Raw genomic sequence first — 1,153,433 nt, forward strand, 5'->3', positions numbered from 1 at the left:
GATGGAGGAGTCCAAAGACCTGCATATCCTTGGTGGAGTGGGAGGGGGAGTTGAAGTGTTGAGCCACGGGGTGGTTGGGTTGGTTGGTCCGGGTGTCCCAGAGGTGTTCTCTGAAAACCTCCGCAAGTAGGCGGCCTGTCTCCCCAATATAGAGGAGGCCACATCGGGTGCAGAGGATGCAATAGATGATGTGTGTGGAGGTGCAGGTGAATTTGTGGCGGATATGGAAGTTTCCTTTGGGGCCTTGGAGGGAGGTGAGGGGGGAGATGTGGGCGCAAGTCTTGCACCTCCTGCGGTTGCAGGGGAAGGTGCCGGGAGTGGAGGTTGGGTTGGTGGGGGGTGTGGATCTGACGAGGGAGTCACGGAGGGAGTGGTCTTTACGGAATGCTGATAGGGGAGGGGAGGGAAATATATCCTTGGTGGTGGGGTCCATTTGGAGGTGGCGGAAATGTATCCTCTGCACCCGATGTGGCCTCCTCTATATTGGGGAGACAGGCCGCCTACTTGCGGAGTGTTTCAGAGAACACCTCTGGGACATTGAACAGGCTTGGATTAATTTGTGCATCATGATCATCATGGCCTCTTCTCAGGGGCTGTCCAACTCAGATCCCCCACAAATTAGAATATTATGATATTTTCGGTTGTTGTACTGTACAAATAAGAGGCTGTGTTTTCTACATTCCAATAGTGGTTCTATTTCACTGACTGTTAAGGACATAGGATGGCACGAGATTGTAAAAGACGACACATAAATGCAGGTTCTTTCTTTGTGAAACCATAATTTGCAAAAGCATTTGTGTGGATGTTTGTGCGGATATATGTTTATTAAATATTTCTGCTATCCTTGGTTTAATTGCTTCTTGTAATTGCTGCTTGCCTCCTGCAGTGTGACGCCAAAAATATAATTGCTATTCTGTTTCACAGCAGATCCACAAACACTAATGTCAGCTTTCATCCAAACTGCCATAGATTCTGTTAGTCCTTATTCTTTATCCTAATACTTTTAAGGGATGTAAAGATAGGGACTGAAACATTGAATTAAGAGGTTGAGGAGAAGGAGACAGGAAAAGAAAAAAACCTATGAAAATGCTATTTTATGTTTTAAGTCTCCAATAACAAGTAAAGCTTGCAGGAATGTGCGGGAGAAGTTTTCTGGCTGTAATCTAAACTGAGAATGTTAATAGGGTTAGGGAATTTATTTATGATTGAAATGAATTAACATATAGTTTGTATCCACAATGCAAGTACAGAGATGGCAAAGTGATGTATCGTAGACAGCGATGGTTTGATTTCAATGTTTAATGAGGGAAGGATAGTCCAAAACGTTTTGGGCAATTGAGCTGAGATGCATTTCTCTTGCAACATCTGGCATTCATATGCCATAGCATCTTTATCACAGAAAAAGGAAAAACATTCCTTGGTGTTTCACCTGAGAGTAATTAAATGAAAGTTGGTATAGAGTCTTATAAACTTTAGGATAAGTGAACAAAATTTGAACCAAAGTGATAAGTTTTAAGGACCTTATTAAAGGAGGACAGAGAGACAGAGTGATTTATGGAGGGAATTCCAGAGGTTAGAGTTTTTGTTAAAATTTGTTTCCAGGATATTGGCATCACTGGCTAGGCCAGCAGTGAGCTGTGTTTTGAGTTGCTGCAGTTCATATTGTTCAGAATGTTCCAGGATATTGGCCCAATCACAATGAAGGAATAACCTGAATGGTATGTGGCTTGGAGGGGAACTGTGCTCTTTTATTTTTCAATTTGAAAGGATGCAGGGTTGGAAGGTGCTGTCAAAGGAGCTTTGCTGTGATGCTGCTGTGTATCTTGTAGATGGTACTGTGTCAGTCAGTGGTGAAGGGGGTCTATGTTGAAGGTAGTGGATGGGGTGTCAATCAAAATCCTGGATGGTGTCAAACATGTTGAGTGTTATTGGAGCAACACTCATCTGGACAGTTGGAGAGTATTCCATCACACACCTGATTTGTACCTTGTTGATGGGGGGCAGAATTTATGGTGTCAGGAAGTAAGTTGATCCCTTTGAATTCCTATCCTCTGACTTACACATGTAGACACATTATTTATATGGTTGGTTCAGTGCAGTTTCAGGTCAATGGTAACCCCAGAGAGTGAAATTCAGTGATGATAATGCCACTGAATGGCAAGGGGAGAGATTAGATTCTCTCTGATTAAACATGGTCATTACTTGACACTTATGTCACACACACATTACTTGCCATTTATCAACCCAAGTCTGGATGTTGTCCAAGTCTTGCTCCATATGGAAATGGATTGCATCAGTATCTAAAGAGTTTAAAAAATGCGCTGGACATTGTGCAATCTTCAGTGAACATCCACAGTTTTGATCTTATGTTAGGAGGAAGATCACTAATGAAGTAATTCAAGGTGGTTAGGCCTTGGACATTATGCTGAGGAACTCTTGCAGTGATGTCCTGGGGCTGAGGTGATTGACCTCCAGTAACCACAACCATCTTTCTTGGTGATGGGTATGATTGCAAACAGTGAAGCATTTCCTCTCTGATTCCCATTAATTCTAATTTTGTTCAGGCACGCTTTAAGGTTGTAATTGGTTCTTTAAGGTTGTAATTGGTTAAATGCTGCCTTGATGTCATGGGCTGTCACCAGTGCAGTTACCTGTGATGTTCAGTCAGTGGAAGTGACGTTGTGAGTCAGTGGTTGGTTTATTGGTGAGCAAGAGCCACCTTTGATAGCAATGTTGATGACCCCTTTGATCACATTTCTGGTCATTGAGAATGCACAGCTGGGACAGCAATTGGCTGAGTTGAATTTAACCTTTTTGGCAAAGTTGTGGGACAGGGACATGCAAACCGCTGATGCAGAATTCTTGGATGGTTACTGAATTCAAAGGGTTTACAGAAGTAGGGAGGGATAAGGCTGTGGTGGGGTTTGAACACAACACCAACAAGTTTAAAATTGAAATGTTGGTGCAGAGCATAGCATTCATTTTGTGGAGGTTTCAGCTTGTACCTGCTGCATTGTGAAATAAATTTATTGTACTCCAAAGGTTGTCTCCTTATGCTGAACATGTATCCAAAGAACAATTTTTAAAAAGATTAGGTAAGTAAAATCATCATTCAGCCAGTAATTGTACTTTAACATCTTTCAAATTGATAGTTAGCAATGAGTTTGACTGGAATTCAATATTTGGTTTCAAATGACATATTTGCCGTTGATGGATATACCCTGCATGTGAATATTGGATATTCATCATAAACGTACTGGCAGCTGCTCGTTGTAAGAATAAACTTATATTGAAGAATTTTTCTTGTCCCTGTGTCAAACTTATCTGGCAAGCTCACTTTCTGGAGGCAGCAAGTTGAAAGCGACAGACAGATTTAGGATCGAAGTCAGGAGAAGTGTCTTTGCATGAGAGGTAGCCAATGCTTGGAGTGGATTCTGAATGAGGGACGAGCATTGGGAGCAAGAGGAAAGAGATACGGAATTTTCTGTCTTGGAGGATGAACTAAGATGAAGCTGAAACTATCTCTGGAATCGCATTGAAACTTCCATAATAATCTTTGTGAAGTTTAAAATTGCTTCCATTCATTTGGTAATTTTTCTTATGAATTTGTCTTAAGTGCTTAATAACTCCCAGAGCAGCTGTCACAAAAGGCTTCACAGACTTTTGATTTCAAACATCCGGATTTAATACTGCATCGAAGTTTGCCTGTCTCAGTATAAGGGGAGAATCGTTATTCGAGATGTCAGTACTAGACCAGAATCTGTTTGTTTTGTAAATAAGAGGAGAAGCGCCAACTATTTGAGCCAGAGTACCAGTTCCCTGTTCCTGTCAGGTTAGAGACTAAAGTCTGTAAATGCACCATGCTCTCCTCAGTAGCGTCCAAATGTCTGCAGCATTTTGACATAAACCAAGTTCTGATGAATCAATCAGCTCCTTGTGAATGAATGGGTTAAACTAGAAAGCCCACTGCTTTTTAAAAAAAAATGTGTCGCAGATGATTTGCAGTTTTTTTGTAGTGGATGAGAACTGAAATGGTGCCAAACTTTCACTACTTTGTCTAAATACAATCCGAGGCATGTCACACTTGTATTAAGCTCCATAAAATCACTATGTGCAAACATAAACTGTGAAGTCCAAGTACGTTCCAATGGACTTCCCAAAATAGCTGCATGAAACAGAACATTCTTCCCCAGCTCCTGGTGCTCTTGAAGCTAAACTTAGCAAGTACTTGGAGTCAGATGCTTCAAAGGTTTTTTTTTAGAGAAAGTCTCTCCATAAATTACAAGGTTGAATACAAAAAGTTTGACAAACAAAGCATTCATTTGCCACGAGTTGGACTGAGATCTGGGAGAACCTTGTTACATAACGTATACAGAAAATCAGCTACGAATGTGGCTTCATTATAGTGGCAATTATACTTGGGGGTAGTGGAGGTTAAGACAAAAACTTCAATAAAAATTCCAAACTGTCATTTTGTTTGAGTTAAAATTTGGTAAAACCATTAACCAAGAAAAAGGCAGAAGCTGATAGCTTCTCAAAGAATTTTTGATTGTCATCAAACAGTTTCCTATCATACCTGTCCTTGTGCTGAAAACCACTTTCTTTAACTGGGATTCGTGAGTGAATAAAAGATTTAAGAAAAACCAGGAAATATTGGGGATCTCAGAGGTCACTTGTTACTCACAAGCAGACTATTCAATCTGGAATGAATTATAAAGTCCTTCCTGTTCTATTTAACAGGGTGGAATAACAGGCCCTTGCACAGGTAACACAGCAGGAAATCTCATTTCTTTCATTTTCTAAAGTTGACGGAAGCTATTTAATATGTTGGTATGAGTTCTGACTGTGCCAATCCAAAGAAGGTCTTTCACAAACCTTTGTCTGTGGGCCAACTCTGTCCCTTTTTTTTAATGGGTTGGGGGTCATTTGCCAAAATTGACTCAAGTTAAGTTCTGACTTTTCCATAAAGACCCTGGCGCACGATACTTTGATTCTGTGCTAACTTTGTCCTATTTCTTGGGCTGGGGTCACTTCATGTGTACAACAGGTTAAAAGGTGGGATTTCCATTTGCCAATGTGGTACAAACACTAAAGTGTCTACCAAGGCAACAAGGTTCATTAAAGTGTGAGAGGAGGCTTAAAGACAAAAGGAAAATAACTGACTTCAAAAACCTGATTTCTTCTGAAGGAAAGATCCAGAACTCTATAAATTGCTGCTGCTCTATAACAACAAGGTATACCGAAACAATGAACATTATTTTGATCTCAGGAAATACCTGGTTAATGAGACTTTGTGGAAGGAGTGAACAAGTTAAACATTATTCCACCATAGCAGAAGTATAATAAACCTGTGAATTATGTAACATATGACTCTTGAAGGCAGTGGAACAGCAAATCAGGCAAGATGTACAACAGGCGACCAACTTACTATGCATTATTTTGCAATATCGTCTTTTGCGTAACTATTTTGCTGCACTTTGAGAGATCATTTGTGAAGGAAAGTATACAGCTAATGACAGGATGCTGAACAGCATTGATGTGCAGAGGGACCTTGAGTCATAGCTCCCTGAAAGTGGCCATGAAAGTAGACCGGGTGTTAGAGAAGGAGTATGGTATGCTTGCCTTTATTGATCAGAGGACTGAGTACAAGAGTCAGGATGTCATGTAGCAGCTTTATAAGACTTTGGTTAGGTCATGCTTAGAGTATTGCATTCAGTTCTGGTCACCACTTTACAGGAAGGATGTGGAGGCTTTGGAGAGGGTGCAGAATAGGTTTACCAGGATACTGCCTGGATTAGAGGGCATGAGCTATAAGGAGAGGCTAGAAAAACTCAAGTTGTTTTCTCTGGAGTGGTGGAGGCTGAGGGGAGATTTGATAGAAGTCTATAAAATTATGAAATACATGGATAGGATTGCTGGTCAGAATCTTTTTCCCAGCGTTGAAATATCTAAAACCAAGGGACATTTATGGTGGGTGGGGGGTAAGTTCAAAAGAGAAATGACAGGAAGGATTTTTACACAGAGAGTGGTAGGAGTGCCTGGCGATTGTGGTGCTGGAGGCAGATACACTAGGGCCATTTAAGGGACCTTCAGATAAGCACATGAGTATACAAGGAATGGAGGGATATGAAGAAAGGCAGGTAGAAAGGACTGGTTTTACTTGGTGTCATATTCAGCATAACATTGTGGATCAAAGAGCCTATCCCTGTGCTGTACAGTTCTGAGTTCTATTTTCATCCAAGGTACACCCGTAGACTTGCTGTGAGGGTTGCCACTGGAAGAATAGTAGAAAAGAAGCAGTTCACTTTATGACCCCAGAATGGTCTGGAACTCCATTTTTTCCTTTTGTCTATTACTATCCCTTGGTTTACATTGGGACGCGATGGTCTAGTGGTATTACCACTAGACTATTAATCCAGGGACTCAGGTTCAAATCCTGCCACAGAAGATGGTGAAATTTGTTTTCAATAAAAAATATCTGTAATTAAGAATCTGATTACCATAATTGTTAGGAAAAACCCATCAGGTTCACTAATGCCCTGCACAGAAGGAAATCTGCCAATTTCCTCACCTGGTCTGTCAATTATCAGTGTGGTGGATAATTAAACAATACACTGGAGGCAGAGGAGGCTCTATAAATATCTTCAATGATGGAAGAGTCAAACATAAGTGCAAAAAATAAGACTGAAGCAATTGTCAGCCAGAAGTGCCAAGTAAATGATCAATCTTGGCCTGTTCCAGTAGTCCGTAGGATTAGTCTTCAGCCAGTTTGATCCTTGTGATACCAAGAAATAGTTGGAGGAACTGATCACTGCAAACTCCTGATGGGTCCTGATAACATTCAGGCAATAATATTGAAAATGTATGCTCCAGATCTTGTTGCTCCGCTAGCCAAGCTGCTGTGGTATAGTTGTGACACTGGCATCTACCCAACAATGTGGAACAATAGGTATGTCCAGTACACAAAAAGCAGGAGGAATCAACCCAGCCCCATCAGTCTATTCTCGATCATCAGTAAAGTGTTGGAAGGTGTTATCAAGCGGCACCCGCTCAGTGATGCCCAGTTCGTGTTCCACCCAAACTCCGTCCAGCTCCTGACCTCATTACAGGCCTGGTTCAAATATGGATAAAAGAGCTGAATTCCAGAGGTGAGGTAAGAGTGACAGTCCTTAACATCAAAGCCAAGTGAGGCATTAGGGATCCCTAGCAAAACTGGAATCAATGAGTATCAGGGGGAAAAACTCTCCAATGCTCAGAGTTATACCTGGCACATAGGAAGATGGTTGTGGAGGTCAGTCATCTCAGCTCCAGGACATCTCTGCAAGAGTTTCTCAGGGCAATGTCCTAGGCCCTACCATCTTCAGTTGCTTCATCATTGACCTTCCCTCTATCATAAGGTCAGAACAAGAGAGACTGTGCAATCATTAGCAAATATGTTCAACACCATTTGTGACTCCTCAGATACTGAAGCAGTCCATCATGTTCAAATGCAACAAGATCTGGGCAATGTCCAGACGTGGGCTGACAAGTGGCAAGTAGTATTCACACCACACAAATGCCAGGCAATGATAGGAGACAATTTAACTGCCGGCCATTGACATTAAGTGATGTTACCATCCCTGAATCCCACCAGTAACACCATCATGGGGATTATCATTCACCAGAAACTCAACTGGATTTGCCATATAAATACAATGGCTAAAAGAGCAGGTCACTAGGAACACTGCGGTGAGTAATTCACCTCCTGATTCCCAAAAGCCTGCCCATTATCTACCAGATAGGAGTGTGGAATACTCCCCACTGGCCTGGATGACTGCAGCTCCAAAGGCACTCAAGACGTTTGACACCATCCAGGGCAAAGCAGCCTGCTTGATTGACATCACATCCACAGTCTTCCAGTCCCTCCACCACTGGCATTCAGTAACAGTTGTGTGTACTATCTACAAGATACTCTGCAGAAATTCACCAAAGATCCTTAGACAGCAGCTTCCAAATGCAAGACCACTTCCATCTGGAAAGACAAGTGAAGCAGATACATGGGAACACCACCACCTTCAAGTTCGTCTCCAAGCCACTCACTGTCCTGACTTGGAAAAATATTGCTGTTCCTTCACTGTTACTGGCTCAAAATCCTGGAATTCCCTCCCTGAGGGCAGTGTGGGTCTACCTACAGCATAGTGACTGCAACTGTTTAAGAAGGCAGCTCAAGGGCAACTAGGGACCGACAATAAATGCTGGTCAGTCAGTAATGCTCACATCCCACAAATGATTTTTTTAAAAATCCATTACACAATGAGATTTGTTTTAAAATACTGTAACATTCTTCCAGCCTTTAACTTTGTTTACCATCAAAATACTTTCAAAAGTAATAGTTTCATATTTCTGTTTCTGAAACATGCATTGTCATTGAAATATCTGAGGTAACTTTGATATTTTCATGGGTGTAGTTTAAGTGACCTTGATATTAAAATCCTTTCGAAGATCTCAATTGTTACTTGCCATTCCTTTCAAAAGCGCATGTATCAAGTATCTATTTAGCCCATTAGCTATCTTTCACCTTCATATCTAACCTGCCCAAAAAATCCCTCAAAGGACCAATGAAGTCATCAACACTTTGCTTTTATATCATGTTTTAACAAAACAAAAAGTCCAGGTAATTCATTGAAGCACTACCAAACAAAATTTGACACTCCATACGATGACATATTAGGACCAGTTGGTCCAAACTGTTAGTTTTGAGGAGCATATGTAAGAGAAAGAGAACAAGAGAGACAGAACAGTCTCAGGGGAGAATTATAGGGTTTAGGACCTTTGCATTGAAGACAAAGTTATTAATAGTGGAGTGATGAAAATCCGAAGACATGCAAGAGGAAGAATTGACTTTAAATTGGATGCTAACTGTTCCTATGTTCCTATAATAAATTGCTAACATCCAATTTATTATAGGAACATAGGGACAGGAGTAGGCCATTCAGCCCCTTACGCCTCCTCCTCCATTCAATCAGATCGTGGCTGATCTGTGACCTAATTCCAAAAGCCTGCATTGGGCCCTTGATACTCTTGCTTAATGAAAGTTTGTCTAACTCAGATATAAATTGAACAATTTAATTGGTGTCGACCATTGTTTCAGGAAGAAATTTCCAAATCTCTACCACTCTTTGTGTTAAGTAGAATCTCTCCTGAATGGCCTGGCCATAATTGTTGGATCACATCCCCTGGTTCTAGAACCGTCAACCAGTGGAAATAGCTTTCCTATCCTGTTTCCTAGTAAAATGCTGAAGACTTCGATGAAATCGCACTTAACAATGAAATCACCCTTAACCATCTAACATTTTGAGAATAACAGCCTGATTTGTCAAATCTCTCTAGGTATTGTCCTTATAAACCTGCATTGAGCTCCCTCCATGGCTAAAATGTCCTTCGTAAGATGTGGTGCCCAGATCTGCTCACAGTACTCGAAGTGGGGTGTAACAAAGGTTTTGTATAACTCCAGTATAATGTCGGCATCCTTATATTCCAGCCCTTTAGATATGAAGGCCAATATTCTAGTGCACCTGAACCCCCAATCCTGTTAGAACATCCACAATATTTACAGATTCATAGAGATGTATAGCACGGAAACAGAGCTTTCGGTTCAACCCATCCATGCCGTCCAGATATCCCAACCCAATCTAGTCCCACCTGCCAGCACCCAGCCCATATCCCTCCAAACCCTTCCTATTCATTTACCCATCCAAATGCCTCTTAAATGTTGCAATTGGACCAGCCTCTACCATATCCTCTGGCAGCTCATTCCATACACGTACTACCCTCTGCGTGAAAAGGTTGCCCCTTAGGTCTCTTTTATATCTTTCCCCTCTCACCCTAAACCTATGCCCTCTAGTTCTGCACTCCCTGACCCCAGGGAAAAGACTTTGTCTATTTATCCTATCCATGCCCCTCATAATTTTGTAAACCTCTATAAGGTCACCCCTCAGCCTCTGACGCTTCAGGGAAAACAGCCCCAGCCTGTTCAGCCTCTCCCTGTAGCTCAGATCCTCCAACCCTGGCAACATCCTTGTAAATCCTTTCTGAACCCTTTCAAGTTTCACAACCTTCCGATAGGAAGGAGACCAGAATTGCACACAATATTCCATCAGTGGCCTAACCAATGTCCTGTACAGCCGCAATATGACCTCCCAACTCCTATACCCAATACTCTGACCAATAAAGAAAAGCATACCAAATGCCTTCTTCACTATCCTATCTACCTGCACTCCAAGGTCTCTTTGTTCAGCAACACTCCCTATGACCTTACCATTAAGTGTATAAGTCTTGCTAAGATTTGCTTTCCCAAAATGCGGCTCCTCGCATTTATCTAAATTAAACTCCATCTGCTACTTCTCAGCCCACTGGCCCATCTGGTCAAGATTCTGTTGTAATCCAAGGTAACCTTCTTCGCTGTCCACTACACCTCCAATTTTGGTGTCATCTGCAAACTTACTAACTGTACCTCTTATGCTTACATCCAAATCATTTATATAAATGACGAAAAGAAATGGACCCAACACCAATCCTTGTGGCTCTCCACTGGTCACAGGCCTCCAGTCTGAAAAACAACCCTCCACCACCACCTTTGTCTTCTACCTTTGAGCCCGTTCTGTATCCAAATGGCTAGTTCTCCCTGTATTCCGTGAGATCTAACCTTGCTAATCAGTCTCCCATGGGGAACCTTGTCGAACGCCTTACTGAAGTCCATATAGATCACATCTACTGCTCTGCCCTCATCAATCCTCTTTGTTACTTCTTCAAAAGACTCCTGTCCCTCAGAATTCCCTCCAACATCTTGCCCACCACCAACGTCACAGTTCCCTGGCTTGTCCTTACCACCCTTCTTAAACAGTGGCACCACGTTAACCAACCTCCAATCATCCGGCACCTCACCTCAACAATACAAATTTATTTTATGCCTTAGACCATTAGACACAGGAGCAGAAATTAGGCCATTCAGCCCATCGAGTCTGCTCCGCCATTGAATCATGGCTGATAAGTTTCTCAACCCCATTCTCCCGCTTTCTCCCCATAACCCTTGATCCCCTTTACAATCAAGAACCTAGCTATCTCCATCTTAAATATACTCAATGTTCTGGCCTCTGCAGCTTTCTGTGGCAGTGAATCCCATAGATTCACCACTCTTGGGCTGCAAAAGTTTCTCCTTATCTCTGTTCTAAAAGGTCTTCTCTTTACTCTGAGGCTGTGCCCTTGGGTTCTAGTCGCTCCTACCAATGGAAACATCTTCCCAACATCTACTCTGTCCAGACCATTCAGTATTCTGTAAGGTTCAAATAGATCCCCCTTCATCCTTCTAAATGCCATCGAGTATAGACCCAGACTCCTCAAACATTCTTCATATGTTAAGCTTTTCATTCCTGGGACCATTCTCATGAACCTCCTCTGAACACACTCCAGGGCAAGTACATCCTTCCTGAGATATGGGGCCCAAAACTGCACACAATACTTCAAATGTAATCTGACAAAAACCTTATAGACCCTCAGAAGTACATGCCTACTTTTATATTCAAATCCTCTCAAAATAAATGCCATCATTGCATTTGCCTTCCTAACTACTGACTCAACCTGTAAGTTTACCTTGAGAGAATCCTGGACTGGAACTACAAGTCTTTTTGAACTTCAGACTTCTGAATTTTCTCCCCATTTAGAAAACAGTCCATGCCTCTATTCTTCCTACTAAACTGCATGACCTCACAATTTCCCATGTTGTACTCCATCTGCCAATTCTTTGCCTACTCTCCAAACCTGTCCAAATCATTCCACAGCCTCCCCACCTCCTCAATGCTGCCTGCCCCTCCACCTATTTTTTGTATCATCTGTAAACTTAGCAAGGATGCCCTTAGTTCCTTCATCCAGATTGTTAATGTCTAAAGTGAAACATTACGGTCCCACCACTGAGCCTTGCAGAACACCACCTGTCACCGGCTGTCATCCTGAGAAAGACCCTTTTATCCCCACTCTCTGCTTTCTGCCAGACAGCCAAGCTTCTATCCATGCTAGCATCTTGTCTCTGACACCTTGTGCCCTTATCTCACTCAGTAGCCTCCTGTGTGGCACCTTCTCAAAGGCCTTCTTGAAGTCCAGGTAAATCACATCCATTGGCTCTCCTTGGTCTAATCTGCTCATTACTTCCTCAAAGATTTCTAGCAGATTTGTCAGGCATGACTTCCCCTTGATGAAACCATGCTGACTTTACCCTGTTTTACCATATATTTCCATGTATTCAGAAACCTCCTCTTTCACAATGAATTCCAGGATCTTACCCACGACAGAAGTTAGACTAATTGGTCTGTAATGTTTCATCTTCTGCCTTGCTCCCTTTTTAAACAGGGGTGTCATGTTAGTGATTTTTCAGTCCTCTAGGACTCTCTGATTCTAGTGATTTCTGAAAGATCACAACTAACACCTCCACTACCTCATCAGCTATCTCCCTTAGAACTCTGGGGTATCTTCTAAGAAATACCCAGATTTGTCCTTTTTCAGATTGAAATAGATAAGCTCACACTTCCTTCTATTAAAGTCCATCTGCCACAGCTTTGCCATTTCACCTAATCTATAATATCCTGTTGCAATATTATGTTGTTGTCAACACTGTCTACAATGCTATCCGATTTAGTATCATCAGCAAATTTGGATATTTGGACATTTTATGCCATTATCCAAGTTGTTAATGAATATTGTGAATAATTGAGACTCCAGCATAGATCCCTGCAAGACACTATTAGCCATGCCCTGCTAATTTGAATACTTGCCCATTACTCCGATACTCTGCTTTCTGCCACTCAACCAATTCCTTATTCACATCAGTATTTTGTCCTCAATTCCATGAGCTTTCACCTTAGTTAATAGTCTTTATCAAAAGCCTTTTGGAAATCCGTACAAACAACATCCATCGACATACCTCTGTCTGGCACCTTTGTCACCTCTTCAAAAAACTCTATGAGATTTATCATGAATCCATGCTGACTCTTCCTGATTAACTGAAGTTTTTTTTAGGTGAATAGTTACCACATCCTTGATCATAGACTCCCACAATTTTCCCACCACAGATGTTAGACTAACTGGTCTATAATTCCCTGGTTTCCCTCTTTCAGCTTTCTTAATGAGCAAAGTGACATGAGCAAATTTCCAATCCAAAGGACAACCCCTGATTTCAGGCCATGTGAAAGACTATGATTAAGAGATTGGCAATGTGCTCTTCTATCTTCTTTGACACTCATGGATGGAAACCATCTGGTCCTGGGGATTTGTCACTCTTCAGATCCATTAATTTCTTCATTATTGATCATTTAGTAGAACGTAGATCATTATAGCACATTATAGGCCCTTCGGCCCCCAATGTTGCACCAACCTGTGGAACCAATCTGAAGCCTAACTGCCTACACTATTCCATTCTCAGCCATATATTTATCCAATGACCATTTAAATGCCGTTAAAGTTGGCGAGGCTACTACTGTTGCAGGCACTTGCTCCACACCCCTACTAATTTCTGAGTAAAGAAACTACCTCTGACATCTATCCTATATGTACCACCCCTCAATTCAAAGCTATGTCCCCTCACACTAGCCATCATCATCCAAGGAAAAAGGCTCTCACTGTCCACCCCACCTAATCCTCTGATTATCTTATATGTCTCAATTAAGTCACCTCTCAACCTTCTTCTCTCCAACAAAAACAGCCTCAAGTCCCTCAGCCTTTCCACATAAGACCTTCCCTCCATACCAGGCAACATCCTAGTAAATCTCCTCTGCACCCTTTCCAAAACTTCCATACCCTTCCTATAATGCGGTGACCAGATCTGCATGCCACACCAGAGTTTTGTGCAGCTGCAGCATTACCTCATGGCTCTGAAACTCAATCCCTCCACTAATAAAAGCTAACACACTGTATGCCTTTTTCACAACCCTATCAATGTGGGTGGAAACGTTCAGGGGTCTATGTACATGGACACTGAGATCTCTCTGCTCATCTACACTACCAAGAATCTTACCATTAGCCCAGTACTCTTTATTCCTGTTGCTCCTTCCAAAGTGAATCACCTCACACTTTTCCACATTAAACTCCATTTGCCACTTCTCAGCCCAACTCTGCAGCTTATCTATGTCTTAACCTAATTTTTTTTAGATCCTATCCCTGATCCTCTGTTAAGTTCTTTGGGACTTCTGGCAATCTATCCTCCTATCTTCTGTGAATACCAAAGCAAAATAACCATTCATGATCCTTTTTAGCTACTCTTATAAACTGCATTGTGGCCCTTTGATGGCCTTTGAATTCATCCCATTCTGCGAGATCTATACTGTTCTTTGAGTTTTTGCAAACCCTTTGTTTTAATGCAATGCTCTCCCATACCTCCTGAAGATGTCCATGCTGTTTTAATTTGTGAGACGCTTTCCCTTCTTGTGGGTACAAACAACTTCTGAATAGCATTACATTTTCTTTGAACACCCTCCATTGTTCCTCAGTTGTTTTACTTATTCACAGAGCTTCCCAGTTTACCGTGGACAGTCTCTGCCTCATCCTGTTAAAGTCTGCCTTATTTAAATGGAAAATTCTAGTATCCAATCTTTGCCTATCTCTTACAAATACCACATGAACTTTGATCACGTTATGATCACTATTTGACAAATATTCACAGACACCAAGGTGATTAATTAAATCAGGCTCATTGCTCACTATTAGATCTAATATTGCTTGTCTCCTTGTTGCATCCAAGACATATTGCCGTCGGAATTTATCCCAGATGCACTCTAGAAATTCACAACCTTTCTGGCAGGTGCTTGCCTTTCTCTCCCAGTGAATGTTAAAATTAAAATTTCCCATTAATACTACTCTTCCTTTGCTACACAGTTGCCTAATTTCAGCACTTATACAATCTAGTACATCTGAGCTGCTATTAAGTGGTCTATGTATGATACCTATTTTACTTCCTTTACCATTCCTCAGTTCTACCCATAGGGTCCCCACTGGGTGCTTTCTCTTCATTACCTCCTCCCTCACCATAGAAGTGATTCTGTTTCTAATCAGTTATGCTACTCACCCCCATCTTCTATTTTCTTGATCCCTCCTGAAAACCTTATAACCTGGTATGTATAGCTCCCAGCCCTGACCGTACTGCAGCCATGTCTCCATTGTGGCTATCATATCAGAGTTTCTAATTTGAATCTGTACCTGCCTTTCATTTAATTTGATCCTTACACTCCATGCATATGTATAAAGACTTTGAATTTTGCCTCTGTCCTCTCATTCAGTATCTTTTTGTTATTTCTCCTTCCTGTCTTACTCAATAAACTTTTTATAGTCCTGCCTTGTTCAGCAACAGGTGCTGCTTGTTCATCCTATTAACCTCTACTTTCTCCTCACATGCTACCCTGTGGCTCCAGTTCCCACACCTCTGCTATACTTGTTTAAATCCTCCCAAGTGGGACCGACTAACCTTTCCACCAGGATATTGATGCCCCTCCAGTTCAGTGCAGTCCATCCTTTTTGTACAAGTCCCTTCTGCTCTGGAAAAGATCTCAATGATCCAGGTATCAGAAAATCTCTATCTTATTCCAGCTGTTTAGACGCGTTTTCAATTGTATCATCTTCCTATTTCTGGCCTGACTAGCACATGGCATGGGGTGTAATCTTGAGGTTACAAACCTACAGGTCCTCCTATGTAACTTTCTGCTTAACTTCCTCAATTCCTTTTTTGCGGGATGTCATCGCCCTTCCTGCCTACATTGTCAGTTCCAATATGGGACACGATTTCTGGCTGTTCAACTTTTCCTCTCAGAATATCCAGTGCCCACTCAGAGACATCCTTGACCCTGCACCAGGGTGGCAATACATCATCCTGGAGTCTCGCGGCCACTGAAATGCCTATCCGTTCCCCTGACTATAGAGTTCCCAACTACCACTGCTTGCCTGCGCTTTAACTCTCTCAAATAAGTGTACCATTTTGGATGGCCTTGCAAGAGATGGCAACGGTAGTAACCTGAATGGTGTCACCACAGTTGGCTTCTTGTAAAGCAAGTCAACTTCTCCCAGAATCCTCCTCAATCACTCCTCTCTGCCACCCTCTGTTGGACACACTTCCTCCTGTTAACTACTGGGTCCTAAGCTATCCCCTTCTCAGTTTTGGTGAGCAAGTCAACTTCTCCCAGCATCCTCCTCCTTCGCCCCTTGCTGCCATTACTGCAATTATTCATTACCCTTTTTCCAAAGACAAATATAATAACATTAATATTTCCTTTCACTATTTTTGAAATATTTTTTGATTTCTACTTATCTCTGCTTTCTTGACACTGCAATTTTTAGCACCGACAATTGATGCTCATGAAATGCCATTTTTAAACTTAATGTTTAAAGGAAGATCTATATTTATCCAATTAGTCCTCATTTTTATGCTAGACACATATTCATTGTTCATTAACTTAGATTTTAAAATCATTCACTGCTGAGACTGAATCTAATAACTGTCTTCACTGCTGTCTGCTTGAAAATACTGATTTAAATTCATTACAATTTAATGCTTCTTCAAAAAACATTATGTTTATTAGTCAAAAATTCAAATCAGCACCATCTTAAAAAGGTTTGACAGATTTGAGATTACATTCTATCTTAAATTTTCCCACTATCCAAGTCTATCAATACTTCTTAGTGTTGCTTTACTTGTAAAATCCACGCTACCTCATACCACAAATAGGCCCCTAATGTTCTCTGAGAAAAGTATTACTCTGTGTTGAATTACTGAGTAGTTCATACCAGGATTCCAAGCTACAAGTTGGCTAAGTTGTCAGTGCTGGCGACACAGAAAGATTAGTGGTTAAACCAAAATATTACTTGTGAAACCTCACCCCTCTCTCCTCAGAGTCAACCTTAAAGCCACTGTGATTTCCCTTCCAATCCTCTAGTGCCAGCTGGAGACAGCATTTCACAGGCAAACTGAAAAGGGAATATATCAAACCCAATAAAGTGAATAGCTAATGGACTATGCTTTAAAAGCAGCTGAAGGTTAATGATAAATAACTGCAAAACAGGTTTACATTCAACTTAACTCAGCCCCTGTATTCTGTGTTCTTTAGCTAGACTTTAAAAATGATCTCTAACAGGAGGCAGGAGAAGCATGAGATCAATAGGGCTCAAAACAGGCTTCTTCCAAAGTTATGTTGTGGAAAGAAGATTCACATTTGAGAGTTCTAATACAGTTGATCTGTTGTGTATGTAAAGGATAAATGAAAGACTATACTTTGTTGCAGACATATTGTATCTGTACCAGATAGGATCAATGCCAATACATACTATAAATGTTTTCTGAGTAAGAGAGCATTTCCTTATTGCAGTTTTCAACAGCAATTGTTCCCATAATTATATTATTCAGATGTGGTGAGGTTAATGTGGACACTACCCTTAGTACTGTCAGAGACAAGGAGCGTAAGGAGGAACATAATAGATAAGTGTAAAATCAATTTAGGTTTCAGGTCATTTTTTTATCAATAGTTGTAACAGTTCATCTTCTAATAGTATAGATCTTGAGTATTGGTTAAAAAAGACACATTTCATCAAGTTTCTCATCTTACACACATCAAGACAACTTGCAAGAAATATCAAAGTGAAGCGCAAGCAACCAGAGAACAGCTGAAGCCTGTTTTGTTGCATTGAAACATTCACAGTGTGTGTGTTTATTCTTTCTGTCTGCAAAGTGTCAGTCCCTGTGTACTTATATGTGTATCTTATAATACAGGCAAGCATGCAATACTGTGAGCCTGAGCAAAAACCTTTAATTGGTTGTCAGTTATTCTTTGCCAGTACCTTGACAGCCATTCTCTCATTAATTTCCTTGTACAGTGCCTTGACCAATTGATCAGTCTACCTCGTTTAAAAGATAAACAAATGTTGGCAGTTAATTGTCATTCATCATGGTAATGTATCTTGCACAAGAATCCATTTTCTAGTTAACCAGCACTTTCCGCTCATGCAGCCTAACTATTAATTTTTCCTTCACTTTGACATTTCTTGGTAATTGTCTGGATGAGTGCAAGACAAAAAGCTTCATCAAAGTTTCTCAGCAACATCTAATATTTTACACAAGGTAATGGTTTCAACTAATGTACAGTACCTAAGTATAACAGTGACTACACATTCAAAAGTATTTAATTTCCTACAAAGCATCTTAAGATTTCCTGAAATTGTGAAAGTTGTGATATAAATACCATGCTTTTATTCCCAGAGGTTATTCCAACTCAGAAATTCCAATTATTGGGATTATAGTTTTGATTATGGATCTGACGCTTAATCAAAAACAGACTGGGCAGCAAATTGGAAACCTTTGACAGAGTTTTAAAATAAAGAAATCAGTAAGAAATGCTAGAAAAGTTTGATCGGTGTATTTGTATATCCTGGACCCAATGTTACCCTTCAGTTCATAAAAAGAATTGATGATAACTCTCAGAAGTAAAGGAAACTAAAGCAATAAATCAATCTTTGGAAGCAGTGGATAAAGAATGTAATGACTGTTTTCCAACAGAAATGACATTTTTTAAATATAAAAGCTCACTCTGAAAAGTTGGAACAGTGCAGTAGCTCCAATGCTTGAAAGGACAGGTGTGCAAACACCTCCTCAATAGTGGGAAGCCAAAGAATGAGATCAGGTCTATCGCCCTCGCATCAATGATTCATAATCTCGAAACTAAGGCTAGATCGCTTAAGATTGAAGTCAAGAAACATACAAATTTCACCTGGAAATTTGGAACACTGTCAACTGAAAAAGCTGTTGTTGCTGGAGAGCAATTGAAGATGTTAAAACTGAGATAAGTAAGAGTCCCCATGGGAGGATTCATTTTTGCGCGTGCAGAAATTATTTTATTAGTGGTTTCCACTCAAGGTTGGGGGTTGCCAAATTTGACTCAATGAATTGTTGAAGATTTAGAAGAGACCCTCTGACTCACTGCACCCCACCACACACCCTCACCGAAGCTCCTGCCATTGGTTTCCTGTCACTTCCACCCTCACCGGGCCCCCAGCTTCCCAAGTTAATGGAAAAACAAGAATTCTCTTCATTTCCCAACTGTTCTCCCATCTGCAACATTTTTTCTGATAAATAGAAAGGTATTGGAGCAAATGAAAGAGAACATTTTTGAAAAATCCACAGTTTGTTTATCTCTTGGGTTCAATGACAGAAGCGCCCTGCATATTAAAGTTCACTGTGAAGATTCCAAGTCAATCTTAAAGGGTTAGTGAGCCCAACCTGAACCTGATCAAACCTAGCCATGCACACAAAAGATAAATATGAGCAGGCCTGAGATTTAAAATCATGTCAACCTTCTCCTGTACTGCTACTTCCCTTTCTTTTCATGCATTCACAATATGTGGACATCACTAGTTCGGCCAACATTCATTGCACTAGTCCCCAGACATTAGTGAGGAGGACTTTGCAGGGTTGACAGGGCTGTTTCTGCCGTTGTCTTTTCTGGTGCTTAGGTCAATGCCAGGTGGTTGGTCTGGTTCCATTTCTTTGAGACCTTGTAGCAATTGGTACAACTGTGTGGCTTGCTAGCTCATTTCAGAGTCAAAAGGTGTGGTGTGATGCTATCTGACCGGCTGTGCTTTTCCAGCACCACACTCTTGACTCTGATCTGCAGTCCTCACTTTCTCTGTAGGCCATTTCAGAGGCCAGTTGAGAGTTAACCACATTCCTGAGACTGGCGCTGACCAGACCAGCATTTATTGCTCATCCCTAATTGCCCAGAGGGCAGTTCAGATTGCTGTGGGTTTGGAGTGACACGTAGGCCAGACCAGCTGAAGATGGCAGATTTCCTTCACTGAAGGACACTCGTGCGGCAGATGGGTTTTCTGTCAATTGACAATGGTCATCAGTAGATTCTTAATTTTAGATTTTCTTTGTATTGAATTCCTATTCCACCATCTGCCATTGCTGGATTCTAACCTGGGTCCCCAGAACATTAGCTGAGTTTCTGGAAGAATAGTCCAGTGAAAATAATGCTCGGCCATTGTCTCCCCTAACCTTTTGTGAATTTTCTATCATGGTATTAACTCAGTGCAATGGACTGAATTGTGAAGTGTGGATTGTTTGATCTTTTTAGTAAGTATTAAACAATGCCTGGAATCTCCCAAGCTGCTCTCGAGCCTGATTTGTTTTACCTTGCGTCTGTAGTCCTCTATTTCTGACCTCACCTTCAAAAGCTAGAGGCATCAAAGGTGCATCACATACTGTTAGTGTGGCTAAATCCTCACAGTGTAGGACGGTCAGAGGGAACTAAGTCACCTTTTTACAGCCATAATGGCTATATTCTAGTAAATTGCTTCAATTACGAGCATTTCACTGTTTATTGTGTATGTGAACCAGGACAGTGAGGAAACTAATGAAGAGGATGGGGTGAAGTAACAGGGTAAGGGGACAGCATGGGAATGTGGGTAGATAGGTTAGGAACTCATCAGGTGAGCTCAAAACAGAATGAATGTTGCAAGGGAAGTGACCCTTCACAAGAACTGTTAGTGTCTCAGAAAAGATGGTATTTATGCTGCCGTGGGAGGGGAGAGGTGAGCAGATAGGTGGAGCTGGAACCCAGAGAGAGAGACAAGATATGAAAGGGGTAGATAACCAAGGAAATTACGGATATGCTGGATAGGACAGAAGAAATGCTGGAGAAGTGATAATTCAAGCTAAGAATGAGAGAGAATAGGTGACACTGCTAAAAACAACCTATGTCATAACAGATAAAATCTGAGAGAACTGCAGATGCTGTAAATCAGAAACAAAACCAGAGGTTGCAGGAAAAGCTCAGCAGGTCTGGCAGCATCTGTGAAGAAGAATCAGTGGGTCACCGGACCTGAAATGTTAACTCTCATTTCACTCCACAGATGTTGCCAGACCAGCTGAGCTTTTCCACCAACTTGGGTTTTTGTTGTCCATATCATAACAGCCCTGGGTGTGAGGTGGGTAAAACAAAACATGGAAGGATGGAATCAGCTTGTAAAGTTACTGAACTCAATATTGAGTCCTAAAGTCTCTCGGGTCCCCAAGTGGAAGATGAGATGTTGTTCTTCAAGCTTGCGCTGAGGTTCACTGGAACACTGCAGCAGGCCTGTGACAGAAATGTTAGTGAGGGAATCACAGTGGTGTGCTGAAGTAATAGACAATGTTGGAAGCTGGATTGTAAATGTGGTTGTAACTGGAATGTAGATTTTATAAGTACGGAGAAATCCTAATTTTTGAAGAAAGATACAGAAAGTGGATATGGTGACAAATCAGATTGAAATGGACCAAATAACTTTTGTTACCATAAAAAATCTTTTCAATGTATGGAACTATTACATTGTTGTGAAGTTGCATTTCATCATTGTACCACTGAATGGTAGGATTTCACCTGCTCATAATTTCAACTGAGCCAATCTCATCTGAGCTTTAACAGGGATGATATAAGTACAGGATCACAGAGAGAAAAGGAAATTGGCCAAGGAGTGAGTGGTGACCTAAGGGAAAATTTACCTAGTCGAGGATTAATAATGAGCTTTGTTTCTTTTCTTCAAAAAGCATTTAAAATGTTCCTTTTACATATACTGATGCAGCAATTCAGCTAATTCTTAAAAACAAAAATAATCTGTTTTACAGATCACATTTTATTCGGTGAAATGAACATTCACTGAATGAGTTCCAAATGGAAAATGACAGAGGTATGACACAAGCTGTCGATTCCGCAGGAGAGAGCAGGTATCCTACAGCCTGGAGTCAATGTGTGCACGTTTGTGTGCGCGCGCGCACACACACACACACACACACGGCAAGTGGTTTGAGGGATTACATTTTTGTGGACTGAAAGTATTCACGTACATGTAATTAATTCCACAAAACTACCATCAGTGCAACTCAAATCTCCTTTCAGTTCTAGTCACTGGTAATGGTGATAAGCATTTGAAAACACAATTACAAACTTTATTCACTCACAATTTTGTTTTTCTCAAAGATCTGTCAATGGCCTTTTTTAACAATTAAAATTAATTGAAGGCACATTGGCTGAAATGATTGGTGCTGCTGTATGTTAGCTCGCTCTAATAGTTATATTTTGGAAGCTGCTTCATCAATGTCACAGGAACAGGCGCGGAGGTGGGGGCAACCTGTAGTGTGTGACAGAGACCCAGCAACCACCCCCTACCCAGCCCCCGCAACCCCAGATGGAGAATGGGAACTGCCAGACAATCAAGTGTCCACAATACAATACAAACAACAAATGACGTATTATGTAGCTCTTTTCATCCGGAAAAGAGGATGGAAAATACACAACAAAAGAAGCCGTGTAATGAGGCAGTGTGTCACACAAGAGATTGTCCTGCGAAAATACTGGTAGATAATTAGGATGGAAGGGAATGGGAGGGATTAAGGGAGGTTCAGTTATCATATTCAATATGTTTTTTGGGAGAACTGGCTCTCTTTAAAGGTATTTCTCCTCATGCTCTCTTTCAAAGGGTGTTTCTTGAGAGGAAGGAGACTCGCTTGTAAAGTAAGTTTCCTGATCTCCATCTCTGTAGATAAAAATCTTGGTTATTGGCTGGGATGTATAATGCGTGGCAGACCTAATGTTTTGCATCTTATACTCTCACCAGTTCGACATACTGTAATACAAGTACTCACTGAGGGGAGCCTAGTGGTGTTATTGCTGGACTGTTAACCCAGAGACTCAGGTAATGTTCAGGGAATTGGGGTTCAAGGCCCACTGCAGCAGATGGTAGAATCTGAATTTGATAAATATTTGAATAAAAGAGTCTAATGATGACTATTGCTGCTTGATGGGAAAAAAAAACCCATCTGGTACACTAATATCCTTCAGTGAAGGAAACTGTCATCCTTACCTGGTCTGACCTACATGTGAGTCCAGACCCACAGCAATGTGGTTGACACTTAACTGCCCTCTGGGCAATTAGGGATGGACAATAAATGCTGTCCTAGCCAGGAACACCCTCATCCTGTGAAGGAATAAAGAAAATTATCTAATGCAGCCTGGATATTGCTTAGGGTCTGCTTGTGTTGATGTATTATTAACAATCTGACAATACCCAGTCAGCAGGATGGAATTAACAATCAGCATTTGTGTAAGCTGTCTCCTCTGTGATCAGTCTCCTAGAAGAATTCTGTTATTCTAAAATTGATGAAAACAGAATGCATTTTGTCAACGCTTTTTTTCTTGGGCTGATCTGGATATTTTGCACAGAGGTTGGTCAGGGCATTGCCCTAATAAATCAGAGGCAACCTGCCTGGTTTAAAATTTAAACAGAGCCTGGCTGTTGTCTGTCAATTAGCATAGTAAGGTGCATCCTTCATGGCAAAGCCTCTACCTCTCAGATTCTACATGCCAACCAATCAGCACTCTCCTTTCAGGTGGTATAAATGTTGGTTTTCCCCTTGAATTTATATTCTTGTGAAATGACCTGATGAGTGCAAATCATAAAGCTTTGGTAAAATGTGTCTTTGTGTTCAGCAACATTCAAGTATTGTATTACCAAGTGACTACTTCTCTTCTAAAATTATTATCATTATTTCCAGGACCCTACACAGCCTCTTCCCTCCCTCTCTCTGCATAAGTCTTTTTTTTTCTGGCATTCTAATATCTGTAAACCCAACCTGTTTGACAAAGCTTTTGGTTACCAGTACTCATATCTCCTTGGATTGATATCACATTTTGTATGAAAGTAAGTCCTCTGAAGGGTGGTGAGATGGTTTACCACGTTAAAAGCAGTATTTAAAACCTTCCCACTTCCTGGAGCTTGAATGGTGTGGTGAATCAGCTGGATTTTCCAGGGTTTGGAAAAGCAGAATCACTGCACCTTGGCACCAAACATACAACCCCATTACCCCCAGTTCCATCTGCTCCAAATCTCTAGCATGAGGCCTCTGATCATCCACCCCTTCAATATCTCCAATCTCCTACCAGAACCCACAGCGTCTACTGCCGAGATCTCTGACTACATCCACTTTCATTCTCATTCAAACCAGGGCCTCCAATCCAATGCCTTACATTCCTCCCTTAAGCCATACCTTCAGCTGTTGAAGCACCACACTCTGGTATTCCCTCCCTAAACCTTTCCACTTCTATATTCCATCCTCTTCTTTCAAGATGTTCCTTAAAACCTTCCCTTTTGACCAAGCTTCTGGTCACATGTCCTCATATTTCCTTGTATGGTTCTACATCAGATTTTGTCTAGTTACAGTCCTGTCAAATTCTCTGTGATGTTTTACTGCAGTAAAGCTATATGTTTGCATTACATGCAGAATTATAACATTCATACTTCAGTAAGGCATTCAACAAAGTTCCTCATGGGTAGGCTGGTTAGGAAGGTTAGATCTCATGGAATACAGGGAGAACTAGCCATTTGGATACAGAACTGGCTTGAAGGTAGAAGACAGAGGGTGGTGGTAGAGGGTTGTTTTTCAGACTGGAGGCCTGTGACCAACAGTGTGCCACAAGGATCGGTGCTGGGTTCATGTAACTTTACTTTTATGTAAATGATTTGGATGTGAACATAAGAGGTATAGTTAGTAAGTTTACAGATGATACCAAAATTGGAGGTATAGTGGACAATGATGAAGGTTACCTCAGAGTACAATGGGAACTTGATCAGATGGGCCATTGGGCCGAGAAATGGAAGGTGGAGTTAAGTTTAGATAAATGTGAGCTGCTGCATTTTGAAAAGGCAAATCAGGGCAGGACTTATACATTCGAAGGTAAGGTCATGGGAAGTGTTGCTGAACAAAGAGACCTTGGAGTGCAGGTTCATAGTTCCTTGAAAGTGGAGTTGCAGTTAGATAGGATAGTGAAGAAGGCATTTGGTATGCTCTCCTTTATTGGTCAGAATATTGAGTACAGGAGTTGGGAGGTCATGCTGTACAGGGCATTGGTTAGGCCACTTTTGGAATATTGCATGCAATTCTGGTCTCCCTACTATTGGAAAGATGATTTGAAACTTGAAAGTGTTCATAAAAGACTTACAAAGATGTTGCCGGGGTTGGAGGATTTGAGGTAAACGAAGAGGCTGAATATGCTGGGGCTATTTTCCCTGGAGCATTGGAGGCTGAGGGGTGACCATATAGAGGTTTACAAAATCATGAGGGGCATGGATAGGATAAATAGACAAGGTCTTTTCCCTGAGATGGGGGAATCCAAATCGAGAGGGCATAGGTTTAAGGAAAGAGGGGAAAGATATAAAAGGGACCTAAGGGGCACTTTTTCACACAGAGGGTGATGCGTGTATGGAATGAGCTGCCACAGGAAGTGGTGGAGGCTAGTACAATTGTAACATTCAAACAATATCTGGATGGGTATATGAATAGGAAGGATTTAGAGGGATATGGGTCAAATGCTGTTAAATGGAAATAGATTAGGTTAGGATGTTGGACTGATAGGTCTGTTTCCATGCTGTACATCTCTATGACTCCATGACTTTTTATGTCTCCAGACAAGGAGTCAGCTAAATCAGCACAGATTAAGCATCAAACATTGTATGTGCAGTTCCGTACTGTCCCACATAATTCTTTGACCCATTATTTGATCAGGGTTGCAAGATGTTCAATACCAGTGAGTTCCTTTGATGTTATAAGCACCAGCATAAAAGCATATACATTAATTGCAGTATCTACATAGTGTTCCAAATATCACTGCTTATGTACCACACAAACCTCCATTTCATCTAACCCCACCTCCATACCTTTCCATTCCTTTCTCCCTTGTGTATCGATAGTCTCCCCTTAAACAAACTATTCACATCACCTACTCCATGTAGCAGCAAGTTGCACATTATGACGACCCTGAGTAAAGACATTACTCCTGAATTTCTGGTTGGACTTATTAGTGAGTATCTAATCATTTCGCCAACAGGCCTTCAGAGCAGTAACAACCTAGTAACGAGAAGGGAAGACCATGGTCAGTGTTCCTCTAAAACATAATTACAGTTGTTACAAAGAGTTACGATTGTCCATTTCCTGTTGTCTGCCCATTTCTTTAACTCCCAAATTCCTCTGTGTTCTCTTCTAAAGGTCTTCTGAAGGAGAAAAGACAATTTTAAAAAAAAGATAATACTTGGAAATGAAATGTGCTGATCTTACTGGAACTCCATTATGAGGTATAGATGAGTGGGAACAGGATGTTTTATTGATTTTGTTTCCTCTGGATGGCCTTTTCCTGGGACGCTGATTTGTACGAATAGGTTGTGCTCAGAAAGGGGTGTCAGTTTAACCATGGAAAGTGTCATAATTTCGATCCTATCCGCCGTGTCCTCCATCAATATTTCGCACAGATGCAGATGCCAGCTGGAGTTCATTATCCCCACAATCTGAATTGTGGCTTTTGTTCTAAAACCCAAGAACATCTTTAAAGCACTCTCAGAGGGTCCTCCCATTCATCATCTGCTAACTCAGCTGATGTTAGGGCAGATTCGACCCATATTTTGTCCACTTTTAAAATTTCATAATTCTTATTTAATCAACAATTTCAAGCTTTGAAAGCAGCTCTGTGTTAACAAAAGTGAAGATAAAATAAACATCTAAAAGACACAGTTTATCACCAAGCCAAAGGGGGGATTTAGTGTCAGTGCTTGTCTTTTCTCCAATTTTAAATACAGCTCTTCCCCAGTTAGCTCCAATGACAGACAAAAATTTTGTGTGGTTTCCCCACATAATTCTGGTAATTTATAACATCATTTTGTACCAGAAAAAAACATTCATGTGTGGGATAGTTAGTGCAATGGGAAAGGCAACCTGATGTAAGTTATCCTGAAACCTACAGTGAAACTCCCTGGAGTAAAGGAGAGAAAAAACACAATGGGTGCAATCTTGTGCCCTTCTACATGACATGCTTTTTAGCGAGGAAGGCATTCAGTTCAGGGAAATGGGGAGCCTGCCATTTGTTCCTGCCTGCACCTCAAATAATTCCATAGTGGAAGCCCTATGGATGGCTTTCTCACCTGTTACCAATTGAGGCCCTGAAGTAGCCAGGTAACAACCTTGTCGTATAGCCACTGGTTTTACCCTGATGGTGGACAGCAGTCTTGCCACACTAGGAACACCAAAACCAAATGCTTGTTGGCTGATTGACTGGGGAAGGAACATTATTCGAAGGCACTTAATGCATGAACTGGGATTGAAAGCCAATTCTGTGCCTTGCTGCCAACATCTCCCCACCCTTCCCCTGCAACCCAACCTTTTGATTTCATCCCCCTCCCTCCCCCAACACCCCTACGCAGTGTCCCCCTCCCACCATTACTCAGTTCTGGCCTGATTCCATCTGTAATCCTAGGTTCTAATGGCACTGTCATTGGATAGAACTGATGGCCTGTGATAGGCCAACAGCTCCCAGTGGATGGGAGTTACGTGATAGGGTCCTTGATCCGGGAAACAATCTGTTCCCATCCTATCAAGTGCCTGATGGGCACAAGTTAATGTACGTCTTCGTCAAAAAAAAAGGCAACATCTCCATGAAACCAAATTCAACTGAATCTGACAAGCCTCAACTCATGTTCCTCATGCTCCTGATTAATCAACATGACTTTGTTTTATTTTATATGCAGAAGTATTACCTTTTCTCAAACAATGGAGAGCTTAATTGTCCCAGGGGTCTCAGATTCACCAATGAAGATTATGAGATGCTTCTTCTCATATGCCTGTCTTTGGAGTGAAAAATATAACCGCTGTTCTGCAGAAAACTCAAAACCCTGACTCTGTTCAAAGGGCTAATAGCGTGATGCAGGATGTCGATCAGAAATACGTTGTAAAGTAAATGTGGCATTCACTGAGGTGTAAAGAAAATTATATGTGTTTTTCAGCACTTTTTTCTCATAATTCAGAATTTGTGGCTATTAACGTGCATTTCTTTTCCAGGTGCTCCTGTAGGTCACAGGGGTTTCATTAGAAGGCAGCAGGAGACTGAGGCTTTACTGTGTTGCAACTACAGTATGTGCATGCTGGCTCAGAGGTTCAGACCAGAGCAGGAGTCAGTGCTTTCGTTAGAAAGTGGCTGGAGGCTGGAGGTTCATTTATATTGGACCAAAATGAAGAGAGAGGGAAAAAAAAACTACCTTGCCCAGTTGTCAGCTGCACAAGGTAACTCATTCAAAAATATACTTAATGAAACCCTCAGTCTATAAACAGGAAGAATATTGACAGGAATACAGGCTGCCAACTGACATTTTATAATCAAATTCAGCTGCTTGCAGGTCAAATTAAAAGTCGAGTTGCCAGCATGAATGACCAAATAGCTGATGTTATGTGATTATTTCAATGTATCTGTTAGTACTTTGCTGAGGGTCGTAGGAGATTTATCAAAATCTTACATAGCAGAGCCCCTATTGATTACTTTTTTACAAGAGCAATATTTCACTACTTTCAGAGTTATGATTGCCACAGTAACAAAGTTCAATTTGTTACGACGAAATTGCTGTCTCACATTTGGGCCCATGTCCTGATTTTATTTTGCCTTAATTCAATGGGAAACACTCCCTTCTCTGAGTCAGAATGTCAAGACGTCAATTCCCACTTTGGAAATATGAGAGTATAAACCAGATTGACACTCCCAGTGCAGAACTGAGGGGGTGCTGCAATGTCAGAGATGCCAACTCTTGGCTGAAATGTTAAAGCACGGCTTTATCTGCCCTGCTGAAGTGAATGTAACAGATCCTGTGGCTCTATTTGCTGAAGAACAGTGGAATTCTCCCAGTGTCCTCAAAGAAAATCACAAAAGCAAAGACTTGATTAACTAGTCAATAGCTTATTGCTACTTGTGGAATCTTATTGTGTGCAATTTGGCTGCTGTGTTTCCTACATTACAACAGGAATCCTTTTGAAGAGTACTTAATTGAAGTAGACAAAAGATGGGGAGTTATGGACCGGTTAGCCTAACTTCTGTAGTGGGGAAGATGCTTGAGTGTCTTATCAAGGAAGAAATAGCAAGGTATCTGGATAAATATTGTCCTGTTGGGCCAATGCAGCATGGCCACATGAAGGGCAGGTCATGCTTAACAAATTAATATTTTGGAATTCTATGAAGACATTATGAGCAAGGTGACCCAGTGGATGTGGTGCACCTAGATTTCTAAAAGGCCTTCAACAAGGTGCCACACAACAGGCTGCTGCATAAGGTAAGGATGCATGGCATTATGGGTAAGGTATCAGCATGGATAGAGGATTGGTTGACTAACAGGAAGTAAAGAGTGGGGATAAAATCTGGCTGACGATGATGGGCTCAGGGTTCAAACTATGGGCAGCAAGAGGAGTTTTTAATTTGGGAGACTTGTTTGAGGGGGCAATTATGATGTCTTTTGAGCAACTGAGCTGCAAATATGGGTTACCCAGCAGAGATCATTTCCGTTTTTTTCAGGTTAGGGATTTCATCCAGAAGAAGACTACGCTTCTCACTAAGCCCTATAAGCCCGATACAGAGAGGTTATTGCTGCGTTCCACAAGCACCCTTTCAGTTAATTCCCTCTATCGCCTGCTGGGTGGCAAGGCCTGGCAGGATATTAACCGGTTATGTGAGGTCTGGGAGCAGGAGCTGGGAGTGGAGATCTCTTCTGAAACATGGGAGAACATATGGGAGAATACTCGAAAGATCTCAAACTGTAATAGGACAGGCGCTACGCAGTTAAAGGTTCTGCACAGGGCACCAGACCGTCTGGCGAAGTTTAAAAAAGGGGCATCTTCAGTGGGGCCCAAATGTAAAATAAGTGTAGGTACTCTTACCCATTGCTTCTGACATGCCACAGGCTCCGTGTTTATTGGAGCGCTGTGGCGGGAAAGATAGGGAGGGTATTGAGGACTGAAGTCAAAGTAGACCCGATATCTCTCCTCTTAGGTCTACCAAATTTACCATCTTTAGACAGGCATGGGAAGAAACTATTTAATATTCTTGCATACTGTGCACAAAAGAATATTCTGATGAATTGGGTGTCTGAGAACCCGCCGGGCCTGCTGGGATGGCAGAAATTAATTATGAAGCACATTTACCTTGGACTTTTTTACAAACATGCTGCAATCCACTTTTATAAGACATGGCAGCCCTACTTGAGTTATTTGGAAACAGATTTGTCAGTTGTCTTAACTAGGGCGTTTGTTTAACCAGGATGGTTAGGTTTGTCAAGCCCTGGGCCCTGGAGGGGGTCTCCTGAGTTAATACGGGTATATATACAATGCTCCCGTTCCTCTGTTTGGGAGCTTTGCGCCGAGCATAGCTGTTCTGTATTCTGTGGTTTTTTTTTTTGCTTTTCTTTTTTTTGGTGTTGCTTTGCATAGTGTTAGGATTTGTTTTGTATTAGAGGGTTGGTTAATAGTTAGGAGACAGTAGTTGTATTGTTTTTGTGTTTGTTTTTTTATATTGTACTGATATTTGTTATTGATTGTATTTTTCAATAATTTTATATGTTTGTAAAGTTAAAAAAAATTTGCTAATAAATATATTTACAAAGAAAAATCTGGTTGGCAGTCAGTGACCACTGATGTGCCTCAGGAATCAGTGTAGGGACCACAATTATTCACAATTTATATAAATGCGTTGGAGTTGGGGACCACATGTAGTGTGGCAAAGTTTGCAGATGATACTAAGATGAGTAGCAGAGCAAAGTATGCAGAGGACTATGAAACTTTGCAGAGGAGCATAGATACTTTGAGTGAGTGGGTGAAGGTCTGGCAGATGGAATACAATGCTCGTAAATGTGAAGTTATCCATTTCAGTAGGAGTAACAGTAAAAAGAATTATTACTTGAATGGTAAAAAGTTGCAGCATGCTGCCATGCAGAGGGACCTGGGTGTCCTTGCGCATGAATCACTTGAAGGTTTGTCTGTAGGTACAACAAGTAATTAGGAAAGCAAATTGAATTTTGTCCTTCATTGCTAAAGGGATTGAGTTTAAAAGCAGGGAGGTTATGTTGCAGCTGTACAGGGTGCTGGTGAGGCCACACCTGGAGTACTGCGTGCAGATTTGCTCTCCTTACTTGAGAAAGGATGTACTTGCATGAGAGGGGGTGCAGAGGAGGTTCATTAGATTGATTCCAGAGTTCAGGGGGTTGGTTTGTGAGGAGAAACTGAGTAGACTGGGGTTGCATTCATTGGAATTCAGAAGAATGAGGGGAGATCTTATAGAAACATATAAAATTATGGAGGGAATAGATAAGATAGAAGTAGCGAGGATGTTTACACTGGCAGGTGAAGCTAGGATAAGAGGGCATAGCCTCAAGATTAGAGGGAGCAGACTTAAAGCAAAATAGATTTTTTTGAGCAATAAAGGAATTAAGGGATACAGTGATAGCGCAGGTAAGTGGATCTGAGTCCACGAAAAGATTAGTCATGATCTTATTGAATGGCAGAGCAGGAGTGAAGGGCCAGATGGCCTACTCCTGCTCCTTGTTCTTATGTTCTTAATTGAATATAAAGCTGTTTGAGATGTCCTGAGGTTGTGGAAGGTTATATAGAGGTGCAAGACTTTTTTTCCTTTTTCTGTGAAACGTGTATGACACATTGGAGACATTGCTTCAAAATATTCAAGATTTTGCTGTATCCCTCAAGGAGTTCCAATAATTCATAGTTGAATACAATACGTTATAAAGCATTATATTTGACAAAGGAAAAGGAATGCTGAAAACCTCATTTAAAGCACACAGGGACTAACACTTTTTTTTTATCAGCCATTCAAGCTTATTGAGGCTTTTGCTGTTTTTGCTGAATATACCAGAAGGAACTACAGTGAAAGCATTGGGACAATGGGAGGTCTGTTATGACAATCTTAGCTGTAATGAAATTTGACTGTATAGGCATAATACTTAACCCCTTCAAAGGTCTAGTGAATAAAAAAAGCTATTCATTAAATTCAACCAAGTTTCCATACTCTCTTGGAATATGGATAGTGAAGATTACTTTACATGGTGTCCATCAATCCCCAACAATGAGGTTCTTAAAGAGAGTTGTATTTAACTTTAGCACTGAACACGCAAAACTGACAGGATCATTATTCTTTTTATAGTAGGGTGGGAGGCCAAGGAAGGGCATTTAGACTTTCTGGGAGCTAAGAGCAAAGTATGAGAAGGTGAGCAGTAGAAGATCCATCAAGTAATGATCTAAGAGGCTTTCTGCATGTGTGTGAGGGGACCTGGAACCAGGAGATCTTCCAACACTGTGACAGCTTCTCTCATATTTCAGCACCTTGGGCTCACTGACAAAGTGGCTGAAGTTCCACGCCAGAATACCACCTTGAGATCTAGGCTAACACGCCAGTGTAGTATTGAAGAAGACAATGGATTGAGTGAAGTCCCATCAACTTGATCCAATGGATCAATCAAAGACAAATAATGGTGCAGCACTCCAATATCTGGGCTGCTAGTTCTTTTTCTAACATGGTCATGCAATGCAAGCATCATTTGCAAGGCCAGCAGTTATTGCCCATTCCTCATTTCCTTTGACAAGGTGATGGCGAGCCATGTCCTTAAACTGCCAGAGGAAGTGGTGGAGGCTAGTACAATTAAAACACTTAAAAGGCATCTGGATGGGTATAAGAATAGGAAGGGTTTGGAGAGATATGGGCGAAATCTGGCAATGGGACGAGAATAATTTAGGATATCTGATTGGCATGGACAAGTTGGACTGAAGGGTCTATTTCTGTGCTGTAAATCTCGAAGACTCGAGTGGAGCTTGCTTAGATGTTACGCAGAACAGTGAACCAGATAGGCCTTTACATCAGTCCAGTACTTTCAAAATCACCATTAGAAACTTACTTTTTATTGCTGATTCATTTATTTAACAGAACGTAAATTCCCAGCTGCCATTTGGTTTAAATTCAATTCTCTGAATCACTAATCCAAGTATGGGGATTGCTAGCAAGCTATGCCACCACTATGCTACCATTACTAATCTTCAATCAACACCATCAAAATCAGACTCACTGGTTACTCACCTCACTTTTTGTGAGGGAAAAATGAGCTGCTGTGCTTGTCTCTGAAGCAGCAACTGAGTGGATGTGATCTATTTTGGAAAGTTCCTGACAAAGATGGTAAGGTATTGTATCAATCCAGGCTTTTTCTTTCTAACACAGTGAGAAGTTACTCAGTCTAAGAAAGACAATGAAAATGATATGTTGCATCAGTGTTTATTCCCATAAAGGAAATGATGACAATATATGAAATAATGTTGTGAGATAAGAGCGTAAGAAGTTATGACAAAGGAGTGAATTAGGCCATTCAGCTCAAACGAGTTTGCTCCGCCATTAAATGTGATTGTGATTGATCTGATAATCCTCAACTCCAGTTTCCTGTCTTCTCCCCAAAACATTTGATTCCCTTACTGATGAAAAATGTGTCAGTCCTCCTCGTGTCTGTCTTAAATGTGCCACCCCTCATTTGGAGATGATGTCCTCTGGTCCTCGACTCTACCACAAGGGGAGACAACCTTTCTGCATCGACCATTTCCCATAACAATCTTTTATGTTTCAATATAGTCTCCTCTCTACATTCCAATGAGATACTGGCCCAACCTACTCAATGTCTTGTCATAGGGCAGTCCTTCCATATATGGTATCAGCCTACTGAACTATCTGTGGACTACCTCCAACGCCAATATATTTTTCCCATGATAGGGTATCCAAAACTGATCATAATATTCCAGTTGTGATCTGACTAGTTGCATAGTTGGAGCAAAACCTCTCAACTTTTATATTCCATTTCTTTGAAACAAAGGCCAACATTCCACTTGCTTTCCCTATTAGCAACTGAGATTGGATGTTATCATTTTGTAATTCATGGACAGGACTCCTAAATCCCTCTGTTGTCTTTTTTCTCTAATTAAGTAATATTCAGATCCTCTATTGCCAAAGTGTATAACCTCACATTTCCAAAGATTATATTGCATCTGCCAAGTTTTGCCCACTTACTTAATCTGTCTGTGTCCCTATGTGGACTCTTTGTGTCAACCTAACTACTTGTCTTCTCATCTATTTTTGTGTCACACACAAATTTGGCTATAATACATGCACTTTCCTCATCCAAGTTATTAATATGTTGCAGGAATCATCATCACTGTTGACCATGTTGTATGGGTCAACATAAGATAGATTGATCAACATAAAATAGATTTGCTGCCAATTTCCTTCTTTTAGATGGAGTTTTACAGGGCCCGCTTTGTCCGCTGGGGTAGAGGAAAACCATTAGGTAGCCTAACAAGAATAGGCTGTTGTTTTAAACAAGATGTAATTTATTGCATGATAGCAAATAGGTACAAATTACATGGGTATGATAAACACTGTTACAAAGATGATGGTGGGAGATCTTGATAGTAACTCTATCTACCTTGAGATCCAGATCAGGCCTCCCACCAAAGCCCATGTGACCTCATCATATTGTCCAGTGCCTAAGGCACTCCTCAGCGTTAACATTTTCAGAGCCTAACACCTCATTCAACATTTCCCAACAGTTGGACATTCAAAAAAGAATCGTTGGAAATTAAATGGGAGACCTACTTCAGTACTAAGAATAAAGTGGAGATGCCTGTGTTGAACTGGGGTGGACAAAACTGGAAGTCACACAACATCGGGTTATAGTCCAACAGAAACAAAAACAGAAGCTGCTGGAAAAGCTCAGCAGGTCTGGCAGATCTGTGAAGAGAAATCAGAGTTAACGCTTTGGACCAGGGGACCCTTTCTCACAACTGCAGAAACTGACTGAAACAATCAGTGGAAGTTGAAGAAACTGAGATCTAAAGACAAATATTCTGGAATGAGTTCTGATAATTTCTAAGGCCTGTAGAAGTGGCCAAGAAAAGGAAGAGTCCAGGCAAAAGGGAGATGACGTAAATAATATTTCGCTACTTTTGAGAAGTTAAGTAAAAGGAGGAAGGAAAAGAAAATGAGGCTGGCATCTTTATTCAGCTTCTTTAAGAGAAACACAACAGATGGATCCTGAATCAAAAGACCTTCAACAAACAGCCTGCTCAAAAGTTGAATCAGAACCAATATTGGAGTACTTATTTACAAGACAATGCCTTAGTTAGGTAATGGAGATCACCTCAAATAGGAACTAGTGAGAAATGGGCAATTGTCTGTCAAGTAGTTGTTCCATATGCATGTTGTGATGAGATTTTACAAATTTGCTCATGAAACTTGATTGCAGGTCACTTATGTATTAGGAAATGCAATCTAAAATATTAAACCATTTTTATTAAACGGGATTAAAGAAATATGTGATTAAATTTTGCTAGACATGACTAGTGGGGAAACCCTGGCCATCAATTAAATGTAATAAAGTACCTTTGACATCATTCTCATTAAATGTAGGCATTAATTCTCGATTCTTGATTAAATCAAATCCCTCATTTGTGTTATAATCATACTCCTAACTACTACCTCTTACTTCCTTCTTTATTCGAAAGTTTTGTTTGGCTAACTCATATTCTCCAAGTTCCTTATTTTTTGGAATTCAAGTTTTCTTAACTCCATATTCTTTTGTACTTCTCTTTGTTTTTTGCACACTATTATTTACTGTTTCTCTATCTCCACAATTCCAAATCTTTTAATTCCTCTCTCTCTCTCTCTCTCTCTCTCTCTCTCGCTCCAAATCCAGTTCATATTTCAAATGACCCCTCGTGGCCATCAGTCCTGCCCTGGGGAAAAGTCTCTGGCTATTGACCCTATCTATACCTCTCATTGCCTTGTATACCTCAATCAGGTCACCGCTCTTCCTCCTTCTCTCCAGAAAGAAAAGTCCAAGCTTAGTCAACCTCTCTTCGTAAGACAAGCCTTCCAGTCCAGGCAGCATCCTGGTAAAACTTCTTTGCACCGTCTCCAAAACCTCCATATCTTTCCTACAATAGGACAACCAGAACTGGACGCAATATTCCAACTGTGTTCTCACAAGGATTTTGTACAGCTGCAGCATAAACCTTGTGGCTCTTAAACTCGATCCTCCTGTTAATGAAAGCCAAAGCATATGCTTTCTTAACAGCCCTATCTACTTGGGTGGCAACTTAGAGGGATCTATGTACTTGAACACCAAAATCCCGCTCTTCCTTCACACTGCCAAGAATCCTGTCTTTACTCCGATATTCAGCATTCAAGTTCGACTTTCCAAAATGCATCACTTCGCATTTGTCCAGGTTGAACTTCATCTGCCATTTCTCAGCCCAGCTCTGCATCCTGTCTATGTCGCGCTGCAGCCTGCAATAGCCCTCAGTACTATCAACGGTACCTTCAACCTTTGTGTCATTGGCAAATTTACTAACCCACCCCTCAACCTCCTCATCCAAGTCATTTATAAAAACTACAAACAGCAGAGGCCCAAGAACAGAGCGCTGCAGGACACCACTCACCACTGACCCCCAGGCAGAATACTTTCCATCTACAACCACTCTCTGCCTTCTGTCAGCCAACCAATTCTGAATCCAGGTAGCCAAATCTCCCTGTATCCCATACATCCTGACTTTATGAATGTGCCTCCCATGGGGAACCTTATCAAATGCCATACACCACATCCACTGCTTGACCTTTGTCGACCTGTCTCGTCACCTCCTCAAAGAACTCAATAAGATTTGTGAGGCATGGCCTGCCCCTCACAAAGCCATGCTGACTGCCTTTAATCACGCTGTGCTTTTCCAAATAGTCATAAATCCTCTCCCTCAGAATTCTTTCCAAAGCCTTGCTGACCACAGATGTTGCAAAATCACTTGAAATATCTCACCATTATGAGATCATGCTTTTCCTTCTATCTTCAATATACCTGATAAATTCCTCAATTTAGATTTAATCAGAGGTTAACAATGTCCAAAGCTATATTCAACTTTTGCGCAATAAACCTCATCACAACACAACAACTTCATATTTCAAAACCTTCTCACAGCTGATATTTTAACAAGACAGACATGGGTCCTTCTCAAATCCAGTGAATTCAAAGCTCCTAATGATTTGTCAATTGTTATGATCCCGGGTAATGCTATTGCTGGATAAGTCAGATTCCAGACAGGAACCTTACTTGATAGATCATATTTTATTTGTTTTGGTTTTAACAAAGGTGTCTTTCACTATGATATATGTACAGAATGCTGAAGATTTGTATTTAAACACACAGTAAAAATATAATCCCATTAATCCAAAAACATTCCTTCATAAATTGATAAAGAAAAGATCTCTTTGTATGATTGCCAAAACACACCACTGTACAGTACCCAAAATACTACTCATACAACATTCACATGAGAGTCTGTCTTTCCAGTACCTTGATAAGTTTGTCACTTGTTGCTTCAATGTTTAGACTGGAACTGCAGTTGGTTTCTTTCTGTAGTTATCATGTACTCACCATTAGGTAATCTCTTCAAGGCTTTATCCCAGCATTTCTGATCTAGGACTAACATTAACTCTTCACTCTAATCTAATTAAACATATATCCCTCTCTTCAAGGGAGCTCAGGTCTATACAGCATCCTATTCTAAGGATTTCACATGACTGCTCCGCTCAAAGTCAAAACTGAAACTAAAAGTCTTCCTCTCTCAGGATGGATGTTTCCATTCATCTTAAAAAAATTCCAGAACTCTGTAATAAACTTTGAGACCTGATTATTTATCATGCTGGATAACAAAACAATCTAATTTAAATTGTGATGTGCTGTTACTGTGAGAAGTAATTTTGTTCTGATTTTATTAAAGAAAGAGACACAGAGCTGTCTCTAAGAAAGCAAACACTCTGTGAGGGGTTGGCTTCTTTTTAAATTGGAACAATAGATGCAGCCTGTGTGTGGCCAGCTCTCACAAACCAAGCTCTCTAGTTTTTTTTAGTTTTTGAGTTTTAAGTTTGAGCAGAAGACCTTGGGATCTCAAAAGAGTTAGAAGCTTCAGTGAATGTCTTCTGGCTACTACTTTCTCTGAATTTTCTCTTGACTTTTTTTCTCCTGGATTGGTGAACTGCATGTGAGAATCTGTGCCTAAATTTGCCTTTTTGCCAAGGGGTGTGTTTATGGGATGTTACTATATTGGAACAGTTAAATAGTAATAGATACAGTGTCTATTATTTGATTAAGTTTTCCATTAATTACATTATTCCAAATTTCTCTTTCTTTTGTTTTAACTATAGTGTTTAAACAAATTGTGTTTTGCTTAACATCGAGTAGTTTGATCAGTGGCATTGCATCTGGAACACGACACTTCACATCTACCTTTAAAATACGTGAAAGAGTAAATATATTGAGGGGTCTGGTCTGGTCCATTACAAAATAATCAAAAGTCCAAAAATGTTCGTACTAAAGTCGGATCACAAAAATATTTTTCAAAAGAAATTGCCACGCCTATAGAAAAAACTTACATTAATTATGAACTTCAAAAACACAGAAAACACACTGGTTACCAACTCAAAAACCAGAAACCCCAACTCACAAGTAACATTAAAAATAATACATATAATTATCAGTATTTACATGACAGTACGTGAAGAATGTCAAGAAACACTGAAAACTAACTTTTCAACTGCTTTGCTTGCCAAGTATCTATCTATCTCTGGCCTAAAAATATAATTTGGGATCATAACTCCAGTCCCAAGTTCTATTTGTCCCATCCCTGAAATTAACTCTCCCTGACCATACTATTTCTGCTGTCTTCTCTTCCTAATACAATTATTTATTCCCATTCCTTTGAAGGCTTTCAGTTGTGCAGTATTACAAAGCTGGTTTATTCTTTTTGCTTTAAAAGCAGTTAATTCTGTCGTATAACTGTATAACTTTGTACTGTAACATTGGAGTTTTTCTCCACATATAAACATTCAAAATGGAAGAATCTGTCCTTCTGTGATTAAGACGGATAGTTCCTGCCTTATGCTGGTTGATCTTGGCCTTAAGTGACCTTTACGTGATTCTTTTCTGTTTGATGGATTTACTGAAAGATTCCTACTGTCTGTGACTTTAAAGACAATGACAATCCCCATAATAGATTTGTGCTATTCTCTGTGCTGTTACTAATAACGATGCTCATAGAATGGCCTTATGGTTTTTCCTTAGATCAGTCCCACCATTTGCAGTCTTGATAGTATTAGTCACTTTATCACGTTTAAATAATGGATCTTGTACTCTTACTGCAGCTTCAATAGTCACTTTATTTCCTTTCTACATTAGACGTTGCCTGTTTCTAAATCATCCCAGTACCTGGCTTTGTAATGTTTCCAATGTTGCCAACTCATTTCCTTCACTGCACCTGTGCCTTGTAGAATCCACCTACTAATCTGATAACACTCCAGGACTTGAATCTGCAAACCCAAGGCAAAAGTGGCTACCCCTTAGTCACAGCTGACACCTGGCTAGGGCACCAACTATGGTTTAACTCAGAAGGATGCGAGTGAAATTCACCTCATTGTAGGCTATTTCTCAAAATACTTTAACTTCTTGTCAGTTCACGCATTGGTGTCATTTGTAGGCTGTTAATGCATCATTTGCTATTAAAACTATTGAAATCTAAAAACTAGTCAGCCAGATTTATCAACGGAATAAGTTGGTGCCTGACCTTCTGTCATGTGGACAGGCATCAGTTCAAGATGAAGCAATGGAGCGAGGGATGCTACAGTTACAATTGGCTATTCTTTCCTGCTTTGTTTCACAAATTCTCATGAGCATAATGAGCTGCAGGGACAAAAGAAAGATTAAGAACAATAGAACTGTGGCAAAGAATGACGTGCCTCAACCAACCAGTTTGAAATTCATGGACACAGCCCTAAAAATGAGAGACAGTTTGTCAAATTTGTGTTTGTAGCTTCATGCATATTCCAGTAGTAGTATGTTTGGTCTAATGAGTTAGTACATTGTTCCGCTTTCTGCTAATCAACTAGGCCTTGTCTGCCCTTTCAGGTGAAAGTCAAAGATCCCACAAAACTATTGCCAAAGATTATCAAACAGATTTGCCACCGTTTCTTAACACTATATATCATTTAACCACAGAACAATTCATTATCAAGATCTCTGTGAATCATGATGCGTATAAATTGGCTGTTGCATTTCTACATTAAAATAATGGCTTCAAAAATGCTTCCTTATTTCTAAAATGTTTTGTGGCATTGTGAATTGGTAAAATAATTCATATCAGTGCTGACTATATGCACTTGCTCCTTTTTAACCATCAGTTACTGAACGTGGAGGTTCCAACCAAAAATATCGGTTCAGTAAAAGATACATCTTGATTCTCATGAAACTAGAAAGCACTTTGAAACTCAGCATTGTTTGAGCACAACTTCATGAAAGCTATAAAGCTATGTTTCCTTCTTTCTCTGCAGTGTAATCTTGCCTAATCAAACTGTCAAATTGGACAGTCACCCGAAGACATCTAATTAATTGGGTTGCATAACTTCCTGCCTCTCGCCCTCACTTTCCACCTTCAAGACAATTGACAAGGCCAAGCTTTCGGTCATTGGCCTGAATATTTCATATTGTAGCTCACTGGCATATATTTCATTTGAAGACTTCTTGGATTAATTTGCTGGATGTGCTATGAAATGAAAGCTGTTTTTGTAATGGGAAATGAAGTGGGATGTAAAATTATACCGGGCAAAGTATCTAGCACAGACAGGATGGACCAAATAGCCTCCTGCTGAACTGTAAGATGCTATGAATACACTGTGCTTCTGGAGTCCAAATAAACATGGCTGAAGTTTGCATGATTTATTTCTCGCCTGAATAATTTAGTTATTGTTCTCTGTATTTCTCATCTCTTTCAGTTGAAGTTAAGGTGAGATTCCTCTGAAACCAAAATCTTGTTCAATCTTTTGCTAAGCATCAGTTGTTTGTGGGTGAGACTCAGTGTCACGCATCCCGGTCATAATTTGAAGTTCTAATTCAGTGAAAGATCACATCATTCAAGCTAAAATCCCAGTACAATACTGAGGGGAGTGCTACTTTGTCAGATGAGACATTAAGCCAAGGTCCTGGATTTGCAGTGTGTGAAAATGGTGACCCATTCAAAGAAAAGCTTATGAGTTCTAATGACCCAGCCAGTGTGTAACCAATACCCAAAGGGGCAAAGAAAATCAAACTGGTCTTGGGCCTAGTCCTCCACCATTGCTCCTCTTACCCCACAGTCTCATTTTTCATTTATTCTTTTATGGGATGTGAAAGTTGCTGACAAAGCCAGGATTTATTGCCCATGACAAGTTGCACTTGAACCAAGTGCCTTATTCAGACAGTTGAAAGGACAATAAAGAATTAATTATGTTTCTCTGGATCTGGAGTCACATGTAGGCCAGACCAGGTAAATAATGGGTTTCCTTCCATAAAGGATATTAATGAATAAGGGACTTTGTTGTATTTTATTCATTCAAGGGGCTGTGGGTGTGGCACACATTTATTGTCCACCCCTATTTACTCTTGAGGAGCTCTCTTTTTGAACTGCTACAGTGTATGAGAGGAAGGTAGACCCACAATGCCCACAGGAAGGGAGTTCGAGGATTTTGCCCCAGTGACAGTGAAGGAACAATGATTGTCTTTCCAAATCAGGACAGTGAGTGGCTTGGAGAGGAGCGTGTAGGTGGTGGAGCTCTCATGTACCTGCTGCCCTTGTCCTTCCAGGTCAGGCTTTCCCAAAATGACATTTGGCTCCCTAAGCAGGGTCACGAGCTAACCATTTTGAGTTGGAAGTTCTGAGGCCATAATAGTTGCTGTGGAGCTTTGTCCAAACTGGGAGATCTGTACTCCCGCTCTAATATGTCCTTGCTCTCACAATTCTGCTGAAGGATCATGACAATATTCAAAAATCAAGGTGGATTCACAGTGGGAAAAAATTTGGGAAGTACGCTCCAGATGAAAGAGGTCACAGATTTGGAAGGTGCTGTCAGAACTTGTCTGAATTGCCGCTGTGCATTTTGCAGCTGGTACACACTGCTGCTACTGTGCATTGGTTGTAAATGGACTGAATGTTAAAGGTTGTGCTTAGGTCACTAATTATTTGAGTGCTTTGTCCTGAAGTGCCAAGCTTACTGGAATTGAAATCATCCAAACAAGCCGAGAATAATCCACCACACTCCTGACTTACACAATGTAGATGGAGAACAGACTTTGAAGAATCAGGAGGTGAGTTACTTGTTCCTGAATTTCCAGTGTTTGATCTGCTTTTGTATCCACATTTTATATATATTTATATGGCAAGTCCAGTTCAGTTTCTGATCAATCGTGCCCCCAGGACGTTGACAATGAAGGGTCAGCAATAGTAACACATTGAATAGCAATGGTATTGGTTACAGGGATAGTGTGGGTCTGAGTGGGATACTTTTTGGAGGGTTGGTGTGGACCCAATGGGCTGAATGGCCTGTTTCCGCACCGTAGGGATTCTATGATTTTAAGCGGCAATGATTGAATTGCTTTTTGTTGGAGATGGTTGTTGTCTGGCACATGTTTGACATAATGTTACTTGTCAGTACAAGCCTGCATGTTGTTCAGATCTTACTTCGTTTCAACATGGACTGCTTCAGTATCCGAGGAATCATGAATGGTACTGACCATTGTGCAATCATAAACAAGTGTACCCCACTTCTGACCTTATGACGAAGGAAAAATCATTGATGAAGCAGCTGAAGACACTACTCTGAGGAACCCTTTTGCTGATATGTTTATTTCACCCTCAGAAATGACAAGATTATTGGAAGGGAAATAGAGAATAAAGGATTGGTGGGGTGGGGAATCATGTCATAGAGTCATAGAGATGTACAGCATGGAAACAGACCCTTCGGTCAACCCGTCCATGCCAACTAGATATCCCAACCCAATCTAGTCCCACCTGCCAACACCTAGCCCATATCCCTCCACACCCTTCCTATTCATTTATCCAAATGCCTCTTAAATGTTGCAATTGTACCAGCCTCGACCACTTCCTCTGGCAGCTCATTCCATACACGTACCACCTTCTGTGTGAAAAAGTTGCCTCTTAGGTCTCTTTTGTATCTTTCCCCTCTCACCCTAAACCTATGCCCTCTAGTTCTGGACTCCCTGACCCCAGGAAAAAGACTTTGCCTATTTACCCTATCCATGCCCCTCATAATTTTGTAAACTTCTATAAGGTCACCCCTCACCCTCCGACGTTCCAGAGAAAATAGCCCCAGCCTGTTCAGCCTCTCCCTATAGCTCAGATCCTCCAACCCTGGCAACATCCTTGTAGGTCTTTTCTGAACCCTTTCAAGTTTCACAACATCTTTCCGATAGGAAGGAGACCAGAATTGCACACAATATTCCAACAGTGGCCTAACCAATGTCCTGTACAGCCGCAACATGACCTCCCAACTCCTGTACCCAATACTCTGACCAATAAAAGAAAGCATACCAAGCACCTTCTTCACTATCCTGTCTACCTGTGACTCCACTTTCAAGGAGCTATGAACCTGCACTCCAAGGTCTCTTTGTTCAGCAACATTCCCCAGAACCTTACCATTAAGTGTATACATCTTGCTAAGATTTGCTTTCCCAAAATACAGCACTTCGCATTTATCTGAATTAAACTCCATCTGCCACTTCTCTGCCCATTGGCCCATCTGGTCAAGATCCTGTTGTAATCTGAGGTAACCCTCTTCACTATCCACTACACCCCCAATTTTGGTGTCACCTGCAAACTTACTAACTGTACTTCTTAAGCTCGCATCCATTTATATAAATGACAAAAGTAGAGGACCCAGCACCGATCCTTGTGGCACTCCACTGGTCACAGGCCTCCAGTATGTGAAGCAAACCTCCACCACAACCCTCTGTCTTCTACCTTTGAGCCAGTTCTATATCCAAATGGCTAGTTCTCCCTGTATTCTGTGAGATCTAACCTTGCTAATCAGTCTCCCATGAGGAACCTTGTCGAACCCCTTACTGAAGTCCATATAGATCACATCTACTGCTCTGCCCTCATCAATCCTCTTTGTTACTTCTTCAAAAAACTGAATCAAGTTTGTGAGACATGATCTCCCATGCATAAAACCATGTTGACTATCCCTAATCAGTCTTTGCCTTTCCAAACACATGTACATCCTGTCCCTCAGGATTCCCTCCAACAACTTGCCCACCACCAACGTCAGGCTCACTGGTCTATAGTTCCCTGGCTTGTCCTTACCACCCTTCTTAAACAGCGGCACCACGTTTGCCAACCTCCAGTCTTCCAGCACCTCACCTGTGACTATCGATGATACAAATATCTCAGCAAGAGGCTCAGCAATCACTTGTCTAGCTTCCCACAGAGTTCTAGGGTACACCTGATCAGGCGCTGAGAATTTATCCACCTTTACCCATTTCAAGACATCCAGCACTTCCTCCTCCGTAATTTGGACATCTATTTTCCTACAGTCTATATCCTCCACATCCTTTTCCACAATAAATACTGATGCAAAAAACTTGTTTAGTATCTCCCCCATTTTCTGCGGCTCCACACAAAGGCTGCCTTGCTGTTCTTTGAGGGGCCCTATTTTCTCCCTAGTTACCCTTTGTCCTTAACGTATTTGTAAAAACCCTTTGGATTCTCCTTAACTCTATTTGCCAAAGCTATCTCATGTCCCCTTTTTGCCCTCCTGATTTCCCTCTTAAGTATACTCCTACTGCCTTTATACTCTTCGAAGGATTCACTTGATCTATCTTGTCTATACCTGACATATGCCTCCTTCTTTTTCTTAACCAAACCCTCAATTGCTTTAGTCATCCAGCATTCCCTATACCTACCAGCCCTTCCTTTCATCCTAACAAGAATATACTTTCTCTGGATTCTCGTTATCTCATTTCTGAAGGCTTCCCATTTTCCAGTCGTACCTTTACCTGCGAACATCTGCCTCCAATCAGCTTTTGAAAGTTCTTGCCTAATACCGTCAATACTGGCCTTTCTCCAATTTAGAACTTCAACTTTTAGATCTGGTCTATCCTTTTCCATCACTATTTTAAATCTAATAGAATTATGGTCGCTGGCCCCAAAGTGCTCCCACACTGACACCTCAGTCACCTGCCCTGCCTTATTTCCCAAGAGTCGGTCAAGTTTTGCACCTTCTCTCATAAGTACATCCACATACTGAATCAGAAAATTGTCTTGTGCACACTTAACAAATTCCTCTCCATCTAAACCCTTAACACTATGGCAGTCCCAGCCTATGTTTGGAAAGTTAAAATCTCCTACTGTATTTGGGTCTGAAGCAGTTAATACTTGATTGAGTTCAGGAAGCACCACCCACCAGGGTGATTTTATGGGGATTTAGTCAAAGTAAAGAAGGAGTCAGTAGGAGACAGACTTGAGGTTAGTCTGCTCCTAATAGTCTCTTCAGTAATGTAGATCACATTCAAGCAATCTCTAAACTTGCAGTCATGTAGTAATTACTATATAGTAATATAATTGTTTACTCAACAACACCCCTCTAGTTGGACCAAAAAAATTAGCTATTCTCATTGAAATGAGAACAACTCTGTACACGAATGAAGGCACACACTCAACAGTTTCTTTAGATAATTTCATGATTACTATTACTCCAATTAGGAGTATTCAACTCCAGGTTTCTTAAATAATTTAACTTTTAAATTGGAACATCTGCCATGCTGGGATACGAATGCATCATGTCCCCAAGAAATTGACATGGGTCTCTAGATTAATAATCCAATAGCACTACCATTATGCCACAATCTCCCACTATATTTATTAAGTGTGAGAAATACCCTGGGTCTATTACCCCTCCAATTTCTAATTTCTAATTTTTCCAATTTCCAATTTTTAAAAACCTGGAATTGTCTAAAAAGATAGTTTAATAATGACCATTAAATCATTGTTTTTTGACATAAAAAAACCCCATTTGATCCTTTCAAGGTGGTGCCTTCATCATGTGGTCTGGCCTGCATGTGACTCCAGACTCACAACAATGTGGATGACTTTCAACTGGCCTGAGAAGTGGCTGAGTAAGCCACTCAGATGTACTAATAAAAGAAATGAAATGGGACAGACCGCCTGGCTTCACCCAAGGTACAGGAAATGACAATGGCACACACTGCCCTGTATACTGTGCTAGTCTCGGACTGCAGTAGATGACAAGCAAACCAAAACAGGGGTAAAAAAAAAACATACTTGACCTCATCTGCACCAATCTACCTGTTACCGATGGGCCTGTTCCTGACACTATTGGTCGGAATGACCACTTCATATTCATGCTGGAGACCAATTCCCACCATGCATTTGCAGAATGCCAACCTGTGCAACCTACCCATTGGATGCCAAGCTTCCTGTATCACACTGAAGAGTGTGGTCAAAGCTGCGTTAGAGGCCATTCTGTCTGTTTCTTGAGACTATCAAAGTAGACAGTCGATGCTAAAAGTTGAATAACCATTGCTCTGCCATTAACATTGGTCGGTCCAAAGTGCAAGAACAATGTGCCTCATGATGTCTACAGGCCATTTCCAAACTGGATCATTAACTTCCTTCCAGGCTGTAAGAGTGAGAATGAAGGGTTCATGTCTATAAATCTAAGCTCCATCATGTTGTTATTTGTCATACTTTCTTGTAGAATCCAGTCTCATCACTGGAACACCAAACTAAAGTGATGAGGACATGTGATAGTCATAGAATCCAACAGATGCCACTTATACCTCATTGGGTTATATTGCTGCATTTGTCAATCACTTGAGCCAGCCCGATGTTGGAGGGAAGGCAACAGTCAATGTAGAGAGCCAAGCACGTTCTTTGTGAAGATCTTTTTTTCTCAGATGATTCAGATCAATTGTTTCTTGAATTGATTTCTAGTCCACTGTAAGATCCCATGCTGAATGAGAAGCTTGCAATGCCTAAAATGACATTTCTGGGACACTTTATCAAAGTGACTGGAATCACAGTAGTCCTCAAAACAAAAGCTATGGGGATTCTGACTGAGTAGGAATATTGTTGAACTTCAAAGATTCATTGCGATGGTGAATTAAGTTTCTACTTGATGGCTCAGTGGTTAGCACTGCTGCCTCACAGCGCCAGGGTCTCAGGTTCGATTCCAGCTTTGGGCAACTGTCTGTGTGGAGTTTGCACATTCTCCCCGTGTCTGCGTGGATTTCCTCTGGGTGCTCTGGTTTCCTCCCACAGTCCAAAAGATGTGCAGGTGTGGTGAATTTGCCATGCTAAATTGTCCATAGTGTTAGGTGCATTAGTCGGAGGGAAATGGCTCTGGGTGGGTTACTCTTCAGAGGGTCGGTGTGGACTGGTTGGGCCAAAGGGCCTGTTCGTGGGCGGCACAGTGGCACAGTGGTTAGTACTGCTGCCTCACAGCGCCGGAGACCCGGGTTCAATTCCCGCCTCAGGCGACTGACTGTGTGGAGTTTGCACGTTCTTCCCGTGTCTGCGTGGGTTTCCTCCGGGTGCTCCGGTGTCCTCCCACAGTCCAAAGATGTGCAGGTCAAGGTGAATTGACCATGCTAAATTGCCCGTAGTGTTTGGTAAGGGGTAAATGTAGGGGTATGGGTGAGTTGCACTTCGGCGGGTCGGTGTGGACTTGTTGGGCCGAAGGGCCTGTTTCCACACTGTAATGTAATCTAATCTAATCTGAATTTGGCAGATCTTAATGAACCTTTAAGACAGCTTACACCAGGCCAGCCTTAATGCTGGAACAACAATCAGGAAAAGGCACCTTCTGGTCTTCTTTGAAATGTTGACACACCTTTACTAGCTATTGGAAGAGCTAATACATCTTTTTGCTGTTCACATAGTAGGTGAATTGAGAGGAGTGAAGATGCAAAGAGGCTTTGAGATGATTTCAATAAGTTCAGTGAGTGGGCAAATAGGTGACAACTGCAATATAATGTGTTGTCCACTTTGGGAGGAAAAACAGAATGGTACAGTTTTATTTAATGGCAATAGATTGGGAAATGTTGATGCATAAAGGGACCTGGGTGCCTTTTGTACACCAGTCGCTGAAAATAAGAATGCAGGTGCAGGAAAAGGCAAGTTGACTTTCATAGCAAAAGGATTCAAGTACAGGAGCAAGCATGTTTTACTGAAACTGCACAGAGTCTTAGTTAGACCACAATTGGAGTATTATATGCAGTTTTAGTGCCCTTACTAAGAAGGGAAAAATATGCCACAGAGGGAGTTCAGTGAAGGTTCACCATACTGATTTCTGGAATGACAGGATTACCATATGAGCAGAGATTGGGTCAAGTGCATCTGTATTCTCTGGGCTTGAGAACAATGAGATAGGATCTCATTAAAATGTATAAAACTATGACAGGGCTGAGTGGACTGAATGCATGGATAATGTTTCCTGTATCCTGGGTTGTCGAGAGCAAGAAGTTACAGTCTCTGCATATGGGATGGGCCATTTTGGACTGAGATAAGGAGACATTTCTTCACATCGGCATAAAAGACAAGGCTGAAGCATTTGCTAACATCTTCATCCAGACGTATTGAGCAGAGGATACATCTCAACTTTCTCCTGAGGACCCCAGCATCATAGATGCCCGTCTTCAGTTGATTCAAATCACTCCACATGGTGTCAAGACATGATTGGATGCATTGGAGACTGCAAAAGCTTATAGGCCCTGACCTCTTTGCACAAAAAGAAGGACAACTGTAGTCAAATACATCTCAATCATCAGCAAAGTAATGAAAGTGCCACCAACAGTGCTACCAAGTGGCACTTAGTCATCGATGACCCATTTACTGACAAAACCTTACCAAATTTTCTACCTCACAAAGAGTTACATTCTAAAATGAGAGTCCAGGATGCTGGAGGTAGTACATTGCATGGATAGAGAATTGGCTCAAGGACAGGAAATAGCAAGTGGGGTTAAGGGATTCTTTTTCAGGTTGGCAATCCATAACCAGTGAGGTCCTACAGGGATCATGCTGAAACCACAATTGTTTACAATATATCCTGACGACTTTGAAGAAGGAGGTGCATGCAGTGTAGCCACATTTGCAGTCAACACAAAAATAGCTTGAAAAGCAAATGGGAGACACACAGCTTACACAGAGTTATCAATAGGTTCAATAAGTGGGCAAATGGGGTCAAATGTGGGGAAATGTGAAGTTATTCAATTTAGAAAGGGGGACAAAAGAACATCATATTATTTAAATGGGAAAAATTTGCAGGAAGTTGCATCAGAAAGGGATTTGAGGTTATTTATATATGAAACATAGAAAGCTAACACACAGGTGCAGCAAGTCATCAGGAAGGCTAATACAATGTCGGCCCTTATTTCAAGAGGGTTTGAGTATAAGAGAAGGAAAGTCTTACTGCAACTGCACAAGGTGGTGGTGAGACTACATCTGGAGTACTGTGAGTAGTTTTGGTCCCCTTATTTAAGAAAATTGGATCTAGTTCAGAGAAGGTTCACCAGGGTGATTCCTGGTGTGGATGGATTGTCTTATGAGCAAATACTAAACAGGCTGACTCTTTACTCACTGGAGTTCAGCAGAATGTAAGGTGATCTCTTTGCAACATATAGGATTCTTAAGGGGCTTGATGCTGGGATGATGTAAATACCGCAAGGATGTTTCCCATCATGGGAAAGTCTAGGACCAGGGGGCAGAGTCTCAGAAGTAAAGGATGCAAATTTAAGACTGAGATGAGGTGGAAGTTCTTCTCTTAAAAGACTGAGAGTCTTTGAAACTCCTTGCCACGAACAGCTATGCGGGCAGGCCCTTGTGTATATGCAAGACTGAGATAGCTTCTTGATCAGGAGGAGAATCAAAGGTTATGGGAAAAGCACAGGAAAATGGATCTGAGGAATGTTGGATCAGCCATGATCCTTTTGAATGGGGAAACTCAAGGAGCCAAACAGCCTACTACTGTTCCTATTTCCGATGGTCTTAGTGTCTGACACTCGGTTGAGTTCCACCAGGTCCACTTAGCTCTTAATCTTATTGCAGCCTTGGCCCAAACATGAAAGAGCTGAACTGAAGAGGAAAAGCAAAGGTGACTGGCCTTTACCTTAACAAAATTATAGTCAATAGGAATTGTAGAAAACTCTTTGCTGGTTGGAGTCATAACTGGAAAGAAAGAAGATGGTTGCAGTTGATGGACCTCAGTCAAATCAACTCCCAGGCATTGGATGATGATTCACTGATAATTACATAATTTTCAGCAACATTCATGACTCCTCAGATATTGAAAACTCCCCAAGTCCAAATGAAGCAAGGCCTGGAGAACATTCAGCCTTGGCATAATGTGCCAGGCAATGATCTGTCCATCAAAAAAATCCAACCATTGCCTCTTGACATTCAATGCCATTACCATCATAGACCCACTCATCACCAACATCCTGGCATTACTATTGACTAGAAACTAAACTGGACCTGCCATGTAAATATTGTGGATATAAGAGCAGATCAAGTTCTGGGAATTCAGTGGCAGCTATCTCACTTCCTAACTCCCCAAAGCCTGTCTGCCATGAACAAGGCACAAGTCATGAATGTTATGGAATACCTTACACTTGCCTGGATGGGTGCAGCTCCAACAACACTCAAGAAGTTTGAAGTCATGCAGAATAACACATGCACAAACATTCACTCCCTCCAGCCCTGATGCTCAGTAGCAGCAGTGTGCACCATCAACAAGATGGACTGTAGTAATTCACCAAGGCTCCTTCAATGGCATATTTTGAAATGCACTATCTCCAAATTCCAGAAGGATGACGGCAGCAAAAACATGGGAACACTAAGTTCCCTTCAAAGCCACTCACCATCCTGACTTGGAAATATATCACCACTCCTTTAGTATGGGTGAATCAAAGTACTGGACTCCCTTACTAATATCACAGTGGGTGTACCTAAACAACTTACTACAGTGATACAAGAAGGCAGCTCACCACCACCTTCTCACAAATAATTAGGGATGGGCAACAAATGCTGGTCCAACAGCGACACAGTCAACCCATCAACTGATTAGAAAAATACTAGTCAAAGTTTCTTAGATCGAATGTTACTGAAAAATCCTTCCTCCATTCTTTCACACCACTAACTCTGCATCCTTATTTCCTGCCTTCTCACTCACTCAAAAAACCTTGCCCCCAGATGTACCAGCCCTAACAGCCATGCCTTGACATTGTTGCAAGAGAAGACCTCATGTAACCTGGCAGAGTGATGCACAATGGCGAGGAGGTGGACAAATGGTGCCAGCCACCTATGTCCTCATCTTCATGGACTTCCTGTATAAAGCTCCACCAACTGGGACCCATGACCCTGCACTGGTATGGGAGGCTGCCCTTGACAAACTGTACCACCCCTGTTTGACTGATCAGTCAGACCCATCCACCAACATCCCCAGCCCAAGGGAAATCATTCGGGATAGAACAAGCTTGGAGGGAGGGACTAAAGTCCTACCCTAACATTAGCACATAAAAATCCAGGCCCTTTCAATGGAACTGGCAACCATGAGGTTAAAATACCACACATACCCCCATTGGTACTGTGGCTTTCCCCAGACCCCACACATGACAGTTCCCAAAACCTTAACAGTACAGACCTACCAACATGATTCCCTTGAAGCCCTAAGCCATAAGATTTCTAACCTCATTATTACAAATCCGTGGTGACCAGCGAAGTAGTTAGGAGATCATCTGACTGAAATTTAAGTTCCTCTATGGGCTATAATGGAGCTTCAGCTGGGGGCAGGGAAATTATAATAATAAGCTTATAATGACAGAGTCTGAAAAGACATGGTTCCAATACCACCAAAAATGCTGGAACATGCAAAGCAAATAAGGCTGCAGTGACATCTTGAATCAAACAACTTTTCTATTCCACCTCCACAACAAATCTATACTCATTTAGACAGTGGAATGCCAACTGTACTCTGGACATGATAAGGGTTTCATGCCTCTTGCATCCAGGTATGATACAATAGAAAATGAGCTAAAAGTTCATGATTCAGAAGGGCAAACATTGGAAGGTGGAACTCCCACATGGATCAGTGCTGGGGCCACGGCTGTTCATAATTAATATGAACAATCTGAACTATGAAATCAAAAACACAATTGCTAAATTTATGGGAGGAATAGTGAGTACTGAAGAGGGCTGCAACAAATTACAAGAAGAAGTCTTAAGCCTCTATAGAATGGACATTTAATTGCTAAAATAATGTGTGAAGCATCACGTTTTTGATAAGAAAAATGAGCAGCTCACAATTTACTTGGACAATAAGGGTACAAATGGAGCAGAGAAACAAAGACAACTAACGCAAAATGAGGACATTGATATAAGATAGTCACATAGAAACAAGAAAACCAGAGGCAATAGCAATCACAATATGGGACTCGTCACAATAAGTAGCAATAATTTAGATATATTTTAGAAGAAGCTAGATAAATATGGGAGAGAGAGAGAAAGTAGAGGCTCATGTTGATAGTATTAGATGGGAATGGATGGGATGAGGTTTGAATGAAGCATAAATGTCAGCCCGGTTTTATACCTGATACTCTGCATACATCTACATAGCCAGACCTGCCTGAGGCTAGGCTGGCTTTGATAATTCTTCAGGAATGAAAGATTAATCTCTAGAATACTGCCACAATCAAAAGGAGAATTGGAATGCCATTTGCAATATTTTCATTTTTCCCCTTTGCTTATTAGCTAAACAAATTGGATGAGCTCAACAATTGTATGACTCTAAAGAGGTTGCAAGTGAGATATCGTGCGACAAAATCTAAATGGATATGTTCCACCAGAGTTGGGAATGCTGGGCTGGCTAATGATGATTCCACCTTTACCTGAAGCCTGATCACTTAAAGAGATTTTCTAATCAACTAGTTCAAAGATGTTATGACACAAGTCTGGATCACCTGGGTTCAGAGATAGGGTCACTACTGCTGTACCACAAGACCCCTTGCCTGATTTCTTATAACAATTAGTTGTCAATAGAATTCGCCACAATCTTGTCAAAGAACTATTTATTTGCATTTGGAATTGCCCCTTTGTTCACAGGTGATTCCAAAATGTTTTGCAGCCAAAGAATTAATTTCAAAGTTATTCTTCCTATGTGGCAAAATTGCACAGTAATTATTCTATTTAAGGAGTGATTTTCCAAAGATAAATATTGGGAGAATTCGCTTGATGTGAGTATGCCTCCGTCAGGCTGTTTAACTGATGTGACCATGGTTTTGTTATCTCACATAACGTGAGAAACTGGATGTGGATTTCATGGTATTGAAGAATCTGACAGACATTTATTACATCTATTATAACTAACTATTATGTACAAACATTATAATCCTACATAATAACTAATATTAGACTATTAAGTTACAACAAAGGAGCCTATGTCCAGTAGAGTGTCATACTTCAAGTGATCCAAGATAAGATCTTTATAATTTCAGGTTTTATGCTATGATACAGCAATGGTATCATGAGAATATTGAAGCTTATGGTCTTACTCATTGTATTACCTCACCACTTCAGTTTCACAAAGTTCTGTTTTCCTTAGATTCACGTGAACACATTAGGGTCTGACATTGTTTCATGCCTTCATTATTACACTGAAGTGTCGTCCTGGATCGTGTGTGTAATGTGGAATGAATCTACAACCTTCCGACTCAGAGACACTGGTGCTACTCCTGAACCAAAGCTAACATATTAGACCATTTATGACTGCTCAAGATGGGAGGTACAACCACAATTTAAACTCCCATCAGGAAGAAATGTGCTATTGGCTGTTTTGTTGTATATTAACTGACTGTCTTCAAATTGGACCACTCCCCACACCCCCGCATCTCTCTGCTCCCCACCACCAAACCCTTCACCCAACCACAGGCATGTAATCTTCTGGGAGAGACAAAAACGCAAAAATCAAACTCCAGCACAAATAAAGAAAATAGCATCCTTGCGAATTCCTCTCTGACTTTCAAGGCTGATCAAAGCCACTCCAGGAGATCACGTGATCCAAGTATTATTTATAAAGACACGTACTTTCTCTCTGATGTGACCTGTGTCCTGGTCAGAAACCGGTTCAGCTTCCTCCTGAAGTCAGTCCACACCACAGCAGCCAGCAGCACATTCCAGAGGCTTCGTTATTCCCTGGGAGACAGAGAAGAGTCCAATCTAGTCTGTTCCTGCTTTTTTCCTGGTTTAACCTTTTTTTGGAAGTACATGTAAATTTTGAAAAGATAAATTCTTTAAAATTTAATTATTGCAATTTAAAGATCTTCCAGCTTCAGAATTTTACTTACTACTAAAATTACAGCCTAAAAATTAGTGTATTTTTTGTTTCCTGCTTAGAAAGATTTTCAGAGCTGTGGAGAAGGGAAGGGGAATGAAATTAATTGGATAACTTTTCTCATCTCTGGTTTGATGGGCCAAGTGTCCACCTTCTGTGTTATAAGATTCTATACTTCTAAACTTGACAAATGGTTAACAAATGATTGAAAATGTGTCATATCCCAAATGTCGCCTGGGATTCTTTTATATGAAAGCAGTTTATCATAATGCTATAATTAGAGATGTCCAGATTCTCTCATTGCTTGACAGAATGATCATTTTGGTCATGAGGAATGTACCATAATTATCAGTGTTTCATAATCATGGAACTGAAGGCTGCCACCAGGACCCTCCTCATTGCTCATGACTGATGGCAGATGCTTGGTTTCCCCTCCCACATGAAGGCCACCTAGTGCACCATTCTGACTAGTTCTAAAATCCAAAGCATGACTAAAATGCAGCAGGCATACATCTCTGTGCCTCAGGAGCAAAAAAAAAGCCTCAACATTCATCTTTTTTATTATGTTACCAGATGCATTAAATACCATTAAGATCTCAACTGAAAATTCACATGTCGAGTATATTGCATTGACATACAGTCATGGAGTCATAGAGATGTGTAGCACAGAAACAGACCCTTCAATCCAACTCATCCATGCTGACCAGATATCCTAAAGTAATCTAGCCCCATTTGCCAGCATTTGACCCATATCGCTCCAAACCCTTTCTATTCATATACCCATCCAGATGCCTTTTAAATGTTGTAATTGTACCAGCCTCCACCACTTCCTCTGGCAGTTCATTCCATACACGCACCACCCTCTGCGTAGAAAAGTTGCCCCTTAGGTCCTTTTAAAATTTTTCCCCTCTCACCTTACCTCTATGCTTTCTACTTTTGGACTCCTTACCCGGGAAAAAGACCTTGACCGTTCACTCTATCCACATGCCTCATGTTTTTATAAACCTTTATAAAGTCAGCCCTCGACCTCTGACACTTCAGAGAAAATAGCCCCAGACTGTTCAACCTCTCCCGATAGCTCAACCTTAAAATCATTCCCAGAATCCAATGTCACAAGAAAATAGATACCTACATAGAATGACAGCAAATTCACAACACCAAAACAAGCAGTCTGTCCAAGTGGTCTATGCTGGTCTTTGTGTTTCATGTGAGTCTCCTCTCATATCTTTAATTCCATCTATTCTCCCTCATGTACTTACTGAGCTGCCCGTAACTGCTTTTCACCTCAAGTACTCATGGTGCCAACAGGTTTCACATACTACACCGTCTCTGGGTACAGAGTTTTCTTCTAGCGTCTCTCATAGTGCCAATGTTATATTTATGACCTGTTTAATGATTAATGATTGGAGTCTATGCTGAAACTACGGAGGGAAGAATTTTGTGGAAATGCATTCAGAGCTAGTGATGTGTCCTTCTGTGAAACCAGACCTCTTACCTGAGTTGCATGGTATCTTAGAATTGTTGTTTCCCAATTATTGGCTCCTTCATTTGACATTTATCAAAAAAAACTCTAAAGTATAAAGGTTCTGAGTCATTCAAAATAAAAAGGGGAAAATGGAAAGCCTGAATTTCACAAAAGAACTAAAAATCATGAAAGGTTCTCAACACTGCTTTCAGCACTGTAACTCTGAGAGTTTTGGTTTTTTTGTAAAATCTGCAATAATACAGAACTAAAACGAATAGAACAGTGATTACACATGAACAAAACAGCTCTTAAGACAAAGTTACCTCATCATTCAGATGATAAAAACATGTGATTAATAAAACAAAACAGTATTTAATGTTGTGGTGTACTTCATTATGAGGATTTGATGTCTTACTGACTTATAAATAGATTTATAAAAGGAAATGTGTTATTACTGAAGTGTCATATTTATTGAGACAATGATTCTTTTGGGCAGTAATACTGACCAGAACCCTGATTTTGCAGAAATAATGCAATATTGGGCTAAAAAGGGAAGATGAAGTTATGTAGGTGTAATCTGGCTGCATTCTAAAAGGGTCTAACCTGACTATGGTGCACCCAAATGGAGGGAAGTAAGGCGGAGAGGTGTAGGAAAGGAATTCAGAGTTTGGGTCCTAGACAACTGAATACATGGCCATGAGTGATGGAGCAATTAAAACTGGAGATAAGCAAGACGCCAGCAAGAAGGCCAGATATTTCATAGGGTTGTGGGGTTGGAGGAGCCTGCAGAGGTAAGCACAGGCATTACTATGGAGGGATGTAAAAATAAAGATTAGATTAGATTCCCTACAGTATGGAAACAGGCCATTTGGCCTGACAAGTCCATACCGACTCTCCGAAGAACAACCCACCCAGACCCATTCCCCTACCCTTTGTTTACCCCGATTAATGCATCTAATACTATGGGCAATTTAGCATGGCCAATTCACCTGACCTGTACATCTTTGGATTGTGGGAGGAAACCGGAGCACCCGGAGGAAACCTACACAGACACGGGAGAAAGAGCAAACAGAAAGAATTATGAGAATTTTACAATCAAGTCATTGCTCAAACGGCAGCCATTGTGGTTCAGTGGTTGATGCAAAAACAGGGCTTACACAGGTTAAACCATATGAATCAATTAATTTATTTTTGGATATCTTGACTGCGTGAAGGGTGTATTGCAAATGCAAGTTTCTTCTTCAACTGCAGCCTCTGAGTCAGAAGATTGTAAGCTAAATTTTCCTACTGTTAGTGTGTCTGTTTGGACATAAAGTGGTTGGTATCACTCAAAGCATTGGATAGGGAGCACTTCCACACATTTTAATTGAACATAGAATGGTACAGCACAGGAACAGGCCATTCGGTCCATTGAGTTTAAGAAAATGGTTCTGCCTCACCTGATCCAGGTCCATTTCGGGTGGAACCAGGACTGGATGAAAGGCGGTCGCGTTGGTATATAAGTGGATATGTGCTCACTAGGCCAAAACAACATCATAACATCCAACATATTAGCTCCATTGCTGTTGTCATTTTAATGCTGGTTTCTTTCTGCTTCTTATGAACTGAATGCCAAGGGTTACAGCTGGAGTTAGTTTAAAGAACCCACTGTGAAGACTGCCAAATTATTGGGCCATTTCTTCACCATTTCTTCTTTGTTTTATCTAGTCTCGCCATCACTTGAGTCTAATGTGTCTTGGCTCCAGTAGTAATGCAATGTGGGAATCTGTCTTTTTGGAGGGAAAAATTTGAATCCAATAAATAGAGGTCATTGGTTCATCCTGTAACAACCTTCCAAAACACCAAATTCTACAGGCAGAGGCACACATCGCTGCATTTGCCAGCAGAGACTTGTTTAGAAAGAGAGAAAGAGAGTTAAAGCTTGCACTTCAACCAGACTTGCAGCCAAACTCCTCCACAAGGAAGGAGCTGTGGCTGCCTGTCAAGGTCATGACCACCCTTAACTTTTATGTTGCATGATTTACTCAGGCTGACACTGGGGATCTCAGTAACATCAGTCAGTCAGCAGACCACAGATATGTAAAGCAAATAACTGCCGCCAGCAACACGAGGGAATACACAATTCCTCACAGTGGCAGGATTTAGGGCTCCACGGTGTGGGGTTTCCAAGTTTGAGGATGACAGCAAGCTAGGTTGAATTGTGAATTGTGAGGATGATGCAAAGAGGCTGCGAAGGGATTTGTGCATGCTAAGTGAGTAGAAAAAACATGCAGATGGAATATCATGGATAGGTGTGAGGTTATCCAATCTGATAGGAGGAATGGAGGTGCAGAGGATTTCTTAATGGAGAGAGATTGGAAATCTTTGATGTCCAAAAGGATCAGGGTGTCCCAGTATGCAAGTCACTGAAAAGTAACATGCCAATTCAGGAAGCTATTAGGCAGGCAACTATGATATGTTGGCTTGAAAACAGGAGTAAAGGTTTTCTTACTTCATTTGTATAGCAATTTGATGAGATTGTACCCAAAGTATTGTGTGCAGGTCTGGTCGTCTTCCCTAAAGAAGGATATACTTATCAGAGAGGGAGTGTAGCAGAGACAATTTTTGACATGATGGGACTGTCCTTTGAGGAGAGATGGGGGAGACAGGACCTGTGTTGTCCAGAGTTTAGAAGAATTAAACTTAGAAAACTCTTAAAGTAGTAGTGAGGTGGGTGCAGAATGAATACTTCATCAGCTGGTGACTCTATAATCAAGGGACATGGTCTCAGAATAAGGGTGAGACCAGTTAGAACTGAGATAAAGAGGAATTTCTTTCCTCAGAGAGTAATGAGACCTTGTAACTTTCTACTCCAGAGGACTATGGTAATTCGGTCATTATGTATGTTCAAGACAGAGCTTGACAGATTTCTAGTTACTAATGACTTTGAGGGATTTGAGAATAGGGCAGGAAAAAGGCACTGAGGTAGACATTCAGCCATCATCTAGAATGAGGAGAAAGTGAGGTCTGCAGATGCTGGAGATCAGAGCTGAAAATGTGTTGCTGGAAAAGCGCAGCAGGTCAGGAAGAAGAGCTTATGCCCGAAACGTCGATTCTCCTGTTCCCTGGATGCTGCCTGACCTGCTGCGCTTTTCCAGCAACACATTTTCAGCCCATCATCTAGAATGGCAAAGCTGGCTCATGGGGCTGAATGGCCTACTCAGGGTCAGGAAGATCTGCAGATCTTCAAAAGCAAACAAATTCACTGAGGAGTTGGAGCAACCCAGATGGCCTTCTCCATCATTGAATATGATTGGCCGAAAACCTAGACCAATTAAAGTATTAGTTCAGCAGAGCATTTATTTTCACAGGTGAGGTGAATTGCTAGTTTTGCTGAGTTGACTTCTTTTTTGTAATTATGTTAAGTTTTTCTTTCTGTCATCTCTGTTCTCGATGTTTATTTGGAGATGAAGAGGTTTGAAATGTTTAGAGCCTGTGTTGTTGATACTTAAATGGTCTGTGTAATTGAAACCATTATAGGATTGTACGAACAGTTTTGCTTTCAAAGGCCATTTCCTTTATCCTGCTTTGGTGTAAATTGCCAGCACCAAGAATGGGAGTGGGAATCCCAGAACTGAGCTCTTCCGTTTTTAAATGGCTCTGAAGTTGTCCCAATTCTTCAACAATCCAGCCTATGAATTGATGGAATAGATGTAGACACTCTCGAAGGACAGATAAGATCGACTTAAGTGTCATTATCTGAAATATTTTAATTTGCCTCTCTTAAAGTATGAAAGAAAGCAGTCAGTTTTATGGATTTGTGTGGTTCAGTTTCAATAATATACAGTATACGTGAAGCAGGATTATGTTGATTTTGTTAACTATGTCGAAATGGGGCAAAAAGGCTACTACTTTTTGAAATAGCTGTTGCAGAAATATAGTTCTCAAAGGTGCAGTAAATAAAAATAAATGATGATTGTAATGCTGCCCTGTCACTTGTGCTTTATAACTTCCCCACGTTAAGGTACAGTTCCCTTGAAGCAAGAACATATTAGCCTGAGTGCTAGGGAATTGGAAGCTGCCAGTGGTTGACAATTTACTGTGTGATAGCTGAATCAATTGCATTTTAACAAGAAAATTTCGAAGTAGCAGTGGTTGATGGCTGTTGTGATTCACCACACATCAATAAGAGGGAACCTATAAATTGTTTGACCCATTGACACCATCTTGACCAAACAGTTTCCAGCTCCAGTCTGTCTAGTTGAGCTTACATATGCTGTACATGGACACTTGTTGATTTTTTAACATAGAATGCAATGTGGAATAAAACTGCCCAGTTTTCTTTCTAATAACACATTCACTTCCCCTATTAGTAACTAACAGGCAACCAATGAATATCTTTTCCATTTGACATTACCACATGGCCTTATATTTAAGGCATTAGGTAGAATTTGAAGCCTGGAAACCAGTGAAGTTGCTTGTTTCAGTCTTCTGTTCCCACCCTACTTCATCTCACCCTGACTACATTTTCTCCAAGTTACAGTTTAGATGTGTGTTGGTGTGACGTTTGACTGGCCAACGTGTCACAGACAAGCCAGATCCTCTCCTCTAACGGCCAATTGTCCAATTCCAGGGACAGATGGGAATTAAAAACCAACATTGTATAAATAACTTTTTAAAAAAATTTCCTTCAATACTCTAAGACCATTTCTTGTTGCCCCAATTGCAGATTTGTGTCTCAATGAGCAGCATCCTCAGCTCTCGTATCAGGAAATTGTGGATTTGTCAGATTTGAGCACCCAAAATCTAGGCTACCACTTAAGTACTGAGGGAGCATTGAACAGTCTTTCAGTTAGGATACTGAACTGAGGCCCCATTGCCCCTCCCAGATCAGCATATAAGGTCTCACTTATTCAAAGGCATTATTTCAACGAAGCACTGGGGAGCACCCAGCCAATATGTAACCATCAACTATTGACATATTGTCTCGTCATTTAACTTGTCATCAGGAAAAGGTGGGAACAAGTGAAAACAGCATAAGGAGCGCACTGCCAAGCCAACACCTCACCCACCCCTCTCCACAACCACCTTCTGTCCCAAGTGTGGCAGAGTGTGCAGAAGCTGCATTAGACTATACAGCCACCAACAGACTCACCCTGGGGGTGGGAGAAAGACATTCTCATCTACGAGGCACCACCATGAGTCATTTATCTCTTTGCTTTTTGTAGAAACTTGCTGGGCAAAAACCGGCTGCTGAATTTCATGCGTTACAATAACTGCACATTAAAGTACTTCACCAGGAAATCTTGAGGTCATGGAAAATGCTATGTAGATGTCAGTTTTGCCTCTTTTTTTCATCACAGAACGTTACTACTCTGGGAGCACTTTATAACTTATTGCTTTTGATCAGTAATTTCTTTTTAAGCCTGCCTGTGAATTGTTACTTTCTCCAAACCATGAAACTGAAGTCAAGGCCAAGAGATCAGACTATAAACTGTAAAGATATAAATTAATGTACTCATTCATACTAAAGTAGTGAGTCTGTGAATTGTAACGATTGCATTATTCACACAAGACAACTCATGCAGGAATTACTTTCAAAGACATAAAGTGGATTCCTCGTCCATTTCTGTTGGTAAGGAGAGTTCTATATTTTGAATGTGAATACATTCATTAAGCTCCCACCTTTATGCAGTTGCACTGCTGGCAATCATTGTGTAAAGAAAAGTATTTCCTATAGGTGTGTATACCTGGTACAGCAAGCAAAATACCACCACATTGTTTGGAACTGATTCACATTGAGCAGATTCAATCCCTGATCATGAGCTGAACTTGTAACTTCTAGTTAATGATTTATGCTGTAACATTTGTGGGTTAAAGAGTGGGAGAAATTAGATTGGATTCACTATAGTTGATCATTATCTGATGGCCAAGCATATGAATGGTGAACAAAAATCCAATTCACCCATTTCCTATGTTTTTATCAATCTCCATTAGTTCATAGACTCACCTGAGAAGCATTTCCAAGCCCATATCCCTGGTGGGGTTTTTTGACTTTAGACTCTTGTGTGTCCTCCCTTTAGTGCAATACATAATGACAGAGGCTTCAAGTATCCTGATCGTAATTTCTCAACATATCTCTTCTTAGATTCACTGAACTTACTAACTCTACCCCACTGCACCTTTGAAAATTCTTGCAAAACTATTTTAGAGTGTTGGTTGATATGGTCAAGTTGTGCTATGGAGATGAAACTTACAAACCCTCTGGATAATTTATATTAACTGACAATGATAATATTAAACCCCTTTAAGGGTGACAATATACCAGCTTAGTAGCAATGCAGATCTCTTTCTGGGAGCAATGCCTAAGTCAGAAAGGAGACTTGCTCCACTGCATTCTACAGTCCTGTGCAGCAATGACTCTAGATTTGCACTCAGTATTGATACTATAACACCAGAACTCAAGAAATCAGAGCAGGTTACACCATACAGCCCATAAAACCAGTTCCATTGTTTAATATAATCACAGTTAATCTTGGGCTTCAATTCCACTTTCTCACCAGCTCCACAGTGTCCTTGACTCTCTAAGAGACCAAAACTCTGTCTAACCCAACCTTCAACAATGGGGCAGCCACAACACTCTGAAGCAGCAAATTCCAGAGAGTAACAGCCCTTCAAGTAAAGTAATTCCTCACCTGAATTCTAAGTAATCAGCGTTTTGTCCTGAAACTGTGGTATTGTGTGTTAGATTCCCTGACTAGCAGAAGTAATGGCCGAGATTTTGCAGAGTCATGGGGATCTTACAGTGTATCCAAAAGCCTGGAGCTAGAAATCCTGTACATGTTTCTGATAGGTTCCATGTTTGCATGGATGCAGGTGGGCTGTGACTCACAATGGAAACATAAACACAGTAGGGCTGTTTCCAAATAGATCCCATTTGCTGGAGTGGGTGCCTTATCCAGCTCTGTAGAACGAGCAGGTTTTTTTAGCTGTAAATACTCATAAAAGGCAGTTAAAGCCTATGGAATTACCAAGATCTTGAGTTGTTTAAATCACCTGCCCTTTAAATTTCCAAAAAGAAAGCAGCCTTCCAATGCCTCTGAGTTAAAAATAATCTGTGCTTGCAGTTTAAATTTCTGTTTGCTGACTTAACTGAAGAGATCATAGGATAAATAGAGGATCATGCGTGGCACAAAGCTGGCACAGCAGCTTCATGGAGCCACAGGCATGGAAGGGGCATGTGTTTGCATGGAGAGTGTGAACGGCTTTTGGAAAGGATAGGATTTGCCTGAGTCAGCATGGGTGAGGAACGAGAAGTCCAAGAGAACAGAGCTGGCCATTTTAACTAACACATCTGGAGACTTGTCAGCCCCTGTGACTATACACAAATCTGGTCTCCTTCCTATCGGAAAGCTGTTGTGAAACTTGAAAGGGTTCAGAAAAGATTTACAAGGATGTTGCCAGGGTTGAAGGATTTGAGCTATAGGGAGAGGCTGAACAGGCTAGGCCTTATAGAGGTTTACAAAATTATGATGGATGGGGTAAATAGACAAAGTTTTTTCCCTGGGGTCGGGGAGTCCAGAACTAGAGGGCATAGGTTTAGGGTGAGAGGGGAAAGATGTAAAAGAGACCTAAGGGGCAATATTTTCACATAGAGGGTGGTACGTGTATGGAATGAGCTGCCAGAGGAAGTGGTGGAGGCTGGTACAATTGCAACATTTAAGATGCATTTGGATGGGTATATGAATAGAAAGGGTTTGGAGGGATATGGGCCAGGTGCTGGCAGATGGGACTAGATTGGGTTGAGATATCTAGTCGGCGTGGGCGGGTTGGACTGAAGAGTTTGTTTCCATGCTGTACATCTCTATGACTCTATGACTGTAAGTGGTGTGCCAACTTCAGAATGCAGCAGCACACCCACCCATCCAATAAAATGATCTCCATGTTGAAAACCAGATACCAAAATCTCAGCGAATGCTCATTGGACTGCAACCCATGTTCACAGATGTTGGAAGCAACATGTGCCCTTATGGCATAATTCCAGCCCATTGCAGTATGCTTCCTGACTTCAATGCTGTACCTTGGGCTGCACCTATAACTCTCATTGTAAAGCTGCAGCAATGCACTCAGAGTGGGGGTGGGGTGGGGGGGAAATCTCAGTTCTGTATCTCTGGGCTCTTCACTCACAGTCATAATGCTCAGCCGCTCTGAGCATACCTGATACTCACTGCATCCTGCTCAGCATTGCCTTGCCTTTTGTGTACATGACCCCCTCAGCCAGAGGTACCAAGCTCACATCACTGCGACCTTAGCACAGACACCAAGCCAGGAAGCTTGTCTTAATCATCAACCGGCCTCTGTCAAGTCAAGGAGGATAGTCTTCACTCAGGCTTCCTGGCACAGTACGTCTCCAATACCAGTTCAGGGCCTGCTCCGAGTGGTCAGAGTCAGGATCCTTTCCTCCTCAGAGGTGAGAAGTTGAATGATTGCCAGCACACCAGCCATCTTGACTTTTTCTGCTCTGTTGTGGGCTGTTTTCCTCATGAAATGAGGGAGAGACAGGAATGATGGAAGGTTGAAAGTGGGTGGCACAGTTATTATTGTTGGTACAGGTGGGGAGGTGTTCAAAGCCAGTGAGTGAGTAGGCAGCACAGACAGCATGATGTCTTAATGGCATTGGAGATTGAGATGGGGTGGAGGCTGAGTGAGGGAAGATGTCATACACCATAGAGAGTGTGGTAGAGCAGGAACCTTGTGGGAGGAGAGGCAGGAGCAAAGACAGAATGAGTGTGATGATGGTTTCATGCTGGCAAAATACAACTCTGAGCAGCCGAGACTACTTTAACCCGGCCATCAACTTCAGAGAAGTCTGGTCATAGATTCATAGAGATGTACAGCACGGAAACAGACTCTTTAGTCCAATTCATCCATGCCGACCAGATATCCTAACCTAATCTAGTCCCATTTACCAGCACTTGGCCCATATCCTTCTAAATCCTTCCTATTCATATACCCAACCAGATGCCTTTTAAATGCTGTAATTGTACCAGCCTTCTCTACTTCCTCTGGCCACTCATTCCATACATGAACCACCCTCTACATGAAAAAGTTACCCCTTAGGTCCCTTTTAAATCTTTCCCCTCTCAAACCTGAACCTATGTCCTTTAGTTCTGGACTCACCCACCCCAGGGAAAAGACCTTGTCTATTTATCCTATCCATGCATGACCACCTCCCCGCCCCCACCCACTGCCTCCCCCCCCCCCCCCCAACCCCCCTCCACCCCCGGCAATTATGCAGGAAGAGAAATTCCTGTTCAGTAGGACATCTAACACCCTGCCTGCAAAGTGAGGACCCACGTCCCCCAGTCTGCCACAGAAAATATCAGAAAGCATACAGGGCAGGTCCAAGCAATACTGCTTGTCCTGGTGCACAATGGGCTTTTGAAGATGGCAAAGGCATAAGGGATGTTGGTGTACTCCAGGGTTTCTGCTGAGTGCTGGGTTGTTCCAAAATACATGTGGTAGCATGGGGTGGAAATTGGACTTGAGAGACACCATCGGGGCATGGTAGGTAATTAATGAGGTGAGTTTGGTGATATTCAGCGAGAAAATACACTAGACCTCACAATGAGACATCCTCCATGACACAACTTGGACTTTGCCAAAAAACTCATCCCCGTGTATCAACCACCCTTGTGCTTCTTATTGGTAATGGTTGGAGGCTATAACATTGCTATCTAAAAGGTCAAACAAAAATCTGGAATACCTCAATGTCATCATCTCTCATTCTTCTAAAACCCATAGAATATTAGACCCATTTTTCTCAGTCTCTTATGATAGACAACCCGCTCATTCCAAGGACCAATGTATTGAAACTTCTCTGTAACAATTCTAATGTCAGATTTTCAGTTTTTAATTATGGAGAACAAAACTGCACACTGTTTTCCAGGTCCCCTCTCACCAAAGCCCTACATAATTGTAGGAAGACTGTTTTATTCCTGGGCTCCAATCCCCTTGCCATAAAGCTCAACAAGGCATTTGCCTTCTTAACTGCTTGTTGTAGCTGAATGCTAACTTGCCACCTTCCTTATGTGAGCACAACATTTATTTTAAAAATATTCAGCTTTTCCATTTTTATGATCAAAGTGAATTACTTCAGATTTGCTGATATTGTAATCCATTTGCCATCTTGTTGCCCACTCTTTTAACCTGTTTATATCTCTTTGCAGTGTCTTTGTATCCTTCCACAATTTACCTTTCCCCCTAGCTTTGTATCACCAGCAAAGTTCGTCACATTCTTCTTCATCAGAAAGATTATAACTAGAGGAGGTCCCAGAACTGGTTCCTTGCAGCACTCCCCTCGCCAGATCCTGCCAATTTTAAAATGGTAGCCCAGTCTCTGCTTCCTACACATTAATGAATCCTCTATCCATGCCCAATATGTAACACTCAGCCCCATGAGGCACTTCTCACTGGCACCAAGGCTCCATTCTAAATGCGTCTTGAAGGGTTAATATGCTGGAGTGGCATTATACAATTGTTTAAAATGAAATTTATGCAGATGTTTGTTGCATGAGCAGTAAACATTGCAAAATACGGTTGTAGAGCTTGCATGCCTGGTCTTTCTTTACATGTCTGTGCAGCTGCTTCTCAATAGTCATTATAAATGTCAGAAAAAACCACACAGAATTTAAGGAGGACACCGCAGCATACTGGAAAGAATATTGTGTGCCCATTTTCACATACATTGCCCAGATGGGTACAGCTTGAAAGAAGGATTAAAATTCAGTAGTTGGCTTGGAAGAGCCATCATTACATAGAGTACACAGTATCAAATCAGTCCATTTAGCCCATTTACTTCATACAAGTAGCTTTTCCCATCCCACTACATTTAATTCCATCAGCATATCCTTCCATTTCACTCTCTGTTCCCTTTATTCAACGCAACCATTTATTTGGTAGCATATTCTAATGACTGTCTGGGTAAAGAAGATCTTCCTAACATCTTTGCTAAATTTTTCTGTGACTGATTTGGCCAGTTTGTCATGTTTGTGAATACAGTGCTCAAGGAGATTCTTGACAGTGAGAATTCTGTGCTTTGCAAGTTCTTCTCTCATAGAAAGTGAGGACTGCAGATGCCGGAGATCAGAGGTGAGAGTGTAGTGCTGGAAAAGCACAGCGGGTCAGACAGCATCCAAGGAGCAGAAGAATCACATTTTGGGCATAAACCCTTCATCAGGAATGTAGGGGAGGCGGTGTGCTCAAGGGGGCTGAGAGATAAATAGAAGGGTGGGGCTGGGGGCTAGGAAGGCAATAGATGGATGGTGGTGGGGGATGATGATGATGATAGGTCAGAGCGGAGGATGGAGCGGATAGGTGAGGAGGAAGACAGACAGGTGGGAGAAGTTCAAGAGGATGGTGCTGAGTTGGAATGTTGATCTGGGAGGGGAGATGAGCAAACTGGTGAAATCAACTTTGATCCCCTCTGGTTGGAGGGTCCCAAGATGGGATATGAGGCATTCTTCCTCCAGGCATTGGGTGGCTAGTATTTGGCAGTGGATTGGGAGGGGGAGTTGAAGTGGTCGGCCACAGGGCAATGGGGTTGTTTGGTATGTGAGTCCTGGAGACGTTCTCTGAAACATTCCGCAAGTTGGTGTCATCTACTATGTCCATTGCTCTCAATCTGGTCTCCTCTACAGTGGGGAGACAGGACGCCAACTGGTCCAAAGGAAGATTCATTAGAGGCGTTCAAAACTATAAAGGTTTTTGATGGAAGAGGTAAGAAGAAACAGTTTCCTGCCGCAGGAATATCCGGAATTAGAGAGCACAGACTTTAGTGTATTGACAAAGAAGCAGAGGGGAAATGAGAATCATTTCTTTTACACGAACAGAAATTGCTGGTGAAATTCAGCAGGTCTGGCAGCATCTGTGAGGAGAAAGCAGAGTTAATGTTTCAAATCCAGTGACTCTTCATCAGAACTGATAGCAGCTCAGAAAAAGTGGCATTTCTGCTGCAGGCAAGGTCAAGGCTGGTGTCTGGGGAGAGGTAGACCACAGCCCAGACAGAGAGATAAACAAAAGAAGTAGACAGACAGGGGGATTATCGATAGTAAGCCAGGTCAGCCAAGAAGCTGAGAGAAGGAGAGAATGGGTAGGTTGTGTTGAAAGCAATCCATGTCATGCAATAATCATAGAATCCCTAAAATGTGGAAATAGGCTATTTGGCCCAAAAAGTCCACACTGACCCTCAGAACAGTAATCCACCCAGATCCATCCCCCTGCCCTATAATTACCCTGACTAATTACCTTAACCTACATATCCCTGAACACTATGGGCAATTTAGCATGGCCAATTCACCTAACCTGCACACCTTTGGATTGTGGGAGGAAACCAGAGCACCCAGAGGAAACCTGTATAGACACAGGGAGAATGTGTAAACTCCACAGGAGGTTGGAAGTGAACCCAGATCCCTGGCACTGTGAGGCAGCAGTGCTAACCACTTAGCGACCATGCCCTTGTAATAGGACTAAGAGTGGGTTGGCTGTGCTGAAAGCAGCCCATATTATGACAGGATCAGGTGTGTGGATGGGAAAAAAACATGGAAAAATATAATCAGGCTATAAAGTTATTGAACGTCTGTTAATTCCATGAGTTGTCATGATCTAGAATATGCTGGCTGAAATAACAGCCAAGTCAGATTCAATGTAACTTTTAAAAAGGAATTGTTTAAGTACTTCATTTGTTACAAGCAGTCCCAGGCAATTTGTTACGTTTCCAGATGGGACATTTCAAATTTCCAAACGCCAAATGTTCCACAATTGGGCAGGCTCCCTCCAGCCGACAGACCTTCACCAAGAGATAGTGGAAGGGAAAGGGAAAAGAAAGCATTATGAAGGCACTTATGTGGCACAGGCAAAACCTCATTGCAAACAGAATATCGCATTTGTAAGCATATGCTCATTTTACATCATCACCTGAGTGATCAACGTCCATTTTAAATGCTGCCCAAGGATCATTGTCAATCAGTCCAGGGATCGAATTACCTTTCAAACATAGAACATAGAACATCGAGCAGTGCAGCACAGAACAAGCCCTTCGGCCCTCAATGTTGTGCTGACTCTAAGATCAGATGAACCTACAGACCCTTCGTTTTACTATCATCCATGTGCCTGTTCCAGAGTCGCTTAAAAGTCCCTAATGTATCTGACTATACCACCACTGTTGGCAGTGCATTCTACACACCCACTACTCTCTGAGTAAAGAACCAACCTCTGACATCTCCCCTAATCTTCCTCCAATCACCTTAAAATTATGTCCCCTTGTGATAGCCATTTCTGCCTGGGAAAAAGTTTCTAACTATCCATTCTATCTATGCCTGTCATCATCTCGTATACCTCTATCAAATCACCTCACCCTTCTTCACTCCAATGAGAAAAGCCCTAGCTCCCTCAACCTTTCTTCATAAGACATGCCCTCCAGTCCAGGCAGCATCCTGGTAAATCTCCTCTGCCTTCCTATAGTGAGGCAACTAGAACTGAACACAATATTCCAAATGTGGTCTAACCAGGGCTTTATAGAGCTGCAACACAACCTCGCGGCTTTTAAATTCAATCCCGCTGATAATGAAAGCCAACACACCATATGCCTTCTTAACTATCCTCTCAAATTGGGTGGCAACTTTGAGGGATCTATGGACATGGACCCTCTGTTCCCCCACAATGTCAAGAATCCTGCCTTTAACCCTGTAATCTGCATTCAAATTCAATCTTCTAAAATGAATCACTTCACACTTTTCCAGGTTGAACTTCATCTCCCACTTCTCAGCTCAGCACTGCGTCCTGTCAACGTCCTGTTGCAAGCTACGACTGCCCTCTACACCATCCACAACTCCACCAACTTTGTGTCATCGGCAAACTTACTAACCCAGCCTTCCATTTCCTCATTCATGTCTTTTACAAAAATCACTAAGAGAAGAAGTCCCAGAACACATCCCTTCAGAATACCACTGGTCATCAAGCACCAAGCTTGCTAAAATCCACATACACTACATCCACTGCTCTACCTTCATCAATGTGTTTTGTCATATCCTCAAAGAATTCAATAAGGCTTGTGAGGCGTGACCTGCCCCTCTAAAAGCCATGCTGACTATCTCTAATCAAGCTATGCTTTTCTAAATAATCATAAATCCTGGGTCTCAGAATCCTCTCCAATAATTTGCCCACTATTGACATAAGACTGACTGGTCTGTAATTCTCAGGATTATCCCTATTCCCTTTCTTGAACAAGGGAATAACATTTTTCACTCTCCAATCATCTGATACTACTCCAGTGGAGAGTGAGGATGCAAAGATCATCGCCAAAGGTGCAGCAATCTCATCCCTCACTTCCTGTAGAAACCTTGGGTATATCTCGCCTGGCCCAGGGGACTTATCTATTTTCATGTTTTTCAAAATTTCCAACACATCCTCCTTAACATCAATCTGTTTGAGCATATCAGCCTATTTCACACTGTCCTCACAAACAACAAGGTCCCTCTCACTTGTGAATACTGAAGCAAAGTAATCATTAAGAAACTCCCCTACCCCCCCCCCAACTCCAGACACAAGTTCTCTCCACTATTCCTGATCAGCTCTACCCTCATTCTGGCCATCCTCTTGTTCCTCACATAAGTGTCAAGTGGTGGAGCTTTCCATAATCCTACCCGCCAAGGCTCTTACATGCCCCCTTCTAACTTTTCTAAGTCCATTCTTCAGTTTCTTCCCGGCTACCTTGCAAACCTCTAGTGCCCTGTCTGATCCTTGCCTCCTCAACCAAAATGAATCACTTCACACTTTTCCAGGTTGAACTTCATCTCCCACTTCTCAGCTCAGCACTGCATCCTGTCAACGTCCTGTTGTAAGCTTCCTTCTTCCTCTTGACTAGATGTTCCACAACACTTGTCATCCAAGGTTCCTTCACCCTACCATCTCTTCCTTGCCTCAGTAGGACAAACCTAACTAGCACTCACGGCAAGTGCTCCATAAACCACCTCCAATTTCTGTCATCCCTGAGAATATTTGTTCCCAATTTATTCTTCACAGTTCCTGCCTAATCGTATTGTAATTCCCCCTCCCTCAATTAAATACTTCCCATACCGTCTGCTCCTATTCCTCTCTATGACTACAGCAAAGGTCAGGGAGCTGTGATCATTATCACCGAAATGCTATCCCACCAAGAGATCTGACACCTGACCTGGTTCATTGCCAAGCACCAAATCCAATATGGTCTCCCCTCTAGTCAGCCTATCTACGCATTGAGTCAGGAATCCTTCATGGACACACCTGACAAAATTAGCTCCATCCAAACCATTTGCACTAAGGAGGTTCCATCAATATTAGGGAGGTTAAAGTCACCATGACAACAACCCTGTTACTCTGCACCTTTCCAAATTCTGCCTCCCAATCTGTTCCTCTGTGCCTCTGTTGCTTCTGGGGGGTCTATAGAAAACTCTCAATAAAGTGACAGCTCCTTTCCTATTTCTGACTTCCACCCATACTGACTCTGTAGACAAACCCTCCTTGACGACCTCTCATTCTGCAGCTGTGAAACCATCTCTGATTAGCAATGCCAGTCCTCCACCTCTTTTACCTCCCTCCTTTAACCTCCCTCTAATGCAGAAGTGTTTAATGGCTGTTCTCAAACTGTGAGCATTGCAGCACACTGACACACACACACAAACTAACACAAACCCCACACCCCGACACATACACACAAATACATACAAACCCACACACACAGACTACACACATAGACACACACACGAACACAGGTCCACACACATAGACCCACACAGACACACACATAGACCCACACAGACATGCAGACCCACACACACTAATACAAGTACACACACACATGCAGACCCACACATACACATAGACCCACACAGACCCACATAAACACAGACTCACACACACTTTTCAGTCAGTTTTAAAACCTGTTTATTATGTATTTCCAGAAGGGTTAAACACAAACGTGTCACAGATTACTTTCTGCTAAGAGAGAATAGGTAGTCAGCCTCTCGTTATCTCCTCCTTGTCAGTCTTTCGGTTTTTCTGTCTCTGTCCAGATGTAACATACAATGGGCTCTCACAGGAATCTACCAGGCAGTCACTAAATTCACGTACACAATCCTCTTTTGGCTGTAACTACTCTCTTTAAAAAACACCTTTTCGAATGGTAAGTTTGAAGTGTCCATTAATATTTCAGAGTTCCAATCCATTGTTATGACACAAAGAACTATAGAATAGTCCAAAAACAGAAAGAGGCCATTTGGCCAGTCATGTCTTTGCTGGACCTCTACAAAAGCAACTCAGCCTGTTGCTGTTCACTATTTCTTCTTCATAACTCTGCAAACTCTTTTCTCCTTCTTCAGATAACGATCAGATCTTTTGAAACATCCAGGTGAATCAGACACAATATCAAATACGAGCTGCAAAACGTGTTGCTGGAAAAGCGTAGCAGGTCAGGCAGCATCCAAGGAGCAGGAGGATCGACATTTCGGGTATCTGATTCCTGAAGAAGGGCTTATGCCCGAAACATTGATTCTCCTGCTCCTTGGATACTGCCTGACCTGCTACGCTTTTCCAGCAACACGTTTTTCAGCTCTGATCTCCAGCGTCTGCAGTCCTCACTTTCTCCCACAATATCAAATAGGAAGGAACAGAAGCAGGAGTAGGCATAAGCCATTCCACCGTTCATGTCAGCTCTGCATTTAAAAAGATCAGAGCTGGCCTGATATATATTTTAATGCCTCACTCCTGCTTGTCTCCCAACAGTGCGCTTGCTTATTAATTGAACATCTGTCTGACTCAGCCTTGAATATATTCAACGATCCAGTATTTTCACAATTCTCACATGGCTTTGGTTCTTGCTGAAGTATAGCTCCACAGGTTCCAGCATTCCCTGGGCCCGTTCCATCGGTAAACTACTCTTAATTCATGCGTTCAGAAGCAACGTTCCATCCTCACCCTGTAAGGGGGCCCACTTTTTGGGGCACAACCTCTGCCAGACACAAATTTCAATAACTCAGTACAGATCCAGCACCTTCTGGCTTGTGTGGATTGAGTGCTCGACCGGAAATGGTCTATCCCACTGGACTGTGGATGAAGCTGAGAACATAGTGTTTATGGACAGTACAGGTTTCACAAGGCTTAGATGAAGTGGCGCCAATACGATTTCAATGCAGTGAACTTTGCTGCTGATTTACTGATGTTGGTACTTCTGTAATGAGACACTGTCGCCCACTGGCAGGCAAACATTTCCTCATGCATTAAATCGAAAGCTGGTGCAAACCATTGATCTCATTTAGAAAGAAATACTACGAATCAAATTAATAAAATATATAGTCTGTTAATGAGATCCTGTTCCTGTTGCAGGCATTCAGAAGCTAAATTCAAATAATAATCATATGACTTGTGGCCACAATTCCCTTCTTATACTGCAGCCTGAAAATTAGGTTGAAGGTAGTGAAGTAAGACAAGCACAGCTTATGTAGGAATGGCCAGCTGGAGACCTCTTTAAATTATCTGAACCATGTTTGCAATAAGTTGCATGGAGCATGTTTAGATATTAAAATCACTTTCTTCAAAAGCATTTGACTTTTCAGAACTTTTGCTTTTGAGGATTTTTCACTACTCCAGACAGATTTTTCTCTTTCTAAGACAGAGTCGTGTAACCAAAAGCACGCTTCCGGACGATCTTAAAAAGGCAATGGGGAAGAGGTGCAGGAGAAATTTCCAGAACTTTGGGCCCAGTTGACGGAAGACACAGGCGATAGTGGTGAAGCAAAGGTAGCAGGGGATATACTTGAGGCTGAAGGTAGAACTTTAGAAGGTGACAGAAATACTCAGGGCCAAGACTGCAGTAAAGTTAGAATTCAATGTTCAGAGATCAAACAGCAAAAATTTGCATCCGGCTTTTAATGTGTTAAAGTATCACAACGATGTAAATAAATGTCAATAGGTAGTGTGAGGTGAAGCAGTGAGGCAGATGGGTCTGGGAGCAATATCTAGAGTAAGTAACCAAGGTGACTGAAGATTTCATCAAAGGTGGGGTTTTTTTCTTTACCATAAACTTGACTGATTTTTCCTGGACTGGTGTTCATAACCACAGATTATTAGGTGATTATCAGCAGATTTCCATGCCCATCATTGACCGGAGGTTTCATGAGGTCCACAGTCAATGTTGAAGGTTCCCAGGGACAGCTCCTTCCTTACTGCATACCATTTTGCTGGCACCTCTAGTGGATCTGTCCGGTCAGTGGAGCAGGACATCCACAGGGAAGGTGATGGTTGGAACTGGGACATTGTCTATGAGATGGGATTCCGTGAGAATGATTATGCCAGGCTGTCACTTGCCTAATCTGGAGGACTACTTTCCAAATTTTAGTATGAATCCCAGCTGCTAATAAAGTCGACTGACGTGGTTCGAAAGGTATGTATGCGCTGTTCTCATTCCTGGTGCCTTGGTTGATGTCAGGATGCCCATTCACTTCATTCTTTTTAATCAGACGTTTAGTGTTTAGCTATGACTGAATGGCTTGCTAGGTCTATTTTAGAGGGTAGTTGCTGAGGGTCAGGGGTCACATGTTGTCCAGACCAAATAAGGATGACAGGTTGCTTCCCCTGAAGAGCATTAGTGAACCAGTTGTATTTTACAATGATTGCTGATAGCTGGCATGGTCACCGTAATCATCATTACTAGCTTCATATTCTGGATTTAATAATTGATTTAAATTCCAGTCTTAGTGGCATTTGAAACTATATGCCACAGTGCTGGTCGAGTATCTGATGAATTGGTCCAGTGACATTGCCAACAGTTTATTTCTTTCCTTAGAACAAAGGGGCATTTTATTTCCTTGTTTGACATTTTTGATCAGATCTGTTATGACACACCTCTGAATCCGATTGGCACTGGACCTGGACCTTCTAGCTTAGAGTTAGGGACATTGCCATTGCACCAGAAGAGTCCGTAGAAAAAACTCCAAACTCTTGAAAACAGCTCAGCTGCTAAACAACTTGAGTTAGTTATTGTACAGGGTTCCCTGATTGACAAATGCTCGCACTTAACAAACACAATATCATACTGCAGTGCAATTTTAAAGACTTGACATACAAACATTTTCTGTACTTATGAACAGCTCCATTATATTACTCTGCACGGTGTTCTGACTTGTGGAGAAATTGACTTATGAACAGACTCCAGAATGGAACCCATCCACAATCTGGGGGCCTGTAGTTATTTTAATCAACCTTTTCAGACATGCTGTGACCCACCTCTGGGTTAGATGGGACTTGAACTTAGATCCTCTGGCCTAAACGTAGGGATACTACCACTGTGCCACAAGGATCTTTTTAATAAATAAGTACCTACAACTGTCATGTCCTCAAAATATTTGTGGATATTTTTAAAATTCAACTTGTTTGAACCTGTTATTACACACGTCTGTGGCAAGTGGAACCTGACCCCAGACTTTCTAAACCAGAGGTAGAGATACTACCACACTGCTACAAGAGTCTTATATTGTTTAGCTTTTAAGCTTAAAATAATAATCCTATAGTAGCTCTGAAACGATTAACAGTTTGAGCCCTCTGGAAGTCATGATGTCAATTGAATTTAGAATAAATCAGTTAATCTCATTTAGCTTTTGCCATGTGCATCTTGTTAATACACAAACTCCGTTGATTAATTTGAGTGCTTTCAGAAAATCACTCTTCCCCATTATATAACCCATTCTGCTGTTGTTACTACTGCCCAGAAACTGAGTTCAAGTTCCCATCTTGGATACTACTTCACAGAAAACAAGACTCAAATCTTGTTTTTAAGTTATTGCAATGATCAGCAAGAGCTGCCACTTAACTCCAAAGTTGTGCAGCCACAATAGCCACCATGCTGTGACCACATTTTTATTTTCATTTTCCTTGAGTTGATTTCAGTTGCTAGCTGTTGGCTCAAAGTAGCTTTTCAAAGGAACAGCCCCAGTTGTGGTGGGAAGAGGAAGCAGTGGAGGTTTGGGTGTAAGACAAGAAAGATAGCTGAAAGGCCTTCATGCTGCATATGTGTTAGGTATATCTTTAGAAGTCTCCCAGGAGAGATAGGGTTTCTACCATATTACAACTCAAGGACTGGAGAAGGAGATCTTGTTATTTATGTGAGAATTAGAGAGGCTGAGTTGTAATATAAGCACACATACAATGTAACACACACAAAAAGTAATATGTACATACACCAACATACCAACTGATATGCCCAAACACAGAGATGTCAACATGTTCATTAACACGAAGATAGACACGTACACCAACGGGTATATATGCAAGCGCGTAAGCAAATATATGCAACATTCAAACACGCAGTGCACTGTCTCATGTTGTGCTTCTTAAATTAGGCATCTCAGAATATAAGTGCATCTCAGTGGCAGACAGGAGGAGATCTTGTGGCTCAGTAAGTAGTACCTCCAACCCAGGATCAAGTCCTACTCCAATTCTCATTAGCCACTAAGGCCATTCATAACAATATTTAAATAGATTGATAATCAGCCTGGGGTTAACCCTTCCAACAATTCTCCACCATTCTCCAAAGGGAATAGTTATGAAGATATAGCAAATGTTTGTTTTTGAGTGTCCTGCTTTGGACTCGGGTTTAAATGATCTGGATACACTGAAGGAATTTTGAGTGGAAAATTGAATCACAGTGTTCTATTCAAGATCAATGACCTTTACCATTATAATGAGTACAAACATTTAATAGTGAACACACTTTCAAAAGAAAAGGGTTGATGTCGAATACTGAAATTGATCAAGAACATAACAGGATGGGGATTGAAAAGGCTAACCAGAAGCCTTCATTCCTACAAAACCAAGCTCATCGTCAAGGCCTTTCATAGAGATGTGGCTACATTCATGGATTTTTGACCCCAAAATATGCATAGAATTCTGTTAAAGGACTGGAATTTCACTCATTGAGCCATTGTAGGTCAGTTGCCTTGTTCATCCTGCAGTCCACAACCACACTCAACCTCCTGAGTAAAGAGTCTGGGAAGTTCTTCCCTACCAAACGTGAACTACTCAGAGATGGTTGGATGTCAGCTTGATTAAATGGACTGAACCTCCTTTGAGTTAGAAGATTATGGGTCTACATCCCGTGTCAGGATTTGACCTAATACCTCCCTGAAGGAGTGCTGCACTGCTAGAAGTCCTATCCCCGCAATAATCTTGAAAATGACCCCTCTGTCTATTCTGCTGGATACAAAATGTTCTTCATGTCCAACACTCTTACCTTCATTGCTGCCACCTAAACAGATTGATAGCTCATTAAAATCATTGTTATTTGTAGAATCTTTCTAAACAGCATTTCCTTAAGTAATAACCTTTAATCACGTCAAAATACTGAGTAATTCATCCGAGTTGAATTGTTTCTGAGAAACATGGTGTGATAATTATAAATTGTAAATGCAATTCCAGAGATCTGTCAAGCCCTATAATCTACATTCTTCACTGTTTCTTTCCATAGCTGACACATACCGATCACACATCACCATAATTTCTATTCTGCTGCAATATACTAAGTGTCTCCATTTGGACCTATCCTTCAATCTTTTGACTAATCAGGTTTTTATGAGATAATCTCCAAAGAAATTAATCAGCACAATATTGAGTTCAAAATTCTTAATGTAGGTTCTGAGAAGTTGTTTCCCTGGTTATATAGAGTCTCGGACTCTGGTTCATACTGTCAAGATGAGGGATCAAACAGTTTACACTAAGATAAGGCAAAATTTCTTTACTCATTGATTTGTGAATGTTTGGAATTCTGTACTCCAGACAGTAGTGAATGCTCAGTGTTTTATTCAAGATTGATATCATTAGATTTTTGTACACAATGGGAATTTAGGGATAAATTGGGCAAATAGAATTCAAGTAGAGGACCATTCATAGTTTTATGATTGTCGGAGCTGATTTGACATTTGTTCCATCATGCCTTCAGCTGCCTGGACCCAAACTCTGGAACTTCCTTACTATGTCATGCTGCCTCTTAGGGATCTTGCGGTGCACTGGTAGTGTCCCTACTCTGGGCCATACCATGTCTGAAAAGGTTGATTGAAAATATCTACATTGCTGTCTCATTACCCTGCTTTCATAACTTAAGGAATTTCTTAAAATATAATGCAATCAGCCTAATATCTGTTTATGTAACTTGGTGTTATATTTTATGGTTTAATGTTCCTGTGAAACACTATGAGACATTTCATTATGTTAAAGGTAAATTCACGCTGTTGTTGTATCAGCATTGTGTCAATGAGTTGAGTTCCTGTTCACTGAGTGAAGAACATATCTGGGAGCAATTTTATAGTATGCTACACTGCCTGTTGAGATATGAAATGGACATCTCCAGTCTGCTTTCAAAAATGAGCAGGAAAGCTCCTGCCAATATTTATCCCTTAACCAACATCACCAAAAACAGACTACTTAATTGTTCATCTTAAGGATACCTTATTTGCTTTTGTTACATCAAGATCTATATTTAAAAACTGATTAATTGCTAATTGAGTTCCTTGGGAAGTGAAAGTGCTAGATATTTATAATTCCCTCTTCCATGAGAAAAAAAATAAATCTATTAGCAATGCATCATTCAATTTTCAAGAAATTATCAGCTGACTTATTCCATGAATGTTTAAGGATAATTCTAATGGGTGAAAAGTGGGTTTTATGTCAAAAGTATTTTGAATGATAAGTTCTTTATGCAAGCCTTGTTATGAAATGGCAGCAAGTGGAATTTTGGTATCTCTACAGGTAGACTAATAGGACAATAAGTCATACTGAGACCTTTCTCACTGACTCATCTCCTGCTAAGCTTTCAGTTACTGATGTAAATGGTTTGAAGTGACCAAACAGATATAGGTACATATTAATAGGAGAAGGTTATTTAACCTCCTAGCCTCATTCAAAGAGACTATGCTTGTTCTGTAGTGCATCTCCAAATACCCACCTTGGTTTCATAACCCTTAATAACCTTGCTTAGTAATCTTAGTCTTAACATTTTCAATTGATTCAGTTTTAACAGATGAATGGGAGATGCAGTAAATTCTTCAGTACACAAGTCCAATTTTTTCACAAATTTATTTATTCATGACATACCAACCATCACAAACTGCAAAGGCATCCAATTAAATTAAGACTGTTTTTAGAATGTTCTCAAACAGCAGGCATGAAACGCCAGGTTTGCTAACAGACTGCTAGTGTCAGGCCTGTTTTCACTGGATCAAGATCATTTTTTCCTGGACATAATCCAATGATCTAACATTGGTTCAATTCCCTGATGATATTGGTGAGAGCAGAGTGTTGTATTACATCAATGGTGATACTTGCAATCCCTAAGCTCACAAAAAACAGGCGCCGAATCATAGAATGACACAGCAATGCAGGAGGTCATTTATCTCATTGTGCTTGCGCCCATACTATTAGTAGAACTATTTAATTAATACCACTCCTCTGTTCTTTCCCTGTAGCCCTGTAAATTACTTCTATTCAAATATTTATTCAATTCTCTTTTGACTGTTACTATTGGATATGCTGCCATTGCCCTTTCAGGCAGTGCATTTCAGATCACAACAGCTCACTGTGTAGTGTTCTCATGTTGTCTGTGGTTTCACTTGAACCAATCACTTAAATTTGCGCTCTCTGATTCACTAACACATGGGGACATGGTCTCCTGGCAGATGTTTCTCATGATTTTGAATGCCTCTATCAAATCTCCTCTTAACTCTCTTTGCTAGAAGGAGGATCATTCAGCTTTGTTCATCTTGACATGGACTTGAGTATCACAGGGTTAGCACAAGGCCGCTCCTGGACAAACGATTATAGATTGTGCTGCATAATTCTCGTAAGTTGACAGACAAATGCTAGAAATGTTTTGTTTTGTTATATTTGTTCGTGGGATGTGTGTGTCTCCAACCAGGTTAACATTTATTACAATAGAATATAATAGATTAGCCTTTATTGTCACGTGTCCTTGAATGAGTGCAGTGAAAAGTTTGTAATGTTGCCTCTCAGCGCCATCTTAGGTACAGGGTATCTAGGTACAGATACTTTAAGAGTTGTCTCAGAATTAAAATAATAGAAAAAAAAGACTAGCATGGGAATGCAGTGTTTAAAAGTCCTGAATGAGAAAAGAAAGTGTTTTTAAAGTATTCAAGTTATAGTCCTTTTCTACTGAGTCTGCTGGGCTTCAGAACAGAAGGCGTCCCCTCTGTCCCAGACTCGGACTTGTCCCATCCTGACTTACCATGGAGAAGGTGGTGCACCATAGTAAACCACAATCTTTCCAAACAGCAAAGCAATTTCTTCCACTGTACCTGCCAAAAGAGAAACTGAAAATGCTGAAAATGCACAGCAGCTTCAACAATATCCATAAAGGCACAAAAAGTTTTGATTTGATTTGATTTATTGTTGTCACATGTACCTAAGCACAGTGAAATGTTTTGTTTTGCGTGCAGAACAGGCAGATCATGACATACGAAATGCAAAGATCATAGGGTGATTGAACAGAGCAAGGCACATAAAGTTACAGCTGTGCACAAAAGCAAGATCAACATTAGATTTGAAATTTGAGAGCTCCATTCAGAAGTGTAATAATAACGGGTAAGAGGCTGTTCTTGAACTTGTTGGGACATGTGGTTTAAGCTTTTGAATCTTCCATCTGATGGAAGAGGTTGGAAGAGATTATAATCGGGGTGGGAGGGGTCTTTGATGATGTTGGCTGCCTTTCCATGGCAGAGAGAAGTGTAGATGGAGTCAATGGATGGGAGGTTGGCTTGTGTGATGCTCTGGGCAGTGTTCACAACTTTCTATAGTTTCTGGGCAGAGTAGTTGCTGTACCAGGCCATGATGCATCCAGATAGAATGCTTTCTATGGTGCATCTGTAAAGGTTGCTGAGGGGCATAGAATAACTTTTCAGTTTGAAGCCCAATCTGCTATATATTGCTATCATTCCCTGTTTGTCCATCCCTCAGATTCCATACATTCCCATAGCAATTCCATCCAAGACTGTAACCTATTGGCTGTAAAGTGCTTTCAGATTTCCTGAGATCATAAAAGACATCATCGAAATGCAGATCTTTCTTTCTATTGTATTTACAAACCACCTGGAGGTAAATTATTGAACAAGTTAATTGAACAGCACCTGACCTAACCAGAGGCAAAGATTAAGAATGCAATGGATGTGTAGTGTTAGTACTGCTCTTGTGATTATTGAGCAATACATTTTCAAGTGATGACTGAGAGCCAATGGAAGAGAAGAAACTTCACTGCCAATGCACATTTAATAAAACTACAGTGGGAATATGGAACATACTGTCCAGAATGTTTATATAAAACCACAAGAATTAAGAGCAGGAGTAGGCCATTGACCTACTCCAGATACAGAAGTGGCCAAACTTAGAGGAGCACAGATATCTCAAAGTGCTGCAGGGTTAAAGAAGAATACAGAGACAGAGAGAAGTAATACATTGGAGATATTTGAAAGCAAGGATGAGAATTTTAAAGTCAAAACATTGCTTGATGCTTGGGAGCCAACCTGGGTCAGCAAGAACTTGAGTACCGCGGTAATGGTATAAAAATGAAATTGGAACTTATTGCAGGTTACCATGCAAGCAGTAGAGTTTTGAATGATTTCAATGTTACATACTAAGCTGTCATCTAATAGATAAACAGAAACACTCTGACACATTTCTCACATTTTATTATTTGTCTCACAAGCTGGCAATCGACTCATTTCTACTATTTCAAAAATGCAGTTTTTGCTGAACGGTAATCAGGAGAGCATTGATCGTTCTCCAACCCAGAGGCAAATTGTAGCCTCTCTACTGTTCCCAATGCTAAGATTATTGAACTCACCATTTACCCAGAATTCGGACTTTCATCAGTCACGAGGGGAAGTTATGTTATTTAAGTTTTCACAGAAACAAAACTATTGAATTTTTAACAATTTACATTTTAAAATGAAAAATCCTTTCAGTAAATATTTTCTTTCCCATTAAGTCATAAAACAAGTAAAATTAAAAGAAGGTATATGCTTGTGATAATCCAATGTTAGAGAACCTGTAAAAAAGTAAATGATTAAATCCTTTAATGGGAATAGGATTTAATCATTTAATAGTTACATCTCAAAAGGTGTCTCATAGTCCATTGGCAAATAGCCATTATAAATCCTTAGGATATTTTCTGCAGCTGATTAAAGCATTTGGCTACAGCTTCAGTGCCTCACCATACCAACATTAAACATCCTTAAGCTTTAATTTAATTTCATCTTTTCAATCAGATATTAAACTCGGCCTTTTCTGCCCTCTCAGGTAAATATACGGGATTCCTCACCATTATTTTTGAGGAAGCAGGAAGTTTAATCCCACTGATTTAATCCAATGTTTACGCCTCAATGAACATCACAGGAAAATAACTGAGGATCCCGACATTATCTCGTTACGGTTACTGTAGGAGCTTGTCATGCACACATGCGCTACAACATTTCCTACACTATAATAGCTGCCGTAATGGCTCATTTAAAATAAATTTTCAGGTGAACTCCCCTGGCATCATGTTATATGTGATAGTGTTGCTCACTACTGCAACATGCGATATATAGCAATACCCTCACTGCTGTTAGCTTTCAGAGACCAGCTCAGCCAGCATAGGTCATTGAGTTAGTATTTGCTGGAACCATCTGAGATGCCAGGGGTAGATATGCTGCCCCCAATGATTTTTTCTTATCTAAGTTACTGAAAACAAATGTGAAAGGATGACCATGCAAAATCTTTCTCAAAAGCTCAGCTCAGTCTTGACAAGTAGAACAGATTTTTTGCATAGTACTATGAGATACATAAGACCTTAAGCTTTACATAAGGGTAAATATATTTAACTGCTACTGAATCATATTATATACAACTTTGAGACAACTGAACAACTTGAATGCATAACAAGATTGGATAATTCCTCCTGGGAACAGTCCTTTATAATGGAGTGATGATATTATCTTGTGATGTCAGTTAACTGTATATTACCAGTACTGTATGATTCTGTGATCCTAACCCTTTCAGGTACTAATTGCCTTCTTCAACAGTAATGAGTGCATTTGAAAAATGCTTAATTGTCTGTACAGAACAGTCTGAGGTTGGCAAAGATGCTGTAATTTCTATTTTTGTCTTAATGATTTGTTTCTGACACACAACATTTTCTGTATATAATCTGTACATACATTGTTGAGTGATCAATTTGTTCTTACAGGCAAAATTATATTTTATTCATTTAATAGTTCTGTACATGAATCATACCACATATATTGTCCTGAACCCCTACCGTATTCGGGAACATGGTACTGAGCACTTATTGCCAAGTTTAAGAGGTGACTTAAGGACAAACATTTAAAGGTGAACAGGAGTAGGTCATTTAAGTTATCAGTTCAGCAATTCCCTTGATTTATGGCTGAATTCCACCTAATATCTAACTCCATCTACACTTCCTGGTGCCTCAGGAAAACATCCAATATAATAAAAGACTCCTCCACCCCAGTTATGCTCTCTTCCACCCTCTTCCATCTGGCAGAAGATATGAAAGTTTGAAAACACATACTAACAGATTCAAGAACAGCTTCTTCCCCACTGTTATCAGACTTCTGAATGAACCTCTCATATATTAGAGTTGACCCTTCTCTGCACTTTCTCTGTAGCTGTAACACAACATTCTGCATTACCCTGATGTACTAATGTAAGGTATAATTTATCTTGATAACATGCAATGCAATACTTTTCACTGTAACTCATACATGTGGAAATAATAAATAAAATTGTTTACTTGCCGTTGCTCTATATCCCTTAACACCTTTGCTTAACAAAAAAGTATCAATCTTGGATTTTAAAATTTTGCAGTTGATCAAGTGTCATTATTGTTTGCAAATATCTACCATGCTTCACATGTCAAATATTTCCTAATATCATGCCTGAAAAATCTGGTTCCTGATTTTAGATTATGTCCCCGGAGTTCAGATTCCCCACTCAAAGCTTTCCTCAGTCTATTTTATCTGCCCCCTTTAAAATCTTAAAACTGTGATGAGGCCACTGCTTAATCTTCTAAATTGGAGGAAATATCTCTTAGTTTGTGCAATCTCTCCTTGCAATTTACGTCCTGGAATATCATTCCATTAAACCAGATTTACACTCTTTCCAGAGGCTACCATCTTACCAAAGAAATGCTGTCCAGAATTGAAAATTGGATATTAAATTGTCATCAGTGGCAAAGAACTTTATTCTAGCATAGTATTCACAAGAGTATACTCCACTAAGTGAACTCATTCCTTCTAACTATGGACCCAAAGATACAGAAAAATGAGCTCAAGTTTTGCGTTTGAGTAGGATTGAGAAGATCCTAAGACCATAAGATCCTTGGAGCACAGGAATTTATTTTTTATTAACTCACAGGATGAGGGCATCATTGGCCAGGCAGCATTTATTGTGCATCTCTAATTGCCCAGAGGGCAGTTAAGAGTCAACCACATTGCTGTGGGTCTACAGTTGCATATAGACCAGACCAGGTAAGGATGGCAGTTTCCTTCCCTAGAGGACATTAATGTAGCAGATGGGTTTTTCTCCAACAACCAACTCTTGATTCCAGATGTTTTTAATGAATTCAAATTCCACCATCCACAAACCCAGGTCCCCAAAACATTACCTGGGTCTCAGCAGCTGTTGCCTCCCACTATTAGAAATGGAAATCTTCAGATAGCTTCTACATGGCTGCTTAGGGCCCAATTATCTCCTTTTCTAGGGGAGGAGGTAGAGGGGAGCCATGATATAAATATTGGCCCATCCCACACATTTTCATCCTCCAATTATTGGGTTATATAAAGGAGGAGGGGTGGACGTTCATATTTAAAATTACACAGAAATAATTGGACCACACTTTGTGATGTCTAGTAATTAGTCAATGTTTATACTGTTAATATTTTGTGAATTGTCACCCAATCTGTAATTTTAAAAATATAGCAATTCTACGCTTAAATTTGAAAGCATATGGTAGAAATAATTCTGGCATTTCCACATCTTAGACAGTGTTAGACAGCGACAACATGAGACCAGACCAATTAGTAGCTAGCTGTAACTATATATCATTCTACCTCCAGAGCAACTAGCTCCCTCTCCAACAGGTTTGGCAACACATCTTGTGCAAATATATACATTTTATACCATTCATTAATCATTCCACTTTCAACTACACAGAAGTTAAGTTCATTTTTAAATGTTATGCATAAGAACTGCTATAACTAGAGTTACATTCTAGCTGGGACCAGCATGCTTTCAACCATAAGCAAGCCTTACACACTCTTATTTTCAAAATACTGAGACATAGTAGCAATGTATTGGCATTAATTGTTACACTGGTAAGTGCCAGAATGAAAACTAAGCTCAGAGGCCAATATGAGACTAAATGGTATTATGGATTCAATAATGTAGCCTTCAGTGTTGTCTGATGCTATGATTCTAAGTGGATCGATAATTCACCTACTTTTCCCTCTTTGAAGCACTTTGGAATGATTTCTTGGGGTGAAAGATGATGTGTAAGTTAAGCTGTTATTGGTTTTCGTCTCCACAAACTGAAGGTAACCTGATAGAATTAAGATCTTTACGCTGCCTCTTGGGAATTGATTAAAATAAGTTTGTGGAGTTTGACCTGGTTGCTACTGAGTGATAGCACATAGAACAATGTTAACTCAAGTTTGAAACAGAGAGAAAGAATTAAAGCTTTTTTGATAGGCTATTTACAAAGAGGGGAAGGAAGCGTCCTTTTTATCCTTGCAGTTATGCTCATGCTGAAAGTCTGCTTAGAAATCTGAAGTCGGAGCTTAGAGTACTCCACATTTAGTCCGACACAGACATGTGGAATAGGGACAGTTCTGTACAAATCAAATTACCGATTACAGAAATGTATGAATCACTTTGATACATTATAATGTAAAAACGAGGTAGACTTCAGCATTATTATTCTAGACTGGCAATCTGAATCGGAGAAAAATAGTAGATGGATGCTTGAGTAAATGAATGAATGATTTATTTATTGCCACTTGCATGTTACAGTGAATAATATGTTAAAATACAGTGGAAAGCTTCAACGGTCACCACAGCCCGGTGCCATTTTGAATAAAAAGGATGAAGGTTTGAACAGGCAGTGAGCCCTGAGCTGGCTCACCAATGAGTTTGCACAGCCATCCCTCGTCCATCATTTCGCTACCATCTACACCTCTGACTCACAAACATAAGAGTCACCACCCTTCAGGCACCAACTATTTGCCGCTGTGCCCACCTTGCCACTGCCGATGTTGATGCTGGTCCCACGCTGAACCACTCTGGCCTGGCAAACAGGAGCCACTGGCTCCACTGCTGCGTCAACGGTGGCAGGAGTCCTGGCTCTCGACACACCACTGCAGCCGCCGCCTGGATTCCCCTCACCGGGCCTGCTGCAACCCGGAGTCCCTGTCCCCACTGCCAGACCAGGCCAGCACTGCTGTCTCACCAAGCGTCCAGCTCAGCCCGCTCTCCTCCAGGTTGCCACCTTGGTGGTGCCACCATCTTGAAAAGTCCACTGCCACCACCACCACCACGGCGCTGCCTCCAATTACCAGAAGAGTTTTGTTGCTGCCGCCACCAGCCCCGGATGCTGGGAGGACATCCCTGCTGCCACTGCTGCCACAGCCTGCAGTTGTCCTAAGGAGCCGCATCTGCCACCACATCCCACCACCAGGAGGAGCTGCCAAACTGCCCGCAGCCCACTCAAGCTGCCAGGCCAATTTCATTGACTAACCCACCATAAAAGGCTCCAAAGGAGAATGAAAGAAAAATATGGAAGGAAAAGAGCAGAAGTAAAAAGAAAGAGAACGAAAGAAAGAAAGCATGCGGGAGAGATGTGGCCCAGGCAGAGCCTGCATGCAGTCCTGCAACTCCGTTGCCATCTTGAATCAATGCAGAAGAGAAATGGTGTTCTGAGTTTCCAGAAAAGATGCTGCGTGAATGTAAATGATCAAAGGCCTGACACAAAATGGACAGAAAATAAATTGACAGCTTTTAAGGCAATGTGCCTCTTTTACATCTGTTTGATATTGTGCCTGGTTTTACATCCTGCCAATACACAACCCATTCATTTCAGGTTTCATTTCTTTTTTTCCCACTGAATATGATAGGAACTGAACTACCAATTTTCTATGAGCCCAACTGAGCATTTTTCATGAGTAACCCTCTCCCACTCGCACAAAACTGCCCCAAACACAAAATTTTGGGATTGCTTAATCCCAGTATAACTGCAAAGCACAAAGATGACACCATTGTCCAGTTTGATAGAATTGCACTTTTATTTGAACATCTTCTCTGAACATTGGACATAACAAACACAAGACCATCTGGACAATAGATCTGGATCTCTTTCAGTTAAAAGGCAACACAGATTTGCCAAACTCAAATGCCACTGATTAGTTACTTGGCTTGGAATGCTCAGCAAGCAACAGCAGAAGATTACATATATTGCAAAAATAGCATAAACCGTCCCCACAAGAAAACACAATCACAATCACATTTGGATGAAAAACACTTTGTAAAGGACTGATCTATTAGCAATGGAATAGCTGCTAAAGAATCTGAGAGAGAATAATAAGGCGGATAAAGAAAGCAAGTCTAATGGGTTGAATGAAATCAAATGATGGGTTGCTCTTACAACTTTGTAACATCCAAAACCCTTGGCCTTGTTCCCATGCTCATTAAGCCTGCAAAGGGTTTAAAAGTCAAGCAAAAACCAAGATCAGCAAAATTCAAAAGAAACCAGACAGAGTTTTCCACTTATAAATGAGAAGGACAGGAAAAATCCAGCCAGTACCGAAACCTAAGACTTACCTAGTGGTCCCTTGTGAACTCCAACATCCAGTGGATTGCACAATAGCTGAACATGCCATAAACCACAAATGTGAAACCAGGAAGACTCACCCTTTCTCTTAGGAATGAAACACTGATTTCTATTTATAATCACCTGTGTAACAAGAGTAATTGGGCTTCAAAGAAATTCAACAATGAAGTGGTTTGAGAGGCCTGAATAGACATTTTCTGCTGCAAAGCTCTCTTATTTAATGGCCTCTCTACATCAGAGATGCCTCCTCAAAATGTTTCACCTACATTGCAATAATAGCAACTGACCCCAGAATAGCAACATGAATTTGTAAGTTCATGTCGGTTAAGAGAAGAGTGTTGGACCAATGCACAAACACTCCTGATAGTGCCATGAGATTTTGGATTTGCATCCAAATGATTTGAATAGACTTACTGTCTCATTTGAAGGATAGTGTCTCTGACGGTGCAGATCTCCTTCAATGTTGCCTTGGTTGTGAGTGCAAACCCATGACTTTCTGACTCAGAGAAAAGAATGCTACAGCCTGAACCAACGTGCTGAAAGGTCTGCTCTCATTCAACACGAAGGTAGTGAGAATAAATAGCGCCTGAGGGCATCTTGTAAGAAATATCGAAAACGTAAGCAGCTGAACAGGTAAGTAGGTCTCCAAGCAACCTATCCAATAAAAGCCCATTGCCAGTGTAAATTAGCCATCAAGTCACATGACAGGATATAATATCATTCAAAAGAGTGTGCCGCTGCAATTTGTTATAAATAAGATCCTCATCTAGGGATCACATAAAGTCCCCAGTTTTGTTTCTGCTCATCTTCCCCGATTGCTTCCAGCCCGAGACCAAACCAATTGGGTACTCCAAGATGGGAGCTGTCCAATTTCTAAAAGAAAGCTATAAAAATATCACTGACCGAGATATCTTTATGAGTATTGCAAAGATGTTGATGAACAGTTAAAAATGTTACATTCATTATACTTTGGGCGTAACTCACCCATGAACATCTAAATCATGTAATCTGCTTAACCTTTCATGATCCTCCACTTGCAAGCCAAAGATGATTTGGCCCTTTAGCTGGTCATGAATAGTGACAACTTATCCAGAAAGTCATGCAACAGCCAAGTATTCTTGTTTTCCCTTTCTTCCTTAGAAATTGATATATTGTTGAAGCTTCTATTTCAAAAGTAGCAATGCACACATGTGGACCTCACCTAAGTAGCATAACCATATTGTAATTTGGTGGTCTGTAATCTGGTTCACTTTAGCAACCATCAGATAATCCACCCATGCTTATAATTCTGGGACTGCCTCAAAAGTATTGACAGCTTTGCTCAGTCACTCTGTCTTGCCTCTGAAGGATTGTGGCTTTGAGTCTTACTTCAGGGCTTGAAAGTTGACACCCCAGTGCTGTGACAAGGGTATGCTGCACTATCAAGACTTACTGCCTTCCACTTGAAATCTTGAATCAAGATTTCCTCTCTGTCTATTTAATTGGTCTATTTTCTTAAAGTTCCCACTGAATAAAAGCAGAGTGCCATTGGTGCCCTAGCTAAGGAATTTTTGGAGCCAACATGATCGTGAAAGAATTTAACTAGAAGGTGTCTCATTATTCTTTATTGAGTGCTGCTTTGAGCAAGACAAATGCACAAGACATTTTTTGCTCCTAGTAAAGGTAGTCATGTGCATGTGAAGGGTTTTGAGCTGTGAAATGATGCTGTGTAATTATAAAACTGACATTTCTCGATTTTACATCCCTAAATAATCAAAAAATAGTTATGGCATCCATTATTAATTAACCATTTTACTTTCTTCAGGATATTAAGACCCTAAGATACAGGAATAGATTAGGCCATTTGGCCCTTAAAGTCTAGTCCGCCATTCCATCACAGCTGATGTGTTTCTCAATGCCATTTTCCTGCCCTCTCCCCATAATCCTTGATTCCCTTCCTGACAAGAACCTATCTTTCTCTGTCTTAAAGATACTCAATGACTTGGCCTCCACAGCCTTGTATAGCAATGAGCTCCGCAGATTCACCCACCTCTGGTGAAAGAAATTCCTCCTCATTTCAGTCCTAAAGGGTTGCCCCTTCATTCTGAGGCTGTGCCAGTGGAAGAATCTTCACCACGTCCAGTCTATCCAGGCCTCTCAGTATTCTGTAAGTTCAATCAGATTCCCCCTTCACCCTTCAAAACTCCATTGAGTACAGACCCAGAGTCCTCAACTGTTCCTAATATGACAAGCCCTTCATCCCTGGGATCATTCTTGCAAGCCTCCTCTTGACCTCCTCTAACACTAGCACATTCTTCCTTAGATATGCGGCCCAAAACTGCTCACAATATTCTAATGTGGTCTGACCAGAGCCTTATACAACCTCAGCAGTACATACCTATTCTTGTATTCTAACCCTCTCAAAATGAATGCTAACATTGTATTTGCCTTCCTAATGGCTAACTGAACCGGCATGTTAACCTTAAGAGAATCCTGAATTAGTCCCTTTTCTATTTCTATTCTTCCTACCAAACTGCATAACCTCACATTTTCCCGCATTGTATTCTATCTGCCACTTCTTTGCCCACTCACATGGCCTGTTCAAGCCCTCCACACTTCCTCAACATTACCTGTTCTTCCGCCTATCATTTTGTCAAGTGCAAACTTAGCAACAATGCCCTCATCCAGATCATTAATGTATAACACGAATAGTTGCAGTCCCAACATTGGCCCTTGCAGAATTCCACTGGTCATCAGCTGCCACCTTGAAAAAAATCCCTTTATCCCCCCACTCTCTACCTTCTGCCAGTCAGCCAATCCTAACAATCCTCTATCCTCTACCTTGTCCAACACCATGAGCTCTGAGAGCAGCACCACCAAAGTAAAACACAAATAAAGGGAAATCAAGTTTATTTTTGTCACATTTTGTGGTTTTGAATATCCCAATCTTTGCTGAATGATTTTATTTCAACAAGCCTGCTCAGCTAACTGGTATGTCAATATTTGCGCATAGTTACTCCCATTCAGAATGGAGCTGATTGAGTAATTCCCCCATCAATCAGGCCTGGAAATGGCACTGCTGTAAGTTTGGCCAGGAATTGACTTTACACATATAGGGGCCGATTTTCACAGATTCAGGAAGACTTAGTGTTTCTTTAAATTGGTAGGTAAGGCCTGGATGCAAACCTAACCCCCCCCCAGCCCCCATTTCCAACCAATCTCAATTTCTCAGTAGGAGAAAGGAGATAGGACATGATTCACACAGACAGAATCTTCAAAGTCTACAGCAACATGAAGAGGAAGTTGGGGTGAGATGTTGAGTGAGGATCTTTTCGAGGTCAAGATTAAACAGCCTCATAGTCCAACCATGTACATCAAGCAAACAGTAGGTGGGGGAAAGGTGGTAAGGTGTCCTGACTGAATGAGCATGTGGCGTGGTGAGTGGTATGGGGTGAGTGGTGTTGGGGGGGAGCTGGGTGGGTAATATTCAGTGAGGGAAGACGTTACAAGTGACAATGAGCCTTGGTGGGAGGTGGGTGCAGTAGCAGAGTCAGAGGGAGTGTGAGGTCACAGAGAGCACTCACCCTGGCAGAATGGAGAAGATCATTGACCTTCTTCCTGCATATATGGTCTCTCTCTGTTTCGTTAAGACCAGACTGACTTGGGTAGTGACCTCAGAGCAGGATGGCAGTGTCAAGTGCCGAGGCCTCCTCTGCTGGTCCTGGGGGTAAAGGCCTTCCCTCCTGTGTACCTCCCCATCCACCAGGACCTCCAAATCACTGACTACAAAGCAAGGGCACAAAATGCCCCTTACCTGCAAGGCCTGGGGGAATTTCATGAACTGAACAGGACAGCTCCACACTAGTAACACTTGACTGGGTGCACAATACCGTTTTAAAGATGGCACCAGCACCCAAGAATCCTGGAATTATAGAACCTTTACAGGCAAAAAGAGGACATTCGGCCCATTGAAACTGCACAAACCCTCTAAGGGCATTGTGCCTGGACTCAGTCCCTTACCCTATCTCTGCAACCCCACAGTTACCATGGCTAACCCATCTTGCCTGCACATAGCAGGGCAACGTAGCATGGATAATCCAGCTAACCTGTACATGTTTGGACTGTGGAAGGAAACTCACAGAGACACGGGGAGAACTTATGAAGTCCACACAGGGATTCACCAAAGACTGGAATTGAACCTGGGTCCCTGGTGTTGTGAGGCTGCAAAGCTAACCTTTGAGCCACCGTGCCCCTCCAATATCCTGACAGGGCTGAGTAACCCCGCCTATGGTAAGTGGGAGAATCATAGGTACCTTTGGAAAAGAAGGGCATGCAGGAGCCACATGGGTAGTTAATGAGGTGAGTTTAAGATGATAGCAGCAGCCAGCACAGAAGAGAACCTCTCCATGAACTCGATGAAATGACATTTTGCCAATTTATGGCAAAATTCAGCCATAAATCTTTAGTCTGTTAGTCATAAACACAACAACCATAATTTTATCAAAAGTTGGCATAAATTAGCTCAGTTTGTGCCCTCAAGCATTGCATTGCTGCTTCAATGATAATTATGGCATTGTGAAAAGCTACACATAAATTTAATTATATATTAAAATGGCCTTCAACCACATCCTCTGTCATATTGACAGTGTATAAGGGAGAAATGGTTACTGCCAGTCCCTGAACTATTTTTGTTTGCTAATGTGAAGTAAACACTCGCTGGACTCTTTTAAGAAGGGATCGATAGTACAGGGCCAGAAACAGCCATCACCATGAGTAGGTTCATTTCAAAGTTTCATATCTATTCTCGACTATTTTGTCAGTCATACACATTAAGGTGTTGCTCGAACAACCAATTACCCAGTTTCCTCTTGAATTTGCTGACCTGATGAGAACAACTTCAATCTAAACTGTTCATGGAGTTCCCAACCCTCCAGGACTGGGCGAGACTAGAGGTGGGGAACCTTCTCGTGTTGGAAGGCCACATTGTGTTAGTTGTAATCTAATAAGGCCACATCCAAGAAACTTCAATTATATATTCTTCAAAATTCACATTATTTTGTAAAAATCTAACTACTATGTACTAACTAAAAAAAAATAATTCTAAAGTTAACTAACTTTTTAATGACTTTGTTGTGACTGCTTTTTGTAGGAAAGCATTTGAATATTTGGTTGCAGCATGGAGGTCTGCAGTTTTAGCTGATCCTCTAGATGGATATCCATCATTTGTGATCTTAAGGGTGTCTTGATTTTAAGTAGGAGAATATAGATTTGCAGCAATAAGTGGTTGAAAAGCAAGAAAGCATTTTTCGTGCATGTTGCCGAAGGCATGGGGATTCTATTACATTTTTCCATATTTCGATCGGATCTCTCTTAGAGTCAAATAAGGACTTTAAAATGTCATCTTCTGAGAGCTCAATCAATTCCATCTGTAGTTCTTTAGGAGCCTTGGAGACATCAACTAAGTGAGGTTGAAATGCTAACTTGAGTGTGATGTCATGATTCTCAAAGTCAGAGAACCTTTCATTGTATTCTCCAATTAATAAGTCTATAACAGCTGCATATTCTTCAAATGGTTCGCAAGAATCCTCCTGTTCATCAATGACCTTTGCTAACTGGGGAAAATGTTCATCCGAAATTTCCTTTTGAAGAAAAAGGCCGCAAACAATGGCCTAGAAGGCCGCAGGTTCCCCACCCCTGGGCTAGACTCTGCAAAAGTTCAAGGTCAATCTTCTGAACACCAGTCTGAACAACACTGAGGCTAAGTCCTTATTTAAGGAAAGATATAATAGCACTGGAGGCAATCAAGAGAAGATTCACTAGGCTGACACCAGGTATGAAGAGATTTTCTTATGAGGTGAGGTTGAGTACATCAGCTTGTACTCATTGCAATGTAGAAGAATGAGGGGTGATCTTATTGAAACATATAAGATTCTTGGGGGACTTGACAGAGTAAATGTGGAGCAATTGTTTCCCCCTTGTAGGAGGGTCAGACAGCACAATATCAGAATAAGGGAATAAGGAGTCATCCATTTAAGACAGAGATGAGGAGGAATTTCTTCTCTCAGACAGTAGTGAATCAGTGGAATTCATTACTAGAGCTGGCTGTTGGTTTGAGTTGTTCAATTTATTTAAGACTGAGGTGGACAGATTTTTACTCGTTTTGTGCTAGCCAATCAGATACAAAATTGGCTTGACAGTAGGGGACAGAAGGTGGTGGTAGAGAGTTGTTGTTCAGACTGAAGGTGTGTGATCAGCAATATGCTGCAAGGAATGGTGCTGGGTCCACTATTGATTATCATTGACACACACAATTTGGAAGAGAATGCAGGAGGCTTGGTTAGTAAGTTTGTGGATGACACCAAAAATCAGTGTTTTTGTGGACAGTGAAGAAGGTTATCTATAAGTTCAATAGGATCTGATCAGTTGGGCCAGTGGCTCGAGGAATGGCAGATGGAGTTTAATTCAGATAAATGTGAGGGATTGCCTTTTGGTAGAACAAATAAGAGCAATTCTTACATAGTTAATGATAGGGCCCAGGAGAGTGTTCTCAAACAGAGAGACCCTAGGGTGCAGATGCATTGATCCTTGAAAGTGATATCACAGGTAGACAGGGTGGTGAAGAAGGCATTTGGCATGCTTGCTTTCATCAGTCAAAGCATTGAGTACAGGAGTTGGGACATCATGTTACAGCTATATAAGAGATTGGTAAGGCCACATTTGGAGTACTGTGTGCGATTCTGGTTGCCCTGCTATAGGAAGGATGTTATGAAACTGGAAAGAGTGAAAAAAAGATTGACAAGGATGTTACCAAGACAGGAAGCTTTGAGTTATAAGGAGAGGATCAATAGATTGGGACTTTTCCCCTGGAGCATAGGAGGCTGAGGGGTGACCTTATAGAGGTTTTAAGTCATGAAGGGTATGGATAAAATGAATAGCCAAGGTCTTTTCCCCAGAGTAGGAGAATCCAAAGCTAGAGAGCATAGGTTTAAGGTGATAATGGAAGATTTAAAAGGGATCTGAGGGGTAACTTTTTCACATGGAGGGTAGTGGGTACAGTTACAACATTTATAAGACATTTGAACTGATACATGGATATGAAAGGTTGAGAGGGATATGAACTAAATGCAGGCAAATGGGACAAGTTCAGTTTAGGAAATCCTGTCGGCGTAGACAAGTTGTGCCAAACATTCTGTTTCCTTGTTGTATACCTGTATGATTCTATAACTCAGTGAGGAAATCAAATGTTATGGGGAAAAAGCAGGAAAGTGGAGTTGAGGATTCTCAGAACAACCATAATCTCATTCAATGCCAGAGCAAACTCAATGGACTGAAAAACCTACTTCTGCTGCTACATCTTATGGTTTTAAGTCATAAAGAAGTTGAAAACACTTGTTTCTCTTTCATCTTCTTTGTACCCGCCCACTTAATACAAAAATAGGTGTGATGTCACGCAATGGATACCCTAGGAATATAATGGATTGTGCTGGCCAGCTGTGAAACAAATAAGATTCACTGCAATATTGGTCTTACACCTGTCTGAACTCAGTCCCTTTTTCCTTCATCTTTAGTCAATGGAGTGTAACATAGAGCAGGTTTAGAAAAAAGGCATTCCATCAATCCTTTGGTTTGATTAAAATCATTCTCTTCTTGTTTTCTGTTCAACAGAACAATGACGAAAATAACTTTGTGTTGAACATTTAATCTGGGTATTGCAAAAATTGGTGTGCATCCCAAAACAATTGTGAGAAAGGCAATGTGAGGGCAACTCGTCTCAGACTGGTCAGAGGTTTTTAACTGATTTAGCAAACTGGAGCATGATTAGTATAAACGGAGCAACTGTTGGAGGGAAGAGCAAATAATACCCACCCATAAATAAGACCAGTCCTGAGGTGGCATCAATTGGGATTTTAATCCTTTACCTCCATATACAGGAATTCCTTTGTAATGAACTTAGCAAATGAGCATGGGAATTTAATTCAATCAAGCTACACCCAACTTTATGGTTGAATTAGGGGACAGTTTAGTATTGCAGGCAGGGTGCCAGGAGGAGAATTAAGAGTCCTCAAGCTTATTACACGTTGGACCATTGATTGATTTGACAACCATTAGTAAAACATGATATTTGCTTAGTACTCTGTTCTTTCCCAGGCAGTTATTTATTCAACTATGCTAGTAAGTCCTGAAGCAATGTGACCTTTGATAATTAATTATTTTAATCAGTTGCACATTTAATGGCACAGTGGAAGTTTCTGTTCAACCACCTGATTCATGCCAGGGTTGGAGGGTTTGAGCTATAAGGAGAGGCTGAATAGGCTGAGGGGTGACCTTGTAGAGGTTTGTAGAATCATGAGGGGCATGGATAGGGTGAATAGATAAAGTCTTTTCCCTGCAGTGGGGGAGTCCAGACTAGAAGGCATAGGTTTAGGGTCAGAGGGGAGAAATTTAATAGGGACCTAAGAGGCAGCTTTTTCCATGCAGAGGGTGGTGCGTGTATGGAATGAGCTGCCAGCGGAAGTGATGGAGGCTGGTACAATTACAACATTGAAAAGGCATCTGGATGGTTATATGAATATGAAGGATTTGGAGGGATATGGGCCAAGTGCTGGCAAATGGGATTAGATTAGGTTAGGATATCTGATCGGCATGGACAAGTTGGACTGAAGAGTCTGTTTCCATGCTGCACATCTTTATTACTCTGTGACTCTATGTCAAAGACTTGGCCCAACTTGTTAATCTGAGCTTAGTGCTACTGTCAATCACGAAAGCAACATTCCACTGGTTGTGAAGTCTGAATAGTGTACCTGACTACAGTCTCTTAGGTGGGCATAGGAAATTCCAGTGCACTATTTCAACAAAGAGAGGGAAGGTTCTCTCCCATATCCTGGACAATATTTACTCCTCAACCAACATCATTGAAGCAGATTGTCTGGTCATTTTACATTGCTGTTTTCAGGAGTTTACAATGCCCAAATTGGTTGTTGTGTTTACTGCATCCCAAGTGATTACATTTCAAGAGTATTTCAATGGCAGTAAAGTATTTGGGATGTCCTGAGTTCAAAAGGTAGAAGTAAATATAGGTCATTTTTCATTAACATGGAGATCATCTGTTTCCAATTCACAAAACTATCTGTAAGAAATCTGTACATATTTTGTTGGATGCTATTCACCACCATATATATACTATAATACAGTCACATGTCAAAAGGTAGTGTACAAATATAAGATATTTCCTGATGTAAACTTTGGTTGGCACTGTCTTTGGACACTTCTATAAACAGAATGGGCATCTCTGCTTATTAACATTAAAAGTTTGTGTAAGTTTTGTGCATTACACTTATCACTCTCAGGCATATTAGTTCTGAGTAAAAGACTCCTTCCCTTTTTCAGGCAGCCATTATCAGCATCAAACATTCCAAAATCAGGTATAGAAAGAATAATATAATAGCAGTTTTAGTGTGGTAATAAGGCCCGTGGTGAAAAAAATAGATAAGATCCATAATGCATCACAAGATTATTATTGGACAAAATTTAACACCAAGCCACAGAAAGAGATATTAGGATGGACCTAATGCTTGGCTAAGGTGAGGGGTTTAAAGCAGTGCTTGAAGAAGGAGGGGGACAGATAGAGAGTCAGGGGGTTTTATGGGGGGATGGCCAGAGCTTCGACCCATGACAACTGCAGTGATTGAACGAGGTCAGCCAGTGGACCTCATAGAATATGTGCTCCCTGACTGGGCCTGTTGATCTGGTCCGATCAGGGAGCCCTGGCTGGTAGTTGTAAACAGGAGTGTCAGGTGTTTTTGTTTACTCTGAGAGCTGGCTCTGAGGGAGCCACTCTAGTTTCCAGTACTATACACGTGTTAAAGAAAAGGGTGACTTGGAGTTATTTCAGCAACCAAGACACCGTCATCAAAACAAGTGTCGGAGCTGAGCAAGAGGCCAGAATTGGAAGGGGGCTAGGACCTGAGAGAGTTGGAGTTTTGGAGAAGAAATAGGAAGGCATTGAGTAAGACTCCTTATGTGCTTCCCCATCAGCAACATTAGAGTCGTCTACTGCATTGATCTATGTTTTTCAAAAACGTTGCCCAAAGGCCTTTTCATAGAGAGGGGACCACTTTAATATCGATTACTGCTGAATCGGGCAATTTCTTGAATGGGCCCCAAGCCACTGTATACCGAACTGACTTCATCCAGACTCATTCCTGATGAAGGACTTTTGCCTGAAACGTCGATTTTACTGCTCCTCGGATGCTGCCTGAACTGCTGTGCTCTTCCAGTACCACTAATCCAGAATCTGGTTTCCAGCATCTGCAGTCATTGTTTTTACCTCATTTCACACAAGCCTCTTGCAGCCACCAGACAAAGGAAATGTTCATCTTGTCAATCTGAGCTGGATTTGAATTTTGATTCTGATGGCAGAGGTTCCTTTCTAACACGAGCAAACACTACAAAGTCACAAAATGAACTCCAATGGCATTCCAGATTGTTAGGGCTTTCAGAAACAAAAAGACACCTTTGTGTAGAATTGGGGTTTGTTTTCTTTCCAAATGACTTCAAATGCAATGCAAAGGAAGGGAATAGAAGGAAGTCCAGAAGATATTTCACAATGTGTTTTGTTAGTCAAATAATGGAAACATTCGCTTAGAAATGCGCCAACATTTCTGGGTCACGATCAAAAGGTAATTAACTAAGAATGAGGAGGCTGCCTTTGAGTCAGATCATTGAGTTTGATATAAGTCTGCAGGCTGGAGGCACCTGGAGAATGGGTCATCATATTTCACTCACTGTTGAAAACATTGTTGACAGATTGAATATGCCCATCCCATAAATTGGTGAGACTCGAATTTGAAGAGAAAGAAAAAAATAAAAGGAAGGCTTACTTACATTCATATAGTGCCTTTCATGATCTTAAGATCTCCTAAAGTGCATCACAGCCAAGAAAGTACTTTCACCTAAAGTTTGATTAATTGTGTTGTAGGAAATATTGGAGTCAACTTAACGCAGAACAACATTCCAAAAACAGTAAATGACCACGTTTTAGTTGTTGGTTAAGGGATATGTATTCACCAGGGCATTATTAAGCTGGACAGTGATCAGAAAAGATTTACCAGGATGTTGCCTGGAACAGAGGGCTTGAGTTATAAGGAGAGGCTGGATTACTGTGACACTTTTCACTGGAGCGTAGGAGGTTGGGGGGTGACCTTATAGAGGTTTATAAAATCATGAGGGATGTAGATAAGGTCAATAGCAGGTTTCTTTTCTCTGGGGTGAGGGATTTCAAGACTAGGGGCATATGTTTCGGGTGAGAGGAGAAAGATTTTAAAAAGACATGAAGAACAATTTTTTTTACACGGTGGTTCTTGAGCGGAACGAACGCCCAGAGGAAGTGGTGGATATGAGTACAGTTACAATATTTAAAAGGCACATGGATAAATACATGAATAAGAAATGTTTAGAGGGATATGGGCCAAGCAGAGGCATGTGGGACTGGTTTAGTTTAGGATTATGGTTGACATGGGCTGGTTAGACTGAAGAGTCTGTTTACGTATTGTATAACTCTATGACTCTAACATTTCCGCTCTTGCTCAAACTAATGTAATGGAATCTTTTATCACTATTTTAGAGGGTGACTGGACACCAGCTAATGCCTAATCTGAAACTTTGCACTTCCAACAGTGCAGCACATCCTCAGGAGTGACAACCTAGATTTTATTGTCAATTTTTTTTGGAATGAGATTTGGACCCAGAAATTGCTGATTCAGAAGCAAAAATGCTGCCATTGAGCCATGAGTGATATGGAAAAGAAAAGAAAAATCCACTATAGGATAAGACTTGGAACCATCTACCAATGAAAACAATGGCATTTATTGTGCTCAAAATGTAATTGGATAGTAGTTGTGCATGTTGGACAGTGAAGAGATGAGTTTTAATGGGGTGAACGGCCTTTTCACATCTGACTCATTCTTATGTTCAAATTCTCATATTGAACTGAATAGTGCTAATCCATGGCAAAGATTCCGAGGGTGGAAAGATAATTCTCAAGTCAAAACATCTCTGTGTAGTTTTGAAAATGGACAGTGCATGTGATAGGCTGATAGCTTTGAAAATGTTGTTTATCTCATATCTTTGAAAACTGAAGCCTTAGTGGAAGGCCATAAGGAGATTTGATGACCTGTCCAGATCACATCAGGACATGTATTTGTTTTCATTCCAATCATTTATTGTTATTGGCTTGAAGTCTCTACTGGCTACAGGACATCTTTGACAAGCATGGTGTGTTTTATGCAGAGGTTCACACAGGAAATCGATGAACTGCATATTAGTGTCTACTGTGCCATGGAGGAAGGTGTTCGTACTTGTTCTTGGTCATTGGTTAGCCAACAGTGCATATACCTAAAAGAAAATACCGCTGATGGTAAGACATTTGTGTAAAAATTGTAATTTCTGGTTATTGTATAGATAACAGATCAGGGAGCAGTAGTGAAGAAAGAAATTGATGGCCTTTCCTTCTAACAAAGCAAATTTTGTTTCTCTCTTTTGCTGCCTAGCTTGTTGAATATTTCCGGTATTTTCTGTTTTTATAATTATATCAATCTATATTCATTACGTAGTTGACGTAGCCATCTGTCTGTTGAAATTTCTGTTCACAACATTTCCCTTCTGATACCAATCATAAATGGATTTTCAACAAAATATTCCTTTTATCATTCATTCATTCATGGAATGTGGGGATTACTGGCAAGACAGGTACCTATTGCCCATTGTGATATGCCTGCCTGAACCCTTCATTCTGTGTGGTGTAGATACACCCATATGGCTGTCAGTGATAGAATTACAGAATGTTGACCCAGGATATTGAAGGGACAGCATGGGAAGTCGAAGTTGTGTGGGACTGGAAGGAGAAATCGCAAGTTACCTTCTTCTGTTTGATAGAGGACATGGGTTTGGAAGATGTAATTGAACATGCCTTGATAATTGCTACTATGTATCTTGTACTTGGTACACACAGCAGCCACAGTGATCCAGGTGAAATGATTAATGAGAACACCAAGGATACCTGAGAAGGGTTAAGTGTAAGAGTTGAGGCAATGTCATAAATACAGCTGAGGTTGATGGGCAGGAAAAGGCCAGTGAATCGATCAAGTCTCTGCAACACTCATGATGACTAGAGCAATTTCTACCCTCATTCAGCTGCAAAAGTCTCTGTGGCAGACAATCTTTGCTGCAGTCTTGAACAACAAGGTAAGCAATGAAGAAATGATTGGATATCAGGGATTATAGTGTGTTCTGGTTCAATCAGGATTAAGTAGGTCTATGTTTAATTGTAAAAGTAACAGAACGTATTATAACTTGCAGCAAAACTGATAACAGCAGAACATCTCATTCCTTGTTTTGTATCAAGGATGCCAAGCAGGTCCCTTGTTATGTATCTTCCAGAAATTCTGTTAGAGCCTGTTGCCAAGTTTGTTTTATGATGAGGGACAGCGTTAAATTTATCACTCATAGCACACCCCCACCACAAAAGGATTGAAGAATTTAGTGATTAATAGAGTTTGTGCGATGGCATTTTCTTTTTCTTAGCATCTGGTCAAAGTTGTCACATTTTCCTTCCAGCTTTCCATATCCTGCTTAGAATCCTGTCCTGAAATGCCGTGATTGCTGAATGTAAGTCTAGCTCCCCTTTCATCTCACTTCTCACAGATCATCATAGCATTCGAGAAACATTATTCATGAAGATTGCAACTTTTCTGCTCATCTTCAATGATGACTGTTGATGCCAGCAACAACTGGAGATTAATAATATTTGCAGTTAAGGCAATGGTAATAGTTTCAAGTGCAGAGCTACATTCTGTTTACACTTTCATTCACCATCAATCAGATAAGCCTGCACATTGGCTCCCATCCATCTTTTCAAATAAATTCTGATTATTTGCACAATATTTTTTGCCAAAATTCTTTCCACTCTCTGGGGAGTATTTTTAACAACATCTCAATGTGTTTGTAAAGATATTAAATAGATTTAAAATTAATGCCTGATCTAAGTCATTGCAGAGAGCTACACACTAAAAGCTAAGGAGTAATTTTTTTAACAGCAGTTGTTTGGTGGCCATGAATGCGTGTATTGCTGAAAAATAAAGACACATCTTGTTTAAGCTTTTTGTCTTGCACTTGTCAGGACAATTCCAAAGTAAGACAAAAGTAAAGGGAAAAATTGCTCATTTTAGATGAGAAGAGAGTGCTAACTGGTAGGCAAGTAGATTCTGGCAAGTTAGATTGCCATGAGGAGTGGCACCAGTTAATGATGACTGATAGTTAACTGCAAAGCTTTGTTTAAATTTTTAATCAGGTAGGTTGACTCTGATTGGTAGAATATAGCCCTGAAAACCATAGAATAGTTCACATCTGTTGTGTTGAATGAGTGTGTGGGTACGTGTGTGTGTGTGTGTGTGTATGTGCGTATGTGTCCGTGTGTCCGTGTGTCCTTTCTGTCCTTTCTGTCTGTCTGTCTGTCTACAAAGAGCAGGGTTCTTTGTAAAGAGCTTCCAATACACGTCAGTGTGCCACACTGTGACCTTGAATGGCAATCCTAAATTGGTTGTTAGCATAATTCTTCTCAAACTCAAGATTATTTGACAAATGTCATCCAATCAAAGAATCACATCTAATGTTGGACACTGTGTTGTGGTTTTTGAAATTACAGGCTGGTGGGACATGGTCAGCACCTTGTTTATTGTGAACAATATTGTCATTTAATTGTTATTGCTATTTTAATGTTATTTAATATAATCTGCCAGTCTTTTGTATGTTTGCCCTACTTACTTGGCATTGTACCAAGTAATTTATATGCCCTATTACTCAATTATGTGATACATAGAACAACTTTTTGGCTTAATGGCAGCAAACTGTTTGTCGCAAATACTATTCATGTAGATTCCATATAGTAGTTGTGTATAATAGCTAGTTTCATCTGTTGCTCAAAGCTTTCAGATACCTTATCATCAATCTGAGGTACACTGAACACAATGTAGCTTCAAAACTAATGGCTTTATATGCACTCATGAGTTTGAGCAATATAGAGCAAGGAATTATCTGATCAGGATGACTTTGATGTGCTATATTTCACCATCGTGTTTGCACAGTATGTAAGAGAAGAGGAATCCTAGTTACAAGGTTGTACGTGGGACTGCTGGATTCCTATTCTGCATGTTGACTAATAAAGGTAGGTTTGCAATATATGATAGTAAGGAACTCTCTCCATGGCTGATTTTCTCCACTAGGATATCAGGAAGAGGGAGCTCAGTTGACTGCATTAACTGGTGCAATGTCCATGGAAATGCCTCTACCAATAAGAGTCCCTTTGCCAAACCGTCACCACGATCCTGTAATACAGTATAAATGCTGCTTTCCCTTTGCTTTGGTACTTCTTGAAACTTGGCCTGATGAGTGCAAGATGAAAAGCTTTGACAAGATGTGACTTTTTTCTCCAGAACTAAAAAGCTTTAAATACTGCAAATGTCGAGTAAATCAGTCAGCCTCTGAAAGAGAGAAGATAGATCCTTGTTTGAGGGATAGCAATTGACATAGGAGATTGTAGGGGACAAGTATAAAAATCTTGCCTCTGAGGCAGGACTAGATACTCAAGGAAGGTATATTCATTACTCAGCTAAGCAGGTTGAGTATTAGTTTGCAAATGCTTTGAATACATACCAATAGTAAGCGGTCAGGGCAGGAGAGATTCCTGGTCAACCATGTGGTGGAAAGAAAGCTGGAACCTCTCCATGAACTGTTAATAGCTGCGGATGACAGTACCTATGTAAAAGTGTATGTTACCGCAGCAATTCAAACTCCCTGAATTTCCTCTAACATAACCTTCACTTCAGCTAAAAAGTTCAATTCAATCCATAATATATTTTTCCCTTCAGATACTGGCGGATCTGTTAAGTGGTTCTGGTATTCTCTTGATCTTCAGTCTATAACCCTTCGTTTTATTCAATTGCACACACATCTGGACTTATAGAATTAAGGATGAATTACAAGATTTTTGCAAGTATGGTTGTTTTCTTAATTTTTTCAGTTTGTTGCCTTAAAATATGAACATCAAATGTTCTACCTAAATGGCTTTATAAATTTGAATGCTCTAATTTGCATGGTTATGCTAGTAGTTACATGATTGGCTTCTCTTTTCAGTGAATTTCCAGAATGAAATTTGATAAACAAAATTTTTCCAAAACAGAATGCAAGTAAAAGTAAGATCCAGTTGATCTAAATCAAAACTGTTTGCATTTAATTTTTCCTGCAAAAGGACAAAATAATAGTACTCAATACAGTTTAACACATTTGGATAGAATAGAAAGAAAGAAAAGTGGAGACTTATATTAAGAGCAAACAAGAGTAGGGCTTATACAATTAATGGTAGGGCCTTGGATAGTGTTGTAGAACAGAGGGACCTCGAGGTGCAGGTACATAATTCTTTGAAGTTTGCGTCACGTATAGACGGGGTGTTTAAAAAGTTGTTTGACATTCTTACCTTCATTGCTCAGTTCTTTTGCGTATAGGAGTTGAGAAGTCATTGAGGTTGTACAGGACATTGTTGAGGTCTTTTCTGGAATATTGTGTCCAGTTCTGGTCGCACAGTTATCGGAAGGATATTATCAAGCTGGAGAGGCTTCAGAAGGCATTTAGCAGGCTGCTACTGGGTATGGAAGGTTTGAGTTATAAAGAAAGGCTGGATAGGCTGGGACTTGTTTCACTGGAGCAGAAGAGGTTGAGCAGTGATCTGACAGAAGTTTATAAAACAATGAAAGGTACAGATAGGGTTAATGGTAGTTGTCTTTTCCCTAAGTTGGGGGGGTTTTAAAGACTAAGGGGCACATTATAAGGTGAGAGGAGAGAGATTTAAAAAACCATAAGAGGAAATTTCTTTACACAGAGGGTGGTTTGTGTGGAATAAATGTCCTGAGAAATTGGTAGGTGTGGGTACAATTACAATGTTTAAACGACATTTGGATAGATACATGAATAAGAAAGTGACATGGGCCAGGAGCAGGCAGGTGGGACTAGTGTAGTTTGAGATTATGTTCGGCATGGACTGGTTGGACTGAAGGGTCTGTTTCTGTGCTGTATGACTCTATGATGCTAAGAAGTAATTTTTGGCATGTCTCAAAATGCTTTACAGTTAATTAAATATTTTTGAGATGTAATCACTGTAGTGGAAAGTCTTCCTTTGGGATGTCTTACTATCATAGTGACTGACCAGGACAACCAGGTGGACCTCGGAGAATATGAATAATCTGGTCCAATCAGGCAGACCTGGGTGACAGGTAAGAACAGGGGTGTCAGACATCCTATTCACTCTGAGAGCTGGCTCTGAGGGAGCAGGACCACTGACAAGGACTTTCCACGTGTAAATAAAGGGTGACTTGGTGACAGGATACTGGCCTGGGTGGAGTTATTTCACACAGTTTGCAATGAAAGGTACCCGAATAGCAATCACAGCAGGAACTGCTCCATAGCTCAATGATTTGCCTTTTTCTATTGATGGTGCGTGTAGTCAGATTGTAACTTCTTGACAATAAATGGCTATTGGGTTCACAGACTACTTAGTTAACAAAGAAATTGATGAACAGTAGATCAGTATTTAATTCTGCCCAAGCTTGAGCTAAAGTTCCTCTCACCATTGAATCAAGTACAGTTTCCACCCAGTTTTTAAGAATGTGCTCACTTACTATGACAAACATCAGTGTGCTTGTCGCTCCACCCAATCCATTGTTATTTTCTCCTGACTTTCTGCATACAACCGATATTTACTGGCCACATGTAGCTTCTCCCTAATTCACCAGCTCGTTATCACTATCAAAGGATTGTTTGTTTCTCTTTGAGAACGTCAAATCATTTGGAACAAGTAAGAGCATTCCACCAATAATTTCGGAGTGACCTTGGATAGTCTGTGTTTTCACTGACACTTACTTTCTTATTTCATTAATTTCCTGAGGGAATATGAATAGTCAAGGTAACACTATGAAAAAGCAAAATCACTTTCTGACCATCCCTCCCTCACGACAGAAAAATCGAGCAAAACAATAGCTCACAATTGCTATCAATTGTATATTATTCAGAGCTAACTAGACATATGCCATGAGTGTTCAAACTATGTGGTCGATAACAGCAATTGTCATTATGGCACAAAAAAACTCATTTGGCCCATCTGGTCCAAACACTTTCCATAGAGCAATTCAATCATTCTCATTCCCTCACTCTGTCTCTGAGATTTGCAAGTTTATTCCACTCAAATGCTCATTCAATTTCTTTTTAATGTAGCCTTGCCTCTAATTCCATCACTATTGTAAGCAATGAGTTCCAGGCTATTGCCTCTCGCTGTGTCATAGGCTTCTTATTGCATTCCCTACCGCCCCATATCTCTTGCTAGAATTTTAAGTGTGTTCCCCTCATTCCTTGTACTAACAGCTAATGGGAACTGTTATTCCTTGTATACCTATAGTTCCTTTATAACGAGTTTTTATTCAGCTTCTGCCATAAAGAAGCAAGTCTTGTATGCGCATGGTGCATTTTTGACAACAGCATTCTGATCCCCAAAGGCAGAAGTCACCCAATGTCAGGTTATAGTCCAACAGAATTGTTTGAAATCACAAGCTTTCAAAGCGATTTCACCTGAAGAAGGAGCAGCGCTCTGAAAGCTTGTGATTTCAAATAAACTTGTTGGACTATAACCTGATGTCGTGTGACTTCTGAACTTGTCCAGTTCAACACCAACACCTCGCCATCATAATCCCCAAACAGGCCAATAACCATTAAAAAGAGATGAGTTTCCCACTGGAACATATTTGCAAAAGCTTCAAAAGTGATTATCTTACAATGAATAAATGTACATTGCAGTAACAATGCAAAAAAATGGTCATAAAAAGCCTGATTGTCTGTTGGAAACGTTGAAACTTTATTGCTGGAACAGCACAGCAGGTCAGGCAGCATCCGAAACGTTGATCCACTACCCAGTTTGTCTGCTGGAGTGTAAATTCACACCTTTGCTCTTCCGTTGTTTCACAACCTACTACATATCCCACTAGCAAACCTCACATGCATTAATAATCAGGCTAGCTGAATGCTTGTCAGGTCAAACTAATAATGAGAGAAGCAACCAGGTTGTTGTAGATTTAAAAATCATGATAGCTTGATGCAAATTGACCAGATGTTGCTGCTAACTCAGGTTATGCCCTTAGGCATGGAGCTTTAAAGGAACACATATGGAGGAACTAATATAATAGTGTCTGTGCTTTATTACTATAGGAACATATGAAAACATCATTATAGAACTCCTTTCGGAACTCAGAAAGTTAAATAAAGCCTTTCCTTTAGAAAAATATTTGCATACTTAATGCTAGGACTTTGTCAACTTCAAAAAACACTGAAAATTTAAACTAAATCTTAAAGGTAAGCTAACTATTATTAAAACAGAGAAGCAAAGATTCATAATCCTCTTCAGGGTTGTAAGCTGACCAGGAACTTATCAGTTCAGGGTAATGGTCTTGTTTCAGCCGAGTTAGCGCTTGAATCAAGACTCTGGATGGCATTCAAAGTATGGACCAATTTTGAAACTTCCTAAACAGGATGGCAATAAACTCTGTAGAAATGAAAAACAAGAGCATGTAACAAGATTTTAACAGCAAAATGTCTAAATGCATAAAATTACAGATCTGGTTAAAAGGAAATTGGACATAAGAAAATCAGCCCTATGGTTAGGACCTAGACTGGAAATGATCTAAAAATGAACCACAACACCAAATACTCCAGAACTGTATTTACACCCCTTCAAAAATCCTAAAACAAAACTCCAATCAATAGATAGGTTTTTTTTTAAATCTTCAAGCTTTACTGTACAATCCCACGGGAATTAAAATCTTTCACATCTAGCAATTCAAAACATTACCTATATTATTGCATATCACATGGCAATTTTAACAGCTGTAAGCATTATGAGGAAGTGGGCAGCAGTCATGATACCTCAAATAAATATGTGCTTAACATATTTTCCTCTAGAAGGAGTTTAAATTCTCTGAACCAGTCAATCCTTAATTCCTTTTTCATTATTATCATTTCTGTGCAATAGATATGACTCTTGGAAGCAAAATTGAATGACTGAAACTTATAATAAAGTAAAGGATTTTCTGTTTATAATTTATTTGCCTGTGGCTAACTTTACTTGATTTGTATATAAATGTCTGCTTGGTATCCCTTGCCAAAGCAAAGCATGATGATGAGGGAGGTGGCTGATTATTGTCCACACATCTTCACTATTGCAGCCACATACAGAAGTGCCAATAAATTGTTTGGATTCCGTAATTGGCGTTAAAAGCCAATGCCACTACACACCAACTTGATACACAACCAACTTGATACTGCCCATTCCTCTGTTGCACTCCCCTCACATGCGATACTGAATATATCACATGTTATCCTTTCTTCAAACCCTTCCAAATAATATAAGTACACATTATATGGGGTTATCCACGCTATTTGCACAGTATCTCAAAATTATAGATAAAAGCTGAGATTTAATTTACATGAGACCTTAACTAACTATTAGCTCCTTGTACAGTCAGCTCAGGGATTCTACCCTTGTCACTATCAAATACTTTGTGCTGGAAAATTCACACCAAAGTTGACTGCTGTTGTAATGTTTTCCCCAAGGTCATAGAATCTCACTGTGTGGGATGAGGTGCAAAGAATGGTGATTTGGAAGAGCTGGCAGTTCAGCACTGGTTCTCAACATCAGAAGAAGAAATAAGGTAAGGAAAGTACAAAGGAAAATAAAACTTGTGCACCTTTGCAGTCAGTCTTCCTCCATCCCTGGAACTATGGTGCTTTGTGTAACTTATAATTAGTATAATTGTTTGTGAAACTTGAACAGACACAAACAAATCTTTATAAATCTATTGAAAAATCTTTTGAAAATGATACTTCCAATTCTGCAGATATTCTTAAAGAACACAATGTCAAGAAAATGAAATTGGTTAATGGTACAACATGAAAAGGGAGTGTTGACTTGGCAAGTTATTTTATACTGGGCCTGGTTCTCTTTTTCATTGAAGGCTCCCATTTCACAATCAGTCTCTATTGCTCAATTTGATGTTAACCACTACCACCACTCCTACCTACCATCATCCCCAACACCCTTTATATAACCTCTAAACAACAACGAATGTTTAAAGTAGAAAGATTTGAGATGCAGATCATCCATGATCTAATTAGATAGCGGAAATGCTTGATAGCTCGACTGGCCTATTCCTGTCACTATATCAATAGCAAAGTGTTTGTCGTAGATGTTGATTTTAACTGATCAGAAATGTTAGGAGTTTACTTGGGCTCTATTCACACAGTGATTTAGTTACCTAGTTATTGTAAAAAGGCAAGGAAACTAAACAATATGATGTCAAGTAATACAGCTTAAATTACAGTCTGCAATTTTTCATAGTAATTGCATTTTTTTCTGACTCACTCTTAACAATGATACTGCGCAATGCTGTGAACTAGAAATCCTTGCTTTTTCACGATTTGGAATTGCAACTACCTTCAGAATTGCAACTTCCATCCACAAACTGAATATAAAATAAAATGGAACTGAAGTTGGAAGCAAAAATGCGAGGGAATCAGTTGCAAAACGTTACATAGCCTTTCAGGAATAACTCAGCCAAAGCCATATGTTTCAAGGAGTGTCTCAGTGAGGAGACAGGTAGCAAGGAAAAGTGGTTTGTGAGGGAATTCCAGTGATTAGCTGAGGTAAGGCTATTAAACTACGAACCATCATTGAAGGAACACTGAAAAGCAGCATTCTTTGTTCCACAAGACATTCTATGAAAGGAGTTGTGACTTAAAGAAGGCGTACCATCAACTGTATTCCTATTAAATCGAAGTTGCAATAGAGATACTTTATAAATGGAGGCCAAAGCTGCAAAATCCAATTTTAATTCTGAGACCATTTATCTAGTTAAAATATTTTTGTTCACTGAAGTTGTTAACTATTTTGTCTTGCTGCTGGAATTTGTGTTGAGCTGGTTTAACGATAGGACGTGGAAAATGAACTGCACATTCTCTTTCATTAAATGTTATCATTGCCAGTATCTCATTCTGAGCAATGTTACTCACGGTACTTCATGTGAATTCTGTTGTAGGTCAAATATTTCTAACTGGTTATATTGAAAATTCAGAGGAATGGCTATGTATACGCGTTAATAGTTTCCAAATTATTCTATCCATTGGATAGCAAGGTCTACCTATTGTAGCTTCATTACAATCTTCACCATCTCTAATGATGATTTAAGACATTTCATATGTCATCAAATCACTCAGTCTACAATTTTATTCAATCATTCATCTCAACTTCTGAATAAAATCAATTCAAATTAAGCTTCCTCCTAGTTTTGTTATTTTGTATTTTGGAGAAAGAGGTATTGTGTTCTGTTTGTGCAGGGTCAATCCCATATTGATTGTGATGCAGTGTAAATATTTGCATAAATCTGGGAGCTGGGCTCAATCTGAGAGATTATGTTCAAACATTCTTTAAACTACATCTTCAAATTTCATTTATCCAGGAGGACTTGAGATGATTGTTATAATTGCTATCTTGAGGGATCTTATTCAGTTCCTTTGTAATTGGCTGAAGGAAGGAGGAGTGATATTTTAATGTCTGTGGTGATTATGAACCTGCTTCATTTGCAACAATTTCTTTCATATATTCTTTTCCTCCAACTTTAACTTTGCTTTTTATCATCTTGGTATTGGTTGAGAGGGTTGGAACTCCAGATCTCGCAAAAGCAAATATTTTTCATTCACAGCACCATGAAGCAACACGGTGAAGAATACATTTAATAAACTACTTACAATGAAAAACTGTGGACTGTAATTTAAATAACATCACGAAAGCACTTCTTGTAATAGTTGTTTAAGAGGATGACTGTCCAATATTGTTCGATAACACTCCTGTGAAGTATCTTGGGCTGATTTACTATGTTAAAGGCATTATGCTAAAATACCTTTGCAGTTTCCAGCAAAATCTAAAGTTAAAATTATCTCATTTACATTTGCTCCTGTTTCTGAAAAATGTAGTTTTCGTATTATATGCAGCTGGTGCATCACTAATGGATTTTTATTGTTTATTCATGTAAGTTAATATTCAGATTTATAAACAGCAACATTTCACTTACAGTGCTTTCATTACCAATCTTTTACTGAAGTAGCAAAAAGCTAAAAGGAGCAATACTTAAGTAAGAATGGTACCTTAATCACTGAAATGTTTAATTCATTGGGTTTTGTTGCAATTTTCAATTGAGGATTACCCTCCATGGTGGCTGATAAAGCTCATGACCATGTCCTAATCCTGTAATATTTCCCAAATTTTTGTTTTCATCCCTTCCCCTTCCTCCTAGAACTGTAATAATGTTCTCCTTGTTCTCATTTTCCACCCATCAGACTGCATATTCGAAAGATCGTCCTCCACTATTTTCACCACCTCCTGTGGAGTTACTTGCTGATCGTGGTATGGTCCTACCTACATGGAGTAGACCATTGTAGAATGGGGAAGCACTTTGTGGAGCACCTTCATTTAGTTTGTGAGCATGACCCAAAGCTTTCAGATGCCTGTTGTTTTAATTCCCTGGCCCACTCTCACACTTGACCTTTTATGTTTCGGCTTCCTACACTGTTCCATTAAAGTTCCACATAAGCTCCTGGTAAAGTATCCAATCTCCTCACCAAGTATTCCACTTCCTCTGGCCTCAACAATGTGTTCTACATTTCTAAAACACCATTTTCCATGGCAATTGTGATAATTCTGCTTTGTTATTTGCACCTCTACTAGACCCCATCCTCTGTTTCTTGGCATATACATTTATCATCCTCCTTTGCCTTACACTATAATCCGTTCTGCCATTTGATCTTTACTGCCTTCTCGAATAGATGTTACATTTTGTTTCGTCCTGCTGCTTTCTCTGTTGTAGACATGTTACATTTGGAGCTATTTAAATTTATGATTAAAAGTTGTTGACATGAAACATTGGGTTTATTTTTCCCAAACATCAAACTCCAAAGGAATGGGTTTGGAGATGATGTAGAAGCAAAATCGTCAGGCTCACAGTGTTTGGCATCAGCTCAACCCCTAGGAGAAAGTGAGGAGTGTTGATGCTGGAGATCAGAGTTGAAAAATGTGCCGCTGGAAAAGCAATGCAGGTCAGGCAGCATCTGAGGAGCAGGAGAGTTCATATTGCAGGCATTAGCCCTTCATCAGGAACATGGGGGGAAGTGAAACAGGGCTGAGAGATAAATAGGACGGTGGGGGTGGGGATGGGAAGGTAGCTGGGAAGGCGATAGGCAGATGCAGGTGGGGGCTGACGGTAATTGGTTGAAGGGGAGGGTGGACAGGATAGGTGGGAAGGAAGATGGACAGGTAGAAAGTTCATGAGGTGAGGTACTGTGTTGGAGGGTTGGATCTGGGATGAGGTGGAGGGAGGGGAGATGAGGAAACTGGTGAAGTCGACACTGATGCGGTGTGGTGGGAGGGTGCCAAGGCTGAAGATGATGTATTCTTCTTCCATTCATCAGGTGCCTTGGATTTGGCAGTGGAGGAGGCCCATGTTGGAAGGTGAGGTGTTCTCCCTCCACAGCCCCCATCAATCCATCCTCCAATCCTGGCATCTTCCCTTGCCACTGCAAAAGGAGGAAACACCTGTGCCCTCACCTCCACCCTCACCTCTATCCAAGGCCCCAAAGGTTCCTTGCACATCCAGCAGAGATTTTCCTGCAACTCCAAACGCCTCATCTACTGTGTCCATTGCTCTCGATATGGAGAGCAACTTGTGGAATGTTTCAGAGATCATCTCTGGGTCACACACACCAAACAACCTCGCCACACTGTGGCCGATCACTTCAAATCCCCCTCCCACTCTGCTAAGGACATGTACATCCTAGGCATCCTCCACTGCCAAATCCACACCACCCAAAGACTGGAGGAAGAATATTTCACCTTCCACCTTGGGAACCTCCAACCACACAGCATCAATGTTGATTTCACCAGTTTCCTTATCACCCCTCTCCCCCAACTTCATCCCAGATCCAACTCTCCAACTTGGCACCGCCCTCTTGAACTGTCCCACCTATCCATCTTCCTCCCCATCTACCCACTCCGACCTATCACTATCACCCCCACCTGCATCTACCTATCGCCATCCCAGCTACCTTCCCCCAACCCCAACCACCCCCACCCTCCTATTTACCTCTTAGCCCCCTTTCTCTGCCCTACCCCATCCCCCCACATTCTTAATGACAGACTTCTGCCTGAAATGTCGATTCTCCCATCCTCAGATGCTGCCTGACCTGTGCTTTTCCAGCACCACGCTCCTCAAATCAGCCCAACCCTCTCATTTTTGGGTGACATGGTGGCTCAGTAGTTAGTATAGCTGCCTCACAGCACCAGGGACCTGGGTGCAATTCCAGCCTTGATCAACTGTGTGGAGTTTGCACGTTCTCCCCATGTATGTGTGGGTTTCCTATGGGTGCTCCAGTTTCCTCCCCCTTACCAAAGGATGTGCAGGCTCGGTGGATTGGCCATGGTAAATTGCACATAGTGTTCAGGGATGTGCAGTCAAGGAGGGTTAGCCATGGGAAATGCAGGATTACAGGTATAGCGTTGCGGGGGTCGGTCTGGGTGAGATGTTCTTAGGAGGGACGGTGTGGGCTTGATGAGCCAAATTGACTCTGTAGAGATTGTATGATTCTATGAAATTCTATGAAGCCTTCTGAATGCAATCTTGCCAAAAGCATTTTCCCTACTTAGGGGAAAATTGAAGATATGGACAGGCAGCCCACTGAAGCAGAAACCCAGCCATTGCATGGAGGTAGCCTCCCAGTTCTAGGCTAGAGGACCATTGAGGCCTCTTTTAGATCTTCTCCTCTTAAGCCACGGATTCTAAAAGGCCACAAGGCACTGGCCACCAAGCTTTGGACACATTTGTAGGAAAATAGGAAATAGGAGCAGAAGCTGGCCATTCAGCCCATCAATCCTGATCGTCCATTAAAATAGATCATGGGTTACCTTCTACCTCAAATGAGACCAAGCGATTTTGCCAAAAAAAAAACAAAATGTTTGGATTTGTTGACAAACAAATTACCTCAGGATATCCCAGAGTATTTTACAATCGGTGAAGTATTTTTGGAATGTAGCCAGATTTATAATGGAAGAAAAGTGGTAAGCAGTTTGCATACATCAAGCTCCCAAACAGCAGTCTGATAATGATTAGGTAACCTACTTCAGATGGGTTCGTCATTGGATAAATATGGTTGGGATGTTGGGACAAACTCTCTTATCCCTGTTCAAATTATTGCCATGGGGTCTTTTATCTTTGGGACCTGAATTTAATATCTCATTGGTTTGAATGGTCCTCCAATAGTAATGGACCAGAGTTTTGTCCTCAGGGCCATGCAATCGGATTTTAATGTGCAAGCATCGAAACCAAAGTCAAGACTGCTGCCAGTCTGCTCAATACTAACAAATTTACTAGAGGCTTTGGAAAATTGATTGGAAATCTATTAGACATAGTCAGTGATGCTGGGTGTAAACCCATCTTACAGCACTGCTGCAATGTGAGTAAGGCAATAATGAACAGTTCACATTCACTGGGACATACCTGCCCCATTCCATCCCCATATGTTCTCTGGAGTTGTGGTCCCTCTGAGAAAGCCAGGGTAGGGGTGGGTGCTGTCTATTCCACCCAACCATGACACTGCAAAGCATCTTAGCATTTCGTATCTACCCATCCTGGCAAGTTCTACTGAGGTTGACACAGCATAAATCCACAGTGAAATATCCTGACCTGACATAGTATGTTGTCACTGAATTAAAATGAACTGGCACATCCAGCTGTTAGATCACTTAGGTTGTAAACAGATTTGTGCTTATACAGCTAAATCAGAACAAATTAGATTCACAGAGTCTTTGGACCTCAGTTATGCCTTTTCTTCTTCATATTTCTCCCATTTTGTTTTATTTTTATTTTCAGCTTTTATTGCTTATAATTTAGTTACCTACACCTAATTCTTTACAAACCACTTTTTATCATTTCTTCTGCTTTGAAATATTTTATTCCCCCACCTCTTTTCCTTGCACAGAACCCTTTGAAGTTGTTTATTTGTAGCATTTTCGAGTCCTAATATAGGATCATATACATCTGAGAAATTAGTTTTCCTTCACTGTCCACAACTGTTGATTGACTTGCTGAGTGCTTCCAACATTTAATTACTCTATTGCAAGAAATTAATTTTTATTGAGCCCTGTATTTACTTTATGTGCAGAACCTTAATTTCCTAATGACTGGATGCATGTATGTTGTGGACTTAAATTTATTCTGAAAGTTTGCTGCAAGCAAGATTTGCAATTAAATAGAACCATTCACAACTTCAAAATGTTTTATGACTAATCAAGTACTTTCAAAGTATAGTCGCTTCTGCTACAAAGTGACAATTCTGTTCTTGTGCAATCCCGTGTTATAAGAAAATCGTGTAATAGTAGAACCATTTAAACTAAAGGGACCAGAATCACGTTATACCAGTACATGCGTTAAAGGTTCACGGTATAGATTAGATTAGATTACATTACAGTGTGGAAACAGGCCCTTCAGGCCAACAAGTCCAGACCGACCCGCCGAAGCGCAACCCACACATTCCCCTACATTTACCCCTTTACCTAATTGGCAATTTAGCATGGCCAATTCACCTGACCTGCACATCTTTGGACTGTGGGAGGAAACCGGAGCACCCGGAGGAAACCCACGCAGACACGGGGAGAATGTGCAAACTCCACACAGTCAGTCGCCTGAGGCGGGAATTGAACCCAGGTCTCCGGTGCTGTGAGGCAGCAGTGCTAACCACTGTGCCACCGTGCCGCCCATAAACAGTGTTCCTAATTCATCAATTGCATTATAGCAAATTTGCAGTAGTGAAACATGCGTTATAGCAGAACGGCCAGTATTGTCACTTTTGTATTATACACGAAGGAAGTAGCAGCCAGTTAGTGTACAGCACTCTCCCACAGCAGCAATGTGGAAATGGTCATACTGTTTCTTGACAAATATTGATTAAGACAGTCTAGAGAGTGAAGTAACTCCACAGAATCTGGTATCCCATCACCAAGTCACCCTTTATTTACATGGAGAGAGTTCTTGACACTGATCCTATTCCCTCAGAGCCAGCGTCAGGGTGTCTGACATGCTTGTTCTCTGTTTTTTTTGTTGTGTGTGTGCAGGTATGAACATGCTTGTTCATAACTGTCAGTCAGGGCTCCCTGATTGGACCAGATTAACAGTCCCAATCAGGAAACTCATATTCTATGACACTCATCTGACTGATCTTGTTACAATCACTATCCTTCCTCAAAATAACATCAATGGGATATTTTGCATTTGCCTGAGGAATCAGATGTTAGTTTAACATCTCAATTGAAGGACAGAGGCTCCAACAGTGCAGAACTCCTTTATTCTGATTCTCAGAGGCAACAGGACTACCAACTGAATCATGGGAATAAAGGCAAGAGTCTGAAGGATTTGCTAACACTGATTCTGAGACACAGGCAATAGGCTGAATTTTACTAGGAATTGGTTGTGAATTAAGTAGGTTTCATGGAAGCTTTCTCTCTGTGAACCCTATTGAGATTTCAGACACCACTCTCGAAAACTTATTAGTTATGCATCACTGTTGTCTGATATCCCTCTTATCCTGTCCTCCCTCTTACCGGAGACAGAAGTACCACTTCTGAGACCTCCTGTGATTCCCGGTGTCAGCACCATCTTTAAAGTCCAGCCTCCACCAGGTCAAGCACTGTCAGTCAGGAGTTACCTGTCACTGTGCATGCAGTGGGACAGGATCAAAATGAAACATTTCTCAGGGCATATAGGTGGTGTTGTGGGGAAAATCACCAGCCTCTGAGTCAGAGTCGGGGTTCAATGACAGTGTTGATTTTACAAGGAAATACTGGAGCTCTGAGGAGAGAAAGACACCAACAGAAAGACAGAGGTCAGCTGCGAGTCTTCTCTCAACTTGGAGCACAGGTCAAGATACTTTCATACACTTTGTAATATAATAGGTCAGTGATGAGGTTATTGTCTCTGTAACATAGTTTGTTTATTGTAAACATTTCAGAATTGTTGATAGTTTCAGTGCAGTCATTGTCAGTTCCAGCGCCGCCTTTGTTAATTTCAGCACGGTCGGTGTCATTAACATTGTCAGTTTCAATGTCTGTACGGAAGTCCATTGCTGTGGTAATGGGCACTAATCGCTCTTCCTGAGAAGGACGATTACTGCAGCCTGGCTATTAGCACTTTGTATTGAGTCGTTATCAAACAGTTAGCATCCCTATCAAAAGTGTTGGCTGGACCCAGACAATTCGGTGGGTAGTATATGCTGCTCATGTGTTTTCTCTCCCCACCTGCCTTAAACTAATCAACGAGGTTGTGAGTGCATTGTGCTGGTGTCCTGGTGGCTCCATGCAGTATCTGTGTTTGCTCTGCTGTCCCTCTCCATATTGTGGTCTGGCGGCCATCTTGTGTGTCAAGTTGCCAATTTATGGCTCAGCGGCCATCTTGTGTGTCCATGTGCCTAGTGTCACCCTGCCCCATGCCATCTCCCACTTCAGGTGGCATGCCTCAAACTCCATTGCAAATACAATACACATTTGTAAATGCATTGCTATTTAAAAACCAAGCTACACAGGTTTAATGTCCTTAGCCTCGTCCCATTTTAGAATTCTGTCTAAGGGAGTCTTATCCTTTCCCTAATGCCCAGTTTAACTTATAGCTTAGTCATGACAACCTTCGAGCTGCACTGTTCCCCAGTGAGGCAAGGTAATTGTCACCATCACTGGTAGCTGCCTCCCACAGTAACCCACTGTGTCCCCTCATGTCTACCATGAGATGCCCGCCTTCACAATGATTGTCCCCTCTGTGTTCCAGCATGCTGTCTCTAATCTGCACAATTGACATCCCCAACTTCCCTATCACAGCATTGGCCCCTGATAACTCCCCTTGACTTTCATTAAGCTGACCTCCAGGACTGACCGTGACCCACTAACTGAGTGACTTGGATGGACAACCCCAACCAATGACTGCCTAGACCCCAGAGTGATCCATCTGCAGATCCTTCACTGACTATGGTGACTCCTGGAATGGTTATGGTGGACCTGTTGAGCGTTACCCTCTCCCCGGACTGTAAAGGTACAGACTCCTGACCTTGACTACCCCAAGCAGCTGACTGATCGTATCCAAAACACTGCACTGATAGCAGGCAAAGCTGTTGACGTACTGTACCCCGATCCCCTGTCAGAAGGCTGTCTCCCTTAGTCTGACAGAGGACAATTTCTCTTACATATTGAGATGTGACTGTTTGGTTTAAGCACTTTCAGTGGGTTGGCCGTGTATCTTGCTGGCACATGTTGCAGATATGTGACTGATGTAGCATAGTGTCGAATAGCAATCTGTTCATATGTTCATAATCTTGACTGATCACTGCTGACAATCATTGCAAGCTGCCCAGCTTTGTGTCTGCTCGAGACAGCATGACAGGACAGCAGTACTGTGAGCCTTTAAGCCACGATTGAAAGGCCAAAGCACAAAAAAGTAAAGCAAGGCAGGATTGCTGCAGGCATCCAGGAAGGCGTGAAGTGAGTGAGCACCAAGAGAGCAGTTGAAGAGCTCTAAGATATAGGCTTGTCAATCCATGAGTTTGTGGCTGCTCATGAGCAAAGTGTCCTAGCAGCAGCATTGCAATGAAAAGTGTGCTCCAAATGCAATATGAATTTGAAGAACCATACTTTAAATGGATCAGAGATGTGCCATAAGGGTGCAGTGTGCTCGATAAGTGTGCAATGGTGGCCAGGTTGCCCAGTGGTTAGCACTGCTGCCTCACAGCACCAGGGACCCAGGTTCAATTCCGCCCTCGGGCAACAGTGTGGAGTTTGCACATTCATCTTGTTTCTGTGTGGGTTTCCTCTGGGTGGCCTGGTTTCCTCCCACAGTGGATTGGCCATGTTGAATTGCCCATGTGTCCGGAGATTTGTAGGTTAGGTCAATTGGCCATGGGAAATGCAGGGTTATAGGATAGGGTAGGGTCTGGGTGGGATGCTCTTCAGAGGGTCAGTGTGGACTCAATGGGACAAATGGCCTGCTTCCATACTGTAGGGATTTTATCCTACGATTCTAAGTGTCCAATTCCAACACCCATAGACAGTGGGTATGGGCAGTTAGTCATTGCCAATGGGGAATGCCCTGAGATGTTTGCAATATTGACTGATTTTCCATATGTAACTCAAGTTCTGACATTCAAACAGTCTTTACTTAAACTTGTAACAAGTTATTTAATTCTGATTCAACAAGACTAATGAACCATTAGTTGGCAGTTAGAATGCTCAAAGGTTTGCCACTTGAGGTTTAAGGCACTTAATATTATTTAAAATAGCCTTAACAATTCATATCCAATTTAGTCAAGTGAGATGTGAGACTGACATTCTCCGGTTTCTATTCAGAGGCATCACTGCCACTAAACTGTTTAATATTTGATGACAGTGGGCAAGAGTGCAATTTTTTCTGATTCAGAAATGGAGTAACTTTTCGAATGACCCTTTGTTTACAGGATACATTGATTAACAAAAAGGAGCTGGTGAGGTACAACAATCAAATTTTGTTCATTGCAAATAAAATACAAGAAGGAAAAGGATAGATTTCCAATCAGAATAATTTGCAGGATGATGTCTGATTGCATTAACTATGATGGGAGAAGGCAAGTGGGATACATGGTCAAACTTGGAAAACTATTTTGCTATCATTTAAAGCATTCCCAATTGGTTTTGAATTTCCACAGTAATAATAAACATGCCTGAATTTTGGCAAATGGGTAAGATTAATGAATGTGACATTTAAAAGGCTAGTATGGTATATAAACTCTAATGAACATTGGCCTAAATATTACAATCAGTCTTGCCTATAGTGTGAAAAGGACCAATACCAGTTGGATCTAGAGTTAAAAAGTAAATGGAAAATAAGGGTAAAATCTGTGTGCGATAGAACAAAAACTGGAACAGCAACAAAGAAAAGAATTTCTAGACTCCTCCACCAGAGGAAACAATCTCTCTCTATCTACCTTATAATTATTGTGATCACTCAAAGCACCTTTAATATTTTATACTCAGAGAAATACTAGTCTGACCAATGAAATCTGCACTCACTTTCAACTGTTTTATACCGTTATCATTCTTGTGAATCTGTGCTGCCATTGCCTTTAGGCAGTTTATTCCTCCTGGGATAAAGTACTCAGAACTGAACTCTGTACATCTTTGTACTCTGAACCAGAAAGCCAGGGCAAGATGTTCAAAAAAACTATGTATTCCTGCCAGTGGAAAGGGATAAAGAGTTTTAGCTTTAGTTAAAGTGAGATTTGAAGGTAAACTAATGGGCCAACAGTGTCCTCACTAAACTTGGGACATAACAATTTGTTCTTGAGTTGCAAAAGGTTTATGCATTCACCCACTTCCATGAAAATCTTTGTATTGTAAAGAACTACATTGGCATATTACAACACTTAATCATTTTGCAGTGAAACCCAGCCTACTGACTGGCCAATGCATCTTGCAAATATATTTGTGTGGCTCAATATAGTGAACTTCTACTCCCTCTCCATTGATTGGCATAGTTTCCAAACATGCACTTTCTTACTCATACAAAACATATTGTTTCGCATTTTGGCTTAGCAGCTCGAATTTAAGAATCTTTCCCTGGACAGATGCTAAATGCATGGCTCTGTTTGTACTTCCTGTCATAAATACATAAAAGTATGGTTCCAGAACCATTTTAAACAAAATGAATCCAACTATTAAGGGCAGAACACTTTTATCTTCAGTTTTTCACAGCCTCCAAATCAAGCATTCAAAATTGCTTTAATGCAGTCAGTGCAGTCATTTCTTCCTAATATCATAAAACAAGCTGATTCCATATAAAGTAATGGGTAAGAGTCTATTATTTGTAATAGACTGTTACCCATTTCTTCAGCTACCTAAACTTCAGCATGTGAAATTTCTTCTCTAAATCACTTCATCTTTCTATCTCCCATCCTTCAAGATGCAAATTGAAGGTTATATCTTTTAGTAAATTTATCATGTTTTGCAAAGTGTCACTTTTATTGATTTCCGTGAAGGCTTTCTCTCCACAAGGCCTGGCGATTTTTCTTATGCTATTGCCTGAGTAACTACCTACCATGCCCCCTTCATTTGATGCCAGCCCAATCATCCCAGTTATTACTGCCAGGATATCCAAGAATGATCCTGTATCTATTTTAGCCACCATCTTGACAGCCTAACACTACACCTAATCAAGCCTTGGCCATCTGAGATGCCCTTCACCAACAATGTAGTGGCACAGTGAAGGCAAACCAAACCTTCTCATGGCACTGAGGTGGCATGGTTGCCATTTCCTTGCACAATACAAGTGCACATTCCTACATCTATCGCTATCCTTAGCCATCCAGGATTGGCTCTATTTGCTTTGCTGTATGATGAAGCCCCTTTCCAAGGATGATGTGCTCCAAGTGTTCATTTGAGTTCTGAAAGAAGCCATACCTTTTTTATTCACTCATAACTTGTGTGCTCATTGCCGTTTAATGGTCTCCTCCTAATTCCTCAAGTACTCTTCTTCTGTGGTGTCTGTAATCAAGATATTATTTAGGTAGAACTGTACCACTTTCAGTTCATTTAGGATTTAATTCCTAAATCTTTGAAATATGAATATGGGTGACATCATCTTGGGGGTAGGGTCTTACATACTGGAACAAGCCTTGATGAGTCACTATAATCAATAGGTGTTGGGATTCACCAGCCACGCCCATCCGCACGTACATCTATATGCAGCTTTGTGGGTTTTTGCTTTGTGCCAAGCCACTAATCCAGAGCAATTGGTATTCATCTGCACATAACACTTGATTAACACTAATTTTGAAGTTACCACAGACTCAGATTGATCCATTGTGTTTTAAAATAGGTACGATCCATATTGCCCTGTCACTGATTCGAGTACACCAGTGCTCACCACAGAGATGTACAGCATGGAAACAAACTCTTTGGTCCAACTTGTCAATGCCAACCAGCTATCCTAACCTAGTTCCATTTGCTAGAATTTGGTCCATATGCCTCTAACCCCTTTCTACTCACATCCCCATCAAAATGCCTTTTAAATGTTGTAATTGTACCAGCTTCCACAACTTCCTCTGGCAGCTCATTCCATACACACACCACCCTCTGCATGAAAACGTTACCCCTCAGGTCCCCTTTAAATCTTCGCCTCTTACCTTAAACCTATACCCTCTAGTTTTAGACTCCCCTACCCTGGGAAAAAGACCTTGGCTATTCACCCTATCCGTGTCCTTAATGATTTTATAAACCTCTACAAGGTCACCTCTTGACCTCTGATACTCCAGGGAAAATAGCCCCAGCCATTTCCAATAATTCAAACCCTCCAACCCTCCTTGTCAGTCTTTTCTGAACCCTTTCAAGTTTAGCAACAGCTTTCACTATAGCAGGGAGACCAGAATTGAATGCAGTGAGCCCCAGTAATTCTGCCGCTACTTTCAGATGGATGAAGGGCATGACAGGACGCGCCCTCAGACGTCTGGGTTGATAATCTGATTTCAGTATGAGTTTAATCTGGATTCCCTTAATTTTGCTAAAGGTGGCTTCAAAACCACTGCAGTACTTACTAAAGAGGTCTTGTACACTTTCTTTAGAGTCACCTAATTTGGTCGCAGCCCCCATTTGTTCAGTTTTAGTTTCAATACAGCCAAGTAATTTCCTTTCACAGTGCAAAAAGGTGGCTCAGCAGCCGAGTCCCCTAGTTGCACCATCACCATTGCAAATCCTTTTAAGGGCACCACCTAGTCTGTGGATGTCTTGAGGGTGATGCTGGAAAACTTGAGGTGCAGGTTTCTCAGCTTTTGGTTGTAAACTATTTCATGGATAAGTAAAACTGCCACTCCAGTGTCTACCTTTGTTGTGATGGGTTGCCTGTCCAGTTCAGCCACAACCCAAGAGCTCTGTATTTTACCCTGGACATTCAATTTAAATTCCTCATCAGATTGTTTGATTCACTTGCAGTGTGCACATCTCCCTCGTGGCCTACAGGACGGACCTTCTTCCTTGAATTTAACAGGCTTCTCTTTTGCAAGAATTTTTCCAGACTGCTCTGTCTCCTCCAGCAGGCCCTTGCAATGTGCCCCAGTCACTTCCAGTTGCTCACAGTTAGATTGAGCCTTGACAGGCTGTCTCTGTATTGCCACCAGGCTAAATCCAAAGTTTTACGTACATTTTCCTCAGTTCTTACTTCATACCGGGTATAAACAGCAGAGGAACTCTTCTTAAAATGTGTCACTTTTGATCTTTGACAAATGGATAGGTTGGAGAAACTGTGAAAAAGACCAACAGCTAATTGTTAGAGATCGCAGCTAACAAGTGAATGCAATGGACAAGCAATGAAGACTAGTTGTTTAAAGGCAATTGAGTCATAATTATTCTTAAACACTATTCTTCACCTATGAGATTAAATATATAGAATTGGTAGCTAATAATCATCCTCACGCTGCTAATCACGAAGAGTCTCAAGTGGAATTAAAATGTTTCTACTCATTCTTCTCAGCTTTTTATTTAATGTCATGGAGATTTTTGTGAATTCAGTAACCTCATAATCCAAACAACATGGCGGATACTCAGTGCATTTGCAACTTTTGTTTTTTTTTTACTGTGGTCCATTGTTCAAACAATTTGTTCACAAAATCATGCATCTAGTTGTGCATGAGGAAGTTGTCCCTCAGGTCCATTTTAAATCTTTCCCCTCTCACCTTAAACCTATGCTGTCTAGTTTTAGACTCCTCTACCCTGGGAAAAAGGCCTCAGCTATGTACCCTATCCATGCCACTCATGATTTTATAAACCCCGCAGCCTCCATGCTCCAGGGAAAATAAGTCCCAGCCTATTCAGCCTCTCCCTAGAACCAACCTTGCTTTGTCCAATTTTGGTCCACAATCCAAACTAAAGATAACATCACACTTGAAAAAAGTCTCCAAATTTCTTTCCAAACAATGTACTGCACTTACTTGGACCTAGATTGCCCTTCCTTTACGTCACTAGGTCAAGTCTTAGAACTCCCTGCCAACTGAGAGAGCATCTTTGTTGCTCAAGCATAAAGCTCAACACTTGCTTCTCAGGACAGCAAGAAATGAGAAACTGACACTTTCCAGTAAGACCTACATCCTGAGTATTAGATTAAATAAACTTGAACAGGATTTTTTTGCATGTAACTGTTTCCCATGGATAAACCACACTTGCCAATACTGGGTTCCCCCTCAGTCATTCAATGTTCCAAGGAACGATATTTAGAGGGAAATGATACTTCCCTCCCCTCACTTGGGAGGATGTCCAACCTCGGATCGTGGTTCTCACTGTGGCGTTGTGGCAAAGCCCCAAGACTGTATGTAGAGGTGTTCTTACAGTGGGAAGGGAAGTGAGAAATGATGTTATGAAGGGAGAAAGGGGGTGTTATTTGATGGAGAGAACATGAGAGCAGGGAACATTCACTGAGAGCAGATTAGATTAGATTAGATTAGATTCCCTACAGTGTGGAAACAGGCCCTTCAGCCCAACTAGTCCACACCGACCCTCCGAAGAGTAACCTAGCCAGACCCATTCCCCCTAATGCACCTAACTCTACGGGCAATTTAGCATGACCAATTCACCTGACCTGCACATCTTTGGACTGTGGGAGGAAACCAGAGCACCCGGAGGAAACCCACGCAGACATAGGGAAAATGTGCAAACTCCATACAGGCAGTTGCCTGAGATTGGAATCTAACCTGGGTCCCTGGCACTGTGAGACAGCAGTGCTAACCACTGAGCCACCATGCCACCCCAGATGTTGGATAGGAGGGGAAAGGAAGAGTTTTGCCTTCACACCCAAGACTGAAGCAGGGAGACTTTCCAGACAACCCCCACCCCTACTCCTGAACTCCTTCCTGCAGCCTGAAAATTGAGGCTGGATGGGAAATGGCCCATAAGCAGTCATTAATTGGCCACTTAAGGGCCACAATTTGGGCAAGGCTGGTGGAGCAGGTTGCCCCAAGCCTCACTCATCCCAGAGTCTAATTGCAGAGACAGTGGAGTGGGTGAAAGGGCAGTGGAAAGAGCAATCCTTGGAATTTTACAACTCCCTCAACCCCACTTGTCAGCCCACTAGTGGGGAAGCATAAAATTCAACCCTTTGATTTACCATTTTCAAGATTTAAGCGATCAATAATGGTCAGTCACATTATCCTCATCGTTTGTGGAAATTGGACACTTTCCATCCAATAGGAAAAGCTGAAGAAAGAGCTAAATGGTGTGTTGTGTGCATGCCATGATTGTGCATCAGTCAACAAGTTAGTGTTGGGATGGTTTATAGCTTCCCATCATGAAATACCACAAGATTGAATTGATATTTACTTCTTCCTGAAGCACAACCTGTTTTATCATGTGTGATTGATAAACTGATATGAAAGTTGCAATATTTACAGAACCGGGACATGATGTACAAAACCCTCGGGTGATGTTAGCAAAGTTGAAGTATCACAGCTGAGTTTTTCTTAATTTGAGTGATCCAGCTAAACACAGAATAAACTCACACAGCTAATAAAGAATCTTCTTTACTGATTTTTGATTTTATTTTGGGACATTGAATTTTGCTAATTCAATATTACAAGGTAATTAGAAAGATTGAAGTAAATCCTAATGTACATTAGCATGATCAGGTTGGCTTTTATTTCAAAAAAATTAGGGATATGAATCTTTAATCAAAAATATTTGTACTGGTCAATATTTATTCTCAATTGACTTCAGAAAAACAGATTATCTGGACAATATCTTAAAGCTGGTTACCAGAATTTGCTGTGTGTGAATTGGCCTGTGTTTCCTCATTGTAATAAGGACAATGTTTTGAAAGTTCTCTATTGGCTGTAAATCACCCTGGGACTTCATGTACCCATGAAAGATGTTGTAGAAATGCAAGTGATTCTTTTGCTTTCCTTTAGCCAAGTACGTATATTTTGAAACAATGTCTTTGCTTACATTGCACCGAGGAGAATGTGTTGTGTCTGGAAAAGGTGTGAGAAAGTTCACAGACTTTAGAACATGTTTCTGAAGTAATTACACAATTCTGATATCTGCAACTTTAAGAGTTAGGTAGCATGGATAGCTAAAACAGTGCCCTCTTACTCCAGATTCCATTCCAATTCTGAGTCACAGAATTAACATCTCCCCTCTCTTTCAGCTGTAAGAACCTAAAGTGTCATCATAACCCAACCCAGTCCTTGTGAACTTCAGTCTGTAATATTCCATCACCCTGAAAGTAAGGGCCCACAAATAGGCCTAGCTGGTGTGGATTGGTCACTTCACACTAGCAGACTGTATACTTTTGATATTCCATTTAGGCATTTAATTAGAGTGGCTACCTGCATTTAAGCCATACTTTGACAGAGCCGGAGTGTTTAATGGTAACCTTGACACAAAAGTGGAATATCTTACACTCCGCAACACTTATCATTTCTCACATTATATAAATTGGTATAGCCATACATGAAAAAAGACAGCTTCACTCTACTTTATTAACTCTGTGCAGATTTCTGAACAGCAAGGGAATCACTTTCTAAATCCTGGCTCACTTTCTATGTGTCAGTAAACAATCCATGCAGAAGACTATTGAAATTCTATGTGGAACGTTGGAACACAAGAGTGCGAGTCAATTAGAGAGAATTATTTTAAAAAAGCAGCAGGGAACAAACGCCAGACTGGGCACCAAATCTCATGCCATTAATCCTGGGAAACAAGTTACAGCAGAGCACAGGTTAATGTAACTAGGGTTATAACCCCCAAAATGCAGGCTCAAATTCAAAATAACCTGAAGCAGTAATGATCTAAGCTCTTCCACCGCCTTCATAGCTGAATGAAAGAAAGAAAATGCAAAGTGAAACATGTTGCAGCCTGGGAGTTCTTCATAAAAGTTGTAAAGTCTGTTGCAGGCGGCTCGAATAATAAAATTCTTTCAAATCGTAAATCATCTCTTTCTCTGTTTAATTAATGTTAACTGCCCACGAATTAAAAAGAAGATATAATGGAAATAAGCTGGTGGCAGTATTTACATGCTCGGGAACGACATTCCTTCACAATTTGCTGTTCTTTCGGCAAAAAAAATGCAGTTGAAATTCCACCCACATGTGCATCTAATCAGCCATACAGAAGGCCTTAATGACTTGTCAGTTATATGCCCTGCCATTTTCTGTCCAATTAATTCTCTCATTGTGCATGGGATTAAAAAAAAACAAAGGCCTTTTTGCACACAATAACTGACCATTAAAATTCAGCAGGTTCCCCTTAGTGTGTGCCTGGCTTTTAGCCAAGACAGCACTGCCTGCTTTCCTTCTGTATAAGTACTAACAATGTTTAAAATGCAGCTTACCCCAGCAAAGACATCAGTAACCATTTCCTGGCATATATCTCCATTCTTTCTTTATGTGAGCATTTTGGACATCTGGTGAACAAGAAAAACAATTTATGAGTTTGCAACAATAAGTGTAAAAAAAACTGTAGATGCTCTGAACATTAAAAATATGGATGCACATAGTAAATTGATCTTTTCATTTTATCGGGTAACTGAAGTAGCAGATTAATACGTCAGCATATAATCTTTATCTTCATTACTATTTTATCTCCTTGATACATATTCCACATGTAACTTCTGCAGACTGCTAATGTTGAAAACAAAATGTAAGGCAATGCATAAAGAATCACTTGCCAAACCAAAATAAGGAGCCAGCATCAGTCAACTTTTAATGCAAAATGATATAGGCAGCAGAGCCCTTGTTGTGTCAGTTTTACAGAGGGTGCAAAACTATGATCTCAGTCTATGCTGAGCTTAGTTTGAACTTGGGAAACTTCCTAACTGTCACTTTCAATGATAGCAGAGGATCGAAGGGACTGTCTTAACATTAAAATTAAAGTGGTGACTGGGGTACTGAGCACTTAGTTTCATCAATAGCTGAATGATTTAGCTAAGGATTTCCAGCCTTTGTGTCTTGCTCAACGGGTACTTATCCAAGAAAAACAACCATATCATAAGTGATGACTTAATATTACTGATGTAATGACAGTAGGGTGTGCTGCACCCATATCTGGTTGCTCTCAAAGAGAGAGCAGCTCTACAGTCTTGAAGGAGTAAGGCGTGCATTATATAGTTTTCATAATGATCCAAGGTTCCACTGAGAGGAATTGAAAGATGGGTTGAAAGGTAATTTGTCAACAGGAAGAAAGGGATATGTGTTCACATATGATAAAACATCTTGCAGTGTTATGGAGATAATCTGAAATACTTCAAAAAAAGAGGGAAAACTGGAATATTTTAAAGATCCACAATATCCTGAAATAAACCAAAAAATCATTATCTTCAGAAGTAGCAGAGCTTAACAGTAACAGAATTTGAGTTAGACATTCACTCGTGCCATGGAGTGAGTCCAGCTCTAAGACTTCTTGACTATTGAGCAAGATGAACAAGCTAGGACTCTTTTTGTTCGAAAAGTGAGACTTCTCTAAGACTATTGAAGAATTTCATAGGTTTAACATAGAGAAGGACATAAAAATTAGAGTGAGAATAAGCTGCTTGGCCCATTAAGCTTGCTCTGATATTCAGTAAGATCTTGGCTGATTTGACTGTGTCATCAATTCCACTTCCTTAGCCCCATAACCTTTGACTCCCTTGGAGAAGACATCTCCACCAGTAGTGGGGAGCAAAATTAGGGAGCCACAGGTAGATAGTCACAATTGAATCCAAAAGGGAATTCAGGAGAAAAGCCTTGATCCAGTCAGTAGTTATATTGTGGACTGTCCTATCACATAGAATAATCAACCACATTTAAGAGAAAGCTAGAAAAATACATAAGAATGGAAGATTATGTTGATCGGGTATTATGAAGACTAGTTGGAGAAGGCTCATGTGAGGCACATACACTGGGAGAGACCAGTTGGGCTAAATGACTTGATTCTGAGCTGTGATAATTACAGCTTATTATAGGTGTGTAGGGCACAAGATTAGTCACCCACATTCAATTCCTACGGGTACTTATAAAGAGCATTGGGTGAGATCTGCAGAAATGGTTTATGTGTGTGAGGTTACAAACAGGGCAGAGAGAAGAGGGACTAAAAATAATTTAAGACTTGACCAAGTCACTGCCTGCAAAAAAAAGTAGCAAATGGTGTGCTGCACATACACTACTCTCCTCATTCCAGAAAGACAAATAATGCCCAGCTCCCTATGTGCTCTGCCATGTTATGTTTATGAAGCCTTGGTTTATCTGGTTGCATTTTTACACGTCCCCGTATACAAGAACACTTTGTACAGAACAGTAAATGAATAAGGAAGGTATTCAGACTCCCAATAGTAGCTGTTAGGCTATGAGGTGGCCTGAACAGAACACCGAGTGTTGTACTTATAGCGCAGCCAGCTTCAAAGCGATGGTTAATATAACTGAGGCACCACACATCCCTGAGATACAGAGCATCATTTTGTGAGATTGTTTAACTTTGTGGCTTCACACTTTTGGTGTCAAACATAAATAGCCACCTTCTTCTCAGTTGACTTTATTACTGACCAAATCCCAAAGGTTATTTGTCCATTCATTCTTGGGATGTGGTTATCATTGGCTAGAGCACCATTTATTGCCCAAACCCAGTCAACTTGTTAACCGACTGGTTTTCTAGGCCACTTCAGAGAAATGTTAGAAGTCAAATATGCCCATGTAGAATGGACTCACATCTATCCCAGACCAGATATCCTTGCTCTCACTACAGACTGAAATGGACCACCCACCATAAATGTAAGACGCTGGAAATACCTCAGTGGAACTCCACGTGTGTAATTATCACAGTTGCTGCTGGTACTTCATGTCAACGTCAAAGAAAAAAACAACAGCAAATTGCTTTTATACAGCACTCCTATCATAATTTCATGCAGATTCACGGGACAGGTTATCATACAGTATTTGAACAAGCCACTTAAAGAGATCTTCCTAGAGGTGACCAAAAGTTTGCTCAAAGAATAGGCTTTAAGAATCAATTTAAAGAAGTAAGAGATAGCAAGGTGTGTAGAGATTTTGGCAAAGATTCCAGAGCTTGAGGTTTAAGCAGCTGAAGACATTTAGTTAAGTAATTTAATATGGGGGATTCATAATATTTTAAAATTTCGGAAATGCAGAGATCTCAAGTGTTTATAGGCCTGGAGGCAATTACTCCAATATGGATGCCTGAGGTTCCTGAAGGATTTGAAACAAGGATAAAGTTTTAAAATAGAATCTTTCTCACACCAGGAGATACTTCAGGTCAGAAAGTACAGTGGCAATACCTGGTGCAAATGTCCACAGCAATGTTTTAGTTATGTTCCAGTTCAAGGAAATTGAGGGTGCCCAAGAGAGGATGAAATGGTTAACCAAGAACCTATTTGAAACTAAAATTCCCTGGGAGTATTTTGCAATATGCAAAGAATATAAGATAGAGAGTCACCTGAGTCCACCACTTTCTTGTTGGAATAATTACAGTTTGAAGTGCATCCACTAGATGGAGTGCCTCACTTTGGTCAGACATTTCCAGCTGGGAAATCATGGTATGGTAACAATCGTCATTGTCTGAGTACATTGCTAGCTGGAAGATTGTAGTGTCATTGATGTCCTTCATGGTTTTCTCTGTAGCTTACCCTAATGGACTAAATGTTCTTAATAACTGGTGGTGGTCTTGTTGGAGGAGAGGGTCTTATAATGATGCACTTCTGAAAGTACTTAATTTGAGGCATTTTGAGATTGTGAATGGTTCTATATAATTGCACATTATTTCTTCTGATTTTGTGTTGCAAAAAGGGAGGGGTTCTTTTCAAGTAAAGGTCAGTAAATAAATAGATAACATGGAAATCATTCGGTAACTCAGACATTGCAATCTAGTTTTGACAAATAATAAAAGACAAAAATTTGCATTTATTTTGCATCTTTTCTATACTCTAGATGTGCAAAACTGCTGACAGACATTGGAATGTAGTTGCTGTTGTTATCATAGTCATGGAATCCCTACAGTGGGGTAACAGCCCATTTGGCCCAACAAGTGTTATGTAGGCAAACACAGCAGCTAAATTTGCACACAGCAAGATTCCACAAACAGCTCTAGTTCCATTGACGTACTTAGCAATGCAAGTTCCTCAAACTGATGACTTGCTCATAATGGTGTCCAAGGTATGAGATAAAGCTTTATACATGAAACAGGATGCATATTTCACAGGACTGAGATGTCCCATTCATTAGACTGTTAACTAAACACAATAAACTGAAAACTAAATGACCATGTAATTGATTTTTTTTAGAATTGGTAAAATGATGAATGCTGTTCAGTTCACTAGATTATATCTCTTCACCTTCAAATGAATGCCAGCTTGAATCCATCAAAGTAAAAAGAGCAAAACCTTAATACATCATCCAAAAATAAGGACCTTGATCCAATGAGCCGAGAAATGATAGGTGGAGTTTAATATAGATGAATAAGAGCTGTTGCATTTTGGTAAGACAAATCAGAGAAGGACCTATACACTTAATGGTGGACTCATGGGGAGTGTTACTAAACAATGAGACCTTAAGGTGCAGATTGATAATTCCTTGAATGTGGTGTAGCACGGAGACAGGGTAGTGAAGAAGGCTTTTGGTGCGCTTGTCTTTAGTGGTCAGTGCATTGAGTATAGGAGTTGGGATATCATGTTGCGGCTGTACAGGACATTGGTTAGACCACTTTTGGAAAACTGCATTCAATTCTGGTTTCCCTGCTGTAGGAAAGATGTTGTTAAACTTGAAAGGGTTCAGAAAAGACTTATAAGGATGTTGCCATGTTTGAAAGGTTTGAGCTACATGGAGAAGCTGAGTAGGCTGGGGCTATTTCCCTGGTGCATTGATGGTGAGAGGTGACATTAAAGAGGTTATATTGAATCATGAGGAGTGTAGTTAGGATAAATAGCCAAGGTCTTTTTCTCAGAGTAAAGGAGTCCAAAACTAGAGGGTATAGGTTTAAGGTGAGAAGAGAATTATTTAAAAGGGACCTAAGGGACAACTTTTTCATGCAGAGGGTGGTGCATGTATGGAATGAACTACCAGAGAAAGTGGTGGATGCTGGTACAATTACAATATTTAAAAAGCTTCTGGATGGGGTTATGAATAGGAAGAGTTTCGAGGGATATAGGCCAAATGCTAGCAAATGAGACAATTAATTTATAACATCTGGTTGGCATGGAAATGTTGGACAGAAGAGTCTGTTTCCATGCTGTACAACTCTATGACTCTGTTATTCAAACTGGTTGGCCGGCTGAGAATACACAACTCTTCCACTGGTGTGAAAAACAGCCAGTGGAAGAGTTGTAACTGAAAGAAGCTTTGGCATATTATTAGTTCGGAATAAGACATGCTCTACTTGTGGAACAAGGGAAGCCCTTACTCATGAAATGATGACTTGCATCAGGAAAGAAATGTATGAATATGAAATGGACACACTGCAGGAGGAAATAGAAAGCACGCCAATGACCAGGATCCCTTTCTATGTAAACAAACTGAATTTTCAAACTGAATATCTATTTTAACCACCATTCCATGATGTAAATATTATTAATAAAACATTTAAACTCTTTCCATGTGATCTTTAAGCATTTCCAATAAATGATAATATAACATTAAATTGAATTTCGGTCCTGATGAAATGTCATCACCTGTTTCTCCCTTCATAGATGTTACCAGACTTGCTGACTGTTCCAGCACTTTCTGTCTTTATTTTATATAGAATTGGAATACCTTTTTGATATTAAAAAAATGCACTCTTTTAAACTGACCAGCTTGGGTCCAGTCATTGTATGAAATACATTGTCCCATGCATTTAAAATTTGTTTTTCTTTATTCATTCATGGGATGAGGGCATCACTGGCTCGGCCCATAGGGCAGTTAAAAGTCAACCACATTGCTGTGGGTCTGTAGTCACATGCAGTCCACAGTAGGTAAGGATGGTAGCTTCCTTCCCCTATAGGACAACTGAGAACAGTTAACTAAGTTGAGTATTAGAATCCATTGCTCACATTCACATTAGGCAATATTTCACTCAAAAGTCTATCATGATCAGTCCAAATATACTAAAACTGGAAACGATCTTTTGAAAAATAATCAAAACTGAATCTTTACATGTTAAACCTCAGATCAATTTTTGATGGACATGATAAATCCAAAAGCTGAGCTTTTAGATAAGTATTCAGGGTCAGATTCCCTCATTCTAGATCTAAACTTTTTACAGTTTGATATATTCATTTTAGAAATTAAATATAAACTTTTTTTAAGTAGGTACACCAACAAAGTACAGTAAAAAGCTTTGTTTTTAATCTTGACAAATTTTACCTGTACAAAAGTTAACGTTGCTTAGTCAGACATTATTCTGCATATCTCTAACAGAAGTTTCTAATACAAACACAGAATGGTTAAGTTACAGTTGATTTTTATCAAACTTTATACAGAAAATGGTTTGCAAAAAAGGAATTTACCAAAAGAACACTTTTTTTCCAAAAATAGAAGTAAAAATTAGCATTAAAAAATATTTTTTTTTTAGTTTTGCAAACATTTAAAGGCACAAGTTAGCACTTAAATGGAAAACGAGTTTATATGCTTAGCATACAATTGAAACTGGAGAACAAAAGACAGTATTAGACTACTCTACTTATTGGACAGCATTTGTTAATATAGGTGCAGTTTTATTGTCAAGGAGAATTAAAAGATTCACAGCTTATTGGCTAAAATATCTGGTTCCCCAATCGCCTATTTGAAAAGGAACAAACTTTCTTAGAACTCCTCTGTTAGAAAAGCATTACCATTTTCTCCAGAAATTCAGCTCAGGTGATAAACACATGATTCCAAAGCGTGTAACATGTCTTGTAAGGTATAGTTTCTGTTTCGATATACAGAATAGTTGGTTCGCTAATCAAAATCAAGAACTATCTCTCCTCCTGTGGGAAATAATTTAACAGACTTATACTCCCTCAAGCTACACGCTCCAAGATTACATACATTCCCACCTGAAAGTCCATTATTTTTGTTGCTGGAATTATTCCAAATAAAAAGGGGAAAAAAATACATAAGATAAATACACATTTCAACAACTTTCCAAGTTTCAGAAATGCAATGTTTCAAAATTCAAGAACTCTTCAATACGTGTAGTACCTCCTTTCACAAACACATTTATTTTTCAGAATTTGACCAATTTCATTTAAGCGTCCTTTGTCCTCACAGAGGATTTTCGAGGTTCCTATTCTTGTCTGTAATCAACCTGGAAATCTGTCTCAACCAAAAGCTTTGTGTTTCTTCTTTGTTTAAACTAAAAGCAAGTGGTGGTTTTCATTGACCAGGATTGGCAACCTTTTGAATCAGCAGGCACTTAAACTGGAATGGCACAGTGCTCCACTTGTTCAGTCCTTCATTAGTGCATAATGCCATGGAAGACTGCTTAAGTCTCAGGGCTTCTTGAGTTCACTGTTTCCCAGATATCCCAATTCCCTATGCACCACCCCCCACCCCGCCACCCCCACCCAGCATATCTGCTGGGCAGCAAGGACTTCCTATGGCCTGGTGAGGGTCGTGTAGACTGGTTGGTCCCAGTTAGTTGGACTGTGGGATGGAGGTATGGACAGAGTATTCAGGAGGGGTGAAGCATAAGAGCGACGAGATGAATGGAAATATGGATACTGGTAGATGCTGGAAGGGTATCCAGAGTAAGGATTGTAGTAATTGGGACCCTGGACATCTGTATAGTCACACTGTGAGCCAGAAAAGGTGACTGCTGTGGCACTGGCAGGTGTGCATCCCTGGTTGCTGTAGGAGTTATAATCGGTTTGTGGTGAAGAGCCATGCTGTTGGTCATTGTAGTGGCTTGGGCTGAGCTGTTCGGTCTTAATGTGCGGCCTTTGCTGACTCGGTTCACTGGAGACCGATGACGAAGGTGAAGAGGATGAGACACTCTTATGGTTCCAGACGACTTGGGCAGGGCTGCTGCTGGTTATGTAGGTTGCACTGTAGGAGCCTGCCGCGTTCGGTCCATGGCTGTGATCAGAAGACAGAGGCACACCGTGGCCATTCAGTGGCAGGTACTGGTCAAACTCATGGACATCAAATGTCTCCATGTTGTTGATGACCTCACTGCTCAGCTCGCTGATGTCCACATTGCTGAAGTCAATGTTCTGGCGGCCATTCTCTGCCATGGGGCGCCCCTCCCTTTTCAGCTCATGCTTCCCTGTATGCAGGTCAGTTTTGGGGGTTGTGGGGGGTGTCGGGGGCCCTTGAGCATGCCCTGACAAAAACAAAGCAAAAGAGACAGACATTTACTAAAGAGGCCAAAAAAAAACAAACTTATTTAACTGAAGCTAACACTGGGTACAGACAGAGGTTAAAAGGCCCATCATACCTCTTTGTTCAACCTCTTGTGACACTGTGGTCATGCCCCGACCTCTGAGCTAGGAGTCCTCAGGTTAAGTCCCACCTGCTCCAGAGGTCTGTAATAATATCTCCCAACAGGCTGATTGGAAAATATCTCTCCAATAGAGCTATCCAATTGGCCGCGCTCTCCTGATTTTGCAATCGCACGTCTTTCCTTCTCGTGCATCTGCATCCACAACATAACAATTTTCTTCACTAACATAAATTCTTCTCTCTCCTCAGGCTCCTTTTCTGAATAATTTAAAATCTATCTCTCCTCTTCCCCCTTCTCTTCCATTCCTGGCACACTGGCCTATGGAAACTCTATCTACTTCGGAAAAAAAAACCCATTTCTTATTTCAAACACTTCTATTAAATCTCATTGTAAACTTCTCCGAAGTAACTCAATTTCTCTGATCTCTCCCCCGAAGCCTTCGACCCCTTGTATGCTCAACAGCTCCCAGCAATTCTGTGAGATGTTTACTACAGACTCAAATCAGTTCAAACCTCAGCAGTTGGGATGATGAAACCTTTGTTAATTCGATCCGTCTATTGACACACATTGAAACCCTAAAATCTTTTTAGCCCGTGTAGTGGGCAGTTCCGCCCTGGGGGACAGTACCGTTGCGAGTTGGAAAGGTTTACGTGTCACCGTTTTGAATAAAAGGACGAAAGATTGGGTGTTTTGGCTCTTGGCAAATGTGAAGGGATACTCCGGTCTCAAATGAAACTGAAATCAGAACAAACGGACAACCGAAAGTCTCACTTCTGGACGCCAGAGCTTGAACATCTCAGTAAAATGCTAGTGGATTCACTCTTCTGGAGGGGGCTACCGTGCAGAAATAAAATTGCGAATTATACCCTTGCCCTGTCTGCCAAAACTCACTGGGAGAAGATTGAAGGAGTAAACGTTGATCTAATTTGAAGTTACCCCGCTGCCTTTTGGTCCTCCCCAATTTCGCCACCAAACAAAAGCAGAAATTGCTGGAGAAACTCGACCGAACTGGGTCACTGGACTCTGCCTTTCCCTCTCCACAAATGCTGAGTTTCTCCAGCACTTTAACGTTTTAGTCTCAGAGATCTCCAATATCCGCAGTTCGTTGTCTGATTTAATCCCAGTTTCGCTCTTTGGGTTGGGCACGCCTTGTTAGAATGGATCCTGACTCTGTGTGTCTGCGGCACCCTCCCCTTCCTGACTGGCACTGCCCCCCCACCACCCCCCAATCAGGTGCTGCCCAGGTGCCTCACCTGTGTGCTCTGACGGGTGGTGCCCATCGGAAATGGTTCTCCCCCCGGGGAGACTGTCCCCGGGGTGCCCGCCTTTGTACAGCTGGCTGACGGGCAAGTGGCTTTGCTCGGCGCCCTGGTCGGACTCCGCCTGCCCGTTCTTGACGCTCTTTCTCCGGCGGGGCTGGTACTTGTAGTCGGGGTGGTCCTTCTTGTGCTGGACTCTCAGGCGCTCGGCTTCTTCCACGAAGGGCCGCTTCTCATTCTCGCTCAGTAACCTTTAAAAGGAAGACACCGAAACCGGTTAGATGCGATTCTTCTCCATGGGACACCCCACACACCCTCCCAAAAACAAAACCTCAAACAGAAAGTCGGATAGAGACAGATACCACCCCCCCCCCCCCACCCCCACCACCCGGAGGGGGCCTTTGAAAGAATTATTCAACAAGTTCCATAATTTTCCATTCAAGTTTCACCCAATTCCTTTCTGAAAGTTATCACAAAAAACGCAAACTGAACTAAATGAAACTGAACAAAATGAAACTCAACTAAATGGGATTAAACTACATGGGACTGAACTAAATGGGACTGAATTAAATGGGACTGAATTAAATGGGACTGAACTAAATGGGATTAAACTAAATAGAAGCGAACTAAATGGATTCCACAACTCCTCTCCGGCGGTGCGGAGACTCTCAGCTGGTTTGGTCAGAAATTGTACATTTTTTAGAAAAGAATTAACGATTTCGAATTCTCTATGCAAACCTATAAAAGCTCTTGTGTGGTCCCGGGAATATACCTGTGCCGCACACTGTGTAATGTAACCTGGTCTTAATAAACGGGATCGAGTAACTGAGTAACCTTCCTGTCAGATGAAGGGATCCAATTGTCCACTGCATCTTTGACAGGGTAAAAAAGAATGAGAGAAGTTTCCTCGCTCACTTTCTCACCCACCCCCCCCCCCCCCTTCCCCCACCCGCGGCCCCGTTTCCACTCTCGGCCGTGCAATCAGTTACACGTTAACCTTCCAGTCTCACCGGGAGCTCTCGGTATGAAAGTGAAAGCGGCTATTTGGCCAGGGCAGCCAGTCCGTTAGACAGGAGCGGGAGGTGCCCTCCGCTGGGGGCTCCTTCGACCCAGCCCTTTTCACCTCGGCCGGGGGAAAGGGAGGGAAAACAGGCGCCAATTGCACCAAACCGTGACCGCGCGGAACACTCCAGATATCGGTCAGTCATTTGGAACGGTGTTGGCATCGGGAATGGACAGCGAACGGCCAGAGGCAGCTTACAGTTTCAGGTCGTTAACACTCAGTCTCTGGAGGTGGGAATGACAGTAAAACAAACCAGCGCTTTCAGCCTTTCAAAGGGTCTGTATTCCTGGAGAAATCGTGTATTGAGGAGTAGGAGCCAACCATTGCCAACTGAGTTCTATTGATTTAGAATGAAGAGAGAGCCGAATGAGATTCCCAGCCAGTATTCGATTTGGTTAAATACGGGCTGGAAATCTCTTTCAGCTCGGTCCTCATTCTAGATCCCACGATGCGGTTTAAATTACAGACTGCTTGTTTCACACAGGGTTTATTCCTGGGGCAGATAGAGCTGCCAGTTGGACTGTATCCGCTCTCCAAGATCTACCGAGCCGAATGCAATGTTTATTCGGTGTGGCCCCGCCGAAGTTGTGCTTGACTTACCGCCAGAGTTTGCCCAGGGTTTTGCTGAGCTCGGCGTTGTGAAGGTGCGGGTACTGGTCCGCGAGTTTCCGACGGGCTGCTTGCGCCCAAACCATGAACGCGTTCATGGGTCTCTTGACGTGCGGCTTGTTCTTGGAGGTGCCGTTGATGCGCACCGGCATGGGCACCAGGGTCCAGTCGTATCCCTTCAGCACTTGGCTCACCGCCTCTCGGATACAGGCTGGGAAGCGCTCGTCCTCTTCCCCGCCGCCGCTCATCTTCTTGCTGTTAGCGGCGGAGAGCGGGCGGCCGCAGCTCCCCGAGTCCTCCGACTCGGACATCCCGGCGTGGGGAGCCTCGCCGTCCGACAGCGAGCCCGGGGATCCCACCGACTCGCTCTCGGAGCCGCTGCAACCCGGGCTGCACGCCACCTCGGCCGCCAGCTTCTCGTGCTCCTCTGTCATGTTCAGCATCGATTTAGCAAATCCGAGCGAAGCCACGCACACACAACACACATTAATAAAAAAAAATATTCAGGAAATTGCAAAGAGGCGCTGGGCAATCAAAAAGAAAATTGCAATTTCAAAAGAAAACAAAAGCTCTGAATGTTTATGAAATTAAAAATTGCAACACGGATAATACAAGTTCAACTTTGCAAATGCTACTTTGAAGGCATGTTTCGGTGTGTGGATTTAAAACCAACTCCTTTGAGCAGGGCTATATCCATGTGAATCACTGAGAGAGACACATCTCTGCGCGGGAGACACTGTCAAACCACTTTCGATGGCCACCGCGCTGCTGCTCACGGAAATCGTGCAAATGAAACCCCAACTTCTTGCCAGAAGTTTGTTTACGGCGACAGTATATCAGTGTATCCTGGCCGCCTCCCATTGGTCCGTGCTGCCTTCCCTCCGATTGGTCTCCGCTGTGAAATGGGTGGGATTCTCTTAAAGGAGCGATCCGTCAGGGAGCTGTGTTTGCTTTTTGCCCTTTCAGAATAAAATTCCAATTCCACAGAAGCCCCCTTTTTTTTTCGTTAGCCATTTAAGTATTAAACGGTAGGCCGCTACAAATGCCCTGCCTCAAAGCTGATGCCAAGACGAGGGGGGGAAAATATTAGGCATACAAAAATGCTTTTCGGTCTGTAGACCATAATGAGCTTTCCTCTTGCTTCCTATCCAGAAAAGGTCTGGCATTTCGAAGCCTATTGCTTTCAGAGGCTTTAACCGATTTATAACTATTTACACGGAAAGGTATGAATCCTTTAAAAATATATAAGTTGTAATGTACATTTTCCACGCTAAGCGGCTCGCTACGTTTATCCTTATAGTCAGAAACCTGTGTGTAAGTCATTCACTTTGAAAGGCATGTGGACATTGAGACGAGCTCCCATTGTAAATCAGGTCCATCAGAAACGAAGCGTTGGTCCATTGGCGCCAGTTTGCTAAAAAGAAAGGAAACATTATCTTTTAACTGAAATAAAATTCGGTCACGACTCTCCGTCCACTTCGATTGTTTTCTTGTTTTTCAAAAAAAAACACACACAAGATCGTAAGTAACTTAATGCATAACAGTTCTGTGTGCGTGTGTGTGTGTGTGTTATGGTTCATTGCAATGTTTAAACCCAACTTTTCATTTGAGGTATACAGGAGGTCCTTTGTCATTGTTAGTGGTAAGAGTTGCAAACGTTGACTCGATAAATTTCCGTTGACTTGCCATACCGCGCTCCGGCTGGATTACTAAATAGCACGCATTCTGATCAAACACTTGCAGCCACAATATTATACAGGACAGGAGTTGTTGTGTAATCCGCCCCTAATTAAAACGTGTTTACTGACCCAGACAGTGAAGTTTCGCGCTTTCGGAATCTGTTACGAAACTGTTAACGCTTTCCAGTATCACGTTATCAATATGGGCAGCTTTTCAGCTTACAGCTTTGTAATAATTCACGTGTCTTTCTTTTTTAAATGGTGACCTGAAGTATTCGCGCTCCTAAATTGTCATTTTGAGCTATTGATTTCTTGATGTGATTTCCAGTTAGTTTCCCGTGATTTTTTCTGAGGTTTGGATTTTGGAGATGGGTGCTGATCTGCCTTTCTCGTTCGTAGTTCATTTGTCCTTTCTCTCGCTATCGGTTCCGTCTTGCTCACAGCATCGCCACCTAGAACTCCGTAGCAACCGGAAACCCTTGTGAATAACTGCGATAAAAGAGGGACTTTGTACCCAAACGATAATGTTCTTGCTCGGAGTTTAATCCTGGATCTAACAGGCCCTCGCTCAATGCTCTTGGCTCACATTCGGGTACCACCTGTCACAGGGTTCGGGTAAAACGCGAAAGAGTTTGCACAACACGGGGAGAGGTGTTTGAATGCTACTGCATTTCCTCACGAAAAGTCACACTTATCGGTCTTTACCGTGCTACTTATTGTCTGGAGCAAGACTTATTTCAATTTTAAAGGATATTGGGGGCAACTCAAATCTCATTGCTTATTGATTTAACTGAGTGAGTGAGTGGTGTGGTTCATGCAAACAGATAATTTTAATGTAACCGTTTCAATGTAAATTTATGTTAATATATAATATACCCACAATGCATTGGTGTATCAATAAATGTTACTAAAATAACATTGATTATATTAATGGGGCATTTTAACAGAAGGGGGTTATTCATTTCCACCTCTACTTAAATCGGACTGGATTTAGAAATATGCAGTCGAGTGAGTCACATTGTTCAGTGTCCTGTCAAACTCAAATCAAAAGAGAGAGCACCAAGTGGAGATTATTTGATTCTGTCAAATTCGTCTGTTGTGATTATTACACAAGCGGAACTCTAATATGGAATATTAAAATCCAACTTTGTTTCTGCAATGTCTTTAATTTAAATTTAATTTAAGAATAAAGTTTTTTTGTAAAAAGTACATAAAATGCTGGCATTCACAATCAAACGACGCTCACTTCGTATTCTGTTCCTTTTTACGACTCTTTAAGGAATTCTCACGACACGACTAATTCTAGTATGACTGAGTGTGTCTGTGAAGTCACCAGAACTGTACTGAAAGTATGTGTTGGAAAATAATTAATCAAAACTGTGTAAAGATGCTAGGTTCATTCAGAACCTGTTTGCTTGCTAAAACTAGCCGTTTTTACTCCCTGTGCAATTGTGGGCCAAATTAATGACAAAAAGACTCGATCGAAGAGAAGTACTCATGAATATTGCAGTTGAGTATGACTTCTGAGGTACATGACACATCGAGGTCAGGAATGCGCCGCTTTGAATACAGATAGTGTTGGATCTCCTCACTGTTGCTGACCCGTCTTCAGTCAGGTTTTCTTTCAGAAACAGTCAATGGATCACGCACGAAAGAAGTGCGTGTTTTGCTGAAAATATTATTACCTTATTTTGAGCATTGATTTGCGCATTGATTTGATTCTTTAAATCTCTACAAGGCAAGAATCGACCACATGCCCCACGAGTGAGTGACTATTCTGTCCGAGTGGGAAGAGGGTGAGAGGAAATTGAAACGGTCTTCAGAACTGCCGTTGCTGGGTTTCATAGTGAGTCTTTTGTATTGATTTCCCTAACTGGGACTGTCTTGTGTGGAATAAACAACGAAGCCACATAGGCAAGCAAGCAATACATTCCCCATAATAGTGACCGTTTAGAACCTTAATTTGGAAGGCAGATGGGGAGAGAGCTCTACTTTCTCGGGAACCCGCTCGTAAGCGAGCCACAAAATTCCTGATACCAAGCCTCACGGAGGAATTGCATTTACACATGTTCGAGTTTCAGCTGTGTTTACATTCTATTTTAACATCAAGCCAGCAAACTGTTTCTCTCCCACATATCACCACCTAGTCATTATTTATTTTGATTTAACAAACTTGTCGTCGCTTCTCAGCCAGTCGCGTTACTTGTTTGTGCTTCTTTGCGAACAGAAATTGGAAACACGAAGTACTTGTTCCTTCCGTGGCCACACGTGTTTGCTTTCAGTGAGGCGGGCGTTCTGATGTTAATGTTGTGTCTAATGATCCCCCTTTGTGCCTGAAAGCATGGCGCAACTGTCACGGCCCTTCGCACCTTGTTTTGAGAGTCTCTTGTCTAACCTGTAATACGATGCTCACATTCAAGTGATAAAGAAGTTGGGGCCAGACAGCGAGTGAGTTTTAGCCCTGTGTTCTCTTTGCAAATTGTTGGGCAGCACTATAGTGCGTGGTGCAGTTATATATCCGCAGGGAAGCCGGACTCCTACTTCTGCACCGACTTGGCAACCAATCACTTACCACAAATTGGAAGGATGCCTTGTTATTTTAAGAAAACAACTTACTACGGATTAATGGAAAAAGTACGATTTTATTCTTCACTGACATGTCATATCTTTAGTTGAGCAGCGACACATTCCACAGATCATCACAGGCTATGAGCGAACAGAGCAGCTTTAGCTCAGTGTTAAACCCCTTCAAAGATAATCCATGTTTCCCCAGCTTTCAGAAACCGTTTTGTTTTAATTTTGTCATGTGATTATTAAATACTCGGTGCATTAATGTTAAAACCACGCAGTCAGGATGTGACTTTTGTTATTTCTGAATTACATAAGAAGTCACTGATGGGGGCACAGCGTTATTTCATTGTATAAACCCTCCAGAAATGAATCCTGAGCCTTTTCAAAGATCCGTTCACTTCCCACAGTCAACTGTGCGTAACCCTGTTTTTTTTGGGTGGGGAGTACATACCAGTTTCGGCGAAATTAATTCCCACCCTATCCTCCGAATATTACATTCTGTTTTTGTTTTGGACACACGAGTAAGCAGTTTTCCTCTTGCTTAATGAAGGAATAAATTTCAGGTCAGTTCGAAATTGATTGCTCGGCGTAAAATCGCTGTGCTAAGTGTTCAATGTTGCTTCCTGAAATCGCACGAGGTGTCTGCCGTGCAACCCAAGTCTGGGCCAATTCAAGTCGGTAGGCGAGGATTCCTGTCATTCACATCCACCGTCTGTTACCTTAATCTTTTAAATCCCAAATCTGCTCATAATTAAATGCTTACATTTCAGATGCGATCCGATTACGTGTAATCTTTATTTCGCACAACTTCCACGAATGGGTATAGAAGACATATAACAAAGAGCTCCCCGTCTAAAACACTAGCGCGTTTCATTAGTTCCCAACCGACGGCTGTTGATTTTGGCGAGATCAAGCATCAATATTTGTCCACTACACGGAATTAATCAAACCGCGAACTATATTTGGTGACACAGCTTCAGAAGGGAATGTTTGTCAAATAATAGAACAAAAATAAAACATTCTTTGTCAGAAGTATACTTGTGTTTATTAATAAACATCTGTGTTGTGAGTTGTCTGATTGAACTGCAAACCAGCAATTCCAATTTCCCCTCACACTTCATGGCGGTCCTGTTTGAAAGGCTATTTGTTCATATTATAAACAGATTCCAAGAATGCCAAATATACGGAGTTCTCAACTTGAATGTTTATGAACAGACGAACGGATGTCTATTCCTGCCTTTTATAAGACTGAAATCCTGGCGAAGATCGGTTTGTGCAGGCCGACAGTAGAAAGGCATGTCGAGCTCGCAAATACATGGACTTGAAAGAAAAGATGAATTGGTGTCTGTTGTATTGCACAGGCATTTAATTGGATGATGTCCACTTGAAACTAACTGTACATTATCCTTCTGCTACCAGTTTCGAATGGCTATCTTGATTTAAAAAAATATATTAGATAAGATTAGATTCCCTACAGGCCCTTCGGCCCAACAAGTCCACACCAACCCTCCGAAGAGCAACCTACACCCCTCTGACTAATGCACCTAACACTAAGGGCAATTTAACATGGCCAATTCAATAATTTACGTTACTAATGAGACACTATATTTGATTTAATTATTCCATCTGTAATAAAACAGTCACCAACGGAATGACAGCGCGTTTGGAGGGCCAGGCAACAATATTCAACAAATCATCAAGAGATAACTGGAAATCTTCTTTGACCGAGCCGCTCACTGCATTCCAACCCCCACAACTACTTCTGTTAGATACCCAAGCGTTAATGTTGGTCACGATAATAACGCATGCCATTTACACGGGTTAACAACCAGGTCATCGAACATACAGGAGACTGGGACAGATTTCAATTAGCTTGACCTGTCGATGGTTTGCATGTGAGAGTGATCAAATGAAACAAACCGGGAGATAATTGGAGGCCCTGGATTTGGAGGGGAGCTCTTGGGGAATTTTCTTTCCCTTGAACTCATGAAATTGAATTATTGGACAGGTGCCCAATAATTTCGTTCTCGACTTCGGAAGTGGAATGAGAGTCAAACCCGGTTTAAATCAATCTCTGAAGTTCATAATCTTCCCAAACGATGGTGGCTTATTCCGAAAATAGCTTCACCGAAACAATAGTGTAACTAAACGGGCAAAACCATTCATAAAGCGTCCAAGTAGATGTTGGCAATGGTTCACTTTAATACCCTTGAACTGACACTGCACTAAAGTTTAAATGATGTAATTTAGCCCGCACTCCGCTGCACAGAGTGGAATGTATTCAATCTAAGAATAAAGATCTTCTTACATACCTGAGCGGATACAGCTTCTGCCCTTGTCAGGTCAAATATTCGTGAGGGGTTGTCAGTCCCACATGGAATTAAATGCTCCCGGTGACATTTCCTCCCTTTGACTGGCCATGCAACCTGCTGACTGTATCCTCCGTAAGACATAGCGTTAAAGAAATAAACTGGCTCAGAATCCCAGCAGAAATACCCAGCGTTCAGCAAACTGTCTGAATTTACCTGTTTGAAAGGAGTCGTCAGCGACTGCCAGAAACCTCTTCAATTCTCGCAATATGATAGCGGTGACAGGAAGACAGCATGGGGGTTGGGGACAGCAACAAAGAAAGCATTGAGGTATTGAGTTGGTGGGCACTGAATTTAAATAGCTTAAGTTGTTTAGTCGTTTGGGTTTCTAGATATTTCCTAATCAAAGATGTTATTCACACAATGCTGGCGCAGGTGGGACTTTGAACGTGGGTCTTGTGGCTCAGAGGTAGAGGCACTACCACCACGCCACAAAAGCCCACATCCAGCCTTAATATAAGTGTTCTGATGGCTCTGGTAGGTTGCATGGGCCGTAGTTGTATTAAATGGAGTAATGCGATGCTTAATTTGGGCAATCTTTGACGTTTTGTCACGGAAGGAACCAAGATGAATTGAGCACGGGCGATTAAAAAGATAGGTGGAGAAACTCAGCCGGTCTGGCAACATCTGTGAAGAGAGATAGAGTTAATGTTTCGGATACTGCTGAGTTTCTCCAGCAATCTCTGTCTTTCTTTCAGATGTCCAGCATCCGCAGTACTGTGTTTTTATTTGAGTGCACCATGCTATCAGTAAGGGATGGGACAGCGGTTTCTTTTTGAAGTGGCGTTTACTGCATCATGTTCCATTTTGATTTGAGTTCCTGTCAATATGACCGAACGCTGGTGCGTTTTAATATTTCCCTGTTTACAAACAAAGCATCCTGATATTCACTGGGATTTCCTCACGTTTGTGTGCCCCCTGACTGCACGGCAGGACAAACGCTCACCAGTCAATTCCGTTCTCTAAATAAAAGCAGAAATGGTGCGGATGCTGGAAATATGAAATTAAAACAAGAGCCCAGCAGGCCAGGCAACACCCGCATGGAGAGAAATGGGGCTTGTCGTAGCGATCTTTCATCAGAACTGGAAGAAGTTACAGAAGAAAATATACAGCTTTTCTATAAAAGTCACGTTTCTGTCATATTCAATAGAGAAAAGACACAAAATATACCACTTCGCTGGTTTATTGATGGACAATGTCCTAATCTACTTTTGCTACATGGACCGCGTGATCATATACCGTCCCATGCTGAAGGAGGTGCTAGTTTCACAACGGTAACTTCTTCTCAAAGATCATCTCGAGGGCCGTCTGCCGTACCTCCCCCCCTACCCACTCCCTCCCAAGGGTACACATTACCCCACGTTAGGAACCACTGTGCCTCGGGGTTTTGCTGTTTGTCTCAGGATGGGTCTGTACCTTCAGCGCCGACCCTGACTGCGACTAGCCACATTGCGTCAGTTGTGCTGTTGGCTGTACTTTAACCTGCAGGCAAAGCAGGACACTGGAAACGCAGCCAATCTCGACAAGATCCGAGAGTTGGCAAGAATTGCGTTCTGTCTTTTTTAAAGATGAAGTGTCAAAAGTAAGTCAACGATTTTCCCAAGGAGCTCACATGTCAACCTGGATATTTTATAAGTGTGGCTTTGTAGTTGTTTTGGGCAGCAGAAACGTTGACGCAAGAAGTAACGAAATAATCACTTAGTTTTAAAGTATAACAATGACTTAGAGCAATTGTGCTTCCAGCACGTTTGGGAAGACCCCTACCTTCCAGCAATTTCCTCAGCCAGTTAAGAAGGGAAAGGGTTTCAATGATAGGACAGCATTCTTAATCCATAATTGTTAACGTCAATTGAATCTTAACCCTTTTAATTATAACAATGTCACTCAGCCAAAAAGAAGCTGGGTGACATAATTCACCTTTGACTGGACTATGGGAGTAATGTGATATCGGAGCTCCGCTGGCCTAAAGCAGCGAGGACAGAGTGTTCTGACTAGCTGAGTGAGCAAGCAATTGAAAAAAACCAATAAAAAGGAAAGAAACACAAGGAATACATGGAAAGGATTGGTTGCAAATTGGATTCTATTGCTTAGAAGTAGGCCAATTCGTTTCTGCGGTTATGTTCGAAACAAGCCACCCCTAACCTTTTTTGTCTAACCCTATCGGTATTTATTTTTGTTTGTTTCTCCCTCAAGTTATTATGCAGCTTTCTCTTAAAACTGCCTGTATTGCTACCCGAACTGCTCTTTGTGGCCGTACCTTTTGCTTTAGGAATTCCTATTCCCGCCAATTAGACTTCCACCCTTGCAGCGTCACAAGTAATATTGTACCTGACTTCCCCTCTTTGTCTTCTCAATCTGCCTGCAACCTTTGACACTGTTGACAAAGCCATCCTCCTCGAGAGCCTCTCCACAGTCTTCTAGCTGACTGGGACTGCTTTTGCCTGGTTCAATTCTTGACCGACTAACAGCAGCCGGAGTATGATTTGCAATGACATCTTTCTGCTGCTGCACCATTATGTCTCGTGTCCCTCAAGGGATATCAATGACCGCCCTCCCATATTGGAGTTTTGGTTCCTGTTTAAAACTCCAGTCCCTAGCTATTGATTCCACGACCCTTCCTGTTAACAGCTTGAGATTAACCTCGGATGCTTGCAACATTCATACCATGATTATCTGTAGATCTGTCTTTTCCAACACCCTCCTGGCTGCTCTCTCTCATTCAATCCTATGTAAACACGAAGTCATCCAAAACGCAGATGCCTTGTTGTACTAAATCAGACTACCCTCCCCATCATCCGGACAGTTGTACCATTACAATCACTTGGCTGGACAACTGGTTTACGATGCAGTATGATCCCAATAGAGTGGGTTCAATTCCTGCACGTGGCTAAGTTTACCATGACGGACTCTCCTTTTCAATCTTCCTCCTTCGCCTGAAGCCTGGTGACCCTTTGAGTTCACCACTACCAGTTGCCTCCCTCGACTGAGCGAGTCAATGCTCTGGTAGGACAATGGCCACTTTACCCTGTTCAGTAATTGCATTTTGACTTTCAAATTCTCATCAGTGTTTCAAATCCCTGCATGACCTTAACCTTCCATACGAACCCTGCAACTCTTTCAGATATTTGGGTTCAGATAATTGTGTAGCCAATTATAATTAATTCACTCTGAGTGTCTGTGCTTTCACTTGCCTCTGCTCCAACCTCTCGATTCCCTCTCTACCTCATGTTTCTTCTTTAAAATCTTTTAACCTAATATCTCCTAATATTGTACTTTATTGTATAACTCCCCTGTGAAATGCCTTGAAGAATTTTATGAATAACATCAGACATTTCAAATAACATCAAAAAGGATAGGTCATTCTTTTGATTTCTAATTTGAAGGCCAAGAACCGCACACTCCATTCATTTATAACATTGTTACAGATTAAACGTTGATAGATATGTGGAACACAGTGACACTGTGATGTCGCTGGTCTCTAAATTCAGAGACCCAGTTTCATTCTCTAGGTCGGGAGTTCAAAACCCAAATACAATTACATTGAGAAATTTGGAATCGCAACCTAGTCTGGTGATCATTAGACTACAATTGTCATAAAGGTCGAGCACTAACGTTCATTCAGGAATGAAATCTGACCTACAGGTGACTCTAGATCCACAATAATGTGTGTGACTCTGAAATTGCGCAGTTCAGAGACATCAGGGTAGCCCACATTCCATACATGTAAAAATAAAAAAAAGTGACGTTGTTATAAAACCATTTTTATTTATCCTTACATGTAAGGAGCTTGCAATAAGATCACGTGACCAGAGTTCCGAACTAAACTTATTCCCATATGAAGTGAAACGTTATAAGAAGGGGAGCATCTCTTCTGCTTGAGTCACCACTATAACGGTACAATTAAGCGAATGTTTGCGCGTTCTCTTACTGGGCGTCAAATAGCAATGAATCATGTATACCGTAATAATCTATTAGCGCCATTTACATGTTTCTTTATTCTTCGACAATATCGCACTTCTAACTAAAAATTACCCTTCGTGACATTAGAAGGATGCCTCTCCAATCACACTTTAAATCTTATTATTTTAATTCTATCCATTTGTCCCATCCCATAATATCCCGAGAAAGCACCACTAGGTTTCTGTTGTGATGGCTCTGTTCACAGAGTGGTGACAGGGCAAAGAATTTAAGAATGTTAACCTAATCGGAAAAAAAGCGATTAATGTGAAAACCCGAATAAAATGGGATTTTGAAGAGAAAATGAGAGATTCTTCCCCTTAATTCCTTCTTTTCTGTTTATTCTGCACACTCGTTCCCCTTGAAGATCTCTCAGGAATGTTATTTTACACAGAAGGTATATCAATGTGAATTGTGTACAATTTGATGATTGAGACAAGTGCCGGAAATGTATAATACTATGCAAGTATAGTTTGAAGTATTAGGCTTTATTCATTTTCAAAGTTTCAGAATTATTTCCGTGATTTACAGAAAACTTGGTCAACACAATAACTGGTTTCTTATATACAGCTCATATCAAAGTATAGAAATGGACCCAAAGAACCATAAACCACGGGGTCACAATCTGTTATGAAAAAAAATCGGTTGATAAACTTTGCTTCCTCCTTTTGTAAACACAATTTTACGATACGAATCAAATCAAAATGAAAAACAAAAACCTATAGTGTGAGACGTAACTAAAGGTTAAATGAAATTAAATACGAAAGCAGGTTAATAGCAATTAGATGAACAATGATTAAGGTTAAAAGTCTGGAGATTACAAGAAAGACAGCTATGGAGTTTGGGAGTGCTGCAGATTTATAGTGGCAAGCGATGAATTGGACTGGGATGCTGTGTTAGGATTCTTGAATTCAACACGGAGACGAAAGCGACAGAAGCGTGTAGAACGACATTTTTACATATTGTGAGAAAGAGAATATTTTAGATCACTGAGACTAATACTGTACACACGAGAAAGGTTAGAGAATACAGGTGTGAGACACCTAGAATCATATTACAGGTTTCGGGAGGTACATTTCGTGGAGCGTATTAATTCAACCTTTTACTGTTTAAATACGATTTAAAAGCATTTTTAAAATTTCTATTTACATTAATCAATAACAGCCATCGCGAAAAACGAAATCAAAACGATCAGCAACATAAACGAAGAACTCGAATATTTTGAAAACGATCAACCAGAGAGATACATGTACGAAATATTTTAAGACGAAAAACAAACAAAATAGTACGCTGCTGTAGTGAACGTCAAATGAATGTTTACTTTCAGTAAAGTTTTCAATTTTTTTCCGTTTGTTTACAGCAGCTATCGCAGAGCTGTGTAAACCAAATATCAGCAGTGGATGTTGACGAGAACAAGTTGGATTGCAATCGATATTTTTGACGGATCGAAATTTACCATGTTTTCAATTAAAGTGAACGATCCTGACTTCCGGCCAATGTGATTTGAAAGAACCAGCAATTTCATTACAATGCATGATAACAACCAGGTTGGTATGAATTTTATGCGAATTTATCGTGTTAAAAATCCTGCCCCCTATAAAATTCCTCTGATCATTTTCTGTGCCAATTAAAACGTTGCTGCGAAAATAACGCTGTGAGAACAACTGGATTAATCTTTAACATGTTCCAGAGAGAGGGGAGGGGAAGCAAGGAAAACACCAAAGACCAGGCTCGGGGTTTGGATCAAACTTTCAGGAAGTTTGGTTTGTGACAAAGTTTGTGTGGTGAGGGCCGGCAGCGCGCAGGCGCGGTGTCAGTGAAGATGGCGGCGGAGGTGCGGAGCCGGCGTGTGGGCCCAGCGCAGGCAAGCGGCGGCCCGCGGGACCATCATCCCCTCAGCCAGGCCACGGAGAGCGGCCGGCAGAAGCAGGAAAGCGCCGTGCAGGTGCAACCGGGCACCTTCTGGCTGACCAGGATAGTTTTGCTGCGCTTCATAGCATTTATTTACTGTGAGTGGAACTGGGGGGAAGAGAGAGATTTGAGGAAAAATAATTGCACCCATCAGTCACTTCAGCCGGTTTTGGGGCAGACCTCCCTCCACTCCCCTGCGCCATTGCGCAAACCTCTGAGTCCCCCTCCCCCCACGACCGCCCGTAAGCCTACACTGGTCTTGCCCAGCTCAACCCATCCCCCAACTCTTCCCCCTCAGCCCCTCCCCCACACCTTCCCTTCCCAAACACACAGCGCCCCGCCCCCGTCACCTCCTCCTCCTCCTCCTCCTCCCACTCTCCCAATCCCCATTCACACCCGCCCCCCCCACTCTCCCAATCCCCATTCACACCCGCCCCCCCACTCTCCCAATCCCCATTCACACCCGCCCCCCCACTCTCCCAATCCCCATTCACACCCGCCCCCCCACTCTCCCAATCCCCATTCACACCCGCCCCCCCACTCTCCCAATCCCCATTCACACCCGCCCCCCCACTCTCCCAATCCCCATTCACACCCGCCCCCCCACTCTCCCAATCCCCATTCACACCCGCCCCCCCACTCTCCCAATCCCCATTCACACCCGCTCCCCCACTCTCCCAATCCCCATTCACACCCGCCCCCCCACTCTCCCAATCCCCATTCACACCCGCCCCCCCCACTCTCCCAATCCCCATTCACACCCGCCCCCCCCACTCTCCCAATCCCCATTCACACCCGCCCCCCCACTCTCCCAATCCCCATTCACACCCGCCCCCCCACTCTCCCAATCCCCATTCACACCCGCCCCCCCACTCTCCCAATCCCCATTCACACCCGCCCCCCCACTCTCCCAATCCCCATTCACACCCGCCCCCCCACTCTCCCAATCCCCATTCACACCCGCCCCCCCACTCTCCCAATCCCCATTCACACCCGCACCCCCACTCTCCCAATCCCCATTCACACCCACCCCCCCCACTCTCCCAATCCCCATTCACACCTGCCCCCCCCTACTCTCCCAATCCCCATTCACACCCGCCCCCCCACTCTCCCAATCCCCATTCACACCCGCCCCCCCGGCCTCCCAATCCCCATTCACACACCCGCCCCCCGTCTCCCAATCCCCATTCACACCCGCCCCCCGTCTCCCAATCCCCATTCAAACCCCCTCCCCCTCTCCCAATCCCCATTCACACCCGCCCCCCCAATCTCCCAATCCCCATTCACACCCACCCCCCCTCTCCCAATCCCCATTCACACCCGCCCCCCACTCTCCCAATCCCCATTCACACCCGCCCCCCCACTCTCCCAATCCCCATTCACACCCGCCCCCCCACTCTCCCAATCCCCATTCACACCCGCACCCCCACTCTCCCAATCCCCATTCACACCCACCCCCCCCACTCTCCCAATCCCCATTCACACCCGCCCCCCCTACTCTCCCAATCCCCATTCACACCCGCCCCCCCACTCTCCCAATCCCCATTCACACCCGCCCCCCCGGCCTCCCAATCCCCATTCACACACCCGCCCCCCGTCTCCCAATCCCTATTCACACCCGCCCCCCGTCTCCCAATCCCCATTCAAACCCCCTCCCCCTCTCCCAATCCCCATTCACACCCGCCCCCCCAATCTCCCAATCCCCATTCACACCCACCCCCCCTCTCCCAATCCCCATTCACACCCGCCCCCGTCTCCCAATCACCATTCACACCCGCCCCCCCGTCTCCCAATCCCCATTCACACCCGCCCCCCCGTCTCCCAATCCCCATTCACACCCGCACCCCCGCCTCCCAATCCCCATTCATACATGCCCCCCGTCTCCCAATCCCCATTCTCACCCGCCCCTCGTCTCCCAATCCCCATTCACACCCATCCCCCCGTCTCTCAATCCCCATTCAAACCCCCTCCCCCTCTCCCAATCCCCATTCACACCTGCCCCCCACTCTCCCAATCCCAATTCACACCCGCCCTCCACTCTCCCAATCCCTATTCACACCCGCCCCCACTCTCCCAATCCCTATACACACCCGCCCCCCCAACTCTCCCAATCCCCATTCACACCCGCCCCCGTCTCCCAATCCCCATTCACACCCGCCCCCCCACTCTCCCAATCCCCATTCACACCCGCCCCGTCTCCCAATCCCCATTCACACCCGCCCCCGTCTCCCAATCATCATTCACACCCGCCCCCCCACTCTCCTAATCCCCATTCACATCCGCCCCTCCACTCTCCTAATCCCCATTCACACCCGCCCCCACTCTCCCAATCCCCATTCACACCCGCCCTCCGTCCCAATCCCCATTCACACCCGTCCCAATCCCCATTCACACCCGACCCCCGTCCCAATCCCCATTCACACCCGTCCCCCGTCCCAATCCCCATTCACTCGCCCCCCGTCCCAATCCCCATTCACACCTGCCCCCCCTCCCAATCCCCATTCACACCTGCTCCCCCATCCCCATTCACACCTGCCCTCCCCAGTCCCCATTCACACCTGCCCCCCTCCCAATCCCCTTTCACACCCGCTCTCCCAACCCACACATCATGCCCAAGCCTCCCTCACCCACTCCCTTGCCACCCTCCCCCTCATATCCCATCACTCACACACAAACCCCATACTCACCCACACCTGACCCCCTCACATCTCTTCACAACCCCCTCACCCTTCGTCCCACCCTCCTACCCCCACCCAACCCCTTCCCTCAACCCTCCATTCCCCCTCTTCCCACCACCCTACTGTCCATTCCAACCCAACCCCCACCCTTCCACCCCTCCCCATTCCCCTCACCCCCTTCCTCACTCTCCCCTCCCCCCTCCTCCCTCCTCCCCCCCACCCTCTCCTCCCCCTCACCCTCTCCTCCCCCTCACCCTCCCCACCCCCTCCTCCTCCCCCTCACACACCCCCACACTCCTTCCCTCACCCTTCCACCCCCTTCCCCCACCCCTTCTCCCACTGCCTCCCCCTTCCCCCACTCCCTCCCCCTTCCCCCACCCCCTCCCCCCTTCCCCCACCCCTACCACCTTCCCCCACCCCTACCCCCTTCCTTTCTTCCACCCCCTCCCCTTTCTCCCACACCCTCCCCTTTCTCCACCTGCCACCCCCACCACTCATCCACCACCCACCACCTCAACGTCTCTCCACCCCTCCTCCTCACTCCCTACCACCCCTCACATACACCCCTTGCACACCCCCTCACTTCTCTCCAACCCCTCCCCCTACCTCACACCCCCCCTCCTCCCCCACCCTTCCCAAACCTTTTGGTATTGGCCCTGAATGAAAATTCACAGTAGTCAGTTTTTATTGAATTCACTTTTTGAAAAAGATTTAAAATATCATCTTGAAATGCGATTATCAGTGAACTTGATTCTTTTGCATGGAGATTGGACAATGCGCCAAGCTATAAGTACGCATGGCGAATGGGAAATTCAAAATATTGTAAAATTAAAGTGGTCACTAGGCAGAGAGTTTTCTTGTTTTTATTCGCTCATCAGATGTGGCTGTTGGTAGTTGTCCAGTAATTATTGCCTGTCCCTAGCTGCCCTTGTACTGTTGGTGGTGAGCTTGAACCAATGCAATCCACATTCTGTTGGTTGACCCACAATGCCCTTAAGGATGGTATTCCAGGACTTTGACCCAACAACAATGAAGGAAGTCAGTATGGTGAATGACTTGGAGGGCATCCTGCAGTTGGTGGTGTTCCCAGATATCTGCTTCCCTTGTCCTTCTAGATGAAAGTAGTCATGGGTTTGGAAGGTGCTGTCTCAGGTTCTATGGTGAATCTCTGCAGGAAATCAAAAATAGGAGTTATAAATATATGATCATCACCAAGAGATCCATAGGAATTCATGAGAAACATATTTGCTTAGTAGAATTTGCTATTGTATGAAGGAAATGCATGAGAGAGAAGAAAGAGAAGGCTGTTCTGATTGGGTTAAAGGAAAAGAGATGGACGAGTGCTCACGTCGAACATAAATGACCATAAAATACCTTGATCCTTTCTGGAAAACTGTCAATGGAGCTAGAAATTGAACGTAAAATAAAGAGAAATGCAAAGCAATAAATGAAAACAAAGTAGATAGCTGCAACTGGAATTTACATTGGTAAAAACAATATCCCCCAGTCTTAACCTATTGCAAAAATAATTAATGGGATAAGTGTAAACATATATGACATTTAACACAGTTATATGTTCCTGTTGCTGGTACTTTCTTCATTACAGTGCTGTTTAGGCACTTTGCAGTTAGAATTATATTCACCTGCTCAGTCCTCCTGGACACAGTTTTTCTTAAAGACCTGCTCTTCCTTTGCCTTGCCCACTGGTGGCCATGTGAACAGCCTGGCATTGTCTGGAGTTCCCTCTTCACTTCTGTCTTCATTCATAAATTACACTTGTGTTTTACATCCTCATAAGTATTGCTCTTTTGATGTTAAATAGCATATAACCAATGATTTTCCTGTGGCTTCTTTTTTACAAACATATGAATTAGAAACAGAAGTAGGACATTCAGTCCCTCAAAACTGCTCTGCCATTTAGTAAAATCATAGCTGATCTGATATTAATCCTGTTTACCATCTGAGTCCAATGTGTTTATTTCTCTATGTTCAGAAACTTGACGTTGTGCATTGCATCTTGGTAGTTGCACATATGCTGCATACATATAGAGGAAAAAAATACACTTTCATCCAAATGTCCTGCTTTGAATCACGACAATAATTTGTACAAGCCCCAAACTTTGTCCTGAACGTGACCTTTGGACTCAAACCCACCCAATTGTAATCAGCAAAATCTAATATCAAGCAAAACTAAGTTGAAACCACAAAATCCTAATTGTTGGTCCATGCAAAACAAAATGTAAACGTTCCACTTCACTCAGATAGCCATCTGAAGCTCCAGGAATAGAGTGTATTGAAAAAAAAGCAGTCAAGCCTGAGTCACATACGGATGGTCATGCACTGCCTGCATTCTACCTCGATCCATAAGACGAGTTGATAGCTGATTATAGATTTACAATGACAGAAATATCTTATCTGGATATTGTACTATGGTGATATTGCTGAAAACTAGATGGAAGGTTTCAGCAGGTTCTTTTTCCAAAATATCTTAATCCCATTATATTGATAGGTTAAACATTATGATGATTAACATTTAAAAAAATGAACACAAAAGTGAAAGTACAAAACTTTCCATGCTGTAGTTAGTCCAGAAGCAATGTGCTGGCAAAAAGTATATATTTGTTGTGGATCTTTGCCAAGACTCGTTGCTAAAGTGAATTCCCAGTGTAACTGTGGCTCAGTAGGAGGCACTCTTGCCTCTCAGTCAGAAACATAGGATCTAGTCTCATTCAATGACATTGAGGCAACATTTTCTGATGCTCCAGTGCAGTACAGAGGGAGTGCTGCACTCTCATAGGTTCTATCTTTGAGATGATTTTTGAAACCAGGGCTCTGCCAGTTCTTAGGTGGACCTGAAAGATTCCATGACATTCTTCAGTGTCTGGATTGATGGCTTTCTGACAGCAAATATGCAAAAACAGATGGAGTTATAGAGATGTACAGCATGGAAACAGAACCGTCGGCCCAACTTGTCGATGCTGATCAGATATCCCAACCCAATCTAATCCCACTTGCCAGCACCCAGCCCATATCCCTCCAAACCCTTCCTATACCCATCCAGATGCCTTGTAAATGTTGCAATTGTACCAGCCTCTACCACTTCCTCTGGCAGCTCATTCCATACACTTACCACCCTCTGCATGAAAAAGTTGTTCCTTAGGTCTGTTTTATATCTTTCCCCTCTCACCCTAAACCTATGCTCTCTAGTTCTGGACTCCTCCACCCCAGGGAAAAGCCTTTGTCTATTTATCCTATTCATGCCCCTCATGGTTTTGTAAACCTCTATAAGGTCACCCCTCAGCCTCTGACACTCCAGGGAAAACAGCCCCAGCCTATTCAACCTTTCCCTATAGCTCAACTCCTCCAATCCTGACAACATCCTTGTAGATCTTTTCTGAACGCTTTCCAGTTTCACAACACCTTTCTTTTTTTTTAATAGATATTTTTATTGAAAATTTAACAATTTTACAAGTTTAGAAAAATAAAAAAAATCCCAAGTATAAACATTGATATACAATTAAATCTTAAATAAATAATAACCAAAATTTAACAAAAGAAAAATACCGAGAAAAAAAAACAAAGCTCAACCAACTACTAATCTAATCTACAACTAACCAGTGTATAATTAAGTCTCTTACATTATTGAAATAAGAGAAAAAAAAATCCAACGGATAACACAGAAATTGGGTAGTGGGATACATGCTCAGGATGTATTAACATCAAATGTAACAAAACCCGTATTCATGCAGGATTCCTTTCCCAAGGGGCCCCGGACCAGCCAGGTTCGCAATCTCAATTAAATAAAAGCCCTTGCTAGGATAGCCGAAATATCTGTATTTATATAATTCAAGAAGGGCTGCCATATTTTATGGAATAATTCGGTCTTCTGGTGCACTATATTTGTAAGGAAGTCAAGGGGAATACATTCCATAATTAATCTGTGCCAATTTGAAAGTCCAGGGGGGCCCTCAGCCACCCAGTTTACCAAAATATTTTTCCTTGCACAGAAAGAGAGAATAGAAAATAATCTCTTCCTGTGCATATCCAGGGAGAGTAAGTTCGAAAAGCCCAAAAGGAGAGATACAGGGTCCACGCTAATTTCCGTTCCTAAGAGTTCTGTCAGAGCACTTGCTACTTTAGTCCAATATCTACGGATCTTATGACAGGTCCATAGGCAATGTACAAGAGTGCCCACCTCTATTTTACATTTGGGACACATTGGAGATGCTCCTGCCTTAAATTTTGCCAATCGATCCGGTGCTATATGGGCCCTATGAAGTATCTTCAGCTGGATAGCCTGAGTTCTGTTGCAGATGGTGATTCTTCTGGCGTTTTCCCAAATGTCATTCCACATTTCTATAGAGGTTTCTAGTCCCAAATCCTGATCCCATGTTTTAAGCAGATTGTCCATATCTCCCGATACTTCATCATGTAGTAAATGATAAATAGTACTGACGGAAGATTCCCCCACTGGCTGTAGCACTCCACATTCTCTATCTGATTTATAAAGACTATCTAGTAACGTAGTCTTCTTCTGTATTTAGTCTTGAATTTGGAAGTATCGAAAGAGGTCTCCATTAAGTAATCTGAATTTCTGACGCAGCTGTTCAAAAGACATCAGGACCCCTTTTTTAAATAGATCCCCGAAACAAGAGATACCCCTGGATCTCCAGAGTTTGAAGGTGGCATCTGTAAACCCCGGTTGAAATCCCCATGCTCCCACTGTTGGAGCATAGGGGGATGTTTTATGTGAGTTGCCCTCATTTTGTCGCATTATATTCCAAGCTTTAATTGTGTTTAGTATTATAGGGTTTTTACAGTGATCCGTAATGATTTTCCTCTTGTCTGAAAATAAAAGGTTAATAAGTGGGCATTTTACTTGAGAAGCCTCGATGTCCAACCAGATTGATTGCGGGTCAGACAAGACCCAATCGGCTATGTAACTTAATAGGGAACTTAACTGATATTTCCTAAAATCTGGGAAATCCAATCCTCCCCTTGCCTGTGGAAACTGTAGCTTCTTCAGCTTAATGAGGGTCTTTGATTCCAGATAAAGGAACCCAACCAGCCATATAATTTACGTAGTGCCAGCCTCGGCAGCATCACCAGAAGCATTCTCATAGGGTATAGAAGACGGGGCAGGACATTCATTTTAATTAGTGCTATTCTACCTAGCCAGGAAATTGGAAGGTCTCCCCATCACTGGAGGTCCTGCCTTATCCTTTCCAGTAAATGCACAAAGTTAGCCTTGTATAACTGACCAAATACTGGGGTAATAAAAATGCCTAAATATAAGAAATCCACCAGGGACCACCGAAAGGGAAAGTGTGATCCGTCCACTAAGTGGGGTATCATAGCAAGGCCACCCATTGGCATAGCCTCCGATTTTGAGAAATTAATTTTATAGCCTGAGAATGCACTAAATGTATTAATAACTTGGATTAAGCGAGGCATGGACATCAGAGGATTACTGAGGAGTAGGAGAACATCATCTGCATAAAGGGTAATTTTATGTTTACCTGTACCAATCCTCGGGGCCGTTATATTAGGGTCAGCCCATATAGCTTCTGCTAGTGGCTCAATTATTAGCGTAAATAACAATGGCCTAATCCATTGGTAATCACAACTGCTTTGGGATCACTATACAGTGTTGAGACCCATTTGGTAAACACCTTTCCAACGCCAAACCTTTCCAATGTGTAAAACAAATATGACCATTCAACCCTATCGAATGCCTTTTCCACGTCTAATGAGACTACTACTCCTGGTATCTTTCCCTGATGGCAGGCTTGAATCATATTCAAAACCCTTCAAATATTATTGGATGATCTACGGCCCTTAATAAACCCCGTCTGATCCTTCTTTATGATATGTGGCAATACCCTTTCTAGCCTCAATGCTAACGTTTTAGAGAGGATTTTAAAATCTACATTTAGCAAGGATATTGGTCTGTATGACACGCAATCTTCTGGGTCCTTTCCTTTTTTAAGGATAAGAGAGATATTTGCCTCTTTCAGCGAAGGCGGGAGACAGCCCTGACTGTATGAGTAGTTATACATGTCCATAAGTGGACCAGCCAATATTCCTGTAAATTCTTTATAGAATTCAGCTTGAAAGCCATCTGGGCCAGGTACCGTACCGCTCTGAAGTTGCCTGATTGCGTCAAATATTTCTTGGATTGTTAGGGGAACATTCAAGACCGATACCTGTTCCGGAATTAGGTCTGGAATGGTCAAATTTTTAAAAAATGATTGCATCCTCCTATTCCTGTCTTCACAATCCTGCGATTTATATAAATCAGAATAAAATTTTCTAAAGATTGCGTTAATCCTTTTATGATCATGAGTCAAAATACCCGTACTTTCCTTGATAGACGTGATAGTTTGAGGGGCCTTCTTTTTCTTTGCAAGAAATGCTAAGTATCTACCAGGTTTATCGCAAAATTCATATAACCTTTGTTTTGTAAATAATATTTCCCTCTTAGCCGTTTGGATAAACGTGGTGTTTAGAGCTGTCCTAAGGGCCGTAATCCTTTGCAATTTGATAATAGAAGGTCTGTCAGCGTATGCTGTTTCAGCCGCTTTTAAACGAGCTTCAAGCAGACGCTGTTGTTCTCCCTTTAATTTTTTCTGGGTCGCTGAGTATGAGATGATCAAACCTCACGCGTAAGCCTTGATGGTCTCCCACATCATTGATGGGTTGCTAGCCGTACCTAAATTAATTTCTAAAAAAGTTTTAAATTCTTGAGAGAAGTACCTTACAAATTTACTGCCTTTCATCAGGAAGGGGTCCATACGTCAATGCTGGGGGGATGTCTCATTGTTCCTCACAACACCTTTCTGATAGGAAGGAGACCAGAATTGCACACAATATCCTAACTGTGACCTAACCAATGTCCTGTACAGCCACAACATGACCTCCCAACTCCTGTACTCAGTACTCTGATCAATAAAGGAAAGTACATCAAACGCCTTCTTCACTATCCTATCTACCTGCGATTCTACTTTCAAGGAGCTATGAACCTTGAAAGGTCTCTTTGTTCAGCAACACTCCCCAGGACCTTACAATTAAATATATAAGTCCTGCTAAGATTTGCTTTCCCAAAATGCAGCACCTCATATTTATCTGAATTATACTCCATCTGCCACTTTTCAGCCCATTGGCCCATCTGATTAAGATCCTATTGTAATCTGAGGGAACCTTCTTCGCTGTCCACTACATCTCCAATTTTGGTGTCATCTGAAAACTTACTAACTGTACCTCTTATGCTCACATCCAAACCATTTATATAAATGATGAAAAGTAGTGGGCCCAGCACCTGTTATGTCAGAGAGCAATACCACACATGCATGCTTAGTTGAAGTATGGATTGAATTGAAGTATTCATTAAAGTGGAAGCAGGCTTGTTATTTGATTGCAGTTCTACTATAGCCAGTGTGAAGCCAAAGTAAGGTTAGTTATCACCATTGTGCAAAGATCGCTTTCAGTCAGCAGTTACTTTCGATATAATACTCAGATGGATCCTCAAGATTGGCACTGATTATTCAGTCATTTTACAGCAAAAATACGAATGTCTGAGGTTCGTATTTTTCCTCAGAGAATAAGCAGTGCTTTTGATTCAGAAGGTTAATTCTATTTTTAATTTGCATCCCTTGTCTATGTATCTAATGTGGCTAAGAAGTTGGTTAACATTCTGCAACCCGCCATTGTCTTTCAGTGCTGGTGATTGAGACGTGTACAAAAAGCCTTTCCTCTCAACCTGGCCCAGATCTCATATCATTTGCAGCTTCCTTAAAGTTGCATGGCTGAGATAAACAAAATTTGGATGTTTGTGAAAGCTCCTCCCATACGTTTTCAAAGAAAACCAGAGTTTTCTCCAAGGATCTTGACCAACAGACATTTAGCCAACAGCATATTTCATTGATGCTGTTTATCATTCTCTCAGTGTGCAAATCATCTGCTGTATTTGGCCACCAAAGAATGACTTTCAAAAAACTATGCAAAGGATATTATGTAAATACAATACCGTCTTTTCCATGTACTGTTACTAGCTGTTGTTGTTCTACAATGCCATTTTCTTTATTATGAATATAATGTTCAGCTTTCATAAATTACAAATTAGTTTGTTGATGCTAAGCATAATCTGACTTCCAATTGACATCTTCAGCTTTTTACATTATGTTTTGCTAGATTGATAGCCAAACAATTCACCTCACTGAAATATAAACAGATTACTTGTGCTGGCTTCATAAGATGACAATTACTTATGTTGTTACTTTATTAAATACACAAATAAAATTGTAATTGGCCTATTCAAGTGCTGAACACAAAAATTAAGGATGTTGTTGAGGAAATGCTATATTGTTGGAGTGCTATCCTTCTGACGTGGTGTTAGACAGAAGCTCTGTTTATCAGCTCAGGTAGATATAAATGATCCCATGACACTATTTTGGGGGGAAAAAAAACAAGATGTTTGATCTTGGTGTCTGGTGAGTATTTATCTCTCAGTTAACGTTACAGAAACAAAATTATCACATTGATGTTTATGGAAGTTTCCTGTCTGTGAATGGCTGTTGCGATCTCTACATAACAGTGATCACACTTCAAAACTACTTTTTTGGCTGTAAACCACTGAGACATCAGGTAGTCATGAAGGGTGCTACATAAATGCAAGTCTTTGTTTTTCATTGAATGGTATATTCTGTTTGCATTGGGGGTAGAGTAACAAATTAATGCTATTACGTTTCCTATTAATAGGAGGAAATCCAATATATTGGCTTTTCATATCAGGAAGATGACCAATTGAGGGTGTTTTAGATGTGGTTATTGACTATGAATACAGTATTAGTGTTTTTACCATGCATTATTTGAGAGGAACTTCTTAAGTAAGAAAGAATCTACCTCACAGCATTGTTTACTAGCGAGCTAAGTGAGAAAAGTCGTGGTTCTATTTATTTTGGAATTGAAATATGAGGGCCATAAAAAGGAAAAAGTAATTATCCGAAAGTTAATGAATTATTTGTGCAATTAAAATTCTTGGTGGTATCTAAATTTAGGGAAGTTTGAGATTGTACCATGATTGGTAATGATATCACTGATCCTCATCAGACCAATGTCTAGGAAGTGAAAGTACAATATTTAATGCAACAGATGCAGGAAGAATAACTATAGATTGAAACATTAATTACTCAGTCTTACAGTCATAAGTTAGATGTTCTGCTTCCAAAGTGATTTTCATGCAATGTTTGAGCTTTTCCAGAAGTGATATTTTTATGTCAGAACCAATTAATAAACAAAATTATAATTTCACTTGCAACTGGAAGTTGAGTTCAAGAGGATGATGCGTTCACCTAACTTTGACTAATGGCATAAATAATTTGACAGATGTTGTTTTGTTACACCTACATACAGAACAATGCTTGATATGAAAACACAAGACCTAATTTCTGATTATATAGATTTGTCAGTTTACCTGATGCATGCAAATACTGTTGCTGTGGAGACAATTTGTCTTTCAAATGATGTAGTGTTACCGACAGATTTTAACATTAATGTATACAAAATACTGTATGTGCTGGTAATCTGAAGCAAAATTTTAACTGTAAGAAACACTCAGTAAGTCAGGTAGCATATCTGGTGAGAACAGGCTAATGTTTCAGGTGTGAACCCTTCATCAGAAATGGAAGGCGTTATGTTTGCAAAGCTTGAAAAAGAACAGTAGAAAGGGAAGGGAAAGGGAAACTAAACGATGCACACACAGGATGGTGTGATAGTGAAGGTGATATTGGTTTTGGTGAGGTTCTGAAAAAAAACTGCTGAAGGTTCAAAGCAGAAAATAATGCTCTTTTCTGCCATTTTTACCATTCAGTTAAGCATTTAACAATTTAAACAGTTATTTTTGTGTGCATTTATATTTCCTATTTCCCTTCAGTTTGTCCAAGTGTCTTTTCAGTGTTGTTTCTTGTAATATTTCCCAGCTCTGATGAAGGATCCACACGTGGATTGCTAATATTTATTTTACACAGGTTCTCCTTGAGTTGCTGTGTGTTCAATAATTTTTGCATTTGTTTTAGTCAATATGTATTTGCCTTTCTCAATGGCTCACATTGCTGAATGAATGCTGTACCTAAGAAAACCATTATCTGAAGGGTATATTGGGGAATTGTCAAAAAAAATCTTAAACAATGAAACAAATGGAAGAATTGTATTGACAAGCATATTTGATCAGTTGGTTCTAGTGTGAAGAAACAAAACAGAGACTTACATGTTCATATTTCGTAGTCTGAGTTTTAATTTTGACAGGTTACTGAGTAGAAGCAGCATGCAGAGAGCTGACATTGCTTCACCAGGAGGAATGTAGAATTGAAGGCAAACAAGCTTCATTTGTTGCCATGTTATACCTATTGGTTAGTTCCATAGCAAAAATGTCAGTACATTAACAGTACATTTGGCTAGGGAACGCAGGATGATATAAAAGATAAAAATAAGTAAAACTATTTGAAATAATCCAGGCTTTCTATATAGAGTCATAGTCATAGAGTCATGCAGCTTGGAAACAGACCCTTCGGTCCAACCACTCCATGCTGAATATAATTCCAAACTAAATTAGTTCCACCTGCCTGTTCCTGGCCTATATCCCTCCAAACCTTTCCTATTCATGTACTTACCCAAATGTCTTTTAAATGTTGCAATTGATCGCACATCCACCACTTCCTCAGGAAGTTCATTCCACATGTGAACCACCCTCTGTGTAGAAAAATTCCCTCATGTCTTTTTTAAATCTCTGTCCTCCCACCTTAAAAATGTGCCCCTAGTCTTGAACCCCCCCCCCAGCTTGGGGAAAAGACAACTACCATTAACTCTATCTATACCTTTCATTATTCGACAAATTTCTGTCAGGTCACCTCTCAACCTCCTATGCTCCAGTGAAAAAAGTCCAAGCTTATCCACCCTTTCCTTATAACTCAAACCTTCAATACCTGGCAACATTCTGGTGAATCTCTCCTGAATTATCTTGAGCTTGATAATATTCTTTCTGTAATTGGGTGAGCAGATTTTCACACAGTATTCCAGAAGAGGCCTAACCAGTGTTGTGTACAACCTCAACATGACTCCTAACCCCTATACTGAAAGGACTGAGCAATGAAGGCAAATGAGGCAAGTGTCTTTTCAGCCACCCTGTCTATATGTGACACAAACTCCAAAGAATTATGTACCTGCACCCCTAAATCCCCCTGTTCTACAACACTAACTAGGACCCTACATTAATTGTGTAAGCCCTCCCTTTGTTTGTTGTACATTTATCCGCCTGCCATTTTTCAGCCCATTGACCCATTTGATCAAGATCCCTCTGTAATCTTAGAAAATTCTTGTCACTGATCATTATGTCACCAGTTTTGGTGTTGCCTGCAAACTTATTAACCATACGTTCTATATCTTAATGATTAGTCTCATGTGAGGTGTTTCCCTTCGAACTCAGGCAGAAGCAGTGGTAGTATCACTACACCCGTAATTCTGAACCAGGGATAATATACAATTCTGGTTACCCTTCCATAAAAAAGATGTTGTTAAATTTGAGAGGGCGCAGAAAATATTTACAAGGATGTTGCCAGGACTGGAGGGTTTCCTCATTTCCACCTTAGCCCAGTCCCAAGCTCCAACTCGGCACCGCCCTCTTGACCTGACCATCGTCTTTCCCATCTATCCGCTCCACCATCCTTTCCGACCTATCACCTTTTCCCACCTATTGCATTCTCACCTACCTTCCACCACACCCTCCTGCCCCCTCGCCCTACTCCCCCTCCCATTTACCTCTTGGCCCCCAGCCCACAAGCCTCATTCCTGATGAAGGGCTTATATCCAAAATGTCAATTCTCCTGCTCCTCGGATGCTGCTTGACCAAATGTGCTTTTCCAGCATCAAACTCTCGACTCTAAATACATTGGTGTCAACTTTGATATAGTGAAATGTTAGGACATTTTATCACAATAAATGCACAATGTAAGTGTCAGTTGTTAAACTGTTGCTTTGAAAAACAAAAAAACCTATTTGTTTACAATTAAAATTGTAATTTAAATATACTTTTTCAAAATTTGTCCACCGTTTCAAAATCTAATTTTAAGTTGTGTGGTTTTTGTAATAAGAAACTTGAAGGTAGATTCTTTTGAGAGCTAAGTACTTCCATACTTCCTCCAGTAAGGAAGTCTTTAATCAACACTACAAGTTTATTATCCTCTGAATTATTAGCTGCTGTAACTGAGGTTGAAGTGAATGTCCAAAGCAAAAGTGTAAACCTTTTTTCATTTTTCTGCACATTGCACCCTGAACATTTTGTGCTACTTGATTTTAAACTGTAGCCTTTTGTGCTCATGCACCTGTTACAGCTTTTATATATGTTTAATTTTGAGTGGGCAAACAAACAGCCCTCTCTTCGTACTTAGGTTTTATCAAATGTTAGAACAATGGCAGTACACATACTTTATATGGTTTGAATGACATAGTTTTACTATTGTACTTTTCAGTGAAAGGTTTTTGTCAGGTAGCAGAGACCTTTCATTCATTGCAGCGCAGGAACTGTTTGCTGGGCACTTTCATACAAGTTAAGAGACTTTATTAATAACAGTAATGCCTTAGTGTGAGGTAGGTACTGCAGATAAAAATCTGGTTTGTGACACCCTTCTTATTAATTCTGACTTAACAAAGAGATGTGCATAGAAAGATTCTGTTTAAAAGATAGTAGCTACTGGCTACTGAACAAAACGAGAAAGAGTAGTTGAATTGACAGCTTGTATTGGGAAGACCTTGTTTTGGACAATACCTGGAAACCAGGACAGGGCAATTGTGAATAAGAGGATGGTTTATATTTTTGATTTCAGAAGAAAATTGATGAGAACTTATTAGAAGACCAAACTGGTTTCTTATAGGTAAGAAACGATTTAAGGACATACCTTTTACCAAAATTGTGTGGATTATATTTTATAGCAAGTCAGATTTGGATTATGTTATGTAGCAATATATTTAATTTTTACTATAAACTTAGTATTTTTTGTAATCATCTAAGGTCTTCAATCTCTTTTTGTTCATTCATGACATGCAGACATCGCTGGCTGAGCCAGCATTTATTATCTAACTCTAGTTCACCTTGACTAGGTGGCGGTCAGCTGCCACCTTGAACACATTTGCTGTAGATAGACCAATTATGTTATTAGAGAGAGAGTTCCAGAAGTTTGATCCATTTTCTAAGCAAGGAAATTGAGAGACTTGGAGTGGAATTTGGAAGTGGTGGTCTCCGTATGTATCTGTTGTCCTTATTTCTATGGTAGCTGTCATGGCTTTGGCAAGTGCTGTCTAAAGAGCCTTGGTGAATTTCCACAGTGCAGTTAGTAGCTGGTGTCCACTGCTGCTATTGTGTGTCAGGGGAGTTAATGTTTATCAATGTGATGCCTCTCAAGTGGCTGTTTTGTTCTGGGTGATGTCAGGCTTCTTGATTGTTGTTGGGGCTGCATATGTCCAGCCAAGTGGGGAGTTTTCCGTTTCCTGATTTGTGTCTTTTAGATGTTGGACAGCCTTTAAGGAGTTAGGAGGTGAGTTATTTGCTGCAGCATTCTTAGATCCTGAACTACTCTTAGATCCACTGTATTTATATGGTTTGTCCAGTTCAGTTACTGGACTGTTGTAATCCCCAGGATGTTAATCTTGGGGGACTCAGTGATGGTTTTGCCATTTTGAATGTCAAAGGATGATGATTAGATTCTGTCTTGTTGGAGATGGTCATTGCCCGGCACTTGTGTGATGTGAATGTTAATTACCACTTGACATCCCATGTCTGGATATTGTCATATCTTTGGTCATAGGCTGGTTCAGTATTTTGAGGAATCACAAATAAAGCTGATTATTTGTGCCAGATATGACACCAACCACTGGTGGGTGCCCCCTTTGATTTCCGTTGACTCTCGTTTTGCTTGGGCACCATGATGCCATTATCAGATGCAACAAAACAAAAGATGTTAATGGAAACTTATCAAATTACAATAATGTTGATTAGCCACAGCCCATAGACATCCCATTTCCATTACAGAAAGACAATTAGTTATATGTAGCATGAGAGTGCCATTCCACAATTAGGGGGAAAGGAGACAGGCATCTATGAAGTAGCATGACCAGTTTGAGAACTGAATTCCTGACGTTGGTGTTGTTCTGCATTGCTGTAGCCAACTGAGCCAACCAACTTTCAAGTCATTCATTACATTTTTTAGCTCCTCTTTTTAAATCAGTCTCAGTGGAAACTGGAAATCTGAAATAAAAACAGAAATGCTGGAAAGAACTCCACAGATCTGGCAGTGTCTATAGAGAAACAGTTAACGGTTCGAGTCTAATGTGACTTCTTCTGAATGATTAATTTTTCCAATTCCAGATAAGAACAGGAAGCAACACTGAAGGTATCATTCATCTACCTGAGAAAGAATTGTGTGTGGGGTGCCTGAGTAGTCCCAGAACCATTCCTGAAGAAAGGCTTATGCCCGAAACGTCTATTCTCCTGCTCCTTGTATGCTGCCTGACCTGCTGTGCTTTTCCAGTAGCACATTTTCAGCTCTGATCTCCAGCACCTGCAGTCCTCACTTTCTCCTAGTCCCTGAACAAGAAATGTTCTCATAATCCCACAAAGAGACAGGCATAGCTGGGACCCATGTAGCTGCTCGTTGCCACACCTTTGACTTGGAGAAATTGAGGTGAATTAAACAAAAGATTGTTCAAAGTGAGAATGCGTTCAGCCAGCTTTGATGTCAGTGCCAGGGCTGTGGCGCAGGGGGAGAAAGGACAAACTATCTGAGCGCTGGTGCTCAGCCTCTGCAAGGTGGAGGTCAGCAGGTCAGACAATAGCACCATCCTTCCTCAGAACAGCACCAGACATGAAATGTTAAATCTGATTCCTCTTGACAGATGCTACCAGACCTGCTGAGCTTTTCCAGCAACTTTTGATCTTGTTTCTGATTTACAGCATCTGCACTGCTTTTGTTTGTTGTTTACCCTTATTGGCAAGTTTGATAACGATGCCAGGGTTGGAGTAAGTAGAATGCAATGCAGAAAGTTTAAAAGGAAGCAGGTTAGAGCGAGTAAGAAAAGCAGAGAAATTAAGGCTGATGGTAACACCTAGACAGTTCAGTATAGATTAGATTACTTACAGTGTGGAAACAGGCCCTTTGGCCCAACAAGTCCACACCGACCCACTGAAGCGCAACCCACCCAGACCCATTCCCCTACATTTACCCCTTCACCTAACACTATGGCCAATTTAGCATGGCCAGTTCACCTAACCCGCACACATTTTTGGACTGTGGGAGGAAACCGGAGCACCCGGAGGAAACCCACGCAGACATGGGGAGAATGTGCAAACTCCACACAGTCAGTCGCCTGAGGCGGGAATTGAACTTGGGTATCTGGCGCAGCGAGGCAGCAGTGCTAACCACTGTGACGCCGAGTGCTAGTAAAAGATAAGAGGAAGGGGAAGTGGTGTGTTGAAGACTCATGAAAAAGGGACTATAAAGTGGGGAAAGGACTCCTGTCCAAAAAGTTGGTGAAGGTGATGAAGGAAAAGTTGAATCTCATGTTATAACTGAATGCTGGGATGAATCAGGGAAGTGGAAAGTTTTCTGGACACTGTATACCAAACCCCTGAATATAGATGCTTTAGATTTCTCATATGGCCTGGGACAGCAGTGTGTGAGGCAGAGTTGCAGAAGAATTTCTTCTTTTAAGCAGTCATTAGTCTTTGTAATTCTCCACCCCCAGAGAACTGTGGAGGTGGAATCATTAAATATTCAGAGCCGGGTTAGAAAGATTCTGACTGAGAAAAGTGTTGAAGGTTAAGGGAATAAGAGGAAAGGGGAGTTAAGTCAGATCAGCCATGATCATGTTGAATAGCCTAATGGGCTGAATGCTCCTATTTGTTAATAATCTCGTGTGTGTCTGTGCAGTATATATGTATGTGCGTATATGTACATCTCATAAAACTGATGATGTCAGTCACTTGAATTTAATACCAATGTCATTATCCTGTAATTTTAGCATTTAAACTTATTAACATATGTGAAAAAAGGATATTGGACACAACAGTAATTTCCTTCAACACTGAATTTGTTGCATTTAGTGCATTGTTATATGTCATCACAGACATTATGCAGAACTGATGGATAACCTTTCTGCAGACTCAGGAGTGCAATTCCCTGGGTTGTGAGTTCCAGACCTCAGGCAAGTAACTTGGGGTGGAGGGAAGATTTAAAAGGGACCTAAAGGGCTACATTTTCATGCAGAGGGTGGTGTGTGTATGGAATGATCAACCAGAGGAAGTAGTGGAGGCTGGTACAATTATAATGTTTAAAAGGCATCTGGATGGGTACATGAATGGGAAGGATTTAGAGGGATATGGGCCAAGTGCTGGCAGATGGGACTAGATTAATGTAGGATATGCGGTCGGCATGGATGAGTTGAACCGAAGGGTCTGTTTCCATGCTGTACGTCTCTATGACTCCATGACTTTAAATGATTAAAAAGTCGAAACAGAACATGGTGGAAAAAAACTCAATATAATTATAGTGGTAAAGTTCTTGGCCATGAGGAATTCTCCATTCTTCGTGTAGGCTGAAAGAGCGAGTGTCAGCAGTCACTTTGATGTTTGGATCATTTGTTTTCCTTGGAGCAGAGGAGGCTAAAGGAGGATTTGATTAAGCTGTACAAAATTATGAAAGGCATAGACAGACTGAATCGTGAGACTGTTTTCAACATGGCAGGCTAGAGGGTGTAAGTTTAAGGTGAGGCATCAGTGGTTTAACTGAGGAATTATTTTCTCACCCAGCAGGTGATAAAAAACATGGTGTGTGCTGCTGAGATGGTGGTGAAGGCAGGTACTCTCACAATATTTAGGAAGCATCTGGAAAAGCGCTTAAAATGACAGCATAATAAGCTGTGGACAGGTGCAGATAAATGGGATTAGTTTATTGTTGGTTGGCGTCAACATGGTGGGCAAGAGGGCCTGTTTCTATGCTGTATGACTCAGTGGTAGACAGGGAGAGGATACTTCCTCTCAGGAGCAAATGTAGATCCAGGAGTTGATGTTTAAAAATTGGGGGAGCCCATTTTTAAAAAAAGGATTAGGCAAATGTTTGTCCCTCAGTGGGTTGAGAATCTTTGGAATTGTCTTGCTGAGAAGATGGTGGAAGTAGAGTCTTTTATTATTTTTAAGGAAAAGACTAAACAAGTGGTGAAAGGTTATCAGGGTTGATGGGATTATGGATTTGACGTTACAGTCAGATCAGCCATGATTTTATAGATTGGCAGAACAGGCTCAGGAGCTGAATGGCGTGCTCTTGTTCCTAGTTCATATGTTCATGTGCTAATCCTAATTCTCACTTCAAGCTGTGCTGTGGGTACTCCTGTGAAAAATCTGAAGATGAGAATAGTTTGCTTCATCCAAAGAGCATTTAAGCTAATGTAGCCTAGTATTCAACTGCTATTCAAAGCACTCTAATGCTTTTGAGTTCGTTGTCTTAATGATTCAATTGTTCCAAATTGTTATCGCTTTGTTGCTAATGATTTATTTGAAAAGCCAGTTCGGAATTTACATAAACTTAAATTGACGTAAATACCTTGATGTACCACAAAGTAATTCTCTAAATTCATTGTATCTTTGTATCTTTTATGAATGATTTCATTGCCTTCAAATTCTTTTTAGAATGTGATTGCATTGTGGCTAAATGGCTATTTGATTATTTTCTGTTTGTTTACAATTGTTTTTTAAAGTGTTTTTGGATTTTGAGTACAGTGCAATGGTTATAGGGAACATGGCAATTGCATTTTTAGCGTGATTGGGAATTGTAAGGGTTACTGATCCACACATGGCTTGAGTAGGCTGTGACATCAGCCTCACAATTGGACAATTTATATTCAAAATATGAAAATATTTGTTGAATTACAATGTACATTAAATTTCAATACATAGGAAGGATACAATGGTAAAATTGTCCATCAATTATGTTTACATTCTCTTTTGTTTTGTGATGAAATACATCTTGGAATTTGCATGAGGTACACTAATTATAGAAAAAAGCAGTCATCTTAATTTCTGATTAAATTTAAAATTCATTTCAAAGATATTAGAGTCTGATCTAACGAGGACGCTCTTATTCTTTTCAATTATAATGTCAATGTCAAGCACTTCTGGAAACAATGTGGAAGACATTTCATAACTTAAATTGTTCTTACAATTTTGGCAGCATAATTTATTCTTAGCTTCAAGTTGTGTGACTGTTAGTCTTACATGACAATTCATGTGTAGTTTGTCACCATTCATTCTTAAATTATGAATGATGGTAAATGATATTGTTTTATGCATCAGTTTTGTTACACTCAGAATGTTACTTACTCTTGTCTCTCTTCATTGCAGTTGTGGCCTTCTCTGTAGCCTACCAGCAAAACAAACAGTTGCTTGGAGAGAAGGGACTGCTACCAGGAAAACTGTATTTACAGAAGATTCAACAATATACTGGAGGCAGAATTGGTATAAAGGCTATCAGCTATGCACCAACAATTCTCTGGTTCCTGGATTGGTCTGACATGGATGTACACCTTGATACCATTGCCCTGTTGGGAATGGGACTGTCGGTATTTATACTAATCGCAGGATGTGCCAACATGATAATCATGTTTGTTTTGTGGATTCTCTATCATTCGCTGGTGAACATTGGCCAGATCTGGTGAGTGGAGTGACTATAAGATCATACAGCACAATAAGACAGTGTTTTGTTATGACAAGTTGGCTAAGTAATAGTGTGCCTGCATGAAACTGCTCCGATGTAGGAAAATGGTGTATGCTATTATCCAGCAAGTGCAGCATCATGATAGAACACGTTTTGAAAAATGTTTTTCTAATTTATAGAAACAAAGAAAATAGCAACAGGAGTGGGCCATTCGGCCCTTGACCGTGCTCTACCATTCAGTATTATCATGGCTGATCATCTAATTCAGTATTTGCTGCTTTCTCCCTAAATCCTTTGATTCCATTAGCCCTAAGAACTATATATAAATCCTTCTTGAAAACATTCAATGTTTTGGGCCCAATTGCTTTCTCTGGCAGAGAATTCCACAGGCTTACCATTCTCGAGCTCAAGAAATTTCTCGTCATCTCAGTTGAATATCCTTAAACTGTGACCCCCAGCTGTTGACATCCCAGTCATTGGGATCACCCTTCAATACAATTGCAACAGGACATCCTGCTCCTGTACTCGAATTCTTTCACTATGAAAACTAACATACTATTTGCTTTATTACCACTTGCAGCACCTGCATGCTTACTTTCAGTGACTGATATACAAAAATACTCAGGTCTTATTGCATCTTTGCCTGTCCTATTCTCTTCACATCCAGATAATAATCTGCCTTCCTATTTTTGCTATACTATTTTTTCTAATGAACCTGTTATTCCAAACCTCGGGAGCAGGTGGGTCTTAAACCCAGGCCTCTTGAAAGTGGAAAATCTCACATTTTAATTCTATGTTTTACATTTTCCTTCAACTGCTATCATGTGCCTACTCAATTTTTCAAACTGCAATGAAGCATCTCTGCATTCACCTCTCAGCTCACCCTCCCAACCAGGTTTGTGTTGTCTGCAAACTTGGAGATAGTACATTTAGCTCTCTCATCTAAATCATTATTATATATTGTGAATAGCTGGGGTCCAAGTGCTAATCCTTGTGGTACCCTCTAGTCACTGAATACCACATGGAAATGACTTGTTTATTCCAGCTCCTTGCTCCCTGTCTGCCAAACAGTTCTCTATCCATGTCAGTACGTTAACCCCTATTCCAAGAACTTCAACTTTACATGCTAATCTCTTTGTAGGACCTTATCAAAAGCCACTTGAAAGTCCAAGAAAACCAAGTTCACTGCCCCCGCACCCCCACTCTATCAACTCTACTGGTTGCATCCAAATTCCAATAGATTTGTCAAGTATGATTTCCCTTTGGTAAATCGATGATGACTCTGTCCAATCCTGTTACTGTGCTTAGCTATTAAATCTTTTATAATGGACAGTAGCATTTTCCCCACTACCAATCTCAGACTAACTGGTCTATAATTCTATCTTATCTCTCGACCTCCTTTTTTCAATAGTGGGGTGACATTAGCTAGCCTCCAATTCAAGGATCTATTGCAAAGTCTATAGAAACTTGAAAGATGACTACCAGTGCATCTGCCACTTCTAGGGCCACATGAGTGCTCTGTGATGTAGATTAGTGGGCCCTGGCACTCCCATCTATTTCCCCAACATTGTTTCCTGAGCAATACTGATTTCCTTCATTTCCTTCTTCTCACTGGACTATTTGTTTCTCAACATTTATGGGATGTTACTTGTATCATCTTTTATGAACACAGAACCAAATTATGTATTTCATTGGCCGGCCATTTCTTTGTTCTCTATTATAACTCCCTTTTTGTCTTCATTAATCATTTTTCTTCACATGCCTGCGGAAATTTTTACAATCAGTTTGTATATTCTCCGCAAGCTTGCTGCTGTGCTCTGTTTTCCTCTTGTAGATTACAACGGATGTATAACTTAATTTTCCCCTTTTTCTTGGATTGGTCGAGCTGCAGTCGCCTGCAGATTTGTAAAAGCAGTGTAGCCAAAAATATCCAGAGCTGGTAAACAGGAAATATGTTTCTCTTTCCTCTCTGAGTAAAAAGTCAAAGCAAACTTACAAGAAACATTCTAATACAGGTACACAATCCTTTATCCGAAATGTTTGGGACAAGCTGGTTTTCGGAATTCGGAAGTTTTAAAATTTTGGAATAAGTGACAGTTTGATGGTAAAATTAAAAAAAAATCTACTACAGGCCCTGAAACAGAATTGAGGCCTACCAGTGCTGGGCCACCACCCCCCACGCTGCATCTGAGTGACATTCATCGAGTTGCTGTGGAGTTGGGTTAAACGCCAAATAACCTTGTTAATGAGAAAAAAAACCTTCACGAAAATCCTTTGAACTTCGGAACTTTTTGAATTTCAGGATTTCATCTGAAAGGTTTTCTACCTGTACAAGAATAGACCTAGGTCCAGCGAATCAACTATCAAATTGAAAAATGATTATTTTGCTCCAGACAATGTCATGTCATCATTTCTAAAGTCAACTGAATTTCGAGAATTAAATCTGCACCTTATGATTTGAACTTTGAATCTTCAGAATTTTGTTTATTCCATCTATATTTTTCTACCCATGATGTGTCAAACTGCCTTTCTCTAGTTTGCCTTCTCTGTGAATGAGTCTATGTGTATTTAGAGTTTTAAAGTACTACAGTTTATCTCAAAGCAATAAATTAGTAATCCTTTTCTTTTTCTTTGTAATTTGTTGAAAAAACAAATGTATTTACAATGAATTGTTATTGTCCTGTTAACGGCAAAATGTGGTGAGAATTGTTTTTGTCGTGATCTGCAGTAAGTAAAATAAAGTGACCGTTTCCATGGCTTAAATTGGGTACACTATTTACACATTTGTGATAGTTTGTTGAATACTGGGGCTCGATTATTGGTGCATTCTCCATAATTAAATTGGAACAATATGATCTTATTGTGGATGGTGCTTATGACACTCCTTGGTTTTGATTATTTCAAACCCATATTCAAAATCCCAACCTGAACTTTTTTTCTTCCATGATTAGTATTATACATTAGTGCAAGCAAATGCATTTTCTGCTATCCCTTTCCCAAGAAATGGTCTTTGACTTTACGTATTCAAGCAATCTGGATGTTTCATTATTCAACCAGAATACATTCTCTTTGGATTGGAAGATTGGCAGTTTGGCAAATAGAAGACCATGGTCTTTGATTCTCATCCTGACAGCCTGATGTCTGTAGGTCTCCTTAAAATGGAGGACTTTTAATTGATTAAATTTCCAATAGAGGCAGCACCTTTCCTGTGAAACAGGCAGTTGCTTCTTTGCAGTATTTTGAATATTTGGATATTCATTCTCCCTTCTCTGTGGTGACTTCTTTGATATTTATGAAATATATCTTCAATATGTTTCAGCAGAATGTTATTCTCAATTCACTTAGCTGAAGCATGTAAACCTTCAACATGTTGATTGGTTTGGACTTGCATTTGTCTCACTGAATTCTGGGAAGATAAGAATTGCATATTGTGTTTGAACCGGCCTCTTCCAAGTCACTTCAGCTCCTAACATTGGACTTGAATGTAGTAGATTCTCTTTTACCCCCAAGTTCACAGAATCTCAAAATCGTATGGCACAGAGGAAGGCTTGTCTGCACTGACTCTTCTGTGGGCATTATGACTTGGGACCATTTGCCTTTCTTTTCCCAGTACCCTTACTCATTGTTTCTATTCAAACAATCATCCATTGGCCTCTTAGATACTTCAGTCAACTCTGCCTTTTGTTTCTATTCAAACAATCATCCATTCTCCTCTTGGATACTTCAGTCAACTCTGCCTCCAATTCACTTCCAGGCAGTGCATTCTAGACTGGAACCGCTCTAGTCAAAAAGATTTTTCTAACATCCAGCATGGAGGGCTGAAGGACCTGTACTGAGCTGTATGGTTCTATGTTCTATGTTCTAACATCACATTTGTTACATTTGCAAATCACTTGAAAGTTGCGCCCACTCATTCTCACCCTTTGACATAATAGAGTCATAGAGATGTACAGCACGGAAACAGAACTGTCGGCTCAACTTATCGATGCTGACCAGATATCCCAACCCAATCTAGTCCCACCTGCCAGCACCCGGCCCATATCCCTCCAAACCCTTCCTATTCATATACCCATCCAGATGCCTTTTAAAGTTGCAATTGTACCAGCCTCCACCACTTCATCTGGCAGCTCATTCCATGCTCATACCACCCTCTGCGTGAAAAAGTTGCCCCTTCGGTCTTCTTTATATCTTTCCCCTCTCACCCTAAACCTATGCCCTCTAGTTCTGGATTCCCACATCCCCAGGAAAAATACTTGGTCTATTCATCCTATCTATGCCCCTCATGATTTTATAAACCTCTCTAAGGTCACCCTCAGCCTCTGACGCTCCAGGGAAAACAGCTCTAGCCTATTCAACCTCTCTCTATAGCTCAAATCCTCCACCCCTGGCAACATGCTTGTAAATCTTTTCTGAATCCTTTCAAGTTTCACAACATCTTCCTGATAGGAAGGAGACCAGATTGGCAATATTCCAACAGTGGCCTAACCAATGTCCTGTATAGCCGCAAAATGACCTTTCAACTCCTGTACTCAATATTCTGACCAATAAAGGAAAGCATGCCAAATGTCTGCTTCACTATCCTATCTCCCTGCAACTTCATTTTCAAGGAGCTACGAGCCTGCACTCCAAGGTCTCTTTGTTCAGCAACACTCCCTAGAATCTTACCATTAAGTGTATAAGTCCTGCTTTCCCAAAGTGCAGCACCTCACATTTATCTAAATTAAACTCCATCTGCCACTTCTCAGCCCACTGGCTCATCTGATCAAGATCCCATTGTAATCTGAGGTAACCATCTTCCACTACACTTCCAATTTTGGTGTCATCTGCAAACTTACTAACTAGACCTCTTATGTTCACATCCAAATCATTTATATAAAAGATGAAAAGTAGTGGACCCAGCATCGATCCTTGTGGCACTCCACTGGTAACGGGCCTCCAGTCTAAAAAACAACCGTCCACTACCACCCTCTGTCTTCTACAGCCAGTTTTGTATCCAAATAGCTAGTTCTCCCTATATTCCATGAGTGGGAACATTTTGTCCCTACCTACTCAATCCAAACCTCAGGATTTTGGAAACTTCTGTCAGGTCTCCTCTTATCCATCTTATTATCCAAGGAGTACAGTTGCAAACCTCTCCAACCTATTCTCAACTGAACCTTCTTAATTCTGGAACTATTTATGTAAATTTTCCCTTCGGCATTTTCTCCAGTGCATTCATATAATTTTGATAGTGCAGTACCTGGAGCTGTATGCGATAGTCCAGCTGAACTTTAACAAGTGTCTTCCTAAGGTTCAGCATTGTCTCCTTTGCTTTTGTACTGTATGTTCCATTAATTAAGCACAGGTCACTGTGTATTATTAATTACCCTCTCTATCTGTCTGTTATGAAATCTGTCTTGATATCACTATTGATGCAATTCTCTGCTACTTTGGAGAGACCATTGAAGAAATCAATGGATTTCACTTGGTGCTGAAATAAGCCCTTCCTGAAGAAGGACTTATGCCCGAAACGTCGATTCTCCTGTTCCTTGGATGCTGCCTGACCTGCTGCGCTTTTCCAGCAACACATTTTCAGCTGAAAACACCAGGTCATTCTGCTCCTGCACATCCCTTCAAGTACTGCAAAACCTATTTTATATTGTCTGTACATGTTCCTCGTACCAAAATACATGGCCTCATATTTCTTTGCATTATATTGCATCTGTCACCTATCAGCTTTCTCAATTAGCTTGCTTGTATCCTTTTGAGTTCTACATTGTCCTCATGGTTTATAATGCTCCCAAATTTCATATCATCCACAACCTTCGAAATTATCCCAGACATGTCACAAACCTGATTGTTTATCGATATCAGAAAATACAAGGGTCTCAATACTGACTCCTAGGGGCCTTTGCTTTTTTTAGATTAGATTAGTTACAGTGTGGAAACAGGCCCTTCGGCCCAACAAGTCCACACCGACCCGCCGAAGCGCAACCCACCCATACCCCTACATTTACCCCTTACCTAACACTACAGGCAATTTAGCATGGCCAATTCACCTGACCTGCACATCTTTGGACTGTGGGAGGAAACCGGAGCACCCGGAGGAACCCCATGCAGACACGGGGAGAACGTGCAAACTCCATACAGTCAATCGCCTGAGGTGGGAATTGAACCCGAGTCTCTGGCGCTGTGAGGTAGCAGTGCTAACCACTGTGCCACCATGCTCCAGAGTGAAAAATATTCATAGCCCACTACTGTTTCCGATTACTCAGCTAACTTTGTAATCATGTTGCTGTAGTTTCTCTTATTCCATGAGCTGTCATTTTTCTCATTCGTCTGCTGAATGGCACTGTCTCAAATGAATCTTGAAAGTCTTTGCCCATCATAGCAACAGAATTACTCTAGTTGACCCTTTTGGTTAATTCTTCAAAAATATCCAGGGAGCATGGTGGATCAGTGGTTAGCACTAGTGCCTCACAGCGCCAGGGACCCGCATTCGATTCTATCCTCCGGCAACTATCTGTGTGGAGTTTGCACGTTCTCCCCGTGTCTGCGTGGGTTTCCTCCGGGTGCTCCAGTTTCCTCCCTCAATCCAAAGATGTGCAGGTTAGGTGCATTGGTCATACTGAATTGCCATGGTGTTCAGTGCTTTAGTTAGAGGGAAATGGGTCTGGGTGGGTTACACTTTGGAGGGTCAGTGTGGACTGGTTGGGCCAAATAGCCTGTTTCCACACTGTAGGGATTCTATTCTTCTATGACAGTTGGTGGAGGCTGGTATAATTACAGCATTTAAAAGGCATCTGGATGGATACATGATTAGGAAGGGTATAAAAGTATATGGGTCAAATGCTGGCAAATGTGACTAGATTTATTTAGGATGTCTGGTCAGCATGGACGAGTTGAACCAAAGGGTCTGTTTCCGTGCTGTACATCTCTATTACTCTAAGTTAGTCAAAAGCAATTTCACCTTTCAACTTCATCCTGGTTCTTCATAAACAATGTATCTTTTCCCCTGGGTAATCCAAGATGGAGGAAGGGAAAAAGTTCTGGCTGTAACAGCTGCTCCTTTTTTGAGGTATTTTAGGTGTTGGAGGTGATTTCCTCGAATTCCAGGACCAGCAATTACTGTTTCATATGCTATTGCATTGTCTTGTAACTTTGGAAAAAAAAATCAAAACAACAGGGAGAAGAACAGACAAAGGAAGCGCATGATGAGGTCATTGCAGGGGAGAGAGAGAAAAAGAAACTGACACCAGAGTGAACCTGCGCAGTTACTGCCTTTGCTGTTTGAATTCATGTATTGAATTGGAATGCATCTGGGAAAATTAACAAACTGTAAAATTCACAACTGATCTTGGAGGAACTGTTTGGGCGAAGTCACAGCACAGAAACAGATAAGTGAATTGTTTTAAGTGTGGCCTACAGAAAATCTGCAGTAGTGAGTAGAGTGGGTTCATTCTTGATTATGGGTTTTTGAGATATGTCTCTTGATTAAACTTAAAATATAAGCCATAAGTATTAATTTAATTTGGGACAGTGTTTTGTAGATGAATAAGACGCTGTTATTTTCTGGGTCTGTCGATTGTGAAGGAGCAAAAATGGCCTTGAGTAGAGTGATATGCGCTTCTTGTCTGATGTGGGAGTTTAAAGGTTACTGAGGATTATATCTGCAATAAATGCTGTTGGTTGCGAATCCTATCAGATTGAATGGAACGGTTGGAGAGCCAGTTAGAGGCAATGAGGAATTTGCAACAGCAACGGTATGTGATGGATGGCAGTTATAGGAAGGGGGAAAGGTCTCAGGTACAGTCACATAGATGGGTTAACTCCAGGAAAAGTAAGAGAGGTAGGCAGGTGGTGCAGGAGTCTTCTGTGGCTATCTCCATTTCAAGCAAGTATACTGTTTTGGAAAATGTAGGGGGTGATCAAATCACAGGGGAACGTAACATGAACAGCCAAGTTTCTGGTATTGAGACTGGCTCTAATGCAATGAGGGGCACGTCAGGTTCCAAGAGATCAATTGTGTTAGGGGGCTTTCTATTCCGAGGTACAGACAGACGTTTCTGTGGTCAGCAGTGAAAAATCAGAATGGTGTGTTGCTTCCCTGATGGCAGGATCAAGGATGTCTCAGAGAGGGTGCAGAGTGTTCTCAAGGGGGAGAGGGGCCAACAAGAGGTCATTATCCACATTGGAACCAATGACATATGAAGGGAAAAGGATGAGATTCTAAAGGGAGATTACAGAGAATTAAGCCGGAATTTAAAAAGGAGGTCCTTGAGAGTATTAATATCTGGATTACTCCCAGTGCTATGAGCTAGTGAGGGCAGGAATAGGAGGATAGAGCAGATGAATGCATGGCTGAAGAGCTGGTGTATGGAAGAAGGATTCACATTTTTGGATAATTGGAATCTCTTTTCGGGTAGAAGTGACCTGTACAAGAAGGACGGATTGAACCTAAATTGGAAGGGGACTAATATACTGGCAGGAAGATTTGCTGGAGCTGCTTGGGAGGATTTAAATTAGTTAAATGTCGGGGGTGGGACGGGACCCAGGGAGATAGTGAGGAAAGAGATCAATCTGAGACTGGTTCAGTTGAGAACAGAAGCAAGTCAAACAGCTAGGGCAGGCAGGGACAAGTTAGGACTAATAAATTAAATTGCATTTATTTCAATGCAAGGGGACGAACAGGGAAGGCAGATGAACTCAGGGCATGGTTGGGAACATGAGACTGGATATCAGTAATTACAGAAACATGGTTCAGCGATGGGCAGGATTGGCAGCTTAATGTTCCAGCGTACAAATGCTAATGGAAGGATAGAAAGGGAGGCAAGAGAAGAGGGGGAGTGGCATTTTTGATAAGGGATAGCATTACATGTGTACTGAGAGACGATATTCCTGGAAATACATCCAGGGAAGTTATTTAGGTGGAACTGAGAAATAAGAAAGTGATGATCACCTTATTGGGATTGTATTATAGACCCCCTAATAGTCAGAGGGAAATTGAGAAACAAACTTGTAAAGAGATCTCAGCTATGTGTAAGAATAGTAGGGTGGTTATGGTAGGGGATTTTAACTTTCCAAACATAGACTGGGACTGCCATAGTGTTAAAGGTTTAGATGGAGAGGAATTTGTTAAGTGTGTACAAGAAAATTTTCTGATTCAGTATGTGGATGTATCTCCTAGAGAAGGTATAAAACTTGATCTACTCTTAGGAAATAAGGCAGGGCAGGTGACTGAGGTGTCAATGGGGGAGCACTTTGGGGCCAGCGACCATAATTCTATTAGATTTAAAATCGTGATGGAAAAGGATAGACCAGATCTAAAAGTTGAAGTTCTAAATTGGAGAAAGGTCAATTTTGACGGTATTAGGCAAGAACCTTTCGAAAACTGATTGGAGGCAGATGTTCGCAGTTAAAGGTACGGCTGGAAAAGGGGAGGCCTTCAGAAATGAAATAACGAGAACCCAGAGAAAGTATATTCCTGTTAGGGTGAAAGGAAAGGCTGATAGGTGTAGGGAATGCTGGATGACTAAAGAAATTGAATTTGGTTAAGAAAAAGAAGGAAGCATATGTTGGGTATAGACAGGATAGATCGAGTGTATCCTTAGAAGAGTATAAAGGCAGGGAAATCAGGAGGGCAAAAAGGGGACATGAGATAGCTTTGGCAAATAGAGTTAAGGAGAATCCAAAGGGTTTTTACAAATACATAAAGGGCAAAAGGGTAACTGGGCAGAGAATAGAGCCCCTCAAAGTTTAGCAAGGCAGCCTTTGTGTGGAGCCACAGAAAATGGGAGCGATACTAAAAGAGTATTTTGCATCAGTATTTACTGTGGAAAAGGACATGGAAGATATAGACTGTAGGGAAATAGATAGTGACATCTTGAAAATGTCCATATTGCAGAGGAGGAAGTGTTGGATGTCTTGAAATACATAAAGGTGGATAAATCCCCAGGACGTGATCAGGTGTCCCCTAGAATTCTGTGGGAGCTGGGGAAGTGATTGGTGGGCCTCTTGCTGAGATATTTGTATCATCGATAGTCACAGGTGAGGTGCTGGAACACTGGATGTTGGCTAATGTGGTGCCACTGTTTAAGAAGGGTGGTAAGGACAAGCCAGGGAACTATAAACCAGTGAGCCTGACGTTGGTGGTGGGCAAGTTGTTGGAGGGAATCCTGAGGGACAGGATGTACATGTATTTGGAAAGGCAAGGACTAATTAGGGATAGGCAACATGGCTTTGTGCTTGGGAAATCATGTCACGCAAACTTGATTGAGTTTTTGAAGAAGTATTCAAAGAAGATTGATGAGGGCAGAGTGGTAGATGCGATCTATATGGACTTCAGTAAGGCGTTCGACAAGGTTCCCCATGGGAGACTGGTTAGCAAGGTTAGACCTCATGGAATACTGGGAGAACTAGCCATTTGGATACAGAACTGGCTCAAAGGTAGAAGACAGGGTGATGGTGGAGGGTTGTTTTTTAGACTGGAAGATTGTGACCAGTGGAGTGCCACAAGGATCGGTGCTGGGTCCACTATTTTTCATCGTTTATATAAATGATTTGGATGTGAGCATAAGAGGTATAGTTAGTAAGTTTGCAGATGACACCAAAATTGGAGGTGTAGTGGACAGTGAAGAAGGTTATCTCAGATTACAATGGGATCTTGATGGGCCAATGGGCTGAGAATTGGCAGATGGAGTTTAATTTAGATAAATGCGAGGTCTGCATTTTGGGAAAGCAAATCTTAGCAAACCTACAAACAGACTCCACCACCAGAGATATATATCCCTCCCCAACCCTGTCTGCTTCCGTAACTACCATTCCCTCTGCGACTCCCTTGTCAGTTCCACGCCCCCTACCAACTCGCCCTCCCCTCCCGTCACCTTCTGCCACCCCACGCCCACACCTCCTCCCTCACCTCCATCCAAGGCCCCTAAGGAGCCTTCCACATCCTCCAGAGTTTTACTTGCACTTCCACATGTCATTTACTGTATCTGCTGCTCCTGATGCGGTCTTCTCTACTTTGGGGAGACAGGATGCCAACTTGCAGAGTGCTTCAGAGAACATCTCCAGGACACATGTACCAACCAACCCCTCCCAACCGGTGGCTGAACACTTCAACTCTCCTTTTCCACTCTGCCAAGGACATGCAGGTCCTAGAACAATTCCTTTGCCCTCTCTTACCAACTGATGTCTGGAGGAAGAACGCCTCATCTTCTGCCTCAGGAACCTCCAACCCCATGGCATCAATGCAGATTTCATCAGTTTCCTCATTTCCCTTCCCCTCCCCTCACCTTATCCCAGTTTCAACCTTCCAGCTCGGCACGACCCTCATGACCTGTCCATCTTGCGTTCCACCTACCCGCACCACCCTCCTCTGTGACTTATCACCTTTACCCCCACCTCCAACTACCTATCACACTCTCAGCTTCCCCCTTCCTCCAGCCCCACCCCCCCTCCCATTTATGTCACCACTCCCTCAGCTCTCAGCCGCATTCCTGATGAAGGGCTTTTGCCCAAAGCAGTGATTCTCCTGCTCCTCGGATGCTGCCTGACTTGCTGTGCTTTTCCAATACCCCACACTCGACTCTAATCTCCAGTATTTGCAGCCCTCACTTTTGCCTAATGTTTCACTTATACAGGACATTCTTCAGATCAGATTTTGGAGGCTGTGCATAGTGTGGCTTCATGAAGTCATGTCTGTGAAATTTATTAGGGTTATTTGAGGAGATCACCAGCAGGATAGGTAAATGAAACCAGTCCTCACAATATATTTGGATATCCAAAAAGTATCTGATATGCTATTGGATCTGAGACTACTTAATAAGAGTTCATGGTGTTGAGATTAATTTATTAACATACATAGAGGATTGGTCAATGAACAGAAGACAGAGATTTGGGATAAAGTGGCCATTTTCAGATTGGCAATCTGTAGTTTGTGTTGGAGCCACAACTGTTTAAAACATATGTTAATGATTTGGATGACAGTAGTCAGTGTAACATTGGCAAGTTTGCCGCTGACGTAAGATAAGTCGAAGATGAAAGGTGAAGATGACGTAGTCTGTAGAGGGGTATAGATATGTTTAGTGAGTGGGCAAAAGCTTGGCAGGTGGAATATAATGTGAGGAAATATGAAGTTGTGTACTTTGTTACAAAGACTTGAGGAGCTGAATTTTACTTAAATGAGGAAAGACGGGCACGGTGGCTCAGTGGTTAGCACTGCTGCCTCGCAGCACCAGGGTCCCAGGTTCGATTCCAGCCTCGGGCGACTGTCTGTGTGGAGTTTGCACATTCTCCCCGTGTCTGTGGGTGTCCTCCGGGTGCCCCGGTTTCCTCCCAAACTGTGCTGGTCAGGTGAATTGGCCATACTAAATTGCCCTAGCATTGGGTGCATTAGTCAGAGGGAAATGGGTCTGGGTGGGTTACTCTCCGGAGGGTTGGTGTAGACTTGTTGGGCTAAAGGGCCTGTTTCCACACTGTAGGGAATCTAACCTAATCTAAAAAAAACTGCAACATAGATGTATTTGGATTCCCTTGGACATGAATCTCAAAAAACTGTCATACAAATTTGTTTGATAAGAGGGTAGAGAAATGGTCTGGTGGCCTGCATTTCAAAGGAATGGCGTGTAAAAATAGAGAGATCTTGCTAAGTTTATACAAGATACTAGTTTGATCACACCTAGAATAGTATGAGCAATTTTGCTCATATTATCTAAGGAAAGATAGACTGACATTGGAGGCAGTGAAGAGAATGTTTACTTGGTTGATTCTGGATATGGAGGGGTTGTCTTATGGCTAGAGGTTGAATAGGTTAATCTTGAACTCATTGGAGTTGAGAAGAATGAGAGGCAATCTTATTGAATCATACAAGATTTTTAGGGGTTTTGACAGGTTAGATAGGAGAGATTGTTAAGGATTACCAGAAAAGCTATGATCTCATTGGACGTCAGAGCACATCTGATGGGCCAAATGGCCTACTTCTGCACCTACTGTCAAAGGAGAGAAACTGATGCCTTTTTAGAGTTTGGTGGCTTTCTGGCCACTGTATTGTTAACACACGAGCTGACTACCTGTCTATAAGCTAATCAGAGCTTTCATGCTGAATACTCCTGATTCACCCGACTGGTCCTGATGGAAAAACTAATAAACAGGCTGTCTCTAGACAAATCTACCCTGAACACAAATTCACAGTGCTGATGAATCCAGCAATTCTCCAGCGCTTGAACAAAGTAACAGTGTTCATGCGTTTCACAATGAATTGTAGTGACTTATTTCAAATTACAACACCTTCCACAGTTACCTTGGTTTTCCATTTTGTTCAATAGTTCAAAAGAAAAAAACAAATAACAAGATATGTTCTTTACAATACCAATCAAATTTGGATTTCCCTTGCATGTAGTACTTAGGTCAATGTAGCTGTGAAAACTGAATATCTGTTCAATTCTTGCTGGTAATGCTCCCATCAAGAGTTATTTATTCAAAATTTCTCTAGATAAATTGCTGCTTTTTTTGAGAAAACCAAAGAACATTTTTCCTAGTTGAAATATGAATCCCACATCATGTTGCACTTTATTCCATGACGAAACAAATTCTTATCAGATTGCACCACAGATTACATTGTGTTGAATTGCATGCACAATGTTCTGACTGGTATCGATGTAAAAAACTTTGTGTGTGATTTCTCAGTGTTGAAAGATTATCTGTTTCATCTTCCTCAGTTTTGTTCATTGTTACTCATCCTTAAAACAAACCCTTTACAGATCCTGTTTTCTATTTTTAGTGATTAAAAAAAAAATGAAGATTACCGCTTCTTGTTAAAGAGAGAATAATTTTAATGTTCTGTATATCCTTTCTGGATGCAATCAGTATATGCCATTGCTAGAAATTAATGTTGTCAGTTATGCACACATTTGTTGGCATTTATTACATTTATATAATGGTAATCTGTTAAGGAAGCAACTTTGCACAATGTATACGTGCTGCAATTCACTCAAGGAAAATTATTTTACTCATCAGTCATTCTGATAGAGGTCACTGCATGGTCAAATAACATATTCTAATGCTGTGTGTCCAGGGATTTCACTGTTAACCCATCTGAGTACATTTTAATTATTTTTATCACCATAATAGAGTACAAGCACTACTTCATTTCAGTTGTATAAAAAAATACAATTTTCTAGGTTTATTTGCTCTCTCATTATGTACTGTTTTTTTGGGAGGTTACTTATAGTATTATGTGAAAATGATATATGACTTTATTGCCTGTGACTAACGCAGTTCTTGGTAAGTACAAAATATACATTGCAGTGAACACCATTGAATTTGTCGTTGATTCCACTAAGTGTACCTTTACTATTAAATAGGACTGACATGGAGAAGGTATGTCCTGTGATGGCAAACCCACGAATAAGGGGAAAGATTGAATAGGCTGGGGCTCTTTCTGGAGAAAAGAGAACTCAGGTGGTTGATCTGATATTGATTCTGAAAGCTCTTGATTTTGTAGTTCTAGTGATCTTTCCAGTTGCATGCAGAACCAGAACTAGGAGTCATAAAAATAAGGTAGTTATAAACCCAATAGGTAATTCAGGATAAATATTTTAATGTGAGCCGGTGCTTCTGAAATGTTTTACTCCTGGGGTCCCATTTTGAGGCTTGAAAATTGCCTGACACCAAAGTATGAGCCAGGTCAGTTGGCTGGTGTAAGGTGAGTAGCTGTGAGAGTGGTGGGGAAGAACTGTGCTTATGCTGAGATGGTGGGCAACTGTGCAAAAAGGTGGATTCATAAAGGAGAAAGAAATACAGGGTATATTGATGGAGTAGGATGACGATTGGAGGGAGGGAACTTGTGTTGGGCATAAACACCAGAATGCATCTGATACTCTGAACGGCTACTGGTGCTGTAAATAATTTTGACACCTTTAATATAAAAATTAGAACTGATTCCTTTAAGAATCAAATCAGGAAGCAACTTTTCTCACAAAATGTGGTAGAACTTAAGAATGATGTTTGCTCCCTAAGACTGGATGTTTTTGGATTAGCATACATAGACTTTTGTTAGTTAAGATCATGAAGGAATATAAAGCAAAAGCAGGAAAATGGGTTTGAGTATAGACACCAACCATGATTTTATTGAATGGTGGAGCAGCTCAGCGGGCTAAATGGCTGAGTCTGTAATATTTCAAGGCTCTTCTAAATGTATGGTTTTATGTGCTTTTGCTTGCATACATTAATAAAAACTTTCATACTTTATTTTTCACCATTTTGTTGATTTTTTTTTCTGCTTTTTCATTATTATTTATATTATTCCAAGGTAGTTATGAAAGTTAATCAAAGCTGCACTTGAAATTTCATAATCCGTCAAATCTGTCTCAAAAGATGAACTAATTTGTGTGTTTCAGTGGTTGATTTGATGTTTTGTTTTTCTAATTATTGGCATTTTCAGTTTCTACTTTGTTAGCCAAATTAATGCCTTAGGAAGCAGAAAATTCAATGCATTGAAAGAACATGTACTATTTTCATATTATTGTAGTGATTTTGGCTACGCATCAAATAAATGAAGGACATGAAATTTTGGTAATTACCCGCTTAACGCACCAGAAAAGGTTAGGTCTTGCCCATTCAAGTGTAAGTGGAGAAAGACTGTGGGAAATTGCAGCACAGAAGGACTTGTGAGTCCTTGTGCATGAATCATTAAAAAAAAAACTAACTTCTATCCTCAATGGGTTAGGGAAGATAAACGGAGTATTCCTGATGAAGGGCTTTTGCCTGAAATGTTCCTTGGATGCTGCCTGACCTGTTGTGCTTTTCGAGCAGCACTCTAATCTTGACTTTAACCTCCAGTATCTGCAGTACTCACATTCGCCACGGCAAATGGAATGCTGACCTTTATTTGAAAAGGAATTGAGTATAAAAATAGAGAATTGTTGCTAAGACTACTCAAGGTACCAATTAGACAATGCCTGAAATAATTCTTGATCCCCCTTTGTAATGCAAGATTTACAGCCATTGAAGGCAGTCAATATCCTAAGTAAAGAGTGATTTTCTGGAAAGTTGAGCAAGTTGGATCTGTGCTCCTGTGACATACTATGCCTTTAAGATATGTGTTCTGTCCTATTTCCCTTCCAAATCACATTGGTGCCAAAATGTCTTCTTTAGAAAGGCAGTTGGTAAACAGCATTGAGTTCTCACTGGGTGCTTTTTATTAAAGTAAGACAAAAGAATCGTGAGTGGGCGAGGTCAGGCTCATACAGACCCAAGAAGGATTTTGGTTTTCTTTCAGTTAGTTAGTGGTTGTTGCTGGCTGCTGAAGCTGAAAGCTTGAGTTCTCTATTGCTAGAGTGAAGTCTTAGACAGAAAGGTCTCCTCTTGAAAAATCAAAACGCTGTTTCTGTCTGTTAGATTGGAGCGAGACATCATGTGAGAATATTAACTTCTGCTAAATTGCATTTTTTGCCAAATATGTTCATGGAATGCTGTCTAGATTGGAACAGTTGTTGCTTAGTGGATAAATAATACATTATCTTATTAAATATTTAAGTAGAGTAAAGCTATGTCAATTATTCTTTTTGTTGTATTTCAATTGTATTGAAAGAATAAAGTGTATTTGATTAAAGATTAATTCTGGATGTAAATTTGCTCACTGAGCTGGAAGGTTCATTTTCAGATTTTCGTGACCATACTAAGTAACATCTTCAGTGAGCCTCTGGATGAAACACTGCTGATGTTTCCTGCTTTCTATTTATATGTTTGAGCTTCTTTGAGTTGTTGATGTTATTTCCAGTGGTGATGTCATGTCCTGTTCCTGAACAGGACATGACATCACTGCAGGAAATGACATCACCAACTCTTAGAAACCCAAACATATAAATAGAAAGCAGGAAACATCAACAGTGCTTTGTCCGGAGGCTCACTGAAAATGTTACCTAGTATGGTGATGGAACATCTGAAAATGAACCTTCCTGCTCAGCGTGTAAACCTACATCCAGAACCTCAGCCTGAGCTACAAATCTTCTCAAAACTTATTAAAGATTAGTGGTGGACCAATCAAATCATATTTGGAACACAGTGTCTTACACTTGCCTTTAAAAAATACCTAAAAGTTAGGAGCTAGGCTATCTCCATAATATAGTTTGGGAAGTCTGGTCTGGTCCATAACATTGATTGGAATTTAGAATAATAAGAGAAATCTTATTGAAATCTATAAGATTCTTAGGGGACTTGACAGGTAAAGATGGAGAGTTTGTTTCCCTTTGTGGGAGAAACATTGGACCGGGGTGTAATCTCAGAGGAACAGGTTGCCCAGTTAAGACAGTTGAGGAGGAGTTTCATCCCTCAGATAATAGTGAATTAGTGGAGTTCTTAACTTCTCAGGGCTATTGAAGCTGAGTTTTTAAGAATATTCAAGGCTTCAATGGACATATCTTTAATCAGGAGGAGAGTCAAGGGTTGTTGGGAAAAGGCAGGAAAGTGGAATTCTGAAATATCAGATCAGCCATGATCTCATTGAAAGGCAAGACAGAACCAATGGGCTGAATGGTGTACCTCTCCTCCTTTGTGTTACGGCTTTATGTCTAAAAGGTAAAATCTTTGACAGGAAAGATCAGCAATCATCTGAATCATTTATTTTTTGTACATCTGAACATACAATTTCTAGTATGCAATAATAAAGTAAGGATTATCTGAAAGTCCTTTTATTTAATCTATTCATTGAAATATATGCTGCAAAAAAGTGATGCTTTCAAATGTACCAGATTAAAAGTACCTTGTCTCAGGTCTTAAAATCAGTGAATCAGAAATAAATGTTAATATAAGACATATTTATCCCTGTTTTACAAAGATTTGCTTTTTTGTTATAGTTAATGATGATAAGGTAAGACTAGTTACCATTCCTAGTTGACCTGAGGACATTAACTGGCAACCAAGAAGTGTGAGAATAGAGCAACATAAGCCTAAACCTCAGAGTGGAGAATATAGGTTTCCTTCTCCAAAGAACATATTGAATCAGTTAGCTTTTTATTAATATGCCACTCCCACAGATTGCCAGATTTATTGAGTTAAGTTTCATAGTTTTCCATTAGAGACATGAACTCTTGATTCCTGGGTTGCTGTTGCAAATCATATAATTACTAGTTATTGCTTTAGAAATTAATTACTCCAAATGCTGAAACAGATATTGCATTAGATTCTGGCAATGATTGAACAAATCTGTTTTAAAGAATGCTCAAATTTTCTGTTATAAGTACACCCAACTATGTTCTTCAGAAAACTATAGAAGCAACTGGGGGTGGACTACATGTAGATTTTCACATTTCTTCACACTTTGCATGTTGCAAAGTTTGCTTTATACTTATTTAAGTTACTTGTGAAGAACAGCTATCACTAAGTGTTTCTCTATTTTATAAAGAAATATTTAAAGCAAAATTCCACTTTGATATGGCCAATGTGGATCTTAACAGATTAGTGAACATTCTATGATGACAGTGAGCCAAGTGGAAAAAATTAACATGATCTGGGACTTGACTTTTGAAAAAAAAAATAGGATTGAGTTTTTCACGTGGGAAAAGAGACTTTGAAAAGTGGTAGATAAAAGAGAATGAAGGAAGTACTGAGGAACTGAGTAAAGAGACCTTGGGGTCCAAGTCCATAGATCCCGGAAGGTGTCAGCACAGGTAGACAGAGTAGTGAAGAAGGCATACAGGATTCTTGCCTTTATTTACCAGGGCACATAATATAGGAGCAAGGAAGTCTTGCAACTTTACAAAATATTGATTACGCCACAAGTGTGCAGTTATGATTGACACACTATTGGAAGGACATGATTGCATTGGTGTAGGTGCAGAGGAGGTTCACCAGAATGTTCCAGAAATGAAAATTCACATGTTATGCCAAGACTAGATAGGCTTGTTTTGTTTTCCTTGGATCTGATTGTGGTATACAGAATTATGACAGGCATGGACAGAGTAGATTGTGAGAATCTAAGATCAGAGGGCATATGTTTAAGACGAGGAGTCGATGGTTTATGGGAGATCTGAGCAAATATCTTTTACCCAGTGGGTGGTAGAAATATGTAAAGTGCTGCCTGAAAGGCTGATGGAGGCAGGTACTCTCACAATGTTTAAGAAACATCTGGATCAACACATGAAATACCAGGGTACATAGCAAGCTATGGACCAAATCCAAGAAAATGGGATTAGTGTAATTTGCTGTTTGATCTGCACAGACATGGTGGGCTGAAGGCTTGTTTCTCTGCTACATGATTCTGTGACTTTATAAAAGTAGAGTGTTCAAGGGTAGCAGCTTGAAGCTGAAATATTACTTAAAATCAACTTCAAGAATCAGGTTCACACTCTGTATTTTCAGAAAATGCTTCATTCAGATAATTGAACAAGTCCCTGAACTTGCATTTTCATGACCCATGTTTTTAGCAACCACATCTTTTTGGAATGTAAATATTTTTGGCTTTTTTTTTCTAATAAAGAAGCATGTCTGCTCAAACCTGAACAGCACAAAAAGCCCAAACATAAATTCTAAGATGGCATTATGCAGGGTAAGTAATAATTGCTTTTGAAACCTCAGGATAATGGCAGACTGCACACATTGCTATAAATTATCTTTTTTGAATATCCCATGTAGATATTTTAATTGTTCAGCTTAATATTGTGATTCGGCACTTTAAATATTTAAGGCCAAACAATGGCAATTGATCAACCACAAGGTGACTTATGTAACTTAGTAACTTAATTAATTTAGCATTTCTGGTTGTCACTTCAAGTTCATGGTAGCATGGAGAGTATTCTTTTTGTAAATTGAAAAAAAGTATTTAATTGCATTGAATGACAAAATGATCGATTGTTAAGGCTATTAACTGGAAATGGTGGGTTGGAAAAACAGTGACATTTGTTTTATTGGGAAAGTTTATTGATGTTTGATTGGGAAAGATCAGGAGAGTGGGACTGTTAGAATAGGTGATGAAAAATGTCCATAATACAGAGGAGAAAGTGCTGGTTATATTGAAATGCATAAAAGTGGATAAATCCCCAGGACCTGATCAGGTATACCCTAGACCTCTGTGGGAAGCTAGGGAAGCGATTGGTGGGCCTCTTACTGAGATATTTGTATCATTGATAGTCACAGGTGAGGTGCTGGAAGACTGGAGGTTGGCTAACGTGGTGCCACTATTTAAGAAAGGTGGTAAGGCCAAGCTTGGGAACTATAAACCAGTGAGCCTGACGTCGGTGGTGGGCAAGTTGTTGGAGGGAATCCTGAGGGACAGGATGTATATGTATTTGGAAAGGCAAGGACTGATTAGGGATAGTCAACATGACTTAATGCGTGGGAACCCATGTCTCACAAACTTGATTGAGTTTTTTGAAGAAGTAACAAAGAGGATTGATGAGGGCAGAATGGTAGACATAATCTATATGGATTTCAGTAAGGTGTTCGACAAGGTTCCCCATGGGAGACTGGTTAGCAAGGTTAGATCTCACGGAATACAGGGAGAACTCACCATTTGGATACAGAACTGGCTGAAAGGTAGAAGACAGGGTGATGGTGGAGGGTTGTTTTTTAGACTGGAAGATTGTGACCAGTGGAGTGCCACAAGGATCGGTGCTGGGTCCACTATTTTTCATCGTTTATATAAATGATTTGGATGTGAGCATAAGAGGTACAGTTAGTAAGTTTGCAGATGATACCAAAATTGGAGGTGTAATGGACAGCGAAGAAGGCTATCTCTGATTACAACGGGATCTTGATCAGATGGGCCAATGGGCTGAGAATTGGCAGATGGAGTTTAATTTAGATAAATGCGAGGTGCTGCATTTTGGGAAAGCAAATCTTAGCAGGATTTCTACACTTAATGGTAAGGTCCTGAGGAGTGTTGCTGAACAAAGAGACCTTGGAGTGCAGGTTCATAGTCCCTTAAAAGTGGAGTCGCAGGTAGATAGGATAGTGAAGAAGGCGTTTGGTATGCTTTCCTTTATTGGTCGGAGTATTGAGTACAGGAATTGGAAGGTCATGTTGTGGCTGTACAGGACATTGGTTAGGCCACTGTTGGAATATTGCATGCAGTTCTGATCTCCTTCCTATCGGAAAGATGTTGTGAAACTTGAAAGGGTTCAGAAAAGAATTACAAGTATTTCGCCAGGGTTCTAGGAGTTGAGCTATAGGGAGAGGTTGAAGAGGCTGGGGCTGGTTTCCCTGGAGTGTTGGAGGCTGAGGGGCGACCTTATAGAGGTTTATAAAATCATGAGGGGCATGGATAGGATAAATAGACAAAGTCTTTTCCCTGGAATGGGGGAGTCTAGAACTCGAGGGCATAGGTTTAGAGTGAGAGGGGAAAGATATGAGAGAGACCCAAGGAGCAACGTTTTCACTCAGAGGGTGGTACGTGTATGGAATGAGCTGCAAGAGGAAGTGGTGGAGGCTAGTACAATTGTAACATTTAAAAGGCATTTGGATGGGTATATAAATAGGAAGGGTTTGGAGGGATATGGGTCAGGTGCTGGCAGGTGGGACTAGATTGGGTTGGGATATCTGATCGGCATGGACAGGTTGGACCATTGGGTCTGTTTTCTGCTGTACATCTCTGACTAATGTGGATACACTGGACCAAATGGCTTCCCACTGTTCTATAAGTTTCTGTAGGTTTGGTGTTGTAGAATTCACTTTTTTTTAATTGTCATTCATGTTGTGTCTGTGCCCTTCACATTCTAATTTATTTGCAAAAAAAAGTCATAATTTTATTCGTGATGGTCTGAATTTTAAGACCTCTGTCCTGAAACTCCACTTGTTTCATGGAACTCCATTTCAAAGGAGGATAATACTGTTGGTAAACATGTTTTAAAATCCAAAAGAAGGTTTGACTTGTCAAGCGTTTGATATCTGTGAATAGTTGTGGTTCTGTTCGCCGAGCTGGAAGTTTTTGTTGCAAACGTTTCGTCCCCTGGCTAGGCGACATCATCAGTGCTTGGGAGCCTCCTGCGAAGCGGTTCTTTGATGTTTCCTCCGCTGTTTATAGTGGTCTGTCCCTGCCACTTCCGGTTGTCAGTTTCAGCTGTCCGCTGTAGTGGTTGGTATATTGGGTCCAGGTCGATGTGTTTGTTGATGGAGTTTGTGGATGAATGCCATGCCTCTAGGAATTCCCTGGCTGTTCTCTGTCTGGCTTGCCCTATGATAGTAGTGTTGTCCCAGTCGAATTCATGTTGCTTGTTGTCTGCGTGTGTGGCTACTAAGGATAGCTGGTCGTGTCGTTTCGTGGCTAGTTGATGTTCATGTATGCGGATTGTTAGCTGTCTTCCTGTTTGTCCTATATAGTGTTTTGTGCATTCCTTGCATGGTATTTTGTACACTACATTAGTTTTGCTCATGTTGGGTATCGGGTCCTTCGTTCTGGTGAGTTGTTGTCTGAGCGTGGCTGTTGGTTTGTGTGCCGTTATGAGTCCTAGGGGTCGCAGTAGTCTGGCTGTCAGTTCTGAGATGCTCCTGATGTATGGTAGTGTGGAAATAGAAAAAACACACCGGATCATCAACGCCACACTCACAGGAATCCGATTCACGAGAGAAGAAGAAAAGGACAACCAACTCCCATTCCTAGACGTGATGGGACAGAGAACACCGAACGGAGAATTCACTACAAGGGTATACAGGAAAGCCACACACACAGACCAAGTCCTAAACTATGAAAGTAACCACCCCAACACACACAAACGAAGTTGCATCAAGACACTATTCAAAAGGGCCACAACACACTGCAGTACACCAGAACTGCAAAAAGTAGAAGAGGAACACCTATACAAGGTATTCGCCAAAAACGGATACCCGCGCAACTTCATCAACAGATGCCTAAGAGAAAGACCACGGAACGAGGACATACCACAACCAAAAGGACTAGCCACACTACCATACATCAGGAGCAACTCAGAACAATACTACATTTCTTTCATGAGAGGACGTCAGTGAACCAGATTTTTTTATGGTCATCATTACTAAGTCTGTGTTTTTATAATCCAGATTTATTTTAATTGAACTTAAATTCCCTTAGTTTCTATGGTGGAATTTGAACTCGGGAACATTATTTTATGAATTCAAATGAGTACACAGATGCCTGTGCTCTGTTTTTACTTGAACTACCAATAAGAGTTAAAAATCACACAACACCAGGTTATAGTCCAACAGGTTTAATTGGAAGCACACTAGCTAGTGTGCTTCCAATTAAACCTGTTGGACTATAACCTGGTGTTGTGTGATTTTTAACTTTGTACTCCCCAGTCCAACACCGGCATCTCCAAATCATACCAATAAGAGGGCTGCCTACATTAGGTGTTTCAACATGGGATCACCTGACTTTGCCTAGCCAGTAAGCACATTAATATATTATTGTGTTTCTATCCAAACACCCCCTTTTTCATATATTCGCATTGTGTTTTCAAGAAGGAGGTAGATATAGCTCTTTGTGGTTAAAACGATCAAGGAACATTGGGGAAGTGCGAGATTAGAATATTGAGCTCTTTGATCAGTCATGATCATATTGAATGATGGAGCAGGCTTGAGGAGTCAAATGGCCTACTCCTGCTTCAATATTCTATGTTTCTACATTTCTGTGATTGATGGTCAGTGAAGAAACACATTCTCCAGCTGTGTGTGTTGTGGTGATATATCTGGTTCACGTCCACCATATGTGATTGAGGTCACAACTGCACTCTGCTGGTCTGAAGTTGCTATCTGGGCTGACTCTTTTCAAAGCATTAAAGGTTTGTACACTAACTGGCCTGCCAGTACTCAACTCTGGCAATGATTTGGAAGTTTTGTCAAATAAAATATGGCTTTCTGCCATTTTAACTTAATTTTGAAATTTGATCTGATTACTGCTAATGACATCAGTAGCTTTTTTGCTAGTAGGAAAGTAGTTTGGGCACAGTGTGGTGTTAGCACTAGACTATTTTCCATGCCTTCTATCTATGTGTTTTCCATTCGAGATTACTTTGAATAACTCTATGCTTGATTTGCTTGGTTTCTTTGTGATTCATTAAGTGCTTTTCACTGTCAGCTTCATCTTATCATTTGCTTGAAGATACTGTCATGATTGTTGTTTTTCTCAATCCTAAAGAAGCCAAATCCTTCACTCGTGAGCTGAGGACAATTGTCACTCGTCACAATGCTGGGGATAGCATGACAACTGAATTGTACTTCTAGGCATTCCACAATTTCACTGGAGTAATTGGAGTGAGCTGGCATAGCTCCTAGTAAACAGAATAATAGTCTACAGTCACCAGTTAATCTGTTCTTGTGGGAGTGAAGAGAGCCGGATACAATTACAACATTTAAGAGACATTTGGATAGACACATGGGTAGAAAAGGTTTAGAGAGAAGTGGACCAAATGCAGGCAAATGGGACTAGTTCAGTTTAGAAAATCTGGTCGGCATGGACGCGTTGGGCCAAAGGGCCTGTTTCTGTGCTATATGACTTTTATCTACTCCCAACTTCATCCATGGTCTATCTATGATGTCATGTGTCATCATCAACTCTAGCCTGTTTATGTGACTACTTGCTACATGTTTTGCGTTGGATGATGTGAACATTAACCTCATCATGTATGTTTTGCTGGTAGAGCACATCTCTTACCTTCCTCAGACTCGATTAAATTCCTTGATGGATGACATGGATGTATTTTAGCATTGCTCCTGTCAGCATCTTCAAGCTGATTCTATTTCCTTTTAGATAATGTGTCATCTTTGGCTGCCTGTTCCATTTTTGAATTGCCATGCTGAACTATTTTGTGCAGCTTTGTGAAGGTCATGATGGGGCATGATAAGCTGATATCTATCTGACACTTTATGTTCACTTGATGCTCTTTTCCTGCAGTCATCATTTCAGCAGTATTATATTTCCATCCAAGCCTACTAATTCAGGTTTCTTTTTTATTCATCCCGAATCATCACCTTTATACTGCCTAATCCTTGTTACATAACTGCCTTTTACACTGGCCTAAGAAGACACATAGTTTTTTGACATTCAGCTGCAACCAACACAGAATTCCTCATCCTTGTGATTACCATTGACCAAAGACTGGACCAATCATATAAATACTGTCCTTTCAAGATTAGGTCAGAGGATGAGAATTGTATGGTGAGTAAATCACTTCTTGACTTCGCAAAGCTGTCTATCATCTCCAGTGAATGAATTAGGAGTGTGATGGAATATGCAACACTTGTGCACATGAATGCATTTCTAACATATCTGAAGAAGCTTTTCACCATCCAAGGCAAAGCAGCCTATTTGAATTTCACCCCAGTCACCGACATAAATGACACGCAGAAGCAAATGTAGACCATGTACAGCATTTGCTGCAGCAACTCACCTAAATGCAGAGCACGCTTTGCCCAGCATCTCAGCCAGGCTGGATTGGGCCGACTTGATCTCCCAGTCACCGCCCATTTTAATTCCCCTTCTCACTCCCTTTCCAACATGACCATCCTTAGCCTACTGCATTGCTACGAATCACACTGCAAATTGGAGGACCAACATCTCATCTTCTACCTGGGCAGCGTACAGCTCAGAGGACTCAACATTTGACCCCCTCCCTGCTATTCCTCTGATCGACCTTTCCATTTACCAACTGGATTCGTTCCTCCCATCGACCAACCAGGTCGCACCCTCTACCTGTGTTCACCTATCACTACCTCATCACCTCACCACCCCCCCCCCCCCTCTTTTCTGCAGCTCCCTTTACACCCAAACCCAGTCCTGAAGAAGTGTTACACCCGAAACGTTGACTTCTCTACCTCCTGGTGCTGCCTGGCTTGTTGTGTTTTTCCAGCCTCCTGCTTGTCTACCTAGGCTCATTTGAAAGCATGTTCCAAACCTGTGATTTCACTTGAAAATCAAAAACAGCAGGAGCATGGGTAGATCATCACATGTACGTTTGTTTCAAAGTCATATATCATCCTGATTAGGTCACAATGATGGAACTCTCTCATGCAGTGCGTGTACCAACACCACATGTTTCAATGGTTCAAGAAGGTGGTTTACCACCACTTTTTAAGAGTATTTACAAATGGATATCAATGCTGGCTTTGCCATCAATACCCACATCCCTGAATGAATTTGAAAAAATGCTTTCAGTGGACACTGAGTATCTTTGACACAAAGAAGTCACATTCATTTAATGCCAGAGATCTGAAAGTGCTTGATAGTGGATTACTGTGTGAGACCAGTGCTGTTATGTTGTCAGATGTGTGTTCATGTGCAAGACACCATGAACAGCAAAATAAATAATGTTAATGCTTACTGATATGCTGAAATGTTAGCTTTGATACAGTTTGAAATCTCTAATTGCAAATTGATCTTTGAATAGTGCTGTAGGATCATTAATGCCTCCTGAGCCACATATTCATAACACTTATGACATTGCAATACTCTCTCAATAATGCACAGTACTCAGACTTTGTGCTCAGGTCCTTGGAATGGAGTACAACCCACAATGCTTTGATTCAGAGATATAAGGGATGTCAGCTGAGCATGGTATTAAACTTGTTACTCCTTAAAACGTTAAAGCATTACAATTGTGTAATTTTTTTGATAGTTTCTGTGTATGGCGTTAAAATTTATTTTTGCAAGTAAATGGATTTACATGCATCTTGGAGGTTAAAGTGTCGGACTTGAAGTCATAAGCAATTTATTGCACATATGTATTTCATGTTTAACCAAGAATGTGAAACTTTTCTCCATAGTTTTCAAGCTAGCCACAAAAAATTGGAAACAATGTGCTAAAGTTGCTACATATGGTTCCAATGACATAACCCATAAAAGTGAGGCTTTTCGGGTTTGTTGTTTAAATCTGTGATTATTTTCATTATGACTAATTTCACCATTCGGTGTTAAATAATTTGAAAGAAATGTATAAATGTTATTTCAAAATATGAAAATTATGTGACTAGAGATGTATTTTTGCTGTGGTTATCACCAGCTAACCTACCCTTTTGACTATAATGTCACCCTTGCCTACAATACGAGAAGGGCATTTAGTCTATTCTAGATTTCTTGCTGAAAGAACTGCTCTAAATTAATATATTCATTGCTTCAGGTTCCTTACAACATTTCCTGCTATCAAGAGTTGATGATTCTGTGTATTGGCTGTCATTAGAGTGATTGATGCTGAGCAAGACTGGATGTGAGAGCATTACATGAGACAGATGAATGTGATGTACCATGCCAGCCAATTTCCTGTCAGTAGTACCTTCAAGCAGCAGCATCAATATGACCATTGCAATTTGTGCATTTCACAGCTTTTGTCATGAAGAGAATAACAAATCTAAAATAATCCCTTGTCCCCCTTGTTTAGAGGAAACAAACTTATATAATCTATTATTACCTCTACAACTTAAGGTAGCTGTCCAAACTTCAGTGACTGTTGAGTTCAGCTTCTTCATTCAATGTTCTCATCATGTGTGGTGGAAATTCTTGTCATAAATGTGAACTATGGAGCTTGCATTTCAAAGGAGAGGTCGAGACAAATAACACAGATGCAGGAAAGAAGTGGCCAGATAAATTCATAAGAAAGCAAACAGCAGCAGGAGATATTATTTCAGTAGATGAAGTAGGGTTGAAGAGACTTGTGTGGATAAATACCAGCATAAGCCACTTGGGTTGAGTAGCCCATTTCTATGTAGTTAATTCTGTGACACTATAGCTATCTTTTATGCTGTCTTATTTATACATTTGAACCAAGCGTTTCATTATCTTTTGCTTCAAGTAGGAACCTCATTGCAGTATGATCCTTCCAGCCTCAGTGTTGTCAATAGTAACACATTGCAATAGCTGTACTGCTTGAAAAATCTATCCTGAAAAACATAATCACACTTCTTTAGTTCAGATTCTGTAGTTGATTCTGGCAGCTTATAATGGTGTGTGGTTGTGATGTATGTTGAAATGTGGTACGGCACATGAGTCACTGGATCTTCCTGTCAGGGTGGCAGCGGAAAAGGACGCTCCAACCTGAGCTCCTTCACTCCTTGTGTTTATTTCTCATTTCCTTCTCTTTCTCCTCCTTTTTGTTACTTTTCTTATCTCCTTTTTTTGATGCTTTCCCCCTCTGACGGTGTTCTGACGGGTACTCATGGTAGCTCTCAGCCTGGTCTCTTGGCAGAATGTTGCCTGGTCTCTCGGCTTATGGTGGTGTCTTGGCTTGGTATGCAAGTGGATGCTGCCCAGGTATGTTCCTGAGCCACCAGGGAAGATTGGAGAGGCGGCAGTTTCAGCAGCAGTGATGGTGGCATCGAGCAAAAACAGTTGATATCTTTTGGAGAGTGAGCTAAGTGGAGGACTCATCAAAGACTGTTGAGCTATTAACTTATTCTTTTATTTTCCTAGTTTAAACTACGAAATACTTTAATATTAATTAAGCCTTATTTCTTTATTTTTCTACTATTCTTTGGTAATGCTTAACCTTTTAACTCTCGTTTCTCTTACTACTTTGTACCCAAGCTTTTGTACCTGGGTACCTTGATACCTAAGATAGTAACATTATACATTTTTCACTGTACTCCTGTAGTTTTGTACTTGAGTAAATGTGACAATAAAATCTGAAAAAAATCCGACCTATCTTGTCATGTCTTGTTCATGAGCATTAGGAAACCACGACAAGTTGCCAACACGAATGTACAATTCAAAGTACTATAATAGTAGAGGTTAGTTAGCTCAGTTGACTGGAGAGCTGGTTTGCAATGCAGAATAATGGAACAGTATCCCACAATGATGCCATAATATCCCATATTGGCTAAGATTATCGTGAAAGTTCTGCCTTCTCAATCTTGCTCCTCACCTGAAGCATGGTGATCCTCAAGTTAAGCTACCTTTGTCCTCTGGGACTATGGCTGTTTTACCTTTTCAACCACAAAATAGCTAACTAGTTTGTTAATATTGAGTTAATTTTGAATGCAGTTCCTAACATTTTCTTCATGTCAGAAGGCACAAGCATCCTGTTCAGTATTGCGCATTATTTGCGATTAATTGTGGACTGTAAGTTTATCTAGAGAATCCGATGACTCCATTATCTGAGTGCCAGAATTCATTCATGAATTCACTCATATAATCTGACCCCCAACTTCAGCTGTGGAATATATATCCGTATTAGTATGCAATTTCACCTCAGAAATGTATGTTTTACTTAACAATGCTCTAGGTTGGCACATAGGTTTAAGCAAGCAGAACTGGCAGTGAAGAAGATGCATAGTGTTGAAGAGACACACACAGAATAGATTGCTAATGGCATGGTGAGTGTTGGACAGAAATGGGTCCTCTAGCAAAAAGAATAAAATATGAAGCCATTTCAAACTAAAAGTCCTAACAATTCCAAAGTTATAAAATAAGTATGTTGTTATAAGAAAATATGGGAATAGTGAAAAACTTGTGACAATGGAAGGAGAAGTAATCCACCCTAAGGAAAATACCAAATACCAAGTATGCCATGAGAATAGAAATCAGCCTCTAGTCTGATCTTGTGAAGCATGAACTAGAATGTTGTCAGGATCATTACGTTGTCACCAGATATGCAGGCCCAATGGATAAAGATTGAGCAAAGTTATGGATTGCTTTTATGTGGAAAAGGTACCCATTTGGCCAAGATAAAGAAATCAGCTTATTGCTGTTAATCATGTCAGATCCCATGTAACCAATAAAATATGCACTGTTAAGATAGAGAATATGATTTAATTGCTCTTACAGGAACGTGGCTGTAGGGTGAATGAGGTTAGGAATTGAATATCCAGTAATATTCTGCATTTAGGAAAGATAAACAAAAAGAGAAGCATGTGAGGAAGTGCTCCCAATAAGGGATGAATCAATACATTAGCAAGAGATGATCTTTTATCCAAGGATCAAAATGCAGAATTAGATTGTGTAGAGTTAAGAAACAGCAAGATAAAGCAAACATCAATGGGAATTGTTCTTAGAGCAACTTGATGTAGTACTAACGTTAGGTCTACTATTAATCAGGAAATTAGAAATACATGCAATGAGGGTAATACAGAAATAATAAGAATAAATCACAAATATACTGGGCTAATCAAGTCTGCACTAATGCTGTAAAGGATGTGTGCAAGACAGGCTTCTGGGACATTGCACTGAGCCAATCAGGGATTTGGCTATTTTGCATTTGGTGTTGTATAATGACGAAGAATTGACAATCTTGCTGTAAAAGAGCCTTTGGGAAATAGTGACCATAATTTAGAAGTTTGTATGAAGTTTCATTGCAGCATAGTTCATTCTGATATGAGAGATTTTATTCTGAACCAAGGGAAAACTGAGGGGCAAATTGGCTACAGTAGGTTCAGAATAAACACGAAAAACATTATAAGTACACAGGCAATGACTACTTTGTAAAGAAATGCACCAAGATCTGAACTCTGTCAACCAACCCCTGAGAAAAAGAACAGGAAATGACATCACCACAGGAAATGATATCACCAACCACACACAAATAGAAAGCAGGAATCATCAGCAGTGCTTTGCACGGAGACCCATTGAAGATGTTACCTAGTAGGGTGACGAAACGTCTGGAAATGAATCTTCCAGGTCTGTGGGCAAACCTACATCCACAGATATGTATTCTTCCCAGGCTCAAACACCCAAATGGAAAGGTAAATCAACTATGATTTATTAAAGAATTTAAAGATTGCAAGAGATTAAACAGTCTTACAAAAATATCAGAGTAGTGGTAACTCTGAAGATTGGGAGACATTTAGGACCCAGCAAAGAAAGGTCACAAAACTGATAAAGGAAGGGAAAAGAAACTACGAATATAAGCTAACAAGGAACATAAAGGTGGACTATTAAGGTTTATATCAATGATGAAACAAAAGTAATTAGCAATGCTCAAAATGTTGATTCTCCTGCTCCTCGGATGCTGCCTGACCAGCTGTGCTTTTCCAGCACCACACTCTCAACAAAGATAAATGTGAGCCCAATACAGATAGGGAATGGAGAATTTATGGTGGTGAACAGGAAATGGTGTAGAAACTAAATTACTTTGCATCTGTCTTCAAAGCAGGGAAGCAGGAAATTATAGGCCAATAAGATCTGTCAATAAAAAAATTTCCAGAATTCATTATTAAGACCATAAGACATAGGAGTGGAAGTAAGGCCATTCGGCCCATCGAGTCCACTCCGCCATTCAATCATGGCTGATGGGCATTTCAACTCCACTTACCCGCATTCTCCCCGTAGCCCTTAATTCCTTGTGCCATCAAGAATTTATCAATTTCTGCCTTGAAGACATTTAGCGTCCCAGCCTCCACTGCACTCTGTGGCAATGAATTCCACAGGCCCACCACTCTCTGGCTGAAGAAATGTCTCCGCATTTCTGTTCTGAATTTACCCCCTTTAATTCTAAGGCTGTGTCCACGGGTCCTAGTCTCCTCGCCTAATGGAAACAATTTCCTAGCGTCCACCCTTTCCAAGCCATGTATTATCTTGTAAGTTTCTATTAGATCTCCCCTTAATTTTCTAAACTCCAATGAATACAATCCCAGGATCCTCAGCTGTTCCTCGTATGTTAGACCTACCATTCCAGGGATCATCCGTGTGAATCTCCGCTGGACAGGCTCCAGTGCCAGTATGTCCTTCCTGAGGTGTGGGAACCAAAACTGGACACAGTACTCCAAATGGGGCCTAACCAGAGCTTTATAAAGTCACAGTAGCACAATGGACCTTTTATATTCCAACCCTCTTGAGATAATTGACAACATTGCATTCGCTTTCTTAATCACGGACTCAACCTGCATGTATACTTTTAGAGAATCCTCAACTAGCACTCCCAGATCCCTCTGTACTTTGGCTTTACAAATTTTCTCACCATTTAGAAAGTAATCCATGCTTGTATTCTTTTTTCCAAAGTGCAAGACCTCGCATTTGCTCACATTGAATTCCATCAACCATTTCCTGGACCACTCCTCCAAACTGTCTCGATCCTTCTGCAGCCTCCCCACTTCCTCAGTACTACCTGCCTGTCCACCTAACTTTGTATCGTCGGCAAACTTCGCTAGAATGCCCCCAGTTCCTTCATCCAGATCATTAATATATAATGTGAACAGCTGCGGCCCCAACACTGAACCCTGCGGGACACTGCTTGTCACCGGCTGCCATTCCGAAAAAGAACCTTTTATCCCAACTCTCTGCCTCCTCTCAGACAGCCAATCCTCAATCCATACCAGTAGCTCACCTCGAACACCTTGGGCCCTCAACTTGCTCAGCAGCCTTCCATGTGGCATCTTATCAAAGGCCTTTTGGAAGTCTAGGTAGACCACATCCACTGGGTTTCCCCGGTCTAACCTACTTGTCACCTCTTCAAAGAACTCCAACAGGTTTGTCAGGCATGACCTCCCCTTACTAAATCCATGTTGACTTGTTCTAATCCGACCCTGCTCTTCCAAGAATTTAGAAACCTCATCCTTAATGATGGATTCTAGAATTTTACCAACAACCGAGGTTAGGCTAATTGGCCTATAATTTTCCATCTTTTGCCTTGAACCTTTCTTGAACAAGGGGGTTACAACAGCGATCTTCCAATCATCTGGGACTTTCCCTGACTCCAGTGACTTTTGAAAGATCTCAACCAACGCCTCCGCTATTTCCTCAGCCACCTCCCTCAGAACTCTAGGATGTAACCCATCAGGGCCAGGAGATTTATTAATTATAAGACCTTTTAGCTTTTCTAGCACTTTCTCTTTTGTAATGGCAACCATACTCAACTCAGCCCCCTGACTCCGTTTAATTGTTGGGATATTACTCATGTCTTCCACTATGAAGACTGACACAAAGTACTTATTAAGTTCTCCTGCTATTTCCTTATCTCCCATCACTAGGCTTCCAGCATCAGTTTGAAGTGGCCCAATGTTTACTCTTGCCTGTCGTTTGTTTCTTATGTATTGAAAGAAACTTTTACTATCATTTCTAATATTACTGGCTAGCCTACCTTCATATTTGATCCTCTCCTTCCTTAGTTCTCTCTTTGTTATCCTCTGTTTGTTTTTGTAGCCTTCCCAATCTTCTGATTTCCCAGTGCTCTTGGCCACTTTATAGGCTCTCTCTTTTTCTTTGATAGATTTCCTGACTTCCTTTGTCAGCCATGGCTGTCTAATCCCTCCCCGGATAATCTTTCTCTTCTTGGGGATGAACCTCTGTACAGTGTCCTCAATTTTATCCACAAACTCCCGCCATTTTTGCTCTATTGTCTTCCCTGCTAGGCTCTGCTTCCAGTTTATTTTCGTCAGTTCCTCTCTCATGCCCTCATAGTTACCTTTATTTAACTGTAACACCATTACATCCGATTTTGCCTTCTCTCTTTCAAACTGCAGACTGAACTCTACCATATTATGATCGCTGCTTCCTAAGTGTTCCCTTACTTTAAGATTTTTTCTAAAGTCTGGTTCATTACATAGCACTAGGTCCAGAATAGCCTGCTCCCTTGTGGGCTCCATGACAAGCTGTTCCAAAAAGCCATCCTATAAGCATTCCATGAATTCCCTTTCTTTGGATCCACTGGCAACAGTATTTACCCAGTCCACCTGCATATTGAAGTCTCCCATGATCACTGTGAACTTGCCTTTCTGACATGCCTTCTCTATTTCCCGGTACATGTTGCGCCCCTGGTCCTGACCACTGTTAGGAGGTCTGTACGTAACTCCCACGATGGTTTTTTTGCCTTTGTGAATGGATTGATCAGCATGAATTGAGGCTGAGCTAACTAAAGAGAAACTGAGAGCTGGAATAAATGTGGCATTATCAGTTTGTTAAGCTGTAATGTGAATATTGTTGAAAACGGATGTATTTTCCTACTCAGTATATCCCTATTTCAATATATCCCTCTTGGCAAAACCAAGGAACTCATTATTGACTTCTGGTGGGATGTTACTCATGCCCCCCTATACATTAAGAGCACAGAGGTGGAATGAGTGAAGAGTGTTAAGTTCTTGGGAGTGGTTATCTACAACAAGCTTTCTTGTACTCTTTGTGTGGGCGCACTGGTTACAAAGGCCCAACAACATCTCTTCTTCCTCAGCCAGTTGAGGAAATTTGACATGACAGCATATACCCTGGCCAACTTTTATAGGTGGGCCATCGAGAGCGTTCTTTCTGGATGTACCACTACCTGCTATGACAATGGTTCCATTCAAGATCAGAGACGGTTACAGAGAGTGGTGAACTCGGCCTGGACAATCACAAAGGCCAACCTCCCATCTATAGAATCCATCTACCAGGCCCGCTGTCAAGGAAAGGCCGCCAGCATTCTCAAAGATCCATCCCACCCTGGCAATGTTGTTCTACAACTGCTCCCATCGGGGAGAACGTACAGAAGCCTGAACACACGCACCAGCCGGTTTCGAAACAGTTTCTACCCTAGTGTTGTTAGAATACTGAATGGACTCACAAACTCTTAACATTCGCTGGTACCTGTGTTTTTGTTTTTGCTGCTGTTTACCTATTATTTACTTATCTATGCTACTTAACTGTGATCTGCCTGTATTGCTCTCAAGACAACGCTTTACTTTGTGTGTCGGTACACGTGACAATAAATTCAATTCAGTTGAATTTAAGCAATGCCTTGATGAATCAGACTAAACTTGCCTGATTTAAATTTTGTTCAGAACTTGGTAGTTAACACTTGGTCGCCTAACCAATGCATTCTCTGTACCAATGTTTTTCCCAATGAATCAGCTCTCTCTTCTTATTCTGTACAAAATATTGTTTCTATTTACATTGGTACTCTTGTGAAAGTCCTACTGAGTGTAAAATGAAAACCTTCAACAAAGTGTCTTTCTCTCAGCAATCTGTAACCGGTAGAATGCCAAAAAGATTAGTGCAGGATCCTCAACTATGTACAATCTGTATCAATCACTTGGATAAAAAACCAGTATATTCTACCTAAATTTGCTGATGATATAAAAATGCTAGGAAGCAAATTGTGAGGAGGCTACGAGTCTGCAAAGAGAAATTGATAGATTTAGTAAGTGCACACAAATTTGGCATCAGAATATGGCATGGGAAATTGTGAGGTTAGAACATAGAACATAGAACATAGAACAATACAGCACAGAACAGGCCCTTTGGCCCACGATGTTGTGCCGAACATTTGTCCTAGCTTAAGCACCCATCCATGTACCTATCCAATTGCCGCTTAAAGGTCACCAAAGATTCTGACTCTACCACTCCCACAGGCAGCGCATTCCATGCCCCCACCACTCTCTGGGTAAAGAACCCACCCCTGACATCTCCCCTATACCTTCCACCCTTCACCTTAAATTTATGTCCCCTTGTAACACTCTGTTGTACCCGGGGAAAAAGTTTCTGACTGTCTACTCTATCTATTCCTCTGATAATCTTATAAACCTCTATCAAGTCACCTCTCATCCTTCGCCGTTCCAATGAGAAAAGGCCTAGCATTCTCAACCTATCCTCGTACGACCTATTCCCCATTCCAGGCAACATCCTGGTAAATCTTCTCTGCACCCTCTCCAAAGCTTCCACATCTTTCCTAAAGTGAGGCGACCAGAACTGCACACAGTACTCCAAATGTGGCCTAACCAAAGTCCTGCACAGTTGCAACATCACTTCACGACTCTTGAATTCAGTCCCTCTGCTAATGAACGCTAATACACCATAGGCCTTCTTACAAACTCTATCCATCTGAGTGGCAACTTTCAAAGACCTATGAACATAGACCCCAAGATCCCTCTGTTCCTCCACGTCACTAAGAATCCTACCGTTAACCCTGTATTCCGCATTCTTATTTGTCTTTCCAAAATGGACAACCTCACACTTGGCAGGGTTGAACTCCATCTGCCACTCCTCAGCCCAGCTCTGCATCATATTCAAGTCCCTTTGCAGCCGACAAGAGCCCTCCTCACTATCCACATCTCCACCAATCTTCGTATCATCTGCAAATTTACTGACCCACCCTTCGACTCCCTCATCCAAGTCATTAATAAAAATTACGAACAGCAGAGGACCCAGAACTGATCCCTGTGGAACTCCACTTGTAACTGGACTCCAGGCTGAATATTTACCATCTACCACCACTCTCTGACTTCGACCGGTTAGCCAGTTTTCTATCCAATTGGCCAAATTTCCCCCTATCCCATGCCTCCTGACTTTCCGCATAAGCCTACCAAAGGTTGCTTACTTTGGTAGCAAGAATAGAAAAGCAGAATATTGTTGTATTATTGGTGCAAGCATAGCATGTAATTAGCAACGCAAATGGAATGTTGGCCTTTAATATAAAGGAGATGAAGTGTAAACATGGGGAAGTCTTGGCAAAACTGCAACATTGGTGAAACTGTACTAAGCGTACAATGTGATTGATATGGAAGCAGTACAAAGAAGGTTCATTAGGTTGATTCCTAGAAGAGGTTGCCTTATGAGGTACGCTTGAGCATAAACTCGTTGAAGTTTAGAAAAATAAGATGGATTTATTGGGAGCATTGTCAGAGTGGATGTTGAGACGATGTTTTCTCTTTGGCAAGGGGAGGGTGAGATGGGAAGGGGAGAATCTAGATCTAGGGGGCACAGTTTAAAAATAAGGGCTGTCCCATTTGGATTAGATTTCCTATAGTGTGGAAACAAGTCATTTGGCCCAACAAGTGCATACCAGCCTTCTGAAGAGTAACCCATTCAGACCCATTTCTCTCTGACGAATGCACCTAACACTACAGATAATTTAGCATGGCAAATCCACCTGACCTGCACATCTGTAGATTGTGGAAGGAAACCCACACACACCTGGGGAGAATGTGAAAACTCCACGCAGACTGTCACCCAAGGCTGGAATCGAACCTGTGTCCCTGGTGTTGTGAAGCTGCGGTGCTGTGAAGCTGCACTGCTGACCACTGAGCCACCGTGCCACCCTGAAAAAAAAGCAACAAGTTGGAGATGGGAAGTTTGTTCTCTCAGGGAGTTGTTAATCTGGAAATTCTTTTTCACAGCAAGTTATGGCGCCTGGGTATTGAAGGTATTTAAAGTTGAGTTAGGTGGATTTTTAATTGACAAGGAAGTTGAGGGTCATAGGACAGAGGCAGGAAAGTGGAATTAAAGTCATTACTTTATTGAATGGTGGATTGGGCTTGATGGGCTGAATGGCCTACTGATGTTCATGTTGCTGATGATATTTTGATTCAGAAATTTGTTTCATATATTAAGGTTTTGAATGTTGATAACTAGCTCAGGCTTATAAAGACATTTGAATTCTTCAATGTTATTTACTTAAAACATAGTTCAGTTTCAGAACTTTGCAACTCTTTACCTCCCTTATTTTTCCTTACACTAAAATTAAATATGTATAAAACGTTCAGTCACGACACTCTTCATGCTTATTTCTAACTTGCGTGTTGGCCTCCATTCTGACCTTTGCCCCCACACTGAAATCTTCCCATTTGAAATAAAATGCTACATGTGAGATAGTCTGAAGATTCAGCAAACTAAAGTTTGTAAATGTTTGGTGGATTTTTTCTGGTATTTTTGAATGTGTTCCTCTGTTTGGAATGTAAAATTCAGTTAATTTTTTAAACTCATTTTCGTATGACTACCCCAGTTTTTTTTCCTTCAGAGCATTCCTTAGTTCCTGCTGTGCTGGCGATTTAAGGAAATTATTACTGTTGGTTTATTGGAAAATAATTAGCAGTAAATTACAGGAAAATTCCATATACAGTATACATCAGATTGCAAACAGACTAGATGAAAATGTGATTATAAGATACGCAGACATATAAAAGTCTGAATTTTTGCCATGGGATGAGCTAAGGACACATGTTCTCAATGTGTTCTTAATGAAAGACAGCACAAACTGAATTGGTATAACTGTGTGGTATTTTAGAATGCCTTTAAGAGGTAATGCCCATATTCTGTTTGATTTTATTGATTACAGTGTGTCAGAACTGTTTTGAAAAGAAAATCACAAAGTAGGAAAAATAATTGTTTTTTGAAGTTCATTTGTAGTGATCGACGTTGTAAGTGATGGTAATTTGTGGGTTTCATCAGATCTAATTATGATTTGCGAAAATGTTAAGTAATCCATCTGCCTCATATATTTTACATATGCCATACATAGTCTTGTTCTTTTGCAGTCATAAATATTTAATAGCTAAAACATTATCCTATTAAACACATAAAGGGATGGAAAGTGACTAAATCTTTTATCTCTGTGGAGGTCTTTGTAAGAGATCGGAGACTGACTTGATCCGTGAGTGGTTGACGGAAACCATTCTTTGTGATCAGAATCACAAACTTTTCAGCAAATGAAGAGATCACTTGGTTTACCATCTCAGTGCGGCTCCCGGACGTATCTGCTTAGTTCTGTTGCCTGTCCTTTTACACGTGAAGCATTTTTAAACAATGCCGTAAATTCTGTTTCCATCATTGATTCTGTAGGTTAGGCTGTGTTCTAATAACATTGTAAATAAAGTAATTGCTCATCAAGTTCCTTTTTGTTAATTGATGACCATCCTGAATTTCAGTTTAGAAATCCTAACTCCCTGATCTGAGGTAATGGCTTCGCCCCTCATCATTTTGAACATAGTGTTTGGATTTCACTTAATTTTCTTCAATGGCATGGAATGAGTTTTAACTTTCCCCATTTTCACTTTTGTGAAGAAGTAGCAGTGTTGCTTGTCAATTAGAGGGTAATGTGTTCCAGCCCTATTCAAGTGCTTACAAATTTAGCTGACATCATTGTCTCAGTGTCTTTTTTTGAATGGTATGTTGTTCTAAGACCTTTCCTGACTTAGAGGTGGACTTAAAAATCCATAACACTTTTTATTTGTTCTGAGTAATTCGTTCACACTTTAAAGGGCTGTAATTATCAATCTATTCTGACAAGGTGATCAGTCGATACTTGAAGAAGACTGGAGTATTTTCCAGTTTTTTTTTAACCAAAACAGAACGTTCGATTAATGCCACTGAAACATATCAACTGGTTAATCATCTTGTTGTCCTTGGGAGCATGCTGTGTGCAACCTGCCATATTTGCCTACATTGTGTCAGTTATTACACTTGAAAAATACTTGGTTGTGAAGCAGTTAGGGATATTCTGAGGCTTTTATGCAAAATAGTGTTGCATAAATTCTAGTTCTTTATTTCCTCTCATCTGTCTTCATAAGGAATATTTTCTTCTTTCTTTAATTTTCCATTTGATCTTAACATCCTTGCCAAAATTGGCACTCAACAATATTTTAAATCAGTGTAGACATTCCTGATTAAGATATGGCAACAGTGACACTATTTTTGTTTTTTGTGACAAACGTAATTAAAACTCAAATGCCTATGTACATTAAACAATGCAGACAAAAAAAACCCTTCAGTATTTATTTAAACATCTGCTACCATTCAGTATCCAAGGAAGTAAAGCACACAAAATAAAAAAAAATTACTACTTTTCATCTTACCATTACCAATAAATATACAAATAAGCACTCCATATACTGAGCAAATACATATATTTGAAATCATATACTCAACATTTGTGTCTATTGCTCATTTTATATTACTGATTATCATTGCAACTAGCCACATCTGGAGTGCTAATTTGCCACATGTGGGTAGTGGGTAATGTATTGAGCAGCAGTGTTCTAACTGCAGCCAAGCTAATTTGTAAATATAAAAGAAACTCATTTAGTTGACACAGTGTGTTACACAGCATAAACTTAATTTAATCTTATAACTCCAGCGATGAGGTGTTAATCAGGTAACAACTGCTGTCCACTGTTCTGGAAAATATTCATGTGAAGTTGAAATTAATTGCCCTCCCTGGCTATAGCAATGCTTCCCCTAACGTCATCACTGTTTTGTATAACGCCTGCAATAGACGTACTTTGTACATTCAGCAGACATAAAGATAAAAGAAATATGGGGAAAATTTTATGCCATAACATTGTCTTGTCTTACCGTACAGAAAGTGCACATGAATGGTTTTGAAAATTGAGCAGCTGGCTTCAGCTTTAAAGCTAGTAATAAAAAAACAGTTTTGTGGGTTCAGTCTGTCCCCACGGAGGATGTGGGTTTGTCTGTCTCCTGTTTAAAATGCAGGAAAAGGGTATCTACTTTAGAATGGACCTCAAGTTTGTCCAAAGTTCATTTGCATTTTTGGTCTGCACAGTGCCTTTTATTAATCTTATGAGTTTATTCACCTTAATAATGGACAAATATACTTACAGTAAAAGTTAATTTTATTCCATGAATATTGAACGATTTTGGCGTTCAATTAAATTTCATTTCTATCCATATTGATATTATTAATTTAAGTACTTCAGAATATGATTAGTGACAAAAAATGCCAGACGTGTTGAGCGTCTTATCATGCCATGAAGCCATGCTGCATCAATGTGCATTGTTAGATATTTTGTAAGTAGTGGATAGTGGTGCATCTACTGGAGACAGATTACTTTTTTTTATCATCGCTTCAATTCAGTTCAAGGATATTGTCTACTCAGGATTGCAAGTTTTTGCCTGGGTCTTGATATGATTGAACAGGTCAATTCTCGACCTGCATTTCTTTCAGCTCATGGGACAGAAGCTCTCTGAGGCAGTGGGATTGAGTGCAGAATTTGGGTCCTTTCCTTCTCTGCTGGTGCTCTGCCTCATCATTATAATGTTGTGATTCAAAACGTGATGCAGTTGTTGCCATTGTGAACATTTGGAAGCAAACATTTCCCTAGTCATTAATGTCAATACCAGTCCACTTCCTGGAGAGCTTCAGAATGTCTTTGAAGCATTTCCACTGATTTTCCAGAACATTGGCCATTTAAGGATTGAGAAAACAAGATCTGGCAGGTAAGAAAGTTTTCAGCCATCTTAATACAGTGCATCAAAATTAATTCTACAGAAGTTTGTTTGAATGATTGTTGAACAGGCTTCAAGAAGAAGATTAGCATTTGTTCAGTAGTCCTTACATTGAATCTGGCAAAGGCATTGCTGATGGACTTTTGCTAGTGTTTTGTATTTTTGATACTTTGTGTAGGTTTCTAAGCAGTATAACAATATGCTGATGACTATTGTTCCATACATCAGACTTATTTATTTAGTTGTCAAGCACTTGTTGCTGTGGTTTGTGGAATGTTGAGCTGGCACAGCCAACCTATTGCATCTCTTCTTCAGAGAGATGGCAGCCAAGGTATGGGAAATGCAAAATTTATTACACAGTGTTTCCGTCAACATTTATTGAGGGTAAAAGATTTGACTGATAAAGTGTAGTGAGTTCTGTTTTAGCCAAAGTTGTGGACAGATCTGTATGCAGAATTGAACAGATTGAGTAGCTTGCAAATCTGGTGCAGCATAGGGAAAGGCACTGTAGATTGTAGGTTTTGTATATCTATGGTAGGCTATTTAGTTTTGGCATGGAATCAACTGGGGTTAAAGAGTTTTCTATCTAACTGGGGTTTGATGCTGACACCAGAGGGCAGTTCATCTTGAGGTGAATTGCCACTATCAAACAGATCGTTGATTATTAACTGTTGTTGCATTAACTGAAAAATGATTAGACTCTAAATTATATTAAATGGAATGTATCTACTGGAGACAGATGACTTTTTTTGTTGGAAGGTTCTAATCATATTAACAAATAATTTGAACTAAAAGCTAAATGCAGATTTATCAGCAACTGTAGAGAGAAACTGAGTTGACAAAGGCAAGCTTTCAGCAAATTGCCTTGTAGAGGAGGAACATTGGTATCAGGTTGTTTGGTCAAGTTCATACTGTTCATATGCAGTGCCATTCTAACTTCGCATAAATTCTAACAATGCTCTTAATTTGATATATGGGCACCAATATTGTTAAACAATTTTCAGAGATTATGAATGTATTCTAAGCATTTCTACAAGTACTCAATCTGACAAATGAAGAGTAATCCTATAAATTTAAGACACAGCACCAGGTTTCTTTACTTTGACCCGCCCCTGTTTTTGTTGCAAACAGCTTAAATGTTAATAATTCTGTTTTTCACTTTAATTTGTAGGAAATTTCCTCTCTAAGTATCTTTTGTTGTCAGAGATTGCACAAAAAATCTCTACAGCTGGATCAAATGCACATTACAGTGTGATAGGCATGTGACAGATTAAAAAAAACATACATTGACGTGCCAAGGATGTTTAGCTGCAGTAATCCATTTTAATTGAACAGAATCTTTATTAACAGTTTGATTGTGACAGGGGTATGCCTATTTACTTATATAAGTGAGTCAAAAAAGACCATCCAGTCTATCCAACCTCTTGATCTCTAATTTTACAGAGTGATGTGACCGTTGAATGACACAGAGGTATACAGTAGCAACATGTTTTAAGTCAATGGATTGATCCCCCTGCTACAAGAGAGGTTGTTGAACAAACAGATTAAACTTCTCTATGATGGCATCCTATGGTATTAGGCTAGGTAAGGCTTTGCCTATCTAACTTTGTAGTAAATCAAACAGCATCATTAATATCTCTGAGTGCTGAATTTCCTCAATAGTACGATGTCAAAATAAAACTGACCAAGAATAAAATATGCAACCAGTTTAAAGTCCATGATGAAGATTTAAATGGGGTAATTAATTTGATATTGTGTGCCCAACTATTGTTTGTCACTTGGATTGTCACTTTAAACATCGCTTCAAACGTCTGTATATTATTGATGTGAAAATGGCTGAAAGAAGGAGGTCATTAAAATTATGCTGAGACCTAGTTAAGTATAGATTCTCTTTCTGCCATGATCATTTATATTATGCTTGTTATTTGATCTAATTTCTTCTGAGTTGTTAGCTAGGAAATGTGGGCTAGTAGTGGAACAGAAGCATTGTGATGTGTAAATTTTAAGAATTTTTCTGTGGGCTTGTAAGTTAGTACAGTACATTGATCTTGTGTAAGCTGGTTGCTAAATGTTTTAGGTCTGTTTTATACTTGTAAAACCTAGTGAGTATGTAAAGCCAAATATTAATATATGTATTAATCTTCTTTTCTGTTGGAATGCAGAAATATAACAGATTTATTTTTAAAGTCTGAAAGCTACACCATAAAATGTTTTCTTTTTGCTGTCTTTTATTTACTATGTAGGTAATGTGTTGAATTTCAAACAGGTTTTTTGGACCACCACTGAAGTAACAAGACTTTACTTCAGTGCCAGACAGTGCAGTGATGTTACATTAACTACCTCAAATTGGCATGCATCTTTGATGTAGTTTTTGAGGGTTTTGCCAAAATTCTATCATCATTCCAGTACTATACACACAAGGAAGCTGTGGAACAGACAAAATGCATGACCAAGACATAGTTATTTCACTAAGAAACAGGCCTCATACACCTGGGCCAGTCAATTATTAGGCACCTTGACACTAATCTGTGTGTATTTTCGGTGGTCTATTCTTGGTAGCTATACAGCACCTTGGGATTTTTCCCTTTTCACAGTAGCTTCTTTCAGTTTCACCTATGAATTTTCTGTTCAAAACGAAAGGACAAAGAATTCATTGTGTGGAACTTAACCCTCCCTTTACTTAACTGAAGCTAAGATTTGCCACTGTGAAATTTTCTTCACTAACTACATCTGAGGTAAGTTTTTAATTGTTCAACTTGCAATTGTGCAGTGACATTACTTGAACTTAAAAAAAAGATTATTTGTGTGCCATTTTATTTGAGATTATATTGATTAGATTCTGAATCCAATTATAAAATTCTGATTTAGCTGCCTGGACTGCAAGATACTGTGCACAATTTAGTCTCAGTGTTATGGTACAATGTCTTTTAATTTTTCTGTGTACCCCAACCCCAAACTTGAATGCTCAACCTTTGTTTTAATTGAGGCTTGTCAAAGTAAATAATTGACCTGGTCCTCTGCATGCTCCTGCTTAAGTTGACACCATAACTGAAAAAGTTAGAGTTTGGGGGTGGGGGCACGGTTTCAAATTGTTTTTGAAAGTTTAACTATTTGCCCTCTTCAGGGTTCTCTCTGTCAAAAACAGATTGACATTTCAAGCAGTTATTAGGGGGCAAGGGCAAAAGGTTAAAGCTATTTAGGATGCCTTGTAATTATTACAGGCCTCGATGCCCTTGTTAAAAACAAAAAGTTGTTAAAATAATCACCCTGTGTGTTGAAATGAGTCACAGAAGGTCATTAAATAAATGTGCAAGTGGATGAAAAAGTCATTTTAAGGAAAATTTAAATAAAAAGAACTTTTGCTTTATGTAAAGCATATAAAAACCATCATTAGACAAAGAAAAAATAATTTACATCTTCAACAGCTGTTTTTAGTTGGTGCCAAACCTAAATATTCTGCAACAGTTGTAGGGGAGGAAATAAGCTGGAATGGTGGTAAATGAAACCACTTGTCTGGTTTCAGCATTCTCTTTGTTGTGGTTGAAGCTCTCCAAACTGGGTTCCTAAACTTTGTAATTACACTGTCCATATTGCTAGGAAGGAAAAAGAAATGCAGAGGAAGCTTTCTCCTCCAGGGTATTTGATTATAGAGACGGAAGGAAGGACCTTGCTGAAGAACTCCAGGGCACTGGTAATTGGAGAAATATTACCTTGCAGTGTACATGCTGTTTTTATAAACAAGAACCATAGTCAATTCATATAAACCTGCCAAAGTGAAGTAATTACAGGGTATTTTCACAAGTTCAGCAGTGCGGAGGTCTGAGGAGATGGTTTGTAGCTTGGTAAGACTAAGAACTCAATAATTTCAAGAATTAATACAAATTGCAATGCAGACATTATTGATAAGTTACACACCAGAATGATCAGAAATTAAACCATGAGTTGAATGATGTACTTAACAGCTGGTTTTTAAATTTTTGGTTCTGATATACTCAGGAGGAATTGGTTTAGTTAATTCAAACCTTTTATAAAACTATCTTTGTCAACAGTGATAATTTAGTTAGTATGGATTTGGCTTTTTGAATAAAATGTAATTTAGTTTATTGTTGCAACTGTATTTGCTGTCATTTATGTAATGAGTTGTTAAATTTACTTTAAAATAATTCCACCTAGTAAATCCAAACTCACTTGTTCTTTTTCTTCAGATCTGCCATAACATGTCTATCATTGCAGTATGTGTTGCTGAGGGAATAGAGATGTGACGTGGAGCTGAATTATGCATAGACTGATGAAATTCAAAGTGCTGGTCTCGACAGCAAAATTGTCCCTGATTGTGATATTGGTGACTTCTTTTTGTTACTAAAATTTAACTGATAATAGAGCAAAACTGAGTTGTTGACTCCAGATCACAAAGAAGCAATTTTAAGTAAATGCCCCATGAAGTAATATGTGCAACAAAGAAAATTGCAGTCATGACTCAAAGAGGAATGAGCAGATTGGCCATAATTAATGACAACTGAAGATGTAGAGCAATTCACAAATGCCTGAAAACCACCACGTACATTTTCTAAATGTAGCTTATTGATTCCATTGTGATTTAGTGACTTTATTCATTGAGCTGCTGAGCCATACAGATCAGGAAGATGTGAGAACAATGTGCACATAAGCATATTATTGTAAAGTGTATGACACAAAATAACTACATCTTAAAAGGAGCTGACTCATTTAGGAAAGAAGCATTCAAGAAAATAAAGAAATGATAGCAGTCACTTCTGGTGGTAAGATTCCATTGTTGGGTTAGTTGCCAATTTAAGAATATTATGGAATTTCCATTAACTATTCTGCTGTTGCCTGTATCCTTAGCTTAATCAATTTCAGTAGCGGTTTGGGCACCAACATACTTTTAGAAATTGTCAAAGTGAGAAACACATTATTACCAACTGCAAATGATTTCTAAGTGCTCTTAAACTGATTATGAATAGATGTAGAGGCAATAGGGTAGTGGTGATGGGAGATTTTAATTTTCCCAACATTGACTGGGATACACTTAGCGTCAGAGGTCTAGATGGAGTAGAGTTTGTACGAAGCATCCAGGAGAGTTTTCTAGAGCAGTATGTTAATAGTCCGACGAGGGGAGGGGCCATATTGGACCTGGTACTGGGGAACGAACCAGGACAAGTGGTAGAAGTTTGGTGGGGGATTTCTTTGGGAACAGTGGCCACAATGCTCTAAGTTTTAGAATACTCATAGATAAAGAAGAGAGTGGTCCTCAGGGAAGAGTACTAAATGGGTCAAAGCCAATTATATCAAAATTAGGCAGGAGCTGGGAAATGTGGATTGAACACAGCTATTTGAAGGGAAGTCCACATTTGAGATGTGGGAGGCTTTCAAAGATAGGTTAACGGTAGTGCAGGATAGGCATGTCCCGTTGAAGGCAAAGGATAGGAAGGGCAGGATTTATGAACCGTGGATGACAGGAGAAATTGTATGACTAGCCAAGATGAAAAGGGAAGCGTACATAAGGTCGAGGCAGCTAAGAACAGAACGGGCCCTGGAGGAAATCGGAAGAGTAGGACAAGTCTTAAACAAGGAATCAAGCGGGCTAAAAGGGGTCATGAAATAGCTTTATCTAGCAGAATTAAGGAAAATCCCAAAGCATTTAATTCTTATATAAGAAGCAAGCGGGTAACTAGAGAAAGGATTGGTCCACTAAAAGATAATGAAGGAAGGCTGTATGCCGAACCTGAGAGAATGGGTGAGATTCTGAATGATTACTTTGCATCAGTGTTCACTGAGGAGAGGAACATGATGAATCTTGAGATTAGAGATAGAACTTTGATTAGTCTGGATCACGACAGAAGTAGGGAAGATGTGTTAGGTATGCTAGAGGTTATTAAGGTGGACAAATCCCCAGGACCGGATGGGATATATCCCAGGTTGCTGAGGGAAGCGAGAGAGGAAATAGCTGGGGCCCTGACAGATATCTTTGTGGCATCCTTAAATACAGGTGAGGTGCCAGAGGACTGGAGGGTAGCTTATGTTGTCCCCTTGTACAAGAAGGGTAGTAGGGATATGCCGGGTAACTACAGACCAGTGAGCCTGACGTCGGTGGTGGGGAAGTTGCTGGAGAGGGTACTAAGAGATAGGATTTATTTATATTTCGAAAAGAATGAGCTTATCGGTGATAGGCAACATGGTTTTGTGCAGGGGAGATCGTGCCTTACCAACTTAGTAGAGTTCTTCGAGAAAGTGACCAAGTTGTTAGATGAAGGAAGGGCTGTTGATGTCATATACGTGGACTTTAGTAAGGTGTTTGATAAGGTTCGCCATTGTAGACTAATGGAGAAAGTGAAGTCACATGGTGTGCAGGGTGTTCTAACTAGGTGGATAAAGAACTGGTTGAGCAACAGGGGACAGAGAGTAGTAGTTGAAGGGAGTTTCTCGAAATGGAGAAAGGTGACCAGTGGTGTTCCACAGGGGTCAGTATTTGGGCCACTGTTGTTTGTAATATACATAAATGATCTAGAAGAGGGCACTGTTGGTATGACCAGCAAGTTTGCAGATGACACAAAGATTGGTGGAGTTGCAGAAAGCATAAGGGACTGTCAGAGAATACAGGAGGATATAGATAGATTGGAGAGTTGGGCGGAAACGTGGCAGATGGCTTTCAATCCAGACAAATTTGAGGTGGTACATTTAGGCAAGTCTAATTCTAGAGCGAATTATACAATTAATGGAAGAGCCTTGGGAAAAGTTGGTGGGCAGAGAGATCTGGGAGTGCAGGTCCATTGTACCCTGAAGGTTGCTGCACAGGTGGATAGAGTGGTCAAGAAGGCATATAGTATGCTTGCCTTCATTGGATAGGGTATTGAGTATAAGAACTGGCAGGTTATGTTAAAATTGTACAAGACATTGGTTCAGCCGCATTTAGAATATTGTGTACAGCTCTGTTCGCCACATTACCAAAAGGATGTGGACGCTTTGGAGAGGGTGCAGAGAAGATTTATGAGGATGTTGCCTGGTATGGAAGGTGCTAGCTATGAAGAGAGGTTGAGTAGGTTAAGTTTATTTTCACTAGAAAAAAGGAGATTGAAGGGGGACCTGATTAAGGTATACAAAATCACGAAGGGTTTAGACAGGATGGATAGAGACAATTGACCGATAGGTTTAGACAGTACATTTGGATGGGCTCAGGCTTGAAGGGCTGAAGGGCCTGTTCCTGGGCTGTAAGTTTTCTTTGTTAATGTAGTGATGATTAATATTTCTACTCTTGCAGTATGAACTTTGCTGATTAGAGGGATTGTTTGTGCCAGTATAAAACGAGTAGGGATCTATTTAGTGGATCCCCATTTGAATTGCACATGGCTTAACTTTCTTGCACAGTCTATAATGCTCTTGCCCATTCTATAGAAGCAACATTTTGAAATGGTTTTGTAACAGATTGTGCTAGTTGAATTCCTTAAGTGTTGTAAATACTGAGCCAGTCAGTTTGAAAAAGAATGGGCAATTAAAAATGCCATAATGCTGAAATTTTATTGCTGCAATCTAAGTTCTAATTCTGTATGGAATTGCATGTCCCTCTATTCAAATTTGTTTTGGAGATGTGATGGAAGAGGATGTGAAATTGGAGATGGGGCATGTTGTCTTTTGTTAGTGGTTATTTTCTCTTAATCAACCATTACTTGCACAGTACTCAACATGCCTACCTAGAAGTGCATAAAGAAACATTCTTTCAAAATTTTAATTTAATCAAGGAGCTTGTGAATGACATCAGTTTGGAATTTAACTTAGAGTGAGTGTCACCAAAAGTGGGGATGCCTTGATTTTGGCTCTGATGATGACCATAATACCATTCCCCTGCCTCCTCCAACCTACCTGAGCTTTTCCGGCAATTTTTTTTTTGTTTTCCCTAGCTATCATCAGTTCTAAAGAATGGTCACTGGACCCAAAATGTTAGCTCTGATTTCTTTCCACAGATGCTGCCAGACCTGCTGAGCTTTTCTAGAAAGCTGAATCAATTGTATCTTCTTCCTAACATTTAATTTGACTAATCTGTTTTTGTTTTGGGTATGGTAACAATTTGTCTTAAACTTATATTCCATTTGTAAATTGACGTTCCGCTTTGGATTTTTTCCTAATGTTTTGTCTACAATATACCATGTTAGTAACTGAATGACAGCATTATCAATATTCTGAACACACATTCCTGCATTTCTTTACTCCAGAGTCATTGCAAGTTTGTTGCACAACCTGCTTAGCTCAGAAGGAGATCAGCATTCTCTGACCTCTGTTGGTGATGCATTATAGTTACCCAAACATATGAAATAGTTTCTGGCACTTTATGGACTTTGTTCACTGCCCACTCCACAGTGCCAGACTTGAAATTATAAGCTTATCAGGATGCGAATGTGAGGCGTCATCCTATTACATCGTGCCACCAAACACTGTTGTTGTTTTCAAGTCATGAACATCATTGACAATGAGATTATGTAATTGACTTTTATTGATTACTTTCATCCTACCGGTCGAAATCCTTATGTGGAATCTAAAACAAAGAATTATTGATGCTGGAGATTTGAAACAAACAAAAACAAATTGCTGGAGAAACTCAGCAAGTCTGGTAGCATCTGTGAAAGAAAACAGAATTAATGTTTCGAGTCCAGTGACCCATCATCTACTCTGTTTTCTCTTCACAGAAATTGCCAGAACTGCTGAGTTTCTGCAGCAATTTCTGTTTTCCCTTATGGTCAACAATAATTTTAAAAATCAATTCTCAATGCCTAAAAAATGATGTTTAACGACTCTACTTTTTTTTTGTTTTCTAGGTACTCCTTTGGTAAGTGGATGGAGTTTCAGACATTTTGAAGATCCAGTGGTACTGTGTAGAACGAATATGGTTTTATTTTACATTTTTTACTATTTTTTCTTAAAGAGCATTAAACTATATTAGTTGCTGTAACTGTAAATAATAAAATAATCAATTGTGCATGTTTATACCTGCCTATGAATTGGTATGACTTATCTACACTATCCAGTATGGATGTTGACAATTATCTGTAATTACTTATGGCTCTTTTTTCAGAAATTGTAAATAGAGAAGGGAGACTCGCCAAATAAAAGCTTAGTGTGAATTGATGCAGGGCTGTACGATTGGCTGAATGTGTGACCCATAGAGAAACCCATCAGCATGTAACAGCTTCTTTAAACAAAATAACTGGGAGATTCACCTAAACAGGATTTCTGTTTGTGTGATCGGGTGTATACATTTCTTTCTGATTTGGATATTCTGTATTTGCCTGAGTTTAAAGAGCTAAGACATGTTGACCGAACTGAAGTTTTGAGTTTCCCAAGTGTGCTGAATAAAATGACTGCCAAAAGATTTCTGATTACTGGTTCTGTGACCTTATTGGTTGAACGGATGACCGTAGGTACAAGTGAGAAGAATTTCCACGAGGTTGTCCTGATCCCCGGCTAAATATCCAACATGGTCAGCAGAGATATTGCTTTTTGTTATTTTGACCATTCTTCTGGCAATTTCACAAATCCCCTGCCACAGAACCACTGCAGTGCAGAAGTCCCAGTGCAGATTTCTTTTAAAGAAAAGTTTTCTTGAAAGATCTAACAAGCAATAAAGACGTAGGGATAAAACATTTATCCATGAGCTTGAAGCACCAATGTAAGAAGTAACTGTTCACATAAATCTTGTGGAGAATCTGAATTTAGCGATGGTTGAAATTGGGTTGCAAAGGTATTGCAGTGATTATTTATTCTGTGCTTTAAGTTCTTGTCAGTAGTACTTAATGTGAGAAACCCTGGGAGCTCGGCTTAACTATTGCAAAAATACCTGAAGTTGCATTTGGATTGTGAAAAATTAAAGACAAAGGTTTTTAGCAGTAAGTGTAAACATATACCAGAAGGTTCCTTTGACAACACCTCGACGAATAAGATGAGCCTGCTCATGGAAACATCATTATTTTCAGTTTCCTGTTGAATTATATATTATCTCGACTTGAAAACATGTCATCATTCCTTCAATGTTGCTGGGTCAAAATCCTGCAACTCCTTTTGTAACAATGCTCTGTATATTTGCACCATCTGAAGTGCAGTGATTCAAGGTGCCTCACTACTGCCTTTTCATAAACAAATAAGGATGGGCAATAAAAGTTAGCCTTCTGAAAGATACTCACATAGCATGAACAAATGAAATTAAGGTGCTAAATTTGAAAACGTTATTAAACCTTGCTGTATGTGTACAGTACAAACAGGAGCAAGAGACAGATAAACTCTTTTATTCTCCTTGCTTTCTGCCTCTAAGTATAAGAAGGGCTTATGCCCGAAACGTCAATTCTCCTGTTCCCTGGATGCTGCCTGACCTGCTGCGCTTTTCCAGCAACACATTTTCAGCTCTGATCTCCAGCATCTGCAGTCCTCACTTTCTCCTTCTGCCTCTAAGTAGAATGGTTTAATTTCAAATAGAATGTGGTGTGTTTTCAAACCCACGTTTTGGGTGGTGACCTCAGTTTAATAGTGAGAGAAAGTATAATTTCTTTAACTTAGACCTGGGGTATTATTTATTTACACATTCACATTGGTCATGCCATACCTAGAGTTTTGTGTGCAGTTTTGGGAGCGATTTAATTGAACGGAGAGAGTGCAACGGAGATTTACAAGGAATTCTGTTCTGAACAAGGGTCATTGGACCCAAAATATTAATTCTGCTTTCTCTCCACAGATGCTGCAGTCCTGCTGAGTTTTTCCAGCAATTTCTCTTTGTGTTTTTGATTTCCAGCATCTGCAGTTCTTTGATTTTTCTTTTGGATAGACTGAGGTTGCTATGTAAATAGTATGTACATAGTCCAACTCGGGAAGGGGCCATACTGGACCTGGTGTTGGGTGGTTGAAGTTTCAGTAGGGGATTACTTTGGAATAGTGAAATCAATTTCATAAGTTTGAAAATACTCACGGATAAAGGAAGAGAGCTAAATTGGGGGAAGGCCAACTATACCAAAATTCAACAGGATCTGGGGAATGTAGATTGGGAGCAGCTGTCAGAAGGTAAATCCACATTTGATATGTGGGAAGTTTTTAAAGAGTGGTTGATTAGAGTTCAGAAGAGATACGTTCCTGTCAAAATGAGGACTAGAAATGGCAAGATTAGGGAACCATGGATGACAGGTGAAATTGTGAGACTAGCTAAGAGGTACATAAGGTCTAGGCTACTGAAGACAGATGAAGCTTTGGAAGAATATCAGGAATGTAGGACCAATCTGAAACGAGGAATTAAGAAGGCTAAAAGGGGTCATGAGATATCCTTAGCAAACAGGATTAAGGAAAATCCCAAAGCTTTTTATTCATATATAAGGAGCAAGAGGGTAACTAGAGAAAGGGTCGGCCCATTCAAGGACAAAGGAGGAAAGATATGCATGGAGTCCGAAAAAATGGGTGAGATTCTTAATGAGTACTTTCCATCTGTATTCACCGAGGAGAGGGACATGGCAGATGTTGAGTTTAGGGATAGATCTTTGAATACTCTAGGTCAAGTCGGCATAAGGAGGGAGGAAGTGTTAGGTATTCCAAAAGGCATTAAAGTGGACAAGTCCCCAGGTCCGAATGGGATCTATCCCAGGTTACTGAGGGAAGCGAAAGAGGAAATAGCTGGGGCTTTAACAGATATCTTTGCAGCATCCTTGAACACGGGTGATGCCCTGGATGACTGGAGAATTGCTAATGTCCTCTTGTTTAAGAAGGGTAGGAGGGATAATCCAAGTAATTACAGAACTTTGAGCCTGACATCAGTGGTAGGGAAGCTGCTGGTGAAAATTGGATTAAATTAGATTGGATTCCCTACAGTGTGGAAACAGGCCCTTCGGCCCAAAAAGTCCACATGGACCCTCCAAAGAGTAACCCACCCACACCTTGTATTTACCCTTGACTAATGCACCGAACACTATGGGCAATTTAGCGTGGCCAATTCACCTAACCTGCACATCTTTGGACTGTGGGAGGAAACTGAAGCACCCAGAAGAAACCCATGCAAACATGGGGAGAATGTGCAAACTCCACACAGACAGTTGCCCGATGCGAGATACTGAGTGATAGGATATATTCATGTTTGGAAGAAAATGGGCTTATCTGTGACAGGTAAAATGGTTTTGTGCAGGGAAGGTCATATTTTACAAACCTAGTAGAATTCTTTGAGGAGGTGACAAAGTTGATTGATGAGGGAGGGGATGCAAGTGTCATATACATGAACTTTAGTGAGGTGTTTGATAAGGTTTACCATAGTAGGCTGATGGAAAAGGTGAAGTCGCATGGCATCGAGGGTGTTCTAGCTAGATGGATAGAGAACTGGCTGGGCAACAGGAGTGGTAGTGGAAGGGAGTTTTTCAAAGTGGAGACCTGTGGCCAGTGGTGTTCCACAGAGATCTGTGCTGGGACTACTGTTGTTTGTGATATACATAAAAGATTTGGAGGAAGGTGTAGGTTGCCTGATTAGCAAGTTTTCAGGTGACACCAAGATTGGTGGAGTAGCAGATAGTGAAGGGGACTGTCAAAGAATACAGCAGATTATAGATAGATTGGAGAGTTGAGCAGAGAAATAGCAGATGGAGTTCAATCTGGGCAAATCTGAGGTGATGTATTTTGGAAGATACAATTCAAGAGCGAACTATACAGTAAATGGAGAAGTCCTGGGGAAAATTGATGTACAGGGAGATCTGGGTGTTCAGGTCCATTGTTTCCTGAAGGTGGCAACGTAGGTCAGTAGAGTGGTCAAGAAGGCATATGGCATGCTTTCCTTCATCAGACCGGGTATTGAGTACAAAAGTTGGCAGGTCATATTACAGTTGTATAAGACTTTGTTTTGGCTACATTTGGAATACAACGTACCGCTCTGGTTGCCACATTACGAAAAGGATGTGGATCCTTTGGAGAGGGTGCAGAGTTCACCAGGATGTTGCCTGGTATGGAGGGTGCTAGCTATGAAGAGAAGTTGAGTAGATTAGGATTATGCTGTGGTTATGTTCGCCGAGCTGGAAGTTTTTGTTGCAAACGTTTCGTCCCCTGTCTAGGCGACATCCTCAGTGCTTGGGAGCCTCCTGTGAAGCGCTTCTGTTGTGTTTCCTCCGGCATTTATAGTGGCCTGTCCCTGCCGCTTCCGGTTGTCAGTTTCAGCTGTCCGCTGTAGTGGCCGGTATATTGGGTCCAGGTCTATGTGTTTGTTGATGGAGTTTGTGGATGAGTGCCATGCTTCTAGGAATTCCCTGGCTGTTCTTTGTTTCGCTTGCCCTATAATGGTAGTGTTGTCCCAGTCAAATTCATGTTGCTTGTCGTCTGTGTGTGTGGCTACTAGGGATAGCTGGTCGTGTCGTTTCGTGGCTAGTTGATGTTCGTGGATGCGGATCGTTAGCTGTCTTCCTGTTTGTCCTATATAGTGTTTTGTGCAGTCCTTGCATGGGATTTTGTACACTACATTAGTTTTGCTCATGCTGGGTATCGGGTCCTTCGTTAGGATTAGGATTATTTTCATTAGAAAGACAGAGGTTGAGGGGGACCTGATTGAGGTTTACAAAGTCTTGAGAGGTGTAGACAAGGTGGATAGCAAGAAGCATTTTCCCAGAGTGGAGGACTCAATTATTAGGGGTCACGAGTTCAAAGTGAGAGGGGAAAAGTTTAGGGGAGATATGTGTGGAAAGTTCTTCACACAGAGGGTGGTGGGTGTCTGGAATGCGTTGCTAGCGGAGGTAGTAGGGGCGGGAATGATAGAGTCATTTAAGATGTTTCTAGACAGATACCTGAATGAGCAGGGAGCAAAGGGATACAGACCATTATAAAATAGGTGGTAGGTTTAGATAGAGTCATAGAAATGTACAGCATGGAGACAGACCCTTCGGTCCAACCCGTCCATGCTGACCAGATATCCCAACCCAATCTAGTTCCACCTGCCAGCGCCTGGCCCATATCCCTCCAAACCCTTCCTATTTATATACCCATCCAAATGCCTCTTAAATGTTGCAATTGTACCAGCCTTCACCAGATCCTCTGGCAGCTCATTCCATACACGTACCACCCTCTGCATGAGAAAGTTGACCCTTTGGTCTCTTTTATATCTTTCCCCTCTCACCCTAAACCTATGCCCTCTAGTTCTAGACTCCCCCATTCCAGGGAAAATACTTTGTCTATTTATCCTTTCCATGCCCCTCATAATTTTGTAAACCTCTATAAGGTCACCCCTCACCCTCCGACACTCCAGGGAAAACAGCCCCAGCCTGTTCAGCCTCTCCCTGTAGCTCAGATCCTCCAACACTGGCAACATCCTTGTAAATCTTTTCTGAACCCTTTCAAGTTTCACAACATCTTTCTGATAGGAAGTAGACCAGAATTGCACGCAATATTCCAACAGTGGCCTAACCAATGTCCTGTACAACCGCAACATGACCTCCCAACTCCTGTACTCAATACTCTGACCAATAAAGGAAAGCATATCAAACGCCTTCTTCACTATCCTATCTACCGGTGACTCCACTTTCAAGGAGCTATGAACCTGCACTCCAAGGTCTCTTTGTTCAGCAACACTCCCTAGGACCTTACCATTAAGTGTATAAATCCTGCTAAGATTTGCTTTCCCAAAATGCAGCACCTCTCAATTATCTGAATTAAATTCCATCTGCCACCTCTCAGTCCATTGGCCCATCTGATCCAGATCCTGTTATAATCTGAGGTAAACCTCTTCGCTGTTCACTACACTTCCAATTTTGGTGTCATCTGCAAATTTACTACTGTACCTCTTATGCTCGCATCCAAATCATTTATGTAAATGATAAAAAGTAGAGGGCCCAGCACCGATCCTTGTGGCACTCCACTGGTCACAGGCCTCCAGCCTGAAAAATAACCCGCCACCACCACCCTCTGTCTTCTACCTCTGAGCCAGTTCTGTATCCAAATGGCTAGTTCTCCCTGTATTCCATGAGATCTAACCTTGCTAATCAGTCTCCCATGGGGAACCTTGTCGAATGCCTTATTGCAGTCCATATAGGTTACATCTACTGCTCTGAGGATCTGGATCGGCGCAGGCTTGGTGGCCAAAGGGTCTGTTCCTGTGCTGTAATTTTCTTTGTTCTTTGTTTGCTTTTCCTGGAGCATAGGACACTGAGGGTGTGTATTAAAGAGAGGTGTAAAATTGAGGGGCATCAATTGCACAGACAGGAAAGAACCTTTCTCCTTTGAGGAGGGAGCAGTGACCAAGGGAACCAAAGTAAGGTAAGGGGCGGGAGGTTTGCATTGACTTCTCTACACTGGGGAGACGAAATGTAGACTGGGCGACTGCATTGAAGACCACTTATGTTCTGTCTGCAAAAAATGACGCTGAGTTTCCAGTTGACTGCCATTTCAATACATCATTGTGTTCCCTGGCCAGCATCTCTGTCCCGGGCTTGATGCAGTGCTTTAGCAAAGCTCAGTGTAAACTGGAAGAACAACATTTCATTTTGCACTTGAATACCCTGTAACCTTTATGACTCAAAATCGAGTTCAGTAATTTTAGGGCCTGAACACCTTCACCCATGTCCTCACCCTAATTCCCCACACACCAGGCCTTGTCATCACATTTCCATTAGCAGCTATTGATTCTCCGAGGTTGACCTTTATACATTTCTTTCTTCAGTTGCTATTCAGTCTCTCTGGCCTCCTCTCCATTTATTGTTTGCTCCTACTCCCTCCCCTGACCCAACTGTAGCATATACATCAACCTTTTCCTAGCTACAGTCATGTTTCCACAGATGCTGCCATACCTGCTGAGTTTTTTGAGCATTTTCTGCCTTTGCTTTTGTTTCTGATTTCCAGCATCCACAGTTTTTTTTTGTCTAGGACTTCTGGGAATAGGTTTAGAGGAGAGTTGGACTTGAGGCAGTGCTGCGTGGGATTCTCTGATTTGAGGTTAAAGGCAGATTGCTGGGGATACAGACAAAGAAAAATGTTAAAACTTCGCAAAAGCCAGAGGTTTATGAGGTTAACCCATTAAAAAGTTAATTTCGATTTATTTTCTTTCTCTGGTAAAGAATCCATTGTTCACCATCAACGTCAGGGCTTTTACTAGCTCCTCTGTTATTATAATGGTTTCAATGACTTTTGTCACTTGTTGCTGGGAGTTTACCATCTACTGTTCTTTTGCGATTGTTGACTGCAAAGTCCACACAATAAAAGATTTGAGATTCTAGGAGGATGGAGTTTAAGCTCTGTCCTTGTAATCACTCTTGCAACTTTACAGAACTGTGGTCAGTTTGCATCATGTCATCTGCAATGGCAATGTTTTGTGGCTGGCAGTGTTTATTTTTAAATAGATAAGTGAAGTTTAATTTAAACATTTTGATTTTTGATATGGTTAATACATTAATAACATGACTGTACATACATTTTATAGTTATTTTATCACCAGTTGTGGTAATAAAAAAAGACTGTCATTGCCCTATTTGATGTAAGGTCATCAAGCTATAGATTTACCTCTGTTAGTCTCTCCACAATATCACCTGACCTACTGAGTACTTTTAGTATCTTCAGATTTGCAGTGTTCACAGTAATTTTTAAATGAAAATATCATTGTACCTAGTTTTGGTCGAATTCAAGGATTGTGATGGTTATTAGTTGTCAATGTTGATCTGTTCAAATTCTTAATATTGAAAGATTCAATGTCAGGTAAAGAATTGAAAATCACAAAGTTACATACTGGACCTTTCCTTTCCTTAAAAGGATACAGTTCAATAAAATTCTGCTAGATCGTGATTGAAGCAGGTAGCTTCGGTGAATTTTACAATCAATTATAAGACCATAAGACATAGGAGCGGAAGTAAGGCCATTCTGCCCATCGGGTCCACTCCGCCATTCAATCATGGCTGATGGGCATTTCAACTCCACTTACCCACATTCTCCCCGTAGCCCTTAATTCCTTGTGACATCAAGAATTTATCAATTTCTGCCTTGAAGACATTTAGCGTCCCAGCCTCCACTGCACTCTGTGGCAATGAATTCCACAGGCCCACCACTCTCTGGCTGAAGAAATGTCTCTGCATTTCTGTTCTGAATTTACCCCCTCTAATTCTAAGGCTGTGTCCATGGATCTTAGTCTCCTCGCCTAATGGAAACAATTTCCTAGCGTCCACCCTTTCCAAGCCATGTATTATATGTACTTCTTGAATGAGAAGGAGTTGAAGATTATAATAAGAAAGTGACTGTATGAGGTTTGAGATCTATGCAGATAGTATTCCAGGACTTTCTCTTCCTGAATGATCTTGTACTCAGTTAGCCTCTGGTGTTATTGGGTGTGTCTGTGAATTTTGAACATTTTGGAGCAAACTCCAAGTATTGTAATTTCCAGAATTCCTTTGTAAGTTGAATCTTCTGCTTTATGAAACTGTTGAAGATAACGTAATTACCCATCAGGATATAATTATATAATCAAATCATTTGAAACAAAAAAGGTAGACTGATTATCTGCAAGTGAAGAGCAGCTGTACTAACACACAACTTGAACTAAATACTCCATTATCAAGGGTCAAGAATTTCCACTGATCTGAGGTCTGGACCTGCTATTTTTAGGTTGTAACTTCCAGAATGCATTCCTTTTAAGTATTTTGCCTAGTTGATGCATTCAAAGAAAACATTCATTTGTGACCAACGTTAATAAGTATTCATGTAAAGAGCAATTGGCAAAATAAAGCAAGTAAAACCAGAAAATGGAAAAGTGAATAATTATTATATCTGGGTAGTTCTGGATAAAAGATTATGTTCACACAGGTATGGTATTTGAGTTGGTAGGTCTGCTTTAAGATTGGCTTTAGACCATAATACATTTTTGATCACTGGTTATTCAGTGTTTTTCATAGTGTAGCAACCATTTCTACCAGAAAATTCAAAGCAAAACATATCTTTGAAACTCCTTTATGTTCTTTCTTGTGTTGTGTTCCATCTCCAGACTGTTTCCTTTTAGTTTCATGATTCTTTCGCCCTGTCTTATCTGCATCCTCTGTTTGCCACATGGTGAGGTAATTGACCTATACTTTGTATCTCTATTATTTCACATATCTGATATAATTCCAAGTTAACTGTCTCCTCAAATATGGTTGATATTTAACATTTGATGCTGATCTTTTGGCAATGCTTGTCAAAGATCACAAAATTGATCTGTAATTGTTTTGCTCAAGAAGATATTGCTTATTTCATTATTTTCTGCAGGATATGACTACAATAGATAATGCACTTATATGTATACAGTAATGTGAGGTGAACTGAATTCTAAATGAATGGAATGCAATTTGCTTCATTTTATATACACTTTTTAAAGTGCTTGGCCTTTTGGCCAGTTTTCAAAAACCAAAGGGAAACTTAAAACATCTTAAAAGGTCAAATTTCTATATAATGCTTTGCAATATGAATAATTCATATTTTACAGTCAGCAAATTCAGCAAATAAATACATAGAAAATGCACTTTATAGATCAGTGGGATAATGCTGGAAATATAAATAATATTGTCTTCATTTATTGGGAGGTGGAATCCTTTAAAGTAGTTGAGCATCTTTTAATGAGAAATATCGTATATTTTGAAACAAAGGAAATAATAGCTGTAGGAGAACTGCTGCATAGCAAAGTGAGCTTAGTCTAGCAAAGTTAAAAATCACACAAAATGCCAGGTTATAGTCAACAGGTTTTATTGGAAGCACTAGCTTTCAGAGCGCCGCTCCTTCATCAGGTGGTTGTGTGTTGGCATACACAGTTGACCTCTTTGATGCCCTAAACTTCGAGGGCATTCTGGCCGACTGCAGGAAAAAGTAGTCAAAAATTAATGCCATGTTGCTCTCACTTAAATTTAGGACCAACTAAAATCTCAAATTATTTCTAAGCCAGAAAATACTCCTTTTGAAAAACAATGGGTATAAAGCTGTTATAAATTGGTCGACTATTGGAGAGCAATATACTTAAATGGTAGAGCTTATCTGATATTCAAAATATGGTAACACGAAAGTTAATTGCTAAGAGTGTGACAACATGTTCAAGAATATTAGTTACTAAGTGACTTCAGTAATATCCATGGCTGAAACAGTCAACACTATGTGGTAGAAGAATGCACTAGTCATACTTTTCTTTGAATCAAATTAGCCTTGCCTATATTCTGTACTCATAACCTGCATGTGCAGTGGGTTTATGCCTCATTGAGGAGTCTGATAAATGGTCTGTCAGTGGGAGGTTTTTGTCCTTAGCCTGTTATCTGGTTCTGCTTACTGTCTGCTCACCACTCCTACCATCACCTCTGAAATCAATAACTGTCTAATTATTAGTTCTGTTGGCCCCAACAAATTTTGCCATCAGCGCCATAATCAATCAGGCTTGTTCCCAGGTGGATCCTACAGCTTGAAACATTGCTGGGTTAATTGTCAAGTAATTTGGAACCACAGACGATTTATGTTCATCATTAATTTTCGTAGGGCTCGTACTGGGAGGAATAAAACTCAAACCCAAGGCTAAGGTGTGTAGGCCACAGGAAATAATATATTAATGTTGCTTTTCCTTGTAAAGGATAAAGAACATATATATTCTTTTCCATTCAATTCTGATTATCGCAGAGAAATCAGGAAACTTCAGTGTTATTCTAATTAGGAAAAACACTAATTTGTGAAAGGATTAATTGTTTTCATAACTATGAATATGTGTTTTGTAGAATTCACATCATTAACCAAGCTGCAGCTTTTGTACTGAGAGCTGACCCAGAGCTTGAGGAGTGAAGGCTGCAGTGTTCTCTCTGATGTTGGTTTAGCAGCTAATTCAATAAATTGTATTTAAGGTTATTTTTGCCTTGTTTCCACTATTATAAGCTGCCTTCATCCTTCAATGATATTAGTATATCGACTGAAGTGAAAATGCATTAGTACTAATGTGGCAAGTAAAAATGGACCATCTTCAATAATTTTCTGTTACCTTAATCTGAAATCTATTCTACTTTCTAACTAATGCTCTTAATTTCACCAGACCATATGGCAGACAGGAAGGTAGCCGGTCCATCTACCAGTGCTTCTTGGAGCCAGGTCCAAGGAACTAGGTTAGAGCACAAGGACACACAAACAGAAATTGCTGGAAAAACTCAACAGGTCTGGTAGCATCTGTGGAGAGAAAGCAGAATTAATGTTTCAGGTCAAATAACCCTTCTTCATAATGTTAATGATGTAAATTCTACAAAACACAAATTCATAGTTGTGAAAACAATTGATCCTTTCACAAATTAATGTTTTTCCTAATTAGAGTAACCCTGATGTCTCCTGCTCCAGAACTCTCCAGAAGAATTTTGAAGAAGGGTCATTGGACCTCAAATGCTTTCTCTCCACAGATGCTGGTGGACCAGTTGAGCTTTTCCAGCCATTTGAGTTTCAGCACTTGAAGGTTTTTTTTTGTTTAGAGCACAATGAATCAATCTCTCTCTTTTCATTAAATGGGAAGCTGATCTGAGATTTACAATTCTGATGCCAGTTGAGCTCACCAGCTTGAGCCAACATCCAACTACTGCAGATTGTTAGTGCACTAATGTGGCAGGTCCACTATGTGGCTTCCAGAAAAGTTTAAGTAAAATACAGTATGATACAAACAATTGGTTACTGTTATCTACGATATACTTGAAGGACTATGAAAATTTATAAAAGTTTTAATTCCTGAGGACTGCATAAATCATCTTAATTTGAATATGCTGGGGTAATATCGTTGGAAAGAGAGAAATATTGACATTTTTGTCTTATATTGATCAGAACAAATGCGAAATTGGCAAATTTCACATTATCACAACAAATTATTGTGCAGGAGAAAAAGATACTGACTGGTTGGCAAGTTGACTCTGAGCAGAGGCACTGACTTGGAGAGAGCAACTTGGAATCATTGCTTCCTCAAGCTGCCAGGTTTTTTGAAAAATGTGCAATGTTTGAATGTATCCCTTACATTTGTAGAGAATGGATCTCTGTGTATGAATGTATGTTGCTTCTGCCAAGCCTAAATGAGCCACATTGTGAGCTGAATTATTTAGAATTTATTGTTAGATTAGCTATTGGCTCACTAATGATTGTTTTGTATTGCTTTCTCCATGGCAATGACTTGACCAATCAGCAATCTTTTCTCCTATCGTATAAATTGCTGAGATCATTTGAAATTTTGTGTTCTTGTTCTTATCCTTATCTTGATGAATGCGAGATGAGAAACTTTGACACCATACTGAAGTGAAAAAATTATTAATGTATACCGATTTGCAAAAACATCAATGTTTATGTTGTGGCCAGAGAAACAAAGTTAATGCTATGAATCTCCTATGACTCTTCTTCAGCAGTTCTGTGTCAACTTTGTTTCTGTCACCAAAGATGCAGCCAGACTTGCTGAATTTCTCCAGCATTTTCCCTTTATTTTAGATTTTCAGCATCAACAATATTTTGCTTTCACCTGTATGCTTGAATAATACTGTGTTTAATTTATGTATGGCAATGTTTTATTTTTGTTTTAATAGGAACCACCTCCAGGATAATTGTTTGGTTAGTTGTGTGGCATTCTGTGCTGCTGCATTAGCCATAGAAGTCTAATTCTGATTTTTGTTTCCCATTGTATGTGTTTTACATCCTGGTCCCGATGCATGTAAGACAAAAAGCAGTGGCTCTATGTTTCCTTCGAACAATGTTAAAGTTTACCAGTGCATTTTTTGTGACCCATATAATGTTTGTTAATCCTATGATTTTGAATTTGTGTTCTATACTTATTTAAGTGACAGTTTGGATTTGGATTTTCTTGTTCATGTCATGTTAAGTTGTTAAAATCTGGATGACTGCAGTTGACTCTTCATAGGTATGTCAATCTAAGGAGAAAGTGAGGACTGCAGATGCTGGAGATCAGAGCTGAAAATGTGTTGCTGGAAAAGCGCAGCAGGTCAGGCAGCATCCAAGGAACAGGAGAATCGACGTTTCGGGCATAAGTCCTTCAAGAAGGGCTTATGCCCGAAACGTCGATTCTCCTGTTCCTTGGATGCTGCCTGACCTGCTGCACTTTTCCAGCAACACATTTTCATGTCAATCTAAGGGCATGTATATGGCCTAGTAGGACAGTAAGTCAATCCTTGATTGTGAATTATAGATCAAGATCACTAACCAATTGCAATAATGCTTCCAATTCTCAAATTAGATTTTATCACTGATTTTTAAAGCATGAATTCAGCAGAAGTGATTCACAAGTAGATACAGGGAAATGGTTTCCTTCAGTGAGGAGTAGAAAAGAAGGGGACATAATCCTAAAATGAAGTACAGGCCAGTAGATATATTTTCCAAGAATCTTGTTCTTCTGAAGACCATGGCTGCTGGATGAATTAAAATTTTCAAGCTTGGGAATTACGGTATTTAAGGGTCAAAAGACATATGAAACAAAAATGCGTAAATGGAATTGTAGTATACATCAAAGGTAATATAATTAATTGTTGGAAAAAGCTTGAATTAGTATATATTCAGCTTGTATGATTCTTTGCTCAAAGCAATTTATCGCAAAGCTGTGAGACAGTTGAAGGAGACTGATGGGTAATTACCTTTTCTGTGCCAATTCAAATTTGCTTCTGACATTTATTATTTGTCTTAGGAAACTAAAGATTGGCTACTTGACATACGCTGTATTTTTGTCTCACACATTTTGAGAGAAACAGTGTTGGCCGAAGTCACCTCACAAACAGGGTTTTACATGAATCTGTTAAGGCTGCAGAGAATGCTTGCAACTATGTCACTGGTATGGTTGAGTAAAATAGCTCCATGCTGCTGAAGCTAGTACACACACATCTTTGCTGAAATGAATGCTAGCAAGCATACTTTGAATATGGATTTGCTTTAAGTATTTCTTGGAACAGTATTTTCTTAGCCACTAAAGTGTATTTTTTAAAACATTGGTTCCAGCCTTTCACATTCTATTGTGTGTAAACCAATTTTGGAGTGCCCAGAGATTTTCTATTTCCTGTCTGCCTTCCACTGGTACTACCCAAAGGTGGCACAGCCAAGATTAATACCTTGCCCTGTTGAGGAATTATGTGCTTGAACCTGTGTCCTAACTCTGTATGGCTCATTTTGGAGTTACAGCATTTTCTGGACCTGTGCCAGCCCTCTGTTTCTTGCACTTAACCTGTGACCAAAATTGGTTTGCATGTTGACCAGCATATTAGAATTGAGGAATATTGCTCTCAAATTCCAAAGAGTGCCTTCTATTAAAGTCAACATATTGGATATATTTACTTCAATTATTTTCAGTTTATTGCCAGATCATAGAAGGTTTATTTACAGCAGCATCTCTGGAGGAAGCATAGGTTAATATTTCATGCTATCACTTTTCTTGCTTTCATAGTGGTGGATTCGGATGTTTATGTGGCCTGGTCAGTTGAACTCTTGTGTTTCTAATCATAACATCACCTTTGGAGAATAGTTCTGTGTCAAATTTTAGTTTTGACCTTTCACCTCCTCTTCTCCTTTAATTTCATGCTGTAAAAACAGCATAATGAGGGGTTTACTGACCCAATTGGAAGTTTTAATAAAACCTATTAGTGCTAAAAGTTGTGCCTTAAGGAAACAATTACTAAAAGAAACCCAGCTTGGTGCTGGCCTAGGTAATGGACATTCCCATTAAATGTTTCCAGATTGGTTGTTTAACTCTTGCACTACCTTCCTTCTGCTCTAAGTGCTTTCAATGCAAATTCTGTTTGCAAAGGTACACTCTTGAACACCAAACTGACAAGATTGACCCTGCTTTTTGCATGGAGACTGAACTATGGCTTTAATATAGAACTCATAGTTATGCATATGTAACAATGACTATTGCTTTCCAATCTGTAGGTGTAACCACTACCTTTTCTAATTTCAGACCTTTATTCTTGGGAAGCAAGAACAAAATTAGTTCAATACTAGTTAATATTAGTTTATCCTTCCTTGAAACAGTTGGCTTAAAAATTGTGAACACTGATTAGTTGCCTTTGTAAGTAATAGATCTAACATTAAACAATGTTGTTTAATTATTGGATGTTTTCTATCAAATCTTCAGCAATGTAAATATTTCATGTTCGTTTTTTGCCAATTTATGGAGCAATGGGAATTCAAAATCTGATGTTGATAAATGTTTAAAGGATAGAAAACAAAAAGGTACTGATTGAAGGGGTAATATAATGAGAGGGCACCATGAAATTATGGGAGAAATTAATGTTTGTACACATGGCAATATTTATCCAAGTGATATGGATTCATAGCTCAATATAACCCATCATATTCAGAGTTAACAAATCACAGAGGGCAGTCAGATTTGAAGGGATAATGAAGGACCTATGAAATATGTCATAGAGTCATAGAGATGTACAGCATGGGTAAAACACTGCACATTGGGAGAAAGAATGCAGCCAGATCACTTCTGACTAGAATGTAATTCAGGGAATGCCATGCTACAGCAATTTTGGATGGATAGTGATTTGCAGAGGTTTTTATTTGACTTATTAGTATGGAAGTTATAAATCAATACCAAAATCTGTTAGTATCTGAGTTTGAAATATTGCACATGCAAATTACTAAGAATATTGATTCAAACTTTAAATGACATGGTTAGGAACAGCTTCTGAAGATATGACTTTTGTACAGTCTGGTTATAGAATGGCATTTGGTAAACTCAAGGTATTGGCAGGCAAGATGATGTGAATGTTGTGCAGCAAAAGTAATGTTCAAGAAAAGGTTCTTCTGGGGAAACAAAACCAAAACTTTACTCAACCATAAGATGAGGGTGAATGAAAAGGCTGCCCATTGGAAGTATTCATTCTAGACGTAATGTACTGTGCGTAAACCAGCCATCGTCACTACACATTATTTAAATTATAACTGATGGTGAGGAGGGAAGTTAAACAAAATGTATTATGTGTACATTTTTATATCACGTCAGTGTGTCAATTCCATGGACCTTGAATGGTTATGTTCCTAACTTGATTCTGACAGATTTAGATTTTCATGTTGTAATTGAGTGTGTACGTTACAATATGTTTAAACTTGTTCTATAATCCGTCTGGGGAAATCTTAAACCAAATTAATCAAATTTACAGAATGAGCACCAAACGAAGTAATCGCCAACAAGATTTCACTTTTTGTAGCATTTATTTTAACATGACTCAATCAACAAAAATTAAAGTTTAATTAACAGGCAAATTATGATTGACATGATCTATAAATTACACATAGAATAGCAAAACCACTGTCATATTTTAAGGGAAACTACCAACATTTTTTACAATTTTAATTCCCAGTTATTAACTGAATATTACACCACAGAATCTCATGTTTTGAATTAAAATCTTCTACAGTACATGAGTTAAAGCAAATACTACAAACTTAGAAAAGAAAAATAGGAATTGACTTTTGACCCCTCAGGTCTGCTTACCCTTCAGTAGGACCATGGTTGATCAGTTTTTATTTCACACACTGTATTTTGTAACTATTTCTTCTTAAGCAAGAAAACCTGAACAAGATTCTCCCTGGTCCACTTTTACTTCCACCCAAGAGTCCCCCAGTGCTTTACAGGATACTGATGGCTCCTTCACTTCTCTCGTGGCCATTTCAAAGTATGCCATAGCTCTTAGTAATTCATTGCTGTTCTCCTTTTTTTAAAAGTTAATTCATGGGTGTCATTGGCTGGGCCAGCATTTGTTACATCCTTGAGAAGGTGGTGGTGAGCAGCCTTCTTGAACCGTCACAGTCCATTTGATATAACCATTTTGATCCAGCAACAGTGAAGGAAAGGAGGTCTATTTCCAAGTCAGAGTCCGAGTAGCTTGGAAGGGAGCTTGTGGTGGTAGTGGTAGTGTTCCCATGCATTTGCTGCCCTTGCCATTCCATATAGTAGTGGAAAATGCTGTATAAGGAGCTTTGGTGAATTTCTAAAATGCTCCTCTGGTCCCACTATTCTCTGAGATTTGAGATTTCTTAGGAGGCCCTCTACTAGCATTTAGTTGGGTGACCCACCAACTCTCTTTAAGAATCTCTTAGACAGAATTTTATCTGTGGTGCATCTTTACTGACTGGGGAACAGGAAACGGGCACTGATTCTATTTTCTTTCTGTTTGCTGGTTTCCATGAAATTAAAATTTAAAGTGTCCACTGTATGCAGGGTAGGAAAACTATTCAGCGGTGAAAACTCCGACCATCAGCGAGTGCAGAAGGTATGGCAATTTATAAAACAAATTGCTGGACAAATAGAGAAGCTTTTCATAATGGGTACAATTTTACTGCTTTAACTTAAGAGTTATTGGGAGCACAAAAGTAGCACAGCTACTTTCATGTTTAAATTGCACTTGTAACTATTTCGCATTACATTAGCTTCACTTCACTGTGAATCGTCATAATCATTATGGTGGGTAGCATTGATGGTTATGGGAATTAGATAAACTTCTTTTCTGTGGACAAAATAATACTGTGTTTTTGCATTCATTATTTTTATTGAGGGTTCAGATTAGAATCCTGTATTGTATTTGCCACTCTGGTGGATGTGACCGAACCTACAGACTCAGCTGCCTTCCCTTCTTTGTATTGTCTGAAATCACTCTCAGTTGGGATGATTGCAATGTTCTGATGAAGTCAAAGCTCTGTAAGAATTCTGCCAGTCAAAAACCTGAGATGGACCCAATATGAATAATACTGTCACCATCCTTTAGGCCCTATATTTTCATACCAATGGCACGGTGGCTCAGTGGTTAGCACTGCTGCCTCGCAGTACTAGGGTCCCAGGTTCGATTCCAGCCTCAGGCAACTGTCTGTGTGGAGTTTGCACATTCTCCCCGTGTCTGTGTGGGTTTCCACTGGGTGCTCTGGTTTCCTCCCACAGTCCAAAGATGTGCAGGCCAGGTGAATTGGCCATGTCAAATTGCCTAGAGTGTTAGGTGTATTAGTCAGAGGGAAATGGGTCTGGGTGGGTTACTCGTCGGAGGCTCAGTGTGGACTTGTTGGGCCGAAGGGCCTGTTTCCACACTGTAGGGAATCTCTTCCACTCTTCCATAGCCAGAACCCACTTTACATCCCTCAACTCTTAGCATTGACTCATCTTTGCTGGTCCCAAACCTCCTTGCAAACAACAATTCACCTGCTCCCCTCTCTGGTGCTGTAGAATTCAACAAGGAAAGCCAACTACCTCAGACACAACTGCACCAAAGTTGACTGTAGAACACACCTTTAAACAGATGTACACAGTTACCACAAGATTACTATATACTATTGACTTTACCTTGAAGGTAAGATGGAATTTTGAAAAGATTTCAAGTCAATGAGTACTCATTGTCATTTAAAAAGAAATGGGTAGTTGTCACAGGGTGGCATGAAACCTGACACAGCACAGACAATTTGTTTATTTAATCTCCGCACTTCAACCTGTTGGGAGTTTAAAATTTTGGCTTGTGCTTATTTCAATCACTCCACATCATATTTCCCACTCCTGCGAGCACCATAAAGTGTTCCTGTCCTACTTCAACCGTGGACTGAGGCTCATGCCTGTTTTATTGCCGAATGACTTCAGCACAAGGAAAATGTACTTGGGTTTTTGATGGCTGTCTAACACTGGTTTACAGCTTTGACAGATCAGTATTCACTCAGGAACAGGACATTGTTGCCGATGTGAATACTGAGTCACAATTAAGTAGAATGAATGGCTTTGAGATATGTAGGGAAGAGGTGTTGGAAATTCTGGAAAGGGTGAAAATAGATAAGTCCCCTGGGCCTGATGGCATTTATCCTAGGATTCTCTGGGAAGCAAGGGAGGAGATTGCAGAGCCATTGGCCTTGATTTTTATGTCCTCGTTGTCTACAGGAATAGTGCCAGAAGACTGGAGGCTAGCAAATGTGGTTCCCTTGTTCAAGAAGAGGGGTAGGGATAACCCTAGTAACTATGGGCCGGTGAGTCTCACTTCTGTTGTGGGCAAAGTCTTAGAGAGAATTGTAAGGGATAGGATTTATGAACATCTGGATAGGAATAATGTGATCAAGGATAGTCAGCATGGTTTTGTGAAGGGCAGGTTGTGCCTCACAAACCTTATTGAATTTTGTGAGAAGGTGACTAAGGAGGTGGACGAGGGGAAAGCGGTAGATATGGTGTATATGGATTTTAGTAAGGTGTTTGATAAGGTTCCCCATGGTAGGCTACTTCACAAAATACGGAGGTATGGCATTGAGGGTGAATTGGAGGTTTGGATTAGGAATTGGCTGGCTGGAAGAAGACAGAGGGTAGTAGTTGATGGTAAAGGTTCATCTTGGAGTGCCGTGACTAGCGGTGTTCCACAAGGATCTGTTTTGGGACCATTGCTGTTTGTCATTTTTATAAATGACCTGGAGGAGGGGCTAGAAGGTTAGGTGAGCAAGTTTGCGGATGATACGAAAGTCGGAGGAGTTGTTGACAGTGAGGAAGGATGTGGCAGGTTACAGCGGGATATAGATAAGCTGCAGAAAGGTGGCAAATGGAGTTCAATGTAGCTAAGTGTGAGGTGATTCACTTTGGTAAGAGTAACAAAAAGATGGGGTACTGGGCTAATGGTCGGATACTTGGTAGTGTGGATGAGCAGAGGGATCTTGGTGTCCATGTACACAGATCTTTGAAAGTTGCCATCCAGGTAAATAGTGTGGTGAAGAAGGCATATGGCATACTGGCTTTTATTGGTAGAGGAATTGAGTTCCGAAGTCCTGAGATCATGTTGCAGTTGTATAAGACTCTGGTGCGGCCGCATCTGGAGTATTGTATGCAGTTTTGGTCGCCATACTATAGGAAGGATGTGGAGGCACTGGAACGGGTGCAGAGGAGGTTTACCAGGATGTTGCCTGGTATGGTAGGAAGTTCATATGAGGAAAGGCTGAGGCACTTGGGGTTGTTTTCATTGGAGAAAAGAAGGTTTAGGGGTGACTTGATAGAGGTGTACAAGATGATTAGGGGTTTAGATAGGGTTGACCGTGAGAACCTTTTTCCACATATGGAGTCAGCTATTACGAGGGGGCATAGCTTTAAATTAAGGGGTGATAAGTATAGGACAGATGTTAGCGGTAGGTTTTTTACTCAGCGAGTCGTGAGTTCATGGAATGCCCTGCCAGTAGCAGTGGTGGACACTCCCTCTTTATGGGCATTTAAGCGGGCATTTGATAGGCATATGGAGGATAGTGGACTAGTGTAGGCTAGGTGGGCTTGGATCGGCGCAACATCGAGGGCCAAAGGGCCTGTATTGCGCTGTATTCTTCTAGTTCTATGTTCTATTTCTGGCTCTGGTTCTCCAATAGCAGGTCCAAGGCTTCAACTGTCCATTTCTGTGAAAAATCACAGATAAATTTAAAAACAACATACAAAATCTCCCTGCAAATTTACCTGGCTGCAATGTTGCACACCTAGGATGGACCAGCTAGAGCTTCAAACAAATAATCTTAAATTCTTCAAACCTTTTCTTTATTCTGAGAACCACATGAATAAGTTAAATCTCTTATGAATATAACTATAGACCTTTTTGTGTAACTAAGACATTGAGAAGGAGGTTATTCTTTATTTAGTGATTTCCCACTTCCAGGTCTAACCTTTTGAAACTAGCATAGGCCATCCTCTTAATTTTAATACCTTCAATCTAGTCTACCAACTTATTACCAGGTGCTTCCATTTTCTTATATTAAAAAAAAATTCAATGCCAAACTAAAACTTATATTCCTAAAACATATGAATCATAAAGTTAGACATTTTTGCTAAACAAAATGGGCTATCTGACAAAATTATAAGTATTCATATCTATCTCCAGAAAAATATCAGGCACCACATTGTCAACCCTTGGAATGCAGGATCTCTCAAATTCTTTGCACAGTGACTTTGATCCTGAGTCACCTGCAATATAACCGTAACTCCATTGGCAACCCCTGGAATCCAATGGATTGGGGAGCATGCTTTTTCCTAGTCAGATGCGCTAAATCCTTCCCTGGCCTATGCCCATACTCGAACAGCCTTTGTCGAGCGAAAGCAAGTTCTTTCTTTGCGGTTTGTGTAAGTATTGAATTCAATCAAGCTGGGAGGGCCATGATCCATTGTAGCTTATTCACTGAAGGCAGCGCAAAATGTGCCGCCTCGGCAGCTTTCAACTGCGTGTCACGTAGACGCTGCTGTTCTCCCTTCTGTCGTTTCCAGCTAGCTGAATAGGAAATAGCTAATCCCCTAGCAAAGGCCTTAGCAGTCTCCCATAGCATAGATGGACTACTAGTCGTGCCTCAGTTGATAGTCAAGAACTCCTGAAACTCCTTCATAAAGTATTCCACAAATTTGGAATCCTTAAGGAGAAAAGGATCCAGATGCCAGTGCTGCACACCTAGCCCGTAATGTTTGGCTTTAACCGCCAAATGTACTGCCATGTGATCAGCGATAGCTATGTTCCCAATTTTACAACCCATAATCGAATCCAGGAGGGTTGAGGGAGCCAGAAAAGGATCAGTCCTCATGTGACATTTATGTGGGTTTGAAAAAAAGGTGACGACCCTACCGGTAGGTGAAGATATATCCAAGGGCTTTTGCCTGAAACGTCGATTTTACTGAAGCTCCTCGGATGCTGCCTGAACTGCTGTGCTCTTCCAGCACCATTGATCCAGAATCCCCTCCATATATCCTGTCCACTGTTGGATTCAAAGGACAATTAAAATCCCCCCTCTGTAATAATGTGCTGTGTTCCAAAGGCACTCAACTTAGAAAAGGCACTAACCAAAAATTTGAGGGGTTGCGTTGGATGACAGTAGACGTTTAAAATATCACATTGCTCTCCATGTATCAGAGCCTTAAGTATCACAAACTCCCCTTGCTTATCTTTCATCTGTTCTAATAATGTGAACGGAAGATTTTTCTGTATGAGTACCGCCACTCCCCTACTTTTAGTAGTAAAGGATGAAAAGAATACCTGGTCATAAACCCCTGTTGTAGCTTTAGGTGTTCCCCATCATCAAGATGGGTTTCCCACTATAGAGCAATATCAGCCCTTTCCCTCTTAAGATTAGAAAGCACGTTTTTCTTTTAACACGTGAATGAGTTCCTTTGATGTTTCAGGTGCATTTAACAAGACACTCAACCACATCTCCTGTCAGAGACGCTTGAACTCCCAGGAGGGAGAAATCTGCTTGCAATGCGCTGAGCACAAGTAAAGACTCATAGAGTCGCAGAATTGTGTACACAAAAACCACTCTACCATAACTACAAATGGCTATTGCTACCAAAAAACTACAAAGAAATCCAACTATAAAACTTTGAACGGGAGACTCTGCCCCCTGCCCATAGGGGGCACTCACCCTACCCTTTCCATCCTTCATAGCTCCTTCAAGCCTGGACTATGCCCCAGCCTTAGGTTAAAAATACTAAACAAGGAAATGATCCTTAAGTCAACAAAAAAGACAAAGTCAGGATAAGCACTCTGTCCAGTTATAAAAATACAATAGGAACAACATATTCCAAAGATTTAAAAAAAAATTATTAGGGAAAGAGAAAAAAAAGGGGAGAGGAGAAAAGGAAAGAAGGAAAAAAGGATGAACATTAACCATATTCTTCAGACCAGTTGGTCTATTTTAAAGTGACTACAAAGGACTTAGCTTTATCAGCTGAGTCAAATGTATAAACTGAGTCCTCATGGCTGAAACGGAGCACTGTGGGGTACCTCATGGAGTACTGGATGCCCAGGTTCCTCAGCTTCTTTTCAACTTCATCGAAGGACTTCCTCTTCAAATTAAAGCTGCCGAGAAATCCTGGAAAAATGTGAGTTTTGACCCCTTGTGCAGCAGTGCCTGTGGGTCTTTTCCCAGTGATCTTCAGGCTTCTATCACTTTTTGCTTGTCCTTGTATGTGTGGAAGTGCACTAGAACCATGTGGGGGTGCTGTACCAGCCCAGACCTGTGCACTATGATCTGATAGGCCCTTTCAATCTGCAGCCGTCCGGATTTGATTTGAAGGCCCAGGAATTGCGGCAGCCACTTTTCAAAGAAGCTGACTGGCTGCCCACCGTCTTTACCCTCCAGGAGCCCGACAATCCAAAGATTTGTCCACTGACCTCTATTTTTGAGGTCATCGGCTTGGTCTCATAAAGTCTACAGATTCAGTACCTGGATCCAACCAGATGAGGACTAGATGGCCGCTTCTGAGGCCTTGGCTCGACCCTCCACCTCCTCCATCCATTCTCCGAGGCCCTGGAGCTCCCAATCATGCTACTGCAGCATGGACAGGATGGGTTGGACCTGGGTACGGATCTCCTCAATCGCAGCTCCAACCTTCAAGGTCAGTCTCACCATTGCCACTGCCAATTCCTGTGAGTCTGTCAGGTTCCCCCGGGTTCAGGAGAGGCTGCTGCTGTGGCCTCTGGTGTGCTCAGTGCTGCAGGGGCGTGTCCTCCCTGCTGCTGTTTGCTCACTCAATTTTCTTTTGGCATGCTTGCCACTCCCAAATATTAACAAATATGTGTTATGTAAGGTTTTAAACTAATAATTCCTCCACATAAGTTGGCCAGGGATGGCAAAAAAAACACCAATATGCCTTGGCTATTAGGCAGAGCCATCCACGGTAGTTCTGCAAAATCGCTCCATCTTGCCATGTCATCCAAATGTCTTTTAATGTTTGTACCCACATCCACCACTTTCTCAGGAAGTTCATTCCACACATGAACCACCTTCTGTGTAAAAACTTTGCCTCATGTCTTTTTTAAATCCCTCTCATCTCACCTTAAGAATGTGCTCCCGGTCTTGAAGTCCCCCATCCAGGGAAAAGACAACTACCATTAACTCTATCTATATCTCTCATTATTTTATCAGGTCACCTCCCAAGCTCCTACACTCCATTGAAAAAAGTCCCAGCCTATCCAGTCTTTCTTTATAACTCAAACATTCCATACCCAGCAACATTCTGGTAAATTTCATCTGAACCCTGTCCAGCTTGATAATATCCTTCGTATAACTGGGTGACCAGAAATGGACACAGTATTCAAGAAGAGGCCTCACCAATGTCCTGTGCAACCTCAACATGACTTCCCAACTCCTGTACTCAAGGGATTGAGCAATGAAGGCAAGCATGCCAAATGCCATTTTAATCACCCTGTCTATATGTGAAGCAAACTTCAAATAATTATGTACCTACAACCCTAGTCCCTCTGTTCTACAACACTATCACCAAATCTCATTGTCTCCTGCTATTAAGCCAATTATGTATCCAATTGGCAAACTCACCCTGAATCCATGTGACTTAACTTTATTAATTAGTCTACCATGCGGATCCTTGTCAAAGTCTTTACTAAAATCCAGATAATCAACGTCTACTGCTCTGCCACCATCAATCTTTTTGCTAACTTCCTCAAAAAACTCTATCAAGTTTGTGAGACATGATTTTCCTTGCACAACACGTTGCTGACTATCCTTAATCAATTTTTGCATCTCTTTTATCATCACTTTATAATCAGTAATCAAAACAAATATATGAGAATATAAAAATTGATCTACCCAAATAAAGCCTTTTTAAACCTAAAATTTACAGGTTTGCACAGCAAGAGTACTTCGGGAATACTGGCCTTCTGCTCGTCAGCTTGCCTTTAAAGAAATAGTTTCTTGGGCTTTGGATGACACTAGTCAGGTAGCATTTACAGTATCTAGTTGCCCTGAGGGAGTTATGGAACTGGAGTTCAGGTGCCAGACTGACCAGGTAAAGCATACTAATCACTTTGTAGCACCTTTATGATACAAACTCACAAATTACCTGATTTTATTGATTTTGCTTTCACTATTGCAGTAGTCAGATTTGAACTCTTGACCTCTGGATTCCTAGTCCAGTTCTTAATCCACAATTACAAGGCTATCTGACACCCTTTCTGGAAATGAACAGTGGTTTAAAAACTCACATGCTAATTATGGCTAAACAGTGCTGGAACAATAATTCATTGCAGTTGCTCAAGAAATTGTTGATAAATTCTTGTGTTATGTATTTATAATGTCTGTGTTGCTGATGAATGTTATCACTTCTCTTGAACCTCCCAAAGCAGATGGTAAGTTTTGAATAAAGTTTCTTTTTTTTAGAGGCTCTGATTTTTCCCAGTCCTAGTTAGTACATGTTGATTTATATATGAGAAAGTCAACCCCATCAGGTTTAATGTATAAAATGTGCATCCCATTTGTCATCATGTCAAGTTTGGTATGTTTTTGATTTATTCAAATGGTTTGGTTATTGTTTCCATGCATTTTATTATCCAACATTTGTGAATGAGATTCATTGACAATAATAATTTTAAAAAGTGAACTAAGTATAACTAATTTTGTTTTCTTAGATCATGTTATTGCACTTTTAGTTTTTTATGAGTGTCAATGATAATTGAACTTCTTTTGGTAGAAGATTATATATTTTATGTCAGCATTTTATGTTCTTCCTTCAGGTTATTTAGTTAAGTAGGTATGTGTGGAGGAGGTGATGATTGATAGACAATGAAGATGAATTGTTTTCAAGAGAACCTTGTTAAAATTCCAGGCTGTGCAGGGGCATAAAAATGCTCAAATAGAAAGAGAGATACAGATATGTGATGCACATATCAAGATATTATTGATTATGAATAGTGTTTTTAGATAGGCTAAAGACCATTAAGCTCAAATGATGCGTTTTTTTATAAATACGCTATCAAAATGATAAATGATAAAGTAAGAACATTACGGATTAGACATATAAATTTGTGGTCTGTAAAACCCAAAACATTTTCAATAAGATAATTAGTGATCTTCCTTTTGGTAAAATATGGCTTCTCACCAAATTGTCTTGGGGCGCCCTAACGAGAAACGTTCTGTTCCTTGTTGCTTTAGGTACTGGTGCTGTAAATTAATTAAGACATTTGGATTTTCAGTTTGCATGTTTAGAACTACCCTGGTCAAATCTCAAATTCTTCCTTTAGAAAAGCATTCCAACTTTCAAGTAAAGAGATTTCTCAGCACCCGAGACATGAAAGTGTGTTCCCCGCAAACCTCCATCTCATCACACAATTAAATCAAAGTCTTTCTTTTGTATCATTTTAAAAATACAACCCCATCCCCCAAAGAAAACTGCTGCTCGTGCTGAAGGCTTGTTGATGGTAGTAGGCATTCTGCCTGATAGCAGCAAAGACTTGAGAGACAAACTTGCCAGATGCCAATTTGATTCTTTTAAGTTTTTTTAACTTATTAATTTTGCAAGTTTTACAGATTTTTTGGAGTTAAAATGTTTATTTTGTCTCCTCTTTGACCTTAACAGGGAAAAAAGTAATTTGTAGTTTCATGGATAGGTTAACCATTGTATAATAATTGATGTACATGAATAGCAATATTTACAGCAACCAAATATGTTTGATTGTGATTGCATAGGATATATAGGAAGGGACTACATAGTTTTCCTTTTTGAACTATGAAATACTAGGAGAGTTTTACAGTTTTAAAAATCAAGTGGGATTGAGTGATACGTTTAAAACTGGAGAAGATTGTGTTGCTTTTGGAACAGAGAGTTGGTTACATTATTAAACAGAGCAGCACCAGGAGATTTTGAGTTAAGGAGAAACTGCCAACACCAGCCCTTGGATTGGTTGAGCAGCAGTAACCTGTGAAAGCAGCACAACCAGAAACATCTAGACTTGGCAAACAGAAGATGGCTTTTCCCTTCTCTCTGCGTGAGTGCAATGACAAAAACACCCAGAGACTTAAAAAACATAATTCTATTATAAGAAAAGATTAAGGTCCACCTGAACAGTTATCAAATTAAGAAAGAAAATGTAACAGCTTGTTATCATTGCAAAAACCAGAAGAATCGTGAGAAATAACTGCTCACTCTGGGGACTGGACTTCTGACTTTCATAGTTTTGTTTTTCCTGACCATTTTCACAGCCATAATGTGATAAATTGTCTGGCATTTGTCAGTCTTATAAATGAATGTATGTTTTTAGGCTTTTAAAAGGGTGTAGCTTAAGTCACATAATAGGAGATGAGCAATCTTATATTCTCCACCAGTTGTTAAAGGATAAGTGTAGTTACAATAAATCTAGCTATTTTCATGTTTATGATGACATCTAATGTGCATTGCTTTTGTCCTGAATATCAGGCAAATTGATCATGTATCAGTCTGGAGTATAAGGATGCAGAAATTATGCTGCAGTTATTCAAAACCCTGGTTAGACCCCACTTGGAGTATTGTCAGCAGATCTGGGCACCTCACCTTAGGACTGATATATTGGCTTTGGGTGTACAATATAGGTTTGCAAAAATAATACCTTGCTTTCAAAGGTTTAGTTATGATATTCCATCACTTTGACCTGTTTTCTCTAGAATTTACAAGTTAAGGAATGATCAGATTGAAGTCTTCAAGACTTTAAAAGGGGATAAAACAGGGGAGATTAGGATAATCTATTTCCATTGTTTGGGGATTCTAGAAACTCAGGGGCATAGTCTGAGAATGGGTGGCATGGTAGCTCAGTGGTTAGCACTGCTGCCTCACTGTGTCAGGGACCTGGGTTTGATTCCAGCCTCGGGCGAATGTCTGTGTAAAGTTTGTATATTCTCCCTGTGTCCGCGTGAGTTTCCTCCGGGTGCTCTGGTTTCCTCCCACAGTCCAAAGATGTGGATTCACCATGGGAAATGCAGGGTTACAGAGATAGAGTAAAAGGTGAGTCTGGGTGGGATGCAGTTTGGAGGGTCGGTGTGGACTTGATGGGCTAAATGGCCTGCTTCCACGCTGTAAGGATTCTATGAATTAGAGCCAGACCTTTCAGGAGAGATGTTGGGAAGCAATTTTATATACAAAGGGTGGTAGTTGTTCAGAACTCTCTTCCACAAATGACAGTGGATGCAGGATCAGTTGTTAATTTTAAATCTGAGATAGATACTTATTTGTTAAGCAAAGCCATTAAGGGATATCGGTTAGGTCATAGATCAGCCATGACCTCATTGAAAGGTGGAAAATGCTTGAGGTCTGAATGGCCTGCTCCTATTTCTAAGTATATTGCTATCTTGCTGGTTTAAATTGGATATTTACATATTTATAATAACTTGTAGAATAGTGGAGTTTGATTATTAGTGCAATCTTTACAACTTGGTAATAACAAAATATTAAAAAAACTTATTTTCCTCCATGTTCTCTCTCCCTGTTAAGCACTGCTGGTGAATGCTGATTGTAGTAGGAATCCTGGCAAATATCAGTCTCCGAATCCAGAGATGCTAAGAGTAATTTTACAACCAACTACAATGCGGTCAACGCACTAAAACAAGTCATGCATCATACCTTGTTATTATGACTCAACTATTCACTGGGGAAATTCACTGAGGTACTGGGGAACCAAAAGCTAATTTTCCATTATTTCTCTTTAAATACAAATCTGTTGTCTGTAGTTATAGAAGTTGCTTCATATTTCATGTGCACCTTTCGTGAGTTTTCTAAATTTCTACATAGATAACACAGCTCTATGACATCACAAGTTGCTAATCTTGGTACTCCATTTTGTTAACTGTCTGAACCATCTTTTCCAATGCTGTATCCAGACGGCATATAGCTTTCTAAACTAATTCTAAACATTCTAGAAATAAATATATATTTTAAAAACTATCTTTTGGGCAGAGTTTATTTGCTTCTCTTTAGAGCAATCCTGATTATATTCTTCTGAATGCTTTTCTTTTTTTATTGCCAAATGGAAAACAATGATTATTGCATATAGATACAAATGAGATTTATCTTTGATTACTCTCCTTTGTTGAGGAGCCAAACATTGCATCCTATGAATATCTGAAATAGACAATGGCCTAGGTCAGCTATAAAGTATGATGATGGCTCTTTATTGTCCCTGATCTCGGGGGGGGCTAAATGATCTCTATAGTGAAAGTGAAGAGTGGTCTTTATGATAGTTGGCCAAGGTCCTGAATATACTTCTATACATGTAGATTTTGGAGAAGCTGATGCAAGGCAACTTCCTGCCTTCACTTTGGCCCACTGTCTCAGTACACCGTTTTTATCACATTTAGGAATTAGCTTCAACTTGTACAATTTTAGTGTGTACCTACACCATCAACATTAAAGCATAAAATAGTTAATTTGTGACCTAGTTATGTTGAGATGAATTGAGCCATGTTCTCAAATTATGAAATATGTTTGTTGAACAGATCAGTTTTATCTTCGAGTTAAAAACTAAGAATGTACACATGTAAGAAAGAGGGATCTTCTAATACAGTTTTCTTCAGTAAAGTTTCACCTTAGAAGAAATAAAATTTCACTTGTTAGAAAGAAGATACATACACAGGAAATGCCTCTTTTATAGTTAGATTAACTGTTAACCAGCTCAGATAGTCAATTTTAAAATACATGAGAACAAATTCATATGATAGAAGTCAACAACCATCAGTAATTGCAGGGTTAATTGGGGCAGGCATCAGCCAGCTGACTACCATTTGTGAGTCGTTCTGTTTAACTAGCCCGTTTCTTCCCTTGATTGGTTTATCAATAAACTCCATGAAGTTTATTGCTCTGAGGTGTGTTATGGATTGCATTCAGGCAGCTGGCCTCTGATCTCAGGCGTCATTTATCCTCTTGAGGCAGCTATAATCACATTCTTTTGTGTTGTACACACTTTATAAAATACTTTCTGTTTTGACTTGAGGGTTGATTTTGGAAGCTGCTGGTTCAGTGTAGGAGGGAACTTTTCCTTCACTCCTATTTATGTTGGAATATTCCACATTTATAACGATTGTACATTGAAAATATTGCAGGCTGCAAGTTTTCTATAAAATGAAAGCTAATTTTTAATTTGTTCTAGCAACATAGAGTAATTGTACTGCTTGTGCATTGTTAGTTTTGAGATTTTATGATACTTAATAAACTTATTTAGTTTCAATGATACTGCAATGTTTGGATGACTGATGTAGAAATTGTACTGCAATTAAGATGCATTGAATTAACTTCTAACTCCTTCTTCCTCAATCTGTTTTGATATGATTTATTTACTGTCACATGTATTTTGTTACAAAATACAGTGAAAAGTGTTGTACACTGTTTCCACTCTTTCGTGCCATTTGAAAACACAAAAAAATTATAAAGGCAGAAGTATAATGAAAAAGTATTCAACTTCACAGTCCTTGGTTTACTTCATTTTTACACTTGTTCCAATTTGGGTTTCCTGAATTTTTAAGACTACGACAATTTATAAAAAATGTTGACTTTTAACAAAAAATGAAGGTGCAAATAACCCCCTTGGGATAAGCGAGGGAGGGATTGAGTTTGTGATGGAACTACTGACGTTTTACATCTGTTATGGTGTAATGCTGCAAGACATGCTGAGCTTTTAAAAAAGTGGGCAGCATGGTGGCACAGTGGTTAGCACTGCTGCCTCACAGCGCCAGAGACCCGGGTTCAATTCCCGTCTCAGGCGACTGACTGTGTGGAGTTTGCACTTTCTCCCCTTGTCTGCAAGGATTTCCTCCGGGTGCTCCGGTTTCGTCCCACAATCCAAAATATGCAGGTTGGGTGAATTGGCCATGCTAAATTGCCCGTAGTGTTAGGTAAAGGGGTAAATGTAGGGAATGGGTCTGGGTGGATTACGCTTCGGCAGGTCGGTGTGGACTTGTTGGGCCGAAGGGCCTGTTTCCACACTGTAAGAACATAGAACATAGAACATAGAACAATACAGCACAGAACAGGCCCTTCGGCCCACGATGTTGTGCCGAACTTCTAACCTAGATTAAGTACCCATCCATGTACCTATACAAATGCCGCTTAAAGGTCGCCAATGATTCCGACTCTACCACTCCCACGGGCAGCGCATTCCATGCCCCCACCACTCTCTGGGTAAAGAACCCACCCCTGACATCTCCCCTATACCTTCCACCCTTCACCTTAAATTTATGTCCCCTTGTAACACTCTGTTGTACCCGGGGAAAAAGTTTCTGACTGTCTACTCTATCTATTCCTCTGATCATCTTATAAACCTCTATCAAGTCACCCCTCATCCTTCGCCGTTCCAACGAGAAAAGGCCGAGAACTCTCAACCTATCCTCGTACGACTTCCTCTCCATTCCAGGCAACATCCTGGTAAATCTTCTCTGCACCCTCTCCAAAGCTTCCACATCTTTCCTAAAGTGAGGCGACCAGAACTGCACACAGTACTCCAACTGTGGCCTAACCAAAGTCCTGTACAGCTGCAACATCACTTCACGACTCTTGAATTCAATCCCTCTGCTAATGAACGATAATACTCCATAGGCCTTCTTACAAACTCTATCCACCTGAGTGGTAACCTTCAAAGATCTATGTACATAGACCCCAAGATCCCTCTGTTCCTCCACCTGACTAAGAACCCTACCATTAACCCTGTATTCCGCATTCTTATTTGTTCTTCCAAAATGGACAACCTCACACTTGGCAGGGTTGAACTCCATCTGCCACTCCTCAGCCCAGCTCTGCATCATATCTAAGTCCCTCTGCAGCCGACAACAGCCCTCCTCACTGTCCACAACTCCACCTATCTTCGTATCATCTGCAAATTTACTGACCCACCCTTCGACTCCCTCATCTAAGTCATTAATAAAAATTACAAACAGCAGAGGACCCAGAACTGATCCCTGCGGAACTCCACTTGTAACTGGGCTCCAGGCTGAATATTTACCATCTACCACCACTCTCTGCCTTCGACCGGTTAGCCAGTTTTCTATCCAATTGGCCAAATTTCCCTCTATCCCATGCCTCCTGACTTTCCGCATAAGCCTACCATGGGGAACCTTATCAAATGCCTTACTAAAATCCATGTACACTACATCCACTGCTCTACCCTCATCCACATGCTTGGTCACCTCCTCGAAGAATTCAATAAGACTTGTAAGGCAAGACCTACCCTTCACAAATCCGTGCTGGCTGTCCCTAATCAAGCAGTGTCTTTCCAGATACTCATAAATCCTATCCCTCAGTACCCTTTCCATTACTTTGCCTACCACAGAAGTAAGACTAACAGGCCTGTAATTCCCGGGGTTATCCCTATTCCCTTTTTTGAACAGGGGCACAACATTCGCTACTCTCCAGTCCCCTGGTACCACCCCCGTTGCCAGTGAAGACGAGAAGATCATTGCCAACGGTACTGCAATTTCCTCTCTTGCTTCCCACATAATCCTAGGATATATCCCGTCAGGCCCGGGGGACTTGTCTATCCTCAAGTTGTTCAAAATGTCCAACACATCTTCCTTCCTAACAGGTATCTCTTCTAGCTTACCAGTCCATTTCACACTCTCCTCTTCTACAATACGGTCCCTCTCGTTCGTAAATACTGAAGAGAAGTACTTGTTCAAGACCTCTCCTATCTCTTCCGACTCAATACACAGTCTCCCACTACTGTCCTTGATCGGACCTACCCTCGTTCTCGTCATTCTCAGGTTTCTCACATACGCATAAAATGCATTGGGGTTATCCTTGATCCTATCCGCCAACGATTTTTCATGCCCTCTCTTAGCTCTCCTAATCCCTTTCTTCAGGTCCCTTCTGGCTATCCTGTATCCCTCCACTGCTCTGTCTGAATCCTGTTTCCTCAACCTTATGTAAGCCTCCTTCTTCCTCTTTACCAAACATTCAACCTCTCTCGTCAACCAAGGCTCCCTCACACGACCATTTCTTTCCTGCCTGATAGGTACATACATATCATGGACACGTCGTATCTGCTCTTTGAAAAAGTTCCACCTTTCCACCACATCCTTCCCTGACAGCCTATGCTCCCAACGTATGCTCCTCAAATCCTGCCTTACAGCATCGTAATTTCCCTTCCCCCAATTATAAAATCTACCTTGTTGTGCGCACCTATCTCTCTCCATAACCAAGGTGAAAGTCACAGAATTGTGGTCACCATCACCAAAATGCTCACCCACTAACAAGCCCACCACTTGTCCCGGTTCATTACCAAGTACCAAATCCAATATGGCCTCCCCTCTGGTTGGACAATCTACATACTGCGTTAGAAAAGCTTCCTGGACACACTGCACAAACACCGCCCCATCCAATCTACTTGATCTAAAGAGCTTCCAATCAATATTTGGGAAGTTGAAGTCGCCCATGACTACGACCCTGTGGCTTCTGCACCTTTCCAAAATCTGTTTCCCAATCTGTTTCCCCACATCTCTGCTGCTATTGGGGGGCCTATAGTAAACACCCAACAAGGTGACTGCACCTTTCCTATTTCTGACTTCAGCCCATACTACCTCCAGAGGCAGATCCCCCTCGAACTTCCTTTCTGCAGCCGTTATACCATTTCTAATTAGCAATGCCACCCCCCCTCCTTTTTTCCCACCCTCCCTAATCTTACTGAAACACCTGTAACCAGGAACCTCCAACAGCCATTCCTGTCCCTCATCTATCCACGTTTCCGTGATGGCCACAACATCGTAGTCCCAGGTACCGATCCACGCCTTAAGTTCACCCACCTTATTTCTGATACTCCTTGCGTTGAAGTATACGCACTTGAGCCCATCTCTGTGTCCGCAAGTAGTCCCTGTCAGTGCTACCTTCTCCACAGCCTCCCTACAGTCTTGGGCATCCTGACACACAGCTAGCTTACTTGCTGGACTACAAGTCCGGATCCCATCCCCCTGCCAAATTAGTTTAAACCCCCCCGAAGAGTGCTAGCAAACCTACCCCCCAGGATATTGGTGCCCTTCTGGTTCAGGTGCAACCCGTCCTGTTTGTACAGGTCCCACCTTCCCCAGAATGCAGTCCAATTGTCCAAATATCTGAAGCCCTCCCTCCTACACCAGCCTTGCAGCCACGTGTTCAACTGCACTCTCTCCCTATTCTTTGCCTCACTGTCACGTGGCACCGGCAACAACCCAGAGATGATTAAGTAATCTAATCTAATCTAATCTAATTCAGGGTGTTGGAACTGACATTTGTTCTATGATTAGGTTGTAAAGTCACTTTGATTAATTTCAGTTCAATTTGTGGTAGGTATAAGTCCTGAAATCTACAACACAGCTCACAGTAAAGCACAAAACTGTTGATCTTGCATTGGTCATTGTGTTATGATGACATAATCAGTGAAGTGCAATATGAAGATCATTTGCATCATTAGATTAATACAATCATTTTGTAATAAAGCTGATTTGTTGGTTGTTCTTTCTTCTTACTCTCAGGCTGTGTTGTGTATTTATTTGTGGTATTTTTCTCTTTTTTTAAAAAAAACATGTTGATATTGTAAATGTGCGTACCTGTAAAATATAGTTTCAATTATGCACTGTGATGATCTCATATTTATTTGCCTTTGCTAACAAAATTGAACTCATAAAAATCACACTTTGTTAAATCATGCGTTTCCACAATTTCATGAGCAGTTCATAGCACGGTGGCACAGTGGTTAGCGCTGCTGTCCCACAGCACCAGGGGGCCCGGGTTCAATTCCCAACTCGGTCAACTGTATGTGTGGAGTTTGCACATTCTCCCCGTGCCTGCGTGGGTTTCCTCCGGGTGCTCCGGTTTCCTCCCACAGTCCAAAGATGTGCAGATCAGGTGAACTGGCCATACTAAATTGCCCGTAGTGTTAGGTGAAGGGATAAATGTAGGGAATGGGTCTGGGTGGGTTGTTCTTCGGAGGGTCAGTGTGGACTTGTTGGGCCGAAGGGTTTGTTTCCTCACTGTAAGTAATCTAACCTAATCTAATCTAATCTATTCATAAGGTAAATCAGTTTTGTATTCATGGTAAGAGTACTGCCTTTGAAATTGAAAATCATTGGTTGTAAATGCTGTATTTGAAAAAATAATGGGAAAAAGTCAATTTTAAGTGGAGAACTATGAACTGCTCATGAAATTGTGGAAATGCATGATTTAACAAAGTGTGATTTCTATGAGTTCAATTTTGTTAGCAAAGGCAAATAAATATGCGATCATCACAGTGCATAATTTAATTTATGTGCAATTACTTAATTGGAATAGGGACAAGTTTAGTTTGTAGATAAGACTCTGAGTTGTTAATGAATTGCAATAAAGGGATGTGAGCAAATTGTCAGTGGTGGGAGGGGTGGAAGACATCTTCTCCTTCTCTCCCTCCCGCCTAAATAATGCAAAGACTCAACAAGCAGTCATGCAGGAAAACTGAAGTTGCCTGTAAATCATTGGACATATTGGAAACAAGATGTTGTAGGATTTAAAAAAGTTCACACAGGTAATTCGGTATCTCTGAAAGGTAAAGTTATTATCATGCAACCAAAGTAGATGAGAATCATTTTCAGTTTGATTTCCATTCTTTAAGTTAGCTGATACCATTGGTACAAGTGGCCCTAGCTCCCTGTGTTGGTCGAAATCAGGGACAAATGATAGTTTTGGAGTTCTCAAGTTGCTACTTTTCATTCAAGTCTGTTTAAAAGTGGAAAGATAATGCTGGCGCCCATTTCTCAGATCCCTGTCTCAGGTCCAAAGGAACTGGTGCAATCTGGGAGAGGCAAGGCTCATTTGAAATGGGCACTGTTACATGTAATGTGTGCGCCCATGTGCTCAGTGACCTGGCAGAAGCTTGCAAGACATAAGTGTCCGTGATCTCTGAAATAGAGTCCAAAAGGGCCGGTGTGTGATAATGTCCAAAAGCAACCATGATGATGTGACTTGGCTGATGGTTTTGTAATACCCAGTTGCATGGAGGAAGGGTGGAAGAGGACAGCCTCCTGAAGCACATGGAGGATTGGTGGTGATGGTGGAGCTGGATGGGGAATTAAATGCTGAGCTGTGTTCCAAGGGTGCCACTTTTGTGTCTCTGTTGAAAACTGTTGTTTTGTTTCTGGGGAAAGAAGTGGGATGGGGAAATTTGTTTCCCTCTCCCCAAATTTTTATTATTTAATGAATTCATGGACCATGGGGCATTGTTGGCATTTATTCCATCCCTAATTCCTCTTGAGGTTGTGGTAATGAGCCGTCAGTTGAACTGCTGCTGTCCATGAAGGTGGGGACACCATATTGTTGTCAGGAAGGGAGGTTTATGATTCAACAACATTGAATGGATGGGGATATGGTTCCAAATCAGGATGGTATGTATCTTGGAGAGGAACTTGCAAGTGGCGGTGCTCCTGTGCACCTGCTGCCTTGTCCTAGGTGGTTGAACTTGTGGGTTTACCCCTTCACCTAACACTACGGGCAATTTAGTATGGCCAGTTCACCTGACCTGCACATCTTTGCCTGGCCTGAATATTTCCACTATTTTCTGTTTTTATTTCAGAATTTTAGCCACATCATTTTTCTTTTCTATAAATGGCTTTAATCCATGATGTCAGCAAGACCATGTTGTCCATCTTTGGGCTTGGGGAAGAGGTCAGAGCTGAGGTGGTTACAGGGGGAGCACTGGTGCACAGAATGCAAAGAGTTGATTAAATTCTTGAAAACAGCAGAAGGTGACAAAGGACAGATCCAATTTTTCAGTCACATACCACCCACACAGTCTTGATGGTTGGTATTGTGAAACCCTTGAACCACTCCTCCCCAAATGAAATGGGTGCTCCAGGTATGTATGAAATACCATGGATGCATATCTTAAAATTTAAATGGCATTAGTCCTGAGACTAAGGATACTAGAAGTGAGCAGAAGCGATGCTTCACCCAAGAACCATAACCCCCAATGGTTTTTCGTGATAATGCAGCTCCCAATTTTTCCATCTGAATTTGATACCTATATCACATTTTAACAAATAATGGTCAAGTTTTTTAAAAGCATTGATTCTTTTAAAATGACAGCTTGTCTTGCTTTGTAAGAAGACAAATCTAACCATTAAATTATGAACAATTTGCCATTGTGATTTGTGCAGTAATTTATCTGTTTTAATAATCCTTTAGAATTCTGTGTTGTTGCATTTGTGTTTCTCAATATAATACTTTATACATTAGCAAATGATTAACATGTATTTCCACATCAATCTTGCTGAAAGGTGGTTATGATTTTGATTTATTTATCTAATGTTTTGCTGATAACTGCTGAAGATTCTCTAGATACTTAAAGTAATACAGAATTTTATTACTGAAAAGAAGACTTTTTTCAGCATTCTTGGAAGGCAGTGACGACAATATTGTTTGAAAATACAGAAATAATACTGCTTAGTCTCTGAATGACAGAAAGTAAATGCTCCTTTAAATGGTGATGTCTAAACTTTAATATACCCTCATAGGATACTAAGCCTCTGGCTGAAGTCAATAACATTTTCCATTAATTTGCACACATCTGAGCTGTCAATACTTACCAGATCAGATTTTGGATTTGCTCAACAGTGAGGAGTAACTGGTGAAATCTCTGGCCTACAAAATAAACAAGATTAATCAGCAGAGTAAGGAAGACCAGATCTAAAAGTTGAAGTTCTAATCGGAGGAAGGTCAATTTTGACAGTGTTAGGCAAGAACTTTCAAAAGTTGACTGGGGGCAGATGTTCGCAGGTAAAGGGATGGCTGAAAAATGGGAAGCCTTGAGAAATGAGATAACGAGAATCCAGAGACATCCTGTTAGGATATTCCTGTTAGGATGAAAGGAAAAGCTGGAAGTTATAGGGAATGCTGGATGACTGGAGAAATTGAGGGTTTGATTAAGAAAAAGGAGGAAGCATATGTCAGGTATAGACAGGATAGATCAAGTGAATCCTTAGAGTATAAAAGCAGTAGGAGTATACTTGAGAGAAATCAGGAGGGTAAAATAGGAACATGATTCTCTTCTTACAAAGTAAGACAAGCTGTCATTTTAAAAGAATCAATGCTTTTAAAAAAACTTGACCATTATTTGTTAAAATGTGATATAGGTATCAAATTCAGATGGGAGAAAGTGAGGACTGCAGATGCTGGAGATCAGAGCTGAAAAATGTGTTGCTGGAAAAGCGCAGCAGGTCAGGCAGCATCCAAGGAGCAGGAGAATCGACGTTTCAGGCATAAGCCCTTCTTCAGGAATGACGAAGGTGTGCCAAGCAGGCTAAGATAAAAGGTAGGGAGGAGAGACTTGGGGGAGGGGAGTTGGGAGTGCGATAGGTAGAAGCAGGTTAAGGTGAGGGTGATAGGCCTCACCTTAACCTGCTTCCACCTATCGCATTCCCAATGCCCCTCCCCCAAGTCCATCCTCCCTACCTTTTATCTTAGCTTGCTTGGCACACCTTCCTCATTCCTGAAGAAGGGCTTTTGCCCGAAGCGTCGATTCTCTTGCTTCTTGGATGCTGCCTGACTTGCTGCGCTTTTCCATCAAATTCAGATGGAAAAATTGGGAGCTGCATTATCACGAAGAAAAATTGGGGGTTATGGTTCTTGGGTGAAGCATCGCTTCTGCTCACTTCTAGTATCCCTAGTCTCAGGACTAATGCCATTTAAATTTTAAGATATGAACCCATGGTATTTCATACATACCTAGAGCACCCATTTCATAGCTTGGGCAAATAGGGTTGAGGAGAATCCAAAGAGTTTTTACAAATACATTAAGGACAAAAGGATAACTAGGGAGAAAATAGGGCCCCTCAGAGATCAGCAAAATGGCCTTTATGTGGAGCCACAGGAAATACGGGAGATACTAAATGAGTATTTTGCATCAGTCTTTACTATGGAGAAGGACATTGAAGATATAGAATTTGGGGAAATAGATAGTGATATCTTGAAAAATGTCCATATTACAAATGGGGAAGTGCTGGATGCCTTGAAACGTGCAAAGTGGATAAATCCCCAGGATCTGATCAGTTGTACCCTAGAACTCTGTGGGAAGCTAGGGAAGTGATTGCTGTGCCCTTTGCTGAGATATTTGTATCATTGATAGGCACAGGTGAGATGCTGGAAGACTGGAGGTTGGCTAATGTGGTGCCATTGTTTTAAGAACGGTGGTAAGGACAAGCCAGGGAACTATAGACCAGTGAGCTGACATCAGTGGTGGGCAAGTTGTTGGAGGGAATCCTGAGGGATGGGATTTACATGTATTTGGAAAGGCAAGGACTGATTATGGATAATCAACATGGCTTTGTGCATGGGAAATCATGTCTCACAAACTTGATTGAGTTTTTTGAAGAAGTAACAAAGAGGATTGATGAGGGCAGAGCGGTAGATGTGATCTATGTGGACTTCAGTAAGGCATTCGACAAGGTTCCTCATGGGAGACTGGTTAGCAAGGTTAGATTTCATGGAATAAAGGGAGAACTAGCCATTTGGGTAGAGAACTGGCTCAAAGGTAGAAGACAGGGTGGTGATGGAGGGTTGTTTTTCAACCTGGAGGCCTGTGACCAGTGGAGTGCCACAAGGATCAGTGCTGGGTCCACTATTTTTCATAATTTATATAAATGATTTGGATGCGAGCATAAGACGTATAGTTAGTTAGTTTGCAAATTACACCAAAATTGGAGGTGAAGTAGACAGTGAAGAAGGTTATCACCGAATACAATGGAATCTTGACCAGATGGGCCAATGCAGTGAGAAGTGGCAGATGGAGTTTAATTTAGATAAATGCGAGGTCATGCATTTTTGGAAAGCAAATCTTAACTTATACACTTATACACTTAATGGTAATGTTTTCAGGAGTGTTGCTGAACAAAGAGCCCTTGGAGTGCAGGTTCATAGCCCTTGGAGTCGCAGGTAGATAGGATAGTGAAGAAGGTGTTTGGTATGCTTTCTTTTATTGGTCAGAGTGTTGTGTACAGGAGTTGAGAGGTCATGTTGCGGCTGAACAGGACATTGGTTAGGCCACTTTTGGAATATTGCATGCAATTTTGATTTCCTTCCTATTGGAAGGATGTTGTAAAACTTGAAAGGGTTCAGATAAAAGATTTACAAGGATGTTTCCAGCGTTGGAGGATTTGAGCTATAGGGGGAGGTTGAAGAGGCTGGGGCTGTTTTCCCAGGAGTCTGAGGCTGAGGGGTGACCTTATAGAGGTTTATAAAATCATGAGGGACACGGATATGATAAATAGACAAAGTCTCTTACCTCGAGTGGGGGAGTCCAGAACTCGAGGTTTAGGTGAGAGGGGAAAGATATAAAAGAGACCTAAGGGGTAACTTTTTCATGCAGAAAGTGGTGCGTATATGGAATGAGCTGTTAGAGGAAGTGGTGGATGCTAGCGCAATTGCAACATTTAAAATGCACCTGGATGGGCATATGAATAGGAAGGGTTTGGAGGGATATGGGCCAGGTGCTGGCAAGTGGGACTAGATTAGGTTGGGATATCTGGTCAGCATGGAAGAGTTGGACCAAAGGGTCTGTTTCCGTGCTGTAAATCTCTATGACTCTAATACAAGCACAAAATAGAAATTGAGTTGCTGGTGTTACAGATTAATTTATTTGAAACATTCTTCTTTGTTTGTAGAAAAGGTAGTAGTAGACTAACCGCTAGAAGCAGTAAATGTTGTTGTGGCATTGGTGCTGGATCTGAGGATTTGTATTCAAGGATAGTGACCTGGTGACAATGAAACATTGATGATGTATGTCCAAGTGAGGATTGTGATTGTTTTCCCACAATTGCTACTCCTCAGTGGTAGAGATCACAGGGTAAGGAGGTCATACTTGGAGCACATTGGCTTCAAATCAAATTCATATTGCAAAATCTCCTTTTCCATTGTTCTTAGAAATTGAAGTATTTTGCATTAAGGATAAATATTTTAAAATGAATAGCCAACAATCACCAAAACTTAAAATGCTTGTATTAAGAGGGTTATGCTTGTATTAAGAGGGTTAATAACTAAGAGTGGATTAAATCTTTCTGGCAAACTTCCTGTGTTTAACTTCATGGAGTACTTTACCATCTGTTTGCTATTATTACGTATACTTATGGTGTTTAGTTTATCCTCCAACTTGTATTCAATTCCAAAAGTAATATCATAAGACTATTCATGGTTTATACAGACAAACATACCGAATTCTGAGACTTAAAAGCTGTAATATTTTGGGACTGTTTCTTTAAATTTAAAGTAAAAATGAAGATGGTTATGTACCCTATTCTGATACATGCCTGTTTGCTTGTTAGAAATCAAAGGAAGGCACAGATTGTTTTACTTGGGAGAAGGTGCAGACTATTTATACTTCAAGACTGTAACAGTCAGCAGTATATTAACAGTAGATACAGTCAGACCCCAAAATCCAATGAGCATGTTGAGAATATTAGGCTGTAAAATTTTACTCTTCAAACTGTAAATTTAGTTCCAAGGTGAAGGAAACTTAGACTCTCAAGATTGCTAATTCACATTTCTACCTAGATACAAAGCCCATTTGATTTACATTTGCATAGTGAATGATGCAGAGGAACACATTGTAATGATCAGGCTACAGACCTTTTAGAATATCAGGATATCACAGTGTTTTGGGGCTGCCTTGATTTGGGAGAAGGAAGCTGCTAGGCCAAAAAGTGGATTAGAGGCTCCTGTTTGGACTCGAAAGACTAAACTTGTGTTTTCCAAAATGGACCTGGAAGAACTAGTGGGCGGCACGGTGGCACAGTGGTTAGCACTGTTGCCTCACAGCGCCAGAGATCCGGGTTCAATTCCCACCTCAGGCGACTGATTGTGTGGAGTTTGCACGTTCTCCCCGTGTCTGCGTGGGTTTCCTCCGGGTGCTCCGGTTTCCTCCCACAGTTCAAAGATGTGCAGGGTCAGGTGAATTGGCCATACTAAATTACCCGTAGTGTTAGGTAAGGGGTAAATGTAGGGGTATGGGTGGGTTCGCGTCGGTGTGGACTTGTTGGGCCGAAGGGCCTGTTTCCACACTGTAATGTAATCTAATCTAATCTAAAACTGTTTAGCTTGGCTGAAGGGAGACTATCCAGAAAAATCTAAACTTCGCTGTGCAAAGCAGTCCTCAGACTTCAAATTACCGGATAGGGAAAAGAAGAGCACAGGAATAAATCCTCTGGGACTAAGAATCACTTTGGATTGATTCTGGGAATGTGTTTTTTTTTCAGTTTGGCTAAGAATAAGGAGGGGAGTGTTCATTTGTGTGACTTAAAGTACACATTGCCTGCAAAGGTTTGATCAGTTTTAGTCATTTGATACAGTGTATTCTAATGTAAAATCTTGTTTTGTTATTCTTTCAGAAGTTTAAATTCCTTCTTAAAAGTTATCAGTCTCTATTTGAATCACATTGGTATTCAATTCCAAATGTAATGGGTTTATAGCATTAGCATTCACAAAATAGTGAAATTTTGCTCATGATGGTAATTTAAATAGCTGTTTTTTTTTCAAGACTATAAGATATAGGAGCAGAAATAAGGCCGTTCAGCGCAAAGAGTCTGGTCCACCATTTAGTCATGGCTGATGAGTTTCTCAAACCCATTCTCACGCTTTCTGTAACACTTAGCTTCTTGATTGTCAAGCGAATTATCTATCTGAGTCTTAAATATATTCATAAACCTGGTATCCACAGCCTTCTGTGGCAGTGAATTCCATAGATTCACCACTGTCTGGCTGAAGAGGTTTCTCATTATCTCCATTCTTAAAGGTCTTCCCTTTACTCTGAGGCTGTGCGCTTGGGTCCTAGCCTCTCCTACCAATGGAAATATCTTCCCAACATCTTCTCTGTCCATGCCATTCAATATTCTGTAAGTTTCAATTAGATCCCCCCGCATCACTCTAAACTCCATTGAGTGTAGACCCAGAGTCCTCAAATGTTTCTCATATATCATTCCTGGGACCATTCTCATTTTGCCATAGAACCTAAATTTTTTTTCACAATTTCTGTTCAATATATTACTGTGAAGATACATTGTAGGAATACTTTTGTTCAAAATGTTATAATTTTAAAATTTAATGTTACCATGGTTGGTGAAAGCTCCATTTATTTGGTTTGTAAATATTTCCTTTGAGAGTGAGAATTACAGTTAATGAATAAATACCTACCATGATTTGGAATTCTATTTCATATAATGGATTGTGGTGAGCAGACAAAGCTTGTAGAGAGCAGTGTTAATTATACATGGAGTGAATCCAGTGAATCACAATAACAATTGTGAAATTTTAACTTGTGTCCAAAATAATATATTATCAAGTCAACATGCGCAATAACTTCTGTGTTAGAATCTTGTCCCGATTTCCCGTGGTTGCATTGGGAAGCCCTGTCGGAAGACATATTGATTTTTTTTATGTCACTTTAAACTTTAATGTTAGAACATCATAGATGACATCTATTTGAATTCCTGATATCCTTTCTTAGCATAAGAAAGTTCTTGTAAGATGTTTTTAAAAAATTAGATCAGTCTAACTTGTACACATGATTTACTTCATAATTTATTTGAATCCAATGGTAAAATTTTAAACTATATGATTTATCATTCTCCATTAGCATGTATTAAATAATATTCCTGCCATTCCATTGAATGGCAATGGCAATCTCTAATAAGAGACAATCTAACTGTCACCCCTTCACATTCAATCATTACCATTGCTGAATCCCCCACTGTCAACACGCTGGGGTTACCATTGACCAGAAACTGTGAATTGGACTAGCCATATTAATGCTATAAATTCCAATAAATATAGGTCCTGAAGAAGACTTACACCCGAACCGTCGACTTCTCCACCTCCTGATGCTGCCTGGGTTGCTGTGTTCTTCCAGCCTCCTGCCTGTCTAATATAAATATGATGGCTACAATAAGTAGGTCAGAGGCTAGGAATAGTGCAGTGAGTAACACAGTTCCTTACTTGCCAAAGTCTGCAAGTCGGGAGTGTGATGGAATACTCTCCCTTTGCCTGGATGAGTGCAGTTGCAATAGCATTCAAACACCTGAATCTGTCTGGGACAAATTGCCTGCTTGATTGGCACCACATTCCACAAACATTCACTCCCTCCATTACCAACACACAGTAGCAATAGTGTGTAATATCTATAAGATGCACTGCAGAAATTCACCAAAAATCCTCAGACAGCAGCTTCTAAACTTCCATGCGGAAGGACAAGGGCAGCAGATGCATGAGAATTTGCAGTTTCCTCTCTAAGGTCACTTACCATTCTGATTTGGAAATATATTGCTATTCCTTCACTGTTGCTGAGTTGAAATCCTGGAGCTTCCTCCCCAGTGATGTGACATTATGGGTCTACCCACACCAAATGGATTGCAGCAGTTCATGAAGATAGCTCATCACCAGCAAATGCGCAAAAAACTGGTCCAGCTAGTTAATCTGAATCCCATGCATGAATTAAGAAAAAAAATCTCTTAACAACATCCACGGTGATGTGTTCAGTGTTGATAGTTAGCCCTGAAACTGGATTAGGTACAGACTAGAGATCTAACCACCACAAGATGGAGATTGAGATCCAGTTTGCTAAGCAGTCATTCCATGGTGGATGGATCTTGCCTGAATATTGGAAAAGTTCCTACAAGAGCATTGAGTATTGCTGCATAAAACAAGCAAGGTGCTGTCAGTAGTCTGAAGCATTTGACAGGCAAACTGAAAAATCTTGAGAGGATGGATGAAGACTGCTTCGTGGAAGATATGGTTAGTTTTTCTTTCTTAACTCGTTGTAGAGCAGGAAGGAGAAGGAATGCTCCTTCTTGCTGCTTATTTATATTTGCTGCTGGCCACCATTCGCCTCTCCCTTATTGGTTGATTTTGCCCAGCTAGTGGCTTTGTGTTAATTTGTATACATTAGTGTAAGTGAAGCCTGATTTTTTTGAGTCAGAAACCAATCCAATACTACAACAATAGGCAGGAAGATTTGATTTGTTTTTGCTTTGGAATCAATTATGCCTTCAAAGCCAATTTATCTTTCCAAGTTTCATGCAAATGTGAAACTTAATCTAAGCGTCACCAAGTTTAATTTGTAACTGAAGATGTGAAATCTGTGTTTGAAATGTGGAGTGTGTGTGTGTGTGAAAGATTGAATAACTTTACATTTTTTATGAGGTGCATTTTCATCCATTATTTAAAAATGTTTTTCTTTATAATGGAGTGTATACTTGTGATCTTGTTGGAAGTTTTCATTATGTATATTCAATTTCCAGTGTGGATTAGAATTGATCACGATAAGCCATGTGTCTGCCATTACTTATTTTTCAATTTTATTTGAACTGATGCAGTGTGAGTGATTTATTTGTTATTTGTGGTGGCTTTCATTATTTTCTGAGACTTTAAAATAGAAAAAATGAAGCATTCAAGTAATGTTGTTAACCCAATTCAGAGACAGAATATTAAGGACAAATGGGCTAAGTTTGATGCACTTGCACTTAAGGTATTCTCTGTCATTTTGCTTTCTTGATATGTATTACAGCTTTTTTCCTTTTTTGCCTTGGCAAGCGTGGAAAACAAGTAACCTGTTCCCATGCCTCTTCCAATGTTGCTTTCAGCAGACTGCATGCAGAAGTGTGATCATATCACAGAAAAACACTCAGTTCTATGGAAACTGCTTTGTGAAAGTTTAGACTTCCCTTTGATGATGTACAAAGAGTAGGACCATTAAATTTCCTTCTGTTTTGACATTGTTGCTTATTGGCAAATGCAAAATTCTAAGCAATGGCTTTTTGTGAATAGCTCTGCTGATAGCCATTTTAAATTGCCTTGGTGGTGTTCATAGCATGATTAATTTTGTTAAGTGATGCTTAGAGGTAGGTGTCAAACATCTTCTCTATCTGTTTAGACTTTTCAGTTATTTATTCTTGTCTTTACTTGGCACCAACTCTCTTTTTCCGATGCATTGTTTGTGGATTTAGGATATACATGTGACCAGGATAACTTGGGACAAAAACTGTGTGTATGAAGGAACTACACTCTGATAAACTCTGCTCCAAATAGATGCTTAACTCTTTGTGCCATGTATACGGAAGAAAGTTCAAATCTTATTTGACTAATACTGCGGGTAGGATATAAATAGCCACAAGTAAAATACTGCAGATGCTGCAGAACAAAATAAAACAGAACATTTTGGGAATGCTGAGCAAGTCAGGTAAAATCTGTGAAGAAATAAAACAGATGATGAAAGGTCATTAATCTGAAAAGTTAACCATGTTTAACTCCATAAATTCTTCCTGACCTTTTCAACATTTTCTGTTTTGATTACACATTCTCAGTTAAGAAAACATGACGTTGTAATGGCCAGTGCAGTAACACAAATGCAAGGCAAACCATTGTGAAAGTGAATTGCAGCAGTAAGGCATTGGATTTCGAAGTGATTCACCATGTGGTGAGTCGTTGATTTAACTGCACAATTGCAGAATTGCACTGACTGTTGAGATCTGAAACTTAAAATGGGGGTTGGGAGAGGGAAAATTCTGACAGTTAGTTTGAACTGTTCACTATTGATATCAGATGTGTTCTATGCCCTTTTCATAATATTTTATCTCCTTTCTCTGTCAGAATGTGGGGAATCTTTTGCAAGTGTACAAATAATATGGATGGTATACCTGAATATAAATTAATCTTTTTCTTTGAAAGAAGCCCTTCCAACAAAAAAAAACCATATGTTTAAGGATTGCTTTATCTGTTATTCGAAGGCTGTGGGCTATATACATCGTGAACAGCAAAACTTAATTGTATGAAACTATTAAACTGGAAACTATATGCATATTCTTAATTGTGAGAAAATTAATCTAATTTTATTATATGAAGAAATAAAGTTCTGGTCAGAATATATTAATGATTGCATTTTGTTGGAGCATACATCTGTAACAGATCAACATGCTTGCATGCTACCCCAGAGAACTATTTGTATAGAGCTGGGAAATATCAGAATGTTAAGTGGTTTTAAAGTTGTTAAGTAATTTTAAAGTAGGCAAATTTCTGCAGATGACACCAAGAATTCCATGTTATAGCCTCAATTGCTTCAGGATCTTAAAGAATAGTTAACTCTTGTAAATAGTATACATATGGTGGGATGCAAGAAATGATAGACTATAGATTAGGTTAGATTCCCTACAGTGTGGAAACAGGCTATTTGGCCCAACTAGTCCACACTGATCCTCCGAAGAGTAACCCACCCAAACCCATTCCCCTCTGATTAATGCATCTGACACTATGGGTAATTTAGCATGGCCAATTCACCTGACCTGCACATCTTTGGACTGTGGGAGGAAACCGGGGCACCCGGAGGAAACCCATGCAGACGCTGGGAGAATGTGCAAACTCCACACACAGTCACCCGAGGTTGGAATCAAATCCTGGTCCCTGGTGCTGTGAGGCAGCAGTGCTAACCACTGAGTCACCGTGCCACCCCATCATCTGTTCATCTGCTCTCATCATCTGCTCTTGTGGAGGTATCCTTTGGAAGTTCATGAGAAGTGGGGAATAGCTGTGAATTTCCAAATTTCGGTGATTACTTGGGCCAAATAAAAAAAGCTGATATTATGCAAATATTGAGAGTCATTGTATTTTGTGTCTTGTTTTTGGTGAATAAAACAGATGATACAAAAAGTTATGTAATAATATGCAGGTAATAGTTTTGCTATTACCCCCCACCCCCCAAAACAATTATGAAAGTCAGCAATCATAAAGGATGACTCCAGATTTGGTTTCTGAATATTAAATTCTATTCATATTCTTACTTTTTCAGTTCTTTACCACTTTGAATAGTAAAAACATTTACATTTTGAAAATTATTTTCAGCTTGTGCTATTTAAACCAGCGATATTGGGATTACTGAAATTGCATTCTTGTGACGATTATGCTTCCAGAAATTGACTGTTAGAAAATTGCTTCTTCAAGCAGGAGCTGTCACCACAAGAGACTGTTAGTCTAAAAAACCATCTCTCTGAAACCTCAACTAGAGGTTGAGTCTACAGTATACTGTGAAGAGAATGCCATTGCCAGACATCGTTGCCAGATGTTTCTGTTTAAGAATGACCCCAAACAATAGGTTAGGGAGAACATTCCCTATTTGTGGTCCATGTCCTAACCAAAAAATATCTTTTAAAAAAATGTAACTAGATTGTTTCTGTTTTTAATACTATTTGAGAGTTTGGTCACAAATATAAACTAATGTATTTTAGCACCCAATAGAGTCATAGAGATGTACAGCATGGAAACAGACCCTTTGATCCAACCCGTCCATGCCGATCAGGTATCCCAATTCAATCTAGTCCCACCTGCCAGCACCCGGCCCATATCCCTCCAAACCCTTCCTATTCATATACCCATCCAAATGCCTCTTAAATGTTGCAATTGTACCAGCCTCCAAATCTCATGTAAGCATATTGTCTCAACATCCTTAAGTTCAAGATCCTAAATTTTCTAAAAGTGCATGTAAAAGAAGGCCTATCAGCTTTTTTTTTGTGTTATATAATATGATCTGCACCAGCCACTTGATTGCATGATTTCAATTTCTTGAAATTGGCACATAATTGCTTTCCTTATATGTAAACAAATTGTTTTTAATACATGTTTCAAGTTGAATAGCATAAGGTAAAGAGAGGATTATTTAAGAATGGTTCCAGTGGCTAAACCAGATAATATATTGGTTGTTTGTAAACCATTTAGTTATGGAAAAATCCAAATTCATTCCTGTGGTTTGGTAGTGATGGAGAAGATGCTACCTTTAGTATGGTTTGTTATGAAGTTGGTCAGCTATCATGGTGCTCTATACTACACAATGATGGTAGATCATCTCTTCATGATGAATTTCTACTGTCGGCTCATCTGAGGGGGATGCCCTCAGTCAAGGAGTGTAATTCTGGGCTTGTTTCGTACACGTCCAAGTGACCAGTTATGCTTTATCTAGGTAGAGTAGCCTGATTGTTAGCTTGGTTTGGAAATGCATCACCTTTCAGAATAGTCATGTTCCATGGCTCTTTTGCAAAAGTGAGATTTCCTTTAAATTAGTCAACAAACCATCAGGATAGATATGATTCACTTTGTAATTCTACTGTTTAGTGGTCTCATTTCTGGCACTTCTGAAGAACACATTTCACAGCCTTTATAATTTTTGTCTTTACAATAGTTAATAGTTTCCAGAGCAAGCTAGTGATGTGAACAGATTCTGGCTGAAAACTGTAGAATATTATAAGAATTATTTAAAGTTGCTAATATTTTGTCTGAATTAGCAATTTTCTTTCACATAGCCAGTTTAATATGTTTATTATTTACTTATCTGTTAGTTTGCACGGAATGTGGTAGAGACCATAGTTGGTATGAAAGTGGAATGAGTGTTCTGATAGAGGAAATATAATCTGGTCTATAGTTGTGGAAGCAAGGGGAGAAATTCAGGACAATGAAGCCAAGTCAAAAAAGTTTGTATTCATGTTAGGAGTGCTATCGGAAAGAAGTTGTGAAACTTGAAAGGGTTCAGAAAAGAATTACAAGGATGTTGGAGGATCTGAGCTACAGGGAGCGGCTGAACAGGCTGGGGCTGTTTTCCCTGGAGTGTTGGAGGCTGAGGGGGTGACCTTATAGAGGTTTACAAAATTATGAGGGGCATGGATAGGATAAATAAACAAAGTCTTTTCCCTGGGGTGGGGGAGTCCAGAACTAGAGGGCATAGGTTTAGGGCGAGAAGGGAAAGATATAAAAGAGACCTAAGGGGCAACTTTTTCACGCAGAGGGTGGTATGTTTATGGAATGAGCTGCCAGAGGATGTGGTGGAGGCTGGTACAATTGCAACATTTAAGAGGCATTTGGATGGGTATATGAATAGGAAGGGTTTGGAGGGATATGGGCTGGGTGAAGGCAGGTGGGACTAGATTGGGTTGGGATATCTGGTCGGCATGGACGGGTTGGACCGAAGGGTCTGTTTCCATGCTGTACATCTCTATGACTCTATAAGTGCAAACTGCTTTGTCAGATCTACTTCATTCTTTTGTTTCATAAATGACTGTTCTATCAGAAAAAAGTCCCATGTTTCTTAACTTACTAAATTGGTTTGCTGAAGTTTAGCCAGGATCTATGAAATAGTTATAAAGAAATACCACAGTACTTCGTTTCATTTCATGAAGCTCATTGATGTCTAATACAATTAACTGATGTTGAAACTTGTAATTTGTCTTTTTGCATCTCAGAAATGTTCTGAAGTATATTCCGGCTTATAACTTCCTTAAATTATTGTTAAAATGTGATAGATTTTATATCCACAACATTGTTTCTTTCCTCTGAACAGATCTTCTGCATCATTGTATAGTAGAACTTATTGGGGGGTATAATATTTGCTCTTGGCTTTAAAAGTATCCTGTTATGCTCATTAAAAGCTGCTCTTGGTGGGCTTGGAACACAAAATTCCCAAACAACTGCTCAACATTAGATGCAAATTTTGGAGACAGAATTTTTGGGTGGCAGTTCTTTTACTGTCCTGCTGGATACTCTGTAGTAAGTGACTGCCTCTTGATATCTATAGGGCTTTAATAGTGTGGTGTCAATTGTGCAAACAGCAAGGTAAATAAATTGGTCATTGCAATCCATTTCCAATTTTGTATATTGACCCACATTGTTGAGTTGACGTAGTAGTAGTAGTGTTTTTACATTAGGCGGAGTATTTGACTCTTTAAAGATTTTAATATAAAAACAAAGGCTTTTCCCAACAGACATGGGATGGAGATGAGATTTTCTCATTAAAAATTATGCTGACTGTGAAATTGCTGCCTGTCTCAAATTATACTGCATTTTTGCCATATTCTTATATATTTTTATTTTTCTAGTGTTGATGCATTGTCCTTACATAGATTTTGTAGCTGCTGGTATTGGGGTCAGGCGGGGTGGGGGTGGTGACCTGGGGATTGGGAGTAGAGGTGGCAGGAGTGGGGGCGGGGAGTAGGAAAGTGTTCTGCATTCTAACAGCACTATCATTTAAGAAAAATCATGTTCCCTGTTGATTCTAAATTAATACTCTTTATTACTTTGTGACCAACTAATTTGACTTTTCCTGCTTTATCAAAATCCTTTGTTGTTTTGCACGCCTCTATAAAACTTCCTCTTAACCATTTTTTAAAAGAGATCCATTTACTTCAGTTACTAAACCTTTCTTCAGTGGTTTCCTCTTAATTATCCTCTTCAGGTCTCCTCTTTCTGTGACCTTAGTGTCCTTCCCAACATAAGATATTCAAAATTGTGTGCAGAAATATTTAACTAAAGCAGCTAATCTCTCCTGCAGCATTGCATTTAAGGAGTTGAGACTTAATGGCAGCCTTCAGTATTGCACAATAGAGGGAGAGAGAGATATATTTGGAGGGTGGGTGGTTTATTAGGGCTGCTAATTGAGATCATATAAAAGAGATGGTGCTCCATTGTTAGAAAATGTTTCCCATATTATACTCAGTCTGCCAGTTGTTTTCCCCACTCACTGAAAGGAAGAACTAGGAGCAGAAGTAGGCAATTCAGCCCTTTGCCTGCTCACCATTTAAAAGATCATGGCTGGTTTAATCTCAGAATCAACTTCACTTTCCTCATTGTCCCTTAATTCATTACTGATTAAAAATCTATCTGTCTCCTCCTTAAGTTCATTCAGTGTCTGGCCTCCACCACAACTCCACAATATTGAATTCTACAGATTCACAATCCTTTAAGCGAAGTAATTTCACCTCTTCTCTGTTTTAAATCTGCCGCTCTTCAACCTCTTAATTTTGCCCTTCCCATTAACCTTTCTATCATTCTCTCCTTTTTATTCACCTGACCTGCTACTCGTCTTTGTGCAAATATAATATTTTTCCTTAAGTTCCCTAACTATTTTTCCCTAACTACTTTAGTTGACTACAGGTGGTGTGTTCTCTCTTTAGAATTTTTCTTTACAGTAGGTATATATTTCATCTGAGTGTTCTGAAATATCTCCTTGATATCTGCCATTGCACCTCGATTGATCTTTCGTCTAGCCTATAATGCCAGTTCACTTCAATTAGTTCAGCTTTCATGCCTACATTTAAACCTTATTTAGGTTTAAAATTCCAGTCTTAGACTCCATCTTATCCTTTTCAAACTGCAGTATCGGTGGCATGGACCAGCACACCTGGCAGCAGTGGTGGTGCTGCGAACCTGGGCTCCTGGCGGTGGTAGGCCTGGAGACTGGACATCCAGCGGTGGTGCCCGGCGTGAGGACTCTTGGCATCAGTAGGGCCTGAGCCTGGACTCTTGGCGGTGTCGGTGAGGTGGCAGCAGAACCAGGGTCTCTTGCGACATCAACGTTGTCATTGCTGTTCCCAGAGTGGGACTCCTTGAGGACTGAAATACTTTGCAGAGACTTGCAGAAGCCCTGAAGCTTGAGACCCCAATTTGAACAGAAGATGAACTCTTATTTAATCTTATTTAACTCTTATTTTATCCTTATTGTGCCTTAAAATCGTGCTGGATTGTGGCAACATAATACTTTTCACTGTATGCTCAAGATATGTGACGATAAATAAATGATTATTACTATCATCACTATTAACCTATCCATGCCCCTCATCATTTTAGTCATCTTAATCCTGTATCCCCCTCAGCCTGCTCTGCTCCACAGAAACCAACACTTGTCCATCCAAATCTCTCTTCATAACTGAAACGATCCAGCTGAGGCAACATCCTGTAAAACTCCTCAGCACCCCCTCCAGCTTATTTTATACAGCTTGGCTTCACTGCTTTTAAAATCTGTGCCTCGACTAATAAAGGCAAGTATCCCATATGCCTTCTAACCTGCTGCCTTAAGAAATGGGTGCAAAAGTCCCTTTGATCTGCAGTGCTTCTCAGGATCCTGCTGTTCATCATGTATTCCCTTGCCTTTTTGTTTTCCCAAGTGCATCACCTCACAGTTGGGTGGACTGAATTTCACTTGTCACCTTCTTCAGTCCTTCTGACCAGCCCATTTATGTCCTCCTTAATCCTTACCACTAATTTCTGTATCATTCGCGAAGTTACTGACTAACGTTCCCACATTGAAGTTAAGTCATTTACATATAGCACAAACAGCAAGGGCCCAATACTGAACTCTGCAAAACCCTACTGGTCACAAAAAAAAATATTCTTTGACCATCACCCTATACTTCTTGCCATTTGGTCAACTCTGAATCCAATTAGCCAAATTTCCTTGGATCCCATAGGCTCTTACCTTTACTTGCATGCAGGACCAAATCAAAGGTCTTGCTCAAATCCAAGTAGGCTATGACAAATGCATTGCCCTCTGTACATACTTGGTCACCTGTTCAAAAAATTCAGTCAAGTTGTTTCGACGTGACCTCCTTTTAACAAAACAATCCTGACTGTTCATGATTAAATCCCTCCCTCTCCTAGTGCAGATTAATTTTGATCCTCAGAATTTTTTCCAATAGTGACCCCACCACTGAGGTTAGACTAATTGGTCTGTATTTTCCTGTTTATCCCTTGCCCCCTTCTTGAATAATGATATCACGTTGATTAGGCTCCAATCGTATGACACCTATCCTGTGGTCAGAGAAAAATTGAAAATTATTGCCAGCATCCCTACTATTTCCTCCCTTCCTCAGTCAACAGCCTGGGATACACTCATAGAGTCATACAGCATGGAAACTGGTCCTTCAGACCGACTTGTCCATGTCGACCAGATTTTCCAAACTAAACAAGTCCCATCTGCCTACACTTGGCCCATATCCTTGTGAACCTTTCCTAATTGTGTACCTGCCCAAATACCGCAATACAACTTTTAAATGTTCTAACTGTACCTGCATCTACCAATTCCTCAGGTAGTTCATTCTACATATGAACCACCCTTTGTGTGGAAAAAGTTGCCTCTCAGGTCACTTTTAAATCTTTTCTCCTCTCACCTTAAAAGTATGCTGTCTGGTTTTTAACTCCCCTATCCCAGGGAAAAGATCTTTGGTGTTCATCTTTTCTGTGCCCCACATGATTTTAGAAACTTCTATAAAGTCATCTGTCAACCTCCCATGCTCCAGTGAAAAAAGTCCCAGCCTATCCAGCCTCTATTTATAATTCAAACCCTCCAGTCCTCGTAACATCCTTGTAAATCTTTTCTGCACCCTTTCCAGTTTAATAATATGCTTCCTGTAGAAGGGCAAATAGAACTGTACACAGTACTGTGAAAGTGGCCTGTACAACCACAACAGGACATCCCAATTCCTATATTCAATGCTCTGAGCAATGACGGCAAGTATGCCAAACACCACCTTAACTATTCTGCCTACATGTATGCAACTTTCAAAGAACCATGTACCCGAACTCCTAGGTATCTCTGTTCAACAACAACCTCCAGAATCCTATCATTAACTGTGTAAGTCTTGTACTTGTTCATCTTACCATAATACAATGTATTGCATTTATCTCAATTAAATTCCATCTACCACTACTTGGCCCATTGACCAAGTTGATCAGATCCTGTTGTACTCTTGGATAAACCTTCACTGTCCACTGTACTACCACATTTTGTCCGGCCTTGGAGATTTATCTACTTTGAACTTGTCAGACCATCAAAACCTCCTCTCTGTCTATGCTAATTTCTTTGTACATCTGTCCTTCTCCCTGATCTCTATCCCTACATTGCCCCTTTGCTAGTAAAAAGCGACACAAAATATTAATTTAGAACCCTTCCTATACCCTATGCATACGTATAATCAGTGCGTCAAGATGTTTATCGATTCTTCCTTCTCCCCTCAGCAACTTGGCTGAAAATTGATGAAGCTGCAACTCCTCCCATATGCCAGTAAAGCTTTCTGACCAGTTCTTATGACAGGGTACATATAACCCACTTTACAATGAGCGCTGTTGAAACCAAACCATCTGCTGCCTTAAAGCGTAATCAAACACAGCTTCAGAATATGTATTTACCTTAACCTTCTCGATTCCTCCACAGATTTGGTCCTCTTGACAGATTTTCGTGCTTCCTTGGCCTGTGCTGCAGCTTCCAAAATGAATATAGGTAGCACTACAAATGTTTAATTTCTATTCGTAGAAGTTGACCAATGCTTCAGTTTCTCATAGGGAAGTCAGCCACGTGGAAATTAAGGAAGGTATACTGCATTTATTTGCCATAGAGTTGGAGAAATAAGACTTGCTTTGTTTGAGATAGTAGTTGCCTTGCCCTGTGAAGTATTTCTCCTGTGTAAGGGCCTTATTTTGGGTGCAATGAAAGAAAATGCCAAATTTAGATAATTGTCATAATTGACATCTAATGCCTAGTTGCACTATGGTCAGCCTTTTTTCCTGCTGATCACTGCTTGAGCCATCCAATGTTAAGTATTTCAAAAGCAAATCCATTTCATGTAGCTGAGAAATGTTCCTAAGGGATTTACAGTAATAGGTACCAAAAGTCAGTTACCTAGTCAGACCTTCAGGAGACTAAAACAATAAAGCTGGAGTATTTGAATCACTTAAGTATAGCTTATGTTGCAATCTTGAAATCATTCACTGATATCTTATTATTTACAATGTATATTTTTTCAGTTATTCTTGGGGAAATTATTGTCTTTGAGTTTTTTTTAGTTTGAGCTGTTACTGCCATCTTGCATGATGATGTTTTCATCCTGATGCTCGAAACATCGACTCTCCTGCTCCTCAGATGTTGCCTGAAAAGCTGTATTTTTCCAACACCACACTCTAGATTCTGATCTCCAGCATCTGCAGTCCTCACTTTCTCCTTCATGTATGATGATGTGGGTCATAGAAGTTGCAACATTGTAGAAGGTGGTATGGCTCACTACACCTATGTCGGTGTTCAGCTGAGAGAATTAACTAGAGTGATATTATTACAGCCTGCTATTTTGAGAAATATCCGCAACTGATTACAGGTACGAGCTAATAACTGGCCTGTCAGGAATTCTATGTACATGTGAGGGAACGTTATGCCATTAATTTAGTTAAAGGATTCGGTTGATATCTTAGATTATGAAGGAGTGACTGACCCTTTCAACATTGACAGCCCTATGTAAAGTCCAGACCTGAATTTCTCTGCAACTGCTAACAACCTGTACTCAATGTCTGCGTTGAACAAGCAAAATCTTATTTTGAGTTTTACTTTTCACCATGAAGATAATTTTTCTGTTCCTGTATTTTTCTCTTCCAAGGATCTTTCTTTACTCTTTATTTGCAATTATGTGCATGTATTAAAGTGGCAATTTAAGGTTAGGACAGGTGAAGAAATCAAATGTTTTTTTTGATAATGAGTGTCATTATTGAAATGTTGATGTTTTTAGTGGAATTCTTCAGATACAGTGACTAGGAAGGGTTCATTTGTAGTAGTTGTCAGAATCTAACATTAAGCCAGTCTTCCAGATGGTGCCAGAATTTTAAGAATTGCATAATTTTTTTATTCAAAGAACAACCTCAAGACTGATGATAATATACAACAGTTGGGCTTTTGGCTTGGTCACCAAATTATTAACAAAACATTTGAGTGTGTTTTCATTTGTTCAAGACTTTTACTGACCAACTAGTCAAGTTGGCAGCTGGTTATGTGATGAGGCTCCAGCACAAAGAATTGACTATAGGTGATGATTTGAGCAATCATGTCCCTGTATTACAGAATAAAAAATGTCTAGAGCAAATGGTTAAAAGAATCAATTTGAAATCAGCTTGAAACTTCAGTTTAATTCTTGCTGATCATTGATGATTTTTGAGCTTGTTGTCAAGTTACTCACATCCAAGGATGCTATTAATCATTTCACTATCGTATCCTTTACTGACAGGCATAACATCAGGTTGGTTTGGAGTTGGGGGAAGGTGGAGTGGAGACTAGCAAGTTTCAACAATATATCTTCATAATTATTTTACTCTGGGGCCTATTTGGATGATATTTTGTGGACTTAAATCATTTTGGTTAGCTTTTTTTCTTCAGGTACATGTTTCTGTTGTACAAGTATTGTTCCTCCATTGATGATCAAACAATTGCTCACAGTATTTAAGATGAGACCTCAAACAAAGTGCATAATTTCCTGATGGTCTTAGTTCACAGACCATGTTATAGCCTTCCAATTTTTTTGACTTGAATGAAGATTAAAATAAGCATGGGTTATATTTCGATGGATGAAGCCATGTGCATGTCTTCATTCTCATTCATGTTTTCTGTTTCGAATGATTGGAGACAAATTGCTTCAAAGAAAAGCATGGATTATGAATCAAATATTTAGAATATAAAGAGGGACATGTATATAAGGCATTCATGAGGGCATTGGGTGACTCTTTGGATAAAAATAGCATGGAATGGCATGAGGAGAAAACAGGAGACTGGCTTGGCATCGATGCTTATTTAATGAACTGATGCAGGCATGATGGCCACCTTCTGCATCATAACATTTTCTTGTACATTTATTTCATATTGGTGTCTGTTCAGCTGGAATGGTTGCGCAGGGATGCTAGTATTACTTTCTTACAATTACAATTTCTTTTTGATGTCCACGTGAATGTTTTAGAGGTGACCAAATAAGTTGAAGCCATGGTGTGCGTGTGTGTGTGTGTTGGGATGCAATGACACAAAAGAACAAAAGACTGCCTGTAAGGGGAGGTCATCTCATTTCTTATGGCATTGTTAGTATTTGGTGTGTTACTTTAATATTGTATTTAAGAAAGCTGAGGGGAAACCACAAATTTATAGACCGGTTAGCCAGACATCAGTTGCTGGGAAATCGAGGATACAGTGAATGACCACCCTAGAAATAGTCAGATTGCCAGTAGGCATTTGTAAAGAGTAGGTCATACCTAACAAACCTGATTGAATTTTATGAGTAGGTGAATAAAATGGTGAATATGGAATGTTTAGGGATTTTAGTTTCATGGACCTCAAGAAGGAATTTGAAAAAGTCTGTTTTATGAGACTGTTTATTAAGGTTGAATCTTATGAAATCAAAGGCAAATTATTGATTTGGTTAGGAAATTAACATGCAACATGAGACAGAGAATTGGGATAGGTGGCAAGAACTTTATTTGGCAGGATGTGGCTAATGGTGTTCTGCAAGGATCTGTTGGGACCTCAATCATTCATCAGAGTACTTTCTAAACAGTGGAAGCTAAAAACAGTGGGGATCCAAATAGACTTGGGTAGTTCATTTACATAAATTGTTAAAATGTCATGAATGGATTGAGAACAACTAAAAGAGCTAATGGAATGCTGGCCTTGATATCTCGATAACCAGGATATAAGGGGATGGGGTTTAAGCTACAGCCTGATTAGAGCATAGCTGGAGATACGGTGAATATTCTAGAAAGAATATATTGATTTTGGAGGTTCTGCAGTAAAGATTTCTTAAATTGATTTCCAGTATATAAGTATTTTTTTTAGAATCTTTCACTGGCTGTGGGCATTGCAAGGTAGGCAAGCACTTGACGTCCAGCCTTAATTCACAGAATTGTCATAGTGCAGAAGGAGGTCATTCAGCTCATCATATCTGCATTGGCCTTCTGAATCGGCATTATGACTTAATGCCATTCTCCTGCCTTTTCTACATAACTTTTTATGCTGTTTCTATTTAAACTAATCATATAATGCTCTCCTGAGTGCCTCATTTTAACCTGCCTCCACCACACTTTCAGACAATGCATTCCATTGTAACTACTCTCTGTGAAAATGTTTTTTTTTCACATTCATCAGCTGCATTTGCAAATTATTTTACATCTGTGCCCTCTTGCTCTTAATCCTTTCCTGAGAGGAAACAGTTTTGTCTTATTTACTCTGTCCAGATCCTTCATGATTTTGAAAACTTGGATCAGATCTCCTCTTGCATCTCCTCCTCTGCAAGGAAACCAGTCCCAATTTCTTCAATCTATCTTCACAGAGTTTTCTGTGGAACCATTCTTGTACACCTTTTGGTACTCTCTTCAGCGTGTACGTATCCTTTCTGAAATGTGGCATCCAAAAGTGTACGCCGTACTCCAGCTGAGGTCTAACGTGTCATATACAAGTTCAGCATTAACTCCTTGCTCTTGTACTCTGCACATCTATTAATAAAGCCAAGGATCTGTTGCTCTTCCCACCTCTTACTCATGTCCACAAACGGGTTCCTCTGCTCCTGCATACATTTTAAAGTAGTACCATATGTAATATACTGTCTCACCAAATTGTTTCTATCAAAATGGTTTCCCTCAAACCTCTCCATGTTGGTCTTCATCTGTTCACACCACCAACTTGGCAATGTCATTTTGAAGTCGTTTTTCTATGCTCTATGTTTTTCTTATCGTACGCAAACTTGGCAATTCTCTTCTGTACACCAAAGTCTACATCATTAATATATATCAAGTAAAACAAAGGACCAGTGCCAATCTCTTTACCATCCTTTGTCTCAAGGATATTTGTTAGCCATTACTGTTTCTTTCCTATCACTGAGCTAATTTTGTATCCATCTTGCTACTGTTTCTTTTATTCTGCAAGCTCTAACTTTGCTCCCAAGATTATTTTGTGGCACTGTATCAAATGTATTTTTAAATTCCATGTACACTACATCAATAATATTACCTTCACCAATCCATCCTGTTGCCTCTTAAAAATACTCCAACAAGTCAGCTGAGCACTTAAGAAATCCATGCTGACTCTCCTAATTAACCAAAATTTATCCATGTGACTATTAATTGTATTCTAACTTACCATTTCAGGATATTTCCCCACCATTGAAGTTAAATTGATTGTTTTATAATTGTTGAACTCATGCTTACAGCTTATTTTTTAAAACAAGGGCAATTAGTTTGCAATTCTCCAGTCCTCTGGTACTACCTCTGAGTCTAAGCAAGACTTAAAAATTATGAATAGTGCCTTTTTATTTTCCATTCTAACTTCCTTCAGTATCCTTGAATGCATTTCATCAAGCCCTCATGTATAGTCAACTTTAAGTACCAAAAGGAGAAAGTGAGGACTGCAGATGCTGGAGATCAGAGCTGAAAATGTGTTGCTGGAAAAGCGCAGCAGGTCAGGCAGCATCCAAGGAGCAGGAGAATCGACGTTTTGGGCATGAGCCCTTCTTCAGGAATGAGGAAAGTGTGCCAAGCAGGCTAAGATAAAAGGTAGGGAGGAGGGACTTGGGGGAGGGGCATTAGAAATGCGATAAGTGGAAGGAGGTTAAGGTGAGGGTGATAAGGTGAGGGTGATAGGCCAGAGTGCGGGTGGGGGTGGAGAGGTCAGGAAGAAGATTGCAGGTTAGGAAGGTGGTGCTGAGTTCGAGGGTTGGGACTGAGACAAGGTGGGGGAAAGGGAAATGAGGAAACTGGAGAAATCTGAGTTCATCCCTTGTGGTTGGAGGGTTCCTAGGCAGAAGATGAGGCGCTCTTCCTCCAGCCGTCGTGTTGCTATGGTCTGGTGATGGAGGAGTCCCAGGACCTGCATGTCCTTGGTGGAGTGGGAGGGGGAGTTGAAGTGTTGAGCCACGGGGTGGTTGGGTTGGTTGGTCCGGGTGTCCCAGAGGTGTTCTGTGAAATGTTCCGCAAGTAGGCAGCCTGTCTCCCCAATATGGAGGAGGCCACATCGGGTGCAGCGGATGCAGTAAATGATGTGTGTGGAGGTGCAGATGAATTTGTGGCAGATATGGAAGGATCCCTTGGGGCTTTGGAGGGAAGTAAGGGGGGAGGTGTGGGCGCAAGTTTTGCATTTCTTGCGGTTGCAGGGGAAGATGCCGGGAGTGGAGGTTGGGTTGGTGGGGGGTGTGGACCTGATGAGGGAGTCATGGAGGGAGTGGTCTTTTCGGTACGCTGATAGGGGAGGGGAGGGAAATATATCCCTGCTGGTGGGGTCCGTTTGGAGGTGGCGGAAATGACGACGGATGATACGATGTATATAGAGGTTGGTGGGTTGGTAGGTGAGGACCAGTGGGGTTCTGTCCTGGTGGCAATTGGAGGGGCGGGGCTCAAGGGCGGAGGAGCGGGAAGTGGAGGAGATGCGGTGGAGAGCATTGTCGATCACGTCTGGGGGGAAATTGTGGTCTTTGAAGAAGGAGGCCATCTGGATTGTTCGGTATTGGAACTGGTCCTCCTGGGAGCAGATGCGGCGGAGATGAAGGAATTGGGAATATGGGATGGCGTTTTTACAGGGGACAGGGTGGGAGGAGGTGTCGTCTAGGTCGCTGTGGGAGTCGGTCGGTTTATAGTAAATGTCCATATTGATTCGGTTGCCCGAGATAGAAATGGAGAGGTCTAGATCCTTCCATATCCGCCACACATTCACCTGCACCTCCACACACATCATTTACTGCATTCGCTGCACACGATGTGGCCTCCTTTATATTGGGGAGACAGATCGCTTACTTGCGGAACGTTTCAGAGAATACCCCTGGGACACCCGGACCAACAAACCCAACCACCCTGTGGCTCAACACTTCAACTCCCCCTCCCACTACACCAAGATCATGCAGGTCCTGGGACTCCTCCATCGCCAGACTATACTAACACAACAGCTGGAGGAAGGGTCCCTCATCTTCCGCCTAGGAACCCTCCAACCACAAGCTGATGAACTCAGATTTCTCCAGTTTCCTCATTTCCCCTCCCCCCACCTTGTCTCAGTCCCAACCCTCGAACTCAGCACCACCTTCCTTACCTGCAATCTTCTTCCTGACCTCTCCACCCCCACCCGCACTCCGGCCTATCACCCTCACCTTATCACCCTCACCCTAATCTCCTTCCACCTATCGCATTTCCAACGCCCCTCCCCAAGTCCCTCCTCCCTACCTTTTATCTTAGCCTGCTTGGCACACTTTCCTCATTCCTGAAGAAGGGCTCATGCTCGAAACGTCGATTCTCCTGCTCTTTGGATGCTGCCTGACCTGCTGCGCTTTTCCAGCAACACATTTTCAGCTTTTAAGTACCAAAAGTTTATCTAAGGCCACCTTTATCCATAATTTTGAACGGTCTTAATGACTGCATTTCTCTTATCAGTCTCCATGTCCTGGATAGCATCTGCTTCCTTGGTAAGACATATGCAGACTTTGCAATGCTGTTCAAATGTCCTTTTTGATCCCTTATCGACCCTACCTCTCCTTTTTCTGTCTTTTACTGTTTGAGTTTGTAGAAGACTTTGGGATTTTCTTTTATGTAAGGCTACAAGACTAGTGTCATAATTTTCTTTGCTCCTCTTATTTACTTTTACACCTCTCTTTGCATCTTCTGTATTTAGCTTGGTTCCCAATTGTAATTGCCTTCGAGATGGTGGTGATGTTCCGTGTTCTTGAACTGCTGTAATTTTAAAAGTTAGGAATTGGTCCATTCTGATTCTGTTACAGAATGAGCACACACTCACATAAATCTCAGTTTAAATAAAGCAGGATGAAGTGCACCCTATGAGAGTGTGAACCTAGAGGTTTGGTGACAATTGGAAGAAAGTTTTTTTTTTCATCTTCTAACTTTGTCAGCCTGCTGGAGAGTGGGAGTTGAAAAGCTGCATCAGAGAAGACAGAGCTAGTGGGAGTTTGGCTGTATGAACCCTGCCCCCAAGCCATTCAGAGTAAGGTAGAGGTTGACATCACAGGGAACTGGTTATTTATTATTCTGCTTACTTTTTCTTTTAAAGCCAAGGGAATGTATTTGTAACAATAAGGTTTCAATAGCATTTACATTTACTGGCGCTAATGCAGCTTATTGGGATCATAAGGCTTATTTGGTTGAGAAGGTTGAATATATAGTTGCCAGATTTGCTGCTGATACCAAGATAGGCAAGAAGGTAAATTGTCAAGAGGAGGTGGAGAGTCTGCAAAGGTATAAAGACAGATTCATTGAGTGAGCAAAGATTTGGCAAATCATGGAGTCAAAAGTGGGTGAATGTAAACTTGTCCATTTTATCAGGAAGAACAAAAAAAACTATATACTCAAGTAAAAGTTGACCCTCTCTTTTTGCCCAAATAATCCGGAATTTTCTATATATCTCATGTAAAAGTCCACCCTAGTTTTTCACAGATAACAGATCAACATTTGTGAGGCAAGATATTACCCTGTACATAAATGTTATGATGAAGAAATGAGTATTTTTCATGCTATTGTGTGTTTTGATGTACAATTCACACCAATTTGGCAGAAAAGTTTAAGATGCATTAGATCAGAGTCAGGTGAAAACCTTTGTGTGTAGCTAAGCTGAGCTCAGTTCCCCTGTAGCAATCGTGGAATGCAGTCATATTACCATAATGTTTCTTTATTCATTTAGAGATCAATTGGGCTTCTGCTAATGATAATGTATTTTGGACTGTAGAATGAATTTCAGCCCCTGAAAAATAGTATCCATGTAAAAGTTGACCCCTAAGTTTAACCTTAAAAAATAACCTGAAACATTTGTCTTTTACGTGAGTATATACACTATATTATTTCAAAGGAGAGAGGTCGCTGGAATCAGTGGTACAGAGGAATCTGGGAGTCCTGCTACATAAAATACAGCAAATTAGAATGCAGGTGCAGCAAGTGATAAAGAAGGCAAATGGAATGTTAGTGTTTATTGTGAGGGAAATGGAATGTAAATATAGGGAAGTTTTATTGCACTGTACAGAGCATGGTGAGACCACATCTTGGGTATTGTGTATAGGTTTGATTCCTTATTTGACAAAATATATAGTTGTTTTGGAAGCAGTTCAGAGAAGGTTCACTTAACTCATTCCTCTGATGAAGGACATCTTATGAAGAAAGGTTGAACCAGGTTAGTTCCATATCGACTTGACATTGTGAAAAATGAGATGTAATCCTATTCTAACGTAAAAGTTCTTGAGTGACTAGATAGGCTGGCTTCTAGGGGTATGTTTCCTCTTGTAAGGGGGAGACTAGAACTAGGGGACATGTTTAAGAGCAAGGGGTGTCCCTTCTAAGACAGTCCAAAGTCACACGACAACAGATTATAGTCCAACAGGTTTATTTGAAATTGTACAAACCTTTGGAGCTCAGCCCCTTCATCAGGTGCAGTGAGAGAGCAGAACACACAGACACAGTTCATAGGCAGAGAGATCAAAAGATCATACAACTGGTGTGAGCAGAGTGTCAGACAATAAGTCTCTGCAGGTGACCAAGAGTGTTAGATGGTGAGTAAAGTGTTGATTCCAGGTTAAAACACTGAGATGGATTCTGAACATAGCTTCACACCCACAATTTGGTGTCTGACTTGAGATATCACCTTTTGTATGTTCCTGTTGAGATACCTGATTGTCATGATGGCATGGCAGTGACATTCACTTTATAAATACTTCACACTCACCATCTAACACTTGTGGTCACCTGCATAGGCTTATTATCTGACACTCCAGTTGTATGATAATTTAATGTCTTTGCCCTTGATCTCTCAGCCTATAAACTCTGTGTCTATGTGCCCTACTCTCTTACTGCACCTGACGAAGGGGCTGCACTCTGAAAGCTTGTGTGATTTCAGGTAAACCTGTTGAACTATAATCTGGTGTCATGTAACTTCTGACTGTCTGCCCCAGTCCAACACAAACACCTGCACATCATGGTTATGTTTTAAGAAAGGGATGCGAAGATTTGTTTTCCAAAAGGTAATGGGAATCCAGATCAGGTATGATCATATTGACTGACAGTGCATGCATTAAGTGCCAATGGCCTAATCCTAAATCCATTTTTCTCGAAGGGGATATTAAGCAAATTAGGTATTCTCTGGAATTTAGATAGTTCAGAGGTGATGATTAAAGTTTGCAGATAATAAGGGGTACAGATAGTTTCTGTCTGCCTGGTGAATCTAAGACCAGGCCTTATAAGTCTAAAAGTTCAAGCCGGATCTTTTCAGGATTGAGGTTAGGAAACAGTTAAATACACAAATGGTGGTAGAGTTCTGGAACTCTCTTCTACAAACAGCAACTGAGGCGAGATGAATTGTTAGTTTTAAAACTGAAATTGATAGATTTTTCTTAATCAAAGTTGATAAGGGAAATGAGGCAAAAGCGGGTTTAGGAGGATAGGTCGTGGGTCAGCCTTCATTTAAATGAATGGCACAACAGGCTATAAGGATCAAATGGCATACTCCTGTTCCTATGTCAGCTCCAGTTTATAAATTACTTCTTCAACAATTTTTGAAATTGACCATTCCTTTTCTAATGTTTTAAAAGTATAGACATGCCTGCATATTTTCAAAACATTTAAAATTTACTCTCTGGGAGCTCATTTCTGGACATTGTAACTCTGTTCTGATTTTGGGAGTCTGAACAAGATATCACCTACTTGGAAACAATTCTGTTCAATTACGGATAGCAGACTATAGGAGGCTGTCCAGCTGGATGGAACTACAGCCTGCCATTTCATGTAAGGAAAAGAGGTGTGTCTATCTTGAGGTACCCTCTTAGCAGGTTTTACATTAAAGTTGCCACAGCTACCTGACCACCATCATTAAGGGGGAGACCTCCAGGGAGCTGTCCCTGTCCACAGCTTTTGTCAGTTAGATGGGCAGAGCCTCAAAGCCTGCCTGAGTGCTGGCTGCCACACCTTCTGGCTGCGGCTGAGAGACCACCTCCAGGTAGCTAGCCTGTTCTCAACACTGGGGGAAGATCCACAGTGTGAGGAGAAGTTCTAGTCAGCCTTTGACAATTGGTCTTAATCAGCCTATCACTTACTTTAATTAGCTTCTAGCTGCTCATGGATGGTTTACTTCTGCCTCCAATCTTCATGGCTGAGGAGAAAACTCATGGGCCCTATGCTTCTCTCATGTCTGGCCCCTAAGAATCTCCCACATTTAAATCCTTTTTGCCAATCTTGTATGTAATATTTCTTCCCTTTCAAGATTTACTATTCAATTTATCAAACAATTATAGAAAAATAGCAGTGATATAGTAATGCCCTTTGTTGGCATATGCATTTAAAGGTCATCGAACATGGGCCATTAATATTGAGAGTAGCAACCATAACAAGCAGTGTTAGTTTCTGCACACACTATTGGTAATTCCATCTAATAATTAAGCAAAGCAGAAGGGACAAATTTTACTTGAACAGCACTGGCCATCACTGTTGATTTGACTGGAAAAAATATCAGATTAGTTTGTAACAGTGAAAGTGGAAATATTGATTTTGGTGACAGCCTTATTTACACGTTTTGCACATTCCACCATATATAGAGTAACAGTAAATTCATATTAGTGTGCAGTCTAAATAAATTGCACAAGCCGTAGAAGACTGACTTCTGTCTTGACACATGATATTATCTCACAGGATAGAAACTTTCAATGACTCGTCAATAATAATGTGAAGTGATTGAATGGATAACATTGGTCTTCAGTGAGAAGTCTATGAGTCCTCAAGTGTCTCTGTGATACAACTTTTAAGAGACCTGAGGGAAAAAACTGAATAGTTTATAGTTCTATCCGTGTTTTATTAATCAGCAAATCTGAATAACCAGCGAATCTGGATTGCTGCTTTTCATTACAATATATTTTTAAAATATACTATGCAACACAATTTTATAATGATATTTCAGTACTTCAACACTCATAAAATAAAAGATAGGGTGAAATAACTGGTAACTGGACAAAAGGACAATATTGAAGTCAATTGAAAAGACTCTTGAGAAAAATGTGTAGTATAAAACAATCTATTAAGCAATCTTTCTTGTCACTTTTACCCCACTGGCCTGCTCATAGTGCATTCCAGACCTTTGTCAACACATTTAATGAACTTGTTGTCCCTCATATTGTTTTTGCTTCTTTTATAGTTGGTTTAAATTTGCGCAGCTTCATTCTCAATCTTTTCATGAGAGAGAGCAGTTTATCCCTATCTATTCTACCCAGATTTTGAACATTTCTATAAAATCTCTTCTCAGCCTTTTCTCTAAGGAGAACCATCCTAACTTCTCTAGTAACCAAAGTTCCTTCTTGCTGGGACCACTTTCCTGTTGCCTCTCTAGGTTTTCATTTCTTACATTTATTTTAATGTGGCCTAAGAATTTCAAATCTCTGGTACATCGACGCAGCATGTCATCATTGTGCCTACTTCTGTGCACAATGCAAATTTACACTGCTCTTTATATGCTGCTTTAAATTCAAGAGTCAGTTTTGAGAAGGTGTCCAGTACTTTGCGATAGTAAATCTTAAAAGTTCCCACTCTTAGCATCCAATTAGTTCTAAAATGATTCCAGGGATTCCAGGGCCGTTTTTCCTGGAGTGTCAGAGGCTGAGGGGTGACCACGTGGAGGTTTGTGAATCGTGAGGGGCATGGATGGGATGAATGGGCAGGGTCTTTTCCTTTGGGTGGGGGAGTCCAGAGCTGGAGGGCATGGGTTTGGGGTGGGAGGGGAAGGATGTGGAGGGGATCTCGGGGGTGGCTTTTTCATGCAGAGGGTGGTGTATGTGTGGAGTGGGCTGCCGTAGGAGGTGGTAGAGGCTGGTATATTTGCAACATTTTGGGGCAGGTCTGGATGGGTGTATGATTGGGGGTGGGTGTGTTTGGAGGGGTGTGGGCCAGGTGATGGCAGGTGGGACTAGTTTGGGATATCTGGTCGGTATAGACAGGTTGGACCTAAGGGTCTATTTCTGTGCTGTACATCTCTATGACTCTATTTTGTGAATAGACTTTCAACCTGGAGTACTGTCCTGACAATTATTGTGAATCTACCAATAGGAACTTCTGCTGTTGGCACTCAGGCAGCTTTGTGGTTCTCTGGCATTTTTAAACTATATCGGAATGTGAACCTGCCCAAAGATTGGAAACAGCAGTGCAACAACTATTGGTGAAGCTGACCTGAAAGATCAGCTTTCCGATTTTCTTAAACAGCCAGTCTTTCAATTCTGAATCTCTCTAGCTATTGAATTGCAACAGTAACTACTTAGTTTATTGGTATTGAGTGCTTTTGGATCTCATGGAGTCACTAAAAGCACAATCTGAATGCAGATTGTCTCTCTGCTTCTCTCTCTGTCATCCTTCTTTATATATTTAAAATCTGTGGCTTCATTAGACTTCTCATTAAACTTATATCTTACTGCTAATTGAACAGGATTTATCTCCAGGCTCCTATAAGAGATTTACCATTGCTTTAAGACTGCTACAGTTTTAATTAAAAATCTGGAAACCAGCTTCCAGCATTCAAAGTTCCTAATGAAGGTAATAGACCGTGAAAGTTACACATCTACAAGTCTAACGCCTTAACAAGAATGTTTTGGTTCAGTAATAGCAATGCTCATACTAGCTCTCTCAAGCCATTTTGTCAGAATCTGAATGAAAGTTGTGTTTGTATCAAACTAGCTTGAGTGTGGTTAGCAGCTGGAGGTGGATGGAGAAAGCAAATTGCTTATACATTATGGTTACTGTTAGCATGGATGCATGCCTCTGAGGTTTCCAACTTAATTATATATTTTTCATTTGGAAGTAAATCTGCCATGCTATTTTGTGCATATATACAAAATAAATGTATTATTGTCTACTTGGTACCCTAAATTTTAATATCTAAAAATATCTATTTTATGATCCCTGTTTTACCGAGCTTCTGGTTTGTCTTTTGATTTTGTGCTGATCTCAGTCGTAGCCTGCACTCCACTAACATATTCATCTTTGTGGCTCTCAATTTGGGTTGGTGTGAAATGTGTACCTAAGGGATGATAATAGGAACCAGAGTTCTACTTTGCTCTCTGTTTCTTATGTGAATGTAACTTGGTTTGCTTGATGTGGTTAATAGCAAAAATTGTGTACATTTGCAAAACTTTGGTTTGAAGACTGATTTAAATTGGTCTATTAACATATTCTGTTTGATTTAGTCGCTCAATATAGTCAAGGTCAATTGAAGTCCCTTTCAATCAAGCATTGTTAGAAATGCATTGTTTCATCAGATACGTGCCAGTAAAAGGAAAAACAAAACCAAAACTGTAGTTTTAGTGCTTTGGTTTTCCTGACAATTTTCTGAAATATATTTTACATGTAGAAAGATTAAGTTTGCTTGAAGGAAATGATTATCCTATTCAGTTTGTTGAGGTTTCTCAGTAAGACACATCTCCAGGCTCTGAGATTAATTGAAGGGAATGCAGCTGAGACAAATCTATATAATGATTGACAACAAATTTTGGGAGATGGATGCACTTTTCTTTCTGTTAATTCCTTGCATGAATATGCATTCATTTGCAAACATTAGAAGTGAACATGGGCAGGTTATTTGACCACTGAGCAAGTCTGGTCCTATCCACAAGGCCAGTTTCTAACAGGAGTGGCTGGATAGAGGTCATCAGGAATCCTGGCTAATCTTCATGTCAGAAACATTGAGACCAGTTTTACGGCTGTTTCACCACCCTTCGTGGGATCTGCTAACTTAGCATTGGTGAAGTATTGAACACTGGAAAATCTTGGGTAAGGACCATATCAGACTGAAACTTGTACAAGGGGGTTGAAAAATGGCTGGAATTTCAAAAGAACAGAATAATTTGGATTCTTGTTTAGTTAAGGATTTGAGGAAGAATATAGTAAAACTTGAATTTTAAAGCCATTTTTAATATCTGCAGGATATATCTGAGTACTGTGCAGCCAGTTCATTAATTTTGAGATTTAGTAACTGCAAGGGCAACAGGGCTTTAGTTTAATGTCTCCTCAGAGAGATATGGCTGCTGACAGTGTGGCACACCATCGCTATTTTAATGAAGTGTCAACCTAGGTTATATACTGGAGGTCTGGTGCAGGGTTTGAACTCAGAGTGTTTGATGCAAAGGGAAAAGTACTATCGCTTAACCAAGGCTCACCCAATTTTTAAAAGTTATTTCCAGTGCGTTAGCTTGTTCTGGAGTTGTTTTTTTAAATTATTTTAAACTGTTTATCTGGATTAGATGGAAGTATATCTCTTGTAAGCACATAACTTATTTGTATACGTTGCTTACTTGTTAATCTCTGCTAAAATAAATGTATTTGATAATTTTATCTTACAAGTTTCTACTGCTGCCAAATATTAGAGTAAACTATGAATGAGGCACAGATTAAGTCCAGTAACCAAATAACACTTATTTGGCAAGGATGTATTTTCTTGAAGGAATAATCTAAGATGAAATGTCAAATAATAAAAGCAGAACAGTTAAAAAGGGCCCAATGAAAGATAACCAGAACTGAATTTATTATTAACTTGCCCTCTTTTTTTTACTTTGGAACTCTGAACTGTGCATTGATCTGTGGTGAGTGATGGATTTGCAGGGTATTTCGTGCCTCCTTTACCATTAGCTGACCAGTTATTCAATGTGAGCAAGTGTGATAACAAGCTAAATGCTGCAATTCAGAATTATGATATTAAAGCCTCCTTTGCTTACTAGCCAAGAGGTGCTATATGTTTGGATTTTAGACAACCTAATTGATTAAATGTATTGGTATTTCATTCATAGGTTGATTGTAGTGCAAAAATGGTCGAAACTGTGACAGATGATTGAACATAATAGAAGGACTTGTCCTTGTCATTGGCTGACTTGGTCATGCTTGATAGTTGCACCAGAAAATATGATGTTCTTTGCCAGTATAAGCTGAAGAAAGAAGCTGAAATTGTGCAATAGGTATTCAAATATTATATTTTACTATTCAAGGTAACTGCAGTTATTGCTTCAGTGGTTATCCTGAATAGTAAAATCTTAGTAAAATATGGCATTTGAATAATCTCTAACATGTAGCTTGTTGCTATGAGTTTTTGAAGTGAACATGTACTCATTAAGTCCTGATTAAGTGGAAGCCATCTACCCACTAATATGAATTTTTGCACTTCATAGCATTATTGTATACCCACTGCCATTTAAAATCCAACTTTAAATATTTCATATAAAGCTGCTGGAAATATGCAAGAGTTTGATCACCTGAAACAAACATAGGGTAGTAGGCAACACACTTTATTGAAACTAGTGTAGTTAAACAATGGGCGAACATTTCTGTGTCGCTTCTGAACATATCAGTTTTCAATTGCTGACATTAATCAAGACCTTGGGTAGAATTTAAAAGCATATAACAAAGAATCTTTAAATTAAGTTACTGAGATACAGGGAACTAGTGTAGTGTGGCATGAATGCTGTGCAGAATTTTGTAGAGTACACAGTTGTGCATAAGTTGTAGTTAGTAGCACAGATGGGATATACCAGCAGAAGACCATTTGAGAAGTTGAGTTTGAAAGTGATGCAGGCATGCAGTAGCCTTCAGGCAGTAATAAGTGAGAGTTTGCAAATTTCTGATGTTTTAAATGTAGCTGAAAGTGTTTTACCAGCAGACTGTGGGAACAAAATCTCACTTGAGTTGTGTGTGACTTAATGTGACTGCTGGCTGAAAGCAAGGTCTCCACATTTAACCTAGTAAGTCAGTCGGGCAGGTTGGAGTTCTAGCCAGAGGTACATGATTTTGGATGAAATTGAAGATAATAGCACTGTATTGGATTAGTTATGGATTAAGGTAGCACTCTTGTTTCCATTTGATCTCCATTTCAGTTCAATGCTCAGAGCGTGTAGGCTTTTCAGAGGTGTTATCTTTTGGTTGAATTGGTAAACCGAGATGCTAGCTGCATTTACGTGATTCTACAATACTATTTGAAGAAGAGCAAGACATTAGAATCTTGGACAAACTATATATCTCAATCATCATTCCTAAAATGGTTTAATTCATCGTTATTTCACTACTATTTTTAAATGCAAATTAGCTGCCAACCTTTCTTCTTTTATAGGTAATTCATTAGACTCTGAATGATACCCTAATCAGGAAAGCTGCTATATAAATGCTGTTTATTATTTACTTTTATCTACTCATGGTGAGTTAGAGCAGATTTTGAGTATGCAAGCTTTGAAGTTGGACATGCAAGTGACATTTTAAAAAGCTTTTCTGTACATGGATAATGTGTTTGTCACGTTTTATCGCAAGAGATTTGGTGGGGAAGTAAACATTTATAAGTGTTAAATTTGAAAAATGAAGTTAATTTATGAGGCTGTGGGTATTTTTTGAGTGTACATTAAATAAAGATCCTGATATTGTTAGCCAGGATTGTTGAAATGAATAGCAGTTATAACCTCAGACTGTCATCAAGCATTCACATAATCAGAGGAAAGAATATCCCTTCTTGTTGTGCTTTATCTAAAATTAGTTTCAAAGGCAACAGCCAACCACCAAATCTAACTTACTATTTGGCAGAAAAGAAGTTAACAAAAATACACTTCAGTTTTTTTAAAAAGTAAACGTTGTATGGGCTGTGCCATTTTCAAAAGTATGTGTGCATGTTGAATTTGATGTGGAATAAAGCATTGTGACTATTTCATCAAACCTAGCCTGATTGGAATTCTGGCCTTCTTTGGAACAGTTGAATCAATGGGTTGCTATAGTATGCTTCTCTTGTGCAGGTGGAAGAAATGGATTCGCTGTATAGCCACAAAGGTCCGTTTGGTCAATTAGGTTTTAATACTCAATCTCTAATCTGCTCATATACTTCACTGCACTAATAATTATGTTGTTTGATGGAAACTGTATTTGCAGAAATGACTTATTTTCCCTTCACTAAAAGTAATGCCAGTAATAATACTGAGAGCTCCACAAGAAAATCAATGCTATCTGTTCAATGCAAAGCTTTATTCAAAAGTCAGATAATTCCATGTTTTTGTAATACTGTTTATTCACACATTCCTTGCATTTACATTGCTTAATTCGAGTTATTAGATAAATTCATTTTTAGTATAAAATCTCTTCAATTATTAGGAGTGAAGTGCATATGTGCAAGTAGGGTTGAAATAACAAACGTATCAGCAAGGTATAATTATTCTCAATTTCATTCTAACTTTATTTGTAAAAGGGTGTGACATTCTATGTATGGTGATGATACAGTTCTAATTCTGTAATCCATTTGGGGCGGCACGGTGGCTCAGTGGTTAGCACTCCTGTGTCACAGCACCAGGGAACTAAGTTCGATTCTGGCCTTGGGCAACTGTCTGTGTGGAGTTTGCACATTCTCCCTGTGACTGTGTGGGTTTCCTCCGGGTGCTCTGGTTTCCTCCCACAGTCCAAAGATGTGGAGGTCAGGTGAATTGGCAATTCTAAATTGCCCATAGTATTAGGTACATTAGTAAGAGGGAAATGGGTTTGGGTGGGTTACTCTTCGGAGGACTGGTTGGGCCGAAGGGTCAGTTTTCCACACTGTCGGGAGTCTAGATTCTAGAGATTAATTTGGGGCTTTCATTTGGTTCTATCATCTTGGCCATTCTGTAAACCTTGTTAGCCCTCTGATAATAGTTGGGATTTGACATATGCTGCTCGTGTGACAGTGTAACCCAGTGATTGAACAGTGGTAACCCATTGTAATCTATACTGTATAATCTTAGCTTCTGTACAACCTTCATGGTCTCCACCCACATCCTAACGCAAACCTCTAACAAACTGCAATGAGGTGGAAAGGAATAGATACTCAAGATCTCCCTTAGAGCTGAATCCATACTCCACCGTGTCTAGAACTAGGGGGCACAGTCTATTAAAATTAGGGCCATACTGTTCTGGAGAGATATTAGGAAGCACTTCGGCACAGAAAAAGGTGGTGGATGTTTGTAACTCTCTTCCACAAATGACAATGGATGCTGGATAAATTGTTCATTCTAAATCTGAGGCAGATTTTTTTTTAAGCGAAGGTATTAAGGTTAGTTGATGTTCATGTATCCTGGTGGCTAGTTTTCTGCCTGTTTGTCCAATGTAGTATTTGTTACAGTTCTTGCAAGGTACTTTGTAAATGATATTAGTTTTGCTTGTTGTCTGTATTAAGGCATTTGGGCCAAAGGCAGTAGATGGAGTTAGGCCACAGATCAGCATGATCTCATTGAATGTTGGAGTAGGCTCACGGGGCCGAATGGAACATTCCTATGTTCCTAACTCCACACACAGGATTTTTAAGCCTCTTAAGATATTTCTACTTTCCTAATGTCCTCAAATCTGATGTTGATTATTCCCTGATAACTCAGATGTATGTTCTCTTGTCTGAGTTTAGACTGGGACTGTCCACAGCTTCTTAACTATAACATTATGATAGCCTAGCCTGACACCAGTTTGCGTGTGTTTGTGGACAGACAGCAGATCGTGATTTGGAAAATGCTTCTTTTAGAATAATATTCTAATTGTACAAATAAATCTGTCAGATTATAGGCTACTTTAGGTCTGTAAACTGGATGGTGCAGCCGAATTAAGAAATATTTTTGATGTTCTCCTGCATCAAAATTGCCTTTGAGCTATGTGTTGCTTCACCGGAATCTATTGACCTTGAAGAGCCCTGTGTTGCTTGGTTTAATTTCCTTCAAAAGGAAAAAAACGTCTCAGATAGCTGTTTGACAGCAATAAAATTGACCAAGGTCATTGTTGTGGTTATTTCAGAACACCAGTCTTCTACCACCTGTGTAGATTCAGGGCATACTGGACATCTGCGAGTGGGAACGTTGGTTGCTATGGAGACTGACTTTCAGTCAGCATCATGGCAGGAGATGAATTTGACTGCAAGGTTATTCGTGTGGGTGTTTGGGTCACCCTAGTCACTTCCTGTCTGTCTAGTCATTTGCAAAGTCTTTTAAAAATGTTAACAATTAACTCTGCCATTAATGGCACAGATGTACGTCGGCATTGAAAGAAGTAAGAAAATAACAAAAGGGAAATGTTCACTCAGCAGAACCTTTATTCTCTTAATAAAATGCTGTTCATTGTTCTGTTCATTCTTGGATTTCCTGTTTCTTTGTACTTTCAGCACACAAACAGTTCTTTAAAATATCAGAACTTCTCATCAACCCTTTAAAGACTGTGGTGAATACGTTTGTAAGTCATCAGCATAATTTGCTTACTCATTTCTTGGTACTTAATTTGGTTAATACTAGGGGAGACTGTTGCATAGTGGTGATGTCACTGGACCAGTGATTCAGAAGTCCAGGCCAAAGTCTGGGAATATGGATTTGAACCTCAACATGACAGATGGTGAAATGTGAATTCAATAAAAATGTGGAATATAAAGCTGGCCTAATGGCAACCATATAACCACTGTTGATTATCATAAAAACCCGTCTGGTTCATTGATATCGTATAGGGAAAGAAATCTGCTGGTCTAACTGGCCTGGCCTACATTTGACTCAAGACCCACAGCAATGTGGTTGACTCTTAACTGTCCTCTGGGTTATTTAGGATAGGCAGTAAGTTTGATTGATACCATTAACAACTGAAAAAATAATTGCTCAAATTCTGCTCGAGGTGCTGAAAACAAATGGAAAATGAGTTTTACTATTATTTGACCAGTATTTTGAAAGTATTTGAGAGTTTATGTTTGAATATTGGCTTTCACTGTTTCATTAATTCAATGTCATTCCCTTTGAACTTCAGACCCCCAAATACTCCCAAATAGATTAGGAATTGCACTGAGAACTGGTAGTCTTTATAAGAATCATGTCTCTGCCTAGTAATGTATTTTTTGCCTATGTTTAACTGAATAGATACTAAAGTGATGTCTGTAATTTTGTATGATGTATTTCTGCCTCTTCTGATGCTCTGTGTGATGATTTGATTATGCTGGGAGCAGGCTTCCTTTCCCGCAAAAGGAAGACAATTGGAATGAATTGAGTTTTGGTGCTTTTGTTTAAACATTTTGAGAGTGGATCATTTGTTGATGTTCATGGTTTTGGATTAGTTATTAGTTTGGGCATTTATTTTGACAAAGGTGGAACATTTTGCAAACATGAATTGGAGATAACTAGTGCACTTATGGTTAAAATTGTTCAAAGAGTAACTAATTATTGCACACACTTCCCATTGGAGATATGCCATAAAGGAATTCTCTGAACTGAAGGGTGTGCTGATCCACTCCTGCCTTATATGTGACCTCCAATTCAGGTGATGGAGGCCATGAAATCAATGTTAGTTCATTTATTTCAAAATAACTTGTAATTCTCCTATTGCAGTTCTGATTGGTTCCTACATGATTTGAAGAACTTTGATTACTCATTCTGTGAAGAACAGTTCTCTGATGTTGGTTCTAAGTGAACTTTCCTCTAGTTTGAGATGGCGGCCCATTTTCTTGTTCAAACAATGTACTTTGAGGTAATTGGCAGTGTTTACTATTTCCATTTAGTATGAGGTTCTGAATACCTACATGCACATTTGGCTGTATCATTTCAAAGCTGAATAGCCCAAGTGGTTTTCAATCTTTTTTTGTAAGTTAGACCTCTGACACTGGGTTCAGTCGTATGCTTTTTCTTTGCAATTTGTTCCAATACTGAGGCCCGCAAATTCCTTCGGGATTTTCCTGGTCTTCCACTAAACCTCTTTGGCAGATTGGTATAATTCCCCAATTTTTGGTTTTATGCCATGCTTCTACCATTTATGAATGGTACTGCAGGTTTCCGACTGGGATTGCAGTGGGAAGCTCAGATTCCCCCAATAGCTATTTTGTCCTAAGGTTCTCCTTCTGTTGATAACAAGAAATGGCAACAGTACTTAAGGTGCAATATGACCAGACAATGATCATGACTTAAAGTGCAGTAAACTTGGTATTTGGATTTCGTTTATCAAATGTTGAGAGAGGAAGATTGCCCTTTTTTCAAATTATTCTTCATCTTAGATTCCCTACAGTGTGGAAACAGGCCCTTCAGCCTAATAAGTCCAAGCCGACCCCCCCCCCCAACGAGCTTCCCACCCAAATCCAATCCCCATTACTGTACATTTTCCTCCTGACTAATGCGCCTAACCCACACATCCCTCTGACAATATGGGCAATTTGGCATGGCCAATTTACCTAACGTGCACATCTTTGTGACTGTGGGAGGAAACCGGAGCACCCGGAGGAAGCCCACGCAGACACTGGGAGAATGTGCAAACTCTACACAGACAGTTGCCCGAGATGGGAATCGAACCCAAGTCCCTGGCGCTGTGAGGCAGCAGTGCTAACCATTGAGCCACCATGCCGCCCGATTTTTTTTCTAAAACATGTGTTAGGTGATGCAATAAGAGACTGTTTCTGGTAAATGGGGAAGTGTAACTCTGTTGAAAAGAGAGTCTGCTTGCATTTCTTTCACCAAGGAGGACAATTACACATTGGCCATGAGACAGTGACATCAATTGACAGCCATTTCTAGTTGGGGAGTAGCTACCGGATGCTCCTCCTGAGTGTAAAAGTGATCAGTACAGCTTATCACAATTTCTGTAAGAGCATTGTCATTATCCTTCTGATTACAGGACACTCCATACCCCATTTAACAGTGGTTCCCAGCAGATGTTCCAGGTTTTATGTTTCTCATGAGATGTGAAAACACCTGGCTTCAGAACAGAAGAAGGATCTGTATCCACCAGTTTCAATGGTCCAAAGCCTTGACATTATAGATTTTTGTGATATTCATTCAGGGGCTGTTGGCTTTGCAGTGTTGGAAAGCATTTACTGCCCATTCCTAAGTGCTCATGAGAAGATGATAGTTTACTGATTTCTGGAACCATTGTAGCTGATTTGGTATGGAAACATCTGCATTACTGTGGAACATGAAGAATCTGAATTAGCCATTTTCATTTCTGGTACCCAAGCCAATGCTAGGTGGCTCATCTGGTTTCATGCCATTTTCCTTCAGCAATTTGATATAATTGAATGGTTTGTTAGGTCTTGAATGGATGTGCTTTAACATCTCTCTTCTCAACTCCTTTGAGAGAATGATTTTATTTCCTTTGTTCCATATGCCATCTTGAGCTGTCAATTCATTTCTATTTCCTAAAATGCTTTGATGCGTTCTGGTTATTCTTTTATGACTACTACTTGCAACAGTTAGTGATTTGCATTTTGCAAATTGTTGCACTGCTTTTCCATCTATTGATTGCTACTCTGCTGCTTAAGCTCTTATCTTTTTGGAATCTGGCTGGAGATCCTTTACTGTCAGTACATGACTAATGAACTTGACTCCAGGCATCTTTCAACATAATTTTGTTTTGTTTTGTTTTGGTGAGCTCTACACACTCAGTATTGATAATGGTCAGCAATGGCTTCTTCCACTGTACCTCCAAGTCTATAAATTCGCAGATCATCTACTACAGTTTTCACACCAGAAAGATTACAGTGTTATTTCATCTGTGTTGATATTTTTATGAAGCTGTGAAGATGTCAGATGCCATGTATAACCATCTGTACCTCCCAAAGGGCTTACACAATAGATAGCAAGCTGCTGTTTTTTTGTCTAGTTTCACTTATTGGTAACCATACTTTGCAAGTAGGGTGATGAATATTTTTGTCTTTGCAAGTTGTGGTAAAGTTCTTTCAAGTATGGAATTGTGAGGTCATTTCAGGGCTTTATTTAGATTCTGTCAAATACTCAGTTTTCTAGGATATTTCATTGCTACCATGTTGCGAATCCATTCTGCAGGAGTAACCACTTTCTTGACTATTCTTTTCTTTTCCAGCTCTTCTATCTTGTCTTTCAGGCTGGTGTTGGCCAGCTGGAACTTTCTGCAGCATATGCTGAATTGGTCTTGCATTCAAATTACTACAGTTTTGAGTTTTCTGCATCCATAATGAGGTATGCAGAAAAATTGTATGTAGGTAAATATAAATAAGGTATTTCCTATTTGGATGGCTACATGAACAGGAAGAGTTTAGAGGGATATGGACCAAATGCACGCAAATGGGACTAGAACAGTTTGGGATATCCGAATTGGACAGAAGGGTCTGTTTCCATGCTGTATGACTTCCTGACTCTATTACTGTATCGCTCCTTATTGAAATATAGCTGTTTTGAGAAAAAAAAACGTATATTATTAATTGTGTATTGCTGCCACACATACCATTAAGTCTTGACCTCTTGGAGAGAATTTGCTTGTAATAGCTTCATAGTAAGGGCACTGTTGTACAGATGCTATCTGATGAGAACAAATCACCGTGAACAATAAAGTGAAGACCTTAACTGTATTCTTAGGCTTAATAAATAGTCGATTTTGCTTAATGTATGGCCGCAAAAGCAATTGTTATGTTCCTCTTGTGGAGACATTTCTTGGGGCAATATTGCAAAACATGCAAACCATTTTAAAATAATGACTTGTCTTAACTTTTTTATATTAACTGTTTAATATTTTAATGATTCATAATTTTAAGGTTGTTTGCTTTGAAATTCAATAGTTGCTTGTGATGGCACAGCAATGAATAATCAACAATAGTTTACCTATTATATTTTGGTTACATCCAGAGCAGAATTGCTGTCCTGGAAAAAGAAGGTATCCTTCATAGAGACAAATCAGACAATGACAGTCATCTCATTTGGCGCTCTTTTTGGTAGGATTTATATCTGACTCTTCAGAGTGAAATAACAGTAGCTTATTGTATTGGACTGCAGCTGGTGTGTGGAGAAATCCAACAGGATAGAGAAGACTGGGAGCAGGTGGACCAACAACACAGACTGTTCTTTCCCATAAATATCAAGCTCCAGTCTGGGCCCTGGGGAGGTTGAATTAAGTATCTTTAGTGCTCCAGTTCCCCCTCCAGTCTGAGAGGCTTTGGGACCTGCTTGCTACTGAGTACAGTCTCTTATCAGATTTAAGATGGTTGCAAGTGTTTTGTTGATAGATTTCATCATTAGGGGTTTGATGTATTGGGTTTCAGTAGTTTCTCTGGACGTATGTATCACACAGTGGACTTCCTACTGATCTTTAAAAAATAAATGAGGTGTTTGAACTCATTCTACACAGACTGTTCCTGCTCTGTATTTAGAAGCAAAGAGTATGACACCAAGTTTTAGAAATATTTGTGGGTAAAATTTGTGCTGTTTTATCATCTGCCACAAGCTTTTTTTTTATCAGCAAGTAGAAGTTTTATGCCTTTCAATAAAACTTCTTTGGAAAAGCTCTGTTTTTCCTTTAGTTTAAACTTTTTTTTAAACAAAAATCCAAATTTGAATTCCTATTGAAGAAGTATTGGATTACTTCTCACAAATGTCAGTCTGAATTTAAATGTTTTCATAGATAATCTATAAAGACAATTGGCTGTTGAAATATGTTAGGTAAAAATAAGGACTGCAGATGCTGGAAACCAGAGTCCAGATTAGAGTGGTGCTGGAAAAGCCCAGCAGGTCAGGCAGCATCCGAGGAGCAGGAAAATCGACGTTTCGGGCAAAAGCCCTTCATCAGTAATAGAGGGCTTTTGCCCGAAACGTCGATTTTCCTGCTCCTCAGATGCTGCCTGATCTGCTGGGCTTTTCCAGCACCACTCTAATCTAGACCCTGTTGAAATATGTTGCAGATTTCTGAAATGTATTTTATATGTAAAAGAAATGAAAAAAGCTGAATTAGGATTTGAATGCATGGTCAGTGCGTCCAATGAAGAAGTGAGATTATGGCACTGAGAAGATACAAAGGATCTCCCTGCAATTTTTGAGCAGCATAAGATCAAATTCTCACGCATAAAACCACAGTTTGATTCGAAAGATGTACGGGCATTTGGCATAAACAGCATCTGTACTACACACTAAAGGGTCCGTCTCACACAGGGCAGCATATCATTACTCTCTGAAAAATGGAATGCTGTGTTTGCTGGATATCGGAAATAAAAGTATATGTTTGGGAAGAAAACCCAAGTTAGGCAACATCAGTGTGGAGAGAGAGGTAGTTCAAATTATCATCGGAACTGCGAAAAATTTAAGATATTATTTGTTTTGAACTGAGTGGGTCATGAAAGGCCACTGAACCAAAACCTTAATTCTGTTTCTCTCTACACAAATGCTGCCTAACCCATTGAATATTTTCCAGTACTTCTTGTTTTTATGCCATTGTTCTTAATAGTTTTGGAAAATCAATTTAGATATTATTCTGTTCATTCTATTGAAATGAAATTTGTTCCTAGAAAAAGAGAGCTGTGAAATGTTTGGCTGAAGATGAGGCAGATAGATAAGCTTCTTTCAAAAGGAGGGCAACTAGGCTGAGGTTTACAGAGCTGAAGTTTAAAAGATGCAAAAAGTAAAAGACTTGTTGTAATATGGCACATTTCATAACCACTACTGGATGGTGGACATTGGGAGCCCAATGAGCATTAGAATAGCTGTGTCTGGAATTAATTTAAAAATCACACAACACCAGGTTATAGTCCAACAGGTTTAATTGGAAGCACACTAGCTTTCGGAGCAATGCTCCTTCACCAGATGAAGGAGCGTCGCTCCGAAAGCTAGTGCTTCCAATTAAACCTGTTGGACTATAACCTGGTGTTGTGTGATTTTTAACTTTGTACTCCCCAGTCCAACACCGGCATCCTCGAATCTGGAATTAATGGAAGACATGCAAGAAAGTTTCAGTAGATAAGATGAGGCACAGTGGCTCATTGGTTAGCACTGCTGACTTGCAATATCAGGGACCTGGGTTTGATCTAGCCTTGGGCGACTGTCTGTGTGGAGGTCGCACATTCTCCCGGTGTCTGCGTGGAGTTCCTCCAGATGCTCCAGTTTCCTCCCACAGTCCAAAGCTGTGCAGGTTGAGTGAAATGGCCATCCTAAATTGCCCATAGTTTCCAGGCTAGATGGATTAACCATGGGAAATGCAGGACTACAGGGATAGGGTAGGGGGTTGAGTCTGGGTGGGATGCTTTTTGGAAGATTAGTGTGGACCTGATAGGCTGAATAGCCTGTTTCCACATTCGAGGGATTCTATGATTCCATTATTTGTTAGAAGTGGCCACTTGAAAAGGTAGTGGGAAGAAGTTGGAAAAGTGAACTCTGATATAGCGGTTTAGGAGGGGAGAATAGAGCACAAGACGGACAAACAAAATCTGTAATGAGGGAGTACACTTAAATGAGGAGGTCTGATTGTGCATACCACTTTGAACTATACCGATAGATTATTTATTTGCTTTTAATGAAACACAGTAAGCCTTGAAACAAGGGCTTACTTTTCGTGCTTTTAAAAGTTATTGATAGTGCTTGAAGTAGCTAAGAAAAAAAGTTGTTTTCAGTGGAGAAGAGAAAGCAGAAGTAGACTGATACGGCCTCTTCATCAGTATTTTGTTTTCAACAATGTTGTAGTTTCTATAATAGACCAAAAATCTGCAGTTAATCAAGGTACATTTCTACCCACACTCTGGTCACATTGCAATCCTCTCTGTGTTTGCACCCACCGCATCCACATTTGAAATTCTTTTCACAGTTCTCTCTACATTAGATAACCTGTTGTCAAGATGCTGGTCATGATTTTTTTTATATTGAAAAGGAGTACAAACTGGGAGATTTTTGAAAATTAATTGGTTATTTTCTTTCACAGCATCTTAATCACAGTTATCTTAATAACTACTCATCCGGAATAATCTCGCACAAGTCCATGCTTCAGAGTCTGGAAGAAATATAGGATTCTTGACTTAATTATACTATATAGAGAATTAGTGCCTGGAGCTGGCATTGCAGACAGAAGAATAAAAATTGGAAAGCCAGTGATTGCAGGCTTTCGTTTGCACTTACAATTATAGGGTGACGATCTGGGACTAGGTGGAAGAAGAAACAATTTTTCTAATATACTTACTTTCATATATTTTGCAAACTACATGAATTCAATGTTAAACTATACATAAATAATTAGTGGTTGACTGACAGGTAAAGAAGTGCTCTTCGGCATCACATAGTTTAGTTCACAGTGCTTCACAATAACATTGTTCACTGCTGGGTATTACAGTATATTCATCACTGTATCAAACAGTCAAGCTTTTAGAAATAAAAACAAAGTACTGGAAAAACTCAGCATCAGTGGAGAGAGAAGCAGAGTTAATGGATTGAAATTTCCTAAAGATTGGCTATGTGTCAATCTTGGGGAGTTTCATGGAGGGTTTCTTTCTGAACTCTAGCAAGTTATCTCATGCAAATGTATGCTGCTCACCTCATTATGATGGCACCACATTCACACTATTTACGGTACCCAGAAATTAGGCAGTTAGGGTCATACCCAATGTACAGAGTCTACAAAGAATCAATAATTTTAAAAAGCATATTGATTTTTATCATGTGTTGTGTTGAGGTTGTACAGGACATTGATGAGGCCTCTGTTGGATACTATGTACAGTTCTGATTGCCCTGAAATAGGAAGAATATTATTAAACCGGAGAGGGTTCAGAAGAGATATACCAGGATATTGCCGAGAGTGTAGGATTTGACTTATGGGGAGATGCTGGATAGACTGGGACTTTTTTCATTGGAGCATAGGAGGTTTATTTTTAAGGTGAGAGAAGAAAGGTTTTAAAAAAACATGAAGAGCAATCTTTTTAGATGACAGTGGTTCATTTGTGGAATGACTTTCAGAAAAAGTGGAGGATGTGGGTACAGTTACAACATTTAAAAAACATTTAGATAAATAGATGAATAAGAAATGTTTGGAGGGATATGGGCCAAGGGCAGGCAGATGGTACTAGTTTAGTTTGGAATTATGGTCAGCATGGACTGGTTGGACCGAAGGGTGTGTTTCTATGCTGTATAACTCTAAGACTGTTTCACCCTGTGATCCAAAGTATACATTTAAAGTGATGTTATAAGTGTTTAATTGATTTCTTGTTTTGTAGAAATGCATATTTATGCAATGAGGCAATTTTAAGTTTTAATAGTATTCAAAAAATGAAACAGATTGATCGCTTAAATACTCATCTGATTTTCCTTTCTTCAATAGTTTTTTGAGTTGTTGCATCCATTACAAAGATTTTCTTTCCCACCTCAACCAATAGTGAGAATAATATGGTTTGGGCCACATATTCAGTGTTTATTTATGAGAGATTTGACCAGATTCTGTTTGTTTTTACACGCCAGTTATTACTTTGTATTGTTTTAATGCATGTGAGCATTTTTTTGTTTTGTATTTTTTGATAACTTTCTTTTCCCTTTCTTGCATGGAGATGTTGGCTCCTTTATGGAGTATGGTTGCCAGGAACTGCTTACCCTTTTGATGCGTTGCCTAAGTGAATATTACCCTTCATATTGAGTGTTAATATGTTATAGAAACATCAAGGCGAAGCCTGATTGTGTCCTGCTTCACCATCTGTACTCGCCTATTTCCAGCAGAACCTTAGTTATAAATTAAGTTTGGGAACATAGCTGATTCTCTTCTTTAATTCTTTAATTGGAAACGTATACTGCTACACCACAATGGGAATTGAACCTAGCTAACTTCTCCCTGAGCCACTAGGAAGCCTGATCCAAATCTACTGAGATGATTGCCCTTCTTTTACCTAATGTTGCTGAATAGTTGATTTGTACGTGAATTATAATGTTTGCTATGTATTCCCAGTAGTGTAGTGGTAACATGTCTGAGCTTAATAAGTGGTAGTATTCAACATCTAATTACATACAGCATTAGCAGTAACATTGCAAGAAACATCAGACTTTGATTACACCAAAGTTGTACCTAGTTAATATTTTTAATGTTTTGAATTAAAAGCGTATAAGAAATTGTTACAGCTTTTGTAATTTGTCATGACAATTTACAATGAGAAGACATAAAGCTGTATTTTGTCAGCCCTTACACATAGGAAATCAGTCTCACAAGATCTAAGAGTATCTCCTTCAAATGATATTGCTATATTTTTAAAAAGTGAGGGTTTTTCGATACGTTTTAATTGAAAAGTATCACAGCTGCATCTAAACTACAGATGATGAGTGATTGTTTTTTCAGAAGTACACATTGTGGTTTAGGAGGGGCGATTGTCTGGTGGTATTATCACTGACTGTTAATCTGGAGACCCAAGTAATGTTCTGTGGACTAGGGTTTGAATCCTGCCAAGACTGATAGTGGAATTTGATGGCCTTTAAACTATTGCTGGTTTTCAGAAAACCCCATATGGTTCACTAATGTCCTTTAGAGAATGAAATTTGCCATTCTTACCTGGTCTGGCCTACATGTGACCACAGCAGTTGGTTAACTCTTAACTGTCTCTGGGCAATTAGGGACATACAATAAATACTGGCCTGGCCAGCGACACCCTCATTCCATTAATGAATTAAAAAAAAATAAATTTAAAACTGAAAGATATCGTTTTTACAGAATAATAAATATTTAGAATAATTTGTTTGTCAAATTGCTAGAAGTTAAAGTTGCATCCACCAGTTGTGATTCAGTGAGGTTAATTGCCTGTCCTTACCCTGGATATCGGTGCTGGGAAGATTTCATCCTGAATAACATGGGCAATGGTAATTCAGTTGTGAAAATAAGATTCTCAAAAGTGCGAAAAAGGTTGGAGTTTCCAGTGAAGGTTTTAATGGCAAGAGGATCATATCACTAGTGAGTGACGAGGGTCCTGTTTGCATGTGTGAGTACAGTTCAGTAAATGAAGAAGTCATCTCTAATCATCAGTCTCACATCTTAAGAAGTCGATGTCAAATACCCTAGAAGCTGCTGTGATGCTGATATGTTGATAATGCTCAGGTTCCTGCTTCATTACAAGTGTCTCCTTTCCCTGTTTTGGGATGTATCTCAACTTTGCTTGAACCATCTTCTCTCCAAGGCACTCCATTGTTCTCTTACAGTTTACCTGACAATCTTTGATTCCAATTTGTTTGAAATAAATTTTATTCTCACCCCATTGCTTCACTTGAGACATCTCATTCCCCAGAATCAGGAATGCTTCCTTCCTTTTGGGTGTAAAACATTCTGATCAAAAAAATTCTGGAAACACATTTCAAAAATTCTTTCCCTCTTATGACTATCCTGTCAGTATTAGCATCCCACATTCTCAGTATAAATAGTCTATAAGTACTATTTGGTGGTACAGAGATTCAGTAATGTTTAAAAAAGACATATTGGTGAAGCTTTTCATCTTGCACTTATCAGGACAATTCACAAGAAATAATAAAGGGGAAACAATATTTATACTTTACAAGAGGAGCATGCAATAGCTAATTCCCACCTCAGGCGACTGACTGTGTGGAGTTTGCACGTTCTCCCCGTGTCTGCGTGGGTTTCCTCCGGGTGCTCCGGTTTCCTCCCACAGTCCAAAGATGTGCAGGTCAGGTGAATTGGCCATGCTAAATTGCCCGTAGTGTTAGGTAAGGGGTACATGTAGGGGTATGGGTGGGTTGCGCTTCGGCGGGGCGGTGTGGACTTGTTGGGCCGAAGGGCTTGTTTCCACACTGAGTAATCTAATCTAATTATGATGAACAGTTAATTGCCAAGTTTCGTCTAAACTGGCACTTAACTATCTGGTGCATTCTCTATGGAATTTTCTCTACCAAACAAAATCCAATTGCCAACTAATCAGCACTTTTATACAGTTTGAATATTGTTCTCATTTTTCTTCGGTATTTCTTGCAAATTGTCCTGATGAGTGCAAGATAAAAAGCTTTGTTTATAATACTGCTATATAAATTTTGTAACTGTCTACAATTTCCCTGGAAGTTTGTTCCTTGATATATTTTTCAAGTGGTGGTATGTAGAATACATCCAGAAAGGATAAGGTTTGCCCATTGTTTCTTAGCTGAAAATGTGTTGCTGGAAAAGCGCAGCAGGTCAGGCAGCATCCAAGTAGCAGGAGAATCGATGTTTCGGGCATGAGCCCTTTCCAGCAACACATTTTCAGCTCTGATCTCCAGCATCTGCAGTCCTCACTTTTTCCCATTGTTTCTTAGCCCTAACCAAATAAGTTTTATTACTTATTCCTCCAGGGCATCCTCTCTCTCTGGCAGTCTAATGGTCTCCTTAACATCCCCAATCCTCCTTTCTTTTCTTCCCCAGCTTTCCTGAGCATCGTTTGTTCAGGAATATAGAGTACCCAGTTCTGCCCCTTTTTAAAGCCCAAATGCAGTTAGTGCCATATTATAATTCCACATGACTATTTGCATCTGTAGCTCAACAATTTTCTTTGCTTTGTGTATTTGCATACATAACCTAAGTTAAAATTTAATCCATTTTCTCTTCTGCTGACCCCACCTAATACTCGTATAACAATAAAACATGCGAATGCCTATTTATTGTATTAGTGCTGTCTATCTCTTCCTTTATATTCCTGAATTCTTCTCTCCAATTCTACATCCTTTTTTTGTCACCCTATCCAGTTATTTGAAATTGTCTTGACCTACAGGTAGGAGTTTCATGGTGAATAGTAGGGCATGAAGGAGTGTAGTGGAAGAGAGGGACCTTAGAGTTCAGATGTATGGTTCTCTGAACAGAAGTTGGGAAGTTATGTTGCAGTTGTACTGCACGTTGGTGTGGCCACACTTGGAATATTGTCTTCAGTTTTGGTCACCTTGCTACTGGGAAGCATGTTATGAAACTAGATAAGAATGCAGAAGAAATTTACAAGGATGTTGCCAGGAATCAATGATCTGAGTTATGGGGAGACGTTGGACAAATTAGGACATTTTTCTTTAGAGCGTAGAAGACTGAAGGCTGATTTTATAAAAGTGTGCAAGATCATGAGAGGCATGGATAGGGTGATAAAAAATCTTTTTCCCAGGGTTGTGGAATCAAGGACCAGAGTGCATTAGTTTAAGGTTAGAGGGAAATAATAAAAGGAAACCTGAGGGGCAACTTTTTTACACTGAAGGTGGTACGCATATGGAATGACTGCTAGCGCAAGTGGTTGAGTTGGGTATGTTAACGACATTTAAAAGGCATTTCAACAATTACATGGATAGGAAAGGTTTAGAAGGATATGAGCCAAGTGCAGGGAAATGGGGCTTGCATGGATGGACATTTTGGTCGGCATGGACCTATTCGGGCCACAGGGCCCGTCTCCATGCTATTAGGACTCTATGACTCTATAACACCAACAATTCATCCCATTCAACCATTGATTCCAGTTCTGTTGTGGTCTAGTCCCCCAGATTTTACCTGCCCCCAGATTTGGTTCAAATGACCTGACAATTGAAATTGCTTCCTCCTGCTCCATCTCTCCAGCCATTCATTCATTTGCTCTATTCAAAATATGCTACTGAAAATAATCTGATTATTATAATATTTAAGGTCTTGCTCGTCTCCTTCTGTTTTCTTTTAGCTAACCTTTCACTCAGATTTTCTATTTTAAAATATTTATCATTATTGCTACTGAAATTTTCAGTTCAACTCTTAAATTGTTTTTGGTTCTTTCAACTCAAGTGCAAGCCTAAAAATGTAATTAAGTTTACTGTCTGCCCTCTCTATTTGTTCTGATATAATTGGCTGTTGCTAAGCTCATGGTTAACAGCAAACGACCAAAAGCCTGTTCCCATTACCAGAGATTGGGAAGATTTCCCTCTCCATTTGACCTTTTAAGATCAAGCACCTCACTACAATTGACTCAATCTTGCATTGATAGATGCTTGGAAGAATTGGATTGGATTGGTAGAACTTAGACATTTTGTGGTTTGAAAGGTTATTACTTTTTAAAAATGTTATTGACTTATTTTGGGCAGAAGTTATAACCAGAATCTATTACGCAGACTTTGCAGAAAACAAGGTCTTCTCTTATGCATAACTTTACAAAGTTCCGCAATCTGATCAAGGCAAAAGTATGTTAATTTTGCATTCATAACCAATATGTTTTTCCAGGAAAGCTAAGATCAGATAAAAATGTGAGCATTTTGCAAGTTAAATATGATTGCTATGCAGACATCAAGGCTAGACAGTCTTTTAAAAAATAATATGCAAAGCAACATTTACATATTGTTTCCTGTTTCTGATGACTTTAACACCAGAGAAAGTGTCATGTCATGTTTACTTTGCTAGAGACATTTCTTAACATGCTTAATTTTTGGTGAAGAAGGTAGAAATACTTAAAACAAAAATGGATTTAAATTCTTTATGTTTGGCTCATTTCATGGGCCCTAAAGACACAGATAAGAGACAGAGATAGAAAAGAACTGTGAAACATAGATCAGGAATTAAATAAATCCACTTACTCCTGGGGAAACATTCTGTTCCTGAGAGCATTGTGCATTATGTGATTAATCTTTGCCTGGGTATTGTGTTCACCAAACCAGTTCTGTTATAATGTCGAGAAGTGATGGTGTGGCCTTTGAAGACGGAACCAGAGATCCTGCACCTTGATCCTGCATGTTCTCAGTCTGGTGAATTACAGTTCAGCAGCATACTTAATTTTCATTCTGCATCCTTTAATTGAATACGAGGTTGTAATTTTTCCTGACATTGCGATTCCCTGATGGGTTATATTTATTCAGTGGGAGCTTATGTCACTTTACACCCTCTGCAGCAGACAAGGTTGATTTTACTGCCTGGTGTAATTCCAAGCATTTACCCTTCATGATATTGAGAGCAAGTTATTAATTTACTTAGGAGATTAGTTAGGCAGTAGACAAAGTTGGGATAATTGTTACGTACTCAAAATTAGAACGTTAAGACTGGTGGTGCTTCATAAAGATCTGAGCTGGATTCTCAACTAGTAACATTATTTATGACTCCCGATAACACATTAGAAAAAAATCCAAATTTACTGGTGACAAATGGCGGAGTAAGATATGTGAGAATGTAACATTATAAAGAGACTTGATACAAAGAAAAACAAAGAACAGTACAGCACAGGAACTGGCCCTTTGGCCCACCAAGACTACACTGACACCCGATGCCTTTCTAAACTTAAAAATCTTTTGTTTCTGCCCAGTCCGTACCCCTCTATCCCCTGCCTATTTATACGTAAAATGCCTTTTAAGCATTGCTATTGTATCCACTTCCATCACCTCTTCTGGCAGTGCATTCTAGGCATTTTTTGTTTCATTTTTTTATTCTTTCTGAATAAAATAGTTACTTTTCCTATTTTCCAATCTATTCCTCAAATCTAATGAGTTTTGTAAAATTAAAATTAAACTTTCCTCTTTTCTTTAAACCTATTCCTCAAAGTAATTGACATTTCTACCTTGGGGAAAAGACTATCCCTACCTCGTATAATTTTGTAAACTTCTATCAAGTTGTCCCTCATCCTCTGACATTAATGTGAAAGCAAGCCAGTTGTCTCATACTTCAGATGTAGCATCATTAGTGCCCTCTGTGAATGAAGCAGAACCACCCTGCATTTGTGTTCAGTTCCCCTCACAATAAAACATTACACCATATTAGCTCTCCTGACTATTTGATGTACCTGCTTATTTATTCTTTTTATTCTTTTTTGCCAAAATGGACCAATTTCACACTTTCCCACATTGTGTTCCATTTGCCCCTCCTTAAACCTATCTGTGTCCCTTTGTAACTTCTTACGTCCTCCTCGCAATTCATTTTCCTACCTTTGTGTCATCATCAAATTTAGCTACCATACCTTCAGTGCCTTCAGATTATTTATAAGAGTTGAGGCTCTAGTGCCAACTGCTGTGGCATACCACTTGGGACATCCTGCCAACCTGAAAAAGACCCATTTCTTCCTTCTCTCTGCTTCCTGTTCGCCAGGTAATCTATCTCTGCCACTATGTTTCTCTCAACACTATGACCTTTAATTTCTGAAGAGTCTGATGGTCACCTCATCAAATGCCTTCTGGAAATCCACTGGTTCTACTTTATGGGTTAGCTCATTTGGCTGGACATGTAGTTTGTGATGCACAGTGTCACCAATAGCATGTGTTCAATTCCTGCTTGAGGTAACCATTGAAAGTCCTGCTCTCTGAGCCTTGCTCCTCACCTGAGGTGTGGTGACCCTCAGGTTAAACTCACCACCAATTTTCTCTGTGTAATAAAAGAGCAACCCTATGATCCTATGGTGACTTTCTCTGTTGCAGAAATGACTTCTTCAAAGAGCTCCACAAATTAGTTAAACTTGATTTCCCTTTGACAAAACCATGTTGACTCTGCCAGTGTCCTGTTATACCATCTTTAAGAATAGCTTCTGATAATTCCCAATGACAGATGTTAAGCTAACTGGCCCATAGTTTCCTGCTTTCTGTCTCCATCTCTTTCTGAATAAAATAGTTATTTTTGCTATTTTCCAATCTATTCCTCAATTCTAATGAGTTTTGTAAAATTAGAACCAATATATGAACTGTCTCATAGGTGGCTACTTTTAAGATGCTAGGATGAAATCCATCAGACCGTAGGATTTGTCAATTCACAAATTTCAACAACTTATTTAGTACTACTTTATAGACAATGGACAATAGGTGCAGAAGTAGGCCATTCTGCCCTTCGAGCCTGCACCACCATTCAATATGATCATGGCTGATCATCCTTGATCAGTATCCTGTTCCTGCCTTATCTCCATAACCCTTGATTCCACTATCCTTGAGAGCTCTATCCATCTATTTCTTAAATGAATTCAGAGACTGGGGCTCCACTGCCCTTTGGGTCAGAGCATTCCACACACAGCCACCACTCTCTGGGTGAAGAAGTTTCTCCTCATCTCTGTCCTAAATAGTCTACCCCGTATTTTTAAGCTGTGTCCTCTGGTTCGGCACTCGCCCATTAGCGGAAACATGTTTCCTGCCTCCAGAGTGTCCAATCCTTTAATAATCTTATATGTCTCAATCAGATCCCCTCTCAATCTTCTAAACTCAAGGGTATATAAGCCCAGTCGCTCCAGTTTTTCAGCGTAAGGTAGTCCCGCCATTTCAGGAATTGACCTTGTGAACCTACGCTGCACTCCCTCAATAGCCAGAATGTCTTTCCTCAAATTTGGAGACCAGAACTGCACACAATACTCCAGGTGTGGTCTCACCAGGGCCCTGTACAGCTGCAGAAGAACCTCTTTGCTTCTATACTCAATCCCTCTTGTTACGAAGGCCAGCATGCTATTAGCCTTCTTCACTACCTACTGTACCTGCATGCTTACCTTCATTGACTAGTGTACAAGAACACCCAGATCTCTTTGTACTGCCCCTTTACCTAAATTGATTCCCTTTAGGTAGTAATCTGCCTTCCTGTTCTTGCCACCAAAGTGGATAACCATACATTTATCTACATTAAACTGCATCTGCCATGCATCTGACCACTCACCTAACCTGTCCAGGTCACCTTGTAATCTCCTAACATCCTCCTCACATTTCACCCTGCCACCTTGCTTAGTATCATCAGCAAATTTGCTAATGTTATTACTAATACCATCTTCTATATCATTAATATATATTGTACAAAGCTGCGGTCCCAGCACTGATCCCTGTGGTACCACACTGGTCACTACCTGCCATTCTGAAATGGAGCCGTTTATCACTACTCTTTGTTTCCTGTCAGCCAGCCAACTTTCACTCCAAGTTAGTACTTTGCCCCCAATAACATGCGCCCTAATTTTGCTCATTAACCTCCTATATGGGACTTTATCAAAAGCTTTCTAAAAGTCCAGGTACACTACATCTACTGGATCTCCCTCGTACATCTTCGGAGTTACATCCTCAAAAAATTCCAGAAGATTAGTCAAGCATGATTTCTCTGCTGACTCTGACCTATCCTGTTACTACTATCCAGATGTGTCGTAATTTCATCCTTTATAATAGACTCCAGCATCTTTCCCACCACTGAAGTCAGACTAACTGGTCTATAATTTCCTGCTTTCTCTCTCCCACCTTTCTTAAAAAGTGCTACAACATTAGCCACCCTCCAATCCGCAGGAACTGATCCCGAATGTATCGAACTCTGGAAAATAATCACCAACGCATCCACGATTTCTCGAGCCACCTCCTTCAGTACCCTGGGATGTAGACCATCAGGCCCCAGGGACTGATCAACCTTCAGACCTAACAGTCTCTCCAACACCAATTCCTGGCAAATATAAATTCCCTTCAGTTCAGGTCCTTCAGTCACTGTTACCTCAGGGAAATTGCTTGTGTCTTCCCCAGTGAACACAGATCTGAAGTACCAGTTCAATTCTTCTGCCATTTCTTTGTTCCCCTGTTTCTGTCTTAAAGGGCCCAATTTTAGTCTTAACCATTTTTTTGCCTTTCACATACCTAAAAAGCTTTTACTATCCTCCTTTATATTTTTGGCCAGTTTACCTTCGTACCTCATTTTTTCTCTGCGTATTTCCTTCTTAGTAATCCTCTGATGTTCTTTAAAAGCTTCCCAGTCCTCTGTTTTCCCACTTATCTTTGCTATGTTATACTTTGATCTCTTTTAACTTTATATGTTTCTTAACTTCTCTCGTCAGCCACGGCCACCCATGCCTCCTCCTAGGATCTTTCTTCCTTTTTGGAATGAACTGATTCTGCATCTTCTGCATTATACACAGAAATATCCGCCATTGTTCCTCCACTGTCATCCCTGCTTAGGTATTGCACCATTGAACTTTGGCCAGCTCCTCCCTCATAGCTCCATAGTTCCCTTTATTCAACTGAAATATTGTCATTTCCGATTGTACCCTCTCCCTCTCAAATTGCAGATTGAAGCTTATTGTATTATGGTCACTACTTCCCAATGGCTGCTTCATTTCGAGGTCCCTGATCAATTCTGGTTCGTTGCACAATACCAAATCCAGAATTGCCTTCTCCCTGGTCGGCTCCAGCACCAGCTGTTCTAAGAATCCATCTTGGAGGCACTCCACAAAGTCTCTTTCTTGAGGTCCAATACCACCCTGATTCTCCCAGTCTACCTGCATGTTGAAATCCCCCATTGCAACTGTAGTAACATCTTTGCGACAGGCCAATTTCAGCTCCTGATTCAACTTCCATCTGACATCCAGACTACTGTTTGGGGGCCTGTAGATAACTCCAAGAGAGTCTTTTTACCCTTATAATTTCTCAGTTCTATCCACACTGGCTCTACATCCCTTGATTCTAGGTCCTCCCGCGCAAGGGACTGAATATCATCCTTTACCAACATGGCCACCCCACCCTTCCTGCCCATCAGTCTGTCCTTACGATAGCACATGTAGCCTTGAATATTCATTTCCCAGGCCCTGTCCACTTGAAGCCATGTCTCAGTTATCCCCACAATATCGTATCTGCCAATTTCCAAAAGAGCCTCAAGCTCATCCATCTTATTTCTAATGATTCGTGCATTCATATATAGTATTTTTAATTTGTTACTGCCCTCACCCTTCCCATCAACTCCTATTTCACTCAACCTTACAGCATGATCCCTTTTTGAGTTTTCTGCTTCATTGATACAGTTGTCTTTCTTGACTTCCCTTATTCTAACTTTCCCTTCAATTTCCTTCTTAAACATCCTGTTTGTCCCCTCCCCCCCCCCCCGCTATTTAGTTTAAACGCAGCTGTGTTGCAGTAGCAAACCTGCCTGCCAAAATGCTGGCCCCCAACCTATTAAGGTGCAAACCGTCTCTCTTGTATAATTTATGCTTACCACAAAACATACCCCAGTGATCCAAGAATTTAAATCCTTGCTTCCTGCACCAGTTCCCCAGCCACACGTTCAAGTCCATTATCTCCCTGTTTCTGGCCTCACCAGCCCGCGGAACTGGAAGCAAACCGTAGATAACCACCCTGGACGTCCTGCTTTTCAGCCTTCTTCCTAGTTCTCTGAAGTCCCGCTGTAGTATGTTCCTCCTCTTCTTCCTGACTTCATTTGTGCCGGTGTGTACCACCACCTCTGGCTCTTCACCTTGGTCCTTGCGGATTTCCTGCACTCTGTCTGTGATGTCTTCCTGGTACCAGGAAGGCAACACACCATCCTTAAGTCCTGCCTGCTGCCACAAAAACCCCGGTCAGTTCCTCTCACTATGGAGTCCCCTATTACCACGGCTCTGTGCGATGTCCGACTCTTCCGTTCTGCCTCCACGCCAACTTTTGATTTTCCTGGTAATTTAAATTTCTTGAATTTCTCCCTTGCTTTCAATTCCTGATTTACACCTATTTCAGGACATTGCTTCAGTCTTCACTAGAGAACATACAAGTAAAGTATGTGTCCAATTCATCTGCCATTTCTTTATCCTTCATTACGAATTCTACAGACTCATTTTCTACAGGACCAATACTTAGTTAACTCTTTTTTTTTAAATACCTGAAGAAAATTTTCTTGTTTATATTTTTGGTTAACTTTCTCTTGTTACCATTCTTGTTAATGTTTTCATATTTTTGCCTTTTTCATGTTTTGTACAATCTTCTGACTTTCACCTATCTTTATGCAACTGTATGTCTTTTCTTTGAGTTTGATACCGTCTTTGACTTACCTTTTAGTTAGCCACTAAGGGCAGATTTGTCCCTTGGCAGTTTTCTTATTTTTTATTCTCTGCTATTTTCTGCTGTCTGGAATATCCCTTTAAATGTTTGCTACTGCATCACTATTGACTTTTCACTTAACCTGAATTGCCAGTTCACTTTTAGTAGCTCTGCTTTCATGTACTAACAGTTGTCCTTGTTTAAAATTAAAATAGTACACTGTTGCATCTATTTTTCTGTCCCTTGAATTGTGTGTAAAATTCAGTTATACAATGGTTGTTGCGACCCAGGGCACTTTCACTAAAAAGTCAGTAATTAATCCTGTCTTGTTGGTCAAAACCAGGTCTAAAATGGCATGCTGTTTGGTTGGTCCCATGACTTGCTGGACTAAGGAATTGTCCTGAAAACGTACAATGAATTAGTCAACCGGACAACTTTTCCCCAATTGATTTTGCCAGTTTGTATATCGGTTAGAATCCTCCCTGACAATCACTGTACCCTTTTGACAAGCTCCCATTATTTCTTCATTGATACCCTGTCCTACCATATGGTTATTGTGACAGGGTCTCTACACAACTTACTCAAGTTACAACTTGCCGTTACCATTCCTTCTCTCCACCCAGGCTGCTTCTATATCCTAGGAGAAAGTGAGGACTGCAGATGCTGGAGATCAGAGCTGAAAATGTGTTGCTGGAAAAGCGCAGCAGGTCAGGCAGCATCCAAGGAGCAGGAGAATCGACGTTTTGGGCATGAGCCCTTCTTCAGGAATGAGGAAAGTGTGCCAAGCAGGCTAAGATAAAAGGTAGGGAGGAAGGACTTGGGGGAGGGGAAATTCGATAGGTGGAAGGTGGTTAAGGTGAGGGTGATAGGCCGGAGTGGGGGTGAGGGTGGAGAGGTCAGGAAGAAGATTGCAGGTTAGGAAGGTGGTGCTGAGTTAGGACTGAGACAAGGTGGGGGGAGGGGAAATGAGGAAACTGGAGAAATCTGAGTTCATCCCTTGTGTTTGGAGGGTTCCTAGGCAGAAGATGAAGCGTTGAAACTTTATTGCTGGAACAGCACAGCAGGTCAGGCAGCATCCAGGGAACAGGAGATTCGACGTTTCGGGCACAGGCCCTTCTTCAGGAATGAGCAGAGAGTGTTCAGCAGGAGAAGATAAAAGGTAGGGAGGAGGGACTTGGAGGAGGGGAGTTGGAAATGTGATAGGTGGAAAGAGGTCAAGGTGAGGGTGATAGGTCGGAGTAGGATGGAGGCGGAGAGGTCAAGAAGAAGACTGCAGGTCAGGAAGGCGGTGCCGGGCTGGAGGGATCCGGCTGAGACAAGGTGGGGGGAGGGGGGATGAAGAAACTGGTGAAGTCCAAGTTCATCCCCTGCGGTTGGAGGGTTCCCAGTCGGAAGATAAGACGCTCCTCCTCTGACCGTCGGGTTGTTGTGGTTTGGCGGTGGATGAGTCCAATGACCTGCATATCCTCGGTGGAGTGGGAGGGGGAGTTGAAATGCTGTGCCACAGGTTGGTTGGGTTGGTTCGTCCGGGTGGCCCAGAGGTGTTCTCTGAATCGCTCCGCAAGTAGGCGGCCTGTCTCCCCAATATAGAGGAGGCCACACCGGCTGCAGCGGATGCAGTAGATGATGTGGGTGGAGGTGCAGGTGAATCTGTGGCGGATATGGAAGTTTCCCTTGGGGCCTTGGAGAGAAGTGAGGGGGGAGGTGTGGGCGCAAGTGTTGCACCTCCTGCGGTTGCAAGGGAAGGTGCCGGGAGTGGAGGTTGGGTCGGTGGGGGGTGTGGATCTGACAAGGGAGTCGCGGAGGGAGTGGTCTCTACGGAAAGCTGATAGGGGAGGGGAGGGGAGGGAAATATATCCTTGGTGCTGGGGTCTGTTTGGAGGTGGCGGAAGTGACGGCGGATGATGCGCTGTACATGGAGATTGGTGGGGTGGTAGGTGAGGACCAGTGGGGTTCTGTCCTGGTGGCGGTTGGAGGGGCGGGGCTCAAGGGCGGAGGAGCGGGAAGTGGAGGAGATGCGGTGGAGGGCACCGTCGACCACGTCGGGGGGGAAATTGCGGTCCTTGAAGAAGGAGGCCATCTGTGTTGTACGTATTTTGAACTGGTCCTCCTGGGAGCAGATGCGGCGGAGACGAAGGAATTGGGAGAATGGGATGGCGTTTTTACAGGGGGCAGGATGGGAGGAGGTGTAGTCCAGGTAGCTGTGGGAGTCGGTTGGTTTGTAGTAGATGTCCGTGTTGATTCGGTCGCCTGAGATAGAAACAGAAAGGTCTAGGAAGGGGAGGGAGGAGTCCAAGACTGTCCAGGTGAATTTGAGGTCGGGGTGGAAGGTGTTAGTGTAGTGGATGAACTGTTCAACCTCCTCGTGGGAGCACGAGGTAGCGCCGATACAGTCATCAATGTAGCGAAGAAAAAGATGGGGGGTGGGGCCAGTGTAGTTGCGGAAGATGGATTGTTCCACATACCCTACGAAGAGGCAGGCATAGCTGGGGCCCATGCGGGTGCCCATGGCTACTCCTTTTGTTTGGAGAAAGTGGGAGGATTGGAAAGAAAAGTTGTTCAGGGTGAGGACCAGTTCGGTCAGTCGAAGGAGGGTGTCGGTGGAAGGGTACTGGGTGGTACGGCGGGAAAGGAAGAAGCGGAGTGCTTTGAGTCCTTCGTGATGGGGGATGGAGGTGTACAGGGACTGGATGTCCATGGTGAAGATGAGGCGTTGGGGACCGGGGAAGCGGAAATCCTGGAGGAGGTGGAGGGCGTGGGTGGTGTCACGAACGTAGGTGGGGAGTTCTTGGACTAATGGGGACAGGACCGTGTCGAGGTATGCCGAGATGAGTTCGGTTGGGCAGGAGCAGGCTGAGACGATGGGTCGCCCGGGGCAGTCAGGTTTGTGGATTTTGGGCAGGAGGTAGAAACGGGCGGTGCGGGGTTGTGGGACTATGAGGTTGGAGGCGGTGGATGGGAGGTCCCCTGAGGTGATGAGGTTATGGACGGTCTGGGAGATGATGGTTTGGTGGTGGGGGGTGGGGTCATGGTCAAGGGGACGGTAGGAGGAGGTATCTGCGAGCTGGCGTTTGGCCTCAGCGGTGTAGAGGTCGGTGCGCCAAACTACTACTGCGCCTCCCTTGTCAGCTGGTTTGATAGTGAGGTTGGAGTTGGAACGGAGGGAGTGGAGGGCTGCGCGTTCCGAGGGTGAGAGGTTGGAGTGGGTAGGAGGGGTGGGGGAGTTCAGGTAGCGGTTAATATCGCGGCGGCAGTTTGCTATGAAGAGGTCGAGGGCAGGTAGGAGGCCAGCACGGGGTGTCCAGGTGGACGGGGTGTGTTGGAGGTGGGAGAAGATGAAGCGCTCTTCCTCCAGCCATCATGTTGCTATGGTCCAGATTCTCCTGCTCTTTGGATGCTGCCTGACCTGGTGCGCTTTTCCAGCAACGCATTTTCAGCTGCTTCTATATCCTGTTTTTTTTTAAATTTAGGTTTCCCATCTCTATTGTGCTAATATCATTTTAATTAACAGGTTGACCAAAATTCTATTGTGAGTTACTGTCCTTCAGATGAAATGAATCACTACCATCATTCAGGATGTTTGAAACATCACACTATTTCAGGAGAGTTAAGGAGATCATTCATTGTCCTGACCAAAACATATTAATCCAGTTCTCATCTCACTTCTGTTTGCAGGATCATGCTGCATATAAAATGGTTTCTTTGTTATCAGCAGAGTATAGTTCCTTCCATTTACAAGTACTTCAACCCATTTGAAATGTTTTGACATTTTTCTGAAAGGTACAGAAGTGTCTGTGACAGAGGAAAAAATACTTTTGCTTAACTTTGGTTTGGTGGCTAATTTTCTAAAATCAACCATAACACACACAATTTAAAAACTGTGTAAGGAAGAAGCTTGTATGGTTAATCTTGTATATCAAATTTCATCAGTTCCCATGGAATTCACTGCCTGAAAATGTAGTGAAGGCGGTTTCGCAATAACTTAAAAAAAATACTCAAAGTAGGAAATCATGTGGGTCGAAAGGGAAAATTGGATGGGGTGGAACTAATCAAAATACTCTTTCAAGAGTCGGCGCAGAAACTATGGACCAAATAGCCTCCTGTGTTGCATCACTCTTTGAACTTATAGGCTCCACTTTTTGTGTGAAGCTCTGCCAGTTTCTCATTCTCAGTACCTGCTCAATTCCCTGTTAAAATTGTCAAATGAAACTGCTTACATCCCTTCTTCAAGTGGAACATTCCAGGTCCTTATGACCAATGGAAAAACATTGTTGTCCTCTAAGTAGAACTTTTCTGATGATTTTGAGTTCATGACCAGTTATTGACTTGGTCACTGGAGGGATTTTGTTTTCTTATGCACCCTATATATTTTCTAATCAGCATGTTTAGAGATGGTATTATATACCACTATCAAAGCTTTTCTTCATCTTGGAAATCTGTGTTCAGTACTTATCACATTACAAGGTGTATGGTCTTATCTTTTCCATTCTTTCTCAATGACTGAAGTCCCTCATCCCAGTAACACTCTGGTAAACCTGCTGCACCCTTTCTAATTCCTTTAAATCTAACTTTGAATTTTGTGCCTTGAATGGGCGCAATCTTCTAATCAAGGCCTACCGAGTAGTATTCCAGCATGATTTCATTGCTTTCATAATCTACTCATCTATTTATAAATTCAAGTAACCCATATACTACTTTAATCACTTTATCAACTTGCAGTACTGTTTTTATAGATTAGTGTACATGTGCGTTTGTCCCACTTATGTTGTTCTATCTTTCCATATTGATTCTTACAAAATACTGTGTTCCTCCACATTGACCTTTGTCTATAATGCTTCTGCCAACTTCACCGTCTTGTTTTATGTTACCAAGATGTGAAACTGGCTCCAATCATATGGAACAACAGCACTCAAAATAAACCAGGCTCTCTTTCCCATCCCCTCAGGCTTTTAAAGATTGTCCTGGAAAATTTAATCAAGGGGCTCGCCAATGAGAGAAAAGTTTCTTCTGTCGCTCGAATTAGAGAGAAGTGTCCTTGCGGAGGAAGAAGTGGCTTCAGGAAGCTCCACCTCGGGGAGTGGGGCAAGGATGGAGGCAGCAGGTAGGGAGTCAGGGCAGAGCAGACTAAAAAAGGAATAAAGAGGAAGGGAGGCTGCAAGAGGAATAAATGGGAGAAGGAAATCGCAAAAGTGTTGGGGGTGGTGGGAAGGAGGTTTGAAGAGAAGAGAGCAGAAGGTGGATCTAAGAGGGTGGCAGTGAGCAAAAGGCTCCAATGGAGGTGAAGGTGGCTGTAAGAGTGATGAGGAAGAAGGCTGAGAAGAGGTATGGAAGAAGGAAGCTGCAAGAGATGTAGGTGGTAGAATAAAGTTGCATTGGATTGTATTTTATTCACTCATGGGGTATGGGTGTCATTTATATGCTGTCCCAAGCTGCCTTTGAGAACATGGGTGAGCTGCATTCTTGAATGGCTGTAGTCCCTGTGTTTTAGGTAGACCCACAATGTCCTTCGGAGTTTCATTCAACAACAGTGAAGGACGAGCCAAAATATTTTCAAGTCAGGGTGGTGTCTGGCTTGGCAGCAAACTTGCATGTGGTGGTGTTCCCAGATATTTGCTGCCTTGTCTTTCAAGATGGAATGGCTGCAAGATTGAAAGATGCTATCTGAAGATCTTTAGTGAATTTCTGCAGTTCATCTTGTACATAGTACACACAGCTCCTACTAATCGTCGGTGGTGGAGGGAGTAGATGCTTGTGGATGTTGTGCCAATCAAATGGGCTGCTTTGTTCTGGATGGTGTCAAGCTTCTTGAGTGTTGCTGGAGCTGCACCAATCCAGGTGGTGGGGAATGGTGGGGGGGGGAACCATTCTATCACAATCCTGACTTTTTTGCCCTGTAGATGATGGACAGGCTATGGGAGTAAGGTGGTGAATTACTTGCTGCAGTATTCCTAGCCTCTGACCTGCTTTTGTAGCCACTGTATTTATATGGTGAGTCCAGTTGAGTTTCTGATGAATGGTAACCCCCAGGTTGTGGATAGTGGGGGTTTCACAAATTGTAGCAGCATTGAATGTCAATGACTGTGGTTAGATTGTCTCTTACTGGAGGTGGTCTGCCAAGCATTTATGTGGTGCGAATACTACTTTTCACTTGTCATCCCCAGCCTGGATGTTGACCAGACCTTGTTGCATTTGAGCATGGACTCCTTTAGTGTCTGAGAAGTTGAGAGTGGTACTGAACATTGTTCAATCATTGGCGAACGTCCCCAGTTATGACCTTATGATGGAGGGAAGGTCAGTGATGAAGCAGCTGAAGATGGTTGGGCCTAGGACTCTACCCTGAAGAATTCCTACAGAGATTTCCTTGAGATGACTGACATCTAACAACTACAACCATAACCATGTTCTGACATGCCAGGTATGACTCAAATCAGTGGAGAGTTTGTCCCCTGATTACAGTTATGTATCTAGTTATGCTAGAGCTTCTTGATGTCACACTCAGTCAAATGCAGCCTTGATGTTAAGGGTGGTCATTCTCGCCTCATCTCTGGAATTCAGTGTTCTTGTCCAGATTTTATCCAAGGCTGTAACAAAGTCAGGAGCAGAGTGGCCCTGGCAAAACCAAAACTGGGCATCTCTGAGCTGATTGTTACTGAGCAGGCACTGCTTAATAGCACTGTTGATGGGTACCTTCCATCATTTTACTGATGATGGAGAATAGACTGATAGGGCAATAATTGGCTGGGTTGGATTTGCCCTGTTTTTTGTGTGCAGGATATGTCTGGCCGATTTTCCACATTGTCAGGTAGATGCCAGTGTTGTAATTGTAGTGGAAGAGCTTGGCAAGAGGTGTGGCAGATTCTGGAGTATAAGTCTTGGTACTTTTGCCAGAATGTTGTCAGGGCCCATAACTGTTGCAGTATCCGGTATTTCTAACTGTTTTGTGACATCATGTGGAGTGAAATGAATTGGTTGAAAGCTGGTATCTGTGATGCTGGAGACACCTGGAGGATGCCAAGAATTGTCACCAATTTAGTTTTTCTGGCTGAAGATTACTGCAAATACTTCAGGCTTATCTTTTGCATTGATTTGTTAGGTTCTTTCATTATTGAGGATGGGGATATTTGTGGAGCTGCTTCCTCTAATGAATTGTTTAATTGTCTGCCACCAATCCCACTTGGATCTGACAGGACTGCAGGGCTTAAATGTGATCTGTTGTTTGCGGGATCTCTTAGCTCTGTCTATCACTTACTGCTTATGCTGTTTGGCATACAAGTGGTCCTGTTTTGTAGCTTCAGCAGGTTCACACTTCATTTTTAGGTATGCCTGATGTTGCTGCTAGCACACCCTCCAGCACTCTTTATTGAACCAGGTTTGATCCCCTGGTTTAATGGTAATGTTTGAATGGGGGAATATGCCAGGCCATGAAGTCACAGATTGTGCTAGGGTACAGTTCTGCTGCTATTGATGGCCCAAATTGCATCATGGATGCCCAGTCTTGAGTTACTAGATCTGTTCGAAGTCTGCCCCATTTAGTGTGGTGATAGTGCCATGCAACAGGATGGAGGCTATTCTCAATGTGAAGGCGGGACTTGGTCACTATTACTCATACTGTCATGGACAGGTGCATCTACAGCCAGCAGATTGGTAAGGATGTTTTTCCAGTCAAGATTAGAGTGGTGCTGGAAATGCACAGTAGGTCAGGCAGCATCTGAAGAACAGAAAAATTGACGTTTCGGGCAGGAACCCTTCATCAGCCCTTTATCCAGAAGCTTCCCCCAGCCTCTGGAACTGCTCGGCCGCTATTAGCCACGAGGCCGGGATAGCCACCATCACCATGGCGATCAATGATGCCACTTCTGCCCCCACTAAACAGCAGCCACGGCCGCTCATGCCACCTTTGCGACCATCAGCCAGACAACAGCCGCCCAAATCACCGGACTACCAAACGCCACCACAATCGCCACACAATCCACCATCGCTGGGACCAACACAAGGCCCAACCGAGAACACACTTCTGTCCCCCACCCCCTGCCAGTGTTGCAGCCATTTCTGCCTCCTCTGACATCACTTCTGATACCCACATCACCCCTGACGCCGTGCATTCCATGACTTCCATGATCAAGGCCATTTCTGCAGAAATTTCCTGCTCCTCGGATGCTGCCTGACCTGCTGTGCATTTCCAACACCACTCTAATCTTGACTCTAATCTCCAGCATCTGCAGTCCTCACTTTTGCCTAAAGATGTTTTATCCCCTAAAATTGGTTCCCTCACCACCTGTCTTTTAGGACTTGACCAACTCAATCAGCAGTGTTGCTGCTGAGCCAGTCTTGGTGCTGAACGTGGAAATGCCCTACCAAGAGTATATTTTGCATCTTTGTCATCCTCAATGCTTCTTCCAAGTGTTATTCAATATGGAGGAGTAATGATTCATCAGCCAAGGGAGGATGGTGCGTGGTAATCAGCAGGAGGTTTCCTTGTCCATGTTTAACCTAAAGTGATGACATTTGATGAGGTCTCTATTTGAATGTTGAGGATTCCCAGGGTAACTCTGTCCTGACTGCATACCGCTGTGCCTCCCCCTCAGCTGGGTCTGCCCTGCCAGTGGGACAGGCCGTATCCAGGGATGGTGACGGTACTGTCATGGACATAGTCTGTAAGATATGATTTGATTATGTCGGGCTGTTGGCTTGACTAGTCTGTGAGACAGCTCTCCCAATTTTGGTACTAGCCCTCAGATGTTAATAAGGAGGATTTTCAGGGTTGACAGGGCTATCGTTGCTGTTGTCATTTCTGGTACCTAGGTTGATGCCAGCAAACAAACACCAGGAAGGGAAGATGTTGTTTGTAGCTTTCAATGTCAATTTATTCACATATCCTCTGTTTGATAGCTTTTATTTTGGAAATCCTTCATTATCAGCAACTTCAAACAACATGTAACATGTGAATGATCAAAGTTTCTTTCAAATGCCTGTATGTTTTCAGGTACATCCTGCACAAAAACAAAAGAAGAACTAATCCAATCCTGCCAGTTAGTGCACCATTGATAGAAGGGTTCATTCAACTATGCCAACAAGCGACAGATACTTAGCAGTAATCAGCTCATTGATGCTCAGTTTACCTTGTGCCGGGTCCACTCAGGTCCTGACTTCATTGCAGCCTTGATTCAAACAGGGGAATCTGAGCTGAACCCAGGAGTGGAGGTGAGACTGATTGCCCTTGATCATTGTTACATTTGACCAATTGTGGCATCAAGGAACCCTAGCAAAATTAGACTCCTTGGGAATCAGTGGTAAGTTCTCTGCTGAGTGGTGTCATTTCTGGCACAGAGCAAGATGATTGTGGTTGTTGGACGTCAGTTTTCACATTTGCAGGACATCTCATGTCAATCAGCTGTGCCATTGCCCTTGAATGTGGTGTATTTCATAGTTTTGTACTTTTCTTTGAGAGTGATTGAAGACTACATTGGCAGGATCTTTGTCACTTGCTGTCTATTGACAAGGATCGGTGAAGCAGGCAATGTCTGGGACAACATTTCTAGTTCCTTCCTGGCATTTTGGAGGTAAATAGTATGCTTCTGAAAAAGGATGCTTGGTTTCTTAAGGGGCTGTTGAGTTCCACCTCTGGTTTCTTCCATTGAGAAACAACCCTTTAGCTTGAGCAATTTGTGTGCAATATTATGGCTATAGCTCCCAGTGAATCCGTCACTTCAACTCAATTGTTCGCCTCCTGCCACATGGCTCATGACAGATGGTGCATGAAAGATAATGGCTAGTCGATGAACTTGAATTGTGTGCATGGATTATGGTGAGGGAAAGTTGTGCATAGTCAACTGATTTAGAATGCTGGACTTACCAAAGAGCAAGCGAATGTGGTTGAAAGTGTTCAGAAACAAGCATTGAAATTAATCATAGATAACATGCACTGAAGCTACTTTGACATAATAATGTAACTGAATGCATTGAATTTTACTTCCTATGAACACTATCATGTGTCACATCCACAAGAAAGTAAACGTGTGATGGAATTAAGGAGAAAGTATGCCATCTTCAAATAAGCTAGTGAATGAATAGACCACAAGGCAATCCAACATTATAAATTCACAAATAGTAGGCGAATTATTAAGATGTTAATGAATTTAACCTGACAACACATAATATGGATTTCAATATGAATGCAGAGTTTGGTAGACCTTTCATTTTCTGTAAATTAAGAAGACCTATGTATTGCAACATATTGTAATTGCTTATAAACTTCAATATTCATGGTTTTATTATCTTTTTATTATTTTATGCTTTTTAATTTTGTTTTCATGATTAGCTTTACCAATGAATTATGATTAATGGTTTTATTTGTATCAACATCAGAATTTGGCTCTTATGTCATAATTCCTTTTAAAAAAAATCACCTATTTATCTGTGTCTATTCTGTTATTCTGACCTATCTTGAACCAGTTTCAAAACATCTAAATAGCTGGCAAAAGTACTGGATATAGTGGATGAACTGGATGTCTTCTGTCGTGTTGATGCCTATGTGTTCTACAACACTGTGATGACTTGTCTTCAATACCTCTGGATCTTGGGTTGTTCTCAATTGACAAGTTGCAGAATCAGTCTTCATGTGCCCGGGTAAACAAATCCCTAGGTGATTGAGGCTAGGAGATCTGATGGCTGCTGTCATTGGTTTAGTCTTCTTATTTAACCTGGGTCATTGTTGTTCTTTACTAATAGCTACTTGGAGTCACATGCGAGAGCTGAGTGAAGGTGATAACCAGTATAAAATGAACCACACCTACTAGAAATATTATCCCTTCCTCTCCAATTAGATGGTTTCCTACCAACACCCTAGAATTAGGGAGGGTGAAGAGAATCTTATGGATTTTACTGCGTGTATGAACAAAATGTTCACAGTTGACTTTTTTTTATGGTTCTTATATCTTCCTACAGGCTGGGAGTCTCAACTTCTGGAAACTGGGTTCCTTAGTATTTTCCTGTGTCCTGTGCTGACTCTCCGCACCATTCCACATCACACACCACCATCCAAAATTGTCATATGGTCTTTTCGTTGGCTCATTTTCCGCATCATGCTGGGGGCGGTAAGAGTTTTATTAATAATTTAATGCAACTACCAGATTTCAGTGCAGTTGTCTGTTTTTCAACATTAATTAGCAGCAGATGTTATTTCGTTACATATAACCAGAGTGGGTGACATTTGAAGAATGAAGGGATTTAAACAGGCTCTTCTCAAGCATTCATTGACGAAATAACAGAGGAGGAATAGAGGGATCTGAACCTGGCAGCCGAAGTTAAATCATCGGAACAGATCTGATTTGATTTATATTTACCTATTGCATTACATTTAATGTTTATCCTAAAGCATCCTTTACACTTTTCTTTTCTCCATAAGACCATTGTTTAATTTTTTTTTCATTCTTATTGCCTTGCTTCTATCTGGTAATCACATATTCTGTTAGGTACTGCCTTTAGGGAGATAGTAAGAACAAGCAAATCTTGCATATTCTACTTTGAGTTGCAAGCTACAAACTCAGTTACAGTCACTGATAAATCTAATAAAGGATCCAGGAAAAACGTCCTACCTGGAGAGTGATGACTTCTTACCATATGGAGTTGTTGAGCCAAATATTATACATGTATTTAAGAGGTAACTATATAAATACATGAAAAAGAAAGGAACAGATGGTCAACTGAAATAGATTGGGAGTGGACTCTTGTGCAGCATGAACAATTTTACAGTTGGTCCATTCCTATTTGTAACATTTGTAATTATATAAATGGAAGTACATAATATGGTTTAAGCATCTTGTTTTATTTTTTCTCTCCACATGGTGAATCACAAGAGAATTGATTTAATAATACTCAAATAATTAAGAATATTACACTAACTGACACCATCAATTAACTAGAATTCAACACCTGGAAGAAGATTAATGAGAAGATGGGATCCATTGGTCAATTAATAATAAATGATATTATTTTCCTGTATTTACATGAGAAGTGTTTACATGGGAATTAGTTGTTTGTGATCCTGTGTAGTCAATTGGATCTTTGTAGAATGAGACTTGTCAAAGGCAATCTCATGCAAAGTAATCAAATAAATGCATAATACTGTAGATGCTGAATATCTGAACTAAAAGCAGGAAGTGCTGGAGAAGCTCAGCAGGTCTGGCAGCATCTGTGGAGAGAGACTGCTTTGTGGAGCATCTCAGCTCTGTGTGTACAGATGACTGCAATCTTCCAATTACTTGCCATTTCAAAAAAATATGCACTCCCATGCAAAACTTTCCCTGTTTGGCCTGCAACAGTGTTCACGCAAATTACAACGCAAACTTACACACCTTACAGCCTCAATATTGAATTCCACAACTTCAGAAAATGACCTTTTGAGTCTTCCATTTTCCTTCCATCCTCCTGCATCCGTTTCAACGATGGGTCATTGGACCCAAACGTTAACTCTGATTTCTCTCCACAGATGCTGCCAGACTTGCTGAAATATTCCAGCAATTTCTACTTTTGTTTCAGATGTTCAGCATCTGCAGTTTCAGTTTTTAACATTGAGTGTCGTTTGCCTCATTGTCTGTTAAAGATATTACTTATAAAATAACCTTGTGTGGAACATAATTAAATTCTGTGAATTAATTCAATTTTTGTTTTTTTTTTTAGTTTTTATACTAACCATATCTTGGAGCTCTTCTAAATCCTTTCATCGTTACCTGTAAATAATTTCTGAATTAATTTTAGCTTGAATCTGACAACCTGGATTTGTGAGTTGAACAAGGTTGAGTCTGTTTATGGAAATTGTCCTTTTACTGTGGATTCTGGTTAAGAGTTGGGAGAAAATTAAAGTTGCAGCAAACTGAATCCAGGGACACCACAAGTTAGATAATTGTTTTATTTGGTTTCAATACTGTCTAATGTAACATTGCTTCAACAAAATCCTCAATAAGGAGGCTGTTTGTTTCAGAGCTCAGGCTAGAGCCTAAGAGTAGTGTATCTTTCACTTCTACTCAGATAAAATTTCAGGTGCTGCATTAGTGATATCTGTAGGCTTATGGAGGAGATATTTTATTAATGAGGAAAATAAGATAATTTAACAAAATGACCTCTGTTCCAATACCAATAACTTACAGACATTTAATCCCTAATAGGCCTTTGAGAATGGAACTTGAAGTCGATAAAGTAGCTATGGTCAGTTGAAACTGACTTTAAAAATCATATAAACCAAAATCAGGCAACAAAGCAGGGTCACATATAAAGACCACAAGCTACCAAGAAAAAATTGAGAGAAATTAATGGCAATAAACACTAGTTTCTTCTCATGATCTGCAATAATCTGTAGTTTTAATATTTGATGCCAGTTTCAGTTCAAAGCATGAACACTATGATAGCAAGTAATCGTTCGCCTCATTTATCCAACTGCTGTTAACTTGCAACCAACTGCAGCTGTTTCACTGTAAATGGTCAAGAATAAATTGTGCTCAGTTCATACTTCAACATACCTTAAAAGTAAACACTTTCACTTCTGGTTGCTGGAGTTGAACTCCTCTGCAAAGTGGGACTACTGCACTATAGTGATAGAACTTTTGTAAATTTTCTTCCATTTACTGCGGAAAGAAGAGTCTGGTGCATACTCAGGCTTTTTGTGCAGATGGTGCATAAATCTAGTTATTTTTAAGTGTAAATCTTGGGGAACTGAATTCAGTTTGAACTATCATGACCTGAATGTGTGTTATGTGCAATATGTTGTACTCACAGACTTATTCTGTTTTTGTCTCTTTATGAAATTAAGCTCGTTATGAAATGAAGTGGTATGTGTTTCTTTTGGTCAAAACTATAGAAACATATCCTTGATGTGCCTGGGATTGGGCATTCCACTTCACAATTTATATAATGAAGAAAATGTGTGAATAATCCTTTTGTGCCCAAATTCTTCCACTTTATTGATCAATTCAGTCTTTAAATCAATATTACTGACTACATAAAATGAAAGGGAAATATTGTGTATTGCATAGTTTTCAAAATAGTATCTTAAAGTCTTTGATGCTTTTTTTGTTGACCCAAGATTTCAATTTTGGCACAGTGAGCAATATTTGTGCTTTGTTTTATTCCATTCACTTAAAGCAAAACTAAGATCTAAAAATCTTGCAACTTTTAGCCTGTGGTTTCCACAATCAAAATGCAAATGCTGCATTTCTTTTCTTTAGCAGTGGATCTGATCTATTGTGTCTGAGAGTTAAAATATGATGGAGAACTGAAAATAGAGGGCCTGGAATCATTTAAGATGTTACTCTGGGTGGGGGCACTCTAGGGTTCTTCTTGATAGTTGAATTGGGCCAAATGGCTTTCCTCATCTATAATTATTTCATGATTGGCACTTTTTTGTTTATCTTACTCATGGTCGACAGCAAGCAGCAAGGAGACAACTTCAAGTACAGTCATTTTTGTTGGAATAGCTTTCTCAAGCACTGTACATTTGTCAAATGTGTTGACGAAGGAAATAAGTTATTTAGATCACAATAAACAAATTGTTTTCATCAATATTGAAACAAAATATTTGCAAAATTCCTTAAATGTACAAAATTACAATAAATTCTTTGCAAGGTGAGAAAACTGGTATAGTCTACTCTGATCCAGAACTGCATGAATTTGTTAATCTGACAGTTGCTTAGCAATGCTCTCAGTAATTTGCTAGACTTAATCCATATGGTTTATCAAAACATAGAGGATTAAGAGATGTGGGTAATGTTCAACAAGTAGTTTCAATATAAGGTTTTAGAGATAACTTGAAAAACTGCTCATTGCTGGAACAAACCTCCATATGGTCCTAGTTGCTACATTCTGATTTTTTCCAGCCTATGCAGGCCATTGTAATCCTTAGTCAAAGGGACCAAAAGTGGTTATTTTCTGTCGCCAGCAGCCAAGACTACCAGCAACGCATAAATATTGCAAATCAGTTTAAGATGTCTAAGTAATGTGCCATCCATCTGTTTAATGAGGCTAGGGATGTTAATGTCAGTGGGGGTGACCAATATAGTAAAATGGGAAATGTTGCAGATGGCTGCCATTTCAAAGTTTGATTTCTGGAACAGTCACAGGCTCCAACAGTTTAAATTTGAATAATTAAGTGAAATTCATATAATGCAACCAAATTTATACAGTTACAAAATCGAAGTTTGTAATTTGTAGTTTGGCTTAATTGTAGAATCATAGAATCCTGTAGCACAAAAGAAGACTATTTATCCTATTGTGCCTATGTCAACTCCTTTAAAAAAAATCATGAGGCCCATTCTCCACATAAACCTACAATTTTTTTTTCCCTTCCAGACATATATATGGAGGCTACTGTTTCATCAAGTTTCGCTATGCTTTCAACCAAACAACAGTGCAAAATGTTACAGATGCTGGAAATCTGAAGGCAAACATAAAAAATGCTCAGAATAGGTTTCGGATGCATAGCCTTTCATGGGAATTGACAAAACTTTGTGCAAGTGAAACAGCAAGAAGTTATATAAAATATTTTATAATATCAACATTAAATGTAACATATAATATAATGAAAAGTACTTAGTTGCTTTACAGGAGCATATGAAATAAATATGAGCCATGATATTGGGTCCAATGACCAAATGTTTAGTCAAAATGTAGAGAAAGGCAAAATGGTCTAGGGAGGCCATTCCAGACAACAGTAGGCACTGTCATTAGTGGTGGAATAAGTAAAACCTGGGATGCTCAAGTATCCAGAATGAAAGGTGCATAAATGTCTGAGGGTTGTGGACCGACAGGAAATTACAGAGTTATGGAGGGATTTGAATTACAAGGATGAGAGTTTTAATATCAAGATGCTGTTTTGACTGGGAGTCATTGTCAGTTACTAAGCACAGTGGTGACAGCAGGGATCAGAACTTGGTGTGCGTTAACTCATAGGCAAGGAGAGTTTTGGATGAACTGAAGCTTATGGAGGGTGGAATGTGGGAAACCAGCCAAGTATGCATTAAAATAGTCAAATCCAGAGATAAATCCAAGACACGAGTGAGGGTTTCCAGAGCAAATAAACCGAGAGGGGCCATGTTATGTGCAGAGAGATAACTTGCCTTGGTGGTAACACAATTATGAAGTCAAAATTTCATCTTGCGATCCAATGTGGCACCAATTTTGTGAAGAGACTTGCTTAACCTTACACTTGGCAAGGAGAAGAAGGATTTAATAACAAGGCAATCGAGTTTGGGCTCTGTTCTGTTGTTACAAAGGTGAAGGCAGGAATGTGGGAAAAAGTATTTTAGGTGATGCCTGATATGTCATTGAGGTCAGCAGACAAGAATGGTGAAAGGTTTCAAGGTGCAAGATCAAATTGAATAATATTGTGAATAAAACAAATAATGCATCTGAAGGAGCTGTAAATGATAGGATCCTGAATGTTTCTTTTACATTCCAATAAAAGCCAATCAAAAAATGAGAGAGAAATAAAAGCAGCAGAAAGAGTGGAGCTGAAAAGGGATTGGACACTCTTGGTAAAAAGGAGACAGATCAGACAAGGAAACTGTCCGATGAAGGACATTGGAACAATCATGGTTGTAAGTGAGAAGAGACTAATCAAGGGACATCGAGTGATCTAATCAATAAAGTTGCTGTCGGTGAAGCAAGTACCAGCAGAAACAAGGGGTCTAGTAGGGCAGTCCTATGCCTTGGGCTTGAGTTAGAAGTTCAGGGCAGGTGGAATAGCTGACAATCCTAGAAAGAATGACTTGATGTTTGATGATGTAATTATTGTTCACAAGAGGTTGGAAGAAGTGTCAGAAAGTTGTTGGCCCTCTGCTAGATAGAGGTTGCTCCACCAGACAACATAGCATCTCTTTATCAGAGTTTCAGAGGCGGTCCATTCCAAATTATTGTTACACTCTGCTTGAAAACTCTGCCAGGAGTTTCTCAACTATTGTCTACTACAAGCCTGCTTTCAGTAGGCAATGTACATGTCCACCTGGGGTAAGCTTGTAATTATTAGCTGCATATATGGGATAGAACCTTTGCTTGCTGTGCAAGCTTCATGTAGAAATTGAGCACATCAAATGGTTACCATGATCAGATTATTTAGACTCATAGCGTCATAGAGATGTACAGCACGGAAACAGACCCTTCGGTCCAACTCATCCATGCAAACCAGATATCCTAACCTTATCCAGTCCCATTTGCCAACACTTGACCCAGATCCCTCTAAACTCTTCCTATTCATATACCAATCCAGATGCCTTTTAAATGTTGTAATTGTACCAGCCTCCATCACTACCTCTGGCAGCCCATTCCCTGCATGAAAACGTTGCTCCTTAGGTTCCTTTTAAATTTCTCCACTCTCACTCTAAACCTATGTCCTCTAGTTTGGGACTCCTCCACCCCGGGAAAAGACCTTCTTGCTGTATAATGTGCAAACTCATGAGTGGGCATGACTTTTGGTTCTGAGAAGTGCCTTCTTGCCCTCCGATCACCTTGAGTACGGTAAGATATCTCAAAAATCTGAGCAACAGGTAAAGCTAACTGTTCACACAGGTTCACAGCAGCAACAGGAATGATGTTTGCCACGAATAGACTGCTACTGTCAAACTTAACATACTCTGCCTTTCACACAAATGAGTAATGTATATATGAATTTCAGTGGCACTATAAAGCTAGTTATATAGGCCATGCATCCCAAAGACTGACAGATGGTTTGAGATAGCATCTCCTTTCGACTGTTTGCGGCAGAGAATGCCTAAACCAGTCAGTGCTCTCGAAACTCTACTCACAGTGTCGAACATTACATGTGATCTGTGTTTGGACAACATTTGCTGAATAATCCCTGTGTGTGTAAATAATTATGCTGAAATTGCATTTAAGTTTGTCAGATGGACTAGCAGTGTGGCTTAATCGTGCGTAGCAGAAGCTGCAAGTGTTTATGCACAGGACCCTGTTCCTTTCAGACAGAAAGAACATGTACATTCACACAGCCTGTTTCAACTGAAAAAAAATAGGTGACTACCATTTTTCGGTTTATTTGTCAGGGCAAAACCTCAATGAGAGTCAATCTGATTTAAATTTGTACAAAGCTTGGCATTTAACTATTAATCAGAATCTAAATGGTAAATGCTCCTTGCCAATACCCCTATCAATCAAAGTCTGTGTCTGCAAAACAGCAGCTGTGTTTATACTACATGTTGCTGCCCTTTACATGATATTCTTGCAAATTGCCTTGATGAGTGTAACTTGATTTAATGTTTTGAAGAGGTGCCCAGATATATAGATAAAGGAAATCTTTTTGACATAGTATACTTGGACTTCAGCAAGACTTTTGATAAGGTTTCACATGGGAGACTGCTAACAAAGGTCAGAACCTGTGGGATCCAAAGAAATTTGGCAAATTGCATCCAGAATTGGCTGAGTGTAGGAAGTAAAAGGTGATGGTTGAGCGATCTTTATTCACCTGGAAGTCTGTGTCCTATCGGGTTCCACAGGGGATAATTTTGAGGCCTTGCTGTTTGTGGTGTATATAAATGGTTCAGACTTGAACGTAGGAGTGTTGGTCAATAAGTTTGCAGACGATACAAAAGTTAGTAGTGCTGTAAATAACAAGGAGGATAGCCTTAGATTACAACAGGTTGTAGTGGGCTGATCAGTGACAAATGGAATTCAATCTGGATAAGTATGAGGTGCTGTACTTGGGCAGGACATTCAAGGCAACTAAATACGTGATTAACGATTGGACTCTGGACAGTCCCAAAGGACAGAGGGATTTTGGTGTGCATATACACCAGTCTCTTAAGGTGTCAGAATAGGTGGATAAAGTGGTTAAGGAGGTAAATGGCATACTTGCCTTTATTAATTAGAGTTTAAGAGCAGAGAAATTATGCCGAAACTATATAAAACGTGGGTTAGGCCACAGCTCAAGTATTGTGTGTGATTCTGGAATCCACATGATAGGAGGAATGTGATTATACTGGAAATGATGCAAAGTAGATTCACGAGGATGCTGCCTGGGCTGGAGTGTTTCGGTTGTGGAGAGATTGGGGTTGATTTTTTTAGAACCAAGGAACTTGAAAAGGGACATGAATGAGATGTGTAAAATTATGAGGGGTGCAGATAGAGTAAGCAGGAAGAAACTTTTCCCTTTGATGGAGGAATCAATGACCAGGGGCATAGATTTAAGGTAAGGGGCAGGAGGTTTAGAGGAGATGAGGAAACTATTTTTTTTCACCCAGAGGGTGTTAGGAATCTGGAGCTTACTGCTTGTACGGCTGGGAGAGGCAGAAATCCTCATAACATGTCAGAAGATGTGCACTTGTGATGCCAAGGCAAACAAGGTAATGAACCAAATGGGATTAGAATTGTTAGTTTGTTGTTTTTGACTGGCACGAATCCCAAAGAGCCTTTTTCTGTGCTGCAGAACTCTATGAAAAACTTTGAAAAATTTGACTCTTCCAGCAGTACCAAATAACCGTTTATTCATAAATATGAAAACGCTGGAGTCCATTTTCACTGTGGGGAAAATGGTGCAAGGGAACCCTGAGCTATTGCAAAGATTGAACAAAACCTGATTTCTTGGAATATAGTGCTGGTTTACTTGGTCTATTTGAAGCATTTCTAACAAGTTAAAAAATGCTGTGGAAATTACAGAAATAGAATCCTTTAATTATGTTCTCTGAAACAGCAAAATATTATCGAATTTTGCCCTGTTTCTACTACTTCAAAAGGACAGTAATATAGAAAATGTTATATGACAGAATGAAGCAAAAAAAATTACTTAGCAAATCTAGTTCCTTTCAGAACGAGATTATTTTGATCATAATTACACTGGTATAATTTTAGATTTTGTGTTTCAGAAGTCCATTTTAAAATTCCTTGAGGGCATTAGTGTATTTTCCCTATTTGCAGCCAGGGTTTGATCTCCTAATATAATAGCCTAAAGTAAGAATCTGTTCTGTTCCTGTTCTCAATAATTAAATCATTATATGTCTGAGCAATTAATTTTCACCTGTCCACTTTAAAATATTGGAAAATTGCAGCCCGGTGAGTCCAAGAAGATGATTTCTACCCCACAGTATACAAGAGCAATCTTTGTTATACATTTGTTCTAGGTATTGTAAGTTAAGGGCTAAATTTTTACTCCATTATTTAACATAGTAAAGTCTTAGTGTGATACTGCCAGTGTCTGAGTAAATGTATTGATTGACTAGTGTGGCATTAAGGATTATGGACAAGAATAATTTCCTCTGTAGCGATTACTTTGTGCTGCATTAGCTCGTTGTTAATCGAGCAGTCACAAGTCAGTTCATGTGGCATCAGCAGACTGATCTGTGGAAAATGAACAAACTAACCCAAAATATGCTCCTTTTTTAAATTCACTTGTGGGATGTTGGCATTGCTGGCTGGCCAGCATTTATTGCCAAACTCTAGTTGCCCTTGAGAAGGTGATGGTGAACTGCTTTCTTGAACCGCTGCAGACCACTTGCTGTGGGTTGACTCTCAATGTCATTAGGGAAGGAATTCCAGGATTTTGACCTCACCACAGTGAAAGAACAACGATATATTTCCAAGTCAGGATGGTGATTGGCTTGGAGGGGAACCTGAAGGTTGTGGTATTCCCAAGTATCTAATGCCCTTATTCTTTTAGATGGAAGTGGTTGGGGGTTTAGAAGTGGCTGTCAAATAACTTTGATGAATTTCTGCAGGGCATCTTGCAGATAGTACACACTGTTCCATTGACCGTCAGTGATGGAGGGAGTAGATGCTTGTGGATGCGATGCCAATAAAACAAGCTGCTTTGTCCTGGATGGTGTCAAGCTTCTTGAGTGTTGTTTGGGCTGCACCAATCCAGGCAAGTGGGGAGTATTCCATCATACGCCTGACTTATACCTTGTAGATGGTGGACAGGCTTTGGGGAGTCTGGAGATGAGTTACTCATCACTGTATTCCTAGCCTCTAACTTGCTGTTAAAGCCACTACGTTTAGATTGTGAGTCCACTTGAATTCTTAGTCAATGGTAAGCCCAAGGATGTTGGTGGTGGGGGAGTCAGTGATGGTAACACCATAGAATGTCAAGGGTGGTGTTTGGAATGTCTCTTATTGGAGATAGTAGTTGCCTGGCATTTCTGTAGTGTGGATGTTACTTGCCACTTGTCACCATAAACCTGGATGTTATCCAGATTTTGTTATTTTTTTAACATGGACTGCTTTAGTATCTGAGAGGTCATGAATAGTGCAGTACATTGTACAATCATTGGTGAACACCCCCACTTCTGAACTTATGATAGAGGGAAGGTCGGTGATGAAGCAATTGAAGATGGTTGGGCCTAGGACACTACCCTGCAGTGATGTCTTGGAGCTGACAATACTGACTTTCCAGCAATCATAACCATCTTCCTATGTGCCAGGTCTGGCTCCAAATGGAGAGTTTGTCCTTTGATTCCAGTTTTCATAGGCCTCCTTAATGCCAGATTTGGTTGAATGTGACCTTGGTGTCAAAGACTGTTACTTCCATCTTACCTGTGGGGTTTGATTGGCATCACATCTGCAAAATTCTACTCCCTTCACCACCAACGCTGGGGTAAGATTTCACCTCTTTTGCTCATGTTTGAACCAAGACTGTAATGAGATCAGAAGCTGAATGGCCATGACGGAACCCAAACTAGCATCACTGAGGAGCTAGTGCTGCTTGATAGCACTGTTAATGACACCGTCCGTCTCTTTACTGATTCAAAGTATGCTTTGAAAACAAGTACTGAAAGTAAGCGCCATTTCTACAGCTGCTTATTCAATCAGTGATTAAAGTGTGGTTGCAGATGAACTGGAACTGAAGATTTATGTAGAGATGGAGCTTTCGTTAGTACATGGCTGATTGGACTGTGAATCTGTAATCCAGTTATCTATGACAAAGGCCCTCTGCTTGCCAACACTTCTGTCAAAGTTTTCAGATAGTTAAGCAGCTTGAGACTATGAATAAAATATGGAGAAGCTTTCAGATCGCTGCCAGCTTCAGAACTATCTCTGTTCTCTACAATAAAAGTGACTTCAAGCCTGAGAAAAGCTAGTTTATCTTCCCTTCAGCACTTTTTGTAAGCTGTGACTTGTGATTGACAAGTCAGGGACCTTTAATAAGTGAACCAATTAGCCTATGCCTCTTGCAAATTAATGGAAGCATCTGGAGAAGGATGACTAGGAGGCAGTATCTGTCCTGCACAAGAATAATAAAAATTAACTCAGCAGCCTTGAGAACAGGAACCACTGAACTGCTTTCCCAGTATTTCCCTCTGTCCAGCACACACTTTTATTCCCTTTGATTTTTGTGTGTTTGCTTGTGTGTGTATGAGCGGGAGTTTACAAGGCTTTAAAGTTTAAATTAGAAGAGTTATATGCCGACAGTTCATATTTGTTTACCTGTACCAAGAGTCTATTTACTTGTAATAAAGAATAATTCTTGTTAGCTACACCAACCTGTTCTGTTCTTTTTGTCAACCTTAGTCCCAAAGTTCAGCACATTGGGGAATTTTGTGCACTTATTTTAAAATCTTCAACTTGTGTGACGATTCTGGGAATAATAAGACTTGATTTCCACCATGCTACCCCAGTGAGGTATGACTATTTCAATTTTCAATTTTTTGTACATTTTTTGACAACTGTGCACATTTTTGAGACATTGATTGAATTGCATGTTCAAGAAATGACACCCTGATTGTGAAAATAGCAGGAAAACAAAATCAGAATTCCATCTCATTGTCCTAGTTATGGTTTGTTATTTGATTGTCTGAAAAGACTTATTTGAATTTTTTGCACATAAATTGGCTTGTTCAAACCTGGCAACACTTAAGAATTAGCACATGCCAGCTAATTTCTTTGAATGTCCCTTTTAAATGTTACTTATGTTAGTGAAAAAACTTGATTGTTTTGAGTTTAATCATTTTATACCCAGTACTAGATGTCTAGGATAGCAGTCACTATGAGTTAGTACTTGAGAAGAAATTCTAAACTTGTAAACCTCCTTACTGAAATTAGACTGAATTTCAAGTCATATGATTTCTTTCTTGCTTTGAATGATGTCTGGGTGTGAAGTATGAGGATTTTGATGCTGACAAACACTTTTTAGAAGTGCTGACAATCTCTGCTAGCATTTGGCTTCTTTTCTGGAATAGTCTTTACTGTACTACACTCTACAAAAGACAATTTACAGATGAGTGTTTATATTATCTTAATAGATATATCCAACATCAACCTGATAGAATGACTTCCGAGATGTGATATGTATTCCTGCTGTCGTATGCCTCCTGGCATCAAATGTGACAGCAAAGTAGAGCAAGTTCATACTTCTCCTTTGCATTGTTTGAAATTTTGACAGATTTGGACAGAATGCCACTTTCAATATGTATAGGATTGCACAGCTTCCAAAAGGTGCATATTGTTGGGACCATATTGTTGAAGAGGAGAGTGTGAAACGGACTGGTAAGCTAGAAGAGATACTTGTTAGAAAGGAAGATGTGTTGGGTATTTTGAAAAACTTGAGGATAGACAAGTCCCCCGGGCCTGACGGGATATATCCTAGGATTATCTGGGAAGCAAGAGAGGAAATTGCAGAGCCGTTGGCAATGATCTTTTCGTCTTCACTGTCAACGGGGGTGGTACCAGGGGACTGGAGAGTGGCGAATGTTGTGCCCCTGTTCAAAAAAGGGAATGGGGTAACCCCGGGAATTACAGGCCAGTTAGTCTTACTTCGGTGGTAGACAAAGTAATGGAAAGGGTACTGAGAGATAGGATTTATGAGTATCTGGAAAGACACTGCTTAATTAGGGATAGCCAGCACGGATTTGTGAGGGGTAGGTCTTGCCTTACAAGTCTTATTGAATTCTTTGAGGAGGTGACCAAGCATGTGGATGAGGGTAGAGCAGTGGATGTAGTGTATATGGATTTTAATAAGGCATTTGATAAGGATCCCCATGGTAGGCTCATGCGGAAAGTCAGGAGGCATGGAATAGAGGGAAATTTGGCCAATTGGATAGAAAACTGGCTAACCGGTCAAAGTCAGAGAGTGGTGGTAGATGGTAAATATTCAGCCTGGAGCCCAGTTACAAGTGGAATTCCGCAGGGATCAAATCTGGGTCCTCTGCTGTTTGTAATTTTTATTAATGATTTGGAAGAGGGAGTCGAAGGGTGGGTCAGTAAATTTGCAGACGATATGAAGATTGGTGGAGTTGTGGATAGTGAGGAGGGCTCTTGTCGGCTGCAAAGGGACTTAGATATGATGCAGAGCTGGGCTGAGGAGTGGCAGATGGAGTTCAACCCTGTCAAGTGTGAGGTTGTCCATTTTGGAAGGACAAATAAGAATGCGGAATACAGGGTTAACGGTAGGGTTCTTAGTAAGGTGGAGGAGCAGAGGGATCTTGGGGTCTATGTTCCTAGATCTTTGAAAGTTGCCACTCAGGTGGGTAGAGCTTGTAAGAAGGCCTATGGTGTATTAGCGTTCATTAGAAGAGGGATTGAATTCAAGAGTCGTGAAGTGATGTTGCAATTGTACAGGACCTTGGTTAGGTCACATTTGGAGTACTGTGTGCAGTTCTGGTCGCCTCACTTTAGGAAAGATGTGGAAGCTTTGGAGAGGGTGCAGAGAAGATTTACCAGGATGTTGCCTGGAATGGAGAATAGGTCGTACGAGGATAGGTTGAGAGTGCTAGGTCGTTTCTCATTGGAACGGCGAAGGATGAAGGGTGACTTGATAGAGGTTTATCAGATGATCAGAGGAATAGATAGAGTAGACAGTCAGAAACTTTTTCCTTGGGTAAAACAGAGTGTTACAAGGGGACATAAATTTAAGGTGAAGGGTGGAAGGTATAGGGGGGATGTCAGGGGTAGGTTCTTTACCCAGAGAGTGGTGGGGGCATGGAATGCGCTGCCTGTGGGAGTGGCAGAGTCAGAATCATTGATGACCTTTAAGCGGCAATTGGATAGGTACATGGATGGGTGCTTAAGCTAGGATAAATGTTCGACACAACATCTTGGGCCGAAGGGCCGTGCTGTATTGTTCTATGTTCTATGTTTTATACCTAGACATCAGAACAGTCCTTGAATTGCTGTACACCAGGATAGTTAATGCGGTTGCAGGTCTTTGTCTGATGAATAAGTACAGTGTGCTTGTATCTATGTCTTAGCTCAAAAAATAGAAACAAGACCACCCACCCCTTGTTCCTACTCCACCACTCAAAGATCTTTCTTAATCTAGTACATAAACTCTAATCTCGCACATCCTTTCCCAGAGTCCTGATTCCTTTGGTATACATAGATTTGAGGATCTCTGACTGAAGTATAGGCAATGATTGATCAGCCGCAACTTTCTGGCGATTCCTAAGATTCAAAATCCTCTAAATGAAATTTTTCATCATCTCTGTATTAATTACTGACTGCTTCTCCTGTGATAATGACTCTAGTTCTCGACTCTCCAGCCAGGGGAAGTAACTCGTCACAGATTTGTGTTTATACTGGATGATGGTTATGTGTACACTATTTGAAACTTGGATATTCTAATATTTGCAAAGAATGGCAGTGGCATCTAGTGCTTATCTGTCAATCTTTATTTATATATATATATTTGGTACATTTTGTCCACTTTAAATACCGTGAATCCTGTTTTGGTATCCATTTAGAAAATTATTCATCCATTTGGCACTTAATTGATACAAATCAAGGTGTGGTCTTTACTCAGTTGTGGAATAAATTGTTGGTGCACTCAATATGTTGATATTTTTGATTGCTTAAAGGGTTTCATCAGGGCGTCGGTCACTGACCATGTACTGAAGTGAGTACCTTGCATTTGATTTACGATTTTTTGAAAGGCTGGGCACATGGTGTCTTCTTTTAGAAAATGTGCTGTTTAGGATGTAGTTTGCACAACTATGAGTTGTTTTAGGAAGGAAAGGTCCTTGGAGATCAGTTAAACGGTTAATCTGTGAAAGGAGAAAGGGTTGTGATTGATGGGGGTGTTAATGTCACTAGTCATGAACATGACACACAGACACTTGTAGGATTCCTTCTGTGCAAAGATAATGTGCTTGACAGGCATGATAAAGTTAGTTTAATGCATGAAACTCCTATTTCCTTTGGAAAAGAGAATGCACCTGTTGGATTGTAGCTCTGAGTATCACACTAAGCCTAGCAGGAGACGTAACACGTGCATTTCACGAGAGGTTTCCCAGGGCTGATTTTAAACAAGCAACTGAGCTTAGTGAGTCACGCAAAACACATGTCCCAGTGAGCTACAAGCTATGACTCCACTTAACGTAAACTTGTAAAACTTTCCCTTTATTTTAGAAAGTATACATTTAATGGTTGTCTCCTGCGACAAAACTGAGCGGGTTGCTTGGACTGTAAGATTCTATCACCTGTTTATAGAAGACATATTTAAACCTTTCCAAAAGTTAAAGTGGTAGCATGAAATTGAGCGGCTCTCTTATCAATATTTACAGAAACATCCTTTATCATTAAACATTGAGCTAATTTCAGTGTTCCAGCTGTTATTTTTATTAGATTAATTTTCTTGAAAAGTAGTTTGTTTGTGTACTATGCTAGTTTATGACATGGTTCACCATTTCTGAAGGCACTGTGCAAAACTAAGGCATTCAGTTTGTGATGAGAATTGGAAAACCAATTTAACAAAGGTTCAGAACATAAACTTTGAAAGAGAAGCAAAACTTTAAATTGTGTTTGAGCTTAAGTTGTAGCAAAATATGCCCCTATGATTAGTTTTGCTGAAAGCAATTTGCACTAAGTCTGAAAGCTATGGTCAGTTTTACTTGAGATAAAAAGAGAGATCAAGCTAGCATCACTAGATCTTATACGCAAATTGTAATACATTGACATAAAAATTAGTATTAGATTACTTGAATTTGTATGCAGCTGAAGACTTACCTGCTATAGCTGGTTAAGCTATGTATTGGTGGCTTTTTACATTGCAGTGAAAAATAGTAACACATTGTTTCAATAAGTAAATTACTTGATACATTATTGGCATTGACAATGCAGATGTTTATTCTGTGCCACGATTTAAAACAAAAATTGCAAATGGTTTGTGCTAGCTGTAGGCAAGATTAATACTAAAATTGAACTCAGGAAATGTTTGTTGAATAGATAACAAGTTTTTGATTACAGTGAATATGGAAGAAATGTAACTTAGCTCATGTAATGCATAATTTCTTTTCATACCTTTGCCAAGTGATTATACATATAATAAATAACTTGATTTAATGAATGAGAAATGTTCTTAATTAAAGCAGTCATGGGATCAATAAGCAGCCTATAGGGCAGTTTTAAGTATATTCCTAGCACTTTATCATTGCCTTATACTTCACATGAAAATTGCCAAAGGAAGTAAGATTTGTCCTTAAATCTGACCTGTGCGTGCTGTTCCAAACTACCCAAATTACTTATATGCACCAGTATAAACCAGATGCAACTACAAGGTAGGTCTTAAGTTAGCCAATACAAATAGAAAACAAAAGGCGATTTCTTAAGCCTTTCTTTCCAAACATGTTGCAGTGCATGCTCACTGTGTGCCCATAAAGAAGAGTGGTGTTATCCGTGTCGATGAAATAAAGAAACATCCATATTTATTCAATATCTTTAATTGACCTACGGTTGTCTTAAAGCATTCTATAGCTAATTAATTACTGTTGAAGTCTAGTCATTGTTATAGTGTAACAATTGCAGCAGACAAATTGTTTTTCATGCGGACTTTGCTACATCCAATCATGATATTGGCCTGAATTTTTTGTTGTTGTGAAACACAGCTAATACAAGCTTGTTCATTAAACTTGGACTTTTGAAAACTTGGTTCAGATTTTGACATTGAATTTCGTACAGTAAAGATAACCAAAGTATGTAGAAAAATCTCAGAGTGAATTGACTGTTTTAGATTCCTGGTTTACTATTTATCTGAATTATTGTAATTTTTACAAGAATAATGCAATATCACTGCTCCAAGGTACTAATTTCAGAATACCATTCCCAGAGACCTAAGGAATTACCCGCTTCATCATGGCTGGTTTGTAATATGAACAAATCAAATTTGAATGACCAAAATTAATTAAAATGGGAAAGGATACAGATAAATGATTAAGAATTAAATTATTTATGAACGATATGAAATGATTATTCAGTTGGCCAAGTAGCTGTTGTCTTTTAAGCTGTTATCCTAAATTCTCACTTTGTATAAAATATGGAATATAAATGAACAGAGTAGACTCTGTTTGATGCTCCAGACCATATCTTTCTCTGTGACCTGAAATAACCATAAGTTGGAAGTACATACATCAGTCTGTCTCCTGAATACTTGGTGGAGTACTTTACTGCAAAAGCGTAACTTGGGACATCACAATTACCATGTATTTTTGATAGTGGATAATAGCAATAATAATGAGCGATTAATGTATTTGTGGTCATGTTTTGGAGACGTTGGTGTTGGACTGGGGTGTACAAAGTTAAAAATCACACAGTGTAAGGTTATAGTCCAACAGGTTTATTCTAAGCAGTAGCTTTCGGAGCGCTGCTCTTTCATCAGGTGGTTGTGCAGGATAAGATTGTAAGACACAGAATTTATAGCAAAAGTTTACAGTTTGATGTAACTGAAATTATATATTGAAAAAGATCTGGATTGTTTAAGTCTCTCAACTTTTAGAATGACCATGTTGATTTCAGTTCTTTCATATGTAAATCGCAAACTCACACCTTCAATATATTACCTGGGCCGACATGACACCGATTGTTAAAGTTCACTTGAAAATGTAAATTTTTAAAAATGTTTTGCGATTTACATATGAAAGAACTGAAACTAACATGGTCATTCCAAAAGATGAGAGATTTAGCAAACAATCCAGGTATTTTTCAATATATAATTTCAGTTACATCACACTGTAAACTTTTGGAATAAATTCTGTGTCTTACAATCTTATTCTCCACAACCACCTGATGAAGGAGCAGTGCTATGAAAGCTAGTGCTTCCAAATAAACCTATTGGACTATAACCTGATATTGTGTGATTTTTAACTTTGTATTTGTGGTGACATTGATTTGGTAGTTTCAAAATACTGTTTTTGAAACTTAAATGTGAAGTTTAAGTTAATTTTAAGATGAGTAATGAGTTCATTCCTTTCCAGGTGGAAAAATACCTAAAAGACCTTTTTTAAAAAAAACTTAAAATTCAGAAAACTTAGCAGCAAATGTATTTAGATGTTATTTCTGCAACTAATGATCAAAAATAGAATCACAGATTGTTACTGTACAGAGGAAGGCCATTCAGCCCAGTCAGCCCATTGTATCTGCACAGACTCAGAGCATTTTATCTTGATGCCAACCTCCTATAAGTTGTTTCTATTTTGAATGCCTCAGTTGAACCTGCCTCCATCATACTTCCAGGTAATGCATTTTATACCCAGACTACTTGCTGTGTGGAAACATTCTTTTTGTCTCTTCACATTTGCTTCTTTTGTAAAACATTTTAAGCTGTGCCTTTCTGTTCTTGATCCAGTGAACAGTTTCTCACTATCCACTTTGTCTTCACCTTCAGGGTTTTAAAAGCTTTTTATCAGATTTCCTCTTGGCTTTTTGCTTGCCATTGAAAGCAGTCCAAACTTCTCCAATCTTTACTCAAAACTGAAGCATTTCATCCCTAGAACCAATCTTCTGCTCTCTTTCCAAATGCATTCGCATTTCTTACTGTAGTGTGGCACGCAGGGCTGTAGAGAGTACTCCAACTGAGGTCGAACTAATGTCTTCATATGACTTTGGTAATGCACAACACAACAACTGGCATTCTATGTTACATTGCTAGGGCTGCACCTTCCTGCTGTTTGCACTGAATTCAGTGACCAAAAATCACATTTTACACATTCTCTAGGCTGGCAAACTTTTAAACCTGCAAGCATCCCCTCTCTCATCTCTGATTTAATAACATTTCAGAAGAACCCAGAAACATGGCACAAGTGATAGAATCGAGTCAATATCAGTGAGGTGATTGATAGCCCATTCATGATGATGTATAAAGTTTAACAAGGATGCAAAAGAAACATATTAACAAAAATTATGGTGTTATGCAATTTCCTTTTTAACTAAGCTGAATTATGAAGATGCATTAATCACATATAAGCATCTAAAATATTTAGGCTCCTCAAGTCTGCTTGAATAGACTGAACAATTTCCCGAGTTTTATAACATAGTCAATGATAAAAAAACAAGCTAAGCAAAAACCGAAAGAACTGCAAATGCTGTAAATCAGAGACAAGCTTAGAAATTACAGGAAGACCTCAAAGTCTGGCAGCACCTGTGGAAAGAAATCAGAGTGAACATTTCAGGTCAAATGACCCTTCCTGAGAACTGAAGGGACTAAGGAGGTCTGAAGGTCTCTAGACCCGAAACGTTAACTCTGATTTCTCTCCACAGATGCTGCCAGCCCTGCTGAGCTTTTCCAATTATTTATATTTTTGACTCTGATAGAAACAAGCTACATTTTTGACAACAATTGAACTCGCATTATTGAGGATTTAGTGAATGGCATTTTCTTTCTGTCTTTGGTCAGGTATTGAGAGTTATCGATTTGTCAAGAGACATTTAGGAACTCATAGTTCTCATTCACTTTTGGGAATTTTGATCCTGTGTTTTAAGTATTTCTATCTTATTGAAGGTTTAACTATTTAACAGATTACCTAAAATCTTTCCAATGATCTAACTTACTCTCTTGCTTGTCATTGATATAAAAGTTCATTGATATAAAAGTTCAATCATTGTCATATATTCTTGTAATTGGGAGTAACTTTAAAACTGCAAGTACGGTGCATAACTTGCACACTCACTTGTAGAACCATCTCACTTTTGAATACTGTCAAAATATTTGACAGTGTAACTAAAATGTTGTTTCTCGATTGGAGAAAAAGAAAGATTTAGAATTTTGGTATCAACTTATATTGTCATTCAACATTACATGATGAAATGACTGACTGACTTTAAAAGTAGGCAAATATGACAGCCATTTCATTGTCAACCATATTGCAAAGTTAGATTGGGATAATTGGACAGCTGATTAATATTTCATTATTGTCTTTGATGAAGGAATGTGAACTCTACTTTTCTTCAAGTGGCGGGATCTTAATATCCTCCTGACCAGTGGAACAGGCACCTAATACTTTGTTTAGTGTCTCGTCTGAAGGGTGACAGCTTCATTAATTTTGCTTTGGTACTTCAGTAAAATGCCAGTCTCGAACATGTGCTCAAGTTCTGGTAGGGGGCTTGAATTCCCAACCCAGAGTTGACACTGTTCCCAATTGAATGAGATTACAGTCTAGAAAAAACTTATGAGTATGATTTTTATTTTACTTTTGTAAGTATGAAAAGACATTGAAAACCTTTGTTTATTAATATAAACATGTATAATAGAATATACTTCAGAAGTGCTAGAGCATTGGATAATGTTTTAATGACAATGAGGTGGAATACTGAAATTTCTGTATTTGGTATACACATATGGATATCAGTGAAATCTTTTTCAGTAACCTTTGTAGAGATCTGTATTGATTTAAAGACTACACTGAATGCTTTAAGGAAAAAGAATGATTAATGTACCATTCTTTTCCCATGGTGACTGATTTTTCTGATTTTAATTTCCTAATTGTATAGTGAACGGGACATATTGTTCTTATTTTATTCCATGTTTCTCGCTACTTGATGTTCTTCCAGCTTAAAGTCTTGGCAAAAAAGATCTTGAATTAGTCTGGTATGTTTTGCCAGACTTTGACTAAAGACAAAAGACTCAATATAGGTATAATAAGTTGACAAGCACTAATTCATAATGCCTATTAAACAATTTTGATATTTACTAATTAAGCTTTTAAGTATAATGTGTCTAATGATTACACCACATTAACGCACACCATTGGTTTAGGGTAAGTATATATTCACTATCTCAAAGAATCAACTATGACTTCTTCACTGTTCATGTGCATAAAAACAAAAAAAAAGTCAAAACCATGTTTTTACCTTTACTGATATTTACCTGAAACATTCAACTTAAATTAGTACCACTGTAGTGCGAACTATCTTGCATCAAAATAGCACTTTATGATACCTTCATGACATTCCAAATTGTTTTAAAAACTTATGAATTAACTTTAAAATTTTGTTTTGTAAGCCAGCAGGCAATAATAACTTTTACTTGGTCTAAATTTTCTGAATCATGCCAGAAGTGCATTGCTTGCTGCCACACATATTGATATACCGTGTGTAATTTACACCACTGAGACTGTGCCACCTTCGGCAACCTACTTCGGCATTCTACAAAAACAGTAAGAACCAACCTTGTCCATATATTGCTGTGTCTGTATTTTTGAGAAATGCTCAATTTTTGGTTTCGTTTTTAAAATTCATAGTGAAGTAACTGCAGATGCTACTCTTCTTCTGTGTGTTTTCCAATCTGTTCTCTGAACTAATGAATTTGTTAACTTTTAATGTTAATTAATTGTGTCTAGTGTGTTGCAGGAAAGGGATGGGGCAGTGGTAATATGACTGGACTACCAATTCAGAACCTTCAGCCAATGTTCCAGGGACAGTGGTGAAACAGAGAGCTGGTCTAATGGCAACCGGATAACCACCATTAATTGTTATACAAAGCCATCTGGTTCACTAATGTTGCTTAGGGAAGGAAATCTGCCATATTGAGACCATGGCCATATAGCTAACTCTAAACTGCCCTCTGGACAATTCGAGATGCGCAATAAATCCTGGTCTAGCCACATCTCCTGAACAAATATTAAAAAAAGACAGTAAAAACCAACATAAATCAATAATTGGCCAGGTAATCTTTCTGGACTGGAGGGCTTCCCTAGTACTCTATTTTGAGTTATACCATAATGTTGTTTGTACCAACCTCAGCAGGTAAATGAAATTAGAGAACAGAACAAGTGGGAGATTTTCTGGGTGATGTCAGATGAGGAATTCTGAATTATAAGACAATTTATTTCACACATTCATTTGAGTCGAAAAGCATTTGTGATTCTGTTAAAGTAGCATACATATTTTTAATGTCAAGCACAGTAAAATAACACAATTAAAAGTCTTTAATATTTTCTTTATTTTGCTTATTTTACTTAAAATAACATCATATAAAAGCATGAACACAAAGTATGAGTTGACAAATTAGGAGCAGGAGCAGACCATTCTGTCCCTTGAGCCTGTCCCATCATTTATTAAAATCATGGCTGATTTGATGACTCCGTATTTCTGCCTGCTCCTGATAACCTGAACCTGCTTCGACCTGAACCCCGTTTAACAACAGGCTATCTACCTCTACCTTAAAAATAATTAAGGACTCTGCTTTCCTATCTTTTGAAGAAGAAAAATCCAAAGAGTCATGACTACTATGAGAAACAAAAATTCTCCTTGTCTTTGTCTTAAATGGGTGATTCCTTATTTGGAAAAATCACCTCAAGTTCTAGAATCTCCGTCGAGAGGAAATATTCTTTCTATATGAATACTGTCAAGATCCCTCAGGACCTTGTATGTTTCAATCCTGTAATCTCTCATTCTTGTAAATTTCTGTGGATAGAAACCTATGTTCAGAGGAAAACCTGCCCATTCCAGGTATGAGATTAGTCAACCTTTTTCTGAACTGCTTTCAATGTATTTGCACCCATCCTTAAATAAGGAAACAAATACTGAGCTTAGTTCTCCTGATGTCATTTCAGCAATGGTCTGCATAATTGAAGCATAACCCCCTAGTTTAGTATACAGTTCCACTCACAAATAACATTCTATTAGCTTTCCAAATTATCTTCTGTAAAAGCATGGTTTGTGCATTGGGAAATCCAAATCCCTCAGTATCTTAGTGCTCTGCAATCTCTCACCATTTAGATGTTTTTGATTTTTCCTGCCAAAATAGACAATTCATGTTTTCATACATTATGCTTTATTTGCCAGTTGATTGTCCACTCACGTAATCTATTCATCCACTGGTAGCCGCTTTATGTCCTCCTTGTAACTTACTTACCTACCTGTTTTTGAGTAATCAACAAACTTGGTAAGCATACCCTCAGTCCCTTCAGCCAAGTCACTTATATAAATTATAAAACATTGAGGCTTATTGACAACATGGAGGCTTGGTGGTCAGCACTGCTGCCTCATAGTGCCAGCGACTGGGTATGATTCTATCCATCGGTGATTGTGTGGAATTTGCACGTCTCCTTGTGTCTGTGTGAGTTTCTACCAGGTGCTCAATTTTCTGCTCACAGTCCATAGATGTTTGATGAATTGGCCATGCTAAATTGTACAGTGGTGTCCAGGGATGTGCTGAAGAGGTGGATTAGCCTTAGCAAATGTGGATAGGTTGGGCGTGGGGTGGGAATCTCGGTGGAATGCTCTTTGGAGGGTCAGTGCCAAATCGATAGGCTGAATGGCCTCTTTCTGCACTGTAGGGATTCTATGAAAATGTCCCGTTTATACCTACTCTGTTTACTGTTGGCTAGCTAATCCTCTTTCCATAATGTAGCTTCCGAAACCATGAGCTTTTATTTCCAGAATAACTTTTAATGTAGCACCTTTTCAAATGCCTTCTGGAAAATCTAAGTATGATATATTCACTGGTTCCATTTTAACGCAGTATGTGTTATTCCCTCAACAAGCACTCAGAATTAGTTAAACATGATTTTGCTTTTATAAACCACAATAACTCTGTCTGGTCACCTTGACCTTTTCTAACTGGCCCTGTCATAATATTTTTAATAATAGCATCTAGTATCTTCCCTAAGACAGGTGTAAATTAACTGTTCTGTATTTTCCTGCATTTTGTCTTTTTCTCTTTTTGATTGGAGGAACTACACATTATTTTCTATTCTAATAGAAAATTATTCTAGGTGGGCAGCACGGTGACACAGTGGTTAGCACTGCTGCCTCCCAGTGCCAGAGACCTGGGTTCAATTCCCGCCTCAGGCAACTGTCTGTGTGAAGTTTGCACATTCTCCCCGTGTCTGCGTGGGTTTCCTCCTGGCGCTCTGGTTCCCTCCCACAGTCCAAAAATGTGCAGGTTAGGTGAATTGGCCATGCTAAATTGCCCGTAGTGTTAGGTGTAGGGGAATGGGTCTGGGTGGGTTGCTCTCCGGAGGTTTGGTGTGGACTTGTTGGGCCGAAGGGCTTGTTTCCACACTGTAAGTAACCTAATCTAAAAAAAATTATGGAATATTAAAGATAATGTATCAGCTATCTCACTAGTCACATCTTTTACGGGAAAAGACAAAATTCATCAAGACTGAGGGACTTGTCGGTAGAAGCTCCAACAAATTACTGTCTACCATTTCAGTGGTGATTGTAATTTTCTCAAGATTCTTCCTCCTTGTTTCCTGCTTTTTTGTACAATATAAGTTGTATCTTCTACAAAAGACCAATGCAAAATTATTTTTCAATTCATCTGCAGTCTCCTTTTTTTCCTTTATTAATTTCCCAGACTAGCTTTCCTTTGGACCAACACTCACTTTGTTAACTTATCTCTGTTTTAAAATATCTGTAGAAACTCTTACTATATTGTTGTGTATTCCTGACTGGCTTTTTCTGTACTTTATTTTTTCTCACTGCATACATGTTTCCCTTATTGTTTGTTGTTGTTTGTAATCTGTCCATCTTTCTGTACTAACACACATCATTGCATACTTAATTAGCCTTTTCTTTAAGTTTGATGCTATCTTTAATTTTTTTAGTTTTCCATTGATAATGACTACTTCTTTTAGATCTTTTCTTTCTAGTTAGAATATATCTATTCTGTTTATTCTGAAATATCTCCCTAAGCTTCTGCCACTACAGCTCCCTTGACCTATCCTTTAATCAAATTTACCAGTTTCCATTGGCTAGTTTTGCTTCTATGCCCTTACAATTTCCCTTATTTAAGACACTAGTCTTGGATCTGCTCTTCTTTTTGCCACACCAAATGTCAAGTTCAATCATTATGGTCACCATTACTGAGGGTCACCTTCACCCTGAAGTCAATAATTAATCTATCTTGTTCCATAATACCAGAGCTATTATAGTCTGCTGCCTGGTTGGCTCCTGAATATGCTGTTGTAGAGTCATAGAGTCAAAAAGCATGGAAACAGTTCCTTCGGTCCAATTTGTCCATGCTAACCCGGTTTCCTAAACTGAGCTAGTCCAATTTGCCTGAGTTTGATCTATATATCTGCACACCTTTTCTATCCATGTACCTGTCCAAATGTATTTTTAAATGTTGTAATTGTACTCAGCTCAACCACTTCCTATGCCAACTTGTTCCATATGCACATCACCCTCTGAGTGAAAATGTTGCCCTCTAGTCCCTTTTAAATCTTTCCCCATTACCTTAAACTTGTGCCCTCAATTTTTGAACTCCCCTGGGTAAAAGACTTCATCTATTCACCTTATCTATGCCCCTCATGATTTTATAAACTCCTCAGCCTGCTGCTCTCCAGGGAAACAAGACTAGTACAGTTAATAGATGGAAATGTGTTGCTGGAAAAGCGCAGCAGGTCAGGCAGCATCTAGGGAACAGGAGAATCGACGTTTCGGGCATTAGCCCTTCTTCAGTTCTCTCCTGTTCCCTAGATGCTGCCTGACCTGCTGCGCTTTTCCAGCAACACATTTCCATCTCTGATCTCCAGCATCTGCAGACCTCACTTTCTCCTAATACAGTTAATAATAAGGTCCTGGTGTGTGTTATTGAACAAAGATGCCTTGGAGTGTAGGTTCATAATTCATCGAGAGTGGAGTCACATATAGATAGCATAGTGAAGAAGGCATTTGGTATGCTTTCCTTTGTTGGTCTGTGCATTGAGTACAGGAGTTGGGAGGTCATGTTACGGTCATGTACAGAACATTGATTAGGCCACTTTTGGAATATTGTTTGCAATTCTGGTCTCCCTCCTATAGGAAGGATGTTTTGAAACTTGAAAGGGTTCAGAAAAGATTTACAAGGATGTTGCCAGGGTTGGAGGATTTGAGCTATAGGGAGAGGCTGAACAGGCTGGACCTGTTTTCCCTGGAGTGTCGGAGACTGAGGGGTGACCTTAGAGGTTTATAAAATCATGAGGGGCATGGATAGGATAAATAGACAAAGTCTTTTCCCTGGGGTATGGCAGTCCAGAACTCACCCTAAACCTATGTTTAGGGTGAGAGGGAAAACCTTTAAAAGGGACCTAAGGAGCAAGTTTTCATGCAGAGGGTGATGTGTGTGTATGGAATGAGCTACCAGAGGAAGTGATGGAGGCTAGTACAATTACAACATTTAAAATACATCTTGATGGGAATATGAATAGGAAGGGTTTAGAGAGATATGGGCCAAGTGCTGGCAAATGGAACTAGATGAGGTTAGGAAATCTGATTGGCCTGGGCGAGTTGGACTGACGGGTCTGTTTCCACCCTGTACATCTCTATGACTCCCAGCCTATCCTTACAATTCAAACCCTTCGGTCTGAGTAACATCCTTGCACCCTTTTCAGTTTAGTAACATCCTTCCTATAGTAGAGCCACCAGAATTGTACGCAGTGGTCCAAATGTGGCCTTTCCAATGCCTTGCACAGCTGTAACATGATGCCCCAACTTCTGCATTCACTACTCTGACTGATGAAGGCAAGCATGCCAAACACCTTCATCACCACCCTGTCTACCCGTGACATCACTTTCAAGGAACTGTGCACTAGCACCCTTAGGTCGCTAGGGGTGATAACACTTCCCAGGGTCCTACCATTGACTTTGTTAGTTCTGTCCTGGCTTGTCTTGTGAAAATGCAACACCTTGCATTTCCTGAAATTAAACACCATCTGCCATTCCTTGGCCCATTGCCCCAGTTGATCAAGATCCTGGTGTACTTCTAGATAATTTCATGTTCTCTATGCCACTACGTTTGCTGTCATCTGCAAACTTACTAACTGTGCCTGCTGTATTCTCGTCCAAATACTTTATATAAATGACGAGCAACAATGGACCCAGCACTGATCCTTATAGCACATCGCTGGTCACAGGCCTCCAGTCTGAACAATAACCCTCTGCCACCACCCTCTGTCTCCTACTGTAAAGCCACTTTTGTATCTAATTAGTTAACTCTCACTGGATCCCATGTGATCCAACCTACTAACCAGTCCTCCTTCCAAACTTTGGAGTGATGCTGGAAAAGCACAGCAGGTCAGGCAGCATCCAAGGAGCAGGATTTTCCTGCTCCTTGGATGCTGCCTGACCTGCTGTGCTTTTCCAGCACCACTCTAATCCAGACTCGGGTTTCCAGCATCTGCAGTCCTCGTTTTTACCCTCCTTCCAAACCTTGTCAGAGGTCTTGCTGAAGTCCATGTAGACAATGTCTGCCACTCTGCCTTCACTCATCTTCTTGGTTATCTCTTCAAAAAGCTCGATCAAAATATCCCACAACCATTCTATGAATCCCCTTTCTGCCTACATTTGGCCATCTGATTTTTTCAGTCAATATGAGATATGCATTAAAATTCTACATGATTAATGTCATAACTTTCTGACAAGCTCCATTTATTTTTTTTTACTTATGATTCCAGCTGATGTTAATACTGGAGATGTCAGTTTTTTAAATTCATTCACTGGCAGTGGACATCACTGCCAAGCCATAATTTATTGCCGTTGCTAGTTGCCCACAGGGTGACAAAGAGTCAGCCACATTACTGTGGGCCTGGAGTTACATGTAAGTCAGACCAGGTAAGGACAGGAGATTTTCTTCCATAAAGAACATTAGTGAACCGTGTTTTTTTTAACAGCAATCAACATTAGTTACAATAGTTATATGGTTGCAATTAAGGAAGCTTTTTAACAAATTCATTTGCCATGGCGGTGGTCAAACCACTGGACAGACATTTTGGATTACAGATTCAGTAACATCGATGTTTCGGGCAAAAGCCCTTCATCTGGAAATTTCTTGATGAAGGGCTTTTGCTCGAAACGTTGATTTTCCTGCTTCTCTGATGCTGCCTGATCTGCTGTGCTTTTCCAGCACCACTCTAATATTGACTCTAATCTCCAGCATCTGCAGTATCCACTTCTGCCTACAGGTTCAGTAACACTATGCTGTTGCCAGATATCATGTCAGGGCGCAGAGTGAAACCTGACCTGATGTTCTTGTTTAAAACGTGGAGGTCAGTTACTAAACGCATTCACAAAAACCTGCAAATGAAAGAATAAAATGCTTATTAAGATAAATGTTGATTATGCTACACTGGGCGAAGTAGTTCGAACATTTTCATGATAAACACCTGCAAAACTGGTAAAGCTTCAGTGAAATTTTGTGCATTCATGAAAAGCTTTTCCTTGAGCTGGCGTTTCACCAGGGAGTGTGTGCCCACAGATGTGTTTTTGTAGAGTTTGTGGGACTGTGTGTAATGGTATTGCTTATTAGAGGGCTTCACATCTTTGGAACTTAAAGCCCCCTCCCTCATAGAGCAATGCATTAGCCTCACCAACTATGGGTGTGGTCACAGCTGTTTTTATTTTCATTGTGCACTTGCAGTTTTCAGGACACACACCAGTGGCCTTCTTCAGACAGTTACTTCCAGGCTCCACCTCTGTGTGAGTGGCTGAGACATCAAGCATCAATATCCCCTTCCTGTTAGCTCTCTATATCAACCCATAGGAGTTACTCCTCCCCCCAGACCCCTCTCTTAACAATCTATTTGATTCTGTATCTGTGAGCCTTTCTTCCCCATTCCCAAGCACGTGAGGTGAACATGTCAAGTGTGGTAACAGACTGCTCCCCCCAACACACGCACACGCAGACACACATCCATCCCCTCACATGATCCCTTGTCCATCTATGTTCTGCCCCTCTTATGTATTGAGTTGTTACCTTTATTTAATGCCTGATTCGTTTTGTCTCAGGCATTTCTTCAGACTATATTGGATGATCACAGCGCTGATATTGTATATCAGCAAGTGGAGCATATTTGTGACAGAACAGACCTGGCCTTACATTATGCTGATATTATTGCAGGTTGAAAGGACAGAATGATTAAGGAGCAAGGTTAGGATGCAAATATTGTAGAGGCCATCACATAAGGAAGGGAAGAAGTGGAGGATATGGCATAAAGGAAAAGCAAGTATATCTAGTAATCTCTCATTGCAAAAAATTGAAGCACTTTCCACAGAAGAAAACACAACAAGCAAGTATAGGTCACTGAAGAGATATCAACTGACAATTTGGACAAATCACTCTAAACCGTGCAGGTTAGTTCGGTCAGTTTGGTAAGTGATAAGTAGTTTGTAACTGTTGGAATGATGACTGCAGCAGGAGAATATCAAGCCAATAAAAGTGTCAGATAGACAGTGGTGCGTCATACAGCATTATGACCTTCATAGACCTCTGTGCTGTGGCTCAACATGGTGATCCAAAATCTAAGCCGTTGAATAAAGCTAAGATTATATCATGCCACAATACTCATTCTGGATAGATAGATTACTCTGCGATCTGTTACACTAGACTACAGATTACAAGCAAGTGCTGCTCAATTGAGCAAGTCCACAGTTTAAAATGGGAAACGTCAGTGTGCCAAAAGGATTTGTAACATGCCGTAGCACATTAAACCATTGACCATGGGATAGATCCTTGAAAACAACAATGTTTTTGCTTGTTTAGGATAACTTCCTGTACAATATTAAATTGAAGTAAATGTGAATGTAAGACAAATTCAGTATTTGCCAATGGAAGTTCTAGCTGCTCTTAAGGCCAACCTAAAAGATATTATAGCGCAGCTGGAAAAGATGAGCAGTCAAGAAATTGACAACTTCTGAAGAATGGATTGCCAGCATGGTAGCAGTGAGACAACCTGGAAAGCTGGGGCTATTCATCTGACCCAAAGGATCTCTGCACAGCTGGAAAAAGAGATTGCCCTACTCTGTGTCAACCATTAAAGGAATTTTGACACAAAGGTAAAAAGTCTTCACAATCCTAGCTGCAAAGAATGATTATCAGCAAGTAAAGCGGGATGGAAGTAACAGCTTTCTAACTGCATTCTGGATTCCCTTTGGGAGATGCAATTGGTTGCACCTGCCATTTGGCAATTCCACGGCTGTTGAGGAGTTTACATGCAGACAATATGAGTAACTTGGTAATATTCTGGGAATGGAAGCCACAGTAGGCGATCTGCTAGTTTATGGATGCAGAGACACAGTGGAAGAAGCCATTGCTGACAGTGATCACAATCTGTTGTGACTGCTAGATGGTTCGCCAGATGACTCTGAAGTTGACCAAAAGAAATTGCAATTAAAGATACAGAAAGTCAAGCATATTATGCATGCCCTGACAGTGTGAAAGGGGGGGGGGGGTAGTGAGCAATGTGTAAAAGTAGTGCAATAACTTGTTGGATTTGTCAACTATTTAATTCAATTCTTTCCCAAATTGTCATCGGAGTGTTAACCAATGCACCAATTCACTGCCAAGCACATGCTGTGTTATTGGGATACTGAACAGCAACTAATTAAGACAATGCTAGTGTTGAAGTACTATGAGAAAATTACAAACTCACCCAACAGTGCAATGCTAATTAGCCAGGCCAAGGAACAACCGTAATGCAGGAAGGAGAACTGGTTGCATTCACACCAGGGCATTACCAAGCAGGACACTCAGATCAAGGAAGACTGCCTGGCCATTATTTTTTCCTGTGAGCGTTTTCATCAATACCACTTGGAAAACATGATGTAACAGTTGATCTGACCACAAACCACTTAAAGCGTTTTCCTCAAGCTGCTACTATCTTCCTTAAAGTGTCTTCTCTGATTTGAGAAACATTATCTGGATGAATGCAAGTGTACATGTTCTGGAAATCATCAATCCTGCAGACCAGACAGACGCCTTGCTCAGATGAAAACTGACAAGATGCAACTTTCACAGTGCTGTAAAAAAAAGAAAGATGAGAAGATGGCTCCAGAGCAACAAGGACAGAACCATTGCTATAAGAATGTATGATGCATTCAGGGATGGAACTGATAGCCAGAGATGGCATATTATACAGAGGAAATATAGTCATTATTCCCAAGAGAGGGCAGATGCTAAAACTCATCCAAGCAAGGCACTGAGGAATTGAATCAACTATGAGGAGAGAAAATGATTTGCACTACTGGCCAAATGTGAGCAACGAAATCAAGAAATACGTCAGCCAGTACAGGATTTGTAGAGATTTGGAGGTGTCGGTGGACAAGGTTAAAAATCTCACTTCGTCAGGTTATAGTCCAACAGGTTTATTTGGAGGCAATAGCTTTCGAAGTGCTGCTTCTTCATCAGGTGGTTGTGGTTGGATTTGTAAAGAGTAGTGAAGTAAGCAAGCTGATGGCACATGATATTTCAGACAGACCACAGAGGAAGCTGGGAGTAGAACTCTTTACTCTAGCAGGAACTGATTACCTTGTCACAGTAGACTCCTATTCTAAATACTGCTAGGTGGACCAGTTGACTTCGACATTTGCTGGTGAGATTGTTTGAAGTGTGCTCTTAAGTATTCTACAATGAGTGACAGTGGCTTAGAGTCATAGAGATGTACAGTATGGAAACAGACCCTTCGGTCCAACCCATCCATGCCGACCACATATCCCAACCCAAACTAGTCCCACCTGCCAGCACCCGGCCCATATCCCTCCAAACCCTTCTTATTCATATACCCATCCAATTGTCTCTTAAATCTTGCAATTGTACCATCCTCCACCACATCCTCTGGCAGCTCATTCCGTACCACCCTCTGCGTGAAAAAGTTGCCCCTTAGGTCTCTTTTATATCTTTCCCCTCTCACCCTAAACCTATGCCATCTAGTTCTGGACTCCCCGACCCTAGGGAAAAGACTTTGTCTATTTATCCTATCCATGCCCCTCATAATTTTGTAAACCTCTATAAGGTCACCCCTCAGCCTCCGATGCTCCAGGGAAAACAGCCCCAGCCTGTTCAGCCTCTCTATGTAGTTCCGATCCTCCAACCCTGGCAACATCCTTGTAAATCTTTTCTGAACCCTTTCAAGTTTCACAACATCTTTCTGATAAGAAGGAGACCAGAATTGCATGCAATATTCCAACAGTGGCCTAACCAATGTCCTGTACAGCCGCAACATGACCTCCCAACTCCTGTACTCAATACTCTGACCAATAAAGGAAAGCATACCAAACACCTTCTTCACTATCCTATTAACATCATACATCATCTCCATTCTATTCCCTGTCAAATAGAAAGGCTAAGGTGGTTGCGAAAATCACCAAGGAATCAGAAAGAACTTGAGCAAATCCAGCACAGATGTATAAAAAGTGATCCCTGACTGGAGAAATACTGAAATCGTGGAAAATAGTCTAGTACAAAGACTTACAGCACGTGTCCAACAAAATACTCTTCCAGCAGCAGAAATGCTACGAAGTCAAAAGCAATAACTGAGATGGGTGATGAAATAAAGATGAAATGGCAGAAATCAAATTTCAATGGACAGGACAATCAAACCATTGCGAGAGTTGAGCACTGGAGAGCTAGTCAAAGAGCAAACATTCAACGCTATCAACAACAGTCATTCCAGCTGAGAGTAGGGGACTGCATAAAGCATTTCTAATCTTGGTCAGACACGGTGGAAGTTACAGCCAGATAGAGATATTTTCAATCAGTTTGTTGAGAAATGCTGTAACACACCTCCAGAGAGATGGGACGCTATCACTGCACCATGAGACCTTTTCAAGTGGAATTTATCCATGAAGGGACCTTTAGATTTTCAACGTAACACACTCAGACTGTTGTCTTCAGTGCAAGAGGACTTGAGTTTAGAAGGAGGGATATCTTACTGCAGTTATACACTGTGTTGGTAAGAGCACACTTGGAATATTGCATGCAGCTTTGGTCTCCTTAAATAAGAAAGGATACACTTGCCATGGTGGGAGTGCAGCAGAGATTCTCTAGGGCTGATACCAGGAATGGCAGGTCTGCCTATGAGGAGACATTGGTTCAACTGAGTCTGTAATCACTAGAGTTTAGAAAAATAAGTATGGATTAAATTGAAATGTATAACTAGGGTGGACAGGCTAGATTCAGAGAGATGTTTTCTGTGGTTGGTGAATCTGCGTTCAGGGCCATAGTCTTAGGATACGCAGTGGCCTATTCAGGACTTAGATGGGAAAATATTTCTTTATGCAAAGGATAGTATGTCTGTGGAATTGTCGACCACAGAAGGCTGTGGAGGAAATATCACTGACTAAGTTCAAGAAAGAATTTTTTTTTTTGGATTTTAAAAACATCAAAGGATATGGGGAAAAACAGGAAAATAGTATAGAACATCAGTTATGATCATGTTGAATTGAACAGATTCGAAGCACTGACTGGCCTCTTTTTGCTCCTAGTTTCTGTGATTCTGTGAGAGCCTATTACACAGATCAAGCTGAGTGTGCATGTATGTAAAATGAAACATTGGGAATGGTTTTCCCCTCGGCGTACATTTGAGGGGGGTGGGGGAGGGGATGTGATTTGATGACTTTCTGTCCAAGTATGGAGAATTCTTGGGCAGCATCACTGTTTTCACAATAAATGGGTGAGCCTCCCTGCCAACAGTTTGCAAAAGTGGCCCGTAGAGGAATGTGTCCAAACATATAATGATGGTGTTGGAATGATGTCACATGTTGAATCACAAAAGTCAAGCAATTTTATTAATGTTAAACAAACGCCAAATATAGCATTGTTTTGTATTGCACCTCATTTTAATTGTAACACTCTTCACAGTTATTATTTCCCTTTCCACCTCATACATTGGCCCAATAAGCTTAACAGATGGAAATGTGTTGCTGGAAAAGCGCAGCAGGTCAGGCAGCATCTAGGGAACAGGAGAATCGACGTTTCGGGCATTAGCCCTTCTTCCTGAAGAAGGGCTAATGCCCGAAACGTCGATTCTCCTGTTCCCTAGATGCTGCCTGACCTGCTGCGCTTTTCCAGCAACACATTTCCATCTCTGATCTCCAGCATCTGCAGACCTCACTTTCTCCCCAATAAGCTTAACAGCCTGTTGGTCTCACCCCTTCCCTAACTCACAATGTCTCTAACTACCATCCACTTGAACCTGCTGCACTGAGCACAATCTTTTGCTACCTTCCCACCTGCTCATTCTCAGTGATGTTCCACTGCAAGCTTCCCACTTTCGAGGCGGTTAAGCTGTCAGTTGCATTAGTTGTAAAGTGGAAAACCTGACGAAACAACCTTGCAGTAAATATTTGTTAGGGAAACCTGTGTTTTTGGCTTTATTGTTTCTTCCTGCCCCTACTCCAAGACCATGAATTCACAAATAATGGGATCTATACTTTTGTTGCCACTACAAAGGGTGTACAATTTGCTGAATACTAAACTGCAGCAGTTCTTTTAAATGCACTACATGTGCATTTCATTAATCAATTTTCTTTACCCAATTCCTTCCCCAGTGAGCTCCCCTACTTGTCCACTTCTTGGTATTTCTATCAACATTGTGCCAGAAGGTAAAGTTAGTCATAAGTAAATACTACAGAAGATCTGTACAGTTGTAATACATTTATCTGATGCAGTCTAATGCTATTTGCTAATCTATTTTTGGCATCTTATTTCCCTCCTTGTAACAAATCAGAGTGAAAGGTCATAAATAATAATGCACTGAATGGAAGATTAAAGAAGCTTGAGTCTTCTGTTAGCCCAATTTTAGGTACAAGTTTTACTAACTGGGCTATTGATTTTTTAAGAACCTAGGATATTTAACTCAGCGAGAAATATATTTATGTTAAGCCTGCCACATATATATGCTGAGATTTTCATCATTTATTGCAACATTGAAAAGTAGCAACAGATGTTGATAAACTGGTGTGACCGAAGAAAGTGGGAAAACACAGCTGTTCAAAGTCAAAAGAGGCTGTGGTCTCATGGTGTGTCAGTGGTGTCATTTGTGGTCAGTGGAAGGCAAGAACATTCCGTTTTCACATCTTGCTTTCAGAGTTCTAAAACAAATTGCAGAATGTACAAAATGTGCAAGGTTTCTTTTCAAAAGAATTTCCCTATGTTGAAGGTGATAAAGTTCTGTATTCTACATTTGATTGTTTTTCTCAAAAGGACATTTTACTGATGCCAATTTTGCGACTTGCTGAGTAAATAAGAATTGTATCCTAATCAAAGCTCAGCAAACCAAGTTGAACATAAATGTATATCCCTTTCCTCTCCAGATCCATTTTTATTTTGTGTTGTTCTCTCACTTTTCTGGGCAAGTAATATGCTCAATCGTACAGTTTCTGCCACTATAACGGTGTAGTTTCAAACCAGCGTACAAAATTGATAACCAGAAAAAAGACCAGGTTTGATTTATCAAACCTGTCCCACACGCTAGGATGGTGCATACATTGGTGGAATTTTATTGGAGCCTGAGTGATGTGGACTCAGTTGAGATTTGTAGAAGAATCGTGTGGTAAATCTGGTGAAGTCTATCCTCATGTTTGAAGCTTCTAACTCCATCTTTTACGCATCTTTCAAGGCACCAATGCGTTGCCACTTATGGTGGATTATTGCTCATTAAATGCCTTATACATGCCATAGCTCACTTCATTAATATGTAGAATCCTATCTTACCAAGTGTGGTCTGTTCTTGACTGGCTTTGTTGCTCAAGGGAGTGTCACGATCAGACAGTTATGTCTGTGCAGAGAAACTAAAGGGAAAAGGATTGGGCGGATTGTCCACTGCTCTGACAGAGTCAGGGACCTGTTCATTGAGATTGGAGACTTGTCACAATGTTGGTCTTTTACAAAGTTACTATGCCCTTGATTTTGTTTTCCCACAGGGGTGTAATTGGTCAGGCTCAAACTAGGCTGGGTTTGAAAGGTTTATTGGGGCCTGTTTTGTTTACCTCTAACAGATAATGCCTCTGGCCTGAGCCTGTCATATAACTTTTGTTAAAAAATGCTAAAATCAAAGGGGAGTGGCCAGCTAGTTGTGTAGATAGCCTTCATTCAGATTAGAGTTTTTGATTCAGTTCAGCAGCAGTGTGTGTGAAGAAACGCTGCTGGTTCTCTCCCTCCTTCTGACTTTGTAACCTATAAGTTTTTGTGTCATTTTTACTCTTTGTGCTAAGGGGTCTGTTTATGAGGATTGTTGCAAGTATTTTCGGAACAGCGTCATTATAACGGGATAGCCTGTCAGGTTTTCAGATAGGATAAGTTATCTGGTGTTCTATTTTCTGTTTTTTGTGTGTCATTCCATAATTTTGTAAATAAATTCTGTTTAAAACTTGGCAGTTGAATCAGCTAATTCACTTTGGGAATATCCACTGTACACTTATCTAAACAAATAGCAATGTTACGGTCTGGGCTACTTGCTTAAGAATGTTTTGAGGGTCCGGTCTGGTCCATAACGGTGGGCGGCACGGTGGCACAGTGGTTAGCACTGCTGCCTCACAGCGCCAGAGACCCGGGTTCAATTCCCACCTCAGGCGACTGACTGTGTGGAGTTTGCACGTTCTCCCCGTGTCTGCGTGGGTTTCTCTGGGTGCTCCGGTTTCCTCCCACAGTCCAAAGATGTGCAGGTCAGGTGAATTGGCCATGCTAAATTGCCCGTAGTGTTAGGTAAGGGGTAAATGTAGGGGTCTGGGTGGGTTGCGCTTCGGCAGGGCAGTGTGGACCTGTTGGGCCGAAGGGCCTGTTTCCACACTGTAAGTAATCTAATCTACTCTAATTTAATCTAATAACAGACTGCAGGCTAGGGGATAATGGGGTGTTGAAATTGTGTGGGAGCAGGGGCAACTGTTTTTGTAATGGGGCTATGGTAAAGCATGGATGGTAATTGTGTTATGCACAATGACTGGGTTTGTCCACATTCAGCAGCACTTTGGCTTCAAGGTGGGGAAAGAATGTATGTCCACACATGGCATGGTCACCTTGTATGCCAAAGGCAAGAATGGTATGATAGGCAGGTGCAGGCTCATGTAGAGTTGGCTGGAGTGTTGGCAAGTGTGAAGCAGCACGGTGGCTCAGTGGTTAGCACTGCTGCCTCATAGTGCCATGGACCGGGTTCAATTCCTCCCTCGGTCTGTGTAGAGTTTACATGTTCTTCCTGTGTCTGTGTGGGTTTCCTCCGGGTGCTCCAGTTTCCTCCCACCATCCAAAGATGTGCAGGTCAGGTGATAGGTGTGTTAGTCAAGGGTAAACATATGGTAAGGGAAGGGGTCTGGGTGGGATACTCTTCGGAGGGGCAGTGTGGACTTGCTGGGCTGAAGGGCCTATTTCCACACTAGAGAGTCTAATCTAATCTATGGGATTCATGGGAAGGAGATATGGATGCTCAGGGTCCTCACCAACATGTTAAGTTGGAGGCCAGAGAGCAGTCACTGCTGTTTCCAAGTTGATGGAAATCAAAAGTACACAGTCAGGAAGGAAATGGCTACAGCAACATCTGAAGTGGGTGGATTGTATCCCAACCTTTGAAGAAGGAGTCTGTAAGACTCACAAATGTGAGGTCCTTTAAGAGGATAAAAGCATTGTACACGGACCCATACCTTGTACAGGACACAGACCTGTGGCCCTCTAAACCCCAAAGGAACCTACTCTCCACTCGCTGCCTCCGACGTTGCTGACCACTTCATTTACACTATCATGTTTGGAAATAGAGACCAGGGAAAGAATGCGGATGTTTGACTTCAAGGGACAATGATGTCAGCAGAATCTTTCTTTCCCTCTGGGTTACACAATTGGGGTTGGAGGGAGCCTGCTTTGCAGTGGAAGTTTGGTTGGGTGATCCCAGGCACATTATTGCCTGATTAGCCCTGATATGGTAAGGGTGTCAGTCCACAATTATTGTTCCTACTGCAGGCAGTTGTTACATTTACACTCAGTGTTACTTCCAGGTTCCTTGAATGTTCGCCTTTCACACATTCTCTCCAGGACCGTCTTGTGGATGACTAGGAGTAACCTTAAAAGCATGGCTAATGATCCTGGTGTGAAAACTGAGGCTGATGCAGGACATGTACAGTGCAGAACATGCTTCCACGATGAGATAACTGAACAGACAATTAGTCTTCTGCAAATTCATTTCCATTGCTTGGATCACTCAGAAGGAGCACTCCAGTATTTCCACACAGGCTCTCTAAAGTAGTGATTGTTGCTGCGGCCTGTACAACCTAGTTCACTGTTGGACTAAGAATGAGAATGTGGGGGAGTTGGACCAGCCAAGTATCTCCTTGGCTGAGGAAGAATGGGAGTCCGATGGATACGTTGAGAGAGCTAAGGATGCTGAAGAAGCCAGGGCAGTAATGAGGCAAAGCAGACAGATCCATGAGAGTGTAATAGTGGTAGATTTGAGGCCAAAAGACTTTAACACTTAGAAGTATTAACCATTTGTCGCACCAATAATCTCCTGCTTGGTTTTCTGGTCAGACCATCTGTATGGAACTCTGCAGGGGGCCATGCTCATCTGCCTAAAACCTTCCTTTACAAGATGCATCTATTTATAATTGTCAGACTGAGGGGTTGAATTAAATTCTTGGCACTTCTATACATAATGGGCATGTGAACTTTTAGCATAATCATCATCTGTCTTGGTATTTTACAAGAAAAACTTAAATATTCAGAAGATTTAAAAACAATTGCAATAAACCATTCAAATTTATTACCAAGTGATGTGTTTGTTTCAAGCGTAGTATTGTACAGAAGGGCTACACTCCTGTACTTGCCATGTTATTTAATCTTTTTCTACCCCTACTATGCTTTGGTACTACTTAAGGTAGCTGTAGCTGAGCTTGAGGGAGCCTGCTGACTCCTTTGCCACTTTGCCTCAGATGAACGTAATGGCCATTATTTATTGGTCGGGGCCGAGAAGGTTCTGGTATGGTGGAGATAGTTGCAGATGCAACCTTCTCTGCTTGACCTGATGGATGTGTTTGGAACTCTGACTGAGGGAAAATGGTGTCGTAGATTATGGTGATGTACTCTCTTTGTCCCTGTCTCTTGAGCTCCTACAAGTATCTGTCTCACTGCTTGAGGGGATGGGACGCCTGGAAGTAGGTTAAGGTTTCTCAGCCCTCTCCCACTTGAGCTAATAAACGAAAGCATTCATGGTTCAAATGATGGAGTGCAAGTCTGAATACATACCGAACAGAGACTTACTGTTCTGCTGGACCTGGCTCTCTACAACAGCTGTAAACTGGTGATCTATGGAGGCAGTCAGGTGCTTGCATGTAGGAGCCAGATCATTAGATGAAACCATGGTAAACTCCTCTGTCCTTTGCTGCAGTCCATGTATGATCTCTGAAGTTTCTGTTGGATGTCCTTTTGTTTGCCTCTGAATACAGCTGCTCACTAATGGCCCATTTCAGAAGCTCATCATCTGTCTTTCCCCTGCAAAGGCCTATTCTTCGACAGTCCTACAAGACATTGGCCATTTTTGTCTACAGCTGTGAACCAGTGTTAATGCTGTGCTCATCACAATGTATTCCCTCGTCTTTTCTGGATAGATTAGCCATGGAGGTGAATGTCTCTGTGCTAGTGAGCAACCCGAGGAAGACTTTGAGGTTGCATCTTACAAAGTTCCTGACAGTTCATCCTCTGACTTGTGATGTGAGGGACTGTGCCTAAGGCTGTGCTCTTGTTCGTTTTCAACTTTTGGGATGATGGGTTCTGGAGGCTACATTCAAAAACATAAAGATTTATTAGTGCTGGTGTTATGAACTGGGTTAAACTGCCCTGCTAATTTAAACCAGCAACACAGAAAAACATTTATCCCATGTGGTAATCTGTGAAAATTCGAGAGGCCAAGAACTATCCCAAAAGTCACCATTTCAAGTACAAAAAATGTAAGAACTTTATTATTCAAGTCGAACAGAATATTAGCTAACAATTATTTACAACTCCTTTCTTTAATCTGTCTTTTACTTTCCCTTCTATAATACTAGTCCAATAAAACCCCCGATTAAGATTTACTGAAAAATTCAAATTTCAAAACCAGCAGCTGTTGAATCTTCTCTTTGCATGTTCCTCTGTAGATTTGCTCTCCAGGTCAGTGTCGATGATTTTTTTCTCTGTGCAAACTCCTTCTCTAGACAGGTACCTCTCAGAGAATTCTCAGTAGCAGTCTACATTTGTTGGTCTTTTGGCAGTTCTTCCCCAACTATTCAATTAATTTTCTGTTTTATACCCCAAAGCATTGGATCGTTTCATTGGTGTTAATGTTGTCAAAATACCAAATTCAAACTTGATTAGAGGTTGGTATTTTGGGACATAATTGAAACTGCTTGGCCGAATTCAAATTTGTTATTTTGTCTCCAGGCCACCAGCTAAATTAGCTGTTCGAACAAATATTATATTTTAAATTTTCCAGTACTCTGTGTACTTCTCTAAGTCTTTGCTAGCTTTCAACTCTCTTAAAGGTACTGTATCCCTTCCATCTTCATAACACTGGAAACCACCATCCTTGTTCATGGTTTTATTGAGATATTGGCACGTATGCTGAAAGCTTCCTTGCATCTTCCTCCAAGTTCTCACCTAGTTTTGTTATCAGCTATTTTTGAAATATTGCAATTAGTCCCATGTCCAAATCATTTCGAGTTTTGATCCTTATGGTGCCCCACTAATAATAGCCTGCTATTCTGTTTTCTGTCTGTCAGTTATCAGTCTATTCTGTTTTATTATCACAATCCTCTGTGTTGTAATGTTTTTTGCTAACCTGTCATGTGGGACCTTATCAAAGCCTTAAAAAAATCCAAATTCACCACTTCCATTGGTTCCCTTTATCTATCCTACAAGTAATTCCTCAAAAATCTTCAGCAAGTTTGTCAAACATGATTTCCATTTTAAAAACCCAAGTTTATCTCTACCTACTTTTACCCTAATTTCTGAATCTTCAGTTATTACATCCTTTTAAACAATGAATTAGTAATTAGAGTAGCTGTTTCCAATATGAATAAGTTGCCTGTGTGTACACAAGTTTAATATACATTTGTGTGTATACATAATCTATGATTATCTGAGAAGTGGTTTTCAGAAAACTGGGGGATCTTCCCTTGCTATTTTTTCTTTGTTTTAGCACTTGCTTTAAAAAACTACCAGTGCTAAAGAACGTAAAGGAAGTTTTAAAACTGTGTAGTACCTTTTTTTTTGCATTTTATTACCATAGGTTATATTCATTTTTTACATTTTAAAGATGAATAGGGTATGCCCAATTTAAATGAAGCCTCATATTGTAAATTTATATGGCGGCTGTTAACGAAAACTGCGACTTTCCAACAGCTGCTTTTGTTTTATTTTGGAATCGTTTTGCTGAGCTACCTTATTGCTGTCTGTCTATGTAGCTGGTCATGGTTCCCTTTATTAGGCTTGAGATTGCTTTTCTTACAAGCAGAACTGTCAAACCAAGCAAATCCTGGTAAGCTTGGCATACATGAAATTGCTGATGTTTAACCAGTTTTATCATAAATCTGTCTGTGAGATGTGATTGTGTCTGTATTCACTTTATCTTGAGATTTAAGTTTGAAAACAAAAGCAGTAAAATATCATAACCATCCTGCAGTTTATTTTTCCTTATTTTCTTACTGAGAAACTATGCAAAGGATCAAGAACTCAAGTCCAGGACATCCTGAAGTTAAAAAGAACAAGAAGAAAGATGAGGCAAATCAGTAAAGCAGTGGCTGAGCATTGCTTCTCTTCAGCTTCAATTGATTGCACATTAAGGCAACACTGAAGTAGGTAGAAGGTTATTTTGTTTAGAGCTTTGCAGCAATGAAGGTTTTTTTTAATCCATTCTGGGAAGTGGACCTCACTGGTGGGTCAGTCTTGATTTTATGAGTGTTAACTTGTGCACGATAAAGATGCAGGAATGAGTAAATGTCAGGGACTGAGAGTATAAAAGAAGTTACTGTGGGTTTAGTATATGTTGTGACAAAGGCCAGCAGAAGTGAGCCATTTGGCCCACTGAGCCTGCTGTGCCATTCAGTATGTTCATGGCTAATCATCTAATACAGTACCCTGTTTCCACTTTCTCCCCATGCCCTTTGATACCTTTAACCCAAAGAACTACATATAATTCCTTTTTGAAAGCCTCCAGGCTCAGCATCCTCTAGGTGAAGAAATTTCTGCTCATCTTAGTCCTAAATGGCTTAGACTGTGATCTCTGGTCCTGGACTCCTGATCATTTGGGAATATCCATCTTGCATTTATTCTGTTAGAACTTTACAGGTTTCCATGAGATTTCCCCCTCATTCTTCTAAACTGTCATGAATATAGCCTTAATTGATCTAAACTCTCTTCCTATGTCAGTCATGCCATTCCAGAAATCAGGCTGATATACCCCTGTTGCATTCCCTCCATGATCAGAATTTCCTTATTCAGATAAGGAGATCAAAAGTGCATGTAATATTCCAAGTGTCATCTTAGCAAAGCTTGTACAATTGTAACAAGACACCCCTGTTTCTTTACTTAAATCCTCTCACTATGAGGCTAACATACCATTTGCTTCTTCATGGCCTACTGCACCTGCAGACTTACCTTCAGTGACTGATGTACAAGGACATCAGGTCTCATTGCAGTTGCCCACTTTCAAATATATCACATTCAGATGATAAACTGCTGCCTTTGTTTTTGCTAGCAAAGTGGATAACATCACATCTGTCTGCATATTTCTTTTTCTGCTATTGCTTTGCCCACTCAGTCAACTTGTCCAAATCATACTGAAGCATCTCTGCATCCTCCACATAGTTCACCCTCCTACCCAAATTTGTGTCCTCTGCAAACTTGGAAATATTACATTTAGTTCCCTAATCTAAACCATTGATACATACTGTGAATGGCTGGGGTCCAAGCACTGATTCTTGCAATACTTTAATGGTTATTGGTTGCCGCTGGGAAAATTGTTCCTAGCCTTTGTTTCCTGTCTGCCAATTAATTCTCTATTGAGGAAAATATGCTATTCCCAATCCCATGTGCTTTAATTTTGCATGCTAATCTCTTATATGGATCCCTGTCAAAAAACCTTCTGGAAGTCCCAGTAAACCACATTCATTGGCTCCCTCTAATCAACTCGACAAGTTACATTCTCAAAAAGTTCGTTTTTGTCAAGCACGATTTCCTTTATGTAATTCCATGTTGACTCTTACTCTGACTCTTGCTGATCCTGTCATTGTCTTCCAAGTGCTCTGCTACTAAACTTTTCATCATGGACTCGAGCATTTTCCTCACTACCATTGTTAGGCTAATCGGTCTGTAATTAACTGTTTTCATTTTACCTTTTTTAAATAGTGGGATTATGTTGGCTACCTCCAAAGGTTTCATAATGCACACAAATTAATGTTTCAGTATTTTAAGTTTTGCCGTAATGGTTTGCAAAAAGTTTTTTGTTTCCTATTATTGAAGAGGATTCATTGAAGATTGCATATTAGAAATAATAATTTATTTGTAGTAGGGAACAAGCTTTTTTCTAAAAAAACTTAATCGTTTTATGAACATATGAAATTGACATCAGCTTGTCCATGAAGCTGCCCTGTTCAGCATGATCACTGGAGAATCAACAACTGAGTATTTTTCTAATTCCCACCTCTAAAGACATGTAGACACGACTCAGAGTAAGAGTCAACATGAAATTACTAAAGATTACAGAAAATTTCTCTGTCTAAAGTCAAACAAAACCAGCCCATGAGATAAAATGAACCAGGGTTCATCTGTTACAGACAGTGGGCTGAACTTAGCCAATGAGAGAGGTAAGCAAAGCAGAGGTCTGTTTCCAAATCCCTAACTTCTCCCTGCCTCAAGGTTTATTGAGATGCTTACCTTAATTGGTATGGAGTAAAAGATTCCTAGTTCAGTTGAGGGCTTACTGAGAGGGGACTTCAATGTGGAAGTGTCCTCTTTTCAACTTCTTTGGAGGCTAGCTGAGAAATGCAGTCAACCTGAACAAGATTCGTAATTAATTTACTTGGTTATCCAAATCCATGTCATGCCTTGTTGATGCTGACCGTCCCCCCCGCCCCCTGCAAAAAATGGACGACACCAAGGTGACTTTCGGGAATTAGACATTTTTGAACTCCATCCACTTCCATTCCTAAATACCGTGGCTCTGAAATTCTACCCAATCTGTCGGTGTTCTGCAACACTGGAGAATGAAACCCAAGGGTCGTCTGCCTTCCTGTCCCTGCAAAGTTGCAGATCAATGATTTAAGTACCTCTGATAATGTGGCCTGGCATTGTGCAAACAAGGAATCTGATATTGCTGCCTCAGGCACTTTTTGGGGAATTCAGGTCATCAGAAAAGATTAACAAAACAATCGTATTGCTACATGCTCCCCATCTCCAGCCTAAGTGCAATAGATCCAGTAACAGAACTTAGGTGTTTTTAATCAACCTGTGCAGTGATATTATGACATAATTTTGGAGCAGGTGGGAATTGAACCTGAGTCTTCTGGCTCAGAGATATGGACACTACTAGGCTGGCCTTTAGTTTGGAATTGCTGTGGTGCCTTTGTGTTTAAGAATTTTTTTGGCATGCTGTTACACATTGAAGCATAAAGTTCTTAGAGACTTGATAATGGAAGATGCTGAAAATGCAACCCCTGGCTGGTGAGACTTGAACCAGGGGACACAGATACAACATAATGAGTTGTCATTTGAGATTTAGATAAAAAAAGGTTGTGATCTTTGGCATTCTCTATTCCCAGAGAGCTGTGGATATTCGATTGCTGAATACAAGCTCAAGACAAAGGCTGCTAGATTTTTGGTTGATAGGGGAATGATTGAATGTGAATAGCCTTTATTGTCATGTGCACTCAATGAGTGCAGTGAAAAGTTTGTAATGTCATCTCTCGGCACCATCTTAGATACTGAGTACCTAGGCTCAGACACTTCAAGTATGGTTACAGAGTAAAAAGAAATAGAGGTAAGCGTGGGAATAGAATTTAAAAAGTCGAGAATGATAACGAAAGTGACGATAAGATATTTAAGTTTCAGAGGTTCTCGACCTTTTCCACGAGTCCATGCCTGCTGGCCCTAGAACACAAAGCATCACACCTCCATGCACTGGCCCCAGCCTTCACCCGGTCCGCTACTACTCCAGCCTTCACCCGGTCCGCTACCACTCCAGCCTTCACCCGGTCCGTTACCACTCCAGCCTGCACCCGGTCCGCTACCACTCCAGCCTTCACCCGCTCCGCTACCACTCCAGCCTGCACCTGCTCCGCTGCCACTCCAGCCTTCACCCGGTCCACTACCACTCGGCGACTCAACCAGTGCTCGTTCAGCTGCTGTCACTCTGGGACTCTGTTCCAGCCCGTGCTCATTCCACTGTCACTGCGGGAGTCTGCCCGCATACTCAGCTCCCACCCAGCTCCTGTCGTAATTTGTCTATCTTCAGTCCATTCTCCAGATAGGAGTAGTTAAAGGTTGGGGGTTGGAAGAGAAAAAAATACTGCAAAGAGGAGGGAACTAAAAGAAAGGAAAAGGAACTCGTGAGCAGAGGAGCTCTGGCTGAAACATCTTACTCTGCCATATCTTTGCCAATATTAATCAGAAAGACTGGAGAAACTGGATTTGCGGCTGAAGATGAGCCGGAATTTCAGTGAATATTGGATGAGGCTTGAAGGGCAGAATGGCCTCCCACATTCTCTGTTGATTATGCAACTATTTGTAGCATTTAACGAATCAAAAGCAGGGTGCACAAAATTCATTTAAGTGATGCATTTTTCAATTTGTTCACTGCTTATACTGTTTTTTGTTTAGATAAACTGAGAAGGATATATACTTGAGTAAAATAGATCATTCTTTCTACCCAAATTGTATCTTGAAAATTGCATCTCTATCATTCTTTGAAAATTTATTGCAAGATCTGAGCAAACTATCAGAAAAAAGTCAGATTTGCAAACTTACAGTTCTTTTGGATGCATGTAGCAAATAGATTAGTGTGAAACAGAAATTGTCACCTCATGTTCTAAACTAATTAAAAGAATACAGTGTTACGTTTGTAGAAGTAGCTCTTATTATGTTATTGGCAGTTCTTGTTGTGCAAAGCAGTTTTAGTGAGTTGAAATCCAGAAAATCTGTGCTCTTTATATGTTATTGCTTATTTGACCACGTATACTAACTGAGCACTTGAATGTTTCCTACAGTCAATCATTAAGTCAAATTACTTCCTGGCATAGCTATGTTGCCAGCTTGACTGTACCATCTGATTGACTAATGGAAATAAAACCTGAAAGAGATGGGCTTCCTCTTCCATGTCCTTAAGCTATTTTCAGAATTATCAGTAATCAGAAGTACTTGTACATGGGGTCTGGCTTAATGCAGCTCATTCCTTTATAAATTGATTCACATGATTTCTTGAAACATCCATTTGAATGTATACAGTTTTTAAATGAGCTGGCAACTGAAGATGGCAGCGTATTGTTCTTGCAATTACACTTGATGGAATTTTATTTGCACTAGTTGGAATGGGCTAGCCTGACAGTGAACATAAACAGCAGCAGGAGTACACCATTTGGCCCATTGAGTCTGGTTTTTCACTTAATACATTCTTGGGTTTATCTCCAATTTCTTGCTGACGTCCATAACTTTTGCCTCCTTCATTGATCAAAAATCTGTCTAACTAACCTTGCATGTATTCATTGGCTCAGCCTCCAGTGCTTTCTGTGCAAGAGAATTCCAAAAGCCAACAGTCTCCTGAGACAAAAAAAGGTCTTATCTCAGCAAAACCTATATTTTTAAACTGTGTCCACTAGTTCTTGATTCCCCCACCAGGAGATGTTAGCACAGTGTCTATCACATCAATTTCGCTCAGAATCTTGTATGTTTCAATAGGATCACCACTCATTCTCCTCGCCACAAATGAAGATAGACCCAATGTGCACAACTATTACCTCCCAACAGAGTCTATTTCTTCCAGGAATCCACCTACTAATCCTTCTCAAAACTCTTTCCAATACATGTATATTCCTCCTTAGGAAGGAGACCAAAATTGGACACAGTACTCCAGATGTAGTTTCAGCAATGCTCTGTACGATTGTTGTAAGATTTTCAACATTCATTGCAATATTAATGGCCAACATTCTATTTGCCTTCAAAATTACTTTGCTCTACCTGAATGTTGATTTATTGTGATACATGGACAAGGATACACAGATTCTTCTGTATTGCAGCATTCTGTAGTCTGTCTCTGTATGGAAATAATATTCTTTTCTCCTCCTCTTGTCAAAGTGGATAACCCCACATTCTCTCAAATTATTCTCAATGGATCAAATTTTTGCCGACTCACTTAGTCTACACCCTTCTCAGAACTTCCTTTGCCAAACTTTTGTGTATCATCAGCAAAATTGACAACAGTACCATCTGTCCTTTTTAATATAAGGCATTCATACTGATTGTGAATAATTGAGGACCCAATTTTGATCCTTGTGGCATAATACTAATTAAATTTTACAAAATTGGAAATTACCCATTTGTCCTGCTCTGTTTCTTGATAGTTAACCAGTCATCTAAGATATCACTCCAACACTATAAATTGTTATCCTATGTGACACTTCATTAAATGTTATTTGGAAATCAAATGTATCGCATTGACTGATTGTCCTTTATTCTCCCTGCATGTTATATTCACAAAGAGTGCTAATAAATTTCTCAACCACCGTTTCCCTTTCACAAAACCATGTCAGAATCTGCCTGATTTTATAGGAATGTTCTAAAGGCCTTGCTGTGATACAATACAGCAAAGGAACAGGCCCTTCGGCTTGTACCGATTGCAATTCCTTATTTAGACCCATTACTTATTCACCTCCCATTTATGCCTTAAACATTATAATGATAACTATTTTCTACAATTCTCACCTGAACTTTCCCCCTCTGACTTTGAACCTGTGGCCTCTCGTAGCTGACCTTTCCAACCTTGGAAAAAGCCTCTGACTATCCACCCTACTGTCTGTGTGAAGATTGCACATTCTCCCTGTGTCTGTGTGGGTTAACTCTGGGCGCTCCGGTTTCCTCCCACAATCCAAAGATTTGCAGGTCAGGTGAATTGGCCATGCTAAATTATCCCTAGTGTTAGATGCATTAGTCAGAGGGAAATTGGTCTGGGTGGGTTACTCTTCGGAGGGTCGTGTGGACTTGTTGGGCCGAAGGACCTGTTTCCACACTGTAGGGAATCTAATCTAATCTAATCTATCTGTGATGCTCATAATTTTGTCAACCTCTTTCAGATTGTCACTCAGCCTCTGTCTTTCCAGTGTAAACAATCCAAGTTTATAACCCTCCTCATAACTAAAACTCTCCAGACTAGGCAACATCCTGGTAAACCTTTGCACCCTCTACAAAGTATCTATCTCCTTATGGTAAGTGTGGCAACCAGAAAGTTATACACTTAATGGATTCTAGATGTAAGGCTAAGTTGTCCAGCTTTTCTTGCGTTCTGTTGTCTTTCTTTCTTGATCACAAGTGTTACATTTCAGAAAGGCAAAAAGCAAGGAAATGGTTGTATAATAGTTTATTAATTAAGAATGACATTGTACAGTGCTGAAAAATGCCCTCATAGAGTCATATCGCTGTACAAGATGGAAACAGACTCTTTGGTCCAATCCATGCATGTCGACCAGATATCTTAAATGAATCTAGTCCTATTTGCCAGCATTTGGCCCATATCCTTCTGAACCCTTCCTATTCATATATCCATCCAGATACTTTTTAAATGTACTAATTATACCAGCCTCTAGTGCTTCCTCTGGCAGCTCATTCCACACAAGCACCACCTTCTGTGTGAAAAAGTTGCCCGTTAGGTCCCTTTAGCTCAAGATTTATAATTAATTTGAATAGAGATAGGAAATATGACAGGTAAGAGGTCACTTGAGAGAGTTGGTTACTGGCCTCCTAATAGTAGTTGCACTGTAGGACAGACTATACTGAAAGAAAGAAATAGGTTTGTAAGAAAGTACTGCACTAGTTATGGATGATTTTAATTGGCATGCAGATGGGAAAATCAGATTCGCCAAGGTAGCATTGAAAATTAAATTGTAGAATATATTTAGGACAATTTCTCAGAGCAATATGTTCTTGTACTAACCAGGGTGCTGAAATAAAAAAAACTGAGACCTAAAGGCTGATAAATCACCAGAACTGGATGTCGTACATTTTGGTTCTTAAAATTGGTTACTGCAGAGATAATTTGAAGCATTGGTTTTAATCTTTGAAAGTTACTTCGATTCTATTCCAGTCTCAGTGGACTAGAAGATTGAAAATGTCACACACTTAAGAAAGGAAGGAGACAGAAAGCTAGAAATTGTAGGACAGCTAGCCTAGCAGCTATCATAAAGAAATTGCTAAAGTCCAGTATCAAGGAAGTGATAGAAGGGTAATTAGAAAATTATAATTGAATCAGGCAAAATGAACATTGTTTTGTGAGAGAGAATTAATTTGTTAAATGTTTTTGAGAAACTAAGTTTAAATGTGGATGAAGGAGAACCTGTAGATGCGGTGTACTTGGGTTTCCAAAAGATATTTGACAAGGTGCCACATCAGAATTACTATGTAATAACAGCTTTTGGGATGGAGATGACATATTAGCATGGATTAAAACATTGTTAGCTAATAGGTAGCAAAGATTAGAGATAATGGGTCTTTTTTTTTGGTGGCAAGCCAAAATGAATGGCATACTGCAGGAATCAATAGTCTGGCTTCACTATTTACAGTCCAAATCAACGATTAGTTACTTAGTAGTCCAGAACTTAAAAATCGCTGCAAAGAAATATGATGCTGAATGTTTTTGTCTTGCACTCTTCAGGACTAAAAGGAAAATCAACTCAAGAAAAAAAACAAAAATTTATACAGTATGGGGAGAGTGTGTTAATCGCTTAGAATTTGCTTGGCATAGAGATATAGTAGTTAACTGTCTTAATGAACAGTGATCAGTACTTTCCCACAGGGTTGCATCAAGGATTCGCTTTCTCCATGGTACCTCTACTCAGTAAAAAAGAAACAAAAACAGATGAAATAGTTTGGGAATGTTGCTCTTGTCTGCAAAGAACAGGACCCAGTCTCTGAATAATCGAGCTTCTGGTATATGCAAATTAATCACGTGATGAGCCCAAATAGTAAACTTAAGCTGGTAATTCTTTGTGCAGTCAGCATTATTTAGTTAATATTGTCTAGTTGCAGAATCCATGTAATGTTGGACACTGCATGTGTTTTGCAAGTAGGGGCTTATTGAACAGAAATTGCTGGAGAAACTAAGAACGGGCAGCATCTGTGGGAAGAAAGCAAAGTTAAAGTTTCAAGTCCTATGATTCTTCATCAGAACCCTATGAAATTCTGAAATTCACCAGAATCAAAATGTTAACTCTGCTTTCTTTCCACACATGCGACTATATCTGCTATTTTTCGTCAGGAATTTCTGTTTTTGTTTCAGAATCTTCAGCATTTTGGATGATTGAAGATGTTTGTAGTGCAGTCCTCTGCGAAAGTCAAAGAGACATGTTATTTGATACTGTCTGCCAGTCATTGAGATGTATGTGGTATATACCTAGCATCACACCAGTGAAAACTCTTATGCCACACTATTTCAGTATGCAGAGTATTTTTTGGACTTGACAGCACCATCTTGTTGGGGGAGAATACCACTCATTTGTTTACTGCAAAGTAGCAGTGTGAGACAGCTAGCTCGACTTCTTTCTCAAATCTATGAGATATTTCCCGGAAAAGTTATGATTTCATGTCCCTTTTATGCTGTATCACTGAAGTCAATGAAGGGATCGACTCTTTGGTCGCAAAATTTGCTGATGACACCAAGAAAAGTAGGAAAATAAATTGTCAAGATCAGGTGGAGAGTTTACAAAGAGATTTAGATAATTTAAGTAAGTGGGTAAAAAAATTGGCAGAAAAAGTATAATTTGAGAAAATGGGAATTTTTCCAGTTCGGCGGGGCAGGAAAACTAGCAACACAGTGTATTATTTGAAATGTGAGAAATTGCAGAATGTCTGAGGTACAGAGGGATTTGTGTGTTCTGGTGCAAAAATCAGAAGAAATTAGTATGCAAGCATAGCAATTGTAGACAGGCAAATGGAATGTTGGAGTTTATTGAGAAATGAATGAAATATAAAAGTTCTACTGCAGTTATACAGGGCTTTTGATGAGACTCACATCTGGAGTATTGTCTGCAGTTTTGATCTCCTTATCTGAAAAATAAATAGAATTGTGTTAGACATAGTTCACTAAAGATCTACTTGATTCAATTGTGGGATGAAGGACTTTTTTTTTTGAGTAAGGTTGAACAGATTGGGCTTTTACCTAATCAGGTTTAGAAGAATGCAAAATGATCTCATTGAAATATACCAGATCTTGAGATATTTGGTAAAGATGTGAATACTATGACAATGTTTTCTCTTATGGGGGAGGAGATTGGAACGATAGTTATGGACCTCTGATTCAGTTTCTTACCAGTCAGTATGCCATCGTATACTTTTCATTCAGATAGTTGTCATGAACCAGGTAATGGGCAATGCAATACCACATAGATGTATAATTAAGAGTAGGTTGCACAAAGATGGGCTACTTAGTCCATCCAGTCCACCCTGAATTTATGTTCTGCTTAAAACACCTCTCATTCTATCTCACCTAATTATCAGCGATGCCACATAAATATTTTAAGTCAACCTGCTCAAATGTCTTATAACACACCTCTGATTCAGGTGAGAGTTGAACCCAGGCCTTCTGGCTGAGAGGTAGGGAAATGACAGTTGCCCCACAAGAAATCTCAAAGCCATGTATGCCTACCCAACTTCACCTTAAATACATCTAGACTATTAGCCTCAATTACTCCAGATTACCAATAACATTGTTTGTGATTGGCTCATATAATATGCTCTTCTGTAAAATTGGGATGACCAGTAAAATATTTTCTATGTTTCTTAAGAATGAAATATTCTGAAGTCTATTTGTTATTCAATTCCAATGTTCTACTGAAAGTTAGCAAACATGGTAACTCATGCCAAGTGAGATACATGTCTTGAAAAATGCACACAGTTCTACTTTATGAAATTGCAAAATTTTGCCAAAGTCTTTATTTTCCCCCTCAGTATTTTCTAGCCTATCAGAGGCCTATACAGAGGGTCAAATCTCCTCCTGTTTATTACCATCTTGCAGAAGCTGGACAGAAGATCAATTTGGTTGTTTGGCTAGATGACATGAATTGAATAACAGTGTGGAATTCTCACAATCTATTGGCTAATATTTGCCCTGCAACCAAAGAAGCAACTAGCCTGGTATTTCATCTGAGATTCTTATGTGAGATCTCATTGTGCTCATATAGTCATAGAGTCATACAACGCATAAATAGAACCTTGGGTCTGTTTTGTCAATGCCAGCCAAGTTTCCCATTTTACAATAGTCCCACTTGCCTGCATTTGGCCCATTTGCCTCTAAACCTTTCCTCTTCATGTACCTGTCAAATGTCTTTTAAAATGTTGTAACAACGTCCTCTGACACTTCGTTCTACATACAAACCACCCTCTGTGTGGAAAGATTTACTACTCAGGGCTCTTTTAAATCTTTCTCCTCTCTCCTTAAAAATATGCCCTCCAGTTTTGAACTCTCCTAAGGAAAAGACCTTCACTATTCACCTTATCTTTGCCCCTCATGATTTTATAAACCTCTATAAGGGCACCACTCAACCTCCTAAACGCCATTGAAAAAGTCCCAGCCTGTCCAGCCCCTCTATGTCCAGCTCCTTGGGGTGGTACGGTGGCTCAGTGGTTAGCATTGCTCCCTGACAGTGCCAGGGACCCAGGTTCGACCCAACCTACAGTCTATGTAGAGTTTTCCCATTCTCCCCAGGTCTGTACAGATTTCCTCTGGGTGCTCCGGTTTTCTCCCACACTCCAAAGATGTGCAGGTTATGCTAAATTGCCCCATAGTGTTCAGCAGTGTGCAGATTAGATGGATTGGCCTAAGGAAATGTAGGCCAATGGGATAGGATAAGTGATTGAGTCTGGGTGGGATGCTCACTGTGGACTTGATGGGTCAAAAGACCTGTTCTAACACTTAGGTATTCTGTGATTCTAAACTCCATCTGCCTCTCCTCAACCCATTGGCCCAATTGAGCAAGGTCCCTTTGTAACCCAAAGTAATCATCTTCACTGTCGACCAAGCCACTAATTTTGCCGTAATCTGCAAATTTACTAACTGTGCCTCCTAAATTCTCATCCAAATCATTTATACAAATGACAAACAACAGTAGACCTAGCACCAATCACTGTGGAACATCCCTGGTCACAGGCCTCCAGTCCAAAAAACAATCCTCCACCACCATCCCCTGTCTCCTACTATCAAGCCAATTTTTTATCTAATTGGCAGACTCACCCTGAATCCCATGTGATCTAACTTTACCAATCAGTCTACCATGCAGAACCTTGTCAAAGGCTTTGTTAAAATCCATGAAGACAACCTCTACTGCTCTGCCCTCGTCAATCTTTTTGGTTACATTCTCAAAAACTCAATCTTTAAGCTTGTGAGACACAACTTCCCACACACAAAGCCATGCTGACTCTCCCTAATCCGTCCATGCCTCTCCAATGGGATATAAATCCTATCTCTCAGAATTCCCTCCAATAACATACCCATCACTGATATCAGGCTCACCAGTCTATCGTTCCCAGGCTTCTCCTTAGAGGCCTTCTTTAAAAAAAAAGGCACAAGATTAGCCACCCTCCAGTCCTCCGTCACCTCACCCATGGCTGTAGATGATACAACTATCTGTGCGATATCTCATTTTTTCCAATTCATTTGAAAGAATAAAAAAATTCTTTGATGTAATACTCATCTGGATCATCAGCCATTTCAAAGCACTTTACAACCAGTTAAGTACTTTTTGAAGAGTATTCATTGTTCTTATGTTGGAAATGTGACAGCCATTATGACTAAACCCGATCAGTTGGTGATGCAATTCATTTCCAATACAGAGTGATGCAACTTGTGCAGGTTCAATTCCCATTCTTGCTAAAGTCATCTTGAAAGCCTTGCCTTCTTAACCTTGAATATCACCTTTGATGTGCTGACCCACAGTTTGAATTCACCCTCAGTTGTCTTTCTTTTGAAGGAGCAGAATGTGGTCCTTTAGGACAATGATGACTTTCACTTTTGCTTCCAACAAATGTCCACAAACAGCAGTGCGATTAAGACCGGAAAATCATCTTTTGATACAAAAACAGAAATTGCTGAAGAAATTCAGCAGGTGTATGGCAGCATCTGTGGAAAGGAAACAGAGTCACTGTTTCAGGTCAGTGACACTTATTCAGAACTTTATTTTTGCTTTAGGTTTTCAGCATCTGCAGTTCTTTAACTATTGTTTTATTTAAATGCTTTTTGATATTGTCTGAGGGACAAGTATTGATCAGGACATTGAGAATAGCTCCCATCCCACTTGTCCAGTAGTACCATGGGATCTTTTATATTTAACAAGACTGGTGGGATCTCAGTTTATTGTCCATTTGAAAGGTGGTACTTCTAAACAGTGCAGCACTTCCTTAACAATATATGAAGTGTGTCAGTCTTGATTTTTGTATTTGAGCCCATGAGTGGGACTTAGCTAAGGGTGCTACCAACTGAGTTATGCCTGACACGTCAATTATATACATTACATTGCCTGCATTTTAAACATTTTTTTTGTGTTATGTAGCAGTGTGTGGCATCCTGTAGACATGAATGGCTTTCTTTAAACATTTCTTATTCTGATGAGCCAGTCGTATGCACTGAACTGCAGTCACTGATTGTTTCAATGTCTCCACCCTGTAAAAAAAAAACATAAGGAAGAGCAGTTAATATTACAGACAAACTTCTCCAACAGAGATGAGGGCGGAGACAGTGGGATAGTGGTAATGTCACTGCATTAATCCTCTGGGGAGATGGATTCAAATCCATGGTAGTTGACTGAATTTGAATTTCACTTGTAAAAGTTCTTGTGGTGCAGAGATAGTGTCCCTACCTCTCAGTAAGCCCAGCTTCAAGTCGCATCTGCTGCTGAGGTGTGCAATAGCATCTCTGAGCAGGTTGATCAAAAGGTACACAAGATAGCTTCAATTTTGTTGTCAAAAGACTTCAAATACTTGTTCTCAAAGAGGAAGGAAATGTGTAACCACACTGGCTTTGAATATTACACAGGTTGTGATTTAACTTGTAAGCTGGTGTTGTTTTTGCTGGTCGTTCTTTTGATAATCATAGAATCTCTAAGGTTTGGAAGCAGGCTACTCAGCTCATCAAGTCCACATCAACATTCCAAAAAGCACCCCCCTCCCCCCCCGCGCCCCCCCCAACACACCCGACACATGCCCTATCCTCTCCCTGAAGTCCTGCATTCTCCATGACCAATTCATCTCACCTGCACTTAGGACTGTGAGAGGAAACTGGAGCACCTGTAACCCACGCAGACACAAGGAGAATGTGCAAACTCCACACAGACAGTTGCCCAAGGTTGGAATTGAGCCTGGATCCCTGGCACTGTGAGGCAGCAGTGCTAACCACTGAGCTATCGTACTGCCTTGGCAGTCTTTCTGGTAGTGTTTCTTTGTACGAATGTTGTACATGTCTTGCATACGTTTTACTTCTGTCAATGGATTTTCTGTCTGTTTATTTGGATTTCTTCACAGCCCCCATGTTAAAACTTATAATGTTGTTTGGGACAACACTTTCTGAAGGTATTGCAAATTTTTGATTCAAAAATTTGTTCAGCGAACATTAGTTAATCGAATTATTGCATCTTATTCACAAAGTCCTGAACATAATTGCTGTAAGATGATAAGTCAGTGTGTGTTGGTACGTAAAAATAGCCCTTTGTTATTTTCTTTTAGAAGTTGGTATGATAATGTCAATGTTGGTGAATGACATGAAGTGGAATAATGCAAAGTTGCATAATGAATAAATGTTTTAATTCATCCTGCAAGTTGAAAAAATAAAGGTGTGAGATTTTAATTTCTTTCTTTAGTGTGAAACAAAACAGAAATTGCTGGAGAAACTGAGCAGGTCTGGCAGCATTTGTGGGGAGAAATGAGATTCAATATTTCAGATCCAGTGACACTTTGTTGATTTGTCTGTCTTTAATGTGTTTTATCTCTTCCCTCTGCCTTCTCTTAAATGGACGTTCTTTTTCAAGCCAAAAGGGCTCAGAGCCATTATAGCAGGAATAAGACTTGGAGGAAATAGTCAAACTGGGTTTGTGCAGCAGTGATGAGATGTGTGCTAGTCTACATGCTTTCTATAAAGGGACCATGATGTTGCCAGGATTGTTGCTCAGCAGCATGAATGGAACGGAATCTCTGGCTTGAAGCAACGGGCAAGAGTAGGGGGAGTTTCAAGTCTTTGTGAGTTGTAGCACCAGTAATGGAAGCAAGGAAGATAGGGTCAGGGCAACTGAGTGAGCAGGCCTGGGTCAGTGTTCCTGCAGTGGTGAAGAAGCATTGTTTATTTAAATTGCACAAAGTTCAGAATAGTCGTAATGAGACAAGGATGGCTGTAGTGAAAGGATGGCTGTAGTGAAAGGATGGCTGTAGTGAAAGAAGGACTGTATGTGATTGACATAAACTTATAATTAGGCTGAAATAATTTGTATGGTACTACTTGGGCTCCTGTATTAGCATATTTAGAATTTAATTTGCTTATTTTTAAAGAGCATCCACCATTTCTAAAAAATGCTGTTTTAATTTCCAAATTTTAAAAGAGAAAATAGAGTTTTTAGCAGAAAGTCCAACCAAGTAACTTAACTTGGTTAAGAGCTGTCATACCTTTGAATCGGAAGTTGTAAATTCACCTCCCACTCTAGAACGTTGCCCTTACGACATCGAGTCTGCCTGGCCACTCAGTTAGATCATGTCTGATTTGATAATTCCACTGACCTGCCTGTTCCCCATAACCCTTGATTCCCTTACTGTTTAGAAATCTGTATACTCACAACCTTGAATATACCTAATGACCCAACATCCAATGCCCTGTGCGGTGAAATCGAATGTGAGAGTTATTTTGTGGGAAACATAGAAACTGATTGTAAAAGAAACAAAGATATTAGTGAAGACAAAAATGTAGGATCTTTAAATAAGAAGTAGGGGAAGTTATAATTGGAAACAAAGTTATAATTGGTTCCATCTTCACAAAGGATAACACAAATAATCGTTCATAATGTTGGGGAACACTGGATCTAGTGAGAGGAAGAGAAGAGAAGGAAATCACTATTAACAGGCAAGGAGTGTTGGGGAAATTGATCGGATTTAAAGCCGATAAGTCCCCACAGTACAATACTTTACATTCCAGAGTACTTAACAAAGCGGCCCTAGAAATAATGGATGCACGAACAGTCATTTTTCAAGATTCTATCGATGCTGGAACAGTTACTAGAGTTTGGAGGGTAGGTAATGTAATCCCACTATCTAAAACAAAGGAGGTAGGGACTATACAGGGAATTCTAGACCGATTAGCCTGACTTCAGTTGAAAGGAAAATTCTAGATTCCGCTATAAAAGGTTCAATAGCGGAGCATTTTGAAATAGTGACAGGATTGGAAATAGACAGCAAGGTTTATGAAAGGCAAATAATGCTTGATAAATCTACTGGATTTTTTTGAGGATGTAACTATAACTTTTCCAAGATCGAAGGGCTTTTGAAAGAGTATTACCAATGCATCCACTATCTCTGTAATTACTTTGTTTAAATCATCGGATGCTTCCTATCAGATACAGGGGATTTAATAAGTCCCATCAGTTTCCCTACTATTTTTTCCAAATGATAGTTATTGTATTTATTTTGTCTCCTCCTTTTGTCTCTTGATTACTTCGTAATTTTAGATTACTATTAATGTCTTATTCTGTGAAGATGTTGTAAATAATTGTTCAACTTCTGTGCCATTTCCTGGTACCCCATTATTATTTCCCCTGTCCTATTTTTGAGGGAGCCTATGTTCACCTTGGCATTTCTCTTCATTTTAATATATTTGGAGACGATCTTGCTGTCCATCTTAATATTATTTTCAGGTTCCCCTTCAAAGTTTATCTATTCCTCTGTTATTTTTTGGTCATCTTTTGATCATTTTTAGAACTTCCCCAGCCTCTAGTTTATCACTTACCCTTGAGATGTTACATGCTACCACTATTTCCTGATTTATTCTTTATATTACAGTATAGCCACTTTTTGGGGACCTATAGATAACTGCTAGCATGTGTTGTCTTCCTCCTTGTTTCTTGTTTACACCCACATGGATTTTACCTCTTCTGATCCAAGGTCATTTCCTGCTGCCATATTTATTCCATCCTGTACTAACATAGCTACACACCCACTCTTTCTTTCCTGTCTGACCTTTTGAAAAGTCATATACCACTATTTAATTCCCAGCTTTGATGCCTTATAACTTTGCTAGGGCCAGTGCTTTAGTGGACTCTTGATGGGGTGCTGCACTGTCAGAGGAATCATGCTTTGAAAGAGATGTTAAACCAAGACCTAGCTCAAGAGAAAGATCTATTCAAAGAAGACAAAAAGTTCTTTCCATTGTCTGACCAATATTCCTTCTCTAACCAGCACTAGGAAGACAGATTAAAAGTGTTTTTCATCTGACTTGCTATTTTGGGATTGAGCTGTTCAAATTGGTGGTTATATTTGCCTACATGATAACAGTGACTTCACTTTAAAAATAGTTCATTGAATGTGAAGTGCTTTGGGGCATCCTAAGCATGCGATGTGCACCTATGAATGCTTCTAAATGATGCCTGCTAATTCAATTGCCTGGAGGTGTGCTTGTTAAGTGGCAACAGAGGCCACTAAGCTATCACGCGGAAAAAAAAATCTTAATAAATGCATTGTGTTGTAGTATGACTGGGAATATTTATTCTATTATATGCTGTTGACTACTGAGCAGGTCATTTATCACCACTTTTACGCAAAGGAATACAAAACATTGCTCTCATTTGATCCTTACTTAAAACACAAGGACTGTTTCTGTAATTTATACAATTAGGACTGCTTTCACATGGTAAATAAGGTCCCTACTCCTGAATTAGGTGTTGATAGAGTTAGTCAAGTGCAGCCTTCTGAAGTTTTGTGATCTTTAGTTTACAAATGATATATTGTAGGTTTGACAGGCAACATACTTATGGCAAAGACAATTCAACATTTCACTAAATTTATTTCCATAGAATCATTGATCTGCCTGAACTGATTTTAATCGTTTTTTTCTTATTTATACTTTTCAAAATGTAACTTTGGACTTCTTGACAAAATGATGATTGCAAAGCTGGAAGTATACTTACATAATTTAGTGCAGAGAGGTAATTAGATTCCTGAAGAAGGGCCTGTGCCCGAAACGTCGAATCTCCTGTTCCCTGGATGCTGCCTGACCTGCTGTGCTGTTCCAGCAATAAAGTTTCAAATTAGATGTATTCCAACATGACATGAAGTTGCCTGCAACTTTGGTGTGTGCTGAATATAATTTCTTTAACATTGATGTTGGTTATGAGCAGATCCATTTTTATCTGGCTCATTTTATTGCATGTAATGATCTTCTGTAATTACCTTTCAGAAGGAAGTCACCTTCCATTTCCTCATGACACAATTTTTTCAAGTTTCAAAGTTGTTGATGCCCTCCAATTAAATTTATTGAAACAACTTCATTGCTGTGTATTTTTGTAGATTTGCACAAATTTGAAGTATTGACAGAATTTTTAATATGAATTGTCCTCTATTATTAAATGTGAGTTTATTGCGAAGGATATGGTGCGTAATGGTTCTCCTTTGATGTTCATTTAAAAATGCAATTCTAAAAGGAATCTTACTCATTCGTTTTCTTACATTAATGTTCCGTGTCAAACATAATGGTTGTAATGAACAGTGGGAAAATATTGTCTTGGATATGCATATCAGTTGCATTTCCACAATTTTGATGGGAAGCACTCAGATTTGGGTGGGTAACAAAGCTCTATTGTTGGTGCAAAGAAAAGAGACATGGTTCCATTTTATGTTTGCAAGCACAAACATATAACTAGTTGGATTATTAATTAGAATCTGTGCATTATGTGCACTGTATATATAGCGTCAGTATTCACAATAAGCTTTCTGTTCTTCTGTAAATATGTGAAAATAACACGTTGAGGTTGACATTTGAAATGAAACTATTATTATAAATTGAAAAACTTTGTTTGAAAGCACAGGAGAGCAATATATATAACTGTATATATTTAAGACTCAATTTTAATGATCAGGTAATCATCAAGATCACATCATGTTGCCCTGAAAGCATTAAATAGTTTTAATGCCTTGGCCTTATTTAACTCTTAGCCATAAAGTTCATGTCTAAATACATTGAGAATCATTATCAAGCTTCTGGAATTTGGATTTTGAATGTCAGATTTCCACCCAAAACCCAAGGATACAGCCTTCAGTTCTGAAGGAGGGTGGTCCACGGCAAATCACATGAGGAGAGCCCCAGAGTTTCTTTGTAGGCCTTGGCTGAATAGTCCTGTGCTGAAGCATTCTTAAGTGAAGCGTATTTTGCTTTTGAATTCTGGAATTAAAATTGGGCCAAAATAACTATTTACGGAGCTGTATATTGCTGTGTTGTGAGTGTTAAAATGTGTTTAAAAATTCAGCAGTCAGAAGATCATGAGACATGTTGTGCTTGTGCTGGCTCATTGAAAGAGTAATCCAATTAATCCTATTATTCTGTTTATTTCTCTGTAGCCCTGCAGATTTCTTCAATGTTTAACTAGTTTCCTCTTGAAAGTTATTATTGAATCTGCTTCATCAGTTTCCTAGGCAGTACATTTCAGATCATAATAGGTTGCTGTTTAAAAAGATTTCTCTATGTTTCCCCTGATCCTTTTGCAACTTATTTTAAATCTCTTCAGTGCAATTGCCAACCCTCTTGGCAATGGAAATAGTTTATCTCTAGTTTTGAATTATTTTAAAATGCCCTGCAGGGGAGTTTTGGATGGGTATCCCAGATGGTTTGTGATCAAACATGTTGAAGGGGATTTTAGTTGTTATATTTTCTGGGTTTTGTTCAGTCGCATCACATTCCTGAGAATATGATATAGACTTTTAGGAATTAAGTTGTAGGTTTTTAAGTTCCTTAATTGAAGGAACACAATTTTTAAGTAGTCATTACATTGTGATTATATTTATTAATTATGTTTATAATAATTCCATTTTATAATTATTCATAATTATGAAATATGCTATACATTTGGGTCGAAACAAATCTGTTTGTATCACATTGCATAAAATATTTTTTAATCCAGCTATCAGTTTTAAATTGACATAGTGAAACATTGATTTATTAGTTTTGAGAATTTAGCTGTGCCCTGACTCCTTTGGGAACAGAATAAGGTTTCCCTGAGGCTTAAAATCTGACCCACTGCCACTACATTCTCTGCACCTTCCTTGGTTGAAACAGGGTGTGAGACTCCAGTTTTGTAAACTCCCATGCTACTCAATAGGCACTTGTTTTGCAGTTATTATGCATTACTGAATTCTAAATTCTCACTATTAGCAAAACTATTTCCAGTTAAGAGATTTGTGGGCGCAACAGACATGATTTGTTAATCATTTGAATTAAAGGTACTATGAACTTGGATTAAGTCACGATATTTTGTCATCTGATTTCTTCTAATGACTGACTAATATCCAAAAAACATAGGGCACCAATGAATGTAATACATGTTTTCAAGCGATTCTATGTAAAGACCTTTTACCCAGTGTAAAAAGCTGATTAAATCTAAGAGTTCAAATATTTCAAGACAATAACTTCAGTAGCCAAATGCTTATAGTACATGTATGCTATGAGGATAATGCGGTGTTATGTGGTTTCCACTTTGCATAGGTAGTAACTTTGTGAAATGTACGTTTGAATTCAGAGCAGAACTAATTTCAGAGTGAGACTCTGTTCTATGAGGGGTCTTGCATTCCTTCAAACCATTGTCAGGTTGCACTCTGACTCTAAAATTAACTGTAGCCCTCCGTAAATCAAAATCCCTTTGCAAGACACCTATTTATTATGTGAATGCACATATAATTATAATTACTCAATTGAAAATGGAGTTAAAATGTTTCTGAAATAGGAATCTACATATAATGAACCCCACTTGTTTGAGTGACTGCAGCTCCAAAAGCATTCAAGAAGCTTGACACCCTTTCGAGTAAAGTTACTTGATTGGCACCACATCTAGAAACATTCACTCCCTTCACCACTGATGCTCAATAGCAACAGTGTGTACCATCTACAAGATGCACTGCAGAAATTCACCAAGGCTCCTGAGACAGGATCTTCCAACACACAACCATTACCATCTAGAATGACAAGGACAGCAGATACGCGAGAACCCACTGCCTGCAAGTTGCCCTCTGAGCCACTCACTATCCTGACTTGGAAATATATTGCTATTTCTTCATTGTCACTGGGTCACAATCCTGGAACTCACCCCTTGCAGCATCGTTGGTTTACCACAGCACATGAGCTGCAGTGGTTCAGGAAGGCAGCTCCCCACTACCTTCTCAACTAGGAATAGACAATAAATGGTAGCCCAGCCAGCAACACCTACATCCCAAGAATAAATGTAAAATAATGCATAATTTATGTAAGATAAAGATAAAGTAGCAACAGTCCCAGAGGACCATAGAGCTGCTCTTTCAATATTTATCCCAAATAGTCATTCTTAGACAAATATTTTTCAGCTTGTGGATACAAAATATCATGGCATGGAAGGTGACCATATAGCTCGGTGACTCTGCTAGTTCTTTGAAAGAACTATTCATGTCAGCCCACTCATTATCTCTATAGCCCAGAAATTTATGCATTTCCCTTTTAAAATATTTCAACACTTTTATTAGGATATTGAGACTACAACTTAAGAAATGTTAACTTTGTATTGAAGTGTTGTTATTTTAATATAAGTGAAATAAATAATTGTTTTGTCCTCGCACACAAATAATTGTTAATTGGACGATACACTGACTCTATCTGGAAAATCACTTTACATTATAATTTTATCAGATGATTAAAAATCTTTTTCTGTACACTGTCCTACCTAGTCAGATTACTCTGTGATATAATAAAATAATGCTGATGAAACATGATTGAGTCCCTATAGTCCTCTGGAAAAGAGCATTCCAAAGATTCATCACCCTTTGAGCGAACATTTCCCAACCACTTACCATGTGAAAAATACTCTCTTTTGCTTAATCAAAGTGAATTACTTCACATTTATTCAAATTATATTTCAACGTTTTTCCCCAATGTCTGTGTTATCTCCTTCCTTGCATCCTGTATATTTGTAAAATGTCTGTACTTACTAAGTAGTTACCTCTTGAAATTTCACTTAAATCTTGAGAGGTGACAGCATAGGATGAGCCATATATATGGCCATTCTGTGAGAATCATTGTAATAGCCATCTCTTTGGTGCTATGCCAGTGGTGACAGGTAAAGAGTTGGATAAGGTAAGAGAGAGGAAACAGGAAAAGAATTGGACAGGTAAAGCTGGATAATAATCCAGCGATGATGGAACAATCAAAGTCCAAGTGGGGACTGTGTCTAACTTGAAGGTTGCCTTGTTCTCACAGTTTTGCTGTTTATTGGTTTGATGGCAGACATTGTGGGGAAGCTTGTTAACTGTTGAAATAACCTGAACAGACTGCTATGCAACATCCTGCAGATGTGCATATTGCAGTCACATGAATTGCTGAGAGGAGAGTTGGCAGCTAGGTTCAGATAGGGATGATAATGAAATCGATTGGTCTCACTGGTGATGTTGAAATTTCTGAATCTCATCATAGCAGCTCCAATTCCAGTTCTGTTTTGAAGAGTTAGGAAGTGAGCCACGTGCCACATGATGTGCCTATATTATTTGTAGCCATTATGTTGTTAAGGGTGCTCATGTTAAGCTTCTTGTTAATGAGAGAGCAGATAGAATATCCTTTCCTTTGTTATCTGTCTGTGGTGACCTTCAGAGTAAAATAAAATTTCTTCAGTCTGTCTTCATGATTTAAGTGTTACAAGAGTTGTAAACCTCTTCTGCACTGTCTCCAATGTGTATACATTGTTCCTTAAGTGTGGCACACAGAACTGTGCATAGTACTCCAGCTGAAGTCTAAGCAGCATACAAGTTCAACATAACTCCCTTGCTCCTGTACTTTGCCACTGGGAAGGTCCAACACCTGCCAGCGAGTTCTATGCAGCACGGTGATGAAGCTATCAGCATGGTGATGGATAGCTTCAGCTTTCAAAAACTACTGACGCTACTCACAGACATCAGAGGTCCACACAGTGGCATGAAAAATTAGACAAAATATTTACTGGATGCCACTGTTAGTAAAGCTAGAATACTATATACATTAAAACTACTCTGCCACTTTTGAATACTTATGCACATAGATACCAAGGTCTTTCTGGTCCTGCAATCCTTCAGTATAACACTTTTTATTTTATGCTTTCTCCATTTTCCTTCTACCAAACTGTGTCAGCACAAATCTCTCTGCTATTGAAATTCATGTACTACGTAACTACCCACCATCTTGTCATGTCCTTTTATAGTTTTACACTGTCCACCTCAGTTCATAATGCTTCCAAGTTTTCTTTCATCCACAAAATTTGAAGTTACCTCTCTACTCCTAGATTATTAGTATATGTGTGTGTATTTATGTGTATATATCTGGAAAAGCACCTGTGCCAAACCAACCCTTGGGTATCCCCATTGCCTTCTGCCAGCCCAAAAAGTATCAATTATAACCGCTTCCAATCCCTTAGCAAATTCTGTATTCATGTTGCTACTGTCCTGCTTATTCACTGCGTTAAAACTTTTCTCATAAGTCTATTGTGTGGCAATGTATTAAATGAATTTTAGAAGTTCAGTAGTCAGGAGGTGGGGCACAAATGCACCCAGGAGATTGAAAAGGTGTGTAGGAAAGGCAGAGTTAGTGAACGTGGGGGATTTCAGTATGTAGGTGGACTGGGAAAATCAGGTTGGTAGTGGATTGCAAGAAAAGGAATTTGTGGAATATATACAAGATGGCTTTTTGGAACAGCTTTGTGGTGGACCCCACTAGGGAACAGACAATACTTGATTTAGTGTTGCACACTGAGGTAGACTTGATAAGAGAACTTAAGGGTGAAGGAACCCTTAGGGGGCAGTGATCATAATATGATTGACTTTACTCTGCAGTTTGAAAGGTAGAAAATAGAATCAGAGGTAACAGTATTACAACCGGACAAAGGCAGCTACATAGGCATGAGGGAGGAACTGGGTGGAATTGACTGAGAGAGGAGCCTAGCAGTAAATACAGTGGAACAGCAATGGCAGGAGTTTCTGGGAGTAATTCAGGAGATGCAGCAGAGGTTCATTCCGAGGAAAAAGAAGCATGGTACAGGGAGGATGAGGCAACCATGACTGACTGGGGAAGCAAAGAGAAAGCATATAATGTGGCGAAGGGCAGGGGGAAACCAGAGGAATTGGAAGCTTAGAAAGACCAACAGAGGGCAACAAAAAAAGAAATAAGGAGGGAGAAGGTTAAATATGAGGGTAAGCTAGCCAGTAATATAGAGGAAGACTGTAAGAGTTTCTTTAGATGTGTAAAGGGCAAAAAAAAGAGGCAAAAATGGACATTGAGCTGCTGGAAAATGATGCTGGAGAGACAATTGTTGAGAACAAGCAATTGGCTGAGGAACTGAATAACGACTCCATGTTAGTCTTTACGGTAGAAGGCACAAGTGATATCCCAAAAATTCAAGAGAGTGAGGGGGCAGAGTTGAGTATGGTGGCCGTCACCAAGGAGAAGGTGCTAGAAAAACTGAATGGCCTGAAGGTGGATAAGTCACCTGCTCCAGATGGACTACACCCTAGAGTTCTAAGGGAGATAGCTGAAGAGATAGTTGAGGCATTAGTGGTGGTCTTTCAGAAATCAGAGAGGGTCCCAGAGGACTAGAAAATCGCTAATGTGACACCCCTGTTTAAAAAATGAGTAAGGCAAAAGACAGAAAAGTACAGTTTGATTAGCCTAATCTCGGCCATGGGTAAGATTCTGGAATTCATTGCGAAGGATGAGATTTCTGAATACATGGAAGTATATAGTAAAATAGGGCAAAATCAGCATGGTTTCATCAAGGGGTGTCGTGCCTGACAAATCTTCTTGAATTCTTTGAGGAAATAACGAGCAGTTTAGTTCAAGGAGAGCCAATAGATGTTGGAGACCTGGATTTCCAGAAGGCCTTTGTTAAGGTGCCACACAGGAGGTTACTGAGTAAGATAAGGGCACATGGGGTTAGATGTAAGGTGCTCACATGAATAGAAGCTTGGATGTCTGGCAGAAAGCAGGGAGTGGGGATTAAAGGGTCTTTCTCAGGATGGTAGCTGGTGACAGTGGTGTTCCTCATGGCACAGTGTTAGGACCACAACTTGTCACTTTATACACTAACAATCTAGATGAAGGAGCTGAAGGTATTCTGAATAAGTTTGCAGACAATACAAAGACAGGTAGAGGGGCAGGTAGCATAGAAAGCAGGAAAGCTGCAGAAGGATTTGGACAGGTTAGGAGAGTGGGCAAAGAAGTGGCAGATGGAGTACAACATGGGAAAGTGAGGTCATGCACTTTAGTAGGAAGAATAGAGGCATGGACTATTTTCTAAATGGGGAGAAAATTCAGAAGTCTGAAGTGCATGAAGTCAGAGTTCTAGTCCAGGATTCTCTCGAGGTAAAGTTGCAGGTTGAGTCAGTAGTTAGGAAGGCAAATGTAATGTTGGCGTTTATTTTGAGGGGACTTGAATATAAAAGCAGAGATATACTTCTGAGGCTCTGGTCAGACCAGGTTGGAGTATTGTGCGCAGTTTTGGGCCCCATATCTCAGGATGGATGTTCTGACCTTGGAGCATGTTCAGAGGATGTTCATGAGAATGGTCCCAGAAATGAAAAGCTTAACATATGAGGAATGCTTGAGATTCTGGGCCTATACTTGATGGAGTTTAGATGGATGAGAGGTGATCTAATTGAAACATAAAGAATTCTGAATGGCTTGAATAGAGGTTGGGAAGATGTTTCCATTGGTAGGAGAGTCTAGGACCCTAGGCTCAGAGTAAAGAGAAGACTTTTTACAATGGAGATAAGAAGAAACCTCTTCAGCCAGCAATTGGTGAATTTAAGGAACTCATTGCCACAGAAGGCTGTGGAGGCCAGGTCATTGAGTATATTTAGAAAGATAGATAGTATCTGGTAGATAGATGAGTATCAAGGAGATCAAGGATTATGGGGAGAAAGTGGGAGAATGGAGTTGAGAAGCTTACCAGCCATGATTGAATAGTGGAGTAGACTCAATGGGCTGAATGGCCTAATTTCTGCTCCTCTGTCTTATGGTCTTCACATCAACAGCATTAGTCTCATCAGTTTTGTTTACTTCAAAACATTCCAGGAAGTTTGTGAAAAATGATTTTCCCCTAATCAACCCATATTTTTCCATGTGACTAGTAATTCTATCCCAAATAAGTATTTCAAGCATTTTTCTCACCCCAATTAGACATCATCTTGAACACTTCTTCAACAAGCCTGTTCCTTTTCCAATCTCTTATCCTCTGGCACCATCCCTGAGCCTCAGGAATACTGAAACATCATGACCAGTGCCTCTTTAATTTCCACTTCTACTTCTTCTAATGTTCTTGGATACATGTCATCCTGTCCTGGTGTTTTATCAACGTTGAATATTGATAGCCTATCCAATAACTCCTCATTAATTTAAACCTTCTAATGTCGCCTATCCATCACCACTTCATCAATTTAAACAATTCTAGAGTCATGGGTTTTCTCCTCTGTCACCATGGCCTGGACATTATCTCCTTCCTTGATAAAAAACGAAGCAAAGTATTTAATACTCTTTTTACCATACTGTTACCATTGATGTGTTTCTCTTCTTTGCTTTTCTAGACCCTGAACTGGTATAAGATGATGCCATGAACTTAGTGTGCCAGCATACCTTGACTGAAGACTGTCTCCCTTGGCTTGACTGAGGATTATTCCTGTTAGCCATGGCCATGAGTGTATGGCATGAAATACATACAGTATACTGCTGGCTGTAGGTGTGAGATTGATGTAGTATAGCAACATTCAGCAACCGGTCTGACTCCTTGACTTATCACTGCTGAAAACATGTTAAGCTGCCTGGTTTTGTGTCTGCATTAAAAGGCAAGGCAGAAGTACTGTGAGCATTTAAAACTGCGACTGAGGGGGTAAAATGCAAAGAGGCAGAGCAGGGCAGAGACACTATAAGTATCCAAGTAGATGCAAAGTGAGTGAGTGCTAAGGAAGCAAACAAGAGGCCTTGATGTGCACCCAGGTGGATTCCTGTGGTGGTGGTAGCTGTGTGTAGTGTGTCCTGAAAGCAGCATTATACAGAGGAGCCTGTGCAATCCAAAGTCCAACACTAAAGTGCAGAAATGTGTTGTAATGTGTGTTTCAGTGACTGAGGGTCTAGTGAGACTGGTTTGTCTCCGGAGCTTACCTCCGTGGAAGGGGGGGCATGCAGGTGATCACACTTTATGCAGCATGCCCTGAGATGTTGGGGACTGTTGTCTAAGATAGAGGCCTGGAACAGCAAGTGGCAAACTAATACAAATACTTGCAAATAACTGCAAATAGACATCTCACCACTCATTCATGAGATTCTCCTCTCACCATGCAAAGCCCAGCTGGAAAATCAAACTTGCTTTCCCTTGATAACAGAAATGGGATTCTCAACAATTACACCCTATTTCCCTAAGTGCCTTGCCAATGGCCGTGTCATTCTGAGGCTGGGAAGATTTCACATGGTAGTCTGCACCTGCAACTCATTGATCTTTCTATTTTGTCCATTCACATTCATATATGTAACCTCGATTTTGACACCGTTTCTGTCTTTTTCTTCAACTTTACCAATTAACTTACTGTTCCATAATCATTTGTTGCCTATTGTGTTTTGTGCATGTTGCTATAATTCTCAAATATACTTTTCTAATTCCTATGCTTCTGCCAAGTTAGCTTAAAGCCCTGCAACTACAGTAGCAGCTCACCCTCGAGGGGCAATCATATTCACGTGCAGCCTATCTATTTTGTACAGGGTTGAAACTTTATTGCTGGAACAGCACAGCAGGTCAGGCAGCATCCAGGGAACAGGAGATTCGACGTTTCGGGCACAGGCCCTTCTTCGGCCTGTGCCCGAAACGTCGAATCTCCTGTTCCCTGGATGCTGCCTGACCTGCTGTGCTGTTCCAGCAATAAAGTTTCAACTTTGATCTCCAGCATCTGCAGACCTCACTTTCTCCTATTTTGTACAGGAGCCATCTTCCCCAGAGCCAGTACCAGTGACCCAAGAATCTAAAGTCCTCCCTTCTACGCCACTCTTCTAATTATGCTTTAATTTGTCTTATCCTGCTATTTCTGTACTCGCTTGCATGTGGCACTGACAGAAATCCAAAGATTGCTACATTTTTTGCCTAAATTCTGATCGCAGTACCAACTTGCTATCTACATTGTTAATGGGCAATGCCCTCTGGCTCTGGCTCTGTTCATCCAGTTTTACTCTCATTGCCACTGTTTCAATTTGAGGCTAAAGTATAGATCAGGGATAGTGAGTAATAATGGAATAATTGAATCACAGGATTCAGATGACATCTATAAGCCACGTGCCGTGTTTTATAACATTACCTGAACTTCTTGATTAAATTACAGTCTAGTCATTCACTCCCAACCACGTGGAATGTTACAGTTTAAGTGTATCATCATTCTTGTTTGTAATCAACAAGAAAACACACAAAATGTAAACCCTTTGTTTGAATGCTAACATGAAAATGAAAATGTTTTGAGACTGGATGCACCAGAGTACAATGATTGCCAGTGTTTCTCTATGAATGAATCATTTCCATTTAAAAATGCATCCGTTGAGACAAAAATCAAATTCACTATTGAAGTTCAGTTCACTGAAACATTGCACAGCATGTTGCTTAGTATTTGAATTTGCATGTACATGAAATTCACATGTACAGGATAGTAGAAGGGCTAACCAGAAGATTTGCCCAAGTAATGGAATGTAAGCATTTTCAAGGACAAGTTAGAGATGTAGGACCTTAACAGCATTGTTGAAGGCACAGCCATTAATAACTGGAATTTAGAAGAATGGGGGGGGAGGGGTTTGATGGGATTGGACAGGCTAGATGCAGGAAGAATGTTCTCAATGTTGGGGAAGTCCAAAACTAGGAATCATAGTCTAAGAATTAGGGGCAAGTCATACAGGACTGAGAGGAGGAAGAATTTCTTCACTCAGAGTTGTGAACCAGTGAAATTCTCTACCACAGAAAGTTGTTGGGGCCAGTTTGTTAGATATATTCAAGAGGGAGTTGGATGTGGCCCTTGTGGCTAAATGAATCAAGGGGTATGGGGAGAAAGCGGGAATGGGATACTGAAATTGCGTGAACAACCATAATCATATTGAATGGTGGTGCAGGCTCAAAGGACCGAACAGCAGTAAAGATTCCAATCTAGGAATTCAGCATAAAGATTAAGGCTGACTCCAGTGCAATATTGTTAGAGGTCTTTTGGATGAACCCAGCTTTTCTGTCAATTAGTCAGAAAATATCTTGTCACATTACAGATACAATGCCTGAAATCTGGTACCCTTGGGATCAAGGCCAGGTTATATTTTGGGCATTTTCAGAGTTTGTGGTGGGTGGATCAGGCATTGGGCAGTTTAGCTCAAGCCATGTATATTGGGGCTAAGGATTGCTTACTGCATGGGATAAAGTGATGTGTGAAGCAGTTAACTGGGCTGAAGTTACATTGGGCTAATGCAGAAAATTGATGCAATAAGTTAATTTTTGAAAGCTAGGAAATTAGAAAATTTACTCAGTTAAGAAAAGTTATAAAAATGCCCAGTTTTCAGGAAGTTGGATTCATTTCTCTACTTGTATTTCACCTTCACAAGAGAACTAATTATTTGGTCATTATCAGAGTGCTTGTCTTTGCTGTACACAAAATGGTTGCTGTATTTTCTCTCATACTGTATTGGCTGTAATCAATTTTGAGATGTCCAGTGGTCGTGAAAGTTACGATCTAGAAGCAAATCCTTCCTCATCATCCCTTTCCAAGCTAATGGAACACAAGTTTATTTGCTCCAAACTGCAGTGGAAATATTGAGCTCTCTCAAGCAAGCTGTACAACACTTCACCATTAGTGATGGCATTTCATTGCCTTTCTCCTTACTTATATCGTGAATAATATGGTGAGATAAATGATGGAATGAAATGGCCTCTAGCTGTTGATAAATACCAAAAGTTACAGATGCATTTGTCATCCTGTTTATGTGCATGTCCTCATCCTGTATATTATGGGCCTTAAATTGAAAGTAATTATTCTAATTTGTTTTATTACATTAGTGTAGGTCGTATGAATAAAGGGGGCTTTCTTTAACGCTTTATTATTATTCATAGGAGAAGAGTCAGCCAGCCCAGACTTGTGACTTTTGTGCTGTGCTTCATGGGAATTTTTAGAAAATGATGTCTAAAATGCTCTGACCTGTGACCTTTCCAGCTGCAGCCCCTGCTCTCCACAGGAATCCCATACTTGACTCCTTAGAAAGTTCTTTGTAGCTGTTATCTTCATCCATTTGTTTTGCAGTAGCCTTTGGCAGCACAATTTGATGCCACTGAATGGAATAAAAGGCGTAGAATCATTAATGCCAAGTTCTTTTCAAATGTCTTTCACCCACTACTTAAAGCTAGACTTGAAAGTGTCTGGATTGCAAACAATTCTGTTTGGGCACAAATGCACGGACTATCCAATAGATGGATACAAGTTAGCATTAAAAAAAAATCTTGGCATTGGCTTTGATTTTCTTTTTTTTGAGTATGAGAAAAATGCAGACTTGAAACAGAGCAGTGGTTAAATGCTGCTGTAGCATTGAATTGTGACAGATCTGTCTATGCAAAGTAAAAAAGCTGTGACTCAGTTGGATGAAGCAAAAGTATTTGGTTTTCAAAATAACTCAATGTAAAACTGCGCTTTATAAAGTGAGGAAGTCTTTATCTGCTGCAGAATTTTAAGAATTCAGTTAACAAAAGTAACTTTCCCAAGATGCTATATCTGGTAATTTAAAGGATATGCTAATTTCTGGATCCAAAATAAATGGAACAATTTAGACTTCCTGCTCAAATTAATTGGAATTGACTGATTGTTAGTTGAAGTAAAGCATGTTCTAGTATTTAAATTAAAATAACTCCTCATCTTGATGAGATCCTGATTGAAGTAAAGAAATTGTGTTTCAAGGTTTTTCATTTGATTTGAATTGATTCATTATTGTCATGTTCCTCAGTACAGTGAAAAGTTCTGTTTTATGTGCAGTACAGGCAGATGATTACCATGCAAAGTACATTAGGGTAATAGAACAGAATGAAGAATATAATGTTACAGCTGCAGAGAAGGTGCACAAAGAGCAAGATCAACAATAAGTTCAAATTTGAGACGTCTAATAATAGTGGGGAGAAAACTGTTCTTGAATCTGTGTATTTAAGCTTTTGTATCTTCTGCCCAACAGAAAAGGTTGGAAGTGATTATTACTGGGTCGGGATGGGTCTTTGACTGAGTTGGCTGCCTTTTTGAGGCAACAAGAAATATAGATGGTGTCAATGGATGGAAGGTTAGCTTGCATGATGGACCGAATTGTGTTTACATCTCTCTGTAATTTCTTGTGGTCCTGGGCAGAGCAGTTAGCATACCAAGCTGTGATGCATCCAGATAGACTGCATTCTATGGTGCACCTATAAAAATTAGTGAGAGTATTTGCAGACATGCTGAAATTCCTTGCTCTGTTGAGGAAGTAAAAGAGTTATTGTGCCTTCTTGACCATCACATCAATGTGAGTGAACCAGGACAGATTGTTGGTGATCATCAATCCTAGGAACTTGACACTGTTGATCATCTTCACTTCAGCTCCATTGATGCAGCCAGGGTTTGCCCTCCACTTTGTTTCTTGAAGTCAATGACCAGCTCTTTCGTTTGGCAAAATGAGAAAGTTTGCAAAATGGAGGTTTTGCTACAGGAACAATAGTAATTCTGAGATAAATTGTTGGTTTTATAAGCCTTCAAATGGCATCTTTCAGCATCCCAGTGGAAGAGGCCCAGGAAGTTGGGGATGGGATGGCTTGAAAGTAATGATAAATAAAATCCCTAGTAAATTTGAAAGCCAAAGTACACACCTATGATCAATTGAAATTGACAGTTTACTCTATCCAAACAAAAACCTGCAAAGCTTTATGCTTAGCTACAATAAAGCACGCAAAAGAATCAGTTAATTTAACATTTTTATAGGAGGAACCAGAATGTAATATATAATCTGTATGATATTATATGGCACGGACATTTAGAAAGATTGAGCCACATCTTGGCGTGGTAACACCCAGATTATAATTATGTCAATTTTTGCAGTTGAAATCACGTGCGGCAACTCAGCCTGAAGCAATAAGCACGTGAGATCCATTCCCAAAACCACTGTTTTCTTGCTTGGTTAGCAAAGTCTATTCTTTAAAAAAGATATTGTTGATTTGATTTGAAGCAGAATCATTTGAAATGTTTGTCACCTTGAAATTCCTTTAACATGATACAGCTGTACATTTCTCCAGTGGAGATGAGAAACATAAATAATGAAAAATACGTGAAAAGATGACTGTGCTTATTGTCAGAAGCTTACCAGGAGACTTATCGGGTTTCCATGACACATGAATGCACATGCCAAGCTTCAGTAATGGCCACTGCAGTTCAAATGCTGCTGTTTGTGTGTTCATCCCTCCAAATGCATGGTCCCACATATAATTGCATTTTCTGTTTTCCTTCTGAGTGTACCTCATCAAAGAGGTGCTGCCATCTTTCTCTTGCAGTCTCAGTATCAGCCACCTCTGTTGATGGTGCTGCTGAATTGCCAGCTTTTGGCTTAGGCAGACCCCTTTTTGGGTAAGTGGTCTCAGTGTCAGTTTCTCAGTTAACTGACCCCTGCAAAAGTACCTCTCGCTTTTCATATTCAAAGACTTTCAACCCGTTTTTGGTCCAGACAGCGGGCCACAAACCTTTGCTAGTAAATTCTGTTGTTTTTGTATGTTTTTTCCCTCATGATTCTGTAAGGTTTCCTATTACTTTTAATTCTGAGGATCTGATAATTCAATTTTTTCCACACTAAATCTCAATTTACATTGTGATTCAAATTCTTAGGTAGGTTTGCATTTTAGCCAAGAGTAGACTGTACTGCATCTTCTGCTTCTGTGTTACTGGGCTAGATTTGATCATTTCACTTTGTCTGTCTCCTGCTGAGGTTAGTCTATTATCCCAAAGAATTTTGCTTATCAGAATGGTAGAAAGCTGATTTAATTTTCCTATTCATGTTAAATGATGGGGACGGTGGTTGAAATAATAGGAAACATTTGCAGGATTATGGAGAAAAGCAAGGGAGTCGGACTAATTGTGTAGGAAAATTGTGTAGGAAAGTCTGTGGCACAGACTTGATGGGTTGCATGGCATTGTTGAGTGCTTATGATTCAATTAAATAAATTTAAATGTGACAAGACAGAACAGATTTGAACTTAAACAAACTGATTTTGGAAGTCCTGAAGCTCAGCCATTAGCCTTAGGTTTTAACTTACTACTCATGTTTGTGAAGCAAATTAATGCAAAGTAAATACTTAAGGAAAATGTTAGATTATAGAAGCATAGAAACAGAAAATTGGAGCAGGCGGAGGCCATTTGGCCCTTTGACCCTGCTCTGCCATTCAGTGTGATCATCGTTGATCATCCAAGTCAGTTCCTTGTTCTTATTTTCTCTTCATTCCCTTTGATCCCTTCAGCCCTAAAGACTATATCTAAGTCCTCCTTGACAACATTCAATGTTTTGGCTTCGACCTCTTTCTCTGGAACAAAATTCCACTACCTCATCACTCTCTGGATGTAGAAATAGCTCCTCATCTCAGACCTAAATAGTGTATTCCATATCCTGGACTCTGATCTCTGCTTTTGTACTGCTCAGTCATTAAGAACATCCTTCCTGCATTTATCTTCTCTAGTCCTGTTAGAATTTTATAGATTCTTATAAACTCCAGGGAATATAGTCTTAACTGATCCAGTCTCTCTTCAGTCGTCAATTCTGCCATGGAAGGAATCAGTCTGATAAACTTTTGTACAACTCCCTCCCATAGCCAGCACATCCTTCCTCCGAGATGGAGACCAAAATTGCACACAATACTCAAAATGTGATCTTACCAAGGCCCTGTACCATTGCAGCAAGACATCTGTACAGGATTCCTCTCACTTTAAAGGCCAGATCCACTGTTGGAGAAATTTGCCCAATAGGTTAGAGATCACAAAAACACAGCTCGAAGTGAAATTGATAAATAGTTTATTGCAGGCAATATCGCTGGAAGAGAAACTGACTAGGCTGACACAGAACTGACTGTCTGTACAGGTAGATCAGAATCTCTCTTCCCAGAGCTGAGGATGAGACCAGTTTTATTATAATGATGCACAATAAGGCTGATTAAGAAATGGGGAAAATATAAAGTATCTGGAAATGGAGTAATCTGGTTACAAGAATGCTAACTGGAAAACAGTTATCGGATAAATGCCCTGTTACTTCACACAATGCAACATTCTGACAGTATCGATGGTTCCATTCCTCTTCACAGGTAGGTGTTAATGTCTCCTCTACAGTGGTGAGGTGCTTCCATTGTCCTGTTCTTAGAGCATGTGCTTGCTGGTGTCTCTCTGGCTGACCTGCTCTTTGTATGGCTTTGGTATTGCTGGGTTGTGAAACTGCCCTTGGGGCTTTGAGATGTCTGTGGTGCTCTGTCATTGTTAGGGAGCTTAAAGTGTATTCCTTTGCTGTTATGGTTCTGTTCGCTGAGCGGGAATTTGTGTTGTGTTGACAAGCAACATGAGTTCGACTGGGACAGCACTACTATTATAGGACAAGCCAAACAGAGAACAGCCAGGGAATTCCTAGAGGCATGGCACTCATCCACAGGTTCAATCAATAAGCATATCAACCTGGACCCAATATACCGGCCACTGCAGCGGACAGCTGGAACTGACGACCGGAAGCGGCAAGTACAAATCACTATAAATGCCGGGGGAAACATCACAGAAGCGCTTCACAGGAGGCTCCCAAGCACTGAGGATGTCACCTAGACAGGGAACGAAGCGTCTGCAATACAAATTCCCAGCTCGGCGAACAGAACCACAACAACGAGTACCTGAGCTACAAATCTTCTCCCAAACTTTGTATTCCCTTGTCTTCGTGGGGTGTCTGATTTGGCTTGTGAGCCTGCTTGGGAATTCTGGGTGTTTTTGGTACAGTTTGGCCAATTTTGCTTTTGTGGGCCTATTGTGGGTTGGCAGATCTTTTCCCACACCCACACAGAGAGCTTCAGTGATGGGAGCACGTAGTGGAAATTGGTGCTGCCATGATGCTGACATTAGTGACTCAAAATCGTTATTTTGATGAAGAATTGGGTAAGCTTGGGTTTGTGTGCTTATATGCAGGGTAATTTACTGTTATACATTCCCTTGGTATGCAACTCTGTACTGTCAGTACTAAACCATGACATTTCTCACATTGGCAATTTTGTTTATTTAATTGCAATGCTGTGTTAGTGTTCAATCTCTCTTCCTCCTAAACTTGATCAATCACTGCTGCCATGTTCAAATAATTTAACATTTAATTGAAACTCAATTGAAGAATACATTTTCTTACTTTAACTGTGCTTGTAACTTTCCATTTACTCCATAAAATAAAAGCAGGAAATTGCTGTTATATGATGTATTATGCAACCTTAGAATGTTCCTTTTCCCAATCAGTGGCCTACTTTTGAGGTATTGTCACTGTTGTAATTTGGGAATGCCCTAACATTTTTGCATCAAAAAGGTGTACATAATTTTCAGTTTGTCAGTAAATTTGTATGTGGTCATCATCATTTATATGTAATGTTTTGGCTTCCTTTCCAAAATTTGCCCACTCAACCTCCTCATCATCTGAAAAGATACCTCATCTGTATTAATAGTAGTGATCTGAGCCTGTGTATCCAATTTGCTGCTCTTCCAAAACAGCTATGCATTCCCTTGCATGGAGATGTAGAGATGAGTACTGCACATAGAAGTCTTAGATGTGGTCTAGCCAAAGCATTGTAATGAGTTAATGTCATCATCTGGATTTAGGTTTACTGCACATGCTGTACATCCACTGAAATGTGATTTAAAGTACTCAGACCAGATCAATGAGTGGTTAGTCAAAGCCCACAAAATTTTTTCATATTTCACTTCCTTCCCTCTTCCTCCACACTGTAATGATTCTCAATGTTTCCAGGCCTTATGTACGTAACTAACTATGCTTATCCACGTTGGAAAGCATCCACTATTTATCCTTCCAAATAGTACCCAGATCATTCAGAATATGTACTCTGCAAGTAAACTTTATTCATTTAATTCCCTTGATTTATGGAACTTCACCAAAATGATTAACTTCACAACTTTTGGAGTGAAAAGGAGAAGGTCCATATGCAATTATATTTTTTAGTTAAAATGTTTGTTTCCCAGATTATAAAATTAAATCAGTAGTCTTTTTGCAAAAAAAGAGATCTACTTTTTATCTGAGTAAATGGAGATGATGTTTTAAGGGAACAAATTAAAAAGCTCATCGAAGCCAGGGCTCCATTTTTTTGAGGGATTATATGATTCACCAAATTTTTTACCCTCTTGATTGTAACTGTTTGAAGCATTTCATTAGGTTTCATTACTTAAAATTAGTTATTGTGTATTTTGTCTCACTTGTATTTATCTGTGAATCATACAGTCATGGGTATGTACAGCACGGAAACAGACCCTTCGGTCCAACTCATCCATGCCGACCAGATATCTCAGCCCAATCTAGTCCCACCTGTCAGCTCCAGGCCCATATCTCTCCAAGCCCTTCCTATTCACATACCCATCCAGATGCCTTTTAAATATTGCAATTGTACTAGCCTCCGTCACTTCCTCTGGCAGCTCATTTCATACATGCACTACCTTCTGAGTGAAAAAGTTGCCCCTTAGGTCCCTTTATAATTATGTTAAAATTCTGCTTCAAATAAACATACAAGTAACATAAAGCTAATGTAATTTGTTTAAGTACAGTAATTGCTTCTGGTGAATAAGTACCTAATGAATTCAATTTCTCAATCATAATTCAAAATGACTACTGGCAAAACATTTGAATCATAGAATCACTTGGAGAAAGTGAAGAGTGTAAACGCTGGAGATCAGAATCTAAAAGTGTGGCGCTGGAAAAGCACAGCAAGTCAGGCAGCACCGAGGAGCAGGAGAATTGACGTTTTGGGCATGAGACCTTCATCAGAAATGTGTGAAGGGCTTATGCCCGAAACGTCGATTCTCCTGCTCTTTGGATGCTGCCTGACCTGCTGTGCTTTTCCAGTGCCACACATTTTAGCTCATAGAATCACTACACTGTCGAAGCACGCCATTCGGCCCATTGAGTCCACATTGACACTCCAAAGACCATCCCATCTAGACCACACCCCCACACCTATAAACCATGCATTTCTCATGGCTAACCCACCTAGCCTGCATATCCCTGCATATTAAGGGCAATTTATCCACCTAACCTGCACATGTTTGGTCTGCGAGAGGACATTGGAGCACCCAAAGGAAATCCAAACAGACAATCCATGCAAACTCCACACACACAACCGAATCTGGGTCCTTAGCGGTCTAAGGTAGCGGTGCAAGGCACTGAGCCACCATACAGTTTGATACTGTAAAACCCAATATGTATTTTGGTCATTTGGTACCATTCTGAGAGCAATAATTTTGCTTTGAATACAGATGTGTTTGAAAGGCTTGAAACTGACAGTACCATGTAATGTTTTTGCAAGATTTGTGAAGGTTTGTAGCTCAGGTTGAGGTTTAGGGTATAGGTTTCCTCGCTGAGCTGTAGGTTTGATATCCAGACGTTTCATTACCTGGCTAGATAACATCATCAGTGGCGACCTCCAAGTGAAGCGAAGCTGTTGTGTCCTGCTTTATATTTATATGTTTGCCCTGGATGGGGTTCCTGGGGTTTGTGGTGATGTCATTTCCTGTTCGTTCTCTGAGGGGTTGATAGATGGTATCTAGATCTATGTGTTTGTTTATGGTGTTGTGGTTGGAGTGCCAGGCCATGCCAAAAAATTCCTAGAGACCTGGCACTCCAACCACAACACCATAAACAAACACATAGGTCTAGATACCATCTATCAACCCCTCAGAAAACGTACAGGAAATGACATCACCACAAACCCCAGGAACCCCATCCAAGAAATGTGTAGAATTGGAGAAGGAGAAAAAGGGAAGTTTACGTCAAGACCAAGGGCTAAGGACACCAGAGGCCCAGGAGGCAGAAAGAAAGTGCAAGGGGTTACTTAAGAAAGAAAGTAGGAAAGTGAAAGGGGAACATGAAGAAGTATTGACAGGTAAAATAAAGAAAATCCAAAACCATTTTCTCAGTATATTAGGAACAAGAAGATAACCAGGGAAAGAATAGAACCTATTTAAGGACCTAAGTGGCAATCTTTGGGTGCACGTGAAAGACACAGGTGAGATTTTAAACAAGTACTTCATATCGGCTGTCATAATAGACAAGAACGATATAGGTATAGAAGCCTGAGAAGAGGAATGTGATATACTTGAACAAATTATAGTTGAGAGGGATGAGGGTTGTAAGGGGGTTAAAATGTGGAGAAGTCCCTAGGCCTCGATGAGATGATTCCCAGGCTGCTGAGGAAAGCAAGGAAACAAATTGCATTATCCCTGACATTAATTTTCAGACCTTTTCTAGACACAAGGGGTGCAGAGGACTGGAGGACAGCTGATATGATGCTATTATTCGCGAAAGGTGGCGGGTATAAACTAGTAAACTATAGTCCAACAAGTCAAACATCAGTGTTAGGGAAACCATTGAAAAAATTCTAAGGAACAGAATTAATCTTTACTTGGAGGACCAAGGATGAATCAGCATGTCTTTGTCATGGGGAGATGTTATGTGCCAGGTTTGATTGAGTTTTGCAAGGAGGTGATTACATAGGTTAATGAGGGTATTGCAGTGGATATAGTCTACTTGGACTTTGGTAAGGCCTTTAACAAGGTCTTGCATAGGACACTGGTCAGGAGGTAAGAACCCTTAGGATCGAAGGCTATTTATCAAATTGAGTCCAAACTTGGTTTTGTGACAGGTGGTAGGGATGATGGTTGTAATTTGTTTTAGTGATTGGAAACCTGTTTCCAGTGGTGTTACATAAGGTTTGGTGTTTCTGGTTACTTGCTATTTGTAGTTTGTATGAGTCATCTAGACATGAAAATAGGGGGTTTGATCAGTAAGTTCGCAGATGATACAAAAAATGGTGGTGTGGTGAATAGCGATGAGGAAAGCCTTAGACAACAGGACAATATAGAGAGGCTGGTCAGATAGGTAGAATGATGCCACATCCATAGATCTTTGAAAGCAATGGGATCAGTGAATAAGAAGGCGTTTGGGATGCGTGTCCTTATTAGTTCAAGCATTGAATGCAAGAGCAAAGGAGGTTATGGTGGAGCTATGTAATGGCATTAATTGGGTCACAGATTGAGTACTGTCAGCAGTTCTGGTTACTACATTATATGAAGAATATGATTGCAATAGAGAGAATGCAGACGTGATTTGCCAGGATGTTGCCTGGGCTAGAGTGTTTCAGCTATGATGAAACGAGATAGGCTGGAGTCTTTTCTTTAGAGGAGAGAAGGATCAGAGGGTACCTGATTGAGGTGTATGCAATTAAGAGGGGCATAAATAGGAAAAAACTTCCGCTTTGTAGAGGGATCAATAATCAGGGGAATAGAATAATGCTAAAGGACGGGAGGTTTAGAGAAGATTTGAGGAAGAATTTTTTTTTCATTCAGAGGGTGTTGGGTGTCTGGGACCTAATGCTTGAAAGGGGAGTAGATGCTGGGATCCTGGCAATATTTAAAAAGTATTTGGATGATTACTTCAAGTGCCATGACATAGAAGGCTATGAGTCAAGTGCTCGAAAATGGGACTAGAATCGATAGGTGTGTGATGACTGCCACAATGAGTTGAAGGGCCTCTGTCCGAGCTATAAAACTGTATGATCTAAACTCTTGCATATACAATGCAAAGCCTTCAAGCTCACTCATACTTATATGCCAGTAGGAGACAAATAAAATATTACATTCATTTGAGCCTGAAGCAAAAATCAAAACAGAAAGACAGGGAATTGCACAGGGTAGCAATCCCAGCTCCAGTCCCAATGGCTGTTCATCTTGTTCACCCAAGCTGAGTGAGGGCTCCGTGTGCCCTGCCCCACACATGAGACCAACAGAATAACTCCTCCACTCTCAGATGTTTCTCTTGCAATCATGGATTTTGACTCTTGAGAAAGCAGCAATGCTAGAGAGAAGGCGCCTATTTTTGGAGGAGCATGCGAGAGATGGAATTTCTGATTGGAGCAACAGGTTCTTACAGAATCTCTCTCCAAGTTATTGGGACAACCTTTCTCTAGATTGTTCCCATGAGTGAATATTTCCAGTGGTTAGGGCAAATTTGGCAGCTGTCCTTACGTATTTTGTACCCTGCACTTCTCTCCATTATTAATTAAATTTTGGATTGTCAGAGATGTTCCCTTTTTGATGTATCATCACTGGGCTTGGAATCCAGGCCAGTACTCGAGGGCATTGATTCAAATCTCATCTTGGCAGCTGGTGAAATGTAAGTTAAATTAATAAGACTTGAATAAAAAGTTTGTCACAGTAATGATAATCATGACAGCAATTATCTGCTGTTATAAAAAGTCATCTGGTTCACAAATGTGCTTCAGAGAAGGAAATCTGTCATACGTATCTGGTCTAACTCCAGATCCATGACAGTGTTGCCTTCTGAAATGTCCCGGTGTCACTCAGTTCAAGGCAGTGACGAATGTTGACTTTGTCGGAATCACCAACATCTTATAACTGAATAAATAAGAGTTATATTTATGTGGCATCTTTAGTGTAATAAAACATCCCAAAATGCTTCATAACAATGCTTATAATATGATTCCAAAGCACATAAACTATCTCTTTAGTTCAGATAACTAAAAGTTTTGTCAAAGAGGCATGTTTTAAAGAGTATCTTAAAGCAAGGAAAGTAAGATAGAGATTTAGGAAAAGAATTCCACAGCTTAGGGGTGAGGGATCTGATATATTAAACTGAGGCACAGTTTGCTCCTTTGGTGGACCAAAATGATTCCACAGATATATTGAAACAACCATGGAGGACTTCTTCCTTCTGTCTGGGTAGTTATCGTTCAGCCAGCATCTTAAAGAAAAGGATTATCTTGTTGCCTCCAAAATCTGTGCCTGTCTTTGATGAAACTCAGTCCCACTGATCAGGTTTCTTACCAAGCCGCAATATTTATGCAGCTCTTGCCAAAGTCACAAATGACACCCTTGAACAAAGGTGTAACAAAAGTCCTGTAACAAAGATAAGCTTTGTCTTTCCCACCTGTTTGTATTGTTTCTATTCTTATCTAGTCATTACCAAATTATGACTTTCAATAGCATCTCTGCCCACTTCTGTGTCATTACTGGTAATCTGGCTGAGTAGTTTGCCATTCCTCTTGTAAAATTCATTGTAGAACCTGCCAGATTATTATCCCTTTCGAATCATATATAATGATTAAGAAAGTTCTGTAATGGACAAATAATCAGTCTGTCAGTTACAGCATGAATGCTGAAAGACCTTCGTTTATAAAATTGTTTTTATAATCTCAGAACATCCACTAAAGTACTTTTGAAGTGGAGTCACTGTCCTATAGGAGATGCTGTGACCAATTTATATGTAGCAAGCTCCCAAAGGAAGTAGAGTGATAATGAAGGAATAACTTGTTTTATTGAGGTTTGTTGTGTGACAGATTTTGTCTAGGGCTCCAAGGGATAACACTCTTCTTCAACATTACCCCTACATGAATAATCAGTGCATTGCATTGCTGCATGCATACATATGCTAGCATATGAAATAGACTGGGCTCCAGAATTTGCTTCAGGAATTAGCTCACTCCAAAATGATTTCATAATTCAAACTGACTTAATTCATTATCATATGATTTTGAAAGGGAAAGCAGTCTGGCAAGCTCAACTCCTGATAAGTATCCTTAATGGAATCCACAGAAACCAGGAAGGAAGATTGTGTTTTGGTTCCCATGTAGAAGCAACGTATTCAACTACTTCGTTTTATTATTGATGAGCATAGTCTGTCAATCATTCACACCTTTTATAAAATGAGTCAGATCCTTTTCCTATCACTCTCGACCACAAATTGGAGAGCTAAAATGTTTTTGATTTTAGTTTTATTTTTGCCTTTTGTTTTATAATGTATCTGTTTTAACTTAATGCTTATTTAATGCAATCCTGTCCAGTTAACGACATTACCCATCAGCTATCACTGCCTTGATTAGGTGCCTAAAAAAAAAAGTTCACTTTCAATGTGCCATTGGCACATTTGGCTGCTTTAAAGAAAAGGCATAGGAAGTTTGTATTTTACTTAATGCTACATTAGAAGGTTACTTGTAGTTGAAATATGATTTAGTTTTTATCAGCTGAAAAGAAATAAAGAATTAACAACATTTTGTTCAGACATTATGGTGTGCCCTGAGGTGATTTTTATTGGCTCGAGTAAAACATTGGATTATAATGAAACACTTGGAGCTGGTAATGGTCGTAATGCTTGAATAAAACAATGTTATCACTGTTGTTATAAGTTTTGTATGTGTTGCTGTTTTCCAAATCCTCCACATTGAGGCTATTTGCATGAAGTCAAAGACGATGCTTTCTTTGTTTAGTGGCTTGAATAAGCTAGACAAACCAAGGGGAAGAAAATCATTTTTCCTGTTTCTGTGCAGCTGATGTTTTGTTTACTTGTTTAGTGTTGCCGGAAGACTGGTCAACAAATCCTAGAATTTCAAATGATTCCACTATTTCCTAACATCAGGTCTGTACAAAACTAAAGTGTCAAAAATCTAACGGATAATCTACCATTTACAAGGCTGAAATTCTATTATGCATAAAGGTTGAGAGTTGCTTATTTTTCTGAAGCTATAATGAAACACAAACAAAATTATTTGACAAATTGCACTTTTCAAAACTGGGTATCTCGAAGAATTTTTTTGCAGAATGTGCATCTCTGTACATGAGTGACAATTCCCAATTTGCAAATTGCAGGTGGTTATAGATACTATTTTCATTGACTTTTCATTGTATGTAAAATATAACAGTTGCTTGTCAAAAATATTTCAATAACTGCATTCTGTCTTAGATAATCAAATTTATTAAAATGTCGACTAATTCTGCTGCATTAAGTATTAAATGTTGCCTAAAGACCTTTTGTTGTTTGTTCCTTTAATTCATTATAAATGATTTCATTGTTGGCAAATTGGTAAAAGAAATGGAATAGCCTGTTTGCCTTGATTCAAAGGGCAGCACCTTCCATAGAGTCATAGAGTCATGAGAACAACTTGTTACTTTAATGATGGATCTAGTTTCCGATTTGAGATCTAGAACATTATATTTCAGTATTTTCTGTAGTCATGATTTATATAGAATCTGCAAGGAAAAAGATGTTTTGACCTAATTGCTCCATTGTGTCTCTACCCACCACTCCTCTTCATCTCATTTTATTAGCATACCAAAGCAATTAAAACTGGGGTCTGGGAGCATTCTTTCGGTAATTGTTCTGTTCAGATATAATCCATCCTTGTTAGTATGTGACTGCTACCAGTGAGGATACAGAGTCAGAGATGTACAGTATGGAAACAGACCATTCGGTCCAACTCGTCCATACCAACCAGATATCCCAACCCCATCTAGTCCCACCTGCCAGCACCTGCCCCATATCCCTCCAAACCCTTCCTGTTCGTATATCTATCCAGATGCCTTTAAATATTGCAATTGTACCAGCCTCCACCACTTCTCCAGCAGCCCTTTCCACTCACGCACCACCCTCCGCATGAAAAGGTTGCCCCAGGTTTCTTTTATATCTTTACCCTCTCAGCCTAAACCTATGCCCTCTAGCTCGCGACTCCCCCACCCCAGGGGAAAGACCTTGTCTATTTACCCTAAACATGCCCCTCATGATTTTATAAACATCTGTAAGGTCACCCCTCAGCCTCTGACGGTCCAGGGAAACAGCCCCAGCCTAATCAACCTCTCCCTATAGCTCAAATCCTCCAGCCCTGGCAACATCCTTGTAAATCTTTTCTGAACCCTTTCAAGTTTCACAACATCCTTCCGATAGGAAGGAGACAAGAATTGCACACAATATTCCAAATGTGACGTAATCACTTTTCTGTACAGCTGCAACATGACCTCCCATCTCTTGTACTCCATACTCTGACCAATAAAGGAAACCATACCAAATGCCTTCTTCACTAACCTATCTACTTGCAACTTCACTTTCAAGGAGCTATGAACCTTCACTCCAAGGTTTCTTTGTTCAGCAACACTCCCTAGGACTTTACCATTAAGTGTATAAGTCCTGTTAAGATTTGCTTTCCCAAAATGCAACACCTTACATTTGTCTAAATTAAACTCCATCTGCCACTCCTCAGCCCATTGGCCCATCTGATCACAATCCCATTGTAATCCAAGGTAATCTTCTTCGATGTCCACTGCACCTCCAATTTTAGTGTCATCTGCAAACTTACTAACTGTACCTCTTATGCTCACATCCAAATCATTTATATAAATGACGAAAAGTAGTGGACCCAGCACCGATCCTTGTGGCACACCGCTGGTCACAGGCCTCCAGTCTGAAAAACAACCTTCCACCATCACTCTCTGTTTTCTATCTTCGAGCCAGTTCTGTATCCAAATGGCTAGATCTCCCTGTATTCCATGAGATCTAACCTTGCTAACCAGTCTCCCATGGGGAACCTTGTTGAATGTCTTACTGAAGTCCAAATGGATCACATCTACTGCTCTGCCCTCATCAATCTTACTTCTTCAAAAAAATTCAATCAAGTTTGTGAGACATGATTTCTCACGCACAAAGCCATGCTGATGATCCCTAATCAGTCCTTGCCTTTCTAAATACATGTCCATCCTGTCACTCAGGGTTCTTTCCAACAACCTGCCTATCACCAACGTCAGGCTCACCAGTCTATAGTTCCCTGTCTTGTGCTTACCTCCTTTCAGAAACAGTGGCACCATGTTAGCCAACCTCCAGTCTTCCAGCACCTCACCTGTGACTATCGATGATACAAATATCTCAGCAAGAGGCCCATCAATCACTTCCCGAGCTTCCCACAGAATTCTAGCGTACACCCAATCAAGTCCTGGGGGTTTATCCACTTCTCTGCGTCTCAAGACATCCAGCACTTCCTCCTCTGTAATATGGACATTTTTTTAAGATGGCACCATCTATTTCCCTACATTCTATCTCTTCCATGTCCTTTTCCACAGTAAACACAGATGCAAAATACTCGTTAGCTCTCTTTGCCAAAGCTGTCTCATGTCCCCTTTTTGCCTTCCTGATCTATCCTGTCTACACCTGACATAGGCTTCCTTCTTTTTTTGAACTAAACCCTAAATTTCTTTAGTCATCCAGCATTCCATATACCTACCAGCCTTTCCTTTCACCCTGACAGGAATATACTGCCTCTGCACTCTTGTTATCTCGTTTCTGAAGGCTTCCCATTTTCCAGCCGTCCCTTTACCTGCAAACACCTGCCCCCAATCAATTTTTGAAAGTTGTTGCCTAATGCCATCAAAACCAGTCTCCCTCCAATTTAGAACTTCACCTTTTAGATCTGGTCTATCCTTTTCCATCACTATTTTAAATCTAACAGAATTATGGTCGCTGGCCCCAAAGTGCTCCCCCACTGACACCTCAGTCATCAGTCCTGTCTTATTTCCCAAGAATCGGTCAGGTTTGGTACCTTCTCCAGCAGGTACATCCACATTCTGAATCAGAAAATTTTCTTGTCCACATGTAACAAATTTCCCTTCATGTAAAACCTTAACACTATGGCAGTCCCAGTCTATGTTTGGAAAGTTAAAATCTCCTACCATAACCACCCTATTTTTCTTACAGATAGCTGAGATCTCCTTAGAAATTTGTTTCTCAATTTCTTGCTGACTATTAGGGGATCTATAATACAATCCCAATAAAGTCATCATCCCTTTCTTATTTCTCTATTCCATCCAAATAACTTCCCTGGATGTATTTCTGGGAATATCCTCCCTCGGTCCACTCCCCCTCTTCTCTTGCCTCCCTTTCTGTCCTTCCTGGAACATTAAGTTACCAGTCCTGTACATCCCTGAGTCATGTTTCTGTAATTGCTGTGATATCCCAGTCCCATGTTCCGAACCATGCCCTGAGTTAATCTGCCTTCCCTGTTAGGCCTCTTGTATTGAAATAAATGCTTTTAATTGATCAGTCCAACCTTGTTTTCTGCTTTGTCCCTGCCTGCCCTGACTGCTGGACTTGCTTCTTTTCTCAACTGTACCAAACTTAGCTTGATCTCGTACCTCACTATCTCCCTGGGTCTCCCACCTTACTTGTTTAAATCCTCCTGAGCAGCTCTCGCAAATCTCCCTGCCAGTATATTAGTCCCCTTCCAATTCAGATACAATCCATCCTTCTTGTACAGGTCATTTCTGCCCCAGAAGAGATTCCAATGATCCAAAAAATGAATCCTTCTTCCATAGACCAGTTCCTCAGCCATACATTCATCTGCTCGATCCTTCTATTTCTACCCCCATTAGCTTGTAGAACTGGGAATAATCCAGATATTACTACTCTTGAGGACCTCCTTAAATTCCTGCCTAACTCTCTATATTCTCCCTTCAGAATCCCATCCTTTTCCCTTCCTATGTCATTGTTTCCAATGTGTACAATGACCTCCTGCTAGGCTCTTTCCCCCTTGAGAACATTTTGTACCCTCTCTGAGGTATCCTTGATCCTGGCATCAGGGAGGCAACACACCATTCTGATTTTTCGCTGCTGGCCACAGAAACGTCTGTCTGTGCCTCTGACTAAAGAGTCCCCTAACATAATTGATCTCTTGGAACCTGATGTACACCTCATTGCATTAGAGCTGGTCTCAATACCAGAAACTTGGCTGTTCGTGCTACGTTCCCCTGCGAATTGATCACCCCCTACATTTTCCAAAACAGCATACTTGTTTGAAATGGGGATAGCCACAGAAGACTCCTGCACCACCTGCCTACCTCTCTATCTTTCCTGGAGTTAACCTATCTATGTCACTGTATCTGTGATTTTGCCGCCTTCCTATAACTACCATCCATCACACCCACTTGCTCTTGTTAATTCCTCACTGGTTCTAACCATCTCTCCAATTGATCCATTCAATCTGATAGGATTTGCAACCAACGGCATTTATTGCAGATATAATCCCCAGTAACCCATAAACTCTCCCTAAGCTCCCACATCCGAGGAAAAGAGCATATCACTGTACTAAGGGCCAGTTTTGCATCTTCCAATCTGCAGACCCAGAAAGTAGCACTGTCTTATTCCTGTACAAAACACTGCTGCAGGCTAAGTTAAATCTTATGGCTTATATTTTAAGTTTAATCGAGATATATCTCAATAAAACATATGATCAAGAAAGCACCCATTCTACTCACTACTACAGACTTACAGCAAGGCCATTATTCACTTATCACGTATTCACTTTTGGGCGGCACGATGGCTCAGTGGTTAGCACTGCTGCCTCACAGCGCCAGGGTCTCAGGTTCGATTCCAGCCTTGGGCAACTGTGTATGTGGAGTTTGCACATTCTCCCTGTGTCTGCGTGGATTTCCTCTGGGTGCTCTGGTTTCCTCCCACAGTCCAAAAGATGTGCAGGTGTGGTGAATTGGCCATGCTAAATTGTCCATAGTGTTAGGTGCATTAGTCAGAGGGAAATGGCTCTGGGTGGGTTACTCTTCAGAGGGTCGGTGTGGACTGGTTGGGCCAAAAGGCCTGTTTTCACACTGTAGGGAATCTAATCTATCTGTTTCTGTGCTGTGACCTCTCCCAAACAGGTTCCTCCAAAATGAGTTGTGAATTTCACTGTTTGTTAATTTTCCCAGATAGACTTCGATGTCCGGTGATACGTGAATTCAACAGCAAAGGCAGTAACTGCACAGGTTCGCTGCTGTGTCAGTTAGCAGTGTAGGTTTCTTTCTTTCTCTCTCTCTCTCTCCTGCACAGACCATGTGATGCCTTTATCTGTACCTCTCCCTTTTAAAAGTGCTGTTGTTTTGACTTTTTTTCCTCCAAAGACAATGCAACAGAATATAAAACAGTAATTGCTGCTCCTTTGGAATTCAAAGAAATCACTCCAACACCTAAAATACTTCAAAAAAGGAGCAGACCATTGCAGCCAGAAATCTTTCCCATCCTCCATCTTAGATTACCTGTTTAGTTAGTGCCTGGATACCTGATATACTAGGGACTTGGAAAGTCATTTTCGAGGTAAAAAGACATTCTGAGCCTTTATTCCCATTTTACACATTTGTTGCCTACTATGAGGATATAAGTTCAGGAGTGCAACTTCGAGAAAGATTTATCATCGGTTGACATCCTCTTCACAATAGGGACCTGTATATATTAAAGTTCATGTATCCTTAGAAGGTGCAATGACAATAAGGTGCCCAAAGAAAAATGCAATTATTGGTCTTCAGTGCATTTTTATGCCACTATGGCATTTCTGTACTTGTCACATTTGCTCCAAAATATAACTTGTGGCTATCTCAGCATTTTTCCTTAATACAAGATACTTTCTTGTATTTTATACAAACATTGACTGTCAACAAATCTATTTGTGTGTGATATTCTTAATTAAAATGAATGTGTTGATATCATAGATTAACAAATCTTGCCTCCTTTATTAGATTTATTTTCCATTTTAACTTTTTTTGCCAATATGTTTGTGTTTTAGTTAAGTGGCTGCAGGGAATGGCTTTTATGGAATAGATTCTGTCAGATCTTTCATCCTCAATTAATGAAATCTGCCACTTTTAGTTTCAAAATATATAAAATTTACAAATTCCACAGTCCATGAGCCTAATCACTACATTGGTTTGATTAATCTGTCAAACACCTATGTGAAATTGGTTAAAAATCACACAATAACAGGTTATAGTCCAACAGGTTTATTTGGAAGCACTAGCTTTCGGAGTGCTGTTCCTTCATCAGGTGGTTCTGATGAAGGATCAGCGTTCTGAAAGCTCGTGATTCCAAATAAACTTGTGGACTATAACCTGGTGTTGTGTGAGTTTTAACCTTGCCCACCTGAGTCCAACACCAGCACCTCCTAAGTTAATGTGAAATTAGACTGTGTAGATGAGATATTGTTATCAGGATAGAATCATTTAGCTCTTTAAATAAATATGCTGTATTTGTACATTATTTGGTTTTCGATAATTTGAATAGCTTTGTACGTTTCAAATTGGAGTGGCAAATTCACTTTTAAGCTTTTGGATGAAGGTGATTCTATGAGCTTAACATAGAAGCTGCTTATTGAAGAAGCGTTGGACAATGATGAGAACCAGCTTCTATTACATATTAAAATATTTTTTGGAATTATAGTATTCCTAGTTCCTTAACTTCCTTTGCTCCACTGTTATTGGTTGTTCTCTCAGCTATTTGTGTACAAAGATTCTCTGAAATGCCCTCCCTCTGTAAGCCCTTCTGTCTTTAAGGTACTTTATATTTTAGTGAAGGGTATTTGAGATTCACTACTGTGTTAAAGGTGCAATATAAAATGCAAGATTTTGTTGGTTGTAGTTTAATTAAAAAAAATGTATTTTAAGGAGAAATAAAATGAATGGAAATACTGGGTAGATAATGTTTTTCCACCTCTGAAATTCTTTAGCATGATTGTTTGTTTTACCACATGTGATTAATCCTTTGTTCTCACTCATGGAATGACTTGGTGCTCAATTGATTTTTATTATGGATTCTCTTTTCAGTGTTTAGTTTATAAATTATTATTCATTCAAAACCTGCTGTAAGTCTATTGTAATGCTTACAAGACATGTAATACCTCATAGTAAATAACAAAAATTTCATCACTTTAGTGTTAGGTATATGTAATACTGATAAATATATTCATTAATCTCTTCTTGTGAAATTTCTCATAATTCTGTTTACAGCTGTTTATATTGTAAATATTACCAAGATAATAGTTGTGTATTTAGTTTATGTTTTGGGTGATAATAGTTAATTGCTTAATGCATGTTTTGGGTGCTAGGATTCAAATAAAGCACTTTGTTCTTGCAGTTCTTTGTTAGGAAAATTCAAGACTTTGGAAACTTGATCTAGAAAAGTTGGACCAGCTAATCTCTGAAAAATCATATCATATTAATGGTTATGATTTTAGAACATTAAATTGTACTTCTGGAACCAGTGGTTTGGTCACAGGAAAATTAAAAAGATGTTCGTGAGAGTAGAGGCTCCACTTTTTGGGAATAGTCTGAAATCGCAGCACTGATAACATTTTCTTCTCATGGTTTCCCAGCAGATATGAATAGCAATACAGACATAGCTGTAGGTCACTTGGCTTTTATTCGTCTCCTGTGCCCTTGCCCTGTCGATACCAGTTTTTGAATTAATTTTGAGTTGAATTGCTCAAAGACTGTTTTGTTCAGCAGACACTTGTGATCTAAAAACCCATGGAGGATCTGACATCTGCATGTAGAAAATCAATAGATTAAGAGTGAGTATAATTATATACTGTTTCCGAAATATCCCTGCATCCTTTCATACTTAATTAGTACAGAATTTTTCATTATTTGCAGCATACTTTCCGTTATAGCTTAGTAATGCTTTGTAATAACGTATTTAGTGTAAAATGCTAAGCTTTATAATATTTACAGCCATTGATTTCGCAGCACTAGCAAACTGTTTTGGACTTTTATTAGAGTTTTGAGAATAAAAAATTAGCAAGATTTCTTTTAACCTTTCAAGAAAGGTTATTCTCCACTGGAATGTTGAGTTTTTGAAAAGAGATACAGTAAACCTTTAGGTAAAGTTAAAAAAATTCAAATTAACAATTGAAACTTATTTATGATATTTTACTTACTTAACAATGTTGAATGCAAGGTACTTTGGGAAGTCCAAAGTATTTTAAGGTGTCATAAATTGTAAGTTTCCCTTTTCTTTGTTAAAGTGGAAGAAAAATCAGTGGTAGAACCTAAGAGTCAGATAAAATGGCAGCAAGGCATTTAGGAGCTTAAAGTGCTTAAATTAATAAACGTGGAGCAAAAGCATGATTGTTTTATCAAAGTTATCAGAATCTAAAGTGCAAAGTACAAATCTGAATGTTTTTGAAGAAAAGTAAAACCTACAAGGAAGTGCCCTTGATATTATTGTCAAGAAAGTCCCCTCTCCTGTAATTTCCCCAGCTTTGTTTATAACTGTTAGAATTTCTCTTCCAGTGCTAACCAGTTTTACTCATAAAGCAAGTAAGTGAGAAAGTTGGGAGATAAGATATGCAAAACAAGCAAAGGTGTAAAGGAAAGTGTCTGTCCTAGAATTGCTGCTGCTGTTAGTGCACAGTAGTCCTAGCGTTTTTTTGTCACTACAGGAATTTGTTCATCCCGCGCAACCTGGGACAGTTGCAGCAAAAGCTTGTGATAGTTCATTTTTGACTGTTCTGTTGGCGAGTCATCTGAGAATGAAACATCTGAGGGTAAAATGAGACATGCAAGCAGGAAATTATTGCACGTCAAAAGAAAACGTTGAGAGAAGTGAAAGTAAAAAAAACTCCATGGAGGAACAAAATAGAGCATGTACAGAAAATGGGGATTACACAAAGAGAAAATATATGGTAAAAGCAGAATGAGAAAAGTCAGATGAATAAGTGGTTTGCCATCATTTCTCTGCATTTATAGAACCTATAAAGCATGATATCAAGAAACTGCTGAAAGCACCTGATATAGTAAAAGACCAGGTATTCTGACAACATTTCAGCTTTAGTGCTGCAGAAAATAAAAACACAGTGCTGGAGAAACTGAGCTGGTCTGGCAGCATTTACAGAGAAAGAAACAGAGTTAATGCTTCAAATGCCCCGTATGACTCTTCTTCAGAACTCAAACAAAGGTGCAAATGTAATGAGTTTTATGCTGTGGAAAGGGGAAAGAGGCAAGTGGAGCAAAAAGGTCAGCGAATGGGAATAAAGAGATAGACTATAAACCCATAAGATATAAGAGCAGAGAAGTAGGTCATTTAGCTCATTAATTCTGCTCTGTCATTCAATGAGATTGTGGCTGATCTGTTAATCTCCAACGCCACTTTTCTGCCTTTGCCCTGTCTTGATTACCTTACTGATTAAAAATCTATCTCTCTCAGCTTTGATTATACTTAATGACCCATCCTCCAAAGCTATCTGTGGTAAAGAATTCCACAGGTTCACACCAACCAAGAGAATTTCCTCCTTCTTTTCATCTTAAATGTGCACACCCTTATTCTCAGATGATCCCTTCTGGTCCAAGACACACCCACAAGGGGACAAAAACCTTTCCGCATCTACGCTCTCTCCGAAGAATTTTGTATGTTTCAATAAGTTAATTTTTCTAAATTCCAATGGGTACAAGCTAAACTGACTCAATTTCTCCTCATAAGACAGTCTCATCATACTTGATAACATCCCAGTACACATTTCGAGGGCCACCTCCGGTGTCAGTATATCTTTCTTTAGATAGGGACCCAAATCCACCCGACTTGTATACGCTATCCGCTGTGAAATAAAGGGCAGCATTCTAATTGCCTGCCTGATTATCTGCTAAACTTGTATACTGGCTTTTTGTGATTCATGCAGAGAAATTCCCAAATCCCTCTGTTCTGTAGCTTTCTGCAGTCCTCCTCTATTCAAATAATAATCAGCTCCTCAATTCTTCTTGCCAAAGTTCATACCTTCACATTTTTCTAGATTATATTCCAACTGACAAGTTTTTGCCCATTTGCTTAACTTGCCTATATCTCTCTGTGGACTCTGTCATCCTCAACACTTGCCATTTGTGTGGCATCCACAAATTTGTCTATAATACATTAATTTTCTTCATCCACCTCATTAATACATAGTGTAAATACCTGTGACCCCAGCACAGATCTCTGTGGCACTTCATTAGTTAGATGTTACCAATATGAAAATGCTCCCTTTATCCAAATTCTTTGTCTTCCCTGTTAGCAGATCCACAATCCATTCTAATATACTACCTCCAAAGCCATGGACAGCACAAAACTCCATGGCATTTCAACTTCATTTTTATTTTAGTTCTGAAGAAGTCATAATGGACTCAAAATGCGGACTCTGGTTTCTCTCCACAAATCCCATCAGATTCTTTGATTTTCCTCTTCCGCTTTTTGTTTTTGTTTCAGATTTCCAGCAACTACAGTATTTTGATTTTACTTCAGTACTAAAGACTTGTGTTCCAGATCTAACAATGCCCATAATCATGTTGTTCTAATATAGCTACAACATTGGCGTGTACCCAACAGTGTAGAATATTATCCAGATATGCCCCATCAATAAAAAGCAGGATGAATCAAATTTGGCCATTTATTGCCCATCCATCTCCTCCTAATGATCAGTAAAGGAATGAAAGATGTTGACAGTGCTTTCCAGTGACACTTATACAGTAATAACATTCTCACTGTTGAGATGTTTGTGTTACACCAGGACCATGTGGCTCCATACCTCATTGCAATCTTGGTCCAAATATGGATCAAAGAACTGAATCCCAGAGATAATGTGAGTGACTGTCCTGGATGTCAAGGTTGAGTGGAACATTAAGACAAAGTTAAAAGTGGAAATCTGGAAGGTGTGTGGGGGTGAGGCTCTCCACTGGATGGTGTCCGATGTAGCGCAAAGGAAGATGAAAGTGGTTATTGGAGGCCAGTCACTACAGCCACAGGATATTGCTACTGGGGAGTATTACTGTTCTATCCTCGGCTGAACCAGCTTCAGAAACTTCCTCGGTAGTTCAAACCTTTATCGGAGGATTGAAAATGGAGATGTCAACTGATGATTTCACAACGTTCAATATCATTTACAACTCTTCAGATCCTGAAGCAGTCACTTTCAGAATGCAGCAAGGTCTGAACAATGTTCAGTCTTAGGCTGAGAAGTGGCAAATAATATTTGTGTCACCCAATTGCTAAGCAATGATTTCCAACAAGGCAGAATCTGACCATCCTCCCTGATCAATAGCATTGCCATTACTGAATCCTCTACATTCTGCTTAGCTAACAGCTTGAGTTATTTCAGGCACACAGCATTATCAGGGAGAAAGCTTCAGGACTTTGTCCCTATGGTGGTAAAGAAACTATGATACAATTACGAGTCAGAATGGCATGTGGCTTGGAGGAAGGCTTGCAGATGGTGGCTATCACACCATTTGGGGTAATTGTTCTTAGAGGCTGTAGAGGTTGCCAGTTTGAATGGTGCTGTCAAAGTGACCTAATCAAGTTGCTTCAGTGTAAGGAATAAACTGTACACAAAACAGTGTGTCACTGATGAAGGACTAAATAATTAAAAGTATGAATGATGAGCAAATCAAATGGTCTGCTACATCATAGGTGATGAGTGTCTTAAGTATTTCTGGAACTGCACTCATCCAGGCAAGTGGATGATATTCAATCACACCCCTGACTTGTGCCATGTAGATGATGGTTTTGGGAATTAGATGGTAAGTAGCTCACCGCAAACCTCTCAGCTTTTGACATACTTTTGCGGTAACAATAGGTATCTCCTTTGTCCAATTGTATTTCATGTCAGTTTTATTGTTGTGAAACAAAAGTGTGTCAAAAGCTGAGAGGTTTTGCGATCAGCTACTTGCCACCTGACTCCCAAAGCCATCACCTATATGGCACAAGCCAGGACTGTGATTGAATATTGTCTACTTGCCTGGATGAGTGCAGCTGCAGAAATATTTAAGATGCTCAAAATCATCTAAAATGTAGCGGACCACTTGATTTGCGCATCATTCACCCTCTTGATTATTTACTCTTTCATCAGTGACACAGTGTTTTGTGTACAGTTTATTCCTTACACTGAAGCAACTTGATGAGGTCACTTTGACAGCACCATTCAAACAAGCAACCTCTTACAGCCTCTGAAAACAATTACCCCAAATGGTGTGATAGCCACCATCTGCAGGTCCTCCTCCAAGCCACATGCCATGCTGACTTGAAATTGTATCACAGCTTCTTTACCACCATGGGGACAAAGTCATGAAGCTTTCTCCCTAATTATGCTGTGTGTCTGAAATAAAAACAGAAAGTCTTGGCACAACTCAGCAGGTCTCGCAGTATCTATGGGAAGAAACAAAGTTAACATTTCAAGTCCAGTCACTCTTCATCAGAACTGTTAGCAGTTCAGAAAAAGTGGTGAAGACAAAACTGATGGAGTGGGAGGGCGATGGGGAGATGTGAACAGATAGGTCAAGAAAGAGACAGAGATATATATGAAATGGTTAGGTAGACAAGGAAATTATGGATAGCAGATCAGGGCAAAAGAAATACTGAATAAGTGATAATATGAGCTAAGAGTAGGAGAGAATGGGTGATCTGTACTGAAAACGACCTATATAATGTGATAATCGAACTAGGTGTAGGTGAGAATGGGTGACTGTGCTAAAAGCAACCCATGTCATAACAGGACTGGGTGGGGTGTGGCAAAATAAACATGGAAGGATGGAATTAAGCTCTAAATTTACTGAACTTGATGTTGAGTCATAGAAGCTACACGGGTATCCAAGCGGGAAATAAGATGTTGTTCCTTGAGCTTATGTTGAGGCTCACTGGAACACTGTAGCAGGCCTGCAACAGCAATGTTGGTGTGTGAACACCGTGATATGTTATGATTAGATTAGATTAGATTCCCTACAGTGTGGAAACAGGCCCTTCGGCCTAACCAGTCCACACCGACCCTCTGAAGAGTAACCCACCCAGACCCATTTCTCTCTGATTAATGCACCTAACACTATGGGCAATTTAGCATGACCAATTCACCTGACCTGCACATCTTTGGACTGTGGGGGGGAAACCGGAGCACCCTGAGGAAACCTACGCAGACACGGGGAGAATGTGCAAACTCCATAGAGGCAGTCGCTCGAGGATGGAATCGAACCTAGGACTCTGGTGCTGTGAGGCAGCAGTGCTAACCACTGAGCCACAGTACCGCCTGGCAAATGGAAACTCAGGGTCAGTTTTGCAGCCAGCGTTTAGGTTTTCTGCAAAACGGTCACCCAGATGTGTCTCATCTCCCCAGTGTAGAGGAAACCACACTGTGAATAGTGAATGCAGTAGACTAGAATGAATGAAGTGCGGGTAAATTGCTGCTTCACCTAGAAGGTAGGTCAAGGGCCTTGGATAGTCAGGTGGGAGGACCTAAATAGGATCTCTTGCTCTTTCTTCAGTTGAATGGGAAGTTGCCGTGGGGGTGTGAGGAGATGTTGGGAATGGAGGAGGAATTGGCTAGACTAGGCTGCCTGGAGGGAATGGTCTCTGAAAAATGCTGTCAAGGGAAGGGAAGGGAGGGGAATTTGTATCTGGTCTTGGTATCCTGTTGGAGATCATAAAAATGTCAGCTTACAATCCTTTGGATGCAAAAGCTAGTGGGGTGGTTGGTGAGGACCTGGGGGACTCTATCATTTTTGTGGGAGGGAAAGAAAAGGGTGAGGGCAGAAGTATGGGAAAATAGGTTGAACATGGCTAAGGGCCCTCTCAACCATGGTCATGGAGAAAACTTGGATGCTGTGTAGCTATTAAACTAAACTATGTGGACTGCAATGATTCAGGAAGGTAGCTCACCATCACCAACTTCGGCAGTGAATGGGCATTTAATGGCGCCCTTGCCAATGACTCTTATATCCAATGATCAAACAAAGCAAAGAAACTTCTTCAGAAGAGTAGGGTCACAATTTAACAGTACTGTGTGGGCATATTTTTGATTTAAACAGTGTTAGTGCCTGTAACATCATCATAAATCACCAATAAATCCAAAAGGGAATTCAGGGGAAACATGGATTTTTTTTTAACCACATAGACTGGTTCAAATGAATCATGAAGGTATATTTAAGGTGAAGGTGCATTTAAGGTGCAGCTGGATTTGTCTATGAGGGCACAAGAAATAGAAGAGAATGAAGATCGGGTGAGGTGAAATAAGTTGGAGCAACACTTTGTGCATAACGACTAACATAGACTAATTGGCCTGTTTTTGTGCTGTGTATTCCACATCGTATTATATTCCTATTTAGTATTAGCACAATTGAATTATTTGATTACTCAGCATCACTTCGCTCCCTGTCGAGGATCTCACTTGAATAATGCTTGCTTCCTGATCAATTGATGGTAATCAGTACTTTGTGTGGAGCTGGTATCATAAGGAAGGCTGTGGTGGAGATAATTGCTGAGGAAAATAGAGATCAGTACTATCACTAACGATTAATTTTAAATTTACGACCTTTCTTTCTGCTTAGCTTTGTTTTGAGAAAAAACTGCACGCTCACATTAAAGGTGCATTACATTCTGCCAAAGGCTGTGGTCATGAATCACATTGTTTTGCCTTTTTAGTCAGCTGAACAATTCAGAAACGTATTTGAAATGAAGAACCGTAACAGAATTAACTGTGATGTATAATCTTCGGTGTTGGGGGAGCTTTGACTAACAAATAGAGTGTAGACTTGATCCAGAAATTTGCATCAATTCTGAATGCTGTAAGTCAGGCTATCTTGTTCGGGACTTTTAGATCATTTGATCATCTAAATAACAGAAATATTCAGTTCACTCATTTACATTATCTTGGTTGACTTGATTAATCCAGTTTTATCCATGAAGGGCCAAGAGTTCACTGACAGTTGTTTTAAACTTCAACCTCTGTGAGGTATGAAATGATGACCAAGTGTTTATGGAGACATTCTGAATGTTTGCATGTTAATTAGTCATTGGTTGATATTACGAAAGGTGGCAACTGTTTTACTTTGAATTGCATAGCGTGTACCATGAAGGTGTTTGTAGAATGTGAAGCAGATTTTAAATTATTTTAAAATGGAAGTCTATTTATTTTCCAAGCTGTGGTGTTGCTGATTTATGAAGTAGAGGTATTCACCTTTTATGGTGTTCAGCAAACGCTTGTCAACCTGCACAGAGATTGTCATATATTTTGCAGACTTACTGTTGTTAGATTTGAAAAATAGGGCAGTTCTATATGATGTGCTATCCAAATCACTGTGCTTAAATTCTGGGAATAGTCATACAGTGCAGTACAGAGAGACAGAGAGATTAGATAAAGACAGTGGTTAAGCAAAACTTGAAATTCTTAAGTATTGACATCTTAGGTTCGAAACCTTAGCTGCTAAAACCCATCTTCTTTTGAAGAGCCAATATTGGCTGATGCTGCAGTTTGGGTCTAAACATTCTGCAATTCTTATATTTTTCTTACCAACATTTTTATTCCCAGCTTCTAATGATGACCCCAAGCTGAGAAACTCCGAGGGGCCTTGGTAAGCTTTTGCCAAGAGTATGAAAATTCAAGGTCTGCTAAGCATCACAAGTGAATTCAAGTTTCAGTCTTGTATTACAGACCTGAATTATGGTCAGAATTGAATTTATCTGTGAAATGGTGATGCAGTGGATTGAAGATACAGAAAATTCGTGATTCTGGCTTGTCACTGAGGTGCATTGCTGTGGGACAGCAGCTTATCTGTGGTTGAAACCAGTGATAAGCCAATAGCACAATACAAAAGCTCATTGAGCAAGTGTGCAGTGAGAGAGGCATATTTTTTCTTGCGTTCACAATTACAATAAGTATGAAGCTATCACTGATCAAACAATTCCATGAGGTCTTACAGTGGCTAAAATAATAAAGGTATAATCATCAATCATGTGTTAGCATAAAGACCAAAGATCCTTAATTTTTATCTCTGTATTCTTAATTAAGACAATACAATTTGTTTCACTGTCTCTAGGTTTGTTGGGGAACTAAGACAGGCTGTACTAATGATAGCAGCATCAGGTTCAGAAGTGCAGTGTTCCTTAGCAAAAGAGCAAGTTTCTGGGCTGATTAGTGTTGAATAAGAAAAATGGTCAGTATGTGAATTATTGGTGAAACTTGCATGCATAGAGCTGTATTCCAGCTGGAATCTGAGCTTCCTAGAGAGGGGAAGGACAAGCAAATCAGCAAAATAATGCAGACCAGATATAAATTTACCAACCACACCTCAGTCATTAAAACTTCCTTTGGATCACTTGTTTTTTTCTTGAAGATGTACGAGCTATTGTTTCTGCATATATCCAGGATTGTATGACTGTCATTTATATTAAATGTCACATAGTTAATCCTGCATTTATAATTTTCCCTAAGTGTTTTGAAATTGTAATTTAATCATTTTGGTAGCTTGTAGAAATAGTTCTGAATGTCTACATTGAATCTTAAATTAAAAGACATCATAGAAATCCATGCAGAGAGTCACATTTGAAGTGACTGTTACGCAGGCAAAACACAATTATGCACAGATGTTTCTTAAATTAAGAGTGTTGAAATATACTTGGTGACGTAAAAACTAAAAAGAATGTGGATGCCAACAATCTGCAATCCTTCTTAGAAAATTTGCATTTGATAAGCATTTGAAAAAAAATGGCTTAAATGATAAGAACATGTCGAGAAGAGACATTTTCCCTGCAAGTACGCGTGAATTTAATGAAGAAAAATAACTCAACGAACATACTTGTCAAAATAAAACACATTGATTTTTCTCTGCTGTTGGGCTTCCCTCCCTAACAGGCCCCTTGGCGATGATATTGATGAGGAGCGTCTTGGAGCAGCTTTGTAGGAAAGAACTGCGACTTTGAACTGGGCCTGAGAGCTGCTCTGGGGCTTTGGGATCCATGGATCTGCTCTACATCCTTGGCGGGGGTTGTAGAGTACCTCACTCCAGATGTATGTCTGGAGCTTCCACATGGAAGACTGTTCCTGCAGTTCCCACGGATAATGCCTAATTTACAAATTAGATTTTCGCAGGTATTTGGAGCAACTTAACATTAATTTAGCAGGAACAAAAAGAATTTAAGTGGTTGAACTGTGCTTGGCCATGCAAAGTCACTTACTTTTGAGAATACGCATGAACATGTAGGCAGCAGTGTTTTGAAAATTGAAGCATTGGCCTCAGGACTGTGTCGATACTTAAAGTTCTTCCCCTTAGAAAGATTTGAAACACGGACTCATGGTACCTGTTAATATAAATAAGATCACTATTCTACAAATCAAAGAACTGCATTATGTTGATTTAGACTTTAAACTTCAACTACTTTTATCCAAATCGTTCCACCACCATTCCTTATCTCTGTAACCTTCAACCCTAGAACTTCCTGTGATTTCTGCGCTCCATCAAATCTGATCTCTTGTGCATCCCTCTCTTCCTTTGTTCAATTATTGGAGATTTTGACTTTAGCAACCTTGGACTCAATCTCTGGAATTCCTTCCCTAAATTATTCTATTTCTTTACCTCTCGTTCCTCCTTTAAGCCCTTTAAGTAGGGCATTGCAGTGGTTCTGTGGTTAGCACCGGTGTCTAACTGCGGGAGGGACCTGTGCTTGATTCCAGCCTTGGGTGACTGACTGTGTGGAGTTTGCATGTTACCCTCATGTCTACATTGGTTTTTGCTGGATGCTTCAGTTTCCTTCCATAGGTCAGTTGGATGAGCCATAGTAAGAGTGGGGTTACGAGGATGTGGTAAGAGATTTGGTCTGGTTGGGATGCACTTTGGAGGGCCTTGATGGGACAAATGGCCTCTTTCCACATTATAGGGATTCTCTGATTTTATGATTCTAAGTTGACCTGTAGAAGCTGTTTTTTTTCAGCCTGATTTGGTCACCTGATCTAATGTTTCCTATGTCAACTTTTGTCACATATTAGTCCTGACAACATTTAGCACATTTTATTCTTATTAGATAGTTTTATGGTGATTTATACAACACACCATATCAAGGTTCTAAATGCCCCAAGATAATTCTTCACCATGCAATGAGAAGCAAATGAATTGAATTAACTCCTTACATTGGTTTTTGACGTAGGTGATAGCTAGGTGTGTACAATTTTCATTGTGCTTCATACACCATCAACCACATTTTTATTTCAATTGAGATTCATAAGAAATATGTTCATAGAAAAATTTGAATGTGAGATAGCGATGTATGTTTGGTTTCTAAAAGCAAAATTCTGTACATCTTGGAAATCTGATTGAAAAACGGAAAATGCGGAAGACTGATGGCATCTGTGGAGAGTGAAACAGCGTATGGATGACCGTCTTTGGAGTTTGTTTTTTAAATAATTCATTCATAGGATGTGAACATTGCTGGGAACCCCAAATTCAATGACCATCCTTAATTGTGCTTGCACGTATTTCTCGAATGCAAGGTTAGAAAATGATTGCTAGCCATAATTGAATGGCGGAGAGGATGCGATGGGCTGAATAGCCTAACTTCTGCTCCTCGGTCTTATGGTCTAAGCCTGGACTCTGTTTGGTTGCTCTTAGAAAGTACACATATGTAGTGATTAAGTGGCTGCACAACAGTTTAGACTAGGATTCTTGACTAATTAACACTTTCCTTCTTTGCTGCTGAGCATAAGAACAGTAGGACTAATTGTAGCTCTGCAGCTGCAGATCTGCCTGATATTTATTTGGAAAGTCAGCTCAGACCCTAGATTGGCCTCTGGATTGTATGGCTAAGCACGATATCAGCTGGTACCTTTATTCATGAAATTTGTTTCCTGTTGCATTGTGTGGAATTATCTTGGGGCATTTAGAATCTTGATATCGTGTGTTGAAGCATCCGCTATAAAAATGTTTCATGAAACATGACTTATGATTTAGCGAACAGAGGTTCTGGATCAAATATTGATTAATATTGTTTCTTATCTCTTACTACAACATATATTACATAGCTATTAAATGAAGTGCGATCACAAAGAGTACTTTTTAATTTGTGCAAAATTAAACCATGCATACAAAATGGTTGATAAACTTAAATAGAGCGCAAGTGATCATGTGCAATAACTTCAAATGTACTTTCAGGTAAATTTCTGTTTCAAAACATCCCTGTAGTTAAAGCTAGGAGAAATGAGGAAAAAGTGCTAATATTCCTGTGCGTGTTTGCATCTCTTAGTAAAATAATATTCAAATGCAAAAATATTGAAATAGGTTGGCAGGGTTGAACACGTAACAAACCATATCTCTGTTTATTGTAGTTTCTGAGTTATCTAGTTGACTGCATTTCAAAGACCATGAATATTTGTGCCGTTTATATGGGTCAAAATAAAACTATAGGCATATTTTTTCCCCAGAATATTATCTAGAACATTGTGCTGAAAATGCCGATTACAATTGTTTAGAATTGTTTTGTGGGCTAAGCAGATGTAGTTGGATAAGTAGAAAATGTTCAAGGAATTTTCATTATTTTGTTTAGACTTACATCTTGATTTTAGTGGCATTTTAAGAGAGAGCAAAAGGTTTGCAGTGGGAAATTTATAAAAGTTTTGAAAATTTGATTAGATTACTTACAGTATGGAAACAGGCCCTTCGGCCCAACAAGTCCACACCGACCCGCCGAAGCACAACCCACCCAGACCCATTCCCCTACACCTAACACTACGGGCAATTTAACTTGGCCAATTCACCTTAACCTGCACATTTTTGGATTGTGGGAGGAAACCGGAGCACCCAGAGGAAACCCACGCAGACACGGGGAGAACGTGCAAACTCCACACAGAGAGTCGCCTGAGGTGGGAATCTGGCGCTGTGAGGCAGCAGTGCTAACCACTGTGCCATTGTGCCGCCCTTACTTGGGTCTTTACATTACATATGAACAGTGGAATTTCTGAAGTTACCATTCCTTTTCAAATATAAAGGATCTTGGTTGCCATGTGCCATACTCACAAGATAAAATGGATGCAGGCTTCTTTGAATCATCTCCCATGTTGACCTGACGAGACACAATTCTGGGTCAGTATGTTTTAGGGACACTGCCTTTAAGGCTAGTGCACCACTACTTGGAACACGGCACGTGCAAAATTAGAGCTTTGCAGGGCTTTTTAAAGCAACAGTGTGGCTACTACCTCTAATAAAGATGGAGATGTTCATGTATTCACAGGGCAGAAACTCCAGAGTGTTCTCAGCAATGTTAAATATTTTGGTCATGAAGGTTTTATTCCTCTGCAGTGGGAAGTTAGAACCCGCCAGCCGATCAGTATTGTATCATTCAAATGAAATGATACTTTGAGAAAATAAAATTTTGGAATTTTATTCTTTTCATTTGTTGGATGTAGGAGTTCCTGCTGGCTAGCATTAATCGCCTGTCTCTAGTTGCCCTTGAGCAGGTGGTGGTTATGAGCTGTCTTCATGAATTACCCTTAAGGATGGAATTCCAAGATTTTGACCCAGTGACAGTGAAGGAATGGCAATATATTTTGAAGTCAGGATGACTTGAAGGAGAGCTTACAGTGGTGGTGTTGCCATATATTGTTGTCCTTGTGGTTTTGGAAGATGCTGTCGAAGGAACTTTGGTGACTTTCTGCAGTGGATCTTGTAGATAATACATACTATTGCTACTGAGCATTGGTGGTGGAGGGAGTGAATGCTTGTGGATGTAGTGCCAATCAAGCAGGTTGTTTTGTTCTGGATGGTATCAAGTTTGCTGAGTGTTATTGGGGATATATTGAAGGAGGGAGTATTCAATCTCCTGACTTGTGCCTTGTAAATTGGAAATAGTTTTGGGAAATAAGGAGAGAGGTTACACACCTTAGTATTTCTCGCCACTGTGTGAATGCTAGGATTAATTGACAATTTCACGGTGGCATCTTGCAACTACCAGGATGGCAATGTGCCTATTGCTGTCCACATGTAACTGTGGTGGAAAATTGTTTTGGGTTTTGCAGCAGTTTCAGACAAAGTTGGTGTCAGCTGTTTTCCTTAATACAAAATAATTCTTTCTCTGTTTTTAAAAAGATGTGGCACAGGCATATCAATAAACTAAACCATTCAGTGTATGTGCCAATGTATGTGGTGCAGTGCCTTTGGCAAAAGTTAGATTTGGGCTGCAAGGTAATTCTGACAACGCCTGACAACTAAGATGTGTTTTTGTTGCGGCTAAAGGAAGAGAACTATAGTGTTCTTATTTAAGATGGGATGTAAATGCATTGGAGGCAGTTCAGATAAGGTGTTCTCGATTGATAGCTGGAATGAGTAGTCTGTCTTATGAGGATAGTTTCTTTTAAACATTGGTGCTTAGAAGGCCTGGGATCATTTGATTAAATTGTAAAAGACCCAAAAATGTTTTGACAAGTCAGACATAGAAAGGATTATTCTTCTCTTTGTGAGTCCAGAACTAGGGGTGGATCTTTTTGCACAAGATGGAGAGAATATTATTCTCTCAGAGGGTTGTCAAAGGGATCAAAGTAATAAATTTTGCTTCCAATTTCCATCCTCCTCTTCCTTCTCTGTTTCTATTTCTGGGGATAAGCTATCCTTTAATATCCAATATAAATCCACCGACACCCACAGTTACCTTATCTAGACTTACTCACATGCTGCTTCCAGCAAGGATACCATTCCATTTCCCGTATCTTTTGCATCTGTCCCGATAATGCCACTTTTCATTGAGCTGCCTCCAGCGTGAAGTTCTCCTTTTCTTGACCGAAGATTTGATCCTAATATGGCTGATAGGACCCTGAACCATGTTCGATCCATCTCCCACACTTCTGCCGTCATCCCTTCCCCTCCCTCCAGAATAATAATAGACCTCGCTTGACCTCACTTTCTATCTTCTCTGCATTCAAAGGATCATTCTCCATCACGAGCTATACCATCTCTAGCAGAATACAACTACCAACCACATCCTCCACTCCACTCTTCGTCAGCATTCTGCAGGAATGCGTGACCACATTGCAGAACACCGACAATCTTTCTACAGGAGTGACCCTGACCTTCCAGTCGCCTGCTATTTCAACAAACCACTTTCCACCCACACAAACATGTCCATCTTGGGCATGCCAGTGTTCAAATTAAACTTGATGCATGCTGAAAGAACAACACTTCATTTTCTGCTTAGGGACTTTACAGTCTCATGGATTTGATATTGATTTCCACAACTTTACAGCATTACTTTTGTCTTTTATTTTTTCTTACACCCACCCTCCACCATTAGTGTGTCTTGGTTGTAACTTGGCGGCTTAGCTGTCAGTAACCCATTTTCTTATTTGCATATCTTTATTTGCACCCATTTTGCATCTCTAGCTCTGCTTGACCCTTTGTCACTTTGAACTATCATTAAAACTAAAATGGAACAGGTCCATGATTGATAAATCCTTGTGAGGAGCTGCCAAGGAAAAATAAACTTCAGAGAAAATGATTACTTCAGTTGGAACCAGAAGGAACATATATTCCCAATCTGTCAATCCTGAGGGTCCCCTTTGTGTTGTCAGCTGTTTCATGTTGTGGTTGTGGGTCATTGGGCAGTGCACACACCTCTGAAGCCAAAGGTTGTAGGTTCAAGGTCCCTTCCAAAATTTAACTGAAATGCTGTTTCTAGCTGTACAATACTGAGAGAATGCTTATTCTTTTATCCATTAGCCAACAAACAATAGATTTGTGGGCGGCACGGTGGCACAGTGGTTAGCACTGTTGCCTCACAGCACCAGAGACCCGGGTTCAATTCCCTCCTCAGGCGACTGACTGTGTGGAGTTTGCACATTCTCCCCGTGTCTGCGTGGGTTTCCTCCAGGTGCTCTGGTTTCCTCCCACAGTCCAAAGATGTGCAGGTCAGATGAATTGGCCATGCTAAATTGTAAGGGGTAAGGGGTAAATGTAGGGGTATGTGGACTTGTTGGGCCGAAGGGCCTGTTTCCACACTGTAAAGTAATCTAATCTAAAGTAATCTAATCTAAAAAATCTAAAAGATTATCACACTGCTGGTTGTGGAAAGCTGCAAAGCACTTTGGGCCATCCTAATGTCTCGAAAGTCATTGTATAAACATAAGTTCTTCACTTATGGGTGTGATTTGGGGCACCCATCGTGTGTACCTTCTATTAAAATTAAACATGGAATCTGATGTAGTATCCTACTCATAACATTATTCCTGTCTGCTGACTGACTAACTTGCTGAGACATTCTTGTATTATCTGTTTTATTTCAACACATTTTAATACTACTTGCAGTTCTTCAGCACAGGATTTTCAGCTACATTTTACTGAAAACACATGAGGAATAGAAACTCTTGTTCTTTTGAAATGTAGTGCATTTGTGTTTACTGCATTACCCAAATTGAGAATCCCACTTTAACAGAATTACTTTCAAGTCAGTGTGGGTAGTGAAACTGAATTGCTGCCAGTTTTTATTGCCTGCCAACTAAGTACTAGCACAGAAGATGATGTTTTATGTTTGCACAAATGGCAAAATTGGCAATTAGCATAACTTGCACTGACACCTGCTGTTACATCGTTTTGATGGGAGATAGAAGTGTCCTAATTTGCACACTGTCTCTATAAGCCTTGTTATTTGAATTGAAAGGCATTATTTTTCACTGTCCTAGTGAAAGGTGCCTTTGTTTGGATCTGGTTGCATTTGTCAGCTTTGCATATGAATATGGGAAAAGCTGCTGCAGTACGAAAATGAACAGTTATTCTGAAACCTTACAGTACCCATTACAGTAAGCTTTGCTTTGATAGAAGTAAAAAAGGATGCCTTGTTAACTCGAGATGCTCTTAGATGGGCTATTATGTTAATTAGAGCTCAGCATTCCAGTTTGCATGCGTTGGAAGTGAAGAATTTTCAAAAATTTGGTTTTTAAACTGTGTTTATGTTTTAGGGATTGGGTATGACACAGAATGAAATGAAATTACTGGCAGCTGTTGACAGTTTCTAATGTTGCTGTCCTTCCCACTGAAATGAATAGACAGCAGTTGCTGTGGGAGAGAGGACACTGGATTTCCATACACACGTCCCCAACTGGGAGCTTTGCCAAAAATATTCAGTAGAATTTCCTCCACAGAGATTGCAAAACTACTGTTCTAACTTGTACATGGTGTTGTATTCTCGTTCCCAACTGCTGCAGGCTTTGTTTGAAGCAGCCACTTATTTTACTTTATTATTTTCCACCCTTTCTGCTTCTATTTACTTGAAGATGGCTTAGATCGGCAAACATTTTGGAGAAGTTAAATCTGTGAATCTCTGAAATTACTTTGTAACTCTTCGACTAATCTACCATTTGCTCTTAGCTTTAATGGTCAGTGGATTCCATGCACTATTATCTTGGTCAGTTCAGGCTGACCATTATGTTTGAGACAACATTTTGCCTGAAGTCATTAATCACTTCACTAACTCTTCTGTAGGACTCTTTATTTGGGGGAACTTGATTCAATTTTTGAAAATAATGCTTAACGTAACCTGCTCCTAGTCAGTCACTTGTTGAATTTCTTTAAGTGTTTATGTCTTAAATAGAACTAACAATTCTGTTGGCCAAGGTGTCAGATGTCCAAAATTATTTGAGTTTTAAGTGCCTGGATATGGCATTCTCGGGCTGAAGGATCACAATGCATCTTCTGTACAGATTAAGTGTGCAGCCTTTGGTTGTGCCCTGTTCTCTAATTTCTGATATCCTCGACATTTAAGTGTGCATTAAATTGTTTTCAAAGAAAGACACCTTAAAGAATGGGGGAGCACTGATTTTTTGTGGAAGTGCACTTTTGAGGGTTTGCTGGGCTTTTCCTGAATTATTTTGGGCCAGTGGCAGAGACCACCAATGCCATAGCAATTAGCTTTCCCATGTTGCTTGATAAGCAGAAAATTGGCTTGGCATCATTTAATGATAGCTGTTGTAAATCGTGTAATATTCTAGCTGATATGCAACATTCTTTTGTGGGTGTGTGCCAGTCCCATCTCTCCCATGCACATACAAGAACTTACATTAGTTTGTAACTCTTCAGTTGCTTCTACTCACCAAATTTCTTTATTGGGTATTTGCCTCTGAAGCGATCCTATAGGGACCATAGCTTCAAACCAATTGCAGCATTTATACTGCCTCGGTCCTGGGACATTGACAGATAATACTGTAAATAATAACAAGTAATAACGAATCTATCTAATGCATGGCTATCCCTCTGGTTTAGGAATTGGTTAAACTATTTAGAAAACATTGGCAAACAAACTACTAGAAGTTACTGAATGTTTTCAGTGTCATTCCACACACAATTTAAAAAGTGCCAAATCTGCAATAGAAACAGATTGTAATAGAAACAGATTGTAGTCTCATATCAGTTCAGAAGGACTAAAGGGATAGTACAAATTCTTGCAAAGCATAGGAACTCAGTCCTTTGAACTGTCCCTTTTTACCTTGCTTGTAAACAGATGATGCTACTCAAGACGAAACGGCAGGGACATGAAACTGGTGAAATTGCTCTTGCAGAGTGCCACATGAACTTAACCAGTCCAACTAACCACCTTCTGTGCTATGTTCTATGATTCTAAGTATTAGATTTGATTAGGTTTGCAGGGACTTTGATATTCCTTTGATGTAGAGCAAATTTTTCTTTTGTCTCCTGTATCAATTATAAACTTCAAAATATTTTTTACAAATAGAGATTTAAAACCCATTAAAAGGCAGGTTGTCCTGGACGAGCAGTTGTCCCTCTTGCAAACCTAGCTTATGTGATGGCTAAATTGGCAGTTGACAGCTAGGAAATTAGCATGCTTAAAATTCCTTATTTGAGGAATCTCTTCCTCCAAGAAGTTTGGTAAATAACCATACTTGCTAGTCACAGTGGGAGTCGTGTCTTTGCAACATTTTGGTTTAATAGAGAGTGGTTCATGTGTGGCATGAACTTCCAGAGGAAGTGGTGGATGTGGGTACAGTTATAACATTTAAAAAACATTTAGATAAATACATGAATAAGAAATGTTCAAAAGGATATGGGGCAAGTGCTGGCAGGTAGGACTGGTTTAGTTTGGGATTATGGTCAGCACAGACTAGTTGGACTGAAGGGTCTGTTTCCATTTTGTATATCTTTCCTGAAGAAGGGCTTATGCCCAAAACGTCGATTCTCCTGTTCCCTGGATGCTGCCTGACCTGCTGCGCTTTTCCAGCAACACATTTTCAGCTCTGATCTCCAGCATCTGCAGACCACACTTTCTCCTATCTGTATGACAGTCCCACTTCTCTTCTGGCTGATCTCACATCCTCCATTCTCATAAACTTAAACTCCTCAAAATTCTTCTCTTTGTATCCCAAATAAACCAGAGTCTTGTTCATAACCTTGTCCAATCCTGCACTCATGACCCAACATTGACCCTTGATCTGGCAATGCCTTGATTTTTAAAATGCTCATCTTTGTTTTTGAATTTCTCTGTGGCCCTGCCACTCTCTGTTTCTGTAACTTCCTCAACAGCTCCCTGAAATTTCTATGACCCTTCAGTTCTGGTCACTTGCAAATTCCCAATATTCTACCATTAGTCACCATGCGATCAGCAACTTTAGCTCTTAACTCTGGAAAATTCCCCTGAACCTTTGCACCTCTGTAACCTCCCTACTTCTTTTCCCTGAAAATGCTCCTTCAAGCCTATCTCCTTGAGCAGATTTTGGTCATTTGCTAATAAATTTTAACATGGCTTGGTGTCAAATGTTGTTTACTGATACTTCTGTTTTACTATATTAAAAGTGCTATGTAAATGAAAGTTGTTTCTGTTGCTGTTATGCATATATCAATATACAAAATTGATAGGTTAGTGAAAATAAAAGTGCTGGGTCTAATAAAAAATTAATTATGTTTGGCTTATTCTACAGCTATAATGCTTTATTTCTTCTACTTATTACTCATATCGTCTCTTCCTTAATGGTGCTGGTTCATCCTGTTTTTTTTTTTTAATTAACTTATTCTTCTAATCAACCTGAGCAGAGAATTGTGTGCTCCACAACCACCTGATGAAGCAGCAGCGCTCCGAAAGCTAGTGCTTTCATTTAAACCTGTTGGACTATAACCTGGTGTTGTGCGATTTTTAAGTTTGTACAACCCGGTCCAACACCCATCTTCAAATAATGTTCAGAGATGTTATTAAACACATCAGGAACAGGTGGGATTTGAACCCAGGCCTCTTGATCCAGGGGTATGGACATTACCACTGTGTCACAAGAGGGCCCGTTTCCTGTGGTATTGACATCAGTTTCTCATTCGCTACATCTGCCAATACATTAGTCTGCTAACCATCAATTCTCAAAGTGAGAATCAAACCGCTAAGTAGCTTAATGTCTTGCTTCTGACATCATAGGTTAACCTAAGGTGACATACTTCAACTCCTACAAGTTCCACAGGTCACTTGAAAATTAATATTTGTGGGAAGTTTTTGCCGCTTATTGATGCTAAGATCATTTGAGTAGCCTTCATGCCAGTCCCTCTGATTTCACTTTATTTTCACGCTGTATAGTATGTTCAAAGTTCCTCTATGTGAATCTTATACATCTTCCTACTTTTTTACTCATCCCAATGATTGCCTCTCTATAACTCCTGGCCTCTTATTTAACCATGTTATATGCATGCATTATGTTTAACATGATGTGGTAAACAACAGTGAAAACTTGTGCTGATAAGACCTGTTGTGCTTGAACAGTCAGCAGACAAGTTAATCTGCAGGTGAATTACATGGTTGACAATATGAAATTGTGCACAAGTGCTCAAGAGACCTCAATATCTTTGTTTGTTACAGTGTTGGTGATGTTGAAAACACAACTTACTTGTAAAGTGACATTCCCCCTGTCAGGAAACCAGTTTGATAAAGGCAGATGATTAGGGTGATGTCAGATTGACTGTCAACAAGAGATGGTCAAAGGCCTATCACCAGAATGTCCACAAACTTCCCTAGTTTAAATTAGGACAAAGCAGACCTCCGAACAGAATTGGAAATATTTAAACAGCATTCAGAGCTATTATTTCATACATTCAAGTGTGCTTGATTCAGAAACACGTGCCATTTAAGTTTGCTAAACAACTGGGGGCATGTGTCTACACAGGCTTAAAGCATCAGGATAACAGCCAAGGAGCTAAAAGATCCCCAGAAAATATGAACCACATCAGAAGACCAATTTAGGGTCAGATTTAACTTCTCCATTCATTGACTAGAATTCACGTTATTTAGATAGAAACCTATACAATCCACAGACCACATTGTAAACAAATGCATAGTAAAGGGCTCATTATATGATTTTTAAGATGAAGAACGACAAATGTTTTGTTGGGTTGGTGATGGCATTTGCCTCCATCAAAGCTTTCTAGGAAGGTTTATATAGCAAATCTAAGATATTGAAGAGTGATTGATGGAAAGACGTAAATACAAAGTGATACTCGCAGGTTGACGAAACTTACTCATTCTAGGTAAACGATATTTCCAATTGATAGAATCACGAGAACACTCAAACACAGCAGGAAATGTATAAGATTTGGCCTTCTACATGTAAATATATAAATTAGGAGCATGTGTAGGTCATTCAGTGCTTTGAGCCTGTTCTCCATTTAGTAAGATCAACTCATCTGATTATAACCTCAAATCCAGAATTCCTGCCTATCCTTGGTAACCTTTTATCTCCTGGTTTAACAAGAATCTATTTACCTGTACCGTAAGGATATTCAAAGACTCTGTTTCCACCTCTTTTCACCAAGGAAATGCCCAACTTTCAATTAATTTTGCAAGGCATGTGGCAGAGAAGGCTGCACCAACCCAAACAGTCAGTTCTCAAATATTTTCCAGCTATAATGAAGATTATCTGGTATCCTGCCAGAGGTGTATACATGATGTGATTACCAAACCAGAATCTGACAATATATGTGATAAGCCAAAAAGTAGTGATCACATGTTTCACACTGCCAATCTTGTGAAATACATCAATGTCATCACAGAACCTGAAGTGTTTGTAAAAATTTTAACTATCAGTCTTCAAATTATCGGTGACTATTTGTTATTGGCTTAGATTGATAAGGGGCAAATATCAATGTATTACTGCTGCATTTCTTAAATCATGTACATGCGGACGTGGGAAGCCATGATGAAACCTATGATTGTCAAACTTGGAGCATACGTGTTCATAACTTCCATGTTCAAGATCATTGGTGCTGGCGTATAAGTACAATCAATCTGCTAATCAATCACAGATGTTTGACACCATTGACACTGCTGGACCAAAAACTGCCAGTGTGCTGTGACCTCTTGCTAGTTACAATTTATGGAGTCAGTCAAACATCAGAGACACAACAGAAAATGAGCAGAGTATTTAGGAAACAGGTGCAAAACTGAATATGAAAGAAGAACTGAAATCCTTGCTTTTACTAGATTAGTGGAAAAATGAAAGTTCAATAAGAAAAGACTGATTTACAACCTTGGGATAGATGTAGACTTAAGGATGCCATCTCTAAGAAGATGAAGTCTTTGGGAACAAACCTCTGCTCAGCTTGCAGAGATAAATAAACAGCTGAAAAAGAAAGAAAGGATGGTGAACTATTATAATATCAATCCAATTAACATATTGCCAGTTTGCAGAAAGACTTGGAGTAATTCACAAGTAAAGCAGATCAGGCTTAGCAGGAACTGCTCCAGAAATGTTGGCTTGGTCAAATTAATGCTAGCGAAAATGGCAGACCTTCAGAAACAGCACAGGAGCTGCAAATAACTCATGAGACAATTCTTTTGGAAATAAATGTCAGCAGTGATGGTCTAGTGAAATAATTTGAGTAGGACAGAATAGACTAAACTACAGGAGCAAATGAAAATGCTCCAGGCTTCACAGAGAGGGGGTAAAAAAATATTGACAGGCTGGACAGTTATTACAACAGATTCTGAAGGAAAAAATATATTGGACTAACTGCCACCCATTCTTCTAATTCTATTAATTAAAACTTTGATAGAATCAGAAGAGTGGGTGACATGGTGGCTCAGTGATTAGCACTGTTGCCTCACAGCATCAAGGACTCAAGTTTGATTCCAGTCTTGGGTAACTGTGTGGAATTTGCACATTCTCTATTGTCTCCATAGGTTTCCATTGGGTATCCACTTTCCTCCCACAGTCCAAAGATGTGCAGGTTAGGTGGATTGGCCAAGCTAAATTATACCTTAGTACTCAGGGATGTGCCGGCAAGGTTGGTTGACTATGCTAAATGTGTGGTTATGAGGATAGGGTGTGGTAGGGAGTGATGGGACTAGTTGGGGTGCTCTTCGGAGGGTTGGCGCAGACCAAATAGCTTCTTTCCACACAAGGGATTCTGTGATGAGAAGAATCCCTGGAGTAGAATCAGAAGTTTCAAAAGAAGCTGGAAACTCTTGAGGATCAAACCAGTAAATTCCAAAAAAGATCTGAACTATTCAAAATTACACTCAGTATCTAACTTGGAAGAAAACATGACTCTAGTGTGTCAGAATAAAGAACTTCTTGAATATTAATTGGAGTCCATGAAATAAAAACTTGACAACACAAAGAGGAACAGAGAATATCACCACTGACTGTGGCAATCAACAGCTGCTCCAAAAGAAGATCAGTATTGCAAGACCTAGATTTATCAGCAAACACCGTATATGCTATAGACACTTGTTATTATAAATAGTTAAACTTTCTTTGAAAAGGAGGGGAATGTTGTATGTTTACCAAGCATTCATCTTTAAGGGCTCCAAGTGCAGTGCACATACAGTATTACGACTCTGCCTCAGATTATGCTGTGGATGTGCAAGCAGCGCACACACAACATTGTTGCTTTGCTGTTACGTGTGGGTCAGTACATCTTCCTGTTATCAATAAACTAACCCACAGGATTAACCACTCCTGGTGAGCAATTGGTAATTTGACTATTTTCATTGACGTGACTCAGCCCACTCCTGCTTTATCATGGGTCACTGTGCAGTCAGCTCTGAAATTCTTTTTTATAAACTTCAAGCTTTCTCAGAGTCTCCTCTGGATGATACAAAATTGGAAGTGTTGTGTACTGTGAAGAGGATAGAGTTAATCTTGAAAAGGATGTGAACAGGAATGAGAAGGTAGTAGATGAAATTTAATTCAGAGAAGGGAAGTGATTAATTTTGCTGGAAAGGACTCAAACAGTAATATGAAATAAAGAATTCAGTTCTAAAGGGTTGTAGCCACAGTTGAATGTGAGAGTAAATGTGCACAAATCAATTAAAGTAGCAGGGTCAGGTTGAGAGCATAGTTATTAAAGCACATCAGATCCGAGGCTTTATAGATAGGGGAATAAAGTACAAAACCAAACAAACTGGGATTAATCTGTTCAAACACTGTTTTGGCCTCAAGTGTGCACCGCACAATTGGAAGATTTTGAAGGCATTTGAGAAGGGGCAGCAAGTTCTGGGGGAATAGTTTCAGGAATGAAAAAGTTTTGTTAGGTGGATAACCTGGGTCTTTTCTCCTTGGAGAAGAAAACGTTGAGAGGAAATTTGGTAGCGGTGTTAAAGGTCGTGAGTGGTCTGGACAGAGTGGATAGGGAGAAACTATTCCCACTGGCAGAAGGATTGACCAGAGGGCAATTTATGGTGATTGACAAAAGAAGCAATGGTGGGAGAAAGTGAGGACTGCAGATGCTAGAGATCAGAATCAAAAAGTGTGATGCTGGAAAAACACAGCTGGTCAGGCAGCATCGGAGGAGCAGGAGAGTCAATGTTTTGAGCATAAGCTCTCCATCAGGAAAACAAGCAATGGTGACGTGGGGAAAAAATCTTTTTCTGATGAGTCATTAGTATCTCAAATGCATGAGCATCGGTGGAAGCAGATGCAATCATGCCTTTGAAAACAGACTTGGGATCTTTATCTGACGAGGAGGAAACCTTTAGAAGGAAAAAGAAGGAAGTGAGACAAGATGAATTTGTCTTGCAGAGAGCTAGAGCAGACAAGGTGGGTTGAATAATTAAGATTCTCCATAAACCTTCTCCCTTTAAGCAAGGATTTAGCCCAGATGTCTACTACTTCAGACCAGTGACAATCCTTGTCTCTTTAGCTGCCTATAAAGGATCTTTTGAAGTCTTTCTGTGATATATAAATTACTGTTTTGGATGGTTGAAGAGTTATAGTTCTCTGCAATCTGAACGAATTTTTTTTACCATTCCTAGATTTTGACTTGTCCTAGGCCACTTGTTCTGCTGTCAAACTTCCTTTCATTTCTCCCCCACCGAAGGTAATCTACGGTCCTAAATCCCTTCTTCCCAACCCTTCAGTATTCACTCCACCTTCCTAACCTTGTGGTCTGAATTTGAGTTCCCCTTTGATAACCTTACAGCTTTTTCTTTCTGTTCCTTTCTTTGTATCCACAGAAGGCCCATTTGAGGCACTTAACACTACTTTATTGTTAGCTGTGATCCCAATGCTGCATCGTACTAGCTTGTCCAGCATGTCTGATTAGACCAATTTTGTCAATCCTTCTTTGCAAATGCATTTGTCTGCTGCTGACTTGCATTTTTTCATGCTGATCACTAAGTTCACCTATTGCCGCCACCTTAACTCATTTTGCACCTGCCTCAACTCATCTAGTGAAGTTACATCTCTGTGCTTTTGTTATATTTAGACTTGACTATTCCAATGGCCCACTTCGTTCGTTCTATGCTCTGTAAAGTTGGGGTCATCTAAAGCGCGATTAGCGGTGTCTTTATTTGCAGTAAATCTCATTTGCTGCTAAACTGTTTGCTGACCTATGTTCTCTCTGGTCAGGCAGCATTCTCATCTTGTTTTTAAATTTCTCCATTGCCTTGCCTCTCCCTGTCTTCATAATATGTTACAATCCTATAATCCTTAGATATGTGGGCTCATCTAATTCTGGCTCAATTGTAATTCCATTACTTATTGTGACTGGGCCACAAATTCGGAAAATCCGTCCTAGCATCTTTCTGCCTTTTTTCCCTGTCTTTCCTTCATTTAAGACTCATAGAATCTATCTCTTTCCTTAAACGTTTTATCTGACCTAGTATCTTCTCGTGCCTTGGTGTCCACTTCATTTATTAAACTGCTGTAAAGTGTCTTGTGATGTCTTATTATGCTAAAGATGCATAAATGTCAGTTATTGTTGATAAGTTATATGAGATAGAGAGAAAAAAGATTGGAAGGGATGTGGGTATTTGTTAGAAATTTACCCCAAACCTGGTTGCTGTGGTGCATATTTTCTAGGTTAAAAAAAGCTATTGATTTATCTGTGGAAAGTGGCACTCTGAAATTTGGAATGGGGACTTACTTTGAAATTCCATTTGAAATATTACAGCCTGATAACAGAAGGAGCTGGAGAATGGCATAAGGTCATCAAGATAATCTAACATTCATATCAGCTGTCTTCCTTTGCATTCTTCTGCATGCTTTTCTATAATGTTCAGTCTTCCCTCCTGGTGACAGCTTTGGCAGTGTGTATCCTGAATTCCTCTGAGATCACCTCGAGAGATATCCCTGTAATCTTAGAAGGAAAAGGCTGAGATTCGATCAGATCTTTCTGACTACTGATGCCTTCTTTGGTCTGTTGCATTGTAATTCTAAACAGAATCGGCCTGCACTTCAAAGATCCACGACAAGCTGCATAGCTCCAGGCCCATGCAATCTGATTGTGTATCTTCCTGTCAGTAGTATTACCATGATCCAGGTGTCTTTGTTGTGGGCCACTGGCTCCTTTATTATTTGCGATGATGAAGAAATTTAATCCAACTTTTTATGAGCTTTGGCACAGCTCAGTGGGTTGGAAATGTTATCCTGCACTTATTTTGAAATTCAAATGCAAGAAAGGTAATAGCCTTTTTTCATTACTCCCTCCCTCAAAGTATATACTCATATCTGATCAGTTACAGATGCGTACATACATTTTATCATGTTCATATCAGGTCATAGTAGAACTAAGATGATATAATATTAGGAAAAACTGAACAGGCTGAATCTCTTTTCTCTTAAAAAGGGAAGACTGAACAGTGTCCTAATGAAGATCTTTACAATTGTTAAGATGTTTGATAAGATAGACTTGAACATGTTCCACTTAGAGATATGCAGCATGGAAACAAACCCTTTGGTCCAACTCATTCATGCTGACCAGATATCCTAAACTAATGTAGTCCCATTTGCCAGCACTCTGCCCATATCCCCCTAAACCCTTCCTATTCATATACCCATCCAGCTGCCTTTTAAATGTTGTAATTGTACCAGCGTCCACCATTTCCTCTGGTAGCTCATTCCATACACGCACCACTCTCTGCATGAAAATATTACCCCTTCAGTCCCTTTTAAATCTTTCCCCACTTACCCTAAACAAATGTCCTCTAGTTCTGGACTGCCCATCCCAGGGAAAAGATCTGGTCTATGTACCCTATCCATGCCCCTCAGGATTTTATAAACCTCTATAAGTTTACCCCTCAGCCTCCGATGCTCTAGGGAAGATAGCCCCAGCCTATTCAGTCTCTTACTGTAGTTCAAACTCTCCAACTCTGGCAACACCATTGTAAATCTTTTCTGAACCCTTTCAAGTTTCACAATGCCCTTCAAATAGGGGGGAGACCAGAATTGCACACTATATTCCAAAAGTGCCCTAAACAATGTCCTGTACAGCCGCAACATTACCTCCCAACTCCTATACTCGATGCTCTTGTGCAGAGTCTAAACTTTAGGGTAATAAATCAGCACCAATAGAAAGGAGAAAGTAGATAAATTACCTGGAGGACAAAAGAATAGGTGGATATCCTCATAGGCTTGTTTGGAGCATGGCTGCAGTTGAGCTGAAAGACCTGTTTCTGTACACGTGTTCTATCGAATAACTTAAAAATGGCAGTATCATTGTCAGTATACTGGGGAGAACTTCCCTGTTCTCCTTTAAATAGAGCCAGTGGATCCCTTGCATTCATCTGGGAGGACAGGTACAGTGTGATTTTAATTTTGATATGAAAGATGGCACCCCTGAAAGTGCAACACTCCCTCAGGATCACACTGGAATTCCAATCTGGGTTATGTACTCAGGTTGCTGGGTTTTGAACACATAGCCTTCAGTGTCAGGTGGGTGTTCTACCCATTTAAACATATCTGAGAAATATTTACTACTGCTTGTTCTCGTTGTTCAATACCCCTGTTGCACTTCAGTTTGTTCATTTTCTGGCTTGGGAAATTGCACCTTAGGTTGTGCCAGAATATTAATGACTCTGCATCCTAATTATTGTCATCTGCAGTTCATTTAAAACTATTGCATTCTATTTGTCATGACTTCTATTCGCCATCACATGATTTTGTCCTTCTTCCGGGCTGCTATCTGATGTTGACCCATATCATTCACATCCTTGGGTCCCATTTGACCCTGTGGTGAATTTTCATATACAAATCTGGACTAAACCTACCTACTTCCTTCTTAGGCAGTTCCTGAGACCAAAGATGACTTCCTTTCAATCTAGTTGTGTTGGGCTGAGGTGACTAAACAGTTTCATGTTGGATTTGCATATTCTGCCACAGGTGGAGTAGGTGATATTTGAAGAGGTGGATGGTTTGCTCAGGTTTTCAGATGCTCCTTCTGGCCCCATGTTTCTTCGTGGATGATCTTGGGCAAAAGATTCCCGTGTGTTGGTGGCATACTGCATTTTTTGGGTAGCTTTGAGGATATCTTTGATGCATTTTCTCTGCTGTCCATGATGGAACGTGGTGGAGCAGAGAGCTTGTTTTGGATGTCTTGTATCAGACATGAGGATTATATGGTCCGCCCATTGAAGTTGAATGGACTGAACAAGGGCCTTATTTCTGGGAATGTTGGCTTGAGAGAAAATACTGGTATTAAAGCACCTATCCTGCCATTGGCTTTGTGGAGACATTGCTGGTGATATTTCTCAAGGCTTTGAGACCAACGTTCACCTTTGTAATGCCATCTGACTCCAATTCTGCCACAGCTCATCTATTGATGTTACTGTTTTAGTTACTTGTAGACTTGACTTTTCTAATCTATTCCTGGCTGACCCATTTTGAATTCTTCATAAACCTGAGCTCATCCAAATCCAGAAAAGTATGAAAACATCCATCAATGCTCGGAAGAGCATTTTGAACAACTTCTCAATTGTGAATCCAAAGTGACAGCTCATATTTTCCAAGCTATCTCCCAGTACTCTTTTGTAGGATTAATGGGCATCATTGATGGGAGAGCTATAACAAGCAATCACATGGAATTAAAAAAAAAGCAAAGCCTGTGGTCCTGATGGTACCAGCTGGGATTTTCAAACTGGCCAACCTTTGCACAAATGAAGACTCTTTGCAGACGTCATACAGATTTGGAGGAAAAGACCTCATCACCCTGCTATGATTTATGTAATGTAACAATTAAATCTAAATTCCAAGAAGGATAGGAATCATTCTACGTGAACCAATGAGGTTTCTCTTCCTCGTTCATAGAAGGGAAAATCCTGACATGTATTATTCTCCAAAATTGGCCACTTTCTATAACATATTGTCACTTTATACCTTTCAGAGGAAACTCTAACATTGTATTGGTTGCAAGACAAATTCAAAACAAACGTTGAGAATAGCACCAGGGACTTTTCATTACATTTAGTGACTTGGCCGCAGAACTGAACTTGGTGAATTGTGACACTCTGTGGATTGTGTCCGATGCTTTGTATGTCCAAGAAAGTTCATCACAATTCTACATTTGCTTCTCTACAAAATGTCTGCACCTGTTTTAGAGTGAGAAGTCTGAAACAAGTGCCTTCAAAATTATTGGATAAGGTGGTCAAGAAGGCATACAGCACACTTCTTTTAGTCTGCTGGGGCATTGAATGTAAACGTTGGCAAGTTACGTTGCAACTGTATGAAACTTTAGTTAGGAGTGATGCATGCTGTTCTGGTCTTCGCACCACCAGATGCTTTGGTCTTGGATGCTTTGGAAAGGATGCAGAGAAGGTTTACCAGGATGTTGCCTGGTCTGGAGGGTTTTAAGTATGTGGAGAGGTTGGATAAACCTGGATTGTTTTCACTGAAAGACTGAGGATGATAGACGTCTACAAAATTATGAGAGGCATAAATAGGGTGGAGAGTCAGAGGCTTTTTCTCAGTGTGGAAGGCACAGGTTCAAGGTGAGAGGGGGACAGTTTAGGGGAGAAGTGCAAGGAAAATATTTCACACACAGGGTGGTGGGTGTCTGGAACACATTGTAAGTGGAGGTGGTGGAAACAGGCATGTTAGTAATGTTTAAAGCATACCTTGGTTGACACATGAAAAGGAGGTTAACAGAAGGATAGAAACAGTGAATGGATAATAAGTAGCAGATCTAAATAAAATTAGGAATTGGTGCAGGCTTGGTGGACCCAGGGACCTGTTCCTGTGATGTATAGTTCTTTGTTCTGAAGTCTGGACTCCTGTCACACATATTTGTGCAATAGCCCTAATACTATTTACAAATTCCCAGTCAGTAACCATTCATCTATAAAAGATCAACTAGCCTCTGAAGTGAGCTTGAAGTAAATCCCAAATGGAAAAATCTTTAACTTCAGTTGCCACTGTGCCCGAACTAAAATGACATATATGAACTACATTTTGCAAAACTGCAGGGTCATTGCTGTCTTTCCTTCAGACTTGCAAGCCATTTTTGATCTCTTTATTTCTACAAACATGAAATTCAATCTGTCCTTGAGTGTTGCAAAGACAAAATTTATATCAATCCATTCATGGCCTTCCAAGTATTTCACCTCCCATTCACATGGGTGGAGAGACTCTGGAACATTTTGAGCATCACCTATACCTTGGTAGCACCTCTATCGAAAGACCAACATAAACTAAGAGATCCAACACTGGGTCAGCTGAGCCAGCCCAAATTTCTATAAACTACAAGAGTGAGTGTTTGACAACAAAACCCTTCACAAGGCAATAAATATCCTATTTCACAGAGCAGTCATCATCAACATGTGCCTGTGCTGCAGGGAGACATAGACAGTGTGTCAGCAACAAAAAAGAGTGCGAGACAAATTCCATCAGCATTGCCTCCACCCACATCTCCTAGATTCAATAGAAGGACCGTCAAACAAATGTTAGTGTTCTTCTTTGAGCTGGCTTCGCAACATTCAAGTAAGAATTTTGAAAAATTAACTGCAATGGATTGGGTGTAGTGTTTGGATCACTAACATGATCGCTCTTGCTAGATTCTATTTTCTCAGCCTTCAGATGGTCAAAGAAAATGCTTCAAATACACCGGAGCGAGTCTGCATTTACAGCATTGAAGCAAATCTTGAATATGTCGTTCTGCTATAATGTGTGTCTTGTTAACACATGTTGACTGTAAAATGATTGACGAATCGGGGACACTGTTTCTAAAGCACAAACATTTAAAGCGTGTGTTGGCTGATGCGCGATTACATCGCCAACACTTTAAGCGCTGTTTCTAAAGTGCAATTTTTCTATAATGCAGGGTTGCGAAAGAACCCAACCGTCGTGTTTTAGAGGGAGTACTATACTCCACATCTCACTATCTTGTGGACTGTCATGCTGTCAAAGATCAGTCATTCGGTTAAAGGAAGACTTAGATCAGAAATTTGTAACCCTGGATGGGCACCATCTTTGAGTTGACGATGAATCATTTCCAATCCACTTCTGAGATCTTAATGCTACTCCAACTCTGGCCTTTTATACACTCCTGATCTTCTCTGTTCCACCATTAATGACTGTGTCTTCACCTGCTGAATTCTGGGATTCTTCCTTTCGGCCTCTTCACCTTTCGTCTTCTATTCTTCTTGAAGATATTCCTTAAAACTTAGCCCTTTGACCAAGTCCTGATCTAATATTTCTTTTGTGACTTAGTCTCAAATTTTACTTCATAACATTTATCTAAAAACATGGGATGTTTTGCTGTTTTAAAGATGCGACTAACATACATATTTCTGTTGTTGTAATTCAGCTGTCTTGTCTTCTTGTGTATATATTATACCTTTCTTACGATAGTAGTGTTTGTGAAGACATAATGGAAGATAAAATACAAGTTCCAAATTTCAAAGCAATTCTATAATCAAGGGGCATAGATTCCTTCTAGGTTATTTATTGTTACATGTTTTAAAGCAGTAGCAGATTTAAATTTCTTAGTTATGGAAGCAATCACTATGCTAATGTAATATATATCAATGAGATCAATGAAGGATGGCATTGCACCAAAAATGAAATCTATGCTCCTGTAAATAATCTCAAGTACACTGTCGAAAAATGTTTTGTATGCATGGCTGTTAATGTGACTGCAATATTTTGTAAGGTATGCTGTAATTTGAAATACCTTCCAAGAGCGATAAGGAATACAATTTGTAATGTTTTAATGTTGGAAAAGTAATAAAAACAAAGCATTCCCAGCAATAGGGAGAAGGTGGCAGGTGTAGCCTGATTTAGTCATTCTGACAAGGGGTCCAAATCTCTCTAGTTTCATTTGTTGTCATCAGAACCCTTTAATTGAGTGCAGTCTTACTCAAGCATACCTCAAGATTTAGACCAGTATGTACTGCTACAGTTTTATAGTGTTGAAATGCTGTGCCAATTTTGAATTAGTTTTTAAAATATGCTTCCTGCCTCAGTGTTTAATTGTAATCTGAATGCTCGTGGTCTTTATCGACAGGGACTGATTAAAATTCGTGGAGATCGGTGTTGGAAGGACCTGACCTGTATGAACTACCATTATGAGGTATGTACACTGCAGCACGAGGTATTTCATTGAAGTAAGTTGTTTTAGGATTGATCTGTGTCTAATAATTTGCTGATTCTTGTATGGTATGAGTATGAACTACAAACTCGATAGAAACACATTCTTCATTCTCCAGTGGTATTGTGTGGACCATGCTTGTGCTTATTTGGTAAAGTTCAAAAGAATTCTGAAATCAAAAGCAGCGAATGTTGGGAACACACAGCAGGACCAGCAGCACCTTAAAAGGTATACATGTTCTGTAGCTGTAATATTATCTGTCTGTCTTAACGTTCTTAACCTTTTAGTTGACCGTGATATCATTTTCCAACATTCCCATCTGCCTGCCTCCATGGTATTACACTCTGTCTCTTCACTTTGTTAGTTTATTAGTGACTAGTTAATTTGACTTTGGAGGTGGGAAGCTTTTGGAAACAATTATTCATGATAGGATTAGCAGCCACATTGAAAACATTAGGTTGATTAGGAAGAGTCAGCATGGATTCCTGAATGGGAAATCATGTTTAACTAACTTACTGGAGTTTTTGAAGAAGTAACAGGCTCAAAGTTAGTAATGTTGTTGACGTAGTATACATAAATTTCCAGAAGGCATTTGATATAGTGCCACTCAATAGACTTAAGAGGAACGTTATAGATCATGATATAAAATGGACAGTAGCAATGTAGGTTTATAAAACTGGCTGAATGATAGGACATGGAGTAATAGTCAATTAATATATTTTGGGTTGGAGGAAGTTTATAGTGGAGTTCCCCAGTGGTCAATATTGAAACCCTTGCTTGTCCTAATAAACATATTAATGATTTCAATTTTGTTGGGAAAAACAATTTCAAAGTTTGCAGATGACACAAAACTTGGAAGATTTTAAATTGTGAGGCGCATAGTGTGGAACTTTTGGAGATTAGACATTGACAAATTGGTGGAATAGACAGGTGGCAGTTAAAGTTCGATGCAGAGAGGTGTAGGGAATACAATTCTAAAGGGGGTGCAGGAACAGAAGGACCTGGGCATTTAGGTGTACACATTATTGAAGGTGGCAGGGCAAGTGGAAAGAGTAGGTAATAAAACATACAGTGTAATGGGGCATAGAGTATAAGAGAAAAGAGGGTATTGAACTTGTATAAGTCATTTATCAGACCTGAGCTGGATTATTTTGTATATAGTTTTGGGTGACTGCGAATGCACTGGAGAAGTGTAGAAGCAGTTTATAAGAATGCTTCCACGACTGAGAAACTTCAGCTATAAGAATAGATTGAACAAGTTGAGACTGTTCTCCTTGGACTGAAGGTGGCTGAGAGGAGATCTGATCGAGCACTGCCTGAAAATGTGGTGGAGGCAGGTTCAGTTGAGGCATTCAAGAGGGCATTGGATGATTAGTTGGAATGAAATAGAGTGCTAGGATATAGGGGAAAGCAGGAGATTGGCATTTGCTAATGATGATCATTTGAATGGCTTCCTGCTGTGCCATTACAATTCTGGGATGCTTTGACTCTTTTTTTACTGACATATTCACCTTCGATATAGGTCCAAATTTAATCTGTTTCCTCTTCATTTACTAGTATCCTATGGTGATATTATGAAGAGGTGTGGCATTTGGGTTCCACTTACTCATCTATATTGATGGTATCCTCCTCTGCCTCTTTCACTGATCCAAAGTCTCCAACTGCTTTACTGACAGTAGGATTTTATTGGCAAACAGTCTCTCTAGTTTAATGACACACTAAGATATTATCTTCAACTCTTACTTATGCTGACATTTGTATGTTGATGTTCACATATAGCTCCCCAGTTGCAATCACAAGTATGGAGCCTTGCCTTATTTTTGCCCCAAGCTCATCTTCCTTTCCCATTTTTGCTCCATCATCAAGTTCACTTTGCTTCACAGTTACAATATTGCTTGTCCCTGCTCCAGCCATCAAAATTAAAGGCCATGCTCTCATCACTTCAGTGTCTAACTTTCTCTTGGTGCATCAAACATGTCAAAATCTTTTATGGACCTGACATACATACAACCTTCTTTCTTTCACTTATGTTCAGTATAAACTCGCTGAGTTGGTTTTTGACAGCCCAGTAGGATTAATTGTGTTCATGATTGAAGCTTGATCAAAGTTTAACTGTAAGTGATGAGTTGCATAATATGTTCATCATTAGTTTAAAATAAAATTAGGATTTAAAAGCTCCAATTGTACAAGTTATGCTTTTGGAGGTCCAAACCAACAAAAGCATCACAAAAAAAATCCAAATGAAGTATTTTGCTTTCTATTTAAAAATGCTTCTTCTATTTATCATCCCTTTTATCATTTCCACACTGTGATACTTATATGCCAAAGGCATTTACTACAAAGCTAGCTAATTCTGTGCAAATATTTACAGAAAGACTTGCTGCAACAATCATTAAACACAACACACAAACTGTAAAATCTTTACATAAGGGTGATATCCTTTCACAGAATACATGAAAGGCCTCAACGTGTGTGTCAATCTGCTCTTTTTTCTCCTTTTGAACTTGTATTCCATTTGTAAATGGTACTAGATTGGTAACAGCTCCATGTTTGTATTCTGGCTCCATGTTTTATCACAGCAAGATTATAGGAAGACAAAGCTGCAATTAGTCTCAGGAATATTCACTATCTATTTATTGAACATTCACACACGGACTTCTTGCAGATAATTACTAATGCTTAAACACACTTTTTTGTGAGCAAAGCCTTGGACTGCTTTGACAGATAAAGTCTTCTACTCCAATTACACCACATCAAGTGTTTGACATGCTGCTCAAGTTGCTCTTGAATTAGATAAAGTATAATTTTGCATTATTGGCTCTCAGATATATGCTTGAAGCACTGATTGCAATTTTGAAAATTATCAGTTTCTTCTCAAATTAGAAAAGAGCTGATCAAAAGGGCAACTGTGAAACATGGAAGAAAACATTTATCTGATTTGAGTTAGAATAACTCTTTCAAACTGATGTCTGCCACACATTTCATGAATTTGTGATCAGCTCAAAGTGTTTGTTCCTAACTCCTACATGACTGGAGAAAAGGTAAGTGATGTTTTAGTGTTTTGCACATTAGATCAATTCCCCCAACATTCTTTTAGTCGTCAATTGTTATTTCATTTGAGATCATAAAACAATTTATTTGTCTCCAACTTGACATTTCTGATTGTAACTTTTCCTCAACACATTTCCATTGTAAGTGTTCTGAAAAGGTTGCCTGTTATTTTTTTAAGCTGTCTGCAAGATGTGATTTGTAAGATAAGTTTCTGTCTCCATCCCCCAAGGTAGAGTTCTTTTTCACAGCCACAAAAAATGTTCACAATTTAACAAGGGTTTTCAAGAATTTAAATATGGTTTAATAATTCTTTTTTTGAATGGACTTAATTTTTACATTTTTGAAAGTTTATTTTTCTAGTTCTTTCTGTACTGTATTAACTTTGTTCCCTGAATAATTATGTTTTACAAAACATTCGAGAATAGTAATAAAAAAAAGCAACAAATGAATTTGAAAATAGGGACTTAATGTGTCTACCTTTTTTCAACTTTATCAGTATATTTTATTCCATTTTTAATTTTGGCTTAACGGTTTGGTCCAACCATACACAGTCGGGTAAACTCCACCTGAAGTTTCAATTGGTCTTGACTAGCAGTATCCATTGATACAGAGGACTTCTTGGCATATTATACATTAAACAATTGATTGACCTTTTAAATCACAGACTTGTAATTTTTCATCAATATTTCTTTATTTTGTAGGTTTGGATATTGAGATCTTGTGACAAATGTAGGTTTTTTTTTCTGTGCTTTTTCTCAGTTGCCTTAAGTTTTCTGTTTTTGAAGTAATGTAATCATGCCATGAGGTGCTAGATACAGGTGTAGAATTACCTGCCATCCCCTTAGAATGAATGAGAACTGATTATGGAAATGCTTCTAGCTTTGTGGTGCGTTTGGATGTGGCACATTGGAGTTGTATGTACACATTTATTTTAGATCATTCTACACGCTACCTTCCAAATGTTTGCTAAATGTATTAATATTTATTAATATTGTTGAAGTAATTTCCAGTCAGTCTGTTGCTTTCAGACAGTTTGTAGCGCTCCTTTTTACAGAGTCAGATATTGTGAATTTGAGCTCTACTGTAAGCCTTGAGCACCTAAACTGGGCTAGTGCTTGAGCGTGGTACTGAGAAAGTACCTTTTTGGAGGTTTCATTTTTGTGAGAGTCCAAGCAAACACTCATTTGCTTGATTCCGGTGAAATTCACAATCTCACCACATTATTCATAAAAAAACACAAGATTCTCACATATTCTAAGGCATTATTCCAGTCTCAAAGTAGTATTATCTAACAATGTGTTGATTGGTCATTCATCTTATTGGTGTTAATGGGATTTTGCTGTGTACAAAACAGCTGCTGGGTTTGCCAATAGAGCAATAATTACTATCTCTTTTCCAGTGCATCATTAAATGTGATGCTTTGAGATCCTTTTTGAGACAAGTTAATAACATACTGCACAAATGCAAGTCTTTATTTTGTTTGCCAGAATTCAAAAGGTTAAATCTTTACATTAGATAGCTCTGGAACCTTTTAAAAGTTGTGTTTGCACTGACTGCAGTGTGAAACTACCTCCTTGAAGTGGTCTCACGCTGTTTGCCAGAATTTAATTCAAGCAACTTCACTCTCCAGTTTTGCAAACCATTTAGTGTTGATGTGAAGGAGCTTTGGCTTTGCATCAAACCATTACAATACAAGTAACCTGTAAGAAAAGTTAGAGACTCAATTTTTTTCATAACTTTTGTATTGTGAAGTTCTGTACTAATGTGTGGGGAAAGTTTGTATGAAATGATCCCTTTAATATGGTCAAACTTTAATTGTAGATTAACCAGCAAGTTCAGTTTTTTGTTGTATTCCCTTAAAATAGTCATGTTTGACCCTTTGTACAACCTTATAGGAGTAATAACATCCATAGGGAGGATGAACACAGCATGAAATAGAGTTGTCGCGTAATAGATAAATCATCAGTTTATTTCCACATTGATTCAGTTTAGTTTTAATCAGTCACCACTTTCCATCAACAACATTTGAGTGTTGGGTAAGACCTTGGCCTGACTTACTTTACAGTTTGTATAAAATATCAGCAATAAATCTATTTTCTTTGCAAAATGCAGAAAAGAAAGGGAGGAGTTCATTTGAAGGGAGAGGACACTTGACAGGATGTTTGTTAATCTCCTCTACCTTTTCCTGTCAGGCAGCCATTCTTCCAATCCTGCTGCATTAAAGTTTCTCACTAGTACATTCTCCGTTTGGTCTCAGGTCTTCACAGAATCCCAGAGGTCTTATGGCGCAGAAGGAGACCTATCATTCCAAACATCTCCTTTTCCATCTATCTTCATCACTTATTTCACCACTTCTCTCTTTCTGTGACAGGTGGCCATACTATTTCAATTTTTTCAGTTACATTTTGATACTTCTGCAAATTTCACTGTCCTTTCTTGTCATTTCACACCACTGTCTCTGTATCTGCATTTTATTCATATCCAATCTTCTTTTCTCTCTCCTTGTTGTTTTCCAGGTTTTTGCACTCTATAAATATGTCAATCTCTACAGCTGACTTGCAGTCTCATCCTTTCAGGTAAAAACAATGACTGCAGATGCTGGAAACCAGATTCTGGATTAGAGTGGTGCTGGAAAAGCACAGCAGTTCAGGCAGCATCCGAGGAGCAGTAAAATCGATGTTTCGGGCAAAAGCCCTTCATCAGGAATAAATAGGGACTTAATGTGTGTGTCTACCTTTTTTCAACTTTATCAGTATATTTTATTCCATTTTTAATTTTGGCTCAATGGTTTAGTCCAACCATACACAGTCGGGTAAACTCACCTGAAGTTTCAATTGGTCTTGACTCGCAGTATCCATTATTCCTGATGAAGGGCTTTTGCCCGAAACGTCGATTTTACTGCTCCTCGGATGCTGCCTGAACTGCTGTGCTCTTTCAGCACCACTAATCCGGAGTCTCATCCTTGCAGTTTCAGTGGTATTTTTCCATCACATAAGACTGCACCCCTTTTCTTCCAGTTACTCCAACCAGCTAATCTTTAGCTTAATTTTCAACTCTCTAACCCAAAGTACTTGAAGCTCCTTACTTTCTCCAGGTCTTCCCTATAATGTTCTTACATTCACATTGATCTTCTTTCCTTGGTTAGAACTGATAGTCCATATACTGGGACTTTGGAGCAAAGTTTCATTCTCTTACCTTTCAGTACTTTTCTCCAGTTCTGCAGAACTCGGTCATATTAGTTGTAGCACAAATAAGATGGTTGTTGTTGTTTGATGTTAATCATTTCAGCTGTGCAAGAATTCCCTAGCCTAACCATGTTCAGTTGCTTAATCAATGACTTATCCTTCATCTTATGGTCTTATGGTCTTATAAAATTAGAAGTGGGGCTATTCACTAATGAGAGCACAATGCTCAGCATCATTTGCAACTCCTCAGATACTAAAACAGCCTCTGTCCATATGTAGTAAGACCTGAACATCATGCAAGTTTGGGCTGATAAGTGAAAAGTAATATTCATACCATGCAAGTGCCATAAAATGATGATTTCCAATGAGAGAATCTAACCATCATCCTTTGACGTTCAATGGCATTGCCATCACTGTGTCCTCCACCAGCAAATACTCGGTGTTACCACTGATCAGAACTGAACTAGACTAGTCATAAAACGATTGTATCTTCAAGTAGGTCAAAGACTAGGAATTCTCATCTGAATAACTCCACCCCAGTGTCTTCAAAGCCTATCCGCTACCTACAATGCAAACATCAGGACTCTTCACATGCTTTAATAATTGCAGCTTCAACAACATTCAAAACATGTGAGACCTTCCAGGACAAAGCAAACTGCTTGATTGGCAGAGTCAAAAAGTGTGGTGCTGGAAAAGCACAGCAGATCAGGCAGTATCCAAGGAGCAGGAGAATAAGCCCTTCAATAGGAATGCTCGATTGGCATGCAATCCTCCACCTTCAATATTCACTCCCTTGATTACCAATGCACAGTAGCTGCAGTGTGTGTCATCTGTAATATGTAACTCACCAATGCTCCTCCAGCAGCACTTTCCAAACCCATGACCTCAACCGCCTAGAAGTACAAGGGTGGAAAATTCATGAAAGCACCAGCTGTATATTGTCCTCCAAGTGCCATATCACTGATTCTTTATTGCTCTGGGTCAAATTCTGGAACTCCCTAACAACTTTGGTGGTAGTAAATTCCCCCTCCCCAGTAGCTGGCCCATCCAGTGATACTCACATCCTGTGAGTGAATTATAACAAAATTCTCATCATCTTCAGCACATAACCCAATGCCATCAACAAACATCTGTGATAGTCAGGAACAAGATTGATGTTTGAAATGATGGTTCAACCTCCTGTTTTATCTCAATATTGAAATCTATACTCATGCAGCTTTAAACAAATGAATGTGAGGTTGCTTTAAGACTGCAGAAAAAAAAACCTAATGAGGAGCTTTATGTTCCTCAGTGTTCTGTCAAGGGTGATGCCGAGCTATATGGAGTAGGAAGTGTCATTGTGGAAATAAATAAATGGGGTGGCCGAGTGCACACAGTAAGCTCCACAAACAACAATATATCAAGCACACAAAATCTATTCAGACTATGTTGGCTGAAATTTAAACATTAATCATGTCATTGGAGAGAACTCCAATCTTCTTTCTAATCGTGACACTGCATCCACAATGTGAAAAAGCGTCAATTTAATGCTGCCTCTAAGAGGGAGGAACTCCCTCAACATTGAAGACCAGTCCAGGTCATGTGTAGAAATTCCTTAGACTGAGAAGTGCGTCCTCATAAAATTAAATCTGGAATTGAGACTCTAATGAGAACCCATTGTCAATTGTTGGAAAAACCCATCTGGTTGACTAATCTCCTTTAGGGAATGAAACCTTCATCCTTATCTGGTCTGGACTACATGTGACTCCAGAATGTGGTCAACTCTTAACTACCTTCTGGGAGGGGCAATAAATGCTGGCCTTGCTAGTGATGTCCTCATCCCATGAATGAATTATGGAAAAGAAACATCTAATGCCTTCTGTGTTTGGTGATTTCTTGAATCGCACAAAAACAATCTGGAGTTATCTTTTCTCAGGGTTCATTTTGAAGTACCATTTTTAGTCACATTGAAGCTGATTTGTGGACAACAGACATTACATGGTGAATGTTAACTTTAGAAAGCAGAACAATTGACCAATTAGTGAAATGATACAGAAGTTTCTGATAAATTAACTTACACCTGCTAGTCTTTCCATTAGTTAAATTAGCCGTAATTGATTTTTTATAATTAAGAATTAATTGAGCTTTCACTATTCACAATCCTGAGTATTTCAACTTGAGCAACCTTGACTACTGCAAGGAGCTTGGAGCCTCCAAGATCAGAGCATGTCACCATTTGTCTGAAGTGCTGTGGGCTGTCATGTTAACAAGTACAGCTGCAAATGTGTACACAAAAATCCGACAAGGTTGTAAAAGCAACATCCTGTAATGCTGGAACACTGAAATAGGAAACAAAATGCTATAAACAAATACTTAACAAGTCAGGCAGCATCTGTGGAGAGAGAAACGCGTAAATGTATCAGGTTAATGACCTTTCTTTGGAGCTATCTAAGATGCTACCCTGATTAATCTGTGATGCGGTCAGCTGTGAATCATTCTCTACTGCCTTTTAAAAATTCAGACTATCTTTCAAACAGATTATTTAGACTAGTATAACACATCTTATGATTTTCAAAAATAATTTGAATGTGATCTTTGTTGATCTTGAAATGTTGGTTTACATTTTCTATGAGAGTTCTCAGAGTTTTCTACGACTTCAGCTATTGTGCCTATACAACTCTGTCCCTGTTGCCATGATCTTGACTTTTCTCTTGATTACTGTAGGTGGTATGTTGTGATGTTGAATTAGCCAATCGCTCTCATGTGGGACATGTATGGGACCATCCTCAAAATGAGTTCAATAAAATGCAGTGGTGTGAATTTCCTTTATATTAATTTGTTCCATGTCTCTATTACCTACATAACAAGACTGGAAATTTCCAATTGCCAACTAATGGAGGATGATGTGGTGAGTTGAACAACCTAGGCTACTTGCCAGATTGCAAATGACATCCACGTGTTTATCCATCCATCTCCAGTTCGTAATTGCTTCTCTGTTTTGTAGTTCTTCCCTATCCCGCTGTGGCCAATTTCCTTTGGTCCAAATCCAAGTAACTGTTTTGCAATAAAATGTTAAATTTTAAATAAAGGGAAGTTTTACTTGACAGATTGTATTGAAATATATTAAATTTATTTTGGTGAATAAGAGACATCAGTAGGAAATTGAGGTCTCTGCTCATGAGATTATGTAGAAAGTGCTTTATATTTTTCAATCATGAAGCTTAAATGTTGAATATTACTTTGGAAGGGATGGAGTGGAACTAATTTCAATCAGTATCATTCCCATGTGTTGAACATACAGTTTATTCAGAATATTCTTTAATCATCTTTTTTTTTAAGGGAAATCACTACTTTAAATGCAGGATAGAGTCTTTGCTGTTCAGATATGAAATAACATATTTCTTAACAAATGGTTTTCTGTTGGGAACAAATGTGCTTTTAAAGAAATCTTTTTAAAGAAATGAGCATTAACTGAAAATTTCAATATTTTCTCTTCAGTGTGTTTGGTGCATAATGGTTGGTATCTTAGATCAGGAAGATTGTTGCTCTTGGCTTCCTCAATGGAGCTTGTCAGCCATGGACAGCCTGCTAAAATCAGTATAGTTCCTGTCACTTGATTGGAAACCTGATAAGCTTGAATAATCGTGGAACTGACAGACTGGTACATATTAAGGAATATTAAACAGTCTGGAACTCAAGAGAACATAGTGACAGATGAGGTGCCAGAAGACTGGAGGTTGGCTAACATGGTGACACCATTTAAGAAAGATGGCAAGGAAAAGCCAGGAAATTATAGACCAGTGAGCATGATATTGATGGTGGGCAAGTTGTTGGAGGGAATCCTGAGGGACAGAATTTACAAGTATTTGGAAATGCAGTGACTGATTAGGGATAGTCAACATGACTTTGTGCATGGGAAACCATGTCTCACAAACTTAACTGAGTTTTTTGAAGAAGTAACAAACTGGATTGATGAAGGCAGAATTGAGGACGTGATCTATATGGACTTCAGTAAAATGTTCCTCATGGTAGACTGGTTAGGAAGGTTAGATCACATGGAATATTTGTAGATATAAGACAGAGGGTTTTCTACTGCTTTTTGTCATTTATTTAAATGATTTGGATGTGAACATATGAGGTATGATTAGTAAGTTTGCAGATGGCACCAAAATTAGAAATGTAGTGGACAGCAGAGAAGGTTACCTTAGAGTACCATGGGATCTTGATCAGAGGGGCGGATGGGCCGAGGAGTGGCATAGAGTCATAGAGAAGTACAGCATGGAAACAGACTTTTTAGTCCAACCCATCCATGCCGACCAGATATCCCAACCCAATCTAGTCCCACGTGCCAGCACCCAGCCCATATCTCTCCAAACCCTTTCTATTCATATACCCATCCAAATGCTTTTTAAATGCACTAGCCTCCACCACTTCCTCTGGCAGCTCACTCCATACACATACCACCCTCTGCGTGAAAAAGTTGCCTCTTAAGTTTCTTTTATATCCATCCCCTCTCACCCTAAACTATGCCCTCTAGTTCTGAGCTCCCCGATCCCAGGGAAAAGCCTTTATTTATCCTATCCATGCCCCTCATAATTTTGTAAACCTCTCAGCTTCCCTTTCATCATTTATATAAATGATTTGGATGTGAGCAGAAGAGGTGTAGTTAGGAAGTTTGCAATGACACCAAAATTGGAGGTGCAGAGGACAGCAAAGAAGTTTGCCTCAGATTGCAACGGGACTTTGATCAGATGGGCCAATGGGCTATAGGAATGATGTTGTGAAACTTGAAAGGGTTCAGAAAAGATTTACAAGGATGTTACCAAGGTTGGACGGTTGAGCTGTAGGGAGAAGCTGAACAGGCTGGGGCTGTTTTCTCTCGAGCACCAGAGGCTGAGGGGTAACCTTATAGAGGTTTATAAAATCATGAGGGGCATGGATAGGCTAAATAGACAAGGTCTTTTCCATGGGTAGGGCAGTCCAGAACTACAGGGCATAGGTTTAAGGTGAGAGGGAAAGATTTAAAAGGGACCTAAAAGGTAATATTTCTGTGCAGAGGGTGGTGCGTGTATGGAATGAGCTGCCAGAGGAAGTGGTGGAGGCTGGTACAATTACCGCATTTAAAAGGCATCTGGATGGGTATATGAATAGGAAGGATTTCCACTTGTGGGTAAGGGGTGTCACAGTGACTCAGTGGTTAGCACTGCTGCTTCACAGTGCCAGGGACCTGGACTTGATTCCAGCCTTGGGCGACTGTGTGTGGAGTTTGCATGTTCTCCCCGTGTGTGTGTGGGTTTCCTTCAGGTGCCCTGCCCAAAGATGTGCAGCATAGGTGAATTGGCTATGATAAATTGCCCATAATGTTCAGGGATGTGTAGGTTAGGTGCATTAGTCAGGGGAAATGTTTAGTAATAGAGTAGGGGAATGGGTCTGAGTGGGTTACTCTTCACAAAGTCGGCATGGACCTGTTGGGCCAAAATGGCCTGTTTGCCTACGAGGGATTCTATGATTTAGACAGATATGGGCCAGTTGCTGGCAAATTGGATTGGATTCATTTAGGATATCTAGTGGCATGGACAATTTTGACCGAAGGGTCTGTTTCTGTGCTATGCATCTCTATGACTGGGCCTCAAATAGAAGACTCTGGAGGTGACACAGGTAGTGTTCTTAAAGATTATAAAGGAGTTAGATAGAGTAGATCTAAAAAGACTTTACTACTTGTGGATAAGTTCAGTCTCTAGACCATAAATATAAGGTAGCTTTCAATAAATCCAAAAGGAAATTAAGGAGAAACATCTTTACACAAAGAGCAGTTAAAATTTTGATGTGTGTAGATACTTTTAGAGAATGCTCGATAAACACGAGGTAGGAAGGCAATGAAGAATAATTTGGTAGGGAGAGCTGATGAAATAGGATCGGAAATGGTTCATAACGAGTTTATACTGTGACAGAGACTGGTTGGCACACTAATCTGTTCCTGTGCTGCAAATAATGTACCTTGTAATATTTTAATAAATTAAAATCTATTGCACATAATTCTGTGCTGGTACACATTCCTCAAGGTAAGTTGCCTATTTCAGTCCCATTTCCACATTGATTTCCACGTATTCCTTCAATTTCTGCCTGTTATTGTTTTTTTTTCTTACTTTATAAGGATGAACTGCTTGTTGAGCTGTGTTTCAACTCGCACAAATTTTGTAAGCTAAGGCCCAAGAATCAATTTTGGGAAAGCTATTTCACAGTGTTCAAAAGTCATTTTGAGAAGTCCATGTAATGGTGAACCATGGTTTCAAGTTTATAAAGGCAGAGGGTTTCTGCAGGCTGTTCTACCGATACAAAACTGATCATAAGAGCAGTGCTACTAGTTGCAGAATCATGTCTGGTCTATAATTAATACAGTTAGTTCTGATATAACACGATAGTTCCGTTATTGTTCGATTTCACATTATAAGAAAATCACGCGATAGCTGCACCATTTAAACGAATGGAATCGGAAGTGTATTATGGTCAATACAGGTAAGGAAAGTTTGCATTCTACATGTAACGGTCTAAATTCTTCAATTGCAATAAAGCGAATTCACATTGAAGAAACGCACATTATAGCAGAACCAACTGTACTCAAAAAGTGTTAATGAATTATTCTGCAGTACAAGTAATTAATCCAAACAGCACTGTGTATTGTAATTAGTTAAAAATCACACAACAGGTTATAGTGCAACAGGTTTATTTGGAAGCGCTCGCTTTCGGAGCGCCGCTCCTTCAGGTGGTTGTGGAGTAGACCATAAGACACGGAATTTATAGCAAAAGGTTACAGTGTCATTCAAGTAAAATGATATCTTTAACAAGTCTCGATTGTTGTTAAATATATCATTTTACTTGCATGACACTGTCATCTTTTGCTATAAGTTCCTAATATGGCCCTAATGCACAACCACCTGATGAAGGAGCGGCGCTCTGAAAGCTAGTGCTTCCAAATAAACCTGTTGGTCTACAACCTGTTGTTGTGTGATTTTTAACTTTGTCCACCCCAGTCCAACATCGGCTCCTCCACATTATACTGAAATTAGACATGTCATTACTTCAATTAAAAAATCAATCTTCCCCTGTGAGAGAATACTGCACAAAATCCTTTAACAAAATTCTTTGGGACTGCAAATTGTACTACTATTCCTGAAATAAAAATCTTGATTGACATGTTTACATTTACTTTGGTTCCCAATTTACACAAAAGAAGTCATAAACTGTGATGTCTGTAACCCCTAATTACACACTTGCTAACTGATAATTGTGCTGATAAAGATCAGAATGGAAGAGACTCTTGCCATTTGGAGCTTGTTTCATCACATCAATTAACCTTTGTGCTTTGCTTAACAGATGCAATCATCCCCTTTGTCTTTCCTCTAGAATACCACTGAAGTGGAGTCTGTCGTGACTATTTTATGACCTTGGGAGTAATTGAAAACTCATTATATGGCAATTATTTTCATGAGGATGAAAATTATCTTGCAATGTCATCATCTGCGTCTAGTAACTTGTTTGATAGGTACTGTGGGAGTCTATTGATGAGGTTAATAAAGACCTAGGCATATCTTGGGATTGGGCCAGGCTTTAGATATATATGTTAAAGTCTTATTGCTGACATTTCTGGGTTACTTATTAATCTGGGTCAAAAAGGTACCAGTAGTTTAGCGATAATGAAGCTAGATATTTGTAAGATACTTTTGGTTGGGCATAGAGAATGAGCTAAAGTCTGCGAGCATTTGTTAGGCCTTGAATAACCTTAACCAGATAAAAGATTTTGATATGATAAAAGAATTCTATGATTTAATCTTTGGGGTTTATGAAAGTGTGATAACTACTATTTATTTACATATTTCTATAATATTTATGACAACCTCTTATGGACCGAAAGTGCCACAAACAGGTCCGTCAGTATTTATGAACAGAGCAAACAAATGAGTTACTAGGATTTGAACCCTGTATTTATTAGAGTTTTGAAGTATGACAGGTGATCTGTTTGAAATCTACAAAATACTTACGGACAGGGTAGATACAAGATGCCTGCATTCATTACCCAACCCTTGGTGCCCTTGAACTGAATGGTTTGCGAGACTATTTCAGAGGACAGTCAAGAGCAATCTGTAGCTCCAGTTTTAAAAAAAATACTGAAAACTGAGTACATTTAAATTGGATATTGGAACCTGTTTGGCTAGAATGCAACCTTTTCTCCAGGTCTGTTAGATTAAAATCCTGTGTCTCTCACTAATCAGTTCTATCTTTTCTAGTTATTATTTTGTCAATCCATGTGTTGACTAAGGATGCAGTATTTTTTATATTTAGATTTTTCTTATTCTTACAATATTACAATAATACCAGACTCTGCTTTAAAGCAAGCATATTCTTGTTGCAGTGAAAATGTCATACCCTGTCATGAATCGCTTCACCACTTCTGAATAGTCTTTCTCCTATCTTCTCCCAGTTGGATTGCTATCCTATCAAGGATTGTCAACATGTCTTTAGGAGTTGAAGGTTGACCTCCAGGATACTGCTGCGACCAGTCTGGGGAAAAAAAATTCTTGTGATTTAAAAAAAAATTGATTTTCTTTCTGAAGAATATTTCTTGTGGAGAACATTATGCTATTATGTTGCTAGCAAGCCAGCAAATGGGAAATGTGTTCACTTTTGAATTATTATGAGAAGACTGGGCACAATGAGGATGGGCAGGGTCAGGTGACCAGCAACGTGTATATGAGTTGAGAGTGAGAGTACAGGGCAGTTGGAGGTAGAAGTATAGAATAAGTTGGAGATGGGACTGAAGTGTGCAACTTAATTTGAGGAGCATGTACCAGAATGATGTTCTTTAATTTCTAATTTATCAAAATATTACCAAGTGCATTACTTTGAAACCTGCAATAGATGACCAGTGTTGGCAACCCTTTTCTAACCAGTTGATTTGACCTGGATCTCTGATATAAGTCATTTCAGTAAGGTGTGAAATGTTGTAGTGATGATAGCTTTCATGGAATTGACTGTATTCAGTGCAGGAATTTTACCTTGTTCTTTGCTAGATGTTGCCAGAGAATGTTCTTATTTTCTCATAGCTAATTCCTTTCCTCTTCTCCTCTGACTTTGTGTTGATGATACTTAAAGCTAAATCCTCATCAGGTTGTGTGTGCCAGCTGCTTTCTTTCCTGACTGTTCTTGCCATTTATAATGAACGCCAAAAATACAGCATTTAATTTGACAGATGTAAACTTTCCAGTCATGTTGAGTTCCACAGTTCATGAAAATCACTTGTTGCAGATTTTGATCTTGTATTGTCAGACATTGTGCTCAATGCCACATAGCTAATGAATACAGAAATGCTGGATGAGATACCTCACTATTAACCGATTCCAATACACTCTAGGCACATTCTAGCCCTTTGGCTTACAAGTTTGTGAGACAGCTTTGAATGAAGTGTTTAATCGATTAGCAAAGCTTTGATTTTCCTTATCCGAGTTCAAAGCTTTCTGAGGTGAGGTCATTCCCTATTACCAGCCTCCATGCCACTTCCCCCACTCTGACCCAGCACTTGCTCTGCAAAGGTTGAAATGCATAGTAGACAAAAGCTTTGAAGCTATAGAGTAAAGTAACAACCAGAGCCTAGAAAAAAGAAGAAAGGGACTAACTACAGCTTTGTATGAACGTTTCTGCAATTGTAATTGTGAATAGAAGAAAATCTGCTCACAAAAAATCTACATGGTTGTTGAAAAGACCAATCCATTCAATTTTGACATTCAGAGCGAGCCTTAGCTTCACCTTTTGTGAATTAAGATTTTTGGGCACCAGCAGATATTTATCTTTCACTCTGTGCAAAGAATTACTCCTGTAAATGAGGCCTCTCTTTTGTTGCTGAGTGCACACAATATCTGGTGTAGTTTGAAATAAATTGCTTTGACACTGTGATCTGTTCCTAGGAAATATCTGGAATTTATCATCATTTTCAAATTCTGGAGTATTCATTCTGATAAATTATGGTTTAGAATTTAATCTAAAAATCAGTTTAACAAAAGGGAATATTAAGTAGTCATAAAGAATCTTACAAGATTCACAACTTAACATTAAAACACATATAGAGTCAAAGGGTCACGGAGATGTACAGCATGGAAACAGACCCTTCAGTCCACAAATATTACTTTATGGTTTGTAAATTAAATATTAGCACTTAACTTACTGTGCAATGCCTTGGAACTTGAAATATTATCTGTAGCATAGAACTTGCACATAGAGCAGACCACCCCTCTCCAGTGTTATTGTGTTGGTTTCCATATTGGCCCAGTGCTGTAACACATTTTCCCTTCCGCCAGAGGCATACTTTGGGACATGCTCAGCTATGTGAACCAGATGGCGGAAGTTTGGGTTTCTTAGCAGGTTGGTTAAAACAATGACTGCAGATGCTGGAAACCAGAGTCTAGATTAGAGTGGTGCTGGAAAAGCACAGCAGTTCAGGCAGCACCCGAGGAGCAGGAAAATCGATGTTTCAGGCAAAAACCCTTCATCAGGAATACCTGATTTTCAGATTGTTCAGGAAGGAAACACTACTTCAAAAGGTAGCAGATGCGAGTTTGTTTTGTGTGTTGAATCTGAGATTGATCGATCTTTGCTCAATGAATGTATCAAGGTTCTGGCGTCAAGAAGTGTTTGCTAATGTTAGGGTACAAATCAGCTTGTTGAATGGAAAAATTGGCTAAAGGAGTTAATAATGGCCTGGTACATCTGTAACATCCAGAATGACATCATCAAACTCATGGGCTTGAGGTGTCAGAATAAGCAGTTAAACACTGTTGATTTGCCTGCAGTTATCACTTCTAATAAAAGGTAGTCACACCTCCAGTTCCATTTCCAGGGTCAAATAAATATTGGTTCCCTTTCAACACCAAGGAAATTACTGATATTTCATTAAATTTGGCAAAAGTATTACAATGCATGTTGGTTAATTAGATTGACTGCTCAGACTGCACTCTCCAAACTTTAACACATGGAAACTCTGGAAAAAAAAATTGGGCATTTGGGAGCATCTGAGACTCGATATAACAACAGTAATGTAAGCATTAAAGCAAACAAAACAATTCAATTGATGATTTTAACTTGTGTTATTGTGAAAATATGTAATTGATTTGAATTTGAATTTTTTAAAAAAAGACAGGATCCTTACATCCAGTACCCTCTTGAATGCATCAATTGATCCTGTGTCCACCACATTTTCAGGCAGTGTCTACCATCCCCTAACCACACATTATGGCAAAAGGTTTTTACTCATATCGCATTTGCTCGTTTTGCGGATCACTTTATATCTGTGTTATCTGGATCTTGATCCTTTTATGCAAGGGTACAGTTTCTCCCTTTCCATTCTATCTAGTCTGACTTTGACAAGCTCTATCAGATCTCCTCCTCCTCTTCTGTCCAAGGAGACCGATCCCAATTTATCCAATCTATCCATTCTAATGCAGAGGCATAAGGTAAAGTTGCCATGGTCCCAGAGGACCATAGGGCTGTTCTCCCATTCGACATGACTGGTGATGGTTTGACCTGAGAGTCACCATGCCTCAGAGAAAGGGTGCATTGAGAAGATGGGACCTTCATGGTGACATCAGTCAGTGTGGGAATTGAACTCGTGCTGTTGGCTTCACTCCACATTGCAAACCAACTGTCCAATCAACTGAACTAACTGACCCCCGAAGACACAGTGGTAATGTTGTTGGGCTAGAATCCAGAACTTGAGGCTAATGCTCTGGGGACATGGGTTCTATTTGTGAAAGCATGTTGGACTGTCACTTTGAGTCTGACTACATGATATTATGATGTCATTATTGGCCATTTTAGAGGGAAAAGCTCAATCTATCTTGCTGCCTTGTATAGTGAACACTTCATATAATAAAGATCTTGGTATTGATAAACAATCTGATCTCCTAACTTCTTTGAAATGTAACAGGTTTGAATCCCATCATGGCAGATAATTAATTTTTTTAAAAATTGAAATTGAAAGTTGACCAATGGCAGCCATTGTCAATTGTCATACAAACCGCCTGATTCACTAATGTTCCTTTCAGGAAGGAAATCTCTTACCTGATTTGTGATTCTAGGCCCACAGCAATGTGGTTGACTTTTAACTGCTTCCTGAAAAGCCCCTAGCAAGCTGCTCAGATCAAGGAGTGATTAGGGATGACAGTAAATGCTGGTCGAGCCTGTGATGCCCACATCTATAAAAATATGTTTAACAATTTCTTTCTGCACTCACTACAAAGTATTCACACTTACTGCAATGTGGCGCCCATAATTTTATACAGTTGTCCAGTTGAGGTCTTATAAATGTACAACATCAACACCTTGCTCTAGAATTTTATGCCTCTATAAATAAAGTCAAGGATACATTATTAATAACTCTATATACAGAGCTCTCTGTTCCTGGACCCCCCTTTAGATTTGTGCACCTTATTTTACATTGTTTTTCAATGTTCTTCCTTTTGAAATTAATTAGATAGTGCTTCTGTTTACAAATCACATCTACTGTCTATCTGCCCACTCTTCAAACTTGTCTATATCTTTTAGGAGTTCTACACTCTCAGAGTTTACAGATCTTCCAGGCTTTGTGTCATCTGCAAACTTTGAAATAGTCCCCTGCACACCAAGATCTAGATCATTAATATACATCAGAAACAGTAAAGGTTCCAATACAGACCTATGGGGAACACTACTACAAAGCTTCCTCCAATCTGAAACATATCTATTGTCCACTATTCTCTGTTTCCTACCATTCAGCCAATTTTATTTCTATGTTACAACTGTCCCTTTTATTCCACGATTTATAATTTGGCTCTCTAATCTGTTGTGTGGCATTAGTTCAAATGCCTTCTGAAAATCCACATACAGCAACTTTATCCTCATTGAGCCTTTCTGTTACCTCTTCAATAAATTCCGACAAGTTAGTTAAACCCGATTCCCCCTTTAGAAATTCATGCTGACTCTTCCTAATCACTCAACTTTTTCCTTTTGGTAATTATATTACCCTGAATAATTGTTTGTGGAAACTTCCCCACCAACAAAGTTAAACTGACTGGTCTGTAATTGCTGGGATTATGCTTGCAAGCTTTCTCGAGTGAGCTTGTAATGTTTGGAATTTCCAAGTCTTCTGTCATCTCCCCCCAACTGTAGGGAAGACTGAAAGATTATAACCAGTGCCCCTGAATTCTTCTCTCTCTCTTCCTTTAAAATCCTCACTTGCATCTCATCCCGTCCTGAGCTTTGTCAGCTTTAAGTATCAATGGTCTATCCAACATTATTAATATTGAACCATTCTAGTGACACGGTTTCCTTTTCAGTCACCGTGGCCTGGGTAGCATCTCCTTCTCTGGTGGAAACAGATGCAGTTTAGTATTTAATGCTTCAGCACGCCCACTGCCTGTACTGTAAATCCCTCTTTGGTCTCTTATTGTATACTCATGTTAAATACCAGCTTTGGGTCAAACAGTATGGCAGGTTTTAAACATGGGTTAAAAAACCCCGCACACACACCACCACAAGGACAGCAGGTGGTACTGTTATTCATATTGAGTGTTCAGTAAAGCATGCTCCTCACATCTAAATTTAATGTTGTTTAAATTTTCAAAGCTGATGAATCCTGAAGCCTACCGATTTCTTCCAACAGCATGCCAGAGGTAACTACTGGGCCAGTGTGGCATCCAGTTCCCTTGCTTTCTACTTTAAATGGCAAATCAAAACTAAAACCTGCCCCATGATGACTGATTTCTGATCAACATATTCCCCTTTAGCTGCCATCTTGAACATTTAAAAATGACTCAGCCACTTTTGGAGTATTGTGTGCAATTCTGGTCCTATAGGAAGGATATTATGAAATTTCAGAAAGGAATTAGTAGGATGTTGTCAGTGTTGGAAGGTTTGACCTATAAGGAGAGGCTGAATAGGCTGGGGCTGTTTTCCCAGGAGCATCGGAGGCTGAGGGGTGACCTTGTAGAGATTTATAATATCATGAGGACGTAGGTCAGTTAAATAGGCAAGGTCTTTTCTCCCGGTTGGGGGAGTTCAAAACTAGAGGGCATTGATTTAAGGTGAGAGTGGAAATATATAAAAGGGACCTAAGGGGCAACTTTTTCATCCAGAGGGTGATGTATGTATTTAGATTGTGAGGAGCATGCTTTACTGAACACTCATAATGAATAACAGTACCACCTGCTGTCCTTGTGGTGGTGCGTGTGCGGGGTTTTTTATCCATGTTTAAAACCTGCCATACTGTTTGACCCAAAGCTGGTATTTAACATGAGTATACAATAAGAGACCAAAGAGGGATTTACAGTACAGGCAGTGGGCGTGCTGAAGCATTAAATACTAAACTGCATCTGTTTCCACCAGAGAAGGAGATGCTACCCAGGCCACGGTGACTGAAAAGGAAACCGTGTCACTAGAATGGTTCAATATTAATAATGTTGGATAGACCATTGATACTTAAAGCTGACAAAACTCAGGACGGGTTGAGATGCAAGTGAGGATTTTAAAGGAAGAGAGAGAGAAGAATTCAGGGGTACTGGTTATAATCTTTCAGTCTTCCCTACAGTTGGGGGGAGATGACAGAAGACTGGTAGAGGCTAGGACAATTACAACATTTAAAAGACATCTAGATGTGTATATTAATAGGAAGGGTTCCAAAGGATATGGGCCAAATGGGACTAGATATGTGCAGAATATCAGATCGGCATGGACGAGTTAGACTGAAGGGGTCTTTTTGCGTGCTGTATGTCTATATGACTCTATGATCATTCATGATGAGTTGAACTAGTTCATCAATTAAACTAGTAGGGTATTAACAATGCAAATATATATTCTATCACTGATGCTTTAGTCAATTGTGCTATATAGAAAAATCTGCTTGTAATTTGACTTGTCACTTAAAGCTTTACGTAATATATTTGCACTTAGATCAAAATTGATAAGTAATTTGATAAAAGACTGAATCAATAGAGCCATTCTGTAAATAAACTCTTACTCAGTCTCCAAGTCTATATTTATTTTCACATTGTTCTAATCCTCTTGTAAAACTGAAGACTGACTTCACTCAGTTTAATGTTAGGGTTGCCTGACTTTGGGGCCTTTTATAGTCCAGTAAGTGGGCAATAATTCAGGACCAATAATCCTTGTGTGTTCAAGAATAGAAATTACTGGTGAAACTCAGGTCTGGTAGTGCCTGTGGGAAGAAAGCTGAGTTAATGTTTTGAGTCCAGTAACTCTTCATCCCTTTATTGGATGAAAAGTCATTCGGCTCGTAATGTTAATTCTGCTTTCTTCCCACAGATGGTGCCAGTATTGTAGAGTTTTGCCAGCAGATTCTGTTTTTGTTTCAGATCTCCAGCATCCACAATTCTTTGTTTTATTATCCTTGTGCATATATCACAGAGTAATTTGCGAGGCCTAATTCTGGGACATGACCCCAGTATGGCTAGATTTCACCTGCAATTAATGTGTTTAATGAAAATCTGACCCTTTTACTTTACACATTGATAATTAATCTACTGGAGTGTTTTACAGAAGTTATCCAGGTACCGAGGTAAATACTAAATTAAATTATTTATAGTCTGTCCTGAAATATTTCAAATCACAGTTTCTTATAGAACCTCAGCTGAGTTGGAACGTTCTATGAATCTACTGCACAACTGAGTGGCTCAAATGACATCACTGAGAAGGTAAAATTTGAGCTAGCAACTGTTGCATTATTTCTGTGCAAGAAAGTTTATATTACACTGGTACTTGTGGCTATTATTAATTCCTATTATCATGTATTCATTTTTATAAACCTGATTTGCATATTGCAACTTAAACCCCACAAAATTGTGAACTTTTATGTGTTCATTTTGCTTTACTCAGTTATTTACTCAGTTATATATAAATGATGGGGCCCAAGGGTTTATTTCAAAACATCTTTGTGATAGAGAAAAGAAACGATTTCAAAAGTATTTTTTGATGATCCATTGCAATGTGGATTTGGTGTCCTTAATGAAGATGGCGTTACCATTTTGTCTTAGGTATTGCAAGTTTATCAAGAAATACTTTGCACCTGATTAGGGGCAATACTGTGTCTAGTGTGTACTGTATATGTTATGCAATAATCACAGTAAAATGTGTGCTTAATTTTAGACTTCCTGCCTCTTTCCTTGCAGCTTAAATGGTTTCTATTAAATGTAGTTTGTATTAAAACAGCATTACTTCTTATACTCTGCCAATTTCTTAACTTCTTGGAAAATATGGAATTTGGCCGTTGTACCAGTTAGTTTATTTTCTGTGAAAACCCAATGTTTTTTTCACGAGAGATGTGACACTCGTGAAGAGTGTAAGTTTTCTAGAAACTCATAGATATGCTTCTTTAAAAAAAACTGTTATCAGGTCATTTTGAACCATTTTGTTGTATATGAGAAATTGGTGCATTAAAAACATTGCAACATTATGAAAATCTCCCCTGTATACTGTGTTCTCCTTTGCCACTGTGGAACCGATGAGGCAGTTACAGAAGCTTTAACTGAAATGCTAGAAAGCAGCATAAAGAGGAACATGCCCTCGGAAGCAGTATTCATTCACTGCCACAAAGAAACATATACAACTTAAATGAAGCGTACTTCACATAACATTTCTTTATAATTATCTTCAAACAATTTCATGTTCAGTAGTGTTTTACAAATTAAACAATGAGAATATGAACAGAGTAGGACAAAAAAGAATAAACATTAATTTGCATCTATATTGTGTCTTTAATGTAGTAAAAGACCCAAGGCACTTGCAGGCAAAATTTGACACCAGTCCACTTCACCTTATGTTAGGATAAATGACAAAAACTTCCGAAATAAAGGTATGCTTGACCCAATAGTGGGTCAAAGTGACTGCAGAGCTCTGAGACATAAGACCTTGGAGAGAAGTAGAGGTGGTAGAGGTTATAGAAAAAAGTTGCTTCTTATTGATAAGTCTATTTCGTTAACGTCTCTTGGTATTTTTACAATCATTCAGGTTTAGTTGATATTTTGAGGAACTGTACTATTTGACAGAAGTATTAAGTAAGTTGGGCTAGAGGAACAACATGCTTTAAATAAGCTAATGCTGTTAATGTCCTGTTACTTGTCACTGTTACCACAAATATGTTCCTTGCTACAGTCCAAGCCTGTTTTGTTCAATTTTATATCATTTACAACTTAAAAGTTTAACATCTACATTTGTAGCAATCTGATGTGCCAGAAGTCCATGAGCGGTTGATTTGCTATTGCTTTTAGTGGTATAGAAGTAGAAAGTGCCATGAATGACCTAAAGAAGAGTAAGAAGTATAAACAGAAAACAAAGCTGCTTTTTACAGGTACTGGATTACTGCATCCCATAATCCTGCCAGTGAACATGTACTTGTGCTTTGTGACGTATTGTCCCAAATGATTGGATAATGACCAACCCCAAAAGAGCAGGCTTTAACTTTTTAATCAATCACATGCTGTACTTTGGATCATGTTGCTTGACGTCTCCAGGGTGTCCTTTCGTGCCCTGCAGTATTGATGCCAAAAGTCCTCAGTAGTAGCAGTGCGCACATGAAAAAAACTGAGATGTAGATGTTGCAGAAGGAACTAATTTACTGTTTGCTGAATTTAACCTGCACTTATCCAGAAAGCTGTTGCATTGCAGCTTCATTTTGCATTGACAACACTGCCTGACTGAATGATTAGACCTCGATATAAGTGTTATTGTTGGGTGGTGTTTTACTCTCTCTCAAACACCGCCCTAAAATATTTTGTGACCTGTGTTTTTATTGAATATTTTATAATAATTCTCGAGGTTCATTGCCTAACCAGTTTAATGCTGTAGCCTCCCTTTGCAAACAACCACAACATTTCAATTTAGTTAAAATCTAGCAATTTAGTTCTCAGGCTTTTGGTTTAAAATAAATCGAATAGGTGAGTTGAATTTCTGTATTGACATAAAGTTACCCAATGCAGCAATCGGCCTATGAAATATTTTTGATATGTAGATATTTCTGCACCTCCTCTGAAAAGCAGCATCACTGAAGTGAAGCACTCCATCAGTAGCTTTCTATAATGTCAGAACAGATTATGAAGGTAAACCAACTTACTTCAGGTCTCAAATAAACCACAGCTCACCCTGGGGAATCTCAAAATAGCGTCAATAAGCACTTAAAAACAAATTTTTAAGTTTCTTTTTTATCATCCTCTTCTGATCCACAAATGTAAATCCTTCCACAGTTATCAGAAAGTATTGTCCTTTCATTTATCACTTCTATTTTTATATGGTTCCGTGCCTCCATATGACTGAAAGGAGAATTTGGGCATCATGACTTATGAATATATAGGCAAGCTACTGTTGTAGAATGCTCCAAATTAATTGAATAATTTTATTGTGTTAGGAACAATATATAAGTTTAATTTATACTTTGTATCATTTGTGTTAAGAGGGGAGACATAAGGGCTTGATGCAGGCACAGCTGAAGGCCTGTTTGTTAACTTCCATTTTTAAAAAGGCTTTACATCCTTCAAGAGGTGTGTTTGTCTGTTTAGTGCATTTTAAAAAATCAAAGAAAACTGTGGTTTTGGCTGAGAGGTGTCCAGAAATACTCAGAAAAATGGAACAGTTCAGAGAAGAGTCCATCATTATTGTTGTGTGCCAAAGATTGGAAGCAGAGGGCTAAATTGTCCGATAAGAAATACTGTAATGTTGCTAAAAACTAGGTTTAGGGAACCAATATGTTACTCTGAAGATAAAATAATATTGACTTAGGTTACAGTTTGCTTTGTGAGGATCAGGGAGAGATACCTGAAGGGAAAAAAAAATTAGTGATTGTTGCAAAATAGAACTGGTTGCAGCTGTGCTAGCCTGCGCGAGAGATCTTGGTGTGACAATGGTGGTAAATCTTCCCTGGGGTTTTGCTTTGTAAGGATATTACTGGGGAAAGGAATAGTATGAGATGGAATCTTTTTGTCTAGCATTTTATAGTTCATGTTTTCTTGTCTAGTAAACACATTACTCTTTGCATTAAAAGTAAACCTGTAGACTTCTGCGAATGTGTTGTGGAACTGACCTCCACAGTTAAGCGAAAGATATTTGGAACTGTCAAGCCAGGTTTCAGTTTGGAATTTGATGTGTCAGGTGTTGACTTCAGTTGGGGTTATGCCAACTGGAAGAAAATGCTTTTTCTCTGTTGAAACCATTCACTGTTAAAATTCAGTAAATATGGTTAGAATTGTGACTGTTACCACCTTTGGCTGAAAACTCCAATTAATGCCTAACCAAATCATCAAAATATTTGTGAACTGGGAGAAGTGAACCAAAGCATGTGTATCTCTTATTTGGGAACAAAAGGAGAACACAGGAAGAGTGGTAAGCCATTCAGTTCGGTCATGACTGACCATCTATCTCACCTTCACTTTCCTGCATTATTTCTGTAACATGGAATCATACAATCCCAACATATTGGCCCATCCGAGGAGCACCCAGCAGAAACCCACATAGACACAGGGAGAACATGCAAACTTAACACAGACAGTCACCCAAGTCTGGAATTGAACCTGGTTCTCCGGCACTGAGAGGCAGCAGTGTTAACCACTGTGCCACCTTTGATGTAATTCATCTCCAGAAATGCATTAATTGTTATATTGAACCTGCTCTATGATTTCGTTTCCACAGCCCTCTGAAGTAGAGAATTCCAAAGGTTCACTTCCATCTAAGTGAAGGAATTCCTTCTGACCTAAGTTTTAAATGGCCTATCCTTATTCTGAGATCATGTGTACTTGTAGTAGACTCAGTTAGCTAGGTAATATATGTCCACCCTGTCACACCTTGTAAAAATTCTTTAAGATTCAACAAGATCACCTCTCATTCTTTTGAACATCAGATAGTGCAGACTAAATCTTCTTAATCTCTTGTCATAAGACACTCCTTCTATCCTAAGGATTAATCTGGTGAATGTGTGTTGCACTCCCTCTTATGGCAATTATATCCTTGTTTTGATAAGGCTAAAACTGTAGTGAATACTTCTGGTGCAGATTCACCAATGAATTTATAGCAAGATATCTTGTGTATTCAAATAGCTCTGGAGTGAATACCAACAGACTGTGTTTTTTAATTGTTGCAAACTAGTTTTTAAATGACTCGGGGACCTGGGTTCCCAGGTCCTTTTGTACACACTTTTCACAAGATAATTCTGGATAAGGCACATTTTTACTAAATTAAACTTGTGTCCTCTTATCCAACTCCCATGATTTAATTTGGTTACATTCCAGATTTACCTTGATAATCATGCATATCTCTATAAAAATAATCTCTTTTTCAGGATGAAGAGCCCTAGTTTCTTCCGCTTATCTTAATAACTTGAGCCCCTTGAGACTAGAAATCAGCCTGATGGCGTTTTCCTATTTCCTCTGCCTCAGTGCTTCTCGGTGACCAGAACAGCACAAAGCATTCAAGCTGCAAGCTGTCCAGAGAACTGTATGATTTCCTGTAAGAATAGCCGACATGACTAGACACCAAACAATAATTGGAATTTTTTATCCACCAAAAGTTGCATCCTTTAACATTTCAACTTTGCTATCTCAACCTTTAAACAGCCTTTTGTTGCCTAATTCTGAGCTGCGGTCTGCTTGGAAAGAACTTCAAAAATTTGTTTCTGATATTCTTAAATATTATAATTTATACTTCAAGTAAAAAGCAACCTCTAAATTTCAGCAACATTAAATTACATAAATCTAAAAGTAGCACCTTTTATTCTGAAACAGTTAACACAATCCTGACCCTGATATATCTATGCTATTACCTGTTATTTAATTTGCAATTGCAGAGTCGAAGTTAAGTTTTTAAAAAAAAATTGATTTCAGGAAATTTGCCTTTCTTTCTTTCCCATAAAATATAGTGTCTTGTTGTAAAAAGAAAGTCTCAATCCAAAAAATTGCTAAAGGTCTGAGAACATACTCTCCAAGTGGCATTGCATATTTGAGGTTAACCAAGGTTAATGTTTGAACTCATGACCCACATTTTGTCAGACTAGCCCTCCACCACTAGGTTATGGCAATATTCAACTTCTGAGCATTCACCTTAGTGCTGTTCAGCTTGCTTTTCTTTGTGTCATCTTCAGAAGAGCGGTGATTGATACAAAGGAAGAACATGGTGGAAACGATCTAAGTTAAGCAGTTAAAGGGATCAAGCATTTTAAAATGTTAGATGGAGAACCAACTAGGGATGGGTATTATATACTGGTTTAGTCAGCAGTGCCCAAATGGCATGAATGACAAATGAAAAACAAACCCTTTACCAAAGCTGTTTTGATCAACGATCTCCAAAATGCTATGCTACAGTCTGTCGAGGTGCACTTAACCTGCTGAGCATTTCCAGCATTATTATAGTTCTAGTTTATTTTTGTCTTCAATTTTGAACTTGGGTAATAAATTGCTTTTAACATGCACAATAGGCTGGAAATATCCAATTTTTTAATCTAAGTGTGGAGACAGGCACTTTGATGCAGGAGGCACTCTCACCAACCCACAACACCCCATGGCTCCCTCCCACAGACACCCCCCTCCCCCCGCATACACATACACATACACATACACATACACACACACACACACACACAGCCATCATGCACACTCCAAACACACACACATCCCCACCTCACACGTTCATACGTACAAATACACCACACACACTGCCACACAGCCCCACTCCCCACCACGCACACACACCCACCGCGCATGCGCATACTCCCCACACACTCCAAACGCACACCACACATGCTGCCACACAGCCCCACACCCAAACCATGCACGCACCCACTGTGCATTCACACCCCACTGTGCGCACACACTCCAAACACATACCCCACATACATACACACGAGACATGCTGCCACACAGCCCCACACCCCAACCACATACACTACCCTGCATGCACACCCATACCCCACACACACATCCCACCACCCCTCCCACCATACACAAACACCCATGCACACATATCCCATACACTGCCACACATCCTACATATTCACACACACTTCCCACACACACAAATCCCCTCAAACCACACAAACAGCATGTCAAGCACACTCTGTCACACCCGTACAAACACACACCAAAACTGTGAAAGCCATTGGACTTTGTGCCGATCAAGTACCTAAGTGATTATCTGATAAGGGTTTGGTGCATCACTTCCTGGGACAATGATGTTTCTGACCCACCAGAAGCTGATCAGAGGCTAGTAGCCACTGTGAGAAGCAACACCACTTGAGAGGCTAAGGCTTCTAATGGCACAGAAACATGAATTGCAGGAGTAACAGGCAAGTTAAGTGACTTTTCAAGGGAAGGTTGTGGAGTGGGGCCACAGGGAGAGACTGCTCAGGGGTTTGGTGGCTTTCAGTGGCCACTCACTAACCCCCATTCAAGTTGTGGTCACCTCACCTCTGGCCACACCATTTTACAAGTCAGGAAGGCTGTATATTTCTCGCTTACTGGGAATGGAGTTAATCGTGGTAGCAGAATAAAGGGTCCCTTAGGTGGTGGTCAGTTGACCACTTGAGGGTCTCAATTAGCAGCTGGGAAGGTGAAGCTTTGACCTTCTCTCCCAGAACCTAACTCTTTCTGGTGGCAGGAAGACCGTGGGTACCTCCCCAATGTCAATGTCCCTGAATGTCGTCTTCTTCCAACAGCTTCCCTGCCACCTCTTAGAGGGGAAGGTTCTGCTTCAAGTATGCAAATTATTGAAAATATTTAGCGATCTACAAAGCATTGTTAAAATGTGGTTGGATTCATTGTGGATCAGAGAACTTGGGAATTTTCTCCAGTATTGCTATTACATCATCTTTAAGCTTCCGGTTATGTGCACAATTTACTTTTAAATCTAAAAGCATTCGTCTTTAATGTTGACTGGTAATTGTCAAAGAAGCAAAATATCCCCTCTTGAGAGGAAACTGATCATAACCGAGCATTTGTAATAATTTTCATTGTGTGTAAAATTCAAACAGATAAGGAAGGCCGAAGTAAGAATTACAATTTTATAGTGGGAGAGAGGTTAGAGATGAAGAGGTTCAGGGAGGGTAGGAGGCCAGGACGGGGAGTCCAGGAGGATGGAGTTTGTTGGAGGAGGGAGAAGGGGTCTTTGGAGGATGGGTGGGAGCCATGTTCAAAGAAGTAGACATGGAAGCAGAGACTCCAAAAGCAATTTACAGCAACCATACTAATCTTAATGCATAGTCACTGTTATAATGTATGAAATGAGTAGGTAAATCAAATTAGTCACAATACCGTGGAGGAGGAATACCTAAAATCTGTATGGGCGGGATGTCTGGACCAACATGGTAAGAATCAACTTGAGAATAGGCCATTTTAGCTTGGGTATTATGCGGTGAGAAGGAATAATTGGTAATGCACTTGTGAGAGATTCTTTGGGCTGAATGACCATAATATGATAGGGTTCTGAGTCTTAGTAAGGGAAATTATGATATTATCTGATGTAAGTTTGCTGTGATGGATTGGGAATTGTCACTGAAAAGAATGGAAGTGGATATGCAATGGTAAACATTCAAAAAGTGAATGGGTAAACTGCAAAAAATTATTCCAGTCTGGTGTAAAAATGCAAACAGTGGCCATGCCAAGTTAGGAATACTGTCAAATGCAAAAAATAGGTATATAAATTGACAAGAAAGAAAACCAGTTGACATGAGAATTGGGAACAGTTTAGAATTCAGTAAAGGAGGACCAAGGGATTGATTGAGGACAGGAAAATAGAGTATGAGAGCAAGCTTACAGGAAACATGAGAAATCACTTTGAAAGTTGGTAAAAACGTTGGTAAAAATTAATGAAGATTCCATACAGTCATAAATAGGGAAATTTATAACGAACAAAGAAATGGCTGATGAAATCAATTCATATTTCACTTCTGTCTTCACAAAAGAGGACATACATAACTGACCAGGAATAATGCGGAATAAATAGTTTAGTGGAAGAGAGGAACTGAAGCAAATCTGCATTAGTAGAAAATTGCTGTTGGAGAAATTGATGAGATGGAAGCTGATAAATCCCCAGAACCTGATAATATATCCCAGAGTACTTAAGGAAGTGGCCTATAAATAGTGGATGCACTAGTGGACATTATCAAAGATTCTTCAGACTCTGGAGCAGTTTGTATAGATTGGAATACCTACTCTAACCCACTGTTTGAAAAGGGAGGTGGAGAGAAAACAATGAATGACAGACTAGTGAGTTTGATGTCGGTAGTAGGAAAGATGGCTCGAGTCCTTTATCAAGGATTTTATAGCGGAGTACTTGGAAACAGTGGTAGAATCAGACATGCTTGACAAATCTACTGGAATTCTTTGAAGATGTAACCAGTAGGTTTGATTAGGAGAGCTAGTAGATGCGGTTCATTTGGACTTCGAGAAAGGTTTTGACAAAGTTTGACATAAGAGATTAATGTGTAAAATTAAACTGCAGGGGATTTAGTTTAGTGTTTTGAAATGGATCAAAACTATGTTAACACACAGAAAACAGAGAGTAGGAATACATGGATCTTTTTCTGACTGGCAGGCAGTGATTAGTGGGTCCTGCATGGATCAGTACTAGGGCTCCAGCTATTCACAATGTATGTTAATGATTTACGTAGGGGAACTGAATGTAACATCTCAAAATTTGAAGATGACACGAAGCTGGGTGGAAGGGTGAGCTGTGAGGAGGATGCAGAGATGTCGCAGTGTGATTTGGACAGGCTGAGTGAGTGGACAAATGCATGCGAAATGCAATATAATGTGGATAAATGGGAGGTTATCCACTTTGACTGCAAAAATAAGAAGGCAGATTATTACTTTGAATAGCTGTAAATTGAGAGGGTGAAATGTTCAGTGAGACCCAGTTGTTCTTGTGCACCAGTTGCTGAAAGTAAGTAAAGAAGGCAGTAAAGAAGCAAACTGTATATGACCTTCAAAGCGAGAAGAATTGCGTTCAGGAACAAGGATGTCTTGCTGGAATTATTCAGGGCATGATGAGGCCACACCTGGAATATTGTGTACAGTTTTGATGTCTTTAATTGAGGAAAGATGTTCGTGTACAGAGGGAGTACAGTGAAGGTTGAATAAATTTATTCCAGGGATGGCAGGACTGAAATATGAGGAATTATTGAGTTGGTTTGGATTTTCTTCACTGGAGTTATAAAGAATGAAAGGGGATCTCATCGAAACCTATAAAATTCTAACAGATTAGATACAGGTAGGATGTTCTCAATGGTTGGCCTGTCCACAACTAGGGACCATAGTTTTAGGATAAGGGGTAGACCCTTCAGGACTGAGATGAGGAGAGGTTTCTTCACCCAGACAGTTGTGAGCCTGTATAATTCGGTACCACAGAGACTAGTTGAGGTGAAACAAGATGTGTGTTCAAGGAGGAGGTAGATATAGCTCTTCAGGCTAATGGGACCAAGGGATTTGCGGGAGTGGGGAAGGGTAGGATTAAGGTGTTGAAGTCTTGAGAGGTAAAATGGTCCACTCATACTTTTATATTTGATGTTTCTATGTAGCAGGTGATTGGTGCACAGTAAAGTCCCAAAGAATGAAATGAAATAAATTACCTGATTATAGGTAGTGACTATGGGACAATTGTTAGTCAGAACAATGGAAGAATCCTTCTTCCACTGGTATGATAGAATGTTTTTTATCTACTTGCAATTACATTTTTAAAATACTTCATTATCCATCAAATGCGTTAAGACATTCATTGTCTGAAAACAGTAATGTCAATGCAAACCTTTGAGGTCTCCTTTTACTGAAGAGTGAAGAGTAAAAGGTTAAACATACCTTGACTCAAAAATAGCAACTGAGTATGTGCAAAACAAATTAGGGCATAGATTCATAGAGTTATACAGCATGGAAACAAACCCTTCTGTCCAGCTCGTCCACAACAACCACATACTCTAAACTGATCTAGTCCATTTGCAAGTATTGAGCCCGTATCACTCTAAACCCTTCCTATTCACGTACCTGTCCAGATGCCTTTTAAATTGTACCCGCCACCACCACCACCACCTCTGGCAACTCCCTCTGCATGATAAAAGTACCCCTCAGGTACCTTTTAATTCTTTCCCATCTCACCTTAGACCTAAGCCTTTTAGGTTTGGACTCACCTATCCTTCAGAAAAACACATTGGCTATTCACCCAATCCATGCCTCTCATGATTTTATAAACCTCTATAAGGTCACCGCTCAGCCTTTGACACTCCAGGAGAAAATGCCTCTCCCTAGAGTTCAAATCCTACAAACCTGGTAATATGCTTGTAAATCTTTTCTGAATCTGTTCAAGTTTAACAACATCTATCCTATACAAGGGTGATCAGAATTGAATTCAGTGCAATACAACCTTGGTTATCTGAACATCAATTATCCAAATTTCGGATTATCCGAGCAATATCTCAAAGTCCCATAAAAGTGGCATTAAGCAACTCAGCATTCAGTTATCAGTTAAACTGTATTATGGTGTGCATCGCTGGATAACCGAGGTATGTCTGGAAATCCTCCACTCATAAATTACTGCTTGCTTAGATTCAGATCAGTTATCCAAATGATCAGTTATCTGAACAAAATACTCCCCGCCCATCTCATTCCAACAGTCGAGGCTGTACTGTATTCTAAAAGTGGCCTCACCAATGTTCTGAACAATTTCAACATGACGTTCCAGCTTTCATATTCAAGGCAAGCCATCATGGAACTGCAGCCTGGGTTTGTAGGGTTGCAGAAGATGGCCCCTCTTACTCTCTTGTGTATATGGTGATGTTTAATATGAGTTTAATGTTCAAACTGGAGTGTGATTCTCATCTTATATGTTAGCAATGGAGATCAGGGTCTCAGAACACGAAGCAAGTGACAAGAAATCCGTGATGTGAAGGCTGAGAGAGCACAGTCTTGCAAGTGAGACTTGAAACCAGTTCAGCAGTTACAACACAAAACCAGCAGAAATAACAGAAGAGAATCTTAGTGGTGACAGGAAACAGCAAGTGGACTTCAACAGTTACCTCAGCACTGAGTGGGAAACCCCAGGCAAAAGTTGAAAATATGTGGGAGAAGGTCCACAGGAATATGCAGCAAGGAATAAGGAAAAATAGTTGGCCACAATGAGTAAAATAATACTTCAGATCAGAAAACTTACAGGAATGGGCACTCAAAATTCACCAGCAGCAAGTATATGAAGAAACAAGATGTGCCGTTAAGAAATACCAGTTTTATGAAGAGTTGGGTGCGATAAGAAATACACCATGTCATACCTGCAATAGCAGCACAGAAAAGTAAACAGAGATGATAGCAGAAAGCAGATGTCCCAGTATTAGAGGACTGGAGGGGCAAGTTAAGTCTTTTTCTGGGGATGTGGCAGGCTCACTGCAGGGTATCAGTTTCCTGATTTCTGCAGACCTGCAAGTTGAGTTCTGGTATGCAGAGGTCATGGTTGATGATAGGAAAACCAATTTTAAATTAGATATGGAGCAGATGTGTCAATTCTTTTGGAGACTAAAGTGTGGTTGAGGCAAAACATTTTCTCAGGTTGTCCTTTGAACTTTGAGACACAAGAGGTGTTAAAATCAGAGTTAAGAGGTTTTTTGATGGATTCTTTTACTGGCTATGTTATTTATATTTTAAAATATGCAACTCATTTTGACAATTCATGGAAAAGCCATGATTCAATTTTTTTTTCAAAGTTTAAATGATTTATGTCATTCTGAATGGTTTGCAAGTTGGTAAAGCAATATCCTTTAGAAATGTAATGATGGTTACTTTGGAACTAAATTACTTACCATTGTGTTTGTCATCTTGTCACACATTTCAACTTCATGACCATACTTTTCCACAAGGTAAATTCACAATCTTGGCAGCTCATCAAAAATGAGGTGCATTGTAATGGGGAACGTGCAGTCTCAAGGAAGTCCGACATGATCAGACAGTGAAAACAAAAGCTGCACTCATGTACCTCCTTGAAACTATCATGTACAGAGTCCAAAAATTAGGTCACCTATCTGACTGGAGAGCCAAAACTCGTGATCTTAAATAAAGTCATACCAATGGCTTTGGGAAATGAAAAGTAATTATGCTCTTCAAAAATGTTGTAGCTATATTCAGAATAAGTGGCACTTTGATATACAAGAAGCAAAAACAGTAATAGTTTAATCCCAGACAATGTTTCCATTTTCCCAAAGCTTCAGTTCTAAAGTTTTGAATGCAGCCTTGCGTAACAGCAAGTATGACCTCATGCAACAGTTTCTTTGGAAAATCTTTCCTACAAGGCTGCAGTTCTCACGTACATATCAGAATACTTGTGTCTGTGAGGCTGGAGTAAAAGTCAAACAAAAGAATTTGTGCTTTAGAACTGAAAAAGGAAAATCTTCTTGATTTTTTTTTAAACTAGTTGAAGATTCTTGTTTTTCTTTTGTTTACAATGCACGCTGGTTCAGCCAGAGCATCCACGTTCTCACATTACAGTCAGCATAATACATGGTGTGCCTTTACTGTCAAAAAATGTAGATTGAACTGTAAGATAGTGGAAATGGGAAAAATGCAGAGGTTTGTGATTAGCATTTTGAACTTCTTTGTTATTGATTCAAATAAAGACCATCAATAAATTTCAGCTTTTTAATTGGATTCCAGTCTTTTTAAATTTAAAATGTTAACCGCCACATGCTTTCTTCCACACATCCTAATTGATTCTAGTATTTTGCCAATGACAGCTGGTTGGCTAAATAGCCTTTAGTTCTCTGCTTTCTGAACCCAACTTTTTTTTAAACATTTGCTTTATTAACCACTAGCAAGCATGATTCCATTTTTGGAGAAGTATTTCCAGAGTGTTATTGATGATACAGCTGAAGTGCAGGGGGAAATGGGTCTGGGTGGGTTACTCTTCGGAGGGTCAGTGTGGACTTGTTGGGCCGAAGAGCCTGTTTCCATACTGTAGGGAATCTAATCTAATCTAATCTAATCCAGATTTTATATCATTAACATTGCATGAGAGGATGTGTTGTTTTATTATCATCACTATGCAGTGTATATTGAGACTTTGCACTTTGGGCTTAATTGGCAATCAAGGGTAAATTGTACTCTCCATTGCATTAGCTTTGAGGAATACTTTTCCCTTTAAATTTCCCCTTATAGTGGATATACCAGCTTTTCAACGGGGTGATGGATTCAGGATTCAAACATTGGGCAGCTTGGGGTGTGTCTTGCATGGGCGATTTATTTAATGGAGACACAATGATGTCCTTTGATCAGTTAGCACGGAAATACGAGCTATCTAACAGGGACCTCTTTTATTTTTTTCAAATTAGGGACTGTATTTTAAAAAAAACTTCACTTTTAACTGATCCCTACAAATCCGACATAGAGAGGAAGGTAAGAGTACACATTCTGTCAGCACTTTATATCATCAATTGGCAGGTGCCCCCTCAGATGAGTTTGATCGACTCTGCAGGGTGTGGGAGAGAAAGCTAGGCTTTGAGGTCTCTTCAGAGGCATGGTAAGATATTTAGGAAAATGCAAGAAAGATACCACTTTGCAATAGGACCCATCTTTACAGTTGAAGATTCTCCACAGGGTCCACTTGGCTTCGGATTGTTTGTCAAAATTTAAACCAGGGGTATCTTCAACATGTCCCAAGTGCAAGGTTAGCACAGGCACTCTTACCCATTGTCTCTGTCCTAGGGTAGTCGTCACATATACTGGAGCACTGTGGCGGGTGTAAGGGTGGACAAGATCCTGATCTCTCCTCTTCTTGGCCTGTCCAGTGTGTTCCCTGCAGATGTGCATAAGAACAAACTTTTCAACATCCTCACTTTCTGTGCAAGAAAGAATATCTTGCTAGGTTGGGTATCCGAAAACCCCCCGGGCTTGTCAGGTTGGGGAAGATTGTTATGGAGCATATCTCCTTAGATTTTCTCACAAGTATGGTACACCACAAAACTGAGAATTTTTATAAGACACGGCAGCCCTTTTTGGAATACCTGGACACAAATTTATCTGTTACACTAATAAGGGCTTTTATATAATCATAATGATTGTGTTTTACGAGTCCAATATCTAGGGAGGAGGAACTGTGAACGTATGAGTGTCTTGTTTGGCTGTGTTGAGTTATTACTATTTATTAGTTTGTTGCTGGTTATTATTTATTTAGTTAAGTAGTTAGTTGGGGTTTTTTAATATATATTTTCGATATATACATACATTTGTACATGAGGGTGGGTTTGGTCTTTTAAACTCTCTTTTGTGTTCTTTCTTTGTATTGTTTTGAATTGTATTGTTTTGAATTTGTAATTGAATTCAAATTTGAATTCAATAAAAAATATATTTTAAAAAATCCCCTCATATTAATTTGTGAATGAATGCACATTAGAATGTTTTTCTAATGCAAAGTAAAATTGATTTGCAAGTAACATGATGGAATAATTTGATATTACAGCTAAAAATGGTTTATCAAAAACATTAATATTTCTACTCACCGTCTGTGAGTAAAATTACTTTAAAGAACAATTTAACTATTTTGTTGTACAATAGAGGTAAAAAAGTAGCTATTCAGTCATCTTTAAAACATGCCTACTTGTATGATCCTCATGAAAATGTGATACTTTTAAAATGAAATTGAACTTCCAATTGCTTACTGAAAGGGATCATGTGATATATTTCCACATTTTAAGACTTCGATTTTAACAGACTAAAAACACTGTTGACTAAACAATATTTTTGCAGGCAACTTTAAATTATTGACAGAACTTACCTATTGACTGTTAAAGCAACTAAAAAAACAGCTTCACAGGTATGCTTTACATTACCACTTAAGTAGTTATTTGATTTTCCCAAATCCAATCCAAAGTGATTCACATCACCGAAGGTCTTATGTTCATCCTTTTCCAGTCTTGTAATATTTAACACTAGAACTGTCTTTCATGGTAGTTGATATTTCTTGGCATTTTTCTTTTAAGCACAAGCAAAAAAATAAATCTTGCTGCCTTGTTTCAAATTCTCAGGAACAAGTGCTATTTGATCTGAGTGCATTCTGTACTCTGAACTATAAAAATATTTGCTTTCTAGCTGCTCCCTCTCTCTGGGATCCTGGTAGACTGCTTGAGTAGGGATATCTTCACAATATTTTCCCTCTCAAAGTCCATCTTCATGACAGCTTGAATCGCTTGAGCCATGTTTTCAAGTAGAAATGCTGCTTAGCTATTCTTGAGGCCCAGTAATGGAAATAATGGACAATTCAAGGCCTGTTATTTACGAGTTGATGGTCTCATCACCCTCCTTGGACTTTGGAGGTGAGCAGTCTAACACATTTGTTGTAGTCATTGTATCTAAGTGTGGACATTTTATACCTTCTTAAACTCATCTTCGTAATTAATGCAATTCAAGGTGAGCAAGTTGTGAGAGGGCAGTTCCTTCCTTTTTTATACTAGTGTGAAAGATAGTGAAAACTGGCTTTGCTTCAGGTTTGGGAAAGCTGGTTTCAAGCTATGTAACTTAGCTTAGTGGAGTTTGGATCTGGCCACATTATTGGACAAAGTTAAAAATCACACAACACTAGGTTATAGTCTAATAGGTTAATTTTGAACACTAGCTTTTAGAGCGCTGCTCCTGCAACAGGTAGTTACCAGCTGATGAAGGAGCCAACAATCACCTGATGAAGGAGCAGCACTCAAAAAGCTAATGCTTCTAAATAAACCTGTTGGACTATAACCTGGTGTTGTCTGATTTTTTAACTTTGTCTACCCCAGTCCAACACCAGCTTCTCCACATCATCACAATGGTGGAGTCCTTTGTTTTGGCAAACTGGGAGGGAGATCATGATATATGATATTTATAGAAAGGCGGTTATAAGGAGCTTTCCATTTCCTTGAATATTGAGATTTGATATTCACCTGATATTAGACCTGTGACTTCATTTGCATCAAGCTGTATTGTTTTAAATACTTTGTAGATTGAAATGTCCAACAGGGCTGTGTGGTAGCCTCCATACCTTTTATAATCTAATTGACAATGCCCATCACTAGATCAAGCATCATATTTCCACTCTCTAGACTCCCAGTCATAGAGCTGTAGAACATGGAAACAGATCCTTTGATCCAACTTATCCATGCCAACCACATATTCTAAATTAATTGAGTCCTATTTGCCAGAATTTGGCCCATATCCCTCTAAACCCTTATACACCCATCGGCATGCCTTATAAATGTTGTAATTGTACCAGTTTCCACCACATCCACTGGCAGCTCATTCCATACACACACACCCTCTGTGTTAAAAGATTTCCCCTTACGTCCCTTTTAAATCTTTCCCTTCTCACCTTGAACTTATGCTCTCTAGTTTTGGACTCTGCTTTCCTGGGGAAAAGACTTTGGTTATTCACCCTATCCATGCCCCTCATGATTTTATAAACTTCTATAAGGTCATCCCTCAGCCTCCGATGCTCCAGGGAAAATAGCCCCAACTGATTCGTTCTCTCCACATAGCTTAAACCCTCCAACCCCAGCATCATCCTTGTAAATCTTTTCTGAACCCTTTCAAGTTTCACAACATCCTTCCTATAACGGAGACCAAAATTGAATGCAACATTCCAAAAATGGCCTAAGCAATGTCCTGCATAGTGACAACATGACCTCCCAACTCCTATACTCAATACACTGACCAGTAAAGGCAAACATGCCAAACACCACCTTTCACTATCCTGGCTACCTGTGACTTAACTTTAAAGCAACCATGACCCTGCACTTCAAGGTCTCTTTGTTCAGCAACACTCCCCAGGACCATTAAGTATATAAGTCCTGCCCTGATTTGCCTTTTCAAAATGCAAAACCTCACATTTATCCAAATTAAACTCCACCTATCATTCCTTTGCCCAGGGGCCCATCTGATCAAGATCCCATTGTATTCTGAAGGTAACCTTTTTTGTTCTCCACTACACCAACAATTTTGGTGTCATTGGTAAATTTTGTAACCATACCACCTATGTTCACATTCAAATCATTTGTATAAATGACCAACAGAAAAAGTGGGCCCAGCACCAAGCCTTGTCGTACACTGCTGGTCACAGGCGTCCAGTCAGAAAAGCTATCCTCCACCACCACCTTCTCTTTAGATGAGAGCACTTCAACCTCAGTCACCTGTGTACCAAAACTAAGCTAACTACACCATAATCTTATATGATCTGCAGTTGAGATGATTGCCCTATTGTTCCTACTCCATGACAGATTTATTTACAACGTTGGATGCAGCAGACACAGTTAGTCCATGAAAGCTGTCAAAACAAAACTTGTATATCAACCCAAGCTTGACCAACCAAATATTCCACCTACCATATATGTTGAAGGGGATACTCTAGAAGATATTGAGTAATTGCCATATCTTGGCACTTTCTCCTAATTGCCATATCTTGGCAGCCACCTCTCTCAAAAGGCTATCGTTGATGAAGAGATGTATTAGTGGTGTAGCTGCACTAGCTCAACTTTCTAAAAACTATAGGAGCAAGTGTTGGATAGCAAAAAATTCTGCTAATCAGGCAAAATCCTTGTGTGTGGAACCCTAGTTGCCATCACCAGCGCAGTAAGACTAAGACAAAGCATCAGTGACACAAAGAGTGCTTGCGAGTTGCACCAGCAATGCTTCTTCTGCTTTTAAAATAATTCTTTTATGGGATGTGGGTGTTGCAATTAGGAAGGTGCAATAAATTTTTTAAGATCCAACAAAGCTAACATTCCATGAAAGAGCGTTTTTAAAAAATCAAGATTGCTGTTGAAATTTATTTTCGATTCAGTTAGAGGATTAGGTAAAATACTAATACCCTTCTTAAGATACCAGCTTCAAAAGCATTCAGATAAAACAAAACACTTGCAAAATCAACTATGACGGACTGGACATTTGTGTTTGAATGGTCAAACACCATTTCACCCTCCCTTTCTCAACCTTAAATGACCATTGTTCCAGGGATACTCAAAGAAAATGCTGCAAAGTGACTCGTAAACTACCCTTGATCTGTGGCAGCATTGAGGTTAATGATTGGGAAATTGCTACAAATTGTTCAAAATGGTGACAACTTGTCCATCAAGCTGCATCATGTTTTGAGTTCAAACACCTTAATGATGTAAGAGTTTCTGTTCCCAACCACCCCTTACAATAGTTCTTCGACAACATAAATTGCAAGAACCAAATAGACAGAACACAGAGTTTGACTCAATCTCGGATTGATTCGTTTATAGAACAAACAAAATTCCCTCTCCAATATGACTCCTCCTATGACTTGTTCTGAATTTTACACATAACCCAGAATACAAAAACCCTGTACAAGTTTGATTGAATTTCCAGTTTAAACTCCTCCCCAATTTGATTGCAACTTAAAATTTACCCAGTACTAACTGCTGTAACCTAAAATTTACAATCATCCACACGTTTGGTCATTACCACTGTTGATTATAGGCCTGAATCTAGAGATGACCAATCTCCATCATTTTACCAACTGGAATAAGCAACCTCTAGTGTGGTCATCTTTTTTATGATGCACATTTGTTTTCATCCTGCTGAATTGTCTGGTGTTTAATGCTCCTTTTATCCTTGGTTTATTCTATTCCTTGATTTATTTTATTCCCTCGGCTAGACAGGGCTGGACTAATGTGTTTTTCCAGAACAAAAAACAATACCATCCTTATCCCATGGTGGGAGATACCGAGCTCCCAGATCGATGGATGTGTGAATGCCCTTTCCCTACCAATACATATTTTTTCGTCCAGTCTTCTAATTCCATAAACACAGGAAGTTAATTTGCACCATTGTTTGTGGTTATGTTACTTCCTGTCTTCTAATGATCCAGAGTTCTGCTGGCTCAACAAAGTTATGATTCGCTCATTTATACCAATGTACTTCACTTCTACACGTTTTCTTGAGGTTTGGATATTCATACCTTATAGTTTGTAATTACATGTCCGTGGTTTGTGAATTTTTAGATTTTACAGTTACAGAGATCATGCCCTTCAACAATCAAGTATAGCAGCTGGAGAAAAGCCACACTCTGAGTGTATCCACAGTGTCTATGATATGTCATGATTTGGAGGTGCCGATGTTGGACTGGGGTTACAAAGTAAAAAATCGCACAACACCAGGTTATAGTCCAACAGGTTTAATTAGAAGCACTAGCTTTTGGAGCGCTGCTTCTTCATCTCCACAACCACCTGATGAAGGAGCAGTACTAGTGCTTCCAATCAAACTTGTTGGACTATAACCTTGTGTTATGTGATTTTTAACTATGATATGTTCAACCTCACTGCCTGCAATTTTCTTGGGCATTCATATGATCACTTTGGCACTCACCTTCTCTATCTGCAATCACCTTGGTATTAATTCTCACTATCCATGACCACTAGGTATTTACCCTCAGTGTCTGCAATAAACTAAACATTCAGCTTTGCTGTCTTTGATCCCCTTTGTATTCAATCTTCTATAGAAAAAAATGTGACTGGGGCTATGTAAACTAGATAAAAGTCGACAGCTTATGCATGGCTAATGGACTGTCATTCTAATACTCCTGTGTTTAGGGTCTACATAACAAATATACCATAGCCAACAAAGTGCTTGCAGAGATAGCTGTTCAGAGTACCTTATCTTTTAATAAGGGACTGATCATACATTCTATTCAAACTTACCACATTCATGAGTAATAGAGTGTGAGGAATGAAAGTGAGCATCTTTTTCTCTTGGCCCAAAGAAACAATGTCACAATTGATGAGTGTCTGGCTACTTGAACTATCAGACTTAGTTACTGAAAACAGCTCCAAAATGAATAATCTACAATTTCCCATTAGGTTTGAACGATGTCCATATGATTACTCACTCTTATACACTCTGGGTTCTTTTGGCCAAAACATTAACAATGATGTCATCTGTCTTGGTGGGAAAATTATCAAAAATCAGGAAATGACCTTAAGATTATTAATTTCACTTACAATAAGAGTGGTTTCTGTTATTATAATTCCCCAGTGGTGTAATTTAAAGTTGTAGAAAGTTCCACTGTCTCATAATAATTAAAGCTGTAGTGCCTGGCTTTTGTAATTATTCTTTTCCTCCTCTAACTTCTGACTAAATGGTAGGCACCATTCTTCAGGAGGATATTCAAGCTTTCCCAGTAGTGCTCAGTTTTTGAAGGCCTGTTTGTGTACCTGTGGCAGTGGTCTCTTCACCGTTGGGTTCAGCTTGCTGTTATTGGCAAGAACCCAGGATCTGATGTCTAAAGATAATGTTTTGAAAAAAAGAAACTTCAGTTTTTGGCTCATGTAAATTTTTGTTTTCTGATTATTTATTAAATCATGAAACATAGAATCTCACATCACCAAATGCCAGAAATCTGAGTGGCCTTATAATGAACAACCAAGTAGGTTTGAATGGTGTCCAAATGCCCTTTCAATATCTTACATTGTTAAAATTACTTTCAAATGCTTGTTCTTGTTTTCAAATCCCTCTATGGCCTCACCCTTCCTTATCTTAGCCTCCTTTAACTCTACAGTCTTCCAAGATCTCTGCACTCTTCCAAACCTACCCACCTCTGATTTTTAATGTTTTGCTATTTTAGCTGTTTAAGCCTCAATCTGTAGAATCCTAACCACTTTGCTTTTCTAGCTATTCCACTCTGTTTAAGATGATCGTTAGAAGTATCTCTTTGACCAAGGGCTTGCTCACTTGTTGGGATATCTCCTTACGTGGCTAAATGTTATTTTTAAAATTATACTCGTGTGAAGTGCCTAGGGAGGCCTTACTGTGTTAAAGGCATTATATTAATCCAAGATGTGATCCTCATCAGTTGTTTTGGGTATTTTGTCCAATCTAGTTGTTTGGATTCAATCTCTGTGTTCCTTAACCCTGAGCTGTTCTACTGTGATCTTTTATTGTGATAAAAATTGGTGAATTTTTAGAGCAAACAAGTTCTTCAGAGAAAATGTTTCAAAAGAATCAAACATAACAGTGATAAAAGCAGAAACTGTTGGAAATAAACAGAGTTGGCAGCATTTGTGGAACTGACGAAAGTTATAAATTTGCAACGGGAACGGTTGTTCTCTTTATAGTCTTTCCCTGACCTGCTGATTGATTCCAACTTTTTCAGTTTTTATTTTAAATTTCCATCATCAGCAGTGAAATGTTTGCTTTTGTCGGAGGTAACTGGGATTATGTGAAATTATGGTTAACAGCTGGCTGAGGATGTGTGGTTTAGACTATATGACATGGGAGCAGAAATTAGGCCATTCAGCCCATCGAGTCTGCTCCACAATTCAATCATGGCTGATACGTTTCTCAAAACCATTCTCCTGCTTTCTCCCCGTAACCCTTGATCCCCTTTACAATCAAGAACCTATCTATCTCAGCCTTAAATGTACTCAATGACCTGACCTCCACAGCCTTCTGTGACAATGAATTCCACAGATTCACCACTCACCATTCTAAAAGGTCTTCCCTTTACTGTAAGGCTATTCCCTCGGCTCCTACTCTGACCTCCCAGTGGAATCATCTTCCCAATAGCTATTCTGTCCAGGCCATTCAGTATTCTGCATGTTTCAATTAGATTTCCTTTCATCCTTCTGAACTCCATTGAATATAAATCCAGAGTCCTCAAACATTCCTCATATGTTAAGCTTTTCATTCCTGCGACTATTCTCGTGAGCCTCCTCTCAACACGCTCCAGGGACAGTACACCCTTCTTGAGATATGGGACCCTAAACTGTGCACAATACTCCAAATGTGGTCTGACCAGAGCCTTATAGAACTTCAGAAGTACATCTCTGCTTTTATGTTCAAGGTCTCATTGTCATCATTGCATTTGCCTTCCTAACTACTAACTCAGCCTTCAAGTTTATCCTGGGAGAATGCTGGACTAGAACTCCCAAGTGTCTGCACTTCAGACACCTGAATTTGCTCTCCATTTAGAAAATAGTCCATGCCTCTATTCTTCTTACCAAAGTAGGGGGTTTGGGAGATAGTAGATGTCCATGAGTATGTCAGGAAGCTATAAACATTAAGAAGTGAGTTAGTTAATTTCACAACAGTCATGATGAAGGTGATGTGAATTACTGAAACTCTAGGATCATTTGTGCTGTGAAGCACACATCTAGAAATAATGCATTAGAATCCATATTTACCTAACATAAAAATTGAGTTTGTAAGTCTAAACATTTGGCCAAAGGTCAGCTTTTATCCAAGTAATTGTTCTGAAGTTTTGAAAGCCATCCTCTGCCATTATCTTGCTTTCACAGAGTTGCCAGGTTGGAGACTGTTCCTGCCAGCCCTACCTCCCAATGTAGCACTAAAGCAGCCAAAAAATATTCATGCAATTTAATTTTTGTTCACAAAATAATAATGTCCATGGAGACAGGCATTCTCTTCATAAACCTGATATGCACCATTGCAGGCTGACTCTGAAATCTGCAATGCAAAAGTTTTTTTTCTCTCTGATACCTTGAATTCTGGAGCTGGTGTGTAATTATTTGTCTGCTTGATAACCTCAAACGTTTGAGTTTGTACGGGGCTGTATGCCTGCTGTTTCTTCTTGATACCATTGCTGCATTAGAGGGCTGGATTTGTAGGCATGCGTTTCACACCAGTGAAGTAATCGCCTTGACGTCACATGTCCACAGACACAGGAAGTTGAATGACAACTTTCGGTGGAGTGCTATTCTATGACTCTAAGTTAATGGGTTTGCACTCATGTGAGTTTGACTTCAACAGCAATTTTGTAATAAGTGTATAATGAGCCTCTTGTGGTCCATAGGCAGGACACTACCATTGTGCCAAAAGGCTGGTTCAAATCTCATTTGCTCGAGTGGTGTGTCATAACATCTCTGAGTCTGTTGGTTAGAAATATCTTTTGTATGTGCAACTAGGTTTGATTTTTTGATTAAAGGTTGGGGATCGACTTACACATGACCAGAAGTCAGGAACAACTTTCACATGAGATCGACCATTACTCAAGTATATATTGTAAGCCTGTAATTATCAGAAAATTTGAGACAGCAAAGCTTAGCAAAAAAAAAACTCAGCCCTCTACACATGAGGGTACTGAGTATATGTCTGGACTTCGTGTTTATAGGTTAACTAGAACTGTTATCCATTAATTTGAAGATGTCTTCTTTCTACAAAGGCTAACTTATTTCATCAGATACACTCTGTAATCAGGTTTTTTTAAATGTATGTTGTCAGTGTCCATAAAGAAGGGGGGGGGGGGTGTGCAGGGTGGAGGTTACTGCTACGCTACCTACCTGCTGTCGAACTGATCTCTACCTGTATAGGACATTCCAGCCCAAATGAATTGCCTCTATGCGTCTGTAACTCAGCAATAGTAATTAATGGTTGATTTCTATCCTATAATATGTTTCAAGAAGGATTTTGAAATGTTAGGAAACTATGGCAGCCTTCAGTGCCACCAAACTTTACTTTCTGTCTTATACCTTCAAAGCATGTTATCAGATATCTTTTCTAAGTTGGTGTGCTCAAAACTAAACTCCAAATGAAGTCGGACTACAGCGACATTTTGCATTTTTATAATTGAAACTTCTCATAATGGAACTTAATAATGTGGCAGCCTTTTAATTACTTTCCAAATATGCTTTTAATGATGCATAAATGCTGGATGTGATTTGTAAGGATTGCATTTTTAAAAACTTTGTAGGTTTTATACTATTCCGAAACAACCTTTTCTTAAGTGTGTTCTGAAAGTTTTCATTTTTCTTGCTTTATGGGTAGATCCCAGATATCTCAAACATGTGGGGAGCACCTAGCCACTCATCACCTAACTTTGAATATTATAGCAAGCCCTTCTTTGTTAATTAGGTTAAATTGGAGACCTACTTCACAAGCAGCTCTTCAAGGAGACTTTCACTACACTTTCATTCTTTTGAACAGTTTAAAAAGCATGGGGAAGAACCATTTACCAATTGTTCCTGGAAGAGGTAGCTGAACACAGCTAGTTGGAACTCTTCATGGTCTTTCAGGTTTAAAAACTTATTTTAAAGACCTGAGGGGTTCTCAGAATGTCTTTGTTTTTGATAGTTTAGCTATAACATAGTCACAGAAAGTCATAAGCAGTTTTTTTGGATGATGTTCAAGGTTAATGATGTATTTTTTCATTGATTTAACAAACATTGATGACTAAAATGCTGCAACAGTTCAAAACAAATTGTGAATATTTTTCCACACCATTTGCAAACATAACAATTATGAGGGGGGTAGGTCATTGAAGCCTACTCCGCCATTCAGTAACATCATGGATGATCTGCTTATAACCTCAAATCTGGATTCCTGTCCACTCCTGATTACTCTGTAGTACCTTGCTTAACAAAAATGTGTGCACATCTGCCTTAAAAATAGTTAAGGATTCTCCTTCAGCCACATTTTCAGGAAGAGAATTCCAAAGACTTCCGACCCTTTGGTAGAACATTTTTTGACTCATCTCTTTAAATGGGCAACCTCTAATTTTTAAAGTCACTCCAAATTAGAGGTTCTCCCATAATAGGAAATAGCTCTCCAGAGTTACTCTTTCAAAATTTCTCAACATCTTAAATGTTTCAATTAAATCATCTCATACTCTTCCATACTCCAGCAGATACAGTCTAGTCTGTCCAACATTTCCTTTTAAGACAACCCCAACCCCCCTACCTTATCTCATGTATTAGTACAGTAAACCTCTGAACTGCCTCCAATGCATTTATAACCCTTCCTTAAATAAAGTAATCAATACTGTGTACAATACTCTGCATGTGGTTTATCGTTGCCATATCTAACTGATACATAACCTCCCTATTTTTGTATTCAATTCATCAGGATATGGCAACGATACCTTCCACCCATTCATATAAGTCATTTATACGCATTGCAAACAGTTGAGATTCCAGCACCAATTGTTGTGGCGCACCATTTGTTACATTTTATCAACCAGAAAAAGAGCAATTTAGGCATACTCTCTGCTTCTTTTTTGCTAGTCAATCATCTATCCATTTCAATATGCTGCCAGTTACACCATGAGCCTTTACTTGATGCGGCACTTTAACAAATGCCATCTGAAAATCTAAGTGCAATATATCTACCCCCAGTTCCGCTTTATCCACAACCAGTTACCTCCTCAGAGATTTCTAATGGTTTGGTCAATCATAACTTCTCTTCCACAAAACAATGTTGAATCTACCTGAATACCTTAAACTTATCCAAATATCCAGCTATAGCTTTTTTTCATAACAACTTGTAGCATTTTCCCTACCCAGTTGTTAAGCTAATTGTCCTATCGTTTTTTTGCTTTCCATCTCCCTCCCTTTTTGAACAAAGGAGATAAGTTCATTATCTTTGAATTTAATGGAACCATCTTGGAATCAAAGAGCTTTGGAAAATTAAAACCAATGCATCAGCTATCTCACTAGCCACTTCTTTTAAAATTATGATAAAGTCCATCAGGATCCAGACACTTATCAGCCCTCCGCTCCAACAATGCAGTCGGTATCATTTTCCTGGTGATCATGATTTCCCTATGTTCATTGGTCCATTTCATTTCTTGATTTATCACTGCTTCTGAGATCTCACTTGCATCTTCTGTAGTGAAGATAGATGTAAAATACATGTTCATTCATCTACCACTTCCATTATGAATTCTCTAGTCTCACTTTTTCTAATACTGACACTCAACTTGTTAACTCTTTCCTCCTTTAAACATCTACAGAAATTCTGACCAGCTTTCTGCAAATGTGTCCCTATTTGTCAACCTATTAACCCAATAAACACAAAATACTGTGGATGCTGGCAATTTGCAATAAAAACAGAAAATACTCAATAAAGGCAGGAAGTCTAGCAGCACCTGTGGAGAGAGAAACGCAGTTAACATTCCAAGTTCAATATGACTCTGTTTCAATACGTTTGCCATCCCTGAATTTATGCTGTCATCATTCCACTTTTTCAGTGTTAAAGATAGCCTCAGACCCTTTTCTCCCTCTTTCAAATTGAATCAAAACTTCATATTATTGTCACTATTACCTAGGAGCACCTTCAAATGCAGTCATTAGTTAATCCTAGCTTACTAAACAATTACCAGGCTTGCTCTCTGATCGGCTCCAGAATATGCTGTTCTAAGACACTTTTCTAGAAACAGTGTGTGACCTCCTCATTTAGGCTACCTTTGCTCATATGACGTTTTCTGCTTATATGCAGATTGAAATCACGCATGATTATCACCCAGCCATTCTGACAAGCTCTAATTGTTTCTTCCTTTATGTTCCACTAGACTGTGTGGTTGCTGATAGGGTACCTGCCAATGACTTCTCGACTTTGTCATGTCATAATTCTACCTAAACTGTTTCTACATTTTGGTCTTTTGAATTTTGGTATTTTTTCTCTAGTGCGCTAATACCATAAGTAATTAGCAAAGCCATCTCTCCAGCTTTTTCTAGGTTCATTCCTAAATGTCCTGTGCCCTTCAAGATTCGAGACCCAGTTGATATCATCCTCCACCTGTAATAGTTACATCGTCATTATTTGTGGTGATTTTTCATTGTTACAGCCCAAAATGATGGCTTATTGTGGGAGATTAGATGTTTATTCATGGAAGATATGGGAGAATTAGAGAGATAAACAAACTCCAAACAGTTGGCTCAAAAAGCAGACTCCTGAGAAGGGGTGGCCTACCCTCGTAGCTCATAAAAGGGATAAAAGCAAACTAAATTCTCATATTTTGAAAGAAAGTCAGAAAACCTTTTCCTCAATGACATTGGCTTCAGAAGATTTACATATTGAAAATGATTAGGTTGCCCTGAAAGTAAGGAATGTAAATATTGTCTTCATTTTGTAAAATAGTTGATTCACAGAGTCATAGAAATGTACAGCACTGAAACAGACCATTCGATCCAACTTGTCCATGTCGACCATATATCATAAAGTAATCTAGTGGCTCATATCCCTCTAAATCCTTCCTATTCATAAACCCATCCAGATGCCTTTTAAATATTGTAATTGTACCAGCCTCCATCACGTCGTCTGGCAGTTCATTCCATGCATGCAACACCCTTTGCGTGAAAAGATTGCCCCTTAGATCGCTCTTAAATCCTACCCCTCTCACCCTAACCTACACCCTCTAGTTTTGGACTGTGTCACTCTGGGGAAAATATCTTGTCAATTTACCCCATCCATGTCCCTCATGATTTTATAAACTGCTATAAGGTCACCTCTCAGCCTCTGACAATCCTGGGGAAAATAGCCCCAGTCTATTCAGCTTCTCCCTGTAGCTCAAACCCTCCAACCCTGGCAATATCCTTGTAAATCTTTTCTGAACCCTTTCAAGTATCACAATATCTTCCCTACAGGAGTGAGACCAGAATTGCACACAATAATCCAATAGTGACCTAATCAATGTTTTGTACAGCCACAACATGACCTCCCAACTCTTATACTCAATGCACTGACCAATGAAGGCAAACCTACCAAATGCCTTGGTCACTATGCTATCTACCTGCGGCTCCACTTTCAAGGAACTATGTACCTGCGCTCCAAGGTTTCTTTGTTCAGCAATATTCCCCAGGACCTTACCATTAACTGTATAAGTCCTGCTCTGATTTGCTTTTCCAAAATGCAGCATTTCGTATTTATCTAAATTAACTCCATCTGTCATTCCTCAGCTCACCAGTCCACTTGATCAAGATCCAGTTATACTCTGAGGTAACCTTCCTTGCTCACCACTACACCTCCAATTTTGGTGTCTTCTGCAAACTTACTAACTATATCTCCTATGTCCACATCCAAATCATTTATATAAATGATGAAAAGCAGTGGACCCAGGTACATCGAACTTGATGAGGTAAATTGCTTTCCTCAGTGCTGTACTGTTCTATGATTCAGTACTTCAACTAAAATGTGTAAATCTGTATTAAATCTTGGCAGTAAAGATTGTGAGTGACACCTGTACATTTTGAGATATGCACTTTGTTACACCTGTCCTAGCTTTACTGCACTGCTTATATAGCACTCATTTTGGGCTTTCACATGATAGAGAGTTAGGACACTGGAAACTTGGTGCACTTTTTAAAAACTCAATAATAGTTTAGAGTAAAATTTGGAAGTACTAGAAATAAATGATGAATAGAACATAGAACATAGAACATAGAACAATACAGCACAGAACAGGCCCTTCGGCCCACGATGTTGTGCCGAACTTCTAACCTAGATTAAGTACACATCCATGTACCTATCCAAATGCCGCTTAAAGGTCGCCAATGATTCCGACTCTACCACTCCCACGGGCAGCGCATTCCATGCCCCCACCACTCTCTGGGTAAAGAACCCACCCCTGACATCTCCCCTATACCTTCCACCCTTCACCTTAAATTTATGTCCCCTTGTAACACTCTGTTGTACCCGGGGAAAAAGTTTCTGACTGTCTACTCTATCTATTCCTCTGATCATCTTATAAACCTCTATAAAGTCACCCCTCATCCTTCGCCATTCCAACGAGAAAAGGCCGAGAACTCTCAACCTATCCTCGTACGACTTCCTCTCCATTCCAGGCAACATCCTGGTAAATCTTCTCTGCACCCTCTCCAAAGCTTCCACATCTTTCCTAAAGTGAGGCAACCAGAACTGCACACAGTACTCCAACTGTGGCCTAACCAAAGTCCTGTACAGCTGCAACATCACTTCACGACTCTTGAATTCAATCCCTCTGCTAATGAACGATAATACTCCATAGGCCTTCTTACAAACTCTATCCACCTGAGTGGCAACCTTCAAAGATCTATGTACATAGACCCCAAGATCCCTCTGTTCCTCCACCTGACTAAGAACCCTACCATTAACCCTGTATTCCGCATTCTTATTTGTTCTTCCAAAATGGACAACCTCACACTTGGCAGGGTTGAATTCCATCTGCCACTCCTCAGCCCAGCTCTGCATCATATGTAAGTCCCTCTGCAGCCGACAACAGCCCTCCTCACTGTCCACAACTCCACCTATCTTCGTATCATCTGCAAATTTATTGACCCACCCTTCGACTCCCTCATCTAAGTCATTAATAAAAATTACAAACAGCAGAGGACCCAGAACTGATCCCTGCGGAACTCCACTTGTAACTGGGCTCCAGGCTGAATATTTACCATCTACCACCACTCTCTGCCTTCGACCGGTTAGCCAGTTTTCTATCCAATTGGCCAAATTTCCCTCTATCCCATGCCTCCTGACTTTCCGCATAAGCCTACCATGGGGAACCTTATCAAATGCCTTACTAAAATCCATGTACACTACATCCACTGCTCTTCCCTCATCCACATGCTTGGTCACCTCCTCGAAGAATAGTTTATTTCTGTGTTATTAAATGGTGAAGCATTTATGGGGACCTTGAGAATGTGTCTATTTTCATACATTTCTGCCTGGAAGTCTGTGCAAAGGAAATTTGCAGCAAATTGATGATCACTCTGTTTTGTTTCTGCTAACTTGTAAAGAATACTTAAAAAACTTTATAGCCAGCGAGACCATAGGGAAACTATGAGCAGTTAGTTTCAGAACATGCAGAGGCTCAAGTCTCAATTTTTCCTGTATTTGCCATTAAGGTAAAACTGTAAGATTTTTGTTAGGATCCAGTGAATTTCAAATATGCAGAATTGGCGTTACTATAAATGACAAATCAAAGCCAGAAAAATTGTATCTGTTACTTGAAAATTCCAAAATATTGCAGAATAAATATTTTTATACTTTAAATGTCTGAAGCGGTAACAGTGCAATCTGACTCCCATATTCACCGCTGTAAACAGTGAGTTACAGGTCCAATTATGTGCTAAAAGGCAAGAACTCCAACCTGACCTTTGAATTCATGGCTTCTAAATCACATTGTGACCTCTATCAAACTTTAAACTAGATATCCTTAAAATACCTGAGAGAGAGTTTTATTTTGTGGTAATTTATAGTTGTGGTTTGAAGAAACAAGATGAAGTAAAAAAACAGACTTAAAATTTATTGTAGAAGAAGTTATGAAATATTCTATACCGTACATTTGTTATGTCTATGTCATGTATTTTTCTGTCTCTTGCATTATTGAATACTTTCCTTTTGGCCAGTAAAATTATTTTGCTGCAATCTTAATTAAAGGACAAGGAGTCAATAAAGATTTGATAGTTAATATCAGCAAAGAAAGTTCAAATATTCAGAATTGAATGGAGCACAAGCATCAGCATGGCATAGTTGGGCCAAATGGTCTCTTCTTATGCTGCATATTCTGTGTAAATCCAAAATATAAATTGGAGATTGAGTAGAGCTCCTCATCATTATGAGAAGATTATTAAAGTATAAAGGATAAAACAGTTTACACTGGAGTTTACAGTGGAGTTTAATTCAGATAAATGCGAGGTGCTGCATTTTGGGAAAGCAAATCTTAGCAGGACTTATACACTTAATGGTAAGGTCCTAGGGAGTGTTGCTGAACAAAGAGACCTTGGAGTACAGGTTCATAGCTCCTTGAAAGTGGAGTTGCAGGTAGATAGGATAGTGAAGAAGGCATTTGGTATGCTTTCCTTTATTGGTCAGAGTATTGAGTACAGGAGTTGGGAGGTCATGTTGCAGCTGTACAGGACATTGGTTAGGCCACTGTTGGAATATTGCATGCAATTCTGGTCTCCTTCTTATCAGAAAGATGTTGTGAAACTTGAAAGGGTTCAGAAAAGATTTACAAGGATGTTGCCAGGGTTGGAGGATTTGAGCTATAGGGAGAGGCTGAACAGGCTGGGGCTGTTTTCCCTGGAGCGTCAGAGGCTGAGGGGTGACCTTATAGAGGTTTACAAAATTATGAGGGGCATGGATAGGATAAATAGGCAAAGTCTTTTCCCTGGGGTCGGGGAGTCCAGAACTAGAGGGCATAGGTTTAGGGTGAGAGGGGAAAGATATAAAAGAGCTGGAAATGTGTTGCTGGAAAAGCGCAGCAGGTCAGGCAGCATCCAGGGAACAGGAGAATTGACGTTTCGGGCATAAGCCCTTCTTCAGGAATGAGGAAAGTTTGTCCAGCAGGCTAAGATAAAAGGTAGGGAGGAGGGACTTGGGGGAGGGGCGTTGGAAATGTGATAGGTGGAAAGAGGTCAAGGTGAGGGTGAAAGGTCAGACTGGGGTGGGGGCGGAGAGGTCGGGAAGAAGATTGCAGGTTAGGAAGGCAGTGCTGAATTCGATGGATTTGACTGAGACAGGGTGGGGGTAGTGGAAATGAGGAAACTGGTGAAATCCGAGTTCATCCCTTGTGGTTGGAGGGTTCCTAGGCGGAAGATGAGGCGTTCTTCCTCCAACCGTCGTTTTGTTGTGGTCTGACGATGGAGGAGTCCAAAGACCTGCATATCCTTGGTGGAGTGGGAGGGGGAAATTGAAATGTTGAGCTACAGGGTGGTTGGGTTGGTTGGTCCGGGTGTCCCAGAGGTGTTCTCTGAAACGCTCTGCAAGTAGCCGGCCTGTCTCCCCAATATAGAGGAGGCCACATCGGGTGCAGAGGATGCAATAGATGATGTGTGTGGAGGTGCAGGTGAATCTGTGGCGGATATGGAAGTTTCCTTTGGGGCCTTGGAGGGAGGTGAGGGGGGAGGTGTGGGCGCAAGTCTTGCACCTCCTGCGGTTGCAGGGGAAGGTGCCGGGAGTGGAGGTTGGGTTGGTGGGGGGTGTGGATCTGACGAGGGAGTCACGGAGGGAGTGGTCTTTACGGAATGCTGATAGGGGAGGGGAGGGAAATATATCCTTGGTGGTGGGGTCCGTTTGGGGGTAGCGGAAATGACGGCGGATGATGCGCTGTACATGGAGATTGGTGGGGTGGTAGGTGAGGACCAGTGGGGTTCTGTCCTGGTGGCGGTTGGAGGGGCGGGGTTCAAGGGCGGAGGAGCGGGAAGTGTAAGAGATGCGGTGGAGGGCATCGTCGACCACGTCGGGGGGGAAATTGCGGTCCTTGAAGAAGGAGGCCATCTGGGTTGTGCGTTTTTGGAACTGGTCCTCCTGGGAGCAGATGTGGCGGAGTCGAAGGAATTGGGAGAGTGGGATGGCGTTTTTACAGGGGGCAGGATGGAAGGAGGTGTAGTCCAGGTAGCTGTGGGAGTCGGTCGGTTTGTAGTAGATGTCCGTGTTGATTCGGTCGCCTGAGATAGAAATAGAAAGGTCGAGGAAGGGGAGGGAGGAATCTGAGACTGTCCAGGTGAATTTGAGGTCGGGGTGGAAGGTGTTGGTGAAGTGGATGAACTGTTCAACCTCCTCGTGGGAGCACGAGGCGGCGCCGATACAGTCATCGATGTAGCGGAGGAAAAGGTGGGGGGTGGGGCCAGTGTAGTTGCGGAAGATGGATTGTTCCACATATCCTACGAAGAGGCAGGCATAGCTGGGGCCCATGCGGGTGCCCATGGCTACTCCTTTCGTTTGGAGGAAGTGGGAGGATTGGAAAGAGAAGTTGTTCAGGGTGAGGACCAGTTCAGTCAGTTGATATAAAAGAGACCTAAGAGGCAACCTTTTCATGCAGAGGGTGGTATGTGTATGGAATGAGCTGCCAGAGGATGTGGTGGAGGCTGGTACAATTGCAACATTTAAGAGGAATTTGGCTGGGTATATGAATAGGAAGAGTTTGGAGGAATATGGGCCGGGTGCTGGCAGGTGGGACTAGATTGGGTTGGGATATCTGGTCGGCATGGCCGGGTTGGACTGAAGGGTCTGTTTCCATGCTGTACATCTCTATGATTCTGTGACTTGCTAGTGGACCAGCCATCAGAGAATAAACATGAGAAGGTTAAACAATAATAGCCACAGGGATAGATTACATAAGTGATTGTAAAGCTGAAGGTTGTTATGATTTGGAATGCCCCAACAGAAACAGGAGCAACAGGGGAGTCCATTGACTTGTTAGAAAAATAAGATGAAATATTGGCAAAAGTGAATGTATGTTGAAAGGGCACGTCAATGCTGTTTTGCATTGCTGTTTTGGAAACCCAGAACGGGTGACGTGCCCTCTGGAATTCTGTCCTTTAAGGTTCTGCTGTCGGGTACAGAAAACTCAAACAGTGAAAATTTCCAAGGGCATTTGAAAACTCACTGCTGCACATGGTAGAAAGGTGACAAAATGGAGGAAAGGAATCTCTCTAGCAAAGTGAACAATTTCTGTCAATGGTTTTGGTATGTGCATTCAAAGAAAAACTAATTCAAACCTATTTTATGCTTTAGAATTAGAAATGAACCTCCTCATAAATTTGCTTCATGATATAATCAAACATCTTTCACCTCTCCTTTGAAGTTTATGGTTAAGGCATAAGGATGTTACACCCAACTAGTTGCTGACTGGATGACTGGATACATGATGAATTTTAAGAATCTTTAACCGACAACTTAAGGGCCTTATTTTTGAGAGGGGTGTGATATTTCGGGTTATCTCTGTTTCTTTTGGCTAATCCAGGGCTGCCTGGTTTGACAGCTATTCTGTTTGTTCCGACTGATGCATGTTTACAGACTCAGGTGCAAGACTGATGCAAGCAAGGTTACACATGGCTCATCTTTGACTTTAATCCTGAACTGGCAATGTTGAAGTAATTTATGGCTTTGGTCTTGTTTGAATGTCTCTGGTAAGCACAAAGTGCATGTCCAATGGAAGCTGTTTGGTTGTTTCGGGGGGCGGGGGCGGGGGGGGGGGGGGGGGGGGGGGGGTGGGATGGTTGTGGGAAGGTGGCTACTTATAATGATGACATCAGGCAGGTGTGCTCCTGTTTGATGTCTTAACACCATATACAAATGGGCCAAGCTCGCTTTGTGCACACTTACCCATTTATTGCTGAAAGTTGTAACCAGCATCCAGTATATGCCATATATCCTAATTTTCATACTTAAACTGCTTCTTGCCAATCATGAACAGGCACATCTTTAAAATTGATCTCACAATCTGCCCTCACCAAAATAGTTTACTTGCTGCTCTCCTTTTTGGGTAAGATGGGTGTGGTGGCGACAGTTGAAAATCAGTTCCTTTGAACAGTTATTGAAGGAGCCATGAATCCACCAGTTTGTCCAGAGCAGCCAAAGTACACGATTATAAATGTACAGATTTGTTGCCACTTGTCTCCAGTACAGAACTCTTGTGCAATATAAGGAACAATAATAGATGGATGCACTTATATAGCTACATTGTCAGAAATTATTCTTGGTTCAAATTCTTAAATTCTGTGCTGAACAGCACAGTGGAACGTACCTTCATCAGATGGGTACTATGATGGGCCAAGAACAGAACACCACCGCAAGGGCATCTCTGCCTAGGTAATGAATACTGGCTGATGTTACCTGCATTCCAAGAATTAATTTTTAAAAAATTACGAGAGCAAAGCTTGAGAAAATCTTTAGTCATCCAGAATGTCCGAGTAATGGCAATCATGTCATAGGCTCCAAGTTGAATTTACATCGGCATCATTCAATTTTATTTTATACTTCATGTATTGCATATTTTAAAAAAGGGCCACTTACCCTAACCTATCCTTCGGGTTTAATGTTTTACCCATATTTTTCTTTTAATTTCTCATTCTTGGCTAAATTGTATGGTTTAGTTTTCCTTTACCTGCTTGTTCCTCCAAGCGCTTTCAGTTTATTTGACATGGAACTATTATTTGTCATATTATTTTTAAATTAACTCTTCAAGAATCCAATTTACCAGATTAAAGTCATTGTCACTGCCTGTTTATCCTTTCTGCTCGGACAGTGATCCCATTGCAGTTAGATGGAACTAGCTCCAATGGTACACTTTCTTCCTGTCCCCTCTCAGGTTCCTCTGTAACAGAAAACAGGACCCCCTCATTTCTAGGCAACTCCTTCAGCCTTACATTCACCTCTTTGAATATTCTTCATAGCCTTGCCACACTAGAAAATCAATCAATTTTAATTTTGAAGTTTTCAGTTTAATTTCAGGTTTAACATTTTTTGGACTACTGTATTCTATGTTTCAATTTTACTTTAGGAACGTCCATTATAGATTTTGACACAAAAAAACATCACTTTTGCACTAACTGGTAATCAGAAAAACTTCAGTGAATGAAATTGTATTGCAAGGCTTCCTGAAAATACACTGACTATTGTAGTGTTTATAATTTTCATTTTAAATCATAAAAATTTAGCTATAATACTGGATACAAGAGATATGAAGATGATTATCATTTGACTCAAGACTCCCTAATAATTTTTTAATACCTCTGTACGGACCACATGCAGAAACACATCTTATTGACAGTGAAGTCAGTGCTTGTGAAATAAGAAGGATTTTTTTAATATTCTCTAACTATATTTTGATACTCTGGAGGAAATTTAAGAAAAATAATTTGAAGAAGCCTGTAGGGAAAAGCTTTAATACTGCTGGCCCATTACAGACTCCCTCCCATAATTGGGGAAGTTTTGTAGCCAGTAAGTGAAAGTCAAGATGACAACATTGACACAGTGCGTGTGGAAGCAGCTGTTTCTGTGTTGCTGCAGGCACTTGGAAAGCTTTGGGACCCAATCTGACCATTGTGAGCTCCAGCAAATTGTCAGACTGTTTAAAGTTAAAGCATCTCTACAATAGAAAAGGGAGTGACGGTGTAGTGGAACACAGGTGGATTTATTGACAAACATGTTTTGAGTAAACTGGAGCAACTTGGTCATAGCTTCCTTCATTTAGTTGTGACCACATGCCTAGGAATGCAGTTTATGGTATCATATGATCTCAAAGTGTAAATCATCTCTATTTCACTCTAAATGTCTGAGGTATATCAGAAACCTCACACAGAATTGTCCTTTACACTGAAACTCCTATCAACCAGGATCTTTTGCACTTTATATTAAGACAAATCAGATGTTTTTCTTCTTAGCTATCAGAAGTGTCAAGTGTTTCACACTTTCCTCCTTGTCAGGTGTTCATAGATTCAAATCCCACTTGAAAAGGGCACTTTCTAAGTGTCCTTTCTAAGTAGACACTGGAGTGCAGGACTGAAGATGTGTGCTGCTCTGTCAGAGACAATGTCTCTTGGATCAGGTGCTCACCAAACAACGGATACTAATTTGAAAAAGAGCAAAGGAATTTTCCTAGTCTCCTAACCATTCTTTAACTACTGTCACTAATACAAGTTACATGGTCACTATGTTTCATAATCAGTGTACTGTGGATGTAGAGAACTTATAGGCGTCTTGAGGGTGTTTAAAACACTAGGTAGAATCATAGAGTCAAACAGCATTCAAACAGACCCTTCGGTCCAACTCATCCTTGCTGACCAGACATCCCACTGACCGAGTCCCATTTACTAGCACTTAGCTCATATCCTTCTCAACCCTTCGTGTTCATATATCCATCCAAGTGCCTTTTAAATGTTGTTATTGTATCTGCCTCCAGCACTTCCTCTGGCAGTTGTTTCAATACACACCTTCAATATACAATCCCTTTCCGTGAAAATGCTACCTCTCAGTTCCTTTTTAAACCTTCCCCCCTCACCTTAAATCTATGCTGTCTAGTTTTGCATTGCCCTACCCAAGGAAGAAGATGTTGAAGGTTTTTTTTCTCCCTGTCTGGAAAGTCTAGAATTAGGGAGTCGTGGTGCTTGGATAGCAGGCTGATATTTAATATTGAGATTGAAGATAGATGTCTTCACAAGATTGTGGTTCTCTAGAATCCTCTAACCCATTGACTTGCATGTGGTCAGTTATTGAGTATATCGGAAAGTGAGATGAATGGGTTGTTGGACACTAAGGGATGCAAGGGAAGTGAAACTGAGAAATAAACTAATGGGACTTTATTGAAGAGTGAAGCAAGCTCTGTGAGTCATTTGACTTACTCATCCTATTTCTTAAATGTTTTGTGTAATAAATTGCTGCCCCAGAATTCGATGTATAAGTGAAGGCAATAAATGAAAGAAATAACATTAGGCTTATCACTGAGTTCCTGTTCTCAGTTGTGCTATGCATTGGTAATGAAAACTATAGGAACTACACACTTATTTTAATAGTTAGCTAGCTAATAAAATGTGCAAGAGGCATGGGCACTACTTAGCAGTTTTTCCTGCTAGGAAGAAGGAATTGATGGGTTGTACAATAAAGGCTGTCAAGATTTTGTCCCTTTGGTCTAACCAGTCCATGCCGAACATACTCCAAACTAAACCAGTCTCATCTGCTTGCTCCTGGCCCATATTCCTCCAAGCTTTTTCTGTTCATGTCCTTACTCAAATGTCTTTTGAATGTTGTAATTGTACCCACGTTTCCTCAGGAAGTCCATTCCACATGCGAATCACAATCATGTCTTTTTTAAATCTCTCTCTTCTCACCTTAAAAATGCGTCCCCTAATCTTGAAATCCTCCATCCTAGGGAAAAGACAACTCTATCTATGATCACCTTTCATTATTTTACAAAGTTCTATAAGGTCACCTCTGAGGGGAAGAGGTCCAGCCTATCCAGCCTTTCTTTACAGCTCATATCTTTTGAACCAGCTTCATATCATCCTCCCTATAAATAGGTGACCAGAACTGGACACAGTATTCCAGAAGAAGCTTCACCAATGTGAAGCCTGTACAACCTCAACATGACTTCCCAACTCCTATACTCAAAGAACTGAACAATGAAAGCAAGCGTGCTAAATGCCTTTTTAACCACTCTGTCTATATAGACATAGACATAGAACAATACAGCACAGAACAGGCCCCCTCGGCCCACGATGTTGTGCCGAACATTTGTCCTAGCTTAAGCACCCATCCATGTACCTATCCAATTGCCACTTAATGGTCACCAAAGATTCTGACTCTACCACTCCCACAGGCAGCGCATTCCATGCCCGCACCACTCTCTGGGTAAAGAACCCACCCCTGACATCTCCCCTAAACCTTCCACCCTTCACCTTAAATTTATGTCCCCTTGTAACACTCTATTGTACCCGGGGAAAAAGTTTCTGACTGTCTACTCTATCTATTCCTCTGATCATCTTATAAACCTCTATCAAGTCACCCCTCATCCTTCGCCGTTCCAATGAGAAAAGGCCTAGCACTCTCAACCTATCCTCGTACGACCTATTCTCCATTCCAGGCAACATCCTGGTAAATCTTCTCTGCACCCTCTCCAAAGCTTCCACATCTTTCCTAAAGTGAGGCGACCAGAACTGCCCACAGTACTCCAAATGTGGCCTAACCAAAGTCCTGTACAGTTGCAACATCACTTCACGACTCTTGAATTCAATCCCTCTGCTAATGAACGCTAATACACCATAGGCCTTCTTACAAGCTCTATCCACCTGAGTGGCAATTTTCAAAGATCTATGAACATAGACCCCAAGATCCCTCTGATCCTCCACCTCACTAAGAACCCTACCGTTAACCCTGTATTCCACATTCTTAGTTGTCTTTCCAAAATGGACAACCTCACACTTGGCAGGGTTGAACTCCATCTGCCACTCCTCAGCCCAGCTCTGCATCATATCTAAGTCCCTTTGCAGCCGACAACAGCCCTCCTCACTATCCACAACTCCACCAATCTTCGTATAATCTGCAAATTTACTGACCCACCCTTCGACTCCCTCATCCAAGTCATCAATAAAAATTACAAACAGCAGAGGACCCAGAACTGATCCCTGCGGAACTCCACTTGTAACTGGGCTCCAGGCTGAATATTTACCATCTACCACCACTCTCTGACTTCGACCGGTTAGCCAGTTTTCTATCCAATTGGCCAAATTTCCCTCTATCCCATGCCTCCTAACTTTCCGCATAAGCCTACCATGGGGAACCTTATCAAATGCCTTCCTAAAATCCATGTATACTACATCCACTACTCTACCCTCATCCACATGCTTGGTCACCTCCTCAAAGAATTCAATCAGACTTGTAAGGCAAGACCTACCCTTCACAAATCCGTGCTGGCTGTCCCTAATCAAGCAGTGTCTTTCCAGATACTCATAAATCCTATCTCTCAGTACCCTTTCCATTACTTTGCCTACTACCGAAGTAAGACTAACTGGCCTGTAATTCCCGGGGTTATCCCTATTCCCTTTTTTGAACAGGGGCACAACATTCGCCACTCTCCAGTCCCCTGGTACCACCCCCGTTGACAGTGAAGACGAAAAGATCATTGCCAATGGTACTGCAATTTCCTCTCTTGCTTCCCACATAATCCTAGGATATATCCCGTTAGGCCCGGGGACTTGTCTATCCTCAAGTTGTTCAAAATGTCCAACACATCTTCCTTCCTAACAAGTATCTCCTCTAGCTTACCAGTCCGTTTCACACTCTCCTCTTCAACAATACGGTCCCTCTCGTTCGTAAATACCGAAGAAAAGTACTCATTCAAGACCTCTCCTATCTCTTCCGACTCAATACACAGTCTCCCACTACTGTCCTTGATCGGACCTACCCTCGTTCTCGTCATTGTCATGTTTCTCACATACGCATAAAATGCCTTTGGGTTATCATTGATCCTATCCGCCAAAGATTTTTCATGCCCTCTCTTAGCTCTCCTAATCCCTTTCTTCAGGTCCCTTCTGGCTATCCTGTATCCCTCCACTGCTCTGTCTGAACCCTGTTTCCTCAACCTTATGTAAGCCTCCTTCTTCCTCTTTACAAGACATTCAACCTCCCTCGTCAACCAAGGTTCCCTCACACGACCATTTCTTTCCTGCCTGACAGGTACATACATATCAAGGACACGTCGTATCCGTTCCTTGAAAAAGTTCCACATTTCCACGACATCCTTCCCTAACAGCCTATGCTCCCAACTTATGCTCCTCAGATCCTGTCTTACAGCATCGTAATTACCCTTCCCCCAATTGTAAAACCTAACCTGTTGCACCCACCTATCTCTCTCCATAATCAAGGTGAAAGTCACAGAATTGTGGTCACCATCACCAAAATGCTCACCCACTAACAAGCCCATCACTTGTCCCAGTTCGTTACCGAGTACCAAATCCAATATGGCCTCCCCTCTGGTCGGACAATCTACATACTGAGTTAGAAAAGCTTCCTGGACACACTGCGCAAACACCGCCCCATCCAATCTACTTGATCTAAAGAGCTTCCAATCAATATTTGGGAAGTTGAAATCGCCCATGACTACTACCTTGTGACTTCTGCACCTTTCCAAAATCTGTTTCCCAATCTGTTTCTCCACATCTCTGCTGCTATTGGGGGGCCTATAGTAAACACCCAACAAGGTGACTGCACCTTTCCTATTTCTGACTTCAGCCCATACTACCTCTAAAGGCAGATCCCCCTCGAACTGACTTTCTGCAGCCGTTATACCATTTCTAATTAGCAACGCCACCCCCCCCTCCTTTTTTACCACCCTCCCTAATCTTACTGAAACATCTGTAACCAGGAACCTCCAACAACCATTCCTGTCCCTCTTCTATCCACATTTCCGTGATGGCCACAACATCGTAGTCCCAGGTACCGATCCACGCCTTAAGTTCACCCACCTTATTTCTGATACTCCTTGCGTTGAAGTATACGCACTTGAACCCATCTCTGTGTCCGCAAGTATTCCCTGTCAGTGCTACCTTCTTCACAGCCTCCCTACATTCTTGAACATCCTGACAAACAGCTAGCCTACTTGCTGGACTACAAGTCCGGATCCCATCCCCCTGCCAAATTAGTTTAAACCCCCCCCCGAAGAGTGCTAGCAAACATACCCCCCAGGATATTGGTGCCCTTCTGGTTCAGGTGCAACCCGTCCTGCTTGTACAGGTCCCATCTTCCCCAGAATGCAGTCCAATTGTCCAAATACCTGAAGCCCTTCCTCCTACACCATCCTTGCAGCCACGTGTTCAACTGCACTCTCTCCCTATTCCTTGCCTCACTGTCACGTGGCACCGGCAACAACCCAGAGATGACCACTCTGTCTGTCCTAGCTTTAAATGTGATGGAAACTTCAAAGAATTAGGTACCTGAACCCCGTAGGTCCTTTAAGGTATACTAATGTTTGTCACTGAAAAACACCCTTGTAATCCAAAATAGTTTTCTTTTTATTGTCCTTGGTCTTAATGATCATAAATCTCACTTCAAACATTTTTCCATTGTTGATCATTTGGCAATGTTACTTGAAAAGAAATAAACATGTAAACTAGTGTGAGAAGAAAGATCCTGCATTAATATAATACATATTACTGTACATCTCGAAGAACTTAATTTCCTAGCTAAAGAATTATTCAAGTGCAGTAGCCATGGTAAAGCAAATGATAAGCAGAGAGAGAAGAATACCAAGAAAGTTATTTTTTTAAAAAGATGACACAATTTCTGGTATGCATTCACCCCAAACGATAGCAAAGTATCAGTTTAAAGTATCCAAATATAGTTCGAAATATAGCTCAGTAAAATTCAGTTCCAAAAACTGAAAGTACAGATGAGAAACAAGATCAATATAAAACTGCCTTAAATACTTGAAAGGATTGAACTCATTAGACTTTCTTCTGCTCACTTTAAAGCTATTCATAATTGTTGTGACTGAATATTTGCTTTTGAATTATAATAACAAATCCTCAAAATCCTGGTGTTGGATCTCAATTGTGATGCCAACGTTTGGGCCACGATAATATTAAATATTAGATTACTTACAATGTGGAAACAGGCCCTTCGGCCCAGCAAGTCCACACCGACCCTCCAAAGAGCAATCCACCCAGACCCATTCCCCTATATCTAACACTACGGGCAATTTAGCATGGCCAATTCACTAAACTTGCACATCTTTGGTCTGTGGGAGGAAACTGGAGCACCCGGAGGAAACCCACGCAGACACGGGGAGAATGTGCCGACTCCACACACACAGTTGCCTGAGGCGGGAATTGAACCCAGGTCTCTGGTGCTGTGAGGCAGCAGTGCTAACCACTGTGCCACCATGCCGTCAAAGAGTAACCCACCCAGACCCCTTTCCCTCTGACTAATGCACCTAACACTCTGGGGCAATTTAGTGTGGCCAATTCACCTGACCTGCACATCTTTGGACTGAGGGAGGAAACCGGAGCACCCGGAGGAAACCTATGCAGACATGGGGAGAATGTGCAAACTCCACACAGACAGTCACCCGAGGCTGGAATCAAACCTGGGACCCTGTGAGGCAGCAGTGCTAACCACTGAGCCATCGTGCCACCCTAATGATTATGAAATTCCTAACACTGCAAGTTGCAACTTGAATACAGTTGGTATCAGCTGATCTGTAATCAATGAATTTCATGAGTAATGTAGACGAGGTCCACAGGGAATCAAAGTTTGAGTGAGAGGAACTTTAGACTGATACTTAGCCATCATTCAGGGAGAGTGCATACCAGATATTGGATCTTATTTTTAAAATAAACATTTTTGGAACTACTCATCTCTCTCTACTTACCATTTGCATTACTGCACTTGAATAATTCTTTAGTTTGGAAATTAAGTTTTTGGGGATGTAATAGGTGTTATATTAATGTAAGATATTTCCTCGCTCGAAAATTTGTGGTAGTTATTTAGGGTTCTGAATTTTAAAGAAATCGTAGCTGAACAAGGCATTCACTGTTTGTTAAAATCTGTCAAAAATATTGCCTTTTCAAATGTTTATTTTGGAAAGTTTCTACCATCAACTCAGAATCACGTGTTTGTTCCTTTCCTGCACCAAATTAAGCTGTTTATTGTTAAATAATCTAGTTGGTTACTGATTTTATTTCGATGGTTATTTACTTACCTATTGCATCTGATGTCAAAGTCTCAAAGTATTTCCCATAATAAATTACATGAATGCATATGAATATTGCTATATACACAAAAATAGTAGGTATTCTGTAAGGGACGAATAACATTTACATTTTTTTTGTTTATGTTGATAGAAGGCGAAACATTGGTCAGGTGGTAGAAAGTTACAAGAATTAGGAACCATTGAGCCTGTCTACCACACAACAAAATTGTGGGCATTCTTCTATCCGGAATTAACTTTTTTACCTTGACCCCAAATCACTCATTTCGCTTTGTGTTCAACGCTTTTTAATCCTGCTTTTTAATATACTCAGTGACTGAGAATTGCAGCATGCTTGGATAGGAAATTTAAAAGATTCTCAACCTTTTGATTGAAGAAATGCTTTATTTTCTCAGACACTTATGTAGACAACCCTAACCCTAACCCTAACCCTAACCCTACTCTTGTAGAGATAAATGACAACTTAATTTGTTTGTTGATGAAGGGAAGAACATTGGTCAGGACATTCAAACTCAGTGCTCTGCTTTGAGGACCCATGAGGATTTTCAACTTCCAATTCATTGAAGCAGACAAGTGGAGCCTCAGTTTAGTGTTTGATTGAAAAATTGCCAGTTTCAACAAAATAGTGCTCATATCTCAATTTTGCATCACCATTAAGTGTTAAAACACTAGTGTAGCATTATCTGTCTTGGTGATGTTGTGAATACCTAAATCATAGTTCACATATTTAAGTTGCAATTTTTAGTTTTAGGAATTAAAGTTTAAAAGCAGAAATTTGGGTCAATTCAGCTCTTGCTGTGGAAGAAGGTTAAAGCTAAAAAGAAACCCCTGGGGTCCATAGATAGTTCAGTATAGCTGAAAGTGAAGTGAAGGAAACTCACAAACACTATTTGTTTGATGCAACTCAGAGTCACATGTGGCAGCACAGTGGCTCAGTAGTTAGCACTGCTGCCTCACAGCGTCAGAGACCCAAATTCGATCCTTGTGTCTATGTGGGTTTCCGGTTTCCCCTCTCAATCCAAAGGTGTGCAGGTCAGGTGAATTGGCCATGCTAAACTGCCCATAGTGTGAGGTGCACTCATCAGGGGTAAATATAAGGTAGGGGAATGGGGCTGGGTGGGTTTCTCTTTGGAGGGTCAGTGTGGAATTGTTGGGCAAAATGGCCTGTTTCCTCACGAAAGATAATCTAACTGAGAAAAGTTCTAGGGTAGAGAAGTCAGTGGCAGTTTGGTGAAACTGGCCCTTCATTAAAATTGAAACTATACCAGTAATTTGATGTTTGGGAGTAGTCCTGGGGAACTTGGAATCAAGAGATCGGATTGAAAAACCAAGATATGAGTAGTTATTGAGACAGTCCAAGTCAGGGATGCTTTGAAAGGGTTTCTAAAACCAGATCCTTCAAAGTGAAGAATTGATATCGTTTGAAAAAGAGGTAAAGTTTTAATGAGATGTACTGACCCACAGAGTCTCTAATAATTGCATGGGAACTTTTATGACTACATTGAGCATTTGATGTTCAACTACAGCTTGTCTATTAAGCCTCACTTACTTCATGTTAATCCTAAATATCATATATGTTATTGCATAGATATTGTGGATTGTTTTACTTTTATAACTTTCTAGAGTGAAGTTTTGTTCTTTCAAAATGGTGTAATACACGGCTTTATTCTGTAAGTATTTTATTGGCTCTCCCAAGTTTGTCTACCTTGAACAAAAGAAATTACTGATCCTGGACCATGTCTTAACATAAATTTGGGGTGTTGTTAAGCATTATAAGAGTAAAAACTGCTACCAATGGACCTAAAGAATGTGTTAATAAAGTTCTTTATATACCAATTTGGATTTTGGTATCAAAACATGAAAAAGAAATTATTTTATCTTGCAGTTCTACAACATTTTGCCATCTGGAAGCCAACAATTTCTGATACATCACCTTACTATGCACCAAAATACTCCCCATAAAATACTATAATGTGGGATATTTTTCCCATACTTTGATACTCATTAGGTAGTCCTTGACCTTTGAATCTACATATGCTGTAGCTTCTAAACATTTTCCAAAAACAGAGTACAATATGTCGGCTGATACTCATTTGGTCATGGTATGTACTAGCTAAGTGATGGTGTTTACTTTTTGTAACTCCAGTACAATGGATGAGGTGTTATATAACGTGTTCTGGCATTAGCAGGCTATTATCTCATGATCTAATTTCTACATGAATTTGCTAAAATAAACCCTAACTACAGTATCTATTTTGTATTAAATGTGTTTTTCATCCTATTAGTCTTGAGCCGTAGTGAAGTAGCATATGTTTTCATTATACAAGAAATCAAGAGCAGGTGGGATTTGGGAGAATTGCAGAAATTCAGGGGGAAATTTCATCATGATTCAGTGACATTATCTTAAGCTTTACTCATGCTGAAGTTAAAGGTTTTCTGGGAGTTACATTTTCAAGCACATCTGGGTTCATTTTCTTTCATTGAAACAATAATTTTTGGACCTAGCTTGATTCTGTGAAATGTGTTCAAAATTTTAAGTTTAGTTCCTTAGATGTTCTGTCTCAAAATTGGTCAGCTGGTTATAGTTACTTACAATTACAGTGGAGTGTCGCCATCCAGCTAGATTTATGCTGAAAGCCTGCTTGGAAAACAAACACAAAATAACAACAGAAATGTTAGGAACAACAGTCATTTCTAAGAGGCTTTATTCAGGATTCCAACCCAGATGTTTCAAATAAAAAAATACTGTAGAGAACCAGCCTTTGCTGGCTAACAATCTGTACTTTAGGTCTATCGAACATAAATCAGTGCAACACCAATTACTGAAAATTTTGCAAAGGCTTCCTCTGATAAATCACTTTCTTCTCTTCTTGAGGAAATGAATTGCAAACACATTGCTGTGCATTATTCTTGAAAAATTTCTGTGATTTTTGAATATGACAAAGTCCACCGTGCCATTGAATAATAATAACTACTATATACAATATGCCGTAAATCCAATTATGGTATTTTATTCATTATTGGGACATAAGCATTGATAGCAATGTTGGTATTTATTGCCAATCTCTAGTACCCTTAAAAAGGTGGTTCTGAGCTGATAACCTGAACAAATGTATTCCCAAATGGTGATGTGCTCCCAAATTGCTGTTAGATAGTCAGTTTTAGTGATCAGCAAGAAATCACTGACTTAGTGGGGAATGTGGAGGTGATTTTGTTCCAATTCATTTTCTGCTTTTGTCCCCCTAGCTGGTAGAGATTATAATTGAAGTTCTTTAGTTTGCTCTTTTGCTTTTCTTTAATTTTTTTATAACTTGAATTTGGCAAGATACTTGTTGATCTTTTGGTGATAGATGATTTCCAGCTCCCACTAAGGAATTCTTATAATACAGGCCAGTTATACTTTACAACTTGCATTGATACTAAACAGTTTCAGTTTTCATAATGCATACCACATTGTTTCAGCGAAATGTGCTGTTTCTCAAAGTTTTGTATAAACAGTGACTTATTAATTTTAATTTGAGTCCTTTTAATTTTAGCCAAGAGCTTCTTATCGTATCAAATGTTCATAATAATAAAACACGAGAAACATTTGAATTCTCACGAGGATACCTGTGCAGGTGTGTGAAGACTGTGTGTCAAGGTCTGATTTTGCTTGTTGGGAAAGGTTGGGATAACAGTCTTGTTTGTTGGTCCCTTGTAAATCAAAACAGGCACTGGTCTTGAACCAGTACTTGTTTAATAACATGACTGTTTAGTTTCAATTTTGCATCAAAATGAACTGCAATCTTGCCATGCAGCCATTTCAATCTTCTTGATTGAATCAAATTCAGGTTAAACAAATTTTCATGTGCTTCAATCCTGACACTTGCACTAGAATTGTGCCGACTCATAGGATATGAGTGGTTTGATAGAAGGACTAACCTTCCCTAAATTTCCTTTGGCCCCTGGAATACTCATGTTGGCATCTCCTTCTGCTTGTTAAATGATTGTAAATTATAATTTCATCTCATTTAAGATAGGCATACTTATCTCTTTTTATAGCTTGTTTTTGACATTTAGCTTGCAGTTAGAGTTGAACATAATGGAAGCAATAAGATCAGGAATAGGCCTTACAGCCCTTCAAACCTGCTCCATAAGATCAAGGCTGATCTAACCTTAACTTCCAACTTCACTTCCCATGCAGTTAACATCCTTATGATTCTAAATTCTTTCAAGTTCAATTTCAAATTCTTTGAATACATTGTCTGACTCAGCCTCCACAATAAAGGCCAATATTGCATTTGCCTCTTTAATTACTGTTGTTCCTAAATGCTCAATGTTTGTGATTCATGTCCAAGGACATCCAGTTTCACAGGATTCTGTGTCTGTTTCCATTTAAATAGTATTTTACTTCTCTGTTCTTTCTATCAAAGTTGGGAAACTTATATTTTCCCATATTACACTCCATCTGCCAAATTTGTCCACTCTCATAATTTACACATACTCATGCAGATTCTTTGTAGCCCTGTTACTTGCATCAGCTATCTTTGTATTGTCAGCATATCTTACTACACCTCCTTCATCCAAGTCATTAGTATATATTCTAAATTGTCGAGGTCCCAACGCTGGCACATTAGTTACAGTTTGCCAATCTAGAAATTATCTGTTTGTCCAGACACTTATTTTCAGTTTCTTAGTCATCTAACTGGTTTGCCCATTATTTAACGAATTATGCTGTCCTACAGTTTAGCTACAGTAAGGGGTGTATATATGCTGCACTGTGTTTGCTGGCACCAATGATCTACCGATAATTTCCAACCTCCAACTTTTGTTGCAAGTTGCCAATTTTAATAAGATTTACCAAAGACCTTTCATATTTCTACATGGACAAGCTATACTTTCATTCAAATATTTTCATTTTTGTGTATCTTCTATCTTTCAAATCCTCTCTTAAAAATATTGTTTGACATGTATTGCTTCTACACCCATGCTCTTGGAGGTCAGTACATGTAACCTAAATACTACCCTTGCTATAGAGCCATAGTGTCATTAGGAACAGAAGGTGGCCATTTGGCCAATCAAATTCCTACTGACTCTGCAGAAAAATGTCCCATTCCCAAAGCTCTTTTGCTCTCTCTTGTACTTCTTATTAGTGCATGTCCATTTTCCTTTTGAAAGCATTGATTTTCTTCACTGGCACCACCCACAGAAGCAGCATTCCACATTCCTGTGGCTTTCTTGTAATTTCTTACCTCCACAAAACTGAAGACTTTGACTTTCTGAGTCAAGGTCATTTCTCACTACCGATTTCATCTTTTATTAGTAGAATTACACCATCTTTTTTTTCTTGCTATCTTTTCTTCCAGAGTATTCCTGAATGTTTAGTTCCTAGCCTTGGTCATCCTGCAATCTTGTTTTGTAATATCAATTGGACCACACCAATTTATTTATGGTGGCTTGGTGGTAATATCACTGGATCAATAATCCAGAGGCTCATGTTAATCCTCTGGGACCTGGATTCAAATCCCACCATGGCATTTTTCCATCAATCTGGAATTAAAATCGAGTCTTTGTAAGAGTGACCATTAAATTGCCAATGGTTGCCTCAAAAACCCAGCTACATGTAACTACAGTCCAACAACAATGTGGTTGACTCTTAACTTCTTAAAGGGTGTACACTATTTATGGGTAATTTTAATCTTCATGTAGATTGGGAAAATAAAATTGACCATGAGGAAGAATTAATGGATTGTATTTGGAACAGTTTCCTGGAGCATATGTTGTGAATTCAACAAGGGATCTGGTAATGTGTATTGGGGCAGGTTTAATACATTATTTCAAAGTAAGGATGGGGAACAATGACCATAATCTGATTTGAATTTAGCATTCAATTTGAGATTGAGAAACTTGAGTAGGAAACAACTATGCTAAACTTAAAGAAGGGTAATTATATAAGGATATGAAGATAGATTTGGCTGGAATAGATTGGGAAAGGGGTTCAGCAGCAAAAACTGTTGAGGAACAATAGCAGATGTTAAGAAAATAGTTCATAACTTCCTACAAAGATATATCTTAGTGAGTAAAAAGGCTTCTACAAAGGCAATAAACCAACCATGGTTAATTAAGGAAGTTAAGGATAGTATCAAATTGGAAGAGAAAATATACAACACAGCAAAAAAAGTAGTGGTAAACCCTTGGAGACAAGGCTATGGAAATAATAATGGGCAACAAGGAAATGACAGAGGAGTTGAATAAATAACTAAATCAGTCTTCAGGTTGCAAGAGGTTAATAGCATTTAAAAATACTAAATGATCAAGGGCCCAAGGGAGGAATTAAACATTATATCTATCACTGGAGAAAAAGTATTAGGAAGACGAATGGGACTGATAAGTCCTTTGGACCAGATGGGCTACATCCTAGGATATTAAAAGAAGTAGCTACAGAGATCAAAGATGTGAAAGTTAGGTGGATTAGCCATGCTAAATTGTCCATAAGGCTAGGTAGATTGGTCATGGGAAATGCACGGTTACAGGAATAGAGTGGGAGTGGGTAGATCTGGGTGAGATTATTTTTGGTGGGGCAGTTGGAACTTGATGGGCTGAATGGCCTGCTTCATACTGTAGGGATTCTATAATTCAATAGTTTCATGGTATGGAGGAGCAAAAAGGATGGGTAGAATGGCCTATTCTGCTTCTTTGTCTCGTAGCCTTCTCCCTGACATGTCCTAGCCAGCCAGTCATCTTAAGGGCAAATAGGATGGGCAACAAATGATCTCCTTACCAGCGATGCCTTCATCCCTTGAAATAATAAAAAAATCTGCTTGTGCCATCTATCTTGTCATATATGCTGTCTGCTTTCTGATGAGAGCCCTTAGTATTACTCATAATATCTTTCCTTACACTAACCATATATGTTGATACACTTTAATACTAGTATGCTCTGTCTGAACTTGACATACTCTGATTATCACTACCTGTAACATTATGCTGCACTCTTGCCTTGACCTTTCTCTTTCATAATCTTCATATCTCTTCACTGAAGCATTCCCTGTTCCAAACCCTTCCAATCCCTCCAACGCTCAAAATACATGGAGGCGGTGAGCAAATTCATCTCCAAATCACCAGAAAAATCAGCCCACATGGGGAACTAATCAGAGAAACATTACCCTTGAAAATAGAGTGGAAGGAAATGGTGAGGATTTGTTCCTCCATTCGCAGGTTGATTCTCTCTGTGCTAACTGCTGATAAGCTAACTAGTGAACCCATCAGCAACAAACCTGTACATGGTGGACCAATGGTCAGTAGGCAATGTAAATGATGACAGTAAGAGCCTTTAGCTAAGGCTGGGATTGGGGTCTGCATTTGGTCTCAATTGGTATCAGATCTCTCTGTTGCTGAGGATGAGGTTGTGGCCCTTTCTCCTGAAGTCAATATTTGAGGCCACCGTTTGCCAAAGCTAGATTCAGAGTCTTTGAGTTCATTGATGTTGAAGCACTGCTACAGAAAATTCAGCTGTCACTGCCATTTTTCTGCCAGCTTGGTGGAGATATTAGACTGGATTAGGTGATGGTAGTCCAGCAGTCATAAGCTCCTGTCATGATGTGGGTGATATGAACATTCTTATGGTTTCTCACTTGGACAATGTTGTTGCCAATGTCCAGAGCCATGAGGTTTTGTATTTGTATCTGCCAAAATAGGGTGTGTGTTATGACCAGGTCATGCTCTAGGTGTTTTGTCAGGAAGAGCTATCCATTGGTATTTGCATTCCCAAGTTTTCCTTGTCAATAGCATCTTTGCAGAGGTTTGTGCCTCTTCCAACAGTGCCATTCAAGTCACCGTGGAGAATCAGCTTGTCTCCCTTTGGGACACAGGACGATGACTGATCAAGACTGGAGTAGAATTCCTGTTTGACCTCATCTATGATTGGAGTGTACACACTGGTGACTGTGGTGTCTCTTTCTGGGTTAGGGTGACCCAAAAGATCATGCAGTATTACTTTGTTTGACTGGGGGTGACAGGTGGGAGTGCTTGATGAAATGGTTAACTACTTTACTTATGATGGTGAGACCATATGGAGTTGGTGGTCTTACTGAAATACACCATTCCAAAAGAAGGTGTATCCACCTTGTTAATTTGAGCTGACCCACTCACTACTCTGTCCCACTCACTACTCTCTCCCACTCGCTACCATCTCCCACTCACTACCCTCGCCCACTTACTACTCTCTCCCACTCACTACTCTCTCCCACTCACTACTGTCTCCCACTCACTACTGTCTCCCACTCACTACTCTCTCCCACTCGCTACTCTCTCCCACTCGCTACTCTCTCCCACTCGCTACTCTCTCCCACTCGCTACTGTTTTCCACTCGCTACTGTTTTCCACTCGCTACTGTTTTCCACTCGGTACTGTCTCCCACTCACTACTGTCTCCCACTCACTACTGTCACCCACTCACTACTGTCTCCCACTCACTACTCTCTCCCACTCGCTACTGTCTCCCCTGAAGAAGGGCTTATGCCCGAAACGTCGATTCTCCTGTTCCCTGGATGCTGCCTGACCTGCTGCGCTTTTCCAGCAACACATTTTCAGCTCTGATCTCCAGCATCTGCAGACCTCACTTTCTTCTCAAAGATTGTGTCTCATCCAGGCCAGTGTTGTCATTGTCACAGTACTGGAACTCCTGAGCTATGATAGTGATGTGGTGTTCAGATCTGACACTACTAGGTTGTGCATTTTGGTCCTGATGTTCCAGATCCCAAACTTCATTCTAAGAGGTTGAACTGTCCGTGTGCCTTTGTCCGATGATCAGTGTAGCCGAGACATTTGGAGACCAGGCTGTGCTGCATGGATAGGGACGAATGGACACCTGTATTGTTTCTCTTAATTCCCCTAACCTAGGAGTCTGCTATTTGTAGGTCAGCATAAGACAGAGAGGGATGCTCTCTATCGATCAGCCTCAATGAAATCAGCAGGCAGCATGCTTCACAAGAAGGCATCAGTCCTCTCCTGTAGGCTAAAACTTATCAGGTTTATTAAATAGTAACTAGATAAGTGAATCAGAGAGAAAAATAATATATTTTCACTCATGTACAAATACATAACAGTTTTTAAAATACCAGCATGAATGAGTTTCAAACTGGACCCAAAGTATGATCTCCATTCACAACCTTATCTAGTAGTTTTGTGTCCATTTTCCATATGACCTCAGTCTTGCTCATAATTTTTGAAGAACTGCTAAAGTGTTGTTATACCCTTTTAGAAAACTTTGAAATTCTTCAATATTTGAACAATTAGCACAAAGTAAAAATACATCACTGTAATTTGCAGAGCTGTCTGTCATGCATGCATCTTGAAGGATACAAAAACTGTTTAGAATTGTACAACCTTTCTGGGAATGATAATAAATAATGTCACCTGTATCAAAAACTGAATAAGGTAAGGGACATTAATATTTACAAACTGAATTAGTGATCACGTTTTTTAACGTGAAATTTTAATATATTTTCTCTTCAGGTTTTATTTTAAATTCACTTCTAGCCTATGAAAGATATGATTGGAAATGTAACTGAAATACCATATTAGATGCAGCCAGCCAATTGTTTATCTAGCTGTGTCAATAAAATGGTCACAGCAGTGCTAAAATCCTGATGCTTAAGAGCCAGATTTTGTTTGTACCAATAAAGGACTATATTAAAATATAGCATCTAATTGTATGCCAGTCCTACTCTTTTCACTGCCATAGACATAGTGAGAAGCCTGGCTGATCGTGCAATTGTTGTTGCTTATGTTTACTTGAAATATACATTTTACTCTTTCATTTCTTCTTTCCCTTCTCTGTTTCTCTGCTCACCTCCTTTTCTCTTTTTTTCCCCTCTCACAATCCTCTACTTTTTAAATTAATTCATAGGATGTGAGCATTACTGGCTGGACCAGCATTAATTGTACATCTCTTATTGTCCCTGAGAAAGTGATGATGAGCTACTTTCTTGAACTGCTCCAGTTCATTTGGTGTAGATGGATCCACAATGCCATTGGTGAATGGTTTCAAAGATTTTGACCCAGTGACTCAGAAAGAACAGTGGTATGTTTCCAAGTCAGGATGGTGAGTAGCTCAAGGAGAACTTGTAATTGGTGCTGCTCTCGTGTGTCTGCTGCTTTTCTCATTCTAGATGGTAGGGGTCATGGCTTTTGAAAGTACTGTCTAAGGTGAATTTCCATAGTACATCCTGTAGATAACAATGCCATTGAATGCCATGGGTCAATGATTCTCAATTCTTGTCATGTTGTAACTCATTTCCTTTTGTACTTTGTCACTCGTCTTTTCTTCTGTTTTTCATTTTCTAGTATTTCCTCTTTTGCATTCTCTCATAACTGATCTTTCTTTTCTCCTTCACTTCTCTCATTGCCTCTGCACTTTCTGTGAGCCTTCTGAGTAATTTTTGCCTTTGCAAGCGATATCAGATCTCTTTCCTGCTGTCGCATTACACATCTCTTCCAATTGAAGTTAATAGAAATACAATCGAGAAAAATGCTCTTATCTTGAAAATATCTCTTTTGTATCTTGAATGACTGAAGACTATTCTGTTGAATATTTATCATTATATTGATGCTACTATTAGTAATTATTAATATTAAATTCAACTCAGTGAATAGCGATTGCAACATGGTGTCCAGCACGGTGTGGTTGGTATGTCCAATCCTCAGATTCTAAAGGTTGCTGGTTCAAATTCCACACCAGAGACTTGAACCCAAGATCAAATCTGGAACCTGCATTGCCATAGGTAGGGTTACATTATTTGACATGATGCCATTTGGATATGTCATTAATTTAGAGTCCCTTTCAGCTTTCTAAGATTTCATGATGCTATTCAAAATTAGGGGGATTGCTTCTGTATCCTGAACAATCATTATTGCTCATCTTAAAAAGAGGATACCTTGGGATCAAATTGCTGGATTTTGCAATGTTCAAATTTGCTGTCGTGTTTCTTACTCTATAATAAATAATTAATTGTAAAGCAGTGTTGGATTTCCTAAGATTGGTAAAATGCTCATTGAGTCAGCATTCCACAGGTAACAATTATCTCAAATACCTGGTACTAATCACATTCACTGTGGTTGGGTGGTTTTAATGTAGTGCTTAAGTTGTTTCCAAGTTAAAGCCATAAAGTTAGTTGATAATGGGAATACAAATATTGCATAGGAGCAGTAAATGGAACTTCAAGAAGTCTCTTCAATTTTAAGAAATTCACCCAATTCATTGCTTTACCTTCACTGGGCACATTTGAGACTGGCATATGCTATTGAAAATAAGCAAGTGCTTGGTTTCCTAGCACAATAATTACTCATCTTAATAATCCAGAAAGTTACTCACCATATTTTATTCATAGAATTTCATGAAAGGTTCCAAATAAGTGCTCCCAAATTTTCGTGTAAAAGTCAACATTATTTTAATATTACCATAATGCTGAAACGTTTAGCTTTTTCTCCCACTGGAACAAGAAAAAACCTCGAACCTGAATTGAGATTTAATATGTAGAACATTCACATATTTCTGACCATCTTTCGAGTGATTATGATTTCGGCAGTCCTGTTGATACCTTCAATAATTATTAGTCATCTAAAGAAAATAGCTTGCATGTTTAAGTACTCTGCCTAAATTTAGTTGAAGAAATTATCAAGTATACATCCATGTGAAGATGTTTAGTCAGGTTCTTCATAATTTCTAAGGGACAGAATTAATGACAGTACCCTGTGATAGGTGAGCACCAGCCAGTAAGTATTTGTTTATGTAAGTGAATGCAATAGACATATTTTTAATATGAATTTTGACATACAAGCATGATGGTGACTTGACTGTTTCATATCAGATAGAATGCATTCAAAAGGAAACTGGATAAACCCGAGTGCTGAAAGGATTAAGAGCACATGTGAATATCAGAGTCAAGATTAGAATGGTGCTGGAAAAGCACAGCAGGTCAGGCAGCATCCGAAGAACAGGAAAATCCTGTTTCAGGCAAAGCATTTGTAATGCTAGAGTGTGCAGGACAAGGCTGAGATGGATTAGCCACTTGACAATTTTGACTAAAGATGGTTGTAAGTGCTTCAAGCATGTCCTTTACATTGATGCTTGGTGACTCTCTGTTGCTGCGGATCAGAATATTGATGATATTTCTTCCCCTATTTGTTGCTAATTGTCCGCGATAACTGGATGTGGCAGGACTGTAGAGTTTAAATCTGATTTGTTGATTGTGGGAAAACGTAACAATATTTATTGCATACTGCGTTTGCTGCTCTCCAGTTTAATGCCTTATTTTCAAGTATGGTTGGTGTTTCTCCTGGCATGGAGTTTTCATTGTATCTGGATGGATCCCTGGACTTAATGGTGATGGGAGAGTGAGGGATGTACCAGGTCATGAAGTTACAGATTGTTGCTAAGATTTTGAATGTGCAGTATTGTTGATCTACAGACAATACAATGAGCCTGACGTAGATACAGTTATGGCTGCACACCCAAATGGCAGAGCTTCTGATCCATGCACGGATTAATCTTATGCCCAGTTGAGATTCTGGCCTATCCTGAAAATGTACAATTGAGTAGAATGTGATTGGACCTTGTTAGAAAGCTGGGATCAGGTGATAGCTGCTGCTGCAGAACATGTTAGAAAAAACAATTTAAGGGGACAAGCACAAAATAATTTCTTTACCAATGCAAGGTGCTTGTGAAGTGCTGTCCTTAATAGCATTCAAAGTTGATGAGATAATAGTGACAGGATATGTATTTAATTTCCAGTTTCTCTTCATTCAGACTGGATACTTCATCAGCAGGCATTCTTTGAAGGTCCTCGAGGCTGTTTGAATTTTCTATCTCTGCCCATTCAAGTGATACTGGAAAGTTAAGGCTGGAAAATCTTGCTTAAAATAAAAAGGGGGAAGTAGTGTATGGGGAAGAAGTGCCATAGTCATGGATGCTGGAGGTGAAAAATAAACACACAAGATGATGGAGAAGCTCAGCAGGTCTGGCAGCATTTATGAAGAGAGAAAAAAAAGCTTAATGTTTTGGGTCCAATTTGGCTCTTATTTGGAGCAACCTTTGATAATGTTGGGCTTAGTCATAGAGGTTTACAATGCAGAAAAATGCCCTTTGGCCTTTTGTTCCTTGCCAGTCAAAAACAACCACCAAACTATTTTAATCCTGTTTTCCAGAACTTGGCCCATAGCTATGTATACCTTGGCATTGCAAGTGCACATCAAAATACTTAAATGTAATGAGGGTTTCTGCCTCTGCCACCCTCACAATGAGTTCCAGATTCTCACCACCTTCTGAGCGAAAAAGCTTTTCCTCACTTACCCTCTAAATCTTCTGCCCTTGAACTTAAACCTGTGCCACCTGGTCATTGATCCTTCCATCAAGTGGAAACATGTTTTACTGTCTACATTATCTGGTGGGCGGCACAGTGGTACAGTGATTAGCACTGCTGCCTCACAGCGCCAGAGACCCGGGTTCAATTCCCGCCTCAGGCGATGGTCTGTGTGGAGTTTGCACGTTCTCCCCGTGTCTGTGTGGGTTTCCTCTGGGTGCTCCGGTTTCCTCCCACAGTCCAAAAATGTGCAGGTTGGCTAAATTGTCCATAATGTTAGGTGAAGGAGTAAATGTAGGGGAATGGGTCTGGATGGGTTGCTCTTCGGAGGGTTAGTGTGGACTTGTTGGGCCGAAGGGCCTGTTTCCACACTGTGAGTAATCTAATCTAATCTAATCTAATCTAAATTATAACATTGATTCACAGAATGCTGGTTTGCTGTTAGTGTTCTTTGTCTATGAAGTTAAAATCACACAACACCAGGTTATAATCCAACAGGTTTAATTGGAACACACTAGCTTTCAGAGCGACGCTCCTTCATCAGGTGATAGTGGAGGGCTCGATCGTAACACAGAATTTAAAGCAAAAATTTACAGTGTGATGTAACTGAAATTATACATTGAAAAATTGATTGTCTGTTAAGCCTTTCATCTGTTAGAATACAGTGATAGTTTCACTTCTTTCATGTGTAAATCACAAAATCTTTTTGTCTATGAAGTATGTGATCTATTTCTACCATAAAATAGAAGCTTTAAGAAAACCCCTGATGGTGAGGTGCTTCTCTGCAAAATGATTTCAACATCTACTTGAATATCTTCAAAAGAAAAAGACAGAAATTGCTGGTGAAATGCAACAGGTCTAGCAGCATATATGGGAAGAAAGTAGAGTTAATGTTTCAAATCCAGCGACTCTTCAGTAGACAGTTCTGTATGGCTGTACAGCATTCCTTTCCTCAGTCCATACTGACTGCCCTTTCAGGTCCAGGTTTTGTTAAATATTAATCAATGTGATCTCTTGAAGTTGTTTTCAAAAAGTCTCTGCAACTAACAATTTCTGGCCTGTAACCCAATATGTTCTTTTACCTGAATAAATAATGGAGTGTTGATAATTACTTTCTTATCTTTGGTAGCCTTTGTCAAATTTCGAATGGCAATAGTTCACAATAAACAAACAAATAGTTTGGTGACAATTTTAACAGGAAAGTATGAGGTTCTGTTTTGTTGTGAGTAGAAATAAGAATGTTCTGAGCATCAGTCCGCTGGTGACATGATGGGTAAACCACATTCCAGACTATTTTTGGCAGTGGTCAATTGCTGCCTTTGTTCTCAAAATGGTGCTATTGTGCTTGCAGCTGAATGAACACTCACGCCGTAATTGATGATGGCAATGATACAGGCATGGCTTTTGTAACTCTCACCGATTTCTAGTTGGTTGTTGCATCAAGAGATGTCTGCATCAGCTTATAAACTGATTATAGCATATTTAGCAATGTGACACATGTTAGCTGTGTCAAAGCAAATTGCTAATTCCATGTCACAAGATCTTTGTAGAAAATTAATGGCTCACAATTAATTATGCTTGGTGAAAGTAAGGTCTATCCTTCTTTCTCACACAGACAGAGCTTTCTTTGTCGAGAGGTCCATCGGGCAATCAGGAACAAAGTTGCACATGAAATACCTTGGGGCAAAGCTCTCCCTTTTGGCCTTGGCCTGTTTTTCACACAACTTTTAAAATGTATGTAATTTGTAAAAGAGCACTTCCAACCTATTTTTCGATTTGTTTATTGTTAATCCTCTTGATTTGTGATACCATAAACAAGACAGAGAAATTATTTACCTCCCTGTTGTTGGCCAGATTTTTTAATCTTAGTGTAGTTTTAATATTTGATTAAGAGTTTTGATGGCAGAAATCTTTGAGTCAATGGAAATTAAATAGCTGAAAAGCAAGAGCCTATATGGTTCTTTCATCTCACCATCCCTAGAGAAATAAAGACTTTCTGTTTTCTCATTGTCCACAGCTAAGGATTAGATTTCTTCCTTATCCACACATATCATGGTGAACAACCAGGAGAAACTCCTGTTATGAGTCCTGAATTGAGCTTTAGAATCGCAACAAACTAGAGAATTATTACAATGCAGAAGGAGGCCAGTCTGCCCATTGTGGGTTTGCACTGATTCTCTGAATGAACCTTAGTGCCATTCTCCTGCCTTTTCTCCATAACCCTGAATATTGTTCCTGTTTAAATAACCATCCAGTGCTTTCATGAATGCCTCAGTTATCTCCACTACGTTTTCAGGCAGCATGTTCCAGGCACTATCTGTTGCTGTGTGAAAACATTTGTTTTCACATTGCATTTGTTTCTTTTGCCCAATTACCTTATATTTATGCCCTTTACTTCTCATTTTTTTTTAATGAGAGGGAACAGTCTCTCCCCATCTATTCTTTCAGTCCTCACGTAATTTTGAAAACTTCTACCAAATCAGGGACATGGAGTCTGTGTTCCCCTTTTATTGTTGTTTTGCTCTAATGTTACGTTATTAGCACCGAAAATCCTGTTCAGAATAGCAAGATACATTTTAGCATTTTTTTTTGCGGTACCTAACCTGATTGATGTCATCTTGATGTGAAATCTCCCTCTCCTCTCAGACCTGAGGCTGCTCCCAGTCTTCTGATATGCAGCTTTTCCCCATCTGCAGCTCTCCCTGAGGTCTTCATAAGGCAGACTCTGTTCACTGGACCCAGACTATCAGGCAGAGCCTCCACTTATCCCTACCATATTGCAGCTGCCACCCGACAGCACCTACCCAAGAAACCGTGCAGGCTGCCACTACCCCAGGCCTGCCTGATGTGACAGAGCCATACTTTCCAGAATGCAGGGCTCTGGCTACTTCCACGCTCAGCATGGAGGCGGTAGCCAGAAGTTCAGACCCCCATGGCAGACTAAAGCCCTCAGTGGGGGAACACCTTTAGAATACCACCAAACGTCATTGGATCAGAGTGGCCATCGCCCTTCACCCCACTCTCATCCATGTCAAGACTGGACTAAACCCATCAGCTCCCCATGCTTCCCTACTAGTTGTGAGCCACAATCCACCACTGGTACCCTGTGGCCCTGGCTGCCACCACAGGAAGAGAATTGGAAGGAAATACCAAGGAATGCAACTATAACCAGCACACCACTGTTCGGGAGGAGGGGAAGGAATGGCAGAAGTTCCACAGCCAGCTTGATGACACAGTCCCATTGAGCAGTGGCCCCAGAAGCTGTGGCAGCAGCCAGCACAAAGTGGAGCTACAAACCTCAAAATAGACACCACCACGTAGCAGCCATGATGCAGCCAGGTACAAAGGAGAACCCCAGCAGCTGACCTAGACCTTGTTGAACACAGATGTCCCAAGCATCTGCCCCCCTACTCTGCTTTCAAATGAAAACACTTTGTACTCTTTTGGGTGCTTTGAGTAAAATATTGTATTTTTCGATTTGTAAATTTATTTTATTGCAAAAATTATTTAATTTACCAGTGTAGGAATTTAGACATTTAAAGTACGGGTGGTACTGTAATGTATTTCAGTGTATAGGTTAGGTATAATAATTTTATTTTGTTTCTCAGTTCAGAAAAACCCGAAGAATCGAATGCTTGTTTCATCATTGATTCCTGTCAATGTTTCACTTAATGTCTTTTTGCATAAAGTTGCTATTTTCAGGGATGCAACTGAGACCTTAAATTAGAATGTAATGTATTTTCATTTACTGAGCTTGAGTTGGGCAACTTGACAGATTTTGGATTTTTTTTTGATTCATATAAATTCCTGACTTTGCTGTTTATGTGAATTGTAGAAAGGTATTCCACAAGCATTTCCACAAGCAAAGTTTGAAGTACGTGAAAGGCCAGTGTCTGATGGAATTGATGTATGGCAGAATGGCTGAACTTGCAGTTTGATTGAGCAGAAGAAAAAAACCCAAACTGATCCCCAACTGTTTCTCCACCTTTTCTTCACTCTGAGGAAGTGAAATTGAATGATGAACAACATGGACACACTAACGTTAATGCTTCTCTTCAGATAATTATTTTGAAGTCAATTTCAAAGTAGTTAGAGAAGAAGAAACCAAAACCTAAAAAGGAATGTCCTCTCAGACAGTGATGAGATACCCTAGCCTTTTGCAGCTTCTATAAAATGATTTGGATATCTGGTTACTGCTCTACACACAAAAGGTGGCACAGTCATTTTGATTAGATTAGATTACTTACTTACAGTGTGGAAACAGGCCCTTCGGTCCAACAAGTCCACACCAACCCTCCAAAGAGCAACCCACCCAGACCCATTCCCCTACATTTACCCCTTCAACTAACATTACGGACAATTCAGCATGGCCAATTCACCTAACCTGCACATTTTTGGACTGTGGGAGGAAATTGGAGCACCCAGAGGAAACCCACGCAGATACGGGGAGAAAGTGCAAACTCCACACAGACAGTTGCCTGAGGCAGGAATTGAACCCGGGTCTCTAGCACTGTGAGGCAGCAGTCTAGATTAGAGTTGTGCTGGAAAAGCACAGCAGTTCAGGCAGCATCCGAGGTGCAGTAAAATTGACGTTTCGGGCAAAAGCCCTTCATCCGGACTAATGTGCCACCGTGCTGCCCAGAAACCGGGCTCGTCTGGGAGTTGAACCCGGGACCTCTCGCAAGTCTGTGCAGTAGAATACCTTAAGTGAGAATCATACCACTGGAACAATGATCTTCTCGGTTCCAACCAACACCATTTGTTCATCATCAAGCCATGCTTCTCAAATAATTCTTGTGCACAGATTAATTAAAATTCAGCTTAGAGAGGCTTAGCTACTCTTATAAAGGAATAGACTTTACATAACTAGAAACTGCCACAAAAATACAGGAAAACAGGACTTTGGTTGACCTCTTTGTTCGGAGATTATAAAATTACTAAGAAACTCTTAAGAGATCAGATGATATAGAAATGGTATGTACCTTGAAAGTACACTTTGAAAAGGCCAGAACTTAAATTAATGCAATTAATTTCATGGCCTTTGCATATCAAAATTATTCCCAAAATGCATTACTTTTCAAGAGTTGGCTTGTTATGCAGGAAAAATCACAGTCAGTTTTTCACATGCAGTAAAGCCCCACAAATATCAATAATACAATGATCAGACAGTCATTTTTTGATGTTGATTGAGGGATAATTATTTGCTTGAACCCTGGGAATTTTGCTCTGCTCTTTGTCAGCTTGTACCATGTGATCTTTTAAACCTTGTGAAAGGGCAGGCAAAGTTCAATTCAATGCATCATCTGAAGGATGACCCCTCTCATGGGCAACACCCCTTCAATTCTGCACCAGACTGTCAAGCTAGATTTTGTAAAGTCGCTGGAATGCAACTTGAATGCACAACCTTTCATCCAAATGTGAAAGTGATGTCCACAGTTAAGAAGCCTGGATGTGGGCTCCATGTATGTCAGCCAACAGATCCCTTCTCACTGAAAGAAAGACTCTTCTCTTCAAAAAAAGTGTAACAATTGGGCAGGCTGCAATGACCATGAACCTGACCTGAAATTTGTCAATGTCACCCTAAGTAAAAAAAATGCTGAAAATGCCAGGTTGTGCAGTCCTTTGTGTGCACATGCTTACTTGCAAAATGTAACATTTTACTACTCATATACCCATCAGGGGTTGCAATCTCAGAGCATGAGGTTAAACTACAACTCGCAGCATCCAGTACTAATTCCTGTCAAGGAATGAAACCAAAATCATGAAAAAATATCAACCTTTTCCAAATCCAATGAATTGTTATAACATTCCCAGTTTGATCTAATCACCTGTTATTGACACTACGTGGTCTAGATTACAGTGCTTTCTGTGTGATCATATTCTCTCAATCATTACACTTGGAATTCCCCATTTTTGTAATACAAATAGGAGCAACATTGTAATGTACTTCCAAAAGGTAAATTACAACATATTGTTACATGATTTGTTTCTAATGTATGAATATTAAATAACAAACATTAATTTAGTTGCAAAAACTTTTTTTATTTTGTGCTTTTGTTCATTTTTTTTTACATCTTTTGAAACTTGTTCTTGCTAATTAATGTTATCACTTTTTGCATTAATTGAACTACTTGCAGTAATGCTCAGGGGATATTGCAAAGATGAAACTGACCCCACCACCATAAAACTCCCTTGCCCTAGCTTCAAGTTAGGACGCCAGGCTCATTCGATCTCACTGTTCTCATGTCTCTGACTCCACCACCTGCTGCTGAATCCCTTTTCCTCTTACTTTTTCCGTAATCCCTCAACAAAAACCCTGTCACCACTATTTCACCCCTGTTGGTCTTGTCCACCGCACAAGAGTTGATTCTCTGCTCCTTACCTTGCACCTTGGTGGAAACCTCCTTGTATCAGACAGAAACCCACTGACCTTACAAACAGCTGCATGCCATCTTCAAATGATAGTGAACCAGGTGCCATGACATTTTTATGCATCTCTGACTTCATCTTTAATGTAGAACATAATTAAAAATAAGTGCACGCGAATGATTTTTCATGACATGCAAATGTTTTATAAATATGGACCTGCCAAAGATCGCCATGATATCAGCCCACTGCAAACATGCTGATTTTATTTCTACATCTCAACCCATTGTTGGATAATCAAAATTTCTCATCCATCTCAGTAAATCATCCCAAACATCACCTTCCTTGCCTTCCTTCCAGGTTTCATAAAAACCCTTCACAATCCAACAATTTTTAGATCAATGCCACTTCGTCAGAACTAAAAAAAAGTTATGTATGTAATTAATGTTTAGACAGATGGGGGAAAGATGGGTGTGGGGTTAAGGCAGCAAAAAGCAAAGGTCTGTGATATGGTGGATGACTGGCTTTAGTAATTCGTAACAGGCATTACAGAATCATAACAGGACCAGTAAATAAACAAAAGATGAATTAATGGCAACAACAGAATCATGGCTGAGAAAATAAGAGAAATTGTTCTAATTTTGAGTTGTTGAACTCAAGGTTGTAAATTGGCATTCATTTTAATAACCTCCTTACTTTGTAGCCATAAACTAGAATTGTAATTTTTTTTCCACAGCCAGTCCCCTGTCCTGATAGGCTTTTGTATCTAGTTTAAAATGTGTTGCTGGAAAAGCGCAGCAGGTCAGGCAGCATCAAAGGAGAAAGAGAATCGACGTTTTGGCCATAAGCCCTTCTTCAGGAAGGTCATTCCTGAAGAAGGGCTTATGCCTGAAACGTTGATTCTCCTTCTCCTTTGATGCTGCCTGACCTGCTGCGCTTTTCCAGCAACACATTTTTAAGCTCTGATCCCCAGCATCTGCAGTCCTCACTTTCTCCTATTGTATCTAGTTGCCTGCACACATTTCAGTAATTTCTATTTTTCTTCCAGACTTCCAACATCCACATTATTATTTCAATGACGAGTTAATCTGTTTTTGATGGAATGATTGAAAGTGAAATCTTGGCTAGGAAATTATTTCCTATCTTTAGCATGCTAAAACTATTCCTTGTCTCTCTCAATTAACCCTTTTAGAGCAAACTATCTTTTGTTAATCTCTAACGTAATTATATTGTCCATTCAGCATTTATCACTAACATTTGCTATTCTAGTTTGAAGCATTTTATTGGCAAGACTTCAGATTTCACAAAGGCAGTGACATTTGTCTCACTCTCTCTCTCATTTGTATCCCCTCTTACTCCTCATTGCTCCAAATTCATTTTGCTCATCCCCTTGCTTTTCCAGCAAAAATAAATTGTGATGATACATTTCGTTGTGCTTTGATATCGATGCAAGTTTGCTGATCCATGCAAGTAAGGCAGAAGACGTTTGCAGTTTAGTCATAACTATAGCACAACTTTAAGTGACCTGAAATATTTGTAGTTTTTGACTCGAAAGATTTTAATTCAGTTCCTAAAATTGCAGAAAAATAGTTGAAATTTGTCTTGCTACAGCATGTTACCATTTAGCACAAACCATTTCTATAATGAAAATTTCAGGTTTGCTTTGTGTTTTAAATTCTTCCTTATTGGTCGTAATCTATAAACACCAATCTCTGATTTACATTGCTAGTTTGTGAAATAACTCAGCAGTAAACTAGAAGCAATAGTTGCTCATAACAGTGTTCAGGAGAGGTTGATTTGTCATGAATTGTGTTAGAAAGAAATCCAAAAAATTTACAATCAGGAACACGCCCTTTTGCCCTCCGAGCCTGAGCTGATCCAAATTCACTGTTAAAACCCATCGCCCAATCCCTCAGGATCTGTATCCCTCTGCTCCTCGACTACTCAAGAATCTGTCCAGATGCTCCTTAAATGAATCTACCGTGCCTGCCTCCGCTGCAGCGCGTTCCAGGCACCTACCACCCTCTGTGTAAAGTACTTTCTGAATGTATCCCCCATAAACTTTTCACCTCTCACCTTGAATGCGCGACCTCTTATTATTGAATCCCTCACCCTGAGAAAAAGTTTTTCTCTCTCCACCCTGTCTATAACCTTCACGATTTTGTAGATCTCAATCAGTTTCTCCCTTAATCTCCTTTGTTCTAATGAAAACAATCCTAACCTTCATAGCTAGCACCTTCCATACCAGGCAACATCCTCGTAAACCTTCTCTGCACCCTCCGCAAAGCGTCCACATCGTTTTGGTAATGTGGCAACCAGAACTGTATACAGTATACTAAATGCGGCCGAACCAAAGTCTTGGACAACTCAAAACCCCATCTGATGAAGGCAAGCATACCATTTGCCTGCTTGACCACTCTATCCACCTGTGCAGCCACCTTCAGGGTACAATGGACCTGAACTCCCAGATCTCTCTGTCCATCAACTTTTCCCAAGGCTCTTCCGTTTACAGTATAGTTTGCTCTAGAATTAGACTTCCCAAAATGCATCACCTCACATTTCCAGTTCTACTGGACACTTTCACAGAACATATAGACCCCAAGATTTTCTTTCATCAGCTAGGAAATTGGAGTTTCAAATGTGTATCTTTCAACTCTACAGCACAGTATGGTCAGAATGTTGTTGGTTCAAGACAGCCACAAACGTATGCAAATGTGTCAGCTGACACTCACATTTCAACATTAAAGGCCTACTATACTGACACTTGTAGAAGAAGTGTTTAAACTGAGGGCTTTCCCATCAGGTTCAGGTGTATGTTAAAGACCCATGGCACTTCTTAAAGAATGATATGGATTTTTCTGGATATCCAGATAAACATCACCCTCACAACCTATACAACAAAAGCAAACTAATTAGCAATGCATTTGATTGTGCTGCTGGGATCTTGTTGCGTGACTTTCTTCCACAGAGTCACTGTCACCCAAAAGCGTTCAGTATGTTCTTAATTGAGAAAGGCGGTGAGGCATGGTATCATAGAAAGTGTTCAAGTCTGAATAAGTGTATTAATGTTCTATTTTGTAATATCTCCTTCGACTGTAAAATAAACCTTGTAATAGTTTCTTTCTTTGATCATAATTGATGACTTGGAATATATCAATAAATTTGTTTAAGGTCATATCTGTATATTATATACAGATATAATATGTTTGTATATGTATATATTAATCACTATATCAGTGTATTTTTAAAGCTGTACATAGTATACTCTGAGAAGGGAATATAATTTTGGTACATGATTGTTTCTGTTTCCAAATTCATTATTTTCCTTCTCCCTTCTTCTAATATACGTAACTAATTTTTAGCAGTGATTCAAGAGACTGATGTTTTATGTTAATCATTTTTGAAGTGATTAGACAGTGCATAGCAGGATTCACTTTTGCTGTGCAGCTGGGTCTTGCTGATACTTGAGCCGGAAACATCTGGGTCCATCCACTGATTGCTGTTCTTGTTTCACCCCCTCATTTGGAGCTCACTGATTGATTCTTCAGCTTTAAAACTTCAGTCGCTTGAGACAAATTTCTGCTTTGCTGGAATTTGATTTTATGAAGTATTTAAAAAAGCTTAAATAACTGAATTAAGGGAGAATTTGTAATAATAATTTTTAACGTTGCGTAAATTTACTCAACAATTGTTCCAAAAGCACTTAGTGATTCATTTTGAAGAGACTTGCGTTGGGTGTCAGCTTTGGAAGTGTGTGGTCCATGTAACTGAAGATAACTATTTCATCCCAACTCTCTTCACTTCTCCCCATTTTCTAAAAGTACATTTATGTAAGTCTTGGTGTCTTACGTAGGATTTAGTGTGATTATTAGCTTCATGATTACACTAATTGCTTATTTCTGAAGTTATCTAAGGAATCCTTTCATTCATATTATGGTTGAATCTCATTTTTAAAGCAGAATGGAACAAGTTTACTCTGTGCCCAAAATGATTTGGAAGTGCTGATTGTGCTTGGATGAAATAGGGACCTGTTTCATTCCCCCGACTCTATCATCCCTCACTTTGAGCACAAAAATGTACCAAAAATTATTTTTGAATAGGATAGCAATAGAACTGCGCTATGCTCTTTATAACAGATGTTGTTTGGAAGAACAGTTCTGAAACCAGGAGGATTACTTAGTCCTGATCTGAATGTCAGATTTATTTGTTTGCATGGTAACTGCAGGGTGTGTTTTAGAAAGGAATCTTCCAACGGAAATGCTTAAAATAAGATGGGCTAAAAGGGAATGGTCTTTCAGTCTTAATGTAGAAAAATGATGTATCATGAAGTCAGCCACTGTGATTTTTCTAAACAAATTGCTTTTTTAAAATTTCTTTTACCTTATCTCAGACTTGCCATGGATTGGGAAAAGCTGCCTTTTAACTTAAGGTTTTGTCCTGTGCATCTGTCGTCTTGAATCTTTATAGTTTAATTCTTCAACACCATATATAAATTCTGATGTCTCCATTTGTAACCTTTTTCTGGTCTACTTCACTGCTCTTTATATATAAGTGGCTAATAAAACATGGTTAAATAGCTGATTCTCTATTCTCAAACTGCCCTCCAATGGCAGCGGATGAGATTAGGTTGCTACAGATAGTAGGACTGTTTCCTTTAATATTTGACATGATGTGTTATGCTACTTTAGATATGGTAGAAAGATCATTACCTATTTTGTATTTGTTCAATAACAATTAGATCAGCTTTTTTTAGTCCTAAGAATATCCTAAGAACAACTTCTAAAGATGATTCAGAAGCCTGAATTCCTGGAAGAGATGCAGTTAAGTGAGGAGAATTTACAATGTATGTTTTGGTTTTATGTTCTTAAAGGTCTCCCTGAGTGATATACTATTGATATTGAGCTTTGAGTGCAATAACAATAGAAACTATAGGCTGAATATTTCTGTGCAAGTTACATTGACTTTTGTGAATTGATTCTTGCCATGAGGATGGACATGTTATGTGGCCATGTCTTACCAAACTTGCCACCTAAATTTCTGTTTCGACTTCAATGGTATCGCTGTTGATTTCTGTCCCATCTTAGAACATGCCATTCCTGGAACAATTTACCACTCACCTGATATATGCCCTAAGACCAATATCCCTTGCATCAATGCCATTTTGAAAGCCAGAGGGCTGTCCTCTTTGTGGAGTACTGACACAGGAGATTATGACATTCATGCCAGCCTGGGTGAAGGTTCCCACATTGGTCAGTGCCATCTCCAGGGCTTCAGTACCACAAGAAATGAATGACCTTCTCTGGCGCACCAGGGTAAGTGCTGTACTCTGCTTTCTGCTACCTCACACTGACTCTATCTCTGCCATTACACCCATCTCCCACCAAGACTTATGCTCTGATAATCTGTCTGTTGCATGCGACACATTCGCTGACTCCCTCTCGTTGCCTTGCATCCTGTCTGCATTGCATCCACTTTCAGAATAGATCAGCAACTTTCCCCCACATGTATCAGTACTAACAACCATGCCATCCATTCGCAGTTTACTCATTTGCCTGCTTTATGTCATCGCAGAAGAAGGAACTTTTCATAAGAGGTGGAGCCATGCTGTATGGTTGTGTGTGGGGGGGGCGGGGTAAAACTCAATAGCTATGTCCACACTCTGTACAACATGAAAGAAGAATCCTTGCCCTCACAGGAAAGGATGGGGACCACTCCCAGTAACCCCGTAAATACCACTTGTCATTGTGGGTGCTATTAATGTCTCTTTGACTATACTAATATCTGTATTCATTCATTATGTTTCTGAGATTCAGGGCGGTTGCCTGGTTAAAGATATGTAATTTCCCCACGTAGATTCTGTTTCTCGCTGAAACATGATACATAACTACAAACAAAAGAAGGTTACCTTGAAAGGTAATTTCTGAAGTGTATTTAACCCATTTCTGTCAGTGCTGTTATGCCAAATGTAAAAGAAATTAAAGTGTTTTCTTGGGCATTGTGACATTTGGATAGGTTTCTCAGTGATGCAATGAGTAAAGCCACCACAGAGAATAATGTTAACTGGTGAAGGTCAGAGATCCTTGGTTCAGTTCCTGCTTTTTTGAATAGAAAGATGTGAGTTGGGTAGAGCAATTGACCCAAGTACCTCTGGACTATGTAAGGGATAAATTTCCCAAATAACTTCCTAGTGACCTTTGCTGGAAAGTCCATGTGTATGAATGTATGAGGATGGTAAATGTGACGACTTCAGTGCCCAATCATCCTGTGTTCATTTCTGAAATCAGTGTGATTTGTAAAGCAGATGGGAGAGTCAATGCAATCAGGACTGCAATACCTAATATGATAGGGCATTGAACAATGCAGTTAATTTTTTTTTGTGACATTTGTTGTTTGAGTTTGTACAGGAACACCCCTTGACAATCAATGGCCATTGATGAATTCTCCACTCTGTGTCTTGGTAGTAAACATTGACCAGAAACTGAACCAGCCACATAAATAATGCGGCTACACGATCAGGTCAAAGAATAGCATTTCTCCACAATTTCTGCTCATTATTTATAAGCCCCAAGTCAGGAGTGTGATCGAATACTCTCCTTTGGCTTAGATGAGTGCAGCTATAACAGTGTTTTCCGTGCTCGAAAGCATCCAGGACAAAGTAGGTGACTCGATTGCTACCTCGCTCACTACCTTTAAAATTCATTTCCTTCACCACTGATACAGAATAGCAGCAGTATGTACCACCTACAAGATGCATGTAGCACTTCATTAGATTCCATTGTCAGCACTTTCCAAACCCATTAACTCTGCCATAAAACCATAATACATTGGAACAGAAGTAGGCCATCTGTCCATCAAGTCTTCTCTGCCATTCAAAGAGATCATATCTGATTTGATGATCCTCAACTCCACTTTCCTGCCTTTTCCCCATTTTGATGAATAGTCTGTCTGTCTCAGCTTGAATATACTTAATGACCCAGTCTCAACAGCCTTCTGCGGTAAAGAATTCCCCAGATTCACTATCCTTGAAGAGAAGAAATTCCTCTTCATCTCTGTCTTAAATGTGCAACCCTTTATTCTGAAATTATGCCCTCTTGTCCTAGACCCCACCATAAGGGAATACAATCTTTCCACATTTACTCTGTCAATTCCCATAAGAATTGTGTATGTTTAAATAAGATTGCCTCTCATTCTTCTATATTCCCTTAGTACAAGCCCAATCTACTCAATCACTCCTCATGAGACAGTCCCACAGTATCTCGTTTCATACCTAGTGAACTTTCTGTGGACTGCTTCCAATGCCAGTATATCTTTCCTTAGATAAGTGGTCCAGAACTGTTCACAGTATTCTAACTGGTGCCTTGTATAGTTTTAGCAAAACTTCCCTATTTTTATGATCCATTCTCTTTAAAATACAGGGCAACATTTCATTTGGCTTCCCTGTTACCCACTGAACTTGAATGCTAGTTTTCTGTGATTCATAGTTGAGGACTTTCCATAGATTTCTGCACACTGTCTTTCTTCATTTAAGTAATATTCAGCTCTTCTGTTCTTCCTGCCAAAGTACATGCCCTCACATTTTCTACATTATATTCCACCTGCCAAGTTTTGGCCCAATTCCTAAACCTGTCTCTATCCCTCTGCCGACTCTTTGTGTCATCCTCACGACTTGCCTTCCTACTTATTTTTGTATCATCCGCAAATCTGGCTGTAGCACGTTCAATTTCCTCATCGAAGTCACGTGTATATATAGGCAATAATTGTGATCCCAGCACTGATCCCTTTGGTACACTACTAGTTGCAGATTGCCATTCTAAAAATGCTCTTCTTATCCCAACTCCCTGTCCTATTAGTTATCCAAAACTCTATCCTGCTAATGCACTATTTGCAGCACCATGGCCTCTTATTTATCAATTGACCTAATCTGTGGTCCCTCATCAAATGTCTTTTGAAAATCCAAAGATATTACATCCACTGCATCTTCTGTATTCATTATGCTTGTTACCTCCTCAAAGAAGGAGGAGAAGCATGTGACCTGCTCTTTTCTCCTTTTCAAATATACATCCAGTTCCCTTTTGAATGTTACTATTGAATCTGTCTCAAATGCTGTTTCAGGCAGTACATTTCAGATCATAACAATAATAGTCTTTCCCATTCACGTGTCTTTTTTTCATGTCAGTGATCTTAAATTTGTGGCTGAGGAACTTGAGGCTGTTTCCATTAGAAAGAGGTGACTTAATAGAGTCATACAAGATGATCAGAGGATTAGATAGAGTGGGCAGTGAGAGCCTTTTACCTTGGATGGTGATGGCTAGCACGATGGGACATAGCTTTAAATTGAGAGTGATAGATATAGAACAGATGTCAGAGGTAGTTTCTTTATTCAGAGAATAGTAGGGGCATGGAATGTCCTGCCTGCAACAGTAGTAGACTCACCAACTTTAAGGGCATTTTATATGGTCATTGGATAAACATTTGGATAAGAATGGAATAGTGTAGGTTAGATGAGCTTCAGATTGGTTTCACAGGTTGGTGCAACATCGAGGGCCGAAGGGCCTGTATTGCGCTGTAATGTTCTTTGTTCTGTTGTGCCCCCTAGATACCCACATTCCTGTCATTGGAAACAGTCTCTTCTTATCCACTGCATCAAAACCTTGTATAATTTTGAATACCTCTAAAAAAGCTTGACCTTTCTCTGCATTCAGGAGAATAATCCCGATTTCTCCAGTCTCTCCAAGTATCTGAAATCCTACATCATTTTGTAAGGATTTTGCTGTATGTTTTGTTGATGTGCAAAGCATGCTTGGGAATGTATAAGTCCATAACGAAAATAATACTGATATTAGGATTCAGTTTAAAAGAAAAAAATCAAATATTTGCCGACTGCATTTGGATTATCCAACCTTCATGGATTGCAGCCCAGCACACAATTTTAGTTTAGTACCAATGCTGGAATCTGGCATAGCTGCAACACTGACCCTCACTGATCAACCCTTGTTGCTGTGACTACATCTTGGCAAAGGGGCTGGAGAGCAGGACTGCAGGAGTCCTTGTTAATTGGATCCAGATGCCCCTGCTCTTGTATGCTGATGGCATTATGATATCTGGCCTTTGGCTTTCACGCAGTGCTTCAGTTTGAGTTGGTCTCTGCACCTCAGCAATTAATGAACAATCAGTGACACCAAAATTGCAGCTGTTTTATGTTTTAACTTGAGTTCTCACTCAGTAAGCATGTCAGTTTCAGCAAAGTAATATTGCACAAGTTTTCAATTTCGGTGTATTAACGAGCAAGAACATGCTGGAAGGTATCAGAAACAGCGACTTCAGGCTGGTAGCAGGTTTTGGGCAGCTCAAGCAGTTTTGTAATTACGACATGAAATAACCCAAGTTGTAAATGCACTATATAATAATTACCATGCCCTGTTCTGCTGTATGGGAGGACATCAGCAAAGCAGTGTGAGTACATTGGAGGGGGTCCCCATGAGAGAACTTGCACCTGAGAAGGCAGGTGAGTTGCAGGGAGGCAGTGAAGTGATTATGGGAAAATGGTTTGGAGCATTAACAAGAGTGCCTGGTATCAGTGAAAAGGCTATCATAATAAATGCTATTTGAACAAGTGAATATGGGCAACACTGTATGGCAAACGGATGTTGTTTCTCCCACTGACTTTGTTGGGTTACATGCTTCGGTATGTGTTCACATTTCAACAGCAATGGTGTGCATTTATATAACGCCTTTAATGTTATAACAATCTGAACCTATATTTTGGGGAGAGCTCCCAATTTCTAAATGTGAAAATGTAGTTGTCTGTTTGACTCAATATGACATCTGAGACACAGTTCATGTGGTAATGGGTTTGAAGCTTGGCAAATACCCATATATTACCAACCAAATTTTTGTGTTCTCTATCTCCAAGAAAAACAGTATAACCCCTCTCCTGAGGCCTGTAAATCGGCATTTAGAAGAAAACCATAGCAGTTGAATCCCTTCAGACATGCATTTAATAGTGGTTGTTTGGAAAGAAACTTTTAAAATTGTCACTGGATTGTTAAAGTAAACATCATTCCTCAAAATTCTCTGCCAGAACTTTCAGTGCTTCCTAATGTCCCTGATGAAGATGTTTTCCTGTGCTTATAACATTTAATTATTGTTGTATGGGCTGCACATGATTACATCTAGATCTTGAAATAATCGAACTCGTGTACCTGGACTCTTTAAAAGCCGAGGCAGTAACCCATTTGTGTATTGTTTCTTGAAAGGGATCTCAGCAGTTGCCATAGTGTCAAAAAAAACTCAAACAAAAATGAAAACAATATAAGTATTTTTAACTCCTTAAACCACAGTAATTGTTTCCAGTAAGCTAAACCTTTCTTACTCCACTTTCTTTCCATGTTAATCATTTGAAGTTTTGAGCAGTTCTAATGCTCCAAAGTAGTGCTATATCTTCCTCAATGTGTGACAAACACATTTCCGTTTCTTTTCCCCCTCCCCCGATTATGTTAGGTTTTTGCCACATTTTTGCAATGAATATCTTCTTCCAAAAGATAAAATAACACATAAATCTATGGAAAAGTTGACTCCTTCACAAAACCTACATAAAGACTTGAGCCAGTTATCTGGAGAGAAAAACTGAAAATCAAGTGGACAACTTAGCCATGGAAAAACTGGGGGATGTGGGAACTGCCTAGGGTCGAGTGGAAGGAGGGAATAACTGTGATAATCATTTAGCTTTAACCTGCTTTTTTTTTGTTAAATTGGAGATAAAGAGGATATAGTGGTTTGTAAAATTGTGTAATGAATGTATGAAGTAATGTAATTACAACTTCTGATATAGCATAGCTTGTAATGTGCACAAATGAAGAATGTTACAGTTAGTGGTCAATTTTCTGTTACGCTTGTCTTGAATGAAGATCAACCACTGACTAAACCAAAATAATGCTATGTTTCCTGTTCTTGGTTAACTATACTCAGTAAGCATTGACCACAAAATCTGTAGATGCTGATGTATATGTTACATTAGACTAGAGAATGTTTTGCTTACTGCCATTCATTGAAACCTTAAAATTGTAGCTTATGTGGCAATGTTTCTTGGCTTATATCAACAGCCTTGCCACTTTGCTAAGTGAATTTAAAACAGTAATGTATTGATGAGAGTAAGAGAGTGTGAAAAGAGATTTGAAGTTTGTGTGTGGATATGTCTGTTGGGCATTGAAAGAAAGAGCTGTCTCTTTAAGTTAAAACCATTGATGAGTAATAGACTTATGATGTGGTATAAGAAATGCTACTGTGTGCCTTTGGGGAAAGAGGGTTAATCCTAGGCTGTTCAGACTGTTCAGCTTCCTGCTCTCCACCTCATTGGGTAACCTGAGACTCAGACTCTGCTACATCCTGCAGAAGCTTTTCTGTTGGCAGAATGTTAGCACTGTATTCGCCTGAGGCACTTCCACCATTAACAAACTGCAACAGGAAGGCTCCTAAGGGGTTCAGAGAACATTCAACAAAACAAATGAAGGCTTGGCAATAATGAAGTACCTTTTTGAGAATATGTATTAATGTTCCTTAAAATGAACGTAACTCTGCTTTATTTGGCATGTAATTAACTTCCATTTTTTTGTGATGACAAGTTACATCGAAACAGCCTATGCTGTTGTAAATTTGAGATACCTTCACTTGTTTTACTGAAGATTATATAAAGATCCCATCATCAGTGAGCATGCAATACCATTCTGAGCCCCAGATGCTCTTCAGCAGCTTAGAAGGCAGACCACCTTGGCTGTAGCTATTGTCAGAGCTGCTAAATTGTCCAATGGCGTGTTTTAGTTTAGGACAACTGGAAGACTCAATAAGATGTATTTTTAAGTGCGTTTTTCAAAAGAAATACAATGGCTGTAAGCTGCCTGCAAATTTCATTTCTCATAATTCATTTGCTTAGCACCCTATCATTTTTGTTTCTGAGCACTTTTAAAAAAGTTTATTTTTGTACAAGAAAATAACCGTGATGTATATCATACGCACATGCGTAAGTTTACTCATGTGATCATTATGATTCTGACCATTTTTGTTGTTTGAATTTTAAAATATTCTGTTTTCATTGAGTCCATTTGAGTTCACAGAATAAATAATTCATATAATATCTTTCGGCACCTTGGAAGTCCCAGATTGCTTCACAGTCAATATTGAACTTTAGTCACTATTGTAATTTCGGGCATGTGGCAGTCAATTTCAATGTGGCAGGATCTTACAACCAGCAACGTGATAATGAGTGAGTAATCTGTTTCAGAGGTGTTGATTGAAGGATAAACATTGGCCAGGTTTGCAGAATCGGTTCCAACATTCTTGTTTGCTTTCCGTTGTATTATTTACTTTTTGGTGGATTAAATTACAATAATATAATTTATCAAAGGAAATTGTGTCATTTATTTTGAAATTATTTTTTCTTGTATGTGGATATAATGCATCTGCACGTCATAATCCAGTTTTCATTGAAACCACGCGTCTTGTTCTACCTCCTTCCATTTCAACTCATTTTCCAACAATATTTGAGCGTATTCTTGTGTACTTGTTCTTTTTTTCCTGCGAACATCAGTGAAAGCCAGGGATTCCAGAGATAATTTGTTCAAGGAAAGCTGCCTTGCGACAAGTACAGCAAAACAACTTGCCTTTTTTTGAAAATCAACATGTCAGGCACAAAGAAATGATGTTGCAAATACACAGCCCAGTTTTACAGCCTTCTCAAACAATATCGAAGCACACCTCCACACTCCTTCAGCATTGATTTATCTCCTGATAGCCTTTTTTAATGGACAGGGAAGAATATCCACAATGGGCAATCTAACTGTCTTGTGAAAGAAGAGATCTGGTAAAGAACTGAGAACCTTATTACATGTATTAAAATACAAATTTGTATGTGAAGATTCAAAGAAATAATGACTTACATTTATGTTGCACTTTTAACATAGTAAAATGCCCCACTGGCGTTTTCAAACAATATTCAACTCACAGGAGAGATATCAATGTTGGTCAAAGTAGTAGGTGTTAGTAAGCATTTTACTGGAGGTAAAGTTAAAAATCATACAACACCAGGTTATAGTCCAACAGGTTTAATTGGAAGCACACTAGCTTTCGGAGCGACGCTCCTTCATCAGGTGATGACTATCACCTGATGAAGGAGCGTCGCTCCGAAAACTAGTGTGCTTCCAATTAAACCTGTTGGACTATAACCTGGTGTTGTATGATTTTTAACTTTGTACACCCCAGTCCAACACCAGCATCTCCAAATCATGACTACTGGAGGTAAGATAGATTCACAGAGGGAATTCCACAGCTTAGAGCATTGGCTACTGAAGGCATGACTGCCAATAGTAGGTCAGAGAAAATCCATGGTGCACCAAAAGAAAAATTGGAGAAACACAGAGATCTCAGTGTTGTAGGGCTGGCTTTGGCTACAGACATTGGAATGGACGAGGCCATAGAGGTATTTAAAAGCAAAGATGAGAATTTTCAAAGAACGTTGCTAATGGCGTCTAGATACAGTGTGGTGCTCGAAAAGCCATTTGTGATCAGCCATTTCTGATGAAGGGCTCTTGCCCAAAGTGTTGTTTCTACTGCTCCTCGGATGCTGCCTGACCTGCTGTGCTTTTCCAGCACCACACTCTTGACTCCGATCTCCACCATCTGCAGTCCTCACTTTCTCCTTCTAGGTACAGTGGCGTAGAGGGAGCAAGGGCTTTTCTTAGTGGAGAGAATAATGATGAGAGGTGACTTGATAGATGTTTGTAAGATGTTGAGAGGCATAGATAAAGTGGGTAGCCAGAGAAATGTTTACCATGAAGGGGCATAATTTTAAGATCATTGGAGGAAGGTTTCGGGGAGATGTCACAGGCAGGTTCTTTGCTCAGAGAGTGGTCGGTGCATAATGCACTGCCAGCAGTGATAGTGGAGTCAGGAACATTAGGGATATTTAAGTGACTCTTGGATAGGCACATGGTAGTTAGTATAATGAAAGGTATGTAGGTTGGTCTGATCTTCGAGTAGGATAAAATGCTGGCTCACCATCGAGGGCTGAAGAGCCTGTACTGTGCTGTACTGCTGTCTGTTCTATCACTGAAATAAGATTGAACAGTACTTCATTTTGACAGATTGGCATTTGGATGATAGATTGTCTGAAAGAAAATGTGAAGTGTGCCTTGTGTTGGCAATCAGTGTCTGAAAGGTTTCAACACAAAAATTACTTAGGTTTTTAATTGATTTTTTTTGGCATGTTTAGGTTTGGAAGCTTTATGGATGTCACTGCAAACATCAGAGACCTTATTTCTGCGCTTGTTTTATTGTCCAACACCGTGGCAGATCTTGGAACTGAGCCATTTTTCCGATCTTGTTTGGTAAACCTCAGAGGCATTTTGACCCAGTCAAACAGAACTCACAGGGTTGCCGTATTTTTGGGAAGGAGAAAGTCAAGAATATCAGATCCAGAAATTTTTGGTGGATCTAATTCTTGCCGTTAATATTGCCTCAACCAGCTGATGACTATCCTGAAATAAAATCTTGAGGGTAATAACAACATCTTCTGAACCAAGTCCTCAATTACTTGACAATTCAAACATCTTCTACCCCAACTTCCAATTACCTTTCAATCATGGATACCCTGGTGAATGTCCATCCAACAGATATTTATGCCCAAATCAGGGACTACACAAGATGTAGACTGACATTCCAGCATTGTATTGAGGAAGCGTTTCATATTTGGAGGTGTATTGTTTTGAATGTGATATTAAACTAACTGCTTTCTCAAATGGATATAAAACATCCCAGGACAGTCTTGAAGAGCAAGAATGTTCTATAGATACCTTGACCGACATTTGTACTTTACTCAATATTAATAAAACAGCTGATCCAGTAACTTGGTAAAAACAATGACTGCAGATGTTATTTCATTGCTAGTTGTTGCAGGCTTTTGAGGGCAAATGAGTTGTCAAGTTGCTATGCTACAACAGTGACTGCACTTTATTTCATTGGTTCTGAAATGCTTTTGAGTGTCCAGATATTGTGAAGAACAGTGTGTAAATATGAGTCGTCTTCATAGTGATTTGTTGGCTTGAAAGCTATTTTTTTTTTCATTTTCCCCAACTGCCTGGGCTACAGGACAGATCAGGACAGGATCTGTCAGACAGGAAAGGATTAATGAAGGGAAACAAGACAAAGCAGGTAATATACCCACAAAAATAGATTTCCTTTTAAATTCTAATAAAAAACATCTGAATGAACTTTTAATCACGGATTAAAGCATAGATTTGTTTAGATGACTAGCAGAGAGTTTCCCATTAACTACTTTGACCAGTAGGTGTTTAAATATACCGCTGTTTGAAAGGCCAGCTGACAGTGTGAAGTGCCGATCCATGTCACAGAGATGGCTTTGCTTGTTGGATGCGCAGCTGAGAAATGAAAGACATATGGTAGAATTTCTTGCCTCGCTGCAGGCAATGTAATAATTCCTGTTGTAATGCCCCTACAGTTTTAAGGTAAATATTTACATTTATTCTTTGGCTGATTGCCACATGAACCAACAATTATCGTAATAATGATATTTTCTTTCCGTTTACTATATAGAACTTCTTAAAACTGAAAGCCTAAAGGTTGTACATTTGGAAACATATGAAACTCATCTTTCACTGCAGGACCCAATTCTGCTTTAGGTTCATTACCACATATCAACAATTACTGTAGTTTCTTCTTCCCTTCCGTTTACTAAATACATTCAAAACAAAACCCTAAAGGTTGTGTGTTTGAAAATCTATTAAATACATCTTTTGGTACTGAAATTGCTGTACAAGAATCACCTAAAATGTCTGGGGATGTCGCTGTCACTAGCAGAGTTGTCATTTGTTGTCTCCCTTTAATTGCCCTTGAGAAGGTGATTTGTTTTCATTACTTGATGGAATGTGGGTGTTGCTGGCAAGATCATCATGCATTTTCCAACCCTGATCGCCCTGGAGAAGGTGGTTGCTATCTTCCGGGGTAGGCTAACCGACAGGGCTATTATGAGGGAAGTTCCAGGGTTTTGATCCAACAACAGTAAAGGAACATTGATACTGTTCCAATTCAGGATGGCGTGTAGCTTGGAGGAAAAACCTGCAAGTAATGCAGTTCCCTGCATCAATTGCCTTTGTCCTTCTAGGTGATAGAGGTCATGGATTTGGAAAAGACTGTCATCTTGTTTAGAATTTTAGAATTAGAATCCCTACAATGTGGAAGCAGGCCCTTTGGCCCAATTTGTCCACACCAACCCTCCAAAAGCTAACCCACCCAGACCCATTCCACTACCCTATATTTACCCCGACTAATAACCTACCCTATGGGCAACTTAGCATGGCCAATTCACCTAACCTGTACATTTTTGGACTGTGGGAGGAAACCGGAGCACCCGGAGGAAACCTACGCAGACACAGGGCGAATGTGCAATGTCCACACAGACAGTCACCCAACATTGGAATTGAACCCGGGTCCCTGGCACTGTGAGGCAACAGTGTTAACCACTGAGCCACTGTGCCACCCTTGTTGATGGTACACACTGCTCCCATTCTGTGTTCATGGTGAAAGGAGTGAATGTTGAAGTTGATGTATGTGGTTGGAGTCATGCAGGCTGTTTGGTCTAGGATAGTGTCAACCGTCTTGAGTATTGTCAGAGCTCCACTTATTCAGGCACTTGGGGAGTATTTAATCACAGTTCTGATCCATGCCTTGCAGATGGTGGACAGGTATTAAGGAGACAAGAGATGAGTTATTCACCACATAGTTTTGAACTTTAATCTGCTTTTTAAACTATATTGTTTATATGGTTTTTCCAGCTCAGTTTCCAAGCAATGGTAAACCCAGGATATTGATGATGTTGGGGGAAAGCAGTGACACTGAATGTTAAGGGACAATGGTTTAATTCTCTCTTGTTGGTGATGGCCATTGCCTTGTACTTGTATAATGGGCCAGACCAAACCCCTTCAAACGTATCAAAGAGATAGCCTAGACCCTAACTTGTATCTTTTTTAAAGGCAAGGGTAAGGTGCTATGTACCAGATGTAACTCGATTGGTTGCACTACTTGGCCTTAAGCAAACTACATTTTCTTCTTACCGTACAATTAAAATACAAACAGAAGAAAGAAGAATTGGTATAACTTTAAATCTATTGGAAAATATAACAGAAAAATGGATTAGTTAACTACTAAACAGCAACTGTTCCAATATAGTAACATTCAATAAACACACCCTTGGCAAAGGCAAATTCAGTAAAATAGATTGTCTCACATGCGATATTTCTCCAGTCCAGGAGAAAAGAACACTAAGAGAAAACTCCTGTCGAGAGAGAGGTATAGTAGCTTGACTCTATTCGTTCATGCTGCTTTTATTGTTCCAACTTTTTTTTTAAGAAACCCCCAAGGCCTCACAAGCTGTTTATTAGCTTGGAAGAGACAGCTTTTCACCGAGGCTCAAAATCTTTCTTCAAAAAAAAAGGACAAAATACACCTCCTTAAAACCATAGTATCATCACACTTGTGTAGTACGTGTGCCACTTGCCACTTATTAGTCCAAGCCTGGAAGTTGTGCAGGTCTTACCACATTTCGACTTGGAGTCCTTCTGTGTCTGAGGAGTTGTGAATGGTGTTGATGATTTCACAATCATCAATGAACATACCTACTGCTGAGCTTAAGATGGAGAGCCAGACATTGTTGAAACAGCTGAAGTTGGTTGAGCCTGGGACACTAACTTGAAAGAAATAGACAAGATATTTTCCCTGGGGTGGGGGAGTCCAGAACTAGAGGGCATAGGTTTAGGGTGAGAAGGGCAATTGATATGAAGGGCAATTGCACTAACCTAACCTCTGGAGATCAGCTGTTTTGTCCATGTTTGAACTAAAGCTGCAATGAGGTCAGGAGTTGTGTGGCCTTGGTAAAACCAAAACTGAATGGCAGAGAACATGTTGTTCCTTTGCAAGTGTCATTAAATAGAACTGTCAATGACCCCTTCCAATACTTTGCTCCAATACCTTCCAATTCTGCTTAGCAGTAGAGTGAATAGCCAATGGGGACCTTCAAACTAGTGTCTACAGGAAAACAGCAAATACTGACAAATACAGAAGCAATCATCCCAACACCCACAAACTAAGCTGCATTAGAGCATTATTTCAACGAGCCATCAGACACTGCAGCACAGAGGAACTGTGCAGAGCAGAGGAAAATCATCTATACAGTGTATTCAAAATGATTGACACCCAATGAACACAGTCCATCAATTTCTCAGCAACAAACCCCAACAAACAGACAAAACACATCCAAAAACCCTAGTCACACTCCCCTACATCAAAGACATCTCGGAAATGAATGTCAGACTACTCAGACCCCTTGGCATCATGGTGGCTCACAAACGCATCAACACACTAAAACAGCAGCTAATGAACTTGAAAAACTCTATGCAGACAACAAGCAAAACTAATGTCACTTGCAAAATACCTTGCAAGAAGTATAATAAACACTATGTTGGACAAATAGGCAGAAAGCTAGCCACCAGGATACACGAACATCAACTAGCCACAAAAAGCCATGATCCACTCTCACTTGTATCCTGATATACAGATGAGGAAGGACACCACTTCGACTGGGACAATATATCCATTTTAGGATATGCCAAACAGAGACACACATGAGAATTCCTAGAGGCATGGCATTCCAACCAGAACTCTATCAACAAATATATTGACTTGGATCCCATTTACTATCCCCCCCCACCCCGAAAAAAAGAACTGGAAATGGTATCGCCACAAGAAATGACCTCACCAACTCAAGGAAACCTAAACACATAAATAGAAAGCATGCCATGCCACCAGTGCTTTATCTGGATGCTCACTGATGATGATATGGTGACGAAATGTCTGATAACAAACCTTCCAGCTCAGCAAGCAAACCTACATTGAGAACCACAATCTGAGCTACAACTCTTCTCAAAACTTGCTAACTTTGCTCATGATCAAGAGACTGATCTGACTATAATTTCCAGGTTGGATTCTTATTGGTTTTTGGACACCTGGGGTAATTTCCCACTTTGTGGATAGATGCCCGTGTTACCACTGGACACAAGCTGCGATGTGGCTAGTTGAGTGCACAAACCCTCCGTACTCTTGCTAGCATGTTGTCAGGGCCCATATCCTTTCTAGTATCCAGTGGCTTCATTCGTTTCTCGATATCACATGGAGTGAAGTGAATTGTTTGATGACTGGCATCTGAGATTCTGGGGACCTCTGGAGTAGGCTGATATAGATCGCCCACTTTGCATTTCTAGTGGAAGATAAAATACTTCAAGCAAGGGAAATACTTTAGCCTTGTCTCTTGCACTAAGTTACTGGGCTCCATCATCATTCAGGATGGGTATATTCTACATTAAGAATGGAAGACTGTATCATTGGAAGATGAGATGCAATTACTTGAAGTTAAGTTGAGTTTAATTAGAAAATTGCAGGAGGCTGAGGACTGAATGGTCAGTTTGGGAGCAAGATGGTAAATTAAATGAAAGTTGACTGGAAGTCAACATTTGGGGTTACCTTTGCCGACTGACTGGAGGTGTCCCACAAATCCATCATTCAGTCTGCAGATGTCTCCATTGTAGATGACACAATGATGAATCGAGACTAAATAATTTTAAATTGCAACCAACAAGAAGCAATAATGATATGTGTCCAGGTTGGAATGGCATGTGACTTGAAGGAGACCTTGGGAGGTGATGGTGTTATTTTGTCTTTGTACATGTTTGGGGATAGTTTAAGCAGTTTAGATGTAACCAACATTGTAACTGGTTTTATCAGTGTGCACAAAAGTATTATATTTCTTTGCAAATTAGTATAATGAAAATAGAGAGTATATTATTTTGGGCACAGTGTAGCTTTCATTTTACTTTCAGCTGCTATTCATTTCAGTTATTGATTTCAAAGAAAATACTGTCGACTGGACTACTATAAATTCAGCATTTGTTCTACAAATTGTAATTCAGTCCTATTTAAGTGTTGCCTCTTTCTCCTGGTGTTAATTAGCATTCTTGGTTAATAGCGAAAGCTATCACCCTTTTTTTGGAAATGATTAAATATAACGTATGTAAAGACTTGTTTTAATTTAGCTGTGAAGCATCCTGACTGAATCCGCTTATTGGCATTCTATAATCAAGCTTATACTAAAAGTAATCCACTGTTGAGCCATAGCAAAGGCTAATCCATACGGATGGAAATCTAGCTTGATATAGGTTTTGTCTTCAGAAATGGATTTACAGGGGAGAAGGAAGAAGCAGAAAATGAACAGGAGTACAAATTCACATTTGTCAGGCAACAAATGTAATAGCACCACCAGCAAATTTGAACTTGTGCCCAGAATTTGACTTTGGAGACTTAATTAAATGAGGGCATTGTAATTGGTGGTTATTTGTATTGCATGATCCATATGTTATTAATAAATATACATTATTTTATTTTAATAGATATAAGTGTGTTTTGTATCCATGCATTGCTAATGAGGCTACACTTATTGTCAATTCCTTTGTGCCCTGGAAAAGTAACGCTGGATTGCAGACTTGTTTAAATCAGTGATTTGTTCACCACATCAAAGGACATTGACAAATCAATACATTGGACAGGACTGGAGTTACGTATATGCAAGACAAGGTAGAGGTAGTAAGTTCACTTCCTGTAAGTCTTGATTGTGAATCAGGTGGGCATTGCTTCTGGTAATTGTTTACTCCTGGTGCTAGCCCACAAATTAGAAACTGTGTATTGTGTTCTATTGCATCTTGAGTTATCCTGCAATTTGTTGTTTTGTTTTACTAGTTTTTCCCTTGAAACCTGTGTCCTCTTGTATTTAAAGACGAGCAAATGAGTCAAAGTTGGGTTCAGAAGGGTTTGAAAAGGTTAATACTTAATTCATTGGAATAAGCCACTGTGATGATGTCATGCAGATTTGATAGGAGAGTAAAGTAAGATCGTGTGGGAAACAATCCTAAAGCTAGGTTGTTATATAGTGCCTACTCATTTACACTCTTTAAGACTCTACTCTTTGGACCAGAAAGTGGCTATTCTTGCATTCACTAGATCATTGAGCCCCAAAACACTCCATATACTTCGAAGATATGATTGGCAGCATATAACAGAAGTGACCCTAGTGCTCAATTGGACAGATCTGGCACTAAGGTGTCACTACTATGAATGAATCATATTGCGTGGTCTGGGTTAACATCTGCACGATGTCTCTAATGTAATAAACCTCCTACCACACTTTACAGAACAGTATGAACCAGTGACACTGAGCCACAAAAAAACCCCAATATTCTGTCTGCCTTAAGTATTGTGCAAATCTCTTCAAAATACAGACAGGAAAGTAAATAATGATGTCTTTGCTACTGGTTCAGGCAAAAGTGTAATTTTGAAGTCTCCCATCATTTCCTCCCCATTCCTGATGTTGACTTCCATGTCAAGATTTGATTCCCTTACACTACTACAGTCTACTCTAAAATACGCATCACATTTTAAAACCTTGCCTCATTTTACATCTTGAGTGGACAAGAAATTTTACTTTAAAACCAAACCTTGGAAATGTTTTCTTTTTAACAGTTTAATGCTTCAATTAAAAAAAACTTTTGATTGAGATAGTTGGCTGTGTATGTTGTGGTATTTTCAATAACATTTAAATAAAAAATGCTGTAACTTTAACTCCAACAAAAGAAATACAATACCTGAAAAAAAGGACAGCTGCAATATACCAAATCATTGGGAAAGTAATACTTCAGTGAAATAATAGAATAAAAGTAGAGGTTGGAAGTACAGAAATAGACTGTCATTCTGAGTCAAAATGCAGGTTGTAGCTTACTTCTGTTAATGTTCTGTGAGGCTGTTGTAGATATCAGCAGTTGTTTAATGCCAAAGGGCTGTCCATGTGGAAAGTCATTTTTCAGGATGGAAAGCTCTTTGATTCCCCAGAATCCCTCTGCGGGTGCTGGAAAATATTTCCAAAATGATAGGTTTCAACAGTGAAAAACTTCTAGGAGTTTTGAAGAAGATTGAGTATTCATTCGCTGTTAAATGCAGTTCAGTAACTGTCCATTCAGTTTTCATTGTAACAAATGCAGGAGATTAAGCTCTGAAGGACTTTAATCATGAAAGAATATGAATAAAATTCCAAGAGCCTTTTCTGTTTGAGGATGATCGCTATCTTTGTTTTAGTATTGGGAATATAACTAAACACCCTTGTGCTAGTTCATTAGTCTCAGATTCCACCTCAATTGTCACAACTGTCAGTTCTCAGTTAGCATTCTAACCCATTTTGACACAAAAGAGAGCTATGCCTTGATTCCATAAGAGGAAATAAAAGTAAAGCATTTGGTACACTGTCTCTTGAGGGGTGATTATTCAATTCAAAAACAGATGACTTGTGGAGCAATATTGCCGGTGTTGTTGGAAAGAGGGGGGCCATGTCTACTCCTATGCATGTAAGGCTACTGTTTCATGTAGCCTATACAATGTGCATAGTACGCCCACAGTAGGCCATTTAAACCCATAAACCAGGTCTGTATACTGTTCAGGATCCTGCTTGTACCTTTTGAGACACAAATGAATGGAACATGTGCCAAAAAGCTATGACCATTTGTACCAGGCTTTAACCTGCTTAATCTTCCTTTAAAGGGATTGTAAATGCACACTGTACAAAAAAGCTGTATGTAAACTCTCTTCTCATTTCTTCTAACAACTTGTATGGATTGCACCTTTCACATGGGAAAATATTACAAGATGCTTCATGGGAGCATTAGCAACCCTAGTTTAACATTTAGCTGCATCAGGAGATATCGTGACAAGTGAAAAGAAACTTACCAAAGAAATACATTTTAAGCAATGTATTAAAAATAGTGGAGAAACAGAGAGATTTAAGGAAGAAATTTTGGAACTTGGTATTGAGGTGGCTGACAGTATAATTGCAGATGGATAACAATCAGGCATGTGCAAGAGGCCAGAATCAAAGTCTGTTTATTCTACTTTCTACCATTTTATTTAAAGTAATATTCTAGTTAAACATTTCCATCTATTTAACTATATCTGTATCATTATATCTCAAGTGCTTCATGTCATAAGTTGGCAGAGAAATCAAGAATCAAGATTATGTGGTCCGGCTATTCTTGTGTAGGATCCTTTGGGATATCATGTACGTTGAAGGAGGAGTGTCATCATGTCAGGGGCAGACAACACACATTAGGTAGCAAAGTCCAAAGTTGGAGACACCATCATCCCAAGAATTGTCTGTATCCTACTGTTGGTTTATGAAGTGATGTTGCCATAACTTTCAATTTGAAGAAGTCAAGTATTCACAAAGTTGAAATGCAAGTTCAACATGCTAGAAATACTCAGCAAAGCAGACACCATATGGGAGAAATGGAGGTACAAGGTAGAATCATGTACTCCAGGAGGTTGTGAACTCAGAGATAGGATGGTCACTTAATTCAGCAGGGTGGCGGTGTACCAAAACTCCTTCCCCTTCCCAGATCCATATGAATTACGTTTGGCTGAGGGTGGCAAAAGGGTATGCTGTTACCTTCCCATCCCACAATCAATTGAGGACCTGATGTGGCCGATTAAAGGGCACAGACCACTAAATGTCAGTTGGGGGTGGATGGTCCCTATCAGAGATACTCATTCGGTGCTTGATTGAGAGACTGGACATAGGAAATTGTCGCATCTACTCATTGGCTTTGTTTCTAAAACCATCCACCCGCTCCAGCTCCTCTTTGCATTACCCACAAACCCAAAGATGTTAGAAAGTAGCAGTATTAAAGCAAATATAAAGCCAAGGAATAAGTAAGGATGGATTCAGGGAAAGGAATGAAAGAACAACAGGGAAGGATGTTTGAAAGGATGGAGGGATAAAAGTGATTAAACAACATTCAGCGACTTGCATTGCATGGTGTCACAAACTCTTTTTAAAACAAGATTAGATTAGATTTCCTACAGTGTGGAAACAGGTCCTTTGGCCCAACAAGTCCACACCGACCCTCTGAAGAGTAACCCACACCGACCCATTTCCCCCTGACTAATGCACCTAACACTCTGGGCAATTTAGCATGGCCAATTCACCTGACCTGCACATCTTTGGACTGAGGGAGGAAACCGGAGCACCCGGAGGAAACCCACGCAGACAATGTGCAAGCTCCACACAGATAGTCACCCTGGGACCTGGGACCCTGGTGCTGTGAGGCAGCTGTGCTAACCACTGAGCCACCGTGCTGCTCATTGTTTTAGTCATCGTAGTCTCCTCACAGAAAACATTGACCAGTGTTGATCACAGAAACCATGCAAACTCTCCATCAAAAGTGCTCAATAAACATTACAGTCCAACAAGTACATGAGTCATTGAAGTTTTCAAAAGTATTCAAAAGCAATTATAGTTTTTTTAAATTTGGAGAAGTGATCATTAGACATCAAATTCAAACATTAGGCATCAAAAGCAGATATCAGAGCAGCTTCCTATGTATTATGAAGAGCAAAGTTGCAAGAAATGTTACCGCTTACTTTCAAAATTTTCCCAAGAACTTCCCTTGCCGCTTAAGCTTGTTATCTTACAGTATCCTCATTTCCTCTATCCTGCTCCTTGTTGCCTGCTCCTCTGCCATTTCTGTTGCTTCCTCCACTAACATCTTTGTGATTGTTTCTGTTATCATTTCCATAGCTTCCACGTACTACACTGCTGCTGTTGCCTCTGCTGCTGCCAACTCTGCCAGGGTGATTGACTCTTTTTTACATTTCAAGCAGAGAATCCAATGCTTGACAGTTAGCTGTCAGCCATCATTAACTGGGTTTATTATCTTTGGGAATGTCTCTATCAATCAGAGTCCACTTGCCAACAAATCTCCTCTCATACAGTATAAAAGTTGATTTTCCTCTACTGAGTGTTTCATGTGAATTATCCTAACTAATGTCCAGTAAAATGCCTGATAAAGTATGCCTTTTTTCAGCAATATTCAAGTTCTGTATTGATTACTTGGATATTTCTTTGAAAGAGTCTAAGCAGGCATGGTGAATCATATGGCATTCTATGTAATAGGATTCTATGATTCTGGATCTAATGAAAAGTTGAATCTTTCAGTGATATCAAAGCTATGACAAGTCCTTATAACCCTGATGCTTCCAGCTGGACCAAGCTCTTTTAATACCAGGATCTTGCTCTCAAGTCCTTTTGAGATCCTCTTGAGATCCTCTTATCTGTTAGGGGTCTGGTAAAAGCCAAGATGTTTACTATTTTTGGATGAACCATAACTAAGCAGAGACCCAGCAAGTGGAGGCAAGCACATTGAGACATTATTCCTGAAGCATTTTCCAAATAAGTTAGGTTCATGTGCTTAATGTTAGAGCTATATTTGTATCCTGCCCCTCTGACCCAGGAAACCCCCGGGAAATATGAGAGAAATTAACATTCCTTTAATATAAGGAATAAATAAAATGGCCTTTAAATGGTTTACTGTTTGGGTTCACTGTTCACATCTCTATTCTATAGAAATGGCCTGCTTTTTTCCTCGTTGAAAGAATGTTCTTTTATGATTTTTGTTTAGGGTAGGCTAAATGCATTGACAGAGTGAATAGGTACAGACTTAAATTGCTAAGTTTAATGAGAAGGAAGAAGTTTGACGATCAGATGAGGGTTTAATTTTAGAGTGTAGGTTTGATCGCTGAGCTGTAAGTTTGATATCCAGACATTTCATTACCTGGCTAGGTAACATCATCAGTGGTGACCTCCAAGTGAAGCGAAGCTGTTGTCTCCTGCTTTCTATTTATATCTTTCTCCTGGATGGGATTCCTGGGGTTTGTGGTGATGTCATTTCCTGTTCGTTTTCTGAGGGGTTGATAGATGGCATCGAGATCTATGTGTTTGTTTGTGACGTTGTGGTTGGAGTGCCAGGCCTCTAGGAATTCTCTGGCATATCTTTGCTTAGCCTGTCCTGGGATAGATGTGTTGTCCCAGTCGAAATGGTGGATTTTTTCATCCGTGTGTAGGGCTACGAGGGAGAGAGAGTCATGTCTTTTTGTGGCTAGCTGGTGTTCGTGTATCCTGGTGGCTAACTTTCTTCCTGTTTGTGCTACGTAGTGTTTGTGGCAGTCCTTGCATGGAATTTTGTAGATGATGTTGGTTTTGTCCATGGGTTGTACTGGGTCTTTTAAGTTTGTTAGTTTTTGTTTGAGAGTGTTGGTGGGTTTGTGTGCTACTAGGATTCCAAGGGGTCTCAGTAGTCTGGCTGTCATTTCTGAAACTTCCTTGATGTATGGTAAGGTGGTTAGGGCTTCTGGCTGTGTTTGGTCTGCTTGTCGTGGTTTGTTCTTGAGGAATCTGCGCACTGTGTTTTTTGAGTATCCGTTCTTCTTGAAAGGTTCTCTGTTTTTCGAAGTTCGTCTGTGCTGCAGTGTGTGGTGGCTCGTTGGAATAGTGTTCTGATACAGCTTAATTTGTGTGTGTTGGGATGGTTGCTGGTGTAGTTAAGTATTTGGTCAGTGTTTGTCGGTTTTCTGTATACGCAGGTTTGTAGTTCTCCGTTGTCCTTTCTTTCGACTGTGACGTCCAGGAATGCGAGTTTGTTGTCAGTTTCTTCCTCCTTGGTGAACTTTATGTCTGTGAGGGTGTTGTTGATGATGTTAAATGTCTCTTCTATCTTGTTTTGTTTTGTGATGACAAAGGTATCATCTACGTAGTGAACCCACATTTTTGGTTTGATGATTGGTAGGGCTGTTTGTTCTACCGCTTTACCGCTATGAATTACCGCTTTGCATTACCGCTTCTGCTATGAATCCTGATAGCGGAGATCCCATGGGTGTGCCGTTGGTTTGTTTGTAGACTATGTTGTTGAAGGTGAAGTGGGTGGTGAGGCACAGGTCCACTAGCTTCATGATATTTTCGTCGGTAATGTGATTGGTGGTGGTTGGGGTGTGTGTGATGGTCTGTTCTAAGAGTGTGGTAAGTGTTTCCTTTGCCAGGTCGATGTTGATGGAGATGAACAGTGCTGTTATGTCGAATGAGATCATTGTTTCGTCTTCCTCTATTTTGGTGTTTTTGACGATTTTTAGGAATTCCTGGGTGGAGTGGATGGAGTGCTGTGACTCTTCTACGAGGTACTTCAGTCTTGCGTGTAGTTCTTTGGCCAGTCTGTAAGTTGGTGTTCCAGGTAGTGAGACTATGGGTCTGAGGGGGGGCTCCTGGTTTATGGATTTTTGGTAGTCCGTAGAATCATGGGATGTTGGTCCCATCAGGTTTCATTTTCTGGAATTCCATCTTGTTTAATTGTCCGGAATTGTGTAATTTTCTTAGGAGATATGTAATTTTGTTTCCTCGTTGTGGGGTTGGGTCTAGCGCCACCTGTTGGTAGGTGTTGGTGTCTGCGAGTAATGGGCATTGGCTTTCTGTATGTTGTCCCTTCTGTTCAGGATTACTGTGAGCTGACCCTTTGTCTGCAGGTAATATAACGATGTTTTTGTCTTTTTTGAGGTGTTCTAGGGCTTTCTTTTCTTGTGCATTCAGTTTGTTTCCTTCCCTCTTTCGGCTTAGAGTAGGTGCAACTGTCTGATTGTTTGTTGTGTTTCTTCTGTGAGATTGTTGTCCTTCAATGTGGTTTCTAATGCCGCTAGGAAATCCTTCTTGTCAGCGTCTCGGTAATTGAAATTTAGTCCTTTTACTAGTACCGGTTTTTCTGTGTCTGATAGGGTTCGGTCTGACAAGTTCTTTATCCATGCCCCTGTGTTATCGGTTTTGTCTTTGTTTGTGAGTTTGTCAAGTTTTTTTCTTCAGGTCCCGATTTTTCTTTCTCTGTTTGTCGTTGTTTGGTGTTTATGGCTTGTTCTACCGCGTCTGTCCATTCATGATTTGTTGCTTGTTTGAATAACGGTTTTTGGCGTGCAATTTCCTGGTTGTATTTTCGGAGTCTATGGTGGGCGTCATTGATTAGTTCTCGGAGCATTCTGCGGCCATTTTGTTCTGTTAAACCTCTGGCTTGAGGTGTTTTTATTGGCGGTTTATATTGGAGACATTTTGGCAGTACCTGTTTTCTTAAACATTCATGCAGGAAGTACAGTTGTTCGCAGGTGGAACTCTCTCGGATGGCATTCCTTTCCCATCTTCGGGCCAGTTGTAGCGTGTTGCGCCCATAGGTTTTTGCAAGGTTTGTGACGGTTTGTAGCTCAAGTTGAGGTTTAGGTTATAGGTTTGCTCGCTGAGCTGTAGGTTTGATATCCAGACGTTTCATTACCTGGCTAGGTAACATCATCAACAAACACATAAATCTAGATGCCATCTATCAACCACTCAGAAAACAAACAGGAAATGACATCACCACAAACTCCAGGAAACCCATCCAGGAAAAATATATAAATAGAAAGAAGGAGACAACAGCTTCGCTTCACTTGGAGGTCGCCACTGATGATGTTACCTAGCCAGGTAATGAAACGTCTGGATATCAAACCTACAGCTCAGCGAGCAAACCTACATCCTAAACCTCAACCTGAGCTACAAACCTTGCAAAAGCCTATGAGGGTTTACTCTTTGGCATAGATTACATAATGTGCAAAATACAAGAACTAATGGAAATAAATGTGAAGGGGAGAGTCCAGAATTAGAGGGCATAGGTTCAGTGTGAGAGGGGAAAGATATAAAAGGGACCTGGGCAGCTTTTTCACACGGAGGGTGGTGCGTGTATGGAATGAGCTGCCAGAGGATGCAGTGGAGTCTGTACAAAAGCAACATTTAAAAGGCATCTGAATAGGAAGAGTTTGGAGGGATATGGGCCAAGTGCTGGTAAATGGGACTAGATTAGGTTAGGATATCTGGTCGGCATGGACGAGTAGGTCTGAAGGGTCTGTTTCTGTGCTGTACATCTCTGTGACTCTGTGATAAGTTCTTACGCTGTCTAGGATGACCCTATGTGCAGGAAATACCAACTTAAAACCTGGGTTTTAGATCTGGAGCAGTGCCTGAAGGCACTGGAGCATCTGCAGAGCTGAGATATTTGTAGATAGCACTTACAGTAACAAAACAGTTAATATGTGCACAGCCATAAGGATAGTCACCAGACAGAGCTGATAGTGCAGGAATCCCCTGGTTCCATCCCAACTTTAACAGATATTTTGTTTCAGATATTGCTGCACCATTCTTTATCGTCATGGCTTCGCATCTGACTGAGTAGCCTGTTTTACTATTCCTCCCTAACCTTTGACCCCTTCAGCCTCGAGTACTATGTCCAACTCCTTTATGAAATTGTACAATGTTTTGACCTTGACTGCTTTGTGTGGTAGTGAATTTCAAGGCTCATCACACTCTGGGTGAAATGATTTCATCTAGCCTTAACCCTAAATGTTTTATCCCATATCCTAGGCTGTGACTCCTGGTTCTGGACTCCCCTGTCATCATGAACATTCTACGTATTTGAATTTTGGTAGGTTTCTATGAGATTCCCCTGCTCATTCTCCTGAACTGCAGTGAATATAATCAAACCAATTCAACCTCTCCTCCTATATCAAGCAGCCAACCCAGGAATGGCTTATGCCCGAAACATCGATTCTCCTGTTCCCTGGATGCTGCCTGACCTGCTGCGCTTTTCCAGCAACACATTTCCAACCCAGGAATCAGTCTTGTAACCTTGGCTGCAATCCCTCTATAGCAAGAACATCCTTCCTCTGATAAGGAAACCAAAACAGAACATAATATTTCATGTGTGGTCTCACCAAGGCCCTGTATAATTACAGCAAGGCATCCCTGCTCCTATACTCGAATCCTCTTGCTATGAAGGCCAACATATCATTTGCCTCAGAACTGACAGCCAGACTTCTTCGACCACTGGGATTCATGACAGCCCGTAAACCAACAGCCACGCTCAGACGACAACTCACCAGGACAAAAGACCCTATGCCCGTCATGTGTAAGACTAAGGTAGTTTACAAGATTTTGTGTAAGCAGGAGCAGCACCAAATAAATTCCAAAAGAGTCAGTACAGACGCGCTTCACAGGAGGCTCCAAAGCACTGAAGATGTCACCTAGACAGGGGACGACACATCTGCAAATCAACTTCCCAGCTCGGTGAACATAACCACAACTACAACAGCTGGCACCTGAGCTACAAGTCTTTACGCAAATCTACGAATTCTGGAATATTTGTGACAGATTAGAGGGTGGCAAATGTAACCCCGCTATTTGAAAAAGGAGGGAAAGAATGAAAATAGAAAACAGATTAGTTGAATATCAGTAATAGAGAAAATGTTAAAGGATGTGATAGGCCGCTTAGGAAATATCAATAAAGTTGATATGGATTTATGAATGGAAATCATATTTGACAAACTTACTGTAATTTTTCAGTGGATGTAACTAGTAGAATAGAGAAGGGAGAACCAGGGAATGTGGTGCATTTGGATTTTCAAAGTTCTTTGATAAAATCCCACAAGAGTTTGCGATGCAAAATTAAAATACCTGGGCTTGATGATAATATACTGACATAGATTAAGAAGTAGTTAGCAGACAAGAAGTAGAGATTAGGAACAAATGGGTCTTTTTTTGGAGTTGAACATATTGACAAGTGGAGTACTGCAGGTATAAGTGCTTGGGTATAATATTTATCAATGATTTGGATGAGGGATTCAAATGTAATATTTTTAAGTTAGCTTTTAGTACAAAAGGTGGGATTGTGACTGGTGAGGAGGTTGTAAAGAGGCTTTCAGGCAATTTAGCAAAGTTGTGAGTGGGCAAATACGTGGCTGACACAGTGTGAAGTTATCCACTTTGTTACCAAAACAGAATACCAGAATATTGTTTAAATGGTGACAGATTGGAAAATGTTGATGTACAAAGAGATCTGGGTGTCTTTGTATAATGTCACTGAAAGGAAGCATGCAAATTCAGTAGGCAGTTAAGAAGACATCGAATAAGGATGTCTTACTGGAACCGTACCTGAAGAAGGGCTTATGCCCGAAACGTCGATTCTCCTGTTCCCTGGATGCTGCCTGACCTGCTGCGCTTTTCCAGCAACACATTTTCAGCTGGAACCGTACATAGCCTTGGTGCGACTGCATGTTGGTATTGTGTGCAGTCTTCGTCTCCTTATATAAAAAAGGGATATACAGGAATTGTCATCAAGTGAGTGCAGTGAAGGTTCATCAGATTGATGTCTGGGATGATAGGATTGTCATATGAGCAGAGATTGAGTCAACCGGACCTGTATTCACTGGAGTTTAGAAGCGTAAGAGGGGATGTCATTGAAATGTACAATATTCTTTCAGTGATACACAGCTTGTTTCCACACTGTAAGTAACCTAATTTTTAAAAAAAATTAAAAAAAAGGATGATGTTTCCCACGTCAGGGGTGTCAAGAACAGGGGCCACCCTCTCAAATAATAGGGTAGGCTATTTAGATTGAGATAAGGAGAAATTTCTTCACTCAAAGGGTGGTGAATCTGTAGGAATCTTAGATGGCTGTGGAGGCCAAGTTATTGAATATATTTCAAAAAAGAAATAGGTTTCCAGACACAAAGGGCATCAAGGAATACTGAGAGAGAACAGGAGTTTGGCATTTAAAATAAAGTCAACCACAATCATATTGAATTCAGAGCAGTCAAATGACCTACTCCTCATGTCTTCTATGTTTCTATCATTTTTATCTATCAAAAGTATTAAATTACCAACTGACAATATTAAATTGTTTGTTGTATAATACATTTGGTATTGAGCAGATTTTTGATTATGTTTTCATCCTTGAATGTCTCATAAGGCAGATCTCCTTCAATTACATAGCCTCTTTAAATTGTATTCAAGCACCTGATTCAAACACTGTGCAAGATGTTGATCTCCAGATATTTTGTGAGTCATTAGTCAGTAGTTACTAGGCTACATTACCTGAGTGTGTTTGTCTGTCTCTTGAGTGACAAATCACTTGATAGTTTGATGGTTTGCAGATCCGATAGTCTCTTTCTCTACTGTCTGATTGCTCTGGCCAGGGTCCCTAAAAGGGCTTCACCTTCTGCTGGCATGTGGTTATTATAATTGCACTGCACATCTTTAACCTTTCTTTCTTCAGGGCAGTTCAAAATTGATTATCCTTTTAAGACACTCAGCTGATTCCAGTTATCTGTGTTTAAATAAGATTAATACTAAGGGATTTTTTTTAAACTAAAGATGGATTTTTCACAAGTTTTCCTTTTGGTTTGATGTTTGGTGAGACCTATATATTGGTAATTTGGACGAGTCCCAATAATCTCTTTATTCGCAATTTTAGCTGATGTTCACTGATAACATGTGCATATCAAAAGTTGTGGTTTAATTAAAGTCTCACTGCAGAGACTAAAACACAAAATCTAGGGTGACATTACAATATGGTGCTGAAGGAGAGTTTTAGTGAGATGTTAACCCAAGACCCACCTACTGTTTCAAGTGGGCAGACTATGATCCAACTAGAAAGAAAGCTTTCTCTGATAATTCAGCTAATAGTTACCTCTTAATCAATGTGATGGAATCTTCTTATCTGATCATTTATCGTATTGCTGATTTTGGGAGCTTGCTGTGTGGACGTTGGCTGCTAAGCTTTCTACATTAGAACAGTGAGTACGTTGAAGTTATGTTGGTTGACTGCATATCATGTGAGTAGAAACAATAAAAAAAATTGCAAAATGTTAATTTTAGGGCTTCTATTTGTAATTGAAAGTTCTTTGGAAAAGTGTGAGAACAGATATTGGGATTGGGGTATTCTGCTGTATCCCAGCATAACCCCATGATCTTTGTGGGGTTCCTTTGGTCTCCCACAGGATTATGGCAAATGTGCAAATCCCCAGAAAGCATTTTGAGTCTTAACAATTCAGCTGTGCACTCATGAGGTTAAGAAAAGGCAACCCAGTTTGATTTGCATATCGATCATGCCTCAATTTTCTTTTGTTTCTTTTAAAAAATACGCATTCAAGACAATACTCAAAATGATCTCAGAGTAGAAGATGCCCCAGGAAACAGTGACCATAACACGGTAGAACCTGGCATTCAGTTTGAAATGGAGGAACTTGTCTCAGAAACAACTGTGCAAAACTTAAATAAAGGCAATTACATTGGGATGAGGGCAGAATTGGCTGGAGGGGATTGGTAGCTGGAAAAGCGCAGCAGGTCAGGCAGCATCCAGGGAGCAGGAGAATCGACGTTTCGGGCATGGGCCACATTTTCATTCCTGAAGAAGGGCTCATGCCCGAAATGTCTATTCTCCTGCTCCCTGGATGCTGCCTGACCTGCTGCGCTTTTCCAGCAACACATTTTCAGCTCTGATCTCCAGCATCTGCAGTTCTCACTTTCTCCTGGAGTAGATTGGTATTGGAGTTTAGCAGAAAAGATGATTGAAGAACAGTGGCAGGTATTTAAGAAAATAAGGTATCACAGCATAAATATATTCCAGTAAGTAAGAAGGATTTCAGGAAGGTGATAAACCATCCATGGTTACCCAAGAAAATTAAGGGGAGTAGCATATTAAAAGAAAAAAAATGTAAAAGTCAGAGGATCGAGAGAGTTTAAAAAGCCCACAAAAACTGACATAAAACATATTAAAGAGGAGAAAATAATCTGAGGGCAAATTAACAAGTAGTATGAAAGCAAAAAGGTAAGCGTTACTTTAAACTTATTAAAAGAAAGAAAGAGGGCAAAATGAAGATAGGCCTTTAGACCAGGATGCTGGGGAAATAATAATGGGCAACCAGGCAAAGGAGTTGAATAAATACTTTGTATCAGTCTTCATTCCAAAAGTGCAGAATAATCAAGGAACTAAAGTGGAGAAAAAGTAAACACTGTTACTATTACCAGAGAAACAATACTGAGGAAACTAATGGGACTAAAAGCCTCTAAATCCCTGGACCTGATGGGTTGCTTTGTGCTTTACTTAACCCTGTTTCTATCTTTTGTAGTTAAATGGCTTCCCCTTAAATGCATTCAAGATAACCATGTCAACAACTTTATTCATTGGGTGCTTTGCAATACATTGCCTGATAGAATGTTGGAAACCAATTTGGTGGGAGCTTTCAAAAGCGAATACTGCCGAGGGGAAAAAAAATAGGAATCTAGGCAAAGAGTTAAGAAGTGGAATGAACTGTAGTTTTTCAGAAAAGAAACAGTGCAGACTTCATGATTTAAACAACCTCTTCTTGCGCTTTAATGTTTGATTGCAGATTTCACAGCCTAACTACACTCTGCATCTGTTTCTCCAGGATTTATCATTGCGTGTCCCCCAGTTATGGATTTCCTCCAAAATTGTAGTATTCATGTAAACCCTACCAATTCTTTTTATAACGTTAAAAAGCACTATTCTGTCAGCCACTGGCCTTGTCTTTCTGAAGAAATGAATTTCCACCTCTTGCAGTCTTCCATTATGGTTATAGCTTCTTAATTCTCCTTTATCATCCATTGCACTGTCTTCAGTGTCTGTTTAAGCAATGACAAATCAATAAGTTTAGGAACAGTTTGCTTGCCTTTTCTTAACCCTATTGAGAAACTACAATATAATGTAAAATTTGTGTGACTTTTGGAAAGAATTTAACCTTCATTATCACACAGCATTGTCCTAACTACTGAGGTGTATGTCATCATGGATCATAACCTTTGCCTTCAGATTCAAGTTGACAGACTTTAACCTACAATTATTGCTACTTCCTTCAGAAAAGTGTATTTCTATTGGATTACAAGTTGTTATTTCTAAACAGTTCTGAAGGTTCCAGAGACTATCATGGAAAAATTAGCATTTGGACTGTATCCTGAAGAAATGTTTTTCACCGTCAGAATGCATTGTAATTAAATGAGTATCTTGGCTTCCACAGTGTACTTTTTAAAAACTTGGACCTTTTTATTTTCCTTAATTTTATTGAACATACCGTGCAGAAGTGGTTACAGAAGCAGAGTTGCCTAGTTTCATTATTTTTTTGTTGCAAATCATATGGTCCAGTGTAATAACTAAAGTGATCAATGAGTGAATGATGGATCTTTGGCACTTTCCCTGGCTCACACAATTTAATTAACTTTGTTTTTGATGGTAGGCAGGATTACCATTTTGCTATAATAATTTTTTTATAATGGAAATTTAACCATATAGAATTTAAAGCTTTGTTGCATTGCTGTTAAGCTGGGTCAGATAATCCCAACATGTGGACTTAACTCTTGATTACCCTGTTCACTTTTACTGATTGTCTTCCTAAAAATGTAAAATCCTAAAAATCTAAGAAGAATATTTAAGAGGAAAATTGTGAGCATTAAGCATTCATTTCAAAATTGCCTGCCATAATACTTTTGGGTTGTTGATCAAAGCTGGTAATAACAAGTCAATAGGGTGATGCCTGAAAATCTATTTTATCTTAATGAATGATTGCTCAGATATGAAATAAACACTGATCTCATTCCTGGTTAACTGCTGCCATTGTAAGTTTTCTGTTCTTTCCAAATAAATGTCTGATTTTGGAATAAATTGGATTGTTTAATTAAATTTGGACAAGATGAAGTGTGAAATGGCTGACATGAAATTGTTTCCTAGAGAGTTCCTTTGTTAAATAAGGATACACATTTGATGTTACCTACTTCCTTGGTCCAGTTGGATTATCTTAAAGCAAATTTGGAACATTTACTCCATCTTTATATGGACTTAGAGAGAAAATGCAGAAAATTGTATGTTGCACCATGGACTATGAAGGAGAATGCCTCTTGCTTATTTTTTTAAGTTAAAATATATTTTTCAGGTCTGTTTGTACAGATGGAGGTGATTTTCGAAGACATATGTTTGCAGATGCGGTTACAGGCTGCTGGTGTGTAGTTGAGAAACTATCCTCAATTACAACCAAATGCACATTAGGAACCCACTTTATATGATGTTTCTATAACTAGATGACCTATTGTTATACACTTTAAACATTGTTACCTGTCTTACACTGTTAAGCAAATTAATATAGCCAGAATGTGTCTGGTATACGTAGTCTGTTTAAAATATTGACCGTTGCAAACAAAGTTAAATGTTATGGAGTCTTTATCCTTAAGAGAAAGTAGATTTGGAATTTCTTACCAGAGGTAGGTTGTTGAAGGAAGTAGTATTGATGCTGTTATGAGTCCCAAGAAACTGGTAACATTTGAGAAGAGATTAATTTTCCAACCAGCCAACCAAGATTTCACCTTTTAAGATTTTTCCTATAACATGCAAACTAAAGTTAATGTAGATGGAACAGCCAACTGACACATGAAACTAAAGGTGAAATAAGTTTTGCATTAACAAGCTAACATATTTCAACTTGTGCCACATGAAACACTTTTCATTCTGTGCCATGTTTCTGGCAGATGGGAGCATTAGAGGAGCAGTTTCACAGTCAGTCCCAGCTCTCCAGCTGATGTTTATCTTGCCCGACATGCCAAGTCAAAAACTCCTAGTTGCACTTTGTTATCATCAGCCAAGCACAAACCAATGAGTCCTTGGTCCCGAAATTTTCAGAGACTGATGCCTTAAAAGCCACCCTTTTTGCCTCTAACAAAAGCAGTTTTACCTGCTTTCCCACAACAATAGCTTTTCATCTCAGCAGCAACTTTGGCCTCCAACATTTGGCACAACCACACACAAAATGACCAATTCCTCCTGGATTCTTCTCTGTTATTGTGTCCAGGACCCTCATCATGAGCGAAAGCACATCTTTTTTTCACAATCAAGCAATAACTCCCATCTTTTCACTTCAAGACTTATAAAATCTCATTAAATTGCATGTAAACGAACAGGCTTCCAGACACCTCAACAGCAAGGCACCAAGAGCAATTGAAAAATTAAGCTAAAACTGTCTCCCCTTCCCATTCTTGAAATACAAAATATATATTAAATTGAAAGCTCTTCATTGTTCCCACAGGTTTAATTTGAAACACTAGCTTTTGGAGAACAGCTCCTTTATTAGGTGGTTGTGATGAAGGAGCGGTACTCCGAAAGCTAGTGCTTCCAGTTAAACCTGTTGGATCATAACCTGGTGTTGGGTGACTTTTAACTTTGTACACCCCAATCCAAAACCAGCATCCCAAATCATTCATTGTTCCCAGCTATGTATTGGACTGAATAACTTATTTGTGAATAGTCTATGCTGTATTTTCAATGTAATGCTCTGCTTCATAGATTCATTTTAAAGTGTTCAGCTTTAGTCCAATGAAAATTCTTTCATTTTTCATACTTTCCATGGGTTTCACCAAGTGACTTCAATTTTACTCTTCAATATTGTGTATTTTAATGCAGTTTATTATTTATCTGAGCCCTGAGTTCATGATCTTAGAATAACTTGATAATTTTAAAAGGCAAGTTTCCAGGACACCACAAGTATCATGACTTGTGGAGGAATTTTCCTATTTCCCATAAAAATGTTTTGTCACATGAGTTTCATGGCACATGGTCTGCCATGGTTCAGATAGTTTATTCTCACTCAATCTTCCAATTGTCACCTCATGAATTATTTTCTAATTTTTGTTACATGTGTTTGTTATTGCATGATCCTTCTGGCCTCATGGCAATAGTGCCATATTTAAAGCTAAGCAGCTCCTAAGACGATAAGGTATGAGAATAAAATCAGGCTGATATGTTTCTCAACCACATTTTCCTGCTTCTCCCCATAACCCTTGATCCCCTTACTAATTGAGAACTTATGTATCTCTGTCTTAAATAGACTCAATGACTTGGTCTTCACAACACTCTGCAGCAGTGAGTTCCACATTCACCATTCCATGGCTGAACAAATTCCTCCTCATCTCAGTTCTAAAGAATTGGTCCTTTCATTCTGAGGCTGTGCCCTCAGGTATTCATCTTTCCTATTAGTTGAGACATCTTCTCCACATCCAGGCCTCTCAGTATTCTCTAAGTTCCAATCAGATCCCTCCTCAAACTTCTAAATTCCATTGAGTGCAAGCCCAGCGTCCTCAACTGCTCCTCATATGAAAAGCCCCTCATCCCTGGGATCATTCTTGTAAACCTCTTCTTGACCCCCTCCAACACCAGCACACCCTTCCTTAGATACGGGGCCCAAAACTGATAACAATATTTCAAACACAGTCTCACCAGAGCCTTCTATAGCCTCAGCAGTACAACCTCTGTTCTTGTATTCTAGACCTCTTGAAATGAATGCTAACATTACATTTGTCTTCCTAATTGCCAACTGACCCAACATGTTAACCTTAAGAGGATCCTGAACCTGGACTCTCAAGTCCCTTTGTGCTTCAGGTTGCTGAAGTCTTTCCCCATTTAGAAAATAGTCTATGCCTCTATTTTTCCTACCAAAGTGCATAACCTCACACTTTCCCACAATGTATTCCATCTGCCACTTGTTTGCTTACTCCCCTAGATTCTCCAAGTGCTTCTGCAGCCTCCCTGCTTCCACAACACTGCCTACCCCTCCACCTATCTTTGTATCATCTGCAAACTTAGCAACACTGCCCTCAGTTCCTTCATCTATGTCAGTAATGCAAATAGTTGTTGGCCCAACACCGACCCCTGTGAAACTCCTCTAGTTACCTACTGCCATCTAATAAAGACCCTTTGATCCCCATGCTTTGTCTTTGGCCAGTCAGCGAATCCCCCTCCATGCCAGTAGTTTGCTTCTGACACCATGGGCTCTTACTTAGCACCTTGTCAAAGACCTTCTGGAAATCCAAATAGATCTCATCCACTGGCTCTCTTTTATTGAATTTGCTTCTAACCCAAAACTTAACCCTACATCCTCAAAGTCATTTCAGATGCTACAGTTCAGGATCTCTCCTCACACTGTGGTCCTTGACTATTATGGCGCAGAGGAAAGGGAAGCTTGCATCCATTTGTGCTCAGGCACTGATGTTTGAAACCATACTGAAACTACTGTATGAAGATATAACCTAAGTGGAGAATCTAATTCTGACACCTTTGCACCCAGACCAGGGTCTAACAAGGTTGCTCATCATCTGTCTAAATATAACCATTCACCTCATCCGAGATGACCTACCACCTGGCACTAGCATCCAATATCAGTTGGTTGGGAAACTCTTCAATAATAATAACAAGGTGCTGGAGAAACTCAGCAGGTCTGACAGCATCTGCAAAGTGGGAAACACAATTAATATATTGAATCAAATGACTCTTCTTTAGAACCGGAAGCTCTTCAACCTAGATCACTTCCATTCAACAACATAATATGGACATCCATGACTGTCAATTTGTGGCTTGTTACAGAGGTGTAGAGGTACCTTTAAGAGAGGGAGGAAGCTAGCAAGGACTGACAAAGCACAGACTGCCCTGAACAAGGTAAAAATGTAACACTTGGTTGAAGCAAATAGTTGGAGTTGTGTTGCCATGGAACAAAAATTCAAATTCGGCCAATCAGATTATGCCCCAGATACCAAAATCCAACTGAATTTGAATTTTACTATTCGGATGACATCAAAGCAATGAAATGATCTGATGTTTTGGGGTGAAAACCAGGCATTTTGAACAGCTGGGGGAGAACTGCCAAGGATACCAACAAATAGACTGCTAGCTGAAGAGCTCTCTGAAAGGTAAAAACAATGACTGCAGATGCTGGAAACCAGATTCTGGATTAGTGGTGCTGGAAGAGCACAGCAGTTCAGGCAGCATCCGAGGAGCAGTAAAATCGAAGTCTTCATGAAGGGCTTTTGCTAGAAACATTGATTTTACTGCTCCTTGGATGCTGCCTGAACTGCTGTGCTCTTCCAGCACCACTAATCCAGCTTTCTGAAAGGTACCTGTCTATAAGAAGTTTGCACTGCAGAACATCAAAACTGACCTAGAGGAAAATCTACAAAGGAGAATCGACAAAGCTGACTGGTTTTGAAACATGATTTTTGTTTTGTAAATCTTAATTGGGTTTCTTTGGACTAGTATTGTAGAGTGGAAGGTAAAAGATCGGTTTAAGAGAAAGGAGTTATAAATAGTTGTTGGTTTTATTAGTTTCTGTTTAACTTAAAGAATAAAATTGTTAATTTTTACTTCAGTAGTGACCTCTGGGATAGTTCTTTACCTCTCGAAATTTAACAGATTACAGCTTGAGATGAGCTTCTCTGTGTGTCGGGTTTAAATTAGCAGAGGAGTTTAACCCGTGTCGTAACAATGCTGTATGATTGCTCAGTTTGCACAGCATTTGCGAAGGACATTCAACCTTCTCAACAACTCATGTGTGATGCTTCGCCTGTTCTTAAATTGCCAAAACGTAGGTGCCTCACTGACCTCTCAGCCCAGTTGAACATCTCCCCCTTGTTATCAGCTTAAAAGGGCTGAGTCTGGGGTATGTGCAACATTTCCCATATCTCAGCAACCACCTTTTCCAGTGGACTATCATCGATGAAGAAGTCCAGAATCCAATCAGCAGAACAAGCACTGCTTTTGTCAAACTGTGACAATGCGTCTTTGATAACAGGGATTTCAGAAAGTGAGGAAAAGTCTTGCTCTGTAAGATTATGTCGACCATCATCCTCTATTACAGTGAAGCCTGGATCATTGACCAATTTCATATTAAGATCTTTGAGCACTTTCACCAGTGATGCCTATGCTGAATTCAGGTAATCAAATGGAAAGACTTTTGGGAACTGAGCTGGATCAATATATGAACCATATCTACAGTGCTAGCATCAAACAGTGCTGCTCAAGAACCAACTTCGAAGGACAGGCCATTACATCTGGACACTCAAAAATTGCTTTCCTCAACAGGTTCTCTTCTCCCAGCTGTCCATTGGCTCCAGCTCACACAGGTCAGCCAATGAAAAAAACTCAAGGTCATCTTAGATAGTAGAGGCATTAAGATCATGGCCAGTAGCTCACTACAGCACTTCTGATCCATCAGCATGCACACCGGGGTGAACTTTATTTAGCCAAGAAGTGGAATGGTTACAGCAGAAAAAAAGTAGGAAACCAACCTGGGGCCTCAAATTCTATTTTTACATAAAAATCTGCCCCCATTGCAAAACAACCTCTGGAAGATTGGGCTCGTCAGTCATTTGAACAATCATTTATCCTGAGCGATATCAGCTCAATTCTGAGGGTCCCCAGCCAATCATGATTCTACACTTGCCGAATGAAACAGGAACTTACTTTGCCTACTTTGCATATGCTAACAAATGTTTCAATATAGTTCGCGATTTTGGAGAAAATTTGTAGCTCTGGTTCATGTTCAGGTTGTAAGTTTGCTAGCTGAGCTGGTAGATTTGTTCTCAGACGTTTCATCACCATGCTAGGTATCATCATCAGTGAGTCTCCGGTGAAGCACTGGTGTTCTGTCCCGCTTGCTATTTATGTGTCTTGGTCTGTTGTGGTAGGTGATATCATTTCCGATTCTGGTTATGAAAGGTTGGTAAGTGGGGTCCAAATCGATGTGTTCATCAATGGAGTTGTTAGTGAATGTCAGGCCTCGAGGAATTCCCATGCATGCCTGTCCCAGGATGGATGTGTTGTGCCAGTTGAACTGGTGTCCCTCTTTGTCTATGTGTATGTTGATAGTTGATCATGTCTTTTGGTGGCTAGTTTCCTGCCATTTTGTCCAATGTAATATTTGTTGCAGTCCTTGCAGGGTATTTTGTATGTGGCGTTCATTCTGCTTGTTGGTATGGGGTCCTTTAAAATCATCAGGAGTTGTTTCAGTGTGGTGGTAGGTTTGTGGGCTACCATGATGCCATAGTTGTTATTTCAACGGTGTCTTTAATGTATGGCAGGGTGGCCAGAGTCTCTGGGCATGTTGTGTCTTCTTTCTGAGGCCTGATGTGCAGGAATCATGGGACTGTGCTTATCCTTGTTCCTGAATACATTGTCCAGGTGTTTTACCTCAGCTGCTCATAGTTCCTGGGTGCTGCGGTGTCTTGTGGATCATTTAAATAATGTCCTGATGCAGCTCCATTTGTGCATATTGAGGTAATTGCTCCTGAGGTTGAGTATCTGGTCAGTGTGTGTGGCTTTCCTGTAGATGCTGGTCTGCAGCTCTCCATTGGCTTTTCATTCTACTGTGACATCTAGGAAGGGAATCCTGTTATTGTTCTCTTCCTCTTTGATGAACTTTATATCGGTAAGGATGTTGTTTCTGTGTTTATGGGTTTCCTTCCACATAGCGGATTTGTTTGTAGATCTTGTCATTGAAGGTGAAGGTGGGTTGTGAGGGACAGGTCTACTAGTTCGAGGATGCTGTCTTTGCTGATGGAATTGGTGCTGTCAGGTGTTTATGTCCTTGTTTCATCTAGCAGTGAGGACAGTGTTTCTTTGGTTAGGGTGATGTTTATTCATGTGACTAGGGCTGTCAAGTCAAAGGAAACCATGACCTCGTTGTCCTCCACCTTGCTTTCTTTGATGATATTAAGGAATTCCTGGGCGTAGTGGAGGAGTGGGTTGAGTCTTCTATTAGATGTTTCAGTTAGCATTGCAGTTCCTTTTCTAGTCTGCATGTCGGTGTAATGGGAAGTGAGACAATGGTCCTGGAGAGGACCCTTGTTTACGTACCTTTGGTAATCCATAGAAACGGGGTGTGTTGGATCCTTCAGGTTTCATACTTTGGAGGTTTATCTTGTTAATTTCATCTGTCTTGTGTAGTTTCCTGAGGGATGGTGTAATGTGGTTTTCTAGCTGTGGAGTCGGGTCCATCGCCACCTGTTGGTTGATATTGCGAGTGCTGTGTTTGCTTTTTCAATGTATTGTGTTCTGTTCAGGATGACAGTCATGCGCCCTTTGTCTGCAAGTAGGATTATGATATTTCTGTCTTTTCTAAGTGCTTCCAGGGCTTTCCTTTCCAGTATATTGAGGGTGTTCCCTTCTTTCTTTCTGTTTGGTATTGGTGCTGCTGTTTGTCTGATGGCCTGCTGGGTTTCTTCTGTAAATCCATTGTCTTTCAGGGTTGATTCTAGTGCTGCTAGGAAGTCCTTTTTGTCTGCATCCCTGTGGTTGAAGTTCATCCCTTGTACTAGGACGGTTTTTCCATGTCTGTGAGTGGTTGGTCAGACAGGTTCTTTATCCAAGTCTCTGAATTGTCCGTGTTATTGCTGTGTGTGAGCTTGACCAGCTTTTCTTGTAGGGCTAGACTTTTTGTCTTGATCTGCTATTCGTGTTGATGCCTCGTTCTAACGTATTTGTCCATTCATGGTCAGTCGCATTAGTGCATAGAGATTTTGGCGTGAGTCACAGTGTGGCATTCATAATTTGATCACATTGGCTAGACCGTAAGATTGACAGACTCTGGAACATTCTACACCATATTGTTTTTGCCTTCAAGAATAGCCAATATTAGCGAGAAGAGGCTTTTTTTCAAATTTAGTATCAGCAGAGGGAAAATCTTTTTCCTCCTTTATTTGAAGAGTTTGTGTTTGTGTGTTTTGGGTTATTTAAACAGTTATGTTTTCATATGACAGATTGCTACTCTTACCACTTCTGTATCTTCATTGGATGCATTTTCAGTGAATTGATAATTTTCTGTTTATTGAAGAAATCTAGTTGATGGATATTTTCATCCAAGTCAAATATAGAGAAACCTCATAACTGGCCATAGTGGTGTTTGAGTATAATATGTTTATTCTATATTGTCCATTAACTGGAGTCACTGCACTCTTCCTATCTTGGTCATGCCAAGATGATTTAAAAAAAAAAATCCATGGGAGATTCTCTTCACATAGCAGTTGTTATGGTCTCAAAAGACCTGTTTGATAGAAAAATTGAAGTTTCAGTGGTAATTTACGAAACAGAATTGAATGAATACTTGAATGAAAGATATTTGTAACTTACATGCAAGAGCAGAGGCATGGCACTAATTAGATAACTGTTTCAGAGTCTCTCCAAAGACACAAAGGCCAAATGTTCTCTTATGTTAATTCCATAATTCACGCTCTCTGAGTTGCACATGTTCTTTAAACTGACAAATCTCATTGTCATCAGTGAATGAGAGTGAATTTGTAATTGTGATCTATCTCCTTTAGTCTGAATCTTTCACATTGTATGTTTGCTTAGAATGGAATCATTTATTCTTTTTAAGTACTTCAACTAGTGATTAATTTGAGGTCATCTGTGAACTGGGCGTCGAGTTCAGTAACTAACGTTCATGAGTTGCAAATCAAACCTTTTTATCAGCTATATTACCGGGCTGATTTATTTAGCCTGAGATTTTCGTATTTTTAAATTTGACGGCAACATGAAACTTCAGTTCTCAGTGTTCATAATTAGCTTGCCATTGTAAGTGTCGACAAATTAGTGAATTGAATGTTTAGGCTGATTAAAGGTGCATTCATACTGCACCAAGAATAAGTCAAGTATTAATTACTACTGAGATTTCTTACAAACAGTTAAGACCCATACTGATGAATTTATTGCTTCATGGAATGGAAGTAATAAAATGTAAATATTATATTATCCTAGGAAGGACACATAATTTCTTAAATTTGTAATTTTACATGCCAACTGTGCATTCAGAACCCAGCTGCAATACACCAGGGCTACAGTGTAGTCTGCAATCTGCACTTCGCTGTGGAATATGCCCTCGGCTGCTGGGTATTTTACTTCCACGTCTTGAATATTGTTTGCCCATCAACTTAAGCTCTTCAGATCAGTGGAAACTGCTTTTGTTGCCTTGTTAATACTGCTGTGCAAGTGGCATGAGAGTTCATTGTGGTAAAATGCACTTCTGGCCTCATTTAGCAGTGAGCCTGTCAATGTCTGCAAAGATTGGAAGCTACAATGTATGAAAAACATTGATTAACCCTTTAGATAAGAAAATGTAAGGCTTGAAGCAGAACAAGACTGTAACTGTGATTGCAACAGTGACTGCAGTTCAAATGCTACTTCATTGGTTGTAAGATACCAGGAGCATGTAGCATTCGTGAAAAGTGTGATAAAAATGCAAGTCTGTTTTGAATATTCATGTACAGCAAAAAAAGGGAAAAAAATTGTGTTTCTTAAGTATTCTCTCAGGTATGTCACAGTAACTATTAAAAAGTTGACAAGTACCTATTGCCAATGTTTTGAAATAGTAAACATGTGGATTTGTTAACACACTGCTTGTTGGATTTGTGCAATTCTCAACGGGCTTAACAAATACAATGTCTTTTCAGTAAACCTGTCAGTTTAGTTGCAACGATATTCATCAGCTTCCCCTCTTGCTCTGTTTGACTTACAAACTCGTTCTGCTTTGTATTCAAGGAGTTTGAAATTTTTTTTGCTTTCAGTTACATGTATGATCGTACTTTTGTTTCTTCGCTTGCCACATGTGATATGATTGTATAAGATAACAGAAGTGAGGAGTAATTTGAAAGTATTTATTGGCCCGTTTTGAAATCAAGTGATTGGGCCAGTTGCTGACTTAGCTTGATTTGCTGGAGCTGTGGGCTGCTACCTGCTTGGCCATCTTCCATTATATCGTTCATCAGCACAGAACCAGCGCTATGCAAACAAGTTTACTCTATATTACTTGTTGATTCTGGAGAGAAACCATCACTTAACTGTAATGTTTATGGTTTAATCCTAACCAGCACAACAATAGCTCTTCTATAATTTTGGCACGTTTCCCAATCTGTAGAGAGTCACTAATTTTAAACTCTTAGAAGCAAACATGCAATGTTTAATGTTGTATGCTACTTTGTGATTGTGTATCCTCCTAAGCAAAGCAACTAGCTGAACTAATGGTTACCTATGGTGATACGGCTTGGTGTGGGTGAATGGGATAGGGGAAGTTGTGATGAAAACCTGCTCACTTTTTAAAAAAAAATTGGAGTTGACACCTAGTGTTTTAAACAAAACAGACAAATGATTTGACACCAGCAGCAAGGGGAAAGAAATTTAAAATCCCATGATCATGCAGCATTGCTAAACAGTGACATCACATCCAGTGCAACTCACCCCAATCAAATTCAAACCTTTTTAAAAAAAGCCAGGAAGATTGGGATTTTGGCAGGCACCAATGGGATGGTGGAGTATGAATTTTATTAGGATTGGTGCAAACTGTAAGTATTAGTCCGACTGCAATATGTGCGAGCAAGGAGTTGGATCGCTCCTGATTGGGTCAATGGTTTGTTTTTAATGTTTACCACAAGTATTCTTGTATTATTTCTATTAATGTGACCAAAGGTTAAACAGCTTTAATCCACAGGTCCCATGTTGCTTGGGTGTGTTCATATGGTGGGGAATTCAAGTTTCTAATGTGTAGATGGCCATCTAGTGCAATTAAAATTCCATTGAGGACCCACTTTTCTTCACATGTGGGCTTTTCCTAAATGTTGAAAGTTGATATTTATTTTTCTGCATCTGGTAAATGCTTTGTGATTTCTGACATGTAGAATTTGACCTTTTCTAAGTCTAAATCTATCTTCTCTACCGCTTGTGCTAGTATCCTCAGCAGTGTGTCAGCAGCCATTTGATACCTACATTGTGCATATTCAGTTGTTCACTCAGAGCTCATTAGCTTCATTCTATATTATTGACTCTTTTTCTCTTTGTATTCTGAAGATTGACCAATGATTGATTTGGTTGCCATTTTAAACTGCATGTCCATTTCATTATCTGAACATTTGTCGTGTGTCCACATGGTGCTAAAGCTTCTTTCTCAATTGTGGCATACTGTCGTTCCATGTTAGTAGGTAATCTAGAAGCACAGTAGACTGATCTAGACATTTCCATCATTTTGGACCTAAAAGAGTACAGTTCCCAATCCTGTTGAAAGTGCACCACAGTACGCTAAGGTTTCTGATGAGATCAGAGTTGCTTAAGTTTGTCAAAAGCTTTTTCCTTGTTGACAATCCCACACCACTATTGACCTTGGCATTGTACTTTCCTGAAAGGCTCATTTAATACTGCGAATTTTGGTTAAAAAATCACCATCCCAAAGAGTCTTTGGAGTGGTGTGAATGTTCATATAACCTTAGGTTTTGTTGGTCTCTTGTGATTCCACTAGCTTGGATAATGTGCCCAAGAAATGTTATTCTTGGTTTTGGAATCTCATGCTTCCCATTCAGTGTTAGACATGCACTCTGAAGTGACTTCATGTTTGTTCTTTGGTCATGTGCTTTTTTAGCTGCATGTTTAGTATGTCATCCATCTGACACTTTAACCGGTCACTGCCACTGATGTGTTTAACATTGTTTTTGCAAAATTTCTGATGCAGATATTTTTCCAAGAGGCAACCTGTTGATTCCTGAAAGCTGTAGTATATATAGTTAACGTTTTGGAGTCTTCATCCAGACTAATTACCAACATCCACTGTTCGTGCCTAGTTTGGCAAAATGATGCACTTAGCTCATTTTGATAGATTTTCATCCGCTGAAGTTAATTGATGAATGTCATGTTCAACCATTATATTTAATTGAGTTGGATCCACACAAATTATTTTGAGTCCTTTTTTTGGTACTGTAACTGTACCAGAACACTATCTTATTGTCATAGTAACCAGTGAAATTGGCCTCTGTCTGAGCATAAAAACTATTCGTTCTTTAATTTTAACCAAGATTGGGCATACGAGTTGATTGATTTTGCATTATTCCTTCATGTTGTATGGTACTTTGCCTTCAATTTCCTCAAACATGTGAACAGTTTTGGGAAATCTCTTCAAAGTTCACTTCTTTGGTCAACATCTGCGATCCCATCGACCTTATGAATTAATTTCAGCTTCAAGTATGCATTCCACTTTAATGGGGGATATGCTTAATGCTGAAAGACACAAAGAGATTCCATGATTTCTCTTTCCGTCTATCTAAGCTTTGCTGTGAGTTGGCCTTTTATCTTCAATAGTGTTCCTCTGGATCCCTGAATTTAATTGAGACTGGCTGCAGTTTAATCATTCTGAGCCATTAAAACTGATGTGATAAAATTGAGACACTGACCTGGTGTCAAGTTTAAACTCCATGTGTGTCCACTTACATCCAGTTTGACATTGCAACATTTATTTCCAGAATTGTTGGTGTCTCCTAAAAGGAAAATTATCCCACGTTTTGACACATTGGCTACCCTACTAGGCAGTTGTCACATTTGTATAACTTGGTCCATCCACATCTTGGACCTTCAGTATAGCATTTGTCAGCCTTTTCTCCATTTTGGTGGACTGTACTGTTCGGGTGTTTGCCTATGTACTGAATAATCTCACTCAGGACTTTTTTCATAACATCTCATTTTCCCCTTGAAAGCTCACTCTGTTTTGCCTCCAAAATACAATTTACCAAGCAATCTAAATTGCTTTCTCCAATGTCAAATCCTCTCTGGCTTGTAAACATCTGATATCTAATACTCCAATCTTGTCCTCAGTTAATTTTGCCTTCAGTCCTTTATTATACATATATTCCCTCCAGCTGTCAGCTGGTAAAAATTGTTATGAATGAATCCACGCTTACTCCAGGCTCTCTTGCTGATTACCATACTGTATTGCATCTGTTCCAGGAACTGCAGGTTAATTCTTTCTTCTACCTTTTTCTAGATATGCTGTTGCTCTCCAAGGATAGTTCCCTGAAGTTACAATCAGGACAGGAACATTTGTAGTTGCCTCATGCACTATGATATTAACCTTTTCAATCATCAACATGAGAACATGGAATATGCTGCACTGCCATTTACCTATTTTTCTTCCTCTCCTTTGTACATCTGCGTTGTCTCTCATCATTTCCTTCCCTCCAGTTTCCCTAGGGTCTTTGAAAAGTTTGATTATTATATATCTTCTGACTGGATATTCTTGTCTTTTACTTCCCCACTTATTTCTGGAGAAACATCAATACAAGCAACTCTTTGGAGACACGTTAGTGAAAATTAACACCTTTATTTGCTCCACATTAATATGTCTCAGCTTCACACAGTGCAGCACCTGAAACGTCCACTCCCTGTACCATGGCTGCAGTGTGTACCGGCTACAGGATGCACTGCAGTAACCTCTCAAGGCTTCTTTAACAGGAATTGTCAAACACATGCCCACCATCAAGAAGGCCAAGAGCCACCTCATACATGGAGACTTTACGACATGTGAGTCACACATTATACAGCCTTGGGTATGTCGTGGTACAGTGGTAATGCCACTGGACTAGTAATTCAAAGTCCTAGTTTGGTGTTCGAGGACAAGGGTTTGAATCCCACCATGACAGATAATGAATTTGATTCAATAAAAATCTGGAATTAAGTAGCCAATTTAATGGCAACCACTGTCAATTCTAAAAACCCATTTGGCTCTCCAGTTTCTTTAGGGAAGAAAATCTGCCAACCTAACCTTGTCTGACCTATAGTGTGACTCTAGATCCACAGAAATGTGTTTGACTTTTAATTTGTCTCTGAAATGGCCTAGCAAACACTTTAGTTTGTGGGCAATTAAGGATTAGCAATAAATTCTGACCTAGCTAGCTGCATCAACATCCCAGAATGAATTAAAAAATACATAATTACTTTGCTTAATTCTCATCAGATCATTTTTGTATAATTTCCTACCCACCTGCATTATGGGAGCTCATTTGTCACATGGGCTGCAGCAGTTCAAGAAGACAATTCACTACCACCTCAAGGGCACTAAATAATTAATTCTGTACTTGCTAGCCACACCCAAAATTCCAGAATGAATTAGTAAAGGAAATGTTGTTGAACAGACTGATGTTGTAAAGTTGATGAATCGCAGTTTGGTTTCCTTACTCTCCCATGTTCTTGATGGGTATAACCACATAAGTGAGTGAGAAGATGAAGATTGGCAGAAAATGTGAATAACTAACATATAGGATTGCTTTAATAGATTGTAGATTGCACAGTAAGTTGCTGCAAAATTAACAGTAGTGATTTAAGATACATATCCATCTTGGAAAAACTGAGATGTAACATCATTCTATGGAAGCTGTACATCACTTACCCAGGGGACCAATACTGTTAATAAGGATCAATGCCAATAACGTGTGGCTGCCTCAACTGAAAAATAAATACTCATTTAGCCATCTAACACACTGCATCTTTCTCACAGAAAGCTTCTAAGCAGTGGTGTATGCATGTATTATTTGCTTCACAATATAAAGCATATATATTTATATTGGGTTTTGTGTTAATATACTCTATATCAAACATAAGGGAATTAACTGCTTTTGTCCAGTGCTTATAGTAAACTAAGCAGTTATAGCAGAGAAAGTATCAGATCTAAATTCAACTTATTCTCCTTTCTTTAGTATGAAGCACATGTGCTTTTGGCATTGAAGCTGTATTCTGAATAACGTTCCACAGAATAGAGTTTGGGAAACATTTCAGAAGAAATTGGAACATTTACTTTTTCAAACAAAAAAACTGGATCTAATTATTTAACTCACATGGTACAGTACCATAATGTAGACTAAACTGAAGTTGTTCTACTGGTTAACCAAGCTTTGTTCATTTAAATGGATGACTTCGTATCTCATTGCTAAGTCGCCTGTATCCTCAGTATTTCAGTTTCTGAAACTGAGCCATTTTTTGTACGCAAATTAAATTGTGCTTTTAGTAACTTCATTGAATAAATGCTGCCCTCTTTAGGACCATATGTTTGATTTATACTGATGTGTCTTTTATAAACCTTGATGTAGTTGTTTAAGTTGCACTAACAGTTGAGATTTGAGCTCAGCCTGACATCAGCAATTCAATACTACTGGAAAGCTGCACTGTTGGAGGTGTGCAGGCAGCATCCGAGGAGCAGGAAAATCGACGTTTTGGGAAAAAGCCCTACATCAGGAATTCCTGATGAAGAGCTTTTGCCCAAAATGTCGATTTTCCTGCTCCTCGGATGCTGCCTGACCTGCTGTGCTTTTCCAGCACCACTCTGATCTAAACTCTGGTTTCCAGCATCTGCAGTCCTCACTTTTGCCCTGTTGGAGGTGTGCAGTCTTTTGGTTAGGATGTCATATCAAGGCCTCGTCTGCTTGCTCAGTTGACCCACAGATTTATTTCAGAGAAGAACAGTGGAGTTCCAGCAGATGTCCTAACAAATATTGATCATTCAACCAATTTCACTAAAATAGATGAGCTGGTCATTTGTCGTCTTCTTGTTTATGGAGATTTGCTGTGCATAATTTGGCTTCTGTGCTTTCCATAATACAACAGTGATTTATAAAAGTACTTCATTGTATGAAAAACTCTTGAAGATATTCTAGAATTAGTCCAGTAAAATACATATGTACTATGTTAACCACAAGCGTTTTAATTTTCATGACAAATAATGTCATTGTTATAGCTGTACCTTTCCACACATAATTTATCTTCCTGACACTACTTTGAATTTTCAGTAAATTGAAAGGAATTAATTACAAATGCCAGCATTAGAAATACCATACCATCCTCAACATTGAAGTATTATCACAATAAGAGCTAATGTAGTTTGTTAAGCAGAAAATTGTTGGATAAGTGGGATTTAGTGTGAGTTAGGCTGAAAATTGACAAGAGAAGATGAGATAATTCAGCAAGTAATTATTAGATAATAACAAGCCTGAGTTTTCAAAATTTGTATGCTCGCAGATCGAAAGACTAGGGGAGTCAGTGTTTCAAGCTGAGAAATCCACACACCACAGAGTTTCCATGTGATAAATCATTCTTCATACACAGTCACTGACAATATTGTATAGTTAGCCAGAGAAAAAAACCTGCAATTTATAACTCTGCTTCAATCATTTCTTATGAGAGAAGTGAGGTGAATTAATATTGCTAATTAACGTGTGGAGTTAGATAAGCTTAATTAACAACTTGTCAGAAAGTCATAGAGATGTTTTATGCTTAATGGTAAGGCCCTGGGAGTGTTGCTGAACAAAGAGACCTTGGAGTACTGGTCATAGCTCCTTGAAAGTGGAGTCTCCGGTAGATAGAATTGTGAAGAAGGCATTTAGAATGCTTTCCTTTATTGGTCAGAGCATTGAGTAGAAGAATTCGGAGGTCATATTGTGGCTGTACAAGACATTGGTTAGGCTGCTTCTGGAATATTGTGTGCAGTTCTGGTCTCCTTCCTATAGGAAGGATGTTGTGAAACTTGAAAGAGTTCAGAAAAGATTTACAAGGATGTTACCAGGGTTGGAGGGTTTGAGCTATAGGGAGAGGCTGAACAGGCTGGAGCTGTTTTCCCTGGAGTATCGGAGGCTGAGGGGTGACCTTAAAGGTTTATAAAATCATGAGGGTCGTGATTTGGAGGTGCCGTTGTTGGACTGGGGTGGACAAAGTTAAAAATCACACAACAGCAGGTTATAGTACAACAGGTTTATTTGGAAGCACTAGCTTTCAGAGTGCTGCTCCTTCAACAGCCACCTGATGTTTGGTGATTTTTAACTATGAGTGGCATGGATAGGGTAAATAGACAAGGTTTTTTCCCTGGGATGGGGGAGTCCAGAACTAGAGGGAAAGGTTTAGGGTGAGTGTGGAAAGATTTAAAAGGGACCAAAGGGGCAACATTTGCACACTGACAGTGGTGCATGTATGGAATGAGCTGCTAGAAGAAGATCTGAAGACCTCAGTGATGATGATAGCCTGCACCTTAACATTCTCTGTTGCAAATTTCAATCCCAGGACATCACTGCATGATTCTTTCAGGGTAATGTTCTATCTTTGGCTGCTTCATCAATGACCTTCCCTCTTTGACAGGACATCACAAACCTACACGTGGAAGGGGCTTTAGAGAGGGAATCCATAGTTGGATCTGACTTCTCACCACCAACATTAGTAGTACATTCCCAATCAATGGGTGGGAATCAGAAAGTTTTCTGATCAGATCTGGAGTCAGGCAAGGCAGCCCACTCTCTCCTGCCTTATTTGTGTGTTGTATAGAACCTTTTGCTGAGTCCATTGGGAAGGATGTGAGCTTGAGAGGAGTGACTATTCCAGGCAGCGGAGACCAGCCGATCCAAGCTTCCCTGTACATGGATGATGTCACCATTTTCTGCTCAGATCCACTGTCAGTGTGCAGACTCATGAGCATCTGTGACCAGTTCCAACTGGGCTTGGGAGCCATGATAAATGAAGGCAAGAGTGAAGCCAAGAGTGAGTTCTTTGGGAACTGACCAATCCTTCATCCCCTTCACCATAAGGACAGATTACCTGAAGGTGTTGGGAATATGGTTCAGAGGGGCTGGTCCATGTGCAAAAACCTGACATGAGCATATCACCAAGGTGAGGCAGAAACTGAGCTTTTGGGAGAATTAATCCCCCTCCACTTTGGGTAAAGACCTGGTCATCAGGTGTGAGGTACTGTCTTGCTTTATGTGACGCAGGATTGGCCCATTCCCTGAACCTGCACTGTTGCAGTAACCCGAATCATCTTCCACTTCATCTTGAGGTTTCAGATGGACCCTGCTCAAAGGGCACAAAACATGTACAGAACTCCTGGGGGTGGGGCAGTGGGGAGGAAATAGAGAATGTTCCCAACACTGTCATCATCCTGGTGTCCATCTTTGTGTGTGACTGCATCAAGCTGTGTGTATTCCTTCAGGGCGCAAACACTAAAATTAAGTGTCATCACGTATTGAGGTTCCACTTGTCCCTGACATTGCAAAGGATGGAATTGGCCTTGTTGCTATGGAATGCTCCAACTAATTTGACTATTCCAAATCGCCTGTCCTTCATGGAGAAATTTGCAAAGTAAAACACCTTTGCCCACGTGCACCAGGAAGTGGTCAGCACATTGAGTCCTCGACATCCTGCAGGAAAAGGACAGCCTAGATCCTGTTGGGTTGTTCCCTGAACGGATTATCAAAGTCATTCGGCAGAATGCCTCATCACCAGAACTTTCTAACGAGCACCAAGACAACGCTTGGTTGGTGGTGAGAAAGGCACGACCGTTCCTGTGAGAGCCTTCGTGTACACCAACTCTCAGCACCACTGCACACTGCCCTTGAAGCAGGCACAGGGGGTAGAGACTGTCACACTTCTCCTTCTGGGAATGTGTCTTTGCAAAGGAAGTCTGGAGAAGATGTAGTGGTTTTGGTTGGGGTTCATCCCGAGCAGCTCTGTGACGTAGGACTCTGTGCTCTATGGTCTGTTCCCTGGGACATACACCAAGACAAGCATCGACTCTGCCTGGAGGATCATCAGCTTGGTGAAAGACTTTCTGTTGAAGTTAGATGGGGTTCCAATCAATTATCACGTATCCCCCGCCACCACCACCACCACCCCCACCCCCAGTGCTTCGAATATTTATAAATATTGTCTTGAATAAGTAAGAAATGCCTTTGGTTTGTTTTGTTGTATAGCCAAACACCAATGTTTGTTTGTTTCTCCAAATGCTACTGTACAGAACTGAACTGCTTTAGTGACTGTGTATGCATATAAAGGTATATTTGTGAATAAAGTATAATTTTGAAATTAAAAAGAAAATGACTCTCCCTCTATTATAAGGCTATTATAAGGTCAGAAGTGGGATTTTCACTGATAATTGCACAACTTTCAGCACCCTTCAAGACTTCTCAGATACTGAAGCACTCAGTATCATCATGCAGGAAGACCTGGACACTATCCAAGCTTGGGATGATAAGTGGAAAACAGGTAGTGACTGTCTCCAATAAAAAGAGACTATGCCCATCTCTTCTTGACATTCAATTGCATTATCATCAGTGAATCTTTTACCATTCACATCCCGGAATTTACCGTTGATGAGGAACTGAACTGGATCAGCCATAAAAGTACTGTGAACAAGAAGCTAGGAATTCTACAGTGAGTAACTCATCTCTTGACTTCCTAAACCTGTCCACCACCTGCATGGTAACAAATCAGGAAATTTCAGCATAGAAACATACCATTCAAACTAAGTTTTTCTAAGCCTCCTCTAACCTTGCATATTTCACCCTATAAGCATATAGTTTTATTCCTGTGTATTTCTCATCACAGTTTCCTGTAAATGCCATTGGTCATCTTAACCACTCCACCAAAGTCTATTTAAAGATGGAGAACCTCATAATAGTTTAATTCTTTTGACCTACTCTTGATGAGACTTATGGCACAGCAGTAATGCCCTTATTTCTGAGGTAGAAAGTCTGGCTTCAAGTCCCACTGGTCCCAGAAATGGATCAAAACATCTCCAAACAGATTAATTCAAAAATATGGGCCTCTTTCATTGAAGCATGTCAAACTCAGAGCAGCATACTCTGGATTCATATCTCACATTAAATGGAGGTGTGTCATATCACTTCTGAACAGGTTTATTAAAAAAATGTCTTTATCTTCAGTGGTGCTGATGGAGAGTGTTAGGTTTGTGCCTGTTTTTAGCAATGTTAATGTTAAATTGGCAGGCTGGTGTCTGTAATCTCATTCCCTCCTCCTCCTCCTCCTCCTCCTCCTCTTCGATAGTGTGTTTGATTATTAAAGTATTGCCAAACCACTGCATATGACTTGTTTTTTAAAATGGGGAAGGGCTGCCTCATCCAGATGAAGATCAAACCCTCTGATCTTGATATTTTCTGAACCAAATGATAACTGTTAAGCAACTAAACTAAATTGATCCCCCTCTCCCCATTACCCACCCCCACCCCACTCACTCGTTCCATCCAAATTCTAAAGCAGTAGAAAACATAAGAGAAGAAAAGTTATAGCAAACATTCAAACAGTGACATTGAGAGTGGATGATTAGAGGGGAGAGAAAACATTATTAACTAATGATATTATGGCATTGCATTCATTTCCCACCAGTGTTGGAGGATTTGAGCTATAGGGAGAGACTGAACAGGCTGGGGCTGTTTTCTCTGGAGCGTCGGAGGCTGAGGGGTGACCTTATAGAGGTTTACAAAATTATGAGGGGCGTGGATAGGATAAATAGACAAAGTCTTTTCCCTGGGGTTGATGATTCCAGATCTAGCGGGCATAGGTTTAGGGTGAGAGGGGAAAGATATAAAAGAGACCTAAGGGGCAACTTTTTCACGCAGAGGGTGGTATGTGTATGGAATGAGTTGCCAGAGGATGTGGTGGAGGCTGGTACAATTGCAACATTTCAGAGGCATTTGGATGGGTATATGAATAGGAAGGGTTTGGAGGGATATGTGCTGGGTGCTGCAGGTGGGACTAGATTGGGTTGGGATATCTGGTCAGTATGGACGGGTTGGACAGAAGGGTCTGTTTCCATGCTGTACATCTCTATGACTCTCAGTATAATTGTAACAATAGCTTGAATTTATTTAGTATCTTTAATGTTATAAAACATGGCAAGGCATATGCCAGGAATATAAAGAGGCACAACTTGATTTTAACCTCATATAAGGATATATATGCTTGTGTCTCCATAGACGCTGCCTGATTTGTGAAGTATTTCCTGCCGTATTTGCTTTTGTTTAAGGAGATATGAATACAGGTGCCCAAAAACCTGGTCAAAGACAGACATTTAAACATGGGGAGTTGTTTCAGGAGTGTCCACTTCAATAATTATAAAGAGTTAATCTGTGCTGCTTCAGTTTATTAATTTGTTCTTTTAATAACACTTATTTAATGTTAAGTAGAAATTACGCACCCACTCTCAGCCCACGATGTCACTAATAATGTGATCTTTTTTATGCCAAAATTGGAAATAGGTTATTCTTTCCAAATGCCACCCACATTCACACACCTGCAAATATCCCCATGGGTAGGTCACATACCTTTTATATTCCATTACAATGAGTTTTCTGTGACAATGAAGATTAATTACAAAAGGTTTCCTCATGGGGCCACATACAAAAGATTTTGCAAATGTAAGACGGACCAACAGCAGCCAGTGGGCCAATGCATCACAACTGGCATGAAAATCCATTATCCCATTTACCGGTATAAACCTGAGCAGGATTTGAGCAATTCTGCCCCCAGGACAGCATTAACCTATATGCCGTTTTCCATTGATATTACATATTCGCCACGCAGTTGCAAATGTGTGGTATCCCTGATTCAGAACATATTAAATGGATTTGTTTTTATGCACAGTCTAAGGAAATGACTTTAAGTAAATCTACCTGAAATAATTATACGCCATTTCCAACTCCGAGCTGTAGTAATAATGCTTCAGGAAATATATTTGATTGATGTAGTTTTTTTTTGTTGAAAGAGCATCTCAGGAAGGTGGCTTAGGATTGAAACTACTTAACTTGGAGTGGTATATTGCAGTGAGTTACAGGATCTCATTGGGCATATTTTAAGCATTGGATTGGTTATCAGCTGCACAGCAGCTACCACCGATATCGCTCCATTCTAATCATTCATCGCCATCCTCTAATTGCAATAGAATTCCTTTCGGTAGGTATTTTATCTTCAATCAGGAGATTGGAATTATTTGCCTGCAAAACAAAAATATACTGAACATTTCATGAAGCAGTTGTAACCTATTAAGAACAAGGCACGTCCAAATTGGACTTTATCTTCTGAATGTCTTGTCCACAGTGATCTGCTTTGAAATATGGTAATTTACATAGTTAAATATAATGGCTGTCCTAAGTAATCTCAAAAGTAAATAGAATCATAGAATCTCACAGCATTCAACCCACAATGGCTAAGCTACCTCTATAAGAGCTGTCCACATTCTTGCTCTTCTTGGCCAAGAACTATGCAAAGTAAAAATTAACTTTATTTCTTAAAATAAAACAGAGAATAATTATCTAACAGCTAATTACAATTTCTTTCTCTAACCTATCTGTTACTTTCCCTTCTATTATACTAGAAGAGAAAATGAGGTCTGCAGATGCTGGAGATCAGAGATGGAAATGTGTTGCTGGAGAAGCGCAGCAGGTCAGGCAGCATCTAGGGAACAGGAGAATCGATGTTTCGGGCATTAGCCCGGGGTTCCTGAAGAAGGGCTAATGCCCGAAACGTCGATTCTCCTGTTCCCTAGATGCTGCCTGACCTGCTGCGCTTCTCCAGCAACACATTTCCATCTTCTATTATACTAGTCTGATAAAACTCCCAATTAAGATTTACAGAACAACACTTCTTATCTCAAAACCAGGCAGCTGTAAGTTGTTGTCTTTGGATCTTCCTGTGTCGTCTTTCTCCTTGTTAGGAATTTCTGCATCACAGGTTACTGATCGAAAAGGTACTTTTAAGAGAGAGCTACATGCTGGGCCATGGCAGTTCTCCACTCAACTGTTCAATTTTTTCAATTTTCTTTTTCAATTTTCCCCCCAGTCTTATACCCCAGAGCAGGTTTTCTTAATGCATATATCCATTGCTTTCTGAAAGTTACAACTGAATCTATTTTCAGCGCACTTTCTGGTACACAATTCTGTACAATAATATCTGGTATTAGCATTGAAGAGTGGTATATTTGCAAGAGCTGTTTCGCCTTCAGCTGTAATTAGAGTCAAGAGTGTGGTACTGGAAAAGCACAGCAGGTCAGGCAGCATCCAAGGAGCAGGAGAATCGACATTTCAGACGTAAGCCCTTCATCAGGAAAGAGGCTTGTGGGCCAGGGAGGGCTTGGAGATAAATGTGAGGAGGGTGGGGTTGGGGGAGCAGCTGGGAATGTGACAGGTCAATGAAGGTGGGGTGAAAGTGATAGGTTGGAGAGGACGGTGGAGCGGATAGGTGGGAAGGAAAATGGACAGATCAAGAGGGCGCTGCCAACTTGGAGACTTGGGACTGAGCTAAGGTGGGGGGAGAGGAAATGAGGAAACTGGTGAAATCCACATTGGTCCTGTGTGGTTGCATGGTTCCAAGGTGGAAGATGCGGCGTTCTTCCTCCAGGCGACGGGTGATTAGGGTTTGACGATTAGTATCATGGGATCCTGAGCTCAGAATGGAAAAAGCCTTGGGTTTCATGTCCCCCGACACCCTTCCCTGACAATGCAATATTATCATACAGCTGGACTGAAGTGATGGCCTTAGGTTGTGGGTCTGCATCTTGAAGTGGGGCTTAAATCTATTACTCATTTGTAACTGGACCAGTGAGCCAAGCTGAAATGTAGATTTTTTAAAAAAAATGTTAATGTTGGAAAATCTTAATCAATGGACAATTTGAGCCAGATTTTCTGAATTTAAATTGTTTTTTGTAGAACACAAGCAATCAGTCAATTAGGGCACATTGTTTTTAAGAAACCAATTCTGGCATTTACCAGTAGTACAACTGAACAGTTTAGCAACAAAGACCTTAGGTTTGTCAAATGAAATAATGGAAATATCACCTTATGATTCTGTGCTTGATCTGTAAACTCTCTAAAGATGATCTGAGATTTTTTCTTAAAAACGGCTATGCCAAAATACAAATAGTTTCAAAAGTTGAATGAGTGGGTAAAAGTTTAGCAAATTTTTCGAAACTTTGACTCCATTTGAGTTTGAAGAATTAAGCAGTGTTATATTATTTTGCTGGAAATAGACCACAGAATGATGCCTGCAGAGAGATTTGGGTTTCCCTGTACATAAATCACAAAGTTAACACGCAGTTACAGCAAGTAATTAGGAAGGCAAATTAAATATTAACCTTTATTTCAATGGTTTGAAGGAGGAAAGTAGGGGTCGAACCACACAGAGCATTTGTGAGACCACAAAGTACTGTGTACGATTTTGATCTCCTTGCTTAAGAAGGGATGTACTTGTATAGGAGGTGGTTCAGAGAAGGTTCACTCGGCTAATTTCTGGGCTGAAGGGATTGTCCTATGAAAAAAGGTTGGGCCTGTAATCATTGAGTATTAGAAGAATGAGATATGAATGTTTCCTTTAGTGAAGGAATCTGGAACTAGGTTTACAGTTCAAGGAAAAGAGACCTATTTGAGATTACATTGAGGAGGAACGTCTCTCAGGTGACTAATCATTGAAATTGTTTACTTCACAGAAAGTAGCGGAGCTAGGTTTTGATTATATTCAAGCCTGAATTTTTTGATCTTGAAGAGTCAGGCAGGGCAGCATCTCTGACAATATAACCTTCCTTCAGCAATAAACAGATTGCTTTGATGATATATATTGAAGCCAATCATGCCATGGTATCTGCACGTTTTTTTCTTTGAAACCTTCTTTTTACATATTAGATTAAATTAGATTCCCTACAGTGTGGAAACAGGCCCTTAGGCCCAACCAGTCCACACCGACCCTCTGAAGAGTAGCCCACCCAGACCCATTTCCCTCTGACTAATGCACCTAACTCTATGGGCAATTTAGAATGGTCAATTCACCTAGCGTGCACGTCTTTGGATTGTGGGAGGAAATCAGAGCACCCAGAGGAAACCTACGCAGACACGGGGAGAACATGCAAACTCCACACAGACAGTCGCCAGAGGCTGGAATAGAACCTGGGTCCCTGGTGCTGTGAGGTAGCAGTGCTAACCACTGAGCGTCCGTGCCGCCCCCCCAAGAGTCCCTACAATTTCACATATAGGGTGCAAATTTGTCATAAGTAAACTAACCAGCTTTCTCATCTAATGGTAGGTGGCTAATTGAGGAGATGGCAAGCTGAGGTCCTTAAGTAGCCATTTATTGACCACTTAAAGACCATAATGAGTGGCAGGGGAAGTCTTGGTCGGGGAAGTTCCTAATGGACCTTCTCCAGAATATAGTTATTGATGTAGTGAGAAAATTGTGAGTATTTTTCCAGGCCAATTCACCCAATTATTTCCCCTCTGGCTGCCTCTAGGGAGGCAAACACTGCCTATACTGTTTCAGTCTTTACTTTTACTGCACATACCTATTCAGAAAGATCAACTCATGTAATTAGCATGCTACCATACACTGATATAAATTGTCTATTGTCAAGTGTGACATGTTTATGATTGTTCTCTCTGAGTCGGAAGCTTATGGGTTCAAGTCTTAGACCAGAGGCATTAGCTCAAAGTCTAGGTTCACACTCCTAGTGCAGCACTGTGGGAGTGTTCCACGTCAAAGATGCTGTCTTTATGAAGGTACATCAAGACCAGGGCCCCATCTGTCTTTTCCTGTGGATCTAAAAGAGTTGATGTACTTGGAAAAGTAGTGAAATAACCCACTGTGTTCTGGCCAATATTTACCCCTCATCACTATGGAGTGAGATATCATTATCACATTGGGCTGATGGTGGAAGTTTGCATCCTTTACAATGGCAACTGCATTACCTACAATTTCAGGACAACCAAAAGTATCTTACCACTAATAAAGTACATTTGAAGTTTAATTGTTATTGTAAAGATACTTTTGGACATTCCTGAAATTGTGGGCTATGCTAGACTGGTGCAAAAGTCAAACATGTATAATTTTTAGGGCAGGAGGCTCACCTCATCAAAATACATTGTTAAAAAATGTCAACATGATAATTACTGAAATATTCAAGCTATCTTCAATTTACACATTGTGGTGAGAGCTTTATCTTTGAGACTGAGTGACCCATTTGCCCTGTCACCTACGCAGCATTCAGTATACCATTCTTCAGTGTGAAAACCCTTTTACTTTGTTGCATATGATGCCACTCACAACGTATTAACTTGGTGTTCTTTCTTTTGAGGTTATCTACATACATCATAGCGTGAAGTGTACTAAATCATCAAAATGCATAGTAGAACTTTATTGTAAGCAAATATATCACTGGAAGTGAGTCATTTGTAACGGGATAGCTTTATAAACACTAAGTTATTTGCCTTTCAATTCAATATATCCGTATCTGTTTCTTTGTATTTTTAATACAAGGAAATTTGACAGGAGAATGGCATTATTGGAAGCAATGATCAGTCAGTATGATTGTTCTGTAAGTGTCAAAATGCATTGAGTAAATTTATCCTTGTTTATGCAAGTCTTAGTGCACATTGGATTTGGCACAGATTTTTTTGATCAGAAATCTTGCTGTCTGGCAGTTTAGTTGGTGTCCATTAGGATTGAATGTTCTGGCTGCATGTTTACTTTGGGGATTGGGCCTCATGTGAGGTATTTGCACAACCAGTACCATGGAGCTGGCCCCAGCTTAGCCACAAAGCCCTGAAAAATTAGATATTAGTTTCCAAAAGACAACTTGGAGAAACACTCCTGAATGACAATGAAGGTCAAAGTCTCAGAGTAAGCACTTTATTGTACAATTTTACAGTGGGTTGAACAACTATATTTTTAAATGTATGGACGTATATTTTTGAAAGTGGCTAGGTAACCCTACTGTCGCTACATGAACAAAGATGGTTTCCTTTCTCAGGGTGTCCAGAAATCAATGTCACTAGGTGAGAACAAACAAGGGATTCCTTTGAGCCCTTTGGAACCAGCCTAAGCTTCATTGGTGAAATACAGGCAAGATAGCCTGAGATTTTTCTGCACATTACTACTGCCATATTCAGCAAAGGCTAGGCATCAGTTCATCCCTTTCCCCTATAGTCAGTTGTTATCAATATTCTTGACTGACGTGGATTGAGTTGGTACCGGAAGGACATTCCCATTTGTGGAGTAAATAACATAACTTGAGAAATTATAAAAGGAAAGCAGTGAAATACTGTTTGCACAAATAGTGGCCTAAGTGCTGAAATGCTACCGCTAAATAAGTTTAACCCCAAAGATAGTCTCAGCTCCTCACAGACTGTGCAGCTCATGTCTGTTATAGACCATGTAAAATTTGCATTCACTCATTGCACTGAAGTAGTAGGCAGTTTGTGATTTCCAGTCTTTTAAAAAGTGAGCATAAAGCACTCAGTAAAAGTACCCAACTTTCCCCTGCTGTTGAACAGCTGACATCTGATCTTGATTTAATGCCTCTGGGATTGTGGTGCGGCACACTGTCTCTTGTAAATTGCCAAGTTTCATGACTGGACCAGTTCTGGGTCAAACACACATCGTTTTGGCAAAGTGCTCTCTCTGAAAGCGTGCTGATTTTGTATGTTTTCCTCCGGATTGAGAATTGCTTTTGACTGTTCTAGGAAGACAGTTCTTGATTCAGGCTGCTCCATAAGCCATTATGATTCCTAGTGGACTTAATTATACAGATCTTTGAATTTTTGTTTAAATATGAAAAATTGACATATACAGTGAAGGTAATTTAAAGGCAAGACTTTTTAAAAAATCATTCATGTTGTAATCTGTTTCTCAGTTCCCTCAAAGCCTGAGTACACAAAATGCATAGTGTCATGCTGAGCTATTTAAACCAGGAAAATTTCAGGTTCACGTTTGGTCTGATCCGTGCTAAGCTGGTCCAAAAAGAGGGGTCATGAACATAAGATAGTCACTCTAACTCAACAATGTTCAGATAAAATCTCTTCACTCAAATGTGGTGAGGGTGTGCCTGTCATTAACAGGAGTGATTAAGGTAAACATCATAGATGGATTTAAGGGGAAGCTAGATGAAACATATAAGGGAAAGAGGAATGGATGATATGTTGGTTGGGTTTGTATTGAGTATAAGCAGCAGCATAGACTTGTGTAGCATGATCTCTTTCTGTGCTGTTATTTCAATGTAGGTTTACTAATTTCAGCCTGGGATTTGTCAAAAGTTTTTTTAAAATGGCCTAACAAATCTCAATATAATGATAGACAAATATTCTTAAATACCCTTGCCTCACCATAACTTGTAAGCCCTCTACTTCAGCTCAATTGGTTTTGTCTTGATAGCCCAGGACAAAAAAAGGGTTAAAGCCAAGGCAAAAACATGTTCTAAGCATCCCATCAATATTCATTAATCTCCGCTGGAAAATGTGCAAACATTCATGCCTCAAGGGTATTGTCCAAATTGGTGGGAATAGCAAATGTCTTTCTGGTGGTCACTGACTAAATTCTGATATGAGGAGGTTTTTGCAAAGACTTGGAATGGATTACATTTTGTCAAGACTTTTATATGTTGGAATATCAACTGAGAAAATGGAAGTTTGGTCACTACTGTGTTCCAGAAAATATACCAGGTGCTTTTTTTTGCAATTGGAAGGTTAAAGGTGGAACTGTATGGAGTTCATTTGTTGGTTACACAAGGTCATATTAGTTTTGGTGAAACAAACTGACATCGGGTACATTTGCTTATTAATACCTTTTGGAGTTTTAAATTGCAGTTTGTGACAAACTTGGGAAGGGACCTACAAAAAAGACAAGTCTCTCTCATTCTCTGTGAGTGAAATGAAACAACACTTAAATACACTGAAAAGAAGAGCTTCTAATCCAAGCAAAGACTGGATGCACCTGACTAGCTAACAAATCGAGGATATTTTATTGCTGTGTGGTGAACAAAACAATAGTTTCATCGCCATAGGAGAACTCAAAGTCACCTCATTCGATCCTTGTGGTTTGGTCAGAATTTGTTTCCTTTAGTCTATGTTTTCCACCCACCCTTGGTATTTCTGCAGACCTGTCTGTCCTGAGTATCTGATTAGTGAATGAATGTGTGCACATTTGGAATTAAAGGGAATATCGTTGAGATTGCATAGTAATACTTAATAATCAGTTTTGTCACTTGTTAAAGGATAAGTTTGCTCATACTTTTGTTTGTTTTTAAATAAAACCTAATGTGAGTTTTTGTCTTAGATAGCAGTCAAGGTCAGCTAACTTAATGACTTGGTGATTCAGTTGGTCAGCTTATGGAATTGTAGGGCTTCATTACCAGTGCACTCTTCCATCCAGGTTGCAATCATGTATACAGCTCCTTTCTCCACAGTAGGAGATCCTAAAGTGCTTGATAGTCAATAAAGTATTTCTGGTCTGTACTTACTTTTGTAATGTAGAAAACAAATTGAAAATTATTTGGGCAAGGTGTTCAAAGGGCCTTTTGACATCTGAAAATATTTTGAACCCAATATGAATCACAAAAAGAAGGGATAAGAGGAGTTGGAAAAATGGAAACAAGCTATTTAATATTGTTAATTATAATGTAACATGTCGGTTCAATGAACGAGATGGGTGAATTTTCCTTTATAATGATAATGCCAGGCCACTTTGTTCAATGAAAGGCATTGGTGCACTCCAGAATACAGCATTGAAGTGGTGGACTTTATTCAAAGTGAGTCAAAGATATGCAATAATGATGTGGTGAGGCTGGTGCATGTCTGATGCTACCCCCAGGATGAAGGAAGCAGGCAGTTAATGTCATGGAGCATGTCCTAAGATGTTAGTAGGTGGAGGCCTGGAGGAGCGAGGGGTGTGCTGGAACCACATAGTAACCATCAGATTTTCATGGTGAATGTTGTTGCTGTCTTGTTTCTGTTCAGTGCCAGGTAAAATGACAAATTGCATGTAAATTATGTCAGATTTGGTAATAATAAGATGTTAATCCATGCAAGTAGGCCTCTTGCCACTGGCTAACAAGATTCTCATCTCTGTGTAAAAATCTTGGGTGGAAAATTGGACATTTTTTCACCATCAGGTGTCTTGTTTTTCTGTTCTTAACGTATTTTCCTACCTGACTTCCTGCTTCTACCTGTGACCTCTAGGGGAAGTTCCTCTTCAAGGTGGAAGCTTCCTAACCTGGAGCCATAACTCTCCCGTGAAAGATAGAAAACCCAGAAATAAAAGTTCAAGGTCAGTTAAGTCAGATAAAAAGTATTATTTACGTGGCTTGGCGAGGCCTGGCCTGTTCAGGTAATGGTATAAGGGAACCTAAAAGAGGAAGACTTGGGATCTTTTTAGACGGAATAAATAGATAACATCTGGGATTTTTTGTGGTGTCATGAATGGCTCATCCTGGGTTTGACCGAGAATGTGTTTCAGTGGCTAGTGGTAGATCATTGTGTCCCCATTATTAGTAGGCACTGCTCTGTGAGCATAAAATTTTTGTGGAATGCTGGAACCCACTAAGTAAATATTTTATCAAGTTTTTTGTTGTATTAATCAATTATTTTAAATTTTGGTAGAAAATTTCTATATTGAAAGGTAAATATTCACTTTAATCTGATTGACAGGATTGTAACCAGATTTAAGCAGTACTTTATTTATATTTGACTTATCTACATTGAGACTGCTATTTATATCCCGACCTGTCATGTCTCTTAGAAACATGCATTGAATTACTTTCGTGTCATCATAACTTTGAGACAACAATGACTTGGCTAGCAGGATCCTTATATCGCAATTAACAAATTGTTTTAATGTAGAACTTTTGACATAGCAAAATATCCTAAGGCGTTTCACAGGATTGTAATAGAACAAACTCTGACACCAAGCCAAAGAACAAATTATTGGGACTTGTTTAATCATATAAGTAGCTTAAGAAGAGTCTTCAAAGAAGAGAAAAAGCAGAGAAGTTGAAGCAGGAATTTCCAAAGCACAAAGCTTAGGCTGCCAGTGGTTGAGTGATGCACCAAATTTCGAGAAATGTGGAGATCTCAGAGGGTTGCAAAGGAATTTAGACAAAAAGAAAAGGATGAAACCATGGTGGGATTTGAACACCACAATGAGAAGTGGTCGGTCAGCACAGAGGTGATGCCTGAACAGAATTTATTGCGACTTAGGTCGGGTCAGAAGGGATTTGGTTCACATTCACAGGCTCATCAGTCTTACCCCAGAAACCTGAGCATGTAAATTAGGCTGACACTTGCAGTGTAGTACTCAAGATATTCTTCATTGTAAAAAGTGCTGTAATAAGGGTGATAAATCTGCATTTTTCTTCTCTCAGCTGGACATAAAATCTGCCATGGCATTATTTTGAAGAAGAACAGGAAGTTCTCTCTGTTGTCCTGGTAAATATTTATCCTTTAGCCAAGACCAAAAACAGATGATCCAGTTATTTTTGCAATCATTCTTTGCGGGATCTTTCTCTGTGGAAATTATTTGCTGTGTTTCCTATGTTAAAAGAATGATTACGCTTCAAAGAGTACATAATTAGCAGTTAAAGTGTTCTTGAAATTAGCAAAGGTGCCAAAGAAATACTAATCTTCCTTTCTTTTGTCTGTCTCCATACACTGAAATTTCTCTTGTTGACAGAATTGTCCACATTTTAAAGTTAACACACATCTAGCTTTGCATGCTCAATGACTTTTCATCTACAGTTCATTCTGCTGTAATGTGCATTGGTCAGTGCGATATGGCTATAACGCAATTAACAAATTGTGGGCGTTGTTTGGATAACGCAAACTTTTACTGAAAGGGTATAGCGATTTTCTATTAGTGACCTTCTACAGTGCAATTTTCTATAGCGGTTTTCCACAGTGCGATTTTTTTATAGTGGTTTTCCATAATGCAAGTTTCCGTAACAGTTTCCCATGGTGTGAATTTTCTATATTGTTTTCCATAATGCAAATCTTCTATAACGGTTTTCCATAGTGCGATTTTTCTATAGCAATTTTCCATAGTGCAGTTTTCTATACTGTTTTCCATAGTGCGATTTTTTGATAGCTGTTTTCCATAGTGCGATTTTCTATAACGGTTTTCCGTAGTGTGATTTTCTATAGCAGTTTTCCATAATGCAAACCCTCTCTCACAGTTTTCCATAGTGCAATTTTCTATAGCTGTTTTCCATAGTGCGAATCCTCTATAATGGTTTTCCACAGTGCGATTTTCTATAGCAGTTTTCCATAGTGCAAATTTTCTGTAACAGTTTTCCATAGTGCGATTTTCTATAACAGTTTTCCATAGTGCAAATTTTCTGTAACAGTTTTCCACAGTGCGATTTTCTAAAGCTGTTTCCCATAGTCCGAATTTTCAATAGCAGTTTTCCACAGTACGATTTTTCTAAGTGTGAGGTTGCAGAGCAGCATAACTGTCACTTTATAGCAGAATGACCTGTACTTATTTCTACCTGTGAATGTTGATTTTAGTTCTTGCTACTAAAATACAAATCTGAGTTATAAAAATGAATATAGTTTGGATTTGTATGCATGGCTGAAGAGTTCAAGATCTTTGCTGTCACACTTTTTTTAACCTTTGCGGGAGAGAACACTCTTAATAAATAGCATGACAATATGAATGAAATAAAATACTTATATTTCACTATTGGTTTATAAACTATGTCAGGTCATTTTAAAATGACTCAGATAACTCATTCAATTATCCTTGGTTAAAAGGAGCCATTTGTAAAGTAAAATTGACTATTTTGTATGGTCCAACCACTCAGTTAATCGTGTATTCTTGTTTTGAATGGAAATATTTGGACAAGCCTTAGATTTTGATTTTCCCGTGGTGTCCACGCTCCCGGACTGGTATTGAAGGCTGTCCTTGACTTACCAGGACCCCTGACTGAAGGCTATCTCACTTGGCTTGACTGAGGACTGCTGACAATCATGAAAAATTCCCTGGCTTTGTATCTATGCCCAGCGAGACAAGAGTACTGTGAGCCTAATATCTCTGGCTAATGACCAGATACAAATGGAAAATCAAGATAGGGGTGCTGAGAGGATCCAGGTTTGCTTAGAGTGAGTGAGAGGTGAGAAACCAAGTGAAGAGCCCACAGATACAGCCCGGTCCAGTCCATGAACTAGGTGTGGGTCTCTGAGCACCCAGTGTCCTTGCTGCGGTATTACCATGAGAGTTGCAGTGCGGCCTGAGTTGCAGCACTGAAGTACAGAACTATTCTGTGAGTGCATCAAAGAGATACCATGACGTGCTCAGAGGCTGGCACATCAGATGCCAATGTCTGTAAATCTAAGGTGAATGTGACTGGTACCCATGGAGTATGCCCTAAATTTTGGTGCTTGTGTCCAACAGCAAAGTCCTTTGGAGCAAGCAGCCATCTGAATCGCTGCCTATCTGCTCTGACTTGCATATTGAAAATTCTGAACACCTGGGAAATGGTAGCCCATCTCATTCGGCCCCTATAAGAGTCTACTCATTGTCTCCAAGAGGAAGATTTTTTTTTGGAAGAAGCACAGCATCATGCAGCATTTGCTCAGAATTATGTTTAGTTACTGGAATGATTAGTGCCACCTTTCTGATGTATCAGTTACAAGCAGACAACTATGCATATGATTATCTCCTATTACTGCTTCACCTCCAATGACTATTTGTGCCATGATAATACTCTCCATCTCTTCCTCTTGTAATGTCTCTTGTCTCTATATATGGCTTAACTCGTCTGGTGATGAAACCCTCACCCATAGTCTTGTTACCTCAGTCTCAAATCATTCCGTTTGTCACAGAGCCTCTCTACACCTATAGTAAATATCTTTGACAGAGCTGGCTTTGATCATTTTTTAAAAATTCTCTATCCACTTATTGTGTCCAACCATGAAAAATACTCCCCTTAGGTCACTTACCTCTGCACAACTAAACTCACAGCTATCCAGCCTTTAATCCATCATGGTATCTTGAAAGCAATTGATTTGCTAAATTACATCCGATTCACCACCTTGCATTGACTTACTAGAACTAGTACTCTTTCCCATTCTAATTAGTCTTCCCTGTATCCTCCTCATCTCTATTTCCTTACATTCACAGTGCATAGACTTGAAGATCCTTGGTGAGAGCTATATCGACCATTTATCACCCGATCTGGCTAGACCATTTTCAGAGCTATCTGAGGATTGCTGTCCATCACTAAAGTTCAGAGATAATTTAGGGAAAGTGATAATAACACCTGGCTTCTTTTCTTCACCTTTAAATATCATCTTAAACTATCATCTTCTCCTTCCTCCATGCTCAACATTAACAATAATAAGCACATTTTTGTCAGAAAGATTGCAACTAGCCAATCAGCTGCCTTTGCTACTTCCCACCCTTTCCCATCCACTGGATCTAATTTCCTTTAATGTTCACCCATACCTTATCCCTAAACTCTCACCTTGCATTTTTCACTTTTTTCTTGTTCTTTCTTCAAACACAACTTGTTGATGAGACCACCTTTTGTACTCCAGACCCTGTTTTCGCTAAATGATATTTTTTTAAATTCCTAAATAAATGTACATTGTTATTGTGGAAGGGCCCTTTGGGGCCTTGGATGGAGGTGAGGGTGTTGCAGGTCAATGCCCCCTAACAAGCCACCTTCCCCTGCCACTGCAGGAATTGCAAAGCCTGCACCCACCCCTCCCCCTCACCTCCATCCAAGGCCCTAAAGGAGCCTTCCACATCCATCAAAGTTTCACTGCATGTTCACCATGTTATTTATTATATCCAGTGCTCGTGATGCGGTCTCCTCTACATTGGGGAGACCGGACACCTTCTCGCAGAGCGCTTTAGAGAACACCTCCGAGACACCCGCACCAATCAACCACACCACCCCGTATCCGAACATTTCAACTACCCCTCCCACTCTGCCAAGGGCATCAGGTCCTGGGCCTCCTCCATCGCCGCTCCCTCACCACCTGATGCCTGGAGGAAGAATGCCTTATCTTCAGCCTCGGGACCCTTCAACCCCAGGGCATCAATGTGGATTTCACCAGTTTCCTCATTTCCCCTCCTCATGACCTGTCCTACCTGTCAATCTTCCTTCCCACCCATCCGCTCCACCCTCCACTCCGACCTATCACCTTTAGCCCCACCTCCATCCACCTATTGCACTCCTAACTACCTTCTCCCCAGCCCCACCCCCCCTCCCCTCCCATTTATCTGTCCACCCCTGCGGCCTCATTCCTGATGAAGGGCTCTGGCATGAAACATCGATTCTCCTGCTCCTCGGATGCTGCCTGACCTGCTGTGCTTTTCCAGCAACACACTCTCAACTCTAACCTCCAGCATCTGCAGACCTCACTTTCTCATACCAAGACCAGTTTACACATCACTCCACTTCTCATTGATCTATCTTACTTAGCTCCTAGTCTGTCAGCATTTGCCCCAAGAGTGGCATGGTGGCTTAGTGGTTGGCACTGCTGCCTCACAGTGCCAGGGATTTGCGTTCAATTCCATCCTTGGGTGACTGTATGGAGTTTCCATGTTCTCCCCGAGTTTGTGTGAGTTTCCTCTGGGTGCTCCAGTTTCTTCCCACAGTACTGCAGGTTAGGTGGATTGGCCATGCTAAAGTGCCCATAATTTCCAGCATTGTGTAGGTGAAGTGAATTGGCCATTGGAATTGAAGGGTTTCAGGGACGTGGAAAATCTGGGAGGGGATGCTCTTTGGAGGGTCAGTGTGGACTTGATGGGCCAAATGGTCTGTTTCCACACTGTTGGGATTCTATGATGATTTAAATTTTAAAATGTTTATTGTTTTGTTCTAATTCCTCTGTGTCACTGCCATTTACCTATGTTTGTGATATACTCCTGCTGAGCAAGCTTCCTGATGAAGGGCTTATGCCTGAAACATTGATTCTCCTGCTCCTTGGATGCTGCCTGACCTGCTGTGCTTTTCCAGTGCCACACTTTTCAACAAGCTTCTGAGATCATTGAGTTCCATTAGTTCTGATCTCTTCCACATCCATATGCTCAAACGCTAATGACCATGCCTTCAGGTATCTAGGCCTTAAGGTTTGGAATTTACAAGGGGGTCTCTTGATTTGAGCAGAATTACTGTCTCATGAGTAGATGTATAACACTGTGGTGACTGCTGTGAGCTGCTTACTCCAGAGGCCAATCTCAGACTAACATTGTCGTGTCACTGTTGCATTTAAATGACATTAATAGGCTGTTTTGAATTTACCTTGGTGATAAGGGCCATATATTTTGTGCAGCTGTTGATGTAATCTTTTTGGCTGATTAGAACTCAAACTAGCTAAAGTGATAACACTTTCAGTTATCATATTAGCCTCCGAGCTTTATTTTATATATAAGAAAAATTTCAGAAATGTAAGGATATTCAGGGTTTTTTTTGCAATTTACTTAGAAATACTATCTGTAAAAGCTGACTATAAAGTGGCTGCTGGATAATAGTAAAGAAACGGTTTTATAATTGTAGGTCAGGCAGCTATTTGATTTTTATTATACCTTTGAGATGCTATTTCACCATGATATGATAGCCAGATGTTCCTGTTTCGGTCATGTGATTGCAGAACATCCGCAGTATCACAAGTTTACAGCCTCTAGGGCTTCTAAGGGTGGATAAAGTTAATCTTTCGTTTGCCAGTAGGAGACTTCATCAGAAAAACATTGGAGTGGATAGCAAATGGGAAAGTACATTGTCTTTTAGAAGGAATTATGTCTGCAGTGATGTATTTTCAAGATAAGTTATGGTTATACTTTCCTGAATGAATGTATCTTTTAAAGTATAGAGGAATGATTCAATTTATACCTCCATAGGTATATTCCTTCTAAGAGGTTTCCAAAGGCTTTTTCATGTAACAGTTAGAGTCAATCAACCCTTAAAGATGATATTTGTCAGGAAAAAACTCAAACAGCAGTTATTACTTCACAAAGCAGACCTCTGGGGAGTATTAAAGGAAGTTGAGGGTAAAAATTTCAGTCACTTTTGGACAGAGAATGAACATACTTGTCTCTCAGTCTTTTCCTGTATAATGGCCTACTGAGTACTCTCATTCTATTTCATTAAAGTAACCACTCATCATGGTTTTGAAAATGCTTTGAAAGGTGTCCATCCTGCCATCGTGCAGTGAAAACAGCCAGCACTTCTTAAGGTTAAAAGTAACTAGAATATTAAGTTACATTTGAAGAGCTAGACCAGCACTTTATATCTACACATAAACATGAGAAGAAAATATAAGTATTTAATTCGCTTGAAGGGCTCTTGTGGTGCAGTGGTAGTGTCCCTACCCAGGATCAGGTTCCACCTGCTCCAGAGGTGTGTAATAACATCTCTGAACAGGCTGATTAGAAAATATCTGATACTCATTTGAGGGATCTGGATCACAGAATAAATCATGAGATCATCATCCCAAGATTAAGTTGAGTGATTTTTGATGTAATGCATCAATAGATATAAATTCATCCATCTTGTATCTCCATTATGAGTGTCATTTTACTTCTCAAATTCCTACTTTAGAGCCCCATTCAAAGTTGAAGTGCAATTTGCAATTGGCAGGATTCTTTTAGGAATCACAACATCTGAATAACTACACTATTTGGTGAGGAAAAGCATTTTATGAACACTCCTGTCTCTGCACACATCTCAAAATCTTAGATCAGCATGCACCTCCTTCATTTTGTCAGTTTCTCATATTTCAAATTCAGAATTTCTTTATCTGGATAAGACATATATAAATGTCTTAATCTTGGAAATCTGTCATCCTTCCAATGTCATGTTTCAAACTGTCAAAAATATAAAATTAGAGAAGCAATTTCTTTTGGAACCAGGAACTTACCAGCAATTGCTCTCTGCCAACCTTCCTAATCAGCACCAATTAACTTCTAATTAATTTCAGGGTGTGCCTGTTAACTGTAATTGAATGCTGTGTCTGAAAAGGAACAAGTTGGATAAACACAGCTGTACCAATAATATCTTATGTGTTGTATGGTGGAATACGCCTCTAATTATAAAGTACTTCATCATCAAGTTTTCTTTCAGAAACAGAAAAGAATAGATTAAGTATTTTCCATGTTTCCCGTAATTCCTCTTTACGTATTGCTTTGTGTTCAGGCTAACTCCCTTTAGTCTGAGTGTCTTGGTCATCCAACTTGATTGAATCATTTGGTTCGAAGTATGACCTAACTTGACACAGTTCAATCCTAAAAAGAAACAATTCCATGCATATAAATAGGGCAATCAATGTATTGGTGTGATCATAGCTATCTATTCCTGGTATTTCCTCACAAATTTGTTACGAGTTTGCAAGATCTTGATATTTCAGTTTTTCCTGATTGTTCATTTTACCAGCCACCTGAAAATAAGACATTTCAGATAAATTACAACTGAATTTGAATCCCTATTTTAGTCTTTATTCAAATTACATTACATTCATGTGTTGTCCCATCTCTGGGTCATTGGTGGTGTGTTTTTTTTAATATGGAAGGAAGAATCATCCAGGGCAAGTCCTCCCTGGTCAATGTTCATTTGGCCAATCAGATTAATTGAAATTGGCTGGAGGCAATTGAGGGAAAGTTTAAAACAAAAACTATTTTTAAAACCAGTGTGTAGAATCTTGGGCCAGAATTTGTAGAAACATGATGCATCCATGATATGTTGTGAGAAGATTTGTAGCTCAGGTTGAGGTTCTGGATGTAGGTTTACTCACTGAGCTGAAAGGTTCATTTCCAGACGTTTCATCACCCTTCCAGGTAACATCATTAGTGGGCCTCCACTGAATGTACAATTGACAGAATTTCATGGAAATGGTGCCAAGGAAAATGACCTCTAGTTAGGGGCAGTGAAGTTTCCTTGGGTCCCTCTGCTTTAGTCCTGATGAGCCTCCCTCAATTTCATTGTTATCAGTCCACACAGTCTTTCCCACTCCATTAAAATTCCTTGGAATGCCCAATTTGCTGACTCGACACTGCTCTGTGTTCCTTCTGCTACTTAGCCAGAAGTAGAATGGCATTGTTGATCTGAGTGCTGGCTGGTTTTTGCTGTAAAATCAATTTTCCTCAACAAAGGGATCTTTTTACTGAGACAAGGCAAAACACCTGTAGGTACAAGAAATCTGAAAAATAGATTCAAAATACTCAACAGGTCAGGTAGCATCTGTGGTGTGAGGAACAGAATTCATTTTTAGCAGAATTCACTGAATTCTACTGATTTACTCAGCACATATAAAAATACACTTTTGAACATTTTAGTTGTCCGAAAAGTTCTTTGTTAAATGGAATTGAATCTTTGAAAGCCATTTAGTTTCAGTGCTCACTTAGCCATTACTAGCTTTAACATAGACTCAAAAATATTTTGTTTTGGAACTCATATTGATAAGTACAGTTATGTGCAATTCAGCAGACTGCTATGCGTTTTAAGAATAAACTCGTTTATTTAGAGAGTTAAGGTATCTATTGGAGATCACGCAGCTGCTCTAAATTTTAAAGTAATGAATATATGAAAAGAATTATTAAATAATTACTTCCTAACATCTTTTGCATTGAGATTTTAATATATTAATCTGCAAAGTACAAGGCATGTGTTTTGAAATGGATTGGCCCACCAACATCTGAAAACAATTACAATTTAGAAGCCCTCAATTAGCTCAGGTGCCTGCAGTCACACATTGACTGCCTGTTTTGCACCAAAGGATAACTTTACAAAGCATAATATTAATCTGATAAAAATAGTTTTTTTTGTAACTTCCAAACTGGAATTTACCAGTCGAGTGCAGGCTTTTATAAAACAGCAGTAAAAGTGTATGATTGTGCAACACTGTACATGATCATAATTGGAATTGATGGCAAATGTTTGACAATGGCCATTGGCTGCTGCACTCCTCTCTGATATACTTTAATGAGTTCTCCAACTAATTTTAGCATAAGCTAGACACAGGGAAGGCCAAAAATGCACACATTAAATTTATTTATTCTCAAACGCTCAACACAATGGCATAAATTTCATAGGCGTGATTGTGTTAAAATGGTGTACTTTTCTATTTATTCACTTCTCTCCACCAATATTGTCAGCATTGAGCAGTGACTTGGTTTTAATCTATGGACATGCAATGCTGTTAAATTTTGATACACATGGTTGATTTCAGTTTCAATGTTTGCTTGCTTTTTTTTCTCATTGTAAATTGTTTATCACAATTCATGCTCTCCAGCTGTAGAAATGGGCCAATGTAAACCAAAGACTGGTGGGAAATCAGCATTCTGCAATTTCAGATCAGGATAGATATTTGAGTAGTAGAGTGGGCCAGACACGATTTATGCCCTCTCATCCATAAGTAAATGAAGATTTATGAAACGTCAGTGCGGGGAACCACGTGAAAGTATTGGCACACGTTTTGGGTCACTCACTGCAAATATTGATATTTTGTTAGAGAACTCATTTTCGCTTTCAAAAAAGATCTTGCAAAGTATCAGCTGTTCACCTATTAATGTAAACCCTTCTTAAAATGGATCTACAGCCATTGCATTTGTAAATAAGCAAAGGCCGAAATCTGTTGATGCCACAAACCATCTGCATTCTTCCTGGAGATCCTGATTAAAAAGGGTGCTTAAGTCTGGTGATAACCTTTCCACAAAGGAAAGGAAAATTAGCCTAATAGTTAATCTTGTAATCCAAATGCATGTAACTTTGAATGTTAGGTGTTCAATGGTTTAAGTACTTTTTTGCACTAAAGGTGCTATATAAATACAAGTTGTTGTTGTTGAAGTACAAGATTATGGATTTAGTGCAAGTTCATTGAAACTGACAATGTTTTACTTCTTGGGAAAGGGTAGTCTTGGCTGGTCAACAATGATTACCCACGACTCATTAAGGTGGAAGTTGGCTGCCACCTTGAAGAGCTGCAGACAAATTGCTATTAGGAAGGAATTGCAGGATTTTTAGCTTGTGCTTATGAAGGAAGAATGACATATATCAAAGTAAAGATGGTGCTTCAGTTAGAGAGACGCTTGGAGGTGTTGCTAGTCTCATGTGCCTACCCAGAATCCATTTGGTTAAAAATGCAAAGTGGTGTTAGACAGCTTCAGATGCTGTTGACAAACTTATAATAGTAATATTCTTTAACATGATGGATAAACAAAATCTAGGAAGCTTAATGTTTCCAAATCGTACAAATCTCTGGTGATCAGCAACAATTGGCTCTGCTTCCAATTTCTGTTGAAGCCTTTTGAAATTTGCACAATTGTGTTGCCAAAATCTTTAGCGTATTGAATAGAGTCAGTGATATTAAAATATATAATGTCTAATTGAAATGCTTGTAATCAAAAAACAGAGGCATCCCAACACAAGTGAAAACTGGCTGCATCAACACTGCAGAAATATTGAATTGCTCCCCCTCAGGAAATGCCTAGACAAAGATTTCAAACACATGTACCTCACTTGACCTAGGAAGTAATAATATTGTGACCCTCACCAGTGGAGTTAGTGAACTTCCAGTTATAGCTGGCTGCTTCCTGCATTGGTCTTAGAAGAGGAAGGAAGGATGCGGTAGTGTCCTCAGGGGTGGGGAGGGGGTGGAAATCAGTGCTTGCTTAATGTGAATACAAGAACTAGTTTATTAATTCCAGGCTGCACAGAGATTACTATCACTCTTGTTTTTTTGGCAGCGTTGATATATTTTTGTCATCCTGTTTATGAGGAAAATGAACATCAGATCTAAACGCATGTAATCCAAGTTTTCAAATATGTTGTGCATTTTTCACTGTTGATATCTAACCTTCTGAAAGTCATCTTGAGTACCTCGAGATCCCCTGATGGTCCTCTCCAGTTCTAGAAAGTAAAATAGTTTTGTGTTCACGCCAACTTGGTAGCTAATTGGAATACTACTGTTGCATCACTGGCCTCGGAATGAGTAACTACTTGAAATTCATGGTTTTCCAAAATTAAGTAATTGACATTATAAATGTCAGGTTTTTTTTCCCCATTTAAAAGAAATTATGCAGTTGGTCAGGAACTGGCACAGTGGGCGGCACGGTGGCACAGTGGTTAGCACTGCTGCCTCACAGCGCCAGAGACCCGGGTTCATTTCCTGACTCAGGCGACTGACTGTGTGGAGTTTGCACATGCTCCCCGTGTCTGCGTGGGTTTCCTCCGGGTGCTCCGGTTTCCTCCCACAGTCCAAAGATGTGCAGGTCAGGTGAATTGGCCATGCTAAATTGCCCGTAGTGTTAGGTAAAAGGGGTAAATGTAGGGGTATGGGTGGGTTGCGCTTCGGCGGGTCGGTGTGGACTTGTTGGGCCGAAGGGCCTGTTTCCACACTGTAAGTAATCTAATCTAATCTAAACTCTTGGTATTCTTTCTGGTGGAGTAATCTCCAGTTCTATTTAATTCAGCCTTTTTTCTTCTTCTTTTCCTGAGAAGCCTATCAAGCCCAATTGAAGCTGAATATAATGCAAAGTTACTGTGTCCACAATTGAAGCTGAATATAATGCAAAGTTACTGTATCTACAATTGAAGCTGAATATAATGCAAAGTTACTGTATCTACAATCGAAGCTGAATATAATGCAAAGTTACTGTATCTACAATTGAAGCTGAATATAATGCAAAGTTACTGTGTCCACAATTGAAGCTGAATATAATGCAAAGTTACTGTATCTACAATTGAAGCTGAATATAATGCAAAGTTACTGTGTCCACAATTGAAGCTGAATATAATGCAAAGTTACTGTGTCCACAATTGAAGCTGAATATAATGCAAAGTTACTGTATCTACAATTGAAGCTGAATATAATGCAAAGTTACTGTATCTACAATTGAAGCTGAATATAATGCAAAGTTACTGTATCTACAAGTGAATTTTAGTTCTGCTGTGAAAATTTGAAGCCGATGCTGCTGCTTTTGCCAACATCTTCATATTTCAAAACGAAGGAGGTATAGTGGGCAAGTTATAGACAGGCAGGTAGTTTTGCTCATCTTTATGACCCACAAAAGTCTGATTTTCCCAGATGTCAGTCTTGCTGTTTATGTAATTTTGAACATTTACGCACCTAGATTTATGTTTCAGAAATCGAGCGACATCTCTAACGTCCCTGTTAAACCATCATTGTATTAAGTTCCTGGCTCCGATGCAGGCACTATCTATCTGTACCAAACATGTGGAGAACACCAGGCGTCCATTTGCTGCCCAGGTTGGAGGAGTTTCCTGATGTGCCAAAATACAGTCTGTATATATTAACATGGAAAATAGGTAGCTGAAAATGTGTTGCTGGAAAAGCGCAGCAGGTCAGGCAGCATCCAAGGAACAGGAGAATCGACATTTCGGGCATAAGCCCTTCTTCAGGAATGAGGAAAGTGTGTCCAGCAGGCTAAGATAAAAGAAGATTGCAGGTTCTTCTTCCTGACCTCTCCGCCCCCACCCCACTCTGGCCTATCACCCTCACCTTGACCTCCCTCCACCTATCGCATTTCCAACGCCCCTCCCCCAAGTCCCTCCTCCCTATCTTTTATCTTAGCCTGCTGGACACACTTTCCTCATTCCTGAAGAAGGGCTTATGCCCGAAACGTCGATTCTCCTGTTCCTTGGATGCTGCCTGACCTGCTGCGCTTTTCCAGCAACACATTTTCAGCTCTGATCTCCAGCATCTGCAGTCCTCACTTTCTCCATGGGAAATAGGTATACAGGTTTTATGAACAGACATGAGAAAGTACAACTGTCAGTATTTTCCAGAGCTATTCTCTGCCAAGAGCAATGAATTATTTGGAATTTCAATATGTTGTCCACATAAATTGAAACCTATTGATCATCTCTGTTAATTCTCACATTTTCTTGTTCTATTTACAGACTCAACCTGTGCCTAATCCTATTGCATATTATATGCATCGATCCCCATTGTGGTTCCACAGCTTTGAAGTCCTTACTAATCATTTCATTGAGCTTATCGTGCCCTTTTTCCTATTTCTCGGACGCAGGATGTGTGTAATCCATGGAATCCTGCAGATCCTTTTTCAGGTAAGCTTGCATGTTTACTACCTGTTCTGTTCAGTTCTCAAGATCCAAGATTCTCAGAAGAACAAAACAAATAAGGTTAAAGTATCCTCATTAACAAAACACTGTCACTGCCTCGGATAAGTTGCAACTGTCTAATATATTCGTAGGTTTCCTCTCCATTGTAGCTACCTCCATTTATTTTTCCAATATTTCACCTCCTTTCTTGAAATGGTGACTCTTGTTGATTTGTTACAAAGAACTCACAGCACAGTAACAGGCCATTTGACCTACTTGGCCCATGCTGGTGTTGATAGTTTATCCTCCCACCCTACTACTTCTCATCCCACCAGCATAACCAATGACAATGTTCTCCCTCCAGTACTTACACAGATTCCACTTTACTGTGTTGCTACCCTTTGCCTTCATTGCTCCATGTGATAGTGAGTTTCATTTTCTTAAAGGTGTTCCTCCTGAAACAGTTATTGGGTTTATTGATTACCTTATAACTTTGATTCCCTCTCAAGATGAAGAATTTTCACCATGGCTAACTAACTATCTTAAAGTTTACTAATGGGTTTCCCTCAGGTCCCTTTTGTATAGAGGAGGCGCCAACTCACATTATGGTTCCACAGTCATCATTTGTCTATTGTGTTGTTGTCTGATACGGGTGACTTCCTCACTTGTGAATGTGTTTGAATTCTGGCAAGTTGCCATGTGCATCTATCATACTCAAGGCTACCAAGGGCAGAATGGTGGCTCAGTGGTTAGTACTGCTGCCTCACAAAACCAGACACCCGAGTTCGATTCCAACCTTGGCTGACTGTCTGTTTGGAGTTTGCCCGTTCTCTCCATGTCTGTGTGAGTTTCCTCCAGGTGCTCTGGTTTCCTCCCACAGTCCAAAGATGTGCAGATTAGGTGGATTGGCTATGCTAAATTTCCCATAGTGTCTAGGATGGACAGAGTAGGTGTGTCGGCCATGTGAAATGCAGAGATAAGGTACGGGATGGGTCTGGGTGGGATGCTGTTTGGAGGGTCAGTGTGGATTTGATGGGTTGAGTGACCTGCTTCCACACTGTAGGGATTCTATGATTCTATGATTCCTGTTCTTGCCTAATATCCATACGCACAGACTATTCAGCAGGGAGTTAATGGATAATAATTTGGAACCAAAGTCCTGGCTGAGATTGTTTGTTTCCTTTATTAAAGGAAGACAAAGCCAACTCCTTCATCCAACTGAAATATTTCCTGAGGTCAGCTAGATTGGGTTCAAACTTGTAATTTTCTGGAAGTATGTATATCCTAATTCTACGCTGAAGTTATCATACGTAATAATGGAGGATTCTCAAACAAACCTTTTGGTGAGATGTTAATTTGGGGTATGATCTACTCTTTCTGGTCCCATAGTGGTATTCCGAAGAAGAGCATAAAGTAGAGCAAGAGTCTCCTGGACATTATTTCTCCCTCAACTATCATTAAAAAAAAAGGACCATCCAATCATCTTGGTGTTTCTTACAGTACAACAGTGACCAAGTTTCAAAAAGTATACAGTTCATTATCAGGTGCTTTGGTACGTCTTCAGGTTGTGGAAGGCACTATGTAAACGCAAGCCTTTCCTCTGATACAGCAAAGAGCAAACTTACAACATCCCAACACCCTATTGCTGAATAACAACAGCCGTTAGATGAAACTTACCAGCTGCAAACTCACCCTCTTTTCTCCTTGCTCCGTGTAACGTTTTACATCCAAATAGTCTCAAATTACTGATGGTCAGCCAGAAAGGAATCAAACTGTATCCAGACTTTCTGAGCCAAGAATCTCAAAAATTTCATTTTTATATTAAAGAGCTGTTTGCTTATCACATCTGTGGGCTTATCACATTGGTGGTCACATGGTTTGTTTATGAAAGATCCCATTTTCAAACAGAATCAAAATTTTCATCAGCTGTTCCCTGGCAGATACATTTGGGACACATGAACTGGCTAAAATTTCATTACAAGCTTCAGTTCCACAAAAATAGAATTTGTTTATTCCTGTGGGCATTCTATAATAGGAACATTAAAGTTGGAGTATGCTATTCAGCTCCTTGAACCTTCTCTGCCAAGTAAGAAGATCATGAATGATGTTCACCTCAATCTCATTTCGCTGCCATTACTGAATGTTCTTATCCAAGAAGAATCGTGGTCAAGAAATCTTCAGCTGAATCCCCATCATCAACAGCTTTGCTGAGGAGCTTTTGACCAGTCTTTGGCTTAAGAATCCAGTCCTTCTCTGATTTGCATGGCTGTAATTTTAAGATTATGTATCTTTGCCTTGATTCTCCCACCAGAATGAACAGAGGAACATACCCCAAAGATTTTTTTTAACATTTTAAACAGCCAGGGTCAGACCAGACTTCAGTCATTATCGTCAAGCAAGCTAAGCATTTTACTCGTAATAATATTTCTGAATAACGAAACTACTATTATCATATTGTATTCCTATTTTAATCATTTCTTATTGCTACTATGAAGCAGATTTTAGAAGTTCAAGCATCAAATTCACAGTTGCATGTGGTAGGATCATATTTTGAAAATATAAAGGTGTGGATATAATAGTTGATTAGTGACCTCATGATTTTCCTTGCAAAATTATGCAAGCAATGAATTAGATGTAACAATTTCCGTGGCTATTATATGCTCCCATTCCAGAGTGCCCTCCCAACTTATCCCTGAATGAACTGATTTTGCTGACAGTGCTACAGCTTTCAATAAATATTTAGTAAGACTGACCCAAATGTTTGACAGAACTTGCTAAAGTTCATTTGGCCTTGGAGATTCATTGTTTAATAGAAATTGCTGGTGATATTGCTGGTCTGGGAGTATCAATTGTACTGGCCAATGTTTCTCCATCGATCAACATCACTAAAACTGATCTTACTATGCGTTAAGTTGGCTACCTCATTTCCTATGTTACAGCAGTGACGATACTTCAAAATGTCTTCATTGGCTGAAATGCATTTTGGCATGTCCTAATGTTGTAAAAGGTGCGATGCACATTCAAATCTATATTTTAGACTCGATTGGAAAATTGGGTGTGCAGCTCCTTAACTGAACAGTGTGGTTATTTAATCCAATCTGCCCAGACAATTCCAGGCCAGTTCTGCAAAGTATGAGTTAACATTGAAATTTGTTGCTGGGGAGTCAAATCAACATGATGCAAAGTAAACAGTCAAAGTAATTCGAAGTAATAATCGGAGGAAAAGTTGGGCTTGTATGCCTTAATAATTTGTTTGCCTTAAAAGTTATGCACCTAGCATGCACCTGTGGCACAACCCGTGTCAGGAAAACCACAATTGTCTCAGATATCACACATATCATAATTGCTTCAGATTTTCCAAGACAAGAACACATTTTAACACTTACATCATTGTCTCTAAGAAGTTGCCAAGTTCTTTACAAACCGTCTTTGGTCAGCTTGCTTTCACGCTGTCCCCAGCTTCTCGAAGAATATATCTGATGATTCATGATGAGCAAGGCTGTTAGAGATTTATTAGTCATCTCCAAAGCCATTACATTTTAGAATGCCATGTTTAAAGGTTCCTGCGCTACAATAATTCTCAACCATTGCTAGTTCTTTTAACATTTATGGAGCCTTTGCAACATAACAATTTCCAATAAATGTTTTTTTTATTTGAGGCAATTAATCTCAAAAGTTCCACCTGTTGCCTCTTCTAAAAATTATGCAGAGGTTTGATCTTTAAGAAAGCTATCAATATGAGCAAGTATCCCATTTATACTTTGCTTCTGAAGCCCTGATTTTGTTGAGGGAGTGCAGGAATGTTATGTGTTTATTCATGTGCTGTACTCCAACTGTTCTGCAAAGTGACCATTTTTTTATATACACTGAAGCTGGTGAATGGCTGAATAGAGTGGAATGTTTAAATAAGTTTGATGCTGCAGGAGGTGACATTTTTTGGGTGAAATGATAAATTGAGGACTTGTCTCAGGTGGATCTAAAAGCACTAGTTTCAAAGAACGTAGAAGTTTGCCCTGTTTCTTGACAATACTAAACCCCAGTCAACACTACTTGAAAAAAATGACCTGTTCATTGTCATATTGTGGGAACTTGTTTTGTGCAAATTGACGTCCAGGTTTCTTAAATTACACATGATTTCACTTCAAAAGTACCTTATTATCTGTAAAGCACTTGAAATTCATTAAAGGTGGTGTATACAGTCAGTCTTTTTTCACTAACTTTAATGGATAGAAAATTGCCTGTGATATCCCAATAGATGAGCAATGGCAGTTATGAATCATTAGATTGTAAAATCGCCATTTATATATGTCTGTACCTTCTTTAGATGAATGACAACTAGTTATTCCAATTCAGTACTTAAAATAACTCCAAATGCTAATGTGGAAGATGAGACATCCAAATATTACTTTTACAATAGCTAAGTGAAACAATCAGTTACATTTTTATTACACCCCAGTGACCTACGAATGTCTTGATAAGTGATATCTGGAGTGGATGCTCTTAAAGGATAGTGACTATCACAGGAATGATAGACCAAGCTTTGTTAATGTGCATTTGAACATTGAAGAACTGTTAATTTTGTGAAACATGACCTTAGCAAATAACTCACACCTGCAGTATTATTGAAGAAAAGAAAAATCATAAGTCTAACTCTTTAAGAAGCATACCCTGGAGGGAAGTGTCACTCAAACTAGCTTCAATACACTTGGTGCAATTTTTCCTTTCTCTGTATGGTCAAGATGCTTTTTGTAATAAAAGACTATCAATTGACACAGTGAATAAGTATAGCCGAATGGAGAGATTTCTCTGTTAATTGTAAGGGAAACACACTTTTAATTAACAAAACAGAGTGGGGATGGAAAGAACTCCAAAGTGACCGGAAATTTGGTACTAAAGCAGTGACTAATGGATTATTCCATGTTCATCACTGTATTCTGTTACATCCACCCAACATAGCCTGGAGATAAAACATGACCCTTTCATATGCTGGGATATTCTGCAGGACTCGGCCCATACTTTTGATAAGCTAGTAACTTGTTTTTGTTTTCTCCCCCAAGTCTTGAGCAAAGACTATAAGAATATAGTTAGACATAACCACATTTTTAAGGCATTAGTCACAAGGAAGATCTCTTAGCATTTCCATAGTTAGGACCTTGGGGCCTGTGCATTCAAAAATTAATTGATGGATTTAGAAAGCTATTTTCAAATTGATTATATCTAACAGGCCAGTCCCACAGTGAGTTCAGTAAAGTTGTTAGTAAACAAATCTTACATCTGTGCATCTTTCCTCTTTCCTTTACTTCAACTAATCAGTCAATGTTTTTGACACAGCTGGAAGGCTGTGCTCGATTTTATGGTGAATCAGTTAAAAGTAGGCATTCCATATAATTACCATTTGAGGCCTTATTCCCAGGTAATAAACAGTTGATGATTGGAGCTCTTACTGTGCCAAGCTGAAGTTTCAATATATTCAGATATGTTTACTCCTCCCTATCTTAGCTAGAGGCTAGGAGCAACACATCTCTCCCGTTTGATTCAAGTTAGTGATTGGAACTTATGGCACTGAAAAGATTTCGAGATGGAGTGAAATTGATTTGGGAGATGGGTAAAGCAGGCTGAGATCAAACCAGCAAAGCATTTTGACTTCTGAATTACCTGCTTTGCAGTGAGGTGAACTGGAGCCCTGTTTCAGTTAGTTTGTGGTAAATGACATTTGCATATGGGGGTGCATTTATTGTACAACGCTTCCTCTGTCAATGTGCAGCTAACTTGGCAGAGTCTCTGAACTAGACGTACAGTACAATAAGGGTCTAGATTAGAGTGGTGCTGGAAAAGCACAGCAGGTCAGGCAGCATACAAGGAGCAGGAAAATTGACATTTCAGACAAAAGCCCTTCATTAGGAATAGAGCAACTCTTACATGGTGGGAAGTGCCTTTCCAACAGAGATTCTTTGGTCTGTATGCAGCAGTACCCAACTACAGGAGAAATCATAGAATCATATAACACAAAAACAGCTTTATTACCTCTTGTGGCTGTGTCATATCTTTGAAAGAGCTTTCTTACACTCCCTCTCTTTCCTCATGACCCTGTCAAAGGCTCATCTTCAGTTTCAAACTGACAATGATTATTTTTCCATTGCTTTCTCAGAGAAAGCAAAATTTGTAGTGTTATGGCGGTTAACTTGGTCCAATCAGAGTGTCAGAGGTTCTGTTCACTCTGAGAGCCTGCTCTGAGGAAACTGGGCCAGTGTCAGTGTAAATAATGAGTCACTTGGTGACAGAATACTGACCTCAGTGGAATTATTTCAGTGGCGACGAGAGAAAGAAAATACACTCCTGAAGAAACTTGCTTGCAACAGTCATCTTTGAATTGGAGTTAGCATTTCAGGCATCATGCCGTTATGTAGGAAGGTTGACTCGTTTGATCTTACCGTCAAAGATTGGGCCCAGTATGTGGAAAGAATGTATTTTTTTTTTCGGGCACATAACATTGAAGCAGATGAAAAGCAATGAGCAATTCTACTGACTGTTTGTGGACCTATAGCTTTATCAGTTAGTAGGAGTCAGTGGCAACAGATGCTGAAACCTTTCAAACGTTGAAGGATTTGGCTACGGAATATTATGACCCAATTCACCTCTGATTCTGACACACTATTGGTTTTATTTGCAGTTCAATCTGTAGAGGGACTTTTGACGAGAAATGTGACTTTGGTTTAACCCTTAATGAGATGCTAAGAAATCGTTTGTTTAGTGGGAATAATGATGTAACCCTGCAAAAGTGCCTACCAGTTGAAGCCCAACCGGATTTCAAACAGGCACTACAATGGACTTTGTCATTAGAAAATTCAGCAAGTAAAACATATAAGTTACAGGATATACGAATGGAAATAGGTACCCTTGTCAGTCCGACTAAGCTTGGGGAACACCATTTGAATGAAGGCAATAGCATAGCCTCACTTAGGTCATATCCTGAACAAACGATTCCAGGTCAGTCCACAGCAAACCGCAAAACACAGCCATGCCTCAGCCAAACGGTTAAAATTTTCTTCAGGATTTGCCAGCAAGCCATTGTAGTTGCTGCTGGTATGCGGACTTGATATAGCAAACGAGTCCCACTAGGCCAGAATTGAGAGAGAGAACTCAGTATCCAGGAGAGTGCACACCCTGGAAAGCCCACCTCCATCTGGCTTAGAACAGTTAAATTATTTAGCAATGCCCAAATCAGAACCAATCAAAATAAATGTCTGGTGAAATGGTCACTCGGTTCTAATGAAGTTTGCTACCAGTGCAAGCTGTCTCAGTGATTGCAGAACCAGTCTTTAACAAATTCACTCTGGACTCCAACCCTTAAGTTTGACTAAGACCTCGGCCCAATTAAGAATCTATACCGAAGTAATTTTACAGATGGAGGGTACAACTTCAGTTTCAGTCTTGAATAAGAAGCAGCTGGTTCAGTTACCACTGATTGTGGTAAAAGGCTTGGGCCAAAGCTTGATGGAGTGAATTTGCTTGAGAAAGGTCCATGTTGATTGGCTCAACGTTTTTTTGTGAAATCCTGAGTGAAATCCTAATTAAATACCAAGATGATTTTCAGGATGGTCTAGGGACTAACAAAGTAGCCAAGGTCATGTTGCATGTTGACCAAGGAAGCAATTCTGTGATTCCATAAGGCCCACCCAGTGCCATTTGCCTTACGGGCAAAAGTAGAGCCAGAAATAAGGAGGCTGGAAATCGAAAGAATAAACATTCTTTGGAAAATTAAGTATGTATTACAGACATCATAAACCTGTGAGTTTTTGTATCATGTTGTTCAGACTACCTATGGAAGCAAACAATTGAAGTTTGAAAAAGCTTCACAGTCCATTTTGTAGTTTAATGTTAAGAATATATTTTGCCACAACAATCAGAAACTGTTTTTTTTCTGACTTGATACTTTCTGTGCTGCTGGTTTATTCCCCAAGTGAAAATTCATTGTTGAGGTCTTACTTTGCTCAATGAGCAGTGCACTCCACGAAATACAGAGAATGTTACAAATGTGCCAGCAATTCCACTGCATTGTGTGTAAATGGACTCTCACTTCTGTAACATTGCCAACTTTAAAAATTTCACTGCAGGTCTGCAATTATCCACAGGATATCATTTCAACCACATCCATGTGGCTCATTGCAAAGAAATGACCACTCTTCATGTATCAGCATAGACAGTGCGTAGCATCAGGGTATTTAAAAAAGTATTTAGGGGCTGAGTCAATTTTCGTCGAACTCTCACCCAATAACCTTGTTCAACTTTTGCTTCCGCTATCCCAGAGGACTGCTTGAGACCAAAGATCTATTTTGTAATCTTCCAAAACAGCTTACTGAGCTATTGAGGAGTTTTTTTTTAACTCATACATGGTTCTTTTCCTATCTATTTAAGGGAAACCACAACATTTAGTGATGAAAGAAAATGATAAGGCTTTCTATTATGAACTTTAGGTCATGGAGAATTTGAGGTGTCATTCCATCATTTCTGATTGGGATACCAGTGTTAATTCCGGGAAATGTTACACTGTTCAGAATCACAATCTGGATTAAGTGCTATAATTCTTCTGAGAGTGTGTTATGTAAGGAAGACAAATGAGAGTGTACTGGTGCCATTGAATATCGTAACTAAAAACTATAGAATTTTTTAAAACCCCATTTGATGATAGAAAAATCAGATGTACCTGATCTAGAATATAGAATTCATGCTTTTATCAGGGTGGTTGGTGAGAATGAATTAAAGTTGCCATAGTTCCAGAGGACCCTGGGGTTGCTCTCACAGAGAGAGACAACTGGCTGTGGTTTAACCTGAGGGTCAATACACCTCAGGCAAGGGGTGAGGTCAAGAAGGTGAAACCTTCATAGTGACCTCAGCTGGAGCTGGAATTAAACCTGTGCTGTTGACAACACTCTGCATCACAAACCAGCAGGCCAGAATGCAATTAAATGGTAATAGAAAGTCCGACAAGAAGTAATAGATTTCTCATGGTTTATGCAGAACTGTCCATGCTGATGGTAGACAGCAATATTTCTCCATTTCCTTTACTCTGTAGTTCGTGGTACTAAACAAAGCATTTGCTTTTCACTTATTTCACTTTCGGAGACTGTAGGGAAGATATTTCAATGCTAGTTACAAGTGCTAGACATGGCTAGCTGGCAGTGCAATACTTCCTGAGACCAGCTTATTCAAAAGATTAGCGTGAGATATTAGCATAGTTTGGATTTGAGTTGGGAGCTAGCCCAATGGTGCAGACAGAAAACCTTGTTGACAATGCACTGTAAACTGTTGTGTCTCTTGAAGGTAAGTGGCTGTCACCTTGAAAACTTTTTGCCTAGTCAATGGTCAAGAAAAGAAACAACAGGCATAAAGCGGAGTCTGGGGCAAGAGATTATAAGTTTGACTGAAGAAGTAGATGTATCACTGCACAAGAGAGCAGCTGTCTTTGGTATTCCAGTGCATCCTCCTACCTTTCAGGAGCTAATGGTCAAGCTTAATGATCTGTTCAATGCCAGTATTATAAGAAGTTGCCTTTTTTTTGGTGGTAGTATTTTAATATTGGTAGCGGATTGACCAATTAATAGAAACAGAGGGCTGGGATCAGGGGGGGTGGGCATTTTCAGGATGGCAACCTATAAGTGGAGTGCTCAGGAATCAGTGCTGAGCCCATGATTATTTACAATACATATCAATTTCTTGGCCGAGGAAAGTGAATGTGCTATAACCAAGTTTGTGGATGACACAAAAATAGGTTGGAAGACAAATAGTGAGAATGACACAAAAACTCTGCAGAGGGTTACGCTCTGGTTTAGCAAGTGGAAAAGCATAGTAGTTCAGGCAGCATCCAAGGAGCAGAAGAGTCAATGTTTCGGGTATCAGTCCTTTGTCAGGAATGCACTCCTGATTAAGGGCTGATGCCCGAAATGTTGGCTGTCCTGCTCTTCGGATGCTGCCTGACCTGCTGTGCTCTTCCAGCACCACACGTTTTGTCTCTAATCCCCAGCGTCTGCAGTCCCCACTGTCTCCAAGGTTTAGCAAGTGGGCAAAAATTTGGTCGATGGTGTATTATGTGGGAAAATGTAAGGTTCTGAACTTTAGCAGGAAGCCTAGAGGAACTGAATATTATTTAAATGGAAAAAGACTGTAGAAAGTTACAGAACTGGGGGATTTTGGGAGTCCTCATGCATGAATCACAAAAAGCCAGCATCCATGTTCAGTAGGTAATCAAAATGGAATATTAACCTTTATTTTAAAGGAATAGAGTATAAAAAGAAGGGAGGTTTTGCTAAAATTATATGACACCCAGAATACAATTTTAGGCCCTTTGTTAAAATACTGGAGGCAGTGAAGAGAAGGTTTGCTAGAATGATACCGAGTATGGAGGGAGTGTCTTTATCAGGAGGGGTTGAGTAGGTTGGGCCTGTACTCATTGGAGTTTAGAAGAATGAGAGGCAACTTTATTGAAATATACAAGCTTCTTAGCGGACTTGACAAGATAGATACGGAGGCCCCCGTGGAAAATGAGATGTTCTTCCAGCTTGCACTGAGCTCGCTGGAACACTGCAGCAAGCCTGCAACAGAAATGTTGTTGTGGAACATCATGGTGTGCTGAGCTGGCAGGCAACTGGAAGCTCAAAGTCATCTCTATGAACACAACATAGATGTTGTGTGAAGTGGTCACCCAGTCTGCGTTCCATCTCAATGTAGAAAAGGTCACACTGAGCAGCAAGTACAGTAAGTTAGAATGAATGCAGTGCAGGTAAGTTGCTGCTTCATCTGGAAGCGATGCCTGAGGCCTTGGATTGTGAGAAGGGACGAGATAAACAGGCAGGTGTTACACCTTCTGCGATTGCATACGAAGGTGCCATTGGGGCTGTCGGGAATGGAGGAGGAGTGGGCCAGGTTGCCTCAGAAGGAACAGTCCCTACTGAATGTTGACAAGGGAAAGGAGGGGAACATATGTCTGGTCATGGCACACATCTGGAGGTGATGGAAAGGGAGGCTTACAATTCTTTGGGTGCGGAGGCTGGTGGAGTGGTAGGTGAGGATTAGAAGGACCTTATTGTTGTTGTGGGAGGGCAGAAGTACGGGAAATGTGTCCGACACAGCTAATACCCCTGTCAACTACAGAAGTGGGGATGATTTGGAGATGCTAGTTTTGGACTGGGATGTACAAAGTTAAAAATCACACTACACCAGGTTATGATCCAACTGGTTTAATTGGAAGCACTAGCTTTCAGAGCGCTGCTCCTTCAACCACCTGATGAAGGAGCGACACTCCGAAAACTAGTGCTTTCAATTAAAACTGTTGGACTATAACCTGGTGTAGTGTGATTTTTAACAGAAGTGAAGAATCCTACTAGCTTCCCTAGTCTCTGCACATGCCCAGTTCCTATTCTTTGTCACTCTATAACAATTACTCCCTCTCTGCCTCGTCTCCTAGAATACATTAACCTCACATGTCAACTTCTGGACCATGCAAATATTGAGTGCTCCCATTAAATTGCACCAAACTAATATCAGCAATCGAACAGCTGCATCCAAACTGAACAATGTATTACATATCCATCACATGTGTTGTTCTTCAACATTGCAGTTTGAAATTTGATGACTACACGCTGTAATTGAGACGCTTCATTAATTGAATTAGAAAGAAAAATTGTCAAGCAATAAAAGTGGCGGAGAGTTATTAATGCTTATGTTAGTGTTAATTCACTTTCCAACTGTTTAAAAGTGCTCTCGTGAGCGAAGATTCACGTGAAACTGATTCCAGCAGATTAGAGTATATGGAGAGAACCATATTTTAAACATGAAGTGAGATTTTGGTTGCATTAAAGTATCAATAAGAGAATTTTTATTTAGTATAGGGTATAATTTGCCTGTGAAATAGCATTTAGTCAATGTTGCTTTTAGCTTTTGTTTCTTAGTGTAAAAGTTTTAAAACTTGAAATCTTGTGCAAATCTTTAAATTGGCCATTGAGAATTTTATTTTCTAAATTATTCAATCTCCATGGGAATTATAATCAAAGAATCATAGAATTTTACAGTACAGAAAGAGGCCATTCAATCCATCGTGTCTGTACTGGCTCCCAAAAGAACCATCCAGCTAATCCCGTCCTCCAGCCCAACCCCATAGCTCTCTAAATTCATCACTGAGTTTGATTATTTTTGAGTGTTGTGGTAAGCCACAGAAAAAATTAACTGTTTAATCAAGGTCTCATTTTTGACATAGGGCACTTGATGTCTCTGCCATGGCTATTATAAGGCTTGTGATCAAACTGAATGCTATATTCCATCTCCAGTGAACTCCCAATCCTTGAAGAGATTGGCTTTGAGAACACTTCTGAGCTATCCAACTGTACCTCGTCCTGTCCTCCATCTTGGTATTTGTCGATCTGTTCAGTCACAGAGGATATCACAAAAAAGTTAAATTCTGGTCAGGTCAATTGCCCCATTTTTTTTCCCAGGAAGATTTGCTTCTTCACAACAGGATAAAGAACCTAGACTCTTAATTTTTTAAAAAGGAAATGCTCCTTCTGTCTAAGATGTTGGGAAGGAATGTGCCAAATTGAAGAGCTGGGTGACTATATTTCTTATTGGCTCTGAGTTTTTAATATGTAATGAATATCCCAGGAGATTACATAATTGTGCAGATGTGTTGGGTGAGGACTTCTGGACTCCCTCTTAGTATAGATACTCCAAGCATTACTAATGTGGGGCAGGCTTGATAGCCAGTTACGTTTTTGCTGCCAGTGATTTTTATACATTTGTAAATGTTCTAAGATTGACAGCTGATTAACTTAGAGGAGAAAGTGAGGTCTGCAGATGCTGGAGATCAGAGCTGAAAATGTGTTGCTGGAAAAGCGCAGCAGGTCAGGCAGCATCCAGGGAACAGGAGAATCGACGTTTCGGGCATAAGCTTTAACTTTTTTCTTCATTCCTGAAGAAGGGCTTATGCCCGAAACGTCGATTCTCCTGTTCCCTGGATGCTGCCTGACCTGCTGTGCTTTTCCAGCAACACATTTTCAGCAGCTGATTAACTTAGGACAGGTCGATAATCCTGATGGAGTTTTCAGGTCTGTATCCATCTATGCAATTGTGAGTACATACCGTAAACCATACTAATATGCAAGATTATTGCAAGAAAGTGGTTTAATTTTACAATGCATTGCTTTCTCTGACTGGAATGTATATTAGCACTTTGGGTAAGGCCAGATAACCCAAATTCATTTATTGTCCAATTTTTCTGATTAATTTTAATGAACTGTGAATTGGTCACAATGGCTTGTTGCATCCAGTCAGCTGATATGCAAGGTCCCAAAGTTATAAGAAATGATCCCAGCACTTTCAAACGGCAGATAAATCTGCTTCCTCCATAAATTCAGTTCTTCATTTTCATCAAATTATTATCTTCCCCAATGGCCATGCTTCTTATGTCTCATCATTCTCCTCACTTTTCAGTCATGGAAAATGCCAGAACCATTTTTCAGAAACTATATGTTCTGTTTCAACATGTACACTAAACTCCTCTTTAAGAAAATTTCAAAATATATGTTAAATGTTCAAATAACAATACATTCTCTTAGATATAGGTCATGCCATGTAGTCATAGGACCAATAACAGCATTGTTTGATTTCAAAACATTAGGAACAATTTTCAGACTCCTCCTACTGTGTCTCTGAAAAGGGAGCAGCGGGAAAATTATTTTTTTAAAAAAAGCTACCACTGCAACAGTGGAACCTGACTGAGTTTCTGAAGGGACCTTAAAATTATTCTTCAGCAAGGGCTTGGAAGTTTACTTAGAATATTACATCCTGAAACTGTATGCATGGCCTTTTGAAATGATGTTTATTTATTCTGACATTTAGGAATCTCCTTTATGAAATGATCTTATTGATAGTCAACAGTCCTGTCTTCCCACCTGAGCCAGCTCCCATTTCATCTTTCTAAGATCTGCCCTATTCAGTTTTATTACATAGCAGTAATGACGGCTGCAAGGACTCAAGAATAGGACATAACAGAGATGCAGTTGGTGTAACTGTGAGAACTCGCAGTCCACACCTCTTCACAAGAGAAGAAATGTGCTAGCAGCACTAAATTCTGAGCAACAGGGAAGCAGCCAGTGGCAGCAAAGCCATATGAGGGCTGTTTTGGTTTTTTTTAATGAACTTATTTTGCAGTCAGGTAACTGGAAATTCTCTCATTCACCTCTGGCTTGTTCCTGGCTACCCTCTTTCTGCTTCAGTGACTCCCTTGACAGGCCACTGTTATAAGAAATTGTGGCTTCGAACCAACTTCCTACCGTTCTGACAATACGTTGGAGGACCAGTATAGCTTTGTATAATAATTTATTGGTGATTAAAAAGCTGCTGAACAAAATCACCGTTATAAATGACTAGCTAAATGTACAAAACCTTTGGGACTTAAGTACATTAACCAGATTCTTTTGGGGTGTTGTTAGTCCTCAAAATACACTCAGAAGTGCCCTTGACATAAGCTAATTAAAACAAGTTGTTCTGTTACTGTTTAAGTCATTCATTATTAATGATTTTCTCTTGTGTATATCTTTTTGGTCGCTTTACAAAGCGTGGATCTTACTGGCTTGTAATTGGTAATTCTAAAAACAAGTAAATGCCCATAATAGAAGCCTTGCTCTGAAGGGATGTTCTTCATTCACAAACCAAAAAGTCTCTCAGTATATCAGAAAGGTCTCACAAATGTCACCTTGCTTTATTTTGTTATCTTCTTCAAAGGCCCTGCGGCATGCTGTGACTAAAATTTGATGGGTGCTGAAAACTTCTCTTGGACCTTGTGAACTGGCCACAGCTTGAAGGGGAAGTGAAACATCACAATTTAGCATAATGACAACTTCAATATTCTTTTCTTTCTCACTCTGCTTACATAAGCTCCTTTCTTATATAGTTTTCACTTGCCAAGATGGCCTCTTCAGTCTTTCTCTCTCTCTCTCTCTCTCTCTGCTCTCTTTCACATATGCTTTCATGTTCCGGCTATCTCTCGCATTTTCTTTATCTCATACTTTGCCACTATCTCATACTCAATTCATTTTTCTCCCCACTATCTCTTCCATTGCACTCTCAATCACTTGCCATCTCTCCCTTTGCAGTCTCACATATACTCCACTTGCTGTTTTTGCTTTCTTTTGAACACACTTAACATCAGTCTCTCTATACTCTCTCTCCTCTCTGCTCAACAGCTCTTTCATATTCTTGACTATCTCTCCCTTTTCCACCCTCACATTTTCTCTTTCTTTGTATCTCACACACTTTTCATTTTCATGCTTTCTTGCTGTTGTCTCCTAATTGCTTTCTTTCTCAGATACAATTGTTGAGGTCCTTGTGGGGACTTGAAAACCAAAGTAACCAAATTTACCCTGAAATTCAAACCCGAGATGGTAACTTATAACACATATTAGAACGAATGCAATTTAAGCATGAATTTTAAGGCAGAGGTAGATAGATACTTGATTACCAATTAAATGAAAGATTATTGGGGTTATGCAGAAATGTAGAATTGAAGTTAAAATCAGATCAGTCATGATCTTATTGAGCGATAGACCAGACTTCAAGGGCAGAGTGGCGTCCTTTTGTTCCTTGCTCATGTGTAATTAATTTTGGTCTGGCCTTGTACTTCAAAATTAGGTCTGCTTGCAGACAAATGCATCTAGGCCCAGTCAAATTTCTATTGCACATTTTTCAGTGATATCTCATTTAATGCTAGATCGATTGTTCACTGAAAGTATCAGTTCTATTGAGCACTATGATTGTGTTGACCATTTTCAACTACTGTCCAAAAGCTGAGTGGGCCTTCTCTTGTTCCACATTTACCTGTTCATAACAAATAGATTACACTTCAAATTAGGCTTCAAATCATCAAAATAACACAGATAAGTCTTACACAAGCAATTACATTGCATCCTATAAATGTTTGGTACTACATAATTAGACTGTTGCACAGTATTCTTTATTCATGCAAGATAGGTTAGGAGTTCTAGCTGGTAACAAATTTCACCTTTGTGCTTCACCGATAGAATTATCATCGGCAAGAAATATCTTTACGAATATTCCTCCCTCAGGTCACAAGACTCCCAGTGCCGTTGCTTACAGCTGTTACTTTTCAGCTGACGAAAATAACTCCTGGTTCACAGTTTTGAAACTTCTGTGAAAACATGCAGCTAGTTCGCATCTATAAGTTATTCACAGTTTTCAGTGTTTTAGACTCCTTTAGTTAGCTCACAAGGTTGCAGTTTTATTTTCTGTCAAACACCTAAGTGACATCTTTTGAGAGAGAAAGAGAGATGCTTCTCTGTGACAATTTTCTGTCTTTCTCCGTCTGCCTCTGCATGCTTTCTTTCCTAAATGATGATTGCCTTAATGTCCAACTCCCTTGCTTGTGATCCAATCCTGCCTATCAGCCACGTACCTTTTTAAAAATTTCATTCCTGTTGCAACTACTTCCATGTCAAAGATTGCCAGATCACAGGAACATTTTTTTTTAACTTTCCAAGAAAATTTCAATAGATTTCTTGCCAATTGAAACAAACTCTTAAAAGTTCCCTTTAAACACTCTTAAAAACATTGAGAGATTCCATAGACGTTTTAAATACACTAAAAAATGTGTCTTCATTTCTTTTTCATTCTCTCGTGGGTCCTGGTCATCGCTGGCTGGCCAGTATTTATTGCTCGTCCCCAGTTGTCTTTGGGCAGGTGCTGGTGAGCTGCCTTCTTGAACTACTGCATTTGAACCCACAATGCCATTAGGGAGGGAATTCCAGGATTTTGGCCCAGTAACAGTGAAGGAATGGTGATATACCTAAGTATGGATGCTGAGTGGGTTGTAGGGGAACATGGAGGTGGTCATGTTCCCACATATTTACTGCTTTTGTGCTTTTAGATGGAAGTGATTGTGGGTTTGGAAAGTACTGTTTAAGGATCTTCGGTGAGTTTCTTCAGTGCACCCTGATAATAGCAGCTTTGTGTATTGAGTCTCAGTGGTGGAGAGAATGGGTTTTTGTGGATGTGGGGCCAATTAAGCAGGCTACTTTGCTCTGGATGGTGTTAAGATTTTTTGTGTGTTGTTGAAGTTACACCCATCTAGGCGAGTGGGGAATATTCACCGCACTCCTGATTTGTGCCTTGTAAATGGTTCACAGGCTCAGGGGAGTTAGGAGGTGAGTTACTCGCCACAGTATTCCTAGCCTGTGACTTGCTGTCATAGTCACTGTATATATGTGGCAAGTCCAGTGGAGTTTCTGATCAATGGTAATCCTAAAGATGTTGATAGGTGATTCAGTGATGGTAACAGCATTGAATGTCAAAGGGCAGTGGTTAAATAATCTCTTATTAGAAATGGATATCGTCTGGCATTTGGGTGACACAAATGTTATTTAACACTTGTCAGTGCCTATCCAGATCTTGTTGCAATTGAATGTGGTCTCCTTCAGTGTCTGAGGAGTTGCAGCCATAGTTCTAACATGGTCAAAATAACTAATTTCCAGAGGTGAGAGGACAGCCCTTGACATCAAGGCCACATTCAACTGGGTGTGACATCAAAGAGCCCTACAAACTGGAAGTAGTGGGAATTGGGGGACAAACTCTCCAGTGATTCAAGTCTTACCGGTCACATAGGAAAATGGTTGTGGTTGTTGGAGGGCAATCATCTGAGCCCCAGGACATCTCTGCAGAAGTTCCTCAAGGTAATGTCAAGGCTCAACGATATTCAGCTGCTTCATCAATTACTTTCTCTGCAACATAAGGTCAGAAGTGGGGTTGTTTGCCGATGGCACAATGTTCAGCATTATTTGTATCTGCTCAGATACTGAAGCAGCATGGATTGAGTCTTGTTGCTAGATCTGTTTGAAGTCTTTCCCATATAACAGGGCAATAGCGTCATACAGCATAATGGAGGGTATGCTTAATTTGAAGCTGGGACTTCGTCTCCACAAGAACTTTATGGTGGTCACTCTTACCGATACTGTCATGGACAGATGCATCTGCAGCTGGTAGATTGATTAGGATGAGGACAAGTATGTTTTTCCTTCTTGTTAGTTCCAGTCTAGCAGCTGTGTTCGTTAGGACCCAAGCAACTTGATCAGTAGTGCTGCTGCCGAGCTCCATCACCTTGAATACATTTACATCCTTGCCACACTCAGTGCTGCTTCAAAGTATTGTTCAACTTGCAGGAGTATTGATTCAACACCTGAGTGTGTGTTAATCAGCAGGAGGCTTTCTGCCCATGTTTAACCTGAAACTATGAGACTTCATGGAGCCTAGAGTCAATGTTGAGGACTCCCAGGGTAACCAAGGATGGTGAAGGTGATGCCTGGGAGATTGTCTGAAAGGTGTCTTTAGGGTAGTAAGGACTTTGCAGGGTTCTCTCAAAGGACGGTTGAAATTCAATCACATTGCTGTCGGTCTGGAGTAAGTAGACCAGATTGGGTGAGGACCAGATTGGGTGAGGACGGCAGATCTCCTCTAAGGGCATTAGTGAACCAGATGGGCTTTTCCAACAATCAACAATGGTTTCATGGTAGAATCAATGAATTATTAATTCCAAATTGTTTTTATTAAATTCCAAGTCCACCATCTGCTGTAGTCCCCAGGACATTAGCTGAGTTTTTGAACTAATAGTCTAGCGATAATATCACTTGGCCATTACCACCCCCTGTCATGTGATTTACTACTTCCAAGTTAAAGATTGTCACACAATCACTCACTGTCTTGCACAGTTCCTGTACTCTCTCATACTTACACAAACTTGGAGCCCTAGATAAATTTACCTCTCCATGGCCAAATTATGAATGGAGTATTCCAAATGATCCGAAAATAGTAGTTTTAGCAATTTATTTGCACCAAATTATCTGACTGTTATATATCTATAGTCATGTGTAATGACAAATATTGTGCCAACTAAGCTATCAAATGAGTTATCCCGACTTAATGTAGGAGTCTTTTGAATTACATTATGTGTAGACTGACTTGCTTATAATTTTCAAGATTTGGGAATTTGCTGACATATTAAAAAGTAAGCAGTAAATTAATTATCAAAAACTTTTCAACAAAAACTAGCTGCCTCGGTTTATATGGTGTTAGCAAACCCTGGAAAAGGCTTGCAAGCTGCTAAAAGATTATTTGTTCTTCTTTACGTACTCCAGATGTGGAAAAAATACACAATGAATAAACAAAAATCAGCTCTTTAAAACTGTTAACTAATTCACAAAGCCTTAGTGTAGTGTGACAGGCAGGCATGTAATTTTGCTCCTTTGCTGTGTTTACTTCAGTCATAAAATACACACTACATTCTGCCATCTTCTAAATCAACATTATTAACTTCATCTAAGAAGAGAATTGAGATCAGGCACAAAGGTGAGAAAGAATTCAATTGTTTCAATTCTCCCCACCCCTATCTATTGTCCCTGTGTAGCTGAGGATGCATTTCTTTTCATTTCTCAAAAGAATTACAGGCAATAATTGTTCAACTTGGAGCCTTTAAAACTCCACATTTCCTGAATGCTTCATGTTCACTGTGATAGCAGACCAAACCAAACTATCCTCCTTATTGGATTCACAACATAGTGAAATTAGAAAATTCACTAACCCTTAAAATTGCTCAGTTGTTCCTAACCAGATTTTACAAGTGACAAGTCTTGCATACCTAGATTATAACTTTAAAAAATTAACAGATTTTAACTTTAACAGAACATAGATAAACAACAATGCAAGCTCGTATCTAACATGGAAGCCCAACCTTCTTTGACCATAAACACCAGCATTCTCTCACTGATAGACGCAGTTCAGGGGTAAATTTTAAAAAAGGATTGTAATTTGCCAGTTCAACAACCACTTTAATAATGAATACCAGGCCTTCATGAAATCCTTGATCAAAGGGTTGTATTTCGCATACATCGTACTGTGTATCTGCTTGAATTGTGAAGTTACTAATCAATTCAAACAGCTTCTGCAGACTTCTGGAGGAGACTTTTACTTATTTCTTACTGACTGCGATTTTTTTTCAGATCTGTCAATAACTGAAGAATAACTTGAGAAATCAAAATCCAAAAACAGCTTCAGTCCAGAAGCTTCTAAACCAAAAGTGCCTCTTGCCCCAAACCCAGTCAGAGCCAATTAAAAAACAATCAGCATTCTCTGTGGTTGGCTGGCTAGACCTCCTTGTTGGAGAGGATTCTGAGAGATAGGATTTATGTGCATTGGTAGAGGCAAGGACTGATTACGGATAGTCAGTATGGTTTTATTCCAGGGAAATTATGTCTGACAAACTTGATTGTTTGGAAGTGACCAAAATGATTAAGGAGGCCAGAGTAGGTGACGTTGTATATATGGACTTTAGTAAAACCTTTGACATGGTAGACTAATTAGTAGTGTTAGATCACGTGGGATTCAGGATGAGCTTGTCAATTGGATGCAAAATTGGCTTGACGGTAGGAGATATAGGGTGGTTGTGGAGGATTGTTTTTTGAACAGGAGGCCTGTGACCAACAGGGTTCCAAGGTATCGTTATTATGTCCATTTTTGTTTGTCATTTATATAAATGATTTGGATAAGAATATAGGAGGCATGGTTAATAAGTTTGCAGATGACACCAAGGTTGGTGGTGTAGTGGATGGTGAGGAAGGTTATCTAAGGTTAGAAGGAGATCTTGATCAATTGGGTTAATGAGTTGAGGGTTAGCAGACGGAGTTTAGTTTGGATAAATATGAAGTATTGCATTTTGGTAATACAAAGTGCCAGACTTATACAATTAGTGGTAAGGCCCTGGGTGGTGTTGTAAAACAGAGAGAGAGGAAGGGGTTCAGGTCCATAAGTCTTTGAAATTTGCATCACAGGTAGACAGGGTGGTTAAAAAGGCATTTAGCACACTGGCCTTCATTGCTGTGACATTTGAGTATATGAGGTTGCACAGAACGTTGGTGAGGCCTCTTCTGGAATACTGTGTGCAGTTCTTGTGGCCCTGCTTTAGGAAGGATATTATTAAATTGGACAGGGTTCAGAAAAGATTTACTAGGATGTTGCCAGGAATGGAAGGTTTGAGTTCTAAAAATAGGCTGGATAGGCTGGGACTTTTTCCATGGATCTTGGAGGTTGAGGGGTGACCTTATAAAATCATGATGGTCACAGATCAGGTGAATAGAAAGGGTCTATAGCAAAATAGCAACTGTGCATAGCAGCATATTTTTAAGGTGAGAAGAGAAAGTTTTAAAAAGGACATGAGGGACAATTTTTTTCACATAGAGTGTGCTTCATGTGTGGAATGAACTGCCAGAGGATGTGGTGGATGCAGCTACAGTTACAACATTTAAAAGACATTTAGGTAAGTACATGAAGAGGGAAGGTTGGAGAGATATGGCCCAAATGCAAGCAAGTGGACCTCGTATAGTTTGGGAACACGGTCATCATGCCTGATTTGAATCAAAGGGTCTGTATCGATGCTGTATGATTCTATGATTGACCAATTCAACATCCCTGAGCATAGCAATATCTCTGTGCTGAAATATTTACAGTGTGCATAGAACAGTAATTAACCTGTATTATCTTTTCAGGCCAGTTCCCAATAGCAAGCATCTGTCTTTAAATCTCTCCTTGTTTTAAAAACAAGCTGCTGCTCATGGTTCAATTTTCAACTGCAATTCAGTTCCAAACCAAAAACCAGAACACTAAAAGATAAAACTGGTACATCCTAGCTGCATGTCACTGGCTGCAAGTGAATAGTTATAGGTGATTCTCTTTTGTAATGGTACGCTAAAAAAGTAGTGTATTTTTGGTACAGGATCAAGTCAAAAGTTGAACAATGGATAGAGTAGGAATGGGGGCATTGTTTGAGAATTTTCTTGAGAGGCTTATGTCGCTGATGTCTCAGAATCAAGAGACATTTGAAAAACAATAAATTCACCCTTTTTAATTTTAAAAGACAAAGATATATGGTGAACACTCCATTTCTAAAATCCCCAGATGGTTGTCTTAAAGCTCAGCCTGTTTGTTCCATAACCATAAAATGATTTAAAATTCTTTCAAACCCTCCACCCATTAGTGAGGTATTTTCTGTTCTATATTCACCAACCATGTCTCAGTGGGCAGTACTTCCTACTCTGAGGAAATTAAGTTGTGGGTTTGAGTTCCATTCCCAGACACTTGGGAATGAAATTCAGGTTGGCATTAAGTGCCATATGGAGAGATTGCAGCCTGAGGGAGATATCCTTGTTTGGATGAGCTGTTAAACTTAGTTCCCGTTTGACACTGCTCTCCAGGCAGATATAAAAGATTCCATGCCACTATTTAAGAAAGAACAGGAGAGTTGTCTCCAGTACCCTTGCCAATATTTAACTTTTGATTAAAAACACAAAAGCAAAGTATCCTGTCATTACCACATCACCATTGTCTGCCACAGATACCACATTAAAACAATGATTATGCTTCAAGAGTACATAATTAGCTGTAATGCACTTTGAGACATCCTGAAGTTGTGAAAGGGCACTTTTTGTCTTTCTCATCTCATGAACAGAATTTGATTGTATCGTTTAACAAAATTTATATAATTTTCAAATCTTCCTCTTGGTTTCTGAACTGAAAATTGGCCAGATTCTGCTCACCGGGAAAAGAATCAGATTGGATTTTCTCACCACAGTCTTCAGAAACATATATTTTAATCTTCACTCACTTTTTTGGGGCAGTGGATAAAAGGGGTGAGTAGAGGGTGCAACTATTGAAACAGCGCAGAGCAGATGCGGGTAAGGATAGTTTCAACATGTTTCAGACTTCAATCTATTGCAGTTCCCAGTGACTTGAATTTCAGATAGCTCTGCAGCCACACTCTTAGACATTTCAACTGTGCTAGTTGCAATTACTAAAGATGCATTACTTCCTCCTGGAGGCAGAATTTAAAAATAATGGTGAAACTCTAAACGACCATCACTGAGGTTGGAGTGGTTGCAGGGCAATAAAGTAAAAGAAACGTGAGCCCTCTCAGATGGGTCTTCTGTCCTTTATTGTGAGTCTGATTTTCTTTGAAAGCAGCAGGAAAAAAGGGGAAGGCAAATGTTAGAAGTTTTGCATTTAAGATTGGTCCTGCAGGTGTGTCGTTGCTGGAGGATGTGTCACTGGCTGATATTACAGTAAAGAGACTCAGCTGAGCCATAGGGTAGATGTGACTCAACTCACCCTTTAGAAATGAAACTGGATCCCCTGTTTCTCAAATGGTGAACAGCACCTGGGAAATTTCAGTTGAAAAATGTTATTCTGAACAAGTGACATTTAGATGCACTGATGCAGTTGTAGGTGCAAGGGGAAAATGTGAAAAAACAAATTTATTTGGAATTAGAAAATATCTGTCATAAGTCGTTAACAACAGTTGGTAACTCAGTCATTTCATTGATCATTATCACACAAACGTTTTCCCCCATCAAGCTGATCTTTTTAATGAATGTCTACAAAATTCATATTGACCTTTCTGAAATTGTAGGTAGCCAATTCTCTACTTTATGAATTCTTCCATGTACATGCATGTATGTTGTAATCGTATATATGTTGCAGATGTACATAAGGTGAATGGAGACTGTAGAGCTCCATAATTAGAGATCATTAAAATTGGGTGCGGCAAACAGAAACAATAATAATAAAAAATCATTGACTGTAGTTTTGCTAGGGCTGCTTGATCCAAATTAATTCAATACAGATTTATGGAATGGGGCATTGTTGTCTGGGCCAGCATTTGTTGCCTGTATCAAATTGCCCGTGAGAAAGTGGTGAGCTGACTTCTTGAGCCCACTGTAGTACATTTACAGTGGTGGAAAACTAGAATGCCATCAGGGAGGGAATTCCAGGATTTTGACCCAGTGATACTGAAGAAATAGTGAAATGTTTCCAAGTCAGGATGGTGAGTGACTTGGAGGAGAACTTGTACGTGGTTGGTGTTCCCATGTATCTTCTTCCCATGTCCTTCTAGATGGTAGCGGTTATGGATTTGGAAGGCGCTGTCTGAGGAGCCTTGGTGAATTTTAACAATGCATTTTCAGATGGTACGCATTGCTGCTATTATAGGTTTTGGTACAAAAGTTGAATGTGTGTGGATGTGGTGACAATCAAGTAAGTTGCTTTGTCATGAATGTTGTGGTTCTTGAGTATTGTTGGAACTGCACTCATCCAGGCAGGTGTGTTGCAATCTGTCACATTTGTGACTTGCCCCTTGCAGGTGGTGGATAGGCCTTGGAGTCAGGAGGAGACTTACTGACTGCAGTTTTCCCAGCCTCTGATGTACTCTTACAGCCACAGTGGTTGGTCCAGTTCAGTTTCTAGTCAATGGTAATCCCCCAGGATGTTGATAGAGGGAAATTCAGTGAGAGTGATATATTGAATCTCAGGGGGTGACAGTTAGATTCTGTCTTGCTGGAGCTGATCATTGCCTGACTCTGTGTAGCTCAGATGTTATTTGTCACTTATCAGCATGCATGTGGATATTGTCCAGTCTTGCTGTGTTTGGGCATGGACTGCTGTTTCAGTACAAGAGAAGTTGCAAATGGTGCTGAATATTGTGTGATCATCAGTGAACATCCCCACTTCTGACCTCATGATGGTCTCCCTCCTAAAGGAAGGGTGTTTGAATCTTGAAAAGGTTCAGAAAAGATTTACAAAGATGTTGCCAGGGTTGGAGGATTTGAGCTATGGAAGAGGCTGAATAGACTGGGGCTGTTTTCCCTGGAGTGTCGGAGGCTGAGGGATGACCTTATACAGCCTTATAAAATCATGAGGGGCATGGATAGGATAACTAGCCAAGTCCCTTTCCCTGGGGTGGGGGAGTCCAAAACTAGAAGGCATAGGTTTAAGATGAGATAGGAAAGATTTAAAAGGGACCCAAAGGACAACTTTTTCAAGCAGAGGGTGGTGCGTGTATGGAATGAGCTGCCAGAGGAAGTGGTGGAGGCTGGTACAATTACAACATTTAAAAGGCATCTGGATGGGTATATGAATAGGAAGGGTTTAGGACCAAATGCTGGCAAATAGGATGAGCTTAACATAGAATATCTGATCGGCATAGATAAGTTGGACTGAAGGGTCTGATTACATGCTGTATATTTTGTGGGTGATAATTCAACAGTTTGTAGTCATGTTGTAGGTATACAATATCACTGGTAGACCATGCCTGGCAATCAGTTCTGACCACCACAGCTTGGGAAATCATACTTAAGAGGGAGCCAAGCATAAATTTAATAACTTGACGCCTGGAATCAATTAAGGGAAGAAATTACAAAAATCAGAATTGACTTCCCTGGAATTTAATAGATTTCAATGTTTTGAAGATATTAAAAGGAACTGAGAGGATAGGTGAAGAGAAATTATTTTAGCTGGATTAAAGGAGTTGGCCCAATAATTGGTGCCAAATCTTTCGGAATGATCAAAATTCTAAATACTGCAGATACTGGGAATTTGCATAAAGAATAATATCTTAGAAAAACTCAACCTTTGTGGAGAAAGAAACTGAATTAACAAGTTAGGTTGACCTATCATGAAAACTGGCGTTCTAATAGAAGATTGATTCTTTTCCAAGTGGTTGTGAACTTGGAGGTGGACATGGGATTTAATTAGGAGGAGAAAGTGAGAACTGCAGATGCTGGAGATCAGAGCTGAAAATGTGTTACTGGAAAAGCGCAGCAGGTCAGGCAGCATCCAAGGAACAGGAGAATCGACGTTTCGGGCATGAGCCTGAAGAAGGGCTCATGCCTGAAACGTCGATTCTCCTGCTCCTTGGATGCTGCCTGACCTGCTGCGCTTTTCCAGCAACACATTTTCAGATGGGATTTAATTAGGCAGCATGTAGGCATACATAAACCTTACCACCTCCCTATTTCTGCGAGGGTTAAGTTCTGGATGGTAAGGGAAATGGTGCACTTTACTGACCTGCTGCCAATTGAGGCCTTTAAGTGGCCAGTTAAGGACCACTTAAGGTCCTTAGGCTACCACTGCTGGATTTTATCAGATACCCCTTGGGCAGTTTGTGAAGTTGAGTAGGTATGGGAGTTTGCTGCGATCAAGTGACTGAGGGACTGGACATCAGGCAAGAAGTTGCATGCAGGGATCTCACCCTCCCCATCACCTCCTCCCTGCAATCCCCAACTCAAGAATCCCCTCCCACATTGCTTACCTTTGACCTTGGCACTTTGCAATCCTGGGACCTCAGACATGCTTTTCCAGCTGCAGCTGCCTCAGTGGCACTGCTGAGTGCAATACCTACTGGCCTCAGATTGGCAGCTTTCAGTAGATAGAACCTGTGGTCCCAGAGACCTTATTACAAGGGAAGGTCTGCTGGTATCTTTACTACTGCCTGATTGTGTGTGGTTGAGCAGACCTTCTGTGGAGGCTCTCCAGGCAGCAGGTGAGACACTTCAAGAAGATTCCAGCCATGAACTCTGTGTCTCATTTTACAGATACTGCCAGACTTTCTGAGTATCTCCAGCACTTTCTATCTTTCTTTTAAAAATAAAGTTAGAAGACACTTTTACACATCAAAAGTTAGAAGTTTGGATATCTTATCCACAAATAGCAATTGCTGTCACATGAGTTGTTTATCTTACAGCTAAGACTGATTGATTTTATTAAGCAATGTAATTAAAGAATTTTTTTTGCCACTTAACAGATTAGTGAAGCATGACAGAGCAGACCCACTCCATTGTTCCTCTGTCTGTGACACTTGTGCACAGGGGATCACAGAAGCCTTCTTTCTGTGTTCTGACTTATGCTGAAGCAATTGCTTCTACGATCATAAAAATGATTGTGAAAAATTATGTATGATATGTTTCATATGGGGGATGTTCAGCTGATTCCAACCTCTTTAAAATTTAATAACGTGCTGAAGCATTCCGATAATGTATTACAGATGTGTTTTCCACCAAATCATTGATTATTGTTTGACGTGTGAAGTATAAAACAAGGATTATTTCCTTAGTTAGGGCCCCACAATAAACTCCCCATGTATAATATGCCAAAGTAATTGCATAGTAATTAAAGAAGAATTTCTTTGTTAAGTGGTCTCCATGATGTGAAGTTATATGTGACATGGTAATGTAATTATTTCATGGCCTACTTCACTGCTGGTAATGTAGAAAAGAACAATGACTCGGCAATGATTGTTGTTGTGGGTCACCTTTGTGTAGTTGGTCACATTACTCCAGAAAAAAGACCTGGGTTATTTTAACTCCACAGCTACAGCTAAGTTCTACTTGTTGACTTCCCATCTGTTGGTGGCAACATCATGGGCCATCACGTGTCTTCTCCATCATTGCCATGTACCTAGACCTCCCAATGAAGCATTACTATCTCTGGTTGAATGGACTCTAGGAGATTTAATCATTTGAACCCATGCATGCAGTTGCTTAGTCTAGCCTCCATTCCTCCAATGTGTCAGTCCTCTTTGTGGACCACCTTTCCACACTAATTGTAATGTGACCTCATCACATAGAACATAGAACAATACAGCACAGAACAGGCCCTTTGGCCCACGATGTTGTGCCGAACATTTGTCCTAGCTTAAGCACCCATCCATGTACCTATCCAATTGCCGCTTAAAGGTCACCAAAGATTCTGACTCTACCACTCCCACAGGCAGCGCATTCCATGCCCCCACCACTCTCTGGGTAAAGAATCCACCCCTGACATCTCCGCTATACCTTCCACCCTTCACCTTAAATTTATGTCCCCTTGTAACACTCTGTTGTACCCAGGGAAAAAGTTTCTGACTGTCTACTCTATCTATTCCTCTGATCATCTTATAAACCTCTATCAAGTCACCCCTCATCTTTCGCCGTTCCAACGAGAAAAGGCCTAGCACTCTCAACCTATCCTCGTACGACCTATTCTCCATTCCAGGCAACATCTTGGTAAATCTTCTCTGCACCCTCTCCAAAGCTTCCACATCTTTCCTAAAGTGAGGCGACCAGAACTGCACACAGTACTCCAAATGTGGCCTAACCAAAGTCCTGTACAGTTGCAACATCACTTCACGATTCTTGAATTCAATCTCTCTGCTAATGAACGCTAATACACCATAGGCCTTCTTACAAGCTCTATCCGCCTGAGTGGCAACTTTCAAAGACCTATGAACATAGACCCCAAGATCCCTCTGTTCCTCCACCTCACTAAGAACCCTACCGTTAACCCTGTATTCCGCATTCTTATTTGTCTTTCCAAAATGGACAACCTCACACTTGGCAGGGTTGAACTCCATCTGCCACTCCTCAGCCAGCTCTGCATCATATCTAAGTCCCTTTGCAGCCGACAAGAGCCCTCCTCACTATCCACAACTCCACCAATCTTCGTATCATCTGCAAATTTACTGACCCACCCTTCGACTCCCTCATCCAAGACATTAATAAAAATTACGAACAGCAGAGGACCCAGAACTGATCCCTGCGGAACTCCACTTGTAACTGGGCTCCAGGCTGAATATTTACCATCTACCACCACTCTCTGACTTCGACCGGTTAGCCAGTTTTCTATCCAATTGGCCAAATTTCCCTCTATCCCATGCCTCCTGACTTTCCGCATAAGCCTACCATGGGGAACCTTATCAAATGCCTTACTAAAATCCATGTACACTACATCCACTGCTCTACCCTCATCCACATGCTTGGCCACCTCCTCAAAGAATTCAATCAGACTTGTAAGGCAAGACCTACCCTTCACAAATCCGTGCTGGCTGTGTCATCAGCCTTCCTATCTGACATCAGTTTTAGAGAAGCTGCAATTTATTCCAGCCAAATATTGACATAGCTGAAGCCATGGGTTTCAACCCCAGTCAATGGTATCTGTTTCAGGGTGCACCTGGTGCATTGGTATGACTTTCGTTGACTTTATATTCTACCTTCGTTCTGAAAAAGACCCATTCCAGACTTGAAAACTTAATTCTTTCTCCACAGATGCTGCCGTACCTCCCAGGGTGAGTTTGTCCAGGGTGTTTCAAATTTTGAGCATCTGCAACTATTACCTGTCTCAGCCAATCCATGTCTTTCTTACCTGCAATACATGACAAGAAAAGATGCAAAGTAATCCTGGAAATTCGAAATAAGGATAGAAAGTGCTCAAAATATTCAGCTGTTGCATCTTTGGGGAGAGAAAAAGATAATGCTAAAGTTGCAAGGCAAATAAGATTGCGCAAAATGAAAGCGCTCTGAAACGATGTCATACATACTAAGCAAAACTTAACTCATTTTCTCTCTCTCTCCACTGATACTGCCAGATCTGCTGAATATTTAGGACATTTTCTGAATTTACTTAAGCCTCAGCTGTCAAATTTTCATCACCTTTAAGGTTATAAAAGACATTTTTGAGATGTAAGTCTTTCTTTCTAAGAAGTTCTAGAACAGACCCATGGAGTAAGTGCTCTTAACTGTTTGTATTCCAAACTTGCAATGTTACATCAAGATAAGGTAGGGTATATGGAGCTGATCAGTAATATTGATGTTTGTTGTCAATCATGTGTCTGTTGGCAGCACCATCACGTTAGTCAGAAAGTGTGATTTCTAATGCCAGAATTTGAACCCAGCAATCTAGGCTAATGCTCAAGTGTAGGATTCAGAGATTGTTTCATTGGCAGAGGTCCCATTCTTTCAGATGTGACTTTAAACCAGGGCCCTGTCTGTCCTCCCACATGAACATAGAATAACTAATGGCATTTATTTTGAGGAACAAGAGCAAAGTTATCCTGTTTCCTTATCAATGTTTATCTCTCAACTAAGTCTTTCACCCTTTAATATGGAAAGACGGACATTGTAAAGACCGTGTCATTTTATTTTGAGTTTTGACGGTTGAGGACTGAAATGTGAAAAAGCTGTTTTAAAAGCCAGTGTTTGAAAAGATAGCTGCAGTTTTGAAGCAGGTTACCCGACACCCACAGCAAGCATCATGTAAAGAACTTGAACAAAAAAGAACAATATAGCATAGGAACAGACCCTTCAGCTCTCCAGGGCTGCACCAACCCATTTGCCCTTCCATACTAAAACTGTCTTCACTATTCATGTGTTTGTCCAGGTACTTCTTGGATACTGGTTTTGTGTCTACTTCCACCACATCTTCTGGCAAAGCGTTTCTGGCACTCACCCCCCTTTGTATGAAAAGCTTGCCTCACCCATCGATTTCACCCCCCCTCCCCAAACCTGTGTCCCCTCGTAATTGATCCCTCCTCCCGGGTAAAAGCCTCATATTTTCCATTCTGTCCATGCTACTCACAATCTTATAAACTTCCATCAGGTTGTCCCTCAACCTCCTGCGTCCTAGTGAAAACAAACCCAGTCTAGCTACCCTTTCTTCAAAGCTAAAATCCCCACGTCAAGCAACAACCTGGCAAATCTTTTCTGTATCCTCTCCAAAGCATTTGCATCCTTCTGGTGGTGTAGTGACCAGAACCAATACGTAATATTCCAAGAGTGGCCTAACTAAAGTTCTATAATGCTGCAGCATAACTTGCCTATCCTTATACTCAAAGCCCCTTCCAATGAAGGCAAGCATGCCAAAGGCCTTTTTTAAAACCTTATCTACTTGCGCTGTCACCTTCATTGATCTGTGGACTTGCACACCCATATCCCTCTGCATATCAATACTTCTAAAGGTTCTGCTATTTACTGTGTAATTTCCACTTGTACTGGACTTTCCAAAATGCATCACCTCACATTTGTCCAGATTAAACTTCATCCGCCATTTTTCTGTCCATGCCTGTATATCCTGCTGTATCCTCTGACAATCTTCCTTACTATCTGCAACTCCACCAATCTTTGTATCATCTGCACACTTATTAATTAGACCAGCCATGTTTTCCTCCAAATCATTTGTGTAGATCATTAACAGCAGAGGTCCCAGCACTGATCCCTGTGGAACACCACTCATCACAGCCCTCTATTCCAAATAGCATTCTTCCATTGCTACATTCAGTCTCCTATGACTAAGCCAGTTCTGTATCCATCTTGCCAGCTCACCCTGATATCATGTGACTTCACCTTTTGTATTAGTCTGCCATGAGCGACCTTGTCAAAGGCTTTACTGTAGTCCATGTAGACAGCATCAACCACTTTTTCCTCATTAATCATCTTTGTCACCTCCTCAAAAAACTTGATCAAGTTAGTGAGGCGTGACCTCCCCCGCACAAAACCATGTTGTCTGTCACTGATAACGCCATTTGCTTCTAACTGTGCATGGGTCTTTTTGAAAAATTTCCCTACCACTGATGTGAGGCTCATAGGCCTGTCATTTCCTGGATTATCCCTGTTACCCAATGGGGCAACATTGTCCATCCTCTAGTCCTCTGGGACCTCACCTGTGGCCAAAGAGGATACAAAGATGTCTGTCAATGCTCTAGCAATTTGTTCTCTCGCCTCCCTCAATATTCTGGGTTTGATCCCATCAGCACTGGGGACATATCTACCTTAATAATTCCTTGAGACACACAACACCTCGGTGAGACTGAAAATGAGACATGTTTCTTTGTGGATAGTTTAGTTACTACTCAGTCTTACAGTTCCAACTGTTCTCCCTTTATATATACTCAGTCAACTGATTATCCTAACCACCGGCATGACTACTTGTCATTTTAACACTGACCACATTGCTGTTCCTGAGCACTTAGTTGGCACAAATTAGCTCTGAATTTATTACATTACAGTAATGAGTACATTTCAAAAGGACTTACACATGATTGCTGTGTGTCATGCTTTGCAATGTCTTGTGCCTTTGCAGTGTGTGATGCAATTGCATATGTGTTTTATACCTATCCTGTCCTTTGGCTTTTCTTTGTTGTGATCTATTTTGTAAAAGTTATAAATTTTAGTGAATCTGCAAAGTAATGCCGACTATGTTGGGTTAGTATCCTAATATTCTTCAGAAGTGTTCAAAAGCATTTCAATCTATGGCAGCCTTTGTAAAGTCAGAGGAGGAGAAAGAGACAGATAAAAATTAACTGGAAGAGAAACAGAGTAGAGGTATGATAGATAAGAAGTAAGGATAGGAGACCCTGTTCAACCTTTCAAACCTTTTCATCCATTCAGTACAATCATGCCTCATCTGATTGTGTCCTTAACTCCATTTTCCTGTCTGTCCCCTGTAAGCCTTGTTTCCAAATGTGGATCAAAAATCTATTTAATGCATCCTTGAATATGATCTAGGCTGAACTGCTTTCTGGAGAAGAGAATTCCAAATATTAATGAACCTCCAAGACTGGAATTCCTTCTTTGTTTCTGTCAAACATGAGAGACACCTTATTTTGAAATTGTACCCCTCATTCTATATTTTTTCTGTATAGGGAAACACCCTCCCAATATCCTGTTAAGACTCCCTCCCCATATTTTATATGGTGGAAGGTCTGGAAACATTAGCTCTAGAATCACACAAGGGTATTGCCAAGCCTGTGAAAATAACTTTATAATCCAAGCTTGAAATCTTTCAAATCTCTGCAACTTGTCTCTTGAGTATTCTAATTGGAGTTGATCAGTTGCCCCAGAATGAGAGGATATTTTTAAAGTCTAATCACCTGAATGCAAGATGGTACTTTTAGCTGTTATTAATCTTTTTTCTTAGATCAAGTTACCAAATATATTCAATGGGCTGCAAGACCAAGATTTGAAAATTAGCTATTTTTCATCAGTTAATGAGTCAAGCATGACTTTAGGATTCAACTGCTTAAAGGATGTGGTATGACTCACAAGAATCAAGAAGCCAATAAGACAAAGATTATGTTAACTGGGCAAGGTATATATTTAGAAAATTTATCATTTCATACCAAACTAATATTAGTGTTATGATGCAGTAACTTTAGTTTTGACTATAATTTTTCTGACCACCTATGCTGACAGCAAGTATTCCCTCTGCAAAAATTAGGTTCAGGAACCTGTTATTTTGTTCATTTTTAACATAAATGCTAGATCTCAGGATATGAGCACTGCTTGTAAGTCCAGCTTTTATTTTCCACCCTTGTTGCCCTTGAGAAGTTATGATCGTTATTTTTCTTGAACTGCTGCAGTCCATGTGATAAAGATATTCCAATAATGTTGTTGCCAGGTAGAGGCTCCTGGAATTTGAATACAGTGTGTTAAGTAAGTTGGCTGGTTTCTCACTTCATATTGTCATCCATCGGTAGAACACAATTGTAAAATTGGCTTGTAATGCTGTTTTGGGTGAGTTTGCAAATTGGATTGCATCAGTCTTTGTGTTGCATCTGGGTAGAGTTTACAGGTTTATAGTTTATGCTGGAAGGATGTTTCTGTTAAACTGTTCAGACCACAGAGGCTATGATAATATGAGACAGCAGCACAGTAAGAGAGTAGGAAGAGTAACAATGCTTTCACAGATTTTGTCCCAATATGAAGAGTAGACATAGATTAGGGTTTACTTCCTTGTATGCAACCGTGGAGTTGGGCCTCTTTGATGAAGCGGAGAGCGCTCCTGCAGCAAAGTGAAAGCCTGCTGGATTATTGCCACCCACTTGCGCCAGATTGAGTCAGATGGAGACCCATGCTTTCAACCCCATCCAAACCTGGCACGCACGCTGATCTGGTTTCCCTGTTGCTGGGAAAATGACCTGCTGGGAAAGCAGGTAATCTGGCCAGTCATTGTTTGAGACCCTGAAATGTTTGTTAATTGACTCTCAAAGTCTTAATTGGTGGTTGGTCAGGAAAGTTGCTCATGAACCTTCCTGCCAGAAACTTGATAGCTGAGTTGGTGGGAAGGGTGCTAGCCTGCCATACTATTGGCCCTGCAGATCACCTGACCACCACTTCTAGGAAGTGGAAAATCCCACCCTTAAAGAGAGACTCGTGTTTCCTATTTTTTATAAAACAAAATAAAATAAATGAAGAGTTTGTGGATACATGTCAATTTTGCACATTATAGTGAGTCCTATTAATATGCAAGGCTTGAAATGAGAGCTTAAGAGCACAGGTAGGAACAGGTTTAGGCCATTCAGCCCTTGAGCTCATTCTGCTGTTCAGTGTGCTTGTGGCTGGTCTTCTATGTCAACGCCAGCTTCCTGCACTATCCCTGTATCCCATGATATTTTTAATATGTAGAAATATATCAACTCCTTGGTCTTGAACATCCCCAACAGCTTTACCTCTACAGCCCTCTGATACAAGGAATTTCAAAGATTCACCACAATCTGAGTGAACTGATTCCTTCTCATCCCATTCCTAAATGGTCTACACCTTATTCTAAGACTGTAAAGTGTTCAAATGTTGACCATAATCTTCCAAGAGTCCTTAGACATAGCAGGGGTGCCTCATAATTGGACACTTGACCCTCGTTCAAAAATGGGGTAATGATAAACCTAGCAATATAACCTCTGTGATAAGAAAAAGTTTTGAAACCATAAGCTGGAACAAAATTAATAGCCATTTGGGCAAGAGTGGATTTATTAAAGAATGCCAGCAAAGGATTTGTTCAAGGAAAATTGTGTGAATTACTTGACTGAGTTTTTTTTTTGATGAGGGAACAGGAAAGGTTAATGAAGTTGATGCAGACTTCTAACAGATGTTTGATGATGTGCCACACAATAAGATTGTCTACAAATCTGAAGTCCATGGAATTTAAGGTACATCAATAATATGTAAACAAAGTTTGCTGAGTGAAAGGAACCAGAGAGAAGTGATGAGTGGTTGATTTTCAGGCTGGAAGAAGGTTTATAGTGGGGTTTATCGGCGACAGTCATGGGACCTTGAATCCAATTTGTGTATGTTAATAACCTACACTTTGGTATACAAGGTACAATTTAAAAATTTACAAATGGTGCAAATATGATAAACTATGTGGAATTTGTTGATAGATTTCAAGAGTAGACATTTTGGTGGAATGGACCAATACATGCCAAATGAAAATTTATTGCAGAGAAGAGAAAATTTGTCATCATCGTCAGATCAAGGGAGGGATATAATGTAAAGTAGTATGGAAATAGCATATAAGATCCTGGGTCTTATGAATAAGTGACATATGGCATGTAGAAGCAAGGAGGTTATGATGAACTTCTACAGGACATTGGTTTAACCTCAGCTGAATTATGTTGTATTTGGGTCGCAAAAGGTTAATTTTTCATTGAGTACAGTAAGCACCACCCACTGTGATGATGTCTTGCAGACTTGGTCAGAGTAAAGAAGGAGCTTGTTTGCAATGGATCTGGGCTAGTGTGATGCTAACAGTCCATGATATAATGTAGCTCATATGCATGTAGTCTGTAAATGGCTGGAGGTAATGCAATAAACATATTCTTTAATCAAGACTCTTCTGGTTAGACTAGAAAAGAAGCTATCTTAATGCAGTAGATCACGTCAAGCTTGAAGGAACTTGTACAAGATTGTGGAAATGGTAGGCCCTGCCACAAAACACTGAATGGGGGTGACTAGCATTATTTCTAGTGTTGATAACTGAGATAAGTTACAGTTTAGACCTTCAAGATACCAAAAAAGGGAAAAAGCATGCTGGTGACCCAGAAGACTTGAAGAGAAATTGATACTGATAATTGCTGACAATAGTAAACTTCAAAAATTTCATAACAACACTCAACAATGAAGATACTTCAGAGAATGACACAAAAAACATTTCAGGCCTGACACAAGATATGCAGGAACTGAAAAAAAATTGCAGCTTCATGATGGAGGTACAGGCTACATCACAAGGCATGGTCTGTGGAAGTGGTCCCAAGTCAGTACTTGAGCCAGTGTACTAACCTCACATCAGAGATTGCATGAATAAAAGTCGAAAATGTTTTGTACTAAAAGAGGAACTCTAAATTGGTAAATATTACTGGTTGAAAGAACTATACACTTAAAAAACACAAGCTACAGCTCGAATCAGGTGTCAGCACCTTAGTGTGCAAATACCATGAGGCAAGGCTGAGAAACCGGCATTAAGAAGGCCATGAGAGAGAACTCATTTATTCTTAGTGCGAGAGCCGGCGAAAATGCGAACCAAGTCACTTACAGGTGTTATAGAAGTTAAGGAAGTGCACAATCTCTTCTAACACAAATTTTCAGTAAAACAAGAAGAGCACAGGCAGACATAGCAATGCTCCAAAATGTGAAAAAGTCTCAATTTCAGCCACAATGGGTGGCAAAACCTCCACCGCAGCTATACAGCACAGGATAACTTTCCAGTACTGCAGGAAAGCACATGGAAACTACCATTACTGCAGAGTAAAAACTCTCAAGATAAAATACATCCAATTGTTTGTATTAGTAAAGTCAAAGACTGCGGAGAGATGTTAAATAGAGAAGAGTTCCAGGGATAAGTGACGTCAGTAACATGGCTGGGTTTGCAGAGGCCAGGGCTGTTCTCCTTGGAGAGTTTCAAAATCATGAAGGTTCTGGACAGAGCAAATAGGGGAAATGTTCTCATTGATAGAATAGTTTAAAGTGTTTGGGAAAAGAAACAATTTGTCATGCAAAGTAGCTTCTTTAAAAATTAGGCTTTGCAGTAATAGTGCCAGCACTGACTGTGCAGCACCCTGTCAGTACTAGGACAGCATAGATTCAGTATTCAATCACTGGCTTGGGGACTGGGTCTACAGCCTTCTCTCTTGTAAGTGTCAGTGCTCCCATTGAACCATGGCTTGTAAATTGTGAAGAATGGATGATATTGGGAAGACTCATTTGATAAAATTTACAGCCCAGTTACCATACTCATCATTAATCAATGACGCCTTTGTCACCCTAAGGTTCCAATCATACGAGATAAATGTTATTAATTTAGTCTTTGGATCCTCTACTAGCCACCAATTTCAACCTAATGGGCTTTGGTGATGCTGCTGATTGAGATTTGTTTGTGAATGTGGTTGCTGTTTGCTGTATGGGACTTTCAACTTGTGCCTTCAGAGTCATTTTATTTTTTTTAAGCTCCAGTTTCTTATGTTTCAGCCTCCAGCTAAGGAATGGCAATCATGGTACAAGGTGTAACAATGAGAAAACTACGTTTCTTTTGATCCTCTCCAATCCCATCGCCATAATTTTATAGAGATTACAGTTTGTGTGTAAAAACAGAATTTCTGCATAATGGCATTGCTGAGTACAGAACATACCCCAACATTTCCCCTCAACAATTCCCTTACCCTGTTTCCCACTCCCCAGCCACATGCTGAAGGAAATACTGTCATGGTTTCTGTTTTTCTACTTCCCACGGGAAGGAATGATACAGCCTATTCTTTCTCAATATAACATCTTTAACGTGAAAAATTGTTCCAAGGTATCTGGGGAGAGGTTTATTATGCATAAATTTGACACAGTCTGTAGGAGACATTAGAAGAAGTGACCAAAACATTGGTCAATGAGGTGGATTTCAAGGAGCCTATTAAAGGATGAAAGAACAGCGGAAACAGAGTCTTTAGGGAAAGAGGCCAAAGTTTAGGGCCAAGAGAATTAAAGGCCCAACCATTGTAGTGGGTGAAGAAAATCATGAATGTGTAAGAAATTAGAATAGGAGAAGTGTAGGCACATCAAAGGGGACCGGGGCTAAAGGAGAATTCAGATACAGAGAGAATTGAGGCATTTAAAAAGAGTGATAAGTGGTTTAAAGTTGGGTTTTTTCAGGATTGGGAGCTGCTGTCAGTAAATGAGCACAGAGATTATGGGTAAGTGGGATTTGGTGGGGTCAGGACAGTTTTCAGCAATTTTAGGTGACCACAATTTGCAGAGAGTGCTTGGTGAAAATTAGAATATTCACCCCACCCAAGTGTCACTGGCCAATAAGACACGCAACCAAGATATTAGGTGAGTCAATAGGAAGTGTTCAAAAGTAATTTAGCTTGACTCAGGCTGTAGGTTTTCCTTCCATGCTTGGTATCTATTCCAACAACATTGTAAAGGCTGGGAGCTTTCCCATGTATGAGTTGCGCCAGTCTGCAGCGCAATAAATTGGACAACTGCCATCTTGAGTAACATAATAGTATTCAGCTCTTCTGACTAATTACAAAATTCTTTACAGACTGGAGTAAATAATCAAATGGACCGGATTTGGCCTTGGGTGGGGGTGTTGGAGAAGGGGCACAGGAAGTGGATCCTTAAATTATGCACCCCTGGCTGGTATATTATAAAAGAACAAGACATCAGATCTTTAACAGATTACCTTGAAGGAGCAAGACCTGCGTACTCCAGACTCCTACTGTTTAACATTTGAATTCTTGTAATGCAAAGCAAAGCATTTTATTGTCATCTGTTAAAGATGGAGGCCAGACACTTTCAAAATTTATCAAACCCAGTGTCATCTGGAGATGGTTTCACGGAAACAGATTGTGACTTTATGGGCAGGATGGGGCATGTAAAAGGAAATGTCACACATTTGTTTTCAATAGTTTTGAAGGCAGCTGGAGACTTAACCTAGAATGATGACTGTAATTATCAATTACCATATAAGTTTTTTTTTTATTTATATCTAATTACAGACTACATTGTAAAACCAACATAAAAGTTTTCCTTAAAAAATACATATATTTAACCGAAATAAACCCTGTCGTTAGAGGGAAAAAGTACCAATAGCTGTCATGTAAACCAACAACAGTTTGATTTTAATCAAGTTTATGTCTGGCTTGTCGTGAGAAATATATTTTTAAAATCTATGGAGTTTTTTTAATTAACTAAGTTGAGAGTTGAAATGTATGATTATAAATAGATTCTTTTCATAGAAATTGTAAGAGAAACATGCCGTTAGTCTATCTAAAAACTGTATCTGGTGTGAACCTGGTTAATTGGGTGCACATTCAGGTCCTCTTTCATTCAGTTTAATCTCTCCCTAGCCTTGTTGATGGACTGCTGTTCCTCTTCATTGAATGGATACATGAAATAAATGTATTCCCACTGTATAAGGTGTCTATCAATTACATTTTAAGCACAGCCACTAATGGACCTAAGTGAAGGAAAAGGCACCAATAAAGACCCGTATGCTGAGTTTTCTAGCTGGTGTATCTAGGGTGTTGTACTTGAAGCGCAGCCACTGGATAAAAAAGGAAAGACATGAATTTGTATAAATTCTTTCATAATCTCACAGCATCCCAAACTGCTCTATGGTCAATTAAGTCTTTTTAAGTGTGGTCACTATTGTGATATAAAAAAATGTGGCAGCCAAACTACGCAAAGCAATGCCTCACAAATAGAGCTCCTCGGATGCTGCCTGAACAGCTGTGCTTTTCCAGCACCACTCTAATCGAGAATCTGGTTTCCAGCATCTGCAGTCCTTGTTTTTACCTAATGCCGCACAAATAGCAGTGTGGTAACAAATAGGTATTTTTCATAGCATGATCATTGTAGGACAACTGCTGGCCATGATAAACCACTGTACTTTTCTTCAAAATAATGCCATGAGATCTTTTATGCCTATCCAAGGGGGAAGATAAGATCTTGATTCGCGTTTTAATTGAAAAGGCGGTACCATCAGCATTGTAGTAGCCCTTCAGTATACAACATTGGAAAATCAGCTTGGAGCTTGTGTTCAAGTTTCAGTTCCCACAATCTGTATTCATGAGACAATCGTGTCAGAGATTAATCCTTCTCTGGATTAATCCTTCCTTAGATAAGGAGACTGAAACTGCACACAATACTCCAAGTGAGATCTCACCAAGGTTCTCTACAAGTGCAGCAACAAATCTTCTCAACTGAAATCCCCTTGAAAATCAGGGCCAACGTATCATTTGCCTTCCTAATTGCTTGCTGCACCTTTATGATAACTTTTAGTGATTCACATAAAAGGACACCTTTTAACACCTACATTTCTGGCATGATATCCTTTAAGAAATATTTTACCTTTTGTTTTTCTAAGAAAAAGTGAATAACTTCTCATTTATTTGCATGATTGAGCCATGATCGAGCACTTTCACAGGTTGGTCTGAGTCCTATTGAAGCTTCCTTATACTTTGCTCAAGACTTACATCATCAAATTTCAAAATATTACAATTGTTCCACACATCCAAATTATTTATGTAGATTGTGAACAGTTGTGGACTTAGCGCTGAACCTTATGGCATCCCACTAGCAGCAGCCTTCCATCCCGAGAAAGATCTGTTTATTCCTACAGCACTGCCTGCTTTCAATCCTTATCCAAACTGGCATATTTCCCTTTCCTGCATGTTCCAGTTTTATTTGCTAAATTATAGATTCAAATTGCCCTACCCCCAGTTGACTCCTCAGCATTCTGTTCCAGAAATTAATCCTGAACGTACCCAGGAATTCCATTCTTGACAGCATTAGTGCTGACTTGGTTAATCTATTTTACAAGTAATTTTAAGTTACTCATTATTACTGTATCGTCTCCATTACATGTGCATCTCATTTCTACTTTATAACATGCTCAACGTTAGTGCTTTAATTTGGTATTCTATAAACAGCCTCCAATAATGTTTGTCTCCCTTTGCTTTTTTTTTACTTCCACCAAAACTGACTCAATGTCTTGATCCTACGATCAATCATCTTCTCTTACTAATGTACTGATGTCATCTTTTATTAGAAATGCTACCCTACCTCATTTTCTTTTTTTGTCTATCCCTCCTTAATATAAAATATCCTTTGGTATTCAGTTCCTAATCTTGGTCACTCTATAACCTTGCCTCTGAAATAGCAGGTAAATTATATTCGTTTATCTCAATGTGTGTCTTCAAATCATCAAGCTTTTGTGAATGCTACATCCATTTCAAATGGAAATGCTTTAATTCAGGCCTTTAAACATTATTCTCCATTGTGAAGCTAATTGATGTTTGCCATTGCTTTGCCTATCTTCTGTTTTACTTACTATGTTTCTACTTCCTTTCACTAGACTTGTTATCTTTCAATCTGAGCTCCCTCTTAGGTTCCCATCCCCTGCCTAGTTTGCCCAACAGCATTTGCAAATCTCCCTGTGAGTACGTTATTGCACGTCCTTCCAAGATGCAACTCATTAATCTTGTACAGGTCTCACCTGTGCAGAACCCGCTTCCAATTCCTCAGAAATCACATGCCGTCGCTCCTATACCAGTTTTCCAGACACAAGTTCAATCATGCAATTCCCCTGTTTCTATGGTCATCAGCATGTGGGACTGGAAGTAATCCTGAGATTCCTACATTTGGAGCTTCTGCTTTTTAGATTCCAACTGTTACAATACAGAGGTGAGCACCTCTGTTAATTAAACCAAACACCCAGGAAAGCTCACCTCGCCTTATAACCTGTTGAAATATGAGTGACAGAGAACTCCCAAATTCCACTATTTAAAGGAAATAGCATCAGTTTATTTTCTAACTCTAAAAGTGGACATTAAACAGCAGCTATTCACAAATCTAAACCTCCCTTTCTTTTACTTGCTTACTATCTGCCTCCAGCTCGATAACAATATGCTGTTCCAATAAGACAGTTATTAAAATTACATCAACTAAATTTCAAAACTATACAGTCTGTGTCTTCTTCTGTGTCCTCACTATTCTGAGTGCTGATCTCCCTGGGTCACCGTCTTTCTTTTTACTGCGAGTATGTTTCACATGAAAAGGTATCTTTGATTGAGAGTATTTTCTAATTTCTTAGAGAGCAAGATGCTACATTGGCAGTTAGCTCTCTGGCTCTACAGCGGTTGCTTTCTGATCAGTTTTCAAAATATCCGCATTTTATAACCCCAACATCAGATCATTTCATGGGTTCGATGTTTGTAAAACAATAAATTCGAACTTAATTGGGTTTTAGTATCCTGGAGCATAATTTAAAATGGTTAAATATGATTTGTTGTTAAAACAGCAACCAAAACTCAGGTATCCATTTTACAACCAAATATTACATATTTTCAATTTTCCAGTACACTGTGGGCCTGCCATCTAGTCATCTACACAGGTGCTTGTAAAATCTCAGTTCAGAACAGCATTTAATTTCATAACACTTTCTAGTTCCTTGAAATCTGCTTACAGGACGTGATCCATCTTCCTGGTATCAACATAGTACATGATCTCTGATTGTTCGCTCTCCTTCATATTAATGTTTTGCTGCTATTCCGTGACATCCTTGACCCTTACCAGGAGTCAACGTACCATGCTGGAATCAAGTTTATAACCACAAAAATGCTCCTCTGTTTCTCTAAGTGTAGAATATCCATGGATATCCAGTTCCAATTACTGTCGAGAAATTTGTGGAAACTCAGCAGGTTTGTTTTCCTAACTAAAGAAATGCCCTACAAGTACTACAGTAAAACAATGAACTATGCATGCTAGAGATCTGAAACAGACAAAAAGCAGAAATGACTGGAAGAAACTAAGCAAGTCTGGCAGCATCTGTGGAGAGAGAAACAGTTAACGTTTTGCGTACAGTGACCCACCCCCTTTCAGAAAAACAAATTAAATGTATTATCTATCAAGCAAAATTTCTTTCTGTGGTTTGACTTGTCCAATATTACCATCAGTTGAGGTCATAACAGACATACTGAAGTATAGTATTACCCTTAGTAAGTATAACACTGTCTGTTTATAATAAATCTGAAGTAATAATTTATGCCCAATTATAACATGCATCAAATCCACATGCACAAAATTCTGAACTTTGTGTCAGGTAGGATTTTCCCCAAAAGTCTTTGATTTGAAAAGCATGTTCCCAGTAGGAATCCCCACCCTACCAGGAAAGTGTTTTGATTATTTTGTATGCCTTTAAATGATAATGGCTGGAGCATTATGTTTGAGTTCCGGATGTCCTCTCCCAGAAAGTGAAGATTCTTTCCAGGAGAATTCTTTCATAAGATTAGGCTTACATCCTTGACTTGCTTTGCCTTTTTATTTAATTTAAATTAAGATGCTAGTTTGAAATAATTATATAGTTCCTCATTCTCATTTAGCATTCCCACAATGTTTCAGTATTGACAATGAATCCTGAAGGTGGGTTAAGTGTCGACATAGTAGACGAGAAATGTGATAGCCATGCACATAATTTACTGGCATAAAATGGGTACTTATCATACATAAAATAGATATTGATATACCAGGAGGTTATTCCATGATGGATATGTCCTGCCTGTACTATTCTATTGGTAAAAGCTGTTGCATTAGCATTCAAAACTGCTGCAGTAAATAGGCGTTCTTCTGTCCATAGTTTTAAAATGCTTGACAGCCAAATGAGTGGCCTTTAAAAATATGGCTAAAGATTCGTCTTGGAAAGGAATACTTAATGGTTTCAATTGGTTGTGGAGCTGAGAGGAATGCTTCTCCTGTTTGCATGGTTGAATTTGCTGCTGCCCTTGGGATGCTTTACTATATCAATATAAATTGTTGTTGGATTTGACATGAGAAATTATGGTATGTGGTAACATCTGAATCACAGTATGTGATAACATCTGAACACAATGTAATAATTCCCCACTTTAACGGAAGCAGGAGCCCATTTGCATTGGATGAGTTCATGCATTCATTGAAGTAGTGCACAACATAAAATCATTTTTACCTTCTGAAACACTGGTTCATTAATATTGCCAAATTCCGGTCTGGCCTCTGATATTGATAGAAAGTATTTCAACAGTAGCCTCATCTGCTTTGAGCTTTGGAACATCTGCTATGGTGTCGTGAACTGGGTTTTCCCTTCTGGATAACATTTGTCAAAATCCAGCAGTCTTGCAAAGATGGAAAGTCAGTGGATAAAAGCAGTCGACCCAAATCATGTGTTCCATAAGGAAGATGTCCCCAGCTGCAATCTTGGTAGAATGAATAGAGTAGAATAGAATACTTTTGTTGGCATTACGTTTTCATTTTCAGGAAACTCAGCTAGTATTGGAGGGCAATCAAATTGCTACAGATTATAATATTTCTTTCTTAGAGAATCGATTTACTTCAGTTGGACTTGGGTAAGTATAGTGTATGTTAACAGAGCGCACAGTACGACAAGAGGTAAATATTCAGTAATCTTGGCAGCTACTTTATCATCTTCTGTTGCGTGTTTCCTCCTAAATGCTTCTCTGTAAAGCCCAGCTGCAATGTTGATGTGATTTTGGGAGACTAATTAGAGCAATTTCTAATTAGAACAAATTGTAAATTTGCAAACTTTTAAAGGTAATTTTATGGCCCTGCGTATTTGTTAGAATACACCCAGTGGCTCTCCTTTCATTCGAAACATCTGGGGCTGGCAACAGGCAGTAAATCTGAACACCCATTCCCTTCAACACTGATTTAACTGAATCCTTGCCTCAGCTGAAGAGGTTGGAGTTTGCTGAAGCAGATATATTCTGGTACCAGGAATCCAGAATGAAAGTGCCATCTCTTAGAAGGAAACACCCTGTGAAATTGGCGAATGACACTAACTAATCCAACTCATCTTGTGTACTTCAAAATGGAGATCCTGAATGACCACAACATACATTTTTAAGTATTATGTTTTTTATTGGTTTTCCTATGTGCTCTGGTTAACATCTCAGTTAATTGTCTGTGATCTGACACTAAAACTCATTTGGAGACTACCAGGTGAGTGTTACTTGTTAAAATTTTGCCCACTGTGTGCATTTTTGAGCATTTTGTCATTAACAGGATCATAGAATCTTGCAGCACAGAAGATGACCATTTAAAACTTTGCCCAGCAAGTGTACTCTTGAGTTCCCATTAACCCTGTTTCCAATTCTCTACCTTAAAATTGTTATAATTAATTTTAATTCTATCTTGTTATCAATGCTGCTTCATAATTAAATGGCTGATCTGGCAGAGAGGCTAGTCATGAAATGTTAGTACAGTTATTTTTTTATCAAAAGCATGTTTTGGGATACCCTGTAAGAATGCTACAGTTAGTTACATTATTCCTGCTCCAAGTGGTGCTGTGTGACTGCTGAGTGTGGATAGGAGCACACTTACTTGTGATGCTGTGCAGTTGGATAGCATGCAGCGCTCAGTGCTGAACTTTATCCATGAGATATGGGTACTTGAATAGGTTACCAAAGGGTGACTGTTGTCTCTAAAACCATGACCCGCTAATGAGGCCAACAAGAGAGCTTTGACATTAGATTTAGATTTCTTTAGCTTCGATTTTTTTTAGATTTTTTTCTTGTCAAGTATACTCAAGTGCAAAAGTACAGGAATACAGTGGAAAGTGTATAATGTTACCAAATTAGGTACAAGTATGTCGGTACAGAATCGTAAGAACAAGGTAGAAAGAAGGCACAAAGTTAAAAGTTAAACATTACAGTAATTCTTAGTATTAAGTAGAAAAATGAAGAAATAAAGCTAAAAGTCAAATATTAGTTTTACAAAAGTGCTTAGCCACACTGGGTCTGCACTTCCTACTGGGCTCGATCGCCTCCTCTTTTGTCATGCTTTCCTTGCAGAGTCCATTCCCGGACTGGCCCTATCATGCTGCCATCAAAGCAATGCTGCTCCTGTTGATCTACCCAAAGTATTGATTGGGGCTTACCCCATTGCCGCAGTTGACTGACACCGACCGCAGATGCCGCCCTGCTGTTGAAAGCCGCTGCTGCTGCCACCGCCTCAAGTCCTGCTTTAGGCCCAGCAGCATCGAAGACGACCATTCCAGTACCATCACTCGCCGCTCTATCCACAATCCCTGCCATCATGAGCTCCCTGAAGGCTTGTTTCCTCGGTGCTGGGCTTCCCCTTCCCAGGGAGCCAACTCCTGCTGCCGCTGACACATTTGCTCAGTAGGCCAGGCCCGCTCTCACCCTGCCGAGGACACCAAAAGGCTTCATCTTCAGCCACTGCCATAGCAGCCACAAGGAATAGCCAGATCCACTCCGCTGCTGCAGCCTCCCGGAAACTTCTACCTCAAATGAAGCCTGAACTAGGTGTTGGGCCAGCACTAGGACTGCCTCACCAGAACCTGTCGGGAATCCAAACTCATCTCCGCTGTGAGTCTACACTGCTGGGCCCACTTGTCACCACTGATGTCATCACCGGGCCTGAGCCCCACCATTAACTCCTGACTACCTTCTCCTTGGTCAAACTGAGATCCAAGGCCTTTTTCTCATATTCATCCACAGATGAGGGTGTCACTGGCTAGGCCAGCATTTATTGCCCATCCCTAATAACCCAGAGGGCAATTAAGTATCAACCACGTTGCTGTGGGTCTGGAGTCACATGTAGGCTTGACCAGGTAGGGGTGGCAGTTTCCTTCCCTAAAGGGCGTTAGTGATCCAGATAATTTTTTTCTGACAATTGACTATCATCATTAGACTCTTATCTCCAGATAATTATTGAATTCAGATTCTACCATCTGCCATGGCTAGATTTGAACCCAGGTCCCGAGATCATTACCTGGGTCTCTCGATTCCCAGTCTATTGATAATACCACTAGCCCATCGCCTCCCTTACTCTAGAGTTTGCCGTTGCATTCTTGAGGGTAACTGAACTGATTTTCAATTGAGCAGTTTCTCAACAGAAAATATTAGTAATTACATTTTCTGCGTTCACAATCTCTGGTGATTTTGAGTTCTGATGTCCAGATGGAGCATTTTACAGGATGTAGCTTCCAAAGTGGTCCCAGGATGGAGAAGAAAGATTTGCATTGATATAAACACCTTTCGTGATTTTAGGACATCCCAAGACATTTGCCTTTGTTTTTGTATTTAAAAATACAGTTATTGTTGAAGAATATAAAATGTAACAGTCAGTTTGTATAACACAAGCTCCACAGTGATAAGAGGCAGATAATCTGTTAGTTTTGAACTGAAATGTCCCTTTAATTGTTAGAATAGCCCAAATAAAATGCGTAGTAGTCTGGGGATAAAAAAGGAAACACTGGAAATATTCAACATGTCTGGTAGCATCTGTGGAGAGAACTCATTAACCTTTCATTTTGACTAGGAGTGTTTCTTTTTTTAACCAAAGCAGGGAAAATTGATGAGTGGAGGAAAGATCAAAACTGAAGCTGTGTGCTAGGTGGAACGCAAAAGAGATTAAATGACAAAAGTGAGGATTATGCAAGACAAAAAGATATGCGATAGGGCCAGTAAAGAAACAAAAGACATGTCAAGAAGACATGTAAATTGAGAGGCAGAATCATCACCAAACGCTGCAGTCTGGAATCAACAAAAATGCAAAGAATAAAATGGGAGCAGAGCTCATAATCTGAAAATGGGGAAATTAATATTGACAAAGTACCTAAGATCCTCAAGATGGTGGCTGAGTAGAAGTGCAGCATGGAGGCTCCAGCTCAGAGCTCCACCTGCTTTTACTTTTTGATTCCTTTCACAACTTCTTTGTTCTTAGTCTAATCTACTTACCTTATGTGAGGTGATTGTGAGCCAGAATGGGGAGGGCGAGCCCAACGAGGCAGTGAGAGGGGTCCCCAGAATTAGTGGCAGTCATCCTGAAGGCGGAGAGAGCAGGAGTTGGCAGCCTGGGGCAGCCGGTGGTGAGAGTGGAACATGTGACCTAGCATGTCGAGAGCGGGCACATATGGTGTAAGGCATCAAGAGTGGGAACATGTGACCTGAAGTGGTGAGAGTGGGAACGTGTGGCCTGAGGACTCGAGAACGGGAACATGCGGCCTGACGTGTCTACAGCAGGTACATACGGTGTAAGGCATCAAGAGCAGGAACATGCGGCCTGAGGTGATGAGAGCGGCAACATGTAGCCTGAGGAATCGAGAGCAGGAACATGCGGCCTGAGATGGTGAAAGCGGGAACTTGTGACCTGAGGATTCGAGAGCAGGAACATGCGGCCTGAGGTGATGAGAGCGGGAACATGCGGCCTGAGGTGGTGAGAGCGGGAACTTACAGTGTAGGGCATCAAGAGCGGGAACATGCGGCCTGAGGTGGTGAGAGCGGGAACATATGGCCTGAGGTGGTGAGAGTGGGAACATGTGACCTGAGGCGTCGAGAGCGGGAACTTACAGTGTAGAGCATCAAGAGCAGGAACATGTGACCTGAGGCATGACAGCGGGAACATACGACCTGAGGAGTCGAGAATGGGGATATGCGGCCTGAGGCAATGAGAGCGGGAACATGTGGCTGCAAGCATCGAGAGCGGGAACATACGGCATAAGGTATCAAGAGTGGGAACACGTGGCCTGAGGCATCGAGAACGGGAACTTGCAGCGCAAGGCTTCAAGAGTGGGAACATGCAGCCTGAGGCAGTGAGAGCAGGAGCATGTGGCCTGAGGCAGAGAGAGCAGGAACATGTGGCCTGTGGCAGAGAGAGCAGGAGCATGTGGTCTGAGGCAGTGAGAGCAGGAACATATGGTCTGAGGCAGAGAGAGCAGGAACCGGTGGCCTGAGGAAGAGAGAGCAGGAACCGGTGGCCTAAGGCAGAGAGAGCAGGAACATGTGGTCTGAGGCAGAGAGAGCAGGAACCGGTGGCCTGAGGCAGAGAGAGCAGGAACATGTGGTCTGAGGCAGAGAGAGCAGGAACCGGTGGCCTGAGGCAGAGAGAGCAGGAACATGTGGTCTGAGGCAGAGAGAGCAGGAACATGTGGCCTGAGGCAGTGAGAGCAGGAACATGTGGCCTGAGGCAGTGAGAGCAGGAACATGTGGCCTGAGGCAGAGACAGCAGGAACATGTGGTCTGAGGCAGAGACAGCAGGAACATGTGGTCTGAGGCAGAGAGAGCAGGAACATGTGGTCTGAGGCAGAGAGAGCAGGAACATGTCTGAGGCAGAGTGAGCAGGAACATGTGGTCTGAGGCAGAGACATCAGGAACATGTGGTCTGAGGCAGAGAGAGCAGGAACATGTGGTCTGAGGCAGAGACATCAGGAACATGTGGTCTGAGGCAGAGAGGGCAGGAACAGGTGGCCTGAAGTGACTGGTGGAGACCATAGGAATGTGCAGCTATGGGCAGCAGGAGGAGAGAATGGGAACATCCAGCCCAGGACAGCAACCATTGAGAGTGGGAACAGGCTGTAAGGCATCAGAAGCAGGTGGCCCAGGGTTGCGGCAAGAACAGGAACAGGCTGTGAGAGCAGGCAGCCTGATACGGTGGCAGGAATAGGCTGTTAGTGGCGAAAGTAGGCAGCACCGGGCAGCAGGGAGGTCGAGTCCCTGTAAGGAGTGAGAGTCCAGCATGGCCAAGCGCTTAGAGACTACGGTATTGAACTCTTAACTGTGTTTCTTGGTTTTCTATTTTTTAGTAAGAAGGACTATAATATTTAACTTTTTAACCTTGTTTCTTTATTTTTCTGCTTTGTACCTAAGATTCTGCACTTGTGGGGAATTCGAGATTACAGATCTTAGCACTAGCTCACTCACAAGTACTTTATATTTACTCATTCATAAATCCCTACTATAACACATGGTAGGCTCCACATTTAGGCTGCTCTGGAAGGTTAGGTCGCATGGAATCCATGGCGAGCTGGCAAATTGGATACAAATTGGCTTGATAGTAAGAAGCAGAGGGGAATAGTGGAAGGATGCTCGTTGGACCGGAAGCTTCAAGGGTCGGTGCTGGGTCCATTACTGTTTGTTATCTATATCAGTGATTTGCATGAGAATTTACAAGACCTGATTAGTAAGTTTGCCAATGACACTAAAATAGGCGGTATCATGGTCAGTGAGGAAGGTTATCAGAAATTGAAGCAGGACCTTGATCATCTGGGGAAGTGGGTCAAGAAATGGCAAATGGAGTTTAATATCGATAAGTATGTCAAATCAATGTTGGAGTTTCATGGGCCTTAAGGAGTGTAGTGGAACAGAGGACATTGGAGTTCAGATTTTCAAAACAAGTGCTTCCAAGTAAACCTGTTGGACCATAACCTGGTGCTGTGTGATTTTTAACTTTGTCCACCCTAGTCCAGCACCAGTTCCTCCACATCATTACTATCACAAGATGGACAACATTAAAACAACCCATTACTGTAGTCGTGGAGATCAGCAGAAACCCACAGGGCAGGAAAAAATAAAAGGGGAGAATTAATTGCATCATGGAAACTTCATTAGAATCAAAGTTTCCAATGGCAACAATAGTGATAAAAAGGGAAGGAAAGAGAGCAGGTAGGTGTGACCATTTAACACTGTAAAAGCCCTTGAGTGCACAGCAGGAGGCAACTGAGAGTGTTTACATTTGGTCTGATCCACTTTAACTGAACAGACAATTCTCAAGTATCTGTCTGAATGGGTCAGTTTCAAGTACTTTTCAATGAATTGATAACTGCACCCTGTAAAAGCTGGACATATCAATGAACTGATGATTGCATCCTGTAAATGTTTGATGCATTCATGAATTGATAACTGTATCCTGTAAATGTTAGACCTATTAATGTATTGATGCCTGTGTCCTGAAAATATTGATCATATTAATAAGCTGTCTGTTATGATATGGTATAAGAAAACCACTTCCACTCAAAGCTGTAGCTTCAGCTCAGAAACCTGTAACAGCAAGTTCTCAAAGACAACTGAAGGCCATTTTATTGTCTCTATCTCTCACTCTGCTTCGCGGTCTATAAAGAACCTCAGCCTTGGTACCTAAGATGGCACCCTAAGTGGTGTTTTATAAACTTTTCACTGTGCTCATGTGAGTACATGTGACAATGAACCTAACTCTAATTCTAATTCTAGATAAAAGCTGATGTTCTGTACTTGAGGATGATGTTGAAGGGCAAGGAATGTTCAGAGTGAGAGTGGACGGGAGAATTAAAATGGAAGGTAACTAGAAATTTGGGGTCACACTGTAGATATTTTACAAATTAATCTCTCAAATGTCTTAGCGAATTCATAATGGACATCCACTCCCTTGGCAAACACACACAAACTTACACTGTTTAACACGATTGGTATTCGTAAAGCATGCACAAAAATAACTGACAAAGAAAATGGAAAACTTAGAATCCTTAATTAAAGCAGGAATATCATGTTAATACCATGCAGTAGGAGTTTCACATGCTGTTAATACGTTCACTGTTCCTTCACTTTGTGGAGACAGTCTCTTCAGGCCAGAGAGGTCAAATCCAAGAAAGTGGGCCCAATTGACACGATCTATATAATTTGATAGAGTGAATGGTTAATCATCATGACCATGTGCAGTAGCTGGCCCAGAGAATGCTAGGGACAGGTTGGAGTGGAAAAGATGGCTAATTCTTTTCCTTGACAAATCTTCTCCTTCCTGCATCTGAGAGCTGGTATAAAAATATAAGTTGTTGTTCACATGATAATACAAAATTCTCCAAATCATAAATTATCACTGCTAGTCAAAGCTGCTGGGTGTGACCAGAGAATGATTTTCAGAAATGCTACATATTTAGCCTAATTATACTCTTATCAAATGTACATTTAAAAATAAATCATGTGGTAATGGAGACACTGAGATCAGTTCCTTGCTGCAGGTCTGTAATTTATCCCTTGATAACTAAAAGCCCTGCTGCTTCAAGTTTGACTGTATATTACCACTTTGAGCAATCTCCCATCTTTTGTGCCATTGTTATGCAAAAGATCTTTCACTGTCATCTACTGTATAAAGATAGTTTACCAGGGAGAGAGATTAAAAACATTGCCTCTTTGCACTTTAACTCTGTGGAGTTAGCATCTGATATGATGCTAGGATGAAGTAAAGCTTATAAAACACCCTAAATGGCCCCAATTTTCACCCCCGTTCTGGGAGTGCAGAGACAGGCCAATTCCTTGCTAAATATGAAATTGATGAGTTTGATGTTGACAGTGTACCTTATCAAATAAATGAGGAAGAGAATTAGAAAGCTGGGTCATATGGACACAATAAAGATATTGCGCAGAGTGGTTCAACTGCGTAACCAATGCAAAAAAAGTGCCTTGTAAAGTCAGATTTTCATTTTCGGATAGCAGGCTGCCTTGGGAGGTTGGGGTGGAGGGCGGGCGCGGTGCAGGGTGACCCAGAAAAATAGCAGAGGTTTCTGGCTCTGAATGAAATTTGACCCTCAGAGTCACTTCTGTTGACTAGTGCAGTACGGCAGTTTTTATGTAAAGAATTTTTAAAGATTGCTTCAATACTCACTCCTGAGACATCCTCACCCTGCACACACTCCCTATGCCCCATCCATGACACCTCATTCCTTTCATGACACTCTGTGTCCCACTGTCTATCGCTATCATCTCACATTCCCATGGTGCACATCGTTCTGGCCCATCATACCCCATGTGCCAACCTTTGCTTGATATGCCTTGCCTTTTATAAGCCTAATGTCAACTTCCTGACAACTCATGCCAATCCCTGGCTCCACAAGAATCCATTGCTCTTACTCATAGGTCAACTAACTTAGTATCAATTCACTATATGCAAACTCCAGAAGCCATGCTGCTATAAATTAGTGTCTATTGATGATATTATTGCTTAAAAAAAATCTAATTGATTAAAATCACCCATACATTTCAATTTCTTCAACTACTCCTATGAACAAAACATATATATTCAAAGTTGTCTTATAGCTTTGACGGTTTTGTTAGACCCAATAAGTCTGGTACTTTGTGTCAATTCTTTGTCTGCTTTTTGCAATCCCAAAGGGCATCTCACCCGCACTCCTAAGAATTCTCAGCACTTGAAACAGCGACTAACATCACCATCATGTTATGAGATCAAATCCACAGGGATATCCTGGCTAAACCAAATTCACTGAAACTGAAGTGGTCTGACTTAGGCTGCTGTGCACATCCAGAGTTCCTACATGAAATTTTAATGGACACGGCTGACCATTTGTATGACCACCACTCCATGAACTGTTTTGAGAAGATTTGTAGCTCAGGTTGAGGCTTTGGATGTAGGTTTGCTCGCTGAGCCGAAAGGTTCATTTCCAGACGTTTCGTAACATCTTCAATGGACCTTATGTGAAGCAATGCTGAAAATTCCTGCTTTCTATATATATATGTTTGGGTTTCTTTGGGTTGGTGATGTTATTTCCTGTGGTGATGTTATTTCCTGTGGTGAAGTCACTTCCTGTTCTTTTTCTCGGGAGTGGTAGTTGAGGTCTAACTCGCGTTTGTTGATAGAGTTCAAATTGGAATGCCGTGCTTCTAGGAATTCTCGTGCTTGTCTTTGGCTTGTCCTAGGATGGATGTATTGTCCCAGTCGAAGTGGTGTCCTTCCTCATCCGTATGTGAGGACACTAGTGAGAGAGGGTCATGACTTTTTGTGGCTAGTTGGCTAGCATGGCACTCATCCTTAAAAAAAAAGTTCCTCATCCAAAACTTCCTTCTTCTCAGCCTTTGAAGGTTACATTTTCGTAGGTTTATTCACTCTGTCCAGTATATTTCTACAGATTTTACCACATGGTCTCCTGCCTCTTTATCACCCCAAACTCTTGCCATTGGTCATCTTGATATGTCCATCTTCACAGTGCACTACCTTCCTACAGTGATAGGAAAATGAATAACATGTCTTACCCTAATTGGCAAGTCCTGACTAATGCCCTCCATCTCCAATATTTTTGGAGCTGTTGCATGAAAATCTTTCCAGAAGCTTCAAAAAATGAACAACTTTGTATTGGGTTACTTTAGGGTTGCTTAAAGAGCAGCAGTCTTTTCAAAGATTTGACTTTAATTCCTGGAAATCCCAGAAAAATGGCAACTCTAAAGCTGAACCAGTAATAAAGAAGATTAAACCATGTATCTTAAGGAAGTAATTTTATATGATTGACTATTTTCAGTCGTGGTGTTAATATTTAAGTACAGGCAATGCTGCTGTCACTAACCTCAGCACTGGGGTTCCTGTTTTTGCAATCTCCACAGTCTCAGTGGTGAACTTTCAAGCTCGGGGCCCTAAATTCCTGAAGATTCTCAAGTCTCCAGAATTTTGATTTCACCCTCAATCTCTAAATACTTCATATCTCAGCTCTGTACCCGGACATTGTTGAAATATTTCCAATTCATGCAACAACTTGCTAAAAGTTTCCAGAATCAATTGATATAGTGTTACCAGCATGGGGGATAAAAAACTTCAGTCCTGTTTCTCATTAAATTCCATCAAAATCCATATTAGTTGGAGGACAATTTAATAACTACGAGCATTAAGAACAATTTCAGTTGGTTTTTTTTCTGAGCTGAGAATATCTGTAGTTGTCCAAGGAACAAAACAAAGAACAAAGAAAATTATAGCACAGGAACAGGCCCTTCGGCCCTCCAAGCCTGCATTGATCCAGAACCTCTATCTAAACCTGTCACCTATTTTCTAAGGGTCTGCATCCCTCTGCTCCCTGCCCATTAATGTATTCCCCGGCCGACCCATTGTCTCAGCCTGCTCCTGCCCCACCGAACTCATCTCTGCACCATCCACCGCCTCCAACCTCATAGTCCCACAACCCCGCACCGCCCCGTTTCTATCTCCTGCCCAAAATCCACAAACCTGACTGCCCCGGCCGACCCATTGTCTCAGCCTGCTCCTGCCCACCGAACTCATCTCTACAAAAAAGAAAAAAGCCTCATTCCTGAAGAAGGGCTCATGCCGAAACGTCGATTCTCCTGCTCCTTGGATGCTGCCTGACCTGCTGCGCTTTTCCAGCAACACATTTTCAGCATTCACGTATCTGTCTAGATACATCTTAAATGACGATATCATGCCCGCCTCTACCACCTCTGCTGGCAACGCGTTCCAGGCACCACCACCCTCTGCGTGAAGAATTTTCCACGCATATCTCCCCTAAACTTTTCCCTCTCACTTTGAACTCGTGAACCCTAGTAATTGAGTCCCCTGACTCTGGGGGTAAAACCTCTTGCTATCAACCCTGTCTATACTTCTCATAATTTTGTAGACCTCAATCAGGTCTCCTTTCGACCTCTATCTTTCTAATGAAAATAATCCTAATCTAATGAGGTTGACATTTGCCCATTGCTCCAAGCACCAAACCCAATGTTCCACGCATCTGTTAACTTAAGTTTCCTTTAATGGTGCTTTAGATATCTCTCTTACTTTATTTTTGAACTGACAGTCTTTTCTCTTTCTTTTCTTTATTTCTTATTTGTTGTCTTTTGCGTTTGTCTGCCTCTATACTTTCCCCAGCTTGTTCGATGCTTGAGGGGATGAAGAGCATGATACAAATACAGAAATTCTGAATTTGATCACTAAGCATTAGTATTGTGCAACAGAAGCAGGACCATCGTTGAGCTTTCTCCTTGAAATATTTACACTTGTATCATTGACGTCCTTCGTGGAATTGATTGAGCTATCATTGTTGTACATCAGAGGAAATAGGTTTGGTATGGTTGCCTTAGGCTTTGCTTTTTAATCTTGTCTCTCCATTCTTTTCCCCACTATCTTTACTTATCCCTTTTCCTGAATGCAGTCATAGGTTTGAATCGAATCCAACAGACAGGGGGGCATCTTTCTTATACCTTGCTTGAGAGGCAGCTGTTCCTGTTTGGGTCTGTATTATGATTGGCATTTGACTAATCACTTATAGATTTAACACATAAAATCCAAACACTCTTCTTTGGTCATGATGGCTGCATGTTTCCAATGAGGGTTATTTCATAACAGTCTAGAAGGAATCAGGTTTACTCGTTTTTCACACCAATTAAATCTTTAGCTTATTACTCTTTCTGCTTTTTTGTGAGGTCTTTTTTTTGTTTTCCTCCCATTCCTCGATTCCTGCCAAATTAATTGATTATCTAACTTTCTAATCAATCCCCATAGAGACAGTTTTGGCCAGCATTCCAAATCTGCCTTGGACTATTCTCTATATCGATCCACTACTTGAACTGACAAGAGTCCTGCAGCCAGTCTTTCAGGAAATTCCAAGCTTCAATCTTCCCAGTCAATGACACAACCTTGCAAAACACTAACTTTAGTGGCAGCCATGCATCTACTTTTCTCAATCCTTCCTTCTTTTAGTTTCTCAATTGCTTCTTGCAGTTTTTTTCTGCACTTTCGATAGAGCACAACTAATTCTTATTAATGTGAATCCATTGTTACAAGCCATCTGAAGTGCTACAAGATGTGCACAAACTGCAAAGAAATTGATGTGAGTTGAAACTAAACTAATCACTGTTCGTTACTGCTTGCTTACTGATAATTGTCAGAAAATATGAGGAATAATTTTGGATTTTATTAGTTGCAAAAACAGTGTCTCTGATTATTCCTCTGAGTTCAATAAATGCATGTTGTTTTGTTTTGCACTTCATAAAAACTCCATTAAAAACAAATATGTTCATTTGATTGAACAAGGTTTGCCTGTATTTTGGATTCCCAAGCTGTACCTCAGGGAAATTATTTTGTAGCTGCCCAGCTCTTGAGAGACAGCTAGGGCAGAACCGCATTAGTGCAATATTTCCAAACGCCATCGCTTCATCCTCTGGACTTCACTTTATACAGTGTTTAGAGGTGATGAGGGTTTCTGTAAACTGTTAAGGGCTGTTTGTATAGTAAATTGTGGCACACTCAGTCCTGCTCCCAGTGCACTGGAATATATAATGCAAATTAATGGAACTCAGTATTAATGCTGTTGATTTTAGGTGACTTTCCACAAAATTGGATGTAACCACTCAGTTTAATCTTGACATAGTGTGTCAAATAATATAAGGAGGTTATATTGTCTCATGCGTGTGAATGTCTGCAAACTCATATTTTATATGTTGTTGTACAGAATTGTATGGCATATAATAACTGTGTTAACGAACATAAGTAATGATGGACTATTGGTATAGAGGAAAGTCAAAGTATTTTCCCATTGTCTTACTACATCTCTGCCAAACACAGCCCTGATTGGAGGATTAGCAAGGTTAAAAACAAAACAGATTAATCACTTGTTTTTCAAAAATGAAACAATTGTGAGCCACAGTTTTAAAATAAAATCTTACCATGGGATTTTCTTTCACAGTATTGTGTATACTTCTGCAAAACATTGAGGGTTTTCACATATTCACATACCTAGACAATATTGAGGAGCCAAGTTGGGGAACTGTAAATCATTTATCGATTGATTGTTAATTGAACAAGTTGTATTTCTAAGTCAGTTGGTCAGTGGTTTCCCACTATCTGGTTGATGCTATTGTACCACTGAATAAGAGGGTTTTCTTCAGCAGCTGTAATTGAGGTCAATCATCAGGATTGCAGAGGATTTCCAGTAACTTTCCAATGGAAACCATTCTAGAGCAAGTGGAGGTGAATAAGTTGCGGATAAGTGACAAAGTCACAAGTATGCTGTCATTTCATACTTTAAAATTATATAAATGTTATTTTCACAGGAATCAACTGCTTCTGTTTTTTAAAAAAATAACAAATAACACTGAAGTACCATGAACATGGTGGATTGAGCTCTTGAATTTAGCAGGGGTTTACTAAATAGCGATCAGTGGAAGAACATTTATTGATACCAGTTGTGGCACTTCAAGCTGTTTCCTGACTGAGATTAGCTAACTCAGCTTGGGTGCCAGCCTTGGGAATCTATTTATCCAGCATTTGATCATCTGAATATTGGGTTATCCAGCAAGGTCGCAAGGCCCTGATGCTTGGCTAAACTATGTTATCTGGCATTTGGTTATCCGGAATTCCATTAACCGAATGAAATATTCCGTGCCTGTCCTTCAGATAATCGAGGTTTCTCTGTAATTATTATGCTATCAGAGAAAGCTTATGCAGCGGATTTAAAATAAGTAATGGTGATAGCTATAATATAGGTAATCTAGAAGCACTACAGTACCAATATATCGTTAATGAGTAGATCATTGGACTTAGTGTAATCCAGCAGAACAGAAGTCATGAATGTGTCTGTACATTTAGTTTGGAAATGACCAATCACAAGAAAAGCTTGCATAGAGAGCTTGGCCTTCTGAACGCTTAGTCAAGAAACACAGAATCCTGTCAAATAATAATAAAAGCACAGATTTTAAATAATTATAAGATGATAAGAGCAGAAGAATTGAGAGCTTTGGCCAATTGAGACTGCAATACCGTTCGTTTGGATCATTGCTGATCTTTGTGACCTTAACTCTACTGTCCCCATAACCTTCCACTCATTGTAGATCAAATGTCTATCCAACTCAGCCTTGCATATTCAGTCTAAAATTGACCGGCAGGAGGCTCACAGCGAGCCAGGCAGCACCAGGAGGTGGAGAAGTCAATGTTTCGGGCATACCCCTTCTTTAGGACTGGGTGTGGGTGGTGGGGGAGCTGCAGATAAAGTGGGTGGTGGGGGCTGGGTGGTGAGGTGGGGATAGGTGAAGACAGGTAGAGGGTATAACCTGGTTGGGGAATGGGAGGAATGAATCTAGTTGGCGGCAGGGAGGAGTGGAAGGGATGGGGAGGAGCTGGGAAGGGAGTTGGAGGATGGGAAGAGTGGTTAACTTGAAATTGGAGAACTCAATGTTGAGTCCTCCGGGCAGTAGGCTGCTTGGTGGGAGATGAGTGTCGTTCCTCCAATTTGCGGTGTGGTTTGCTGTGTCAATGAAAGAGGCCAAGGATGGTCATGTCGGAAAGGGAGTGGTTAGGGGAATTGGGCGGTGACTCAGAGGTCCAGTTGGCCACTGCATGCCCAGCTGAGATGCTTGGCGGACCGTTCCCTAAGCTTACATTTGGTCTCCTTGATGTAGAGAAGAATACATTGGGAGCACCTTATGCAGTAAACTAGGTTGGAGGAATGCCTGTTTGAGGCCCTGGATAGAGGTGAGGCGGTGGTGTACCAGCAGGTTGGCAATGGAGGAGGCCAAGGATGATCATGGCAATGGAGGAGGCATTTCTGCCCCATCCCCCGACTCCCTTCCCAGCCCCTCCCCCTCCTTTCCACTCCTCCCTGCCACCAGCTGGATTCATTCCTCTCATTGACCAACCAGGTTGTACCCTCTACCTACCTTCACCTATCCCCACTTTACCACCCTACCCTCACCACCCCCTTTATCTGCAGCTCCCCCAACACCCACCCCCAGTCCTGAAGAAGGGTTGCACCCGAAATGTCGACTTCTTCACCTTCTGATGCTGCCTGGCTCACTGTGTTCTTCCAGCCTCCTGCCTGTCTGTTTTGGATTCCAGCATCTTCAGTTTTTTTGTCTCGAACCAAGTTTGCGTATTCAGTTTAGTCTCCACCAGTCTCTGTGGAAGGGAATTCTAAAGACTGTCCACTGAGACAAGAAATTGCTCTTTATCTCTATCTTAAATGAAAAATTCCTTATTTTTAAACTGTGTCCCCAATTCTAGATTTCGCCAAGAGGGGAAACATCACCTTACCATCTTATTCTGTTTCACATGAGTCTTTATGTCTAATAGATAATTTTTCATCCTTCTAAACTTCTATTAGTATAAGCCAATCTGCTTTAGTTTTCCTCATAAAACCAACCCATTCATCCCAAAAATCATTCTAGTTAACCTTCTCTGAACTAAGCGACATGGCAGCAGTGTTCACCACTGCTGCCTCACACTGCCAGGGACTTGAGTTCAAATCCAGCCTTGGGTGACTGGGTAGAATTGCCACGTTTTTCCCACAAGTGCGTGGGTTTCTGTTGGGTGATCTGGTTTTCTTCCACAGTCTAAAGATGTGCAGGTTAGGTGAATTGGCTATGTTAAATTGCCCATAGTGTTTCGGGTTGTGTAGTTTAGGTGCATTAGTTAGGGGAAATATAGAGTTGGGGTTAGGTAGGGAAATGGGTCTTGGGTGGGTTATTCTTCAGAGGATCAGTGAGGACTTATTGGGCCAAATGGCCTGTTTCCGCACTATGGGATTCTATATTCCTATTTCCCACAGTATCAAAGAAACTTCAAAACATTTGCCGACTCACAGTCAATTTATATCCTTGCAGACTCTGCATCCTTTTTGCAACTTTGTGTACTACTTATCTTTGCATCATTGGTAAATGTGTCTACTATAGAGTTGGCCATTTCATGCAAGTGAACAAAATCGATCCTAATTAGGTGGCACTCCACAAATTGCAATTTGCAAACCTGCATATGGGTGATTCCAGGGTATAGAATCCACCATCTATAGGTTCTCATGGACTTGTCAATCTTTAGTCTCATTAACTTTCTTCACCGGCCATGATTCTTTTTAAGTATCTCCTTGCTTTTTGCTCCCTACATTTCTACGGTACTCAAAATGCTTCATATGTCTCTTAGTCTGAAGACAGATGTAAAGTTCTTGTTCGAAGTCTCTGCCATTACTTGTTTCATATTACTAATTCTCCAATATAATCCTCCAAGGGTTCAGTCCTCACTTTAGCTACCATTTTAATTTGTATATACTTGTGGAAGTTTTACTGTCTTTCATATGTCTTGCAAGTTTTCTCTTATAGTTTCTCCTTTTTTATTACTTTGATTTTTATTCTTTGCTGGTTCCATCATTTTTATCAATCTTCTGTCCTACAATTATTCTGCTGCATTGTGCATCTTTTCTTTCAATTTGATAATATCCTTAACTTCCTTAGTTACCCATGGGAGGTGAATCTTCCCCATAGCATCTTTTTTAAAATAGAATACATCCATTTTGAAAGTTGCAAAATATCTCCTTAAATTTCTGCCATGGCTTCTCTTCCATCTTAACTTCTAATTTATTTTCCTAGTCAACTTCAGCTAGCACTATATTCATGCCTTTGTAATTGCCTTTATTTAAGTTCAAGACTCTAGCTTCAGACCTACATTGCTTACTTCCAAAATCAGTGTGGAAGTTTGTCACGTTATGATCACTCTTGCTAAAATGATCCTTTAAAGAATTAATTAATCCTTTCTCATAATATATTATCATGCCATTCTATATTGCAGAAATTATTGATCTAGGAAACAGTCCTGGCGACACTTCAATACACATTCTCTGGACCATTTTTATCATTTGATTCATCCAATTCTTTGAAGTTTAAAATCTCCCACTTATTGTACAAGGCATAATTATTTCTTGATTTATACTCCATTCTCCACTGGAGCCACCATCAGAAGCCCTACAATCTAGTCCGATTTTTTCCCTCTTTGCAAAGTCTTATTTCTATGCATACTGATTCTACATCATGGTCGTGTGAACTGAGATGATCTCTTATCACCCCACACTTTTTCCCTGCAAAGGACAGCAGCAGACCATAAAAGGGTTATTTGCCGCATGAGCTTAAAACAGGAATAATTGTCATTAGTGTGGTGAAACTTGTGGACAAGCCTGTTATAGCGACTGATGGAGAACTTCCTGCCACTGTTGCAACCAAAGAAGGAATTCTCTGTGGATTTGAAGCCACCTTGTAGTAATAGCATAGCTGCACGTGGAACGGTGGGAGACCACAATCTAGGCCAGTGCAGTCACCCACTGCAGAGGTTAGGTGAATGTTGTGTATTTCGCATGATTGCAGATGTGTCTTGTGAAGCCCATTAGACATAATAGAAACTCAAATTAGGAAGTATCTCCCATTCTGCATTAAAACATGCCTTTCTAAAATACTCAAAAGAGGAGTATTTTTGTCTTCAAGGTGGAGGTTATACTGAAGGAATACCAATGGATGCTGAGGTGGTATGCTCCTCTACTGTCTGGGGATTTCTTGGTGCAATTCAGCAGATCCAGAGAACCAATGAGATATTTCCACCCACTGTATTATTCCTTTCTGAATTAATTTGGAAATTATATACTGCCCAACCATGTTTCCTGGATAACAGCCATTGGCATATATGATAATGTAATTGAATGCAAACTATTTCTTTCCACAAGACTACCAGATTAATATGCGGGATGTTTTTACTCATCATGTGTGACTCTGCATTCAAGGGAACCCTACCACTAATGGAAGCTGGATGCCCTATGTGGGGAGTGAGATGAAGATGTTGCCCCCATGAAAATGCAGCAGCTGTCATTCGCCTGCTACAAGTCTGTATTGCAGATGGTCAGATGCAGCAGCTGTATCCTGGGGGTGATTTGAAAGGATGTGGTCGCATGAAAACTTCATGCTGTGGTAATCTCCTTCCATGGAAAGAGGTTTGACACAGATGTTGATTGCAGGTCATTATACAGCAGATGCCACAACTCTTGTGAAACTCTGCTCAGGTTTAAATCCCAGACATAATTATTTGTGACTAGGATCAGAGCATTTGTTGACTTAAGCTGAAAGCCTGTGCCTCAGCTGAAGTCTGTGTTTGCTTCTGACCCCCAGACAAACAGCCTTTTTTACCTGTTTGTGGAGTGTGATTTGAATGCTAGTAGAAGCCAGAAGTGACAAACTATTCATAAAGAATAAAGCTTAAAGATTGAGGAATTCCAGCAGAATAAACTAATGTAACAAAATACAAATGAGAGTGCATTTTTCTGCATCATTGACCTGCATCAAAAGTCTACTTCTCAGCTTAAAAAGATGTGTTGAAGATACCCTGTCTTTGAACTCCTGAGAGTTCATTTTGGGTCAAGTTGAATCCAAATATGTTGAATTCAATATTGGAACTTGAAATAGCTTTTGAATGTTTGTTTAATAATTCCATTGCATGAAGTCTCATGTTCTCTCCCTTCAAATCCCAGCCTCGTGGTTGACGTGCTCAACTGTAGCTCATTGGGTCATGGTTTGTCTATAGCTGTGGTTTGGATTTTGCCTGCAGCAGGGTATTTGTGCCTGATATGGCAATGATTATGTTAACTCTTGCAACATAAAATCTAAACATTGGTTATGTGGTACTGAGAAGGTTCAACAGTTATTTATTGTAGATCCTGCTGTATACATCTGTTAAAGTCACAAGCACTTCAGTTCTGCACTAATACTAAGCTATTTGGTTACAAACAATAGCATCCTTTCAGCATGTTAAGCTTCATGATCCTAATTAAGATGAATTGACCCTTCAAATCTCATACAGTGATGATATCACAAACTTATCTCCTAAAGGTACTGCTTGATAACTGCGTTGCACTACAAGTATCAGTCTGTCAACTGAATCAGAACATTGTGGATCCAGTCGAGGAACTTGAGCAGATAGTCTGGGCTAACATACAAGTGCAGTGCCAAGCATGTGCTATACAGTAAACGGTTAGGGTCAGTGGCATGGAAAATTGTGGAAAAAGTACAAGGTGAGGGAGAGGTCAATGGAGATTATTAAAGTTTCCAGGACAAGTATAATTGGATAAAGAGCATGGGATGACCTAGGAATCGAACTTAAGATACAGCAGAAAAGGGGAAAACTGTGAATAAGGGGCAGTCAGTGCAGGACTGTGATCCTTGGAGTGCAGGTTCATAGCTCCTTGAAAGTAGAGTCGCAGGTAGATAGGATAGTGAAGAAGGCATTTGGTATGCTTTCCTTTATTGGTCAGAGTATTGAGTACAGGGGTTGGGAGGTCATGTTGCGGCTGCACAGGACATTGGTTAGGCCACTGCTGGAATATTGATTGCAGTTCTGGTCTCCTTCATATTGGAAAGATGTTATGAAACTTGAAAGGGTTCAGAAAAGATTTACAGGGATGTTGCCAGGGTTGGAGGATTTGAGCTATAGGGAGAGGTTGAATAGGCTAGGGCTGTTTTCCCTGGAGCGTCAGAGGCTGAGGGGTGATCTTATAGAGGTTTATAAAATCATGAGGGGCTTGGATAGAATAAAAAGACAAAGTCTTTTCCCTGGGGTCGGGGAGTCCAGAACTAGAGGGCATAGATCTAGGGTGAGAGGGGAAAGATATAAAAGAGACCTAAGGGGCAACTTTTTCACGCAGAGGGTGGTATGTGTGTGGAATGAGCTACCGGAGGAAGTGGTGGAGGCTGGTACAATAGCAACATTTAAAAGGCATCTGGATGGGTATATGAATAGGAAGGGTTTGGAGGGATATGGGCCGGGTGCTAGCAGGTGGAACTAGATTGGATTGGGACATCTGGTCGGCACAAACGAGTTGGACCGAAGGGTCTGTTTCCATGCTGTACATCTCTATGCTCTGTGTACCCAAATGCACGCAGTATGTGAAACAAGAGTAAATGAGCTTGTAGCACAGATTGAAATTTGCAGGAGCAGTATTGTTGGTATCACAGAGAGATAGTCACAAGGGGGATCAGAGCTGGAAATAATCAAGGATATGCATCCTATTAAAAGGACAAGCTGAGGGGGTTGGCGTTACCCCGTCAATAAGAAATACAATTAAATCGATAGCAAGAACAGCTATAGAGTCAGAAGGTGTAGAATCTGTGTGGCTAGAGTTGAGGATCTGCAAAGGAAAGAAGGTCCTGATGGCAGTTGTATACAAGCCTCCCAACAATGGTCACAATGTGGGGCATAAAATATATCAGGAGGTAGGAAAGGCATGTAAGAAAGGCACTATTACAATAATCATGGAGGACTTCAATATGGATGTGGACTCGGTAGCAGATCTGAAGAAAAGGAATTCATTGAATATCTACGAGTTTTCTTTTTGGAGCAGCTTGTATTCAAGCCCATTAGGGAACAGGCAATTCTGAATCTGGTGATGTGTAAAGAGGTAGATTTAATTAGGGAGCTTGTGTTGAAAGAACGCCAAGGTAGCAGTGACCATAATATGATTGAATTCACCGTGCACATTGATAGGAAGAAGCTTGAATCAGATATAACGGTATTACAAATGAATAAAGGTAAGTGCAAGAACATGAGGGAGGAGCTGGCCAGAGTTGATTGGAGGGGGACCCCAGCAGTGACAGGTGTTTCTGGGATTATTTCAGGAGACACAGCAGAAATTTATCCCAAGGAAGCAGAAACATACTAAGAGGAGGATGAGGCAATCGTGGCTGAAGTGGGATGTCGTGGACAGCATAAAAACAAATGAAAAAAGCATACAACATGGTGAAGATTAGTGGGAAGCCACTGTATTGGGAAACCTTTACAAACCAGCAGAAGACAACTAAAAAAGAAATAAGTTGGTAGAGGATGAAATGTGAGGGTAACTTGGTTCGTAATATAGAAGAAAACTGCAAGAGTTTTCTTAGATATCTAAAAAGTAAGGGAGAAGAAAGAATGGACATTGGATCACTGGAAAATGAGGCTGGAGAAGTAGTAATGGGGAACAAAGAAATGGCGGAGGAACTGAATAGATACTTGGCATCAATCTTCATGGTGGAAGAGACCAGGAGCGTATGAGATCTTCAAGAGAGTCAAGAGGCTGAGGTGAGTGTAGTGATCATTACTAATGAGAAGCTACTGGGGAATCTGAAAGGTCTGAAGGTAGATAAATCACCCAGACCAGATGGACTGTACCCCAGAGTTTTGAAGGAGATAGCTGAGAAGATTGAGGAGGCATAGGTGGTGATCTTTTGGAAATCGCTGAAGTCGGGGAGGATCTCTGAGGTCTGGCTAATGTAACACGCTAGGAAGTGAAGTACCACAATAGCAAATTATAGGCCAGTTAGCCTGATCTTGGACATTGGTAAGATTTTCGAGTTTATATTTTAATGAGATTATGAATACTTGAAGTATATGGTAAAATCGGGCTGAGTCAGCACGGCTTCAGATCAAGGAGGTCACGCCTGACAAATCTGTTAGAATTCTTTAAGTTGGTAATGAGCAAGAAAAGCTAGTGGACATGAACTATTTGATTTCGAGGAGGCCTTTGAGAAGGTGTCCCCCAGAAGCCTCAAAATAAGATAAGAGCCCATGGTGTTATGGGCAAGGTACTGGCATGGATAGAGGATTAGCTGACTGACAGAAGGCAGAGAATGGGGGATAAAGGAGTCTTTTTTAGGATGGTAGCTGAAGACTAATGGAGTTCTGTAGGGGTTAATATTGGGACCACAACTATTCATGTTAAATGTTAACAATCTGGATGAAGGAACTGAGGACATTGTTGCTAAATTTGCAGATGACACAAGGATTGGTGGAAGGTCAAATCATATTAAAAAAGTGGGGAGGTTATAGAAGGACTTGGACATGCTAGAGTAGTGAGCAAAAAAGTGACAGATAGAATACAATGTGGGAAAGTGTGAGGTTATGCACTTTAGTAGCAAGAATAGAGGCATGCACTAGACTGGTGTCCCAGTTCAGGATTCTCTTAAGGTTAACATTCAGGTTCAGCTGGCAAATGCAATGTTAGCATTCATTTTGAGAGGCTAGTACACAACAGCAAAGATGTCCAGCTAAGACTGATTAAGGCTCTGGTGAGACAACATTTGGGAAATTATGAACAGTTTTGGGCTCTTTATTTAAGGAAGGTGTGCTTGTGTTGGAGGGTTCAGAGGAGATTTTCAGTAATGATCCCAATGATAAAGGGCTTGTCTTATGAGGAGAGCTGAGTCTGTACTCAGTGGAGATGGATGAAGGAGGATGTGATTGAAACTTACAGAATGCTGAGAGGCATTCTGGTTAGAGTCGACAAGACAAGATGTTTCCACATTAGGAGAGACTAAGACCTGAGGTCACAGTCTCAGAGTTAGAGCTGAGATGAGGAAAAATTTCTTCAACCAGAAGGTGGTGAATCAGTGGAAATCATTACCACAGTAGGCTGTGGAGGCCAAGTCATTAAGTGCACTTAAGACAGAGATAGATAGATAGGTTCTTGATTGGAAAGGGGACCAAGGGTTATGCGGAGAAGGCAGAAGAATAGGGTTGAGAAGCATAGCTGCCATAATCGAAAGGCACAGCAGTCGATGGGTTGAATGGCCAAAATCTGCTTCTGTGCCTGATGATCTTAAAATCAGCAGGCACCTTCTTTCACATGAGATGTTAGACATGTTCAGATGTGCAGATGTGATGCCGTGGCACAACTTTAATGAATAGTGATGAGTTTCTCCCTGTTTTCTTTATCTGTATTTATCCCTCAAACAGTATCAGTGAAACGTAACTAACTGATCCATTATCTCATTGTTTATGGGTCTATACTGTATGCAAAATTGGCTGCAATAATAACTATACTTCAAAAGTACCTAGTTGGCAGTAAAGCATTTTAAGAAATCTTGAGATCAGGAAAGGCACTGAATAATACAAGTGTTTTTCTTTTATTTCCCAACTTTGCCAAAGGGTTCTTTATTTTTGGAATTTTGTCTGAACCTATTTTTAGACTGATATTTTCAGGTTTATATTAACTACTTCTTTGAAACGAAGCAAATAAAATATTATAATGTGACTTGTAACATTCATGATTGTGTAACTAAACTTTTTTTTAATAAACTAATAAAATGCTTAAGTTTCATTTTTACAATTGTACTCAAGTCAAATTCCATTCCAAATGTAAAACTGAAAATGGCCAATCGACTCTCCTGTTTGCCAAGAGGTTTGAAGGATGGTGTAGGATGAACTTCCCTCTTCATTTAAGCAGGTGGACTAGCTTAAGTATGTGTAATAGGAGGACCCCTTCCTGTCTAAGATTAAATCTTCCATTCTTTGTAAACCTAAACACTTCTTCAATGATTATTTGAGCTAAGCATCATTCTGTCTGAAGTAGTTTCTATGTTTGTAAATAGTTATTTGCCACTTCTGACTGAATTATATTGTCTGAGATGGTTCACTTGAGCTCCTGGATATTTAAGGATAAGCAAAAGGATATTTAAGTGAAAGTCTGGAAGCTGAAATGAAGAAATACTGAAAACACACAACATGTGCATTATTGCATCAATGACAATTTGCATTTGTATAATGCCTTGAACATTGTCAGGTTTTGAAATTTGCTAAATTTTACTTGGTGCCACATGAGGTATTAGGACAGGTGACCACAGGCTTGATCAAAGAGGCAGGTTCAAGGGAGTACCTCAAAGGTGTCTTGAGAGGCAGAGTGGTATAAGGAAGAAATGTCAGCCATTGGTGAGATGATGAATAGAAGAGGGATGGATCATGTGTTGGTCAGAAACTTGGATATCTAAGATGAGGAGGAAATCCATTGCTGATGATTTGACTTAAGATTTGTTTTGTTTAGACTCTGAAATCTTACAGTTGAAAATTGATGATCAAGTTAAGGCTGGTTGTATATTTATGTAACCTAATTTCAGTCACAAAATCTGATAAATATAAGAGGAGATTGGTTTTATGGATGAAGATTTCTTTATTTGCATCTAAATGTTTACTTGGAGAAAAACGGTTGTTGCAGAGCACATTTGAAGGAAACATACTATATTTACACATAAAACATTTATGGCTTGAATTGTATACCATATTTTGGTCATCATTGAATTTATCTGAAATAATGTTCTTTTACTGGGCCAACTAATTCTGGAGTACAGTGCTTGGCATTTGCCAATTGTACTGCCTAATATCTTAGTTATCTACGCAGCACATTATGTAACTGGATCTCAAATTTACTTGTTTGCTTCGTCATCTACCCATCCACACGTGCTGGTAGTCAGCAGGAAACAACGGTATGTCTGGTTGGTGGCATTTAGCTAGCTGTGAAATCTCTTCCACAAATGATGATCAGTATATAATATACTTGTTTACTTATATACAGAGAGAATTACAATAATTTTCATGTGATTTATTCCTTAGCTGGTCTTAAAAGGTACATCTGCACTCTTGGTGTTCTGCATTGCTAAAACCCTTGAGGGGTGATTTAAATGACTACTCTTCTCCAAAGCCATGAATCACCAGTTGTTTTCAGGAAGCTGGCATATGGAACCTTAGAGCAATATTTTGTTTTGTGAGCATCGGTCTGTGGGCTTACTTATGCCATGAAATGGGTAAAGTTAATTTCCTCCCTTCTCAAACAGGTCATCACCTTTGTCCAAGTGCAGTGACAGGATTCATGGCACTGCGTTTGAATATGGTGGATTTAAGTTTTACACCAAAAAATTGAGCACAAAATCTAGTTTGACAGATCAATGCAGTAACGACCAGAGTGCTGCACTTGGTGTCATCGTTTGGAGAAGACATTAATCTGATGCTTGAAATGGATGAGTTAGAGATCTCACGATTGTGCTGGAAAGTGGGCAGAGTTTTCAGGATTTCTTCGGTCAACATTTAGCACTTAACCAGAACAGATTGGTCATTATCGAGTAGGAACCTGTTGTGTGCAAATTTACAACCATGACTACTCTGCAAAAGTGTTTCACTGCAAAATACTTTGGAACGTTCTTAAATTATGAAATATCATAAATACACGAATATAAGTTCTTTGATTGGTGTTACAATACATGTTGTCCTCAGTTACCTAGTGTTTCAATGCTCATTGAGCCTGGGATTTGGGCTGTGGTCAAATCCTGACTAGGCATTGCATTCAGAGACAATTTCATTAAAATTTCTAGCTTTTTATTTATATCTGGAGAAGAAATGTTATACCTTATATTTGTGTAAACCTATTAGAAAGAAGCCTTTTTCAGAATACTTTTTCATATTGCTATGGCATCCATCTCTACATCCAGGATGTACATCACCATCGGCTTGAACATTGTCTGTTGTGGCTGTAATAGGCTAATTTGAAAGTGGGAGTTCCTTCTGCAACTGGTACAGATGGCCTAAGGTCATCTGATGCTTTCTCCTTGCAGTGAGCTCATTTTTCAGTCATCTAATCATTTCTTTTATCCTCTGCTTTTTCTACACCCTTCACAACTGTTTGTCTTCAGGCACTCTGGTCAGCAGCAAAGACTTTCCATGCATCTACTCCAATTCTGGTCAACTTGAAGTGTAGCCTGAAGACATCATTTTATAACATGTCATGGATGCACCTTTAAAACAACATAGTCAAACAGAATTTCAGGAACACAAGTCAGTGTTATGTATCCCCTGATTCAAAACACATTGTAATCAAGAACATTAAGACATACATCTTGGCAAGTAACAGGATGGAAAATCTGTGGATGACAGAGACTGGGAAGATTCCCAGATCCTGACCGATTATTTGATTAATCTGTAACAGTGAAGGAGCTTAGAATAGAACTTTTTGCAAAGTAAAAATCAATACTGCTGGCTAAATGGCACACAATTATATGAGCACTCTGTACTGGAAAAGCTGAAGACTGAAAGAAGTGTTTTATTGCTCATCCTGAGCCTTCACAAAATCTAGAAACTTGGCTACTTGTTACAATTAGCTTTAAAAAGGGATGAGTGCAGCATCATCGATGTAAACAATCGGATGCTCAGAGTTTTCTTAAAAAAGTACCTCTTTCAGAGAACACAATGCACATTAAGCTGCACCCTGGTACTGTGGCAAAGTTATTATCCAACACAATAATATCATGTCTCCAAGCTATGTCCACAGTCTGGTTGGAGTAAAGGAAAGGTAATTTACACTATTTGATGCAAAAGAGCATTGGCATGATTTGGAAACCTTTGATCAAATATCATGGTGATGGGCTCAATCAAAGACATTACTAGAATAAAGCCATGAATGGTGAAGTGGGTCCAATACAACTTTAGATTTTTGGCATTTACTGTAAGGTCTAGCACATAACTATCAGTTTTTTTTTTAAAGAGTACAGGGAGCCCAGTAGAAGTCAACAGTAATACCTTCAGTTACAGCTATTTGACAAACAGTAGAGGAAAACATGTGGTGAAGTAAGGGTTACTCATGCAGAATGACCTGCAGCAAGTAGGTTGCATGTCAAATAAGTCTAAAACTAGTTGATAATACCAGTGGGCATAACTTTCTATGCTTTCCTTTAATATACTCCCACTGACATCTGTAATTGTTGCTGTCTTCCCAGGCTATTGCATTATCCTTCACAAGTTCAACACTGCCTTCTGTTACTCTCCTACACAAGTATAGTTGATATCAACGTTACACAGATATGAAGCCTTTCTTTCGAGAATGACACACTCTTGTCACAATGATTTATTACATTCTTCTGCTCCTACCCAAGCATTTTTCTGAAATGACAGTATCTGAAGCAAAGTTCCCATCCTGCCTCATCTGTTCATATTCCATTTGGTACTTTGGATAAAAATAGCAAGTTAATATTCAATTCATTCAAACAAAATTCTAAAGCTTCATACACAGAGTTATGTCCTTGGAAAATGGTGTGATGCAGTGGGAGAATGCTCAAGGTGATTATCAGTTGGACATGTTAACATGAACCTTGCTTCCATGACAATAATACATTTATTTGGCAAAGTATTGCCCTGTGAAAATAAACCATCAAATAACTCCCCTCCAAGGGACATTTGTCAATTCGTCAAACTCAAATCCTTTACTTCAGGTCTTTATAAATTCTGTGAAGAGTTAGCCCACCCAAATTGTCATTCAAACGATACACAATCTAGGATATATATATTAATGCTTTCCTGCAACTTCTTGCCTATAATTACAGCTTTAGTTTTCACGCAGATAACCTTCCTGATACCGCTGAACTCCTACATGTCTTCTGACGGTGTGTTTTGTTTGACAGCTCCTGATTTTATTGTTGTAATTTAATTTGTCTCTTCTTGTTATTTTTATTTTGTTTAAACACAGTGCAGACAAAGAGAATTTGTATGCACAAAGAGTTTAATGTAAAAAGTGCCATGCCTTCTTTTGGGCTCTTATCATTAGTTCTCCAATTGTCTCATAAAATCTATAGTTATAGTCTCTCCTTAAAATGCAGAAGCTCTTCTTAAATTTGGTTTAAATTTAATATTTGTAAATTTTGAATTCTGTCAATTTGCTTCTGTTTCCCTGGTATACTTTGAATATTCAGATTTAACCTTGTTTCAGTAACATTTAGTGTTCCACTGCATGGAAATTGAATCTCTTTGCACCCTTCTGAGAGGGGTAAATGTAGGGGCAATAACATCCAAAGTTGGAAACAAAATATCCAAGACTGCCTGAAATGCATTTGATTTGGAATTGGATCAAGCATCCATCTAAAAGATGTGTTAGGTCCCCTCACATAATTGAAATAAGGTGCCTCATGCCTGTTTTAATCTCCCTCTATGGAACTAAACAGCATCAACTTCAGGATTCTTCAACCTCCACTGCAACCACCACATTAAAGGAGTTTTTGTTAAGCTAGTGTTTGCTGATACCCAGTGCTGCTTCCAAGTGTGCATGCACACAAATCTGGAACCACTCATGCACAGAAATTCAGAATGATGCATGCTTAATGATTTTGCCAGTATCAAATTCACACATATGCAACCAAGCACTATATCGAATTCCAGTGATATCATATGCAAGGAAACTGAACATGTGTAGAAAAAAAATACACTTTTGAAGCAGCCTTCAGGAGAGGGGAGTGAAGGGAAGTGAGTTGGCTCTGCCAGTGTAGATTTCGAAACAGTGCATCGTTTGCATGTGTGTGATATAAATAGACACAGCCCTTAGTTAAAGCTAGTAACTATAAACGTTTTCTAGAACCAGGACGACTGGGTGTAACTCCCACTCCCCACCTGAGCTGCAGGCATTGCAATCATCTGCCCACAGACCAACATTGCCTTGATTCAAATGCCTGAACTGTCTCTGGAAAGACTCATGAACTAAAATGTTGTGGTAGTGAGTAAATTTGTTAGAATTATGAGTTTACACGTCTCCAGGCCCTGATGGATTTCATCCTGGGGTCTTAAAAGAAGTAGCTAGTGAGATAGTTGTTGCATTCGTCTATTTTTTTAAAAACTCATTGGATTTCTGGAAAGGTTTGGTTGGAAATTAGCTAATGTAACTCCTATATTTAAGGGAAATGAGGGAGAGAGCAGGAAACTACACATCAGTTAACTTAACATCTGTAAGAGAGTAACTGTTAGAAGGTATTATTAAAGGTGTTGTAGCAGAAAACTTGGATTAGTTCAAGGTAATGAGGGACAGCAAACATAGTTTTGTCAAAGGGAAATCATATTTAACTAATTTGCTGGTATTTTCTGAAGAAGTAACTTGTGCTGTGGATAAATAGGACCCAGTACATGTCTTGTACTTAGGTTTCCAGAAAACATTGGATAAGGCACTATACAAAGATTATTGCAGAAATTAAAAACACACAATGTTTTCAGTAACATGTTGGCATGGAAAGAAGAGAGGAAAGGAATAAATGGGTCTTTTTCAGGCTGGCTGGGTGTTATAATTGGTGTGCCACAGGGATTAGATACTGGGGCCTCAACTCATTACATTTTATATAAATGATTTGGATGAAAGTATGGTTGTTAAATTTGCGGATGACAAAGATAGATTGGAAAGTGAGTTGTGAAGAAGACATTGGAACCTACAAAGGAATATAGATAGATTGAGTAGGCAAAGATCTAGAAAATGGAGTATAATTTGAGTAAGTGTGAAATTGTTCATTTTGGCAGAAATAAGGAAAAAGAAGCATATTATCTAAATTATGAGGGGTTGCAAAGCTCTGAGATGCAGAGTCCATATGGGTCTCCTGTTGTATGAAGCACAGAAGGTTGGTATGCAGGTATAGCAAGTAACTGGAAAGATAATATAATGTTTTGTTTTTTGCGAGAGAATTTGAATACAAGAGTAGGGAGGTTATGTTTCAGTTATATAGGGCACTGGTGAGACCATATCTGGCTTACTGTGTACAGTACTGACCACTGTACTCACTGAAACATGCTAATGCTTGGAAGCAGTTCAGACATTCTTTACTAAACCAATGCCTGGAATGACTGTATTGCCTTATGAGGAAAGACTGGACTGGCTAGACCTGTATCCACTGGAGTTTAGAATAGTCAGTGGTGACTCAATTGAAACAAATAAGATCTTGAGGGCATTTAACTCGATGGATATAGGAAGAATGTTTCCACCTGAGGGAGAATGGAACTAATGATCATAGATTAAAAATAATGGTTCTCCCATTTATGACGAAGATGAGGAAAAAGAGACGCTGAGGGTTAAGTCTGTTTGAAATTCGCCTCCTCCAAAGCCAGTGCATACAGAAACTTTAAATATTTTTAAGGCAGAGATAGATTCTTGACTATCGGGGGTATGCAGGGATGTAAAGTTACAGTTAAAATCAGATCAGCCATGATCTTATTGAATGTCAGAGCAGGCTTGAGGGGCAGAATGGCCTACTCTTGTTCCTTGTTCATGTGCAGACTAGCTTTATGCTGGCCTTAGACTTCAAAATTAGGTCCGTCTGCATACCAATGCATCTGGGCCCAGTCAACTCTCTACTGCACATTTTCAGTGATGTCTCTTTTACTGCTGTCTTTCTAGATTGATTGTTCACTAAAAGTATTAAACCTATTGAGCCTTGTCATTGTGTTGCCCATTTTCAGTTGCCATTCCATATCTCATGGCTCAGTTTTTGCCTTTTTTCACCACCACTCTCCCCTCTCTGTAAAATGTGTTAAAGCCATTGTGTGGATGTAAGTGGCAGTTACAATAAATAAAGTTATAGGACAACAATGTAAATTAAAGGTATATGTGTGAAAGGATTATGGAAGTACTATAATAATGTCTGAATTGGCAAGACAGCAAACAATAGGACAATAAAGGTTTTACAAGTGTATGTGCATACTGTTGAAGAGAAATTTAATGCTCTGTTTTTGAAAATAGAAATTCCTACCAGGCAAGCCAAAAAAGTTGTTTACATTTCACATTGAATTTGTTGAAGTGTTACAGTGTAAAAAAGAAAAGACAGGAATTGTGTTCTATTATGTTACAAAACACACTGACATGTAGTATATAAAAGAAATAGAAAATGGTTTGGTGTTTTGACATAATGCTATAAAAATGGGCTATGGCATAAAGTGATTTGATAATAACTGAACACTATATCAACAAGATAAACTGCATTATGTGTACAAGACCTTTACAGTGTCACTTCCTTGGTATATTGCAGCTGTAAATCTGCTTTTTCTCCCTTCTCTACAGGTCTTACTCATCATAAGTGGGAATCTCAGCTTCTTGAACTGGTTGACTATTGTTCCAAGTATTGCCTGCTTTGACGACTCCAATCTGGCCTTTTTCTTCAGCTCACGACAAGGGGGGGTCAAAGATCAAGTATCTAAGATTCAAGCTAAGGAGGCAGCGGGTCATAAACCACCTACTCATTATGGTATGTGATCTTGATTAACAGCCTGTCCCATGCTTTTGACATATTGCCTTTTCCATGAACTCTACTTTTGTGGTGAATGGTTAAGCAATAAACGTTTTGTATCCTTTCCACAGTCTCCCTTGATCCCAAAACGTCAAACTAATGCTGCCATCACTTCCATTAGCAGAATCAACTTACTGACTTTACAGTTAGTTGTGCGTAACAATTAAATTTAAGAACAGTTTAAGGATGAGTATGGATAAGAATTCCAAATCACTATAAATTGAATTAGCTACTTTGAATCAAGTTGCTTTATGTATATCCAAATTTGTTCATGAATCACTCTTACATCAAAGTTGCGACACAGAAACAAGCCATTCAGCCAAAATATGTAAATATTTATGCTTCATGTGAGCCTTCTCCTGCTTCGTCTAGCTATCCACATAATCTTGTCTTCTTTCTGTCTTACATTTATGACCTTCACATTTGGACTGCCCCAAATTTTCCCTGTATTTACTCTATTAAATAGCTTTTTTAGATCTTGCTGCAGCTTTCTCTACCTAGAGAAAAAAATCTTTGCTTGTTCGGTCTTTCCTGATAGCTGTAGTATTTTTACTATTTATTTATCTTGGTGGAAGTCTGGAATCTGAATTGTTCATCAAATGTTCTTCAGTTTACTCTGACCTGTATAAATACAAGCACCTCATTTTTTCAGTTAAATCAAGTAACTCCATGAAAGCAGCTTGAGAATTGTTTCTGTCAAATTTTAGCCAACAACAAAAGTAATCTATGAACTGACGAGAGCTGTGGTGCAGTGTTGGCATTCCTATATCTGGGTCACAAGCCCCATATTCATGCACCACAACAGGACTTATTGTCAATGATTCATAGAATCCTTACAATGCAGAAAGAGGCCATTTGGCCCATCAAGTCTGCACCAACCCTCTGATGAGCATCCTGCTCAGACCCTAGCCTGCATGGGGTTTTTACCATGGCTAAGTCATCTAACCTGCATATCTCTGGTCACTACACGGGCAATTTTTATCATGGCCAATGCACTGAACCTGGGAGGAAGCCAGAACGCTCGGAAATCCACACTGTCATGGGGAGAACCTGCAAACTCCATGCAGACAATCACTAAGAATTGAACCTGGGTCCCAGGTACTGTGAGGCAGCAGTGATAACCAGTGTGCCACCCTGCTTGCAAAATGCATATTTGTAACATGAAGTCTTGAAGTCATACAGCACAGAAACAAACACTTTGGTCCAACCAGTCCATGCCAACCATAATCCCAAATTAACTAGTCCCACCTGCCTGCACTTGGTCCACATTCCTTCAACCATTTCTTATTCCTGTACTTATCTAAATGTCGTTTAACCGTTGTAACTGTACCCACATCCACCGCTTCTTCTGGAAGTTCATTCTACGAATGAACCATTCTTTGTGTAAAAAAAATTGCCCCTCAGGTCTATTTTAAATCTTTTTCCTCTGACCTTAAAAATATTTGACTTGATTTATTATCGCCACATGTAACTTGGTACATTAAAAAGTTTTGTTTTACGTGCAGTACAGGAAGATCATATCATGCAAAGTGCATAAGGGTAATATGGGTAATATGTCCTCTAATATGTTTAACTCCCCCAAACATAGGGAAAAGACACCTGCCCATTCACCTTATCTATACCCCTCATGATTTAATAAACTGCTATAAGGTCACCCCTCAACCTCCTACATTCCAGTAAAAAATCCCAGCCTATCCAGCCTCTCCCATTACCTCAAACCCTCCATTCCTGGCAACATCCTGGTAAATCTCTTTGGAACCTTCTCCAGCTTAATACTATCCTTCCTATAACACAGTAAAGCAGGTTGCTTATCACCTGTAAATCCTTTCAGTACACTGATGATGGTCGGAGTAGGGGAGCTTCCTGATCAGCCCTCCTGTGAAGAGGTCAGTGCCAAACTATTGCAGTATTTCATCCATAAATGTGGACTAATCCTATGGAAGTCTGTGGCCCAATCTTCAGAAGTGAGAATTTAAGACAAAACAGATGGATTGTGTAGTGTTTGGAATCAGGTGGACCTCATTCACAACAATGTTCTTGGTTTGTGTTGTTAACCTGGGCCAATCAGGAAGTCCATGGCTGACCAATGTAACCAGGAGAGCTTGTTATGCCAAAGCTTGGTAAGGATGAGCTGTATTTAAGTTGAATGCATCAAAATGTATAACCAGATTAGAATCTCCTCAGCTGAGGACTGACTCTGAGCAGGCTGGCCACAGCCATTGTACTGTGCACTAGTCAATAAAGGGTGACTTCGTGATGGGACACCGACCTCTGTACAATTATTTCAGACAGTTACAATTCTTTCATTCTTGCCTTCGTTGAAGAGAGAATGCAAAATGGTCTTTACTAGCTGCAATTTATCAACCTGTTGTATCAACTAGGTAAGTGAATAATAGTTGAAAGGCACTAAAAGTATTTAGATAAATAATTCTAAATATGATTGTTTTTCTTCATCTATCTGAAGAGTTGATGCTTTCTGAGATGTAGTTACAAGTGCCATGAAGTACATTCCAAGTAATGCAACTATTCTTTATGTCAGAGGCAAGATGTAAGGAATTGACTAGTTATGCACACAAAGTACACAGACATTTGTCTGTCTTTCCTGTTCTTTCTCATGCATGCATAAGGTTATAGGTTACTGAGCATTCTGTATCTATCCTGACTGCTTTTCCACTTTCTAGACCAGCATTGTTGGATTGAAAATGCATTGTTCTTGCTGTCAGCCCAATGAGATCAGATAGATTACATGGTAAAGTTTGGGCTTTCCTCTAATTGTGTACCAAGTTGTTTTTCAGTTTAATTTACTCCTTTCTAAAAAAAAAACGTGCTACGTTAAGGAATAACAACCATATTATATTGTCACCACATTTGCTTTCATATTGTTGCATGATTGTTTTCGAAATTGTAATTGCTCACGTGTGTCACAGTATACGTGCAATTAAAACAACGTGTTAACACCTGTGTTGTTAAACAGTACACTTGAAGTAAATGTTATTACTTAGTGAGTACTCTATGCCAGTCTAGTAATTGAACGCTCGGCTGCGTGCTGTCACTTTGGCTCATTATTTTGCTGTAATGACCAATATATCAAGAACGTGCATTTAATAAATACTCGTTTTATGGCACTTGTGCTTTGGGAAAAGTTAATTTACCAGACGCCAAATGTTAATGTCCTTGGATTGAAATGAAATAAAAGCCAGGTTTGCTTCAGGTTACATTGAGTGTAATTTTATAGTTACTAAAATTCCAATTTGTGAAGAATGCTGTTTTAATTTGGTATTAGGACTTTGAAAAAGGCAAGAAGCTGTACCACTGATAGTGTTTTCTCCCCACTCCTCTTGAATATCACTGGGATATTTGGCTGTGAGGCCAGAGTGATATGAGGAAATCTGCAAAGGTTTTTATCTGTTGTACTGTAGATAATGTAACAATATCTTCATGATTGTTGCATAAAATCCACAGCAGCTAAATTTAAGGCAGCCACCTACACAAAATCCACCCAGAGTAAATTGCTGTATTTTCTGTCTTGTTACAGAAGGATAGAAAATTGAATTAAGTGTCAAAATTGTGGGTGTGACCAGAACTATGGGTTATTCGTATAAGGAATTCGCCAATTTTTCCAATAAGGATTTCAGGGAAACTTTTTTTAATCCAGGGAATAGTTCAAATGGTAAACTGGGACTACTTGAGAATAGCATGGGTGCCTTTAAGGGAAAGGTAGAGTAAGCATGTGAGAGAAATTAACAAAAGCATATGTTGATAAGATTAAATGAAGAGAAATAGGTTGAGATTTATGTGATGCTGTGATGGAACTGTTGGACTGAGTAGCTCAGTTTTGTGTTGTTAAGAATCTCTCATACCCTGCTGGTGTTTCTGAACATAGAAGGCCTTTAACTGCTTGGAAGCACAAGCACTAAGTTCTGCTTTTTTTACTTTGTTCTCAGGATGTGTGTTAATGCTGGCTTGCTGCATTTATTTCCCATTCATAGAAGCCCTGAGAAAATACTGATGTGCAAGGGTGTTTAGACAATGGTTTTATTATGTAGACAACCCCCAGAATGCCGATCTAGGAATAATTTAAGTGTGGTGCTATATTTGCACGTGGGATGGTGGATGACTTTAGGGAATCTGAAGTTGATGGAGCTTGTACAGTACTTCTCTTTTTCCCAGAGGTTGAGGTTGCAGGGGCAGGTAGATTCTGTCTAAATAACTTTAGTCTGTTGCAGTGCATACTGTCGCTGTGGGGAGCTCCTGATCCAGAGAGCGGATTTTAGTGATTAGGTGCCATCTGAATGAGCAGGATGGCAGAAAGCGTCTTTAATGTTACTGTGGCTGCACTCATCCAGAAGGTGGTGAGCATTCCTTAACATTCTGAACTGCATCTTTTACATGGTGCATGGGGCTTGGGGGATGAGAAGATCAGCTACTTTCTACAGCATACCCTTCCTCTGTCCTACTGTTATAGTCAGTGTATTCCACTTAATCTTCTGCTCTGTGATGACTTTCAAGAATTTGCGAGATACTGAGGGTGTCATTAATGATATCGAAGACCCAACTGACTTTCTCTTGTTCATAATGGTGGTTTCCAAACACTTAAATGACTCGCCAGTGTTCCCACAAATTGTTGATGCGATCTGAACTGCTATTCAGTTCTTGCTTAGACTGTAGGGCAGAGTTATGAATGAGAATAAATAATAAGGAGTCATAGAAAACATCTCCACTCCTGACTTTATGACAGAGAAAAGGATACTGATGAAGCAGTTAGAGTTGATTGAGTTGAGGAAACTGCTGCAAGGAATTCCAAATGTCCATGAGTCAGCACAAAAAATAAACAAGTGGCATCTTCGTGAATTAGACTACAGCTCAAAATAGTGAATCCAAGTTAATATCCTTCAGATCGTAGAGCAAAATTACCATTGATCAAAAATCATTTCCCCTGTCCTCAATATGGTGTTGCTTTCGCATTCTTTCAAATACAAGGCACCCAGAGAGGGTCACCCTTGTCTACTTTGCCTAAGCTTGTCGGAGGTGCTACAAAAGGAAAAGAAAGAACAATCCTTAAAATGAATTAAAACTGAAGAACATGATAAAGGAGAAGGAACTGTTTTGAGAAGGGTGAAAGGAAATGAATAAGAGTCTTGCATTTATGCTGTCCTAGGGGTATCCCAAAGTGGATTATGGTCAATAAAGTATCTTAAAGTGAAGTTAATGTTGTAATGTGGGTAAACAGGAGCCAATGTGAATATAGCAAGATTTCACAAATGGCAATGAGATACTTGATTAGGTATTCTGCTGTCATGGGTTTGGTTGAGTGATAGGAATTACTCAGGACACAGTTAGGTCTCCCCTGCTCCTCTTTAAATAATGCCATGGGAAGGGAAGACAGGATCTTGGTCCAATGTCTCATCCAAAAAGGTAGAATCTCCATTTGTACAGCATCTTTTGGCACTGCTTTGGAATGTTAGCTTAGATTTTACGCTCAAACCTTTGATCTTCTTACTCAGGACATGAATGTGCTCTTCACTGAGTGATACCCAGTAACCATTTAGACCCTCTTCCCAATGGTATTTCCCCAGTACATCTGGAATGTAATTTCACCTGGGAGCTTAGCAGTAAATTTTTCAATGGTATCAACAGGAACTCTATCAACAAACACATTGACTTGGACTCAGTTTACCACCCCCTGAGAAAAAGAACAGGAAATGACATCATCACATCACCAACCCAAACAAACCCAAACATATAAATAGAAAGCAGGAATCATTAGCAGTCCTTCATCCGGAGGCTCACTGAAGATGTTACCTAGTATGGTGATGAAACATCTGAAAATGAACCTTCCAGCTCAGCGAGCAAACCTACGTACTTTAAAATCTTTCTAAAACTTTGCTACAGTAAACAACCATCTCCAGAAATAAGAACTAATGGAGTGAATAAGTGAAAGCCTAGTTGACCGTGTAAATTTAATTGTATCTTTAGACTGATTAGAATAGTAATATCTCTGACTTCATACGAAGATACATTGCCAAAGTCTGTGAGGTAAGAGTTGCGGACTAAGACTTACAAAAAATATTCCATTTACTTAAAGTCCTGAAAGTTAGTATTTATTTTGAACTTTATGCATTTAATTGAGTCACAGATTTTAAACGGAAAACATCTTGGGAGCTCTCTCAATATTATCCTGCACGTTCCTTGGGTTGGGAATATTTGAGTCATGGGGATTTTCTTGTCCACACATGCATCTTTCAGGAGTTGATGAATCCAGTGTGGGAACTATAGATTCACTTACTGCTTTTCAGACCCAGTCAGCTGCCATTACCATTGTTCCATTCTCCTTTACTAACACAAGCTGGTTATAGGTGAAACACATGACCTCGCATATGGGGCAGTGATTCATTCCAGCATATTTCGTCTTTCTCACCTGTTCATTATTTTCTTCACACAGTAGCAAGTTGGGATCTTATAATAACCGCTTTCATTTATATAATGTCTTTTACAAAGTGAAAAGTGACGAGACACTTCAGTGGAGCAATTATTAACAAAATCAGTTGGGTCAAGGACATAGGACTTAAAAAAGCTTATTAAAGGCTGCGAGCATAACAGGGAGACAAATTTAGAAAAGTTATTTCACTGATATTAGGATTACTGTTGGATGCCTGTGGATCGTATTCCCATTGGCTCTGAATAGTTGTTATGTTCTCTGTATGTAACAGCACTTGAAATGAATTGGAAAGTTTACCTGGCTGTTAGCTTGTCAGTGTCTCTATGGTATTACTCGCAGATAGTAAAAAAATTATAAAGTTATTGACTTTCTTCTGTTCTTCCCCTCATTGTCCCAATGAGGGAGAGCTTTCCATTTAGACTGAAGGAGTTCCACACTCTTGGATGAAATAAGTAAACGAATCCATGTCTACCCACTCAGCAAGGGAGTTCTGCCCGGTGTCCCAGACTCAATCAACATTACAAAAACAAAATGGCTGATCATTATCATAAACCTGCTTGTGGGACCTTCTGCTTGTGTACAAAAATCTGCTGTTATGCTTGACCCATTATCTCATTTCAAAAAATGAATTATTAACTGTGAAGCACTTTAGTCTTTTTTTTCCTTTCCTTTTTCTTTTCATTTTCCAACATGGAATGATTGATTTCAACATAACACGGTGCCGTATACTTGAGAGGCAAAGGTGACATAGGCTTTGCACCAGTGGGTTTTCCTTATGTCATGTCATTGTAGACTAGTTGATATAGATTGATTTCTACAATACTTCTTCAATAACTCCACTATAATTATGTTATGCAACTACTAACGCGGCCACCGTGCCGCGTGGGCGGCACGGTGGCACAGTGGTTAGCACTGCTGCCTCACAGCGCCAGAGACCCGGGTTCAATTCCCGCCTCAGGCGACTGACTGTGTGGAGTTTGCACGTTCTCCCCGTGTCTGCGTGGGTTTCCTCCGGGTGCTCCGGTTTCCTCCCACAGTCCAAAGATGTGCAGGGTCAGGTGAATTGGCCATACTAAATTGCCCGTAGTGTTAGGTAAGGGGTAAATGTAGGGGTATGGGTGGGTTTCGCTTCGGCGGGTCGGTGTGAACTTGTTGGGCCGAAGGGCCTGTTTCTACACTGTAATCTAATCTAATCTAAACAGGAAAATGTATTGAATTGTACTTTGAATTGTTAACCAAAAGAAAGAACAATGTTCCTGTAATAATACTCATCTTCCCCAAATAACCCTGTTCTCCCTGCAAACCTCACCCCTGATCTGAAATCATACTTGTGGCCCACATGAAGTATTAAAATGATTTTGTTCTATATCTCTTTCTTCAGGTGTCGTCATTCGACAAGTGCTGAATGCATTCTTTGGGGTTCTTATTGCTTACCTCAGTCTACCAGTGATTATAAACCTGCTCAGCTCAAAACAAATGATGAACACATCCTTTAATCCACTTCGAATTGTCAACACTTACGGTGCCTTTGGAAGGTGTGAAGCAGAAATAGTTGCCTTATCTTCAAATATTGTAATCTTATTATTTTGTCATAAGTTGGAATTTAAGTTATACCTGCCATTGCTAATTCTATGAGACATCTGGAGTTATATTAAATAGAATCAAAGTTGATTTATTTTTTATCCTGGTTTGCTCATTACTGGTTTGTCCTGCGAATGAATACACATTAAAAAGTGTTCTTTATTTATTCCGTTTGGAATTCTTCACATAATAATGGCCTCGTCCAGTTGACGAGAAGTCAAGGTGAATCCACCTCTGCATAGCTGGGTGGTCCACAGTTATTTTAAGGCCATCAGGCCATTTGATGGCTGCAGGTGCGACCATCTGGAAGGAAATACTCCCTCCAAGAGCTGGTAGTCTTTCAAGTGGCCAGCAGCTTTCCAGCCCCACCAATCTGCTGGGACTGTAGTCTGTCATTGAAAAAGAAATGGAGGAGACCTGGACTTAAAGATAAATCCCAGGATTTTGCTGGGGACAGGGTGGACTGGGCTGTGCCAGGATCATCATGCCTCAAGGAAGGCAATGTACCAGAATAGATTGAGCTCTTGCTTATGTAATGCAAAAACACCCATGCCCTTTGAGTTGCCGATGATTAGCCCACAGGCAAGCAGCCCCTGACATCTTCCCAGGGACGGGTAAACCCTTGACAGGGTTGGTTAGGTGACTGGCCTGGTGCTGCTGCAATGACACCCAAATTTATGCCCTCCAACCCAGGGGAACTAGACATTTCCAGTTTATTTCGCCCGTGTTACCTCTCAATCCTATCAATGAATACGCCTGCTCATCATCTGACAATTGGCTTCAGAAGCTTGACTAGCAAGGCCAGTGAAGCTGCAGCTTTTGTTTTTTTGTACAGAGAAGTAAAGACTGGAAGTGTTCAAAATCATGAATGATTTTGGCATTGCAACTGCTGTCAGGGTAGAATCATTGAATAGTTTCTCGGCTGGTCCCACTCCCATATGTTAAGGAAAATGCATTTCTTTTACTCTTTGTGGAATTATCCAATTCTGTTTTGAAAGATGCAATTGGATCTGCCTCCATTATGCTGTCAGGCTGCGGATTCCAGGTCCTAATTACTCACTTATAACAAAGCATTTCCTCACAGTGCATCTGGTTCTTCTGCCAATCACTTTATATCAATGTCCACTGATGCTTGAACCTTCCAATAATGAGAGCAATCTCACCCTATCTACTCAGTCCAGTCCCCTCATGCTTTTACAAATCACTGTCAAATCTCTTCTTGTCTCTGAAGAACAACTCTAGGACCGATGGCCAAAGGACATAAATTTCAGATAATTGTCGAAAAGAAGTAGAGGCAACATAAAACATTCTGTAAAAGCAAATTTCATGATCTAAATATATTACTTGAAAGGATGAAAGCAGATTCAATGGTAAGATTTAGTAATAGAACTGAATGAAATAAATTTCAGGACTATGAGTCAAGAGCAGGGTGAGTTGGATATAGAATTACTATATTGTCCATCTTGATCAAAGAGTCGGCAAAGACACGATGGGCTGAAAACCGACCGCCTTCATTGTTTTATTACTTGAACTAGAGTTCACTAAAAGTTGATGAGACAACTTATTTTATTAATGCGTCAACTTGACACAATTGGTGTTTCCCCTGACTTGTAGTGTCTGGCAACAATCTCTCAGTGAAGAAACTTCCTGATCTTCATTCCGTTTATTTTAATGGGATAAAAGTGAACTAGATGATTCATTCAATTGTATGGGGAATGAAGGGGGAACTTACCCCATTGTAGCCATAGAAATATATTTGCTCTTTACATTTACCATCTGCTGTTATGCAGTAAAGGTCAAGTCATTATCTTCTGAGATCCATGGAGCAGCCTGTGCAGATAGCAGAATTCTGTTGGCAACTTTGGAGAGGAATTGATATTAATTGGACTTGACTGGACTTTCTCATAATACGTTCTTATTCATCAAGTAATGTTTTTTAAAGCATGTCACTGTGAATTCTACTGTTGTTAGATTTACAATTTGATAATGATTTTGGCACAAATCAAGCAATGATCTAATTCATTTTCCCTTGTGTAAATATTATGTCAATTTGCAATGTGGAATGCAGCATCTAAAAGAACAGTAGATTCAAATGTCATCATTTTCAAAAGGCAATTGAACATTTTCATGTCGTGGACTAGATTGCAGTCATTTGGGTTTTATGGGATTAGATTGGAGAGTTCTTAGAAGGAACTGATGTAGATATATCAAGTTGAATGATCTTCTTCAGTATTGTATAGTTGTGTGAATGTTTGATTAGTTTCTAAAAATACTGGTGAGGCCTGAAAAGTGTTAACCTTTGTAGTTATATGCAAACTAATCACCACAAGGTTATTCCTGTGGAGGCAATTTCAGGCAGTTGTCATCATATGGTCAGAAGCACTCTGTTAGAGGTACCACCAAATTAATTTACTGTTAGCACCATCGATCAAGATTCTAGAGGCAATTTGAAGCTTTGTGCAATTCATTGCACAGCATAAGTTTTGAGTCCAGAAATGCACAGCAGAGAGACCCCTTGACCAGTTTGATTATGGTAAATAATGATGTATAATTGAAAGCTAAGTTCTCTAAAATATCATCTCCACAATAAGTGAAGTGAAATTTATGACAGATGCTGAATTTACACAATTTAAATGATGCGAATAACTTGCTCCTTTTAAAAACTGTCCAACAACTTTGATTTACTAAGTGTTGCCTATCAGTAATTCAGATTTAGAGCGAACTCCATATTTCATACATTAATGAGGTGAGGCATCTGACTACAGGAGCACTTTGTACGCCACGAATAATGTTAACCCTTTCCAGCCCAGAACGCTGCAATCAGGCAAATATTTTCATGCTTATTGGCTGTCTACAATGGAAAACTGGTAATCTGTTTAAATGGCATGGTTAGCGAGCACCAGCATAAAGGGAGTGGCTTGACCAACCTAGAATTTTTATCCAGGGAGATAAAGGGAATGCATAAATACTTTACTTAATTAAGCATGAAAGTGATTCTTCAGCTATGCAAAGTTAGAAAGCTTTAGACATTGTTATTGTGATAAAAAAACAGTATCTATTATTATTGTTTGAGAATTTGAGGGCGTAGTTTTTAGTTTCATTTTAGATGTGTTCTGAGAGTAATGTCAGGATGTCTGAAGATGTGTTTTGCCTACATGCCCATCCCACGTTGCTGTGGGTCTAGTCGCATACAATCCAGATAAGGTACATTACTTCCCCGTAAGTACATTAATGAACAGACGTTTTTTTCTGAAATTGACAGTGGTTTCATGGTCATCATTAGATTCTTAATTCCACATTTTTATTGTATTCAAATTCCACCATCTGCTGTGGCAGGATTTGAACCCAATTCCCCAGAATGTTATCTAGGTCTCTGGATTAACAGTCCGGTGATAATACCACTAGACAGCCCCCTCGCCTAAGTAAGCAAGTATTATCTGAGAGAAAAGGGCTACAACAGCAAATGTTAGTGTAACTATATCTAAAACAGCTAGGGGAGAAGAAAATACACCCCAACAGCTGTAGAGGTCAGTAAGAGAAAAGCTCTAGAAACAATGAACTTTTGAGATGCCGGAGAGGAGGATATTCTACACGAGTCTCAGAAAGATACACCAACTAAAGATAATTGCATCAGGCAAACATGGAGGTTGGTTTAAACTAAGCTGGCTACAATTAGGCTAGCTTAAAAAGGAGGTTTAAAGTGGGGGTGATGGTGAATCTTCTCTGTGGTTTAAGTGTCCATAAGGTGGTTGTTGGGGTAAAAGGCGCGCATATATCACCTAACCCTGTTTGGCCTGGCAATGTAGTATTGTTGCAACGTAAACAGTTTTGAAGGAAATGAGTGATTTGTGAGGCCAGATTATTCAAAAGTTGAGAGTCAACAATGCTTGTCTGGGACTGGAATCACATACAGGCCAGACTGAGTAAGGATTTCCTTCCCTAAAATAATGCTACTGAAGCCAGTGTTGAGTTTTTATGACATTTTACCAGTTGCATGTTTCCGTTACCAGATTTTTCTTTTTAAACAGATAGAGATTCTCACACTCCCATTTTACAATTGAAATTCACATTCTCTAGTTATGAGCCTAGAACATTGTTTTCCAGTCCAGTAACATAACCACTAGACCAGGGTATATATGTGGGTGTTCAAGCCATTTCAACAAGTAGTGAGGAAGGAAATATCAAATAGATAAACCTAATACACCCCTTGGAGTTACTGAATGGTAAGCAGGTGTAGAAACATTAGCTGATATTTTCTTCCCCTGGACGTTGAGAACAATTGCAGGACTGCCATCACTACTCTGATAGAAATTGTTTATCTAGGATTTGAAATTAATCCTGTTTTAGGCGGCTAAGTGCCACTTTGCAAGATGATGTAATTAGTTTTTGATGGACAAACAACTAAGTAATTTAAGAATTTGATTAGATTAGATTACTTACAGTGTGGAAACAGGCCCTTCGGCCCAACAAGTCCACACCGCCCCGCCGAAGCGCAACCCACCCATACCCCTACATTTACCCCTTACCTAACATTACGGGCAATTTAGCATGGCCAATTCACCTGACCCTGCACATCTTTGGACTGTGGGAGGAAACCGGAGCACCCGGACGAAACCCACGCAGACATGGGGAGAACGTGCAAACTCCACACAGTCAGTCGCCTGAGGCGGGAATTGAACCCGGGTCTCTGGCGCTGTGAGGCAGCAGTGCTAACCACTGTGCCACCATGCCGCCTACTCATTTGGCGTCAGGTAAACACATGATGGATACAATTATATGAAATGGGATGGGAGGAGGCTGGTGCAGGGCAACGATTGTTTTTCCAATCTTTGTACTCAGACAATAGAGGTGGGGAAAAATCTTTTAATCATTCAGTGTAATGTTTCTATTTTGTTTCTATTTACCTATAGTATTACAAAGGAACGGACTGAGGTCATAATTCAAGGAACAATGAGTCAGGATCCGAATGACCCAAGTGCCTTGTGGGAGGAATATGAGTTCAAATGTAAACCTGGTGATTTGAAGCGGAGACCATGTATTATTACTCCATACCATTATCGTCTTGATTGGCTGATGTGGTTTGCAGCATTCCAGGCAAGTGTTTTGTTGGGAGAGGCTGTTTAAATAGTCATTAAGGGCTGGACAAATCAAGTCATCATATTTACCTTCTAAGATCAAATATATTGATCAGTTCAAAAGTTAACATATTTTAAAACTTCAATCAAGAAAATCACACTGATAAGAATATTTGGGGTTATGAACTGAGAAACCGCATTATTTTAAAATTATAGAATTACGAGTGCAACTTGCATAACATTTACTACCAATATCTTGCAGCATGAATGAGGTCAAGTAAAACTACCAAATTTCAACTGGTAGGCCAGATATAACTTAATGTCTGTTGGGGTGTTAAAATTAGCATCTGCAAGTATTTGGAACAATAGGTTCTGGCCATCAGTGTAAGGATATGAGCATTAACCAGCTGCTTAATTGGAGTAAATGTAAATCTTTCAAACATTTAATTTTATTTTCTTACTAGATTTGATGTTTGCAGGATTTTTTTTAATGCTCTATTCCTTGTGATACACCTGCCTTTCCGTTACATGGCCTTTTATAAAATCACTTGTGAGTTGCCTACTTGAATCCAGGAAGAGTAAGTTCAAACAGTTCCATTTAGCTCACTCACTTTGGTACTTTACTCAGTGCAAGAATCCAGTCCCACACTCTTGAAAGTAGGAAGTTTCCCAATGCAAAAGGAAACTGAGTTGTTCCCTCAACTTTACACAATATCCTGTTTCCTTTGTTCTGAAATACAGAAAAACTATCACAAGCCAAAGTTATAGCCCATGAATGTTTTGTGATGTAACACCACAGTTTTATATATTTTTTAATTCATTCATGGAATGGGGGAGGTCGCTGGCTCGGCCAGCATTTATTGCCCATCTCTAATTCCCTTACCAGTTAAAAGTCACCCATATTACTGTGAGACTGGAGTCACATACCTGGCAAGGGTGGCAGTTTCCTTTCCTAAAGGATAAGTGAATCAGATGCATTTTTCTCACAATTGGCAAAGGATTCATGGTGATCTTGATTCCAGATTTTTTTTTTAAATTCAATTTAATTTCCACCATGGTGGGATTTGAACACAGATCCCTAGAACATTGAACATAAGAACTAGGAGCAGGAATAGGCTGCCTGGCCCTTTGAGCCTGCTCCACCACTCAATATGATCATGGCTAATCTGTTCGTGGACTCAGCTCCACTTCCCAGTGTTTTCATCATATCCCCTACTTTTATTAAAAAATAAAGAAATTATCTACCTTAGCTTTAAAAGTGTTTACTGAAATAGCGCCAACTACTTACCTGGGCAAGGAATTCCATGGATTAACAACCCTCTGGCTGAAGAAGTTCCTTCTCAGTTCAGTTCTAAACCTGCTTCCTCTAATCTTGAGGCTATGCCTTCTTGTCCCAGTCTCACGTACCAGTGGAAACGTTCTATCTATTTCTAGTTTATCGATTCTCTTAATAATTTCAATAAGATCCCCCCTCATTCTTCTGAATTCCAATGAATATAATCCCAATCTAGTCAGGCTCTCCTCATAAGCCAACCCTCTCAACTCCAGAATCAACCTGGTGAACCTCCTGTGCACCCCCTCCTGTGCCAGGAGACCAAACTGCTCACAGTACTCCAGGTGTGGCCTCACCAGCACCTTGTACAGCTGCAACATAACCTCCCTGCTTTTAAACTCAACCCCTTTAGCAAGGAAGGACAAAATTCCATTTGCCTTCCTAATTACTTGTACCTGCAGACCAACCTTCTGCGATCCATGCACAAGGACTCCCAGGTCCGTCTGCAAATCAGCATGCTGAAAGTTTTTACCATTCAAGTAATAATCTACTTTGCTGTTATTCCTACCAAAATGTATGACTTCACAGTTACTAACATTGTATTCTATCTGCCAGACCTTTGCACACTCACTCAATGTCTATATGTTCCTCTGTAAAGTTTCACAGTTCTCTGCACACTTTGCTCTGCCACTCATCTTAGTGTCATCTACAAATTTTGACACCGTACACATGGTCCCCAACCCCAAATCATCTATATAAATTGTGAATAATTGTGGTCCCAGCACCGATCATTGAAACACACTAGTCACTGATTGCCAAGCAGAATAGCACTCATTTATCCCCATTCTTTGCTTCTTGTCAGTCAACCAATTCTCCATCCACACTAATACTTTACTCCTAACACCATGCATCCTTATCTTATGCAGCAGCCTCATATGTGGCACCTTGTCAAAGGCCTTTTAGAAATCTAGGTACACCATATCCACTGGGTTCCCGTTGTCTACCTTGCTTGAAATGTCTTCATAGAATTCCAAAAGATTGGTGAAGTATGACCTGCCCTTCATGAAGCTGAAAATGTGTTGCTGGAAAAGCACAGCAGGTCAGGCATCCAAGGAACAGGAGAATCGACGTTTTGGGCATAAGCCCTTCTTCAGGAATTATGCCCGAAACGTCGATTCTCCTGTTCCTTGGATGCTGCCTGACCTGCTGCGCTTTTCCAGCTACACATTTTCAGCTCTGATCACCAGCATCTGCAGTCCTCACTTTCTCCTGCCCTTCATGAACCCATGTTGCAACTGTAAATTGGGGCAATTTATTTCGAGAATCCCTGCTATTTCTTCCTTGACTTTAGACTCCAGCATCTTCCCCACTATACAGGTTAAGGTCACTGATCTATAAATCCCCATCTTTTGTCTACCTCCCTTTTTAAACGGTGGCGTCACATTTGCTATTTTCCAATCTGCTGGGACTGTCCCAGAGACCAGCGAATTTTGGAAAATTACCGCCAGTCCACCTGCTATTTCTCCCACTACCTCTTTTAGCACCCTGGGATGCATTCCATCAGGGCCAGGAGACTTATCTATCCTTAGCTTTGATAGCTTACCCAACACTAACTCTTCCATAATATTAATTGTTTCCAGGTCCTCCCATACCTTTGTCTCTTTGTCACTTAGTGGCATGCTATTAGTCTCCTCTTCTGTGAAGTCAGATGCAAAGTACCTGTTGAATGCCTCAGCCATTTCATCATATCTCATAACTGACTGTCCCATTTCATCCTCTAAAGGACCAACATTTACTTTAGCCACTCTTCTTTGTTTTATATATTGATATCTGTCTTTATATTCTGTGCTAGTTTTTTTTCTCATACTCTATCTTATTTTTGTTTATAGCTCTTTGTATCGCTTTCTATTGACCTTTAAAGTTTTTCCAATCTTCTAGATTTCTGTTGTTTTTGGCCACTTTGTATGCCTTCTCTTTCGCTTGATAGCCTGCCTTATTTGCTTGGACTCCCATGGCAGATTACCTCTCCTCTTACAGTCCTTCCTTCTCGCCGGAATATACTTTACTGAGCACTTTGAAAAATTTCTTTGAAGGTCCTCCACTGCTCGTCAACTGTTGCACCATAAAGTGTCTGTTTCCTGTCTACTTTATCCAGGATCTCTCTCATTCTATCATAGCTCCCCCTTATTCAAGCACAGGACCCTAGTACTGGATTTTATCTTCACACTATCCAGCTTTATTTTAAATTGAACCATACTGTGATCACTCCTTCCAAGAGGATCCTTCGCTATGAGATCATTAATTATTCCTGTCTCATTACAAACGACCAGATCTAGGATAGCTTGCTCCCTCATCGGTTCCATTACATGCTGTTCAAGAAACCTATCATGGATACACTCCATGAACTCCTCCTCAAGGCTACCCTGACTGAGCTGGTTCGACCAATCTACTTGCAGATTAAAATCCCCCATGATGATAGCCGTACCATTTTTGCAGGCATTAGTTATTTCCTTGTTTATTGCCTGGCCTAATATGATGTTATTATTTGGTAGCCTATAGACTACGCCTATCAGTGACTTTTTCTTTTTGGAATTCCTAATTTCCACCCAAATGGATTTGACCTCATGCTCCATAGAACCTATATCATCTCTCAGCACCGCCCTGATGTCATTCTTGAATATCAGAGCACAGCACCTCCCTTGCATTCCTGTCTATCCTTCTGAATAGTCTGGTACCCCTGAATCTTTAATTCCCAGTCATAACCATTCTGCAACCATGGCTCCCAGACCATATTCATTCACGATGATTTGTGCCGTTAACTCATCAACCTTTTTATGAATGCTATGAGCATTCAGGCAAAGTGCCTTTCTGCTAGCTTTCTTACCGTCATGATTCACAACATCGCTAATATCTCCTGAGTTATCCTTTCTTTTTGCTTCTTTCATAGTCTGTCTTGAACTTAAACCCTCCTGCATACATGCTAACCTGCTGCTAGCCTTTTCATTTGTCACCATACTTTCTGTTGCTTTCCCTTTCCCTTCCCCCGACTCACAAGTTTAAAGTCCTAATGACTGCTCAATTTATCCTTTTTGCTGGAACACTGGTTCTAGACCGGTTCAGGTGGAGACCGTCCCATCGGTACAGATCCCCCCAGTTCCAAAACTGATGCCAATGCCCCATGAAATGGAACCCCTCTTTCCCGTACCATTCCCTTAGCCACGTGTTTACTTCCCTAATTTTCTTGTCCTTAAGCCAATTTGCAGGTGGCTCGGGCAGTAATCCAGAGATTATGACCCTTGAACACCTGTTCCTTAATTTCATTCCAAGTGCTTGATAATGCCCAAACAGGTCCTCCATCCTACCCTTGCCTATGTTGTTAGTCCCAACATTATCTGGATCTCTGGATTTAACAGTTCAGTGATAATGCCACAAGGTTGTCACCCCCTCTGTGCATTTGAGTGGTATTATGACAACAGATCAGAAAACCAACATTTCAGATCCTCAAGTGCCCTCGATCTAAGCTTTAAAGGTTGCCTCTTTGTACCTAAGAATCTGTAGATCTGTACTGTAGTTCCCGCATGGCTCCACACTCCCTATCTCTGTAACTTCTTCCTCCAAAATGTTTGCGCTCCTCTAATTCTAGTATTTTCCCACCTCTGATTTTAATTACTCTAGCACTGCTTGCTGATGATGCTTATATCTATGAACTTCTGTCCCTAAACTTACTTGTGCCTTTCTCTTCGTCCTAAGGTGGTCCTTAAATCTTATCTCTTTGACAAAGGTTCAGCTGTCTTGGTATTTCTTATGTCTGTCTTATGTGGTTCTGTGTATTATTTTAAATACTCATCAGTTCAAATGCATTTTTCAAATGTAAGTTGATTTTTGTTAAACATACTAACACTATCTTAATTTAAAAGCTCCTAAATCTATCGGCTTGTTTCATTTTCCTTCAGCTTCTATACATTTTTCTTATGCCTTCTTTTGTCCTAAAAACCTGAGCTGGTGCTACTATTGCCAGACACCCCAAGCAGTTCAAACCCAAGTCTTAGAGGAACAGAAAGAGACCATTCAGCCCCGCAAACCTGCTCCACTGGATCACATCCAATCTGCAGCTCACTGAAATGTTTGGATTCTACTGCACGTATTTCTAAATAGATTGATGGATTCAGAAATATCAGCATTTGTAAACTAGTTCTTAAATCAAAAATCACAATCAACTGTTAATCTTCTTTAGGGAAAAATTACTGAAAAATGAAATTCTGAACAAGAGGTAATTAATAATGACAAATTCACAAGTCAGTGTATGTATTTACAACTATTTCAACATATCCCAGCATGTGCAATGTTTTGTTGTGTCTAACTGCTCTAACTGAGGTTTAGTAATAACTCCAAAGATGATTTTACTTTATGTAACATGGTGGTAGTGTGGAGTACAGTGAGGAAATGACAAAAATATCATTGTAAAGGGAAATATATATTACACTTAGCAGTATTTTAAACTTCTGACCCAATCTTAACCTTCACCTGAGAAGGCTGGAGTACTCTAGTGTACACAGCATGCATAAAATTGCATATGATAACTTCATATTTCTCAAATAAACTGACCAGGTGACATATTGTGTCTCAGACTAAGAAGATCCAAAACCTCTTGGCAAGAAGTATATTTTCTGTCACTTCTGGATCTGACAGGGCATCTTTCTCTAAACTCTGCTCAGCACCTGACACTTTATTTCACCAATTGCTTCTGAATTTTTTTTTCCAAATGTTTACATGATTGATGTCCTATCCTAAAAGAAAACTGTGCTGATTAATGGTCTTGGCATCTGTCAGTGAATGACAACTTCTTACATGTCATTTGTTTTATTATACACCAGACTGAAGGTTTTAAGTGAGGGGAAAGTCAGAAGTTCAAGGCAAGTGTGTTGAAACCATTAACAAAACACAAGTTCAGGTATTAAGTATACTGCTTATAAGGAAATGTTCTTTAAAAAATATTTTTTCGTGTGCACATTTGTCCCTGGATGCAAGGATAAATATATTTTTCTTTTACTTTTGTTTTAATGTTTCTTTTGATATGCAATTTTTATGTGAATTACTGCATGTTACTTTATGTAATAGTGAGAGAGTGCTACAGCGCTAAATATTTGGTGCAAAGTCAGTCTGCCCTCGCAGATGAATATAAATGATTTCATGGCATTTTCTTGTTTAAATAAATTCTGTAAGTTTAATTTGAAGGAGCTCCATGGAGTAACTCTACTATCCTCACTAATATTTACCCTCAATTAGAGTCATAGAGATGGACAGCATGGAAACAGACCCTTTGGTCCAACTCTTCCATGCAGACTAGATATCCTAAATTAATCTAGTCCCATTTGCCAGCATTTGGCCCATATCCCTCTAAACCCTTCCTATTCATACATCCAACCAGGTGCCTTTTAAACATTGTAATTGTACCAGCCTCCACCACTTCCTCTGGCAGTTCATTCCATTAACACACCACCTGCTGTGTGAAAAAGCTGCCCCATTAGTCCTTCTTAAATCTTTGCCCCTCACCTTAAACCTATGCCTTATAATTATGGACTCATCTACCATGAGGATGACCTTGTCTATTTATCCTATCCATGCCCTTCATGATTTTATAAACCTCTATAAGGTCACCCCACATCCTCTGATGCTCCAGAGAAAATAGCCCCAGCCTATTCTGCCTCTCCCAGTAGCACAAGCCTTCTAAGCCTGGAAACATCCTTGTAAATCTTTTCTGAACACTTTCAACTTGCACAACGTCATTCCTATATCAGGGACACCAGAATTGAACACACTAATCCAGAAGTGGCCTAGCTAATGTCTGTAATTATTCTCATTAAAATAGATTATCTGGTCGTCATTACATTGTTGGTTGTGGAACCTTGCATGGCACAAATTGGCTGTTGCTTTTTCCTAAATTTCAACAGTGACACCACTTCAAACATACTGCATTATCTGTAAAATACTTTGGGAAGTCCTGAGATTGTGAATGGTATATAAATGCATGCCTTTCTTTAGCAGGTTAATTTGTCATTTATCTCAAACTATGACCAAGCACACTGTCACTCTAATCCTTTTACATAAATTAAATACATTTTTCCCAGTTAACAAGATCACCAATTATATATCTTATTAGGATTTATCAACCAAGTTTATTAACAAACATAATTTGGTTTATTATCAAATCAGATCAATTCAATAAAGATACAATAATTGGTTCATATAGTAATATAGAAGTGCATATGTCATCCCTCAAAATATCCCCACAGTACATGCACAAACACAAGTATGAACTTCAGGAAAAATTGGATTTCTCCGCAAAACAACGTGCAACAAAATAACTTTGGCTAATGGCTGGCTCTTGAAACAAAAAAAGGTAAGGTTTATAAAAATCTGAAGTTTCTTGCTGTGATGTTCTAGCAAATGCCGTCAAGTCACTATCAATGCATAGTTGTTTGGAATCTTTCAAAACTAGTTAGCTCAGGAATTACAATGTTGAGAAGTTTCTCTAAATACTCTTAAAGAAGCATGAATTAGTTTCACCCTGGACTCAACAAAAGGATTCTTTCAGAAATAGAAGGGATCAACTGGGCACCATTTCCTTGCAGGTTCTTGTCTCTGACCAATTTCAGGTATCAAAGCACTATCCAACCAGTCACTGTTCAAAACCACCTGCAGGGGATACAGCAAAGCAAACCACTGTCACCAGTAAAGTGACTTCAAGGAAGCCTTGTTTTTAAAAAAACTCACATGTCCACATTAGCCTTTCAACGATATCATTTAAAGAAACCAGTCCAGGTACTTTCACAAAATTTGAAATAAGCCCATTTTTCCACAGTGCTTTAAAGAAATATTAAAGGTGAAGTGGCTTTGTAACAACTACTACTCATAAACTGATAGCAGCAGTTCATGGTGTGACAATGGTTACTTTTAAATAAAAATATTCTTTGAATTTTGAATAAAAATAAAAATCTTAAACTGCTATGAAACATTTGGGGACACAATGATTGGGAAAGTGCCAAAGCAAAGCAAGTTCTCTGTTTGCTTTCTTTCTCCCGAAAATTTCACTTCCTTGTTTGTTCTTTCCTTCTCCTACTCTTATATACAATGTTGTATTGACCTTCTACAGGGAAACTTATGCCTGATTATACAATGCTAACTTTCCAAACTGCAATAGATTTTCAGCGTAATAAAACATAGAACTGGAACGTATATGCTGGAAATCTGAAACAGAAATTGCTGGAGAAACTCAGCAGGTTGGGCTGTGTATGTGGAGAGAAAGCAGAGTTAATCTTTCAAGTCCTTGTAGATGATAGACAGCCTTTGAAGAGTCAGATGAGAAATTGAGGTGTTCTTCATTGAAGAATTACCAGTCTCTGACGTGCCGATATAGCCACACTATTTATAGGCTGATCTAGTTATGTTTCTGGTCAGTGGCAATCCTATCACCACTATCCTTCTCTTTTACCAGCCTCACCCCACCCAAAATATTGATATTGGAACTTCAGTAAAGATAATACCATTGAACGTCAAGGGGAATTCACTGGATTGTCTTTTGTTGGAGATGGTTATTGCTTGGAACTTGAGTGATGGGAAATGGTATTTGTTATAAAACAGTGCAAACCTGAATGTTATTGAGGTCTTGCTGCATTCAGGCATGGATTTTTTCAGTAATTGAGCAGTTGCATACTATGTAATCAATCACATCATATTGTTGGGTTAGAGATGTGATTAAAACAGCTGATGGCAACTATTTTGCTCATATATTTCAAGATAATCCACCAAAATACATGGAGATCAAGGAGTAATAAGTTGCAACACTACATGGTTGTTTGTCAATGAGTCACCTCCTCCATTGTAGATTCTTAGATTTATCTGTACCTTAATTATGCTAAATAATAGTGCTGCCTCTCTTAAATCTTCTCATCTAAGGTTGGGCTGTATTTTAATATGGGACTTTATTTCAAATTTTGTGAAAATTTAGTTCATGGTTTATGTGGTTTAGAATATAATTTTCAATATTGGGAACTAAAGTTAACTCTAAATAAATGGAAGCAAATACAGAAACAAATAAGCTTTCTGATGTAAGTGCAACTCAAGCTAGCTTATGTTTGTTATACTTAAAAATTAACTTTTTTTTGTTTTGAAAGGTCAGAGGTCATAATAATAAAAGCCATGAACCATGAACGATCCCTTTCTAAAGTTACAATGAAGCCAGGAAGTCTGGTGAAAGAGTCAGGAAACTCTAGTAGAAGTATAAATTAATTTTACAAGTTTCAGAATCAAAATGTTGTGTTGAAGGAAGGATAATTCATGTGCATTCTTATTTGGGTGATTCCAACGTAAGCTATATTGCGTAGAGGTAGTGATTTAATATGGAGCCTTGGTTTGAAGCTTCATTTGTTTAATTTATTTGTGCATATTTGCTGACAGAAACAAACAAGTTAGGTCTGTATTTTAAGGGAAATTCAGTTGGAAGATTTGGTCTAGCTTACTGCTCGAAGGGGATTGGATTATTTTACCAAATGTTAATGGAAGTGTCCCGTTACAATTTGTACCTTACAGAATTTCTGAAATATTAAGGAGAGTTAAAATAAATTATAGAGGGCTGTGGCATACCTTTTCCTTTGGTCATAGGAAAAGTCAATGATTTTTCAAGAACTTTTAAGGTTTGTGAACTATTGGGGAAATAAATGTAAAACTGCACATATAGTCTAAATCCTCATAAGCTATTGTATTATGTTAGGGATGCTTGCTTCGTTTAATTCTGCTTTATAGAAACAATTATGTTGTCATTTTAATTAAAAGACACTAATTTTTGTGGCATAATTGTTGGGTGTTTGCATTCATTTTTTAAACATTAATGGTCCTCAATGGGATCATAAACAATCCATACATGGGCCATTAAATGACAACAAACTAGATTGGAAAATGGATATACTCAACAAGGAACTGGATTTTGCTTCACATGTGAATATTGTGGAAATGTTATGGCTACTGAAGTCCTGTGTGATTTGTAGGGTGTTGTAATACATAGCAGCAGTACAGCCCTGAGCCATTTCTTTAAAACAGCTTCCATTTGTTTAACATTTTAAATGCAAATGTGTTTTAATTCCATGTCTTCTTGCTCTCCAATGGTCCAATATGACCATTTCCAAGTAACTAATTAAAACAACCTGGAGCTGTTTTCAAGTCAGTGTAGTGTGATTTACACAACTCAGTGTTAACTACCTTGGTCATGCTAGAATTGTACGTCTGTGAAAATGAATCTTACATATTATTGTTGTATTTAGATTGAATGAAAACCCTTTTGGGGTATATTTGTGTTTTGGCCAGGTAGATTTGCTTTAGAACAGTATTTAATTCAGTTTGCTTGAGGTGTTCTGTTTCACTTGTAGTCCATGGTATAGTTGCTGTACTATGCCCCTGGGCTTCCATTCATTGTCTGCCCAGGTTTGGAATCTCACTGTAGCTGGCATTCAATGTGGTAAAAACTGACAGCACTTCAAACTGATTCATTTGCTGGAACATGCTTTGAGGTTTTGACAGATGTATGTTAATGCGAGTTCATTATTGTATTACAAAATCAAATACTGCAAAAGTTGAAAAGTATCGCTAGATTTTTGCCTTTACTGCTCTTGATCTGTTCATTGAGAACTGTCAACTTGATATTGGCAAATTTAATTTCCCTGCTCACCTCGTCCACTCTAACCTGTCTCCATCTCACCTTGCTGTACTATGTTCTCTCAGGTATAATCCTGACTTTGTTATTAAACCTACTGATAAGGGTGGTGCAGTTATCATCTGACATACTGATCTCAAACTTGCAAAGACTGAGCATCAACTCTCAGACACTTTTTCCTATCTCTCTCTGACCACAATCCATCACTGAACTTCAAGCCATTATTTCTCAGACTGTCAATGACCACATCTCCTCTGGAGGTCTTCCTTCCATAGCTTTCCACATTATAGTCCCTCATCCACATGTATCCCATTTCTACTTTCTTCCTAAAGTCTGGAAACTGAATTGCACTGACAGACCTATTATATCACCCTGTTCCTGCTCACTGAGATTACTTTTTCCTATCTTAACTCTGTTTTTCTCTTCTTGTCTAGTTTCTTCCCACCTGTATTTGTGATTCTTCTGATGTGCCATATTGTTTCAGCAATATTTAGTTTCCTGGCCCTAGCAACTATCTCATCACTATGGACAAAAAAAATCTCTTCATCACCTATCATGGTTGTCTGCGAGCTCTCCATTTCTCCACTGTATGCAGGCCTAAACAATCCTAATCCATTAATTCCACTTGGCTGAGTTTATTCTATTATCAAACAATTTCACCCTTAACATTTCTCACTCCATCAAATAAGTGGTGTGGCTGTGGGTACGTGCAGAAATGCCTGTCTTTTTGCACGTTATGTGATACATTCTTTGTTCTAGGCCAGCTTGGACACCCCTTCCACTAGAGTTTTTCCAGTAAGTCAATGATTGTATTGGTAGAATTGGAAAATTTGTCAGTTACTTACAGTTTCCCTCATTTTCACATGATCAATCTTTGACTCTTCCTTTTCTTTACAAACTCAACGACTTCCACAACTATTTCAACAACACCACCTGTTTTCTGTAAGATCTCCATTCTATGCTTTCAGTTTTTCTGTCTCTGTCATATCTGTTCTGGTAATGCTACCTTCCACAATGGTGCTTTTGACATGTCTTCCTTTTTCTCAACTGATGATTTCTCACCTATTGTGAGTTGCAGGAGCCTCAATAATGTCTGATCCATTTCCCTTACTTCTACCCTTATCCTTCCTCTCCCTCCCAGAACCAAAGTGAGTCTCCCCGCTCCCCCATTTTGCCTACTAGCCTCCGTATTGAAAGAATCATTTACTGCATCCGTGCACTCGATGTAGCCTCCTCTACATTGGGGAGACAGGCCGCCTACTTGCGGAATGTTTCAGAGAACACCTCTGGGACACCCGCACCAACCAACCCAACCGCCCTGTGGCTGAACACTTTAACTCCCCCCCCCCCCCCCCTACTCCGCCAAGGACATGCAGGTCCTTGGCCGCCTCCATCGCCAGACCATGGCAACACGATACCTGGAGGAAGAGCGTCTCATCTTCCGCCTAGGAACCCTCCAACCATAAGGGATGAATGCAGATTTCTCCAGCTTCCTCATTTCCCCTCCCCCCATCTTATCTCAGTCCCAACCCTCAGACTTCTTGACCTGCAATCTTCTTCCCAACCTGCAATCTTCTTCCCAACCTCTACACCCCCACCCCCTCTCCGGCCTATCACCCTCACCTTAACCTCCTTCCACCTATCGCACTCCCAACGCCCCTCCCCCAAGTCCCTCCTCCCTACCTTTTATCTTAGCCTGCTTGGCACACGCTCCTCATTCCTGAAGAAGGGCTTATGCCCGAAACGTCGATTCTCCTGCTCCTTTGATGCTGCCTGACCTGCTGCACTTTTCCAGCAACACATTTTTCAGCTCTGATCTCCAGCATTTGCAGTCCTCACTTTCTCCAAGAATCATCCTCTCCCTTCTCCACCACTTCCGGTATGATTCTGCCATCAAACATGGCGGCACGGTGGCTCAGTGGTTAGCACTGCTGCCTCACAGCACCAAGGTTCTAGGTTCAATTCCCGCCTCAGGCAACTGCCTGTGTGGAGTTTGCACATTCTCCCCGTGTCTGTGTGGGTTTCCTCCGGGTCCTCCGGTTTCTTCGCATTGTCCAAAGATGTGCAGGTTAGGTGAATTGGCCATGCTAAATTGCCTGTAGTGCTAGGTGCAGGGTAAATGTAGGGGAATGGGTCTGGGTGGGTTGCTCTTCAGAGGGTCGGTGTGGACTTGTTGGGCCGAAGGGCCCGTTTCCACATAGTAGGAAATCTAATCTAAAATCTTGCCTTCCTCTCTTAGCATTCCCAAGGGACCATTCCCTCTTCAACACTCTGATCAATTCTTCAGTTGTCCCCAGATCTCAATGCAATTGTAGAAGGTGTTATAGTTGCTCTTTTACCTCCTCCATCCTGACTTATACTGCTTACAAGTTAGTTTGCTGTATTCACAGTTCACTGCAGAAGAGTCACCCCCTTTGCTGAGTTAACCCCTTTGCTGAGTTTTGCCAGTGTTTTCTGTTTTATTTCAAATTTCCAACATCCATAGTAATTTTCTTTTATTATTATAAAACTTGCAGTCTTTGTTTAACTCTCATCTGTACCATGTAAATGGCTGTGCCACTTTTATAACAATTCCAAACTTCGGCTTAGCTCTACATTACATAAAAAATTAATTCAACCGTTAATGGGGATGAACTCTCCAAATCTCAGCTCTGAACCTCCTAACTGTTACATATTTTCAATTTTCCAGTACACTCTGGGACTGTCATCTAGTCATATCACCGGTGCTTGTAATTTTTCAGTTCAGAACAGCATTTGTTTTCTCTTAAAGGTACAGTACATGCCTTCAACTTCATAACACTTTATTCAGTCTTCCTTTTCTTAGCTCCTCATGTTTGTCTTCCATGTAAACATTTTCTTTCTTTTAGTTTTTTTTTGTCTTGCTTTCTCTCAGTTTTTTTCACTCCTGTCACGTTTCGTTTCATCTCCCATTCCTCTCATCATTCCTTGAATCCCTGCTGCCTCTCACATTTTAGATAATAAGCAGTCTGCAATGTTGAAGCAAAATTATCAAAGAAAATAAACTATTCTGGAGAATTTGGCACCCATGTGCTTAGTTTCCTAGTGTCATTGGAAAGCCTTTAGAAACTGATATGGGAAATCCTTTATATGTTAGTTTGTTGACTATAAAGTTCACTAGAAGGCAGTAAAAATCACTGTAAAGAGGATGATACAGTTGTAGATGGAGCACGATGCTTGTGACAGGGAACTAAAGGAAGGTGCAGGACAAAGTAATGGCCTTTATGTATGAATTACTGGAACTCTAAGTTGAAATTTTCTCTGTGGCAAATTTTTTCAGTTTTGTATGCCAAGGTTAGATCGGCTAGGAAATATTTGCATTGATAAAGTTTCTACATAACATGTACTTAATTTAATAAATTAAACTGCAATTAATTGCATAAAACACATACCATTTGGCCCTGCTGGTCAAAGGGCAGGCTTATGCTTCAAAAAAGCCTGTTTCCTTTGTCTAGTATCTAATTTCCTTTTAAGTGCAGCATCTACAGGTAGCAATCAGTTCCACCTTCTCACCACTGTAATGGTCTTTTGAACTCTTGTGATGAATTTTTAGCAGGCGGAGAGGCATTTTGATCCAAGCCAAGATAATGTGAAATAACCAGAACCAAAATGGGAATCCAGTATTGTTGTTTGATACATTTTATTAGATGAGAGAAGGGGAGGATACTTTACATTTAAATCTCTTCACTTTCCTGGTCATGTTTGCACCAAGAATGAAGGCCTTAAGTGGAAAGGGTAACAAACTCACTCTGACCTGCTATATACCAAAGGGAGTAAAAAGAAATCATGGGGCAAGATTTCTACTATTCATTTTGTAAATTATTTTAAATTTTGCTACAACTGGGAAAAGATGTAAATTTTACCTCTGTGTCGTTTGCTTGGAGTAGTTAACCTGTTAGCCCAGTGTACACACCAAAAATTTTGTCTGTGTTTTTCCTTGGCATGGCAATGAAGGTACTTCTTCATAAGTACAGATGTGGACGTAGAGCATCAACCCTTGCAAGTTCTTGTAATGCCTGTTAATTCAATCAACCCATTAAACAAAGCATTGGATTGATTCTTGATCAAACAAATAGTTAAACAGTCCGGATTTGAAATAGAGAAAGGGAACATTTCTCACAATCATTACTTACAAAGGACTGTATGGACTTTATTCATTAATGTGTTTTTTATGTTACATTATTAATTTTTCATCTCTACTGTTATTTACAACAAAATACCATGAGGTAAAATTTCATTTGTCAAATATGTTCCTGGTATAATGTTTACTACAATGAGCAATAGGACAATTTCTATTCCTTCCATGTCACCAGCTTATGTGGTTCATTAAATTTCTTTTTGGTAAAATAAGCTTTGAATCACAATGTGCTACCTACAATGAATGGACAGTTTGGACATTTATAGAATTCAATGACTCAAGGTAAGGGCAAAGAGTTCATGCCAAGTTTCTGTTTACATTGTCAATGACTCACAGATGTTTATGACCCCTGCATTTTTTTTTCAGTTTTGCAGTCCCATTTAGTAGACTTACTGAAAACTTTCTCAAGGCAGCTGTCCCTTTGATGCTAATCTTTGATTGTCAGTCTTGGCTGATGTGCGTAGGTGTCAACCGATGTGCAGTCTATCTGCTGAAGTCATTGCTGCTATTTGTAAGGTGCTGTTGTGGTTTACCAATTTCATTTATGAAAATGAATATTATGCATTAAAATTTCTTCTGCATTTGCTGTGCAATATTCTGGCAGAACAGGATCATTTGGCCATTACAGGACCGTACAAATTTTCATTTCCCTTGATAAACCAGTTTGCCACTCAAATAGTGAAAACAAAAATGGCCTCCAAAGTATCCTGAGGTATATACAACCATTTTTTGTTAAAATCATAAAATGATACAGAACTGAAAGAGGCCATTCAGCCCACCATATGTTTTAGTAAATATAGCATCATCTAAATGAATTGGACGAAAAGCCGATTTTTGAAAAGGTGATAATTTTGAGCTGGAGTATGAAATCATGGTAACAGCATTGGCCAACTTCAAAGGTGAAAAATAGGAAATTGGTGACAGCGTATTTCTTACTAATGAAATCAAACAACTTGTTGAGACTTGGAAATGAACTTTCAAAATCTCCTAAGTATGAAAAAATGGTTGTACCAAAAGTTGATTGCCCTAAGTTGTAAAATGCAAAATAACAAAGACATTATAAATTGTAGCCACTTTCAGTCTCCTGTTTGAGATGACTTCATTTCTTTTTGCACCAGATGTTATTGGTGATCTGATGATCTGTTTCTAGACCTCTGTTCATGTCAACTGAAGTTGCAGTGAATCGGCTGCTTTGATAATGTATTTCCTTTTCTTTAAGGGAAGACCTTAATACCATTCAATTGCAAAGACTATTGTAAATATTTTGCATTAGAAATTATATCAACTCATGATAATATTTCTGAGCAAGATAATTCGTAGGCCCTGAATCTCAGCTGGAAATGAAAACACTCTAAGGCATATTTTTAAGGAGACCAAGGGAGTTCAGCTCAGAGGTTTGGCCAATATATGTTGCTTATCGAACTGAAATTCATTGAAGAAGCAGGTTATCTTATTGTTTTCTTTGTAGGAGCATGCTCTGCAGAAGTTGTCTGCTGTATTTCTCAAAATTACAAGAGTGATTCCACTAGAAAAGTACTTAATTTGCTGTTTATGATGTTGTGAAGTAATGAAAAGCTCTGCATAAATCAAAGGTTTCATTTTGCCTTCTGTTTTAACATATGTTTCCTCACATGGACATTGTAACAATACTCGCTGAATTATCTCCATCCCTTTGGAAACATTCATGTTTTGCTATTGCAAATTAGTACTTCTTTTCTGTGGCTAGTACTACGGATTAATATTATTTTAATTTGGTGTGTTTTGAAGAAAAAGAAGCAAATGTGGTAGCGGCAAATGGGGTTGGATAGTAAAGGTGGCTTGGGAGTTTGCAGGGTGTCTGAGTATGATGTGGACTCCAATCTAAGACATGCTCATGTTTCTCAGACTTCCAGGTACACACATCTGTCAACCATTAGGTTCCTCAGTTTAGATGTGCTTTCAGAAATTTTGACTTGCGAGGATGTATTGAGAAATATTCAAACTATTAGTTTGGAATTTGTGCCATTGTGTTAAAACCCATTTATTTAGACGTGAATTTTCTTTAGCTTATGTAACATTTCCAATTCCAAATCATTTATTTTTCATTTAATTTTCTTTTGCCAAATTTCTATTGAAAACTGATCTGTGCATGGCTATTGCAAGATCAGCAGCAGTAGAATAATAAAATTATTCCAGCACTGAAAGAGCCCATTTGGCCTGATATACTGTTCTGTGCAACAGCAATTTAACTTGTTGCACAACCCAGTCCTGTCTCTGAAGTCTTGCCTTTTTTTTTTCAGGTGCTTATCAAATTTTCTTTTCAAAGCCTAATTTAATCTGCTTTAAATGCACTCTCAGCCAATGCATTTCAGAACCAACCATTTACTTAGTGTGCAAGTTCATCTGTTACTTCCCCATTTAGCTCTGTCCTCAGGTTCTTTACCCTTTCGTCAATGGGAAAGATTTCTTTCCTATATTCTGACTATGCACTTTTGAACATTTCTATCAAATCTCCCCTCAACCTTCTGTGAGGAGACCGATGATAGCTTTTCCAGTCTATTTATGTCTCATCCTTGGAACCCTATCATAGAATCCTTACAGTGGAAATGGGCCATTCAGCCATCGAGGCCACAATGACCCTCCAAAGAGCATTCCATCCCATCCCTGTACCCCTATGTTTCCCATGGCTAATGCACCTAACCTGCACACCCTGGACTTACACCCTGGTAATTTAGTATGGCCAATCCACCTCACAGGAATATCTCTGAACTATGGAGCACCTGGAGGAAACCCACGCAGACATGGGGAGAATATGCAAACTCCACATAGCCAGCTGCCTGAAGACGGAATTGTACCAGATTCCCTGGTGCTGTGAGGCAGCAGTGCTAACCACTGAGGCACCATGCCGCCCCATACTTTGCCATTACATTCTCTATCCACTCTAATGTCTTCACATTCCTGATAAAGTTCACTGCCCAGTGGCTCATCATAATTTTCTTACTTTGTTCATAAAATCCCAGAGCCTACTCACCTTTCACAACTTTCTCAATGTGTCCTGCCAACGAAATGTGCCCATATACATTGGATATATTTGATCCTGTACTCCCTTTAGAATTATATATCTTATATTTTATATTGCGTTTCCTCATTCTTCTTCAAAAATTTATCGATTGTATGAGGTAGGGAGCGTGACTTGTACAGAGCAACCTCGATTATCCGAATACCAATTATCCGAAAATTGGATTATCCGAAGGAGATCTCGAGGTCCCGATAGCAACATTACATCAAAGACGTGTTTCCAACACTGATCGTGTCTTTTGTTTACAGTGATTAAACAGGCACTGTCTCCAAATGACAGACCTCCCGCCCTCTCTCTCTCTTTCCCCACACTTACCCTGAAGTTCGACAGAAGGATGTATCCTGAACCCCACCCCCACTTCCCCAGATAATCTGACCGCGCACTATTTGCAGACTTATCCGACAAAGGCAGCAACAGCAGCAGTCTTATTATTAGTGTCCAGTCCGGCTGCCCCACAGAGGAGGCAGGGGGATGTTGGACGGGGTTGGGGGGGCGGGTGGGCGGGGTTTGTTGTATGGCGGTCATGTTGGACGGTTTGGGGGCGAGCAGGGGTGCGGTGTTGGGCGGGAACGGAGGGAGGTTTTGGACGTTTGCGGGGACGGTGTTGGACAGTTGGGGGCGGGGCGCAGTGTTGGACGGTTGGGCGGGGGGTGGTTTTGGACGGAGGTGGTGTTGAGGGGGCAGGCAGGGGGCGGGGTTGGGGACGGGGTCTCACGCACTGTGTGCTGGTGCAGTCTCCTGAACAGAGAACAGACTTTAAAAATTCCAAGCCCCAGAGGAAAAACATTTAATCGATTAACCAAATAATCGATTATCCGAACAAAATAGTGCCCGCCCATCTCGTTTGGATAATCGAGGTTCCCCCATATATATTTGAATGACGTTTGTTCTTAAGTTTGCATTTTGAATTAGTGACATATGGGTTTTTCTTTCCACCCGAAGGTCTCAATGATAAACCTCTATGTATGCCTGTAGCCATGGTGATTTCTGTTAAAACAGTTTGAGAGACATTATTCAAGGGTTTTAATTTATAGAATGAGAGTTTATGATAGAGCAAGATAAACAGATTTTATTTGGAAGCTTATGGATTGTTTTTAAGCTTGGGAAGGGAGAAGCTGCTTCCAATTTGGTGGAGTTCTGCAGAATTTTTAGATGGACATGACTGAGTAAAGCAGGGCTCCTGTGAAAGGGCAAAGGTAGTATTTTTAATCATCCATGGGATGAGGGTGTCACTGGCAAGGCTAGAATTTATTGCTTATCCCTACTTGCCCAGGGAGCAGTTAAGAGTCAACCACATTACAGGACTTTGGTTAGGCCACAGTTGGAGTACTGTGTGCAGTTCTGGTCGCCTCACTTTAGGAAAGATGTGGAAGCTTTGGAGAGGGTGCAGAGAAGATTTACCAGGATGTTGCCTGGAATGGAGAGGAAGTCGTACGAGGATAGATTGAGAGTTCTCGGCCTTTTCTCGTTGGAACGGCGAAGGATGAGGGATGACTTGATAGAGGTTTATAAGATGATCAGAGGAATAGATAGAGTAGACAGTCAGAAACTTTTTCCCCGGGTACAACAGAGTGTTACAAGGGGACATAAATTTAAGGTGAAGGGTGGAAGGTATAGGGGAGATGTCAGGGGTGGGTTCTTTACCCAGAGAGTGGTGGGGGCATGGAATGCGCTGCCCATGGGAGTGGTAGAGTCAGAATCATTGGCGACCTTTAAGCGGCATTTGGATAGGTACATGGATGGGTACTTAATCTAGGTTAGAAGTTCGGCACAACATCGTGGGCCGAAGGGCCTGTTCTGTGCTGTATTGTTCTATGTTCTATGTCTATGTTCTATTACTGTGGGTGTGGAGTCATGTGTAGGCCAGACCAGGGAAGGATAGCAGTTTCCTTCCCTAAAGGACATTAGTGAACCAGGTGGATTTTTCTGACAATCGATAATGGATTTATGGCCATCATTCGGCTCTTAATTGCTGAATTTTATTGCATTTAAGTTTCACCATCTACCATGGTAGGATTAGAACCCAGGTCCCCAGAACATTACCTGGGTCTCTAGATTAACAGTCGAGCGATAATAGCACTAGACCATTGCCTTGCCATAAAGTTAGATTTTTTATGATTAGATTACCTTAGAACAAATAATTTAGGAATAGTTCCAGACCAGCATATTTGGATAAAATCCTCAAAAGATTATTTCAAAGCTGATAAGATTTAAGCTCAGTATTTGAAAATTTTCCAGACTAAGACTGGAAGTCACAGTTAAGCATATAGAAGTGTTGAAAAAGGTGATTTTCTTTGGTGTGTATACTGTTCAAGGATTCTTTTTGGAATCTGTAATGGAGAATATTTTGGATTTATGGTATTATATATTACTGTGTATTTTAGAATCTTCAGGTTTGTGTACATAGACTGACTTATTCTGTTTTATATTAAGTTTATTTTGTGTGATAAACTTCTATTTTATTGTTGAAATCAAATCTGTAACACTGCATGCCTGTGTTTCAGTGGGAAATGACCTCGTTAAAACCAAACCAAAACAAAATATGATCTGTTAAGCCAGGTTTTAGTCTAGAATCTGATTTATCCAGTAACAACATCAGCTGGGACCATAATAATCCACATTTCTGTGCATTAAGGTTACATGTTTGCCCATTCAACCAATCTTGATATATTCTCTCAAAATGTATTAAAGTTCATTGCACAATTTGCAACTTTTTTATCTGCAAATTTTGAAATCATGCTTCAAACATCCAGAGTCATTGATATAAACCAAGAAGCTCCTGGTCCCAACTCGGGGGAATCCCAATCATATACCTTTGTCCAGTCCAAATAAAAACTATTCACCACTACTGTTTTCTTTCACCCAATCACTTTTATATCAGTGCTGCCACTGTATCTTTAATCTCATGGACAGATTGAATGATATCGGGTTTCCCTTTCTCTTTTTCCTTTCCTGGTATATACTTCCTGCCTGGTATACCCCTCTCTCTGCCTGAAGTGACATGAATCAGCTGGGAACATCAGGAGCAGGAGTGAGCCATTCAACCCTTGATCCTGCTCTGGCATTCCCATCTATCCAATGACCTTTAACCCTCAGCTTAACGGAAACATCAACTTCTATCTAAAAATATTCAAGGACACAGCTTCAGGCAGCGAGATCCATAGATTCTGAGCGAACAGTTTTCACCTAATCTTTGTTTTAAATGGACAACTCCTGATGTTTGAATAATGACCTCTAGTTCTGGATTTCTCCATCGTTCCTAAATCTATTCTGCCAAGACCCCTCAGGATCTTGTATGTTTCAGTCAAGTTACCTCTTATTTTTCTAAATTCCAGTGGTTATAAACATAGCCTGTCTAACTTTTCCCCATAAGACAGCCCTCTCATTCTAGGTATTAGTTTGGCAGATCTCCTCTGAAGTGCCCCCAACATGCAACACATTTTTATCCTTCTTTTAAGATGTCCAATATTGTACTCCAGATGCTGCCTCAGCAGTGACCTGCATAACTGAAGAAATTATTCTTTTCTCATCCATAGCTAAATTGGTAACACTGCAAAGCTAAGTTAGGAAGTCATGGCTTCAAACCCACTTCCTCAACTGAAGCATACAATCTAGGCACATTTCAGGTAGGCCTTATTTGTGGATGCTGTATTTCAGGCGAGACATTAAACCAAGCCTCTGTCTATCCTCTCAGATGGGTATGAAACATTATTCAGTCAAAACCTGTGCAGCCTTCCTCAACATTTATGCTTCAACCTACATTGCTAAACCAGATCACTCGGTCACTGTATAATTTCTGTGCACAAATTAGCAATTATTGGCCTTGGAGCATATTCAGAGAAGGTTCACGAGAATAATTCCAGGAATGAACAGCTTAACATGAGGAAGGTTTGGGGACTCTGCGTCAATGCTCGATGGAGTTTAGATGGATGAAGGAGAATCTAATTGAAATGTACAGAATACTGAATGATCTGGACAGAGTAGATGTTGGGAAGGTGTTTTCATTGGTAAGGAGAGTCTAGGACCCAGGGCAGAGCCTTTGAATAAAAGGAAGACTTTTTAGAACAGAGATAAGGAGAAACTTCTTCAGCCAGAGAGCGGTGAATCCATCGAATTCACTGCCACAGAAGGCTGTGGAGGCCAGGTCATTGAGTATATTGAAGACGGAGATGGATAGGTTCTTGATTATAAAGGGGATCAAGGGTTACAGGGAGAAAGCGGCAGAATGGGGTTGAGAAATGTATCAGCCATGATTGAATAGTGGAGCAGACTCGATGGGCTGAATGACCTAATTTACTCTTCTGTCTTTTGGTCTTATACTTCCTTTATTACAATAATGACTGCACTTTAAAATATGACATTGGCTGTGATGCAATTGGGAGATGTTGAGATTATGAAAATACCGTGTAAGTGCATTTACTATATTTCAATTGGCAATGTTTTTTTCTGTCATCGTTAACGATTTATCACATTTATGTGTATGTATGTGTATGTCAGTTGCTTGTTTGGGACTGAATGAAACCTGTTCCACCATTCAAGTTGGTTTTGGAATTACTCATGTAAATGAATATCATTGGACCAGTGATATACTCCTTTGCATCTATAATTAATCACTTACTTTTATTCTGCATGTTTTTTGGGAACTTTATTTTAGATTAGATTACTTACAGTGTAGAAACAGGCCCATCGGCCCAACAAGTCCACACTCTGACCCATTCCTCTACATTTACCCCTTCACCTAACACTACGGGCAATTTAGCATGGCCAATTCACCTAACCTGCACATCTTTGGACCGTGGGAGGAAACCGGAGCACCCAGAGGAAACCCAGGCAGACACGGGAAGAATGTGCAAACTCCACACAGCCTGAGGCAGGCATTGAACCCGGGTCTCTGGCACTGTGAGGCAGCAGTGCTAACCACCGTGCCACCCATTAACTATTATTATTCATGATAAAATGACGGAAAGCAAGAGTAAAGGGGATCTGTAATAGGTTGGAAAAGAAAAATAATAGTTGCAGGAACAAATAGATGCCAGAGATCAGAATTAATTGTAAATGAAGATGCAATGTAGCAAGAAAGAAGTCTATTTTCTGTTGTCTTAATGCGCACTTCATACAATCATAGTTTTCAGACATTGATTCTTAACAAAGTACTGTGACCTATCTATTTTAAAATAGCTAGAATTTAATAACAAGCTGCTTAAAGAGTTATTCATAACAGCGTTTTTAAAACTGCTTCAATGTAATTGAAAAAGTCTTTTAAGATTGTGGTATGCTCAATTTGTTTATATAGTGTACAGCAAGCTACTGGGGAGAAAAAAAGTGCTGGGCATAGTTGATATGAGCAACCGGGGTTTAATTCTGGGGTGGTCTGTTGGAAATCTTCAGTATTTTGAAAGATGTACTTTGTGGCGTCAGTGGTTGGCAGACATAATTTATATAAAGGCCTTGCCTGAATAGAGCAGAAGGGAATTATTGGTGTACACTGGAAAATGATCAGAAGAGGTTCTTAAGTATGATTTAAATTTTTTGCGTGGGATAACTACTCTCTTGATTCTGTCGGGTACCCTGTTGTTTTAGTTCTTACGATTTGCATTTTTGCCTGACAAAATCATCATCAGACTTTTTTCTCTGGCCCCACTTATTCTATGTTTTAGTTTCAACAACAATAATTAGCTACGTGTGCAAAATTCTATACGGTGTCACAATTGTGAACATACAACTCTTGGATAAAACAAGCTGACAGAACCAAACTGAAGGAATTGGTGGCAGCAATTAAGTACCTTTGGCAACACTGGCACTGAGCTTTTGGAAGTACTCTGCTCAACTTAACATGTTAATCAAAGATCATTTTACTATCTTGACTTATTCTTCCAGGAAAGTCATTGAATTTTGATGTTGCTCTTCCTTTCTCAAGTATACACTTGGTTTCCTTTTGAAAGTTAGTATTGAATTTGCTTCCATCAGTTTTCCTGGTTATTTATTCTCGCCAACTGGCTGCATAAACAAACAAAACATGCTCATCACCCCTCTAGTTGCTTTGCCAATTATCTTGCATTTGTGTCCTCTGGTTATCAGTGGTTCTGCTAATGAAGCCTCTCATCATTTTGAAGAACACTTGTCTTTTAAAAAGGGCACAGCCATAAATATATGTTGTGGGTGTTGTCCCCAAAGAAATGTGTCTACCAAAATGTGATACTTGCACTAAAACAGACACAAGCCATTCACCCCAACCATCCTCACTGATGTGCATGCTCCACTAGAGTCACCTGCCACCTTTTCTCATCTGAATCTATCATCTGTTCTCTTTTCCTCAAAATTCAATTTTGTCAAAATTCCCCTTAAATGCATCTATACTGTTCACTTCGATAGCCCTCTGTTCTGAATAGCACAATCTAATCACTCCTTTGGGTGAAGAAGTTTCTCCTGAATGCCCTGTTGGATTCTCACTGACTAGCTTACACTGATAGTCTCTAGTTACGTTCTTCCCCAGAAGAGGAAATGTTCTCTTGCAATCTATTCTATCAAACCTTTCATAATTTTTATTAAGCCACCTCTCAGTCTTTTTGTCAAGAGAGAAGAGATTCAATCTGTCAATCTTTTCTTGATATGTAAATCCACACATTTCTGGTGCTATCCTTGTAAATCCTCTCTGCCGTGCATCTAGAAACATAGACATAAAACTTAGGACAGGGATAGGCTAATTGGCTCTTTGAGCAGGGCTGATCATACATATATATATATATATTATGGCTGACCTATATCCTTCCTTATAAAGGGCAATCAGAACTGAATGCAGTGCTCTAAATACGGTCTAATCAAAGTATAGTATAACTTCTGTACTTTTCAGTTACTAGTATGGCCCTTGAGCGATGAAATATAGTGAGTGGATTGCTTTCTTTTCAAGGCTTTGCTAACCTCTGGTGAAACCTTTAATGATTGTTCTGTTTGTAATCTGAGATCCCTTTGTTCCTCTATCCCAGTTAGCCTTGCATCTTTCAAGATGTTTTATCTTGCATTTATCAGTTTTGAGCTTCATTTGTCAATTATTTGCCCAATCTGCAAGTCCTGTTATTAATGTCCTCTTGTAATTATTGCAGTCTTCCTCGGTGTTATCTAGCGGCGGCACGATGTTACCTAGGGGCGGCACAGTGGTTAGCACTGCTGCCTCACAGCGTCAGAGACCAGGGTTCAATTCCCGCCTCAGGCAACTGTCTGTGTGGAGTTTGCACATTCTCCCCGTGTCTGCGTGGGTTTCCTCCGGGTGCTCCGGTTTCCTCCCACAGTCCAAAGATGTGCAGGTTAGGTGAATTGGCCATGCTAAATTGCCCGTAGTGTTAGGTGAAGGGGTAATTGTAGGGGAATGGGTCTGGGTGGGTTGCTCTTCGGAGGGTCGGTATGGACTTGTTGGGCCAAAGGACCTGTTTTCACACTGTAAGTAATCTAATCTAATCTATTACCAGCCCGTCCCGTTAGGCCCTAAAATGCGGTGCTATCAAGAAGTTGGGAAATGTTATTTTTGATCCAAAGTCTAAGTAATTAATGTAGATTGTAAACAGCAGTAGTCTTAACACTGATCCTTCCGGATCACAACTTTTCACTTTCTGCCACCCAGAGTAAATCAGCTTTGCTCCCACTATTTGCTTTCTATCTTGAACTTGGCTAGCAAGCCATACCACTGACCTATCCCCGAGGTCATACCTTCTGACCACATTTGTTATTATGTTATGGAGCATAACGTGGGCGGCACGGTGGCGCAGTGGTTAGCACTGCTGCCTCACAGCGTCAGAGACCTGGGTTCAATTCCCGCCTCAGGCGACTGACTGTGTGGAGTTTGCACGTTCTCCCCGTGTCTGCGTGGGTTTCCTCCGGGTGCCCCGGTTTCCTCCCACAGTCGCAAAGATGTGCGGGTTAGGTGAATTGGCCATACTAAATTGTCCCTAGTGTTAGGTTAAAAAGGGGTAAATGTAGGGGTATGGGTGGGTTGCGCTTCGGCGGGTCGGTGTGGACTTGTTGGGCCGAAGGGCCTGTTTCCACACTGTAAGTAATCTAATCTAATCTAATCATAATCGAAAGGAAAGCAATCTTTGAACAAAATGCAACTTGCCGTTTTCAAATGAACGACAATCCCCGTTCCTAGAACTCTGAGACCCGGACAAATTCCTGATGAAGGGCTTTTGCCTGAAACGTCGATTTTCCTGCTCCTCGAATGCTGCCTGACCTGCTGTGCTTTTCCAGCACCACTCTAATCTAGAATCTGGTTTCTAGCATCTGCAGTCCTTGTTTTTACCAAATTCCACCAGGAAACGTTCAAAATTGTCACCCTGCCCACAGTTATGTGAGCCATATTGCCAAGAAATCAGCTTGTAGCCCAAAATAATTTCTACACTGAGACAGACAGAAAGTTTTATATAATTTGAAATGCTGACCATGTGTATACAGAAGAAGATATGATCTTTCAGACTGCCCTATATAATTCGTTTTAACAATTATGGTTCCATCATGCAGTCATTCTTGTAACATTTTCATTAAATTTTAAACGGCTCATCGTACAACTTACTCTCATGTATTTTAAATAACCTGTTGGTTAGGTTATTTATGGTCCATCCCTCGTGGCCTTTGAGTGGGTGCTAGTCGGCTACTTCCTTGAACAACTACAGTCCAAATGGTGTAGGTACACTGTAATGCTGTTAGGAAGGAGGTTACAGGATTTAGACCAAGCGACAATGCAGAAACAGTGATATGGTTCCAAGTCAGAATGGTGAGTGGCTTGCAGGGGAACTTGCAGGTTGTGATGTTTCCATGTAGCTGGTACTGGTGTCCTGAGTAGTTGAGATCATAGGTTTGGACGGTGCTGTCAAAGGAACCTTGTTGAGCTTTTACAGTATACTTTGTAGATCATACATGTTGTGGCCACTGTGCATGAACAGTGGTGACAAGAAGAGTAGGACAAGTTACATTTGCACCACATAAGTGCCAGCTACCATAGCTGAGGATGGAGGTGTGCGCTGTCGGTCTAGTCCGACTGCACCACAGGTGACAAAATAAGATGAAAAATAAATTTTCTCCAGAGGACCAATTAAATAACTTCAACAAGTTATTAAGCTGGCAAACAATTGTTCCCCTTAATAGGCAACCCACCACTCAAAAGTGAGAATCTTGTTTCAGTGCCTGGAACTCAGATAACAGATACAACGTGTTACTTGCCCACATCGAGATGGGCATGGCTGAGCTTCTTAGGTGCCACATTTTTTGCTGTAGCTCACATTGTTCAGGCCCCCAGAAGATTCTGCCCTCAGGCACATTACTTTCTATTATGCAGATGGGTGTTGGGGGCTGTGTATAATAAAGGAGTTGGATTCAACATCTGAAGTGAGATGATAGTTCCAGCAACCTAGGTACAAGGCTACATTATTAATGTAATGAATTCAGTTACCTCACCCCATAAGAAGTCTCCCTGTATAACTTCTCTTGATTGCATAATTAGCAATTACCAATTAAAACAAATTTGCCAAAGTAAATGATGTATTTTTGACTATATCTTTTAAAACAAAAAAAGCATGCACAAGACCCACATCCTTAGTGACTTGATTTTTGGAAAGAGCTGCTGATGTAGAACTCAGTCTTTAAATAAGAGCTCTCTAAGAATGAAGAAATTATATTTGAGTGGGAAGTTAGAGAACTAAATGAAGGTGAAACAATTTGCCATGATTTGAGGCTGAGCTAGGAGTTGTAATTTGCTGCTGTTAAATGCTCAGTATTATTTCTTCAGGCTTTACCTGGCAGCCCACTGTTTTCTGTCCATAAATCCTGAGAGAAGCAAAGCTGGGCCGTGCTACAGGTCAACCCATGGGATTAGGCACAAAGGCTTTGAAAGTTAAAAATGAAACAAAAGCAGCTGTTAGAAAAATATTACTATACCTAATATTGGTAATAAAAATCATTTACAGTCTGCAGTGCAGTTTGAGTGAGGCCAGCCATACTTTTCAAACTATCAATGTGGTATTCACAGTCTGATATCATTCGCAGCTTTTGTTTCCCTGCAAATGATTCGAAACTTTGGTGGCCCATTCACAGATCTCGCTTGAAGGAGATGTTGGAGTGATGTTGCACTATATCACTTGCTGGAGCTGGATATGTACTGTGCCAAAACATGACTTTACATTTTAAGACAGCTTCAAGTGATAGCATGGTCTCCTACAGTCTAAACATCCCTTCAGTCATTTTAGGGAAGGTGGATGTCATGGAGTAGATGTTATATTACAGTTACATAATCAACACCCTCCCCACCAATCCTTGTTCAGAGTACTTCATGGAGGATTGATTGGTTTTTGAAGAATGCATGCACCTTCACTGGAATAATACTAGGGCTAAAAAGAATACATTTTGGAGAGATTGAGTTTGTACATCCTATGTTTTTAGAGATTAAGGAGTGACCTAATTGATATTTTCAAATGAACTAATTTCAATTCTTGCATCTTTATTAGATTACATCAGAGCTTCAACAACCTTTAGTTTCCTGTTATTTTATCATTGATATTGCCTTCGGAAATCCGAACTGACTTGCCAGCCAATTTTTTCCCCTTTACTCTCATAGTATAAATTGTGGTGATTAGATTACTTAGTGTGGAAACAGGCCCTTTGGCCCAACAAGTCCACACCGACCTGCCAAAGCGCACGCACCCAACTAGACCCATTCTCCTACATTTACCCCTGCACCTAACACTACGGGCAATTTAGCATGGCCAATTCACCTAACCTACACATGGTTGGATTGTGGGAGGGAACCAGAAGAAATCCACGCAGACACGGGAGAATGTGCAAACTCTACACAGTCAGTCACCTGAGGCGGGAATTGAACCCGGGTCTCTGGCGCTGTGAGGCAGTGCCAACCACTGTGCCACCATGCCGCCCAAGGTGATCCTTTGAAATATGGCATTCTTGCATTTGTCTTGAGGACTGCAAGGCCAAAAGCATCAAAAACATCTCTCTTTCAGCTATATTAAAGGAGGTGATAGAGTGCATAGAATGAAAACTGGGGAATCCAAAATAAAGAGTCATAATCTTAAAATTAGGGCGAGGCCATTGGGGGTGATCGCTTGATGGACTACTTCACATAAGGTAAAGGAAATCTCTCCCATAGGTTCATTCAGATGGGGATCAATAGAAAATTGCAAAACTGAGCTCTTTTTAGGCCTGAGTATAGAGATTCAAGGCACCTAAACCATAGAATCTCTATAGTATGGAAGCAGACTATTCAGTCCATCGAATCCACACTGACCCTCCAAACAGCATCTCACACAGACCCACCGCCCTACTCTGTCTCTGTAACCTTGCATTTTCCATGTCTAATCCACCTAGTCTGCACATCCCTGGACACAATGTGCAATTTAGTATGACCCATCTACCTAACTTGAACATTGTTGGACTGTGGGAGGGAACCAGAAGAAATCCACGCAGACACGGGAGAATATGCAAACTCTACACAGTCAGTCACCTCGGGGTAGAATCAAACCCAGGTCCCCTGTTACTGTGAGGCAGCAGTGCTAACCACTGAGCCATCATGCCGTCCAGAAATAAGTAAAGGAATAGCATTCCTTTTAATAGAATTAAAATATATATTAGTTATAATCTAGTTGATGGGATTAAGAATCTTAACAGACTATTCCTGTTCTTATTATCGGAAAGTACAGTATTTTGACAGAAAGTTGCAGACAGCTGCAATGCTTCTAATGACTCAATGTTAATGCTCTGTCTGAACAGTAACTTATGCTCAGGATCCTAAGATGGCCAGTATTATTGAACTACACCTGAGCAGGACTCAATGCTCACAGGAGCTGCAGAAGACTAATTCAGGAAAAATAATAGAAAATAGGTCTGCAATTTTTAATTTCCAATTCACTAACCATATTGCAGTCTGATATGTGTTGAACCACGTCAACCTTCCATTTTTACTGGATTACCTTTCATTAAAGGAACAGCTGTTAAAGTAAATTGAATTAAAGTAATCTGCACCCTGTACTTTTGCCTTCATTGATCTGCTTATTATAGCAGCAAAGAAAGGATCCAAGTAATCTTACTGCACTGCTTTGGGGCTGATTACATTGTGTTTCTGTTTGAAGTTTTCTTTTCTGTTTTCCTTCTCACAAACTTCCAAGGCAAAATTGTCAGGCATTACAACATTAAGAAAGATGTTTTTCTGGAGAACAAATGAAAGATTGAGTGCATTGATATTTATCATTTATTTAGAGTATTGAAACCTGACTTAGTAGAATGGCAAAATGTCTGTTCACCAATTGTATCAGATTGATGAAAAAGAGGGGAACCCATTTTTGAAAGAAAAAGTTATGCAGTACTGTACCTTTAAGAAAGTTAAAAGCTAGTAGAACTATCTGACAGCATCAAGTGTTCTGAACAAGATACAATATAACCTTTTGGTCCAGCAGCTAGTGTAGCTGGTTGCCTGGAGACAAAAACAAATTTGAATTAGGCCAATCACTTTAAAGTATACTCCCCCCCCCCCCCAAAAAAAAACAAACTCCAATCAAGTTTGAATTTAGTATATTGACAATATTAAAAGCCAATGACACAAGCCATGATTTGGAAATGTTGGTGTTGGACTGGGGTGTATAAAGTTAAAAATCACACCACACCAGATTTAATTGGAAGCTCCGAAAGCCAGTGCTTCCAATTAAACCTGTTAGACTGTAACCTGGCGTTGTGTGATTTTTAACAATGACACAAGCCGATGCTTTGTGGTATAAGGCCCGGAAAACTTGAACAGTTGAGAGAGAACGGCCAAGCCAACAACAAATGGAGACTGCTGCGTGGAATAGGTCTCTTAAAGGTACATTTATCTATCAACCACCTGTAAAAAAGAAATCCTAAGAAGAAATAAATCTACAGAGGAAGATACATAGTGAAGATTCAACAGCTGCCTGGTTTTGAAATTTGAATTTTGGTAAATCTTAAATTAGGGGTTTTATTGGACGAGTATTATAGAAGGGAAAGTAAAGCTAGGAGTTGTAAACAGTTATTAGTTAATTATTCTCTGTTATACAAGAAACAAATCCTCAGCCTGATCGATCTTTTTTGTTCGGTATAACCTCTTTGTTCTGATATTGTGCTTATTGCTTGCTATTTTCCTCATTTCCTTACGTGCTTCTAAATACTTTATACGCAATAAAAACAAAAACTATTGCAAGACTCGAACATGGTCTAACCAATTTTTGTGCAAGTTTAAGATCTCTTTGCTTTTCACTTACATCCCTCCAACAAGGAAGCCCAGTACTTTCTTTGAGTTTAGTCTGTGTGCTCTGGAACATCATCCCTGTCATAATGATTCAATCAAGTGCCTAGAATAACAGGACCCTTGATCTTTCAGCCCAACGGCCACAATGTCAGGCATTAATCCAGGCTGTGGAAGGTTCAAGGCAAACGTTATCAGTCTTAAGTTTGTTTCTAGTTTTGATTAAAAGTTTCACTTTCAGCTAAGGTACCTAAGAGTGCAACAAACAGCAATTGACACCCATCTGAAGGAGAAGACATTAGGATCAAATATTTGTTCAAAGGGAGACATTTTAAGGGTTGCCTTAAAAGAGGAAAGTTCAAGAGCTGTCGATGAGATCCCAGAAGAAAGGATCTTTAAACTTGATAATCTGATAATAATAATAGGAATAAAGCCCCGGATCCTAGTGCCTGGATTGAGAGGGTTTCCTCTGATGGGAGGCTGACTAATTTGTGTCTGTGTTCTCTGCAGTGCAGAAGAATGAGAGGTGATCACTTTGAAATTCTAAAGGGTAGCATGTTGGCAGGTTAGTCACTGAAAAGTTGTTTCACTGCAGGGAATAGTCTCAGTATAAGGGGGCAATCAACTAACACTGAGCTAAAGAGAAAACTGCTTCACTCAAAGCCTTGAGAATCTTTGGAGTTCTTTACTCAAGGGGGTTTGGATACCCTATCATTGAATAAATGCTGGGCTAGCCAACCAAGCCAAACTAAATTAAGCCTGATGCACAGATTTTTGGTCTCTCAGGGAATATGGGGAGTGGGAAATGAAGGCAAATGAAGTAATAACAAAAGATCATACAGTGATCATATTTGAATGGTGGAGCCGACCTAATGGGCTACTCCTTCTGTTTCTATTTAATTATTTCAGATTTCCAGCAACCACAGTGTTTTGTTCTTATACTAAACTATCTCTATTTTGACTGAATAAATTCACAAAATTTGCAATGTGTGAAAAAATTACAATTGAGGAAGACAGCGCACTTGAAAGATTGCCATCAACTACTTCAGAATGATGAGACATGTCTTGTTTAAATAGTTTTCTTTAAGCTTGTTTAACATAAAAACTTTGATGCTGTACACTTAAAGACCTAATTCTGAGGTGAATGATTGATTGGTGTAAAAGAGGTTTCTCTCTTACCTTAGTTTGAAATCCAGCCCAAATTGATGGAGTTGCAATCCTTTCTGTCTACATGTTGGAAGGGCTCCTATTGCAACAGCGTCTGCACTTTAAAAATTGCTCCAACAGCTATACAGTGCTTTGGGACCACCTATCTACATAAAATGAATCAAAATAATCCCAATTCAATTCTTGTTAGATGTTAGCCCATAGTCCAAATTATCAAACTTGTCATTCAATGGGACCCAAGGTTGTTAGTGTGAGAAATTAAAATAGGTGACATAAGGTGTGATTGGTGTGAGGAGTGGAAGAAGCGAAATCATGTAGTGCGCCCGCTCTTGAAAAACCCAATTGGACTGGGTAGCTACAAGTGGAAAAACGTTGTGTCCCATTACTTGAAATTCCTCACCCAAAGAGCAAAAATGAATTTCTCACACTGCTGATTAACATCTCTGTGCTACCATCAAACAAAAAGGAAAATATCAGCATTAACATATGACTGGATTTCTAACTTAACCGAACAAATCAAAGCAGATGTTGGTGGAGTTCCCCTCTCCTCTCTCCCCTAAATTAGCTGCATATGTTCCTTACAAAAAAGTGCTGATTGTTTTATGTGCAAATTGAATTTTTTTGACTCTGTTGAATTTAAAGTTTTTGTGCCTAGAGGCGATGAAAATGAACTCAGAAGTTATTTGTTTGTTGCCATTCACTATAGTATCTCAACATTTTGTTTTTTTTCTGCCTGGTTTGGATGCCATTTACTGTGCAGGGCTACCAACTACACTGTATGCCCCAGGAGATTAGAGTTTAATATTATAAATCTCAATTGTCAGAATGAAGAGGAGATTTGAGAGAGGTGTTCAAAAATTATGAAAGGGTTTTGATAGAGGAATTATTTCCACACAGATGTAAGGTAATTGACAGAGTTTCTTGGGCAGACTGGAGAATGGGGTGACATGAGGAAAAGCATATTTTACACAGTGAATTATGATAATTTGTGCTTCCTGAAAAGGTGCAAGAATCAGGTTCAATGGTGGTCCAGATATCCCAGTCTCTTGCTCGTTGAAGTCTGCATGTTCCTCCAAAGATCCATGTCAGGATCTCACTGAAGAAGCAATGCGCTGAACTTTCAACAGGCAGGTCCCCTTCTCCCTCCAAAACCGTTTCTAACTCTTGAGTTAGAGTCAGAGGTGCTGAACAGTTCAACATGAGCTTGGCATACGATCAGCAGTATTCAGGGAATAAGTTTGAGGGAGTCAAAACCTCATCCACTGTTAACACCAAATACAATCCAGTTGCTAAACAGTTGCTTGCAGAGCTGAAATGCCTCCATGGAGAAATGCAGTTAATGTTTCAAGTTGATGACTCTTGGGCAGTTCCCACATTGTCAACAATAAATGTTAACTGTCTCCAGATATGGTGCTAATAATACTCAGTTTTCTTGTATTTTCTATTTATGTATTTCAGATTTCCAGTTTGTTGTTCTTAGACTAAACTATCTCTTTTTTGACTCAATATGCATCAGGCTCAACTTCAGAAGAGCACCTCCTACTATATGGATAGTAGAGTTAAATGTATAGTTACCCAGGGAATATTAGACAGACAAAATCCCTGTTTAATATATTGGCAACCAAACAGCAGACAGCCTTAAAACCTCCCGCCCCCACCCCCCAATCTCCTCCAACTCCTGACCATAGCACCAAAACCTCCCTGACACTCTGACTCTCCTGTTCTTCCCCATACCCTCCAACATCCACCCACCTTACCCAATTGCAATCATATCCACCTACCTCCTTACCATAGTACCCATCTCTCTGTAGCTTTCCAAAAATTCTTGGAGGCAAAGTATCAGAGCTAATGCTATAAAAAGGGAATTTAACTTCAATAAAGATTCTCTCCAATGCTCCCTGCAAGGGTTCCTGTACTTAGTAAGTTTGGGAGGCCCTTCCTATGGAAGATCAGTTTGAAAAATTGGAGAAGGGTGAGTAGATTTTGTTTGATTGGGTCAATAATCGAGGTACTGACTAAGATCAGATTTGCAGGAATATGAGGAATATGCAGGAAGAGTAGGGAGTAGGACCAATTGAAAAGCTCCTACAAGAGGTAAAATAGTCAAGATAACTTTAGTTTGAGTTTTATTATTTCGTATTGAGAAACAGAAATCGTGATTGATTTGTTTCTCTATTCCACTCGCCTTTGAGCCTAATTGTCTATTTGCTAATTTTTTGAATAGATCAACATCAATTATTAGAAACTGAATCTGGAATCTTTCTGATCTCTGTGATTGAATACTAGATTGGGAGATATTTATCTTCTTGAGGTGCAAAGAGACTCATCTTCTACCCCAGAACATGGGACTGGGCTATTCTCGCAATTACAAAGACATGGCTCAGGGATGCACAGGACTGGCAGCTTAATGTTCCAGGGTGTAGATGCTATAGGAAGGATTGAAAGGCTGGCAAGAGAAGAGGGGGAGTAGCATTTGTGATTAGGGATAACATTATGGCTGTACTTAGGAAGGATATTCCTGGGAATACATCGAGGCAAGTTATTTGGATGGAACTGAGAAATAGGAAAAGAGTGATCACCTTATCAGGATTATACTATAGACCCCCTCAATAGTCAGCAGGAAATTGAGAAGCAAATTTTTAAGGAGATCTCAGTCATCTGTTAAAAGAATTAGGGTGGTTATGGTTAAGGATTTTAACTTTCCAAACATAGACTGAGACTGCTATAGTGTTAAAGACTTGAATGGGGAGGAATTTGTTATGTGTATACAAGAAGACTTTCTGATTCAATATGTGAATGTACCTACTAGACAAGGTGCAAAACTTGATCTACTCTTGGGAAATAAAGCAGGTCAGGTCATTGAGGTGTCAGTGGGGGAGCACTTTGGAGCCAGTGGCCATATTTCTATTAGTTTTAAAGTAGTGATGGAAAAGGATAGATCGGATCAAAAAGTTAAAATTCTAAATTGGAGGAAGGCCAATTTTGACGCTATTAGGCAAGAACGTTCTAAAGTTGATTGGGGGCTGATGTTCGCAGGTAAACAGATGGCTGGAAAATGGAAAAAGAGTCCAGAAATAGGATATTCCTGTTAGGGTGAAAGGAGAGGCTGGTAGGTGTAGAGAATGCTGGATAACTAGAGAAATCGAGAGTTCGAAGGAAGCATATGTCAAGTATAGACAGCAGAAATCAAGTGATTCCTTAGAAGAGTATAAAGACAGTAGGAGTATACTTAAGAGGGAAATCAGGAGGGCAAAAAGGAGACATGTGATAGATTGGCAAACCTGATTAAGGAGAATCCAATAGGATCCTACAAATACATTAGGGACAAAAAGGTAACTAGGAACAGGATATGGCTCCTTAAAGATCAGCAAGGCCACCTGTGTGCGGACCTGCAGGAGAAGGGGGAGATATTAAATGAGTATTTTACATTAGTGTTTACTGTGGAGAAGAATATGGAAGAAAGAAAACATGGGGAAATAAATAGCGACCTCTTGAAAAAATGTCCATATTACAGAGGACGAAATGCTGGACTTCTTAAAATGCATAAAGGTGGATAAATTCCTGGTGTATCCTAGAACTCTATGGCAAACTAGGGAAGTGATTGCTGGGCCTCATGCTGAAATATTTGTATCATCATAGAAAGAGTGCCAGAAGACCGGAGAATAGCTAAAATTGTGCCACTGTTTGAGAAATGAGGTAAGGAAAACCCAGGGATGTATAGACCAGTGAGGTTGACATCAGTGGGCAAGTTGTTGGAAGGAATCCTGAGGGACAGTATTTACCTGTATTTGGAAAAGCACAGACTGATTAGGGATAGTCAGCATGGGAAATCGTGTCTCACTAACATGATTGAATTTTTTGGAGAAGTAATAAACAGGATTGATGAGGGCAGAGTGGTGGATGTGATCAATATGGACTTCAGCAGGCATTCGACAAGGTTCCTCATGGTAGACTGGTTGGCAAGGTTAGATCATACAGAATCGTGGAATAACCACCTATTTGGATGCAGAAGTGGCTCGAAGGTAGAAGACAGAGGGTGGTGGTGGAGTGTGGCTTTTCTGACTGGAGGCCTGTGGCCAGAGGTATGCCACAAAGATCTGTGCTGGGTCTGTTGCTTCTTGTCATTTAAATAAATCATTTGGATGTGAACTTAGGATGTATGGTGAGTAAGTTTGCAGATGACACCAAAATTGGAGGTGTCGTGAACAGCGAAGAAGTTTACCTCAGTGTACGATAGGATCTTGATCAGATGGGCCAATGGGCCGAGGAGTGACAGATGTACTTTAATTTAGATAAATATGAAGTGCTGCATTTTGGAAAGGCACATCAGGGCAGGACTTATACACATAATGGTCCCTGTGAAGTGTTGCTGAACAAAGAGACTTTGAAGTGCAAGTCCATAGTTCCTTGGAAGTGGAGTCGCAATAGATAGGATAGTGAAGAAGGCATTTGGTACGCTTTCCTCTATTGGTCAGTGCATCGAGGAGTTGAGAGGTCATGTTGCGACTATACAGGACATTTGTTTCGCCACTATTGGCATACTGCATGCAATTCTGGTCTCCCTGCTATAGGAAGGAAATTGTAAGAATTGAAAGGGTTCAGAAACTATTTACAAGGATTGGGGGATTTGAGTATCGGAAGAGTCTGAATAGGCTGGGGCTGTTTTCCCTGGAGTGTCAGAGGCTGATGGGTGACCTTATAGAGGTTTATAAAATCATGAAGTGCATGGAGAGGGTGAATAGACAAGGCCTTTTTCCTTGGGTGAAGATGCTCCAAACTAGAGGACATAGATGTAAGGTGAGAGGGGAAAGATTTAAAAGGGACCTAAGGGGCAACTTTTTCACACAGAGGGTGGTGCATGTATGGAAAGAGCTGCCAGAGGAAGTGGTGGAGGTTGGTACAATTACAGCATTTAAAAAGTATTTGGATGGGTATACATGTAGGAAGGTTTAAAGGGATATGGGCCAAATGCTGGCAAATGGGACTAGATTAATTTAGGATATCTGGTCAACATGAACGGGTTGGACTGAAGGGTCTGTTTCTGTGCCATGTATCTCTATGACTCTACGACTCACCACCTCTTCAGCTCCTCTTTCTCTCTCTGTCCTTCTCTTTTTTTCTACTTCCTTCTACTTTTTGACCCTTACCGTACCTCCAGTCACAATCAATATGTATGTGACTTATATAATATTATAAAGTGTTTACAGGATCAGGCTATTCAGCCCAATAGACCCACAAGCATGTATGTATGTACCTGCTCCTATCCTCCTTCATGTAATCCCTGCAGTTAATCTTTATGTTCCATTCTCTGTTATGTGCTAATCTAGCTTTTCCCTCAAAGTACATCAGAGGTTTGGGCATTCTGGAGTAGTTGGGCTGCCAAGTTACCCTTTTCCTTTTTTTGTTAATTTGTCTTAACATTGTTATTTCAACTCAGATTTTTAACAGTGATCTAAATCTTAAACAAATGTTTTTAATCATTGTAGCGTCATCGTAGCCAGGGGATAATACCCAGCTCTATATGATAGTTTGTTAGTTCTCCAGATTCAGCTTTCGACAAATTTAACATACTTTTCAACACTTGATATTAAAATCATGTTATTAAGTATGATGTTGGGGTTTCCTAGAGCTTAGATGAATATTGGCTCTTGATTATCAACACATGAACTTTCAGCCTAGATGTAATTATCTTGGCACAGTTAAAGTCTTGAGGGTTTAAGTTCTTGTATTACTACACTGTCCCCTAGAGTTTCAAGAGAAAATGGTTCAGCATAAGAAGTAACTTGCATTTCAAACCACAAATCTGCAAATGGCAGTCATTCTCTAGGCACTTAACAGACTGATAAAGTCATGATGTTGATATGACTAAACTACATCATAGTATGTTTCATTACCATATAAACATAGAACCAATCAAGGCATGCTATTATCATCAGTCTGTCTGGGCCTAAATATATTTATAGAGTTGGAGGTGCTGGAGACTGAATCTAAGCAGTACACATGTAGAAATGACCAGTACCACTTAACTACAGCTCCCACTGTTTTTACATGTTTAATTTTGTTGTTTCAAATCACTAAATGATGCTGTTTGTGTGTAATCAGTATTACTAGAAGGTTCTGAATTGTTGAAAGAATTTTTTGATCATGACACTTGCAATTTCTCCATGTCTGTGTCCTTGCATGAGCCATTTTCAAAGATTTGCCAGCGTCTTGCAAACAGCAATGTTCCTTTTTCTGTGTTTTGGAAAATTTCCTTAAATCAAACCACTTAATACATCCAACAGACTGGTCAACAAACATTTCAGTCATAATTTAATCCATTCTCAATGACTTCATGAAAACTGTCCCAGTAAGGTTGAATAACAATTGATCTGTGAACCTAGATTGCTTAAATCTGGCATTGTATTGTCTCCTAACATACAAAGGACATGTTTGTAACTCTGCTGCAAATCACAAAGAACTTCAGCTAAAACTTAAAATAGATATTAACCATTAAGTGTCAATGATGATTTTCTCAATTTTCACTCTGGATACCAACTCTTATTGGACTTAATCCTTGTGGTCCCACTGTATGGCATCCTGCATGCTCCTGTTCATTGGCTGTCAACACATCAATTGTGGTGGTGGCCCTACTCCAAAGCTCTTTCCTTTGGTTGTTCACATTCTGATTCTCTTCCTCTACTGCCTTCCTACAACCATCGGAAAGTGACTATGCTCTTCTCTAAACGAGTTGTCAATTAAATTCCTGAACATGAGCTAAATACTGCAGATGCTGGAGAACTGAAGAAGTCATATTGGATTTGAAAAGTTATCTCTGTTTCTTTGTCCACACCTGCTGAGTTTTTCCATCACTTTCTGTTTACATAGCAATTAAGTTTCCTTTATTTCCACCTTTAGAACTTTTTATTTAAAGAAAGTTGAAAAAATCCATGTTTATTTCTATTTTTTCTGTTGCTCTTGACATACCTTATTCTAAGCAGTGACTAATTTCTGCTGATTCCAGTACAATCCTGGAGAATTGACAGCCTTAGCTTTCTTTCTTCTTTGCAATTTATCACTTGTAATCAAAACTTCTGTGCTATTTTATCCATATCTTATTCTGTTTTCTCTCATTTGCTTTCTTTCCTAGTTGTGGAAATTCCCATGCAATCCATTAGAAAACCAGACCATTTACTTGTAGATCAGGTCCTTGTATCACTGATATGCTGGACATTAATCCAGTTTTTACAGGTGTAACTATAGTTTAAAAATGGCTGGCAAAGATTTCATCATTTAGAAGGTAGAAAAGCTCATCACGTGGTGGTATAAAATATAGGATGATTGAATGAATGCAGAGTTTGGGCTTGTGCCTTGTTCTCACTGCCAGATCTTTATCATTCTTCATAGCAGTTTTTGTATGATTTGTTTTGCTCTTTTAATGATCCCTGAAGAGTCTGATAACTTACAGAAGAAATTTGTTCTGTCAGTCAATAACTGAACAGATGACACAAGGTTTCATGTTTTAAAAGTTCCTAATTTACTGTAACAAATAGACAAAGCACTATTGGTCAAGCACTATTTGTTAAGCCTATATACTTTAACTGACAGAGCAGAATTTTTGACACAACTGAAAAAGCCTACATTTAACTATGTGATTGACTGTCCCTTGAATAGTTATACAATTCTCCCAGAACTAGCTGAAATGATTCTTACTCCGAAAGGTTTTCTTTTGGTCTTTTTCTTTGCAAATCTGGAAACTTTTAACTCTTCATGGTGCAAAGATGTCTATCTCTCTCTTTCTCTTTCTCTCTCTCTCTCTCTCCCTCCCTCTCTCCCTCTAGCTAACATTCGGCAAATCATCGGGCCTCCTTTTAATAGCTAATGAATTTGTAGTTTCCAAACCAAGTGTGATCTCCTACCCAGATTTTCTGCAGTGAGAACAGAAACTTTTAGCCTGATGCTGTTCTCTCTCTACCCTAGATCCTTGCAGTCTAATCTTATCCAACGTATTCATGGATACATTAGCCACTCCCCCTTACAAAACTTGGCTCCTTGGGAACATGAATTACATGTGCTTATACCCAGGCAGGCATGATAATTTGCTCTCCTTGAGACCGCAGGGCTCTTGGAAGTAAATTAACAGTTTAAGGTATAACTGTTTTCAATATAATATTCTCAACATGTTTCCAGGGCTTTGGAAAATCACTGTCGGCACTTAAGATGCTGTCATTGTCTCCCAAGTGTAAATACCCTGCATCCTTTTCCTCATGAAATAATCTGGACCCTTTAATCTGTAATAATCAAACTGCAAAATAGGTCAAGTAACCCTCCTCACTTTAGCTTAAAGACAATGCCCTTCTCTAAACGAGCTGTCAATTAAATTCCTGAACATGAGCTAAATACTGCAGGGAGAACTGAAGAAGTCATATTGGATTTGAAAAGTTATCTCTGTTTCTTTGTCCACATATCCTCCCACACCTGCTGAGTTTTTCCAGCACTTTCTGTTTGCATAGCAATTAAGTTTCCTTTATTTCCAGCTTTAGAACTTTAAAACTGACACAGCACCAGGTTATAGTCCAACAGGTTTATTTAGAAGCAATAGCTTTCAGAGTGCTGCTCCTTCATGAGGTGGTTGTGGAGAATAAGACCATAAGACACAGAATATATAGCAACAGATTACAGTGTCATGAAGTTGAAATGATAAATTGAACAAACCTGGATTATTGTTAAGTCTTTCATCTTTTAGAATGGGTTGCAGGTTTTGGTTCTTCCAAATAAACCTGTTGGACTATAACTTAGTTTTGTGTGATTTTTAACGTTGTCTACCCCAGTCCAACACCAGCTCCTCCTCATTATAAATTAACAACGCAATTCCAAAACATGACAACCTTATAAATGTCAAAATTGTAACACAGTGTCCCTACAGAACGAAAATTCATCACCATAGTAATGTGTTTTCACAAACATCATCCAAAATATTTCATTTAGCATTTTAAGTACTTTACTGTGCACTAAGTTAGTTGGTAAGTTAGTTATTAATGTTTGTCTCCCAGGATGTCACGATTTCCATTAAACAGTCCATCTTAACAGCATCGGTATGGTTAAGCTGTATTAAGCAAATACCTGTAATAATTTGGTGTTCACATCTATTTTTGGTAGCTTCTTAAAATGCTTCATCTTATTTAAATAAAAATTTGTTCCATTGCCTTTGTGGTCACCTTCCAAGACATGGCATAGCAAATCTTCTTTCTCAAGGCAGTTAAAGCTGACATTGTTTTCATGACCATTGAATCCTTGGTCTGATGTATCAAAGCTCTGTGGAAGCTGGTGATCTGAAATAAACACAAAGTACTGGAGGAACTCATCAGGTCTGGCAGCAGCTATGGAGACAGAAACAAAATCAATGTTTGCAGACAGTGCGACATTCGGTGGCAGCAATGTATAACACTGCAGCGCAACAACTCACCAAAGCTCCTTTGACAGGGCATTCTAAATCCATGACTTCCACCACCTAGAAGAACAAGAGAAGCAGGAATATTATCACTTTCAAGTCTCCCTCCAAGTTTCATGCCACCTTAGAAATATATCATCATTGCTCTCTTCCTTCATTACTGCTGGTTCAAAATTCTGGGACTCCTGCCCAAATAGGAATCCCTTCAACAAATGCATGTGCCTATGCCACATGGACTGCACCACTTCAAGAAGGTCGCTCACCACCATCTTCTGAATGGCATTTAAGGATGGGCAATAAGTGCTGGTATTGCCTGAATCCCGTAAACACGTAAAAATATAAAGAAATAAAACCGTTGCATTTGCTATTTGCAGTGAAGTCAGAGACATTATGTAAAGGAACACGTTTGCAATGTTATCATAGACTGCAAACAGACAAAACAGTCACACAATAATATTGTATGATAAACGCAACACCGAAGACTGTGAACAGACTGAGAGATTGAAAAAAAGGGCTGTTGAAGGGAAATACAAGACTTCAGACTCATGCAAACACCTGATAGTCGTGAAGCCTATTTGATGCCATGATTGTGATGTTATCCTTTCCCGATGTCAGGTGCTTTAAATTGTGTTCTAGCACCTTTTTTTATACATAAGCCTGGACATCAGGTTACTTGACATCGTCTGGTGCTGTCACTCAATACCACAAAAGTGTACTTTTGCCTTTATGCCAGCAATAGCCATCGGGAGGACAAACCAGACTGAAAGCCCCCTTTTGTTCCACTCAGTAATTCTCCAACTCTTGGCCTGACTAAAAGCAGCACAACCTGGGCTCAAACTTGAAGCTTTGCAATCTTTGGAAAGGTGTGTGGTAATAATTTTTGTTTTGTTTTGTTTCTTTTTCCAGACCTATGAACAAAATGAATGGTTAATCCACTTGGCAGGAAGACTGCTGATGAATGATAGCCTTGTATTGTCACTAATAGCACACAACCCATTTCAGAATCAAGGAGCACCACGGTAAGTAGTCTTAACCTTGATTTATTTGGCAGTTGTTTGAGTTGAATTGCGTAAGGTATTCAGCTGAAGTCCTCACTTAGTTTCAGTCAATAAGAATCCCATGTGGTCTTTTCTTAATTAATTCTCAAGAGTTGGGTGTTACTGGAGTCATTGCTATCTCATTTAACCTTTGATAAAATGCTGGCTTCTTAAACCACTGCAATCCGTGTGATAAAAGGCGATGGATTTCCAGGATTATGACATTACAACACAGGTTCACAAACATATCAAATGTCAGTTGATGCTTTGCAGATCAATTGTGATATTTTAATAGTTAATTATTACATCATCTACCATGGAAAAATATAGCCATAAATTTTGTTATCAGTCAGAACTTTTTCTGCTCCATTATTTACAGGGTCTGCTGCGTATTTATCAAATAAGCAAATAGGGAGCAGAGAATGGGCATAAATATCTGATCTCTGATCAGACTGGTCAAACGAAAACCAGTAAAAGATATCCCAAGGGGAGCCTGTTGTGCTGGTGACGCTGTTTGGCAAACATTATGTAGCATATAAATAAAGGCTTGAATACCGTATGATATTTACTTTTGAGGCATTCATTTTCCATTAAAGAAAATAAGTTTCAGTACCAGACAAGTTAGGCACCAACAAAACTACTGTAAGCACAATGCCTGTTTATTTTGTACATAGCCTAGGAACAACTGTTAGTCATGTTAGCATATGATTGCTTAACATGCTTGTGAGTTGTGTCTGTGCCTTAGGTTGTTTTGCTACTTTAAGGCACTGTATAAACGCAAGTGGTTACTGTGTCAAATTACTCCTTCTGCCAGTTTAATAGAGGCATTAACTTTGGAGTGAATTTCTGTCTGTAAATAAATTATGGTGATCTATGGATAAGCACTTGGAATAAATAATAACTTCAAAGTAACAAAAATTGGCAGATTTAGCCTCCTAATATGTAACCAAACGTATGCCACTATTGTGCTGCCCCATGTACAAGCAGTAAATAACTTTTTGAAGTCATTGACGTATGAATGGACTGACATCAAGTACAGTATGTGCTGATTATTGTCGAGTGAACTGGCAGCTCCCCAGTGGCTCAGCCAGTTAACGCAGTTAGAGAGATATAGGCCGAAGGCCAGTTGATCTGTATTGAGGTAGCTAGCCTCAGCTAGTCTGCGTTGCGTGCAACTCTGACCTAGGTAGCTAATTCCTGATACCTATTAAGCAATCTTTTCAAGTATTTGATCCCCACTGAAAGCAATAGGTGTGAGTTGTGCTAGAGGAAGAACAATTGATGATAGAGAGATAGTGCAGACAAAGAAAAATGAGAAGCAAGTTTCCATAGTCTTCTGGTCATTTGATCATAGAGACATACAGCATGGAAACAGTCTCTTCGGTTCAACCCTGGCAACACCCCTGTAAATGTTTTCTGAACCCTTTCACAGTTCTATATGTACAACACTGGCTTTTTTATCTATTGTGCACACTCAACTCTGACATGCTCCACATTACCATCCTTAGTTCAACTTAACATTCAGCTTTAGCATAGTGATTTTGACTGATTCAGAAGTTTTAGGGTCAAATTCCATTATGAAACCTAGGCTGTCACTCGTAGTTCAGTGCAGGAAGAAGGATGTGGGGCTGCACGATCAATCTTTTGATTGAGAAGTTAGCTGAGGGGCTCTGTCTATCTTCTCAATCAACTGTGAAAGATTTTAGCTCCATATTCATTCCTCAGCCAACATTTTCAAATAAAAACATATCAGGTTATTTATATTTATATTTTTATTGTTCATGGAAACTTAATACAGGGGTGTATGTGCAAATTGGCTGCCATGTTTCCTACATTAGATCCAACATGCTTAGGAAATTTTCAAGATCATGATAGTTGCTATATAAACATGTGTTCATTGTTTCTTTCTTTCTGTTTGTACTTATCGCTTAACACAGGGATACCCAAAATATGGGTCATGACCCCTGTAGGACAAGATTTTGGGGTCATGAGCAGTAATGGCAGCTCGGGAGGTCAGGTTGAGTTTGGACAGCTGCAAAGCCCTTTTAGCTTTTTTTTTGTTGGTGGATGCAGCTTAATTACTTATTCACTGAGATCTGATTGCTGCTGTAACCATTGCCTGTAAATCAGTATGTCTCATGCTTTTTCATTGCAACCCTGACCCCCTCCACTGAATAACTCTCAATGGCGCCACCCCCCCCCCCCCTCCCCATCCCCATCAATGAATACCCCCTTGTACCCCAGTCTGAACACACTCAACCCTACACCTTCCAGTTTCACTCAGGAGTCTCACAATGCCTGAGGCATTACAATGCAGTCACATTAGGAGAAAAGGTTTAGGAAGCATTAACTTAGCATTACTGGTATACATTTCATTATTTCGAAGTCTCAATAGCTTTTTCCTGTTTTCAGCCAGGATGCAGGGGAAACTGACAGGAAAGAAAATGAACAAATACAATAACCAAACAGAAGAAACCTTCAGAAAATTAAAATTGTAATCTAAATTTTGAAGAGGCATTTTTCTACCTTTTTAAACACAAACTAACACAAAACTGGAATAAATATAATGAAAGGAACCTAAACCAATGGTTGTGTTTATACAAATGCAGTGATCGCAAGCCAGGCACTGGAGAGAAAAGAGAGGAAAACTTTACAGGAGGTAAATAATTTACAGTGACTACACAAAGAATAAGAGATGCAAAACCCCTGCTTTGCTCAATTTTGCTCTTGGATGCCCAACTCCCTGCTGGACTGTCAGACCATTAATCCTGACACAAGACATGATTACGTTTTCCCTCCAAAACCTCCCAGCTGTTGCTTAGGAGCAGCTGCTCCCCTCTGGAATTAATTCCAGCTGTCAGGAGTCTTAAGTGCTAAGCATAACATTACGAATATAGCCGTGTGGTTTTTAGTGTATATTGCATTTTTTTTTGTCTTTTTTTTTCCCCTCAAAGTAATTGGCTGACCAGGACTGATCTTGCTTTTTGTAACAATTTCTGCCCATGTTTTATGCCATTATTCTCAAAAGAAACTAATATATTTGAAGCAAATATGATCAGTGTTGCTTTTAAAACTGTACCCAACCCACTGTTGGTCAGTAATTAATCTCTGTTCAGGTAAAACAAGATTGTTACTGATCTGATCTTATGTTAGTGAAAGTGTCTTAAACTTATTGAAGGCTCTGTTTGTAACAACAGTGCAAAGTCAGTGTGCAAGCGCTTAATTCTATTCTTTAAAGACCTGAAGCATAGATATAACTTGACCCTTCCAAAACTTACAGTCTATCATGAAAATGATATTCTGGTTGATTTGATTTAACTCTTATCCTCCCTTGAAGATGCTAACTGTTATTAAAAGACAGTTCCCTGGTCACATGCAGCCTTCTAGTACCTTGCTGTAAGGCACATCAGCATAGTTACTGGAATGATTTCTGTGTGAACTAAAATTTTACATTGGCAGTTAAACATTGGAATTTATATTCACTTTAAACAATCATTTATCTTTAAAAAAACTTACAGAAATTAATAGTAATGATGGTTTAATTAGTTAATTATTTAAGTAATTAATTGGGAGGTTTTATTGGTGAGATAAGGTTTGTTAGCAGTATTAAATATATAAAATAACAAAGATGGCAAGGCAGGTTATATGGTGCAGCTACAGTATGCAAAAGCTGATGGATGCCACTATGATCCAAGGCAACCACATCTACAGTAAGTGTTTGCTGCTCAAGAGCTTTAGATGGGAGAACCTAGGACTTTAAAATATGTGGCCATCCATTTAAGGCAGAGATTATGTGATTTTTTTTCTCTCAGAAGGCTGAGAGTCTTTGGAACTCTCTACCTGAAAAGGTGGTGGAAGCAGAGACCTTGAATATTTTTAAGATGGAAGTAGACGGATTCGTGTTAAGGGGTTAAAAAATGATTAAGGATAGGCTGTAATAGGGATTTATGGTTATAATCAAATCAGCCAAGATCTTATTGAATAGTAGAGCAGGCTCAATATTGCTACTTCTGATTCATACATGCATGTGTAGCTCAGCGTCAGCCAACCGATGTAGTAGGAAGAGGGAATGTTATCTGGATATTTTGTTCCAGCAAGCATCACACCCATTAGGGCAGTGTCATCTGCTGTGGTCATGGTCAGGCTTGAGAGGGTATGACAGGTAGAAATGGATGAGCATCACCTCTTTTATTTATCCAAGAGGCCTGAGATTCTTGCAGTTCTATCGCTGAGAGTGAGGGCTGCGAGATGTGAGTGAACAGACTGTGGCATTGTTGTGCAAGAAGCCTTTGAGATTGGGGGATCAAATCTGCATGTTATGGCATCAGGGGACAATATAGCCACTGTACTCTGAAGCCATAAGCAATAATCCAAGGTTGCTGGCTGTATTACCTGTCCAAGGGCTAGGAATCATGGCGTGGACTCTGGGTTCAAAAGAACTTGTAGTGGAATGTAAAAGGTCCAGTTGTCATTGATCCATGTGTGTACCGAAGATGTTGATTGCACAAAGAAAGAGGTTCTGTTTATTCTACTTCAGAATTGTGAACAGATATAGACTAAATTAGTAAGCACAGCCTCAAAGGGAATAATCTCTGGATTATTACCTGAGCCACAAGTAAATTGCATAGGGTAAATAAGATGGAAGAAGTGATTATGTATTTTATAGATTGATTGTGATTCTTGTGCCATTGGCACCATTACTGGGGAAAGTGAAAACAGTACCATTGGGACAAATTTCATCTGAGCCGTGTTGGTGCCACTGTTTTGGCATATTGTATAATTGGGGCAACAGAGAGGGCTGTTCTGCAATGATCAGTGCTGGGTTCTCTGTTACTTGACATTTATATAAATGATTTGGATGAGAATATCAGAAGCATGGTCAGTACGTTTACAGATGACACCAAAATTGGTGGTATAGTGGACAGTGAAGAAGATTATCTAAGAGTACAGTGGGATCGTGGTCAGCTGGCTCAATGGGCTGAGGAGTGGCAGATGTAGTTTAATTTAAATAAGTTTTGATAAGACAAATCAGGGCAGGACTTACACAGTTAATGGTAGGATCCTGGGGAGTGTTGTCAAACAGAGACACCTAGGGGTTTAGGTACATAGTTCCTTGAAAGTGGCGTCATAGGATGGTGCAGAAGACATTTGGAATGCTTGCCTTCATTGATCAGAGCTCTGAGTAGAGGAGTTAGGACGTCATGTTGAGGTTGTGACGAACATTGGTGAGGCCACCTTTGGAGAACTGCATGTAGTTCTAGTCACCCTGTTTTGGAAGATATTATTAAATTGGAAAGGGTGCAGAAAAAAAATTGCAAGGACTCAAGGGTTTGAGTTATAAGGAGAGACTGAATAGGTCCAGACTTTCTCTTCCCTGGAGTGTAGGAGCTTGAGGGCTGACCTTATAGAGGCTTATAAAATCATGACAGGCATAGCTAAAGTGAGTAGCAAAGGGTTTTTTTTTCCCAAGGGTAGGTGAGTTCAAAACTATACGGCATATATTTAAGGTGAGAGGGAAAAGATTTAAAAGGAACCTGAGGAGTAATGTTTTCATGCAGAGGGTGTTGCATATATGGAATGAAATGCCAAAGGAAATGGTAAATGTAGGTACAGTTACAACATTTAAAAGACATTTGGACAGTATATGAATAGGAAAGGTTTAGAGAGATATGGTCCAAACACAGGGAAAAGGGGCTAGTTTAGTTTGGGAAACCTGGTCGGCATGGACGAATTAGACCAAAGGGTTTTTGTCCATGATGTATGACTCCATAACTCTATGTTGGGTGAAAGGGGAGGGATCATGTGAGAGAAAATGGAGTGAATCAAAGATAAGCAGTAAAGTAATACAGCAATTAGTGATTTGGGTCAGGATAACCAGAATATAGTAAGAAAGCACAGAGAGTTGAAATTTAGGAGTGCACCAGTAGATAAGGCCAAGAACTACAAACATGGTTAAAAGGATAGAATTGAAGGCTATGTATCTGAAAGTGAGCAACATTCATAATAAACTGGATACATTAATATTAGAAGCAGAAATAAATCATGTAACTTGATGGCCATTTCAGGGACATAGTTGCCAAGTGATGAAGACAATTATTGAAGGGTATTTGACATTTTGAAAAGATCAGAAGCTAGGAAAAGATGTGGGGTGGCTCAGTTAATTAAGACAGTCGCTGAGAAATTACTTGAGCTGGAAAGAGCGATATGTCAAATCAAATAGAATGAAGATAAGAAATCGGAAATGTAAGTGGTCACAATAAAAATCATGAAAATTAATATACTGGTACAGCAAGTTATTAGAAGGCTAATGCAATATTGGTGTTCATTGCAAGGAGAATGGAACATAGATGTAGGTTAGTTTTTCTGCAGCTGAGAACGAATACAAAAAAGACCATTATTTACTATGGACCGAAGTTCTCAAAGTAGAATAAACACACCCAACAACATTCAGACATTAACTAGTCTGGGTCCTGTGAAATGAATAACTCCAATCCAGATTAGACTTTTAGTCAGTCAGATAAAATATCTATACTTTAAAAAGCATAAATATTTTGAAGTGTTTATCAATCAGGTGAACTGGGCCTCGGTGAGACTTTTCATACGACTTAGGAAGAGAAGTTAAACAGCTTTACATAGGAGGATTTATAAGAATAAAAAGTGATCTAATGGAATCAAATAAGATTGTGATGGGAAAAAAAAACAGAGAACTGTGGGTGCTGGATATCTGAACCAAAAGCGGAAATTGCTGGAGAAACCCAGCAGGTCTGGCAGCATCGGTGAGGAGAAAGCAGAGTTAACGTTTCAGGTCCCGTGACCTTTCTTCAGAACTTCAGTTAACTCTGCTTTTTTTTTCTCCACAGATGCTGCCAAACCTAAGGTTTTCCAGCAACTTTTGTTAGCATTTCTGATTTCCAGCATCCACATTTCTTTGTTTTTTTTTTGTTTAGCATTTAACTCAGTACCCTGTTCCTGCTTTCTCTCCGTACCTTCTGATCACTTTAGCCCTAAGAAATATACCTAATTCTTTCTTGAAAAGGAGGGGTATTATCTATCCACACCTTTCCACCAGGAAATTCCTGGCAAGAGGTTAGGAATATGCCACTCAGCTCCTCAAACTGGTTTGACATTCAATCCATTTGTGGCCAGTCTTAACTCTAATAATCTGCCTTAGCTCTGTAACCCTTAAAATCCTTTCTGAATGAACAACTAACAATCTCATTTTTAAAGTTTTCTTCTGAACTCCAACCTTGACAGCTTTTTGGGAGAGTCTTCCAAGTTTCCTCCAAGCTTTGTTTGAAGTGCTTATTTGACATTACTCCTGTGTCAGGAGAAAGTAAGGACTTCAGATGCTGGAGATCAGGGTCAAAAAATGGCATTGGAAAAGCCCAGCCAGTCAGGCAGCATCCGAGGAGCAGGAGAGTCGACGTTTCAAGCATAAGCTTTTCATCAGAAACTACTCCTGTATAAACTAGATCCAATATTAAGCTTGTGCCATCTTGTTCTGGATTCTCCAAACAGTGCAAATAGTTTCTTTCTATTCATATCAGCTCCTTTAATAATTTTCATTACCTCAGTAGAGTAGGTAGTGGTTAGTCATAAAGTCATGGAACTGGCAATCCAGAGGTCTGGACTAATGCTTTAGGGGCATGGATTCAAACTTCACCATGGCAGCTAATGGAATTTCAACTCAATTAATAAGTCCAAAAAATTAAGTTGGTCTCAATAATGATGATTGCTGACAACAATCATTAACTGTTGTTAAAAATCATTTGGTTCACGGGCATTCTTTAGCAAAGGTGTTGTCCTTATATGATATAACCTGCATATATATCCAAACCAAACAGAAATGTGGTTAATTCTTAGCTGTCCTTGAAATGGCCCAGTAAGTCATTCAGTTCAAAGGTAATTGGGGATTAGAAACAAATTGTAGCCTTGCCAGGGATGCCCACATCTCATGAAAGAATAAAGAAAATAACTCACCCATCAATCTTTACTTGAAGGAATACAAATTCAATCTAGCAACCTGATTTAATAGCTTGGCCTTTTAGTCATGGTGTAATTCTGGTTAGTATGTGCTGCACTCTCTCCAAGGGCAATTAAGTGCCACTGTGGGAGAGTTAATGTTGCTGGAGGCTTTAATGTTAGGCAGAGTCACAATAAGTGACCCACTTTTCAAGACTTGGATTAAGATAACCATGAAACGTAAGTGCTGGAATTGTGCAGGTATTTGGATGAATGCGTATTTTTCTCATTTATTAAAGAACAAAATGTAAATCAGGAGTACATTTGGAATAACAGATTGCTGTGGCTTTATCATGAATCATCGCTAGATATAATGTACCCCCTGGGTTGGAACACTCACATGTTTTTAAATGAAATGAATCATATCTGACTCAGAAATGAAATAATTGCCAATAAATTCAAGTTCTCTTCCCAAATTGTAGCTCTGACATTACTGGACTTAATAATAACTGCTTTTGGATGCAGATCTATGGGTTCAGTGCATTTGCTCACTGTTGTTGCTGAGTTGAAATCTGGAATTTTCTGGCAAAGCAACATGAACATTGTTGTTATCATTGTTCATTGAAATCTCTGACTCTGTAGGTGGCATTCACTCCTCTTGATCAGAAGATTAAAGGGTCACGTCCCATTCCAGAGACAGGAGCATATAGCCCTAACCGATCCCTCAGTGCAAAACTAAGCAAGTGTTGCATTAGTGGGCATTCCATCTTCTGAATGAGACATGAAATCAAAACACCATCTGCCCTCTCAAGCGAGTGCAAAGGATCCAGTAACTCTTTTTCAATGAAGAGTGACGGGAATTCTCCCGGGTGTCCTCACCAATATTAATCTTTAGCAATAGCACAACAATAATTTCTTCTCGCCATGATCATGTTGCTATTATGGAGCTAATAAGAGATGCTGTTTGCATGTCTGTCACTCTGTCTTTCTCTCTGCTTCCATCCTGCCATTCTCTGAACTCAAGTCATCCTTATTCCAAAGAAGATGACATGTTGTAGCCAATAGCTAACTCCATGAATGTCTTCAGTCTAATTCCTGTACTGAACTAAGCAGATCAGTGAACTATCCTTCCCCCACCATCCAGATATAGCCTAACTGATGCCGAGGCCAAGGTGTCTTATGACTCCTTTCTGTGACAGAGAGGGAACACATCATTGTTACTAGGCAGTCAATTGCTCTCCTAAAATATTCCAGTCATGGCAGATAGATTTGTTTGACAAACTGCTCAGGACTTGAATATTAATTGGAGGGGGAGGGTATTTTTGACTCTGATCACCAGATCGTGAGCCTGAGTTTTAATGAGCGCAAACTGCCAGGTGCACAGTAGGAATTATCTGAACTGTAGTAAAGATTAACCCAGCATTTGACCATGTCATAACAAAATGAAGATAAAACACTCTGTTTATTAAGTGTTACTTCACTTCTGGTTACTCCATGATAACGATAGAATATTGCTGACATTCAAATCCTTTTTCTAAACAAATCTTCAAAAAAGATTAAAAACCGCAGTCCCCTTTTCGTAGGCAGTTATAGGATTACATGTACAGTGCCAAACAGTTTGGCGATGAACTTTCTGCTATTTTAACCTCTTCAGAGTTTCTCTCTTATGCTCCCTTTTTAATCTCCCTTTTTAATCTGTGTATGCAGAGACCACCCAATGGTGGTGCTTTTGGAATTGAAATCAACAATTTGAACTTCCTTTTGAAAAGGAGGTTTGCCGTTTTCAAGCACCACCATTTTTAAAGAACTAACATCTTCCTGTGAAGTTGGGAGCATGTGCTTTTTTTTTGTAGTTTGGTGGTGGGGGGAGCAGTGTAAGCCTCATGGTTAAAAAGGTGGATTAAAAGGTTTTTACAAAAGTTTGTAAAACTTTCTTCCACGAGATAAAACCTGTTAGTTCTTATTTTAAATTGAACCTCTTTTTGTCCACTTGAAGACAGTGACTCTCTCTGGAGAGCCCAGATTGCCATTTTCTATTTTGAGTCCCACCCACCAAATTCTAGCTGTTCATTGGCTATTAGATACATCATAGTTCACCTCAGACCTTCCTTTACAATTGCACGGCAGGGATCAACAGATAATTCTTGCTAATGGGAGCTTTTGCAGGTTTCCTCGTCTTCAATTTAGGATCACTACCATTGTGATTCTGGTGTTACTTGTAGCTCAGTCAGTAACACTCGCAACTGAGTCAAATCGTACTTGATTCAGGACGACTCCAAGTACTTGACTAAAAATGCAGGCTATCGTTGTAAGGTAGTAATTGAGAGAGCCCTTCACTGACTGAAGGTTTTTTTTTGGTTTAGGTACTGTACCACTAATGTAATGTTCCTGCCTCTGAGTCAGGAGTTCAAGGTTCAAATCCAACATGCTCCATAAGTGTGTCATAGCACTACAGACCAACTTCCCCCCCCCCCCCCCCCTCCATATCCACGGAATTGTTTTCCATGGTTTCTGTTACCCATGGTTTACCACAGCCTGAACATATTATAGGGAACCTTCTAGAACCAGGAAGCGGGGGCTGTCGGGAAGCTAATTTTCGGATTTAAATGAATGGGTTTGCTCCTATTCATGTTTTCAGGCATCCACAGTAGGTCTTGTGGGAGATGGTTATTGCCAACACTTGTGTGAAATGGATATTACTTGGTACTTGTCAGCCCAACCTGTACATTGTCCATTTGGGCATGGATTGCTTCAGTATCTGAGGAGTTGCAAATGGTATTGAATATTGTGCAGTCATCAGCGAATATCCCCACTTCTAATCTCAAAATGAAAGGAATGTAATTGGTGAAGCAGCTGGAGATAGTTGGGCCAAGGACACTTCCCTGAGGAATTCCTGCAGAGGTGTTTATTTTTTGTAAATCTCTGGTTTTGCTTGAGTTCCTCAGTTAAATGTAGCCTTGATATCAAAGGCAGTGACTCTTCTTCACACAGAGTAGTGGAAACCTGGAACAGTCTCTCCTACATGTTGAGACTGAGGACAGAATGTCTGAGGAGTTTGGGTTGGGTGGAATTGGGTGGGCAAACTGAATACTCAGATTGATACATTTTTGTTGTGTGAACTTATTAAATCATACAGAATCAAAGTTGACCATTACAGCCATGATTGAATGGAATGGCACAATAAGTTTAAAGGTCTGATGGTCCAATATCTATCCATAATAATACCACCTTCTGTTGGCAGGTGGGTAAGGGGTGAACACTATCGCTACAAATTCAGCCAGCCCAATGGCAACCATGCAGCAGATGGGAAGTGGTGGATTCGGAAACGGATTGGCCCGTATTTCCCACCTGTCAATTTGAAAGGTTTGAAGAATTACTTTAAGGAACGAGACTGGCCAATTCAGTGAGACCTATCAAAGTGGGACGTTTCCTCTGGGAGAACTACCAGCTTCCAGCAAAGATCACCTTAATGGTACCTCAGGACTGCAAACATTTCACCTCATACTGTGAAGTGCATAATGTACACTTCACAGAATCAACATGATTGATAATTATCAAAAATGTAATTAATTTGATTTTAAACCTTATGGAATAAACATCATATTTTCATGTCGGACTCTATTTCAACAGTTGATGTTATCTTGAATGAATTTCTGGCCAATTTTCAGTTCTCATTGTGTCTAAATTTTCCATGTTTTTGCAGATTTTGTTTTGTGATTTTTATCTGGGTATCTGTGTATTTCAGTCCATTATTTGGTTTCATAATGTGCAGCTCTTGCCTCAGTGATTAGTTATGAAGCAAGATGAGGAAATTATTGATGACAGTAGTAGTGGAAAAATGACTAATGTACTGAAAGATCGTTACATTGTCCCACTGTTGGGGTTGAAGAGGGTTATAACTTCACCATTCTCCAATCAGTTAGAATTAAGGGAACACAGGGCTTTTGAGTCACAGGAACCTCAGTCCACCCATTCTCAGATTCTTGATTTAACCTGATTTTCCCTCATTCATTCACACAATGTGGGCATCACTGACTGGGTCATCATTTACCTTCTATTCTTATTTGTCCTATGGAAGTTAGTACTAAGCTGCCTTCTTAAGCTACTTCAGTCTGTGTCTTCCCATTTGGCTTGCATCTCTGTTCAGGTTCAGGTTCAGCCTACTGATCTGTCCTTTTCCTGGGTGAACCTGCTTGTCTGTGGTATTCCCCGCTTGACCTTTAGATTAGGTGAGATTGGTATTCCCCATTTTCCATCTTGGTTTCCTTTCTGACCCAAGTCTCAAGTTTGCCTCTTCCCAAGCCCACCAAACAGTGTGAGAAAGTGAGGGCTGCAGATGCTGGAGATCAGAGCTGAAAATGTGTTGCTGGAAAAGCGCAGCAGGTCAGGCAGCATCCAAGGAACAGGAGAATCGACGTTTCTTCATTCCTGAAGAAGGGCTTATGCCCGAAACGTCGATTCTACTGTTCCTTGGATGCTTCCTGACCTGCTGCGCTTTTCCAGCAACACATTTTCACCACCAAACAGTGTGCCACTTTCTGCCTTATCAGTTATTTTAATGAAAGTTTTTAAAAAGGGGTTTCTCCTTTTAAAATGATGGAGCATTAAGCATTTAATTACTACTATTGTCAGCAGTAATGCTAAACCCAGAATTGTGTTGAACTGTTTTGATTGTAAGTGCATAATGATGCTGTAAAAATGTGCAACATTAAATTGAGTATGGGGACCATTGAAATTGAATAGTTTTTCTTTCTGTAATTTCAATAATTTTGTTCTATGTGTGAATCAATCATTCTATCAAATGGATCTTGCTCATTCTGGAAAAAAAAATCCTAAAATCTCTTGTTTCCTCAGGGGTTAGGTGGTTCCTTTGTGAGCATGTTACCAGTCACACTATGGATTCTGCTTATGTTTGAGATTGTTGGAGGCTGTTTTCAGAATTTCTAACAATTCACGCATTTCCTGTTATTTCTTAAGTGTATTAACCACTTCACAGGAGCAACTATCGACGGGTAATATATCGATTAAGACATAGCACATTGAGAAGATGACTTCCTATGTTTTATGACTCTGTGATGATGACCAATAAAACTATGAACTGCACCCTCCTACTTATTTCAAAATGGCAGTAGGAGAGCTGATAACTGGAATAGGGTGATAGCTTTGACTGCTGATAGTGAGTACTGCAACTGTCGTGCACCCCAAGCACTGATTAGAAAATTGCTGCTCCTCTGAAAACCCTCCCAGATCAGCATGGAGTTCCGACTTCCTCACCTACTCTGCATTTGCCTGTGTTATTACCACGTCTCTGGGCCTGTTGATATTTATTCATGGGTGTAATACATAAAACTGTCTGTATTCAGAATGGGGAATATTGACTCAGGTATTTTACCCAATAACAAAATGGACTTTACTGGCCATATGATCAAGATATGTTAATCTTCTGAATACATTTGTATTCTGCAATGTACAAAACCTTTTCCACAGGTCTTCAGTAAAAATTCTATTTGCCTGTTGAATAACAAGTCCTTAGACACTTGACATACCAATCATGTTTCCATCTACTTTTCCAACTTCCCCTGTCAGTTCATAACACGTCATCAAAATGAGAAGCATCAGATAGTGATATTGATCTGCACCAGAAGTGCGAAATAAATTGAATAAAGGTTGATGGAAAACAAAATTAGGCATGGTGTATATAGCCAACAGCTGGTGGCCGGGTCAGCTCATTCCACATTTATTATTCACCTCCACTGTCTCACCTGTAAATGGTGGGTGTGGGCCCAAGATTACTTTTAACATGGGCTTGATTTCAATTCCAAAGCCATCTAGAGATGGGTCAATGATTTCAACTGCCAAATCTCCTATTGTAATAAACTACAGGCATAATGATGATGATCTTCTCATGGTGATCTTTTCTATTTGGATTGGTACTCCAATCAGCTCAATATTCTGTTGTTTCATTCATCTCCATGAGCTTGGTTCAGAATGTATTTTTATTCTATTCTCATGTGGAAGGTAAGCCCAGTTCTCTGTACATTATAAAAGTGGATTTCAGGACACTGTTGCGTTTGCATTGCCCCACTATGCTTGTAGAATCAGGAGACTGTGTGTGCTCAGGTGAAAAGGGAAGTAATAACCACTTAATGAAAAGACCATACACCATAAGGCTACCTTTTATCGGTGTGAACTAACTTATTCACAGTTCGCGATAAATGAGTATTTAGTCTATATTCATTTAGGTATCGATATTCAAATGGTTACCCAGTTGAGGCATTTAACATGATAAAAGAATTCAACGGGACAGATAGAGGAGAACTATTTCATCTAGTGGGGTGTTTCCTCTAACAGGCAAATACATAGGCAGTTAGCGAGTTTTGAGAAGATTTGTAGCTCAGGTTGAGGTTCTGGATTTAGGATTGCTTGCTGAGCTGAAATCAAACCTTCTAGCTCAGCGAGCAAACCTACATTCAGAACATGGGCAGTGATAAAATTAGAACCAGGTCATTCTGATTGAAATGAAGAAGCACTTCACACAAATGGTGAGAAAAGTGAAACTCCAGAGAAGATGCAGGTCAATTGTATTTCTCACCACTAGGATCAATAGTTTTCTTTATACAAGTAAAGTAAGGGATGTAGAGCAAAAGCTAGCCATTGGAGTTGAGTTTCAGATCAGCCATGACCAATTGAATGAAGAAACAATCTCTTATTGAAGAGCTGAAAGGCGTATTGCCATATAAGCCCATGAGAGGTTTTACTTTATCTTTAAAGTATGTTTTTCATTTGAACACAAACATGGATGTGGGCCAAGTGCAGGAAGTGGGGTGAGCGTGCTGGACATTTTGGTCAGCATGGACCAGTTAGGGCCGAATGGCCTTTCTCCATGCTGTAGGTCTCTATTATTTTATAAATGTTTCAAGGCAGAAGTATGCTTTCACAACTTTCTAAATCCATATAAACAAACTAAATTAGAAAATGAATTGTACTGTGCAGTTTTTGTCGTCTCATTTGAAAAAAAGATATAACTCTGCTTGAATTCTGTTCAAAGAAGGTTCACCTGATTCATTTGTGAAAGAAGACCTTGTTTTATGAAGAAAGGTTGATCAGGTTGGACTTATCCTCACTGGAGTTTAGAATAATGAAAGGTGACCTTATTGAAGCATACGAAACCCTGAGGGGACTTGACAAGTTGAATATCAGGAGGATGTTTCCACTTTTGGGGAAACCAGAACCAGAAGATCCGATTTAAGAATCAGAGGTCTCCTTTTTAAGATGGTGATGTGGAGAATTTCCTTTCTCTCAAAGGATTACTAAGCTGTGGAATCTCTTCCATGGAAAGCAGTAGAGACTAAATCATTGAATTTATTCAAGACAGAGTTGGATAGATTTTTGACAGGCATGTGAGTTTAGAGTTGTGGTGGGCACACAAGACAGTGGGGTTACAACCACAGCCAGGTTAGCCATGATCTTATTGAATAATGGATGGCTCAAGGGGCTGAATGAGCTATACCTGCTCCTCAGTTTCTGTTTAATATGAGCTCTGATCAGAATGGTTCTGTCCTAAATTCATGCATTGTTTAATGGCAATGATGGAAAAAAGTTAATGTGAATTAGTTGAGAGAATGTGGTTTATGAGATCATACAAGAGAGTATTTGCACATATATATCTTAGTGTGGGATTGAGGAATTTGTGCATTAAAGATTGACCACAATTTAAAGCTACCTACACCTTGTTAACACGCAGAACCTATCCATTTCAATTCATCATCTTGGATTGTCATCAGCCCAGTAGATATCAAAATGCCAAGTTTCCATCCCGCATGTTTCCTATTGTGTAACCACATTCCTATGAGGTGTGAGTTAGAGCTTTGTTTGGCAGGAGAAGATATTCATCTGTCACTGGTTTGTTGGGCACTTTATTATCTTAAGACTCTTGATCTGAATCCATTCTAACAGTTTTCTCTCCCTTGTGGAATTTTTGGAGTTACTCCATAGCATTATTCAAATAGTCACATAAATTGAGTTTTTGTCATGGGTCTATCACATTATCTCACTATTTCACTCATGTTTTTGAGCTGTTACATCATTCTTGGCTAGTGTTGGAGGCACAGTTTAACTTACTAAAGTCTAACTGAGTGTGACAATATACTCCCAATTCCTTTCCATTTGACCAGATCTCTGCAGAAAGCCAGATAATGTCCTACCACTGGAATGATTAATCAATGTAAGCTGACACTGTTATTTTTAGGTAAGTAGCTGCGATCATTGAACTAAATAAACTCAGTTAAATCATTATTGTTACTCCTTCACTTGTTGATATGTCATCAACAATGTGAAATGTGCTGCATCCAATGTCTAACCTGTTTATACTTATGGCTTAAAAACAATGGAACCAAAACTGAATAATCAGGTTGAATAATCACTGATTGATCAGGTTGTCAGGTAAAATGGAGGCTAATATAAACTATAAAGAATAACTACAACATATACAATAAAATAAAGCAATCTGCTTTATTTGGTCTGCTGCTTATGAGACTCTCATCTTTTCTCTCTCAGTTTCTGGCTTGTTCTCACTGTCTCTAACCTGTTGTCTCTAACTTTCTGTTTATTTCTGGCATCAGTTCCTACTCTCTGGTACCATTAAATCACTTTGGGATGATCTGAAAGACACTATATACCTGTAAGTCATCATTTTTCTGCCTGTACATCTCCATTTTCATTTCTCACCACATCTTGTAAACTTATTAATAGTTAATATATAAATTGACTACTCAGTATAAATTGAGTTAAATGTTGTTAAGTATTTCTCCATTGTAAACAATCATAATTATTCATTTATACATGTGTCATTAAACATTAAAATCAATGAGGAAAGATTGTTTATAGAACTTTGAGTAAAGCCTTTCGATTTAAACCACTGTCAAGCTATGGTAATAATAAAAGACAGAAAAGAATGGTATGTTTGACATTAGCAAGTTCTCTTGAGGGTTGAAAATTCTGATGTTGCCATTTGTTTGTATCAATGACCTGAATTTCACGAATGATTCAGTTGACACTGGGATTGGAATTCTAACGCAGTCTAAAACAAGCTTTTCTTAAAATTATCACCTGATGATTGCGGTCTACTGTTTTAGCTTCTGCTTCACTCTGACAACGTGCATGCTTGCCTTTAATTTATTTTTGTGCACAGCTAGGCATGGAGAATGGAAGCTGAATACTGGGCTGGACAGGGCAGATAGGAAACGAACCAGCCTTAGAGGAGGACACAGCACCCAATGATTGTTGAATCTCCATGTCACTGTGTGTTGTCATGTGGCTCTCACAGACCCAGTTGGATCTCTCGAGAAGCATTATTCTTTTTGTTTAATAGCAGTTGCCAGAGTCATGGAAAAGGTTTTGTGATTATAATCTCATGGACTTTAATTGTGCTGCTTTGTGAATACTTTTGGCATTGACCATGGTGTTTTGGTAGACTTGCAGCAATGGTAATCACAGTCACAGCAGTGAACATAACAACTAGTTTGATTGATAACAGGACAGTGTGGAGCCACTTCCTGCAAATGAACCATTTTTGAAAATCTTTGGGTAACCTCTACTGGGTACATTGATGTACTTCATTGTAAATCAAAGTTGTATTTGTATTATGCATTCACACAGTCAGGGTGACCAACCATCTCAGATTTTCTGAGAGTGTTGCAGTATTTATATTCCCATCCCATGTCCATTCTGGGGGTGGGAATGCAGCACTGGTTTGACTGGGAGCAATGGTGACTGGGGGCCCAGGCCACTGGTGACAGAACAGAGTAAGGCCTCACTTTAAAGAGCTGTGGGATGGTCTGCAGTCATGTGGTAGCTTTAGCAATAGTACTCAGGGCTGAGTTCAGGGATTTGGCTCATACTAACCCCATTCCCACTTCTCTGATGAAGTGTCCCTCAATTGTTACTCCAAAAGTCAGTGACCCTAACATCAGAAAGTATCTCAGCATGTTTCAGAATGCCAGGTTGCAGTCTGAGTCAGAGTAGTGAGATGTATTTTGGGTATCTGCATTTTCCATTGTGTGATGCCTCTTTAAAATTAAAAATGCTCTGGGCAGTATTTTGAAATAAGTTACTTGCGTTTTGATGGTTAGAGTCCAATAAATACCTATGACACCTTGAAATGAGTTCAGAATGGGAATACTAAAAACCATATGATAAATAGGAAATTAATTGCAGTGGGGAGCTTCAGGCTATGTTTTCTGTTTGCCAGTTGAGAAAACTGGGAATTTATGTAAAGCAAAAGCAGGCAAGGCTCTCGCTGAATGGGACAGTTTTCTATTTAACGAATCCTGGTAGGGAAACAGGTTGGAGATTGGAGCAGAGATTGGGTTACTGTGTGTTATGCAGTTGAAAACAACAGAACCCCGAAGACAGAAAAAGCGAGGTATTGTGGGTTAATTGTTGCTGTTGAAGTGGTGCCAGAGTCAGAGAACAACGTTTCTGCGGATTCTGTGCCATCAGGCCTACAATGACCCAGGTACATGGGTTTGTCAACATATACTTTGTCAGTGGTAACCTGAATGAAATATATCTGCTGGTAAATGTGACTCAGGCGGTGAAGCAATTGAACGGGAAATGAGTAATTTTACACAACGGATGACCAAGTTGGAAAAACAGATTATGAGCGATGCCACGTTTATGTGGGAATTATCCAAGTGTTTGTAACTACCTGAGGCATATCATTCTTTGTTTTGTTTTATACTCATTTATGGGATGTGGGCATCACTGGCTGTGATAGCATTTATTACCCATCTCTAGTTGCCTTAAGAAGATGGTGGTGAGCTGCTTCAGTCCATCTGCTATCAGTGCAACCACAATTTAGTTGGTGAGGGACTTCAACCCAGCAACCGTAAATGAACGGCGATATATTCCCAAGTCGGGAAGGTGAATGGCTTGGAGGGGATCTCCTATGTATCTGCTGTCCTTGTCCTTCCAAATGGCAAAGGTTGTGGATTTCAAAGGATCTTTGGTAAGTTTCTGCAGAATCTTGTAGATGGTAAACCCTCAGCCAATTAGATCAACCAGTTAAAAGAAAGTCTACCTTTCATTTGAAACATCCTTCACCTGTTAATTAATGTTTAAGTTATGTTAGCTTCGGTGATTTGTTGCAGTGAAGGTTTTAACAAGTATAATCCTGTCCACTGGTTTTCTATTTGTTGATGCTGTGAAGATTCCATTCTCTTTAAAAGTTACAGGGATCATAACAAGCTGGGGGCTCATCTGGAAACTCAAAATACTGAAATTGGAGAAGTGGTACAATGGAACTTTACAGAATTTAAATCAACAAGATTTGATCTTTACTTTCACTGTATTCAATTAAAGATAAGTATGAATACTTATATTACTTGTGTTTTTTTGAAAATAATTTTTTAACAATTAAGGGTTGAGCTAATCTCAGGAGATAGAATCATAGAGTTTTACAGCATAGACAGAGGTTCTTTGGTTCACATGTCTGGGATAGTTCTCAAGCACTTACCTACTCGTTTGCAATGCCACTTCACTATTTCTTGTTTCCAATATTTATTAAATATTATGATGGTTCTAGTCTCCTCCACCATTTCAGACCATGAGTTCCAAATACCCACCATCCTCTAAGTGAAAAACATTTTTCCTTAAATGTCCTATAAACCTTCTGTCCCTTCCCTTAAATCTGTAGCGACTGGTTATCGACCCCTGTATTAAGGGGAAAAATTTGCAGAGTGTTGGAGAGAAAGCTGAGGCCTGGGATTAACTTGAACAGCTCTTTTAAAGTGACATCTGAGGCGTATCAGGCTGAGTGCCCCCATTCAGTGTACAACTCCAGAGTAGAAGTAGAATGCCTGTGAATCTAAAATGAATCAAAAATAAAGGCAGACTGTAATAAGCACCAAGTCTGTTGAAACCCCGGAAAAGCAAAAGTAGTCTGAAACTTTGGGCCGAGATTGTTTGTTAGTTCTATCAACTCATAAAAAATGTTCAGCTCGCTTGTATTTCTAGCATTTTTTCCTTTTATTTCAGGTTACCTGTGTTTGCCATTTTTGTCCCATCCTTCATCTGTCTCATAGAATAATTGTTCCAGTCTATAAAAGGTTAAATTGTGATATCACCCCCTCGGCTCTCACAAGATCAGCCAGCCAGACGACAGGACGGAAATCTGAGCGACTGAGAAGTTTAAGTGTCATTTACTCGTCTGTTCAGGAACGTTCTGAGAAATGTAGCACTTAACACGACTTCTGCTAGAATAATTATGATGTCAGGTTTTGGGATCTAGAGAAAGGGCAGCAAGTGAATTCAGCCTCCGTTGTCATTCTATTTGTTCAGTATTTCACTCCCGTAGACTGTCACAAAACATTCAGGAGTGGATTAAAAACATGTCTAGCAAGGGAAAGGAAGTGTTCCAGACACAGACTGATCACTTTCTAAACAGCACAGATCTATAAAAATAATCATCCACCTTTGTTTCTCCCACTGCTTCACCCCAAAACAAGAATGGACTCTTGTGTTTGTGTTTCTAAGAGGAAATCATATCAACTTACAGCTTGCTGGGCCACTAAAGCATGACATCTGTGGGAGGAGAATTGGTCTACATCAGTAGACTTTCATTATTATTGACCATGACTGAAAGCCAGTGTCTTGCCAAAATGAAGTCTGTTGGCCCATAACTTCCTTAAATTATGCGAAAGGAATGGAAAAGAGATATCGGCATTACCACATCCCGATGTTTCCCAAATTTGGAGAAACCAGATGCAGTGATTTAAAGACTAGATGCTATCTGGAGGTTGAACAAATCAAACACATTCTATCAGTTACTGTGATGGAATGTGAAAGTCAATTGCATTTCAAGATTATTTTTTGAAAATATGCCAACAGGAAGGGAAATGTAGAGTTGTTGATACCAGGGTGATGCTGTCAGGCCGTGATCTTTCACTTCCTGGGTCACAATGGACCTATATCTCATTGACGTGTTGAGTGACAGTGAGCTACAGTGGTTTTAAATAACTGGCAAGTGATTCTAGTAAAAGGATTTTGCAAACAAAAAGCATACTTTGCCTGTTTGGCTGCAAATATAAAAGCGTCCATAGATATTAATCATCCCACTCGGGAGGAAACTGATTCATTCTTCAAGGCACTCATCCATCCCTTAGTAATTGCACTTCCACTTACTGACAACTTAGAAACTACAGGTGGAAAACTGAAGTTGAATTTGTTGATCACAAAGTCAGTCAGATCTTATCACGCCAGGAGCCAAGTTCCTCTTCATAGTGTGTTTAAAAACACTATTGATTGTTTTGTCACTTAGGCTGTTACTCACAATGCCTGGGAACATTGTGGTTGAGAATGCTTAACCGTGTGCGGATAACTGATATCTCAGTAAACCTCAACAGATTCGACTGCCACTATACATAAAGTATACTGTTTGTCATAGCACTTATCCAATCAGCATCCACTTAAAGTATGTCCTTTTTTTTAAACGTAATTGGTCACATTCAAAACTAAGTACAACTGTAATTGCAACTGGGAAAATTTTGTTAGCTCCCCCTCTTTTCAAATGGACTGATTCACTGAATGAAAATATCACGGACCAGATGGCTGATCACAAGGCAAACTGATGACTTCATTAACCCAGCCTATTCAGATCTCAGAAGCAGTGTGCACTGGGAAACTAATTGGAGTTCTGTATCGAGCTGGGATGCCCATACATTGGTTTGTGGAATGCATGTGACCTTTGCTTGGCTGTTGGAAATTTCTCAAGGCTGAGGAAACTTGCTTCTGTTTCAAAACGCAAAATACTGGAAATCTAAAATAAAAATGCAAAATGCTGAAAGTACTGAGCAAGTCAGGAAGGATCAATGAAGAGCGTCATAGAACTATATAGCATGGAAACAGATCCTTCAGTCCAACTCATCCATGCTGACCAGACATCCTAATCTGACCTAGTCCCATTTGCTAGCATTTGGCCCATATCCTTTTAAACCCTTCCTATTCACATATCCATAGAGATGCCTTTTAAATGTTGTAATTGTAACAGCTTCCACCACTTCTTCTGGCAATTCATTCTATACCCCATCATTCTCTGTGTGAAAAAGTTACCCTTTAGAATCTTTTCTCTCTCGCCTTAAATCTATGCCCTCAAGTGTTGGAATCCCCTATCCCAGGGAAAAGACTTTGACTATTCATCCAATCCATGCCCCTCATGATTTTATAAACTTCTGGATTGTTCCAAAGAAGAGTCATATTAAATCCGAAATGTTAGTTCTGTTTTTCTCTGTTTACTGTCAGATGCTGCCAGATCAGCTGGGCTTCTCCAGCAGTTGAACTTTTAACTTAAATATTCAAATTAGCTGTCTGTTATTGACATAGAATTACCTCTGCCTTTGGTGATCTGCCTCAGCATGATTGTCCAGAGGTAAGAACATGTTAAACCATTGAGCTGGCACTATCATTTCCTTAGTTCCTCCTGGTTCCATCTTTGAATTTGTCTGCACAAGATTAGGAAGATTCCATGTCATAACTTATTCTCTCTCCACAGATGCTGCTTGACCTGCCAAGTATTTTCAGCATTTTCCATTTTTATGTTGCTTCTTTTAATTCTGTTTCTGGGCTTCTTGTTTGTTCAGTACAAGATTTGGAAAGAGTTGCTTTGAGTGTTGTTCATTCAGAGAACCAGAGATAAAATGAGCTTTTTTATTGATCGAGCAAATTATGACCAGGAATGAACTGTCTGACAGATTGATGATAGTAATATTGAAAAAAGAATAAAATACTTAAGAAGATAAACATTTGCAGGTTATTTTGAAAGAACAGACAAACAGCACTAATTGTAGAGCTTTTTTAAAAAGTTGGGACATACACAATTGGCTAAATGGACTCCTGTGCTATATGATTCTATGGAGTCGACACCTTTTTAATTTAAAATTGCTTAATACAAATTGTTCAATTGAAAATATAGAATAACCATCTCTTATTAAAATTGCTTAATTGATACTATTGGATAAGTAGATTTCTTTCCCCAATTCTTCTGTTAACACCTAAATCAGAACAGCAAGATCTTTTAGTATAAGCAATGTATGATGTATGTAAATTAAGCATGATATGTGGCACTATAGAATGCACCATCTTGCCCTACCAAAATAAAAACCGTGGACATCCCTAGAAACAGAATGTTGGTTAGTTATCAAATTCTTCTTATGCCCAAACACCTTTTAGTACTTCATAAAAGGGGGCATTGCCTCCTTTTTATAGATTTTGGTCTTAAGGATGCCCATTGCTTGAAGACTGTTGATGGAATAAACCTTCCAATCAAGGTGATGCTGAGTCAATGGAAAGAAAAATACATGATCCGATGTCCTTCTGGTAATGCATCTTTTATAAGAGCAAGAGTGGAGGAGAACTGGCCAGAAACATGACCAGGAGTACGTATTTAAGGTGATTATCTAAACAACAATGAAGGGGGTTAATGTTTCATTTTATACAGCAAGTTATTGCAATCTGGAATAGTGATGGCGGAGCCAGTATTAATTTGCAAAAGGGAATTAGGTAGATACTTAAGAAGGAAAGAAAATGGAGGGTATAGGGAAAGAGCACAGGATTGGGATTAGTGAAATAACTCTTTCAAAGAGCTGAAATTCAGCATGATGGGCCAAAAGGCCTCTACCTGTGGTGCATTGTCCAATAAATTGAGGTGAATTAGGAAGTGTCCTTTCTTTAAAGAAATGTATGTAATGGTGGAAGAGGCAGGGATCAGAGCCATCAAAATTAAGCTGCCTTATAACATAAATGGGCAAAACATTCTACCCTACAGGGATCATAAGAACAGCTGTACTTTGGAGTACTTAGTACTCACTTTGAAATATCTTTTTCAGCAATTCTCCAGAACCCATATTCTTGGATGAAATCCATATGGTTCCACATTCAAATGTTGTTTCAGCAGATGAAGGTTTAATTTGTCCAGAGGGATGCAGGATTTAAGCATTCCTTTTTTTTAATTCCTTGGCTATCTTTGCGTTGCTCTTTCTCCCTCACTGCCTCCCCCCCACTCCCCCATGCCATTTACCATTTGTAATCAGGATTATTTTGATATAACTGACAGTTGATAGGCTGCACTGTACTTTGTCACCTGTTCCTTTTTTCCCATAGAGACAAGGATTTGCATCACATCATTACAGCTGCCAATGTGTAACCCTTTGGCTAAAAGCTGCTGAAATCTTAGTTGTCAAATGACGAGCCAAGGCCTTTGTAGCTGTATTAATTCTCTGAAGTCACATTGAAAGCAGTCTACCTTGTATAAAGCAAAGCAATGTTGGCATCCAAAATGAATGATATTGTTAACTTTAACAACTGAATTCAGCGTTTGGAATATCTGTAGTCTCTTGCTATTTAAATGAGCAAAAAGAATTTGTAATTCAAAACTAACTGATCACAATCTATAATAGATTCTCAGTTGAGAAAGAAAAGGCTTCTATTTCTACAGAAGTTTTCAAACCTTAAAGATATTTGAAAACACCTACTAGCTACCTGTGAACATTCTAAAGATGATAGGTTCTCGGTGTTTCTCGAAGGTTAAATATTAATCAGAACACTAGGGAAGACTTCCTTGTTTTTCAAAATAGTGCCAAAGGATCTTTTACTGACACCCGAGAGGGCAGAAGTGATCATGACATAATTCCTCACACCTGAAAAAAAACACTTTTACACTGCAGCCGTCCCTCACATGATTATGTGGTCAAGCCTATGAAATGAGAATCGAACTCATGACTCCCAACTCTGGCTAGATGAGGCATGCCAACATCTTGGTGTCTTAATCAGCTATCTTTTGTGCATAATAACAGTTCTGCCTCCTGACATTCTTAACTTAGTAGGGTTTCTCATCACTTGTATTTTCCTCATCTGAATTCCAAACACCCCTGTATGCACAAGACTTACATCAAACCATGCTTTGTTTTCTAAACATCATTGCCTCGACTTAATTTCATCTCCCTGTCCTTGCTAACCTAATTGCTGTGCCTTTTCTGCAGTGAAATTCGAACTCACATTCATAGCCGATAATTTCTGTTAAACCTTACCCACCATTTTGTCAAAATTGGCTTCGTCACTTTGATCATGAGTGTTACATCTACGTCGGTATTGGATCTGCAATGTGGGAGGAAAAGCATGCAAAATTGTGCCCATTCTTTGCCTGGAGTTAGTTATGTGGGTAAATGAAGTGCTTCCCATATGTTGCTGCCAGTTTATCATTTGATTTATGGTGACCCTTTCCTCCCCACCAGCTTCAGATCATTTCTTTGATTGCAGGAATTTACATTGTCCCGTTTTATAGTTGCCTTTATCTTTTTGGCAGTGCTTGCTCATGTTTTAAGGAGGAAGCAGTGATAGTCTTGAAACTGCGGTTAATGTTTGTACTTCAAGGAGATGTTCCCAAGTAAAATTGTATCCAAAATAGATTAAGAAATGTATTTTGCCGACTTTAAAGGCACAACGAACAAAACTTTTCGCACCATTCTTACTGTTACCATGATCTTTGAACGTTAATATTTATGTTGTAGCCTGTATGAGACTCTGATCCCATTCTGAGTATATTAGCCATGTTTAATAATTGACAACTCTAGTTCAGATACTCTTTTCAGTCTCTTCAATTCAGGCCTTCTGCACATTCCCAATTTTCTTCACCTCACTATTGGTGTCTACGCATTCAGCTGCCTGAACCCTAAGGTCTGGAATTCCCTCCCTAAACCTTTCTTGTCCTGTTAGAGACTCCTTCATCCTACCTCATGAGCAACTTTATGGTCACCTATCCTAATAGAGTCATAGAGCCGTCCAGCAAGGAAACAGACCCTTCAGTCCAACTCGTCCATGCCTACCACATATCCTAACTTAATCTAGTCCCAACTGCCAGCACTTGGCCCATATCCCTCTACATATACCCATCCAGATGCCTTTTAAATGTTGTAATTATACCAGCCTCTACCACTTCCTCTGGCAGCTCTTTTAATACATGCACCACCATCTGTGCCCTTTATATCCTTCCCCTCTCATCTTAAACCTATGCCCTCTAGTTCTGGACTTCTATATAAACTTCTATAAGGTCATTCTTCAGCCTCCGATGCTCCAGGGAAGACAGCCCCAGCCTATTCAACCTCTCTCTGTAGCTAAGGCTCTCCAACCTTAGCAACATCCTTTGTCTCCTTAGTATGGAGACAAACCTTGGTATGGAGTTTTGACAGTCATGCTTGTGAAGCACCTTAGCATTTTTTTTACTATGTTAAAGGCACTATAGAAATGCAAATTGTGACACTCTTGTATAGCCCTTGACTGTATATCACAAAACAATGAGCAAATTTTTAGTTTCCACTAATCCAAATAATTTACATAAAGAAATCCTCAGTACCCAGTAAGTGAATGCCATTTCTTTCTTTATGGAGGTGACTCTTCCACAAGGGTAGATTAGATTCCCTACAGTGTGGAAACAGGCCCTTTGAACCAACAAGTCCACACCGACCCTCCAAAGAGTAACCCACTCCCCTCTGACTAACACACCTAACACTATGGACAATTTAGCATGGCCAATTCACCTGACCTGCACATCTTTGGGTTGTGGGAGGAAACTGGAGCTCCCAGAAGAAACCCACACAGACACAGGGAGAATGTGCAAACTCCACACAGACAGTTGCCCGAGGCTAGAATCGACCCTGGTGCTGTGAGGAAGCAGTGCTAACCACTGAGCCACCGCACCGCTCATGCAGTAGCAGCTCTACCGCACAATAGTTCACAGCCCTGAACTGTAAGGATGGTCACAGCAATTCTCACACCTGCAAGCACTTACAAGAGCCATAAACTATCAGCATTTCCTGATAGCTTTTAACACCTGTGCAGGATATCAACAATTGACAACTAACCCAAAATAATTTAACTCAGGCTGAGGAAGGGAGACTGAGAGATGAACATTGGCCAATATTTCATTCCTCCCTTTTGCCTATCTCAGTCTTCAACAAGAAAGCCAAAAAAAATTGCTCTTGTTTTGTCAACAACCTCTGAGTAATGTGTAAGTTTTGCATGTTAATCTTCATTCAAACGGCCATCTGCTGATCTAGCCCTGGGGGGTAAACCGTGTGGCTATCATGGAGAGTGTTATCAGCAGCACAGGATCGAATAGATTACATCTGTGAAAGGAAAGTTATAAAGCAAGGTTGTGGCTTTTTACTCAAGTGAAAGTAGATTGTGAATGTGTTAAGGAGATTTTTTATGACTTATGGAGAGACTATTAGATATTCTCCACCCTTCTAACCCCACCTGCCTTTGATCTTAATCATCGATCACCTGTAAACCTAAAACCTTATCTGTCCTCATCATTCTGTGTACAGTTTAAAGTGGAACTCTTTCTCCTTTATCACAATTTCTGCTCACAGTGGTTAGTCTCACATCAAAGCCAACGTTGTGTATAATTTTCATTGAAAATTCAATGGATAATGAAAAACACTTTGGAATGTTAAATACTTTGCCTCTGATTTCTGACAAAAGATGGATCTAATTTCCATTTCAATTTTTTGAATACTAGGGCAAGAGAATAAAAATGAGGTGTGTTTTCTCAAGCTTACTATGAGCTTCATCGAAGCACTGCTCTTACAGTGTGGGAGCAGACCTTTTGGCCCTCCAAAAAGCAGCCCTTGCATTCCCATAATCCTGCATTTTCTATAGGTAATCCACCTAGCCTGCACATCCCTGAACACTGGGCAATTTAGCATTACTTCTCCACCTAACCTGCACATCTTTGGACTGCAGGAGGAAACCCGCACATGTGGAGAGAACGTGCAAATTCCACGCAGACAGTCACTTGAGCCTGCAACCGAACCTAGGTCCCTGGTGCTGTAAGGCAGCAGTGCTAACCACTGAGCCACCGTGCCGCTCTAAAGGCCAAGGGAGAAATGTCAGTAAAAGAGTAAGGTGGAGATTTAAAACAACAATGGGCCAGAACAATAGGCTATGCTTGCAGACTGCTTGGAGGTGTTCTGCAATGTGATCACCCAAATTGCATTTATATTTCCCAATATAGCACAGACAGCAATGTGAGCAGCAAATGTACTGAACTATACTGAAACAATGCACTGATCGAAAGGATAGAGGGGTACTTGCAGATGTGTACATTTATTTCCAAAATAATTCAACTAGATACCACATAAAGCTTACTGCACAGGATAAGACATCATAGTGTTGGAGGTGGTATTTTAGTATGGATAGTGGTTTGGCTAACTGGAGACAGAGAGTTGTGATAAATGGATCACTTTCAGATTGGCAACATGTTACTAGTGGAGTGCCACAGTGATCGGTGCTAGTGCCTCAAATATTTAGAATCAATATAAATAATTTTGATGAAGGGATGACTGGTGCTGTAGCCCTGTTTTGATGATGATACGAATGTTGGTAGGAAAACAGGTTGTCAGGGGGAAGTGTCTGAGCAAAGGGATACAAATTGCTAAGTTGTACGGGCAAAAAAAATTACAAAGTATGATATGAGAAAATGTGAAGTCATCCACTTTGGCAGCAGAATAGAAAAACAGTATATAATTTATACCAGGATAGACTGCAGAATAAAGTGATAAAGGGGTTCGGGGTACATGCATATACAAGGTTAGCATGTGGATATAGAAATATAGAATGGAATATCAGCTTTCATTACATCAGATAAAAGTAAGGAAGTCTTGCTAAAACTGTATGGGGTGTTGGAAGTACTTCAGAAAAGGTTCACCATGATCATTTTTGGGACGAACAGATAGTTTTATAAATAAATGTTAAACAGATTTACTTCCTGTTGTTTAGAATGACGTGATCTCACTGTAATATATACGTTTATGAGGGGATTTGACAGAATAAGTGCTGAGAGGATGTTCTTCCTCATGGGGGAATTTCTGGAATCTAAAACACAGTGCATAGTTTCAAAATAAGGGGTCTCCCATTTGAGACTGAGATGAGGAGAAGTTTCATCTCTGAGGCCATTAGTCTTTGGAGTTCCCTCCCACAGAGAAGTTGGGTCATTGATAATATTCAATGAATTAAACAGATTATTGGTGCTACAAGAGAGAAAAGTGGGCCCTAAGGCAGAGTTAAGGCCAATGATCCTATCACCTGTGAACTTATTGAATAGAGGAGCAAACTCATTGGGCCAAATGGTCTACTCCTGTTTGGTTTAGTTGTTTGGCAGTACAGAGCTTGAATATCACTGGGAAAAAAGGCACATTTTTGTCAAAGCTCTTTATTTTTCACAGGAATACCAATGAAAGGTAAAATTACCTGAAACTGTGTGAGAGGAGAGTGCAGGTTGATTGGCAAGTAGGTTCTGATTGGGAAGTAGACTCTGGTAAGGGCATTGCTTTGGTGAATACAACAATTGACTATGAACTGCCAGCTAAGTTTAGATTTAAAAACTGAGAATTTCACTCCGATTGGTCAGGGTATTGCCTTAAGAAATAAACCAGTAGGTGGCTGTCATCTATTTTCCTGACATGAAACTGATAGAGTGCATGTACATGTTCCACGTGTCTGCAAAGGACAGAGCCTTGTGTATTAATAAATGTGGCTTCCAGTACACACACTAGGTCACACTGAGAACCCCACTGACAATCCTAAATTGGTTATCAGTGTAAGTCTTTACACACAAACAATTGGATAGCATTTACTGGATAATCCTGAGTGTGCAATACCCTGTTATATTTCTGAGAAACTATGTTTTTAAGAAGTGCATGTAAATAAATTGCAGTTTCACTTGAAAGGTGTAATTGGGGTCATGGACAGTGAAGCTATAAGAGATAAAATGATAGATGTTGAATCTCCCACATTTGCAGGGAAGGGTGTCATAAGAACTGAAGGAGATTTTTAGGCAAAATGATACGTGCAATAGAGTCATAAAGGAGGAACAGATCCTTCACAGAAAGAGCAAGAGGACACTGACAATTGGAGATTGAGAGAGAGAGAGAGAGAGCGAGAGAGAAAGACAGACACTGGGGAATGGAAGCCAGAAAAGCTTATGAGTATTATTCCAGAGATGAGGGACTTGATTAATGTGAATAGCTTAAAGCAGCCAGGCTTATCTCCTTAGAAAGAAGAGAAAAGTGAGAGGAAATTTAATAGAATTGTTCAAAATCATAAGATGCTTGGACAGAGTAGATAGAGAGTAACTGTTTCCATTTGCAGAAGGGGTGAAAACCAGAAGACGTGAATTTAAGGTGATCAGTAAAAGAATCAACAGTGTCATGAGGACAAATATTCCTTACCGAATGATGAATTTGGATCTGAAATACATTGGCAGAGAGTATGGCAGAGGGCATACAATTGGGGCTTTCTGAAGGTGAGTTGATAAACACCTGAAGAAGAAAATGACAGGTCTTTGGGGAGAAGCCAGAGCAGTGCAGCTATCTGTATGACTCTGACATAGAGCTGGTATTGACACGATGGGCTGAACTGCCTGGTTCAATGCTGTAACTATTCTATGAATTAAATAAGTATAGTGTATTTTAGTTAGCCAGGCTTGGAGAAAATGTGGCAGTGAGGATAAATGAAAGGGTGATGTATTACAGAACCAGGAAAGGGTGATGTATTACAGAACCAGAGCCAGAAAGGATGAGTCTTATAAAATTAATAATTATACATACGTTTGACTACACTCTGCATTCCTGAGTGTCAAACAAAGAGACAGGAGCAGTGAAGTAGTTGCTCAGTCCATAGCATCCTGTGTTTAGGCTCGTGCAGCTCTGAACACCAGGAAATAGTTAAACTTTAAAAAGAAGGTAACAGACGGACAAAAAAACCGCAGACTGCCAGAAAGCCTCTGGGGATTTTTTTAGCTCTGCAATAAATCCTAGACTATTACATCTGATTCCTGAAATAATCACTGATTCAAAATCAGCTCTTTCACTTACGTCAGCACCCAGTTGGAGCCAGCCCACTTCAGAACATAAGAAATGGGAACAATAGCAGGCAATTCAGCCCATCTAGCCTGCTGCACTATTCACTGCAGTCTCAGCTCATCATCATCTTCAACACCATTTTCCAGCCCATCCCCATATGTGTTAATTCCCTGAGAGACCAAAAAATCTGCCCATGTCACAGTAAACACACACGATGATAGAGCATCCAAATACTTTAGAGGAGTGAATTACAACAATTCACATTCCTCTCAGTGAAGAATTTCACCTCTTCTCAGCCCTAAATGATCAACCCCTCATTCGGAGCTTGTGTTTACCTCTCCCACTCCCCCCAACCCCAGCTTTCCTATTCTGGATTATCCAGCCAGGGGAAGGATGGGGCTGAAATTAACTGCACACTTTGGGTCCCTAACATTTGGTGTAAATGCACATCCCAAGTCTGCACTTGCTGGAATTAGGACTGGCCCAGTGACTGCACTGTAGGTGTGACCTAATTGACTGGTTTGGGCTGATCCTCTAATTAAGGTGTAGGTATTTTAACCAAATGACTCAGACATGTTATTATCTGAATCAATCTATTACAACACGTTATTACTCTCTGGAGCAAGTGGGACTTGAACTGAAGGCCTCCTGGCTCAGAAGTAGGGGCACTACCACTGCAGCACAAGAGCCCACACCATTAAAGTGTGTGCTACCAAGGAAGGCAGGAGGCTTCAGGACTATCTAAATGGAGTTGACAAAGTTAGAAATCACACAACAGGTTTATTTGGAAGCACTAGCTTTCAGAGTGCTGCTCCTTCATCAGGTGGTTGTGGAGAATAAGACCATAAGGGGCACAGAATTTATAGCAAAAGATTACAGTGTCATGCAACTGAAATGATATATTGAACAAACCTGGATTTTGTTTAGTCTTTCATCTTTTCAAATAGGTTACAAGTTTTGGTTCATTAATATGTAAATCCCAGAAGTTCTTTTAAGTCACCTTCTCGAGTTAACTTAAGGATTTATGCCGTCAGGTAATTATGTATCAGTAATTATTTAAGGTACAGAGAGTTGAAGGTCTGGCAGGATGAAGGGAAAACCTCACCAATGATGAGGAGAGATGCTGTAGTTCCCTCTCTGGTCCCTGGAGCCTGCAGTTCTGATAGCCCCATAAGCTGTTGTTGGGAAACCACTTCCAAAGGCACCCTACCTCAGCACAATGCTGCCAGCTTTGTGAAATAGCCTCCCAATAGGACCTTCATTCTGCAAATTGATGGAAGCGGGCAGTTTCTCCACGTTGCAGCCCCCTCCTGGGGAAACATTCGGGAGGAGTGGTGGGAGGCCATTCCAATGCTCCTCCTTGCTTACGTATATCGGGCTGCAGATTTCCCCCTTTCAAGTACATATTCTATTCTCCATTGAAAGCTGCATCTTGCTGGTGGAAACAGTTTCTCATTAAGTATATTGTCAAAATCCTACTGGATTTTTGCTTACCTTTAAGTATCCCTTTAACCTGTGTTGTAAAAAAAAAGATCATGGCAGCTTACGTATTTCATCCAAACTGGGGTCATTCTAATGAATGGCCTCTGCCACCTCCTTCATATCCTTCTGAAAGTGTGGTGCTCAGAATTGAACCCAGGACTCCAATTAAGGCTCAATCACTATGACCTCCTTGCCTTTATACTCTAATGTAAAGGCTAGATGTCAGATGAGTGTGTCCCATTGTAGCAGCATGGCACATAAAGCTCTCCACAGCATTTCAGTCAGTCAGCATTCCAAACCTGCAGCAAAAAGAGAGCTTCAACTCAACTTTGTGTGTGATTGAGGAAAGTCAATATTGTAAAGCATGTTACAATCAACAGTTTAATTTATTCTTGCTGTCAACCAGACTGAGGGCCCGTAAATGTGATACAGTCACTAATAGATCCAAATAGGGTATTCAGGAGAAATGTGATGACCCAGAAAATGATGTATATGTGGGTTTTGCTGCAGGGGAGCAGTTGAAACCCAGTAACATAAACATGGTTAAAGGGAAGCAGATTAGAGAGAAAGAGAAGAAAATGCTGGTTGAGTAAGCAATATAGTCTGGGACTGTTCTGGAACGTGAACACAACCACAGACTTAATAGGTTACATGGCCTATTTCTGTGCTGTCAAAAACTTATAATACTTAATAAGCAGAAGGAAGCAAGTTTAAAATGTGAGTCTTTTAAGGTTCACTGGAAGAATAACTGATGACCAGAGCCCCAGCCAACTGAACGACCTGCCTGTCGGGTTATTATCGTGTTTGACCTTTCTTCTCATCCTATTCATTCAGCCTACTCTTAGTGACCCTATCAACAAGACATCATTCTATAGACACAATTAATGTTGACCAGTTTAACAATTAGTTTTCCTGTCCTTTGTAAGTCTCAAACTTCAGTTAATAGAGAACTCCATAAGCCCTATACACCTTATTGCTCCATCCTTGCAAAACTTTGCATGTTCTCATTTGCATATTAACTCCCAGAAGTCCTCTTGCTGCATCTTATCTGGTTGACCTTTCCAGGCCCTGGTCTGCAATGTTCTTGCATGTAGTAAAGTTGTAGATCCACATTTTCATCCACTCACCACTAGAGGCTGTCCTATCAGTTATCCATTTGTTCTTTGTATCCCCTTCTGTGGGGTAAGCCATCTTGGTTCCCTTCACACATTCTAGAATCCTGCAGCACTGACAGAGACTATTTGGTTCACTGTGCTAGAACAAGCCCTTCCAAAGCAATACCAACCATTCCCACTCTACTGCTCTTTTACCCATACCAAACCAATTTTTTCACTTCAAGTAGAAACATTCTCCTCCATTACACTTTCAGACCACATTCTTGATCATGACAACTCACTGCGATGAAAATATTTCTTCTCCTTTTGTTTTTGTAAGCAGACAGGTGTTCCCCATGGGATTTTCACAATGCTCAGTATCAGGTCCCATCCATGCTATGTGGCATGTGTCAATGACTTAGGTTTTAGTTTAGGCGTATCATTAACATTGTAGATGTTACAATAATTGTTTGTTTCAGAAAGCTGTAAACTGCAGGAAGATAGGAATGAATTGGCCAGTTGACTGAAAATACGTGGACATCGATCTGGAGGTGTGAGCTATTGCTGCTGGGAAGAGAAAACAAGGCATTGAATACCCAATAAAGGTAGGATTCGAAGAATAGAGATGTATAACATTAACGGAAATATTTTCCTTACAGAAGATAATAACTAGGGAGCATCAGAGAGAAGTTGAGAAATTCTTCACCCAATGGATGGGGATTTGGAACTCAATTTTGGAATGGGTGGTAAAGGCAGAAATCCGCATGTCATATTTTATAAAACTAAGATTTGTACTTGGATTGGTGTAAACTATAGAGCGACAGACCAAGAGCTGGTAAATAGAATCAGGCTGGTCAACTGCTTTTCAGGTTGGGTCAAAACAATGGGGCAAATGCCCTCTTTTGGTGGAGTACATTTCTATGATCTATCCCTTGATCTTTTCGACAACTGTAAATAAATCTGCACCTTCTTGTCATCAACCTTCTTAGTTGTCTCTATCTTGGCTATTTTAAAAAAAAACACTCATCGTTATGAATACTTGTGTCAAATCAAAAACCTCCTCTAAATCTGTTAATTTAGTAGGAGCTCTGTCGGCTAAGGCATTTTCCTGTCTCCTGCTTCGCTCTCTCAGAAAATACACTGACATAGTTCTGCATGAGAGACATTGTAGAAATGTGTCATTTAAATTGGGGTTTCTCTGCTGACAATTTAATTCGCTCCTCTGAAGTCAGCTCCAAAAGCAAAAGAAAGTAATTACATTTCTAGAGCACTCTTCAGGACTTTTGGGTGTGCTAAAAGCATTTTCCAGTCAATGTGTAATTTTGAAATGTAGTCACTGTTGGAGTGTATAAATCACTGAACCACGCTGTCCAAAAAGCATATCTTCTAATGGGATCCTAAAGAGGGTGAAATGAGTGAGGGCCGCACATCTACTTAACTCTTGCACAAAGTAACTTCAGACCGAGTGAAGAACCTGTTCCATCTCTCACTCAAAAGAACTCTACGAATGAACACTCGCCACACGGAATGGAAGTCTGTTCCACAGATGCATAATTCTAAACATAGAATAATAATACTTACATTTATATAGTGCCTTTCATAACCTCATGATATCGCAAAATGTCGTTGAACCAGTGAAATATTTTTTAATGTAATCCCTGTTGTAATAACGGAATCACAGTTTCCATGTCACAAGCAGTTTGATGATTATAGCCAAGTCATTGGATGTATTCCTTTCTATCTTTTATGTTCAGCTGAGAGGACTAACATGCCCTTAATTTACAATCTGAATCTCTGACAGTGAAACACTCCCTCAGTATTGCATTAGATTGTGAGCTGGCATTTTATACGTCACCCTCAGGGGTTGTATTTAAACCCTGAGCTACTGAGCAAGGGCAAGAATGCTACCATTTGAGCCATGGTTGACATTTTTACACAACGCCAATCACATCCACAGGATATCCTGTCATGATTTACATCTAGAAAATTCTTTTAAAATTCTCAAGGGCAACTAGGGACGAGTAATAAATGCTGGCCAGCTAGCAAAGCCCAAATCACATGACAGAATATAAAAAAAATTAGGTGGATTGAAATTTGTGCAGAAGAACCTGCAATTTTGATGAAAAAAGACTGATTAATCTGTTTTTGATTTTCTTTTTAAGAATAAGTGTTAGCCAGATTAGGGGAAAATTGTACCTTGGGAATTTTCACATCTAGGCAGTTGGGAGCTCAGTTCAAAGACTCATTAAAAGGCTAAACCCTGAACAATACCATGTTCCCTCTGCATTACTCAGCTTGGCTTCTGTAGTTTTAAGTAGCTGCAGTAGGGCTCAAATCCATGATTCTCTAACTTGGAGGTGAGAGTTCAATCCACTAAGCTGAGCTAACTCTCAGCTCAGAAAGGATCTATGTTCACAGAGGCTGGAACTGAAAGGACAACTGTCTCCCAAAAAAATCTGCTATCAACAGTGCATCACGTCAACAAACTGATTATAACTGTGCACTGGCTTCGGGTTTTATTGCATGTCTCATTGGTTAGGAGAAAGTGAGGACTGCAGATGCTGGAGCTCAGAGCCGAGGGTGTGATGCTGGAAAAGGACAGCAGGTCAGGCAGCATCCGAGGAGCAGGAGAATCAACGTTTTGGGCATAAGCCCTTCATCAGGAATGAGGCTTGTGGGTCAGGGCTGAGAGATAAATAGGAGGGGGTTGGGGTTCAGGGGAAGGTAGTTGGAAAAGCGATAGGTGAATGAAGGTGAGGAAGAAGGAGATCGGTGAGAGGGGGGAGTGATGGATGGGTCAGGAGGGCGGTGCTGAGTTGGAGTTTGGGACTGGGATAATGTGGGGGAGGGCGGAAAATGAGGAAGCTGTTGAAATCCACATTCCCATTTGGTTGCAGGGTCCCAAGGCGGAATATGAGGCATTCCTCCTCCAGGCGTTGGGTGGTAACAGTTTGTCTCATTAGTTATTGACAGGTGAATATAACTCAGTTGAATTTTGCACCTTTCCTGTTCTTATCAGAGCATTAAAAGAACTCTACTCACTGATGTTGTGAAGGATGTGTAGAAATTGGTATAGAATCTCAGATTCACAAAGATACCATTCGTGGCAATACCAGCTCACTGTGAGACCTCGAATTACTACTACTCCTCTTCTGCTTCCCCATAAAACCTTGCAACTCTAACCTTTTCAGTTCCGCTTGTAAGGTTCAACCCTTAAGAGGTTAAAGTGCCTATTCTAATTCTTAGGTTAATACAGTTACCACTGAGCCAGCTTCTGCCAACCTTATAGGCAATGCACAAAAACTCAAAACAAATCTTGCCAGTCCTTGGGATCTTTTGCCAAATTGCCTTAAATTTATGTCCCCTCATTGTTGAAAATTGTTTCTCCTCATTTATAATCTCAAAACCATCCTAATTTCCCCTAAAGGGATCACAGATTGCAGGGAGAAAGCAGGAGATTGGGGTTGACATGATCAAATGGCGGGGCAGACTCGATGGGCAGAATGGCCTATTCTGTTCCAATATCTTATTGTCTTACTGTCTAATTTTGACCATCTTTATTAATCGCTCTTTAACCTTCTCTATCCCCAGAAGCCTTATCATCGACATCATCATTGGTGGTTCCTTGCAGATGATAATGACTCTCCTTCCACTCTCAGGGTGAGTCTATAGTTACCTGCACAGTCTGATGCGGCTACCATGGGTTCTGTTACACTTGGGACAGAAGGTGGTCATGGGAAAGGTTGAGTGGGGTGTTGGTGTAGCAAGGCACTCCCTTCTCTGCTCCCCTGCGCCCCGGCTTCTGCTTTTTCTTGATAGCCAGTGTTAAGGTGCTTGATGCCTTCCCGGATCTTGCTCCTCCACTTTGAGTGGGCCTTGGACCAGTAATTCCCAGGTGTCAGAGAGAATGCCGCATTTTGCCAGTGAGGCCTTGAGTGTCTCTGTGAAGCGGTTCCTCTATCCACCTGGGACTCGCCTGCCCTTTCGGAGCCGGAAGCCTCGTGTCAGTCATGTGGACGACGTGCCCAGCCCATTGCAGCTGATCAAGAGGTGGGGTCAGTGCCTCAATGCTGGGGACATTGGCCATGTCTAGGACTGCCTGAACTGCTGTGCTCTTCCAGCACCACTAATCCATTATATGGACAATTCACTCACAGCTCTGTTGTTTATTTTTAAAAGAAGGTTTCATCTTCAGAAAGGCAGGGTAAGATAAGGAGCATATTCCACAAAGGACAGACTCTCCCCATTAGAGAGAGATATTTGGTTATATATAACTTGAGAGTAACCACTTCACAAGTAATAGGACTCCATGAACCACCACAGTGACTGAACCCACGCCGTTGGCTTTATTCTCTACCACACTTTAGTTGAAAGGCAAGTATTATAGACAGCGTGGATGTTGCTATAACAACAAGCTGTGTTGATACAACAGTTTCACAGGAGCGTTAGGGGGGTGTTTATTTGTCAGCATTGTCATCCTGTCTAGTCAGAACGCCTACATGCTGCTGCTTATTTAATCATAAATCACACATTGTACGTCTCCAGATAAAACTTTGGCAAGCATCGATGCCTCATAAATCACTTAACATTTAACTAGATGAGAAAACGTACTGGTTGTAATCACACTGCAACACTAGAGAATTCAAGTCACTTTCTTAAAATCTCAGCTCTCCACTGAGCCAGTTTAAAATGACAGGATCACATTTTATTTCACTGCTGTTTGGTGGAGGCGGTTGTGGAGGTAGCCCTGATTTTGCATTAACTGGTCATTGCTGCCTGTGTGTGGGTGGCTGGGCCATTCAGATTTATTCCCCTATCTAAAACTAACAGGAAGAGCTGACCACAAATTTCAAGGAGTAGCACGGTTGTCCTGAAATTGTCACCCCCAAGCTCTTGTTTGCTATCCCTTTGAAAACCATTTAAGTAACACCCCAAAATAAAACAAGAAACTGTGGATGCTGGAGATCTGAACCGAAAACAGAGGTTGCTGGTGAAAATCAGCAAAGCCCAAATGCTGCAGACCTGCTGATATTCACCAGCGATTCCTGATTTTGTGTAATATCTCTGTTTGAAAATTCTCACCTTCATGTTCAAGTTCTTCTATGTCGGTGCCACCTGTCTATCTCTGTAATATCCATCGCCTCCAGGAAACTCTTGCACTGATCCAATTCTGGCCTCTTGAGCATCCTATATTTTCATGAGTGAAAGTGCATTCACCTCCTGAGCTCTTGGCTCTTGAATTTCCTCACTCAAACGGTTGTCTTTTATTTCTTTGACTAAGCCTTTGGTCACCTGGGCTAATATTTCTTTATCTGGCTTGGGACCAATTGCTACACTGTACACTACACTGCTGGTGTTTTACAAATAGAAGCTGTTGTTGAAGACCAAAAAGGAAAATTGCTGAATATTGGGAATTTTAGCTGGTGAACTAATTCCATTTTGTGCTGGTTTAACCTGTTTAGCTGTAGGTATGCAGTGAACCTGTTTGTATTAAAAGGGAAGGAAGAGAACTAATGGGTTAGTATGATTTATCTACATCCATCCAATTCTCTTTTATCCCTCAGGAACTTATTTTTTAATCAATCCTTTCAGAGATGCTACCATACACCTCTGAAACAAGATTGGGCCTCCTGGCTCAGAGACAGGGACACTACCACTGTGCCACAACGACCATCTCCCTGAGAACTTTCTTTCAACTTATTTTTCTACTCAGCCAGTTCGGAGATGGTATGATGCACTTCTAGAGCAGATGGGACTTGTACCTGGACCGCACAGCTCAGAGGCAGGAACAGTAACAACGTGCCACAAGACATCTCCCCGAGAGCTTTTTTTAAAAACATTTGATGTGTTTCTCTAATCAACCTTTTCAGAGATGTTATTACACACCTCTGGAAGAGGTGGGGCTTGAATGTGGATCTCCTGGTCCACGGGTAGGGGCACTGCCATGGCTTCACAACAGCTCCCCCATCCCAGCTGAGAGCCTCGAACTGTAAGTGAAGTATGGACAGATGAGGGCTATTTTCTCTTGCCAAGAGAAGCTGGTCTAATCTTTAATTTTAAGAAGTGCTTTCACTGGTGTAGATGGAATGAAGTTGTTTCTGCTTGTTAGTAAGTCCGAAGCTAAATCTAATAAAATAGTATCAAATACTTTCAGTAAGGAGCACAAGGTAATGACTTTATCCAGAGACTGGTTATAATGTTTCACTTATTAACATGAGGAGTAGCTGAGTTAATGTTGCCTTTCAGAGGAAGCTAAGTACATGAGGAGGAAACACCCTCTGATAGCTTCATCAAGGGGAAAGGTTTCTTCCCATCCACCCTGCCAACCTCCATCATTATGTTATACATCTCAGTCACATTCCCCTGAATCCCGTCCTACTGTAAGGAAAACAAATCCAGCCTGTCCAATCTCTCTTCGTAACTGAAATTCTCCAGCCCAGACAACATCCGGACAAATCTCCTCTGCACCCTCTCCAGTGTAATGATATCCCTCCTCTAGTATGGATTACAGAACTGTGCCCAATACTCTAGCTGTAGCTTGACCAGCATAACCTCCCTGTTCTTAAAATGTAAGTTGCAGCTTATAAAGGCAAGTATCCCATATGCCTTCTTACCCCTTTACCAATTGTCTGACTACCATAAAGGACCAGAGCACATGGGGAGGGTCTCTCTGATCCTAAGTGCTTCCAGAGTGATATCAAATTATAATGTTTTCCCTTCCCTTGTTTGTCCCGCCAAAGTGCATCGTCTTACACTTTACCAGACTGAATTCAATTTGTCACCAATCAGTTCATCTGACCAGTCTGTTGATATCCTCCTGTAATCTAAGGCTATCCTCCTCACTATTTACCATCTTGCCAATGTTCATATAACTCGCATGCTTACTGATCAACCCTCCTACTTTTAAGCCTAAATTATTTAAATATACCCAAAGTAGCAGAGGCCCTTACATTGATCCCTACTGCACACAGGCCTCCAGTCACCAATAAAAGCCTTTGACCATCACCTGCTTCCTGCCACTCAACCAATGCTGGATCCAATTAGCCAAATTTCCTTGGAGCCACGGACCCTTACCTTCACCATCAGTCTCCCATGACGGGCCAAATAAATGTCTTTCTCAAGTCAAGTAGATTATATAGAATGCATTATCTTCATTTAACACCTGGTCATCTCTTCAAAACGTTCAATCAAGTTGGTCAGATGTGACCTCCCTTTAACAAAACCATGCTGACTGTTTTTAATTAAACCCTGCCTCTCCAATTAATACTATCCCTCAAAATGGCTTCCAATGATTTCCCCGCCACTGAGGTTAGACTGACCAGCCTGTAGTTTCTTGATTTATGCCTTTCTCCCTTCTTGAATAACGGTACTACATCTACCAATTCTCTTGCTCCTCTCCTGTGGCCAGAGAGGAATTGAAAATCATTACCAGGTCTCCTGCTATTTCCTCTTCTTCCCTCAGCAGTCTGGGCTACATTCCATCTGGCCCTGGAAAGCTATCTATTTTCAAACCTCCCAGACCCATCAGAACTTCCACACGGGGGTTTATATTAACTTCTTTAGGTATATTACAGTCCTGCTCCCTGATTTCTGTACCCACACTATCTCGCTCACTTGTGAAAACTAACATTCCCTTAGAATCCTAACCACATCCTCTGACTCCCCTGGGTCACTTGTAACACTGGGTCACTTGTTGGGACTATTCTTCCCTAGTTATCCTTTTACCTTTAATGTACTTCTTAAAAGACTTATGATTTTCCTTTATTTTATTTGCCATTATTCTTTCATGCTCCCTTTTATCTCTCCTAATCTCCTTTATAAGTTCCCTCTTACACATTCTGTACTCCCCTAGGGCTTCTGTTTTGAGCCAACATCTGTCCAAGCCTCCCTTTTTCCCTTGATCCAATCCTGTAAAATGTTTGATATCTGGGGTTCACAAGATTTGTCCATCCCACCCTTTGTCTTTATTGGAGCATGATAGCCCTGCACACTCTCTCTTTCCTTGTTAAATATATTCCACTGCTCTGACACAGACTTACCTGAAAATATCTGCTCCCAGTCCACACTGTCCAAGTTATATATAATCTTAACAAGATCAGCCTTTCCCCAGTGTAGAGCTTGGATTTCAGGCCCATCCTTGTTCTTTTTCCATAACAGGAGAAAGTGAGGACTGCAGATGCTGGAGATCAGAGCTGAAAATGTGTTGCTGGAAAAGCGCAGCAGGTCAGGCAGCATCCAAGGCACATTCCTGAAGAAGGGCTTATGCCCGAAACGTCGATTCTCCTGTTCCTTGGATGCTGCCTGACCTGCTGCGCTTTTCCAGCAACGCATTTTCAGCCCTTTTCCATAACAGTCTTGCATCTAAAGGAGTTACGATCACTGTCCCCCAAATGCTCCCTCACTGGTACTTCAATTACTTGCCTTGTTTTATTACCTGAAGTTAAGTCCAGGACCATGCCTGACTGACAGTTCCTAAATTATTTGTACTTATAAATTATTTGCCATATGCTATCACCATATTTGCTACTATTCACAACAGGATTAGCAACATCACTTTTCCTCAACTAACACAGCACAACCTTCAAGGTCCAGATATTCTGATCTTACTGGGGTTGTTATGTTTTTGAATAAATGAGGTGATGGATGCACATGACTTTATTGTGAAGAACTATTTGGCAATGTGTTTTGCTATGTGAAGTTTTCTGATGTTGTGTATCAGAAGGCAGTGCCTAGCCAGTCCTGTAATGAGTAGCAACTCTCAATTTCTTCAGAAGATCGTCTACAAAAGATGCCTGATTTGCAGCTGGCACTGTGTTGATATGATGGAGCTCTCATTGAAAGCTGTAACTCATGGTGCAGTACTGAAGGAGTGCTGCAGAAGTGTTGAAGGTGCTGCCTTTCAAATAGCCTGGTAAATTCTGCCCTGTCTGCCCAGTTAGACAGATGCAAAAATATTAGATGAATTGGCTAAACTGCCCATAGTGCTCAGGGGTGTGTAGGTTAGTTGCATTATTCAGGGGTAAATGTAGAGTAATAGAGGAATGGGTCTGGGTGGGATACCTATTGGAGGGTCAGTGTGGACTTGTTGGGCTGAAGGGCCTGTCCCCACACTGTAGGGATTCTATGATTCTAAGAAAGAGTGGACCATATGAAAGCTGCAAACTCTCAAATAGTGCAGGAGCACAATGTGCCAGGCTCCCTCGACAGCCATTCCGGCTGTTCTGGAACCTATGGGTTCTCCCTCTCTGTCAAGTGTTGAAAATACCTTGGAATCTGAGATGGACACAGCAGATGTCACCATCTTGACTCCTTTGCCATCTGAAAAAGGGAATTTCTTCTAAGGCATTCTGGGTACAAAAGGTGAGCTCTTGTGCGTTACACATTGCCCATATCAGCGACAATGCTGGAGGAAACCAACCCAGTATTACAACGTCCCAGGAGAAGCTATACAACAAATGAATTAGCCTATGTCCTCAGACTCAGAGAGGGAGAGATGTAGTGATTGTAACTACATCAGCCAGGCAGATATAAGCTCCCTGACTGAGGTTGTTAATCTGGTCCAATCAGGGAGCCCTGGCTGACAGATATAAATGGAAGTGTTTACGTTAGGGCCCAGGTGTCCTTGGAGAAGGAGCACGTGGTGTCCACCAACACCCTGGAGTTGTTCAGGGAGAGGTGGGCGCCGCAGGGAGTGGAGTGCATCATTTCTCCCTCCAATTCTATTTTGATTTAGTCCCTACCCTCCCCCCTCACTGTTTTTGATCACACAGCACTGTCCTTTGATGTGAAGGGCAGTGTTTGTCACTGGCCACCCGGGTGTTTTCCTATCTTCCTGGTGGTGGAAATTGAATAAAGATTCGTGCACTTTGTGTCTTCCACTGTGTCTCACACCTGCACACACACCATGGGTGCTGGGGATAAAATAAGCACTACCGCACTTAGGTGGTAGTGTGGGGGTTAAAATAAAAATAAAAGAAAAAAAAGAAAAAAAAACAAAAAAAAACAACTGGGAGGCTGAATAAAGAGAAAAAGAAAAAAAAAAAAAGAAAATAAATGGAAGTGTTTACGTTAGGGCCCAGGTGTCCTTGGAGAAGGAGCACGTGGTGTCCACCAACACCCTGGAGTTGTTCAGGGAGAGGTGGGCGCCGCAGGGAGTGGAGTGCATCATTTCTCCCTCCAATTCTATTTTAATTTAGTCCCTACCCTCCCCCCTCACTGTTTTTGATCACACAGCACTGTCCTTTGATGTGAAGGGCAGTGTTTGTCACTGGCCACCCGGGTGTTTTCCTATCTTCCTGGTGGTGGAATTTGAATAAAGATTCGTGCACTTTGTGTCTTTCACTGTGTCTCACACCTGCGCACACACACACCATGGGTGCTCGGGATAAAATAAGCACTACCGCACTTAGGTGGTAGTGTGGGGGTTAAAGTAAAAAAAAAGCAAAAAAAAAAGAAAAAAATAAACAGGAGAAGCTCGAGGGAAAAAAAACAGAAAAAAAAAGAAGCTATACAACAAATGAATTAGCCTATGTCCTCAGACTCAGAGAGGGAGGGATGTAGTGATTGTAACTACATCAGCCAGGCAGATATGAGTTCCCTGACTGAGGTTGTTAATCTGGTCCAATCAGGGAGCCCTGGCTGACAGATATAAATGGAAGTGTTTACGTTAGGGCCCAGGTGTCCTTGGAGAAGGAGCACGTGGTGTCCACCAACACCCTGGAGTTGTTCAGGGAGAGGTGGGCGCTGCAGGGAGTGGAGTGCATCATTTCTCCCTCCAATTCTATTTTGATTTAGTCCCTACCCTCCCCTTCACTGTTTTGATCACACAGCACTGTCCCTTGATGTGAAGGGCAGTGTTTGTCACTGGCCACCCGGGTGTTTTCCTATCTTCCTGGTGGTGGGAATTGAATAAAGATTGGTGCACTTTGTGTCTTTCACTGTGTCTCCCACCTGCACACACACACACCAAGGGTGCTGGGGATAAAATAAGCACTACCGCACTTAGGTGGTAGTGTGGGGGTTAAATTTTAAAAAAAAGAAAAAAAAGAAAAAAAAAAGAAAAAAAAATAAATAAACAGGAGTAGTACTGGCCACCCGGGTGTTTTCCTATCTTCCTGGTGGTGGAAATTGAATAAAGATTTGTGCAAAAAAAAAATAAATAAATGGAAGTGTTTACGTTAGGGCCCAGGTGTCCTTGGAGAAGGAGCACGTGGTGTCCACCAACACCCTGGAGTTGTTCAGGGAGAGGTGGGCGCCGCAGGGAGTGGAGTGCATCATTTCTCCCTCCAACTCTATTTTGATTTAATTCCTGCCCTACCCTTCACTGTTTTGATCACACAGCACTGCCCTTTGATGTGAAGGGCACTGCTTGTCACTGGCCACTCAGGTGTTTTCCTATCTTCCTGGTGGTGGAAATTGAATAAAGATTCATGCACCTTGTGTCTCTCACTGTATTTCACACCTGCACACACACAACATGGGTGCTGGGGAAAAAAAAATTATAATAAGCACTACCGCAGTTAGGTGGTAGTGTAGGGGTTAAAGAGAAAAAAATATATAACCAGGAGTTGTTTTGTGAAGGGCACTGCTTGTCAAAAAAAAGAAAATAAATGGAAGTGTTGGACGTACTCTGGGAGCTGGATCAGTATCGATGCTATCCCACCTGTCAATAAAGGGAGATTAGATTAGATTAGATTAGATTAGATTAGATTACAGTGTGGAAACAGGCCCTTCGGCCCAACAAGTCCACACCGACCCGCTGAAGCGAAACCCACCCATACCCCTACATTTACCCCTTACCTAACACTACAGGCAATTTAGTATGACCAATTCACCTGACCCTGCACATCTTTGGATGGTGGGAGGAAACCAGAGCACCCGGAGGAAACCCACGCAGACACAGGGAGAATGTGCAAACTCCACACAGTCAGTCGCCTGAGGCGGAAATTGAACCCGGGTCTCTGACGCTGTGAGGCAGCAGTGCTAACCACTGGGCCACCGTGCCGCCCACAAAGGTTTGGTGACAGGATACCAGCCTCTGTACAGTTATTTCAGTGCCCAGGCATTATTCAATGAAGAGTAGGTCAACTCTACTCAGCGTCCTAGGCAATAATTCGGCCTCAGCCAATGTCGCTTCCAAATAAAGAATTATTTAATTGGTCGCAAAGCACCTTGGGATGTCCAGAAGTTCTGTTTGGTGCTACATAAATGCAGGTCTTTCTTTAGAGTTGCTATGGTCAGGGTCAGTTCCCCGTGACCAGTGCAGTAAAAATGTCATCAGTGGGATTCCTGTCTTTGGAGGCTGCACACTAATGCTCGCAGAATAGTAATGTGGATCAGGAAAGCAAGAACAGGCTTTCCTGCACTTCCTCCTGCAGTTGAATAGTCACTCACTACTTTTGAGGTGAAAAGAACAAGCATCAATGCCTGCCATTGCTGTTCTTCTTTCCATGGTCATCAGTGGTTGTGTCATTCCTGAATGCTGTCTCCGAGGGACTGCCCTGTGTTAATGCTTCATTTCCCTGCACCTGATACACTTTCGTTGGCACAAAGTCTTTTCCTTCTCTGTGTCCCACCCTCTTGCCAGCCCCATAAATATCATGAGTCATTAGCTGGTGTGACCTGTGGCTTATCTGGAGGCCTTGAAGTCAGCTATTCCACCGACACCGCTGGTGGAATGCATTCTGTTTCATTAATGTTTGACATCTGAGTCATTGCTCATACTTCTGTGTGCTGAGGTAACGAGTGAAATAATGTAGTTAGTCGATACTCACACCACTCACCTGCTTCATCTTATTTTAATTAAACTTCTAGGTGGGCAGTGGGGGAGGCTTTTACTCAAATTGATCGACACAGGTTAAAGTGGGGGCACTGACGAGAGCTATTTGTGAAGTTGTAGCACCTTTTGTGCTATAAATAATTTTGCGCAGAGCTACACATTAAATAGGCGCAGCCTTCTTAATGTGACAACTGGTGGAAAACATTACCAATCGCTCTAAGTGGAGATTACCGGTGCCAAATATTTTTTTTTCAGAATTAGCCTTGAATGGGGAGCAGCCTGGTTTCAGCAGAACAATACCAGGGCTAAATTGTGAATTTGAGTTTTATACAGTAGGTATTTTTAATCAACCTGCTCAGAGAGGCCATGAAACACTCCTGGATCACGTGAGACTTGAACCCGGGCCCGTGTGACTCAGAGCCCAGCTGTGGTTTCACTCAGCCAACCTGTATTTCCTTGAGTACAGCAGATTAATGAGTGGTCTGATTAAAGGTGATTACAAGGTTGGGTAGATAGAGAGTCCTCTGCAGAACAAGGAACACAATCTAAAAATGAACGAACCCAGCAAATCAGAAGCGATGTAGTGAACTTTGGAGATGGAGAACACTTTGCCCTTCAAAAAGCTGCTGGGTTTGAGAGAAATTGAACATTTCAAATCTGAGACCGGTAGCTTTTTTGTGCAGTGAGAATCATTAAAGGACTTGGAAGAAAGGCAAGTAAATTGAGCCGAGATATAGACAAGCTGTGTTCTAATTAAATTGAGAAAACAGGTCAATGGGACTCCTCCTGTTTGTGTGATTTTCCAAAGTCAAGGCATTGATACTGTACAATTGCATTCTGATGCAATCTGCAAGTCTGGTTTCAGGATGGATGTGTTTTAATGGACCCAGGGCTGTTCCTCTTTTCCCAGTCTTTGTCACCTCCAGTAGTAAGAACAGATCAGCAGTCAAAAACTTACAGTGATACAAAGGACAGCACATGTACAGCTCCATGTCTTGTAAACTTGTGCTTAAACCACGTAAAGTGAGCAGGCAGGGAATCATGAACACACAAGCACTACCTTTTTTTGGAAGTGCCCTCACAGTTAGTCTACATCTGAAAGCAGAAAACATGATACTGTTTTGAAGGCCGTTCCTTTAGGAGAATGGGGCAGGTGTAGTTTTCGTTGTCTCTGTAGTTGTCTCTGATCTGTACAGTGCAGTGTGAACAGTGCAGTTTCTCAATACTAACTCACTCAAGGCTTATCTATGGCGTGCACTTATCATTCATGAGGATTGCAGGCTACCTGTGGCAAATTCATATCTTCATGGTCCTGATCCCAGGTGATTTCTCCCACCTGACCAGTCACAGCACTCAGGCTCAGTGGGTCTATTACTTTCACCTGAGTTAGGAATCTCGGATAACGCTCACATTGCATGTAATGAGAGTGTCTTTCTGCTAAATCTCATTTTATGGTAGCACATTAAATGCTGAGTGGGCCTGAGGGGATTGATGCTATCAGGGTGTTTCCCATCATGGGGACATCCAGAACTAAGTGACACAGTTTAAAAATAAGTAGTCACTATATAAGACTGAAAAATGCAAGAATTTCTTCTCTGAAGTTCATTTGTCTGAAGAATTCTCTTCCCAATGATTGGTGGAGGCCATGTCATTGAGGACTGAGCTGGACAAAACTTTGATCCACAAGGGTGTCAAGAATTATAGAGGCTGGAAATTGATTTAAGTCCACAAACAGATCAGTCTGGACCTTATTGAATGCTGGAATAGGTTCATGGGCCAAATGGCTTCCTCTTTCTCCAACCTCCTATGTTCTTATTCGGGGTGTCATCACTGACTACGCATTAACCTGTCACTGAAATGAAAATTCTGTTGGAATTTGTTGGAGCGTGGAATCCAGTATGTGGTTAAAACTGGAACCATTGAATTAATTGCTGAGAAACAGGATCGATATTTGAAGTGCAGGAAGATCCACAGCTTTGGAATTCATTTTGGCTTCCTCAAATAAAGAGCTAGCAGGCATGATGGACAGAGTGGGAACCTCTTCATTGTAAATCTCAATGGTTGTGCTTCTGCCCAAAACTTCATGTGCAATTTCTGTTTGTCTGTCTGTATGTGTCTCTCTCTCTCCTCACACTCTCTCCCTTCTCACACTCTCTCTCCTCACTTTCGCTCTGCTCCTTTCTTTCTCTCTCTCGCCTTCTCACTCCCCTCTCCCTTTCTCTTTTATTTACACTTTCTCTCTTTCTTGGTTGGGCCTTCACACTCTTCATTCACACATATCTCTGAAATTAAGGCAGAACAGGACTAGCAATGCCTGGCAGCCAGTTGGTGTTGGAATGAGAATGGTGTTGGAGTTTGAGTAGTGAGTCTCCACAATCCCGATATTCCATAGGAAATTGGATAAATGCTTGAAAGGAAAAGACTTGAAGCTGCGGCTGTAGGGAAAGAGCAGGGGGAAGATGGCCTAATTGGACAGCTCTATCCAAGACAGCTCTATCCAACCCTGCATGATGGGCTGAATGGTCTCCTCCTGTGCTGTATGATTCTATAAGAGTGAGGAGTATTGCTAAAGGAGTTAACGGATTGGAAATGATTGATGAGTTTGGGAATGTAGATACACAAAGTTATCTAGGAATGTAGGGAGGGATTTTGAACACCCAAGCACTCACGTGACCAATGTACCCACCCGGGCAGTAGGGCAGCTGTGTGGTGGGCAGATGGTCAGGCAGCAGCAGAGGTTAGCTGCCTCTGGGGAACCCAGCATTGACAGCAAGCGCCCACCACGGCAGGATCGATCATCAATGAGGCATTTCTCAAGGGAAACGAACTAAACAAAACTGCCAAAGCGTTCACAGTGATCTGTTCCCATCGCCCAGTGGAGATACCACAAGGGCTTCGCTTTGCAGGCTGGACTGGGAGCAGCCAAATACATCGTCAAAAAGGTTCTGACACTTTGAAGGCTCCTGGCAGAAAATGGACCCCACCCTCTGCTCCATTTTTACAGCATTCCCGCCAAGACCAGGAAGTCAGAGTTCTGCACCCGTCCACCCTTTTAGTAACATTTTTGAGATTTATTTATGATCACCAGCTGCCTCCGCACTGAACCCTACGCCTTCTTCCGTCTGTGCCAGCTATGCCTACTGCTGTTCATCCACACCCACGGGCACTATCCTGAGGAATTCTCAATCAAGTGCTGCCAATTGTAATTCATTTTTCCTCTGAACCTGGCCTCCGTTATCGTTATGAGGGGTTAATTTTTGATTGGGGGTGGGGGGGATGGGGAGGCTGACGAACACCAAGCCTCATTGTCCATATTGTGCTTTTTAAATGACTTTTTTTTTGGGAAAATGGAATCGGTGGCTCTTGGCCGAGGTACCCTGCAGCTGGTCGCCAGTGAGAGAGAGGAGGTGACTGGTGCCCTGGCAAGGTCCCTGGTATTTTTGCTTCATAAAGAATGAGGCAGCTGTGTGTGCTTGGTACAGCAGGGACCCAGACAAACCATTCATCAGAGAGATGACTGGTGTAGACTCTTGCAGTGTGGAAAGGGAGGGGGAGATGTGGAGCTCTGCGTTAGAAAGACAACTTTCTGAATGCCAGTAAATGCTGCCTTTCAATGGTGTGGGTATACGATCACATTAATAGTTTCCCTTCCATAATTATCCAGGATTAAGAATTTCAGCTGATAAGACCCAACTGCTTCACTGCCCATTCTTCAGTGTTCAAAAGAATCATTTAATTTCAGAAGCTTCTTTCAAGATATATGTTTCCTACCATGACCAATCCTTCCCTGTCCCCATGACACAGCTCTGTAATGCTTTTGGAATAAAAATAATTCTAGGTCCCATATTGAAGAGAAATACAAAATTGTATAATCAGTTCTGCACACTAAACGTTTTTAAAAATATTCAGCTAAACCTGTCTCTTCAGTCGCAGTCCCTCACCATACCCCTTCCCTTTACCTTGAAAAGGTCAAAGGGCATCTGCAGTCACTGCAGCATCAAAGATGTTTTTTACCCAATGGTAAGGAGGTGGAAGGTTAGAGGTTGTGCTGCTGAGGTATCTTCACCCAGTTCCTGTTTAATTTTCCTTTCTGCTAAAAATGTCTAGAAGTTGCATTTCCCATCTACTGTACTGAGATAACACATAAACATAGACTGATTATAGGGCACACCACTACCCAACTGGCCCTGCTAACCCAATAACCCACTGCCCCTCCTCCTCACTAACCCACTGCCCCTCCCCGTCACTAACCCACTGCCCCGCCCCCTCACTAACCCACTGCCCCTCCCTCTTACTAACCCATTGCCCCTCCTTCTTACTAACCCACTGCCCTCCTCACTAACCCACCCCCTCCTCCCCACTAACCCACTGACACTCCTCCTCACTAACTCACTGCCCCACCTCAATAACCCACTGCCCCCCTGTCACTAACTCACTGTCCCTCCCTCTCACTAACCAACTGCCACACCTCACTAACCCAATGACCCTCCCCCTCACTAACCCATTGCATCACCTCAATAACCCACTGACCCCCTCATAAACCCACTGTCCCTCCCTCTCATTAACCCACCGCCCCTCCTCCTCACTAACCCACTGCCCCGCCCCCTCACTAACCCACTGCCCCTCCCTCTTACTAACCCATTACCCCTCCTCCTTACTAACCCACTGCCCCACCTCAATAACCCACTGCCCCCATGTCACTAACCCACTGTCCCTCCCTCTCACTAACCCACTGCCCCACCTCACTAACCCACTGACCCTCCCCCTCACTAACCCACTGCCCCACCTCAATAACCCACTGACCCCCTCATAAACCCACTGTCCCTCCCTCTCATTAACTCACCGCCCCTCCTCCTCACTAACCCACTGCCCCACCTCACTAACCCACTGCCCCTCCCCCTCACTAACCCACTGGCCCTCCTCCTCACTAACCCACTGTCCCTCCCTCTCACTAACCCACTGACCCTCCCTGTCACTAACCCACTGACCCACCCCCTCACTTACCCATTGCCACACCCCTCACTAACCCACTGACCTTCCCCCTCACTAACCCACTGCCCCACCCCCTCACTAACACACTGACCCTCCTCCTCACTAGCCCACTGCACCTCCCTCTCACTAACACACTGCCCCTCCCTCTCACTAACACACTGCCCTCCCCCTCACTAACCCACTGACCCTGCCCCTCTCTAACACACTACCCCTTCCCCTCACTAACCCACTGACCCTCCCCCACACTAACCCATTGCCCGCTCCCCTCACTAACACACTGCCCCTTCCCCTCACTAACCCACTGACCCTCCCCCACACTAGCCCATTGCCCCTCCCCCTCACTAACCCACTGACCCTCCCCTCACTAATCCACTGACCCTCCCCCTCACTAACCCACTGCCCCCCTCACTAACCCACTGACCCTCCCCCTCACTAACCCCTGACCCTCCCCCTCAATAACCCACTGACCCTCCTCACTAACCCACTGACCCTCCCCCACACTAACACACTGCCCCTCCCTCTCACTAACCCACTGCCCCTCCCCCTCACTAGCCCCCTGCCCCTCCCCCTCACTAACACACTGTTCCTCCCCCTCACTAGCCCACTGCCCCTCCCCCTCACTAATCCACTGAACCTCCCCCCCACTAGCCCACTGACCCTCCTCACTAACCCACTGACTCTCCCCCTCACTAGCCCACTGCCCCTCCCCCTCACTAACCCACTGACCCTCCCCCTCCCTAACACACTGACCCTCCTCCTCACTAACCCACTGACCCTCCCCCACAGTAACCCACTGATCCTCCCCCACACTAACCCACTGACCCTCCTCACTAACCCACTGACCCTCCCCCTCACTAACCCACTGACCCTCCTCACTAACCCACTGACCCTCCCCCTCACTAGCCCACTTACCGTCCTCACTAACCCACTGACCCTCCCCCTCACTAGCCCACTGACCGTCCTCACTAACCCACTGACCCTCCCCCTCACTAGCCCACTGACCGTCCTCACTAACCCACTGACCGTCCCCTTCACTAACACACTGCCCCTCCCCCTCACTAGCCCACTGACCGTCCTCACTAACCCACTGACCGTCCCCTTCACTAACACACTGCCCCTCCCCCTCACTAACCCACTGCCCCTCCCCCTCACTAGCCCACTGCCCCTCTCCCTCACTAATCCACTACCCCCCCACTAACCCACTGCCCCTCCCCCTCACTAACACACTGCCCCTCCCCCTCACTAACCCACTGCCCCTCCCTCTCACTAACACACTGCCCCTCCCCCTCACTAATCCACTGCCCCCCCACTAACCCACTGCCCCTCCGTCTCACTAACACACTGTCCCTCTTCCTCAATAACCCACTTACAAAAGAGTCTAAGATTGTTTCTTGGCTGTGGGTCTGATTTGATGCCTGTGGTCTGGATCTCCATGTTATGTAAAAATAGATAACAATATCAACCCAAATAGACCTCTTCAATTCAGAGCATTTGAGCTGTAAAAACCTTTGTGGTATACTGTATATACCAAATACCAGTAAAAGGGAACTTAGGAACCCAGGGGGATTTGCATTAACCATTTAATTTGTGACCACAGACATTTTATTAAATTATATGTTATCACAAAAAGGAATCATTTCAAAAATACAGAGAAGGTCTAAGCTGTGTTTAGAAACAGTACAGAAGAGAATATCTGTCATTTAGTTTGAATCAACATCAAAGAGGTGCCTCTGACCTAAGACCTCATAAAAATGTGACCCCACAGAATCCTACTGTTGGTTGTTATGTGAGATGGTGGGCATTGTGTTGCCTGTGAGAATGCAGGTTATTGTGATGTTCCTATCATGATCCTCTGAACCTGAAGGGATAGCAATTTACAGTGTGGAAGTCAAGGAAGTATTTGAAGTAATGAGAGAGAATTTGTCTTCATTGTCACATCATAGAACAACATTTAATTTTACACAACAGAAACGGGTAATCTGATCTACGTTGGCGTTAATGCTGCAGACAAATCCCCTCCCACCATCACTCCTTGAACTCTACTGGCACAGCTTTCTATTCCTTGCTCCCTCATGTATATAGCTAACTTCCTCTTAGAGATATCCAAGTTATTTGCCTGGGGTAACCATTTAGGTATTTATTTTCCTGAACTCCTGATTTATAACGACTGTCTGATTTTATGAGCCCTGGTTTTGGATGCTTCCACAAGCTGTAACAAACACCAAGGAGGAAGAATGTCAGGGACAGTCATATAGGAAATGACAGGACCTTGAAGCCCCTCTCATGATAGAGTGCATTGGTGCTGCTGTTCATATTCAAAGAGTCCATATCATCTATAACTGTAGACTTTGATGAATCTCAACCCATAGCTGGACATGCCTGGCACTTGGCTGCTACCCCTCCCTATAAGAAAACAGCTGAGATCAGTAACTCAACAAGTAAATGATTGTGGTCATGTCCATGTAGCTCTACCTTTTATAATTTCACGTTGCTTAGCGACAATTTTGGAGTGGTGAGTCCAGAACCATGTACAACTAACCAGATTTTTTTTCTTTCAATAAAGGTTTTACAGCTGAATTTCCCCCCTAGAGGTTGGCAGTTTTACGTCAAGTTCTTTCACAATGTAAAAGGGTAATCAGTAGCATGAGTAGGTTGGCAGGAAGGGTTGCTGAGGCCAGGACACTGGAATCCTGGAAGAAATAGCTGGGAGCTATCGTAGGAAAACATAGATTTGACATTCCGGATGGATGGGATTAAATAGCTGAAATAGCGTTCTCCATTCAAACCCCTGATGAAATGAATAATACTGAACCTCTTTCCTGTTTATCATTACTGAATCCCTGTGGCAATTAGCCTACCTGCTGCTCAGCTAAACTTTGGTGAGCTGTAACGGGAAATCTGAAAGGGAAAAGTTATTCAGTGCTAATCCTCAAGTTTCATCTGAGGGTTTGTTCACTCTCACTGTGGCCTCTTAGCAAGTAACTGAAATATGACCACAATGAGCACCATGTCCTTTCCCAGACTGCTCCATTGTAATCTCCCTTCAATAGCAACAAAATGACAAGTCAAAGTGGTTTTTTTGCCAAATAACAACAGTAGATTGCATTTATATAGTGTCTTTTATATGGTTAAACATCCCAATGCAGATTACCAAGTGAAATTTGACACCAAGACACCTAAGTAGATTTTGGTACAGGTAACCTGTCCAAAGGTGTGCAGTTTAGGTGAATTGGCCATGCTAAATTGCCCATAGTGTTTCGGGATGTGTAAATTAGGTGCATTAGTCAGGGGTAAATATAGGGTAGGGGGAATGGGTCTGGATGGATTACTCTTTAAAAGGTCGGTGTGGACTTGTTGGGCCAAAGAGCCTGTTTCCACACTGTAATGTTTCTATGATTCTAACCAAAAGGCTATTCAAAGAGTTTGATTGTCTGGAACATCTGAAATGTAGAGAATGTATGAATGAGCTCAGTGCAGAATTGTGTGGAAAGGAAATGATATCAGAGGGCGTCTTCTTTCACTAGAGTTTCTTGTTGTCACCTTACAGCCTCCTCTGAAGTTAATTCATAACTTTTCTACTTAACCTCACAAACAATATTTAATTTCTGTAGCGCTCACAGCGCTGAGTCAGAGCTCACTTGGCTGGACAACTGGGGGTTTGCAATGCTGAGTAACACTAACGGCATGAGTTCAATTCCTACACCAGCTGATGTTACCATGAGACACTCACCTACTCAACCTCTCTCCTCGCCTGAGGTGTCTAATCCTCAGGTTAAACTCACCATAGTCATCTCTCTCTCTCTGTCTCTGATGTAAAAGCAGTCCTATGGTCAAGTGAGGATATGGTGACTTTACCTTCATTTGGTCAAAATGAGCACTGTTTCTTGTGACTTCTATTGTACACCGAGTCAAGAAGCAGTCATGTATTACCTTGGCTCTGACTCCTGAATACTTGGACTTCCTAATTTATACCAGGTTGCCCAAAAGCTCTCATAATAGTAATATTCTTGCTCTCAGATACTCTCTTTATCCTCTTTATGTAAGCTCACACTTTATTTTTTGATACTTGAGATTCTTTTTGATACTTGAGATTTCCAAAAAGAACTTCCTCCTCATTGTCCCTACTGTGTTCTGTACAACTACACTTGACATTGAATCATAAAACATAAGGGGTGGCCATTCAGCCCTCTGTGTCTGTGGTAACTGTTCAGTGACCCCTGTCACTTTCCCTTTAGTTCCTCTTATCCTAAATCTCCGGGGTCCTGAATTTACACCCTCTGGGTTTGACCAAGGTTCTGATATGCCCATCACTTCATAACTTCCTTTTTGGCCTTCAGTTCTATCATTCTCTGCCTCGAACATTCATATGTGGCTTTCACAAATAAATATAAACTTGCCTTCTCTTGTCTATTTCCAATGAGAACGAGAAATCAGGTTTGATTGATGATGAAAAGCAACTTGTATGATAGTGACCATTCATTAACCAAAGCGACTGAATAAATGGCAGAGCATACTGAATAATCAAATAGTTCCAATGCTGAAGGAGACCATTTGGTTCGTTGTGTCATTGCTGGATTTTTATAAGAACAATTTACCAAGTGACATTTCTCTGGTTTCCCCTGGAACTTTGTAATTATTTCTCTTCAGATAATGATCCAGTTCTGGTTTGAAAACCATGATTGAATCTGCCTCTGTCACAGTCTGATGCAGCGTATTTAGGATCCTAATAACTCTTTGTTATACAAATGTTGTTGTTGCTTCTTTTATAAATCATCTTTATCCTTGTCCTCTGGTTCTCGATATTTCCACCGATGGGAATTTTTTCTCTCTTTCTTACTCTGTCCGGGCTCCTCATGGTTTTGAATTTTGTCTCCAAGGTGGTCACTCTTACTGATACTGTCATGGACAGATGCATCTGTAACCAGCAGATTGGTAAGATGAGGTCAAGTATATCTCTTCCTCTTGTTTGTTCCCTTAGTCCCTGCTGCAGACGCAGTCTAGCAGCTATGTCCTTTCGGACCTGCTTGAGTAGGAGGTGATGGCTGAGTGGTATTATTACTAGACTATTAATCCAGAAAATCAGCTAATAGCTGGGGACCTCAGTTTGAATCCTGTCACAGCAGATGGCAGAATTTGATTTCAATAAAGATATAATCTATAATTATTGCTGACCACGATTGTTGGAAAATTATCTGGTTCACTAATGCCCTTCAGGGAAGGAAATCTGCCATCCTCACCTGGTCTGGTCTGGCCTACATGTGACTCCAGACCCACAGCAATGTGGTTGACTCTCATCTGCTCTCTCAAATGGCCGAGCAAACATTGGTATCAGTCGCTATAAAGTCTCAAAGAAATGAAATCCGACAGATCACCTGGTATCGACCTCAGTATTGGAAAAGACAATGGCAGAAACAGCCCAGTCCACCCTGTAAAGTCCTCCTAGCTGACATCTGAGGGTTAGTGCCAAAACTGGGAGAGCTGTCTCACAAACTAGTCAAGCAACAGCCTGACATTGTCATACTCACGGAATCATCCCTTACAGACACCACCATCACCGTCCCAGGATATGCCCTCTCCCAGCAGCAGGATTGACCCAGCAGCGGTGGTGGCAGAGTGGTATACAGTTGGGATGGAGTTGCCCTGAGAGTCCTCAGCATTGACTGCGGGCCCAATGTAGTCTCTTGGCTCCAGGTTAAACATGGGCAAGGAAACCTCCTGCTGATTACCACGTACTGTCCTCCCTCAGCACTCCTGGAATCAATACTCCTCCAGGATGAATAATACTTAGAGGAAACAGTGAAGATGTGAAGGGCACAAAATGCACTTGGGTGTCGGTTTCGATGTTAACCACCAAGAGTGGCTGGGCGGCAGCACTACTGATCGAGCTGATTGGGTCCTAAAGGACGTAACTACTAGACTGGGTCTGCGACACATGGTGAGGGAACCAACAAGAGGGAAAAACATACTGGACCTCATCCTCACCAATCTACCAGCTGCAGATGCATCTGTCCATGATAGTATCGGTAAAAGCGACCATCGCACTGTCCTTGTGGAGATGAAGTCCTGCCTCACATTGAGAATAACCTCCATCGTGTTGTATGGCACTATCACCGTGCTAAATGGGACAGACTTCAAACCGATCTAACAGCTCAAGACTGGGCATCCATCAGCAGAATTGTATTCCAGCACAATCTGCAACCTCATGGTACAGTATACCCTCCACTCAACCATTACCAGGGGATCAACCCTGGTTCAATGGAGAGTGTAAGAGGGCATACCATGAGCAGCATCGGGCATACCTGAAAATGAGGCATTAACCTGGTGAAGCTACCAAACAGGAATATTTACATGTCAAACAGTATAAGCAGCAAGTGATAAACAGGGCCAAGTGATCCCACAACCAGTGGATCAGATCTCAGCTCTGCAGTCCTGTCACATCCAGTCGTGAATGGTGGTGGACAATTAAACAACTCACTGGAGGAGGCGGCTCCACAAATATTTCCATCCTCAATGATGGAAAAGCCCAGCAAATGAGTGTAAGAAAAGAGCATTCACAGCAATCTGCAGCCAGAAGTGCCGAGTGGATGATCCATCTCGGCCTTCTCCAGCAACACAGTTACTAGCCTTCACCCAATTCAATTCGCTCTGCATAATATCAAGAAGTGCTTAGTGGTAGTGGATACTGCAAAGGCTATGGGCCATGACAACATTCCAGCACTAGTGCTGAAGATTTCTGCTCCACAGCTTGCTGCTCCCCCAGCTAAGCTGTTCCAGTTATAATACTGGGTGTCTATCCGACAATGCCTAGGTATGTCCTGAACATAAAAAGCAGGACAAGTCCAACCTGGCCAGTTACCACACAATCAGTGTACTCTTGATCATCAGTCAAGTGATGGAAGGTGCTATCAACAGGGCTATCAGGCAGCACCTGATCACTGGCTCCCAGTTTGGGTTCTGCCAGGGCCACTCAGCTCCTGACGTCATTACAGTTTTGGTTCAAACACAAAAGAGCTGAATTCCAGAGGTGAGGCGAGAGTTACAGCCCTTGACATCAAGGTATCATTCAACTGGCATGTGGCATCAAGGAGCCCTAGCAAAATTGGAATCAGTGGGTATCAGAGGGCAAACTCCCTGCTGGTTGGAGTCAAACCTTGCACATAGGCATATGATTGTGGTTGTGGAGATCAGACATCTCAGCTCCAGGGGATCTCCGCAGAAGTTCATCAAGGTAGGGACTTAGGCCCTACCATCTTCAGCTGCTTGCTCATTGACCTTCCCTCTGTCAGAAGGTCAGAAGTGGGGATATTTGCTGATGATTGCACAATGTTCAGTGATGAGTAACATTCGTACCACACAATTGCCACTCTATGACCATCACTGATAAGGGACAATCTAACCACCAACCCTTGACATTCCATGGTGTTACCAATATTGAATACCCCAGCATCGACATCCTGGGGATTATCATTAACCAGAATCTCACCATATAAACACAGTGACTACAAGAGCAGGTCAGATTCTAGGAATACTGTAGTGAGTAACTCACCTCCTGTCTCTTCAAAACCTGTCCATCATCTACAAGGCACAAGTCAGGAGTGTGGTAGAATACTCTCCACTGGCCTGGGTATGTGCAGTCCCAACAACACTCAAGAAGCTTGGTACCATCCAAGACAAAACAGTCCACTTGATTGGCACCACATCCACAAGCATCCACTCCCTCCATCATCGACACTCAGTAGCAGCTGTGAGTAATATCTACAAGACGGACTGCAGAAAGTCACCAACAGAAAAATCAGACAGCGCCTTCCAAGCCCATAACACAGGCAGCAGATACATGGGAAGACCACCACCTTCACATTCCCCTCCAAGACACTCACCATCCTGACTTGGAAATATATCACCGTTCCTTCACTGATGCTTGGTCAAAGTGCTTGAATTCCATCCCTAATGGCATTATGGGTAAACCCACAGCAAGTGGACTCAAGTGGTTCAAGAAGGCAGCTCTCAAGGGCAACTAGGGACGGGCAATGAATGCTGGCTGGCCAACAACACCTACTTGCCACAAAGATTTCAACCTTCTCCTCCTTTGTCAAATGCCATGTTGTGTATTTCAACTCCACTATGTGCTGACAACCTTCATGTTATTACAGTAACTCCAGTTCAAAAGTGCTTCAGTGATTGTAAAGATGTTTGGAAGGTCTCAAAATGGACATTGAGTGAGCTAACGAAAAGAAACCTCAGACATTGCAGATTTGGCCGTATCTGTGGAGATAAATCTGTTCTGAGGAAGGGTCATGCAACCTGAATCGTTAACTCTGACTTCCCTCCACAGATGCTGCCAGACCTGCTGAGCTTTTCCAGCAATTTCTGTTTTACAGCATCTGCAGTTCTTTCGGTTTTTATTGAGTTCACTAGATTCAGTCTAATTTCAGTAGAGGCGCTAAATTTAACTTCAGAGATGGGACGAGCATAAGAAAAGATCCAAATGTTCTTGCTGCTGATCACACAAAGTGACATCAGTTGCAAAGGGGGATACCAGTCCCTCCCTGTCTTCCACCCACCCAGTGCCCCCTCTCATTCCCACCCACAGTCACTCAGAAGCAGGCCATTGAAGCCATCGCGTTAGCTTTTTGTTAGGTTTTTTTTGTCTACCTCAGTCCAACTACTACTTGCCTCATTTTCTACAATTTGCTCCTTTTAAAAATTAACATCCAGGGCCGTTTTGGAAAATAATATTGGGTCTCCTTCCATTGTCATTTCAAATAGTGCACCCCAGATCATAACAACTCACTGAGTTTAAAAAGAAATTCTGGTCATTTCTTCCTCTGTGTGCTTTTTGTCTTAATCTGTCTCCTCCAGTTAACAATACTCCCACCAATAGGAGCAGTTGCTCCCTGTCTGCTCTCATTAACTCACTTCATCAATTTTGAACACTCCCTGTTAAAGCTCCCCTGACCATCTGCGCTCTAAAGGGGCCACTTTCTCTCGTCCAGTATCACATGCGAACAATAACTATTTGCTGGCTGGAGATATAAACAGAAGTTGTTGTTGTTTAAATTTTCAGGACTGGGGGCAAGGAAAGGAGAAAAAGGAAGGAAACAATTTTGAAGCAATCCACAAAAAAGACAAACACATAATCTTAACATATGAATACCCCCTTCCCCCCATTAATTACTCCAAGAGAAATGCAATGAGCATGATAAAACTGAGTCATAATAAAAACGACCACAAAATTGTGATTAGATTTCTGCAATACTCTCCAGGCACTGATTTATCCAAATGGTGCCATACTATAGCAGGAACTCAGCCATTATATGGTTTGAGCAGCTTTAAGCAAGGACCTAGGTTGTTTCGAGGCAGTAGTAAAATATGAATGATCAATTTTCAATTTCCATCATCTGATTTTAATTCCTGAGTCTTTCCTAGACTAAATTGTGTTTTAGGAAGAAGAAATATGCCCTTAAACTGGCTGCCGTGATCATCTAACTGGAGGGTGCAGCAAGTTCCGGAAAGCAAAGTGAAATAAAGGAAATTGAACTGACTATAATTTTATTTGAAGACACTGAAACCAGCTAGCTAAGTCAGGTGAAGGAAACTTGCATTTCCTATATCAATGGACACTTTTCTGACAGGTTGCATATTTTTGGACATGAAATATTGCCTGCAATCATCTCGCTTGGAAAGCTAACAGGGACAGACCTGCGATATACAAATGAGCTATTTTTCAATAGTTGGTTGATAGAGCAACAGAAAGACCGAAGAATTTTAGTAACAAGATTAGAAGGTTAACTTTCTCCCTGCCTGTGCTGAAAAACAGGGCTCTGTTGTGAAAGAAATTGGAGAAATATCTGTTCACTGACAACTCAAGGATATTTACAGATTTCACCACGGTTGAAGATACAAGATGTCAATCAAACAGCAGTCATCTTAGGTTCAACTATAACAACTCAAGGACTCTACGATCTTATTAAATTGCATGTCTTTTATTTTCCAATTATACCATATACCCTCCCTTGTTAAAAACTGAAAAGTTGTGTGTCAGATGATTTGTTTTATTGCATTTATCAGAGTTAATAAGTCAGAAAATTTCTCTTTTTATCACTCAAGGAAGCCCTGCAATTGGTTCCTTAATTCTGTCCTGATGATAATGTTTTAATGGGAATGTGATACAGCTACTGTTGTTGAAGAGCTAAAAGTCTCTGTTCTGGTCAGCCGAGAAGATTATAAAGAGTGGAGCAGATTCACCCTTCCTCACCTGATTGTAACAATTTTGAGGTTAACTCTAATCCTATCGCAGGTACATTTCAAAAGACTAACAAAAGGATCGGAGTACTGTTTCTTCAAAATGTATTTCTCAAACAAAAACTGCAAAGAGACTTTAATGGGTCTGTGACACGAAAGTGCAAAAATGTTCATATTTAATGTAAAAGCTTTCACAGAGTACAAAGAAATGACATTTAAAAAGTTAAAAGAGGTAGCTAGGCATTTAGATTTGGAGAGATAGGAAAACAAAAAAAATTGACAAAATGAGGAGCAAAATATCTCGTACTGGAAACGGAGAATAGTGAGGCAGATAAGTTAAGATTGGAAAGCTCAAAAAAGAACAGAAATTCCAATAGGAAGATGGAAGAGAGGCATTGAAGGAAAGAAGAATTAAAATCCCTGGAAAGAAAGGGAGTTCCAATTAAGATTGCCCAAGCTTAGACGGGACAGTAACACGAACAGAAATTGCTGGAAAAGCTTAGCTGATCTGGCAACCTCTGTGAAGAGAAACCAGAGTTAATGTTTTGCGTCCTATGACCCTTCCTCACAACAGGAGAGTAACACTGCTGGGGGAAACACAGGCAACTCAGACTTAAGGGCTGACATATTCAAGCTCACCCATTTAATTCCTGGGTTTGATTAGGAGTCAGTGAATAAACTAATGCGCTATCCTTCCAAAGGGATAAAGTGGCCAGTCCAATGATGAATACTACTCTTGCAGAGCAGACTGATGGGGAAAGCTTTACTTCCTCTTGCCTGAGGAGAATTGTCACTGACCATGAGACAACAAAAAAGGATAGTCCATACCCATTAGTGCAGAGGTATCCGGGCAAATATTCCATACCCTCAGGGAATGGCCTAACCAGATGTACCTGAAATTTGAATGGTTTAAGAAAATTGTTGTTGACTGCTGAATATTGTGCTTAAAATTGAGCTGCCTCCAAGACCCTTTGTGAGGTAATTCTCCTCAAGGAGGTCAAAAGCTTCATTACCTTTCCAATTCACACTTGTGTTAAGGAGCACAGGGCTGATATAAGCAGCCATTTTGGCTGACCATTATGAATGAATCCACAGACCCATAAGCTCAGGGAGGCTGGAGGCTGGAAAGTGTCACAGAAGGCGAACAGATAAGGGTGAAGTAAACATGCCCTGAGATAAGCTGGAGAGTACAGGGAGGCTTGGCAGAGAAAATTGAACTGTTCCTGACTGTTAAACAAAGGGATCGGGATGGGACATATCAGCGAGACTCGACTGGGTGGTGAAGGGTTAAAATTGAGACAGACCATGCAGCATATGAACTGCACATTCTTAAAGCAATATCTCAGTTTAGATTAAGTTCTAAGTTGCAGTCTCTACTTCCAACCCTCCCGGCTTCACCCTTGTCTAACACAACCCTCTGAGATGTCTACATCACCAAAACAAGCCCCAGTGCCTCCCTGATTTTAATTACTCCATTGATACATATGCCTTCAGCTGCCTCGGTCCTAAACTCCGGGATTATCTCACAAAGACTATAGCTCCCCTACTACTTCTTAAACTTCCTTTAATGATGTAGACAAGTTAATTGGCATCTTTCAAAGTACAGGCTGAAATGTGGACATAAGGATGCCATCTTGTCATTTGAAATCACCTGAATTGATTCAGTCAGTTCAAAATTTAAATGTTTATATCGAGGCAAATGCAATTCTAATCTAAAGAGCTGGTCCTCAGAAGTTGATCCCTTTAACCTCATCATTGTGGTGAGTATGTGCTCTTCCAAAATCAGTATATCATCCCCTCACACAGGTCTGTGAGAATATGGTCTTTACAGTTCCAGGAGATTAAAGACTTATAATCAATTCACATATTTGAAAGGGAGGGAGAGCAATAGTAGAAACTTTGGATAAGCAACATAGTAGGCAGCTTTAGTGGGCCAAATGATAAAAGGCTGAAGATCTTTATATTAACTGTGTTAGAATCCCACAAACATGAGTATCATAGAGATATTTCTGGGTAACTTGTTTATCTTGGGCCTGTCCCACAGTAGCAGGTGCTTCCTTTTGACTTTTGGCCTTTGACCTAAAAAGCTTATTGAGTGACCTATAATTGTAAGCTGTCGCGGTTATGCAAAGTGAAGGTGGGCAGGCTGGAGATTGGGGGGGGGGGGGCGATGTCACAAAACGGGAGCGATTACCCAGCCAAACTGAATTAGTGGCATTGTCATTGATTGTCATTTCAGGGTTTCCATTGCACCTTCAGGTCAAAGGGGTTGTTGGGGCTGTGTCCGGCAGAGGGAGCAGTCTGAAACAGAGGGGATTAACTGTAAGGAGCAGCTGTCATTGTCACCTGTCTCAGTGCCGGCTCCCACAGCTGTGCACAAAACAAGACCATGTCTCAACTCAGGCCTGATTAACGCAGCAGGAAAATTGAGACACAGAGACAGAGAGAGAGAGAGAGAGCTCTGTATATGTATGTGAAATGCTACTGTCTATACAAGTTGTTTATTTGTATCACTGTTGCTGTACAAATTGCTCCTTAACAGAAAATCTGTCTTCTCTGTTTGGGAGTATGTAAATCGAGAGGCATAATCCTAAAAGCAAAATCCTAAAGGCAAGGATGTCGCCAGGGTTGGAAGGTTTGAGCAACAGGAAGAGGCTGAATAGGTTGGGGCTGTTTTTCCTGGAGCGTAAGAGGCTGATGGGTGACCTTATTGAGGTTTATAAAATCATGAGGGGCATAGGTAGGGTGAATAGCCATGGTCTTTTTCCCAGGGTATGGGAGTCGAAAACTAGAAGGAAAAGGTTTAAAGTGAGAGGTGAAAGATTTAAAAGGGACCTAATGGGCAACTTTTTCACGCAGAGGGTGGTCTGTGTCTGGAATGAGCTGCCAGAGGAAGTGATGGAGGCTGGTACAATTACAGCACTTAAAAGGCATCTGGATGGGTTTGGAGGGATATGGGCCAAATACTGGCAAATGGGACTGGATTAATTTCAGATATCTGGTCAGTATGGACAAGTTGGACTGAAGGCAAAAGTGAGGACTGCAGATGCTAGAGATTAGAGTCAAGAGTGTGATGCTGGAAAAGCACAGCAGGTAAGGCAGCATCCAAGGAGCAGGAAAATCAGCATTTTGGGCAAAGGTCCTTCATCAGGAATAAGGCTTGGAGCCTCAAGAGTGGAGAGATAAATGGCAAGGAGGGGGTAAGGCTGGGGGGAAGGTAGCTGAGAGTGCAATAGGTGGATGGAGGTGGGGGTAAAGGTGATAAGTCGGAGAGGAGGTTGGAGTGGATAGGTGGGAAGGGAGATTGACAGGTTGGACAGGTCATGAGGACGGTGCTGAGCTGGAAGGTTGGAACTGGGGTAAAGTGGAGGGAGGGGAAATGAGGAAACTGGTGAAATCCACATGGGGTTGGAGGGTCCCGAGGAGGAGAATGAAGCGTTCTTCCTCCAGGTGTCAGGTGGTGAGGGAGTGGCGATGGAGGAGGCTCAGGACCTGCACGTCCTTGGCGGATTGGAAGGGGGAGTTGAGGTGTTTGGCCTTGGGCTGGTGGGGTTGTTTGGTGTGGGTATCCTAGAGATGTTCTGTGCAGTGCTCTGAGAGTAGGTGTCCTGTCTCCCCAATGTAGAGGAACGGATACAGTAAATGACATGTGTGAAAGTGCAGGTGAAACTTTGATGGATGTGGAAGGCTCCTTTCGGCCCTTGGATGGAGGTGATGGGGGTGGTGTGGGCACAGATTTTGCAATTCCTGCAGTGCCAGGGAAGGTGCCGGGAGGAGAGGGTGGGTTATTAGGAGGCATGGACCTGACGAGGTAGTCATGGTGGGAATGGTCTTTATGGAAAGTGGATGGAGTGGGGAGGGAAATATATCTCTGGTGGTGGAAATGGCAGTGGATAATGCAATGTATACAGAGGTTGGTGGGGTGGAAGGTGAGAACCAGGGGGGTTCTGGACTGAAGGGTCTGTTTTCGTGCTGTACGCCTCTATGACTCTCTGGCCATTTCAGAGTGAATCCAGGAGGGATTCAGAGGGGAATGAGGGTGAATGTTTTAGCCAAGCATATAAGAGGACATGAAGCAAAAACAGATAAACGGAGTTAAGGCTTGGATCAGATAATAACTTAAATAAATGTCATACTAGCACAAGTGGCTGAATGTTTTCCTGAGTTTCCCCTAAATGATTTTCTTTTCCCAGCAAGGCCTATCAGGCGTTGCGGGATTTGTAAGCCTGTGGGATCTAACTCCCACCCCCCCCCCCACCCCCATCTCCGTCACGTGCCCGGACACCTGGCACTCTGATTGCCAGTCTGAGCTGAAACCAGCATGTTGTGGGTCTCAGACCTGGCAAGGTGTGACAACTAGATGTTGTCATTACCCAGTGGGACTGGAAAGGAGTTTATTTCCTACTGTTTATGAAAGCAGGGAGAATGTGTTCCTATTTTTCCTTCTGAATATGTGAAATATTGATACATAATATCAAGTATCTCTATAATGCTGAGTTAATGGCCAGATGCAGTAATATTGTACTGATAGTTCTAGCAGCCAGTCTTATTGTGTAACCCTTGGCACAGCACAGATATAAACGTGAAGGATCCATTTCACAGTTATTCTCATTGCAAACTAACACGTGTACAAGTTTCATTCAAGCTCTGTAACCAAAGCCTATGAGCAGTTGAGAAAAGCATGATTTGATGTGTGATTTTACATTCTTTCAAACATGTCCTTGGGGTATGAGCATGTCTTGCTCTGACATCTTGAACTGACTTTGAGTCTGAAGAAGGGTTTCTGGACTTGAAAGGTTGGCTCTGCTTTCTCTCTACCGATGCTACCAGACCTGCTGAGTTTCTCCAGCTACTTCAGTTTTTGTTTCTGATATCCAGCATCAACAGATCTTGGTTTTTGTTTTGAGTATCTGGCACTGAGCTGCCTTCTTGAACCTGCGGGCTGTATTGTGTTGGTACAGCCACACTGCTGTTGGACAGGGAGATTGAGGACCCAGCAACAGAGATGGATCAGTGATATAGATTAGATTAGATTCCCTACAGTGTGGAAACAGGCCCTTCGACCCAACCAGTCCACACTGACCCTCCGAAGAGTAACCCACTCAGACCCATTTCCCTCTGACTAATGTACCTCGCACTATGGGCAACTTAGCATGGCCAATTCACCTGACCTGCACATCTTTGGACTGTGGGAGGAAACCAGAGCACCCGGAGGAAACGCACACAGACACGGGGAGAATGTGCAAACTCCCCACAGACAGTCGCCTGAAGCTGGAATTGAACCTGGGTTCATGGCACTGTGAGGCAGCAGTGCTAACCACTGAGCCACCATGCCAGCCCCCATTTTGCAGGCTAGAGTGTGACTTGGAGGGCGTGGAGCGAGGGGTGGTGTTCACATCTTGTACTCCCCTTCTTTTAGATAATAGAGTTGGGGGTTTGGAAGGTGCCACTGGAGGATTGTTGGTGAGTTCCTGCAACACCTCTTGTACATTATGCACACTGCCACCATTCTGTGCTGATGGTAGAGGGAGTGAAAGTTTAGACTCCTCGATTGGGTGCTGATGAAGTTGACTGCTTTGTCTTGGACAGTGCTGAACTTCTTCAAGCTGTATTCATCCAGATTATTGAGGAGTATTCCATCACATTCATGACTCATGCCTTGTAGCTAATGAACAGGCTTTAGGGGGTCAGGAGTTGAGTTACCCACCACAGAATTCACATGCTCTACTGTTCCTGCAGATGGTTGGTCCTATTCAGTTTCTGGTCAATAGTAATGACCAGAATGTTAATGGTGGGTGTTCAGCATTGGTGACGTTAGTTTACATTCTGTTTTGTTGGAAATGGCCTTATTCAGTCTGACATTTAGGCAGTTACTTGTCTCTTGAACATTGTCCATGTCTTGCTGCACACAGGCAAGACCTGCTTCACTATCTGAGGACATACAAATGGTAAATCACTATGCAATCATCAGGGAGTATCCCTCTCTCTGGTCTTGTGATAAAGGCAAAGGAATTATTTGAATCCTTCATCATGAAGCAGTTAATGATGGTGAGGCTCTGAGTAAACCAAAAGCAGAAATGTCCTGGCACTGTGATTGGTTTCCTACAACTACAGCCAACCTCCTTTATGCTCATTGTGATTCCAACTGGATTTTTCCCCTGATTCCCATTGAATTTCATTTTGATAAGGTGCATTGATGCTGAACTGTCAGTTACTGCCTTGATGTCACCCACACTTACTTTCATTGTAATCCCAGGACATCTTCAGGATTTCCTCATGGTCATGTCTATGCCCAACATCTTCAGTCGATGCAAAGTGACCTTCCATTCTCAAGTCAGAAGTAGGGATTTTTGCATATGATTATAAGGTGTTTGCAAAGATGCAGGTAGGTATGCAGCCTGTATCCAATTGTACAAAGAGTCTGTATCCAATCATACAAGTCCCAAGTGATGCCAACAAGAGAGAATCATCTTTTCATTGTAATCTTTGAATCCCCACTGCTGAGGTTCACCAGTGAAACTTATCTCAGCCGGCCATATAAATACTGTGGTTACGGGACAAGGTCTGAGGGTGGGAATTCTGCATTTTGTAACATGTCCTCTGCCAGTCCGTCATCTACAGGGCACAGATAGAGATTACAATGGAATACCTCCAGTTTTCTGGGTGAATGCATTTCTGGTAACACCCAAAAAACTTCAACATCACTGTGGACAAAGCAGTACTGCCTGATCAGTACCCCTTTCCACCATCTGGAACATTCACTCTCTCCACCACAGGCACCCCAGAGCTGCATTAGATGCCATCCACAAGATGCATGGCAAAGCTTTCTTTCACCGCATCTTCCTGAACTATGACATCACTCCCTTGGAAAAGAGAGGTAGCAAGCACATGGAATCACTGCCCCCTACAGGAAATGATTTGGAGATGCCGGTGTTTGACTGGGGTGGACAAAGTTAAAAATCACACAACACCAGGTCATAGTCCAACAGGTTTAATTGGAAGCACTAGCTTTCGGAGCACTGCTCCTTCACAACCACCTGATGAAAGAGTGGCGCTCCGAAAGCTAGTGCTTCCAAATTAACCTGTTGGACTATAACCTGGTGTTGTGTGAGTTTTAACTTTGAACACCCTACAGGAAACACAGTCCTGATGTGACTATCATCATTCCTTCATTGTCAGTGGGTCAAACATTGTCAATATATCTCATTGACTGCAGAAGTTCTAGAAGGTCCCTTCTCAAAGGTAATTAGGAGTGGACACTAAATGTTTTCCTTGCCAGCAACACTGACTTCCCACAACTGAATGAAATGACAGGCCCCTTTGTGGGAAACAGTCCCTGCTTTAAATAAGCTGCAAATTATTCAAGGGAAGAAAACAAAACATTTCATTATTTATCAAATTCTTTACATTTGTGTTCATCATGTCAGTAGTAAGGAGTGAATGAAAGATACTGAATGCTGAGTGCATTTTTCTGTGATCCAGAAGCAGATTAGATTATATATCACAACAGTTTTCTTTGCTCCTTTCACCTTCAGAAAATTCCCTTGTAGAAGTATCTTAAATCACTGCAGAACAATTCCCAGAATTTTGGATGAGGCAGATGACCAATAGGGGCCACCTCCTGTGGGAATTATTCAGGAATTTCACAGATAATCTTTCGGCACTCCCACTTCCGCCTTCCCTGACCCTCTCCCTTTGGTGACACTTTCTCTGACCCCTCAACAGACACAGTCACCATGTCTTCCTGATATGAATGGCTCAATGTTTTGATAAGCTGCTGTTGAGATGCCAGTGCTAACTAGTGGGCTGTGGGAAGCGGGGATTGTCTTTCTTATGAATAGATCACAAAAATGGTTGCTGGGATTTTGGAGCACTGCTGCTTTTGGGTTTGTGACTGCATCAGCAACTGAGTTAAAAATCACACAAGACCAGGTTATAGTCCAACAGGTTTAATTGGAAGCACACTAGCTTTCGGAGCGACGCTCCTTCATCAGGTGGTAGTGGAGGCCTCAATCCTAACACAGAATTTATAGCAAAAATTTACAGTGTGATGTAACTGAAATTATACATTGAAAAATTGATTGTCTGTTAAGCCTTTCATCTGTTAGAATACAATGATAGTTTCACTTCTTTCATGTGTAAATCACAAAACCTTTTTTAAAAAAAGTTGCATTCTCGGGTTAGCTGTAACAATGGTGATAGCTAGACAATATGTTGAAGGTGTTGGCCCCCTGTGTTCTCTGTCTATGCCATGATGTTTAGATTGATTCTAATCTAAAAAGTGAGATAATGGAGTTTTACATAAATTCATGCAGTTTTTGAGCTCAGAGTTCTACATGAATGCATGCAGTTTTTGAGCAAAGTACAATGTAACCCTGCAAGTACAAATTCTTGTGGTTCTGTTCGCCGAGCTGGAAATTTTTGTTGCAAACGTTTCGTCCCCTGTCTAGGTGACATCCTCAGTGCTTGGGAGCCTCCTGTGAAGCGCTTCTGTGGTGTTTCCTCTGGCATTTATAGTGGCCTGTCCCTGCTGCTTCCGGTTGTTAGTTTCAGCTGACCGCTGTAGTGGCCGGTATATTGGGTCCAGCTCGGCGAACAGAACCACAACAACGAGCACCTGAGCTACAAATCTTCACCCAAACTTTGAAGTACAAATTCACCCCACAAAATATATGTGTGCACGTGGGTCTTTGTCTGTGTCTCGCATGTTGTCCAGCTATCACCATTGTTAACAGCTAACCCGAGAATGCAACTTTTAAAAAAAAAGTTTTGTGATTTACACATGAAAGAAGTGAAACTATCACTGTATTCTAACAGATGAAAGGTTTAACAGACAATCAATTTTTCCATGTATAATTTCAGTTACATCACACTGTAAATTTTTGCTATAAATTCTGTGTTAGGATTGAGCCCTCCACTATCACCTGATGAAGGAGCGTCGCTCCGAAAGCTAGTGTGCTTCCAATTAAACCTTTTGGACTATAACCTGGTGTTGTGTGATTTTTAACTTTGTACTCCCCAGTCCAACACCGGCATCTCCAAATCAGCAACTGATGTTGAGGTGCTGTTTGTACAAGTGGTTTTCACACCACTAAAACCAAGCACAATGACATTCCCCGGATGAGGAATTTCTATTCGCAGGCTGCAAGCTTTTGATTGTTTTCCATTAAGATATAATTGTGATCAGTCTACACTTGACCAGAGATCCCAGAGCTCAGTCTTTGTGTTATTTTAATTCATTCTGCATTGTGTTGGGTTTCCCAGATGGTTTCTCACAGGGAGGCCTGGCAGATTTTCTTATCAAACCTACCTCATTCCCTTGCTACTCAACCCTTGTGGCTCTCCCCTCATCCAGTGCCAGCCCCATCTTACCATGCACCACTTTCTCCTCATGCTCCACCACTCTCACTTATGCCTGTAGCATCTTCTCTCACCCTCTCACTCACCCCAGACCCCCTGCACTGCTCACCCTGCATGCCCCCTGCACCTGCACCACCTTATCTCCCTTAATACCTGCCTCTCTCTCCTTTCATTGGGTGTTTGGGCTACGAGCCATTCGCTTTCTCACCCCTCATATGGAAAGCATCCTCACTCTGACAATCCCCAAGCTGCTGGCTGACCACATCCAAGCCCCTGGACTGATTTTGGAGGCTGCCCCTGATTTACTGTGCTGGGAGTGGGGTTTGGGAGGTGGAGGAGTGGGGATTGGGGGAGGGGAAGAGTGGGGTTTGGGAAGTGGAAGAATGGGATTTGGGAGAGTGGGGTTTTGGAGGCGGAGGAGTGGGGTTTGGGAGGCGGAGGAGTGGGGATTGGGGGGGAAAGAATGGGGTTTGGGAAGTGGAGGAGTGGGGTTTTGGAGGTGGAGGAGTGGGGATTTAGGGAGGGGAGGAGTGGGGTTTGGGGGAGGGGAGGAGTGGGGTTTGGGAGGGGGAGGAGTGGGGATTGGGGAGGGGAGCAGTGGGAATTGGGGAAGGGGAGCAGTGGGGTTTGGGGGAGGGGAGGAGTGGGGTTTGGGAGGGGGAGGAGTGGGGATTGGGGGAGGGGAGCAGTGGGGTTTGGGGGAAGGGAGGAGTGGGGTTTGGGGGAGAGGAGGAGTGGGGTTTGGGAGGCGAGGAGTGGGGATTGGGGGAGGGGAGGAGTGGTGATTGGGGGAGGGGAGGAGTGGGGTTTGGGAGGCGGAGGAGTAGGGATTGGGGGAGGGGAGGAGTGGTGATTGGGGGAGGGGAGGATTGGGGATTGAGGGGAAAGAGTGGGGATTGGGAGGCAGAGGAGCATGGTTTGGGAGGTGGAGGAGTGGGGATTGGGGAAGGGGAGGAGTGGTGATTGGGGGAGGGGAGGAGTGGGGTTTGGGTGGCAGAGGAGCGTGGTTTGGGAGGTGGAGGAGTGGGGATTGGGGAAGGGGAGGAGTGGTGATTGGGGGAGGGGAGGAGTGGGGTTTGGGGGAGGGGAGGAGTGGGGTTTGGGTGGCAGAGGAGCGTGGTTTGGGAGGGGGAGGAGTGGGGATTGGGGGAGGGGAGCAGTGGGGTTTGGGGGAGGGGAGGAGTGGGGTTTGGGTGGCAGAGGAGTGGGGATTGGGGGAGGGGAGGAGTGGTGATTGGGGGAGGGGAGGAGTGGGGATTGAGGGGAAGGAGTGGGGATTGGGAGGCAGAGGAGTGTGGTTTGGGAGGTGGAGGAGTGGGGATTGGAGAAGGGGAGGAGTGAGGTTTGGGGGGGGAGAGTTGTGGCGACAAGTTAAAGCCATTAGTTAACGGCAGGGTGTGGTGTGGTTGAAATGCCTGGAGGCCGTAGGAAAATGGAATAGGTATCTGAGACAAAAGGGATGATTATATAGTGAGAAAGTCAGAATTTGCATTTGTATAATGGTTTCATAACTTCAAGATACTCCAAAGTGTTTTAGAATCATGTGGCATTTGATCTTTTAAGGAAGGGACTTACAAAATCAGGAGCCTGTCATTGAGAGAACAAAAGTAGCCATCAGCCCGACTGGGGATTAGAACTATTCTGTTTCCTGATGTCACCCGGATTTGACATCCTCCTCAGACCTCCACGCTGAGAGGTTTCAGTTTGCCCCTTAGCCCACCTGTCCAGGATCCTAACAATCTTGGCTACAGTTCCCAGCGCCTGTTTCCCGCAGACTGTGCGAATCTCCTGCTCTGCACCTGAGGTCATCTTCGGGGTCAGAGAACGGGAGGCTGCAGTTAGAGCGGCAATTATCCAGAGGGTTAACTTTCTGGGGTCAAGTGCTGCGAGTTTGAGCTTTGAACTCTGACCCTCTACCTGACTATTTAGTAGAGTCAGCTGTAAACAGTTGAAAAGAGATTAAGTGGTGACATGAAATGCAGAGAGCAACAGTTGGGATCTGTAACTTATTTGGTATCCCTGGGTACAACTGAACTTTGGTGCATTTAAACATGAGATGATTCCTCACTTTGCCTCCATGTTTATCTATATATTACAAATATTGTATGCATTATATAGATGTACAATATGCACTTAACAGCAATGTTCACCTACATGACATGCATTGTGGTTAGTCACATTACCATCCATCTCTCAAGGGCAATTAGGGGTGAGCAATAAATGCAGGCCTAGATAGCGACATCCCCATTCCATATACAGTTTTTAAAATAATACCTTTAGTGTTCAAACACAGCAATTAGCATGCATTTATGCTTTAATTCTTGAGAGTAGATGACCTCAGAATGCTTTAAATTTGAGAGGGGAAAGGGTGCAGGCAGGAAATGAATGTGGAGTGGTTATTGTGGACAATGAAAGGTGGAAGGGTGGGGCTGAGGAAGAGGGATCTGGGAAACTTTCCCAAAACAAGGAAGAAGATGACAACATGATGGAAAGTTGTTAGACTGACCAAAAAGGTGTGCCTGCAGATGTTGGAATAGAGGTAATAACCGATGAGGATATGACGTTAAGGTTTTGGAGAGCTTATGTCTAGACAATAACACGTGTTTGTGGAGGTCTGCACATTGACTATAGGGAGCCAGCAGAGCATCGAGAAGATGGAGCTGATTAAGATTACTGCATTATTATGGACCAAGACTCTTTGAGGTATCGAAGCTTATCGAGTTTGAGAATACTCGAAAAGTCAAAATTTGAGGTGATAAAGGCCAGAGTTTTTGCAGATCAAGGAAGATGGAGGTGGAAATAGAAAAAAAAAATGTTTTTTGTTCACAAAAACTGAGTTGGAGATTAGTGAGGACATCAAGGTACTACCAACTTCCCTGGGATGGCTACCAGAGTGGCTGGAAGTACCCTACTTCTACAGGGCATACACACTAATACACAAACGATATTCCATTTGTTTGCTTATTAGCATCAAGATTTGAATGATCTCGTGTTTGGGATGACAAGTGGCAAATAAAATTCACACCACACAAATACCAGGCAATGACCATCTCCAATAAGAGATGATTTAATCACTACCCCTTGACACTCTATTGAGCAGAAACTCAACTGCTACACCCACTACATAAACACTGTGGCAACAAGAGCAGGTCAGAGGCTGGGAATACTGCGGCGAGTAACTCACCTCCTGACTCCCCAGAGCTTGTCCACCATCTCCAAGGTATAAGTCAGGAGTGTGATGGAATACTCTCTACTGAAAATGTGTTGCTGGAAAAGCGCAGCAGGTCAGGCAGCATCCAAGGAACAGGAGAATCGACGTTTCGGGCATAAGCCCTTCTTCAAGAAATACTCTCTACTGGCCTACATGGGGCAGCTCCAACAACACTCAAAACGCTTGACGCCATCCAGGACAAAGCAGCCCACTTGATTTGACATCACATTGACAAGCACCCACTCCTTCCACAACTGACACTTAATCACATTGGTGTGTATTATCACAAAATGCACTGCAGAAATTCACCAAAGAACTTCAGACAGCACATTCCAAACCCACAACTGTTTCCATTGAGAAGGACAAAGGCAGCAGATATTTGGGAACTCCACCATCTGCAGGTTCCCCTTCAAGCCATTCAGTATTCTGACTTGGAAATATATGACCATTCCTTTACTATCACTGGGTCAAAATCCTGAAATTCCCTCTTTAAGAGTATTGTGGGTCTACCTACAGCATGTGGGCTGCAGTGGAGCATTTTCAATTACTAGAAGTCACGAGTTCAAAGTGTGAGGCAGAATATTTGAGGGAGACATACCTGGAAAGTTCTTCACGCAGAGGTTTGTGGGTGCCTGGAATACATTGCTAGCGGAGGTGGTGGGGGGGAAACGATAGCGTCATTTAAGATGTATCTGGATAGATACATGAATGTGCAAGAACAAAGGGACTCAGAAGGCAGCACCTTCTCGAGGGCAACTAGGGATGGGAAATAAATGCTGGCCTAGCCAGCGATGCCCACACCCCATGAGTGAATGTAAAAAAACACAGTTAAATTGCTATCACCTATGATGTTACCATGTTCCTCATATATTACCTGTCCAGATTTGGAAAAGTTATGACCCAAACAGCTTATAGAATACTAACATGAATTGAAGTGACAATGTTACACTAAACTATGCAATAATTGATATTGCCTTATTTTATTCAACACTGGGCTTTTACATGTCACTTGTGAGTCAGAAGATTAGAATCTGTGTAGTGTGAAAGCAGAACATTCAGCCTATCGAGTCCATACCGGCCCTCTGAAGAGGATCCCACCCAGACCCATTCCCTCCTACCCTATAACCCTGCATTTTCCATGGTCAATCCACCTAACCTGCACATCTTTGGATGATGGGAGGAAACCCACGCAGACACGGGACAAATGTGCAAGCTCCACATGGACAGTCACCCGAGGTTGGAACCAGGGTCCCTGGTGCTGTGAGGCAGCAGTGCTAACCACTGAGCCACCGTGCTGCCCACAGATGTTGTGGGTTGAAGCTTTGCCTCAGCACAGAATGGAGGCCAGCACTTTCAGCAGAGTGTTTAAACTGAGACCCTGTCTGCCAGGGTCATTGGTTCAAACTCCCAAGTCACTTTTTGAAGTGGAACGGTGTTCTGGCCAATTATTTTACCTTTTAACAGCAGATGAGTTGCAGTGAAATGGTAATTGGGTAACAGCATTGTAACAGCAAAGACCACCCTTCAAAAGTAAATGATTGAGTAGGTGAAGAGTGATGTATGAATTCCTTTCTGATTCACTGTAGAACATAGAACTGTACAACACAGGAACAGCTCTTGGGCCCACAATGTTGTGCCGAACATGTCACCAAATGAAACTAATCCCTCCTGTCTGCCCTTGGTCCATATCCCTCCATTCCTTGCTTATTCATGTGTTTATCTAAAAGTCTCTTAAACGCCCCTATCATATCTACCTCCATCACCATCCCTGGCAGCACATTCCACCCTCCTACCACTCTCTGTGTTTTAAAAAAAACTTGCCCCTCACATCTCCTTTGAACTTTCCCCATCTCGCCTTAAATGCATGCCCTCTAGTATTAGACATTTCAACTCTGGGGAAAAAGGTTCTGACCAAGATGACATTTTATTTTACACTATCATTTATTTTTACATTAAGAAAATAAGTATGATGTTTAAAGGTTCATCATGAAACTAAATGGCAGAAGCATGTGGGCATGAAATGATGTTTTCTCTATATTTGGTATTATGCTGGGATATATACTGGAGCAGGTGCTTTTGAAATCTGCGGTGGGTGAATGGGGTCTGCTCCTGGCTACAGGTGATGTGTGCTGTTTCTGGATAGTCACTTCTCATCTCTGTAGCTTTTGCTAAGGAGCCTTATGTGACTGTTCGAAGATAATTGGTCACACTCTGGTGGCCTGATTTAACGACCGTGCACGTAGAATTACGAGAAAGGGAAAAGAGAGAAAGAAAACTCTCGGAGCAGAACAGCTGTTGGGTGAGTTCATCTCCTGGAAGGGCCTCAACCCAGCTGTTGCTATCTGTATGTGTCAACCCTGCCCCGAATGGAGATTGATGCAGCCGAGCACGTTCCTCGGGATGTCAGGTGGCAATTTCCTCTTATAAACCTTCCTTTGTGTCTTGAATTTCTTCTCCTTTTGTTAGAATGCACACATTAGCCTTTTTTCTTGGCACGTACTTAGTCTTAGTCAATGGGGTTGGGGGGGAGGGGGGAAGGGAATGCCTGGCAAAGTTCCTGGTAGACTTAAGGGCAAGGCATTTGGTTTGATAGCAGTGGGTTTATCATGCAAATGGACCTGCTGGGCAACCAGCCAAGGCATTTGTTAATGGTCAAAATATGGACAACGCAAGAGTTTGAATTTGCATCAACTGCAGACTTTTCTCTCGATTTTAACTGTTTCCTGGTGTGCGGACAGCGAAAGTAACATTCAGCTTCTGATTTTAAACTGATTCTATGGTTTTATCAGCTAATTCTAGCCATCAGATATTCTCATCATGTAGCTTCTCCTTCTTTAATTTCAGCCCATTCAAGCAATATGCTAATAAGCTAATAAGTAAAAAAAAAAAGCTTGCATTTTTATAATGCCTTTCACAACCAAAGGGTAAACCAAAGTGCTTTACAGTCAATGAAGTACTTTATTTGAATGTGTAGTTCACTATTTTAACATAGGAAATATGACAGCTAGTTTGCACACACAATCTCAGCGATGTGATAAGTGAGCAGGTCATTTTAGTTTTTAGATTTTTTTTTATCAACCAGTTCTTACAAAAGTAAGATGAGCCATTTTCCTGAACTATTATGGTTGATGCAGGGTATGTACTTCCACAGCACCATTCGGAGAAAGTCTTAGGAGTTCGGCCCAGCCACAGTGAAGAACAGAGATATATTTTCAGGTCAGGACAATCTCTGACTCAGGGGAGAACTTGTAAATGGTAACAATCCCATGTATCTCCTGCTGTCATCCCTCCTGGTGATAGAGATTGCAAGTTTAGAAGGTGCTGGCTTATCCGAAGGTTGGCGTTGCATTTCATTCAGATGCTGCATAGGATTCCAGGAGCCTGTTTTACATTGCCCCATGTTAACACTCCAGCAATGTCCTGGAATGAAAGATTTCTCTCCTGGTTACTGTTCCAGGAACAAAATCACAAGTAAGTGACCCTTCTACTTTGTAATATTAGGGATGCAGGGAGGGCAAATACCTGAAATTGAGCTGGAGACCATGCCATTATATAATTAAAATTAGGGCCTTGGGTAGTGTTGTGGAACAGAGAGACCACAGGGTTGAGGTACATAATTTTTTGAAGTTTGTGTCACAGGTAGGCAGGGTGGTTAAAAAGGCATTTACGACACTTGCCTTCATTATAGAACATAGAACATTACAGCGCAGTACAGGCCCTTCGGCCCTCGATATTGCGCCAACCAGTCATACCAATCTGAAGCCCATCTAACCTACACTACTCCATGTTCGTCCAAATGCTTGTCCAATGACGACTTGAATGCACTTAAAGTTGGCGAATCTACTACTGTTGCAGGCAATGCATTCCATACCCTTACTACTCTCTGAGTAAAGAAACTATATCTGACATCTGTCCTATATCTATCACCCCTCAATTTAAAGCTATGCCCCCTCGTGTTCGCCGTCCCCATACTTGGAAAAAGGCTCTCCCTATCCACCCTATCTAACCCTCTGATTATCTTATATGTCTCTATTAAGTCACCTCTCAACCTTCTTCTTTCTAACGAAAACAGCCTCAAGTCCCTCAGCCTTTCCTCGTAAGACCTCCCCTCCATACCAGGCAACATCCTAGTAAATCTCCTCTGCACCCTTTCCAAAGCTTCCACATCCTTCTTATAATGTGGTGACCAGAATTGTTCACGATACTCCAAGTGCGGCCGCACCAGAGTTTTGTACAGCTGCAGCATAACCTCATGGTTCCGGATCTTGATCCCTCTATTAATAAAAGCTAATTGTTCATTGCTCAGATCTTTGAGTATCAGAGTTGGGACATCATGTTGAGGTTGCACAGGACATTGGTGAGGTCCCTTCTGGAATGCTGTGTCCAGTTCTGGTTGCCTTGTTATAAGATGGATGTTATTAAGCTGGAATGTTGTCAGAAATGAAGGCTATGAGTTATTAGGAGAGGCAGATAGGCTGCAACGTTTTTTCACTGGAACTTAGGAGGTTGAGGGGTGACCCTTATAGAGGTTTATAAAATCATGAGGGGTATAGGTAAGGTGAATAGCCAACTAGGGGACATATTTTTAAGATGAGAGGAGAAAGATTTAAAGAAGACATGAGGGGCAAATGATTTTACATAGGGAGTGGTTCATGTTTGGAATGAACTTCCAGAGGAAGTGGTGGATACAGATACAGTTACAACGTCTAAAAGACATTTGGATAAGTTCATTAAATAAGAAATGTTTGGAGGGATATGGGCCAAACACAGGCAGGTGAGATTAGTTTAGTTTGGGATTATGGTCGGCATGGACGTTTGGACTGAACGGTCTGTTTCTGTGCTGTATGACTCTATGAAAGCTCCAGGAATAATTCCATTCACAGTTGGCAACCTGAATGCTTCCAGTCGTTGTTTGCTAGCTTCAGTAACCTGAGTAACCAAGCGTTATCAGTTTCCTAGCTTTCTTTTTCATAACAGTTTTTCCTGGCTTGCAACTTTAATGAGTCTGATAGAATTTGAAAGATCAATCAAGCAGAGGTCCCTCCCTCCAGAAGAAAGAAGGATGAGGGTTAATCTGATAGAAATCTTTAAGATTATTATAAAGGGTTGGTCGGAGTAGATAGGGAGAAAGTGTTTCCACATGTGAAAGAATAAGGAGAAGTGGGCACAGATTTAAAGTAATTGGCAAAAGTAGCAAAATGAGAAACATCTTTTTCACGCAGCGAGTGGTTAGGTCTGGAATGCACCTCCTGAGACTGTGATAGCGGCGATTTAATTGATGTATTCAAAAAGGAAATTAGACAGTTACATTTGTAAAGGAGCAAAGTGCAGGGTTAGAAGGAGACAGCAGGAGAATGGCACAAAGTGAATTTCTCATTCAATGAGTTGCTGCAGGTACAATGGGCCAAATAGCCTCCTTCTGCACTGTAGAATGAAGCAGTTTGATGTGGCAAGTGTAGGAAAGAGTTTTCTGCTTCTAACTGTAAGTATAAGATAATCACTGTTCCCTCCAATAAGGAATTCAAGAATGGGTGCTTTATCAATGAGAATGATTGTGGGGTTTGCTACGACATGAAGTAGTTAAGGTTCATAGAGGAAAATAAATTTAAAGGGAAACTAGTTGGACACATGAGGGAGAAAGAAACAAAAGAATATCCTGAGAAGGTTAGATTATTGGTGAGAGAAAGCTCAGATGGGAGCATAAATACTGACAGAGATCAGTTGGTGGCTGTTTCATTGCTTTGAGTTCCATCCAGTTCTCTTTTTACTGGTGACTGCTATACAGGACCGAAGATCTGAAATGGGAGACATTGACATGCAACACAATGCCAATATCAAAGTTATTGATCTATACTTAGTTTTCCTGAGAAGAAAAAGTTGTGGATTAAAAGACTGATTCCACCTGTTCTTTCCAATCTTCTGTTCGAGCTACACCATGCAGCAATGGCAAATGTACTTGCAACAAATTTCTTTCGTCAACTCAGAGGGCATCATGTTTACTGTGAATGAGCGAACACCTCATAACAATTGGGTTTGCTTTAACAGTAATGATGATTAGATTCTCCTACAGAATAACCTACAGTATGGAAACAGGACCTTCGGCCCAACCAGTCCACACCGATCCTCCAAAGAGTAACCCACTCAGAACTATTTCCCTCTGACTAATGGGCCTAACACTACGGGACAATTTGGCATGGCCAATTCACCTGACCTGCACATCTTTGTGACTGTGGGAGGAAACCGGAGCACCCAGAGGAAACCCACGCAAACACGGGGAGAACGTGCAAACTCCACACAGGCAGTCGGCCTGAGGATGGAATCAAATCTGGGTCCCTGGTGCTATGAGGCAGCTGTTCTAACCACTGAGCCACTGTGCCACCCCATTCATTGGCATACTAATCATTCATTAGTATGCCAATATACTGATTGCAGTATCATTTTAACTTTACTAATATGTATCCTTGCAAACATTTCACCCAGCTGTACAACAAATGTGATGAAAACAGACAGTGATTAAAAAGATTTCCAATTTCAGCTTCAGCCATCTTAATCAAATCACCCTAAACAAAACTTTTCCAGGCCGCTTTCGTACCTAACTTATCCATCTTCCCTAACTATCCAGAAATCAGTTTATCTTTCCCCCTTCAATGACTGTGTTTCTTTTTCTGCATTAAACTTTCAGTTGCTTTCTTGAAAACATACAAGTTTCAGATCAAAAGGTTGTAGGTTCAATTCTCACTGCAGACACTTGAGCTCATCATCCAGGCCGGCCGTTTCATTAGGACAGAGGAGACATCATCTTTTGCATGTGATGTTAAAGCAAGGTCATGTCTGTTCTCTCAGGTGAATATAAAAGATAGCATTGCACTAATTTAAAAGAAGACAGGGGAATTTTCCCAGTGCGTTAGCCAATCGTTGTCCTACAACCAATATCACAAAAAGATACAACTGATCAAGTTGTTATCACTTTGCTGTACTTTGATTCTTGCGACATGCAACTTGGCTGCCAGGTGCACTACATCACAGTTCTGTCTAAACTGTAAGAAAAAATCTGTTTGGTCTCAAATCACTTTGGAATGTCCTGAGCTTGTGCAATTTGCTGCTGAAATGCTGAATTTCTTTAACCACGTAATCATTGTAGCTGACCTTTACTCTGTAAAGCTCCACCTCTTCACCTTACATTTTGCCGCTTTGATGATGGAATCCTTTCTGGTAAAAGGAAGAACTTCCATTTATAGCGCACCGTTCACAGTCTAAAAATGCCCCCAACTGGTTTTCAGCCAATGGGATATTTTTAAAAGTGAGACCACTGTCAAAATGAAGGGAATGCAGCGACTGCTTTGTACATAACAAATTCCCACAAAAAAAAGTCCAGTGAGATAATAACCAGACAATTGTCTTTTGTGTTATGTTGGTTGAGAGCTAAGTATTGGCTAGGACACAACAACCCTGCTGCTATTTGAAATAGTCCAATGGAGTCTTTTACGTTTGTTGGGGACAGTAGATGAGTAAAATTTCAACTGAAAGCTGGAACCTCCAATAGTGTGACACTTTCTCCATATTGCACTGGAGTGTTGGCTGAATTCATGAGCTCAGGTCTTAAAATGGGACTTGAACACATAAGCTTTTGACTCACCACAAAGAATGCCACAGGTTTGGGTCAGCCTGGCCTGTGTTCCTGGTGTACATTTTTCTGTCTTCCCTCTCAGACAATTACCTCATTGCAAATTGCGATAGGTTCTTAAAATACATGAAGCTAAGAGGCTCAAAATGACACAACCACCTGATGAAGGAGCAGCACTCCGAAAGTTAGTGCTTCCAAATAAACCTGTTGGACTATAACGTGGTGTTGTGCGATTTCTAACTCAAAATAGATGCAAGCTTATGCACTGGGCCATTGCATGTTCTTGATGCATGAGATTTAAATGCGTGGCACCATGAACCAGAACGTACTGTTCAAAATCACAGGACCATGAAACAAAAAGAAAATATTTACAAGACACCAAGGTGTTTAAGATGTCAGGGATGTTGTGTTCCATTTCTGAACTAAATCTGAATGAGTCTCAAAGTTGATTGATCTTCAATCTAGAGTCTGATGCACTGTATACAAAAAAAAACTTGTTGTCTTTTTGGTCTTCCTGTCAATTCTACCCTCTAAACTGTTTCTGCTCTATGACTCAATCTTTTCACGTTTTCCACACAACAGTTGTTGCTCTGAAACATCTTCTCGTGTCAACAAAGTCTGAGATACAGCAGCCTATTCTTCCCAGCAATTTCATTATCCTGAAATCATGGGAACGCTATCCTATTCCAGATTCTCAAAGCTGGGGATGTTTTTCCATTCCTTTATCTCACTATCCTCTTAAAGTCTTCAGGCCTTGAAAAATATATTATTCTCATGATCTTGGTAGGGCAGATAGGGCTTTAGGTTTAATATCTAATCTAGAAACCACTGCTGACAGTGACCTCACTCCATGAGTACTCTATTGAAATGCTAGCCAGGATTATGTGTTCAAGCTGATGAACTGAAATTTAGACCATGATCTTCATAGGTAAAAGTGAGTTACAGCTGACACATCCATGGGTGTACTGGGAGTGAACATTTCCCATTCCCAGTTGCAATATCAAGCTGATGATCCCAGGTCAGCTATCAGTGTCAAGTATCCCTCAGTCCCAGCCTCAGAAAAGCACGTCCTATCGTTCTATGTCATAGTTCCCATCTGAAATGTACTCAACCTTGTTTGAGTCATTGTTTTCAATTTGAGCAAAATTAAACCTATTCCCATTTGGAAATGCATCGAATCTGTTCCGAACTTTTTTTTTAGATTCCCTACAGTGTGGAAACAGGTCTTTCGGCCCAACAAGTCCACACTGACCCTCCGCAGAGTAACCCACCCACACCCATTTCCTTCTGACTAATGCACCTAACACTATGGACAATTTAGAATGGCCAATTCACCTAACCTGCATATCTTTGGACTGAGGGAGGAAACCGGAGCACCCGGAGGAAACCCACGCAGACACGGGGAGAATGTGCAAACACCACACAGACAGTCACGCGAGGCTGGAATTGAACCTGGGACCCTGGTGCTGTGATGCTGACCACTGAGCCGCCCTGGATATTTTGATTGGATAACGCCAGCTAATGAAGGGAAAAATTGCTAAGAGTGATCAATAATTGACCTGCATGATTTTTTTGAAAGTCTAGATAATTCCTTCTTTAACTGAAATGGTACACATTAGACCTTTGCTTTGCCCTTGGGGAGGTGACTTTGTAAAAGATCAAAGTTGATTGCTCGCGGGCGTCATCATTGCTTGATTCCTGATGGGAGAGTAATTGAGTGATGGTGCAGTGTGGGAGAATGGCAGTATTTGGTGGGGTGGGGGGATGAACTGCACATACAACAGTTGATCTTTGGAGGCCTGGAATAGACTCAATGGGCCGAACGGTCTCTTTCCACACAGCGGGGATTCCATAATTTTATAGCTGAGAAACGTCTTTCCCCTTCCTTTTTTTTTCCTCTCTCTCGCCTCCTCCTTCTTTATTCTCTTCTCTCTCAGCGAATGTCACAGATTGGAGCTGTAATAGACTATTCAATCCTAAAAGTCTGTTTTACCATTCAGTTAGGACATGGCTGATCAGATTAAAACAATGGGCAGAAAATCAATGAATTATTATTTTAAACATAGGTATTTGCAAGGAATATTGAGGGCTACATTCCAGTCAATTCTGAAGATGCTTTTCCTTGAAAGACCCATATGCTGCTAAGTACAGGCATTTTTAAATCACTTTATTCCTCCTCCTTCATATACAGTGACATAGTTGTCTTGTTGTCTTTGTAGTCCAGCCCAACACCCTACAGCCTTAACACCCATACTCTTTACAGTGGTCCTCTCCATTCCCAGTCTCTCAACCCAATTTCTCAAGTGTCTCTCAAGGCCTCATGACCTCTCAAAGAGCTCTACAGTCAATGCAGTACTTTCTAGAAAGACAGTCACTGCTGTATACGGTAGAAATCACAGCAGCCAATTTGCACACAGCAAGATCCCATGACCGTCCGTGGAAATATATGTAACATAATACATTCTGGGTAGGACAGAAGAGATTATGTCATTACTTTGTATTTGAACACTTGATGTAATGATTATAATTATAATAGCACTGCTAGATAGTAGAATAAAGTATATCATTTGAACATGCTCACAGTTAATCCATTTAGCAAGAAAATTCCACATCTCATGACCCAGGTGACTGACACATTGTGGCTGATGTTGGAACACTTTAAGTGAGGGGAGGGTTGCCATATCTCTTGGCTTCTGAACCAATAGAACCATGTGATGAATAGGGTCTGCAGAAGACTGTGACTGTTAGAGCAAAAATACTCCCTCACCTCCATGACAATTGATGAGTCAAGGGACCATTTGTAGAGCAGGGCAGTTGACATGTGGTCATGTAGTGAAGTCTGCTTGGGTTAAGTCTGAACTTAAATCAAAACCTTTTGCTGGGGTCTCAAGTGCTATCAACTGAATCATGTTGTCCATTCTGTTACATTCCTAGGTCAATCAGAAGTTTGATTATTATGCCTGGAAATAAATCCAGTTAATCAAGTATTCCATGTATTTTATGAGACCTGTAACTAACAAATCTGCAAATTCCTCCTGCATTAAATCATACCATCACCAGAACATTCTCCTTAAATCAATCATTAGACATTGAATGAAATTGGGAAAAGTACCACCAGTTCTACCCACCAGTGAAGAAATGAAACACCTTATTCTGTTCTGAGCACACGTTTAGCATGGAGAGCCTATATTCTGACTTTAACCTAAAGCACAAAATTTAATGTAAGCCAATGTAACACGTCAGAGCTAGAAACAGGGTAGCTGTCTGTAGCTGGTACGCCTTTCCCTATTGCATCTTTTGAGATACACCTGAAACAGTGGAATGAAAAGCCCTTGTCAACCTTTGACCCTCGGAGTATCTGTCACTTTTCCAAGTGAGAAATATTGGAATTCAGACAAGGGCTGGGACTGTGTAGTGACCACTTGTAGGTTTCTGGGCCAGGTGCATGTAGTCTAACTGAGAGAGATGAAATGCTACGATTTGTCAACAACTTAATAATTGTTGTACCATGAAAACCCCAAGATGGTAAAAAGCACTGTTGTCCAACTGTTGTACTATGAGCATGAGAGAGAAAATGAGGTCTGCAGATGCTGGAGATCAGAGATGGAAATGTGTTGCTGGAGAAGCGCAGCAGGTCAGGCAGCATCTAGGGAACAGGAGAATCGACGTTTCGGGCATTAGCCCTTCTTCAGGAAGAAGAAGTACTATGAGCATGGTCCTGTAAAGGAATGTAATTTTAAAGATCCGACATGCAAACATTTCCTCTGCTTATGAATGGCTCCTTTGTATTGTCCTGCATTGTGTTCCAATTTATGTACAAATCGAATTGTCAATAGAATGGAAGCCATTTGCAACCCGGGGATTGCCTGGACTTCAAAAGGTTAGAAGTAGCTCCTTGAGTGGTTCAGAGAGTAATTGCACTACTTTGGTGTCATTCACACCGGGAATGTTAAACTTTCATTCTTAGGGCTAGTTAACATCACTGATTTAGAATTTCCCTCAGTCCCATTGCACTACAGACAGTGTGGTGGGGGAAAGAGGGGATAAGCAATGAGTTCTATGCCTGCTTGAAATTGCATGATCAAGCTGAGGGCATATTTGGACTCCGTGGTGGTGTTCTTTTGATGGTTGAATAGCCATGTATTGCATGTAACGTACCATGTGTAAAATGTGGGTGAAAGTTGCTGGATTGAAACATGGCCTGTTCATTTGCAGGGATTTTATTGAGTCTGAAAGAATGGTGTTTTTGGGGTGACTTCAGTCGGCTGGATGTGAAAGCTCAGATTGCTGATGGCAGTACCGATGAAGTCAGCAGTATATTTGTAGCATGTCAAGCCTCGCACAAGGGTTAGAATACATATTCATGTTATCACAAATGTTTACTTGTAGCATAAATTCTGCCAAGAAAGCTAATCTGTCTTTAAAACGGCCACCACGTTTTTACAAAATGGTTCCAGATATCACATGTCTGCCCTTGTGGATTCAGCTGGTATTGGAACCATACTGTACTAACCTTATGAAGAGTTCACAAGAGACGTGTTGAAGTTTACTGAACATTTCCAGGGGTAAACAGAAACTCCTTGACGACATTTTCCCTGGAGGTGTAAATGAATCTTCCTAACTCAGCAAAAGCCTGAGAACTGTCCAAGCCTATGACCCCGTCAGTTTAAAAAGTTACCGTGCCTGGTCTGTGTTCCAGACCCGGGCCAAACCAGGACTTCGTGTGGCAGCACATTTTGATAGGTTACATTCACAGGTATTTTGAAGTTTTTAGCAGTATGAAAGTCTGGCCATGAGCAATTATTTTGTGCAGTGACCTGAGAAGAAACTGGTGACCACAAGAGAGAGAAATCTTCAAAACGGTTATTGTTTCGAATCAGGGGAACACAGGAAGGTATCCGAGGCTGCTGTACTGAATGAGGTTACCAGAAGCCACAAGCTGGGGCGTCATAGAGTCATAGAGATGTACAGCATAGAAACAAACCCTTCAGTCTAACCGTCCATGCCGAACAGATATCCCAACCCAATCTAGTCCTACCTGCCAGCACCCGCCCATATCCCTCCAAACCCTTCCTATTCACATACCCATCCAAATGCCTTTTAAATGTTGCAATTGTACCAGCCTCCACCACTTCCTCTGGCAGCTCATTCCATACACATACCACCCTTTGTGTGAAACATTTGCTCCATAGGTCTCTTTTATATTTTTCCTTACTCCCAAGGCCTATCCACCTGGGGGAGCAAGCTCCAACTATTCGACTGTGGAGATCATTACAACTGCTGAGTCTAAATTCAAGTTTTCAAACCCCTTCATTTCAGAGAGCAAGCTTTCAAGCAGGCCAGGCCTGCAATAATATCAGAGACCAATCTCATTTTCATCTTCATACATAACTTTTGTCCTTACTGTCAGCACAAAGATTTAAAGTAATAGCTTTATCATATTTTACGCAAGTAAATTTCAGCCATAATTGTGTAATGAGTAAACTTTTTATCTTGATTAAAGCATAAAGTTGGGCAGCTGGATATTTTGAAATCGAAACTCTTAAAAACAAAAAGGAAACTGCAAACAACCCTATCTAAATTTTAGTTTACTGACAACTCTAAGGACCTCCTTGGTGTGTGGCCATGGTTATGTCAAGAGTATTCATGAATATAAAATTTTTGAAAGTGATGTCTTACTTTCCAGATGAAGTTAGTGTTGGATGAAAGTCTTGTGGTACTAGATTCACCTTTATTTAAAGGTGGCGTTCACCCAGTCAGCTTTGTGTAGTTGTGTGGAAGACATGCAGCTTTACAGCATAAGGAAGTGGAACGGGCAAGTGAACTCTTGCATGGAGACTGAGTACAGGTAAAGACAAGGAGAAAGTGAGGACTGCAGATGCTGGAGATCAGAGCTGAAAATGTGTTGCTGGAAAAGCGCAGCAGGTCAGGCAGCATCCAAGGAACAGGAGAATCGTCGATTCTCCTGTTCCTTGGATGCTGCCTGACCTGCTGCGCTTTTCCAGCAACACATTTTCAGCACAGGTAAAGACAAGTCAATAATGAGAGAAGGGTGTGTGCAGAGTGGCATCAGGATTTGGAGGAGTCAAGTGGGAGGTAACAGGCAACTGGGTGTGATGGAGGGGTTTAAGGAGGTTGGGAGAGTCACTTAAAATAAGAAAATGAGGGGCCTCAAGGTCACTGTCAGAACTGTCCAAATTTGAATCCATCATTCTGTTGAGGTCTAACAGGGCTTTATATTCACCTGTGACATTTCCATCATCAATGACCTATAACAATGTCCTTTAATATGAATGGAAGGGAGGGTCAGCAAAGCCTGCGATTGTAGCCATGTCCCACAGTGTGGTGACTACATGAACATTCCATAAAAAGTAGATAGAAAACACAACACCACATTTTCCAAAATATAGGGATTTTCCAAAATAAAGGGATTTTCCCAAATACCGTAGTAACTATAACTGCATGCGAGTTGATTCAACTGTAACCTGCCAGAGGAAATGGTAGATGCAGGTACAGTCACAACATTTAGCAGACATTAGGACAGTATGTGAATAGGAACAGTTTAAAGGGATATGGCCCAAATGCAGGCAAACGGGACTAGTTTAGTTTGGGAAACTTGGTTGGCATGGATGAGTCAGACTGAAAGCTATGTTTCCATGTTGTATGACTCTACTGTCAACTAATTACAATAAGTGCATAAGAAACGTATTGATATCTAAAAGTGAGATTGAAAAAAACCCATGGCTTTCTTTTTGCTCTTGAGTCTTAGGCTAATGGAAGTGGAGTCGGGAAGGTTTGGACCATGATGCAGATCCTCTGTTGGACCAGGAAGGTCTTTTATACCTACCTGTAACTGCAGCATAGATAACTGACTACAGGTATCACCACTGAACTATAGCCCCCATTACGGAGTTGCACATATCACTGGGGTTACATCCCACGAACATTTTGAACTTTACTTGTAATCATGCGGGAAAAGGACAGGTGCGGGCAAGAGACCTTCGCATCTGGTTCTATTGCTGGCTGTGATAACCATTGTCAGAGTTGTGTCCATGGAGACTGTTAATGTTTCATTGATAATAGAGAGGGAGCGGTGGTTTACCAGTCTGCTGGAACGGAATCAGATGGAAAGGCTGGAGTCAGAATTCAGGACAAATGGTTCGATTTAAGAATAATGGCAATGACCATATATGCAAGAAAACATTAGCCACATTTGCCAGTAATGAAGTCAGATGAACACCAGTGCTTCTATTTTCCCCTTTTATCTACCTCTGTATTGCACAATTAATGTTGGTTTGAGTTCAGCAGAACTCAGAGCTCACAGCAACGATGCATTTAAGGTGAATCCAAATAAGCACTCGACTGGAAAAGGGATAGAAGGATACATTGATGGGGGGTTTGTAAGGATTCTAACACAGAGTGGCAACAGCTCTGGCTAGGGCAGTTTATTGTCTAATTTATTGCCCAATCTGAATTATTCTTGAGTAAGTGAGCTACCTCTTGAACTGCTGAAGTCCGTGGGATGAGGTGGCGTAGCATGTGAAGAGACTTATGTGACACAAGCCCAGTAGAAACATCAGCATTTGATCTCCCCATTTAAAAAAGGGATATACTTGCATTGAGATAGTTCGGAGAGCATTCATTAGGTTCATCCTGGGGTTCAAGGGGTTGTCTTATGGGAAGAGGTTGGTACTATGCTCTTTGGTATTTAGAATAATTAAACATAATAACATCTATATAATTCAACTTAGAGATTGTATATTTACGATTCCAAAAAGAAATTGAAAGATTTGTTGGTCAGTTTTTCAGGAAGAGCCAGGCAACAGCGCCCTCCACTGGTTAAACCTCTGACTGGACTCCCTCGGCCACCCCAACAACAGCTGACCCAGTCTGGTGCTGCCCTCCCATCCTTGCATTTTCACAAAGCTGTTCCAGAAACTTGCTGCTGTTTACACGGGCCTATCACTTGATATTTCCTGCCGGCTGTCTTGTGTCAACCCTGTTTTTCTAGCGTGAAATTGTGGGTTTAACAGGCAGTGACATGTGTGTCTTATATTAAAAAGGAAAGGAGGGAACTGACATCTTAAAGCCCAGCTGCTGCTGCTCATATGATCTTTCCATTTTCTTGTTTGACAGTGAAAAAAATTACCGTCTTTCACTCAGAAAGCATTCTTAATTATAGTAGAACCGCCAAAATATGTACAGCCCATTGCGTTAAAGTTCCCTCACTTTGAGCTGTTATGAAGGCCCATAATATATTATTATTTGAGAACTTGGATTCTAAAATGGCAGAAACACGGATTTCAGCTTTTCTGTTCTTGAAGATCTGACCTTTCCGTTTAAAATGATTTTGAACACTGAGTTCAAAACAGCATGTACAAGAAGTTACATTATATCAGCCAAATGACCAGCAAGATACTTGGGGAGGGAAAATTGCTAAGGTGTTTGTTGTCTTGTGACCAACACACAGAGAGAGAGAGAGAATACAAAATTGAAGGAGCTGGAAGCAGCTTTGTGCAGGAGGAAGAGGTCCATCACAGCAGAGGTGCTGTTGTCCCCAAGCAGACAGACCTGGAACAGAAGTACTTGAAATGAGAAGGAAGCTCCAGAAAGAGAAGGCCCTGGAGGTTTTGGAGAGGAAGATTTCCCATAAAACTATGGGAAACGTGTTGAGTGAACTGAACGTCAGATTAATTTAAGGGTTCCATGGAGAGACATTAACTGAAGAAAATTGCATCTGGAGAACACTGAAAGGAAACCGATTACAGCTGTGCCAGATGAGCAAAGGTAGGGGTAATTCTTCACTGAGAGTTGAATGTAATGGGATAAAAATAATGGGATGAATCTGTTTTTCTGATGCTGGTAATGGGATCAGTCTCATAGTTCTTGTTGTGTTTTTTTTTCTTTTGTCAATAAGATTGTTTATGTTATTTTGTCAAAATTACTTTGACAGCCTCTTGTGACTATGTCCAGTGACTGCTGTTCATGGTAAACAAATATGAACAGTAAAGCTTATGGTCTGTCAAGCCAGTTTCACTCTGGGATCTGACTTGTCCAATATTACTATCAACTGGCAACATAGCGTTGCTCATAAGATAATGACCATCATATGTTACCCGTACATTAACCCCAGTATCTTGGCCATTGTTTCCAACATGATTTTAAGATTCTTGCCCTGAACTCCATCCCACATTATATTCTACAGTATAAGAAGAATCTCCAGACATTCTGTGCTGTATTTACCTTTTATTATAATTTCCCTCCTCTTAATTGACCTTTTTTTTCCATTTCCTGAAATAGCTTGTGTTTATAGTGACTTTGATGTTCCTCAAAAATCTATGAACCAGCTGTGAGATAGTTTATGTGCTGACTGTTTTAACTGTTGTTGGGTTAAGGGAGTAGGAATGGAGAGGAGGTGTTTTATTTCTTTAACATTTGCTTCACCAAGTATAGGAATCACAGAAGTGACCCTTTGGCCCATTGTTCCCATGCTAGCTCTTTGAAAGAACTACTCAATTCATCCCACTTCCTGCTCATTCCTCATAGCTCAGCATATATTTTCTTTTAAAGTAGGAATTCGATTCTTTTTGAAAGTTGCTTTCACCTTCCTTTCTAGCAGTTCATTCCAGATCATCATAACTTATTACGTTAAAAAAAAGCCCTCACTTTAACTTTTTTTGCCAATTATTTTAAATCCAGATGATGGCCTGTTTGCCAAATTCTAACTCCTTTATGAAAGCCCTCATAAATATAATAAACCCATGAACAGGAGTAATAGCACACATGCCAGCTTGCAGATCATTCCTGGTGACTGGCCGGTTTCCCTTTTACTTGCACCTTGTTGCATAGGGGTTGAAAGTTAGTGGAGAGATGCAATGCCAGAGTAGATCAGAATGAAAGGTTTGGGATGAGGGACGGTTATTGGCTTAATGGAGGATTATACCAATAGAGAAAGGCCAGGACCAGGAAGGAATTCAAATACAAAGAGGTTGGTCTGATTAGCCCAGTATTTCAATCATAGGTTATGCATTCACTCATTGTTGACTTTTACCAATTTATACATCATCTTCAATATAAATAAATGAGATACATCACTACAGGGAAATTCTGTAGACTCAATCAAGCAAACAGAAACTCCTTATTAAGGTTTTTTTTTGGAATTGTGCTCCGAGATTCTTAGACACGTGTGATGTTGGACTGATCAACAAAAGACAAGAAAGGTTCCATGTAAGTTACACCCGATGGGGTTTAACATGAAGAGGTTATATCCTCTCTAAACCTTTAACCAGCCAGGTCTTATCTATCTGATGCTGAACTAAAATAACTTTAAAATGCTTCTCAATTATTCCAAGATTTTATTATCAATGCTGTCATTTGCTGAATGCTGTATTTAATTTTGATAACCAGTCCTGACACACACTTAGCGAACCTTTTCTGGGTCTGTTGTGTATTAGTTTGTAATTATAATTGAGTCTCCTTGTTCTTGTCTGTTCTCAGAAGCTCAGTGAGGGCCTCTCAACTTCAATCGACTTCAGACTGCTGAGAAAGATTTTTTTAAAAATATGAAATGCATCAAAGATGTGTTGAAATGTGAAAAAAATGTTCTGACAGCTGACATGAGTGACAGTGCAGAGTGATTGGGAAAGCCATCATGTATTTTTGTGTACTGCACTTTTATTTCAAACCGTGATGAAGTGTTCACTCCACAGGTCTGTCTTTGGTCTCTGAAGATGCAGCCATATTTGGCAGGGACTGTAATTGAATATCACCAAGTTGCTGATTTGGTACTTCCTTCCTGTCAGCTTTCTCCTCCTCGCTTATGAAATTGCACCTTTGCAAAGGCAACATTATTTCATTGTTCAAGAGTATCGAGGGTTTCAGAACCAGACAGATGGAATTAAACCATAACTTCATTCAATGGCAGCACTTTTCACACTTCTGTTCCTATGCTCCTTCTCCAAGTCTTCACCAAGAGCGGCTGGTGGGTCTACAGCACTGGGAGTTGCTTGCCTGTCTAATTGTGGAGGTTATCAGAATGGAATGATTCATCTGCTGTTGATGCCCTTTTTCCATGTTTTTGGCTCCAGATGGAACTTATTCCAATGGTCTTCTGGCTGGCCTCCCATTATCTACTCTTTGTGAAATGTAACTCATATCCTTGACACCTGGACCTGTCCTCCCGTCATCTCTCTGCTCCCTGAGCTCTTAGTCCAGCAACACCTCAGACTGGAATTTCTCATTCTTGTTTCAAAATCTCTCCCTGAGAGGCACCACCTCTCCACTTCCAGCCTTGTTCCTTTAATGTCTCTACATTTCACAGGCGTGCCTCTACTATTCTGGCACTGTGCCTCATGGTTCTCTCCATATTTCATCGTGGCTTTCTTTATCTCTCTCTCCTTAGTGAAGATCCCTGACAAAGCCTGTCTCCACTAGTGTGGCACGATATGAAATTCTGTCTGATGGCGTTCCTGTGAAGCATGCTGGAATGTTTTATATTGTTTTTATTGTCGTATGTTCATGTGGTTGTGGGTATCACTTGCCAGGACAGACTTTACTGCTTATCCCTAATTACCCTAGAACTGAGTGGCTGGATGGGATATTTCAGAGGGCATTTGAGAGTCCATCTCCTTACTGTAGCTCTGGAGTCACATGTAGTCCAGAGCAGGTAGATTTGACAGATTTCCTTTCCTAAAATGGGAGGTTTCATGACAATCAGCAGCAATTATGTAGCCACCATTAAACTGTTTTTTACGACCAAGTTTATTTTATTGAATTCCAACTTCACCATCTGCCATGGTGGGTTTTGAATTCATGTCTCTAGAATTTAAGACTGAGGTTCTGGATTACTCGACATGGAATTACCACTGTAACACCGCCTAGAGGCACTACGTAAATGCAACTTGCTGTGACTGAGGTGAGTGGATTGTCAATTGGCTTAGCCCTTGTTTCGTGGTGTTTTGAAGAAGTGGATCATGCAGAGGTTTAGTTGGGTGGTGAATCATAAACATGGATAAACTTCAAGGATTTTTTATATAAACACGGATATACTTCAAGGATTTGCTATATAAACATGGATATACTTCAAGGATTTTCTATGGTTCAATGTGAGCTCTTCAAACTCAGAAAGGCGTATGGGGATTAAAAGGACTTGTGTTGTGAAATTTGTAATGCTATCACCCTATAGATAAACTGAGGCACATTGGAATAAAAAAAACGAATCTAATAATAAATAGTTTATTCAATTATTGTATTTTTTTGGTTGGATTGCTACTTAAAGGCCACAGAGAAAACAAAGAGCAGTCTTGCCCTGGTGTCTTATCTCAGAAACTAATGAAGAAATATGGTGCTGAGCTACTGAATCCTTCAAGGTTAATCACTCGTTGAGTTATACATTTTTTCAGTGACTTAATTAATGACCCTGTTGAGATCTGGGTCAACTTTTAAGTGTCGCAACTAATCCTGAGTGACATTCATCACCACTTAACCCTTTGAAGACTTGTAATCTCTTGGTAATAAATATAATCCAAGGATCCCAGTTTATATGCAGTGAAAAACTTAAGTTTGTGCCATTTTAGGGTCATTCACAGTTTTGGGGATCAATTTCTGGAATTCTCTGACATTCGCTGTGAAATCTGAAGAGCTAAAACTTCAAACATATTCTATTATTTTTTGCGATTAGTTGTAGTTTGTGTATACAGTCCATAGAATAGTACAGCATAATAGGAGGCCATTCAATCCCCCAAGTCTGTACTATCTGCTTTGAAGAACAATTCAGTTAATCTCACTCCATTCCTCTTTATTCACATCATTGCAATTTCTCTCTTGATGATTTTCCGAATACTATGTTAACCTACCCAATACCAAGCATTGCGTTCCAAATCCAAACAACTGGTTACATTTAAAAAAAACCTTGATACAAAAATGTTTCTGTTATCGGATGTACTCTGAGAATTGATAGTGTTGGTTAATGTTGGCTAAAGCAGAGTGATTTTACTCTGGATGCAAGGCAAGCTGGTGTTCTGTCTTTGTGGGGATGATGGGAGAACTGGGGAATAAAGGATCCCAGTGCAGCAGGGCATCATAGTAAAGACAACCTCAAACAAAGATCAAACTGGCACCACGACCTTTAGGCCAGCTTCTTAAAGAAAACTGAGCTGTCAGTTTGACTGACCGTTATTCTGCACCATAGATCAGGCACAGTAACCAAAACTCACCTGAGAATTTAGTTAAGTTCACTTTAAGGCATCATAACAATTTTGACAGATTTGCAATGTACTATTGGCATCCTTTTTTAAAAGAATCTAAACACTGAAAGGCTCTTGACACTAAACCATTCAGTCAAAAATCTTGGATTTGTTTTGAGAATTCTGATGGGAATAAAACCGAACAACACAAAGTTAATCATCTTTACTCTGGTTCTTTTGTCAGTCACAGCCCTCTAGTTACTTGTCATGGATTTACGAGATGCAATTCTCTTCATTTACTCTATCTAAACCTTGACAAAATTTTAAACACCTCTTTCAGATTTACTTTTACTCTTGTCTGCTTGAAGTCCAACAATCCCAACTTCTTCCAGCGCCCTCCGGATTATTATCTCGTTTCAGTCCCTACCTCTTCTCCTCGTGCAGCACTCTTATGAGGACATGGAACAATAAGGTCAACAACAAATGGAGCGTTCGTACTGATGCTGTTCCTAATCTGGCTCTGGACATGGACGTACCAGCTACTGTATGGAGCAAACTTGCCAGACTTGCTGGGGGATTCGATTTAACCAATGTCTCTGGATGGGAAACCCAGGGATATTGGTACAATATCCTTGTTCAACATTGCACTTCACTGACTTCAATGAACGTAAAGGTCTGGGAAACTGTAAAACCAGATTCCCATTTCAATCCTGGGCAAAAGTGAGCACTGCAGATGCTGGAGATTAGAGTCAAGATTATAGTGGTGCTGGAAAAGCACAGCAGGTCAGGCAGCATCCGAGGAGCAGGAAAATCGACGTTTTGGGCAGGAGCCTGATTTTCCTGCTCCTCGGTTGCTGCCTGACCTGCTGTGCTTTTCCAGCACTGCTCTAATCTTGACTCCCATTCAATCCTGTCAGTTTGCTCGAAAGTTAAGTTAGAATTGATTCCAAACATGTCACTGTCCCTGAGGCCAGTTTGGAAAATGAAACTTAAATTTCTCGAGAACCATGTTTTCCTCTAAAGGATAAAACAATACTGTATCCAACCTCTAACTTAGATGTTGAATTCTGTCACAAACATACCCAGGTTCACTTAACTTGGCTGTTCCAGAGACGGAAAGGAACTCAAAGCGTTTAGCTGTGAGCTGGAAAGGTGGTGAAGGCATGACTCAGAGCTGACAGAACATCGCGTGGCTGGACAAACTGCTCAAAGTAATAAAATTATGATGAATTTGATAAAGTGGACAAGGACTAAAGCATGTTGGGAAATGAAGTCAGCCTTGACTAAAGTGAATGCGTCAATTGGCATACTGCAGAATCTAGACAGGCTGCAGCTACCTGCAGATGGTTTGCAAACAAATCCGGTAGCTGCCTACCCGACAATACACACCCGAATTTGGGTTTGAATGAGTCAATGGAACGTCGCCCTTGGGACAATCAGAAACATTGAGGTGTGGCGTACCAGATACAGAGGTGCCTCACACCCTTACTTGGAGGAGGCTATGTGTACCCAGCACCTCCAGTAATGGACACTTCAGGACCACCTTGCCATCAGTCTGCCAACGCCTAGTCGGGTCTGATTGATCAAGATGATTGAACCTGATTGATCCATTGGAAGGTACTGAAGACCATCCCAAAAGAGCACGAGGACTTTGGAGTTTAAGAATTGTTGCAAAACCACCCTGAGGAGCGGTAACTTGAGCAGTAACTGGAGATGGCAACTCGAGAATAACCACTGAAATAGAAGACATCTCCAAGACCATCGGAAGAAGAAAAAGACATCACCGTGTTGAGCCTGGCCCAAGTGCTAGAGTGTTGGTATACGATCATATAAAATTAAGTTAAAGCATAAGATAGCTTATAGAATTTTCTTCAATTTTTTAATAGTATACTTAATTGTTCTAATATTAATTATGTTCAATAAACGAATATTATTGCCTATAAGAGTCAACTCACAGTTCATTTGCTGAATATAAGAATGTAAACACAGTGTGGCAGGTACAACAATCACTATACACCAACACAGGTACAAAGATAGTTTATAGCAAGAAGTTGCTTCAGCCCTGTTGTGACTCAGCAGGGAGTTCGATAGGATGGGGCTAGGAGAGAATGAAGGCTTCCTCGCAAGTGGGAAGGTGCTGTTCTCTCTCATGGTGTGAGGGGGAGCTGTGATCAGAGCTGGCTAGAGGGGGAGGGGAGTGAAAGTGAATGGTGAGTCACCCTGAGCCCCCTACCACAGGCTGACTCAACAATGAAATGGGCAGGAGCTGGGAAGCGTGGGGCTTGGCCACTCCTGTGTCATCACAATAAAAACAAAACTGATACTTCTCAGGTTAGGAGCCAAATAGGTTCCTGCTGGATGTGAGATAAATGGTTTCTGTCTGTGGCTGGAATTCCAGCAACTTCTCTTTATCAGCAGTCTTTGTCCTTTCTTTGGTGTCTTGGCACCAGAATCCTATGTGACAACAGATGCATTAGGATGAAAAGCTACAACTAGTAATGTGGAAGATGCGTAATAGGTTTGATATATCACACATGTCATTTTTTCAACATATTTCAGACCTGATTTATTTGTTTTGTTAAAGATATCTATATTCATTCCACATAACTACAAAGCAAAACAACACGCCTTTGTGGACGTGCTTTAAATCAATAGGGTGGAGTATGAATTAGAAACAGGGGTAGGTCACAAACCTGCTTTCTCGATCAACAAACTTATGCTTAATCTGATTGTGGCCTGAACATCGCATTTCCACCCACTCCTGAACACCTTTCCTAATCAAGACACTATCTCCCTTTGCCTTCAAATTATTCAATGATTTCCTCTCTGCTCTCTTGAGAAGAGGGTTCAAAAACTCTCAAACATCTGAGTGAAAAACATTCTCCTTGACTCTCTCTGCAATGGAAGACCTCTTACTTCTAAACTCTGCCTCGTATTTGTAGTTTCACACACAAGGAGACACATTAAGGTCCACCCTGTGAAGTCTTCTCAATAAGATCAGCTCTTGCTCTTTGGATACAGTCCCAGCCTGTTCAATCTTTTACTCATAAGATAGCAACCCCTCCACACCCTCCACCCCAGTCGCGTGAGCTGCTTCTAATATATTGATATTCTTTTTTAAATAAGGCAATCAAAACTGTTCGCAGCAATCCAGATGTGGTCTCACTGACACCCTGTTGCAAAAACATCCCAACTGTTACATTTCATTTCTCTTGCAATAAATGGTAACACTCCATTTGCAAAGAGTCATCTCTGCCATATCTCCGGAGAGTGAGTCCTGATGTTTGGTGCTGAAATCCTGAGGAGGGACTTGAAGTGAAAACCTTGTCTCCCAGCAGCAAAAGGGCTGCAAACTGAACCATGTGGGAAATGTTCAGTCACTTCTTCATATTTGTTGTACGATATTTGGGTCAAAACTGTGAAAGGTTCTCCACATGCGCAAGCTCCAGCCCACACACACACACACACACACACAAACGCTGTCACATTTTCGTCTCCCACACTACACCTAGACATACTCTCACACTGTGACATGATGATTGGCAGACTTTGAAACACCTTAAAGATACTTGCTTTAAATTCACAGACATCAGTGATGCAGTTTTCAATACAGTTTTTAAAGAAAAATGTTTGTGAAGTATTTTAATAGGAAGCTGACAATAAAATGTGTAGGGTGTGAACAAAGTTGAAATACTACAAAGGGGACATTTGCACAGACTCCCATTGAGGTCCCAATTGGCCAATATTTGTGCTGTGTGTGAAATTTGATGCAAGCCTTTTCTTAATTATTCCCCTGCTCTATGTTTTGATTGCATCCACTGTGCCAGAATATTGGTCACTAATAATTGGATCTGACTTAGTTTCACAAAGCTCCCGATGTTTCCTCACTGTAAGAAGCAGTTAAACATAAATATTATTAGCTTTTAAATGTTTTTAACTCAAGGCACCTGAGACTCTCAAATAACCATACAAAGGTTTTTCAAAAACAACCCTAAATTTGAATGGAAGATCTACATTTCTGTGATCTTTGTTTAAAAAAAACCACAGGATGTTCTAAAGTCCTGCACCGCCAATGAACTAATTTTAAAGTAATTGACGTTCTGTAAGAGACACATTCCTGTACACCAAGTTTCCACCACACTTCCAGCATTCCTAACTCAAAGTTCTGAGAATATTCTGGAATCTTTCTGAATGGTTTGGCTCCATGTCAACCTGGATGATGCATCAACTTTCATTTCAGATGAAGGAATTTCATTATCAAGTATCTGTTCCAAAAAAAATACAAATGGACTTCCTGGTCTAATCTAAATCTGACCTTTATCTTTAAAGCTGTTACTCAATTAAATTTAACTACTTATAAATTTTGCTTTCCTGTGCATCAGCTGATAAGCTGTTTCAGCGCTAAGTCACAGGTTGCAGATTTGAGTCCCATTTCAGAGGCCAATTGCAGACAGAAATCAAACTGACAATTCCAGTGCAGCAGTTGAATGCTTCATCGTTTGAGATTCTTCAGGTGCCACAAGAAAGGAAGTTGACGTCTGCCACATTGGGTGGTTGAGAAGATCCCATGGTATGTGAACTCTCCCCCGCAGTCCAGACCAACGATGCACCGGAGCTGTCCCCCGCATTGCAGATCAATGTTACACAGGAACCGTCCCATGCAATCCAGATCAATATTACACAGGAGCTGCCCCTGCAATGCAGATGAATATTGCACAAGAGTTGTCCCCTGCAGTCCAGATCAATACTACACAGGAGCTGTCCCCTGCTCCACAGATAAATATTACAGAGGAGCTGTCCCCTGCTCCCCAGATCAATATTACACAGGAGATGACCCTGTAATCCAGACCAACATTACACAGGATCTGTCCCCTGCAATCCAGATCAATATTACACAGGAGCAGGGCTCTGCAATCCTGATCAATATTACATGGGATCTATCCCCTGCAATTCTGATCAATATTACACAGGAGCTGTCGCCTGCTCCCCAGATTATTATTACACAGGAGCTGAGTCCTGCTCCCCAGGTCAATATTACACTGGAGCTGAACTCTGCAATCCAGGAGCTGTCCCCTGCAATCCAGATTAATGTTACACTGGAGCTGTCCCCTGCAATCCAGATCAATGTTACACAGGAGCAGGGCTCTGCAATCCTGATCAATATTACATGGGATCTATCCCCTGCAATTCTGATCAATATTACACAGGAGCTGTCGCCTGCTCCCCAGATTATTATTACACAGGAGCTGAGTCCTGCTCCCCAGGTCAATATTACACTGGAGCTGAACTCTGCAATCCAGGAGCTGTCCCCTGCAATCCAGATTAATGTTACACTGGAGCTGTCCCCTGCAATCCAGACCAATATTAAACAGGTGCTGTGCCCTGCAATCCAGATCAATATTACACAGGAGCTGCACTCTATAATCCAGATCAATATGACACAAGAGCTCTCCCCTGCTCCCCAGATCAATATGACACAGTAGCATTCCCCTGCTCACCAGATCGATATTACACAGGAGCTGGGCACTGCAATCCAGATCAATATTACACTGGAGCAGTCCCCTGATCCCCAGGTCAATATTACACCGGAGCTGTACCATACAATACAGATCAATATTAGACAGGAGCTGGCCCCTGCTCCCCAGATCAATATTACACAGGAGCTGTCCCCTGCAATCCTGATCAATATTACCCAGGAGCTGTTCCTTGCAATACAGATCAATATTACACAGGAGCTGTTATTTGCAATACAGATCAATATTACACAGGAGCTGTCCCCTGCTCCCCACATCAATATTACACAGGAGCTGTCCTCTGCTCCCTAGATCAATATTACACAGGATCTGTCCCCGGCAATCCAGATCAATATAAGACAGGAGCTGTCCTCTGCTCCCCAGATCAATATTACACAGGATCTGTCCCCGGCAATCCAGATCAATATAAGACAGGAGCTGTCCACTGCTCCTGAGATCAATCTTTCACAGGAGCTGTGCACTGCTGCCCAGATCAATATTACACAGGAGCTGTCCCCTGCAATCCAGATCAATATTACATACGAGCTGTCCCCTACACTCCAGATCAATAGTACACAGGAGTTGTCCTCTACAATCCAGATCAATATTACACAGGAGCTGCTCCCTGCTCCCCAGATCAATATTACACAGGAGCTGTCCCCTGCTCCCCAGATCAATATTACACAGGAGATGTCCTCTGCTCCCCAGATCAATATTACACAGAAGCTGTCCCCTGCAATACAGATCAATATTACACAGGAGCTGTCCCCTGCATTCCAGATCAATATTACATACGAGCTGTCCCCTACACTCCAGATCAATAGTACACAGGAGTTGTCCTCTACAATCCAGAACAATATTACACAGGAGCTGTCCACTGCTCCCCAGATCAATATTACCCAGGAGCTGTCCCCTGCTCCCCAGATCAATATTACACAGGAGCTGTCCACTGCTCCCGAGATCAATATTACACAGGCGCTGTCCCCTGCTCCCCAGATCAATATTGCACAGGTGCTGTCCCCTGCTCCCCAGATCAATATTACACAGGCGCTGTCCCCTGCTCCCCAGATCAATATTACCCAGGAGCTGTCCTCTGCTCCCCAGATCAATATTACACGGGAGCTGTCCCCTGCTCCCCAGATCAATATTACACAGAAGCTGTCCCCTGCTCCCCAGATCAATATTACACAGGAGCTGAGCCCTACAATCCAGATCAATATTACACAGGAGCTGTCCCCTGCACCCGAGATCAATATGACACAGGAGCTGTCCCCTGCTCCCTAGATCAATATTACACAGGAGCTGTCCCCTGCTCTCCAGATCAATATTACACAGGAGCTGATCCCTGCAATCCTGATCAATATTACACAGGTGCTGTCCCCTGCTCCCGAGATCAATATTACACAGGAGCTGTCCCCTGCAATCCTGATCAATATTACACAGGAGCTGTCCCCTGCAATCCTGATCAATATTACACAGGAGCTGTCCCCTGCAATCCTGATCAATATTACACAGGAGCTGTCCCCTGCTCCCGAGATCAATATTACACAGGAGCTGTCCCCTGCAATCCAGACCAATATTACACAAGAGCTGTCCCCTGCCATTCTGATCAATATTACACAGGAGCTGTTCTCTGCAATCCAGATCAATATTACACAGGAGCTGTGCTTTGCAATCCAAATCAATATTAAACAGTAGACATCCACTGCTCCCCAGATCAATATTACACAGGAGCTGTCCTCTGCAATCCTGATCAATATTACACAGGAGCTGTCCACTGCATCCCAGATAAATATTGCACAGGAGCAGCGCCCAGCTCCCCAGATCAATATTACACAGGAGTTGTCCCCTGCTCCCCAGATCAATATTACCCAGGAGCTGTCTCCTGCTCCCTAGATCAATGTCACCTAGGAGCTGAGCCCAGCAATCCAGATCAATATTACACAGGAGCTGTCGCCTGCTCACCAGATCAATTGTACATGAAGCAGTCCGCTGTTCCCCAGATCAATAGTACACAGGAGCTGTCCCCGGCTCCCCACATCAATATTACGCAGGAGCTGTCCCATGATCGCCAAATCATAATTATACAGGAGCTGTCCACTGCTCCCCAGATTAATATTACACAGGAGCTGTCACCGGCTCTCCACATCAATATTACACAGGAGCTGTCCTCTGCTCCCCAGATCAATATTACACAGGAGCTGTTCCCTGCAATGCAGATCAATATTACACCGGAGCTGTCCCCTACAATCCAGATCAATATTACACAGGAGCTGTCCCCTGCAATCCAGACCAATATTACACAGAAGCTGTCCCTGCTTCCCAGATCAATATAAGACAAGAGCTGTCCACTGCTCCTGAGATCAATCTTTCACAGGAGCTGTGCACTGCTGCCCAGATCAATATTACACAGGAGCTGTCCCTGCAATCCAGATCAATATTAAACAGGAGCTGTCCCCTGAAATCCAGATCAATATTACATACGAGCTGTCCCCTACACTCCAGATCAATAGTACACAGGAGTTGTCCTCTCCAATCCAGTTCAATACTACACAAGAGGTGTCCTCTGCAATCCAGATCAATATTACACAGGAGCTGACTCTGCAATCCAGATCAATATTACACAGGAGCTGCTCCCTGCAGTCTAGATCAATATTACACAGGAGCTGTCCACTTCTCCCCAAATCAATATTACCCAGGGGCTGTCCCTTGCTCCCCAGATCAATATTACCCAGGAGCTGTCCACAGCTCCCGAGATCAATATTACTCAGGAGCTGTCCCCTGCTCCCCAGATCAATATTACTCAGGAGCTGTCCACTGCTCCCGAGATCAATATGAAACAGGAGATGTCCCCTGCTCCCCAGATCAAAATTACCCAGCAGCTGTCCACTGCTCCCGAGATCAATATTACTCAGGAGCTGTCCCCTGCTCCCCAGATCAATATTACCCAGGAGCTGTCTCCTGCTCCCTAGATCAATGTCACCTAGGAGCTGAGCCCAGCAATCCAGATCAATATTACACAGGAGCTTCGCCTGCTCACCAGATCAATTGTACATGAAGCAGTCCGCTGTTCCCCAGATCAATAGTACACAGGAGCTGTCCCCGGCTCCCCACATCAATATTACGCAGGAGCTGTCCCATGATCGCCAAATCATAATTATACAGGAGCTGTCCACTGCTCCCCAGATTAATATTACACAGGAGCTGTCACCGGCTCTCCACATCAATATTACACAGGAGCTGTCCTCTGCTCCCCAGATCAATATTACACAGGAGCTGTTCCCTGCAATGCAGATCAATATTACACCGGAGCTGTCCCCTACAATCCAGATCAATATTACACAGGAGCTGTCCCCTGCAATCCAGATCAATATTACACAGAAGCTGTCCCTGCTTCCCAGATAAATATAAGACAGGAGCTGTCCACTGCTCCTGAGATCAATCTTTCACAGGAGCTGTGCACTGCTGCCCAGATCAATATTACACAGGAGCTGTCCCTGCAATCCAGATCAATATTAAACAGGAGCTGTCCCCTGAAATCCAGATTAATATTACATACGAGCTGTCCCCTACACTCCAGATCAATAGTACACAGGAGTTGTCCTCTCCAATCCAGTTCAATACTACACAAGAGGTGTCCTCTGCAATCCAGATCAATATTACACAGGAGCTGACTCTGCAATCCAGATCAATATTACACAGGAGCTGCTCCCTGCAGTCTAGATCAATATTACACAGGAGCTGTCCACTTCTCCCCAAATCAATATTACCCAGGGGCTGTCCCTTGCTCCCCAGATCAATATTACCCAGGAGCTGTCCACTGCTCCCGAGATCAATATTACTCAGGAGCTGTCCCCTGCTCCCCAGATCAATATTACTCAGGAGCTGTCCACTGCTCCCGAGATCAATATGAAACAGGAGATGTCCCCTGCTCCCCAGATCAAAATTACCCAGGAGCTGTCCACTGCTCCCGAGATCAATATTACTCAGGAGCTGTCCCCTGCTCCCCAGATCAATAATACTCAGGAGCTGTCCACTGCTCCCGAGATCAATATGAAACAGGAGCTGTCCCCTGCTCCCCAGATCAATATTGCACAGGCGCTGTCCCCTGCTCCCCAGATCAATATTACACAGGAGCTGTCCTCTGCTCCCCAGATCAATATTACACAGGAGCTGTCCTCTGCTCCCCAGATCAATATTACACAGGAGCTGTCCTCTGCTCCCCAGATCAATATTACACAGGAGCTGTCCCCTGCTCCCCAGATCAATATTACACAGGAGCTGATCCCTGCAATCCAGATCAATATTACACAGGAGCTGTCCCCTGCTCCCGAGATCAATATGACACAGGAGCTGAGCCCTACAATCCAGATCAATATTACACAGGAGCTGTTCCCTGCTCCCGAGATCAATGTGACACAGGAGCTGTGCCCTGCTCCCTAGATCAATATTGCACAGGCGCTGTCCCCTGCTCTCCAGATTAATATTACACAGGAGCTGTCCTCTCCTCCCCAGATCAATATGACACAGGAACTGTCCCCTGCTCCCGAGATCAATATTACACAGGAGCTGATCCCTGCAATGCAGATCAATATTACACCGGAGCTGTCCCCTACAATCCAGATCAATATTACACAGGAGCTGTCCCCTGCAATCCAGACCAATATTACACAGAAGCTGTCCCTGCTTCCCAGATCAATATAAGACAGGAGCTGTCCACTGCTCCTGAGATCAATCTTTCACAGGAGCTGTGCACTGCTGCCCAGATCAATATTACACAGGAGCTGTCCCTGCAATCCAGATCAATATTAAACAGGAGCTGTCCCCTGAAATCCAGATCAATATTACATACGAGCTGTCCCCTACACTCCAGATCAATTGTACACAGGGGTTGTCCTCTCCAATCCAGTTCAATACTACACAAGAGGTGTCCTCTGCAATCCAGATCAATATTACACAGGAGCTGACTCTGCAATCCAGATCAATATTACACAGGAGCTGCTCCCTGCAGTCTAGATCAATATTACACAGGAGCTGTCCACTTCTCCCCAAATCAATATTACCCAGGAGCTGTCCACTGCTCCCGAGATCAATATTACTCAGGAGCTGTCCCCTGCTCCCCAGATCAATATTACTCAGGAGCTGTCCACTGCTCCCGAGATCAATATGAAACAGGAGATGTCCCCTGCTCCCCAGATCAAAATTACCCAGGAGCTGTCCACTGCTCCCGAGATCAATATTACTCAGGAGCTGTCCCCTGCTCCCCAGATCAATATTACCCAGGAGCTGTCTCCTGCTCCCTAGATCAATGTCACCTAGGAGCTGAGCCCAGCAATCCAGATCAATATTACACAGGAGCTTCGCCTGCTCACCAGATCAATTGTACATGAAGCAGTCCGCTGTTCCCCAGATCAATAGTACACAGGAGCTGTCCCCGGCTCCCCACATCAATATTACGCAGGAGCTGTCCCATGATCGCCAAATCATAATTATACAGGAGCTGTCCACTGCTCCCCAGATTAATATTACACAGGAGCTGTCACCGGCTCTCCACATCAATATTACACCGGAGCTGTCCTCTGCTCCCCAGATGAATATTACACAGGAGCTGTTCCCTGCAATGCAGATCAATATTACACCGGAGCTGTCCCCTACAATCCAGATCAATATTACACAGGAGCTGTCCCCTGCAATCCAGATCAATATTACACAGAAGCTGTCCCTGCTTCCCAGATCAATATAAGACAGGAGCTGTCCACTGCTCCTGAGATCAATCTTTCACAGGAGCTGTGCACTGCTGCCCAGATCAATATTACACAGGAGCTGTCCCTGCAATCCAGATCAATATTAAACAGGAGCTGTCCCCTGAAATCCAGATCAATATTACATACGAGCTGTCCCCTACACTCCAGATCAATAGTACACAGGAGTTGTCCTCTCCAATCCAGTTCAATACTACACAAGAGGTGTCCTCTGCAATCCAGATCAATATTACACAGGAGCTGACTCTGCAATCCAGATCAATATTACACAGGAGCTGCTCCCTGCAGTCTAGATCAATATTACACAGGAGCTGTCCACTTCTCCCCAAATCAATATTACCCAGGGGCTGTCCCTTGCTCCCCAGATCAATATTACCCAGGAGCTGTCCACTGCTCCCGAGATCAATATTACTCAGGAGCTGTCCCCTGCTCCCCAGATCAATATTACTCAGGAGCTGTCCACTGCTCCCGAGATCAATATGAAACAGGAGATGTCCCCTGCTCCCCAGATCAAAATTACCCAGGAGCTGTCCACTGCTCCCGAGATCAATATTACTCAGGAGCTGTCCCCTGCTCCCCAGATCAATAATACTCAGGAGCTGTCCACTGCTCCCGAGATCAATATGAAACAGGAGCTGTCCCCTGCTCCCCAGATCAATATTGCACAGGCGCTGTCCCCTGCTCCCCAGATCAATATTACACAGGAGCTGTCCTCTGCTCCCCAGATCAATATTACACAGGAGCTGTCCTCTGCTCCCCAGATCAATATTACACAGGAGCTGTCCCCTGCTCCCCAGATCAATATTACACAGGAGCTGATCCCTGCAATCCAGATCAATATTACACAGGAGCTGTCCCCTGCTCCCGAGATCAATATGACACAGGAGCTGAGCCCTACAATCCAGATCAATATTACACAGGAGCTGGTCCCTGCTCCCGAGATCAATGTGACACAGGAGCTGTGCCCTGCTCCCTAGATCAATATTGCACAGGCGCTGTCCCCTGCTCTCCAGATCAATATTACACAGGAGCTGTCCTCTCCTCCCCAGATCAATATGACACAGGAACTGTCCCCTGCTCCCCAGATCAATATTACACAGGAGCTGATCCCTGCAATCCAGATCAATATTACACAGGAGCTGTCCCCTGCTCCCGAGATAAATATTACACAAGAGCTGTCCCCTGCAATCCAGCTCAATATTACACAGGAGCTGTCCCCTGCAATCCTGATCAATATTACACAGGAGCTGTCCCCTGCAATCCTGATCAATATTACACAGAAGCTGTCCCTGCTTCCCAGATCAATATAAGACAGGAGCTGTCCACTGCTCCTGAGATCAATCTTTCACAGGAGCTGTGCACTGCTGCCCAGATCAATATTACACAGGAGCTGTCCCTGCAATCCAGATCAATATTAAACAGGAGCTGTCCCCTGAAATCCAGATCAATATTACATACGAGCTGTCCCCTACACTCCAGATCAATAGTACACAGGAGTTGTCCTCTACAATCCAGTTCAATACTACACAAGAGGTGTCCTCTGCAATCCAGATCAATACTACACAGGAGCTGACTCTGCAATCCAGATCAATATTACACAGGAGCTGCTCCCTGCAGTCTAGATCAATATTACACAGGAGCTGTCCACTTCTCCCCAAATCAATATTACCTCGGAGCTGTCCCCTGCTCCCCAGATCAATATTGCACAGGCGCTGTCCCCTGCTCCCCAGATCAATATTACACAGGAGCTGTCCTCTGCTCCCCAGATCAATATTACACAGGAGCTGTCCCCTGCTCCCGAGATCAATGTGACACAGGAGCTGTCCCCTGCTCCCTAGATCAATATTGCACAGGCGCTGTCCCCTGCTCTCCAGATCAATATTACACAGGAGCTGTCCTCTCCTCCCCAGATCAATATGACACAGGAGCTGTCCTCTCCTCCCCAGATCAATATGACACAGGAGCTGTCCCCTGCAATCCTGATCAATATTACACAGAAGCTGTCCCTGCTTCCCAGATCAATATAAGACAGGAGCTGTCCACTGCTCCTGAGATCAATCTTTCACAGGAGCCGTGCACTGCTGCCCAGATCAATATTACACAGGAGCTGTCCCTGCAATCCAGATCAATATTAAACAGGAGCTGTCCCCTGAAATCCAGATCAATATTACATTCGAGCTGTCCCCTACACTCCAGATCAATAGTACACAGGAGTTGTCCTCTACAATCCAGTTCAATACTACACAAGAGGTGTCCTCTGCAATCCAGATCAATACTACACAGGAGCTGACTCTGCAATCCAGATCAATATTACACAGGAGCTGCTCCCTGCAGTCCAGATCAATATTACACAGGAGCTGTCCACTTCTCCCCAAATCAATATTACCTAGGAGCTGTCCCCTGCTCCCCAGATCAAAATTACCCAGGAGCTGTCCACTGCTCCCGAGATCAATATTGCACAGGTGCTGTCCCCTGCTCCCCAGATCAATATTACTCAGGAGCTGTCCACTGCTCCCGAGATCAATATGAAACAGGAGCTGTCCCCTGCTCCCCAGATCAATATTGCACAGGCGCTGTCCCCTGCTCCCCAGATCAATATTACACAGGAGCTGTCCTCTGCTCCCCAGATCAATATTACACAGGAGCTGTCCCCTGCTCCCCAGATCAATATTATACAGGAGCTGTCCCCTGCCATCCTGATCAATATTACACAGGAGCTGTTCCCTGCAATCCAGACCAATATTACACAGGAGCAATCCCCTGCAATCCAGACCAATATTACACAAGAGCTGTCCCCTGCAATCCAGATTAATATTACACAGGAGCTGTCCCTTGCAATCCAGATCAATTCTTCACAGGAGCTGTTCTCTGCAATCCAGATCAATATTACGCAGGAGCTGTGATTTGCAATCCATATTAATATTAAACAGTAGCCATCCACTGCTCCCCAGATCAATATTACACAGGAGCTGTCCTCTGCAATCCTGATCAATATTACACAGGAGCTGTCCACTGCATCCCAGATAAATATTACACAGGAGCAGCGCCCAGCTCCCCAGATCAATATTACACAGGAGCTGTCCACTGCAATCCAGATCAATATTATACAGGAGTTGTCCCCTGCTCCCCAGATCAATATCACATAGGAGCTGAGCCCAGCAATCCAGATCAATATTACACAGGAGCTGTCGCCTGCTCACCAGATCAATTGTACATGAAGCAGTCCGCTGTTCCCCAGATCAATAGTACACAGGAGCTGTCTCCGGCTCCCCACATCAATATTACGCAGGAGCTGTCCCATGATCGCCAAATCATAATTATACAGGAGCTGTCCACTGCTCCCCAGATTAATATTACACAGAGCTGTCCCCAGCTCCACACATCAATATTACACAGGAGCTGTCCACTGCTCCCCAGATCAATATTACATAGGAGCTGTTCCCTGCAATGCAGATCAATATTACACCGGAGCTGTCCCCTACAATCCAGATCAATATTACACAGGAGCTGTCCCCAGCTCCCTCGATTAATATGACACAGGAGCTGATCCCTGCAGTCCAGATCAATACTACACAGGAGCTGTCCACTGCTTCCCAGATCAATATTACACAGGAGCTGTCCCCTGCAATCCAGACCAATATTACACAGGAGCTGTCCCCTCATCCCAGATCAATATTACACAGAAGCTGTCCCTGCAATCCAGATCAATATTACACAGGAGCTGTCCCCTGCTCCCGAGATAAATATTACACAAGAGCTGTCCCCTGCAATCCAGCTCAATATTACACAGGAGCTGTCCCCTGCAATCCTGATCAATATTACACAGGAGCTGTCCCCTGCAATCCTGATCAATATTACACAGAAGCTGTCCCTGCAATCCAGATCAATATTAAACAGGAGCTGTCCCCTGAAATCCAGATCAATATTACATACGAGCTGTCCCCTACACTCCAGATCAATAGTACACAGGAGTTGTCCTCTACAATCCAGTTCAATACTACACAAGAGGTGTCCTCTGCAATCCAGATCAATACTACACAGGAGCTGACTCTGCAATCCAGATCAATATTACACAGGAGCTGCTCCCTGCAGTCTAGATCAATATTACGCAGGAGCTGTCCACTTCTCCCCAAATCAATATTACCCAGGAGCTGTCCTCTGCTCCCCAGATCAATATTGCACAGGCGCTGTCCCCTGCTCCCCAGATCAATATTCCACAGGCGCTGTCCCCTGCTCCCCAGATCAATATTACACAGGAGCTGTCCTCTGCTCCCCAGATCAATAATACACAGGAGCTGTCCTCTACTCCCCAGATCAATATAACACAGGAGCTGTCCCCTGCTCCCCTGATCAATATTACACAGGAGCTGTCCTCTACTCCCCAGATCAATATAACACAGGAGCTGTCCCCTGCTCCCCAGATCAATATTACACAGGAGCTGATTCCTGCAATCCAGATCAATATTACACAGGAGCTGTCCCCTCCTCCCGAGATCAATATGACACAGGAGCTGTCCCCTGCTCCCTCGATCAATATTACACAGGAGCTGAGCCCTACAATCCAGATCAATATTACACAGGAGCTGTCCCTGCAATCCAGATCAATATTAAACAGGAGCTGTCCCTGCAATCCAGATCAATATTAAACAGGAGCTGTCCCCTGAAATCCAGATCAATATTACATACGAGCTGTCCCCTACACTCCAGATCAATAGTACACAGGAGTTGTCCTCTACAATCCAGTTCAATACTACACAAGAGATGTCCTCTGCAATCCAGATCAATATTACACAGGAGCTGCTCCCTGCAGTCTAGATCAATATTACACAGGCGCTGTCCACTTCTCCCCAAATCAATATTACCCAGGGGCTGTCCCCTGCTCCCCAGATCAATATTACCCAGGAGCTGTCCTCTGCTCCCCAGATCAATATTGCACAGGCGCTGTCCCCTGCTCCCCAGATCAATATTACACAGGAGCTGTCCTCTGCTACCCAGATCAATATTACACAGGAGCTGATGCCTGCTCCCGAGATCAATATGACACAGGAGCTGAGCTCTACAATCCAGATCAATATTACACAGGAGCTGTCCCCTGCTCCCGAGATCAATATGACACAGGAGCTGAGCCCTACAATCCAGATCAATATTACACAGGAGCTGTCCCCTGCTCCCGAGATCAATATGACACAGGAGCTGTCCCCTGCTCCCTAGATCAATATTGCACAGGCGCTGTCCCCTGCTCCTGAGATCAATATGACACAGGAGCTGTCCCCTGCCCCCGGATCAATATGACACAGGAGCTGTCCCCTGCAATCCAGATCAATATTACACAGGAGCTGTCCCCTGCAATCCAGACCAATATTACACAGGAGCTGTCCCCTGCAATCCAGACCAATATTACACAAGAGCTGTCCCCTGCCATCCTGATCAATATTACACAGGAGCTGTGCTTTGCAATCCATATCAATATTAAACAGTAGCCATCCACTGCTCCCCAGATCAATATTACACAGGAGCTGTCCCCTGCAATCCTGATCAATATTACACAGGAGCTGTCCACTGCATCCCAGATAAATATTACACAGGAGCAGCGCCCAGCTCCCCAGATCTATAGTACACAGGAGCTGTCCACTGCAATCAGATCAATATTACACAGGAGCTGTCGCCTGCTCACCAGATCAATTGTACATGAAGCAGTCCGCTGTTCCTCAGATCAATAGCACACAGGAGCTGTCCCCGGCTCCCCACATCAATATTACGCAGGAGCTGTCCCATGATCGCCAAATCATAATTATACAGGAGCTGTCCACTGCTCCCCAGATTAATATTACACAGGAGCGGTCCCCGGCTCTTCACATCAATATTACACAGGAGCTGTCCTCTGCTCCCCAGATCAATATTACACAGGAGATGTCCACAGCTCCCCAGATCAAATTTACACAGGAACTGTCCACTGCAGTCCAGAACAATATTACACAGGAACTGTCTCCTGCTCCACAGATCAATATTACACACGAACTGTGCACTGCACCCTAGAACATTATTACACAGGAGCTGGACCCTGCAGTACAGATCAATATTTCACGCAATCTGTCCCCTGCTCCCCAGATCAATATTACAGGGGTGTTGTTCCCTGCAATCCAGATCAATAGTACACAGGAGCTGTCCCCTGCAATCCAGATCAATATGACACATGAAGTGTCCACTGCACCCCAGATCAATATCACACAGGAGCTGTCCTCGGCAGTCCAGAACAATATTACACAGTAGCTTTCCCCGGCAATCCAGATCAATATTACACAGGAACTGTCCACTGCTCCCCAGATCAAATTTACACAGGAACTGTCCACTGCAGTCCAGAACAATATTATACAGGAACTGTCTCCTGCTCCACAGATCAATATTACACACGAACTGTGCACTGCACCCTAGAACATTATTACACAGGAGCTGGACCCTGCAGTACAGATCAATATTTCACGCAATCTGTCCCCTGCTCCCCAGATCAATATTACAGGGGTGTTGTTCCCTGCAATCCAGATCAATAGTACACAGGAGCTGTCCCCTGCAATCCAGATCAATATGACACATGAAGTGTCCACTGCACCCCAGATCAATATCACACAGGAGCTGTCCTCGGCAGTCCAGAACAATATTACACAGTAGCTTTCCCCGGCAATCCAGATCAATATTACACAGGAACTGTCCACTGCTCCCCAGATCAAATTTACACAGGAACTGTCCACTGCAGTCCAGAACAATATTATACAGGAACTGTCTCCTGCTCCGCAGATCAATATTACACACGAACTGTGCACTGCATCCTAGATCATTATTAAACAGGAGCTGGACCCTGCAGTTCAGATCAATATTTCACGCGATCTGTCCCCTGCTCCCCAGATCAATATTACAGGGGTGCTGTTCCCTGCAAAACAGATCAATATTACACAGTTGCTCTCCCCTGCTCCCCTGCTCCCCAGAACAATATTACAGGGGAGCTGTGCCCTGCAATCGAGATCAATATTACACAGGACCTGTCCCCTGCCATCCTGATCAATATTACACAGGAGCTGACCTCTGCAATCCTGATCAATATGACACAGGAGCTGTCCCCTGCAATCCAGATCAATATTACACAGGAGCTGTCCACTGCTCCCTAGATCAATATGACACAGGAGCTGTCCCCTGCAATCAGGACCAATATTACACAGGAGCTGTCCCCTGCAATCCTGATCAATATTACACAGGAGCTGTCCGCTGCAATCCAGACCAATATTACACAGGAGCTGTCCCCTGCAATCCTGATCAATATTACACAGGAGTTTTGCCCAGCAATACAGATCAATATTACACATGAGCAGCCCCCTAATCTCCAGATCAAGATTACATCGGAGCTCTGCCCTGCAATTCAGATCAATATTAAACAGTAGGTATCCACTGCTCCCCAGATCAATGTTATACAGGAGCTGTCCCCTGCAATCCAGATCAAAATTACACAGGAGCTGTTTACAGCTCCCCAGATCAATATTACACAGGCACTCTCCCCTGCTCCCCAGATCAATATTACACAGGAACTGTGCCCTGCAATCCAGACCAATATTACACAGGAGCAGTGCCCTGCAATCCAGATCAATATTACACGGGAACTGTGCTTGGCAATCCAGATCAAGATTACACTGGAGCTGTCCCCTGCAATCCTGATCAATATTACACAGGAGCAGTGCCCTGCAATCCAGAACAATATTGCACAGGGGCTGTCCCCTGCTCCGCAGAACAATATTTCACACGAGCTGTCCACTGCACCCCAGATCAATATTACACAGGAGCTGGCTCCTGCTCCTAGATCAATATGACACAAGAGACGATTCCGGCAGTCCACATCAATATTACACAGCAGCTTTCCCCTGCTCCCCAGATCAATATTACACTGGAAATGTCCACTGCACCCCACATCCATGTTACACAGGAGCTTTCCCGGGCAATCCAGATCAATATTACACAGGAGCTGTCCACTGCATCCCAGATAAATATTACACAGGAGCAGTGCCCAGCTCCCCAGATCAATATTACACAGGAGCTGTCCACTGCATCCCAGATAAATATTACACAGGAGCAGTGCCCAGCTCCCCAGATCAATATTACACAGGAGTTGTCCCCTGCTCCCCAGATCAATATTACAGGGTTGCTGTTCCCTGCAATACAGATCAATATAACACAGTTGCTGTCCCCTGCTCCCCAGAACAATATTACAGAGAAGCTGTGCGCTGCAATCCAGATCAATGTTACACAGGAGCTGAGCCCTGCAATCCAGATTAATATTACACAGGAGCTGTCCCCTGCTCCGCAGATCAATATTTCACACGAACTGTCCACTGCACCACAGATCAATATAACACAGGATCTGTCCCCTGCTCTCTAGATCAATATTAAAGGGGAGCTCTTCCCTGCAATATAGATCAATATTACACAGGAGCTGTCCCCTGCTCCCCAGATTATTATTACAGACGAGCTGTGCCCAATAATCGAGATCAATAGTACACAGGAGCTGTCCCCTGCAATCCAGATCAATACGACACAGGAGCTGTCCCCTGCAATCCAGATCAATATGACACAGGAGCTGTCCCCTGCTCCCGCAGATCAATATTACACAGGCGCTGTCCCCTGCAATCCTAATCAATATTACACAGGAGCTGTCCACTGCATCCCAGATAAATATTACACAGGAGCAGTGCCCAGCTCCCCAGATCAATATTACACAGGAGCTGTGCACTGCAATCCAGATCAATATTACACAGGAGTTGTCCCCTGCTCCCCAGATCAATATTACCCAGGAGCTGTCTCCTGCTCCCCAGATCAATATCACATAGGAGCTGAGCCCAGCAATCCAGATCAATATTACACGGGAGCTGTCGCCTGCTCACCAGATCAATTGTACATGAAGCAGTCCGCTGTTCCCCAGATCAATAGTACACAGGAGCTGTCCCCGGCTCCCCACATAAATATTATGCAGGAGCTGTCCCATGATCGCCAAATCATAATTATACAGGAGCTGTCCACTGCTCCCCAGATTAATATTACACAGGAGCTGTCCCCGGCTCTCCACATCAATATTACACAGGAGCTGTCCACTGCTCCCCAGATCAATATTACACAGGAGCTGTTCCCTGCAATGCAGATCAATATTACACCGGAGCTGTCCCCTACAATCCAGATCAATATTACACAGGAGCTGTCCCCAGCTCCCTCGATTATTATGACACAGGAGCAGAGCCCTGCAATACAGATCAATATTACACAGGAGCTGTGCCCTGCAATCCAGATTAATATTACACAGGAGATGTCCACAGCTCCCCAGATCAAATTTACACAGGAACTGTCCACTGCAGTCCAGAACAATATTACACACGAACTGTGCACTGCAATCTAGATCATTATTACACAAGAGCTGGACCCTGCAGTTCAGATCAATATTTCACACGATCTGTCCCCTGCTCCCCAGATCAATATTACAGGGGTGCTGTTCCCTGCAATACAGATCAATATTACACAGTTGCTCTCCCCTGCTCCCCTGCTCGCCAGAACAATATTACACAGGAGCTGTCCCCTGCAATTCAGATCAATATTACACAGGAACTGTCCCCTGCTCCCTAGATCAATATGAACAGGAGCTGTCCCCTGCAATCCTGATCAATATTACACAGGAGCAGTGCCCAGCAATACAGATCAATATTACACATGAGCATCCCCCTGATCTCCAGATCAAGATTACATAAGAGCTCTGCCCTGCAATCCAGATCAATATTAAGCAGTAGGTATCCACTGCTCCCCAGATCAATGTTACACAGGAGCTGTCCCCTGCAATCCAGATCAAAATTACACAGGAGCTGTTTACTGCTCCCCAGATCAATATTACACAGGCACTCTCCCCTGCTCCCCAGATCAATATTACACAGGAACTGCGCCCTGCAATCCAGACCAATATTACCCAGGAGCTGTCCCCTGCAATCCAGACCAATATTACCCAGGAGCTGTTCCCTGCAATCCAGACCAATATGACACAGGAGCTGTTCCCTGCAATCCAGACCAATATTACACAGGAGCTGTACCCTGCAATCCAGATCAATATTACATAGGAGTTGAGCCCTGCAATCCAGATCAATGTTACACAGGAGCTGGACCCTGCAATCCAGATCAATGTTACACAGGAGCTGTCCCCTGCAATCCAGATCAATGTTACACAGGAGCTGTCCCCTGCAATCCAGACCACTATTACACAGGAGCTGAGCCCTGCAATCCAGATCAATATTACATAGGAGCTGTCCCCTGCAATCCAGATCAATGTTACACAGGAGCTGGACCCTGCAATCCAGATCAATGTTACACAGGAGCTGTCCCCTGCAATCCAGACCACTATTACACAGGAGCTGGACCCTGCAATCCAGACCAATATTACCCAGGAGCTGTCCCCTGCAATCCAGATCAATATTACACAGGAGTGGTCCCCTGTAATCTTGACCAATATTACAGAGGAGCTGTCCCATGATCCCCAGATCAACATTACACAGGAGCTGAGCCCTGCAATCCAGATCAATATTACACAGGAGCTGTCCCCTGCTCCCTAGATCAATATGACACAGGAGCTGTCCCCTGCAATCAGGATCAATATTACACAGGAGCTGTCCCCTGCAATCCTGATCAATATTACACAGGAGCATTGCCCAGCAATACAGATCAATAGTGCACATGAGCAGCCCCCTAATCTCCAGATCAAGATTACATAAGAGCTCTGCCCTGCAATCCAGATCAATATTAAACAGTAGGTATCCACTGCTCCCGAGATCAATGTTACACAGGAGCTGTCCCCTGCAATCCAGATCAGAATTACACATGAGCTGTTTACAGCTCCCCAGATCAATATTACACAGGCACTCTCCCCTGCTCCCCAGATCAATATTACACAGGAACTGTGCCCTGCAATCCAGACCAATATTACCCAGGAGCTGTCCCCTGCAATCCAGACCAGTATTACACAGGAGCTGTCCCCTGCAATCCAGACCAATATTACACAGGAGCTGAGCCCTGCAATCCAGATCAATGTTACACAGGAGCTGTCCCCTGCAATCCAGACCACTATTACACAGGAGCTGAGCCCTGCAATCCAGATCAATATTGCACAGGGGCTGTCCCCTGCTCCGCAGATCAATATTTCACACGAACTGTCCACTGCACCACAGATCAATATAACACAGGATCTGTCCCCTGCTCTCTAGATCAATATTACACAGGAGCTGTTCCCTGCAATACAGATCAATATTACACAGGAGCTGTCCCCTGCTCCCCAGATTATTATTACAGACGAGCTGTGCCCTATAATCGAGATCAATAGTACACAGGAGCTGTCCCCTGCTCCGCAGATCAATATTTCACACGAACTGTCCACTGCACCCCAGATCAATATGACACAGGAGACAATTCCGGCAGTCCAGATCAATATTACACAGGAGCTGTCCCCTGCTCCCTAGATCAATATTACACAGGAGCTGTTCCCTGCAATACAGATCAATATTACACAGTCGCTGTCCCCTGCTCCCCAGAACAATATTACAGAGGAGCTGTGCGCTGCAATCCAGATCAATGTTACACAGGAGCTGAGCCCTGCAGTCCAAATCAATATTACACAGGATCTGTCCCCTGCTCTCTAGATCAATATTACACAGGAGCTGTTCCCTGCAATACAGATCAATATTACACAGGAGCTGTCCCCTGCTCCCCCGATTATTATTACAGACGTGCTGTGCCCTGTAATCAAGATCAATAGTACACAGGAGCTGTCCCCTGCAATCCAGATCAATATGACACAGGAGCTGTCCCTGCAATCCAGATCAATATGACACAGGAGCTGTCCCCTGCTCCCCAGATCAATATTACACAGGAGCTGTCCCCTGCAATCCTGATCAATATTACACAGGAGCTGTCCACTGCATCCCAGATAAATATTACCCAGGTGCACCGCCCAGCTCCCCAGATCAATATTACACAGGAGCTGTCCACTGCAATCCAGATCAATGTTACACAGGAGTTGTCCCCTGCTCCCCAGATCAATATTACCCAGGAGCTGTCTCCTGCTCCCCAGATCAATATCACATAGGAGCTGAGCCCAGCAATCCAGATCAATATTACACAGGAGCTGTCCGCTGTTCCCCGAATCAATATTACCCAGGAGCTGTCCCCTGCAATCCAGATCAATGTTACACAGGAGCTGGACCCGGCAATTCAGACCAATATTACCCAGGAGCTGTCCCCTGCAATCCAGATCAATATTACACAGGAGTGGTCCCCTGTAATCTTGACCAATATTACATAGGAGCTGTCCCATGATCACCAGATCAACATTACACAGGAGCTGAGCCCTGCAATCCAGATCAATATGACACGCGAACTGTCCACTGCACCCCTGATCAATATGACACAGGAGCTGATCCCTTCAATCCAGATCAATATTGCACAGGAGCTGTCCCCTGCAATCAGGATCAATATTACACAGGAGCTGTCCCCTGCAATCCTGATCAATATTACACAGGAGCATTGCCCAGCAATACAGATCAATATTACACATGAGCAGCCCCCTAATCTCCAGATCAAGATTACATAAGAGCTCTGCCCTGCAATCCAGATCAATATTAAACAGTAGGTATCCACTGCTCCCCAGATCAATGTTACATAGGAGCTGTCCCCTGCAATCCAGATCAAAATTACACATGAGCTGTTTACAGCTCCCCAGATCAATATTACACAGGCACTCCCCCCTGCTCCCCAGATCAATATTACACAGGAACTGTGCCCTGCAATCCAGACCAATGTTACCCAGGAGTTGTCCCCTGCAATCCAGACCAATAATACACAGGAGCTGTCCCCTGCAATCCAGACCAATATGACACAGGAGCTGAGCCCTGCAATCCAGATCAATATTGCACAGGGGCTGTCCCCTGCAATCCAGATCAATATTTCACACGAACTGTCCACTGCACCACAGATCAATATAACACAGGATTTGTCCCCTGCTTTCTAGATCAATATTACACAGGAGATGTTCCCTGCAATACAGATCAATATTACACAGGAGCTGTCCCCTGCTCCCCAGATTATTATTACAGACGTGCTGTGCCCTATAATCGAGATCAATAGTACACAGGAGCTGTCCCCTGCTCCGCAGATCAAGATTTCACACGAACTGTCCACTGCACCCCAGATCAATAGGACACAGGAGACAATTCCGGCAGTCCAGATCAATATTACACAGGAGCTGTCCCCTGCTCTCTAGATCAATATTACACAGGAGCTGTTCCCTGCAATACAGATCAATATTTCACAGGAGCTTTCCCCTGCTCCCCAGATTATTATTACAGACGTGCTGTGCCCTGTAATCAAGATCAATAGTACACAGGAGCTGTCCCCTGCAATCCAGATCAATATGACACAGGAGTTGTCCCCTGCAATCCAGATCAATATGACACAGGAGCTGTCCCCTGCTCCCCAAATCAATATTACACAGGAGCTGTCCCCTGCAATCCTGATCAATATTACACAGGAGCTGTCCACTGCATCCCAGATAAATATTACACAGGAGCACCGCCCAGCTCCCCAGATCAATATTACACAGGAGCTGTCCACTGCAATCCAGATCAATGTTACACAGGAGTTGTCCCCTGCTCCCCAGATCAATATTACCCAGGAGCTGTCTCCTGCTCCCCAGATCAATATCACATAGGAGCTAAGCACAGCAATCCAGATCAATATTACACAGGAGCTGTCTGCTGTTCCCCAGATCAATAGTACACAGGAGCTGTCCCCTGCTCCCCAAATCAATATTACACAGGAGCTGTCCCATGATCACCAAATCATAATTATACAGGAGCTGTTCACTGCTCCCCCAGATTAATATTACACAGGAGCTGTCCCCGGCTCTCCACATCAATATTACACAGGAGCTGTCCACTGCTCCCCAGATCAATATTACACAGGAGCTGTTCCCTGCAATGCCGATCAATATTACACCGGAGCTGTCCCCTGCAATCCAGATCAATATTACACAGGCGCTGTCCCCAGCTCCCTCGATTATTATGACACAGGAGCTGATCCCTGCAGTCCAGATCAATATTGCACAGGAGCTGTCCCTGCTCCCCAGACCAAGATTACACAGGAGCTGTCCCATGATCACCAAATCATAATTATACAGGAGCTGTTCACTGCTCCCCCAGATTAATATTACACAGGAGCTGTCCCCGGCTCTCCACATCAATATTACACAGGAGCTGTCCCCAGCTCCCTCGATTATTATGACACAGAAGCTGATCCCTGCAGTCCAGATCAATATTGCACAGGAGCTGTCCCTGCTCCCCAGATCAATATCACATAGGAGCTGAGCCCTTCAATCCAGATCAATATTACACAGGAGCTGTCTGCTGTTCCCCAGATCAATAGTACACAGGAGCTGTCCCCGGCTCCCCACATCAATATTACACAGGAGCTGTCCCATGATCACCAAATCATAATTATACAGGAGCTGTTCACTGCTCCCCCAGATTAATATTACACAGGAGCTGTCCCCGGCTCTCCACATCAATATTACACAGGAACTGTCCACTGCTCCCCAGATCAATATTACACAGGAGCTGTTCCCTGCATTGCCGATCAATATTACACCGGAGCTGTCCCCTGCAATCCAGATCAATATTACACAGGCGCTGTCCCCAGCTCCCTCGATTATTATGACACAGGAGCTGATCCCTGCAGTCCAGATCAATATTGCACAGGAGCTGTCCCTGCTCCCCAGATCAATATCACATAGGAGCTGAGCCCTTCAATCCAGATCAATATTACACAGGAGCTGTCTGCTGTTCCCCAGATCAATAGTACACAGGAGCTGTCCCCGGCTCCCCACATCAATATTACACAGGAGCTGTCCCATGATCACCAAATCATAATTATACAGGAGCTGTTCACTGCTCCCCCAGATTAATATTACACAGGAGCTGTCCCCGGCTCTCCACATCAATATTACACAGGAGCTGTCCACTGCTCCCCAGATCAATATTACACAGGAGCTGTTCCCTGCATTGCCGATCAATATTACACCGGAGCTGTCCCCTGCAATCCAGATCAATATTACACAGGCGCTGTCCCCAGCTCCCTCGATTATTATGACACAGGAGCTGATCCCTGCAGTCCAGATCAATATTGCACAGGAGCTGTCCCTGCTCCCCAGATCAATATTACACAGGAGCTGAGCCCTTCAATACAGATCAATATTACACAGGAGCTGTCGCCTGCTCCCCAGATCAATATTACACCGGAGCTGTCCCCTACAATCCAGATCAATATTACACAGGCGCTGTCCTCAGCTCCTTCGATTATTATGACACAGGAGCTGATCCCTGCAGTCCAGATCAATATTGCACAGGAGCTGTCCCTGCTCCCCAGATCAATATTAGAGAGGAGCTGAGCCCTTCAATACAGATCAATATTACACAGGAGCTGTCGCCTGCTCCCCAGATCAATATTACACAGGAGCTTTCCCCTGCAATCCAGACCAATATTATACAGGAGCTGAACACTGCAATCCAGATTAATATTACATGGGAACTGTGCTTTGCAATCTAGATCAAGATTACACTACAGCTGTCCCCTGCAATCCTGATCAATGTTACACAGGAGCTGTGCCCTGCAATCCAGATCAATATTACACAGGAGCAGTGTCCTGCAATCCAGATCAATATTACATGGGAACTGTGCTTGGCAATCCAGATCAAGATTAAAGTGCAGCTGTCCCCTGCAATCCTGATCAATATTACACAGGAGCAGTGCCCTACAATCCAGATCAATATTAAACAGGACCTGCCCCATGGCCCCCAGACCAATATTACACCAGAGCTATGCCCTGCAATCCAGATCAATATTACACAGGAGCAGAACCCTGCAATACAGATCAATATTATACATGAGCTGTCCCCTGCAATCCAGATCAATATTACACATGAGATGTCCACAGCTCCCCAGAACAATATTACACAGGAACTGTCTCCTGCTCCGCAGATCAATATTACACACGAACTGTGCACCGCAATCTAGATCATTATTACACAGGAGCTGGACCCTGCAGTTCAGATCAATATTACACAGGAGCTGACCTCTGCAATCCTGATCAATATGACACAGGAGCTGTCCCCTGCAATCCAGATCAATATTACACAGGAGCTGTCCCCTGCTCCCTAGATCAATATGAACAGGAGCTGTCCCCTGCAATCCAGACCAATATTACACAGGAGCTGTCCCCTGCAATCCTGATCAATATTACACAGGAGCTTTGCCCAGCAATACAGATCAATATTACACATGAGCAGCCCCCTGATCTCCAGATCAAGATTACATAAGAGCTCTGCCCTGCAATCCAGATCAATATTAAGCAGTAGGTATCCACTGCTCCCCAGATCAATGTTACACAGGAGGTGTTCCCTGTAATCCAGATCAAAATTACACAGGAGCTGTTTACTGCTCCCCAGATCAATATTACACAGGCACTCTCCCCTGCTCCCCAGATCAATATTACACAGGAACTGTGCCCTGCAATCCTGACCAATATTACCCAGGAGCTGTCCCCTGCAATCCAGATCAATGTTACACAGGAGCTGTTCCCTGCAATCCAGACCAATATTACACAGGAGCTGTCCTCTGCAATCCAGACCAATATTACACAGGAGCTGAGCCCTGCAATCCAGATCAATATTACCCAGGAGCGGTCCCCTGCCATCCTGATCAATATTCCACAGGAGCTGAGCCCTGCAATCCAGATCAATATTACCCAGGAGCTGTCCCCTGCTCCGCAGATCAATATTTCACACGAACTATCCCCTGCCCTCCAGATCAATATTACATAGGAGCTGGCTCCTGCTCCTAGATCAATATGATACAGGAAACGATTCCGGCAGTCCAGATCAGTATTACACAGGAGCTGTACCCTGCACCCTAGATCAATATTACAGGGTTGCTGTTCCCTGCAATACAGATCAATATTACACAGTTGCTGTCCCCACAACAATATTACAGAGGAGCTGTGCGCTGCAATCCAGATCAATGTTACACAGGAGCTGAGCCCTGCAATCCAGATTAATATTACACAGGAGCTGTCCCCTGCTCCCCAGATCAATATTACACAGGAGCTGTCCTCTGCTCCGCAGATCAATATGACACAGGAGATGGCCCCTGCTCCCTAGATCAATATGACGCAGGAGGCGATCCCGGCAGTCCAGATCAATATAACACAGGATCTGTCCCCTGCTCTCTAGATCAATATTACAGGGGAGCTGTTCCCTGCAATACAGAACAATATTACACAGGAGCTGTCCCCTGCTCCCCAGATTATTATTAATCGAGATCAATAGTACACAGGAGCTGTCCGCTGCAATCCAGATCAATATGACACAGGAGCTGTCCCCTGCAATCCAGATCAATATGACACAGGAGCTGTCCCCTGCAATCCAGATCAATATTACAGAGGAGCTGTCCCCTGCAATCCAGATCAATATTACAAGGAGCTGTCCACTGCATCCCAGATAAATATTACACAGGAGCTGTCCACTTCAATCCAGATCAATATTACACAGGAGTTGTCCCATGCTCGCCAGATCAATATTACCCAGGAGCTGTCTCCTGCTCCCCAGATCAATATCACACAGGAGCTGAGCCCAGCAATCCAGATCAATATTACACAGGAGCTGTCGCCTGCTCACCAGATCAATCGTACACAGAAGCAGTCCGCTGTTCCCCAGATCAATAGTACACAGGAGCTGTCCCCGACTCCCCACATCAATATTACGCAGGAGCTGTCCCATGATCGCCAAATCATAATTATACAGGAGCTGTCCACTGCTCCCCAGATTAATATTACACAGGAGCTGTCCCCGGCTCTCCACATCAATATTACACAGGAGCTGTCCACTGATCCCCAGATCAATATTACATAGGAGCTGTTCCCTGCAATGCAGATCAATATTACACCGGAGCTGTCCCCGACAATCCAGATCAATATTAACCAGGAGCTGTCCCCAGCTCCCTTGATTAATATGACACAGGAGCTGATCCCTGCAGTCCAGATCAATATGGCACAGGAGCTGTCCCTGCTCCCCAGATCAACATTAGAGAGGAGCTGAGCCCTTCAATACAGATCAATATTACACAGGAGCTGTCGCCTGCTCCCCAGATCAATATTACACAGGAGCTGTCCCCTGCAATCCAGACCAATATTACACAGGAGCTGAACCCTGCAATCCAGATTAACATTACATGGGAACTGTGCTTTGCAATCTAGATCAAGATTACACTACAGCTGTCCCCTGCAATCCTGATCAATGTTACACAGGAGCTGTGCCCTGCAATCCAGATCAATATTACACAGGGGCAGTGCCCTGCAATCCAGATCAATATTACATGGGAACTGTGCTCTGCAATCCAGATCAAGATTCCACTGGAGCTGTCCCCTGCAAACCTGATCAATATTACACAGGAGCAGTGCCCTACAATCCAGATCAATATTACACAGGACCTGCCCCATGGTCCCCAGACCAATATTACACCGGAGCTGTGCCCTGCAATCCAGATCAATATTACCCAGGAGCTGAGCCCTGCAATCCAGATCAACATTACCCAGGAGCTGTCCCTGCAATCCAAATCAATATTACACAGGAGATGTCCACTGCACCCCAGATCTATATTACACAGGGGCTTTCCCCGGCAATCCACATCAATATTACACAGGAGCTGTCCCCTACTCCGCAGATCAATATTACACAGGAAGTGTCCACTGCACCCCAGATCAATATTACACAGGATCTGTCCTCGGCAGTCCAGAACAATATTACACAGGAGCTTTCCCTGGCAATCCAGATCAATATTACACAGGAGCTGTCCCCTGCTCCCCAGATTAATATTACATAGGAAGTGTCCACTGCACCCCAGATCAATATTACACAGGAGCTGTCCTCGGCAGTCCAGAACAATATTACACAGGAGCTGTCCCCTGCAATCCAAATCAATATTACACAGGAGATGTCCACTGCACCCCAGATCAATATTACACAGGAGCTGTCCTCGGCAGTCCAGAACAATATTACACAGGAGCTGTCCCCTGCAATCCAAATCAATATTACACAGGAGCTGTCCCCTGCTCCCCAGATCAATATTACATAGGAAGTGTCCACTGCACCCCAGATCAATATTACACAGGAGCTGTCCTCGGCAGTCCAGAACAATATTGCACAGGAGCTTTCCCTGGCAATCCAGATCAATGTTACACAGGAACTGTCCACTGCTCCCCAGATCAAATTTACACAGGAACTGTCCACTGCAGTTCAGAACAATATTACACAGGAACTGTCTCCTGCTCCGCAGATCAATATTACACACGAACTGTGCACTGCATCCTAGATCATTATTACACAGGAGCTGGACCCTGCAGTTCAGATCAATATTTCACACGATCTGTCCCCTTGCTCCCCAGATCAATATTACAGGGGTGCTGTTCCCTGCAATACAGATCAATATTACACAGTTGCTCTCCCCTGCTCCCCAGAACAATATTACAGGGGAGCTGTGCCCTGCAATCGAGATCAATATTACACAGGAGCTGAGCCCTGCATTCCAGATCAGTATTCCACAGGAGCTGTCCCCTGTTCCCCAGATCAATATTACACAGGAGCTGTCCCCTGCAATCCTGATCAATATTACACAGGAGCATTGCCCAGCAATACAGATCAATATTACACATGAGCAGCCCCCTGATCTCCAGATCAAGATTACATCGGAGCTATGCCCTGCAATCCAGATCAATATTAAACAGTAGGTATCCACTGCTCCCCAGATCAATATTAAGCAGTAGGTATCCACTGCTCCCCAGATCAATGTTACACAGGAGCTGTCCCCTGCAATCCAGATCAAAATTACACAGGAGCTGTTTACTGCTCCCCAGATCAATATTACACAGGCACTCTCCCCTGCTCCCCAGATCAATATTACACAGGAACTGTGCCCTGCAATCCAGACCAATATTACCCAGGAGCTGTCCCCTGCTCCCCAGATCAATATTACCCAGGAGCTGTTCCCTGCAATCCAGACCAATTTTACCCAGGAGCTGTCCCTGCAATCCAGATCAATATTACACAGGAACTGTCCCCTGCAATCCTGACCAATATTACATAGGAGCTGAGCCCTGCAATCCAGATCAATATTACACAGGAGCTGTCCCCTGCTCCACAGATCAATATTTTACACGAACTGTCCACTGCACCCCAGATCAATATTACACAGGATCTGGCTCCTGCTCCTAGATCAATATGACACAGGAGACGATTCCGGCAGTCCAGATCAATATTACACAGGAGCTGTCCCCTGCTCTCTAGATCAATATTACATGGTTGCTGTTCCCTGCAATACAGATCAATATTACACAGTTGCTGTCCCCTGCTCCCCAGAACAATACTACAGAGGAGCTGTGCGCTGCAATCCAGATCAATGTTACACAGGAGCTGAGCCCTGCAATCCAGATTAATATTACACAGGAGCTGTCCCCTTCTCCCCAGATCAATATGACGCAGGAGGCGATCCCGGCAGTCCAGATCAATACAACACAGGATCTGTCCCCTGCTCTCTAGATCAATATTAAAGGGGAGCTCTTCCCTGCAATACAGATCAATATTACACAGGAGCTGTCCCCTGCAAACCAGATCAATATGACACAGGAGCTGTCCCCTGCAATCCAGATCAATATGACACTGGAGCTGTCCCCTGCAATCCAGATCAATATTCCACAGGAGCTGTCCCCTGCAATCCAGACCAATATTACACTGAAGCTGTCCCCTGCAATCCTGATCAATATTACACAGGAGCTGACCTCTGCAATCCAGATTAATATTACACAGGAGCTGTCCCCTGTTCCCCTGATCAATATTACACAGGGGCTGTCCCCTGCTCCCCAGATCAATATTACACAGGCACTGTATCCTGCTCCCCAGATCAATATTACACAGGAGCTGTCCCCTGTTCCCCTGATCAATATTACACAGGGGCTGTCCCCTGCTCCCCAGATCAATATTACACAGGCGCTGTATCCTGCTCCCCAGATTAATATTACACAGGAGCTGTCCCCTGCAACCCAGAACAATATTACACAGGAGCTGTCCCCTGCAATCCAGATCAATATTACACAGGCGCTGTCCCCTGCTCCCCAGATCAATATTACACAGGAGCTGAACCCTGCCATCCTGATCAATATTACACAGGAGCATTGCCATGCAATACAGATCAATATTACACATAAGCAGCCCCCTGATCTCCAGATCAAGATTACATAGGAGCTATGCCCTGCAATCCAGATCAATATTAAACAGTAGGTATCCACTGCTCCCCACATCAATATTACACAGGATCTGACCTCTGCAATCCAGATTAATATTACGCAGGAGCTGTTCACTGCTCCCCAGATCAATATTACACAGGTGCTGTATCCTGCTCCCCAGATCAATATTACACAGGAGCTGTCCCCTGCAACCCAGAACAATATTACACAGGAGCTGTCCCCTGCAATCCAGATCAATATTACACAGGCGCTGTCCCCTGCTCCCCAGATCAATATTACACAGGAGCTGAATCCTGCCATCCTGATCAATATTACACAGGAGCATTGCCCTGATCTCCAGATCAAGATTACACAGGAGTTGTGCCCTGCAATCCAGATCAATATTAAATAGTAGGTATTTACAGCTCCCCACATCAATATTACACAGGAGATGTCCCCTGCAATCCAGATTAATATTACACAGGAGCTGTCCCCTGATCCCCTGATCAATATTACACAGGAGCTGTCCCCTGCTCCCCAGAACAATATTACACAGGAGCTTTCCCCTGCAATCCAGATCAATATTACCCAGGAGCTTTCCCCTGCAATCCAGATCAATATTACACAGGAGCCGTCCCCTGCAACCCAGAACAATATTACACAGGAGCTGTACCCTGCAATCCAGATCAATATTACACAGGAGCTGTCCCCTGCTCTCCAGATCAATATTACACAGGAGCTGAACCCTGCCATCCTGATCAATATAACACAGGAGCTGTCCCCTGCAATCCTGGTCAATATTACACAGGAGCTGTCCCCTGCAATCCAGACCAATATTACACAGGAGCTGTCCCCTGCTCCCCAGATCAATATTACACAGGAGCTGTCCCCTGCCATCCTGATCAATATTACACAGGAGCTGTCCGCTGCAATCCAGACCAATATTACACAGGAGCTTTCCCCTGCAATCCAGATCAATATTACCCAGGAGCTTTCCCCTGCAATCCAGACCAATATTACACAGGAGCTGAGCCCTGCATCCAGATCAATATTACACAGAAATTGTCCACTGCTCCCCAGATCAAATTTACCCAGGAACTGTCCACTGTAGTCCAGATCATTATTACACCGGTGCTGGCCCCTGTTCCCTAGTTCAATAAGACGCAGGGGACGGTCCTGGCAGTCCAGATCAATATTACACAGGAGCAGTTCCCTGCAGTTCAGATCAATATTTCACCGGATTTGTCCCCTGCTCCCCAGATCAATATTGCAGGGGAGCTGTTCCCTGCAATACAGATCAATATTAGACAGTTGCTCTCCCCTGCTCCCCAGAACAATATTACAGGGGAGCTGTACCCTGCAATCCAGATCAATAGTACATGGGAGCTGTCCCCTGCTCTGCAGATCAATATTACAAATGAACTGTCCACTGCACCCTAGATCAATATTACACAGGAGCTGGCCACTGCTCCCTAGATCAATATTACAGGGGAACTGTACACTGCAATCCAGGTCAATATTCCACAGAAGCTGTCCCCTGCTCACCAGATTAATATTACACAGGAGCTGAGCCCTCAATCCAGATCAATATTACACAGGAGCTGTCCCCTGCAATCCAGATCAATATTACACAGGAGCTGTCGCCTGCAATCCAGGTCAATATTACACAGGAGCTGTCCCCTGCAATCCAGGTCAATATTATGTAGGAGCTGTACCCTGCTTCCCAGATCAATATTAGACAGGAGCTGTCCCCTGCTCCCCAGATCAATATTGCACAGGAGCTGTCCCCTGCTACCCAGATCAATATTACACAGGAGCTTTCCCCTGCAATCCAGATCAATATTACACAGGAGCTTTCCCCTGCTCCCCAGATCAATATTACACAGGAGCTGTCTCATGATCCCCACATCAATATTAACAGGAGCTGTCCCCTGCAATCCAGATCAATATTACACAGGAGCCGTCCCCTGCAACCCAGAACAATATTACACAGGAGCTGTCCCCTGATCTGGAGATCAAGATTATATAGGAGTTGTGCCCTGCTATCCAGATCAATATTAAACAGTAGGTACCCACTGCTCCCCACATCAATATTACACAGGAGCTGTTCCCTGCCATCCTGATCAATATTGCACAGGAGCTGACCTCTGCAATCCAGATCAATATTACACAGGAGCTGCCCCTGCAATCCTGATCAATATTATACAGGAGCTGTGCTCTGCAATCCAGATCAATATTACACAGGAGCTGTCCCCTTCAATGAAGATCAATATTACATAGGAGCTGTGCTCTGCAATCCAGATCAATATTAAACAGTAGGCATCCACTGCTCCCCAGATCAATATTACACTGGATCTGTCCCCTTCAATGCAGATCAATATTACACAGGAGCTGTCCCCTTCAGTCCAGATCAATATTATGCAGGAACTGTCCACTGCAATCCAGACAAATATTACACTGGAGCTGTCCCCTGCTCCCCAGAACAATGTTACACAGGAGCTGTCTCCTGCAATCCCTTTCAATATTCCACAGGGTCTGTCCACTTCAGTCCAGATCAATATTACACAGGAGCTGTCCCCTGTAGTCCAGAGATATATTACAAAGAATATTTCCCCTGGAATCCACATCAATATTACACAGGAGCTGTCCCCGGCTCCCCAGATCAATATTACTCTGGAGCTGTTCCCTGCAATCCCGTTCAATATTACACAGGGTCTGTCCACTGCAGTCCAGATCAATATTACGCAGGAGCTGTCCCCTGTAGTCCAAAGATATATTATACAGAATCTTTCCTCTGCAATCCAGATCAATATTACCCAAGATTTGTCCCCTGGTCACCAGATCAATATTACAAAGGAGCTGTCCCTTGCAATCCAGGTCAATATTACAGAGGAGCTGTCTCCTGCTCCCCAGATAAATATTTCAGAGGAGCTGTCTCCTGCAATCCAGATCAATATTACACAGGAGCTGTCCACTGAAGTCCAGGTCAATGTTTATTCTTGAACTGTATCACTAAGAAGACAGATTATCTGGCCTTTAATTCAGTTCTCATTGTTGAATATTGTTGTGCTAAATTTTGCCAGGTTTCCTATGTACTTGTCAGCAACAACGCTTTAAACATATCTCAGTGGTTGTAAATGACTTTGAGAAGTCCTAAGACCCTGAAACACACAATGTGAGTTCAATGATAAACATTTTTTAAAAAATCACTTCGACCAAAGCATAATGACCAGTTGCATCTTTGAAAGGAGATTCTATCAGGCATCATTTGTTTTAATAGATGTATCTCTGTCACGTTTGTTTGGAGCCATGTTTTGGGCAGCACGGTGGCTCAGTGTCTCGCACTGCTGCCTCATAGCATCAGGGACCCAGGCTCGATTCCAGCCTCGGGCGACTGTCTGTGTAGAGTTTGTACATTCTCCCTGTGTCAGCATGCGTTTCCTCCCACAGTCCAAAGATGTGCAATTTAGGTGAATTGGCCTTGCTAAATTGCCCATAGTGTTCAAGAATGTGTAGGTTTGGTGTATTAATCAGGAGTAAATATAATGTAGGTGAATGGGTCTGGGTGGGTTACTCTTCAGAGGGTCAGTGTGGACATTTTTGGCCAAATGGCCTACTTCCACACTGTAGGGATTCTAATTCTTTAAGACAGATAATAAAAATTTTGAGTTCAGCAGTAAGCCTGAGAGAAAACGAAGAATTGCTATCAAAAAATTTGAATGACGTTCAGGCTCACATTAAAATATTGAATCCTCTTTAAATGGAAGTGCAAATAATAGGACTTCCATGACCTCTATTACCTAGGGTTCATCCAGGCAAAGGTCACATTGCACTTTGTTTAGGAGCTGATGGTTTCCAAGCTGGAACTAATTAATTCTCCAATGGCCAGGAAGTTGGTTCTGAACCGGAGGCTGACTGATTCCCAGCTGAGTTGGCTGTGTGGTTTGGAGATGGCTTTCCCGACTGAGGATGTGGACAGGACATGAAGAGGTTGCACTGAAGTCATTTCTGCACGTTTCCAAGTGGTTTTGCGGTATGCTTGACCGGAGCACAGATCAGGATATTAAAGCTGTGATTTCCATGTACTAGCCTGGGTTACATCATCATGCACATTTCATTCAGAAAATAGTACCCTGGGAACTGATAGACCTAATTCTTAAATGCCTGATCTGTTAACTCTTTGGATACCAACTGTGAACACTCCAAAATGAGGCTGAAGGCTGCTGTGATGAGGTCTGTAAGATTATGAAAGAGTTCCATTTATAGATGATATACAAATATTTCCATATGCAGGTGAGTCCAAAACATGAGATCTAAACAAGCATAAAATAATTGCTCATAGATGAAATGGCAAAATCAGGAAACCTAACAATAAGAATGTGAAAATCCATGGAGTAGTTGAATACCATTGATACCAAAAAGAAAAGGGAAACAAGTTAAGAGCAAGAGGACTTAAGGATATATTAATACACTGATATGAAGTCTTAGAGTAGAGGAGGCTGTAATGCAGTGTAAACATTACATCGAAAAGCCAAATCAAATGTTTCTGTGTTGTAAGTGTTGTTATAGTCTTCATTTTATGTGAATGCTAATCTTTTGCTGTATTGTTGCCTTTTAATAAGATCATAGTTGATCTTTTACTTCAACACAATCCTTCTGCAAGATCCTCATCTCCTTGATTACCACAGTGTCCAAACATTTCTTGACATAATTTCATTCCACTCCCAGAAGAGTAGCCAATGGGGAAAAGTGGGATCATGACCGTTGTCCCCTGCTCAATCACTTTGAAGTTGCACAATTTTGTCTTCCCCAGAACTGAACCAAATTGATACACACATAATTTGGCTTTTAAATTCCCAATGGCTTCAAGTCTGATGCGAGACACAACAACACTGAGCAGGGACACTAATGTGGACATGTTATGACGGGTTTGTAAAATCTGGGCTTGAAATTAGTCCCCTCCCCTTTTCCACCAGTCCTTGGTATCTCCTTATCCAAACTGAGAAAAGAAATCAGAAAGAAATGGCTGGATAAATAAAGTGAGATATCAACCCTGCATTTTATCAGCAACTCATCAAGACTGTTTGAGCAGCATCTCTCAACTCCATAATCTAGAAAAGCATGGTAGTGATGCATGGAAACACCACCAGGAGATGCACATCATCCTGACTTGCAGCTTTACTTCACTATCACTGTCTCTGGGTTAAAATTCTTGAACTCACTTCCTAGTTACACAAGGGGTGTATCTGCACCAGACTGACTACAGCAGTTCAGGAAGACAGCTCATTACCCCTTCTCTGGGCAAAAACTGCATGGATTTGCCAGCAATATCTATGTTCTGAGGATGAATCTGCAAAAAGGCTTTGAGTTTTCCTGTTTATGATTCATTTCTTTTGACCTCAGGAATGACAAAATGTTTGAAAATAAAATAACAAAGGTCATCCTCATGCTTTATCAAACATGTGATAGGATTCCTAAATCTCAAATCTCAGAATATTAAGAGCAAAGAAAAATCAACAAATTGCTTTAAGCAAATTTGTATTGTCATCAAGATTTGGGCTCTGTATTATGTTACTGGAGTGACTGTGCTGATTTACAGTGAGCTACTTTAGCGGAACTGAGGTGTCTGCTATGCAGGGAAGGTTCTAATCTGATTTTCACTCACTTTTTCATATTTAATTATGGGTAGGTCACCTTGATGCAAAATATGGCTGAATGATCACCGATTTGCATTCTATGTTCAATATTAACATGGCATTCCTTGATCAGAATGGACTTTTATAACACAGCCTCCTTTGGTTTATTTTGCAAGCCGCAAGCATTGAATCATAAATAAAAGAAAATGAGTTGAGCTGACCCCCATTATATAATTATGGTCAAAGTTTAATGAATTAAAACAAAAGTGCACTTTGTCTCCATTTGCCAGTGAGTTTGTTAAGTGATAATTGACTTGAAATTGTAACGTGTCTAAGGGTTGTCAATTCACTCCCTCTTAGACAGGAACTCTTATCAATATCCTCCCTCATGCTAATGCAAGCTGAGAACAGGTAATGAAATTGATTTTGTTCAAGGTGTATGTGGATCATTCACCACTCTGAGCTGTTTGTTCTCACTGTAATGTGATTGACCTATGTTGTCACTTCCAGATAGGCAGGAGCAGAGAAAGACCAGATCAGTAATCAGTAATGTACCAACGGAAAGCTGGCTAAGCAGAGAAAACTGTTTGGCATTTGCATTTATTTTCTCAATTGTTCACCACGGTTCAGTTGTTAGCATACCCACCTCTGAATCAGAGGGTATGAGTCCCACACGAGAGGCTTAAACACAAAATTTGGGCTAGTACTTCAGTAAAGTACTGATGGAGCAATGTATTGTCGGAGGTGCCATCAATCTTAAGCCTGGTCTGAATTTGTAGGGCAATGCAGGGAATGGTGCCAACATGCTAATTAACATGCATGGACCAACTCAGCAGCTGCATGACTGCAAAGCTTAGAGAGAACATTGCTCTTGATCAACCATTCTCCATGATATGCAGTACATCACTGGATACTGAACCATCTGTAATAATACTATTGATGATTGTTAACTTACACTGTTCCTCCATGGTCCACTACATGACTGATGATAGACAATACCCTGTATGTTTTCCTTTAATATGTGCTGATGAATGTCTTTTTCCCCACTTGTCAAGATCTTATACCCTCCTGCTTCTTAACATTGTGCCACCCATATATAAAATAACCTTGAAGAATCTGAAAGAATTTGGAGAAAAACACGTAAAAATGAGATACAGAAATGATGGTTAATGAAATGGTATCGGTATGATTGGCCAAGTAATGTTCTTTGTTCTGTTATCTTACAGAAAACACATTAGTTGCTCCACTCCCAATGCTGAGGACTTGCTAGAGAAAAGTTGCAGACAATTGCAGCTGATGAATCACTCCTTATTTCAGTAAATGCATGAAATACAATTACAAGATATAATACAACACACATTTTTGAAGAGACAGCTTGCTGGGAGGGATTTGACCCTTGACCCTTGAACGGGTAAATAAGTTCCAGAATTGGTTCTGGTTATCACCAGTGGGTTAACTGAATAATTGATTAATTGTGGGCATATTGGTACATTTTTAGACTCTGTCAGATCTCAAATAGGATTAAATGCACAAACCGATATTCATTTTCTGGTGTAAAAAAAAAGCTATGATCCGAGGAATTTCAATACTGAACATGCTTCAAAAATATTGCAATCACCATGAAATGCTTTGGGACATCATGAAGTCATGAGATGTGCTTGTTGACCTACTTATACTCCTGGTTAAACAATGCCTCAATTTTAAAACTCTAATTCTTGTTTTCAAGTCCTTCCATGGTCTCAGTTCTCCTAGTCTCTGTAATCTCCTCTAGCCCTATGACCTATAGTGTAACCTGAGTTTAATTATGCCACAGTTGTCATTTTGTTTTTGCAATTCCTGCTCCCCTCCCTGTTCTGGATAAGCTATATTGGCAACTGGTTGATCATCATCTTCAGTTAAAGAATCTCTTTAAAACCCTTCATGTTCTGGGACTCTGCCAACAAACCTCACCATTATTACAACAGTGATTCTATATTTAGCACTTGCCATGCTGTTTATGTGTTACTACAGATTTTACCAAATGACAAGGAAAGATTCACAATATTAGTTTGAGAAAGCTCAATAATGGCAAGTGATTGAATTGCTGATAACATTACTCTTCTTTTTTGTTTTCATAAATTCAGCTCACTGATTCCAAAATTGCAGATACTACAGAAAGGATATTTTTAAACTAAAAAAGATTTACTAGGATGCTACCTGGACTGGAAAATTTAATTGATAAGGAAAGGCTGGACAAGCTGGGACATTTTACCCTTGAGCGTAGGAGACTGAGGGGTGACCTAATTAGAGTTCTATTAAAATCGTGAGAGACATAGATAAGGTAGATAGCCCAACAGTTTTTCCCCATGGTAGGGAAGTCCAAAACTAGAGGCAATAGGTTTAAGAATGAGAGTGGAGAGATACAAAAGGGTTCAAAGGGGCAATTCTTTCACACAGTGGGTGGAGTGGCAGGAATGGGCTGTCAGGGGTAGTGGTAGTGGAGGTGGGTACAATTTTGTCATTTAAGAAATATTTAGACAGGTACATGGATGTGATAATTATCGTGGATATGGACCAAATACAGGCAAATGGGACGTGATTAATTGTGAAAACTGGGCAGCATGGATGGGTTGGGGAGAAGGGCTGTATCCATGTTGTAAACCTTTATGACTCTATAATTGTATGTCAATAGGATGGGCAGCACTTAATGCTAAAGGTAGATTGCTTTCTCCAACAACCATGGGTAATGGATTTCGATACAGCTGATTGTCACTACAGGAAGCATTTCAGATTCAGGATGTGCAGCTACGTTTATAAGCCACACTGTGTAAGGGTAGTTGGTTGCCAACCTAAAGAATAATAGGAAATGAGTTCCAACAGCTTTGTGCGTTTACTGGTACCAGCTTTTCACTTGCAGATTTTAAAAAAGAAAGCTCAAACTGGCACAATGAGATTTAAATGAACTTTCTCTGGATTGCTATTGATTGAAGCCACTTGATTTTGAATTCAGTGACACAACTATTGTTCCTGGTCATGTGATGCTTTATCTCATGGAGTCCTCAAACATTCTGTCAGAGATTGAAGGAGAAAGACTGGATTTCGACGACAAGAGTTCATGTGTTTCATGAGAGGGTAAGTTGGAGAGAACCATTCTGGAAACTTCTGCAAGAATTCATGTGGCTGGTCGAGGTTGTATAGCTATTGGCTGTACCTAAAGGTGATTGAAACAAGAACAGGGGTCTACATGGACAATACTTACATTGACTGTGGGATCATTTGCCATTTTTAAGATGCAAACTCTTGCCAACAAAGGCATTGAAATGTTTCTAACACCTTAACATTTTCTAAAATGTACCCTTTGAGTAGTATTGCATTGTGTGGCTATCCCTTTGTATTGCAGTAGGAAGTTGTTACTTAACTTTAATCGAGGTATCCATGCAAGTTGGCATTGCACATTTGTCTTGTACAGGCCATTGAGTCCTGCCACAGTGCACAAGGTTTCAATTAATGGCAACACTGCTTCCAACTTCAACAGTGACTTGCCCAAAAAATCAAAATGGACTCCTGTGACGGTTCTGCTGGTTAGTTCAATCAGAAGCTGAGCCACAAAGAATTGGCAGGGCTCAGTTTCGATGTCAAATTGTGCCGATTTAATTGACCTGTGCTGGCTTGGCAACGGAAGAGTTGGATTAGGACTCAGCAGCCTTGGGGTAAGGAGGAGAAAATTAGTCAAGGCGCCGATGGAATAACTATTCAGTGTTATGATGTTGGTGAGGTGTAGGGCTCCAACATTATGCTGCCAGGAGATGTAGGGAGGCAGGAAACTTGGAGAAAAAAAAGGAGGAAATGTCAAACACTGACCAAAAATTGCCTGCCAGCATTCAGCTCAAACTTTTTAAATCCAAGCCCAGACTCAGCCAATACCTGGTCTTTCTTGATAGAGTGGTACTCACGAAGGTCTCCGATGTAATGTTTTGTGTGGCTTGTATGCTGAATCAATTCAGTCCACTGTGGCCTCAAAAGGATCACCCCACCAGTGACAAATTGCCAATATTTCAAATCAAGGTGAAAAGAAAATGCTGAAGTACAGAAGCGGCCCTTTTAGAAAAGAAAGATTATCCTCATTTCTAGTGTGTGGAGTGATATTTTCTCGGTCAAATGAGTTAGGAGGGAGAAGTTATGTGGGTCAGATCTTTGAGTGTATTTTAAGCCAAAAAAAAACCCACAAGAACAATTTGGCAAGAGTTATAGAAATATAAAAATGATACACACAGGATGTTTGCAGACTATCTAAAATGCTTCCAAGATTATGATCAGATTATCAGCTGAAGATTGAAATGAAACAATTTGAACTGGACTAGCTGTACATTTCCACGCTAATGATTCTTAAATGCTGCAGTATTATAGAGTGAATGTTCTTTGAAAGTGGGGATCTCTGTTTGTTTTAATGTGGGTGGAAATTCTGATTTCTGAGAGAGAATTGTTTATCCCACTTTCTTTCCTCTGTGACAAAATACATTTTCTGTATCAATTTGTGCTGTAGTGTTGAGATCGTAACCAATGAATTGAGAATGCAAATAGAAAGAAACAAGTACATTCTAATCACTATTACAGAGACATGACTGCAGCATGATATAAATTGAGATCTAACTATTGAAGTGTGCAGGACATTTAGGAAGGACAGGAAGCTAAGAAAAGGTGGAAGGATGACTCTCAATTAGTTATGATATTAGCCCAATACAAAAGGATGACCTAAGTTTAGGAAGCCGGGAAGTAGAAGTTTGTGTCAGGAAGAGAAATAATAAAGGAAATAATTTACTTGTAGGAGTATTGTCCAGGCCCCCTAAACAGTATTCTCAATCCTACCATGTGGTTAGCAGAAGAGTTTGTCAGAAAGGTCTGACCTAAATGTATGAATATACTCCCACGCCAACTATGTGGATCAACTGTAATGCTTGTCTCCTTGTGGAGTTGCATCTGAGCCTGGATTGTAAAACTGCAGTTGACACTCCCAGTGAGATACTGACGGAGTGCCCGGAGGTGCTCTTTTACAGATACAGATGCTCAGCTGAGGTCCAGTCTGTCCACTCAGGTGAGTATAAATGATCTCTTGGCACTATTTTGAAGAGGAGCCCAATATCTTGATGATTATTTATTCCTTCACTGACCCTGGTCATTTACTTCCTTGCTATGCGTGGGACCTCATTGTGCTCAAAATACCTTCCACATTTCTGACTTAACAGCAGCCCACACTTCAAAATGTGCTTAATGGGTTGTAAAATGCTTTGAGATGTCCTGAAGTCATGAAAGGCAGTATATAAATATAACTGCTTTCTTTCTCTGTCAGTTACATCTATTGTCAGCTCCTTGTACCACCTCAAAGCATAAATTGTGTCCACCTAGCATTGCTGTGAATTCTGTCTGGTGAAAAGTTTAACAAAAATCAACTACAGATTTTTTAAAGTGCATTCCCAGCTGTAAAATTGTTTTCATATCAACGTTTTGCAGCTATCTGATTTATTTAGTAAATGATTCTTGTTTCCCTGTGGTGTTGTGATTCTCACTGCTCACAAAAACATTTTCAACAGTACGCTCTCAGCTGGGTAAACAGAGGTCAATAAATCACCTCTCAAGGTGAATTGGACCATCTAGTTTTGTTTCCCAAAGCAATAACAGAATGAAGACTGGTTATTCAGAAAAAAACCATTTTCCATATTTTCCTCCTATTTTGGGAAATAATGACTTTTCCTGGATTGTGCCTCCACTTCTGCCTTCAGAACGTTTGGTGAAAGTAATTGTACTTGCGAGTGAACTGTAATGACATGGTAGTTCTTTAGTGTAAACTGAATTGATGTCACCTCATAGAAACACAGAGAATGCTGGAGAAACTCAACAGGTCTGGCAGCATCTGTGGAGAGAGTAACAGTTAACATTTTGAGTCTGGTATGGCCCTTCTTCAGGAAGGTTATAACTCCGAAGAAGAGTCAAATTGGACTCGAACCATTAAGTGCTTCTTTCCCCCAGAGATGCTGCCAGACCTGCTGTGTTTCTCCATCATTTTCTGCATTTGTTTCAGATTTCCAGCAGATTTCCCCTTATTTTATTTGCCCTTTCACCTCCTTCCTTCCCATTATCCACAGCATCAAACACTCTTTCCCAGTAAACCTGTGGTTTACTTAACATCCTTCAGTTGGACATCAATTTTGCTCCTCACAATGCTAAAACCTCTGCACTCAGAAAACCAAACCTAGTTTGGGCGATTGCTCAATCCTTCTGCTCAGTACTAGGATTCCAACCACTTAGCATTTAAACTCTCCATCCGACTCCTTCTCTGATCTCTCTGTCATCAGCATCCTGCTCCATTCCAGTGAAGCTCAAAAATAACTAGAGGAACAGCAGATCACCTTTCACTTAGGCATACTGCAATCTTGGCATTAGTTACCTTCAAGTCCAATGGTCAGTCCATCAAGAACAGTGCATTCAGAGTTCCATGTGCACATTGAAATTACTACAGTTTGCATAGATCTTTATGAAAAAATTGTGTAGCTGATCAATTCTGTTCATGGGTTTCTGTAGTATCACTCTGCCCTTATTTTCAGAATCCTCTATGACCTTGCTCAAGTTATCTCTGTAACATTGTCCTGCCTCTTAGCCTCTGAGATCTCTACATTCTTCCAATTCTGAACAGTTGTATCTCACTAGTTTTCAACAATCCACTGTTTAATGCATTCAGCAGTCTTGACTTCAAGCTCTGCAAATCCCTTTCCAAGGCTCTCCACATTTCTCGGTCTGTCTTTCTTACTTTACAATTCCACACAAAACCTAATGTTTTGGTCTAGCTTTCGATCATCTGTTGTAATATCTTCTCTTGGTGTCACGTTTTGTTTGATAATGTTCCTGTGAAGTGCCTTGGGATTTTTAGAGCCTTGAAAATGCTGTTGACATCTTGAAATCAATTATATTGCACATTCTAGCTCATTTTTTCCTGGGATTTTCTTCAATCTTCCCTCCCTCTTTCAGTTTAGAGATGGTTAAAGCCTTGAATGGCATAACTCAGTCTCTGCTTTCTCATTTACCTTCCATTGTATTGCACATTTCCTTTAACCTTGGACATTTTCTGTGCTATGATCCTTAGTCTTCACCCAGTAGCACAATGAAAGATCATCGCTCACAACATTCTCCAGAGACTGACAGAAAGAACTTGGATTTATATCAGAATTTCAGGATGCCCCAAAGCACTTTAGGGCCAATGAAAACATTTTTAAAAGTGGTAGTTCATTCAATTCTTTTACAGTTGTGGTGTAGGGAATGTGTCAGTTGAATTGTTCACAGCTGAGGGGGAGGTGATGACCTAATGGTGTATTGGCTGAAGTGTTAATCCAGGGACCCAGGTCATGTTCTGTGGCTGATGATGGAATTTGAATTCAACAAAAATCTGGAATGAGGAGTTTAATGACCATGAATCCATTGTCGGAAAAACCCATCTGGTTTACTAACTTCCTTTAGGAAGGAAGCTGCCATTCTTACATGGTCTGACCTATATGATACTCCAGACACACAGCAATGTGGGTGACCCTTAACTGCCCCCTGGGCAACTAGGAATGGGCAATATATGCTGGTCTAGCCAGCGACATCCTCATCCCATGAATGAATTTAAAAAAAGGTTCTTGCAAACAGTGCAACGAAATAAATGAGGAGATTGTCTGTTTTAGGCATTGGTTGCAGGATGAATGTTGGCCAGCAACCTAGAGAGAACTTCCCTGCTCATCAGAATACTGTGGCTTCACAGGATCTTCTACATCTACTTGAGAGAAAAGAAGGGACTTGCTGTAACATCTCATTCGGAAAGTGACATCGCTGACCATACAACACTCCCTGCACTGGGATGTCAACCTAAATTATGTGCTTAAGCAGTGAAAGAGAGAATAGAGTAGTTTTATTTGTCATTTCTATCATATACAACAGATACAGTAAAAAAGAGACAGTGTTTTCCAGTACCAAGGGTGCTACATTGACAGCACAAACTACACAATTATACACGCCATAAAGTGCATAAGAAGTGCAAAACACTCAAGTTACAGTGTAACAGAAGAATGATAAATAATAGACATTTGTCTAGCAGCAATTCAAAGTCGTGCACAGAATTTCAGATGGGAAAGAGTCTGATCATACTGTGTTAAGGAGCCTGATGGCTTGGGGGAAGTAACTGTTACACAGTCTGACCATGAGAGACCGAATGCTCCCGTATCTTTTGTCAGCTAACAGGAGGGGCAAGAGTTTGATTGAAGGATGTGTAGGGTCTTCCACAATGCTCTTAGCCTTTCGGATGCAGTGTGTGGAGTAAATGTCTGTAATGGAGGGAAGAGAGACCCCGATGATCCTCTCAGCTGTCCTCACTATCCATTGTAGGGTCTTACGATCCGAGACGGTGCAATTCCTGAACCAGGCAGTGATGCAGCAGCTCAGGGTACTCTCAATGTACCCTCTGTAGAATGTGGCGAGGATGGGGGGTGGGAGGTGGGCTTTCGTCAGCCTGCGCAGAAAGTAGAGATGCTGCTGGGCTTTCTTGGGTATGGAGAAAGTGAGGTCTGCAGATGCTGGAGATCAAAGTTGAAACTTTATTGCTGGAACAGCACAGCAGGTCAGGCAGCATCCAGGGAACAGGAGATTCGACGTTTCGGGCACAGGCCCTTCTTCAGGAATGAGCAGAGAGTGTTCAGCAGGAGAAGATAAAAGGTAGGGAGGAGGGACTTGGAGGAGGGGCGTTGGAAATGTGATAGGTGGAAAGAGGTCAAGGTGAGGGTGATAGGTCGGAGTAGGATGGAGGCGGAGAGGTCAAGAAGAAGACTGCAGGTCAGGAAGGCGGTGCCGGGCTGGAGGGATCCGGCTGAGACAAGGTGGGGGGAGGGGGGATGAAGAAACTGGTGAAGTCCAAGTTCATCCCCTGCGGTTGGAGGGTTCCCAGTCGGAAGATAAGACGCTCCTCCTCCGACCGTCGCGTTGTTGTGGTTTGGCGGTGGATGAGTCCAATGACCTGCATATCCTCGGTGGAGTGGAGTGGCCTCTGGGCCACCCGGACGAACCAACCCAACCAACCTGTAGCACAGCATTTCAACTCCCCCTCCCACTCCACCGAGGATATGCAGGTCATTGGACTCATCCACCGCCAAACCACAACAACGCGACGGTCGGAGGAGGAGCGTCTTATCTTCCGACTGGGAACCCTCCAACCGCAGGGGATGAACTTGGACTTCACCAGTTTCTTCATCCCCCCTCCCCCCACCTTGTCTCAGCCGGATCCCTCCAGCCCGGCACCGCCTTCCTGACCTGCAGTCTTCTTCTTGACCTCTCCGCCTCCATCCTACTCCGACCTATCACCCTCACCTTGACCTCTTTCCACCTATCACATTTCCAACGCCCCTCCTCCAAGTCCCTCCTCCCTACCTTTTATCTTCTCCTGCTGAACACTCTCTGCTCATTCCTGAAGAAGGGCCTGTGCCCGAAACGTCGAATCTCCTGTTCCCTGGATGCTGCCTGACCTGCTGTGCTGTTCCAGCAATAAAGTTTCAACTTTCTTGGGTATGGAGCTGGTGTTGAGGGTCCAGGTGAGGTTCTCTGCCAGGTGTACTCCAAGACATTTGGTACTCTTCATGATCTCCATGGGAGAGCTGTCGATGTCCAGCGGAGAGTGATTGCTCCATGCCCTCCTGAAGTCAACAACTATCTCTTTCGTCTTGTCCACGTTCAGAGGCAGGTTGATGGCTCTGCGCCATTCCATTAACTCGCTCTCTAAACTGGGTCTTGAACCCACAACCTTCCAACAGAGAAGTGCTATCCACTGAAATATGACTGACACTTGGACGACATATCTGTTATATCTCGGTATTGCTTCTGAAGAATGCAACTTGTAATGTTAAATGCTGCATTGATTGCCAACGAAACTGTGAGGGACATCATCACAGTCTCTTTGGCATCGCTGCCACTGGGAACCCAGTGCCAGGGCTTCATACTTAAGGGTTATTCTAAGTGTAAACTTGGTGCCCCTGAAATTAGTGAAAAAATATCCATGGACCAGAGGGGCCCTCAGAAAGAGCTCTCGATGCCTCACCTGCTGCCAGCTCACTCACTTGCCCACTCCGTGAGTGTGGAGGACAGCAGGCAGTGAGGGATGCAGCAACCAGTGAGGGTGCATGTACGTGTGTGCTTGGGGTGGGATTGGAGGAGGGGTTGATGCAGTGGGATAGCAGGAGGGACAGCTAGGAATTGGCTTGCAGCGAGAACAGCAGCAGGTCGGAATGCCAGGATGTGACCATTGGTGAAGAGAGGAGCATTCAGGGCCACCAGTGGGACAGCCATTATTGAGGGGGGATTTGGGTGTAGTGACCAGTGATAAGGGGACTGATCAGCAGAATGGCCATGATGAGGGTGTCATCCAGCAGGAGGCTGAAGCAAAGACAATGATAAGCGAGACACTACTCCCATTTGACTGCGGTGGGACACCAACAGCAAGGACTCCCTACATTGATAGGAGAGCCACCAATTGTTACATTAGAATTGATACATATTAGAGGTTTGAATGAGTGTGAGCTGGAGTTAATCAAATGTCCTTTGCATGAGTTTAATTAACATCAGATCAGAGCTCTACATTTCTTTCCTGACAAAATTCCATGATGGTACAATGATGATGAGTAATAATTGGATCAAATTAGAGGTGCTGTTTGGTGAAAGCTATATGCAAGGGAACGGTAAAAATAGAGTGGAAGATGTTTCCTCAAATTTTAAATTTGATTTCTGCCTGATTTGGGAAGGATTGCAAATATCTTTGGTGGACCAAACGTTAAAGCCCATTGTCCAGTGTCTTGGTCACCACTTCCAGAAACTCCCACCCTGCTGATGTAATTGGGTCTTTGTTCATACTCTGTCTATTCATACCATCTTTTGCGTTTTTTGTTCTGCCCAACGTTTCTCAGTCCCTTTCCAATGTGGTGGGAGTTGGAGAGAGGGACATATCTTTACTTTCCTGCTGCCTACTCTCATGGGAATATCTAAGAACGAATGCACTCACTGTGGGCACAGAGCCAGCTAGGTCTGTGCACTGAAATTCGAAAATTTGAATGACTTAAGAAAATGTTATGACTGGATCATTAACGTGTTATGCTTGGATTAGAACTCCTTTATATAATGGAAATGATTTGATGCAGTGCAAGTGTTCTTGGTTGTATGCTTATTTGTCTGGAGTCGATTATGTTGTTATTTTGTACAACACTGTCTGGCCTCCTGATCTAATATTTTCACGTCCCAACAAAAGCCTGTTAAACCTTTGCCATCCACGAAACATTTAACACACTTGGTGCCACTTAATGTGAAAGATTTTCTGCTTCAGCCATCATTGGTCTGATTAAATTACAAGCGGTGAGGTGATCTGATTACTCAGGGCTGTTATGCAACTTAAGTGGAACTGACTATAATTGGCAATAATGTAGCAACGTATTATGAAAAGATATGATGTTGGACGATTAGGTTTTCAATCAGATTATGAAATCCTGCTGATTCATTTCCTGTCCATGTTTTTCTGCTTTAACTTGACTCACTCCTCTCCTGGCCTTCTTTTGCTGGCCACGTTCCCTCTTTTCTGCTGCTTATCTCCTGCCTGGGTGGGGATTGCAAAGCAGCAGCTGGCTTCAACCTGCATTTTGCACTGCCTACAGCCCCCCCTTCAAATGCCGTTCAGCTTGCTTCACTGCTCAAAAGCTACCAGATAGATGTTTGACTTTAGCGACCACAGTTGTAAATGTCTCCATGTCACCGTCCTGTTAGAACGAGTACGATATTAATATTTTCCTTGATAACAAAATTGCACTCACATTGAGATTGTACAGCATACTTTCCCCACTTTGGGATTTCTTAAAGCCATTTACTGCCTTTTCAGTATTTTAAAAACGTAGCCGCTGTTATAATGTCGGAAGTGCTGCTCACAGGTTGAGCAGAGCCCAATTCTACCAATATTTATCAATACTGTATTTTTACTTACTATCCCTCAAGGTAAGGTTAAGGGATAAAGATTGCTCAGCACTTGATGAATAACTTGCTTGTTTTTCTTTGAATCATGGCAGCAGATTTTCTTTACATCCACCTGAGAGGGAATCTGCTTTGGCATATCATCTGAAAGTTAGCATTTCTGTCAGGAGCCCTGGACTGAAATGCCAGCCAGGATTTGTGTGATCATAGTGTCATCAGCATGGAAACCAGTCCATGCCGTCCATGTTCCTAGTCCCATCTGCCTGCGTTTGGCCCTCCAAACCTTCCCTATTCATGAACTTATCCAAATGTCTTTAAAATATTGTAACTGAACCTGCATCCACCACTTTCTGTGGCAGTTCATTTCACACACAAATCATTCTCTGTGTAAAAAAAGTTGCCCCTCGTGTCCTTTATAAATCTTTCTCCTCTCACCTTAAAAATATGCTCCCGCATTTTGAACTCTCCTACCCTAGGGAAAAGATAATCTTATCTATGTCCGACATGATTTTATAAACCTTAATAAGGTCACCCCTCAACATCGTATGCTCCAGTGAAAAATGTCCCAGACTATCCAGTCTATTTTTATATCTGAACCCCATCATTACCGGCAACATCCTGGTAAAGCTTTTCTGAACCCTCTCCGGTTTAATAATATCCTTCCTATATCAGGGGGACTAGAACTGAACACAGTACTCCAGAAAATCAAGTTCCTCATCTTTGGATTTTTGTCCCACTGCCTTCTGACTCTGAGGTGTGCTGACAACTGAGCCATTGCCAAGACCAGAGTAAATAAGCTCACTTGTTGTAGAAAGTCAAAGAGTTCTGAGGCTTTTCGATACATGAGGGTTTTTGCTCCAAATACAGGTTTAAGTGCACATTTGGCCAGGTAGCCAAGCTTTTGTAAATGTGATCAGTTCAGAAAGAATGAGCCAAAAAAATTGAGTGATTCGTATTTAAAGCTGAGAGGATTGTTTTCTATCATTTTCCTCCTATAGTGTACTGAATGCAGTGTCAGACAATGCTCAGGAGGCACACCCCTCCTGCATTGCAGGTATAGAGTTTCGCTGGTCAGAGGTATAGGAGAATATGATTGACCATATCTGCAAATCTGCCTGTGACTTTACAGGAACCGTTATATATTATTCAGCCCTTCCAGCTTGTCTGATTAGGTCAGTGGTTCCCAAATGTTTCAGGAGCACAGAGCACTTCAATGACACAAACAATTCCACTTTCTTTCACAACATCTCAATTTTGCCCTTAGGCCACGTGCATTTAGAATGTTCACGCTTTGGCATTAAGAGATCAATACCATGCTTTCAATTCGATTTAATTTTCACAAGTTTTATGATTTGTAATTTTTGTTGGAGGGAGTATTGTTTAAGATGAATAAATGCTTGTGTTACATTGATTTTCATTAAATTGTAGTTCTGATGGTAACACAACTGTGTCACAGCACATCAATCGAAAACCCCCACAGGGTTACATCATGGCTGATATGTACTTTAACTGTCTTGAGCTGTCTTCATTCCAGTTCTGTTAATCCCTCACAGTAATCCATCAATCTCAGTTGATTCCCAGCCTCAGAAACTTTTCAGGTGAAAGCGTCCCAGTTTTCCACTATTTTTTATTTGCAGAATGCTCCTGAGACTACTTTTGCACGACATACTTCTAGCTTCATGCCCCTTGTACAGACCCCTAAACCAGAAATAGCTTCACTCTGTTTATTCTATCAATACCTATTAATCATTTTAGTATAGTTTGAAGAATTTGGGGCTGTTCTCCTGAGAGGAGATTTATTAGAGGTGTTCAAAACCACAAGCTGTCTGGAGAGAGTGGTGAGGAAGAGGAAATGCCACTGGGTAGAGAGAACAGAATGAGAAAGCATAGATTTAAAGTGATATGCAAATGAGGCAAGGGTGTGTGAGAAATAGTTTTTTCACACAGTGAGTAGTTTGGGTTTGGAATGCACTCCTTAGAAATGTGATGGAGGCAGGTTCAATTGAGGCATTCAAGAGAGTCATTGGGTTGTCATTTAGAAACAAAAAGTGTGCAGGGATATTGGAAGAGGCAGGAAATTGGCACTCGATAAAATAACTAGTACAGACACAATAGGCTGAATGGCCTCTTTCTGCTCCATAACAATTCTGTGATTCTTTTAGACTCCTCAAGTAAATCATCTGGAGTTTTCATAGTCAGGGAATGAGGTTTACTTTATAAAACATTTCCACAAAATCCTCACCCTTTAACCTGGATATCATTTTGATGAATTCAGTTTATATGTTCGAGGAGAAAGTGAGGTCTGCAGATGCTGGAGATCAAAGTTGAAACTTTATTGCTGGAACAGCACAGCAGGTCAGGCAGCATCCAGGGAACAGGAGATTCGACGTTTCGGGCACAGGCTCTTCTTCAGGAATGAGCAGAGAGTGTTCAGCAGGAGAAGATAAAAGGTAGGGAGGAGGGACTTGGAGGAGGGGCGTTGGAAATGTGATAGGTGGAAAGAGGTCAAGGTGAGGGTGATAGGTCAGAGTAGGATGGAGGCGGAGAGGTCAAGAAGAAGACTGCAGGTCAGGAAGGCGGTGCCGGGCTGGAGGGATTCGGCTGAGACAAGGTGGGGGGAGGGGGGATGAAGAAACTGGTGAAGTCCAAGTTCATCCCCTGCGGTTGGAGGGTTCCCAGTCGGAAGATAAGACGCTCCTCCTCCGACCGTCGCGTTGTTGTGGTTTGGCGGTGGATGAGTCCAATGACCTGCATATCCTCGGTGGAGTGGAGTGGCCTCTGGGCCACCCGGACGAACCAACCCAACCACCTGTAGCACAGCATTTCAACTCCCCCTCCCACTCCACCGAGGATATGCAGGTCATTGGACTCATCCACCGCCAAACCACAACAACGCGACGGTCGGAGGAGGAGCGTCTTATCTTCCGACTGGGAACCCTCCAACCGCAGGGGATGAACTTGGACTTCACCAGTTTCTTCATCCCCCCTCCCCCCACCTTGTCTCAGCCGAATCCCTCCAGCCCGGCACCGCCTTCCTGACCTGCAGTCTTCTTCTTGACCTCTCCGCCTCCATCCTACTCTGACCTATCACCCTCACCTTGACCTCTTTCCACCTATCACATTTCCAACGCCCCTCCTCCAAGTCCCTCCTCCCTACCTTTTATCTTCTCCTGCTGAACACTCTCTGCTCATTCCTGAAGAAGGGCCTGTGCCCGAAACGTCGAATCTCCTGTTCCCTGGATGCTGCCTGACCTGCTGTGCTGTTCCAGCAATAAAGTTTCAACTCAGTTTAAATGTTCCCAACCAAAGAGTAACCAGGTATAAGTACTGGAGAAAGGGACAAGAAAAAAAATGGTGATGGTCAAATTCAAACTATTGAACCAAAGCCACAATGCTATTTTGGAAGATAACTTATAGAAGTTTATAAAATCATGAGTGGCATGGAGAGGGTGAATAGCCGGGGTCTTTTCCCCAGGGTAGGGGAGTCCAAAGCTAGAGGGCATAGGTGAAAGACACGAGGGGAAAGATTTGAAAGGGACCTTAGGGGCAACTTATTCATGCAGAGGGAGGTGTATGTGTGCAATCAGCTGCTAGAGGAAGTGGTGGAGGCTGGTACAATTACAACATTTAAAAGGCATCTGGATGGGTATATGAATAGAAAGGGTTCAGAGGGATATGGGCCAAATGCTGGCAAATGGGATTAGAATAATTTAGGATACCTGGTTGGTGTGAAGGAGTTGGACCGAAGAATCTGTTTCCATAATGTATATCTACATGACTCTAACTCTGGTTAACTGCTCATAGGATGACATACATCTAGAGTCTCTTTTTCTTAAAGAGTATAAGCACTGTGACGCCTGGATTCATCCCTTCAATTACGAATCAAAATCCAACATGGATTTATTCCAAATTAAGAATTGCAATGAATGATCTCAACAAAGGTTGCGTTGATGATACATTGCTGTGACTTCCCTTGGTTTGTTCAGTAGGCTCCCAGGACTTCCATCTTAATCTTATAGTCTTGTATCACCCACTATTACTAACCTACAATTTCTAGAAAATTATTAAGTCATCGCATAACAATTCGACATTACATGACATTTTCAGCCTCCTGGGCATCAATCATTTCAGTATTAACCTTGCTGCTGGAAATCACTTATACTTGATGTGAGATAGTTTGTAGATCAGTTGATATTTTTAGGGGTGAGTAGGTTTGAAAGATTATGTCATGTGGACTGTAACTGAATTGCGTGATATAAGTTATTGTTCAGTTTAATAGTTACTCAGGAGTTAGTTTAATAAAATTGCCTTCAACTTATGATCATAACTACCTTAGTACCTGTCAGTGGATCTCTCCTTGATGTGTGCTGGAGTTTCAGAAATGTGCTTCACACAGGATATTACCTGAAAGCTTCGTTTAATGGAAGCCAGAACCTTCAAAAAGCACATCAGAAGTGAATATGTATCATCTTTCAGAAAGGAAAAGATTAATGTATCTTTTTCCATTTCAGATTTATTTGGTAGAATTTTCCCAGAGCTTTGAGTGGTGTGGGCAAAAGAAGGAAATTTAAGAGAATACAATGTGAACAGTAAAAGGAAGCTCTTGACATACGCCCCCGAAGACTTGGACATTTCGATGAGAATCTTGTTAGTAAGCAGCCATCTTATCTCCATGCATTGGCATCTGATTATTGACTAATCTTATCTTGTTTCTACATGGTTCATGAGACTCCCAGGCATTGGTGAGAAACCAGATGGCACCAGTTCTTGACTTTGGACTCTGGGTGATTACCTGGTGGATGATGCTCACCAGTTGCTTGCCCAGTCCTCCGTCACCAGACACACTCCATCGGCAGTCACCACCTCCTCTCTTCATCCACAGAAATTGGCATCATCCAGATACCAGCCTCTCCACATCATCATGGCCAATCTCAGAAGACATTTCAGCAGCTGCACTTTAGAGACAGTGACACCTGAAAATGCAATTGATGGCCAAAGGTCGAATTGGACAACAACTGTTAAGGTTCATTTAGGGGTGTGCTGGGGGATTATAAGCCTGGTGATGGGTGGGGAGGGCAGCTGTCAGATTCACCAATGGGCAGGGGTATTTGGTTCAGAGCAGGAGGAGGCAGTTCAGGTCCAGAGTGTGGAGAGGAGAAGCTAGGTCCTGGGGTGGGGAGGTCTGTTATGCCTGTAATGGAAGTGGAATTGGATCTGGAGTGGGGAGGGACGTTGAAATCGCAGGGTAAGGCGGAGGACAAGTCTAGCAGCAGGACAGGGCTGTCCCGTCTGGTGGTTCGGGAAGGGGGTTGAATGGGGGATTGTGTCCAATGGTGATGGGTGTCAGGTCTCAAGGTGGACAGGAGGAAGGGTGGTCCAATCCAATGATAGGGGTTACTGCATGTCATGTGGGGTGTAACTGGATTGTATTACATAAGTTATGGCTCAGTTTAATAGTCACTCAGGAGTTAGTCTCTCTGTTTAATGGTCTAACTTTTCATGAGCATCCATTTACCTAACGGCAGCGGAACTCTCTGAGATGGGATTCCAAGCAGCCGATGGGGAATTCAGTAACTCCCAATGTGCAAGTCCCATTGACACCTCTGTTGTGACTATCTGGCCATTGGAAAATTTGGTCTCAGTATTCCTTCATGTAGTGGATGATGTGTCAGTTTAGCACTCATTTGAACAACACTGTCTCCAGCAATGCCGCAGCTTTGCAATACTGCACTAATGAGGTAACCTAAATACTCAGCTTCAAGAGTGAATCAAACCCTGAATTGGAAAGAACTAACTAAGCCAAGCTACACACCTTATAATGGAATTAAAAAAAAACACTCTTTTTACTGGCCTGGAATCTCCATATTTAGGTGGAGACTGCATTGTATTATAGAAGTGATGAATTTTTTTTAATGTATCTGCAAGACTTCTGCACACTACTGAAGAATGGCTGAAGTATTGTCAGAGATATGGTCTTTCAGATATTAAACCGAGACCCCATCTACCCTTTCAGCCAAACATTAAAGATTCCAACGTGCTATTTTGAAGATGATCCAGGTAGATCTCCTCTGTGCCCTGGCTAATATTAAAAACAAATCATCTGATTGCTGTTTGTGGGATCTTGCTGTGTGCAAATTGGCTGTCATTTTCAACATTGCAATGCTGACTATAGTTTGGTTGCATATTGCTTTAAAACAGGCTGTAGCCATTTCAGAAATTGCAGGGTTTTTTTGTATGATTCATAGAATTTGGAGTAATGAGGTTTTCATTTATAAGTTTTCTTCAATGCCAGGATAATGCAAATAAATTTTATTCTAGAGAACTTGAACATGCCTGATTCCCATTGACATTTGCCATGGAAGTGAAACTCTAAGAGGTCACCAGTACATCGTTCAGTCTCTGTCTCCTCCTTCAGTCTCTATTCTGTCCTTGGCAGACAACCCTTCTATTTGGCCATAGTTCAGTGATGATGTCTTATCCAAAGATAATGAATTCAGAATATGTCAATGTACTGTCAGCTCAGATTTCAGTGTTGTTGAATCGTTAATCAAATGCACAGGATCTTAGGCATCATCTAACAAAAACAGCTCTTGCCTCAACATAAATAAAACTTTGATCACAAGCTTTGAGTCTTGTAGAGTTCTGGCCTCATTTCTCTGTCAACACTGATGTAGCACTGAATGTCGCAGTAGGTACGTCCAAGATGCCGATTGTCAGATGTCATGTTGCGAATCCTATTTTTCTTGTGTATAACTAAGCATGGGCAGGTCTCATAATCCCGGCTCAAATCCAAAGACATCAAACTTGCTTTTAGAAGCTGTTTAGAAAGTTTTCACTGATCAGAGACATGATAAAGACAGTAATGATGGAAAAGGTCATTGCCCCTTTCACTCCCTGATTGCCCTGTGTAAATCAATAACAATGTGGAAAATCAGTTAAGCACTTCAAAGAAATACACTGAACTCATTTTGAATTTAAGGTCTAAATGTTGCAATTTATTACCATTTGTATCAGCAGTAGTTAATTGATAGCACTCTCAACTTTTGACAAGGGGCGGGGGGGTTGGGGGGTGGGTGGTGGTTGTAGGTTCCTGTCCCACACCGGGGATTTGGGCCCATAGTCCAGTCTGACACTCCCATGCAGTACTATGGGACTGTCATATGTGTCATCTTTTGAGTAAGACCTAAATTGAGCCACTCCTGGGTAGATGCAAAAAAATGCTGTGAGAGTATTTTGAAGAGAAGCAAGGAAGCCGATACATACCCTTTAACCAATACCTTAAAAATACAGATTTCCTGGTCATATTACATTGTGTGTTTGTGAAACATTATGGTATGCAGGTTGGAGTCACATCTCATACATTTCAGCAGTGATTCCACTTCAAAGTGCTTAACTGACTGGATAGTGCTTTCAGATAACCTGGGATCCTGTAAGGCGTGTTAAATGTAAGCTTTTATATCAGCACTTGGCATCGGTGCTGTTTGGGGAGGGAAACCCAGTAAAATTGTGTTGTCTTACCCTAGTAATTAATGCTGTATTCTCCAAGGATTCTGATGGATTATTAGATAAATTGAACGACACACAGTTGTGATCAGGATGGAGTCCCAACTCCTGTTCACACTCTGACATCATTCTCAATTCAAATGATATTTTATTCATGGCTTATTAAGCACAATCAGTTTTATTTAAAAACTGATGAATGGAAAGGGACACCCCATTTGAGACCTGAATAAATCGTAGAGCTGGCAGTTTCCTCGTTGATTTTCGTGATGGTAATGTGACCAATTATTTCCCAATTTCCTCCTGAGTTAGATGACTGCCTTTGTTATGAATTGATGCTCCAGTGACTTTCCTTTTGGCAATACTGGTGAGACCAGTAGGCAAAGACTCTGGAACTGCATGGGTAAAAGCTGACCAATGATGCAAGACTTCTAATTCACAGAAACTGGCACGATGACTAGTGAAAGGGTTAATTTCTGCTTGCGTCTAGCCAGATCAATGCAACCGCATTTAGTGTTCTTACTTTGCAGAGTGTACAAAACTTATACCCTGTGTAAATCAATAACAATGTGGAAAATCAGTTAAGCACTTCAAAGAAATACACTGAACTCATTTTGAATTTAAGGTCTAAAATGTTCTCTTGATTATTCTACCAGCTGCATCTTGTCTAAAGAATATAAGCTCTGCATCATTTCATCTCGACTTTATTCTACAATTGGCGGCTTGGGCATCCTCGTAGTTTATTGCGAGTTCAGCTTCATGGTGCTGTTTGATGAGGCATTGGTTTGTTTATCCATTCTCCTGGCCAACTCTCTTTTCCTAAACCAACTCGAAAGTTACTTCACTGCCCGTTCATTTCATTGTTGTTTGTGGGACCTTGATGCACAAATTGACTGCTGTGCTCTGAGCAACAGTTGCTGCATTTCCCAATAATTCATTGGATGTAATTTTGTGCAGTTTGGAATGACATAGCTGGTAAGGTGCTGCATGAATGCGAGTTCTTTCAGTCAGTTTTTTTCATGTTGGAATCTATGAATAGTAGTTGGTCTGTTCAGCCCATTGAGCCTATGCTGTCATTTAGTTTTTTGCATCTGCTTTTGTTTCAGGAAGAGAAAGACCACTGTGTGAAATGCTTCTGTACCTATGCGATGTGTCAGATGTTGCACACTACCTTTTCTGAAGTGCAGTCTTGAGATACTACCATGCCAGGTCGGTTTTTGTGTTTATGTAACTAAAATCAAAGATCTCAACACATAATTCTTCTGTGTACAATACCACTGACTATTCAAACCTCAATCAGAGTTTGTACTTGAGCTCGCTGTGGTTCTGTGATAAAGCTCACTTCTCAACCACAAGGTTGTGGGTTACAATCTCACTCGAAACAAGACTTGAGCTCAGTTAAGTTGAAACTTTATTGCTGGAACAGCACAGCAGGTCAGGCAGCATCCAGAGAACAGGAGATTCGACGTTTCGGGCACAGGCCCTTCTTCAGGAATGAGCAGAGAGTGTTCAGCAGGAGAAGATAAAAGGTAGGGAGGAGGGACTTGGAAGACCTTTTATCTTCTCCTGCTGAACACTCTCTGCTCATTCCTGAAGAAGGGCCTGTGCCCGAAACGTCGAATCTCCTGTTCCCTGGATGCTGCCTGACCTGCTGTGCTGTTCCAGCAATAAAGTTTCAACTTTGATCTCCAGCATCTGCAGACCTCACTTTCTCCTTGAGCTCAGTTACACAGTATTGTACAAAGCCAGTGCTGTACTGTTAGAAGAGCCATTTTTCAGATGAGATCTTAAACCAGGGCCCAGGCTGGAATGTAGTGCTAGCAACAGGGGCCCTGTTGCTGGGATTGAAGCAAGGGAAGATCCCACTTGAGTGGTCATTTGGATCCAGGGCCAGATCTTGTATCAACAGCAGTCCTTTAAATTACTGCTGCTGGGGCAGCCATTCCTAATGTGGAAGGTTTCCTGTCTCCCAGAGATGCTGACTTATCAGGCAGGGCAGTCAGTCAAGCCCTGGATTGGAGGGTGAGGTTGGTGAGGGATGGTGGTCTCACTGTTATGAAGATACCCTTTTGTCAGGGGTCGGTGAGGAGGTAGGGGGACATGTGTGGTCCAAAGATTGTTTGAATTGGACCTCCACCCCAGCAGATCCCACCAATCATGAGGGTGTATCCACCATCTTCCCCCCGCTGCGTTGATGAAATATCAGTTTGTAGCAGAGACCCCAACTTCACCACTTAAATGGTTCAATTGACCTTCAGCACAAAACTCCAACTTCCTCATTGCTAGCAAGGTGACACTGAAGTGGGAAGCTAATGGGTACACCACTGGCCACCTTCCCTTTGCAAACATATCTAATCCCCAGCTCAAACCCAGACGGCTGGTACAATGCAGTGCCCTGCCTTCCCTCTCAGGAGGAGATCCAGTGTGACTGTCTCTAAAAGGATCAGGAGAGCTCTTCCTCATGTTCTGGGCTACCAACAACCAAAATAAAGATGATTTTGTTATTTTCTCTGCTGCATGTGGGTGCTTGCTATGCCATAACTTGTTGGCACATTTCCTACTCTACAACAGATGACTGCACCTCAAAAATATCACATTAACTGAAGTGCTTTGGGGTATTCTGAGGTCATACATAGTGCCAAATCAACACGCAGGTTCTTTCTTTGGACTGCTGTAACCAATATTTCTATATATGTGTACCTTAATGCATATATTGTGCTTCCTCTAAACACAATGAATGCTTCAGCCACAAGGTCTGTTGTTTCCAATGGGAAATTATCAGACAGGGCCAACCTCGAGATTTTTTTTTTGTACTGATGACAGAATGTCTGGAACTCCTTGCCACTGATTGAAATATTTGGCTTCTGGTAAAACAATATAAATCTCTTCAGGTAAATTCCACAGCAACCCATGACTCGCAGAGTTTTGCCATTGGAAATAAATGTTAACTTTTGTGTATGTTTACTGTTAGCAGCTCTGCTTTCACATGCTCCGATCCGAATCCCCTCATCCAGTCTTTAAAGACCTTCACAGAAGCTCCCTCCTCGATTATGTTCTTCCACCCTCACTTTCCACCCCAATCTCTCGCTTTGTGGCTGAATTTCCTTACAGCGGTTTGCGAAGCACTTTGAAACATTTCTTAGAATTCAAATTGTGATACAAATGGAAGTTGCTGTTTGAAAAGTCTGTCCTGCAAGGAAACAGTCAGTTAAACCCATTGAAGAAAACTTCATAGGAGGCAGTTCTGAGATATTGTAACCTTGCAATAATAATGGAGGTGTTGGAGGAATTGATGTCAGGAAGCCCCCAAGAGCAGCAATGTGATAACAACCATTTTATTTGTATCTTACTGAAGTTGATTGGGCAGGATGCCATGGATAACTTCTATTCTTTTCTTTGAAATAGTTCCATAGGATCTTTTACAGATGAAACCTTGGTTTGATATTTCATCTGAAAGACTGCATTTCAGACAACCCACAGTGCAGTACTGCTCGTCAGTTTAGATTATTGTGCTCCAGTCTCTTTTCGATACATAATGTTGCCATTTTGTGGAGTTGCCTTTACCTCTGCTGAGATATATTTGGATCTAAAGAGCTGGAAAATCTACAAACCTTCCAGTGGATTCCCCACTAGTGTTACACCATCCATCTGTCAGAAATACTGCAAGTTAGGCCTAGTCAAAGAGTCATAGAGTCATGGAAATGTACAGCATGGAAACAAACCCTTTGCTCTAACCTGTCCATACCGACCAGATATCCCAACCCAATCTAGTCCCACCTGCCAGCATCCGGCCCATATTCCTCTAAACCCTTCCTATTCATATACCCATCCAAATGCCTCTTAAATGTTGTAATTGTACCAGCCTTACCACATCCTCTGGCAGCTCCTCCTTACAGCATTGACCTGAGTTTCGATGAAATGCTCAAGTCTCTGGAACGGGGCCAGATCTGTATCTTAGCTGTGACAGAAGTGGAAAAGTGCCACCTCTTCAATGAGATGTTAAATTGACGCTTCACATGAATGTAAAAGATCCAAGACATTTTTGGAAGAACAGCAGAAGAGTTTTCCAATCTCTGGGGCAACTCTCAACTCATTACACAGTAAACAGTTTATATGACCAATTATCTCATTGCTGAGGGTGCTGCACATTAATTGATCGCCATTTTGTTTCATAGCAAGTGTAACAATATTTTAAAACAGTGAGAAACTACATAATAAGAATGTAATGGCAATGAAACTCTTTGGGATGTTCAAAAGTCATGGAAGGGGCAATAGAAATGTAACTTATTTCTTTCTTGGGCACTTCTCATTGAACGTACAGATCTGAGAAAGTTCATAGAACTGTATTGTTGAGTCATTTGACCTGTTTTACTTCGGAATAATGCATTAGCCTCAACTTTCTGGTCACTGTCCAGTAACTCACAAGAAGAAGTGCAGATGTCTGTTTATAATGGCTCCTCATCCTCTCAGCAGTAATGCTAATCTCTTCAAGTACACAACTGAAGGAAGGTCACTTGGGCAAGGCATCACAGGGTGCTCACGGAATGACACAACGTTGAGAGTCAATGACAGGAAGAAATGAAAGGTGAGGAAATAAATACTGTCATACCGGGATTATTGTGATAGTCATGGGAAAGGATTTATAGTAGCAGCAAAAAAACCTGTCTACAAATAAAAGAGTTTATGATGGTGTTTCACATCGTATGCAGAGGAATGTCTTGTCTGTGTGTGATAAACCTTTCCTTTGAAATGTATGCTTGTCGGATAAAAGCTGTTGAATTCCAATGAAACAAGTAGGGAGTCAAAAACCAAGTCTTGAATGGGTATTTTTTGGGTGATGTGAAACTGGCATGAAGTGGAGCTATCCTAATGAACAAAAGGTGGGGCATGCTATCCGTTAATAGCTGAGCAAAAGGAGGTATGGGGACAACCTGCAGAAATTGCTGTAAAAGCTGAACCATCAGGATAGAGGAGGTGATATTTACCTGAATGAGGGGGAGGAAATGTCAGCAAACTGTTTCCCTAACAACTTGATGATATTTCCTTGTTCAAAGCCTTGCATCCTAATGTATCAGTTTACCAACCAGAGTTACAAGAGACCTTATAAAAGGAAGAAACACTGAAGGGATATGCAATAGATTTTTTTATCCAAACATACAAAAAGATTGTCAATTTAAAAACATTGGCGATAGGTCTAGTGGAGGGGACAAGGAGTTTTGTTTCACTCTATGGTTGGGATCTGGAATATTCCATTTGAAAAAGTGGTGTATATTGATTTCATTAATAATTTGGGATTGGGGACAAGAAACTAACAAGCAGGATTTGGGTTTAATTAGTCAGCTTTTTCAAATAGCCACAGACACAACAGACTGATGGTCTCCTTCTGTGCTGTTTCCATGATTCTATATATGTAACATGTGTTTAAAAATTGTTTCCTGTCAAGGTCTCTACCTTTAATAACTTCAGCTAATGCTAAAGGGCTCTCTGTGGCATTATTTCCTGCCTCACCATAGCTTTAGGCCTGATACTTCTGTTTAACTCAAGCTTATTATAACATTTACTTGGTCTTGATTAATAGAGAGACTGCAGACATAACTATCTATCCTCTGGGTCTCATTTCGAATGTTCCTGGCTTCTGAAGCGATGCACTATAGACCAATCTGGCTGATGTGTAAGTTAATGGGCAGTAATAGCAATGAATGTCAAGCTGTTCTTGGGTAACATCCAGGATTCTTCAGTTACCTCTGTCTGGTGAAAGCAGTTTCCTGCTCATTTTGATGTATGTGGTCCCTGTAGCCATTTGTCCCTGGGTACAAAGACTATTTCAGGCATTGAATGGTCACTAAGGCGTCCTTTCATCAATAGTTTTGGGGGTTGCAAGTGGAAGAACAGATTCCTTCAGTCAGGCTTGGTATTAATAGGTCCTTGTAGTTCATCTCCTAATTTGGCTTGTCACAGCCTGTTGCCATGACTTCAGATTTGGATTTTTGCGTCAGAGAATGCTATATTTTTCCATATCAGACCCGTTTCCTCATGAATAGAGGTGTTAATCTGCCCACTTTACTCATGTACATTTGACAGTTCATTTCACGCCTTACTTGACAGAAAATGTCTCTGGGCTTCTAAATTCTGTTTTCAAACAGCGTGCAAAAATAACATTTCTAAAACTCAAAAGACCAGTTACCCCACACTTTTGCTTGATGAATTAAATTACCTACTGGAGATGATAGGGTTAATAGTTGGTTTGACGCTGAGTTTGTTCTCATCACCGCTTGATAAAAGGGCACCTTGTTGAAGTTTATGACAGGTTAAAAAAATAGCTCTGGGCATGTCAATCATTAAATCTTTCAACATCTGTGGAAAGAAATCAGAGTTCTGAGGAGGGGTCACTTGGACCTGAAATGTTAACTCTAATTGGTCTCCCCAGATGCTGCCAGACCTGCTGAGCTTTTCCAGCAATTTCTGCTTTTGTTTCTGATTTACAGCATCTGCAGTTCTTTCGGTTTTTATTAAATCTTTCAAACCGCTTTTAATCAGTGGGATGAGTTAACCACATAGTTCGTATTTGATATTCTCCCTCACCTAACAAGTAAAATTCCCTTCCTATCCCTCTGATGTGTAGAGGATTAGTTGATGGGAATTGGTTTGACTGTTATAGAGTTATACAGCACGGAAACAGACCTTTCGGTCCAATTAGTCTACACTAACCATGTTCCCAAACTAAACTAGAACCACCTGCGTACACTTGGCCCGTTTCCCTCCAAACCTTTCCTATTCGTGAACTTTCCCAAATGTTTTTTCAATATTGTACCTGTACCTGCCTCCTCCACTTGTTGCCATTTACAACACCTCTGGATCCACTTTTGTATTTCTTCGCATTATTGGCTCATTACCACCCTCTTCTCCCTTCTTCCTACTTCTTCGACAGAGCCAGTTTCAGTAATTGTTCCATAAAATCAGGACAAGGAAAGAGATGTGATGTTCATGGCGGCCCAGAGGTTGGAACATGGACATCCAAACCTCATCAGAGCCAGGCCAGGGAGAGTCGGATAGTTCAAGGAAATTCAAAACATTCACTGGAAGAAGCACTCAGCGGTCTGAGCCTTGCATTGTCGCATAGCTACTCCTGTATTTTGGAATCTGCTCGGTGGTACTTTTTTCTGACCTCAAAAAGTCGTGGGTCTGAAACACGAGGCATATGGGTTTGAGCTTGAGTGGATGGAAGTGGTTTTCCCAGGGATGGGCTGCCTACAGGCCCATTACCCCTTTGATGATCAGATGGCCATCAATTCTGAAGCTTCAATAATGCTGGCAGGAAGGTGAATCACTGCTGAAGCAGTTTGGAGATCCCAGAACTGCAGCTGGGAAAGAACAAATCACAGGGCCTAGTAGTGCAAGGTAAACTCCATCCAGGGAAATCCTTGGAAGTAAGAGGGCTGCAATTCCCCCTTTATCCAATTCACCCTGCCCTCTTGCTCCTCCTCCCCCTACCCGCACCTCCACCAAGGAATCCACTGGGAAGCTGTTTCCATGATGCTTGGTGATGTCCAACCCCTAAAACTGGCAAAGTTCCACCTTGTTATTGGCAAAATGCCAACCACATGGGAAAATGCAACATTAAATGGGCACTTAGAGATTCCACATGGAAAGTTCGCTTGCCACTTCCCCATCAGTGTGACTATCTGATGGAGCACCCCCTGTCTTTACCAACACCTACCACCCGGCCTGTTATTCCAAGTCAGTAACATCCAATCCATCAACTCGACTTCTTAGTCCACAGAAGATTCTAGATCTGTTGACTATTTCCAAAATGTCCTAATATTATTTCATTATTACAGGGCTTCCTCACTTAAAATTGTGGCTCTGATCCTGAAATTGCAACTTCCAGTGAAACATCTTTAAGCGAATCATAGGTTCTCATAGGCATCGGTATGAAAGTCAGGGTTGGATTCCTTTGGCTATTTCTTGCCCAGAAAAAATTGAAATACTGTGTCATCTGTCTGCAATTCTGTACATTTACCAAGCTGAAATAACATATATGAAATTAAAATACATTACAAAATGAAATAAATATCACGTGCAATACAATATAATGCTTAAATAGAATTATTCACTTGTAGTAAAGCTATCAGAGTCCCACTCTCTCATTAGACAGAGAGAGATGCCTGTTTGTGGTTTGACCTGAGGGTCAACACACCTCAGGTTAAGGGAAAGCCTGAGGAGGAATGTCTTTTGTTACAACCTCAGCCAGTGTGGGAATTGAACCCACATTGTTGGTATCACTCTATCTTGATGCCCACCCATCTGAGCTAACTGACATAGGGATGGCAGGGTGGCTTAGTCTTTAGTGCTGCTGTTTCACAGCACCAGGGACCTGGGTTCAATTCCAGCCTCGGGCGACAATCTACATGGAGTTTGCACATTCTCCCTATGTCTGCGTGTTTTCCCTCCCAAAGTCCAAAGGTGTGCAGGTTAGGTTATTTTGCCATGGGAGTTACAGAGATAGGGTTAGACAGGTTGGGTGTGGGTGGGATGCTCTTTGGACGTTCAGTGTGTACTCGATCGACCAAATGGTCTGCTTCCATTCTGTAGGGATTCTGTGATTCTATGATTCCCCATAGTGCTGTAATTTAGAGTCATCAGGCTCTTTCTCCTGGCAGGAGTTGGTTAGTGCAGGTACAAGCTGGTCAGAATATCCAAAACCGACAAACCTCTGTCTTGAAATGCAGAACGGGAGACAGCGGCCAGGGGCATAGAGCAGCTAAAGAACAGATCAAGGGCTAAGGTAAGAACCAAGGGTGAGGGCAACAGGGCAGGAACTGGGCCAAGAACAAGATGGGAATCAGGCTGAGAACAGGGGCAGAGTAGGAACAGCAGCTGAAGTCCCCAGGGGTTGCAAAGGCCATGGCAGATGTTAAAATAAGAAAATGAGTGGGGCGGGGGGCACAGGAAAGAGGAATGTCAGGTCTGAGAGTGGGACTGGAAGCACTGGAGAAAAGGTTCATGTGTACATTGCAGGTCACAGAACAGGAAGCCTGTGACAAACAACATTAGATTGACAACTCACAACGTTGAAGAAATATATATGGAAACTACATTATGCTTGACATTAAAGTGAAACAATGTGAAGTGAATCGACTTTAAATGGGGACTTCCTGTCAACTTGTATGGTGACTGTTACTCTTATTTTTACTATCCCCACAACGTCTTTGTCACTTTCATTAATGCTGTAATAATTTCTGTTATAATTATTAATATTATTGCTGTTACTGATACAACTGCTATTTACGATTATCTTTGTTCAATTACTCTTAGCATTGATCTAACTTATAGAATTTCACTCTCTTTACTGAATCTACTACTACGTATATGGACTTTTGGGATATTTGATTATATATTTGTATACTGTTGTTGTGTCTTTTTTGTAATTGACTTGTGTCTGTTCCCCTTCATATATCACGGTGGGTAAAGAGATTATTTCTAGCTTATGGACAAACAGGGGATAGTGATGAGGCAGCTACATTTTGTCATTCACACTTAATCTTGGTTTCAAACACAGGAACACTTCACTGTCTCTGAGCTCTTCTCTCGCAGGCTTCTTTTCACATTCTCTCAGCACTGACCCCCAGCTCCCCCCCCAAAAACAGTGTAATCTTAGAATCACCGGGGCTAACACAACAGGAGGTCCCTGAGCCAGCTTAACATGGCTATTTCTCAGCAGGTTAAAGAGGAAGGTGTAAAAGGGTTAAAGGATTTTTAAGAAATCTGTTTTTGATGAGAGTAATAAATGTCTGATTCTGGGCAGACATTTCCTGCCTCGGTGCTCTGGTTTCTTGTTCATTCTTTGGGGTGTTTTATGTCTAACAAGTGGCAGGTGCAAACTAGTGAATGGTCCCTGCTGTGAAGAGCAGAGGTACGTCAGAGCTAAAGCCTCGATAAGGGAATATATAAATCCAGACTTTACTGCAGGGAGGTTAGGGGAAGCTGTTTTTGCTCTGTTCTTCTCTACGATTTATGCATGAATCACATTTTCTTCCTCCTAACCCAGAAACTGATTGAGAAAAAGAATTGTCTGCTGGGGTTTGCATGTACATGTTGATCTGTCTCACACATTCACATCTCTGCCTCAGATCGACTCCATTGTTTGGCTACTGGGGTGAGTGCAGTGAAGCTGCGCCATTTATTGGCAGTTAGGTTTGAGATTTTAATCCAAACAAACTCCCCCAGTGGACCTCACGGCTTATTTGCAAAGGTAAATGTTCCCAGTAAATGTTCGCAGTCGTTGCATGGTGAATGATTTGTGTCTTCGTCTAAGAACGGGAGGTGAATTGAGAACTCTAACTTCACCGACACATTTTGGCAACTTCTCCTATTTTTAGACAATACAGATCAAGGAATTGTATCAAGTGTTCAGCACGACAGCCAAATTTTCAATTTTCACATTTACAAGATGAACATTGGATATCTTAATACCATTTTACAGGGCACACTAAAGCAGGACTGACTATTTATACCATTATTTCTGTCATATGGCCTGAAACTAATCAGGAATAATAAGGCCAAAGCTATGGATGATCAGTAACAGATAGTCACTAATAGTCCTAATAAGAATTTAAGAGAAGCTTCTCCTGGATCATTAGTTGAGGTGTTGCCCTTCAGTTGAAGTATTAAAACTGAAGCCTGGTGTAGCCTCTCAGTTGGATGCAATAGATTCCATGCCACTACATGGAGGAGAGTAGGGAAGCCCTGTCCAATGACTGGGCCAATATTTATTATTCAGCTCTCACCCAAACACATTGTCAGGTCATTGTCTCAATGTTGTTTATGTGAGCTTGCCATTTACAAATTGACTGCCACATTTTCCACCACATGATTGTGAACATATATTACACATTCGGCAAAAGTGAGGACTGCAGATGCTGGAAACCAGAGTTCAGATCAGAGTGGTGCTGGAAAAGCACAGCAGGTCAGACAGCATCTGAGGAACAGGAAAATCAATGTTTCCTCATTTTCCCTCCCTCCACCTTAACCCAGTTCAAACTTCCAACTCAGCACCATCCTCATGATCTGTCCTACCTGCCAATCTTCCTTCCCACCTATCTGCTCCACCCTCCTCTCTGACCTATTACCTTCATCCCCATCCACCCATTATACTCTTTGCTACCTTCCCCCACCCTCCTCTCTGACCTACCACCTTCATCCCCACCCCCATCCACCCATTGTACTCTTTGCTACCTTCCCCCACCCTCCTCTCTGACCTACCACCTTCATCCCCACCCCCATTCACCTTCTCCCCACTACCGCCCCCCCCTCCCATTTATCTCTCCACCCTGGAGGATCCCTGCTTTCATTCCTGATGAAGGGCTTTTGCCCAAAACGTCGATTCTCCTGCTCCTCAGATGCTGCCTGACCTGCTGTGCTTTTCCAGCACCACTCTAATCAATACATTACACACTTACCTATAAAGCATTCTGAGACATCCTAAAGTCATGAATGACCCCTAAATCAATGCAATCTCTCTGTCTCAAACTCAATACATGTCCCATGTCCACTTCTCACAATTAACTACACTTTAATTTCTCATACTGTCTGAATGTTGATACCTCCTGCACATTGACACTTCCACAAAAGCAGTTCAGTGCCAGCACAGATTGTGCACTGAGCTCCACTCTATGGTGCTTATGACCCCATTCCCCTGATCCACAAGCAACGTGCTACCAATGAGTCAGAATCTTCTCCACTCCTGGGTGTAATATTAATCCTCAGCATACATGCTATGCTCAAATGTTGGCAGATTTCACAGCTATTCGACAACAGAAAGAGGCAGAAGATTTCCAGTGCAAGGTACCAGAGAGATGGGGAAGGAGAAATTACATTGATTCAACCGTTGATTCCAGTGAGTCCTTCATCTTAGCACCATGCCATAGTGGAGTAGTTATCTTTGAAAGTAGTGACTGTTAGGTCATGAAATAAGGCAAGAACTCTGTAATTTGCATGTCCTGACAACCCTAAAAAACAGCTTTCATTTATGCAGCGTTTTTTTTTATGGCAAAATATCCTAATTCACTTCAAAGGAGCATTCAGGATATCAATATAATATCAAGATGATATTAAGAAAGAAAGAGAGTTGGTTTTAAAGTGTGTTTAATTTCTTTTTTAATTCATTCAGACGTGGCTCATGGGCATTGCTGGCTGGGTGAGCGATTACTGCCAGTCCCCAGTTGCCCTTGAGAAGGTGGTGACAACCTACCCTTTTGAATGGCTGCAGTCCAAGTGCTGTGAGTTGACCCATAATGCCTTTCCTGAGAGAGCTCCAGGATTTTAAATGAGTGACAGTAAAGGAATGGTGGCATATTTCCAAGTTAGATGGGTGAGTGCCTTGGAGGAGAACTTGAAATTGGCGGTGTTCCCATGTATCTGCTGCTCATGTCCTTCTAGATAGAAGTGATCATGGATTTGGAAGGTGCTGTTGAACAATCTTTGATGAATTTCTACAGTGCATCTTGTAGACTGTTCATGCTGCTGCTACTGACTATCAGTGGTAGAGGGAAGGGATGCTTGTGGATGTGGACAGGCTGCTTGGACCTGGATGGTGTCAAGCTTCTTGAGTGTTGTAGGAGTTGTATCCATCCAGGCAAATTGGGAGTATTTTATCACACTGCTGATTTGTGCCTCCTAATTGGTGGATTGGATTTCAGGAGCCAAGAGGTGAGTTACTTGTTGCAGTATTCCTAGACCCTGACCTGCTCTTGTAGCCACTGTGTTTAAGTGGCAGGTCCAGTTGGGTTTCTAGTCAATGGTAACCCCAAAGATGTTGATAGTGGGGTAGTAAGTGACGGTAATATCATTGACTGTCAAGGAGCAATGGTTGTACTGTCTTTTGTTGAAAATGTTCATTACTTGGCATTTATGTGGCACAAATGTTACTTTCCATTTGTCAGCCTTAACCTGGATATTGTCCAGATCTTGTTGCATTTGTACATGGATTGCTTCTGTGTCTGGGGAATTGTGAATGCCACTGACCACTACAGTTATCAGTGAACATCCCCACTTCTGATCTAATGATGGAGGGAAGGTCATGGATGAAGCAGCTGAAAATGGTTGGGTCCAGGACACTACCCTGAGGAACTCCTGGAGACCTGAGATGACTGACCTGCATCAACCACAACCATCTTCCCATGTCCCAGGTATGACTCCAGCCAGCAGAGTTTGCCTACTGATCCTAGTTTTGCTCGGGCTCTTTTATGCTCAGTCGAATGTGACGTTGATGTCAAGGACTGTCACTCGCCTCACCTCTGAAATTCAGCTGTTTTATCCAGGTTTAAACCAAGGCTGGAATATATAGGGGGAAACAGAGGTCACGAGATGGAAACGTTCAGGGAGGGAGTTCCAGGAGCAGCCTCAGCATAGCCATTGATGATGGAATGATTAAAATCAGGGATGCCCAGAGGCAGGAGTGTGAAGTATTCAGATCTCTAAGAAGGTTGGGGGGGCTGGAGATTACAGGGATAAAGTTTATTGGAGGCTTTGAAAGAGTTTGACAAGAAGGGTGAGAATTATAAAATCAAATTATAAAATCAAAGTGGTGAAGTGGGATACAGATGCTTAGGATTACACAGTAGATTTGGAGCAGCTCAGGCTTGGAGAGTCCAAGGGCCTGTCCTGGGCTGTAAATTTTCTTTGTTCTTTGCATTAACCTGGAGACAATTTTGGTTAGTGAGTATGGGCTGGTGGGTGAACACAATTCACAATTATGACTCCACAATAGTTACTGGGCTTCAGCTGGGGAGAATCAGTTGGCTGCACAGCTGGCTTACAATGTGGAATGGTACCAACAGAATTTGTTCAATTATCGCATCAGCTGAAGTTACCGTTAAGGACTCTCGATCCTTAAGCTCTCCCCTCACCTAAGATGATGGCAATGTTACCATTTTCTTTTCCTTTTACTTGCCACACTGTGAAGCATTCTATTTCTGGGTGGCGCTGGTTGAGAGAGGGATATTCTCTTGGACAGCAGAAGAGCACCCTACCTTTTTGAAATAGTTCCCTGGCCCTAAAAAGATGTGATTGCTGTTAAACTGTCATTGATGAACCGTGTATCTGACAATGCAACAGTCTCTCAGTTCCTTTGCTGGATTGTAAGCCTTACCTATGCATCAGAATCCTGGTGAATAATTTGCACCTAGGTCCTTCTAACCCAGAAATTAGAGTATTACTCTATCACACAGGTACTGCAACATAAAGGTAGAGATTTATTGTGAGCTGCTTCATTAGAAGTAATGAACTACCTTCGAATCCCTCTTCCTGATTTAAAGAATACACGTCTGTATTCTACAGGTCTTCTCCTTTCAAGAACTGTCAATGATTTTATAAGAGAAGTACACTTTAGTGAGTAAATCAGTAACAAGGATGCATTTATGTTTGAAAAAATATAGGAAGGGAGTTAGATGAACAGATGGCAGAATTGGTCATCCTTCCTTGTTATACCCAACAGTTCCATCAAATATTTCCTGGCTCAGTTTAGTACAGGTCAAAGACAGCTCTCTGTACAGTCCCAAAATCCAATCATATCACATTTACACCCTTGCCTTTATATGGTGCCTTTATCCTTAAGATGTCTCAATGTGTCATATTTATGCTGAGGTACCTTTGAAGTATAATCGCTGTTTCAGTCTATGAAAACATAGCAAACACATACACAAACACAACCTCCCACAAATAGAAGTGACAAGGTGATCTGTTATCAGGTACAAGAATGGTTAGCAAATATTTTTCACACAGTGGATATTAGAGTATGGATTGTATGACCCAAGGAGCTGGGTTGTTAAAGTATATTCAAAGCAGGAATAGATTTTTCATCAATAAGGAAATAAAGGGTTCTGGGGAAAAGGCAGGAAAACAGAGTTACAATTATCAGATCAGCCATGGTTTCATTAAAGGGTGGAGTGGACTCAATAGACCAAAACGCTAACTTCTGCTTCTGTGTTTTATGATGGTAAGTTCTAAGGGAGAGAGAAATAAAGATGGAGTCAGATGAGCATTTAGTAAAACAAACATTTAAAATTTCAGGTAAGGAGCAGGAAAATGAAATTAGAAAGGAATGAAAGAAGAAAACCTTGCATTTGCATTTCAGCTTTGACATTGACAGACTGTGCTAATTTGAAGAGCAATCACCATTCTACTGTGGCCAGTTTTCACACAGTCAGGGTCCATTTATGTCAATGAGATGGCTGGGCAGCATTAGTTGAAGAATGAATATTGGCCAGGAAACTTACTTGCCTTTCTTTATAATGTGGGATTTATGTTTGTATGTTTCTCTTTGTAAGCAGTTGGAATCTCTATTTAACATTACAGCTAAAAACTGGGGTGAGTGGGATGAGATCACAGATAGAACCCTAGACAATAGAAGCAGGCTGAGCCCATTTGACCCTTCAATCCTGCTCTACCGTTCATTATGATCATGGTTGATCATCTAGCTCGACAGCCTGTTCCCACTTTTCCCTCATTTCCTTTGATCCCTTTAATCCCAATGCTGTATCCAATTCCTTCTCGAGATCATACAATGTTTTGGCCTTGACTGCTTTCTGTGATAGGAAATTCCACAGGCTCACCACTCTCCAGGTGAAGAAAATTTGCCTCATCTCACTCCTAAAGGGTTTAACCATATCCTTAGACCATAACCCTGATTCTGGACTCCCCCAGCATCAGAAACATTCTTCCTGCATCTACTGTGACCAGTCCTGTTAGAATTTTATCAGTTTCTATCAGATCGCCCTCATTCTTCTGAAATCCAGCTAGTATTATCCTAACTTAATCCACTCCTCACATGCCAATCCTGCCACCCCAGGAAACAATCCGATAAATCTTTGCTGCACTCCCTCTCTAGCAAGAACAACCTTTCTCAGATAAAGAGACCAAACTGCACATATATACTCCAGGTGTGGTCTCACCAAGACCCTGTATAACTGCAGCAAGACATCTCTGCTCCAATGTATAGCCATTCAGATAATCATCTGCCTTTCTGATTTTGCTACCAAAATGGATAACCTCACATTTATCCACATTATAACGCATGCATTTGTACATTCACTCAACTTGTTTGACTATCACTGAAACATCTCTGCATCCTTCTCACATTTCACCATCCCACTCAGATTTGTATCTCCTGCAAATTCTGAGATATTACATTTAATTCCCTTATCTAAAGCATTAATAAACATATTGTGAACAAATGTGGTCCTAGCACTGATCCCTGCAGTATCCCCACCAACCCCTCCCCCCCACAACTTGTCACTGCCTACCACTTGGAAAAAGACCTGTTTATTCGGACTGTTTGTTTCCTGTTAGCCAACCTGTTTTTTATTCCTTTCAAAAAGCTATCTCTACCTCCTTGCAGTTTAATTTTACACAGTAATCTCTTCCATAGGTCTTCATCAAAAGTCTTCTGGAAGTTCAAAGAAACCACATTCACTAGCTCTACTAATCACACCCTTGAACAATTCCAGTAGATTTGTCAAGCACTATTCCTGTTTCATGAATCCTTGCTTATTCTGTCTGTTCATGCTACTGTTTTCCAAATGCCTAGTTATTAATTCTTTTATAGCATATCCCCACTACCGACATCAGACTCACTGGTCTATAGCTCCCTGTTTTCTCTCTGCCTTCCTTCTTAAATAGAGGGAGTACATTAACTACCGTCTAATATGTAGAAACTGTTCCAGAGTCAAGAGAATCTTGGAAAATGACCACCAATTCACCCACTATTTCTAGGCCTTTCCCTTCAATTCTCTGAGCTGTAGATTATCAGGGTCTGGGGATTTATGACCTTCAATCCACCAATTTCCTCAACACCATTTCCCTACTAATTCAGATTTCCTTCGGTGCCTCCCTCTCACTAAACCGTGTATTTCCCAACAATTCTGGTATGTTATTAGTATCCTCCTTTGTGAGCACAGAACAAGATATGCATTTAGTTTATATCCTTTCTTCCCCATTATAAATTCCCATGTTTCATACAATCCCTACAGAGCAGCAAGTGACCTTTCTGCCTACCAAGTCTGCACCGACCCTCCCACCTAGACCCACACTCCTCCCCCCCCCATCCCTGTAACCCCATATTTCCCATGGCTAATGCATTACTCTGCACATTCCTAGACACTGTGGGCAATTTAGCATGGCCAATCCACCTAACCTGCACAGCTTTGGACTGTGGGAGGAAAGCGGAGCACCCGGAGGAAAGCCATGCAGACATGGAGAGAATGTGCAAACTCCACCCAGATGGTTGCTGGAAGGCAGAATTGAACCTGGGTCCCTGGTGCTGTGAGGTAGCAGTGCTTGCCATTGTGCCACCCTCTGTGTTTGATCGGATTTCTGGATGGTTTATCAGGTTCAGGAAAGGAGACTGGGGTGAGAGGGCTGGGGTCAGAAGGGAAGATGTTGCTCAGTACTGGAGACGGTCAGGTGAGGAGTCCCAAACTTGTGGACTAGATTTAGGATTGGGAAAAGGGATTGTGGCTGGGGGAATTTGATGTGTGATCTGGAGAATCCAGTGGTTTATCTCTATTGCTCACCTTTTCTGTTGCTGATAATCCTTAAACTGGTTTCAAAGTGTGGTTGTCACAATGTTGCGATCATAATATGGTAGAGTTCAGTCTGCAGTTTGAAAGAGAGAAGGCAAAATCCGATGTACTAGTGTTACAGTTAAACAAAGGTAATTACAGGGGCATGAGAGATGAACTGACGAAAGTCAACTGGAAGCAGAGCCTAGTGGGGAAGACAGTAGAGCAAAAATGGCAGGAGTTTGTGGGTAAAATTGAGGACACTGTACAGAGGTTCATCCCCAAGAAGAGAAAGATTATCCGGGGAGGGATTAGACAGCCATGGCTGACAAAGGAAGTCAGGAAATCTATCAAAGAAAACGAGAGAGCCTATAAAGTGGCCAAGAGCACTGGGAAATCAGAAGATTGGGAAGGCTACAAAAACAAACAGAGGATAACAAAGAGAGAAATAAGGAAGGAGAGGATCAAATATGAAGGTAGGCTAGCCAGTAATAGTAGAAATGACAGTAAAAGTTTCTTTCAATACATAAGAAACAAACGACAGGCAAAAGTAGACATTGGGCCACTTCAACCTGATGCTGGAAGCCTAGTGATGTAAGATAAGGAAATAGCAGGAGAACTTAATAAGTACTTTGCGTCGGTCTTCATAGTGGAAGACATGAGTAATATCCCAACAATTAAAGGGAGTCAGGGGGCTGAGTTGAGTATGGTTGCCATTACAAAAGAGAAAGTGCTAGAAAAGCTAAAAGGTCTTAAAATTGATAAATCTCCTGGCCCCGATGGGCTACATCCTAGAGTTCTGAGGGAGGTGGCTGAGGAAATAGCGGAGGCGTTGGTTGAGATCTTTCAAAAGTCACTGGAGTTAGGGAAAGTCCCAGATGATTGGAAGATCGCGTTGTAACCCCCTTGTTCAAGAAAGGATCAAGACAAAAGATGGAAAATTATAGGCCAATTAGCCTAACCTCGGTTGTTGGTAAAATTCTAGAATCCATCATTAAGGATGAGGTTTCTAAATTCTTGGAAGAGCAGGGTCGGATTAGAACAAGTCAACATTGATTTAGTAAGGGGAGGTCGTGCCTGACAAACCTGTTGGTGTTCTTTGAAGAGGTGACAAGTAGGTTAGACTGGGGAAACCCAGTGGATGTGGTCTACCTAGACTTCCAAAAGGCCTTTGATAAGGTGCCACACGAGAGGCTGATGAGCATGGTGAGGGCCCATGGTGTTCGAGGTGAGCTACTGGTATGGATTGAGGATTGGCTGTCTGACAGAAGGCAGAGAGTTGGGATAAAATGTTCTTTTTCGGAATGGCAGCCGGTGACAAGCGGTGTCTTGCAGGGTTCAGTGTTGGGGCCGCAGCTGTTCACGTTATATATTAATGATCTGGATGAAGGGACTGGGGGCATTCTAGTGAAGTTTGCCAATGATACAAAGTTAGGTGGACAGGCAGGTAGTACTGAGGAAGTGGGGAGGCTGCAGAAGGATCTAGGTTGAAACTTTATTGCTGGAATAGCACAGCAGGTCAGGCAGCATCCAGGGAACAGGAGATTCGACGTTTCGGGCACAGGCCCTTCTTCAGGAATGATTCCTGAAGAAGGGCCTGTGCCCGAAACGTCGAATCTCCTGTTCCCTGGATGCTGCCTGACCTGCTGTGCTGTTCCAGCAATAAAGTTTCAACTGCAGAAGGATCTAGACAGTTTGGAGGAGTGGTCCAGGAAATGGCTGATGGAATTCAACGTGAGCAAATGCAAGGTCTTGCACTTTGGAAAAAAGAATACAAGCATGGACTACTTTCTAAACAGTGAAAAAATTCGTAAAACCAAAGTACAGAGGGATCTGGAGTGCTAGTTGAGGATTCTCTAAAGGTAAACATGTAGGTTGAGTCCGTGATTAAGAAAGCGAATGCAATGTTATCAATTATCTCAAGAGGGTTGGAATATAAAAGGTCCATTGTGCTACTGTGACTTTATAAAGCTCTGGTTAGGCCCCATTTGGAGTACTGTGTCCAGTTTTGGTCCCCACACCTCAGGAAGGACATACTGGCACTGGAGCGTGTCCAGCGGAGATTCACACGGATGATCTCTGGAATGGTTGGTCTAACATATGAGGAATGGCTGAGGATCCTGGGATTGTGTACATTGGAGTTTAGAAGATTAAGGGGAGATCTAATAGAAACTTACAAGATAATACATGGCTTGGAGAGGGTGGACGCTAGGAAATTGTTTCCGTTAGCCCAGGAGACTAGGACCCGTGGACACAGCCTTAGAATTAGAGGGGGTAAATTCAGAACAGAAATGCGGAGACATTTCTTCAGCCAGAGAGTGGTGGTCCTGTGGAATTCATTGCCGCAGAGTGCAGTGGAGGCTGGGACGCTAAATGTCTTCAAGGCAGAAATTGATAAATTCTTGATGTCACAAGGAATTAAAGGCTATGGGGAGAATGCGGGTAAGTGGAGTTGAAATGCCCATCAGCCATGATTGAATGGTGGAGTGGACTCGATGGGCTGAATGGCCTTACTTCCGCTCCTATGTCTTATGGTCTTATGGCTCAGTCTGTTTCAGAAGCAGGCCTAGCTTAGGGAAGGCACCTCAGACAGTCTGATTAATTGCAAAGGGTCTCATTTTGTGCTTCTAGGGTGGGTAAATGCTACTTATAGTTTATCCTTTACTTGCATCCAGAAATGTATATTTTCTTACACTGCCCATGATGTTGGGATTTTCATAGTCTGGGTTGTACCCAAAAAATGGGTTCTCTATTGAGCAAATTTAGTATCTCAAGCTTTAGGATTATAGACTTGAATGTACAATCTCTGACTCCAAGAAGAAAATGTTACTAAGCGATATGTTGAGTGATTTATGGTTGGTATTACAGTTGTAGTGAAAAAAGACCATCGGTATTGAATTTGTAACATTTGACTTTAATACCTGAGACTTTCATGAATGAAAAAAAATTTTTTTTAGGACATTTCTTATTTAAAATGGCTGTAATGGTCACCTGACAAGCCTCGGGCAAACCACATGAAAAATATGAAACCAGCTGTATTGGAATTACCAGTGTAGGTAAGGAGCTATAGTCCACCAGATGAACATAGGCATCTCACTCCAATAAAGAGAGAAGGAGGCAGTGGCCTAGTAGTAATGTCACTGGCCGAGTTATCCAGTACACCAACCTAATGTTCTGAGAACCTGGGTTTGAATCCCAATATGGCAGATGGTGAAATTTGACTTTAGTGAAAGGTTAATCTGATGACAACCATCTAACCATTGTTAATTGTTGCAAAACCTCACCTACTTCACCTATGCCCTTTAAGGAAGACAATTTGCAATCCTTACCTCACAGCAATGCGGCTGACTGTTAACTGCAGTTAGGGTGTGTAATAAATGCTGGCCTAGTCAGTGATAGTATTATAGAATTTTACAGTACAGAAGGGGGCCATTCGACCTATCATCTCTGTACCTGCTCCCGAAAGAGCTATGCAGCTTGTGCCATTCTCAAGTCCTGTCTCTGCAGCCCTCCAAATTCATTACTTTCAAATATATATCCAGCTCTGTTTTTAGACCTCTGATGGAAGCTGCCTCTACCATTCCACCAGGCCATGCATTCCAAACCCTAACAACTCTCTGAGTAAAGACGTTTCTCCTCACCTCACTCCTAGCTCTCTTGTTGACACTCTTGAAATTGTGACCTGAGTTACTGACATGTCAACTAATGGAAACAGAATACCCTTCCTTACCCTATAAAAACTGCTCATAATTTTGAACACTTCACAAAGGTCACCTCTTAATTCCACATCCCATGAATGAATAAAAGAAAAAAAATGGTTATGCGCAGCAAAAGTATAAGCACTTTACAAAAATGGAGCATGTTATGGGGGCAGACTTCCATGAACTATCACAGCTGACGTGGGTATTGAATCCATGCTGTTAGCCTTATTCAGCACCACACCCTAATCATTGGACTCACTGACACCCCCACTTTAACCAAGAGGCACTGAAACTCAGTGAAACAGCAAGAAACTTGCATGTTTTGTTTGACTCTCAGTGCATGTGTTAAACGATGAAAGTTTGCTGACAACAATTGGAGTGAGGCAATGATAGAGGCACCAGAATCTACAATGAGATAGTTTAGCAAAGCAGTCATTGAGTGAGAAACATGGACGGATAACAGCAAGGATACTGAAAGCTACTCCCTCACTCTCTCTTTCCCTTTCTCAGAAACTAATAGCAGTGAGAATGTAAGGAAAATCACCCTTCATTGAGAAATCAAATTTATTTGCAAGCTTCACCACTCCTGAGGAAATAGAAATAAGCTGAGCCTTAGCAACTTAGTCTTGACTCTTGCAACTCAAGGACTCTGAAAACAATAAACTAAACTGTTATGTCTCATGGTCAGTGTGCAGGTGTGCCTTTAACAAACACGCTCATTATATCATCATTATTATAACATGCGACTTGAGTGTATAAAGATTTCAGACTCCATCTTATGGATCACTTGAAGCATGACACTCTACTAGATGTGTCCACCTCTATTGTGATCTAATACATAATACTGGCTGAGACACTTACATGCCTGAGGTATACCATTTTACGCAGAAAAATTGCCTATTAGATTCTTCAACACCACTATATCTACATCTGTTTCTTATGTTATAGGAGACAACATACACTTTGCTGCATCCTGTTTGAGGCAAACACAAAGTAATGATTATCTGTATAGATACCTTTCTCCCCACCCTACCTTTTAAAGCTCATTACCTGTTTTATGTGTATCTTATTTTCCTCAGATTAATAGGCAACAAAACTCGATTCTCTTCCATTAAAGCAAACAATTGAATTGGTTCCTGTTCATTTTTGACCTGATTAATCCAATGGCCTAGTGGTATTATCACTGGACTGTTAATCCAGAAACCCAGGTAATGCTCTGGGACTCGGTTTGAGTCTCACCAAGCGATGGTGGAAAATCTGGAATTAAGACTCCAATGATGACCATGAAACAATTGTCAGGAAAAACCCATCTAGTTCACTGATGTCCTTTGGGGAAGGAAACTGCCATCCTTACCTCCATGTGACTTCAGACCCACAGTCATGTGATTGACTCTTAACTACTCTCAAGGCAAAGACAGTTGGGCTATAAATGCTAGCCTAGCCAGTGACACCCACATTCCATGAATGAATTAATAAATGTGTTTAATTGCAGTGTGAAAACTCCATGCTATAAAGAAAGAGTTTGTGGTGACTGACCAAAAGGGGTTACAGAAGACAAGAGACAATCATCCCTCCTCACTTTGCAGTGAAAGTGGGGGCACAATGGAACATATGGCTGCCCCCCCCACCCTGGAGTTTCTGATAGGATAAGTCTGACTAACTTCTGAAGTGTGAGGGAAAGTAACATAGACATCTCAGTGAAATGTTTTCTTTGAGTGTGATGTTCAGTCATCTTGGATACATTAATGTCAATCATTGCCAATTGTGGATGAACTTCAGTGTTCTGCATCATTGGGGGATCAGTTGAGCTCAGACAGCGTATTTTAAAGAATCTTAACAACCATCAGAGAGAACTGGGGCTGAGAGACAGTAAGACCATAAACAATCAGGATAAGGAGACCCTCATTTAATCTTCCCAAGCTCAATTTAAATCCAAGTCCATGAGCTGCAGGACAGGATATGTGAATTCCAGGGGAAGGAAGCTTTCAACAGTCGGTGCCTCGGCTGAAATATGTATTTCCCATGAAATAGAGAAAGGAGAGAAAGCAAGAATCATCCGGGGCTGGGTTAAACAGACTGCAGAATGGATCATGTTTCCTTGTTAAACCCAGCAATTGCGTCAAGTATTCCCTGGCCAAGTTTAGCAAAGGTCAAAGGCAGCTCACTGGATAGTCCGAACATCTGATCAAGTTACATTGAAAGAAAGAAAGAAAGAAAAGAACTTGCATTGACATGGCACCTTTCACATCCCCAGGATGTCTCAAAGTACTTTACAGTTACTGAAGGCCGGCGGCGGTCAATCCGCACCTGGCAAGTCCCACAAATGTTAACACTATCATGAAATAGACACCTAAAATCAAACAAAGAACAGCAGATGTTGAAGATCTGAAACAAAAACAGAAATTGCTGGAAAAACTCAGCAGGTCTGTAAGCCTCTGCTGAGACAGAAACGGAGTTAATGTTTCGAGTCTGGCGACCTTCCTTCAGTACTGAAACATTGGATTTGCTTTCTCTGCACAGATGTTGCCAAATTTGCTGAGTTTCTTCAGCAAGCGCTGATGAAGTAGATGACCTTGGGCAGAGTTTTATGGTCTCCCACTGGCAGGTTTGTGGTTGAAGGAAAGCCCCCACAACCTTCTTGCTAGCCTCCCAGCTGCCCCTGACCTGCCTGTGCTCTTACATTAATGGAGGCTTATATTTAAAAGCCCCTTCTATCCAGAATTAAGGCTTTACTGTAGGAGGTCAGGGATAGCCTGGAGATCCCAATCAGACCCTTTTGTCAGGCCGCTGATGGAAAAATGCTTTTCATGCTGGGGGCACCAGACACACAAGCTCTGTAGCCCACCTAGGTGCCCTTGCCCATCCCCACTGCCTGATCCATGCTACATACCCTACCCCACTACATCCGGACTCCACTATGGGGCCTCCCTTCCTACCCTATTCCCCAAATCATGCATTGGCTTACATCCTGGCCCTTATCGCAAACAGGTTAGAATATTAAAGTAGGGAAGTCTTACTGCAACTGTACAAGGTCTGGTATGCCCATATCTGGAGTACTGTAAACAGTTTCGTTCCCCTTATTTAAGGAAAGATATAATTTTGTTGGAGGTAGTTCAGAAAAGGGTCGCGAGGATGATCCCTGGTACGGAGAGAGTGTCTTATGAGCAAAGGCTAAACAGGTTTGTTCCCTACTCACTGGGATATAGAGGAGTGAGAGGCAATCTCATTGAAACATAGCATTCCTGAAGAGCTCGACTGGGCAAATACTGGACTAGAGTGGTGCTGGAAAATCACACTTCCTGATGAACTCTTCCTGATGAAGGGCTTTTGCCCAAAACGTCAATTTTCTGCTCCTCTGATGCTGCCTGACCTGCTGTGCTTTTCCAACACCACTCTAATCTTGACTCTAATCTCCAGTATCTGCAGCACCCACTTCTGCCGAGGTAAATACTGGGAAGATATTTCCCCCCCATGGGAGTTTCAAGGGCTAGAGGGCATAGTCTCAGATTAAAGGGGAAAGTGAGGACTGCAGATGCTGGAGATCAGAATTGAGAGTGTGGTGCTGGAAAAGCACTGCCTGAAAAGTCAATTCTCCTGCTTCGCGGATGCTGCCTGAGATTAAAGGGGAGATAATTTAAGACTGAGGTAGGGAGGAATTTCTTCTCGCAGAGGTTTATGTGTCTTTGGAACTCCTTGCCATAGAGAGCTGTGGGGACAAAGTCCTCATGTAGATTTAAGATTTTTTTTTTGATCTACGAGCAATCAAGAGTTATGGGGGCAAGAAAGGCAGGAAAGTGGACATAAAGAGTGTCAGATTAGCCATAATCCCGCTGAATGGTGGAGCAGGCTCAAGGGACTGAACAGCCTGTACCTGTTCCGATTCCTTCTGATCACATGCCCTCATTTGAGGACTCTATTTTTGAAGGCATTGTCCAGATGTAGACAAATCAAGTAACTCGCTTGTACATAACAAGGCTGTGAACCCCTCCCACTGTTCTGTTCCCAACTGGAGAGTTGTTGACTGTTGAAGACTTTATTTCAGACCCTGATTCTTTGTCCCCCAATTCATATTTGAATCAATCAATGAGGGTAGTCTGTGGGGATCATAGGCAATTTATTCCTCTCCCTCAAATGGAAGAGGTGCCACCAATTGCATTGCTCCAATCATTTCCAAAGCTCAAATCAGGCAGGATCTGCAGTTTGAACCCGTGACCTCATGCTCAGTTCCACACCATTTATCTCTTAATCCATCAGGGGATATTATTGCTGAAGTTTCCTGGTTAAATTATCACGACCAGGCCTTTGTGTGGAGAGTTTATATTTTATGCATTTTGGGACAGATTTGTAAAATGTGTAAGTTGACAGAAAACAGCTGTTTGAAGGACTGCCTTCATTAACACATTTTATCTGTTTGGCACAGCTGCCAGCTCCTGGCTCCACTCATCTGTAATCCATCGAGCTCCATCTCATACAATAAGTTGCCGTTTTGAAAGGTGATAGAGGGAAGTATTCTCCCGGCAGAGAAAGGGGCTGTGGGGCTGCTTTGAGAAATTATCTGAAAATAGGTGGAGGTAGAGAATTGCAAGTAACTCGATTTTGCAATGTATCAAATGTACGGTATCTCAGGCCGCTGAAGTATTGCATAGATGCAATTAAAAGGAAGCTAGATAAACAGGAGAGAGAAGGTTATGGAGGACTGATTGGGTTAGATGAAGTGGGGAGGGAGAAAATTCATATGGAGTACAGGCACTGTCACAGCACAGAAATCCTGTTCTCTACACTGCATTCTTTGTATCCAACCCTTGGTTTGCAATAAGTTTCCCTGATGCTTCACTTTCATCAGACTTTCAACAGACATCTTTATGTTCTCAATCAAAAACATTGGACAACTCTCCTTTGCTTTCCTTCGGATTCATAGAGTCATAGAGTCATAGAGATGTACAGCATGGAAACAGACCCTTCAGTCCAACCCGTCCATGCCGACCAGATATCCCAACCCAATCTAGTCCCACCTGCCAGCACCCAGCTCATATCCCTCCAAACCCTTCCTATTCATATACCCATCCAAATGCCTCTTAAATGTTGCAATGTACCAGCTTCCCCCACATCCTCTGGTAGCTCATTCCATACATGTACCACTCTCTGCATGAAAAAGTTGCCCGAAGTCTCTTTTATATCTTTGCCCTCTCGCCCTAAACCTATGCCCTCTAGTTCTGGACTCCCTGACCCCAGGGAAAATACTTTGTCTATTTATCCTATCCATGCCCCTCATAATTTTGTAAACCTCTATAAGGTCACCCCTCATCCTCCGACACTCCAGGGAAAACATTCCTGGCCTGTTCAGCCTCTCCCTGTAGCTCAGATTCTCCAACCCCGGGAACATTCTTGTAAATCTTTTCTGAACCCTTTCAAGTTTCACAACATCTTTCAGATAGGAAAGAGACCAGAATTGCACGTAATATTCCAACAGTGGCCTAACCAATGTCCTGTACAGCCGCAACATGACCTCCCAACTCCTGTACTCAATACTCTGACCAATAAAGGAAAGCATACGAAATGTCTTCTTCACTATCCTGTCTACCTGCGACTCCACTTTCAAGGAGCTATGAACCTGCATTCCGAGGTCTCTTTGTTCAGCAACACTCCCTAGGACCTTATGCCCTGTAAACTGTCCCTCTTCATCCTTCTTCTCGCGCCTTTAGCTTTGAAAACTATTGATTATACCATTTTCCTCCATACTGCTCGATAATGAGCTGTACGTGCCTTGTTAAATTCTCATCTGTTACACTGCAGCCAGAGTACCACTACAATGGTTTCTTTTTCCTGTTGCCTTTGGCATCTCCAGAGGATTTATCTTGACTGCACCACTATTTCGCATCAGTATCCTTCCCATCAACACCATCCAGAAACATAGTAATATAAAATAACTCTTGTTATACTCAAGATTCCTTGCCTCACATCACGTGCTCAGCGAACCAAAACTTCTCCCAGTTAAATATTGAGAAGACCCAAGCACTGAATTTGAAGCAGAGAGCAAAAAGCAATTCCCAGGCCACTGGCTCAATATATCCCCTCAGGTGCAGAGGAGGTTTACCAGGATGTTGCCTGGTATGGAAGGAAGATCGTATGAGGAAAGACTGAGACACTTGGGGCTGTTTTCATTAGAGAAAAGAAGGTTTAGGGGTGACTTGATTGAGGTGTACAAGATGATTAGGGGGTTAGATAGGGTTGACAGTGTGAACCTTTTCCCGCGTATGGAGTCGGGTATTACAAGGGGGCATAGCTTTAAATTAAGGGGGGGTAGATATAGGACTGAAGTTAGGGGTAGGTTCTTCACTCAGCGAGTCGTAAGTTCATGGAATGCCCTGCCAGTAGCAGTGGTGGACTCTCCCTCTTTATGGGCATTTAAGCGGGCATTGGATAGGTATATGGAGGATTGTGGGTTAGTATAGGTTAGGTGGACTTGGATCGGCGCAACATCGAGGGCCAAAGGGCCTGTACTGCGCTGTATTCTTCTATGTTCTATGTTCTATGTAACCCTTGACAATTGTTTGAAACAATGTTCACAAATCTGTCATTGAGCTTCCAACCACATATTGCCATCTTCAGTAAAGAAGTTTTTATCCCAATAACATTGCTTGATCACCCTCCACTTCAGTTTATGGGTGGAATTAAGGTGGAAATAAGCCAGGATCGAATCCGAACAGCTCAAAGAGCTCAGTGGCCCACTCCAGTTCCTAGGGGCTGATCTTTCCCAGCTCTGTGACGGTGGGCTTGGAGGCTGGTGTTGGGAAGTTTGGATCATCAGATAGAGAGTGGGGAGTCTGGCCAGGAAGGAGCCCCCTGCATTCCTGCTGCCAGGGAAATTTCCCAGATGGCCAGGGAAAGGAGTTGGTGGTCAGCCCTACAGCTAATTAATATGACTCAGGTTCCAATTCTAATTGATCCTATTGCCAGTCCAGCTTTTTACAGAAGCAGAATGGACCCTGCCAGTATGGAGAGACCCTTACCTCCACAAAGGTGGGCTGTATGCAATCTGGAGGCTGAGGGTCTTGGTCATGAAGGAAATGGTTCCGACAATCCAACTCAAATGGTTCCCCTCCAGACCAAGGGGCTGCCTCCTCCCACGTCCTAAAATGTTTACTCTTGTACCTCTGAGGGTGCCACTGTGTTAAAGCACCCTCACATTCTCAGGCCTGCCTCAGCAGTGTGTACCTCTCCCAAGAATTCACAGATGCCAATCTTCTGGGCCTATAGCATTAGGATCCTTCATACAATCGCACACATAAGGCTGCAGGCTTGGAAATTGTTCTATTTGATGGTTCCTGGTAACCACGGCCCCATTTGGTCCTTCCACCACGGTCCTAAAGCCCAAGGAAAGTATCCTGCTCTGTGTTTTCTTAACGGCAGCTAATGAGCTGTATAAATGTCAGCTTGTTAACGCGATGGCTACGTGTGGAAAACCGCTGAGCGAGTTGGAAAGTGCCTGTTTTCCACAAGGTTTTGTGCATGCTGGTAATCTGCGCTGGTGATGTAGAAATGTGAGAATGTGTTGAAGAAGATCGAAGCCAAAATACACAGAGGAGGTGTTAAGTACATGTCACTGAAAGAAGTCTCAACTATTTGGTGGAAAACCTGGCAGACGGCCCAGAATAAACTGCAGGACTTATGGATGAGCAAAAGAAAGAATTTCTGTAAAGCAGCAGCAAAAGACACATACCATCATAAAGTACTTGTTAAACGTTAAATTCCTAAAAACACACTGTACTGACACAAGTAATGTCTTCAAAGTGAAAGTACAAGAGTAAGTAACACTCCCCAGTGGATGGCCCAACACAGTGAAACACATATCCCAGAAAAATCATACACTGCTTTCCTGATTAGAAGGAGACAAATGGATTTGGGTATAACTTACCTGATGGTCACCCACCTCAACAAAGGATGGTTTTGAGAAGATAGGGCCTTCATGATGACCTTGGCCAGTATATGAATTGACCCCCACAGCCATCCAGTCTCAACGCTAACCAACAGCACCAAAGAGGCCCATATTCATGGTTAATCGGGCAGAATATAAAACGTTGGGCTGCTCTCGGTCAAAATAAACCCCATGGAACTTGTGAAGAATGCTTAGAAATTCATAAGAATTCTGCCCTCTGTGCCTTTTTGAGGCCACGTTTGCTCAAACTTTCCTAGTCAAAGAACATAAAATCTATTTCAAAGCATCTTGTAATGTGTCAGAGTGTCTTATGGACAAGTATGTGCTCCTTGAATGTAGTTGTTGTTGCAGGTTCAGGAAATGTAAGTTTGCAGACAGCAAGGTCTCACAGACAGCAATGAGATAAATCACCAAAATAACCTCTTGTGGGAGTATAGATCAAGGACAATGTCTCCTACTCTTCTTTGATTTGTGTTGTGGGATGGATTATAACTCCCAAGTAGATATACTGAGCTACACTTTGATAATCCATCCAAAAAACTTGGAGTTTGCTTCTGTTGAATAATAAAGTTATCAATTCTGCCAAGGTTCCACACATCAGAGTCACCCTTCTTGCATTTTTCCAGTATGTGGAGATGTTAAAGATGACGTCAAGGGATATGGGAATAGTGGGTGAAGTAGATAATTGATGACCTAGAATGGTTGAGCAGGGAGGGGCTGAATAACTTACGCCTCTTCTTCCTATGTTCCCATAGGTTAAATAATTCTCTTATCCATTATACTCTAGCTCTTACTTCTCTAATCCATCTTCTTGAGGAGGACACTCGTTGGCAGAGTCTCCCTATCTTCTGGTGTGTATGAGAAACCAGAAATTATCTATTACAGATTGTTAAGTTTGATGTATTCTCCCAATGACTGTATACATTCTTTATTCTTATCATCGCAAGTGACATTAAGACCAAATCTTGCTTTTTGCAACTGATTGTAAATACTGCATTTGATGTTGGAGGAATGCTCCCAATCTAAAAATGAAAGGTGGGAATCCACAGGGGTTAAGTTACATTTTAGCTCAGGGGAAGCACTGCACGTATAAACATATTTACAGATGATCATGTTTACAGATGTACAAACATCCTTAAGCAAAATTGTATTTCTAAACATAAATCAATATATTTATGGAATTTGGACATTGAACTAACTTCATGTTCAATATCCTGATTTTTTCACACCGTTGAATGTTCACAGCATTAGCTTGAATGTCACACTTCAAAATGTGGAGTCAAATTAACATTGACCCAGCAGCTGGTTATCTGGCCCAGAGGGAGGCATAGCACCACTGCACCACAAGAGCCCTTCAAGTCAGCATTGCATGCTGATTAACATCATGAATTGCTTATACTCCAATGCTTAATTGTTGTGTGGAGCTAACAACCTCATCAATATAATGTTTGGCAAAACCCACTCCAGCATTGTCATTTTGGGGCTCTAATCATACCCAAAGAACTAAAAATGCGGGCACTTACCTATCCAAATTTGTGCCCATTGGATCCTCACATCTCAGAGACATCTCAGAGCTGTAAACAGGAAATGAGACCTGGTTACAAATTGGACTCACAGCCTGCTGAGGACAGCATAGATGGGAAATGTTTTGAGAAAACTTGTAAACAAAAACACAATCTGAACTTTGGAAATTTTCTCCCTCACTTTTCTGGGTGATAAGTCCTGGCTGTGCTGTATATGGCTGATTAATCTTTCACTAGTTGAGCTTAGTTGAGCATTTTAAAGGGACGTTCAAGTGAAAGGTAATTTTCCTTTCAGATTAGGATATTAAACAAAAGCCTTGCCTACCAGCTCAGGTAAGTGGGAAAGATGCAGTGGCACTATTTTGAGAATGAGATAAATGACTTTAGAAACTGTTTGAATGCAGGAAGTTGAAATAAATTGGATGGCTGCCAGTCTGAATGAACTCTAATGCTGTTCTCCAAAAAGAGCGTGGAATATTTTTACTTTCACCTGAGTGAACGATGGAGTCTTAACGTAACTTCTCATCTGAAAAATGACACTCCTTCACCTCTTTCACAGGTTAAGACACAGATTGTCAACACCTCAGCCCCCACTTTAGAGGCTTAGCAGTTCATCAAAACCCAAATCAGTGCAGTACCAAGGGGTGTTCCTCTGTTAGAGCTGCTGTCTTTTGGCACTTCTGAAGCCTGAGACTAAGCTTACCTTGCAGCCTTGCTGATAGATACACACTAAAACATCAGTGAGAACCCAGATTTTCAAGAGCCAAAAACGTAAGACGTGAAGGACCTGAAAGATTTCACGAACTATTATTAACTATCTAATAAAATGAGTTCTGCACATCAGGATATGAGGGGTTGTCCCTGGGAGGAACTAGAAATGTGTTGCTGGAAAAGCACAGCAGGTCAGGCAGCATCCAAGGAACAGGAGAATCGACGTTCCTGGGAGGAGCTAGCCTATGTTTTAATTGATTCTGCTCTGGTTCTCTGCTTGTTACCAATGCTGTGTGGGAATATTTTACTCACTGTAAAGTAAACTTATGCTGACATTGAGCTGGATGACTCACAAGAGACAAGTGAGTATCTTCGACGTGAAGTCACCAGCTATTAAGTAATATGCAACAAATATGTCTGTTATTCAACAAGATTGAGTATATCTTCTCCCTGAGATGTCATTTGGGCACTTTCTCACATGGCACCAAAAACATGGGCCACCTGCACCAAGACAATTCGATGGCGCAAATCTATTCCAGCTCATAGCCAATATTACACATTCGTGACAGTAGTGAGTGTTTTGCCAACAATAAGGTAATGCGTAAAAAATGTGTAAAATGTGTAAATGTGTAAAATGTGTTAATGTGTAAAAAGCTTTGACAAAGGGTCAGTTAGACTCGAAACATCAGCTCTTTTCTCTCCTTACAGATGCTACCAGACCTGCTGAGATTTTCCAGCATTTTCTCTTTTGGTTGGTAATAAGGTAATGTGTCTTTACAAAGCTCAGCACTACTAGGGGCAGCTCCATAACATGGCACAGTTTGAGCCAGGTTCTAAAATGACACACAGTGCAGTACAGGGGAAGTACTGTGCTGTTGTAGGTGAGATTTTAAAACAAGATCCTATCTACAAAACAACGGTGGGGGACAAGGGTGGGGTGCTGTCTCCTTGGTGTCCTTTCCAATACTTATGCCCCAACCAGCATCACTAAAACAAAGACTGTCAAGTCATCCCCTTGTTATTGTTCATGAGATCTTGCTGTGCACACCGTTTGCTGCTGTGTTTCCGACATTGCAGTAGTCAAACTACTGCAAAGTGATGATGCAAGTTGGAAGGGCAATAATTTGGAGATCCTGACTATGTCATTTGAACTCCACTGGCACATAGGGCTGGGGCCACCATTTTTTGTCCTGGCGGGAGAAATTCTGGACCACCCAAAATCCGGAGCGGGCATCCCCTTCAGGGATAAGTTGCCTTTGTCATGACTCCACTCTGAAATTTTCATTCCACAATCACTTACTTTTCCGGTAGAAACAAAATGACAGCAAGACAAAACAAAAAATGCCTAATGATCTAGTTCTGCACATGAAAACCACTTGGGAAAGTTACAGATTGCCAAACCCCAACATATTGAAGCATTGCTACTGTATGAAGCAGCGTTCACAGTGAACAAAGGAAAACTCCAAACTGTACTGACATGTACACTATTCTAACAATATTAGAAGAGGAATTGTCTCTACATGCACCTCCCGCAGCTTTTGAAAAAGAAGGCTGGTTTGCAAAAACAATTGCATTGATATAGTGCCAGCCAGGATGGTTCACTGGAAGGGTAACTGGAGAAATAATTTGACAGCAAGCTACGTGAGATAATAAGGTAGCTCAAAGAAGGCTGGGTCAAAAGGTGTTGGTTTTAAAGAGTGACTGAAAGGAAGGGAGGGGAATGGAGACATTTAGGGGGTAAATTTCAAAGCCTAAGACTCAGATGGCACAAGGGCGAACAGTGGCAATGGTATGAAATGGCAGCTTTAGTCATGAATGTGTTAAAAAAAAAGAAAGCTCACTCACTTGTTGCATGTCAGTATTCATTAATCTTCCGAAAGCACCTGTGCCAGTGCAGTGAAATCAATAGGAGTGATGGTGATTGCTTTTCCAGGAATTGGTGAGATCCACACTGCTTTTTTTTCATGTTTAGTCCAAGTTTTCTAGAAATGCTGAAAGATCCCAGTTTTGGCACAGGAGTAGAACTTCTGGTTTTGAAATCAGTCTCTCTTTGTAAAAAAGAAAGTTACACAGCATGTGTTTTTGATAAATCTCAAAGTCTGAAAGCCGTAAAATCCATTCTACATGAAGGGAGAGTTTAACAAGACGAAAGTCAGATATTTAAAAGTTGATTAGGTTTGATAACTATTCAGTTACACGTTGATTGATTATTTAGATTATTAACCCCTTTATGGGATTTTGATTATCCGACCAGGGCTAAGAACGGATTTCACTCCAGTTCATGTTACAATCTTTAATGAGAAAAAGTGGGGACGGTTGTGTGGGAGGAAAGGAATGCAATGTTAAACATGCTATAATTGACTGACACAGTCCCTAAAAACCTCCCTCTGTTGCAGAGTGTCCACCGGTAGTCATGAAACAGCTGTTGACCTTAAACACAGTTCTTAACCTAATACCTAAATACGTTCATGCATTAATTCTGAGAACTATAAAATGAGTCAAATAAATGTGAATTTACAAGAACAGGGAAAATCCAGCCTGATCTATTAGTGCCCATCAGCTTACTTGCAATTACGAGAAAGGGGTTGAGAGCGATGAAGTGACAGTTACTTCGCATTGTCCTGCTTGCTGGTACTCGGTTTGGGCTCCTTCCAGGACCATTCAGCTCCTGACCACATTACAAGCCAGACTTAGTGTCAGATCCAATGTAAGGTGGCAGCACTGCATGTTTCTGAAGAGTGGAAATCCAGCCAGAACTACACTGAAAAGGTCAAGACAAAGACATGAATGGAAATTTCAGCAGCAGATCGGGTGCTGGGCAATTTGGTGTTGAAGGCACTTGTTGTCATGGTGTTGGAAATTAGTTAGTTTTAATAAACAAATTCATTCAAAGTCTGGAATTTGGAGTCTAATGATGACAATGAAAATCCGATCTGGTTCACTGATGTCCTTTAGAGAAGGAAACTGCCACCAATGCCCAGTCTTTGGGATCAGGTGCTCAGCTCAGGGTTAAGCAGGTCACTGAGGCTACAGAGAGGTGGTCTTGATTGTGTTTTTGCCTCCAGAAGGGTATTTGTATCAAATACAGCAATGTCTGTGCTTTTTATGTTTCTCATAACATAAGCACTAGATACAACTTCATAACAATAAATTTAACTGACACTAGTTACAGTTCACTGATATACATATAAGTACTGGATTGACAGATGCTTGAATGGCTGGGCTATTATTAGGCTTTTCAGTTACAAAGATGAGAATATTTCCATCAGGATGTCATTCCCAAAGAGTCTGAGACCTTTATACCTTCAGGTAACAATAATGATACCATGGGCATATCTCTTTAAGGTCCATTGACATATTATCTGTGATCCATAACACAACCATATCTGAGACTAGGAAAAATAATTAATGATAAAAGTTGAAATATTGGAAATACACAGCGGGGCTGCTATCATCTGTGGACAGAGAGATGGAGTTAACATTTTAGGTAGATGAACAGATCTAATGAAAGTTGTTGACCAGAAGCGCTAATTTGGTTTTTCTCTCTCCATAGATGCATTCTAACCTGCATTTTTTTTTCAGCTTTCACAGCAATTGCTGTTTTTTAAAAAAATTTCTGGTTCCCAGCATTCACATATTTTAATGAAGTCCACGATAATTTTTTTTAGTTCACTCATAAGATATGGGCATCACTGTGTAGGCTAACAATTATTGCCGATCCCTATTTACTCAGACAGCAGTTAAGAGTCAACCACTTTGCGGGTCTGAAGTCACATGTAAGCCAGACCAGGTAAGAATAGTTGTTTCTTTCCCTAAAGGACATTAATGAACCAGATGGGTCTTTTGCCCAACGGATTCATGGTCTTAATTCTAGGTTTTTATTGAATTCAAATTCCACCATATACCATGGCTGGAATCCAACCAGGGTGCCCAGACCATGACCTGCGTCTCTGGATTCATTTTTTTTTAGTGATTATCCCATGAGACCATCACCTCCCTCTTGTAGCACCTTTAGCACAGATTCATGGCAAGGCTCAGTGCCAATAGACTTGGTCATTCCATTGTTAGTCTGGAACAGGTTGTGACTTATCCAAGATGGGAGGTTGGACAGGAAAGCAGGCAACACTGTGGTGTGCTGCTGGAAAGATGGAGGTGTGTATCATCCGAATACACGTGGAATCTGGCCTCATTGCTTAGAATCCTTTCACCAAGGAGAATAACCAAGGAGAGATGAACAGGTAACTCCAAATATCACAGGACAAAGATAGGGAGAGGACCTGTTGCTGGGGATGTTATGGCTGCAATTGGATAGTTAAGGATGAGATGAGGTGGACAGGGGTGAGAAATACAGGAGATTGCTGGAGTGGAGGATACAATTTTGGTTAGAACTATTTCAGTGTTAAAGACTCCAGGAGGAGGTCATACACAGAATGTCTCAGATTTGAACCCAAATCCCAGACCTGGGTATATTTCCTGTCTTTGATATCTTTGAAACACAGAACAAAATTCTGCACTTAGTCATAGAGTCAAAGAGCCAGACAGAACAGAAACAGCCCTTTCAGTCCAACCAATCCATGCCAAAATTCATCTTAAACTAAACCAGCCCCACTTGCCTGCTCTTGGCCAAAATCCATAAGACCATAAAACATAGGAGCAGAAATTAGACCATTGAGCCCATCGAGTCTGCTCTGCCATTCAATCATGGCTGATAATTTTCTCAACCCAATTCTCCCACTTTCTCCCCGTAACCCTTAATCCCTTTGATGCTCAACGCCCTACCTATCTCAGTCTTAAATATATTCAATGACCTGGCCTCCACAGCCTTCTGTTGCAATGAATTCCATAGATGCACCATTTTATGGCTAAAGAAGTTTCTCCTTATCTCTGTTCTAAAAGGTCTTCTCTTTATTCTAAGACTGTGCCCTTGAGTCCTAGACTCTCCTACCAATGGAAACATCTTCCCAACATCTACTCTGTCCAGGCCATTCAGAATTTTGTAGGTTTTAATTAGATCCCCATCATCCTTCTAAACTTCATCGTGTTTAGACCCAGAGTCCTCAAATATTTGTCATATGTTAAACTTTTCATTCCTGTGACCATTCTTATGAATGTCTTCTGAACACGCTTCAGGGCCAGGGGCCCAAAACTGCACACAACATGCCAAATGTGGTCTGACCAGCAGCTTATAGAGCCATAGAAACAAATCCATGCTTTTATAGTCAAGTCCTCTCAAAATAAATGCCATCATTGCATTTGCCTTCCTAACTACTGACTCAACCTGCAAGTTTATCTTGAGAGAATCCTGGACTAGAACTCCCAAGTCAGACTTCTGAATTTTCTCCCCATTTAGAAAACAGTCCATGCCTCTATTCTTCCTACCAAAGTGCATGACCTCACACTTTTCCATATTGTACTCCATCTGCCACTTCTTTGCCCACTCTCCCAACCTGTCCAAATCCTTCTGCAGCCTCTCCGCCTCCCCAATGCTACCTGTCCCTCTACCTGTCTTTGTATAATTTGCAAACTTAGCCAGAATACCCTCAGTTCCTTCATCTAGATTGTTAATGTACAATGTGAAAAGTTATGGTGCCAACACTGAGCCTTGCGGAACACCACTGTCACCGGCTGCCATCTGAGAAAGACCCTTTTATCCCCAGTCCCTGCTTTCTGCCAGACAGCCAAGCTTCTATCCATGCTAACATCTTGCATCTAACACTGTGGATCCTTAATTTACTCAATAGCCTCCTGTGCAGCATCTTGTCAAAGGCCTTATTGAAGTCCAGGTAGGTAACATCCATTGGCTCGCCTTGGTCTAACCTGCTTATTATTTCCTCAAAGAATTCTAGCAGATTTGTCAACCCTTGATGAAACCATGTATTCAGAAATCTCATCCTTCACAATGGATTCCAGAATCTTACCCGTGACAGAGATTAGGCTAATCAGTCTGTACTTTTCTATCTTACTAACTCCCTTTTTAAACAGAGGTGACTTTCTACTCCTCTGGGACCTTCCCTGACTCTAGCGATTCCTGAAAGATCACCACTAATGTCTTCGTTATCTCTTCAACTATCTCCCTTAGAACTCAAGGGTGTAGTCCATCTGGACCAGGTGATTTATCCACTTTCAGGCCATTCAGTTTTTCTAGCACCATCTCCTTGATGATGGCCACCATACTCAGCCATGCCCCTTCACTCTCTTGAATTTTTGGGATATTACTTGTGCCTTCCACCATGAACACTGACATGAGGTAATTATTCAGTTCCTTAGCCATTTCTTTTTTCTCCACTACTATCTCTCCAGCATCACTTTCCAGTGGCCAAAAGTCCACGTTTGCCTCTCCTTTCCCCTTTATATATCTAAAGAATCTCTTATGGTGTTCCTCTATGTTACTGGCCAGCTTACCCACATATTTAATCTTCTCCCTCCTGGCTTCCTTTTTTTGGTTCTCTCTGTTGGTCTTTGTAAGCTTCCCAATCCTCTGGTTTCTCACTGCCCTTCACCACATTATGTGGTTTCTCTTTTGTTTTTATGCTATCCCTGACTTCCCTAGTTAGCCATGGTTGCCTCATCCTCCTTGTACCATGCTTCATTTTCCTCAGGAAAAATCCCTGCCATGTATCCTGAATCACTCCCAGAAACTCCTGCCATTGTTGTTCCACTGGCTTTCTTGCTAGACTTCCCTCCCAATCAATTCTACCCAGCTCCTCCCTCATACCTTTATTCAGCTGTAATACTGTTACCTCTGATTCTATGTTCTCCCTCTCAAATTGCAGAATAAATTCAATCATATTATGATCACTGCCTCCGAAGGATGCCTTCACCTTAAGCTCCCTATCATGTCTGCCTCATTGCGCAACACTAAATCAAGTATTGCCTGTTCCCTAGTGAGGTCCACCAAAAAGCTGCTCCAAAAAGCCATCTCATAGACATTCCATAAATTCTTTTTCTTGCAATCCACTACCAACCTGATTTTCCCAGTCCACCTGCATACTGAAATCCCCCATGATCATTGTAATTTTGCCTTTCCTACGTATCTTTTCTACCTCCGAGTGTATCTTGCACCCCAGCACCTGACTACTATTTGGAGCCTGTACATAACTCCAACTATGTTTTTTTTTTACCTTTGCAGTTCCTCAACTCTACCCACACAGGTTCTATGCCATCTGACCCTAATTTGTTTCTTACTATTGATTTAATTTTATTTCTTACGAAGAAGCAGCCCCATCCGCTCTGCCCACCTGCCAATCTTTTCGAAAGGACGCATATCCTTGAATATTCAGCTCCCAATCCTGATCCCCCTTGCTGCCATGTCTCTGTGATGCCCACCACTTCATTCCTGCCGATTTCAATCTGCACCTCAAGCTCATTTCCTTTATTTCTTATACTGCGTGCATTCAGATATAACACCTTCAGTCCTATATTAACCGTCCCTCTTCTCATTGTCATTCATGTGTCCAGTGTACTTGACGTTTTGATTGTTAACCCTTTCCAAACAGTCTGTCCTATCTGTGTCCGTGCTGGAGATTTTAATAACCTCTCCAGAATTCTGCACTCTTACCTCCTCCTTTAATTCGGGTTTTCAAATTTCCTCTATAACTAAACATCCCCCCACCCTCTCTCCCCCCCAACTATTTCGGTTAAAGCCCTGTGTACAGCCTTCCAACCCTTTCAGGTATGTTTCTGTTCAGCTATGGCATTCTACTGGACCAGTTGGGACTTGAATCCAGGTCTTCTGAGTCAGAAGTAGCAGCACCACCATTGCACTGCAAGACCCCTCAATGCTTACTTGTAATGGACTTTCTTTTAATGGCTCAACGATTTAACACACTGTTCAGCTTGAAGCAAAAAGGACAGCAATTGGTGGAACCAGTTAAGTCCAAGTGATAAGATTGGTCAATGGAGGGCTGGTTTAAAACACAGAGTGATGATTTGCTATCAGTTTCTTCATCAAGTGTGATGCTCCATCAGGTGTCAACTGTGACTCAGAATGTAGCATTCTCAGGGTGTTGTTGGTTCGAACTCCACTCGAGGGGGTTGAGAACAAAAATCAGACTGACAGGCCACTCTTTGAGGTTTTTTGTTTTGCCCAGACAAGATAGAGTCACGGAGATGTACAGCACGGAAATAGACCCTTCAGGTCAACTTGTCCATGCTGATCAGATATCCTAAACTGATCTAGCTCCCATTTGTCAGCACTTGGCTCGTCTCCCCCTAACCCTTCCTATTCACATACCCATCCAGATGCCTTTTAAATGCTGTGATTGTACCAGCCTCCAGTACCTCCTCTGACAGTTCAACATGAAAACATTGCCCCTTAGGTCCCTTTTAAACCTTACCTCTCTTGCCTTAAACTATGCCCTCTAATTTTGGACACCCCTACGCTGGGAAAAAGACCTTGGCTATTCATCCTATCCATGTCCCTCATGATTTTATAAACCTCAATAAGGTTACCCCTCAGCCTCTGACGCTCTGGGGAAAAAAACGCCCCAGCCTATTCAGCCACTCCCAATAGCTCAAACCTTCCAACATCTTTGGTAAATCTTTTCTGAATCCTTTCAAGTTTAACAACATCGTTGTTCTCTTATGTATAACATTTGTCCTCTTAGGTGGATGCAAAAGATTGCAAATTCACAAAGAATGTGGGTGAGTTGTTCCCGGTGCCCTGTGAAATATTTATCACTCAACCAACATCACTGAGAAGCAGATTATCCGGCTATCATCACATTGCTGTTTTGGGGAGTCTGCTGTGTACACAAACTGGCTGCTGTGTTGTGCACATTACAGCAGGGACTACGGTTCAAAGATCCTTGATTGGTTGTAAAGCCTGGGGTTGTGAAAGTTATTGTTTGCAGCTGCTCTCTTCAGCTGTGAGTGAAAGTGATGTCGGGCGGACTTGGTACAAAGTGACTGAGGCACCTGAGGGGGGTCCTGTGGAAACACTACTGCAGCAGGAGCAGAGCGAGGAGGGTGGATTGCAGCTGCAAATTCCAGGTAGGAGGTCACACATAGACTGTGCTATCATGTAGCCCTCCTCTAATGGCCACAGTGGAACTGTGCAGAATGCTTTAGCAGCTGGCTAATTTGGCTGCCATGCTGAAGCTTAACTTACTGCCGTTTGGCTTTTGTGCAGAACTCCTGATCAGATTACCGGAAGGAGAAGTGTAGGCAAATGCACAGCTGAAAGGGTTTCTGCAAAAAAAAATGTGCTTAAACAGGTAAAATTGTCTCCCAAGGGAGGAGTGAATTGAGGACCAGTTGTGTAATGAACATGCGGATCAAATGTTTGTGGCTTTGATTTGTTTTGGATTTAAACTGATGTGGTACCTTCAAATCTCGGGATAGTCATTCCTTCTGAATATTGCCTCTCACTTTTCATAAATAGGGTACGGAGACCAGTTGACAGCAAAACACAGTCTGAGCGGACATTTCGTCACCTCAGGTCACTCAGGTCACCCTAAGCGCATTACAGTCGATGAAATATTTTTGAAGTACACTCACAATTGTAACATTGGAAGTAGCGCAGCCAATTTGTACATAGCAAGCCCCTTTGAACAGCAATGTGATCATCATCAGACTATCTGTTTAATGATGTCAAATAATGGCCAGCACTTGGGCAAAAAGGTCCCCTGCTCTTCTTTCGAAAAGCACTTTCCACTTGAGCAAGCAGATAGGATCTTGGTTTAATGCTGTATCCAAAAGGAGGTACCCCGATAGTGCTGCACTCCCACTGTACTGCATAGCAGTGTTGGTCTGGATTCATACGCATGCCCCTGGGACAGCTTTGATCAGTAGCTCCTGTAATAAAGGCTCTGCAGGAATCAAAAGACTGATCCTGGATATATTGAGGCTTGGCTATGTGATTGTGGTCAATCTGTTTAACATATTATTGTACATCACAGATTTGGAACGAGTTGGATAGCGGAACTAGGCTGGTTTATCTATCAGACAGCATAAAAGTTGCTGGACTCGGTCAGTGCTGCTGGCATGGACGATGGATGAATGCTAAAATTATTACATTTTCAAGCTTTAACAAAATTAATTTGATGCGATCAAACATTTGTCATGATGGCTTCTCAGAATACTGAGGTACTTAGAACATAACAGGCTGATTGGTTGCTTACTAAGTGCTGATCTAATCTAATCTAATCTAAGTGACGGGCAGTCATCATCTGAGCTGAGATGGAGTTAATGGCTACTTATTGAAAGTATCCCAGCTCCTTATGGTGCAATAAAGATTTGGTTAATTTTATTGCGGTAGCTGTTTATGGAGATGACATCAGAAAGTATGGGAGAAGGCAATGTGTTTTTAAGTGCTGCTGGATCCCTTAAATACCAAAAAGAAGTGATGTAATCCATTAAACCTCCTTGATGTTCTTCAGAAGGCTCCAAGAATACTTCCGTTCTGCATTGTGTGCCAAAGAAACCTTCAACCTCACGGGCAATTCACCAAATTACCTTTCAAAAGTCATCAGAAGTGAGAGACTTTTACAATATTGGATGTTGAAACACTCAGATTTTATTACAGACTCATGTGGAGTTGAATGGCGTATGGTGCCAGTTCCTACACTGTACCTGATATCCAGGAGGGAATTAAACAGCCATGCTAATATATAGGAGAAAACATTCAATTATTTCGATGGAATGAATTTTTGAGATTATTGTGTGAAAGTTTGGGCTGCAGAATTGAATTTGAGCAATATCAATGTTTCCCAGTGGATGACTTTTAACATGAAATATGCTTTGGACTTCTAAAGGTAGACAAGGTTTGTATAGCTGAACAAATCTCTTTCCTCCCAGGAATACAATTTAAATAACACACATACATGGGAAAAAAAAGGGAAGCCATTTTGTTCTCTGTGATGATGCAATCTGTATTCCTTTACCTGAGCTGTATATTTGGAAAGGTCTGGTTTTGGTTTATGTCAAAGGTAGTATTATTGCTTTGTAGTGGAATTATTCATGAATACAAGTCTAGAGGGAGAGAGCAACATATTATTTTTGGAGACAAGTGGCATTTAGCTTTAATAGACTCAATCTTGTTTTTTATTCTTTCATGAAGCTGTTGGTTTTTGCTGGGCTTCAGTTCAACGGGTAATGAAAGCACCCCAATACACTTCCAAGTGCCCAATCCTTAAACATTAACCATCCATCTATTTGACCTTGGGGGGCATCATGGCTGAGCTCAATGCTTCCGCCATTACATACATACACTTCCCAAGGGTGGAGGGGCATGATCACAGTGTACGTACTGGGGAAAGGGGAGTCCAAATTCACTTCTTGTATCATCGGCTGACCTACTGTTGGTCGATGTTCATTTGTGAGCATTGATATTTCAGTGCTAACTATGAATAGAAGCTGGGATTATCTCCGGTCTGCCTTAACAACACAATTTCAACTTGCATTGACACAGCACCTCTGGTTCACAAGTTCGCAACTAAAGCATAAGAAGGTAATTCCTTATTTTAAGGTAAAAAGCACACCAGGTTATAGTTCAACAGGTTTATTTGGAAGTACTAGCTTTCGGAGCGCCTCAGCTTCATCAGGTGGTTGTGGAGTATTTTATTGTTATCTTTAATTTATAATATTGTCTGCTGTTTCTTCAATCCCACTTTCTTCCAGAAAGATCTTCTCATTCACAATAGAAATTCACTTCTCTACTTTTCTGGTGCTGAGTTTGGATAGGACATTAACTGAGACTCCCCCAACTGCTCTCTGTTGGATCCCATGGCACTAATTGTAAAGAAAAGCAGAAGCACATTGCCTGGTCTCCTGGCCAATCTTTAACCTTCAACCAACATATAAAGAAAGATGATCTAGCTATTAATTTCATTAATGTTTGAGAGAGCTTGCTATGTGCAAACTAGTTGCTGTGTTTTTTACATTGCTGTAGCGACTATTGTTTATAAAATAATTAATGAGCTGTAAAGTGCATCTAAGAAGTCCAAAAGTTGTAAAATCACTACACAGAGGTAAAGAGTTTCCTCTCTATTCTTTTTGCTTCTTCATTTCCTCACCAAGTCTCCCTTTCTAGATCCCTGTCAGCAAGTCATACAGCCTTAAGCATGCCAAAAGACTCACCTCCAGACCTTTCAGTATGTCTGTTGGTGAACACAGCATCTCCTTTCTGAAGTATTTTACTGATTCTGGCTATTGCTGTTCCATGGACAGAATTTATTCGCAGCCTTTGAAACTATTTTGAAAAAAAAAGCAAGGTCAGAGATGCCCCGAGTCACAAACTTACATTGCAACAAATCATTCAATTGACAACACAGTTGGAAAAACACCCTCCAAAATTTTGAATGACTAACACATTGCTGTAGAAAGATTCAATATGTTATTTCACCATAAAACTGGAATGAAGGGCATTTTTATGAAGGAAATATAATATTGATGCCAAGCTGCGAGGTCATGTATTTCAACCTATGGTTTCAAAGCCAATTTGACTCTCTGTGTTTCTGTTAATTGAGGACCATTAGGAGAAAATGAGGACTGTAGATGCTGGAGATCAGAGTCAGCAAGTGTGGTGCTGGAAAAGCACAGCCAGTCAGGCAGCATCCGAAGAGCAGGAGAGTCAACGCTTCGAGCATAACCTCTTCATCAGCTCTTCAATCTTGATTGAGGACCCCATATATCTATAATTCCCATAGCAATGTAGTGTGGTTGGTTTTCCTTGATTAAGAATCCCGTCACATGAGTGAATCTGTTTTTCTCCAGAGATAGGAAATTATTTTATTTGATTAGATACAGTTGCACCAGAAACTCTGCTACTCTTAAAACATACCAAGTCCTGTCCACCCATTACCCTTGTGCTCCTCAATTTTCAAATTTTCATCCTGTTATTCAAATTCCTCTAGGATTCAATGTTACACTGTCTCTTATAGCCTTGTCCAACCCTACAACTCTATGATCATTGCACTCCTCCAATTCTGACCTCTTATATGTCCCACCCTCAATGTTCCAATGTGGTAACTGTGCTTCACACTACTGAATTTTCCCCAAATCCTGGCTATCTCATTTTTGGATGTAGGCTTGCTCGCTGAGCTGGAAGGTTCATTTCCAGACGTTTCGTCACCCTACTAGGTAACAACTTCAGTGGGCCTCAGGTGAATCACTGCTGAAAATTCCTGCTTTCTATTTTCAGCAGTGTTTCGCCTGAGGCCCACTGAAGATGATACCTAGTATGATGGCGAAATGTCTGGAAATGAGCCTTCCAGCCCAGCAAGCAAACCTACATCCAAAACCTCAACCTGAGCTACAAATCTTCTCAAAACTCACTATCACCTTTTCCTCATTAACTTTTAATGCCTACCTCTTTGACCAAGCTGTCATAATAGCTTGACCCAATGTCAACTCTTTTTCTCATCATGCACCTTTGAAGTACTTTGAGATGGTTTATCTTGTAAAAGTAATGCTACATTTCTCAGATTGAAAACTCCAGGATTGAAGGGTCAAAGTCTCCAATGTTGTTATCGGAACAAAGAATTTGAGTTGTGGATTTTTTTTTATCAACTTGTTCAGACATGCTATGACACATGTCTGGAGCAGGCGGGACTTGAACTGGGCTTTCTGGCCCAGCTATGGGCTTATTACCAATAAGAGTATTCTTGAATTGTTCTGTTAAACTCTAGTCTTCCATCTTCCCTCATGTAGGTAATGGATGAGTGGATCAACATAAATACCATTGGAGGCTATTAATGTTGTATAAATTGCACTACTTTTGAATACACTTTGGAGTTGGCAAGTCATGTTAAGGTTGTACAGGATGTTGGTGAGGCCACATCTGGAGTAATTAGTCCAGTTTTGGTCCCTGCTATAGGAAGGATATTATCCAACCAGAGAGTGTTCAGAAAAGATTTACCAGGATGTTGGAGGGAGTGGAGGATTAGAGTTATAGGGAGAGGATGGATAGGCAGGGACTTTTTTCACTGGAGCGTAGGAGGTTAAGGGGTGACCTTATAGATGTTAATAAAATCATGTGAAGCATAGATAAGGTGAATGGCTGGTGTCTTTTCTTTATGATAGGGGATTTTAAGACTTTTTAAGGTGGAAGGAGAAAGATTTAGAAAGGATATGAGGGGAACCTTTTATACACAGAATGTAGTTCATGTGTAGAATGAACTTCCAGAGGAAGTGGTAGATGTGGGTACAGTTACAATATTTAAAAAGCATGACTAAGAAAGGTTTGGAGGGATATGGGCCAAGTGTAGGCAGGTGGGAAGAGTTTAGTTTGGGAACATAGTGAGCATGGACTGGTTGCACCATGCTGTTTCCGTGCTGTATGACTGTATGTGATGCAAATAGAGTTAAAAATCTCAACTGTAAGTAGCTAGTCTGACACAAATACATCACCACTGCATCTGTTTCATCCTTCAGTTGATGCTGATATATGGCTAAAATGACTCCCGAACATCCAAATCAGAAATCATTTGAAATCTTGTGATGGAAATTCCCCTAAATCCCCTAGACTCTGGTGATCTTGTGGCCTATTTCCAGTGTGCTTTTTTTAAACTTTCTTTTTCAGTTGTGAGTAATCCATTGACTGATAGCAAAATGATTGATGTTTCCAACTTCCATATGGTCATCAATTGGTGTCTTAAAGGCATTGTAAATTCTCCGAATATGTAAACAACTATAATTTTCTTCCAAAATATTGGAGATACTTATCTATAAAATCACATTCCTAATATTGGGTCAATTACTGAGTAATGAGACTTCATAGTGAAAACTTTCTCTCTCTCACCCTTCTCCACTTCTCTATTCCTTCTCCTTCTCTTTGCTTTCTTCTTTTCTTTATCCCCACCTTACCTTTATCCCTTTAATTCTCCATCCTTTATTCTCTCCCTCCCTTCTATTTCTTCCCTATCTCCTCTTGGTTTTCCTCTTTTTCTCCTCTCCGTCCATTCCGTCTCTCGTTTTCCTCCACACTCTCTCTTTCGTGCACCTTTCTCTCTGCTTGTCAGTCATCCTGGATTCACTTGTGTACCAGAGGTACAGTGCTCTTGGCACTGACCTTCTCACTCTCACCTTCAACCAGCACTAACTCTATTAGCCCCTCTCAACCTGTCCCCGACCTGGGCAAGGCAATCTCTGTGCTGGGCAGGAGAGTGCAGGAGAGTGCTTTGAGACAACGTGCTGTTTCTTGTCACATTCTGTTTCCATCAGCCACACACTATCCTCTCAGCAGCACAGCCGTGGCACGATGCCAGGGACAGGAAGCGGAACATCAGAAGAGAGGTCATCCTTCGGCCACTGTCACATTCCTCCGCAGGGTTAGCTCAGCTCGATTCGTTATGGTCTGGGATCAGGTGACTCAGTAGCCTCCCTGGCTGTCTTTAGTGTGTGGTCTTGGAGTGAAATAGTGATTATTTTCAAATACAAGGATGGATAGTATGACGATACTAAGGCTTTAAGAGGACTGAAACTGATTTTGATAAGCTTGCAAACAAAGTGATGCATATGTTTTGTAGTCCATCAACAGTGTAAAAACTAAAGGATTTTAAAATGAAACCATCTTTGCATATTGATCATTAATTTTTTAAGGGGGGAGGTGTGATGGTACTATGGCTATAAGAGGTGTATTTTGTCCTTTTTTTAAATGAAAAGAGATAGAGACAGAGGTATAGAGTGGTCTGCTTCAAGCCAATAATGTAAACAGCTTGTGAGGCCTTGGGTTTTCTTTGACATTGGAATAATAGAAGCAGCCTGAATGGGGGGGGGGGGGGGGGTCAAGCTGCCACAGAACCAAGGTTTTAGTTAAGCTTTCAGAAGCTGTTGGGGTTGTGAAAGCTGCTACATCTCTACCTCTGTCTCTCTTTGCTGTAGCTAAAAGCTTGGGTTCTCTTCCTGCTGCTAGAATTGCATGTGAGACAATGTATTTTACTGAATTTGCTTTGCCAAGGGTGACCTTATGGATATTTCTATATTGGAAGAGTTAATTGGTAGTTAATAACTCTATTTCGATAGAGATACCTTTAAGCCAATTCTTTTATTTTATTTTTATTTTGTCTGTATCTTAACTACAGTGTATGAATGAAGAGTGTTTTGCTTCAAGCTTGAACATTTGATCAATATAATTGCATCCGGAATGCAATAACTGGCATTTGTCTTTCAAATAAGAAAAAGTTAGAGCTTGGCTCTCCCCATGACCTGTTTTGAGGGGGTTTGAGTTGGTCCATAACAATAACAATGCAGGGTCATGGACAGAACAGCTAATTACATTGATGCATAGGAACATGAAGAGGCCATTCACCCTCTCAAGCCTGCTATGCCATTCAATAATATCACAGTGATCATCTCCTCAAATCCACTTTCCCATTTCCCTCTTGAGCCTGCTCATTGGTCTGGGGCAAAGAATTACAAAGATTCACCACCCTCTGTCCGAAGAAATTCCTCCTTATCCTAGTCTTAAAAGACTCTCCTTATCTTGAGATTATATCCCCTGGCTCTCGGGCAGCTCGGGGATCTGGATTTCAATCTAGCCTTGGACCACTGTCTGTGTTGAGTTTGTATGTTCTGTGTCTGCACAAGTTTCTACAGTTTCCTCCCACAGTCCAAAGATGTGCAGGCTAGGTGGCATTGGCAGTAATGGGGAGAGGTTGGGATGCTCTTTTGCAGGTTGGTGTAGACTCGCTGCATTGAATGACCTCTATCTGCATATGGCTTAAATTCGATTACTTACAGTGTGGAAATAGGCCCTTCGGCCCAAAAGTCCACACCGACCTGTCAAAGCGCAACCCACCCAGACCCATTCCCCTTCACCTAACACTACGGGCAATTTAGCATGGCCAATTCACCTAACCTGCACATTTTTGGACTGTGGGAGGAAACCGGAGCACCCGGAGGAAACCCACGCAGACACGGGGAGAATGTGCAAACTCCACACAGGCAATCACCTGAGACGGGAATTGAACCCGGTTCTCTGGCACTGTAAGGCAGCAGTGCTACCACTGTGCCACTGTGCCACCATGCCGCCCATAAAGGTTTTCTAAGATTGTATGAGCTCACCAGTCAGGAGAAATGTCTCATCAACATCCACCCTGCAAGAATTTTCGAAGTTTCAATTGGATCACCTCTCACTCTTTGAATCTCGAAAGATAACAACCCAGTTTCTTCAGCGTCTCCTCCTAAAACAGTCTCATCATCTCAGGGATTAATCTATTGAACTCCCTCCATGATGAACTCCTTCTTCCTTAGATAAAGTGAGTAAAACTGTCCACAAAACACCAGGTGAGGTTTTACCAAGTGTCTACACAATTGCAGCAAGACATTTTCACTTCTGCATTCTTAGCTACTTGAAATGAAGACAAATGCACCATTTGTCATCCTACTAATTTGCTGTACCTACATTTAGTGATTCCTAAACAAAGACATCCAGATCCCTTTGAGTAACCTCACTTCACAACCTCTCACCATATAAGAAATATTCTGCCTTCTGCTTTTTTTTGACTAAAGTGAGAAGTATCACACTTATTCTCATTATACTCCATCTGTCATATCCTTGCCTATTCACCTCACCTGTCCAAATCCTCTTAAACCTCATCCTCTCTTACACTCTGTTCATATATTTTATTCCCACCTCGTTTTGTGTCGTCAGCAAATTTCAAAATGTTAGAGTTGATCCCTACACCCAAATCACATATAGATTATGACTGGCAGTGCCTTAGCACTGATTCTTGCAATACCTCACTCGCAAACATCTATTCTAAGAATGAGCCTTTTATTTCTACTCTATGCTTTCTATCTATTATCCAATTTGCAATATTACTTCCAAACCCATACATTTTAATTTCATTTCATAGCTTGTGTGGCACATTATCACAAGCTTCTGAATATCCGAAAATACCACATACACTGATTCTCCCTATCTGTGCTTCAAGTAACATCCCCAAGTTTGCCAAATGCGGTTTCCCTTTCATAAATCCAAGTTAACTCTGGCCAATTTTACCATTTTTTCCTTTGTGTCCAGTCCTTTATTACATCTTTCAGAATGGATTCTATGATTTTGTCTACTATTGATGAGAAACGAACAGGTCTATTGTTCTCCATTCTCCCTCCTCTTCCTCCCTTCTTAAGTAGTGGGTTTATAATCCAAGGGAATGTTTCCTGAATTCAGGGAATTGTGGAAATTAGCAATCAGTGCAAGCAATATCTTTTATAGTCATCCCTTTTAATGTTCTGGCCTATAGTTTACTTTGTCCAGCAGCTTTATCAACCTTCAGTATAGTTAACATTACAATTACTATTTGTCTACTGATACTAATTTCTTTTAGGTCCTCAGTTTCATACATTTCTTGGTTGCCCAGTTTTCCTAACGTATTTGATGAATCTTCTTCCATGAGGACAGAAAGGAATTGTTTTGTTTTTCTGCCATTCCCTGTTCTCTGTTATAAGTTCTCCTTCCCTAACCTATAATGGGTCCATATTTGTTCTACCCAATCTTTTCCCCCCACACATACCTAAAGAAGCTTTTACAGTCCACTTTTATGTTTCTCACCAGCTTGCACTCATATTCTCTTTTCCCTTTCTTAATCAGTTTCTTGTTCCTCCCTTGATGATCTCTAAATTACTCTCGATTCTTCTGTTCACCACTTCTTCATCCATCCTTCTAACCACTTCCTTTGACCTAATGGAATCTTTCATTTTGTTGGTCACAATTGATTTGTCTTTCCTTTTGGATGTTGTTGCCTTAGAGCACAGTATATCTGTTGTGAACAGATGTCATGTTGTAGTTCTTCGAAGATTTATCTACCGTTAAAGATTCTGGTGTGTTCTCCCAATCCTTCATTCTCAACTTGCCCCTTATATTTTCATGCTTGCTTTGTTCAGTTTTAAGACACTAGTTTCAGAATTAACTGTGTTTGCATTCAAATTTAATGCAAAATTCTGATGCAATATAGTCACTATTTCCCAGAGACTCCTTTATAGCATAATCGTTAATTAGTCCCTTCTCTTTCTGTAATGCTAAATTTAAAATTGTTTGGTCCCTAGTTGGTTCTTTAACATAATGCTCCAGAGCCCTATCACATACACACTTTTGAAATGCATCCTCCACAGTATTATAACTGATTAGGTTTACCCAGTCCACATGTAAATTGAAGTTTCCCTTTATTATTGTATTATCGTGCCTTACATTATAATATAGGTCGAAAACTGTGGTGCTGGGAAAGCATAGCAGGTCAGGCAGCATCCGAGGAGCAGGAAAGTCGACGTTTTGGGCATAAGCTCTTCATTAGGATGTGTGGGGCTGGGGGGAGTGGTGGGGGGTCATGGTAGAAGAGGACTGAGAGATAAATAGGAGGGTGGGGTGGGACTGGGGGGAAGGAGCTTGGAAGACTTACACAACTGACTTATTTCACATGGACTCAAGACTAAATTCAGAAACCCCATCCCCCCCCCCCCCCAGGCCGTCTCCTCCTCCCTGAAGCTCTTCAGCCATGTTCTGAAGCAGATCGGCTATTACAGCCACATCTCCTTCCTCAGCACCTGCCTACACAACTGACTGATTCCACAGGGACTCAAGACTGCATCTGGAAAACAAAGGACATACAAGTCCTGGGCCTCCTCCACTGCCAAATCCTAGCCATCCAATGCCTGGAGGAAGAACGCCTCATCTTCCGCCTTGGGACCCTCCTACCACACAGCATCAACGTCGATTTCACCAGTTTCCTCATTTTCCCTCCCCCCCCCACCTCATCCCAGATCCAACCCTCCAACTTGGCACTGCCCTCTTGAACTGGCCCACCTGTCCATCTTCCTTCCCATTTATCTGCTCCACCATCACCCCCACCTGCATCCACCTATCGCCTTCCTAACTACCTTGCCCCCAGCCCCACCCACCCCTCCTATTTATCTCTCAGCCCCCTTCCACTCCCCCCTCCAGATTCCTGATGAAGGACTGATGCCCTGAATGCCGATTCTCCTGCTCCTCAGATGCTGCCTGACTGGCTGTGCTTTTCCAGTGCCACACTTTTCAACCCTGACCGCCAGCATCTGCAGTCCCCACTTTCTCCTCGTAATGTTATAAGTGGCTTATAAACACTGCTACCAATATTTGTGTGCTTGCCATTTCTTCGTTCCATTGAAACTATTTAGATACTAATCATTCGTGCTAAGATCCACATTTACTAATGTTTCCATCTTGTCCCTTATTAAGAGTGCTACCTCAACTCAAACTATTTTTTGCTTATCCGTCCTAGATGCTAAATATCCTTCATTTCTAATTTTGGTCGCCTTGTAGCCATGTATCTGCAATGACAATTACATCATACCCATTCACCTCAATGTGTGCTTTCAAATCATCACCCATTTTGTGACTGCTGCATGTATTCAGATTGGGTGCCTCCAATTCAGCTGTTTTAACAGTTTTGCCCATTCTGATGCTGTTTGATGCTTGCCTTTGCTTCAGCTGTCCTCCACTTTTTCTTACTACTTTTCTGCTTCCTTTTACCAATGTTGCTTCCCTCCAATCTGATATCCCCCTTAAGTCCTCATCCCCATGTGAATCTGGTTTGATCCCTCCTTGACAAGACTAGCAAATCTCCCTGTGAGGAGGTTGGTTCCAGTCCTGCTAAGATGTGGCCTATACATGATGTGAAAGTTCCACCTGCCCCAGAAACACACCCAATGCCAGTGCACTGAACTCAGAATTCACTTTCTAATGATTGCATTGTGTACCATCGACAAGGTGTAGTGGAGCAATTGCCAAAGTTTATTTGATTGCTCCTGCAACAGTACCTTCCACAGCCATGATCTCGACCATCAAGGAAGACAAGGGCAGCATGCAATCACTCACCACTCAAACTTGGAACCATATCTCTGTTCCTTCATTATTTTTTAAATGAAATTCGCTTCCTAATAGCACGATTGGTGTGCCTACACCTCTTGTACTGCAGTGGTTCAGAGAACAGCTCACCACCACCTTCTCATGGGGCAACTAGGGGTGGCCAACATGGCTGTGTCCATCCCTTGTGAATGAACAAAAAATGAAATTGGAACACGTGTTTCTTTTGACAAGTGGGAGTTAGAAAATATTGGTATTACCATCCTGGCTGTACAGCTTGCTGCTTAGTTTCCAAGCTGAGACTACAAATGTGGAACAGACATGTCTGCATTTAACAGATTGAGCTGCGCATTATTCATGTGAATGGCGAACTTTATGAAATTCTACAAGTGTCATTGAGACGGGCATAGCACGAGATAAATAGGATGACACTTCCAATCAGTTAACAATCACACAACACCAGGTTATAGTCCAATAGGTTTATTTGGAAGCACTAGCTTTCGGAGCGCTGCTCCTTCATCAGGTGGTTGTGGAGTACACAATTGTAAGACACAGAATTTATAGCAAAAGTTTACAGTGTGATGTAACTGAAATTATATATTGAAGAAGACCTGGATTGTTTGTTAAGTCTCTTAAGAAACAATCTGGGTTTTTTTCAACATATAATTTCAGTTACATTACACTGTAAACTTTTGCTATAAATTCTGTGTCTTACAATTGTGTACTCCACAACCACCTGATGAAGGAGCGTCGCTCCGAAAGCTAGTGCTTCCAATTAAACCTGTTGGACTATAACCTGGTGTTGTGTGATTTTGAAATTTGTACACCCCAGTCCAACACCAGCGTCTCCGAATCGTGACTTCCAATCAGGGCAGCCCTATAAATAGTCATGTTAGCTGACTGCATCTTTCGCAGTATGTCAATCATCCTGCCTTTGGATAACGGTCAAGAGAAGACAAATACTCAGAGTGTGAGCAGTACCAACAAATCTTCAGTTTGTAAAATTATAAAGAGCTTTCACAGGGCATCTTTTACAGAGATGTTTCCATTTCGGAGAGGGATGGGGAGAGTAGGAGATAATAACTAGGGACCATACATATAAATACAATGATAGGAATAAGCAATTTAGATACTGAAATCAGTCCTGCCAACTAACATCATCATGGCCAAGCTGTGATTTAATTCCATAATGAATCCAAGGAGAAATTCAGGAGAAAGCCCTTTCAATAGAAAATGTTTAGAATGTGAAATGTATGACACATTGGGGGAGTTTGAGCTGAAAACCATTGTTACATTTAAAAGTAGGCTAGATAAATACATGACAGCAGAGGGAAAGAACGTTCTGATGAAGGGATTAGATGAACTAGAGAAAAGGAGACTCTTAATTGGGCTGAATGGCCTGTTCGTGTGCTATCTGTGCTTTACAATACAGTACAGTAAGTGCAGAAACCTGCACTGGCTCTTTTCCTGACTCCTGCATCACTAACTCTATGGTTACCTTTCTTTTATCATTTAAGTACTGCTCCTCAATGGCATAATTTGAAAATGCACCATCCATTACTGCATAACGATAACCCATCTCAGCCTCAACATTACCTCCCTCAAATCTTTCAATGTTTCTAAACTGTCAGACTGCTTGTCCCACATCCGTGCTGATTGAGTGAAAGCTGGTCCCCAGCGACCAACTCTGTTCCTCTCCTTGGCCTGAGGTTGAACTGTTCCCAATCTGGAATGATGTCCTACCACAAGTCTGCACCATCACCAAAACCATCCATTGCCCAACTTTGCCCTTGCCTCATATGTTGGTGAACCCCTCACCTATGTCTTTGCTATCCCTGGACTTGATTGTTCTGATGCCCTGCATTCTGGTTTTCCATATTCTTCCCTCTGTGTGCCGGAAATCACCCCAAACTCTGCTGTCTTCTCCCTGATTCATACCAGCCTCCACTTACCCATTAGTCCTCGCTGTCCTGTTGTCCAACATTGGCTCCTGGTTAAACCAAGCCTTAATTTTCAAATACTTTTGAGCTTTTTATTTTTTAGATTCCTCATTCTCACGAGGTCTGTGATTTCCCCCAGCCTTACATTACTCTGGGATATCTACACTCTTCTAATTCCGACATCTTGTGCAAATTTGATTTGAATCCCACCATAAGCCACCAAAGCTCACTCTGCAGTTCTGTCCTTAAATGTTTTCATATCTGTTCCCTCCTTTAAGATGCTCCTTAAAGCAGATACATTTGACCAACTTTTTGATCATCGGCCCTAATATCTCCTTACTTGCCTCAGTGACAAATTCAGTTTGAAAATGCGAGAGCCTTGGAGTATTTTTACATATTAATGATGCTTCATAAATGGAAGTTGTTGGCTTTGTAACAAAAAAGAATTGCAACTTCCTTTCTACAGCTCTAACATTTCAAAGCTGAGATGATGCACAGGCCAACAATTCAATCTCTTTCTGTCAAAGAAGAGGAGATTGTACATTCAAGTCACCACACGTCACCAAATTAACTTTCTGCAGATCATTCACCAACACATGGTATTGAAGCAAGCAGTCATTCCAGTCAGTGCAGCAACAATCTACCTCTTGTACTGTGCCTTTAATGTGTTGAAACATCCCATTGTGTTGGACAGGCAGCCTTTGAGTTGACCATTGAGTAAGATGTGCTTAGTGTGAGGAAGGCCTACATCTCAACTGCAGAGACATATCCTCAGGTGCTTCACAGGAGCTAGAGAAGAGGAAGCTCTTAAGAAGGGTTTTAAATGAGAGAGTGGAGGACAGAAATCCAGAGCTTAGGTATGGACAGTTATATTGGTGGGGCAAAAGAGTGGAGGATATGTAAGAGTTGAAAGAATGTAAGTTTACTGGGGCTTGGAGAACTGAAAGGGATTGTCGTTGTTGAAGACCACATGAGCTAAAATTACCCATCTTCGGATGAATTGTTTTCCCTCTAATCACAGGATGTCCGTGTCACTGTCTAGGCCATTACTTACTGCCCTTGGTACAGATAAGAGCCAACCACATTGCTATGAGTCAGGAGTCACAAGTAAGCCCAACCAAGTAAGGATTGCAAATTTCCTTTCCAAAAGGACATTAATGAATCAAATGGGTTTTCCCTCTGATAATCAATAATGATTTCATGATCATCAGTAGATTCTTAATTCCCACTTTTATTAAATTCAGATCCCAGCATCTGCTCTGATGGGATTGGAATCCAGATCCCAGAACATTACCCGAGCCACTGGATCAAAACTCTAGCAATAATATCACTGGGCCATTGCCTGGAATGCATTATCAGTTACAGAAGGTCATTAACTCCCAATGTATTCTGGGAGGTCTCATCACATGACCAACGGACCCCACCCACCTCCTCCCCACAATGCCCTGCCTTCTCACATCCAGTCAGATTGGATGATTCTTAATTGTCAGCCATTTTTTCCTGTCTCCAAGACTTTTATAAATAATAAACACAAATTGTTCAAAGGCAATGTTTTAAAAGTGCACAATTTTGTTTACCGTCACTTATGACTTTCCTCCTGGTAGCAGCATTGTCCCAGAGATTAACCTGAGAATCCTGGAGGTTTGAGAATATTGAGTTCTGACTGTTTTAAATGTTGGCTCATCATGATGGACAAGTTTACAAAGAAATAAAACAAGTGATTTTTTCTAAATAATTAGATGAAGCATGACTTTCTGTGGATCGTCTTAGATTGTGGATGATTTTTAAATATTTAGGAGTTGTTCAAGTTAGATGTTACCATTATTCCTGGGTGGCTCAGTGGTTAGCATTGCTGCCTCACAGCACCAGAGACCTGGGTTTGATTCCTGCCTCGGGCAACTGACTGTGCGGAGTTTGCACATTTTCTCCGTGTCTACGTTGGCTTCCTCCCACAGTCCAAAGATGTGCAGGTTAGATGAATTGGCCATGCTAACTTGCCCATAGTGTTAGGTGCATTAGTCAGGGGCAAATACTGTATAGAGGAATGGGTCTGGGTGGGTTACGGTTCGGAGGGTCGGTGTGGACTTGATGGGCTGAAGGGCCTGTTTCCACACTGTTCTAATCTAACTTTAAAACCTGCTGGCATGATATTCTATAGTATCGGCAATGAATTTGTCTTCAGTTTTGCAAACATTTGCTCATGACGTTGCATCCATGATTCAAATTTGGGTTCACATAAGACATGAACTGCCATTCTGTTGTCATTTCAGAGGGGCTGAAATCCCAAAGCTTTTCTTTCTGGGTGTTTCTATTATCGATGTGGAAACTGTGCATTCTTATTGTAATAGCTCCACCTTGTGTTGATAGCTGCATGCCTAGTTGATAATTGCATGCGTCAGGTCTGCATTGCGCTACTAACCAGCTTCCCCGTTGGAGAATTAGAATTAGAATTAGAATTCCTACAGTGTGAAAACAAGGCCTGCGGCCTGACAAGTCCACACCAACCCTCCAAAGAGTAACCTATTCCCCCTACCCTATAGTTATCCCTGACTAATAACCTACACTATGAGCAATTTAGCTATGAGCCAATTCACCTAACCTGCAACATCTTTGGATTGTGGGATGAAACCGGAGGAAACACACACAGACACAGAATGTGCAACACACAGACAGTCGCTCAAGGCTGGAGTTGAACCTGGGTCCCTGGTGCCGTGAGGCAGCAGTGCTAACCACTGAGCTGACGTGCTGCCCAGGTTTTTGACGGTTTGTGGGTCACAATCTCTGCACTTAGCGCAGGCTGCCTGACACCCATTGCCCACCTATCCCTGAGCTCAGTGTGACCCCTCTAACTTGCCAAGGGTGTGGGGACAGCTGTACCAGTACTAATGCATCTTCAACACCCGTCTGCTTTGTGCGCCCAGCGGAGGGGGGGGTTGCTGTCCAAGCCCTCCACAACTCCAAAACCACTTTAAACCATTCACTCCAGGGACCAGAGCCTCGGGTGCCTTCTGCCTTTTGTACAACCCACCTACACTCATCAGGAAGCTGTTATGCCTTGCCCTGGCCTGAGCGTCCAGGTCTACACTAGGTGCCTGGTCAGAAACTGGCAATCCCAATGCACGGACTCTCAGCTCTACCCTAATTGTGTTTGTTTTATAATAGAGCAAGCCACTGCCGTGTCTCTTGTGAAACAGACTGGAGAATCCCTAGAAGCAGCTTTGTAGTATTTCACAACTCCTCTGTGGATGAGGAAAAGAAAGGCTTACATTTATATAGCACCTGTCACAACCACAAGGAGCCTCTATATGTTTCACAGCCAATGAAATCATTTTGAAGTTTGGTTACTGTTTTAAACACAGCAGCCCACTTTGTACAAAACACGCTCCTGAAAATAGCAGAGAGACAACAATCATCAATCAGCTTCTGATAGAAAACAAACAGTTAAAATAAAAATGATGTTTGTGAATGAGTAAACTAACCATAGCAAAGCTGCATTTTGAGATATACTATGAGTTGGCCCAGTATGTGTTATCCACAAGGCTTTACTTGTTATTAGTCTACGGCATGATGTTGTTAAAGGATAATGATTGCCAAGTGTAACATCAAAAAATGGCCATGAGATTGGTTATATGCACCTGAGAGGCACAAAGGGTTTTGGTTTAGCATCTCATATGAAAGACATTCTCTCGGCACTGCGCAGGAGTGTCAGCCTAGATTTTGCATGCAGTCTTTGAATTGGGATTTCAACCTAGAACACTCTATTATGCTGCAGCCTGTCTACTATTTTGTCAGGCATTATACCCCAATGTGATCAGTGGAGTGAATAAGGCAAAGACCATGAAGTGAGCTGAAAATGTGTTGCTGGAAAAGCGCAGCAGGTCAGGCAGCATCCAGGGAACAGGAGAATCGCATTTCGGGCACAAGCCCTTCTTCAGGAATGAGGAAAGTGTGTCCAGCAGGCTAAGATAAAAGGTAGGGAGGAGGGACTTGGGGGAGGGGCGTCGGAAATGCGATAGGTATTTCCTATCGCATTTCCGACGCCCCTCCCCCAAGTCCCTCCTCCCTACCTTTTATCTTAGCCTGCTGGACACACTTTCCTCATTCCTGAAGAAGGGCTTGTGCCCGAAATGCGATTCTCCTGTTTCCTGGATGCTGCCTGACCTGCTGCGCTTTTCCAGCAACACATTTTCAGCTCTGATCTCCAGCATCTGCAGACCTCACTTTCTCCTCCAAAGACCATGAAGTGTGGATTTAAGGCAGAGCAGTATGGGAGAGGTGGGTTAAAAGAGAAGCAGAAGCAAAGTTAAACATATAAAGCTGTTAATATGGAGGAAGGGGCTTCAGAATACATGAAAGCGCAGGATTTTGAATCAGGCATACATTGTGAAGTTCTCCAACATACTGTGGTCCTGCTAATTCTGACCTTTTGGCTATCCGATTTTAATTGGTCCTGTATTGACAGCCATACCTTCAGTTAACAAAACTCTACAATCTGGAATTTCCTCACTAAACCTTGCTTCCTGTATGCTGATTTAAGACAGAACTTACCTTCTTTTAGCCAAGATGTTTGGCCACCTGACCAATATCTATTCAGGAGAAAGTGAGGGCTGCAGATGCTGGACAGTCAGAGTCAAAAGTTGTGGCACTGGAAAAGCACAGCAGGTCAGGCAGCATCCAAGGAGCAGGAGAGTCGATGTTTCGGGCATGAGCCCTTCATCAGGAATGTCAGGGCTTATGCCGGAAATGTTGATTCTCCTCCTCTTTGGATGCTGCCCGACCTGCTGTGCTGTTCCAGCGCCACACTTTTTGAGAATATCTGCTGAGGTGACTCAGTATGAAATCTTGTTCTGTGAAGTGACGGGAGGTGCTATTCTACATTAAGACGTGGAGATGGTGTTACTGTGGAGTGTACTAGTACCAGGGTGGGCAAGGAAAAAAATGCAGATGGGCAGAGTGTGTTACTTTGTCTGACATGTGAAGGATGAGGAACTCAGGGTGATGGGAGTTCTGAACAGCCTGGTGACATCTTGTGCCCACCATAACAGCCCAGGGGTCTGAATGAGTGCGTTCCTTTTTACCATTGGTTGACACCCCTGTGAGGTATGGTAGCGGGCTGGTTAATGTTATCAGACCAGTCATATGGAGTCATCAGTTCAAATCCTTCATGGGAACAATGGGATTATTTAGGATGAACAGAAAGTAGTGCAGGAGACCAGCTGGGTTGGTAGCAACTGTGGAAAGGAAAGCAGAGTTCTGAGTCCAATATGGCTTCTCTCTCAGAAGTGTGGAAATAATACCTACTCTCTAATTGTGATCACGAAAACTACTGGAGCGTTATAGAAATCCTTTTTGTTCAACTTATGTTCTGTAGGAAAGGGTACCTACCAGCCTTAATTGGTATGGCTGACAGTACATGACTGCAGATCCACAGCAATGTAATAGAATCTTAACTACCCTCAGAAATGATTTAACAAACTCTCAATTCTATATCAGAAGGTGGTTTACTGCCACCTACTGACAGGAAATAGGGATGAATAAGTATTGCTGACTTATTTATTGGGAAGCACTAGCTTTCGGAGCACTGCTCCCCCATCAGATACTGAAAATGTGTTGCTGGAAAAGCGCAGCAGGTCAGGCAGCATCCAGGGAACAGGAGAATCGACGTTTCGGGCATAAGCCCTTCTTCAGAATTCCTGAAGAAGGGCTTATGCCCGAAACGTCGATTCTCCTGTTCCCTGGATGCTGCCTGACCTGCTGCGCTTTTCCAGCAACACATTTTCAGCTCTGATCTCCAGCATCTGCAGACCTCACTTTCTCCTCCCTCATCAGATAGTTGTGGATCATAAGACCTTCACAATCACCTGATGAAGGAGCAGCGCTCCAAAAGCTAGTGCTTCCAAATAAACCTGTTGGACTATAACCTGATTTTTAACTTTGTACACCCCAGTCCAACACCGGCTGCATCACATCATTTCTGACTCTTGCTAGTGATGTCCACACCCTCTGATTAAGTAAATAGCAAAACAGTTCAACATGGCCTTCTTTGGTCCTTGAGGACTCGCTATTAACAATATTACTGAGACATGCAGTGAATGTACTTGGATTAAATAGGAGAGTGTTTCTCACCCCCTTCAACTATTTACATTCATGTCACCCAGGTTTTACAACAGTTTGGGTTCAATTCCCGCACTGGCTGAAGTTGCCATGAAAAATTCTTCTCAACCTCCCCTCTTGGCGGAGGCTTGGTAACGCTCAGGTTAAACCACCACCAGTCGTCTCTCTCCAATGACAGGGCAGCTCTATGGTCTGGTCAGACTATGGCAAATTTTCCTTTACTCCAACAAGTGTGTAAATAAACCTGGGTATATGTCCCTCTCTACAGGCTGCTGAGTGTTAAAAGGTATATCAATGGCTATCTCTCTTTGAGGAATTTCTAGACTGCTGTGTCCTCCTTAAATTTGCAGAAGTGACAATTTCCTGTCCTCAGGAAGTGATATGGCTATTTTGTTGAAGTTCGTTTGACATATTGACAACAAATCTAAAGACTAAACCATCCCACGGTTCAGGATTGAAGCAATATTGATTAGTTCACTAATGACGCAAATGTTTTGATAAAACTATCAACTGGAAAATACATTCCACTGTAGCACTCTTATGTAAATAAAATAGAACAAATCACCCATCTATTTATCCTGGATTTACAGCCAAGGTTGAATTCCTTCAGCACAAAATTAAAGGGGCAGGAAGTCAAAGTGCTTCACAAGGTGTGTAAGCAAAATATATCATTATAGAAGCCTCCATGGAATGGCTGCCTTGATACTCTTCCATTTTATATTTCCCTCAGTTGAGCCATATGTAACAGACAGGAATTCTCTATCCCAAAGTGGCTACCTCAGCGTAAGTTTGATTTATGTTCATCTCTGACTCAAAGGAGATTCCCTATACTTAAAGAAAACCATTCTGTGATGGGAACATGTCATATTTCATGGCTGCTATGTTTCCCCAGGCTGAGGTGACTTGGGACTGTCCCCTGGGAAGTTGGAGGTAACTTCGCCACTCCAGTGGATCAGCTCAGTGATACTGTTCCAGTGTTCCTGGGCCCAGAATGGTGGGAGCCAACCACAAGCAGGGATTTTTGCATTCATTAATAGAATAGAATTTCCTTTATTGTCACATGTACTCAAATGCATCTGAACAGTGAAAAGTTTATAATGTTGCCCCACAGGGTGCCAAATTAAATACAGAAACCTAGGGACAGAACTTAGGTGCAAAATAGAGAAACAAGGGAGAAAAAGGAAAAAAGTTACATTACTCACAGTTATTCATTGTATAAGTTACAAAAATGAGAAATAAAGATAAAACGATAAACATTCCAGTCTCTCTATAAAGGGCCTGCAGTAGATCAGCGCAGGGATCTTCCACACGTGGTCTGACTGGGCTCTCCAAGCTGCTGACTGCTCACACCAGTTCCCAGTCCAGCATCTGTTCCCGCACTCTGCTCAGACCTCCCTGGCTGACCCTGTTCCCCGTGAGCCTCCAGCCCCTGGCTGACCCTGTTCCCCGTGAGCCTCTAGCCCCTGGCTGACCCTGTTCCCCGTGAGCCTCCAGCCCCTGGCTGTCCCTGTTCCCCGTGAGCCTCCAGCCCCTGGCTGTCCCTGTTCCCCGTGAGCCTCCAGCCCCTGGCTGTCCCTGTTCCCCGTGAGCCTCCAGCCCCTGGCTGTCCCTGTTCCCCGTGAGCCTCCAGCCCCTGGCTGTCCCTGTTCCCCGTGAGCCTCCAGCCCCTGGCTGTCCCTGTTCCCCGTGAGCCTCCAGCCCCTGGCTGACCCTGTTCCCCGTGAGCCTCCAGCCCCTGGCTGACCCTGTTCCCCGTGAGCCTCCAGCCCCTGGCTGACCCTGTTCCCCGTGAGCCTCCAGCCCCTGGCTGACCCTGTTCCCCGTGACCCTCCAGCCCCTGCCTGTCCCTGTTCCCCGTGAGCCTCCAGTCCTTGTTCCCCGTGAGTCTCCAGCCCCTGAATGTCCCTGTTCCCCATGACCCTCCAGCCCCTGACTGTCCCTGTTCCCGTGTGTCTCCAGCCCCTGACTGTCCCTGTTCCCGTGTGTCTCCAGCCCCTGACTGTCCCTGTTCCCCGTGAGTCTCCAGCCCCTGGCTGTCCTTGCTCCCCGTGAGCCTCCAGCCCCTGAATGTCCCTGTTCCCCATGACTCTCCAGCCCCTGACTGTCCCTGTTCCCGTGTGTCTCCAGCCCCTGACTGTCCCTGTTCCCGTGTGTCTCCAGCCCCTGACTGTCCCTGTTCCCTTTAAGTCTCCAGCCCCTGGCTGTCCTTGTTCCCCGTGAGTCTCCATCCCCTGGCTGTCCTTGTTCCCCATGCGCCTCCAGCCCCTGGCTATCCCTGTTCCCTTTGAGCCTCCAGCCCCTGACTGACCCTGTTCCCCGTGAGCCTCCAGCCCCTGACTGACCCTGTTCCCCGTGAGCCTCCAGCCCCTGACTGTCCCTGTTCCCCGTGAGCCTCCAGCCCCTGACTGTCCCTGTTCCCCGTGAGCCTCCAGCCCCTGGCTGTCCCTGTTCCCCGTGAGCCTCCAGCCCTTGGCTGACCCTGTTCCCCGTGAGCCTCCAGCCCCTGACTGTCCCTGTTCCCCGTGAGCCTCCAGCCCCTGACTGTCCCTGTTCCCTGTGAGCCTCCAGCCCCTGGCTGTCCCTGCTCTGCTCGTACCTCCATCCCGCTCAACATCAGGGGATAACACCAAAAAGGGGCAAAAAGAGAAGAAAAAAGGAAATAAACAGAAGGAGCAGAGGAGCTCCAGTTGCAGTGTCCTACTCTGTCACCATCTTTACTGGACCAGGCTAACGCTAGGGAGGTGTGACATCCACCTTTGAACAGGATAACACTCAGGTGTTACACTTTATTTAATCCAAGTAAGTCCTTGCAAGCAATGCAAATAGAAATGGAAGTTATCACCTTATAAGGACCTCATATAATCACAAAGATAGGTTTCAGTGAATACTTGAGTTAGCAAGTTAATGTTGGAATCTTGAGAATCTCCAATGTTGTTTTTAAACCCTGTGTTTTTTTTTGTGGAGCTTCTCAGGTTGAATGGCTTCTGAGACGATATTCTTGAAGTTGAATTGGACAAGAGCAAGGAAATTTGGTATATAAATGTAGGAAAAGCTCCTTCATAGGGACAGAACTGAGCCAAAGAAGGTGACATTAGGAGACAGGGGTTAACATCTTAGGTTACAGAGGTGTGTTACAAAGAAGTGGAGAGGTTTATGGAGGAAATTGCAAGGAATGGGACGCAGAAAGTTAAAGGCACAGTTGCTATTGGTGAGGCGATTGGATGGGTGGATGTTGGAGGCACAAGAGGAGACTGGAACTGAAGTTTGGAATGTTCGGTTGTAGGATTGAAAAGCTTCCAGCAAGTGTGGGATGCAAGGTCACTGAGGAATTTAAACTCAAAGGGCTGAAATTTACTACAAATAGTCCACAAATTAGCCCCCGCCTTGAAATACAGCATGGGAATGCAATGTCATCACACCAGTCTTGAGTGTTACTGGAGGAAAGCCAGTGCGGAAACTGGATGCCATCTTGAAATAACTAATCATCAAGATGTTGGCCTCGTGAAAGTGTCGATTGTGAGCAATGTTTCCTGACCAGCTGCCTTTTTTCAGGCAAGAGCAGGGATAACGTTTGGGAGCGTGTGCTTTATAGTAGCCATGAGGAGGAAGCACAAGGCCAGAAGAATAGATTTTCCAAAACAAGGACCATAGCTGCATGGAGCAGGAAGTCTGCTGGTGAAGGTGGAAGCATTTGATCGCTTTTTGACACTATCTATTATTTTTTTTTGAGCTTGCGTTAAAACTAAGAAGAGATTGCAAGGTTCCAGGCAATATTTAAATTGCTAGCCAATAACCAATGTGCTGTTTTCAATATAAACCCTCTGCTGCCTGTAGTGCTGATGCTGAAGGCCTGCTGAGTGCTGAGCATCACCTTCCTCACACCCACCGGTCAGTCGCCTTCCAGCTGGATGGCTGCAAATTGGCCGTCCATTGCTGAGACAAGACAAGTCGGAGTGAGCAGACTCTGTATTTTAGGTTTATGGGAGTTCTATCATACTGACAATGACCCTTTGGCCCATCGAATCTGCTTCCTCCTCACTGCACCCAATGAAATCCAACCCATCATCAGGGACATTCTTACACTCAGACACAAACACGTTAGGAACGCAGTGCCCATTTACAGTTTGAAATTGCAGGGAGAGGAAGGATGATGCCTGTACTTCGTAGAATCCTGACTTTCACTAAGTGTCCACACAGGGGTACACTCCCCAGCACTCACTTAACAATGATCAGGAGGATCCTGTTATAATGATTATCTGAATATCAGATTATCTGGCAAGATTACAAGGTCCCGATGCTAGACTAAACTATGTTATCTGGCTTTCAATTATCTGGAATTCAAAATACTCCCCGCCCATGTCTTTCGAATATTCGAAGTTCCTCTGTAAACAGCTTGTGAGGTCTTGAGTTTTCTTTTTAAAAATTGGAACAATAGAAGCAGCCTGAATGGGTGAGGTCAAGCTCCCACAGAACCAGGATGTTTAGCTTTAGCTTTCAACAGTTGTTACTGGCGTCTCAGCGGGGTTTGGAAGCTGCAGTATATCTCTCCCTGCTACACACTCTGAGTTTTCTTTTGATGGTTTCCTCCTGGGCTGTTAGAACTGCACAGGAGGCAATCTGTCTCTCAGAGTTTGCCTTTGTCAAGACTGTGTTTATGGTTTGTCACTATATTACAGCAGTTAAGTAGTAATAATTACTGAACTTATTATTCTGTTAAGCATTTCAGTAGAGTTACAGCTAAGCCAATTCTTTGATTTTTTTCTTTTGTTCTATTTTAATTATAGTGTATGAATAAACTGTGTTTTGCTTAATGTCAAGTAGTTGACTAATCGAATTTCATCTCGAATGCAACACCTTACATTTACCTTTAAAATAAGAAAAGTTAAGGTCTTAACTATATTCTGAATATTTGGAGGGGAGATTTAGGTCTGGTCCATAACACTGTCCACTCTAATGTCTCCTGTATCCAAATAAGGATGGAAATGTATTATCCTTCCCTTCAGCAGAGATCACTTAATCCACCTGGGAACCAGTGGCAGGGTTGTTCTGAACCCTCCCAGGAGCGCTGATGTTGTCCCTTTCACATTAAGAGGGGTACAGCTCCTAATGCGTGCAGTGGAAGAACATTTGAATAACAGGGGCTTCTCATTGTAATGACAACATCATAGCACACCAAGGCTCTGTAATGTAAATAGTCTTTGAATGTTGGCACAGATAAACAAGGGTGTCAGCCAATTCTATCTCCATACAGCCAGTGCTCCTTTCAATAGTCATAAAGATTCCCATAACCTTTGGAGAGGTCTGCTTTGTACGTAAATTGGACAGTAGATGGTGCTAGAAGATTGAGCTCTGTGCTAGTGATGCTTTCTGTCAAATTAACACAGCTCCCGAGCTCCCAGATCTTCATTCCCAGGTTAGTTTGTCTGTCGCAAAGGTCGAGGAGGTTTTCATTGAATGACAATACACTATTTTAAGATTATTTATGTACCACCTTATCCTGATGATCGCCAGCAATGAATCAAGTGAGACTTCACCCTGGAAATACTAATGAATAATCTGAATGTAACTGCGAACAGATCCACTTTACAGAATAATTTCAGTGCATCCAGACTTTTCTTTCCTGAATGTGCTCTCACCCTTGGATACTCGGGATTGGAATGTTGACTTGCTGTAGAAGTGTCTGGGCGAACCCAGTGAGGATGCATCACAGCCTGTCCAGTTAGCCCCTCACGTTCACACATATATTTTTAACAGGTTTGTGACAATTTATTGGTGTTTTATAAAATCATTAGAATCCCTATAGTGCAAAAAGAGGCCATTTGGCCCATGCACTGACCCTCTGCAGATTATCCCACCCAGATCCCCATAACCCCTCATTTACCATCTAACCTGCACATCTTTGGACTGTGGGAGGAAACTGGAGCACCCAGAGGAAACTCATGCAGACACAGGGAGAATTATTTTCCTCTCTCTGGGCCAGAGGTAGTGAACTGGTTGCGGTGAGCTCTTCAATAACTCATCATACATATACATATACATATAGGGCTTAATAAATTGCACCATCTACAAGTTCTTTGAAGGATCAATTGCTGGAAGTACAGGGACTATCCTCTAATTCTAACCTCCTACGTATTCCCAATTTTCATTCCCCAATTTTATTGGCAGCAAAACCTTCATCTGTCTGGGCCATAACTCTAGAATTTCCTCCAGACATCTTCCAGCCTACTACATCTTTCTGTACTCCTTTAACATCCATCCTAACTTATGACTTCCAACCAGCTTTTGGCCACCTCTGTTAATATTGCCTTATGAGGCTCGATGTCAGATTATGTTTAATACTTGCTCTTTTTGCCAGATTAAAGTCACTGAAATGCAATGTGTTGGTATGTGGACAAGAGCAGCAATTGTTCCTTTCTTTGCTGGCATCAACTGAGGTAGCAACATTGGCTGTGACATTGAAATGTCACTGTTTAATGACTAGCAGAACCATATTGATAGGCAGTCAGTTTACTGTCTTATCCAAAGAATAACCTCTCCAATTGTGCAGGGCTCCCTCAGTAATGCTGGACTGTTAGTCTGGAATAGGTACTGAAAATGAAGATCAACAAGTGATAAAAACTTGCATTTATATAGCATCTTTGATGTAGCATATAACACCCAAGGTGGGACACAGCAGCGTTATCAGACAAAAGTTTCTATTAAGCGTTATAAAGGCAAACTTAGGACAGGTAACAAATACTTAGTGATAAAAAATAGTTTTCAAGGAGCATCTTAGAAAAGGAGAGAGGAAGGTGAGGAAGTTCAGGAAAGCAATTTCAGTGGTTAGGTGCAAGGGAACGAAGGCACAGCCACAAATAGCAGAGCTATTAAAACCGCAAGAGATCAGAGTTGGAGGAACACACATCTTGGTGTGTTGTGGTGTTCAAGGATGTTACAGAGTGTGGAAGAACCAGGCCATGGAAGGTTTTGGACATTTTAAAATTATAGAAGTGCCATACCAGGAACTAGCATAAATCAGGAGGTTCCTGGGACAATCGGTAAATGGGGAACTTGGGGCAGCTTAACATATAGGCAGTAGCTTTTAGTCTTCCGAATCACAGGTCAAGTCAACCATTCCAATCGTCGCTGTGCCATGCCAGCTTTGTGCATCTAAATTGGCATGGATCAGGATTAACTGAGGGATGTTCCTCATTTATTTGGCTGCTTTCTATTTGTAACAGGTTTCTCCATTTGACCCGAGTGCAGAGAGAGGTCATATCTGGAATGAACGTGGGCAGAAAAGCAGGACAGCACTGAGTCAGCAAGGGAATACATCAGACAGTGTCAAGGCTGCTGTGCAAGGTGCAGTGCAGCAACTCACCAAGGCTCTTTCCGAACATGCAAACTCTACCAACTCAAAGGATAAGAGCAGTGGAGTGATGGGGGCAGCAGCACCTGTAGGTGTTCCTCCAAGTCACACATCATCCTGACATCACTGCTCCTTCATTCTTGCTGGGTCCTAATCCTGGAACTCCTTCCCCAACAGCACTGTGTCCCTACACCAAATGGAGCGCAGTGTACTTCCCACCATCTTCTTGAGGGCAAACAATGCTGGTCTTGGCATAGAAGCCCACAGATTGAAGACAACTTGAAGAGTTCCAGGGAATGGTTGTGCTCTGACGGAGCCAGATTATCCAAGATTTCACCAAACAAGTTACACAATGTCTAATGTTACCACAGAATTCTAGAACTGATGAATGATGTTTAGCATGTACGCCTAGCATACCTAAAAATGTGATGTCAACTTAGTTGAGCTACTTGTATTCCAAATAGCAGAAGCAGCATGCTATTGACAGGGTTAAGCAATCCCCCCAAGCAACGGATCAGATCTAAGCTCCTCAACTGTACCAAATCCTATCATGAAGAATGGTGGACAGTTAACACAACTACCTCGATTACAGAGAAGCCCCAAGACATCTGTTCAAAAACTAAGGCTGAAACATTTGCATCCATCTTCATTAAGTGGTGCTAAATGAATGATCTATTCTGGCATCCACCTGAACTCACAGCATCACAGGTGCTAGTCTTCAGTCACACTGTTCCAGTGCCCCTTTTCTTCATATGAAGCTACATCACTAAAGGAAGACTTGTTAGTTCCATATTGCATAAAATTCAATGATAGCACTTAACCAACTCCACATGCCCATCCCATTGGAATCAGGAATAAGGAAAGCAATGTGGAATAGGATTTGAAAAGACCCCATTCACTGTTACAAACCGTAATATCAGGGCTGTCATCAGCTGCAATGGAAATTATGAGACGTGAGTAAAACAGACATTGCCAAAAGCCAACTTCACCCCAATTCTGCTGAATATTTTCAAGTCAAATCAATGTATGTTACTCCATCAGTGTGGGTGCAACTCACTCTACACTCAACAAACTCAGTGACTCTCCTTGACTTTATTTTGATTCTGCCATTAAACCATTCTCATGGGTTAATGGGAGCACTAAAAATAGCACACAGTGGAAACTAAACTATTAGCAGAAAATAATGCCATCCTTTTAACTCAGTTATTTTACCAGTTCACTGGAGTTCATGCTAACCTTTTCTTCTATTCAACATGCGAATTACCTGCAGAGAGGGATAAAAGATTGGATTGGAGAAATATAATTACAATTCTCATGTTGGAGCACCTCTTGGCATATATTCAGGAGTTTGTGTAAGTATATAATCCTATTCGAACCTCTCACCATATTGTTATGTTAAAATGACTAATACATTTTAAATGTGCTCAAATTGTTTTGGGAGCCCTGAACCTCAAAATGCATAATTCAATTGATGTTACTTTCTTTCTGTTTAATTCCATGGTTGGAATCCCAGTCCACAGGATTTTGCTTGATTGATGCCTTATCCATTATTTTAGATCGTCACATCCTCCATCATTGGTATACAGTGGCAAAACTGTGTACCATGTAACAAATTTACAGTAGCAACATGTCAAGGCTCTTTCAACAAAACCTTCTGGACTTGCAATTTCTACAATTTAGGTGAGTAAGACTAACAGGTGCAGGGATTCTCACCAGCTGCAAATTCCCCTCCAAGCAGCTCACAGTGGCTCAGTGGTTAGCGCTGCTAATTCACAGTACCAGGGACCTAGTATTAAGTCCAGCCTCAGGTGACTGCCTATGAGGAGTTTGTATGTTTTCCTCATGTCTGTGTGAGTTTCCTCCCACGCTCCAATGATGTACAGGCTAGGTAAATTGGCCATAGTGTTCAGGGCTGTGTAGGCTAGCTGCATTATCGGGGGGATGTAGAGCAACAGGGTAGGGCAATGGGTTTGGGTGGGATACTCTTCAGAGGGTCAGTGTGGACTTGTTGGGCCAAATGGCCTGTTTCCACACTGTAGGGATTGTATAATGATGACTATCCTGGTTTGAAATTCTATCACTGTTCCTTCAATGTTGCTAGTTCAAAGGTTCGTGTTATCTGCCTACTGTAATTGACACTTAAGATAAATGGTAATTATTGGCTTTTTAATGTTTTTGTTCTTTCTGTTGTTCTCACTTACAACTCACCCAGAACAGCAATATGTGCACCCAAGAACAAAAACACAACATTTCGGGCAAACTGGGCAGGTCTGGCAGCATCTGTGAAGAGAAGTCAGAGTTAACGTTTCAGATCCGGTGACCCTTCCTCAGAGCTGATGGTAGCGAGGAAAATGTTTGTTTATGTGTAGAAGATAGGGTGGGGGTAGGGAGTAAATGATAGATGGGGATAGAGCCCAAAGAGAGAGAAGAACAGTTGGACAGACGAAGGAGTGGATAATGATCTGTCTAGGAGAGTGACTAGCTGTTAATGGAGACTGTTAGTGGCTAACAATGCGATGTGTGTAATAGCAGACTGTGTGATTACAAGGCCTGTGTGTGGGGATGGGGGCGAGGACATAGAGGAGTCCAAGCCCTAAAGTCACTGAACTCAATATTAAGTCCATAGGGCTTGGACTCCTCTATGTCCTCGCCCCCATAGGGTCCACAAGCGGAAAATGAGGTGTTGTTCTTCCAACTTACATTGAGTTTCACTGGAGCACTGCAGCACTGGACCCGAAACGTTAACTCTGATTTCTCTTCACAGATGCTGCCAGATCTGCTGAGCTTTTCCAGCAATTTCTGATTTTGATTCTGATTTACAGCATCCGCATTCTTTTGGTTTTATTTAATACATCCAGCAAGTTGGTCAAGGTTACATTCCTAGAGTACAGCTGGTTCCCAGTGATGGCTTCAAAAGTACCAAAGAACCAATCCAAATAAATCTTTCCTCTTATTGCTTCTTAGTCAAGGTCTGCCTTGGATTTAAGTCAATGATGTGTTCAATTCCATTGAGAGGTTTGACCATGTTAGGTACCTCCATGTTTGACTCGCCACAGCCAATTTTCCTAGGATTATCCTGTTCAGTAAACGATTGGAATGAATGAGACTGAATTCATCAGTTTCACTCATCATACATCTTTTTTGCAACAGAGCCCCAAGCCCAGTCTCCAGTAGCTCATTGAGGCTGAATCACACCAAGCATAATCTTAAAGTTTTGGTCAAATCAGAGTGGCATGGTGGCTCAGTGGTTAACACTGCTGCCTTATAGCGCCAGGGGCCTGGGTTCAATCCTAGCCTTGGGTGACTGCCTGCGTGGAGTTTGCAAATTCTCTCTATGACTGCGTGGGTTTCCTCCCACAGTCCAAAGATATGCAGGTGAGCTGGACTGGCAATGTTAAATTGTTTATAGTGTCCCACTAGGATAGCTGGGATTGCAGAGTTACAGGGATAGGGTGGGTCTGGGTGGGAGTCTCTTCAGGGACGTCAGTGTGGGCCAAACGGCTTCCAGACTGGAGAGATCCGATGAGAGTTCTGATTCAAAGTCAGCATCCTAATCACCACTGAGACATGTTTCACCACCTTAACACTATCAGGTTTTACCCCACCAGCACTCGCAAAACCCTACCCTTGCTTGACTTTCATTCGTATGCCTCCAAAACATTTCTTGTTTACCCATCTTCCTGCCTTCATAACTCCCAACATCTCCAAGATTTTGCTGTCAATGTCCTGTCCCATACCCAGACGTGCTCCTATTTCACTCTTCCCCTCACTCCCACCCACAACTGTTTGCTGACCAGCACTAACTCATTGTGTCCAATACTGTTTAAAGTTTTTTTCATCTTCTCATCATTTCTAACCCCCTTCACCTTCAACATTTTATTTGATTGCAGGTGTCTCATTCCCCTGACTCTGATGTCTAATGTGATTCATTGCATTGCCATTCTCTGTCTTTTGCTCTCTTTCTTTCCCCTCGCGTTTTCCTCCTCCAACCCCCAGTGCACTTGTTGGTAGCAAATGTGAAAATAACGACTTGCAGCACTTTCTATGACCTGAGGCACTCCACAGTGTTTTGCAGTTAATGAAGGATGCTTGAGATGTAGTCAGTATTTTACTGAAGGGAACAGGCAACCTATATATATATACAGCAATGTTGCAAGTCTCAATGAATTAGAGTCATAGAGTCACAGAGATGTACAGCATGGGAACAGATCTTTCGGTCCAACTCGTCCATGCTGACCAGATATCCTAAACTGATCTAGTCCCATATGCCAGCACCCAGCCCTTCCTTTTCATATACCATCCAGATGCCTTTTAAATGCTGTGATTGTACCAGCCTCCACCACTTCCTCTGGCAGCTCATTCCACACACGTACTCTGCATGAAAAAGTTGCCCCTTAGGTCTCTTTTATATTTTTCCCCTCTCACCCTAAACCTATGCCCTCTAGGTCTTGACTCCCCCACCCCAGGGAAAAGACTTTGTCTATTTATCCTATCCATGCCCCTCATAATTTTGTAAACCTCTATAAGGTCACCCCTCAACCTCTGATGCTCCAGGGAAAACAGCCCCAGCCTATTCAGCCTCTCCCTGTAGCTCAAATCCTCCAACCCTGGCAACATCCTTGTAAATCTTTTCTGAACCCTTTCAAGTTTTGCAGCATCCTTCCGATAGGAAGGAGACCAGAATTGCATGCAGTATTCCAATTATGGAGGCATAATTGTTGACCAAAACACCAGGGAGAATTTCTCTGCTCTTATTCAAAGTAGTGTCATTGGAACATTTCATATCTACTTATAACAGATCAGGCTACGCCTCATTTTAACATCCTATCCAAAAGGCAGCTGTTCTGGCTGTGCAGATCCCTTCCAGTTCTGTCTTTGGGATGTCGGCGTAAATCTTGCTCACAGGTCGATGTGCATGGAATGTGGAAAGTCCAGCTTTGTAACTCCGACAAAAGACCCAAATGAACTGAGCTCATGCTGCCATCTTATAAAAAGGATGTATTGGTCTGAGGAGAGCAAGGAAAGAGAGAATTTGAGATTGTGTGGGAAGAGGGAATACCAGAGAGTATGTGTGTGCGAGAGAGGGAGAGAGAGAAAGATTGCGGGTGGTGGAAAAGAGCTATCAATGAGGAAAAAACTGAAACCATATTTTGATTGAGTCTGTCACCTCCATCAAGGAAACTGGAATACCACTCAATCTGTCAGAGGATGAGCAACTAGTAAGTCCCTTAACTGACGCCGTGTTAACTTTGTGAGGAAAAGAATCTTTGTCAGATTCTAAATCAAATCAATGTGGTTTTGTGCAAAACTGAATGATTCTTCTGGGCCTTTTAAAACTATGGAACCCTCCTTCAGTCTCCAGAGGAAGTGACCCAGAATAGTTATGTGGGTCAGGTACTTATTACTCCCGAGGCACTCGCTGGCCCAGTAAGGTGTGACCTTTAACATGCCTAACTGATTACGAACATTGTGATTGCCTGCTATTGAAGCTTGATTATTGAAAGTTTGATTTACATTTTGGATGAAAATTACAGAACATTTGCCCCTGGTTTGATGGCCAGTCAAAGCAATTTATTTAAACTCAGTAGCCAATGACTGGACAAATGGATGCGAAACACAGAACAACCAGATTTAACATTCAAAATCCCTCCTTGTCAATAAAATGTTGAATAAAATGGCGCACATAATGTGCCTCACCCTATCATCTAGTTCAGAAGACCACCAGTGGAGTTAAAGTTCACTCTGCTCTTTGCAAAATCAGAATCCAATGATCCTCTGTATGGAACACTGCCGGAGCCTGCATGTGCTTGTCCAATGTGCTAACCTGCAATAAAATGGCCTGTTTTGACTGTGGTTTGGTGAGTAGTGTTGTTACCTCACAGACATCATGTTGTGGGGTCAAGACTAATAGTCCAATGCTGTGTCCTGGATGAGACTTCTGTGATGCTGTTTTGAGCAGTGCGGTTCACCTCAGTGCCTTGGCTGACATTTGTTGCTTTACTAATATCACAAAAGCAAATTATCCAGGCATTTTCACGTGGCTGTTGGTGGAAGCCTGCTGTGTGGCGATTGGTTGCTTTTGTACGTTTTAATGGTGATCACCCTTCAGCGGTTATAATTAGTTAGAAAGCACTTTGGGATATCCCAGAAGTTGTTTTGGAAATGCAAGTCTTGTTGGTCCATTAGGAGAATAAGATTTTCAATTCAACTTCAAAAATGACTAGGTTTTCTGAATTTTTGAACAAAGCCCAAAGCCAACAACAAAAAAATGGATTGTTCAGAGGCTGTTAGATTACAATTAATGGGGAATGTTCAGATAAAACAACTGAATAAGGAAGCAGAGATTTGTGAAACGTCAAAAATGTTGATGGTTTATATATAAATTCATATATACCAAGTCTGAACTCAATACACTAAGACAAGATGCCCAGCAGAGGGCTGCAGAGATAGCAAATGATTCCAGTTCATTTGTTAGATACAAATAAATGCTGTTTATATTTATTTATAACTTTTAACAACCTATATCAACTGTGATTTATTAACAGTTGCTATGGGGAAAAGGAAAGGAATGCTATGTATATCTTTCTAAAGAGTCAGCATCTTGTGTGCGTGCTGATTGCTGTAAGGGAGACAGCATAGAGGGGAACTGTCTTTTAACTTCTCCACGTCGGGGGTTTCAGTGGCCGCAGGTCTTGTTAATTATTCATGATCTGCACAAAATGCCTAAGGAATGGCACAAAAGCAAATGAGCATGTGTCATTTTGTTTGCTCCCAGGTGCATAAAATGCTAAGGCTGTTTGAAAAAGGAGGGGAACAAGAAAGAGCAAGGGATAAAGGAAGAAAGGAGGACTGACTTGCATTGATGTTTGCTTTGTGTGATCTCAGGATCTTCCAAAGTGAAAGAAAGATAATTACTATAGCAGGAAACTGGCATCCAATTTTCACACAAACAGCAGTGATAATGACCAAATCATCTGCTTTCATTAATTTTGATTGAGAGATACATATTGCCCAATTCATCCTGAGTTCGACTGGGACAACACTACTATTATAGGACAAGCCAAACAGAGAACAGCCAGGGAATTCCTACAGGCACTCATCCACAGATTCAATCAACAAACACATCGACCTGGACCCAATATACCGACCACTGCAGTGGACAGCTGGAACTGACGACCGGAAGCGGCAGATACAAATCACTATAAATGCTGGAGGAAACATCACAGAAGCGCTTCACAGGAGGCTCCCAAGCACTGAGGATGTCACCTAGACAGGGGACGAAATGTCTGCAACACAAATTCCCAGCTCGGCGAACAGGACCACAACAACGAGTACCTGAGCTACAAATCTTCTCCCAAACTTTGAACCCCTCCCCTCTGCTCCACAACCCCTCCTCCCCTTGGTTCCACCACCCCCCCACCCCTCTGCTCCACCACTCCCCACCCCTCTGCTCCACCACCGCCCTCCCCTCTGCTCCACCAGCCCCCTCCTCTCTGCTCCACCATCCCCCCTACCCCACCACTCCTCCTTCCCTCAGTTCCACCCCCGTCCTCCACTCTGCTTCACCAATCCCCTCCCCTCTGCTTCACCAATCCCCTCCCCAATGCTCCACCATCCCCCCTCCTCTCTGCTCCACCATCCCCCCTCCCCCCACCAACCCCCTCCGCCACCACCCCCTCCCCCACCACTCCTCCTTCCCTCAGTTCCACCCCCCCTCCTCCACTCTGCTCCACCAATCCCCTCCCCTCTGCTCCACCATCCCCCCTCCCCTCTGTTCCACCACCCCCCTCCCCTCTGCTCTACCACCCCCTCCCCTCTGTTCCACACCCCTCCTCCCCTCTGCTCCACCCTCCTCCCTCCCCTCTGCTCCACATCCCCCCCTCCCCTCTGCTCCACTCTCCCCTCTGGTCCACCATTCCTCCTTCCCTCTGTTCCACCCCCCCCCCCACCTCTGTGCCACCATACCCCCTCCCTTCTGCTCCACCATCCCACTCCCCTCTACTCCACTGAGTGCTTCATGCCCAGCTCTGCTCATCAGTGATGTCTTTGGTACTGTGACTGAATGGGTTGAGTGCAGCATCAGAAATGGGATCTTTTATGTCCATTCTTGAGCAGGTGGAGAGTTTGATTTAAAATTTCATCCAAAAGACAGCTGCTGCAAAAACATTGTACTTGCTCAGTATGTCAGCCTAACTCTCTGAAGTGGGAATTGAGTCTACAACCTGCTAAATGGTGATAAATATTCAGGTGCAGCAGTAAGTAAATGTCCAGGCAACAAAAACTTAGATTTATTTTTGGTGTATTAGCCATGGCTCAGTTGGTAGTACTGTCACCACTAAGTCACAAGGTTCTGGGCTCAAGTCCCACTCTAAGGCTTGTGCTCAAAAATTAAAAGGCTGTGTTTATTCATGCCACAACACTAGGGTGAGCATTTCTTGCACATACAGTGTCCATCACAGCTGCTGCACTAAAACAGAGAAGTTGGCTTGACACAAACTAATAATTAAGTTCAACTTACTCATTTTTTGGGGGGACTGTGCAGCCCTTACCCAATTGCAGGTTCTTGTGTCTGCTTTACCTGCTATTTATTGATTGTTCCCAATGTAAAACATGTTTCTGATAAAGATATACAATCAGGAAATCTCAGAGTAAGATTTCTAATTTCTGATTCACTCATACTGTGAAGAATTGATTATAATATCTTTTGGTTAAAAAAATCAATAAAAAGGAAAAACATTCTGAAAAAAATATTTCAGAAGAAATGTATCTTCCCTTTGTAGGATTCATATTCCCCTGATTTTCTCATGGAAGGTGTGATTTACCTGGATAGCACACAAAACAATATTTTTTTCTGTATCTCACCACATGAGTAATAAAGCAAATCAAAAGGATTCAGAATAATGCCCGTGGAGCTAAGAGTCCACTTAAAGCCCAACAGAGCATCCTGGGTTTTGAAGGGCTCCCTTTCATAAAACTGGGGGGAAATAGCAAGTAAAAAGAACTATTTTAGTTTGTTTTCATAATCTGATTTATTATCGATTGTGGCAAGTTAAGGTATGTTCAGTCTGGTTAAAGCTTGGCCCACTAAAAATGCAGCTGTTTCTTACCTTGATAGCATTGCAGAACTTCAATAATACAACCTTATTGTTCATTCCATCATGCATAGTCCTTCACTGTGCAATATAAACACAGCTTTACAGAACTAGATTTCATGTCGCACCTCAGATTTCGAACCCTGGCATTGATGGCTGCAGTGTTGGTTGACTGCACATGGCCAAGTGTTCCTGTCACTCTTCCAGTTAGTACAACAGTGACATCAGCCAGCTGACACTACACTGCAGTACTGAGGGGGTGCTGCACTGTCAGAGGTATCATTCAGATGAGACAATATGCTGAGCTTCGTTTGCCAGCTCGGGACCGTGTAGGATACTATCTAGAAGATATTCCTATCGGGAAGTTATACCTGCTGCCTTAGCCAGTATTCATCATAAGAAAAACAGATTATTTGGTCATTATCATGTTGCTATTTGCTGTGCACATATTGGTGGCTGCATTTCTGACATTCTGACAGTGATTATACTCCAGAAAGTACTTTGTTAGCTTTAAAACACATAGAGCACTTGCCATAATAGCAAACGTCTCAATTAATACAAATCTTTCATCTTCTTTAATATATAGATTAGTCCGAAACTGAAGCATCTGACTCTCTTTATTGTGAGTAATCAGCACAGAGATCGATGGAAGCTCCAACCATGAATTAAGCAGCTTCCTCGTGGTACTCTATCTAACCCAACTCCAAACTAATGGTATTGAATGTTCTTAGGAACAAGTGAACCTCTCAAAACTTTGCAACCCATTTTGTACCCTCGGTTAAATCTCATTTACACCCCACCCAGTGTTCACTGACCTGCATCATTTTCTAGTCCAACAACAACTTGATTTCTACCTTTTGCATTCCTTGACTTTACCCCCCCCACCCCCACCCCCACCCCCCACCCCCACCCCCACCCCCCCCCCCCACCCCAGCCCTACACCTGTAACTTTCTGGAGCCCTACAACTATCTGAGATCAGTGAACACTTTTAATTCTGATCTCCAATTCCCTCCTGATTTTCACTGCTCTCCCTTTGGTGGCCATGCCTTCAGCTGCCCCAGGGCTAAGCTCTAGATGTCCCATCATAAATCTCCTCATGTCTCTTCTCTTCCCTTTAAAAACTCTTTAAAACCTACTTGCCCTTTAAGTGACTTGGTATCAAATTCTGTCTGAAAACAGACAAGGTTTAAAACATTTTGCTAAGTTATAAGTGGCTATAGAATTCAAGTTGTTGTAATTAATAAGGAATGGCACCAGCTGCTTGGGAGTCCCACAAACCCTTTTCATCCTTTATCCAGCAGAACAGTTCTGTAAGATTTCACAACGATTGCCAGCTGCAATAATGAAATTTGAAATTGATGAATTCACTGATCACTACTTCAGACTGTGGGTACACAGGGAAAAATAAAAGAGAAGTCGGTAGCCAGATTTCTGTCTCCTCAAATAAATTTTAGGTGCTGCCATCAGATCTGTGAAGGGCGATGTGTGAATGCAAAAACTGATTTGCTGATAAGTAACAAAAGTACGCAACAGAGAATCTGAGTCTATTATGACCTATGGATACTATGCAGATTGTCAAGCTTTTCTTGTGTAAGCTGTGCAAGTGGCTGACAATTTTGCAACCTGTCAGAAAATACCATTTCAGAATATGTTCTATATTAAGATTCTCTCCTCTTCCTTTAGTTCTACATTGTTTTTATTTGATTAATCAGAATTATATTAAGCTGTTCAAGTTGCTGGTGGTGCTGGGATGTTAGTTTTGAATCATGGAACAGTTACTAATTTAAGAATGCTGTGCCCATCCCAGTCAAGGAGAGCTATCCCTTTTACCGTGCCAATTTGACGATTTTCAATTTACCACAGCGGCTACTGTGGCCTCTCTATATGACATTCCCAAAGCTGGGCAGAATTAAAGCCATTATCTCAAGGTGCAACATTTTTCCAGTGGGTAGCGCTCGTACATCTCAGCGAAAGCTTCAATTCCCATTCCAAAGACTGGAATACGTAATCTAGGCTGACCTTCTGGTGCAGTGCTCAGTGAATGCTACACTACCAAAGGTGTTCTCTTCCAGGTGAGATGTGAAACTGAGGGCCAGTTTGGCACCTTAGGTGGAACTGAAAGATTGCATGGTACTATTCTGAAGAGGAGCAGGGAAGCCCTTAGTGCTCTGAGCAATATTTACCTCATTGCTGTTTGCAGGTCATCACTGGTGCATGTGCCTACATTACAACAGTGATGACATTTTAAAAGTAGTTTTTTGGCTGTAAACTGCTTAGTTACCTTCCAAGGACCGTAGAAATGCAAACGTTTTCTTCAGTATTATTTTCTGACATTTGACCTGTTTCTATGGAACACTTTATTCAAAGTTTGGGAGAAGATTTGTAGCTCGGGTGCTCGTTGTTGTGGTTCTGTTCGCCAAGCTGGGAATTTGTGTTGCAGATGTTTCGTCCCCTGTCTCGGTGACATCCTCAGTGCTTGGGAGCCTCCTGTGAAGTGCTTCTGTGATGTTTCCTCCGGCATTTATAGTGATTTGTATCTGCCGCTTCCAGTTGTCAGTTCCAGCTGTCCGCTGCAGTGGCCGGTATATTGGGTCCAGGTCGATGTGCTTATTGATTGAATCTGTGGATGAGTGCCATGCCTCTAGGAATTCCCTGGCTGTTCTCTGTTTGGCTTGTCCTATAATAGTAGTGTTGTCCCAGTTGAGCTCATGTTGCTTGTCATCTGAGTGTGTGGCTACTAAGGCTGGTCATGTCGTTTCATGGATAGTTGGTGTTCATGGATACAGATCATTAGCTGTCTTCCTGTTTGTCCTATGTAGTGTTTTGTGCAGTCCTTGCATGGGATTTTGTACACTACATTGGTTTTGCTCATGCTGGGTATCGGTCCTTTGTCCTGGTGAGTTGTTGTTTGAGAGTGGCTGTTGGTTTGTGTGCTGTTATGAGTCCTAGTGGTCGTAGTAGTCTGGCTGTCAGTTCAGAAATGTTCTTGATGTATGGTAACATGGCTAGTCCTTTGGGCTGTGGCATGTCCTCATTCCGTTGTCTTTCCCTTAGGCATCTGTTGATGAAATTGCGGGGGTATCCGTTTTTGGCGAATACATTGTATAGGTGTTATTCTTCCTCTTTTTGCAGTTCTGGTGTACAGCAGTGTGTTGTGCCCCTTTTGAACAGTGTCTTGATGCAACTTCTTTTCTGTGTGTTGGGGTGGTTGCTTTCGTAGTTCAGGACTTGGTCTGTGTGTGTGGCTTTCCTGTGTACCTTTGTGGTGAATTCTCCGTTCGGTGTTCTCTGTGCCATCACGTCTAGGAATGGGAGTTGGTTGTCCTTTTCTTCCTCTCTAGTGAATCGGATTCCTGTTAGTGTGGCATTGATGATCCGGTGTGTGCTCTCTATTTCTGTGTTTTTAATGATTACAAAGATATCATCTACATATCTGACCCAGAGTTTGGGTTGAATTTGTGGTAAGACTGTTTGTTCTAATCTTTGCATTACCGCTTCCGCTATGAGTCCAGAGATGGTTGAGCCCATGGGTGTGCCATTGATTTGTTCATATATTTGGTTGTTGAATGTGAAGTGTGTTGTGAGGCACAGGTCCAGTAGTTTGAGTATGCAGTCTTTGTCGATAGGTTCCCCATCTTGTTGTCTGTTTTGTATGTCCAGCAGGTTGGCTATTGTTTCTCTGGCTAGGGTTTTGTCGATAGAGGTGAACTGTGCCGTTACATTGAATGAGACCATAGTTTCTCCCATTCCTAGACGTTATGGTACAGAGAACACCGAATGGAGAATTCACCACAAAGGTATACAGGAAAGCCACACACACAGACCAAGTCCTGACCTACGAAAGCAACCACCCCAACACACACAAAAGAAGTTGCATCAAGACTATGTTCAAAAGGGTCACAACACACTGCAGCACACCAGAACTGCAAAAAAAGGAAGAAGAACACCTCCACAACGTATTCACCAAAAACGGATACCTCCGCAATTTCATCAACAGATGCCTAAGGGAAAGACAACGGAAGGAGGACATGCCACAACCTAAAGGACTAGCCACATTACCATACATCAAAAACATTTCTGAACTGACAGCCAGACTACTACGACCACTAGGACTCATAACAGACTCTCAGACAACAACTCACCAGAACAAAGGACCGATACCCAGCATGAGCAAAACCAATGTAGTGTACAAAATCCCATGCAAGGACTGCACAAAACACTACATTGGACAAACAGGAAGACAGCTAACGATCCTTATCCATGAACGCCAACTCGCCACGAAATGACACGACCAGCCTTTTGTGAAACTATGGTGCATACTTCATTTTCTGTCCCTTTGATACATCTAAGGAAAGATGTCGAAGGGTGTATTGATAGGGTTAGATGAAAAGGAGTTAGAGGAGGCTTGTGTGCAGTATTAACATCAGATAGACCAGTTTCTGTTTCTGTTTCTGTCCTATAGGCTCAATGACCGAGATATTAATAGGGATGGTTAATTGGGGCCGGGGTCAGAGTTTCAACAGGAAGTTTGAAAGTCCACAACCTGAGCATTTTGTGCTTGACAGTTAATCTGCTCCCACATAATCCCCTTGCCCTGACTGACAGCCTTGTCTTCCCTTCATATAGGGAGGGCTTGCAGAGCAGCCTGCAGAAGCATGTGGATCAGTTCACGACTTGGGCCTTGGAGAGGTTTGGGTTCCGAGAGAAAGGTTCTGATACCCAATCTCGATTGGCTATTTACAGGCGGGGAACTTTTGGGATTCAGTTCAGGAAGACTGTACTCCTTCTCTGGGCCCACAAACTGTACCTTCTCCCTGAAACTGCCCTTCAGCAGCCAGGCTTCCTGGAGATCGGAGAAACCTCACCCGTCACAGTTAAATCCAAGGAACAGGTAGGATCAGGGGTGTCAATAACAAAATTACCAACCCGCTTGCTCGGAGAAGGTCGCCCATTGTCTCTTTCCTATTAAACCCCGCGTAGCTGTGCTGGGTTGTGTCAGAGATTTTTTTCAAAATGTTAATATTCGATCCAGCCCATCTTTCAATGTTAAAATTCAGCCAGATGTAACTGTACACAACTTTAAGAATTTATTTCCAATTTTTGTTAATAACCTTTTAATTGATTTAGAGTTCAGGTTAGACCGTGTCTCAATTATTCATTGCAGCCCAATGAGTGATAAATTAAAAGGCATTGCTAATCTTTGGAACAGCGTGCTTGAAATTCTGCACACACCATCATTGTGCTAATTCCCTTTACTTCTCCAGGCCAACATCACATAAGGGATCTTGTGATTGTCTGGCTATTTGTCTGACAGCATAATGAGGATTCACTACAAGACTGACAATTTGAGGCACGAACATCTTCATTCCCCCTCAGCCTATTTGTAACAATAAATACAAGCGTCGATCTCATTAGGAGCTGTAGCTGCATACCATTACATTTGTAACAGCGGTCCGTTGGGGAGCTGCTGCTGTTAGAGCTTAGCAGAGCACTTCACTGTGAGTGAGCTACACACAGGTCAGGATCTTCCTCCTCCCCTGGAACAGTCTTCTTAAATTGTTGCACCTTTTTTGTATTTGCTTGCTGAGTTGTATGCAAAGGGATTCAAGGACTGCAGCAGAAGCAATTATACCATCTTTGTGAAGCTGTTGTCATGTTTGCACTGTTCATTGTTTCTTTATTTCTGCTAAACTGTAAAAGGCTTGTTTCTCAGGCTTAAGGGCACCTAGGAGAAAGTGAGGACTGCAGATGCTGGAGATCAAAGTCACGAGTGTAGTGCAGAAAAAGCACAGCAGGTCAGGCAGCATCTGAGGAGCAGGAGAATTGACATTTTTGGCATAAGCTCTTCATCAGGAATTAAGAGAGTACCTGGTTGATCATTGATTGAAATTTGCAGAATATGAACTAAGTCCTCATCAAGGGCCCAGGCCAAATCTTCAACCTGATTTGGAAGTGGCAACCTATCAGACTTACATGGAACCAGGCCATGTAAATAAATCAACAAAACACAAATAATTACCTCCCATTATATCCCAAAGTGCCAGTACATGGAAATAATCATTATATCCTTCAGCCTTAATAAGTGAGCATCTCAATTGTAATGTTTAGTGTTCTAAACACTGAATATCGTAGATCCCCAGAAGTAGTCACTCACAAAATCTTTAATGCAATGTCCTTTTTACCAAAAGCAAATTATTTCCTGCTTTCAACACCAAACATTCCTTTTCCCATTTTCAATGCAGAGGGAATACATCCAATAGTAGGAGCCATCGAAAACTGAAACTAAGGACCGTACATAAACGTTGTTCACTAACAAATACGATTTAAAAAATCAGGGTTGTGAAAATATGGAGCAACTTGCATGGATGCCTTTAAGGGAAGCTACATAAATACATTTGGTTAAAGACATGCAAATCGATTAGGATGAAATAGGTTGATTACGAATCTAGAAACATTGGGCTGAGTGCCTGTTTCTGTACTGTAATGTTCTGTAATCAGAGCCCACTGAATGAGTTGATCGCATCAATTAATTGGCAGCTTTATGCCATTACCGTGTCCACAGAAAACTAAATTAAGATACACAGAGTAACTTTATTTAGATTTCAGCAACTACCTGACACAGCAGGTTCACATCTCTCTCAGTATGAACTGGAATTAATGCCCCGTCTCAGAGGTGTAATGAGAGTGTCATATTCCATCATGTCATCTATTCCTGTGATATTATGCAGTTTTAGCTTTGAAATACTGATACTTGACTGCATCAATCATTCTCACAATGATGACCAACCACAAGTCAGGCAACAGCCGGAAGAGAAGTAAGATTTGGGGAACCACATCATTTGGCTGCCTGAGACATGAAAAGCGAGGGATCAAAGATTTGTATATACTCATTACAACAACAACTTCTCCACCTTCACAAGGACAACCAGAGGCAAGTAAAACACACTGGCATAACTAGCGACACCCACAAGCCACAAACAAATACAGTAGCGCCTCGACTTACAAACTTAATCCGTTCCGGGAACAGGTTCGCGAACCGAAAAGTTCGCGAACTGAATCAATTTTTCCCATTGTTTGTATAGTGTAAGAATGCTTGGACAGCTGTTCACAGCGCATGCGCCAAAGACAAACTGAATGAGATCATGCGGGGCCCGAGAGCTTTTGCGTTCAACAAGCGGATAGCAAAGCAGAACAATGAAACCACGTGGTCACACATGGGTTTTTTGCGTTCGTACCTGCGTTTGTACCTTGAATTTCGTACGTACGTTGAAGCAAAATTTTACGTACAATCCTGTTCGTAAACCGATTTGTTCGTGAACGGGGTCGTTCGTATGTCGAGGTGCTACTGTACAACAGAACTTTCTAAGATGCTCCAAAATTTGGCATTATCAAGCAAACTATGACACTGAGCCTCATTCGGAAATATTTGGCAAGATGGCTAAAAGCTTGGTTGAAAGAAATGTTTTAAGGAGTGTGTGTTTTTTTCTTAGGGAAAGGGAGTGGGGAGGATGTGGAGATTTGGGATTGAGGGGATGAAAAAAGGGATGGTCAGCAATGATTGAGGAGTCCAAGAACCAGAATTCAGCTATCACAGAGAGTTCTGTGACTGAGGAAGATAACAGAGACAGGGAGGAGGTGTATGTACAGTGAGGAGAACTTTAAAATTGAGCTATCGCTGACATATCACGGCTTACGGTTAAACAAAATGCCTAATGTAAGGAGCACAAGAAAATCACTTTTTTCCCCACAAAATGTTTTAAAGTGGTAGTATAAGGTTTGGAAGCTGTAGTGATCATGACCACTGGGAGAAGCCTGCTGATGAATCAGGAAAGTGGAAAATGTTTTGGCATCTTCGAATGTCAGTGTTAGCTGCTGTATTGTAATGTAGATATGGTTTTAATGCAGTAATTCATCAAAGGGATCTCTCCTCCAAAGCTGACCCTTACTTTGAATGCCATTGTGTGTCTGTAGTCATCACAGAACTTGTACAATTGTCAGGTGTGGCAAAATACATTACAAAATAACAAAATATAAAATATGCCTCTGCAGACATGTTTGGAACTCAGATTTAAATTGACACACAGCTGTGGTTGAAAGTCAAAAGGAGTCATAACACCTTCTCCCCCACATTAATTGACAGGTATTCTGCTATAAATGATAGTGGGACACCATCTATTCTGTCAGATTCAGACAACAAAGCCTTTGTTATGACAGCTGTGGCCATTATGAATGCTTGGCTACATGGATGCTTGATCTGAGGCAGTATAGAATGGCACGGGGAGCTGAAGGCATAGATTTGTCATGCAGCATTTGAGGGGTCCAGAATGGTATGGGTATTCTGAAGGATTATTGGCTGGTTGGCTGGTTGGATGAGTGTTGTGAGGGATGAGCTTTAGAAGGTCTTTAATTTATGTTGGGAACTGGGCTGCTGGTTTAGGCTTTCTACTCATTCCACCTGCACACCCAAGCTCCTGAAGCCGCATCTTATAAATTGAAGTGCTCTATGATAAAATCCCAGGCAATGTCACACATGCATTGGATGTGAATTCTGCAAGGTGCATAGGATAGTTTATCCTCAGCCAAGGAGAAAATCTGGCCCTCAGTGGAATGATTCAGCAGCAGACAAAGTGAGGCAGGAGTAAACTTATGGATGTTATAGAGCTGGAAATAAGTGGTCTCCATGATTATGAGATTTCTGATTGAAAATTCATTTTTTGGTGAAAAATACAACATCAAGATTACAAATAATCTGGTTCAGCCTTGCTCAGTTGCTCATGAGACAAATGGAGTTCAGCCACATGGGAGAGGAAGTTTTGGCAGAGATCAGAAATGATGTTTCCAGTCTTCCCAATAAAGATCATTCTCCTATAAGGAGCATTTTGTTAATGCCAATTCACTTTAACATTACTGATAAACTAGGGACACTGTTTCTAAAGCATGTATTGGTTAGAACATGATTGTGGTTCCATTAGTTAAATGGTGCTGTGATTAGGCAATTCTCTTATAACATGGGAAAGCATGAGAACGGAACTACCACATTATAGCAGAATCGACTGTATTTCCTTGAAGAAAATGTCTGCTTCTATAGTACAGGCCATCAGAGAAACTGTCTGATAATTTAGGGCAGTGAGAGAGTCAAGTGAGGTCGTGGTGAATTAAACTAGGGATCACCAGGACGCACATGAAAACTGATGTGGTTTAGGAAATGTTGCTAAGGGGAATCAGGAGATGACACATCGGAGAGTATGTCCAAACCAAAAGGGTTAATAGCCTCCATGTTACTGAAAAACTGAAACAAGATGCTAGAGCACGTCAACTTTGTAAAGTGTATGTGTTGAAACAAGAAATTGCAAAGGTTTTGATTTCTAGCTTTCAACATTCACACTGTTACATAAATGTTCGCCAATCTTCCATGAGATGTCAGCATCGTTGGCAAGTCCAGCCTTTGTTGCACATCCCTAATTGCCCCTGATATGCGGAATCGTGCCAGGCCATTTCAGAGTCATCCGCACTGCTGTGGGCCTGACTACATGTAGGCCAAGCTAGGATGGCAGATTTCCTTTCCTAAAGTGCATTAGTGAATTGGATGGGTTATTACACCAAGCAATAGAATCTCCAGCTTTCAATTTCAATTTTTTTAATTAATTAAATTTCAATTCCATAACTTATTGTGTTGGTGTTTGAATTTGTGTCTGCAGAAAATTGCTGTGAACCTTTGGAATGGTAGTCTAGTGGTATTCCCACTCTGCTATCCCCTTCCCAGTGTCTCATTTATCATTGTGTACAGGCTAACTGCTGTATCTGCAGATCTCTGCGGTTTACTGCAGCCTGAACATATTACCGGGAACGTTTCAGAATCAGGGAGCGGGGGCTGCCGGGAAGGTAAGCTTCCCACTTAAACGAATGGGTTCATGACTATCCACGGTAGGTCTTGGAATGTATTCCCCGTGGGTATAGGGGGACTATTGTATGTAACAGATATTCTTTATCGTAAACATCTAACTAATGTCTCCCAAAAGTTTTTATGTTTGAATCCCTCCAATCAGCTTTGTGGCTGCACAACAGCTCTGACCATGCCCATACCAAGATCAAAAAAGATATCCATATATAGATTATCACCAGGTCCTAATTCTCGAACTGTCTTCACTCTTTTCCGTGACCACATCATCCTCCTCCATCATTTAACTGGATGCACCTGCACTGACATCATTCATACTGGTCTCACTTGTTACAGCCAGAGAATCCCTTGCAGTGTCTTCTCTTCCTGCTCTGCCATTGTTACCAATCATGGCCCCATGGACCTTTCCTTGGCATGCTCTTATTTCCCACTTACATGCTGCCCGTCTGCAGTAACAACTCACTACATGTGGAATTCCATATATATGTTAATGACAACCAACTCCACTTTATCTCCACCTCTCTCTGCCTTTCCTCTCCCACGCATTTGTCAGGCTGTTTATCTGACTTCCATTTTGGGATGAACAGAAAGGTTCTCCTAAATATTGGGAAGACTGAAGCCACTGCCATCTGGCGTTGTCTAAATCTCACTCTGAGATTAGTTTCCATCAAATTATGTCCAAGACATCTGCTTCCAGCTCTGTAACACTGCCATGCCTCAGCTCACTGAAATCCTCATTCATGCCTTTGTCACCTTATCTGTACACACACTCTCTGCGTTGAGTTTCCAACATCCATTTGAGCTCTGTGACCCATAGTGTAACTCACAATTAGTCTCTTTCATCCATCATTCCTATATTTATTGACTTTTGTGGTTCCTGGTAATGGCAACACATTGGTATTAAGATTCTCATGCTATGCCTGTAGCCCTGCTTCTCTCCATGATCCCTTCCTGTACTAGAACCTTACAAAATTCCTGTTATTCTGACATCTTACACATCCCAGATTTTCCTGACTCCATCTTTGGTGGTCTTGATTTCAGCTGCATCAACTCTAAGGTCTGGAATTCTGTCTGCATTCTCGAAGTCCATCTACCTCATGTCCTCCTTTAAGATACACTGTCAGCCCCATTACATTGACCAAGCTATTAGCTATTGAAAAAGGTGTAAAATTTGCTTTGGTGTCAATTTGGTTTAATAATGATCTCTTTGTGAAGGTCTTTGGAATGTATTTCTATGTTAAAGGTGCTGCTGCTGTAGTCTGACCATTGTGCCACCAGAGCCAGGATGTTCGATGCTGGTATTGGGATCCTTCTGTTAAGATGTCTCGCTTTAATAAGCTACGGTATATAAGCAACGTAAAAGTTATAGAATGAAAGCTGATGTGTATATGGCCTGTGCTGGATTCACAGCAGTAATATTCCTGTTCAACCTGCGCACATGTCAGTTCTCACGGCATTAATTAGTATGTCAGTTTGTGCATCTGTTAAACTGTCAGTCCAAGTCTCCTGTTTAACCTCCCATCTGTTCCTCTGCCAGTCCTTGTTCCCTTATGACGTGGTATCTTATCAAACATAATTGTACACAATCAATTCATGCATTTTAGATAACAGCCTTCGGTTGGTGTGATACCACAGTTGTCTTTTGTCACCCAGTTGATGTTAAGAGTTATAGGTAGTGCATCAGAATACTACTTGGATATAAAGACAGATAAGATTATAAAGAATGTGCAGCTTAGAAACAGGCCACTTGGCCCAACTGCTCATCCATACAAGCCGCCTCCTATCTATGCTTGATTTCTTTTGCAAATTTATTTAAATTGAATTTTAACTTTTCAGAGCCCTAATCTCAGTTCATGAGGTTCAGATACATGTGACCTTCATTGGGTCTAAATCTGTAACACCTTGCAATTTAAATTCTCCTTGTTATGAATTCCTCGATGAGCTCAGCTACTCTCCCAGCTCTCCAGCCTGTCGAGATCTCTGCACACCTTCAATTCTGGTCTCTTTAGCATCCCTGCTTTTTATCAGTGCTCCTACTCAGCTGATCCTCCAGCTGACTAGATCCCAAACTCTGGAATTCCCTCCACCTAAACCAGTCCACCTTCAGGTCCATTGTTTAAATCAAGATGATCTTAAGACAAAAACTATCTCTTGGACCAAGCTATTGGTTACTTGTCTCCGTTTATGCCTCTATGACAAATACTGTCTGCTTTGTTCCCATTAAGCACCATGGGATATTTTACAAAGTTGATGTATTATATAAATGAAGCTGATGTTGTGGAGGCCCAGAATGCTTGCTTACTCACTCGCTCGCCCCCTTCTTCACTCACTCATAGTGCAGTCCATCATCACTGTGTTGGTTAGCACTGCTACCTCACAGCGCCAGGGACCCAGGTTCAATCCCAGCCTCAGATGGCTGCCTGTGTGGAGTTTGCATATTCTCCTGGTGTCTGTGTGGGTTTCCTCCCACAATCCAAAGATGTGCAGGTTAGGTGAATTGGCCATGCTGAATTGCCCGTAGTGTTCAGGGATGTGTAGGTTAGGTGCATTAGTCAGGAGGAAATATGAGGTGGGGGTGGTGGTGTTGGGTTGCTCTTCGGAGGGTTGGTGCGGACGTGTTAGGCTGAAGGGCCTGTTTCCACACTGTAGGGATTCTATTCTATGAGCCAGGAGACACCGATTTGGAGCAATGACCTTAAGAGGAAATACTTTTTTCAGGCTGAATCACTAAAATATAGAATGCACCGCCTAAGAATGTGGTTAGAGGGTCAACTGGGACTTTCCAAACTGAATTGAATCATTAATCAGAAAGGAGGAAAATGAAGCATTATAGTCCCATCGACTCCAGACAGGTTGATTTGAAAATGGCAGCACAATGGCCCAGTGGTTCGCACTCCTGCCTCACAACACCAGGGACCTGGGTTTGATTTCAGCCTCGGTGTGGCGTTTGCACATTCTCTCCGTGTCTGTGAATGTTTCCTCCGGCTGCTCCGGTTTCTTCCCACAATCCAAAGATGTGCAGGCTAGGTGGATTGGTCATGCCAAACTGCCCATAGTGTACAGCGATGTGTAGGTTAGGTGGATTGGTCATGCCAAACTGCCCATAGTGTACAGGGATGTGTAGGTTAGGTTGGAATGGTCATGCCAAACTGCCCAATGTGTACAGGGATGTGTCGGTTAGGTGGATTAGCCATGCATAATGTACAGGGATAGTATAAGGGGGTGGATATGGGTGGGATGCTTTTCAGAGGGTTGATGTGGAATCAATGGGCCGTACAGTCTGCTTCCACACTGTAGGGAAACTATGATACCTGCAGTTGTCATAATGACATGGTTCATATAATACATTGGGTTAGAATGTTGTGGTGTCAGACACGTGAGTGCACAATCCAGATAAAGAGTCCAGTATGAAGTCACAGCTACTATGTCAGAGGTGCTATCCTTCAGATCAAACATTAAACTCATTTAAGATCCAAGAGAGAGGAAGGAATATTTGTGGTGTAGGGGCCTCATCAATAGAGCTACCATAAAAATAAATGGCTAGCTAAGGACAGTAGATTTCCTTTCCCAAAGGAATTACTGAACCAAATGGTTGCTAGATCATTGCCTCTCCATTACCTCTCCCTCTCTCTTGGAGCTATCACCAGTTCAGAAAGGCTATCTCCCTTATCTAGGAGAAAGTGGGGACTGCAGATGCTGGAGATCAGAGTCGAGAGTGTGGTCATGGAAAAGTACAACAGGTCAGGCAGCATCGGAGGAGCAGGAGAATCGACGTTTCGGACATAAGCCCTTCATCAGGAATCCAGCACCACATTCTCAACGACTGCCTCTTTTATCTACAATGAGACAAGCAACCTATTTAAAAAATGCGCCGCGATATTTTGACCTCATGCATTGCTAGATACCAGCAAGTGTTATTGTTTATCATAATCGCCACCGGAGAAAATGACTAACAAATGTGAATATGAAACGTGCCAATTATTAGAGAATCACAAATGGAAAAGGTAGGTGCTAGTTTAGCCAGGCATCTATTACCCACCTGTGAGAGCAGCTGTAAGGATGAATCACCACTCTAGATGGTAACAACATAAGAAAGAATCTGGCTCTGACTTCATGAAGAGGCGCTTCCTTATAAACATCATGTGCAGTTCCATCCGGTGTTGGGTATGCACAGTGCAGCATCTTTTGTTTTCTCTTGTAATTTCTTGGGGAATGATATATCAGTGGGAGCTGAATAGTCCTGCAGGCTTCTCCAGCTCTCACCACACAGCTCACAGCACAAAGGCTGTTTCAGCTGATCAAGGAAGAATTACAAAGAAAATAAAGTATATTGGCAACATGAGTAGCTTGTGCAGTCTTTCAAACTTTAAGTGGCTGTCTGTTTTGTTTTTTAGACTAGACAGTCTGCTTTTTAGTTGGTCTGGCCACTATCCATAACCAGGTGGTTTATTACGTCACTTATTTTGTGCATTTATACAAAGTGTTCCTCCCCCCATATGCAACATCCTCAAACCAACAGAAGATAAAGGTTTTTTTTTAATACTTCCCACCATGAGCACTCCCTCTGCCACATTCCCTGCACTCCATCTATCTCTCTCTTCTTTGCAGTTTGGCCTTTTACCATCTCAAACTGGGATAGACCCCTATATGACAGTTCGATTGTGGTAGATCTCTATCTTAGTTTCTTTCTTACCCATATTAGATTATCCCTCAGACCTCTCCTTTCCTGGTTGAAAATTCCAACTCTTCCTCATAACTCAACGAATTTAGGGAATGATTTTCTTCCCTTGCCTCCACACTCCCTCCAACTTTCAGACATCTCTTGTCTTTTGGTGACCAGGATTAGGTGTCGGACTCAAGTTCTGATCCGACTAGAAGCACTGTGAGGTTTAAGCCTAGCTTCCTTTAGCTTATGTTGGACTGTTTGTTCCTCAAAAGTCTGTTGGCACTCTTGTCTCTTTCCATGAGCTGGTTTGGACATTATTTGAGATCTGTTGAGTCAACATGTGCACTCCAAATGGAGACAATGAGGTAGTGTCAGCTGCAGCTTAGCTGCTGGTCCTCTTGCTCCTGGGTCAGGGCATTATGTCCTGCTCAGGAGACTGTAATTTTAAAAGGGCCAGGATGCAGATATTCAATCTTGGAAGAGATCAGCACTGGATAGGAATGGCTGCCACTGCTATGCCTTAATTATTCCCCAACTTTTTTTCTATTTCAAAAATATACTTTATTCATAAAATAATTTGATGGTCTGTACAGTTGGTCATGCCACACATATGTAAACATGTACATACAGAGATCAGAATTTATCATTTTTATACAGGTCTGTACATTTTTCAATCATATGCCCATATAATTAGCTGAGGCGTCAGCAGAGCCCAAATGACTGCATGGGCCCCCTGTTCTTTGTTAGGCAGGCAGACTTTACACAGTGGTCTTTCCCCACCGCGCCTTGGCGGCAGCTGCCCCAAGCTTCAGCACGTCCCTCAACACGTAGTCCTGGACCTTGGAACGTGCCAGTCTGCAGCACTCAGTCGGGGTCAACTCCTTCAGCTGGAAGATCAGCAGGTTTCGGACCACCCAGAGAGCAATATTCCCAAACTAACCAGGATTCCCAGTTGCCAATGGAGGAACAATCTCCAGCCAAGTGATGGGCCCAGGCAGGAAGGGGTCATGATGCTTTGTCCCCCCCAGGGTCATGGTGAGGCAACTGCGGTATTTTTAAACTGACAATAAACAAGGCTGCCGTTGGCCAACTCTGACTGTATCTTCACATCAGCGGCTCTCATCTTGTGCCTGTCAATCTCTGAGTATTGGAAAGACTTCAGTGTCAGGAGACCACCCATTGACACTGATTGGACAGTGCAGCTGCTCCAGAGTCTTCAGTTGATGAGAGCTTAGGGTGTGCTTAAAGAACTCGGTGCCAGATGCCCAGAACTTCCCTCCGATGTTGGTTTCTGAGCCCTGATTAAAATTCACTCCTTGAACACCAAACCTACCCCAGCACAGAGGCTGCAGAAATGTCAGGGGGGCTGTCTTCTAAATGGCACATTCGACTGAGTTCCAGGGCATGAGTAATTCCAATGCATTTTCAAAGAGAGAAACAGAGTTCTCCCTAGTACCTTGACCAATATTAATCCCTTGAATAAGATTGCTAAAACAGAATACCTGATCAATATTGATGAGAGCTTTCTGTGTGCCTGTTAACTACCGAGTGTCTTACATTGCAACAGTGAAAGGATGTTCAATGGCATGAAATTGTGCATGTTTTTCATGTAAGCCTAGTAAAAGGTTCAATGAACTCAAATTTCTTCAAATTTTCAATATTCTGCCAGTTGAAAGAGCTTTTACACAGCCTTTGTCTTGCATTATATTTATTTATCAGTGGGACATGAAGTTTAACCCTGGATAAATTCCACTAATGGAGACAGAAGGATTCCTTTTGAAGCATTGTTGCACCATTTTGCCTTGTTGGGAGGCTTGTTGAGATATATTTCTGAGGTTTATCCTTCAAATAGTCCTCCTTGCCTGACTCCATGTCACCTTTTCCTTTTGCATTATCTCTTCATAATTTCCAGAGAAAGTAAGCTATTTTTTTAGTCTGTGCCTGGCCTAATATAAGGTTACAAATAGCTCACTGTCATTGGTAAATTATGCCTGCAATCTCATCAGTTGGTCTTTTATGGACAAACCATCTCAATGAATAAAAACAGGTATCAATATAGTTGGTTCAGATATAACGTGATAGTTCCATTCTCATGCGATCTTGTGTTAGACGAAAATTGCGCATTGGTGCCCAATTTGAATTAAGGGACCACAATCATGTTATAGCCAAAAGAGGTAAGGTAAGTTCTACAAATAACGGTCTAAATTCTTTGATCGCGTTAGAGGCAATTCGCCTTAAAGTAACACACATTATAGCAGAACCGACTACTGGCAATTTGATTATCCTTGAATCAGTATATTACTGAGTGATTGTTCTTTGCTGATACTGGAATAATGGCTAGTACTGGTACCAGACTATGCGTACTATGGAAGGCTAATTAGTGCTTATTATGTCTATCACATTGCATACACTATAATTCCTTGCATTAATGTGTGTCTCATCATATGTAAACAGAGAATTAAAGAGCATGTGTGTCTCCTCTATATGATCTGCCATTGTGTGGTGGGTCTTTACTATCAACAGGGTATTTGTTCCTGATTCGGTAATACTTATGTTGGCTCCCCCAGTTTAAGAATTAGATGTAGGTAACATAGTACTGAAAGATTTCATCGAACTTTATTTCAGCTGTATTACACATTCTGCACATTATTCAGTCCGATTGTCTGGGCTATTGCTAAGCAATTCAGTTACAAAGAGCAGCACTCTTCCATCAGCATGTCATGCTTCATGTGGCCCCAGTTAAGATGAAGTCTGAGACCTATATGCCCTTCGATCATATGCTATGATATAGTGATGATATAATGAGCATGTCTCTTAAAAACAACCCTGTATTCTAGCTGTGAGGCAAAAACACAACATTCCCCTCATCCCAAAGATAGGATCTTATCCCAAACAAATACACATGGTTGTAGACAGCTGTGTTTTGTTAATTTACTAACTCTATAAACAGGTAAAGACTGAGTGAACAAGATTAGGAACTTCATCTTCAATATAACACTTTGGCAATTTAACAACATATCTCGATCTGGGGATCATATCATCATCATCATCATCATCATCATCGGCGGTACCTCACAGATGAGGATGACTCTCTTCCATTCTCAGAGGGAGTCTGTAGGAAGTTGTACAGGCCAATGTGGCTTCCACAGACTCTGCCACACTTGGGGCAGAAGGTGGTTTTGGGAAGGGGTGGGTGGGGCATTAGTGTGGCAGCATGCTCCTTGATGTTGTGTCGCCATAGTCTTACCAGACCATTGGAGCTGCTCTGTCATTAGAGAGAGAAGCGACTGGTGGTGATTTAACCTGAGGGCCACCAGACTTCTCAGGGAAGAGCTTTAGAAGGAAAGTCCTTCATGGTAACCTCAAACTGTGATTGAAATGGAACCCATGCTGTTGGTATCACACTGCTCTACAAACCAACTGCTCTACAACTGAGCTTGCTTCTTGTGCTGTTTTTGCCTGCTGCTTTTTCCCAATGCCAAGTGTTGAGATGCTTGATACATTATGGAGATAGAACATAGGACATAGAAGAATACAGCGCAGTACAGGCCCTTTGGCCCTCGAAGTTGCGCCGATCCAAGCCCACCTAACCTACACTACCCCACTATCCTCCATATGCCAATCCAATGCCCGCTTAAATGCCCATAAAGAGGGAGAGTCCACCACTGCTACTGGCAGGGCATTCCATGAACTCACGACTCGCTGAGTAAAGACCCTACCCCTAACATCTGTCCTATACCAACCACCCCTTAATTTAAAGCTATGCCCCCTCGTAATAGCTGACTCCATACGTGGAAAAAGGTTCTCACGGTCAACCCTATCTAAACCCCTAATCATCTTGTACACCTCTATCAAGTCACCCCTAAACCTTCTTTTCTCCAATGAAAACAACCCCAAGCGCCTCAACCTTTCCTCATACGATCTTCCTACCATACCAGGCAACATCCTGGTAAACTTCCTCTGCACCCGTTCCAGTGCCTCCACATCCTTCCTATAGTATGGCGACCAAAACTGCACACAATACTCCAGATGCGGCCGCACCAGAGTCTTATACAACTGCAACATGACCTCAGGACTCCAGAACTCAATTCCTCTACCAATAAAAGCCAGTACGCCATATGCCTTCTTCACAGCACTATTTACCTGGGTGGCAACTTTCAGAGATCTGTGTACATGGACACCAAGATCTCTCTGCTCATCCACACTACCAAGTATCCGACCATTAGCCCAGTACCCCATCTTTTTGTTACTCTTACCAAAGTGAATCACTTCACACTTACCTACATTGAACTCCATTTGCCACCTTTCTGCAGCTTATCTATATCCCGCTGTAACCTGCCACATCCTTCCTCACTGTCAACAACCCCACCGACTTTCATATCATCCGCAAACTTGCTCACCCAACCTTCTAGCCCCTCCTCCAGGACATTTATAAAAATGACAAACAGCAATAGTCCCAAAACAGATCCTTGCGGAACACCGCTAGTAACGGCACTCCAAGATGAACCTTTACCATCAACTACTACCCTCTGTCTTCTTCCAGCCAGCCAATTCCTAATCCAAACCTCCAACTCACCCTCAATGCCATACCTCCGTATCTTTTGCAGTAGCCTACCATGGGGAACCTTATCAAACGCCTTACTAAAATCCATGTATACCACATCTGCCGCTTTACCCTCGTCCACCTCCTTAGTCACCTTCTCAAAGAATTCAATAAGGTTTGTGAGGCACGACCTGCCCTTCACAAAACCATGCTGACTATCCTTGATCACATTATTCCTATCCAGATGTTCATAAAACCTATCCCTTACAATTCTCTCTAAGACTTTGCCCACAACAGAAGTGAGACTCACCGGCCTATAGTTACTAGGGTTATCCCTACTCTCCTTCTTGAACAAGGGAACCACATTTGCTATCCTCCAGTCTTCTGGCACTATTTCTGTAGACAACGAGGACATAAAAATCAAGGCCAATGGCTCTACAATCTCCTCCCTTGCTTCCCAGAGAATCCTAGGATAAATGCCATCAGGCCCAGGAGACTTATCTATTTTCACCCTTTCCAGAATTTCCAACACCTCTTCCCTACATACCTCAAAGCCATCCATTCTAATTAATTGTGACTTAGTATTCACATCGGCAACAATGTCCTGTTTCTGAGTGAATACTGACGAAAAGTATTCATTCAGTGTCTCCCCAATCTCTTCAGCCTCCACACTTCCTACTACTATCCTTGACTAGACCTATTCCTGCCCTAGTCATTCTTTTATTCCTGACATACCTATAGAAAGCCTTTGGGTTTTCCCTAATCCTACCAACTAAGGACTTTTCATGTCCCCTCCTTGCTGCTTTTAGCTCTCTCTTCAGATTCCTCCTGGCTACCTTATAACTCTCAATCGCCCCAATTGAACCTTCACGCCTCATCTTTACATAGGCCACCCTCTTCCCTTTTACAAGGGATTCCAATTCCTTATTAAACCACGGCTCCCTCACACGACCCTTTCCTCCCTGCCTGACAGGTACATACTTATCAAGGACACTCAATAGTTGCTCCTTGAACAAGCTCACATATCAATTGCGCCCTTCCCTTGAAGCCTACTTTTCCAAGCCACGCATCCTAAGTCGAGCCTCACCGCATCATAATTTCCCTACCCCCAGCTATAACTCTTGCCCTGCAGTGCACAATTATCCCTCTCCATCACTAGAGTAAAAGTCACCGAATTGTGGTCACTGTCCCCAAAATGCTCACCTACCTCCAATTCTGGTTCGTTACCCAGAACCAAATCCAGTATGGCCTCACCTCTTGTTGGCCTGTCTACATATTGTGTCAGGAAACCCTCCTGCACACATTGGACAAACACCGACCCATCTAACGAACTCGAGCTATAGCTTTCCCAATCAATATCTGGAAAGTTAAAGTCCCCCATAACAACCACCCTATTACTTTCACTCTTCTCCTGAATCATCCTCGCAATCCTTTCTTCTATGTCTCTAGGACTATTAGGAGGCCTGTAAAAAAACTCCTAACAGGGTGACCTCACCTTTCCTATTCCTAACCTCAGCCCAAACTACCTCAGATGGCGAGTCTTCATCCATCGTCCTTTCCACCGCTGTAATACTATCTTCGACAAGCAATGCCACACCTCCCCCTCTTTTATCCCCTATGTAGAGAGGTTCTTGTTATTCTCTGTTGCTCTGCGTTGACCTTGTTGTTTTACTGCTGATTGTTTTCATGCAACATGATCAAAGAATCATCATTGTCAGGGATTTCTTTCTCACTCTCTTTGCTCAGTATGTCATACATTGGTCTGAGTGGGCTCCTGCTCCTTCACAATGTAACACCATCAACAGTCATGACTTTATGACCTGAGTTTACAATTAAATGTTTGAAACCTTTGTTGGTATATAGGTATTTGTAATTGGATATCTGACTTAGTCCTTCTGCCCAGTGTGCAATTATAGTAATTCTCTACCTGTTTCCAGCCTTGGGCGACTGTCTGTGTGGAGTTTGCAAATTCTTCCTGTGTCCGCATAAGTTTTCCTCCAGGTGCTCCAGTTTACTCCCACAGTCAAAAGATGTGCAGGTTCAGTAGATTGGCCAAGCTAAATTTCCTCTAGTGTCCAGCATTGTGGTGGTTCAGTGGATTAGCTATAGGATGTGCAGGGTTACAGGGAGAGGGTAAGAGTGTGGATCGAGGTGGTATGCTCTTCAGACAGTCAGCGTGGACTCAATGAGCTGAATGGCCTGCTCCCACACTGTAGGGATTCTGTAACTCTTCTGTATGTTCTGTGGCTTCTTCACTGAGATACTGGAATTGCTACTTAGCTTTTTCTCTGCTTTTTAATTTTGCTTCTTTATTTTGGGACTGTTCTATAATCAAATTTCATGTGGAAGCTCAAATTGGAAGCAAGTGGATCTCAAAAGAAATGGATGCAACAAAGGAGACAAAAGACTGAAGCTGGAAAGGTCTCTGCTTTCTGATTCAGTGCAGTTATCTCCTGACCTGAGGAGCTGATTGCAACATGTCCATGGGTAGAATGAGGGACTCTTCATATTGCTACAGAACAAAATGATCTCATAATTTCCTGATGAGTATACACTTCAGGAGAAAGTCTCTGAATGCCTTTCTGCTTGATTGTTCTGGGGCAACAGCCGGATGGTGATCCTGCTAATTGTACCGACCCTCAGCTATTATGCACAATGCTTTCCTCTCTGCCTTCCCACCTTCTCACCTGCTTGGAGGATAGAAATGGAAGATGGTTCCTCACCACCTCCCACCTCCCAAAGTACACTGCTCAAAGGAGCTTAGGAACTGGAGAGGGCCATTCAGCCTATCAAGCCTTGTTTGTTGTAGATCATGGCCAATTTGCATTGCAACTGCATTCACCCATCATTACTCTGTTTCCAAGCCTTAGCAAACTTCACCAGTTTTTAAGTTTTGGGCTTAGAAAGTTCCAATTATTGCAACACACACAAATATTATGTGGAAATAGTTCCAGACTTCCGCAACCAGTGGTGTGAAAAGTTTACTCCCGGCTCAGCCTGTTTTGACTCTAACCTTTGAGGTCCCCTTTCCCTGGGTTGCCACCAGCGGAGCCAGCCATGTCTCAGCAATTGTCCTGTTGAAACGAAGAGGCACTTTTGCCATGTGTGCAATCGATTATTTATCTGTGAGCTATCATTCTCCCATTTGGTAACAACTGCACAAGTGCAGTTCTCCAACAGTGCCCGGTTAGCTAGTTCTATCCTGGGGGAAACCAAATTCAATTAGCTGAGATCAATTAATTCAACATGGACCAAATAAGGTACCTGGAACCTTCCGAGTTCAACGACTCTGCTACCTTTTATTATTTTTAAAAATTCACTCCGTGGGGTGCAAGCATCGCTAGCTCACCTGCAGTTATTGCCCATCCATAGTTGCCCTTGAGAAAGTGGTGGTGAACTGCCACCTTGAACTGTTGCAGTCCACCTGCTGTGGGTTGACCCACAATGCCCACTGAGAGAGACTTCCAGGATTTTGACCCAGTGACAGTAAAGGAACGGTGATAGATTTCCAAGTCGGAATGATGTGTTGCTTGGAGGAATACTTGCAGGAAGTGGGTATTCCAATGTATCTGCTGCCCTTGTCTTTTGAGATGGAAGTGTTGTAGCTTTGGAAAGTGCTGCCTGAGGGCTTTTGGTGAATTTCTGCAGTGCGTCTTGTACATAGTACACACTGCTGCTACTGAGCATCAGTGGTGGAGGGAATGGATGCTTGTGGATTTGTGCCAATCAAGTGAACTGCTTTGTTGTGGATGGTGTCAAGCTTCTTGTGATTTGTTGGAGCTGCACCCATCCAGGGTGAAGAGTGTTCCATCACAATACTGACTTGTGATTTGTAGATAATGAACAGGTTTTGGGTTGAGTTACTCATTGCAGTACTCCAAGCCTCTGACCTGCTCTTGTAGCCACTGTGTTTATGTGGTGAATCCAGTTGAGTTTTTGGTGAATGGTAACCCCCAGGATGGTGCTTCTGGGACAGTCAGTGATGGTAACACCATTAAATTTCAAGGTGCGGTGGTCTGAGTGTCTCTTATTGGAGGTGGTGATGCCTGGCATTTGTGTGCCATGTACATTACTTGCCACTTTGTCAGCCCAAACCTGGATATTGTCCTGATCTTGTTGCATCTGGACACAGACTGCTTCATGAATGGTACTGAACACAATGCAATCATTAGCAAACATCACCACTTCTGACCATATGACAGAGGGAAGGTCATTGATGAAGCAGCTGAAGATGGTTGGGCCGAGAACACTACCCTGAGGGATTCTTGCAGGGATATCCTGGTCCTGAGATGACTGACCTCCAATAACCACAACCATCTTCCTCTGTGCCAGGTGTGACTCCAAACAGCGGAGTGTTTGCCCCCTGATAACCATTGATCCCAGTTTTGCTTGGGCTTCTTGATGCCACACATGGTCGAATGCAGCCTTCGTGTCAAGGACTGTTCCTCTCACCTCAGTTCTTTTGTCCATATTTGAACCAGGCCTGTAATAAGGTCAGGAGCTGGATGGAGTTTGGCTGGAACCCAAACTGGGCCTCACTGAGCAGCTTATTGCTGAGCAGGTGCTGCTTGATAGCACTGTTGATGACATCTTCCATCACTTTACTGATGATCAAGAATAGACCACTGGTGTTGTAATCAGCCGGGTTGGATTTGTCCTGCCTTTTGTGTACAGGATGCCTGAGCAATGTTCCACATTGTCAGGAAGATGCCAGTGTTGTAACTGTACTGGAAGAGCTTGGCTAGGGGAGCAGCAAGTTCTGGAGCCACGTTTTCAATACTATTGCTGGAATGTGATCAGGGCCCATTGCCTTTACAGTATATACTGCCTCCGACTGTTTCGTGATATCACATGGAATGAATCAAATTGGCTGAAGACTGGTATTTCTGATGCTGGTGACTGCTGGAGGAGGCCTAGCTGGATCATCCACTCTGCACTTCTGGTGAGATTGCTGTGAATCATCAGCCTTAGCTTTACCCTGATGTGCTGGGCTCTTCCCTCATTGAGAATGGGAATAGTTCTGGAGCTGCTTCCACCTTGAATGAGTTGTTTAGTTGTCCACCACCATTCACGACCGGATGTAGCAGGATTACAGAGCTTAGGTTGGGTTGGGTTGGCCTTGCTTAGCTTTATCTGTACTTGCTGATTATGCTGCTTGGCACACACGTAATGCTGACACACACCAGACTGACACCTCATTTTTAGGTATGCCTGGTGCTGCTAAACTCTATAACCAGGTTGATCCCCTGGCTTGATGGTAATGGTTGAGTGGGGGCTATGGTGGGCCATGAGGTTACAGATTGTACTGGAGTACAGTTCTGCTGCTGCTGATGGCCCAGAGTGCCTCATGGGTGCCCAGTCTTGAGTCGCTGAATCTGTGTGAAGTCTGTCCCATTTAGCACGGCACATAGGAGAGTATACTTCATGAATGATTTGTCATGAAAAATAATTAATTATTTTCCATTAAATGAGTGTAAAGTCAGATCTTCTATATGCTGCCTGTTGTGGAAGATGAATTTCAAATCGTGTGCATTCCCTGGATCTGTTCACTCCTTACCTTACTCCTTATTCCTCACTCCTCACTCCTTACCTTTGTGGCCTCATCTCCTGTTCAGGGAATGCCTCAACTTTAGAATTCTGGAACTCTCTGTGTTTAACTCCTGTTATCCCCTCCAGCCGTATCGCCTATCATGAGTAGCGGTGCCTATTGCTGCCCTAGCTCAGCTCTTTGGAATTCCCTCCTTAAACCTTTCATCTTCCTTTAAAACCCTCTTTTGAGACTAACTCTCCTGTCATGGTTCAGTGTCGAACTTTATTTGATAATACTCCTGTGAAGCACCTTGGGTGGTTTTCTTGCACTACAAACACTATGCAAATGCAGGTTGTTGTTGAATTGCCAGCACTAGGTTCTGAACAAGTGCGGACATTGATCCTGGAAGCAGTGTTGGGCATGGAAAGATGACGCCGGACATTCTTGGCATGTCAACTCAGCCATTGGCGGAAGAAGCAGGTGGAGGCCGCTTGCCAGCAGAAACCACAGGGACAATCACAGGAATCTCTCTCAGTCAGCCTCCACAAATATACCGTACATTAGAAGCATAGAGCAGTTGTGTAGACAGGCCACCTCCAGAGGTCTTCAGCATCACAGATACCTGTCTATAGCCAATTCAGTTCACTCCATGGGATATCAATCATGGCTGGAGGCACTAAAGTCCTGTCAACATTCTGGCAATTATACCGAGGATGTGTGCCCCAGAACTGGCTGTGCAGTTAGCCAAGCTGTTCCATTTTAATAACAACACTGTCATCTACGAGACAATGTGGAAAATTGCCCAAGTACGTCCTGTACACAAAAAGCAGGACAAATCCAACCCAGCCAATTAGTCTCCTCTCGATCATCAGTAAAGTGAAGGAAGGTGTCATTAACAATGCTATCAGGCAGCACCTGCTCAGCAATAACCTGCTCAGTGATGCTTGGTATGGGTTCTGCCTGAGCCACTCAGCTCCTGACTTCATTGCAGCCTTGGTTCAAATGAGGAAAAATGAGCTGAATTCCAGAGGGGAAGTGAGGATCACTGTTCTTGACACCAAAATCATATTTGACCGAGTGTAGTGCCAAGGTGCCTCAATCAGTGGGAATCAATGGAAAAAACTCTCCACTAACTGGAGTCATACCTGTCACAAAGGCAGGTAGTTACATAGAACATAGAACATAGAGCATTACAGTGCGGTACAGGCCCTTTGGCCCTCGATGTTGCGCCGACCTGTCATACCAATCTGAAGCCCATCTAACCTATACTATTTCATGTATGTCCATATGCTTGTCCAATGGCGACTTAAGTGTACTTAAAGTTGGCGAATTGACTATTGTTGCAGGCAAAGCATCCAATACCCTTACTACTCTCTGAGTAAAGAAACTACCTCTGACATCTGTCCTATATCTATCACCCCTCAATTTAAAGCTATGCCCCCTTGTGCTTGCCATCACCATACTTGGTAAAAGGCTCTCCTTGCCCACCCTATCTAACCCTCTGATTATCTTATATGTCTCTATTAAGTCACCTCTCAACCTTCTTCTCTCTAACGAAAACAGCCTTGAGTCCCTCAGCCTTTCCTCGTAAGACCTTCCCTCCGTACCAGGCAACATCCTAGTAAATCTCCTCTGCACCATTTCCAAAGCTTCCACATCCTTCTTATAATGCGGTGACCAGAACTGTACACAATACTCCAAGTGCGGCCGCACCAGAGTTTTGTACAGCTGCAGCATAACCTCAAGGTTCCGGAACTCGATCCCTCTATTAATAAAAGCTAAAACACCGTATGCCTTCTTAACAAACCTGTCAACCTGGGTGGCAACTTTCAAGGATCTGTGTACCTGGACACTGAGATCTCTCGGCTCATCTACACTACCAAGAATCTTACCATTAGCCCAGTACTTTGCATTCCGGTTACTCCTACCAAAGTGAATCACCTCACACTTGTCCGCATTAAACTCCATTTGCCACCTCTCAGCCCAGCTCTGCAGCTTATCTATGTCTCTCTGTAACCTACAACATCCTTCATCACTATCCACAACTCCACCGACCTTAGTGTCATCTGCAAATTTACTAACCCACCCTTCTACGCCCTCATCCAGGTCGTTTATAAAAATGACGAACAGCAGTGGACCCAACACCGACCCTTGCGGTACACCACTGGTAACTAGACTCCAGGATGAACATTTCCCATCAACCACCACCCTCTGTCTTCTTTCAGCAAGCCAATTACTGATCCAAACTGCTATATCTCCCACAATGCCATTCCTCCACATTTTGTACAATAACCTACTGTGGGGAACCTTATCAAACACTTTGCTGAAATCCATATTCACCACATCAACAGGCTTACTCTCATCTATCTGTTTGGTCACCTTCTCAAAAAACTCATTAAGGTTTGTGAGTCATGACCTACCCTTCACAGAACCGTGTTGACTATCCCTAATCAAAGTATTCTTTTCTAGATGATTATAAATCCTATCTCTTATAACCTTTTCCAACACTTTACCAACAACTGAAGTAAGGCTCACTGGTCTATAATTACCAGGCTTGTCTCTATTCCCCTTCTTGAACAGGGGAACCACATTTGCTATCCTCCAGTTTTCTGGCACTATTCCTGTAGACAATGACGATTTAAAGATCAATGCCAAAGGCTCGGCAATCTCCTCCCTGGCTTCCGAGAGGATCTTAGGATAAATCCCATCTGGCCCAGGGGACTCATCTATTTTCACACTCCGCAGGATTTCTAATACCTGTTCCTTGTGAACCTCAATCCCACCTAGTCTAGTAGCCTGTATTCTCCTCAGCATTCTCCTCAACATCATTGTCGTTTTCTAGAGTGAATACTGTCGAAAAATATTAATTTAGTGCTTCCCCTATCTCCTCTGACTCCACACACAATTTCCCACTGCTATCCTTGACTGGCCCTAATCTTACTCTCGTCATTCTTTTATTCCTTAAATACCTATAGAAAGCCTTAGGGTTTAACCTGATCGTATCCACCACCAACTTCTCATGTCTCCTCCCGCCTCTTCTGAGCTCTCTCCTTAGATCTTTCCTGGCTACCTTGTAACCCTCAAGCGCCCTAACTGAGCCTTCACATCTCATTCTAACATAAGCCTTCTTCTTCCTCTTGACCAGAGATTCCACTTCCTCCGTAAACCACAGCTCCTGCGCTCTACAGCTTCCTCCCTGCCTGACAGGTACATACTTATCTAGGACACACAGGAGCTTTTCCTTGAATAAGCTCCACATTTCTAATGTGCCCATCCCCTGCAGTTTCCTTCCCCATCCTATGCTTCCTAAATCTTGCCTAATCGTATCATAATTGCCTTTCCCCCAGCTGTAACTCTTGCCCAGTGGTATACACCTATCCCTTTCTATCACTAAAGTAAACAGAATTGTGATCGCTATCACTAAAGTGCTCACCTACTTCCAAGTCTAATACCTGCCGGGCTCATTACCCAGTACCAAATCTAATGTGGCTTTGCCCCTTGTTGGCCTGTCTACATACTGTGCCAGGAAGCCCTCCTGCACACACTGGACAAAAACTGACCCATCTATAGTACTCGTACTATATTGTTCCCAGTCAATATTTGGAAAGTTGAAATCCCTCATGACAACTACCCTGTCTCTCTCACTCCTATCGAGAATCATCTTTGCTATCCTTTCCTCTACACCTCTGGAACTATTCGGAGGCCTATAGAAAACTCCCAACAGGGTGACCTCTCCTTTCCTGTTTCTAACCTCAGCCCATACTACCGCAGTTGACGAGTCCCCTAACATCCTTTCTGCAACTGTAATACTGTCCTTGACCAACAATGCCACACCTCCCCCTCTTTTACCATCTTCTCTGTTCTTACTGAAACATCTGTTGTTGGAGGTCAGTCATTTCAGCTGCAGGAGTTCATCGGGGGAATGCCCAAGGTCCAAAGCATCATCTGCTGCTTCATCACTGACCTTTCCTCCATGACAAAGTCAGAAGGGGAGATGTTTACTAATGATTGCACAATGGTCAACATTATTTGCAACTGAAGCAGTCCATGTTCAAATGCAACAAGATCTGGACAATATCCAGACTTGGGCTGACGGCTGGCAAGTAACATTCATGCCTCACAAGTGTCAGGCAAAAGCCATTTTCAACAAGCAGAGTCTACCATCACCAAGTGGCATTATTGTCACTTAACACCTCACTTTCAACATCATTGGCGTTACTATTAACCAGAAAATGAATTGCAATATCCACAAAAATACTATGGTTACAAGTGAATGGCAGAGTCCAGGAATACTGTGGTGAATAAATCATGCCACATAAACACAATGGCTACAAGAGCAGGCCAGGGGCTTGGAATGCTGCAGTGAGTAACTCATCTCCTCACTCCCCAAAGCTTGCCCACCATCCGCAAGTCAGAGGAGCAGAAACTAGACCATTCAGCCCATTGGGTCTGCTCTGCCATTCAATCATGGCTGATAAGTTTCTCAACCCCATTGTCCTGCTTTCTCCCCGTAACCCTTGATACTGAAGAACCTACCTATCTCAGTCTTAAATATACTCAATGACCTGGCCTCTACAGCCTTCTATGACAAGTTAGGAGTGTGATGGAATACTCCTCATTTGCCTGGATGGATGTAGCTCCAAAAACAGTCAAGAAGCTTGACATCATGCAAACCAGCCCACTTGATTGGCACCACATCCACAAACATCCCTCCACCACTGATGCTCAGTATCAGCAGTGTGTACCATCTACAAGATCCATTGTCCAAACTTACCATTTAGATGCCATTTTCCAAACCCTCAATCATTACTGTCTTGAAGGACAGGACAGCGGATAAATGGGAACACCAAATCTGCAAGTATTTTTCCAGGCTGCTCGCCATCCTGACTTGGAAATATATTACCATTCATTCAGTGTTGCAGGAATAAGATCCTGGAATTTCCTCCCTAACAGCATTGTTAGTCTACCCACAACAACAGACTGCAGCAGTTCAAGAAGGCAGCTCACCACCACCTTCTCCCATGGCAACAAAATACGAACAATAAATGCTAGCCCAGCCAGTAGTGCCCACAACTTAATGAGTATGTAAGATTTATGAGACAAGGAGTAAAATGCAGGAATCAAAACATTTTACGCACAATGTAGATTTACATTATGACTGCAAGAAGCCTTTGATAAAAAAAAAGTTGGTTAAACAAGTCATTTTCCCCTCTCTTCTTTTACAAAACATCAAGAGGGATATGATTAGATTAGATTCCTTACAATGTGGAAACAGGCCCTTTAGCTCAACAAGCCCACACCAACCTTTTGAAGAGTAACCCACCCAGACCCATTCTCTACCCTATATTTACCCCTTACTAATGCACCTAACACTATGGGCAATTTAGCACAGACAATTTACCTCACTTGCACAGCTTCAGATTGTGGGAGGAAACCGGAGCACCCAGAGGAAACCCACGCAGACACGGGGAGAATGTGCAAACTCTACACAGACAGTCGCCCGAGGCTGGAATCCAACCTGGGTCCCTGGTGCTGTGAGGCAGCAGCGCTAACTACTGAGCCACCATACCACCCACAATTTTTGCTTGCATTGAATAAATACACTTGGCTGTTACATATGAAGTTGCCAGGTTACAAAGAACAATATGTCTATCAAGCCTGCCCTGCACACATACTTTTGGACTTTTGTGGCTAAATACCTCATCTTGCCTCCCACCTTTCCCTTTTCCAGCTTCTCTTACTTCTTGCAAGTTGAATGACGGACAGGTCTACGGTACAGGTGGATCTCCCTAACAGCAACAAAAACAAAATACTTTAATATGACACCACTGTCAAAAGGAAAGTCCCAAGTAGCATCATCAAACAAAATGTTGATGTCAATTCACATTGGGACACATTAGATTAGGTGAGGAAAAGCTTGGTTAAACAAATAAGTCTCAAGGAGCATCCTAAAGGAGTGGAGAGGTGGAGAGGAGCAGAGAGACGGAGAGGAGCAGAGAGACGGAGAGGAGCTTATGATCAAGGCGTTGAGGCTTGGCTGCTCATGCTGGACTTTTTAAAAGCAGGAATGCTCAAGAGGCCAGAGAATGTGGAGTGCAGAGATCTTGGAGAATTATAGAGCTGTGGAGGTTTCAAATATAGAGAGATGGGAAGGCCATGAGAGGATTTGAAAGCAAGGATTAGAATTGTAAAGTTCTGCATGGAGCCACTGCTGGACTGCAAGTTCAGGGGAGCAAGATGGTGGCCAGTAAAGATTCTAGCAGAAGAATTTTGGTAGAACTTAAATATATTGCAGTGTACAAAATGGGAGGCCAGTCAAGAGTTCATTGTAATCGTCAAGTCGAGAGCTAACAAAGAGAGTTTCCATTGAGTCAAAGACTGGAGTTCCAATTTCTGAAAACTACTTGGAATGCTGATGAATCACAGTGGCTGGTACCAAAAACTAGGAGGTGTTTTCATCTTTCTAAAGATAACTGTGAGGCACAGGTCCAATACGTGAGCTGGATCCGTGAAGAATTCTTTAACTTAAAAAAGATAAATAAAGTAGATTGGTCTCTTTACTATGGAAGCCTGAGGTGACCATGGCCAGAATTAAAATTGGTAAGTTTAGGAAGTGCGATGGGAGATGGATTTAATCTGTGTCTTGTTCACAATATAGTTTTCATTTAGGGTTTGAGTTGGAGGTCACTATGATGTCATTTCCATGTTAGTCAGTTTCTGACCTCCATTTTCATTCCTAACATTAAATCACTGGGACAATTTTGGTTAAATCAAATACTCTTCCTGTTGGATCAAACTGACATCTTTAAAAACTGAGAAACATTAAGATTCATTCACCTGCTGTGGGCTTCAATAGCAGGGCTATCATTTCCTTCCCATCAATAATTGCCCTTGCAAAGGTGACGGTGTAGTATCATCTTGAACTGCTGCTGAAGGTGCTTCCAGAATATCATGAGGGAAGGGAGTTTGCAGAATTTGACCCAGTGGTCATGAAAGAGCAGTTAATTGTCCTCAGATCTGGATGGTGTGTAAATTAAAGGGGAACTTGTAGGTGGTGGTGTTCCTGTCCATTTGCTGTCCCTCTTCATCTAGGCAGCATAGGCTATGGGTTTGGAAGGTATTTTTAAAGAAGCCTTAGTGAATTGTTGCGATGGACAGCACAGCACTGCCACTGTGCACCGCTGGCAGAGGGTGTGAGCAATCAAGGTGGGGGATGGGGAGCCAATCCAATAGGTTGCTTTGTCCATAATGTTCTTGTACTTCTTGTTGGAGCTACACTCACCCAGGTATGTGCCGAGCATTCTATTACTCTCTTACTCCTGATCTGTGCCTTGCGGGTGGTGGAAATATTTTGGGGAGTCAGGAGGTGAGTCAAAGATCAGTCCAGCCTACTGTAGCCACAATATTTATGTGGCTGATCTAATTAGGTTTCTGGTCAATAGTGACCCTCGGGACGTAGATTGTGTGGGTTTCAGAGATGGAGTTAGAAATTAATCTCCTGGATACCAGCATTACCTCTAATTTTAGTTTCTTTCATGTGGATTTCTGAGATCCATGAGCAGCAGTGACTTCTGGGAGTGGAAGTCAATGCTGTGATCCCTGCCCGCATGCTGATTGTCATGTGCAGAATATTGCAATAGTGTGCAGCTTATAGGAAACGTTGCTGGACACTGCAGGAGAGAAATGGTAGAGGCATTTAAACACCAATGCGCTATTGTTTTTTTTGTGGTCGAACAGTTTGGATAGTTGTCGAAATTTCAGCCAATAACTATTCCCTGGTGAATCTCCATGGCAATACCTCAACCAATCACAGTCCACTGCCAACCAATCCATGCCCCTTTGCTCACACAGTATGAATTTGTTGATTCTTTTGAAATTTGGTTTACTTGCATGTGTTTTGATGGATGCAAAGTGAGAAACATTGATGACATGTCTCATCTCCTTGGCTGTATTCAAATGCATCGAGATAGGGGAGATTGGGAGGTAAATGACTTAAGTTGGGTTGGAGGTGAAAAGTCATATGATGAGACCTTAGCTCCAGCCAGATTGGCAATTGCGAGTAACGCTTTTATGAGACAGGATTAAAATTGCTGCATCCCGCTTCAGAATGCTGCAAACTTGTGGGTTAACTCTCTGCTCTGGTTTATTTATCTTCTTTTGCCTGACTGACTGATGACCTCTGCCTCAGCAGCTGGAGAATCAGCAGGTGGGGATATAAAAATGGAAAGCTGCTTTCTTTATTTCCGGAAGCAGGCAATTGTCTCTGCCGGCCTGTCTCCATCAAAAAGCCCAGAGAAACCAGAATGTGACAGCGCGCATACTCCTGCAGTGACCAAGGTGTGACCCGTTCTGTCTGTCTGGGACTTATACATAACGGTGGAGCAGATTGGGTTTTCTGTTCCTGGTTTAGAGGAAGATGGGAAATTGTACCATTCTGAAGATGATGTCTGCTGTCCAACCGCCCAAAAATGGGTGGCACGGTGGCACAGCGGGTAGCACTGCTGCCTCACAGCGCCAGAGACCTGGGTTCAATTCCCTCCTCAGGCAACTGTCTGTGTGGAGTTTGCACATTCTCCCCGTATCTGCGTGGGTTTCCTCCGGGTGCTCCGGTTTCCTCCCACAGTCCAAAGATGTGCCAGTTAGGTGAATTGGCTGTGCTAAATTGCCCGTAGTGTCAGGAGAAGGGGTAAATGTAGGGGAATGGGCTTGGGTGGGTTGCTCTTTGGAAGGTCGGTGTGGACTTGTTAGGCCGAAGGGCCTGTTTCCACACTGTAAGTAATCTAATCTAATCTAATGGAAAACTGTGAGATCCCCTGGGAGTGACAAGGAACAGGATCAATAAGTCGGGCTAACTTAATTTGGCCCATCGAGTCCACACCAGCCCTCTGACCAGCATCCTATCCACGCCCATCCCATCCCTGTAACCCCGCATTTCCCATGGCTAGCCCACACATCCTTGGACACTACAGGCAATTCAGTATGGCTAATCCACTTAGCCCGCACATCCTCGGACACTACGGGCAATTCAGTATGGCTAATCCACCTAGCCCGCACATCCTCAGACACTATGGGCAATTCAGTATGGCTAATCCACCTAACCTGCACATCTTTGGACTGGGGGAGGAAACCAGAGCAAATCATCACAGACAGGGGCAGAATGTACAAACTCCCCGCAGACAGTTGTCCAAGAGTGAAATTGAACCTGGGTCCCTGTACTGTGAGGAGAAAGTGAGGTCTGCAGATGCTGGAGATCAGAGATGGAAATGTGTTGCTGGAAAAGCGCAGCAGGTCAGGCAGCATCTAGGGAACAGGAGAATCGACGTTTCGGGCATCAGCCCTTCTTCAGGAATGAGGAAAGTTGGTCCAGCACAGGGAGCCAACAGTGCTAACCACTGAGCCATCATTCTGCCCCCATTTAGTAGAGGAGAGTTCAGGGAAATTTCTGACTGCCTCACTCAGCTAATCAAAAGCCTTTCTAAAGAGATCACTTTGAATTTTCCATTCTCTTTGAGAAGTAATGTCTATGTACCCATCAGAAACGGTTCTCGTGTGAAGGACTTCAGTGAATCTGTCTATCACACAGCACGGTCATTCACAAAACTCACTGTTCTCAGGGAAAGGAACCCAGTTCCTGACGTCTAACCTAGACCTGACCTTACACAAGTTCCTGTTAAAACTGTGGTGAAAGCAGAATACTGCAGATGCTGGAAATCTGAAATAAAAACTGAAAATGCAGGAAAGACCCAGCAATCTGGCAGCATTCATAGAGAGAGAGAAACTGAATTAACTTTCCTGAAACAGTCACATTGGTTTCTCACTCCAAGGTAGCTGCTGGCACTGATGAGTATTTCAACCATTCTCTGTTTATTGTGAATATTGTGTCCCTGGTCTTTATCCATATAACTGAAGTAAACCCTCAGCTGAATATAAACGTCGATTCTCCTGTTCCTCGGATGCTGCCTGACCTGCTGTGCTTTTCCAGCACCACTCTGATCTAAACTCTGGTTTCCAGCATCTGCAGTCCTCACTTTTGCCAACCATCTATTTTGTTCACTGCCAAATAAACCTCAACCAAATATTGCTAAATCAATATTTCTCCAAACAGTAGTAATCCCAATTATTTTAGGCAGAAGGGGGTTCTGGAGATTAGAGTCGAGAGTATGGTGCTGGAAAAGCACAGCAGGTCAGGCAGCATCTGAGGAGCAGGAAAATCGACATTTCGGGCAAAAGCACTTCATCAGGAATGAGATTGGGAGCCTCAGGGATGGAGAGCTAAATGGGAGGGAGTGGGGCTGGGAGGAAGGTAGCTGAGCGCGCAATAGGTGGATGGAGGTGGGGGTAAAGGTGATAGGTCGGAAAGGGGTGTGGAATGGATAGGTGGGAAGGAGGATTGACAGGTGGGTCGGATCATGAGGACAGTGCTGAGCTGGCAGGTTGGAACTAGGGTGAGGTGGGGGAAGGGAAAATGAGGAAACTGTTGAAGTCCACATTGATGCCCTGGGGTTGAAGTGTTCCGGGGCGGAAGATGAGGCGTTCTTCCTCCAGGCGTCTGGTGGTGAGGGATCGGCGGTGAAGGAGGCCCAGGACCTCCATGTCCTCAGCAGAGTGGGAAGGGGTGTTGAAATGTTGGGCCACTGGGCAGTGTGGTTGATTGGTGCGGGTGTCCTGGAGATATTCCCTAAAGCGCTCTGCTAGGAGGCATCCAGTCTCCCCAATGTAGAGAAGATCGCATCGGGAGAAGCGGATAGAATAAATGATATTGGTGGATGTGCAGGTGAAACTTTGATGGATATGGAAGGCTCCTTTGGGGCCTTGGACGGAGGTGAGGGAGGAGGTGTGGGCGCAGGTTTTGCAATTCCTGCGGTGGTAGGGGAAGGTGCCAGGCTGGGAGGGTGGATTGTTGGGGGGTGTGGACTTGACCAGGTAGTCGTAGAGGGAATAGTCTTTGCAGAAAGCAGATAGGAGTTGGGAGGGAAATATATCCCTGGTGGTGGGGTCTGTTTGGAGGTGGCGGAAATGTCGGTGGATGATATGATTTATGCGAAGGTTGGTAGGGTGGAAGGTGAGGACCAGGGGGTTCTGTCCTTGTTACGGTTGGAGGGGTGGGGTTCGAGAGCGGAGGTGTGGGACGTGAATGAGATGCTTTGGAGGGCATCTTCAACCATGTGGGAAGGGAAATTATGGTCTTTAAAGAAGGAGGCCATCTGGTGTGTTCTGTGGTGGAACTGGTCCTTCTGGGAGCAGATGCAGAGGAGGCGGAGCCCCACCAACATCCGCAAAAATCGCATCATTCACCGACATTTCTGCCACTTCCAAACGGACCACACCACCAGGATATATTTCCCTCCCCACCCCAACCACTTTCCGCAAAGACCGTTCCCTCCATGACTACCTGGTCAGGTCCATACCCCCCTGCAACCCACCCTCCTGTCCTGGCACCTTTCCCTGCCACCGCAGGAATTGCAAAACCTGCGCCAACACCTCCTCCCTCATCTCCGTCCAAGGCCCCAAAGGAGCCTTCCACATCCATCAAAGTTTTACCTGCATATCCACCAATATCATTTATTGTATCTGTTGCTCCAAATGCTGTCTCCTTTACATTGGGGAGACTGGACGCCTCCCATCAGAGCGCTTCAGGGAACATCTCTGGGACACCCGCACCAATCAACCCCACCACCCGTGGCCAAACATTTCAACTCCCCCTCCCATTCTGCCAAGGACTTGCAGGTCCTGGGCCTCCTCCATCGCCACTCCCTTACCAGCTGACGCCTGGAGGAAGAATGCCTTATCTTCCGCCTCGGAACTCTTCAACCCCACGGTATCAATGTGGACTTCACCAGTTTCCTCATTTCCCCTCCCCCCACTTTACCTCAGTTCCAACCTTCCAGCTCAGCACTGTCCTCATGACCTGTCCCACCTGTCAATCTCCCTTTCCAGCTATCCATTCCACTCTCCCCTCTGACCTATCACCTTTACCCCGACCTCCATTCACCTATTGCACTCTCAGCTACCTTCTTCCCAGCCCCACCCACCTCCCATTTATCTCTTCACCTTGGAGGCTCCCTGCCTCATTCCTGATGAAGGGCTTTTGCTGGAAATGTTGATTTTCCTGCTCCTCGGATGCTGACTAACCTGCTGTGCCTTTCAAGCACCACTCTAATCTTGGCCCAAATCTTTTAGCCTTCAGATTCTCACCACCAGACAGATTCCAAAACCTCCACATCACTCACCATGTTAAAAAAAACAGAGCTTGGAGCAATATTCCAAGTGACACCTCACCAAGAGGTCATGCACAAGGGTGAAATTGTGTGTTTTATTCTTGATTCAACTGACTTATGAATGCACTCCAAGAACCAATTCACTTTAGCTTTTGCTAGCATACATTCAGCAATACATTCTCTCTATATCTCCACCACCTTTAATGATTTATGTCTGTTGTGTTTACTTAGCTTTCTCTCAAATGCTATTTACATAAATTACTCCTTGTGTTGAGTCATTCCCCAATCTAAACACACTCTGGGAGAATCATAGAAATCCCTACAGTGCGGAAGCAGACCATTTGGTTCATTGAGTCTCCACACCGACCTTCCGAAGAGTATCCCTCTTATATCGTCTTGTAACCCTGCATTTCCCATGGCTAACCCACCTAGCCTGCACACTCCTGGACACTACAGGACAATTCAGCATGGCCAATCCACCTAACCTCCGCATCTTTGGACTGTGGAAGGTAACTCCAGCAGACACAGGGAGAACATACAAACTCTACACAGACAATCGCCCGAGGGTGGGATTGAACCCAGGTCCATGGTGCTGTGAGGCAGCAGTGCTAACCACCGAGCCACCATGCTCGCTCAGTTAGTCTATGGTCTTTAAGAGTACCAACAGTAATGCTTTAAGATGTCTTCCCCTTGCCTGTGCTTTTCGAATATTCTGTGGATTGGAGAGAAAGAGAGGAACCAAAGAAACTCATTTAAGTTGCTCAAATGAGGGAAGAAGAAATAATTAGGTGGCTTATGAATTTTATTTGTTTAATCTGCCAGATTGCTGCTGAGCTCACTCGATATTTTGGGACTCTGAAAATCTATACTGGAAAGCTGTGAAGTGAAGGAGGACTCATTAAATCCTCTCGATACTGAGTGACATTTTCTGCCTTTTGATTCTCGTGGCTTGTATTATAATCCACAATAGTTCTGTGCAATTTGCTGGTGTAGCTGTATCTCATTTCATACATGTCTATATTCTGAAGAATATATTTCTTTCTAGCTGTCCAGTCCAGCCCGGTATTAAGGATGATGGGTAGGAGGCCTCTCCAGTCACCAAATGCTGAAGAATTGTGTCAATAGGAGGTGTTCACCTTTCCTCAGTAGATAGCAGTCTGGCTTCTGAATCAGAAGGTTGTGAGTTCAAGTTGCACTCAAAAGAATTTGTATGCAAAATCTAGCCTAACATTCTATGCTACACTAGCAGTTGCATCTAATGTGTTTTAATGGTAATTACTTCTGAAGGGAAAGCAACTTATAATAGAGGTTGTTCCATGATGTGGAAATCCATTTCTCCAAACATAGCCCTTTACTGGAAAAAAACAAAAAGAAGCATTATCATGTGCAGTGATATATATGGTCAATTAGGAATGTGAACAAAACTGTATGTTAATTCTAGTCAGTGCCACTTTCATCAGTCTCTGAGCACTAAATAGTGCTGATCTTCTAATGGTACATATGCATATTTCTGATGGTAGTTCATCCAGTATCTGACCACTCCTGAGGTGAGATGTTCCATCTCTGAGGAGGGCTAGTCCTGTGATGAAGACAAATGCTGCCATTACTTGTTGCTGAACCATTGTCCATGTTGAGGAATGACAGATCTCTGGAACTGATGGGTATTCTATGCTCTGTGCAGTTGGCGACATCATATCCTCCCTATCAGCAGAATGTAGTGAAGGAGCAACTTCTCTAGTTGAATATATAATGTAGCCACCCATTCCCATTCACAGTGTACATTTGGTATGAAAACTGCTCAACGGTCTGCACAGACCCTACTTAGCTAACTCTTGTTGAAGTCATTGAGTGTTTGTACTCTGACTGGCTATCCAATGCTCAGCTCGGGAGATGATTTGGCAGTCTTACCAAAGCTAAATTTGGCTTTTAGTCATTTTCCTTTGATCTTGTCACTCACTTCTGTTACTATTTCAGGCTTTAGTAACCTTTTACCTTTTGGAGGAGTAGATTACTTAATTTGAACAAAGTACTTTATTTTCAGATTCAATGTTCGTGCTGGGTTAATGCTGGAAATATTTCGCAGCCTATATTAGTACCTTCCTCCTTTGCCTTATTGTTCCAGCCATTTTCTTATCAGATATTTCCTTTCTGTTGCTGTATGATAAATGCCTCTTCTATCTTCACTTGCTTGTCATTAGCTGGCCACTACTCAAAGCAAAATTCATTGGCTTTGTTTGTTTGTTGGACCTCCAGGTTTGGTGGGGCCACTGGTCCTCTACTTTGTCATTTAGGTTTGAGGACAGCTGGATCTCTCTTTAGTAAATGCTGAATTGGTCTTTCAAAGTGATAATCACTAGGAAGACATCAAGACCCATAAAAACAGCTTCATAATCCTTTAGAACCTGATCATCTGTCAATGGCTCAGTGGCATTCAAAATTGTGTTTTTTTTTAAGCACCTGTAGGATTACCACATCAAACTTCCAACTTGCTGAGATAATTGGATTTTGCTCAATATCTATTTTCTGGAAGTACAGATCTTTGATTTTTCCATCACATTGGGCTCTCAGCTTTCTTTAATCCTCTTGGGATGTGTATTGTTCCATCTTATAGCCTCAACATTGCCTGCAAAGCCTTCATGTGTGGGTCACCAATCTGAGCTAATTTAAAAAGTCTGTGATGATTGCGATGTTGCGCAAAGTGCTGTTGTCTATGTGGTACTTCACATTCATTTGATGCCCTTTTTCTGCATTCAACCTTTGAACAGTCAAAAACCATGTATCACCTTTAGACTTGACAATGCCAACTTATGGTGTGGAGTGATTCATCAGAATCATTTTCTGACAGTTTCCAGCAGCTATCTTTATCCCATTCCTTTACTTCTTTCAAGCCAAACACCTGCATGCAAAATAATTCCACTTTTTGCAGTTAAATCATTGCTTTCCTCACACTGGACTTGCTTCCTTTTATTTTGTGTGATATCCTCTATAATATGTACATCCCATATTCTGGCTTTAATATTTCTGTTAGTCCTTCAGCAAATATCTCTTCCTTTTTTTTTCAATGTATTGTTCTTGTTTGGCTCCATAAGTTTAACGCAAGAACTTTTTTTTTGTTTTCCAGTAATAGTGTCTAGCTGGTGGTTGACAACATCAGAGCTTCTGCACATGCTGATAGCTTTCTTGAGGGTACGTCATCTCCTCTCTCAGCACAGGCACTCTCATAGCTAGATCTTTTATAAGTAACACAATTCTGTTTCTCATCTTTCAGTTGTCCAAATTCACAGGAATCAGCAAAATCACAGATGTATTAATGTCATCAGACATTAGTCAATATTTCTGCTTATCCTTTGAACTCTGATGTCGACTCAAAAGTAACATTAATAGAGTGTTCAAAATGTGGCTTCACGGCATTCACCATTTCTCCAGTTTGGCGTTACTGCTCACCTGTTCTCACCTGTTACACTTTTTCCCCTTGTACTAACAACAGAATTGGTACTCTTTGTTTGTTCAGGCTTCATATACTGTTCTGCAGCAGCTTACATGAATTGCTGCTGAGACTGGAAGACATTCCAATTCCATCTCATGACATCTTTCATTTCCACAGCAGTAGTGATCGGAAAATTCACAGCCATCTGATTGACCCAATGGTTCAAATTTGTAGATTGCTGTTCTTGCTGCTTCTTCCAGTCTCTTACAGCTCCAGAAACCCACACAATTTCTGCTGGATACTTCTGACATCACGTTTCGTGTCTCAAAGCAGCTGCTTGTAAAGTAAAAGCAACTCACTGCGAGGACAGATGATTACAGCAAGCCACAATCGTACAGTGAGTGTACAGCTATACCTCTCCAAACCTGCAGTGTCAGCAGTGCCACCTCTCTATCTGCTTCCATAGCCCGATGGAAAATATCCCACTGCACTATTTTGAGGAGGAATAGAGAAGTTCATATCAGTGGTCTAGAAGTCATCTATCATTCATCCAGACACCTACGAGAGATTATCTTAGCATTAATTTAATTGCTGCTCGTGGGACCTTGCTGTGCATGATTTATCTGCCACGTTTTCTATGTGGGCATTAAAAGACTCTCATGACACTACATGAAGGAGAGGCAAGAATGTGGGAAATGGTGGATAGTTTTGGTGATCACAGGAATATCTGTGTAGAGTGCAAGTGTACAGACATAAGTTTATATAATGGTTTCTCTTTGCAAAGGAATTATCTGCGGTGACAGGGTGTGACAGTCAGAAAGAGACTTTAAGTAGCTTAATAGAGCCATAAGGTCAGTGTGCACAGCTTATATTGGAGTGTCAATGTTCAAAGTGCAATCACTCATTGTCCCACCTCCAAACAGGCCTGATGAACTGCTCTCATCCTGTATTGTACGAGATCATCTATTACCACAGCAGGGGTGTAAATGTCATCTATTAAACTGTATACAGCCCTCCTGTGGACATGCTGTGCTTGTACTTACAAAGCAGCTCCAGCAGCATGTGCTTTAATGCAGTCTCTGTATGGGATTCTCTGGAACTGATTCATTTCCATTGACACACTGAGGGGGTCAGATTTGCTCTCTGCGCAATCTGTAACAAATCACTAAGCCTTTCTTTAGAAATGATACATGGAGGAGGTTTTAACAAAGAAATCGAGAAGTAAATATTTCATTGCCAAATGCTTGTTCAGTTGATATATACACCAATACTTTGACTGGTTTTGCGTTGTGTTTGCAGACTTTGCTTCATTGATTTACATATGTTCTCTGAGTGTTTCTGCTTGTGAAACCAACCTGCAGTGATGCAGCAAGGCAGCACAGGGAGGGAAACAATGTGCCTTTGAATCTTTTCTGTCTGCGTAAATCACTCAGAAATACACTCAGTAAATTTATAATACTGGGTATTATCATATTGAGCATTGAATTGGATCTAAATTGTATGTGACGGTGGGTGCTGGTGAACTGGTAGTTAATAGGCCCTTCTCCTGCACACCAATAGCCTTCTTACCCTCTCCTTCCCCTCCCCCCATCCCCTAGGATTGATAATGACCTGAATAGAAAACTAACATTTAAATATTAATAATAAACATCAACGAAACATTCTGAAATGTAAATGTGTTCATCAGCATCTGGAAGAGAAAGGACAGCTAAACACTACAGAAATACTGTTTACAAATATTTAGATAAACAAGTATACATTTGGTCTGACAACACATTATTATCTATCTGTCTGCTGACCCATTTATTTCTGTCTTTCTCATCTTCCATCTCTCTTTGTCTCTATCTATCTGTCTGTCTGTTTATCTATCTGTCTGTCTGTCTATCTCTCTGACTCTTACCTCCCCATCTTTCTGTCTGTCTATCTCTCTAGCTCTTTCTCCCTCTCCCTCTCTCCCTCTCTCTCTCTCTGTCTCTCTCTCTCTCTATCTATCTGTCTATCTACTTATCTGTCTAACTATTTTCTTTCCCTCTCTCTCTCTATATACCTCTCAATCCAGTTCTCTATTTCATGCTTTCTATCTGTCTGTAAATATATTCTCTGTCCCAGTATATATTTTAACAGCTTGTCTTTATACTTTAAGGTAATCAGATGTCCTAGGATGCATTACTGAGCCACATGGAGATGAGTTCAAGCAGATTAGCTAAAGATTTGGTCAAGAAAGCAAATTTTAAATAACATCCCAAAGAAGGAAATGAAGATAGTGAGCTGAGAGCTTAGTACATTGGCAGTTGAAGTTACAACCATCGATGGATTAAACACAGGGATGCTCTATATCACTCTTCCTATGTTTCCTTCAAGAAGTTTTTTTCTTTGAACCATTTCTAACCAAAGCTGCATGCTCCACAACTGGATCCTCTGGACAATTCCAAAATGTTCAGATGGAGGGAAGTTCAAAAATGGCCCATTGGATGATAAACTGCTTTCTTCCATGCCTTTGTACCACTTCAGCATGGTATGGATGGGAGGACTGGTGTTCTGGACTTTTATTTCTACAATGCTGGACATGTTATTTTTCTAATTTCTGAGATTTTGTAACTGAAGAAGCTATGCTTTGGTATTGTGTATCTAAGATGGTGCTGTAAGTGGCGATGCGACAACAAAGCTAATTCTAATTCTTCAATTGAAAATGTGTTTCTTCATTTACATTCCTCTTCTGTTCTGATTATTTCACAGTTGGTGGCTGGGCTAAATAACACAGGTGCAATTAGTAGAAATCCAAAAAAGCAACAAAGAGGGCAAAGATACAGTGATGGGGTGGGATGTGGTGGGCAGGGAAGCAACCAGAATTCAGTATGGGCCTGATGATCCAAATGGCGTGTGCTGTACCATCTCTGTGCAAAATGCAGCTCTGGCTCAGGGAGTCAGCACTTTCACCGCTGAACCACCATGTTTTGATTCCCCATCTTACTCCAAGGCTTGAGGTTGACACTTCAGTGCAATACACAGGGAAGTTGCATTTTCGGACATGCCGTTCCTCAGATGAGATATTAAACCAAGGCCTCATGCATCTGCCTCATTAAGTGTGAAGGATTTCATGGCATGAGCTCCAAGATGAACAGAAACATTAACCTCAGTGACCTGGCCAGTATTTATCCCTCAATCCACATCACAAAAAAATCAACAGACTATCTGATTATTGTCACATTATTCTTTGTGTGAACTTGCTGTGTGTAAAGTTGCCAGTTTTCCGACATTGCACCAGTGACTCTCATTCAGACGCATCTCATTAGCTGTGAAGTACTTTGAGACACTGGTGGTCATGGGAAATGTATGACTTTGGGTTTTATTTGCTTCACTCGTCATCTCTTGGCTTGGCTGTAACTTATAATGTAGGGTCGCCATGGGGTCATTTTAGTTCTGTCCCGTTAATTTCAAAGGAAACAGTTGCAGAATTGGGTGTTAATAGAGATTATAATGAATGCAAATGGAACATAAAAATTTACATTGTGCGAACAGCCTGTATGTGGAAAGAAATGACTGAAATTGAAGCAAGCAGAGGTGAGAAACAGGTAAAAGAGGGTTTGACAAAGCAATGAGCAGTTGTAATTATTAGGAAAAGTGTTGACATATGATAATTTCCAAACACTTCCTGTGATTTCAATTATATGCCATAATTCATGGCGTATAAATGGACTTATCATTTAAGACGACCTTAGAATTCTGAGTACCAAAATACGTGTTGACCCTCCTTATGAAATGAGATATTCTCATTAGTAGTCAGCCTCTCTTTTCACCCCACACATTTACCTTATTTTGTGAGTCACTTTTGGAATCAGGCAGGCATTATATGGGGTGTTGTGAAGAACATGCACAGGGGTTTCATACATGTGTACACACTACAGCCTGGAAGAAAAAGGAATCTTCCCTGAAAAAGATGGCCAAGCCCAACATGTCACCAGACCAGATGCAGCTTTGGGTCTGACATAAAGAAGTCTGTATCAGAGTGGATCCTTGTAAATTATTGTAATGGTTATAATGTCACCAGAAATATAATGGATGCAGTTAAGTGGACCAAATCAAATGCTTAGCCTAGCGACAATTTCCAATCAGCAGGTCGTTAATTTAGCCACTTAATGGAATGAAACAGTCTGGTGTTGTGAAAGAAGACCAAAGCTAATTAGAAACTCCCAAAAGTCCTCAGAGCCAAAATGACCAGTTTCCAATAATTGGTCATCAGACGACAACACAAGTCAGAGTATCCGTTCACATCAACGCTACAGATGAAATTCATACCAAGTTCAAGATTTCAAGCAGCCAACCTGCAGAGTGGAAAAGTTCAGAAACTATTCTTGTGAAAATGACAAGAGACATGAGGAATTAAGATTCAAGGTAGTTCACGCCTGTGTGACCAATGAAAGTAAATTAAAGCTGATGATAATTTCTAATGTAAAGCCATGCACAACATCAAATATTTTTCTCATGTCCGTAACAACATTTTGTCAGGACTGTGTGATTGCAATCTATTTAATGAATAAACGAATCTGACTTGTTAAAATGGACACAGCAACTTAAAGATGGCTCTTAAAGATTAACCCTGTTAGCAGGAGAGACAGACAGACCAATGTGCTACCTCAACATCAACCACAAGGAAAGTCATTTAAAATTTGATTTATTTTTGGATCTTTACAGGTGTCAGAATTCAAAGATCCCGAGACAAACAGGAAACTGGAAGAACTACCCACAAAGAATTCCAGCATAATTAATTTTCCTTTGTGGGACAATGGTTATTCAAATGTTAACATTGTAGTCATGATGTGTAAAAGACAGGCTATGAGAAACTGTTTTAAACAGAACAGGAAGAGCTCTGATAGTTAGCCTGAGAGAGAAAGGGATGAAGAGTTCTCAACAGCGAGAAGAGCAAAGTTGAACCAGTGGTTGTGTCTGTTCTGATGCCACATTAAGTGGCATCTTTTTCAGGGCAAAGCAAAGGCAAAGCAGCTAAAGGATTTCTACACTGTGCTAGGCTACCAAAAGCCACACCAAACAATGGCAGGAATGCAGGAATCTTCCTCCCTCTCAGTGTATGTTCTGCTGAGTTCATCTGTGCATGCAACTTCTAATAAATCAACTACAAATTCCATCAAAGCGGCTGAATTCACCTCAGAGAGAGAAATCACAAATAAATAATGCACCTGCAATAGTAATAGACTGACTTCACTTTCACTGTGTTTTATCTCTATTTACTTCTTTCTTCATTTGGAGGTGCTGGTGTTGGACTGGGGTGTACAATGTTAAAAATCATGCAACACTAGGTTACAGTCCAACAGCTTTATTTGGAAGCGCTAGCTTTTGGAGCGCTGCTCCATCACAACCACCTGATGAAGGAGCAGCGTTCCAAATGCTGGTGCTTACAATTAAACCTGTTGGACTATAACCTGGTGTTGTGTGAGTTAATTTTGATATTTGCATTCTATCTTTTAACTATTGCTTTTATTTTACACAGTAACTTACAGCAATGGTTTTGTGAAAAACTGACATTTGATTCTGTTTTAAAACAAATACTTTTTGATTGATTGATTACTTACAGTGTGGAAACAGGCCCTTCGGCCCAACAAGTCCACACCGACCCGCCGAACAGCAACTCACTCAGACCCATTCCCCTACATTTACCCCTTCACCTAACACTACGGGCTATTTAGCATGGCCAATTCGCCCAACCTGCACATTTTTGGGCCGTGGGAGGAAACCGGAGCACCCAGAGGAAACCCACACACACACTAATCAGTGGTTATTTTAAAATTGTAATGCCCACAAAGCTAATGGGAAACAAAATGCACCATATAAATTCGTAACTCATTGGCGACATTACTGACAATCTTGGTGGTTGTGATACATAGGACAACTGAGGAAGAAATAATGTTATGAATCAATAATGTCTGGAATAGGAATTTGGTGGCCGACATAAACAACATAGCTTATTAGACTGGGATGTTATTGATTAGATTCGCTACAGTGTAGGAACAGGCCCTTCGGCCCAACAAGTCCACACCGACTCTCCGAAGAGTAACCTACCCAATCCCATTTCCCTCTGACTAACGTACCTAACACTAGGGGCAATTTAGCATGGCCAATTCACCTGACCTGCAAATCTTTGGACTGTTGGAGGAAACTGGAGCACGCGGAGGAAACCCACGCAGACACGGGGAGAATGTGCAAACTCCACACAGACAGTCACCCAAGGCTGGATTCGAACCTGGGACCCTGGTGCTGTGAGGCAGCAGTGCTAACCACTGAGCCATCATGCTGCCCCTGAGATCACATATCACTGATGAGTTCAAGATTGCCTGTGAAGAAATAAAACACAAATTATAGTTATATTGGGAATTTAGCAGGCATTGTTCACCCTTTTGATGCCTTCCTCATAACACATGCCAAATGGAGTGGGTGCTTGTTGCCAGAGAAGTAAACTTCGAGGGAGTGTGTCCTACCCCACTTGGCTTTTTATGTGGTTTCATTATCAAGTAATTTCATTTTTTTAGGGCACAAACTGCCATTGGATTGTTCAAAGAGTTCAATAAACGAAGAGGAAGATTAATTGTTGTGGAGAGATGATTCCAGAAGTGAAAGTGCCAAATCTGATATCGAGTGGAATCCTGATGATATAGTCATCGTAGAAGTGATTCAGAATGAATGTGATAAAAGCCCTTGGGTGAATTCCCAAAGACAATGAACTTGACAATATTAAAAAGTTATGCCTGTAGTTAAAAAATATCTTTGTGCAATTAATTAATTCACTCAATTGATCAGTGCTGCCATACTAATTCGCAAGAATTATGCTGGTTTTCTCACAAAGTGGTTCACAATGTCGACTCCTCCTATCAGTTGATGCTAGTTTTCAAAGATGTTGGAAGACTTCAAAGGTTGACTCACACTGCATTCTGGAGAAATGAGAAATAATTTGCATTATATGATAAAATTAATGATCACGAAAGATAAGGGTTGCTCAACTATCTTGAAAATTGCGTAGCAGAAAAGAAAGCTATGACAGTCTTCAGTTAGTCTGGGCTCTGTGCTGCTTCTGTAATCCAAAGGTTTAAACAACACTACTTTACTTTTGATGTCTTGATATATGTTTATTATTTCACTAAGGCTATAAATACAACATAACGTCCTCTGTGTGTCTGGATTTCTAACACACAGCTTATTTGTTGCTGCTGGGTTCATGTTTCAATCAAGAAATCTGCTGTCTGACTAAACACATTGCAATGTATATCTCTCTCGGTGTAATAATTCAATACTGTATCATGCTTTCAGAATGGTATTTGTACTTCTCATTCATGCTGCTGTCTCATTTCAGTGCTTTATTATCTACCCTTGCTGACTGATCCTTTCACATCTTGTTATTGTGGCATTTTATCCAATTCTATTCTCAGGATGGTGGTTTCCATGGCCTAATATATGCTGTTGGTGGGCTTTCTTCCTGAGGGTCTGTCCGTGGAAAGAAATCACTAAATACCATCAGATAAAATAAATATCAAAAAGGGTGATATAAACTTTCATCTCAAGACAGCTAGAATACAAAAATAATATATTAGTTAAGTCTAAAGCTAAATTTAGAACTTGCCTGAAATGCAGCACATCGGACCCAGGGAGGAATGCTTATCCCTCGAGAAAGTGCATTGCAGAATGAGACCAGAACTTAAAAGGTTTATATAATGAAGTAGCTCCATAGGCTTGGCTTGTATCCCTCAAATAGAGAAAATAAAGGAGTAATTAAACAGACATGGTTGAGTTGATTAAAGGATTTGTTTGAATAATTATGGGGAAGCTATTTCTTGTAGTGGAGAGTCCAGTGTAATTTGAGGATGGGTGGGATGATCTAATAGTTAGAGCTTGGCTGCACAGGGATGATGCAGCAGTGAATCTCCCCCCAAACACTGCTGAGGTCGGAGGGTCACTTAACAATACAAATTGAAATTAATAGAGAGTTTTGAGAAGATTTGTAGCTCAGGTTGAGGTTCTTGATGTATGTTTGCTCGCTGAGCTGCAAGGTTCATTTTCAGATGTTATGTCACCATACTAGTTAACATCATCAGTGAGCCTCCGGATGATGCACTGGTGGTATAGCCCACTTTCTATTTATGTGTTTAGGTTTCCTTGGGGTAGTGACATCATTTCCTGTGGTGATGTCATTTCTTGTTCTTTTTCTCAGGGGGCGGTAAATAGGATCAGTGAGTTCAGCGAGCAAACCTACATCCAGAAACTAATAGACTTTTGTCAGGGGAGGGCAGACAGTGGGTGACGTTTTTGTGATGGGAGCACGTATTGCAATTTTTTCTCATCTGTCAGAAAGGTAAAGGTTGTCATGGCAGCAAATATGAACTTTATCAAAAGCAAAACTCAGAAACAATAATTTGATCATTTAAATGAGTAATTAAGAGAAATGTCCATTTAAAGGTGCCAGCTTAATAATCACGCCGATCTTAGACTGTTTGGTTAAGAAGCTGAGCTAGAAAAAGAAAAAAAAGGAGCCTCAGTTCGTGATCACCAGGACAACAGAGGCTGGGAGTTAGCTCGAACGCTTCGAGGCTTGCATCACCTCTCCTTTTCCCCTCTGCCCCTACTCCCACTTTCTCTCTCACCTCGTTCTTACCCCTGTCACTCCCTCTCTGTTTGTCTCATTCTGTCTCCTTTAACCTTGAGAAAATAATCCATGGGCTGTAGTGCTCCCATGAATTTCCACCAGTGCTAACACCACCCCTCCCCACCGCCCCCCCCCCCCCCCCCCCGCCCACCCCCCAACCATGTCGAAACGGTAGTTTTCTTTCTGGAGGCTTGATTGTAATTTGGTAAAAGTCAATCTATTTTTCAAAATGAAATGAGGGAAACATTAGCAGGAGCAAGTAGGAGGGCTGATTCCCAAGCCCCCCCCCCCCCCGGTCGCTGTTACAGTTCAGCTCCCAGTCTGTCCAATCTCTCTTCAGAACTGAAACTCTCCAGGCCAGACAACATCCTGATAAATGTCCTCTGCACCTTCTCCAGTGCATATCATCCCTCCTACAATGTGTATTCCATACAGCAAACAGCACCTTAGCTGTGGCCGAAACAACGTTTTATACAGTTCCCACATAACCTCGAATACTAAAGGCAGGGATTCCACTTTCTTTATCCACCTGTCCTGGTACCTGAAGGGTTTGGTGGATCGTGCACACAAAAGTTCCTCTGACCATCAGTGTTTCCTAGGCTTGTTCATGCTGGCCAAGTGCATCAACTCACTCCTATCTGGACTGAATAACATTTGTGGCCCATCAGCCCATCTGAGCGGCCAGGTTATATCCCACTGTTATTTAAGACTATCCTCCTTACTATTCACCTCCCCAACAACTTTCATATCATTTGCAAATGCACTGATGAACATTGAAGTCCAAATAATTTTTCTACGCCACAAATAGCAACGGTTAAATACTGATCCCTGTGGAATGCCACTAGACACAGGCCTCCAGTCACAAAAGACTCCATGACTATCCCCTGCTGCTTTCTGTGAGATTGTCAGTGTGTGCAGAGTGTTTGGGAGTGTCAGTGTGAGCTGAGTGTGTGTGAATGTCAGTGTGTGCTGAGTGTGAGGGAGTGTCAGTGTGCTGAGTGTGTGGGAGTGTTAGTGTGTGTTGAGTGTGTGGGAATGTCAGTGTGTCCTGAGTGTGTGGGAATGTCAGTGTGCAGAGTGTGTGGGAGTGTTAGTGTGTGCTGAGTGTGTGGGATTGTCAGTGTGAGCTCTGTGTGTGTGTGTGTGAGTGTCAGTGTTTGCCGAGTGTGTGGGAGTGTCAGTATTTGCAGAGTGTGTGGGAGTGTCAGTGTGAGCTGAGTGTGTGTGAGTGTCAGTGTTTGCCGAGTGTAGGGGGGTGTCAGTGTGTGCTGAGTGTGTGAATGTCAGTGTGTGCTGAGTGTGTGGAGTGTCAGTGTGAGCTGAGTATGTGGGAGTGTTAGTGTGAGCTGAGTGTGTGCCAGTGTCAGTATGAGCTGAGTGTGTGTGAACGTCAGTGTGTACTGAGTGTATTGGAATGTCAGTGTGAGCTGACTGTGTGGTAGAGTTAGTGTGAGCTGAGTGTGCAAGAGAGTCAGTGTGAGCTGAATGTGTGTGAACTGAAAGTGAGGGAGTGTCAGTACGAACTGAATGTGTGTGAATGTCAGTGTGTGCTGAGTGTGTGGGAGTGTCAGAGTGTGCTGAGTGTGTGGGACTGTCAGTGTGAGCTGAGTGTGTGTGAATGTCAGTGTGAGCTGAGTGTGTGGGAGTGTTAGTGTGAGCTGAGTGTGTGGGAGTGTCAGTGTTTGCCGAGTGTGTGGGAGTGTCAGTGTGAGCTATGTGTGTGGGAGTGTCAGTGGGAGCTGAGTGTGTGGGAGTGTCAATGTGTGCAGAGTGTGTGGGAGTGTCAGTGTGAGCTGAGTATGTGGGAGTGTTAGTGTGTGCTGAGTGTGTGGGAATGTCAGTGTGAGCTGACTGTGTGGTAGAGTTAGTGTGAACTAAGTGTGCAAGAGTATCAGTGTGAGCTGAATGTGTGTGAACTGAGTGTGAGGGAGTGTCAGTACGAACTGAATGTGTGGGAGTGTCAGTGTGAGCTGAGTGTGTGTTAGTGTCAGTGTGTACTGAGTGTGTGACAGTGTCAGTGTGAGACGAGGGTTTGGGACTGAAAGTGTGTGCTGAGTCTGTGGGACTGTTAGTGTGTGCTGAGTGTGTGGGAATGTCAGTGTGTGCTGAGTGTGTGGGAATGTCAGTGTGCTGAGTGTGTGTGTGTGAACGTCAGTGCGTACTGAGCGTGTTGGAATGTCAGTGTGAGCTGACTGTGTGGTAGAGTTAGTGTGAGCTGAGTGTGCAAGAGTGTCAGTGTGAGCTGAATGTGTGTGAACTGAATGTGTGGGAGTGTCAGTACAAACTGAGTGTGTGTGAATGTCAGTGTGTGCTGAGTGTGTGGGAGTGTCAGTGTGAGCTCTGTGTGTGTGTGAGTGTCAGTGTTTGCCGGGATGTGGGAGTGTCAGTGTTTGCTGAGTGTGTGGGAGTGTCAGTGTGAGCTGACTGTGTGGGAGTGTCAGTGTGAACTGAGTGTGTGGGAGTATCTGTGTGTGCTGACTGTGTGGGAGTGTCAGTGTGTGCTGAGTGTGTGGAGTGTCAGTCAGTGTGAGCTGAGTGTGAAGGAGTGTTAATGTGAGCTGAGTGTGTGGGAGTGTCAGTGTCAGCTGAGTGTGTGGGAGTGTCAGTGTGTACTGAGTGTGTTGGAATGTCAGTGTGTGCTGAGTGTGTGGGAGTGTCAGTGTCAGCTGAGTGTGTGGGAGTGTCAGTGTGTACTGAGTGTGTTGGAATGTCAGTGTGTGCTGAGTGTGTGGGAGTGTCAGTGTGAGCTGAGTGTGTGGGAGTGTCAGTGTGTGCTGAGTGTGTGGGAATGTCTGTGTGGTGAGTGTGTGGGAGTGTCTGTGTGGTGAGTATGTGGGAATGTCTGTGTGCTGAGTGTGTGGGACTGTCAGAGTGAGCTGAGTGTGTGGGAGTGTCAGTGTGTGCTGAGTGTGTGGGAATGTCTGTGTGGTGAGTGTGTGGGAGTGTCTGTGTGGTGAGTGTGTGGGAATGTCTGTGTGCTGAGTGTGTGTGAGTGTCAGTGTGAGCTGAGTGTGTGGTAGTGTTAGTGTGAACTGAGTGTGCAAGAGTGTCAGTGTGAGCTGAGTGCGTGTGAACTGAGTGTCAGTACGAACTGAATGTGTGAGAGTGTCAGTACGAATTGAGTGTGTGTGAATGTCAGTGGGAGCACAGTGTGTGGGAGTGTAAGTGTGTGTTGAGTGTGTGGAGTGTCAGTGTGAGCTGAGTGTGTGGGAGTGTCAGTGTGTACTGAATGTTTGTGTATGTCAGTTTGTGCTGAGTGTGTGGGAGTGTCAGTGTGAGCTGATTGTGTGGGAGCGTCTGTGTGAGCTGAGTGTGTGGGAGTGTCAGTGAGAGCTGATTGTGTGGGAGTGTCAGTGTGAGCTGAGTGTGTGGGATTCTCAGTGTGAGCTGAGTGTGTGTGAATGTCAGTGTGTGCTGAGTGTGTGTGATGTCAGTGTGAGCTGATTGTGTGGGATCGTCTGTGTGAGCTGAGTGTGTGGGAATGTCAGTGTGTGCTGAGTGTGTGTGAGTGTCAGTTCAAGCTGAGTGTGTGTGAGTGTCAGTGTGAGCTGAGTGTGTGTGAATGTCAGTGTGTGCTGAGTGTGTGGGATTGTTAGTGTGAGGTGAGTGTGTGGGAGTGTCAGTGTGAGCTGAGTGTGTGGGAGTGTCAGTGTAAGCTGAGTGTGTGTGAATGTCAGTGTGTGCTGAGTGTGTGTGATGTCAGTGTGAGCTGATTGTGTGGGAGCGTCTGTGTGAGCTGAGTGTGTGGGAATGTCAGTGTGAGCTGAGTGTGTGGGAGTGTCAGTGTAAGCTGAGTGTGTGGGAATGTCAGTGTGTGCTGAGTGTGTGTGATGTCAGTGTGAGCTGATTGTGTGGGAGCGTCTGTGTGAGCTGAGTGTGTGGGACTGTGAGTGTGTGCTGAGTGTGTGGGATTGTTAGTGTGAGGTGAGTGTGTGGGAGTGTCAATGTTTGCCGAGTGTGTGGGAGTTTCAGTGTGAGCTGAGGGTGTTGGACTGTCAGTGTGTGCAGTGTGTGGGAGTGTCAGTATGAGCTGAGTGTGTGTGAATGTCAGTGTGTGCTGAGTGTGTGGGATTGTTAGTGTGAGCTGAGTGTGTGTTAGTGCCAGTGTGAGCTGAGTGTGTGTTAGTGCCAGTGGGAGCTGAGTGTGTGGGAGTGTCAGTGTGTACTGAGTGTGTGGGAGTGTCAGTGTGTGCTGTGTGTGTGGGAGTGTCAGAGTCAGCTGAGTGTGTGGGAGTGTCAGTGTGAGCTGAGTGTGTGGGAGTGTCAGAGTCAGCTGAGTGTGTGGGAGTGTCAGTACGAACTGAGTCTGTGGGAGTGTCAGTGAATGTCAGTGTGTGTGAGTGTCAGTGTGTGCTGAGTGTATGTGAGTGTCAGTGTGTGCTGAGTGTGTGGGAGTGTCAGTGTGGTGAGTGTGTGGGAGTGTCAATGTTTGCCGAGTGTGTGGGAGTTTCAGTGTGAGCTGAGGGTGTTGGACTGTCAGTGTGTGCAGTGTGTGGGAGTGTCAGTGTGAGCTGATTGTGTGGGAGCGTCTGTGTGAGCTGAGTCTGTGGGAGTGTCAGTGTATACTGAATGTTTGTGTATGTCAGTTTGTGCTGAGTGTGTGGGAGTGTCAGTGTGAGCTGACTGTGTGGGAGTGTCAGTGTGAACTGAGTGTGTGGGAGTGTCTGTGTGTGCTGACTGTGTGGGAGTGTCAGTGTGTGCTGAGTGTGTGGAGTGTCAGTCAGTGTGAGCTGAGTGTGAAGGACTGTTAATGTGAGCTGAGTGTGTGGGAGTGTCAGTGTCAGCTGAGTGTGTGGGAGTGTCAGTGTGTACTGAGTGTGTTGGAATGTCAGTGCATGCTGAGTGTGTGGGAGTGTCAGTGTGAGCTGAGTGTGTGGGAGTGTCAGTGTGTGGTGAGTGTGTGGGAATATCTGTGTGGTGAGTGTGTGGGAGTGTCTGTGTGGTGAGTGTGTGGGAATGTCTGTGTGCTGAGTGTGTGGGAGTGTCAGAGTGAGCTGAGTGTGTGGGAGTGTCAGTGTGTGCTGAGTGTGTGGGAATATCTGTGTGGTGAGTGTGTGGGAGTGTCTGTGTGGTGAGTGTGTGGGAATGTCTGTGTGCTGAGTGTGTGGGAGTGTCAGAGTGAGCTGAGTGTGTGTGAATGTCTGTGTGCTGAGTGTGTGGGAGTGCCAGTGTGAGCTGAGTTTGTGTGAATATCAATGAGTGCTGAGTGTGTGTGAGTGTCAGTGTGAGCTGAGTGTGTGGTAGTGTTAGTGTGAACTGAGTGTGCAAGAGTGTCAGTGTGAGCTGAGTGCGTGTGAACTGAGTGTCAGTACGAACTGAATGTGTGGGAGTGTCAGTACGAATTGAGTGTGTGTGAATGTCAGTGGGAGCAGAGTGTGTGGGAGTGTAAGTGTGTGTTGAGTGTGTGGAGTGTCTGTGTGAGCTGAGTGTGAGGGTGTGTCAGTGTGTACTGAATGTTTGTGTATGTCAGTTTGTGCTGAGTGTGTGGGAGTGTCAATGTGAGCTGATTGTGTGGGAGCGTCAGTGTGAGCTGAGTGTGTGGGAGTGTCAGTGTGAGCTGAGTGTGTGGGAGTGTCAGTGTGAGCTGATTGTGTGGGAGTGTCAGTGTGAGCTGAGTGTGTGGGAGTGTCAGTGTGAGCTGAGTGTGTGTGAATGTCAGTGTGTGCTGAGTGTGTGTGATGTCAGTGTGAGCTGATTGTGTGGGAGCGTCTGTGTGAGCTGAGTGTGTGGGAATGTCAGTGTGTGCTGAGTGTGTGGGAGTGTCAGTTCAAGCTGAGTGTGTGTGAGTGTCAGTGTGAGCTGAGTGTGTGTGAATGTCAGTGTGTGCTGAGTGTGTGGGAGTGTCAGTGTGAGCTGAGTGTGTGGGAGTGTCAGTGTGAGCTGAGTGTGTGTGAATGTCAGTGTGTGCTGAGTGTGTGTGATGTTAGTGTGAGCTGATTGTGTGGGAGCGTCTGTGTGAGCTGAGTGTGTGGGAATGTCAGTGTGTGCTGAGTGTGTGGGAGTGTCAGTTCAAGCTGAGATGTGGGAATGTCAGTGTGAGCTGAGTGTGTGGGAGTGTCAGTGTGTGCTGAGTGTGTGGGATTGTTAGTGTGAGGTGAGTGTGTGGGAGTGTCAATGTTTGCCGAGTGTGTGGGAGTTTCAGTGTGAGCTGAGGGTGTTGGACTGTCAGTGTGTGCAGTGTTTGGGAGTGTCAGTGTGAGCTGAGTATGTGGGAGTGTCAGTGTGTGCTGAGTGTGTGGGAGTGTCAGTGTGTGCTGTGTGTGGGAGTGTCAGAGTCAGCTGAGTGTGTGGGAGTGTCAGTACGAACTGAGTCTGTGGGAGTGTCAGTGAATGTCAGTGTGTGTGAGTGTCAGTGTGTGCTGAGTGTGTGTGAGTGTCAGTGTGTGCAGTGTGTGGGAGTGTCAGTGTGTACTGAGTGTGTGGGAGTGTCAGTGTGTGCTGTGTGTGGGAGTGTCAGAGTCAGCTGAGTGTGTGGGAGTGTCAGTACGAACTGAGTCTGTGGGAGTGTCAGTGAATGTCAGTGTGTGTGAGTGTCAGTGTGTGCTGAGTGTGTGTGAGTGTCAGTGTGTGCTGTGTGTGGGAGTGTCAGAGTCAGCTGAGTGTGTGGGAGTGTCAGTACGAACTGAGTCTGTGGGAGTGTCAGTGAATGTCAGTGTGTGTGAGTGTCAGTGTGTGCTGAGTGTGTGTGAGTGTCAGTGTGTGCTGAGTGTGTGGGAGTGTCAGTGTGGTGAGTGTGTGGGAGTGTCAATGTTTGCCGAGTGTGTGGGAGTTTCAGTGTGAGCTGAGGGTGTTGGACTGTCAGTGTGTGCAGTGTGTGGGAGTGTCAGTGTGAGCTGAGTATGTGGGAGTGTTAGTGTGAGCTGAGTGTGTGCGTGTGTCAGTATGAGCTGAGTGTGTGTGAATGTCAGTGTGTGCTGAGTGTGTGGGAATGTCAGTGTGAGCTGACTGTGTGGTAGAGTTAGTGTGAGCTGAGGGTGCAAGAGTATCAGTGTGAGCTGAATGTGTGTGAACTGAGTGTGTGGGAGTGTCTGTACGAACTGAATGTGTGGGAGTGTCAGTACGAACTGAGTGTGTCTGAATGTCAGTGTGTGCTGAGTGTGTGGGAGTGTCAGAATGTGCTGAGTGTTTGGAAGTGTCAGTATGAGCTGAGTGTGTGTGAATGTCAGTCTGTGCTGAGTGTGTGGGATTGTTATGGTGAGCTGAGTGTTTGTTAGTGCCAGTGTGAGCTGAGTGTGTGTTAGTGCCAGTGGGAGCTGAGTGTGTGGGAGTGTCAGTGTGTACTGAGTGTGTGGGAGTGTCAGTGTGTGCTGTGTGTGGGAGTGTCAGAGTCAGCTGAGTGTGTGGGAGTGTCAGTGTGTACTGAGAGTGTGGGTGTGTCACTGTGAGCTGAGTGTGTGGGAGTGTCAGTGTCAGCTGAAAGTGTGGGAGTGCCAGTGTACACTGAGTGTGTTGGAATGTCAGTGCGTGCTGAGTGTGTGGGAGTGTCAGTGTGAGCTGAGTGTGTGGGAGTGTCAGTGTGTGCTGAGTGTGTGGGAGTGTCAGTGTGAGCTGACTGTGTAGGAGTGTCAGTGTGTACTGAATGTTTGTGTATGTCAGTTTGTGCTGAGTGTGTGGGAGTGTCAGTGTGAGCTGATTGTGTGGGAGCGTCTGTGTGAGCTGAGTGTGTGGGAGTGTCAGTGTGTACTGAATGTTTGTGTATGTCAGTTTGTGCTGAGTGTGTGGGAGTGTCAGTGTGAGCTGATTGTGTGGGAGCGTCTGTGTGAGCTGAGTCTGTGGGAGTGTTAGTGTATACTGAATGTTTGTGTATGTCAGTTTGTGCTGAGTGTGTGGGAGTGTCAGTGTGTGCTGAGTGTGTGGAGTGTCAGTCAGTGTGAGCTGAGTGTGAAGGACTGTTAATGTGAGCTGAGTGTGTGGGAGTGTCAGTGTCAGCTGAGTGTGTGGGAGTGTCAGTGTGTACTGAGTGTGTTGGAATGTCAGTGCATGCTGAGTGTGTGGGAGTGTCAGTGTGAGCTGAGTGTGTGGGAGTGTCAGTGTGTGGTGAGTGTGTGGGAATGTCTGTGTGGTGAGTGTGTGGGAGTGTCTGTGTGGTGAGTATGTGGGAATGTCTGTGTGCTGAGTGTGTGGGAGTGTCAGAGTGAGCTGAGTGTGTGGGAGTGCCAGTGTGTGCTGAGTGTGTGGGAATATCTGTGTGGTGAGTGTGTGGGAGTGTCTGTGTGGTGAGTGTGTGGGAATGTCTGTGTGCTGAGTGTGTGGGAGTGTCAGAGTGAGCTGAGTGTGTGTGAATGTCTGTGTGCTGAGTGTGTGGGAGTGCCAGTGTGAGCTGAGTTTGTGTGAATATCAATGAGTGCTGAGTGTGTGTGAGTGTCAGTGTGAGCTGAGTGTGTGGTAGTGTTAGTGTGAACTGAGTGTGCAAGAGTGTCAGTGTGAGCTGAGTGCGTGTGAACTGAGTGTCAGTACGAACTGAATGTGTGGGAGTGTCAGTACGAATTGAGTGTGTGTGAATGTCAGTGGGAGCAGAGTGTGTGGGAGTGTAAGTGTGTGTTGAGTGTGTGGAGTGTCTGTGTGAGCTGAGTGTGAGGGAGTGTCAGTGTGTACTGAATGTTTGTGTATGTCAGTTTGTGCTGAGGGTGTGGGAGTGTCAGTGTGAGCTGATTGTGTGGGAGCGTCAGTGTGAGCTGAGTGTGTGGGAGTGTCAGTGTGAGCTGAGTCTGTGGGAGTGTCAGTGTATACTGAATGTTTGTGTATGTCAGTTTGTGCTGAGTGTGTGGGAGTGTCAATGTGAGCTGATTGTGTGGGAGCGTCTGTGTGAGCTGAGTGTGTGGGAGTGTCAGTGTGAGCTGAGTGTGTGGGAGTGTCAGTGTGAGCTGATTGTGTGGGAGTGTCAGTGTGAGCTGAGTGTGTGGGAGTGTCAGTGTGTGCTGAGTGTGTGTGAATGTCAGTGTGTGCTGAGTGTGTGTGATGTCAGTGTGAGCTGATTGTGTGGGAGCGTCTGTGTGAGCTGAGTGTGTGGGAATGTCAGTGTGTGCTGAGTGTGTGGGAGTGTCAGTTCAAGCTGAGTGTGTGTGAGTGTCAGTGTGAGCTGAGTGTGTGTGAATGTCAGTGTGTGCTGAGTGTGTGGGATTGTTAGTGTGAGGTGAGTGTGTGGGAGTGTCAGTGTGAGCTGAGTGTGTGGGAGTGTCAGTGTGAGCTGAGTGTGTGTGAATGTCAGTGTGTGCTGAGTGTGTGTGATGTCAGTGTGAGCTGATTGTGTGGGAGCGTCTGTGTGAGCTGAGTGTGTGGGAATGTCAGTGTGTGCTGAGTGTGTGGGAGTGTCAGTTCAAGCTGAGTGTGTGGGAATGTCAGTGTGAGCTGAGTGTGTGGGAGTGTCAGTGTGTGCTGAGTGTGTGGGAGTGTTAGTGTGAGGTGAGTGTGTGGGAGTGTCAATGTTTGCCGAGTGTGTGGGAGTTTCAGTGTGAGCTGAGGGTGTTGGACTGTCAGTGTGTGCAGTGTTTGGGAGTGTCAGTGTGAGCTGAGTATGTGGGAGTGTTAGTGTGAGCTGAGTGTGTGCGTGTGTCAGTATGAGCTGAGTGTGTGTGAATGTCAGTGTGTGCTGAGTGTGTGGGAATGTCAGTGTGAGCTGACTGTGTGGTAGAGTTAGTGTGAGCTGAGGGTGCAAGAGTATCAGTGTGAGCTGAATGTGTGTGAACTGAGTGTGTGGGAGTGTCTGTACGAACTGAGTGTGTGGGAGTGTCTGTACGAACTGAATGTGTGGGAGTGTCAGTACGAACTGAGTGTGTCTGAATGTCAGTGTGTGCTGAGTGTGTGGGAGTGTCAGAATGTGCTGAGTGTTTGGAAGTGTCAGTATGAGCTGAGTGTGTGTGAATGTCAGTCTGTGCTGAGTGTGTGGGATTGTTATGGTGAGCTGAGTGTTTGTTAGTGCCAGTGTGAGCTGAGTGTGTGTTAGTGCCAGTGGGAGCTGAGTGTGTGGGAGTGTCAGTGTGTACTGAGTGTGTGGGAGTGTCAGTGTGTGCTGTGTGTGGGAGTGTCAGAGTCAGCTGAGTGTGTGGGAGTGTCAGTGTGTACTGAGAGTGTGGGTGTGTCACTGTGAGCTGAGTGTGTGGGAGTGTCAGTGTCAGCTGAAAGTGTGGGAGTGCCAGTGTACACTGAGTGTGTTGGAATGTCAGTGCGTGCTGAGTGTGTGGGAGTGTCAGTGTGAGCTGAGTGTGTGGGAGTGTCAGTGTGTGCTGAGTGTGTGGGAGTGTCAGTGTGAGCTGACTGTGTAGGAGTGTCAGTGTGTACTGAATGTTTGTGTATGTCAGTTTGTGCTGAGTGTGTGGGAGTGTCAGTGTGAGCTGATTGTGTGGGAGCGTCTGTGTGAGCTGAGTGTGTGGGAGTGTCAGTGTGTACTGAATGTTTGTGTATGTCAGTTTGTGCTGAGTGTGTGGGAGTGTCAGTGTGAGCTGATTGTGTGGGAGCGTCTGTGTGAGCTGAGTCTGTGGGAGTGTTAGTGTATACTGAATGTTTGTGTATGTCAGTTTGTGCTGAGTGTGTGGGAGTGTCAGTGTGTGCTGAGTGTGTGGAGTGTCAGTCAGTGTGAGCTGAGTGTGAAGGACTGTTAATGTGAGCTGAGTGTGTGGGAGTGTCAGTGTCAGCTGAGTGTGTGGGAGTGTCAGTGTGTACTGAGTGTGTTGGAATGTCAGTGCATGCTGAGTGTGTGGGAGTGTCAGTGTGAGCTGAGTGTGTGGGAGTGTCAGTGTGTGGTGAGTGTGTGGGAATGTCTGTGTGGTGAGTGTGTGGGAGTGTCTGTGTGGTGAGTATGTGGGAATGTCTGTGTGCTGAGTGTGTGGGAGTGTCAGAGTGAGCTGAGTGTGTGGGAGTGCCAGTGTGTGCTGAGTGTGTGGGAATATCTGTGTGGTGAGTGTGTGGGAGTGTCTGTGTGGTGAGTGTGTGGGAATGTCTGTGTGCTGAGTGTGTGGGAGTGTCAGAGTGAGCTGAGTGTGTGTGAATGTCTGTGTGCTGAGTGTGTGGGAGTGCCAGTGTGAGCTGAGTTTGTGTGAATATCAATGAGTGCTGAGTGTGTGTGAGTGTCAGTGTGAGCTGAGTGTGTGGTAGTGTTAGTGTGAACTGAGTGTGCAAGAGTGTCAGTGTGAGCTGAGTGCGTGTGAACTGAGTGTCAGTACGAACTGAATGTGTGGGAGTGTCAGTACGAATTGAGTGTGTGTGAATGTCAGTGGGAGCAGAGTGTGTGGGAGTGTAAGTGTGTGTTGAGTGTGTGGAGTGTCTGTGTGAGCTGAGTGTGAGGGAGTGTCAGTGTGTACTGAATGTTTGTGTATGTCAGTTTGTGCTGAGGGTGTGGGAGTGTCAGTGTGAGCTGATTGTGTGGGAGCGTCAGTGTGAGCTGAGTGTGTGGGAGTGTCAGTGTGAGCTGAGTCTGTGGGAGTGTCAGTGTATACTGAATGTTTGTGTATGTCAGTTTGTGCTGAGTGTGTGGGAGTGTCAATGTGAGCTGATTGTGTGGGAGCGTCTGTGTGAGCTGAGTGTGTGGGAGTGTCAGTGTGAGCTGAGTGTGTGGGAGTGTCAGTGTGAGCTGATTGTGTGGGAGTGTCAGTGTGAGCTGAGTGTGTGGGAGTGTCAGTGTGTGCTGAGTGTGTGTGAATGTCAGTGTGTGCTGAGTGTGTGTGATGTCAGTGTGAGCTGATTGTGTGGGAGCGTCTGTGTGAGCTGAGTGTGTGGGAATGTCAGTGTGTGCTGAGTGTGTGGGAGTGTCAGTTCAAGCTGAGTGTGTGTGAGTGTCAGTGTGAGCTGAGTGTGTGTGAATGTCAGTGTGTGCTGAGTGTGTGGGATTGTTAGTGTGAGGTGAGTGTGTGGGAGTGTCAGTGTGAGCTGAGTGTGTGGGAGTGTCAGTGTGAGCTGAGTGTGTGTGAATGTCAGTGTGTGCTGAGTGTGTGTGATGTCAGTGTGAGCTGATTGTGTGGGAGCGTCTGTGTGAGCTGAGTGTGTGGGAATGTCAGTGTGTGCTGAGTGTGTGGGAGTGTCAGTTCAAGCTGAGTGTGTGGGAATGTCAGTGTGAGCTGAGTGTGTGGGAGTGTCAGTGTGTGCTGAGTGTGTGGGAGTGTTAGTGTGAGGTGAGTGTGTGGGAGTGTCAATGTTTGCCGAGTGTGTGGGAGTTTCAGTGTGAGCTGAGGGTGTTGGACTGTCAGTGTGTGCAGTGTTTGGGAGTGTCAGTGTGAGCTGAGTATGTGGGAGTGTTAGTGTGAGCTGAGTGTGTGCGTGTGTCAGTATGAGCTGAGTGTGTGTGAATGTCAGTGTGTGCTGAGTGTGTGGGAATGTCAGTGTGAGCTGACTGTGTGGTAGAGTTAGTGTGAGCTGAGGGTGCAAGAGTATCAGTGTGAGCTGAATGTGTGTGAACTGAGTGTGTGGGAGTGTCTGTACGAACTGAGTGTGTGGGAGTGTCTGTACGAACTGAATGTGTGGGAGTGTCAGTACGAACTGAGTGTGTCTGAATGTCAGTGTGTGCTGAGTGTGTGGGATTGTTAGTGTGAGCTGAGTGTGTGTTAGTGCCAGTGTGAGCTGAGTGTGTGTTAGTGCCAGTGTGAGCTGAGTGTGTGGGAGTGTCAGTGTGTACTGAGTGTGTGGGAGTGTCAGTGTGTGCTGTGTGTGGGAGTGTCAGAGTCAGCTGAGTGTGTGGGAGTGTCAGTACGAACTGAGTCTGTGGGAGTGTCAGTGAATGTCAGTGTGTGTGAGTGTCAGTGTGTGCTGAGTGTGTGTGAGTGTCAGTGTGTGCTGAGTGTGTGGGAGTGTCAATGTTTGCCGAGTGTGTGGGAGTTTCAGTGTGAGCTGAGGGTGTTGGACTGTCAGTGTGTGCAGTGTGTGGGAGTGTCAGTGTGAGCTGAGTATGTGGGAGTGTTAGTGTGAGCTGAGTGTGTGCGTGTGTCAGTATGAGCTGAGTGTGTGTGAATGTCAGTGTGTGCTGAGTGTGTGGGAATGTCAGTGTGAGCTGACTGTGTGGTAGAGTTAGTGTGAGCTGAGTGTGCAAGAGTATCAGTGTGAGCTGAATGTGTGTGAACTGAGTGTGTGGGAGTGCCTGTACGAACTGAATGTGTGGGAGTGTCAGTACGAACTGAGTGTGTCTGAATGTCAGTGTGTGCTGAGTGTGTGGGAGTGTCAGAATGTGCTGAGTGTTTGGAAGTGTCAGTATGAGCTGAGTGTGTGTGAATGTCAGTGTGTGCTGAGTGTGTGGGATTGTTAGTGTGAGCTGAGTGTATGTTAGTGCCAGTGTGAGCTGAGTGTGTGTTAGTGCCAGTGTGAGCTGAGTGTGTGGGAGTGTCAGTGTGTACTGAGTGTGTGGGAGTGTCAGTGTGTGCTGTGTGTGGGAGTGTCAGAGTCAGCTGAGTGTGTGGGAGTGTCAGTACGAACTGAGTCTGTGGGAGTGTCAGTGAATGTCAGTGTGTGTGAGTGTCAGTGTGTGCTGAGTGTGTGTGAGTGTCAGTGTGTGCTGAGTGTGTGGGAGTGTCAGTGTGAGCTGAGTGTGTGAATGTCAGTGTGTGCTGAGTATTTGGGAGTGGCAGTGTGTGCTGAGTGTGTGGGAGTGTCAGTGTTGCAGAGTTTGCGGGAATGTCAGCATGTGCTGAGTGTGTGGGAGTGTCAGTGCGAACTCAGTATGTGTGAATGCCAGTGTGAGCTGAGTGTGTATTAGTGTCAGTGTGAGCTGAGTGTTTGGGAGTGTCAGTGTTTGCTAATTGTGTGTGAGTGTCAGTGTGTGCTGAGTGTGTGGGAGTGTCAGTGTGAGCTGATTGTGTGTGAATGTCAGTGTGCGCTGAGTGTGTGGGACTGTCAGTGTGAGCTGTGTGTGTGTGAATGTCAGTGTGTGCTGAGTGTGTGGGCGTGTCAGTGTGTGCTGAGTGTGTTGGAATGTCAGTGTGTGCTGAGTGTGTGTGAGTGTCACTGTGAGCTGAGTGTTTGTGAGTGTCAGTGTGAGCTGAGTGTGTGGGAGTGTCAGTGTGTACTGAGAGTGTGGGAGTGTCACTGTGAGCTGAGTGTGTGGGAGTGTCAGTGTCAGCTGAAAGTGTGGGAGTGTCAGTGTACACTGAGTGTGTTGGAATGTCAGTGCGTGCTGAGTGTGTGGGAGTGTCAGTGTGAGCTGACTGTGTAGGAGTGTCAGTGTGTACTGAATGTTTGTGTATGTCAGTTTGTGCAGAGTGTGTGGGAGTGTCAGTGTGAGCTGATTGTGTGGGAGCGTCTGTGTGAGCTGAGTGTGTGGGAGTGTCAGTGTGTACTGAATGTTTGTGTATGTCAGTTTGTGCTGATTGTGTGGGAGTGTCAGTGTGAGCTGATTGTGTGGGAGCGTCTGTGTGAGCTGAGTGTGTGGGAGTGTCAGTGTGTACTGAATGTTTGTGTCTGTCAGTTTGTGCTGAGTGTGTGGGAGTGTCAGTGTGAGCTGACTGTGTGGGAGTGTCAGTGTGAACTGAGTGTGTGGGAGTGTCTGTGTGTGCTGACTGTGTGGGAGTGTCAGTGTGTGCTGAGTGTGTGGAGGGTCAGTCAGTGTGAGCTGAGTGTGAAGGACTGTTAATGTGAGCTGAGTGTGTGGGAGTGTCAGTGTCAGCTGAGTGTGTGGGAGTGTCAGTGTGTACTGAGTGTGTTGGAATGTCAGTGCATGCTGAGTGTGTGGGAGTGTCAGTGTGAGCTGAGTGTGTGGGAGTGTCTGTGTGTGGTGAGTGTGTGGGAATGTCTGTGTGGTGAGTGTGTGGGAGTGTCTGTGTGGTGAGTATGTGGGAATGTCTGTGTGCTGAGTGTGTGGGAGTGTCAGAGTGAGCTGAGTGTGTGGGAGTGTCAGTGTGTGCTGAGTGTGTGGGAATATCTGTGTGGTGAGTGTGTGGGAGTGTCTGTGTGGTGAGTGTGTGTGAATGTCTGTGTGCTGAGTGTGTGGGAGTGCCAGTGTGAGCTGAGTTTGTGTGAATATCAATGAGTGCTGAGTGTGTGTGAGTGTCAGTGTGAGCTGAGTGTGTGGTAGTGTTAGTGTGAACTGAGTGTGCAAGAGTGTCAGTGTGAGCTGAGTGCGTGTGAACTGAGTGTCAGTACGAACTGAATGTGTGGGAGTGTCAGTACGAATTGAGTGTGTGTGAATGTCAGTGGGAGCAGAGTGTGTGGGAGTGTAAGTGTGTGTTGAGTGTGTGGAGTGTCTGTGTGAGCTGAGTGTGAGGGAGTGTCAGTGTGTACTGAATGTTTGTGTATGTCAGTTTGTGCTGAGTGTGTGGGAGTGTCAGTGTGAGCTGATTGTGTGGGAGCGTCAGTGTGAGCTGAGTGTGTGGGAGTGTCAGTGTGAGCTGAGTCTGTGGGAGTGTCAGTGTATACTGAATGCTTGTGTATGTCAGTTTGTGCTGAGTGTGTGGGATTGTCAATGTGAGCTGATTGTGTGGGAGCGTCTGTGTGAGCTGAGTGTGTGGGAGTGTCAGTGTGAGCTGAGTGTGTGGGAGTGTCAGTGTGAGCTGATTGTGTGGGAGTGTCAGTGTGAGCTGAGTGTGTGGGAGTGTCAGTGTGTGCTGAGTGTGTGTGAATGTCAGTGTGTGCTGAGTGTGTGTGATGTCAGTGTGAGCTGATTGTGTGGGAGCGTCTGTGTGAGCTGAGTGTGTGGGAATGTCAGTGTGTGCTGAGTGTGTGGGAGTGTCAGTTCAAGCTGAGTGTGTGTGAGTGTCAGTGTGAGCTGAGTGTGTGTGAATGTCAGTGTGTGCTGAGTGTGTGGGATTGTTAGTGTGAGGTGAGTGTGTGGGAGTGTCAGTGTGAGCTGAGTGTGTGGGAGTGTCAGTGTGAGCTGAGTGTGTGTGAATGTCAGTGTGTGCTGAGTGTGTGTGATGTCAGTGTGAGCTGATTGTGTGGGAGCGTCTGTGTGAGCTGAGTGTGTGGGAATGTCAGTGTGTGCTGAATGTGTGGGAGTGTCAGTTCAAGCTGAGTGTGTGGGAATGTCAGTGTGAGCTGAGTGTGTGGGAGTGTCAGTGTGTGCTGAGTGTGTGGGATTGTTAGTGTGAGGTGAGTGTGTGGGAGTGTCAATGTTTGCCGAGTGTGTGGGAGTTTCAGTGTGAGCTGAGGGTGTTGGACTGTCAGTGTGTGCAGTGTTTGGGAGTGTCAGTGTGAGCTGAGTATGTGGGAGTGTTAGTGTGAGCTGAGTGTGTGCGTGTGTCAGTATGAGCTGAGTGTGTGTGAATGTCAGTGTGTGCTGAGTGTGTGGGAATGTCAGTGTGAGCTGACTGTGTGGTAGAGTTAGTGTGAGCTGAGGGTGCAAGAGTATCAGTGTGAGCTGAATGTGTGTGAACTGAGTGTGTGGGAGTGTCTGTACGAACTGAGTGTGTGGGAGTGTCTGTACGAACTGAATGTGTGGGAGTGTCAGTACGAACTGAGTGTGTCTGAATGTCAGTGTGTGCTGAGTGTGTGGGAGTGTCAGAATGTGCTGAGTGTTTGGAAGTGTCAGTATGAGCTGAGTGTGTGTGAATGTCAGTCTGTGCTGAGTGTGTGGGATTGTTAGTGTGAGCTGAGTGTGTGGGAGTGTCAGTGTGAGCTGAGTCTGTGGGAGTGTCAGTGTATACTGAATGTTTGTGTATGTCAGTTTGTGCTGAGTGTGTGGGAGTGTCAATGTGAGCTGATTGTGTGGGAGCGTCTGTGTGAGCTGAGTGTGTGGGAGTGTCAGTGTGAGCTGAGTGTGTGGGAGTGTCAGTGTGAGCTGATTGTGTGGGAGTGTCAGTGTGAGCTGAGTGTGTGGGAGTGTCAGTGTGTGCTGAGTGTGTGTGAATGTCAGTGTGTGCTGAGTGTGTGTGATGTCAGTGTGAGCTGATTGTGTGGGAGCGTCTGTGTGAGCTGAGTGTGTGGGAATGTCCGTGTGTGCTGAGTGCGAGGGTGTGTCAGTGTGTACTGAGTGTCAGTACGAACTGAGTGGGTGGGAGTGTCAGGGTGTGCTGAGTGTGTGGGATTGCCAGTGTGAGCTGAGTGTGTGGGAGTGTCACTGTGAGCTGAGTGTGTGGGAGCGTCAGTGTGAGCTGAGTGTGTGGGAGTGTCAGTGTGTGCTGAGTGTGTGGGAGCGTCAGTGTGTGCTGAGTGCGAGGGTGTATCAGTGTGTACTGTATGTGTGGGAGTGCCTGTGTGAGCTGAGTGTGTGGGAGTGTCAGTACGAACTGAGTGTGTGGGAGTGTAAGTGTGTGCTGAGTTTGTGGGATTGCCAGTGTGAGCTGAGTGTGTGGGAGTGTCAGTGTGTGCAGAGTGTGTGTGAGTGTCAGTGTGAACTGAGTGTGTGGGAACCTCAGTGTGTGCTGAGTGTGCGGGAATGTCAGTCTATACTGAATGTATGTGTATGTCAGTGTGTGCTGAGTGTGTGGGAGTGGCAGTGTGAGATGATTGTGTGGGAGCGTCTGTGTGAGCTGAGTGTGTGGGAATGTCAGTTGTGCTGAGTGTGTGGGAGTGTCAGTTCAAGCTGAATGTGTGTGAGTGTCAGTGTGAGCTGAGTATGTGGTAGTGTCAGTATGAACCGAATGTGTGTGAATGTCAGTGTGAGCTGAGTGTGTGGGAGTGTCAGCATGAACAGAGTGTGTGGGAGTGTCAGTGTGTGATTAGTGTGTGGGAAAGTCAGTGTGAGCTGAGTGTGTGGGAGTATCAGTATGCGCTGAGTGAGTGGGAGTGTCAGTGCGAACTCAGTGTGTGGGAAAGTCAGTGTGAGCTGAGTGTGTGGGAGTGTCAGTGTGTGTTGAGTGTGTGGGAATGTCAGTGTGTGTTGAGTGCGTGCGAGGGTCAGTACGAACTCAGTGCGTGTGAATGTCAGTGTGAGCTGAGTGTGTGGGTGTGTCAGTAAGAACTGAATGTGTGTGAATGTCAGTGTGAGCTGAGTGTGAGGGTGTGTCAGTACGAACTGAGTATGTGTGAATGTCAGTGTGAGCTGAGTGTGTGGGAGTGTCAGTGTGAACTGAATGTGCGTGAATGTCAGTGTGAGCTGAGTGTGCGTGTGTGTCAGTCTGAACTGAGTGTGTGGGAGTGTCAGTGTGTGATGAGTGTGTGGGAGTGTCAGTGAGTGCTGAGTGTGTGGGAGTGTCAGTGCGACCTGGTGTGTTGGATTGTCAGTGTGTGCTGAGTGTGTGGGAGTGTCAGTGTGAGCTGAGTGTGTGGGAGTGTCAGTGAGTGCTGAGTGTGTGGGAGTGTCAGTGTGAACTGAGTGTGTGGGAGTGTCAGTGCGCGCTGAGTGTGTGGGAGTGTCATTGTGTGCTGAGTGTGTGGGAGTGTCAGTGTGAGCTGAGTGTGTGGAAGTGTCAGTGTTTGCTGTGTGTCTGGGAGTGTCAGTGTGAGCTGAGTGTGTGGGAGTGTCTGTGTGTGCTGGGTGTGTGGTAGTGTCAGTGTGTGCTGAGTGCGAGGGTGTGTCAGTGTGTACTGTGTGTGGGAGTGTCAGTGTGTGCAGAGTGTGTAGAGGTGTAAGTGTGTGCTGAGTGTGTGGGATTGCCAGTGTGAGCTGAGTGTGTGGGAGTGTCAGTGTGAGCTGAGTGTGTGGGATTGTCAGTGTGAGCTGAGTGTGTGGGAGTGTCAGTATGAACTGAATGTGTGTGAATGTCAGTGTGAGCTGAGTGTGCGTGTGTGTCAGTCTGAGCTGAGTGTGTGGGAGTGTCAGTGTTTGATGTGTGTGTGGGAATGACAGTGTGAACTGAGTGTGTGGGAGAGTCAGTGAGTGCTCAGTGTGTGGGATTGTCAGTGTGTGCTGAGTGTGTGGGAGTGTCAGTGTTTGCTGTGTGTGTGGGAGTGTCAGTTTGAGCTGAGTGTGTTGGAGTGTCAGTGTGTGCTCGGTGTGAGGTAGTGTCAGTGTAAGCTGAGTGTGAGGGTGTGTCAGTACGAACTGAGTATGTGTGAATGTCAGTGTGAGCTGAGTGTGTGGGAGTGTCAGTGTGAACTGAATGTGTGTGAATGTCAGTGTGAGCTGAGTGTGCGTGTGTGTCAGTCTGAACTGAGTGTGTGGGAGTGTCAGTGTGTGATGAGTGTGTGGGAGTGACAGTGTGTACTGTGTACTGAGTGTGTGGGAGAGTCAGTGAGTGCTCTGTGTGTGGGATTGTCAGTGAGTGCTGAGTGTGTGGGAATGTCAGTGTGAGCTGAGTGTGTGGGAGTGTCAGTGTTTGCTGTGTGTGTGGGAGTGTCAGTGTGAGCTGAGTGTGTGGGAGTGTCAGTGTGTGCTGGGTGTGAGGTAGTGTCAGTGTAAGCTGAGTGTGTGGGAGTGTCAGTACGAACTGAGTGTGTGGGAGTGTCAGTACGAACTGAGTGTGTGGGAGTGTCAGTGTGAGCTGTGTGTGTGGGAGTGTCAGTGTGAACTGAATGTGTGTGAATGTCAGTGTGAGCTGAGTGTGCGTGTGTGTCAGTCTGAACTGAGTGTGTGGGAGTGTCAGTGTGTGATGAGTGTGTGGGAGTGTCAGTGAGTGCTGAGTGTGTGGGAGTGTCAGTGCGACCTGGTGTGTTGGATTGTCAGTGTGTGCTGAGTGTGTGGGAGTGTCAGTGTGAGCTGAGTGTGTGGGAGTGTCAGTGAGTGCTGAGTGTGTGGGAGTGTCAGTGTGAACTGAGTGTGTGGGAGTGTCAGTGCGCGCTGAGTGTGTGGGAGTGTCATTGTGTGCTGAGTGTGTGGGAGTGTCAGTGTGAGCTGAGTGTGTGGAAGTGTCAGTGTTTGCTGTGTGTCTGGGAGTGTCAGTGTGAGCTGAGTGTGTGGGAGTGTCTGTGTGTGCTGGGTGTGTGGTAGTGTCAGTGTGTGCTGAGTGCGAGGGTGTGTCAGTGTGTACTGTGTGTGGGAGTGTCAGTGTGTGCAGAGTGTGTAGAGGTGTAAGTGTGTGCTGAGTGTGTGGGATTGCCAGTGTGAGCTGAGTGTGTGGGAGTGTCAGTGTGAGCTGAGTGTGTGGGATTGTCAGTGTGAGCTGAGTGTGTGGGAGTGTCAGTATGAACTGAATGTGTGTGAATGTCAGTGTGAGCTGAGTGTGCGTGTGTGTCAGTCTGAGCTGAATGTGTGGGAGTGTCAGTGTTTGATGTGTGTGTGGGAATGACAGTGTGAACTGAGTGTGTGGGAGAGTCAGTGAGTGCTCAGTGTGTGGGATTGTCAGTGTGTGCTGAGTGTGTGGGAGTGTCAGTGTTTGCTGTGTGTGTGGGAGTGTCAGTTTGAGCTGAGTGTGTTGGAGTGTCAGTGTGTGCTCGGTGTGAGGTAGTGTCAGTGTAAGCTGAGTGTGAGGGTGTGTCAGTACGAACTGAGTATGTGTGAATGTCAGTGTGAGCTGAGTGTGTGGGAGTGTCAGTGTGAACTGAATGTGTGTGAATGTCAGTGTGAGCTGAGTGTGCGTGTGTGTCAGTCTGAACTGAGTGTGTGGGAGTGTCAGTGTGTGATGAGTGTGTGGGAGTGACAGTGTGTACTGTGTACTGAGTGTGTGGGAGAGTCAGTGAGTGCTCTGTGTGTGGGATTGTCAGTGAGTGCTGAGTGTGTGGGAATGTCAGTGTGAGCTGAGTGTGTGGGAGTGTCAGTGTTTGCTGTGTGTGTGGGAGTGTCAGTGTGAGCTGAGTGTGTGGGAGTGTCAGTGTGTGCTGGGTGTGAGGTAGTGTCAGTGTAAGCTGAGTGTGTGGGAGTGTCAGTACGAACTGAGTGTGTGGGAGTGTCAGTACGAACTGAGTGTGTGGGAGTGTCAGTGTGAGATGTGTGTGTGGGAGTGTCAGTACGAACTGTGTGTGGGAGTGTCAGTGTCTGCTGAGTGTGTGGGATTGGCAGTGTGTGCTGAGTGTGTTGGAGTGTCAGTGAGTGCTGAGTGTGTGTGAGTATCAGTGTGTGCTGAGTGTGTGGGAGCGTCAGTGTGAGCTGAGTGTGTGGGAATGTCAGTACAAACTGAGTGTGTGGGAGTGTCAGTGTAAGCTGAGTGTGTGAGTGTCAGAGTCAGCTGAGTGTGTGGGAGTGTCAGTACGAACTGAGTCTGTGGGAGTGTCAGTGAATGTCAGTGTGTGTGAGTGTCAGTGTGTGCTGAGTGTGTGTGAGTGTCAGTGTGTGCTGAGTGTGTGGGAGTGTCAGTGTGGTGAGTGTGTGGGAGTGTCAATGTTTGCCGAGTGTGTGGGAGTTTCAGTGTGAGCTGAGGGTGTTGGACTGTCAGTGTGTGCAGTGTGTGGGAGTGTCAGTGTGAGCTGAGTATGTGGGAGTGTTAGTGTGAGCTGAGTGTGTGCGTGTGTCAGTATGAGCTGAGTGTGTGTGAATGTCAGTGTGTGCTGAGTGTGTGGGAATGTCAGTGTGAGCTGACTGTGTGGTAGAGTTAGTGTGAGCTGAGGGTGCAAGAGTATCAGTGTGAGCTGAATGTGTGTGAACTGAGTGTGTGGGAGTGTCTGTACGAACTGAGTGTGTGGGAGTGTCAGTGTGTGCTGGGTGTGAGGTAGTGTCAGTGTAAGCTGAGTGTGTGGGAGTGTCAGTACGAACTGAGTGTGTGGGAGTGTCAGTACGAACTGAGTGTGTGGGAGTGTCAGTGTGAGCTGTGTGTGTGGGAGTGTCAGTGTGAACTGAATGTGTGTGAATGTCAGTGTGAGCTGAGTGTGCGTGTGTGTCAGTCTGAACTGAGTGTGTGGGAGTGTCAGTGTGTGATGAGTGTGTGGGAGTGTCAGTGAGTGCTGAGTGTGTGGGAGTGTCAGTGCGACCTGGTGTGTTGGATTGTCAGTGTGTGCTGAGTGTGTGGGAGTGTCAGTGTGAGCTGAGTGTGTGGGAGTGTCAGTGAGTGCTGAGTGTGTGGGAGTGTCAGTGTGAACTGAGTGTGTGGGAGTGTCAGTGCGCGCTGAGTGTGTGGGAGTGTCATTGTGTGCTGAGTGTGTGGGAGTGTCAGTGTGAGCTGAGTGTGTGGAAGTGTCAGTGTTTGCTGTGTGTCTGGGAGTGTCAGTGTGAGCTGAGTGTGTGGGAGTGTCTGTGTGTGCTGGGTGTGTGGTAGTGTCAGTGTGTGCTGAGTGCGAGGGTGTGTCAGTGTGTACTGTGTGTGGGAGTGTCAGTGTGTGCAGAGTGTGTAGAGGTGTAAGTGTGTGCTGAGTGTGTGGGATTGCCAGTGTGAGCTGAGTGTGTGGGAGTGTCAGTGTGAGCTGAGTGTGTGGGATTGTCAGTGTGAGCTGAGTGTGTGGGAGTGTCAGTATGAACTGAATGTGTGTGAATGTCAGTGTGAGCTGAGTGTGCGTGTGTGTCAGTCTGAGCTGAGTGTGTGGGAGTGTCAGTGTTTGATGTGTGTGTGGGAATGACAGTGTGAACTGAGTGTGTGGGAGAGTCAGTGAGTGCTCAGTGTGTGGGATTGTCAGTGTGTGCTGAGTGTGTGGGAGTGTCAGTGTTTGCTGTGTGTGTGGGAGTGTCAGTTTGAGCTGAGTGTGTTGGAGTGTCAGTGTGTGCTCGGTGTGAGGTAGTGTCAGTGTAAGCTGAGTGTGAGGGTGTGTCAGTACGAACTGAGTATGTGTGAATGTCAGTGTGAGCTGAGTGTGTGGGAGTGTCAGTGTGAACTGAATGTGTGTGAATGTCAGTGTGAGCTGAGTGTGCGTGTGTGTCAGTCTGAACTGAGTGTGTGGGAGTGTCAGTGTGTGATGAGTGTGTGGGAGTGACAGTGTGTACTGTGTACTGAGTGTGTGGGAGAGTCAGTGAGTGCTCTGTGTGTGGGATTGTCAGTGAGTGCTGAGTGTGTGGGAATGTCAGTGTGAGCTGAGTGTGTGGGAGTGTCAGTGTTTGCTGTGTGTGTGGGAGTGTCAGTGTGAGCTGAGTGTGTGGGAGTGTCAGTGTGTGCTGGGTGTGAGGTAGTGTCAGTGTAAGCTGAGTGTGTGGGAGTGTCAGTACGAACTGAGTGTGTGGGAGTGTCAGTACGAACTGAGTGTGTGGGAGTGTCAGTGTGAGCTGTGTGTGTGGGAGTGTCAGTACGAACTGTGTGTGGGAGTGTCAGTGTCTGCTGAGTGTGTGGGATTGGCAGTGTGTGCTGAGTGTGTTGGAGTGTCAGTGAGTGCTGAGTGTGTGTGAGTATCAGTGTGGGCTGAATGTGTGGGAGCGTCAGTGTGTGCTGAGTGTGTGGGAATGTCAGTACAAACTGAGTGTGTGGGAGTGTCAGTGTAAGCTGAGTGTGTGAGTGTCAGAGTCAGCTGAGTGTGTGGGAGTGTCAGTGTGAGCTGTGTGTGGGAGTGTCAGAGTCAGCTGAGTGTGTGGGAGTGTCAGTACGAACTGAGTCTGTGGGAGTGTCAGTGAATGTCAGTGTGTGTGAGTGTCAGTGTGTGCTGAGTGTGTGTGAGTGTCAGTGTGTGCTGAGTGTGTGGGAGTGTCAGTGTGGTGAGTGTGTGGGAGTGTCAATGTTTGCCGAGTGTGTGGGAGTTTCAGTGTGAGCTGAGGGTGTTGGACTGTCAGTGTGTGCAGTGTGTGGGAGTGTCAGTGTGAGCTGAGTATGTGGGAGTGTTAGTGTGAGCTGAGTGTGTGCGTGTGTCAGTATGAGCTGAGTGTGTGTGAATGTCAGTGTGTGCTGAGTGTGTGGGAATGTCAGTGTGAGCTGACTGTGTGGTAGAGTTAGTGTGAGCTGAGTGTGCAAGAGTATCAGTGTGAGCTGAATGTGTGTGAACTGAGTGTGTGGGAGTGCCTGTACGAACTGAATGTGTGGGAGTGTCAGTACGAACTGAGTGTGTCTGAATGTCAGTGTGTGCTGAGTGTGTGGGAGTGTCAGAATGTGCTGAGTGTTTGGAAGTGTCAGTATGAGCTGAGTGTGTGTGAATGTCAGTGTGTGCTGAGTGTGTGGGATTGTTAGTGTGAGCTGAGTGTATGTTAGTGCCAGTGTGAGCTGAGTGTGTGTTAGTGCCAGTGTGAGCTGAGTGTGTGGGAGTGTCAGTGTGTACTGAGTGTGTGGGAGTGTCAGTGTGTGCTGTGTGTGGGAGTGTCAGAGTCAGCTGAGTGTGTGGGAGTGTCAGTACGAACTGAGTCTGTGGGAGTGTCAGTGAATGTCAGTGTGTGTGAGTGTCAGTGTGTGCTGAGTGTGTGTGAGTGTCAGTGTGTGCTGAGTGTGTGGGAGTGTCAGTGTGAGCTGAGTGTGTGAATGTCAGTGTGTGCTGAGTATTTGGGAGTGGCAGTGTGTGCTGAGTGTGTGGGAGTGTCAGTGTTGCAGAGTTTGCGGGAATGTCAGCATGTGCTGAGTGTGTGGGAGTGTCAGTGCGAACTCAGTATGTGTGAATGCCAGTGTGAGCTGAGTGTGTATTAGTGTCAGTGTGAGCTGAGTGTTTGGGAGTGTCAGTGTTTGCTAATTGTGTGTGAGTGTCAGTGTGTGCTGAGTGTGTGGGAGTGTCAGTGTGAGCTGATTGTGTGTGAATGTCAGTGTGCGCTGAGTGTGTGGGACTGTCAGTGTGAGCTGTGTGTGTGTGAATGTCAGTGTGTGCTGAGTGTGTGGGCGTGTCAGTGTGTGCTGAGTGTGTTGGAATGTCAGTGTGTGCTGAGTGTGTGTGAGTGTCACTGTGAGCTGAGTGTTTGTGAGTGTCAGTGTGAGCTGAGTGTGTGGGAGTGTCAGTGTGTACTGAGAGTGTGGGAGTGTCACTGTGAGCTGAGTGTGTGGGAGTGTCAGTGTCAGCTGAAAGTGTGGGAGTGTCAGTGTACACTGAGTGTGTTGGAATGTCAGTGCGTGCTGAGTGTGTGGGAGTGTCAGTGTGAGCTGACTGTGTAGGAGTGTCAGTGTGTACTGAATGTTTGTGTATGTCAGTTTGTGCAGAGTGTGTGGGAGTGTCAGTGTGAGCTGATTGTGTGGGAGCGTCTGTGTGAGCTGAGTGTGTGGGAGTGTCAGTGTGTACTGAATGTTTGTGTATGTCAGTTTGTGCTGAGTGTGTGGGAGTGTCAGTGTGAGCTGATTGTGTGGGAGCGTCTGTGTGAGCTGAGTGTGTGGGAGTGTCAGTGTGTACTGAATGTTTGTGTCTGTCAGTTTGTGCTGAGTGTGTGGGAGTGTCAGTGTGAGCTGACTGTGTGGGAGTGTCAGTGTGAACTGAGTGTGTGGGAGTGTCTGTGTGTGCTGACTGTGTGGGAGTGTCAGTGTGTGCTGAGTGTGTGGAGGGTCAGTCAGTGTGAGCTGAGTGTGAAGGACTGTTAATGTGAGCTGAGTGTGTGGGAGTGTCAGTGTCAGCTGAGTGTGTGGGAGTGTCAGTGTGTACTGAGTGTGTTGGAATGTCAGTGCATGCTGAGTGTGTGGGAGTGTCAGTGTGAGCTGAGTGTGTGGGAGTGTCAGTGTGTGGTGAGTGTGTGGGAATGTCTGTGTGGTGAGTGTGTGGGAGTGTCTGTGTGGTGAGTATGTGGGAATGTCTGTGTGCTGAGTGTGTGGGAGTGTCAGAGTGAGCTGAGTGTGTGGGAGTGTCAGTGTGTGCTGAGTGTGTGGGAATATCTGTGTGGTGAGTGTGTGGGAGTGTCTGTGTGGTGAGTGTGTGTGAATGTCTGTGTGCTGAGTGTGTGGGAGTGCCAGTGTGAGCTGAGTTTGTGTGAATATCAATGAGTGCTGAGTGTGTGTGAGTGTCAGTGTGAGCTGAGTGTGTGGTAGTGTTAGTGTGAACTGAGTGTGCAAGAGTGTCAGTGTGAGCTGAGTGCGTGTGAACTGAGTGTCAGTACGAACTGAATGTGTGGGAGTGTCAGTACGAATTGAGTGTGTGTGAATGTCAGTGGGAGCAGAGTGTGTGGGAGTGTAAGTGTGTGTTGAGTGTGTGGAGTGTCTGTGTGAGCTGAGTGTGAGGGAGTGTCAGTGTGTACTGAATGTTTGTGTATGTCAGTTTGTGCTGAGTGTGTGGGAGTGTCAGTGTGAGCTGATTGTGTGGGAGCGTCAGTGTGAGCTGAGTGTGTGGGAGTGTCAGTGTGAGCTGAGTCTGTGGGAGTGTCAGTGTATACTGAATGCTTGTGTATGTCAGTTTGTGCTGAGTGTGTGGGATTGTCAATGTGAGCTGATTGTGTGGGAGCGTCTGTGTGAGCTGAGTGTGTGGGAGTGTCAGTGTGAGCTGAGTGTGTGGGAGTGTCAGTGTGAGCTGATTGTGTGGGAGTGTCAGTGTGAGCTGAGTGTGTGGGAGTGTCAGTGTGTGCTGAGTGTGTGTGAATGTCAGTGTGTGCTGAGTGTGTGTGATGTCAGTGTGAGCTGATTGTGTGGGAGCGTCTGTGTGAGCTGAGTGTGTGGGAATGTCAGTGTGTGCTGAGTGTGTGGGAGTGTCAGTTCAAGCTGAGTGTGTGTGAGTGTCAGTGTGAGCTGAGTGTGTGTGAATGTCAGTGTGTGCTGAGTGTGTGGGATTGTTAGTGTGAGGTGAGTGTGTGGGAGTGTCAGTGTGAGCTGAGTGTGTGGGAGTGTCAGTGTGAGCTGAGTGTGTGTGAATGTCAGTGTGTGCTGAGTGTGTGTGATGTCAGTGTGAGCTGATTGTGTGGGAGCGTCTGTGTGAGCTGAGTGTGTGGGAATGTCAGTGTGTGCTGAATGTGTGGGAGTGTCAGTTCAAGCTGAGTGTGTGGGAATGTCAGTGTGAGCTGAGTGTGTGGGAGTGTCAGTGTGTGCTGAGTGTGTGGGATTGTTAGTGTGAGGTGAGTGTGTGGGAGTGTCAATGTTTGCCGAGTGTGTGGGAGTTTCAGTGTGAGCTGAGGGTGTTGGACTGTCAGTGTGTGCAGTGTTTGGGAGTGTCAGTGTGAGCTGAGTATGTGGGAGTGTTAGTGTGAGCTAAGTGTGTGCGTGTGTCAGTATGAGCTGAGTGTGTGTGAATGTCAGTGTGTGCTGAGTGTGTGGGAATGTCAGTGTGAGCTGACTGTGTGGTAGAGTTAGTGTGAGCTGAGGGTGCAAGAGTATCAGTGTGAGCTGAATGTGTGTGAACTGAGTGTGTGGGAGTGTCTGTACGAACTGAGTGTGTGGGAGTGTCTGTACGAACTGAATGTGTGGGAGTGTCAGTACGAACTGAGTGTGTCTGAATGTCAGTGTGTGCTGAGTGTGTGGGAGTGTCAGAATGTGCTGAGTGTTTGGAAGTGTCAGTATGAGCTGAGTGTGTGTGAATGTCAGTCTGTGCTGAGTGTGTGGGATTGTTAGTGTGAGCTGAGTGTGTGGGAGTGTCAGTGTGAGCTGAGTCTGTGGGAGTGTCAGTGTATACTGAATGTTTGTGTATGTCAGTTTGTGCTGAGTGTGTGGGAGTGTCAATGTGAGCTGATTGTGTGGGAGCGTCTGTGTGAGCTGAGTGTGTGGGAGTGTCAGTGTGAGCTGAGTGTGTGGGAGTGTCAGTGTGAGCTGATTGTGTGGGAGTGTCAGTGTGAGCTGAGTGTGTGGGAGTGTCAGTGTGTGCTGAGTGTGTGTGAATGTCAGTGTGTGCTGAGTGTGTGTGATGTCAGTGTGAGCTGATTGTGTGGGAGCGTCTGTGTGAGCTGAGTGTGTGGGAATGTCCGTGTGTGCTGAGTGCGAGGGTGTGTCAGTGTGTACTGAGTGTCAGTACGAACTGAGTGGGTGGGAGTGTCAGGGTGTGCTGAGTGTGTGGGATTGCCAGTGTGAGCTGAGTGTGTGGGAGTGTCACTGTGAGCTGAGTGTGTGGGAGCGTCAGTGTGAGCTGAGTGTGTGGGAGTGTCAGTGTGTGCTGAGTGTGTGTGAATGTCAGTGTGTGCTGAGTGTGTGTGATGTCAGTGTGAGCTGATTGTGTGGGAGCGTCTGTGTGAGCTGAGTGTGTGGGAATGTCCGTGTGTGCTGAGTGCGAGGGTGTGTCAGTGTGTACTGAGTGTCAGTACGAACTGAGTGGGTGGGAGTGTCAGGGTGTGCTGAGTGTGTGGGATTGCCAGTGTGAGCTGAGTGTGTGGGAGTGTCACTGTGAGCTGAGTGTGTGGGAGCGTCAGTGTGTGCTGAGTGCGAGGGTGTATCAGTGTGTACTGTGTGTGTGGGAGTGCCTGTGTGAGCTGAGTGTGTGGGAGTGTCAGTACGAACTGAGTGTGTGGGAGTGTAAGTGTGTGCTGAGTTTGTGGGATTGCCAGTGTGAGCTGAGTGTGTGGGAGTGTCAGTGTGTGCAGAGTGTGTGTGAGTGTCAGTGTGAACTGAGTGTGTGGGAACCTCAGTGTGTGCTGAGTGTGCGGGAATGTCAGTCTATACTGAATGTATGTGTATGTCAGTGTGTGCTGAGTGTGTGGGAGTGGCAGTGTGAGATGATTGTGTGGGAGCGTCTGTGTGAGCTGAGTGTGTGGGAATGTCAGTTGTGCTGAGTGTGTGGGAGTGTCAGTTCAAGCTGAATGTGTGTGAGTGTCAGTGTGAGCTGAGTATGTGGTAGTGTCAGTATGAAATGAATGTGTGTGAATGTCAGTGTGAGCTGAGTGTGTGGGAGTGTCAGCATGAACAGAGTGTGTGGGAGTGTCAGTGTGTGATTAGTGTAAGGGAAAGTCAGTGTGAGCTGAGTGTGTGGGAGTATCAGTATGCGCTGAGTGAGTGGGAGTGTCAGTGCGAACTCAGTGTGTGGGAAAGTCAGTGTGAGCTGAGTGTGTGGGAGTGTCAGTGTGTGTTGAGTGTGTGGGAATGTCAGTGTGTGTTGAGTGTGTGCGAGGGTCAGTACGAACTCAGTGCGTGTGAATGTCAGTGTGAGCTGAGTGTGTGGGTGTGTCAGTACGAACTGAATGTGTGTGAATGTCAGTGTGAGCTGAGTGTGAGGGTGTGTCAGTACGAACTGAGTATGTGTGAATGTCAGTGTGAGCTGAGTGTGTGGGAGTGTCAGTGTGAACTGAATGTGTGTGAATGTCAGTGTGAGCTGAGTGTGCGTGTGTGTCAGTCTGAACTGAGTGTGTGGGAGTGTCAGTGTGTGATGAGTGTGTGGGAGTGTCAGTGAGTGCTGAGTGTGTGGGAGTGTCAGTGCGACCTGGTGTGTTGGATTGTCAGTGTGTGCTGAGTGTGTGGGAGTGTCAGTGTGAGCTGAGTGTGTGGGAGTGTCAGTGAGTGCTGAGTGTGTGGGAGTGTCAGTGTGAACTGAGTGTGTGGGAGTGTCAGTGTGCGCTGAGTGTGTGGGAGTGTCATTGTGTGCTGAGTGTGTGGGAGTGTCAGTGTGAGCTGAGTGTGTGGAAGTGTCAGTGTTTGCTGTGTGTCTGGGAGTGTCAGTGTGAGCTGAGTGTGTGGGAGTGTCTGTGTGTGCTGGGTGTGTGGTAGTGTCAGTGTGTGCTGAGTGCGAGGGTGTGTCAGTGTGTACTGTGTGTGGGAGTGTCAGTGTGTGCAGAGTGTGTAGAGGTGTAAGTGTGTGCTGAGTGTGTGGGATTGCCAGTGTGAGCTGAGTGTGTGGGAGTGTCAGTGTGAGCTGAGTGTGTGGGATTGTCAGTGTGAGCTGAGTGTGTGGGAGTGTCAGTATGAACTGAATGTGTGTGAATGTCAGTGTGAGCTGAGTGTGCGTGTGTGTCAGTCTGAGCTGAGTGTGTGGGAGTGTCAGTGTTTGATGTGTGTGTGGGAATGACAGTGTGAACTGAGTGTGTGGGAGAGTCAGTGAGTGCTCAGTGTGTGGGATTGTCAGTGTGTGCTGAGTGTGTGGGAGTGTCAGTGTTTGCTGTGTGTGTGGGAGTGTCAGTTTGAGCTGAGTGTGTTGGAGTGTCAGTGTGTGCTCGGTGTGAGGTAGTGTCAGTGTAAGCTGAGTGTGAGGGTGTGTCAGTACGAACTGAGTATGTGTGAATGTCAGTGTGAGCTGAGTGTGTGGGAGTGTCAGTGTGAACTGAATGTGTGTGAATGTCAGTGTGAGCTGAGTGTGAGTGTGTGTCAGTCTGAACTGAGTGTGTGGGAGTGTCAGTGTGTGATGAGTGTGTGGGAGTGACAGTGTGTACTGTGTACTGAGTGTGTGGGAGAGTCAGTGAGTGCTCTGTGTGTGGGATTGTCAGTGAGTGCTGAGTGTGTGGGAATGTCAGTGTGAGCTGAGTGTGTGGGAGTGTCAGTGTTTGCTGTGTGTGTGGGAGTGTCAGTGTGAGCTGAGTGTGTGGGAGTGTCAGTGTGTGCTGGGTGTGAGGTAGTGTCAGTGTAAGCTGAGTGTGTGGGAGTGTCAGTACGAACTGAGTGTGTGGGAGTGTCAGTGTGAGCTGTGTGTGTGGGAGTGTCAGTACGAACTGTGTGTGGGAGTGTCAGTGTCTGCTGAGTGTGTGGGATTGGCAGTGTGTGCTGAGTGTGTTGGAGTGTCAGTGAGTGCTGAGTGTGTGTGAGTATCAGTGTGGGCTGAGTGTGTGGGAGCGTCAGTGTGTGCTGAGTGTGTGGGAGCGTCAGTGTGAGCTGAGTGTGTGGGAATGTCAGTACAAACTGAGTGTGTGGGAGTGTCAGTGTAAGCTGAGTGTGTGAGTGTCAGAGTCAGCTGAGTGTGTGGGAGTGTCAGTATGAACTGAATGTGTGTGAATGTCAGTGTGAGCTGAGTGTGCGTGTGTGTCAGTCTGAGCTGAGTGTGTGGGAGTGTCAGTGTTTGATGTGTGTGTGGGAATGACAGTGTGAACTGAGTGTGTGGGAGAGTCAGTGAGTGCTCAGTGTGTGGGATTGTCAGTGTGTGCTGAGTGTGTGGGAATGTCAGTGTGAGCTGAGTGTGTGGGAGTCAGTGTTTGCTGTGTGTGTGGGAGTGTCAGTTTGAGCTGAGTGTGTGGGAGTGTCAGTGTGTGCTCGGTGTGAGGTAGTGTCAGTGTAAGCTAAGTGTGTGGAAGTGTCAGTACGAACTGAGTGTGTGGGAGTGTCAGTGTGACCTGAGTGTGTGGGATTGCCAGTGTGTGCTGAGTGTGTGGGAGTGTCAGTGTGAGCTGAGTGTGTAGGAGTGTCAGTACAAACTGAGTGTGTGGGAGTGTCAGTGTGTGCTGAGTGTGTGGGATTGCCAGTGTGAGCTGAGTGTGTGGGAGTGTCAGTGCGACCTGGTGTGTTGGATTGTCAGTGTGTGCTGAGTGTGTGGGAGTGTCAGTGTGAGCTGAGTATGTGGGAGTGTCAGTGAGTGCTGAGTGTGTGGGAGTGTCAGTGTGAACTGAGTGTGTGGGAGTGTCAGTGCGCGCTGAGTGTGTGGGAGTGTCATTGTGTGCTGAGTGTGTGGGAGTGTCAGTGTGAGCTGAGTGTGTGGAAGTGTCAGTGTTTGCTGTGTGTCTGGGAGTGTCAGTGTGAGCTGAGTGTGTGGGAGTGTCTGTGTGTGCTGGGTGTGTGGTAGTGTCAGTGTGTGCTGAGTGCGAGGGTGTGTCAGTGTGTACTGTGTGTGTGGGAGTGTCAGTGTGTGCAGAGTGTGTAGAGGTGTAAGTGTGTGCTGAGTGTGTGGGATTGCCAGTGTGAGCTGAGTGTGTGGGAGTGTCTGTGTGAGCTGAGTGTGTGGGATTGTCAGTGTGTGCAGAGTGTGTGGGAGTGTCAGTATGAACTGAATGTGTGTGAATGTCAGTGTGAGCTGAGTGTGCGTGTGTGTCAGTCTGAGCTGAGTGTGTGGGAGTGTCAGTGTTTGATGTGTGTGTGGGAATGACAGTGTGAACTGAGTGTGTGGGAGAGTCAGTGAGTGCTCAGTGTGTGGGATTGTCAGTATGTGCTGAGTGTGTGGGAGTGTCAGTGTTTGCTGTGTGTGTGGGAGTGTCAGTTTGAGCTGAGTGTGTTGGAGTGTCAGTGTGTGCTCGGTGTGAGGTAGTGTCAGTGTAAGCTGAGTGTGTGGGAGTGTCAGTACGAACTGAGTGTGTGGGAGTGTCAGTGTGACCTGAGTGTGTGGGATTGCCAGTGTGTGCTGAGAGTGTGGGAGTGTTAGTGTGAGCTGAGTGTGTGGGAGTGTCAGTACAAACTGAGTGTGTGGGAGTGTCAGTGTGTGCTGAGTGTGTGGGATTGCCAGTGTGAGCTGAGTGTGTGGGAGTGTCAGTGCGACCTGGTGTGTTGGATTGTCAGTGTGTGCTGAGTGTGTGGGAGTGTCAGTGTGAGCTGTGTGTGTGGGAGTGTCAGTGAGTGCTGAGTGTGTGGGAGTGTCAGTGTGAACTGAGTGTGTGGGAGTGTCAGTGCGCGCTGAGTGTGTGGGAGTGTCATTGTGTGCTGAGTGTGTGGGAGTGTCAGTGTGAGCTGAGTGTGTGGGAGTGTCAGTGTTTGCTGTGTGTCTGGGAGTGTCAGTGTTGAGCTGAGTGTGTGTGAGTGTCAGTGTGTGCTGGGTGTGTGGTAGTGTCAGTGTGTGCTGAGTGCGAGGGTGTGTCAGTGTGTACTGTGTGTGTGGGAGTGTCAGTGTGTGCAGAGTGTGTGGGGGTGTAAGTGTGTGCTGAGTGTGTGGGATTGCCAGTGTGAGCTGAGTGTGTGGGAGTGTCAGTGTGAGCTGAGTGTGTGGGATTGTCAGTGTGTGCAGAGTGTGTGGGAGTGTCAGTGTGAACTGAGTGTGTGGGAAAGTCAGTGTGTGCTGAGTATGTGGCAGTGTCATTGCGACCTGGTGTGTTGGCCAGTGTGAGCTGAGTGTGTGGGAGTGTCAGTGTGGGAGTGTCAGTGTGAGCTGAGTGTGTGGGATTGTCAGTGTGTGCAGAGTGTGTGTGAGTGTCAGTGTGAGCTGAGTATGTGGAGTGTCAGTATGAACTGAATGTGTGTGAATGTCAGTGTGGGCTGAGTGTGTGGGAGTGTCAGTGTGAGCTGAGTATGTGGGAGTGTCAGTATGGACTGAATGTGTGTGAATGTCAGTGTGAGCTGAGTGTGTGGGAGTGTCAGCATGAACAGAGTGTGTGTGAATGTCAGTGTGAGCTGAGTATGTGGGAGTGTCAGTATGGACTGAATGTGTGTGAATGTCAGTGTGTGCTGAGTGTGTGGGAGCGTCAGTGTGTGCTGAGTGCGAGGGTGTGTCAGTGTGTGCTGAGTTTGTGGGATCGCCAGTGTGAACTGAGTGCGAGGGTGTGTCAGTGTGAGCTGTGTGTGTGGGATTGTCAGTGTGAGCGGAGTGTGTGGGAGTGTCAGTGTGACCTGTGTGTGTGGGTGTGTCAGTCTGAGCTGAATTTGTGGAAATGTTAGTGTGTGCTGAGTGTGTGGAAGTGTCAGTGTGTGCTGAGTGTGTGGGATTGCCAGTGTGTGCTGAGTGTGTGGGATTGTCAGTGTGAGCTGTGTGTGTGGGAACGTCAGTGTGTCTTGAGTGTGTGGGAGCGTCAGTGTGAGCTGAGTGTGTGGGAGTGTCAGTGTGTGCTGAGTGTGTGGGAATGTCAGTGTGTGCTGAGTGTGTGGGAGTGTCAGTGTGAACTGAGAGTGTGGGAGTGTCAGTGAGTGCTGAGTGCGAGGGTGTGTCAGTCTGAGCTGAGTGCGAGGGTGTGTCAGTGTGAGCTGTGTGTGTGGGATTGTCAGTGTGTGCTGAGTGTGTGGGATTGTCAGTGTGAGCTGTGTGTGTGGGAACGTCAGTGTGTCTTGAGTGTGTGGGAGCGTCAGTGTGAGCTGAGTGTGTGGGAGTGTCAGTGTGTGCTGAGTGTGTGGGAATGTGCGGGAGTGTCAGTGTGAACTGAGAGTGTGGGAGTGTCAGTGAGTGCTGAGTGCGAGGGTGTGTCAGTCTGAGCTGAGTGTGTGGGAGTGTCAGTGTGTGCTGAGTGTGTGGGAGTGTCAGTGTGAGCTGATTGTGTGGGAGCCTCTGTGTGAGCTGAGTGTGTGGGAATGTCAGTGTGTGCTGAGTGTGTGGGAGTGTCCGTTCGAGCTGAGTGTGTGGGAGTATCAGTGTGTGCTGAGTGTGTGGGCGTGTCAGTGTGAGCTGAGGATGTGGGAGTGTCAATATGAACTGAATGTGTGTGAATGTCAGTGTGAGCTGAGTGTGTGGGAGTGTCAGTGTGAGCTGAGGATGTGGGAGTGTCAGTATGAACTGAATGTGTGTGAATGTCAGTGTGAGCTGAGTGTGCGGGTGTGTCAGTCTGAGCTGAGTGTGTGGGAGTGTCAGTTTGTGCTGAGTGAGTGGGAGTGTCAGTGTGAGCTGAGGATGTGGGAGTGTCAGTATGAACTGAATGTGTATGAATGTCAGTGTGAGCTGAATGTGTGGGATTGTCAGTGCGCGCTGAGTGTGTGGGAGTGTCAGTGTGTGCTGAGTGTGTGGGAGTGTCAGTGTTTGCTGTGTGTGTGGGAGTGTCAGTGTGAGCTGAGTGTGTGGGAGTGTCAGTGTGTGCTGGGTGTGAGGTAGTGTCAGTGTAAGCTGAGTGTGTGGGAGTGTCAGTGTGAGCTGAGTGTGTGGGAGTGTCAGTACGAACTGTGTGTGGGAGTGTCAGTGTCTGCTGAGTGTGTGGGATTGGCAGTGTGTGCTGAGTGTGTTGGAGTGTCAGTGAGTGCTGAGTGTGTGGGAATGTGCGGGAGTGTCAGTGTGAACTGAGAGTGTGGGAGTGTCAGTGAGTGCTGAGTGCGAGGGTGTGTCAGTCTGAGCTGAGTGTGTGGGAGTGTCAGTGTGTGCTGAGTGTGTGGGAGTGTCAGTGTGAGCTGATTGTGTGGGAGCCTCTGTGTGAGCTGAGTGTGTGGGAATGTCAGTGTGTGCTGAGTGTGTGGGAGTGTCCGTTCGAGCTGAGTGTGTGGGAGTATCAGTGTGTGCTGAGTGTGTGGGCGTGTCAGTGTGAGCTGAGGATGTGGGAGTGTCAATATGAACTGAATGTGTGTGAATGTCAGTGTGAGCTGAGTGTGTGGGAGTGTCAGTGTGAGCTGAGGATGTGGGAGTGTCAGTATGAACTGAATGTGTGTGAATGTCAGTGTGAGCTGAGTGTGCGGGTGTGTCAGTCTGAGCTGAGTGTGTGGGAGTGTCAGTTTGTGCTGAGTGAGTGGGAGTGTTAGTGTGAGCTGAGGATGTGGGAGTGTCAGTATGAACTGAATGTGTATGAATGTCAGTGTGAGCTGAATGTGTGGGATTGTCAGTGCGCGCTGAGTGTGTGGGAGTGTCAGTGTGTGCTGAGTGTGTGGGAGTGTCAGTGTTTGCTGTGTGTGTGGGAGTGTCAGTGTGAGCTGAGTGTGTGGGAGTGTCAGTGTGTGCTGGGTGTGAGGTAGTGTCAGTGTAAGCTGAGTGTGTGGGAGTGTCAGTGTGAGCTGAGTGTGTGGGAGTGTCAGTGTGAGCTGTGTGTGTGGGAGTGTCAGTACGAACTGTGTGTGGGAGTGTCAGTGTCTGCTGAGTGTGTGGGATTGGCAGTGTGTGCTGAGTGTGTTGGAGTGTCAGTGAGTGCTGAGTGTGTGTGAGTATCAGTGTGGGCTGAGTGTGTGGGAGCGTCAGTGTGTGCTGAGTGTGTGGGAGCGTCAGTGTGAGCTGAGTGTGTGGGAGTGTCAGTACAAACTGAGTGTGTGGGAGTGTCAGTGTAAGCTGAGTGTGTGAGAGTGTTCGTGTGAGCTGAGTGTGTGGGAGTGTCAGTATGAACTGAATGTGTGTGAATGTCAGTGTGAGCTGAGTGTGCGTGTGTGTCAGTCTGAGCTGAGTGTGTGGGAGTGTCAGTGTTTGATGTGTGTGTGGGAATGACAGTGTGAACTGAGTGTGTGGGAGAGTCAGTGAGTGCTCAGTGTGTGGGATTGTCAGTGTGTGCTGAGTGTGTGGGAATGTCAGTGTGAGCTGAGTGTGTGGGAGTCAGTGTTTGCTGTGTGTGTGGGAGTGTCAGTTTGAGCTGAGTGTGTGGGAGTGTCAGTGTGTGCTCGGTGTGAGGTAGTGTCAGTGTAAGCTAAGTGTGTGGAAGTGTCAGTACGAACTGAGTGTGTGGGAGTGTCAGTGTGACCTGAGTGTGTGGGATTGCCAGTGTGTGCTGAGTGTGTGGGAGTGTCAGTGTGAGCTGAGTGTGTAGGAGTGTCAGTACAAACTGAGTGTGTGGGAGTGTCAGTGTGTGCTGAGTGTGTGGGATTGCCAGTGTGAGCTGAGTGTGTGGGAGTGTCAGTGCGACCTGGTGTGTTGGATTGTCAGTGTGTGCTGAGTGTGTGGGAGTGTCAGTGTGAGCTGAGTGTGTGGGAGTGTCAGTGAGTGCTGAGTGTGTGGGAGTGTCAGTGTGAACTGAGTGTGTGGGAGTGTCAGTGCGCGCTGAGTGTGTGGGAGTGTCATTGTGTGCTGAGTGTGTGGGAGTGTCAGTGTGAGCTGAGTGTGTGGAAGTGTCAGTGTTTGCTGTGTGTCTGGGAGTGTCAGTGTGAGCTGAGTGTGTGGGAGTGTCTGTGTGTGCTGGGTGTGTGGTAGTGTCAGTGTGTGCTGAGTGCGAGGGTGTGTCAGTGTGTACTGTGTGTGTGGGAGTGTCAGTGTGTGCAGAGTGTGTAGAGGTGTAAGTGTGTGCTGAGTGTGTGGGATTGCCAGTGTGAGCTGAGTGTGTGGGAGTGTCAGTGTGAGCTGAGTGTGTGGGATTGTCAGTGTGTGCAGAGTGTGTGGGAGTGTCAGTATGAACTGAATGTGTGTGAATGTCAGTGTGAGCTGAGTGTGCGTGTGTGTCAGTCTGAGCTGAGTGTGTGGGAGTGTCAGTGTTTGATGTGTGTGTGGGAATGACAGTGTGAACTGAGTGTGTGGGAGAGTCAGTGAGTGCTCAGTGTGTGGGATTGTCAGTGTGTGCTGAGTGTGTGGGAGTGTCAGTGTTTGCTGTGTGTGTGGGAGTGTCAGTTTGAGCTGAGTGTGTTGGAGTGTCAGTGTGTGCTCGGTGTGAGGTAGTGTCAGTGTAAGCTGAGTGTGTGGGAGTGTCAGTACGAACTGAGTGTGTGGGAGTGTCAGTGTGACCTGAGTGTGTGGGATTGCCAGTGTGTGCTGAGAGTGTGGGAGTGTTAGTGTGAGCTGAGTGTGTGGGAGTGTCAGTACAAACTGAGTGTGTGGGAGTGTCAGTGTGTGCTGAGTGTGTGGGATTGCCAGTGTGAGCTGAGTGTGTGGGAGTGTCAGTGCGACCTGGTGTGTTGGATTGTCAGTGTGTGCTGAGTGTGTGGGAGTGTCAGTGTGAGCTGAGTGTGTGGGAGTGTCAGTGAGTGCTGAGTGTGTGGGAGTGTCAGTGTGAACTGAGTGTGTGGGAGTGTCAGTGCGCGCTGAGTGTGTGGGAGTGTCATTGTGTGCTGAGTGTGTGGGAGTGTCAGTGTGAGCTGAGTGTGTGGGAGTGTCAGTGTTTGCTGTGTGTCTGGGAGTGTCAGTGTAGAGCTGAGTGTGTGTGAGTGTCAGTGTGTGCTGGGTGTGTGATAGTGTCAGTGTGTGCTGAGTGCGAGGGTGTGTCAGTGTGTACTGTGTGTGTGGGAGTGTCAGTGTGTGCAGAGTGTGTGGGGGTGTAAGTGTGTGCTGAGTGTGTGGGATTGCCAGTGTGAGCTGAGTGTGTGGGAGTGTCAGTGTGAGCTGAGTGTGTGGGATTGTCAGTGTGTGCAGAGTGTGTGGGAGTGTCAGTGTGAACTGAGTATGTGGGAAAGTCAGTGTGTGCTGAGTATGTGGCAGTGTCATTGCGACCTGGTGTGTTGGCCAGTGTGAGCTGAGTGTGTGGGAGTGTCAGTGTGAGCTGAGTGTGTGGGATTGTCAGTGTGTGCAGAGTGTGTGTGAGTGTCAGTGTGAGCTGAGTATGTGGGAGTGTCAGTATGAACTGAATGTGTGTGAATGTCAGTGTGGGCTGAGTGTGTGGGAGTGTCAGTGTGAGCTGAGTATGTGGGAGTGTCAGTATGGACTGAATGTGTGTGAATGTCAGTGTGAGCTGAGTGTGTGGGAGTGTCAGCATGAATAGAGTGTGTGGGAGTGTCAGTGTGTGATGAGTGTGTGGGAAAGTCAGTGTGAGCTGAGTGTTGGGAGTGTCAGTGTGTGTTGAGTGTGTGGGAAAGTCAGTGTGTGTTGAGTGTGCGCGAGGGTCAGTACTAACTCAGTGAGTGTGAAAGTCAGTGTGAGCTGAGTGTGAGGGTGTGTCAGTACGAACTGAGTGTGTGTGAATGTCAGTGTGAGCTGAGTGTGTGGGAGTGTCAGTGTGAGCTGAATGTGTGGGATTGCCAGTGTGAGCTGAGTGTGTGGGAGTGTCACTGTGTGCTGAGTGTGTTGGATTGTCAGTGTGTGCTGAGTGTGTTGGATTGCCAGTGTGAGCTGAGTGTGTGGGAGTGTCAGTGTGTGCTGATTGTGTTGGATTGTCAGTGTGTGCTGAGTGTGTGGGAGTGTCAGTGTGAGCTGAGTGTGTGGGAGTGTCAGTGAGTGCTGAGTGTGTGGGAGTGTCAGTGTGGGCTGAGTGTGTGGGAGCGTCAGTGTGTGCTGAGTGTGTTGGAGTTTCAGTGTGTGCTGAGTGTGTGGGAATGTCTGTGTACTGAGTGTGTGGGAGTGTCAGTGTGAGCTGAGTGTGTGGGAACCTCAGTGTGTGCTGAGTGTGTGGGAGTTTCAGTGTGTGCTGTGTGTGTGGGAGCGTCAGTGTGTGCTGAGTGTGTGGGAATGTCTGTGTGCTGAGTGTGTGGGAGTGTCAGTTCGAACTGAATATGTGGGAGTGTCAGTGTGAGCTGAGTGTGTGGGAACCTCAGTGTGTGCTGAGTGTGTGGGAGTGTCAGTGTGAGCTGAGTGTGTGGGAGCGTCAATGTGTGCTGAGTGTGTGGGAGTGTCAGTGTGTGCTGTGTGTGAGGGAATGTCTGTGTGCTGAGTGTGCGGGATTGTCAGTACGAACTGAATATGTGGGAGTGTCAGTGTGAGCTGAGTGTGTGCGAGTTAGAGTGTGTGATGCGTGTGTGGGAGTGTCAGTGTGAGCTGAGTGTGTGGGAGTGTTCGTTTGAGCTGATTGTGTGGGAATGTCTGTACAAACTGAGTGTGTGGGAGTGTCAGTGTGAGCTGAGTGTGTGGGAGTGTTCGTGTGAGCTGAGTGTGTGGGAGTGTCAGTATGAACTGAATGTGTGTGAATGTCAGTGTGAGCTGAGTCTGCGTGTGTGTCAGTCTGAGCTGAGTGTGTGGGAGTGTCAGTGTTTGATGTGTGTGTGGGAGTGACAGTGTGAACTGAGTATGTGGGAGAGTCAGTGAGTGCTCTGTGTGTGGGATTGTTAGTGTGTGCTGAGTGTGTGGGAATGTCAGTGTGAGCTGAGTGTGTGGGAGTGTCAGTGTTTGCTGTGTGTGTGGGAGTGTCAGTTTGAGCTGAGTGTGTGGGAGTGTCAGTGTGAGCTGAGTGTGTGGGAGTGTCAGTACGAACTGAATATGTGGGAGTGTCAGTGTGAGCTGAGTGTGTGCGAGTTAGAGTGTGTGATGCGTGTGTGGGAGTGTCAGTGTGAGCTGAGTGTGTGGGAGTGTTCGTTTGAGCTGATTGTGTGGGAATGTCTGTACAAACTGAGTGTGTGGGAGTGTCAGTGTGAGCTGAGTGTGTGGGAGTGTTCGTGTGAGCTGAGTGTGTGGGAGTGTCAGTATGAACTGAATGTGTGTGAATGTCAGTGTGAGCTCAGTCTGCGTGTGTGTCAGTCTGACCTGAGTGTGTGGGAGTGTCAGTGTTTGATGTGTGTGTGGGAGTGACAGTGTGAACTGAGTATGTGGGAGAGTCAGTGAGTGCTCTGTGTGTGGGATTGTTAGTGTGTGCTGAGTGTGTGGGAATGTCAGTGTGAGCTGAGTGTGTGGGAGTGTCAGTGTTTGCTGTGTGTGTGGGAGTGTCAGTTTGAGCTGAGTGTGTGGAAGTGTCAGTGTGAGCTGAGTGTGTGGGAGTGCCAGTGTGTGCTGAGTGTGTGCGAGTGTCAATGTGAGCTGAGTGTGTGGGAGTGTCAGTACAAACTGAGTGTGTGTGAGTGTCAGTGTGTGCTGAGTGTGTGGGATTGCCAGTGTGAGCTGAGTGTGTGGGAGTGTCAGTGCGAGCTGGTGTGTTGGATTGTCAGTGTGTGAAGAATGTGTGGGAGTGTCAGTGTGAGCTGAGTGTGTGGGAGCGTCAGTGTGCGCTGAGTGTGTTGGAGTGTCAGTGTGTGCTGTGTGTGTGGGAATGTCTGTGTACTGAGTGTGTGGGAGTGTCAGTGTGAGCTGAGTGTGTGGGAACCTCAGTGTGTGCTGGGTGTGTGGGAGTGTCTGTGTACTGAGTGTGTGGGAATGTCTGTGTACTGAGTGTGTGGGAGTGTCAGTGTGTGCTGTGTGTGTGGGAATGTCTGTGTGCTGAGTGTGCGGGAGGGTCAGTACGAACTGAATATGTGAGAGTGTCAGTGTGAGCTGAGTGTGTTGGAGTGTGAGTGTGTGATGCGTGTGTGGGAAAGTCAGTGAGTGCTGAGTGTGTGGAGTGTCAATACGACTGAGTGTGTGTGAATGTCAGGGTGAGCTGAGTGTGCGGGAGTGTCAGTGTGTGCTGAGTGTGTGGGAGTGTCAGTGTGAGCTGAGTGTGTGGGAATGTCAGTGTATGCTGAGTGTGTGGGAGTGTCAGTGTGAGCTGTGTTTGTGGGAGTGTCAGTGTGTGCTGAGTGTGTGGGAGCGTCATTGTGTGCTGTGTATGTGGAACTGTCAGTCTGAGCTGAGTGTGTGGGAGTGTCAGTGTGAGCTGAGTGTGTGGGAGGGTCAGTGTTGCTGAGAGTGTGTGGGAGTATCAGTGAGTGCTGTGTGTGTGGGAATGTCAATACGAATGAGTGTGTGTGAATGTCAGGGTGAGCTGAGTGTGTGGGAAAGTCAGTGAGAGCTGAGTGTGTGGAGTGTCAATACGACTGAGTGTGTGTGAATGTCAGGGTGTGCTGAGTGTGCGGGAGTGTCAATGTGAGCTGAGTGTGTGGGAGTGTCAGTGTGTGCTGAGTGTATGGGAGTGTCAGTGTGTGCTGTGTGTGAGGGAATGTCTGTGTGCTGAGTGTGCGGGATTGTCAGTACGAACTGAATATGTGGGAGTGTCAGTGTGAGCTGAGTGTGTGCGAGTTAGAGTGTGTGATGCGTGTGTGGGAGTGTCAGTGTGAGCTGTGTTTGTGGGAGTGTCAGTGTGAGCTGAGTGTGTGGGAGTGTCAGTGTGAGCTGAGTGTGTGGGAGCGTCAGTGTGTGCTGTGTGTGTGGGAATGTCTGTGTGCTGAGTGTGCGGGATTGTCAGTACGAACTGAATATGTGGGAGTGTCAGTGTGAGCTGAGTGTGTGCGAGTTAGAGTGTGTGATGCGTGTGTGGGAGTGTCAGTGTGAGCTGAGTGTGTGGGAGTGTTCGTTTGAGCTGATTGTGTGGGAATGTCAGTACAAACTGAGTGTGTGGGAGTGTCAGTGTGAGCTGAGTGTGTGGGAGTGTTCGTGTGAGCTGAGTGTGTGGGAGTGTCAGTATGAACTGAATGTGTGTGAATGTCAGTGTGAGCTGAGTCTGCGTGTGTGTCAGTCTGAGCTGAGTGTGTGGGAGTGTCAGTGTTTGATGTGTGTGTGGGAGTGACAGTGTGAACTGAGTATGTGGGAGAGTCAGTGAGTGCTCTGTGTGTGGGATTGTTAGTGTGTGCTGAGTGTGTGGGAATGTCAGTGTGAGCTGAGTGTGTGGGAGTGTCAGTGTTTGCTGTGTGTGTGGGAGTGTCAGTTTGAGCTGAGTGTGTGGGAGTGTCAGTGTGAGCTGAGTGTGTGGGAGTGCCAGTGTGTGCTGAGTGTGTGCGAGTGTCAATGTGAGCTGAATGTGTGGGAGTGTCAGTACAAACTGAGTGTGTGTGAGTGTCAGTGTGTGCTGAGTGTGTGGGATTGCCAGTGTGAGCTGAGTGTGTGGGAGTGTCAGTGCGAGCTGGTGTGTTGGATTGTCAGTGTGTGAAGAATGTGTGGGAGTGTCAGTGTGAGCTGAGTGTGTGGGAGTGTCAGTGTGGGCTGAGTGTGTGGGAGCGTCAGTGTGCGCTGAGTGTGTTGGAGTGTCAGTGTGTGCTGTGTGTGTGGGAATGTCTGTGTACTGAGTGTGTGGGAGTGTCAGTGTGAGCTGAGTGTGTGGGAACCTCAGTGTGTGCTGAGTGTGTGGGAGTGTCTGTGTACTGAGTGTGTGGGAATGTCTGTGTACTGAGTGTGTGGGAGTGTCAGTGTGTGCTGTGTGTGTGGGAATGTCTGTGTGCTGAGTGTGCGGGAGGGTCAGTACGAACTGAATATGTGAGAGTGTCAGTGTGAGCTGAGTGTGTTGGAGTGTGAGTGTGTGATGCGTGTGTGAGAAAGTCAGTGAGTGCTGAGTGTGTGGAGTGTCAATACGACTGAGTGTGTGTGAATGTCAGGGTGAGCTGAGTGTGCGGGAGTGTCAGTGTGTGCTGAGTGTGTGGGAGTGTCAGTGTGAGCTGAGTGTGTGGGAATGTCAGTGTATGCTGAGTGTGTGGGAGTGTCAGTGTGAGCTGTGTTTGTGGGAGTGTCAGTGTGTGCTGAGTGTGTGGGAGCGTCATTGTGTGCTGTGTATGTGGAACTGTCAGTCTGAGCTGAGTGTGTGGGAGTGTCAGTGTGAGCTGAGTGTGTGGGAGGGTCAGTGTTGCTGAGAGTGTGTGGGAGTATCAGTGAGTGCTGTGTGTGTGGGAATGTCAATACGAATGAGTGTGTGTGAATGTCAGGGTGAGCTGAGTGTGTGGGAAAGTCAGTGAGTGCTGAGTGTGTGGAGTGTCAATACGACTGAGTGTGTGTGAATGTCAGGGTGAGCTGAGTGTGCGGGAGTGTCAATGTGAGCTGAGTGTGTGGGATTGTCAGTGTGTGCTGAGTGTGTGGGAATGTCAGTGTATGCTGAGTGTGTGGGAGTGTCAGTGTGAGCTGTGTTTGTGGGAGTGTCAGTGTGAGCTGAGTATGTGGGAGTGTCAGTATGGACTGAATGTGTGTGAATGTCAGTGTGAGCTGAGTGTGTGGGAGTGTCAGCATGAACAGAGTGTGTGGGAGTGTCAGTATGGACTGAATGTGTGTGAATGTCAGTGTGAGCTGAGTGTGTGGGAGTGTCAGTGTGAGCTGAGTATGTGGGAGTGTCAGTATGGACTGAATGTGTGTGAATGTCAGTGTGAGCTGAGTGTGTGGGAGTGTCAGCATGAACAGAGTGTGTGGGAGTGTCAGTGTGTGATGAGTGTGTGGGAAAGTCAGTGTGCGCTGAGTGTGTGGGAGTGTCAGTGTGTGTTGAGTGTGTGGGAAAGTCAGTGTGTGTTGAGTGTGCGCGAGGGTCAGTACTAACTCAGTGAGTGTGAAAGTCAGTGTGAGCTGAGTGTGAGGGTGTGTCAGTATGAACAGAGTGTGTGTGAATGTCAGTGTGAGCTGAGTGTGTGGGAGTGTCAGTGTGTGCAGAGTGTGTGGGGGTGTAAGTGTGTGCTGAGTGTGTGGGATTGCCAGTGTGAGCTGAGTGTGTGGGAGTGTCAGTGTGAGCTGAGTGTGTGGGATTGTCAGTGTGTGCAGAGTGTGTGGGAGTGTCAGTGTGAACTGAGTGTGTGGGAAAGTCAGTGTGTGCTGAGTATGTGGCAGTGTCATTGCGACCTGGTGTGTTGGCCAGTGTGAGCTGAGTGTGTGGGAGTGTCAGTGTGAGCTGAGTGTGTGGGATTGTCAGTGTGTGCAGAGTGTGTGTGAGTGTCAGTGTGAGCTGAGTATGTGGGAGTGTCAGTATGAACTGAATGTGTGTGAATGTCAGTGTGGGCTGAGTGTGTGGGAGTGTCAGTGTGAGCTGAGTATGTGGGAGTGTCAGTATGGACTGAATGTGTGTGAATGTCAGTGTGAGCTGAGTGTGTGGGAGTGTCAGCATGAACAGAGTGTGTGGGAGTGTCAGTGTGTGATGAGTGTGTGGGAAAGTCAGTGTGAGCTGAGTGTGTGGGAGTGTCAGTGTGTGTTGTGTGTGTGGGAAAGTCAGTGTGTGTTGAGTGTGCGCGAGGGTCAGTACTAACTCAGTGAGTGTGAAAGTCAGTGTGAGCTGAGTGTGAGGGTGTGTCAGTACGAACTGAGTGTGTGTGAATGTCAGTGTGAGCTGAATGTGTGGGATTGCCAGTGTGAGCTGAGTGTGTGGGAGTGTCAGTGTGTGCTGAGTGTGTTGGATTGTCAGTGTGTGCTGAGTGTGTTGGATTGTCAGTGTGTGCTGAGTGTGTGGGAGTGTCAGTGTGAGCTGAGTGTGTGGGAGTGTCAGTGAGTGCTGAGTGTGTTGGAATTTCAGTGTGTGCTGAGTGTGTGGGAATGTCTGTGTACTGAGTGTGTGGGAGTGTCAGTGTGAGCTGAGTGTGTGGGAACCTCAGTGTGTGCTGAGTGTGTGGGAGTGTCAGTGTGTGCTGAGTATGTGGGAATGTCTGTGTGCTGAGTGTGTGGGAGTGTCAGTTCGAACTGAATATGTGGGAGTGTCAGTGTGAGCTGAGTGTGTGGGAACCTCAGTGTGTGCTGAGTGTGTGGGAGTGTCAGTGTGAGCTGAGTGTGTGGGAGCGTCAGTGTGTGCTGAGTGTGTGGGAGTGTCAGTGTGTGCTGTGTGTGAGGGAATGTCTGTGTGCTGAGTGTGCGGGATTGTCAGTACGAACTGAATATGTGGGAGTGTCAGTGTGAGCTGAGTGTGTGCGAGTTAGAGTGTGTGATGCGTGTGTGGGAGTGTCAGTGTGAGCTGAGTGTGTGGGAGTGTTCGTTTGAGCTGATTGTGTGGGAATGTCTGTACAAACTGAATATGTGGGAGTGTCAGTGTGAGCTGAGTGTGTGGGAGTGTTCGTGTGAGCTGAGTGTGTGGGAGTGTCAGTATGAACTGAATGTGTGTGAATGTCAGTGTGAGCTGAGTCTGCGTGTGTGTCAGTCTGAGCTGAGTGTGTGGGAGTGTCAGTGTTTGATGTGTGTGTGGGAGTGACAGTGTGAACTGAGTATGTGGGAGAGTCAGTGAGTGCTCTGTGTGTGGGATTGTTAGTGTGTGCTGAGTGTGTGGGAATGTCAGTGTGAGCTGAGTGTGTGGGAGTGTCAGTGTTTGCTGTGTGTGTGGGAGTGTCAGTTTGAGCTGAGTGTGTGGGAGTGTCAGTGTGAGCTGAGTGTGTGGGAGTGCCAGTGTGTGCTGAGTGTGTGCGAGTGTCAATGTGAGCTGAGTGTGTGGGAGTGTCAGTACAAACTGAGTGTGTGTGAGTGTCAGTGTGTGCTGAGTGTGCGGGATTGCCAGTGTGAGCTGAGTGTGTGGGAGTGTCAGTGCAAGCTGGTGTGTTGGATTGTCAGTGTGTGAAGAATGTGTGGGAGTGTCAGTGTGAGCTGAGTGTGTGGGCTGAGTGTGTGGGAGCGTCAGTGTGCGCTGAGTGTGTTGGAGTGTCAGTGTGTGCTGTGTGTGTGGGAATGTCTGTGTACTGAGTGTGTGGGAGTGTCAGTGTGAGCTGAGTGTGTGGGAACCTCAGTGTGTGCTGGGTGTGTGGGAGTGTCTGTGTACTGAGTGTGTGGGAATGTCTGTGTACTGAGTGTGTGGGAGTGTCAGTGTGTGCTGTGTGTGTGGGAATGTCTGTGTGCTGAGTGTGCGGGAGGGTCAGTACGAACTGAATATGTGAGAGTGTCAGTGTGAGCTGAGTGTGTTGGAGTGTGAGTGTGTGATGCGTGTGTGGGAAAGTCAGTGAGTGCTGAGTGTGTGGAGTGTCAATACGACTGAGTGTGTGTGAATGTCAGGGTGAGCTGAGTGTGCGGGAGTGTCAGTGTGTGCTGAGTGTGTGGGAGTGTCAGTGTGAGCTGAGTGTGTGGGAATGTCAGTGTATGCTGAGTGTGTGGGAGTGTCAGTGTGAGCTGTGTATGTGGAACTGTCAGTCTGAGCTGAGTGTGTGGGAGTGTCAGTGTGAGCTGAGTGTGTGGGAGGGTTAATGTTGCTGAGAGTGTGTGGGAGTATCAGTGAGTGCTGTGTGTGTGGGAATGTCAATACGAATGAGTGTGTGTGAATGTCAGGGTGAGCTGAGTGTGTGGGAAAGTCAGTGAGTGCTGAGTGTGTGGAGTGTCAATACGACTGAGTGTGTGTGAATGTCAGGGTGAGCTGAGTGTGCGGGAGTGTCAGTGTGTGCTGAGTGTGTGGGAGTGTCAGTGTGAGCTGAGTGTGTGGGAATGTCAGTGTATGCTGAGTGTGTGGGAGTGTCAGTGTGAGCTGTGTTTGTGGGAGTGTCAGTGTGTGCTGAGTGTGTGGGAGCGTCATTGTGTGCTGTGTATGTGGAACTGTCAGTCTGAGCTGAGTGTGTGGGAGTGTCAGTGTGAGCTGAGTGTGTGGGAGGGTCAGTGTTGCTGAGAGTGTGTGGGAGTATCAGTGAGTGCTGTGTGTGTGGGAATGTCAATACGAATGAGTGCGTGTGAATGTCAGGGTGAGCTGAGTGTGTGGGAAAGTCAGTGAGTGCTGAGTGTGTGGAGTGTCAATACGACTGAGTGTGTGTGAATGTCAGGGTGAGCTGAGTGTGCGGGAGTGTCAATGTGAGCTGAGTGTGTGGGATTGTCAGTGTGTGCTGAGTGTGTGGGAATGTCAGTGTATGCTGAGTGTGTGGGAGTGTCAGTGTGAGTTGTGTTTGTGGGAGTGTCAGTGTGAGCTGAGTATGTGGGAGTGTCAGTATGGACTGAATGTGTGTGAATGTCAGTGTGAGCTGAGTGTGTGGGAGTGTCAGCATGAACAGAGTGTGTGGGAGTGTCAGTATGGACTGAATGTGTGTGAATGTCAGTGTGAGCTGAGTGTGTGGGAGTGTCAGTGTGAGCTGAGTATGTGGGAGTGTCAGTATGGACTGAATGTGTGTGAATGTCAGTGTGAGCTGAGTGTGTGGGAGTGTCAGCATGAACAGAGTGTGTGGGAGTGTCAGTGTGTGATGAGTGTGTGGGAAAGTCAGTGTGCGCTGAGTGTGTGGGAGTGTCAGTGTGTGTTGAGTGTGTGGGAAAGTCAGTGTGTGTTGAGTGTGCGCGAGGGTCAGTACTAACTCAGTGAGTGTGAAAGTCAGTGTGAGCTGAGTGTGAGGGTGTGTCAGTACGAACAGAGTGTGTGTGAATGTCAGTGTGAGCTGAGTCTGCGTGTGTGTCAGTCTGAGCTGAGTGTGTGGGAGTGTCAGTGTTTGATGTGTGTGTGGGAGTGACAGTGTGAACTGAGTATGTGGGAGAGTCAGTGAGTGCTCTGTGTGTGGGATTGTTAGTGTGTGCTGAGTGCGTGGGAATGTCAGTGTGAGCTGAGTGTGTGGGAGTGTCAGTGTTTGCTGTGTGTGTGGGAGTGTCAGTTTGAGCTGAGTGTGTGGGAGTGTCAGTGTGAGCTGAGTGTGTGGGAGTGTCAGTGTGAGCTGAGTGTGTGGGAGTGTTCGTGTGAGCTGAGTGTGTGGGAGTGTCAGTATGAACTGAATGTGTGTGAATGTCAGTGTGAGCTGAGTCTGCGTGTGTGTCAGTCTGAGCTGAGTGTGTGGGAGTGTCAGTGTTTGATGTGTGTGTGGGAGTGACAGTGTGAACTGAGTATGTGGGAGAGTCAGTGAGTGCTCTGTGTGTGGGATTGTTAGTGTGTGCTGAGTGTGTGGGAATGTCAGTGTGAGCTGAGTGTGTGGGAGTGTCAGTGTTTGCTGTGTGTGTGGGAGTGTCAGTTTGAGCTGAGTGTGTGGGAGTGTCAGTGTGAGCTGAGTGTGTGGGAGTGCCAGTGTGTGCTGAGTGTGTGCGAGTGTCAATGTGAGCTGAGTGTGTGGGAGTGTCAGTACAAACTGAGTGTGTGTGAGAGTCAGTGTGTGCTGAGTGTGCGGGATTGCCAGTGTGAGCTGAGTGTGTGGGAGTGTCAGTGCAAGCTGGTGTGTTGGATTGTCAATGTGTGAAGAATGTGTGGGAGTGTCAGTGTGAGCTGAGTGTGTGGGAGTGTCAGTGTGGGCTGAGTGTGTGGGAGCGTCAGTGTGCGCTGAGTGTGTTGGAGTGTCAGTGTGTGCTGTGTGTGTGGGAATGTCTGTGTACTGAGTGTGTGGGAGTGTCAGTGTGAGCTGAGTGTGTGGGAACCTCAGTGTGTGCTGGGTGTGTGGGAGTGTCTGTGTACTGAGTGTGTGGGAATGTCTGTGTACTGAGTGTGTGGGAGTGTCAGTGTGTGCTGTGTGTGTGGGAATGTCTGTGTGCTGAGTGTGCGGGAGGGTCAGTACGAACTGAATATGTGAGAGTGTCAGTGTGAGCTGAGTGTGTTGGAGTGTGAGTGTGTGATGCGTGTGTGGGAAAGTCAGTGAGTGCTGAGTGTGTGGAGTGTCAATACGACTGAGTGTGTGTGAATGTCAGGGTGAGCTGAGTGTGCGGGAGTGTCAGTGTGTGCTGAGTGTGTGGGAGTGTCAGTGTGAGCTGAGTGTGTGGGAATGTCAGTGTATGCTGAGTGTGTGGGAGTGTCAGTGTGAGCTGTGTTTGTGGGAGTGTCAGTGTGTGCTAGTGTGTGGGAGCGTCATTGTGTGCTGTGTATGTGGAACTGTCAGTCTGAGCTGAGTGTGTGGGAGTGTCAGTGTGAGCTGAGTGTGTGGGAGGGTTAATGTTGCTGAGAGTGTGTGGGAGTATCAGTGAGTGCTGTGTGTGTGGGAATGTCAATACGAATGAGTGTGTGTGAATGTCAGGGTGAGCTGAGTGTGTGGGAAAGTCAGTGAGTGCTGAGTGTGTGGAGTGTCAATACGACTGAGTGTGTGTGAATGTCAGGGTGAGCTGAGTGTGCGGGAGTGTCAGTGTGTGCTGAGTGTGTGGGAGTGTCAGTGTGAGCTGAGTGTGTGGGAATGTCAGTGTATGCTGAGTGTGTGGGAGTGTCAGTGTGAGCTGTGTTTGTGGGAGTGTCAGTGTGTGCTGAGTGTGTGGGAGCGTCATTGTGTGCTGTGTATGTGGAACTGTCAGTCTGAGCTGAGTGTGTGGGAGTGTCAGTGTGAGCTGAGTGTGTGGGAGGGTCAGTGTTGCTGAGAGTGTGTGGGAGTATCAGTGAGTGCTGTGTGTGTGGGAATGTCAATACGAATGAGTGCGTGTGAATGTCAGGGTGAGCTGAGTGTGTGGGAAAGTCAGTGAGTGCTGAGTGTGTGGAGTGTCAATACGACTGAGTGTGTGTGAATGTCAGGGTGAGCTGAGTGTGCGGGAGTGTCAATGTGAGCTGAGTGTGTGGGATTGTCAGTGTGTGCTGAGTGTGTGGGAATGTCAGTGTATGCTGAGTGTGTGGGAGTGTCAGTGTGAGCTGTGTTTGTGGGAGTGTCAGTGTGAGCTGAGTATGTGGGAGTGTCAGTATGGACTGAATGTGTGTGAATGTCAGTGTGAGCTGAGTGTGTGGGAGTGTCAGCATGAACAGAGTGTGTGGGAGTGTTAGTATGGACTGAATGTGTGTGAATGTCATTGTGAGCTGAGTGTGTGGGAGTGTCAGTGTGAGCTGAGTATGTGGGAGTGTCAGTATGGACTGAATGTGTGTGAATGTCAGTGTGAGCTGAGTGTGTGGGAGTGTCAGCATGAACAGAGTGTGTGGGAGTGTCAGTGTGTGATGAGTGTGTGGGAAAGTCAGTGTGCGCTGAGTGTGTGGGAGTGTCAGTGTGTGTTGAGTGTGTGGGAAAGTCAGTGTGTGTTGAGTGTGCGCGAGGGTCAGTACTAACTCAGTGAGTGTGAAAGTCAGTGTGAGCTGAGTGTGAGGGTGTGTCAGTACGAACAGAGTGTGTGTGAATGTCAGTGTGAGCTGAGTGTGTGGGAGTGTCAGTGTGAGCTGAGTGTGTGATTGCGACTGTGAGCTGAGTGTGTGGGAGTGTCAGTGTGTGCTGAGTGTGTTGGATTGTCAGTGTGTGCTGAGTGTGTTGGATTGCCAGTGTGAGCTGAGTGTGTGGGAGTGTCAGTGTGTGCTGAGTGTGTTGGATTGTCAGTGTGAGCTGAGTGTGTGGGAGTGTCAGTGAGTGCTGAGTGTGTGGGAGTGTCAGTGTGGGCTGAGTGTGTGGGAGCGTCAGTGTGTGCTGAGTGTGTTGGAGTTTCAGTGTGTGCTGAGTGTGTGGGAATGTCTGTGTACTGAGTGTGTGGGAGTGTCAGTGTGAGCTGAGTGTGTGGGAACCTCAGTGTGTGCTGAGTGTGTGGGAGTGTCAGTGTGTGCTGTGTGTGTGGGAGCGTCAGTGTGTGCTGAGTGTGTGGGAATGTCTGTGTGCTGAGTGTGCGGGAGTGTCAGTACGAACTGAATATGTGGGAGTGTCAGTGTGAGCTGAGTGTGTGGGAACCTCAGTGTGTGCTGAGTGTGTGGGAGTGTCAGTGTGAGCTGAGTGTGTGGGAGCGTCAGTGTGTGCTGAGTGTGTGGGAGTGTCAGTGTGTGCTGTGTGTGAGGGAATGTCTGTGTGCTGAGTGTGCGGGATTGTCAGTACGAACTGAATATGTGGGAGTGTCAGTGTGAGCTGAGTGTGTGCGAGTTAGAGTGTGTGATGCGTGTGTGGGAGTGTCAGTGTGAGCTGAGTGTGTGGGAGTGTTCGTTTGAGCTGATTGTGTGGAAATGTCTGTACAAACTGAATATGTGGGAGTGTCAGTGTGTGCTGAGTGTGTTGGATTGTCAGTGAGTGCTGAGTGTGTGGAGTGTCAATACGACAGAGTGTGTGTGAATGTCAGGGTGAGCTGAGTGTGCGGGAGTGTCAGTGTGTGCTGAGTGTGTGGGAGTGTCAGTGTGAGCTGAGTGTGTGGGAATGTCAGTGTATGCTGAGTGTGTGGGAGTGTCAGTGTGAGCTGTGTTTGTGGGAGTGTCAGTGTGTGCTGAGTGTGTGGGAGCGTCATTGTGTGCTGTGTATGTGGAACTGTCAGTCTGAGCTGAGTGTGTGGGAGTGTCAGTGTGAGCTGAGTGTGTGGGAGGGTCAGTGTTGCTGAGAGTGTGTGGGAGTATCAGTGAGTGCTGTGTGTGTGGGAATGTCAATACGAATGAGTGTGTGTGAATGTCAGGGTGAGCTGAGTGTGTGGGAAAGTCAGTGAGTGCTGAGTGTGTGGGAGTGTCAATACGACTGAGTTTGTGTGAATATTAGGGTGAGCTGAGTGTGTGGGAGTGTCAATGTGAGCTGAGTGTGTGGGAGTGTCAGTGTGTGCTGAGTGTGTGGGAATGTCAGTGTATGCTGAGTGTGTGGGAGTGTCAGTGTGAGCTGTGTTTGTGGGAGTGTCAGTGTGAGCTGAGTATGTGGGAGTGTCAGTATGGACTGAATGTGTGTGAATGTCAGTGTGAGCTGAGTGTGTGGGAGTGTCAGCATGAACAGAGTGTGTGGGAGTGTCAGTATGGACTGAATGTGTGTGAATGTCAGTGTGAGCTGAGTGTGTGGGAGTGTCAGTGTGAGCTGAGTATGTGGGAGTGTCAGTATGGACTGAATGTGTGTGAATGTCAGTGTGAGCTGAGTGTGTGGGAGTGTCAGCATGAACAGAGTGTGTGGGAGTGTCAGTGTGTGATGAGTGTGTGGGAAAGTCAGTGTACGCTGAGTGTGTGGGCGTGTCAGTGTGTGTTGAGTGTGTGGGAAAGTCAGTGTGTGTTGAGTGTGCGCGAGGGTCAGTACTAACTCAGTGAGTGTGAAAGTCAGTGTGAGCTGAGTGTGAGGGTGTGTCAGTACGAACAGAGTGTGTGTGAATGTCAGTGTGAGCTGAGTGTGTGGGAGTGTCAGTGTGAGCTGAGTGTGTGGGATTGCCACTGTGAGCTGAGTGTGTGGGAGTGTCAGTGTGTGCTGAGTGTGTTGGATTGTCAGTGTGTGCTGAGTGTGTTGGATTGCCAGTGTGAGCTGAGTGTGTGGGAGTGTCAGTGTGTGCTGAGTGTGTTGGATTGTCAGTGTGTGCTGAGTGTGTGGGAGTGTCAGTGTGAGCTGAGTGTGTGGGAGTGTCAGTGAGTGCTGAGTGTGTGGGAGTGTCAGTGTGGGCTGAGTGTGTGGGAGCGTCAGTGTGTGCTGAGTGTGTTGGAGTTTCAGTGTGTGCTGAGTGTGTGGGAATGTCTGTGTACTGAGTGTGTGGGAGTGTCAGTGTGAGCTGAGTGTGTGGGAACCTCAGTGTGTGCTGAGTGTGTGGGAGTGTCAGTGTGTGCTGTGTGTGTGGGAGCGTCAGTGTGTGCTGAGTGTGTGGGAATGTCTGTGTGCTGAGTGTGCGGGAGTGTCAGTACGAACTGAATATGTGGGAGTGTCAGTGTGAGCTGAGTGTGTGGGAACCTCAGTGTGTGCTGAGTGTGTGGGAGTGTCAGTGTGAGCTGAGTGTGTGGGAGCGTCAGTGTGTGCTGAGTGTGTGGGAGTGTCAGTGTGTGCTGTGTGTGAGGGAATGTCTGTGTGCTGAGTGTGCGGGATTGTCAGTACGAACTGAATATGTGGGAGTGTCAGTGTGAGCTGAGTGTGTGCGAGTTAGAGTGTGTGATGCGTGTGTGGGAGTGTCAGTGTGAGCTGAGTGTGTGGGAGTGTTCGTTTGAGCTGATTGTGTGGGAATGTCTGTACAAACTGAATATGTGGGAGTGTCAGTGTGTGCTGAGTGTGTTGGATTGTCAGTGTGTGCTGAGTGTGTGGGAGTGTCAGTGTGAGCTGAGTGTGTGGGAGTGTCATTGTGTGCTGAGTGTGTGGGAGTGTCAGTGTGTGCTGTGTGTGAGGGAATGTCTGTGTGCTGAGTGTGCGGGATTGTCAGTACGAACTGAATATGTGGGAGTGTCAGTGTGAGCTGAGTGTGTGCGAGTTAGAGTGTGTGATGCGTGTGTGGGAGTGTCAGTGTGAGCTGAGTGTGTGGGAGTGTTCGTTTGAGCTGATTGTGTGGGAATGTCTGTACAAACTGAGTGTGTGGGAGTGTCAGTGTGAGCTGAGTGTGTGGGAGTGTTCGTGTGAGCTGAGTGTGTGGGAGTGTCAGTATGAACTGAATGTGTGTGAATGTCAGTGTGAGCTGAGTCTGCGTGTGTGTCAGTCTGAGCTGAGTGTGTGGGAGTGTCAGTGTTTGATGTGTGTGTGGGAGTGACAGTGTGAACTGAGTATGTGGGAGAGTCAGTGAGTGCTCTGTGTGTGGGATTGTTAGTGTGTGCTGAGTGTGTGGGAATGTCAGTGTGAGCTGAGTGTGTGGGAGTGTCAGTGTTTGCTGTGTGTGTGGGAGTGTCAGTTTGAGCTGAGTGTGTGGGAGTGTCAGTGTGAGCTGAGTGTGTGGGAGTGCCAGTGTGTGCTGAGTGTGTGCGAGTGTCAATGTGAGCTGAGTGTGTGGGAGTGTCAGTACAAACTGAATGTGTGTGAGTGTCAGTGTGTGCTGAGTGTGTGGGATTGCCAGTGTGAGCTGAGTGTGTGGGAGTGTCAGTGCGAGCTGGTGTGTTGGATTGTCAGTGTGTGCTGAATGTGTGGGAGTGTCAGTGTGAGCTGAGTGTGTGGGAGTGTCAGTGTGGGCTGAGTGTGTGGGAGCGTCAGTGTGCGCTGAGTGTGTTGGAGTGTCAGTGTGTGCTGTGTGTGTGGGAATGTCTGTGTACTGAGTGTGTGGGAGTGTCAGTGTGAGCTGAGTGTGTGGGAACCTCAGTGTGTGCTGAGTGTGTGGGAGTGTCTGTGTACTGAGTGTGTGGGAATGTCTGTGTACTGAGTGTGTGGGAGTGTCAGTGTGTGCTGTGTGTGTGGGAATGTCTGTGTGCTGAGTGTGCGGGAGGGTCAGTACGAACTGAATATGTGAGAGTGTCAGTGTGAGCTGAGTGTGTTGGAGTGTGAGTGTGTGATGCGTGTGTGGGAAAGTCAGTGAGTGCTGAGTGTGTGGAGTGTCAATACGACTGAGTGTGTGTGAATGTCAGGTTGAGCTGAGTGTGCGGGAGTGTCAGTGTGTGCTGAGTGTGTGGGAGTGTCAGTGTGAGCTGAGTGTGTGGGAATGTCAGTGTATGCTGAGTGTGTGGGAGTGTCAGTGTGAGCTGTGTTTGTGGGAGTGTCAGTGTGTGCTGAGTGTGTGGGAGCGTCATTGTGTGCTGTGTATGTGGAACTGTCAGTCTGAGCTGAGTGTGTGGGAGTGTCAGTGTGAGCTGAGTGTGTGGGAGGGTCAGTGTTGCTGAGAGTGTGTGGGAGTATCAGTGAGTGCTGTGTGTGTGGGAATGTCAATACGAATGAGTGTGTGTGAATGTCAGGGTGAGCTGAGTGTGTGGGAAAGTCAGTGAGTGCTGAGTGTGTGGAGTGTCAATACGACTGAGTGTGTGTGAATGTCAGGGTGAGCTGAGTGTGTGGGAGTGTCAGTGTGTGCTGAGTGTATGGGAGTATCAGTGAGTGCTGTGTGTGTGGGAATGTCAATACGAATGAGTGTGTGTGAATGTCAGGGTGAGCTGAGTGTGTGGGAAAGTCAGTGAGTGCTGAGTGCGTGGGAGTGTCAATACGACTGAGTTTGTGTGAATATCAGGGTGAGCTGAGTGTGTGGGAGTGTCAATGTGAGCTGAGTGTGTGGGAGTGTCAGTGTGTGCTGAGTGTGTGGGAGTGTCAGAGTGATTTCAGTGTGTAACTGTGACAGTGTGAGTTCAGTGTGTAAGTGTGACATTGTGAGCTCATGTGTGTAAGTGTGACAGTGTGGGTTCAGTGTGTAATTGTGATAGTGTGTGTTCAGTGTGAGGTGTGTGCGACAGTGTGGGCTCAGTGTGTGGGTGTGACAGTGTGATTTCACTGTGTGGGTGTGACAGTGTGATTTCAGTGTGTAAGTGTGACAGTGTGGGCTCAGTGTGTGGGTGTGACAGTGTTTTTTAAGTGTGTGATCCTGTCAATGTGGGCTAAATGTGTGAGTGTGACAGTGTGGGCTCAGTCTGTGGGTGTGACAGTGTGATTTCAGTGTATAAGTGTGACAGTGTGGGCTCAGTGTGTGGGTGTGACAGTGTGATTTAAGTGTGTGAGTCTGTCAATGTGGGCTAAATGTGTGAGTGTGACAGTGTGGGCTCAGTGTGTGGGTGTGACAGTGTGATTTAAGTGTGTGAGTGTGTCAATGTGCACTAAATGTGTGAGTGTGACAGTGTGGGCTCAGTGTGTGGATGTGTCAGTGTGGGCTCAGTGTGTGAGTGTGACAGTGTGGGCTCAGTGTGTAAGTGTGACAGTGTGATTGCAGTGTGTAAGTGTGACAGTGTGGGCTCAGTGGGTGAGTGTGACAGTTTTGGCTCAGAGTGTGTGTGTGACAGTGTGATTTCAGTGTGTAAGTGCGTCAGTGTGTGTTCAGTGGGTAAGCGTGTCTGTGTGATTTCAGTGTGTAAGTGCGTCAGTGTGTGTTCAGTGGGTAAGCGTGTCAGTGTGAGCTCAGTGCATAAGTGTGACAGTGTGGGGTCAGTGTGTGAGTGTGGCAGTGTGGCTCAGTGTGTAAGTGTGACAGTGTGATTTCAGTGTGTATGTGTGACAGTGGGGGCTCAGTGTGAGTGTGACAGTGTTGTCTCTGTGTGTGAGTGTGACAGTGAGATTTCAGTGTGTAACTGTGACAGTGTGAGTTCAGTGTGTAAGTGTGACATTGTGAGCTCATGTGTGTAAGTGTGACAGTGTGGGCTCAGTGTGTAAGTGTGACAGTGTGGGTTTAGTGTGAGGTGTGTGCGACAGTGTGGGCTCAGTGTGTGGGTGTGACAGTGTGATTTTACTTTGTGTCTGTGACTGTGATTTCAGTGTGTGTATGTGACAGTGTGGGCTCAGTATGTGAGTGTGCAGTGTGGGCTCAGTGTGTAAGTGTGACAGTGTAATTGCAGTGTATAAATGTGACAGTGTGGGCTCAGTGTGTGAGTGTGACAGTGTGGGCTCAGTGTGTGAGTGTGGCAGTGTGGCTCAGTGTGTAGGTGTGACAGTGTGATTTCAGTGTGTATGTGTGACTGTTGGGGCTTGGTGTGTGAGTGTGACAGTGAGATTTCAGTGTGTAAGTGCATCAGTGTGAGTTCAGTATGTAAGTGTGACATTGTGAGCTCGTGTGTAAGTGTGACAGTGTGGGCTGAGTGTGTAAGTGTGACAGTGTGAGCTCATGTGTGTAAGTATGACAGTGTGGGCTCAGTGTGTGAGTGTGACAATGTTGGCTCAGTGTGTGGGTGTGACAGTGTGATGTCAGTGTGTAAGTGCGTCAGTGTGAGTTCGGTGTGTAAGTGTGACATTGTGAGCTCATGTGTGTAAGTGTGACAGTGTGGGCTCAGTGTATAAGTGTGACAGTATGGGTTCAGTGTGTAATTGTGATAGTGTGTGTTTAGTGTGAGGTGTGTGCGACAGTGTGGGCTCAGTGTGTGGGTGTGACAGTGTGATTTCAGTGTGATAGTGTGACAGTGTGGGCTCAGTGTGTGGGTGTGACAGTTTTGGCTCAGTGTGTGGGTGTGACAGTGTGATTTCAGTGTATAAATGTGACAGTGTGGGCTCAGTGTGTGAGTGTGACAGTGTTGGCGCAGTGTATGGGTATGACAGAGTGATGTCAGTGTGTTACTGCGACAATGTGAGTTCAGTGTGTGAGTGTGACAGTGTGAGCTCAGTGTGTAATTGTGATACTGTGTTTTCAGTGTGAGGTGTGTGCGACAGTGTGGGCTCAGTGTGTGGGTGTGACAGTGTGATTTAAGTGTGTGAGTGTGACAGTGTGGGCTCAGTGTGTAAGTGTGACAGCGTCATTGTGTGCTGTGTATGTGGAACTGTCAGTCTGAGCTGAGTGTGTGGGAGTGTCAGTGTGAGCTGAGTGTGTGGGAGGGTCAGTGTTGCTGAGAGTGTGTGGGAGTATCAGTGAGTGCTGTGTGTGTGGGAATGTCAATACGAATGAGTGTGTGTGAATGTCAGGGTGAGCTGAGTGTGTGGGAAAGTCAGTGAGTGCTGAGTGTGTGGAGTGTCAATACGACTGAGTGTGTGTGAATGTCAGGGTGAGCTGAGTGTGTGGGAGTGTCAGTGTGTGCTGAGTGTATGGGAGTATCAGTGAGTGCTGAGTGTGTGGGAGTGTCAGAGTGATTTCAGTGTGGAAGTGTGACAGTGTGGGATCAGTGTGTGAGTGTGGCAGTGTGGCTCAGTGTGTAAATGTGACTGTGTGATTTCAGTGTGTATGTGTGACAGTGGGGGCTCAGTGTGTGAGTGTGACAGTGTTGCCTCAGTGTGTGGGTGTGACAGTGAGATTTCAGTGTGTAACTGTGACAGTGTGAGTTCAGTGTGTAAGTGTGACATTGTGAGCTCATGTGTGTAAGTGTGACAGTGTGGGTTCAGTGTGTAATTGTGATAGTGTGTGTTCAGTGTGAGGTGTGCGACAGTGTGAGCTCAGTGTGTGGGTGTGACAGTGTGATTTCACTGTGTGGGTGTGACAGTGTGATTTCAGTGTGTAAGTGTGACAGTGTGGGCTCAGTGTGTGGTGTGACAGTGTGATTTAAGTGTGTGAGTGTGTCAATGTGGGCTAAATGTGTGAGTGTGAGAGTGTGGGCACAGTGTGTGGATGTGTCAGTGCGGGCTCAGTGTGTGAGTGTGACAGTGTGGGCTCAGTGTGTGAGTGTGACAGTGTGATTTCAATGTGTAAGTGTGACAGTGTGGGCTCAGTGGATGAGTGTGACAGTGTTGGCTCAGAGTGTGTGTGTGACAGTGTGATTTCAGTGTGTAAGTGCGTCAGTGTGAGTTCAGTGTGTAAGCGTGTCAGTGTGAGCTCAGTGCGTAAGTGTGACAGTGTGGGCTCAGTGTGTGAGTGTGGCAATGTGGCTCAGTGTGTAATTGTGACAGTGTGATTTCAGTGTGTATGTGTGACAGTGGGGGCTCAGTGTGTAACTGTGACAGTGTCAGTTCAGTGTGTAACTGTGACAGTGTGAGTTCAGTGTGTAAGTGTGACATTTGTGAGCTCATGTGTGTAAGTGTGACAGTGTGGGTTCAGTGTATAATTGTGATAGTGTGTGTTCAGTGTGAGGTGTGTGCGACAGTGTGGGCTTATTGTGTGGGTGTGACAGTGTGATTTCACTGTGTGGGTGTGACAGTGTGATTTCAGTGTGTAAGTGAGACAGTGTGGGCTCAGTGTGTGGGTGTGACAGTGTGATTTAAGTGTGTGAGTGTGACAGTGTGGGCTCAGTGCATAAGTGTGACAGTGTGGGCTCAGTGTGTGAGTGTGGCAGTGTGGCTCAGTGTGTAAGTGTGACAGTGTGATTTCAGTGTGTAAGTGTGACAGTGTGAGCTCAGTGTGTGAGTGTGACAGTGTTGTCTCAGAGTGTGGGTGTGACAGTGTGATTTCAGTGGGTAAGTGCGTCAGTGTGAGTTCAGTGTGTAAGCGTGACAGTATGAGCTGAGTGCGTAAGTGTGACAGTGTGGGCTCAGTATGTATGTGTGACAGTGGGGGCTCAGTGTGTGAGTGTGACAGTGTTGTCTCAATGTGTGGGTGTGACAGTGAGATTTCAGTGTGTAACTATGACAGTGTGAGTTCAGTGTGTAAGTGTGACATTGTGAGCTCATGTGTGTAAGTGTGACAGTGTGGGTTCAGTGTGTAATTGTGATAGTGTGTGTTCAGTGTGAGGTGTGTGCGACAGTGTGGGCTCAGTGTGTGGGTGTGACAGTGTGATTTCACTGTGTGGGTGTGACAGTGTGATTTCAGTGTGTAAGTGTGACAGTGTGGGCTCAGTGTGTGGGTGTGACAGTGTGATTTAAGTGTGTGAACCTGTCAATGTGGGCTAAATGTGTGAGTGTGACAGTGTGGGCTCAGTCTGTGGGTGTGACAGTGTGATTTCAGTGTATAAGTGTGACAGTGTGGGCTCAGTGTGTGGGTGTGACAGTGTGATTTAAGTGTGTGAGTCTGTCAATGTGGGCTAAATGTGTGAGTGTGACAGTGTGGGCTCAGTGTGTGGGTGTGACAGTGTGATTTAAGTGTGTGAGTGTGTCAATGTGCACTAAATGTGTGAGTGTGACAGTGTGGGCTCAGTGTGTGGATGTGTCAGTGTGGGCTCAGTGTGTGAGTGTGACAGTGTGGGCTCAGTGTGTAAGTGTGACAGTGTGATTGCAGTGTGTAAGTGTGACAGTGTGGGCTCAGTGGGTGAGTGTGACAGTTTTGGCTCAGAGTGTGTGTGTGACAGTGTGATTTCAGTGTGTAAGTGCGTCAGTGTGTGTTCAGTGGGTAAGCGTGTCAGTGTGATTTCAGTGTGTAAGTGCGTCAGTGTGTGTTCAGTGGGTAAGCGTGTCAGTGTGAGCTCAGTGCATAAGTGTGACAGTGTGGGGTCAGTGTGTGAGTGTGGCAGTGTGGCTCAGTGTGTAAGTGTGACAGTGTGATTTCAGTGTGTATGTGTGACAGTGGGGGCTCAGTGTGTGAGTGTGACAGTGTTGTCTCTGTGTGTGAGTGTGACAGTGAGATTTCAGTGTGTAACTGTGACAGTGTGAGTTCAGTGTGTAAGTGTGACATTGTGAGCTCATGTGTGTAAGTGTGACAGTGTGGGCTCAGTGTGTAAGTGTGACAGTGTGGGTTTAGTGTGAGGTGTGTGCGACAGTGTGGGCTCAGTGTGTGGGTGTGACAGTGTGATTTTACTTTGTGTCTGTGACAGTGTGATTTCAGTGTGTGTATGTGACAGTGTGGGCTCAGTATGTGAGTGTGCAGTGTGGGCTCAGTGTGTAAGTGTGACAGTGTAATTGCAGTGTATAAATGTGACAGTGTGGGCTCAGTGTGTGAGTGTGACAGTGTGGGCTCAGTGTGTGAGTGTGGCAGTGTGGCTCAGTGTGTAGGTGTGACAGTGTGATTTCAGTGTGTATGTGTGACTGTTGGGGCTTGGTGTGTGAGTGTGACAGTGAGATTTCAGTGTGTAAGTGCATCAGTGTGAGTTCAGTATGTAAGTGTGACATTGTGAGCTCGTGTGTAAGTGTGACAGTGTGGGCTGAGTGTGTAAGTGTGACAGTGTGAGCTCATGTGTGTAAGTATGACAGTGTGGGCTCAGTGTGTGAGTGTGACAATGTTGGCTCAGTGTGTGGGTGTGACAGTGTGATGTCAGTGTGTAAGTGCGTCAGTGTGAGTTCGGTGTGTAAGTGTGACATTGTGAGCTCATGTGTGTAAGTGTGACAGTGTGGGCTCAGTGTATAAGTGTGACAGTGTGGGTTCAGTGTGTAATTGTGATAGTGTGTGTTTAGTGTGAGATGTGTGCGACAGTGTGGGCTCAGTGTGTGGGTGTGACAGTGTGATTTCAGTGTGTAAGTGTGACAGTGTGGGCTCAGTGTGTGGGTGTGACAGTTTTGGCTCAGTGTGTGGGTGTGACAGTGTGATTTCAGTGTATAAATGTGACAGTGTGGGCTCAGTGTGTGAGTGTGACAGTGTTGGCGCAGTGTATGGGTATGACAGAGTGATGTCAGTGTGTTACTGCGACAATGTGAGTTCAGTGTGTAATTGTGATACAGTGTGAGCTCAGTGTGTAATTGTGATACTGTGTTTTCAGTGTGAGGTGTGTGCGACAGTGTGGGCTCAGTGTGTGGGTGTGACAGTGTGATTTAAGTGTGTGAGTGTGACAGTGTGGGCTCAGTGTGTAAGTGTAACAGTGTGATTTTAGTGTATAAATTTGACAGTGTGGGCTCAGTGTGTGAGTGTGACAGTGTTGGCTCAGTGTGTGGGTATGACAGAGTGATGTCAGTGTGTAAGTGCGACAGTGTGAGTTCAATGTGTAAGTGTGACAGTGTGAGCTCTTGTGTAAGCTCTTGTGTGGGCTCAGTGTGTTGGTGTGACAGTGTGGGCTCAGTATGTAAGTGTGACAGTGTGAGTTCAGTGTGAGCTGTGTGTGTGACACTGTGAGTTCAGTATGTAAGTGTGACAGTGTGGGCTCAGTGTGTGGGTGTGACAGTGTGGGCTCAGTGTGTAAGTGTGACAGTGTGGGTTTAGTGTGAGGTGTGTGCGACAGTGTGGGCTCAGTGTGTGGGTGTGACAGTGTGATTTTACTTTGTGTCTGTGACAGTGTGATTTCAGTGTGTGTATGTGACAGTGTGGGCTCAGTGTGTAAGTGTGACAGTGTAATTGCAGTGTGTAAATGTGACAGTGTGGGCTCAGTGTGTGAGTGTGACAGTGTGGGCTCAGTGTGTGAGTGTGGCAGTGTGGCTCAGTGTGTAGGTGTGACAGTGTGATTTCAGTGTGTATGTGTGACTGTTGGGGCTTGGTGTGTGAGTGTGACAGTGAGATTTCAGTGTGTAAGTGCATCAGTGTGAGTTCAGTATGTAAGTGTGACATTGTGAGCTCGTGTGTAAGTGTGACAGTGTGGGCTGAGTGTGTAAGTGTGACAGTGTGAGCTCATGTGTGTAAGTATGACAGTGTGGGCTCAGTGTGTGAGTGTGACAATGTTGGCTCAGTGTGTGGGTGTGACAGTGTGATGTCAGTGTGTAAGTGCGTCAGTGTGAGTTCGGTGTGTAAGTGTGACATTGTGAGCTCATGTGTGTAAGTGTGACAGTGTGGGCTCAGTGTATAAGTGTGACAGTGTGGGTTCAGTGTGTAATTGTGATAGTGTGTGTTTAGTGTGAGGTGTGTGCGACAGTGTGGGCTCAGTGTGTGGGTGTGACAGTGTGATTTCAGTGTGTAAGTGTGACAGTGTGGGCTCAGTGTGTGGGTGTGACAGTTTTGGCTCAGTGTGTGGGTGTGACAGTGTGATTTCAGTGTATAAATGTGACAGTGTGGGCTCAGTGTGTGAGTGTGACAGTGTTGGCGCAGTGTATGGGTATGACAGAGTGATGTCAGTGTGTTACTGCGACAATGTGAGTTCAGTGTGTGAGTGTGACAGTGTGAGCTCAGTGTGTAATTGTGATACTGTGTTTTCAGTGTGAGGTGTGTGCGACAGTGTGGGCTCAGTGTGTGGGTGTGACAGTGTGATTTAAGTGTGTGAGTGTGACAGTGTGGGCTCAGTGTGTAAGTGTGACAGTGTGATTTTAGTGTATAAATTTGACAGTGTGGGCTCAGTGTGTGAGTGTGACAGTGTTGGCTCAGTGTGTGGGTATGACAGAGTGATGTCAGTGTGTAAGTGCGACAGTGTGAGTTCAATGTGTAAGTGTGACAGTGTGAGCTCTTGTGTAAGCTCTTGTGTGGGCTCAGTGTGTTGGTGTGACAGTGTGGGCTCAGTATGTAAGTGTGACAGTGTGAGTTCAGTGTGAGCTGTGTGTGTGACACTGTGAGTTCAGTATGTAAGTGTGACAGTGTGGGCTCAGTGTGTGGGTGTGACAGTTTTGGCTCAGTGTGTGGGTGTGACAGTGTGATTTCAGTGTGTAAGTGTGTCAGTCTGGGCTTAGTGTGTGAGTGTGACAGTGTGAGCTCACTGTGTAAGTGAGACAGCGTGGGCTCACTCTGTGAGTGTGACTGTGTGGGCTCAGTGTGTAAGTGTGACAGTGTGTGCTCAGTGTGTATGTGTGATAGTGTGTGTTCAGTGTGAGATGTGTGCGAAAGTGTGGGCTCAGTGTGTGAGTGTACAGTGTGGGCTCAGTGTGTAAGTGTGACAGTGTGATTGCAGTGTATAAATGTGACAGTGTGGGCTCAGTGTGTGAGTGTGACAGTGTGATTTAAGTGTGTGGGTGTGACAGTATGGGCTCAGTGTGTAAGTGTGACAGTGTGATTTCAGTGTATAAATTTGACAGTGTGGGCTCAGTGTGTGTGTGACAGTGTTGGCTCAGTGTGTGGGTGTGACAGAGTGATGTCAGTGTGTAAGTGCGACAGTGTGAGTTCATTGTGTAAGTGTGACAGTGTGAGCTCTTGTGTAAGCTCTTGTGTGGGCTCAGTGTGTTGGTGTGACAGTGTGGGCTCAGTATGTATGTGTGACAGTGTGAGTTCAGTGTGAGCTGTGTGTGTGACACTGTGAGTTCAGTATGTAAGTGTGACAGTGTGGGCTCAGTGTGTGGGTGTGACAGTTTTGGCTCAGTGTGTGGGTGTGACAGTGTGATTTCAGTGTGTAAGTGTGTCAGTCTGGGCTCAGTGTGTGAGTGTGACAGTGTGAGCTCACTGTGTAAGTGTGACAGTGTGGGCTCACTGTGTGAGTGTGACTGTGTGGGCTCAGTGTGTAAGTGTGACAGTGTGTCCTCAGTGTGTATGTGTGATAGTGTGTGTTCAGTGTGAGATGTGTGCGAAAGTGTGGGCTCAGTGTGTGGGTGTGACAGTGTGATTTCAGTGTGTGAGTGTGACAATGCGGGCTCAATGTGTGAGTGTGACAGTGTGGGGTCAGTGTGTAAGTGTGACAGTGTGGGCTCAGTATGTGAGTGTGCAGTGTGGGCTCAGTGTGTAAGTGTGACAGTGTGATTGCAGTGTATAAATGTGACAGTGTGGGCTCAGTGTGTGAGTGTGACAGTGTTGGCTGAGTGTGTGGGTGTGACAGTCTGATTTCAGTGTGTAAGTGTGTCAGTCTGGGCTCAGTGTGTGAGTGTGACAGTGTGAGCTCACTGTGTAAGTGTGACAGTGTGGGCTCACTGTGTGAGTGTGACTGTGTGGGCTCAGTGTGTATGTGTGACAGTGTGTGCTCAGTGTGTATGTGTGATAGTGTGTGTTCAGTGTGAGATGTGTGCGAAAGTGTGGGCTCAGTGTGTGAGTGTGACAGAGTGATTTAAGTGTGTGAGTGTGACAATGTGGGCTCAATGTGCGAGTGTGACAGTGTGGGCTCAGTGTGTAAGTGTGACAGTGTGGGCTCAGTGGGTGAGTGTGACAGTGTTGGCTCAGAGTGTGTGTGTGACAGTGTGATTTCAGTGTGTAAGTGCGTCAGTGTGAGTTCAGTGTGTAAGCGTGTCAGTGTGAGCTCAGTGCGTAAGTGTGAGTGTCGGGTCAGTGTGTGAGTGTGGCAGTGTGGCTCAGTGTGTAAGTGTGACAGTGTGATTTCAGTGTGTAAGTGTGACAGTGGGGGCTCAGTGTGTGAGTGTGACCGTGTTGTCTCAGAGTGTGGGTGTGACAGTGTGATTTCAGTGTGTAAGTGCATCAGTGTGAGTTCAGTGTGTAAGCGTGACAGTATGAGCTGAGTGCTTAAGTGTGACAGTGTGGGCTCAGTGTGTATGTGTGACAGTGGGGGCTCAGTGTGTGAGTGTGGCAGTGTGGCTCAGTGTGTAAGTGTGACAGTGAGATTCCAGTGTGTAACTGTGACAGTGTGAGTTCAGTGTGTAAGTGTGACATTGTGAGCTCATGTGTGTAAGTGTGACAGTGTGGGTTCAGTGTGTAATTGTGATAGTGTGTGTTCAGTGTGAGGTGTGTGCGACAGTGTGGACTCAATGTGTGGATGTGACAGTATGATTTTACTGTGTGACTGTGACAGTGTGATTTCAGTGTGTAAGTGTGACAGTGTGGGCTCAGTATGTGAGTGTGCAGTGTGGGCTAAATGTGTAAGTGTGACAGTGTGATTGCAGTGTATAAATGTGACAGTGTGGGCTCAGTGTGTGAGTGTGACAGTGTTGGCTCAGTGTGTGGGTGTGACAGTGTGATGTCAGTATGTAAGTGTGATAGTGTGAGTTCAGTGTGAAAGCGTGACAGTGTGAGCTCAGTGTGTAAGTATGGCAGTGTGGGCTCAGTGTGTGAGTGTGGCTGTGTGGCTCAGTCTGTAAGTGTGACAGTGTGATTTCAGTGTTTAAATGTGACAGTGTGGGCTTAGTGTGTGTGTGACAATGTTGTCTCAGTGTGTGGGTGTGACAGCGAATTTCAGTGTGTAAGTGGGTCAGTGTGAGTTCAGTGTGTAAGTGTGACAGTGTGAGCTCAGTGTGTAAGTGTGACAGTGTGTGTTCAGTGTGAGGAGTGTGCGACAGTGTGGGCTCAGTATGTGTGTGTGACAGTGTGATTTAAGTGTGTGAGTGTGACAGCGTGGGCTCAGTGTGTAATTCTGACAGAGTGGACTCAGTATGTGGGTTTGACAGTGTGGGCTCAGTGTGTAAGTGTGACAGTGTCAGCTCTGTGTGTCGGTGCGACAGTGTGGGCTCAGTGTGTGAGTGTGACTGTGTGGGCTCAGTGTGTGGGTGTGACAGTGTGGGCTCAGTGTGTGGGTTTTACAGTGTGAGTTCAGAGTGTGAGTGTGACAGTGTGAGCTCTGTGTTTCAGTGCGACAGTGTGGGCTCAGTGTGTGGGTTTGACAGTGTGGGTTCAGTGTTTTGGTGTGACAGTATGAGTTCAGTGTGTGAGTGCGACAGTGTGATTTCAGTGTGTAAATGTGACAGTGTGGACTCAGTGTGTAAGTGTGACAGTGTGGGCTCAGTGTGTGGGTGTGAGAGTGTGATTTCAGTGTGTGAGTGTGACAGTGTGGGCTTAGTATGTGAGTCTGACAGTGTGTGCTCAGTGTGTTAGTGTGACAGTGTGGGCTCAGTGTGTAGGTGTGACAGTGTGATTTCAGTGTGTAAATGTGACAGTGTGGGCTCAGTGTGTAGGTGTGACAGTGTGATTTCAGTGTGTAAATGTGACAGTGTGGGCTCAGTGTGTAAGCGTGACAGTGTGAGCTCAGTGTGTAAGTATGGCAGTGTGTGCTCAGTGTGTTAGTGTGACAGTGTGTGCTCAGTGTGTGAGTGTGACAGTGTTAGCTCAGTGTGTAAGTGTGACAGTGTGAGCTCTGTGTGTCGGTGCGACAGTGTGGGTTCAGTGTTTTGGTGTGACAGTATGAGTTCAGTGTGTGAGTGTGACAGTGTGATTTCAGTGTGTAAATGTGACAGTGTGGACTCAGTGTGTAAGTGTGACAGTGTGGGCTCAGTGTTTGGGTGTGAGAGTGTGATTTCAGTGTGTGAGTGTGACAGTGTGGGCTTAGTATGTGAGTCTGACAGTGTGTGCTCAGTGTGTTAGTGTGACAGTGTGGGCTCAGTGTGTAGGTGTGACAGTGTGATTTCAGTGTGTAAATGTGACAGTGTGGGCTCAGTGTGTAGGTGTGACAGTGTGATTTCAGTGTGTAAATGTGACAGTGTGGGCTCAGTGTGTAAGCGTGACAGTGTGAGCTCAGTGTGTAAGTATGGCAGTGTGTGCTCAGTGTGTGAGTGTGACAGTGTGGGCTCAGTGTGTGAGTGTGACAGTGTGATTTCAGTGTGTAAGTGTGACAGTTTGGGCTCAGTGTGTGGGTGTGAGAGTGTGATTTCAGTGTGTGAGTGTGACAGTGTGAGCTTAGTATGTCAGTGTGACAGTGTGTGCTCAGTGTGTTAGTGTGACAGTGTGTGCTCAGTGTGTAGGTGTGACAGTGTGAGTTCAGTGTGTGGGTGTGACAGTGTGAGTGTGTGTGAGTGTGACAGTGTGATTTCAGTGTGTAAGTGTGACAGTGTGTAAGTGTGACAGAGCGTGTTCAGTATGTGGGTGTGACAGTGTGGGCTCAGTGTGTGAGTGTGACAGTGTGAGCTCGGTGTGTCAGTGCGACAGTGTGGGGTCAGTGTGTGGGTTTGACAGTGTGGGTTCTGTGTGTGGGTGTGACAGTGTGAGTTCAGTGTGTGAGTGCGACAGAATGGGCTCAGAGTGTGTGAGTGCGACAGTCCGCGCTCAGTGTGTGGGTGTGACAGGGTAGGCTCATTGTGTAGGTGTGACAGTATGGGCTCAGAGTGTAAGTGTGACAGTGTGGGCCCAGAGTGTGTGTGTGACAGTGTGAGTTCAGTGTGTGAGTGCAACAGTGTTTGGTCCATGTGTAAGTGTGATAGTGTGGGCTCAGTGTGTAAGTGTGACAGTGTGAGCTCTGTGTGTCGGTGCGACTGTGTGGGCTCAGTGTGTAAGTGTGACAGTGTGGACTCAGTGTGTGGGTTTGACAGTGTGGGTTCTGTGTGTGCGTGTGACAGTGTGAGTTCAGTGTGTGAGTGCGACAGTTTGGGCTCAGAGTGTAAATGTGACAGTGTGGGCCCAGTGTGACAGTGTGAGTTCAGTGTGTAAGTGTGACAGTGTTGGCTCAGTGTGTGAGTGCGACGGTGCGGGCTCAGTGTGTGGGTGTGACAGGGTAAGCACAGGGTGTAGGTGTGACAGTGTGGGCTCAGTGTGTGGGTTTGACAGTGTGGGTTCAGTGTGTGGGTGTGACAGTGTGAGTTCAGTGTGTGAGTGCGACAGTATGGGCTCAGAGTGAAAGTGTGACAGTGTGGGCCCAGAGTGTGTGTGTGACAGTGTGAGTTCAGTGTGTGAGTGCAACAGTGTTTGGTCCGTGTGTAAGTGTGATAGTGTGGGCTCAGTGTGTAAGTGTGACAGTGTGAGCTCTGTGTGTCGGTGCGACAGTGTGGGCTCAGTGTGTAAGTGTGACAGAGGAGTTCAGTGTGTGAGAGTGAGACAGTGTGAGCTCAGTGTGTGGGCGTGACAGTGTGAGCACTGTGTGTCAGTGCGACAGTGTGGACTCAGTGTGTGGGTTTGACTGTGGGTTCAGTATGTGTGTGTGACAGTGTGAGTTCAGTGTGTGAGTGCAACAGTGTTGGATCCGTGTGTAAGTGTGACAGTGTGGGGCCAGTGTGTGGGTGTGACAGTGTGAGTTCAGTGTGTGAGTGCGACAGTGTGAGCTCAGTGTGTGGGCGTGACAGTGAGGGCTCAGTACGTGGGTGTGACAGTGTGAGTTCTGTGTGTGAGTGCGACAGTATGGGCTCAGAGTGTAAGTGTGACAGTGTGGGTCCAGTGTGTGGGTGTGACAGTGTGAGTTAAGTGTGTAAGTGTGACAGTGTGGGCTCCGTGTGTGGGTTTGACAGTGTGGGTTCAGTGTGTAAGTGTGACAGTGTGGGCTCAGTGTGCGTGTGACAGTGTGAGTTCAGTGTGTGAGTGCGACAGTTTGGGCTCAAAGTGTGTGTGTGACAGTGTGAGTTCAGTGTGTGAGTGCAACAGTGTTTGGTCCGTGTGTAAGTGTGATAGTGTGGGCTCAGTGTGTAAGTGCGACAGTGTGAGCTCTGTGTGTTGATGCGACAGTGTGGGCTCAGTGTGTAAGTGTGACAGAGGAGTTCAGTGTGTGTGAGTGAGACAGTGTGGGCTCAGTGTGTGGGTGTGACAGTGTGAGTTCAGTGTGTGAGTGCAACAGTGTTGGATCTGTGTGTAAGTGTGACAGTGTGGGGCCAGTGTGTGGGTGTGACAGTGTGAGTTCAGTGTGTGAGTGCGACCGTGTGGGCTCAGTGTGAGGGCGTGACAGTGAGGGCTCAGTACGTGGGTGTGACAGTGTGCGTTCTGTGTGTGAGTGCAACAGTGTTTGGTCCATGTGTAAGTGTGATAGTGTGGGCTCAGTGTGTAAGTGTGACAGTGTGAGCTCTGTGTGTCAGTGTGACTGTGTGGGCTCAGTGTGTAAGTGTGACAGTGTGGACTCAGTGTGTGGGTTTGACAGTGTGGGTTCTGTGTGTGCGTGTGACAGTGTGAGTTCAGTGTGTGAGTGCGACAGTTTGGGCTCAGAGTGTGTGTGTGACAGTGTGAATTCAGTGTGTGAGTGCAACAGTGTTTGGTCCGTGTGTAAGTGTGATAGTGTGGGCTCAGTGTGTAAGTGTGACAGTGTGAGCTCTGTGTGTAAGTGCGACAGTGTGGGCTCAGTGTGTAAGTGTGACAGAGGAGTTCAGTGTGTGAGTGCAACAGTGTTGGATCTGTGTGTAAGTGTGACAGTGTGGGGCCAGTGTGTGGGTGTGACAGTGTGAGTTCAGTGTGTGAGTGCGACAGTGTGGGCTCAGTGTGTGGGCGTGACAGTGAGGGCTCAGTACGTGGGTGTGACAGTGTGAGTTCTGTGTGTGAGTGCGACAGTATGGGCTCAGAGTGTAAGTGTGACAGTGTGGGTCCAGTGTGTGGGTGTGACAGTGTGAGTTAAGTGTGTAAGTGTGACAGTGTGGGCTCCGTGTGTGGGTTTGACAGTGTGGGTTCAGTGTGTAAGTGTGACAGTGTGGGCTCAGTGTGCGTGTGACAGTGTGAGTTCAGTGTGTGAGTGCGACAGTTTGGGCTCAAAGTGTGTGTGTGACAGTGTGAGTTCAGTGTGTGAGTGCAACAGTGTTTGGTCCGTGTGTAAGTGTGATAGTGTGGGCTCAGTGTGTAAGTGCGACAGTGTGAGCTCTGTGTGTTGGTGCGACAGTGTGGGCTCAGTGTGTAAGTGTGACAGAGGAGTTCAGTGTGTGTGAGTGAGACAGTGTGGGCTCAGTGTGTGGGTGTGACAGTGTGAGTTCAGTGTGTGAGTGCAACAGTGTTGGATCTGTGTGTAAGTGTGACAGTGTGGGGCCAGTGTGTGGGTGTGACAGTGTGAGTTCAGTGTGTGAGTGCGACAGTGTGGGCTCAGTGTGAGGGCGTGACAGTGAGGGCTCAGTACGTGGGTGTGACAGTGTGCGTTCTGTGTGTGAGTGCAACAGTGTTTGGTCCATGTGTAAGTGTGATAGTGTGGGCTCAGTGTGTAAGTGTGACAGTGTGAGCTCTGTGTGTCGGTGTGACTGTGTGGGCTCAGTGTGTAAGTGTGACAGTGTGGACTCAGTGTGTGGGTTTGACAGTGTGGGTTCTGTGTGTGCGTGTGACAGTGTGAGTTCAGTGTGTGAGTGCGACAGTTTGGGCTCAGAGTGTGTGTGTGACAGTGTGAGTTCAGTGTGTGAGTGCAACAGTGTTTGGTCCGTGTGTAAGTGTGATAGTGTGGGCTCAGTGTGTAAGTGTGACAGTGTGAGCTCTGTGTGTAAGTGCGACAGTGTGGGCTCAGTGTGTAAGTGTGACAGAGGAGTTCAGTGTGTGAGTGCAACAGTGTTGGATCTGTGTGTAAGTGTGACAGTGTGGGGCCAGTGTGTGGGTGTGACAGTGTGAGTTCAGTGTGTGAGTGCGACAGTGTGGGCTCATTGTGAGGGCGTGACAGTGAGGGCTCAGTACGTGGGTGTGACAGTGTGCGTTTTGTGTGTGAGTGCGACAGTATGGGCTCAGAGTGTAAGTGTGACAGTGTGGGTCCAGTGTGTGGGTGTGACAGTGTGAGTTCAGTGTGTGAGTGCGACAGTGTTGGATCCGTGTGTAAGTGTGACAGTGTGGGCCCAGTATGTGGGTGTGACAGTGTGAGTTCAGTGTGTCAGTGTGACAGTGTTGGCTCAGTGTGTGAGTGCGACGGTGCGGGCTCAGTGTGTGGATGTGACAGGTTAAGCACCGGGTGTAGGTGTGACTGTGTGGGCTCAGTGTGTGGGTTTAACAGTGTGGGTTCAGTGTGTGTGTGTGACAGTGTGAGTTCAGTGTGTGAGTGTGACAGTATGGGCTCAGAGTGTAAGTGTGACAGTGTGGGCCCAGAGTGTGTGTGTGACAGTGTGAGTTCAGTGTGTGAGTGAAACAGTGTTTGGTCCGTGTGTAAGTGTGATAGTGTTCGCTCAGTGTGTAAGTGTGACAGTGTGTGCTCTGTGTGTTGGTGCGACAGTGTGGGCTCAGTGTGTAAGTGTGACAGAGGAGTTCAGTGTGTGTGAGTGAGACAGTGTGGGCTCAGTGTGTGGGTGTGACAGTGTGAGCTCCGTGTGTCAGTGCGACAGTGTGGACTCAGTGTGTAGGTTTGACAGTGTGCGTTCAGTGTGTGGGTGTGACAGTGTGAGTTCAGTGTGTGAGTGCAACAGTATTGGATCCGTGTGTAAGTGTGACAGTGTGGGGCCAGTGTGTGGGTGTGACAGTGTGAGGTCAGTGTGTGAGTGCGACAGTGTGGGCTCAGTGTGTCGGCGTGACAGTGAGGGCTCAGTACGTGGGTGTGACAGTGTGAGTTCAGTGTGTAAGTGCGACAGTGTTGGATCCGTGTGTAAGTGTGACAGTGTGGGCCCAGTGTGTGGGTGTGACAGTGTGAGTTCAGTGTGTAAGTGCGACAGTGTTGGCTCAGTGTGTGAGTGCGACAGTGTGGGATCAGTGTGTGGGTGTGACAGGGTAGGCACAGGGTGTAGGTGTGACAGTGTGGGCTCAGTGTGTGGGTTTGACAGTGTGTGTTCAGTGTGTGGGTGTGACAGTGTGAGTTCAGTGTGTGAGTGCGATAGTATGGGCTCAGAGTGGAAGTGTGACAGTTTGGGCCCAGAGTGTGTGTGTGACAGTGTGAGTTCAGTGTGTGAGTGCAACAGTGTTGGATCCGTGTGTAAGTGTGACAGTGTGGGGCCAGTGTGTGGGTGTGACAGTGTGAGTTCAGTGTTTGAGTGCGACAGTGTGGGCTCAGTGTGAGGGCGTTACAGTGAGGGTTCAGTGTGTGGGTGTGACAGTGTGAGTTCTGTATGTGAGTGCAACAGTATGGGCTCAGAGTGTAAGTGTGACAGTGTGGGCCCAGTGTGTGGGTGTGAGAGTGTGAGGTGGGTGTGAGAGTGTGAGTTAAGTGCGTAAGTGCGACTGTATTGGCTCAGTGTGTGAGTGCGACAGTGTGGGATCAGTGTGTGAGTGTGACAGGGTAGGCACAGGGTGTAGGTGTGACAGTGTGGGCTCAGTGTGTGGGTTTGACAGTGTGTGTTCAGTGTGTGGGTGTGACAGTGTGAGTTCAGTGTGTGAGTGTGACAGTGTGAGTTCAGTGTGATTTCAGTGTGACAGTGTGGGCTCAGTGTGTGGGTGTGACAGAGTGGGCTCAGTGTGTTTGTGTGATAGTGTGAGTTAAGTGTGTAAGTGTGTAAGTGTGACAGTGTGGGCTCCGTGTGTGGGTTTGACAGTGTGGGTTCAGTGTGTAATTGTGACAGTGTGGGCTCAGTGTGTGGGTGTGACAGAGTGAGTTCAGTGTGATTTCAGTGTGACAGTGTGGGCTCAGTGTGTGGGTGTGACAGTGTGGGCTCAGTGTGTTTGTTTGATAGTGTGGGTTCAGTGTGTGGGTGTGACAGTGTGATTTCAGTGTGACAGTGTGGGGTCAGTGTGTGGGTGTGACAGTGTGGGCTCCATGTGTGGGTTTGACAGTGTGGGTTCAGTGTGTGGGTGAGACAGGGTACGCTCAGTGTGTAGGTGTGACAGTATGGGGCTCAGTGTGTGGGTGTGATAGTGTGAGTTCAGTGTGTGGGTGAGACAGGGTAGGCTCAGTGTGTAGGTGTGACAGTATGGGGCTCAGTGTGTGGGTGTGACAGTGTGAGTTCAGTGTGTGAGTGCGACAGTGTTGGATCCGTGTGTAAGTGTGACAGTGTGGGCCCAGTGTGTGGGTGTGACAGTGTGAGTTCAGTGTGTAAGTGCGACAGTGTTGGCTCAGTGTGTGAGTGCGACAGTGTGGGATCAGTGTGTGAGTGTGACAGGGTAGGCACAGGGTGTAGGTGTGACAGTGTGGGCTCAGTGTGTGGGTTTGACAGTGTGTGTTCAGTGTGTGGGTGTGACAGTGTGAGTTCAGTATGTGAGTGCGACAGTATGGGCTCAGAGTGGAAGTGTGACAGTTTGGGCCCAGAGTGTGTGTGTGACAGTGTGAGTTCAGTGTGTGAGTGCAACAGTGTTGGATCCGTGTGTAAGTGTGACAGTGTGGGGCCAGTGTGAGGGCGTGACAGTGAGGGTTCAGTGTGTGGGTGTGACAGTGTGAGTTCTGTATGTGAGTGCGACAGTATGGGCTCAGAGTGTAAGTAGGACAGTGTGGGCCCAGTGTGTGGGTGTGAGAGTGTGAGTTCAGTGCGTAAGTGCGACTGTGTTGTCTCAGTTTGTGAGTGCGACAGTGTGGGCTCAGTGTGTGGGTGTGACAGGGTAGGCTCAGTGTGTGGGTTTGACAGTATGGGTTCAGTGTGTGGGTGTGACAGTGTGAGTTCAGTGTGTGAGTGTGACAGTGTGAGTTCAGTGTGACAGTGTGGGCTCAGTGTGTGGGTGTGACAGTGTGGGCTCAGTGTGTGGGTTTGACAGTGTGGGTTCAGTGTGCGGGTGTGACAGTGTGAGTTCAGTGTGTGAGTGTGACAGTGTGAGTTCAGTGTGACAGTGTGGGCTCAGTGTGTGGGTGTGACAGTGTGGGCTCAGTGTGTTTGTGTGATAGTGTGAGTTAAGTGTGTAAGTGTGACAGGGTGGGCTCCATGTGTGGGTTTGACAATGTGGGTTCAGTGTGTAAGTGTGACAGTGTGGGCTCAGTGTGTGGGTGTGACAGAGTGAGTTCAGTGTGATTTCAGTGTGACAGTGTGGGGTCAGTGTGTGGGTGTGAAAGTGTGGGCTCCATGTGTGGGTTTGACAGTGTGGGTTCAGTGTGTAAGTGTGACAGTGTGGGCTCAGTGTGTGGGTGTGGCAGTGTGGGCTCAGTGTGTGGGTGTGACAGTATGAGTTCAGTGTGTAAGTGTGACATTTTGGCTCAGTGTGTGGGTGTGACAGGGTAGGCTCAGTGTGTAGGTGTGACAGTGTGGGGCTCAGTGTGTGGGTTTGACAGTGTGATTTCAGTGTGTGAGTGTGACAGTGTGGGCTCAGTGTGTGAGTGTGACAGTGTGAGTTCAGTGTGTGAGTGTGACAGTGTGAGTTCAGTGTGTGAGTGTGACAGTGTGAGTTCAGTGTGACAGTGTGGGCTCAGTGTGTGGGTGTGACAGTGTGGGCTCAGTGTGTTTGTGTGATAGTGTGAGTTAAGTGTGTAAGTGTGACAGGGTGGGCTCCATGTGTGGGTTTGACAATGTGGGTTCAGTGTGTAAGTGTGACAGTGTGGGCTCAGTGTGTGGGTGTGACAGAGTGAGTTCAGTGTGATTTCAGTGTGACAGTGTGGGGTCAGTGTGTGGGTGTGAAAGTGTGGGCTCCATGTGTGGGTTTGACAGTGTGGGTTCAGTGTGTAAGTGTGACAGTGTGGGCTCAGTGTGTGGGTGTGGCAGTGTGGGCTCAGTGTGTGGGTGTGACAGTATGAGTTCAGTGTGTAAGTGTGACATTTTGGCTCAGTGTGTGGGTGTGACAGGGTAGGCTCAGTGTGTAGGTGTGACAGTGTGGGGCTCAGTGTGTGGGTTTGACAGTGTGATTTCAGTGTGTGAGTGTGACAGTGTGGGCTCAGTGTGTGAGTGTGACAGTGTGAGTTCAGTGTGTGAGTGCGACAGTATTGGATCCGTGTGTAAGTGTGACAGTGTGGTGCCAGTGTGTAAGTGTGACAGTGTGAGTTCAGTATGTGAGTGCGACAGTGTAGGTTGTGTGCGTAAGTGTGACAGTGTGGTCTCAGTGTGTGGGTGTGACATTGTGAGTTCAGTGTGTAAGTATGACAGTGTGGGCTCAGTGTGTGAGTGTGACAGTGTGAGCTCTGTGTGTCAGTGTGACAGTGTGGGTTCAGTGTGTGTGTGTGACAGTGTGAGATCTGTGTGTGAGTGCGAGAGTATGGGCTCTGAGTGTAAGTGTGACAGTTGTGGGTCCAGAGTGTGTGCCTGACAATCTGAGTTCAGTGTGTGAGTGCAACAGTGCTGGCTCCTTGTGTAAGTGTGATAGTGTGGTGCCAGTGTGTGGGTGTGACAGTGTGGGCTCAGTGTGTGAGTGTGACAGTGTGGGCTCAGTGTGTGAGTGTGACAGTATGGGCTCAGAGTGTAAGTGTGACAGTGTGGGCCCAGAGTGTGTGTGTGACAGTGTGAGTTCAGTGTGTGAGTGCAACAGTGTTTGGTCCGTGTGTAAGTGTGATAGTGTTCGCTCAGTGTGTAAGTGTGACAGTGTGAGCTCTGTGTGTCGGTGCAACAGTGTGGGCTCAGTGTGTAAGTGTGACAGAGGAGTTCAGTGTGTGTGAGTGAGACAGTGTGGGCTCAGTGTGTGGGTGTGACAGTGTGAGCTCCGTGTGTCAGTGCGACAGTGTGGACTCAGTGTGTAGGTTTGACAGTGTGGGCCCAGTGTGTGGGTGTGACAGTGTGAGTTCAGTGTGTGAGTGCGACAGTGTTGGATCTGTGTGTAAGTGTGACAGTGTGGGCTCAGTGTGTGGGTGTGAGAGTGTGATTTCAGTCTGTGACAGTGTGGGCACAGTGTGTGATTGTGACAGTGTTAGCTCAGTGTGTAAGTGTGATAGTGTGAGCTCTGTGTGTCGTTGCGACAGTGTGGGCTCAGTGTGTGAGTGTGACAGTGTGATTTCAGTGTGTAAGTGTGACAGTGTGTAAGTGTGACAGTGTGGGCTCAGTGTGTGGGTGTGAGAGTGTGATTTCAGTGTGTGAGTGTGACAGTGTGAGCTTAGTATGTCAGTGTGACAGTGTGTGCTAGGTGTGTTAGTGTGACAGTGTGGGCTCAGTGTGTAGGTGTGACAGTGTGAGTTCAGTGTGTGGGTGTGACAGGGTGGGCACAGTGTATGAGTGTGACAGTGTGATTTCAGTGTGTAAGTGTGACAGTGTGTAAGTGTGACAGAGCGTGTTCAGTATGTGGGTGTGACAGAGTGGGCTCAGTGTGTGAGTGTGACAGTGTGAGCTCTGTGTGTCAGTGCGACAGTGTGGGGTCAGTGTGTGGGTTTGACAGTGTGGGTTCTGTGTGTGGGTGTGACAGTGTGAGTTCAGTGTGTGAGTGCGACAGAATGGGCTCAGAGTGTGTGAGTGCGACAGTGCGCGCTCAGTGTGTGGGTGTGACAGGGTAGGCTCAGTGTGTAGGTGTGACAGTATGGGCTCAGAGTGTAAGTGTGACAGTGTGGGCCCAGAGTGTGTGTGTGACAGTGTGAGTTCAGTGTGTGAGTGCAACAGTGTTTGGTCCATGTGTAAGTGTGATAGTTTGGGCTCAGTGTGTAAGTGTGACAGTGTGAGCTCTGTGTGTCGGTGCGACTGTGTGGGCTCAGTGTGTAAGTGTGACAGTGTGGACTCAGTGTGTGGGTTTGACAGTGTGGGTTCTGTGTGTGCGTGTGACAGTGTGAGTTCAGTGTGTGAGTGCGACAGTTTGGGCTCAGAGTGTGTGTGTGACAGTGTGAGTTCAGTGTGTGAGTGCAACAGTGTTTGGTCCGTGTGTAAGTGTGATAGTGTGGGCTCAGTGTGTAAGTGTGACAGTGTGAGCTCTGTGTGTTGGTGCGACAGTGTGGGCTCAGTGTGTAAGTGTGACAGAGGAGTTCAGTGTGTGTGAGTGAGACAGTGTGGGCTCAGTGTGTGGGTGTGACAGTGTGAGTTCAGTGTGTGAGTGCAACAGTGTTGGATCTGTGTGTAAGTGTGACAGTGTGGGGCCAGTGTGTGGGTGTGACAGTGTGAGTTCAGTGTGTGAGTGCGACAGTGTGGGCTCAGTGTGAGGGCGTGACAGTGAGGGCTCAGTACGTGGGTGTGACAGTGTGCGTTCTGTGTGTGAGTGCAACAGTGTTTGGTCCATGTGTAAGTGTGATAGTGTGGGCTCAGTGTGTAAGTGTGACAGTGTGAGCTCTGTGTGTCGGTGTGACTGTGTGGGCTCAGTGTGTAAGTGTGACAGTGTGGACTCAGTGTGTGGGTTTGACAGTGTGGGTTCTGTGTGTGCGTGTGACAGTGTGAGTTCAGTGTGTGAGTGCGACAGTTTGGGCTCAGAGTGTGTGTGTGACAGTGTGAGTTCAGTGTGTGAGTGCAACAGTGTTTGGTCCGTGTGTAAGTGTGATAGTGTGGGCTCAGTGTGTAAGTGTGACAGTGTGAGCTCTGTGTGTAAGTGCGACAGTGTGGGCTCAGTGTGTAAGTGTGACAGAGGAGTTCAGTGTGTGTGAGTGAGACAGTGTGGGCTCAGTGTGTGGGTGTGACAGTGTGAGTTCAGTGTGTGAGTGCAACAGTGTTGGATCTGTGTGTAAGTGTGACAGTGTGGGGCCAGTGTGTGGGTGTGACAGTGTGAGTTCAGTGTGTGAGTGCAACAGTGTGGGCTCATTGTGAGGGCGTGACAGTGAGGGCTCAGTACGTGGGTGTGACAGTGTGCGTTCTGTGTGTGAGTGCGACAGTATGGGCTCAGAGTGTAAGTGTGACAGTGTGGGCCCAGTGTGTGGGTGTGACAGTGTGAGTTCAGTGTGTGAGTGCGACAGTGTTGGATCCGTGTGTAAGTGTGACAGTGTGGGCCCAGTGTGTGGGTGTGACAGTGTGAGTTCAGTGTGTAAGTGCGACAGTGTTGGCTCAGTGTGTGAGTGCGACAGTGTGGGATCAGTGTGTGGGTGTGACAGGGTAGGCACAGGGTGTAGGTGTGACAGTGTGGGCTCAGTGTGTGGGTTTGACAGTGTGTGTTCAGTGTGTGGGTGTGACAGTGTGAGTTCAGTGTGTGAGTGCGATAGTATGGGCTCAGAGTGGAAGTGTGACAGTTTGGGCCCAGAGTGTGTGTGTGACAGTGTGAGTTCAGTGTGTGAGTGCAACAGTGTTGGATCCGTGTGTAAGTGTGACAGTGTGGGGCCAGTGTGTGGGTGTGACAGTGTGAGTTCAGTGTTTGAGTGCGACAGTGTGGGCTCAGTGTGAGGGCGTTACAGTGAGGGTTCAGTGTGTGGGTGTGACAGTGTGAGTTCTGTATGTGAGTGCGACAGTATGGGCTCAGAGTGTAAGTGTGACAGTGTGGGCCCAGTGTGTGGGTGTGAGAGTGTGAGGTGGGTGTGAGAGTGTGAGTTAAGTGCGTAAGTGCGACTGTATTGGCTCAGTGTGTGAGTGCGACAGTGTGGGATCAGTGTGTGAGTGTGACAGGGTAGGCACAGGGTGTAGGTGTGACAGTGTGGGCTCAGTGTGTGGGTTTGACAGTGTGGGTTCAGTGTGTGGGTGTGACAGTGTGAGTTCAGTGTGTGAGTGTGACAGTGTGAGTTCAGTGTGATTTCAGTGTGACAGTGTGGGCTCAGTGTGTGGGTGTGACAGAGTGGGCTCAGTGTGTTTGTGTGATAGTGTGAGTTAAGTGTGTAAGTGTGTAAGTGTGACAGTGTGGGCTCCGTGTGTGGGTTTGACCGTGTGGGTTCAGTGTGTAATTGTGACAGTGTGGGCTCAGTGTGTGGGTGTGACAGAGTGAGTTCAGTGTGATTTCAGTGTGACAGTGTGGGCTCAGTGTGTGGGTGTGACAGTGTGGGCTCAGTGTGTTTGTTTGATAGTGTGGGTTCAGTGTGTGGGTGTGACAGTGTGAGTTCAGTGTGATTTCAGTGTGACAGTGTGGGGTCAGTGTGTGGGTGTGACAGTGTGGGCTCCATGTGTGGGTTTGACAGTGTGGGTTCAGTGTGTGGGTGAGACAGGGTACGCTCAGTGTGTAGGTGTGACAGTATGGGGCTCAGTGTGTGGGTGTGACAGTGTGAGTTCAGTGTGTGGGTGAGACAGGGTAGGCTCAGTGTGTAGGTGTGACAGTATGGGGCTCAGTGTGTGGGTGTGACAGTGTGAGTTCAGTGTGTGAGTGCGACAGTGTTGGATCCGTGTGTAAGTGTGACAGTGTGGGCCCAGTGTGTGGGTGTGACAGTGTGAGTTCAGTGTGTAAGTGCGACAGTGTTGGCTCAGTGTGTGAGTGCGACAGTGTGGGATCAGTGTGTGAGTGTGACAGGGTAGGCACAGGGTGTAGGTGTGACAGTGTGGGCTCAGTGTGTGGGTTTGACAGTGTGTGTTCAGTGTGTGGGTGTGACAGTGTGAGTTCAGTGTGTGAGTGCGATAGTATGGGCTCAGAGTGGAAGTGTGACAGTTTGGGCCCAGAGTGTGTGTGTGACAGTGTGAGTTCAGTGTGTGAGTGCAACAGTGTTGGATCCGTGTGTAAGTGTGACAGTGTGGGGCCAGTGTGAGGGCGTGACAGTGAGGGTTCAGTGTGTGGGTGTGACAGTGTGAGTTCTGTATGTGAGTGCGACAGTATGGGCTCAGAGTGTAAGTAGGACAGTGTGGGCCCAGTGTGTGGGTGTGAGAGTGTGAGTTCAGTGCGTAAGTGCGACTGTGTTGTCTCAGTTTGTGAGTGCGACAGTGTGGGCTCAGTGTGTGGGTGTGACAGGGTAGGCTCAGTGTGTGGGTTTGACAGTGTGGGTTCAGTGTGTGGGTGTGACAGTGTGAGTTCAGTGTGTGAGTGTGACAGTGTGAGTTCAGTGTGACAGTGTGAGCTCAGTGTGTGGGTGTGACAGTGTGGGCTCAGTGTGTGGGTTTGACAGTGTGGGTTCAGTGTGCGGGTGTGACAGTGTGAGTTCAGTGTGTGAGTGTGACAGTGTGAGTTCAGTGTGACAGTGTGGGCTCAGTGTGTGGGTGTGACAGTGTGGGCTCAGTGTGTTTGTGTGATAGTGTGAGTTAAGTGTGTAAGTGTGACAGGGTGGGCTCCGTGTGTGGGTTTGACAATGTGGGTTCAGTGTGTAAGTGTGACAGTGTGGGCTCAGTGTGTGGGTGTGACAGAGTGAGTTCAGTGTGATTTCAGTGTGACAGTGTGGGGTCAGTGTGTGGGTGTGAAAGTGTGGGCTCCATGTGTGGGTTTGACAGTGTGGGTTCAGTGTGTAAGTGTGACAGTGTGGGCTCAGTGTGTGGGTGTGGCAGTGTGGGCTCAGTGTGTGGGTGTGACAGTATGAGTTCAGTGTGTAAGTGTGACATTTTGGCTCAGTGTGTGGGTGTGACAGGGTAGGCTCAGTGTGTAGGTGTGACAGTGTGGGGCTCAGTGTGTGGGTTTGACAGTGTGATTTCAGTGTGTGAGTGTGACAGTGTGGGCTCAGTGTGTGAGTGTGACAGTGTGAGTTCAGTGTGTGAGTGCGACAGTATTGGATCCGTGTGTAAGTGTGACAGTGTGGTGCCAGTGTGTAAGTGTGACAGTGTGAGTTCAGTATGTGAGTGCGACAGTGTAGGTTGTGTGCGTAAGTGTGACAGTGTGGTCTCAGTGTGTGGGTGTGACATTGTGAGTTCAGTGTGTAAGTATGACAGTGTGGGCTCAGTGTGTGAGTGTGACAGTGTGAGCTCTGTGTGTCAGTGTGACAGTGTGGGTTCAGTGTGTGTGTGTGTGTGACAGTGTGAGATCTGTGTGTGAGTGCGAGAGTATGGGCTCTGAGTGTAAGTGTGACAGTTGTGGGTCCAGAGTGTGTGCCTGACAATCTGAGTTCAGTGTGTGAGTGCAACAGTGCTGGCTCCTTGTGTAAGTGTGATAGTGTGGTGCCAGTGTGTGGGTGTGACAGTGTGGGCTCAGTGTGTGAGTGTGACAGTGTGGGCTCAGTGTGTGAGTGTGACAGTATGGGCTCAGAGTGTAAGTGTGACAGTGTGGGCCCAGAGTGTGTGTGTGACAGTGTGAGTTCAGTGTGTGAGTGCAACAGTGTTTGGTCCGTGTGTAAGTGTGATAGTGTTCGCTCAGTGTGTAAGTGTGACAGTGTGAGCTCTGTGTGTCGGTGCAACAGTGTGGGCTCAGTGTGTAAGTGTGACAGAGGAGTTCAGTGTGTGTGAGTGAGACAGTGTGGGCTCAGTGTGTGGGTGTGACAGTGTGAGCTCCGTGTGTCAGTGCGACAGTGTGGACTCAGTGTGTAGGTTTGACAGTGTGGGCCCAGTGTGTGGGTGTGACAGTGTGAGTTCAGTGTGTGAGTGCGACAGTGTTGGATCTGTGTGTAAGTGTGACAGTGTGGGCTCAGTGTGTGGGTGTGAGAGTGTGATTTCAGTCTGTGACAGTGTGGGCACAGTGTGTGATTGTGACAGTGTTAGCTCAGTGTGTAAGTGTGATAGTGTGAGCTCTGTGTGTCGTTGCGACAGTGTGGGCTCAGTGTGTGAGTGTGACAGTGTGATTTCAGTGTGTAAGTGTGACAGTGTGTAAGTGTGACAGTGTGGGCTCAGTGTGTGGGTGTGAGAGTGTGATTTCAGTGTGTGAGTGTGACAGTGTGAGCTTAGTATGTCAGTGTGACAGTGTGTGCTAGGTGTGTTAGTGTGACAGTGTGGGCTCAGTGTGTAGGTGTGACAGTGTGAGTTCAGTGTGTGGGTGTGACAGGGTGGGCACAGTGTATGAGTGTGACAGTGTGATTTCAGTGTGTAAGTGTGACAGTGTGTAAGTGTGACAGAGCGTGTTCAGTATGTGGGTGTGACAGAGTGGGCTCAGTGTGTGAGTGTGACAGTGTGAGCTCTGTGTGTCAGTGCGACAGTGTGGGGTCAGTGTGTGGGTTTGACAGTGTGGGTTCTGTGTGTGGGTGTGACAGTGTGAGTTCAGTGTGTGAGTGCGACAGAATGGGCTCAGAGTGTGTGAGTGCGACAGTGCGCGCTCAGTGTGTGGGTGTGACAGGGTAGGCTCAGTGTGTAGGTGTGACAGTATGGGCTCAGAGTGTAAGTGTGACAGTGTGGGCCCAGAGTGTGTGTGTGACAGTGTGAGTTCAGTGTGTGAGTGCAACAGTGTTTGGTCCATGTGTAAGTGTGATAGTGTGGGCTCAGTGTGTAAGTGTGACAGTGTGGACTCAGTGTGTGGGTTTGACAGTGTGGGTTCTGTGTGTGCGTGTGACAGTGTGAGTTCAGTGTGTGAGTGCGACAGTTTGGGCTCAGAGTGTGTGTGTGACAGTGCGAGTTCAGTGTGTGAGTGCAACAGTGTTTGGTCCGTGTGTAAGTGTGATAGTGTGGGCTCAGTGTGTAAGTGTGACAGTGTGAGCTCTGTGTGTTGGTGCGACAATGTGGGCTCAGTGTGTAAGTGTGACAGAGGAGTTCAGTGTGTGTGAGTGAGACAGTGTGGGCTCAGTGTGTGGGTGTGACAGTGTGAGTTCAGTGTGTGAGTGCAACAGTGTTGGATCTGTGTGTAAGTGTGACAGTGTGGGGCCAGTGTGTGGGTGTGACAGTGTGAGTTCAGTGTGTGAGTGCGACAGTGTGGGCTCAGTGTGAGGGCGTGACAGTGAGGGCTCAGTACGTGGGTGTGACAGTGTGCGTTCTGTGTGTGAGTGCAACAGTGTTTGGTCCATGTGTAAGTGTGATAGTGTGGGCTCAGTGTGTAAGTGTGACAGTGTGAGCTCTGTGTGTCGGTGTGACAGTGTGGGCTCAGTGTGTAAGTGTGACAGTGTGGACTCAGTGTGTGGGTTTGACAGTGTGGGTTCTGTGTGTGCGTGTGACAGTGTGAGTTCAGTGTGTGAGTGCGACAGTTTGGGCTCAGAGTGTGTGTGTGACAGTGTAAGTTCAGTGTGTGAGTGCAACAGTGTTTGGTCCGTGTGTAAGTGTGATAGTGTGGGCTCAGTGTGTAAGTGTGACAGTGTGAGCTCTGTGTGTAAGTGCGACAGTGTGGGCTCAGTGTGTAAGTGTGACAGAGGAGTTCAGTGTGTGTGAGTGAGACAGTGTGGGCTCAGTGTGTGGGTGTGACAGTGTGAGTTCAGTGTGTGAGTGCAACAGTGTTGGATCTGTGTGTAAGTGTGACAGTGTGGGGCCAGTGTGTGGGTGTGACAGTGTGAGTTCAGTGTGTGAGTGCGACAGTGTGGGCTCATTGTGAGGGCGTGACAGTGAGGGCTCAGTACGTGGGTGTGACAGTGTGCGTTCTGTGTGTGAGTGCGACAGTATGGGCTCAGAGTGTAAGTGTGACAGTGTGGGCCCAGTGTGTGGGTGTGACAGTGTGAGTTCAGTGTGTGAGTGCGACAGTGTTGGATCCGTGTGTAAGTGTGACAGTGTGGGCCCAGTGTGTGGGTGTGACAGTGTGAGTTCAGTGTGTCAGTGTGACAGTGTTGGCTCAGTGTGTGAGTGCGACGGTGCGGGCTCTGTGTGTGGGTGTGACAGGGTAGGCACAGGGTGTAGGTGTGACAGTGTGGGCTCAGTGTGTGGGTTTAACAGTGTGGGTTCAGTGTGTGTGTGTGACAGTGTGAGTTCAGTGTGTGAGTGTGACAGTATGGGCTCAGAGTGTAAGTATGACAGTGTGGGCCCAGAGTGTGTGTGTGACAGTGTGAGTTCAGTGTGTGAGTGCAACAGTGTTTGGTCCGTGTGTAAGTGTGATAGTGTTCGCTCAGTGTGTAAGTGTGACAGTGTGAGCTCTGTGTGTTGGTGCGACAGTGTGGGCTCAGTGTGTAAGTGTGACAGAGGAGTTCAGTGTGTGTGAGTGAGACAGTGTGGGCTCAGTGTGTGGGTGTGACAGTGTGAGCTCCGTGTGTCAGTGCGACAGTGTGGACTCAGTGTGTAGGTTTGACAGTGTGGGTTCAGTGTGTGTGTGTGACAGTGTGAGTTCAGTGTGTGAGTGCAACAGTATTGGATCCGTGTGTAAGTGTGACAGTGTGGGGCCAGTGTGTGGGTGTGACAGTATGAGTTCAGTGTGTGAGTGCGACAGTGTGGGCTCATTGTGAGGGCGTGACAGTGAGGGCTCAGTACGTGGGTGTGACAGTGTGCGTTCTGTGTGTGAGTGCGACAGTATGGGCTCAGAGTGTAAGTGTGACAGTGTGGGCCCAGTGTGTGGGTGTGACAGTGTGAGTTCAGTGTGTGAGTGCGACAGTGTTGGATCCGTGTGTAAGTGTGACAGTGTGGGCCCAGTGTGTGGGTGTGACAGTGTGAGTTCAGTGTGTCAGTGTGACAGTGTTGGCTCAGTGTGTGAGTGCGACGGTGCGGGCTCTGTGTGTGGGTGTGACAGGGTAGGCTCAGTGTGTAGGTGTGACAGTGTGGGCTCAGTGTGTGGGTTTAACAGTGTGGGTTCAGTGTGTGTGTGACAGTGTGAGTTCAGTGTGTGAGTGTGACAGTATGGGCTCAGAGTGTAAGTATGACAGTGTGGGCCCAGAGTGTGTGTGTGACAGTGTGAGTTCAGTGTGTGAGTGCAACAGTGTTTGGTCCGTGTGTAAGTGTGATAGTGTTCGCTCAGTGTGTAAGTGTGACAGTGTGAGCTCTGTGTGTTGGTGCGACAGTGTGGGCTCAGTGTGTAAGTGTGACAGAGGAGTTCAGTGTGTGTGAGTGAGACAGTGTGGGCTCAGTGTGTGGGTGTGACAGTGTGAGCTCCGTGTGTCAGTGCGACAGTGTGGACTCAGTGTGTAGGTTTGACAGTGTGGGCCCAGTGTGTGGGTGTGACAGTGTGAGTTCAGTGTGTGAGTGCGACAGTGTTGGATCCGTGTGTAAGTGTGACAGTGTGGGGCCAGTGTGTGGGTGTGACAGTGTGAGTTCAGTGTGTGAGTGCGACAGTGTGGGCTCATTGTGAGGGCGTGACAGTGAGGGCTCAGTACGTGGGTGTGACAGTGTGCGTTCTGTGTGTGAGTGCGACAGTATGGGCTCAGAGTGTAAGTGTGACAGTGTGGGCCCAGTGTGTGGGTGTGACAGTGTGAGTTCAGTGTGTGAGTGCGACAGTGTTGGATCCGTGTGTAAGTGTGACAGTGTGGGCCCAGTGTGTGGGTGTGACAGTGTGAGTTCAGTGTGTCAGTGTGACAGTGTTGACTCAGTGTGTGAGTGCGACAGTGCGGGCTCAGTGTGTGGGTGTGACAGGGTAGGCACAGGGTGTAGGTGTGACAGTGTGGGCTCAGTGTGTGGGTTTAACAGTGTGGGTTCAGTGTGTGTGTGTGACAGTGTGAGTTCAGTGTGTGAGTGTGACAGTATGGGCTCAGAGTGTAAGTATGACAGTGTGGGCCCAGAGTGTGTGTGTGACAGTGTGAGTTCAGTGTGTGAGTGCAACAGTGTTTGGTCCGTGTGTAAGTGTGATAGTGTTCGCTCAGTGTGTAAGTGTGACAGTGTGAGCTCTGTGTGTTGGTGCGACAGTGTGGGCTCAGTGTGTAAGTGTGACAGAGGAGTTCAGTGTGTGTGAGTGAGACAGTGTGGGCTCAGTGTGTGGGTGTGACAGTGTGAGCTCCGTGTGTCAGTGCGACAGTGTGGACTCAGTGTGTAGGTTTGACAGTGTGGGTTCAGTGTGTGTGTGTGACAGTGTGAGTTCAGTGTGTGAGTGCAACAGTATTGGATCCGTGTGTAAGTGTGACAGTGTGGGGCCAGTGTGTGGGTGTGACAGTGTGAGATCAGTGTGTGAGTGCGACAGTGTGGGCTCAGTGTGTGGGCGTGACAGTGAGGGCTCAGTACGTGGGTGTGACAGTGTGAGTTCAGTGTGTAAGTGCGACAGTGTTGGATCCGTGTGTAAGTGTGACAGTGTGGGCCCAGTGTGTGGGTGTGACAGTGTGAGTTCAGTGTGTGAGTGCGACAGTGTTGGATCCGTGTGTCAGTGTGACAGTGTGGGGCCAGTGTGTGGTGTGACAGTGTGAGTTCAGTGTGTGAGTGCGACAGTGTGGGCTCAGTGTGTGGGCGTGACAGTGAGGGCTCAGTACGTGGGTGTGACAGTGTGAGTTCAGTGTGTAAGTGCGACAGTGTTGGATCCGTGTGTAAGTGTGACAGTGTGGGCCCAGTGTGTGGGTGTGACAGTGTGAGTTCAGTGTGTGAGTGCGACAGTGTTGGATCCGGGTGTAAGTGTGACAGTGTGGGCCCAGTGTGTGGGTGTGACAGTGTGAGTTCAGTGTGTAAGTGCGACAGTGTTGGCTCAGTGTGTGAGTGCGACAGTGTGGGATCAGTGTGTGGGTATGACAGGGTAGGCTCAGTGTGTAGCTGTGACAGTGTGGGCTCAGTGTGTGGGTTTGACAGTGTGTGTTCAGTGTGTGGGTGTGACAGTGTGAGTTCAGCGTGTGAGTGCGATAGTATGGGCTCAGAGTGGAAGTGTGACAGTGTGGGCCCAGAGTGTGTGTGTGACAGTGTGAGTTCAGTGTGTGAGTGCAACAGTGTTGGATCCGTGTGGAAGTGTGACAGTGTGGGGCCAGTGTGTGGGTGTGACAGTGTGAGTTCAGTGTGTGAGTGCGACGGTGTGGGCTCAGTGTGTGGGCGTGACAGTGAGGGCTCAGTACGTGGGTGTGACAGTGTGGGCTCAGTGTGAGGGCGTGACAGTGAGGGTTCAGTGTGTGGGTGTGACAGTGTGAGTTCTGTATGTGAGTGCGACAGTATGGGCTCAGAGTGTAAGTAGGACAGTGTGGGCCCAGTGTGTGGGTGTGAGAGTGTGAGTTCAGTGCGTAAGTGCGACTGTGTTGTCTCAGTTTGTGAGTGCGACAGTGTGGGCTCAGTGTGTGGGTGTGACAGGGTAGGCTCAGTGTGTAGGTGTGACAGTGTGGGTTCAGTGTGTGGGTGTGACAGTGTGAGTTCAGTGTGTGAGTGTGACAGTGTGAGTTCAGTGTGACAGTGTGGGCTCAGTGTGTGGGTGTGACAGTGTGGGCTCAGTGTGTTTGTGTGATAGTGTGAGTTAAGTGTGTAAGTGTGACAGGGTGGGCTCCGTGTGTGGGTGTGACATTGTGGGCTCAGTGTGTTGGTGTGACAGTGTGGGCTCCGTGTGTGGGTTTGACAATGTGGGTTCAGTGTGTAAGTGTGACAGTGTGGGCTCAGTGTGTGGGTGTGACAGAGTGAGTTCAGTGTGATTTCAGTGTGACAGTGTGGGGTCAGTGTGTGGGTGTGAAAGTGTGGGCTCCATGTGTGGGTTTGACAGTGTGGGTTCAGTGTGTAAGTGTGACAGTGTGGGCTCAGTGTGTGGGTGTGGCAGTGTGGGCTCAGTGTGTGGGTGTGACAGTATGAGTTCAGTGTGTAAGTGTGACAGTGTGGGCTCAGTGTGTGGGTGTGACAGTGTGAGTTCAGTGTGTAAGTGTGACATTTTGGCTCAGTGTGTGGGTGTGACAGGGTAGGCTCAGTGTGTAGGTGTGACAGTGTGGGGCTCAGTGTGTGGGTTTGACAGTGTGATTTCAGTGTATGAGTGTGACAGTGTGGGCTCAGTGTGTGAGTGTGACAGTGTGAGTTCAGTGTGTGAGTGCGACAGTATTGGATCCGTGTGTAAGTGTGACAGTGTGGTGCCAGTGTGTAAGTGTGACAGTGTGAGTTCAGTATGTGAGTGTGACAGTGTAGGCTGTGTGCGTAAGTGTGACAGTGTGGTCTCAGTGTGTGGGTGTGACATTGTGAGTTCAGTGTGTAAGTATGACAGTGTGGGCTCAGTGTGTGAGTGTGACAGTGTGAGCTCTGTGTGTCAGTGTGACAGTGTGGGTTCAGTGTGTGTGTGTGTGTGACAGTGTGAGATCTGTGTGTGAGTGCGAGAGTATGGGCTCTGAGTGTAAGTGTGACAGTTGTGGGTCCAGAGTGTGTGCCTGACAATCTGAGTTCAGTGTGTGAGTGCAACAGTGCTGGCTCCTTGTGTAAGTGTGATAGTGTGGTGCCAGTGTGTGGGTGTGACAGTGTGAGTTCAGTGTGTGAGTGTGACAGTGTGAGTTCAGTGTGACAGTGTGGGCTCAGTGTGTGGGTGTGACAGTGTGGGCTCAGTGTGTTTGTGTGATAGTGTGAGTTAAGTGTGTAAGTGTGACAGGGTGGGCTCCGTGTGTGGGTTTGACAATGTGGGTTCAGTGTGTAAGTGTGACAGTGTGGGTTCAGTGTGTAAGTGTGACAGTGTGGGCTCAGTGTGTGGGTGTGACAGAGAGAGTTCAGTGTGATTTCAGTGTGACAGTGTGGAGTCAGTGTGTGGGTGTGAAAGTGTGGGCTCCATGTGTGGGTTTGACAGTGTGGGTTCAGTGTGTAAGTGTGACAGTGTGGGCTCAGTGTGTGGGTGTGGCAGTGTGGGCTCAGTGTGTGGGTGTGACAGTGTGAGTTCAGTGTGTAAGTGTGACATTTTGGCTCAGTGTGTGGGTGTGACAGGGTAGGCTCAGTGTGTAGGTGTGACAGTGTGGGGCTCAGTGTGTGGGTTTGACAGTGTGATTTCAGTGTGTGAGTGTGACAGTGTGGGCTCAGTGTGTGAGTGTGACAGTGTGAGTTCAGTGTGTGAGTGCGACAGTATTGGATCCGTGTGTAAATGTGACAGTGTGGTGCCAGTGTGTAAGTGTGACAGTGTGAGTTCAGTGTGTGAGTGCGACAGTGTAGGCTGTGTGCGTAAGTGTGACAGTGTGGTCTCAGTGTGTGGGTGTGACATTGTGAGTTCAGTGTGTAAATATGACAGTGTGGGCTCAGTGTGTGAGTGTGACAGTGTGAGCTCTGTGTGTCAGTGTGACAGTGTGGGTTCAGTGTGTGTGTGTGTGACAGTGTGAGATCTGTGTGTGAGTGCGAGAGTATGGGCTCTGAGTGTAAGTGTGACAGTTGTGGGTCCAGAGTGTGTGCCTGACAATCTGAGTTCAGTGTGTGAGTGCAACAGTGTTGGCTCCTTGTGTAAGTGTGATAGTGTGGTGCCAGTGTGTGGGTGTGACAGTGTGGGCTCAGTGTGTGAGTGTGACAGTGTGGGCTCAGTGTGTGGGTGTGACAGAGTGAGTTCAGTGTGTGGGTGTGACAGAGTGAGTTCAGTGTGTAAGTGTGACAGTGTAGGCTCAATGTGTAAGTGTGACATTGTGGGCTCAGTGTGTTTGTGTGATAGTGTGAGTTAAGTGTGTAAGTGTGACAGTGTGGGCTCCGTGTGTGGGTTTGTCTGTGTGGGCTCAGTGTGTGAGTGTGACAGTGTGGGCTCAGTGTGTGGGTGTGACAGTGTGGGCTCCGTGTGTAGGTTTGACAATGTGGGATCAGTGTGTAAGTGTGACAGTGTTGGCTCAGTGTGTGGGTGTGGCAGTGTGGGCTCAGTGTGTGGGTGTGACAGTGTGGGCTCAGTGTGTGGTTGTGACAGTGTGAGTTAAGTGTGTAAGTGTGACATGTGGGCTCTGTGTGTGGTTTTGACAATGTGGGTTCAGTGTGTAAGTGTGACAGTGTGGGCTCAGTGTGTGGGTGTGGCAGTGTGGGCTCAGTGTGTGGGTGTGACAGTATGAGTTCAGTGTGTAAGTGTGACAGTGTGGGCTCAGTGTGTGGTTGTGACAGTGTGAGTTCAGTGTGTAAGTGTGACATTTTGGCTCAGTGTATGGGTGTGACAGTGTAGGCACAGCGTGTAAGTGTGACAGTGTGGGCTCAGTGTGTGTGTGTGACTGTGTAGGGACAGTGTGGGCTCAGTGTTTAAAGGACACTGTTACCTTCGATGATGTGAGGAGCCGCTGTCAGAATTAACTATCACTATCATAACTACTGAATCGAGTAAAGAGTGATTTCACAACAAACATGGTAATAGTGAAATCATGACAGATGGTCACAACTTGTATGGAATACGCTGAAATTGCCACTGTGAGTGGTGGTCTCCAGTGTTGTTCAGGTGATTTAGTGTATGGGAACCCCTGCAGTTTAAACAATGACTATCCCATGCCCCACTGCCCTTACAGTACATCTCAGGTTGATACTGACGTTCGTTTTGAATTGTCAGCGTTTTCTGAAGCACTGTGTCTCTGCATGTCTGCTGATTAATAATACAGGAGAACACAGGGACCCAGTAACCTGAACAACAGGGGTTCTGTTCCTTTGTACATCGAGTGCTTCAAATCCAAGGAACAGTTTTGGAAGAATATATTGTACAGTGAAGCAAAAGCACCTGTGAAATTTAATCTGATTGCTGACATGAAATAATTTGTTTCAAATCTTTCTTGGATTATCTATGCCTCTGGTTTTGTCAAAAGTGACACTAGTTTATCTTTAACAATGTATTCTGCTTCTTGTTTGACTCCAAGTGTCAAAATAACCCTCTTCGGGATTCATAGGTATCTCCACAGAGTTGAGTTTAACAATGCAGGCTGTATTCCTGCTGTAGTGCTGCACAGTCGTTAGTGCAGGCTTTTGGATGGGATGTTAAACTGAAGGCCATTGTGTGGACACATGAATTCCTATGCTACTATTTGGCAAAGGTCGAGGTAATTCTTCCCACCAGTGACTTGGCCAATATTTATCCCTCAAATAACATCAGCGAAAACAAACAAGCCATTCATTGGATTAAAAGCCGAAAGATCTGTGGATGCTGTAAATCAGAAACAAAAACAGAGGCTGCTGGAGAAGCTCAGCTGATCTGGCAGCATCTGGGGAGAAAAATCAGAGTTAAGGTTTCGGGTCTGGTGACCCTTCCTCAGAACGACAATGCGGCCGTGACCACACTCTGAAACCGCTTTGATGATTAATGAAGTGGTTTCACCCATCCCATCTAAACACAGGTTCTGTCTCCGGCTGCAGCAGAATGTTCCAGAAAACCTGCAAACGTCACCAGTTCCTTTGAATCTGGGAGACAGCTGAGACAGGGGCTGGTCTTTCTAGGACATACAGAACAGCCATGTCCCAAACATGGGCTGGTAATCCAGAGAACACATCCAACCAGGGCAGTCTGGGAATATGAACTCATTTAAAAAAAAATTCACAAGTGAGAAACTGACGTTGGGAAAGGCTGTCGGTTTGCTGTAAAAGCTCATTGGTTCCATAAAGTTCCCTCAGTGACAAGGAATTTTGTCATTCCTCTGTGGTCCAGATCCACATGGGACTCCATATCAATATGATTGTCACTTAACTTCCGTCAGTTATTTCAATCTCTTTACCTATTAAGTCTGGAAATAAGAGTCTAATGATGACCATGAAACTGTTGTCGATTGTCAGAAAAACCCACCTGGTTCACTAATGCCCTGTCAGGAAGGAAACTGTCATCCTTACCTGGTCTGGCCTACATGTGACTCCAGACCCACAGCAATATCGTTGACTCTCAACTGCTCCCTGGGCGATTAGGAATGGACAATAAATACTGGCCCAGCCAATAAATACTAGCCTGGCCAGTGATGTCTCCATCCCGTAAATGAATTTTTAAAAAAGCAACAAGAAGACAAATGACCAGCATTTGCTGGGGACAACTGGGTAATTATTGTTAGTCTTGACAGCACCACCCACATCCTAAAGACAAATATATTAAAAGCAGACCAGCATCCAGTATCCTTCTTGCTAGCAGTTTGGTGATTTGTTTGTTTGCTATTAATGAGCACAGTACTAATACAAAGGATGGTTTTGGAGGCAAATTCATGCAAATAACAATTGAACTGTCAAAAAAACCATTGATAGAGGTCCCAGAAGAGAAACTTCCCTGCCGAAAATCTTCTCTCTCCTGAAGAAGAAAATGACATTTTTCAGCGGCTGCCTCAGTTCATCTCACACGCCTGTTGTGCTGCAGTCAAAACGAAGGTGGACACAATTATGGAACAAATCAAGAGGAACCTCGCCCACAAGTGTCTCAGTGAAATCACTTACCTTCTGCAACATGTGAAACCTGTCTCTCTGTGTTTTTGTGTGTGTCATCCCTGAGCATATCAATATGCCTGAAGTATAATTAGTGAGATTTCCAATGAGACTGTGTTTCAGATGTTTGAGTGAAAAAGTCTCTTGTCCCACTTCCTTGCCTCTCAGACCTTCTCTTGAGTTTTTCCCATTCCCCTCCTTCCACCTGAGGGTGAAGACACGTTGGAGAGACACGGTTTCACGGGGAGCATCCAATATCCTCCCAGGAGACTATTATTCCTGTCCTGTGTGTTGAGGCCAGCTGTCAGCACACAAATGAACTACAAGAAGCTTGCAACGGACCCTAATCCTGTCAGCACTTCAACCTCTAAAATCGTGCAGCGGGCAGTGCTGGATTATACTCAGAATAGGAACCTTATAGAAATGAGGTTTCTCCTCTCTGGTGTTGAAAACAATCGCCGTGCTCATTGACTGAGGTCAACCCACACTTTGCATCAAATTCTGTCCTTGCTGCCTGAGTGGAACATTCAATTGAGATCAGTAGATTAAAAGGATATTGGGGAATACAGAAATAAAACTGGGTAAATAGAACAAAGGCATAGATTAGCCATGGTTTAGGACAAGGGTGAAGTAGGATTGAGGGACTCAATGGCCTGCTCTTGTTCTTGTGTTCCTTATGGAATTATCAAAGCATCATCTGCTGCTCTATACATTAAATTGCATTCAAGCCTTGCCTCTTGCCCTTAAAACACAGTTGTCTCTTTCAGTTCTTGCAAAATTGGAATTGCCCCTTGGAGACAGAGCATCCACCTTCGCACGGCTGGGAGGTGAATGAGCAATCCAGGTCAGGCTTGCAGTGTGGCTGAGACGACTCCTGATGTTAAATGTTAATATGGGCTCTTCGATGTGCAACTTTTTCACACAGAGGGTGGTACGTGTATGGAATGAGCTACCAGAGGATGTGGTAGAGGCTGGTACAATTGCAACATTTAAGAGGCATTTGGATGGGTATATGAATAGGAAGGGTTTGGAGGGAGATGGGCCGGGTGCTGGCAGGTGGGACTAGATTGGGTTGGGATATCTGGTCGGCATGGACGGGTTGGACCGATGGTCTGTTTCTATGCTGTACATCTCTATGACTCTATGACTCTATGCTGCAGAAACCTGCGACCATTCCTTTACAGACTGGTGGGAGGTGATTTATGACAATGTGGTCCGCCACATGGAGCCTCTGTCTGCCGTCTGAATCATAAGAACATAAGAACTAGGAGCAGGAGTAGGCCGTCTGGCGTTTCGTGTCTGCTCTGCCATTCAGTAAGATCATGGCTGATCTTTTCATGGCCTCAGCTCATAAGAACATAAGAGTTGCATGGTCAATGCAGCACAGTAATAGTTTATTTGATCTGTGTGGGGCTGAATGTTTGTGTGAATCTTCTGTAATTTCACCAAACTCCTCTCAGCATATTTTTACAGATGTTTCGAACTAACCTCTTCAGATCTGTTATGCTTTGAAGCAGGTAGGACATGAATACGGGCCTTCTGCCACAAAGGTAGGGACATTACCACTGTGCTATAGGCGCCACAGTGTATTTTTTCATTCTCCTTTACCTTATTTATTCAATTAGTTTCCTTTCAAAAGCATCAAGTTGTTTGCCTCAGCTACTTTTTATTATGGTGAGTTCTAACTATTTTCTGAATAAAGACATTACTCCTTATTTTTCTCTTCAATTTACTAGTAGTTACCATTTATCCATGATACTCAGTTTGTGCATTTTTGTTGATACAGAATCTCACAATGATAGAGTGCTATAGCCCACAGGAGATAGTCCAGCCTCTGCAGGCTCTTTGGTAGAATCATCCAATTAATTCCACTTCTTCTGTCCTTTCCCCATAGCTCTGCAAATTATTTTCCTTCAATTATTCATTCAATTTCTCTTCCATTATCCTTTCAAGCCACACTCTTCAAGTCACCCATTGTTCTTTTGACAATCATTTTAAGTTTGTGTCCTCTAGTTACAGATTCTTCTGTCCTTTAACACCTCCCTCTGTCCAAGATAGTGACCTTGAAATGTTTGTTCGCAAAGAGAGTGGGATCAATTGATAAAGCGGTTGAGAAGGCATTTTTACTCAGAAACGTAGAGCAGGGAGGTTATGCTGGACTGCATACAAGACTGGTTAGACTACACATTGTACTGCATATAGTTCTGGTCACCACTTTACAGGGAAGATGTAGTTGTTGAGGGACAAGGCAAAGACCATCCAACCAATTTCTGACCATCACTCTTATTCTTAATCATCAGCAAAGGGGTAGCACAGGTCATTGACAATGCTGTTAACTGGGGTTTACTCCCCAATAGTTTGGTCACCATTGCTCAATTTGGATTCTTCCGGGACCAATTGGATCCAGGCCTTGGTGCAAACATGGGCAAAAGAACTGAAGAGGTGAAAATGACTGTGTTTGACATCAAGGCTCATTAAAGTGTTATGGCTTCAAGTATCCAAGAAAAATTAAATTGAATAAGAATCGGAAAATAATTCTTCATTGGTTGGAATCATACTTAGCACAAATGAAGATGACTGGATGGTGCAGGCTAATCAACCCAGTCCCAGAACATTGCTGCAGGGGTTTGCCACAGTAGCTTCTCTGTCCAACCATCTTTAGCTGCTTCATTGATGACCTTTCTTTCATCATAAGGTCAAATCACAAATGGGAATGATTGCACAATGTTCAGTACCATTTGCAACTCATCAGATCTTGAAGCAGTATGACTTGGCCACTATTGCCAAACTAGTGCCAGACAATGATTATCTGCAGAGTCTAACCACTTCTCTTATCATTGAACAGCATTGCCATCCAGCACCGATAACCTGAGGGTGGTCATTGACCAGAAACAGAACTGGACCAACCAAAAGAGCAGATGATAATCTTGGTGTTCAGTGGTAAGTGACCCAACTCATGGCCACTCTTGCACTTCCATCATCTCCAAGGCACAAGTCAGGAGTGTGATTGAATACTCTTCACTCACCTGGATGAGTGCAGCTCCAACAGCACTCAAGGAGATCAACACCAGCCAGGACAAATCAACCCCATCCATCACCACAAACATTTACTATAAATTACAATGTGTTAGTCATCATGCTGTAAAAGATTACCCCATTTTTCAAGACCAAAAGTCATACTTTGCATATACTTGTGTGTTAGTTGACCTCTGTTTTCATACAAAACATGCTACATTCACAGTGGTAGTCAGCCTCAATATGTTATCCCACAAATGGAGTACAATAGCATGCGTTCAATTGCTACACTCACTAAAGTTATGAAGAAGGATTCTTCTTCTCAACCCTTCCCTCACCAGAGGCATGGTGACCCTTGAGCGAAACCACCATCAATCATCTTTCTCTAATGCGAGATCAGCACTATGTCTGGCAAGACCATGGCAAACTTTACCTTTCCCATTTCTTTCCTGACAGGTTTATTATAACTGTCTGTAAGGGGGGGGTCAAGCAAGCAAAAGGAGCCTGTGTTGCAAAGATGAATAGGGATTTAAAACACACAGAGTTTTGTGTTGTATCGTGATGCCATTTTGAAACAGCAAGTGACCACATCAGCGGCTCACTTTTAAACTCAGCTTGCAAATTTTGAAAGAACCTTTTGAGGCTTCAATGATTGACATACACTGACATCAATTATGTGCTGTCCGCCAGCAGTGCATTGGTGGCTGCATTGTCGGCCTTCTGCAAGATACACTGCAGCAACTCACCAAGGCCCCATCCACCGCACCCGCCAAGTCTACATTCTCTTCTGCTGAGAAGGGCAAGGAACAGGAATATAGGAGTACCCTGGTCAGTAAGCTACAACGCTTCCTGCTGGGAAATGTATTGCCATTCCTCCACTACTGCTGGATCAAAATCCTGGAGATCTCTCTAACCCAATTTTCTGTGCTTATGCCTAAAACGTCGATTCTCCTGCTCCTCAGATGCTGCCTGACTTGCTCTTCCAGCACCACACTCTCGACTCTGATCTCCAGTATCTGCAATCCTCACTTTCTCCTAGATCTCTCTAACAGCCCTGCTTATACCCACACCCTGTGAACTGCATTATTTAAGAAGATGGTTTATCACCAGCTTCGCAAGGGTAATTAGGGATGAGCAATAAATAGTATTCTAGTCTACATGTCTCTCATATTGAAAATGAATAAAAACATCCCTTCGTGAATTGCCTTTCCCGCTACCAGAAAGCTTGGCACTGACTGCAGCTGAAATGCTGACGTTGTTTCGAAAAGGTTGGTACATTCATTTTACTTCAGAGCTGAAATAATTGACACCCCCCTTTCCAGTTAATATTTTTAAAAAAATGTGAAGTACTACCTAAAAACCACAGGGCACTGTCAAACCAATTTAACAAATGAGAAATGTAGTGAGCTGAGGGAAAGGTAATTTACTCTGTTTCCAGAGAGTGTTATATTGATATGTCCCTGCTTGACTAATGGACACCATGGCATTAGTTGCCACGGTAACAAACTTCACCATCTGATAATGATGCAACTTTTATTTTAAAAAATCTTCTGAATTCTGTGCTTCATACATATTTGGGTTTTCAATTTCATTTCTGGGCACTTAATATTAACTGAGTAGTTTTTGCTCCACAATTTCTGAAAACTCTTGTAATTGTAGAAATGAAGAAGTAATGGTTTTACAGACTGGCTTCAACATTATTTTAAAGTTTCATCCTGTCCTCACCTTGGCAATGGGTAACTAATTATTGTAAAAGTGCTGTTTTACACCCTTAATTTTACACTTCATCAAGCTTGATCTGATTGATCTCCTCCCAGTCAGCTTTTAGTAATGTTAAAGTCTTGTGGCAATTATGCCCTATCTAAAAACATTAATATGAAGGATAGAGAATATTATAGATTGTCATTTTGTTATTTTAGTTCCAAACAAATTTCAATGAACAATTTAAAGCGGCTAGTTCCCTAAGTGCAATATAGAGAATCGTTGAAAAGTTTCAGCACAGTTATAGAGTTGCACAGCATGGAAACAGACCCTGCGGTCTAACTCACCCACGCCGACCAGATATCCCAAATTAATCTGGTCCCATTTGCCAGCACTTGGCCCGTATCCCTGTAAACCCTTCCTATTCATGCACCCATCCAGATGCCTTTTGAAAGAGGCCATTCATCTCATCATATCTGTGGTGGCAAATAAACGAGTCAACCGTTCTAATATCACTTACTAGTACCTGGTGCATACCTGTGCAGGTCATAGCACTTCAGGTACAGGGTCCAAGTTCTTTTTAAATGAGTTGAGGGTTTCCAGCTCAACTATCAGACTGGACACTGATATCCAGACACCCACTGGGCGAAAAACCTTTCCCTCATTTCCCCTCTAACCTTCCAACCTATCACCTTAAACCTGTGCTCCCTGGTAAGTGATCTCTGTCAGAAAAAACTTGCCTCCTTTGTCCACTCTATCGAAACCTCTCATTATTCTGCATACCTCAATGAAGTCACTCCTCAGCCTCCACTGTTCTGAGGAAAACAATTCCAGTCTATTGGACGTTCCTCTCACTTGCAATTTTCAAAGTATGGTGACATTCTTGTAAATCACCTCTGTATTTTCTCCAGAGAAATTATGTTCTACTGTAATGTAATAACCAGACTGTACACAGAACTCCAGCTGTGACCTAACCAGTATCTTATCATTCCAGCTTTATACGTCTGCTATTGAGTTCAATACTTCACCCGATTAAACTAAACATCCCATACTTTGATTTTTCTCTACTTGTCCTGCCACCTTCATGGACTTGAGGACATGCACTCCAAGATTTCTCAGCTCTGAGGAAGATTCACCAACCTGAAACATTAATTGTCATTTCTCTCCACAGTTGCTGCCAAAATCTGCAGAGCTTTTCCAGCAATTTCTGATTAACAGCATTTTGGGTTTTATTCATGTGATGTTATTTGATGCTTCAACCCCCTCACAGCTGTGTTTGATGCTTTAACCAATAATGCTACACCTCCACCTATTTATCCCTCGCTCTATCCTGCCTGAGAACTCTATGTTGAGGGATATGGAGTTGCCATGCTGTCCCTCAATAAGCCATTATGGAGATAGAACATAGGACATAGAAGAATACAGCGCAGTACAGGCCCTTTGGCCCTCGAAGTTGCGCCGATCCAAGCCCACCTAACCTACACGACCCCACTATCCTCCATATGCCTATCCAATTCCCGCTTAAATGCCCATAAAGAGGGAGAGTCCACCACTGCTACTGGCAGGGCATTCCATGAACTCACGACTCGCTGAGTAAAGACCCTACCCCTAACATCTGTCCTATACCTACCACCCCTTAATTTAAAGCTATGCCCCCTCGTAATAGCTGACTCCATACATGGAAAAAGGTTCTCACGGTCAACCCTATCTAAACCCCTAATCATCTTGTACACCTCTATCAAGTCACCCCTAAACCTTATTTTCTCCAATGAAAATAGCCCCAAGTGCCTCAACCTTTCCTCATACGATCTTCCTACCATACCAGGCAACATCCTGGTAAACCTCCTCTGCACCCGTTCCAGTGCCTCCACATCCTTCCTATAGTATGGCGACCAAAACTGCACACAATACTCCAGATGCGGCCGCACCAGAGTCTTATACAACTGCAACATGACCTCAGGACTCCAGAACTCAATTCCTCTACCAATAAAAGCCAGCACGCCATATGCCTTCTTCACCGCACTATTTACCTGGGTGGCAACTTTCAAAGATCTGTGTACATGGACACCAAGATCCCTCTGCTCATTCACACTACCAAGTATCCGACCATTAGCTCAGTACCCCATCTTTTTGTTACTCTTACCAAAGTGAATCACTTCACACTTACCTACATTGAACTCCATTTGCCACCTTTCTGCCCAGCTCTGCAGCTTATCTATATCCCGCTGTAACCTGCCACATCCTTCCTCACTGTCAACAACTCCTCCGACTTTCGTATCATCCCCAAACTTGCTCACCCAACCTTCTAGCCCCTCCTCCAGGTCATTTATGAAAATGACAAACAGCAATGGTCCCAAAACAGATCCTTGCGGAACACCGCTAGTAACGGCACTCCAAGATGAACCTTTACCATCAACTACTACCCTCTGTCTTCTTCCAGCCAGCCAATTCCTAATCCAAACCTCCAACTCACCCTCAATGCCATACCTCCGTATTTTTTGAAGTAGCCTACCATGGTGAACCTTATCAAACGCCTTACTAAAATCCATATACACTACATCTACCGCTTTACCCTCGTCCACCTCCTTAGTCACCTTCTCAAAGAATTCAATCAGGTTTGTGAGGCACAACCTGCCCTTCACAAAACCATGCTGACTATCCTTGATCACATTATTCCTATCCAGATGTTTATAAATCCTATTCCTTACAATTCTCTCTAAGACTTTGCCCACAACAGAAGTGAGACTCACCGGCCTATAGTTACTAGGATTATCCCTACTCCCCTTCTTGAACAAGGGAACCACATTTGCTAGCCTCCAGTCTTCTGGCACTACTCCTGTAGACAACGAGGACATAAAAATCAAGGCCAATGGCTCTGCAATCTCCTCCCTTGCTTCCCAGAGAATCCTAGGATAAATGCCATCAGGCCCAGGGGACTTATCTATTTTCACCCTTTCCAGAATTTCCAACACCTCTTCCCTAAATACCTCAAAGCCATCCATTCTAATTAATTGTGACTCAGTATTCACATCGGCAACAATGTCCTGTTCCTGAGTGAATACTGACGAAAAGTATTCATTCAGTGTCTCCCCAATCTCTTCAGCCTCCACACGCAACTTCCCACTACTATCCTTGACTGGACCTATTCCTATCCTAGTCATTCTTTTATTCATGACATACCTATAGAAAGCCTTAGGGTTTTCCCTAATCCTACCAACTAAGGACCTTTCATGTCCCCTCCTTGCTGCTCTTAGCTCTCTCTTCAGATCCTTCCTGGCTACCTTATAACTCTCAATCACCCCAATTGAACCTTCACGCCTCATCTTTATATAGGCCGCCCTCTTCCATTTAACAAGGGATTCCAATTCCTTATTAAACCACGGCTCCCTCACACGACCTTTTCCTCCCTGCCTGACAGGTACATACTTATCAAGGACACTCAATAGTTGCTCCTTGAACAAGCTCCACATATCAATTACACCCTTGCCTTGAAGCCTACTTTTCCAAGCCACGCATCCTAAGTCATGCCTCACCGCATCATAATTTCCCTGCCCCCAGCTAGAACTCTTTCCCTGCAGTGCACACTTGTCCCTCTCCATCACTAGAGTAAAAGTCACCAAATTGTGGTCACTGTCCCCAAAGTGCTCACCTACCTCTAATTCTAACACCTGGCCTGGTTCGTTACCCAGAACCAAATCCAATATGGCCTCACCTCTTGTTGGCCTGTCTACATATTGTGTCAGGAAACCCTCCTGCACACATTGGACAAACACCGACCCATCTAACGAACTAGAGCTATAGCTTTCCCAATCAATATCAGGAAAGTTAAAGTCCCCCATAACAACCACCCTATTACTTTCACTCTTCTCTTGAATCATCCTCGCAATCCTTTCTTCTAAGTTTCTAGGACTATTAGGAGGCCTGTAAAAAACTCCTAACAGGGTGACCTCACCTTTCCTATTCCTAACCTCAGCCCAAACTACCTCAGATGGCGAGTCTTCATCCATCGTCCTTTCCACCGCTGTAATACTATCTTTGACAAGCAATGCCACACCTCCCCCTCTTTTACCCCCACCTCTGACCCTACTAAAACATTTAAACCCTGGAACCTGCAACAGCCAATCCTGTCCCAGTTCTACCCATGTCTCCGTAATAGCCACAACATCAAAGTCCCAGGTACCAACCCACGCTGCAAGTTCACCTACCTTATTTCATCTCCTTCTTGCATTGAAGTATACACATTTCAAGCTACTTTCTTGTTTACAGGCATCCTCCTTTGAGATGATATGAAGCTTCCATGGATCTATCTGTGCCCTCAGCTCATCAGTTTTGTTCATGATAATCCTTCAATATATGCATATGAGATATAAACTGCCAATTTTCTGTGCTGTAATTTTTAAAATCCTCTTTCCACTTGTTAAATTTCTGCCTCCCATTCCCAGCACTTGGGTTCCCATCTCAATCCCAACCTGAATTAAACCCTCCACAAAGACCGCCAGAAACCCACCCTCCTATATTAGTTTTCCAGCCAAATATTCAGTCACTCAATTCTCTGATTTCTATGCTGAAAATGTGTTGCTGGAACAGCGCAGCAGGTCAGGCAGCATCCAGAGAACAGGAGAATCGACGTTTCGGGCATAATGCTCACCAGCACATGGGACTGGGAGTAATCTGGAGACTACTGCTTTAAAGGTTCTGTCTCCCAATCTCCTACCTACTCCCTGAACTCTTCTTTCAGGACCTCATTCCCATTCCTACCTATGACAGTTAGACTAATACGGTGAAAAAATATCTGTAATGGCTGATTACTTGCATTTAATACATTACTTTGATCCGTCAACAATAATATATACATATTTATACAGCACCTTAAATGCATGAAGCTAGATGTGAAGGAGAAAGGAAGATTATGCTGATGGGGTTTGATAATGCAGAGCAGAATGGAGAGCATGAGCATTTGTAAACTCTGTTGGATTAATTTTATGGATTTCTTGCTCAGTGTAAGTTGCATTGAAGTTCTCAGAGGGATTCTCGTCATGAAGCTTTGTAGGTTTCCTTACTTTAATCTAACCAAACTCAATGAATTAACCGCCATTCCAGTCCCCATGGCATGTGCCACATCTGGTTTCCATTGAACCTTACCATGTGCCATTCCCTGATCTGGATATCTCAGAATTGAAGGGCCACATGGGAGCGGGTGCCATCTTTTAAAGTCTGTTCAGCATTGACAGTTCAGAGCTTCCCTGCACAGGTCTTGACATTTGCCCTGGATATGGCAGACAGGGGAAATCAATGACCCACTCTGTGGGCCTGGAGGTCATCCTGGATGGGGGTGTGTTGACGTGGTACTTCCTCCGCCCCCAGCAACTGAAATGGAGGTTTTGACACCAGACCATGCCAGCCTGGTCCGTGTTCACCACCCTGGTTAAAGCAGTGTCCACTGTATGGAGGATTGCCCAGAATTGCAGGAAGTTCAACAACGCTCTCCACTCCACATCCCTAAAGGTCACCATCTTCTCTCCAATATCTCACGCTCACTCTATCTCTGCAACTGGACTCACCTCCAGCCAACTGTCAACCAACCAGCTATCGCCTATGACACTTTCCCCACTCACATAGAAACATAGGAATTAGGAGCCGGAGTACGCAATTGAGGCCTTTGAGCCTGCTCCATCATTTAATATGATCATGGCTGAGCTTATCCTGATCTCAACTCCATTTTCCTGCCGGGTCCCCATAGTCATTTAGCTTGCTTTCCATCAGAAATATACCCATTTCTTTCTTGAATCTGATTCTGCCTCCACTGCACTCTGGGGCAGTGAATTCCACAGATTCACATCCCTCTGCGAGAAGGAGTTCCTCCTTGTGTCAGTTTTGAACCTAGCTCCTCTCAATCTATACCAATGGTCTCTTGTTCGGGACTATCCCACAAGGGGGAGCATCTGTTCAATGTTCACCCTATCAATCCTCTTTCACATTTTATAATCTCATTCTCTTAATCTGTGCGAGTATAAACTCAATCTATTCAACCGCTCCTGTACGTAAACCCTTTCATCATTATATTCAGTCTGGTGAACCTTCTCTGAACTGCTTCCAGTGCCACCACATCTTTCCTCAAGCAAGGAGACCAAAACTAGACACAACACACTAGGTGTAGTCTCACCAATGCCTTTTGTAATTGTAACAGCACTTCTTAGCTAAAATATTCTAGTCCTTTTGCAACAAATGCCAGGATTCTATTTGCCTTCCTTATTATATTCTGCACACCTACTTTTTGCAATTCATGGGCAAACAGGCCCAGATCCCTCTGCACTGACACACTTTGAAGCTGCTTCCCATTTAAATAATAATTTGCCTGTTTATTTTTCTGGCCAAAATGGACAATCTCACACTTGTCCACATTAAACTCCATCTGCTAGATTCTGGTCCATTCTCCTAGCTTATTAATATCCATCTGCAAACTCTTAATCACCTGCTTTCCCACCTATTTCATTATTGTCCATGAACCTTGCTATGTTACACTCTGTCCCTGCTTATGAATCATTTATACAGATTGTAAATAGTTGAGGACCGAGAACTGAACATGCCGCTGGTTACTGTTCAACATACAAGAGAAGGACCCATTTCTCCTGAGCCTCTCCTTTCTGTCAGTCAGCCAATCCTCTATCCAGGCAAATATTCTACCCTTAAGCCCCTGGGCTGTAATTTTCTGGATCAATCTTTTATGCGGCACCTTGTTAATTGCCTTCTGGAAGGCTAGATATACCACATCCACTGGATCCCCATTATTCACCTTACTGATTACATTCTCAAAGAACTCCAGCAAGTTTCTTAAGCGCGACTCGCCCTTCATGAAACTGTGCCTTTACTGGTGAATTGAGCTTTGTCTTTCTAAGTTCAGTTATCTCCTCCTGTAGGATCGACTCCGGCGACTTGCCCAATAAGAGGTCAAACTGACTGGTCTATAATTTCCCACTTTTTTGAATAAGGGTGTCCCAGGAGCATGTTTCCAATCCACTTTCCAGAATACATGGAATTTTGGAATATCATAACTAGTACATCTACTATCTCTGCTGCCACCTCCTTTGATATTCTCAGGTGCAGGCCATCAGGTCCTGGGGACTTATCAGTCTTCAATCCATCACTTTATTTAATACTTTCTCTATAGTTATATTAATTACACCAAGTTTCACCCACACCTACCCCCACCCCTCTGCATGTCCTCTGCACTAGTTACTCACTTGCTCAAGACACCTCTCCACATGCACAGCAATAGCTGTGCCACACATTTTGATCTTCTGTGATACCTATCTCTCATTCCTTAGGAGTACATCCCATGTCAGGGCAGCAAGTGTCAAACCAGTGTTTGTTTTAGATTAGATTCTCTACAGTGTGGAACCAGACCCTTCGGGTCAACCAGTCCACACCGACCCTCCAAAGAGTAACCCACCTAGACCCATTTCCCTCTGATTAATGCACCTAACCCTATGGGAAATTTAGCATGGTCAATTCACCTGAACTTCACATCTTTGTGACTGTGGGAGGAAACCGGAGCACCCGGAGGAAACCCCCGCAGTCACGGAGAGAATGTGCAAACTCCACACAGACAGTCACCCGAGGCTGGAATCGAACCTGGTACCCTGGTGCTGTGAGGCAGCAGCGCTAACCACTGAGCCACTGTGTCATGCCTTTATACATTGAAGCAGAAATAGTTATGTGAAAACTATTTACATTACCGGCCCCACATGACTTATACACAACTAGGTGTTGATAGCTCTTCTAAATACTTCTTCCCTGATCGGGAATCGATCCCAGGCCGCAGCAGTGAGAGCACCGAATCCTAACCGCTAGACCACCAGGGAGACATTCATCATTCGGCTCCTCGCCTGTTATGATGCTCCTGACCCTGACTCCCCAATCAGGCCCTGGGACTGGTCTTGGAGACTGCCCTTGACCTACTGTGTGGGGAACCCCTGAGCAAAGACTATTCCCCCTTGACTTGACTGAATCTTGCTAACAAAAATGACAAGCTTCCTTCTTTTTATTGGTGTTAAATCAAATGGCAATAGAAGTATTCTGAGCCTGGGACCACCAGCTGAGGAAACAAAGTACAAAAAGGCAAGGGAATGCAGAGCATAGATGCAGTGAGCTTCCACATACAGCCTGGTCCAATCCATGAACTGCGTGCGTGTTCCTGAGTACTCGGTGTCCTCGCTGCAGCTTTACAATTAGAGTTGTTGGTGCCATCTGAGGTAGAGCATCGAAGTGCAGCACCACCTTGTAAGAGGATCAAAGATCAGCCACGAGGGTTCACAGAGACTGGCTCATGTCAGATACCTATGTCCATGGATGCGGCTAGCGCTGATGGAACATGCCCTGAGATGTTGGCGCCGAGTGTCTAATATCGAGGTCGTTTGGAGCAAATGGTGGGCTCAACTCACTGAGCACTTGCTGTGGTGTCCATGGCATCTATTGGTTGAGTTTGGTGAGTTTGAGATGTTAATAAGGTGAGTTTGGGCCATCAATAAGGGCCTGAGCAAACATTAACCACAGTCAATTGACAGCTCTCCACCACTTATCCAGCAAGAAACTCACCAAGGTGCTTGTGAGAAGTGTAAAAGATGAGGCAAGATGACCTTGATATTGAGTTGCATTTCTCTGGACTTCTTACCCGATTGTGACACACAGCTTGTCATATCCAACTTCACCACCATGACTACCACCCCATTTCTTTCATCCATTCACGGTATGTCACTGTCACGATCAGCTTTTATTGGTTGTCGCTTTTGAATTGCATCTTCCAAATACATCACCTCACATTTGTCCGGATTGAACTCCATCTGTCATTCTCTGCCCAACTCTCCAAATCGATCTATATTTGCTGTATTCTCTGACAGTCGCCTTCACTACCTGCTACTTCACCAATCTTAGTGCCATCTGCAAACTTGTTAATGAGGCAACCTACACCTTCCTCCAAATCATGTATATCACAAACAACAGTGGTCCCAGCACGCATCCCTATGGAACACCACTGGGCACTCCATTTTGAGAAGCTCACTTTCACTACTATTGTCTGTCTCCTGTTGTCCAGCCAGTTCTCTATCCATCTAGCTAGAACAGCCTGGACCCCATGTGACCTCATCAGTCTACCAAGGGGAACCTTATCAAACACCTTATGAAAGTCCATGTATGTGACATCTACCTCCCTTCCCTCACCAATCAACTTAAAGAATTCTATTAAGTTTGTAAGACATGACCTTCCTTGCACAAAACCATGCTGCCTACCATTGATAAGCCCATTTCCTTCCAAATGGGTATATCTCCTATCCCTTAGCATCTTCTCCAGTAGCTTCCCTACTATTGACGTCAGGCTCACGGGTCTGTGATTACCTGGATTATCCCTGCTAACTTCTTAAACAAGGGGACAACATTAGCAATTCTCCAGCCCTCTGGAATCTTCCCTGTGTTCAAGGACGCTGCAAAGATATCTGTTAAGACCCCCAGATATTTTCTCTTTCGCTTCCCTCAGTAACCTGGGATAAATCCCATCCAGACCTGGCGACTGGACTGAATACACAACACTTCCTCCCTCCTTATGATGACTTAACCTCGAGTAAGCAAAGAGATAACCCTAAGATTGGCTCCAGTCTGGCCCAGGTGCAGACCATCCAATTTGTAATTGTCCCACGTCACCCAGAACTGGTCCCAAAGTCCCAAAAATCTGAAGCTTTATTGCTGGAACAGCACAGCAGGTCAGGCAGCATCTAGGGAACAGAAGATTCGACGTTTCGGGCACATGCCCTTCTTCCTGAAGAAGGGCATGTGCCCGAAACGTCGAATCTTCTGTTCCCTAGATGCTGCCTGACCTGCTGTGCTGTTCCAGCAATAAAGTTTCAGCTTTGATCTCCAGCGTCTGCAGACCTCACTTTCTCCCCAAAAATCTGAACCCCTCCCTCCTGCACCATCTCTCAAGCCACACATTTATCCTGATTATTCGATCATTCCTACTCTGACTAGCACGTGGCACTGGTAGCAATCCTGAGATTACTACTTCTGAGGTCTTACTTTTTAACTTGTTTCCTAACTCCCTAAATTCTTCTTGTAGGACCTCATCCCATTTTTTTAACCTGCTGTTCACCCTTCCTGTTGAGAATTTTCTGCAGTTGATCTGTGACATACTTGACCCGTGCACCTGGGAGGCAATATACCATTCGGGAGTCTTGTTTACGACCACAAAAGCACCCATCTACTCCCCTTACAATTGAATCCCCCATGACTATAGCCCTTCCGCTCTTTTCCCAGCCTTCTGAACAGCAGAGCCAGCCATGGTGCCATGAACTTGGCTACTGCTGCGCTCCCCAAGTGAGCCATCTCCTCCAACACTATCCAAAATGGTATACCTGTTTTGGAGGGAGGTGACTGCAGGGGTCACCTGCACTGCCTTCCTGCTCTTTCTCTGCCTTTTGGTCACTCGTTCCCTTTCTCCCTCAGGAATCCTAATCTGCGGTGTGACCAATTCACTAAACGTGCTATCCACGACCCCCTCAGCATCACGTATGCTCCAAACTGAGTCCATCCACAGCTCCAGAGCCATCATGCGGTTTAACAAGAGCTGCAACTGGACACACTTCCTGCAGGTGAAGGAGCCAGGGACATCAGCAACGTCCCTGAGCTCCCACATTGAGCAAGAGGAGCATAACACGGCTCTGAGATCTCCTGCCATTTTTAATCATAAGCTTTACCTAAGTTGAGACTGAAGTAACGAAAAAGACAAGAGAAGTTTTTTTTCACCAACTTACCTTAACTTACCAAAATCCTTACCTTATCAACATACCACAGAGTCCTTTTTACTTTGATGCAAGGAGGAGGGCGGGTGGGAGGCACTACACAGGTAGTGTCCCAGGTTCAGCTGCTGCCCAAATATATCAGCTTTTTAAACGGTTTGTTTACTTTCCGGCATCCCCTCCCCCACCCCGGTACTCATTCGCTCAGCCTTCGCTGCAATTAAAATAATTCACGTGAATGCTTCAGCGACAATCACATTGCTGTAAATCGAGAGTCACATGAAGGGCAGAGCACTTATTTACTTTCCTGAGGATTTTAATGAACCAGATGGGTTTTTATGATAATCTGTTAGGAGCATGACCACTATCACAGGTTTACTTAGTTAACTGAATTTAAATTCTACAGCTACCATGATAGGATTTTCATTCTGGGTGAATGGAAGGTTAAATGTCTTTCCAGGTCATTTGACCATGATTTCTGAATCCAGCAATATAACCATATGACCTGTTTCATGTCCTATTGATTTTTGCTAGTCTATACATTTGTACATTGAATATCTACTTCTGGCACTATTGCTGGCTATATGGTGTCAATGCTTTCACAATATTGTTTGAGAAGAAGTTCCAGGACTTTGGCCTAGCAGCAATGAAGGAATATAGATATCGTTCCAAGTCAGGACAACAATATGTGATTTAGAGAGGAACTTGAAGGTGGTGATGTTTCCACGTACCTGCAACTCTTGTCCACCTCCTTGGCAGAGGCTGAAGGCTTGTGCTCAAAAGTTTTTGTTTTTAAAAACAATTGTTTCCTGGTTAGATAACTTTTAATTCCAAAAATCGTATTAAATTCACATTGTACTATCTGCCATGATGGGATTTGAACTCAAATCACCAGAGCATTGTCTAGTCCAGGGACACAACACCATTACATTTAAAGTCTTGATCAGTTACTATAGCTGTGCACAAGATACACTGCAGCCATGGTACACCAGTGATTGAAGCATTGGGGGATTAAGCTGATATGTGCATCATTGATCAGGCTATAAGGATGGACAAAGCATGTATCAGTCCATCTATTCTTAGACTGAGTTCTATAATTATCGTATTTCACAGCTAAAGCAAATGTTTGTATTCAGTGTGGCAGACTAGTTTATCACTCACGTGAATATTGAATCTAATTTCACTGGGGACATCTTGTAATTTCACATCTCCACACATGACTGAAAGCCCATCAAGTATAGCAACAATGTTATAAAACGCCAGTGAAATTAACGTTGCAGAAAATCACAGAGGCTATTTCCAAGTAGCAGAGTTTATCACTTAGCAGAAAAGGTTATTATGACAAAGCTGAGGTTAGATTTCACAAAGTCAGAATGAATCTGGAGCCATTTAAAAATTGTGGATGAGATCCAATTCCCACCCCCATTCCCAACATTCCTAACTTTTGTTGGCAGAGGAAAAAGATGTGGTTACCGATCCTGCACTCTGTTTTTATGGGGGTCCCCTATAAAAGTCTCAATGAGATAGACCATGAAAGAACCAATAGCAGAGATTCCAAACAGTGAAGACATTTTAACCTTGATGTTTGGAAGGGTCACTAGACCTGAAACATGAACTGTGTTTTCTCTCTGTCCAGATGCTGCCAGACCTGCTGAGTTTCTCCAGCATTCTTTATGTTTTTGTGGGGTAATGAAGCGTCCATTTGGACGTGGGGTGGCAGCGGCCAATGACTGGAACATGGGGTGGTGAGAGGTGAGAGGTTGTGTGATGACATCTCCAGGGAGTATGTGGACATAATCAGACATGAATATAGGAAGAACGATCAGTACATTTACAGATGACATGTTACAAGGCAACAAAAAGCACTTTTGGATGTCCTGACATCATGAAAGACACCATATAAATGCAGGTCCATTTCTGTGTTGCACTCCTATAACAGAAAAATGCCTTGCATTGATCAAAAGATGAGATGTCTTTGCATCACCATACTGACACTGCCTGTTCATTCATCCTCCGACAGACAGAATAGTGGTGCTGCTGAATAGGGGCACTGCTGCTGAGCCCATTAAAACTTGTGAACTATAGGAGACAGTTAGCCAAATATCTGGTTATTAAATGGATTGCAACTAAGAGTAACTTGGACCTTATTGACCTTTCATGGTTTCTGTTGTGCTGTGACCTGAGGAACTTGCTTTGAGTTTCAGTGAGGTGAAGTTTTTTCTCTTCCCCGTGCTTGCCTTTTGGTTTCAGGAAGATGTATCATTTTACAAAGCACTCAAGGATTATTTGCCTCCCACCCTCTGGAATTCCCAGCAAGTTTTAGAATTTAAAAGGCATTTAAAAGGCATTTGGATGGGTATATGAACAGGAAGAGTTTAGAGGGAGAGGGGCCAGGTGCTGGCAGATGGAACTAGATTAGGTTGGGATATCTGGTCGGCATGGACGGGTCGGACTGAAGGGTCTGTTTCTGTACCGTACATCTCTATGACTCTATAAATGCCATGGATTGTGATGGAGTGCCGCACTTTTTAGAAGTAAGCGGCCTGGAACTCATTGTAAATGCTGTTTACACAGCTGTTTACTGAAGCAGTAGGGAAAGCCTAGTAATGAACATGGACATTTCTTCTAATGTAACTGCACAGCCTCTCCCTCAGGGCCTATGCGCATTGATTGTCATTCCCAGCAATGACTTCTGGTTTTGGAAGTTGTCACCATGCACTGACCTCAGAGATCTGCAGAAGAGAGGAAAGTAAGAAGGAACATAACAGACGGGCTGAGGCCAGGATTCTGGGCACTAACAGACAAGTAGCTGATTGGTTTGTGAACTGGTGACCAGCTATCAATTCCCAGGGCCTCCTGCCTGCCAGCAACAATGTGATTGGCTGCCAAGTGCCTAAACAGTTAGGGATGTGAATGTTTGGGGCAGAACCCATTGCATCTCAGGCAGGGAACAAGTTTTTTTTAAAGAGTACACCAGTCACCCTGTGCCTCCTACAAACAAGTGAAAGTACCTGGAAAAGGAAGATCAAGCAGCAGTGCTCTGCTCAGCACAAGCATCCTCTTAGAAAGCCCAGTAGACAGGGACCACTGACCTGCTTTGCTGTCTTTCCTTCCCTGTATAACATTACATTTTATTGTGTCAATCTGTATGTGTGTATAGAAGGAGGTTTTACAAGCGGGTTAGAGTTTTAACTCGCAGAGTTATATGACGATGGTTCATTATTATTTATCTCATGGGAATCTATTTGTTTGTAACGAATAGTAATTCTTCTGTTCAGAAATGTGATGTGGGCTTTCTGTCAGCCTTCATCTGAAAGACGAATAAATTGGGAAATTCTGCATATGTTTTGAAATCTTCAACTTCTGTGAAGAACCGGGGAATAGCTCAGTTTGGTATCCAACATGCTATCCCAGTGAGGTGTAACACCAGACAGATTTTCAGTAAGTGGCAACAGACTGAATTCTATTTTTGCAAATCTTTTTGAGGCATTTATTTTCCTCGTCCTCATTCTTTGAGTCACTTACCCACCCATCCCCCCCCACCCCAGTTCTTCACAGAAGTTAAAGATTTCAAAACATGTGCAGAATTTCCCAATATACTCGTCTTACAGATAGGCTGATAGGAAGCACAGATCACATTTCTAAAGAATTACTATTCATTAATATAGTATGTGACTGAGGTCATTCAGGTCACGTGCTCCTAGTAAATTGAATTGAATTAGCTTTATTGTCACAAGTTCTCAAATGAGCAGAGTGAAAAGTTTAGAGCCACCACTTACAGCACCATCTTATGTACAAAGGGACCTGGGTACAATCCTTGACTGCAGAATAGGGAAATAAAGGAAAATAAGTTACACTACAACTATACACAGTATAACCATAGGTCAGAGAATCAAGAAACAAAATGAAAACGACAAACGTCACAGTCTCTCTGTAAGAAATCTCCGCCTCAGACCAACGCAGGGGGTCTCCAGGTGGTCTGATGGCTGCCTGCCATCATGCTCCATGGTGGGACACTTTCGCCACGCTCCAGGCCACTGGTCGCTGGCGCCCCACTTCGAGTCTTCTTATTGATATTCTGGGAAGCTTGGCAAATGAATCTGGGTGAATTTCTTCCAGCCAGTGGAAAATCATCTGTCCTGAACATTGCTTACCAACTTTTATTCCATTCCAGCTAGGAAAAAACATTATTGACAGAACCAAAGTGCCCATAATTGACACTAATGTGAGTTAATTTAAAAACACGACTAAGAGAGGTGACAAGGGTAGCTGGTATGTGTGTGCTTTTGTAACAGAGCGAGAGAGAGAAGGCAAGGTAAATCAACAATCAGTGTTAAGTTGGCATCAAATATATTTTTACAATTTTGTTTGATAATGCTCCTGGGAAGTGTCTTGGGACATTTTAACTATGTTAATGGCTGTCTATAAATTCAAGCTGGTATTGGTAATTATGTGGATGTACTTTGCACCAGTAGTGGATTAAAAATGTGTTTTTTAGGTAGAGAATGTTTCTGGGCAGATGTATATTTTAAAACTGGTTTTTAGATTGTTTCAGTCAGAGCATTGCTTAGTTGTTCAAACCTGTGAAAGCTTAGGATTAGTGCCAGAACAGTCCTTAGATAGAAGGACCAATTTTAAGTGCCCATATTTGATTGTAACAAGATCTGCAAGGGATTAAAACTTGGCAAAAAACCTTCTTCAACATTAGAAAGGGATAAATCTGAATATACCCTGTCTAAGATGTATGTTGAATTCTAATGGAATTGACTACTACCCTGGGTTTGCCAATTCAGTTGAATATATGTCAAGAGGTTTCATCACACAGACTCTGACTGCCAACCAGTCTGTGCCCATCCTCCAGAGGGTGTGAATCATTCAGCCTGCAGGGCCCCAGCACACTCACGGCCAATTGGAAAATGAACAGCTTCTTCATTACTTGAGTGACTTGTATGTCAGCTGAGTAGCCTTTTACCCTATCACCAATATTTTTATGACCAACAAGCAAAATAAATCAAAAAAGTAGAACAAGAGCACATAACCTTTTTTGTACGCCTCAATTATTTTTTTCTCCAGGGCTTTATCCCAGCAGAGTCCTGGAGATTAAGAATCAGCTGCCAGGGACGACCTTCTTAAAGTAGTGCATGCCTCCAAAGAGCAGGGTACTGCCTCAGGAATTCTGACCTATACTAGAATCGCAGCTGACATAACTGCAACCCATAGAGAGGGGGCAGCGATGAGGATGAGTGTTGTGGACTGGCATTAGGGCTGTTTTAACACCCTTGACAAATTTTGTCTCATTTTGGAGCTCATGAAACTAATTTGCATTTACCTCTCGTGGATTCCTTTGGTTGCATTGCCTGTGGGACTGGTCAAAGCCTGGTTCCAATCTAAGATTGCAATTGGTCCACAATTTACATTATAGGAACTTCAACTTCCACATTGTAAGGGGAACCTTAAACGACCAGGTCCTTTGGACACCCTGTGGGAAGGCTCTTTCAAAGCAATGGCACTTATACCACTTCGAGGCTGTTATTGTTCCATCAAGTGAAAGGAGCAAAAATTGGCTGTACTTTGTCTGAGGTAATCGGTTTTCACCAAAGTCATCAGTTTGACCTGTGCTGTCAAGATAAGACTCTACAGAATGTTGCAAACTGAGATGTGAATTTCTTGTCATCCTTCTGTTATTAGAGAAAATCTTGCCTCATTACATTTGGTCCCATGTAACTCCTGATGATAGAAATAGAATAGCAAGAGGTAGAACATTAGAATGGGAGTGGACCCTCAAACCATTTCACAAGCTCGTGGCTGATCTGCATCTCCACACAACTGACCCCTCTTTGACCCATATCTGATTAAAAAGTCTCAGCTGAGCCCCAACATTCTCAGCCTTTTGTGGGATTGGGAGTTCTGGCATTTCATTGTCCATTTTCTGAGGAGGTGATTTCAAATATGTCATTGTGCAATGTTTAAATCTGACTAGATATCAAAAAGTTCAAATTATCCTGGCTCAGCGGGTGAATAATTCACGCTATCATATGCATTTACTTAAAATGAATGGCAATCTTCATAACATCTGTTCAGTAAAGCAAAGGGAGGTTTAAGATTTTGTCATCTGTTACACAAAGGTGAAAAGCAGCTTTATCCTTTGGAGATTAGAGTTTTTCCTAATGTGTAATAATTTCCAGTAGGGCATGGTCGCCCCTTGTGAATAACTGCATGAATTTTTCATGTTGTTTATGACGCTAGGCAATCTATCTGGGTGAGTATTATATCTGCTCTGGCAGTGCCTCATTTGTTAAAGCAAAGCTGGTAAACCATCCAGTTTCAGCCTTGTCCATCTCCCACAAGTGCACCAGAATGAGTTAGAAAATCTAGCTACAACTTCACTGTGGGTCTCTTTCCATATCTCTTCCTAAAAGTAAGTATGTTAGGAGAACCTAGGAAGCATTCTTAAACAGCAACAAAGAGTAGGCCTTTTAGGCCTCTTTCACCATCCAGTAATCTACTTCCATGTAACCACATTTGTCCCAGTGTCCTTAATATCTCTGAATGATAATGATGTATCAATGTAGACAGGCAGGAGGCTGGAAGAACACAGCAAGCCTGGGCAGCATCAGGACATTTCGGGTATAACCCTTCTTCAGGACTGTGGGTGGGTGTAGGGGAGCTGCAGATAAAGGGGGTGTTGGGGGCAGGCTGGTGAAGTGGGGATAGGTGAAGACAGGTAGCGGATACAACCTGGTTGGTCAATGGGAGGGATGAATCTGGTTGGTGCAGGGGGCAGTGGCAGTGAGGGGGAGGGGCTGGGATGGGAGTCAGGGGATGGGGAGAGAGGTTATTTAAAATTGGAGAACTCATGGCTGATCTACATCCCCACGCAACTGACCCCTGGTTGACCCATGTCTGATAAAAACTCAGCTGAGCCTCCGGGCTGTGGAGAAAAGGTGTTCCTCCAATAGCACTGTGATTTGTTTTGGCAATGGAGGAGGCCAAGGATGGTCATGTGGGAAAAGGAGTGGTTGGGGGCATTGAACTGAGCGGTGACTGGGAGATCTGGTCAGCCCCTGTAAACCCGGCTGCGATACTCGGTGAGCTATTCGTTAAGTTTATGTTTGGTCTCCCTGATGTGGAGAAGGCCACATCGAGAGCACCTGATGCAGTAAACTAGGTTGGAGGAGAGGCAGGTGATCCTCTGTCTCACCTGGAAGGACTGTTTGGGGCCCTGGATGGAGATGAGGGGGCTGGTGTGTCAGCAGGTTTGGCATCTTTTCTGGTTGCAGGGGAAGGTATCCTGGGGTTCGTTGGCAGGGGTGGCGGGAACCAAGGATTGTTGGAGGGAACGGTCCTTGCGGAAGGCAGAGAGGGGTGGGGAGGGGAAGATGTCTTGGTGGTGGGGTCTATTTGGAGTTGGCAGAAGTGTTTGGAGATGATGCATTGGATGTGGAGGCTGGTGGGGTGGTAGGTGAGGACAAGGGGGAGTCTGTACTTATTGCATTACGGGAGGGGGGGGTTAGAGTGGTGGAACAGGGAATGGACGTGATGCGACAGAGGGCAGTCTGAATAACAAAGGGAAGAAAAGTTGTCGTTCAAAATAGATGAACATCTGGGACGCTCGCGAGTGGAATGTCTCCTCGTTCAAGCAGATGTGGTGGAGGCGGAGGAATTGGGGACAATGGAATGGAGTTCTTGCAGGATACTGGGTGGGAGGAGGTGTAGTCCAGGTAGTTATGGGAGTCTATAGGTTTGTAGTAGATGTCCATCTGGAGACTGTCACCAGAGAGGGTAATGGAGAGGTCAAGAAAAGGGGAGGGAGGTGTCCGAGATGGACCAAGTGAATTTGAGAGAGGGGTGGAAGTTATGGGCAAAGTCAGTGAACTGCTCCAGGTCAGCCTGGGTGCAGGACGCTGCATTGTTGCAGTCATCGATGTAACTGCAGAAGGATTGGGGTACAGTGTCGGTTTAAAGTTTACAATTTTTATTGAGCTTATTCATGAATGGGATGTGGGTGTTGCTTGGCCATTTCTGAAGGTGGCTATGGGTCAACAGCATTTGTGTGACTCTGGTCTCACTGGTAGGTCACAGCAAGGGATATTAATGAGCATTCAGTACTTTCATGGTCCCTGTTACTGAACCTAGAGACAGAATTGCATAAGAGTCTGAGCGACGTGGGCTAAGACGGGATTTATGGCAGATTTGAATGAGAAGTCCGGAGAGACCTATCTCAACATTGGAAGTATTTCACTTCATCTCTTATGCTTTTGTTCAGCTGCAAAGTGAGTTTCGTGTAAAGCTGAGGGGAGTTGCTAATTAAGGGGCATTATTGCTCATTAAACACCTTGTTAACAGACCAAATTGCCTCATTAACATGAAGTTTTCAGTGTTATCAAACATGCCAAATGTTTCCTAAACTTGACATGGAAATCAGAGCAAGTGCTTGGAAACTTTACCTTGCCACGTGCTCTGAAGGACCTACACATTGTGTATGATCAGGGCAATATCCACAGGTTCCAACTACATGCACCTCCAATATTTCCCAATGCCTCTATCCATTTCAGTCCTATTGGCTCCTGGAATGAGAGAAAGAGAGGGACTGAATGAGGTGAAAGTGGATGGCTAGCATCACTGTTAGTGCTGGAGGCAGTGGGTGTATGAGTGAGTGAGCAATGGTGCAGAGGTCGTGTAAGGTTAATGGTATGGGATGTAGAGGCGGTGAGAGCGAGTGAGGGAGTATACTGCAGAGAGTAATGACAGTGCAGAGCATAAGCCTTGATGGGAGCTTGAAGTAGTGGCCGAGATTGAATGAGTGTGAGATTGCAGCCAGAGAGAGAGAGAGAGGGAGCGAGAGAGTGGCACCTTTCCTTGTCTAGCAGAGAAGGTTATTGACTTCTTATGTATTGCTGGCTGTCAGTGTTCACCAACAAGGTGGCACTGAGCGAGGTGGGGGCCCCACTCAGGTTGCCAGGCTCTGGTAGTACAGCCTCCTCAGCTGGTCCTCCAGGAACAGAACTCCCTTCTGTTGCACCAGCCCTGCCACCATGACCTCCATATCCCTGTTAGAAAATCCCACTGCTGCGTTCCTCCCTCAGCCATCTTCAGTCCTTGACTGAGCAGGGTAACTTTTGACGATCAGTGCTCATCCGGATATGCAGCAGCCTTTTAAAGATGGCACTGACATGAGGGATGCTGGTCTTTCAGCAGCTGGTCTGTGGTTGATTGAGTTGTTCCAGGAATGGCATGTGTCAAGATACTTAAGAAGGAGAAGATAAACTTTGATGTTAAATTTTCAAATAATGTCAAAATGGACAGCAAGAGCTTCTTTAAATACAGAGGAACCTCGATTATCCGAATGACACGGGCAGGAACTAATTTGTTCAGATAATCAAATATTCAGATAATCGAATGCTGGATAACATAATTTAGCCAAGCATCTGGACCTTGTGATCTTGCCGGATAATCCAAAATTTGGATAACCGAATGCCAGATAATTGAAGTTCCTCTGTGCACAAGAGGAAAAGAGAGGCAAAGATCAACATAGGCCCCCTAGAGAACAACGATTGGGGAAATAGTAAGTGAGATCCAGGAAATGGCGAAGGAGTTGAAATAAATAGTTTGCATGCCTCTTCACATAGAAGACACCAATAGCCTTCCAAACTTACAAAATAATCAAGAGGCTGTGTTCTTCCAAACTCCCATGAGTCTGTGATTATGGGGAAAAGGGCAAGGAAATGAAATTAGGATTATCAGATCAGCCATGACTTAATTGACTGGGGTAGCAGACTCACTGGGCTGAATGGCCTACGTTGACCTCTTCAGCAAAGTCTTAAATAGGGATTGAAACAGATGAGAGGTATGCCATGGGGGGGTGGGGGGAGGGGGGGAGTAGATAGTTAATGAGGCATACAGCAAGAATTCTAGAACTCTGAAAGAAACTGGCACTTGTTGAAAAAAAAAGTAAGATTTATCCCTGGCTTTCAATTCCAGAATTTATTAATAGAACTTAAATTCCACCAGGTGCTGTGGTGAGGTTTGAACCTGTGCCTCCAGAACATTATCTTGGTTCTCTGGATTACCAATCCAATGACATTGCCATTGTCCCATCAGCTCTGCCAAAATATATTTAGGTGGAAGAATGATGAGCAATATCAACTATCTGGAGGCAGGAAGAAAGAGACTGGGGGCGTATATATGCAAATCATTGAAGATGACAGAACAAGTTGAGAAGGCTGTTAAAAAAAAGCATATAGAATCCTTAGCTTTATTAATAGAGGAATGGAATACAAAAACAACAAGGTTACATTACAATGTTTTAAATTATACTCAGCTGGAGAATTCTGTTCAGTTTTTGGATGTCCCATTTTAAGGAGATGTTAAGGCCTCAGAGGGGTACAGAAGATATTTGCTCAAAAGAGGAAATGACTCTTGATTATGTAGAGAGCCTAGAGAGACTAGGATTGAGTTTATTTGGAAAGAGATGAAATTTAGTTGAGGTGTTTGAAATCATGAATGGCTTTGATCGAGTAAATTCTCAGGCCTACACTCAAATTCCCCCAACCCACGGCTTCACCCCTTCTCATGACTGCAGTTTTTTTTAGATTAGATTACTTACAGTGTGGAAACAGGCCCTTCGGCCCAACAAGTCCACTCAGCCCCGCCGAAGCGCAACCCACCCATACATCTACCCCTTACCTAACACTACGGGCAATTTAGCATGGCCAATTCACCTGGCCTGCACATCTTTGGACTGTGGGAGGAAACCGGAGCACCCGGAGGAAACCCACGCAGACACGGGGAGAATGTGCAAACTCCACACAGTCAGTCGCCTGAGGCGGGAATTGAACCTGGGTCTCTGGCGCTGTGAGGCAGTATGACAGCACCCCAAGGTCATTGCACTCTGCCAATATTGAACATTGTGGATTGTAATCAATCCTTCATTCTATCATTATTTGCCATACCTCCAGTTGCCAAGGCCCTAAAGTTTAGAATTCCCTCCCTAAGACTCTCAACTATTCCACCTCACTTTCTTTCCTTACAATGATCCTGAAAGCCTATCTCTTAGAACAAGCATTGGTCATCTGGTCCAGTATCGCTTTCTATGGCCTGGTTCGATAATGCTTGTAGTATGTCTTAGGATGTTTTGTTATGCTAATATAAATACAAGGTCATGAGTCACACGAGACCAGGTTATAGTCCAGCAGGTTTATTTGAAATCACAAGCTTTCAGAGCAATGCTCCTTTGTTAGTTGAAGGCTTCTGATTTCAAATAAACCTGATGAACTATAACACTGTGTTGTGTGATTTTCTGACCTTTCCCACCCCGTTCAACACAAACACCTCCACGTTATGTAAATACGAGTTGGTAATGTTGGTGTAGCAGTGATGGAGAAAATATTTCCCGTCATAGAAGTGTCACAAATCAGAGGACAAATAATTAAGATGATTCGAATGAGAATTAGAGGCAACATATTGAAATATTTTATAACATGGGGTTTTGCATATCTTTGAGAATGCCTTACAAGAGAAGGCGTGAAAGTAGTAACATTCTTATGAAAAGTGGATAATGAAGAGAAGCAGATGCAGGATGAGCAAGGCAGTGAGATTAAACAGTAGCTCCGTTAAAGAACCAGCACAGGCATAATTGGCCAAATGGCTTCCTTCTGTACTGTATTATTCAATGGTTCAAAGAGCATGGATAAAACTGTCAGAGCCTATTCCTGGCTGAAATTATAACAGCTGAACTCAGCAGGCACTGTCATTATCACAATCAGGTGACAGACACATCTCAGTGTGTAGCTCTCTGAGTCACAAGATTTTGAGTTCAACTCCCACTCCCGAGAGTTCTGCACAGTATCAAGGCTGGCACTCCAGTGCAGCACTAAGAAAGTGCAGCAATGTCTGAGGTGCTGCGTTTCAGAGGAAATGCTAAGTCGACACCCTGTCTGCCCTCTTAGGCAAACATAAACATTCTCCAGAGTTATTTGGACTGAGAACAAAGGAGTTATCCCTGGCATCCTGCCCAATATTTATCCCCCAGTCAAACAAACAAAATATTGCAGGCATTTTTAGTCAACCTAGCCTCGACATTGTTGCAACACAACTCAGGAGTAGGTAGGTTTCCTAGCTCAGGGATAGGGATACTACCATAATGCCAAAGGACCCTTCAATCATATTGTATTATTGCTGATTCTTGGAACCTGATGTGCACAAATTGTTTGCCACATTTCTTTCATTATGAAGACAACTGCACTTCAAAAATTCCAATGAAAAGGTAATTGATCTAAAAGATTAAGCACTGCTTCTTTCACCATAAAAGTTACTTACCCTGTTAAATACTTTCTGTACTTCTGTGTTTTAGTTTTAAAAGTACTTACTTGACTGTAAAATTACTTGAAATGCCTTGACATTTGAAAAGTAATGATATTAACGCAACTTTATCTCTTTTAAAAAATCTCTGCTAGATCAAGACAGTCCATCACTTTCTATCCCTTGCCCTGTTAGTCAATGCATTCCAAGATCAAATGAAGTCATGCAAAGACTGTCAGAGCCAATGAACACATGGGTGTCAGACTAACCCTGCCTGAAATTGTAACAGTTGAACACTATCATACTCATAATTACTGACTTTCATGGACAGAAGGTTTACAAGTCTCTTAATCAGCACCTCACTATGCAACTTGTTTTTCTCTTTCTGCTGTAGTGTCACAAAATGCAAGTGGCCTACTCGCACCCACAACCTGGCAACTTCACACGTTAACATCAACAGAGGGATGGGAGAGGGATGTCAGCTCAGCTAGTTCAGCGGAATTTAGCCAGTTCATGACCCTGGGACACCTCAGGGAAATGGAGGGATGTGGAACAGATATAGGGGTGGAAGCCAAGAGGAAATAAAGTTTATTTCCTTCCCCAGTGCATTAATGTCTGTAGCTGAAGGTACTAAATCTTGCTTGGACACAATTTTAAGACAGAAGCCTACATCACTTCATCCAAATAGCTGTACTCTACATCAATGCCTATGCTCACAGTCAACCTTACCAGTGATGGCTCTGTCACTTATCAGCTGAAAGACTCCAGGTTCACTGCAGAGGCTTAAGACAATCTTGGTTGATTCTTTAGTGCAGTGTTAGGAACCCAAACCCACTTCACTCTCTCTCCTGGGTCCAAGGGTGCTGATGCCAATTCTCATTCTCCACTATTATGTGGACGGACACCAAGACTAGATCCCAGATTTAAGACAATTACTAATGAATCCATTCGAGATTTCAGCAAATGATGAGAAGAGGAGGCCTTTGCTCTGATTGGGTAATGTCTACTTGGATCCTGGTTGCACCAGAAAACCATTCCAACATGATCATTGTTTCACAATTCTCCATCTACAAACCATTTGGGTAAAGTTACTGTGCACTTGGTTAAAATTCCAAAATAAAGACACCAATAAAGAAATCATAATACAGCAACTTTATCCAACAATACTAGCACTGGCAAAATTGAGCAATTCACCCTGTACATTTCCCTCAGTATCAGTCTTGCAGGTTCCTTTGGTTATCCTACTGCTCCAAAAAGCGCTGAGAAAGTCAAAGACTGTTTATGTCTATGGCACCTTTCACCTACAACTCTCGAAGGTGTTTCACGGCCTGTGGGAAGGATACTTTGAATGATCTTCCTTGTGACTGACACAGGGGGACTCCTCTGCAGCCACTTGTCTCCCTTCTTGAATATACTTGTGGTCAGGCCATGCCTGTCCTCTCCTGGCATGTGGTCTGTCTCATGTGCAAATGGACCCACTGATTCCTGAGTGAGTCTGGCGTGTGACTGATCAAATGAAGAAGGCTCATTTGGGAAGCCACTGACAAAATTGAGAGAGTTTATTGGGAATGTGCAGAGGTGAAACCGAGGTGTCTCAGCAGAAGCAAAAGCTTCCAAGTGACACCTCTACCCAATCTGTCAAGTCCGAAATGTGGCAGAGTCTGCAGACCGCACTTTCAATCTATTTCAGAAGCCATCAAATCAGGGTGCAAAGTCGTCCTCTTCGATCTTGAGGGACAGCCTAAGCAGAAACTCCGCAGGGGAGGATGGTGCAGGGTAGAGAGCAGGACTCCCAGCAGGATATGGGGGCAGGGGATGGGTGAGGGCTTTAAGAAGGGGACTAAGGGAGGAGCGTACTATAATGCTGCATGTTGCTGGTGACACTGGATGCAATGCCAATGTCACAGCTGTCTTTGTGATGCTGACTACAATCTCGATTCGAGAGTGAGTGCGACACAATGTTGTGAGTTTCTGTCTTCACCCATTGTCAAACTGAAGAGACCAATTCATGACTTACAAATGTTTACAGTGACGTCACTGGGGGCGGAAGTGGCTGCGGCAATGCTAGCTCCGGGGGCAGAAGTGGCATGCTGGGCAGAAACGGCGCTGGTCCCGGTAGTCGTGGGTCCTACGGCAGCCGCGTATCTGTCGGCAATGGTCTTCCTGGCGATTGTGGAGGCGGTTGTCTGGGCGGTGATCGCAGAGGCTGCATGGTCGGGGGTGGCTGTTATCCGTGCGGCGGTGGGGGCGGAAGTGATGTCACCGTTCGCCGTGGCGGTGGTGGCTGCAGCGGCCGCGAGGGCAATAGGAATATGATAGGTGGAAGGAGGTGAGGGTGAGGGTGATAGGCCGGAGAGGGGGTGGGGGCGGAGAGGTCGGGAAAAATATTGCAGGTCAAGAGGGCGGTGCTGAATCTGGGGGTTGGGGCTGAGATAAGATGGGGGTTGGGGAAATGAGGAAGCTGGAGAAATCTGCATTCATCCCGTGTGGTTGGAGGGTTCCTAGGCGGAAGATGAGGCGCTTTTCCTCCAGGCGTCGTGTGGTCAGGGTCTGGCGATGGAGGAGGCCAAGGACCTGCATGTCCTTGGTGGAGTGGGAGGGGGAGTTAAAGTGTTCAGCCACGGGACGGTTGGGTTGGTTGTTACGGGTGTCCCAGAGGTGCTCCACAAGTAGTTTGCCTGTCTCCCCAATGTAGAGGAGGCCACATCGGGTGCAGCGGATGCAGTAAATGATGTGTGTGGAGGTGCAGGTGAATTTGTGATGGATATGGAAGGATCCCTTGGGGCCTTGGAGGGAAGTGAAAGGGAAGGTGTGGGCGCAAGTTTTGCATTTCTTGCGGTTGCAGGGGAAGGTGCCGGGAGTGGAGGTTGGGTTGGGGGGATGTGGACCTGACGAGGGAGTCGTGGAGGGAGTGGTCTCTCCAGAACGCTGATAAGGGTGGGGAGGGAAATATATCCCTGGTGGTGGGGTCTGTCTGGAGGTGGCGGAAATGACGGAGGATGATACGATGTATCCGGAAGTTGTTGGGGTGGAAGGTGAGGACCAGTGGGGTTCTGTCCTGGTGGTGATTGGAGGGGCGGGGTTCAAGGGCGGAGGTGCGGGAGAGCATCGTTGATCACGTTGGAGGGGAAATTGCGGTCTTTGAAGAAGGAGACCATTTGAGTTGTGCAGTAGTGGAATTGGTCCTCCTGGGAGCAGATGCGGCGGAAGCGAAGGAATTGGGAATATGGGATGGCGTTTTTACAGGGGGCAGGGTGGGAGGAGGTGTAACCTAGGTAGCTGTGGGAGTCGGTCGGTTTGTAGTAAATGTCTGTATTGATGCAGTCGCCCGAGATAGAAATGGAGAGGTCGAGGAAGTGGGGGGGGCAGGAGTCTGAGACAGTCCAGGTAAATTTGAGGTCTGGGTGGAAGGTGCCACCGTGGACGGCACGGCGGCACAGTGGTTAGCACTGCTGCCTCACAGCGCCAGAGACCCGGGTTCAATTCCCGCCTCAGGCGACTGACTGTGTGGAGTTTGCACGTTCTCCCCGTGTCTGCGTGGGTTTCCTCCGGGTGCTCCGGTTTCCTCCCACAGTCCAAAGATGTGCAGGTCAGGTGAATTGGCCATGCTAAATTGCCCGTAGTGTTAGGTAAGGGGTAAATGTAGGGGCATGGGTGGGTTGCGCTTCGGCGCGGCGGTGTGGACTTGTTGGGCCGAAGGGCCTGTTTCCACACTGGAAGTAATCTAATCTAATCTAATCTAATCTAAAGGTGTTAGTAAAGTGGATGAACTGTTCAAACTCCTCGTGGGAGCACGAGGTAGCGCCAATACAATCATCGATGTAGCAGTGGAAAAGGTGGGTGTGGTGCCAGTGTAGCTGCGGAAGATGGACTGTTCCACATATCCGACGAAGAGGCAGGCATTGCTGGGGGCCATGCGGGTGCCCATGGCTACTTCTTTGGTTTGGAGGAAGTGGGAGGATTGGAAAGAGAAGTTGTTCAGATTGAGGACCAGTTCAGTCAGTCGAAGGAGGGTGTCAGTGGAAGGGTACTGGTTATGTTGGCGGGAGAGGAAGAAGCGGAGGGCTTGGAGGCCTTTGTGGTGGACCAGCTTTTTTGCCACAGCTCTGCCTCATCATCATGGGCTCACAGGGCTGCTGTTGGGTTGGGGGTGTGATGAGGCTGGGGTGGACAGTGGTTCCAGTGGGTGGTCTGGCACCTGGTAGCTGTGGGGCTCCCTCATGAAGACAAATGAGCTGCAAATCAGACAATTCAAGGCAGCCTCATGTCAGAGAGAAAGAGAGAGAGACAGGTCATGCTGAAATAACGCCAGTCAGGTGAGGTAAGCTACTGCAGTATCCATCATTAAAATGATTCATGTGATGCTCAGCAAGATTTCTGGTCCCCACAATTAAAACTCTTGCAAGTGAAATGATGCCAAAAGGGGAAGCACCAAATGTGGATTCCATGTACAGTCGTTTCTGCTATAATGTGAGTTTCTTCAATGCGAACTGGCTATAATATGATTGAAGTATCTAGACCACCATTCTGGGGAAGGTGGGACCTGTACAAGCAGGACGGGTTGCAACTGAACCAGAAGGGCACCAGTATCCTGGGAGGTAGGTTTGCTAGCACTCTTCGGGGGGGGGGGTTAAACTAATTTGGCAGGGGGATGGGATCCGGACTTGTAGTCCAGCAAGTAGGTTAGCTGTTTTTCAGGATGTCCAAGAATGTAGGGAGGCTGTGGAGAAGGTAGCACTGACAGGGAATACTTGTGGACACAGAGATGGGTTCAAGTGTGTATACTTCAACGCAAGGAGTATCAGAAATAAGGGGGGTGAAGTTAAGGCGTGGATCGGTACTTGGGACTACGATGTTGTGGCCATCACGGAAACGTGGATAGAAGAGGGACAGGAATGGTTGTTGGAGGTTCCTGGTTACAGATGTTTCAGTAAGGTTAGGGAGGGTGGTAAAAAAGGAGGGGGTGTGGCATTGCTAATTAGAAATGGTATAATGGCTGCAGAAAGGCAGTTCGAGGGGGACCTGCCTTTGGAGGTAGTATGGGCTGAAGTCAGAAATAGGAAAGGTGCAGTCACCTTGTTGGGTGTTTACTATAGGCCCCCCAATAGCAACAGAGATTTGGAGAAACAGATTGGGAAACAGATTTTGGAAAGGTGCAGAAGCCAACAGGGTAGTAGTCACGGGCGACTTCAACTTCACAAATATTGATTGGAAGCTCTTTAGATCAAGTAGATTGGACGGGGCGGTGTTTGTGCAGTGTGTCCAGGAAGCTTTTCTAACTCAGTATGTAGATTGTCTGACCAGAAGGGAGGCCATATTGGATTTGGTACTTGGTAACGAACTGGGACAAGTGATGGGCTTGTTAGTGGGTGAGCATTTTGGTGATGGTGACCACAATTCTGTGACTTTCACCTTGATTATGCAGAGAGATAGGTGGGTGCAACAGGGTAGGTTTTACAATTGGGGGAAGGGTAAATACGATGCTGCGAGACAGGATCTGAGGAGCATAAGTTGGGAGCATAGGCTGTCAGGGAAGGATGTCGTTGAAATGTGGAACTTTTTCAAGGAACAGATATGACGTGTCCTTGATATGTATGTACCTGTCAGGCAGGAAAGAAATGGTCGTGTGAGGGTACTTTGGTTGACGAGGGAGGTTGAATGTCTAGTAAAGAGGAAGGAGGAGGCTTACATAATGTTGAGGAAACAAGGTTCAGACAGAGCGTTGGAGGGATACAGGATAGCCAGGAGGGAGCTGAAGAAAGGGATTAGGAGAGATAAGAGAGGGCATGAAAAATCTTTGGCGGGTAGGATCAAGGATAACTCCAAGGCCTTTTATGCGTATGTGAGAAACATGAGAATGACGAGAACGAGGGTAGGTCCGATCAAGGACAGTAGTGGGAGACTGTGTATTGAGTCGGAAGAGATAGGAAAGGTCTTGAATGAGTACTTTTCTTCAGTATTTACAAATGAGAGGGACCGTATTGTTGAAGAGGAGAGTGTGAAACGGACTGGTAAGCTAGAGGAGATACTTGTTAGGAAGGAAGTTGTGTTGGGCATTTTGAAAAACTTGAGGATAGACAAGTCCCCCGGGCCTGACGGGATATATCCTAGGATTATGTGGGAAGCAAGAGAGGAAATTGCAGAGCCATTGGCAATGATCTTTTCGTCTTCACTGTCAACGGGGGTGATACCAGGGGACTGGAGAGTGGCGAATGTTGTGCCACTGTTCAAAAAAGGGAATAGGGATAACCCCGGGAATTACAGGCCAGTTAGTCTTACTTCAGTGGTAGACAAAGTAATGGAAAGGGTACTGAGAGATAGGATTTATGAGTATCTGGAAAGACACTGCTTGAATAGGGACAGCCAGCACGGATTTGTGAAGGGTAGGTCTTGCCTTACAAGTCTTATTGAATTCTTTGAGGAGGTGACCAAGCATGTGGATGAGGGTAGAGTAGTGGATGTAGTGTACATGGATTTTAATAAGGCATTTGATAAGGATCCCCATGGTAGGCTTATGCGGAAAGTCAGGAGGAATGGGATAGTGGGAAATTTGGCCAGTTGGATAGAGAACTGGCTAACCGGTCGAAGTCAGAGAGTGGTGATAGATGGTAAATATTCAGCCTGGAGCTCAGTTACAAGTGGAGTTCCGCAGCGATCAGTTCTGGGTCCTCTGCTGTTTGTAATTTTTATTAATGACTTGGAAGAGGGAGTCGAAGGGGGGGTCAGTAAATTTGCAGATGATATGAAGATTGGTGGAGTTGTGGATAGTGAGGAGGGCTGTTGTCGGCTGCAAAGGGACTTAGATATGATGCAGAGCTGGGCTGAGGAGTGGCAGATGGAGTTCAACCCTGCCAAGTGTGAGGTTGTCCATTTTGGAAGGACAAATAAGAATGCGGAATACAGGGTTAACGGTAGGGTTCTTAGTAAGGTGGAGGAGCAGAGGGATCTTGGGGTCTATGTTCATAGCTCTTTGAAAGTTGCCACTCAGGTGGATAGAGCTTGTAAGAAGGCCTATGGTGTATTAGCGTTCATTAGCAGAGGGATTGAATTCAAGAGTCGTGAGGTGATGTTGCAGCTGTACAGGACCTTGGTAAGGCCACATTTCGAGTACTGTGTGCAGTTCTGGTCGCCTCACTTTAGGAAAGATGTGGAAGCTTTGGAGAGGGTGCAGAGGAGATTTACCAGGATGTTGCCTGGAATAGAGAATAGGTCGTACGAGGATAGGTTGAGAGTGCTAGGCCTTTTCTCATTGGAACGGCGAAGGATGAGGGGTGACTTGATAGAGGTTTATAAGATGATCAGGGGAATAGATAGAGTAGACAGTCAGAGACTTTTTCCCCCGGGTACAACAGAGTGTTACAAGGGGACATAAATTTAAGGTGAAGGTTGGAATGTATAGGGGGATGTCAGGGGTAGGTTCTTTACCCAGAGAGTGGTGGGGGCATGGAATGCGCTGCCTGTGGGAGTGGCAGAGTCAGAATCATTGGTGACCTTTAAGTGGCAATTGGATAGGTACATGGATAGGTACTTAAGCTAGGACAAATGTTCGGCACAACATCGTGGGCCGAAGGGCCTGTTCTGTGCTGTATTGTTCTATGTTCTACGTTCAGTGTTCTATTTGCAGAATGAAAACTTTCCTTATCTGTATTGGCTGTAGCGTGATTCAGGTCCCATTAGTTTAAATGATGCTGCTATTGTGTGATTTTCTTCTAACGAGGGATTGCACAGGTACGGAACTATCACGTTATATCAGAAGAGACAGTACAAGTTTTCTTTCACCAACGTTCAAGAACTGGGTGAGTTCTTTCTTTACAGAGCTGAAGAGATCAGGACCAGCTTGTAAATCTGGTGCAGATTAGGTAATGACATTGCAATGACCCACAAGCTATAGGTCATATCTGCTTTTGGGGGTCAGCCCATTTTGGCACAGAAGTGACTGCGTTTCAAGATTTTTCCATCAAGTCTTTAGCACTGACACCATAGCCTTTGATCCCTTTAGTCCTAAGAACTATACCTAACTCCTCACTCATAACAGTTAATGATTTGGCCTCAACCACTGCTGGGGCAAAGAATTGCACAGACTCACCACTCTCTGCGTGAAGATATTTCTTCTCAACTCAGTCCTAAATGGCCGAACCTATATCCTTGGACTGTGAACCCCCCCAAACCCAGTTTTGGACTCCCTGGTCATTAGGAACATTCTTTCTATGATTATCCTGTCCAGTCCCATTAGAATTTTAATAGTTTCAGTGAGATCCCCCTTAGTCTTCAAAATTCCAGTGAATATGGTCCTAATTCCCCAGGCTGTAATGATTCTGGAGATTGCTGTCAGATTTTCACAACTACAGAAATGCCTCAATAATTCCCATAGCATTGGGTATCAGCACTCTTTGAGATAGTCACAGTTCCAAAATTGAGTTGATGTATGAAGACTTTCCAGATTGGAATTCTACTCTTCAGTCAAGTTGCTTTAGGACTGAGACATGGATCGTTATCCTCTTGACCTTTGGTTCTTGCAATGTCTTCAAGCTAGGTGGATGTTTGTTATCAATCAAACAAGTCAATGATCAGCAGGCTTCAGAATCCTGCATGAACTGTGTGTTAAAAACATTACTTAGATATTTGACTTGAAAGATGACATGATTCAGGAGATGCCAGTACTTTGATCTAAGATGCCTCCATGTGGTTTTCTAATTGGCAGAAGACGATATTTATTATAACAAGGCCATGTTGAACCCACTTTGACAGTAGGAGAATACCATTTGCATTGACTTTTCCCATGCTATTTTTTTTCCAGATAACAGAGTCATTGCACAACACTGACATCAAATCTCCCAGAAGGAAGCTCTTTCTTCATTTGGATTGACAGTTTGGACTTCTTCAAGGTTAAAATAGAACTTCTAAGTCAACCATTGGGGTGTACGTATTAATGACTGTGGAATATTATAGCTGAGCTTGAGATGCAGTTTTCTGAATCTTCCATTTGTACATGAGGGGCATGGATAGGGTAAATAGACAAGGTCTTTTCCCTGGGCTGGAGGACTCCAGAATGAGAGGACATATGTTTAATGTGAGAGAGAAAAGATTTAAAAGGGACCATAAGGGGCAATGTTTTCACGCAGAATGTGGTGTGTGTATGGAATGAGCTGCCAGAGGAAGTGGTGGAGGCTGGTACAATTACAACATTTAAAAGGCATCTGGTTGGGCATATGAATAGCAAGGGTTTAGAGGGATATGGGCCAAATGCTGGCAAACAGGAGTAGGTTACTTTAAGATATCTGGTCAACGTGGATGAGTTGGACCAAAGGGGCTATTTCCATGCTGTACATCTCTAGGACACTATGACTCTGAAAAAGATTCCTAATTTGATGGCAACCTTTCTCAGTCTAAAATGTTAAGTGCTCTTTTGATGCTGAATGATTAGTAGTAGGCTCCCAGTGTTTCAGCTTTGGATTTGTGATGAATAACACCCTTGGGTCCGAATTAGAGGATCTCTCCAGAAACACCAGCACACAATCCAGGCTGTCAGTCCAGTACTGCACTGCAAGAATGTTATACTGGAGTATGGCCTTTCTTTCGGATGTGATATTAATCTGAGATCCCATCGGTTCTCAGATGAATGCGAAGGATCCCATGGCGATATTTTGAAGACGAACAGGGGAGTTCTCTTGGCTGATGCTCATCTACACCCTACCTGAACAGAAATCTTGTTGATTCTCTCATTGCTGCTTATGAGAACTTGCAAATTGATGGATACATTTCCTTTATTGTAACAGTAACTACACTTTATTAAAAATAAGATTTGTAAATTATGTTCTAAATTTACCATAAAATGCTTTGGGAGAAACTGAGGTAGTGAAATGTGCTGTATAAATGCAAGCACTTTATTCCTTTTCTTTCCCGATTGTCAGCAGTTGCAGTTTTCATTTTCATTCACCTTCATGACATGAATTGGAAGATTGCTGTGGTACTTACTGACTGCATGTTACCAGGAGTTCTTGAGAGGGAGATAGTAATTAAGTGTTAAGCCTGGAAGAGAAAAACCATGTTGTAATTGCTGTTTTGGAACCTATTATTCTCTAGTGAAGGTAATTGTTGATCTATACAAGCTTTGTCTGACCACTGACCTCATGGCCCTGGCCCTCTTGCTTGTACAAACCTGGGCAATTTATTCCTCAGGAAATATAGATATTGGTCCCTGCTTTCAGTAAGGCTGAGCGAACTTACCTAAGTCTGAATCAGATCTCTTTTTTTAATGGATTCAGGAACACATTCTAGTTACAACCATATGGATATAAAGTAAAAAGTTGTTGAAGTTATGGTACAGTTGTATAAAGCCCTCCTACACTTGCAGTACCACATCATGTTATAGTATCTCAGGGGAGGAGGATATATTGTCAATCCCCTGCTGGGTGAAGTCTTCTGGTTTGCTTGTGATGGCATCACTGGCTCCTATTTGTATTCTGTCAGCATTTGTAGATGTGGTTAATAATGTGAGAATGAACAGGTTCATTGAGGTTTAGATATTGGTCAGCACACCAGGGATAACATCCTTGTCCATTTGGTGCCATGGGATGTTTTTCATCCACCTGAGCAGGCAGATGGAACCTTATCAAGTGAAGTGTCTCATCCAAAAGACAGCTTTGCCCATTTGTTACATCAAGCCTGACACTCTGGTGCAGTATGTGCTCAAGTTCTGGAGTGGGAGGCAAGTTGAACTTAGTGACTCTGAGGCAAGAGTTCTATCAACTGAGGCACAGCTGACACATTCATAGTAAAGGACTATGCAACCAGAGAATCTTGCTGAACTATAAAGTCCTCTGGATCTGATAATAGAGGTTCTTTCCTGCAGAACTACAGCTACTACACTTCAAAAACCACTTCATTGGCTTTGGGACATCCTGTCATTATGAAGGGCACAATATAAACTTAAGTCTTTATTTTCTTGGAAGTGAGCTGGGAGACCAGTCACAGCATCGTAGCAGTTGGTTACTAATGACCTCGGGAGTACACAGCCGTTGAGAGTCAAACAATGAGAAGTAAAAGGTAAAACAGCTATAGTCCCAGGGGACCATGACCCTGGTTTCTCATTAGAGAGAAATGACTGGTGGTGAGTTTCACCTGAACATCTCCATATCTCAGGTATGGGAGTAGGCAGCATCTTCATGGTAACCTCAGTCAGTGTAGGACCTGAACCCACACTGTTGCTATCACAAGGCAGCTGTCTAGCCCAGAGTTAACTAATCCTCATAAATATGTAGTAAAACAAGTACCAGAGGAACATTGAAGTATCCAAATAGCAACTAATTGCAGCAACAGCCTAAGCTTCAAGAAAAGCCATGAAATTCCATAGTAACCATGAACACAATTAGCCTTCTATCCATATTTTCCTGACTTTTGTATAAGGGAATTAAACATTTCCCCTTCACTTCTCATCACTCAACCAAAGGTGCTCAGACATTATCAAGATTCTGGAACCTTCCCATACAGGTATAGAACAGACTTGTACTGAGAAAGAAGGATGCTTGTCATTGAAAGAAACAGTCTGATCCAATCAGAAAAGATTATTCTCTGTGAGCTTTAGGAAGGAATCTATACGTTCAATTTTTATCATTGAATGACATATCTGGACTTTGAAATTTTCAGGCATCAAACCAGGAAACGGAGTGAAATGTAAACCCATGGTCCCTTGCAAAGAGGAGCAAATGTTCCTGGAGTATAGTGGCTAATATCAAGTTAAATTAAGCATTAGTGCTATGGAATTTCTGATATCCTTATTAAAGAGTAAAGTTATAGTTTTATGTCAAAGGACTTGACATTTTCTG

General features: G+C 41.9%; 2 protein-coding genes and 1 long non-coding RNA gene across 4 annotated transcripts; 2 read left to right on the forward strand and 1 right to left on the reverse strand.

Moving 5' to 3' along the window:
- Positions 1-133,062: 133,062 nt before the first annotated feature.
- On the reverse strand, positions 133,063-140,338 carry LOC122560783 (transcription factor SOX-8). Its single transcript, XM_043711870.2, has 4 exons — positions 139,901-140,338; positions 138,084-139,506; positions 136,415-136,671; positions 133,063-135,041 (listed from the first exon to the last, which is right to left on the reverse strand). The coding sequence occupies exons 2-4, from the start codon at positions 138,533-138,535 to the stop codon at positions 134,314-134,316; spliced, it is 1,437 nt and encodes a 478-aa protein (XP_043567805.1). The 5' UTR covers positions 138,536-139,506; positions 139,901-140,338; the 3' UTR covers positions 133,063-134,313.
- A 10,157-nt stretch (positions 140,339-150,495) lies between these two features.
- lmf1 (lipase maturation factor 1) lies at positions 150,496-758,335 on the forward strand. 2 transcript variants are annotated; one of them, XM_087997719.1, is made up of 10 exons: positions 150,496-150,677; positions 171,697-172,006; positions 327,360-327,508; positions 451,066-451,131; positions 614,686-614,853; positions 689,242-689,425; positions 697,288-697,441; positions 702,398-702,581; positions 745,508-745,620; positions 756,842-758,335. In XM_087997719.1, exons 3-10 carry the CDS (start codon positions 327,497-327,499, stop codon positions 757,005-757,007), a joined length of 1,047 nt encoding a protein of 348 aa, XP_087853845.1. In that variant the 5' UTR covers positions 150,496-150,677; positions 171,697-172,006; positions 327,360-327,496; the 3' UTR covers positions 757,008-758,335. The 2 variants fall into 2 exon arrangements, with proteins under 2 accessions (XP_087853845.1, XP_087853844.1); XM_087997718.1 differs by lacking the exon at positions 327,360-327,508.
- On the forward strand, positions 216,876-221,804 carry LOC148146584 (uncharacterized). Its single transcript, XR_015760548.1, has 2 exons — positions 216,876-217,152; positions 221,636-221,804. It is a non-coding gene; the product is annotated as an uncharacterized LOC148146584 (long non-coding RNA).
- Positions 758,336-1,153,433: the final 395,098 nt, after the last annotated feature.

This window comes from Chiloscyllium plagiosum, unplaced genomic scaffold (assembly GCF_037043375.1).
Source record: "Chiloscyllium plagiosum isolate Xiang-an unplaced genomic scaffold, Cpla_swu_hap1 HiC_scaffold_20, whole genome shotgun sequence".
Classification (NCBI taxonomy): domain Eukaryota; kingdom Metazoa; phylum Chordata; class Chondrichthyes; order Orectolobiformes; family Hemiscylliidae; genus Chiloscyllium; species Chiloscyllium plagiosum.

Coding starts and splice junctions, on each gene's coding strand:
- LOC122560783 (XM_043711870.2), bottom strand. CDS start 138,535: ATGCTGAACATGACAGAGGAGCACGAGAAGCTGGCGGCCGAGGTGGCG. Junction 136,672..138,083: donor ACCCTGGGCAAACTCTGGCG/GTAAGTCAAGCA, acceptor TTCCTTTTAAAG/GTTACTGAGCGAGAATGAGA. Junction 135,042..136,414: donor CCACCCGTCAGAGCACACAG/GTGAGGCACCTG, acceptor TGTTTTTGTCAG/GGCATGCTCAAGGGCCCCCG.
- lmf1 (XM_087997718.1), top strand. CDS start 171,935: ATGTGCCAACATGATAATCATGTTTGTTTTGTGGATTCTCTATCATTC. Junction 702,582..745,507: donor TGTGGTTTGCAGCATTCCAG/GCAAGTGTTTTG, acceptor TTCTTTTTCCAG/ACCTATGAACAAAATGAATG. Junction 745,621..756,841: donor CAGAATCAAGGAGCACCACG/GTAAGTAGTCTT, acceptor TTCTGTTGGCAG/GTGGGTAAGGGGTGAACACT.